This window comes from Leopardus geoffroyi, chromosome C3 (genome assembly GCF_018350155.1).
Source record: "Leopardus geoffroyi isolate Oge1 chromosome C3, O.geoffroyi_Oge1_pat1.0, whole genome shotgun sequence".
Classification (NCBI taxonomy): Eukaryota; Metazoa; Chordata; class Mammalia; order Carnivora; family Felidae; genus Leopardus; species Leopardus geoffroyi.
Genome location: NC_059338.1, coordinates 109,856,666 through 111,010,098, shown reverse-complemented (window position 1 = coordinate 111,010,098; position 1,153,433 = coordinate 109,856,666). Strand labels below are relative to the sequence as shown.

The 1,153,433-nt window shown below is 40.8% G+C and overlaps 4 protein-coding genes, 7 long non-coding RNA genes and 2 pseudogenes across 36 annotated transcripts; 7 read left to right on the top strand and 6 right to left on the bottom strand.

Moving 5' to 3' along the window:
* The first annotated feature begins 111,064 nt into the window (after positions 1-111,064).
* Positions 111,065-213,038, top strand: SDC2 (syndecan 2). The gene is made up of 5 exons (XM_045454150.1): positions 111,065-111,694; positions 198,605-198,716; positions 205,595-205,728; positions 209,945-210,080; positions 210,972-213,038. The coding sequence occupies exons 1-5, from the start codon at positions 111,635-111,637 to the stop codon at positions 211,133-211,135; spliced, it is 606 nt and encodes a 201-aa protein (XP_045310106.1). The 5' UTR covers positions 111,065-111,634; the 3' UTR covers positions 211,136-213,038.
* LOC123585716 lies at positions 189,122-192,135 on the top strand. Its single transcript, XR_006706389.1, has 2 exons — positions 189,122-189,209; positions 189,453-192,135. It is a non-coding gene; the product is annotated as an uncharacterized LOC123585716 (long non-coding RNA).
* A 9,242-nt stretch (positions 213,039-222,280) lies between the features above and the next one.
* LOC123585714 lies at positions 222,281-240,128 on the top strand. The gene is made up of 3 exons (XR_006706388.1): positions 222,281-222,592; positions 231,343-231,541; positions 240,082-240,128. It is a non-coding gene; the product is annotated as an uncharacterized LOC123585714 (long non-coding RNA).
* A 6,391-nt stretch (positions 240,129-246,519) lies between these two features.
* On the top strand, positions 246,520-796,492 carry CPQ (carboxypeptidase Q). Of its 9 annotated transcripts, XM_045454137.1 has the most exons (9): positions 335,957-335,979; positions 352,652-353,118; positions 402,942-403,149; positions 459,812-460,019; positions 546,201-546,312; positions 594,749-594,840; positions 625,064-625,265; positions 690,104-690,136; positions 696,385-696,496. In XM_045454137.1, the coding sequence occupies exons 2-8, from the start codon at positions 352,686-352,688 to the stop codon at positions 690,124-690,126; spliced, it is 1,278 nt and encodes a 425-aa protein (XP_045310093.1). In that variant the 5' UTR covers positions 335,957-335,979; positions 352,652-352,685; the 3' UTR covers positions 690,127-690,136; positions 696,385-696,496. The 9 variants fall into 9 exon arrangements, with proteins under 9 accessions (XP_045310085.1, XP_045310090.1, XP_045310086.1 ...); XM_045454129.1 differs by lacking the exons at positions 335,957-335,979; positions 690,104-690,136 and adding an exon at positions 246,520-246,729 and having other exon boundaries at positions 696,385-700,073; XM_045454134.1 differs by lacking the exons at positions 335,957-335,979; positions 690,104-690,136; positions 696,385-696,496 and adding exons at positions 246,529-246,729; positions 637,960-638,736.
* LOC123586629 lies at positions 283,840-284,971 on the bottom strand (annotated as a pseudogene).
* LOC123585712 lies at positions 402,749-420,367 on the bottom strand. The gene is made up of 3 exons (XR_006706386.1): positions 419,000-420,367; positions 406,304-406,398; positions 402,749-403,175 (listed from the first exon to the last, which is right to left on the bottom strand). It is a non-coding gene; the product is annotated as an uncharacterized LOC123585712 (long non-coding RNA).
* On the top strand, positions 451,513-451,609 carry LOC123587138 (annotated as a pseudogene).
* LOC123585713 lies at positions 713,522-716,632 on the bottom strand. Its single transcript, XR_006706387.1, has 2 exons — positions 715,790-716,632; positions 713,522-715,639 (listed from the first exon to the last, which is right to left on the bottom strand). It is a non-coding gene; the product is annotated as an uncharacterized LOC123585713 (long non-coding RNA).
* Positions 756,831-811,767, bottom strand: TSPYL5 (TSPY like 5). Of its 10 annotated transcripts, none has more exons than XM_045454148.1 (3): positions 809,469-811,767; positions 774,797-775,739; positions 756,831-758,238 (listed from the first exon to the last, which is right to left on the bottom strand). In XM_045454148.1, exon 1 carries the CDS (start codon positions 811,654-811,656, stop codon positions 810,409-810,411), a length of 1,248 nt encoding a protein of 415 aa, XP_045310104.1. In that variant the 5' UTR covers positions 811,657-811,767; the 3' UTR covers positions 756,831-758,238; positions 774,797-775,739; positions 809,469-810,408. The 10 variants fall into 10 exon arrangements, with proteins under 10 accessions (XP_045310104.1, XP_045310105.1, XP_045310099.1 ...); XM_045454149.1 differs by having other exon boundaries at positions 774,838-775,739; XM_045454144.1 differs by lacking the exons at positions 756,831-758,238; positions 774,797-775,739 and adding exons at positions 807,413-808,101; positions 808,197-808,252 and having other exon boundaries at positions 809,435-811,767.
* A 128,436-nt stretch (positions 811,768-940,203) lies between these two features.
* On the bottom strand, positions 940,204-1,035,807 carry LOC123585709. Of its 5 annotated transcripts, XR_006706381.1 has the most exons (7): positions 1,022,563-1,022,653; positions 1,013,157-1,013,389; positions 1,008,197-1,008,504; positions 948,107-948,180; positions 943,189-943,351; positions 942,664-942,727; positions 940,204-940,450 (listed from the first exon to the last, which is right to left on the bottom strand). It is a non-coding gene; the product is annotated as an uncharacterized LOC123585709 (long non-coding RNA). The 5 variants fall into 5 exon arrangements; XR_006706383.1 differs by lacking the exons at positions 1,013,157-1,013,389; positions 1,022,563-1,022,653 and adding an exon at positions 1,035,402-1,035,807; XR_006706384.1 differs by lacking the exon at positions 948,107-948,180.
* A 15,317-nt stretch (positions 1,035,808-1,051,124) lies between these two features.
* On the bottom strand, positions 1,051,125-1,058,578 carry LOC123585708. The gene is made up of 2 exons (XR_006706380.1): positions 1,058,528-1,058,578; positions 1,051,125-1,052,492 (listed from the first exon to the last, which is right to left on the bottom strand). It is a non-coding gene; the product is annotated as an uncharacterized LOC123585708 (long non-coding RNA).
* A 2,093-nt stretch (positions 1,058,579-1,060,671) lies between these two features.
* On the top strand, positions 1,060,672-1,116,720 carry MTDH (metadherin). 5 transcript variants are annotated; one of them, XM_045454124.1, is made up of 13 exons: positions 1,060,703-1,061,431; positions 1,073,940-1,074,041; positions 1,085,676-1,085,760; positions 1,086,447-1,086,623; positions 1,088,016-1,088,081; positions 1,089,731-1,089,817; positions 1,092,501-1,092,590; positions 1,094,822-1,094,920; positions 1,101,311-1,101,435; positions 1,108,534-1,108,641; positions 1,111,457-1,111,597; positions 1,114,146-1,114,302; positions 1,114,978-1,116,720. In XM_045454124.1, the coding sequence occupies exons 1-13, from the start codon at positions 1,061,051-1,061,053 to the stop codon at positions 1,115,046-1,115,048; spliced, it is 1,689 nt and encodes a 562-aa protein (XP_045310080.1). In that variant the 5' UTR covers positions 1,060,703-1,061,050; the 3' UTR covers positions 1,115,049-1,116,720. The 5 variants fall into 5 exon arrangements, with proteins under 5 accessions (XP_045310079.1, XP_045310081.1, XP_045310080.1 ...); XM_045454122.1 differs by having other exon boundaries at positions 1,089,731-1,089,967; XM_045454123.1 differs by lacking the exon at positions 1,092,501-1,092,590 and having other exon boundaries at positions 1,060,672-1,061,431; positions 1,089,731-1,089,967.
* On the top strand, positions 1,098,435-1,100,769 carry LOC123585707. Its single transcript, XR_006706379.1, has 2 exons — positions 1,098,435-1,098,619; positions 1,098,855-1,100,769. It is a non-coding gene; the product is annotated as an uncharacterized LOC123585707 (long non-coding RNA).
* Positions 1,116,721-1,153,433: the final 36,713 nt, after the last annotated feature.

The window sequence follows — 1,153,433 nt, the reverse complement described above, 5'->3', positions numbered from 1 at the left end:
GAATTATCTGGGCCATGTTCTCATGGCCAGAACTTGGCTAGATTGGAGCACCTGCATGGTTCAGTCAGTTAAGCATCCAGCTTCAGGTCAGGTCATGATCTCATGGTTCATGAATTCGAGCTCCACTTTGGGCTCTCTGCCTTCAGCACAGAGCACACTTCAGATCTTCTATCTCCCTCTCTCTCTGCCCTTCCCCCGCTTGTGCGCACACACACTCTCTCAAAAATAAATAAGCATTAAAAAAAAAAAAAAAACTTGGCTAGATTACCAAAGGACAGCCATTTTTGTCCATATGGATGGTGCATCATGCTCTTGGCCTCTGATCAGAGGCATATACAGTAATCATATTTTCCCTTCTCTATCCCAGCCATATTCATTAGACCAGGGATGGGCTCATTATTCCAGCCAGGCCAATAGGAGGTCTTCCCAAGGAATTTTAACTGGAATTGAAAAAAAAAAAAGGAGCCTGTCCTACTCCAGTGGTACAACTAAGTAGACAAGAGCTCCAAGTGACCATGGGTCATGGTCCAGACTTGTGGAGAAGGGCAAAAAGATGGTTTTTGATTATACACAGAGAAAGAGAAAAAATCCCAATGGCATTTGAGCCCTTGATTCGAATTTCTGGGGCACAACCCTTGTATTTCCTATAATTCAGCAATGTAAGCAACTAAATTTCCCCTTTTCACTCAATATAGTCCTACTTAAGTTCCTGTCACTTGTGACAAAACCACGCTAATACACCATGCACTGGAATTTGGTCTAGTAAGGTCAATGCGAAGCCTCTAAAGGGCTTTAATGTGCACTGGAGAGAGGCAGGAGTGGAGAGGGGGATACTGTGAGCAGCAAGACCAGCAAGCAGCCTCTTGCTGTGTGGGCTGCATCAGTGATGAGAGATGATGAGGGCTGGAACAAAGGCAGTTGGGGATGGAGTCAAGTTGGGAGAAGTTTTCTGATTTGGTGATTGATTAAAATTTGGGAGATGATATTGGAGGTGCCCAGGATGATTCTTAAGTAGATGGTAATGCCATTAGCTGAACAGAAAACACAAGGAGGCAGAGCAGACTCAGGGGAAGTGAGTGGAGAAGCAATAGGTAAGAAGCTTGGCCATGGGTGGCTGACTGGTGTTTAGCTGTGTGTGGCTCCTTTAAGCGGACACGATACGTTTTGGCACTACAACAAAGGTGTGTTCTGGCAGTCACCTGCTGGCCACAGCCTCGGTCCTGAGTCATTCACCCTAACCTGTGCCTCACACTTCTTTCCATCCTGCTTTCAGCTCTCCCAGTCGCCAAATGGCCTTCTTGTTTTGTCCTTGCATCACCCTGCAGATTTGTCAGAACTGGTATTGTCTTCCTGGCAGAACTTAGGCTCCTTTCCATGGAATTCTGTCCTTCCTGCTGCTCAGCTGAATTGAGCCACCTTGGATAACTCCCACCCTGGAGTGGTGTGGATAGATGGCTAGCACTGTTAAAAACAAACAAAGGAATCATGCTGTGGAAATCTGACTCCAGCCAATTTGGCTGCTTATAATTATAAGCGTCCTTTGTGCTGGGTATCTGTAGCCTACCATAGTTAAAAGATGATGAGGACTGTAGACCTCCTCTGCTATGACTGCTCGACCAGGGGGTGTGGGTAGGTTGCATTGAAAGCAAGACCCAGACCAAATTCTGGTATACATACAAACGTTTATTAATAAGCAGGCATTATAATAATGCCAATCTTTTTTTCTGAGTTTGATGAGATCTCTGCTCTCTGACATACACTTTGCAGGATGAGACAATATTCTAGTGGAATAATTCTAGTCAAAATCAGGCAGTAGCCTCATCTGTTAGGTGTAGCGCACAGATAAGGTGGAGTCTGGGGCCTGGCAGGACATTATGATGTAGCTGGAAGCTGTTGAGCTGGAAAAACTCTTGCACTCTACTCAGGTAGGCATGGAGGACATGTATTGTATTGTTGGCTATCCCTATATCTTTTGCACCGTTTATTTTACCAATGAAGAATAATTTCTAAACCCATTTCACAATGAGCAGACCCTCTAGTGCTGATGGAAGATAAAGATTGCTGAAGCTCTATCCAGCAATAAACCCATGCATATACGCTCAGCTAATATTTGACAAGAAGGCCTAGAAGACTCAACGGGGAAAGGATAGTCTCTTCAATAAATGGTTTTGGGAAAACTGGATAACTATATGCAGAAAAACAAAATTGGACCCCCTATCATATACCACTCACAAAAATGGACTCAGAATGGATTAAAGACTTAAATGTAAGACCCAAAATTGCAAAACTACTAGAGGAAAACATAGGGGAAAGCTCCTTGACATTGGTCTTGGAAAAGATTTTTTTTTTTTTTTTGGATATGACACCAAAAGGACAAGCAACAAAAACAAACATAAACATGTGAGACTGTATCAAACTAGAAAACTTTTGGGGGTGCCTGAGTGGCTTGGTTGCTTAGGTGTCCGACCCTTGATTTCGGCTCAGGTCATGATCTCATGGTTCATGAGTTTGGGTCCCATGTCAGGCTCGGCACTGACAGTGTGGAGCCTGCTTGTGATTCTCTCTCTCCCTCTCTCTCTCTCTCTCTCTGCCACCCCTCACCCCCACTTGCTCTCTCTCTCTCAAAATAAATAAATAAACTAAAAAAAAAATAGAAAGCTTTTGCGCAGCAAAAGAAACAGTCAGCAAAATAGAAAGGCAACCTACCAAGTGGGAGAAAATATTTGCAAAGCATCTATCTGATAAGGTGTTAGTATCCAAATATATAAGGAACTCATACAATTCAGTTGCAAGAAAATCCAAACAATTTAATTAAAGATGGCCAAAGGACTAGAATAAGCATTTTGCCAAAGAAGACACACAAATGGCCAACAGACACACAAAAAGATGCTCAACATCACTAATCATGAGAGAAATGCAAATCAAATCACACTGAGATACCACCGCACACCTGTTAGAATGGCTTTTATCAAAAACACAAAAGGTAACAAGGGTTGGTGAGGAAATAGAAGAAATGAAATCCATATATGCTCTTGGTGGGAATGCAAATTTGTACAGCCACTATGGAAAACAGTATAGAGGTTCCTCAAAAATATAAAAATAGAATTATGATATGATCCAGCAATCTCCCTTCTGGGTACATATCTGAAGGAAATGAAATCACTATCTGGAAGAGATATTTGTATACCCATGTTCACTGCAGCATTATTCACAGTAGTCAAGACGTGGAAATAACCTAAGTTGAATAGATAAAGAAAATTAATATTTATGAATAGACAAAGAAAATGTGGCATACATGTACAATGGAATATTGTTCAGCCATAAAAAAGAAGGCAATCCTGCCTTTGCAACAAATGGATAGACCATGAAGGCATTATGCTAAGTAAAATAAGTCATTCATAGAATGCATAGCAATAGAGTAGAATGGTGGTTGCCAGAGGCTGTGGGGTGGGGAAATGGAAGACGTTGGTCAAAGGGTACAAACTCCCAGCTATAAGATGAATAAATTCCGGGGATCTAATTTACAGCATGGTGACTATAGTTAACAATACTGTATTATATACTTAAAAGTTCTTGATAGAGTAGATTTTAAATTTTAACATCACAAAAAAATAGTAATTATGTGAGGGATGAGGTGTTAGCTAACTTTATTGTGGTAATCATTTTGCAATATATGTGTCTATCAAATCATCATATTGTACATCTTAAACTTACATATAAGTCAGTAATATCTCAGTAAAGCTGGGGGTGGAGGGAAAATTGCTGAAGCTCTTATAGAAGCTACCCTGGAGTGTAGATTTCTATTTAGAATCTATCAAAGCTTACAAAACATTCTGGAATGTGTATTGCTGATTAGGGTACTTCAGACATGACAAAATGCTCCTAGGATGTACGTTAAAACTAACACATACATCTGTCAGTCTAAGCTTAAGTGTTTAAAAATAAATTACAAAGGGGCGCCTGGGTGGTGCAGTCGGTTGAGCGTCCGACTTCAGCCAGGTCACGATCTCGCGGTCCGGGAGTTCGAGCCCCGCGTCGGGCTCTGGGCTGATGGCTCAGAGCCTGGAGCCTGTTTCCGATTCTGTGTCTCCCTCTCTCTCTGCCCCTCCCCCATTCATGCTCTGTCTCTCGCTGTCCCAAAAATAAATAAACGTTGAAAAAATGAAAAAAAAAATAAATAAAAATAAATTACATGTAAAATGCATATATACATATATGTATATATATATATATATAAAATTCATAGCATGTACTTGCCTCAGGACCTTTGCATAAGCTGTTTCCTTCATGCATTGTCTTCATCTCTTTCTCACCCATCTGCCTGAGTAGCTCCTATGCAATCTTCAGGACTTGGAATAGCTGTCACTTCCTTCAGGAAGCCTTCCCTGATCTGCCACCATCCTCACCAAGGCTGAGTTGAGTGACTATCCCATGTCTTATTTATTTTTGTAGTGTCTTGTGCTAACTTGTCGTCATTGAAAGAAAGTCAATCGGTCTGTCCCCTCCACTTGACTATAATTCCTAGTCTCTTTCTCTGTAGTATCTGCAGAATACCTGGCCATTAGTAGATGCTCAGTTTGTTTATAGAATTGAGTTTAACTCAAAAGAGAGGCCAATTTTGCTTTCCTTCCTCTCTGCTTTCCATCCATGTATTGGAAAAGGAATCATCCATGATTATTTGCTGACCAATGGTAGATAACCAGTAAGAAAAAGCTGAAGGGGACACTGCCCTAGATAGCTCATAAGTCTGGGAATAATTTGGAAGCAAACAAACACAGAAACATTTTTAATTTGTTTTCACTTGAAATGCTCCAAGTGTCCAGTGATTTGCTCTCAGGGTGAGCTCTGGAGCTGGAGTAGTGATGAGTATCTTCTGTGTTGGCTGTTCATTGATATTTATCCTGAGGAGAAGAAAGCCACCAGAGGCCTTATTCATTCAGTGCTTCCCTTTGGGTTGTGCATGCAATTCCTCATGGAGTTAAGGTCAGTGAGGGGCTGTCAGCCAGCCAGACAGCACATCAGGGGGCTGCTGACCTCATTTTTTGTCCACCACAGTCCAAATACACGGACTTGGACTTGACATTTGCCAAAGTACAGCTAAACTAACGGCGGTCAAATGATGCTCCACGTATTCAACCCCACATCAAAGTGGCTAAATAGGGTTTTAATGTTAGAAAATAGACTCGGCAGAAATATCGACACATGGGTCATTTATTTGGAGGTACTCTTCCTTTTGCAGCTCTGAATCTGTAATTTTATTTCATTTTTTTTAAGCTGAATTTTCTTCTAAAGATTTTTTTTAAAGTTTATTTATTTTGAGAGAGAGAGAGAGCGAGCACGTATAGGAGGGGCAGAAAGAGAGAGGGGGGAGAGAGAGAATCTTAAGGAGGCTCTGCACTGTCAGCACAGAGCCCAGTGTGGGGCTCGAACTCATGAACTGGGAGATCATGACCTGAGCCAAAAACCAAGAGTCGATGCTTAACCAACTGAGCCACCCCAGGTACCCCCTGAATCTATAATTTTAAATAAGACCAGGCCTATAGCTCGATGGGCATTTTGTCCCATTTGAATAAATATTGAAGAAGGAGAGAGGATGACGTGGAATTTATGCATTCAAAATATGTAAAGTTTACGCTCTCGGATTATGTGGAAAATACTGTGAGCGAATGATTGCTGTCCCCAGAGGTTCCAATGAAAGGAACGGAGGCCAAGGAGGGGCATAACACCTGTGTCTCTTCTGTACCTTTGTCCACAGCCCCAACATTCCCCCCTACTCTCAACCCCCTTGTCCTATAAAATACCACGACACCATAAAATCATGCCAGGATCAGCATTCTGGGCATGGAAAACGATGCAGGAAAATTCTACAACACAGTATTGAAAGCCATAGTTCTAGGAAAAAGACTGGGCAGCAGCTAAGAATCCCTGAGCCTGCCTGGACAGGTAGAGCTGGACAGGTGTGTACAGCCTGCACATTGCGGGAGGCAAGGATTCTTGGAAGAGCTCTTGGATAAAGGCTCTTTCAGTGAAGGTCATTCTGTGAATGAAATCTGGTGTGTTTGTAATTCTTTGCTCTGGTGAGCAGCAAAAATGGTCAGGGATAATCTTAAAAGGCCCCAAAGCCCTCATCCAAAATTGAGAATATTTCAGATTTTAGAAAGGGAACCCAGTAGCTGATCACAGACCTGCAGTAACATTTTCCTGAGGGGCTAGTGCATATCTTGAGAAGAGAAACTCTGATTTCCCCTCCCCCACGTAGGAAACCACAAACCAGCGCAGAGATTCAGGCTCAAAACCCTGATGCTCTTCAGGCGAACCTGTGGCAACCTGTTCTCACCTGCAGTTTTCTTCCCAGAGATTTTAAGACTCTGTGTGTGTGTTTTCATTTCTTCTTTCTTTCTGCCTTGTGCTTAAGGCAGTGTTGGCTTCATGGCTCCTGTTGATACCCACCGTGGCGAAATAAGACAGAAACATGGTTAAGGGCTAAGATCTGTGGTCAGAAGGAACTTGGTTAACATCCTCCCTCTGGCACTCTTTAGCTGTTTGTTGGAAACTAGGAAGCTGCTTAACCTCTCTGAACCTCAGCTTATTCAGCTATAAACCCTCTTGCAGGGTTGTCATAAGAATTAAAGGAGGTTATGAAGTCACTGAAACTTACAGAATGCTTGCTCTGTACCAAGAACATGCTAAGAGTTCTACATGAAGGGTTATTCCATCAAACAGAGGAAACCAAGGCTTATTTTATGAGAAAACAGGCTCTGGAAGGCTAAGTCACTGGAGCCATGTTGCAATCAAACGGAGAAGCTGGCATTCAACACGAAGCAGTCTAACCCCTGGTACTCTTACCTCCTCTGTTCTGATGGCCAGTAGATGGGTCAGCGAAATGTCAGCATGGTTTCTGAAACAGAGGGAGTTCTCAGTGTATGTAACTATGATGTTAAAGTGATGACAATGATAAAGGAGGACCAAACTTTAAAACAGGTAGAAACTGGAGGAAGATCATTGAGTGATGTGGTTGTCGGTGATATTGTGCTCCTGACTCATATTGTGCTCCTGACTTGGGACCCCAGGGAGAAGCCCCACAAGCTCTGTCAACATCCTTTTAAGCAGAGTCTCAAGAATAACTGGCTCAGAGATTTTCTAAATGTTACCAGTCCCTTCTCTGCACACTCTAGCCCACTCATGCTTTAGGTCAGGTTGCTTGCAAAACAGACTCACAGATGGAGATCCTCGTGCAGAAAATTTATTGGTAATCTAGAGATTACCATCTCTGGGGAATAAAGGAAGTAGGAGTGGTGGAGGGAACAATTGCAATGCTATGCAGTTCCAACAAAACCCTCAGTCTAGAGGTGCCTGGGTGGCTCAGTAGGTTGAGTGTCCCACTTCCGCTCAGGCCATGATCTCAGTTTGTGGGTTCAAGCCCCGCAATTGGGCTCTGTGCTGATAGCTCAGAGCCTGGAGCCTGCTTCAGATTCTGTGTCTCCCTCTGTCTCTGCCCTTCCCCCACTTGCATGCTGTCTCTCAAAAATAAGTAAACACTACAATAAAACAAAAACAAAACTCAGTCTATCCCATAAGGAATGCTGAGGCCGACAGACTGTGGCAGGCAGAATTCTATGATAGCCATAAGATTCCTGCCCTCTGGTATACACGCCCTGTATAATTCCTTTTACATTCAGTGCAGGCAGAACCTGTAGATATGATGGGATATCCCACCCATAGTTAGATTACTAATAGGTTGACTTGGAGTTCATCAAAAGGGAGAGTATCTGGGTGGGCCTGACCTAATCAGATGAGCCCCTAAATGAGCTTGTGCTCTTCCAGAAAGTGAGATTCAAAGCATGAGAGGGAATATGGCAAGGACCACATGGCAGGAAGCAGCAGGCAGGCTCTAGAAAGCTGAGCATGGTCCCTGGTGGACACCCAGCCAGGAAATGGGAGCTTAGTCCTTTGGCCAAAAGGAACTGAATTCTGCCAACACCTAATTGAACTTGAAGGAAGACCCCAAGCTTCATATGAGACCACAGCTCTGGCTGGCATGTTAGTTTCAGCCTGATCAGCCCTAAGCAGAAGATCCAGTTGTGCTGTGCCTGGACTTCTGACCTTCAGAACTGTGAGACAATAAGAGATGTAGCTTTTGCTTTTTTTTTTTTTTTTTAAATTTTTTTTTTTTTCAACGTTTATTTATTTTTGGGACAGAGAGAGACAGAGCATGAACGGGGGAGGGGCAGAGAGAGAGGGAGACACAGAATCGGAAACAGGCTCCAGGCTCTGAGCCATCAGCCCAGAGCCTGACGCGGGGCTCGAACTCACGGACCGCGAGATCGTGACCTGGCTGAAGTCGGACGCTTAACCGACTGCGCCACCCAGGCGCCCCTTTTTTTTTTTTTTTTTTTTTTTTTTGATTAAACTTTTTATTTTCAGACAACTGTAGATACACATGTAATTGTGAGAAACAATACAGAGAGGCTCTGTGAACCCTTTACCGCATTTCCCTCAAAGGTAACATCTTAACAAACTATACTACAAGATCACAACTAAGATATTGGCATTGAGATAGTCAAGATACAGAACATTCCCATCACCACACATATCTCTTCCTTTTGTCCTTTTATAGCCACGCCCCCTTGCCTTCTACGTCTCCCAAGTGTGAATTATCAGAGAGCCCCCAGTGCAAGGGCAGCTATCTGTAGGACAGAGCTTAGTCCTTGAAGAGATACCTTCTCTTTAGCCTGTCTGCCATTCACCTAACCTCTGCTCATGTCTCCATATGGTTTTTCTCTCAAGCAGACTATTTCAGGACAGGCACACAGGGGCATTCAATATGTACTTGATGAATTGAATTGAACTGAACGTGGTTTTGCCAGGTTATTGCTTTCTTATTATTGTTTGTGATCTAATCTTTATTTTGGGGACTATTCTTCTCCCTGATCCTACTTACCTCAATATTAAAAAATCCCTCCCTTCTCCCTGCTTTACTATGTTTGGCCTCAGATTTATGGGAAGCAGGAGCCCTGGCTGTTCAGTAGCTACCCAGGACCCCTGGACACTGAGTCTGTGCACTAGGGTGATCCTGACAAGCTCTCAGAGCATTTCTTGGTCTGGGTGGTGATGGTCTTGGGGGCAGGGACTGAGCTGTCTTTGATGAGGATGGGGGACATGACACTCCAGTCCCTGCTTGTCCAGGGACACAGGAGTATTTGTTTAGTCAATGAGTGCTAATATTTGGTTAGATGAGAAGCCCTCAGGAAGTCATTCCAAGAACAGAGACTGATATCCCAGCCTTCAAGTTCAGTCCATCACCACACACCTGAGTGCCAAAGACTGAATTCTGTACCTTCCTTCATTGCCTTCCTTTTAAATATGCTCCTGAAGCCTTCTCTCAGCCCCTTTTATGTCACTACACAGCCGAGGCATCCACTCTCGTCATCCTCTCCACCTGACTCCTCCTTCCTCCCTTCTACCAGTCCAGGTTGTTCAAACCTCTTGTATCTCCATTTATAATAGCTAATTGGGAAGTCCTTCCAATTCCAACCCACCTGCCTTTGAGTATTATCTGCTCACCTCTTGACCATGACAAACTGGCCCGGCAGCCTCCTGCCTTACATGACAGGAGCAATGGGGATGGTGTCAGCGGTGAGAAGATTGGCTTCAGGGTGGTCCTAGGAAGTTGTAAGGATGTGCCGGATGCTTGGTTGAAAGAAGAGGCCTTCAGAATAAAGGCTTGTAAGAATCACATTTGAGAAGAAATAGAATGACATAGAAATAATGGCAGATCATAGATTGCTCTTTGCCAAGGATTTTGCTCCTATGATACCCTATAAAAAGAAATAAACCTTCTACGGGTGGCTGGATGGCTCATTCAGTTAAGCATCTGACTTTAGCCCAGGTCATGATCTCATCATTCATGGGTTCGAGCCCCACGTCAGGAGACTTGGGAGTCTCTCTCTACCCCTCCCCCACTCACCCACGTGTGCTCTCTCTCAAAACAAGTGAACTTAAAAAAAAAAAGCCCTCCAAATTATATCAGCTCTGCACTGATAGTGGGTGGCCTGCTTAGGATTCTCTCTCTCCCCCTGTCTCTCTGCCCCTCCTGCACCTTTCTTTCTCTCTCTCTCTCTTTCTCTAGAAATAAATGAATAAACTTTAAAAAAATAATTAAAAAAATAAAACTCTGTTAAGATCATACCCATTCCTTCCTCCAAGGTTGACAGTGGATGGAAATCCTCTACATGGATAAGGTGCCTGGGTCTCATGGCCCCAACTCCCAGGGAGTAGCTGCCTCTTTGAACGTCCTCCCCAAGCCCTGTCCATAAATTTCTGTGTCCAGTCCATCCACTGAGATCATATTGGGGAAGAGACACTCCTTAACTAGAGCACTTAGACTCCAGGCATCCCAGGCTCCTCTGCCATGTACTCCCATAGCATCAGCATCTTCATTCAAATGGCATAAGTGGCCATTTGAACAGATACAAGCGTAAGTGGTTGTTATAGGTCTGCCTTCCTGGGGTCTATCTGAGTCCTTCATCCCCATGTTATAGATCATAGCTCAATGACTGCCATAGGATAGATGTTCAATATGTTTTTTTTGATGAATGAATTTTGCTAAGTCTCAGGGAGAGCAATAGAGAGAACAGATTCAGAAAGCTAGTTGTAGCTAGGGAATGGGGCTTACAAAGTCTAGCTTACTCATTTCGAGCTTGCCTTCCTCTCTAGGGCCTCCCTACTTGGCTCCTACCATACCTTCACGTCTTTTCCTTCCCACCTGGCATACTGCAACAAAGCTAGACTTTTCAAGACAGACCTATGGGCAAGAGAGGGACAGGAGATCCATCCCATGGTGGTGTCAATCCACTCTCTAAGTTTCTAGAGTCTCACATGAAGGGATAATCTTTCCTGGTTAATAGATTCTGGGACTATCCTCCTCTCTAGGGATGTACACTGACTCTAGGCCAGAAGGGAAAATGGAGAATTACTAAGAAAAAATAGGTAATCAATTAACAGTGACTGCCATGGGGGTGGTGAGGAGGAAGAAAAGCATTTCTGAAGAGTATTCGCCTATGGCCTCAGCAGGGTAACCTATCTTTGTATAACAAAACAGTGTAAGATCTACATCTAGGGGGATTTATTTCATATGTGCCATTTAAGGATTTAAGGTTTCCCTCAGTAGTCTTCACTCCTACTCCTCCACTACAGAGACTTGAGGAGTGGGAAATTTTAATAATTTGTAATAATTTCTGATGTGATTTCTTTTCTTCTGAGATATAACAGAAGTTGAAGGAAGCAATGGCAACAGGATGGTATTTCTTTCTTTTTTTTATTTCAAGTTTTTATTTAAACTCAAGTTAGTTAACACATCGTATGGTGTTGGTTTCAGGAGTAGAATTTAGTGATTTATGACTTACTTATAACACCCAGTGCTGAACACAACAAGTGCCCTCCTTAATATCCATCAGCCATTTAGCTCATCCCCCCCACCGACCTCCCCTCCAGCACCCTCAATTTCTTAAACTCAACTTAGTCTTTTTTTTTTTTTAGAATTTTATTGTGAGCCTGTGACGGGATGCTGTGCTGTTTGTCAAGCATCATTTTCTTGCAAGTGCTGGCAATGGTGATAGATAAACCTGGGACAGTCCAGATTGTTCCTTCCCACCTTTTGTCCCACCTGGGTCTGAAACATGCCCCAAAGGGAATTTGGCTCAGCAGGCACACCAGGACTCTCTATATTGGAGCTCTTTGATGGGAATCCAAGAAGGCTCTTCAGAGTACCCATGAGGGCAGTGGGTGATGTAGCTGGGGAAGAGCCTGAGTGGATTTAGGTTGATTCTGGGTTTGAACCAACATGGGGAGGGGTGCCTGGGTGGCTCAGTTATTTAAACGTCTGATTTCAGCTCAGGTCATGATCTTGTGGTTCCTGAGTTGGAGCCCCGCATGGGGCTCTGTGCTGACAGTCTGGAGCCTGCTTGGGATTCTCTCTTTCTCCCTCTCTCTCTCTCTCTCTCTCTCCCTCTCTCTCAAAAATAAGTAAACATTTGAACCAATCAACATGGGTATGTTTATCATAAGAGGGAAAGGATAATCTGATCCACTTTGCCTCACCAGTGCCTGAGAGGGGGCTGCAGACCTGGAGAAAGAAGAACAAAATGTCTGGAAAGCTAAAACAAAAGTTGGGGAAAAGCAGTTTAGAGGGAGGGGAAGGAGTCATTGCCAGAGTGACATCAGAGGGGCACAGAGACTGAGCACTCCCAGCAAAGTAGAATATTGTCCTTGAATGCTCAAACCCCTCTGTGAATTTCTAGTCTTTTCCATAACTCAGAGACCAAACATGTTCATGTGACATTTCTAAAACTGAGATTTGTTTCAAAATTGTTAGAAACAAGAACAGCTAGAGATGGGTTCTGACTTTTCAACCTGGAAAGGAAGGGTTTCCTCTCTGACTCAGTAATGTGACCAGTAAATTGAAACAAAGCAAGCATGAATGCATTACCTCACTCAGAATGTCTCAGCTCATCTTCCTATGCTTTCGGCTGCTTCTCAGACTTAGGAGCATTTAATCTTTCACTTTCTCAAGGGGCAGCACATCTTACTTGAAGGTAAAGAACGCCATCCTGGTTGATGGGCAAAGATTGAATTATCTAGGATGTGTTTGTTTTCCTACCATTTAAAAAAATTGTTTTACTAGAAGACAGAAAAATGGAAACCTCCATGGATGATTTCAGAAATGCCTTGATAATGACTTGGGAAGAGGAAAACCCATTCTACATCCTCAGTCATCCCACTGGTGTCTGAGACAGAAGAATATCATTTTTCACTTTCTCCCTTGATCTTCTCATTCAATAAATCGTGATGACAATAGCAGCACATAATACTCACAGTGACCATGTAATTTAGTACCCAAACTGGGGCTCTTTTGAGAGTGAAAGGGAATGCTCATAATCATCACTCCTGGACAGCAGGCTGACACATACAGTCACTCTAATATCAATGGAAATAGGATTGATTCTCTAGTCAGGCCCATATTTCAATTCTAGTTCCTCACATACTTACTCGCCACATGAATGCAGACATGGTATTTCACCTCCAAAGCCTCACTTTGCTCATTTTATATTAATACTAGTCTTGCAAGATTGTCATAAGGATTAAATGAAATAGCATATGTGAAATCACCTAGCATAGCAGAAGGGTAGCATTCCTCATATATCCACATTCTTTGCTTTACAGCAATATGCCAGGATTAGTGAATCGGTTCATTTATTCATGCGCCCATAAGTGAATTGGCTAAGCATTATTTAAAAAATTTTTTTTAATGTTTATTTATTTTTGAGAGAGAAAGAGAGACAGAACACAAGCAGGGGACGGGCAGAGAGAGAGGGAGACACAGAATCCGAAGCAGGTTCCAGGCTCTGAGCTATCAGCACGAAGCCCAATGTGAGGCTCAAACTCACAAACTGTGAGATCATGACCTGAACCGAAGTTGGAGGCTTAACCAACTGAGCCACCCAGGCACCCCTGGATAAGCATTAATGAGTGGAAGAGGTCCTCAGTGGAAGTCATACTTCTCCACAGAGGATGTTTTAGAAATTTGTGAAGGTGTACTTGGTTGCCATAATGATTTGGGGGGTGTTGCTGGCACTTAGTAGGATGGTGTCAGGGATGTTAAACATCTTGCTGCGTACAGAAGAGCTCTCCACCACAAAGGACGCTCCCTCATCTTTCATGGCCTCCTAGTGTCCCACTGGACATTCATGCAGGTTAAAAAAAAATAACTCTTTATAATGATCTGAGCCTAGAGACTATTTTTATTTTGCACATAAATGGAAAGCATTTTTGTGCAGAATTCTAATATGTATTGGAGTTTCCAGGAATGTGTCAGATGTGTAAATTAAGGGAAATTTGTACTTTGTTCTGATTTCTCACAATTTTAGGGCCTCTCATTCCTAGTAACAATACTACTGTTGGATAGTAATCCAAATGGGAAGGATATGTTAGTCACTACCACAATACACCTGTCTTAAACTGTATTTAAGGCCTTCCCATTCACATGATTCTCCATGCAGAAATTCACATCTTACTCTCATGTCTGCTAGCATGGCCATGCCTAAGAATTTACATAATGAAAATCATATTATTTTCTTAACAATTATTTTTTCTTTTATTTCTCTTGAATAGCAGAGTGTTGTGGTTGTGGCAGAAACTTCTAGATGCTAACCAAAAGCTAGATTCTCCTTCCTTTTCTGGGCCCCCAACTAGACTCGATTTCCCAGCCACCCTTGTTCTTAGTGTGGTCGTGTGCTGAGTTCTAGCCAACGGCATGTGAGAAAAGTGGGGCATGCTACTTCTGGGCTTGACCCATGAAAATCTACATGCAACCCTCCCCACAGATTGCTTATCTGCCAGTCCCATGATAAGAGCTAGAAATAGTTTCTATTGTGTTTAAGCCTTTAAATGTAGGGCCCATTTGTTTTAGCAATCAGTGTACCATGGCTAATACAATATAGCCTTTTTTTCCTAATGTTTCTATATGAGTTCCATTTTAAGATAGTGAAGAGGACACTTAAAATATTAGCTATAAAAGAGGGCTTTGGTCTGATAGGGCTGAGAGATACTGGACTAGACAGTGCAAGCTTTTGTAAGAACTATAAAGAAGAATAGCATGTGGTTGGTACTTTATCAAGTTTATAACAGAGTGTGCACAAGTACGCCAACACACAAATGTATGAGTTAATAATTAATTTGAGGCAGTGTATAACAAGAAACAATTGAGTTGTATAGATTCGGTGGCCTCCAAACTTTTCTCCATTAGTTAACTTTTTTGAGCAAGCACACCCAATATATGTATGTTTCATAGAATTTAAGACACTATCAATTATATATGACATCCTTATCTTACATCGCATGAAGAAAGAAAAGTTTTGCTGCCAACCACATTGGGACATAAGGCTTTCTTTACGCATCAATTGTAAAATGGATTTCAATATGAAAGACATTAAAATGTGAAGCAGTGTGTGTCTTAAAATTGATGAGAATTGGTCATGTACTTCTAAATGAATATATTAGGTCTATTTAAGAACACATGATGGGAGTTTTAAAAGGTTGAAATTTTATAAGCAGAACCTCTACTGCTTTCGTGTTGCACCCCAAAGGATTACCATAGACCCCTACTTTGGAGACCTCTAGTATAGACATAGGTCCTCTGTGGACTCAGAAGGGCAAGGGTTGCTATTAGCTGTCCCTGCATGGCTCTGGGTAAGTGGAACAGCATTCTATGTGAAAGGTCTTTCCAGAGTACAGAAAAAGGAATGTCTGAATGGTGTTGGAGGGCAGTGAATAAAGCAAGGGGCTATCAGGGACTTTGATTCTGAGCCTTGGTGTTAGGGCCAATGGCAGAAGTAGGGTAGCCAGGAGAGGAATCTAATCATTAGGGAAAAGATAACATGAACAGAGGCCATGCAGTAGAGCTACAGGGTAAACAAATGCTAGCTGGGCTCTGAATTTAACGTCAGCCTGGAGGAAGAACAACACGAGATCTTGGTAGGTGCCGCTTAAGGCTGATCTTATAAGCCAGATATAGTGCGGTTTGAAGAGAATGGGTTAGGAGATCCTGGCTCAAAACATCTCCCCTACTGACTGTCACAGTGCCTGAAATTTCTCCTTTGAAAATTAATCCCTGTCAGCTAAGGGACCAAAGACCCCAATTAAAATGCGCAATTACTCCTAACAGAAGTATGGTCTTTGTTTCTTGTGAATTAATACTTCAAAGGGAACAGACTGCTAAAGGAAAACACAATAAAAATATAGTGGGAAAGCTGGAGATAAGAAAAAGTAGGAATCCCAAGAGGAGAAAAGATCCTACTAACAGGAGATGTAGAAGAGCATAGTATCTACTGAAGGGACTTTTTTTAAATGTTTATTTATTTTGAGATAGAGAAAGAACAAGCAGAAGAAGGACAGAGTGGGGGGAGGGGGGGGGGACAGAGGATCTGAAGCGGGCTCCGCACTGACAGCAGTGAATCTGACGTAGGGCTCGAACTCACTAACCGTGAGATCATGACTTGAGTTGAAGTCAGATGCTCAACCGACTGAGCCACCCAGGTGCCCCTGAAGTGACTTTTATGTTCATAATCTGCATATACAGTCTTGGATTCTTCACTGAATTCCATATATATATATATATATATATATATATATATATATTCATGTATTATATAATGTATAATTATATATATATTAACCACCTTGTGAGAAAACATACATATATATATTATATAATGCGATTTATATAGAACACATTGTATAGTGTACATATGTATTTCTGAGCATATATGATATAATACATATATTTCTGAGTTTTCTTATAATTTTTCTCTTGTGAGAAAACACACCCTATATATGATATATATTTAATTAGATGTATATAATATTACGTATATTGTATTATATATAGTATAATATATATTATGTATATATGTATGGTATGCATAGTTAGGTGTAATTATTATGTATAATTAGTTTATTAAGAGTAATATAATTATGTGTATCATATAAATGTGTGTGTTTTCTCACAAGGTGAGAAAAACTGTAAAATTGCAAAAGAAAAATTGTAAGAAAACTCAGAAATAACCATTTTTAGCATTTTATAAATCAAAAGCAAGAGATAAAATCATAAGAGAAAAGATCATAAGGGAATAGACTATTTTAAAATTCTGTACAAAAAAAAAACACCACCAAAATTAAGATTAAAAGGCAAACTGCAGGAAACATTTGCAGCAAATACAACAAAGAACTGCTCTCTTTCCTGTATAAAGAACTCAAGCAACCCAATGAGAAAAATGCAAAGAACCCTGATCGTAAACAGGCAAGATATGTACAGACAGGTCCCAAAGGGAATCTATTACTAGTCAACGATTATGCGGTCCACGAGGAAGGGAACACGTCTGTGTGTTCATCATCTTAGCTCTTTTGCCTGGGCCAATGCCTCTTACCTGTTAAATAAATATTTGTTGAATAATTGATTAAGTGAATTAATACAAGAAAAAAAATCAACCAAATTAAATATTTTTGCCCATCACTGTAGCAAATATATTTTTTAAGGGGTAATATCCAATGAGTATTGTAAATACATGTAGTGAAAAGGACTTTCTCTTGTGAATTGATAGTCATGTTAACTGATGTGACTCTACAGGGAAGCAATTTGTCAATAATATTAACCTTGATGTGACAGAGAATTTCAGTGCTCACCTCCTCCCATTGTGTGGGAAGATGATACCTGATGCATCCCCCTTGGAGTCAGATAGGGCCGTGCAATTAGTTCTGGACAGTGGGTAATGGGCAGAGGTGGTGTGTGTGGCTTCTGGACTGATTCATTTGAGAAGCTTCCTCTGAAGATATAAATTAGAGAGGAGGCCTCAGCTGAGATGGTGAAGCCAGAGACTGAGAAGCCTGGACTGCTAAGTCCCTGTGGAGAAGACAGCAACTTGAGAGATACTTTTATACTAAGAAATAGATTCTTATTTTGTTAGGTCATTGAGATGTTAGAGCTGCTTGTTACCACAGCACGCCTAGGCTCTTCTGATTAATATGCTTATGTCATTCTTTTAATGAATATCTACTGAGCTAAGCACCTACTATAAAACAGACCCAGGCATTCCATTTATGTGGAAGAAAAGAATCCTAAATATGGAAAAAGATATTTATACATGAAGATGCTCATTTAAGATTATTTTAAACCCAGCATTCCCATAATAGAATTGTTAGTTGCTGAAGAAAAACATATCACATGTACTTAGTAGATATTTATAAAGAGATGTAATAACATGGGAAAATATTTGTGACCGTCATCCTCATAAGCTTTCTATACATATAAAAAAATTGAAAGAAAAACAACCAAAAATGTTAAAGACTCATTCTGCTGGGTAACAAAAATGTAATTTTTCCTCCTCATTTTTTCTACAGTTTGAAGTTTTCTAAATATTTAAAAATAAATTGGCACCAATTCTCATAATAAATAACAGTGTTTCTCTCCCAATTACTCAGTTTTTAGATTTGTAACAAATAGATCATTTTATTATCTCATCGGTAAGATTTTTTTCTTAATCTGGGAGCAGATTTCCCAAGTTAAAATCCAGATGGTGGATGATCTTTGTACTTCTGCTACTTTTTTTTGTTTGCATACATGCAGAAAATGCAAATTGTAAAGAAAAAAAATTCTATCCATTCATCTCTTTTAGAGGCATTGCAGAATGCTTACTGATGTTTTAAAATAGAGAGAATCTGACCTTGAGCAAGACCCTCCTCCTCTCTGGAACCCATCGTCCTTGTCTGAACGATGTGGGGGCTGAGTCTGATGACCTCTAAGACCACTGCCAGCTTTCGCAGTTTGTGACTGTATGTTCAAGTGGAATAAGTTGATAATCTCATATGTCAGAGATGTCATTCAGCCAGGTTTTGGAAAACACTCATCTCATTAGTCTTTGTAAACAGATATCTATGGAAACTACTTATGTTTGTACTCCAGAAAGATAATCACTTATGAATTTATCTTCATGCAGTCTTCACAAAGATAAGATTGTGACCAGGCTAAGCTTCCAAAAGTGTGTACAAGAAGATACAGTTTTACACCATTTTTGGTAGCATCAAATAAAAATCATCCTGACAAATTGAGGTACCAGAGTTCCAGAAACTGCAAGGTTTCACTTGAAAATATACCATATGAATCCTGAAAGTCACAGTACTCAGTGGATACAGTTTCAGAAAATTTGAGAAAAATATACTGGGTTAGGGAGCAGAAGAGAAAAACTAATTAAATGCAAACAGCATCATTTTTCATCCAACCTGGGTCATTTTTATCCAATGATTCTGGAATACCAGTTTGTTCCTTAATTAGCTGTGCCTCTCTGGCACAGAGAGCTTCTGCATGTAGAAAATGAGGGACCTTAATCAGATGACATCTAAGGTCCCTTGCAGCTTTAATAATAGGACAGTTGAGCTGGCATTTATTTTTTGCTATCATATGATGTCCTTCATCACTGATTAAAAAGAAAAAAGAAACAGGTTCTATGTTTGATATTGTCTAATAAGCAGAACTGATGTCTTCTAGCTAACAGTTCTTTACTCTTCTCTAGCTGTATTGTCCAGGGCTCTGGTTGCCAATGACAAAAGCTGAACATGGTTTAGGTTAACTTGAAAGGAGGTGCCTTGGCTCATGTAAGCAAATCGCTGAAACGGCAGGGGTCAGGTGGCCAAAGGACAATGGATTCGGAGACTCTTCATGCTCTTTGGTGTCTGGGGCTCAGACTAGTTCCACTGTGCAGTGAGGACACGGCTATAGGCAGCTCTGGGCTCACATTCCTACAGCTTAGGACCAAAGAAGAAAATTAACTCTCTTTCTCAAGTTTGAAAATTCACACGTAAAGACACTGATTGCCAAGCTGGGGTCACCTGCCCCAGTATCTGAGCCAATCACTATGCTCAGTAGCAAGAGAGATGATGATTTGCCAGCCTGGTTACTTGTCCAGTCTTTTTTGTCAGGAAGATTTGAGTCTATTATTAGAAGGAGTTGAAGGGAATGTTGCTGAGCAGAGAAACAGAATAGTTGCTGTATTAACCTAGTGTTGCTGTGTAGCAAATTATCACAAACTAAGTGGCTTAAAACAGCACCCAGCTATTCATAGAACTGTGGGTCAGAAGGCTGTCCATGGCATGCATCCATGATCTTGCACAGGTGTCAGCAAGGTTTTGTTCTCCTTGGAAGTTCAAGGTCATCTTCCAAAGTCATGTGGCTGTGGCAGTATTTAGTTTCATGCGGTTGTAGGACTGAGGTTCCAAGTTCCTTGACGGCTGCCCTTGGCTCCTAAAGGCCACTTGCATTCCTTGCCTCATGGCCCCTCCATCTTCAAAGCTGGACAGTGTTGAATCTAGCTTGCTTTTTGCATGTTTTTCACCAGGAAGGGTCCTATCCCTTTTAAGGGCTCACCTGATTAGATCAGCCCTCTGGCCCCAAGATAATCTCCCTATCTTAAAATCAGTTGATTTGTTAGGTTAATTACATCTACAAAATGTCTCTTTAGGACTACCTAGCTTAGTGTTTGATTGAATAACTGGGAGAAGTATAATGGGGAAGGGGGGTGTTCGACCATTGGGGGGCCATCTTAGAATTCTGCCCACCACAGCTGCTATAGGAGCTTAGGAAGTTTAAATCAGTCTTGAGTAAACATATATCAAAAGGCCAATCATCTCTAGACTAAGTTTACTTAAATCTTGAGCAACTAACTCATTTATTAGACTGCTTGCTTGACTCAGTGCAATCAAAATCAAAATAATTTGATTGAATAGTTTTTTTTTTTTTATTAATCTCACTGTCTTAATTTTAGGAAGATCGATAGAAACTAAAAACAGCTTCCTTAGTTAAAAGCATGTTCTAAGCATTTTTGGCTTGCTCCTCCTTGGGATCACAAACTGTTTGATCCTATAACCTCAATCTGGTCCTCCTGTTATATACCCTCCTGGAGCTCTATTCTTTTCACTCATGACCTTTACAAACTCCTAATATACTGATGACACAGAATCTGTGTCTCCTGTTATATGCAGTATCCCCACTACTAGCATAGGGCCTGGCACATACAATAGGTATTTATAGAATGAAAGAGGACAGGTGCCATAACATGCCTTAGGTATTTGCATACTTTATGCTTAGGGCAGTGCCAGCACATGGTAGGTACTCAATCAAGGTGAAAGGTAGGGATGGGGCGCCTGGATGGCTCACTTGGTTAAGCATCTGACTTTGGCTCAGGTCATGATCTCATGGCTCATTGAGTTAGGGCCCAGCATCAGCCCTGTGCTACTAGCTTGGAGCCTGGAGCTTGCTTCAGATTCTGTGTCTCCCTCTCTCTCTGCCCATACCCCCCTTGAATTCTCAATCTCTCTCTCTTTCTCATTCTCTCAAAAATAAACATTAAAAAAATTTTTTTAAGGTGAAAGGGAAGGAAAGAGGGGAAAAGAGAGGGAGGACACAGTATTAAGCCTTTAAAAGAAAACAGCTAACTTGTGTCATTCTGATTGATCAAACTATATCAACAACTTCTTAGCATTTTACTTCCCCCCCAGAAAGAATTGTGTAAAGTGATTTAATTATTTTTGAAACTCACCAATCTTATGGGGTTTAATGGGCAAAGGATCCCACACCAAAGGTTGGCACTGGGTGTACCAGAGGGTGTTTATCTGGCTGGGCTCCAGACTAAAGGGCCGGCTGCTGGGGCTGTTCTCTCAGTCTGTTTTATCCTGAGCACAGTCACTTGCCAGCTTCAGGACTCTACACAGAGGAAGTATGCCTGGAGTCAGTTACTCCCATTGCAAAGCAAAAACACTCATCCCTAGGCCAACAGCAGACAGACCGGAAGGCACCCTGGGCTTGAAGAACATGGCACTGATTATATAAAAGATTTCCTCTCATGCCTGGGAGATCAGTCTCACTTGTGTGTTAACTACCCCCACCAGCCCCGGGGATCTGGCTTTGAAGAGGGTCTCAAGATTTCAGACATCTAAGAAAAAAAAAATACTTTGTGGGCCCAAAATATGAGTAAAAATGTACAAGCAGACCATCTTCGCTGAAGGGAATTTGGGAAATACCTTCCAGGGCCAAGTGTCTGTATTTAAGCCACCCAGTCTGTGGTATTTTGTTACACAGCCGAGCTAAGGTACTTACTTACATTACGGCAATTATCATGTGTTATTATTTATTTAAAACATTTTTTAAAAATTTTTATTTATTTCTGAGAGAGAGACACACACAGAGTGCAAGCAGGGGAGGGGCACAGAGAGGGAGACACAGAATCTGAAGCAGGCTCCAGGCTCTGAGCTGTCAGCACAGGAGCCCGATGCGGGGCTCAATCTCATGAGCTGCAAGATCATGGCCTGAGACAAAGTCCGACGTTTAACCGACTGAGCCACCCAGGTGCCCCTGTTATTATGTATTATTAATTATTTGTATTATGATAGATTCTCTCACTTTCCAGGATCTTGTCTTATTTCCCTTTGCCCCCTATGGTGCCTGCCCACAAGTGTCTGACTATATAAAATCTTATTAAATGTTAAATCGTAATTTCTGTTTCTAAGGAGTTTGTACTTGAATAATGGGGGCCAATGAGAGTTTTTGAATCAGAAATGGTGTTAGCTGTGTATTCTCAAGCAAATGACTTGCCCTTTGGAACCTCAGGTAAGAGGAATTAGTTGCACAAGGACAAAAAGGTGTGAAAACTCTCTGAGCCAACAGCATAATTCATGGCATAAATGTATGACAGCCAGAGGGGTTCACACTTGCCCCCTGCCCCTGCCACACACTCCCTGCAAGGTGAGAGCATCTGCTGAAAGTCCAGTCTGTGAAGTGCTTCTCTGTGTTCTGTTTATTGAAGCTGGACTAACCTGGCGACTGAGTCATTCTTTCTGACCCTGTGCTGCTGCTGTCTGGGCAGAGAAAGTGCCCACATGTGGAGGGGCTTTGAAATCCTTTATTGTGGGAAAAATCTATCGTGGCGTGCAGCTTTGCTTCTAGGCACTGTGTGGGCATGCCTTTTTAAATAGTTAAAATTCACTTGGCTATCCCACAACTACCGAAGGGGATGAAACCTTGAGTTTACGTTTGTCATATATGTTCTAGCAGCAATAAGGGCTACACACACACACGCACGCACACACACACGCACACACACCTGTCCCTGCTGTTGCCAGTCTATCCTTAGCATTGTTTCACTTATAAAGACCACAACACAGTGAACCCTTCCTACAAAAATGTCCTAGCCGGGGAGTTAGCTATGTGATAAGGATTTCCATATATGGGAGTGTGACTAAGAGCTGAGAGAAAATGTGGCAGAGCCTGTTGGCTACAAATCTTGGATAATTCCCTGAGAAGTGTGGGGGGGGGGGGGGGTGGAAACAAGGATAACAAAACCTGTGGCGCACAGGAAATGCCTGGCTAACATAATGGCTGAGCACATCTGTGTGGGAAAGCGCACGGTCTCGCGGGCCCCGTCTCCTGGCGGAGACAGGTCTCAAAGGTGTCCGCTCCCACTTTTCCCCTTTCAGACACCTAAGAGCTTCTTCGGGGACTTTTGAGAAAGACCTGGGCACTTCATGCCAGCACATTTGGAACAGCTTTCCTCACAGGCTTAGCTCTGTGTCCCCTGCAAACTGCTAAATCCTTCAACCTCTGAATTTTGTTTTCAAGTCATAAATTTCTCTCCCGGCTTCCTGGTTTTCAGAAACCAGCACCGCACGTTTCATTTGTGAACAACTGGAAGAAAGCAACTTTACTGCCAAATGAAAAAAAATTTTTTTAACGTTTATTAGCTTTTAATTTTACATAAAGATATGCCCTGTCTGCCAGGCGGAGGGAAGTCCACTAGAATTAAAGTAGCTTAATCTGCAGAGTTGTACTGGTTGGCTAGTCTAAAAATACCTCCACAGGCCAACACAGTGGGCTGAATTCAAATATAAATGAGAAGAGACGAGTGTACTGTCTCTCACTTAGCTTCCGCAGTTCAGCTGCACGAGCACATTTAGGGGGTTACCTACCTGCAAGTCTGACCGAGTCTCCATCCTGCTGTCTCCAGCCCACACCCAGGCAGGGCGGTGGTGGTGGGTTCAGATGGACCCAGATTACAGCGCTAGCTCGGCCCCTTACCTAGGCCTGTGTCTGGGGACAAGTCACTTCACTTCACTGAGACTCACGGTTCTCACCTGAAAAGTAAGGAAAATAGGAAATCTCTCCCAAGAGATGGATCAGGATTAAATGAGATGACAGATGTGAAGCATTTATCACAGTACTGCTCCCTCTTAAGCTGCCACTAAATAAAAGCCTGTTGTTCTTAGGGTCATCTGTCTGTGCCCAGGCACCACTTTGGAAGACAAATTGATTAGTGGGCTCCACTCAACTTTGGGTATTTCTGATATAAACGGAATCTGCATAGTCTTGACATTGAAGATGTTAAAGCCAAAATGAGTTTCTTCCGAATGAGAACATGATCTGAGGAACTTTGAAACCATTCACAGGGTTTCAGTAATTGACTACGTATATTTTTAATGTGTCCATCGAGGGGCGCCTGGGTGGCGCAGTCGGTTAAGCGTCCGACTTCAGCCAGGTCACGATCTCGCGGTCCGGGAGTTCGAGCCCCGCGTCAGGCTCTGGGCTGATGGCTCAGAGCCTGGAGCCTGTTTCTGATTCTGTGTCTCCCTCTCTCTCTGCCCCTCCCCCGTTTGTGCTCTGTCTCTCTCTGTCCCAAAAATAAATAAACGTTGAAAAAAAAAATTTTAATGTGTCCATCGATATCCTTGTATCACTCAGGTTGAGTGGCAGGATGTCCCCCTCCCCACCCCACGTGGTAGGTATGCGGCTGGAAGCCGCTCCTGGCCCAGGGAGAGTTGCTGTCAGTCTTCTTCATGCCTGCGTTCTCCTTCCTGTTCATGGCAATTCACATTTCTTCCCTCCTGAGTTCTCTACACCCCTAACCTTTTCACATTCCCTCTCTCTTTGTACTAGAGACATTAAATGTCCAGACTAATGTTGCTACTGCTGCGTTTCTTCCTTATAGCGACTGCTTGGGTCCAAATCCTGTTACTGAAGTCTCTTAGCCCCTCTGCCTCCCTTTCCCCATCTGTAAAATGGCTTGGAGTGAGAAAGTACCTGCTTCCTGACAGTGTCAGGAAGGGAAATCCGCTTGTGCCATGTTCTGGGGCCACGCGGCACAGTAGAAAGAGCAAGACCTGGACCTGGAAGAGCCTGGCTTCAGATCTTGACTCAGCCACCTTCTCACCGCCTTAGCACGTGGGCAGGACACAGTTACTTTACGCCTCTGGGCCCAGTTTCTCATTTGCAGCACAGAGTGGTGGACTGTCGCTTATCCCTGAGTCGTTTCCCATTTTTCTTTACCAGTGAAACCCTGATTTTGTTTGGAGCTGCAATGTGTCCCGGTAAGATTTTTCAACTTCTCGCTCTCCCATTTGATAAGCCCTGGCCCATGAGCTGTAAGTAGAGATCACCGAGTATAGCCGGTAGGAAGGTTGTTTCTTAAAAGGGCCTGGGCCGGCATGAACTTCTCCCTTTGACTCTTCTCCTCTTCCCTCTACGATGTGGACATGATGCCCAAAAGGGACAGCAAGCCGTCCTGGGTTCATGAGGTGACACATGAGGTGACACATGAGGCTGCCCACCCCAGACCTGAAAAATAAACCACAAGGCAACAAGGTCCCTATCTTTTCAGGTTTTCTTGATCAGTTTGTCTGTTATTGGTAGCCAAACTCCAAACAAATGCTTAAATGATACTTGCTTCCTAGGTCCCCTGTGAGAGTAAAAAGAGGTGAGGTTTGTGAAACATTTAGCACCACAACCAGCACTGAGCTGACTTCCCCTCCATGTGTATTCCATTCCTCCCTTTCTGTCTTCCCATTATGAATTCTCCCTGCTACCAGTAAAGGTCAAGGGTGGTGGGGCCATCTCATTTTGCTTTTAACGTGCCCTTATGTGTGGATTGCCCAACCAAAAGTGACCTCACAGTCAGATGTGACTTCCCAAAGCAAATATGTTTCTCCTCTGCCTCCAGAGTCTCAGGAGAAAGGGAGCTAAGAGCCAGGCACTCCCTGCACCAGTACAAGGCATTTCAAGCTTTATGACAAATTCCAAGCCCCACACTTTAGGACTGACATTCCTAACTAGCGAAGGGTCTGAAAACCACTGTCCTATTGGCTACCTTTGGATGTTTAGTTTAGAAAAGCAGAAGTTTAAGGGGAACATGGAAGCTTTCTTTAAATATCACTTGCGCCCCTGGGGAGCCTTGGCTGACTGTTAGCTGTGTGGACATGGAAACAGCAGCTTCTAAAAACCTTTCCAGTTCTAGTTGAGATGCATTGTAGGTCCTGGGCTTTGAAAGGATGACCATGATATATTCTCAGTAAATAGTTAACTGATTAATTAATTTAAAAAAATTTTAAATGCTTATTAATTTTGAGAGAGAGAGAGGGCAAGGGAGGGGCAGCGAGAGAGGGAGACACAGAACTGGAAGCAGGCTCCAGGCTCTGCACTGTCAGCACAGAGTCTGACACAGGGCTCTAACTCAGGAACTGTGAGATCGTGACCTGAGCCGAAGTTGAAGGCTTAATTGACTGAGTCCCCCAGGCGGCCCTAATTAATTTAAAACTTACGTATTTACCCCTTATACTTTGTGAGAAAAATGCAGCCTGAGTCCACAATATCCAACTTATCAGTGATAACATGCGATTGTAGGAAATGGGGTTCCCTGGTTTTGGGGTCATCTGAAATCCAGCTTCACCTTTCTCTCCCTGTTGAATCCCTTTCTGGGAATATCCAAGGAAGACACCTTGAAGGGCTGAGGCCCACAACCTGCCCCAGCCCATTTTCAAAGGCAGTGGCTATGGAACTGGAATTGCTAAGGCCAGAAGGACTGGTTTAAGCAAAAATTATTTTTCTGGGCATCTTGTTTTATTGCAGCCAAATTAGCATCACACATGTCTGGCGTCTCTTCCAAGAAGTCTATTCAGTTGGCCAGAAGCATCTGAAATGAAGCCTGAGCTCTCAGAAATGCTATGTTGACTGTACTTGAAGTTATTAAATCTTGAATGCATGGAAAAGAAAATGTCATAATGCTACCAGTGGAAAAGGGAAAGCACGCACAAAATCTACTAATGTGAAGACAGCATGTTGGGAAATGAAGCAAAAGGGACTTTTTCATTACTTGGATCTGGGTTTTATGTTATAGAAAAGTATCTGGCTACTACAGTTGGTTTTATGTATACCTCATCTATAACTACCTAAGCACTCCACTGGGCTAAAATTTAATCAAATATCTTGGTTTCTAGTTAGTAGATTTGTGGCAAGCATCAGTGATAAAATAAAAAATAAAACCCACCTGAAGTACTCCCACCTTGGGCGTAATAAATGTTCTCTTCTCAAATTCAGGTTGAAAAGAAGGAATTCTCTGATGGAGACAAGTGGAAATGGATTCTCTCACTTTTTATTTTTCGACTTACTTAGACAACATGTTCATTTTATCAAAGACTCTTGGCATTTAGTTTGAAGTTGCAAAGTATATCATTTTTTTGAGGTGATATTGGAAAATAGCATCACACCTTTTTTTTTTTTTTTAATGTTTACTTATTTTGAGAGGAGGAGGAAGGGGCAGAGAGAGAGGGAGAGAGAGAATCCCAAGTAGGCTCTGCATTGTCAGGGTGGAGCCTGATGTGGGGCTCAAACCCATGAACTGTGAGATCATGACCTGAGCCAAAGTTGGATGCTCAGCTCCCTGAGCCACCCAGGTGCCCCAAACAGCATCACAACTTTTTTATTAACTTTTCCCCATGATCCATAAAAGTCAGCAGAAAATGTTCCCATCATCCTTCCTTCCTACACCCTGCCCCAAATTTACCTTTTTATTCAGATATGTCAAATTTCAAGTAAAGTCTTCTTTCTCAAATTACAAGAAATTTTTAAAAGTGAAGTTAAGCCATATGACTTTGGCAGTGAGGGAAAGGTCTACTTTTATACTTTCATTATGACTTCTTTGGGTCATCCAAAAGCTCTGTATTTTTATTTATTTTTATTTTTTAAAAGTTTATTTATTTTGAAAGAGAGGAGAGCAGGAGGGGCAGAGAGAGCAAGAGGGAGAGAGAGAGAGAGAGAGAGAGAGAGAGAGAGAGAGAGAGAGAATCCCAAGCAGGCTCCACATTGCAAGCACAGAGCCTGATGTGGGGCTCAAACTCACCAACCGCAAAATCATGACCTTAGCCGAAACTGAGAGTCAGATCCTTAACTGACTGAGCTACTCAGGTGCCCCAAGCCCTGTATTTTCATACATTTTTTTTTTCTTTCTTTAAGTCCTGTAAGAGTAGGTAGCATGTATTCTTTTAGGAAGGCAGGAAGAGGTCATGTTAAAATGAATCGGTTCCTCAAATGCACATCTGGATCCCTCCACCAGCCCAGCAGAGTGTAGCCGGGACTTTTGCACACTGCAGGGAAGGACCAGGGAATTGAGATTGAGGATGAACCAGGTCCACTGTATTTAGAGCTTTTCAGACAACACCTGAAATCTTGTGTTCGGTTCTGTGGGCCACATTTTAACTCAGCTGCTGTTAATCCAGAGAGCCTCCAAAGAGGCTGAATACCAGCCAAGGTGTGCTTAAAAGAGCTGCTGGTGTTCAGCATGAAGAGAGGCCCCTGTGGGGGCTGGGGAGCTGCCCCCGATGCTTGAAGCTCTCTCAGAGGCAAGATGGACAACATGATGAGGTTTAGTGTCCAACAGCTGAGATCAGAGTGGAAGGGAGATACAGGAAAGCCAATACCAGATCAACATGAAGAAACATTCTGACGTGGAGAATTGCCCCAAATGAGCGGATCGCTTCATGACAAGGTAATCCTAGTGATCGCTGGTGTCTGTAAATATCTTTAAAGTTTGCAGCACACTTCTATAGGTATCATCTCACTTGAGAGGTATTATTCTGGTTTTACTGAAGAGAAAACAGAGATTCTGAGAAATCCAATGACTTTCCCAAAGTCATGTATGTAATCATCCCAGAGTCTTAGAGGAAATGACGGATGACTTCCAAACAGAGCAGGTGAGCAGAAGATTTGAGATGGAAGGCAGACGTGCCAGCCTGCTGGTCCAGGGCTCACAGCTCACATCCCACTTCCTTTCAGCCTGTTCCTCTTATTAGAAGCTTTCATATTCTGTCTGGGGGGCTCACTGGGTCACCTTTCACTCCTCTTCTCCCAACCTCACACATAGCACTATGACACGGTAGTTGAGATTTATACCAGCCAGCTTGGAATCCCAGTGAGTTTCTCTTCTTTTTATTTCTTTTTTTTTTAAAGGTTTATTTTTTGAGAAAGAGAGAGAGAGACAGAGCATGAGCAGGGGAAGGGCCTAGAGAGAGGGAGACACAGAATCCAAAGCAGGCTCCAGGCTCTGAGCTGTCAGCACAGAGCCTGACGCGGGGCTTGACCTCATGAACTGTGGGATCATCACGTGAGCTGAAGTAGGATGCTCAACCGACTGAGCCACCCAGGTGCCCCACCCAATGAGTTTCTTAACCTGTCCAAGCCTCAGCTTCACCAAGGGTGACAGTAGTAGTTTTTATCTCATAGGCATGTGCATCTCAAACAGAATTAACACCACTGGGTTTCCAGCTTGATTTTACCGCCACCATCACCTAGGCCAGGCTTGTTATTACTGGGAGCTGCAATAGCCTCTTAACTAGTCTTCCCAGATTCATCCATGCCCTGTCTGGTTTATTGTCCATTCTGTAGATTTGTGACCTTCCCCAAATGCAGATCTGATCATGTCACTCCCTGGCTTAAAACCCTTTAGTGACTTCCATTAAAATCTTTAACAGAGCCCATAGCACCATGCACAGGCTGGGCCCTGTGCAACCCCTGTGGGGCTCTGACCACACCAGACTTTCTCACACATCCAAGCTCTTTTTTCACCTCAGGGCCTAGAATGTTCTACCACCCACTCAGGAAGTCAGGTTGCCCAACCCCATCTTATATACTGTCAGAGTCTCATTTATATCCCTTCATTCACAGTTATATATTTATGTGATCATTCACTACAGTCTGACTCTGTAAACTGTAAGTGTCTTGAGGGTTTTGCTCACTGCTGTTTCCAAACATCAAGCATGGGACCTGCCATTTAGTAGGTGCTCAAAGAATGTGTTGAATGAATAAATGGCTTCATAGGGGACACTTTCAGAGCATATTTTTGTGACACATAGGGTGGAGGGAAGGAATAGATGTATTTCAAGGCCCCCTCCTCTGGGATTAGATGATTCTGTGCTTCTTTGCATGTGCTCTCACCCTCCTTCTCAGACATTACAGCACTTAGATGAGGCCAGAGGAGTCTTCCAATAAATCCTTCAGATATTACAAACAAATGACTCATAGAGGTAGAATATGAAACTTGAACTGAATACCATACAAATTCTTATCTTGACGTTATCTCTACTCCCACACAGAAAGGTAGACGCTTATTAGGTGTGTGCTGATTTGGGACAGGTTAATTAATATCTTAGGGCTTATTTCTTTATTGTAAAAATTATTAGAGCTAGTAAAGAATTCAGCTCGATTGCAGGATGTAAGTCCATCATGCAAAAAAATAAAACAGCATTCCTTTGAAATGTAACTTTAAAAAGATATTATTTGTGACAGCAAAGTGAAATGTAAGGTATAAGGTATCTATGAATAAACATAACAAGAGCTCCATAACATTTTTTGTGGAGAAAATGATAGAGCTTTATCCAAGAACATTAAAGAAGACCTAAATAATCAGAGAAATAGACCATATTCATGGATAAGAATACTTGATTTTCTTCAAATTAACCTATAAACTTGATAAAACTCCAATCAAATTTCTGAGAGAGCTTTTCATGGGCTTTGACAAGCTGGTTCTAGGATTGATGAAAAATCAGTAAGCTAAGAATAACCAAGACAATTCTGAAAGAGAATCAGGTGGTAGAAGTACAGAGGAAATAAGGTACTTTTAATTATCTGTAGCAAATAGGACAGTGTAGTTTGGCACCAGGAGAGAAAAACAGACCAATACAAAAGAATAAAGAGCTCAGAAGTAGATCCTTGCATATACAGAAATAATATTTGGTGGACTTAAAATTGAAGATCAGAGAGAAAAAAAGATGGTCTAACCGATAAGACTATGCTGGAACAGTTGGTTATCTGTGTGGAAAAAAAACTGGAAATATTTCTCCACTTCACTCAGTTCTCTAAAATTAATTTCAGATGGATCAAGACATAAAAGTGAAGAGAAAATCCACAGAAGGAAATTTAGGAGAGTATTTTTATGAAGGATTAAAAAATATATACAAAGTTCAACACATAAAAGACTGATAAATTTGAGTGCATCAAAATCTCAAGCATTATTAATGGGTACAGAGATTCAGCTGGGAAAGATTAAAAAACTCTGGAGGCAGATGGTGGTGATGGTTGCACAACAATGTGAATGTACTTGATGCCACAGAATTGTACTCCTAAAAGTGGTAAAAATGATAAATTTTATGTTCTGTGTATTTTACCACGGCTTTACAAAATTCTCAAACACCATTTAAACATTAAAAGGCAAGTTAGGAACTGGAAGAAAATATTTTCAAAAGTGTCACGATATGTAAGGAGCTAGTATGAAAGACAAGTACAAAGAGACAAATGAGGAAATTAAAGAATGGGCAAGGTCAATGAACAGGCAGTTCACACAAGAGAAAATCCAAATGGTCAATAAGTATGTAAAAAGATGTCATGTTTACCAGTCATCAAGGAACTATGAATTCATGCTTCAATAAGATACCAGTTCACATCCACCATATCAGCAAAAAATTAAAACACCTGACGATATTGTATGTTGGCCTGAATATGAAAAATGCAACTCTCATCACTGTCAGGAGTACCCATTGGTATCAACCACTTTTGAGGTCTCTCTGGCAGTATGAAACTCAAGATGGCCAAACCCTGTAACTCAGGAATTCTGTTCCTTGGTAGCCATCCCAGAGAAACTCTTGTACCTCCGCCCAGCACAAAGCAATGACTAGAAGGGCAAACAAACAAGAACATAATAACCTGAATATCCATCAACAGAAACACAAATAAATAGGCAGTATGGTTATACAATGAAATACACTATAGCAATGAAATAGATAAATTAACCAGAATTTCATGTATTAGCATGATATACCTTTTTTAAGTTTAATAATAAAAGCAAGTCTCAGAAGGATGTATACTACATAATCCTATTTAAATGTTTTTATGCAAATGAGAGTGCAAAATTTGTTATATAGGGATTCTTACAGGTGTAACAAAAATATAAAGACATTGACAGGAATAGTAAACACCAAAACCAATTCAGTAGAAGGAAGTGAGTATAATCTGAGTATGGTACACAGGGAGCTTCAGCCATTTGGGAATATCTAGTTACTTAAAAGGGAAAGTTGGTAAGCTGCTATGCATCATAACAACCTATCTTCTTGCATATCTGAACTATTTCATAATTTTTAAAATGTAATATATTTTGAATGGTTGATAAAATAACAAGAACAGCCACACAGAATTTTATGTGGCTTCTAGGCCTGTTCCCTGCTTGTGTTAAATTGGGTTTCCTCTCCCCTTGCTGGGCTTAGAGGTGCCAGGTGAATTCTGAGCCTCTTTGCTGTGCCTCCAGGTCCCCTATCTCCCTGGACATACTCTCAGTGGACCCTAACGAGTACTCAGTCCAAAAAGTTTGAAAGAGGATGTTTTGCTTTTAGCCCTGGGCTCCAGGAACAGGAAACTATACGCTCTTGCAGGGAGCTGGCAAGAGAAGGGGCTGAAAAGAGCAGACGGGGCAAATAGATCTGCACTTGGCTCAAAGGTGGGCATTTGTTGTGGATTAACCTTCACTATTCTGGCCAGAAGGAACACAGGGCTTTAGGTCTTCACATCAGGTATGCAAATAAAAGCAATTTATCTGCTGCACCCCTGAAGGCCCACAGGCAAAAGCTGCATGGCCTTCTATTTCCCCTCTGCACCACACTACCCACCTGTCTTTCAGCAGCTGCCAAGGGGGAAATGTCATCATAAATCAGCAGGGCATTTTATTTGTCTCTTGATGATAAGCTGTATAATAAGATGTCAACACAAGGTCTGCTTCTGAAATCTCCCATTCCATTGGCCCTATGCTCCTTCTAAGGAAGAGCGTAGAGATCACAGACACCAGACAAAATGAACCTGGGCCCATGATGCTGGTAGGGCAAGTCTGGAGCCTCCAAACTAGCCCCAAAGGGTGCTCCTAGCAGGGAATTTCTTGAGCTTCTGTCAGCTTGAACCCCAGACCAAGCCAACATCGCTTATACATAAATCTCACACACTGCTCTCTGGTTTCCTCACCATCCTGACTTTAATACCTGAAGCAGATCAGATCTCCTTCATTTTGGCAAAACACTTTATAATTAAGCAAGCCCAAGGTTTGGAAAAGATGCTCTTAGCTTGGCTGGTTTATCTTTCGGTACTAAGACTGCAGGAGCCCTCTTGTCAGGGGTGAGCTGCCAACCCATAGTGTGGTGTGTGATACATCTCCTCGGCCTGTCTTCTGCCCTGAAGGTACTGTGACCTATAAAAAAATAGTATCTCCGTGAAAGTCACCAAAACTTTGTGTTAACATAAACTTTGTGTTAATGTGAGCTTTCTTCTCATGGTTCTGTCTCAGGGCAGCCCTAATGCAAAGGTGAGGATGTAGGAAGGAGTGCGATGGTCAAAGTGGAAGAGAAGAGGAGCGTGAATGGGTGGGGGAAGGAACGGCTGCTCTGCAGGAGGCAGAGAAGACTGTGGGAAACAGGGGTCAGGCCCAGGGCTGGAAAGTCACCTGCCCCTGCCACTCACAGAGTGAGGTGCTCCTGCGACAGGCTCATAATCTGATGCCCCAACCAACCAACCAACCAACCAGCACACACACCGCGCACACACACACACACACACACATACATGTGCGCACCCACATGCACATGCATGCACACACGCAGGCCTGGTGGGTAGGAGCATGGGCTCTGGCACCACACTGCCTGGATTCAGATCCTGGCTACACCGCTTACCAACTTGGCGACTTCAGTCAAGTTTTCAAGCTGTTGAGTGCCTCAGTTTCTTCCTTCTCCCCTAAGCACATTACTAGAAATCATAGTATCTGTTTCACGCTCATTGCCAGGAGGATGAAATGAGTACTGTGAGTTAAATATTAAGTACTGGCATAGAACTGAGTCCGACGTCAGTGTTCCGTCTATCCAACTGCGAGGTTTCCCATTCCTCATCCTTTCCCCACTTGGCCTGTCTCAACTTGACCCCAGTAAAACTCTTGAATAGCCAGGTGCCTTTAGGCCACACTACTCACCTTTCTCCTAGGCGGAGAAAGGTTGAGGGCCCAGGGAATCAACCACCCCCACCTCATCATCCCAGGTTCGGAACGGTTGCCACCTGTGTCAGAAGGGGGAGGTTCAAAAGGCCCATGACCTCAGTCATCAAGTGTTTTGGAATCTTCTCAGGATGACTGAATAGGAGTGGATTCATGGCAGCTCTTGGCCATTGCTAGGTAACCTGTTCCCTCTTGTTCCACCAACCCTGCATTTGGGGGAGGCTGGTTAGAGTCTGTCCTATACTCCCTTACAGAAACGAGGATTGTAGAGATGGCAGTGTCCCACACTCTTAATATCTCTGCCCTGCAGCTCTGATCAGGGCCCTTGCCCCATTTCCCCAGAAATATTGTTAATGTTTGTTAAGCGATTAACGTGTGCTAAACAGTAAACATCTGTATTATCTCTAATCCTACCAACAATCCCATGACAGGGGTGCTAACTAATACGAGTGAGGTTAAATATGACTTAGGGAATTTAAGTGACATAGCAAGGTCTTATCTCCCCTCATAAGCCTCACATGTAGCATGAAACTGGCTTTAATCTGTTGTCCCTTATTTGTTCTGCTGGCCTCTCAGGCAGGGGTAAGAGAAGGATGAGGGGAAATGTGGCTCTTTTCCTTTTTTCTCCTATTTGTCTTGGCTTCCTGAAAACCCATAAAATGCTTACCCAGGGCTGAGTATATAGCAAGCTGTTAATGAATGTGAGCTATTATTATTATTATACAATATTTATTGAATGCACTGTATCAGGCCCTGGGAGTGGGCCAAGAATGTAGGACTCAATCCTGTCCTCCAAGCACTGTGAAGACACTCACGCCAGAGTAAATTGCAAATGCATCCAATAACTGCTAAACCAGAACAGCGGAAGGAGAGTTACTCCTGGGCTGAGGTCATTCGGGACATTTCCTGGAGGCGGAGGAAGGCTGGGGAAGATTTCAGAGAGAATGGAGATTGTCTACAAACATCATGGAAGGAAAGCAGGCATTTGCCATCAGGGCCTCCATTCTCAGCAAGATGAGGGGCAGAGTGGGGACGGCCTCCCAGGACAGGACACCCCGTGGTGATCAGAGATGTCCCTGCATGCCCACGCCTGGCCTCTTGCCGTGCCAGGGAGCAGGGCTTTGCTGTCACTGTGCCCAGTTTACAAATGTCATATTTATCGGCTGCATTTCATCATGCAGATGCACCATAGTTTATTTAACCGTTCACTTTTATTAGGCTTTTAGGTTGTTCCTCAATTTTCCACTATTATAAATAATGCAACAAGGCAGAGTGGTAATAGATGTAGACTTGACTGTCAAGGAGGCCTTTCTGGGCCACTTACTAGCAGTGTAACCGCAGGCAAGTGACTTTATCTTTCTAGGCCTCAGCTCCATTATCTATAAAATTAGAATGATAAAGCAACCTATCTCATTGAGTTGTTACAAGAGTCCAGGGAAACCACATTTAAGTTAAAAAATATTATCTATATACATATGACTGCTTATTATGTGCTTATTAGACGTCAGGCTCTGTCCTAAGTGCATTGTATTTTAACACATATGAGCCTCATGACTGCCTTATTAAGAAGAGTCTGTTAACTAATATCCTCGTGTTCAATGTGAGTGAGAATTGCAGGAACTTCTCAGAGGTCACTAGCCAGAATGAGGCTGGTATTGAATGTAGGTAATGGGTCCCAGAACCCACATTCTTCACCACCCGTCTGCTCTCCTGCTCAGTGAGTGCTAGTTGTTGCTTCGTTATTACTATCTTGCTACTGTTGGTGTTGTGACAGGGTCTTTTGGAGGCTAAGGGAGGCTCTAAGTCACTTTCTGTCTTTCAAGCTTCTGGTGGAAATGAGGAAATGCCAAAACAGGGTTTTTAAAAACATAGCGTATTTTAAATGTTTATATTTAACAAATTTACACTAGTAGTTGTTTAGTTTAAAATACAAAAATGCAAACGCTCTCAGGAACAATAGATGTAAGAGATAAGCCACTGGCCGAGTTTTCCCTGTGAAGCTTACGCCTCCCCAACACCCACACCAGGATCTTACCCAGAGAAGTGGCTTTGGAGTCTGGGGCTGGAATGAGAGGGAGTTGGGGCGGGGAAAGAGCATGAAAGCGGCTGGTGGGGTCTTGGCATGAAAAGCAAATGCTGAACATTCACTGTGTAAATATCAACATTTTAAGATCCTGGAAATACTGCCTGCCTGCCATCCATCTATCTATCTTTCTTTCTTTCTTTCTTTCTTTCTTTCTTTCTTTCTTTCTTTCTTTCTTTCTTTCTTTCTCCTTCCTTCCTTCCTTCCTTCCTTCCTTCCTTCCTTCCTTCCTTTCCCTTCCTTCCTATTTATTTTGAGAAAGAGAGAGAGTACACGTGCATGAGCAGGGGAGGGGCAGGGAGAGAGGACAGAGAGAATCCCAAGCAGGTTCCACGCTCAGCACAGGGCCCAACATGGGATTCTATCTCATGAACCATGAGATCATGACCTGAGCAGAAATCAAGAGTCAGATGCTTAACCAACTGAGCCACCCAGGCACCCCCACCCATTTCTTTATAAATGTACAGTTTTGTAGCTTGCTGTTATTTTAGATTCCAAGTAGAACTTTAAATTTTTGAACATGTGCCGTCCTATTTGAACTTGGATATGCATGCTAAAATCACTACCACCTTTCCCCTCCCTCTTTCCAAATGAAAGTATAGAATAGAATTCAGCAAGTATTTATTAGACAAACCCTATGTGTAAAGTGCTGTGCTTGAGAAAAGACATCAAAAACAGCCATTTGCTGAGCACATCATACATACTCTGCACCAGCATAAGCTTGATGCTTCCCACACATTACGATTATTTAAACCTTATAACCACCCCGTGAGATCAGTGTATTCTTATCATATCATTATACTTATGAGAAAATTGAGGCTCAAAGTGCAGGTCTATCAGATTCTAGGTCTGTTGGTCTACTGTTTAGACACTGCTCCTGTTGAAAGGCCCAAGTTGAAGTGATAGGTCAGATTGTCCCTTTATCTTTAAGTTTTGTCATCTGTCAAACATGAAAACTGGACAAGATTATTTCTAACGTCCCTTTAAGATTATAATTTGCTGTCCTTCAGAAGGATAGACATTTCATATAAACTGGAACTTTGTCTTTCAGATTGTGTTTTCCAATGGACTTCTACTTTTCTGCTTTTTTTTTGAAGCTTATAACCCATATAGAGAAAAATGTATACATCTTGATGAATGAACAAAATGAACACCCACATGTAACCAGCACCCAGAACAGATTACAGGCTTCTATTTTAGTTTCAGGGATAAAGTGCCACTAACTAATTTCTTCATTTAACTAATATTCATTGAATATCTACACCATGCCAAAATATGATGTAGTGTCAAGAGAATGAGAAGGCACACCACATATTGGGAGGAAATGCCTGCAAAAGGCATATCTGATAAAGGATCTGTACTCAGAATGTATGAAGAACTCTTAAAAGCCAACAAGAAGGGGCACCTGCGTGGCTCAGTTGGCTAAGCATCTGACTCTTGATTTTGCCTCAGGTCATGATCTCGTGGTTCATGAGATCAGGCCCCACATTGGACTCTGCGCTGAGCTTTGAACCTACTTGGGATCCTCTCTCTCCTTCTCTCTGTCCCTCCCCTGCTTGCACTCTCTCAAAATAAATAAATAAACATTAAAAAAAATTTTTAAGTGAACAATAAGAAAACAAACAACCCTAGTTAAAAATATGTCAAAGACCTTAACAGACATCTTACCAGAGAATATATACAGATTGCAAATGGGCACATGAAAAGATACTCTGCATCATATGTCATCAGGGAAATGCAAATTAAAACAGTGAGATACCACGACAAACCTGTTAGGATAGCCAAAATCCAGAACACTGACACCACCAAAGGCTGGTGAGGATGGAGAGTGACAGAATTCTCATTCATTGCTGGTAGGAATACAAAATACTACAGTCACCATGAAAGCTAGTGTGGCTGTTTCTTACAAAACTAAGCATACCCTTACCATATAACCCAGCAATCATGTTCCTTAGTATTCACCCAAAGGAGTTGAAAACTTTATGCCAACACCAAAACCTGCACTGCGGTTTGTGGCAGCAATTTATTCCTAATTGTCCAAACTTGGACGCACCAAGATGTCCTTCAGTAGGTAAGTGGATAAGTACACTGCCACATCCAGACAAAGGAACATTAATCAGCACTAAAAATAAATAAGCTCTAAATCCATGAACAGACCTTGAGGAAACTTAAATGTGTATCACTACGAAAGAAGCCAATCTGAAAAGGCTATGTGTGGTATGATTCCAACTATATGACATTCTGTAGAAGGCAAAACTAGAGATAATAAAAGATCAGTGGTTGTCAGGGGTTAGGGGTAAGTTGGGGATGAATAGGGGGAACACAGAGGTTCTTTAAGGCAGTGAAATGATACTATAATGGTGGGTCACATCATTATACATTTGTCAGAACCCTTAGAATATACGTCACCAAAAGCAAACCTGAATATAAACCAAGGGCTTTGGGTGATTGTGATGTGTCGATGGGTCTTAACAAATGTACCACTCTGGTGGGGGATGTTGAAAATGAGGAAGAATTGGAGGCAGAGTGTAAGTGAAATTCTATACTTTTGGCTCAGTTTTGCTATGAACCTTAAATTGTGTTCAAAAATGGTTTATTTTTTAAAATGATGCAGAGTGAAAACTGACATTAGGAAACCCTAGTTCTAGGCTTGCCACTTTTAGACCTGGGACAAATTTCTCAATCCTTTTTGGAAAATGCAAAAATAAGTCTTTATAAGATCACATGCACCTTTTAGCTCTAGATCCTGTCTAGGTCCTTATATATAAGGATCTAGGTCCTTATATTAAGGACCTTAGATCATTCCACAAAGCATTTTGCCCTTGCCTAACTGAATCCTCTTTATGTTTAATTTTCTCCTGTGACTCGATATTTCAAGGAAAATTCATCAGATTGTATATGTCTAAAGCCTTTCCACAACTGTTAATAGTGCAAAAGAGTGCAGACTACAAACAAAATTGTGAAGAAAGCAAACACGGCTTTATTCCCTTTTTTCTTTCTCTTCCCTTAACACCACTTCTGTCTCCAGGGATCCTAGCACCTCTGGATTCTTCCTCTGCCTTCATAAAGACCTGCTGTCAGGAAGGAGCTCCGTCATTCTCCATCACATACTTGCTTCACCCAGTGGGGGAGGATTCAATATGGCTCCTCTAGATGTGCTCCAAGGTGCTTGAACCAGCTCTGTAATGGTACTAGAGATGCAGACGTCTGTTCCCATGCCCCATTCCCTAACCAGACTCAAGCTCCTTAACAAAGAGAACCACATCTTCCTCTGAGCACAGGCTCAGTTTACAATTTTGAAGAAAGTCACTTCACGTTTAAGTGTCCATTGCTGGTAAAGCCTGCTTTGTTAGAATACTGTGAAGTACATGTGATCCTTATTATTTACGGATTCTGTGTTTTCAAATTTTCCTACTCACTGAAATTTATTTGTAACCTCACCAGCACTTTTGCGTTCATTCACGGATATGTGCAGAGGCGACCTAAAGGTTGTCACTGAAACACATCTTCTCAGCTGGGGCCAAGCACGCCAATCGTGTCTATTTGTTTTCATTATGTTTCAGCTTATTTCAGTAGTGGAAACAAGTATCTATTTTGTGTGTGTGGTTCTTTTAGTGGCTTTTTTTTTTTTTGTGCCCTTTTTGGTGATTTTGCTGTTTAAAAGGATTCAAGTACAGCACAGAAGGGCTGTCTAGTGCTCATCAGCACAAGAAGGCTGTGATATGTGTGATGGAGAAACTATGTGTGTTAGATAAGCTTCATTCAGGCATGAGCTCAGGTGCTGTTGGTGGAGTTCATTGTTAACAAATCAACAACATATACTCAGTGAGGTGGCCTTAAACAGAACACACATAAAATAAGGTTATGTACTGATCAGTTGATAAAAATGTGACCAGAGGCTTGCAGGAACCTAACTGGACATTTCCCCTAGGAGTCAGGGTTCAGTATTTTCTAATTCAGTATTCTGATTTTATAGAACAAAATACTATCAATAAGGAAAATCAACTGCATGTGCATTTTTACAAGGAGAAAAGGCCTGAATCTCTTATAGGAATCTGATGACCATCACAAAAAAGTGGGTTTATGTGGTGGACAAAGAAGGTAGAGAGAGTGGCCAGTCCCAGGGACCCTGAATTCATGTTCCTCCCCTGAGTGCACACAGTTTAAAACATTCTGCTCACTTGTCCCTGAAACCTTTTCCAGAAAAGTTAGAAGAGCAACAAGGTGTCTTACTACTTTCCAGGTCATGATTTTACTGTGAAAAACCTAAACTTCATGTTAAAGTAAAAACCAATTGTTTTCAACACTTAACTCTATTAGAACAGTAATAAGTAATTGGCTTTTAAACAACTTATTGTGAGGAAGACAAAGTAACTCTTAACCCTCAGATGTGCAATACCCTAAATTCAGATTCTTTATTAAAGACCAAAATACCAATTAAGTATTAAAATATGAATTGTACTGAAGCACCAAAGAACTCATTAGATGATTAATATTGAGCAAAACAACTCTTTACTGTTCAATAAATTTAAAGAAAAAGGCATCAAAATTTGCTACTTGTAACTTGAATCTTAGGTTCATTAATTTCACATGCTTTTTTCCTCAAAATGACATAAAAGATGAGGGCAGTAACCTTAAAAACAAACAGAAAAAATAAAAATTATAAACAGCTGTTGCAATAATTCAACCAAATAGTTAAGATAAGTGGCATGTTAGTTTCCATGACTACTATAACAAATTACCACAACTTGGTGACTTAAAACAATAGAAACAAATTCTCTCAAAGTTCTGGAGACCAGAAGTCCAAAATCAGGGGCGCCTGGGTGGCTCAGGGAATTAAGCATCTGACTCTTGGTTTCAGCTCAGTTCATGATTTCACAGTTCATGGGATTGAGATCTAAGTGGGGCTTTGCAGCTTCGTGCTAACAGCACGGAGTCTGCTTGGGATTCTCTCTCCCTCTCTCCCTGCCCCTCCCCTGCTCACACACACTCTCTCTCAAAATAAATAAATAAATTTCAAAAACAAAAACAAAATCAGTCTCATTTGGCTGAAATCAAGGTGTCATCAGGGCCGTGCTCTCTCCAAAGGTTCCAAAAGAGAAACTATTCTGTATCTCTTCCAACGTCTGGTGGCTTATGGCAGTCCTTGGCTTGTCACCTCATCACTCTGGGGTCTCATTGGTTTCTCTTCCATGTGTGCCAAATCTCCTTCCTCCTTTTATCAGGATACAGGTGACTGCATTTATGGTCTCCGTGGATAATCCAGGATGATCTCCCTATCTCAACTTCCTTAACTGAATCACATCTTCAGAGTCCTTTTTTTGCCATTTAAGGTGACCTTCACAAGTCCCAAAGATTAGGACATGGATATCTTTGGTGGGATGTATTAGTCAGCCTACCTAAACTTAATATTAACTGTGTGTATGCACGAGTGACCTAACATAATGAAAAACTAAAGGGAAGTGCCTCTAAGAACAGCTGCTTTTGACCTGAGCCCCCCATACTTCACGGTCAGTTATGATTCTTTTATAGGAATGATGACGATGAGAGGGGGAACATTACTAAGCATCTGTCATGTACCTGTTCTGGTTCTAAGTTCCCATACATTGCCTCACAGAATCCTCAAAACTACTGTAGGAGGTAGAGTCATCATATTTCCTTATTCTACAGATGCGGAGGTGGAGGGCGCTAAATCCATGTGAAGAGAGAGAGCCAGGATTCAGAACTAAGGGCGTCCATCCCCTGACCCTGCCTCTTTCACTGGGAGTATACCCTGGCTCCCTGGAAAAGAGTGTCTCACAGGCAGAAGCAAGTGCCATCGCTGCAGCCGTACAAAGAAGCCTCTCCTACAAACTGGTATGTGAAGTCCAGCTTCATGAGTTCCATATTACCATAAAATAAGATACTGCAGTAAGAAAGTAAAAATCTCCTTTTAAGTTGCTCGTGATGGGGGCGCCTGGGTGGCTCAGTCGGTTGAGCGTCCGACTTTGGCTCAGGTCATGATCTTGCGGTTTGTGGGTTCCAGCCCTGCGTCGGGCTCTGTGCTGACAGCTCAGAGCCTGGAGCCTGCTTTGGATTCTGTGTCTCCCTCTCTCTCTGCCCTTCCCCCGCTCGCATTCTGTCTCTCCCTCTCTCTGTCTCTCAATAATAAATAAATGTTAAAAAAAAATTTAAGTTGCTCATGATGGCATAGCTGTTCAGGAGATCATTTCAAGTTGACATGAACATTCAGGCAAATCTCACCTTTCTGAAGGTGAATGAAGTCCATCTAACATACCAACTCCCTTCAATTTGGGATCCTAGGAATTTCTGTGAATAGCTATTGATGGCCATTGGCGCTGAGCCCGTGGGGATTACTGATGTTCACAGAATAGCGGGTTGCAGAAGCTGCAGATTCTTTTATATTTTGTTTTAACAGTGTAGGGGCAGAAGGGACTCAGTAAACGCCTGTAATCGAGATGCCCAGTGATATAAGCCAGACTTACTGGTCAAATGGAGTAAATGGCCTATAAAATCATTTTTCTTCTGAGCCAAATGTTGCACTCACTATCCTGGGACACACTGCCTCCAAACCTGGGCTCACACTGCTCTTCTCATCTCGATTCCTACCTCCCTCTAGCTCTCCATCATCACATATTGAGTACCTAAGGTATGCAGTACACTGGGCTTGGTGCTGCCCATACCAAGGCAATAGGGTAGGATTTCTCCCAATGGTGGACCCTGGAGTTAAGTAACAGAAAAAGAACAGTAGCCAGTTTATCCCAACCCTCTTACGTTGGTGAGAGTTAGTCATTCATTTATTCATTCATTCAACAAATATTTATTGGGCATCTCTGCATTCCACGCCCTTAAGGAAGTAAAAAATAAAAAATAAAATAAAAAGATAAAAAGGGCATCTAACCCAGACTTCTTACCCAGAGAGAGCGTAGCGCATGCTTCGAGGAGGAATTATAGACTTTGCGTCATCTGAAAGGTGAGGAGGAATTATCTAGACCCAGTTAGAGGAGGGTTTCCAGGCAGTAGAGTAGCTGGGTAAGGCTGGGTCTGGGGGAGCCAGGGAAGGAGTGGTGAAAGATAAGGGTGGGGAGTTAGGGGCAGAACTGGGAGGGGCTCGAAGGCCATGTAGAGAATTCCAGACTTTATCCCAAGGAGGAATGTCTTACGAATTGAATATTACGATCTGCGTATGTCCCATTCTTTCAGCTACCTCGGGGTCCAAGATTGCTGCCAGAACTCATCTAATCTGCCCACATTACAGGTAGCAAAACAGCAGAATGGAGAAAAGAAGGGTGAAGGCTGAGTCAGCAACTGTACAAAATTCTTACATTTTCCATACAACATTGTTGTTTATATCTCATTGGCCAAAGCACATGGCTACACTTATTGACAAGGAAGAGAGGGAAATATATATTCTAGCTGAGTACCTTGCTACCCTTATCCAAATATCTGGAATGGATATTTGGCAAATGATCAGATGTCTCTGTCACAGCCATCAATCAAATGAGACAAGGTCAGGATATCCTAATCCTCCAGGATGGGTGTCAAGGAACACCGTGGACATTGATGTGCCACCCAGGTCCCCCTTGATGAAGGACTTGCCTCAGCTGTATGGAGTGTTATCAGCAGAGAGCCTTCATCTGTCAGCACCTCCAGAAGAGCCTCTTCACCCAAGGAACCCAGACAGCCTATACTCAGTGACTGTTGATGCAGGACTATAAAGGCATGCCCATCTTGATCCAGCTGATGACAACCAACTTGGGAGTTTGGCAACTCAGGACTAACTTCAGTTTTTCCCATGGAGCTGGCCAAGGCTCTTGTTAGACCACATTGTAGCCCGAACTTTCCCTCTGCCCACTCTGGCTTTCTTCTCTTCCCTTCCACAATTGGATGTCATGGCCACTCTGTAATAAACGTCCTGTATGCCAAACTCTATCTCAGAGTCTGCTTTGCAGACAACCCAGCCTGTGGCAAGGAGGGAAGATATATCTACCTGGAGCCAGGTGTCGGAAACTGTATCTACTGAGAATAGAATGCGCTGAAAAGATGGAGAAATGCCCATGTATGCACCTTTCCTTTATTGCATCTTCTGCCTGCTTCTCATGGCTGCCAGTATGCATGTTATATAGCATCCTCTATATCCCTTCCACTGTGTAACTATCCATTTAGGTTTGGATAACTAGATTCTCAAAGTTGCTCAAGTTTGAAGTGTTTGAATAAGAGCAAATATTGGATGAAAGCTGGGTCTTCCCAGACCCAAAGTGCTGGAGTGTCCTCGTGGCAGAACTTCTGCCATGGCTAGCTATGGTTAGAGCCCTTTCTTGTTTCTTTCTTGGTTCTTGGGTAGGCCCCAGATAGGTGAGATGTGACTTCAAATGCAGTAAGTTAAGGGAAGGAAAAACAAAACAACAACTATGCGGTAGCATTTCTTATGCTAACTCCAGCCAATTTTCCTTGCCGTTTTTGGTACTTGTGGAATTTAGTTTAAAAGCAGCCTCTCTTCACAGACAGCCCTTCCTCTGGCATTCTATCCGCATGTTTCTGAGAGCTTGTCCACATAAAGGTTCACTCAGCATGGACAGAGATCACCTGGGCTCCTTGCTGTGTGTGAGAGGTGCTCATGCCATAGGGAAGGAAATGGCCAAGAGATGCCAGAACTTCACCAGCCAGTTCTCAGGCTTTACCCCACCATGGTAATGCCTCCTAGCCAGTGTGCACGAGCAATCTGCCAACATTAGACTGCACCAAAAACTTAGTAGTTAGAAATGTTTTTGTTTCCATTTCCATGACTCGGAGTAACCATTATTCATATAGTACCTATGAATGTACCCAGTTCTGAGAAAAAAAGAGAGAGAGAAATTTATGGCAAGAAAAGGGAACTTTGCCATCCATTTTTAGGGGAGTTTAACTTCTAGGTTAGTAAGCTGCAGATGTTAGCGACACGAGTCTGCACGCTGTGTGATTTTTGAAGCTTCCCTATTCACAGATCTTTCTGGCTTTTCCCGTTTGTCTCTGTCAACAATTGACACTGCAGTCTTTTTTCATCTGGGGCTTAAAAAATTGAATTTGTGATAGCACCTTCAGTCACAAAAGCACTTTTCAGGGCCGGGGGGTTGAGCAGTCCATACCAATTTTTTCTCAGTTTACGTTTGTGAAAAGTGCAAGGAAAAGATCATTTCCATTTGAAAAACATTAACTGAACTCACAGAAATGTGTAAATACATTTATATAAAGACTTTTACCCGGGGCTCCTGGGTGGCTCAGTCAGTTAAGCGTCCGACTTCAGCTCAGGTCATGATGCCATGGTTCATGGGTTCGAGCCCGCATTGGGCTCTATGCTAACAGCTGCTTCGGATTCTGTATCTCCCTGTCTCTCTGCCCCTCCCCCACTTGCGCTCTGTCTCTGTCTCTCTCAAAAATAAACATTAAAAAAAAGACTTTTATTCATCTTTGGATCTTCCAGGGCCTGCCACCTGGAGTATGGTAGACACTAAATGTTTGTTGAACGAATACGTGAATGAGCGAAGTGAGGAAGTGAATGGTTGTTGAGCAAATAAGTGAACATGAGCTCAAGAAGCTTACTTGGGGAAGGATGCAAGAGGTACACAAAAGGAATAATACAGAAAAGATCGACTGCTTTCGTGAGAAGGAACAATCACATCAAGTGAAGTCAGTGATGCCCAGTCCTGGCTGCCATGGTACAGTTCCCACAAGGGCTTGAAAGATCTCAGAGCCCAACCTGTTAAATCAGTCTTGGAGGATGGACCCAAGCATTGGTAATTATTAAAGTTCTTCAGGAGATTCCAATTTCAGCCCTTCGAGACCCACTGGGACAGAAAGGTCAGGAAGGAATTCATAGAGGAAGTGGTTTTTGTGAATACCCTTTTAAGGATGGATTGAGTCTTGACTTGTAAAAATGAGCAGGAATTGGGGAAGATGTCCTGACTTCTCGCCCTCCCAGCCACAATTCCAGCTGGTCTATTTTACCTAACCCAGACAGATGTTAGCAACTGGTAAGGGGGCCCCTGGCAGCTAAGTGGCTTTCTCCCCTCTGGGCCATATGAGATCGTGGCCACCAGTGTCTCAGGGACTCAGGTAAGCTAGCCCTGAGGGACTGTCCACCCTAGGGGAATGTCTGTATCCACTCGTGTAGCCCAACTCGAGCACAGCAATGGGAGGTTGATGCCACTCTATCCCTGAGGTTGGGAACTCACGAAAAGATGGAAAACATAAAAAGCCTCCTTCCTGTGGTGCCTTCACAGGAATCTAACAAACTACTCTTGGCTCCACTGCCAGCCCTTGGGACAGAGACCATGGGGCTTTCTAGTGCTCTTGGAAATGATACTACAGAGGGTTCTTAGCAGCTATACCTGAGCCCCAAGGAACAAAGGAAAATAATACGTCAGAGAAGGACAACAGCTAGAGAGAGAGAGATGATAAAGCAATTAGAACACAAAACATAAAGGCTCAAAAAAATTACCACCACTGGAGGAGATAGTCTATAAATAAATAAGAGAAGCTGATGAGATTTAAGAAAAGTTTTGGAGTGCCTGGGTAGCTCAGTCAGTTAAGTGTCTGACTCCTGATTTCAGCTCAGGTCATGTTCTCCTGGTGTGTGGGACCGACCCCTGAGTCCGGCTGACAGTGTGGAGCTTGTTTGGGATCCTCTCTCTCCCTCTCTCTCTGCCCCTCCCCTGTTCTCAGATGCTGTCTTTCTCTCTCAAAATAAATAAACTTAAAAAAAAAAAAGTCTTCAAAAGACAGCCTGGAATTTATTTTTTAAGTTTTTTTTTTCAACGTTTATTTAGTTTTGAGACAGAGACAGAGCATGAACGGGGGAGGGTCAGAGAGAGAGGGAGACACAGGATCTGAAACAGGCTCCAGGCTCTGAGCTGTCAGCACAGAGCCCGACGCGGGGCTCAGACTCACGAACCGTGAGATCATCACCTGAGCCCAAGTTGGCCACTTAACCGACTGAGCCACCCAGACGCCCCTGAGACAGCCTTGTATTTAAACAAACAATATGATTTCCAAATTACAGCAATTGAATTAGGTAATATGAGTAGGATAGTCAGTGGTGAGACTCCAGTCAGGGCCTGGAGGATCAAGCAGAAGAAACAAAAACCACAGAGCTGACACAAAGAGATGGCCACCCTAAGGGAAAAGAGCAATTCCAGAAGGAGAAGGAGAAACAGCTGCAAAACAGGCCAGAATTCAACAGTGAAACAAGATTTCCTGCCAATGAGGAAAGACCAGGAACTGTCTTGGGAGTTTTAACAAATTCTATCGGGTTCACACGTAAAAAGAACAAGGAAGGAGAATCAGGTTGGCACTTCACTCAGCTGAATGGGAAGCTAGGTGCATAACATTTATGGACCTTTGAGAGCAAAAGACTGCAACCTAAAATTCTTATTTAAAGAATTAAAAAATTCAACAAAATTGATAACCCCCTCTCAAGTCTGATTAAAGAGAGAACAAAAAAGAAACAACAGAGGGAATGAAAAAGAGCCATCATCACAGATATAGAAGAGATTAAAATAATTATAATAGTTGATTATATGCTAATTCTATGACAATAAATTTGAAGATCTAGAGGAAATTACCAAAATCAATCCAAGAAGTGAAAACCTGAATGACTAATTATAGTGAGAGAGAGGAGAAAGATATTAAAGTTTTCTACCATTAAAAAGGGTATCAGGACAGATGGTTCCACAGCTCAGTTTTCTAATCTTCAAAGAACAGATAATTTCGATGTTAATTAACTTTACTATAAACCATGGGGAAAAAAAATGAAAGCTTCTCAATTTATTTTATGAAGCAGGCATAACTTTAATACTGAAATCTGATTAGGATAATACATAAAAGGAAACTGTAGGCCAATCTTACTTACAGCTATAGATGCCCAAATTCTAAATAAAATATTAACAAATAAAATCTAGTGACATGGCCAAAGAATAATACACTGCAACTAAGTAGAATTTAGTCTAGAATTACAAAGCACAACATCAAGAAATCTATCAACATAAATACCTCCATCAATAAATTAAAGGTGAAAAAGCTTATCATGCTATCAATAGTTCCTGAAAAGGCATTTGATAAAATTCAGCTGCCATGCCTATTTAAGCTTTATGGAAAATAAGAATAAAATGACAGTTGTTAGGTATAATAAAGTTTCTATCAAAAACCAATAGCTAATATCATTCTAATTGGAAAAATACCAAAAGCATTTCAATTAAAATCAAGAACCAGACAAGAATGCTCACTATTGCCATTTTAATTAAATATTTTCCTAGAGATTTAGAGAGTCAGACAAGTATAATAAGGTAAGAAAATGAAGTGATTCATATAAATTTTGAAAAAAGAAAGTATTGGAATATTTCTTTTTGCTCATGCTTCTCACTTTTTTTTCCAGATTTACACCTGCTATTACTATTTAACTTTGCCTTGGATATGTTTAGGAAATACAGGAAGAACATAAAGTTAAGTAATTGATATGAATGTTTGACAATATTTTCTTCCAACCAATGACATGATTGCATTATTAGAAAGCCTAGGACACTGTAGTTTAAAAAACGAAAAACAAAAAACAAAACAACAACAACAACAAAAAACCCTCAAATTAATGAGGAATTTGGTAAGATAGCAAGACCTACAAAAATGCACACAAAAATTAGTCACTTCTCCATACTATAGTATGTTCATCAAAAACTAGAAATGAAAAAAAAACTCAATTAATTTTAGTGGCAAAATCTTTAAAATATTGAAGGAAGAATATAAAAGAAAGGTAGAGAAATATGTGAAAAAAAAAGAAAATCTGAATAAATGTTAACACCATTTGTTCAGGAGAGTTAATATCACAAAAAATTTATTCTCCCCCAAAATATAAACATAATGCAATCTCAGTCATAATCCCAGAAGGTTTTTGGACTATAAATAGATTTTATTTTGAAGTATAGTATACATACAGAAAAGCACGCAAATCATAAATGTGCCCTTGTAACTAACATCTCCATAAAGAAATACAGTATAACCAGTACCCCAGAACTCCATCATCATGCCTCCTCCTGGTCCATACCTCCCACCCAGGGGATCTACTGTCTTAACTCTTAATACCATTGACTTATTTTGCTTTCAGCAGTTTTGTTTCTTAATTGGATAAATGCACTTAAAATTTACATGGAGGCACAAATGTCCAGAAAAGAAGAAAAATAGGAAAAAGTGTAATGCTTTGGGAGGATTAACATTTTCAGATATCAGAACACTCCAAAAAACCATTGTCATCAAATCAAATCATTGTGTATTAGTACAGGAAGAGAAGGAGAGGAACAGGATAGGGGATTGAAAAAAATCAATCCCAGGACAGGAGAGCATTTACATGACAAAGCTGATCATTTAGGTCATCAGGGAAAATGATACTAGTTCAACTTACTATTCTCCAAAAGAACAAACTGAATCCCATCTTATGCCATAGATAAAAACATTTTTAGGTACATTAAGGACTTGTTACATTTATATAAAATAAGATAGTAAATAGCTTAGAAGAAAAATCTAGGTTAATACATGGATCAGGGAGGGGATGGGAAACTCAGAACCTCTGAAAGAAAAGACACATTTGACTGCTTTAAATTGGAAATGCTTGGCAAAATATGATAGCCAAGTGATGATAGGTTGGGGGGGGGGAGTTATACAGATGACAGAGAAATGATAAATAACAATAAGCTAAGAAGAGCTTACTTCGCTTACGTTTCTTGAAAAACTAATGGATCCAATTCACAATCCATGTCAACACATCTTAAACTACCCTTGTTCACTGTTTAACTTTGGAGAAATGAGAATGTTTAGAAAGAGATAGACATGGTGGTTGCACAAGGCAGCGAATGTAACTAAATGCCACTGAATTGTTGCCTTTAAGTTGTCAATTTTAGCTTATGTGAATTTCACCTCAGCAAATTATTTAGAAAAAAATACCCTCTGTCTCCCAGCCTGAAACTTTTGTATCTATCTCACTCTCAACTCTACCAAAAATGTTCCTCCCGGTGCAGGCCATAAACCCCTTCTGAGGTTCCCTCTCTCTTCCTTCCCATGTTTCTGGTCCTGTGTCTCTGTACCCCCGCTCCTTAATCCAGATCTCAGAATCCTGGGTCACAGTCTGGCAAACACAGAATTCTCTTAGGGAAGCTCGGGGTGAGGGGAGGGACACATTTTCCCTTAACAGGTGGTTGGGAATGGGTGAGGGAAGGCTGGGATTACTCATGAGTAAATTCTGTCCCCTTCACATATGTGAGTCTAAGGTAATCTGGGGACAGGCCGCCTTCAGCAGTCTGCCTTCCCCCCACACCCTGAGCCCCTGCCCCCTTCTGTCACCACAGTTGTTCTCAGCCCTGGAAAGTCAATGCCTTGTGGCTGGGAGCCCCAGTCTAGGTTACTTTGGATGGGGACAGTGTACCTCCAGCCCCGTCTGCCTTTGGCAGCCTCAGTCTTACAGAACAGGTGGTTTTGTTTTTTTGCCATTTGATACACAAAATTGTACCCTTTACTGAAACAGCCCCAGAGCTCAAGCACAACAAGTACAGGCACAGTGAGATGGCATTTAATTAAGATACAGAAAATATAAGCAGTAGACATCATGAAGGAGCAGCAAATTGCTGCACAATAAACATTCCAGCAGCCACTGCCATTTGGCTGCTCAGTGACAGAGAGGACAAGGAGACAGAAGTGTCCCTGGCTGATCTGCTCATCCTGCTCACCTACAGCAGGGCAGGAAGGCAGGAACCAGACCTGTCTGCAGGGTCTGGGGCCCCAAGGCTCCAAAATGGATAACTCCACAGCTGCCTCTCCTCCTCTACCCTTAATGCGGGTGCATTTCCCTGGGCTCTTCACATAGGTCAGCTGTGTTTTAGGGAATCACTCTACTTACAGTATTACCAGTATCATAGAAAATTTTGGAAAGCCATTATGGCACAGTAAAAAGAACTTTCCACTACCTGCCCCCCCCCCCTTTTTTAAAAGTCAAATTAACTTGGCTTCAAAGCCTGGCTCTGTCATCAACTGTGTTGAATGTGCACAAATCACATGAATTTTCTAGATTTCGTTTGCTCGTCTCTGGGGCCAGGTAATTGGTTAGAATAATGTAAAAGGTTTATTGGAAGTTTTAATTCACTGGGGACATAAGTATGAAATGGTTGTACTTTTCCTAAAATTTCTCCCAAACTGTACTTAGGTCAAACCCTCCATTTCTGGCTGAGGAGAAGCAACTTTTACAGATCAGCCCCATTCCCTAGTGTTTCAGTCACCTTTTTAATATTAAAGTTACTTTTAGTCATTAAGATTTTGCCTTGTTCCTTTTAAAATTTCAGTCTTCTATCCATTTCAAATAGTTTTCCTTCCCTTTTAGGATTGTCAGATAAAATATAGAATGCCCAGTAAATTACAATTTTAGACAAATAATTTTTTTGTATAAGGATATCTCATATAATTTCTTTTTTAAATCTGACAGTCCTACACTTTCTCCTAAGCACAGGATATACTTTGGCTTTAGAAAAGTGGCTCCCAATTCAGGGAATCACTACTTATTCACAATTTCAATGCCTATAGGGTATATTGTCAGTGATACGGTCATAGCATTGTATGGTGTCAGATGGTAGCTAGACTTTTGGACAACATAGCATAACGTAGAGGAAGTTGAATGGCCACGTTGTACACCTGAAACTAATATGACATTGTGTGTCAACTATACTCAAAATAATCTTTGTTTTGTTTGTTTTTTTTTTTTTTTTTTTAATTATTTTAGAGAGAGAGAGAGACTAAGAGTGCAATGGAGGGTCAGAGAGAAGGAGAGAGAGAATCTTGAGCAGGCTTCATGCTTAGCACGGAGCCCTACAAGGGGTTTGATCCCACAACCCTGAGATCATGACCTGAGCCAAAATCAAGAGTCAGATGCTTAACTGACTGAGCCATTCAGGTGCCCCGAAAATATTTTTTTTTAAGAAGGAAAATGAATGAACTTCTTTAGACATAAGACAAGTATAGGATAGTTGTTGCTATTCCCAAAGGGAGAAATTAGAAGAAATAATGTACCAGTCCCAAGCAAGTTTTACATTGAGCAGGGCATAGGGGTGCCTGAGTGGCTCAGTCCGTTAAGCATACGACTTCAGCTCAGGGAATGATCTCACGGCTGGTGAGTTTGAGCCCCGAGTCAGGCTCCGTAGTGACAGCTCAGAGCCTGGAGCCTGCTTCGGATTCTGTGTTTCCTTCTCTCTCTGCCCCTCCCTCACTCGTGCTCTGTCTCTTAAAAATAAATAAATATTTAAAAAAAATTTTAAATTGAGTAGGGCACATTTCATCAAAAGTCAAAGCTTAAAAAAATAAATAAATAAAACTTCAATACCTGGGTTCCACTCCAGACCAGATCAGTCACATCAGAATATCTTGGCTTATCAAGAATTTTATTTTAAATTCCCCAAGGGATTCTATTATGCAACTGTTCAAGGGTTGAAACTATTGCTAGGGTAAGGGTAGTCTGGCTTCCTCTTGTCCTGCCAACATCTCCTCCTTCCCAGCATGCATTGCTTTGGTGTTGCAGGGAGGAGAAAGGGGAGTCAGGTCTCATCTTACCAGACTGCCTGTTGTCAGCTAGTAACTTTTTCTGTTGGTCACCCCAGCTCCTCCATTTGACACCGACAGTCCATTAGTTCCCTGTGTAGGGCAGGTGTCCAATATGGATTCTCCCATGAGGTACATTTGTTGGTTCTTTGGTGGGCCCTGTGAGGGTCTTTCTTTTGCCTGGTCCCTGGTGTGGGGATGAGATATTAGTTTGCCTTCTCCAAACCAGTCTCTTGCTGTTGAGTCCCCACCCCTGACTAGGCAGCCTTCCAAGGGGGAGGATACTGGCAAGATCACATAAACCACACCACCTTGTGCAGGGACCAGTTGACCAGCAGGGCTTGTCTCAGTAAGCCCGTGGGGTCTCAGCTGGACTCCAATGCCAGAGTTCTCTGAACTTTTAGAAGTGGGATACTTAGGGGCACCTGGGTGGCTCAGTCATTTAAGCATCTGACTCTTGATCTCCACTCAGGTCATGAGATTAAGCCCTGCATTGAGCTCTGCACGGACAGCATGGAGCCTGATCGGGATTCTCTCTCTCCCTCTCTCAAAATAAATAAAGAAACCTAAAAAAAAAGAAAGTGGGATACGTAGCACTTGATCTCAGGTGAGGGCCCTGGTTCCCAATCCCAGGATTCCCTCTGCACCCACCGCCATGTTACGGCATCATAGCTAATGTTTGTTGAGATTTTCCATGTGCCAGGTGCTGTGCTCAGCTGTTTCATTCACGACCTCTTTTAATCCTCACAACGGGGCAGGGAGTTAGGAATCATTTCCTCACTTTCAGATAAGTAAATTTTGGCTAAGAGAGTTTAAGTAATTTGCTGAAGGTCATCCAGCTAATAAGAATCAGAGCTCAAACTTGACTCCAAAGACCTTGCTTTTGCCACCGTAATTTATAATACTTACTCCCACCATGATATAATTTATGTGTGAAACTTCTCTGTGTGTCTAGTACACAGCAGGCACTCAGCAGATATTAGTTCTCTTCCTAGATAACCCTCAAACTGTCACCAAGCACACTTTTATAATGTTCCGTCCCTGTTACTGAGAAACAATTTAAAGCTTTTTTCATCACCCCCATGTATTAATCTGTTAATTAATTCACTCATTTAAAACATATCATATGTGCCAGGATCTATGCTTCTACTTAGAAGATAAAAATAATTTAGCATTAGTTTTTTGTGGCTGCCACAACAAATCAGCACAAAGTCGGTCTCTATTTTTTTAAGTTTTTATTTAGATTCCAGTTAGTTAACGTACAGTGTTATATTAGTTTCAGGTGTAGAATTTAGTGATTCAGCCCTTCCATACAACATCTGGTACTCATCACAAGCACACTTCTTAATCCCCACCATCTATTTAACCCACCCCCCCTTCCCACCTCCGCCCTGGTAACCATCAGTTTGTTCTCTATCGTTGAGTCTGTTTCTTGGTTGGCCTCTCTCTTTTTTCTTTTCCTTTTGCTCATTTGTTTTGTTTCTCAAGTTCCACATATAAGGGAGATCATATGGTATTTGTCTTTCTCTGACTGACTTACCTATCTTGGTATTATGTTCCCTAGCTCCATCCATGTTGTTGTAAATGGCAAGATTTCATTCTTTTTTTATAGCCGAATAATATTCCATTGTATAAATATACTACTTCTTCTTTATCTATTCATCAGTCAAACTCGGTCACTTTAAACAACAAAGATTTATTCTCTCACGGTTCTGGAGGCTGGAAGTCTGAAAGCAAGATGTCGGGAGGGCCGCACACCTTCCAAAGATTCTGAGGGAATATCTTTCTTTGACTCTTCACCCCATCAGTGTGAGTAATGGGGACTTTCTGAAGGGTTTGAAACAAGGAAGAGTGACATGATGAGATGTTAGAAATACCACTCTGGAGTGAGGTCGGGGAGACAGGGAAGTTAGCAGGTAGCCTGGAACTTCTAAGATTTCATAGACTACTACTGCTATTGTGGCTAGTAATTTAATGATAGCAATAGCGTTATTTAAATTTGTCACCTTTATTATTTTTGCCAAATAAGGATTAAAGGGAAAACAAGATTATTTAAGATTTTATTTATTTTTGTTTTGTTTTGTTTTGTTGTAAGATTTTGTTTTTAATGAAACACATTTTCATACCAAAAAAGTATGAAGGACAATCTCAGATTAGAGGTAAGTTCTTTGTTTGTTTGTTTGTTTATAGCTTTTTTTATTATGGTAAAATATACATGACATAAAAATTTACAATTTAACCACTTTATGTGTACAGTTTTGTGGTATTAAGTACACACACACATTGTATGACATTCACCACCATCCCTCTCCAGAACTTTTTCATCTTCCCTAGCTGAAACTCTGACCCTCTTAAAGGCTGACTCTCCCATCCCCCATTCCTCCAATTCCTGGGGGCCATCATTCCACTTTGTCTCTGTGAGTTGGACTATTCCAAGTACCTAATACAGATGGAATCGTACGTTATCTGTCCCTTTCTGACTGGCATATTTCACTTAGCATAATGTTTTCAAGGTTCATCCATGTTGTAACGTGTCTGAATTTCCTTTTTTAAGGCCGAATAATATTCCATCATATGTACATATTCCATGTTTTGTTTAGCATTCATCTGTAGATGGACAGTGAGTTTGTTTCCACCTTTTGGCTATTGGGAATAATGCTGTTATGAACATGGATGTACAAATATCTATTTGAGTCCCTGCTTTCAGTTCTTTTGGGCATCTGCTCAGCTGTAGACTCCTGGATCCTATGGGAATTCTATGTTTAATTTTCTGAAGAGCCCTCATATGTTTTCCACAGTGGCTGCACTATTTTACATTCTTTCCAGCAATGCACAAGGCTTCTAATTTTGTCGCCAATTTCCATATCCAATTTCCATATCCTCACCAGCACTTATTATTTTTTATATATATGTTTTAATAGTGGCCGTCTGAATGAGTGTGAAGTGGCATCTCATTGTGGTTTTGATTTGTATTTCTCTAATGATTAGTGATGCCAAACATCTTTTTATGTGTTTATTGGTCATTTGTATATCTTTGGAGAAATGCCTGTTCAAGTATTTTACCCATTTTTTAATTGAGTTGTTTGTCTGTTGTTGTTGAGCTACAGCACTTCTTTCTCCAATTCCATGGGTTGCCTTTCATTCTGTTGTTAGTGTCCTTTGACAGCACAAAAGTTTTTCATTTTGAAGTCCGATTTTCCTTATTTTTTCTTTTGTTGTCTGTGCCTTTAACATCATATCCAAAAAGCATCTTTGTCAAATCCGGTGTCATGAAGCTTTTCCCTATGTTTTCTTCTAAGAGTTTTATAGTTTTATTTTTATAGTTAGATCCTTAATCCCCTTTGAATTAATTCTGGTATATGGTGTAAGGCTAGGGTCCCACTTCATTTTTTAACATGAAGATATTCAGTTTTGAATTCTCTATTGTAAATAAAATTAGACTTATGGGGAAAATTATTCCATTGTCTTTAACTTTATTTGTCCCTTCAGATTGGTACAAATTTCACTAGGGTCTGTGGAATGATACCTGGAAACTCCAGTCTAGGAGAAAGACAATGATGGCCTGAACTAGACGTGAAGAGTGGGGTGGGGTGGGGTAGGGTGGGAGAGGTGGGGCTCAATTTGAGAGCTTTCTCTAATACAGAATCGATAGGATGTCATGGCTCATGGTATATGGAATGTGATGAAATTCGGGCAGATATCTGTTTGAGTGACAGGGCAAATCATATTGCCTTTAATACTTGAAGATAAAATAAACCTTAAAACTGGCAGCCACATTATAATCCCTCTTGAAGAGCAAAGAAATTTTGGAGAGCCTGGGTGGCTCAGTTGGCTAAGCATCTGACCCTTGATTTCAGCTCAGATCATGAACTCATGGAGGTAAGCTCCATATCGGGTTTTTCACTGAGCACTGAGTGTGTGAAGCCTGCTTGGGATTATCTCTCCCTGCCCTTCTCCCCTCAAAATAAATAAATAAACTTACAAAAAAAAAAAAAAAGAAGAAATTTCTGTTTAGGAAACATCTCTAGTCATTCATTGGGGGGTGGAAGGAATAAACCTAAGCCTTGGTCTGAAGAAGGCAAGGAAAGGGTGAACTCATTTGCAAAGGAGATGAGAATGTTTTAGTTTAATGGAACAGGCGCAGAGGGAGAGGTGAGGGACCCAGGAAGATGAGGGAGAATAAAGAAGATGCAAGGAAGTTGGGACTGGAGGAAGGTGTTGAGTATGATGGTGGAAATTGTGCCTAAGGGGGAAAGAGAGCCAGATTGGAAGGGTTGCGCAGAGACTTGGAAGAGCATGTTAATATCTCATGTTGCTTGTTGTTCCTTGTGATCTGTAGCCACCTATACTAGCCTCAATTTCCAGTAACCATCTGCACAGACTCTGCCTTGTGGTACTAGTTCTTTGGGAAGACAAGTCAAAGAAAAAGGGAATAGGTACCTTTATAGATCCAAAATAGAAGAATGGTAAGTGAGGTGCAAAAAAAAGCTCTTTTCTCCCCATTAAACAAAATGTTGCTCTTTGCAAGCCTGAACTGATCTCTGTGGCAGTCGGAATGCATAACGCTGATGAGCGTACAGTTGGTCCCTCCTCATCTCTGAAACAATCACTGAGACAGAGAGGTGAGGTTATGCTCTCATATGACACGGCTTACCCCTGAGGTTAGGAGCAGGGCCGACCCACCTACCACACCAGCTGGGGATGGTCCCTCCTTCAAGTAGGTGTACATGTCCTTGCTGTCAGCATTTCCTTCTCCTACCAACCTGCTGAATAGTTGCTGGTTTATTCCAGTTGGTTCATGGATGTGAGCCCTGACTCCTGGCTCCACCCCCACAGTCTTGGTGCTTCCTAGGACACAGCTCTCTCCTCATGCCCATGGCACTGGGCTGTCTCCTGAATCTCCTTGTCACATGATCTGCAAGTAGAGTAGCATCAGGGAGGCAAGATCCATTATAAACATACTGTGAAAAAATACATGCAGGTGGCTTAAGCCACACTTCTTATGCAGCAGAAAATCGGTCTGGATCATTTTTTATTTTTGTTTCTTAAAAATCTCTCTCTTAACCTTATGCAAAGCCGAAGAACTCTTTAGGAGGATGACATGAGTTTTCCTTGAAGGAGCTAATGTAATGTTTCTAAAACCTATCTTGTGTTTGTTGGAATGAACCAGGAAGCTACTTGTTAGCTTGTTTTCCTCTTTTTTACATATCTAGTTTACAGATCAAGAACTGTCTGGATTCTAGAATAGGCTCCAATCAGAGCTTGGCTTTTCCTTTATGACTAATAAACTCCTGGTGAGTGGGACAAATTCGTGAGAGCCCAGCATATGACCCCCACTCCTTACCATCTATGAAGTTTGGGAAGACCCAGCAGAGAGAGGAGACAACAGCACCCCCCCCCCACCACTACTACCAAAAAAAGAGCAAGAGACCTGAATGACAGAAAAGATTAGAAGCTATTTGTCAAAATGCACAGCAAACGAAAGGAAATCCTGCAGTGAGAAATGTTCCTGGGCCACCAGCTTTTGAGGACCAGAAGGCTTACTTCTGCTACAGACGGCACACCTCTGTGGGGCCTTGTTCAAGTGCAAGCTGAACAAAGAGGAGATGGCTCCAATGTAACCTGACTTTGGAAGCAGAAACAGGAAAATAATGGATATTGGAAATCAAGGAATGAGGACATTGAATGATGACAGGATAGAATGTGCCTTCCCCAAACTGGAGACATTTCCAAGAAGTTGGCCACCTATGGATTTCCTGTAAAGTATCCTGGATCTTCAAGAAGGTATTTTGTCAGTAGAGACTAGGCTGAAATGATACCATGGAGTAGATTAGTGTCTTCATTTTTTTAAGATAGATTTTTCTGTCATAAAAAGTGACAGAAACAAATGAAACGTATAAAGACACTACTAATCTAACCCCATCACCTAGAGACTGTAAGCAACTTTTTGGGTGTTAAGGTCTTTGTTTCATCTGTGCATGTATAGAAACCCTCAAACTTTCCTTCCCCAAATTAGGAAATCATATGGCATATTTTATGTTGTAACCTGCTTTTTTCAATTAAAAATATATAATGATGTCATTCCATATCAATACACATAGTTTCATATCAGTTTTTTAAAATTTCTTTTGTTTATGTATTTATTTTGAGAGAGAGACAGCACAAGTGGGGGGGGGGGCAGAGACAGAGGGAGAGAGAGAATCCCAAGCAGGCTGCCAGGGCAGAGCCCAACGTGGGGCTTTAACTCTCACAAAACCTTGAGATCATGATCTGAGCTGAAACCAAGAAACCAAGCTTAACCGACTGAGCCACCCAAGCGCCCCAGTTTCATATCACTTTTAATGAATGAGTAGTTTTCATTCATATGAATTTAAATTATTTAATTCCCTCTGGGTTAGAAATTTGTCTTTTTGCATTTTTTAATCGTTATAAACAATATTATGGTAAAGTCTTTGCTGATAAAACTCAGGACACAGCCATGATGATTATGTTAGGATCAATTCCTACAAGTAGAATTCCTGGAACAAAGGGCATACGTGTTTTTAAAGAAGTTGAATAGTACTGCAAATTCCCTTTGTGAAGGTCGTACCGATTATACTCCTGGGTCCTGCTGGCAGCGCCTACACACTCCTGTCTTCTTACATTCTTAATAAAGTGCACCTTACAAGACATTAATTCAGGAGAACACTCGCCACGCTAATTAGGCAGATTTGAAGGGAATCACACATCAAAACTTTATTATTGCAGTTTGCTTCCATAGTCAGCCCTCCACACCCCTGGCTCTCTCTCCTTGCTTTCTCCTTGGCATTATTTGGGTACCCATCTCTCTCTTGCATGAGGCTTAGCTAGTCTAAGGGTAAGGAACATGTCTGAGGCAATTTGTAGTCTATATCCCTGAGGGCCTAGCCCTGAGTTTTGTTTGTGATGGATTTGTTAAATATTTGTTAACGTACATGAACAGAATTCAAATATGTAATTTAGATCCAGTGTAACTCAAGAGATAGAAAGTGACACAGCATAGAGGGAAAAATAGCATTCTGTAAATTATGAGGAGAATGAAAAGGATAGTTTTATTTTGAAGTCCAAATGCTGCTTAGCAAGAATCCTTACCGCTGGGTTTCTAACAAAATCCTTGCCAATGTTGCCCGTAGTTGACATACTCATTTAGTTCGTAATTCACTTGTTCAGACTCTTATGAGCAGCATATTGAGCACCTAGCACACCGGGGACATAAAACTCAGTCACTGCATGCTCAGATTTTACAATGGATTTGGAGAGTGGAAGCATACGTATTGATGCATCAACAGTTATCTAGCAATCTAGCACTCGTGATGTGCTCATGGGATACAGAAATAAATGATACCTAGTCTGTGACCTCTAATAGTTTACAATCCCATGGAGAAGAGAGACTGTGGACAAATAATTTCACCACTGTATGATTAGTGCTTTTCATATGCCAGCACTGTGTCAGCAGAAGGCACTGTGGTGTGTGTGTTTGGGGGGGGTGGCAAAGCATCAGCTTCAGAATCAGGCAGGCCTGCATCTGAATTCATGACTGTCTGCTTTCTAGCTCTGTGTCCCTGGGAAAACCACTTCAATCTTCAGTTTTCTTACACCAGGCTGAATGCACAGATTGAATGAAATAATGTGTGTGAAGGGCCTTCAAAACCTGTAGATGGTAAATGATTGCTGTTAGCAGGACATGGTCAGGGAAGGAGAGGGTACCGAGACTGGACCAGGAAAGCAGATGTGACGTTCTGGGGCATAAATCATAAAGAAAGGCATTCATGCAAAGGGAACAGCATGTGTAAAGGGGGGGGGGGCATGGACAACACTGATGTGTTTGGAAAGTTATCATAGTTTCATGGTATTATAAACAAGGAAGGGCACAAAATGAGCAGGAAGACGTTGGTAGAAGACCGATCGCAGGAGGGCTTTGTATGTTATAGTGAGAATGTGGATATTTCTCTCTACAGCTGTGTTGTCCAGTACAGTAGCCACTAGCCACATGTGGCTATTTAAATCTACAAGAACTAAAATAGAATTAAAAATGCAGTTTCTCAGTCACATGAGTCACATTTCAATGGCCAGTTTCACTAGGCACATAAGGCTACCATATAGGACCGTCCAGGTAGAGAACATGTCCCTCATTGTAGAAAGTTCTATTGGACAGAACTGCTCTGGAACCTTTCTACTCAAAGTGGTCAGCAGATCAGAAGCGTTGGCCTCACCTGGAGCTTGTTAGAAATGCAGAGTCTCCGCCTCCACCCCAGATCTAGTGAATTAGAGTCTGCATTTTAACAAGCTCCCCACCTTCCTCCCCCACCCCACCGTCGGCAATTCACGTGTACACGGAAATTTGAGGCGCACTGCTCTCTGGAATGGGGGGCCATTGAACCATTTAAGCAGAAGCAGCATGGTCAAACTCGCATCTTTTTCTTTATTCTTTCCATTCCTGTCTCCCCATTTCGCCCCACTCCCACCCCAACCACCATCATTCTACTCTCTATCTCTGCAAGTAGAGACAGAATTTTCTTCCTGTGCTTGTCTTGTTTCACTTATGAGCATAATGTCCTCCAGGCTCATCCATGTTGTCACAAATAACAGGGTTTCCTTCTTTTTGAATGCTGAATAATACGTATATCATATTTTCTTTATCCATTTATCTCTCAATGGACACTTAGGTTGTTTCCATACGTTGGGTATTGTGAATAATGCTGCAGTGAATCTGGGAGTGCAGATATCTCTTTAAAATACTGACTTTGTTACCATTGGAGGTAGCATAGCTGGATGTTCTATTTGTCATTTTTTGAGAAACCTCCATACTATTTTCCATAATGGTTATACCAATTTACATTTCCACCAACAGTGCACAAAGGTCTCTTTTCTCCACATCCTCGCCAACACTTATCGTTTGATAACAGCCACTCTAACAGGTGTGAGGTGGTCTCTCATTGTGGTTTTGATTTGCATTTCTCTGATGATCTGTGATGTTGAGCATTTTTCATATATTTCTGTATCTGCTGGCCATTCATGTGTCTTCTTTTGAGAAATATCTCTTCAAGATTGTTTTCCCATTTGTTAACTGGGCTATTTTTTTGCTGTTGTTGTTATTGAGTTGTTTGAATCTATATTTTAAATTAACCCCTTATCAAATCTGCAAGATTTTTCTCTCATTCTATAGTTGTCTCTTCACTCTGTTGATTGTTTCCTTTGCTATACTGAAGATTTTTAGTTTAATGCAATCTCACTTGTCTATTTTTGTTTTTGTTCCCTGTCCTTTTAGGGTCATATACAAAAACTCATTGCCCAGACCAATGTCAAGGAGCTTTTTCCCTATGTTTTCTTCTAGGAGTTTCTTCTAGGAGTTTCAGGTCTGACATTTAAGTCTTCAATCCACTTTGAATTGACTTTTGTATATGAAGTGAGATAAGGATCCAATTCCATTTTTCTGTATGTAGATATCTAGTTTTCCCAGGATTACTTATTGAAAAAACTGTCCCTTTTCCCATTATGTGTTCTTGGCACCCTTGTTGAAGGTCATTTGACCATATATGTAAGGGTTTATTTCTGGGTTTTCTATTCTGTTCCATTGGTCTTTATGTGTGGCTTTATGCCAGTAATGACATTGTTTTGATTACTATGTCTTCAGAATATAGTTTGACATCAGGAAATGTGATGCCTCTACCCTTGTTCTCCTTTCATAACACTTCTTTGGCTATTTAGGGCTATTCTATTTAGCTCTATTTAGGGCTATTTAGGCTATTCTGTGATTCCCTATGAATTTTACGATTGTCTTTCTATTTCTGTGAAAAAAATGTCACTAGAATTTTAATAGGGATTGCACTGAACGTGTAGATCCCTTAAGGTAGGATGGACATTTTAACAATAGTAATTTTTCTGATTCATGAACATAGGATATCTTTCCATTTATTTGCATCATCTCCCATTTACTTATCAGTGCTTTCAAAACCTGCGTTTTAGAAATGTATCCTCATAGAAGGATAAATAAAAGGAGAGCAAGACTAGAGGAAGAGACACCAGTCTGGAGACCCTAGCAATTGGGCTGCTGTTTCCACTTTTGAACAAATTAGAAAAAGTCACCTCTTCTTTGTAGAAGCAACCTACAGAGGCTTGGTGAGTAGAGTGCAGGCCGGCTTTAAGCCTTGCTCTGGCACAGGCACCCTGAACACGGTGCATGAGCACACAAGAAAGCACGTTGGCAATTGTCCAGGTGTGTGATGAGGAAGGCCTAAACGGCACAGCCCGAGGATGTTGATAAACAGTAACAAGGCACCAGTCTATGGGGTGTTGTTTTATAAAATGCCATGTGCTGTGGGTGGAAAGGGCAGAGGCTGTCATGAGAAAGTAAGGCTGTGTCCCACAAGGACCAATAAGGAGTGCTGGCCTTTTCATGCAGTGCGCTAATGGGCAGCCCTGTTCGGTAGTGTCCTGGCTTCATTTCACATCAGGAAAGTGATTAAACTAATTGCCTTAAACCAGTGCTGCATTTCATGTGTATAATACCCATAATTTGGGGTTTGAATATATTGTGGTAAATTATACTAATCACAGGAAAACTTCATTAAGCTAATATAGGTTTATTCAAAAGAGTGTAGTTTTAAGCAATCAGTATTCCCTAGTTTAAATGGTGCCTTCTTGCTTTATAATAAAAGATACTGAATACTTCAAAACTCTGTTAATTCAAAGTCCATTTTTTCTACAATAATGGGAGTTTGAGAGAATGTTAACCCATTTGGAGTAGAGTCACCTTTTAAAGCATGAGACATGATGTTAAAAAAGATTAAAAACAAAACAAAACAAAAACCCCAAAACACCTAGAAGCAACCTTAAGTGGAAAGAGTTTTTAAAACTCAGTTCTCTCTATTCTGAATCCTTCTGGATTTCTCAGACAGGCAAATTTTAATTTATGCACTTCCAATTGCCTTAGATTATGAGTTGAAGCAGAGAAAATGTCTACCATTTGCTACACAGGCTGTACACACACACACACACACACACACACACCCTGTATTGGCCAGAGCTCCAGCAGGAATTTGATGGCATACTCATTCATGGTCACTGAGTATATTTAATAAAAGGGTCATGTCTAGCATGTGGGTAGGGGCTAAAGGGAATTAACAAGGACAGCAGCACTCTGGGGCTAGCCACAGCTGGTAGCTGTTACCACCCTAGGCCAGAAGGGGAAACAGGAGAGGGCACTTTCTGAAACTCTGTGAGGGTAGCTGCAAGAGAAAGCTGACCACAAGAAGCTTTGACCTTTGGTGGAGGGATGCAACCAATTTACAATGACCTGCCAGCAAGGGAGTTGAGGGGATATATACCCCAACCTCACTCTGCCCTTCCTGTCTTCTTCTCCTGGCACCTCCCATTGGCCAAAACTAGTATATGTTGCCAAGTGGTAAAGACAACCATTGCTGCAGTCCCTTTAGGGGAGGCTCCCAAAACACAAAGCAAGGTAGAGAAGTGTGAAGAGTGAATAGAGTGAATAGTATCCAGCACATTTCACAAATGCATGTGTGCTTATACACAAACATACAGCTTACATTTCCATAACACCCTACAGTAAGCAAGTACTTTCAAATATTTTTTAAATATACACCTGACTCATAGCAGGTGACTGACTGACTCCTGCCCCCCCCATATATACACACGCACACGCTGAATAAATCAATGAAACATATTTTTTGCAACTGGGCTTTTTTATTATTTATAGCAATTAGGTTTTTAATATATTTTTTATTATGAAAAAATACACATGACATATAAATTACCATTTTAGCCATTTTCAAGTGCACAATTCAGTGGCATTAAGCACTTACATGATGTTGTACAACCACCATTATTATCTAGTTCCATAACTTTTCCATTACCTCAAATGGAAACCCCATACTACAAATTTATTTTTTAAATGACAGACTTATTTTGCATGCAAAGATTTGTGAAAGGCTAATGGCATATAAGATCTACTAAATGGTGGGACAATTTTCTTAGTAGTCAAGGATAAAAAAAAAAAAAACTTCAAAATGCTCCTATCTATAGAAGCATATTGAAATACACAGAGTAGTTACACAGAGTTACATAGAGTTAACATACTTAGAGTAGTTACTTCTAATATAGAACCTGGATATTTGAGGAAGTAACTTCCTCTTGATTACTTTGATTGATCAAGGTGGCCAGAAAGTCCATCCATTTTTCACTTCAGTTTGTAGAGAGGCTCATGCCTTGATGGCACCTCCTTCTTTCCTCTCCAAAGATGAAATAGCCATTTTCAATTCCCAGGCTTTGCTGATGAGCCCCAAATAAATTCCCGAAGTGTTCTGAGCAATGTAACTTCAGTCTCAGTCAGCCTGTTGATGGCAGATGGGATGTCTTGTCCTGGTTCTGCTGTTCACTAGCTGCCTGGATACAGGCTGGGGGCAATCTGGCCTCCCTTATCTCTAAAAAAAAATAATAATGGCTCTGGACTTTGATCCCTAAAGCCCCTGACAGCTCTAACATCCCTGTTACTCTAGGCTCTGCCCCAAAACCTCCAAAGCTTTCAGTGGAAAACACTCTTAGTACAAGCACTTCAAATATCTGGACACACAGTATTCACCCTTCTGATGAAACAGCCAGTGTGGAATTTGACCCTTTCAACAAATCATGGATGTGAAAACCAATGTTCTGTGCGTATAAAGCCAGGCGGGGACAGGTTTAGCACTTAGAGAAACAAGGAAGCCAAATTCATTGACCAATAGAGTTTTGAATGGGTATGTTAATGATATAGAGATGCTAGCTCTGACCTTTTCTCAGAAGCAGCTTCCCCATTGGAGCTGGCAGACTACCACTGATCCATCCCCACCTGGTCTCCTTGGTAACCAAGGGCCTAGATCTGTGAGGTGTTTGCAGAGCATCTGGGCAGTGTTAAGGTGCAGACCACTGCTATCAGAGATCGAGCCCATAGCCTTGGCTTTTGAAGACCCTAATCTAATTAAAGAATTGGCAGCCTTTCATGAGTTCAAGCCCTGTGTCAGACTCTGTGCTGACATCTCAGAGCCTGGAGCCTGCTTCCGTTTCTGTGTGTCCCTCTCTCTCTGCCCCTCCTCGGCTCGCACTTTATCTCCCTCTGTCTTTCAAAAATAAACAAACGTTAAAAAAAAATTAAAAAAAAAAAAAAAAAAGAATTGGCAGCCACAGGCAGGGAGGTGGAGCACCCAGTAATGCTGGTGAGTCAAGTTAGCACAGTGATGGAGAACACAGGCTCTGGAACCATACTGGTTGAGACTAAATACCAATGTGTCTCTTACCAGTGGAAGAACCTTGCACAAGTTTTAATTTGCCTTTCTGGGACTCAGTTTCCTGATTTGTAACACGAACTGAACACAAGTAACTTCTTCATGCAGGTGTTGAAAGGATTAAATACATTTAAATACTGAAAGTACCTAGAGTTGTATACAGCAAGAGCTCAATATGAACCGACTAGCAGTAGTAACAATGCAATGATTATGGAACACCAGTAAAAAAAAAAAATAGAGCTTTTTCAAAATGACCATGTGCAGAATTGTTTTAGGGAGATTATAGCAAAGATGGTAGGACTTCAAAACTGCAGTTGGAAAACCCTCTGCTATGTTCCCATAACAAATATACAAGTTTAGACAAACAGGGCAGGGATTTGAACAGCAGCAAAAAATCGAGAAGGTCAACATCCGTGGCTTTGGCATCAGATAGATATGAGTTGGCATCCTAGCTCTGTAGATTAGTAGCTGTGTGAATTTGGGTAGCTCAATCTAAGCCTTGCTTTCCTCAAATTACAGTAGGGAGAATAGCAGTACTACCCTATAGGGTGGTGCTAATGATATAGGGAGAATGCATGAAAAATGCTCAGCACACTGCCTGGAATGAAGCGAGTGGTCAATAAACATGAATGACTATTATTACAAGGTCCAATTGTGTCCCATTAGGCCCCGGTTTTCTCCCATATCCCTAAGTTTATATCTTTATTCATTCATTTCATCTGTCAAACATTGGTCAGTGCTGTTGTGTCTGTCACTAAATGGATTCAGGGAGCTCAGAAATAATGATGAGGTGAAGTTCATGCTCTTGGTCTAGTCTGGAGGGGATTCATAGATCCACCAAGTAACAGGAGAGTCACCTTGGGGCACTCCTTGCACAGGTGTGAGATTACAGAGAGGGGAGCAGCGGGGCATGGTTGGGGTGGGGGTGGGCAGTGAGGCTGTTCAGGACTAAAGGGGGCACCTAGAAGATGGTCATAATGGCTGAGGAGAGGCAGTGGTGTCCAGCGGTGAGGATCTGAGACCTTCATCTCAGACACCCGATGCTCTCAATCCCAGATCTGCCCCCATGAGCTCATGTGATCTTGCTTAAGTCACTTTAATCCCTCTTTGCCTCAGTTTCCTCAGCTGTAAAATGGTGAAATGATAATACTTAGAGAATTAAATGCGTTAAAAACCTGTGAGGCACTGAAGAGTACCTAGATTGTAGTAAAAGTTACTATTACAGCATGGGTAAGAGAGAGGGAGAATTTTTTTGGTAGATAAGATATCAGGACCTTTGCTTTTTGGCTTGTTTTGGTTTGCTTTTTAACTAGATATGCCCATGTAATGCTGCCACTGGGCCCCTCAGAGTCTAGAAAGATGGATCCTCTTAATCTATCCCCAGTCTTATTTGCGGCTTATCAAAAACACATGTGGCTCCCAAAGGTTGGTGTAAATATTTATTTACCTTCTCTTTGGGCCACTTTTCAGCAAGTGCTGCCTCAATACTACATGGCCACACAGAAGCCGCTTCTCCTTGGCCACCTACCCTTTCACTGTCTCCACACTCATCTCCATTGGGTTCCAGCCCCATCCTGTCATTGCTCCTGGGCGGTGGAGCTAGTGAAGGCCATCTCTCAGGGCTCCCACCGTTCCTTAACCAGGGTCCTGTTTGCCTGCGTTTATGTGGCACCCACCACATTAGCTAGCCTCTTTCAAGCTAAAACCAATCAACTCCCATAGTATTTTATTGTAAGTAGACCCCCCCTTCCCCACTAAGGGAGAACCGGGAGGGACATTGGGGGTGGACACAGTGTTGAATGTCCAGAAAATATAGTAAGAAATTTCCTGCTCAATTCCCCACTCTCAAGTCTGGCATAAAGAATGTTTCGTGGCTTTCTTGATACGGTCACCCAAGGCCAAGCTTAAGCCCCTAAAGCGGAATTTAGGAGGGTTAAGGGTTTGACAGAGGGCTCGCATTGCTGAAGAGCAGCTGGATAGAAACATCACCTGCTGCCCCCATTGGGATTCTGATTCCAGCATCATCAAAAGTCCTATCATCCCAGCAACTCAGTGAGCAGCTCCGCACAGTATGTCACCATGATGCTCGTCGCTGGATGCATTTGGCTTCGCCGGCCATATGGCAGTGCGGAAGAGCTCCTTTGTAGTTTGATGGTCTGGAAACAACTAAGTCTCTCCTCACATTCTGTGTTGCTGGCTCATTTCTGTTTGGGAAGAGCTAATGCTGCCAGGGCTTACCTTGCCCTTGACACTGCTGAAGGAGCCTTACGAATGGATCCTTTTCATCTCTCAGGCACAGATATCTTCACTTTATAAGGCAGATGGGTAGGGAGCAGTAGTTCAGAAGCACTTAGCAATCAGCAAGCAGCATTTCTTGAACAACAAATATAAACACTCCAAATGGCTCAGTCTAGTGGGGGAGAGAGATGAGGAAAATGTCAATCACAGGAAAATGGGAAAATACATAGTGGAGGGGTATGTGGGAGGCCATGGGAGCTAAGAGAGCCAGAAGTAGTTTCCAAAAGCGAGATCAAGTTGAGTTATAAAAGAAGAGTATAATTTCTAGAGCACCTGCTAAAGCCAGGTCTTCTCCTGGATATTCTACTTACAGTATTTTTGTTAATTCTCTCACCAAAGTCACAAAACTAATGATTAAAGGAGCCAGGGTTTGAATCTATGTCAGCGTGAACCCAAACCCATTCTGCTCCATCCCACTGCTAAGGAACGAGGCAGATCTGGGCAGGTGGCTGGAGGATGGGATCCTGGGCCAAGGAGTAGGAATCCACCTTGGACTTCAAGTCAGACAGAAGGGCAGATACAGGAATCCCTTCCTATGTCTGAGGCAGGTCCATGGCATTGTTGGTTTCTGAACCCTGAAGTGGCCTTAGAATCTTTCTCAATCCAGCACTCCAGGATCTGTATGAGTCAGATTTGAAACCTATTTGCCACATAGAAGAAAAGAACAGATCTGGAAGAGCCACAGGGGTTTCTAAAAGAATGTCATAGAGCCAGAGGTTCAAAAAAGATGATTTGAATTTTCTCAAATTCTCAGTTGAGAACTTAGGGAGAAAAAGGTATTAACCTGAAAATCCTACCACTAAAAATTTGAAGCTAATGCTTACCCAAGGGGCAGGACCTGAGTTCAAGGTCAGAATTTTTTCTTTTTTGGTCATGTGCTGAAATCTCACCATTTGCTGCTGATAAGCACTTGCAGACTACCCCAAATTGGGACTCCAGAATGATACTGAAAGCTTAGTTAAGAAGTGCCCAAAATTGGGCTTTGGCATTGAAAACTTAACAGCCGAACAGATTCATACCAGCTGCTTGCTCTGCTTTCCACTAATTAAAGCACTCTGTAGTTAAGAAAGATGGTAAAGGCTGCCCAACTCGGGCTGGGGCATTAATGTGAGGCTGAACTAACCTGGAACGTCACTCTGACCCAGCCAGAACTTTGATTAAAAACCTGCAACATTTTCTGCCTCAGTGGTTTTTGAGTACTTGGCTGATGTCTGATACCCAATTGGGATTAATCTCCACATCCTATTAAGAGGAACAACTATTTCTCAGGTAGTTGGGTTCTTTTCCTGGCTGCAATATCTTTGTAATATCCTTCCAGCGGCTCCTGTGGGCTTAAATATATGACATTCAAAAAATAATATGTAAATGAATTTCTATCCATTTCATCAAGGGAGTTGTTTTCTCCATTTGTAATCGTTTCTTTATTTTTTATGACTTTTATTCTTCTTGCAGGAAACAGAAGTAGAGGTGCATTCAGGCCATGTGTGTAATTTTGGGATCAGCTTTCTGTAATGAAACTGGGAGCAAATCCCAGATAAGAGCCCCAACTGTTTCAGAAGAACATTGCAAAGCCCAGCGGTCCCGACCAAGTTGTCACACACAGAGCAGAACTATCGATGAGAGCCATACAACATCTGTTGCCCAGGTAACCATCAATCCACTAAGCCAGGCCTGAGTCATAAATGGCATGAAGAGGTCTGCTAGCATGGAAGGCAGTATAAACTCTTCTCGACCTTTCTCCACCTCCAGATATGGCCCACGGCTGCCATACAAGGTTAATAGAAACCTACACTCAGACCCCTAAAGACCTAAAAGACCTCTTTTTTTCCTAGCCTTCATTCTCAGATTCTTGGACCTCCATTAGTCTTATCACAAAACCTCCCTAGATTCTTTTCAATGCTTAGCACATTACCAGTGCTAAGCAACACTACTCAAAATTCCAGCCTGCTGATTGGTACGACATTGTTCACCCCCCATCGTCTGGCCCCCAGCCTGCATTTTGAGTAGCACTGAACTAGAGCACCTATTCCTCAGGAGCACTGTGGCAGCCCACCAGGGCTCACACACTTATCGTGACTTTCACTTGGAACTGTTGGGATGGGAGAACCATATGGGTCTCCTTTCACGTGCCCCATCACATCCAAGATGCTACACACCAATTCAGAAAGAAAAATGAATAAATGTGCCTTTGCCGAGTAACTAGATCTGGCTGTCTAAAAACATTCCTAGGTATATTTCCAAAAGAATTGAGAATAGGTGTTCAAACAAAATCTTGTACACAAATGTTCACAGAAGCACTGTTTTCCATAGCTAAAAGATAAAAACAACCCAAATGTCCATCAGTGAATGAATAGATTAACAAAGTGTGGTATACTCATACAATGGAATATTATTCAACCATAAAAAGAGTGAAGTACTGATACATACTCTGACATGAATGAACTTTGAAGGCATTATACTAAGTGAAAGACCAGACACAAAAGGGCACATATTGTATGACTCCATTTATGTGAAATATACAGAAAGGTAAGTATGTAGAGACAGAAAGCTAAGACTAGTGGTTGCCAGGGCTGGGGGAAGAAGAAGGGTGAGGATGTTGCTTAATGAGGGTTTCCTCTTGGGATGATGAAATGTTTCGGAACTACATAGAGGTGATGGATGCCCAATACTGTGAATGTACTTAATGCCACTGAATTGTACACTTTAAAAATGGTTAATTCTAGGGACACCTGTGTGGCTCAGTTGAGCATCCGACTCTTGTTTTCGGTTCAGGTCATGGTCTCGTAATTTGTGGGTTCGAGCCCCGCATCGGGCTCCGTGCTGACAGCATGGAGTGTCCTTGGGATTCTTTTTCTCTCCCTTTCTCTGACACCCCTCGCCTTCCTCTCTCAAAATAAATAAACTTAAAAAAATGGTTAATTCTATGTTATGTGAATTTTACTCAATTTTTTAAAAGTCTAGCATAAGAACATTTATTAAAAAGTAAGGCAGAAAGGATACCACTCATAGCTGCACCATCCAAATCCAAATACTGCTCACATTTTGTTCCAGTTTATAGTCCATAGTAATAATTTATATTGCATATGTAATTTATATTTTATTTTCAAATTAATGTTATTTCCAAAGTATTATCTATGGTCTGTATGTTTCATGAGCTTAAACTCCTGGGTAAATTTTCTAAATATGTATTTTTTTAAATGTTTATTTATTTTTGAAAGAGAGACAGAGCATGAGCAGGGGGGGGGCAGAGAGAGAGGAAGACACAGAAGCCAAAGCAGGCTCCAGGCTCTGAGCTGTCAGCACAGAGCCCAACACAGGGCTCCAACTCACAGACTGTGAGATCATGATCTGAGATGAAGCCGGACACTTAACCGACTGAGCCACCCAGGTGCTGCTCTTAATATGTATTTTTTTTCAAGTTTAATTATTTTAGAGAGAGAGAGAGAGACAGACAGACAGAACATGAGCAGGGAAGGGACAGAGGGAAAGGGAGACATAGAATCTGAAGCAGGCTCCAGGCTCTGAGCTGTCAGCACAGAGCCCAATGCAGGGCTTGAACTTGTGAGCCACAAGATCATGACCTAAGCCAAAAAGTCAGACGCTTAACCAATTGAGCCATGCAGGTACCCCAATATGTAGTTTTTAAGTTGCTTCATAATATCGTACTATTTTATACTGACACTGCAATATATGAAAATCCTTGTTAGCCTTGAGTAGCATTGATTAGTGTCCCCCAAAAAGAAAAAAAGACACTATTATGTGGGTGTTCTAATAGTTTTTCATTTGATTGTTAGTAAGATTGTCACCCTACAACTTATTTCTATTTTGAAGTAATAAATAAATGGTAGACACTTCTGTATGCTTTGTCTTTATTAGAGTAGAGAGTAGCTAGTCATTATTTTGGGGGGTAGAATCCAGTGGCAAATGCTTTAAAAGACTACACTAGACACAGTTATCCCTGAAGGAGGAACTGGAGAACTAGTAGGTTAATGAGCCCAAATTATCTGGAATGCAATACTGAGCAGAGGCAGGAAATATGAAACATGAAAGATAAGAACATAAAAGGTAAAATTTTAAAATTCCAACAAAAATCAAATAGGTTGTATCAATGAAGGATTTGACCTGGCACAATAGTGGGAGGTGGTTAAATCCTTTATAAGGCTATTGCCTTCCTGTCTGATGCTGGAATAGGTACTAGTCTAGCCCCTATGGCCAGAATAGAGAGTCTCAGAAATAACAGAAATAACAGACTGGCACAGGTATATATCCTAAGACGTAGGCTGTTTGGTCTCACACATGGTTCCCTCATTGTACCTCGAGGCGTGGAGAGGGGAAGAGTGACAACAGGAGCTGGGGCCACTTAGTCTTTCTTCTCCAGGAACTAATAGAGATTGAATTCTGTGTCTGAAACTTATAAATAATGGCACTGTAAATTTTAAAAATTTTAATCTTTACTATTACTGTATGGAGATGCTACTCATGTGGAAGTGTGGCAGAAAGCCACCAATGTCACACTAAAATGCTGAAACTTGGCTTCTTACTAAGTTATTAGGGACAAGACATAGGACCACCATTATCAACTGGCTTGGAGCCCTTGCCTACAACCTTTCTGCTTCTCAACATTGTCACCTTGCTAAAGCATCCTTTTTTAGGAATGCAAAGAATGGCTGGAAAGAAAAAAAAAAAAAAACAGAGAAACCCTAGGATTACAATGAACATTGCCCAAGATTAATCTTGTCTCTGTTCTTTCATAAATCCAGGTGAGAATCCCACAAATTAACAAAGACGGTAGAGGGTGATAGTCTGTCAAGATGTAGGATGCCCATACCTCTTTCCAATTTTAGAGTAAAAATACAAGAAAAAATGGGTTCAACATCAGTGTGCAGAAGGGGAGGCTGTGATTGAACCGTGATGAAATGTGCTGAACTAATGGATGCATGACAGATGGGCTGCACTTCTGGCGAGAACAAACTACATCCTCAGTGGTCAGTTTTCAGTCCTTCAATGTCTAATTGGGATGCAGGGCAGTGGTTTTCACACTCTACCATTCAGACCATAATGTCCTAGAGGCCAATCCTGCCCTTCAACCAGAGCAACTCTGTTCACATCTGTATACATATTGGAGTTTTATTAAGATGTTGTTTGGAAACAGAGTCCTAATTTTAAAGTTCACTTCTAATTCCCCTGGTATAAAAGAAGAACTATGATATACACTCTATAATCAATTGGTTTGAGTCCTGATTTTAATTTCTATAAGCCTGTTATCTTAAGCTGGCTACTTATTTTTGTTAATGTTTTTTTTATTTTGAGAGAAAGAGAGCATGCATGAGCTGGGGGTTGAGGGGTGGGGGTGGAGAGAGAGAGAGAGAGAGAGAGAGAGAGAAAGAGAGAGAGAGAGAGAGAGAGAGAGAGAGAGAGAGACCCAAGTGGGCTCCAAAGCGCCAGTGCAGTGCCTGATGTGGGGCTGGAACTGTGAGATCATGACCTGAGCCAAAATCAAGAGTAGCACACTTGACTGACTAAGCCATCCCGGTGCCCCTAGGCTGGCTTATTATTTTGCTTCTCAAACTCCGTACCTGAAAAATTAGAATAATACTTGATTCTTCACTGAGGGTTTTAGGGATCACTAATGTGTGAAAATACATTTTGTAAACTGTCACCATATAAATGTTAAGAATTATCATCTAGCATCAGTGATTGCAAGACTGTGAGAAATGAATTTAGTTTAACTGCTGCCACAACAGACTGTAAAACAGGACAGTAAATGACTGAGTTAACGTTAGCACAGTTTTTCTATTTGGAAGGATAATATTTCAGAAACTAGCCAATGGAAACAATAAAGATTGAAAATAAAAGGAATAGAACTTCAGGGATCTGTAGGACAACACCCAAAGGTCTGATATTTTTGTCATCAGAGTCTCGGAAAGGAATGAGAAAGATGTACATTTAAAATATATACATACATTTGAAGATATAGTGGCTAAAAATTTACCAAATTTGATTACAGACATAAACTTATAGATTCAAGAAACCCCAAACAAGAGAAACTCTAGGAAATAAATGCTGACACATATTAGAGCCAAGCTGCACAACTACTAAAAATAGAGAAGAGAATATTGAAAGAAACCACAGAAAAAGGGCTCTTTACTTGTAGAGGAACAATAATTTGAACAACTGTAGGTTTCTCATCAGAAACTGGAGGCCAGGAGAAAGACACATTTTTAAAAGTGTTTAAAGAAAAGAATTGCCAACTTAGAGTTCTATACACAGTGAAAATATCTTTCACAAATGAATGCAAAATAAAGATATGACAATTATTAAATTAAACCTCATTTAAAATGAAGCCTGGAGGCAGCAGGGGGAGCTCTCATGCTCTACCACCCCTTGTCAATTGCAGACCCCAACAGAAAGAGACTACTTTGCATTCCCAACAGGAAGAAGCCTGTACTTTAATAACCCAGCAGGAGGTTTTCTCCTTGCCTGGCAACAGCCCAGCCAATGAAAGACAGTCACAACTCAGCCAATGAAAAACCACTACACTTGGAACTCCCAATTTACTCCAATGAACTTTTTGTTTATAAGAGACCCTCCCAACCCCCCCTTTCCTCTATCAAAGAGTCTTTCTCACTTTTGTTCTCTGAATTTGACTTCGGTTTTGCTATAGCTTGCATGTCTCAAATTGCGATTCTCTGCTATTCCTGAATTAACCCCCCCCCCTTTTTTTTGCTAGTAAAATAAGTGTACAGTTTTGCTTCGAAGGTTAGCAACATTCTCAGGGGTAGGAAACTATAGAATTTGTTGCCAGTAGACCTGTTGTAGAAGAAATGCTAAAGGCAGTTCTTCAGATTAGAAAGGCAATGATGCTAGAGGGAACCTTGAAATTCATGAAGGAAAGAACAACAGAAATGGTAAATATTTGGATGAATGGAATAGATTGAAGCTTTAATATACATATGACAGTTAAAAGCAAAAATTACAACACGATGTGATGGGTTTTGAGTGTAGCTGGATGCTATACATATCACAACTGTAACATAAAGTGGGAGAGTAAAGAATAAAGAGATGTATGTGATGGCAAGTTTTCTAAATTCCACTTGAAGTGCTAAAATAGTTATTCTTAGTAGACTGAATGTTAAATATTATATTGTGATCTATAGAGCAACCACTAACAAAACTACACAAAATATAGTTGAAAACTCAATACATAAATTTAAATGGAATACTGAAAAATATTCAAATAACCCAAAAGGCAGCAGGACAGGGTGGAGATCAGGAACAAAAAATATAGAAAACAAATATAAAGAGGTATACCTAATCCAAATATATCAATAATGACATAATTTCAATAGTCTAACTACATCAATTAGAAGAAAGAGAATGCCATAATAAATAACAGAGCAAGACCCAACTATATGTTGTCTACAGTGAACCCACATTAAATATAAGGGTATAGGTTAAAAGAATGAGAAAGGTGTATTATGCAAACATTAATGGAAAAGAGCTAGAATGACCATTTTAATATCAACGTAAATTTCAGAGGAATGAAAGTTACCAGGGATGAAAGATGAACATTACACAGTGACAAAGGGGTCAGTTCACCAAGTAGATATGACAAGTCTCAATGTGCCTACAACTAACAAAAATCTCAGAATATGGGAAGCAAAACTGATGGGAAGCAGAAATGAGAAATGGAAAAAATCCACAGTTAAAGCTGGAGACTTTAATGCTCTCCTCTCAGCAACTGATAGAACAAGTAAAGAGAAGATCCACAAGGATACAGTAGAATTGATCACCACCATCAACCAACGACATCAAATTGACAGTTACACAATATTCCACTCAAACCACAGAAACATGTAAATTGTTTTCAAGTGTGCGTTGAACATTGACCAAAACAGACCATATTCTGCATTCTAATGCAAACTTTAATGAAGTTAAAATAAATCATACAATGTAAGTTCTCTGATCATAATGAAATTAAATTAGAGATCAACAACAGAAATAAAACTAAAAATATCCAATACTTGGAAATTACAGAATACACTTCTAAATTATCCATGGGTCAAGGAACAAGTTTCAGGAGAAATTGGAGTGGTGCCTGAGGGGATCTGTCGGTTGAGCATCTGACTCTTGACTTTGGCTCAGGTCACAATCTCACAGTTTGGGGATTGAGCCCCACATTGTACTCTGTTGACAGTGCGGACTCTGCTTGGGATTCTCTCTCTCCCTCTCTCACTGCTCTTCCCCACCTCTTAAGGTAAATAAGTAAATATTCAAGAGAAATTAAAAAATATTTTGAACAGAATGAAAATGAAGTTACAACATTTCAGTGTTTGTGAGATGGAGCTAAATTAGTGCTAGATAAGTGGTGATTCTCAATCTTGATTCACATTTGAATCCCCTGGAAAGCTTTTTAAAAATACTGATTCTTGGCCCTCCCCTCCTAGACCAATGACATCAGATACTCTAGGGGTGAAACCCAGGCAAGAGTTATTTTCACAAAGCAGCCCCAATGATTTTAATATACAGTCACCATTGAGAACTACTATCCTAAGTGCTGCAAAAGTGATAGAAAATACTATGGGAACCCAGATGGAAAAGTTATCACTGCCTGGACCATGGTGGATGGCTTCACAGAGGGGTAAAGGATAAGCAAAAATTTGCCAGGTTGGGAAGGCACAGGGGGGAAGGTATTCAAGCATGGGGAACAGCATGGACCAAGCTACCCAGATATGAAAACGTATTCAGGGAATGAAGTTCAATGGATAAGGCATATCTGTTGTGCTACCTTACACACACGCATGCACACACACACACACACACACACTCTCTCACACACATACACACACACATATGCTTGTATATATATATATATATATATATATATATATATATATACACAACATATATCATAATTAAAATATGACCTTATCTCCTACTGTTAGAGTGAAACTTGCAAATGATCTAAATTTACCTAAAATGCTACATCAAGAAAGGAGAGAAAATACTTCGCAATAGGTTTTTATTGGGGAGAAGAAATCTCAGGAGTACAAAATTGCTTGAAATTTTTTGCTTAAACCTTAGTTTATAAATAGGGATTTTAATATTGTACAAAACTACAATAGCAGAAACAGTCACTAGAGCAATTTAGACCACTAGAATATAACACTCAGGCACCCTGGACTAGTTTTTTTTCCTCAGACATTTGTTCCCTCCCTAAGCTTTCCAGTTTCATTTCTTGCTGTTCTCCCTGTCACACCACTGTGTACTTTATTCCTTAAGAGCAGAACACTGCAGATTCACCTTCCCGTTTCTTGTTTCTAGAACTTTGCTCATATCATACTTTTTGCCAAGATGGTCCCACTCTTTGCGCCCACCTGACCCTGATTAACTCCTACTCATCCTTTATACCTTGGTTCAGAAACCATCTCTTCCAGGAAGCCTTCTTAGAAGGAGAGTGCTTGGGTTGGGCACTGAAAATCCTTGAAGATTCCTGTTTGTAAATTCGGGATGCTTTGTATTTTTCTGCATTGTCTTTGGATGTGCATTAATGCTTTATGATTTTATTCCTTTTTATTTCTAGAGCGTAGGTCTGAATAAGATTCAAAAGGTTTAGGTCATTTCTGAGACTGTGGAGTGGCTGGAACCTTCTGTTGTCATTATGTTGCAGGAAGCAGCTCTGAAAGATTATAGCAAATGGGTGTTTGTTTTTCTTGGGTATTCTAGGAAACACTTAGGAGGGTTTTTGAAAGCAAAACTCTTAACGGTGGCAGGTGGTGTTATTCCAGAGAAGAAATTAGGCATTAATAAGGATGGTAATACTAGAACCAAATGCATATCTCCTCTCTGTGTTGGGACGTTGCTGGAAGGATGCCAGGGTGTTGCATGGACACATCCTAGGCTCTCTAAGAAATACAAAATTGGATCCCAAGAGGACCTTTCAGGGAGGAAGAAGTTTGTCAGCCATAAAGCTTTTAACCAGAAGTGAAAACCCGACATAAACATTGATTCTCTCTCTCCCTGGAGTTCCCTATGGCGGGAGGGGGCTGGGAGGAGCGAGAGAGTGAGAGAGAGAGAGAGAACAAAAGCCTCAACAGAGAAAGGAAATGAACATGGCAGTGAAGTAAATTTTTTATGACGAGGCATTATAACTATCGTTTAGGACAAGAATTTTTGAACTGAGCACTGCCCTGCTTAAATGAAGTCAACGTGTAGGTGCAAACAGGAGGCTGTGCTTGATAAGACGTTTCGTGAAAATGAAGTAAGCTATAGAATACTGTATGTAATGCCATCCTACCTCCACTTAAAAATAGGAACAAATGCTGCTTACAAAGAACATTGTGAGGAATGTCATCAACATTTTAACAGTGGTTGTTTGGGATACTGAGACTACAGTTAATTGTTTCTGCTTGCTTGCCTTTTTTGGTAGTTTCTACATTGTCTGTACCGAGCACACACTGCTTTTGTGATATAAAAGCAGCAAACTTAATTAAATAATAGTAAATAAATAATAAAACATGAGGCGTGTGTTACAGGGAGAGAACAATTGGCTTGATGAAGGTATTAGACCACTCAAGCCATGAACTTGCAGAACGAAAGCCTGGACAAAGTAATTTCTCACTCTTAGCCAATTTGACAAATAAAAAGATAACTCGGTGTTGTTAATTTTTATTACTTTGCTACCAGTATTGTCGAAAATGTGTCTTTTGGAGTAAACACCGAGAAAGCACTTTGGGGATCTGCCATTCAGTATGATATCATCAAAGGAGACACCCACAGTGTCCTCTGTACACACAAAAATCACACTTTTACCCTTGGTGAACTTGCATTAACAACTGCAGATGAACTTCCAATGAATGGGTAAATAATGTTCATGAAATTCTACGTTCCACTACAGAATCTTAGCCTTATGCAGGAGCTCTGAACTCAGCATGGACCTGTGGGTGGTAGGTGAGGTGAGTGGGCTCTGGAGAAAAGCTGACAATCCAAAGAGAAGAAGGTGGTTGACTGGCTACACTTTGCCATATACAACTGGTATACCAGGTAACTCCATCTCTGCCTTCACATTCTGCCACTCATCTACGAAGGCCAACGATCTGCCCTCCAGAGACATATGGTAGACAGCAGTACCCAATCCTCAGAAGCAGAATCAGCCACTGATGAAGAGTCAGGGCTTGATTAAAAAATGACAAGGAAAACGAGATGAATCAAGCTTCATGGTTATTTCCGCAGCTTCTACTCTCTGGTGTGGACCCCCTGAGAGTTTTCCCAGAAAGTCAGAAGAATCCTTCAGTCCTTTAAAATCACACTGATGTGTCACTCTGGGGATCCCCCAGGAAGTCCTTACCACATTTTGAGCCATGACTCGCTGGCTTTCATGCCAATGGGGAAGAGTTATTGTCAATATCTGTTAGGCTCTTCCTACACCGATGAACCATTGAGAAAATGCTCCAGAGTTCCAGAACGCTGTTATCATAATCAGCGGCAGCAGCACCATTGTCCGCATTACTAACTTCAATTAAATTGACTGTGCAATCTTCATGGCATTTTATAGCTGTCCCTTGCTGAACCAATTTTCTAAATCTCCCTAGTCTGACGGTAGGATTGAATGAGGTTTTAGAACACAGCAAGAAGGCGTTGGCGTGAGCTTCGTGAAAGGTTTCCCAAGGTATGGAAGTGAAAAGTAGGAATACTTAAAACAATGAGGTGTAGCGATCACTGGCAATTTTTATTTACATAACTAATGCTCAATGATGTCAATATTTATAAAACCAATGGCTGATTTGTAGATTTATTTTCTAAATTATCACACAGTAAAGTCAACTTTTTTTTTTTTTTTGGTGTACAGTGCTATGAATTTTAACATATGCAGCGATTCATGTAACCACCACAATAATCAGGATAGAGAACAATTCTATTAACCCCAAAAAACTCTCATGCTGCCCCTTTGTAGTCACACTCTCCCACCCCTGTCCCCTAAACACTGATCAGTTCTGTATCACTATAGTTTTGTGTCTTAGAGATGGTGCTATCCATGGAATCATGTGGTACGTAATCTTTTGAAACTGACTTATTTTACTCAGCATAATGCCTTTCAGATTCATCCAAGTTGTTGCCCATATTATTAGTTTGTTCCTTCACTTTGCTGAGTAGTGTTCTAGTCTATGTATGCACCACAGTTTATGCATCTTTGGGGGAGGGCATCTGAGTCATTTCCAGTTTTTAGCAATTAAGAATAGAGCTGCTATCAATATTTGTGTACAGGTTTTTGTATACATACAAGTTTTCATTCACGTAGGGTAAATACCCTGGAGTGGGATTGCTGGGTCATATGGCAAGTCTGTATTTAACTTCATAGGAAAGTTCCAGAGGGGCTGTACTATTTTGCATTCCCATCAGACATGTATGAGGGTTCCTGTTGCTTTGCATTCTTACCAGCACTCGGTGTTGTCAATATTTTTTTATTTTAACTGTCCACTGTGTAGTGACATCTCATAGTGACCTCAATTTGAATTTCCCTGATGATCAGTGATGTTGAATGTCTTTTCTTGTGCTTATTTGCTCTCATTATATCTTCTTTGGTGAGGTGTCTGTTTGTCTTTTGTCTGTGATTTAACTGGTTTGTTATCTTGCTGTTGAATTTTGTGGATTCTTATATATTCTGGATATAAGTCATTTGTGGAAAGTATTTGTCAACGTATTTTCCCAGGCTGTGACTTGTATTTTCATTCTCTTAATAGTGTATTTCACAGACAAAATTTTGATGAAGTCTAACTTATGATTGTATTCTTTCATGAATCATGCTTTTGTGTCATGTCTAGGCACTAACCCCAAGTTACAAATATTTACTTCTGTGTTTTCTTCTAAAAGTTACCTAGTTTTAGGTTTTGCATATAGTTGTATGATCTATTTTGAGTTAAGTTTTGTATAAGGTGTGCAGTTAGGTCAAGGTTCATGTTTTGCCTATGAACGTCCAGTTGTTCCAACATCATTTGTTGAAAAGACCATCCTTTCTCCATTGACTTGCTTTGCACCTTTGTAAAAAAATCAGTTGGCTTTTGTATTTGAGTGGGTCTATTTCTGGACTCTTTATTCTGCTCTATTGATCTATGTGTCTATATCCCTTCACTAATACCTTCACTGTCTTGATAACTGTAGCTTTATATCAGTCTTAAAATCAAGTAATGTGGTTCCTGCAACTGTACTCTTCTTTCTCAAAATTTCAGTAACCGGTTGTCAGTGAACTTTTGCTATGAATTCTATACCATGCCAACACCTTTAAAAAATGTATTTATTTATTTTGAGAGAGAAAGAGAGACAGTGAGCAGGGGAGGGGCAGAGAGAGAGAGAGAGCAAATCCCAAGCAGGCTCCACACTGTCAGCACGGAGCTCACACATTGTGAGCCCAAGTCAAGAGTTGGATACTTAACCAACTGAGCCACCCAGGCGCCCCTACCATGCCAACCCCCTTACGTGAATTATCTCATTTAACCTTCACAACAAACTTTTAAGGATGTGTGGCAGTTCAGGTTGCTAAGAAGCAAATGTCAAGGTGGATTTAGAAGTGCAGGGGAGAGGGAACAGGAATAACAGGGAAGCCTTCAGATCATGATCTGGCCTGACACCTGTGCAAGGAGGGGAAAAGGTAGGGGGCTTGAGTAGGAGGATATGCAGACTGTAGCACAGCTCTGAGAAAATCTCATCCACGGTTATGGCGGAGGGAATCCAAAGCAAAACTTTCCCATTAGAGGAGTCCCCTGTTGGGCTCTTGCACCCCGCCGTGGCTGGCCATTGGCTAGGGGCAGCCTTGGGTAAGTTGGCCTTGGAATGCTACAGGGGAATTAAAATCCGGAGTGATCTGATCCCAACTCTTATTCTTACCTCAAATGCAAATTTCATTTCACGGTTAATTTTAATGATAACATTACAAATGTGTAAAATAACTTGAACCCTCCCTTGCTCAAAAATGGAGTTCCCAAGGTAAATGGAGTTAGAAGTTTTATAGAAATTTTCTGCTCGGGCAAGATCCAAATATGAATAAAGCTCAATACAGTGCTTTTTTTGATGACATTTTGATCCATTTCCCTGGGCACAGTCAGGGCCCTGGGCTCAGATACTTTTTCTTGCTCTGGCTTCTTTTTAATTGATGTTTCTTTCCTTAATACTGCTGCTTCTTCCTCTCCTTCCTTTCTTATCTCTCCATACAAATTTCTTCAGAGATCAAAGTCACCATCCACTTATATCCTCCTGTCTGGTTAACAGAGCGCAGCTGTCTTCTGCTCCATTAAAACACCACATTTAGAATCTCTTGAATCAGTTCTCCCATTTAACATTAAAGTGCTAAAAGTGGAGGCATCTGAGTGGCTCAGTTGGTTAAGCGTCCAACTCTTGATTTCAGCTAAGGTCCAAAACGATCCCATGATTTCACAGTTCATGGGCTCAAGCCCTGTGCTAGGCTCTGTGCTAACAGTGCAGAGCCTGCTTGGGATTCTCTCTCTCCCTCTCTCTCTCTCTCTCTCTGACCCTCCCATGCTTGTGCATGCTCTTTCTCTCTTTCTCTCAAAATAAATAAATAAATAAATAAATAAATAAATAAACATTTTTTAAGTGCTAAAAATGATGTGGCCTCTATGCCATGTCTGTTACTGACTGTCAAAACCATCACTGCACTTTGACACTCTGTGGGCATCCCCTTGAACATTTTAGAACATTTCAGTTTGTACAAGACATTTTTAGTGTGTTTTAAATATGTATACTGATCAGCAGCTGGCAAGTCAACACCCTCTCTCCACTGATTTTTCACTGGTCTTTCTATTCTTTAGTAAAAGAAACAGTTACAAATGTAAAATTTCTTTCCAGTAATAGCAATGATAACATCAGCTTAAATATACATATTCTCTTTATTTTGGAATGTGCTTCCTTCTCTTGATGCTAAAATGAGTCTGTGAGTCTGTGAGGGCCGGTGTTATCATCCCCATTTTACAGATGAGGGAAGCGTGGCCTAGAAAGTTACAGTGACATCCACTGTGATGGAAATCGAAGTTTCATGACTCAAATCATTTGCTCTCTTCTCTATACATGAAAACTTGTATATGGCATCATAATATGTAAACATAGAAGATACACAAATCTTTTAACAAGTAAATAGTTGATAGAAGGTTTTGAGTGTTTGTGAACATGAAACACACAAGGCATATATGTGTTTATGTAGGAGCCTAACCACCCACAGTAATGAGAGATTGACCCAGGCAAGGTTCACAGACAGTTGAATGAATGAATGAATGAATGAGTGCATGTGTATGCATGAGAGCCTGCCCCAGATCTGGGCAAAGCAGTGACTGCCAGCATAGGGAGTCAGAGGGTAACCACAGAGCTCTGCCTGTTCCAGAACATCTCTTCCTGTGTCATGACGTCACATTTTCTTCCCACTTGCCCTGAAAGCCTTCCCAGGTGGCCTCTGCTAAGAGTCCAGCAATGAAGGTATCGTGTTTTCCCCAGCCCTGGACAAGCTGCACTTATATGATCTTAGGATAAATACAATGATGGATCAGCCTTTCCAGTGAGCGCATCTATGCCCACTCAATTCATCCAGAAAACATATTGATTTCCTTCTATCCCCCTCCCTGCTATCACCTTCCCATTTAATTCACCTCATTGTCTGTGTGTTTGTCTCCTTCATCATTGAATAAGCAACATGGCTTCAGGAGCACACTCATCCATTGCAGTTCAAGGTGTAGTTAGCAATTGTCCAAATTAAGGAATGAGAGCTCTGTGTTCAACATTAGGGTTGGGTTTTCCAGAATTCAGATGAGGAGGAGGAGGAAGAAGATGATGATACCAGTTAACATTTATCAGCACGTATCATATGCCTAATTCTCTGCTATGTCTTTTATACACACAATCTTAAGGAAGCGTCACACAACCCTATGAGGTAGGAATTTCTGTTAGCCACTTACACATATTAGGAAACTGAGGCTTATTGGAGTAAAGCAATCTGCCTAAGACTGCACAGTGAATATCAGGCAGAAATATGTCTCTTGGACTCCAGGGAGCATAGTCTTAACTTCTGTGTTATCCTGCTGGCCATACCGTCCAATCCAGAAAGCAGATTCACGATCCAGATCATGGTCTTTCAAAGAAGACAAGAACGATTCCTTGCAAAATCTGGGAACTAAGTCACCTTAGCTATGGGCGAGAAAATAAGCAGAAAACAGGGTCTCATCTTCAAGATTAGTTGTAGTAAGGAGATGAGACCAGCATACATATTACTGAGAAAGTGACCCAGACACTGCCTGTCTAGATATCCACCAGCTACACTGCTACCAGGTGGGGAGTGTACCCTATATGCCCCCCCACACTATGTTAAGTGCTTTATATCATTTTATTAATAATCCTCCCAATGATCTTTAAAAAGTACGTATTATCCTCAGTTTACAATTTATAATTTACAATTTACAATTCTAACTAGAAATAGTAAGTAATTTGTCCTAGATCACAGACCTAAGAACAAATGGTGGATTTGGGCTTTCAAGCCAGGTCACAGGACTTCAGAACCCAGAATAGAAACCCCATTCTCCATGTACTATGAATCAGGAGTGGTAGAGATCCTGTGGTTATGCCATAGGAGGCGAGTATTTCTAAAACATACCACTGAGAGGAGACGTCTTTATGGAAAATGAGAATCCTTAGCAAAAACTTATAGATCTGCTACAAACTACCTCTTTCAGATTAGTAATAAGTCAGTCAGCATCTTACAGGCATCCGGCATAGGACAGATAAACATTTTATCTTCCGCCCAAATATGGTGGGTCTGTGTGAGGGCCGCATGTGCAGTGGACACAAGGCCATGCACGTACTGTAGCCCAAGGACTCTGGAATTCTGCCATATGGGTAATAGAATGATAAAAATCAAGTCCATGATTTCATTGGGGGCTGGCCCTGCTTACAAAAGTAAAAAAATTGTGTCTTGGAGACTTATTCTTCGATGTCATTCTGCCTGTTTTGTAGTAGCAGAATAATACCTAGTAAAGTAACTAACATTTTGGAGCACTTAATAAGTGTGTCAGCCTGCATTCTAAATAAGTTCTGCCTGAGTTATACCTCATTAACTCCTTACAACTAGCTATGAGGTAGTTAGCTGTCAACAAGGATGTATTGAATAAATGAGTCCTATATGGATTAATCTGTGGCTTGATTTTATTTCATGTAACAATATGTTTGGAGCTATTTCCAGGTCAAGATGTTAGAATCTGCTACATGGTTTTAAATGGACATACATTACTCTATAGTATTGACATACCGTTCTATATATAACCATTCTCCCGTGTTTGGATGTTTAGGACATTGCTATTGTCTTTACACAAACAATAATCCATTGAATGTTTTTGTTCACACTACCTTGTGTACGTTTGCCAATGTTGCTGTAGGAGAGACATCAAAAGTAGTGTGTCATTGTTAAAAAAAATAAAACTAAAATTCTGAGCTTTATTAATTATTGAGTTGCTAAAACAACTCTAACTTCTGACCTAAATGGGTTTTGGGAACATTCTTCATCTGTTTTAATGTAAAGCTGAAAAACATCTTTTTGGAAGATGGGAGGTATAAATTATAGGCTTCTATTTTAGATAATAGACCAAAAAGCTTTGTATAATCATAACAGAGCTATAAAATTCTATTCTGTTCTTCAGCATGAGGCAAATAAAAAACTTCAGAGTAATGAATATAATTTGGGGTGTGTTAATGTCAAATTCAGGCTTTATATCTTATAGTAATGCCCTTCATTGCTTATATTTTCAATGTATTTTTTGGTAGATTTATTTTTAATACATGGAACACCAAAATATGGGGAGATGGGAATGTACTAGTGAATCCTCGAGTGCTTTTTTTTTCTAACTTTATTTTGCAACTCTACATATTTTGCCTCAACTATTTTCTAAGTAGTTGAATTAGAATGCAGTTGGTAGAGAGGGGTCAGTAGGAGGTGGGGAAATAAAGAGCCAAACTAAGATGTTACCTGTGGATCGGGGCACCTGGGAGGGTTGGCCAGTTGAGCCTCCAACTCTTGATTTCGGCTCAGGTCATGGTCTCATGGCTGTGGGATCCAAGCCCATGTTGGGTCTGTGCTGGGTGTGGAGCCTGCTTGGGATTCTCTCTCTTCCTCTGTCTCTGCCCCTCCTGACTCGTTCTCTCTCTCAAATAAATTAAAAAAATAATAAATAAATAAATAAAATGTTACCAGTGGGGCACCCCTCCTATCGACAAGGCTCCTAGACTCTGAAAGAATTACACATAAGCAACTCAAATGTCCATCGACAGATGAATGGATAAACAAAATGTGGTCTGTACATACAACAGAATATTACTCAGCCTTAAAAGGGGAGGACGTTCTGTCACATGCTACAACATAGATGAACCTGAAGGACATCATGTTAAATGAAACAAGCCAGTCACAAAAAAACAAATTCTGTCTGATTCCACTTGTATGAGGTATCTAGAAGTAGTAAAACTCATAGCATCAGAATATAGAATGGTGGTTGCTAGGGGCTGCAGGAAGGAGGAAGTGAAGAGCTTTTGTTTAATAGACACAGAATTTGTTTCACAAGATGAAAAAGTTCTGGAAATCTGTTTCACAACCATGTGAGTATACGCAACACTAAAGAGTACATGTTATGTGTATTTTACCAGTTTTAAAAAATTACAAATGGTCTAACCCAGACAAGAAGGAATCTGCTAGATTTTGCATAATTTTGACTTTGAGTAACCTACCTTCTAGTGCTCGTATTTAAAGATGCATTCTCAAAATTAGTTGTTTTATCTGGGATAGGCTAGACTCCAAAAAGTTTACCTCAAAATACAAAATAACTAAAATACAATAGAAGATCATTTCTCTCTCATGTAACAGTCCATGGCAGGTGGTAAATAAATGTTTATTAAATGAATGAACAAATGTGTATGGAAGCCATAGTACCCAGATATAAATTCAGTGTACAAACTCAGACGTGGAAGAAATGTGATTTGATTCTTCCATAATTAAAATTCAGATATATTTTGAACCTCCCTTCTGTTGGGTTAGGTGGCCAAAACTACATCTGAGACAGCTCCTTGCCACTCTGTGGTAGACAGAATGGTCCCCTAATGATGCCCACATCCTAATCCTCAGAACCTATGACTATACTACCTTATATGGCAAAAGAACTTTGCAGATGTCATTAGAGTAAGAATCTTGGGAGGGGGAGACTATCCTGGATTATCTGGGAAGCTCCAGATAATCACCAAGCCTCTTATAAGTGAAAGAGGAAGGCTGGAGTGTCAAAGTAAGAGAGAGATTTGCAGATGCTACCCTGATGACTTTGAAGAAAGAGGTAGGGGCCATGAACCAAGGACTGTGGGAGGTTTCTAGAAGATGGAAAAGGCAAGGACATAGATGATCCCCTAGAGCCTCTAGAAGGAACCCTGCCTACCTAACACCTTGAGTTTAGCCCAATGAAATCCATTCAGACTTCTGACCTCTAGAATTTATAAAGTCATAAATTTGTGTTGTTTTAAACCACTAAGTTTGTGGTAATTCGTTACAGTAGCAGTAAGAAACTAATATACACCCCACCGCCCACCTTGCTAGCAGTGGTATCTAAATTCTGGATCGGGGAGACAATGGTGACACAGGGACTCAGAGTAGAGACCACTTGGATTTGAAACTCAGCTCAGTCACCCGTTTACTTTGCAACCTCAGTGAAGTCATGTAACTTCTCTGTGAATGGCTGCCTCATCTGTGAATTAATGTCCGCATCTGTCAATTGGGAATAAGATCAATACTTAACCTCATATAAGGTTATTGTGAGGAATAAACATGTCCATTTAAATAAAGAGCTTACAACAGTGCTTGGCATGCAGAAAACACTACAGAGGTATTAACTATTACCATGGTTACTCTTACTATTTATCATCTGGCTCTAGGCCTTGATTAGTCCATGCTGGTTCCTGCCAAGTAAGCCCTCACTGCAGACCATAGGCTGTCCCAGCTCTGCTTGTATTTCAGTTAACTCTGCTCCCAAATGCTCCCACAGCTGGAAGCATGATGCTGATTCCCATGCCAATCTGAGACAGAAGAAGTTGGTGCCCTCACCCCAATCCCTGGGAAACCTTTTTATTTGTTGGTTGGCGTGTATGTCCCTCCCAGCTTCTGCTGGTGCTTTGGCTGAAGGGTGACCCCTGCAACCGGGTCTAGAGGATTGCCCTTGGGCAATGGAAACCACCTTACCCAGAGTTAAAATGCCCTCTCTCTAGTTCAGAAACCCTGGGGAAGGGTATAAAAGTCTCCCTTGACAGACTGCTGCATAATTTATGCTCCAGAGCTTGAAAGGATCTGGTGGAAGCCACATTCTTGCCCTTCCCTACCCTGCTGTCCTCACTACATGACAGATGCCTCCTGAGAAAAGTCCCCCCATATATCACATGCATGCAAAGTTCTGTTGTGAGCTCTGTTTCTAGGGAACTTGACCTAACTTGTGGTCTAAGGCCTCAGACACTTAGTAGGGGCTGATGAACACCTGGGAGGTGGTAACAAAGACCTGTGGGATTGCAGGGGAAGGAGAGCTTCAGGCTAGAGGAGCAGGGAACGGTCTGCTCATAGAATGACCTGAGCCTACACTGGGCCTGTAGGCACCGAATTGAAAATGCATACTTTTAGACTAGGCTTTACTCTATCGGCTACCTTCAGGTGTCATTGTGTCCCACGCACACAGAATGTGTAATGCAATTTTCAACCCAACCTTAATTGTCACAAAGTCAATTTGTTTTTCAAAAGCAGTAACACTGCTACCCCTTAAGGCCTCCTGATGTCCTAGATGTTAAAAGTAATACTTAAGAGCTCAAAATTTTCCTGTACCTAGAAAACAAATAAAAAGTTTCTAAGACAAGTAAAATTATGTTTATAGTTTTTCCTGAATAGATTTTAAAAAGAAAGAAAAAAGACCAAATAAGTCATTAAATTTTGAAACATCTCAGCAATTCATACTATTATCTTTTTGTTTTATTTTCCCTGTAGGTGATATGCTGCTTAATAGATAAGCATTTATTGTCATAGCATCTCAGTACTTTATAATTTTACTTCATTACATTTTCTGTAGTTTACATGTTTATGTTCCTTCCTGACTTTCCCCTCTATCTAAGACAACTCCTGCCCCCATTTAAACTCTTCTTTCTCACATCATCTGTACAATGGTTCTTGAAACACCTTAAAAAAAATAACTATGGTCATTGGCAAGCTATTCTGGGAGTTGTAAGAATATCATATGGGTTCACTGAGAAAAGCACTCACTTTATGTTCCATTGGAGGTGTGGACACCATGGTATTCCCCTGCTTTTCAAAAGTTCTTGTTACCCCACTGCACCTACTTTAGTACCTGTTTTTCCTACCTGAAAGAAACCTGAAGGTTTTCACTTTTATGAAGAAGGGTGAAAAACAAAAATAGTGTGTAGGGTTTTTGTTTGCTTGGTGGTGGTGGTGGTGGTGGTTGTTGCTGTTTTGCAGGAAGCCCTTATAGAGGCAGCATGCACCCTGAGCAAGGAGAGCGGCCCCACCGAGCTCCTTCTCCAAGAACCACACTCAGAATCTCAGTATCATGCTGTCATAGCTTTGAACTGTGTCTGTGGGCATCTGTGCTTTATCTTGATTTATTTTGTGCACCCATTAGCAAGATATGTCCTAATGTATCAGAAGAGCCGAAGAGAGGTTATTTTTTGGGTCCGGGAATGCTAAAAAAATTTTCCATGTAAATTGATGATAGTTTCTTCCTTTATGCCATTTGGATTACAAAAGTTTTCATAGGAATGCTCTACTTTTGGGAAGCAGGGGAATCCTGTAAATCTAAAGGACAGTGTCTTCTCAGGACATGAACCTGTTCAATGAAAGGACCCCAGCAAGGACCAATCCTTTGCCACTGAATAGGATAAGAAGAATGGTAATTAGTGACTCTCTCCCACCCATTTGCTTTTGTATTTCATTCATTCTTTCTTTTTTTTAATTTTCTTTTTTCTTTTTTAAAATTTACATCCAAATTAGGTAGTATATAGTGAAACAATTGATTTCACAAGTAGATTCCTTAATGCCCCTTACCCATTTAGCCCATCCCCCCTCCCACAACCCCTCTAGTAACCCTCAGTTCTCCATATTTATGAGTCTCTTCTGTTTTGTCTCCCTCCCTGTTTTTATTTTTGCTTTCCTTCCTTATGTTCATCTGTTTTGTTTCTTAAAGTCCTCATATGAGTGAAGTCATATGATTTTTGTCTTTCTCAGACTAATTTCACTTAGCATAATACCCTCCAGTTCCATCCACGTAGTTGCAAAAGGCAAGATTTCATTCTTTTTGATGGCCAAGCAATATTCCATTGTGTATATATATATATATATATATATATATATATATATACCACATTTTCTTTATCCATTCGTCCATTGATGGACATTTGGGCTCTTTCCATCCTTTGGCTCTTGTTGATAGTGCTGCTATAAACATGGGGGTGCATGTGTCCTTCAAAACAGCACACCTGTATCCCGTGGATAAATGCCTAGTAGTGCAATTGCTGGGTCATAGGGTAGTTCTATTTTTAGTTTTTTTGAGGAACCTCCATACTGTTTTCCAGAGTGGCTGCACCAGCTTGCATTCCCAAGCATTTCATTCTTTCTTATCCACTGCCTTCTTAACTTTTCTGGACAGTTGCCAGAAACCAAATGAACCAAACTGAAGTGTGGGAACTACCTTCAAACTTTCTTGGTGAGGGAACAAACCCCCTCCAGTCCTGCCAGGTGACTGGCCTATAGAGGTTGGTCCCCCCACAGTCCCTGAAAGGGTGCACATCCTCCCCCAGGACCAGAGGTGCTTACGCACGAGAAGGGGGTCTGGGGAGGGCTAAAGAGAAGGTTGCCCTCGCTTGCCCCTCTCTGTCTACTTCTTGTTTAGAAACATACTGGCATACACATGTTTTGACACTTTCACATTGAGAATCTCCAATGTAATTCTTTGCTTTTTGCTGTTTTAGGGTTTAAGTTGAAACTTGACAGAAAAGATACTTTACTCCTTCCTCTCATTTCTCTCTTAAAAATATACAGTAATATGTGCTTTGGGACTTTTGTATGGTCTTTTCTATAAGTTTCTGCTTTACCCTTTTTAGTTCTAAACCAAGAATGGAGATAGACCAGAATCCAGATGCCTTACAAATTACTTCAAGGGGAAATGAGGAATTGTGCTAGTAAATATAGCATGTAGTAGTTAATCATACTGAACTATTTTTATTTCCAACAAAAGCCTTGTAAAATGTGCTGGTCATCTCCATTTAATATAGCAACGAAAACAGATGAAAAATGGAGTGATTTGTTAAAAACTCATCACATTCATGGCAGAGGCAAAGCAAGGAAGCAATAACTCTTTGATCTGAACCCAGAGAGCTTATATAGCTTCCAATTTAATGGGGGGAAAAGTTGAGTACTCATCTTTGAACATAAAATGAAAACAAATATAACTTCTAGTGCATGTACTAATTCTCAGAGAATACAGCCTCCAGTTTTAGAGTTTTAAAGTCTATTCCAACATTTGAATGGTTTTAGCACCAGCCTTAAGTAGGCCTTCATTTAGATTGTTATTAGCAACATTCCTATACAAGAGATTGTTTTAACTAAAAGGAAATTAAATGCTTATATATCTTTTCCCTGTCCCCACCCCTAAATGCACATTGCTATTTCCTATTGTCTATAAAGGCAATAAAAACATCATGAACAACTTCCATCTAACACTGATGTGAGCCTTTATGACTCACTTCTTGGATACTTACCTCCGGAGCACTAAAGCTGTACAGGAGAACCATAACTCAAACCCTGTCCTTAAAAAACGAGTGTCCTTTAGCCTGTGACAAAGGGTCTACAGTGGGAATGTTAAAGGCAAGCAAATTAAGAGGTATCAAGAAGAAAATTTCACCAGAGAAAAAGAGCATCAGAATATAGTAGAAAGAGATGAAATAATTTATGGTCATTCTTCCTAACTTTCAGGTTTGGGTAGGTTTTCTGCCTTATTTTTATTCTAATACTTTACAAATATGAAGACAATTACCACTTTTATTACTAGATAGAATATCTACCCAAGAGGGTGATCTTGTATTTGAATTACAGGAAGGGCTTTATTGGTGTTCTATTTTCATCTTGTAATTAGCTAAACTAGAACTACAGCCTATTTAATTATTTTTGCTTTCCATTTCCCTGTTATCTTAAAGAAATTTAAAAAAACCTAGGAGTTAGACTTAAATTCATTATGTCCAATTTATTCTCTGATTGTTACTGCTGTTGTTATTATTTAAAACAACCACAATTCCTGACTCCATCCATATATTTATTCCCTCCTCTGGGTTCATTAGGGCTAAAAATAGATTGGGTTAGATTTAAATTAAATTAAATTAATGCAATAATTTTTCAACTGAGAAAAAGAATCATCAATATTCTCTATGCTCTTAATGACCCCTGGCATTACCACATCAGGGCTATGACATGGTCCAAAAGGTAGGCAAATGTTTTCTAGGCTGGTAAAACTTTTTATGGAATCAGGTGCAAAACCTTGATCTGCAACACTAATTTAAACTACTTTGAGTTTATGATTTTTGGGGAGATTTGTGATCCACATGCAAACTGTTACTACAATAAATTAGTTCCCAGTAGGGGTTGATATAAGGAAATGAGCATGATTCTATGACTAGGCAGAGGGAAAGTCTAGCAAAGATAGTCAAGGGTTGGAATGAGAAATGTTTTCCCAGAGATATCTTAAAATGAGTCAGATATTTATTTGTCCTGAGTGGTTCAGTTGAAACATCTCTGGACGCTGACAGATTATATAACTCTGAAGGCTCTTCCCGTTTCTGCAATCTGATGATAAATCTCAGAGCAGTACGTTAGATTTGTGTTCTCACAAATGGGGGATATGGACTTCTCCCCTTTGACTCCAGTGAAAAAAATGTATGTTCAGAGATTGTCTTCTTAGGCTTCTCTGTCCCTCTTCCTGCCTGAAGACAATGAAGACAGATATAATTACCTATAAAGGGGGGAAAAAAATGAAATTGGATCCCTACCTCATACCAACATAAAAATTAATTCTATGTGGATGAAAGACTTATATGTCAAATGTAAAACTTTAAAACTTTTAGAGTTCTGTAGGTGAATATGTTTTTGGACTATGGATCTTTTAAACAATCCATCAGATTGTGCTGGCCATAAAATAAAATAAAGTAAAAGCTTGAGAAGTTCAACTATGTTAAAACAAAGAACTTCTGCTCATCAAAAGAAACCTTTCAAAATTGAAAAGATAAGCCATGGACCGAGAGAAGGTATTTGTAACACACATAACAGACAATGTTATTGTTAGAGCATATAAAGAACTCCTTCAAGTTAATAAGAAAAAGACAAAAAAAATCCAATAAAATAATAGGCAAAGGAAATGAAGAGGCATTTCATGGAAGAGGTAAATAACCAAAACACATTTGAAGAGATAGATACTCAAGCTTATTAGTAAGAAGAGAAATGTGAATCCAGACTAGGAAGTAACCATTTTATACCCATTTAATTGACAAAAATTAAGAAATATGACAGTACCAAGTGTTGGAAGAGATATGAGTCAACAGAATCACTTGTACATTTCAGGTAGGAGTAGAAATTGCTACATGCATTTGGGAAGATAATTTGGCATTATCTTGTAAAGTCATATCTCATCACCTGGTAATTCTATTCCTAGGCACACACTTGTGTACCACCCAAACATTCTTATTTTTAAGAATACCCCCCAAAATATGTTCACACTAGCAGAATAGATATGATTTATGTATGTATACATGATATATGATATGATATAGCAGAAATCATTCTGTGGCATATTCATCCAATAGAATGAGTAAACTATAACTACCCACAATATAGATGAATTTTAGTAACATATTGTTGAGTGAGAAAAGCATGTCCAAGATATAAAATGAAGCAAACTAAGCAGCATATTGTTCATGCATATATAAAAATAATAAAGACAAAGTGCAGGATAATGGATGTTTCTGGAGTTGAGGTTGATAACACATTGGTAAGTTTAATTTTGAGGATAGGTGTTCTTAGATTGGATGGCAGATTCATAGGTTTTCATTAAATAACTAAACAAAAGCAAATAAAAAAATAAATAAATGAATGAAAAGAAAAGATAGCTATCCCCAGACCAAAGATGAAAGTGTTCATTCACCAAGGATTATGATTAACCAGATTTTATATATATGAGGTCTCCCTAAACCCCCAAAAGAGAATAAATAAAAATAAAAATAGTGATTTCATAATTGGTCTTATTTGTGCATTTATAATCTTTCAAGGATTACTACAAGTTTCAATCCGTAGATGCTACAATTACATAACGGTATTTTTACCCACCTCCTCTGACTTTGTCTCTTCTTAGTGTTTAATTTTTAACTTACAGTTGGAGAAATGGGCAGAAGAGAAAATACTTAAATGTTTTTCTCAAAAATCAGATAAATGACTTCCTAGATTTTATCTCTATATCCAACAAAACACCGGTGCACACTTCACCCTAATTAGCAGCAATTACATGTATAGTTCTTTTGAGTTTTTCATTTTTGCCTATGGGGCTACTTTTTTTCTTAATCAATTTTGCTAGGGGGTTAATACTTCCATTAATCTTTTCAAAGAACTGACTTTTTGCTTTGCTTGTTTTCTCTATTTGGTTGTCTATTTTCTATATTATTAATCTTGACTTTACTATTTCCTTCTTTCTACCTATTTGAGTTTACTTTGCTTATCTTTTATACCTTTTTTTTTTTTTTTTTTTTTTTTTTTTTTTTGAGAGAGGGCGCAAGTGAGTGAGGGGCAGAGAGAGAGAATCCCAGGAGGGAAGGAGAGAGAGGGAGAGAGAGGGAGAGAGGGAGAGAGAGAGAGGAGGGGCTTACCCAAGGTGGGGCTCTAATTCATGAACCCTGAGGTCATGACCTGAGCTGAAGTCCGATGCTTAAGGACTGAGCCACTCAGGCACCCACTTTTATACCTTTTTAAGATTGGAAATTTAGGGAGTTGGTTTTAAGCCTTTCTTTGTTTCTAATATAATCATTTAAAGCTAGACATTTCTCTCCCAATACTGCTTTAGTTATATTTCACAAACTTAATACATTATTTTCATTTTAATTTCAGTTAAAAATCTCTGTAAAGTAGCTTGTGATTTCTTCTTTGGTCCACTGGTTATTTAGAAGTATGTTATTTAATTTCCAAATGTCTAGGCCTTTTCTAAGTATCTTATTATTATTACTTTCTAACTTGTTATTAGTTTTAAACTCATTTCTTCTGTAGACAGAAAAGATATTCTGTAAGATTTAAATCTGAAATTTACAGAAACTTATTTTATGACTCGGTTTATGGTGTACCTTGGTGAATGTCTTATGTGCACTTGAAAAGAATATATATTCTACAGTTGGTAGGTACAGTGTTCTACAAATGCCAAAAAGGCTAAGCTGATTGGTAGTTTTGTTTATATCCTCTATATCCTTACTGATTTTTAAATCGATTTATTATATCAATTACTGAGAAGAGAGTGATAAAATATCCAACTATGATTGTCTTCCTTAAGTTCTGTCAGTTTTTGCTTTGTGTCTTGAAGCCCTGTTATTAATTCATATATATTTATGTATTCCTGATGAATTGACACTTTAATGTTTTTCAGTCTTTTGTAACATTGTCGGAAGCCCACTTTGTCTGATATTAATATAGCTACCCCAAGTCAAGTTTCTTAGGTTTACTGTTTACCAAGTATATTTATTCTATACTGTTATTTATAACCTATTTGAGTTTTCATATATAAAAGTGCATTTCTTATAATGTGCCTATAGTTCAGCCTTACTTTTTAAATTTTTTTATGTTTATTTATTCGTGAGAGAGAGAGAGAGACAGAGCACGAGCAGGGGAGGGGCAGAGAGAGAGGGAGACACAGAATCCAAAGCAGGATTCAGACTCTGAACTGTCAGCACAGAGCCTGACACCGGGCTCGAACTCACAAACCATGAGATCATGACCTGAGCTGAAATCGGATGCTCAACCGACTGAGCCACCCAGGTGGCCCCAGCCTTACTTTTTAAAATCCAGACTGATTTCTGCTTTTAATGGGTGTGTGTTGTCCATTTGAATTTAATATAAGTGTTGCTAGGGTTGGGCTTAAGTTTACCATCTTGCAATTTTATTTTATCTGTCACACATGTGAGATAGGACGACCATCCCAGGAAACACATCAACCCTAGGCATACCGTAAGAGTTGGTCACCCTCGGATCACAAGATGCATCCTTACCTTATCAATTTCTAATTCAAATTACTATTGTACCTCTTGATATAAAATGTAAGAACCTTATTATAATTCCATTTACTACCTCTCCTCCCTTCTTTCTGCTATTGCTCTCACGGATTTTACTTACATATACATTATACACTCCAAACTAAATATATACTTACTTTTGCTTTAAACAATCAGTGTATATTAAAGGAATCAAGAGGAGAAAAAAAGTTCTTTTTTCAATATGGTACATTTATTTACCGCTCCTGGTGTTCTTCATTCTCGCCTGTAGACTTAGTTTCCATTTGGTATCATTTCCCTTCAACGTGCAAAATGTCCTTTAATACTTCTTACAGTGCCAGTCTGCTGGCAATGAATTCTCTCAGCCTTTGCCTGTCTGAAAATATCTATCTCATTCTCATTTCTCAAAGGCAGTTTTACTAGCTATAGAATTCTGGGTTGACAGTTGTCTTTCACCCCTCTAGCACATTAAAGATAATCTCCCACTGTCTTCTGGTCACCAAAGTTGCAGAAAAGACGTCATCCTACATTCTTATTGTTATTCCTCTGTGCCTAATGGGTCTTTTATTTTTGACTTTTTTAAAAAGTTTATTTCCTTATATTGAGAGAGAGAGAGAGAGAGAGAGAGAGAGAGAGAGAACACATGCACAAGTGGGGAAGGGGCAGAGAGACAGAGAGACAGAGAGAATCCCAAGCAGGCTCCATACTGTCAGCATGGAGCCCGACAAGGGGCTCGGTCTCACAAACTGTGAGATCATGACCTGTGCCAAAGTTGGGCACTTAACTGGCTGAGCCATCCAGATGCCCCTTATTTTTTACTTTTTAAAGTTTTTCTCTTTATCTTTGTTTTCATCAATTTGACCATAATGTGTCTAAGTGTGGTTTTCTTTGTATTCATCCCACACACTATTTGTTGAGCCTCTTGTATCCAATTTTGGAAAAATTTCAGCCACAGTTTCTTCAAATATTTTTTCTATACCCCGTGCTTGTTTCTCTCAATCTCTCTTTTTCCCTCCTACTCTCTCTTTCCCTCCATCCCCATTACATCCTCTCCCCTCCCCTCTAGTCTCTTTTCTCCTTTTCTTCTCTTTTGGGGCACTAATACATGTATTTTATTTTTAAAAAATTTTTGTTTATTTATTTTGAGAGAGAGAGTGTGTGTGCAAGCAGGGGGAGGGGCAGAGAGAAAGGAGAGAGAGAATCCCAAGCAGACTCCAAGCTGTCAGTATTGACCTGGGGCTCAATCCTATTAACCATGAGATCATGACTTGAACCAAAATCAAGAGTTGGGCTCTTAACCTACTGAGCCACCCAGGCGCTCACAATATGTGTATTTTAGATCACTTGATACTGTCCCACAAGTTACTGAGGCTCTGTTCACTTTTACTTGATTTTTATTTTTCTGATATTTTACTTTTCAGTTCTAGGATTTTTATCACACTGTTTCTTATGATTTCCATTTACGTGCTAATATTCCTTACTTATTTATTCATTATGTCCATCTTTTCCTTCAAGTCCTTGAAATACGTATAATAGCTATTTTCAAGCCTGTATTGGGTAAATCTAACATCTTGGTCACCTCAGAGTCTATTTTTTATTAACTATATATATTTCTTAATCATTGAATCACATTTTTTTCTATTTCTTTGCATGTCTAGTCATTATCAATAGTATTCTGAATATTATGGGTGATATGTTGTAGGGATTATTTTGCCTTCCTTCAAAGAGCATTGAATTTTGTTCTGGCAGGCATTTACAATATTATTTGATCTTCATTTTCCTGTCAGCCTTGATTTTATGCTCTGTTAGAGTGATTCTATTTTGATTTTTTCCTTAGTCCTAGGGAATGGCTAGAGTTTACTCTGAAGATGTGGTATTTCTCTGGTTTTAACTGATTGTAATGACATCCCTACTCTGGCTGGGCCAGGACTCCAACATTTTCCATCACTGTAGGATGTCTAGCATCTTTATTCTGCCTTTAGCTTCACACTAGCTGTCTTCTACTAGGCTACCAGTACTCTCCAAGGATCCATGATGAATCTCCACACAGACTTCTGGCGTCATCCTCTGTGTAGCTGTATCCTGTCCAGTACCCTGCTCACATATCTCAGCCTTTTGGGGCCCCATCTCTCATCTCATCTCCACAAAAAAGCAAGACTCTCTTTGGGCTTTCCCTCCCTAAGTCATGATCCAGAAATTTCTCCTACACAGAAAGCCAGGGTAGCCATGAGTGTCCCTTTGTCTGCTTCATTTCTCCCAAGATTCACAATCCTGCACTGCCTGTTATGCAATACTTTAAAACAGCTAGTTACCTCATATATTTTGTTCAATTTTATAGTTGCTCATGATAGGTGGGCAAATTCAGTAGCAATTACTCCATTCTGGACAGAAGAAGAAGTGACATTACTTGATTTTTATAAGCTTTCATTTTGTTTTAATAAAAATTTTGAATTTTTATGGTGTTGCAAAGCAAATTGAATTATGACTAACATTCACAGTTCAGAGATCTAATTTCTCATGTTTTTGCAAAGCTGTCACATCTCCAACTGCTGTAAGTTTTTTCCCTTTCATATGTGAGAATATTTCTCTGGGACTTTTGTACCTTCCTCCACCCCCACTCGCAGTGCTCCCCTTCTCATGCCACTTTAGAGACCCTAGCCCACATATCTTACCATCCACATCTTCTGAAATATTCGTCTCAAAACTTGAATACCCCAAATCCTTAAGAGCTTTTAAAAGTCCAGGGTCCTGGGGCGCCTGGGTGGCTCAGTTGGTTAAGCTCCAACTTTGGCTCAGGTCATGACCTCACAGCTCATGAGTTTGAACTTTGTGTCGGGCTCTGTGCTGTGACAGCTCAGAGCCTGGAGCCTGTTTCTGATTCTGTGTCTCCCTCTCTCTGCCCCTCTCCCACTCGTGCTTTGTCTCTCTCTCTCTCAAAAATAAGTAAGCGTTTAGAAAAAAATTAAAAGTCCAGGGTCCAGTCACCATTTGTGCATTATGAAAATGCTTCTTGAATCTGTTCATATTTTCATTCTAAGCCCTATTTAGGAAAAGATCTCCAGTATGCAATTCTTATATTTTTGTGTATATTGAGAATTTTTTATAACAAAATATAGCAAAAATAAATAAATTTCTAAAAGTTCACAATTCTCTCTCATTAATTTGTTCTCTCAGGGTCATAAAACTATCCTCCAAGAACTAAATAATGCCCTTTGGTTCCAAATCCAGAATTTGACGAACAAGTCTGACCTGTCTCCAAGATTACTTTCATTACTGTATAAACGTAAGTCACTTTCCTACTGTCCTTTATCTTTTTTTTAAAAAATGTTTATTTATTTTTGAGAGAGAGAGAGAGCATTTAAGCAGGGAAGGGGCAGAAAGAGAAAGAGAATCTCAAGCAAGTTCGTCACTGTCAGTTCAGAGCTGATGTGGGGCTCAAACTCACGAACTGTGAGATCACGACCTGAGCCCAAATCAAGTTGGATACTCAACCAGCTGAGCCACCCAGGTGCTCCCCCCACCATTTTTTATCTTATCTGAGCTCTACTATTTCCTTTAGTTTCTCCTCATTTGATAGCTCTTACATCTGTGGTCATTTTGTTGTTTTTCTATAGAACCTTCAGATGTTCTTTATGCCTCTTTCAGAAGCATAGTAACCCTAGCTGCATCTGATACTCTAGGCAAGCATCCACCATGGATATGTACAAGAAGAAAATAAACATCACCCAGCAAGGAGGTTCTGAGCTTACCTTGAGGTCCTCTTTGGCTTGAGACACATAGCAATGACAGATAAAATATATCCCAATTATGTTCTCTGATGACAATACTAGTCATTTGGCACTTGATTATAAAAAAAAAATAGATTAAAAAAAACTACAAATATGGAAACTGAAAAAACACACTAAAAATAAAACTGGAAACTCCCTCAGTGAAATATTTATAAATTTTGCTTAAGCCTTAAAAAAAAGCTAACAGGTAACTAATGGAAGAACTCAACTATGGAAGAAATTTCAGAAGACTTAAAACTTCCAGACACACTGGGCTGGGAATCCTGGCTCTCAAACTCACGAGTTGGATCAATATGGGCAAATGATGGTACTCCTAGAGCCACGGTTTCTAGTCTGTTATACACAGGCATTCCTTGGTTTGCATGATATTTTCCCTGAAATGTTCACCTTGCAAATAACTCTTGCTCCTTAAACCTTTTCTGTTCTCACTTAAATGGGCAACAAAACCTGGATCAGTTGGTCTCATGCCACAGCCCAGACCAGCCACTCTGTTATAATTTCAGTGATTTATTTCCTTTTAGAAAATATAACAGATAGCTTAGAAGAGGCCACCAAAGTGCCAGTCCTTAACACACACACCCATTTATACCCTCGATTCCCCCAAGGAGAATCCAGAAGATGGGCCATAGAGTGAGTGTCTATAGGGCAGAAGACACTTTCTGCTCCATGTTGGCATGCTAGGTCTTTCTGATCCCTTCTGCAGAGGCCAAGGAGGGGTAAATCTTTCCTGATCTTGAGGCTGAGGACCAGGGAAGAGAGAAGCTTCCTTCAGGTGGCCTGGCAGGGAGGCAAGAGAACTGATGGCATGCCTGCCAGTCAGTGCAGGGACACATGAGCAGAACCCCTTTGCCTTCCTCCACCTGTGATTTCCATCATAAGGATATTCTCTGATCAGCTACATCTGAGACCAAACTAGCCAACAAAGAAATATACCCTGTCGAAGCAGTAGGTATCCAGCAGCCTGAGAGAGGAAAACCTACCAGATCATATACCTAAGGAAATAAAACTCCTAGAAGAAACAGATGAAAACATTAGTTTTTTTAAAATGTACTTTCAGAACACAATTGCATCTGCAAATAAATAATATTAATTAGTAATAAAACATAAGATTTCCTGATAAAAAGTTCAGAAGGTAAGTTAAAGGAGAAATGCTTACCACTGTTAAGATCTGAATAGCAGTCTGGCAATTCATGAACAGGAGCAAGCAAAAACATGGGAATATGGAAATCATGTCAGAAAAGATAAGAGACTTGGAGAATATATTTAGGACATGTAGCAAACAAATAGTAGGAATAACAGACAAAAAAAAAGGAGTTCTGGAAAGAAAAAAATGGAAAGTGAGGAAATTTTAATAATAAAACTAACAAAATAAAACCAAACAAAAAATTCACAATTAAACAAACAAACAAGGAAACTTTTACTTGAGCAGAAAGACCCAAATCTGAAAACTGAAAGGTATATTGATGAGAAATCACAAGGATGTAGGTATATCCTGGTAAAACTCCTCAATTCTAAAGATAACTGGAAAATCTTAAAAGCTCTTAAACTGAAAGAGCAAATTTACCTAAAGGGAAAATGCATAGCCTCAAGTGCTTTTATTATTACAAAATAGACAAAAATAAGTTAGAATTCCATTTAAGAAATTTAAAGAGATCAATTTTTTAAACAAGAGAAAGGAATGAGAGAATAAACATAAAAGAGAAAGCAAATAAATACAAAAAGAGTAAGGCTAAGTAAATGTAAAGTTACTCTAAAGAAGATAGGTAACAGAAAAGATAAATCTCCAGAGCCAGATGAGAATCGTCAGAGACAAGGTAAGGAATGAAAAAAGAATGCAAGAGAAATTTTAAGAATCATAAGAGAATGTTCATCTCTCTAGAAGCACATATATGGCAACAAATTTTAAAACCTAGAGGATAATAATGACTTTGTGGTGAAATACGAACAAAGAATTGACCCAAGAAGAAATAGTAATCTTAAAAAGACTAATTATGGCAGAATAAATGGTGGTAAAAGAGCTAACGTCTAAACAGGTACCAAGATTGAGTGGGTTGGTGGCGTGGTGCTATCTAATCTCTAAAGAACTGATTCTTTCAGTGTTGTTCAAATTATCCCAGGCCAGAGAGGAAATATAGTCAGCCCAATTTTAATGCCATAGCCTGATCAAGTAGAAAGTGGGATGAAAAAGTTATAGAGCTATTATCACTTTCAAATAAGATGCACAAAATTCTAAGCAAAATACTAGCAAATATTAGCAAGTTCTCAAAAATAGATGCAGTAAGATCAAGCAAGTGTTATTAAAGGAACATGAAAGTGGATTGCTCTTAGAAAATCACCCTCAGGGAACATCAGTACAGTCTAGTACATCAACCAACTAAAGGATAAAGCCCACAGAATCAGGGAACATCAGTACAGTCTAGTACATCAACCAACTAAAGGATAAAGCCCACAGAATCATATTAATAAATCTTGGGAAAGCTTTGATAAAATTCAACAGCTATTTCTTTAAAAAAATTTTTTTAAATGTTTATTTATTTTTGAGAAAGAGAGACAGAGTGAGAGCAGGGGAGGGGCAGAGAGAGACGGAGATACAGAATCTGAAGCAGGTTCCAGGCTTTGAGCTGTCAGCACAGAGCCCTAAGCCAGGCTCAGAACTCAAGAACTGTGAGATCATGACCTGAGCTGAAGTCGGACACTTAACCAACTAAGCCACCCAGGTGCCCCAATCAACAACTATTTCTAATAAAAACTCATTAGAAGTAACAAAAATTTTGGTCTATTGAAGACTACCCCAAACCAACCACAACCGTCATTTGAAATGATAAAACACAGTACACTAAATTGTTTTCATTAAAATCAGAAGCTAGAGTGGGATACTTGTTATCACCATTTTTCTTTATAACACTTCTGTTGTTAAATAGCTAGCATAGATAGGCATTAGAGGAGATATTAAACCACACTCTTTGCTGATGATATAAATGTACACCTAGAAATCCAAGAAACTCTAATAAAAAAATGTACTAGATTAAAGAATTTTTAAGATGGTAGCATACAAAGTAAATATTAAAAGATAAGACAGTTTTCCTCTAGCAAAAAGTTCCTAAATGAAAACAGGGGAAATCCTGTTTCCCTGTTACTCCTTGTAATAGTTACAAAGTATATATAAATAATGGAAATACATATAAAAAGAAGTTAACAGGATCTATAAGAAATGATAAAACCTTATTAAATAATAGTTAAAGATCTGAACAAGGTTGAATGTAATATTTTCTGGTTTGAGAGGCCATACTATCATGAAAAACGTGAATTGTTGCAAAGCTTAGGTGGATTTCAAATGGAATTCTAAAATGGTTTATTGTGTCTAAAATATCCTAAAATTTATATGGATAAAAAGGTACCCCCAAAATATTCAAGAAAAACATGAAAAAGAAAAGAAAAAGAAAATAGTGTGTGGTGAGGAAGAATAAAGAGATTGGAAATATCCCAGGGTCCTATATCATCAAGGTAATCAAATGAATATGGCATGACATGAGAATAGACACATAGATCTGTGGGTGGAATAGAGAATTGGAAGCAGACTGCACTATATGTAAGAATACATGTAAGATGCATTAATACCATAGTTGTCGATGGATATATTAATAGCAGTCATACAAGAGCTCTGACAAGAAGTCATATTATCATGTAGAAAAATGAGAAGGAAATAAGGACAGTTTACAGAAGACCGACTCCAAGTATAATAAACACATGAAAAGATGCTCTAAAGCACTAGTAGGCAGGGAAATGTAAACAGCACTAGCTTTCAGCTGTCACTTCATACTTACCAAATTGGCCAAAAAAGAAAATTAATACCAATTGCTGGCCGAGGAGTGGAAAAAAGAAAAGGATACTCTCAAACATCGCTAGTAGGAATATGAGAACTTTTTTTTGTTGTTGTTGTAAAACTGTCAAACAACATCTCATAAAATTAAACACATTTATAACTCTCCAACTCAGCAATCCTACTCTTGGGAATCTAGCCCACAGAAAGAAAATCACCATTAATTGAGGAAATATATAAAAGGTATTTCCTGTAAGATTGTTTGTAGGAAACGACTGGAAACAGAAAGAATGCCCTTTGCAGGGATACGGCTGGATGAAGTATGAAATACCCACACCAAAGGGAAATAAGAAGCCATTAAAAAAATGAATAAATGTTCTGTCAGGTGACTTGGAGGAATTTCTACAAGATGAAGAAGGTGTTTAATAGTAAAACACATAAGAACAAAACAAAAAACTCCTGTGTCATGGATGTGTGTGTATGTCTATTTGGGTTACATGAGAGGGGAGAGAAAGGAGATGATTCATTCACATAGGTCACGTTGGGTGTGCCTGTGGTGAATAGGGGTTGGGACAGGGGTGGGGGGGGGTGGGGGAAGGACCAGCTGGTTTTGCAATGCAGCACTGGGATTAATTCTGCAGAGAACCTGCCATCTTCTATCATTGCATTACTAATAGCTGTAAGAAGAAAGCATTTTTCGTTTTTTTAAATGTTTACTTATTTTTGAGAGAGAGAGAGAGAGAGAGAGAGAGAGAGAAAAGACAGAGAGACTGAGCGTGAACCAGGGAGGGCAGAGAGAGAAGAAGACACAGAATCTGAAGCAGGCTCCAGGTTCTGAGCCCGATGCAGGGCTTGAACTCTCGACCAGTGAGATCATGACCTGAGCCAATCAGATGGATGCTTAACCGACTGAGCCACCCAGGCACCCCAGCATTTTTCTTATTTCTATCTTAATTCAAAGGGATGATTTTTTTTGTTTGTTTTCACAACTTAATTTTCTTCACTTCTATTTGAGGATTTGCAATGTTGGAATTTTACACTCTTTCTCTAGGTTTTTATTTGGGTTTAAACTTGTGAAGGTGCACTTTTTTTGATTTTTTTTTTTTTTTGAAGACTGAATGATGGGTACTTTTGTTTCCTATGTCCTCTTAATGCTATTCGGTCTGTTTTGTTCATATTTTTTTAGCCCCACAACATAACATGTTTCTACAAGCAAGTTTTACCAATACTCAAATATTCTATACAGATTATAATTCATAGGTGAGCATTAATTATCCTCAAGATCTGTTATTCAGTCTAGGAGACTCAGGGAAGGCTACCTGGAGGAGGTGTGTGACACACAGGAGGCACTCAGCTACTTGCTAGTAAGGACACTTCTAAATTGACACTGAAAGGATACGTAGGAATTAGCCAGGCAGAGAACTGGGAGAACTTACAGGTCATTCCAGGCAGAGGAAATATTACTAATGACAGCTGGCATTTATAACAATTGGCATTTATTGAGACAACCACCATTTATTGTGAGTTCATTAATGTAACTGGCTAAATACTTCACATGAATTAGTTCACACACTCCACACATTCACCCTATCATCTCCAATCGATAGGTGAGGAAACTGAGGCTTGCTCAGGTGTCAAGGACTCGTAGAACACAGTGAGGTAGAACTGGGATTCAAACCCCAGGCTGTCTGTCAGCAAAGCCTGAGCTACTATGGATTGTGGTGTATGGACTCCAGTAACAGCAGGTGTAAGAGGATGCCTTACGTCTCCTTACTGTATGGGGTTACTTAACAGCTTGCCGGAGCATCTGACCTGTTTCACATTTCATTACCTGAAAGAATGTAGTAACATTTGCATACCTGGAAATTTGTGCACTTTGCCTTCTAGATATCTTAGAAAAATATTCAATGAAATAATTCCCTGAATTAACCTGTAGGTGATCCCAGTATGAATACTATTTTATTCAGAGAAGTATCAATGTATTCTATGCTGCTTTTAGAGTTTTTAAGATACCTAGCTCTCCTGAACATGGAAAGCATTTCCCCTAAGGAAATTCAATAATTAAAACATCTTTTCTTTAAAAATGTTTTTCCCTACCAATCTAGTTTTTAAAAATAATTTTTATAGTAGTTTGCCTTAATTAAGACTGTTTTTAAAAAAAAGAGAAAAAAAAAACTGTTCTTTACAAATATATGCTTTATAAAGCACTAAATAGTGAGGAATTCATTTTGCTCAGAGTGAAGAGTGTCCAAACTCTGATTCATTTTCATCTCTGTCTTTGTCTGGGATCATTTGTTGACCAGGAACAGAAGTCCTCTTAAACTAGCTGAAGAAAAATAAAAGAAATTACCTTAAAGGATATCTCACAGGCCCTAAAAGAATAAATTTAATCGGAGTCTCAAAAGAGCTGGAAAAGGAACAGAAAAAACAGAAGTCAGGGACCTCCGTTTTTCTGGAACCATGTGTCTTCTATTTCTGCTTCTCTCTGTTTACCCACTTTATTCTTTCCACTGCACATCAATCAGCCTTTTCTATTTCATGGCACAAGGAGCCGTTGACAGTTTTGGATGATTCCCAGGTCAATGTACAGTTGAGTTCAACTCCGGGCTCCCTGGATCTGAAGGGTGGATCTGATTGGTCAGTGGTCACTAATAAGTTGCCTCTCCCCACACAGGGCCCTGGTCCACACAACTGTGATCAAGGAAGTGTGAGACCATTTAGTATACAGCGTGTAAGGCTCTCCTTCAGGTCCTTGGAGAGGGTGGATCCCTAAGAACAGTGAGGAGGGTTAGAGCTAGCTGCCCTCAAAATCATAGCCTCCAGATAGTAGTAACAAGAGTAGTAGCATTTTACATAAAATCAGCTGGGATTATATTTTCCTGTTCAACTGGATATATTCAAATGCAATGCGAGTAACTTGAAGATACCTTTGTGGAACTTTCCTGAATTCATATATCCAAGTATGACTCTTAGGTAAATGTCTGATGCCCCAAAATGATGTAGTCTATAAATGATGCTTTCTTTAAAATTTCCATCCTGGATTTTACGATGCAATTTGACGTGTACCTTAGTCACAGACTTGTAATTCGAGGTCAACTCTTAAGTTAAAAGTCAGCCAATGTCCCTGGCAAAGGAATGATGCAAGTGAATGGAGAGAAGAGTGGAAAGGCTGAGGGTAAGAAGAGATTTTTTTGGATTGCCTGTAGATTTTCATCATGGCCTTAGTTCAGTTGCCATTATTAGCCTGAGTAATTAACAGCCGGCTGGCTGGATTTCCTCTTATTCTCAGGTTCTGTCATCTTTCAAGTGAATTTAGCCAGGGCTGATCTTACTGAATAGACTTCTCACCTAGACCCCGGTAAATTCCAGGGAATGGCAAGTGAAAAACAACCAAAGACAACAAAGTGGCATCTTTCTCCCTTTGCAGTGTCCTACTCTGACAGCTCACCTTGGGCCACAGCACCTGCCTGTCCATGGCGATAATGTGATGTCATTAGGTACCATAATGACAAAGGTCCAGTGTGTCAGCTTAGGTTAAAGATATGTCTCTAGTAGCTTTCATTTCTATCATCTCCTGTGTTCTGTTCCTTTTAATTCACAGTGCCCTTCCCCCCATTATTTACATGTCTGCATCGCTGTCTTAAAAAAATTTTTTTTTAAATGTTTATTTCTTTTAGAGATAGAGACAGAGACAGAGAGCACACTCCTGATCAGGGGAGGGCCAGAGAGAGAAAGGGGGACAGAGGATCCAAAGCAGGCTCTGCTTTGACAGCAGAGCTCCCCATTTGGAACTTGAACTCAACGAACCTTGAGATCATGACTGGAGCTGAAGTCTGACACTTAACTGGCTGAGCCACTCAGGCACCCCTGCATCTCTATGTTTATATTCTGTTCATCTTCTATATTTTCTTGTGAGATTCTTGAGGTAGGTTGTTTATTCTTTCAGCAATCAGTGAGCTATTTGGGAAGTGACTGGCTTTACTATTTTATTTGCTGTGCCCCTTAAAGCACAGCCCTCGAAAGGAGGGCATGAAAACATACACGAGGGAGAAGACTTTGGCTTTAACCACTTGCTATGCTTAGTGTATTAGATATATGCCACAAAATTCCACCGAATTTTATTCAGTAAAAAAAAAAAATTACAGTTAGCAAGACACACAAACAGGCTGCTATAGATTGAATGTTTGTGTCCTGGCTCCAGCCCCCAACCCCCTGATCTCCAAGGTGATGGTATTTGGTGATAGGACTTTGGGAAACGATTAGGTCATTAGAGTGTACCTTCCTGGATGGCTCTCATGCTCTTATCAAAGATGCTCCAGAGAACTCCCTCACCCCTTCCACCATGTGAGAACACAGCAAAGAGAGCCACCTGTGAACCAAGAAGCCTGCTCTCACCAGACACTGAATTTTCCAGTGCCTTGATCTTGGACTCCTCAGCTTCCAGAACTGTGAGAAATAAATGTGTGTTGTTTATGTCAATGATATTTTCCTTATAGCAGCCCAAACAGACTAAGACACGGACATTCGTCATTTCCAAGTTTAGACATGTTCCTAACACCATCGGACATCCCTTGTCCCCTCCCATCACCCCCCACTCAGCATAAGGCAGCTTTTCTGTACTCAGCCCTTAGGTAGGTGCTTTTCCTATTAGTGCCTTTTATGCCTTCAGATTACCCTTCTGGCCAGACCTGTTAATGCATTTGCACACAGGATTTGAATATTTATTTGTTATCAAATACCTGATACTGTGTGACTCTCAAAAGTGTACCATTCCCCTTACCACACAGGCTCTCAATGCTTCAGGATCATTTATAAAAAACAAATCACTGAGACTCCCGTAAACACCAAGAGCTTAGGTGTATATGTCCCTCGAACAGATGCATGTGCTTATTTATTTTTATCACTGGGTGCCCAAGCTGAATCAGAGAGCAGCCACTGTGCTTCTTGTTAGGTAGATGCCCCAATAAACAGCAATAACTCAGAGAGCCAGTAAATGAGTGCATTTTCCCCTTTCATTAGAGTTCTAATTTATTTGATGTTTGTAACTAGTGGGGAGAAAGGAGGTGTGAGACTAGAGAGCAGGCTAGATCTCTTCTGGGGGTAGAGGTAACATTTTGTGGCTCTTTGTATTTCCATCACACTGCTTATTTTCCTTTGGAAATTCCTTTCAGAAGTCCCTCTCCCCCCATTTCATGAAATTCTTCAAACCACAAGGAATCCATGTTAAAAATATGGCTGTAGCTCATTCTTCCAAAAACCAAGCTGGACCCACATTGACCCCACAGTTGCCAGCTCAGTTTCTATGGAATCAGAAGCATCTGATGATACAACTTCCAGTCTCCTGATTTTTTTCTTTTTTTTTTTCCCCCTCCTTTGTCCACTCTTGTATTTCTCTACATTACCTTTTGGACTGCCAATGCCCTAGATTTGCCCATGGGGAGCTTCGTGGATGGCACTCAGCAGCGAAGGGCTGGATGCCTCTGAGTTTGAGCTCTCCAGTTTTCTAAAGTTTTTTTCTTTGACATTTATTACAGTGAAAGGTTACTAAGACACTGTAATTCTCAGAATATGACTGTATTTTATTCTAAATTCAAAAATTACCATGGCCTCGTATCTATGTGTCCACATCTATGTATCTTAAAAGTTGACAATTCTTATGCAGTATAGATTGGGTTTTAGATCAAAATTTATTCAATAAATATTTATCGTGTGTCTTTACATACCAGGAATGAGAATACAGTGGTGAAAAACAGAGAGGTCCCTGGTCTCCTGGAGTGGGCATTCGAGGAGAATGGGTTCCACAATTCATTTACTCCATAAGTCAGAGAGAAAAGCAGTGTTAGAAACTGGAAGGGAATAGGTATTTGCCGTGTTCTCGAGTACACATACCATGGCCACAGATTTGAAAAAAAGTTTTCATCACAAAATATTTCAATTACTTCTATTCAGGAAGTACATGCTCATTATTTTCTTCAGACTAGAAATTACTTTATCCCTCTTTTCTTTGAAGTTCTCTTAAATCTGTTGTTATTCAGTGTCTCTATCCAATTTCTCGTCAAATTGCCCTATTTGTAGCTTCCTAACGTTAACACCTCAATGCTGAAATGAAGCCTATAAAATGACTTAGGGGCTTAAACTGTGTGTGAGGCAGAACTGGTATTTAAGTCCTTAATGAAATTATGAGCTTTGAAAGTGTTGCATTTTGAGTTTACAGGGGTCACTCCTTTTTTTTTTTTTTCTTTTGCAGAGGGCGGTTAAGGAAGGGTGAGGAATACTCTTACTACACATTTATTACATTTATTGTCTTCTCTTTTAAAATACAATTTTCATGAACTTGTGATTTATGAGCAGTTCACACTGCTTGAAGGCATCTGTAAAGTTTGTGTATGTTTTTCTAACTCCCAAAGCAGTTTCTTTCTACTGGTCTAATTCTCGCAGGCAGAAAAGCTAAAATATGTCTCTCATTGCTTCCCCGATCTTTTGCCAGAAAAGTGAAAGGGGGCGGGGGACAAGAAAATAGAGAAGAAAAGAGCATGAAGGTGGAGAGAGGGAAAGAGGAGAAGGAAGGAGAAAAATGAAGGAGCATTGGAGCGCTGGAGCACTGATTGCGGACCAGCAGATCCAGAGCGGCCACAGCGCGGAGCCACCGGCGCCCACTGGTCCCCAAAGCTGCCAATCGAGGCGTAATCCTGTAGGAATTTCTCCCGGGTTTAGCTGGGAGTCACATTGCCGCCTCCTCTCCCCCTGACGCCCGGAGGAGCTGGGAGAAGCAGGCAAGGGAGGGAGGGAGGGAGTGGGAGGAGGAGGAACGGAGGAGGAGGAGGTGGAGGAGGAGGAGGAGGAGGAGGAGGAGGAGGAGGAGGAGGAGGAGGAGGAGGAGGAGGAGGAGGAGGAGGAGGAGGAGGAGGAGGATCGGGGGAGGGAGGCGGCGGCGGCGGGAGAGGAGGAGGGGCGCAGCCGCTGAGCCACTAGCCCCGCTCGGACGCGCTTCTCTCCAGATACTCCCGGAGCTCCAGCCGCGCGGACCGCCCGCCCTGACCGCTCTGCCCCCAAACTTCAGCTGCAGCTACATTCCAAGCCATCTAATTTATTCCTCAAAACCAGCAACTGAGCCGCGACACTGGGAAGGAGTCCGCGGAGGAGTAAAACAGCAGCAGAGCAAGAAGAGCTCTAGAGAACAGCCTCCCAGGAGCAACAACTCGGCTTCGGGAGTGTAGAAACCAACAAGTGAGAAAAGCGCCGCATTCCCGGGGCGCAGCCGCGGGCGGCGAGAGCAGGCGCAGGAGGAGCCAGCTAGCGCCCCTGAGCCGGGAGCCCCAGTCCCCGAGCCCAAGCCGCGGTCGTTGCGGCTGCTCTGCCCCGGATCCTTCTGTACCGGCTGCGCCGGGCGCTAGGCAGTAGGCTTCGTTTCGCCCTCGTTGCAAGCGGCGGCTGGGAGCAGCCGGTCCCCGGGGAATATGCGGCGCGCTTGGATCCTGCTCACCTTGGGCTTGGTGGCCTGCGTGTCGGCGGAGTCGGTGAGTGGGCCAGGAGGGGGAAGCGCGCGCCGTTTCGGGTGCTCGGGGCCGCGGGGAGTCCGCAGCGCCCGCGGGCAATCGGGCAGCGCCTCCTGGGGGATCCCTATCCCCGCTCCCCACCCGGACCTGGCGCTTGGTCCCCGGAGATCTACTGGGACAAATGCGCTCGCTCCTCCACCACTTTCCCCCTTGCCTTCCTTCCCGCAGAAAAGCGCTGCTCGCCGGAGTTGCCGCGAGGTCCCCGGGGATGAGGGTGCGAGAATCGCAGTTTTGTCTAACCGCAGAGGCCCGTGGAGTCGCTCGCAACTTCGCCCTCGAGGGGTCTTGCTGCCTGGCCCGAGAAGGACCTAGGGAAAGGGGGGGGGGGGTGGCAGAACAGTCGGAGGGCCGGCGAGGGAACCCGTCCCCTCCGCGCGCTGGGCGAGACCCAGGGACAACCTGGAAACTTTGGGGTCCTCTCCTCCACACATCACCCCCCACGCTAGCTTAGCTTTCCTACTCAGTTGAATGCAAATTCTGGGGAGGTGGGGTTCCGATTTAAGAAATCTGAGAGTGTCCGGGGAGGAAAGTTTCAGAAGTTCTTTTGTTTGATGTTCTCTGTGGCTGGGGCCAGGTAGCAGACACTTCGTGGAAAGCCTACCCGCCCCCCCCCCCCCCCCCCCCCCCCCCCGCCGAGGCCCAGTCCCGCGAGGGTCCCGCGAGGTGCGCGGAACGCGCCGGAAAATGCTGGGGCCCGGGGCTCTGGAATCCCAGTCCTGCGGCGACCCCTCCTCCTTGAGGGACGGAGGGCGGCCCCGCGGGCCCTTAGGGGCAGGAGGACATTTTAATACGGATTACCCTGGAGTGCAGCTTGCCGGACCTGGCCGGGTGCGGGTGACACCAAGCTCGGCCTCGGGTCGCCTGGCCATCGGGGACCGAGGCTTTCAGCCTGCCACGCTTGTCCTCGCGGGCTCTGGCAGGGGTGCTTCCGAGGGCCGGTGGAGTTTCTTCTCCCGCCCGGGTCGGCTGCGGGCACCCAGCCTCCCTCCGGCCGCGGCAATGGGAACTTATATTCTCCTCCTTTGGGTCGAGTTTCTGGGGCTGGAGTTTGTTTCCTACGTCGCCCGATGAGCGCCCTCTAAAGGGATCTGCCTCCTGGGCTTAGAAAAACCCTACCTGGGCGCCCCGAGCTTTGCCAGGCTAAGGTGGAAGCCTGAGCACCCAGATACTGTCTGCAGCCTCAGTGCGTTCCGGGGCTTCGGTGACGGAGTGCAGCAGTTTCTGACCTTTTTTAGCTCCCCATACCTCCTCCTTTTGCCACCTAGTAACTCGACCAGGGATGGTTTTGTGAATTTTTCCTCCTCGCCTTCGGAGTGTTACTTCCCTCTCCCTTCTCCCTCTTTTTGGAGTTGAAGCAGCAGTTCAGGAGTTGAAAACCTCTTGGGCACTGAGCAGCAGATGGGCGTTTTCCATCAGTGTGGGAGCCGCTGTGTGTGCCAGCAAGGTCCCCAAACGTTACTTGAGATTGAAAAACAGGTAGAATTGTACACTGTACACAGAAGAGATGAGTATTTGGGTGCTTGGGCTGTAAAACAGAACTGCGAGCCTTATCAGTATTTCTCTTTGGCAAATGATGGGCTAATCCGTTGGGACTGGTAATCTCCCAGCCAGTTATGAACTTTGACTCATTGTACACAAAAAGGAAGAGATTCTCTGTTTATTTCAGGAAAAAAAAAAAAAAAAACAAAAAACGTTATTGCTTATCTCGTTGCAAAACAGGGCAAAGGGAGAACTCCCTCTAAAGGTTTTCAAGAGAAGCCTGCCTAAAAGGCTGTACAGGGGTAAGGAAGTCCTTCTTTTGGTCAAATCCTGTTCAGGATTTGCCAGGACGTGTTTGGGGATTCTCCAGAAAGAATGTCTCTATTTTCTGGTTCTCTGGATTTTTGCATAAATCTGATATTGCTCCTTATGGAAGCTTTGTGGCTGAACTGTTTTCCTACCTGGTGACACCTTTCCCCTGAACTCTCTTTGTGGATCTAATATTTTTCATTTCCTACCAGGATTAGATGCTTTCCCAGTGAGCTCCTTCACTGTGGTCGATACCCTTTTCAGTAATTGGACTACCATCCAGAAGTGTGATTAGATATTTTTAAAATGTCAACTTGGAGACTCTAGCAGAGAGTCTTTGTTAGGCTGTTTCAAAGCCCAGGATGGCCACTAGTCCATATCAATTACTTTTTAGTTTCTGTTTCATGTATAGCGGCATCAACGTAGGTGAAGTTGATAGACTTAATTTTTTAACAATTAGCTATTACAGCACGTTATTTCCAGTACCTCGTATTTTAATTTGAAAACTGCAGCAGTTTCCTGGGAATTAGAAGTAGTTAGAGGTCCTCCGAGCTTTAAGTCTGTCTTTGTAAAGAGGAAAGGAAAAATGTCTGCAGTTATTGAATTCTTGAGTTTTATACTAAGCACAAGGCAAGGTGAGGGCGAAGAGGTTCTTAGCAATGAAGGCTCAAAGCTATCTGTGAGAAGAAACTGTGGCCCTTCCTTTCTGGATGCTGGAGACAGCAGTGGTGATGCATTCATACTTTGCACCAGCAGGTTAGGGCTTTCGCTGCGGGAACACCATGTGAGGGGAAAGACTGACTGAGTGTGGCGGTAGTGATATGCTGCTGTTTTTCTATCCATTTCTTTTTTTAATGTGACTGTTTATCTTTAGAAATAATATATTGCAGACTGCTATAGACACATAATTGGAACTGGAAATATGTTTAAGAAGAGGAAGTGTTTTGAACTAGTGGAGGTTTATACACATGTTTCAGTGTGTGTGAATTAAAAGAAACTGTCAAGTCATTTGGACCCATGCGTTACCTCTCAGTGCATTATAAAAGGCAGGCTTTGGAAAGTTTGCATTAGAGAGAAAAATAGAATTGGAACCATATAACTTTTTCAGTTCTTTAAAAAAATATATTTTGGCTGCTCTAGTAATGAAACAAATTACTTTTGCTGGGGAATTTTATAGAATTTCTGTTTCTCTTTTAGCTGGGTGTTAGCAGTAGGTAGACATCATTGGAGAAAGATCTTGTAAGATCAGGCTTGTGAAAGATGATTGTCCTAAAAGGAATTAGAGTTTGCTCTCCAATTCCTGTTCCTGGGGCCTGGTACATCTAGTTTTGAAGGGCTGTGTAACATGATTACTCACATAGCACCTTGAATAATCATTAGTTTGGAGAGGATTTCAAAAGATTACCTAGTTTTTTTCCTGGGCAGGACTAATTCTCAAGTCTCCAGAAGCCCTGGGAGACCTGCCTGGTCAGCCACAGGTGGCCTGGAGTCTCCTCAGGTTGGCAAAGCCCTGAGGCTGATCCAGCCACCCAGAATCCCGACAGCTCTGTCATTAAGGTTTATAAGGAGTCTGGTCAAGCCACTGTGCTATTTGGCATGTCAGCTGGCAGTGATCCAATAGGTGGTATAAGGAATGTCATCTGGGTTTAGATTCTCACAACACAGTCCCTTTTCAACACTGCCAAAAATCAAACTAAATGATCTTGCTCATCATTTCCTTCTTTTTTTTATATTAAAACTTGTTTAATGTTTATTTATTTTTGAGAGAGGGAGAGAGAGACAGAGACAGAGTGTGAGCAGGGGAGGGGCAGAGAGAGAGAGAGACATAGAATCCGAAGCAGGCTCCAGGCTCTGAGCTGTCAGCACAGAGCCCGACGTGGGGCTCGAACTCAACAAACAGTGAGATCGTGACCTGAGCGAAAGTCAGAGACTTAACTGATTGAGCCACGCAGGCATCCCTCATCATTTCGTTCTTACCATGGAAGAAGACCTGCCATTTCTGCCACCATCAGCAGTACACTCCAGTATCTCAAAATCACCTAATTCTTTCATGGCCCAGAAGCCAAAATAAACTTTTAGAGGAAAAAAAAAAAACAAACAAACCCCAAAAAGCAGGAAGGAATGAGGAGAGGCTTTGATGAAAATAAGCTAGTCTTATTTACTTTTTTTTAGTTGTGCCAGTACCATCGTCTTCATTCTAGGCTTTTGGATTTGAATTTTGAAGACATCCTTGACTCATTCCACTTTGTTGACGTCCATGTCCAGTTGGACGTTAAATCCACCTATGTGGTCATTCCACAAACACTGTTCAGCACCTACTGAATGCCCGAGAGAAAGCAATGAACAAACCAGGCAAACTCCTCTGTGTTCTTGGAGCTCACATTCTAGTGATCCAGGTAGCTTCCTCTTTAGTTTTGTCTTTCTTGGGACCTGTGCCTTTATGTCAGCAGCTTTTTAGCTGTCCTTCCTGCCCAGATGTTCACTTGCTGTTTGATTTATCCTGTACCAGTCTGATGGTGTTCCCATGGTCCTCAAACCTCCGTGTTTCCTTGTTATCATGGCATGGAATCTAACTAAATATCTCTGCCAGGTTTAGAAGATGCTCATAATATTGCTCTTTCCTATTTCTTCCCCCTTGATCACTCCCATCATGTCTCCCAGCACCTGCCTGCTGGCCTCACTGTCATGAACACTCTTGGGACACAGCCACCTCTTTAGTGTTTCTCCTTTAACATTCTGTTGATTGAGACCCAAGCCCCAGATGGCCTTTCATGTTTGACTGAGCCCTTGTTTTTATCTTTCTGTAAACGATACAGCAGACTAATGATGAGAATCGTTGGAAGCGTGTAAAAATACAGATTTCGGGGCTTCATCTCAGACTTACATGATCAGTAGCCTGAAAGGGGGTGGGGTATTTTTATGAAGCATCTCAGGTGATTTTAATGAATCAGCCACATTTGGGAACCACTGGTCTGGGTCACATACTTTTCCCCTTCTTATAAGCCATTCTGTGTTGCTTGGTGGGCTCCTGGCAGTGTATAGCTGTGTGACCTTGGGAACCACTGCAAACACGAAGGGCTTTGGCATGGGAGGCAGACAAGCTGGGTTCACATGCTGGTACTTTGCCACTTACTATAGTACTTGGACAAGATGCTACGACTCCAAGTCACTTGAAAAAATACATATGTACATGTGTATAATTTGGACCTGAATGCCTTTATGACATGATTATTGTGGGCATAAAATGAGGGTGCATAGGAGTGGTGGTTGAGGCACAGAAAGTACTGAGTGGTTTTTTGCTTCCTTTCTTGGCCTCTGTTTTCTTGTCTATGAAATGTGGGAGCTGTATAAGATGTTCTTAAGCCCTCTGACATTCTAAGAGGTGAATTTTCTCTTCCATTGAGATTGATGCCATATAAGGGGAGGGCCCTCTTTTCACACATTTCACCCCTGCTCAGTGCTGAGCTTGGTAAATAACTGTTAATGATCCATACTTAAATGCAGGTGCCCGTGGCAAGGGCAGTCGGGATCCATCATTTCTGCTGAAGCTCAGCTTTGCCCTGGCCACTGAAAGCAGTGTGTCTGGGATCAACTGAATCCACCAACCCATGGGTGTACCTGGGCTAGTTTGCCAGTTTTGACTCACTAGACCTCAGTTTCATCAACATTGCAGTGTTGGCGTGAAGAGTAAACAAGACGAGGTCAAGTCCTGCAGTCATTGGTGTACATCCATGCTTCCTCCTGTTTGGTTCCATTGAGATTCTAGCAGACTGGAAGGAGAGAGTCATGTCTGTATTGCATGCTGGAGTGAAGCTGGTCATCTGAAAGGAGGTAGCAGGGCTGGTGAGGGAATGTTGGGCAGTGGGGGTGGGGGGAGTGGAGAAAGAGAGTATTTTTTGAGAGTAGAAATGCATGAAATTTCTCCTTTTAGCAATTTGAGTTTCAGTTCCTACTATTAAAAAATCTCACTGTGTTTTGACAAGTCTGTTTCTGGGGCTGCATTAGTTTTAGCAACAAGGCTGGAGGGGTGACTGCCTCTGAATAGCAAAGAACACTGTTGAAATAGAATTGTGAATGTTTTTCTTGATTATCTCAAAGAATTGGTAGGACTGGGAGAAGGGGAGAAACCTTGAAGTCTTTGGAGATTTCCTATTTGAATTTCATATCAGCAGAGAGAGGCCAACTGGTATGCACTCAGTGGTGTGAGAGCCAGCTCCTGGTCTTGGACTTCAAGCTATGGAAAATGTTGTTAAAGACAAGACACGTTTTTACATTTTTTTCCTCTGCTGTTCAATTCGTTTTGTCGAAAATGTCACAAAGATGCAGAAAGTGTGCCCTTTACAAAGCATTTGGATGTTTATTTTCTTTGATGATTATACAGGTATATTAAATACAAATAGTACTGGTATTTAAGGAGTATGTGCAATTAATAGAGTTTAGTCTCATGATAAGATGACACATGGAATGAGATACTCTTAATCTTAAGGGAAGATTATTTTTTTCTAGTTCTTACCAAGAAAGAGTAAAAGTCAAATATTAGTTTTGTGTGGTATATTATTAAATATAAAGACAGCAGAAATAAGTGTACAATATTTAGGGCAAAAGTGAGGTTTTGCATACACGCAGTTCATTATCTTAATCCCTGTGGGACCTCAGCTTCCCTGTGTATAAAATGATGGAGTGAACTAGAAGAATTTTCTGTCTTTAACATCTAGTTTTTCTATATGCTTCCGGGTAAGATTGGAGAAATGTTAAGATTAACTTAATCAATAAGTAATTATTAAGCTCCTGCCAAATACTTACTATTTTATTACTGAAACAAGGAATTCATTCACATTACTGAAAGGTAAGTCATTTCCAAGAGCTGATGGTGATCAGTTAACTTGAATGGAGTGTTCATCATGTACTGGGATTATATACGTTGCTCTGAATGTTCATGATCTAGTGTTTTCTCATATTTTCTGACACAAGCCAGTGTAGCATGAAGTTGATGTGATGGAATTCACTTTCAGTCTCGACAGAAGAAACCGTAACTTGTTGATATAATTTGGGGGGCTTTTTTTCTTTTAAGTTTATTTATTTATTTTGAGAGAGAACAAGAGCCTGTGAGTGGGGTGGGGTAGAGAGACAGATATTCCAAAGCCTCCCGACATGGGGCTCGAACTCATGAACCATGAGATCATGACTTGAGCCAAAATCCACAGTTGATACTTAGCCAGTTGAGCCACCCAAGCACCCCAACTGACACACCCCGGCGCCCCTAATTTAGAGGGCTTTTTAAAAAAAAAATTTTTAATGTTTATTTTTGAGAGAGAGAGACAGAGCATGAGCAGGGGAGGGGCAGAGAGAGAAAGAGACACAGAATCTGAAGCAGGCACCAGGCTCTGAGCTGTCAGCACAGAGCCCAGTGCAGGGCTTGAACCCATGAACCCTGAGATCATGACCTGAGCCAAAGTTGGACGCTCAACCTAGTGAGCCACCCAGGCGCCCGTTAGAGGGCTTTTTAAGGCATAAGTCACTGACGGGTCTCAGGCTTCTCATTTGGTTTCTGGCCTAGATGCCCATTTCTAGAGAGGGGACTTTAACTGGTGCCTTCCCCTCAGCTCCTCTCTGTAGCACTGGAACCCAGTGTAAGTGCTGTGGTCACCACAAACAAGAATCTAAATGAGCAGGCAGTATGGTAGACCGGCTCAGAGCCTGGTCATTGGAGGTCAGACTTGCCTGGGTTTGAATCCCCTTCACTGTGTAACTTGAGACAGTTTTCTTAACCACTCTGTGCTCAGTTTTCTCCTCTATAAAATGGAATATTCTAAACAAGATTTTTAGGATTATGCGAGACAGAATATGTAGGAGCTTTTAACACATGTTCATGTTTTATGTCATGTGTTAGTTACTATTCTTCTGATTCATGGTTTTCTGCCTCCTTAAAGAGTGGGGGCTTTGTACACTACATGGGCTTATCTGATCAGCTGCAGCCCAGAGAGTGGCCCAGGAGATGAACGATTGAGTCTGCTCTTTTTTTTTTTTTTTCTTTTTTTTTTTTAATGTTTATTTATTTTTGAGAAAGAGACAGAGACGGTGTGCGAGTGTTAGAGGGGCTGAGAGACAGGGAGACACAGAATCCAAAGCAGGCTCCAGGCTCTGAGTTATAAGCACGAACCGTGAGATCGTGACCTGAGCTGAAGTCAGATGATCAACCGATTGAGCCATCTAGGTGCCCCGAGCCTGCTCTTTCATAGCTGGGGTTCTCTTTGCTGATTTGAGGAGGCCTAGCTCTATGTTGAGACATTGGAGATATGTTTGGATTCAGCTTTTCTTCTAAACATGGGTGATGTGAGAGGATATGTCATTAGTTATTTCTGAAAGGGTCTTTGCAGGAACTAGATGAAACTGTGAGTGTTAAGATGTGAATGCTCATTTTTTCCAGTAATTTTACCTTTTCAAATCTATCCAAAGGAAATACTCATAGCTGGGTAAAATGTGTTTATTGAAGATTTATTAATAATAGTTAAAAAATGGAAACAACTTGAGTGTATAATAATAGATTAGTTAAATAAAAGATTCTAAATTATACATTAAATATACAGCCATTAAAAATATGTTTGAAGAATGTTTATAACTTGGAAACTGTTTATAATAGACAAAAAGTCTGATAAAAAGCTATATATAGTGACACTAAGGTTATATTAAATAAATTTATATGTGTATGCATAGATCTGTACATGTGATAAAATGCACAGAACTAAATATATGCATCCACACAGATACAGACGAGTACAAGTGAAATTTAGGAACTCTGAATAAGATTAGTGGATTGTGTCAATGTCAATATCCTTGTGATAGTCATGATAGTTTTATGAAATGTTACCATTGGCGGAAACTGGATAAAGAGTAGAAGAGATTTCTTTGTATTATTTCTTACAACTGCATGTGAGTCTGTAATTATCTCAACAAAAAAAATCAATTTGAAAAGATGGCGCCAGATGCAGAGAGTTTTACAAGTACATTCTGCCGATCCTTGAAGGAGTAGATAATAATTGTTGTTATAGAGCTTCCAGAATGATAGAGGCTGTTCTTCTTCATTTTATCAGGTTAGCATTACTGTATGTCAAAATCAGACAGGGAGGGCATAGGAAACAAATCTACAGGCCAGCTTCACTTAATGATGCCAAAAATTTACGTATAACATTATCAAACTGAAAATGGCAGCTTACTAAAAAACTGATGCAGCCAAATAGAGTTTATCCAAGGAATGCTTCAACATCAGAAAAGCAATGCAGTGAACAGTTGAAGGGAGATAACAATACAATCATCTCAATAGATGCAGGAAACATCTGAGAAAAGATTGTAAAAATGTTAATACAAGGGTCTCTAATTTCTGGTTAACTGAAGGTTTACTATTTAGGGTTAGTACATCTGTGCTGATGGCTCCGATTCACTTGACATGTTTAGCAACCAAAAGATCACTGTTTACTGAGTCGTGAGGCAACAGTGTCTAGTTGCCTGGGTGACAGGTGTGTGACAGTGCAATGAAGTATGGGGTCATAACATATGTAGATTCTAATCCATATGAACTTGTAGTTCTGGCTTTGCCGAGTTTCAGTTTTGTGCTCTCCCAAATTAAGATGGTCTTCAGGGTTTTGGAATCCAGTGTATTGGGGTTTGGTTTTCGGTATTACCACTTGAAATCCACGTGACCTCGAGGAAATTTCTTATCATTTCTGACCTTGTGTTTTCAGTGTAAGACCGAGAATTATAATATTTTGCTTTTTGGTTATTTTGAAGATTAGCTTCAGTAATGACTGAAAACTTCTAACGTGCTTTAAGCACATTTGATTCTTTCCTTCTAGCTTTAAATTTTGTGATTCTGGAATACATTCTACGTGCATAAATATGTATGCATATGTTTTTTTTGTTTCTCACTTGCATTTTGACCCCTGACACCAAGGGCCATGTATTTTCACAAATTTATGACCAGTTTATTTTTTACCAGGCAGGGTGTGATGCCGAATTATACTTTCTTTCTGCCATCATCTGTTTCCTCAGTTACATTCAGCTAAAGCTCAAAAGAGACTTGCATATAAGTTGAAAATTTAGTTAAGACTTCATGAAAGCTTCATAAAACCTGACATAGTACTTGGGATTACCATTGTAAATGCTTACAGAAGGTCAGTATTGGAATCTTATGCTGTAAACCCTGATTTATCTGTTAGGTTTGCTAATGAATTAAAATCTTAATTTTATTTCTGCCCCGCTTTGAACTCATTTAGATAAGAGTGGTGAGTATTTTTATTTCATAATTTGGGCATCCCCCTGCCTTTTGAAAGTTCACATTAGGCTATTGCATTTTTATGTAAGACCTATCTTAGTACCTGTTTTCACTAACTGAAAGAAATCTGAAGAGAATTTTCGCTTTTACGAAACAAGGCAAGAAGTGAAAATACGTTGAGCGTTTGTTTTGTGGTGAGCCATTATGGAGGTGGCATGTACCCTAAGCATCAAGAGGGGCACCGCCAGTCTCCTTCCTGTGGAACTACACACAGCATCTTCGCATCAAACCACTGCAGCTTTGAACTGTGTGAGCATCTGTGCTTTATCTTGATTCGTTTTGTGTATCCATTAGCAAGATGTGTCCTAAGATACCAGAAAAGCCTAAGGGAGGTTATTTTTTGGGTCTGGGAATGCTCAAAGGTTTTCCCGTATAAATTACTGGTAATTGCTTCTTCGCTTTCTGCCACTTTGGCTTACGAAAGGTTTCATGGGAACTCTCTGCTTTCGGATAGCGAGAGGAAACTGTATTAGATTTGATTAGATTTTGTAATGGTTCTGATTGGTTATTGAATGAAGTTTTATGTTTGGTAAGTCAATCAGTTAAGACTTAAATCATCTTGGCACATCGACCAAGAGCAAAGTTCTTTGCTGGTCTTGCAAGGTAAAAAAAGAAATTATGACATGATACCTACCTTTAAGCAACTGTCATCTACCTTTTGAATATTTAGGGGAATTGAAGATGTATTGGGCCCATAGATAACATGTGCATTATATGTATCAGTCTGAATCTAGTTAGACATACCTAGCAATCAAAACTGTCAAAGAATATACCTACAATTGAGAGGGATAAGAAGAACCCCTTGTAGAAGAGAAGTCACTGCTTTCCCAGAAAAGCAAAAACAAAACCTTCTTTGAAGTGGCATGATGTGTTGGAGAAAAATAATTCTATTCATGACCTGAAGACATTTGATGTTCAAATTTTTTTCTCTTTCCCCATGTGTTCTCTGAGGAAAGACATCTGGGTATTAAGATGTATGAAAGACACAAAGATTAAGAAATTGTTTAGAACCTGAATAATTTCTTGGTGTTTGTATCCGAGGGGAAAGAAACCTTACGTTTCATATAGTCTAATTTTCCATACTCTGTAAACTTGGGGCTCTGACAGGTGAGAACTGGACCTTATGTGTTTGGCTAAGATCAAATCGTCTTAACTGATGAATGAAAGAGGTATAAAAGTGTCAGGATGATTTTTATTTTATTCTTTTGGACTCTGCCTTTTCATTATGTAACAATGGATTTAGGGCTGGAATTGACTTTTAAAGGGAAACCCATCAGTATTTGTCCAATATCATATAGTTAGTGGTAGAGCTATATATTGGACCTAGGCCATCTGATTTGTTAGTTTTTTTTTTTTTTTTTTTTTTTTTTTACCATAAAACATTCCCTTTCTGGCTCCTTCTTCTCCTTCATTGTGCACATTAATGATTAGCACCTAATACACTTACTTCTGGCCCATGGTTGGTACGTAAATGCAATATCAAATGGAACATACATTATATGTCATAGGCTCTGAATCAGTGTGGTTAATGTGTTCTGTGCAAAATGAATAATTTAAAATGATGTTTAGATAATTTTTTAACTTGCAGCAAAACTTGTGCTCTGGTGGACTCGATTATTATCCACAAACATTTTGGCTAATTCAGGGAGGAGAACAGAAAGCACTAGGGTTTGGAGATACCAGGGGCTGACGTAAATCCTAGGAAGATTGTGGAGACTTGTAGACAGAAAAGGAGATGAAAGTTTCTTGGAGATAAGAATCAAAACTAGAAGCAAAGTCCTCATGAATTAATACCACATTTTATGGGATTAAAAAAAGCTGCTATGGTAGGTTGAGGGAAGAAGAGCATTCCTTAGATTTTTATACTAAAAATATGTCAGTGCTTTCCTGGAAAAGAGAGGCTGAGGCACTTCTGATCCAGGTAGAAGTACTTTTTTGCTCAGTTCCTTTTGCTGGTGTTGGGCGTAGGGTCATCTTTTCTCCCAACATTTTTCTCTTGAAAACATTTTTGGTAAATCTTAGCGTAATAACATAAATATATTTGCCTCATAGTTTTTCAGAAAATAAGTCTGTGGGGTGATATTTTTAAGAAATGAATTTTATTAAAGGACACTAACATTGAAAATTACTACACAGATGTCCTACTATGTACTTAGAGCCATGATAGGCACTTTCCATTCTTGTCTGTAATTGTCTCACAACTGCCAGGCGGCATTTGCCACGACTGCATTTTATGTGGCCTAGCAGAAGTTAGATCCTCGTGTTTTGGGGGCTTTTTTTTTTTTTTTTTTTTTTAGCTTTAAATAGCCCTGACATGATACTACTATCTTTCAAAAGAGCAGTGAAAGTATTTAAATGTATAACCAGTTTTTAATACGGTCTAACAGGTGTAGCTCAGAAAAATGAAGTGTCACACTTCATTTGCATTGGTTGTCCAAATACCCTAGATCACCCATATTCCTTTTTTTTTTTTTTTTAAGTTTATTTATTTATTTTGAGAGAGTCACCAGGGGAGGGGCAGAGAGAGAATCCCAAGCAGGCTCTATACCAGTAGCACTGAGCCCCACGTGGGGCTCGAACCCATCAAACCCACAAACGGTGAGATCGTGACATGAGCTGAAACCACGAGTTGAACACTTAACTGACTGAGCCACCCAGGTGCCCCACCCATATTCTGATTTCTTTACCAACGTGGAGCCTATTGCTTTGATGGCTTCTCTCCATAAGCTTGTGTCTGGTAATGGGGGAACTAAGGAGTAGAATTCACAGAGTCTCTTTAAATTCTCAGCTCTGCCAGTGTCTGGCTGTGTGACCTTGGGCAGATTACTTAGTCTCTCTCTGCCTCAGTTTTCTCATCTGTAAAAAAGGAGATTAGTCACAGTAGCCACCTCATGGTGATGCTGTGAGGATTAGGGAGTTCTTGCATGTCAAGCATTTAGAAGCGTGCCGGCTGTGGAGTCAGCACTGGTCTCTGTTGATGCTGATTGAAATGGACGGCTGATTAGATGTGCTGATCAAAGAAGAGAGGATCCTCTTCGGAGGTTTTGAACCTGAGACTGAGAAAAATGATAGTGCCATGGACCAGATGGGAAAGAAAGGATAGGCTGATTTCTTTCTTCTTTTTTCTTTTCTCAATGTGGCTATTGTGTTTTGGTGAAAAGAAAAGGTATTTTAGCTTCTCTAGCTCTTAGCTCTGGAGAGTGAGGGGCATGTTCTAGATCACTGACTCTCACCCCTTCCTGCTCATTAAACTCATCTGAGGAACTCTGGAAAGCTCTGTATGCCTGGGCCCCACCTGGGACATCAGACTTCGTAGGGGGTGGGGCCCAGCTGGCTGTAAAAGCTCGCCAGGTGATTCTAGCTTCCAGCAGGTTTGAGAACTACTGCTCTGGGTGCCTTCATGGACTCCTCCAGCTTAGAGGCAAGTCTAGCAGGTAAGATTTTTGTCTTCTTTTTCTTAAGTTTATGTATTTTGAGAGCAAGAGAGAGAGAGAGAGAGAAGGAAAGCATGAGTGGGGGCAGGGCAGAGAGAGAGGGAGAGAGAGAATCCCAAGCAGGCTCCTTGCTGTTAGCTCAGAGCCCGATGTGGGGCTCCAACCCACGAACTGTGAGATCATGCCCTGAGCCGAGTTCAGATGCTTCACCAACTGATCCACCCAGGCACCCCAAGATTTTGTCCTCTTAAACCATGTTTCCTATTGCTTGTGACCAAGCCCCATGGATTGCAGTGGCTTCCCAGGACTGCCCTGCTGCCCGTCACAGTCCAAAGCTGTATACAAGAGGATATGCTTGCTCCCTTCGGGATTCTTCCTTTTCTACTCTTCTCTTCAACATCTTTTTCTGTTGGCTCATACTTTTCTGATAGTTTATGTTGGTAGATTATGATACATGCTCTTTACACAGAAGATTATATACGTATAAATTAAGTCTTTCTGAGGATGTCTTTAAAAAAAAAGGAAACATTTCCCTTTCCTTTCAAAAACTTTCCTTAGTGGAACAAAGGATGCTTGTCCTCCTGGCCTGGTTGCAGAAAAGCATGTTTGGTCAGCTTATTAGATTTGCCTGAGTTCATGCTTTGAACAGAGAGATTGTGTTTTCCTGATTGGGAATGTGTCCTAGAACTTGTCTGAAGTTACTGATCATGTATAAGCCCCACACACGTGTCTTAATGATGGTCCTTTTCTTCAGTTTATACTTTATTACTTCAGCTCAGCTACTTGGACCTCGTTCAAGTTGAATTAGTTCCATGGAACTCTACTGTTTCCGGGGTTGAAGTAGGGAAGAGCGAGTGCTTTTGGCTATCCTGTGAATAAGACGTCTGAGTTGTCTTTAGTTCTTGCTTCAGTAAAAAAGCAGCGGCCCATTATCTAATCTATTCATAGTTTACTTTGTTCAGATATCTAATTTGGGAACATGTTTGCCCTCACTCAATTCTGAAACACAATTTTCCATCCCTTGAATAAAGGGGGCTATCTTTAATTGACTCAGGAAAAAAAAACCTTGTTTAAGAATTCTAGAGTTTTCAAAGCTTTTAAAAATTGCTCTGCAGGATAACATTAAAGTGCTCACCCTTTAGAAACTGCCACTCAACATGTATCTGTCCCACAATGGAGTTGGAAGGAGGATTATTCTGAGCAAGCTGTTAAAATAAACCATTTGCTAGGATTCATATGCTTTTATTTTTTTTTTTCATATGCTTTTAAACCTAGTAAGTCTGTAATATCTAGAATGAAATTCAACATTGCTGGTTTTTTTTTTGGGGGGGGGACAATCGGTGTAAATGTCTTTCCAAAGTATGAAGCGTACATGTAGACTAATCTTAGAAATTAAGGGAGTGGAAATGTGAATTCTACCCCCCCCCAACCTTAGTGTGTCCCTGACACATAGATGTTGCAGAGCGCTGATATAATACAATTTGTACATAGAAGTGTTTGTTCTCATGGGGCGCCTGGGTGGCTTAGTCAGTTAAGCTCAGGTTATGAGCTCATGGTTTGTGGGTTCGAGCCCTGCATGCGGTTCTGTGCTGACAGTTCAAAGCCTGGAGCCTGCTTCAGATTCTGGGTCTCCCTCTCTCTCTGTCCCTCCCCAGCTCACGCTTTTCTCTTTCTCTGTCTCTCTCACAAATAAATAGACATTAAAAAAAAATTAAAGAAGTGGTTGTCCTCAGTGGAACTTGGAGTCTATCGGGAGAGTCATTAACCCAGGCATTAGGTCAGTTCTCTAAGTGTGGACAGGTCAGTAGTATCTGCATCACCTAGGAACTTGTTAGAAATGCAGCTTCAGGGCCTGACTCCAGACCGACTGAGTCAGAAATCTGAGAGTAGGACTCTGCTTTAAAAAGCCCACCGGGTGATTCTGTTGCATGCTACTAGAGATTGAGAGCTACTGAGAGTGGTTCCCACCCCTGCTGTCCCAGACACTATTGAATGAGAGCCCCTGCTTGTGGGGCCCGGATATCAGCGTTTTGTTTTTGTCTTTTTTTCTGAGCTGCCTTGGTGATTCTAATGTGCAGCCATGCTTGCGGGCCGCTGCATTAGGGCCTCGCTACTCAAAATGTGGACGCCAGACCAGCATCAACATCACCTGGGAGCTTGTTAGAAATACAGAATCTCAACCCCACCTGAGACTACTGAACTGTAATTTGCATTTTAACAAGGCTTCCGGCGACTCATAAGCACATTAAAGTTGGTGAAAACAATATAGAAATAGTGAGTTTTCTTCCTAGAAGCCGGTTCTAGAATGCCCTTCATTTACAAGTTTTGTGAGGTAGGCAGCACAGCAGCTTTGTTTGGCTTCTGCCTGGTGTTGACTCAGGGAAGCTGGCATCGATCCGGGGGAGACAGTTGGCATGGTAGCTATTGCTAAAAGGACCTGGGACCCTCGGGTGTAACAACAGCCCGTAAGCCGTCATCAAGGGAGTGATGGCAGTTAAGACACTTGCAGGTGCTAGCAGCAAAAATCCCAACGCAGATTGGCATGAAGAAATCAAAAGGAACATTGTGGCTCAGGTAATGGGGGAAGTCCAGGAATGTGAATAAAGGAAAAGATAAATCTGTTTATCTTTGGCAGATTGGTAAGTGCTTTTCTTTTAAAATGTTTTCAGTGAAGTGGTTTGTATCTTTAACTGCTAAAGATTGTATAAATAGAGGCCTTTAGCACATCAAACAATGGTGAGTGCTACACAAAGGATGAATTGCTGTGTTTACCCTCTCATTTGCAAGATTTTGTTTCCTTCAAAAATATATGTGTGTGTGTGTATATATTATATACATATATATGCTATATATATATATTTGTATCTTACTCATTACAGAGGATTTGAGGTGATTTCCATGACTGCATACCTTTTCCACAACCTTTAGAAGAAATTATATAAATGGTTGAATTATACTCCTGCAACCAGAGCTTTCTAAAAGCTTACCGTGTAATGTTTTTCGAAAAAAGTTTTAACAGTCTTAAATGATAGAAAAATAATACATGATATTCAAAATAACATGCTATTTCCAAGCTTCTCAACTGAATGCTTATTGTCCTTTTAATAAAAATGTGGACTGCAGGCACATTTGATGTAAATGAATTAAAAATTTCATTTGCCCAGAACTTTGTGTATTACGTTAATATGATTTACCCAAAACACTATTGTTGGTTTAATAAATATTAAGAGAACATTTGTGAGTTGCCTCCTGGTGTTTGCTGTTTCTCTCCTTGGGCATTAACTACTCTTGTGAGTCTTTACCAGGCTGTTTTTGTTGTTTTGTGCCTTGAGGTATAAATAGAGGCAGAGAACCCGGGGAAGATGCAAACAAATTCCATATCATAAACTATTTGCAGATGTGTTTAGTATTCATTCAGGAGAATTAGTCTATTTAATATAAAATTACTTGCTTTTAGTACTCTAGAAGTGCAAGAGGTTCCGTTTTTATTTTACTGGAAATTTCAAAAACCGGAGTAAAAAGATTTTCTGGGGGTGCCTGGGTGGCTTAGTTGGTTGAGCATCTGGCTTTGGCTCAGGTCATGATCTCATGGTTCCTGAGTTTAAGCCCCGCATTGGGCTCCCTGCTGTCAGCACGGAGCCTGCTTCGGATCCTTGTCCCCCTCTTCTCTCTGCCCCTTCCCTGCTTGTTCTTTTTTTCTCAAAAAAAAAAAAGAAAGAAAAAAAAAAGAAAACAACAACAAAAAACTTTCTGGAAAGCATCATCATCGATGAAACAGCAGGAAGATATAATGTAATGACTTACATTTGACCCTTTGTCTTCCTGGATCTTCCTTCTTTTGGACAATCAGGAATGAAAGGTGTGGAGGCTTTTAAAGGGGCAGATTTTGACTGAATGGAAGGAAGACCTTTCTAAAAAGTGGTCACAGAGGGAATAGACCACTTCAGAAGTAGCGAGGCCCCACACCTAGAGGTAATAAGCAAGGGTGTGTTTGGCTGTTTGACATCTTCAAAACCTCAGCTAGCTGGGAGGTTAGCTGATGTTTACAGCTTCCTACTAACCTTAGATTCTGTCGTTCTTACCGTATGTTGAAGTTGAAGGCTGAGCCGCTTAAAATATATTTTGTTTCCTGTCCTGATAACTTGGCCTGACTGAAACTAGACATCAGGTTTGGCCCTTGGTTGAAGGAGTATGGCATTCTGGGACAAACTTTCTGTAAACTAACCACAAAATCTCTCTTTGCCCAATTCAGGGGACCGTGTAATTATTGAAATTTGGTGTTCTCCAAACTTCAAGTGGCCCTGACAGGTACTTAATCAGGTGGAATAGCCAGCTTGACTGATGTGTAGCCAGAGAGATGTGTATCTGGGAGATAAAGTTGCAGTGGGTGGCCTTGAGGGGGTAGGAAGAGAGCCTCTAGAGGTGGAGAGGCAGAGGGTCTCTAAGGTCACAGGGAAAGGGGCCACTGGCAGAGGTTTGGGAGGTACCTTTGGCCTGCTAAGCATTCATTCTTCCACTGGTTTGCCACACCACACAGACCGACTGGTCGAGGGCAGTCATGTCGTGCCATGATCACACATGACCCATGGTTCCTAGCACAAAGCTTTCCTTGTGAGGCTCAAGCAGCCATTGTGAAAAAACAAGACTGAAACAAATGGTGCACAGGGACTCTGGGTTAGGAGCCATTTCTTTACCTCTTTTGCCCAAATAGCATGCACTGTGTGTTTCCTTCTTTATCCTGGGTGAAGCAAGGGAATAGCAGACAGGTAGCCAAAAGACTTGGATTCTTGCAGCTGGCCTTCCTCTCTGACTCTCGATTTCAGCTTAGGTCATGATCTCTTGGTTCCAGGGATCTAGCCCCTAGTCGGGCTCTGCACTGGCAGCACAGAGCCTGCTTGGGATTCTCTTTCTCTCTCTCCCCCTCCCCCACCCCTCCTATGCACACACGTGCTCTCTCTTCTCAAAATAAACATTAAAAGAAAGAAAATTTCCCAAATGCCTATAAAATTGATGGGAAGAGTTATTTATTATGAAGCAGGTGAAAAATGTGATCATGACCTGTGATCTGACGTGCCCCCCCCCTCCCCGCCAATACCCCCAGTTTCCAGCTCATTAGCCCCAGGCTGCCAGAGGAAAGGAGCCTTTCCAGGCTGATGGGCCTAGTACCAAGTGCTGTCCTCACTCTGCCTGGATTTGAATTTTCTGGGTGGCAGTGGGATGGATTTGTTAAAAAGGCACATTCTTGGTTCTGACCTTAGTCCCTGTATTTGAATGTGGTCAAAATGTACCGAAGTTACAGAATAACTGCTCTGGCTGAGTGACCAGAAAGCTTGGACTAAGTTTCTGTGGACCCCATTTCTATGCTCATCTTTTGGTGCTTTAGTTCCAGCTCTGAGGTCCTCTACAAAATGCAAAATTTGCCACTGAGCTCCGGATCAAGACCTACATTATTGGGAAAGCGGTCATTTCAAAAAAGTGCAGTTTATCTGGTCATGCAATAGGCTGAATGTCAAACAGTATCTTTTATGCTACTTGCAGTTAATGTACCTAATATTTAACAGCTCTCTTGAGATTTAACTCCCATGCTACAAAAAGTCACCCACTTAAAGTGTACTGTTGAGTGGATTTTAGTATTATCACAGAGGCATCGGTCACCACAGTCTAATTTTACAGCATTTTCATCATCCCCAAAAGAAACCCTGTATTCGTTAGCAGTCGCTTCTCATTCCAGTCCCCAGCAAGTCCTAGACAGCTACCCACTTACCTTCTGTTTCTGTAGACCTGCTTATCCCAGACCTTCCGTGTGAATGGAATCCTCCGATGGTTGGTCTCCGTGACCAAATCTCTTCACTTAGCATGACGTTTTCAAGGTTCATCCACGTCTGAGCGTGTGTCAGGACTGCATTGCTCTTTATTGCTAAGCCACACCCCGTTGTATGGATATGCCAAATTTTGTTTTCTCATTCGTCAGGTGATGGACATTTTGGTAGTTTCAACATTTTGGCCATTAGGAGTAATGCTGCTTTGATCATTCACGTACAAGTTTTTTGTGTGGATGTATGTTTTCGTTTCCCTTAGGTCATGTGGTAACTCCATGTGGAACATTTTCAAGAGCTGCGAAACTTTTCCAAAGTGTCTGTAACATTTTACGTTCCCGCCACAGTGCACAAGGCTTCCAGTCTCTTCACATCCTTGCTCATGCTTGTTACTGTCTGTCCTTTTGCTTATAGTCATTCTGGTGGGTGTGAAGCGGTATCTCATTGTGGTTTTGCACTTACCTAATGACTAATGATGTTGAGCATCTTTTTGTGTTCCTATTACCCATTTGTTTCCTCTTTGGAGAAAGGTCTTTTTAAATCCTTTGTTTTAAAATTGGGTTATTTATCTTGTCACTGAATTTTAAGAGTTCTTTATATGCTCTTAATATAAGTCCCTTATCAGACAATTCATTGATATTTTCTCCCATTCTGTGGGTTGTGTTTTCATTCTTTTGATAGTGTCCTTTGAAGCACAGAAGTTTTCAATTCCTATCAAGTCCTATTTATCAATTTTTTTTTCTTCTGTTGCTTTTGGTGTTATACGTAAGAAACTATTGCCTAACTGAAGGTTGCAAAGAGTTATTCCTGTGTGTTCTTCAAAGAGTTCTGTGGTTTTTAGCTATTACATTTAGGTTTATGATTCAGTTTGAATTTTTGCATATGTTGTGGAGTGAACGTACATTTTTTTTTTTTTTTTTTGCATGTGTTATTTAGTTGTCCCAACACGTTTCGTTATAAACACTGTTCTTTGCCCCGATTGTATGGTCTTGGCACCCTTGGTGAAAATCATAAATGTAAGGATTTGACCATAAATGTAAGGATTGACCATAAATGTAAGGATTTATTTCTGGACTGTCAATTTTATTCCACTTATTCATTTATGTGTGTGTGTGTGTGTGTGTGTATGTACACAAACACAAGGGCATGTTAAACTTGGTTGTGAATGCTGTCTTTCCTTTGGCTTCAATTTAGGCGGATAGGAAATGGAACAAAATTTAAAAAGTAAGAATTTCAGACATTAACTACACAAGGAGACTTGGCCATGAGGTCCCTCAAGCCTCTGTTGAGTCCACTTGCCTGGGATACAGAGAGTAGGTAGCTGGGTGGTTGGTATGCTTCTCTTTTTATTCCTTTCTCCCCCTTCCTCCTGAAGTGGAATATGTTGTGGAATGTTTTGGGGTGGGGCATATTTTAGATCTGTGGTCTTGGCTTAGCCTTGCCGGTCAGGACTTGGTTAAGTGATCGTCAGGAGACCTGAATGTCCTTCACCCTGCATATGGATTCTTGGGCCTGAAGCCTTTGGCTGTAAAATGAAAGAGCTTGACTAGATTCTAATGCTTCTCCCCCAATACCCCAATCAACTTGAAATTCTGTGATTTGTGTGCCTGGCCAGCCCCTAAAAAGTGGTACATCTCATCATTGTCCTCTGTACATGAAACCAAAGGAATAAAGACCCCTTATTACTTTTACTCCTATTTTCCTGCTGATTCTGGTGGGAAGAGGCTGGGAAACAAACAAATAGTGGGAATGAGTGACTAGGCCTCCTGTTATTTAGTGTAATGGTATAAAAAGGCTAGTCATGTGCTCTTAATGTTTCTTGGTTATCTTAATGTTTAAAGACGAAATGCATGACATGACGAAAGGAAAACACAAGATTTTGCTGTATGCAGTATGCTTCTGCCTTGTGGATATAGTTGGAGAGACTGCCTTACCTTGAGAGCAGTTAACTACAGATAAAGAGTGAAACTTACTTCAGAAATGTCTTAATTTTATTCTTGGGTTCCTGGGAATTTAGAAATATAGGCTTTTAATTATTCACAGCTGGTGGATGAATAGAGTGGTAATAATAATTAGGAATAAAATGGCTCACCTCTTAAGCTGTTAGTTTTAATCCCCTAAATTTTTTTGATCTGAAGTCTTGAAGTCTGGCAGAGTCTTCAAGTGGAATATTTGGAGGAGATCCATCCTAGGTTTTGGTCAGGAAGTATGCAAATCTGCCTTGTCTTGCTAATTTGTTACAAGGGTTTTGATGGTTTGATTTTCATGCCTTCCAACGAAAAGCACACGTCACACAAAGCTAACCCACACTTAACAGAATTTATCTGGACATCCTCACTGCAGACCCCCATTAGGCGGAAACCAGAAAGAAGTACCATCAGCCTGCATCAAAGTATATGGGGCACTTGTAGCTTCCGATGTGGTCCTCCGCAGCAGGACCATTTCTGCTGGAGGAACTTGGGCTTGTTAGGGGAGAGAGCCTTAGCTTTAAAGGCTCTTGTGAATGGAGGCTGAACCAGGTGCTGCCCTCACAACTTCCTTAGGATAAGAACTCTTTCAATTCTGATAGTAGTCTTAAAAATCATAAAGCTGATAAAACAAGATATTTACAACCCCCTTTTTATAAAATCCTCAAATTCCAAAGTATTAATACAGTTTATTGGAAGAGTTTACTTCCCGTGGTTTCTTAATGTTTCATCAGAGACATGTTTCAAAATGATCAATATTTATTAGAGAGTAAGTATAAAAAATAGCATGTGTTCTTGAAGAATGATTTGGATTGAAGTTGTATTCTGAGAAATTTTAAAACAGCACAATAGATGTTTTCTTTTTAATGTTTACTTATTTTGAGAGAGAGGGGGGGGGGAGAGAGAGAGAGAGAGCAAGCAGGGGAGAGGCGGAGAGGGGGAGACACAGAATCTAAAGCAGGCTCCAAGCTCTGAGTTGTCAGCACAGAGCCTGATGCGGGGCTCGAACTCACAAACCACAAGATCATGACCTGAGCCAAAGTCAGACGCTTAACTGACTGAGCCACCCACGTGCCCCAACAAAATAGATGTCTTATGAGAACATGTAATTGTATCAAATTATTACCTTGGCTACTTGGGGAGAAGAAAAAGCTCAACTTTATATTTCTTATGTCAAATTTTTGATCGCAATTAACTTTGCATTATTTTAGAAGTAGTCGTATAACCTTATTTGTATGAACAAATTGGTACTTTTCCTAACTAATGCTGGCCACTAATTTGGCTGTTAGTAAATAGTTATTAACTGAAACTAAGTGATTCTCGTAATACATCATCTTTACCTTTCTCCCTGGACTTCCTGGAACAAGATGACTTTTGTCAGGTATAGCTGATAGAAGAATCCTGCCAGGGAGACTTTGCAGTGACAACCTTTTTACACTTGGAAGCACACCTTGTAAAAAGCTCTCTTGAATCACAAGTGGAACCCATTTTACGAGGTTAACCTGTTTAAGTCACCTTATATTTCCAGGAAAACAAGAGAGAATTATTTTTACTTTAGGGCCATGGCCCTTCAGTGAAGAGAGGCTGTGACTTCATGGAAACACTAATCAGTATTAGAAATTAGTGTGATATCTATAAATTCAGCAGTTTCCAAATGGGTGGTTTTTGCTACTTTCCTCACTTTTGCAATTTCATGAAATCTTGTTTGTCAGAGTGAACAGAGGAGCAGTAATAATTCCACTAATAAGGAGTTCTCTATCCCTGCCCCTCAAAGAGCCTCCTTTCCCATCCCAGACTGTTTATATATGATCAGCATGTGGACACCGTGCATGCTTATGTTTTAAGTATTTGCTTCTGGAGAGCCAGCTTGAAAAAGCAAAACAGAAAAATCCATTGGCGTTTTGAGAGTTGAATCCGCAGAAGATGTTGTTTGCAATGTGCCGAAAACATAAGGTCCAAACAGCCGGAACAGGCCTGGTGCCAGGCAATTTCACTGTGAGAGAAAGAGGAGGTCTGAAGCAGTCCTTTTAGGATTATCTCCAACTCAGCAGCTGCTGTCTGAGTTTGATTATGCACATCCTGCTCTGGGAGACCTGCATTAACCCTCGGGGCCCCTGGGGAACATCAGGGCTGTCTTTTCAACAAAAGACTCTTCCCCTGGACACCCAAGGGCAAAAGCCAAAACAGTATGGAGGTTAAAAGAAGGTGGAGCTTTTGAAGATTGAATTTGAGAGAACAATCTAGGAAGAAGGCTGTAGAATTTCGGGCTTGCAAGTGCCTTTTAAGTAAGACCCTTTAATTTTACTGATGGGGAAGCAAAGGTGAAGCTGAGTGACTTTGCCCAAAGAGAACCAGTCAGAACCAAAATTCAGGACTCCTCATTCTCTGGTTAGAGCTGTTCTACATCCTACCACATTCTTGATGACCCAATTCTCATGTCAATACAAACCCTACCCTTTCGAAAACTGAGGACGCAAGGGAAGAAACTTTAAAAAAAGCATTTTGGAATTCTGTATTAACCACCTTTTATAGACTGTCCAGGCATATTCAGGTTTTCTTTCCAAGCAGTAGTGTTTTATCATTGTGTAAGTCTTAGGTGAGCAGCAAATACATTATTCCAGTAAATTCTGTGCATGATTCTTAAATCATGTTGGGAGGTGTTTGGAGGCAGAACAAGCATATTGGAGAGAGGTGTTGGGAGGGAAAACTGGAAATGGGAAGACCGCTCTGGAAACTAGGAAGGATGTTGGTGTAATGAATCTTTTGTTCAACTATGGCGGTCTGGAGCAGTGCTGCAGCCTCTGAAGATTTATGGCCTCCAGTCTGGAGAAGGTAGGTGGGCTCACATTATCTGTGTTGAGGAGCCTGTGTGGGGTCTTTGAGCCTAAGGTTGTCCAGGTAACAGAAGGCTTTGTCCAGGTAACAGAAGGCTTTGTCAAAGAAGATGGCCATCTCACATTCTTTGAGAGTGATGTGTTGCTGTTTATTCCACGTCTGTGTCGGGAATTGAAAATTTTCCCTGCTTTGTGGTCAGCAGGATCTCTAGTTTTCTTCCTTTTAAAGGTTGGGAAGATAATTTCTCTTGGAAAAGAATACGTTAAATCCAAGGATATCACCCAAATGGGGGAAGCGCTCTTGCCAGTTGAGCTGAGTTGTTTGATATAATGGAACTATTTACCATTGCTGACCTAAAAGGTATTGATTAAGCAAGAGAGAAAAATCATGATGCTCTTACTCATTCAAATTCCAAGTGAATCTGGAATCTGTTGTTATATGTTTTAACAGTGGGATTTTTTTTTCTTAATAGCAGTGTTTTTAATTGCTTTATTCATCTTCAAAGGTGAGTGTAAGCTGAGTGCCCTTCTGTGTCCCCCATCCTTTCTACGAAGCTTAAAAGAAAATGTTACATTTTGGATACTCTTTTGAGATATGGTGAATGTCTTTGTCTGCATTTATTCCTCTTCTAAGATTTTGGTGACCTCTAGCTGTATATAAAGGGGAAAAGAGAGGTCTGGAGCGCACAGAAGGAGGAGACCTCTCAAACAGGCAGTTGCAAGAGTTCTTTCAGAGATGTGCTTTGGGTAATATTTTTTATTCAGTGGCCTAATTAGGATATACCCATGTCTGCTTAGTGACTGAGCTTTTCGAACTACTGTTGGCCTGAGTCTTTCAAGTGTTGACCAGATACTTTTACCCTCTCCTCTGGCGGGAGACGAGTTTGGGCATAAGGGAAAGCTACTGTTGTTTTTGTTCTTCACCAAAGACCAACTTTTTGGATACCTTTGGAGAAGGTATCAAAAGGTGGTTGGTTAATCCTTTCCTCCTTTGTTTCCCTTAATGGAGGATAGCAGTGGCTCTTTGCCCCCATTGAGAAACACTGTGTCCATGCTGTTAGAATGTTGTAATGATGTCAAAAGAAGTAACTAAAGTGATTTTTCTCTGTAAGAAGTTATTCCAATTTATATGACCTATTATAAAACTTTTTGGAGAGCCCTTTGGACAGCTGTGGCTGGAAGAATAGATTAAGGACCTGTGATCTGTGTTTGTTTCATAGTTATGAAGGTGTGCAATTGGATGTTTGGCAAAATGGGCCGTTTCAGGATATAGGGTGTAAGACAAATCCTCTGTGTGTCCTGCTTCCAAATCCTCACCTTGACCAGAAGTAACAGTCTTCAGGTGGTAGCTTTCTCTAGGCAGAGGATCTGTAGGTCTGTTTCTGGATTAGTTTTACACAAATGAAGTTCTCTCCTGCTGTTCTTGCCTGGGATTGGAATTTTTCCTTTTCACTGCTTGTCACTTGGCGTTTGAATGGAAATATGTCCTTCCTTTCAGAGCCAGAAGATTCTGGTTAATTCATCAGGAAAAATTTCTCCGTGGAGTTATTAATTCAGCTTCTCCATAGTATAGGGCTCACACTACAGTGATAAACCTCTGAATTTGAAATCTCTTCTAAATATCTTTTTTCCTTCAAAAAAAAGAAAAGAAAGAAAGCATACAATGCATTTCTGAGCAGCTAAAAATCCCACATTGTATAGCACTGTCATTCTCTATAATCTCTTTTTAGAAGATTTGGTGGTGTTTTGCTGCTTGAGCTCAACTACGTTAACATGAAGTTTTAGGCTTTTGAAGTGTAGAAGTGGTTCAGGATTAATAACCGGAAGACCCTTTAGATTCTCTTGAAGAAGAAAGATGAATATCTGGTGAATATACATGAATATCACATATTTGAAAATGTTATTTATGAATGTGCCTTGTGAGTTAAGCTTGCCCTGGTGGGCTGGGCCTCTTCCAGGGGGAGTGTTTGGACTCCAAGGTGCTTTGAGAGAGGAGTCTTTCATTCTTGGCATTCTGGGGGAGATTTACATCTGTAAGCCGGATAAAAATATGTGGAAAGGTGATTAGTTTAATTGGCCCAGTGTTATAATTATCCAGTAGGAGGTGACTGTGGGATGGCTATTATAGTCCAAAATGCCTGGTAGGAAGGGGAGGAGACTCATTGAGAGAACACCAGCAACATTATAAACGTGGTTTAAACGTGCACTCAGTAACAAATTACCGCGTAAGAAGGTAAGAGGAGTTCTTAACTATTTGGGACAAGAATCTATCCCCACAAAGAGGTGGGCTTTTTTCAAGGATAATTGTGGGGGAATTCTAGTGATTTCTCTTTCCTTAAAATAGTAACAGGATTTAGGGGAAGGAAACTCACTTGAAGTGTTTGTAACATTAAGACCATCATTCTACAGTTGTCGCTCCACTCAGGGTGGCCACAATGGTGGTGGTGTCTTAGCCTCTTTCAGGAAAAAAAGCCCAGTGCAGGGTCATGTTATAAAGTGGAGTATTTTTCTTTGACATCAAAGGGCGGGGAATGTTCTGCAGACAGTGAGCTAAGAAGTAGGGAGCAGGCATTCAGTACTTGTGTTGGGAAACTATGTGTGGAATGTCATAGTTCATGGACCAGGGACCCTGAAGTGAATCCAGGTGTCTGCATGGTGCTGTTTTCCTGGAGCAAAATGACCGTAGGCAGAAATTGCAGCCAGATGAACCAAAAATAAAATTGATGGCTTTATTGGACATTCTTTTCATGAAATCTAACTTTCTAATGTGCACATATATCACTCTGGGGATGTCATTATAAATGGCTGACCTTTTGTTTGGGGGAGCTGCTGTTCACTGTGCAGCTCCACTCAGCTCGGCTTTGATTCTGGCCCACATCTGTTGAACATGTGAAATGATGTATATGTGTGTGTGTGTGTGTGTGTGTGTGTGTGTGTGTGTGTGTGTGTAAATTTTCCCCCCTCTGAAGCACACTGACAACTGACTAAAAAGATTTAATGAAAACCAGTCAGAACTAATTTCAGTTAGATATTCCAGCTTAGGGTATTAGCTCTTTTGGTTTCAGATGTAGAAGTTATAGCTTCCTTAAAAGTCATGGTTGAAGGCAGGAAGTCTCCTTGGACAGGGAACTGGGTTTCTTTGTCTTAGCTTGCCCCACTGCTGCCCCGGGTTAATGATTGCAGGGTGGCTGGGAATAATGAACCAGTGCCGCAAAGCTTGTTATCAACACGCTTGAGTGATACTTAAAAATCTTGCCTCTTCCATCTTCCCCCTTTCCCATAGAAGTCAGAGCACTGCTGTGGTTACACCTCATAAATACTGCAGACCCCATTGGGCTATCGAATGGGACCTAATGTAGTGTCATTTCTGCACTTCAGTGGGTGGTTCTTATTTTTGTGTGGTTTACTGCTCCATCTTGCAACGATGTGATGTTTGAGAACTTCCTAACAATTATTGTTCTTTTATGGAACCAGAATTTGAGTGAGACAAGATTTCGACCATTATTTAACAGGCCACCTAGATTTCCATATGAGCTTTAGAGGACATGTCTAAGACCGTACCCTACTGGATCCCCAGATCCTTTTTTTTCCCCCTTGTTTTTTCTTTTTTTTAAATCCGAGGTTACTCCTAAGCCTTCTGAATCTGCTGGGGGAGTTGTGGGACTGGCCTCTGGCCTGAAGGGGAGAGACAGGTATCCTTTGAGAAGGTGGTGGCTCCATACAACAGTCTTTTCCTGAAGGTTGGGTGACTGCAGTTCTAATACTTGGGCCTGTTTTGGATGTCAGAGTCATATTCTTCATTTTTGGTGACTGCTGCTGATTATTGGCGTCGACCCATCCACGATTTATCTCGGCAGCTAGTATGATGCCTGACCTACGGTAGATGCTCAGTAAATATTGGTTGACTGAATGTAACCTCCAGGGGTAGAGAGGGAGGCCTGGTGACATGTGGGGAGAATGACCATGCTTGGGGATAGGTTCACGAGTTTTACTATTTCTGCTTCTGGTGTGTTGGAACCCACCCTCTACAGCAATAGAGGCAAGACTCTAATAGCATAAATACCACTAGAATCATTCTGTTTTCCATTACTGTCGTCCCTGTCACTGCTTGTCTACCACAGGAGAGTCCTAACTGTTCTCTCTGCCTCTGTCAGTGCTTTAACACTAATCCAGCTGTCCAGCTCTCATCGTTGTCTTTATCCTTCTAAGACAGAAATCTGATCAGGGCACTCTCCTACTTAAATGCCCTGCCGTGGCTCCCTGTTGCTTCCGGTAAAATCCATACTTTGTTAGTGGGTCACATGGGGCCCCGTGTGGTCAGGTCCTGCATGCTTCTGCAGCATCAAACCCCAAAGTCTCTCTGCACCCTGCATATAGTGTGTGCAGCCCTGCCGGCTGGTCAAGTGGGGGCTCTAATCTACTAGGTGGAGTTAAGAGTCCTGGGGTTTTAAAACCAGGGGATTTTAGAACTTGCATTGAATGTTTGGAACAGGAGTGGAATAATTCATGTTAAGTAACCAGGGAAAATTGAGATGTTAAGAGATCTTTGCATGTAAGCCTTCAAAAATCAGTTTAATAAAAAGTTTGTTTTTCAACTGATTCTGTAGTTCATCTGGAAGAATACATGTGTGTGTATAGGTTCATACACACACACACATATGTGTGTATACGTATATACACACACACACATTTTAATTTGGAGAAAGAATGAGGCAAAGATGTGTACCACTGGAGATTAAAACATACTATAAAGCCATGATAATAAAAGATGATGGGAGTGTAAAAAATATGCAATCAGACAAAATAGCATGTCTCAAATCCTCAGTGTATAGAATAATAGGTGATAAGTCATTGGGGGAAAGGTACAGATTATTTGGTAAAGAAGGTTGTAAAATTGAATACCATAAAAAAAAAAATCTTGCCTCAGGTCATATGCCAGAATATCAGTCATGTGAATTGGAGTTAAATATGTTTTTATTTTTATTTTTATTATATTTTCCTTTTTAACATTTATTTTTGAGAGAGAGAGAGCGCGCGCGAGTGGGGGAGGGGCAGAGAGAGACACACACAGAATCTGAAGCAGGCTCCAGCCTCTGAGCTGTCAGCACAGAGCCCTATGTGGGACTCGAACCCGTGGACTAGGAGGTCATGACCTCAGCCGAAGTCACACGCTTAACCGACTGAGCCACCCAGGCATCCCTATAATTTACTACTCTTAATTATACGTGTCTCCGTATACAGTAATGGCAAAGAGATAAACCATTGGGGAAAGCATGCCTTATCAAGGGGATTTATGATCCTTAATATCCTAGACCATATGAGGCATCCTGTGTAAGAGACAAGCTGTGTTACACTCCAGCTTCTGAAATGCTCAAATTATAATTCACAATATGACTTTGAACAAGATACTCTCTGGGCCTTGATGTCCTCATCTGTAAAAGGAGAGAGTTGGGTTAGATCAGTTTACTGGGTTAGATTCCAGTTTACTCACTGGGATGCCCTTGCACACTGTGCCAAGATTCAGATGCTCCTTGGCCCTTAGGGTAGCTGGATGGAGCCTAGGGGTAGCTGGTGAGAGCATGGGGAGGAGGCCACAGATCTATCACCTCTGGCCAAGAACAGCCATTTGTTTCCCCCAGGGAGTTGTGCAACTAGTACCACAAATCACACTTAATGTTTGAAGCCTGTATGAGGTGAGTTGCTTTAAATTCAAGAGGTGAAAACTAGGTGGAAAAGGAGATAACTTAAAATATAATGGACCTCTCATCTTTCCCACTCAATATTCAATAGCCATATTAAAAAATGAATAGAAGAAAATACATCAAAATGTTATCAGTAAGGGGCGCCTGTGTGGCTCAGTGGATTGAGCATTGGACTGATGAGTTTGGCTCAGGTCATGACCCTCGCAGGCTCTGTGCTGAGTATGGAGCCTGCTTAAGATTCTTTCCCTCTCCCCTGCTCACATACTCTTTCTCTCTCTCTTAAAAAAAAAAAAATTATCAGTAATTACAGTAATCACTAACCTGGTGGGCTTATGGGTAATTTTTATTTTCTTATTTATAATATCCTATATCTTTCAGATTTACTAGGTTAAGAGTGGGTTAAGTTTAAAATAAGACTTGTAATTGAAAACCTCACTTGTAGCCATATTCAGAACTCCATGAGTGACCACTGTGGCTGTCAGTGTTAAGATTCTAACAAAAATAAAATGCCAAACCTGGACTTACTTCTCATGTAAATATCCTGGGGCACTTTCATACCCTGGTTTCTTGCCCAGTGCTTATTTTCAAGGCTGCTTTAAGATCAGCAGTAACCTTTGAGCAGAAAGCCTATCTGTAGAGTGTGTTAGAAGCCTTCTCCTTACTCAGAATACCTTATCTCCAAAGTTGTCTTCCTCCCAGGTTTTCTTCCCAAATGCTTTCTTCCCTCTTTTCCCCTTCCCAGTGATCCCTCCAATCAGGGAATAATCCTTCTTTCTTTGTTCTCCTTGATCCCCAGGGTGTATAGAGTTAGATGTCCCTTGTGCCCTCTTAGCTAAGCGACAGAGATTCTGTTTTTAATTTGTCCCTTATGGGGGCGCCTGGGTGGCGCAGTCGGTTAAGCGTCCGACTTCAGCCAGGTCACGATCTCGCGGTCCGTGAGTTCGAGCCCCGCGTCAGGCTCTGGGCTGATGGCTCAGAGCCTGGAGCCCGTTAACGATTCTGTGTCTCCCTCTCTCTCTGCCCCTCCCCCGTTCATGCTCTGTCTCTCTCTGTCCCAAAAATAAATAAACGCTGAAAAAAAAAAATTTTAATTTGTCCCTTATGTACCACCCTTCTATTTCCAGTATTGTTTTTTCCTCTCCCAGGTTCCTCTTGCTTATTTGCATCTTTCTGGTAATGAGTTGCCTACAACTTTCAGCCTTGTAAGGGGAAGGTAGGGGGCAGTGGTGAGGGCAGGGAGTGTAGGCTTTTTTCCCCTCCCTTTTGTTGGTTTTGCTTTACTCTGTGGATAAACACTATACACAGTAAAGGTGTTTAAACCCTATTTTTTTCTGGCTTCTCAAACCGGTACTTTTCATTGACTGTAAACATTTGAAGTGTCTAAAACCTATGATTGTTTTGTGTAGATGGTGGAGGTAGTGGACACATGGGGAATTAGAAGTGCCATTATAATTCTTTAGCAAAATTTTAGAGTGATTAATAGTGAGGCCAGCATAAATAATGATGTATGGTCATTATTTATAAAAGTTAGAATATACTCTGGTGTTTGTATTAAAACTATGCTGAATACAGATAACTTTCTTTTATATAATACCTTAGGATCTTGTAGTGTGCCTTGACATTCTGAATATAGATATTAACTAAGTTATTAAGTAATAGAAATTTGTAATTGGTAGAATGCTAGTAAACAACATTGTAATTATAGATTTAATTTTTATAGTGATGTTGATTTCTTATAGTGGTGCCAGGGCAGTTTGAGCCATTGTGACAAATTTGTTGAGTGCCTCCTAATTATAAAGTGTGCTCTGCAGTGTAGATGATAGAATCACCTAGTTGGCCCAGGCAGTAGCTCCGACTTAAAATTACAGAGTTACAGAATGTCTGAATTAGCATGGACCTTGTGTCCCTCTCATCTAGTGCTTCTCAGCCATTTTCCCATCATGGTGTACCTTGAAAAGGTTTGCATAGCTAACTGTGGGGAAAACAAATGACCTCTTTTGGCTGAAGGTGATGGATCTGGGCCTCCATTGGGGGCTCTGCCCAGCTGCCTTGAGGGCCAAGGGCCGTCAGAATCTCGGTGCAGCTGGGAAACTGTAACCTAATCTAACCCTCCCGATTTATAAGTGAGACACCTCTGTGTTTACACAGGAGATCCAGAGAGATAAAGTAGCCTGTTCAAGGTTACATAATGAATTAGCGATGTTATAGTAGTTAGAATTTGAGCATTTCAGAAACTTGTGTCTCAGTAGGACTTTCTTTTACATCGGATGCCTCATTGTGGTCTTCTTCCAGGACATTAAGAACCATAAAAACATTTTATGGGGCATATTTTCCCAGAAGGTTTATCTCTTTGGCATGTTTTATACAGAGACGTATATGATTAAGAGTCGAAAATTATATATTTCTTTTGCACAACCTGAAGACTAAAAGGTTGTTTTTCAACAACAACAAAACTAAGGTCATGAAACTAAAAACAGCCTAGTGTATGTAAAAAACAACCAAATATTTACACAAATCAGGAATGTGCTCAAGGTATAAAACCTGTATGCTTGGGAATTGTCTTGCTTTTCAAAGTCACTGTTTAAACTCCTTAAGAGCACTAGGAAACTGGTTGTCTGGCATGGTTTTATCGTTGAGTTCTCGTAAGTTCTCTATCTACCCCATGATATGATTTACCAGTTCTATGTAATGGTAGCCTGGTTCGGTCTTACATACATCCATGTGTTATCCTTCACGTGATCATTCCTATCCATAGCTGTGGCAGACCTAGTTCTGCCTCTGAGAGAGGGATGCATACTGGCACATGGCATCTTGCCTTCGGTTCCTTGACTGAACTACAAACTCTACCAGTTAAGTATTACATTTAGGCAGCTTTATGAAACCTAGGAATGGCTTTTGCATGCAGCTTAAAGGCATGATGTCGAATGGCAAAATGCAAACAGGAATGATTTGTGTTTGTCAACCAGGAGCATTTATGGAAATGTCCATGAGGAGTACTGCAGTAATCTGATGATATGGACTTGCCCCTTGAGAAATTTAATTTATGGGTGAGAAATTTGAAAATAGAATGGCTTATTCCAGCTTTCTCATTTTGTTTCTTCATTTAATTTCCCTCTCTCAGAGGCAGAACTAGGTCTGCCACAAGCTATGGATAGGAATGATCAAGTGAAGGATAATTCTTCACTGCACTCTGAAACATGGATGCTCCCAGCTAGAGGTTGCATTAATGGCTCAGTGCTATTTCTTGAGTATCTGCTGGATGGGGGACACCATCATATTTAAGTGCCTAGTGTATGCGTGGCAGGGCTTTAGATGATGTGGATGCAGCAGTGACATAGGTACAGTCCTGGCTTCATGGAGCTTGTGCTCAATCTCTGTGGGTACTCTGAGAAATATGAAGATGTACCAAGTCAGGAGGGAACCCTGGCCTCTGGGAGCTTGCTTTAAGATTGATTACCTATGAGCTTTCCCTCTGTGGTGATTAGACAAAGAGTCTGATGTTGGTCAGAATACTGGAAACCTGACTGTGTGTTGTGTTTTTGAAAAGCTCTTAAGACCTTAGTCTTCCTCACTGAGGAATTTTATACCAGAATCTTCAGTAGCCAGTCCAAGCTGACCGTGGCAGTCTGTAGTAAAAGAGCTAGTTAATCAAATATAATGCTTTATGAAATAATGAAGGTATATGTCATCAGTACCTTTGTGGGGCTCTATTATGAAAAATAATACAACGTGATTAATTCTGGGGACACTTTGTTAAAATTTTAGGGGGCTGAAAAGATAGTCTGTGACAGTAAGAATTTTCCTCCTTATCAAAATAATTTATAAATGGTACAGAATAAGAAAGAGGACTAGTGGTCTGGCAATTCTAATTTTTTTTTTAAGATTAAGAACAAAAAATAAATCTGATCTTAAACCCCTTGGAATTTGAAATCTTGCCTGTGTCCTAGAAGCTTCTTGGGTTGCTCGGGATCCCCAGCCTAAGGTTTATGTCATTATGGCTAATGTCACGGTGTCTAGGTATCTCAGAGCTGACACACAGTTCTCAGGAAATTCTGAAAAGAATATACTTAAGGAGCAAATTCATGCAGTGGGGGTACCCTTTAGGGCTAGCAGGGTTCTCTGTTGGGGGACATAACAAATCAGGCAGTCATACGGTGTCCTGTCAAAAAGACTGCATAGAAATCGGTGCCTTTACGTTCAGGGATGTTAAAAAAACATTACTGACTTAAAGATTTTTCTTTGGGACATGTTGGTTATTTTTTCTGGTTTCAAATGCTATTTTAATGAGTCCAGTACTTTATAGTGGGCTATATAACCTATAGCCATGAATTTTAAGGATAAGTTAGGGGAAAAAAGTCCGTTCTTTCATTCCTTGAGGGCTAATGCACTTAAAAATATCTGTCAGCTTCGTCTTTAAACTCTTTTTATTTAAAGCAACCACCGACTTCAGGCCTAATTGGTTCCTGAACGTTTAGTCTTGAGGCATGGCCATAACACAAACTCTTATTTCCTGTAGGCTGTGTTAAATGTAAAGCTTATGTTTTATATTGGGCTTCCATTCCTGGAAGTTTGTTTTGTGATATAAAAATACATATGAAAATATACAAATGTACTTTTTTTTAAAACAAATACTCATTAAATATTTCATGCCAAAGATACTGAAGATCATAAAACATTCTGTAAATGCTACTTTGGGGGAATTTTTTTCTGTTTAGGCTGAATTGACTGAAGCTTGTTAGAGTCCAATGTTTAAATCTCCCTAGAGCAAATGTAGGTATTTTTCCATTGCTTCAAGGATCTTTAAATTTTGTCACATAATAGGGTTATCTGCCTCAAATTGTGTTGCGCATGAAAAGTGTAGAAATGCAGCTAAGTTTCTTAATTACTAAAAGTTGAAGGAGGGACAGTTGCCATGGCAACTTCTTCAGCCACCCATGCTCTGATATTTCAGAAGGATCTTCTTAGCTGAGCTCTGAATGAAATATTAAGAATTCAATCAAGTCTTCAAGATGCAAAGAGCAGTTGCTGAAGCAATTGATTTGCCGTAAGTATAGTTAGATCAGACATCTGGGTCTGTACCGTCCCCAGCTGAGAGTCAGCCTTGCCAGTCCACTGACCAAAGCATTGACTTTGGATGTAGTCCTTCGTGGGCCTGATTGCCATCCATTTTGCTTATCCCTGTGTGGCTCTCATGAAAGGCAGTTGCAAGTTGAGCTGTCTTTGGAATTTGCTCCCCAAACATCATTAAGATGTTCTCCTTTAATCTGTATGTGTTTGTGTCTTAAGAAAGAACGCAAAATACAAATTTTGACTGAAAGACCATTTTCTGGTTTTTCTTTTAAACAAGAGGACAAGGTGTTGCCTGGCATTATCTCATAATAACCAGTACCGACCGTAGAATAGCATGTGTCTGTGTCTACATGAGCTGTTGGAGTTCCTGCAGAAAAGACATTAAAGGAAGATCTTTTATCTCGCATCTTTTCAAAGATGAAACGCATCTAAATGTGGATGACAGGGTATGAAAGTGTTTTCTTCAAACATTTTGGGGCACTTGCTTTTTTTTTGCTTACTGACCTCAACTAGATTTTGTACTCTATAGGGTTGCATACATGGTAGAGTATGTATTTGTGGATTCATGCTATGTTGACTCTGATTGAATTTGTATTTAAAAAATTACTGAGTTAGCTTAAGAAAGGAAGAGAAACAACAATCTTGCTTTATTGCTCATTGTCAGGTAAACATCAATCTATACATCAATATGTATTAAGTATAATAGATACTTACCTAGCAGTATATACCACAGGGATCAAACAGAAATATGAGGAATGATCCCTGCTCCCTTTATTTGCCTGGTCTGATTTCCTGGCCAGTTATTAGTGATTAAAAAGCAATAGTACATAAATTAGATTTTCACTAAAATGCATTCTATTCACATTCTTTTCATTCATTCAGTTTTCCTACTTTGCATAACATTTCTGGAATTCGTAGTCTAATGGGTCATTGCCCAAGTTTTCCAATTTTCTAAGGTGTCATATGTGGATCAAGGTATAATTTAACCCTTTCCTACCCTTAGGACGTCCTATGATAGAAATTAACAGAAGCAGTTCTAACAGGTTAATGTGGTTGGGAAAATGGGGCCATGTTGACAACAAGAGTTGACAGAAGACATGCTTTTAAAACAAGTCATTATATTCAACCTTATTGAGATAATTAGATTAAGCCCCTAAGAAGTTTTAGGGAGTAAGAAGATAGAGTACAGTTTTTATTATGAAAATCAGGCATGCTTATGCATTTCTGATGTTCGTTCAGAATCTCAAGATGGCGGGAGGAAAGAAAATGGAAGCTTCTGCCGACTACAGCAGTAATGTCTTGAAGACTATCAGAATTGTACACAGTGGTGGTTTTCAGTGGGGCCTCCTGTCCCCACCAGCCCATCTTGGGAGGTCACCTTGTGGTGACAGTTGCTGACAGAGGCCTTTCCCCCTTCTTTTTTAAACTTCTGTGGCTTTGGAAGCCAGGATTTGAAAAGGTTTAGCAGTGTTTGTTCATTCTGTAGTGACTTTCTCTTTCCAGATAAAGAGGCTATCTTCCTCGCCTTTATGAAAATAGATTTTACTCATGCATTGAACCTGTAGTGTTAAAATAAAAGCTGATAAAAGCAAAATAGTTTAGGGGGAAAAATCCCAGATCATCAAGTGAGTTACCAAGTTATGCACTCTCCTGGCATGATAGAAAGTAGAAGAGAGCCTTGGGAAGTGTTGTCTTACCAGATTTTTTTTTAAATTGCCAATTCGTCTGTTTTTCTTAAGACATTTTAAATATTCTAGCCCGAACAAGAGACTTGAAGTTCTCTCAAGTTTGAAGAGACTGTGTCCTAGTCTCTGAAGTATAGTTAGTTCATTGATTAAAAAAAAAAAATACTATGGGAAAACAACACATGGTATATCCATACAGTGGAATATTACAGTCTTTAAAAAGAATGAAATTCTGACACACATTACCATGTTGGATGAACCTTGAGGGCATTAAAATGGCCAGTCTCAAAAGAGAAGTATTGCATGACTCTACTAATTTGAGGTACCTAGAGTAGGCAAAGTCATAGAGACAGAAAGTAGATGGGCAGTTGCCGGTGGCTGAGGGAGGGGAAAAAAAAGGGAAGCTGTTTAATGGGCTCAGAGCTTCAGTTTTACAAGATGAAAAATGTTCTGGAGATGGATGGTGTTGATTGTTGTAGTCCTCTGTGAATGTATCTAACACTACTGACCTATACATGTAAAAATGGCTGAGATGGTAAATTTTCTGTAGATCTTAACTACAGTTTTTAAAAGGTATTTATGAGCACCTGATTTTGGGATTTGGGGAGTTGATTATACTTGTGACTGACCCAAAAGCCCCCAGCCTTGAGGGGGCTCACAGGTCAATGAGAGGTGAGGGTACAAAGCTGCTGGGATGGGGAATCCAAGGTCATGTCACGGTTAAGGATGCTTTGGTCCTAAAGTCGGGTGACCCTGACCCTAGCCATGAAAAAGGATGTGAAATGGTTCTCTTTGGAATTCCCTTTTCTACCCACCTTCTCTTCACAACACATAGCCCCCTGTGCTGTATCCCTAAACCAGGACCTTGGGTCCTTTAACCAGCTTCTGCTTCAACTGGATTGCTTTCTGCCCTGCTTCTCAATCCAGCTTGGCTCTTCCTCACTGGCCTGTGCTTTTAAATCCCCTATTTGATGTGCGTGTATCTCCCATTTACAGCCCGCATCGTTTTCTTTCTTGAACTATGAATTCAGAGAGGACGTGGGCTGTGTACTTTGACCTTTGCAGCACCAAGCACAGTAAACCATACTTAATGAATGTTTTGGACGAGGATGAACCCCTGAAGTTGGAAGCTGACATTGCTAATGCCTATTTAATTGAAGGTTATTAATGCCTCTTTAGCAGTGAAGGATAGTTCTGTTTCCAGCAGGGAACAAATGAGCCCTCCAAGCTTTTTCCAGTGGTCCCAAAGAATTCACAGTCAGGTATTACCCCAGTACATGCTGGCCTGGACTTCCCATCCCAGAGAGGGGTGATGGGGCAGTGGGACAGCTTCTATTTCTTGTGCAGGGTTCAAGGATGGGAACTCAGGGCTGGGGTAGGTCTGAATATTTATGTTCTAGTTCAGCCTATTAAATACAAGATTTTCTTTCTCTTTCTCAGTGAATAGGCTTTTCTTTCTCCCCAGAATAATAGTTGTAAGTAGGGTCACCATATGTCCCGGTTCCTGCTTTAATTATGAATACCTCCCCCCTCTCATTCTCAAAAATGCCCTGGTTTGGATAATTCATATTATCACTCCAAGAAGGGATATGTAGGAAGAATCAGTTACTAGGGGAAGGTGGGGAGAAGTAACTTGGGCTTGCCAGACGCTCAAGAGGTGAGGAATTTAAGAAAGAGCTGTGTAGTCTCGCATGTTGGATATTCTTTGGATGGGAAAAATTATTTGGCTTTTAAATTATATGCATGCTAGTATAATATGTTAGAATTTGAAAGTCTTGAGGGCAGCATGGGATCAAAGGATTTATTTTAATTAGTCATACTATAGAATCCTTTAGTGCAGGTTAACAGGTTAATGTGTTTACTTAGAGCTTTAAACATTTTTATGGCTGATGGCAGAAGAGTTCACTGCCATGCACAAATGTGAGTATATACCTTGCATTCATTTCCCTAACTATGAAAATGAATTCCAGCCTGCTGAAATTCTGTGTTCTATGTGTATGTATTTAACTAAGATAATTGTATAGTGGATAGTCAATATTGAATGACCTTAGCTATTAAGAAAAGCCAAGCTGGTCATGAAGGAAATTAGGTAGGACCATATTAATATCTTTATATTTGTTAAGGGAATACCGTGTAAACTGAACAAAGTAAGTTTTTAATGTTTTTTTATATATTTTGAGAGAGTGAGAAAATAAGCGAGCAGAGGAAGGACAGGGGTTGGGGGAGAGAGAACTCCAAGAGCAGGTTCAGCACTGCCAGCGCAGAGCCCGATGTGGGGCTCGAACCCACGAACCGTGAGATCACGACCTGAGCTGAAATCCAGAGTCGGACGCTTAACCAGCTGAGCCACCCCAGGGCCCCCAAAATAAGTGTTTTTTAAGCAAGTATCATTTAGGCAGTTTTTTGTTGCAAGTTTCAGTTTAAAGAGGTTTGGGCTAATTTTCTTTAAGGAGATGTACCTGTTTAAGTAAATGGAAAGTCTAGCTGCAAGGTGCATTCAGGGTTGTTGATCCAGCAGCCCAACTGCCTTAGCACTTTTCTGTTTATTTCCTTTCTCTGCTCTGGCATCTTTGGCATCTGCTTCAGCCCGAACCTAGCACTCCTTTCATTGTGGACAGTCATCGTACTGAATTTTATTTAATAATGACTGTGTGTACTTAATTTTTTTTTTTTAATTTTCAGTAGACCCAGTAATATTACCTTATATTTTGAAAAGAGCTTTTTGCAATTTTACCAAGGACCTTCACATCCGTCTTGTTGGATCAACAAAAAGTCTTACTCATGGAAGAATTACCATTTGTATTTTGCATGTGAAGAAAGGAAAGTGTGAGTGACTTACTCAAGGTGTTACAGCTGGCAGGAGGAACTTGGACTTCAACCCAGGTCTTCTGACTTTATGTCCATTGCTCTAGCCATGATGTTCCCTCTGACTTCTTCTCACCCAGTTTATTTCAGAAAGATTTTTTTTTTTCCAGTTGGCTTTCCATTCAGGCCTAGTTTAAGGTTGTGCCACACTGTTCCTTTTTAGAAAATAAATAACCTGGGTGCCTTTGGGCTGATTGGATGTGGTCTCCCCATCAGCAAAATCATGGTATTAATGCAAAATTATCTCCATCCTATGGACATACCCAAGAGGGGCCAGGGGCCTCAGTTCAAATATCCTCTTGATGGCTCTGTTTCCATTGCCATTGCATTTCCAAGAATGGAAATAGGGATTTTTTTTTTTTTTCATCTGTGTCCTTTAGCTCTTGCCCTTCCTGCTGGACTGTCCTGTCCATTCTTACCTCACAGACTCGTTCCACATGAACCCGGTGAAAGGCTACTGCCTCAATGCTATTTTCTCTATTCTAGTAATCCCTCTCTTGAGCTCCTGTTGTATCGCCTTGACTTTCTCTTGTGACGCTTACCACACACACACACACACACACACACACACACACACACAGTTTTGCACTCTACCTATCTGTCTTTATTACATTCCTCACTCAAGCTTGGGCTGAGCTCCTCAAGGGCAATGACCATTTCTTATTTATCTTGGTGTCCCCATAGCACTTAGCACTTAGGTTTGTGTTTTGTTTTGTTTTGTTTTGTTTTGTTTTGGATAAAGGAGAGTTTTAGAGATGGTTATGCCCACTGTGATAAGATTTGAGGATTGCAGAAATTTAAAACACATGGATATTACGTGGAGCCTTATTATCGGTATAATTATCACCTAGTTTGTGCATAATTTGAAAAAGTAATTGCGTGTTTTTATGCAGTAGGTTATCACGTACAGTTTTAAGTCTGCCCTAGTTTTTATGGGCCTATTATTTCATTACATTGCTTAGGTGTTTTTCAGAATGCTGCTGTGAAGGGAGAGAGGACATGTAGAGTTGAGGTCTTTTGCAGAAGCTGGGTGAGCTGGCTGCTCAAGCTGCTGCATATCCTGTTAGGCTAAGCCGGGGCACAGCTGTCCCCGCCTGACCAGCTTTTCTTTTAGAGCTTGCGTTCACTGCATTGGCTGAGAGAACAAGTTTGAAAACTTTAATTCTCCTCTGCCTGGCCTCAGATTCAGAAGTATTTTGGAGGACTTTTGGAAAACTCAGTGGACAGCCTTTGGGTGGTTTTGGGAGTTTCCGCTGTTTTATGTAGACTTTTTTTTTTTTTTTTTCTTTTTTTAACGTTTACATATTTGCATTTCATTCCACGTTCTTCTAATTCAGTAGAACTTGGATTGGTCTAATAACTGGTGTTTTTAAAAACCAGGCAATTCTGGGGCGCCTGGCTGGCTCAGTCGGTTAAGCGGCCGACTTCAGCTCAGGTCATGATCTCACGGTCCGTGAGTTCAAGCCCCGCGTCGGGCTCTGTGCTGACAGCTCAGAGCCTGGAGCCTGTTTCAGATTCTGTGTCTCCCTCTCTCTCTGACCCTCCCCTGTTCATGCTCTGTCTCTCTCTGTCTCAAAAATAAATAAATGTTAAAAAAAAAATTAAAAAAAACAAAACAAAACCAGGCAATTCTGATCTGAGGTCAGAGAAGAATTCTCCTTGGGAGATACCAGAATTGATCAGTGTCGGGGACAGAGTATTGAGATAGACCTTTTAAAATGTGTAAGATTTAGGTAGGTGGAGAGGTGGGTATTTCCATGTACAGGTAAGAAATAGAACAAAGTCTAGGGTGAGAATGAGTGTGTCCTGTTAGTGAGGGTGGGCAAGGAGGATCCTAACCAGGCTTCCATGGAAGACTGCTTGAGAGCAATGGTTCTCAAACTGTGGGTACATAAGTGTCCAGTGAACTTCTGAAATGTTCACATTCCTGCATTCTACCCCACCCTGAAATTCTGTCAATTTGGTGTGTTCTGAGGATTAGGGTGCGGCCTGTGCATCTGCATTTCTAAACATCCCACTGATCTTGAACACCCCTCGAGGGATGGAACCCTTGCTTCATGGAGTAAAAGAGGATAAGCTGGCAGGGTGGTGGGGACTACGTTTAGGCGGTCCTTCCATTTTTGGATTTATGGTGGGGAGACTAGAGCTCCAGCTGGAACGTCTGTCCAAGGCTGCTGGTCACCAATGCCCCTGGTGTGGTGACACATGCCTGAGGGGACTGGGAGAAGGGAGGATCAGGAATTAAAGGGTAGAACTTTTCTCACAAGAAGGTACAGACAGCTTTAAAAGGAGTTTCCTCTTCCGTAAACCGCTAAGAGATTGTAGAGAAAATTTCCATTTAAATAATCTGTTGAAATTTTTTAGTAAGTTAGCCTTTTTAATCTACCCCTCTAGGAGGTTCCACATAGTCATCCAAAATAGCCCAGTCAAAGACTAGTAGAGTCTTGGGGTTTGACTTGGAATCCATGAACCCTGAATGGCCCCAAGGACTTCACATATCAACTCCCAGAAACTGCAGTGTTTTGTGTGGACACACATTTTCTGGGGAGAGGGTCTATAGTCTTGGTCACAATCTCAAAGGAGCCCTTACTGGGATCTTGGGTAAGATGATTTAATATTTGGCTGATGGGTTGGCTTGCTTTCTCTCTCCTGTCTCTTTTTAAAAATCTAAAACCAATTCCTGGTAGTGGAAAAGATTAGCCAGAAGAACAAAGAAGACTCAAGTCTGTTGGATGGAGCGATAGTGGAGCCCTAGATTTACCTACAGAAGCCCTTCCATTTGTTTTTGTATGGGTGGGCATGCCATCATTAATAATAAATCAGAGGAAGAAAGGAACAGGGAGCTTTCTGTAGAATGTGTGATGAATTTTTCTGTTCCTCATGGAGCAATTTCGGTGGTCTCCGCCGAAGTACAAAGAAAGGGCTATTTTAACAGCAAGGAGGCGAATTACCGGTTATTACTATCAAGTTTGGAGTTGAGGAAAAAAGCTGGTGTGTGAAACAGAGCTACGTGTGAATGGATTTCTCAAGTGTTTCATTAAAGATTCGTAGGAATGGTTAGCCCTCTAACCATCCTAGAGTCTCTTCTTCCTTTTGATTCCTTTGTGGAATTAAGAAATGCTTTTGGGAAGAAGGACTAAACAAGCCTTTTGTTTGAATTTCCATATATTGATTAATGGGCCCAGCAAAGTATCCTGCTGTGAATTCCCTCTGCTGATGATGGTAACCATCACAAAGAGCAACGCTTTTCCTGAACTGGCACTTTCCACACAGCCTGTAGGCTGCTATATTGGGTGTGACCATTTTTAAAAAGCCACAGTGCAGAATGAAAATGGGCCATTTTGAAATGGCCTTTTGATTTGCAAAACCTTTTTGTGTCAGATTGAATGGTCTCATATCTGAGTTGAGGGGAAAATGCAGGCTATTTTCAATTTATTATTGTGCCTTAAAAGTTTGATTTGACCATGTTTCAGTGGCAGTAGAGGTCTACTGGCATCTTATGCCTTGGTTAGACGTGTAAAAATCTGGTTCATTAGCTTACCTCTAAAAGACTTCTACAGTCACTTACACAGTGTGAGTCAGTCAGTATGTTTGGATCTAGAATGCCTAATGATGACTCAAGCTCACCCATACACTTGGGGACCACCTCCCCGCCAACGCTCTCCACTGTGCTATTTATGGAAGAAGCCAACAGCAATTGTTAGGTGTCAGCCAGGACAACAGGGTCTGGACTCATTTGCCTCACCATGCTAATCAGTCCTGCAGCCAATCTGGGCTCTTCTTAAGACTTGCAGATGGTGATAAACTGTGTCAGATGTATCTGGGTAGAGTATGGTTCTTGCCTGCTGATTCAGGATATCAGGGTGACTGGTACGTAAAAGTGTGGCGTCTGGGCTTAAAAGATGCCTTCTTTTCTTAATATCTGAGTGGATTTGGTGTGGGTCCTGGTTTGAATTTCTATGCAAAGTTTTAATGCAGTTTTTATAGATGTTTATTACTAATAGTGGTAATAAAGGTAGTTGAGATATGAAGTATTTGTGTTTTCCCAAACATGAAAGGTTAAGGAGGAAGACAGTTCCAAGAGTCCCAAGTGCTTTTTGTTGCAGCTTTCTGATGTGATTCATCCTGACAGAGGGAATTCTTCTCACCTCAAGGCAGTCTTCAGACTGGAGTGAGCCTGGTGTCACCTTCCACCTGCTTTAACCTCTGTTTTAGTCCCTCATGTTAGGGCTTCCTTTTTTAGTTCTTGAAGTGGCAGGGATATTCCTGAATATTGAGGACCTACTGGAAGTAGCTAGGACTAGAAATGGATGAATGAAATTCCTGGTCTGAGCCTTCTCTTTAATAGACTGCCAGTTTTAACATTGAGAATCTGCTTTGCAGTGAACACAAAACAAGGAATTTTCAGACTTTGAAGGCTGCGCACTTCACTGTCTTGATGTCCATTTTGATTAGTAAATAGGACCGTGGCAGTAAAAGAGCTCTGACCCCAACTCTGCGTGGGAGACATAACTTCCTAGAACGTCCTAGAGAACAGTGCACATGTGAAGCAAGCATTCTATTTAATGAGTTTTTGCAGCAGATTGTGTTTGTATAAAATTTTCTCTTATCACCATTCTGGCAAATAGAAATCAAATGTGCCTATGTATCTTTTATCTCACATATAGCAAATTACATCTGTCAGAAACATTTCTTTGGTAGTCCAAGTATATGAATCTAAAAACTGAGTGTTTAACGGAACACCCTGATACTGAAATCGAGACACTTAGTTTCTTAAGCAAATTTCAGGAAAATGTGTTCTTTACAAACAATTTGGGGAATTTCCAAACTTTCCCCCTATTTTCCTCCTTTGCATTGCTCACTCCCCTTCTCCAACCAGAGGACTTGACATAGGGGTGTGTGTGTGTGGTGGGGGGGAAGTTGGGGGAAGAACAGACACAACCTTTTTTCCCTTAGGTTTGCCTGTGTTTCCTATTCTTGAATTACAAGCCCCCTGAGAAGCTCTGAAGACTCGGACTTTGAGGGTGTCTTGCAGGATATGGGAGAGGTTGATGTGAATAACAAAAATCGTACCTGTTAACTCTGAATATGGGACTGAAGTCTTGATCTCGGAGAACTGTCCAGCAGCTGCCAGGAACTGAACAGCTTTTAGAGAAATGAGTGGCCTATCAGCTACTGAGAGAGAGGAAGTTCCTTCTTAGTAACAGGAACACTGAGAAGCACTAATCTAGCTTAATATAGCTGGTATGCAGAACCAGTTCTAGGTATGAAATAGAACCAATTATAGGTATATAACTACTATCGCTGGCAGATAGAACCAGTTGTTCTTCACCTAGTAGGTCTTTGACGCCAGTAATTTGGGGGGATGTTTATTACTGGCCCTTTGTTTCTCCTTGTTTAGAGGATCTTCTTGGGCTGATCTTTGTGCCTCCCGTCAAGGAAAATAGGGCTTTAAAAATCCTGTCAGTCTCTCTTCTGAGAGCTGGAACAATCAGTCACATGTCTGCACACCCTGAAATGCCTTTGTGTAGGGATTCAAGAAGTGTTTACCATTGAATTTGATTTCTCAAAATTTAATGAGCATTGTTAAAAACAAGATCTATTTCTTTATGTGGAACCAGAGCCTAGAAACCTTTGTAAACGTAGTGACACGTAAACTATCCTTTCAGGTGAAAATAGATAGAATAACTTTTCAAATTCATCAGTTTTGAAATCCGGTTCCCCTTTGGAGATGGTTTTCTCTTTTAGGTTTGAAACTTACACTCGGGCTTTCTGGGTCTCCCCAGTGTGGTACTTTCAGATACAGGCAGCACAGTGTGGGGACCTCTCTGTTTATATGAAAATGGGAACCTAAAAAGTTCGGCAAAGACCAATATTGATGAGTAAGTATGCCGTATGATGTAAAAGTTGAAATAAAATGGAAGATTGGATGGCTGTCCCAGTCTGAGTCTAGGATTTTGGATAGAAGATAGTTTAATTCAAACAGTTGATGTATGGAGAATGCTGACCATCATTCCCAGAGAGAGAGAAATTCCACTGACAACGAAAGTTTAATGGCTGACAGTTCATCGTTACTGACACAGCACTTGTGTCAAAAATGCTCATGAAAAGGGAGTTTCAATACTCCTCCTTTACGTGTGTATCACATGTCTGTTGACTTGGGCTGATTCCCACCCAACACACAGGTCCTGGGGAAATAATTTAGTAAGACAGCCTGAAACAAGGCCCCTGACCTCCCTTTTCTAGGCACGTTTTATTAGAAAATAAAAAATGTTCGATTGAAGTATGCCGCAGTGATTCTTAAACTGGCCAATCGTGACCATCTAGTGCCCTCTGTGATTATTCCTCTTCAGTCTCTAGAGCCCCCAGAAGCCTCGTGTGTAGCTTTCACTGATGGCTGAGAAGAGTCCAATTGCTTCCTGTTGATGGGTGTCCTGATCTTTTTTCTAGTCCTGGTTTGACAAGTCAGCTCTTGGTTCCTACCCACAATGTCCATGATCCTGTGTCTGACAAGGCCCCCAGGTGTACACAGCTCACAAGTCCCTGTTGAGGAAGACTTGGAACTTGCTCAGCCGGGGATTACCATGCTCACCCAAGTCCTGCTGGTGAGCAGGGCTGCTGGAACGGTGGCTAACTGTCCGTGGGGAGCTTCTACTTCATTCAGGCCCTTCTCCGAGGGGGCGTTTCTTTGGCCTATTCCTCGCCTAGGCAGGTGGTGTAGATGCAGAAGAGCCCTGTCATCCCCTTGCTCTGGGCTGCATCACCTTCTTTCTATAAGCCCCCAGAAATTCACATCTCACCCACTAATTGAGATTAAGCGAGCAAATCTGCCCGTGGTTATAATTTTCCTAATTAAACCCATCTCTTCTTCATGGGACAGTATAAAACGGTTTAAAACAGACCATTTCCTCAGTAAGTAATTACTAATAACTAACACGATGTATTGCTTACTTTGTGCCAAACTGCTATTCTAAGCAACCTGTGTTTGTTAGTTCATGAAGTCCTCCTGGCCATCTTAGAAGGCAGGTATACTATTTTTAGCCCCAGTTTATAGGTGAATTAACCAGAGAGACACAGACTGGTTAAGTAACTCGCCCAGGTCTGGTGGAACCAGAAATTAACCCATCTAAAAAGGGCTCCAAAGTCTGGCCCTTTACCTACTGTACTTCTCATTAGCAAGTGTAGGCTAGTTTCAGGGTGCTTAATTTTGGATTCTGATGGGCTTTTCAGGTGATTGAATTTGATCATTTATGAGATAGGAAGGTCATTTCTGAATCTTCGGAGGAGAGCTGCCAAGGAAAAAGATGTGATTTACACAGGGCATTTGGCAGACCCCAGTGCTCTGGGACTTTCTCTTCTTGCCCTCTGAATCCAATGCTGTGAGCTCAGATGCCAAGCCCTCTTGTGACCATTTCCTTTTTCTTGGAATAGATGTTCTCAGATATCTTTATCTTCCTTCAAATCTTCTTTTCCTCTTTCCTTTTTCTTGAACAAGATCATCCTGTGTTCATTCTTAGGGTGCAGGATATATGCCCCATGAGTCAGGACTTGATTGGTGGGAAGAGATGCCAGTTCTTGCTGCCTCCCTGGAAGGCTTGGATGTCTTCTGGTTTGGGGGAAAGTAACAAATTACCTACTTCAGCATCTGGGCCGTTTATATCAAAATCAAAGAAGCTCGGCCACATTGGTTTGCACTTTTGGCTTGCTTCTCCCGCTAGGTGTGGCCCAAACCCCTGCTTTAGCCAGACCCTGTTCCAGTTAATGTTTGAGGCTCTAGGTGAAATGAGGAATGAGATACAGATTCTAGTATCTAATATGTAACTCTGGCTTGTTTTTACTCTGAGCTCCGTTTTGGGATTATATTCTATCCAGAAGCCCCGAGAAACTTCTTTCCCTCTTTTGTTTTGATATATTAAAGTTCTTGAATTATATTCCACATTATTGATCTTGGCAAGTGTGGGTTTTGAAATTGAGAGAGAAGTAAATGGTGCTTTGTTGTTACTGTACATTTGTTTGAATTCTATCCAACGTCTCCAAGGAAGGAATCCTATCAAGCCAGTCTTTTGACATAAAATCAGTTTGTGCTTTGCCTTTTTAAAAAATTGATTGATTCATTCAATCCGTTTGGTGTGCGCCATGTCTGTTTATTCTGATTCAGTATCATTGTCAAGTCGTAAGTTTTTCTTGAACAGACTTTTCTAGTAGTTCCACTTACAGACTGTCTTCCTCTTCATTCAAGACTGAAAAGGACAAAAGAGGTTTTAGGTTTTTGTCACTGAATTCTAATGGGATTAAAAATAATGTTCTACTGTTTTTGAACCCTCTCCATTTTTTTTTTCTTGGTTTTGTTGTTCTTTAGAAGAGACACTTTACAGGTGTTTAGTATATTTGGTTAACTTTTCATAGAGCACGGTATCCCCTCCCTGCCGTGTTCAGAGAATTGGAATGATGAAATTCCTGTGGAGTCTTGAAGCATCTTGCCTTTGTTACGGAGTAATGCTTCTCTAGTCATTAAGCTTATAAGAGTTTTCTGGTATTGAATGAAAAGGAATTGTAGGTATTTCAGGAATTCTTGATTAGCTATTTTTATAATCAGACTGATGAAGAGAAACCAGTTCTCATCTTGGGGGGGTTGTATAAACTACAAGTTTCAGATTTTAAAACGATGCAGACATCTGACAGCCTGATTTTATAAAATGCTTTTACACTGAGGGGGGAATTTGCCAAAAAACATAAAATAAGTTTCATTTGATGAATATTTGGGAGAAAAATGTGTTTTGTGAGGCATCCTTTGAAAATAGACTCAAGCCCTATAAACCAGGATGAATTTCAGAAAATATCACAGGCATTTGATTTTGATATAAGTAATCTGTAAGTATATGTATCCATATAGGTTATATAGGAGAATGAATTTTTATAAAATTGTATACGGTTTGGTTATTTTGATTTTTAAAATTTTAAAATTTGTAAAATTTAAAATTTAAAATTTAAAAAAATTTTAAAATTGAAGAGACCTCCAGCAGTTGTAACTATAAATGACTGGAAGGTATATGTTTTAATATATAAGTGGCCTAGTTCTTGCTTTTGTTTTTGTTTTTTGTTTGTGTTTTGAGTCATTACTCTTGCCAAGTTTGATTGCTTTAGTAACTTCCTTTTCAGAAGAGATAAGGGTAGTAGGAAGTTGTAGAGATAAGCTACACTTATACCAACATCAGTTTTAAAGCACCTTCCTCTTTTTTTTTCCCTTGGTATTTTTTTGAAAGCAAGAACTGCACACACCAATAACAGAGTAGATAATACAGCCGTTTGTCCATCATAAAGAGTCACAAATCTATTCTTCTCTTTATGCTTTATTGCTCTACTTTAGAATATTGCCTTCAGACCATGAGAGCTACTTGTATTTTCAACTTATTTGCGTTTAATTTTATATAAAGATTCGTAATCTGTCTGGTTTGGCTCCAAGCTCTCTATATAATGAGGTAATTGATTGATTACCCACAATTCTGGATTTTTACCCAGGATATTTTTCCTAAGGAGCTTTACGTGGTGATTATTTAAGATACAAGATTCTGGTGTATTGAAATATAATATATAGGAGTATCTGAGCAGCCTGCCCTCCATTTGTAAAGGGTCATCATGCAGATTAAAATCCAAACTTTATTAAAGTCTTGAGTTCTGTGAATATCATTCCCTTCATTGAAACACAAATATGAGAGCATTACTCTTAAAATGATATCATCTTTGGGCACATGTTTCCTAATTAAAAGGAAAAAAGTAGACTTTGTGCAGATCGTGGTTTATGTTCCAGCCCTTAATTAAAAATAATCTTTAATCTTACAATGCTGTTAATTTTCCAGATACTTTACAAAGCAGTTTCACATACTTTTACCTAGTTCATTCCTCACAGGGGTGCTCGGATATGGGTGTTTGTGTTTTCACGAACTCTGAGTGGGACAGAGGCCAGGTTGAATGCCACCAGCCTGTTTTTGAACTGAAACTTGGGCCTTGGGTTGATTTGGGATCCAGTCCACTTTCTAATGTGCCCTGCAAAGCTCTGTGGTTTTGATTTTCCTCTTTTTAATGCTAAGATAAAGACATATCCTCAAGGCACTACTGGTCCCTGTCTCCCCACCCCATGTGTACCCTGCCCTCGCACCATTCAGTAGCCAGCGGCAGCCTGACAGCTTTCCTGAGCTTCTCCTGCAGATTCCACTTCCTCCAGTGGGGCGGGGGAAGGGGGCAAAGGGTGGTTTGCATAAGTGGCTCTGTCTACCTGTAGCTCTCTTCTCCTTGTGCGTCCTTCTCCCTTTCCTTCCTCCCCCACTGAAGGCTGGTTGTCCTTCAGGCCTCTGCAAATGTTTTTTTGACCAACCCTCCAGCCCCCACCCCCACTCTGCATGGTCTTAACTCCGCTCCTCTCTCCATGAAAGCAGTTACCTCTATGGGCTATTTTTCTGGCATTTGGTTGCCTCCCTGATTAGAGCAAGCTTGAGAAGCATGGGGACTTTGTCCAGTTTTGCACCCTGTGTTGTAAATGGAATTCATTCCAACATGACTACAGAAATTCTACTCGGAGACACAGATGCAATTAAAGGAGTTGTTACACTCACAGGTCCTAGAAAGGGGTGGCAAGACGTGCCACGCAGAGGGCCATGTGAGTGCCCAGGAAGCAAGCTCAGCCAAGCAGGTGGGGAGCTGGAGAGAATGAGGCCCTTGGGCAAGCGCCTTCATTAGACTCAGGATGGAGCATACAAGCAAAGGCTTGAGGAGATTTCACTGGTGCATTTGGATGTCACTGGGTCGGAGTGGAATGCAAGAAGGAGAACTTGTGGCAGGGACCAGCCTCATCACACTCTTCACTGGACGCCTGAGCCAGGATACCGACATCCTATTTGTAGGGATGCAGAAGCATGGGGAAAACAAAACTCTAGTTTTAAAAATCTACAGTGCACTCCTATTCTGTTCTCAACCCTGGCACGGTACTTGGCACATAAGAGCGCTCACGTGTCTGGATGAATGGACCGATGAATGAATGATAGAGACTTTGTCTCCTTTCTTAAGCCATCAGAATAATGGGGAGCCTGTGAGCTTCCGTTAATGTCCATTAAGAGGAACTGGTAGAACACTCAGATTTGATCAAAGTAGAACTCCTTTATTTTGCTTAGTCCTAATACCAATCACTTAACCGATATTTATTGAGTGGGGCACAGGGCGTGATGTGCTGTGGCTCTTGGTTCTCCATCTTAGCATTGCTTCATGTTTACAGAGCAACGAGGATGATTTAATTAGTTACTGGAAGCCCCCAGGTAAAAGCACACAGATAACAAATATTAGTATTTATTTAGGGCAGCTGCATAAACATTGAAACGTGAATGTGTGTCACTGGTGGAGTTTAATAAAGTAGGCTAGATTTAATGTTGTTCTCTTTGGTGAATAATGCTTTCCGGTCTTAGAAATTTTCAAGAATGAGGCCACTTCTCAGTTACTCTGGACAAAACTTACTCTTCAGATTTAATATCATTTTCTGCACCAGTCACCTTCCTTTGTTCATCTTTCAAACTCCCTTTATTGACCCTACAAGTTGAGGCATCCGTACAAATCCACATACTTCTTTGCTGCAAAGAAAGGTTTGAGATAGTATAAATTTTCTCTTGGTCTAAGAATAGTATATTTCCAGGTTGAGCTATAATAAATTGTCAAACCTAGTAAAAGCTAGACCTCTCAACTTCCTCCTGGGCTTGCTTGTTAAAATATAGTTTGTTTGGAGTGAATTCTCAGACTATCATACACATATATTCAAATGTGATTAGGTGACGTGTGTGGACATCCAACTTGAACTAGAAAGCTTATGATGTGGGTTATTTTTGTAATGTTATTTCCGATTTCTCGCCATTACGTTCTCTTCTTTGGGGCTGATTTGAGAAGTTAACTATATATAAACCAGCTGTGGTAAGACATTTTATTATGTTTAAAAGAAAAATGCTCCTTCCTGTTTGGTTATGCAATCCCCCCCACCCCCCGTGCACACACACTTTTAAGCAATTTTAGGATTATTTTAGTATCGGTTTTGCCATGTGTCTGGGTCAGTTGGTGTCTTTATAGAAGAACGGTGCTGTTTCTTGCTGCATGGTATTTTTATCTGTTTGATACTTGCCCCAAACCCAAGAACGTGATACCTGTGTTGTGTAGTAGGAAGGTCCTGAAATGCCAGGCTGGATTTTTTTTTTTTTTAAAGAAGATACATAAGTACAGGAAGAATACAAGTACATTAAACTGATCCTGAGGATAGATGTCAGGGCATGTCTAAACTTTTTCTACACTCAGTGTACTTTGTAAATAAAGCCCGTAATTGGTATGCATGAGTAGTTAGAGCAGTTCTAATTGCATGAAACCCGTCTGAGAGAAGGGACCATTCTGTTTTTGGCGGTTGAAGAGATTGTAAGTGTAGGGTAGAGCTGTGTGTCATTTAGAAATGGTTTGCTAGGGTTCAGACATGCTGCTTTTCTGGTGGGTGGAGATGGGGTTGAGAGGAAAATAACTAGATTGGCCCTGGTTCTTGGGAAGGGAGAAGGGAATCTGCAATTCCAGCTCACGAGTTGGGTAAGTAGGAACAATGCTTAGGCTAAAGAGATGGCTGATGGTCTTGTGGCAGACAACTGAGGGGCCTTCAGTGGGTAGGTATTGTTTCCTCTGTGAATGCTTGTGTTGGCCGTGGTCTTCACCTACACCCTTGACGTGTGTGGAAGAGTTCTTTTCAAAGTAAACATGACAAAGAATTTCTGGATTTTATCTCCTGAGATGGGCTTAGGGTTTGTTGATGAACATTCCTGACACTTAGTGGGTGCTCTGAAATATTTAGTGACTGAATGACTGAATGTAATTTTTCAATGGGATAAGTCCATGTAAACCAAATACCCATTTTGAAGCATTTCCACAAATCTAATGAAACTTCTTACTGTGTGAATAACTAAGTGATATAAATTAGTCAAGCACTTCAGTGGAAAACTCTGAAATCAGTGCGTTCATTATCTTCAAAGTCCCATATAAAGGCAACGTCCAGAGTATTTTATGAATTGCTAGTGGAGGAACTGGTTTATTTTTTAGGCTGTTTCTCCATGACTTGTTGGAACTGTGGAGTTAAATCTCCTCATGGTAGTCTAATGGCTAAAGTTATCTACTTCATGCTCAGTCTGGGGGTAACTGCTGCTATGTGGGGTCTCCCCAAGGAATAACAGTGGAAACAAGGTTGCATCATTTGACACAAGAGCCAGTGGGGACCAGATGGGATATGATGACAGGAGAGGGGAGTCAAGGCTGAATGGCCAAGGAGGAGGGGAAATCTGAGGTGGGGCTTAAGGGATCTAGGATTTTGACAGCTAGACGGGAGAAAGGAAGGGACTGCTGGAGAATCTCTGTTCACTTGGAGATGCAGTTGAGTGTGGACAGTGAGTGTGGGTGACCACCTTGTGGAGTTGTTGGTAGAAGGTGGGAAATGAGGTGGAGTATGGGGCCAGGGAGGGGGTTTGGGATTTAATAAGATAAGTAATAAGAGGCTATTGAAGGTCTCTGAAGAGAGAAGTGGAGAATGAAACCATGGTTCATACTTCTCTAAGTTAGAGTGCAAATAAGCAGTGCAATCATCCCTGTTCTATAGGAAGGGAGACTGATGAAACTCGAGAGTTCTTCAGCTGAATTCTCACCACGTTGGCTCTAGTCCAGGATTACTAAGCCAACTTTCCTCTTCCAGTTATTACCAAACTTTCCAATGTGAAATGAATCAAATACTTGGGGAAACAAAGCACCTGGACTTATATGAAGCCTTTATAGCTTCACATAGGACCAAATGCGAGTTTTTGAGTTGGTATTAGTTTTGATCTTAAAGATGACAAAGTATCATTCATTCCCCCCCCCTCAATTTTCAGTTAGTTTAACAGCCTCTTTGAGATATAATTCACATACCATATAATCTCGCCATTCAAAAAGTATACAACTCAGTGGTTTTTAATATATTCAGAGCTATGCAGCCATCACCACAATCTAATTCTAGAATTTTTCCATCAAAGTTCCCCTCCCCACCCCTCCCAAATCCCTGTATCCATTAGCAGTCGCTGCCCCCCCACACCCCACCCTGCAGTTTTCACCTCCTTTCCCCCCACCCCTCTAGCTCTGGGCAACCACTAATAAAATTTCTGTTTCTGTAGTCCACTTGATTTTTTTTTTTTTTTTAACCAGTATACCAAATGTTACCACGGACTTTGGCATCAGGCAACCTAGGTTCAAACCCCAGTTTACTAGTACTGTGACCTTGAGAAAATTTCTTAACTTTGTGAAGTCTTCTTGCATCTCTTTAAAATGTGGATAATATCTACTTCCCAACTGGTGAAGACTAAAGGATATTTATGTAGGTGTGTTTTGTGAAGTGCTACAGGAGTTAATTGCTCCACAGTTAATTGTTCCACTGAATTATTAAAGGGTATCAAATATTAATCCTTTAAAATAGTTGGTGGGACATAATAGAATGCATAACAAATGTTTGGATGTGACGGGGGAGATTTTTTGTTGTTCCTGTGACTTCAGGGTTTGACTTTCAGGATGGAAGACGTATTTGTGTTTCCAGGTATAACCCAGGATGGTAGTACTTAAACTATTTTTGGATCACAAGCCCCTTGGAGAATCTGATGAAAGCTATGCACGCACACTTGATTTTATTTTTAAAAAATCAGGAGGTTCGTGGATCCCTTAAAACCATCCCTACACTCTCTACCTACCAGGTTAAGGGCCCTTGGTCTTTTATTTTATTATTTTATTTTTTTTAAATTTTTTTTTCAACGTTTATTTATTTTTGGGACACAGAGAGACAGAGCATGAACGGGGGAGGGGCAGAGAGAGAGGGAGACACAGAATCGGAAACAGGCTCCAGGCTCTGAGCCATCAGCCCAGAGCCCGACTCGGGGCTCGAACTCACGGACCGCGAGATCGTGACCTGGCTGAAGTCGGACGCTCAACCAACTGCGCCACCCAGGCGCCCCAGGGCCCTTGGTCTTTTAAAAGAGAGATAAAATGATGCTTCAGAGCTGGAGCGAGCAGTCCGGCACACTGACAGGAAAACACAGCCATCAGCCAGAAGTGTGTTTGTTTACTGTCCAGTTCATAACATCCGTGTAAAAGTGTACATGTGTTTGGCCAAGCAAGGTGGATACTGATCTAGGCACAGAAATGCACCTACATCTCACATTGAGAAGTAATCTCTGGAAGAGCTGGCAAGAGGAAGAACAAGCAACCAGAGTATCTTTCATATTGCAAGTAATGCCCCTCCAGCCTGCACATTTTAGAACCCTTGTATAAACTAGCATCGCATTCCGAAAGGACCAGTGGGAAGTGGGAATTCACAACAGCCTCACTTACAAGGTGAGTGGGATGGCCTTGATTGAGTTGATTCTCCAGATAGCTGTTACTCACAGGCCACTCGATAACACTGCTGTTTATCTCATACCTGTTAAATGGCCTGATGGTGCAGCATCCCTCAATGGATTCTTTTTTTAAGTTTTTTTTTTTTTTAACATTTATTCATTTTTGAGAGGCGCAGAGAGACCGAGCACAAGCGGAGGAAGGGCAGAGAGAGGGGGAGACCTTGAATCTGAAGCAGGCTTCATGCTCTGAGCTGTCAGCACAGAGCCTGATGTGGGGCTCAAACTGACCAAATGTGAGATCATGACCTGAGCCAAAGTCAGATGCTCAACTGACTGAGCCACCCAGGCGCCCCTTCTCAATAGATTTAATAGAGAAGTTCTTACCGTGTCTACAAAGCAGATTTCTTCCTTACCAGTTCTGGTTTCCTGCTTACTTTTCTTAATTTGAAATGCACTGTTATGGGAAGTTGTTTGGGCACCCGTGGTAAAAGGATCAAACTAAGAACAGATCTCAGAGGTTTGGGACAGGGAGAAAAGGTGGGATGAAAGCCAAACGAAGAGTGGCCAGGTGGCCCCTGTCAAATAAGAAGGAAGATCCCACATGCTGCACAGCCTTCAGAGAACAGTCCTTTATCAGATCTGTCTTCTGCAAATATTTTCTTTCAGTATGTGTGGTTTGTTTTCTTATTTTCCTGGCAGTGTCTTTTGCAGAGCAGAAGTTTTTAATTTTAATGAAGTCTATCTTATCAGTTATTCCTAAGCAGTGGATCTTGCTTTTAGTGTTGTATCTAAAAAGTCATCGTCCTAGACCATATGAGTTCACTTGTGGAATCTAAAAAAAACAAAACAAATGAATAAACAAAAAACAGAATCAGACCTATAAGTACAGAGAACAAACTGATGGTTGTCAGAAGGAAGGGGAATGAAGGGTTGGGCAAAATGGGTGAAGGGGAGAGGCTGAAGCTTTCAGTTGTGGGATGACTGAGTCACAGGAATAAAGCACAGCATAGGGACTACCGTCCGTGATATTGTAATGGCATTGCATGGTGACAGACAGTGAGGTGAGCATGGCATAACATTATAGATGTGTCAAATCACTATGTTGTACACCTAAAACTGATATAAATTGTGTGTCTACTATGCTTAAGTAACATTAAAAATAAGATGTCATTGTCATACCCAAGGTCATTTAGATATTGTCCAATGTTATTTTCTAGGAGTTTTATAGTTTTGTGTTTTACATTTAGGTCTGTGATCCATTAAAAAAAAAAAAAAAGAAAAGTTTACTTATTCATTGAGAGAAAGAGAGAACGAGCACAGAGCCTGATGTGGAACTTGATCTCATGACTTTGAGATCATGACCTGAACCAAAATCAAGAGTTGGAAGCTTAACCGACTGAGGCACGTAGGCACCCCGATCCATTTTTTTTTAACGTTTGTTTATTTTTGAGAGTGAGAGATAGGGTGCGAGCAGGGAAGGGACAGAGAGAGGGAGACAGAGAATCCCAAGCAGGCTCCACACTGTCAGCTAAGAGCCGGACTTGGGGGGCTTGAACTCACGAACTCTGAGATCATAACCTGAACTGAAATCCAGAGTCAGGCATTTAACTGACTGAGCCACTCAGGTGCCCCTAGGTCTTTGATCCCTTTTGAGTTAATTTTATAAAGGGTGTAAAGTCTATCTGGACTTGTTTTGTTGGTGTTTTGTTTTGTTTTGGGGGTTTTTGTTTTGTTTTTGTTTTTGTTTTTGTTTTTTGCAAGTGGGTGTCCAGCTGTTCCAGCACCATTTGTCAAAAAGACTACTTTTTTCTCCATTATATTGCCTTTAGTCCTTTCTCAAAGATTGGTTGACTGTGTTTATGTGGGTTCATGCCTGGGCCGCAGCCTTTTCGTGATGTAAAGATTACCAACCGGACAGAGGTGGCATCTCCAATGGGGCTGCTGCCTTGCTTGCCCTTGGCAGGGTTCCTGAAGGTGATGGTCTGCCTGGGGAGCCTGGATGGTAGGGGGCTGGCATGGAGGGCACTCCCTCTGGGTGTCAGTAGCTCTGCAAGTTTGAGAAAAGGAGTCCTTGTTTTCAGAGTGAAAGGGAGAGGGTCTGCATTACTGGAATAACGGTGAGTCCAGTCCTCACCTCCTCCTCTTCTGCAGGCTCCTCGGCCCTAACATACTCATTCTAACTGATAAGATAATTAGAGCAAAATTTTGTGTAACCACTGGAACCAGGGATTCCATTGAAACAAATATAATTGGTAATCCTCACCTTCAATTCTTCCTTCTAGTGAAACCTACAATAAAATTGGGGATGTTTTCAAGCAGAGCTTTTGTGCTTAAATTACCCCATTTCTCTTTCCTTAGCTGTAGGCTAACCTAAATTCCCTCTTTCCCAGTGGGGGACTTGGATAGTTCTCCTGTGGAGGCCAAGGTTAATTTAGTGATGTGTTGGTGACTGGGAGAGAGGACATGTTCACAGTAGAGTTCCATTCCTTTCTTTCTTTATATTTCTCCCTGGTAATAACACTTGACTTTGTGGCTTCAGACCATCGTTTTCACACCTGTCCCCCCAATTTGTTTTTCTGGCTCTGTGTTCTTTTCTCTCGCACCATTCCAGCCACCTGATGGACATTTTCCCTTGGACACCCTGTGGGTACCTCAAATACCAAATGCAAAAATCTGCCCGTCTTCTCCCAAACTTAATTTCTGTTGCTGTGTCTGTAAATGGTATCAGCAAGAGGTCTCTGTTGCCAAGTCGTATTGGAGTTTCCACTGCTGACATTTTATAAATCTCTCCCTTGGCCATATTCTGTTGCCTTGCTCTAGATTAGCCTTCTTGACAGTCTTCCATCTGGCCTGCCAAACCCAACCTTCTAGGGTCTCTTTCTTGCTCCCCAAATTTTCAAGAGCTCAAAATTTCCAGTTAAAGTTTGGGCTTCCCAGGCTGGCACTCAGTCTCCTGGCTTTCAGTAACCTTCATCTTTTCTAGTGCCCCCCGCCCTCTACCCTCATGCTCTTGGCTTCCTAACTAAGCCAAGTTCTCTTCGTGTTCTCTTAGTCCTTCCATTTCCTGTAAATATCTTCTGTGTTTTCACTCTTATATCTTTGTTCTCAGACTTCTAAGCTAGTGGTCCTCAAACTTTAGTGTGCATTGGGCCCACATGGAAGGCTTATGACCACATAGATGGCTGGGCCCCATCCCCAGATTTTGATTCAGCAGGTCTAGGGTGGGGTCTGAGAATTAAGTCCTAATAGGTGTCTGTATGATGCTGATGTTGGTGGTCCAGTAACCCTACCTTGCATCTTGAGAACCGCTGTTCTAAGCAGTTTTGAAAAGCTGGATGTAGAAGTACTATAGTTCATACTTAATACATTTAGGCTAGGGGATAAATTTAATTCCTAAGGAGGCCATTAGTTATTCAGATCTGTGAATTGGAGTTTATGTACAAAAGTGCTAAAATTATGTTTTTGAGCTCAAAAAAATATATATACTTTAAGCTCTTAATCTGTGCCAGCTGACAGGCCCTTTGCCTGTAAAAGCATTGTTAAATTAAGGGTTATACTTGTGTTTCCTCTCTACATATTGGATGAGGATACTTGCCATATTTATCCATGAGCCACCGATGACCACACTCTGTCATTACAGACCAATGGGCCGTACAGCCAGTCAACTGCCAATTACGAAACTACAGGCCTGTGTTTCAAAAGCGGTTTAGCCAACCTGTGCCAGCGTCTTGGTGGTTCCTTCTGTGACCAGCCTAGGCATAGTCTTGTAGCATGTTGTAGCTTGATGACTTGGTAATTATGACCTTTTTTTTAAAGACTCAGGTGTCCCCAGTTGTCCTGGTGAGAAGGCTTACATTGTAGTTTTATTGTTAAATGTAGGCATCATTTCCCTGTCTCATTCAAAATGGAAATGTAAGCCACCTGTACCCCCCTGTGGGGCTAGGAGAGGAGGGCCGGGAGGGCACTGTGGCCATAGGTCCGTGGCTCCTGCCTAGGCCTATGGGCTATTAGAGGCACTTTTGTGTTTTTAACTTTGCAAGGGCATGTTCAAGCATGAATGTGATTTGAGTAGGGCATTTGGGACTCCTTAGAAGGTAATCAGTACCTCATAGAAGAGCTTTCACTTCTGTGCTCATTCGGGTTGCATTCTCCTGGCCTCAACTACAGCCCCTTGCACACAGAACTGCATGTGTTGGTTGCCTATGGCCTGGCCTCAGAGAGAGAGGGAAAGGACCTGTAATTTAACAGGGCTTCTTTCGTGAAGGATTCTGAAGTGAAAGCTGGAAGAGTGCCTTCTGATTGGTGAACGTACCTAAGGTATTTCCCTTATATATCTGGACTTTTGATATCTAAGTGAAATAAAACTTCCCAAGGGAATACCTTGAGATTCGTCATTTTTTTCCCCCTGTGGTTCATCTTACAAGTTTTACTATTGCTGGCAGTTAAGTGATGAAATTAGCCCTTCCAGCACTTTGGGAAGAGTACCTCACCCCCCGTTTTTGGAGTTGAATTTTGTGGTCCTTTGGAACACTGACTTACTTGTCTGTTGCCATATCTGAATTCATTCTGTGTACCTTCTTCACTCTGCATCGTACACTTTGATAAGTCAACAATAAGATATCCTTTTCTGCCCAGGCATATTTATTTATTCTTTTTTTTTATTTTAAAAAAATTTTTTTTTTCAACGTTTATTTATTTTTGGGACAGAGAGAGACAGAGCATGAACGGGGGAGGGGCAGAGAGAGAGGGAGACACAGAATCAGAAACAGGCTCCAGGCTCTGAGCCATCAGCCCAGAGCCCGACGCGGGGCTCGAACTCACGGACCGCGAGATCGTGACCTGGCTGAAGTCGGACGCTTAACCGACTGCGCCACCCAGGCGCCCCTATTTATTTATTCTTTTAAAGTCACGCATTGAGGAAAGGAATTTTTAGGAAAATTGTAATGCATTAAGCATGTGCATTAAAGGTATGAGATGTATCAGGTATTTTAGTTATAGTTCATTATGAACAGATACTATATGAGCAAATTATATGAATATTATGCATGAATACACTAAGCCCTCTTTTCTGAAGTTTGTTTTAGAAAGGAGATGCCCATTTAATACTGGTCTGGTTAAGTGAGTCGATATTTGCCATTTGTGAATTTTCAATTTTTAAAAAATGTTTTCATTTTTTTCTAGAGATGAAAGTTTTATTAGAGATGTTCCAATCCAATCTCTTGTTTTATAGGTGAAAGCAGTGAGGTCCTGATAAATCATACCGACTCCCAAAACCACCTTGAATCTGACTTAGGTTTTGATTTAGAGGAGATCTTGGGGTCTTGTGGGATTATCGAATCTTCATTGTTTTTCTGTGCTGAAGAAGTGAATTTATGTTAAGTCTTAGTAAGTTTTGGATAGATATACATATGTAAAAATATAACATATATAAATCTCAACAAGTGTATGCATATGTGGTCTTGTCTATGAGGATAGAGACAAAGTGGGAAATAGGGTGGCGAGGGTAGAGAATTGAACATCTGTGACCCCGGCAGCAGCCTCTTCTGTGACTACAGTGTTGAGTGGTGCCTCGTGGCTGTGTCTCAATTTTCCCTGACCCCAGTAATACCTACATCACACATAGATTGGGAAATACTGCATTTTCTTCAACAAGGGCTAGAAATAACTGATTGGAAAGGCCACGCAGCCAACTGCTATGAAGAAATTGTAGACATTTGAAATGTAATGGTGTTTCCCCTGCAGGTGGGAAGGAGGGGCCTAGGGATGGATAATTGAGGAATTGATGAGTTGGACGTTTTGGAGTTGAAATTCTGCAACTGGTTGAAATGCCTGAGTTGCTACCCCACAAAAGAGTCATGTTAGTGAAAAATGCAGTGGGCATCCCAACCACAAGAACTGAGCCCCAGTCTTCTTTTCTGCCCCTTATGCCACTTAGTAGCTGTGTCATCTTGAGTAGGACCCTCGACTCCCATCCTTTTTGACATTGATGATGTTGACTACCTGGTCTACCTTACCTGGGTGCAGTGAGCACCCACTTTCCCCGGATGACATAAACGTGTGTCACAGACATAAAGCAGCAAAAGGAGATGTCTGGTGTTTTATCATGATTATCATGGTTATATTATTTTGACTGTTATATTGACTAATTTTTATTGTGGGTTTCTTAGATTCTTCTCTTAAAAATATATGGAATTTTACTTTAAAAACACATTTCGTGTAAGAACATTGGAGTTGACTTTGGTAAATGAACTTAAACACTTAAACTCTCTCATGGCCTTTAAATATTTCCTGACTATTTAAGGGAGTTTAATTTGTCCTAATGCTGTAGAGTTAGGAAACCGTTAATGGTATTGTAGCTCCAGAAGCAAAGGCTGCAGCTAATTTGTTAGAATGGTAAGGATTCGTGTGAAAGTGTTTTCAAGAATTCTATTCACAATATTTCTGGGAAAATAATGAAATGTGAATACTAACAGATTCTTTCGTTTTTTTTTTTTTTTCTGTTGAGAGAGAGCCAGCAGGGGAGGGAGGGAGAGAGAGAATCTCAAGCAGGCTCTACTTTGAGCGTGGGGCTAGATCCCATGACCCTGGGATCATGACCTAAGCCAAAATCAGGAGTCAGACGCTCTCAACTGGCTGAGCCACCCAGGTGCCCCCGTAACAGGTTCTAATTGGGCATGTTTTACCTGTCTAAAGAAGTTCTATAATAACTATTGTACTCACTACTTTTATGTGAGATACAACTAACAAGTATATATACAATACCAAAAAGTGTTTTAGCTGGTTGTGCTTAGTTTCCCTGAGACTGGTGGTCTCTATTTTTTTTTCTTAAGTCATTCTGACCTTGCCATATGAGAAGCATGTTCATAATTTTTATACTTTAATCCCACTGTGAGCATTTATATTTTGGGAGGGCTGAGTGTGTGTGTGTGTGTGTGTGTGTGTGTGTGTGTGTGTGTTTAAGTGTGTCTTTATTTTCTAAAGTTTACACAACTGAAAATGTTTCAGTAAGATCTCATGACTATAACATGTTGTATCGAATGTCATCAAAGTCTGACTTCCCAGAATTCTGGTAGCCAGAAGATCGGGAAGAATTCTTATTTCTCAATTGCACTTTGAAGAGAAAATGGAGTCTTATGAAAGTCTTAAGTTTTGGCATGTTCTGTCATCTTTAAGAGTATTCACAAGAATAATTTAGTTGTCATAGATAACTTATTTTTACCAAAAAGCCTCATTACCCAACTGTATTCTGAGAAGTGGAGTGGGAATAACATCTATTGAACACCTACTGTGTGCTAGGCACCGTTATTTCCTGGATGGGTGGTCTAATCTTCGCTTTTTAGAAGAAGGAACTCCTATAAGGTGGTGTAGTTGTTCGAACCTAAGTCTGCTGCACGTTGGAAAGTCCATGTTTTTCCCACTGCTTCCTTATAGAGGCATAATTACTGACTCTTATCTAACATGCCAGTGGAGCTTATTCTAAACTTAGGGTTGCCTCTGTTTTCTTTGCTTTGTCTTACAGAGTTATCGAGATAGGAGCCAGGTAAACCCTCTGTCTGCAGCGAAGCATGTGGGTTTTTCCTCTCTTCCTCAGAAGTTCTTAATTACTCCTGGCACATCTTGTGGTGAAAGAATACATCTTGTGGGGGTGGAAAATGAAATGTTAACTGTAATGAATAAACTTGTTGGCCAGCCCAAAGAGTTGGTTTTTAAACAAAAGGCGGAGCAGCTCGAATGAATTTATTTTTCATAGTGGGCCTTTAAAACATAACCAGAACCTCTTGGAGATCCTAAACAATTGTCCAGTTGCTGAAACGGTTGGATTAGTACTTGGCGTTAGAGCCCTGAAGCTCCGCCTGTGTTAGCTAGGCAGGTAAGGTGGCCAGAGGGGTGGGTAATACACGTGGGTCAGAAAGTTCAATGACTTGCGTAAGGGAAAACCTGGAGGTGGGACTGGTGCTTGCGGTTCCCGGTTCATAGATGGGAAATGAATTCCACAGGGACTGAATTGGAGCCCTCTTTTCTTGCATCTGCAAGTTTGTAGAATGTGAACTGATCAGATGCTATGAGTTGAGCCTGGGTCTGCGGGAGCCAGGAGCTGGTTCGTACAGCCCTGGTCTAGCACCATAGCTCAAGTCACCATTTTGAAAATGTGGGTCTTTAGTCACAAGGGAAAGGAGGAGAAAAGCAAATTCATTCAGTAGACAATTATTGAACATTTTCTGTGCTCAGCAGAGAAACAGGTGGCGTGGGGAAGCATTCATCTCTTTGGGGTAGGCAGATATAAGTCACAGTGTAATACAAGTAAGAGGCATAAAGAGAAATGGGAAAAGTCATTATGCAAGCACGAAAGGGTGAGAAGTTTCATGTGGCTGGTGCTTGGGTAAGAGTGGTAGAATGTTCTTTCATGCCCATTCCCCCTTCTTGTAGTCTCAGCCTAGATAGTCTTTCCTCCATGAAGCCCTTTCCCTGACCTCTGCCCCAAGACTGGGGTAGGTTCTCCTGTTGTGGGTCAGAGCATACAGTGGGTCACCCTTGGCATGTCATCTACCCCCTCGATTATAACTGGCTCCTACCTGACTGTAAGTTCCCATGAGTGGAAGAACCGTGTTGACACAGCGCCCAGCACTTAATAGGTGCTTAAAATATTGGCTAAATGAAATGAAGCTCTTAAGGGTGAAGTTTAGTTGTTATTACAGGGAGGGCCCTGTAATAATAGATATTTATTGATAGTGTACTATGTGCCAGGCACTGTAAAAAGTGCTTGGCAGGTATTAACTCATTTAATTTTTTAACAAACTGGAAAATAAGTGTTGTCATTCCATTTTATGGATGAAGAACCTGAGGCACAGAAAGTTGAATGTGTTCTCAAGGTCACTCAGCTTGTAAGTGCAGGGCCTGGCTCAACCCTTACCATTTGGATCTGGAATCTGGCTCTTTCTGGCTTCCTGTCTGTCTCTAGCTTGCCCTGAAGGGGAATTTAGACCAGCTTCTGGAGGCGTTGGGGCTGTTACTGCTGTAAGCAGGAGAGCGTGTGAGCCCATGCCCCCTGTGGTAAAGTAATCATGGTATTGCTGTGTAGATGAACTGTTCGAAGAAGAGAGATGTCTGGAGCAGTGAAGTCACTCCTAAAATGGCAACGGCAAGGCATATTAGTGTGATTTATTGACCTAACAGACAGAGCACTTACTATGCATCAGACACTGTTCCAAGGACTTTACAAATATTAACAGACCGAATGCTCATGGCAGGTCTCTGAGGTGGGCACGGTTACTATCATTTCCCTTTTGTAGACGAGGAACCTGAGGTTCAGAGACGCCCCACAGCTGGTAGGTGAGGTGGCAGGGCCCGGCAAGTCTGGTTCCAGGCTCTTCCCCACTTTCTCTCATGCTGCCACTGAGTCGTCTTGTTAAAGGGAATGATTACTAAGTAGTCGCTGGTGATGTTTCTATCACAGATAGTACAGGATCTCAGTGATATTTTGGAGACCGATCTTTCCATTTCCAGAAGAATCTGCTCCAAAGATCTTTGTCTAGAAATATATATGTGATTATATTCTATTTAATCTATGCTTGGTTTAGAAGGAAAACATACACATACACACAGACACTGGTCTTGCCCTTGAGGAACTTCTATTCTGCTAAGGGGACATAGGAAAACAGACATATAAAAAAAATTTTTTTTTCATATAGAGAAAGATAAGTGAAAAAGACAAAGTAACCCGGTAGGTACATATCCTGTTATGTAGTGCTATCCACTATGGTAGCCACTTGCCTGCCACACGTGTCCATTGAACATTGGAAATTTGGCCAGTCCATATTGAAGCCTTTTGTAAGTGTAAAAAGTACACTGGGATTCAAAGACTTAGTATGAAAAGAAAATTATAAATCTCTCGGTTCTTACATTGTGTTAAATTAAGTTTTTATATATCAGATTAAATAAAACTTACAAGAAATAAGTGAAGTAAGCTAGGCACAAGGAGACAAATATTGTATGATTTCACTTATGGGAGGAATCATCAAATTGCTAGAGACAGGTGGCAGAATGGTGGTTCTCAGGTGCCCGGGGGTTATGGTTTGATGGGTAGAGTTTCAATGTGGGATGATGAAAAAGGTCCCAGAGATGGATGGTGGTTATGGTTACCCAACAATATGGATGTACTTAATGCTACTGAATTGTGAACGTGAAAATGGTAAAATTCATGTATGCGTTACCACAATTCTTAAAAACAAAAAATGAATTTAACTTACAATTGGACTACTAGAAAACTCAAAATTCCAGATGTGGTTTGTGTTTTACTTTTATGAGACTGTGCTGGGAAAGAGGGATGGGTAAGATGGTCAGGAAAGGCTTTTTTGAGGATATCCTCAAAAAGAGAAATGAGTCCTCTGAACTGAGAAGGAATTGAGCAGACAGAAGCTTGAGGGAAATTTTAGGTAGATGAAGAGATGCTGCAAAGGCCCTGGGGTGGGAACAAGTTTGTATGTTTGGGGAGATAGGGTGAGAAAAGGATGGAAAGTGGGGAGTTCTAGATAATGCAGTCTAACAGGCCATGGTGAAGTGTTCAGATACTACTTCAGCTCAACTTGAGAACAAAGCAATAAAAAAAAACACCCCATAAATTCTGTATAAACTAAATCATACGGAATTGCTGATGTTTTTGACCTACAAAATGGCAATTTCATCTGATTAAACCTGATATTGTGTTTGTAGTTTGGAGATTTGATCTTTTATATGCCTGGTCTGCTAGCAAAGAACACACTTTATTGTTTTCTAATAATTTTTGCATTGCTAGGTGTTCAGAAGACAGCACCCCCTACCCCCACCCCATTGGCTTGTGGATCACCATGCCTGGCAACAAATCTGTGTTGAAACAGAAGAGAACCTAGCTGACCACAAACTAAAACTGTCAAAAATAATAAAAAAATCTTGTAGTACCTTGAACATTTCCTATCTCATAAACCTCCCTCTTTGTCAGCTTGGTGGTTATTTGGAACCCAGAGGGAGAGATAATAGTGTTGTTAGCACGTTTGGATCTTGTCTCTGTCAGGTCACGGCGGCATTTATTATTATTGCACAGGTAGACTTTTTCTTCTGGAAAGGTTTTGGCTCAGGACAAATGGAAGGGTTAGCATTCTCAGTAGGGGGAGGGTCGTTAGGAAGGTAAGCTGGGGGTTGTCCTTGCATTAAAGGCCATCGGTGCTGGCTCAGGTAGTCTTGATGCCGTGTTCTGTTTCCCGGGTCCAGCTTGCCAGCCTCATTGTGTGTTATTACTGCCTTTTCCCGAGCAGGGGGCCTGAGACAATGAGAGGTGACCCCATTGGAAGTGCTGCAGAATGAATCTTTTTCTTAATAGTCCTTGACTCCAGAGCCCCTGGTGGAAAATGTTTGTTCATATTAAAGGGGAAGGTGGTTAATGCCTAAAATCTTTCATGGAAACATTTTCTGGGCTTTGAAACATCTCTGGCCACCTGCTGGGGAGTGAGTCCAGCCAGTGATGATGATTTATCACCTTGTGCTCTGTTCTTTGGTGGAGGAGTTCTGTGTCCTATTTGAACTCCTCAGTGAAACGGTCCTAGTGGCTCTGGGCATCTCAGGTGGCATGAGGAGGAGAGGTCATGACTGTGGCTTCCCAAGGCTGTTTGGAGTTTAAAAGTTGAGTGGATACTTTGTGCTCCCCTGAGATGACTAGACCTCTCATTTCCCGAGAGCCTAGGTGCTATGTGGGCTGATTTTCTAAAACTGGTAGAGGTATGTTCTGTCCCTTTATTGTGTAATTATTGATATCTGAGCCACAAACCAGAAATCCCTCTGGATTTTTCAGCTCTGCGTATATTGTGTTCCATTTCTGTGGGATTACTGTTACCTGTTTACCATCAAAAGGTCAATTAATAGAAGTCATTAATTAATTCAACACTTCCTAATCTCATGAAGAACTCCTTATTCCGAGAGGTTTTTATGGAGATGGAGTGAGGTTAAGACTTAATTACAAAGCCTACAAATCCTTTCTTCATTTATTTCTCAGCCCTGATCAGCTTCGTTTGTTTTTGTTTGGTTTTGCTCTAGCGAAGGTTTGCCGCATCGTTGTGACCACTGGCTTAGCTGTGACACTGACTAACAAAGCTGTGTGACCTTCCTGCAGGTGGCTTGTGTTTGGGGAGCAGTCAGTGGCTTTTTTAACACGGCACCTGACCTTCCCAAAAGAGCGAATGCGTCTACACAAACATAAATAATCATTTGTGTTGGGTTTTTATTTGTCAGCTTACACTGGCCGTTTCACAGAGTGCATCTCCTTGGTCTTCCCGTGAAACCCCGGCACTGGTGGCTTGATTATTTTCTCCTTTTACCCACAAGGAGACTTGTCTTCAGAGTTTCAGTCCACATGGATTCTCTTCCACCTCCCCGCTGCTACCACGTTGCCGAACTTTCCGGCACATGGCCAAAGGGCTACATGAACCCAGTCATTCAACAAAAGAGGAGAAAACTATCATCTCTCAAGTATCCTTTCCAGTTCTTACTTTAGTAACCCCTACTGGCACATCCTCCTTGCTCATTCTCCAAATGTCTCATGTCTCAAACACAACTTAACGTCTGACCACACCCCTGCCTCTTCCTACATGCGTGAGTCCGTGAAGGACCTACCCTTACTTGGGGGCCCAAATCAGAAACCTGGGTGTTCTTCTCAGACTTACTTTTGTGGGTGATGGTGGGCAAACCATGTGATCCCCAAGGCTCAGGGAGCTGTAAAATGGGGATAATGTGATTGTCCTGCCTTGCTGGCTATAGAGAGTATTTTGGGGTCTTATCAACACACAAATACTCTATGAGGACAACAGCTATTGTTGTCATAAAAAGAAAAAAACCCAACCTTACGTCCTCTCACTTACGTCCTCTCACTTAGTCTGCCAGTTTGGAGACCCTGTGGATTTTATCCACATTAATACTGTTGACTTCGTCCTCTCCTTTGCAGTCCGTCTGCCTTAGATCTCTTCCCTAATTATTGCCATAATCAACTCATCACCCTGACTGCAATCCAGGCCCTCCAGTGCATTGTCTACAATACACCAGGCAGATCTTTCCAAAAACACAGATTTAAACTTCTCCTTGAAATCCCTCATTTCCCTTACAGAATAAATAGAAATCCCCTAGTTTCTCCCCAAAGGCCCTCCATGATCAGCCCTTTCTACAGCCTCTTCTCACACTATCATTTCTGTTCCAGCACACATAGTCTCCCCTCCATGGTGCAGGCCTGGGACTCCCCTGGGTTCTCCATCCTGTCTTGGACTCTTAAATGCCAGTGTTTCCTGTGCCTGTTTCTCCTGTCTTCCTCATTCCCTCCGCACCTCCTCCCTTCTGCCTAGCTAGACCGACTCGCCTTTAGCTCTGTGGTCTCAGCACCCGGCACAGCACCCTGCACGTAGTAGGGGTTCAGTAAGTGGATGAGTTAACTCTTGGCTTAAGTAGATACAGAGTGGCCAGCATCTTTAGCCTCATGGGCCCCGCGTCTCAAGTCTGTAGCCTCTCTGGAGGGTTGGCTAGGGTAGACACAGTCTGGGTCTTCAGGGGAAGACTCTGGGTTGGTGGCTGAGCCACCAGGAGATGTGGAGTGTGCACTCAGGAACTTGAGGTGAAGAGAAACGAGATCACTGTCACCACACTTTGCCTTATCAGCAGCAACTGTCCCGTCAGGGATTTATCCAGAGTTGCCATGTGGCTATTCAAAATTTAAACCATAATGGCCCCTAAATACCTCATGCAAAAGCAATCGTCTTTCCCCCCAAGCAACATCCAGCTGAGTGGTTATCTGTGGTTACCGGGTACAAAAGCTCTGTTAGCTGAAAAGTAGCAAAGCCTGACCTACTGTCCACACAGGCTGTAGGGTCCTATCCTGTTGTGCTAGGAACCACACCTGTCTCTAGTCATCTGACAGCTTTCTGTGGAAGGTTTTGAGGCACTAGTCTGGTCTTACTGTTGTTCTGTGAGAAAGACATTTAACACCTCCCATCTCTATGTTACGCTTTACTTCTTGGGGAAACTCAAGAACCATGGGAAAATTATTGCATTACATGTATGTTCTAAACAACTCGAAATCCAAACCTGGGGGATTTGCTTTGCTCCCATAAGATGCAAAGCCTGCTAAATATGTTTCCTGGGTGAGTGTTGATGTATCTGACTTTAGTGCTCAGATTATAGGCGTGTCTGAAAAAAAGCCACGTGACCTTGGCTTTGTGTCTTGTAAATGTACGTACCTGCAAACCTGTGTCACGGAGAATGCTGTGACCAGGGAAAAGGGTTCTGTAAGACTCTGGTTGCTCCCTTTATGTTTGTTTGTAAGACTCTGGTTGCTCCCTTTATGTTTGTTTGTAAGACTCTGGTTGCTCCCTTTATGTTTGTTGCTCCCTTTATGTAGTATCTACTGAAGTAGAACATAATCAGAAAAGTACACAAATCAGGAGTGTATGGCTTGAATTTTCAAGGAGCCCTTTTAATATATAAGTATGTAATACATTAATCATTTAGTGTTTGGCACTACCACCAATTTCTTGTTTGATTAATAAGGGGCTGATGAGAATGGAGATAGGAAGGAAGTTCTGAATTCTGTTCTTCTGACACAACTGTTCAGCGACTTTCCTGTTATTCACATGCTCAAGAGGCAGAATTTTGTTTTCCTGGTGGTAATATCTGAGTTACTCACAGCCTGTAATTTTTACCTCCAATCCTGTTTCTTGAATGAATTCCATTAAATCCTTACACGTAAAAATGGTCTGTTCCCATCTCTGTGTGTCAGTTGCTTATTTGTCCAGTGAAGGATCACCTAAGAGTCTAGCTGTACATGCTGTTCTGGTAAGTCCCTTACCTTGATTGGTTTTGTTTTCTCCCCTTACTCGTATATCTTCAAAGGTGGAAACCCTCTCCCTTTGGAACTGTAGTTTATCTTTCAAGTTCATAGCTGCCTTTTCTTCTAGAAGACCATCTGATCACCTGTCTCCCTTCCCGTGCAGTCTTTTGTGGATCCAGGTAGTTTAAACCACCTAAAAACAGGCTGGTTTAATTTTCAGTGAAGTTCAGCTCACTCTTCCGTCTGGCACAAAAAGCACGTTTTCTTGTCCCATTAGTGAAGAACTGTTTGTCTTGTGATCAACCTTAGTGTCCCCTGGAAGTTTTTTCAATTAGCATTCCCTCTCCTCCCCAACTTTTTCATTACGAAAATTCTAAAACACACAGAAGACTTGAAAGAGTAGGACAGTCTCTTCCACCTACATTCAATAATTGGTAGTATTTTACCGTATTTGCTAAACTCTCTTTTATATAGAGATTTTTCTGAGTCGTGCTGTTGATAGCAAATGTTAGTCATCTGGATACTTCACCCCTGAATACTTCAGCATTCAGCCCCTTTAAGGACAGTATCTTCTCTAGGAAAGTTAATGATGAGTCTAGGCTATTTTCTAATAGCCAGTCTGGATTCAGATTTCCCCAGTTGCCCTAAGTATGTCTCTTTCAGTTCTTGCTTTTAAACCAGAATGCATTGGAGTTTTTATCCCCTGCAATTTATTAATGCATCAGAGAATACCCCAATGATTTTGACCACGAAGTTGGGCAGGGGGGAAATGGTGCAGCTCATTACTTAATACATGAACACAAACAAGCCATCCTCCCAGGAGAGGACTGCACTTGGCCACCTGTTCTTGGCAGTTTGCTTCCTTGCTTGATGGCAAGAATGGACGAATGGGAATGAATTCATAACACTGTCACTACTGTGAATGGGCCTTATAACTTCTAGAAATCTGGGAATGTCTCATTTGTTTGGTGAAGCTAATTGAGTTTGATGCCATGGGGGTGAGGCAGCCAGGTACACACATTGTTAGCAACTAGGATCCATCTCTTGTATGCTGGTTTGCCAAAAACCTGTTGTCACTCTAGCAGGAGGCTTAGCTCTGGGCAGAATATTTGGGCAGGCTTCAAGAGTTCTCCAGGGATAGGGACTTCATGATAATTAATAGACTTTCTTATATAGGGGGAGGGGGCAGGGGAGGGCTCTTTAAAATTTGTAGAATAATTTTAGTGCACAGACTCCTCCAGCCTTCCCTTTTACCTTATTATTGGGTACCTTTGTGTATGCAGTCATCATGGAGCTGGTGTTGGTACGTTATTGTTAGCTATAGTCCACAGTTTATGCTAAAGTTCACACTTTGTGTCTTACAGTTCTGTGGGTTTTGACAAATACATAAGGGCATCATGTATCTACATTCATACAGGATAGGTTCACTGTCCTAAAAATCCCCTGTGTTTCCTCCCTCCTTCTCTGGCAACTCCTGGTCATTTTACTGTTTCCATAGTTTTGCCTTTTCCGGAATGTCCTATAGTTGAAATCTTGTAGTATGTAGCCCTTTCACATTGGCTTCTTTCCCTTAGTAATATGCATGGAAGTTTCCTCCATGTCTTTTAGTGGCTTCAGAGCTCATTTCATTGTTGGGCTGGACCATATTTTGTTTATCCATTCACAAGCCTTGATGTTCTATTTTTAAACAAATGGTAACACATTTCAGTGCATAGTAGGTATTTGATAAATAGTCATTAAATGACCTAGTTAGAGAGAATCCTTAATTCTTCTGACAGGTGTATAGTGCCCAGGGAGAGTCGTGATGGAAAAGGCAATTATGTTGTTAGGCCCCTGGTTTCTCCCAATGTGCAGTGATTATTTAAGGAGAGCACTTGTCCCTCAGTGGCTTAGCCTGGCAGCAGTAGATGGCTTCCAAACGTTAAAAATTCTGTCTAGAACTGCACTCTCCAATATGGTAGCCATTAGCCACATGTGGCTATTTGAATTTAAATTGATTAAAAGTAAATAAAATAAAACACTCAGTGCCTCTGTTGCACTAGCCATGTTCCCACTGCCTGATAGCCATGTGTGGCTAGTGGCTACCATTTTGGACGAGGCATGTATAGAACATTTCTATTAACCATAGTAAATTTCATCAGATAGCCCTAATCTAGGGCATCCAAATAAAAGGATGGGATTGGCATTAGCTGACCAGGAGACTGACTCTAATTCTGGTTTCTATTTAATGCCTGAGTGTTTTGTGCTGCAACGGTTTTACAATGGAGGAGAGGAAGGCCAGAGATTTGTTTGCTGGAGGAAAGTTGTTCTAAATAACAGACTGGGGATAAAAAGGCTGCCCAGGGGGCGCCTGGGTGGCGCAGTCAGTTAAGCGTCCGACTTCAGCCAGGTCACGATCTCGCGGTCCGTGAGTTCGAGCCCCGCGTCGGGCTCTGGGCTGATGGCTCAGAGCCTGGAGCCTGTTTCTGATTCTGTGTCTCCCTCTCTCTCTGCCCCTCCCCCGTTCATGCTCTGTCTCTCTCTGTCCCAAAAATAAATAAACGTTGAAAAAAAAAAAAAAAATTAAAAAAAAAAAAAAAAGGCTGCCCAGGCCAGTGAAGCTGTGAGACCCTCCTTGTGTGGAAGGCCTGGGAGGTATGGCTTGACAAAGGTTTAGGCCCTTGATCAGCCAGTGTTAAGGAGTTTTACAGAACCCTCAGCTCTTGCTTATTTAGTTTGGTGAAAAAGCGGGGGCCCTCTCTAATTTGAAGGGTTGGGGTGGGTGTGGAGAGGGAGGTAAACTTCTCAACTAATAAATTTGCAAAGCGTATACCCATCCCTTCAGTAAACCCCTGTGGTCGTTGGATGCTGGGAACAGGAAACCTGAATGAAGATCAGATACTTACCACAGAATCATGGTTCGCTCCCTTGAAATTAAAATTATACTTCCTTGGGAGCAAAGCAGAGGGCAGCTAAGTTTTCTTGTTTTTTTGGCTTTATTGCCAGCTCTTTGGATTTGACCAGATCTCATTTCATTCACGTGGTAAGTGCCACGCTGACAGTGTCACGGGCTGTCTGCTTGGATTCCAGTTCTGTATTCATTTTATGTAAGGCGTTTTAATAAAGTCTGGGTTTTTTTTTTTTTTCTTCTAAACAGAAGTACAGATAACAGGACGTTACATTAAACTGTGCTTTTCCTTAATGTCTAATCTAGAAATTGGCTGTTGAGAATTTTTAATATAATTTTTAAATGAAATGCCAAGTTGTCCTATCTGCACATTATAGTTTTAAACATTGACTTTTCATTTTTTGGAATATTTGAGTTTCTAAGAGGCCTAATGTGGAAAGGCAGATTTGACAGAATAATAGATCTACCATAATTCCTGGGAAAAGACTTGAAATATTCTGGTATTTGGAAGTTCAGTCAGGATGTGACCGCTTTGGAATCATGACTGTCTATAAACACAGGCTTAAAATTGATAGTTTTCTCTAAGAATAGGCATAGGGAAAACAGCATATATTGTCTTGCAAATAAAGAATTGGGAAATGCTAGAACTCAAATGAAGACAGATTTCCCTTTAATCTTTAAGTTAGTGTCACCTGCTAAAAGACTCTTAGTTCCTGATGTTTAATCAGTATTTAATAATTATGAAATTCGTTCAACTGACTTTCCTTTACAAAAAAAAAAAAAAAAGTTTGCTCTAGAATGAAAGGCAGGATAACAGATGGGTTTCTTATATCTGCTATGGTTTTTATTTAATTTGAAAAAATATATTGTAATTTAGATACTGTTTCATGTTAGCCAAGTCTGGAGAAATTGATTATGGGTTCTTAGCACAGGATTGTTTTCTTAAAAGCCGTGAAAGGGGAAGGAATCAATATTAGGGCTTTCCGAGTGGCAGCTTTTTACAGAGCCCCCCCCCCCCCCCCCCCCCACAGCACGATTGATTACAGCTGCTTTTGTAAGAGATTTAAAAAGAACAATCTGTATTAAAAACATCATCTTTGGTACGAGCTTGCACAGTTCCAAATGGGTTTCCATGGGGGCTGTGCTGCAATGTGACTGCTTGAAGGGATCGTGGCCGTCCCCGGCGGGCCAGGGCAGCGAGGCAGAGGAAGGCTATTAGGTGAGGAGTTGCTGGCATGCATGCCAAAGAGGTTGCCCCGGCAGCTGCAGTCATTCAGGCCCGGATTCTGCAGTCTCCAATGCAGGAGGGGCAAGAAGTGAGTAATTTTTCGACAAGTGGTGTGTAAGGTTAAGCATCAGAAAAAGAGAATCAGCAGGTCTGCTTTTATTCCAGAGCACCGGCCAAAGGCAGGTGTGTCCAGCTGAAGTTGGGAATCATAGAAACCGAGATCTCCACAGCACTCCGTATCCCCAGCTGTTTCCCTGAGGCCCATGGACATGTCTTCATTGGGCATCTATACATATGTGCCATGACTGAGTTATTCCAGGACTGCACACGGACCTCCTACCAATTAAATAATAAACACTCTGCGGGCAGAGGCAGGGTCTGGAGGCAGGGTGCCTGGAACAGTCCATCTATTAGAAATTGGTCCCATCTCAGAAGGCTTGTGATGGAACCCAAGTGAGAGACCATTAATGTGGACCCGGCCCCTGGTGTTTTTCATTGTCCGTGAGACTGTACTCTCTAGGAAATGAAGAGGTACAGATAGCCCTGGTGGCTTGCATCCTGAAAGGAGTGGGACGGACTTGTTATATAGACTTTGTCATTGGTTGTTTCACAGGGACATTTGTGGGAATAGGGGTGGTCCACTAATTTGGGAAGACTTGAAGATCCTGGGGAATGTGGGAATTTTTAGAAACTAGTGTTAGGTGTAGCATCACCAAGTTTTATTTGGCATTCTTGGGTGCTAAGTCACCGCAGAGGCCTTTGGTACGGCTTGCTTTGGAACGATGGAATCAGCTGGTGGGCTGCTTTTCCTACTGGATTCACTTGGAGAAAAAACAGATTTCCTTGAGATGGTCTGATGTATTTTAACTCATAACTGTTTCTCTTCTTTATCTACCATATTTTTAGAAAACTAAGTGCTATGTCTCTTATGAAATGGTGCTTATGAATGTGTGTTCCAGCTGAGACTTTTAATGATCACTAGTGAATCAGCCTCCTGTGGGGGCAAAAAATAATAACGGTATCCTCTTTTTAAATAGATACAAAAGCCCTTCTTAAATATTATTTTTTAATTGAGCAGGTAATTTAACCGTCCTGCAGGCTGTCTTCTGCCTCATCTTCCACACCCCTCCTAACAGTAGTGCACAGTTCCATCAGCAAAATGTCAGAATGTCTTTTCCCATCTAGATTCTGATAGACGTAGATCAGAAAGACAGAAGGCAGCTCTAGGTTACCTTTTGGAACTTGGGGAGCTTTGGTCAGATGTCCGTTTACAAAGCCAATAAAGTGTTTATTGTTGGTGGGGAAAGAATAGGACTCTTTCTTCCTCGTCATTTGGCAAGTCCGCAAATGTCATCTTCACGTAAATGACTCAAATACAACACTTCAGCATACCAACAGGAGCACTTTCTAAAATGTGTTTGCTTAGAGGTGGTGCAGGTCATGTGACACACATAAACACACTCCGTGAGACACATGCTTGTGTCCAGGAGCTCATGCTCCTGCCTCAAGTGCTATGGTATAGCCTGGGGAGGCTCCATTTCTTAGAAAATTTCATGCAGGGTCTATGATGGATTTCATAATAGACTCTAATGATATTCTTAAATCTTTTTTTTAAATTTAACATTTATTTATTTTTGAGAGAGTAGTGAGCGAGCAGCGGAGGAGCAGAGAAAGAGCGAGACACAGAATCCGAAGCAGGCTTCAGGCTCTGGGTTTGAACTCACGAACCACAAGGTCATGACCTGAGCTGAAATCGGACGCTTAACTGTCTGAACCACCCAGGCGCCCCAATATCTTTAAATCTTATCCTGGTTTCTCTGTCAAGGAAACCATTTCTTTAAAAGCTGTTTGGCCCTCGCCTTTTTTTTTTTTCCCCCCACTTGGTTAAAAAGTTTGGTCAAGAACAATTCCTTTATATAATAAAAAGAAATATGGGGCCTGGGGCTATGAGTCTTGGGCAGAATCAGGGTGTTTTTTTCCAGCAGGTATCAGGAATGTGAATAATCCCTTGGGCATACAGTACAGCTGCTGCTTTGAACTTGGCCCTGGGTCTTAAAAGCCAGCTATTCAGAACAGCTTGGCTCTAGAGTGAAATCAGTGGTCTTACCGCCTTTGGATTTATCCCCTTCTTTCTTGTTTTGTTACTTTTATTTAGAGAAGTGTGGACACACTTTCAGTCTTCCAAGATAAGAAACCAGCAACAAATGTCATCGTTATTGAAAAAGTCCTCCTAGATCAGGCAATCATTGTGTCAACCCAAAGGCTTTCTGGAATTAGCAGGAGAAGCAGAATGCAAGGCTCCCCTTACAGACAGACAGACAAGTGTGGTAGAACAGACTCTGAAAACCAGGAGCGATGTGGAATATTCAGGGGTGCACTTGGCCTGTCGGCCCTGTAGGCATGTCAGGGCTCAGTGTTCCAAGTTCAGGTTTTGTCCTCCATAGGCAGGGCCTAAGCTGGAATGGAAGCTTGTGCACTGGGAGCTGGGCAACCTCACTTTGACATGGAGTGGCTTCCTTGCTTTAACCTAGGAGCAAAGAGTAGCTAATGAGATGGGTAATTAAACCCAGGAAACTTTAGAACCTGGAATCTTGTAATTGAATATCCATTGTGCTAGACCTTTTGCTGTTGTGACCCCTGATGAAATGGATCGGGTGTAGACCAAGCGCTGTTGTGTCATTCTGTGGCACTTTTCTGAAGTGTGAAGTTTTCTTTTCAATGCTTGTCACTTATACACCTATATAATTCCATGTTTCTTTCTTTAGATTCTAAATATAGATATACAGATACATATGCACACACGTGCGTACGCACTTGTCAACGTTTGAATGCGTGAACTGTTAAGTAATAAGTTTGTTTTCAGAAGTTCATTTGTAGTCTTGATGTTTAGAAACTAGCCCCTGGTTATTTGTGACTGTGACTCACTGGTTTTGTGCTTTCTGAGCACTTAGCACCATACATATATATGTAAAAATGCACAATAATATCACTTAGGAAATAAATCACTCATAAGCCACCACCATACCCTCACCAATGAGCTCTCTTCATTTTCCATTGCCCTGCCAGTGTTTGGCCAAATGATATGAAACTTTAACGGAGTTGTAATATTAGGAAAAATTAAAACAATATGTGCTTTCGAAATTTAATGTGTTGTCTAAACATTTTTCTTTGTTGCTCAGTGGTATATGACTTTTAATGGCTATGCTGAGAAAGTTAATCTAGCACACGTAATTTACAGAGCTCCCCTGCTACAGTTGGCCTTTAGGTTGTCTCAGTGATTTTACCTTTAATGCAGCAGTAAACACCCTAACTTTTTTACTTCTTAGGATATTTCCTTAGGATAATGCCTGAGAGTAGAAATATCTAGATTTTGTATCTTTTTTTTAATGTTTACTTTTGAGAGAGAGAGAGAGAGAGTGTGTGTGTGTGTGTGTGCGCGCACGTGCAGACGCACAATCGAGGGGCAGAGTGAGAAGAGGACAGAGGAACCCAGGCAGGTTCTGCGCTGACAGCAGAGAGCCTGAATATGGGGCTCGAACTCACAAACCATGAGGTCATGACCTGAACCAAAACCAAGAGTTGGATGCTTAACCGACTGAGTCATCCAGGCACCCCAAGATTTTCTGTCTTCTTTTTTTTTTTTTTTAATTTTTTTTTTTTTTCAACGTTTATTTATTTTTGGGACAGAGAGAGACAGAGCATGAACGGGGGAGGGGCAGAGAAAGAGGGAGACACAGAATCGGAAACAGGCTCCAGGCTCTGAGCCATCAGCCCAGAGCCCGACGCGGGGCTCGAACTCACGGACCGCGAGATCGTGACCTGGCTGAAGTCGGACGCTTAACCGACTGCGCCACCCAGGCGCCCCAAGATTTTCTGTCTTCTTAAAACACATTCCCTGTGTGCTTCCCAAAGGGCCTGTGCCAATTTCTGTTAGTTGGCATCTTTTAATTTTTTTAAATATTTATTTTTGAGAAAGAGAGAGAGGAAGACAGAATGTGAGTGGGGGAGGGGCAGAGAGCGAGAGAGACCCAGAATCCAAAACAGGCTCCAAGCTCTGAGCTGTCAGCACAGAGCCCGACACGGGGCTCGAACTTATGGAACCGTGAGATCATGACCTGAGCCAAAGTCAGCCGCTCAACCGACTGAGCCACCTAGATACCCCTGTTAGTTGGCATCTTTTAAATCGTCAAAGTGTCTCTTTACAGGCCAGTACTCAAGTGTCCCGTATTCCTAGTAACATTCAAACTCAGGGCTAGGTGAGCCCTCTGAAGTACAGGCTGAGCTGGAAATTCCATCCATCAGCTGTTGCTAGCTAGCCTCAATGCAAGTTGGTCCTGGGCATCAACTGGAGCCTGGGAGGGTGTGGTCTACTCTCTGGACAAAAGGTCTTTCCCAATTTCCTGTCCCATAGGCTTCCTGTGGCATTCTGTCAGCCCCCGTGTAGGGTGGAGAATATATGTGTTTGTGCCTTGGGACCTAAAATTGTAACAGTTGAAAACCCTTAGAGTGAATTATTAAATCTAAACCAGAGCCTGTTGGCTTCTTGTGCTTGACTGGGAGTCTGTTTCGTTATGGTAGTTTTTACAAAACACTTCTGAGTAAGAAATAAATTCCAAATCTTTTTTTCCCCCGTCTCTTGCCAAACTCCACCAGGAAACAGAATCTCGTTATTTCAGTTAGAATATATTAATACTGACCCTCTCCAGCAGTTGGGACTTTTCAGGTTAGGATCACACGGCTTCTATTTTTACTCTAGTCTAAACTGTGGTCATATGGATAACAAAATAAATACTGGAATATTCTAGTTTAGAGGGGGAGAGGCGGCAATGCTTATAATAACATGGCTACAAACCTCTTGCTTTCCTCTGTTTGATATTCCAAAAAAGGAAGAAAGCACAACTTGGAACACATCTGTAAGTAATGAACATTTTCCTTTTGTGTATCATGCATATTCAACATAATCCCACTCAAAATCCCAGCATTGCTTTAATATACATTGCTTCGTAGAGCCCTATTTTTGTTGCCAACAGATTTAATTCAGGACAAAGCTTCTTCCCTTCTCTCTTTGGATTAGGAATATGAACCCTTTACTACAAACAGAAGGAAGAATTGTTGGTGTGTAAATTAAAATAAAAACTTAAAAAAAAAATTGTCGTTGTGTCCGACTTCCCTCCCCTCCTCTGCCGTGCCCCCCTTCACTTCCTTGTTGCCTAAGAGGAAGACTGGTTTTTGTTTAGCATTAGCAATAAACCAATTTCAGGAAGAGTATTTTTTAAAGACATATTGATTGAATTTTTGTAATTCCAGTGTTTCAGATTTCAAAAGCTAGAAAATCTAACTGCTTTGAACCACTTTCAGTTTTTTTTTTTTTAAGAGGAAAATTTCTACCATTAAGTACACTAACTCAGTGTTACTGTAAAAAATTTTTTTAATGTTTATTTTAGAGAGAGAGAGAGAGAGAGAGAGAGAGAGAGAGCGCGACAGCATGAGCGGGGGAGGGGCAGAGAGAGAGAGAGGGAGACTCAGAATCTGAAGCAGGCTCCAAGCTGTCAGCACAGAGCCCGAAGTGGGGTTTGAACCCACAAACTGTGAGATTGTGACCTGAGCCGAAGTTGCAGCTTAACCAACTGAGCCACCCAGGTGCCCCACTCAGTGTTACTTTTTAAATGCTCTTCAGCCATTTTAAAGTTCTCCACAGACCAACACTGTCTCTGGCTCATTGGAGGCATCCCTAATGAGTTGGTGGTTTCTTCTAAGGTCATACTTATCTTCATGGCTCTTCTCACAGTATAGGGCAGAAGTGCAGATTGCCCTTTTTAAAGAGACCAGGTAAGAGAATGTTGATCTAGTTTTCCCAGATGTGAGGTAACCAGGTTATGTCATTAAAAAGCGTGGTTATTTCCTTTCCCCAAGTGGCTGTAAGCTTGGGTTCAGCCTTTCTGAAAAATGTGACATCTTCCTCTGTTGAGCCTTTATCATGTGTTGTCTCTTGGAGCACAATGATAGGTCTGGTAGAGGATGCAGAAAACAGCAGACCAGGTCCCGATTCTCAGACCGCTTCAAGGAATGTACATTCTAAGGAGTGAGATCAGATTCCCACTCTGTGAGGCATCCAACAGGAAAATCCCAACCAGAGTGGTAATTCCAAATGAGTGGTTGGAACTTGAAGAACTGTAAATAGATACCATAGGAATTCTGTCATATGCTATGGCTTGGTTTGTTTCAGAAGGTTCATGGAACAAGTTGGATTTCTCCATAGTTGCCTATGATTTTACATTAATTTGTTTTAAATTTGCCATTTTTATGAGCAACATCCTGCCTCACACTTCATACCTTCATGTGATTCTTCCTTCATAAAAGCTAATGATTTTTTTTTTCAGAATTTGGGTTTATCTTCCTAATATGCACAAGTAAATAATTTATAGGCATACCTTGTTTTATTATGCTTTGCAGGTATTACAGGTTTTTTTGTTTTTGTTTTTTATGAATTGAAGTTTGTGGCACCTCCGCGTTGAGCAAATTTATCATCACCACTTTTCTAACAGCATTTGCTCACTTTGTGTCCCCGTCACATTTTGGTAATTCTTACAATATTTCACACTTTTCATTATTATTATGGTGATCTGTGATCAGTGATTAGAATTCATTGAAAGCTCAGATGATGGTTAGCATTTTTTAGCAATCAAGTACTTTGTAATTAAGATATGTACATTGTTTTAGACATAATGTTACTGCATACTTACTAGACTCTAGTGTAAACCTAACTTTTATATGCACTGGGAAACCAAAAAATTCATTTGACTCTCTTTATTGTGATATTTGCTTTATTGCGGTGGTCTGGAACCGGACCTACAATATTTCTGAGGTATGTCTGTGAATCCATTCCTCACCTTATGGAAGGTACCCTAAAGTTTTTCTTAAAGTAAAAGGCATTAGCTTTCTGGGTAAGTAATTAAGGACTAGTATAGGTGTTTGAAGCAGTTCTAAACTAAAGACCTTTCTTGAGGATTTCTTAAGTAGGGGATTTACGAATTTTCTTTCATGTGTGACCTCACCTTTGACCTTGGCTTTTGTATGTATTATATACAGGATGGTAGAGTAAGCATGGGACATGATTGGGTACCAGGTAGTTAGTTGTCTGTAAACAAACCCTTAAAATAAGTGCTTGTAAATACAACAGTATTTGCTTGTAAGCTTATGTGACAAGCAAATGTCACATACTCAAGGACAGCAGTATCTTTTTCCAACAATAAACATAGGGTTCTTTCCTTCTATTACATCTTTGGTTTGGATGGGACACTTGAGAGAGATGAAGGTATTACTGAAAATGAATGGCAATTGATGGTCACGACTCCAGGGATCCTTCATATGGGAAACTTACAGGACATTAGGCAGAGAAGAAACTGTTAAGCTCGAACTCTAACTCTTAACATAGAATTTTCTCCCTATCTATGATGCCAAGAATACTAGTTCTGAAAGATGTTAAATAGATACCCTGGAGGGAGGATTTCCATGGCTAAGGTTTGTAAGTGCTGGATCAAGCAGGGTTCAACATGACTCTATTGGAGTTCTTCTCGTGACCTTTATTATGATTAGGTGTGAATCACAAGAAAAGCAGGTGAGACGTTAGGCACAGCATGGCCAGCACTCTCAGTGAGCATACAATTTGAAGTCCAGACTTGGATATGAAGCCTGCTCCCCACCTCTGAGCTGTAGGTCTTTGGGCAAGCCTTGGGTCCTTGGTCTGCAGTGGAGATTGTTGAGATGATTAAATGTGCCAATGCTTATAAAACACTTAGCACAAAATGCCTGGCACATAATAAACACATAACAGTCACCTACAACTAATCCTTTTGAACTCCAGGCTGAATGGGTCTGATATCTTCATGTTCTGGGGAATTACAGTGTAATAGAAAGAACCTAGAATTAGGTGTCTGAAGTCTTGGATTTCTTTTTGGCCACCAACTAGACTGAATGATTTTCAGCTACTTTGCCACTGTGGAACTCTGTTTCTTCACTTTTGAAGCAAATAGATGATCTTGATGCCTATAGTGTCCAGTCATGCTCTAAGATTAATGTCCCTTTGGGCTTTACCTAAGCCAGAATTGGCAAGTTCACCTTAAGGACAAGTACACCATCTCTGAGTGACTGTATGGGAGAAAATTTTAATTATTATTTCATTTACGGTGTATGTTAGCTATTAATAAAATAGTTTATTGAGTCATCTCTGGAAAGATAAGCTAAAGTTAGCAGCCAGTTTGGCACTTTATAGTCACCATAAAAATTAATATGCATTTGAGTCTAAATTGGGACAAATGTGCCTTTATCCTAAGAGAAGAGTATCATCTAAATGTTTGTTTTCTATGGTATGATACAGAATGCAGTATTAGGCCACATGAATATTTTATTTTTATATCCGAAGGCTACTTTTCTGAAGGTCAGTTCTGGGGTGTCTGGTATCCATGAATAGTTAGGTTTTCTACTTTCTGACTTTGTTATTAACCTAAGTTTAAACCGTAAAGTGAATTTAACACCTGCTGCTTTGAGCTCTAATTATCTTGACCACTGTTTATCGCTTGCACTAGTTTAAGGCACTTAGAGAACATTCATCTAGTAGATAAGGCAGTGTATCTTTCAAGGAAGACCTCAGATTTCTAAATAACTGATTTCCACACTGGCAGTTTGAAACGTAGTATTTGTTCAAAGTAGGCTTTATCTACGTGAGAAAATCCAGTGCGTAGATTTGTTCAGTTGCTATGTCACAAATTTTCTTTGCTGAGAAAGTAGACAGGTTGGTGATATTACTAAAACCAAGACTGGTCCACTGGATGGTCTTTTGTGTGTTGAATTAACATTTCTCTGTTCATTTATATTCTAGATACAGTTACAAGTTTGGGCTGAATCATGTTCTCAAAATACTGGTTTTCATCATCCTCAGGCATGTAAGACCTAGGTCACCATTGCTTTCCTCAATTTGCCATCCTGAAAGGAGTTTATTTCCTCTTAGAGGCGTTACGTAAAGGAAATCGGTGTGACCGCATCTCTTGAGTATGTCGTGGAGCCTGGGGTTGGGTAGAGGAGGTGGCAGCAGCTGATACTGAAGTGCAGGTGAGGCCATATGGTGAAAGCACTTCTTTCAAAGCTAAGGAGTTTTTATTTCATCCTGTAGGTGACAGGGAGCCAATAAAAGGTTTTCAGCTGGGAGTGACACAGTCACATTTAAGGGTGGTCCCTCTGCAGAGAATGGATCCAAACACAAAGACATAAGCAGTGACCAAGTAAGGAGGCCTTAGTAGTTAATGGTCCAGGCCTGGTATGTTGAGGTTGCTGTGATGTGGGGGCCAGGGGAGGGATGGAGTTAGGGTGGAGGCAGGTATGTATCTTGCCTTCCCTGAGGCATTCTGGGGATGCAAAACTGAGTCCGATGCGCATTCTCCTCTGGGAAGAACTGCCTCCTCTCTGCAGGCAGTTCGGTGCTCCGGGTTCGGTGGCTGAAGGTGGCGTGAAGTATCAACCTCTATCTCGGTTTGCAGTAGATTCCCCCGCGCCCCCCCCCCCCCCCCCCCCCCCCCCCCCAGTATACCAGGCGGCTTTCCACAACTTCCCTTTGCTCTCCTGTGTTCACATCTTGCATCAGCCGAGGGGGAAAAGGTCTGAAAGACCAGCTCTATTTTTCTTGCAGCTCGTACTCTGAGCCCTCTTAGCCAACATCATTGGCACAGCCTCACAGAAATGGTCAGTCCCAAATTAAACAGCCTCGTTATGAAATCCTCCAGTTGGCCGGCTGCTCCGAGCTGCCGGGCTATGTCTACGTACATTCTCTCCCCATTCCTTTTGTCCAGTGGCTCTGTCTCATTGAGCAAGAAAATATTCAGAGTATGTCCTGGGGTTTTCTGCTTAGTGAGGCAGACCACATTTGGCTAGGTGTAAAAAGAAGTCCTCTTGAGTCACCCCTTTCCCTGGCTTTCGAGAGATGCACATCTTCTTTCCCCAGGGGAGTGGTGGTGCATAATCCATTTCTCTCCCCAGGCATGTTGACTGCAGAAGTCTTCTGCAGGGTGGAGTCTTCGCAAAAGACACTTGTCATGTTTGGGAAGGTGTTTTTTATTTAAAGGAAAGACAGTGGAGGTATTCTTTGAGCATCATCTGCTACAGTGTGAAAAGGGTCCTGCTTATTGTTCAGTGGACTTTGCGGAAGGATTTTGGTAATTCCTCCTATGCGCTTGGCGCCCCTGACATCAGAGCAGGTGATAACTTTTACTTTGAGGTCATAATTATGGGCACCACACTGGAGGATGGAGGAGAACATACACATAGCTGCCCTCGAGCACATTAAACATCCCATTGGCCCCACGACCATGCTGGAGCCCCGCAGACCCCGATTGGCTGAGGGCAAGCCAGCTTCTCCAAATGCGCCCAGACTTCTACCCCAAGTCCTGTGGCGACTCAGGCCTGACACCTTCCTCGTAAGGGTTGTCCTGGGGAAGTCTGTTGCTCGTCGGGGTACCCAGTGTGGCTGAACTGTGAGGTGGCCAGAGTCCCCTGGAGACGTTTTTGGCCCAACTGTCTGTTCGTTGTGACAGATGTATTAGTCCGGACAGCCGCCGCACCTAATGAATAGAAATGCAGTTTACCCGTAGGGGTTAAATATCTTAGTGTGACCCATGCCCCATCAAACTTCTTTGACAGAGCCAAGAGGAAAATGAAATCAATATGAACAAAAGACAGGTCTCTAAGATGTGAAAAGATACTTTTACTTCCTTTTCAGACTCTGGGCTACTTAAATAGATGCAGTGCAACATGTATGGCAAGTTTGGGGGCAGATGATCGCCCAGGCTTAGAATCGAGAGATTTTTAACCTTAGGAATCCTGGAGGTCTTGTGACATGTGTAAACTCTGAAACCTGAGTCAAAGGCCAATTTGTTTTAGGTAATCTCAATGGACAAATATTTATTGAGTGCCCATGTACTTTGAGAGAGGCAGGGAGCATGCTGGGTCATTGAAGACCTGCCTTCAGCAAGTTGGACCCAGCTGAGGCGCAAGAGAAAGTGTACATGAAACAGTGAGAAATGGCAGTAAGAGTTTAGGGCTTAAACTGTTCATACCCTATAAAATCCTCTAGCAGCTTCTAGCTAGATGCCGTACAGGGACGGGGAAGTCAGAACCTTTTTCACAGACAGGATTTGAGAGAAGGAATGAGAGGGTCCTCCAGACGATGTTCACAGGACAGAGTTTAACATAAGCAGGACTGAAAACTGTTCTTCGGTGTGAGCACAAACAGCCTAAGCAACGTTTGCTGAGCACCTAGTGTATACCAGGAGCTGTGATTATAGGGAGCCGAGGTGGATTAAAGATGAGTGTGGCACCATCCTTGCCTCAAAGCCGCCGAGAGTCTGATAGGGGTCAGTTGGGTTGATTGTAGAGCTGAGGAATGTGGGCCTCCTGACACGCTTCACAAGCTTTGGGAATTACTGCCTGGAAGGGTGATGATGGCCTTGGAAGCCAGTAGGATGCAGGATGGCCTCAGATTGCAGAGTTCAGCTCTGACCATTCTACCAGAAAAATTCCAGCACGCTCTTGGCTCAGGGTGGTCACTTGATGCCTACAAGCCAACCCACTGGAAAACCAGTCCCTAAGGTTTTAGTTCTCGATGTGCCGGTGTTGTGGCTCACACAAAACGAGTTCCCATACTTTTCCATCAGTTGGCACTGAAGCCTGGTGGAGAACATGGGCTCAGGTTTAAAATGCTTCAGCTTCTTGAGGCAGCCACTGAAACCCGAGAGAATAAAGTTGGTCCTGTTATGGAGGGCTGGACCCATCTGCCCTCTTAGGAAGGTTCCAGTCACGGCGACCGCTGGAACACAAAGTTTTATTTTAAGAGGAAATCTAATGAAAGCCAGTGTAGTAAGGAAAGCATTTTTTTTTTTTTTTTTATAATTCCTGTTAGGAACAAACATTCAATTTATATTTAAAAATAGGACAATAATGAGTGTTGCCCGTTTCTAAACACAAGTGTTTAGAATCTGACAGTCTGCTTTGTTTCTCGGTTTTCATGAGATACTGGTGGTAAAATATCAGTTTACTGAAACCATTTAAAAAAAAATTATACGTCTACTCTGCCTCCAATTCATGCGAGTACTCTTCTGGCAAGATTAGGGTGAATTTTAATACTAAAACTCTTACTGAAGAGCTAAGAAGCCGGGGAGCTGGTATACTTAGCGAACGATCCCTCTCCATATGAAGTGTGTGATTTGCTGTTTCCAAGTGCCAGTAATATAAAAAGAATGTGCTCGTGTGGGTTTATCTGCATTTGTCATTAAGGCTCTGCTAAGCCAGTGAGCCCTAGAAGCGGGCTTGTGGGGGCTTTTGCCCTTGTCAGATGAACCCCACAGGCACTGCTGCTCACAGGGTGCCCTGCCTGGCGTCAGCATGGATCTGGGCTGCCTGGACAACTGGGAAGCTCTTGGGTGTAGTGATAAAGGTCTGAGTGTGGCCAAGCCTGCGAATATTTGCAGGGCCTTGATGGATCCTTGGGTCATGATTTGGCAGAAGTGTGGTAATACTATTGTATTCATCCCCAAGAAAGTCTTAAATAATTTGAATGGTTGGTAAGTTTCCCCGGTAAGGAAGCCTCACAGTGACCCTGTGACAAAGAGAATGCCTGAGCTGGTGACCCTGTAACAAAGAGAATGCCTGAGCTGGCTTATAACTAGCCCTGGGACCACCAAACTCAGGCAGCTTTAGTGGAATATAATGAAATAAGCCCCTGATAGGTGCTTACGTCTCTGAGCTGTTTGGTTCTCCTGGATTTTAGGCTACATAGGCTTCCTTGGGGGGCTTTTGCCTGTGGTTAGCCTGTGACTTATCAGGATGTCCTGAGGAAGGGGAGGGTGGAAATGCGGGTTCAGAGGAATGGAGCAGAGAGAGATAGTCACTGTGGTGTAAACCTGAACAAGTAAGATAAATGAGCATGTTTCTTGATCTTTCACCATCCTGAATCCCTTCTCATTCTTCTCTCAGAGAGCAGAGCCGACATCTGATAAAGACATGTACCTCGACAACAGCTCGGTTGAAGAAGCTTCAGGAGTGTATCCTATTGATGATGATGACTATGCTTCTGCATCAGGCTCAGGTAAGGCTGGCTACTTCCATGCCCACCTCCGTTCTTTGTGCTTGCACGTGCACCCACACCCATGCACATGCATAGGTGCACACGTGTGCGTGCATGTGCGCACACACACACACACACACAGACATTCTACTGGAACTCCCTTCAAGGAGGCAGGCAGGATGCAGGGTGGTTAAAAAGTCAAAATGCCTGGCAGCATATTCTAGCTCTCTGCCACTTAAGCTGTGAGATCTTGGGAACGTATTTGACTTAGCTGAGCCTCCGTTTCCTCATTCATAAAATGGGAGGTAGTAATAGTCTCTATCACGTAGGTTGTAAGGATTAACGGGGTGAACATATCTACAGCTCTAGGAGTCTGGTGCTTGGCAAGTAGTCAGTGTCCTGTTAACATTAGTTTTGATTTTATTATGAAGGCTTTCAGAGTGGTAAAAGTGGAATCTACCCTTAAATCCCTCAAATGCTAGTTTCATGAAACTACCAATCCTGTGTTAGAGATTATGGGTGGGACCAAGAAGAGTTATGCCTTCTTACTCAAAAGTGGGAGGGAGAAGGTAGCAGCCAAATAAAATCATGATACAGTGATATCCTTACTCCTCTGGTGTATCAGTTATCTAGTAGCTCAGTAATGCTGCATAACAAACCACCCCGAAGCGTAGTGGCTAAAAACAACAATCATTTATTTAGCTTATTATTCTGTAGATGGCAATTTAGGCTGGGCTAACTGGGTTCCCTCATGTGTCAGTGGCCAACTGTAGGTTGGGTATGCAGCTTTGCTTATCTGCACTGGGCTCTAACATGTCTTTGGGGCAGACTTAGCTCTGGTCTACACAGTCTCTCATCCTCCAGTGGGCCAGCCATTTGTTCAGAGGAGGAAGCAGAGATCCCAAGAGGGCAAGTATAAGTGTGCAAACCTCTTGCACACTAAGCTTAGAATTGGCACAGCATCACTACCATGTTTTATTGGTCAAAGTAAGTCACAGGTCCAGGCCAGACTCCAACTCTTAATGAAAGGATGTACAAAGTCACATTGCAGAGGATGTGGATATGGGGTGGGGGGTGGGTATTAAAGGATTCTGGCCATTTTTGCAATCTACTGTAGTGATAAATGTTTCACCTGTACCAGGAATGCACCCCCTTCCAAGAAGCTGGGAAGGAGGAAGAGCTTGTGCATATATTCAACTAACAATCAAGTCAGGAAATTGTGGTCAGCAGTATGCTAGGAAAGTCTTCTCCAAGACCCTTCTTGTTTTGAGTTTTCACTGTAGATTCAACAGATGGCAAAACTTACCCTGAATGTGGATGTCTGTAATCAGATTAGCCTGGGCTTCAGAATGACCAAGAGCAAACTAAAATCAATTGTATCTTTGGTAGAGATCTACCCATATAGGAGTGTTTTAAGTTGGAAAAAAGCAAATCTGAGAAAGACAAGAGAGGTGGTGGCTGACCTAGTAACAATGAGCTTACAATGCAATCTGAATGTAAAAATAGCCCTCGTTATTCTTGGGGAAGTGATATATATCACACATGCAGAATGAGTGTGGAAAGAGTTGTTCTCCATGGCCCACAACACTATTAATATCTTTCACTCATGGCACCTCTTTTCTTCCTCTAGCACCTCAAAAGTGCTTTGTAACTGTCATCATCAGAGTATCCCAGGAAATAATAACTACGGACCCCCTTTTTCCCCCATTTCACAGATCTTAGAACCCAAGAGTTGTTAGATTTGTAGCTATTGTTCAATCACTTTGCTGACTTCTGCCAAGATTGTGCTGAAGTTTAATGTAAAGAAAGCAGGTACACAGTCCTGCTTCTCTGCCACCCTTGCAGATGAAAGGGTCTGGAGTGGGTCATGTGAAATCCTGAATACATTAATCAGATGGATCGAGCTACGGCTTGCTTCCACCTCGGCTCCAGCCCCGGGCAGATCACTGCTGCAAAGAAGTGCATCATTCTGGACTTTGGAAACCTCCTTATGCTGCTTAAAAGTATATTGATTTGCAGCTTAAAGGTGGTAGAAGTTGTAACCAAAATTTATAAAGCACTTCCTGTGTGTCAGGTACTGTTCCTATACTTACAACATCTACGTAAGGGCAGATTGTTATTGTCTCCACTTTTCTTTTTTTTTTTTTTATTTTTTATTTTTTTAATTTTTTTTTTTTCAACTTTTATTTTTGGGACAGAGAGAGACAGAGCATGAACGGGGGAGGGGCAGAGAGAGAAGGAGACACAGAATCGGAAACAGGCTCCAGGCTCCGAGCCATCAGCCCAGAGCCTGATGCGGGGCTCAAACTCACGGACTGCGAGATCGTGACCTGGCTGAAGTCGGACGCTTAACCGACTGCGCCACCCAGGCGCCCCATGTCTCCACTTTTCACATGGGAAAGCCTGAGGCACAGAAGGATTGAGTAACTTGCCTCAGATCGCACTGTCAGAGGAATGGAGCTGGGGTAGGGACTGGGGAGTTGGGCTTGAGAGTGTGTTCTTTTTTGCTCTTTTGTTGTCCTGCCTTCTTGTGTCATAATACCCCACTCTAGAATTAGGCCACCCTGCCTAGCTGATGCCCAATCCCAGTTGGAAACTGGGATCCTCTCCAGGGTTTTGGCCATTGTTCCTTCTGTCCTCACTCCTATCTTAACTATCTAGTGGCAAAGCAAATGGACTGGAGGAAATGGCTGGAGGCCTAAAGGGTACTTCCTGGATGAAGAGATGGGGCCATGCTATATGTGTGGACTCAAGAATGGGCATTAATGAATATGAACACTCTGACCGTTCACTTAAATATTTCATAGGCATTCACTGTATGCCAGACATAGTGCCTTGTTCTTGGGACACAGATGAGGAAGACTTGGTCCCTGTCTTCAGGGGACCAAGCACCTGAAAGAAATGTAAAAATGAGAAAAAAACAATTATAACACCATGTCAGGAGTGATATAATATAGGAAAATGCTGTACAGCAAAAATTTGAGAGTTAAACATAGTATTCTGGTGCTATGGAACATACGTACCTTGGGGCACCTGGGCAGCTCAGTCAGTTAAGTGTCTGACTCTTTTTAAAATTTTTTTTTTCAACGTTTATTTATTTTTGGGGCAGAGAGAGAGGGAGACACAGAATTGGAAACAGGCTCCAGGCTCTGAGCCATCAGCCCAGAGCCTGACGCGGGGCTCGAACTCCCGGACCGCAAGATTGTGACCTGGCTGAAGTCGGACGCTTAACCGACTGCGCCACCTAGGCGCCCCAAGTGTCTGACTTTTGATTTCAGCTCAGGTCATGATCTCAGAGTGGTGAGATTGAGCCCTGGGTTGGAGCCTGCTTAAGATTTTCTCTCTCTCCCTCTGCCTGCCTGCCTGCCTCCCTCCCTCCCTCTCAAAAAACAAAAACACCCCAAAAAACTAAAAAACAACAAAAAACAAGGGAACACACATACCATCCAATGTCCAACTAAACCATCAATAAAGGAATTGGTCCTAACTCACAAGGACACATAAAACAGTAGAGGAGACAATAGCCATGATGTTTTGAAAGCTGGAAAGCAGATGGTCTTGTAATGGAGAGAGGGGATGACGTTGATTCTGAGAAAGACAGTGTGAGCAGTAGTTTCCCAGGTGGAAATGGGCTCTGGGCTGGGATGTCTCAGGCCAGAGAGAACAGTGAGAGTTTGAAAGTCAGGGATGACAGAGATGTGATCAAGGGGGCTCCCGGGTCTCTGGTTCGGGCAAGAGGGTCAATGTACTTTAATAAAGATAATAAATACAGTAGAAGAACCACCCGAGGCAGATCGCTCCTCTGTCTCTAACGTAAGAAGTGTTAGCTTGAGGGAGTTTTCTACTTTACACAATCTCCTCTCTTCTCAAAACAGATTCTCCTAATTCAGTGAGTCATATTTGTAACTGCTGTGAACAAAGGGGGGTCTTGAAAGCCCTTAATGGAAAATTTTTCATTTGGCATTGAAAAACATTTTTTTTGCAAGGAAATGATTCATTGTAGGAACAAATCAAGCATATTATGTGTCAAACTTTGACAGAAAATCAGGTAGGCTGTTAGAAACGAGAAGTGTGTTTCTAGAGCCATCATTATTAATGACACATTTACATACCATTTTATATGTACGGTGCTTCCAAAATATATCCCATTCAGACCTCTGAGAGTTCGTTCCTATCCCCACTTCACACACGAAGACACTGACGCCAGCATTCCTTGCCAAAGGTCAAAGCTAAAGATGCCAGAACCAGTCCTAGATTTATTTCCAATGCCAAATCCCATATGTATTTCAGATAGGCTCTACCATTTCTTCTCTGTATGATGAGTGTACGTGCTAAAGTTGAAGGAGATAGTTGATAGAATAAAATATTTTAAAATGCGAAATTGAAAAACAAAAACAAAAGCAACAGCGTCCTAGCCTCTTGCCATGTTTCCAACACAGCACCTCTTCCGAACTACTTATTTCATTTTACCAGGATCCTGTGAGGAATTTAGAGGTATTTGTCTTTCGCTTCTGTCTGAGGCAGCAGGTTAGAGTTGCAGAGTTTTGAGTTTGAGTTTGTTACACATTTGACAGATGATCACCTTAAAAAAGAACATTGTATTTGAATGCCAGAAATTCTTAAATGCTATTCTGGTAAAAAGGCAAAAATAAAAATAAAAATAAAATAGTGTCCAGGTGGCAGGCAGTTGGCGGTTAGTTACTCATTGAACAAATACTGGATTGGAGCCTGTGGCTGTTGGGGATTCTATTAGGCAATCGGAGAGCAAACAGATGCAATTCTTGGCCTTACAGAGCTTCTAGTCTACTAGTGGAGATTTCAATCAATAGTTGTGTAAATAAATGCAGGATTACAAATTTGTGATAAATGCAATTACGGTAAGAAAAGTGGTACTAAAAACCATTTAACAGAGGACACTGAGGTAATATGGAAGAAAGGGAGGATAACATGGGGAATGACCTTGGTGCTAATGTCTGGAGGTGAATTAGGAACTAGCCAGGTGAGGGCTTCTGCCAGGAGATCAGGGACAACAGGGGAAAATGAGGCTCAAGGAGGCTGGAAAAGTGGGCCAGGGCTGGACCCTGCAAGGCTGGGCTGAGGCATTTCCTATACATCTCGAGCAGTGGAGTGCCATTATAATGGTTTTAAACAGGAGGATGATGGGGTGACAGCCAGTTTGTGGGCAGTGGACTGAAAAGGGGGCTCTCAGAAAGAAGGCAGGACAGTGGCTTGTGGACAGTTTATGGTGGCATTGGATGAGAGTGGTGGCCCTGGGACTGTGAAAAGCTGTTAGAGTGAAGACATATTAAGAAAATAAAATTGGTAGAACTAGGGGATGGATTCAGTGTGGGGTAAGGAAGAGGAAGTCAGAGTTGTGACTTCCAGGAATGGGGGGTTCTGTTTGCTGCCCGTTAACACCAGATGACCACCAGGTCTGTAGGGGCAGAGGGAGATTGTGAGCTCTGTTTTGAACACGTTAGAGGTGGATGGCACCTTCGAGTCACTGGAGTGAAAATGTCAAGTAGGCCAGTGGATGTGTAGGTCTGAATTTCAGAGGAGCAGTTAAGCTAATGATATAAACTTAGGTTTTGTTTGTATTTAGATGGTAATTGAAGCCGTGGCTGTAGGTGAGGCAGAAAGTGTAGAGTAAGAAGCAGCCTGGGGCTGATGCTCAAGGAACTCTGATACTCAAACTCTAGGTCAAAAAAGCCTGAGCCCGCAGAGGAGACTTAGAAATAGCCCAAGAGGTGAGGGGGAAAGCCGGGAAGTCAAGTTCTAGAAGCCCAAAGATAGTATATCAAGAAGGAGACGATAGCCGACCAGTGTCCAGTGGTGATAGAAGGCTCAATTATATGAGGACCACTCTGGAAGATGCCTTTGGATATGGCAGCGTGGAGGACATTGGTGACCTGATTAACAAGCAGCACTGAGAGCGTGATGACAGGGGAGGTCTGACTAGAGGGGGTACAGATAGCTGGTGAGCAGGGATGCTGATGAGGACCCACAGCACCACTGGAAAAATCTTGGCTGTAAAAAAAGCAGAGAGCAGCAGTTCCCCTCAGAGAATAAAGGGCCTACTGTGGGAGAGTCTTCTCTTTCTGTTGTTTTGTTGTGTTTTAAAATGGAGAATGTAGGGGTGCCTGGGTGGCTCAGTTAAATGTACGACTTTAGCTCAGGTCACGATCTCGCAGTTTGTTAGTTCAAGCCCCGCAGCAGGCTCTGTGCTGACAGCGCGGAGCCTGGAGCCTGTTTCGGATTCTGTGTCTCCCTCTCTCTCTGCCCCTCCCCTGCTCGTGTTCTGTCTCTTTCTCTCTCTCTCTCTCTCTCTCTCAAAAATAAATGTTAAAAAAAATTTAAAATAAAATGAAATGGAAAATGTAGCATGTTTCAACATAGGAAAGGAAGAAATCTCATGCACAGAAGAGTTTGAACATTCAAGTAAAAGAGGAGATCCTTGAGAGTGTTCAGGACAATATTACAAAACATGCCAGGCTGCCCATGGAATCCCTTGGAAATCACTTTATCACAGTGAAAACTGCAGGAAAGTTAAGTGTGGAATTCGTTTTTTAAGTTTATTTGGGGAGAGAGAGAGCACAAGCAGGGGAGGGGCACAAAAAGGGAGAGAGAATCCCAAGCAGGCTCTGTGCTGTCAGCATGGAGCCCAATGCGGGAGCTTGAACTCACCAACCATGAGATCATGACCTGAGCCAAAATCAAGAGTCAGAGGCTCAACCGACTGAGCCACCTGGCATCCCTTAAATGCCAAATTCCTGAGGAGCAGGTATTTTGAAAACACATGGCCCTGTCAGTGTCCATCCTGAACAGTACCATCTGATGATACAGAAATCTGAGTTGTGACTCATGTGCTCAGCTCCTCTTTGCTTGTTTTTTTTTTCCAGGAGCTGATGAGGATGTAGAGAGCCCGGAGATGACCACATCCCGACCACTTCCAAAGATAGGGTTCACTAGTGCTGTTCCCAAAGTGGAAACCACGACATGGGAGATCCAGAACAAGATACCTGCTCAGACGAAGGTGTGTTTGTTTTGCATTGCATTACCGGGTTATTGTGTTTCATTTTAAAAATTGCACAGAATGTTCCTTTTGAGAAGCCCCACTTAAAATTATGTGAGGACAAATGGTCTTTCATCATCTTGCTGTAAATGGCTTTCTTACTCTTTATGATCGTTTTGACGTTTACCCACCGACTCCTTCATTGTTGTTTAAATAAACGTTTTCTTCAGAGCAGTTATAAGTTCATAGCAAAATTGAGTGGAAAGTTCCCATGTGCCCCCTGCCCTCACACAGACACCACCTCCCCCCCAGAGTGGTACATTTATTACAATTGATGAACCTAATTGATACATTATTTTTACCCAGAGTCCATAGTTAACCTTAGGATTCGCTCATGGTGTTGTACCTTCTGTGGGTTCTGACAGATGTACCTGGTGCTGCCTCTTTATCTCTCCTGCCCCCCCACCCCCGGAAAGTACTGATCTTTTTACTGTCTTCATAGTTTGGTTTTTCCAGAATGTAATAGAGTTATCACCATATAGTATGTAGCCTTTTGAAATAGGCTTCTTTCGCTTAGCAATATGCATTTAAGGTTCTTCCGCGTCTCTTCATAGCTCAGTAGCTCACTCAGCTACCTACTACTACCTACTACTTTTATCACCCCAGCCCAGCTTATATATGGATAATTTTTATAGGGTGCTAAGGGTCTCAAAACCCAGTTATGAAACAAAATTTTTTGCTTACTTGGGCTTAAGCCAAGAAAATTTGTTTTCAGTTCATAAAGAATTTTTTTCTGAGTTAAAACCATTGTGAACTTTACACATGATGAAACGGGTTCTGGAATAAGGAAGCTCCAGGTTCCTGTCTCATTCAGTTACTTCTTAAAGTCTCCTCAGGCCTGTCATCAGTAGAATACAGACTTGACCTCTTTCAGGGATAATGATGAACATGGTTGCATCTCAATATATTCATTTTGAGGGCTGAGTTACTAAGAAATAAGGTCTTTGGATTTAGAGCCAAAGTACTAGTTGTTGAAAACTATGAGACTGGTGATTTTGGCCTTATTATCATTATATTGTAATTAGCTGACCACCTACTAGTGGGTAAGCTATTTAAGTTGGAAAATGCATATGAAAGTCTGAAGAAGGCCTAGGCTTTAAATCCTGAATCTGGTCAAATTTCTTAGCTTCTCTGAGCCATTCCTCATGGGTCCGTGAGAAGATTAAATGTGGGTGGGTGCCTATAGTATGGCCCCTGAGACCCAGGAAGCATTCTGTAAGCCTTGACTGAATTTGGTTAGAGCAATCACCAAATAAACCTTATAACTGCAGTAGGATGCTTTGTAGATGGCCCAGGGCTCGCAGACTGCTTATGAAAACTTAGAAACACAAGTGTCCCCTTTGAGAGCTCCTCCATCTGTTGGTCAGAAATGAGCTGCTGCCAAGCTTTAGTAGGAGACAAGATGTGGAGGGCTGTCCCCTGAAGGTAGTGACACGTCTCATCTGGAGTAAGAACTGCCCCTCTACAGGCAGGAATGCATGATGGCTTCCCACACTTTCATGTCCCTCCCTCTGTGTCCCCGCTGCATGGGAACAGGACAGTGAGTGACAGAGCTGGATGCATTTCTGCAGATGGGGAGGGGCCGTGGCCAACCCTCCTCACACTGGAGGATGCTCTGTAGGATTAAGAAGAACCAAATACTGTCAGTAGCAGACTGACTTCACAGGCCAGGAGAGAGGAAAAAAGAAGGTCCCTGAACACGGGCAGACATGCTAGCATGTGCTGGCTCCATGTGCAGGAGCTGTTCTGTCAGTGCATGGAGGTGAACGAATGAGAGAAGAAGGAAGAAGGGGAGGAATGCAGGGTAACTGGTGCCATTGATGGGAGGATGGGGAGGGGGCCCTCAGTGTGGGTGGCACACTTCTCCAGTGTGACTGTTGAAAGATGCATTTGGCGTTCCGCGGTTTTATTTGACCGCTTGTCATGGCTGAATCTCTTGTGACCATTAGGACCCACTAGCTTGAGGCAAGAAACCCAGTTTTGGCTTTCAGTGATAAAAATTGTACCCTAAACAAAATCTAATGTGACAATCGAGTTCTGGTCAGTTGACAAGAACGAATTTAAAATTGATTTCAATTTTTAAAAATTGGCCTTAAGGAATTAATTGTGTCAGGTCTAGATAAAGAAGATAGATAGATGTTTGGCAGATGAGCTCAGAAATTAAGAATCTCCAAACATTTTAATATATGTATATTCCTAGTATCATTTATGTTCAATGGAGTGATTATTCATTGCTTCATGAGAGATTTATGGCATGCTACTCCTCATCCTAGGTACTGATAATGATACTATTGATAATTAATGATTTAATTTTCTTATAGTTCCATGGTACGGCTTAGTTAAGCATTGCCTCTAGGATACCGTTAATGTCAACTTTTGAATGGGTCTGACAGTGGCATCAGCGTCACTGTTACAGATATCCTATCTAGTTTGTTGTAAATTTATGTGACAGCAATGAAAAGAACCCAGGTGTTTGTTGAAGCAGAGCATTACTCATCATCTTTTACTTCGGATACATTTCCAAAGCATCCCAACAACCAGACGTGGATGCAACAGATCTTTAATTGACTTCATTTAATCATCTGTGTTGCCTTTTTGTAATTTCATTTTGCACATATCCACAAGAGTTAAGGTATTTCAGATTAGTTCCATCCTGTAGAAATAATCCTTCTGAATCAAACCCCTCCTTCTATACAATAAAACATTTCAATTTAAAGGATAAATGTTCCATCCAGAACACCTGGAAGTTTGTGCACTGATGGACTGTCCTTGTAAGAAGATGGCGGCCCCAGTTCAGTTTCTTTGGAAGCCTAGTGTTCAGTTCACTGAGGCAGGGACCCAGGACCTCACATACTCTGGAGTTCAGATGGATCCACCTGGTCTGGTTAGTGGTCCTTCCTGGATATACCAGTGACCTTAAGCCACCCCAAAAAGGTGAGGTCTTTCCTTTTTATGTTTAGACTTGAGTAGACGAGTAGCTGGCTCCCATTTTGGATGAACTCTGGCCTTCAGAAAGCAATCAATCACTTAACTGGACCACAGCTGAGAGTCCTAATGAAAATGGACTTGGCTGTTTGTAGGCAGACTAGTAGAGCTGATAAGGATTATTGTCTATAATAATAGCCAATGCAGTTGACAGTGTTTTCATCAGTAGTGTCGGTCAAGTAGAACTTCAGCCTGGTAGTTAGAGTTTGCTGCAAGAACGTGGGTGTGATGTGATAAACACCTGAACAGGGCTGTGGAAATGGGGAGCCGAGGAAGACACTTAATGTGAGAGAATGGTGAAAGGCAAGTTGGCAGGACTGTGACATGGCAAAACATATGATTTGAAATGTGCTCAAATAACTTTGGGGGCCCCAAAAGAATAGCTGGTACCATTAATGGACATAGAAAAGATGATCAGTGTTATTCAGTGCTACAGCCAGGGGTTGGTTAGTGTCCTGCAGGCTGCTGGGGGGTTGGGATTAATGCTGGCTGGAGATGAGCTTCTGAGAGTTACCATCTTGGATTTGAGCTTTAGAATTGTGGGATACCCAAGAAGCTGGGAGTGCACATCACTGAACGGCCACGGACACCAAGGTGCGAGAAAGTGGTATGACTTGGTGTGGATCACACGGGAGCTGCTTATAGAACCCAGACTCCTGAAGTTCTAGTTCAGGGTTTGCTGAAAGTGTAAGAGTGAATAGGTAGAGGGGAGCATTACAGAGTAAGCCTGGGGAGCTACTCTGCAGGGTGGTAGCAGGGAGACCCTTGGAGAACACCTGGAGGGAAAGCCTGGGAGGAAGCTGTCATCACAGAGCCCCATGTGGCAAAGAGATGAAGGAATAAGGAGACTTGGGGCCATGCTCTTGGGTTGGTGCAGCGAGAGAGAGTTGTAGCCTGAAGAGTGGTAAGAAAACAGATCTTATGAGGTGTCATCTAAAACAACCTAACCATGTCATTAGGGTTATTACAAACTCATTAACCAGCTGTTTTGCCTATACCTGTGATGGGTGTTATATGAAACCATGAACAGCATGGGTCCATCATAAAACTTGCCCATTGGTGTTTATTCCAATTATTTCCCACATTCATTGTTTGAAAAAAAAAAAAATAAACCTTGGAATCTATCTATTGTATCTTCTTTCCAGCACATTATACAGATTTTTTTTTAATCTTTTCCTTTTTCCAATATCAGTCACCTGAAGAAATTGATAAGGAAAAAGTTCACCTGTCTGACTCAGAAAGGAAGATGGACCCAGCTGAAGACGATACAAACGTGTATACTGAGAAACACTCAGACAATCTGTTTAAACGAACAGAAGTCCTGGCAGGTGAGTAACCCAGTGGGGGCCTGGTGGGAAGGTCCTTAAATAGGCCTGTTTGGCTAAGTGATATTCAGAGGTGTAGGCCAAGCTTGCTGAATGTCACCTTCCTGCTGAGAGCAGTCTTAAGAGACAAGAGTTAGGCAAATGTTGTCTTTATTTTCTGTCAGCTCCTTCATCCTACCGCCTGATGCAAGAAGAGGAAAGTTCAGAACTGAATTGGTCCAGAACAACCGGGTGTGGGGGATGGTGGGATTGCAGCTCTATCAGTCCTGCTCCAAGTCATCCTGATGCCAAAATAAACTCAAGAGAAGGAAAAGTTCTTTATGGGGAGGGCAGTTGACACAGACAATGCCCAAGGCATCAAGAATGCTGTCTCGAATCAGAGCTTACCTGATGGAAGTATTTATTATTTGATTTTAAAGGGGAAGATTTGCAAGATTTAAGAACACTTAGTCCTCGAAAGGATAGTCCCAAAGCCAAGACGAGAAAGGAAATTTGCTCGCTTTTTTTCATATTTACCCTTACAAAACTTAAGTCAGTTATATTCTGTTATGTGTCTTCAGTGAAAAAGCAATTAGAAGATTAGACTATGAAATGTGAGTACTGAGAACACTAAGGAATTTTGGAGTATGGAGTCAGTTGAGGCCCCAGCCAGATTTTTTCCTGCTGAGGCTTTTGGATGATATTAATACTAATCAAAGAAAGTATTGTACCTTCCTTGGGAATGTCAGATTGGTGTAATGACCCGGTTGTTTCATTGAATCTCGTTTCTAAATGTTTTGGGGTTTTTCAAATGGAGCCTTTTATAAAAGTGTAAACAGATGGGGCCTGACAGAGTTAATTTCTGCAACCTTTGAATCCGTCCTAAAAGTAATCTTCCTTTTTGGCGTGTTTCAGCTGTCATTGCTGGCGGAGTTATCGGCTTTCTCTTTGCAATTTTCCTTATCCTGCTGTTGGTGTATCGCATGAGGAAGAAGGATGAAGGAAGTTACGACCTTGGAGAACGTAAACCATCCAGTGCTGCTTATCAGAAGGCACCTACTAAGGAGTTTTACGCGTGAAACTCCCACTTAGTGTCTCTATTTATGAGATCACTGAACTTTTAAAAATAAAGCTTTTGCATAGAATAATGAAGATCTTTGTTTTTTGTTTTTCTCATTAAAGAGCCATTCTGGCACTTTAATGATAAAATCCCATTGTATTTAAAACTTTTCATGTATTTCTTTAGAACATAAAATTAAAACTTAACATCTGCAGTGTTCTGTGAATAGCAGTGGCAAAATATTATGTTATGAAAACCCTCTATGTTCATGGAATCGGTTTAAACTTTTATGCGCAAATACAAAATGATCGTTTTTATCCTACGGTTCGAAGATGAAAGCTGTTTAATTTGTGTCCGCGTGTCTCTGATTGACCTTACCAAGTGGTCTTACTTTGTTAATTTATCTGTTCCCCTCTCCTCTGCACTTTCCCTCTTGTCCCCTTGAAAACAAAACAAAACTCTATGCCTTTTGTAGCTGTTACGGTGCAATTTGTCTTTGGATAATTCAGATAATGGTAATTTAGTGTATATGTGATTTTCAGATATGTAAACTTTAACCTCCACTTTGTATAAATTTTTAAGTGTCAGACTATCCATTTTACACTTGCTTTGTTTTTCATTACCTGTAGCTTCAGGCAGATTTGCAACAGCAAATTAATGTGTAAAATTGGATTATTACCACAAAACTGTTCAGTCATAGCTATCAGATCTTCTTTTGGGAGGATTTGATGTGAGTTACTGACGAGCCTCAGCAAACCCAAAGATGCTAACAGTATTTTGAGAAGTTGCTGCAGATTCCTTTGGCCACTGTATTTGTTAATTTCTTGCAATTTGAAGGTACGAGTAGGGGTTTAAGGAAAAATCAGTTTTTGTTCTTAAAAATGCATTTAAGTTGTAAACGTCTTTTTAAGCCTTTGAAGTGCCTATGATTCTATGTAACTCGTTGCAGACTGGTGTTAATGAGTATATATAACAGTTTAAAAAAAAGTTGGTATTTTATAAGCACAGACAATTCTAATGGTAACTTTTGTAGTCTTACGAATAGACATCAATTGTAATTTGGGAACATAAAAACTACTGAATAAATCATGTGGCCTAATATTGAAAATGTCACTGTTATAAATTTTGTACATTTTCGATCAAATGTACATCTCCCCTTTGCAAATGACCATCTGCTCTCAAGGATGATGTGGGTTTGATTTCTGAGTGTTCCATAGAGTGTCTGTAAATCAAAACCAAAGAGCTCATCGATGAGGCTGTTTATTACCAGATTCACTTCTGAATTGGCCAGAGGAAATCTGAATGTATCCTGTGTGTGTTCGGGTGTAGATATTGGAAGACTGCCAGGGAAGGAATAGTGAAGTTGGCAGCCTTTGTAGGATAGCTGATGGCAACGTTGAGAGGGATGCCTGCTTTTGCAAATAATTTTTAGGAGTTAAATTCCAAAGAACCAAAGGGGACTCTCCTGATGTCAGTATCTAAGGTTTTGTCCTATAGACTGAAGACTGATTTACCTTGGAAACTGTGCTCCAAATCTCTCCTGAAGCTTAACGGAAGAACCAATAGACGGAATGCCATAGTTCACACCATAGGGAAGGGAAGAAGGGCAGGGAGGCTCTGTGCATTAAAAGGAGGGCCTCACTGCTGAACACTGAAATAGCTGCAAAGCAGGGGTTCCTGAGGAGGAGATGGAAGTATGAGGGTACCCGGCTGGGTATTTCCTTCGAACTGAACATTTCCTTTTCTGTTTTAACCATAAATTTTGTTTTAACGTGTGAGCCGCCCAAGTAGGAAGAACACCGCAAAAACAGCAACCCTTTCAATACATAATGTACTTTTAATAAAGTATGAATACTGCTTCATTTAGAGACCGTTTCCTGGAATTACCACATAACTCATTAAAAAAGTTTTTTTAAACAGCACTCGGAACAGTGTTTACTTAAATTCTTAATGGCCTTAATTCTCAAATTCCTGTCCCATCACTTACAGAGTCAATCCACTTTGGAGTGATTAAAAGGAAGTTCTAGCACCTTCTAAAGTTGCACAATATCCCTCGATTACAGAGGTTAAGAATGTAGTGGGTATACCTCTAACTGTGCAAAAGCATAGTGAAATTGAGTTCGTAGAATAACAACTGCTTGGAATATCCGTGCCAAGAAAAGAAAGTTTCTGGCAAATATTTTGTCACTGCTGTAAAGCAAAATATTTGTTAAAGTGCCAAAATAAAGTCTGTCATGCTGAAAGTAAAAAAAATCATTGTATAGACTGACATCCAGTTTTCTTCAACTGTATGTTTTCTGCCTAGTTTTTATTTTTTATTTTTAAGATGCAGCGACTAGTACTACAAGTGTTAGTAACGATTACCAAGTTCAGGAAAATTTTGGTAAAATTATAAACATTAAAGCCAATATGAAAACTTCCTGTTTCCTTAACCACATGTAAGTGATTTCCTTTGTGTGAATATGGCTTTTTGTATGAAAGGCTTGCAATATTGAAATTGCCCCATTTTCGGTGGATGGGGAAAGTGGGATGAGCTGATGTTGTGTGTTTTTGTTTTGCATTGTTTTTTAAGTTACAGCTGCAGGTACATAGTACCTGAACTTCAGAATTAGGACCTGTTAATAAAATTGTCATCTATTCACATTGGAAGTTGATAGCTTCAGATTGAATGTTTAGTGGAATTTTGGTGATTCATTTTTGCAAATTAGACAAAAGACCCTTGCTTATTGAGAATATAGTCTGATTTTGTAGGGTCTAGGAGATTAACCTAAATTAGTAGAATACAATTACCTAATTCTGGTTGCCTGAAGGAATGTGAATGTCCTGCAAAGGATGCTGGGTCCTTCAAGAACAGGGACAATAAATAGCAACTTCCTGGTTTTTAGGAGCTTACTTCTTCAGTGTCTTAGACATATAGTGAAATTGCTTATGGTAAAAGCATATGGTAAATTTTTAAGTGAGGAACAAAAATATAAAGCTTTAAAAATATTGCAGGGTGAATTTTATGACAATTGTCTTTACAGCTTTATTAGAATTCTATAATGGGGTGGTTGAAAATATTTTTTAATATAATTTTTAAAAGACAATGACTTTTTAAAAAAAATTTTTTAATGTTTATTTTTGAGAGAAAGAGACAGAGCGTGAGAGGGGGAGGAGCAGAGAGGGAGACACAGAATCCAAAGCAGGCTCCAGGCTCTGAGTTGTCAGCACAGAGCCTGACGCAGGGCTTGAATCCATGAACTGGGAGATCATGGCCTGAGCTGAACTTGGGCACTTAACTAACTGAAGCACCCAGGCGCCCCTAAAAGGCAATGATTTTAAGCAACATAATCTCTTAACTTGAATTTCTAGGTTCTAAGCCTGTGGCAGACATTAGTGAGACCCTAAGTGGTTTTCAATTAAAATTAACCAAGCCAGATGATAAGTGTAGTCTGAGTTGAGTAACCATGGAGGTGTTTTTAGTGCTGATATTCTATTACAATAGTGAAAGTTGAGATTTTGCTATTTCTGGGAAGTCAGCTTTAGCAGGCATGGGAAACTTTAAAAAAGAATAGAAAAACTGTGTGCCAGTTAGTGGTAAAAACAGTATCAAAATTAATTTTGTCCCATGCTGTTTCCTAATTCGGGGTGACTTCACTCTTAGGATTTATGGTTCTAAGATTTCACTTCTTTTTGTTTATCTGTTGCATATGGTTTTTAGCAAAGCTTTTTCTGACCAAGGAACCATGGTGGCTTTGGGGGCAACTTGGTTTCCTGTGAATGAGCTGGAAGGATGTATGTGACCCAAGCAACAGTTCTAATGTACAAACGAAATGAAAGCTTTAGGCTTTGGTGTTTCTGATGGCACAAATGCAAGATTCATTCATTCCAGTTGCCTTGTCAAAGTAGCATTCAAATAACAAATGCTTGTGCAAGTCATCAGAGGTTTAATCAGATATTTGCCTACTGAGTATGCCCTGGGCACTCTTCTGGAAGCTGGTGTTTAATGGTGAGTTAGATAGAGACCGTACTCTCATGGGGTTTGGAGAGGGTTATGTGGAGGAAACAAAACTAGCAAGTAAGAATTGCCATTTGGTGGTAATTTCCACAGTGGATACAATGCAGACTGATGTAAGGGACCGAAGGACTGTATTAGCCAGCTAGGCTAGGTATGCTGCGGTAACAATCTCAAAGTCTCAGTAACTTGCAACAGCAAAGAGTTATGTCTTGCTTATGCCACATGTCTGTGGGTTGGCAGAGTTCTGCTATGAAAAATTGTCACCCTTGGCCCCAATCTCTGGTCAATGGAGTGCATATTATCTGGAATGCTGCTGGTCACTGTGGTAGAAGGAAAATCATGGTAAGCACACAGTGGCTCTTAAGGCTTCTACCTAGCAGTGACATATGTTACTTTCCACCCACACTTCATTTGCCAAAGCAAGTCATGTGACCACAACTAACTTCCAGGGTGCAGAGAAGTGCAATCCTACTTTTACCCCAAAGGAGAGAGATGGGGTATTTGTGAACTGCTATGATTATTACAGCCTGGTTAGGAAAGATCTCTGAGAGGGTGAGGCCTGAAAGATGTGTGACCAGTGGTGGTAAAATCAGGACATTCATCCCAGGCTGTGAGAAGCTCTAAGCAGGGAAGGAGCTTGGCATGTTGGAAGAACAGTAAAAAGGCCAATATCTGACCTTGGTAGTAGACCATGGTAGAAAAGGTGGGGTAAGAAGGCTGAGAAGTGTAATTGCCTCTTTACTGGTCTTCCTTCCCCCACTTTTGTTCCCTTAATTTTATTCCCCACAATGAAGCTAGCCTGATTGCTTTATGATGAAAATTATTTATGCCACTCTCTGCAATGGCTCCTATAGCACTTAGAATACAGTCCTGACTTCTTACACCTGCCCTCGAGATCTTCAGGACCTGACCCCTGAATAATCCATTACAAGGAGACACAGTGGGGGAGGGATAACATGGCCACTTAGGGGATCATTATTGTTACCTAGAGGAGAAATGGCAGTGGCTGAGCCTAAGGTGGTAATGGTGGAGATGGAGAAGAGTGGAGAGGAATTGTTTGGGGAGGAAGAATCAAGCAGATCTTGCTAAAAGGTTGGAAGAAGTAGGGAGTAAGGAAAGAAAGCAATCAAAGATGACATCCATATTTTTGGCTAAGCTGAGTGAGTCACATTCTGAGAAGGGGAATATTGGGGAGTTGGCCGATAAGAGTTCCTTTTGGGTCAAATTAAGTTAAAAGGAACTATTAGACACCCAAGTGGAGGTGTCAGGTGAACAACTGAATGTAAGAATCTGGAGCTCAAAGAGGTCTGAGCTAGAGATATCAATATGGGAATAGTGTCAATCACTTGCCTGTTGGCACTCCCATTTCCTTATTTTCCCTGCTGTACTCTGTGTGGAAGCTGGAGGGCAGGGAGAGGGATGACCCATGCAAACCACGTTTCCCAAGCTTCCTTGCCAACTGGCTTCTAGGAAAGTTTGGCCAATGGAAGGTTACTGGCAGAAGACTACAGGTCAGGAGGAAGGGAAAAGTCAGAGTACTTTTCCCTGTCCCAGCTTTGGGCAGCATCTCTGGCATTAATGTATCTGTTCAATGGTTTGAATTCCCACTAGTTTAGTTTGTTCCTAAACTCTCATGAACCCCATCTTCCCTCTTGGTCTCTCCAGTCTTAGGGAGGGTAGCAGCTTCCTGCTGTTGCTATCTTGCCTGGGTTATTTTGCCATCCCCAGTTTGCTCTTATAAAACATCTTTGTAACTAAGTCCCTGGATTGAATTCCTTCTATTGCATTGCCCAGCATGGGTTCTGTTTTCCTTCCTCGACCCTGACTGATGACAGGAATGAACAGTATATAGATAGTATTAAAGCCATGGGTCTAGATGAGATCATTTGGAGAGGTAAAAGATAAAGAAGGAGGATGACCCTGGGTCTGCCTTCTAGCACAGTCTGTCTTTTTAGAGGAACCACTACCAGATTCACTCTTTAGTACCAGTCACAGAATTGGGTTTACATTTTCACAGATGCTTAGCAGGGAACAACAATCTTTCATTGCAAGGGGGGGGGGAGGGGGATCCCCCATCATGCATCACAGCTCATTTTTGAGCAAATTAATAAGCATAATGAAGTATCCACTTCTACCAGGTTCTTAAAAACATACCATATGAACTGTTTTTAAAAGAAAATAAGTTAATTGGGCAGAGGAGTAGAATTATTTGAATGTTCAGGAAATCTATTATTTGTGTTTACAATAGGAAAATATCAGCAAACAAAACAGTCATTTTCCCACTTGTAGCCTTGTCCTGAGATCATTGAAAGCAGGATTTTTGCCTCCTTAATTACTTTCTGCTTAGGTAAATACCAGGGTAAGCTTGCATTTCCTCTGTCCGGACCAATTGCAAGGAAAAGCAGTAAAGAGGATACAAAATGTAGATGTACTTGGTTCCGTGTCAGACCCAGAATTTGGGGATTGTGAAGTTCCCTTTTCTGATAACCCATATCTCAGTCCTTTCTTTTTTTAGTATGTTACCTCTTTTCCGCAGGTATAAAATAAAGATAACAACATCCAGTGCACTGGCTTATTGTGGGAATTCAGGGAGGCACATTCAGTGAGGTAGCTTAGCATGTTATCTGGCATCTGGTAGCACCTCAATACGGGACTATTTATTCATTCCTCCACAAAGTGTTTCCTGGGCACTATGTACCAGGAATCGTTCCAGGCTCTGAGAATACAGGAACCAACAGCACAAATTCCCAGCTCTCAAGGAACTTACATTCTAGTGGGAAGAGGCAGACAACAAATGTGTAATGTGTTAACAAAAAGTCATTTGAGCAGAGGCTTGAAGGTGGTGAGGGATTGAGCCATGGTAGCTAGGGGAGGGAGGTCTGGGGTGCAGGGTAGTACTCCTAGCAGAAGGAACAACAACTGCCAAGGCCTTGAGTGTGGCAGAGGAGCAAGTGAGCCAGGGACAAGAGTGCTGGGCAGTGAAAGATCCGTGGGCCAGATGGGGTATGTATGACCTTGTAGCCATTGTAATGACCTTAGCTGTTACAGGATTTTGAGCCAAGGGTGATATTATCTGAGCTAGACTTACAATTCATTCTCAAACCTTAGCAGGCATCAGAATCACCAGGAGCTCTTATTAAAACATAGCTTTCTGGGCTCTGCCTCCAGAATTTCTGATTCTGAGAACCTGCATCCATCAACTTTCCCCACGTGCAGCTGCTACTGCTAATCCAGGGACCCCACTTTGAAGACCACTGCATCAAAGGGATTGCTTTGATTATTGGGTTGAGGGTTGATTGGTTATGGGCGATGGATGTGGGCAAACACGAGAGCAGGAAGATTTGTGAGGCTCTTTCGGTACTCGAGGAGAGACCATCATTGTGGATGGAAATGGCAAGAAGTGACGGGATTCTGGAGAGTCAAGGTGGCCACAAAGTCTGGAAACCCAGGTGAATACATAATCAATGACTTATTGACATTGTAGTATAATACCTGATAACAATATGATCCATGTTTCTAAACTTTATGGCCACCCTATACTTTGACAGTGTAGCCAATAGGAATTGCTAGCAAACCCTGTGTGACACTCTTCTTCCAGATGGCCCCAAGCTCCAGACTCTTCCCATAGGCCATCAGAAGCCAGTCATTATTCAGTCCCCTATCAATCCCACTCCTTTCTCTTCACTCCAACCACCTTCAACATATAACTTGTTCCAGCTTTGTGTTATACACACCTGCTTTTACCTTCAGTTCTAAGTGTGTTGAGGACCCAGATCAGGTTTGATTCATTTTGCTATTCCCCACCTGCCCTTAGTACCTAACCCAAGTTCCTAGCACTGGATGAAAGCTGCATGCACATATAGCCAGATCTCTCTTATTAGCCTTTTACTCAATTCCTCTCTGAAATCCAGTAAGGTCTCATATGCCTGGGACTTTCAGCCAAACAAAACAAAATGAAACAATCCATATCATGTCAAAAGTCTAAACAGAATTTAAATAAGTAGGCATTCACAGATATTTGTTAAAACCTTGGGCTTGAACTTCACCTACTTAAAACACAGAAAGTGCTCTGATGGGTTAATGGTTTTCTTGCAGATACGTTTTATCATTTTGTAGATAAATATTTAGCATTTACACAGGGTGCTGATTAGCGTTTTCTTTCTTTGTTCTTTCAACATTTCCGTTATTGTGCCACATAATCACCATGCTGGATCCATGCTGTCCTAAGATCAAAAACTACCCTTTTTATGACCCTCTCTCCCATTTCTGTGAAAGAGCCTGGGCTGTAAACATGGTATGAAAAAAATTCTTATATGCCATCTTGATTGCTAACATCTGTTCAAATTTCCATTCATAAATTTAAAATTCAGGCTTCTGCAGCCATCTGTTTTCTTGCAACAATCTGAAAAGAAGAAAAGCCCAAGGCAGATGTGCAGGTGGGAGACGAGTTTCTGCCTGGCTTGGCCAACTTTTCTGAGTGTTTGCTTTGCTTCCTTTTTTCTCCCTAGCAGAACACGCATGGCTTTTCTTGCTACAGGGTGGGATTTTAGTCTTTGTGTTGTTGCAGTTTTCTATTCTACTGGTAGAAGGGGTTAGGAAGTGGCCAGAGTCTTTTTTTATTCCCCACCCTTCTTTTCAGTTCACTGCATCATACTGACCCTATCTTCTGGATAATTTGGGAAAAAAACTTTAATGTTCATTTTATCATCACCTCCCAATGCCTCTCTCTTTTTGGTCTCTCTCTCTCTCACACACGCACACACACACACTCACAAGTGAAGTGCTCATTTTATGAGCAAGAAGACAGGAATGGACATCTTCCTACTGACTTGCTTCAAGTTGCCTGGCAATCACAGCAGACACTGGAGAACTGAAACCCATTGCTCGCCTAGATCATAGACAATTTTCTAGCTTGCTGGGCTGCTGGGCCTCTTGTTGGGAATTTCTCTGCGGATTACTTTGGCATGGTTATTGGATATGATTTGGCAGCTGCAGGACCCAGATGCCAAGCTAGGCAATGGCCCTTTTTTATTTTGCTCTTGGCAGTGTCATCTATGTCTAAGGGACTGCGCTGCTTCTAAAGCTCCTTGGCATTCTTCCAATAGTGCTGTTGCAGCAACTGTGAAGTGCCTTCGAAAGCTGACGTGACATTTTGTGGGCCTGCGGGGCTGCTGTCCTCTCTCAAATGCAACTGAGCTTGGGACTCACTTTTAGCTCTATGTTATTAGTTTTTCTAGTTTATCTGGAGTAATACATCCTCAGCAAACCACACTCAAAATCTATTTCACCTTCTAATGTCCCTCTCTGAAAACCTCCGCAGAGTGTGCGAGGATCCACCCACCCCACACCTTAGTTAAATAGTCCAGTACATAAATTGGTGGTTTGTGGGATCAACTTACTGGGCTGTATGTACTCGTTTTCGTTCTGCTCTGACATTGCTTTTATATATAGCTCATGACAGATGTTCTGACCTCGCTGTGTGACCTAGAATGGGTCATTTAACCATTCTGACAACTTTTTGAAATGCCACAAGAGTAGACAATGTCGAAACCTTGCTCATGCTTGCTGGTGTGTGGATCACTGGGGTGATGCCTGCAATATGAGGAAGGACAGGGGCCGACGCAGGAATATTCGACTTAGGAGTTACCCATAATTCTGCGGTTGTCACCCCATTAGAGGAGCTCTAGCCACTGATTTCACCAGGCCCTCCCACATTATCCCCAAAGCCCCAGGCCGTCTCTGCCTCCCCCTTTGCTGTCAGAATCCCTGCCCCATCCCTTTTCCCCATTCCCTGGACTCCTCAGGGCTCAAGACTGAGAAGTGTCCAGACTTCAAGTTGCAAACCTTAGCTTCCAGCTTAGTGTCAGTGTTTAAAAGGGTCTGGAGTGCAAATGGCCAGTGCCCAGCTTTGGGGCTCTCTTCCTACTTCTCCATTCATGGTGACATCATTAATTGATCCCAGTATGCTCTCCTGCTAAGGCCAACTTCAGAATTCTTCTCCAGGCAGCACTCCCTGTAGCCACAAGTAATTGATTGGAACCAGGTCAGAAGATGAAACCTATTCCCCATCCTCTACCCAGAGGGACACTGACCTTGAGGCCATGGTTGTTCTGAATCAGCCATGTTGTGAATTAAATATATTTGGTCTATATAAATAGGTTGGCTTAGGAACCAAACCTAATTTACAATATTGTTTTGGTGGAAAATTGATTAGAACTTGAAACATTGGCTTACAAGTGAACTTTTGGAAGGCAATTGGTATATAAAGTTCTCTCCTGTACTTGGTTATGTGCTGGTAAGAGTGACACCCTCGGTTGAGACAGAGTTTGGACTGCCTAGTTCTAATTCTGTCCATGGCTCTTACTGGCTGTGTGACTTTCCACAAGTTAATTAACCCCTCTGTGGCTCAATTCCTTCATCTATACTATGGGGGAGGGACAGGATTACCCTCCTCCTAGAATTATTATGATGATTATTATGATTAAAAATTTATCATTTGTAGAGCATTTAGAATAGTGAGACCACATTCACATAACTTTTATTATAGTATATTGTAATTATTCTATTTTTCTATTTGTTTAGTTATTAATTTTGTACTGTGCCTAATTTATAAATTAAACCTTATCATATGTATGTTTGTATAAAAAAACATAAAATAATAGGGTTCAGTACCATCTGTGGTTTCAGGCATCTTGTGGGCGGGGGGTGGTATATATCAGGGGGGACTACTGTCTGGGAAGCTATATCTGCTTGGTTTTTTTTTCATTTTCTTTATAGAACAAAAAACAGATGATCACAGATTTTGTATTTGTATAAATGAGGTGCTATTGGTATCTATTAATAATTTATTCAGCACTTTACAAATATATTAACTCATATAATACTCCCGATAATCTCCTCCTGAGGCAGGGTATTAGTACCCATTTTGCAGGCAAGATAACTGAGGCATTTCTATATGGTATTTAAAATGGACTGGTACAGGGGTGCCTGGGTGGCTTAGTTAAGCGTCTGACTCTTGATTCCAGCTTAGGTCATGATCTCACAGTTTGTGAGTTTGAGCCCTACGTTGGGCTCTTCGCTGACAGCAAGGAGCCTGTTTGGGATTCTCTCTCCTTCTCTTTCTCTGCCCCTACCCTGCTTGTGCTCTCTCTCTCTCTCTCCCCAAACAAATAAATAAACAATAAAAAATTTTAATGGTCTGGTACAGCCATACACACCCCTTTGGCACCTCTCAGACACATATAGCAGAGTTAGGGACCCTATGCTACAGACAAGTTGCTTCAGACACTTTGCCCATATGTCTTCTGGAACATCAACATGTCCCAGCTGATAGAAATGTGAGTATTATTTAATTCTGTTATTTAAATTTTATTTTTAAAGATTATCTTTTACTACTACAAAATCAGAGCCTGTCCATTGTCATACATCAGAAAATAAGGACAAGCAAAAATCACAGAACAAAAGTATTCCCACCCCTTAGTAAGTACCAGCGCTAAGGTTAGTATTTATCCTTCCAGAACTTTATTTATATTTCTCTCTTTTCGATAAAACGAGATCATGATATATACTACTGTTCTATTTTATTGCCTGTTTTTTTTTTTTCCTTTTCTGATCAATGATCTCCACTTTTCCATTTCAGCACATTTCACCTCATCTAATAATAAACTATATTTACATTGCCCGATTGTCTCCAAAATGTGCCTTATCACTGTTTATCCAAACCTGAATCTCATCCAGGACCATGTTTGCATCTGCTTGTTATGTCCCACAAGCCTCTTTTAATCTACCCCTTTATTCATGACACAAATTTATTGAAGAGACTGGGCCAGTTGTCCTGCATTCTTGAACTTTTTTTTTTTTTTTTTTAATTTGGAAAAGATCCCAAGTATGCAGAAAATTTGCAGCAAAAATAATTTTCTTTTGTGAAGCATGTGAGAGAAAGTTGCTGATGGGATTGATGCTCCATCATATCTGTTATTGTTATTTGCAATTTATTTATATCAGTATGGACTCACAGATTTCTATTTTACTTAATGGGTTATAATCAGTTACCGTCTTTATTTTCATGCTAATATTGTTCCATATTTGGCTAGTGGGAGTCCCTTCAAGCTGGCTTCTGTATACTTTGGGTGTGACGTGTTTCTTTTTTTTTTTTTTTTTTTAATTTTTTTTTTCAACATTTATTTATTTTTGGGACAGAGAGAGACAGAGCATGAACGGGGGAGGGGCAGAGAGAGAGGGAGACACAGAATCGGAAACAGGCTCCAGGCTCTGAGCCATCAGCCCAGAGCCCGACGCGGGGCTCGAACTCACGGACCGCGAGATCGTGACCTGGCTGAAGTCGGACGCTTAACCGACTGCGCCACCCAGGCACCCCGGGTGTGACGTGTTTCTAAATTCTTTGACTACTTTTGAACTTTTTGGTACAAAAGAGGTTTCAGGCTTATCTGGTGCTTTCCTTAGCCCAACTCTGGAATCAGCCATTTATCCAAGATTCTTTTATGTTCTTTAGTGGAGAATAGTGTTTAGAAACCCAAATCTATGCCCTCAGTATGCTCATTGCTATTGGAGTGTCACTGCTCCCAGATCCTCTCAGTGCACAAAGCTGGGGAATGTGCAGATGTGTGCATGTACACGTTGACATTTAAAAAAAATCTAACTGTCCAGCCATCTGTCTATAATCTCTATCCATCTCCCGCTCTCTCTCTCACATCTTAAACCTCTGTGTTCACATCACCAGCACAGGGTTCTGATTTTCTCTTGCCATATTTGTAATTTCCTACTCCAATAGTGACACACCTAGCTCTCATTGCTCTTACTATATTTATTTATTGAATCAAGCCAACTCTATGTAACCAACCTCCTATCTGCCTTCTGTACTGCTTGGGTTCCAACACCCCACACTGGGTTGACCTACCACATGGATGCCCCATGTATGCAGCTTAAGTCCTGCCACCTTATACCAGCCCACCCTTCTTTGTGGGCATCCTCCTCACCCCATTGGTGCTCCAACATATCATACCAGTGCCCCCCCCCCCATCCCATGTGAATGCTTTTCTCATCCTTCTAGTCCTCTGACACCAGGCTGAGCCACCTTGCTAAATGGATACCTTCCTCACTCTGCTCAGACTTCATTGCTTACACTGGGTTGCATCCCTGTGGGGAAGGGACACCCTCCTCACCTTGCTTTGGCTATGACACCCCACATGGGGTCACCCTCCCACATGGAGCCTCACCTTACTCTGTTCAGTTTCAACTCTTCACACTAAGACATAAATGCTCTTCTCTTCTTGGTCAGGCTACCCTGTGCTAGGCTTAGCCCTTATATGGATATCCTACTCCTCCCACTCAGGCTCTTGCGCCCTGCTCTGGGCCACCACAGCTTATTATCCCCCTAACCCCCAACACTAGCACTTTGCTTGCTCAGTTCCATCCAATGGCTTTTGCACAGATTATTCAAGAAGAGAAGAAGGGAAAGAAGAAGAGGAAGAGGCACCATATTTGATTCTGGAGGAAAAGAAGGCTGGCACTTTAGTTTCCTCTCCCACAAGTGACTGAGACCCCAGATGTATTCCTTAGTTACTAGCTAAGTTATAAGTGGCTAGTGGTAATTGCACAAATATATGAATTATCTTTTTGAGAGAATCAGGAAAAGATTCCTATTGTTCTTTCCCAAAGGATTTGATGAGGAGAGATGCCAGGTCACTAATAATTAGTAGGGAACTGTATTAGTTTGCAAGGGATACCATAACAAAGTACACGGACTGAGGGGCTTAACCAATGAAAATGTATTTTCTTACAGTTCTGGAGGCTACGAGTTCAAGATCAAGGTGTCCACGGGGCTGGTTTCATCTGAAACCCTTTCTTTGGCTTACAGATGGCTGGCTGTCTTCTCTCTGTGTCTTCATACCATCTTCCCTCTGTGTATCTGTGTCCTACTCTCTTCTTTCAGTAAGAGCATCAGTCATACTGGATTGGGGCCCACCCTAATGATCTCATTTTAACTTAATTACCTCTTTAAAGATTTTTACCTCCAAATATAGTCACACTCTGAGGCCCTGGGGGTTAAGACTTCAACATATGAATTCTTGAGGGGACATAATTGAGCCCATTATAGGGACATATTCTCATAAGGCCTTACATTCTTCTTTTTGTGGTCAGAGTGTCTTATGCAATGTAGATTTTTAGGGCTTCTTTATTTGAATGACTAACCTCTTTAGAAAAGTTTATTCTTTCTTATCATTTCCCAGCAAAAATCCCTACTACCAAATCTGAGGAAAGTAGTATGAATATTTTGGTGGGCTAGGGAGGAGGTTTTGATCTCTGGGTTTCCTGAATAGCAAGTTGAAGCCAAGGGCAGGAACATCAAAAAGAAAGTGAACATGTACTAAGGGGACCTGGAAGATTGGCCGCAGGGCCCACTGAAGGAAACAAAATGAGTCAGTGGCTCTTGCTCTGGGACAGATGTCTGGCTCAGGGGCCCTGGGCTGGGTGCGGAGGTTGGAAACACTGGCCCATTAGATAAAAAGGGCACACTCCAGGATTTGGGGAGGAACTACATTCAGGGTAAGACTGAAATAGAAGGTCAGGCTCAATGTACCATGAAGTATCAATCCAAGGAGATCCAGGTACTAGACCACAGGACAGGAGTAGAAATAAGGAGCTAGACAAAGAGGGTTAAGAGTAGAAAGTACAATGTGGAACATGGAGCAGTTTTCTGAAGCACTGGGACATTACTGTAGGAGCTGTTTATAGGCCCTCAGCTGCCTGGCCATCCTAGAACTGTAGGAGCTGTTAGGGTAACCAAATCAAGTCAGGCACTTTGTAAATTAGAACTTTCTTGGAAGCAAATGACAGACATTCTAACTCAAATAAGCTTAATTAAAAATGGGAATGCATTGGTGCATGTAGCTGAAAGGGGAAAATCTAGCTTCAGGCACAACTCGATCTTGGGGTTCAAATAGTATCATTACTTCCCATCTGATGTGTTCTCAACTCTGCCTTCCCCTTTGATTTGGCTACATTTTTTGACGACATGTGGCCTTTCCAGAGCTAGGAGAAATGTTTTCGAGTAGAGCAACTTCTACTTTCCTTCATCTCTCCAGAAGAATCTCCCCTCTTTCTTCCATTGTCTATCCTAAATTTTAAGGATGACTCTAGAACAGTTTGAATCATATACCCATTCATAAATCAATCACATAGTCAGAAAGATGGCATGCTCTGAGTGGTTATTCTGGTTCTGGTAGGGCCTAGGTACAACTGTATCAGAATCATGTAGAAAGGGAGAACTAGGATACCTAGAAGGGCAGCAAAGTGCTATTACCAAAAAAAGAGAGAATGGATGCATGGTGGGTAAAACCATGCATCCATCATAATCACCTATACCAAAACCAGGGAATGGACACATTTTACATGCCCAAGATAGCTTCTATCCTGGAATATTCTGTGTGCTAGATTACCCCTAATATGTGGGAGAATGACCCTAGAAGACTAGGTCTGAGGCTTCTGTAAGACATCCTAGAGTTTCTTGCTGTGGCACTGGCCTCCTTCTGAGTCAGGCCCTGTTAAACCAGTGTCTACTTTGGCCCACTTTCGCTTGTCATTTTAGTGTTCCCCTAAGAGACTAGTAAGCAGTTAGTTTGACCATAGCACATATAGTAGGCAAAGTACGTCCAAGTTTAGCCAAGCAGGGAAATGAATCTTCAGGTGTCTGGTGAGATGTCTCCTGCCATAGAGGCCTAGGGACTGTTTCTGCTTTTAGGAGAAAATGTTATAAGCTATTCCAAAATATGGGGAAAATGCTGGCTTATTTTTTGGCGTATTCCATCCCTTTCTTCCGCCTTCCTTCCTACCTTCCATTTCTCCGACTATCTTCTATCATCTATGACACTTATACAACACTCATTATGTGCCAGGCACCATTCTAATATGCTTTTTACAAATATCAGCTCCTTTGTTCCACATAATTGTTATATACTAACAGTACCCTTTGTGTCCCAGTGGAGGAGAGATGTTTTCTTCCTCAGGCTTATGAAAGTCCACAAGTTGATCCTGAAGATTTGGAAAGTCAAAGTAAATCAAAATTTAAAATAACAAAGAGAAACTTAGCTCAGAACACGTCAAGGTTACCCTCATCCTCCACACACACAAAAAGAAAATGTTAACTAAGTTTTCACTGAAGTATTTAGTCCCTGGGTCTTTTGAAAATCATACCTTAAGACACTCCTCTGAATTACCTCAATGTGATATAAGTAAATGGAATTCCAATCAAAGTCATTAAGGGTCTTCTATGTTCTAGATACTATGCTGAAAAATATACTTATTTGTCCTTAGTGAATGAGACACAGTTCCTGTTTTCATGAAACTTACTGTCTAGAGGATAATAGTCACATGTGGCAGAGGTTGATAACTATCTCTATGTTTATTCCATCCTCCTTCCTATTAGTAATAGAGTCCCCAAAAGTTTTAACTGTGCATATGGCTGCCAAGCTAGAAACTACTTTCCCTAGCACCTTTGTGATTAGATTTGGCCATGAAATTATATTTTGGCCAATCAGGTGTGAGCAAAAGTAATGTATACAACTTCCCAGTTACACTGTTTAAAGAATCTCCTTTCTCCCATTTCTCTGTTTTCCCTTCCTATAGATTGGAATGTACAGATATGGTGCTGGGGTCCATCTTCAACTATAGGATAAGAACCATACTCTAGCAGCCTATCTCAACTGGTTTCTGCAAGAGAATTAAGCCTTACAGAAAATGAGTTAAGTAACTCTTATCTCCATTATTCCAAGGATGGTACAAAGCTATACTACTCTAGATACTTAGGAGAAAAGTTAATTCATTAACACAGTGGATGCTTTAAAGCATTAAAACTTAATTCTCTTCTGAAAACTCCATTGGGAAGGGCTGCTAAAGGATATTGGAGTAAAAAGACAGAAGGAACCTGGACTCCTGGAAGTCCACAAGGATCACAGCCTCTAACCCATTCTAGACTGCTGGCCCATCTCTGGGCTATATGAAAAAGAAACTGTCAGTACCATTGGAGCCACTATATTTGGTGGTGTCTTTTATATAGCAGCTTAGCCTTTTGCCTAATTTATACCAACAGGAGAAAGAGCATTGTTGTGGGACTCAAGAGGTTTGAGTTCAAAGAGGGATGTGATGTTGGGCCAGTTGGTCTCAATCTGAGAAGATAAATAAGGGCACTTTGGGTATTATCTTTGGCACAATCCTTTGGCTAAGGGAGGCCGTCTGGACAGGGCAGGAGCAGCAGATTCAGGGAAAACAACTCAAAAGCAATGTCAGGAGGAGCTTTTACCATTTGTGTCCTTCCTGCCCAGTTTTGTCCTATATCCCTCTGGGGTAAATACCCCTCTTTTTCATGAACCAAAAATTGAAGGTGCCAAAGAACAGAGTGGATGTGTAAAAGGCCGATCAGACCAAACACATATTAGCAAATGGCTGGCCTTTCTTTTGGGAGATACATCTTTCCTCAAAGACAAATGGCTGTCGTTGCCCACAGAGAGGGTGTTAATAGGCATCTTGGGACATGCATTCTGGGTTCTGCTGGATTTTTGTTTCTCTCCAATATGGTAACTTTGCAGGACCCAAGTCCAACTGTTGATCTCCCTCCCCATAGTTTTTATTAATACAGTCACGGTACACTAGATATAACTGCTAGTCAGAGAGGTCCTAATTAGTACTGGTGCCCAAAGTGCACACCCATGGACAATATCACATGTAATACTTGTAATCACTTAGAAGATGAAGGAGGTATCAATCTAGATTCTGTAGATGAGAAAACTCATGTCTGAAGAATTTTAAATAACTCATGGAAAGCCATGGAGCTATTAAGTGCTTGTCTGGCTCCACAATTGATATTCTTTTTATTATACCTTGTAGCTTCTAAGTATTGAGTAAAAATGACCTCTGAGGTAGATTGAATAATTGACTCCAATTTTTCACCTCTCCCTGTATCTACGCTCTTTAAAAGTGAGTTTGTAGTTCCTTTCACTAGGGCCATAATGTACTTTCTGCTCTCTTAACTTTGGACTTAGCCATCTAAACTGCTTTGGCCAATGCAATGGGGATGGATAGCGCTATGTGCCTGTTCTGAGCCTCAGCCTTAAGAGACATCACATTTCCTGCCTGCCCTCAGTGGCTTCTGCCATTGCCATGGGAAGGAGATGCCCTGGATAGTCAACTACACCAAGGAGGATGAGAAGAAGCCCCCTTCAGGCCCCAGAATGAACAAACATGGAGCAAATCTGAGCCCCTTACAAGGAATTGATCCCAGTTAGATTTGCAGATTGAGGCAGAGCAATCAGCCAAGCTCAGCCTGGATAGGCCTGGCCAACCCGCAGACATGTAAGAATAAATGAATATGGTATTATAACACTGAGATGGTTTGTTATATATACATCAATAGCTGACTGAGATGATCTTTTAGAACACTTCTTTAGCTACTGTGGAAACAAGATTGCATTGTCCTGAAACTGGGATTAGAGGTACCATTATTTTGCTTATATAATACTTTAATGGCTCCCTGTAGCTTTTATGATTAGGTCCACACTCTGACCTCTAAACAGTCTTGGATCTGATCCTCTCCTGACTATCTACACTATCTCCTCCTCTACACACTCATTACATTGAATCCCCACATGGGTCATGCTGTTTCACACCTCCCTGTCTTTGTGTACTCAGTTCCCTCTTCCAAGAATGTCTCCTTCTCTGCCCAATTCTAATAATTCTCTAGTATCTATTTCCTGTGTAGTTTGTTCTGTGCCTCGCATTGTGCCACAGTTTCTACATTATAATAACTGTACCCACCTTCTTCTGATATGTAATCGCCACTGCCTGGACGCTGTTACCTTGGGTTTGTTTCTATCACCCCTCTTAGGAGATCAATGCCCTAACAGCACCTCCTACCTGGCCCACAGACAGTAGCTACTACTGAGCTTGTCATGAGAGAGTGCCCCTCTCATCAGTGCATCCTTATTGCTTTGGTAAATGGTTGACTGGTGGGCTTTCTTGCTTTTGGTAACTTATGTATCTATCTGGTAATCTCTGGGATCTATTTGGTAATCTGTCTGGACTTTTGATCCATTCTTCCACCATCTGCATTGGCAGCTCTGGCATTTGTATTTCCTTTGGTGTGGTCCATCACTTTTTCCAAGATTCCTAAAAAGCTAAGTTAGCCACATATTAGATTCATCTTCTGAGGTCATTGCCTGGTATTAAATCCTGTGTCAGTGGAAAGTGCTACCAGAATTGACAAACTCTTCCTTATTCATCTCTATGTTTTACTCTTCTGGATCCCTGCACCTTTGAGGTCAGTCCTATATTTCCTGAACTCCTGCTGGTATATATTAGCCAGATCCTGCATCAACTTTGGGTTACAATCCCCTATTCTAGTACAAAGTCCAGCACTGGCCATCCAGAGTCCTAATCTGTGTATAGCAGCCCTGCCTACATAGAGAATTTTACTTTCTTTGAAGCTATCCTATAATGATTAAGGAGGGTCATCAGCTTTTTCTTCTCTCCTGTATAGGCGATGAAAGCCTCTTTATATGCTACCACAGGAGTGCTCTGGCTTCCACACTCAGCTTTTGATTATACATTAATCACTCTCGACCACTGTCTCTTGCCTGAGCACAGTCACTCAATTCCACTGTTCTTACAATTTCTTCCATCTTTCGGTCATGCATCACAACCTTTTTTTCGTGTGTGTGCTAAAAAATAAAGAAGTACTCAATGAATAAGACAACCTGCAACAAAGGAAATTCTGGAAGAGGGCTAATAGCTGCGGGCTGGATGTCTGCCAGCAGTACTCCAGAAGTGAAGGAAGGCATAGAGGCATGAGGCACCCTGGCACGGTGGAGGACTATAAGCAGTCTAGACTTGGAGTTAGAGCTGGAATCACATACTTAGTAGTGTATGTCTTCTGAGAGTTAGTCTAGTTGTTATTCTACTGTAACAAGCAATCTTTGTGAAGTCAGATAAAGCAGCTAGATTTCTTGCTCACACTAGGGAAAAGCCATGTGCTTCTGCCTTTTTGCTTCTCAATTACTACCACCTCTTGTCACAAGAACAGGATAGAGAAGTATAGAATAGGGGCCCTGGAAGAATACGTAAAGCTGGGGCTTTATGCCAACATTTTGGGGAATCTCTCAGCACCAGTCACTGATGCTCCTTGGTGTCCTCTTCTCTCCCATACTGCCATGTTCAAGGGTTCCTGTACCAGTCAGCCTTCGGGGAGACAAGAACAATGCCAATGACTACCGATTCCTCCCTTCATCACCTCTCTCCTAAGGGGCAGAGAACTCAAGGAAGCTCTAACTTCCATTTCTAGGATTGTCACCACCCACTTTACAGCAGAGATTCAACTTTATTAAAGGATTCACTCAACTTATTAGCCTGTTTGAGAAGGTAAATTTTTCCAATATAAAGTAATAAGAGTTATTTCTAGAAAAAAAATGGAAATTTCATATACAGAAAAAGAAGAAATAAATGCATTCATCTCATCACACAAAGACAAACCATTGTTGCATTTTGGTACATTTCATCCTATGTTTTTCATGATTATTTTTTACATAGTTATAATCATATAAAGCATTTTTCTTGCTTTAGACTTTAACATAAAAGAAGCATTTTTCCATTGTAATCCTTGTAAGCATAACATAAGTAGAACATTACACAGAAAGGAATGTATTACCTACTCAATCATATCCTTATTTAGGGGAAGATATACGATATATATGATATATATGATACGATATATCATATCATATCATATATATGTATATGATATACACACACACACATATAAAGTGATACAAATAAGGCCTTTATTAAGGCTTTTAATTTAAAATTAATGCTGATATTTTCCATGTTAAGAAAAATTATTTGTAGGCCTAATTTTAAATTGCTGTATATTTCACTCTTTGAATGTACTGAAACTTGCGAGCTAGTTGGTATTATTAGTCATATGATGTATTGTTGGTGTTTTGCTATACCAAACTAATCTGGTATATATTTCGATGTCCTTAGATTTAGAATAGACTTCTAGAAGTACATTATTAGGTAAAAGAATGTGACAAAGAGTGCTAACTTTTTAGCAAACCCATTCATTGTTTCTGCTTTCTGGGCACACAACTAGACCACATTTCCCAGTCCCCTCACGGTGAAATGTGCCCACATAGCTGAGTTCTATCCAGAGGAATGTGAGTTACTTCCAGGCATCCCCATAAAACATTACATGTACACTTCTCTATACTTTTTCTACTTCTGCAGAATGACCCCTGGACATCTCCATTGAATCGGGCCAAGGATCCATTAATTTCCAGATTCTTGAATGACTGTATAATCGTATAGAGCATCTCTCTTTCCCTCTCCCTTCCTCTGTCCCTGCATATCTCTCTGCTGTTCTTTCTCTTTTACACACACACACACACACACACACACACACACACACACACACACGAGACCTGAAATAATTTAGGAATATCCTATGAACAAGAAATACTCTATTTTGTTTGAGCCATTATACTACATTTTTGGGCCAATGTCTCAGCAGCTAGTATTACCATGGCTAAAAAAATACACATTTTAAAATATCTTTGTATATTGGGTTATTTTTTGTACTTATTTTTAAACTGATCTAGAAATGTACAGCTAATACATATTCTCATCTGCAATGTATGAGAAAGCCCACATCATTGTCAGCATTAAAAATATATTTGGCACCTTTAATAGAAAGGTTTATCATTAACTTTGCCTTTTTTGATTACCAGTGAAATTGAGTATTTTTGTTTATTAGTCATTTGTATTTCATGACATTTTTTTTTCAAATATGGAGGCTGTATAATTTTTTTTAAAGCACTCAAATACATCTCTCTTTCTGTGATGACTTTTATTGTTCTAATCTACATGTTTACACACAACTCAAAATTAATATTCTATTGACCTGAAGGGTCAGGTTTACTTTTTTTGGCTAATAATTTAGAGCTAACTATATTTTAAAGGTATAGTAATATCTCATGACCAATATCAAGAAAAAAAATGAATTTGGTTCTGCAATTCTGGGAAAACTGAATTGTTAATCAGATAATTGCAGAACAGCATGTTCAAAACAAATACCAAGCAATTCCTTTGAAACTCTGGTTTGAAACAGGGCTACCACCTGGTATATTGTATATTTATTTGGTTTTGGGAAGTGTAATTTGGCTGCAATTCACTGTAATTAGGAACAGTATTATAATGGAGTTTAGCTCAACTCATGCATTAGCTTTGACTTACATGACATGTAACCATCTTGGGTTTCTTACATGAGCTGAATGTTTTCTTCCAAACTTGGTCTCCACCCTATATTTTTCACCTTGCACGGAAAGCTAGGAGTGGGGGAATGGGCAGTGACTAGGATTCTGGAAATATAACCCATTCCCCTGTACTTATTTTTACCTCTCTCTTCTTACATGGCTCTGCTAGTCACCTTTACCTTACCCTCATGGCTATCTTGGTTAACTAAGTCTCAGCTCTTATTAGGACATACAATACAAACATTTATTGAGTCCTACTATGTGTCAGATATGGTCTTACATGATGAGAACACAGTAGGTAAAGGAATAAAGCAAAACTCCCCGTCCTTGAGGGACTTCCAGAAAGTATACAATAGCATAATAAATAAATACTATTACATACTATGTTAGCAAATAGTAAGTGCTGTGGAAAAAAAAGTAGAGCAGGGTAAGGGTAATTGGGAGTTCTGGGGTGGGGAGGGACTGGATTAAATTGTATTAAATTGGTGGTCAGGGTTGGCTTCATGGAGATGTGAGAAAACTCTTCAAGAAAGTGAATGAGGAGAGATGGTCAACTAGATGTCTAGGGAAGATGAGTAGCCAGTGCAAAGTCCCTAATGCAGGAGTGTTTAGGGAGTAGCAAGAAAGATGGCAGTAAAGCTGGAGCGAGTAATCATGGAGAAGTGAGGAAGGGATGTAGGCTACATCATACAGTATCTTGCAGGCCATTATAAGCACTTTGGCTCTTACTCTGGGCACAATGGGAAGCCACTGGAGGGTTTTGAACAGATCAATGACATCATCTGACTTTCACTGTGAAAAGTTCTATTCCTATTACCTATTGCTGTGCAACAAACCACCACAAATCTTAGTGACCTAAAACAGTTTATTATTTCTCATGGTTCTGTGAATTGGCTGGGCACAGTTGGGCAGCTCTTCCTTGAGATCTCCAGTCAGATGGCAGGTGATGCTGGCTGTAGGTTGGGTCCTCAGTTCAGGCATTGACTGGAACACCCTCATATAACTTGGGCTTCTCAAATATGGAAATTGGGTTCCCAGGGGCAGCATTGCAAAGGCGAGCATTCTATGAGGTCTTAAGTGGATGCTGCAAGGCTTCTTATGAACTAGCCATTTTGCCTCATTCTATTGTTCAAGCAAGTCTCAGATGTTAGCCTGGATTCATAAGAGGTGATTTAGATTCCACTTCTAGTTGGGGGGTGGCAAAGTCACGTTGCAGAAGAGTACATGGGATGAGAGTTATTCTTCTGGCTGCTATTGGAAAATATAAAATGCCTCAGGGTCCCTCTAGCTGCTGTAATGAGAATAGATTGGGTGGTGAAGGAAAAGATGGGAAGGGGTATGGGCTAAGTGCAGTCTGTCTAAGCGGGTAATTGCAATAACCCAAGCAGAGATGATGGTGTTGTGATATGGTAACAGTAGAGATAATATAAAGTAGTCAGATTCTGGATTTACTCTGAAGGTAGAGCCATCATTATTTACTGATGCCTTGGATGTGAGTGTGAAAGAAAGAAGTCAAGATGTTAACAAAGTTTGTTCTGGGCAACTAGAAGGATAGAGTTGCCAATAGATGTGAAGAAGATTGCAGGTAAAGCATATTTGGGCATGATATGTTTGAAATGTCTATTAGATATCCACAGGGAGAAGTTAAGGTAGCAGTTGGCTATACAAGCTGAGAGCAAGGATGGAGAATATTTTAACATATTTAAAATACATTATGAGTGCTCTGTGAGTGCCTTCGAAGCTCTAAAATTCTGATAGATTTTTATTTGCCTCATTTTCAAATGCTATGTATGGCATTAATTACAATAGCCACAAACTACATACTTCCCAAATGTCCATCAACAGTAGAATGGACAAATATATTGTGGCATATGCACCTAATGGAATATATATAGCAATGAGAATGAATGAATCATAGTTATGTACAATATTAAGTCTCTTAAACGTTTAAAAATTTTTAGATGTTTAATTGTAGTAAAGGCATGTAATATAAAGTTTATTAAGTGTACATTTTTTAAGTACTGTTCAGTAGTGGTAAATATTCACCTCGTAATTCAACAGATCTCCACACCTTTTTCATCATGCAAAACTGAAAAACTATACCCATTAAACACAATTCCCCATTTCCCCCTTCAGCTAGCCCCAGGCAGCCACCATTCTACTTTCTGTTTCTATGAGTTTGACTACTTTAGATACTTCATATAAGTGGAACCATACAGTATTTTTTGCGTGACTTATTTCACTTAGCATAATGCCCTCAAAGTCCACCCACAATGTAGCATGTGACAGGATCTTCTTCCTTTTTAAGGCAGAATAAGATCCTTTATATGTATATGCCACATTCTGTTTATCCTTCCACTGATAGACACTTGGCTCTTATGAGTAATGCCTCTGTGAACATGGGTGTGCAAATAATCTTCTCAAGATTCTGCCTTCAATTCTTTTGGATATATACCCAGAAGTGGATATCTGGCTCCTATGCATTCTATTTTTACCTTTTTGAGGAACCACCATACTGTTTTCTATAGTGGTTGCAGCAGTTTGCATTCCCACTAACAGTACATAAAAGTTCCAATTCTTCCATATCCTTGTCAACATTTCTTGTTTTTTTTTAATAGTAGCCATCCTAATGGGTGTGAGGTGGTATCTCATTGTGATTTTGATTTGTATGTCTCTAACAATTAGTGATGTTGAACATCTTTTCATATGCTTATTGGCCATTTGATTATTAATTATCTTTGGAGAAATGTCTGTTCAAGTCCTTTGCCCATTTTTCAACCCAGTTGTTTTTTGTTGTTAAGTTGTATTTCTTTATATATTCTGGGTATTAGCCCTTTACCAGATATATGATTTGCAAATATTTTCTTCCATTCCTTTTTTTTTAAATTTATTTATTTATATTGAAAGAGAGAGGGAGTGCACATGTGTGAGCAGGGAAGGGGCAGACAGAGACAGGGAGAGAGAGAATCTTGAGCAAGCTCCATGCTGTCAGTGCGGAGCCTGATGCAGGCTTGATCCGATGACCCTGGGATCATGACCCAAGCTGAAACTAAGAGTTGGATGCTAAACTGACTGAGACACTCAGGTGCTCCTTCTCCCATTCTGTACGCAGAGATTTTTACTCTGTTGATTATGTCTTTTGCTATACAGAAGTATTTAATTTTGATGAAGTCCAATTTATCTATTTTTGTTTTTGTTTTGTGTGCTTTTGGTGTCAGACCCAAGAAATAATTGCCAAACCTAATGTCCTGAAGCTTTTTCTCTATAGTTTCTTGTAGTATTTTTATAGTTTTAGGTCTTACATTTAGGTTTTTAATTCATTTGGGTTGATTTTTTGTATATGATATAGGGTAAGGGTCCAATTTTATTCTTTTGCATGTAGATGTCCAGCTTTCCCATCATCTTTTGTTAAAGCCACTGTCCTTCCTCATTAAGTGGTCTTGGCCCCTTGTCAAAGATAATTTAGCCATTTATGCGAGGGCTTACTTGGTTATTATAGTTTATTGGTCTATATATCTATCTTTGTTCCATCAAACATATTTTTAAATGAAAGAAACCAGGCACAAAATAATATGAACTGTATGATTCCATTTATATAAAATTCAAAAATGATTAAATCTAATCTATAGTGTTAGAAGTCAGTCTAAGGGAATATCCTTATGGGGGTGGGTGGCTCGAAGGGAATATGTGAAGGGCTTTTGGTGGTACTGGTAATATTGTTTTTTGATCGGTGTGCTGATTATACAGGGGAATTCATAAGTAAAATTCACTGAGTTACGCACAGGTATTTAGTATTCACTTACTTCAGAATCTTGATACTATTTAATATAATCTTTTTTTAAAAGTAAACTCTAGGGGCGCCTGGGTGGCGCAGTCGGTTAAGCGTCCGACTTCAGCCAGGTCACGATCTCGCGGTCCGTGAGTTCGAGCCCCGCGTCGGGCTCTGGGCTGATGGCTCAGAGCCTGGAGCCTGTTTCCGATTCTGTGTCTCCCTCTCTCTCTGCCCCTCCCCCGTTCATGCTCTGTCTCTCTCTGTCCCAAAAATAAATAAACGTTGAAAAAAAAAATTAAAAAAAAAAAAATAAATAAATAAAAGTAAACTCTACCCCCAATGTGGGATTCAAACTCACAACCCCCAAATCAAGAGTTACATGCTCTACTGACTGAACCAGCCAAATGCTTCTATAGTATTTAATACAATCTTAATGAAAAACTGTTGCATAGGAATAGAGAACTATGATTACAAAAAAATCCATTGATCCTGTATTGCTTTTAATTATTATGACGTGTGTGTGTGTTTTCCCCTATTGGATTCAAACTTAGGCAAGATGATAAGAGTTTCGATATAAGTTTCAGACATTCACATTCAAGGGGACTTCTTTCTTTACACACCTGTCAAAGTAGTTAGGAACGAATGGATGAAAGAGAATAAGCAATGCTTCATATTGCATTCTTTGAAGGATTGGGGTGTTGAACAAAAAAGAATCCAACTGAGTAAATTTGAAGATCTAATTGATTTATTTATTTATTTTTTTTAATTTTTTTTTTTCAACGTTTATTTATTTTATTTTTGGGACAGAGAGAGACAGAGCATGAACGGGGGAGGGGCAGAGAGAGAGGGAGACACAGAATCGGAAACAGGCTCCAGGCTCTGGGCCATCAGCCCAGAGCCTGACGCGGGGCTCGAACTCCCGGACCGCGAGATCGTGACCTGGCTGAAGTCGGACGCTTAACCGACTGCGCCACCCAGGCGCCCCACTAATTGATTTTATTAAGTGATTCATGAATCAGGCAGTATCCCATCTAGCAAGTAGAAAGATGGTCCTGAGGAGTTGTATAAAATGGAAGGTGTCTTACAGGAAAGAGGATAGGGTAAGGAAGTTATTAGAAAAGAAAAAAAAAAAAAAAAAAAAAAAAGACAGTTTCAAGCAAGGTGACCTTTCCTTAAGGGGAAGGCAGGAGGTCTTATCATGCTGATGAATTCGTCTTCCTTTTGAGGGGTGAGATAAAGAGGGCCTGTGTGACAGATCACCTCATTGGTGCTGACCAGAAAATTCCTGACTGACTTGTCAAGACTACATTTCCAGGGAAGGTTGAAACTGCGGTTAGGTTATGTATGAAGCCCTGGTTTGGTGACTTAGCCCAGCATACGTGACTCCATCTTGGGCCTGTTGGTTTTCTTGTTAACAAAGGTAATGTTGACTTTTGTTAGTTGAGGGATGGCATCTGACTAGAATACTTTCCTTAACTGTAATATTCTGGTAATGTCAACTTTGACAAAGAAACATTTTTATATAATGCCAAGCTAATCAGGATAGCTGCCAAAATAGAGACCCATCAATTATTCCTGTAAACCCATGTCAAAGGAAAAAGAGAGTAAAGACTTCTCTTCAATATATCTATATTAGAGCTCCCCAAACTGTGTGCCTTGGCATATGGAGTACCAGGAATGAGTTGCAAGTCTGTGGAGGCACAGATTCTACTCAGCCCTCAAGATGGTCAAGCTAGGCTTGGGGAAACAAACTACTTGAGCTGGCCATGTCCTGCAATGAAATGCCTCAATCCTTCATCCCAGCGTGCCTTAAAGGTATCATCTTCTTTGCCATGATATGCAAATGGTTAGAAAGTTAGCAATGAGGAAAAATGGTAAGAAGGGACCCAACACAGCAAACAGTTCCAATTGTAAATAGAGAATTACTCCTCAATTCTGATAGTAACCCAGGTTAGTAGGATGTACAAGAGGGGCCTCTAGGAAAGAAAAGTTAGGTATCAAAGGAAGGCTCTAGAGTCAAACTACTTGATTTTGAATGATGGCTCTACCACTATCCAACTGTTTTTTGTAAAGTACTTGAAAGACAAAAAGACACTGCTCTGTGCCTCTGTTTACTCATCTGTGATTCATAGAAATTTACCTCATAGAATGTGAGAATTAAATTACATTAGTTCAGTGTTTATCATATAGTATCAAGAAATATTAGCTATTATTAATATTGAGTACCACTGAGTAACATTTATTGAGTACCAAGCTTGAGTGCTAGGCTTGCCAGGAATTTTTACAAAGTTTATTCAATCTAATCTGCAAAGTCGGTTTTATTATTTCCCATTTTATAGATAAGGAAATAAACGCTTAGGTTAAATGACTAGCCCATGGCTACACAGCTAATTAATGGCAGAGGTAGACTTTAACTTGTAGGTCATGTAAACCCATGGCCTTCAAATGTTTTTGCTAATATACTCCCTGGCACATTTTTAAAAAAACATTTACTTCTGTAATTTTATTTTAAGTTTAATAGTTGCAAAGAATAATGTTTCCAGCAGGTTGTAAATATTGATGTTTCAATACAAAACTGTTATATTACTCTTCTAAATGTATCCAATCGTATTTAAATTCTACAATGGTTGGTTCCTAACCATCATCTGTTAAAAAAAAATTCTTGAAAAACTCTTTGTAATAGTAAAAAAAAAAAAAAAAATTTACACTGTTCCTTTCTTTCCATGAAGTTGTTTTTCCATCCTAATGCCCCTTATCCAGAATTTTATCCCCCTGGTTTTTATGTTTCAAAATATTTTGTTGATTGCTCTATCATATTTTTTTCTCCACAATAAAAATACACATGTAAGTATAATTTAAAATTTTTTTCTACGTTACAGAGTTAGAACAAACAATCCTAAAAACTGTATGGAACCACAGAAGACCCTAATTAGCCAAAGCAACTTTGAATAAGAAAAGCAAAGCTGGAGGCATCACAATTCCAGATTTCAAGTTACGTTACAAAGCTGTAGTGATCAAGACAGTATGGCATTAACACAAAAATAGACACATAGATCAATGGATCAGAATAAAAAATCCAGAAATGAACTCATAATTATATGGTCAATTAATCTTTGAAGAAAGTAGGAAAGAATATCCAATGAGAAAAAGAATGTCTCTTCAACAAAATGGTGTTCGGAAAACTGGATAGCAATATGCAAAAGAATAAAGCTGGACCACTTTCTTATACCAAACACAAAAATAAATCCAAAATGGATCAAACACCTAAATGTAAGACCTGAAACCATTAAAATCCCAGAGACAGTGACCTCTTTAATATTGGCCTTAGCAACTTCTTATGAGGTATGTCTCCTGAGGCAAGAGAAACAAAAGCAAAACTAAACTACTGGGACTTGATAAAAAAAAAACAAAAACAAAAACAAAAACAAAAAAAAAACATCTGTACAGGAAACAATCAATCAATAATCAACAAAACTAAAAGGCAACCTACAGAATGGGAAAAGATATTTGCAAATTTTATACCTGATAAAGAGTTAGTATCCAAAATATATAAAGAATTTATAAAACTCAACGTCCAAAAAACAAATAATCCAATTTAAAATGGGCAGATGACATGAGCAGACATTTTTCCAAAGAAGATATACAGATGGCCAATAGACACATAAAAAGATGTTCAACATAACTGATCATCAGGGAAATACAAATCAAAACTACAATGAGTATCACCTCACACATGTCAGAATGGCTAAGATCAACAACACAAGAAACAGCAGGTGTTGGCCAGGATGTGGGGAAGGGGAACCTTCTGACACTGTTAGTGGGAATGCAAACTGGTACAGCCACTCAGAAAAACAGTATGGAGGTTCCTCAAAAAGTTAAAAATACAACTACCCCATGATCTAGCAATTGCACTACTAGGTGTTTACCCAAAGAATAAAAAAAATACTAATTCAAAGGAATACATGCACCCTGATGTTTATAGCAGCATTATCCACAATAGCCAAACTCTGTAAACAGCCCAGGTGTCCATGGACAGTTGAAGGGCTAAAGTATATACATAAAGGTTATATATATATGTGTGTGTGTGTGTGTGTATATATATATATATATATACACACACACACACACACATATATACATACGTACATATTTTATATACATATATAAAGGGCATATATATATATATATATATATATATATATATATATATAAAATGGAATATTGTGCAGCCATCCAAAAGAATGAAATCTTGCCAATTGCAATGATATGGATGGAGCCAGGGAGTATTATGCTAAGTGAAATAAGTCAGCCAGACAAAGACAAATACCTTATGATTTCACTCAAATGTAGAATTTAAGAAATAAAACAAATGAGCATAGTGGAAAAAAAAAGAGCAAGGCAAACTAAGAAACAGATTCTTAACCATAGAGAACAAACATGGTTACCAGAGGGGAGGTGAGTGGGAGACGGCTGAAATAGGTGATAGGGATTAAGGAGTGCACGTGTTGTGATGAGTACCGGGTGTTGTACGGAAGTGTTGAATCACTAAATTGTACACCTGAAACTAATATTACACTGTATTTTAACTAACTGAAATTTAAATAACAACTTTTAAAAAATTTCTGGTGTTACAATTTTTTTCTCTGAATTGAATTATTATAATTACTAATGGTACATAATTTATTAAAATATAAATAGATTATACATTTAATAAATAATTATTGAACATAGATGTAAGATATTGGAACTGAATTTTCATGAGATACATGGGAGTCACAGGTGTTTATGGAACTTTGTTTAAAGGAAATACCAAAGTGTGCTCTAGCTTGGCTTCTGGGCCATCTTTCCTCTCAGGGCAATGCATTTTGGAGAGGCATCGGGTATGTGAGCGGAATTTTTTCTTTTGGAAAGTGGGAGAAAGGCAATTATAAAAGGCACCTTTCAAGCAAACCAACTTTTGGAAGGAGACAATATGACCTTTGAAATTCTGGATCTTGAAACTGGTGCTTTAAAACTCTCCATGCCTCTTGGGGAGCCCTTGAGCACTAAGATGACCACACTCCAGTTTATGCCTTCGTGCTGATGGAATTATTAAGAGCACCCCCTGTCACTCTCTAAGTATCTCAGTCTGAATGATCTCATTGGTCACCCCCTCAAGTATCCCTTCTGGTTTCCTAAAGGAACACATATTCACATTTAAAGACGACTCTTATAAACCAAGGGGTGCCTGACTTATAATCTCATTTTATCACCAGAATTGCCATGTGAGGTGTTTTTATCGTACTCTCCTTTTTGTTTTCTTTTTCTTTACAGAAAAGAAAGCTGAAATCCCAAAGAGTTTAAATGACCAGTCACAGCCAGAAAGTGGCTACACCAGACCCCAAGTCCTGGTCTCCTAGTCTTTAAAGTCTATGCTTATGATCAAGGCTAGTCCCTGGGTCTCCAGCACAAGGAACACTGCCTTGTGTTGTTGGTTCCCTTCACAGGCGCCTGAAGTCCCACCTCCCTGAAACTGTAGTTTAGGTCTATTCACCACGAGACTACCGTTTGGGCCATATTTCCACGCAAAACACCTCCACCCAGGCTCCCTTTCACAGCTGCCTTCACTTTCTCTTCATCTCTGTCCTGATTCTGTTCACCAGCATCTCTTCTCTGAGTGGCTACATACTATGCCCAGCCCGTTGGGCAAAGGCAGTCAGAGATGTCTCTTCAAAATGCTAACTTCACCTGCTTACGCAAGTTTGGTGCTTCCCATAAGGATAAGGACTGAACCTTACCCAGATTTATAACACTCTTTTCAAATGTACATGTCAGCCCCACTGACCTTTCTTGTTCCTTCTCCAACCCCCACCTGCCTTGTCAATTGTTTGTCCCACACACGTGTCCACCTCCTAAGCCTGTGTTCTATTCATATTTCAGATCTCACCTCAGTTCCCTAAGCAGCTTGCCTGGGCTTTGTGCACCACTCTCTGCCACACCACCTTGGTGTCCATCCAATGGTGTACTGGAGCCAACTGGTACAGCCTCTCAAAGCCAAGTGCTCGCATCACCTCCCAACTCCAGCGTTGTGTGAGGTCATACTGGCATTTTAAAATTGGCCACGGAGAGAGTATTTATACCATAGAAGTTGGCAAATGGTACAAATCAGGTCTCTCTGGTTGGTAAACATTTACCAGCACAATACTGTGACTCTTCTAAGTTTTCATAACACTCTGAATACTATTTATTTCTTCATTTATTCACTGAATATTTACTCACTGCCTACTCTGTGTCAGATACCAGTAGTTGCTGAGAATATAAAGGTTGGCCAATCAGATAGTTCCGGTCGTCATGGAGCTTACAGTGCTGAACGGGGAAGACTGACCTTAGTCAAATATTCACATATAAAATATAAAATGATAACTTTGTTAAAAACAAAAAATGTTTTAAAAATGTATACTAGGATATTTGACCTAGTCTAAGAAGATTTTCCTGAGCTAAAATCTGAAGGATAATTTTGGGCTGAGCAAGGAACAAGGTGAAGGAACAGCATTCTAGGCCCAAGGAACAACGTGTGCTGAGGTCAGAGAGAGCATGAACCTCAGGAGTAAGGGAAAGAAGACAAGTGTGGCTAGAAGGCAGCCAGGAAGCTTGGTGGGAGAGGCAAGTGCAGAGCTAAGACCACACAGAGTTTCAAAGGCCCTACCAAGGAGTTTCATTTTTATCCTAAGAGGAGTAGAAAGCCACTGAAGTGTTTTCAGCAGGAAGACCACATGGTCTGGTGGAAAACCAGTACAACATGATGGTTGAGAAATCAACTCTGGAGCCAGGTTGCCTGGCTTGGAATGCTGACTCTGCCACCTACTAGTATCCTACTAATTTTTCTGTGCCTCAGTTTCCTCACGGGTTAAGTGGTGATAAAATAATACATACCCTACAGGGCTGTTTAGGTGATTGTAAAGCTCTGAGAATAGCACTTGGCACATCATAAGTGCTATGGAAGTTCTTGTTCAATTAAATAAATAAAACCATCTTTGATAAGATAACTGAATGTCCCGGGTAGCCTGTGGTCTAATAGGGGATGCAGACCTAAACAAATAATTACAGCATGAACTAAGCACAAAATATATGGTAATACAAAGATGAGGAAGGGCTTGCTTTCCAGTGGCTATGATGAGCAGAATGGAGGGCATAAAGGACGTTCCAGTTGGAGAAAGCAACACTAACAGCCATGGAGATACGCAAACGTCACTGTACTCAGAAGCTGAAAGCCTAGTGTAGGAAACAGATGTGAATGAAAACCAACGGGGAAAAATATATGGTAGAAGTGTAAGTAAGGAGCGATTAACTTTAATTCCAAAGTAAATGGGAGGTTTTATGGAGGAGGGCCAAGCATCATGGTTGACTGCATGGGCTCTGGAATCAGGCCTGCTCAATTTAGAATGCTAACTTTGTGCCTCACTGGTTGTGTGATTTGACTTCTCTGATCCTTAGTGTTCTCCTCTGTAAAGTAGAAATAATAATAATACTACCTAGCTCATAAGAATTCATAGTGAATGCATAAAAGTCTTAGCATAGAGCACTCGATAAATATTAAGATATTATTACTATTACATTATGAGTTGAACCTTGAGTGACAAGAACTTTGATCAGCACTAAAGGAAGAACATGAGAAAAGGCCCAGAAGTTTAAAATCATCTGGCACATTTAAAGAACAGCAAGACAGTGCCACTTCAAGTATGGTCATCACTGCCAATCTGTGAACTGTTTTTACTGGTCCATGATGAGATAAATACAGAAATCGAGAGTAAACATTTAGAAGTTAGAAGAAAACAAAGACAAATGGAAAGAGTAACTTTATACTTGTACACTCATAACGAAAACTGGGGCTTGTAGTTTTTATGTCTTGTTTTTACTTTTTCTAGCAAGTTTTTAATTGTATCTTACAAAAATTACAGTCCATGACTGTTATAATAAAATCTTGTCCTTTGCCCCAGATAGTTTGAGAAAAAAGTAACTCAGTGAAGCTGGATAGAGCACCAAAGAGATGAACCTGGAAGAGTAGGGCCAAGATCACATTGTGAGGAACTTCAAGGAACCTTGAATGTCTCAGAGTTCACACGTTATACGTGGGCAACAGGGTTATTAAAAGTTTAAAGAGACTGTTAATTGAGGGTTACACATATATAGGTATTACATGTTTTGCACACCCCCCCCCCCCCCGTGAGCATGTGGTTTTCTCCCTCTCTTTAAAAAAAAAAAAAAAAAAAAAAGTTTATTATTGAGAGACAGAGAGACACAGAGTCTGTGCAGGGGAGGGATAGAGAGAAGGGGAGACACAGAATCCAAAGTAGGCTCCAGGCTCTGAGCTGTCAACACAGAGCCAGACGCGGGGCTCCAACTCACAAACTGCCAGATCATGACCTGAGCCGAAGTCCACTGCCCAACCAACTGAGCCACCCAGGCGCCCCTCCCTCTTTTTTCTTTTTAATTAAAAGATTATTTTTATTTTCTGGTTAAGAGGAGAGTCTGAATTGTTAACAGGAGAGACCGGAACTGCTCCGTGTTTCACATAGGTGACGGTTTGTATTTGATGAGAGTGCAGTTAAACAAAGAATTTCAAATTTATCAAAACAGAAAACCTTGAAAACACGTGAGCACACACTTTGTGACCAGGAATGCCTGTGACTTGAGATAAGCTACACCAGGTGATCAGATGAGTCTCCTTTCTTCTTGGGCACCCTCATACAAATAAGGCATAAACTGAAGATTATCGACTCTTCCAGATCTCCCTGCTTGGGTCACCTCCCCTGCTATCATCCTCACCACTTGTCCAGCAGTCCTTCCCGGCTGGACCCGGAAAATCATGGTTTAATAATCAGCATCTGACAGCTCACTAAGCATGGGGTTTCCAGACTCCTTTAAGCCAGGCTCAGAGACAGACAGAAACCGGTCATGTTTTCTGTTTGGCTTCACAGCCCCGTCCATCCTAACCTACCTGCCCGGCATACGCCACGTCTGCCACGTCTTATGTCCTACCTGAGGCTGCACCTTGGCAAACACACTGTGGCCCAGAAACCAGGCCTCCGGGACCCATCTGGGTCTGAGGGCGACTCCTGAACCCCCATTGGCCATGTATAAAGAAGCAAGGGCTAGGGGCCTAAAACCCAGCGTGTGGCTCTCGATTTTCCAACGGGAGCCAGAACTTAGGTGAGGCTCCAAAGCGTTCTGGAGGTGGCATTCCGGCCCCCGCTCCTCGCCTCCCGCCCCTTGCACTACCCACCCCCTTGCCCCCTCCCTTCCTTGCCCCCCCCTTGTCCCCTCCCTTCCTTGCCCCCCCCCCCCACGTCCTCCCCTGTTCGCCTTTCCGCCCGCGGCGCGGAGGGGCAGGGCCGCAGTCACCCGACGGCAGAGGACTAAGGGCCCACGGGCGCGTCAGGGGTGTGGCCGCCGCCACCTGAAAGCTGGGCCGCGAGCCTGGCCCCCGGCACCGCCGCCGCAAGCGCCGCCGCCAGCGCCGCCGCCGCCGCCCCCGTGCTGCCCGCCAGGTGCGTTCGCCGCAGGCCCGCTGTGCCCGCGGGGGGCCGGGACGAGGCCCCGGCGCTTCCCGCGGGCGGGCTGAGGGGGTGCGGGCCCCGGGGATGGCTTTCTAAGTCGCTCATTCGTGGGAGCGACTGACGGACGGGGCTGGGAGGCCACGGGAGACGGGCAGGCCGTGCGGCTTCCGTGACGAGGGAAGTCCGGGCCCAGAAACGGGAAGCCGGGCGCCGGCGTCAGGGAGGAGGAGGATTCTGCGGAGCTGTGGCGAGCTCGGCCCCTCCAGCCCCTCCGGCCGGCCCAGGCCGCGGGGCTGCCCTCCCCACCCCCTCGTCTGGACTGCACTCCCTGGGCCTCCAGGGCGCTTTAGCCCAGCTCCTTTGAGGAGTTTTTCGCCTTTTACCTTGTGCTTTCGCTTTTGGTGTGCACGTCTAGGCTCCACTCAGACTCCAGGTTCCCGGAGGGCAGGGCCTGTGTGGCTTGTTACCGGCGGGCGGCTCGGTGGTACTCCTTAAGTAATTGAAGGAATGAGCCAGGGCCTTTGAACTAGAACTGGTGCGTTAACACCTGAGTAAGTGCATGCGTGCCTGCCTGTGAAGTAGAGCTCAGTGAAGGAATGCACGAGTGGATGTAAATACTAAGTGGAGGCAGTGGAGACAGACTCACAGCGCATCTTCTAGCAGATCGTTTTCCAAAAAGTTGTGTGAATGTTGCTCAGGCTTTTTCTTGCTTGCGTTTTGCTATCTGCTGTGGACTTTTGAAGAATCATTGTCACTATAATATTATTTACTGTATTTCTGAAAGATCAGGGTGAATCTAAAGGTAGAAACACATGACTCTTCTTTTAGTAACTTGTCAAATCAGACATTTCTCTTGAATTCATGTTTGTGAAGAATCTTGTTAGTTTTCCTGAGACAAGTACTAGCGGATTTGTGAGTGACTAAAGGAGACTGAATGTAGCTCAGAGAGGAAAAATGAGAGACATCTGTGCAGATGCTTTGCAAGCTACAAGTGGTTGACTGCTTGAATACAATTGGTGACTGCATCAGCTCTATAGGTTTCCAGACTTGAGTTCCAGAAAAGCCAGATGACTTTGGACTTGTCATTTGATCTTTTTTAGGTCTCAGTTTTTTAACCTCCAAGATGAAGGGCGGTTGGTGGGACCCCTTTCTGAGTTAGACTTCTAGGATTCTCTTTCGTTAGGTGTTAAAGGTGAGATTGTAGGTGACTTCATGGAATTCTGCTGACTTCAGCCAATCTGTTTGGGATTCTGTAGAATCTTGGCCCTACTTTCTTCTCTGCAAATTGCAGCTCATTCCTTATTCTCTTCCACATCTGTTACCAAAGGGCCTGGGAGCTCAAGATGAGAATAATAGACTCCGGGGTGGAGGCGAGAAAGAGAGGCAAAATTTTACTCTGCATTGCCAGAGGCTCCTGGGCCTGGGTCTAACTTGTTTCCAGTGCAACCCAGCCTGACAATGTCATATATCTCCAGTGCATCTGGGGAATTGTATCAGTATTAATTTGCATGCATTTGAAATTAGTTATTATAGATCACAACATTTTGGAGCTGGAAGGGCCTTGGAGATTTTTTAATGGCACTTAAAAAGTCATTTTACAAACATATTAAAATATTTTTTGCATGCTACATTTAACAAACTCAAAGTCCCAAATGTGTTAAGTAAAAGAAAATTAATGTTACCTACTTCGGTTCTTTCAAGTCTGTTGGGAGACGTGGAGCCAAAAGTGGTACTTGGTGAAAAAGACCAACTTTCTGGAACTCTTTTCCCAAAGAGCCAGTTATGGGGTCATGAGTTGTTCAGGCATGGCATGTAACAAAAGTTGATATTTATGGGGCACTGACCGTGTAGCAAGTGCTGTTATATTTAATCTTTTTACTTATATTGCCCCATTTAATCCTCCCATAAACCTAAGAGCTAGGTACTGTTGAAATCCCCATTCAACCTTCCGAAATAGAAACTGCTTGGAAATGGGAAAGTCAAGTACTCAAAATATAGGCGGAGGCAGGGTTTTTCCCGGAAATGTAGGCAATCCCTGCTAGGAGAGTCTATGTGATGTTAGAGGATGGGGTCTCTAGGATATGTATAGGATATGTATATATGAACTCTGGGGCATTGTGAGTAGATGAATTTAGGGTGGGGGCTTAGGGGTGGAATGATTAAGACTGGATTGTAGAGAATTGGTTATTTCATTTTGAAAATTATTGAATTCCATTGGGACTCTGGTAGACTCTGATACTTTCTCTAAATGCACATACATCCTAATTTTAAACATATTCAGACTTTAACCTAATTTAGGGAGCGTAAAATGGGTGACATCAAGAGCTATCATAAGCTTAAGAGCTTTGAACTTTGAGTACAGAGCATTATTATTTCTTAGGCTAGCTTTGGGTCCTTGTTAAGGCATTGCCTCCCAACCTCCTTTATAAGAATGACAACTCCTATTGCAGAAAAAGTACAACTGAGACTATATCCCTGTAATCCAGGGACAAGAATGCAGGATGGGTTTCCAGTACCTTTATAATTAATTGACGAGAGCAAAAGAGGAAGAGAGAGGCCCATAAAATAAATGGAAAATTATTTTTTTTCTTCTTTGTCAGTCACGTTTAGCTTCTGAGACCTATCAGTGGCCACTTGAAAAACTGAGAGCAGATGCCAGTTTGATTTAGCTCAGGAGGCAGAAACTTTCCGCCCCGAAGGCTGGTATGATAGAATAGGCCTTCCCATTGCTCACAATGTTATGAAAAAAGCATTAAAGCAGCAATTTTTATTACTTGCCCTGGAGCTAGAGCTTTAAAATGTACTTTCTTCTCCCCCTACCCTCCCTAAACCACTTAGCTTTTAAAAACAAACAACCCATTCATGTGTTTGCCTCAGTCAGATTATTAGCCCTTTCTCTTTATTCCTGGGCCCTGTTTCTTTAATGCAGCGAAGAAGTTGGACTGCTATGCTTCTAGGTCTCTGGAATTTTTCTTTAGCTATTATTTTGTTTGTGCATGTTAATTTCAGTGACCATTTGTTGAGTGTATCCTATGAGCCAGATTAAGATGTGTGAGATACTGAGTTTAAGGAGGAAAGTGACCATTCCACAAATAATTGAGTCATAGGGTGATGTGAAAGTGGGGCATTCATTCCACTAGCAAAGAGCTATGGTTAGAGCTGGGAAAGACTTCAGAGAGCAGGTGAATTCTGAACTGGATTTTGAAGCTTGAAGGCCAAGAGGAGGGAAGACGACATTCTAAGCAGGAAGAACTACATTGGCAAGGACAAGGAGTATGAGGGTATGAGCACTCCCACTCCGGGGGAGAGACAGGGGTTCAGTGTGGCTGCAGTAGAGAGGTCTTGTGAGGGTGGGGCCGTGTTATTTAAACTTTTTTCACAGCGTGGATTATCTTTTCTAGAGTGTATTTTTTTAAGCTGAATTTTTAATTAGAGTTCTATGATTGTATTTTCTTTAGAAAATAGCTCCAGCATTAATGCTCTGAAGGCACTGGAGATGGAAAAGCTAGAAGAAAGCCAGAAGAAAAGGAGGATGCTGCTTCTGTAGCACAAATGAAAGAGGATAAGGGTCTAAGTTAACACAGGTTTCAAAGATATTCAGAAAATAGAGAGGGCAGGATTTAATGACCAGCTGGAAATGGGAAATAAGGTTCGCGGTTTGCTTGGCTGGGTGAATGGAGATGCTACTAAAGAGGCTAATAAATATAAGACGAGGAAGATGTTTTAGGGGAAAGACAGTGGAGGCAACTGTGGAACATCTAGGGGAGGCTCCACTATACAGCTTTGACTGTAGCTGTACTGCAACATCATACCGTCGAGACCTGCCAAACGCTTCAACAGGTCCTTAGTCTGAAAAGAAAAATCAATTCAATAAATGACTTGAAAAGAAGGAAAAAACCGCACTGGACTTGGCTAAGGAACATTGCATCATATTTCATGTGAATTTGTTGGAACTCCAAATCTTACGTAAGTTCCAGTGAAGGAAAAAAAGTTGGACACTCAGACAATGAGGGGTTACCATAAGCCACCAAGAGAAACTAAAATAGAGCAATATAGATGGAAGTGGTTCAAAGGAACAAAGATAAGCAAATGGCCGGAGTGTAGCAGAGAGGACGGATGTCTGTAGACACAGGTGTAGGCAGGTTTGGAATACAGAGATTTGAGCTGGCTCTTCCAAATAACTATACTTCTTTAATGGTAAGAATACCACAGGCTTTGTTTTCTCCTCTTACTCAGCTTGTCAGGAAGAGACAAGTAGGAGATTGTTCAGAATTGCTGGGCAGAGGGTTTGATCTTTGCAGAGAAAGTGTTGGGAGACTTTGAACTAAGGGAAGAATAAAAGAGGTAGAATAAGATAAAATGAAAAGGATAATGATTAGGAGGTATTTTCAGAACATTTAACTAATTCTATGACAAATAATCGCCAACAAAGGAAAAGGTAGATTGGTATAGTATTCTCTTAGTGTTGTGGCATTAGCCCTGCTTAGAAAAAAGGATATATTAGCATGGCATTTTATATTTAAGTGGAATTTTTACATTTGATTGTTATATGAACCCTTAAAACTAGGTGCAGCCAGGCACTATTATCTTTCTTTTATAAAGTAAAAATCTGGGTATTAAGCTGTAGTTTGCCTCAGATCCCATGGCTGGCAAGAGCTCCAAGCCTTTGATGTCCAGTCCACTGCTCTGTCCATTGTATTAGAGCCTTGCTTTGCCTTGGAACCCTGGCCTTTTACAGTGTATCCCCTCTCCTCTACCATGTCACATCATGTGACAGTAAAGCAGATGCTATTTGAAGGCCAGCAAAGGCAAGATTTCTCAGGAGAGAGGCAGTGATAGAAAGTATCCTTAGCACAATTCTGCTGTATACTATAGGGATGGTCATGGATAGTTGTGTATAGAGAGTATCTGTGGAAATCTAATGATACTTTCAATACAATAGGAGAGTCTCCAATATATCTTCTGATTAAATCTTCCATGAGGCAAATAACCCCTTTATAAAGTGAACAATTAATCACTCCTTACAGTCTTGTCTAGATAAATCCCGACTGTCAAATATGGGGTTTGCTTAAAGCAAGACACATCTGCAAAAAGCTACATCTATTTTGATTATATGATATGTTGAAGACTTTTCTAACTTGGATATCAAATATGGAAATGGGGATCTGGACCTGGATCCCTTAATGATTAGAGACCAGTGAAAACATATTGCACATAATGATTTGCAGTTAAACCCATCTAGCTACCTTCACTGCTTACAAAGCACGGACAAGTAGGACATTGGTTGGGGTGAAGCCCAGGACTGGCAGTGCTCTGGTCTGATGGTGGGAACCACAAGAGACAGTCATGAATGTAAACGTAAACAGAATGGACCAGAGTAGGGAAACCAAAAACTCTATGGGCCTTGAATTCCACATCATTAAAATGAAATCAAGTATAATTTAAAAGAAAGATTATTATACTAGACCCAGAGTTTTATGTTGATGAAAGATAAAATCTGTAAGGATGACAGAATAGTTGTGATTTTTTTTGTGGGCCAGGCATTTAAAATATTTATTCTCAAAACATATAAAGGAAATGGTCAGGAGTGCAAGAATATGGCCAAAACTTAAGGAGTACCTTAAGATCTTTTTTTACATGACAAATCAAGTAGACAAAAGACAAATGGTAGGATTGAATAATGTAACTAATGAAGTTGAAGAATATAATTCATAAAGATGAACAGGAATGCAGGAAGCTCCAATAATATGACATACCTAATATTAATAAAATAATACAATTATTTATATTATGTATGGATATACATGGGTGTGATATATATAGGTACACATACATAAATCTTATTTTTATTGTATATGTGTGTGTATATATGTGAGATATATATATATATATATATATATATATATATATATATGTTCTTTGAGGGCAGAACATGGAAGTCTGCGCTATTCTGACATTTCACTCCCTACTTAGTCCAAATTTCAGGGTTTACCACTTAAATTACTCACCAGCACCCATGTTATCTAGAACATAGAATGTCTCTCTCTATATATATCTCATTTGCAGAAAATTCATTTCTTCCTTGGAACATTTGTGAAAGATTGTAAAAAAAAAAAAAAAAGCCAAATGAAGATTTCAGTGAATTCTAAAGGCTTATTGGCCTAGTGCCTCAGTCCTCTGGTTTAGTCCATGTTCTTAGTTTTGTAATAGGTCGAAATGACAAAAAGTAAACATCTTTCTTTCATGATGCTGTTAAGGCACTCATGTATTCATCTTCCACCTTCATATACATTGTTCTTTTTGTGCCCAGAACATCATGTTGATATTCTATTACCATTATCAAAAGACATGGGATTTACGCTATCCAAACTAAATGCGTTTGTTACATTTGATTAAGTGTTCTCAATCATTAATTCCATGTGTATTATATTGCAAAATTGTCCATCTCAGACATCTGGCTCTACTTTTATAGGGTTTTTCTCTTCATTAGTTGTTCTGAACTGACGTTTATAGAAAACTAGTGGCCATAGGAAGAGTAGAGAACGTATGGAGGATCACCAATACCAGTTAGGTCCTTTGAGGGCAAAACATGGAACTGTGCACTATTCTGACATTTCACTATCTACTCAGTCCAAATTTTAGGGTTTGCCACTTAAATCACTCACCGGCACCCATGTTCTCTAGAACATAGAATGTTTAAGAATATGGGCCAACTTTCCTGTGTTCAAATCTCAGCTCTGCCACCAACACCTGTGTGACCTTGGGCCAATTACATATACTCTCTCTGACTCATCTTCTTCATTTGTAACACAAAGATAATAATTAAACTGTGTCCCAGCCCTATTCCCTGGAACCTGTAAATATTATAGGTTATGTGGCAAAGGAGATGTGCAGATGGAATTAAGATTGCTAATCATCTAAGTTTAAACTAGGAAGACCATCTTGGATTGTCTCGGTGGCCCAATTAACAGTGGAAAGGGCAGAAGAGGAGTCAGAGAGTTAGGGAGATGTGACTGTGGAGAAGTGCCAAAGAGATGCAATGCTGTCTGCTTTGAAGATGGGGGAAGGAGGCCTTGAGACCAGGAATGTGGGTGGCCACACAGAGCTGGAAAAAGACAGATATTCTCTTCTAGAGCCACCAAAAGGAATGCAGCCGTGCCAGCACTTTGATTTTTACTTGGTGAGTCTTGTGTTGGACTTCTGACCTACAGAACTGTAGGTTAATACATTTATGTTGTTTAAGCCTCCAGGTTTGTGGTAATTTGTTAGAGCAGCAATCGAAAAATAATGCATTATCCTGTAAATTTGTTGTAGGATTAAGAAATGTAAATAAACATCTAGGACAGGCCTGCCACATGGTAAGTGCTGTCATTATCAGCCACCATTATTATTATTCATTGGTAGTTTAGTTTCCCTGGTCTTTGCTCCATTGTCATAGTTGTCTTATGATTATCTAAAATTGTTGGAATCCCCTGTGCCCTCAACCTGACCAACACTGGCCTGAGGTGTTTCTCACTCTCATGGCAGTCCGTACTCAGTGTCCTGCAGTCTGTCAGAATTACCACATAGGTATTTTTACCTGTTTATGGCTCCAGTGGCTTCTGCTCCAGCTAAGCAGATTGGGACTTTACCTGTCGCTTCAGATTTTAGGGTGGTGGTTTGCGCTGCATCCTCAGTACCCTGCTAGGTCGAAGGAAGGTTGCTGGTTTTCAGTTTGTTCTGTGTTATTTGTTGTTGTAAGGACCCGAGTGATGACTTTCCAGCTCTTCCGTGTTGGGGCCGAAACTAGAAGCAAGGGCCATGCTCTCATTACCCCGTTGCTTGAAGAAGCTCCTCTGTCCTCAAGAGATCTTCATCTCTACACCTGAATTCTCTCTGATTTCTCTTCTCTGGTTTTTAACTCATTAGTTTCATTCCCAGATATGCTGTTTCTGTGTTTTCTGTTGTGGTCAATGGCACCTCATTCTACAGGACTGTAGGTAATGTGATGTGTCTGAAATACAGGGTACAAAACAGCCTCAAAATGGGGGAGGTTATCCTTATCTCTCCCCTTTTCCTCGTCCTCCAAAATTAAGAAGTCAGCAAATGCTGTTTATGTCTACCTGTTATAGCTCCTGAATTTTTCCGTCTCCCCCTCCTACCATCCTTTTCTGTTGTTGCACTAGTCATACCCCTTACCGTCTCTTGCCTTGGCTGGGCAGAATCTTTGAAACCACTTTGCCCTCCACACTGACTTAAGAGTTGGATCGCAGGCTGGCTCATACTATTTCCCTACTCAAAAGGCCTACATTTTGAGAAACTGTCTGTGGAATAAAGTCTGAATGCCTAATATGGCATGTAAGGTTCTTAGAAATCTGGCATTAAAATATATTTCTGGGTAGCACGTCTGGGTGGCTCGGTCAGTTAAGGTCTGACTCTTAGTTTCAACTCAGCTCATGATCTCGCGGTTCGTGAGTTTGAGCCCTGCCATCTGGCTCTGCACTGACAGTGCGGAGCCTGCTTAGGATTCTCTCTCTCTCTCTCTCTCTCTCTCCCTTTCTCTGCCCCTCCTGGCTCGTGTGCATGTGCTCTCTCTGTCTCTCAAAGTAAATAAACTTTAAAAAAAATGTATTTCTGGGTGCATTCATGTTTTTTTTCACTTACTGTATTAGTTCACCAGCACCACCACCACAAACTACCAAACTGGGGGACCAAACAGTAGAAGATTATTTTTTCACAGTTCAGGAGGTTGGAAGTCTGAGATTATGGTGCCAGCAGGTTTGGTTTCTTCCCAGCCCCCTCTCCTTGGCTTGCAGATGGTCATCTTCTCGCTGTTTCCTCACACAGTCTTATTTCTGTTCACACATATCCCTGGTCTCTCTCTGTGTCCAAATTTCCACTTGTTATAAAGACCCTGTTCAGATTGTACCAGGGCCCACCCTAATGCCCTCGTTTTAACTTAATGACCTCTTTAGAGGCCTTATCTCCAAATATAGGCATTTTCTGAGCTACTGAATTAGGATAGGACTTTAGCATATCAATTTTGGTGTGTGTGTGTGTTGGCGGGGGGGCACGGTTCAGCCTATAACACCTCCCATATTCCTCCTTGCATTCTATGTGTGTATCAAGTCACATCATGAGTGCATGTCATGACCTGGGAGGATTTTAAAAATAGTGATTCCTAGGCCAAACTAACTGTAGGTCCTGAATCAGTAAGTGTGAAAGGGGCCTGGGAATACATTTGTTGTGTGCATGTGAGTGTATTTAAGTTTTTCCCTATTGATTTGTAACACCCCAGCTTCCCCAGGCTCTTTATCCTTTCTGGAGAACATATTACAAATGTTCAGACTTTTGCTCATGGTTGTTCTTTAACTAAAAATACCCTGCCCACTATACAGCTATGAAAATTAATCTATCCTGCAAGGTCTAACTGAAATACCATCTTCTCTGTTATTTCTTCCTTATTTTCTCCTGTGACAATCCTGTAGCGCTTTATCATTACTTTATTGTGAGTACATGAGAATTTATTTCCTTTTATATGATAGTCATCTGCCTTCCTCTTTCACTAGCTTCCAGGCCAAGGATGGCATATTCCTTATTTCTGTATATCTGAAATATTTACCATTGCTCTGAACATAGTAGGTAATCAGTCAGTATTTGTAGTATGAATAAGTGAATGAACTCATTAATAAATGATCAAAAGTTTTATGGCTTTTTATACAGTGGAGACCACTGGGTAAGGAAATAAGCTTATTGAATATGAAATGAGTAGCAGGATTTTTATTTTTGATGTGGGTTTTTTGGGTTTTTTTTTTGTTTTGTTTTTTGTTTTGAGACAGAGACAGAGCATGAGCATGGGAGGGGCAGAGAGAGAGGGAGACACAGAATCTGAAGCAGGCTCCAGGCTCTGAGCTGTCAGCACAGAGCCCGACGAGGATTTTTATTTTTGAATTAGATATTCTTACATGATACATGAACAATGTTTTCTTGAAGAAGGTATTTGAATCAGGAGGATGCAGTGAAAGCATCATAACAATTTGTGATAATGGCAGCTTTTTTTGCATTGCATTTTCCTAAGCAGACTGTGGATGGTTCAGTTCTTAAACATGAAAGGATTCCCCAGTGTCCATGTGTAGAATATCCTTGTTTATCCTTCCAACTGAGAACTGCTTCCTTGTAGCTGGCATGTTAAGGTAAACGTGTTTGTTAGCTGAGCTAATACGCTGTGTTTTCCTGGGTCAATGAATAATAGAAATAATTCTTGAAATAATTGTGTCAGCTAAGACCTGGTTTCTGGGCAGAGATCTAGAGTCTGGCATTTTCTTTTTGTTAGTTTTCAAAAACTACTAAAACTTCAACACTATACTTTCTAGAGATGGAGTAATCACCTCTGAAATCATTTCTCCAAAGCCTTTTCTGAACCAGGGCAGGCAGTTGCAGAGATTGGCAGGGGAAGGACTGATGTCTACTCATGGGGGAAGAAGGACTTTGCTTTGAAAACACAGATAAGCCTTTGGATGTGGAAATTTACAAGGCTCAGAGAGCCCCGAAACATCTTTAGAGGCCGAGCTCTGCAGAATAATGGGAGGCTGTGTGCTGGCTTGGCATTGGAGCCTGTCTGGCACCAACCACACTGTAAACAACTCTTCAGACATTTGCATCTGCATACATGACATTAGATTTTCAAAATGTCCAATTAAATACTTGTCAATGGGAGAAATGTTTGTTTCTTCAGCCGACCTGGTGTCAGCCTGGCCTTTCTGATGGAGAAGCATTTCAGCTGATACTGTTGTATGCCCTTCCTTTCTGGACCTGATCTTGTCCCTCTTGTTCAAACAGAATTCTTCCTGAAAGCCATGGAGACTGTGCCAAGCTGTGGACCATGGGATTAGGTTAGGTGACTAAAGAAAAATATTGAGGCTGTGAGTGCTTCTGAAACGCAGGAAAACCTCCTCAGTGCTTTAGTTTCTTTTGCATGGTTCTAAACATTTTGCACTTGAAAATTTATAAAAGTGGTAGCAGCTGAGAAAAAGTGAAAAGGGCAGTGCTGATATGTGGTGTGTTCTTTTTTTACTTAAATATAATTCTCCTAAGGGCTGGATTCATTTGCTCAACCTTTCAACACATATATTTTGAACAAGTGTTAACAGTGGTGTTGTGTGTGTATGTGCGTGCGGTGTAGGTATGTCCCTATCCTTGTTGACAGACACAGAAATATTCAGCCAGAAGTCACTGTGGTATAGCAACAAAGACTTTGGACATATGATATAGAAACACAGGGGAAGAGAGGAAGGAAATAAAGGAGAATCAAATTTAGATCATTTGTTAGAAAAGCTTGAGTGTACAAGGAAGTAGAAAGCTGTGTGGCCTAAGCAAATTTCCCAATACTGGCCTCAGTTTATTAATCTCTAAAATAGGGGATATACTATCAAAAACGTCGAAGGTCGTCAAGATTAAATATAATGATTGATGTCAACTGCTTATGGTGGCACTTTCTACATTGTAAATGCTCAACAAATGTTAGCTAATAATGAAATACTAACCTTTTGGACAGAGGAGGTTTAAGCATTCCTGTGTGGTGAAGGGAAGGAGCCAGGAGAGGGAGAAAAATTAAACGATTGGTACCGTATAAATAGAGAATTTGGCTTTAGAAAAGAGGGTGGGCACATCCCTCACTGGAGCATGAGCTGGGAAAGACTGTATAAAGGGATAGAAAAGTTTTGACTTGAGGATGGAAAAAGTCGAGGCATCTCATGGTTATAATATCGTATCCTGAGTTATGTAGAAGAGGAGAGCTTTTGCTGAGCATGAGGGGAGTAGGATGGAATTTGGGGCTTAAGGCGAGTGGAAAAACTTCGTAGCAGCTGCTACGGGGAATCTGATAGGGGTCAGTTGAAGATAAATATGAGGGGCCGAGCAATGCAGAGGACCCGGCTGAGATCAGACAGCCATAGTTTATAGTGGAGACATTTGGTATGATTAGGTAAATGTTGATGGTGGTATCATGGAGCAAGCAAGCACAGAGAAAATTCGAAATTAGTTTTATTTATTTTTTTTTTTAATTTTTTTTTCTCAACGTTTTTTTTATTTATTTTTGGGACAGAGAGAGACAGAGCATGAACGGGGGAGGGGCAGAGAGAGAGGGAGACACAGAATCGGAAACAGGCTCCAGGCTCTGAGCCATCAGCCCAGAGCCCGATGCGGGGCTCGAACCCACGGACCGCGAGATTGTGACCTGGCTGAAGTCGGACGCTTAACCGACTGCGCCACCCAGGCGCCCCGAAATTAGTTTTAAAGAATAGGCAAGTAGGTGAGGAGGAAAGGCAGAGGTGTTCTAGGGTGCTAATGAAAGCATTTTGGAATTGTTAACCACCAATTGTGAACTTGGTTGTGAACCAAGATTAATCTTTAATGGTGAGTTGGGTGGGTAGATATATAGTCAGACTGGAGATGAAGAGGTGTCTTAGTTCAGGCTGCTGTAACAAAGTTCCATAGATTGGGTGGCTTATAAATAATAGAAATTTGTTTGTGACAGTTCTGGAGGCCAGAAGTCTGAGATCAGGGTACAAGCATGATGGGTTCTGGTGAGGGCCCTCTTCTGGGTTGTAGGCTGCCAATTTCTCATTGTATCCTCAATATAGCAAAAAAGAGAGTTCAGGGGCTTTCCAGTCTCACTTTTATAAAGGCAATAATCCCATTAATGAGGGTTCTACTCTCATGCCCTAATTACTTTGCAAATGCCCCACCTCCCAGCACCATCACATTAGGGTTAGGATTTCAACATATGAATTTCAAGAAGACTCTTCACTTAGACAGCCAACAACAATCTAGCTGCTACTCTGTGCTGCATATGTGCTGAGTGATGGAGCTATAAGGTTGAAGGAAACACAATTCACTTTAAAAGCTCAAAACATTTATTGAGCTTCTAGTATATATTGGGTAGATAATCTATTTGACATCAATCTTTCCCTTGAAAATCTTTAAGGCTAGTGACATAATTTGGATAATTTCAATTTAAACTGTGGTAAACTTTGAAGGAGTTAAGAAGAGGGTGCTGAGATATCACGCAACCTGTGAGAAGAGGAGCCGAGTCAGGAAGCATCCTGGAAAAGTGTGTCTCAGCTGGCTCAAGATAGGATAGTGGGGGTGAAGAATGACAGAAAGGGAGAGGACAGAGCAGAGCAAGGGGATTGATGTGGCCAGGGCAGATAAGAAAAGGTTTCAAAGAGAAGGTGGTAATTGAGATGAGTTATGTATAACACTATTGCTGAGTGACAGAAAAAAAGAAGACCCGAATTAAAGCGGTGAACATTTTATCAGTAGGGACAGAAGGAAGAGATGTAAGAGGTTGGAGTGATGAGATTTAGTGGCTGACTGAGTATGTGGGGGAATGAATAGATGATTTTGTACCTCATATTTTTTAAATGTTTATTTATTTATTTATTTTTGAGAGAGAGAGAGAGAGAGGTTGAGAGAGAGAACAAGTGGGAAGGGGCAGTGTGAGAGGGAGACACAGAATCCAAAGTGGGCTCCAAGCTCTGAGCTGTCAGCACAGAGCCTGACATGGGGCTTGAATCCACAAACCATGAGATCGTGACCTCAGTCAGCCAAAGTCAGATCGAGCCAGAGTCACATGTTTAACCGACTGAGCCACTCAGGTACCCTGATTTTGTACTTTTGAACCTGAATGATAGGACAATTATGATTTCATTAGCAGAAAGAGGGAAATCCTCTTTCTAAGTTAGAGAAGATTTGGGGGAAGTGGATAAGTTTGGTGATGTTGGATCAGAACATTTGGTTGTAAGTGAAAGCAATCCAACAAAAATGAGATTAAACCTGAAGAGGGAATCTGTAGCTTTCATAACTGGAAAGTTCAGAGATATAGCTGGCATTAGGCATGGCTAGATCCAGGACACAAATGATGTAATATAGGCCCATGTCTATCCCTACTGTCTATATTTCAGTTTAACTTGACCTACTGCAGATAGGCTTTCAGTATACAGTAGGCAAAATGGGTGCCTAGAGGTCCTAGCAATCTCAGTGGAAACAACTTCTTCCCCCCCAACCCCTACATGAACAATTTATTTTACCTGTCTTAAATATAATTTTGAAAACATAAGTTATTACAGGGGCGCCTGGGGGGCCCAGTCGGTGAGGTGACTGATTAAGTCTTGATTTCAGCTCACATCATGATCTTGGGGTTGTGAGACCCAGCCCTATGTAAGGCTCCATGCCCAGCGTGGAGCCTGCTTAAGTTTCACTCTCTCTCTGTCTCTCTCTGTCTCTCTCTCTCCTGTGCCCCTTCTCTACTCGTGCTCTCTCTCTCTCAATAAATAAATAAATAAATAAATAAATAAATAAATAAAACCATAAGTTATTGCAAATGTGCAATCTTCAATGTAGTCTGGTTGAGGGACAGAAATACTATAATTGTCTTCTAATAATTTGAAGTTAAGAGTATGTATATTTTCCAAATTTATTTTATTTTCATGAATTTGGAAAGCTATCGCTATTATTTTAAACATCTTTCTACTGAGTTTCTCAAATTTTTATTCCGTCATATATTTATACCATTTTAATCACCACCCCACTCATTGGATTTTTCTGTTACTTTTTACTGATTAGAAGATTTAAGAAAATCCTTTTTAAAATTGGATTTGCATTGTCTTCATTTGCCATTGCATTTACTGTAATTAGTGCAATTAATACAAATAATTCAACCAGCATTTATGCAGCATCATTTTTTGTTACAAATGCTGAAATATGGAGGAAATCAGAATACACAGATATTTAAAGCTCCTTTCAAAGCAGTCATGATCTGTCAGAGACAAAAATGCAAACATAAAATTCAGAAAAACTCCAGCGGTCTTCAGGAAGAAAATGTTCCTGCTTTCTTGAAGGGAGGCCTCAAGGGCATCCCTCAGGGCAGAAACAGTGCAGTGGCAGGTCAGAGAGCAGGATTTAGGGGGAGAAGGAAGAAGGAGAATCAAGGCTGCCCACCAAGTTTTGAGCATTTGTATATGGAAGGACAGTAAGTTCTGGCAGAAATAGGGAATCTTGAAGGAAAGACTTTGGGGAGAGAAGATTATGAATTTAGTTAGGCTTTGAAAGGATCCACAGATAGAGGTACCTAGCAGGCATTTCAGAATGTAGGTCTGGTTCTAGGAGACAAAAACAGGGTTTAGGATTAGGTGCCGAGAGACAAGGAATATGATTAAGTTGGGCAAGAAAAGCAATTGGATAGTAGAATAACAACAACAACCACAAAATCCACTCAGGTAGATCTTAGAGGCATCTTATGTAAGCTTAAAAGGAACATTTAGAAAATAAATCCCATGCTAGAAGCACATCTGAGCTCACATCCTTTAGCAAGGAGAGATTCTTTTTTAAAAATGTAATTAAATTTATTCATTGATTTGCATTTATTTAAACAAACAAAACCTAAAGAGTTCACACATTTCTTTCCCTACTCTTCTACTCCTGCCTCTGGCAACCACTAATTTGTTCTCTGTGTCTATGAGCTTGACTTTATTGATTGATTAATTCTACATATAAGAGAGATCATATAGTATTTGTTTTTGTCTGTCTGACTTATTTCACTTGGCACAATACCCTTGATGTCTATCCATGCTGTTGCAAATGGAAGATTTCATTCTTTTTTTTAAATGGCTGAATAATATTACATTATATATATATATATATATATATATATATATATATATATATACATACATATACACCTTAATTTCTTCATCCATTCATCCATCAGTAGACACTTAGGTTGTTTACACATCTTGGCTATTATAAATAATGCTGCAGTGAACACGAGGGTGCATATATCTTTTTGAGTTAGTTTTGTTTGGATAACTACTCAGAAGAGGAATTGCTGGATCATATGGTAGTTTTATTTTTAATTTTTTGAGAAACCTCTGTACTGTTTTCCATAGTGTTTGCACCAGTTTGCATTCTCACCACCAGTGTACAAGAGTTCCTTTATTCCCACATCCTCAACAACACTCGTTATTTCTTGTCTTTTTGATAGTAGCCCTTCTAACAGGTGTTAGGTGATATCTCATTGTGGTTTTGAGTTGTATTTCCATGATGATTAATGATGTAGTGCATCTTTTCATCTGTATGTCTTCTTTGGAAAAGTGTCTACTCAGATCTTCTGCTCATTTTTAATTAATTGATTTTTAATTGTTTGTTTTTTTGGTTTTGAATTATGTGAGTTTATATATATTTTGGATATTAGCCCCTTATTAATACATGATTTGCAAATATTTTCTCCTATTCAGTAGGTTGCCTTTTCATTTTGTTGATGGTTTTCTTTGCTGTGCACGTTTTAGTTTGACGTAGTCGCACTTGTTTATTTTTGTTTTTGTTGCTTTTCACGTTAGATTCAAAAAACTCATTGTCAAGACTTATGTCAAGGAGCTTACTGCCTGTTTTCTTCTAGGAGTCTTAGGATTTCAGGTCTTATGCTCAAGTTTTTAATACATTTTGAGGTATTTTTGTGTGTAGTGTAAAATAGGGGTGCAGTTTCATTCTTTTGCATGTGGCTATCCAGTTTTCCAAACAGCATGTGTTGAAGAGACTATCCTTTCCCCATTGCATATTTTTAGCTTCTTCGTTGTAAATTAGTTGACCATATAGGTGTGAGTTTATTTCTGGTCTCTGTCTTCTGTTCCATTGATTTGTGTGTCTATTTTCATGTCAGTGACATACTATTTTAATTAGCTTTGTAATACAGTTTGCAATCAGGGAATATGATGCTTCCAGTTTTTCCTTCTTTTTCAAGATTGTTTTGTCTCTTTGGAGTCTTTTGTGATTCCATATAAATTTTAGGATTGTTTGTTCTATTTCTATGAAAAATGCCACTGGAATTTGATAAGAATTGCATTGAATCTGTATATTGCTTTAAGTAGTATGAACATTTTAACAATATTCTTCCAATCCATTGGCATGAAATATATTTCCACTTATTTGTGTCTTTTTCTATTTCTTTCCTTAATGCCTTGAAGTTTCCATATATAGGTCTTTCACCTCCTTGGTTAAATTTATTCCTAGTTATTTTGTTTTTCTGATATAATCATAAAAGGGGCTGTTTTCTTAATTTCCCTTTATGATATTTTGTTATTTCTGTATACAAATACAACAGAGTTTTGTGTACTGATTTTGTATCCTGCAACTTTAATGAAATCATTTATTCTGACAGTTTTTGATGGAGTCTTTAGAGTTTTCTATATATAATATCATGTCATCTGCAAATAGGGACAGATTTACTTCCTCCTTTCCAGTTTGGATGACTTTTATTTCTTTTTCTTGCCTAATTGCTCTGGCCAGGACTTCCAGTACTGTGTTGAAACAACTTTTATTTGCAACATCCATATGTTTAAAAATATATTTTATTATTACTCAGGTGTGAAGAGCTGACAGATCAGGAAATGACTGCCATGGAAAATATATTTTGTTACTCACAGTTTCTGAGAGGAGGGGCATGGCATGCCATGCAGGGCCACACAGGGAAGCACCAGGTAGGGCCAGGTAGGAGGCAGAAGGAGTGAGGGGAAAGCATGTGTGGAAGACTTTGTTGTAGTTTTGGTGAGAAAGAATGGGTGACACAAAATAAACAGGCTTAGGATTGGCCATTTGGAATAATTTTAGTGGGTTCTCAGTTATAGGGACTATCTCAGGTTGTCTGGTCCCTGGCCTGGGGTTGGTTAGGACAGAGGAATATTGGCTAAGCATGTGAGAGTTAGAGGAAATCTTTGGAGGGTATTGGTTTTAGATTGGTTGGTTTATGTATGAAAGGAGTGTTCACAGGGGAGTCTAAGAATCAGCTAACTCTTGGAGGGGCAATCAGTGAGGCCCAAGATGCCAGAGCATCAACGATATAGAAAATTTTTAAAAAATGTAGTTAATACGCTATATTTCAATGTTGGTGAAAATTCTGATTGACCTTACTTGGGCCATTATGTCTCTGTAGTTTGGGTGTGGGATGAGAAATGGTACTGTGATCGACAGCCACCCTGGACCAGAGTGTGGGAATCAGGGAGGATGACCTTAAAGAAAAAGAAAACAGAAAATGGGGAAGTATGATGAGAAGCCAAAACCTATAGCTACCAGAGTCTACTATGATGTGCCTCTAGCCATCTTGGTTGAGATGACCAGTTCAAATGTAACTCTGGGCTTCTAGATTCCAGACAGATTAGTTTTGTTTAACAGCTCTTACTGCATAACATGCACTGCTCCCCGGCTTGATGTCTTCCTTTTTTCCTGCTTTTCTACAAACCTATAGAGTTCCTGAAATTTAGTGTCTAAACGTAAACTCATCATTTATGTTTTCTGATCCCTTTGACTAGGTACCAGTATTTTCCTCAGTGCCTGCAACAGAACCCTTACCTTGTTTTTTTTTTTTTTTTTTTTTTTTTTTACTCTCTTCTTTCCCCTTCTGTAAAATCCTCTATCTTCTGAAATCTCTACTCAATTTAGTCCTTTCTTACCCATGTTTGCTACTGTCTTTCTAGTTAGGATCTTCATCACCTTTCTAGTCTCTTCTCTTAAATCTATCTTTTAAAATATCAGCAGGTTTATTTTACTGGGGAAACAGCACCTCCAAAATCCTCCAGTTATTTGAACATTATACACAATGGTGGGCACATGGCAATGTCTGAAGATCTAAATTCAAGTCACTCCATGTTTCATTTGGCATTTCATCAAAGGTATTTGGTGGCTTAAGTGAGAAAATGCATGTTTGAAAAATCTTTATAAACTGTAATGCAGCTCAGGTGATGGTGATTTCTTTGCTTCTTTTTCTATACTGTGTGAATTCTGAGTCATTTTTAAACTCCGATTTTCAGCTTTATCTCCTCTAAGTGAATTCCTCTCTGTTCCACACTTGGACTGAGTTTGTTTCTATCTTCGTATCTTTCTGCTGTTCCCAGACCTGAGATGCCCTTCTCTTTGCTTTCCTTTCGGTCAACTAAATCTTAATTATCTTTTAAAGTCTGATAGAAGGTCTGCTTCTTTTATGAACTTTTTAAAAATTATTCAGGTCACCCCTGTTCTTTTTTTTTTTTTTTCTTACAGTTCATTTTCACTGATTTATTTACTCTTTAATTCTTATTTATCTTTTTTGTCTTCACAGTATACTTTATTTTTTATTTTTTAAATGTTTTTTAAGTTTATTTTTTAGAGACAGAGTATGAGTAGGGAAGGAGCCAAGGGAGAGGGACAGAGTATCCAAAGCAGGCTCTGTGCTAACAGCAGGGAGCCCAATGCAGGCTTGAACCCAAGAACTGTGAGATCACAACCTGAGCTGAAGTCAGAAGCTCAATTGACTGAGCCACCCAGGTGCCCTTCCATAGTATATTTTATACTTCTGAGGGCAGGAATCCTGACTTTCACTTCTTTTGTACCATGCATAGTTCTTCTCGTGTAGTTTTTAAATAAATAGTTGCTAATTAATTAATTGTTAATTGGGAAAAAGTACTAATCTGCAATAATTCCGCTTTGGATATACTTTGTGAACTTCTCTTTTCCCCGTGGGAAGAAATAATTGTGGATTGATTAGACTGACAGATGCTGAAACAATTTAGTCCAATTTAACAAACACTTCTTGAGTTCTGGAACATATGGGCAAGTGCTGAATAAACGTTCATTTGTTCACTTATCCAGTCAACTGATATTTATTGGGTCTCCACCATTTTTCCCACACTGTGTGAATTACTGGAATACATGTATCCTCTTAGACATTCAGACATTGAGAATATAAACATGAATATGACATGGTCTTCATTTTGAGTTTGCTTTACTTACATGACCAAAGATGGCACCATTGGATGATTATAAGGCTTTGCAGAAAAGTAAATGACATGCTGTGGACACACAAAGAAAGAAGTAATTAATTCTGACTTGGATAGTACTAGAAAGGATTCACAGAGGAGATAATGTTCAGGGAAAAAATGAAGCATGCGGGGAGGTAGCACTGACACTCATGTTTGCTTTGTGAAAATTTTGTACTTTACACAACGTGTCATTAAAAATTAACATGCCGAAAAGTTTCCATTTCTGAAAAGATGGAGTAGATGTACTTTTTCCTATTTATCCTGCTAAGTGGGATAAAAACAACTAAGAACTCTCGGGGAAAAATGTATATATAAAACATAAGAAGACTGAAAGGTGGAAAGAAGGCAGACTAGCTAGGGACCTTGGGACCTGAGTTCCTTGGGTTTTCTTTTTGCATCATATACCTCAGACTTGGAGCTGAAAAAGCTAGTAACTTGGAAATGCCAGTAAGTACAGACAAAAAAAAAAAAAAAAAAAAAAAAAAGGGAAAGGAAAAGCCCTAACAAAAGCCTGTTCTCTGTAGCCAAAGGACCAGGAAAGGGATAGTCTCTCAAGACAAAAAACTTAGAAAGTAACCATTCTACTCCAGTGAGACACTACAGAAAAACCATAGCTCTGGTGTGACCCATACCAACAAAAACAGAGTAGGTAGTGTAGGTTTCTGTCCTCACAAGGCTGTTACAGGGTATTCCAACACTCCTGCCAGGGTGGTGTGAGGGAAGACCCAGCAGGGAGCCAGGAGTTTCATACCTACCACCCATTAATGAGCCTCCCCACCCCAAGCCCCACCAGTGGAGTAAGTAGAGACCATGTGGGGAGCTTGGGCTTGTAATGCACCCCTCCTCTTCCCTGATGGCACAGTCTTAGAGAGACCCAGTGGAAAGCCAGGACTGTCACCGTTGGCAGCAGCAATGAGACCATCCCACTGCATTGTCAGTGGAGACCCTGTGGGGTATCTGGAACTCCCATCCTCACTCAGAATTTATAAGAAGATTCCCTCTTTGAATGTCAGTGGAAAACAAGTGGGGAACTCAGACCCACCTGTAATGGCAGTGTTAAGGCAACAGCACCCCCACCCCTTCTCCTACTGCAATGGTGTCAGAGAAAACTAGCTAAAATAGAAGGTTTAAATTACACCCATGATCTTATAATATGAAAATTCCTGTGTTTCAGTTGAAAATCACTTATAACAAAAAGATCCAGGGAGATCTCAAACTGAATGAAAAAAGAAAATCAATAGATACCAACAGCAAGATGACAGAAATTTTAGAATTATCTGACAATGACTTTAAAATAGCCAAATAAAAATGCTTTAATGAGAAATTATAAACAGCTTGAAACGAATGAAGAAATAGAAAGCCTCAGAAAAGAAATAGAAAATCTCAGCAAAGCATAGTAAACATAAAGAAGAATCAAATGGAAATTCTATATCTGAAAAATACTGTAAGCAAAATAAGGATCTCAGTGAATGTGCTCAATAGTAAAATGGAGGGGCAAAAGAAAAAAACCAGTAAACTGGATGATAGAGCAATCTGACCAGCAGAAGAAATAGGTGGCAAAAAAATAAACAGACCCACAGGGAGCTATGGTACTATAAGTAAAGATATAACATCCATATCATCAGAGTCTCAGAAGGAAAGGAGGAAGAAATCAGGATTGAAAAATAACCCCCAAAGAAATAATGTCTGAAAACTTCCTAACTTTGATAAAAACATAAACCTTGATATTCAGGAAGCTGAGCAAAATCCCAGTAGGAGAAGCCCAAAGAGATCTCTGCCAACACACAGCATAATCAAACTTCTGAAAACTAAAGACAAAAAATCTTGAAAGCAGCCAGAGAAAAATGACATCTTAACTATAAGGGAAAAACAATTAGAATGACAGTGGCTTTCTCCTCAGAATCCATGAAGGCTGGAAGATTGTGGCACAGTGTTTTTCAGGTATCAAAAGAAAATAACTGTGAACCTGGAATCTTATCCCCAGTGAACATGCACTTCAGGAACAAAGGGGAAATCAAGACATTCTCAGGTAAAAGAAAACTATCTTAAGGAGACAGACCCTAAAAATGACTAAAAGAATTTGTTTCAGCAAAAAAGAAATGATAAAAGAAGGAGCTTTGGAACTTTAGGAAGGAAAGAACATGGTAAGCAAGTATACATTGGTAAATAAAGTTTGCTTTCTTTTTTTTTCCCTGAGTTTTCTGAATATGTTTGATGATTGAGGTGAAAATTGTAATACTCTCTAAATGTGATTCTGAATGTAGGTGGATAAAATATTTAAGCAACTTATACTATAAACATGGAAAGGTAAAGGGATGTGATAGTAGGTAAGTTTACAATATGTTACTCAAACTGGTAAAAGGATGACACCAGTAGACTAAGATGTTTTATATATGTAATGTGATCCATAGAGAAGCCACTAAAAAAGCTATGTAAGGAGATATACTCAAAAACAAATCAAAATGGAATTCTAAAAAATGTTCAAGTAACCCACAGGCAAGCAGGGAAAAACCTCCAGAGAAACAAATAACAGAGGAAAACTAGAAAACAAAAAATAAAACAGAAGACTTAAGCTCTAACATATCAATAATTACATTAAGTAAATGCTATAAATACCCAATTGAAAAACAGATTGGCAGAGTGGATTAAGAACATACCCAACTATATGCCATTTATAAGAAACTCATTTCAAATATAATAGTATATGCAAGTTAAAAATGAAAGGATGGGAAACACAAACAGTTGGTTCTGTGTATTTGTGGTAGCTAGTTAAGTCACTGTGAACACTGAATTGGGGAATACTAAATTGCTGCTCTTAGGGGAAATACAGAGTTAGGTTCCTGTGAGCCTCTGTTCACATTTTTGTCGACTGGTCAATACATATTCTTGTTTTATGTGTAAAGACACCCTACTGCATATATATTGTTGATCCATTAACTTTGAACTCACTGCCAACAGCACTGTGAGTCCTGATTCTAGCACACATTTTCTCTATAAGACATAACCTTCTTGATCTTAGGAATTGAGAACAGTACTTTAGCACTATTCTTGAGGCCATTTTAAGCAGGAAATCACTAACAAAAAGCACAAAAACGGGAAAAATGTGGTACTAAGTAGATTGTGAAGTGCATATTTGTTTATAGCTTGAGAGTTGAAATAAGAAGGCAGAGTATTGACTTGTTGGACTTTAGCTGGGAATATGTGTGTCAGGCAACTCACTTTTTTGCTGCTCTGTGCATGTCCATGAGTGACTGCAAAAATACTGAAAGTATGATTTTTGGGTTACAAATAAATTTTACTGAGTGCGTAAATTAGCAAATATTGAATCCATAAATACTGAGAACTGACTAGATCATTATAAAGATTAACCAAAAAAAAAAAAAGCAGAAATAGCTGTATTAATATCAGGTAAAGTAAACTTCAGGGCAAAGAAAATTATCAGAGACAGAGAGAACATTATAGGATAAAAGAGTTAATCCATTAAGAATACATAGCAATTCTAAATGTGTAGGTACACACACACACACACACACACACACACACACACACACACCAGCTATAAAACCTGCATAGCAAAAATTGGTATAAGTTAAAGGAGAAATAGACAAATTCGAAGTTGTAGTTGGAGACTTCAATAACCCTTTCTCAACACATGATAGAACAACTAGGCATGAAATCAGAAGATTATAGCAAAATTCAGCAATACCACCAACCAAAAAGATCTAATAAATATTTATAGAACACATCACCCAACAACAGCAGAAAACTGTTCAAGTGCCCATGGAGCATTATATTAAGATAGGCCATATCTTGGCCATAAAACAAACCGTAACAAGTTTAAAATAACTGCACTTCTACAGAATGTGTCTTTTGACCATAATGACATAAAAGTGGAAATGAATAGCAGAAAAATAACAGGAAAACCTACAAACATTTGGAAACTGAACAACACACTTCTAAATAATGCATAGGTCAAAGAAGAAGTCTCAAAAGAAATTTAAAAAGACATCGAAGAGAATAAAAATGAAAATAGATCAAAATTCATGGTACACACCTAAAGCAGTGCTAAGAGGAAGATTTATAGTACTAAATGAGCATATTAGGAAAGAGGAAAAGTTTAATATCAATATACATTCCAATATCAAAAACCTAGGAAAAAAAAATAAACCCAAAGCAAGCAGAAGGAAGGAAATGATAAAGAGCAGAAATCAATGAAATTGAAAGCAGTAAGACAATAGAGAAACTTAAGGAAACAAAGAGTTGATTCTTTGAAAAAATTAATAAAATTGACAATTCTCTAGCAAGTCTGACAGAAAAAAAGGAGGACTCAAATACCAATATCAGGAATGAAGCAGGAAATCACCAACTTCACACACCAAGAGCCTAATAAGGGATTACTGCAAGCAACTCTACATACATAAATTTGACATTGTAGAGGAAACAAACCAATTCCTTGAGAAACACAACTACTACAACTTACTCAACGTGAAATAAATGATTTGAATAGCCTTATAATGATTAAAGATATTGACTTTATAATTTAAAAACTGCCAAGAAGAAATCTCTAGCTCCAGATGGTTTCACTGGAGAATTCTACAAAACATTTAAAGAATTAGCACCAATTCTATATAATCTAAACCAGAAAACAGAAAGGAGGGGAACATTCCCAGTTCACTTTATGAAGCTAGGATTACTGTGATGCCAAATGGCAAAAACAGAACAAAAATGAGAACTACAGACCAATGTCCCTCATGAACATAGACATAAAAATTCTTAACAAAATATGAGGAAATAGAATTTAGCAATGTAGAAAATGAACTATACTTAATGACCAAGGGGTGTTTATTCCAGGGCTGCAAGTCTGATTCAATATTTGAAAATCAATGCAATCCACTGTATTAACAGACTAAGAAAAATCACATGATTCTATCAATTGATGCAGTAAGAGCATTTGAGAAAATTCAGTACTCATTCATGATTAAAACTCTCAGGATGATAGGAATAGAAGGGGGCTTACTCAATTTGATAAAGAACATCCACAAGAAACCTACACCTAACATTTTATTTAATGGTGAAAAACTGAATATTTTTTCCCAAGGATCAGAATAAAGTGTGAAGAACTCGTCTATTTGATTTCATGCTTTATTGTAGAGCAATCAAGACTCTGTGGTATTGATGGAGGGATAGATACATAGATCAGTCAAGCAGAGCAGGTCTTAGAAATAGATCCATGTAAATGTGTCCAGCTAATTTTCCACAAAGGTGCCAAAGTGATCCAATGAAGGAAAGATAGCCTTTCCAACAAATGGTGCTAGAGTATTTGGACACCATCAGTAACATATGAATCTTGACTTAAGTCTCACACATTATGTGAAAATTAACTCAAAATGGATCATGGGCTTAAATGTAAAGTGTCAAACTATAAAACTTTTAGAAAAAGACAAGGAAAGTCTTCAGCATCTAGGTCTAGGCAAAGAGTTCTTAGACTTGACACTAAGAGCATGATCCTTAAGAAGGAAAAGTGACAAATTGGACTAAATCAAACTTTAAAATTTTTGCTCTGTGGAAGACCCTGTTAAGGGGATGAAAAGACAAAATATAGATTGAGAGAAAATGTTTGCAAATCACCTAGTTGACAAAGGACTAGTCTCTAGAATATATAAACTCTCAAAACTTAACAGTTAGGAAGGAAGCAGTACAGTTTGAACTTGGATAAAAGGCAAGAAGAAACATTTTACTGGATAGGATATACAGATAGAAAATAAGCACCTGGAAAGACGTGCATCATTGTCCATTAGGGAAATGCAAACCAAAACCACAATGGGACAGCACTTTACACCTATCATAATGGCTACAATAAGTAATTACCACAGTAACTGCTGGCAAGGATGTAGAGAAACTGGATCACCCATACATTGTTGGTGAGAATGTAAAATGCTACAGCCATTCTGGAAAAGAGTTTGATAATTTCTTTAAAAAACTAAACATGCAACTACCAGGCAATCTAGCATTGCATTCCTGGGTATACATCCCAGAGAAATGAAGATTTATGTTCATACAAAAGCCTGCACACTAATGTTCATAGCACTTGTACATGTAATAGCCCCAAACTGGAAACAACCGAGCTATCTTCTAAGGGGTGAATGGTCGAACAAATTGTGGTATATCCATGCAGTGGAATACTACTCAACAATAAAAAGGAACAGACCATTAATACAGGCAATGACCTAGATGAAAAAAAGCAACCCTAAAGTTACATACGTACTATTTTATTTATATAGCATTCTTAAAATGACAAGTAATAGAAATGGGGAAGATAGTAGTAGTTGTTAGGATTGAAGGAAGAGGTGGTAGTGGTGAGACTGTGGATATAGCTGTAAAAGAGCAACAAGAGGGTTGCTTGTGTTGATAGAAATGTTCTGTATCTTAACTGTATCAGTGGCAGTATTCTGGTTCTGACATTGTACCATAGTTTTGTAAGATGTTACATTGGGAGGAAATGGGTAAAGGGTACATGGGATCTCTCTATATCTTTCTTGCAACTGCAAGTGAATCTACAGTTATCTCAAAATAAAAAGTATAATTTTAAAAACTTAATATACTTTAGCGTAGTTCCCTTACCTGTTGTTGATAATCTTAAATCTTTTTGTCAACCGATGATACACTGGTCAACAAATACTTATTCTGAATTTCTGCATTACATTCAGCATTTTGGTGGCTGGAACTATTAGGAGTACAGGATATTATATTATTAGGAGTATAGAAGCATATGATTTACAGTACATACAAACTAAAGTGTGTGTGTGTGTGTGTGAAAAGCATGTGCAAATATATCTAAGGGGTAGACATAACTCTCTTCTTTAAATATTTCTTATGTTCCATTGTAAATTGTAAGAGCTATAGAATAAAGTGGTACTTGTAATCCTATTCAGCTCTTAACTCACCAAGAAGAAATCCTTTCTGAGGATATGTAGGTTCACTACAGTACTAACCATTGTATTGTCAAATCCATCTGAATTATGCAAAACAAAAGAAAAACAAATGGCCTAGCTAAGGTTTGGCAGCTGTAATAAGGAACCTATCAATTTGAGGTTTGTTGTAATGGATTATATTTAAAAGAACATTCTTCCAAGTAATTCTAGTGCTTGGGATGAATGAAGAATCATGTGAACAATCTGCAACTCATCTCCAAAAATTGGGAAAAAAAAAATTCTTGCCAACTTTTCCTTGGTTCATATTTATGTAATATATGAATGTTTAGCATTTAAAATTCTTTCCTAATTATCATTTCATTTGCCTGTAGAATCTCTTTGAAGAGCTATTTTCACAACTAAATTTTAACTAGAATAACAATTCATGAATATGTTTTTCAGGGGTCTGGCAGAAAAATAGATCCTATCAGATCTCATGGTTTAAAGGAATTCTTACAGATTTAGGAGAAATAGATGAAGATTTCTGTCTTTATGGAGTCAGGTAGTTGTCTTTCTATGCAGTATCCAACACCAGCTTGCTGTGTAATAAAATGAAACCATGAAAGCAACAAGGCAAAAGTAAAGCTTCGTGGAAGCCTGAGACCATTTGTGAAGCTGCTGTATTACAGATCACAGAGCAGGTAGTTAGCAAATGCCAAGTGCCTCCACTGGCAAGGCACCACTGCACCCCGCCAAGACTATCAGACTAGTGGCTTCAGGGGTCATGTGGTACGCAGCCTGGTTGGACGCAGCAGCCGTGGCCACTACGTGTTGTCAGTGCTCTAGGGACACAGGAAGCAGCAGTGAACAAAACGCATGGCAACTCCCACCCTCATGGAGTTTTCATTCAAGGCAGAAATATGCACAATAAGCTAAATGGATAAGTGAATTTTATATTATGTTTGGAAGTGACATGTTCTATGCAGAAAAATAAAGCAAGGAAGGAGGAAAAGGACTGCTAGAATTAGGGGGGAGGTCATTGCAAGTTTGAATAGAGTTGTCAAGGAAAGATTCATGGAGAAGTGAATTTTGAGCAAAGCCTTGGATGCACTCTGTTCCCTCCAGGTGAGAGTGTACAGGCAGAGGGAATAGTTAGTACAGAGGTTTTGAGGTGGGAACATTGGTTGTCAGCATGGAGGCCAGAGTGACTGGAGCAGAGGGAGGGAATAGTGGCGATGAGGTCTGTATGCAGCAGGGGCCTTGTGGGCCACCCTGTGGATGGAAGCTCTTACTCTGAGCAAGATGGGAAACACTTTGAGGGCTCTAAGCAGGGAACAACATAATTTGAGCAGATAGCTTTGGTATGAGCACTACAGTGCCTTGCTAGTTAGGAAGCAGCTCAAATACCATATTGAAGCAATTCCAATAAAATGCTAAGTTAGGGTTGCAGTTGGGGGAAAGGGTGGTTGGAGTGAAAAACCCACAACACCTTGACAAGGCATTTCTTTCTTTTCTTTCTTTCTTTGTTTTTTAAAGTAGGCTCCATACCCAGATGAACATGGGTCTTGAACTCATGACCCTGAGACCAAGACCTGAGCCAAGGTTGGACACTGAACTGATTGAGCCACCCAGGCACCCCACCTTGATGAGACCTTTCTATTATTTTTAAGAAAGTGGAGGTAGTGGCACAGAAGATCTAGTCTTGTAATACAAAAGTCTTATTTCTAAAATAATTGTTGGACAAAAACAATGAAACCCATCACAGGACGTCTATTTTAGTAGGTGATGCACTATGTCTACCGTTAGCATGGTATCTTAAAATTTTGAGCATCACAAAATAGCCAAAGCTGGGATTGCAGCTTGGGTTCCTCCCACTGGAAAAAACAGCTGGAAACAGAAAATGTTCCTAAGAGGAAGGGAGTCTGAGAAGTAGACAGGACTGAAATATGTGAACTTTTCTGAACTTTTTGTCCTTTCCTTGATGATGTGCTTTAAATACTTCTGTGGTTTATTGAGACTTTAATAAATACACTTCTTTACATCTTAATAAAGTCAGATCTACCTAGCTGAAAAGCGTACTTTTGTAGCCTGTAATGTCTAAGACCTCATGACCTGAGTACACTTTTATATCACTGAATTGGCATTACTAAGGGTGTAAATTTCCTTAAGAAATGCTTGTGTAGACTTTAAAATAATGAATAAAATAACACACCTGGCTAAGAATTATTGCATTAGATTCACATTTCTCTAGGTAAAGGTCTGTCAGCACATTCATTACAGGCACATATTTTCAGGTTGAAACTTGGCATAGCAGTTCTCAAGAAGAAAGAGATTCAAGTAAAATGTGAATAAAATCTTTCTTTTCTTTTGTTTGAAGGAGACATTCCCTTCATATCCTGATATAGCTGTATCCCACAAAACTTTGGGAATCTTGATTTTTGGTTTGTTTTTAGAAACACAATAAGTGATTTTGAAAAACAGTTTATCTTTGGATGTAAAGGTAGGAAAAAAACCCTTTTGATGTTTGACAACAGATTTGCTTAAGAACAGAAATGATTTAAAGGACTTTTAATTTTTTTTTTTAACGTTTATTTATTTTTGGGACAGAGAGAGACAGAGCATGAACGGGGGAGGGTCAGAGAGAGAGGGAGACACAGAATCGGAAATAGGCTCCAGGCTCTGAGCCATCAGCCCAGAGCCCGACGCGGGGCTCGAACTCACGGACCGCGAGATCGTGACCTGGCTGAAGTCGGACGCTTAACCGACTGCGCCACCCAGGCGCCCCTAAAGGACTTTTAAAAAAGAGCCAGTGTTGTCTTTTTTTTTTTTTCTTTTGGAGATCATAATCACACTGAAAATTGAAACACTGATGCCTTTAAAGGTGCAATTTATCCAGCCTGTCCCCTGGAACAAAACAAGAATACCCACAAAGGCGACACCCTCTTTGGAAGAATAAACACTAAGGGCATGCATATTTGTTGAGAATTTGAGAAGATACATGAGTCAGATAAAAGAAAGTGTATCAAAAAGCTTTTACAATCTTTATAATTTTGAGGTCGTATGTGTAAGTGAGATATCACTCAAAAAGGGTATATAGTAAAATGTAATTTTCCCTCTTCCTCCTTGAACTAAGTCACTGGATTTCTCGCTCCGCCGAGGTACCTCCTGTTCTCAGAGGCATCTCCTGTTGTCAGTGTCTTATGTATTCTTCAAGAGAAAGCATATTCTTTTTGTGTGTGTAGTAGGAATTTACCCAAGGGATACAGGATTGTGATGCATAGGGGCCCTTGTACCCCAATGTTTATAGCAGCACTTTCAACAATAGCCAAGCTATGGAAAGAGCCTAAATGTCCATCAACTGATGAATGGATAAAGAAATTGTGGTTTATATACACAATGGAGTACTACGTGGCAATGAGAAAGAATGAAATATGGCCCTTTGTAGCAACGTGGATGGAACTGGAGAGTGTTATGCTAAGTGAAATAAGCCATACAGAGAAAGACAGATACCATATGTTTTCACTCTTATGTGGATCCTGAGAAACTTCACAGAAGACCATGGGAGAGGGGAAGGAAAAACAAAAAGAGAGGGAGAGAGCCAAACCATAAGAGACTCTTAAAAACTGAGAATAAACTGAGGGTTGATGAGGGATTGGAGGGAGGGGAGGATGGGTAATGGGCATTGAGGAGGGCACCTGTTGGGATGAGCACTGGGTGTTGTATGGAAACCAATTTGACAATAAATTTCATATTAAAAAATAAATAAATAATGATCAAAATAATAAAAAAAAAGGTAGGTTACTATACATTTTGTTCTGCAACTTATTTTGTTCTTCTGGCATTTCATCTTGGAGGCTGTTCAATAGTTGTTCATAGACAGCACTTCATTTTTAACAGCTTCATGTTCTACCTTACGGCTGTACCATAAATTACTTAGTCTACCATAGGCTACAGAGGGCATTTAGGCTTTTTCACACGTTTGCTGTTACAAACAATGTAATAGTGAAAATCTTTGTATGTAGATCAATTTGTCTGATTATACATGTAGGAAAATTTCTAGAAGATGAATTTTTGTATTAAAAAGAACATGCATGTCTATAGACTGCTCTCCATAGAAACTGTAGACTCCCAATAGCGATATCTACTTGCCCTTTCCTTTGTCACCACAGTATGTACCAAACCTTATGATCTTTAGCAGTCTGATGGACGGAAATGGTACCCTGTTTTAATTTGCATTTCTATCATGAGTGATGTTGAGAGCATCTGTTCCTAAGTTTAAGAGTCATTTGTATTTTCTATGAAATGTCTGTTGATATCTTTTATCTCTCTTTTTAAAGCATTATTGGTCCTTTCTTACTGATTTGTGAGAGTTCTTAATGCATTTATGAAGTTAGCCCAATATTTTATTATTTGTAAATATTTTTCTTAGTTTCTTAGTAATTTGTCTTTTGACATTTTTTGTTTTTTTGCTATGGAGAATTTTTTATTTCTATTTATATGAGTCAAATTTATCAGTCTTCTATGGATTGAGTTCTGTGATATAACCAGAAAATCTGTCACCACTATGAAAATATTTTTAAAAATCTTCTAATTTTCTTATAATATTTTAAGAGTTTTCACATTTAAATATTTGATCTATCTGGGATTTATTTTGGTGTAAGGTATGGTATAGAGATCCAACTTATTTTTTTTTCCCACTTAGCTATGAAGTTTATTGTTTTCATACCACTTGTTGAATAGTTCATTTTATCCCCATGGGATTCAAATTCACTTATCACATTTAAAATTTCTAACTGTATTTGGATCTGTTTATGGACCCTCTACTCTGTTTATCATTGATCTTTTTGTCTGTTCACAAATCAGTAACTCATAATATTAAATATTACAGCTTTGCAACATGTTTTAATATTTTGCAATGCTAATCCTTGGTCATTTGTATTCTTTTTCAGAATATTCCTGATTATTCTTGCTTATTTTTCTTGTGAACTTCAGAATCAATTTGTCCAGTTTGAGACAGTGCAAGTGTGTGTGTATGTGTGTGTGTGTGTGTGTGTGTGTGTGATTATGTTAAGTTTATATATAAAAATTTAGGGAGAACTGACATATTTAATATGCATAATTTTCTTATTTTTGAACATGTTTCATCTTCTCATTTGTTAAATTCTTGTGTGTCCTTCAGTAACACTTAAGAGTTTTCTTCATCTATAACTATACATATTTCTTGTTATACATTTTTTAGCTATTTTATAACCTTTGGTTGCTATTTTTTTAATGTTTATTTATTTTTGAGAGAGAGAGAAAAAGAGAGGGCATGCACCTGAGCATGGGAGGGGCAGAGAGAGTGGCGGGGGGCGGGGGGAACAGAGAATCCAAAACAGAGCCCCATGCTGACAAGAGAGCTTGACGTGGGTATCGAACTCACAAACCATGAGGTCATTACTGAGCCGAAGTCAGATGTTCAACTGACTGAGCCATCCAGGTGCCCCTTGTGTGCCATTTTAAATATAATCTACTGATCCTTTATATCCACTAGGAGTGTTGTTTGTATTCATATACAGTAGCAATGTCACTGTGTTTATATTCATCCACTTTAATGTATTCTCTTATTGATTATAGTTTCTCAGCGGATTCTCTTGTGTTGTCCAGGTAAATAATCATATTGTCTGAAAATAATGATAATTTTACCATATCCTTTTAAATTTTACCCCTGTTTTTATTGTCTAATATTACCAGAGAATTCATGGTGGTCATAGTGGACATTCTTCAACTTGACTTTAATAGGAATACTAATAGTGTTTTTATTAGGTAAAATATGATGGGTTTTGAGATACAAGAAGGATGTTTTATGCTAAGAGAGAATGCATTTATTCTTAGTATAGTATATGGTAAAAAAAATTTTGTCAAAAAGATGTTGAATGTTATCAAAAGTTTTATTTCATAATCTGTGGAGATGGTCATTTAATTTTCTTGGTTGCATGTTTCTGTGTGCTGTCTATCTATATTGGGGTTTATATCTTCATAAAGGTTATTTTGAGGCTTTCTTTTTTCCTATGCTCTAAAACATTTTGGCAGTGGGGTTATCTGTTTTTGAAGGATGTGGCAAGATTTCCCTTGTGAAACCAACTGAGTGCTGAACTATCTTGGTGGGAATAAATGACAATTTGTCCTACTTTTTTGTGGACATTGATCTGTTAAATTTTCGATTTCATCGGGGGTGAGATTTCTTAGAAAATAATCCATTTCATCATAGTTCTCAAATTTACTAACAATGAATGTGCAAAAGGGTGTTTTAGCATTCTTCTAATTTCTTCTTTTTCTGTGATTTTCTCCCCCTTTATTTCTTTCCTTCTAAAGAAATTAGGCAAGGGGCGCCTGGGTGGCTCAGTCGGTTAAGCGTCCGACTTCAGCTCAGGTCACCATCTCGCCGTCTGTGAGTTCGAGCCCTCCGTCGGGCTCTGGGCTGATGGCTCAGAGCCTGGAGCCTACTTCAGATTCTGTGTCTCCCTCTCTCTCTGCCCCTCCCCCGTTCATGCTCTGTCTCTCTCTGTCTCAAAAATGAATAAACGTTAAAAAAAAAAAAGAAATTAGGCAAGCTTAAGGTTTTCTTTTCTATTTCTCTTCTCTTTCCATCTAAGAAATAGCCCTTTGATTTACTTCTTAGTTCTTGTATGTTCTGTTTTTCTAACTCATTAATTTCAAATCTATTTCTATTAATTTCTATTTTATTTTTTAATTTAATATTTTTATTCAAGTGTAATTATCACTCAGTGTTATATTATTTTCAAGTGTATAATACAGTGTTCAGCAACATTTGGGGCACCTGATTAAGTCAGTTAAGCATCCAGCTTCTGCTTGGGTCATGTTCTCACTCACGGTTTGTGGGTTCGAGCCTTACATCAGGCTCTGTGCTGACAGCTCGGAGCCTGGAGCCTGCTTCAGATTCTGTGTCTCCCTCTCTCTCTGCCCTTCCCCTGTTCACCCACTGTCTCTCTCTGTCTTTTAAAAATAAACATTAAAAAAAATGCCATACATTTCTTGATGTTGATCAAAATAAGTGTGCTCTTAACCCCCTTTATCTATTTTACCCCTCCACCCCCTACCTCTGGCAGTGATCAGTTTGTTTTTTGTATTTAAGGGTTTGATTTTTTTGTCTCTTTTTTTGTTTTGTTTTTTTTTGAATTCCATATATGAGTGAATCATATGGTATTGGTATTTTATGATATATGTCTTTGTCTTGGTATTTAGTTTGTCCTTCTCTGACTTCAATTAGCATTATACCTTCTAGGTACGTCCATGTTGTTGCAAATGGCAACATTTCATTCTTTTCTATGGCTGAGTAATATTTCATTGCAAATATATACCACATCTTCCTTATCCATTCATTGATTGGTGGATACTTGGATTGCTTCCATATCTTGGCTATTGTAAATAATGCTGCAATAAACATATGGGTGCATATATCTTTTCAACTTAGTGTTTTTGTTCCCTTTGGGTGAATAGCCAGTAGTGGAATTAGTGGATCATACGGTAATTTTATTTTTAATTTTTAGGAACCTCTGTACTGTTTTTCACAGTGGCTATGCCAATTTGCATTTCCACCAGCAGTGCACAAGAGTTCCTTTTTTCCCACATCCTCACCAGGACTTGGTATTTCTTGTGTTTTTGATTTTAGCCATTGTGACAGGTACAAAGTGATCTCTTGTTGTGGTTTTAATTTGCATTTCCCTGATGATGAACGATGTTGAACATTTTTTCATGTGTCTGTGGGCCACCTGTGTGTATTCTTTGCAATAATGTCTATTCAGGTCTTCTGCCCATTTTTAATTGGATTATTTGTGTTTTATGTTGAGTTTGTTTTGCACATGGTTTCCTTCACTGTGCAAAAGCTTTTTATTTTGCTGTGGGCCGACAGTTTTTTTATTTATTATTTTTTTTTATTTTTTATTATTGTTTTAAGTTTATTTATTTTGAGAAAGAGAGAGAGAACACAAGTAGGGGAGGGTCAAAGAGAAGTAGAGAGAGAATCCCAAGCAGGCTCTGCAACATCAGTAAAGAGCCCGATGCAGGGCTTGAACTCAAACTGTGAGACCATGACCTGAGCTGAGGTCAAGAGTTGGATGCTTACCCGACTGCACCACCCAGGTGCCCCTGTGGGCCAATAGTTCAATTTTGCTTCTGTTTCCCTTGTCAGAGGAGACATATCTAGAAAAATGTTTCTATAGCCAATGTCAAAAAATTTACTGCCTATGTTTTTTTCTAGGAATGTTATGGTTTCAGGTCTCATATCTAGGTCTTTAATCCATTTTTAGTTTATTTTTGTGTATGGTGTAAGAAAGTAGTCCAGTTTAATTTTTTGCATGTGGGCTGTCCCAGTTTTCCCAGCACCATTATTAATTTCTTCCTTTTGTCATCCATTTCTTTTTTTTTTTTAACTTGAATTGAGTGCTTAAATCATATCTTTCATTCTTCCTTGTTTGTTGGTATTTTTAGCCATATCCCCTACATAATAGTCATCTTGTCTTTCTATATAGTTAAATCTATATATTACTTTTCTTTATCATTATCTTTTAGATATCCTGCATTTTCAGTTTTGATTTCTTTCTTCTTTGATGCAAAAGTTAACAGAACTTTAAAAATATCCTGATGGTAGAGATTTTTTGTTTCCTAGTTTTGTTATTTTTAAGTTTTGTTGTGTTATGATCACAGATGTATACATTCCTTCTCCAGTTTTGGAACTTGCTGAAGTATTCTTTGTTCCCAAATAGTGAATTTACTAGTGAATCTTGGAAAGAAGGTATATTCTCTATTTTCAGAGTGTATTACTTAGGAATACCTTGTTTTATTTATATTTTGTATATTCTGTATATTTATACTTTGTATATTTTGTATATTTGTTATGTGTGATTGTTTTTGCTATATACTGGAAAAAAACGAATTAAAGTTTCATATTGCTGAGATTTTATTTTTGAGATTAAAACTTGTATTTTCTGTAGGTTTTTTTTTTTTTTTCAACGTTTATTTATTTTTGGGACAGAGAGAGACAGAGCATGAACGGGGGAGGGGCAGAGAGAGAGGGAGACACAGAATCGGAAACAGGCTCCAGGCTCTGAGCCATCAGCCCAGAGCCCGACGCGGGGCTCGAACTCCCGGACCGCGAGATCGTGACCTGGCTGAAGTCGGACGCTTAACCGACTGCGCCACCCAGGCGCCCCTGTAGGTTTTTTTAATGGATAGTGATGCTATGTTTTTGGGTACTTAGATATTCATAACAACTAATCACCATTTTGGCTTGTACCCTTTAATATCATAAGCAGTCTTTTTTTTTAAGTTTTATTTATTTGAGGATGAGAAGGAGCGGGAGAGGGGCAGAGAGAGAGGGGGACAAAGCATCTGAAGCGGGCTCTGTGCTGACAGCCAAAAGCCTGCTGCAGGGTTCAAACTTATGAACTGTGAGATCGTGACCTGAGCCAGAGTCAGAGGAGCCACTCAGGTGCTCCAGTCCTTTTTCATTTAATGCATTTTACTCTGCATTCAAACTCATCTGGTATTTGTTGTTGTTTGTTTGTTTGCTATTTTTGCCTTTGCCCTTCCTTTTATTTTCAGCCTCCCTGAGTTACTGAATTTAAGATGTTGGATTGCAGCAGATAGTTGGATTTTGCTTTTGAGATTCAGTCTAAGAGCCTTTTAATAGGTATGTTTAGACCATGTGTATTTATGGAATGAGTGGTTGGTTTTAGTTTTGTCACCATACCTTTGTTGTTGTTAAATTCACAACATGAACTGTATTTCTGCTTTGTGTGGTATGTGTATTTTTTGGTAATTTGGGAGATTTGTATTTTTGTTTTAGCAGTTATCCTTATAGCTGTATCTTTACATAGAACACTGTAGCACTGGGGAACTTGGAAACGTCCACTTCTTCCTACTACTCCCACCCCAAACTTGATGATATTGTATTCTTCATTAATATCTCTTTACATTTGAATATACATATAATTCTAACACTTGGTTTAAGTGGTACCTTTGACCTCAAATATATGAGGAATAGAATATTTTCATCAGGAAGTCACTACAAACTCATCTGGTGGCTGCTTAACCAATGAAGACATATGATGTCTCAGTAATAAGAACTCAAGAAGTAGGATAGTCCTAGTGTCTCAACAGTGTCATCAGGGCCCAGCTTTTTATGTCCCTTTCACTTTGCAATCCTCAGAAGGTAGGCTTTTATCTTCATACTTATCTCTTCTTGGTTGCATTTATAGGGATACATTTGCTATATTGCTGTGGCAAGAGCTACATAAGTGCTGTTTTGTTTTCTTATACATATATTTTTTTCTGAGCAAACTGTGTAGCTTTATTGAGAGGATTTAAGCCAAATTGTCAATATAATAAAACATATGTGGCTTCAGCTTTGTCTTCTTTTTAATTGACGACTGTCCATCACCTGCTTCTGGAATTTTAGCAAGTGCTGGGTTAGGGTGGAGTCTTCCCTTTCACATCAGGGCCATCTCCATGCTCATCCGGTCTTTCCCAGACCCATTTTCTGACTTTCACTTTCCAGTTCAGGTTCTTGGTTCTCCTTCTTCTCTCTCTTGTCCAGGCTCAAAATCTGGATTCTCAGTTGTTGGCTCCTCTTGTTGTGATGTTTTTTTTCACCTTGTTGCTGAGCAACAGGAGTTCATCCAGCTTAGAAGATTCTTTTTCATCTCCCCTTCTTCTAGATCTTGATCTTACTTGCGCACTCATATTTCGCAACTAAAACTCCTGGGAGGATGATCAAGTCTCAGACAATGAGAAAGAATCCAGACAGTAAGATGTGACTTGCACAGCTAGGCACCCAGAACACATTCTTAGGTTTCTTCGTAAGAGGAAGGAAACAAATATCCTCTCATGTCTCATTGGCCAGAGTTGAATCACATGTTCATGCTAAAACCATTTACTTTGTGGGAAATCGATTTACCAAGGCTGGCTTAGACTGATCAAGGATCATTCCCTAGAGTTGGGGAAAGCCTCCTGGCTCTACCAACAAAAAAATCAGGGCAAGATTTACGTAGGTCACCATTGGTATCTGTTGCCCCTGCCTCTATGAGATGAGGAAATCAGCAGAAGTATACTGCTGCCAACTTTCTTGTCCCCTTGCTCTCTCAACTTTTGTTAATTATACATTGCTAAGTGTTAGGGCTTATAACATATCCAGTTCTTTTTCTTAAGAGGTATTTATTTATGTATTTACTATTTTTATTTCGGCACAGTTAGCATACATTGTTACATTAGTTTAAGATGTACAATATGGTGATTCAACAATTCTATATATTACTCAGTGCTCATCAAGATAAGTGTACTCTTAATCCCCTTCATCTGTTTCATCCATCCCCCATCCATCTCCCTTTTGGTAAAAACCAGTTTTTTTCCTCTGTAGTTAAGAGTCTGTTTTTTGGTTTGTTTCCCTTTTTTGTTTGTTTGTTTGTTCATTTGTTTTGTTTCTTAAATTCCACCTGAGTGAATCATACGGTGTTTGTCTTTCTCTGACTGACTTATTTTGCTTAGCATTATGCTCTCTCGATCTATCTATGCTGTTGCAAATGGCAAGATTTCAATTTTTCTATGGCTGAATAATATTCCATTGTATATTATACACCACAATAGACACATGAAAAGATGCTCAGCATTACTTATTGTCAGGGAAACAGAAATCAAAACTACAATGAGATATTATCTTAGACCTGTCAGCATGGCTAAAATAAAAAACACAAGAAACAACGAATGTTGGTGGGGATGTGGAGAAAAAGGAGCCCTCTTGTGCTGTTGATGGAAATGCAAACTGGTGCAGCCACTGTCAAAAACAGTAGGGAGTTTCCTCAATAAATTAAAGATAGAACTATCACACGATCCAGTAATCACACTACTTGGTATTTACCCAAAAATATTAAAATGCTAATTTGAAAGGATTTTATGCAGTCCTATGTTTATTGCAGCATTATTTGCAATAGCCAAATTATGGAAGCAACCCAAGTGTCTATCTACAGATGAATGGATAAAAAAGATGTGGTATATATAACATATCCATTCCATCCTCCTGTAACCATACTATCTATATTTGTTTTGGTCTTAGAATTCACTGTACTGTGAATTTAGTACTACTATTAGTTATTTTAGCTAGAGTTTTTTCATTCATTTCTTGATTTGCTGAAGCTAATGTACTGGTTTCTTCCAGGTTAAAGGGGAGGCAGGGAATCAAATTCTTTGGGTTCTTGAATGCTCAAAGATGTTTGTCAGCTGTCATTATACTCAAACACCTCTTTTATTAGATATAAAATACTTGGTCGTAAAGTATTTCTTTGAGAATTTTTCCCTACACAGGGAAAAATTTATGGATTTAATCCTATTCCATTGTCTTGATTATGCTGTTTGGAGATACCAGTTATGTATATGCTTGATTTACATTTTATAATGTTCATGCACATCATTTTGCTATAATTATTTGAAAAAATTTATTTTTGCTATGATCTCTTTTAACTCAGTTGTTTACCTTTTATTCTGACTTTTTTTTCTTACTTGTGTCATTTGTGATCCTTACTTTGTTTTCAGCAATATTTAGTCTCTTTGGGCTGTCGTTCGTGTTGATATTCATTCTTCTGATGGTTTTATTTTTCTCATCTGTTTAACGACCTTGCTGATGCATAAGTCATCTCTTTCTATTGCCTCACTTAATTTTATTTGAGCGCTTGTATATTTACATTAAATTTTTGTTTCATAGAGGCATTTGTTTATTTTTTATTTCATGGTATTTTATTTGGCTACAATTTTCATCTGTTCTGTGGCAATATTTTTTGTATGCCTCCCCTTTTTTCCTGTTCTTTTTTTCCCTCTTTTTGTGGCTTGTATATAATTTTTTCCCCCTTTTTAAGAGTTACCTTAAATGAGGCATGCTTTTTCTGGATCAGCTATTTGTACAAGATGTATAGGGGACAAGGATCAATGCTCCATTCCAGACTAAATAACAATTGTCTTTATGACATGAGGTTTATGTGTGAGTGTGTTTTTTAGTTTTTACTTTCCTTCTCACTCCTTTGTCTTCAGCTTTCTGACAACATGGCATTCACTTGTGATTTGTTATTCATTCCCAGCTACCTGCTTTCTTTCGTGCCAAGGTTTGTCCAAAACATCTCTCCTGCTGTCAGCTCATGCACCTAGAAGCATTATTCCAAAAAAAGGGATAGATAGTATTTCCTGTGAGGGTGTCACACTTTGGTGAATGGTCCTTTGCTGGTTTTGTCTCAGATCCATAGCCACAGGTGCTCTCTTTTGATATCTTCCTGCAACCCTGTTTGAGCTGTGATACAAAGTTTACATGTCAATTGCAGGGGAAATGATATATACCTTATTCTTTTGGATGCTGTAGTTGTTGACTTTTTCAGACTCTTACAGTTTCTCCTGATAATAGCAGGAATTAGGAAAGGCTGGCCAAGAGTCCTCTCTCCACCTGTTTCTACAGCCATGTTATGACTTTCTGTTCTCATGACATAAAGGTATGACTGCATCTATGGTCTTTTATGAAACAATATAAAATGTCCTCCTAGCAACTGGCACCCTAAATCCAGGAAGTAACCAGATTTGCTTTAGGAATATGTATTTCTCCAAGGCAAGATCCATATAAATGGTGTCTTTATCTACAATGCCTAGCACAGTGTCTATTTTGTATATTACAGCCTCTGGGGGAATATTTTCCTAATGGAAGAATAAATATACAGAAGTGGCTTATATTAGGTTCCTAGAGCTTCTGTAATAAATTACCACAAAGTTGGTGACTTACAATAACAGAAATTTATTCCTTCATAGTTCTGGAGGGCAGACGTTGAAATTAAGGTGTTGGCAGGGCTTTGCTCCATTTGGAGGCTCTAGGGAGGATTCATCTTGCCTCTTGCAACTTTTCGTCGTTCCAGGTGTTCCTTGGCTTGTGGTTGAATAACTCTTAGTCTCTATGTCTGTCTTCACATGACCTTGTCCTGTGTGTTCTGTGTCTTCTCCTATTCTGTCTCTTCTAAGGACACTTGTCATTAAATTTAGTGCCCGCCAGCTAATCTAAATGATCTCATCTCAAGATCCTTAATTATATCTGCAAAGACTCTTTCTCCAAGTAAGGTCCTATGCATAGGTTCTGGGGGTTTGGATACATACATAATTTTTTAGGGACCACTATTCAAACTCACTTTACCGGTATTTCTTTTTGTGTCATCTGTCTTCATTTATTCAACAGATATACACAAGCACTGCATTTGTGAATAACACTGTTCTAGAGGTGTCAGAGTATTGACTACTATTATTAGTATTGTTAGTATTACTAGTATTTCTCAAAATACTTAAAATTTAATTGAGAGCTCAGGAACTATATTTGAACAGTAGTATATATTAAATGAAAAAACAAAGTAGAGTTATCCTGGTAACTGGTATGAGAATTCTTTTGCTGGGAACAATGTCTTTCTTGAGATGATGCTTTGATAAGCTTGGGTAGGAGTTAATCTTCAAGGCCTGGCTTGGTCCTCAGGTTTCTGAAAGAAGGATGGATCTTAAGGACAGGAGGGTCAAGAAGGTCATTGATGTTGACATGAGAGTTGGCTTTTAGAGAGAGACAAGTCAAATGGGGACTTATGATGTGAAATGCTGTGTTCCATGCAATTGAACCCTTCCTCAGTACTCTACAAATATCAATAAAGCCATAGAAGTCACGATGAAAATTTGTTGAATGGATTTCCTTTGGAACCAGCGAAAGGATTGGGTTTTTTTTTTTTTTTTTCAGTATATGAAGTTTATTGTCAAATTGGTTTCCATACAACACCAGTGCTCATCCCAAAAGGTGCCCTCCTCAGTACCCATCACCCACCCTCCCCACCCTCCCACCCCCCATCAACCCTCAGTTTGTTCTCGGTTTTAAAGAGTCTCTTATGCTTTGGCTCTCTTCCACTCTAACCTCCTTTTTTTTTTTCCTTCCCCTCCCCCATGGGTTTCTGTTAAGTTTCTCAGGATCCACATAAGAGTGAAACCATATGGTATCTGTCTTTCTCTGTATGGCTTATTTCACTTAGCATAACACTCTCCAGTTCCATCCATGTTGCTACAAAGGGCCATATTTCATTCTTTCTCATTGCCACATAGTACTCCATTGTGTATATAAACCACAATTTCTTTATCCATTCATCAGTTGATGGACATTTAGGCTCTTTCCATAATTTGGCTATTGTTGAGAGTGCTGCTATAAACATTGGGGTATAAGTGCCCCTATGCATCAGTACTCCTGTATCCCTTGGGTAAATTCCTAGCAGTGCTATTGCTGGGTCATAGGGTAGGTCTATTTTTAATTTTTTGAGGAGCCTCCACACTGTTTTCGATTGGGTTTTATTAAAACACACAATTATGTATGATTAAATGCAAGACAGTGATACTATTAATGAATCTTACAGTTTTGGAGAAGGGCAAGGTTTCTGTGGGTAGAGTTATCTCTAGAAAATGGATCTTGAACTGAAATTCACAGGCTAGGTGCAATGTGATTGAGAAAGAAGGAATTTCAGCAGTGGAAATGGCATTGGTAAAGGCAGGAATGTACCTAGACAAGCTCGAAACACCAGGTGAATGATCTGGTCTGGCTGGACTGCTTCAGGCTTTCAGTAGAAGTTCAGGATTGCAAATTTGTTTGTGATTGAAAAATAGGACTTTCCTGAATAAAGCTGCAGTTCTAAGTAAGGAGTGAGCCTTCCATACCTTAGCCTGTGAGGTTTTTTTTTTTTTTTTAATGTTTATTATTTTCAGAGAGAGAAAGAGAGAGAGAGAAGAGAGAGAAAATGAATGAGCGGGGGTGGGGACAGAGGGAAAGGGAGGGAGAGAATCCCAAGAAGGCTCCATGCTGTCAGCACAGAGCCGATGCGGGACTTGATTTCATGAACCATGAGATCGTGACCTGAGCCGAAATCAAGAGTCAGACACTTAACCGACTGAGCCATCCAGGCGCCCCCTAGCCTATGAGTTTTTACCATACTCCACAGTTAGGGCCACCATTCATTTTGTAGTGAAATTTGGCCTTAACAGTGTTAAAAAAGAAAAAAAAAAAAAACGGACTGAGGGAATAAAAGAGATAGAGAAAAGCTAGTTAAGAACACAGAGAAGAAGCCACCAGAGGTGGGAGACCTATGATAGATTGGTGTCACTTAGGGCTAAAATAGGAGAAAATTTTGAGAAGCGTGGCTTTAGCTGTGGAACCACATAGCTCAGAGAGGTGAACTTGGAGTTGCTAATGTTTGTTAACAATCTTAGCACCGTGGGTGTGTGATTGGTTGGAGAGCATTAAAAGTCACAGTGCAGAGAATTAAGGAGGAGGAGTGTGGTGAGGACGTGGAGCCTATTGAAAAGTGTAGTAGTGAATGGAAGGAAGCTAATGAATAGTAAGCCCACAGGTGATCCAGGCAGGTAACTCTGCTGGCAGGCAGGCAGGCAGGGGAAAGTTTTGTACCCACTGGCTGACACAGTGGGAGGAAGCAGTTTTGAGACAGGGATGCAAAGGGGAAGAAGGCTGAGATACTGGAGAAGGGGATAGGGCCAGGGCCAAGGGTACCAGTTGGACTGAGTTTACTTGGCAGAGATTTTCTCTCTGGATCTCTCCTTCAGTAGGTGGTTCTGAGGGAGAATGCCAGAGAAGGGGAGAGTAGAGCCTTGACCTCTGAAAACCAGGAAAGTGTGGAGTCAGGGTCTTCTGTGCTCTGATGTATAGGAGAGGCTGAATCTTTGGGGAGATATGAATTCTGGCAGAGAATAGACCGAGGAAGATATTAAGGGAAAATATGGGTTGAATTTATTTGATTATTAAAGTTTTGATGCAAGAATCATTGAGTAAAAAACAAAACAAAACAAAAACCCAGCATTTGCAGAGGGAGCAAGCAAAGGAGAAGTGCCATGACGGCAATAACAAACAAATATCTAAGGGGCCAGTGATGAACAGATTTCCCACTTCACTTGGAAAATGGATGATGGGCAACACTGGCCACATCCCCATGTGTTGACAGCTGCAGCAGCTGAGTAGTGGCTTCCCCCTTCAGCCTGGGCAGGCATTGACAAAGAGGTATCAATCACCCCTTGTTTTATTTTAATTAATTTATTTAAATTCAAGTTAGTTAGCATACAGTAGTATTGGTTTCAGGAGTAAAACCCAGTGATTCATCACTTACATATAACACCCAACAAGTACCCTCCTTAATGCCCACCACCCATTTAGCCCATCCCCCCACCCCTCCTCTCTAGCACCCTGTTTGTTCTCTGTATTTAAGAGTCTCTTATGGTTTGCCTCCCTCTCTGATTTTATCTTATTTTTTCCTTCTCTTCCCCTATGTTCATCTGTTTCTTAAATTCCACATATGAGTGAAATCATAATATTTGTTTTTCTCTGACTGACTTATTTCACTTAGCATAATATCCTGTAGTTCCATCCACATTGCTGCAAATGGCAAGATTTCATTCCTTTTTCAATCACCAAGTAGTATTCCATTGTGTATGGGTATGTGTGTGTGCGTGTGTGTGTGTGTGTGTGTGTGTGTGTATATATATATATACACACACACACACACACACACACATACATACATACCACATCTTCTTTATCCATTCACCAGTCGATGGACATTTGGGCTTTTTCCATAATTTGGCTATTGTCGATAGTGCTGCTATAAACATTGGGGTGCATGTGCCCCTTCTAATCAGTATCTTTGTATCCTTTGGATAAATACCTAGTAGTGTCATTGCTGGGTCATAAAAAATAGTTCTATTTTTAATTTTTGGAGGAACCTCCACACTGTTCTTCAGAGTGGCTGTACCAATTTGCATTCCCACCAACAGTGCAAAACTGTTTCTCTCATTTAATTGAGCTGCAAATAACTGGGGTCACACGCTTCCCCAGGGCACAGTAAGAGCTGGCCAAACAATTCTATCTACAGTCACTCCATGCCTTCCCTCTCCCTTCCCAACCGATGAAAGAAGACATGAGGTAGAGAGGAGAAAGAAGACATTGTTATAGTTGTGAGATGCTGGCCAAATGGCCAAATGTTACAGTGTTCCCCTTTCTTCCCCACGGGGGCTTCCTGCCTACCTCAAAGTCCCATGAAAGGTGGACTCCTGGACAAGAACCTGGAGACATCACTGGAGATGGCTTCTTTCTCCTGGCTAGATGTTGGGCGAGATGAAGCAGCAGAGGCCCTTCTTGGTGTTCTCATTGGCATGGTGTGGAGCTAAATGTGGTGAAGGAAGAAGAGAGGTTGACATGGTTTGTTGTCAGGGCACATGTGAATGTGAAACGGGTGCCTGCTTTTTGCCTGGCTGTGGTGGTTTGCCAAAGCTGATAGAGAAGGGACTGCAGGGTAAGGTATCTGAGAAGACAGAGGAAATACTCCCCACCCCACATGGAAGGCCTAGAGGAGGACTTTCATGGTTCCTGTGCCGCCACAGGAGAAGCAGAGAATGCAGAATGTGGCTCCACAGGAGAAGTAAAGAATGCATGGGTTTTGGGGCTGATCAGGTGACATCTAGTTAGGGGATGTCCCATATGGCAAGATGGCTGAGGGCATGGATCCTGGCAGAAACAACATGGAAACATAGTTGCTCCCTGTCTGAGGGCATTCTCAGTCGTGGACAGAGATGGAGTGAAGCACAACATCCTTCCAGGAAAACCACATCCGCCTTCTGGGTTAGTGAGGACCACCAGCAGCAGAGAGAACCAGATCCAGCTAGAGAGGAAACTCCAATAGCTGTCCACATCTCGCAGGCAGCCAGTATGATATGTCAACCCCTGCTCCCTCTCAGCTTTCAGCCTCCACACAGTGGTGGACTTTAGCCTGGAAGATGGACGGGGGAGACACTAAGCACATCTCCTCTCTACTCAAAGGGTGGCGAGAGGAGAAGTGCTCTGACCCAAAGCTGGGCCATCCCTGGAGCGATGGAAGGAAAAGAGCTTTTCCTGGGTGCAGAACTGGAATTTAAAAAATAAATAGGTCTGAGTCTTAAATACTGAAATGGCACTCTTCTAATAACTGAAAATGATTGGAAAGTTGTCAAATCTGCCCAGATGTTATTAAAGGGACAGTAAAGTATGATTCATTGTGGCAGCAGGGACTGGGGAAAATACAACCATTTCAAGTTTGTATTCCATTGAGTGCAGAGTGTACAATTACCTGGTTATATACAATATAGTAGAAAAAGTATGAGTATAGATATTAAAGTCAGACAGACTTGGGTTTGGGTCTTGCTCAGTCACTTACTTTCTACATGATTTTTGGCAAATTACTTTTCACATAGTTTCCTTAACTGTGAGATGGGGGTGGGTTGTAACATCAACCTCTCAGGGATTTGGGGGAGGAGTAAATGACATAAGTTTTAAGAAGTGTCTAGTGTGATGCTTGCAGCGTAGATCCTTGAAAGGGGGAGTGATTATCATTATAAACTGGAGACAGCTCTGATAAACTAAGGACTAATGGCCAATGCAGCTATCAAGTGTAGTTTGCAGTAGATAGAGGTGTTGAATCTGATAAGTATTTGACGTTTTCTAAATCCCAAACTATCTTTCTCGATGAAGGCAATATATTTTCGAAACATTATTCTGCTTAATTTGGAAATTTAAAAGTATCTAACTGGAAGCTAATACTTTGAAAACCATGAAAAAGGGCCTCTTGTCCTGATCAGAAAGATGAGGAAGCTCCAAAGAGGAGATCTGAGGCAGAGATTCTGCCAGCTTCAAAATGTGCCACACACATTTCACTGAGAAGATGCCCTGAAAAACATACTCTTGGCCTTCTGAGAGCGTTCCTTGGCAACCTTGGCAGGAGGGACTTTCATGTTGCCAGCTAAAGCCCTGGCACTCAGGGCTAGCTTGGGTGTTTCTGCTCCCGGCCCCTTCTCCATCTCCGACCCAAGGAGCTTTTGTTTGTGCAGTGGCCATTGTATCTCTTCCCTTCTACTCGTTGGCTCTGGCCCAGACTTCCTCTCCACAGTCTCCAGCTGGGATAGGCACATGGGAGGTTTGCTTTGAGAAGCTCCCACTTTGGCATTGCCAGTTTCTCATCTGGCTCCTCATCTCTCTGTTTACTTCATCTGGAGGCTCACTTGTTTGGTGACCCACTGAAAACCAGAGTCGTGCTGGCAAGATGGTGACTGTGTAGTCCCTTGCTGGCATGGAAAGGGGCAGTCGTTGCAGAGCTGTGGGGTTAACACGAAGGCTCCTTCTGCCTGCAGATGGTTGGTTTGTCCTGGGCAGCAGACTTCGGGTGTCCAGCAGGGAGAGGTGTTCATTCCAGAAGCTGATGAGTCTGCACCTGAAGGAAGTGTCATCCTAATTCCGGAATGAGAGCTGTTTGCCTGTAGGTCAGCAAACTCTTTGAGGGAGGAAGACTTTCCAATATCCTATGTGGGCCTCCAGGGAGTCTGAGGCAGGCAAGAAGGATTCAGTGAGGAAGAAGAAGAGATTTGGGGAGGGAGAGGGAGAGGAAAAAGGAGAAAGATGAATGATAGCTGCAGGTATTGAATACCCGTTCTATACTCCTCACGTACTTTTGCTGAAAGGTTAAGACAATCTCCTAGTGTTTTAGGCTTATTTATTTTGATAGCCGACACTTAGGTAATGCTCACTATGTGCCAGGCACTGCACCAAATACCTTATTGTATTAACTCTTTTAATCTTCACTACAGACCCCCAGGGTAGGTAATATTATCTTCATTTCAGGAAAGGGAAAGCTGAGGCATGGATCCATAAAGTAATTTTCCTTAGATCACACAGCTAGTACATGGTAGAACCAGGTTTCAGTCCCAAGAATTATACATTTTTTCTCTTTTCTTCCTTCTCTCTTCGCTCATACTGTAGACAAGTATCCTTTTCACGGTTTACTTACTGACACATTTTTGTGCCTTTGAGGTGATTACTGTTTAACATGCTGAAGCACTATCTAGTATTCCTAAATGCAAGAAGGCTGTGATGTGCCTTACATAGAGAGTACCTGTGTTAGACAGACTTGGTTCAGGCCAGAATTAAAGTGCTGCTGGCTATGAGTTCGATGTTAATGAATCAGTAGAATTAAATATGGTGTCTTTAAAAGAAACACCCATAAAGCAAGGTTATATATTGATATGTCAACAAAAAGGTTATGATAAGAGGTTCGCAGGAACCTAACCCTATATTTCCCTAAAAGCCATGGTTCAGTTTTCTCTAATTCATTGTTTGTGGTGACTTTATAGAATATAGCTGCCATGAATAATGAGACTCAGTTGTCTATCTTTTTCTACCAAAGATGCTAACAAGTATCCCTGCCACCTAAGTTTGGCTAGATGTACAGTTATCTTTCCAAGCAGTGTGGTCATTTGCTAAGCACTGTCGCCACACAAATTCTCTTTCCTCAGTTCATAAAATCCAACACAGAGTATCTTATAAGGTGCCTGGCAAGTCGTTGGCACTGAGTGAATGCTCACTGAAAGAATGAGTGAATAAATGAATGAGTAAATGAATGCTTCAAACCTACAAGGTTTGAATAGTCTAATATTCTAAATCTTAAGAAATACATGAATGGGCCTGGAAATCAATATTTTGTTTCTTTTTAAGTAAGCCATAAAACTTTTATAGCAAGCAAGTTTTCCCAAGTTGTCTTCTGTTTGATTATCTGCTGTCTGCTGAGCACTGGCCTCACATCACCTGTTTTATTATCCTCATATTCCCTACTATCTGAAATTGTCTTGCTTTTTTGTCTATTTACTTATTGTCTGTCTCTCCTCATGACAAGTATGTAGCTCCAAGAGAGTAGAAACCTTGTCTGTCTTTCCTCTTGCGGGATCTCCATCACCTATAATGTGTCCAATTAGTCCAATAGTATATGCTTAGTAAATGTTTGTTCTTATTTAATTATAACTATCATGATGCTATGCTATGAAAATCCTCAGAGATTTTGACTTACTGTGGGGAATCAGGAATGGAATGCATCTTTGAGGAAATACTGATTGAGTCAAACTGTAAAGAAGTAAGAATTAACTAAAGCTGGTAAAGAGGATATATTCCAGGAAGAGAGATCAGGATAAAACACGGCATGTTGGCATGTGTGAGAGAAAGTCAGTGTATCTGGAATCAAGGAGAAGGAGAGCGCATGAGGTGAACCTACAGGAGTAGAAGAGGATAGGACACTCAGGGATAAGGAGGCTGTATGTGGATTTGGAATTTCATCCTAAGAGCAGTGAGAAGCAACTAAGGAAGTCAACCTTGCTGCTCTACTCAGGGGAGGGGGACAACTGAGTGTGTGAACGGTGTCACCGTTCATGGTCTTGAAGATCAGATATTTAGTTTTGGAAATGTTGAATTCAAAGTTAAAGGGTCCACTTGAAGATGTCAGGTAGACAATTGCATATATTCATTTTTGGGGTCGGAGATGAATATACGCATTTGAGTGACAGCACAGTAGACAGTATTTGAAATCCAGGGCATTGATGAAATTGTCTAAGGAGAGAGTGTAAAGTTAAGAAGAAAAGGGGGATTTTATTCAATCTGAGCTTTGAGGAACTTCAGCGTTTAAAGACTTGATGATGAATAGGAGAGAATCTTAATTAAAAGCAGAGTAGGCTAAATTATGTATGCTTATTTCTGTGGCGCCTCTAAACAGTTTTGTCATCAGTTGCCCAAAGATAATTTTATACACCTTGAGCATATCTATATCTCTCTATTAGAACTCAATTTCGTATGTTTTAATCACAAATTTTCTTGTCTATTTCTTTTATTATGTTTGGGGTCAGAGGCTTTGTCTTTGAAAATCATGCTTGAAACCCTAGCACCTAGCACACTGACTGACTGCTTTGTTGGCATGAATATGTCTGTTTGAGTGGGAATAAAGATCCCGTTTAGGGAAGATGAGCAAGAACAGAAAGCAGCTTTTTCTCTCACATAGCTTATCTGTGTGTGAGACCGTAGGCTCTTTATTTTAAGCATTTTGTCAATACCTGTGAAATGGTGACTTCAGGTATCAGCAAGCAGATGGGAAACTTTCAGAGGGGCACAGGAATCTAAATTCTTCATTTAGTGCCTTTGCGTGGATTTGCTCCCATTCTCGAGACCTGGGGCTGCTAGAAATTATTCCCAGAAGCTACTGCAGCAGAGAATTTGCTGTCCACCTCACCAATTTGGAGTTTGGCTCGCTCATGTCTACCAGTAAATCGTTTCCCTCTTTTCTGTCTCCTTCTTGACTGCCTACCACCACTTCCCTGACTTTAGCGCAATCCCTCTTTTTCCTTTGCCCAGAGAACCCCAGGGGTATGTTCTGTAATTTCAGGCATGATTTTACTCAGAAATTGATAATATTTTTGTATTAGGGTGCCTGGGTGGCTCAGTTGGTTAAAAGTCTGCCCATTGGTTTCACCTCATTGGTTTCACTGATCTTGCAGTTTGTGAGATCGAGCCCTGCCTCAGCCTCTGCCCTGAGCCCGCTTGGGATTCTCTCTCTCCTCTCTCTGCCCCTACCCCTTCCCTCTCAAAATAAATAAATAAACTTAAAATTTTGTGTGTGTGTTATTAACAACTCTCCTCTCCATTTTCCATTCTGAAATACATTATTCCATCTCATATTATTTTTACCTCTGGTAATGAGGTTTCTGTATTCTCTTTGATAACAGATCTAATAGTAATGTGACCAGTGTGTGAAGACCAGTGGGTTTTCCTCTCCCGCCATGCCTCATTCCTGCCTGGTGCCTATGCTTGCTTAGCCTTCCATCTCTGTGTTTGAGAATCGGTTCTTCTTCCTGGGCTGAAGCAAACAGCTATAATATTGATCCAGTCCTTGTTGCCTGGACTCTCCTTTAGTTCATGATCTTGGCTGCCAGAATTTGCTTTCCTCAAGACTTATTGTTTGTTCTTGACCTGTGGAACTTTATGCCTACTTGACCTGTGGAATTTTTCTTAAGTCTTTGGTTTTGAACCAATGACTCTGTTCTTTTAAGCCAGGTATGTGTTTTTCAGACTGTGTCTGTTATCTTTTGTGTTGCCTGTTATATTTCTCATCTCCAAGTGACTTGGATGACTGGACATTTTGTTAGTTTTAGGGAAAGCATGTGGCTTGAGAAGAGTGAGACCTAGCTCTTGAGGGTTGGGGTGAGTGCATGGAGGGTATTGGGGTGGAAAACCTAGGTAAGGTGGGGGCTAAGCTGGAGACAGAGAGACAGACTTCCAACAAAATAAATTTCACTGATTTCAAATCAAGGTGAATACGAAGTTCTGTCTACATGAGTGAAGACCAATTTTTAAAACGTTTGAAGGCATACATTCAAAATGACAGCTTAACGTTAAAATGGGAAGTTATGATTCATAAGCAGTAGTATAATTTTGAATAACATGACCTTATTCATTGACACTAACTGCTTTACATCTTCGGGTCTTATCATATTAGTACTGTGAATAAAACCCAGAAAAGTTATAGAGGAGGAAATGATTTTGACTTTTTTTTATTCAATAGTCATTACTTATATCCTTTTACAGTTTTTCAGATTTTAAATTGCAATAATAATCTTGCTATTCAAGTTTCCAATTTCTTACAACCATAACCTTCTGGAATAGCCACAAATGTAGGAGAAAACTAAGTAAAAAGCCTTTGAAGTCAATGAAAATACTTTCTACAGGGGTGCCTGGGTGGCTCAGTCGATTAAGTGCCCGACTGGCTCAGGTCACGATCTCACGGCTCGTGGGTTCAAGTCCAGTGTCAGGCTCTGTGTTGACAGATCAGAGCTTGGAACCTGCTTCAGATTCTGTGTCTCCCTCCCTCTCTGCCCCTCCCCTGATCACACTCTGGCTCTCTGTCACAAAAAAAAAAAATAAATAAACATTAAAAAAATACTTTCTACAAAGCCCATGGCTTGACTCAGTAAGACCAGAATGGCATTTCTTTTCCTATAGTAGGCTCAGAACTTATTTGATTTAGTTATGATCTATGGCAGTTTCTTTATTTCCTCCTGGAAACATATAGTTTTTACTTTTAATCTAGGAAACGAAAGGAAGCTGATAGATTTAGAAATAGCTTTTCACAAAGTTACAGGCCTTAAAGCATAATTGAAGAGAGACATTGAAGAGAACAGTGCTGTCCATTAGAAATTTCTGCAGCAAGACAAGTGTTTGTCTGCCCTGTCCAGGACGGTGACCACTGGACACAAGAGGCCATTAGGTGCTGGAAATGTGGCTATTGTGACTGAGGAACTGAATTTCATTTTTTGTTTCATTTTAATTAAATAATCACATGTGGATAGTGACTACTATAGTAGACAGCATAGTTCTAGATAGTTGTATTAGCTTTCTATTGTGGCTATAAAAAACCCCATAATGTTAGGGGCTTAGACAACATAGTTTTATTATCTTATAGTTCTGTAGGTTAGAAGTCTGGCACAGGTGTCTTTGGGCTAAAATTAAGGTGCCAGCAGGGCTACTTTCTTTTCTGGAGGCTCTAGGGGAGAATCTATTTCCTTGATCTTTTTAACTTTAGGCAGCTGCTCACATTCCTTGGTTCATGGCCCCTTTTCTCCATTTTCATACAATGTTACACCTCTTTGTCTCCTTCTTCCATAGTCCCATCTTCCTCTGACTGTCCTCTTCGGCCTCTTTCTTCCTTTTTCAAGGACCCTTTTGATTCTACTGGGCCCATCTGAATAATTCAGGATAGTCTCCCTAATTTAAAGTCAGTTGGATAGTAATCTTAATTCTCCTTTGTCATGTAACCTGACATTTTCATAGATTCAAGAATTAAGAGTTGGACATCTTTAAGGGAGGCGTTATTCTGCCTACCACGTCATCTTCCAAATATGGAACCATTTAGTGAAAGGATGGACTAAGCCCTGTGCATCTTTTTCACATTATTTGCTGAGCCTGTGTCTGTATTTCATGCACTGCAGTGCAGAGGTCTCACAATGATTCAAGAACAATAGAAATTTAACTCTGAAAGGAAACTTATATGATACATAGTCCAATCTTCTATCCCACACAGTAGTATTTTCTTCTGTGGAATCTATAATTCATTTGATTTCTGCTAGGAGTTTCCTATGAAGGGCACTCCCTACTTAGCAACAAAATCCGTCTCATTGTTGTATAGCTCTAGTCGTTCCGCTTTGTCATTCTATCATCCAGATTTTTATCATTTGCACACAGTCACCCTCTGTTTTTGATTTCTGGAGCCATGTAAACCTGCTCTTCTTTTGCTGTTACCTTTCTCAGGAAATGGCACCACTACCCCCACACCATTGTCTGAGCAAAAATTTTGTGAGTCCTGTCCTGTTTACTTTATTCCCCGTATTCATTCACCACTATTGAATATGTTAAATGTGTAACTCCCCAAATGTCTCTTAGATCTGTCCACTTGTTTCATTTTAGTTATTGTACTTTTCATTTATAGGATTTAAATTTGGTTCTTTTTTATAGTTTCTTTCTCTCTTTTGAGATTCTCATTTGTGTATTTAGACAATACTTTCCTTTAATTCTCTGAACATATCTTCTCTTAATTCCTTGAAAATATAATAACTATTTTAAAGTCTTTGGAAAACCCAAACCTGGGCTATCTTGGGATCAGTTTCTCTTGATTACTTTTTCTTAACTATGTATTACATTTTCCTTTTTCTTTGCAGATCTAGCAATTTTTGATTGTGTATTAGACATTGTAGATGATACATTTTAGACACTGTGATATTATCTTCCTCTGAAAATATTTTCCTCTGAAGACTTATTTTTTTAAGAAGGCAGTTGATCACCCTGAACTTGGATAAACTTGGGTTATCCTTTGCTGAAATGGTTCTGTGGAACCTCTAGGTGTTACCAAAGCCCTTCTACCTTAGTGAGACTTAAGTTGCAAGTTCTGCTTCCTCTAAAGTTCTTGTCAAGGCTTAGGTTTAGGTGTTTCTGCATCAGGTCCAGAGTTCTTTGTACTCTAGGCCAGTATTTCTCAATCTTCTTTTCCATGATTATTCTCCCAGGAGACTTTTCAGGCATCCCACCCTCCAGTCATTAATTCCCCCAACCTTAATTCTTCTGTGAAGTTTCAATACCACAGATGTAACTATATATCTGTCTGTGTACTGTATAATTTATAAGAATTTTTTTTTTGATGATGTCACTTCTATTGAGAAAGGCTGTTCTAGAGGTGGTCCCTATTCCTAAGGTGAAGCCTTTCTGATGTTTTGCTGGATGCCCAGGGGATTAAATAGGAGTTGTTAATGAGACTTCTTCCCTCTTCCTGGCTGTGCCAGAATGCAGATATCCTCCACCACTGTTCAAACCCTAGTATTCCTGCTCTTCTTTCAACCCCTTAGCAGCCACTCTCTGGGAATCTTAAAGTAGTTTCAGTCTGTGTGTGTACAGCCCAGCCCTTAGCCAAGGATTTGCAGGGCACCCACATGGACTTTTGCAATTCCTCATTGTACAGCTTCCTCCTCTCTGGTGCCCTGCCTCGCAGATTCCAACTCTTCAACCTCAGGTCTCTGACTTCTCAGTTCAGTGAGCCTGTTGTATCCTGCATGAATTCTAGGTCACTTCACTGTAGTTGGGAATTTGTCCCTGGGCAAAGAGCTGGGCATTTGGTGTCACCTTGTGAATTTTTCTTCTCTCAGAGATTGCTGTCTTATACTGTCTCTTTCCCAATGCCTGAAAATAGTTGTCTATTTTTGTCCAGGTTTATAGTTCTGTGGCCATTTATGGTGCGAGAGTTAGTCCTGTACCACTAACTGCATTCTTTCTGAACTCTCTTGGAAGCAGAAGTCCTCCTTCTACTTTTTGCAGTCCCTGTCCATAGCTAGTATAGGTGATAATCAGCCCATTAGGATTACATCATCAGCCTTTTAATGGGTCTCCTTACTTTCAACCTCCACACAACGTCCAGAGTGAACTTATTAAATCACCCATTTCTTTTTGCCATTTCACTGTTTGAAACCCTTTGTAGGCATTCTGTTACCCTCAGGATAAAGTTAGAGCTCTTTAAAGTGATTCACAGGTCTCCCTTTATGATTTGCGTCCTATCTCCCTCTTTAGCTGTGGCTTGTTGCATTCTGTCTTGAACAGTTGTGCACGTCATACTGATCTTTTACACTTTGTCAAATGTGCAGTGGTGTTACTTGCCTCCCTGCCTTTGCACATTTACTTTCCTATGGCTGGAGTCCCCACTCTCTGACTCCCATCTTACTTGGTGAACACTTGCTCTTCCTTTAGGTTGCACCAGAGACTTAACTTTCTTTTTTTGAAGGCCTATAACAGATGAAACCCCTTACTTTATGCTCCATACACCACCACAATGTCATTATTTAACAATTCTCATGTTTCTTTTCCTTTCTCCCATAGGAAATAAGCTCAGTAAAAGGCAGGGATTTTATCTGCCTTGTTTAGTGCTGTATCCACAGTGCTCATAAAGCCTGGTGCATATATAGGTATCCAATTAATATTTATTGAATGAATGAATGAATGAATGGAGATTGTGTTTATTCCTTTTTTAATATGACTGCTCTTCAAATATACAGGATAGCAATTGTTGTTCCTTAGTCTTTACTTCTCTGGGCTACATTTCCAGAGATCATAAAGGAAAGGTTTAAATGTCTGTAGTAGGGTTTGACAAAGTACAGCGAGATCCAGCTTGCTGTTTTTTATAAATAAAGATTATTGATACATAGCCATGCCCATTTTTTTACATATTGTCTATGGCTTTTTCTTAAAAAAAATTCAGAGCCACTTTATTTTAAAATTAGGGTCTACTAGTTTTTAAAAATTGGTTTCATTTTCAATATTCAGTTGACACCGTTTTTCAAGAATATCTCAATCATGCAAATTAAATGAAATACAGCAATGTTTTAAATGGCCTGAACGATCTGCCTGAGACAGGGCATCCTTTTATGAACCTTACACGTAGATTGAAAACTGAATCCTATTAATGGAGTTTTCTTATTTAGAGTGGTGATTTTTAAGCTCCCTTTCCTTTATGTTATTTGTTTTAAGGAATGGAATCCTTTCAACAAATGAAATCTTAGAAAGAAGACCAATTTGTAAAACATATAAAGGTTGCTGCTGTGGTTGAAGCTTTGGATTCCCTGTTCTCAGTCCCTCTTTCATTACCCCATGTCTATAGGGGCACCTTCGTAGTGTCCTCAAGGAGTGAAAACCACTGTGTAAGGCATCTACAGGAAAGAACTTTGAATTAGTCTGGTTAGCAGCTCCTGGCCCTGACATAAGGTATAAATGCTTTCTCACCGTCACTTTAGGTTTAGTCTCACTGCTGTGTTCTGTGGTGCTGCCATCTTTATTTTCCCAACTGCTTGAGTCCTGACAGTTCTCTTACATCTCAGCTAGCTTGCTGGCTCAAGAAGCCTAGCTTGCAGCTGAATGTTGTGGAAAGGTAACTCTTGGGACTCAATGACTTCCAGACTTCTGATCTTTTCCCACATTTGGAGAAGTGGGATTATGGTGATCTGATCATGGAGTAGCCTCTTCTAATGAGGCTGCTCCCAGATCTTCTGAGTTTTCCAGAAAAAAAAGATAGATATCCAAATTTCTATATGAAATCTCCTGACCTTTTAATGTCACCAGTTGATTTTATATTTTGGAAAACACTGTGCAGGCCAAACTATATCTGACCTGGTTGCAGCACACAGATCACTCTTCTGTGACCTTTGCCTCAAAGTTTGGCTGACCTGCCTTTTGCTTTGGCTATTACCTGCCCTCAGCCCCCTTCTGGCTGTTCCTGCCAAGGTGTCACCCACTCCCTGGGGTGACACTTCATTGAAGGGACTAACCTTCGGGTTAACCTTGAGTTGGAAGTGATCTGATATTGAGAGCAGGGAGGACAATGTCTGATTACTTAGACTTTGCATCACTGCTTGCCTTAAGTGCTTCTGCCAAATGCTGGTGCTTGAGAGGCCAGATTTGTTTTGATAATTTTAGTAGAAGAGAAATGTTATATGGAAGGATTTTTTTTTAACTGTTGAAGAAGTAAGTATGACAAGAAGCCAGCATTTTGTGATTCCCTGACTCTCAAACCTGTTTTGTTTTGTTTTGTTTTGTTTTTGTACTTTAGGATTTCTATGTTTGATCTTGATCTAATATTAATCAGAATTTAATTCAAAGCTGGATTTCTCCTCCTCCCTTATTCTAATAGACTCGTGGGCTAAAGAGAAGTTTGTTTGTTTTTTTTTTAAATAAGAAAAGGAAGCCTTTGACCTTCTATCATCTTAGAAGTTTTCACTACCTTTTGATTCATGGATTTTAGGCAGGAGCATTTTGAGCATAGCCTTCTTGAAATGGAAAGCCTTTGCTTTCTTTGGGATTATTTGGCACATTCTGAAGGTGGATGCGGTCAGTATCAAGTTGGGAAACCAAGAAAAGCATTTCATAAATCATTATTTTCTCTGTTCTTGAATCAATATCAGACACAGATATTTTCAGAGCCAACCGTGCTGGTCTGCCAGGTGTGATTATGGGTGCAGTCTCTGAGACTGAGCTAGTGGTCTTCATTAGAGCGAGGTGCTAATGAGCACAAGGTCATGTGTTTGATCCCCATACAGGTCTATTAGCTTAGCCCAAAGAGGGATTTCTGGTTCAGCCAGTCTGGAAAATAACTATATGGTTGCAGACCAAGGAGGATTAGATTACAGAGTGAGCAAATCCCTCACCACCAGGGGAAAAAGAACCCAAAGCACATGTCCTGCTGGATGTGATAAGTGCTATCATCTGTGAGTGGATTCAGCACCTATATTACCTACATGTAGGGAGAACTTGTGCATCACATAAAATATTCCAACATTCTGTGCATACAGGTTTTAAATAACCAACAGAAACTAATGGCTTCTCAGATATCTGGAAAGTGAAGGGGAATCTTATAGCTAATGAAGCTGGGATGAACCTCTGTGGTCAAGTTGGAACTCTGTGACTATGCTAAAGAGCTCTTAGGAGATTCCTTTTTAGGTGTGAAGCATGTACATATACGCTAAAACAACTTTCTCTTCTCATGCAGGATGAGTAAAAGGGCAGGGAGACTTGTATATGAGCCTAGGATTGCACACACTTGTCCTATGGCTGTCTTACACATTCTGTGTATTTGCACACCCTGTTTTCACATTTCTTGAGTGTTTTCCTATGGAAATCTTCATTATAGGAAGGACAGTTTGAACTGTACCTATTTTCCAAGGGTAAGAACTTTTAAAATTGTTTATATTATGGAAAATCTCAAGGTAGTGAGAATATAATAATGAATACCCATATGCACATCATCTGGATTTAATAATTATCAACATTTTGCCATACTCACTTTCTAATTTTTTTTTGGCTAATGTTAGGTCATTCCTATATATTTCTCTTAAAGTATGACTGTTTTCTTGCATTACCACCTACTATTATCACTCCTATTAAAATTGGCTGTAATTCTTTAATATCATCTACTACTTGGTCCATATTCACATTTCCCAGTTGTCTTCAAAGTGTCTTTTGTCTTTTGGTCAGTTTAGTATCTAATCAAAGTCAGTGCATTTCATATGGTTATGTCTCTTAAGTTTCTTTTTAGCTTAGAACAATCCTTCCTCACCCCTGCTTCTGTGTGTGTGTGTGTGTGTGTGTGTGTGTGTTTCTGTGTGTGTGTGTGTGTGTGTGTGTGTGTGTGTGTGTGTGTTTGTGAGCATGTGATGTTGACTTGTTGAAGAGATAAACCAGTTGGCCTGTACTATGTCTCATCTTCAGGATTTGTTTGATTTGCAAGGATAAGTTTTGATGTTTTGCATTTGATGTTGAAAATGGCCTTGGGTCTGGAAATTGGTAACAGTTGGGAGACCCCATACACAGAGGGCCTTTGATAATGAGGGAGGTAAACACAAAGGCAGGAGGAGTGTTCCATATTCCCATGTCTTGCTCCCTGCCAGAGCTGACAGATACAGACTCACAACATTTTTAGAAACAATCAGGCATTTTTTTTTCTCTTGCTAGGCTATAGCACAGAGCTGGAGGATATAATGATCCTATTGGGTGTGTATTTTGAGTAGTGTATCCTGAATAAAACAAGTTAAAACCAAGAGACAGGAAAACAAAAGGAAACTAAAACTATGAGAAGGTCACAGATAATTCCCAGTAGCCTGACAGCTTGAATTTGTTCTCCTTTCTTGAAGTCTGCTCATCTCTCTTAGGGGTGGAGAGAACCTAAATTTGAAAGAGACAACTGCAGAGGACCAAGTGTCATGGGAGAAGCTGATGACAGACATTAGGAGATTAGACTTGGGAAGGAGACAGCCAAAGAGGGAATCTTAGTACAGAGGGGCACATGGTGAGAGGGTTCAGCTCATCTCTTTTCCCCTTTCCTTCAAAAGACTGGTGGTTGTCGGTGGGCCCATAAAATCTTTTCCAATCTTAAAGGTGTATTTGGAATATTAACTTAATTCTTAGCATTCTTAACTTGGAACAGGGGTTCTGAGACTTGAATGCACATTGGTATTACCTGAGAAGCTTTAAAAACTACTGATGTCTGTGTCCTACCCTCAGAAATTCTGATGTAATTTGTCTCAGATGTGCCCATGGCAACAGGATTTCTAGATTCCCCAGGTGATTCAGTGTGCATCTACATTTGAGACCAACTTACCTAGAGCAATAAACTGCATATGCATTGACCTTTAAAAAAAAAAAAAGAAAGATGTACTCAACTCCCCCCTCCTCTATCAAACCTTATGCAAACCCAATGCATAAAAGAGATAAAAGTGGAGGTTCTTTGGTTAAGGTAGTGCTGAAACCTTGCTCACTGGGTACCATCTGGCATCCCCATTACCCATTTCTTTAAAACTCTCATTTCCTACCTATAACAGCATCTTCATGTAGCTAAGTATACTAGATTTTAACAATCTAGACCTGGATTTGAACACTGGCTCTGTCAGTTAGCTAACTATGTGACTTTGAAAAAAAAATTTTTAATGTTTATTCATTTTTGAGAGACAGAGAGGGACAGAGCATGAGCGGGGAAGGGGCAGAGAGAGGGAGACACATAATCTGAAGCAGGCACCAGGCCCTGAGCTGTCAGCACAGAGCCCAATGCGGGGTTCAAACTCACGAACTTCAAGATCATGACCTGAGCTGAAGTTGGAAACTCAACCAACGGAGTCACCCAGGTGCCCCCTAACTATGTGACTTTGGACAAATATACCTAAACTCCCTGATCCCTGGTTCCTTTATCTATTAATTAGAGATAGTGCCTGTCTCACAAGTTGTAATGAGCAAAGTTGGATGTAAGGTAGTGTATTCTCAATAGAGGTTAGCTCCTTGGATAGTTCAGGCTTTCTGTGAGGCCATGATAAGCTTTCAGATTTGTTTTGGGAAGAGATTGATGGTTTGGTTTAATCTGTAATCTTTAGTTACTTTTATATTGCACCTGTATTGTAGGATGAACTCAGATTCCCTCTACCCATGATGGATTTACAATTCTTGATTGACATAGCATCATAAGAACAGATGGGGTTGGGGAGGAGTTGTTCACTGCTGAGTTCATGAAATGCCTCAGGAAATACTCTGTAACTCAGATGGACAATGATAATTGATGGAGAGACAATAATCACAAGTCCATTTTCATGTGGATGACTATAAAAAAAGTGGTATGAGTGTCCATAGTAATGGTGGTAGTGTTTGGACTAGGGGGTTGAGGTGGGAAGGAGTTTTCTGTGGACCAGAGATACAGGTTCGTGACTGAGGATTTTTTGATTGTTGATTTTTTTTTAAAGAACAATGGAATTTTAAACAAGCATGAAAAAACATAAACATATTCTTTCCCATTTTGATATATTCTCATATGGTTAAAAAACCTTCTAGATAATATAAAAGCCTCACTTTTCCCCTTATGAATATCTTACAGTGTTGCTAAGAAGTGAAATTGACTGAGAAGAATTTAACTTCCTCCTCCTTCTCCCTCCACTCTGCCAGACATTAGTAAGCAGTGAAGTGGCTAGAGGTGCTCAGAGGAGTGACCAGAGAAGTCAGAGGCTTGGGGAATTACAAAGTTAGATGATCTGTAATTGAATAATGTTGAGTAAACTGCACAACTCAGAGATGTCTAAAATCTGGTAAAGGAAAGATTCATTTGCGTTTGGTGTTGTCTCAGTGACATTGAACTAGTGAGTCAAGTGGCAATAGGTGGTATTTCTTGTTTATCTTTTACAAAGCTGGCATCAATTTCCACATCGTGTTATCTGCACATCCCTGACCTCCACAAAAATTAAAAATGCTTTTTGGTTTCCTGAGTATTTAAACAATGAAGAACCTTCCAGATAAACTTTCTTTTCTTTCTGGTATCTTAATAAATGGAGGAGTGCCACCTGAGTGTAGGTGTTTGGACCAGTAGGATGTTTGGTAGACTCAAGTATGGATTATATTTAGTCTGTTGAAATTTTTTTTTTGCATTATCTTATCCACATATTATCTAAAACATGTGGGTTTATTTTTAATTTCTGTTCCATTTTTAACTTCCATCTAAACAGACAGATGAAAATTAAAAAAACTTTCATGAAGTAAAAAGTGAAAACTGGTTATTTGGAACAATGAAATCTCTTTTTGTAACTTAAAATTGAGACCAAGGCAAATTCTGGCAAAACTATGATCTGTCGCGATGGCAGCCTCTTTCTCATAGTGTCTTCCTGCTATCTGGCACCTCTACTCACATCCAGCAGCTCCACAGGACCCCTGGGTGGCTCCCCTGTGAGAGTGCATTTGTCCACAGTGTCCCATTGAGAGTGCCCCTGAAAGTCTACATCCTTTAGCATTTCCGCTTCTGAAGAAAATTTCTATTTTTTAAAAAAATGCCTCAATGGTAGTGAGTTGTGTTAAGAATGTGATTAGAATAGCTCAGATCAAGGTATATGAGAATTAATCGCTGATAAGATTCAGTGTTTTATCCTGATTTGAGTATATGCATTTCAAAAGGAGTCGCTTGTAAGGGGATGGAGAACTGTCTATCATGCTACTGGAAGTCAAAAGAAAGCTGGAGTAGCCATACTTATGTCAGACAAACTAGACTTTTTTTTTTTTTTTAAATTTTTTTTTCAATGTTTATTTATTTTTGGGACAGAGAGAGACAGAGCATGAACGGGGGAGGGGCAGAGAGAGAGGGAGACACAGAATCAGAAACAGGCTCCAGGCTCTGAGCCATCAGCCCAGAGCCCGACGCGGGGCTCGAACTCACGGACCGCAAGATCGTGACCTGGCTGAAGTCGGACGCTTAACCGACTGCGCCACCCAGGCGCCCCCAAACTAGACTTTAAATTAAAGGCTGTAACAAGAGATGAAGAAGGGCCTTATATAATAATTACAGGGTCTATCCATCAGGAAGAGCTAACAATTATAAATCTCTGTGCACCGAATACGGGAGCCCTCAAATATATAAAACAATTAATTACAAACACAAGCAACCTATTGATAAGAATGTGGTAATTGCAGGGGACTTTAATTCTCCACTTACAGCAATGGATAGAACATCTAGACAGAGAATAAATAAACAAGGGCCCTGAATGATATATTGGATCAGATGGACTTGACAGATATATTTAGAACTCTGTATCCCAAAGCAATAGAATATACTTTCTTCTCGAGTTCACATGGAACATTCTCCAAGATAGATCACATACTGGGTCATAAAATAACCTTCATAAGTATAAAAGAATTGAGATCATACCATGCATACTTTCAGACCACAATGCTATGAAACTTGAAATCAACCACAGGAAAAAGTCTGGAAAACCTCCAAAAGCATAGAGGTTAAAGAACACTCTACTAAAGAATAAATGGGTCAACCAGGCAATTAGAGAAGAAATTAAAAAATATATGGAAACAAATGAAAATGAAAATACAACAATCCAAATGCTTTGGGATGCAGCGAAGGCAGTCCTGAGAGGAAAATACATTGCAATCCAGGCCTATCTCAAGAAATAAGAAAAATCCCAAATACAAAATCTAACAGCACACGTAAAGGAAATAGAAGCAAAACAGCAAAGACACCCCAAACCCAGCAGAAGAAGAGAAATAATAAAGACCAGAGCAGAAATAAACAGTATAGAATCTAAAAAAAAAAAAAAGAAAAACACAGTAGAGCAGATCAATGAAAGCAAGAGTTGGTTTTTTGAAAAACATTAACAAAATTGATAAACCTCTATCTAGGCTTCTCAAAAAGAAGAGGGAGAGGACCCAAATCATAAAATCATGAATGAAAATGGAATTATCACAACCAATCCCTCAGAAATACAAGCAATTATCAGGGAATACTATGAAAAATTATATGCCAACAAACTGGACAACCGGGAAGAAATGGACAAATTCCTAAGCACCTACAACTTCCAAAACTCAAACAGGAAGAAATAGAAAATTTGAACAGACCCATAACCAGTGAAGAAATTGAATTGGGTTTCAAAAATCTCCCAACAAATAAGAGTCCAGGACCAGATGGCTTCCCTGGGGAATTCTACCAGACTTTTAAAGCAGAGATAATACCTATCCTTCTCAAGCTGTTCCAAAAAATAGGAAGGGAAGGAAAATTTCCAGACTCATTCTATGAAACCAGCATTACTTTGATTCCCAAACCAGACAGAGACCCAGCAAAAAAAGAGAACTACAGGCCAATGTCCCTGATGAATATGGATGCAAAAATTTTCAGCAAGAGACTAGCAAATCAAATTCAACAGCATATAAAAAGAATTATTTACCATGATCAAGTGGGATTCACTCCTGGGCTGCAGGGCTGGTTCAATATTCGAAAATCAATCAATGTGATACATCACATTAATAAAAGAAAAGATAAGAACCGTATGATCCTGTCAATCGGTGCAGTAAAAGCATTTGACAAAATTCAGCATCCTTTCTTAATAAAGACCCTTAAGAAAGTCGGGATAGAAGGAACATACTTAAACATCATAAAAGCCATTTATGAAAAGCCCACAGCTAATCTCATCCTTAGTGGGGAAAAACAGAGCTTTCCGCCTGAGATTGGGGACATGACAGGGATGCCCACTCTCACCACTGTTATTTAGCATAGTGTTGGCAGTTCTAGCATCAGCAATCAGACAACAAAAGGAAATCAAAGGCATCAAAATTGGCAAAGATGAAGTCAAGCTTTCACTTTTTGCAGATGACATGATACTATACATGGAAAATCTGATAGATTCCACCAAAAGTCTGCTAGAACTGATACATGAATTCAGCAAAGTTGCAGGATACAAAATTAATGTACAGAAATCAGTTGCATTCTTATACACTAATAATGAAGCAACAGAAAGACAAATAAAGAAACTGATCCCATTCACAATTGCACCAAGAATCATAAAATACCTAGGAATAAACCTAGGTTTGTTTAAGATCTGTATGCTGAAAACTATAGAAAGCTTATGAAGGAAATTGAAGAAGATACAAAGAAATGGAAAAACATTCCATGCTCATGGATTGGAAGAATAAATATTGTTAAAATGTCAATACTACCCAAAGCAATCTACACACTCAATGCAATCCCAATCAAAATTGCACCAGCCTTCTTCTTGAGGCCAGAACAAGCAATCCTAAAATTTGTATGGAACCACAAAGACCCTGAATAGCCAAAGTAATATTGAGGAAGAAGACCAAAGCGGGAGGCATCACAATCCCAGACTTTAGCCTCTACTACAAAGCTGTAATCAAGACAGCATGGTATTGGCACAAAAACAGACACATAGACCAGTGGAATAAAATAGAAACAACAGAATTGGACCCCCAAATATATGACCAACTAATCTTTGACAAAGCAGAAAAGAATATCCAATGGAAAAAAGACAGTCTCTTTAACAAATGGTGCTGGGAGAACTGGACAGCAACATGCAGAAGAATGAAACTAGACTACTTTCTTACACCATTCACAAAAATAAACTCAAAATGGATGAAGGACCTGAATGTGAGACAGGAAACCATCAAAACCCTAGAGGAGAAAGCAAGAAAAAACCTCTCTGACCTCAACCGCAGCAATTTCTTACTTGACACATCTCCAAAGGCAAGGGAATTAAAAGCAAAAATGAACTATTGGGACCTCATCAAGATAAAAAGCTTCTGCACTGCAAAGGAAACAATCAACAAAACTAAAAGGCAACCGACAGAATGGGAAAAGACATTTGCAAATGACATATCAGACAATGGGCTAGTATCCAAAATCTATAAAGAGCTCACCAAACTCCACACCCAAAAAACAAATAATCCAGTGAAGAAATGGACAGGAAACATGAATAGACATTTCTCTAAAGAAGACATCCAGATGGCCAACAGGCACATGAAAAGATACTCAACATTATTTCTCGTCAGGGAAATACAAATCAAAACCACACTGAGATGTCACCTCACACCAGTCAGAGTGGCTAAAATGAACAAATCAGGAGACTATAGATGGTGGAGAGGATGTGGAGAAATGTGAACCCTCTTGCACTGTTGGTGGGAATGCAAACTGGTGCAGTCGCTCTGGAAAACAGTGTGGAGGTTCCTCAAAAAATTAAAAACAGATCTACTCGATGACTCAGCAATAGCATTTGCTAGGAATTTACCCAAGGGATACAGAAGTGCTGATGCATAGAGGCACTTGTACCCCAATGTTTATAGCAGGACTCTCAACAATAGCCAAATTATGGAAAGAGCCTAAATGTCCATCAATTGCTGAATGGATAAAGAAGTTGTGGTTTATATACACAATGGAATACTACTTGGCAATGAGAAAGAATGAAATTTGGCCATTTGTAGCAACGTGGATGGAACTGGAGAGTGTTATGCTAAGTGAAATAAGCCATACAGAGAAAGACAGATACCATATGTTTTCACTCTTATGTGGATCCTGAGAAACTTAACAGAAGACCATGGGGGAGGGGGAGGGGAAAAAAGTTACAGAGAGGGAAGGAGGCAAACCATAAGAGACTTAAAAACTGAGAATAAACTGAGGTTTGATCGGGGGTGGGAGGGAGGGGAAGTGGGTGATGGGCATTGAGGAAGGCACCTGTTGGGATGAGCACTGGGTGTTGTATGGAAACCAGTTTGACAATAAATTTCACATTAAAAAAAAAGGAGTCACTTGTAAACCCCAATTAATGCATATGTAAACAGAGACAGTTTCAGGATTTCAGGAACAGATTTGATGGCTGGGGAAGAGTGGTGTGCAGTCTTCCATACAGACCCTCTTCAGATCTCAATGCAGGCTTTTTCTTTCAAACCAGTTTTGAAGATAGGACCTAATGAAGTTTTACCTTAACATCACGAAACTGCCTTTCTGTTATACCTCCCCATTGCCAGGGCATTTAAAAGTCCCTTTCGTTCCTACCAAAGACCAGAAGACATTAGTGACATCTTAGCTCCTGCCTGCTTGTGACTGTTCTCAGTATTGGTGAAGAGGTGAAATTTGTGGAATGTAGGGATTTCAGTTTCTCACTTTGCATTCACTTAACAAGTGACTTTATTTATTGTGGCCTGTCTTTATTTCCCTTTCACCAGTTTTAACAATGAACTTTTTCAATCCATCACTACTTAATGAAGACATGGATAATAATGAATCCATGGTTGAGTTATGTCTTAGAACAGCCCTGCCCAGTGGAAATATAATGTGAATTCCATACCTAATTTTAAATTTTCTAGTAGCCACATTAAAAAAAATAGAAAGAAATGGGTGAAATAAATTTTTAATAATATATTTTATTTCATTCAGTGTTTAAAATATCATTTCAACATGTAATCAATATAAATAAGGAGATATCTCATATTTCCTTTTTTATTCTATACTTAGTCTTTGAAATCTAGGCTGTATTTTACAATCACAGCACATAGCAGTTTGGAGTGGCCACATCTCAAACATTTAGTAGCTAAATGTGGCTAGTGACTACCATATTCATAGGCTTAGAAAACTTTTGAGTAAGAAGAGAATAGAATTGCGAGAGTATGCTTAATTTTAATTGGGCTGTCTTCTTTGTGAAAAATGTTTAAATCTGAATGACTTTTCTTCCCAAATCTTGTCCTTTAGTGTTCTTCAGTTCAGTAATTGTCACCGGCAGGCCTGCCATGTATGGTACAGGTGGGACCACTGCTCAACTCTACGAAGTACGAATTACAATGCACAGGGCTGTACGCAGAAGTGCTATGTCAGTACCTAGTTGTTCACACCAGAAAGGGAGTCATTCATGACACTTCATCTCCTTCAGCCTACATCTTCTCTAATTCTTTCACTAAGTTCTGTTGGTTCTGCCTCCAAAGTACATCCAGAAGCAGACCGCATCTTTCAGTCTCTACTGCCGTCTCCTTAGAGAGGCTGCTACTACCTGGATTACTGCAGTAGCCTCCAGCTGGCTCTCCACATCCACTCTGCACGGTCTCCACTCCATTCATCCCGCTGCAACCTGTGTTATAAAAGGCAAGTCTGAGCAAGCCACTCTCCCACTTAAAATCCTCTAACAACCTCCCATACTGTTAGAACAGTCCAGAATCCTATGGTGGCCTCCGAGGCCCTTTGTGATCTGGCTCCTATATGTTTACTACTTCTTCCCTTTTGCTATGCTTCTCTCTCTTCCTGTATCAGGGTTCTCATACATCTCTTATTTGTATTTTTAATACTTGTTTGCCCTCTGTCTTTGCCTAGCTAACCTCTTTTTGTCATTTTGGTTAAATATGACTTCCTCAGGAACACCTTCTCTAACTTCCTTGACTAGTGGGTGCCCATTCTGTGTTCTCATAATATCACTATGTTTCCTTCATAGCACTTATCACGATTTTATCTACAGGATTATTTGCGTAGTTTTTTTTTTTTTTTTAACATTTATTTATTTTTGAGAGAGTGAGCAAGGGTGAGCAGGGAAGGGGGCAGAGAGAGAGAGGGAGACAGAGAATCCCAAGCAGGCTCCACGCTGTCAGTGCAGAGCCCAATGCGGGGCCAGACTCTCCAACCATGGGATCATGACCTGAGCTGAAACCAAGAGTCAGACGCTCAACCAACCGACTGAGCCACCCAGGCGCCCGATTATTTGTGTAGTTTTAATATATTATCTGTCTCCACCAATGTAAGCTTCATGAGAAAAGAGAATCGTATCTCCTTTGTTCATTACCTTTGTATCTGCAGTACTCACCCAGGGCCTGGCACATAGTGAGCCTTCAGTAAATTCCAGCTGAATCTGTAAATGCACATGCTCAGCCTGTTTTTTAATAGCTTGGTAGCTCTAAGAGGCGTCTCAATGTTGCAGAACTTCTTATTGGTATGACCGAGTGTTCCAGCTTCTGTTTCATCATGAAGATTTTAGAGTGTATCTTTAAGAGGCCGTTTCCTTGGCAGACTGCTGATCAACCTGGGGAAGTTCCACTGGCGCTGAGTTGATGATCACAGTATTGTCAGCTTAGCTTTGTAAAATAAGCATATTCTTTCCACTAACTTCTCCTGCTCCTCATACAGCTCATGTGGTTGTAGCACTGCTAGGTCACAGGTAGGTGCACACTCAACTTTGCCATGTAATTCTGAGCTTGTTTTCCAAAGTGGTTATGCCACTTCACACTATTGCCAATAGTGTGGACATTCTTTTGTGTCCTGTTCTCTCCCATACTTATCAGACTTTGTTTTTGCCAGTATTATGGTGTGTATGGTATCTCACAATTTAAATTGTAATTTCCTGATTACTAATGAAAGTGAACCTCTCAATTTTTTTTATCCACCCTTCCTGTTTCCCCTCTGTTAAGTGACTTTGCCATTTTTCCAATAGATTGTTCGTCTTTTCATCATTGGTTCTTTGAGATTTTTGTATATTGTGGATTCTAATCTCCTTTGATAGTATTTGTATTGCTAATATATTATCCCAATTTGTGGAGTTTTTTTTTTTTCGGTTGATTCAGGCTTTTTATGAATCAAGATTATCAGTTTTAATATAGTAAAATCTTTTAGAGATTTTCCTTTTAAAATCTCATTTAAGTACATTCTTCACTATTTCAATGTTATGAATCTGTGTCTTGCTTCATTTCACAAAGTTTGGTAGTAGTATTTTTGTTATCTTTCAGTATTTTTAAATTTTCATTCTTCTATAACCTACGGGTAATTTAGAGGTGTGGTTTTGAATTTCAAACATAAACTGTCCTTTTATAGTTGTTTTTGCTACTGATTTTTAATTTAGCTATTTGTTGTTAGATAATGTAGTACATGAAGTACAGATAACCTAAAATTTGTTGAGATCTATTTTATGGCCTTGAATGCAGTTAATTTTGATAAAACATGTGTGCTTGAATAGAACGTATTCTCAAGTTGTTGGATGCATTGTTTCATAAATACACATTAAATCAAGTCTTTTGTACTCAGATTTTTATAACATTGCTGACTTTTTTGTTGTTGCTTTTGATATATCAGTTACTGTGATGCATTAAAACCTTCTATTCAGTGGGTTTCCTGTTTCTCTGTAGTTCAAACATATTTTTGCTATAGATACTTTTGAATCCATGTAATGAAGTACAAGTATATGTAGAATTCTTGTGTGTTTCTAGTGAATTGAGTCTTTCATGTAATGATTCTTTCTATATCCAGTAATTGTTTTGCCTTTAAATCTATTCTGTCTGATATTAATATAACTTTACCAGTTTTTTAAAAAAATTTTTAATGTTTGTTTTTGAGACAGAGAGAGACAGAGTATGAGTGGGGGAGGGGCAGAGAGAGAGGGAGACAGAACGTGAAGTAGGCTCCAGGCTCTGAGCTGTCAGCAAAGAGCCTGACATGGGGCTCGAACCCATGAACCATGAGATCATGACCTGAACTGAAGTCAGACGCTCAACTGACTGAACCACCCAGACACCCCTACCAGTTTTTCGATTAGTGTTTTCTTGATATATCTTTTTCTTAAACTTTACATTACATTTTTGTGTGTTAAGCTTTATATATGTCCTTTGCAAATAGCTTGGAGTCATATTTTATTTTTTAATTCAGTCTGACAACATCTGTCTTTTAGCCGGATAATCAAATCCATTTATATTGATTGTAATTAATATTATATTTGGATGCATTTCTTCCATCTTGTAATGGTTTGTAACTATGAAGTGTTGATCTGGATTTATCATATCCCTTGGTTGAAGGATGTCCCAATCACTGAACCACCCAATCACCTATCCACAGCCCATTATGATGGACTGTCCCTTTGGCCCCAACAGCACAGTGACTTGGGCTTAAATGATGCAGGAACTGGAGATGGTTAGCAGGGTGAAGAACAGTGTCAGGAAGAAAAAGTTCACCATCAGCATATATTTAAAGGACTATTGTATGCATATAAAAGGGGGATTAAAACATTAGCAGCAAACCACAGAGCTAGAACAAGTGAATGGAATAATGCTTTTATTCATTGAACAACTGTTATGTACCAGGTTAATTGCTAAGTGCTGTTCACAAACCACTGAGATAGGAGGGTTATTATCTTCATTTTATATGTGAGGAAACCGAGGCTCTGAGATCTTAAAGAAGATCTTCACGGTCAAAAAACTAGTAAGTGGCAGGATTGGGAATTGCACACCGTTCTGTATGATTCTATAACTCTTGCTTTGTTCACTGAATTATATCACAGGGAGGTTAACTGTTAAACACCAAATAAAGGAAGAATTCTATTTTAATCAAAATTGATAAATATATAATGAATTATCATTAGGGGAAATGAGCATCACATCTTTGGACATTTCTAATCAGAGGCGAGGTGGGCATGTATTAAGACTACTGTAGTGGGAATTTTACTTTGAGTGGGAAGTTGTACTTTAGAACAGTTGCTTGGATTATATGACCATTAAGGTCTGTTTCAGTTTCCATCACCTTGTTGAAACTGTGCCAAAGCTTAACAAGTATATGCCTGTCAAAACTCCCCCTACTTTTTGAAAGTGGCTGCAATGTGAACTTGTCCTTTCTTCACTAAACTTCCTCAACTCACTACAGTGTATGACGTGTACAGGTGGAGTCTTCATAAAATGCTCTTTGATGGTGACTTGATGAAAGTTGACTTGGCCTGTTTAGATAGGAGAAAAATAAGTCATGTGCATTTTACAGAGTGAATGTATAGGTGCAGTATAAGGTTCGTTGATTTGAAGTGCTGGAGCCAAGAAATGCAAAAGCTAAGAGACTTTACTATCAACACACATCCTCATGCTAAAAATCTTAACAGGGGCATCTGGGTGGCTCAGTCGGTTAAGCGTCTGACTTCGGCTCAGGTCATGATCTCATGGTCCGTGAGTTCGAGCCCCCGCGTCGGGCTCTGTGCTGATAGCTCAGAGCCTGGAGCCTGTTTCAGATTCTGTGTCTCCCTCTCTCTGACAATCCCCTGTTCATGCTCTGTCTCTCCCTGTCTCAAAAATAAATAAAACGTTAAAAAAAATAAAATAAATAAAAATCTTAACAATAAAGCCATACCTAATTTCAAATGTGAACATTTAAAAAAATGAAATATTTGAGAGATAGCTTTTAGTAATTAGCTAGCTTACATTGGGGGAGAAACGTATTTCCTTTGTCTCTTGCTTTTTTGGTACATTCTGCCTAACCCTAGAAGAATAAAAAAAATTAATTTCTGTCAGTAATCTCATCAAGTTCCCCCTCCCTCCCCCCCACCCTGCTTCTCTCCACCTTATTTTCTTCATCCTCACTGCCATTCCATCAGTAACCACTTCCCCTTCTTTTAAAGTCCGGCCCACACCATATTTTTTCCAGATGCTTCTAATGACCTGTGCCCCTCTCAAGTGGAAGCTGAAATATATGGAAAAGGATTTTCCACATTCTTGACTTTTGAGTAGTCCTATTAAACCTTGCAAAAGCAATTTCGCAACTGCTTTCTGTATCATCTCTCTGGGTGGGTAGGAAAGATCTCATTATAGCTTTCTGACACATGAGGAAACTGAGGCATACAGAAGCTGTGAATTGCTAAGTAGTTAGTGACAGAGTTGAAGCATCTTTCAGCTTTACAGCTCTAGCAGCCAAATGTTATGTTCCAAAATATTTCCCATGAGTTTCTGATTCTTGGAGTTTAAGTTACGTGGCATGGCTGATACCCGGGGTTTAGTGTACTTGCTTGCAGTTGGCTGAGCTCATTATTTAAATAGGCCAACAAAGTGCTACTCAAAGCCTACTAAATGTGAACACACTTTGAAAAGGGCCTACTATTGAAGTGAATGTGCTGTCACTGCAGCATGAGACCAAAAAAAAAAACACCCAAGAAAATTCTTGCTTTCAGAATTTGACTCTTTGTTGCTATAGATTGGTTGTTTTCATTTCCTCTAGTTGGCCCACATTGACTGTGGATTGTTTTGGGCGTCAGACATTTGTAGCATAAAGATTACTTGGAATTGGGTGCCCAGGGTTCTAATCCTGGAACTTCTGGAGAGAAGATTCATCCCTTTTATTTCCTGGCCTCAGCTTTCTTGCCTGACAGTTGAGGGGTTTGCACCAGGCTGGTGATTCTTGGAATATGGTCTTTGGAGGATCACATGTATCAGAATCATCAGGGCTGCTTGTTAAAAGTCTGAATTCCTGGACTCCACCCAGCCCTACAGAAGTGGAACCGGTGGGAGTGGGACTTAGTTATTTAATTTTCAACAAACTATGTATGTGCCCTGAAGTTGGAGCACTGCTGGATAAGGTAACCTCAGGTTTCTTCTACTCCTGACATCCTATGATTCTCTGAGTGAGAAAGACAAAGAAAGAGCAATTATGTATTTAATTTTGGCAGAAATTTCTTTACTTTTCGTGTGTGTGTGTGTGTGTGTGTGTGTGTGTAAATATTTTTTTGACATACTAAAAGCTGTATGTTTTTAATATATACAATTTGATGAGTTTGGAGCTAAGTATATGCTTGTGAGACCATCACCATAATCAGTGCTATAAACATATCCATCACCTCCAAAAGATTCCTCTTGCTTGCTTGTTCTTTTTCTTTCTTTCTGCCCTCCTTCCCCACTTCTTTTCTTCTTTTTCCTTTCCTTCCCCCCCCCCCCACTGTTCCTTCCTTTTATTTTGTGATAAGAACACTTAGCATTAGCAAATTGTTAAGTATATAATACAGTATTGTTAACTACAGGCATCATGTAGTACAGTAGATCTCTAGGACTTATTCATCATGCATAACTGAAATTTTGACACTTTGACCAACACTGCCTCATTCCCCCTTCCTCCTCCCCCCCCCCCCCCCCCAGTAACCACCTTTCTTCTCTCTGCTTCTATGAGTTTTACTGTTTTAGATTCCTTATACAAGTGGGATCATGTTGTATTCCTTCTTCTGTGTCTAGCTTATTTTACTTAGTATAATGTTCTCCAGGTTCATCCATGTTGTGGCAAATAACATTTGCCACATTTTCCTTATCCATTCATCTTTCTATGGACATTTAGGTTGCTTCCATGTGTTGGCTATTACGAATAATGCTGCACTGACCTGGGAATGCAGATATCTCTTCGAGATTCTGATTTCATTTCCTTTGGATATATACCCAGGAGTGGGATTGCTGGATCATATGATAATTCTATTTTAATTTTTTGACTAACCTTCATACTAATTTCCATAATGGCATCACCAATTTACATTCCCTCAAATAGTACACGTCCTTACCAACATTTGTTATCTTTGCCTTTTTGATAATAGCCATTCTAACAGGTAAGAGATGATACCTGATTTTGGTTTTGATTTGCATTTCCCAGATTAGTGGTGTTGAGCACTTTTTCATGTACCTAATGGTCATAATTGATTACCCTTCTTAATGTCAAAGACTCTAGTTGTTTTAAATTTGTCAGAAATCAACTCATTAGCATGTGATGACAATATGCTATTTTCATTATTTATGTCTGCTTCTCCCAGCTCATCTGTTTTGATCCTGTTTCTTTCCTGCATAGCTGGAGCAACCTTCAGTCTCTTCTCATTCAAGTCCATCTTTTATGCTGCCATCAATTTTTTTAAATCTAATGAATAACAAACACTAAGAAATCCCTCACAGAATTGATATGTAATTTCTTTGTATTATAATAACATTTAATTTCTTAGCATGTCTTACTAGACCTTTTTAGGTATTGTATCATAACTTACCATTGGAGTTTTAGCTCCCCAATTTTCACCCTCATTCATCCAGGAATCCTTCGATTCTCAAACTAGTGTAGGTAACTGATTGCCTAGAGTCATCTTGTTTTGTTTTGTTTTTAAATATGAAATAGCTTTATATTTTAATCTGTTGTTGGATCCAGGGACAAACGTATACACAGAAACTATGCTAAAACATTAAACCATAAGGATTTCTTTTTAAAAAAAAAATTTTAACGTTTATTTATTTTTGAGACAAAGAGAGAACATGAACGGGAGAGGGTCAGAGAGAGAGAGGGAGACACAGAATCCAAAGCAGGCTCCAGGCTCTGAGCTGTCAGCACAGAGCCTGACGCGGGGCTCGAACTCACGGACCGTGAGATCATGACCTGAGCTGAAGTTGGACGCTTAACGGACTGAGCCACCCAGGCACCCCCCCATAAGGATTTCTTAATAAAGAAAACAAGCACGGATTTAATTTGGCTCCTTGAGTTTTTTATTTAATATTTTTGTGTATTTTTACTGTTTGCCATTTATTGCTTTTAGAAAAACTGAAAACAAATAAAAAAATATTTGTGCAGGAATAACTCAAAATTAAGTCTAGTCTATATAATTACTTTAGAAAAAACATTTGTTGCAGCAAGATTGTAACAGCTTTCCATGCTATGATTTAAAAAGTGAAATACCTTGGTTTGGTGTTCTCTGTGAACAGTGCTGAGTAGCAGGGACTATGTCCTTGTGGTTCTGTCTTTCTGGAATGCCTGTCTGAAGCTTCTTCTCTTGAAAAACTTTTACTCATTGTTCAAGATCCAGTGAATTTGTCACCTTCTCTGTGAAGCCTCCTCTGACCCCTACAGATGAAATCACCTGCTCTGTCCTCTGTATTTTCCATGTTACTTGGGATATTTGTCTGTACTTCTTTGTAATTGATTTTGAACTGATGATGGTGATGATGATGATGATGATGATGTTTTTGTTGTTTCTGTGCTGCTTTCTAGGTTATATCTCATTCAGCTTTATACCTAAATGCCTGTATGGGGTCTGATAAAAAGTTGATGTTCAAAAATTGATGTTATATGAAAGCCTTATTTTGATTTAGGTATTTGTTCCTCAAGAAACTTATCCTTCTTACCTTATTTTGTAGTATCTAGAACACAGGTTCTTATGTGTACCCATTTGGCAAACACAGAGTGGCCAAGTGATGTGGCTTCTCCCCTTGCTCTGGGAAGTAGTTCAACTCTGTCAAAGAACAGTCAAGAAAAATTCATATATTGCTAGTGATGTGATGATGGCTATTTGAAAAGCTTGGAAAACTACCTTTTTTAGTTTAATAGACTTGTGTCTGTTCGCAAATCTGGATTGGGGCCAGTGCTCTGATATGTTAATCAGCTAGGATTGGAAGTCAGGAATACGTAATTCTTCATTCTGATCTGAAGAGTGCTTGGATGAATTGTCAATAAACAATGAAGACCTAGGATTGAATGTAAGAGGGAGGAAGAGGCTTGCGGCTTGGAAGGGGTACTCTTCTGCCAGTGTGGACCCTGGACTGTAAGAGGCTTAGTTAGGTCTGGTGAAGAACTTGAGAAGAAAGGAAGTACAAGGGCACAGTAGTCAAGATAGTACTTTAGTACTGGGATTGGCCTGGGTTTGAAGAAACAGGCACTTTTCACTGTTAGTGAGGATAGAAGTGTAAATTGGTACAGCCTTTCTAGAATGCAGCTTTGCAATGCGTATTAAAAAGCTTAAAGGTTATACTGTCTTGTATTACTAATTCTACTTCTAAGAATTTTTCTTAATGAAATAATTAGACAAGTGTACCACGGTGTTTGTACATGGATATTTATTTGGATCCAGTCTAAAAGGACCCCAAATAGAGAATGATGAAACAAATCGATTCATCTATACAAAGGAATTTTATATAGGATTGAAATAATGTAGAGATATATTTATGGAGAAGGAAAGAGGTACATAATATATTGTCAGTTTTTTAAAATATAATTTATTGTCAGATTGGCTTACATACAACACTCAGTGCTCATCCCAACAGGTGCTGTCCTCAATGCCCATCACCCATTTTCCCTCCCCACCCCACCCCTGCCCCCTCCTCCACCCTCAATTTTTTTCTCTGTATTTAGGAGTCTCTTGTGGTTTGCCTTCTCCCTCTCTGTTTGTAACTTATTTTTCTCCTTCCCTTCTTCCATGGTCTTCTGTTAAGTTTCTTAAGATCCACATATGAGTGAAAACATATGATATCTGTCCTTCTCTGACTGACTTTTTTAAAAAGCTGTCTATGAGATCACAGGTCCATTATGATTAATTTTTATAATGTATAATATATATATTGGTACCAAACAACTACTGAGAGTTATACAGAGAAGTTTTTTCTTTTTATTTATCTTGATGTTTCAAATTTTCTACAGAGAGCATATAATACTTGAGTTATAAAGGGATAATAATTTTTTTTTCAAAATTATTACATATAAAAAGGATAATTCCTTCAGACTGGCATTTTCCAGACTGAATGCATAGTGGTTGGAAAAGAGTAATTGTAACATACATTTTAGCATATTAAATACTGAGTGAGTGGGCAAACAACTTTACTCCCATCTTGGTAGTAGTAGTTCTTCTTAGGGAGATACTACTGAATTTTATTCATTCATTCCACTAGAACTGCTACCATGGGATAGCTGCTTTGATTCCTGAGATCTTTCCTTCTTCCATGGTTTTCAGATACCAGCATGAGGTTACCTCCCTTCCTTGGTTGAGACTGTGCTCCTTTCTTTGAGTGCTGCTGGTATATTTCTGGCTGGCCGTTAATTCTATTTGTTCATTTCATTAAAGGTTTTGAGAGTCAGTTTTCATGACCCCATATCATTCCATTATTTTATCCTGTAGTCCTTCCAGTGCTATTAGGTTTAGAAAATTCTTCCTCTATAAAATCTGGCAAATACTTACCTATTGTGTTTCAAAAACATATTTTCATTTAATTCTAAATTTTATTTGAAATCTATTTTGTGTGATTGAGGTGAGATCATACTTTTTTTCTCCCAAAATACTTAGCCAGTTTTACACAAACCATTGATGGAGTAATCCATTTTTTTCCATATTGGCTTGTGATATGTACTTTGTCATATATTAAGTTAAATAGATAAATAGTCCTATTTGTTTTGTTGCATTGAAATATTGGTTCTTAACACCAGCATTATACTGTTTTGACTATTAAAGTATTAAAATACAGTTTAACATATTTTTTCAATGCTTTTATTCATTTTTAAGAGAGAGAGCATGAGTGGGGGAGAGGCAGAGAGAGAGGGAGACACAGAATATGAAGCAGGCTCTAGTCTCTGAGCTGTCAGCACAGAGCCTGATGTGGGGCTCAAACTCGTGAACTGCGAGATCATGCCCTGACCCAAAGTCGGACACTTAACCAACTGAGCCACCCAGTTGCCCCATATTTAACATCTAATTTGGGTATATTTACACTGGTTTTACTTTAAAAATATATACCTATCTTCACACGCAAGGATTGACACATACCATACTTAGCATTATGTTAAAAATGTAGATTTTCTTTGGAATGTTTGACATTTTCTATTATTTTTTTCTACCCCTTTGAGGGCATGTTCTATGTTTCCATTTTCTTAGGTTTTTTCTTTCAGTGTTTTGCTTAAGTAATTTATAGTTTATTTATTATTATTAAGTTTAAGTTATAGCTATTGTGAATTGTACCTTCTCCTCATTACATTTTCTAATTATTTCTAGTATATAGAAAATGTAATTTGGATATATGTTTTATAATTAGCCAATCTGTTAACATGTTATTTTAGTTGTAATAGTTTTTTGATTCTCTTATATCATCTTGTGCAAATAATCAATAATTTCTATTCTCTTTTCAAATATTTATATATCTTGCTTCTTTTCTTGAACGTTAGTTGGGATCTTGGACATCCTTACCTTCCTCCTGATTTTAATGAGAGCAGCTTTAGTAATTTGTTGCTAAGAGGTACTGGCAATTAGTCTAAGAGAGATACGGAAATATACTTTGCTTCCTAGTTTACTATGAGAGGCTTAAAAATCAGAAAAAAAAATGTTGGATTTTATTAGGCGATCTTTTGTCCTTTTTTGACAATTATGTGCTCTTTCTTGTTTGACCTAGTGATGTGATGTGTTATATTAATATATTTTCTAATATTAAGTAATCCTTGCATTCCTGAGGTAATCCCTACTTGATTGTGCTGGCTTATTATTTTAATATACTTTGACTTAATTTCACTGGCTCCTTATTTAGGATTTTCATATTGTATCTATAAGTGAATATTTTCTGGAGTACCATTTTTTGAAGTGTTTTGTAAGAAAGAATATTATGAGGAAAAATATAGTTCCATGGTCAGATGCATTTGAGAAAGGCAAATTAAAACATTTAAGCAAATTTCTTTGCTTCTGGCTTCTCAGAGAATTTAATATGCTAATACATGCTGTGAATCTCTGAGAGTGTTTTCCAAACTAACCCACAATAGACCACCCTCCCTCAGAAAGTGAAGCTAATTTCCACAGAAACCTCTTTGAAATATACTAGTCATTGTCATATTTTGGCATCAGAATTATGTTAACTTCACAGAGTGAATTGGGGTAGCTTTTCATAATTTTATAAGCTCTGCAGTAGATTATAGAATGTGGATATTAATCAATTTCTTGAAAACTTGAAAGGCCTTGCCCATAGCATTGTCTGGGCCAAGAATCAGTGTAGCAAATTGTCCCTTGGTAACATTTGCACTGTCTTCCACGGATATTCAGCTTTCCTATCCCACTGAATCAATCTTATTATTTAATATTTCTACAAATTGTTCACTTTATTGAGATTCCCATTTTGTTAAAATATAATTGTGGGTACAATTCTCTTAAATTATTAAGGCATGTTGACTTACCTGTTGATAAAAAAAAAATGAAATGAGACGATCTATGCCTAATGTTTGACACACAGTGCCTGGCACTTAGTGAAGGGTGAACTCTTATTTCCAATCCCCCTTTTTTTAACTTTGTTTCTTTCTTTTGCATTTGGATTTGTCATAACTTTGTCCATTTAAAAACTCTTTTCCCAAATTACCACCTGTTCCACTTGTTTCCTTATCTCCTTTTCTACTCATCTATTTATCATTTCATGATTTATTAGTTTCCTGCTTAGATTATCATTTTATTCTTCCTGCTTGGCTTGCTGTTGTTTTGCTTTCTCTTCTAGCTTTGTGAGTTGATGGGTTCATTTAAAACAAAATTCGTGGCTAGTAATGAAAATATTTAAGCTATAAATTTGATTTAAAAATACCTCTGTATTTTGTGGTCCTTCGTGCGTGTGCTGCAACATTCAGAGAATCCAGAAGGGCTCACAGAGAAAAGCAGGTCTCCTTCCATCTCCTGCCCCAGTGTTCTAGGGCCTCACCAGAGGCAGCCCCTGTTCCCAGAGCCCCGGTCATCCTTCCAGAGTTACTCTAAGTGGATTTGGCTTTTGAGTATTGCTTTATCAGGAATGCTTCCATTTTTACTTGGTTATTATTTTCATTAGGGTTAAATAGGCTCTACTTTTAATTTAAATTTCCCATTTGATACAGTAATAGGAGAGTGGCTTTGAAACTCTTTTTCACAGGATATTAAATTATTTTGTTATTCATTTCTACTTTTATTGCATTGTGATTAGAGAATGTAGTCTCTAATTTTATACGGTTTGGAATTTATAGTGTTTGAAAGTCCTGAAATTTACCATGTGAGCAATTACATGGTCAATGTTTAGAAATATTTAGATATTTAAAAATGTATCATCTCTAAAGGCACAAAGTATATAATTATTATTTTAAAATAAGTTTTATTTATTGTGGCTTACTTGATCTATTATTATAGAATGTGATAAATTACTTCCCCACTCTCAAGTTGAGCTTTTGCGATGTTTATTTACATTCCTGATAATTTTTGTGTTTTATATTTTATTCCCTAATATTTGTAGTGTAAGTTTGATGTTTCTCATATGTATTCTGGATAGTAACTTTAGTTCTTTAAAAAAAAATCCTGGTGCACCTGGGTGGCTCAGTTGGTTAAGCAACTGACTCTTGAGTTTGTCTCGGATCACAATCTCACGGTTGGTGAGATAGAGCCCCACATCTGACTCTGTGCTGACAGTGCAGAGCCTGTTTGGGATTCTTTATCTCCCTCTCTCTCTCTGCCCCTCCCTCCCCTCCGTCTCTCTCAAAATAAATAAACATTTAAAAAATTTTTTTAAATCCTGAAAGTAACACCTATACCAGGAAGTAAGAATTCAAAGAGGATGGAAGGACATCAAATGCAAAGTAAAATTTTCTTCAGACTCTCCACCTGTATTCCACACTTTAGCGGTAGTTACTTTTGAATATATTTTACTATTTTTATTTCTTCTGGTAGTTACTTTCATCATTCTAATATATTTATATCTTTCATTCTTAATTTATTAACTATGGATATTATCTATGCTTTTCAATATGAAAAATCGGTTTCAGTTACTTATACCCTTACCTCTCCTTCTCAGATCCATCCCATTATTTTTTTCATAACCTTTACAATTAAAAAAAATACTTAAACTCCAACTTCTTGTTTCATCAACTTAGAACACTTTTTGGCTCTTTGATACTCAACATCGGGAAATGAATTTCCCAGTCAACATCATTTGCATGTCTCTTTCTTTACCATCCAACTTCTGTTAGCTCTGTTACCACTTTTATATGATCAAGGTTTAGGGAATTCTCTTCTTTAGGTATGAAAAATCTTCCATACTTTGTCAGTAGGTTGACTCTGAAAGTTAAAAGCTGATAGACAGCATTTTTATATAATAGTGATGTAAATATTCACTACATATTTGGTAGGAATATTGGAATATTGAGAAGATAATGCAATTCCACACCTATACCCCTTCAAGGGGGAATGATCCAAAGGTCAAGGATAAATGGATTCTCTCTCTTTTAATATCCCATCAATTACTCAGGCTTATAACCATGATTTAACTTGTTTCATATTTGGACTGTTTTTAGAAAAAAAATTTTTTTTCTGGAGTTTCAATTGTCTTTCTTCTTGACAAAAGAAATACATGCCTTTCCATCATAATTACTAGTATCTTGCAACTGTTAGTCATAGTATTTGTTGAATGCTTTAGTATGTATTGACCTATTTATTTCTTGGTATGTCTAGAGCTATCATCCTGGGATTTTTCTTCGTGCCACTTCTGGATTAGTTCCATTCTTTCTCACATCCTGTATATTCTCTTTTTGTATTCATCTCCTTAACCCCTGTGGTACATATTGAAGTGATTTTTGCCCCCAGAAGATGCACGTTGACAGTAAACTTTCTGGGTCCATGCTTTTCTGAAAGCGTTATAATTTTGACCTCATGCTTGACTAATATTTTGCTAGGTGTAGAATTCTAGATTTAAAATGTTTTCCTCTTAGCAATTTGAAGGCATTGCTCCTTTGTCTTTTAAAATGTACTTTTTCTGGTAAAAAGTCTGATGCCAAGCTTATTCTCTTTACTTTCTAGGTAAACTGAATTATTCCTTCTGGAAGAGTCTAAGATTTTCTTTTTAACTTCAGTATTCCATATTTTCCCAAATGTGTCTAAGAATTGCTTTTTTATATTCATCCTAATGACCATTTCTAGGTACTTTCAACCTAAGTACTGATACCTCTTCAGGTTTGAAAAATTTTATTCTATTATTTCCTCAGTTATTTTCTGTTTTTATTTGTTTCTTTTTTCTACTATTATTTCAGTGGGTTTTAGGATGGGTTATTTCAGATGGGTTTTAGGTTTTTAGGATATATAAGTAATCAGGCTGCTTCCTGAACTGGATGTCTGCATTATAAATTTTTCAATATTAAGTGATATTTTTCTGTTTAATAATTTTTGTATCTTATGCAATTTTTGCATCTATTTTTTGTTTAATTATGTTTTGTATTTACAATGCCATTTTACCTTTTTTATACTTTTTCCTGGGATAGCTTGATTCAATGTATTAGTTTATACCTCATTTTCTTTTAGGTTTGTCATTTGCAAACAGCATTGAGTTGGATTTAATGCTCACTACCAGTCCCTTAATACTGTGACTTTCCTCTTCATTAGTTTATAATTTTGATTAGACCTGCAGTCAGAATGTCTTTAAATAATATTCTTAGGAAGTGTAGATATGTCATAATATTTGCTGAGCACATTCACACTTGAAAATATTGTTCTCATGCCTTGGGACATGCACTGTAACTTAACTGGGTGTCAAATTCTTTGGACACAGATTTTTTTTGCCTCTAAAATCTCTTTATAAATTGATGCCTGTTGGGACACCTGGGTGGTGCAAACAGTTAAGCATCCAACTCTTGATCTCAACTCAGGTCATGATCTCACGGTTTGTGAGTTCAAGCCCCGTGTCCAGCTCTGTGCTGATGGTGCTCAAACTGCTTAGGATTCTGCCCTTCCTCTGCCTGTGCGCTCGCTCTCTCTCTCTCTGTCTCTCTCTCTCTCTCAGAAACAAAACAAAACAAACAGCAAAACTTAAAAAAATCGATACCCATTGGTTCCTGGTATTTAGTATGGGGGAAGTCTGAGACCAGCCTTTTGCTCAGTTCCTCTCTTTCCCTCTGTATTTCCCTTCGTAGCAGTCGTTCTGTGGCCCGGATCCATGTGTTTGTGAGTGATTGTTTTCACACTGAAATTCAGAAATTTATCTAGATATGATTCTTTCAATAATTTTCACTCAAACCGGAACACTGTCTCTTCATTTTTATCTCTTCTCCTTAAGTTGAGAAGTTTTATTTGATTTTTGTTTTTAATCCTATTTTTTCACTCCAGCATATCTATAGTAGGTTGGATATGTATTCTCTATTCATCCTACTCACCATCTCCTTTCCATAGCTTCTGTTTCTCTGTGTTCTATGAGAACTTTCAACCTTGTTCTCTGTATCTCTGCTGTCCATATAGTCTGTAGGACCAGCAGTTTCAGCATCACCAGGAACTTGTTAGAAATGTAGAATCTTGGGGCGCCTGGGTGGCGCAGTTGGTTAAGCGTCCGACTTCAGCCAGGTCACGATCTCGCGGTCCGTGAGTTCGAGCCCCGCGTCAGGCTCTGGGCTGATGGCTCAGAGCCTGGAGCCTGTTTCCGATTCTGTGTCTCCCTCTCTCTCTGCCCCTCCCCCGTTCATGCTGTGTCTCTCTCTGTCCCAAAAATAAATAAACGTTGAAAAAAAAAAAAAGAAAAAGAAATGCAGAATCTGGCTCCATTCCAGAACTGCTGAATCAGAATTTCTATTTTAACAAGATTCTTACGTGATCCATGTCCGCTTGAAGTTTGGGCAGCCCTGCTCTATCACAAATTCTGTTTTCTACGATGTCACTCTGTTCTTCATTGTTGTTAATATGTTTTTAAAATCAATCCTGATTATATTTTGGGTTTTCTTATATCTTCATATTTTAGCCAGTTCTTTTGCGAGTTTGTTCTCTAATTATTGTGCTCTGATCTTGTTTCATAGAGGTAGTGAGCTTTCATATCTCTATGAAGACAAGAAGATATGGTTTTATTTTTCACCTGTTTTAGAAAACCGTTTTTAGAAGTTTCTCTTTCTTTGAGGCTTCAGACTATTATCTATTTTCTCTTTGGCTGGAGTTTTTTCCTTTTCTTTCCCCATAAACTCATTGTTGGCCCTTTTTCTACTCTTTCACTCTTGAGAGAGATCTTGTGATATCTAGTCAGGTTTTGTGTTTATTAACCAAGAGAATAGGTGAATTATTTTCACTCTACTTGCTTGTTCTACTCAGATTTAACCTAAAAATTTAATTTGATGTTTCCTTTTTTATTTTTATGTCTAACGGGCATTTATCTATCATGGATTGGAGTGGAATTAGGATTACAGTTAATATCCTCCTAATAAACTCTTGCATTTTTTAAAACTATAAGGTTACATACAATTTCCAGTTACTTAAATAGCACACAACACCAAATATTCCTTCACATGTCCTCTAGAATGTGAATTCTCTCTGTCTTTGCGCATATTTACAGAGCTTTTACTAAAAAACTCAGCTTCCACCTTTATTCATTATCTTGCTAAACTGGGAGAGCTGAGGTCTCTTGGCCAAAGGAGAGTAGGCAGAGCTGATGGGACAAGACAGTTGGTTGGGGTGGGTCTGCACGACTGCCCGAGAGTCCCTGTAAAAGTGGATGCTGCTCCCCATCTTTCTGACCACTGCAGCCCCCTAGGTTCTGAAATTTGGTGTAGACTCTGGGGGTGATAAAAATCTTTTCCTACATTCTTTGGGACCATTCTTACTATCTGGTTGTGAGGATGAAACACATGATGTATGGTCTAAGAATGTACTTCTTAACCCGCTCCTACTGATGCTGTACTAAATGGAAATTTTATGCTCATAGTAAATGGCTCTTCCTTCTGATCTTTGGCATTCTGTATTTTGCCAGTTGTGTGTGTGTGTGTGTTTGTGTGTGTGTGTGTGTGTGTGTGTGTGTGTGTGTGTGTTGCATGTGTCATTTTTATCATGAGAAGTAAGGAAAAGCCCTATCATGCACATCTAGCCTGTTACCATGTTAAGATGTTAAACCATTAGCCCAGTTACTGAATTTGATGAGCGAGGCATCTCAGGTGGTTTTTGGTTTTCTATGTAGTTGTTGTTGTTATTGTTGTTGTTGTGATTATTATTATTATTTTGCTTTTCATATTTTGTGTTTATTTTTGTTTTTTAATTCATCCTCAGGGGCTGAATCCTCTCTCACTTAACTCATTTTTTGTCCTCTCCCAACCTTTTTACTCCAGAAGTCCATTATGAGTCTTCTTACTGCTTCTATGTCCTAGCTTACCATTTGCCCACTTGTACTGATAATGACTTCAGGTACTGTATCACCAATTAGACTGTGAGCCACTTCCTTGAAGGTGGGGTCTCAGTCTTACCTCATTGTATTCCCCATATGGTAGATGTTGAATACGTATGTACCGGTCAGCTTCGTCAGGGGATAGGAATGAGCTCCTACTCCTCCATTCTTCCACCCAAGCTACACCCTGGAAAAGGACGGAGTTTGAGCAGTATTTCCTAAGGAGAATTTGGAACCCAGACAGCTCCTGTGGTGACCTCATCCCCTTGCTTCCTAGTCTTTTGCAGGGGGAAATAATGTGCTACCTCGTCGTGTCTCCTGGGACCAAGCCAGCGAGTGTGCTGTTCCAGAGCCCCGCTGGATGGGCTCCTTCACCTTGTTCCATCTCTGTCCTACCTTTAAGCCACCTTCAGGGGCCTCAGCCTATTCTCTGGTTTCCTTTCCTCCCTTTTGCCCAAACCTCCAGTGAGAGAAGAAGAGATTTTAGTATTAGAAAAATGGGCTGTTGAATTCCAAAGTCAGAAATAGACCACATAAATATGTATGAAGCATTAAAACCCTTCTTTGAAGTGTGATTTCCTGACTAATGGATGCTTCTGGGTTGATTTTTTTTTTTCACTCAGTTAAGCCCTGTTCAGACCAACTTGCTTTTTGGGTGAACTTAAGAACGTTATGATTAGCGTCCATTTCTGCACTGTCTTTCACAGAGTGCTTTTCTGTCCGTTATTTTATTTGATACTTCCAACAATGCTGTGAAGGATGGTGAGAGTTTATTCTCATTCCATTTTGTGAATGAGGAGAAGATTTGTCCAAAGTCATGTGGTGTCTAAGGGCAGCATGCTGATGAGAGGCCATGTCTTCAGCCGGTAAGATGAGAGCACGCTGTTTATCCCTGTTAGTGACAGGAAATGATTGCTAACATTGAGTATTTACAATACACCAGCTGCTGTGTTAGGCACTTTGTATATATTTTGTCATTTAATACTGTTTGGTAACCCTGAAAAGCAGGCCACTACTATTAGCCCCCCATTACACACAAGGAAACTGCAACTTAAAGAGGTTAGGTAGCCTGGTCAAGGTCACACAGCTTGTCCTGGTGGAGCTAGAGTTTGAAATCAAGTTTCCTTGATTTCATAATCCAACCTCCTAGCTACTTGACTTCCTCTTCACTTTATTGGTCAAGCCAGCATCGCTTTTAAAAGCCTGTTTCGTTTCTTATGATTTCCTGAGTTGAGATTACAAACCCCATTCTCCTTCCTGTGACTCCTATAGGTCTGGGGCTTACTGTCAAGGGCAGGAATGGGAGCTGCATGGAGAAGAAGGGTAGAGCAAGTGAAGGGAACAAACACCTGCTAAGCAACTATCATATGCCCAGTGGCTGTTAGAAATCTGTTTCATAAGAACTCTATACGTCTGGTATCATCATTCCCATTTAATGGAGGAGGAAACACAGATTCAGAGAATTTGTGCAAACTTGTAAGTAGAAGAGTCAAGACTTTTGCCCAAGTCTACCAGTGATGATATTCTAAGAGTGAATGAGAAATATTTCTCAGAGGCCTAAAGAGAACTTTAACCAACAGAGATGAATTTAGCCCCTGCTGGTCATAAAAGGCATTATAGTTGATATTCTGGAGCCCCATAAAGTACTCTGTGAAGGAACTCATAAGAGAATCCAAAGAGAAGAAAAACTGTGTTTTAGGCTGGATTGCTAGGCTTATATCACAATGCCAGCAGGCCTTTGACTGAAGTACATAGGAACCGTGATTTAACCAGCAAAACACACTGGTAAACATCATAATAACACACACATTTAGGAAAATGATGTTTTTAATTTTAAATGCTGTGCAGCCTTGCCTTATATAGTCAATGCTAGGAAGTTGTGGTATACCAGGAAATGGTTTACATTTTAGGCTTCAGGCAAAAATATGGAACTTGTAATCATGTCAGAGAGAGGCAAAATCTTCTAACAAGAAAAACTAAAGCTATAAAAGTCTCAGTTAGGATATGTGTCAATTAAACTGTTGTGTGGCTGAGCATTCTGCCTGAAACTTCATAGGGAATAAGCAGCTGCTAGTGACTTTTGAGTAAAACCCTCCCTTCCAAATCTTCAGTTCCCTGTTGCCAAAGTGCAGAAGCTGTGGGTGACAGGTGTTTTCCTGCTTTTTCTAAGGCCTTCCTGGTCTGAGGTGGTTTTGAGCTAGGAAGACTGGCTTGACTGGGTTTTCAGCTCAGGGGAAGACAGCTGCGTGTCTGCCTCTGATACCCACAAGCCCACCTGAAGTCTGTGATGCCGATCAGAAGCCCATACGCTGCCATGAAGATACAGAGCCTCACACGTGTGACTCGCCACCTCCAGGAGCTGGGCTTTCTGCACCTTGTATGCAGCATCCCTCAGTTTCCTCCCCTACAGCCCTGGACTGACTTCTCCAGTGGGGAGCCCCTTCTGTAGGCTCTATGGGGTGAGCAGGGGAGCGAATGCCTTGCCCCAGGGCACTTGAGTGGAAGGGAGGGAGGATGAGATTGGAGTTTCTTCTTTTCTTTGTCCTTCCTCGCTCTGAGAAAGGTGGCCTAGACCACAGCAGTAGTACAGAGAACTGGCTGTGTGGTCCCTGATCTGGATGCAAATCATGATTCTGTCCCTCATTTACTATATGACCTTGACCTCGTCATTTATCTTCTCTAAGCCTCTTTTCCATCTATCACAGAGTTGTTGTAAGGATTAAATGAGATAATATGATATTAAGTCCTTAGGAATTGATAAAGATTAGATATTATTATAACTGTTAACCTCCATTAATAGCATCAAACCTTGGGGCTAGTCAGGGCTTAGGCTCTTTACTGTTTGTGTGACAACATATTCATAACCAACGTGCTATTCCAGCCCTCTCCTGAATGCGGCAGAGTTAACTGGCTTACTTAGGCCTTGAAACAAATGGAATTTATCAGCTAGCTGCAGACCCTCATGTGCTACTTGTTCTTGATAGCAGGGAAGGTGTGTGCATGCCTGGGAGAAGGGCCTTGTCCAAACTATTTGCTCAATAGCTGTGTTATCACACTATCACGTGCTGGTGTGGCATTATAGGAAGTCTATCCTGGATGTTTATTATATGTTATTTTTAGCTGGAGTTTATTTTTCTAGGGAAATAAGAATTTCATGTTTTAGAATTGACAATTATTCTGTACAAGTAGTTTATGTCCACAGAAATTCCAAGTTCTTATCTTTTATGTTTGGTCCCAAGGCAGTGTGTGTGTGTGTGTGGGGGGCCTGAACATTGGAACCCAAAAAAGCATGGTCTTAGGTGGGTCAGAGCTGGGTTCAAATGTGAGCTCTGGTATGTACCAGCTCTGAGAGCCTTAATTTCCTCATGTGTGAATGCAAATAGTACCTATCTAATGGGATTAAAAGAGAAAAAAAATATTGCAAAATACCTATCTCATTATGCAATGCATATATATATAGCCTCTCAACAAAAGTTAGTGTGGTTATTTTGGGCAGATACAAACATCCTGTAAATAAAATCCAGTGGCTTCTACTTTTTATTCTTTAGGACCCTGTGTTTTTTTACAGAAACATCTTAGAAACCACAAAGAAAGGTGATGAGGGACTAAGGAAACAGGACCCAGGATCCTTGTCCCCTTCAAAAGGAGCTCTGCTTTTATCTGTTCTCTACGTAGGTGCTGTGCATAAGTGTTTTTAAAGGGAAAAATGCTTAAAAGGTGATTGAAGTCCAAGTTATCCACTTTTCCTTTATGGATCATCCTTTCAGTATTATATCAATTTATCAGATTGTGTATTTGATATATGTGTAGTTTATTGTACGTTAATTATACCTCAGTAAAGATGCTAAAAAATTTATTGAAAGCAGTTGGACTAACGGTGTGAAGAATCAGAGAATAAGGTGAAAAAATACAGGAGGGTTAGCCATCAGCTTTCAGGCCTATTTGAATGTCCGCTATCTCAACAGCATTGGCGGGATTGTTTTTCTTGTATTCTTTAGGAAATACCCAATCCAGACAGTCAGTCGGAAGACTGAGAAGAGATCTCTCACAGTGTTGGTAGCCCTAAAATACAGCATGGAACCGTACAAATGCCAAGACAAATTGAGAAAGGTTGAGCTTTTTCTATAGAATTAAGTACCTTTGAATTACATGCATGTTCAGCGTGGTTCTAGTTGCTAGAGGCTACTTTTTTTTTCCAAGTCCACAATTTGCTATCCCCATTGGGTATGGAATTCAGTAAAACTAGCTTTTGCGCATGCCTTTATTAAAGTCTGTACCTAGATGTGTTTGGAACAAGGGTGAACAATAACTGGAAGCAGATTTACTGCAGTCTGGACTCAGTTGTTAGGCTGGCTTCTTTTTGCTGGTTTTCTGGGTTGATTAGACTTTGCTCACTGATGGGGCTTCAGGGGTCACAGCTGAGGCAGAGCCACCCTGCTCTGGACTTGGACTTAGTACAGACATTCCTGGTGGTCAAGTCATGTATTTTCTACTTTGGAAACAGGCATTGGAACAGGATTGCTGGAACAATTGCATGGGTTCTATGGTGCAGAAACCATAATGACTTCCAACAACATGGGCTAAGGTAATTTGGCTCTCTTTTTGTTCTCATCTCTAAAAGAAAGAACCCACCAAAGTTCAGAGCATCTTAAACATTTTGAAGTTGTGACTTTGAGTGTGAATAATTGGTGTCTGTGGGACCCTGAGAGTGAAAGCAGGGCTTACCAGTGTTTCTCATTACTTTACAGAAAAGGACCTGGAAAAAACCCAACATTCATTTTCAACCAGGGAATAGCGAGTACTACAGAGCTGTATAGTCACTTGCATTTAAACACCCTATTTTACAAGTCCATAACTATGTTCCACAAGGCAGCATTAGTACCACGGAGACCATGGAGGAAGAGTTTGAGAGGATGACATGTATAGTTTTCATAACTACTCTTTTTCATTTCACTAAGCGCTTGGTGAAATTAAAATTCCAGCAGTATTATTCAGAGATGGCATGGGATGGTGGGTTCTCATCTCTGGCCCAGCGTTCCTCGAGCACACATAGACCAGGCATTGTACGTAGCACTGAGGCATACTGAAGGCGTAGCCTCTGCCTTCAGTGAGCCCTCAGTCTAGAGACAGAGACCCAGAAATTAACAGGAATTACAATGCAGAATGTTATGTACCGTGGAGAAAGTACCGTGGAGAATACAGCAGTTTGAAGGGTCCCCCAACCCAAACTTTGAGGGTCAGATAGGGCTTTTCAAAAGGTGAGTCAAGTGAAAAACAGGGTTCTACCTCTTACTACCCAATTGACCATGAACAAATCATGTTCTCTGAGCCTCTGCTTTGGTAGTAATAATATCCCTCAATGGTTGCTTATGAGGATTAAATCAGATGATATCTATCTATCTATCTATCTATCTATCTATCTATCTATCAGATGAGATATACATGTATATATGGAAGCACACAGCACAGTCTCTTGCTAGGGCAAAGGGAGATGTTGGTTTTCTTCCTTTCTCCTTCCCTCCTGCCTCTGTCAAGTGAGGAACGTGACTTCCAGAGCAGGCTATGCAGAGGCAACTTCTGGAGGGTTTTCTGTCACTTGGTATTTATCTTCCTGCTTCCAAATCATTAGAATCTTTTCCCTCTCATGCCGGTCTGGCCTGTGCTCATGCACAGTACAAGGTGTTGCGTGTCCTGCCTGTGACACTTCATGAGGAGAAGTGGCAAGCCTCTGAGCAAGTGCTGGAGGAGAGAGAAGATGGGGAACAAATGCAGCACCGTGGGGCTGTATGGGACAGAAGAACAGTGTGGTCATTGAGTAAGGGAGGGACAGGCAGCAGCCACCATCTGAGAGATCGTCGTAGTCCTTTCGTGGAGAGAGAAGAGGAAAATCATCTTCTAGTAAGAAATCAAGGTTGCTCTGTATCTATGTGTCTTGCAAGTGGTACAATGTTCCTACTCTTGGCCACGTCTAGCTCCTATAAAAGCAAATCGGGAAACGGCTTTTGGAGGACACTCTGACTGGTCAGCAGGAACTCCTAATGCATGGAGACAGTGCAGAGAACTTCCCAACAAGCTGGGCTTGTTGTGTTTCCCCCCACCTGCCCCGTGCTTCCTTTTGTTCTTTTTTCTGCGCGCTCTTTCCTTCTGAAGATGACTTTGCTTTTTCCAAGCCCAAATCACCTTCTCATGTTGCAAATCCACCTAACCTTCAGCCTTTTTTTTCTGCACAGCTGTCACAACAAACTTCCCCTCATCTGCTACTAAATGTATCAGACACTGTGGTGCAGGCTGTGAGTTGCCGACTCATTACCCGGGGGCTTTCCAATAGAATCTGATGTTATCCAAAACTTCTCATCTGTTTCAAAGGGTACAATTTCCTGCATTCTCTGGAGGGAAATCAAACGCACTACATTTAGGAAATAGGCCGATCCTTCACAGATTTAGTAGACCTCTAGGCAATTATGGGGTGATTATTCCAAACTGAGTGTTTCCTCACCTCATTTCCTATAACAATGACTTGGGTGACCTGACTATGGGCTTTTCATCTTTCGAGTGAGAGATTGGGAAGTAAGTCACAAAAATTGAGATAAGCTGGGGTTCCTTTGATTTCTCTCTGTCCTCCTCCTAAGCATCTTCTGCCTCTCCCCAGAGGGAACCAGTTCTCTTCCCCCCTACTTCTTTTGCTGTCTCCGTCTGGGATCCAAGAATCTTTTTCTTTAAGCCTGTCTTCATAATCCTTTAAATCATACATTTTATCTCCTGATGAATGTGATTCTCTTTTTAAAAATTGCTTCTTGGATTTTAGAAATTGCCCATTAAGAAAAATCACTCTCAGCTGGTTTCTGTGCTTCTGTATAGCTCTTTTCAACTCACTCCTCACCTCTGGACTGGGATGTATTTTCCCCCACGGCCTTGGTTCCACACTCCAAGCTCATCTCTCGCTAAGTGTCTCCCTAATTCCTTATTTTTTTTTCTTTAGGTTACCTTTTTAATTTCCTGCTGTCAAACATCTGCTGTATCACCTTGCTTTCCCCACTTCCTAGAAAACTTGTTTTATGAGTGCTCTTTTCCCCAGCATAATGTTGCTTGCTGTGTACTGATGCAGTGCTACAATGGTTTTATTTTGCATTGACTGATTAAGCACTTTGAATAATTGTTTCAGCTCCATTACTGTGAATCTATTTGGCTTAACTCTTTTCTTTTGCCACCTTTGATTAATGTCTGCCCATTGGGACAGAGAGGAATCAGTGCATTAATTTCCCCTCGACACCGTTGAGAAATGCTCTTTTTCCTGTGCAAGAGCCCAAAGCAGCAGATGCGCGCTGCCGTGCAGGAGGAGGGAGCTTGTGCTGTTGTAAAGTGAGAATGTGTGTGCTCTCAGCCAGTGTTTGCTGATGGTACTATGTGGCAGCCATCTCATAGCAGAGAGCAAATGTTAGGATTTGGGGAAAGGCAGACCGACATATCAGATTTTAAAACGGACTGGTGAATCTCTGTTAACAGTGGATAGCTGCATGGTATTTTCTTTTTGAGCTCGTGAAACTTAACAGCTGTTTAGCGAAGCAGTATTTTCATATATGTCCGTTTGACAGGTTTAATAGCAAATTTTGCGGTAAGTGGCTTTCTGAACAGGCCTCCCTGGCTTGGGCTGTAACAAGAACTGCGTTTGCAGCAAGATTCATTGAGGGTCTCTCTGCTTTCGTGTTTATGGGATGGGGGAGTCTGGCTAAAGCGAGGGAAACTGAAAGGTATGTTCCAAAGGAAATTACTAATATCTCTACCAGAGTGTTCCTTGGAACTTGTTATTAACCAGTTCAAGGAAAGATACATGGGGTAAGCACGCTGTTTAGCAATAAAAACACATTAGTACAGTCAGCTTACTGTAACCCTATATTGGTGAATGGTAATTAAATCTATATATCTCTGGCTTTATAGTTTTCTGCAGCTGACTCTCTGGAAGATTTCTGCACTTTGTCTGATTCAAGGAAGGCCATATTCTCTCCCCTGCCTCTGGAAGAGGCTGCTGTGCCTTGTAATAGCTTTTTAATATCACCAGATCGAAGACAAATGCTTCGCTGGTTTTATTGGCAGAAATAAAACACTTCCTATTACTCTTATGTTGGGGGTCCAAGTCCTAGAAAACTAGAACTTTACGAGGCTACAATCCTATTTCCTTTCATCCCTTTTTTCAGTTCTTCTGGATCGTAGGGCCTCAGAATTACTAATGTCTAGGGTTACCCACTTTGTATTTGGCTCCAAAGGGGTATAAACTGCATTCGTCATGATTTATCTGTGTTTTTATTGATTACATGTGCTTGTTATGGCTGCTGACTGGGCATGCGCATTTGTGGCTGAGTCGCAGATCTGAGACCCCTGTTCTCAAAAGCATCTACCCTCACGGTCAGCCTGGCATCTTTAGCTAACAAAGAGACCAAGAGCAGTCTTATAGCCTCTTTGAATTTCAGTACAGATTTTTCAAGCCAAGGATACAAAGTTTGTCTGAGGGTTCATGGTTGATTTCATTTATTGGAATGTTAATCATATTGTTTTACTTAAGCAGCATGTAAGGGAGCTTTACATTTATTTCTCTTAGTCCCATCACGATGTAGGTCAAAAGTCAGTTACATTCGGCTATATGAACAAAGATGCCTACAAAGAACAGTAGGAATTTAGGCTACGTTGTTTTATACACTCAAGAAACTTGAAAGGAATAAAGAAATCTAGAAAAAGGATTAGTAGAGTGAGCCCAATTAATTTTTTTAGAAGGTAAACTCAAAAACTGCTCACTGATAAACAGTAAAATGTCAGGGACACAAAATGAGTCAGCCTGCTGGCTCATTGCTGATGGGATTAGGAGGGGTAAGAGAGAGAAGGTCACTTGATGTCTGTAGAGTCAGGGCATGAGTGATCCAGTGTGGCCAGTGGGAGGAGAAGGGTCTACTGGTAGACCTTTCCCAGCAGGGTGTCACCCCCACAGCATCTTGGATTCCTTCCCAGAAGGGGACTGCCAGTCAGTGTACCACTTACCCTGCTCTCATCACCTCACTAACCAGCTATCTCTGTACTAACTTCCAGAACCAATGGGGAAGAAAGGAAATTTCATGTACTGACTTCTTTGCCTGGCTGCAGGATTTGCCTCTTTCTTCAGTCCTCCTCCCTTGTCTCTAAAATGTCCATGCCTTATTCAGGATGACATGTTCAATGACAGAGACATTGGAAATGAAGCCTCTTTAACCATGTCTCCTAGAAAAATAGTGATGAAGCTATTGGATACAGGGTGAATCCTAGTCTAAGTTGGTAGGAGAGGTGGGCCTGGGACACTCTGCTCCCTGTCTTAAAGTTGGACCGGTTCTGGTTCACTCCTGTATGGTTTTTCCCAGAAGTACAGATAAGTATTATGATTAAAAAAAAAAAAAAAAGTTTAAAAAGGTGTCAGATAGGTAGCTTTTTTTTTAAGCTTCTTATTTTGAAATAATTATAGACTTATAGGATGTCACAAAAATAGTACAGAGAGACCCTGTTGTGTCCTTTACCCCGCTTTCTACAATGGTAACATCTATGACTATAGTATCTCAAAACCAGGAAATTGCCACTGGTAGAATCTATAAACTTTATTTGCATTTCACCAGTTGTTATTAGGGACTTTCAAAAGACTTCAAACTCTATGGAATTGTTTTTCTAGTGAGTAAAATTGAAGGTGCAGTGGGAGCAAAGGTTCTTCTCTGATATCTTCCTTTCTTTCTATCTTGCCCTCCTGTCTCCCACCATGTGAAAAGTAGATACTAGAAAACTTGCATCAACAAATACAGTCTGAATGCTTACTCTAAAAAGCAATACGTTAGGTTCCAAGGAGGACACAAATGCTTATAAGGAAAAAATGGTCTTATATCTGGGAGTTATCTGCTTATACAGAAAGGTTCAGCTCAAGACAGTACATATGACCAAGCACATGAAATGTATTCGGCACTTTTCTTTGAATTATAAAGAGAGGAGAGCTATTCTTCAGCCTGGACACTCACTCCTCCCCAACCCATGCACCTACTAGGTCTTAGACTTTTCCAAAACTAATTCAGGTATCACCTCCTATATTTCCTACCTATGTTTATGGAGTACTTACTAAATGCTAGATCAATGCTAGATCTTAGAGGCTCAAAGATGTCTTTTATGCAGGCCCTGCCCACATTGAGTCCACAGTTTAGTGGGAGAGGTACACATTTTGAATATAAATATTTTGAATGATAATCAGTGCAGCAAAAAGAATGCATCGGAGGACAGGAGGCTGGAGACAGGGAGATAAGTTAGGAGATTGCTATGGTGGTTCAGGTTAAGGTAATATGACCAGAAGCTAAGCTGCTGAGGAAGACTTAAGGGGAAAGATGGGTTTGGGGGATTTTTAGTAGTTAAATTTGATAGCACTTAATGATCAAGTGGCTGAAGGGTTTAAAAGAGGGTGAGATGGCCCAAATGGTACAGACGATGGGTGATATAAATGCCAGGCATCAAGAGTGGGCCTTCAGGGAGAGGAACTGACTTGGGGGAAAAATCATGAGAAGGGTTTAGATATGTTGAGTTAGAGGTACCTATGGGCATCCAAACTAAGAGAACTTATTAACTTATAGGTGAGTTCTTGCCATGCATAGTAATGAAGCCTTGAAGTGAATAACCTTCCCAGTTAGAATGTGTAGTAGGAGAAAAAGGTCAAGGACAGAGCCCTAGGAAATAAGCTTTACAGGGGAGATGGAGAAAACAGGCCCTACAAAAAAAAAAGGTTGAGAAGGAGAGCAGAAATACTGGAAGAAGGGTGTTTGGAAAAGGAGAGGCTGCTCATAGTGTTAAATGTTTCAGATGTTACATATGATAGGAAATGAAATGTCTTCATTGGATTTAGGAGCAAGGGCATCCATAATGACCTTTGAGAGTTCGATTTCAGTTGACTAGTAGAAGGAGACAGAATGGTAGATTCAGTAGTGGTTTTTGTATATGAACCAAGTAAGTGTTTGGTATAAGGTGATTTAGTCAAGTGCTAACATGGACTGTAAAAAAAAGCGTGACTCATATTAAAAATTTAAGAAAATCCACAATAGAATGTTAGAGCTGAAATGCAACCCCTTATTTTACACATAGAGACTTACAATAACTTGTCCAAAGTCATGCATCTAGAGAGCGATAGCCAGGACCAAGTTCCAGGTGTCTTGACTCTCTTTATGAAAGGAACTTACGGATATGCTCCAGTTTAAAGGAGCAAATTAATGTCTGATGCAAGAAAGGTAATCATGAAAGTGATGAATCAGAGGCGTATACTTCTGTTGTGAAATATAACTACTTGTTTGATGAATCTATTCATTTGTTCTATAAATATTTATTGACAGGTATTTTGCTATTTGCTTAGTATATGAAATAAATAAAACACATTCCTTGCAGAGAACATGCTTGGTGAATTTTATAAAAGTAAAATATTATCGCTATTAGGTGATGTATAGTCCAGCGGGGTGACAGACACAAAAGCACATAGCATACAGTGCATTGTTGAAAAGGCAGCAAATAATCCTGCCTGGGAGTTGGAGACCGAGGAGCCAGACCTTGCATTATGACTGCAACTTCTCCAAGTGGAGAAAGCGTGAAAGGGCATTTTAGCAGAGGAAACAGCATGAGCAAAGTCAGAGAGGTATAAAGACTGTTCTGTGATTTCCAGGACTGGTACACAGCCTGTTGGGGCTTTGATATCGGGGTGAGGGAACAGCAGGGAGTGATCATGAAGACTGCCATACCCATAACACTGAACAATGAACAGTGGGGAAACAGGTGTTACAAGCCAAGGAGTCATTCGATTTGGGTTTAAAATAACTCTAGTGGCAACAAGGAACATAGGTTGGGAAGGGACCTGACTTTAAGGCAGGGATATGAGTGAGGAAGTGTTTCAAATGAAGGATAATGAGGTTCCAAGCTAAGTGATGATAAGTTGGAGAGGAGGAAAATTAGTCAAGAAAGAATTTGAAGGTGGAATTGCAGGCAGGACTTGCCAACTGTTCACCTGTTCTCCCTGAGAGAGAGGCAAGAATCCAATAGCACACTGCAGTTTCTAACTTACTGACTAGGGCAGGGAACAAAGGAAGATCAGGTTTGGAAGGGAAGTTGTGATGTTAGCTATTGAGAGATGCATACGAGAAGTCTAGGTAGACCATATGCCAGATCTTGGACCTTGCTTCTGGTATTAATATAAATAATATATTCAATTATGGATCCCCCAGAAGCCCCTAAAGTAGTATAGCAGTTGGAAATGTATTCACAACTGCAATGAACAGAGAATCCAACTCACAGCGGCTAAAACAAATGGAGTTTCTTTTTCTCACCTAACAAGCAAGTTGGTGGTGCTGGTGTTGGCTCAGCTGCTCAGTGATGTCAGGACCAGTTCTCTTGGATTTGCCCTCATGGTTACAAAGTAGGAAATGCAGCCCTAGAATTGTGGCCACTTTCTTGTCAGCTGCTTCTGTTTGGGTCTCTTTGAGTAGAACTGGGTCACGGGGCCTCCTCTGGCTGGAAGGTAGGCTGGAAGAGTGAGGAATACAATTGTCAAGTTCACTTAAATTACAAGTTCATCATCCTATTAGATGCAATGCCCCCTTTTCAAAAATAATGCTTTAGGGTACATGCTTTATTATTCTGAAGAAGCATCATAGATAATCTGCTTATGCATATTTTCAATTAAATCAGTATGCTATCCTAACTGTAATGTAAAGGAGAAATTAAAGGAAAGTAATTTATAATAAAGTACTTCAAAATACATACGCAGGCATGACCCCACTAAATGACATAATGAAGTAGTCCAGTGCTTACATAGTGAATGTGACAGCAGCAGATGTAGATGGCCCAGGGGTGTGGTGGTGGTGATTCCAATACCAGAAGCAGTGTAGTCATTGGTGTTTTGCTGAAGTGAACAGCCCACAGTAAAGTCCTGAACAAAAGACAGCATAGTCCTCCCTTGATATACATGGTAATTGCTTCTTGTTTTTTTAACTTTTTAAGTTTATTTCTTTATTTTGAGGCAGACAGAGAGAGAGAGAGAGAGAGAGAGAGAGAGCGAGCATGAGTGAGGTAGAGGCAGAGAGAGAGGGAGAGAGAATTCCAAGCTCCATGCTGACATAGTGCAGAGCTTGACGTGGCTCTTGAACTCACAAACTGTGAGATCATGACTTGAGCTGAAATCAAGAGTCGGATGCATAACCAAAGAAGCCACCCAGTTGCCCCTGATAATTACTTCTTGAAACAGTTAACTTGCATTAAAGCTGTACAAAAACTATTTTTATGTATACAATAAAGTTAGGTTTAAGGTTCAGATAGTAGGTTTTTCATGTTAAAAAATCTGTGTAGGCTGTTGGAGAGTTCTTAGTATACATGATTGTACCTCACATCACAGTATGTCTACTATCCCTGGCCCCTGCCAAGTAATTACTAGTAGGATCCCTATACTCTCATGACAGCCAGAAATGCTCCTCCTCCCACACGTATTTAAAATGACTCCTAGGGGTAGTATCATCCATATTGAAAACAACTGCTTAGATTAATGGGGCTGGACTCTTTGCATTCTGAACAAAATTGACGTTAGGTTGGCAAGAAAAAAGGGGAATGGCTATTGAATAGGTAATTAATAGTGCCTGCTAATAGTAGGAACTTAGTTTTTGTGTCTTCTCCAAATTTTTGCACAATTGCTGACATGTTGTAGGTTCTCAGTAAGCTTTCTTGAATGGTTGAATGAACAATTGGAATATAAGCTATGGAAAAATGGAGGCCCAGCATTATTTGAATTGTGAATTAAATAAAGGAAAGGATGATCTTCCTTAAGATGGCTAAAGGGCTAATCATCATAAATCTAGGCGCGTTAGTAGGAGGAAGTGAGCTTTGACGTGCAAATGTCTGTGCCAGGATTTAAAATTTCTGGTCTTTATGTCTGCTACATGCTTTAGAATGAAGACTAAGAGTTAAATTTGTATCAGTGAACCCTGTTCTTCAATGGAAAATTTAGGGGAAATATTTAAGTTTTCATGTAAGTAGTATATTCAGTCTTTAGAAGAAAAAGTGATACAGTTAAAAATCAGTGAGAGTCTCAGTCCCTAAATCTTACTCTTCTTTCATTGCACTTTCTTTTCATTGTGTTCCTTTCCGCTTCACTTAATCTATTCATTCTGCCATTTCTATCATAGCCTGAGACATTTTTAAACAATAATATTCTAGGAAAAATATTTAGAAATCGAAGCAAAGGATTTTGTTTTGTTTCCCCAAAATATAAACCTATTATTAGAGAGAAAATAATTCACAGTAGGAGTAAAGTTAGTTTTGCTTTAGTTTGCTTCCAGATTTAAGTAGAAAAGAATGAAAATGACATTATAAAGAATTTTATCTCTTTTTATGAAAAAGATAATCTGTAACTATGGATCATGAAGACAATATATGAAAAGCAAGTCATTTTCAAATAGTGCTCCCAATTTCCTTTGAATATATAACTTTCTGAATTCAAAGGCCTGATACAGCATGGGTTTAAAAATAGTTGTTTAAGATTTTGAAGGGTATAATATTTAATATTTTTACAGTTTGAATTCAAGTAAAGGAACAATAACGTCAGCCTTTTGTATATAAAAATAAACAGTATTGTTAGAAAACATGCAGTTCAAGTTTAGACATTTCAAATGTCCTGTAATTGTTCAAGAGTGCAGGAGATTTTTTTTTTTTTGTCAGATTACTGGTATTTAGGAATTTTATTTTTTTCTAAAACAATTTTTTTTTAACATTTATTTAGTTTTGAGAGACAGAGAGAGAGTGCGAGAGGAGGAAGGGCAGAGAGAGAGGGAGACACAGAATCTGAAGCAGGTCCCCGGCTCTGAGCTATCAGCACTGAGCCCCACATGGGGCTCAAAACCACGAACCATGAGATCATGACCTTAGCCAAAGTTGGATACTTAACCCACTGAGCCACCCAGGCACCCCTGGAATTTTAAACGGAAGAAAATCTTGAGTGTTTTTGTAAATAAATTGCTTGACTAATGCATCTCTTGTAAGCATGGGTTACTTTTCCCTCAGTGAAAATTCTAAGGAATAACCAGAAGATAATAGGTAGTGGCTTATTTGAGGATTTTGAGGAACCTCAAATGCTCTCCTTGCCCTGATGTGGAATCTGGGTGAATTCTCTGTGCTGAGGAGACAGGAGGTTGTGAAGATAAGAAAGAAACTTCCCTTCCTTTTTTTCTCCTTCCTCCTTCCCTCCCTTCCTCCCTCCTTTCCTTGCTTCTTTCCTTTTCCTGACTGCATGAGGAATGGGAAAAGTTCTTCATGTCCCCTGTTACAGTACCCTGGGGCATTTTGCTCCATATGTGTTGGAGCTTCACCAGTAGACCTTCTCAGTCAGACCCTAAGGAATAATTCCTTCCTGTCACTGCTGTGTCTTCCACCATTTCCCCCCTTTTGTCCAAAGCCCTTTTCTATGTCTTTTCTTGGGTTGTTCTTCAGTGCCACTCCCAACTTCTTCACTGCGCATCAGTACCCTTTAAACCTCAGGTCAAGCATTGTCCTCTTAATCCCCTCCTCCCCTCTGTTCTCACAGCACCTTGTCACTACCCTAGTTACAGTAGTTTGTACATTTTGTCTTCCTCTTTAAGCTCCTTGAGGATGTGGATATTCTCACACATTTGCATCTCCAGTGCTTAGTAGGTGATCAATAAAGTTTTGTTAAATGAATGGAGAGATGAAGTTATGACCCCAAACGGAATACGGTTTGCAATTAATAAAGAGGCAATGTTTGAGATGAGTAGTACTACTTGTATTTGTTGATCACCATAGAATTATTTTCTCCCTTTGCAGACTATAAAAGAATACTACGGTAGCTTGCTTAATTTTATTTCACTGAAATGACTGTGTAGGGATATTTGTAGTTCTGAACTAGGGAAGACTAATAGCCTTTCAGATCAACAAGATACTCCTAGTGATACCACAGGGTTCACTTGGGTCAGTGACGAACCAATGCTTTGTGGTAGATTAAAATGACGTCCAGTGATGGTATTCACGATTTTATCAAATTCTCTCTTTTGTTGGAAGAAACTATTCATAAGTTTATCACTCATTGTGAAAAATTGTATATTTTGATTTTCCTCAAATTGCCTGTGAGCTACTCGGACCATCCCCTGGTACTAATATAAGATTTGGTGAGTAGGTCTATATTTGTGTTATCAAAGTCCTTCTTGATTTCATACACCAAAATATTTCTACTTTTGGACGATGTCTTTTCAGACTGAGGAGGGCTGATGAGAGAGAGGGAGAGAGAGAGAGAGAGAGAGAGAGCCCACAGGTGGGGGAGGAGCAGAGACAGAGAGAGGGAGACACAGAATCCAAAGCAGTCTCCAAGCTCCAAGCTGTCAGCACAGAGCCCGATGTGGGGCTCGAACTCAAGAACCATGAGATCGTGCGTGACCTGAGCCGAAGTCGGAATCTTAACCAACTGAGCCACCCAGGCGCCCCTACATTGATCATTTTCATTTGAACTGACTCTAGGTCCAGAATAAATTTTTTGATATGTGGTGATCACATATCAATTCATGTGTGAATTAGGAGAGCATTTCCTCAAGATGTTCTTGATCATTGGCCTTTATATAGCCTCTGTGTTTCACTATTTTAATTTGTATTTTGAATCTCTATTTCTTGCTAGGAATGTACAAATTATGTATTGGATTCCATTATTTGTTTTTAAAGTTTTATTTATTAATTTGAGAGAGAGTGTGCAAGCAGGGGTGGGGCAGAGAGAGAGGGAGAGAGAGATTCCTGAGCAGGCTTTATGCTGACAGCTTAGGTTCCCCCAACAAAACAGAAAATTTGATAAAATCATAAATGTACAGTCACTGGAAGCCCCAATGCAGGGGTCAATCCCGTGAGCCATGAGCTCATGACCTGATCTGAAATCAAAAGTCAGATGCTTAACTGACTGAGCCACCTAGGCACCCCTGCATGATTTGTTTTTAAATTACATATTATTTACAGTGTTTTTCTTGCGTGGAATGTGATATAGTGATATCCTTTTCTATTTTTGTTACCTCTCCAACTATATACTGTTAGTAATAATTATTATTTTCTACTATTTATTAACAAAAACATATCTCAGTTGGGCTAATGTGCCTTCCTAAAAACAACAATAATAAAAGATTCTTGCAGTGCTCTGTTGGAGAGGTATATAATTATGTTCTTTAGCCAAGAATTACATCAGTAATTTTCAGATTATGTTCCAAGGAAAATCAGGTTTAGGATCAACTATTATCTATTTAGTGTTTACTTATGTCAAGTGTTCTTAGGTGATTTCTCATGTAGTTTGTTGTTTTGTGCCTTCAATCTTGTAAATTTTCTAAAGTACTAATATTACAGTCCAGGAACAAACTGATCCATTGAAAGTAACAAATAATCATCTTTTAAATTAAATTACTTTTAAAAATAAGCATTTATTACATTTGTAGGATTTAAAGACAAAGTATAGTTAAGATATTAAGAACAATACTCAAAGATACTAGTTTCTGTTTTAAAGTAATTACATCATTTTTTCATGTCAAAATTAATTTAAATGATCACGTTAGAGAGCAGTTAAGTCTTATTATCAAAATGGCATGTTTTCTATTAATTCAATTGACATATATGCAAAAAATGTAAAAATAAAAGATTCAGGCACTTATTTTATGAACATATCTTCTGAGCAGAATGTGACTGAGGGATGATGTCCCAGTGGTCCCTCCAGGAGGGTTCCCTTCTCTTCCTGTGGAGCCTTTCCTTGAGTCTCTCTTGAGTTGTCACGTCTTCTCCATGGCTTTTCATGATTTCTCTTGTTCTTCTCTATGTTTTAGTGCTATGGTGTTGAGACTATTTGAGTACATATGTTATATTAGTTATTTGCTTCTCAGACTGCACTTGAGTGTCCATTGAATTTCTATTATATGTAAATACATACAGCTTCCTGTAAGAAAACAATTTTTAATCCTCTGGCAAGTCTGTACTAGTTGGTCCAGTTACCTGGTTGATTGTACTTGTTGGTTTATCTGCTACCTGGGAATCACAGCACAGGCCCTGTTTCTACAAAACAAGCGTATGGACTAGGGATTCCTAAGCTCTCCTGTATCTCCACAAAATTGCCATTATATGATTCTAATCCATTACTAGAATGTATGTATTATGAAATAGTTAATGTCTATGGGATGCTTAGAGAATTTTTAATGAGAAGTAGATACTTATGGTTAGTGTTAATTGATAAATATGTTATTAGCCTTTCCTTTTTTTTTTTTTTTTTTTTTTTTTTTGCACCAACAACACATTGAAAGAATGTACTTCAAGAATAAGTTGCAATCCGGTGAAATATTTTCATGGTTTAATAAAATTTAGCTTTTAAAAACAAGCATCAGTAATAGTGACTATAGAAACCAAGAACCTATGCATATAAATAGCTCTAATAAAAAGGAAAGCAACAGCAATGTATAGTTTTCATAATTTTTCAAAACATTTTAAATATGATCACAAGTTTTTATTCCCTCAGCTTCTTTGTATAGGAGGAAAGACAAGACTCTAAGACCTGGAGAGATTAAGGGTTCCTTCATTCCCTAAATGAAAATGTACTGTACCCTATGCTTACATAGGGGTACAATGATTGAAGGTACAGTGATGAATAATTTACCCTACTTGACTTTGAGAGTAGGAGAGGCAAATTTATAAACAAATATATTAGTTGGTAATATTGTTAATTAGGGAAGAAGCATGGACAATGGCGCAATTAACTCTGCAGTGGTGTTTGGTGAGACTCCGCACAAGAGGTGATTTTTAAAACATTTTCATTAAAGAATGAGTCTCTGGAGACCTTTACCAGGAGCAGAGGAGTAGGGTGAGGAGAAGGGCCTTGGGGTCAAAGAGAAGGAAAATATGCAGAGATCTAGAGTAATGAAGGGGCCTGGGTGTTGGAAGAACAGTGTCAAGTTCAATGCAGCTAGAGCATTACTGACCCATATAAATATAAGTATGTAAGTTAAACATTTCTAATTTCATATTAAAACATAAAAGAAACAGGTGAATAGTATTATATTTAACCTAATAATTATGTTGTTTTTCATACTCAAATATGAAGTATTTGGTTTTAAAGATTAAATCAGGTATATATTTTACCTTAAAAAATATCTCAATTTGTACTAGTCCCCCATTTCAAATGCTCAGTATATCTAGAAGCTTCCCTAAGATGTGTGTGTGTGTGTGTGTGTGTGTGTGTGTGTGCATGTGCGTGTGTTTGATAGAGAGAGAAAGAAAGAGGAAAAAAGGAAGAAGGAAAGAGAGGAAGAGAGAATGAGAAAAAGAAGGAAGACATTTGTGTGCTCCAGAGGGGGAAGTAGAGAGATGAGTTTGAAGTGGTTGTTGGAGCCTTATTTTGAAAGGCCTTGTATGCTGGCTGAATTTGAAATTTACCCCTATAATATAGTAGTTCATGACTGCGATTCTCAAATTATCTCTGGTGAAAGACCAGTTTTTAAAATGTCAAATTTATTAGACTTTTGCAAAATACAATAGCAGTGAATTTGAAAAATGAAATAGAAGAGACACACAAAGAGAAGCACCACTTTTTAATCATAGGTTAGACAAAGGTACAATTACTCAGTCAATTGTATATAAAGATGTCTAAATCAGTGCTATCCAATAGAACCTTTTATGATGATGGAAATATTTTATTTGTGTTGCCCAATATGGTAGCTGCTAGCCACATGTGGCTATTGAGCATATGAAATGCAGCTAGTATGACTGAAAAGCTAAATATTTTATTTCATTTAAATCAGTTTAAATTGAAATAATCACATGAGGCTATTGGTTACTTTGCTGCACAGCACGGGATGTGTTTGCTCTTAACCTCTGTAGTTATTGTACATTAGTGAAAAACAGCTGTGGACTGGCATTGGCCCTCAAACCATACTTTCAGGCATTTAGAGCATGGACTCTAGAGTGAGAAAGCCTTTGTGTGTCTATGGCAAGTCATTTAATCTCTTACTACCCCAGGATCCTCTTTTATAAAATGAAAGTAATTTTAAGAAATTATCTCATAGAGGGGCACCTGGCTTGTTCTGTCAGAAGAGTGCGTGACTCTTGATCCTGGGGTTGTGAATTCAAGCCCCATGTTGTAGAGAGTATTTAAGTAAATAAAATATTTAAAAAAAAGAAACAATCTCATAGAGTTGTTGTGAGGATTAAATGTGGAGCAGGTGGGGTTAGAGAAAGCACCAGGAAAAGATAATATCTGCAGCGGCCTTGATGGACGAGTTCAATAGGCAGATAGGAGAGAGCATATCAGGTACAGGGAACTCTAAAACCCATTTGGATGATACTCTATTAAGAGGGAGGAGCAACAGACAGTAGTTTCTGAGCCCTATGACTGCTACACACTGGTAACACTGTTTCTTCCTCTTTCCTAGTTGTTTTATTTTAACCTCTTAGCATATTTTAAAAAATGTTTATTTATTTATTTTGAGAGATCACATGAGCAGGTTGGGGAGGGGTGCGGGGAGGGGAGGAGCACAGAGAGAGGAGAGTGAAGATCCCAAGCAGATTTCACCGTGTCAGCACAGAGCCCAGAGCCCAGAGCCCCTTGTAGAGATTGAACTCACAAACCCTGAGATCATGACCTGAGACAAAATAAGAGTTAGACGCTGAATCAACTGAGCCACCCAGGCACCCCAACCTTTTAGCATATTTTAAACTGGATTACTAGGTAACATGTGATTCTGTTGTTTTAATAAATACTGCATATTAAGCCAATCATTGTCTCTGTACATTTTCATTCCTGCGACTTATGGTGCCTGCATTTGATGATGGAAGTTGGGCAGTGGTTGAGAAGAGAAGGGGACTCCTGTTTGAAAAGTAGTCCCTGGGGGACACCTGGTTAAGCTTCCCACTCTTGATTTTGGTTTAAGTCATAATCTTATGGTTCGGTTAGTGAGTTCAAGCCCCACTTCGGGCTCTGTGCTGACAGTGCAGAGCCTGCTTGGGATTCTCTCTCTCCTTCTCTCTCTGCCCCTTCCCAGCTCATGCTCTCTCCCTCTCTCTCTCCCTCTCTCTCTCAAAATAAATAAATAAAACTTAAAAAAAATCTGTTATAAAGAAAAGAAAAGCAATTCCTGGGTTATGGGCAGATAGCTGTGAGATTCTTTCCCCCTAAAACATGTTTTTTTTTTTTTTTTTTTTTGTTTTGTTTTGTTTTTTTACTTACATAGATTATTTTAGGAAGAAAACCAACTGGAAAAATCAATGAAGTTCCTTCTTCTCACATTTGTTGGTGGTGTTCACCTTTTATCCCTGAGCTCTGGGAAAACGATATATAAGAATGACATCTCTCAGAGGTCTTTTCAAGAAATTAAAGAAGAAATAGCCAGCTATGGAGATGTTGCTAAAGCAATCATCAACCTTGCTGTTTATGGTAAAGCCCAGAACAGATCCTATGAGCGACTGGCACTTCTGGTGGATACTGTTGGACCCAGACCAAGTGGCTCCAAGAGCTTAGAAAAAGCCATCCAAATCATGCACCAGAACCTGCAGGAAGATGGGCTGGAGAATGTCCACTTGGAGCCGGTCAAAATACCCCACTGGGAGAGGGGGGAAGAATCTGCTGTGATGCTGGAGCCAAGGATTCACAAGATGGCTATTTTGGGTCTTGGAAGCAGCATTGGGACTCCCCCAGAAGGTATTCTTTGTCTTTTCAAGTCAATCTGCTGTGTACTTTATAAAACTAACGTTATGTGATTTAGTTGATTATAGTATGCATGATTCGTATTACAATTTAGATGGTAAGAAGGAAGATAAAAATCATTTCTCATTCCACTGGCTTAATGAATTCTCTGCTCTTATATTTGTTGTTCTTCCTTCTTCCTTTCTTCCCTTTCTTCTATTTCTTTCTGAAAGAAAGCTGACTGTGTAGGGTTGCCTTTTAAATGAAGATCTACAACTATTGGTCCACGATATCTATCAGCCCTATCGCTTATTGTACTTATAGCTAGTACAATATTAGTTTCATTCTCCAGAGCATGGAGATAAGTGTGCATAGGATAGAAAAACTATAATTTCCTCCAAGCAACCTCAACGTGCAGAAATTTTTAGAATTAACGAATTAGGGGGGCTTCTGGGTGGCTCAAGCAGTTAAGCATCTGACTTCAGCTCAGGTCATGATCTCAGTTTGTGAGTTCAAGCCCCACATTGGGCTCTGCCCTGGTGATGTGGAACCTCCTTGGGATTCTGTCTCTCACCCTCTCTCTGTGCCCCTTCCCCACTTACATTCTCTCTCTCTTAAGATAAATAAACTTAAAAATGTTTTTAAAAATTAAAAAAGTGGTGTGCCTGGGTGGCTCAGTCTGTTGAGCATCTGACTTTGGCTCAGGTCATGATCTCATAGTTCGTGGGTTGGGGCCCTGTGTCGGGCTCTGTCCTGCCAGCTCAGAGCCTGGACCCTGCTTCAGATTCTGTGTGTGTGTCTCTCTCTGCCCCTCCGCTGCTCATGTTCTGTTTCTCAAAGATAAAACATTTTATTTTATTTTTTTTAATTTTTTTTTCAACGTTTATTTATTTTTGGGACAGAGAGAGACAGAGCATGAATGGGGGAGGGGCAGAGAGAGAGGGAGACACAGAATCGGAAACAGGCTCCAGGCTCTGAGCCATCAGCCCAGAGCCTGACGCGGGGCTCGAACTCACGGACCGCGAGATCGTGACCTGGCTGAAGTCGGGCGCTTAACCGACTGTGCCACCCAGGCGCCCCGAAGATAAAACATTTTAAAAAAAGTTTAAAAATTAAAAAATAAAAAAAAGAATTAATGAGATAGGGAACAGATTTTTACATATGGAATTGATTTAAGTTAATTATTTTTACAGAACCTGAGGACTCTAATGGAAGGAATCATCCAGGGGAAGTTCTGCCTTTACTTATCAGTGCCCTAGCTCAGCTCCAACAGACAGTATAAGTGACTAGATCAGGGATATATAACCAGTCACCAGTGAGCTGTCAGTCAGTCTTGGACCAATCCTGGACTGTTTTCCTGTGGACTGCTCATTGACTATTCATGTATTCTTGGACTATTTAACTATGACAGAGGAACTATTTTATAGAAACTAGTTAACATTCTCTAAAAAGTTTATAGAAAGTTTTGACTTTCTCTAATGCCAAAAGAAAGATCCAGTATAGAAGTAGATGGTCAGATTAAAAAACAAACAAACAAACAAACATCTTTTCTGAGGTATAATTCACATACATAATATTCACCCATTTAAAATCTACAATTCAATGGTTTTTAGTATATTCACAGAATTGTGCAACTACTGCATGGTCTAATTGTAGAACATTTTCATCACCCTGAAAAGAAACTCCATACTCATTAGCAGTTTCTTTGCCTTCCTTCCTTACCTCCCTCCTAAGCCCAAGGCAATCACTAATTTTCTATCTTTATGGATTTGCCTATTCTGAATATTTCACATGAACATAATAATTCACCATGTAGTCTTTTGTGCTGTTTTTTTTCCATGTAGCATGTGTTCCAAGTTCATACATTTAGCATGAATCAGTACTTAATTCATTTTTTGTTGTTGAATAATATTCCATTTTTGAATATACCACATTTTATCTATTCATTCATCAGTGGGTGGATATTTGTTTTTCTTATCTTTTGGCAATTATGAATAATTCTGCTAAAAACCTTCGTGTATAAGTTTTTGTATGGACATATGTTCCATTTCTCTTGGATATATGCCAAAGAGTGGAATTGCTGGGTCATATAGTAACTCTGTGCTTAACATTTTGAGGAACTGCCATACTCTTTTCCCAAGTGACTGTACCATTTTACATTTCCATTAATGTATTCTAATTTTCACACATACTTCTCAACACTTGTTATTATCTGTCTTTTTGGTTATGACTATCCTAGTGGGTATAAAGAGATATCTCATTGGGGTTATGATTTCCATTTCCCTAATGATTAATGATGTTGAGCATCTTTCTGTGTTCTTATTGGCTAGTTGTGTATCTTTGGAGAAATGTGTATTCAAATCCTTTGCCCAATTTTTTAATTATGTTATTTGAATTTTTATTATTGAGTTGTAAAAGGTCTTCATATATTCTGGATACAAGTCCCTTATCAGATGTTTGATTTACTAACATCCTCTCCCATTTTATAGATTCTCTTTTCGCTTTTTTTTTTTTAATGTTTATTTTTGAGATAGACAGAGGCAGAATGCAAGTGGGTTAGGGGCAGAGAGAGAGGGAGACAGAATCAGAAGCAGGCTCCAGGCTCCAAGCTATCAGCACAGAGCCTGATGTGGGGCTTGAACCCATTAGCTGTGAGATCATGACCTGAGCTGAAGTTGGACGCTCAACCAACTGAGCCACCCAGGTGCCCCTCTTTTCACTTTTTTGATGGTAATATTACTGCAGAAAAGTATTTAATTTTGATTTAGCACAACATATCTAAATTTTTTGTTGTTGCTTGTGCTTTTGGTGTTATATCTAAGAAAGCTTTGCCCCAACCAAGATCACAAAGATTTACTCCTAAATTTTCTTCTAAGAGTTATATAGTTTTAGCTATTACATTTATGTCTGTGATAGATAATTTTTATCTATGGTGTCAGGTAGGAGTACAACTTCATTCTTTTGCATGTGGTCATTCAGTTGTCTCAGCATCATCTATTGAAAAGACTATTCTTTCTATTCTTTCCTTATTGAATTGTGTGTATTACATTAATTGATATTCAGATATTAAACCAGCTTTCCATTCCTGGGATAAATCCCACTTGGTTATGGCATGTAATCTTTTTCATATGTTACTGAATTCAGTTTACTAGTATTATGTCTGGTAGTTTTTACATCTATACTCACAAGGGATATCGGTCTGCAGTTTTATTGTTATTATTATTTTTTGTGATATCTTAACCTGATTTGGTATCAGGGTAATTCTACACTCAAATAATTAATTAGAAAATACCACCTGGGGGCGCCTGGGTGGCGCAGTCGGTTGAGCGTCCGACTTCAGCCAGGTCACGATCTCGCGGTCCGGGAGTTCGAGCCCCGCGTCAGGCTCTGGGCTGATGGCTCGGAGCCTGGAGCCTGTTTCCGATTCTGTGTCTCCCTCTCTCTCTGCCCCCCTCCCCCGTTCATGCTTTGTCTCTCTCTGTCCCAAAAATAAAATAAAAACGTTGAGGAAAAAAAAAAAATTAAAAAAAAAAAAAAAAAAAAAAAAAAAAAAAAAAAAAAAGAAAATACCACCTGGTCTTTTGTTCTTTGGAAGAGTTTGTGAAAGATTGACGTTAATTCTTTAAGTTTTTTGGTAGAATTCACAAGCCATCTGGTCCTGGGATTTTCTTTGTGGGAATATTGTTAATTATTAACTTAATATCATTCCTTGTAATAGATCTATTCATATTTTCTATTCTTGAGTCAGTTTTAGTAGTTTGTGTGTTTCTAGGAATTTGTTTATTTTATCTAAATGATGTAATTTGTTGGCATGCAGTTATTTATAGTATTTCCTTAAGTATTAGCATAAATATTTTTAATTTTGTGAGGATAAGGATCTAAATTGTTATTTGGTGTCACTTGTTTTCAGCCTGAATAACTCCCTTTAGTTTTTTATTTTTTTTCCCCCAAAGCAGGTCTGCTAGCAGAAAATTCTCTAACCCCTCATCTATTCTTATTTGTTTATTGAATATTAATTTTTGAAACATAGTTCTTCTGGATATACGATTCTTGGTTAACAGTTTTTTACTTTCAGTACTTTGAATTTGTCATCCATTGTCCTTTGGTCTCTGCTGTTTCCGATGAGAAGTCAGTTGTTAATGTTATTGGGATTCCCTTATATGTGATTAACCATTTTGCTCTTACTGATTTTGTTTTCATTTGTGGTTTTCATCATTTTGATTCTGATGTATCTAGGTATGGATCTCTTTGCTTTTATCCTGCTTGGAGGTTGTTGAGCTTCATGAATGTGTCAGTTAGTGATTTTCTTCAATTTGAGAAGTTTTCAGCTATTATTTCTATGAATATTTTTCTACCCCTTTTTTGGTCTTCTGGTCCTTCCATTGTCAGTAAGTGGTGGGACACTTAATGGTGTCCCACATTTCCTGAGGTTCTGCTCATTTTTCTTCCCCTTTTATCCCCTTTCTTTTTAGGTTGTATAACCTATAACAATCTATCATCAAGTTCACTTATTCTTTCTTCTGCTAGTTTAAATATATTGTTGAGCCCCTTTACTGAATTTTTCTTTTCGGTTATCATAATTTTCAACTCTAGAATTTTTTCCTGTGATTTTTATCTCTTTATTGATATTCTTATTTGCTGAGACATTGTCATCATAACTTCCTTTAATTCTTTTAAGTATGGTTTCCTTGAGGTCCTTGAACATATTTATAAACTCAGCTGCTTTGACTTCTTTTCTGGTATGTCCTACAAATGGGCCCCCTCAAAAGCAGTATCTATTGTCTGCTTTTTATCCAGTGTATTGGCCACACTTTCCTATTTCTTTTAATGTCTCATCATTTTGTTGTTGTTGTTGTTGTTGTTGTTAAAAACTGAACATTTGAAGTAATGTATTCTAGTAACTCTCAATACTGATTCTTCTCCTTTCTCCTCTCCTGCCCACTGGAGGTTGATGTTATTTTTCTTGTTTTCTTTGCCATTTATTTGTTTAATGATTTGATTGTACTATGTGAAGTCTGTTTCTCCCACAGTGTACAAATTCTGATGCCCTTGTGAAGAATGATTTTATTTTCCCCTTTTTCACTTTTAGTCTGGCTCATTAGGTGTCAGCCCTTGATCCACATAAACTACTTACTAGTGAAATGTTGTGTGTAGATCTCATTAGTTAGTTATATTTTTACCCTTTATTGTTGGGTGTACACATGGCTTGGGGGCTGTTGTTAAAACTTAAGGAGTTTATGTTTTTGCCCTAAGTTCAGCCACAGCCTAGTAGCTTGGGAGTTCCTTTTACCATCAATCTTGAGAGGGCAGCCTTGGGCATGCACACTCTTCCAGCCTGCTAGGATGCATGTAATTTTATTAAGTCTTGCTTAATAATATTTTCCTCTGTATCAGAATAGCTTGTTTTTCAGCATGTGTTTGGTCCGAGGGTGTGCTTAAGCCTCTTGTGCCAGTGAAGCTTCTGCCCTTTGTTGATGGATCTGTGTGCAGCTTGGGGAATGTTTTCAATCTGACCCATGTCCTGTTTTCATTGTTCCTGAGTAGGAACATGTGCATAGCTTTTCCAGTCACCAGGGTTTACTGTGTGATCCCAGGAGGGCTTTTCTTGGTTGTTTCTTTTCCTGGTTCTGTTAAACTTCTGATTGCTCTGCCATTTTGCTTGGTACCAGCAGTATCATAAAGCTTCTAGCACTCCTTTAATTGTTTTCTACCAAACTCTCCATTGTTTTGAACAACACCCTTAGGCATGGAATTCTCTATGTTCTGCTTCAAATACAATCACTACCCTGGGTAAGAACTGCAAAGCTCTTCCTTTTCTTTGCTTGCTTCTTTTCTGAGAGAACCTCTGTGCTAAAGTAGCACAGGAGTTAGGCACAGTAATAATGGCCTACTTCTTCCAGACTGATATCCTTAGCAGGTGCTAGAAGGGGAGGGTGGTAGCTCCTGGTCTTCTCAGTTTGCTTCTCCCAGTGTGGGACCTCAGCCTATGAATAAGCTGAGACAGACAGTGATGATCAGGGTCCAAGTATTCTTGGTGGCTACGCTTAAGGTAGGATTTCTAACATGTGAGTTGGGGCTGGGTAGAGGAATAGGGCCTCAGCCCTTTTGGAGTGGAGTGCTCATAATAGAGTTTTTGTAACATAATAGAGCTGGGGGTGGGAGAAGGAAGCAGGTCATGGCCCAAACTCTATAGACTCTCATGATTCTAACTCAGATTTAGTAGTTTTTCTTGAATGAATGTTTCTCCATTTGCTTTATGCCCTTAAGACAGTTTTGAGAGACTTTAAGTGATTTTTAAAAAAATAATTTTTCTTATTTAAGTTTTGTAGAGGACAGATCTGCCAAGTTTCTCATTCCACCTTTCTGGAAGTACCATTGGGATAGTCTGTTTTGATTTCTCTGAGACTGCATAAATAGGTGATTTCTGAGATATTAGGGAACCCTTAAACTTGGGTTCTGTAGTGTCAGCCAGGTGTTTTGTTCAGTTGCCTCTGTTATACACTAATCTGTATTAGGCACCAGACTTTACATATATATACATATGTATATGCACATGCATATATGTACATATATGTATGTATATATGCACACAAACACAACACGCATGTAGATCTATTTCTATCTATCTATCTATCTATCTATCTATCTATCTAACTATATAAATAGTCTGTATAACTTTTTCTCCTTTTTAAGTTTTCCAAACTACGTTAAAAGACCTAGCTATTTTTTTCTTTTTTACAGATGAGAAAACCAGAGGTGAGGTAGTTAGCCGAAGGTTACACAACTAGTGAGAGGTCAACTGTCAAAATCCAAAGTCTGTGCTTTTAGTTACTAGACTATATAGCCTCATATACAAATACTTGTATGTTATCTTCATTTATAAGTTTTCCCTTTTTAGTCGTCTGACTGAAGCAGATCTGTCTCAAAAGTTGCTGATACCCATACTGTGACAGAATATATTGGTGTCTGCACCTTCTTTTTGGACATGTTTCTCATTCCTGTTTCTTTCTTATCCTCATTTCTCATTCTGTAGTTGGGCCTGATCTTCCCTGGCTATCTGCCTGGTATTGAAAACTAAGCCAAGTTACTGATTGCTCCTGGGGCTTTCAAAACCCAGGGGAAGTGAGTTTTACTCACTAGAATCTATTGTGGTGTTCCAAGACTCACTTTCACCCCACTCCTTATTCCATGGGGCTCAAAGTAGATAAACAGTTGTCTGGCAACTGGGCTATTTTCAGCTCTGAGGACACTGGAGAGTTAGTCTGAACCAGGTAAGGAGAAATTCCCACAGGAGATAGAGTGAAGTCAGCATAAAGGGACCTCTGTATGCAGGTAGTGTGGTACAGAGCTCATCTCTTAGGAAACCCATGTTATGTCCTTGGTTCAGCCACCTACTAGTTGTGTGACCTTGGTCCAGTCTTTTGATCGTTTTGGATCTTAATTTTATCATCTGTAAAATGAGAGATGTCTGACATTTGAATCTGTAAGGTTTCTTCCAGATTGAAAAGATTGTGATTTTTATGAGAATCCACAAGGGATGAGTGAAGCTAGAGTTCACGAGAGCAGGGGTTCTCCCAGGCATATGCTCTGGAACAGATTTCTTACATAACCAGAGATGATTTTCTTTAACTGTCTAATCTTAGAGTTGAGTATGACAGTGTGTGTTAATGTATTTGTGTGTCAGGTTAAGGCTCTGTGAATTATCTGTGGAGAGTTGGAAGGAGACAGATATGCAAGTAGGCCAAGTAAGACAAGATGCTGAGCGAAACTTAGAAGTAAGACAGGAGAAACTATAATTTCAAATCAATCCTGAGAGAACATAGCAGACATCAGATTTAAATGGACTGAGTGAAAGAATGAGAACCAGCAGCCAAATCCAAGAGAGGCTGATATATGGGCAAGAAAGCAGAACTTGGGCAGAATGTTGTTGCCCCTCCTCAGTACACATAATTCTGTGGGTCTCATTATATAGTCTCTGAACCCCAAATAGCAGATTATTTAGTACTTATTAGTTCTCTATGGAGACTGACATCTCTGTAGAGGTACTGGGCTTTCCCAGAATACTATATGTTGCAAATTGTGTTGGGAACTCCTGAAAAATCAGACTGAATTTTATCCATCTCTCTATCCTCAGCACCTAGCACCATACTCAGCGCTTATTCGTTATTCTTTCAGTGCTTGAGGAACAGTGAATTATTTTAGGTAGATCTTTCCTTAGACTATTAGTGACTTTTAATAATAAAAAATAGTGCTTCCTTCTACTTACTGATGTTGTTGACCCATCGTAATTTGCTTCATAATTGTTTTCTGATTATAAAATCAATTTTGCTCATTACAGAAAACATGTACATAAATATAAAAATAATAAAAATCATCTGTGATCTTTTCTCTCAAAGTATTTCTAGTGTTTTTATTTTTCTCTCTAATTTTTCCATACGCATATATATTTTTGTTTTATAAATTTGAAATGAAACTATATATATTTGTGGCCTTTTATGTCATATATCATAGACATTTACCACATTTAATAAATATCCTTTGAAATAAATGTTAATGGTTATAAAACACAAATCTACAATAATTAACGTGAATAAAACCGTTATTGGAATCTCTATTATTTCCTTTTTCCTTTTTTTCTACTGTTTCAGATAACATAGCTATACAAATCCTTTAATACAGATAGATTTTTAAAGGAGAAATTTTTATATTTTTTATGAATATCAGAAAGAGAGGAATGATTGGGATACTCTAGGGAGTCTTAAAAGGGTGGCAAAAAATAGCTTTGAAACTGCTCCTATAGATACAAAAAATGCAAATAAAATTCTTAGAAACCATTTTTTTGTCCAAATATTTTAAATTATGTGAAATGTTAATATAATAGAATTTATATAACATTATATATAATGTAAATTATTTATAATACAGTGTATAAATATAGTCTATTTAATTATTCAAAATTTTAATATAAATATTGATATTTTAAGCTCTTGATATATTTGTTAAATTGTTTTCCAGAAAGATTATGCACATCTACTGTCTTGTCAGCAGTGTATCTTAATATTCTAATTCCTGTGCATTCATATGCATTGGATATTTTTTTTTCTAATCTTTGCCATTGTGATGGGCTTACAATGATATTTCACTGTTATTTTATTTTGTATTTCTTTGCTTATTGGTGAGACTAATATTTTAATATACTTATTGTTACTTGTATTTTTCTTCTTCAGATTATCTGTGAATATCCCCTGCCCACTTTCTATTGGTACTTTAGTGATTTTCTAATTGATGTATAGGAACTCTTTACATAGTAAATATTTAAATTCTTTGTCACCTGATTCAAATTAATTTTTTTAAGCTATTGATATGGTTTGTATTGATTCATTATCTCCTTTTTCATGTTTTCTTAAGAGTTTACTTATTTCTCATATATGAAGAGGGCTAGCTGGCCCTGGAGTGCATTAAAAGATTGTAAAGCAACAAAGTTGACTAATTTATGCTCCCTCTGTCCTATCAAAGTGCTCTAAGATACAGTTCTTTAGCTCAGTTCACACAGCCTTTGGAACATTAACATCATGGTTTGCAGATTGGTGGGAACTAGATCTAGAAATGGCACTTACAAACTTAAGAATCCAGTCTGTCTGGCCTTAGATTTTGAGCTGAGTGCCCTGATTGGTACTTCTGCTGGGTCATGTCAAACTATGTGTACCTCATGACTTTTCTTCATAGAAATGACTTAGGAGTGGGAGGAAGAGAGGTAGAGATAGCACTAAACTGGACTTAATGTGTAGAATTGACTGACAGTTAATGTTTAGTTGTGGAACCACTCTACCTGGTTTAAATTTAAAGTACACATGGGTATATTTTAGGATTTTAAGGTTTTTCCCCCCCTAATTATTGGGAAATCTCATAATGCAGACTTTAACTTGAACTTTTCAGGAATGAATTTGAGAACCATTCTGTAGAAACAAACTACCAAGACTGCTATTGCTTTTCTTAGATTGAGCAATGGCTTTTATCGGAAAGTTGCTGTAGAAAATCCAGACAGTGCCACAATTGTGCTTGCCTTGGGAATAATAGAAGCAGTAGAAAGAAGTCTTCACCCAGTTCTGCTTTCCAGATCTTGTTCAGGTGCATAGAGTTGGTGACACTTAAATTATTTCTAGAACCCTAGCTGTAGGAAGAAATTTAGTTTGTAGGTTTTTAGTCTTTATACACAATAAAGACACATTTATTTATTTTTATTTTTTAAAATTTATTGTCAAGTTAGCTAACATACAGTGTAGTCTTGGCTTCAGGAGTAGATTCCTGTGATTCATCACTTACGTATAACATCCAGTGCTCATCACAAGTGCCCTCCTCAATACCCATCACCTACCTCCTCCACCCCTTCCACCCCCCACCCCTATCAACCCTCAGTTTGTGCTCTGTGTTTAAGGGTCTCTTATGGTTTGCCTCCCTCTGTAACTTATTTTTCCTTCCCTTCCACTATGGTCTTCTGTTAAGTTTCTCAAATTCCACGTATGAGTGAAATCATATGATATCTGTCTTTCTCTGACTGACTAATTTCACTTAGCATAATACCCTCCAGTTCCATCCACGTAGTCGCAAATGGCAAGATTTCATTCTTTTTGATTGCCGAGTAATACTCCATTGTATATACATATACCACATCTTCTTTATCCATTCATCAGTTGATGGACATTTAGGCTCTTTCCATAATTTGACTATTGTTGATAGTGCTGCTGTAAACATTGGGGTACATGTGCCCCTATGAATCAGCAGTCCTGTATCATTTGGATAAATTCCCAGTAGTGGTATTGCTGGGTTGTAGGGTAATTCTATATTTAATTTTTTGAGGAACCTCCACACTGTTCTCCAGAATGGCTACATCCCCACCAATAGTACAAAAGGATTCCCCTTTCTTCACATCTTCGCCAACACCTGTTGTTTCCTGAGTTGTCACTTTCAGCCACTGTGATCAGTGTGAGGTGGTATCTCAGTGTGGTTTTGATTTGTATTTCCCTGATGATGAGTGATGTTGAGCATCTTTTCATGTGTCTGTTTGCCATCTGGATGTCTTATTTGGAGAAGTGTCTGTGTATTCATGTCTTCTACCCATTTCTTCACTGGATTATTTGTTTTGGGGGGTGTTGAATTTGGTGAGTTCTCTATAGATTTTTTGATGCTAATCCTTTATCTGCTATTTCATTTGCAAATATCTTCTCCCATTCCATCAATTGCCTTTTAGTTTTGTTGATTGTTTCCTTTGCTGTGCAGAAGGTTTTAATCTTGATGAGGTCCCAATAGTTTATTTTTGCTTTTATTTCCCTTGCCTTCAGATACATGTCAAGTAAGAAGTTGCTGCAGCTGAGGTTGAAGAGGTTGATGCTTGTTTTCTCCTGTAGGATTTTGATGGTTTCCTGTCTCACATTTAGGTCTTTCATCCATTTTTGAATTTATTTTTGTGTGTGATGTAAGAAAGTGTCCAGTTTTATTCTTCTTCGTGTTGCTGTCCAGTTCTCCCAGCACCATGTGCTAAAGAGACTGTCTTTTTTCCATTGGATACTCTTTCCTACTTGTTGAAGATTAGTTGGCCATACATTTATGGGTCCAATTCTGGGTTCTCTATTCTATTACATCAGTTTATGTATCTGTTTTTGTGCCAATGTCATGCTGTCTTGATGATTACAGCTTTGTAATACAAGCTAAAGTCCAGGATTGTGATGCCTCCAGCTTTGGTTTCCTTTTTCAACATTACTTTTGCTACTTGGGGTCTTTTGTGGTTCCATACAAATTTAAGGATTGTTTGTTCTAGTTTTGTGAAGAATGCTTAGAATGGATGTTAAATGCCAATTGTCCACGTCCAACACAATGCTCACTTCATTATGCCTCTTTGATAACAATATGGTATGAAGTTTTTGTTTTGTATAAATAAACAAGTAAAAAAAGATAGCCACTGGTTATATAGTACACATAACACCACCAATAGCAACTTGGTCCTCTGTAACAAATGAATTATAGTGGCTCTAAAAAGACTAAAAAGAATATGAGGAGAGTAATCATGGAATGAAGTGGGGGCATATCTCCCTGGACATTCTGATGGATTGAAGAGAAATGTTCTAGGCTGATTATGAAATTTGCCACATAAATTAAAGTAGGTTTTCTCCTTCATCTTCTCTGCTGTTTCCCCCTTATCTATTTTGGATGCTTCTCTTTCCTAGGCTTCATCTTAAATGTTGGTGTTTTCAGAGGTTTCTGCCTGTAAGCATTTGCCTTAAGTAATATGATCCAATTCCATGCCTTTAAGTACCACCTATATACTTACAACTTTTAATTGTATATATATATATATATATATATATATATATATATATATATATATATATGCCTGACTTCTGTCTGTAGTTCCAAGAACTACTGGATTTCTAGTAGTCCCACAAATTCAGCATCTTTCTCCCCTCTGTTTCTCATATTTGTTAATGATGTTGTCATACACCCAGGCACCCATGCTTAGAGCATCTAATATCTGAGATGGTATCTTGCTGTCATGTTTTTATTCTCTGCCTGGAATGTCCATATTTAAGGATTCAGCTCAAATGTCTCCTCTATGGAGACTTTTTCTGTGTTTGCTCATCTCCTTTCTGTACTCTATACATGCTTTCTCTACTAGATAGTAAGGCTCTTAGAGTCAGAGATTCCAGTTTCAGTGGTTCTCAACCTCAGGCTGTTGTGCTCCCCAAGGGAAATTTAGCAATGTCTGGACACAATTTGATAGTTGTGACTGAGAGGCTGTACTGCTTGAGTTTAGTGGGTAGAGGCCAGGAATACTAATAAGCATCCCATAACGTGCAGAACAGGTTCTTTTTCCTCCTCAACAAATAATTATCCATTCCAAAGTGCCAGTAGTGTCGAAGTTGAGAAAATTTGCCCTAGTCCTTAGCATGGTATCTCATGCACAAAAAAGCCTCAAGAAATATTAGTCGAATGAATTAAGTCTTTGCATTTATATTGCTCCAACATTCAGTTGGTCACCAAGTCTTAAATGTCATGTGTGATTCCTTTTTTCTATCTCACTGTAGCATCAGAGTTCAGGACCTAACATCTCCTGACTAGTGTTATAATCATCTCCTAATTGATCTTCCTGACCCCAGTCTCAGTTTGATCAATTTCAATACTGCTGCTTCAGTTGTCTTAGTAAAATATGGATCTCATTATGCCATTCCCTTAAAATTTTTCATTGTTCAGGGTATAGTTAAATTCTTACAACCTTTAAAAAGGTGACCCCAGGCTCTGTTTCTAGGTTTATGTCTAGTTCCTCTCTAGCCACACACCTTAGGCTGAAGCTACATGGGCCTAACTGCTCTTGCCTTGACGTGTTCACACTTCTTTACCTTGAAAGCTATTTCTTGGGCCTCTGGCTAACTTAACCTTCACCCTAACCCTAAACCTAATCCTAACTCAGCCTAACTCAACTCTTCCCTGCTTGGAGAATTCCTACTCATTTTTAAAGACTCATTTAAAACGGATCTTTTCTTTAAAGTCTTTCTTGAATCCAAACCTAGTAAACTTAATTGTTCCTTCATCTCTATTCTGTTAGCACTTTGCCTATATTATGCAATGATCACAATTTATTGAAGTTGATTTTTCACAGGGTTCTCTCTTCTGAGAAACTGTGATCTCCTCCAGGGTAAAAGCCACATCTTATCTTTGTGTCTCCTTTCGCGATAGGCTCAGTGCCTGGTAGGTAATAGATGCATATTAAATATCCATTGATCTGATGATTAGATTGTGAGAAATATCATACATTTAAAAGGGATATTTAAAAATTTATTCTGACTCAAACAAGCTTCCTTTAGCCCTACGTGATTTCCATAGGTCTTTTATGTCCCTGTCATATCCAAATAGCATTGAGTTTTGGTGTGCATCGAAAGTAAAGGCACATAACAAAAAGAAGGGAAAATAAACATCAATGAAATCATGATTGGGTTGTTTGCCACAGTCTATTCTTTCTGAAGATTTAAACAGCATGGATCAGAACGTCTAGAAAGGTGCAGTTTAAGCATATTCCAAACTCTTATTGTGTTCATCTCAGAGGAACTTAAAATAGCCTTCCTGCATACTCTTAGCACATCTACCAAAGAAAGACATTCTACTACTTATAATTTTGATCCATTTCTTAGTGAAGTGCTAACTACTTTGTGCACAAGGCCCCGTCATCAGAGAATTAGTTATTTGAACTTATCCTTTTCTCCTCCTTTGGTCTCATCAGGGAAACAGCATTTTCAGTGTTCCCCTGCCCCCCACACACAGGGATTTATCTTTGTCTAACATCTCATCACAGTGTGAACAAGTGTTCTAAAGAGCCTGTATCCACAGGTGATTCTTGGAATTTGCAGTTATGGGATCAGCTGAAGGATCCAATTCCAAAGTGTCAGAGGTTACAAATTCTCTCTCTGTGTCAAGGCAGGAGTAGGGATGAGGAGGAAGGGGGTGGGGGGACAAAGGAACTCACATTTATTGAGTGACATTTATACACTAGTCATCACACGATTCTTTTACTTACAGTATCCTTTGGGCTAGGTATTGTTCACATCTTACAGGCGACAGGCTCTGGGAATTTCAGCACTTTGTCCAAGGTCACGCAGCCAATATGTGGCAGAGCCTTATCCCAACTCATGCCTTCTTAAGAGGCTTCCTTCTTCACCTTGCCTCGTGGACATTCCTGCCCACATTTCTCATGTATTAATATTTTCCTTTTGGCTGTTTCCTTAAGAATGGGACTTCCACATCTATCTCCTATGTGGTACACTCTCATACAAACACAGCTTAAAAAGCACAAACCATACAACAAAAGCATTACTGAATTTTATTGCATCAGAATTAAGAATTTCTAACATGAAGGATACCATGACAAAAGCTGTTAGATGACAAAATGGGAAGAGATCTTAACACTGTCTAAAATTGTTACAGGATTAATATGTAGGCTATGAACTATTGGAAATCAATAATAAAAAGGCAGTAGCCCTAGTAGCAAACTGGACAAAGGTTCTGAATAAACAATTTAAAGAAGAGGAACCATAAAAGCTAACATGTGTATAGAGATCTCAACTCATTAGTAATGAGAACAATGCAAATTTTGAAAAAAAATGAGATCATTTTACAGCAAAGATGTAAAATGTGTTGGTGGGGCTGTGAGGACATAGGAACCCTCATGCACTGATGGGTGAGCATGAAGCATGGTGCCACCATTTTGGAGAACATACTGGTAGTATTTAACCAACCTAAATATATTTTTGTATTCAATGACCTAGTATTTCACTTCCGTGGTATATTTCCCGAAGAAATTGCCATTCAGTTACCTATGGGTATGTATACAAAGATAATTATTATAGCCTTTTTTGCGGGGGTAGGGTCCATCTGGAGGTCCCTCCCTGAGAGAGTAGACATGTAAGATGTGGTGGATGCCTCCCAGGGAATGTTTTACAGAAGTTAGAAGCAACAGACTAATATATGTATAGCAACATGGATGGATCTTACATGCATAAAGCTGAATAAAAGTAATAAAAAGTAGAAAGAAATACATAATACAATTGCATACATATAAATACAATTTTGCATGCATGTAGAATTATGTTTCATATTTTCTAAGAAGACATAAGACAAAAAAGATCTTAGAATGGTTGTCTACTTAAGACATGGGGTGGAGGTGGGAATGAGGAGTGGGAGTGGGGTTAAAAGACAATAAATAAGTTTTAAAAACAAGCAAATAAAACAAAGAGATTTGCCTTGAATAGGCCAGTGATGATGGTATACTATGAATTAAAGAGTATAATTAACTCAAAACTCTTCATTTGATATTAAAAGCAAAAATCCACTTGCTGCTTGAAGCATGAGGTTAAGGAAGGTATTTGGGTAGTTTGTCATTTTCTCCAAGAGGAAACAAAGCTGCTTCTCTTTTACTTTTTAAACATTATCTGGTTCCCTCTTCTCCTGTAATCTTATGACATTCACTTAGATTTATGCTTATATAATGTGAAATCTTGACTTTTTACTTACATGTTTTTAGTTGTCATACAATATTTATCTTTGTTATTGTTGTCTTAGTTTCAAAGCTTCTCTGGAAGCAGGGATGGAGTTTCTTTCCATTTGCTTTGTAGAGCCTTTAGTGTAGTTGGACCTTTAGATTGCATTAGTTGTATTCCCAATGTTTAATTTTATGGAAAATCTTCCAGGAAAAGATTTTCTTTTGAGAGTGTAAAAGTATGGATGATGTGCTCTGTAGACCTACTGATGAAATAACGTAGGTTGATAGTACCCAGGTATCCTTTTTAATAAACACCCTTATCCAGCTCGTATTTCATCTTTCCTTCTCTTTAGCAAATCTAATTCCTTTTTCCTAACAAAAAATATCACTGGTTAATAACTATAAGTTTTTGATAACTGATGTGAGTGAATTTAAGAAACGTGTTCAGTAATCAGAAGGTTATACTTAATATTGAACTTAATCATGTAGAACTAGGAAATTTCTTCTCGATAGCTGGGATTCTCTATGTCTCTCCTTTTTCTCTTTTTCTTTGTGTCTTTGTTATTTACTCTGCTTGTCTGTCTCTTTATCTGTACTTCTCTCTACTAACCATCTCTGCCTTTCTTTCTGTTCCTCTTTTCATCTCTCGTTTCTTCCTGTTTCTTTCTTTGGTTTGGACTCTTGGTTTTTGTCTCTTTTTGTCCTCTGCCTTCTAGTTTCTGGTTCATAGGCTCATCACCAGGGTAGTCCAGAGCTGATGTATTTGCAGTTATGTCAGATTAATGCTCTAGATTTAACTGGAACTTCTATCTTTTTCTTAGTCCATGAAAGTCCTCTTTGACAGCCTAATTGTATTCTTAGAATTACAGTCCCTGAAGCAAGCTGGTGAGTGCATATTTTGTACTCAAAAATTTTGTGATGGATTTCATTGAAAGTGGTTTCCTAAGAATCAGTGCCATTTTGATGGCCATTGGGTAAATGCATCAATAATATCAATTAACTGAAGGTACTTTGATTTCTCCAGGGTAGCTCAATAGGACAAGGCCTTATGGTACTCCTTACAGTCTTGATTTTCTTTGTGTTAAAAAATTGCATGGGAAATTTCCAGGAAGTTTCAGAGCTTTATGTCATTAAATTGAAACCATTTTTCTGAAGAAAACGTTAAGAAACTTTGTCTTCTTTAGAAGTAGATAGTTTTAGAGATTTTGCATCAACTACCGGTAAATGCGTTAGATACTCAAGACCTGATTGACAAGGTGCGTGATCATTAAACCACTGGGACCAGATGACATCCACCTAGTGATTTCGAAGGAACTTGTCAAAACTTGGTTAAATTATATTTAATCTTTGTTAGTGGCTATTGGGCTTAAGAATTGTCAGATTTTCCATGGGACCACATTCTGTAGGAATTCTTTCAAGAAGATTTTGAGAAGTACATTTTGTAGGTTGATCATTACTTATTTACTTCATACGATATACATGACAAGGTGATGTGTAGGGCATTTCTGAAAGATGCATATAGATGACTTGTTGGGAGGAAGATGATGTCTGAATAGTGGTAGAAGCCTAGGATAGGGCCAGAATGGATTTATAGCCAGTGGGAACCATTGCACACTTATAAATAGGGGGATTTTGGGGTAAACAGTTTTTAGAACACATTCTTTCGGCTCTGTGACAAATGGACAAGAAAGGAGAAAGACCGGAGAGAATTCAGATTTGAGGGACTAATAATTTGGAGTAAGGGCTTCAGAAATGGAGAACCAAATATTATTAAATAAAGATCAATTAATACATTTTGGATATGAGAGATGAGGAATGGGAAGAATCAAAGATTACAAAGTTTTCAGGGCTCCTGGGTGGCTCATTCAGTTGGGCGATTGACTCTTGATTTTGGCTCAGGTCATGATCTCATGGTTCAGGGGATTGAACCCTGCGTTAGGCTCTAAGTTGTCAGCACAAGCTTGCTTGAGATTCTCTCTCTCTCTCTCTCTCTCTCTCACTCCTCTGTCTCTGTCTGCCCTACCCCACTCACACACACGCACTCTCTTTCTCTCTCTCTCTCTCTCTCTCTCTCTCTCTCAAAGAAATAAATATTAAAAAAAAAAGATTACAAAGCTTTCAAGTCTGGTCTTAGAAAAACCATAGTGGTATCACAGAGAGAAAGACTGAGGAGGGAACTTGACTGAAGACAGTGGACTAAAGGGTTAGTTTTGAATACACTGACCTTTTGATGTTGATTCCATAGAAAACAGTCATGTTCTCTTATACCACATCCCTTAGTGCCACAAAGTGGTAATAGTGGAGCAGAGTGATCACTGAGCCCACCCATGTAGCATTTCTTATTTTCTGCGGTTAAGTTCTACAAACTATTGTATCCTCTGTTGATGCTGCCACAACAGTGACTCCTGTTTATTTCTCTGTCAAATCACTGGATGGTGGGCCTGATTCAGACACAGGATGCCTATAATCTCTGTCTCCCCAACTCCTCAGGCAGCACTGGCCACTTTACTGATGCTCGACAATTGTTTACTGTATTGGCATCCATCGTACACCCAGCACAAGGTGAGGTGGCAATGATACACAGGTGAATCAAACAAGGGCTGTTGTAAGTAAGGTGGGAATGAGAAGAACAGGGTTAGTTCTCTCTGGGGGCTGAACAAACCCTTCAGAAGGACATGACATTGAAGAATGAAGGATTCATTGGTGTTAAGAAAGGAGAAAGGGGACAGGAAAGAAGACAAGCAAAGGGATGAAGGTGTGAAAGCATAAGATGTACTTGCCCAGTGACTGGAGGAGCAGATTCTTGGTGAGAAGATGGAAGAGGATGGTGATGGGCCTGGAAAGGTACAAAAGGTAGACTGTAAAAAACTTGCTTAGGCTGTCTTGTGTATTCCTACATTTCTTAGGACAAAAATTATTTCTAGGGTGAGGATAGAAGGGTAGGGGATTAGATGGTAACCTCATTTTGTACCTCTTAGTAGAAGCATAGAGAGCTAGGAGTAAAGAGTTTTGAGTTTTAATCTTTGCTACTAACTACTGTCGAGCACGTCAAAGTTATAAAAATTCTCTCAACTACCTGGGGTCAGTTTCTATGGCACTTATAAATATTGTTATTGACACTTGTATTTGATAGGGGGATTTATGAGATTTTTTGAGTAAGATTTTTGGTTTTTAAAAATCAAATAAACCAAACAACAGTTCATACTCTCTCGATCACATGGGATCAATGAAATAATTGCCTATCTTAACTTCACAGGCAACTGTTAACCTCATTTCCTACTAATATTACTCTCCAGCATTTACAAAATGCTGCCATTTTGTAAACTATCCCTGTCAGTCTTACTATGATCCAAATGACTTTAAAGCTAATGCAGCTTTTAGTGACAGAACTAATTTGCAAAATGTGTTTCTGTTTTTTGGAAACTCAGACTGCTGTATTGTGCTCTTCCGGAACCTTACCTTTCAAGTGCATTTTCGCTACTTAATCTGGGGGACATTACCACAAAACATTCAGTGTTTTGTTTTCTGAGAAGGCTCTTGGTTTTCTCTCTCTCAGTTCATGGAACAAGACATTTGCCCTCAGACTGCATTTATGCATTATTTTCATCTTGAAGAGCATTTGTTAAGCACTTATCTGTGGGAGCTATGGGTAATATACCTGGTCTGAACAAAAACTAAATCGCTAATGATGTGCAAGCAGGAAGTATAAATTCCATACAGTCCCTTAAAATAATATTTTCCTGGTCATGAAAGTAACATTTATTTTCAAATGTAGAAATTTGAAAACTAAAAGCACAAGTAGGAAAATAAAATGAAATTCGCATGAAATTCTGTGTCCCCTCTCTCTCTGCCCCTCCCCCATTCATGCTCTCTCTCTCTCTCTCTCTCTCTCTCTCTCTCTCTCTCTCTCTCTCAAAAATAAATAAACATTAAAGAATTTTTTTAAATAATACGTTGGAGGAGATTTGTAACAGTGGAATACTACCAAGCAGTTAAAGTGGATGAACTAAAATGACATATATTATATATATCAGCCTGAATTACTTTAACAAACAATGCTGAATTTAAAAAAGTGAGTTGAGGAAGCATAGGTACATATGATACAATTTATATGAAATTAAAGAACACACAAGTAATGCTATATTTATACATTTCTATGTATTGAAGGTATAAACACATGCATAGTTTGAACACCACAGTTAGTAAGTGTTATCTCTGGTGGAAGAAGAGAATGAGATGGGGGAGACAAAGCATCACGCAAGTTGTAATATATGGGTATTTATTTAAAGAAAATAAGAACTGAAGCAAAGTTGACAAAATATTGAGATGTAAGGAGGTTGAAATATGTTTATGTTATCTCTATTATTAATGTAATTAACATATTCATGGTTCATTAAAATAGGGAAAGGGGGGGCAGAGAGGGTTAATATGTGACCACAATAAAGATATTCTAGCAATGCAAGGGAAAGTAAGTACTTACTGTACCACTGATCCCTGGCTCCTATTCTCTTTGCCAGAGAAAACCACTCTGAACAGTTGCCCTTGAATCCTTCCCATGATGGTCTGTGCTAGAGAAGCATATTGTATACCCATTCCTTTTCTACTTGCACTGTTAATGCTCTTTGCTCTTTTCACCAAACTGTACGTATCTTGGAGATCATTCATCCAACAACTTCTGGCAATTTTGTCTCAAGAAACTTTTGCTTCATGAAGGTAAGTACAGCTGTAGTTTCCTTAACGCACAATTTTGGAATGACTGATCTAGGATACATAGGATCAGTTTTAGATACAAAATTGTAAAGACAGATTGTGTTCAGACCCAGATCAATCTTGAAAACAAAATGATGTTTATATTCAGATTTGTAAAGCTCTTTTTCCATTTTAGGTTGTCAAACAGTTGAATATATTAAGCCTGAGACCAGAGACAATTTCTGGGTGAACATATGTGAGGGATTCACACCCCTAAAAAATGCACTTTTCATGGCCTTTAGCAAAGTGGGGGTTCGGTACTGTCTCTACTTTTACAGGTTATTCTGCGGGTTGCTGTTGAATCCAGATAATGTTAATTTTGTCCTCATTTGTATTCTATTCAGTTTTATCAAACTAAATGTTTGTTAGTGATTTTCAGAAAGGTTGGTAAGATTGTGGCAATATAGCTATTTTTTATGAAAATGGAGAAAAACCTCCTTTTAAATTACCTGAATCTTTTTTTTTTTGAGCTAAAGAAAGGAAAATAAAATTTATAAAGTAGTGAAGTAAGGCTTGACAGTTGAGCTGTAGCCGCCAGGTATCTGTCCTGGCTCTGACAGAGTTTGTTGTGGGATCACAATGAGCCTGGATACACAGGGCATGGAAAGTCCCTGATCCTTGTCATCACAGAGTTTGGCTTGTAGCCCTCACCCCTCAAAGATGGAGGCTTCTGGCATTTCTGATAATATTTTCTATTCCTGTTGCTCCTTGGGAAGAGAAATCCAATGTATTTTTTGCTAATATTTTCTAGAGTTGAATTTGGGAACATCATAGGATGAACTCCCCATGCAAGTCCTGTGGGAAGAAAGGTACTTTCTTTATCAATCTAATTATACTTCAAACATCCACCTGTTTACTCCTTTGTGGTGCTTACAAGACATGGAAAGGGCAGGAATTTAGAAAGTCTAGGTGGGAGTCCTTTGTCATTACGCCTTTCTAGGATCTCATGTTGGCCAAGATTCTTAATTTTTTTGAGTTAGGTTTTCTCATCTTCAAATGGGGCCAATATTACCTACTTCAAAAATAATAGTTGAAATATCTGACAGCCAGTCTGGCTTGGCTATTGGCCAGTCAAACAGATAACATATGCATCTGGTCAGGTTGTCCCTGACCAGCTGAATATCAACCATGACAATCTTTCAGAGTTGCAGGGAGGATAAAATAGGATCATGAAAACTTTGAAAACTGGAAGGGTGAATACACTCTGAAAATGGGAAGGGTATACAAATCTGTGTTATGAATGTGAAATTCATGAGTTGGGGAGGGCAGTTGAGACATGCTTTGGGCTGTGCGACCAAAAAAGAAGTGTCTTTAGTGAAAGTAAGCAATTATTGGCCCACAGTTTTAATTTATTTAGAAAGCAGTTTCCTATGAATATATGCTTACTATTCAACCGAGCAATTCCACTCCTATTTACCCAAGAGAAATGAAAACATATGCTTACACAAAGGCTTGTATGAATATGCACTGTAGTTTTATTTATAATAGCTAAAAACTAGCAGCAATTCACATGTTTATCACTTGGTGAACAGATACACACAATGTAGTGCGTCCATACAGTGGAATACTGTTTAGCGATACAAAGGAATGGAGAACCGACAGACAGCATGACCTGGCTGAATCTCCAAAGAATTGTGCTGAGTGAAAGAAAATAGAAAACATTGTATACCATATGATTCCACTTATATGAAATTCTACAAAAGGCAAAAGTTTAGTGACAGAAAGATCACTTGTGGCCAGGGACCAGGGATGGGAGAAAGGATTGACTGCATGAGGGAGGCATGAGGGAACTTTTTGAAATGATGAAAATATTCTGTAGCTTGTTTGTGGTGGTGGTTGGTTACATGACTATATTTGCCAAAGAATATAGTCATGTCTATTTGTCATAGTATTGTATATAGAAAGCTGATTAACTTTCGTGCAAGTTAATTATACTTCAATAAAAACCTGATGAAAAAATTGAAGTAGGGAAAAATAGTTTGCTCAGGAAAAAGTAGAAAATGTAGTGTTGAAAGAGAAAGGAGGAATATTCTATTACAAATTAAATCCCTGTATAGTTTATATATATTTCCATTTAAGCTTTTTTTTTTTTTAATTTTTTTTCCCAACGTTTATTTATTTTTGGGACAGAGAGAGACAGAGCATGAACGGGGGAGGGGCAGAGAGAGAGGGAGACACAGAATCGGAAACAGGTTCCAGGCTCTGAGCCATCAGCCCAGAGCCTGATGCGGGGCTCGAACTCACGGACCGCGAGATCGTGACCTGGCTGAAGTCGGACGCTTAACCGACTGCGCCACCCAGGCGCCCCAATTTAAGCTTTTGAGTAATAAATTTTTCAGCCTCGTCTCCTGCACTGAGCCTTAGTCTCTGGTAAGACCGAATTTGCTAAGAAGTCCTCCATATCCATTGTGTTGTTTCTGTCTTTGCTATTGTTCATTTATGCTGAACACTTCCCTGGATAGCTTCCTCCCCTGCCTTCAGTGGGACTCCCACCTCCTTTCTCCCTCACTGGCTGACTCCTACCTACCTGAGAGATTCAGTTCAGAATTCACCTTCTCTATGAGCCTTTCCTCGATATCTCCGCACCTCTGCACATTGGGACATCTTTGCGCTTTGCACAAAGCTATCCCCGTCTGTTAGCTTTATCATTGCATTTACCAGATTACACTATAATGAGTTCTTTATGAATTTGTCTTCAAAAAAAGATGGTAATATTTTAGAGATAAGGCACCATATCTTACACACTTTTTATCCCAAATTGCTGATGGCCAGTGAGTGAGAATGAATGAATGGGCATGTCTCATGGAATTGTGGTGAGGCAGAGTAAGATATTGAAAATAATGGAAAAGAAGGAAATCTAGTTGAATCCCAGTCTCTCAGTGGTTAGAGTGACTTTGGACAAGTTGTTTCATGTGTTAGCCTTCATTTTCTCTGATGAAAAGTGAGGGGAATAGTCCTGTCCACTGGATAGGATTGCTGTGGGACATGAATAAAAGGATGTATGGTGAAGTACAGAATAACACAGTTTGCACACATAAATGATTATTATATCATTGGAATAGAGCAGTTTCTCAGCTTGAGGATATAGTGATTCAAACCAAACCAAAGAGGTAAAGTCTATTCACCTTCAATTGTTTACATGGAGCCTCAGCATAACATTGATACGTTTACATGGCTCCTTGTGGCATCTAGTTAGAGCTTCCTCTGTTTGTGAGAGACATCTATAGACTTGTCAAATCCATTTACTCTTGTGTTATTTTGCACAGAAGCAATTCCCAACCAGTCTATAAAATTTTGAAGACATGGTTCCTGTCTTATTTATCTTTGGGTCCTCTAAGTTCTTAATAGAAAGTATAGCACCCAAAAATGTTAAAATAATAAACCAAGGAGAGCTTAACACAGAAGGATAGAGAAATGTTATCCAGTTTTTTTCTTTTAAGAAGGCTGCATTTCACAGGATCCCCCTTAGGATCTCTTGTAGGGCTGGTTTAGTGGTGACAAATTCCTTCAGTTTTTGTTTGTTTGGGAAAACCTTTATCTCTCCTTCTATTCTAAATGACAGACTTGCTGGATAAAGGATTCTCGGCTGCGTATTTTTTCTGTTCAACACATTGAAGATCTCGTGCCAATCCTTTCTGGCCCTCTTCCGTGGGCCTCTCGTCTGCGCTTGGCTCCGGAGACTCCGTTCTGCTAGTCTTCTGGTGGTTTTCTGGGTTAGTTAGGCAGGTGTAGGTGGAATCTAAGTGATCAGCAGGATGCGCGGTGAGCCCAGCGACCTCCTAAGCCGCCATCTTCCCTCCCTCCAAGAAGGCTACATTTCAAAATAAAATTGTAATTGCATCTCATTTTTAGAGTCTGCTCAAATAATTTACCACAGAAACTTTCCAAGTTTAAGCTAATAAAATGTTCTGGGTCTTAGGAGGTCTACTGATGTCTTTGGAACTTTGTAAGACTAAAGAATTTCACTGTATTAGGATCCATTTTCCACAGGTCTTAAAAGTGGCAATCTTTATAGCATCTCATAGACATTTTCATCTTAAAAAATAATATCTTACCTCGATTATAGAACGAAGGGGACTATGTCATATTTTTAGGTGACAGAATAGGCACTACACCCTTGATTCACTCTAATTAGCTAGCCGACATTATTTTTAATTTTTACTAACCTTATTGCTATTCCTTACAACAAAAATGGGATAAACCTAATTAGGTGTATAAATTTTGAGGTACATTAAGAATTCATCAAAAATAATATTAGGGATAATATGACTTTTTTCAGACACAGGATAAAAATAAATGAAATTGACAAGAAAATGTGAGAGATACTGAAATACTTTACTGGTATATTATGAACATATTTAAATTTATGAGATAGAATTCTAATAGAAAGCAAAAAGTCTTTATTATGGTTATTATTAATAACTGCATTTCTACTTCAAGGTGATTTAAACCTATGTTCTAATTTTGGTGAGCAATTTAAAATCATTTGCTGCCTTGTTGATTTAACCTTTCAAATATGTCAAGGGCCACTAACTTCTTGCAGCATTTATAGATATTTATCCGAATGTGTTTTTGGTTAGGACGTGGAAATATTTGGGGAATAAATCCAGTACTTGTGCTTATTTACTTTACATAAATCGCATTTTCCCATGAGTGACAGTATAAATGGGAATAAGTGGAAAGAAAGAGGAACTTGAATAGAAACCAAATGTTTGTTTATGGGCTTTATTTAGAAATCCACATCAGTGACTCTGATAGTTGGGATATTAACCCAACGATTCCTTTTCTTTGTTGATTTTTATTTTCATATACCATTATACATTCTTATGAGGCAATTCTCTTTAGAATACCCAAAGAGAGATACTATATTTTTACCAAATGGGTTCTTTTCAATATTCAGGATGAAATATGCAGCATTTGCATTGAGGAGTACTACTTTATTTCAGTATAGCTTTTTTTAACACAGGTATTTTTCTGTTCACATCCTGTACCCCCCTCCCTCCCCCCCCCCAAAATCATCATATGCTTTCAAAATGGTTTGGTATCTTACTGGGTTATATGCTATAGCAAAAATGTTTCCCAGCCATTCATCTTTAATTACATTTAAACTTACATTAAAATTTAAAAGGATTAAAAGCACTTTAAAAAGTACTGCGTCTATTCACTAAACAGCATGTATTAATTTATAACTGTTTATTGAAATAAATGTGGTTAGTCTATGTCTCTTGCCTCATGCATAATAAAAAACTTCTCTTTTTGAAAGTAATTGCCATAAAATACTGCTTGAGGGATTGAAATGCTGGTGTGATTGGGAGGTAGTATCTTTGCTCTTGGGCAGACTATTTTGAAGGTCTCAAGTGCAAACATGAAACTGGGTAAGGGTAGTGAGGTCAGGGAAGGACAGAGTGGTTAGAAGGGATCCTTAGATAATGAAGTCCATGAGACCAGGAATGGGGTCTTCTCAATCTTCTGTAAAGTCCTTAAGTGCCTGGTGCAGCACCATTCACATGGGAGGAAAGAACAGTGTTGCTACCAGAACAGTCAAAAGAAAAACAAATCTGAGGTTGGTCTTAGAAAATGCTGAGTCCCTCTCAAGGTTTTCTTTTTTCTTTTCTTTTCTTTTCCTTTCTTTTCTTTTCTTTTCTTTCTTTAAAGAGAGAGAAGGCGCGCACTCGGGCACATGCGTGAGTGGGAGAGAGGGGCAGAGGATGAGAAGGAGAGAGAAAGAGAGAATCTTAAGCAGGCTCTATGCTCGGTGTGCAGCCTGACATGGGGCTCAATCTCATGACCCTGGGATTATGGCCTGAGCCAAAATCAAGAGTCAGATGCTCAACCAACTGAGCCACCCAGGTGCACCACAGGGTTTTCCTCTCAAGCCGAGCTGGTGTCTGTTACTTCTTCTCTTCATAAAAAATAAACAACATATTCATTTTAAAGAAAGCTAAAATATTTGTCATTAAGCTAGACAGTTCTTTGGGCTCTGATTCAAATAGAGTGAGAGACTTCTTCCTGTGATTTTGGTCCTGTGGGGTTAGGCCAGAAGGATATGGTTCTAACATAAACTGTGATTTCATTTGGTTTCTCTCCTACTCAAACCTCCAGTGCCCCTCCCACCTTTCCCACAGTGACAGTAGGAGAAAGTCCAAACACTTTAATGTAGGTGGCAGGTGGAGGCCCTCTAAAATTTGATTCCAAACTAAGCATAACCTTTACCATTCTCCAACTTGAACCTCAGTGTGGCTCAACCATTATTCTATTTGGTCAAGAGATATTATAGGCATTTCTGGTGGGTAGGAGAGAAAAAACTAAAGCTGGACGGGGGTGAGGCCTGGGGCTTGTAACAGAGATTAGTATCCAGATCACTAAGTTCAGGGGGACATGGAGAACTGTAGTGCTGTTCGCACTGATAATATTTCCACAGTGCCTTTCTAAGGTGAAGAACAATGCTTGTCTAGGTGGTTGTGTTCAGATAATGTGTCATTTCTTGACTCCAGTCTATCATTTTACTTACAAATTAGGACATACTCTGTCAGCTGATGTATTAGATTTTGGAAAAAGGAGTCAATCCCAAAAGACAAGTGGGAGTTAGGTGAGAAACTCAGGACACCAGAATGTCAGTCTGGTATTCAGGGCTGGACTTAAGTCCTACAGGAAATTACCATGAAAACCAGGGCCTGGGGAATGTTTGGCCTCAGTAGGTGAGGGATAAGCTGGGAGTGGTTCAGAAGATGCCCACTCACATTGGCACCTAGGATTTTTTTTTTTAATTTTTAAAAAATATTTACTTATTTTTGAGAGAGAGAGACAGAGCACAAGCAGGGGAGGGGCAGAGAGAGAGGGAGACGCAGAATTCGAAGCAAGCTGCAGGCTCTGAGCTGTCAGCACAGAGCCTGACATGGTACTCGAACCCACAAACTGTGAGATCATGACCTGAGCTGAAGTTGGATGCTTAACCGACTGAGCCACCCAGGCGCCCCTGGCATCTAGGACTTTTATCACCCCTGGCATTCAGACAGCAGATAAATGCATCATACCATTCCAGGCATTTCTCTGGCGTACTGCGAGGGCCCCGGGTAGGGCAGAGCCTATAGATGAATGGCTTTTGACAGCTGGACAGTGCAGGTTCTTTCAGGGATTGACACCCACCTGCTCTGGGTCCTACGGGCATTATAACGTCTCTTATGGTATTTGGGTAGCCATATATTGTATGCAATCAGTTATTTCATCACTATGTTGCTTCAACCTAAGAAATGTCTTACATGTATTTTTCATTTTCTTTAAGTCTTACCCAGGTATCAAGCACTTCTTGAATGAATACTACATTTTTGGTCATTATTCTATCTACTACCTAAATCAAGGATGAGACCAAACAATAAACCCAAGTTCATTTGAGTTAGCTTTAAGTTTATTTTTAATGGCCATACAATCAATCTATTGGTTTCCTTAAGCTTTATTTCTTCCCCTGTTAGTGGAATACAAAACTACAGGGACTCTGTATCGCTTAGACTGGATTGTAAGTGCTGTGAAGGCAAATAGCACCTTATTATTCTGATTATTTTGGAAACAACACATTTTTCACTAGAAAGACTAAAAGATGGAAAGCCAAAGGTTTGTGATGGGACTCTGGATGGATGTATGCTCCTGGGGAGTTTTTATTCTGAGTTATGAAATTCTGGCTACTTTGAAGGAAGCAGTCAATTTGCTTTGTAAAATTAGTTGTTAGGGCTATGTAAGGGTTAATGAATGAAACATACTAATCTGAATCTACATGTGTACATTTAGGTATGAATCTGCATGAAGGCATTGATCTTGCCTTCAACATATAAATTATTTCAATAAATGATTTTTAAATCCTTATCATTCTTTCCTTTCTTGAATAGACTTTTGTTGAGCACCTGCTTTATGCCAGCTGGATGCATATACTGGTGGTATAGAAATGAGTAATACACAGTTGCTGATATCAGTGGCTTATAACCCTCCACAGGCATCGTATGACTCACTACAGGGAATACAAAGATGAGTCCTAAAGCAACTGTTGCCTGGATAAAATAAAGTATATTCACACAATAGAATATTATTTGGCAATAAAAAGGAATGAAATATTGATGCATGCTAAAATATGTATGAACCTAAAAACATTAGGATAAGTGGAAAAAGCTAATCACTGCATTTTGTATGATTCCATTTATATAAAATGTCCAGAATAGGCAAATCCATAGAAATAGAAAGTAGATTAGTAGATTAGTGGGGGGGGGGGGAGGGTTGATGGGGTGTGTCTGCTAATGGTGTGGGGTCTGGCTTGGGATGATGAAATATTCTAAAATTTATTGTGGTGAAGGTTGCATACCTTTGTGAATATACTAAAAACTACCAAATGGCACACTTTAAGTGGGTGAATTGTATGTTAAGTGGATTTAACCTCAATAAAGCTGTTATTAAAGAGACAGGGAGGGAGAGAGAGAGAGAATGAGTGAGTAAGGGAATGAGTAGATAGGTCTTTCATAAAATATTCCTATGAGGGCATATTTTATGGGAGGGTGATAACGGGATATGTTTTATTTTTTTATTGATTATCTAATTTACACGATAGTATCAAGTAGAGGTTCTCATTTCATCTTCACACCATTGTTGTGAATTTATTATATAGATGAAGAGACTGAAGGTTGGAGAGCTTAAGTGACTTGCCAAAGAATGTACAGCTTAATAAGCAGAATGGGTAATTAATTAAACTCATTTTTTAGGAAAGCAGAGCATGCCTACTGAGATTAGAGAGTAGGAATGAAGACCAGACAAAGATAGAGATACTTAGAATTCTCAGATTCCAGAAACTCTTATAGTCCAAATCACATTTTTAGCACTGTTTACTTTTATGCTTTTGTAGACTAATGTATTAATACATTAATGTATTTTTTTTTTGTAGACTAGCTAAGTATTTATATTTTGAATTCCTTGAGGACAAGGAAATTTCTATATCTTTCTGATCCTTTCCAGTACATGTGAGGCCTTGAATACTGTATCCTGAAGAAAACCAGAGCTCAATGACCACCAACCAGTGGACGTATGGTGGTCTTGGATGCGGACATGTATTGTTGTTAGTCACAATTTTCTAAGGGGATATTGATTGCCTTGTCAATATGGATTGTCCCGCTTTGAATTGACAATGTGGAATACACATTCACTCCAGGTTCTTGATAGGGAATCTATCCTTTAACTCTTTGTTTTTTAATTCTCCTCAAATTGTTCTTTTTGTTTTTTTTCCCATTATACCTTCTTTGTATCTGCACATCAAATCATGAAGCAAAACCTATTGATTCTATTTCTAACATATATTGCAAATTTATTCCCTTCCTTTTTCCTTCTATGAAATTAGGCCAGACCACCATCATCTTTGTCCAGGTCTTTCCTTTCAATGGGTGTCACCCCTTCAAGTGTCTGCCTTCTTTCCTCTATACCTGCAAGACCTACATTCTTCATATGATCATTCTATCATCTGCCTCTATGCAGGTCCTCCTGCCTAGAAAAATTATCATCACAAAGAGCTCTCTTGTAATATACATGTAAAAAAACCCATTCATTCTTCAGTTGGATAGGAATGATAGGAAACTCAATATAATAGTAGTAGCTTAAGCAGGATAGAAGTTTCTTTCTGTCATTTAAAATTCTAGGTAATTGTGCTCCATGGGTTAGGAACCCGGACTCCTATCCAAATGTTCCTTTTCAGCTCTACCTTATGGCAAGACATCATCTTCCATCTGCATTTGAATGACCAGGAAGGAGTCAAGGGGAAGATAAAGACATGCCCCCCCACCCCCAATTAGTAACATGGTCATACCTAGCTACAGAGAAGATGAAAAATGAGGGTTGTTGTTGTTGTTGTTGTTGTTGTTGTTGTTGTTTGTTTGTCAGGTAGTCATGTTTCCATCAATATTGAAAGGTTCTATTACTGAAGGAAAGAGAGAAAGTAGATATGGGGGAAAGGAACAATGCCCCCATATGTTATATTTGTGGTAGAAATGAAATCTTGTCCCTTATTATATCACATGGCATTTTCCTTATGATGACTCACAAAATAACTTTCTTCTTGGAAAATGTGTGCTTTTCCTGCACAAGTGATTTGTATTTCTAATTTGTGCCTGATTATGTTTTACTCTTTGCTTTGTTTGCCAGACGGTTTACAACTAAACTTACAATCCTCTCTAGTAACTGCACAAACCTTATGACATGTATTTTCTTCTATATTAACCATGGCATTATTTTATTTTACCACACTGGAATTCTCTACTTTCTTCATTTACTTTTATTTTTTCCAATGTATTTTTGTACATCTCCTCAAATTCTTTTGGCAATAAAGTTGGAAACAAATAAGTAAAATGCAATTGTGAATAAATAAATAAAATACCCTGTGTTTAATGAGGGTTATGAAAGCATCTATATCATAGAGTTGTCGAGAGAATCAAGACTTAATACAAGTAAAACATTTAGAACAGTGTCTGACATACTATAAAAACTACATAAATGTTTGCTCAGTGTTCTTCTTATAATTAAATCTTTTTGAAGTGATCATCAAGTAAGCCTGCTTAAAGAGATAGAATACTCTCAAAGTACGTTAAATGCAGAGGGGATGGATAAAGTTATATATTTAAGCGCCATTCATCAATGATTATTTTGTGTCTGCAGATTATAATCTGTGTAGCAGCTGACAAATACGTTGTGGTGTGCTAAGATAATATGCTAAAAATCTTAGTAGACATGGTCTTAAGACAGTTTATGTGTTTGGCAGTTAGGCATCTTGTAGACACAAACATATGAATGACTAACTGGATTCAATTACCAGAAGGACTGTTGCTCTCTCCCTTTCTCCATGTTAGGGATAGGAAGTTCCCATCAGTTGTATCTGGGTTTGAATCTTAGGTCTGCAGCTAACCAAACTCTGTGAACTAGGTCAAATCTCAATTTTTATCTTAGTAAACAGGGATTATACCTACCACATAAGGACATAGAGATTACATGAAATAATTCATGTAACTAGCTTTCCATGGTGTCTGGCCAGAGTATGCATATGACAGTTATTCCTGTTATAATCAGTTTCATACAAATCTTTTGAACTGAAGAATTATTACTTTTCACTTCTCGGATTTATATTGAGTATAAACAAACTTGATTTTTTTCTTTAAATATTTGAAAATCCTGTCCTACAATCTGGCGGGAAGTCTGCAAAGGCTTACATTTTTACTTTCCCATTAAGAAGTTGTATGAAATAGTGACTTCTCAGATATGGTTCAAGGGTAATAAATGGTCCACATGGGCTTTGGGGAACCATGCAAGCTATGGACTTCTGTTGCATTAATGTTTCTATTACCATAGCATTTCTGCTTAAGTTTCTGGTATGGATTAATAAACTATCAATGGTGTTAAATGGATGCCTGTTTTTCATTAATTGGTAGCTCTTAGAAACTCATCAAAATCTTCCCATTCATTTTGTTGAATTCAAATGGTTGGAGATGAATGGCCTGAGAGCCTCTTTGCTCTGCCAAAGTGGATCATGAAAAATATGGTCAATTTAATTCAACACAGCAAATATATATTGAATTCAGAATATGGGAAAAGCATTATACTACATATTGTGACAATATCAAGAGATATCCCCTGTGGTGGCCATCTGTTGTTTGCTACCCAGCATCCATTTTCCCTTTGTCTGGGACTAGGTGGCCTTCACCCACTCCCAGCCATATGGTTCGGGTGGGATTGGCTCCTTACCCAAATCTAGAGGTGGGCCTTCCTTGGCTTAAGGTAGTCAGCACATCCCATCCCAAGACCATAGTTTTGGGTTCAGAGTGGGCATATAACACATGGTTTTAAACAGACTTGTTTCCTGGGGCTCTGGAAAACTGAAGCTTGCTTTTTTCCCGTGGGAACTTCTGGAAGAGACACTCCTTCTTTCCTCGGGCAGTATAAGAATATCAGGTCTGGGAGAACCTAGAGCTGTGAAGGGCAAAGCACCACACAGATGCTTAAGATGAAAGGGGCAGTACCAGGAGCCAGGAACTATTTGAGGCCAGTGTTTCTATGGGTCACATGAGCCAATACATTTCCTTAAGCCAGGTGGAAATTTCCTTAAGCCAAATGGGGTTTCCTATCATTTGCAAGTATGTTTTTTGATCTCAGCAGTTAGAAAAAAGATGCATGATAGCTGCAACCCAAGTGTTACAATTATTCTAGAATACGGATTCATATATGTAAGCAAACTTGTTATAGGGGCTAAAATTATTATGGAAACAAAATTAACCGATGGCAAGTATATTGAAATACCTTGAGAGAAGGGATCATATCTGTCTTATTTAATATTGGGTCTTCTAGGACCATTCTTAGCACAAAATTAAACTCTCAATATATGTGGATTGAATATGTGATCTCGGTGCTATCCTAGGTTCTGTGTTTCCCACATAGAGGAGACCTTCTCCTTTGGGGCCTTCCTGATTATAGGCTTTACTGGCCATAAGCTGTCTTTTGAATATACTTATATATATATTTTTTAATTAATAAAATTTATTTTTTAGGGCAGCTTAGGTTCACAGCAAAATTGAGGGGAAAGTATCCAGAATTCCCATATACTCACTCCCCCTGCATATGGATAATCTCTTCCACTATCAACGTCCTACACTGCAGTAGTACATTTGTTGTAATTAATGAACCTGTGTCGACACATTATCACTCCAACCCATAGTTTACATTGGAGTTCACTCTTGGTGTGTATATTGTATGGGTTTTGGCAAATGTATAATGATATGTGTCTGCCATTGTAGCCTTGTACAGAATAGTTTCATTGCCCTAAAAATCCACTGTGCTCTGACCATTCATTTCTGTCTCTCCCTAATTCCTAGCAGCCACTAATCTTTTTACACCATAGTTTTGTCTTTGCCAGAATGTCATATAGTTGGAATCATGTAATCTTTTTAGATTGGTTTCTTTCACTGAGGAATATGCATTTAAGTTTCCTTCATGTCTTTTCATAGCTTGATAGCTAATTTCTTTTAAACACTGAATAATACTCCATTGCCTATAAGTACCACAGTTTATCTGTTTACCTAGCAAAGGAAATCTTGGTGGCTTCCAAGTTTTGGCAGCTTTGAATAGAGCTGCTATAAATATCCGTGTGCAGTTTTTGGACATAAGTTTTCAAATCCTGTGGGTAAATAACCAACAGGTGCCATTGCTGGATTGTATGGTAAGAGTATGTTTAATTTTGTGAGAAACTTCCCAACTGCCTTCAAAAGTGACTATACCATTTTGCATCCCCACCAGCAATGAATGAGAATTTCTTATGTTCCTTGTCCTTGCCAACATTTGGTGTTGGTGTTTTGGAATTTTGTCATTCTAATACGTGCGTGATGGTATCTCATTATTTTCATTTGCAATTCCCTAATGACATATGATATGAACATTTTTTCATATGCTTACTTGCCATTGATGAAGTGTCTTTTTAGATCTTTTGCCTTTTTTTAAAAATTGGGTTGATATATTGGTTGAACAACCTACATATTTTAAGTTACAAAAGAAGTTGTTTGGGTTTGTGGTAGCATTGGTTTGTGCCTCATCACAGAAGGACAGGATATAGGACACACGGGAAGTGTGCCATCCCCACTCCCCAATTCCCTCAAATAGAGTACATTTTTAAAGATTTCAAATTTGCAGGAAAGTATCCTCCACTCAGATCTAACAAATGCTAAATTATGGACATATTTGCTTCATATAAAAAGACACATACACATTCAAATATACTATTTATTTTATTTTATTTTTTTCTTTGAATGTTTATTTTTTGAGAGACAGAGAGAGACAGAGCATGAGCAGAGGAGGGGCAGAGACAGAGGGAGACACAGAATCCGAAGCAGGCTCCAGGCTCTGAGCTGTCAGCACATTGATAAAAATTTTTAGGTGAAGAAATTGTTTGTTTGTTTGTTTGTAATGCAGTTGAAGCTGCCTTTGTACTTCTCACCAACTGTTTTTCTTTTCTTTCTTTCCCAGGGTAGTTACTATTCTGAAATTGGTATTTATATTTCCTTTGCATGTATTTATACTTTTACTTTTTAGTTTTTTTAATGTTTATGTATTTTTGAGAGAGAGAGAGACAGACAGAGAGAGCAAGAGAAGGGCAGAGAGAGAGAGGGGGACAAAGGATCCAAAGCAGGCTCTGTGCTGACAGCCGAGAGCCTGAAGGGGGCTTTAACTCACGAACCTTGACATTGTGACCTGAGCTGAAGTTGGTAGCTCAACCAACTAAGCCACCCAGGTGCCCCTATGCTATTACTTTGGATATATGTGTCACAAAGTATATATAGGATTGTATTCCGTATTTTAAAATGCCCCATTAATGGAACAAGTTGTTTTGAACAATGCTTCTTTTAAAAAACTCTTCTTTTTGTGATTTATCTGTTGATACATGTGGATCTAGTTCATTCAATAACTGTATTCTTTTCAATGACTGTATAAGAATTTACATGTCCTTTTTCTATTGATGGACACGTTCGTTCATTGTTTATACTTTTATTAAGCTGTTTTTACTTGTATTCAATTAAAAGTAGTGCTAAAATATCTTTGTACATTTCCACAGGGCACAAATGTGAGAGTTTCCCTAATATCTCTAAAGTTCACATTTCAGTTGGGCGTTAAGACATCTTGAACTTTACCTGAAATTGCTAAATTTCTCTGTAGTGAGTTTGTACCAGTTTATACTACCATTATCAATGTATGAGGATTTTGTGGTCCCCAAATCCTTGCCAACCCTTGGTATTGTCAGATTTATAAATTTTTCCTTAACTTGATGGATGTGAAATATTATCTCACTGTGGAATTAGTAGATATTAAACACTTTTTGCTTATTTTCTTTTGGGTTTCTACTTCCATACATAGCCTACATATATTTGTTGACCATTTTCCTGTTGATCTGTTTGTCTTTTCTAGATCTCCAAGAGTTCCTTGTATAATTTGGAAACTAAGCCTTTATTAGTTATATGAAGAGCAAATCTCTTCTCTCAGTCTGTGTCACTTAACTTTATTTATTAGGTGTTTTTCAAGAAGAAGTTTTTATATTATTAATTTTCACTATAGTCACGTTTAAGAAACTTTTCATTGTGATATGAATTTTGTATATTTTTAAAAAGAATTTCCTTCCTTAGTCTGATGTCATAAATATCTATTCCTATAGTTTCTTCAAAAACTTTTTTTTTTATTGTGGTGAGAAACATGTGACATGAAATTTGCTACCTGCACTATTTTTAAGTGTACAGTTCAGTGGTAGTAAGTGTATATACATTATTGTGGAAGCAGAGCTCTAGAACTTTTTATATTGCAAATCTGAAAAACTATACCTATTAAACAATAATTCTCCCTTTTCTCCTTCCCCCAGCCCCTGATAACCACCATTTTAATTTCTGTTTCTGTGAATTTGACTGCTTTAAATACCTCATATAATTAGAATCATACAGTGTTTTTCTTTTTGTGATGGCTTTATGTCACTTAGCAGAATGTCCTCAAGGTTCATCCATGTAACATGTGACAGGATTTCCTTCCTTTTTAAGGCTGACTATTATTCCATTGTATGTATATATCACATTTTGTTTACTGTTCATCTGCTGATGGATATTTGGGTTGCTTTCACCTCTTAGCTATTGTGAATAGTGTTGTTATGAATACGAGTGTACAAGTATCTCTTTGAGACCCTGCTTTCAATTCTTTTGAATATACACCCAGACATGGGATTTCTGGATCAGGTGGTAGTTCTGTTATTTTTTTTTAACGTTTATTCATTAAACATTTTTTTTAAATGTTTATTTATTTTTGACACAGAGAGAAACAGAGCATGAATGAGGGAGGGCCAGAAAGAGGGGGGGGGCACAGAATCCAAAGCAGGCCCCAGGATCTGAGCTGTCAGCACAGAGTCCCACACGGGGCTTGAACTCATGGAGTGTGAGATCATGACCTGAGCTGAAGTCAGATGCTTAACCGACTGAGCCACCCAGGTGCCCCTAACATTTACTTGTGTTTGAAAGATAGAGAGAAACAGAGTGTGAGCAGGGGAGGGCCAGAGATAGAGGGAGACACAGAATCTGAAGCAGGCTCCAGGCTCCAAACTGTCAGCACAGATCCTGACACGGGGCTTGAACTCATGAACCATGAGATCATGACCTGAGCTGAAGTCAGATGCTTAACCGACTGAGCCACTCAGGTGCCCCATGATAGTTCCATTTTAGTTTTTTGAGGAATCACCATACTTTTTTTCCATTTTCCATTGCATCATTTTACATTCCCACCAACAGTGCACAAGGGTTCCAATTTTTCCTCATCCTCGCCAGTGTTTGTTATCTTCTCCTTTTTGGGACTAGCCATTATAATGGGTGTAAGGTAATATGTATTATGTTTTTTTGTGTGTGTATTCAAATCTCTTATCTATTTTTAAATCAGATTATTTAGCTTTTGTTGTTGTTGAGTTGTAGGAGTCCTTTATATATTCTGGATATTAACCCTTTATCAGATAGATGATTTGCACAATTTTCTCCCATTCTGTAGGTTGCCTTTTCACTCTATTTATTGTACCCTTGGATGCATAGAAGTTTTTAAGTTTGATGTAGTCTCATTTGTGTATTTTTGCTTCTGTTACCAGTGCTTTTAGTGTCATATACTAGAAATCATTGGCGAGTCCAGTGTCATTCAACTTTCCTCCTATGTGTCCTAGGAGTTTTATCATTTCAGGGCTTGCACTTAGGACTTTAATGCATTTAACGATTCTATATGGGGTAAGATAAAGGTCCAGTTTCTCTTGTGCATATGGATATCTAGTTTTCCCAATACCATTTGTTGAAGTGGTCTTAGCACCTTTGTCAAAGATCATTTAACCATACAAGCAAGAATTTTTGGGGGGGCGCTGTGTTCTATTCCATTAGTCTATTTGTCTGCTTTATGCCAGTATCATGCTATTTTGATTACAGTGGCTTTGTAATGTGTTTTGAGATTAGGAAGAGTTAATTCTCTTTCTTTCTTTCTTTCTTTCTTTCTTTCTTTCTTTCTTTCTTTCTTTCTTTCTTCTGGGGTCCCTTGAGGTTTCAAATGAATTTTAGGAAGAATTTTTCTATTTTCTGCAAAAAATAATGTTGGGATTTTGATAGGAATTCTGAAGTTTTTTTTTAAGTTTATTTATTTTTGAGAGGGGGACAGAGAGAGAGGGAGAGGGGGAGACTCCAAGTCAGGCTCCACACTGTCAGCGCAGAGTTGGATGAGAGACTAGAATCCACGAATGGTCAGATCATGACCTGAGCTGAAACCAAGAGTCAGACACTTAACTGACTGAGTCACCCAGATACCTTGGGATTCTGAATTTTGATAGGGATTGTGAATTTCCAAAGCTATTAAAGATTTTTTTCTCATGTCTTTGATATTTCTATATTTATTTTCCAATATGTAGAAGGTAAAGGTTAGTTTTATATTTTTCTAGGATCATCATTGAACAATTTATCATTTTCCCACCAATTTGGAATGCTATCATATCATATACCAAATTTTCACATATGGGTGGATCTATTTCTGGAATCTATTCTTTTCTATTTATTTATTTTTATTTCCAGGTAGTAATATCACAGTAGTTATTTCATTCTATAATAAGTCTTACTATCTGGTAATACACTCCCTGTGTTCTGTTGTTGTTGACGATGATATATTCCTGGCTATTTTTGATCTTTGTTCTCAATATGAATACAATAATTTGTTTTTTTCCTCTACTATATTTTTAGTTTTTTTTTAAAGTTAACTTGTAGTTTCTGTTGCCATTAATGATAACATAATTTTATTTCCTAATCAAAGTCTCTCTGATACATAGGATATTTGGATTTTTCTATACTAATTGCATGAAAGCAAAACTGGTTTCTCTATAAATTTCTTTATAGATTTTCTCAGATTATCTACAGATGTCATTCTCAAATAAGGACAATTTGTGTCTTTCTTTCCAGCCCCTATGTATTTGATCTCTTTTTCTCAATGCTTAAGTGTTTGATTTCTTTTCAACGTTTTTATTTATTTTTGGGACAGAGAGAGACAGAGCATGAATGGGGGAGGGTCAGAGAGAGAGGGAGACACAGAATCGGAAACAGGCTCCAGGCTCTGAGCCATCAGCCCAGAGCCTGACGCGGGGCTCGAACTCACGGACCGCGAGATCGTGACCTGGTTGAAGTCGGACGCTTAACCGACTGCGCCACCCAGGCGCCCCTGATTTCTTTTTCTTACCTTACTTCATTGGTAGGAATTCCAGCATATTGTTGAATAGAAGTTGTGATAGTGAGCAAGCTTGTTTGTTGTTGTGTTCTGATCTAATACTTAAAATATAAACTTGCAATGCCACTGCCACCTTAGGTGAAGTCTGATATGACCTTGAAAACCAGAAGATAGATTATTATTACTACTCCCACTTAAAATCGTTGTTATTTCCAGCTGCCTATTGGATAAATGCCCAAGTTCCTTAAAGGGGCCTAGGAGATCCTGCCTAACCTTGTCCCTCCCTCCCTTCCTCTCTTACCTTTATCTTAGATCACTCTACAATCTATCCTGGTCTTCTTTCAATTCCTTGCCCTTCATCTCACTTCAGAGCTTTGCATATGTTATCTAATCAGCCTGGAATATTTTGTTTCTCCCCTTCTACTCTTCTCCACTTAGTTAACGTTTACTCATCTTTCAGTTTTTTAACTCAATGTGTCTTTCTCTTAGAAGATTTCCAAGATCCTTGTCAGACCAGAACAAGTCTCAAGGCTTTCCATTTTAGACCATCCTGTATTTCACTTATTAAATTGTATAAGTATTAATACGTTTGCTGTTTTTGATGGGTGCCAGTCCTTTCCACTAGAATGTAATCTTTATTAGCGAAATCACTATATCATTAACCACATGTTTAGCACTTTGGAATGGCCTTGCACATTAGAAGGGCTCAAATATATTTGTTGAATGAATGAATGAATGAATGAATGAGTGAATGAATGAATGAATAAGTAAATAAATAAATGTAGGTGATTATCTTTCTTAAGATGAAAATACACTCCCCCCGCTTTAATGTCAGTTATTTTAGTTGAGTCTAGTTCGATTCAGCTGTTTACTGAATCAGATCAATATTTGGCTGGGAATAGCCAATTTTGGATATTCTGAGAGCCACCCAAAGCCTGTGAATATGTGAAAGTTTAAGTAAATGATACTTATTCATTTGTGAGCCTTTAGAACCCCTTTGCCCTTCCTTTCCACTTCCTAAATCCAGGAATTTGTGGAAAACAAGATGTGGGGCTCCTCTGAAGGTTTTCGGCTGCCTGAGGAGAGGGTCCTAGACAACATGCAAATACATGCTGATTTAAGTTAATTAGGCTGGAAGCTATATGGGATGAGTGACAGGAGCATGGATTTGGAGTCAGTCTGACCTGGATTCAGACCCAAGTGTTGCCACTTGGTAGTTTGGTAAGACATTTGAACCTTCTTGTACCTAATTGAAACTTCTTATCTTCTCACCTATTAAATGTGGTTAATGTTATTATGCTTAAATCTCTTCTGCTTAAACTGTATGGTGATGGCTTTGAGTTGTAATTGTAACAGGACTGACATTGATAGTTGGATGTGCGTCCTTACAGCCCATGGACTTTGATAAATAGCATCCAGGAAATTTTCATGTAAGTTCTGTGGTTCTGTTTCTTCCATCATGTGTCTAGAATCTTCCAGTGGCAAATTGCTATGTCAAACTGAATTATGAAAGTGAGTCAGGTTTCTTCTTATTGAGGGCAAAAATTCTGTTTTGTTATGGCATTTTTTTCCTCCAAGTTTTACTTCTCTAAGAACAGCATAGGAAGTTAACATTTCAAAACATAGCTAAATAAAAAAGCCCATTTTGGAATGCCAGGCTGTCATAGAGTTGTTTTATCTCTCTGATATAACACTATAATAACATTATTTTGTACTTGATATAAACATAAGCACACCAGTTTTTATCATTTTTGCCCTTGGTTTTTGGAGATGGAATTTAGAGGCAAAATGCATTTAGATATGAAATATTGAAATCTATTGAGAGTGTATAGAATTATTTAATAGTACAACAGGGCTGCGTGTTTCTTTTAGAAGTGACATCAGGTGGGTTAGCTAACTGAAGCTGCCAAGACTGTATTTTAATGATCTCTAGGGTTTATCTCTTATTTAAAATTCTTTGTCATTTAGTCTGCATGTGCTAAATCACTGACACTTGCTAAATTCTTCTTCAGATTTGTTGGTTTTCTACTGTTTGGTGCTGATCATTTGATCACTTTGATATATGACAAGAGGAAGAAAGTAGTTATCTAATTTTCACTGAACAGTCTTCCCTAAGGTATTAAATATATTCATTCTATATCTTATCTGTCATCAGATATAGATTGTGAAATGCTCTGATAGAAGCTTTAAATTCAGGGCTCCTACTTCAGTCAGCTCTCACTCAGTATTACAGTAACAACCCCCAAATTTCTGTGGCTTGGACCCCCTAAGATTTATTTCTTGTTCACTTTGAATATAAGTTTATAAAGTTGGTAGTGCCTTTGCTTCTGCCTCAAGTATCTTTTTCACTGCAGGATCCAGGCGGAAGGAGAAGTCTTCATCTGGGACACATCATTCTTGTGGGTGAAAGAGACAATCAAAGCTCGCAGTGGCTCATAAAGTTCCTGCTCAGCTGTGACCATATTCCGTCCCTATGTGCATTCTACTGGCCACAGCAAATCTCGTGGCCAAGCCCAGCCTCGGTGTCTTCCAGGAGGGACACTGCAGTTTACAAGGCAATTGATTGGCATGTGTCATTCTCTTACATGTCATTCTCTGTTATTCTCTTATGAGATAATTTAGTGAATTTAAAGGGGGAATTGTTTTCTATACATTCCCGTACACTATTTTTTTTTCTTTTTTTAAAAAAAATTGTTTTAACGTTTATTTATTTTTGAGACAGAGAGAGAGCATGAACAGGGGAAGGTCAGAGAGAGAGGGAGACACAGAATCTGAAACAGGCTCCAGGCTCTGAGCTGTCAGCACAGAGCCCCACGCGGGGCTCGGGCCCACGGACCGCGAGATCATGACCTGAGCCAAAGTCGGACGCTTAACCGACTGAGCCACCCAGGCGCCCCTGAAGTGAAATTTTAAATAAATCAGATAATTACTGCTTATATCTATTTGACATATGTCCAAAGCCCTTACATACCTTACTCCTCTTTTTGTCTTATAATGCTTTATAGCACACAGAGCAATTTTTACCTCAGTCAACTCATCCTCATGCTCACAAGAATCCTGGTGGGGTCAATATTATTGTGATTCCCATTTCCAGGCTGGGAAAAGTTAAGCAGCCTATTCAAGATCAAAGGCTAATGAGCTTTCTAGCCAGTATTCAAGCCAGGTTACATACCAATGGGCGCTTTTTGTTACTGAGAAAGAAATACCCTGTTTTAAGCATATCTGGAAGAATGCTTATAGTAAATACTTTGTAAAGAAGTTTTAGAGTAAGATGATTATTTCATGGATAGGATTCATCTTAAGATTAAAAAAAATAAAGGCTTCATTTTGAGTGATCTGATTAATAAATTTCAGTTTATATACAACTTTCCCCAGGAAAGCAATCATTATATAGATTGGGCAGTATGGTTGTGGAGTACAACACTCTATGAAGCCACTTTGCCCATCGCAGTAAATGGTGTCTCCTCCATACTGCTGCTCAAAGGGGTCCACTCTCTTCTTTCCCTCCACTGCCTTGCCCTCATCCAACCACTATTGCCTCTCAACCAGAATGTGGCAGCCATCCCCTAAATAACCCTCCATACCTTTTCTTGCATCTTCCAGGCCTTCCTCACACCAAGACTAGAGGTATTTTCAAAGTGTAAATCTGAATTTGCCTGACTTCTCTCTCCCCACCCAGATTCTTTGATACAGCTACATGGCTCCCATGTGATATCACCCCACAAACTGCCAGCTTTCTCTTGTGCCATTCACTCCCCCTCTCTGTGTCTTTGATCTCAGTTCTCTCTTCTCCTCCCTAGTCTGTTAGCACTCACTTCTCAGGTCCCACCTTCTCAGCCGAGCCAGCCATGAGTCCCAGACCACAATAGCTAGTCCTGTGTCAGTGGAAATGCAGCCAGAAACTCACCTCTCTACCCCTGCCATCACTAAGTCCTGTAGATTTTCCTGCTTAAATATCACTGGAAGCTGACTGAGATACATAGCATAGTTCAGCCTTCATTTTCACAGATGTATAAGATGATAATGTTTTTTATGGAAGTCCCCACCCACCCACACCAGTCACCATTACAAGAAGATACTCAGGGGTTGAGGAGAAAGCAACCAAGTTCAAACATGTTTCAGAGCAACCATGTTGAAGACAATGCAAGTGTGTTTCAAACACAGTCCACCTCATGTTTTAGACTATAAATGCTCCCTGTGATAACTGCTAAAATTAATCAAAGCACCCCAAACTCTGACTGCCTTTCATGCAGTGGCCTTAGTGGCAGTTTGGCACCTAAGGGATCAGATTGCTAAGGGTTGATCTGTGCCCCACGCTTGTTGCCGCCACATGTTGCGGAGTTGGGTCCTCGTACCCCTTGAGTGTGCTCCATTACAGATTGTTAAACATGGTGGGCCCATGGTGGGCATCTCTCCATTACACAACAAGATGTGTACGTTCAGTATCTTAGAGGTCAGGGTAGACAGGTCGCTTTGCTTGTGGCTCGTCCTCAGCTGTCAGTATGGCAAGACGGCTTGTGGCACACTGCTCCATTGGGCAGACAGCTGCCTCTCCAGAGATGATAATAACCTACCGTGCCCATGGGTTTTGATGCAGTCATGTCTGGGCTTGTTCTCAAGGTGACAGACCAGATTTAACTTGAGCCACATCTCAGGAGACAGTGTGGAGAGGGTAAGTCACATACCTGCAGCTATCGGTCGGGGTGCAATTTGCCTCTTGCTCTTCCCTCACTCTACTAATAGCTGAGTTTAATATTTTTTTCCTGAAGATTGTTTCAAGGAGACTGTTTTCCTTGCCTTCTTGGAACTCATAGAATGAAAATAGGGGTCCATAAATGTCTTGGTTAAAAATTAGAAGATTTTAGAGTATCTCCTTGTCTGTTTGGGGCCCTGGCAGGAAGCCTCCTATTCACTGTAGGTGAATAAATGTTTCATCTATTTTTGTCTTCCCTTCTTTGCTCTTTTCCAGGGAATGCCCTTTTCTTCATTTTCAGGCTATTGGAAATCTTCTAAGGCTCACTTAAAGTTTCATCTTATAGGAAACTTCCTAGATTTCCCCCAGTCAGAATTAACTTATTATTTGCTGAAATCTTCCTTTGTACTTTCATTTCACCTTGTGACTGCCTGTGCTGTTTTTAAAGTTCTTCTTTACCTACTTTTCCCTCCCATATTTTCTAATTTTTAAGGATAGGACTGGAACTTAGTCAAATTCATGCTGTCCCCAATGCCCAGTACGCAGTTCCACTCAGTAGGAGGGCTGTAAATTTGTTGAATGAATTTAAATCTTAAAGACTTGTTCTTTCATGAGAAGGACATTGCACAATTATAATATTCTCCATAAACAAATGGACACTCAAAAAGAAGTGCTCTGATGTTCTTTTTTCTGTCTTGCCATGAATTTGCCATTTCCTTACCACTTCAGTTCAAAACACTTGAGTTTCCAAGAACAGCTGTTTTCTCTTCTCCATAAGTGAGTTCAGGAAAAACCAGCCATTCCACTGGACCAACTTATCTTGTGTCGTGTACTCAATATAAGATTGTGTGATACGAGTAAGAAGCTAGGCTTCCTTTTGGGTGGAGCTCCAGTATTTCCTTTTTGGAGGCCAAGTCTTCTGAAATCAGAATCAATTTTCTAAAACATATCACGTTGAATTGAGCCCCAGAGATATGTTTTTCTGTTTGTAGTCTTTTCCTTTCCTTTTAATAATAGAAGACATTATAAACATTCTCACTTCACTGTCTTCCTATTCTTAACTGTTCTTGGGAGGAATCAAGTCAGAAGATACCAAGCTTGGAGTCTCTTCATCGCATTCTTCATAGAAAAAATGATCTGAGGGGCGCCTGGGTGGCGCAGTCGGTTAAGCGTCCGACTTCAGCCAGGTCACGATCTCGCGGTCCGTGAGTTCGAGCCCCACGTCGGGCTCTGGGCTGATGGCTCAGAGCCTGGAGCCTGTTTCCAATTCTGTGTCTCCCTCTTTCTCTGCCCCTCCCCCATTCATGCTCTGTCTCTCTCTGTCCCAAAAATAAATAAACGTTGAAAAAAAAAAATTTAAAAAAAAAAAAAAAAAGAAAAAATGATCTGAGCCAACACCACAGCAGTCAGCATCTGTCGTCTCTGCAAGGAGACCACAGTGGTAATTATGCACAGGGTAGGTTGCTTAAAAAATAAATTGATCAATTTAAAAAATTAGGTGTGGAGAATAAAAGGGAACCTGAGGATTTTTACACTGTTTTTGTGATATAATCAGCTGTAGCCAAGAGAGTTGCTTTATAATGTGAATATTCTTAGCTTCAGTCACACATTTTCTTCAGAATTAACTATCATAATCCTTTTCATTACTCTAACAGTCTGATGACTCTTGTCCTAGAAGGAAACCTCCCCCCCCCCCGCCAACTCTTCTGTTAATAGATTGGGACCTAATGTGATCATAGTACTCTGATTTATTAGTCACATCCTGGGTAGACTAAGAAAAATAACTGATAACTTAGACAGACTTTTTATATACTTTATTTTTCCTCTTTATTCCTTTTAAAATGAAAATACTGAGCTTTTCTTTTGATCTATTTTACATTTGCGAAAGAAGATAACAGTGCAGTAAATAGGAGGAGCATGACCCTTGGATTCAAATGTCAGCGTCAACACCTAGTAGTTGTGCAGATTTATTTACCTGCTTGTCAGTATCCTCCCAATAACTACTCTGCAATTTCTCTGAGCATTAGTATGAACAATAGATATTCAAATATAACTATTATTATTATCGTCAATTTTTCTGACCTGCAGAAATACACATATTCCTTGGAAGTATACATTTTTGGAGAGTGATCAGGGATGAGGTATTATTATACTTTAATTTTTTTGTTTCTTTTTATTCATTCAGTATATGCATGCGTGTATGCATTTGTGCGTGTGTGTGTGTGTGTGTGTGTGTGTGTGCGTGTGTGTGTGTGAATTTCACATAATGTGTATCGGGTACCATTTCAAACACTTTGATAACATTAATGAATAAAACAGACAAAAATTTCTGCCTGCTCATGGGGCTTACATGATTGTAGTAGGTGTGGCTGGAAGCTGATAAATTCTATGGAAACATTAAACAAGATAAGAGGCTAGGGAGTTGGGAGTGGGTTGCAGTTATAAATAGGGAGGTGAGGGAAGGCCCTACTGTGAATACGACACTGGTTTTTTGTTCTTAGAGGATTTCATGTACTATCTTTGAGAATGGAGAAGGAAGATGAGAGCACAGAAAAGGAGTCTGCTGATTCATAGGAGAACGTGAGAATTTCCTTTGTGTAACATGTGTCAAAACACAAACTAATATAGAAAAGCAAAGTCTTCCAGGTGGGCTAGTTTTCTTTTATTCAATTTGAGCAAAAATCTTCCTGAAATGCTTTTTTTACATACTCCGCCTTTCCAAAAGATGGGTACTGAATACAGCCCACCTGATCTGTGACTGCTGCCAGGGGTCATCACCATGACCCTCACGCCTGTTACTGAACTGTCATGAAGCAAGGTCCTCAGGGTCAACAGAGATGCTTTCGGCTATTTGCCTACATCATGACGGAGTCGGCAGTGGTTGTCAGTTCTACATAGCAGCTACTACACAGAGATGGCTATTCAAATTTAAATATAAATTAATTTAAATAAATGATATTAAAAATTCAGTTTCTTAGTCACATTAGTCATATTTTAAGTGCTCATTTCCAGCATTGCAGAAAATTGCTAGCATTTGTTATTTTACATGTTCCTGTCTCTGACATTGTTTTTTGTGGTACTATCAGCTTCCAAGTCTGTCTCTTCCTTTTGACTTGTTGTTTCTCATGGTTTATAGGTTTAAATACTAGATTTAGAATTTTGTGTGAGGTAAGGGCAACGAGGCTCTAACAGAGAACAGAAGAGCATTCTTATGTTCAGGTCCTTGAGTTTTCATACTTAGAACGTATATTTCTATTCTGACTGCCCCAAGGCCTTTTTTGCTTGGTTATTGTTATGCAGCTGTGCTCTGGGTGGTAAGAGAATCATACTGCTGAGTTATTATGGGAGAAATGCTATCAAACTTTAAAGGTAAAATTGCACTTTTATGGAAATGCTTTAGACCCTGTCAATGGTCCCTTATTTGGAGCAGTGCTATTCAAGGAGTGTTTATTGACCGACTGCCTACACATATGCTAAACACTGTGTTATGTCCAGGAGATGCAAGCAAAAATGAACATGGCCCCATTCCATGAAATCACAGTCGATGTGGTGGAGAGAGTCAGAAATAGGCAGGGTTTCCAATTGTCCAGTGCCCAGGTATGCCCAGGACACTCTGAAAGTCCAGAGGAGGGTGGTTCATAAGCCAGCCTTCCCCCAGGTGGTGGGAAGGGAGATGAGACAGGAGGTCGGAGGCCAGAGAACGCTCCCTAAAGAAGAAATTCTTAAGTGGCATCCTGGAGGATGAATAGGTGTTTGTCACATGACAGAGCTGGGAGAATGAGGTCAACAACACATGATGTTGTATGACATGTGATAGTATGAACAAAGAAAGACACTGAGGAGTGAACTGTCATGGTGAGAGTGGGGACTTTTAAGTTTATTAATGATGGAATTTCAAAGAAGAGGGAGCTTGTGTCTGTAGAGAGGGACAAGCTTTGGGTGGTATGTTGAAAAGATGGTTTTCAACAGAGCTGGAGGAGGGGCAGTGTGGGAGTGGTGATGTAGGCTGATCTGACTTCTCTGCAGTTCAGTTAGTTCACTAGAGCAGCTCTGTGGAGGTGAAGTTTGAGGGAGGTGGGCTGGAGGCTGGGACACCTGTGGTGGCAGGTGGGTGGAAGAGGAGGGAGTTGTAGCAGTCCAAAAGGTCGCTAATGAGGGCCTGATGTGAGAGTGTAATGGAGTGGAGGAGAGGACCTGGGTTCAATCACTATTTAAGCCATAATATCTGAATTCGAGGATAGATTAGACATGAGGGCTGAAGGAGAGAGGAGTCAGAGATGACTCTAGGCTTTCAGGAAAACAATTAATTTGAACTCTTCTTCCATGTTTATGGTGATAGGTTTTGACCTATAGCTTCTACTAGTGATTTGCATTGGCAACTGTGGTGTCTGGGTTGGGTTTTGGTTCGTCAGGACTCTTACCACTCTTTCATTTGTTGAAAGAACTTGAAGCCTAGACTGTAGTGAAGTACTACCCTCCTATGACTTTAATTCTGCAATGGCCTATGAAAATTTATAGAAATTCAGCTTCATTTCTAGTGGATCCAGTCCAGATGCCAAAATTACCCTATTGCTGGGACAGTCCTTGGGTGGACCATTGAATCTGTTATTCATTAGGAACAACTGAAAACCATCAACAAAATTCTTGTACTATGCCAACAATAACCCCAGTCAAATATTAAGGTAGCTTCCAGGTTTCAGAAAGTTATGAATCTCAAAATCTGTCTAGCTGAACTTTTACTTGTATGTTTCACATATTTATTTATCATGTGAAGGAGCTAGTTGCTTCCTTTTTATAATTGCACATTGCTTTTTTTTAGATTATAAATTAAATTCAGAGTTCTGAATGTTGGTGGAGACATGCTTAGAGATCTGTAGTCAGTCACTTTAAAGTAAAATCACAAATTGAGTCCAGATAGGAGAACCAGAAGCAGGAGTGGAGCCAGCCCAAAGGGTCCATTATAATGGGGCCTACGTTGAAAGCAAGAATTCTCTCATACCTGCAGTGCATTTTAAAAGGATTTTCCAAGTAACAGTTAATATTTTAATGGCATCTGTTAACCTTCCAGGAAAACCTAGTTCTCTAGTTTGCAAGATTAAGGAAGCACGCCAAATGCATGTTGATACTTCAGTTTTTACTGACATATTTCATGACTGCATGGCTAAAGCCACAGAACAGTAGGCGCCTGCCACTTTCTTTTCACAGTTTTATTTAGTCGCTGCATCTGTCCTTTGTTGCTAAGTACTTTTTCCTTGTCACTCAAACTGCTCCATCAAATTGGATCTTCAGTGATCTGGAAGTTTTTGAATGACTTCTTGGAAGCTGTGAAACCCTGTTCCCCAATCAGGAAGATCTGGGCAAGTCTTCTGTTATGAGGAAAGATGGCACGTCTCTTCTAAGTGACACAACAGGATAATAGGACAATTACACAACATCTTCAAAATTTTTCTCTGAAGACCGGTGATGTGTTTTGGTGATGAACCAGTACTGTAAATTGAGAAGCATGGGAAGTTTCCATATTCTTTGAGAGTGTTTTGTATAAAGGAGGAAAGAAAACAAGCTGACTTTTTATAATTCTTGGTAGAGGTTACATTAACTATTTGTCAAAAGTTGGATTTTTGAAGATTCTTGGCTTCTAAGAACATTCTTCATGAACTGCCATTCTTTGTATGATGTCAATGAAGGTTGTTTAACAACATAACAAAATAGCTTTATAAAAAGATAAATATGTGTTTCATTAATCCCAGGGGGAGCTTCTGAGATGCATTTTCTTTATAAATAATTAGTGTCATTCTGTGAAACTCGTGACTTCTTAGGGTGGGAAGGGGGAAAAATCTATCTTTTCAAGCAGTTTGTGATTTAGTACCAGCTGGTCGAGTGAGTTGAAAAGCCTTCTGAGTCGTCTGCCTTATTATTTCGAATGCCTTTTCTCTCTCTTGGGAGACTAGCTAACCTCTGCAGTCTTTCTTCCATGGCAAATGGCTCTAAAACTTTGATCTTCTCAAACCAGTTTGCCAGATGTAGCAGGTAGAGCCTGTATGACCTTTTGTGTGCCAATTCAACAGGGCTGATTGGAAACCATAAGTTAATCCTGTATGATGTTTTTTCTAGGCATTACAGCAGAAGTTCTCGTGGTGACCTCGTTCAAGGAACTGCAGAGAAGGGCCCCAGAAGCAAGAGGGAAGATTGTTGTGTATAATCAACCTTATGTCAACTACTCGAAGACAGTGCAGTACCGAGTCCAGGGGTCAGTGGAAGCTGCCAAAGTGGGGGCTGTGGCATCCCTGATTCGATCAGTGGCTTCCTTCTCCATCTACAGGTTGGTCACGATGTTCATTTGAAACCCTTTAAAATAACCCGAAGATTGAGAAAAACCCATGAAAGAGAAACCCGTATGAAATAAAAACAAACCATTCAAATGAAAATACTGATTTGTTTACGGAATTTTCCCTCATTCCATATTTGGTCGCTTGTTTGTAATGTCTTCTTTGGCCTTTTCAGGATTCCAAGCATTGTTTGTACATTCCTTTAAAAACCTTTCCACATCCATGATGACCCCATAACATTCCTTATATAACCAATATGTTATGTATTTTCATTGGAGGGAGAACTGAATTCACGTCTGTGTTTCATCAAAGATTCCTAGTGACTTCAGAGGAAGCTAGGCCTTTTCCCATTGTTGCTAGAGAAGTGAAATAAAAATAAAGTGGGTAACGTGATGAGAGCTGTCTGTGGTGTAGTGGAAGGAGACTAGGGAGTAGAGGATCTTGGATACAGACCTCGCTCTGCCCCCAAACAAGTATGTGGCCTTAGGAATATTCTTAAACTCTGTGGGTCTTTGCATTCTTCTCTGTTAATCAGTGATGATGAAGAATAATAAATTTACAATATTACTTTTAGAATAAATGAGATAAACTTATGAAAGATACTTGATTATCTGTAAAGGTCTATATAAGTGTTTGATGGTATTTAAGGACAACATAAGTTTTCCTTTTTCTTTGTATTTCTGATTGAGGTAATTGCAAGACCGTCAGTCTTAGGGTAAAATTCAGCCTTTCAGTGGATGAAAGTTCTGAAACTTGACCTGCAGACATTTGGCCTAGTTTAAAAGTTACATATGGTCATGCCACACATTAAGGGTGAAATATTTGATGGGATAAACATGGATAAAAGAAGCACCATTTTAGTGTTGTAGCCTGGTCTCCCAAAGATAAAAAACAAAACAAAACAAAGCTTACAGAAACAATTGCAAATCGGGTTTATTTGGGTTTCAAGATCAGATCAGTATCTGTTGTAAGGGAAAGCTTATTTATTCTGCACAATTTTTATTTGGAGCTGGAGACACAGTTGCTTGATCTTAATTAGCACCCTACACCCTTGAAAATAATATAACTGATGAGACATCAGCAAATAGGAAACCAAGTCAAAAGAGAGTTGTCCAGAAGTGCAGAGAAAAGAGAAAAGGGACATTTTTCTTTAATGGGGATAAGATATCTTCCCAGGGACGAAGATGGGACATGTTAAAACCTCTTGTGAAATGTTTTATGAGAGAAAAACTAGTTCCACTCATGTCATAGTGCTAAAAATAATGTTCTTTGTAAGGTGCAAAGGTTTAGTGACTAGTGAAATAATCATTGGATCCTATTCTTTGGATGGTTAATCTTCCCAGGAGGGAAGTCCTAAAATGGCTAGCTTACTTCCCAGAATACCTCAGTCACCCCTTAGAATAACAAGGGCCTCGGCAATGTGGCCATTCACTATGATTTCACTGGTCATGAGATCTAAATTATGGAGCTATTGGGTGATTGCCAAAAATATTTATTTAAGAACTACTATTTATAAGACTAATAAACTCCAAGATGACTTAGTGTACTGCAGTATACTAGGGTTAATTGACATTTTTTTTCTGGTGTAATGACATCTGGAAACCCAGGCTATACCCTAGGAGCCCCAGAAAAATTTTGCCCGGCATAGGACATAGAAATGTATTGTTAGCCTTTAATATTTGGGATGAACAACTTATAGTGTATATTAAAGAGATGTTTTTCTTAATATTTCTAGTTCTAGACTGGTTATAATCTTTTCATTGATTTTATAGCCAACCGTATTTCAATGGACTCTTGACTTTTGTAACTTCATCTTTTTGATATTTAAAAATACATAATAACATTGCCCTTTACCTAGTACTTTAGAATCTTTCACATATGTCATGTTACTCATTATGACAACTCAGTGGACCAAGCAGAAGGGGCATTATTGTACCCATTTTACAGATAGGGAAATAAAAGTTCTGAGAATTCAGCATATTAACATGTTTAAGTATTGCATCCTGAAAAATAAAAACAAAATGAAACAAACTCTTTTTCCACTAATAGCTAATTGTTTCTTAGAGCTAATTTTCCTTAAAGAGTATTTTGTATTCCTGTCTCTAATTCTTCACCTGTCATTCATTCTGCAGACCATTTTAATCTGGCTTTTGCCAATACTGAAATGGAACTTGTTAAGGTCACAAATAGCGGCCTAGTTGTCAAATATAATGGACATTTTTCAGGCCATCATCTTACTTAACCACTCTGAAACATTTGTCACTCTTGACTGCTTTCTAAATACCTCTTCTGTTTGGCTTCTGTGACTTTGTTCTTACATTCTCTTTCTCTTTCTTGCTCTTACTCTTTCTCTCTTTCCCACTTACCCTCTTCCTTTTCTGTTTCCCTGACTTCTCACTCTGAACATTCTACCTGAGCAGTCCCATCGTGCTTGTGGCTTCAGCCACCATCTCTGCCTGTGACACTTTCCAAACCCACCTTTCCTTCCCATACTGTTGTCTGAGCACGGGGCCCATACATCCGACGACCTCCTGATCCTTCTTTTGGATGTTCCTTAGTTATCTCTTCAGTTTTCTTCAAAACTGAACTCACCTTTTTACCTCTTTATCCTGCATTTTCTACCTTGGGGAAGAGCATGTCATCTATTCCGCCTTCTAACTTAGATGGTTCTTGAGAACTTTTTTCCTCTTCCCTTATCCATCATTGCTGACAGTTACTATGCCTTCTAGGCTCTGCTCTTTATTAGTCATTTCAACAAATACATATTGAGTAGCCCCATTTCCCAACATGACTCCACATTCCAGTAGTCAGGAGTCACTGACACTTTCCCAATGCACCAGGTTTCCTCAGGATTTCATGACTTTGCATATGTCTTCTCCCCTGTAACCTTCTATCCCTTTCCTCATTGTCTCAAACTGTCCTTTAAGATTCATCTTAAATGTTTCTTTTTCTGGGGAGCCCTCCCTGGTATCTAGCTCCAGCCAGGGTGTGCCGCCTCTTTCCAGTATTTCCACATCGTTCTGTGCATACTCTATATCATAATGTCTTGGAGGTAGATGTGATCCATGCTTTGGTAGGGTACACTAACTGTTGTATCAACTTCAAATCTCAGTCACTTAACACAATAGGAGTTGATTTCATACGCACATAATAGTTCTAAGAGGGTGTTTAGCAGGTGGCCTTCTGCTCCTTTCCATCAACTCTAAGATTTCAGAGCCTTCTGCAGGATCGTTTACATCCAGCTGGCAAATAAAAAGATATAGAGAGATAGTCGATAATCAAACAGGAGGTTTTCCGTGGCCAGGTCTGGACACGGCCTACTTCACTTCTGTTCACATTTCACTGGTCATAATAAAGTCATGAGGCTGGGAGATGTGGTGTGCCTTTATGCCCTCAGTGACAGGTAAACTGTCCAGTCCATCCTGATCACCTGACTCCACTGTACATTCCAGAAAGACATGGGATATCTTTCTCTCTTTCTCTCCATGTAAATATATATATACACACACATATATGTATATATGTATTTATATATATATATATATATATATATATATACACACATATATATATACATACACACACACACACACACACACACACACACATATATATATATGTATATATATATTTACATCTCCAAATCCCCATCATCTAGTATTTTTGTTACATAATAGTCACTCAGGAACTGTTCTGTTGAGGGAATGAACTTGTTTGAGATTGTATAGTCAGTCATGGCAGGGCTTTCGTAACAAGCCAGGTGACCAGATTGCAAATGCTCTCTGACCAAACTGTATAACCTCTGGATAGTAAATACAAAACAACTTGAATTTTTAGGGCACTTTGCTCTGTATTTAAGGAAAATATACAAGTGCCCAGCATGCCAGATTGTATCTTTTTTTCTGCCACAACTTTCATGAACAATGGTGTTTTGAGTTGCTAGTTGAATAAAACAGCTCCCTTCTCTCTGACAGATATTTCACCCTTAAGTTTTATGGGGGTGGTGATACTGGATTCTGTCTAGGAGTGGTGTAGAGGTCAGCAATACTAGAGAACAGAATAGAAATTGTAATTAGTTTCTGCCTGACTTCAAAATTAGAGAATCCCCTAAAATGCAGAACATGTGTTTTACCAGTTTGATTTGACATTTGTCAGTGCAGTTAACAATATTTGTTAGCCATTTTGGAAGTACAACAGTCACATGGTTACATGACATGTCCTTAAGAGACATCTGTAAAAAGTCCATTACTTGTTGCCTTCAATATCTCCAGGTTCATTGTTGTTATTTCTCTGCATTGCCATTGTCAGTATCCTTGTGCTCAAATTTACTTTAAGGAGAAGAATTTTTTTTTTATTGATGCTTTATAATGACTCTTGTTCACATTAAGTATCAACTGGGACTCTCATTAGATCGTGATTAGTTTTTTTGTATGTAAAATACCTTTTGCCTTTGTCATAGGAGGATATTTTAAGGCTAAGTGTAATTGTTAATTTAAGTTCTGCAGAGGAACCATTTGTCTTACGTTATTTTTCAAATTAATTATTTTCTTAGTAAATATTTATCGAGAGCTTAACAGTTGCTCTAAAATTGCCAAGCAGTAGGGTTATTAAAATGAATTAGGCATGTTTTTTTGTTGCCCCTCAGAAATATTCTACCTGGCTAAAAGAGAAGAAGGTAAGCTTAAAATATAAATGACTAATGTAATCTATTTTATATTTAGTGCTAAATGAATGATTGGGGGAAATGAATGAAAGAAAGAAATGAACTTTTATTTGGCACCTACTTTGTATATCTTTGTGCATCTCTGAAGACTTAAATAGTTTGTTGCAATGAATTCTTTATGCAACCCAATGGAGGCAGATAATTGGTATGTCTCTTTTATTGAAAGAGAAACAGGTTTAGAATGGTTAAATAATCAAGTTACACAGGTAATGAAAGAACAAGGATTCATACTTAGAGTCTCTGGCTCTGAATTCCATGCATTTTGAATTATACCAAGCAACTCGAAGAGCTAATGCTTTGGAGTCTAAAAGAGGTAGCAGAAGTCTGATTAGGGCTGCTTCATTGAGGATGTGTATTTGGGGCATACTCAATGAAAAAGTTGAACTTAAATAAGAAAGGGAAGTGGAAAGACATTCTATACATGATCAAGGCAAGGAGGTGGGAATGCTTGATGAACTTGGGTAATACACAAGTAGACCAGTATGGCTGGAGCCAGAGGTTTCATTGGAGGTTAGAGAAATGTGATTAGGGGGTGAGTGGAAGAGACCCGGTTATGAAGAATCCAGAATACCAGATTGGGGAGTTTTAAGTTTTATGTAGAGGAAATGGAGAATCATTGAATGTGATCGAGTTGGGGGGTGATGTTTTAGAGCAATATTTCTCTAAAGGTAGTCTCTGGAACACCTCAATCTCACCTGGGAGCTTGTTGATATGAAATTATCAGGTCCCACCTGAGACCCCTTAAATTAAAAATACTTAGGGGTGGGGCTTATGGTTTAACTAGCTCTCCAGGTGATTCTGATGCATGTTAAAATTTGGGAGCTGCTGTTTCAGAATGGTGACTACATGGCCTGCTATGAAAAGGAAAGAGAGGTTAGTGCTCTAATAATGCAGATGTGAAATAATGAGGGCAGAGATGATGGCAGTGGGAATGGACAGCAAGAGACAGAAAGGAGGGATAGTATGAAAAAATGATCAGTACTTGGTTGTATTTGAAGGGGGGGGGCAGGAGGAAGGGTCAAAGTTTACGGTAAGGCAAGGACCAAAAGTCATGGGATGAATCTGTGTTCAGTTCAGCACAGTATTTGAAAGTCATGAGATTTACATAAAAAATAGGAGTTTGTGGTTTTTAGGGAAAAACCGAATCTGGCAACATCTAGTATCTCCCATAAGGCAGACCAGCTGAGTGGATAAGCCACCAAGTCCTTTTAGTTAATGGGATGTACCCTCTTCAGTCTTTCATAGCTCCCCAGTTTCCCTACACCCAGCCTGGCGACTGGAGGAGGAGAGGGAGGAGAGGAGAGGGAACTGATTGGAGGCAACATGAGCAGCTTGGGTTTTAGACATTATGAGTTTGAGGCAACTGTGAGAAGTTGCGTTAACCTGGTTTTCATATTTTGTGAAAAAAAAAAAAAAACAGGTAAGCATTTCCATTTCTCAATTATCTCCTTTTTGGATCACCCAAGGCAATTTAAAATTCTAGGCTGGCTTCCTTGCAATGCAGTACACCTGGGGACTCCTGCCTCCTGCCTTCTCTACATGCGAGCTCAAGAATGCAAAATGAGTTTCATATTAGCCCGAGTAAAATACAATTCAGAAAGTAACTCTACTGAGGCCAAACTGTCTGTTGTACTCCCATTGCCAAATACACATTTTTTTTCCTTGTTATTGTCTCCATTGCCCCAGATAATTGAACACAGACTATAAGTTTTAATCGGCTAAGGAAGCAAAAGGCTTTCCCTCCACTCTCCTGTGAAAATGACATCACTACACTGGGTGAGAATTCATGGAGGCGGTGATGGCTTGTTGATCGAACTTGCTTTGTGAATTCTCTTGGTTTATGTTTTATATCACTTGGCCTTCGCGTGCCATATTGATAAGAAAAGTGAAGAGGAGGAGGAATAGCAGCAATCCAGTTTGAAGATGACTGAGATCTGATTGAATATTCAGCTGGAGAGAGAGATGAGTGAATCCAGGTGATGTGTTTGGAGCATCAAAGAGGGAGAGTGTTATACCATCTGGTGAGAGAGCTGTGAAAAAGTCTATAAATCACTCCTTATAATGATACTTAATTAATACAGAGTCGATAAATGACATAATTTGAAGCTCCAGTTGGGCTACATCGTAGAGTTAAATAGCTGCAGAGAGGGCTCTGATTAAAGCCATTACAATTTATAAAACATTCTTCATCTTAAAGCATCTTGATGAGATTTAACATGAACATTTTTGTAATCAGAGGGCCAGCTTAAAACATTCAGAGCAGAGGTGAAATGTCTTAAGAGGTCTGTTTTGGATGATTTTTGAAAGCCAGTTATTCCCAGGGAGTAAAAAAGCTTGTCCCCCACCCCCACCACCCATTGCTTTTTTAATGGGAGAAAATTAATGCTGCTACTTCACACTTAGACCATCTTGGATTTTTGATGTCCTGGTGGTTTGGTTCTTTGGCGTGACCTTAGCATAATTAGCTATCAAGCTTGATTTAAATTGTTGTGAAATATCATTGCAATTTCGGGGGGCATATGTGCCTGCTGGTGATTACAAAATAAGGAGGATACCACCGTGACTCAAATCGGTGCAACTGGGCCAGCCTCCATTAGTAGGTTCTTTTCCTGCCTTACATTGTTTTTGCTTAATTCACTCTGAGGCTCATAACAGATGCACAGTAATCAAGCAGAATGCCAATTCTCATCATTTATGCAGGTGGAGGGCCACGGTGCTCCCGAGGGGGGAAACCAGAGAAGACCCACACTGAACACAACAGTTTTTTTCCTTCTCATCATCCTTTTCTTTTCCCTCTCTCTGCTTTTGAAAGGCAGATTCTTTTCAGAAGGCCTTTGTTAGAAATTCCAAAATGTTCTTTAATCATCGAAATCTTATTATTGCTTCAGGTAGTGTGACAGGCATACCACCTCATAATGGATAGAATCAGACAGTGACTCTGGAGCCCCACCTCTGGAGTCGTGGTGCCTGGGTCTTTGTTCAGCCACTTGCCACATGTGTGACCTTGGCAAACTGTGTATACACTCTGTGCCTCAGTTTCATCCGTCAAGTGGGGGAATTAATTATACCTTCTTCCTGGTGTTTTGTGAGCTTTTAAATGAGATATTAGTATTGCCTGACACATAGTTTTACATACATGTAAAGTGCTATTGTTATAGAGTCTTGTTAAATGATGACTGGATGTACTCATTGACTAAAGGAGGAAGGAAAGGAGGGAAGTGTGGAGCGACGGAGGGAAGGAGGAAGAAAAGAGAAGAAGGAAGAAAGAAAGGAGGGCGGAGAAAAAAAGAATGTAGTTGATCCCATATCACTGTTGTCACTGCAGCGCTCTGCAACCCTAACACCAGATTGTCGCTTGGATCTCCACCTGTTTAGTTTGTCCAAACTCTGTCTTATGTGTTTGCTAGTCTGCTTCTCTCTCTGAATTGGAAGTTCTCCTGGGGACGTACTGTGTGTCTTATTCATGTCAGCGTCCCTGGAGCCAGGCTCAATGCCTGGCACACAGTAGTGCTGGAATGAATGAATGAAGAGTTAGAGGCAGCCTAGCCTATCTGGTTCGCTAACACGTAAATTCAAGGTGTCACCATTTCACATTGATAGAAGTTGAATAATACTATAGGTGAGGTGACTAACCTTTTGAATTGCTACTTATCAAAAATAGAATCTCTGGCGTCTGAGAGGAGACTATATAGTTATGTAAATTTTGGTAAAGTATTGCAAACTGCATATTACTATGGTGCTTTGTGAGGCTGCTATAATTAATGGTCTGTTTGCATTCCTGGTACTGACTGTCATCTTTCATCTGCTCATAACCTTGATATAAAAATTTGTTCTCGGCTGCTATTTTGCATTCATAATTTTAAAATGTATATAAATGTTCACCTTCTATCTTCCAGCTTTCTCATTATTGAAAGCACAAGCTTAAGAATCATACCACCGTGGCATGTTTTTCTGAATCTCTAGTGGTAAAAAGAAATTAATGCATTTGGAATTCAGGTTTCAGGATTATGACAATGTTGTTTGCTTATGCAGTGCCCTTTGAAAAATGTCTAGTGTAGCATATGAACCAAAAGAATCCCGAGTAGCCTCAAGTCAGTCTTTTACTATTGCAGGTGGCTTTGTTCTCTTCTTCTCTCATGAAAGCTAAAGTCAACTCTTAAAATCCTCTTGCTTCCATTGGCTTCTTTAGCTTTCTGGAGAGAGTGCCAACCAGAAGGGTCTACTAGGGAAATTTTGAAGGCTAACAAATATAACAATATATAGACTGGGATTTGGAGTCTGACAGACCTGGATTCAAATGCAGATTCTGCCACTTAGAGATGGTGTCACCCCCCAGCCTTATGTTTACTACTTAACCATGATGAGCCTGTTTCCTCATCTGTAACATGGGGAGAATACTGTTTACCTCTAGCGTTGTTGACAGAATGAAATGAGATTGAGCGCTAGACATGGAACCTGACACATGGGAAGCAATCAGTGAATTATAACTGACATATTATTTTGATCATGGTCACTGTCGTCATTAACATCATTAGGTCATGACAGGACTGAGCAGGTAGCTTGATCCGAACTGACTTATCTTAAAAAGCAACGGTTCCAGAACTCTCCACATTGTGGGCTCCAGAGACCTTGGTTCTGATTATCTTCTGATTTCAGGAACTACTCTTGTAGTCTCCTTCAGTCTTTGGCTTAAAACTCTGCTGTTTGTCTTTTCTCTCTTCTCTGGCCTCACACTGAATACTCGATACTGTTCTTTGTGTGTAAGTGTTAAAGACGTGGTAACTCAGACCAGTGATCAGTGACCAGCTAATGGAGATGTAGTAAGTTTCTATTTTAAATGCTTTCCAAGCTATTTTCCACCTCAGGGTCTTTGCATTCATTGACCCCTTTGTCTAGGGAATTCTGTTTCCCCAGCTTTTTATATGGTTGACTCTCTTTCAACCTTCAGATCTCAACTGAGAGTTTTGTTTTGTTTTGTTTTGTTTTGTTTCCTGAAAGGGCTTTCCTGACTGTCCCAAGTAGAGTAGCATTTTCCCTCAAATTCTCTTACCTAGTACCTCTTCTGTATGCTCAGAATCTTGATAACATTTAGTGACTTTCATATAACTACCTATTACTTGTATATCTCTCCATGAGAATATAAACTCCATGAGGACTAGACTATATCCTTCTTCTCTTTTTTAACATAATTTATTATCAAATTGGTTTCCATAAAACACCCAGTGCTCATCCCAACAAGTGCCCTCCTCAGTGCCCATCACCCACTTTCCCCTCTCCACCACCCCCCATCAACCCTCAGTTTGTTCTCAGTATTTAAGAGTCTCTTATCATTTGCCTGCCTCCCTGCCTCTCTGTAACTCTTTCTCCCCCCTTCCCCTCCCCCATGGTCTTCTTGAGAAATAGACTATATCCTTCTTCTGCACCATTGTATTCTCAGTACACAGGAGATTGCCTGGCACATGGCAGGTACTCACAAGATATTCGTAGAGTGAGTAGCTATTGAAAAAAATCATCTAAGATCAAAAAATAGAGAACCAACCAGAATCAGATACACACTGAATCAAGTCTGTTTTCTGAAGCCACATTCTAAAGTATCACATACTTATTTTTCCCAACTTTTTCTTTTTTTGGAAAAATATCAGTTTATGGTAAAAATTGAAAGAATATTAAATGACTCATAAGCTCTTTATAAGAAATTGCCTAACTTTTTCCAGAGAGGTGGTACCATTTTACATTCCCACCAGCCCTGTGTAAAATTTCAGCCTGCTCCACATTCTCACCAAAATTTGGTGTTGTCAGTCTGTTTAATTTTAGCCATTCTGGTGGGCGTGTATTGGTAGCTCATTGAAATGTTGATTTTCATTTCCCTTATGACTAATGATGTTGAGCACTCTTTCACGTGATGATTGGTCATTTCTGAAACCTCCTTTGTGAAGAGTTTGTTCAAGTCTTTTACCCCTTTTATAACTGGATTGTTTTTGAATTGTTGACTAGTAGGACTTTTTCACTTATTCTAGATACAGGTGTATTGCCAGATATATGTTTTGCAAATATTTTCTCCTAATTGATGTCTTGCCTATTCTTTGTTTTTATTGTTGTTGTTTTTGTTTTGCTTTGTTCTTTGGCTTAACAGTGTCTTTTGATGAGGAAAAGTTTTGAAATTAATGAATTCTAATGTATCCATTTTTGTTTGCATTCTGTGTTCACTCACATACCCTTCTTCAACATTCATTATTTAATATTTTGCCACATTTGCTCTCTTTCTCCTTTTCTGAATCACTTGAAAGTGACGTGTGTACAGCCATGAAGACACCTTACCCAGAAATACATTAGCATGTATTTCATACGAACAAGAACCTTCTCTTATAATGCAGCAGCAGCATTATCATACCTGCGAAATCTCCGTTGTTACACAATGCATGTTGGCCCATTGTTCCTCACTCTCAATAATGTCCCTGCTTTCCCGCCCCCCTCCCCACCCCAGAATCCGATCAAGGACATCCTTTACATTTAGTTGTCATGTATCTTTAGTCTCCTTTAATCTGGAACTCTTGCCTAGCCTTCATAATATTTTATTACACTGGCATTTTTGAAGAATACAGGCAGCTGTTTTGCACAATGTCCCTAGTTTGGGATTGTTATTTCCTCATTATTAGATTCAGATTAAATATTTTTGGCAACAATTCTCTATGGATAATGTTGCATCCCTTGTATTGCATTGCATAAGGAAGCAAATAATGTCAGTTTTCTTTATTAGTGAGGCTAAGTTGATCACTTGTCTAAGGCAGTATCTCTGGATTTCTTCACTGGAAAGGTACTCTTCACATCTGTAGAGGGAATACCTTGTAATCATGGTGAGTTGATTTGAGGCTTTGTGAATCTTAAGTTCCCTAATAAAATTTCACCCAATGAAAATTTAGCGTATGTTTTTGTTAAAATTTTTTAAAGTTTATTTATTTATTTTGAGAGAGATAGAGTGAGCAGGGGAGGGGCAGAGAGAGAGGGAGAGAGAGAGGATCCCAAGCAGGTTCTACACTGTCAGCACAGAGTCCAATGCAGGGCTTGAATTCACAAACTGTGAGATCCTGACCTGAGCTGAAACCAAGAGTCGGACACTTAACGGAAGGAGCCACCCAGGCATCCCTGGCATGTTAATGATTCTTGCCTGAATCAGTCATTACACTGCTGGTTGCAAATGTTTTCCTAATTCAGTTATTCCTCTCAGATTTATTAACTGGCCTGCTTTTGTAAAGAGGAGCCTCCACCTTTTTCCCCTTCTCATTGTTTCTGAGTATCACTCCATGGATTTTTAAAAGTGTATGCATTAAAATTCATTACAGTCATTATTCTTTTTGACAAAGCATCAAAAATTTCAAAGTGCTTAATAAATGTCAAAGTTAATATTTTACAATAAGCTTGAATATTTGAAGCATTGGAAGGAATTCACTTTTTTATATCCAAAGGAACCCAAACTATCTCAGATAAGTCAACTGATTAGCGGGGTGTAATCAATACCATTTCCTCTGAACTTTCTCATTAACAGCATGAGCTTTGGAGTAAGAACTCCTGAAGTTATTTTTAGAGTTTACCATTACCAGTATATACCATATGCAAATGAAGATCCTTCACCCCATACATAATTGCTGTTAATTGTTAAAATAAATGAGCAAAAATCTTAAATCCAGCGACTGCTCCTGATTTTCTCTAGATTTTTTTTTCTCCTTTTTTTGCCATGCAGAGCTGATGTTGAGGAGTGTGTTTTCAAAGAACCCTTTCCAGGAGAAATAAGTGTCCCAGTGTGGGTTTGCAGAAGCCTACAAGGATGCTTCTTTAAGGGGAGTTTACCTAATTTCTGTGGTGGAGAACAGAAAGCTGTAAATTATGCACCCACTCCAACCCCACCACGTCATCAGTGGTTGGGAAAGGGTAGCCAGCCTTGGCCAGCAGGTCAACGGTAATAGTTTAAAAGCTGAATGAATGTCTGTTGCTGCACTGGTTGACTGCTCCATAAATTACATATTTATCATTTAGGAGAATTTAATTTTTAACATTTCCAATTTCATTCATTCAATAAGCGTTTTTTTAATGTTTGTTTATTTTTGAGAGAGAGAGCACTCATGCACGCAAGCCCACGAGCCAGGGAGGGGCAGAGAGAGAAGGGGACAGAGGATGGGAAGCAGGCTCTCAGGCAGGTTCCAGCTCACCAACCTTGAGATCAAGACCTGAACCAAAGTTGGACACTTAAATGACTGAGCCACCCAGGCACCCACAATATGCATTTACTAAGCATCTTTTGTATACCAGGCCAGGGGAGGACCTAAGTTTTGTAGGACTAGGCTCTCCTGTAATTTTGGGGCCTCTTTAAGAAAAGAATACAAAGTTGCAAATAAAAATTTAGATATAAATCAACATTTACTTAGAATAACAAAGAAATTATAACAAATTACAAATTTAAGAAAGCTGCCAAATACTACAAACATTACAAAATTCAGTAAAATATAATGTTTTTATTAAATACCTGTCAAGCTTCCATATTTTTCCTATGTTTTTTGCTTGACTACTCTTTGATTGCTTTTTATGTGACAATGCTTTTGTGTTATGTTTTGCAAAGAGAGAATAAAAAGAGAATTCAGTCTTTCCTCCAGCATGGTTGATAGAAATGTAGTTTTTATTATTGATAGTTTGGTAAAATTTATTTCAGGTTTACAGCTTTTTATTGGTAACATATACATTTTTAGGATTGTTGTCAAATTTTGGAAAGCTGCTATTAAGTTTCTTCCATGTACGAGCATTATGATTTCAGGACATTTTACCTTTTCTTGTATAGTGACAATGAGTTGACAACATTTGAACGAGTTTGTTGTCTATTTCCTCTTTAGTGACATAACTTTTTGTTATCTTTACATTTGTCAGTATTTTGTGTCAAATCAATAAGAAATTTCAGTCTTTTTTGAAGGTGATTTACTCTTCACTATTTGTATTCCTAAATAATCTAAGAGGCTATTTGTCATGAATGCTCGAAGTACATCTCTTTCTCTCAATAAATCATAGTTTTTGTATGTTTTTTGTCTGGTATTGACAGACTTGGTTAGGACAAATATGTTATATATCCTAACATGAGATCCAGTAGGTTGACACACATAAATCATGTGACCTCATACATAACTGCACTCACTGTAGTACAACTACAGGTTTTCCCCCTACAAACACAGAAATTCTGCTAAATTCCATTTTACCTGACTTCCTTAAAAAGGAAAAATAAAATATAAAATTAGAAGTTGTGTTCCTATTGGGCTTGCTACTGTCAGCACAGAGCCTGCTTTGGGTCCTCCGTCACTGTCTCCCTCTCTGTCCCTACCCTGCTCACACACTCACTCTCTCAAAAACAAATAAAACATAAAAAAAAAAAAAGAAGTTGTGTTCATAATATGCTCTGAATTACTGACTCTCTTCTTGACAGGAGAGTACTTCCGTTTTAAGTAAGCATAGACGAGAATTGACTCATTCATTTGCAGTTGGAAGAATTTTTCTGGCAACTAGCATCTGGATCTCTACCACTCTCTCCCTACTTTCATTGCCAGGTGTTGCAGGATACATTCTTAGCACAAGATGGCCTCTGGCCCTGCCCCTTTGTATTATGACACCCGTAGTCCCAGGAGCCATTTCAGGATGGAAATGAAACTGTGAATTGCATAAATATGTCCCCATAAACTCAAACTAATACAACCCCAAATCAACTTCCTCTTGGCTGGATCCTCAGAATGCCTGTGTTCATCCCAGTGTTGTCCGTGTGATGGGAGGTGTGACATAAAGGAAGTCAGAGTGGATTACAAGGGTTGACACCTGTCAAGTGCATAGACCAGTGCTGAGCTCCTAGTCAGGTGTCCGCATATGAAGCTAACACCATCCTCTCCCTCCCCCGCCTCCTCCTCTTCTTCCTCCTCCTCGCTGCTCTACATATTTTAGTGGACTTTTCAGTTTTTAGTGGTTTTGGGATTCTTATAAGCAGCTTCTTCCTATTTCTACTTCCTTTTCCTTTTAGCATCCAGATTTCAAAAATGTTAGAGCTGGATGAGCCCTTAGAGAACATCTGCTCCCCTCCTTCATTTTACAGGTGAGGAATTTGGGGCTGAGGTCACTTAACTAGTTAATGGCAAAATAAGGACACTTGTCTTTTATTATTATTTTTTTAAACTTTATTTATTTTTGCCTGGGGGGCTCAGCATCCGACTTTGGCTCGGGTCATGAGCCCATGGCTTGTGAGTTCGAGCCCTATGTCGGGCTCTGTGCTGACAGCTCAGACCCAGGAGCCTGCTTTGGATTCTGTGTCTTCCTCTCTCTCTCTCTGCCCTCCCCCGCTCTCACTCTGTCTCTGTCTCTCTCTCAAAAATAAATAAAACATTAAAAAAATTAAAAAAAATTTTTGAGAGACAGAGTGTGTGAGTAGGGGAGGGGCAGAGAGAGAGACACACACAGAATCGGAAGCAGGCTCCAGGCTCTGAGCTGTCAGCACAGAGCCTGATGCGGGGCTTGAACTCACAGAGTGTGAGATCATGACCTGAGCTGAAGTCAGATCCTTAACTGACTGCGCCACCCAGGCACCCCTAAAAAAAATTTTTTTTAGTTTATTTATTTTTGCGAGAGAGAGAGAGAGAGAACAGGAGCAGAGGAAGGACAGAGAGAAAGGGAGAGAAAGAATCTCAAGCAGGCTCCACATTGTCAGCATGGAGCCCAACACAGGGCTCGAACCCACAAACTGTGAGATCATGACCTGAGCTGAAATTGAATTGGATGCTTAACCTACTGAACCACCCAGAAACTCCAGGACACATGTCTTTAGCTCCTGATACCATGTTTCCTTTCTTTCAAGTCTCCTAGGCAGATTTCTGTCAGAGTACCCCCAGCCTCCGGGGATTACCAGTACATCGATTTAGGCATGCATTGATTTTTAATCTTTGTGGGGTTTCTCCTCCCACACACCCCAATTGATATTTTTAAGAGTCAGGATACCCATGTACTTCTAAAATGCTACATAATAGTGTTGCTTTGCCCATTTTGATAGGACTTTTAGCAAAGGGAACCGTATCATGAACACTCTCTCACAGGAAATGAAAACTCACCTTGTGAAGAGGAAAGCTTTCCATGGGCCTTGTGTTTTCCTTTCCTCAGCAGGGGAAGAGCCTATTTGTCAGCTGCCTGGCCTTCCTCTGGTGCTTGGTTTTTAATCTCCAGGGAGGCGAGGCCGACAAAATGTCATCCCTTCTCCTGCTAAGGAAAGAAGCTGTGAAATAGATCTTCACTGCTTACATGCTTCACGTTGCCTAGCACCAGCTGTATCCATAACACCATGGTGTATTTAAAATACTTCTCCATTGGAATATTTTCTTAAAGGGATTCTGATGCTCAGAAATACCCCAATGAGGCATTGTGATATTATACTGATTTTTATCTTAATTGGAATAATTTCCCTGAGGAAGCTTAAGTTTATGGACATATGCCTATATATTGCTCATTACTGATCTGGATTTTCTGCTATAAATTCTAGGGATCTCTTATTAGGAGAGAGGAAGAGAAAAGAGCTAACGTATATCCAACAGCTTTTACGTATGTGCGCTATTTATCATCTTAATTGAAACTTAACAAGAGCCTTGGGAGGCAGGAGATTTAGACACATTTTACATTTGAGTGACTTGATTAAGACTGTACCATAGGACATTTTGAGAAACGTTTTTTGTTTTTGTTTTTTGATTCTCTGTTTTCCAATTTAAGAACTAACAGTCCTGATATAATTGAACTAGAAATAAAGAAAAAAATACATAGCTAAGGATTTCATAAGATCATGTTACTAAAGGTTGCAAAAGAGAACAGTGTGTTCCTTGAGACCAGGCTGAGAGAATAAAAGGCAGAGAACTACCAACCAATATCCGAACACTGGCAGTAATGGCGTCAGCAAGGCCTCCACAGGCTTGGACCGTCTGCTTTGGAAGTGGGATTTTGAAAGACATCTTGGTTGTATTTCTGTGAGGCACATTTGTTTCCTATGCTTCCCTCTTGTCTCCTTCCTCCTTCTCTTTATTCAGTACCTTCTTGTGCAAATAACAGTTTCTAAATTAGATTCCCTGTTACCTTACAACTTGAAAGGCAAAGGCACAGACAGTATCCTCCTGGCAACTATTTATGATATCTTTCCCTTCCAGAGATTTGCCCTGTGGCAGCTTCAATCCATTATCATCACTTCTTTTGCCCATTTTGGCAGTTCCCCAAGACCTAGCGAGGGAAAAACAGATCTGCAGATATGCAAACCTCAAAATCAAGACTTAGTTAATGAAATCACTCCTCCACTTGCCCTTGCCTGTTACTGAATCCTGCTCCAGATGGGATGGAAAAAGAGCATTGGTCATGCTGTCAAAAGCAGATCAGATTTCTCCACTGCTATTTCTTCCTTTCTTAACTAAAAACAAAACAAAGCATGACACAAAAGGAACAGACCAAAAAAAAAAAAAAAAAGACATAAGGTGAGAGCGAAGGTAGTTTGTACTGTTTTCGTATTTCATGTATTCAATCACATTTCTCTTAGCAAATATGACTGGAAATGGCCCTTTTTCCTTCTTTTCCCACCTTCTGGCATTAGATTGATGGGTGAAGATAAAAATACACTAGCCCTCCAAGAAGAGCTCCCACCTCCTTGCCCTCTTCCTTGCTCCTGCTCACCTCTCTCTCTCTGTCTACCTCACTCTCTCCTTGAGTTCAGGGCTTAGAGAAATCTTTCACTCTTCTTTTGACAGGTGTCAGATAGACAGTATGAGCTCATTTAAGCTGAACTGCCTGGGGGAAACGAAATTTGTTCGGGAGAACAGCAATTTGGATGACAAGTGCCAGGACGCACCAGATGGCATGACTGGAGAAACTCTGATCAGGCTCCCAGCTCACGTTCCAGGTGGCCTCTCTGTCTCTCTCTCTTTCACCCCCCCCCCCCCATTCCTATTCTTACGTGTTCATGGTTGACCCAAACAGAAACCTTGAAATACAAATGAAGTTCTTCTAAGTTCCCAAGCAAAAGAGATGGTAGTGACTCAGCATGAGATGTCCACATCCCCCCAAAAGAACAGCCACTGCTTACTTGCTATTACTTATGTTTATTATTCCCAGACCTGTTTGGGGAGGAGCATCAATTTTGAGCCCTGCTAGTTAGTTATTCAATAAACAAGCCTGTTACCTAAGCTGCAAACATTTTGACATTTTGGACACTCTCCCACTATGGCTATAGTTTGGCAGTTCTTGCCAAGATATGAGCAGAAGTGTCCTCAAACTTCTTCCCCTTTTGCCACACAGCCTGATATTTTGGGTTCTTGCTTGCCTGAAAGGGAACGTATGGTCATAAATGTCATGGGAAGGTATTTAGTGGAAGGTAAACTTTTTTTGGTCCGTGTAAAACATTCTAAAATTCAAGGCTAGGGCACCATGGCGAGCTCTAATCTATGAATCATTATATTCTTAACATACTCTGAGAACAGGAAGAGAGAGATCAACCTTCATAGACACAGGCGGAATTTCGCCTCTGAACACTGGTAAAATCATGTGACATTTGCTGTTCACTTACGTTTACAGTGAAATTCTTTCCCTCAACTTTGCTCTAGACTATTACTGGTCACTTGACAGACCTTCTGAAATAGCAAATTCAAATTGATGTTTTAGGTACACAAATAAAGCAAATGTTTTTAGTGTTGGGTATAAGGGGTCTTTTGGTCTATATTTGCTTCACATGAGAAACTTTATTGTTTCCCAGCCTCTAGACTTTGGTTCTGAATTTACATGTTTTGGGAAGTTTGATGTTGTTGATAATTCAGTGATGAAACTTATTCACAGAAAAGGCTTATTGTGAGTGAAAAAATAAACTACCAAATAGTGTAAACAACACATACTTTTCTTTATTGTTTAATTGTGCACTACATGATACATGTGCTTAGTATTAGGAATCTCCTAGTTGAGGCAAAACCAGTTGATAACAATGCCATACCTGTATGAAGGTGGAAATTTTATTAAAAGTTCAGGTAGAAATCAGAAAAGAAGCCTCTGAGCACCTCCATATAGCTATCACAACCCCCATGTAGTGAGATAGTACATTGTACCTCTGCTCTTCTCAGCAAGAACTTTTGGGACTTTAGCATATATTACTGTTATTATTTAAGACTTACTTTTTAGAGCACTTGTACATTTACAACAAACTTGAAAGGGAGGTACAGAGATGTACCCACTGCCTCTATATGTGCATAGCCTCCCCCATTATCAGTATCACTCACCAGAATGGAAAATGTTTTTTAAGTTTATTTATTTTGAGAGTGAGAGAGAGAGAGGGCACATGAGCATGTGCACAAGTAGTGAAGGGACAGAGAGAGAAGGAGAGAGGATCCCAAGCAGGCTACTCACTGTCAGCACAGAGCCCAAATTTGGGGCTGGATTGCAGGAACCTAGAAATCATGACTTGAGGTGAAATCAAGAAGTGGACACCTAACCTAGTGAGCCACCCAGGTGCCAGAGAATGGTAAAATTTTTCACCAGAGTTTACTTTAGGGTTCATTCTTGGTGTTGTAACATTCTATGGGTTTGGACAGGTGTATAATGACATATATCCATCATTACAGTATCATTCAGACTATTTTCTCTGCCCTGAAAATCCTCTGTGCTCTGCTTACTCATCTTTCTCTGCCCCTAGTCCTGGCAACCACCAATCTTTTTTATTATTTCCATATTTTGTCTCTTCTAGAATGTCATAAACCTGGAATCATACAATGGATAGCCTTTTCAGATTGGCTCCTTTCACTTAATAATACTACATTTAAGGCTCTTCTGTGTCTTTTCACAGCTTGGTAGCTCATTTCTTTTTATCACTGAATACTATTCCATTGTCTGGACATACCACAGTTTGTCCACTTACCTGATGAAGCACATCTTGATCATTTCCAAGTGATCAATTGGAATTCATTTGGAAATTATGAATAAAGCTGCTATAAATATCCCATGTGCAGGTTTTTACGTGGACATAAGTTTTCAACTCCTTTGGGTAAATACCAAGGAGCACGATTACTGGATGGTGCATATTTAGGTGTGTAAGAAACTGCCAAACTGCCTTTCACAGTGGCTGTACCAGTTTGCATTACCACCAGCAATGAAATAGAGTTTCTGTTGCTTTACATCCTGGCCAGTATTTTGTGTTGTCAGTGTTTTAGATTTTGGCCATTCCAATGGAGTTTCGTACTTGTTCCCAGTTTACATATGATGTGTAGCATCTTTTCATATATCTGTTTGCTATCTGTATGTATTCTTTGGTGAGGTGTCTGTTAAGGGCTTTGGCTCATTTTTAAATCAAGTTGTTTTCTTCTTGTTGAGTTTTAAGAGTTCTTTGTATATTTAGGATTAACATCCTTTATCACATGTGCCTTTTTCTCCAAGTCTTTGTCTTGTCTTGTCTTCCAGTTTTCTTGATATTATCTTTGGCAGAGCAGTTTTTGATTTTAATGAAGTCAAGCTTACCAGTTCTTTCATGAGCTGTGTTTTTGGCATTGTGTCTAAGAAGGCATCACTGTACCAAGGTCATCTAGGTTTTCCCTTATGTTATCTTCTAGGAATCTTATATCTATGAATATAAACATGTAGATCCATGATCCATTTTGAGTTAGTTTTTTGTGAAGGGTGTAAGGTCTGTGTCTGGATTCATTTTTTTTTTTTTTTTTTTTGCATGTGGATATGCAGCATCTTCTGTTGAACAGGTTATCTATGCTCCATTGTATTGCCTTTGCTTCTTTGTCAAAGATCAGATGACTGTATTTATGTGAGTCTATTTTTGGAATCTCTATCCTATTCCATTGATCTGTTTATCTATTCTTTCACCAACACTCCATCCTGTTTTGATTACTGTAGTTTTAGGGTAGGTCTTAAAGTTGGGTAGTGCCAGCCCTTCAGCTTTGTTCTTCTTCAATATTGTGTTGGTTATTCTTAGCACATTATTTTTAACAAGTTTCGATTTCTGATTTTTAAGGACATATCAGCAGACATAGGAATGATAGTGGACATTTTGACACTGAAGGAAGAGACAGGAAAACTAAAGCGTAGCCACAAACTGGATTGCCATACTCTACAATGGTGGAAATTCATAAGTGTAACCTTGAGTCCCCCAGAAAAGTTGTGTTGTATCTTCTTTTTAAGAAACAAGGTGGGGAGCTAAAGACCCAGTAAAAGTGTTGTATGTATAATTTACTTATTATAAGGAACTGACTCATTAAATTATGCAGGGCAATAAGTCCCAAGATCTGTAAGTTGGAGATCCAGGAGCCTGAAGGCCTGAGAGCCAGTAAGGCCAATAATATGGTCCCAATCCAAAAGCTGGTGTGTTCTCCAGAAAAATTCCAGGTGGATTGAAAGTTAAATACTTAAAAATAAAAATAAATACACTCCCACATATGTGGACAGACTAGTACTAGTGGGAGTCACTTTTTGGACTGTTGATGGAATAGAAACGAAAAAGAGATGGACAGGTTCATTACTTAGATAGTTTTAGCTCTGATGGTGGGAATACCAATAAAGCTGAGGTTTAAAAATTCAGAAGAATGGAGAAAATGCTTGCCCATAAAAACAGAAGTCTAACAACTAGAAAGTATGAAGAGTTCATATGAAAAAAAAATCTGGTATGTTCGAGACCTGCGAGGAGCCAATGTTTCAGTTTGAAGGCAGGGAAAACTATGTCCCCGTCTGAAGGCTGGGTAGGAGAGATTTTTACTCGGAGAGAGAAATCTTTTTGTTCTATATAGACCTTCAACTGACTGGATGAGACCCACTCACATTGATCTCCTCCAGAAACACCCTCATAGAAATACCCAGAATGATGTTTGACCAAATATCTGGGCATCCCATGGCCCAGTCAAGTTGACACATAAAGTTAACCATTTCAGCCATCCTTCCAGTCAGTCATATTAAGATATCTTCCTATCTCTGGACAGCAGGTGGCTGTTGAGAAGGGCCAGGGAAAGGAGGCTGGTGGTGTTGTCATAGGTCCAAGAATCCAGGGCAAAAACAATAAATCAAGCCCTGATAGAAGAATGCCTGGTTCTGGGAAATAGGTAGATTAGCTTCTAAATTATGTAAAGAATTCATCCATTCATTTTCTTCATTCTAGTCTCAACTCACATACTACTTCCTCAGGGGTACTGTCCCTAGACACTGTCTAAAGTAGTCCTTTAAGCTGCTCTCATTTATTTGAAAACAATTATTGAGGGCCTACCCCTTGAAAGTCACTGGAAACTGAACAATGACTGTGAATAACAAACATGATTCCTGCTTTCATACATATTACACACTAGTGGGGGCAGATATAAGCTAAAAACAACAACAACAAAGAATGTAATTTCTGATAGTGATAAATACTATAAGAAATAAAATAGAGTAATGCGGTAGAGTGTTGACTTGGGCATAGTAGTGATTGTACTAGCTACACTGGTCAGAAAAGAAAGACCTTTCTAGATTACATTCAGCTTAGATTTGAATGATGAGAAGGACATATTCATTCAGAGACCTGGGTGTAGAGCCCCTTGGGCCAGAGATAACAACTCAACAGGGAGAACCACTTGGCCTGTTCCAGGCATTGACAGAAGCTGATGTGACTGGAACAGAGGGAACAAGGGTTAGAGAGGTAGGAAGTAGCTGGCAAAATGGTCGGCAGGACCACATCTTCATGGAAGGTCATCTAGGCCTTGGTTTGGAGATTGCATTTTACCCTAATGGAAATGGGTTTTAAGCAGAGGAGTGATACAGACTGATTCATACTTTAGGAAATCCCTGACCTCTGGGTGGGACATAGATTGCGGGGAGCAGGAATAGAAGTACGGAGACCAGACATTTATATGGCTGTTGCCAGTGACTTGCTGAGAGATTATGAGAGTTGGACTGTGGTAGTAGCAGTGGAGACGGTGGTCAGTGGTCAGATTTGGCTGTTTTGTAGGCAAAGAATTCGGGACTGGCTGATGGATTGGATGTGGGAACAGAGAAATTAGGGATTCAGAGGTGATCGCTAGATTGTATTTTCTTAATGGCACTTATTTTTGTTGGAAATTATCTCATTTCATTGTGTACTTCTTTGCTTTCTGTCCCCTCCAAGTGAGAGGAGCAACCTTGCTTATCTTATCAGATACTGCCTAATCCTTAGTATCTAGAACAGGACCCATTGCCTTAAATGAATACATATATAAATACTGATTGAGCAGTTTGTATGGAATAGGCCTGTCCTAAGACTGAGATACAGAGGAGAACAAGACAGAGAGAACCTTTGCAGACATGTAGCCTGCATTCTGGTGGAAGAGACAGACAATAAACATGTAAATTAAGTTGTTTCACATTTTAGTAAGTGCTGTATTGAAAAAAGGATCAATAGCGTGGTGCAGGAAAGATCTCTAGTTTCTCTGCATATGTTCTGCATATGTTCATTAGATTGTAACTTCTGTGAAAGCAAGGACTAGGTCCTATATTCTTTGTACAGTGCTAAGCAGATAGTATGTACCCACAAGCCCTGGGATAGTCATGCCCAGAAGCCATCCTTGGTTCCTGGTGGGCCTTAGTTCCGTTTTTTGTTGTCTGTGCGATGTGACCAGCTAGAGAAGTTGGCTAACTCCCTCCTTTTTCTTGTAGGTCAACAACACCTAGACCCATGGGCCTGTGCCTGGACAGACCTATAATTTAACTGATCCCCTGGCTTTGGGTTGTTAATAAGCATGGGAAGCCCACCTATGGATTTGCCAAGCCACACACGGCCTTGCCGCAAATTTGTCAGTAGATAGCGCCTCAAGGCCACTAGGGAAGAATTAAATCTGTAGGGGAATAAACTTAGGCCAATAAAGAGGGAGTGCCAGAAAGCAGTGGCCAAAGGGATCAAGGAGCATCTGCATGTTTATCAAAAAAACAAAACAAAAAAGTCCCACCCCTTCCTCCTCTACTTAAGAAACATATTTAGACCTTTTCTTATGAAGTCATTTCTTCCACAGTATCTGCTTTGAACAGAAAATTTTCAAAAGAGCTTTATCTGCCCTCAAGCAGTCTCTTCCTGGGATAAGGAATTACCCTTAGGCACAATTAGGGGAAAATTTTTACCTGGGTGGTTGGTCCTCTATCAAAATGAAAAGTGAAAAATGAAAAATCTTCCTTAACTAGAGTAAGCATGGAATGCTCCAGTAGCACAGTATTGTGCAGTTGTCCTTTTACACACTACTGTGAGGCGTTTTAGCCAGAACAGACTTTTTGGTTGTCAGATAGTCAATAAATATTTATTACATGCTTCCTGAATAGTGGTTCTCCACTGGGAACTGTTCCTCAAGGTTTGCCTTTGTGTTACTTTTCTTGTCCGCATGTTCCCCATAACTCAAGATCGCTGATCCATTTAGCACCTTTAGGAGGAAAGGAAAGTGAGGCTGATCGGAAAGCACACTAAGAAGAGAGGAACCATGAAAATGTTTATGCCGTGAAAAACAGCTTAGCATAAGGCTAAGGAGACAGTAGAGAATTCATAATTCAAAGTGGACTGTTTCAGTGAATGATGCCCTGCAATTTGAAGGTCGGACTGTTTCCTTGTTGATAAGCACCATAGTCAGAAGTCTCTTTATTTTGACTTAGGTCAAAACAAGTGTAGAGCATTGACCACGGGAGGACACTCTGCTAGGAGTGAGGTAGGATACTGAGATCCATCCAGTCTTCGGGGGCCTCAGTGTTGAGTGCAGAGATGTGTACATGAAGACTGCATGTCAAGGAAGACTACGCTAAGGTTCGTAAGAGAGATATGAAGTCTTGTGGGAACACAGGGGAGGGAGATACTTCTTGGAGGAATCCAGGCCTGGCTGGGGATCCTTCCACACACTTTACCCCAGCTCCTAATTTTGAGTGTTCCTCTTGGATTATTAGTTTTCTCTAGCTTGTGGCAGGCCTCATCAAGCCTGGTATGTGTGTCTGTGTTTGCTTTTATCAGATGATCTTCTACCTACTTTGAGTTTACCCTTTGTTTCCAATTCCTTGCTTAACTTCAGAGTTCTTTGCACAACAGGGTCAAATATTCGGAAAGTTACTCCTTTGTTTCCTACCCAAATGAAGATCACTGATGCAAAATTGTATGAGCAAAATGGATATGACTAAAGTCACCACTACTGGGTAGTTCAAAAGAAGAAACCTCCCACTCCCTCCACTCTTACCAGCTTCTTTCCTTCTCTCCTATCAAGGCAAATAGGTTGCTAGTGCACTAATTTCCCAGCTGTTGTAATCAAGTGCCTCCTTTCCTGTGATGCAGAAAGCTGCGTGTATCTCTCTACTTCCAAGGTGACTGAAACATTTAACTGGTTTTGAGAATTAGTTACTTTTTAAAATAGGCAGTTTTGAGCAATACACATAAATATTTTGCTTGACTCCCCCTCCCCCACCACCAACCACTGTATCCAAGTCAGTATTCTTAGATGTAATCACTGATGTGAGTTTTTAAGAAGTCACAGATTTCTTTTCCATGCATGGACATGTATGTATACAAATGTTATGTAAATGTGTAGTTTTATGTTTTTTCTATCAACTCAGTGTAGATATCTTTTTACATCAGTATATGTAGCGCTAATTCATTGCTTTTATTTTTCATTTTTTCCCTCTTGATATATGTTTTTCTAACTCTTTCTATGCCTTATAATTTTTGCATGAATGCCAGACATTGTTTTCAAAAGCTGTGGAAGCTTCATAGGTTTACCGTTCCTCTGCTACACAGATTAAGTTGAGGGACTGAGTACCTTAATCCAAACATATATTATGTTGCTTCAAAATAGGTTAAAATTTCATTAAGACTCAGTCTACTTTCACTTTGCCCTATTTTTGTAGTATGGCCCGTCAGGGCTTTCGGTCAAAAGCCTGGTAGATCTTTGAATCCTTAGCACTGAGAGACCGCAGAATTTCTGGTCTGCTTTTGAGAAATTTCAGCTTAGTTCTTATAGTTTTCTGCAGGCAGCTTCAGAACTTGACAAAAAAACTTGCCGGGGAGACCAACTCTGTGGTCAGGGCCCCTCACATTTCCAATTTTGTCACTGAAGTTCAAATGGCTGCCAGAGGATCTGCTAGTTTCTCAGTCCCAGCAGCTGCCCTCTGCCCAGGCCTATTCTGATTCTGTCTCCCTGATCCTCTAGAGTGAGCCAGCTCAGGAGTGACAAGTGGTCCCTATAGGTAGCTGCATATACTTAGGCCACCTCTGAAATCTTTTCATTCTGGAATTTTACTTTTTCGTAGTCGTCTTTGCTTTAGTAACTCTAACGTTTTTAATGTAACTATTTTTGTAGTTTATTTGACTTTTCTTATTGTTTTAGTGGGAATGTTGGCCTGCCATGAACAACTCTGTATCCAGAAGTAGAACTTTCTCTTATTGTTTTTAGCTTCTGCAGATTATTTCATTGCATGATGTATTATCTTCTGTAGTTTATTTAGCCATTCCCCTGTTTATGGACATGCTGAGTATTTTAATTTTTCACTTTTACAATCTTGCAATTAAAATTCAAGTACATGCATGTTTGTGCACTTATTTACTTATGGCAATTACTAATACCTGGAATTTCTGGATTGAAAAATATGGATTTTTAGTTGTAATAGAGATTGCTGAATTGTTCTACAAAAATGAGTTACATTTGAATCTCAGGGTGGAGGCTTTCTCTCTACTGGACCAATGCTTTTTAGGTCAGTATCTGATCTAATAGCTTGAACCTAGTACCAAATAGTTTTCCTAGGAACATGCAGAGGCCTATTAACTCTTTTAGAGATGCTGAGCACACTGAGGGTTTACCTGCTATGTTGCCCTTGCCACTGTGACCCCAGTGCTCTCCTGAGGATACATTCGGTGCTTTTACAATGTGTTAGATGATCATGTGCTGGATTATAAGAGTTCAAAAAATTCTCTAAGACACCAAGGGAGTGATGTAAGCACTGAGGAGTCATTCAGTAGAAAAAACAAATCACTAAGAATAGCATATTTTCAATACAAGAGATCTCGCTCTCCCTCTCGCTCTCCCTTTCTCTCTCTCTTCCTCTCAGTTTCCCAGTTGAAAAGCTTAGCTATGATTGCTCTGAGAGAATACTGGCCACTGCTTCATAGCTGTGGGACCTGCTCTTTGTTCGTATGACTGATTTTCCTGTGCATGCTATAACATCAGTCCTTTGGATTGTTTGCTCAGTATGTTTGAATACCTTTTGAGATCCTCTCAAGGTCTTTAGCCCAGTAGCCATTTCTTTTCCTGGTAGGGCATGGAGAGTAGTAGTAGGAAGGTAGTCTTTTCTAGGCACTTATTACTGTCAAGCAGTGGGAATGATTGGTGCTGTGAACTTGGGGTGCGCAAATGTGTTCAGCCTATAGGAGCTCCTCCTATTCATAGGGAAAATCTGCTGAGAGTTATCTTGGGTCTCCTTTCACTCCAGGATAGATTTAACCTCTTGGCTGAATAGGTAGGAGGTAGGATAAATCTCAGGCCTCTGGACACTAAACCTAAAATTCTAAAAGAAAATTTCTTACTCTTTTTCCCCTTTGCAGTTGCTTAGTTTTAGGCAACATCCATACACTCTCTTTTGCACTGAGACAAAAAAACCTGTAATGCTTATTTTCCATTCTAATAAATGGATCATCAATGTGCATTTTCTGGTAATAAATACGTGTTTACTTTGAATTAAAATATTTGATATTTTATTATATATAAATAAATAAATATCCAGTAAAATATTGGATATAATGATGTCAGTTTAATTCTTTGAAGTATAGTGAGGGAGGGGTCAGAAGGAAAGCAGGCTCCTCAGGACTCATTCATTTATTCACTCTTCATTAAACAGTTATGAAATCCCTACCAAGCATGAGATCTCGGGCTTTGGACTGGTGATAGGAAATGAATAAGGCTGTGATATTTTTGTTGGTACTCTGACATAAAAATTGTCTAGATTGAATTCTAAGCCAGCATGAGCCTTTTAGAATTTAGAAAATAGAAACCAAACAAAAATACTCCAGTTAGGAGCAAAATTGTATAACCAGTTGTGTGAGAAAGTACTCTTCTTTTTACCAGTATTTTAGAATCTTATGACTAAGACTAAGCAGAAAATTGGGAAGAACAGTAAAGGGGCAAGAAGTTAATGGAATGGGGACAGAGCTGAGAGGACAAAATTTGAACTGAAGGAGGAAAAGCAACAAGGGTTGAGGAAGGTTGTTTAGGTCACTAGGATTACAAGATCTTCTATTTCCTAATCAGTACATTGTGACCCTGAGGATGTAAAGACATGATGAGGATATCACTGGGGTGTGATAAATTCTTTCCATTCTCACTTCCCTTTGCTAATTTTGGCATCAGAGTTGTCGCAGAGAATATGCTCAACAGGGTATGGAGATACATCTTAAACAGGTGTGCCTATTCTTAAGCAAACTTGATATGTTCAAATTCCAATTTATTTACTTAACACAAATTAGATGATTATCCCAAATGCCTGGTACCCAGTAGTCCCTACACTGGGGATGCACATGACAAACACATTGGTCCAGCACTCTGGGTGTGAGAAACCTTGAGGATGGGCAAGCTGGGATATACCCAACCATGTTGTAAAATAGTATATGATTAAGACTTTAAAGAAATGCAAACAAAATATTGTGGATGTTCAGATAGGACAGTACTTCTGGTTGTTGAGGAATTGAGTAGAGGGAGGCAAATAAATTAGAGAAGTTTTCATGAAGGGAAGAGTATTTTAACTGATCACGGGAGAAGATTTGAATGTCAACAACTGATGAATATCAACAGAGATGGAGGATGTGGACATCACTGTTGAGGAAACGGCAGGAACAAAGCCATAAAGAAGGAGAACTTGTCTGATGACTACCCGTGTGTAATGGGGTAGGGGTAGGGGTGGAGGATGCAGAGAAGCAAAGTACTCTGGGGTCACACAGTATAGCTTCATATCCCTTCTTATAAATATGGACTAGACCCATGCTATCTGACCTTTCTGAGTCTCAGACTCCCCATCTTTAAAATGAGGATAATATTATTATAATAATATTTATTTTGCTTTTTTTGTGTGGTTTGATTTTTTTTGGTGAAGATTGGTTATAATCTATGTAAACTTTCTGGCTCTTAATAAATAGCAAATATTATGGCAAATAGGTTGTCTCAATTTTGGGTAATGGTATTAGATAAGACAAAAAAAGTAGTGTATAATCAACTTTTGGATGGCTTTAAGGAGCTAGTTTAAAAATACAGACTTTAATTTATATGTAGGGATAGGGGAGACATTGAAAATTTTTGACCAGGGAATGATGTGATTTAAGTTTACAATTTAAAATTTTGTACTGATAGCAATGCTGATGCTAGATTCATTGTAGAATAAAATATCAAAGAACAATTAGATAATGGAGAATGGTGTCAGACACTGCTAATCACACCCAAGTATGTGTTCTTTCTTCCTTCACAGTAATAAAATCCCTGATTTTTAGTTGTAAACTTGGCCATCTAGAGTAAAAACTGTATTTCCCAACTTTCCTTGTGGCTAGGTGTAGCTATGAGACTGTGTTCTGGCCAAAAGTATCATGCAACATGCCTAGAAGTTGGCTGGAACACAACCTTTCCTTCTATCACTTTTCTTATGTCACTTAGATAATCTGCTATCTTGGTCTTGGTCTAGTTCTGGTTGCTCATTTGGATCCATGGATTGTCATTACAGCCCTAGACTGAATTTCACCAACTTCTCCACGAGAGAGGATTAAACTATCTTGAAGCCACTGAGACTTTGAGATACTGTTACTTGCAGTAGAATCTAATCCTAGCCAACTCAGAGATAGGAATGGGAATATGAACGGGAGCTTAGTTTCTAGGATTTCAAGCCAATATCAATAAAGGAAGCAAGCAGGGAGATGATCCTTTTGGCTTGGGGTCCAATCCAGGCAGAGATGTTAGATGATTAGCAACCAGTGCTAGGGGCCTGGAAGAGAGGTCGGAGTGGGAGATTATAGACTTTGAGTGGGAAACAGGCCTCTAAATAGCTCTGATAATTGACCTTATTGGAGGGGATGAAATTTCCAAGGGAGTAGAGTGTAGAAAGAGTGTGAAAAAATAAGTGCAAAAAACCGAAGCCTGACCCTCGGTGAGGTCTCTACCCATGGAGGAGGAAGCAGCAAGAGAGATAGTGAGGTGAGGTAGAGATGCATGGCGATTGTGAGGGGTCAAAGAAAGAAGGATTGAGACTGAATTGGAGAAGCTTATTTCTTTTGCACCTGGCAGGAAATGTGCAAGAAGAAAAGGAATTTCCAGGTTTCCCATAATTAAGAATGTATGGATTATACGTGTTTGTTAATGGATAAAATGTTATTTTATTGAATTTTTCAGGAAGGACTTTGATTCCAGACCATAGAGTTATTTTCTGCTGTTAAGAGCTTTGGTTAGGCTCTTCTTGGTGAGCAGGTGCATACCAAAGTATCTCAATGAGAGAATTACCAAAGAATTCCACAGAGGATGGATGGTCTTGGTTAGAAAGTCACTTAATGGTTTTAAAGCTGTGAGTAGATGATCATGCTGCTTAAACAACAGACCATGAAGATTGAGAACTCATGAATGGTTTTGGTATTAGCATCAAATAAAATTAATAAGAAATTAGATTTGACACGTTATAATAGCATGCATAATTATCTTTGGACTTGGTGATAACAGGTCATCTAGTAATGGGCCATAAGTGGTAATACTCAGTATTACTTTTGCCTGAACATATGCCAGAAATTTATGGGGATAGCTGTAAGAGGGAATAATGAGAAATATGAGGGAAAGGAAGGTTTGTGCTAAGAGGCAGGATGAGGAGGAGGAGGGCACTGTTCCTTCCTCTCCCGCTTCCTAACTAGCTTATTCTAGAGCTGGAGGCCTAAAGTGACTTGCCCCCAGTAGAGCACCTAGGATGTCAACCAGCACCAGTCCTCACCCTCCAGGGCCAGCAAATCTGCCAGCAGTATTCTCTCATTTAGAAAAGATGAAAGATAGCGCTATCTGTGGTTCCCTGATTTCCTGAGATGTCTTCAAGACTTTATGCATGGGCCAACCCAAAACTTTTCTGCTCCCTGCCAACAGGAGAGGAAGAGGCTGCAGACCTTCAGTGATTATAGTTATCCACACTCATCAGGAGTTTAAAGGGGCAGGTCTGTGTTTATAAACGTTACAGGTATCTGGGACAGGGTGTTGACCTGAGCAGCAGTATACAAAAACAGTTACGTCTTCCATGTTTTCAAAGATGAAACAATGCAGAGTGTAGGATCATAAGAAAGCCCAAAGAGTCACAAACCATGATAACAAAATAAAATTTACTATTATATCTTCCAAACCGAGAGGAGTGCATAAAATATTTGCTGGATGAATTTTGGGTAAATATTCTTATTTCCATAATATTTAAAACTTCATCCTAAATGTAACCTGTGCTCTGTATTTTCAAACATAAGGAAAGGAACACTAATAGCAAATTGGAGGAATGGGATGGGGGATGAGGCATAGCATGGGGAGAGGAGTGAGAGATAGCATGTATTCTCCATAAAATATTCATTGTAGGTACTGGCAAAATCTTGGTTCACATTTCAGTTCCTTTAATACTTTTTTTTTTTAATGCCTATTTTTGAGAGAGAGAGAGGCGGGGGGGGGGGGGGAGAGAGAGCATGCATGCGAGCAGGGAAGGGGCAGAAAGAGGGAGACAGAGGATTAGAAGCGGGCTCTGTGCTGACAGCAGGGAATCCAATATGGTTACCATGAAATCATGACCTGAGCCAAAGTTCGATGCTTAACTGGACTGAACCACCCAGGAGCCCCAGATTTTGGTTCCTTTGATTGCTAATTGTGTGATATAGGGCAAATTACTTAAATTTGAGCCAAAAGTGTCTTAATTTTTAAAATATGAGTAACAATGCCTACCTTTTATGATTTTGTAAAAGTAAAGAAGTTTTATGAGAATCTTCTTTAAAATTTTTTTTTCAACGTTTATTTATTTTTGGGACAGAGAGAGACACAGCATGAACGGGGGAGGGGCAGAGAGAGAGGGAGACACAGAATCGGAAACAGGCTCCAGGCTCCGAGCCATCAGCCCAGAGCCCGACGCGGGGCTCGAACTCACGGACTGCGAGATCGTGACCTGGCTGAAGTCGGACGCTTAACCAACTGCGCCACCCAGGCGCCCCATTATGAGAATCTTCTTAGTAAATTCTAAGTGACAATGCAAATGTTGGACGTTATTATTGATAATAATAGCAATAGTAATAACAATTGTAGCAGTGCCAGGGAGTGGGGTCTGTGGAGGAAGGCACGAGTGGAATGCTTCTGTGGAATATATGGGCTTTGGGCCTCTGGATGTATAGGAAGGGGGGTGGCTCCAAACAGTAGAATAATAATGATGGCTGCTATTTTAAATTACAGTGTGCCAGGCATCCTATATAAGCTGTTTTACAGACTCACCAACACTCTGAGCTAGATATTATCTCCATTTACAAATGAGAAATCTGAGGCTGAGCCTGGTTCTGAAAGCTATTCTATAGATCATACTGTTATTGTCAAAAATGGATTTGACCCCTGGTTTCTCTAGTTCATATGGTGACTATACCTCTCCAGAATTCAACAGAGAATCAACACTTCCTTGAATGACAGCTGAGTCACGTTGAATACTTCAAAAGGCCAGCCCTCCTACTCAGACCCTGTGAGTCAGCCTGGACTAGAGAGGCAGGTATGGAGAGTAAGGCACCATGGTAAACTGGCTCTGTCTTGGGGGAGAACAGAGGAGGAGGCTTTGCTTAGCTTTGACTTAGTTTTGAGCAGCACATAGATGATGTGCTGAGATACCCAGGTGTCTCTTTCCTTGACAAGTGCATGCAAAAGGAGCCCAGTGGGACCCTTTCTGGTGTTTGTGGTCGATATGCTACCTGTGGAGGGTGGCCATTTATTGAATTCCTATTCCACTCAACTTCAGTTCATTTGACTTTGGAGGAGCTGCAACATGCCCTTGCCTCTTAATCTGGGCTTTCTCTGGAGTTGCTGTGTGACTGATTCTTTGTCAGACTTAGTTAGAAATTCAGATGATATCGATTTTAAATATATCCATGGAGTTTGAGAACAGTTACTGCACAGACGAGAAAGAGAGGTTAAATTTTTCCTAAACTTAAGTTGTCTGTGTTAAACTCATCATCTACTAGTAATGGACATCATTATGGAAATAATAACATATCTTATTCATCCATCCGTCAAACACTTATTAAAAGCCTACCATGTATTAGTGTGCATACAAAGTGCTAGGCATATAGAGATAAATATATGAACAATGCTTGTTCTAGAGTAGCATGGAGAGCCTGAGGGTGGTATTCGGGTTTGTCGGGGAAATACGTGCTCAGCAAGCTTTTGCAAATGTGTGAAATTTTTTTTTCCTTAGAGGACAGGAATTGCATTTGTTTTGCTCACAGATATAGCATATCTTCACAGAATCTAGCACAGAAAATGGCTTAAGAACCCAAGACGTTTTGTGAGTTGACTTAATATTTCAAATATTATATTATTATAACGTATTATTGATGTTTCCACCTACATGATCAAGTGGCCAGAATGAGTTCATTCAACCCTCAAGTCCTTTTTGCCCCTTTTAGTGAGCTGGAAATTTTGGTTGCCAAAGTCAACCTGGTAGCCAAATGTTTAAATTTTGGTAATTAATGATTGCACTTAGTCACAGGTTTGATGAGTGATTTATTTTTAATAAAAGCAGAAGGTTCATGACAAGCTCAGCAAATCTGTTGGCAGTTTTAAGGCATTACACCAGGTTGCTTAGGAAAAATTCCCAGCAAATGATACCTATTAGATTATATAATATTCTTGCAAGGCAACTAAGAAAATAATTTTTAAAATTATGTCTATTTTGCTATTTAAAAGCGGAAATTACCTGAAAAGGGAAAAAAATTGTGGGGAATTGTTTAGATATTTGATGATTTTTTTTTGTAATTCAAAGGAGTAGTAGATTTTGATTTCTCCCAAAAGTTAAACCGTAGTTCTAAAAGTGGAAATAATAGTTTCCATTTGATTACTAAATATTTTAGTGTTGACTTACCCATTTTTTGATGATTTTAGTTACCCCTTCCTTTTAAAATTCAAACTCTAAATTTAAGGCTATACCTCAATAGAGTGTTTATGAAGTGGGTTAAAGCTTAGGGAATGTTCCAGTGCAATCTAAAACCACACCAAGTACCAGAGGTTTTATATTTGAAAAGTGTTCTAATCAGTGATGGATTTGGAATTATTGCCAGGTGATTCTTGAATCTTTAGGCCTAGGCCTTATGAATACATTATCCAGATGTTTATAAAATGCCATTCTACTAATGTCCTGTTTATACTTTGACTTTGTGGTAAAGAAATACATTTGCCTACTTCAAAGTACCAGATGAAACTATTTTACATCAACTAAATATTATACTTGAGCTGTTCAACAGCCCTTCACCCTCACTCCCTCTGCCTTAAAGGGACTTATTCCCTATCATCACCTATTTTCTCTATGACATATGACAGGAATTCAGCCTGTTTTGTGGAATTTTGTGTGAATACTAAGTCCTTGGTAATGTTTCTTATTCCTTTACTAGCTTTTCTACTTTCCCCCAAATGTATTGTCTCTTGGAAATAAAAGTTTCATTTCTCAATTTTTAAAGCCAGATTATTAATTGAAACTATTCAATATGAATGCAGGAACACCCACTAATTCCTCAAAACCCAGCAACAGAATCTAATCCTTTGAAAAATCTGTCTGCTTTACTTATCACTATTAATCAGTTTAAGATGACTTAGAAAGGTATATTGGGAGAAAGAAATAGAAAAAAAAGAGGAGAATGAAACAATATTAAAGCTGACATTTATATTCAGGTTGGGAAGGTAAAAAAGAAAAAAAACCTTCTTTTACTTTTTCATATATTTTTTGAGTAGTTTTGCCGCATAAATTTACATATATACTATTGGGCTTGGCGTATATACACAATTTTGAGACACGTTTTAACCATTTTCTGTGTCATTACATATTCTTCAAAATATGGTGATTAATGGCTGCAGAGGTATTCGTGATGACTTTACCATCCTTTATTTGATCTTTCCTATTTTTCTATGGTGCCTAATCTCAGTCCCATGGCGATTCACATCCACCCTTGGTCTTCACTGAGCCCCTCTCGGCTCACTATTATTAATTAGTGCTGGTCACCAAACAATTCTGGCTCTTCATTTTCTACACATAAAAGAGCACTGCGCTTTCTGGCACCATTGGGTTTTGGTGAGACGTGTGACTTTTTCTAGCCAAGGAGATGTAAGCAGAGCATTAATTATTGACGAGAGATCTTCCAGAGTGCTTTGCCCCCTGCCACAGTAAGCAGCAGCGTCGGGAGAGCTGGCTACTCCATGAGCCTGAATCCCAGAGTGAGGGAGAGGCCGAGGTGAGCACCCGAAGAACTGGGATGGATAGGTAATGTGAGCATAAAATAAAACTTTATCTTGGGAGTTCCAGTCAAAGATGGCAAAAAGGAGGCTCCTAAACACATCTTCTTCCACATACACACCGAATCAGCAGCTATTCATGGAGCAATTCCCTCTGAAAGAAATTCAAAAACTAGCTTAGTGACTCCTACAGATCAGACAAACAAGAAAACACCCTCACTGAGATGGGTGGGAAAGACTAAGACACACTCTCCCTATAGACCTCAACTCTAGTAGGTCTATAGGTCTATATGTGGTTGGAAGGTATTTCACAACACCCAGCTTTTTCCTGAGGAGCAAAGTGTTTGTACCCAACACCTTTTGTACCCAGCTTTTAAGACTTCCACCTGAGGGACAGGCCCTCATAACATCTGCCACTGAAAGCCAACATGACTTCTGTACAGGAGACAAAGAAAAGCAAAGACAAAGTTCTGAAAGGGCTTGTGAGGACTCACTGTGGCTATCCACCTCAGCCTCAGCACAGCGGGAGTAGATAGAAATACTTACATCTCAGTATTTCCCTGAGAATCCTATTTGCATATTTTAAAAGCTCCTGCCTGATCCGGGCTTCTAAAGTATATGTCTAGGGGTTGACTGCAATCCTCCCCAGAGACTGATGAAGCAGGAGACACCGTCTTTGTGTTCTTCCTCTGGCCTACTCCACATCGCTGTTGTCTCCCTGGAAGCTGCATGTGCACACATCTGGCACCTCAGCTTTTGTCGCTGCCACCCAGAGGATACACCCTGGGATTGCCTGGCTCTAGTGGCCAGTAGGACCTGATTTTTTTTTTAATTAGAAAAAAATGAATCCAGGACAGCTAACATACAATGTTGTATTAACTTCAGGTGTACAGTATTGTGATTCAACAAGTTTACACATTACTCAGTGCTCATCATGATAAGAGTATTCTTAATCCCTTTCACCTATTTCACTTAACACCCTTCCTACCGCCCCTCTGGTAACCATCTGTTAAGTCTCTGTAATTAAGAGTCTGTTTTTTGGTTTGTCTCTTTTTTTCTTTGTCCATTTGTTTTGCTTTTTAAATTTCACATGAGTGAAATCATATGGTGTCTGTCTTTTTCTGACTGACTTATTTCACTTACCATTGTACTCTCTAGCTCTATCTGTATTTTTGCAAATGGCAAGATTTTATTCTTTTTTATGCTGAGTAATATTCCGTTGTATAGATATACCACATCTTTATCCATTCATCTATTGATGAACACTTGGGCTGCTTCCACAATTTGACTATTGTAAATAATTTTGCAGTAAACACAAGGGTACATATATTTTTCCGAATTAGTGTTTTTTTTCTTCTTTTTATTCTTCAGTTAAAAATCCAGTAGTTGGTACACTGGATCATAGGGTAATTCTCTTCTTAATTTTTTGAGGAAACTCCGTACTGTTTTACACAGTGGCTGCACCAGTTTGCATTCCCACCAATAGTGCAGAAGGGTTCCTTTTTCTCTATATCCTTACCAAGACTTGTTTTTTGTGTTTTTGATTTTGGCCATTCTGATAGGTGTGAAGTGATATCTCATTGTGGTTTTGATTTGCATTTCCCTGATGATTAGTGATGTTGAGCATCTTTTCATTTGTCTGTTGGCCATCTGTATGTCTTCTTTGGAGAAGTGTCTTCTCACGTCCTCTCCCATTTTTTATTTGGATTATTTGGGGTATTTTTGGTGTTGAGTTGTGTAAAATCTTTATATGTTTTGGATATTACCCTTTATTGGATATGTCATTTGCAAATATCTGCTCCCATTCAGTAGGTTGTCTTTTGGTTTTGTTGTTTCCTTTGCTGTGGAGAAGCTTTTTATTTTGATGTAATCCCAGTCATTTTTTTTTTTTTTGCTTTTATTTCCCTTATCTTAAGAGACATATCTAGAAAAATGTTGCTATGGCCAGTGTCAGAGATATTACTGCCTATGCTCTCTGCTAGGATTTTTATAATTTCAGGTCTCACATTTAGGCCCTCAATCCATTTTGAATTTATTTTTGTGCATGGTGTAAGAAAATAGTCCAATTTCATTCTTTTGAATGTAGCTGTCCAGTCTTCCCAATATCATTTGTTGAAGAGATTCATTTTCCCATTGCATATTCTAGCATTGTTTGTCAAAGATTAATTGACCATTTAATTTTGCATCTATTTCTGGATTCTATTCTGTTCCATTGATCTAGGTATCTATTTTTGTGCCAATACCATACTGTTTTGATTACTACACCTTTGCAGTATAACTTGAAATCTGGAATTGTGATACTTCCAGCTTTGTTCTTCTTTTTAAGGTGCTTTGGCTATTTGGGGTCTTTTGTGGTTCCATACAGACTTTAGGATTATTTCTTCTAGTTCTGTGAAAAATGCTGTTGGTGTGATAGGCTGTGATTGATAGGGATTGCATTAAATTTGGAAACTGCTTTTACATTTTAACAATATTTGTTCTTTATTTTTCTAATGTTCATTATTTATTTTGAGAGAGAGAGAGAGAGAGAGAGAGAGAGAGCCAGCATGCATGAGCCAGGGAGGGTCAGAGACAGAGAATCCCACAGAGTCCAACGTGGGCTCAATCCTATGACCTTGGGATCACGACCTGAGCCTAAATCAAAGTCACATGCTCATCTGATTGAGTCACTCAGGTGCCCCAACAATATTTGTTCTTTCAATCCATGAGCATGAAATTATTTTTTTAATTTTTTAAATGTTTAGTTATTTTTGAGAGAGACTGTGTGTGTGTGTGTGTGTGTGTGTGTGAGCAGGGGAGGGGAAAAGAGAGAGGGAGACACAGAATGCAAAGCAGACTTTAGGTTTTGAGCTGTCAGCACAGAGCCCGATGTGGGAGTCAAACTCACTAACAGTGAGATCATGACCTGAGCGGAATTTGGACACAACCCACTGAGCCACCCAGGTGCCCTGCATGTAATATTTTTCCATTTGTTTGTATTGTCTTTAATTTCTTTCATTGGTGTTTTATAGTTCTCAGAGTATAGGCCTTTCACCTCCTTGGTTAAGTTTATTCCTAGATATTTTATTATTTTTGGTGCTGTTTATAAATAGAATTGTTTTCATACTTTTTCTTTCTTCTGCTTTATTATTAGTGTATAGAAATGCAATGAATTTCTTTATATCAATTTTATATCCTGCAACCTTACTGAATGCATTGATCAGCTCTAGTAGTTTTTTGGTGGGGTCTTTAGAGTTTTCTATATCTAGGATCATGTCATATGCAAATAGTGCAAATTTTATTTCTTTTTTACTAGTTTGGTTACGTTTTATTTCTTTTTATTGTCTAATTGCTGTAGCTAAAACTTCCGGTACTATGTTTAATAAGAACATAGTGAGAGTGGACATCCTTGTCTTGTTTCTGACCTCCGGAAAAGCTCTCAGATTTTCACCATTGAGTATGATGTTGACTTTGTCAAATGCTTTTCTGCATGTGTTGAAATAATTATATGGTTTTAACCCTTTCTTTTGGTGTTGTGATGTATCTCATTGATTTGCAAATATTGACAACATGCACCTTTGTATCCCAGGAATAAATCCCACTTGATCATGGCAAATGATTTTTTTCATGTATTGTTGGTTTCAATTTTCAAATATTTTATTGAGGATTTTCACATCTATATTTATCAGAGATATTGGCATGTAGTTCTTTTTCTGGTAGTGTCTTTATTTGGTTTTGGTATCAGGGTAATGCTGGCCTCATAGAATGAATTTGGAAGCTTTCCTTCCTCTTCTATTTTTTGGAATAATTTGAGAAGAATACATATTAACTGTTCTTTAAATTTTTGGTTGAATTCACCTGTGAAGTCTTCTGGTCCTGGACTTTCATTTACTGTGAGTTTTTGATTTCTGAGTCAGTTTCATTGCTGGTAATTCGTCTGTTCAAATTTTCTATTTCTTCTTTTTTCTTTATTCTGAGAGAGACAGAGAGGGAGAGAGAGAGAATCCCAAGCAGGCTCCCTGCTGTCAGCACAGAGCCTGCCACAGGGCTTAATCCCACAAATTGTGGGATCATGACCTCAGCCCAGATCAAGAGTTGGACGCTCAACTGACTGAGACCCCCTGGTGCCCCTCTAGTTCCTCTTGATTCAATTTTTGGAGGCTATATGTTTCTAGGAATTTATTCATTTTTTCTAGATTTTCCAATTTGTTGACATATAATTTTCATATTTTCTCATAATCCTTTATATTTCTGTGGTGTTGGTTGTTACTTATCTTCTTTATGTATATATATATATATATATATATATATATATTAAAGAAAAAAACTATATATATTTATATCTATATAAAATATAGATATATTTTAAGTTTATTTATTTATTTTGAAAGAGAGGGGGGAGAGGCAGAGACAGAGGTCAAAAGAGAATCTCAAGCAGGCTGTACACTGTCTGCCATGGAGCTTGATCGTATGACTGAGATCATTACCTGAGCCCAGATCAAGAGTTGGACATTCAACTGACTGAGCCACCCAGGTGCCCTCCTATTTCATTTAGGATTTTGTTTATTTGAGTCCTCTGTCTTTCTTTCTATTTTTTTTCCTGATGAGTCTGGCTAAAGGTCTATCTACTTTGTTGATCTTTTCAAAGAAAAGCTCCTGGTTTCTGGATCTGTTCTGTTGTTTGTTTGTTTTTAACTTCTATTTTTGCAGGACCTGCTTTTGCCACAGAACTTTGGCAAACAAAGAAACAGTTCTTACCCAGTGATCTCCTCAGGGCTAAATACATAGATAGCAGATACAAAAACTTATCTACTGGTCTTTCCCAGGAGTAAGTCTGTTTGAGTATTTGAAAAGCTACTGTCTGAGAGCCTAAATTCCGATCAACCTGCATATAGATGATAACTGAGATCCTCCTTTTGGAATATTGACAAGTCTTAGCACATCCTCAACTACTGTGAGCCACTATGAATAAAGATGGCAGCGTGGACATTCACAAAGTTTTGAGAGACAACCAAAAGTTCAGCCCAGGCTAAATAAGATTCACCTCCTACATGAGACCACTCCCTCAAAACTGGGAGAGGTAGCTCTTTGATCTAAAGTGCAGATACCTATGAAGGAGTGGTAAGAAAAATGAAGAAAAAGAATATATTCCAAACAAAAAAACAAGATAAAACAGACCTTAATGAAATGTTGATGTATGATTTACCTGATACTGAATTGAAAACAATGGTCATTAAGATGCTTATGTGAGGTCTGGAGAACAATGCATGAACAAAGTGAGAATTTCAACACAAAGATAGAGAATATAAGAAAATACCAAACAGAAGTCACAGATACAGACGGTAGAATAACTGCACTGAAAATTTTAAAGAGAAGTTTAATATCAGATAGGTCAAGCAGAAAAAAGGGTCAGGGAACTTGAAGACATGGTAGTGGAATTCATTCAGTCAGAGATGCAAAAAAAAAAAAGTGAATGAAAAAGACTTAAGATGGCTTAAAGGACTTATGGGATACTATCAACAGGACCCGTATTCTCATTATAGAGGTCCCAGATGCAGAAGAAAGAGAGAAAGGTGCATAAAGCTTATTCAAAGAAATAATGGCTGAAAATTCCCTAACCAGAGGAAGGAAACGGACATTTGGATCCAGGAAGCCCAGAGAGTTGCTCTGTAGAATAAGAATCCAAAGAGACCCACAATGGGACACATTATATTTAACATATCAAATTTAAAGTCAAGAAAAAAACAGCTTGTTATGTATAAGGCAACACCAATAAGACTATCAGCAGACTTTTCAGCAGAATCTTTGCAGCCAATAAGGGAATAATGTATAATTAGAATTTGTGAAGAGAGAAGAATTTAAATGTTCTCACCAAACCAACCAAAACAAAAACAAAAAATGATGAGTATGTGAGGTAATGGATGTGTTAATTAACTAGATGAAGAGAATACTTTCACATTTGTCAATTATATCTCAAAGAAGCTGAAAAAAAAAACGTGTTATTTAAGGAATGGAATCATAGGGGCTGTTTGTTATCATAGTATAATTTCACCTATCTTGGCTGATGCACTGATCATATTTAAATGAATCTGGGGAATCTGGCTTAGACCTTGTAGTCATCAAGTGGACCCACACTCACTTTCATTTTCATGAATTATGTGCCAGATCATGATATGCACCCTCAGATTCTCAAACAATGGGGAATATTTCCCCCTACCCATTTATTTTCAAAGTGTTTCTTTAGCTGACTTCAGGCATATTTGATAACTCATATCACATACAAATATAAGCATTCATACTTCATTCTCACAATATTTATGATTGATTAGCCTTGTCCATATTTTTCTGTTGCTCTGACAAATATCAATAGCATTTTTAAGATAAAGGCTTTTTAAAGTCCAAACTTTATAGTTGTATAAAGAGAAGAAAATTCAAAAGAGAAAAAATGCTGTCATTTCTCCTGCCATCTAAACTTATTTCTGTGATCCTATATTTCTTTCTTTTCTTTGTGCATATAACTTTATATTGCTTGTCATAGTTTACAAAGAATTTGTCATTTTCTCTATATTGTCAAAAATTTCATATTGTTTTATAGATTTCATAATTAACATTTTAATGGCTACAAATACTCCACTGAAATTGAAGAACATAATTTATTCCACAATTTCCTTATTGAGCTTTTAGGCTGCTCCTATTTTTAAAAAGAGTTACTGTTAGAATAAATCATTTTAAACAAATATGCTAGACCACATACGTCTAATCAACATTACTGTGTAAGTACCTTCTAAGTCTAAACACATATTCTAACACAGGTGTCATTGATGTAAACATCTCTGATACTTCTTTTTTGAGATTGTCTTTAAAGCCAATTGATAAAGCTACATATTTAACAGTCATTTCCCAGCCAACTAGTTTTCAACAAAGCAGGAAAGAGTATCCAGTGTAAAAAAGACAGTCTCCAGCAAATGGTGCTGGGAAAATTGGGCAGTGACATGAAGAAGAATGAAACTAGACCACTTTCTTACACCATACACAAAAATAAATTCAAAATGGATGAAAGACCTAAATATGAAACAGGAAACCATCAAAATCCTAGAGGAGAAAACAGGCAGTAACCTCTTTGACCTTGGCCACAGCAATTTCTTACTAGACATGTCTCCCAAGACAAGGGAAATAAAAGCAAAAATGAACTCTTGGGACCTCATCAAGAAAAAAAGCTTCTATACAGTGAAGGAAACAATCAACAAAACTAAAAAGCAACCAACGGAATGAGAGAAGATATTTGCAAATAACATATCTAATAATGGGTTATTATCCAAAGTCTATACAGAGGTTATCAAACTCATCACCCCCCAAATAATAATAATCCAGTGAAGAAATGTGCAGAAGACATGAATAGATACTTTACTAAAGAAGACATCCAGATGGCTAACAGACACATGAAAAGATGGTAACATTACTCATCATCAGAGAAATACAAATCAAAACCAAAATGAGATACCACCTCACACCTGTCAGAATGGCTAAAATTAACAACTCAGGAAACAACAGATGTTGGTGAGGATGCAAAGAAATGGGAACCCTTTTGCCCTGTTGGTGGGAATGGAAACTGGTGCAACCACTCTGGAGAACAATATAGAGGTTCCTCAAAAAATTATAAATAGAATTACCCTATGACCCAGCAATTGCACAACTAGGTATTTACTCAAAGGATACTAGTGTGGTGTTTCAAAAGGGCACATGCACCCCAGTGTTTGTAGTAGCGCTATCAACAATAGCCAAATTATGGAAAGAGCCCAAATGTGAATTGATAAAGAAGATGTGGTATTTATATACAATGGAATATTACTCGGTGATCAAAATGAATGAAATCTTGCCATTTGCAACAACATGTATGGAATTAGGGTGTATTATGCTAAGTGAAATAAGTAAGTCAGAGAGACAAATATCATACGACTTCACTCCTATGTGGAATCTAAGAAACAAAGCAGCCAGACATAGAAGAAAGGAAGGAAAACCAAGATAAAAACAGAGGGAGGCAAACCATAAGAGACTCTTAAGTACAGACAATAAACTGAGGGTTGCTGGAAGGGAGGTAGGGAGGTGGGTCGAGGGATGGGCTAAATGGGTGATGGGCATAAGGAGGGCACTTGTTGGGATGAGCACTGGCTGTTGTATGTAAGTGATGAATCACTGGGTTCTACCCCTGAAACCAATACTACACTGTATGTTTACTTACATATTTATTTAACTTGAATTTAAATAAACAAATTTTTAAAAAGTTATTTTAGTCTTTTATATCGTGGTTTTGGACTCTACATCATTTGTTCTTTTGTTCATATTTTGGCTGTCTCCAAAAATCAATTCTAATTTTAAAGTACCTAATTTTACCTCCATTTTGACCATTTGGAAGGCTGCCAAAATGTTCTGAAGGCAATTTTAGAGGGAAAAGTTCCAAAAATATTTAGAGCAATGGGCAATTACTGCAATAACTGTGCAGCCTCCTGCAGTGATAGCTTTGGAGAGCTAACACTCCTTTTGTTATGTGGATTTGGGTAGGTCTGTTACTATATTCATTAAGTCCATAACTCTGTAGTCAACTCTTCATGAGAAGACTATCATCCCAAATAATCTCGCTTCCTTGAGAGCAGGGGTGATTCTTTCACAGAACTTGTATTCATGCCTTACAGATAGTACATACCTATTATATATTTGTCATAGGTTTCTAGCAATGAATAATCTGTCTAGAATACACTTTTTCCATTGGCAAGCACCTACTTTTGAATAAACTCTTCTGGTGAAGGCTTGAACTCTCTAACACTGGGAACAACAACATCTGCATCACCTGGGAATTTGTTAGAAATGCATATTACTTGGCCCCACTCTGCAACTCCTGAATCAGAAATTCTGGATGTTAGACAAGATGATCTGTGCTTTATCAAAACCTCCATGTGATTCTGATACATAATACATGATCAAGAAATAGTAAAGTTTGGAAAAAACTAGAAATAAAGTTCCTGGAGATAATAGTATGATGGGAGAAAGTTGATGTCAGAGGCCATAGGTTATAAAACTCAGTGTGTTCTGAGTACATATTCTGGACTAAAAATTGTGCTATAACACTGGGTATGTAAAAGCAAAAGAAAAAGATAATGTCTTTGTTTTCATAGAGTTGGTGGTCTAGGATAGGTAAAGGATGAGTAATAGATTAAAATATATAGATACAATGCTCTGTGATACTTCAGTATAGAAGCATATGTAAATATGGGTGGTGATGATCATAAGTACCATTTATAAGCCACAAGTTATCTGTCAGGCACAGTGCAGTGCTTTCCATCACAATATATCATTTTCTCAGTCTGGCCATTAGAAGGAATATAAATATTAAGAGGTTCTATGTGGCTTGAATAGGTTCCCTTGAATCTGGAAAGAAAACCTTAGTCTCAACATTCACTCTTCCTTGCCCAGAGCACTTGAGCCATTCATGAACTCTGCGTTTGTCAGTTCCCTTCAGAAATGGGTACATGGGCACTTATCTCAGAATTGATTTGCAGATTAAATAAGGTAATGTATGAAGTTGCTTAGCTCAGTATGTCCTAAATATTCAATAGATAGTAATGTCTTTATTTCTGTTGACAGTAATCATCAACATTACCACTACCAATATCATCAAAATCGTTATTATTTTTATTAGAGTGGTAAGTGGCAATATAATATAAATTCTATATGAGTTAAGAAGACAGACTGAAGCCAGACTGCCAGAGTTCAATTCTGGCTTTGTCAGCCTCTAGCCATGAGACCATGGCTTATCCTCTCTGTACTTCAATTTCCTTAACTCTAAGGTGGGGGCCTTGAGTGCTTACTTCATAGGGTTGTAGTGACTGGTAAATGAATTAATGCATGTCACACACCCGGAACATGACCAGCCCTGTAGTGTATGCTCAGTAAGTGCTGGCTGGTATTATCATTAATTTGGGGGGGAATGTGCCATGGACTGCTCTCTCAGAGAGTTTAACTTCTCTCTATGGTATGTTGTGATTTTGATGGAAAGGTTTATGTTTTAGGGGCCCTTGGAATAAAAATATCACTATTCCTTAATTCTGTAGGCATTAAGATTGCACTGCTTAAGTAAAAGCCTTTTTGTGGTGCCTAAAAATAAGGGGAGGAGGAATAATACCAAAATAAAGCTTAAAAAAGGCCAAGGGGAAGAAAATTTTAAATCAAAGGGCAGGACATCCATTTTTACTTTATGGAAATGTATTATTTAAGCAAATTTACTGATAATGATGCACAGATGCTGTTTGTAGACACGATTTTCTTCCTTTGAAGTAACTGAGTGCTGATTTCCTATCTGTGCCAGCAGTGTTTTCTGAATTAATTCTGTGCCCCTCTATATCATTGTGGGAAAGAGAGCTTATACAACTTTTCTGAAGATTAGAAGACTAAAAGGTACCTATTGCCTCAGAGGCTGAGAAGATGTACGCAAATGTGAATAAACAGTTAAAACACTACCAGGTGCACAGGAAGAGTCCTTGAACACAAACACGATTGACATCAAGAAAATATTAGCTTTGTAATTCTGCCTGGATGGCACATTGATGGACCAGCACTGCAGAAGGATTCAGCTGCAAGCATTTCATGTAATTGATGGTGGAAGAAAAGAAAATTTCAACAGATATTTTGCTGTTAATTTGCCACAGGTGCTCAAATGCCTGTGACCTAGTATGTCAAGGATTCAAAATGCTACTGTGATAGCTTCAGGCTTTGCTGCCAGGTTATTTTACAGACTGTGGCATACATTTTTAAGAATTTAATTCTGTTTATTGGTAATGTTGCAGTTCACGATTCAATCTAACAGCATGAGTGTAGTTTCTCAATCAAGTGGATATTAACTTAATTTATATCACTCAGATTCATGTTCAATTTTTTTATCATGTGCATTCTGTCCTCAGTTGTTTTATTTTAACTTAACATTATTTCATCTACATGTTTCCAGATACTGCTTTTGGCCATTTACTTTCCATGCCAGTCTTTCATTTTCTTGCTACCTCTAATGGATTGTTTCTAGATTTTCACATTTATACACAGAGATGCAGGGAACATCTTTTTTTTTTTTTTTAATTTTTTTTTCAACGTTTATTTATTTTTGGGACAGAGAGAGACAGAGCATGAACGGGGGGTGGGGGGCAGAGAGAAAGGGAAACACAGAATCGGAAACAGGCTCCAGGCTCTGAGCCATCAGCCCAGAGCCTGACGCGAGGCTCGAACTCACGGACCGCGAGATCGTGACCTGGCTGAAGTCGGAGGCTTAACCGACTGCGCCACCCAGGTGCCCCCTTTTTTTTTTTTTTTTTTCAACGTTTATTTATTTTTGGGACAGAGAGAGACAGAGCATGAACGGGGGAGGGGCAGAGAGAGAGGGAGACACAGAATCGGAAACAGGCTGGGAACATCTTAATATAATTTTTTTTTCTTATTTTATAATACTGCCAACGAGTTTGTTCTCCAAAGCAGAAGAAACAAAGTAAGAATTTTTATAGTTCTTGCTACATATTGGGAGATCACATTCTAGAAATATTAAACTAATTTAACAGTACCATCAGCATGGAATATGGTATTTATCTTTTGTGACTGCCTTATTTCACTTAGCATAATGCCCTCAATGTTTCATGTTGTAGCATATGTCAGAATTTCCTTCCTTTTTTTTTTTGAATTTTTTTTAACGTTTATTTATTTTTGAGACAGAGAGAGACAGAGCATGAACAGGGGAGGGGCAGAGAGAGAGGGAGACACAGAATCTGAAACAGGCTCCAGGCTCTGAGCTGTCAGTACAGAGCCCGACGCGGGGTTCGAACTCACGGACCGTGAGATCATGACCTGAGCCGAAGTCAGATGCTTAACCAACCAAGCCACCCAGGCGCCCTGAGAATTTCCTTCCTTTTTTAAGGCTGAATAATACTCCATTGCATATATATACCACATTTTTTTATCCATTTGTCTATTGATGAACACTGGGGTAACTTCCACATTTCAGCTATTGTGAATAATGCTGTTATGAACATGGGTGTACAAATACATCCTTGAGACCATGCTTTTAATTATTTTGGGTATAAGTCCAGAAGTGGAATTGCCAGATCATATGGTTATTCTTTATTTTTTAAGGAACCACCATACTATTTTCCTAAGTGTGTCCATTTTACATTCTCCATTATAGCACACTAGGGCTCTAATTTTTCTACCTTCTCACCAACACTTGTTATTTTCTGTTTTCCTAATAGGTGTGAGGTGGTATCTCATTAGTTTTGATTTGCATTTCCCTAATGATTAGTGATGTTGAGCATCTTCTCATGGGCTTATTGACCACTTGTATATTTTCTTTGTTGAAATATCTATTGAAGTCTTTTCCACTGTTGAATTGGGTTGTCTGGTTTCTGTCATTCAGTTTTGGGAGTTCTGTATTTATTCTGAATGTTAATTCCTTATCAGGGCTATGATTTGCAAGCATTTTCTCCCATTATGTATATTGCCTTTTTACCTGTTGATATTGCCTTTTGATGCACAAAATTTTCTAATATTCATGAAATCTAACTTGTCTATTTTGTTGCCTTTACCTTTGATGTCATTTCCAAGAAATCAACGCCAAATCTAATGTCATGAAGCTTTTGCCCTATATTTTTCTTCTAGGAGTTTTATAGTTCTAGATCTTTTATTTAAATCTTTGATCCATTTTGAGTTAATTTTTCTGTATGATATTAAATAAGAGTCCTACTTCATTCTTTTGCATGTGGATATCCAGTTTTCCCAGCACCATTTGTTGAAAAGTCTGCCCCATTGAAAGGTCTTTGCACCTGTCAAACCCCCATATATTTGAGGGTTTGTTTCTGGGCTCTCTATTCTATACCATTGGTCTATATGTCTGTGTTTATGCAAGTATAACACTATTTTGCTTGTGGTAGCTTTGTAGTAAGTTTTGGAATTAGGAAGTGTGAGTCTTCCAGATTTGTTCTCTTTCAAGATTACTTTGGCTATTAAGGATCTATTGAGGTGCCATATAGATTTCAGGATGGGTTTTTCTATTTCTGCAAAGCACATATTTGGTATTTTGATAAGGATTGCATTGAAGCTGTTGAGTGTTTTGGGGAGTATTGACATCTTAACAGTATAAGTCTTCTATCGCTTCTCGGCCTTTTGGCTAAGATCAAGTGTAGTAACAATATAAGTCTTCTAATCCATGAACATGGTATTTGTTTTTGTTTATTTGTATTTTCTTTAATTGCTTTCAGCACTGTTTTGTAGTTTTCATTGTATAAGTCGTTCACCTTCTTGGTTAAGTTAATTCCTAAGTATTTTAGTCTTCTGATACTATTGTAAATGGAATTGTTTTTGTAATTTCCTTTTCAGATTGTTTGTTGTTCATGTATAGAAATGCATCTGATTTTTATGTGTTGGCTTTGTATCTTGTTACTTTGGTGAAATCACTTATTAGTCCTAACAGTTTTTTGTGTGGAATCTTTACTGTTTTCTACATATAGACCACATCATCTGTGAACACATGTAATTTTATTTTTCCTTTTCTAATTTAGATGCCTTCTTTTTCTTGCATGATTTCTCTGACAAGAACTTTCAGTACTGTGTTGAATAGAAGTTGCAAAAGTTAGCATCCTTGCCTTGTTCCTGATTTTAGAGGAAAATCTTTCAGTTTTTCACCATTGAGTATAAAGTCCATCATGTCCAGGGCTTTTCCTTGTTAGGAGATTTTTAATTACTGATTCAGTTTCCTTACTAGTTAAAGATGTATTCAGATTTTCTATTTTTTTATGATTTAGAGTTAATAGGTTTCATGTTCCTAGAAATTTGGCCATTTCATTTAGGTTTTCCAGTTTGTTAGCATATAATTGTTCATATACTCTCTTATATCCTTTATTTCTGTGGAATCAGTAAGGAATGTCCCCAGTTTTATTGCTGACTTTAGTAATGTGACTGTTCTCTCTCTATTTTTTAGTCCATCTAGCTAAAGGTTTTTCAATTTTGTTGATCTTTTCCAAGGACCAACTTTTGGCTTTATTGATTTTCTCTGTTGCTTTTCTATTCTCTGTTTCATTTATCTCTGCCCTAATCTTTGTTTCCTTTCTTTCACTAGCTTTGAGTTTAGCTTGTTCTTCTTTTTCTATTTCTAGTTACTTAAGTTGTAAAGTTTGATTGATTTGAGATCTTTCCTGTTTTTTAATGTAAGCATTTGTTGCTATAAACTTCTCTTAGCAGTGCTTTGCTGCATTCTGTATGTTTTGGTATGTTGTGGTTTTGTTTTCATTCATTTCTAAATATTTTATAATTTCCCTCATGATTTCTTCTTTGATCCATTGGCTGGTTAGGAGTGTGCAGTTTAATTTCCACAAATTTGTGACTTTTCATTTACCTTCTTTATCTAACTTCATTCTGTTGTGACCAGGGAAGATACCTTGCATGAAACATATCTTTTTATTGATCTATTTTATTATTATTTTAAAGTTTATTTATTTATTTTGAGACAGACAGAGAGAGCACAAGCAGAGGAGGGGCAGAGAGGGGGGCTGGACACAGGATCCAAAGCGGGGTCTGTGCTGACAGCAGAGTGCCTGATGCGGGGCTGGAACTCAGCTGAAACCAAGAGTCAGACACTTAACTGCGCCACCCAGGTGCCCCAATACATATCTTTTTAAATCTGTAGAGACACAGTTTGTGGCCTAAGGTGGTCTATCCTGGAAAATATTCCATGTCCTTGAGAAGAGTGTGTATGCTGTTGTTGGATAGAGTGGTCTGTGAGATCTAGTGGGTTTATTGTGTTAAGTCCTCTGTTTCCTTACTTATCTTCTGTCTGGCTGTTCTGTGAAAAGGAGGTATATACAAAATGACTTCTAAAGGCTGAAGGAGACATAAAAGTGAAGAAAAAAATAAAGAAGTCCAGCTTGATTAGAAATGGTTTATTAAGGGGACTCATGGACAGAAGTGTGTTTTAGGTGGGTACAAGGCGAGCAGATCTCTGTAACTCCATCTCCCTTAGGACCTGCTTTTATAGCCCTAGAGTCTGAGAGTACATGCTGAGGGACTATCCAAGAGAAGAATGTTTAAGAACAGGTATGTGCCACAGGTTTCTCTATCCACTATTGAGAATTGAATATTGAAGTGTCAAATTGTTGTTCTAGAACTATCTATTTCTACGTTCAATTCTGTCAGTTTTGGTTCATATATATTGATGGTCTATCATTAGGTACATAAATGTTTATAATTGTGAATATCTTCTTGCTGTATTGACACTTTTATTAATATATATAATGTTCTTCTTTGTCTCATAAACTTTTTGATTTAAAGTCCATTTTGTCTGGTATCATTATAGCCACCCCTATTGTTTTTTAGTTAATATTTGCATGGAATATCTTTTTTCATCCTTTCATTTTCAAAATATTTCTGTCTTTAGCTGTAAAGTGAGTCTCTTTTAGATTGCATATAGTTGGATCATTAAAAAATCCATTTGCCAATCTCTGTCTTTTGATTAGAGATTTTATCTATTTACATTTAAAGTAATTATTACTAAGCAGGGTCTTATTTCTTTCATTTTGCTATTTGCTCCCTTTATGCCTTTCAGCTCTTTTTTTGTTCCTCGTTTGCTGCATTACTGTCTTTTTTTGTGCTTAGCTGATTTTTTGTAGTGGAATATTTACATTTCTTTTTCATTTGCTTTTGTTTATATTCTGGAGCTATTTCTTTGTAGTTACCATGGGGATTACATTGAATATCCTAAAGTTATAGTACTCTAATTTGAATTTATGCCAGCTTAACTTCAATAACATCTAAAAACTCTGCTCCTTTTCAGCTCTACCCCCATGCTTTTTGGTCATTGATATCACAAAATTACATCTTAATATGTTATGTGTCCCAAAACATAAACTAATGATTATTTTAAATGTATTGGTCTCTTAAATCATTTAGGAAACACAAAAATGAAGCTACAAACCGTTGTTACAATTAAAAATAGCTTTTATAATTGCCCATTTATTTCTCTTTATTGAGATCTTTATTTCTTTATATGGCTTCAAGTTACTGTCCAGTATCCTTTCATCCTCTAGGACTCCCTTGAGCATTTCTTACAGGGCAGGTTTACTTCACTATCTTCCCAGAATCCTTTATAATGGCTTCTTCCAGTAACTTTAATTTTGGATTTATATATTTGATTTGAAGCTGTATATTTTTGAAAAGAAAGGTTTAATATTAATATTTATAATTTTTAAATATGCAGTGCACCATTTATTTTGGTCTTGCAAATGTTGGGAATATATTTGGATACAAATAAAAAGAAATTTGACTCATTGTGGCTGTTTTAGTCAGTCTTCTTTAAGAAAAAGAGAACCAATAGGATACACACACACACACACACACACACACACACACACACACACACATAGTTTTATTATGAGGAATTGGCTTACATGATTATGGAGGCTGTGAAGTCACAAGATCCATAGCCAGCAAGCTGGCTGAATCAGTGAAGCTATATTCACAAAGTTATACAACCATCCATCACTATCCAATTTTAGAATATTGTCATCATCCCAAAAGGAAACCCCATAGCATTCACTGCCCATTTTCCTCTCTCCTGACCAGCTCTAGGCAACCTAAATTTTACTTTTTACCTCTACCAATTTACCTATTCTAGACACTTCATATAAGTAGAATGTTACAGTATGTGGTCTTTTTTTACTTCTTTCACTTAAGATAATGTTTTCAAGTTTCATCCATGTTGTATCATGTATAAAAACATAATTTTTTATTACTGAATAAGATTCCATTGTGTGGACATACAATTTGTTTGTCCGTTCATGAGCTAATGGACATAAGGTTGTTTTTTACCTTTGACTATTATTAATAATGCTGCTATGAACGTTTGTGTGCAAGTCTTTGTGTGAACATATATTATAAATTCTCTTGAATATAGACCTAGTAGTACATGTTTCACTTTTTAAGGGACTGTCAAATTGTTTTTCAAAGTGGCTATACCATTCTTCATTCCCATCAGCAATGTACAAGCATTCAAATTTTTCTACATCCTTGCCAATACTTGTTTTTATCTTTTTGATCATAGCCATCCTAGTGGGTATGAAGTGACATTTCATAGTGGTTTTTTTTCATAGTGGTTCTAATTTGCATTTTCCTGCTGTCTAATGATATTAAGCATCTTGTTACATGCTTATAATCTGTTTGTATACTTTACTTGAAGAATGTCTATTCATATTCTACCCATTTTTTAATTGGATAGCCATTTTATTTTTGAGATCTTAAGAGGTCTTTAGATATTTTAGATACAAGTGCCTTATCAGGTATACGATTTGCAAAGTTTTTCTCCCATTCTTTATGTTGTCTTTTCTGTTTTTCCTGGTATCTTTTGAAATCCAGAAGTTTACAATTCTGATAATTCAATTTATCTATTTTTTTCTTTTGTTGCTTGTGATTTGGGTATTGTATCTAAGAAACAATTACTTACCCAAGGTCATGAAGTTTTATAGTTTTAGCTCCTACATTTAGATCTGTGATTAATTTTTTAATTAATTTTTGTATATGTTGTGATACGTGAATACAACTTTATTCTCTTACATGTGGTTATTTGGTTGGCCCCAGCACTGTTTCTCTGAAAATATTTTTCTATATCCACTGAATTGTCTTGGCACCTTTGTTGAAAATGAATTGACCATTCTTTTAAAGGTTTATTTTTGGACTTTAAATTCTATTCTATTGATCTACCTATCCTTATACCAGTACCACACTCTCTTGCTACTATAGTTGTTTTTTTTTTTTTTTAATCATGAAGGAGTGTTAGATTTTGTCAAATGCTTTTTCAGCATCTGTTGGGGTGATCATGTGGTTTTTGTCCTTTTATATTATGTGATAAATTACATTCATTGATTTTTGGATGTTAATCCAACCTTGCATTTCTGTGATAAATCTCTCTTGGTCATGATGTATAATCCTTTTCATTTGTTGCTGGTGTCAGTTTGCTTCCATTTTGTTGGATAGTTTTGGGTGTTTTTTTTTTTTTTTTTTTTTGCATTTATATTTATAAAAGATGTTGGTCTGTAGTTTTCTTTTCTTCTGATATCTTTATCTGGTTTTGATATCAGTAATAGTGACCTTGTAGAACAAGTTGAAAAATGTTCCCTTATAGTTTTTGGAATAGTTTATAAAGAATTGGTATTAATTTTTAAATGTAATTGTTTTGAGTTTTTATGGCTTCCTTTATAGTATACCCTTTGCTATTGTTAAATTGCAAGCAGGGTTATAAATGGAGACAGAAAGGTATTGTTTAATGCTGATCATTTCCCTATAGAACAATTGATGGCAAAGGTACAGTACTCCAAATAAAAGTGTTGAGTCTTTATTCTGCCTACTTCTACTATACTACAGTGCTGGATACTGCACAACTGGGGGACGTTTTTTTTTGTTTTTGTTTTTGTTTTTTTTTTTAATTTTTTTTTTCAACGTTTATTTATTTTTGGGACAGAGAGAGACAGAGCATGAACGGGGGAGGGGCAGAGAGAGAGGGAGACACAGAATCAGAAACAGGCTCCAGGCTCTGAGCCATCAGCCCAGAGCCTGACGCGGGGCTCGAACTCACGGACGGCGAGATCGTGACCTGGCTGAAGTCGGACGCTTAACCGACTGCGCCACCCAGGCGCCCCACTGGGGGACGTTTTTAATTGCAGAAACAAATTATAAAGCTTTTATATTTTGAATTCAGAACCATAGTTGGAAGATGCCTTCCAGTGCTATTTTCTTCAGTGGAGCCATGTTAGGTACATGCCTAACTTACTGTCCCCACTTTAAGAACTCCTACCTGTAGCTTACTGGTACAAATTTGTTTAGAACTATCATTTAAACAAAAATGAGCAAGGATGAGAGAGAGAGAGAGAGACAGAGAAGTGGGGGGGGGGACCAAGAAATAGACTGTTAACTCTAGAGAACAAACTTTGGTTTGATGGTTACTGGAAGAGGTAGGTGGAGGGAGGGGTTAAATAGGTGATAGGGATTAAGGAAAGTACTTGTTGTGATGAGAACTGGGTGTTGTATGGAAGTGTTGAATCACTGTATTATATACCTAAAACCAATATTACACTGTATGTTAACTAACTGGAATTTAAATAAAAACTTAAAAAAAAAAGACTGTTGTGAAGTGTTATACTTCTTAAGTAAGAAAGTCTGAGAACAGGAAAGTTTGTTGAATCCCAGACATCATGTAAGGTAATCCAAACAATAAATATTTAGATTGTCTTCCTACGTGTTTCCAAGTACCTTTGGTCATTAGTCACTGTCAACTCAATGGGAAAAATTAACACTGAAGTAATAATAATAGCTAATGTTTACTAAATAATTACGATGTGCCAAACACTGTTTTAAGTTCTTTACATATACTATATCTTTTGTCTTCATAGCAATCTTATGGAGTCAATACTAATATTATTCTCCACTTTACAGATGTGAAAACTCAGAAACAGAGAGGTCATCTAAGTTGCTTCATGTCGTGTGGGTAGAAAATGGTAGAGCCAGGATTTTACCTGGGTTATGTGACCCCAAAGGCCATCTTGAACCAGGAGTTAGGGTAGATTAGGCATATTCCAGATCAGGGATTCAATTCAGGGTTTCTGTATTACAATTTTTGAGTTTATAAGTCCTTTGTCCCTCTCTTGATGAAGACTAACATTTTCAGTCAACATTTAAGAAATGTTCATAAAGGAAGTGCTTAGATGGTTCTAAGGATTTGAAATTAAACAGTCTCTCTCTACAGGGATGATGTAATAGACAAGTTAACAAAATAAATATTTAGCATTTATTGAGTGCTGTGTTTCATGCATGGCAAGTTGACTCACTTGTATAAATTCACTGAATCTGCAAAATAACTCTATGAATTAAGGATGTATTATTATTATCACTTTTATTTATAGATGAAGCCACTGAAACAAATATATATAACTTGCTCAAGGTCAATTAGCAATAAGTGCCATAGCCCAGGTTTGAACCTGGATGGACTTGCTCCAAAATCTCTGTTCTTAATCATTTTGCTGTGCAGTTTCTCTAAGGAAGTAAATAGTCATCTGACATTGTCACAACAATGCAGTCACACCAAGAAAGCAGTGATAAGACTGGAACATTGTGTTTATGCATGTGGAGGTTGGAATCACTTCTGTAGGAGAGAAATGTGTTGTGGGTGAGAGGATGAGAAAGGCTTTTTCTGCAAATCTGAGACAACCTGAGACAAACATGGAAATAAGGAAAGAAAAATTACTTTTAAAAGGGAGGCCATTAGCTTGTGCTTTACCAGAAGATGGGAATGCACTGATAGGGTGTGGTGCACACTTTGGAGCTGTGCCTGCTTGGTCCTGAGGGAGCTGTGGTTTGGGAGGGTTTAGAGTTGTGCCTCACGAGCGGAAAGGGTCAGTTTGAAAGAACAATTTTAGAAAGTGAGTTTGATAAACTCAACTAGCATGTATAGAGGTTGAACCAACAATAGATGAATAGAAACATCAATTACAAGTGTTTTTAGTAATCTAAGAAGCACCTGGAAATTAGCAGGAAAAACTTGACCATAGGGGCAATATTTCTTTCTTAGTGCCAAAATTGTAATAGTTGCCTCTTGTGGCAGTAACATCGGGGAGCAGGGTTTATATGGCACTTTTCTTCATGGACACACAAGCATGTCCCATTGTCCTAGTTTTCCTGCAAGGTGCCCTACTGTCTCTGTGTGTATGAGTGAGAAGAAAACGTGCCCAGAGCCGTCAGTGACCAGAAAGCTGGATGTGCGTGGGCAGTTTTCCTCCAGATGTGTGGGTCGTCTGGTCTGCAGCCTTGAGGGACTTGAGAGCTTTCTTGGTCTCCTTGAACACTTGCATTCACTCACCTCTTGGTCATGAAGGCACTGTTAATGTTCTTTTGAATTTGAGGAAACTTGCAACTTTAAAGGATCATCACATTATCAAAATAAATGTCATGTAATGTTTTCAATGAGATGATTGTAAAGTTGAGGTTTCTAAGTTATTTTTTTACCAAAAGGAAAAATTATATTCAAAAGCAAATAATCCAATATTGCCCACCCATCATATTTCTCATATGCAAATGGAAATCAGTGAGAATCAAATGTCAAATACAGACACTTAAAAAAAATACTTTTGGCCCATTTTTACTTTTTTTTTTTAACGTTTTTATTTATTTATTTATTTTTGAGACAGAGAGAGACAGAGCATGAATGGGGGAGGGGCAGAGAGAGAGGGAGACAAAGAATTGGAAGCAGGCTCCAGGCTCTGAGCCATCAGCCCAGAGCCCGACGCGGGGCTCGAACCCACGGACTGCGAGATCGTGACCTGAGCTGAAGTCGGACGCTCAACCAACTGAGCCACCCAGGCGCCCCCCATTTTTACTTTTAAGGTGACCTGGTGCCTTCTTTTTCTCAAGTCCTCACACAGGTATTCAGGAATACCAAGATGGTGTGCCAAAAATCCCAACAGCCTGTATTACAGTGGAAGATGCAGAAATGATGTCAAGAATGGCTTCTCGTGGGAACAGAATTGTTATTCAGCTGAAGATGGGGGCAAAGAACTATCCAGATGCTGATTCCTTCAACACTGTAGCAGAGATCATTGGCAGCAAGTACCCAGAGCAGGTGAGTCAAGGAAATGGATGGGCTGTCTTGGAGTAGGGTTTCATGGTCAAGTGTCAGTTTTTAGAGATGGTTGGGGAAAGAGAGAACCTGAATCTGCAGAGATGGTCCTTATAAACTCATTAATGGCAGGATCTTTGTATATATTTTTCCAACCAAAAGTTCTACAACATATTGAAGGGTGGAATAGGATCCATGGTGTGGAAACTCAGCCTCTGAATAGCCGAGGGCACTACTTGTATATACGTGTTGTGTTTATTCCAACTGGAGCCAGGTTAGTATTTGAGATCATACCTATAGCTAATAGTTACTGTGCCTATTGTATGTATGGATTATGTTATTTGATTCTTTCAACATTTAGTAAAGTTGGGTTTATTTTCATCATTTTATAGGTGAGGAAACTAATGTAGAAGGTAGCTCAGGTGCCTAACGTCCACACAGCTAGTAAGTGGCTGGGAAAGGACTGAAACCTAGGACCTTATAAATGTTAAACCAGGTTTTATTTTATTTAAAAAATTTTTTTAAGTCTATTTGTTTATTTTGAGAGAGAGAGCATGAGTGGGGGAGGAGTTGAGAGAGGAAGAGAGAGAGAGAGAGAGAGAGAGAAAGAGAGAGAGAGAGAATCCCAAGTAGGCTCCACACTGTCAGTGCAGAGCCGGACATGGGGCTTGAACTCAGGAACTGTGAGCCAAAAACCAAGAGTCAGACGTTTAACTGACTGAGCCACCCAGGCACCTCTAAACCAAGTCTTAGACTGCAGTAATTTCCAAAAGTATTTATTTTTCCTTGCAACACTTGAAAATCAAATAGTACTAGAGGCAGATCCATACTCTATGCTAGCTGAAGGTTAAATAAGTTTGGCAAGTTACTTATTCTGTGAGTCTTAGAGATCTTCCCCTCAAAGACAGAATGGTATAGGTAACTTACCAGGATGATCATGAGAACTCGATTAGCCTAGCACGTCAAATAGCCAGCACAGTGTTTGGCACAACATGGCACTCATTGAATGTAAGTTTACCTCATATGGCATCAAATGTACAAAAAGAAAAAACAAAACAAAACAAAACAAAACCAGTTTTGATAAGGTGTCTGGTATAAATTTCCTCTATTAATAGCTACTGAAATTCTAAAGTAGCACTTAAAGGAAGTTATTCCAGAATTTCAGACTTATTTTTGCTTAAGGAGATCAATGGGATGAAGGAAGAAGTGAATAGTGATAGAGAAACAAACCTTCCATACATGTCTTAACTCAGGACCTCTCCCAGACTTAAGGGCTTTGCCGCAGTAAAGGTTGGTTTTATGTTCGGGACCCTTTTCTTCCTTCCCAAATCACTTCCAGGACACGGGCATGCATCAGCTTTGGGGTTGTAGCCACAGGGATGATTGAAAAGCAAGATCTCGGTGGTACCATAGGGAGTCAAATAGCTGTAGAGAAACTCTAGTTTCAAACATTGAAAAAGCAAACAAACAAGTCCCTTGCCCTTTAGGGAACTGGTAACAACAGAAGAATCCAGAGTCTGTATTCCAGCTACTAAGTAGTCAGACCCCTTAATGTGTAACCTTACCAGGTGTTTTCCCCAGTCAGTAGTTCCAGGATCTACTGGAAAAAGTGTTGCCATTTTTAAGGCTGTTAGTACAGGGCAGGAGGAGTTTAGGATTATCTGTGATCAGTTGTCTGGGCGAGCAGGCTACTCTGGCCCCTAGCCTGGGTGGCAAGATGAGTGAGTTATGGGGACCCTTAGTCTGAAACAGCCAGGAGGTATCAAGGTCTGAGTTAAATCATTAAAGTAGAAGAGTTTCTGGGCATCTTCGATCTGGGAATGCTCAGTCTGGCTACTCCTCAGTCTGGCATGATTTTTTTTTTTTAAATCAGCTTTATGGAAGTAAAATTACATAAATTTACCAAATTTAAGTTACAATTCAGTGATCTTTGAAAAACGTATGCAGTAATGTAACCACTGCAATAATCATAATATAGAATATTTTCATCGCTCCGAACACTGCCTTGTGCCCCTTTGCTGTCCATCTCCTCCTCCACTCCCCTGCCCCATGGTAACCACCGATCTGCTTTTGAGAACTATAGTTTTTTCTTCTCTGGAACTTCCAAGGAGTGGAATCACAGAATCGGTTGTCTTTCCTCTGTGGCTTCTTTCAGTCAGCATACTGCTTTTGAGATTATCCACATTGTTTTACCAATTGTCCATTCATTTCTATTGCTCCTGAGTGATATTTAATTGCATGGATATACCACAATTTGTTTATGCATTCAGCAATTGTTGCACATTTGGGTGGTTTCTAGTTTTTGACTATTATGAGTAAAACTTATGTGACTATTCTTATACAGTCTTTCTGTGTACGCGTGTCTTCATTTCTCCTTGGGTAAATGCCTAGGAGTAGAATTGCTGGGCCAGCCTGAATATGAAGCAATCTGGTCGCCATCAAGTTGCCTCCATCTCTTAATTCTGTGCGGTAGACTCTTTAGGTGGGTAGATTCCAGAGAAGTGGGTTATAAGTACACTGTTACCAAGATATACAAGGTAGAAGATTAACAGAAGCTCTTCCATAAAGAAGTTATGCTATTACTTCCACGGAAGGAATGTGGATGAGTGTAGTGAAGTCCATGTGACTGTTTTGGGGGGGTGGGGGTGGGAATCTGCCTTATAGTCTGCCCAAAACCGCAGGGGCTGCCCAGGCTGTGAAGGGAAGCAGCAAGCATGTATCATTCCCCCCCAGGCATCAGTGAGTTAAGGAACCTGAGTAAGCACAGTCTATCCCTGATAAATGCTATCTCTTCCAAGAAGCTTCCTTTGGTAACCTTCACCTCATCCCGGCACTGTGTGCTGTTATGATATCATTGTTATGGTGTCATCTTCCCGCCAGAGCTTGCAAATGCCCTGAGCAGACACAATGTTTACTTTTTTTTTTTTTTTCCTTGCTTTTCACTAATGCCTATCTCAGGACTTGGCATGTAGTAGCTTCTGGAAAACATATTTTGTTTCAGTAAAGTGAAAAGAGGAAATGAAGGAGAAAATGTTTGCAGAATTTTCTTAATCCTTTAATATCTAGAAGTTCTCCTGCCGCATTCAGAACACTGATTATCCATTGGCATATTGGACATCACTCCTAAATGCAGCTCTGTATGTCCAAACCTGAACAACTCAACTCCCTCATGCCTGATCATTTGCCTTAGTTTCTCATCTCTGTGAAAGGAACCATATTTCCCTGTCAGCCCGTTTAGAGAATGTCACAGTATTTTTCATTGTCCCCTCTTTATCACTGTTCTACAGCCTGGTACCACATCCTTTTAAGTCTACTTTCTGCATATTAAAAAAAAATCTGTCCGTCTTGCCTTTACTGTAATGATTGTCCTAATTTAGGCCCTTGCTCTTCCCCCCATGATTTTTTTGTTCTAATATCTCCTCTATTTCTGTATTTTTGCAGTGTAGCTCAGAGCTATCTTACAACACTGATCTCCACATGGTGTTTCCCTGCTGTCAGGCCCCCTCTCCTGTTCCTATAAGATAAAGGTTATGATAAAGATAAATACTCAGTTATGAGTAATCAGAGGTGAGCAGAAGACAAAGGAAAAGAGACAAAGAGGGAAGAATTTGGGCAGGTTAAAAGGAAGGCAGTTATAGGTAAGAGGAAATTATGTAGTCCTGTTCATAAATGAGCAGAAAATGAGAATGAAGGAGGGGAAGGAAACTTATAATGGAGACTCAAATGCCAACTAAGACCTATTTTTTTCATTGACTGGTGAAGGAGTCTAGCTCTCCTAAACTCTGGTAAACTTTCCTAAAATCACTCAGTACCAGTGATTTAATTATCAGTACAGTAGCCCCACCTTATCTGCAGTGTCACTTGCCACAATTTCAGGTACCTTTGGTCAGCCGAGGTCAGAAGCAGATGATCAGAAGGTCACGAGTAGCCTAGGGCTACATCACATACCTGCGTTATTCTCCTTACTTCATCCCATCACATAGGCATTTTATTATTGTACATCATCACAAGAAGAGTGAATATAGTACAATAAGATATTTTGAGAGGGACACAGAGACATTCACATAACATTTATTACCATATATTATTATAATTGCTCTATTTATTACTGTTGTTAATACCCTACTGTGCCTAATTTATAAGTTAAACTTTGTCATAGGTATGTATGTATAGGAAAAAATATAGTATATATAGGATTCGATGCTGTCTGTGGTTTCAGGCATCCACTGGGAATCTTGGAATGTGTCCCCGATGAATGAAGGGGGATTGCTGTAATGGTGACAGTGATATAAATGTTGATGGTGCTGGTTTAGGTTGACTAACGTGTCTCTGACACATGCTGAGCAAATTAGTTGCAATGGAATTATCTCTAAAAAGGAGAGGGTTTATTGCAGCTATTATTCTGCTTTCAGGTCAGACATCCTGGGTGGCTTGAAGAAGTTAAGTCTCATTTTTTGTTCACAGCACCTTAATGAAAGAAAAACAATTAACACATAAAGAATCCTTTTGATCTGGCCCAAGAACCATGGACAAGGTGTGGTGACTTTCTGCTCTAGAAAAGCACATATGTGATTGATGAAGCATTAATACTTTACAAAACCCTATTGCATAGTAGGGCCATAAGCCTGTACTGAATTAACCAACCACAGGCTTTTAAAAATGCCAGTAATACAGATAGTTTATTGGGTTTCAATATATGAAAGTGGCAGAGTAGGGCTATTATACACATTACTTCTACCATCTTCCTAAACAACCCACAGTGGCATGTTTTGGCTCCTCCAAGCCTAGAATTCTCTCTGCACTTCGACCTCCTCAAAAACTGCTCTTCTGTGGTTAGGGCATATTGTGGAGAATTCAGCAGACCTTGAACACGCTGAGGAGGTGCATTTCATGGGCAGAAAACAGTCCTCTAGAAGCTCTGACCTTAGGTCTCTGAACTCCTTTCTCTCAGACAGCTTTATTCCTAGGAAACCATGGTACCTTTGAGGCCCACCCATAGTTGAGAAGGAGGATGCGAGAGTGAGAACAAGAGCACTTTGACTTCTGAGCTGATACTTCCAGGTGCTAAATTAGCAATATTATGTCTATTTCCCATTCACTAAGGAACTGATTTGCATTGGAAAATTCATAGAAAACTTGTTGCCATCCATGAATAAGTTTTATTTTTGTATTAAATCAATAGAGGTTATCCTAACGCTTAAAGGAGTCTTGGACAGAAACAGAGACGGAGAGGTAGGGGTCTTAGCATCTAATACCAATCCCTGATTTTCAGATGAGAAGATCAAATCCCAGAGTGACTTGTCCCAGTGGACACAACAAATGTGTGATAGGAGCACACCTGGAATGTGACTCCAGATTTCCTGACTCCCATTTCTTTCGGCCCTAAGGATATCCCATTGTGCCTGGCCCTACCTCAACGGGATAGAATCTGCACAGGCAGTGCCGTCCCTACCAAGTCATTACACAGGAGAGATTTTGTCTTCCTTTCATGCCTTTTCTCCTGACATCTCTTTCCTATATACAAAGAGGTCTCATAAATCTCATCCCTAGTTGTCTCAGAGTTTTCTGAGAACTCTCATGAAGGTTGTCACCTGGGAAAACCACCAAGTGATATGTCTGTTCTTCTGTGCATCATCTCTCAGGTAAGTCTTCCTTGAGTCATCCCTCTTTAGCTCCTTGTCACTTTGGAACAGGATCTGATGGATGAAATCACTTCTGTGGTCTTAATGACTCTTTATGACACCCTGTTCCCCTGTGCCCCTGTTCATATCCCTTTACTCCCCCCAATCAGGTAACAAGGTGTTTCTGTTTTTTTTTTTGTTTTTTTTTTTGTTTGTTTTTTTTTTTATAATTTTTTTTTTCAACGTTTATTTATTTTTGGGACAGAGAGAGACAGAGCATGAACGGGGGAGGGGCAGAGAGAGAGGGAGACACAGAATTGGAAACAGTCTCCGGGCTCTGAGCCATCAGCCCAGAGCCCGACGCGGGGCTCGAACTCACGGACCGCGAGATCGTGACCTGGCTGAAGTCGGACGCTTAACCGACTGCGCCACCCAGGCGCCCCCAAGGTGTTTCTGTTTTAACAGAGGACCACAGACAAAGCCAACATAGGTCTCCTACCAGGCACGTCATTTAAAAAATTAACAACTTTTTAAAAAAACGTTCTTTAAGTTTATTTATTTATTTTGAGAGAGAGAGAGAGAGAGAGAGAGAGAGAGAAAGAGAGAGAGAATGAATGAAGGAGGGGCAAAGAGAGAGGGAGAGAGAGGGGATCTTAAGTCCCGACATGGGGCTTCTTGAACTCACGAATTGTGAGATCATGACCTGAGCCGAAATCCAGACTTGGACACTCAGCCAACTGAGCCACCCAGGTGGCCCCAACAACTTTTTATTTTGTAGTAATTTTAGACTCACAAGCAGTTGCAAAAATAGTGCTGAGAGCCCAGGTGTACCCTTTGACCACCTTCCCCAATAACAACACTTTACATAACCATAGTACATTTACCCAGTGAGGAAACTGTACTCTTGAGAGCAAGTTGCTTTCTTGTAAAGCAGGGGCTTCCCTGTGGGCATCCTCTGTGTAGTGCCCAGTGTAGGGGGGGACCCTCCTCTGATATCAGCGCAAATAGTCCTTTCCCGCCCTTACTTTGTGATGCTTCCAGGGTATCTCACTCAAACAAACAAGCAAACACAGGAGGAGAGTTGTTCTCAAACTGACCTGATAAGAGGGCATGTTACCGGAAATGAGGGATTTAGTGCACCTGTAGGAGAGACTCTCCCGTGATAACAGATTGCCCTGTGTTGACTCTGGAGGCTGGCCTACTTCTTTTGCTCCTCAGTGATTTCCTAGACCTTATTTTGAGGTTTTTCCTAGTAAATGCAATATTTTAAAAATGTTAATATATTCCAGAAGTCTTCTGAGGGAATTATGTGGAAAACAAAAATGTTTCAGATTTTTTTATTTTGGCTGATGATATCTAAACCCATTTTGATAAAGCCTTGATGAGTGAAATTGTTTTTTTATACATACCTTTTTCCTACAGTAGTTATTTTCATGGATTCAAAGAACAATTTCAGTTTTCCTATAAAGTATTATTTCAAATATAATGCAGCACTATGGAGGCTAGTGGGAAACATTGAGATGAAAGCTCTAGTTTGTTAGCTGGAGAGCTCACTTTTTCTTTGTGTGTATGTGTAGGAGAGTAGGATTTCTCAACATCTACACTATCGACATTTTGGGCCAAATAATTCTTTGTTGTGGGGGTCTACCCTGTGCGTTGTAGAATATTTAGCAGCATCCCTGGCCTCTCCCCCACACCCTATAACCATGACTGTCAAAATGTCTTCAGACATTACCAAATATCTAGGACAGAAGTCACCCCAGATTAAGAATCATTGGTGTGGAGTAATGGAAGGAACACTACATGAGTGTTGCCAGGCCTTTGTTCTGGTTTTATTTCTGCCACAAATAAGCTGAGTGACCTCGGCCCACTCAGTCCTTCAGCTATAGAATGAGGAACTTCATCTGGAAAAACTCAAAGGTCATTTCCAGCCCTAAAATTCCATTATTAAAAAAGAAAATACTTGGAGATTATCATCAGACTAATAGTACACAGTGTATGGGGCCCTTTTATTATTTGACAGTGTTGGTAGGTGTTTTGTTTGTTTAATATTCTATGTTCAAATACAGTTAGCAACTCTTCTATTAAAAAAAAGTTAAATAAACTCCTTTTTTTGTGTGGCACTTCTTAAACCTTTACTATGCTAGTGTACTCTGGGAATTTTTAAGAGGTAGTTTTGTAATATTCCCTAAACTTTTTGAGAAACAGTAGGATAGGGGCATAAGATCTCTTGGGGAGCTTATGTTTTGATGTTTTTTAATATTCACTTTAAAAAACTATTTGTTCATTAATACAACACAAATTTATTGAGTATCTGGTATGCGTCAGACATGAGGGTTGTAGCAGGAGTGTAGGGTGGGCAGTATAGCACTATAGTTAGAAACATGGCCAGTAGAATTCAAATCCTACCTCTTCTATTTTCTTGATCAGTCGTTTTGCCTCTCTGACCCTCAATAAATCCTGGCCTTCCCTGGAGAGGGGAAAGCTTATGCAAAAGCAAGGGGTTGAGAAATAGGAAGGGCAAATTGGAGGGACAGAGCACAGCCCTGGCATGTCATGTGCAAGGCTATGGCTTTGTTCTGTTGGCAGTAGGAAGTCACTGAAGGGTTTTAGCAGTAGCTTTGCCTTTTAGTACCCTCTGGCCACTGTATACGTTAGCAGGGGCAAATACTGAAATTCAGGCAGAAGATAATAGGACTGGAACTGAGCCAGTTGACATAGTGTTGAGAAAGAGGAGAAGGATTCAGGGAATACTTAGGAAATAAAATTGGCAGAGATTGTTAAAGTTTGGATATAGAAGAGACAAAGAAGGAAATGTGCAGTTTGGGTGACTAAGGGGAATTCATTCATTAATTCTACAAGAATTTATCGAGCTCCTGCTGTGTGCTGGCTGTATCACATTGCCCTCACAGCACTTGGGGCAGAAGAGACAAGCCAGTGAACAGGTAACCACTATAGAAGGAGATAAGTAGATAAGTGCTATAATATGGCAGCTACATGGTACAGTGAAGGCTTATTGCAGTGGTGAACATCCTGGTCAAGGAAGCCTTTCTGGAGAGGTCCAACTTATTCCTACAACACAGGTAGTTTACCACGAGGAGTTAACCAAGCTAAAGGTGCTGGGGTGCTGGGATGGGGAATGCTCCAGAAGAGGAGTAGTATGTATATAAGCCCAAAGAGTAGCATTTTTCTTTTCTTTTTTTTTTTAAGGAATGTGATGTGACTCCCTTTAATTTCCAAATCCATCTGATAATGAACCCTGTGTTCATGGGGTTATGCTGTAAAAGAACCTAAAGGAAAACACATGGCCTATTTCATGTATATGTTTTTTAACATAAATTATCGAAAAGCTCAGCAGTCCCTTTGGAAACAGCTTTAACATTGATGCTGTCAAGACCCTTGTTGAAGGAATAAACAAAACCTGACTGACCTGGTGAACAAAATCATGCCCTACAGAATTGACTAGTTAGATGCTGTATAGCAAATGCAATTTTGCCTTTCATCCGAATACGTAGTCTGATGATTTGTAAAACCTTCTTAATGGGTACAGCAAGTTATTTTGCCTGGGTGGGAGCCTTTTTACTAACTTAAGCAGCTGTTTAAACTTTCATAAGCAAAGTAATTATTAAATCTTTCATGAACATATTGGGTGGAACATTTGTTCACATCTTAACCTTGAGTTGGAAAGTTTTAGGGGGTGGGGTTAAAGAGTTTGAAGCTGGCAAATTTCATCCTTTTTATTTTTTTTCTTACTTATTATAAACTTTTTATGGCGTAGAACCAGCCAACCTAAATCATGGAAGGAAAAATACATGTGTGGCAAGCATGAGGCATTTCATTGTTTATTTTTCAAATTTCTGAAATGTGCTCAGAGCTGTGCATGCCTCTGGGCTCATAAAGACAGCAAATGGAAATAGCTCAAGCCAGACGGGCTGTTTTAGATAGATAGCCACCCAGGTAGACAAGGCAAACCTTGGAGAGTGTTCTTTCCTGGACTCAATAAGTCATCCTAGTGGCCAAAATGGTACTTGCAAGTAGGAGGATGCCATCTTTCATGGGTTTGAGCACCTTTCTTTTATTAGTGATGGAGCCATTTAATAATCAATCACAAGGAGAATAGTAATCCACATTTATGGAGTGCTTACCATGTGATGCTTCTCATGCATTTTCTCCTTTAGTCTTGACCTTGTCAAGTAAGCAATGCTGTTATCCTGTGTGGCAGAGCTAGGAGTAAACACAAGTTTATTCTATCCTGGAACCTGTACTCTTTGACGACTCATCATCCTGGACTTCTTCGTCTTTTTCTATTCTAGGTTGTGAGGTACTGCTATCTAAAGAGTTTCATGTTTTACCCTAAATGGAAAGAAAACCAGCATAACTGTCCACATTATAATCAACAGCAACAAATGCTTGTTGAATACGTATTCTGTGTAGAACTTGTGTTACAAATTTGGGAAATATTCTGAGCAAAGAGGAGAGACAATAAAGGGACCCTTGCGTGGTGGCTAAGTAAAGTAGGCAGTGAATTCTGGAAACCAGAATCTACAGGATTAACTCAGGGCCTGCAGTGTTGCATCCTGGCTGGCTCAGTACAAACGCACTGTACAGTATTTTACAGTTGGCTGTGTGCTCTCACCTATATTATCTCATTTAATTCTGACAACAGGGCTGATGTTACAGTTTCCACTTGAAATTTCTTTTTAATGTTTATATATTTATTTATTTAGATGGAGAGAGAGAGAGAGAGAGAGAGAGAGAGGAATAGTACAAGTTGGGGAGGGGCAGAGAGAAAGGGAGAGAGAGAATTCAAGCAGGCTCCACGCTGCCAACACAGAGCCCAATGTGGGGCTCGAACTCATGAAACTGTGAGATCATGACCTGAGCCCAAATCAAGAGTTGGACACTTAACCGACTGAGCCACCCAGGCCCCCCTACAGTTTCCACTTTAAAGATGAAGAAGCTGAGATTCAAAGTCAATTATTCATGCTGAGACACACATCTAATAAGCGGGAGTTAAGATTCAAAGTTTGATTCCTCTACAACTTGCTGTAGTCACTGCCTCGAGCCCTGTAGTTTAAAATAGCACAGAAAAAATGCTTTAAGGATGCTGTAAAACACAACCTTAAACATGAGCCACCCAGCTTCTCTCCTTCCAAATTCTGAACACCCACAAAACTCTGTGAGGTGATAAATATTTATTATTTTAAGCCACTAGGTTTTGGAGTGAACTAATACAGTAATCAAAGAACACAAGACAGATAAGCAGGAGTTTAACAGATGGTCAAGGAATTTATTGGGACGTGTCTGGGCAAAGAAAAAAAAACGCATGCAAAAAAGTATAAAAGTGTGCCACAGCAAGGTACATTTTAGGAATTGCAAATAAAAGACAAGACAAAGACTCACAACTCAAAAATCATAGCATTTGGGGTGTGAGGGTCTCACTAAGAACTTACTCTATTATCTGATAATGTAGCAACTAATGTTCCTAAGAGTGATGAATCTGCGAGAAATTAAATTCCAATTGGGTGACTTAAGAAGTAGGAAAGCAATCAAAACATTGAAATATTTACTTCAAAATTAAAACAAAAAATGTACTGTATAAATCCTTAGTGAGAGGGGAGTCCAGGTTATCCAAAATAGCCACCTCCCTGTGTTGTTACTTCACTGAACTGTCTGGGTCTGTGTTTTGAAAACTTTAAGCTTAAAAGTAGGGCCAAGAAATAGCTAATGAAGAACACCTGGATTTTCCCCAGGATTTTCACTCTACAGTTCTGCAACAATCAGGTAGAAATTAACATTTTATAACCAATTATGTGTTTTGTTTGGCATCCTGTTAACCAACTGAATTTTTAAAAAAGAGAATTGCCCAAATTGACTTGTTATTCTATGCCATATCTCATTCATTGACTATTTATTGAGTGCTACCCATGAGTTACCCACTGTGACAGGCCCATAAACCAAACCTTTATATTTGTGTTGCAGAAATCTCTCAGTTCCAACTCCACTGTTTTCTAGAGTTAGTAGCAGCTCCTGGTTTATTGTTTATGTTGGATTTTAATATAAAATTAATACCTACTTATTTGAAAAAGAGAAAAATAAAAAGAATTCTTACTCAGAAACACATTAACTCAGACAATTGCTGTTGACATCTTGCTGCGTTTCCTTCCCTGTATTTTCCTTCCCTGTAATATTTTTATATAGTTATATTTTATAGATAGTGTCAGATCTGATTTTTGTTTCACATCAGGCAAACTATCCCTTGGAATAGAAATTTTAGTATCTGTAAGTTATTCTGACAGATATTCGGTAATTTGCTTAACCTGTTATTAGATTTTTTGATTGTACATGAATCTTTCAGTAAAAATGATGTTACATCTAAATAAATATGTGGCCAGGGGATTTAGAAGTTGTCCTTTGAACTGTTTATGGGCTTTGCTAAAATGGAGTATTTTTAAATAATGATCCCCATGAAGCTTAGGAAGAGGTTAACATGGTTTCTCTCCCTGCCAAAAGAACTGCCTTTGGAACATTCTAAGAACACTGTGCGGCCATGTGCCGAATGTGCCGTCATAGTTATGCTGTTAGTTAAATTAAACATGAATGATTGGATGGAGAACGTTATTATTCTGTGCACATTCTTGACTCTTAATTTAAGGTTAAACTAACTTAATTTAATGTCATGTGAATTTTTAGCAGCAATTATGGCCAGTTAATGCATATTCTTCCTTAGTCATGCCTCATCTCTTTGCAAAATTACAATATTTCATTCCAAATTTATTCTGACCACATTTAAGTAGGCCTTTCTCCCATTTTTCCTCAGTGTTTATATCAGAAGCCCTTTGAGTTTATACTATAAACTACCACTTGTGTATTTTTATAATAAGCCTCTAAGAAGTAGTCCTGGAGATGAGCGCACAAGACTCAGTGCCAATCAGAGACCCGGACCTTGTTCCTTCTTCAGCCTTCAGGGGACATTGTGTAGATGATAGAGATACCATCTTAATATTCTATTCCGGTCTTTCTCCTCTCCATATGTCTGGAATTACACCACCCAACCAATATTCCTTAAGTATGCCTCAAAGCAGAAGTATGCGTCTCTCAACCTTCTACTTAAAACAGGCAGTGTCTCTCCACTTATGCTAACACAATAGCCAACACTCTTTAAACCTGGCACTTAAAGCCTTACGTCTACAAGATATTTTAAGGGTCATGCCTTTTCCCACAGGTAATCTATGTGCTATAAGCACAGAAGATTCTCTGTTCTATATGTTTTGTGTCGCTTCACTATTTCTTTGCCTTCTCCATACTGATGCCCTTTTCTGTATCTACCTGTTGAAATCTGGCCTACTCTTTGTTCATCTGTTCACTGTTTAATTGAATGATTCAATAACATTAATTCATCTAATAAATATTTACTGAGCTCTAGTTGCGCGCCGACATTGTTCAAGGGCAAGCTCAAATGCCATCTTCCCTAAGAAGCCTTTCCTGATCACCTCAGCCATATGCATGGTTTCTCTCTTTAGGAACTTCCACTGGTCTTTTTTTATACTTCCCTTTTGTTGCTAATCTATACCTCATTGCCATGTATATAGTAGCCACTCAAAAATGCTTTTCTATTCTTTAAAATGTTTATTTATTTTGAGAGAGAGAGCAAGAGAGAGCAGGGAGGGGCATAAAGAGAGGGAGAGAGAGAGAATACCAAGCAGGGTCCATGCTCCATGCTGTCGGTGAAGAGCCCAACGCCAGGCTCAATCCTACAAACCATAAGAACCATGAGGTCATGACCTGGGCTGAAATCAAAAGTTGGACACTTAACTAACTGAGCCACCCAGGCACCTCCAAAATGCTCTCCAATTTCAAGAAAAAAATGAATGAATACATGAATAAATTAATGATCAAAAGAAAAGTTTTGCCTTCTCTACCAGTGGAAGCTAATGATTAAAATAAAATGATTAAACTGGTCTAGAAAGTTAACATTTTTTTGGGTTTTGAGTCTATGAAACACCCTCGATATGATTTCTAACAGAGAAGGGAATGTATAGAATCCCCATCTTCTGATTTACAGGTGGTTTTTTTTTTTTTTTTTTACTAGCATTCTACCACATTCTACACTATCTAGATATTAATAGCCATATTACACTTTGTCATTGCTTTTTGTTATAAGACTTTAAGGACTATATGGGATAGAGAGATTCTACTTCCAGAGTGCCAATAACCTACTTTAGTGTTCAAAAAGACAAATATATTAACCTGAGTAGTGAGAAAAGCAGCAGATTAAGTAATTTTTGAAAAACCATTTATTTTGAACAATAAGAACTAGGAACTTTGATTAGTTCCCAATAGAAATGAGCTGTCAAAACAATAATCATATCTATCAGCCCATGTTTACCACGTGTCAGGGATTTTGCTGTCCAGTTTGTCATTTAATCCCCCCAAACAACTCTGTGAATGAGGTTCTTTTGTTTTCCTCATCGTACGCTAGGGAACTAGAAGTTTAGAGAGTCGGGCAAATTGTTCATGCCCACTGGATAACAAAAGTGGGTGGTGGGTAGAGTAAACCTGTGAGTTCAAGCTCTGTGCTCTTCTTTATCTACCCATGAGGTTGGAAATGTGTGGGCTGTGACAGTGACACTGTACGTTGCATAACCTCTCAGTTACCTTGAATGATTTCCATTTACATAGTTGTTCTTGTACTAGCTCTAGGGAGCTAGACTGGTTTTTTTTTTTTTTTTTTTTCATTTGTTTTGTTTTGTTTTGTTTTGTTTTGTTTTGTTTTGTTTTCAGGAAACTATTGAAACCACAGAAAGGGAGAATCTTTAAAAAAATGTCCCATTTTGAGTGATTAGAAGTTCCCTTTTAATCTGTGCACCATTCTGTAGCAGAATAGGTGTGACTCTCCTTCTGGAGATGATTGATCATTCTTTTAAAATCTGGAGTTACTTTGAATTCCTTTATTTTTATATTTAGGGCAGAGAAGGAAGGAAAAGGTAAGGAGCCTCTAGTGAAGGAACCAGAACTTGAGAAAGGTGTTTTTGCCCAGGATCCCTTCCTTTAGGAACAGCCCCTCTCTAGCACTTGTGCTTTGGTAAACTGCCAACTCCCACTACTAAGAACTGGAGTCCTGAGCAGAAACACACAGACTGAGCAGGTTGAGGCTGAGTCATCGTCTTGTTGCCCTGCACAGTTCAGGATCTCTGAGCTTCGGATTTACCTTCTGAAAAATGAGGTTTGTATTTTGCCTCACTGAGTTGTTTGAGGATTCAGTGAGATGTTGTTCATGAAAGCTTTGGCACGGAGTTGTTATTCAGTAGAAGATAGTTACCACACTTCAAGATTCTGAGGACAATTATTTGTTCCCTAAAGAAGAAAAGGCAAAAGTAGACTCTTTCTACTATGGAGGCATAACATGCAGAATTATTAATGGTACTTGAGAAGAATACCCAGCCATTCGAATAATGAATTAGCAAAAGATAATCAGGGTGATTGTGAACTGTGGGATGATGCACTGCTACTTAATCATAACACTGCTATTAAAACTCACAATACTTCGTTCTTTAAAAAATCAATGGTATGAAAGAAACTCAAGCCTCTTGGGAATGAGGGATTTGAAGGGGGATGTGGAGGGAGTAAGAAGGATGATAGTCTATAAAAGAGTAGCCATCTAGTCATCCAGTGGCCAAATCCTTCCTTTAATGAATAGAGTTATGGCAGTGCTCCAGCATATTAATAAATGCTCCACTATGGGTGGTGAGAACTTCAAAAGTGAAACAGTGCATATTGGATTTGATAATAAGAATATAGAGAATTATAAATGAGATGACCAGGAGGCATCTGTGTTAAGGAAACTTAGGATCAAGACTTTGTATATTCTAGTCGATTAAAGGTTGTGGGCAAAATTAGGGTGCTGTAGTGGAAAAAGAAAGGATCCTGCTGGCTGGTAGAACATTGATGTGAAGTTATGGGGGAGTTTTGATCAAGCATGTATCTTTGATCTTCTGTATGGGGTCTGGAGAGAGTATTAGCAGCCGTAGGTACAGCTACATGATGAGTTAAAATGTGACTTTTTGTTATGTTTTTTTCAAGTTTGAACAATCACAAATTTATCAGCAGTTGTACAAAAAGTAGGTTGGAATTTGGAATGCATTTCTACATGGACATGAGATTGAAAATGACAGTTTATCTTGCAGTGTTAGGTATACTAGAATAATGTATGATGATAAGAGAAAGTCAGTGTGAGGGACACAGGGTGATGGATGAAGAGACTAGGGACTTTAGGCCAATTCTTGGCAAAAAAAAAAAAAAAAAAGATAATGTTGTCTTTGGTGACCCTATCTTTTTTCCTTTTAAAGTTCCTTGTACTTTTCCTTGCTAACAGAACCTCTTGTTTCAAAAAACCTGATGATATAGTTATTATCCCAATGATATAATTGAAAAAGATGAGGCTCAGAGAGGTTTATGTAACTTGCTCATGTCCATATAATAACTAAACAGGAAAAGTCAGTTTCATAATCAAATATGTTTGGCTCTAAAACTCATGAACTCCGGCATTTTTTTCTCGGGATGTCTGAGTTAATGGTGCCACCATTAACAAAGTAAAGGAATATACAAGGAATATGGGTTGAAGTGGGATATAGGCAAAGGAAAGCTGAGTTTAGTTTTAGATATGTTGATTTTGAGCTACCTTGGGGTAGCTGTGTCCTGATGTCTGGTCACAGGAGAAATTCTGGTTTGTTGCCCAAAGGTGGGTATGGGTACAGCTGGAGTGTTTATTTTGCTGCAGGATAGTGGAGGAGATATAGGTGGCTACATAGACAGATACCTAGATAGGTATGTAAGAAGATAGATAGATAGATAGATAGATAGATAGATAGATAGATAGATAAAGTTTATTGGTGAGTTGGGTGTTTGGAAGTTGGGAAATGTCTGTAGTCACTAGTCAGTATTCCTATTGCTTTAGCAACTTTTATTTCCTCATGAAGCTATGGCAAATAGAACTTTCATATTTATTTTTTTTGTGCCTAAGGGCTGTTAGTTCTGCCTATGAATGATGCATAAGTGACAATTTTGTGTTATGAGCATTACTGTGACTCTTGGAATCATCGAATCTCAAGGTTGGAATGGAACTTAATATTCTCTCTTGGATTTGCTGTATATTCAGACTTTGCTCTACACCTGCGTGAAGTCTTTACTGACACACCCCAGTCCTTCAGATAGCATTCCCTATATGAAAGATATTACTTTTGAGGCAAAAATATTCCTACCTATATGTAGATATTCCCCAGTTGTTCCTAGATTCAGCCATGGAAGACAAATCTCATTAATTCTTCCAGGTGAGAGCTCATTGCATATTTGGAAATAGCCTCTGTGTATCTCCTGATTTTCTCTTTACTGAGCTGAGTTTCTCCTCCCATCTCTGCAGTGGTTCCTTCTGGGGAAGGACTCATTGGCCCAGGTTCTGGAAATGCACTCAGCAGATGGCCTCCATTGTCCTCTCCTTCAGGGATTGTTTCACTGGCAGAGAGCCACTCATACAAGGTCACACCCTGTCCTGGTGTGGTCCACGTCCAATGACTGATTCATAGGGGGGTATAACAGCCCAGTTATTGCAGTCCAATATGTGACAACTCTGATAAGCCATTTTAGTTCAGAGCTGCCAGTGGGGTTAGCTGAGGCCATTGTTGGACTGCATTACAACTTGACTTCTCTTTCTATTCCTTCTTGCATACTTGCCCTCCCTTTCTTAGGGTTCACCCCAAAGGCATACAACTGTGCATGCCAAACTCTGGTGCAGTCTGATTTCTGGGAACCCAATATGTAATGCATGGCTACAAGTCTTCTCATGAGCCATTCATGAGAAGGGGTAATCTTCTATATGATCATGATATATTTGGCCTTGAAGAATATTTTAAGTTAATTTTCATTGTTAGGAATCCAATGTGTAACCTGACACAGTAGAGAATTTTTCAGTGGTTGTGTCTTAGTTTAGGTTCCCCTTCAAAAGCAGAGCCTGAGACAAAAATTACATGTGAGTAGTTTATTTTTGAGAAATTATTCCAAGGAACAGATGTGGAAGACTGGAAACAGCAAACAAGGGAAAGCTAATCCAAGAGTTTGTTATTGAGCTACTCACCACTGTAAGCAACTGGGATTCACTCCCAGTGTGACTCTCTGAGAAGCCAGGTAGATCTGTCTACCAGATAATAAAAGAGGAGAGAATTTACCCATTAGTTCCTGATTCCTATTGGTCAAGTTTTGCATTATGAGGTGGTAAGTCCCTTGCCTCTCTAGGTTTGTGCGTGGCTCAAAACAGCTGAGTGAGTACCTGTCACTTTCTCAGGAAGCAGGCACTGAAAGCCCTGGGCAGAAAGTGAGAAATGCCAGATGTATCTGAGGCAAAATGCTGTTGGGTTACACCTTCACAACTGGTTGCTGCGGCAATTGTGGACCTAAAAACTTGGGCTGGGAAGGTGTAAGACAGGACAAGAACGAACCAATATAGGGCAATAGCTGTAAGCAACAACATTGTGTTTCTGGGGCCTTCTATGTATATGGCTTTTATAAAGGACAGAGTGCATTGGACTGCATTTTCTCCTAACAAGTCCATAGAACTACTGCCAGCCTTCTCTTCTTTGATCATAGAGGTAGAGAAACTTCCCGATGCATTGGAAGTAGTGAAATGGTATGCTCACTTATCAATAAAATACTTATCTAAAAGATCTGTATGCTGAAAACTATAGACAGCTGATGAAGAAAATTGAAGAAGATATAAAGAAATGGAAAAACATTCCGTACTCATGGATTGGAAGAATAAATATTGTTAAAATGTCAATACTACCCAAAGTTATCTATACATTCAGTGCAATCCCAATCAAAATTGCTCCAGCATTCTTCTCAAAGCTAGAACAAGCAATCCTAAAATTTGTATGGAACCACAAAAAACCCCGAATAGCCAAAGTAATATTGAAGAAGACCAAAGTGGGAGGCATCACAATCCCAGACTTTAGCCTCTACTACAAAGCTGTAATCATCAAGACAGCATGGTATTGGCACAAAAACAGACACATAGACCAATGGAATAGAATAGAGACTGCAGAATTGGACCCACAAAAGTATGGCCAACTAATCTTTAACAAAGAAGGAAAGAATATCCAATGGAAAAAAAGACAGTCTCTTTAACAAATGGTGCTGGGAGAACTGGACAGCAACATGCAGAAGAATGAAAGTAGACCACTTTCTTACACCATTCACAAAAATAAACTCAAAATGGTTGAAGGACCTGAATGTGAGGCAGGAAACCTCAAAACCCTAGAGGAGAAAGCAGGAAAAAACCTCTCTGACCTCAGCCACAACAATTTCTTACTTGACATATCTCCAAAGGCAAGGGAATTAAAAGCAAAAATGAACTATTGGGACCTCATCAAGATAAAAAGCTTCTGCACTGCAAAGGAAACAATCAACAAAACTAAAAGACAACCGACAGAATGGGAAAAGATATTTGCAAATGACATATCAGACAAAGGGCTAGTATCCAAAATCTATAAAGAGCTCACCAAACTCCACACCTGAAAAACAAATAATCCAGTGAAGAAATGGGCAGAAAACATGAATAGACACTTCTCTAAAGAAGACATCCAGATGGCCAACAGGCACATGAAAAGATGCTCAACATCGCTTCTCATCAGGGAAATACAAATCAAAACCACACTCAGATACCACCTCACACCAGTCAGAGTGGCTAAAATGAACAAATCAGGAGACTATAGATGCAGGAGAGGATGTGGAGAAACGTGAACCCTCTTGCACTATTGGTGGGAATGCAAACTGGGGCAGCCACTCTGGAAAACAGTGTGGAGGTTCCTCAAAAAATTAAAAATACATCTACCCTATGACCCAGCAATAGCACTGCTAGGAATTTACCCAAGGGATATAGGAGTGCTGATGCATAGGGGCACATGTACCCCAATGTTTATAGCAAAACTTTCAACAGTAGTCAAATTATGGAAAGAGCCTAAATGTCCATCAACTGATGAACGGATAAAGAAATTGTGGTTTATATACACAATGGAATACTACTTGGCAATGAGAAAGAATGAAATATGGCCTTTTGTAGCAACGTGGATGGAACTGGAGAGTGTCATGCTAAGTGAAATAAGTCATACAGAGAAAGACAGATACCATATGTTTTCACTCTTATGTGGATCCTGAGAAACTTAACAGAAGACCATGGGGGAGGGGAAGGAAAAAAAAAGAGAGGGAGGGAGCCAAATCATAAGAGACTCTTAAAAACTGAGAATAAACTGAGGGTTGATGGGGGGTGGGAGGGAGGGGAAAGTGGGTGATGGGCATTGAGGAGGGCACCTGTTGGGATGAGCACTGGGTGTTGTATGGGAACCAATTTGACAATAAATTTCATTAAAAAAATAAAATAAAATAATAAAATACTCATCTTGGCTAGCTAGACTTATCAACGTAAAATATCACAGAGAGAAATTGCAGAAACCTCTATAAAAGGTCCACACATTCCTTGTGCCTTTCTGCCAATAGCGGACATTTATTGCCAAGTATTTTGACAATGGTTTGCCTAAGAGTTCCTTTGCCATCTTTGAATTAGTTGCTCTGTGCCCACTGCATTTTGAATGTCACAGAGATTTGACTCTGGTGGTGTTAAGCCATGCAGCAGTTTATTGTTAAATTGGAGTGAGGAGTAAAGGAATTGGAAAGTAGCTTGGAATCCAAACGAAAGATCATCTTTCATTGCATGGACCAAAACACTGTTTTAGTGTCATATCCTATATAGGTACTACTGTCTCGTAGGTGTGGATTAGCCACTAGTGATTCTGCCCTGAAATGGTCAGTCCCAGTAATCTCCATCCTTTTATGGTCAGTTTTTCATTGGCAGCTTCCTAATGAGCCCGTCTTTGGGGCGCCGAGTGGCAGAGCTATGGGGTTTCTGCAAGAGATTTGAGAGATGTAGTCAGATAGCAAATTACCATTTTTATTTACTTTGGGAGAGCTTGAGTCCTGACACCTGCCTAAGATGGTCCTGGTAGTATTTGCACTGTCTAAAAAAACATGTCATAAATTTCATACTTGTCATCCCAGGAATGGCAGAAACTGAAATGAGCAGACCAGGACTGAGAGGCTGGTGACAAAGGAGGGGCCTGGTGAGAGGTGCACATCAATGAGACCAGATGTCCAAGCTATGGGAGGAGGAAGGTCAGTTAAGGCAAAGAGGGATAAAAGTGGCTAAGTTCCTAAAATTCATCTGAGAATCAGGAGGCTAGTAAAGAGTCAGAGTGGGAAGAAGGAGGTGGACCCCAAGCAGAGCACCTAGGAAGTCGATGTCAGACTGTGGAACAGATGCCTGGGAATAGCAAATATTTATTACGTGTCATCGATTACGTGTCACATGCTGTTCTAATCATTGTGTGTGTGTAAGCAATTTAATTCTCACATTAAGCTTATGAGGTAGATGCTATTATTATCATCAAACCTCTTTAACACTTGAGGCAACTGAGGCACTAGGGGTCGGATGACTTGTCCAATGTCACAAAGCTTGTATGTGGCTGAGCCTGGCTTCAAACCAGGCAGTCTTCTACCAAAGTTCATGCTCTTTTGAATATTGCATATTGCTTACATACCCGCTTCTGAGGAAGAAGCTTCTTATACATTATACATCTCCTAGACAGAAGGCCAAGATCCGTTCAGAATATGTTGGGGAGGGAGGGAGATGAGTTTATCATATATGCTACCTGAGATCCATCTGGGCCACCTGCATCTTGCATTTGCAGCCCAGAGAACGTCCCAGAGGACCTGCCTGGGGAGATCCCTTGCCTGTCACTGTGCTGCTTGGCCAGCCAGCCCCCTGCTTGGAGTTTCTGGCCCTTCCTGTCATTTCAGGACTTGGATGACATACCCAATCATGGCATCTGGGACAAGGCACCATGAGCATTGGAAGAAGCTGGATAATACATTCCAGAAGTGCAGGAGAGTTAACTCTCTTTTACTGTGGGATGAAATTTGACAGAGGAAAGCAGGGGACAGGCTGGAAGTGGCCACATAAATCCTTTCATCTTTTCCCTGTCTCTTGAATGACTCTGAGGCACAAGCTTTCCTTCTTGTGGTCATACTTCACTTCGCATTGCTTGACATCCTTCCTAATCTCCCTTTCCTTGTTTCTAACCTGTGCTGCTCTGGGTTTACTCCACCTCCCTCACCGAAAAATCATTAAAGCTAAGCTAAGAAAGTGGGCCTGGGCTAAAAAGTAGAAACAAATAGAGTAGCAGGCAATGTCTCAGTGATACTTCTTTGTTGAATGACAAAAGGACATTGATTCTTTGAAAAACACATTTAGAATAAAGTGGAAGTTGATACTATGACTAATGGGTAAGTTTCAATACTTGAAAAGAAGTTAATTTTACCACAATGTGAACACTTACAAAGGAGGAAGTAATTTTAGGGGTGAGGAACATTGCCAGAATATTATCTCCCTGATTAGCTGATTGGAGATCACATTTGCTTTACTGACTGTCATGCCTTCCCCTTCTCCTCTCCCTGTTACAAGTAGCAAAAATAGCCACCATTTCCTAAACACTTATGTATATGCTGGACACCACACTAACTGGTGTGTACTTTCTCATTTAGTCCCCTGAGGTAGAAAACAGGCTTGATGAAGTGACCATCAAACAGCTAATGAGTGCTAGATCCAGAGTTCAAACCCAGATCTGCGAAACTCTGAGGACTACACTCATAGCTGATGCCTTCTGCTATCTTCTACCAAGTTCTTTATCAAAGGAAGTTATTTGGAGCAAGGAGGTGCCACATGGAGAGAAAATATGGCGTGAGAGCATCTTATTCTCTTTGTTCTAATTTACTCCAAAAGCAACTTCTGGTGGAGCCAGCTGCTGGTGTTTGGAGTGTCCTTACATCCTTGCCCACTTCTGGGTAGCAGACTGTTGATACTTGTAAGCCAAGAATGCCTTCCATTGTAAAGCAGTAAAAGGGCCCTCTGGCTCCTTCATCATGCTTTTATGTATTGGATTGGCATGAATAAGTCCCCTAAGTCAACCCGGCAGAGCCAAACCCTGAACATGATGATCTTACAGAGATCACCCAGCCCATAGCAGCCAGCAGACTTCTTCCTCAATGCCTTCCTTGGTAGGTGTCCTTGGGGAGCCAATTTTTCTTTAAAATTATTCCTTTGAATCTAAAGCTCTTATCTCCCAACTTTCTCTCCTTGCTGCGTTCCCAGAGTTTTGTGTTCATGCATAATTAGGACCACATTTGCCATGGAAGGAAGCCATGGTATAGGAGATCCATGAAAGGAGAATACAAATTGCCTTTCTTATTTCACTTTGAGCTGTCTCATACCACTTTTTACCCTACCAGTAATGTTTTCATGGTTGTCTTTATTTAGTTTTCCTTTGATTTTGTTATTTGTTGCTTAAATGATGGAGACAAAGGCCCTTGTTGAAAGTCATGAGTTCTGGGACCTGACTGCAGCTGTAGCTTACAGCTGAGTGTGACCTTGATCTTTCATCTAGTCCTTTGGGGATTCAGTTCATTCAACTGCAAAATGGGAGAGTTGGGTGAGATCATTTATTCCCAAACCATGCTGATCATCAGAATCATCTCAGATGCTTGTTTAAAGCATAGGAAAGTTAAAGGATAGGAATGTGGAAGCAGCTTAAGAACAGCTAATCAACGTTGAGCTGGCTATCAAATTGTCTCCCCATTACTGGTACCTATCTGAGAATAGGTCTGTGAGGAAGTAGGGGATCACAAGCGGCTTGGTCCAAAAGGTGGGCCCTTGGATCCGAGTTCCCCAGACAGGGCTGAGTTGAAGAAGAGAAACAAGGCTTTCCCCCAGCTAGGACAATATTATAGTTGCCAACTGGTTTCTCTCTTTGGGGGTTTATTTGGCTTTGTTTTCCCTTTATATGCTGTGAAGTTCCTTTTGAAAAAATAATCCAAATCAAAGAAAAGAAAAAAATTGTTTATACCCAAGCCTGAATAGAATTATACAGTAGCTACCAGAAGCTAGGTTGTGTTGATAAAAGACTAAAATAAAAATCCAGGGCTTCGGGACAGATAAAAGGTTAAAATTCTGGGGCACCTGAGTGGCTCAGTTGGTTGAGCATCTGACTCTTGATTTTGACCCCCAGGTTTGGGATTGAGCCCCCAAATTGGGAATGGAGACTGCTTAGGATTCTCTCTCTCTCTCTCTCTCTCTCTCTCTTTCTCTTTCTGCTCCTGTCCCCCACACATGTATTCTCTCTCTCTCAAAAAAAAAAAAAAAAGTTTAAATTCTGGGGGAAGATTGTTAGGAGGGAGTCATGATTAGATCAAATGTTCTAAGTGAATTTTTTTTCATAAGCTAATAAGAGGCTACTGAGCAGGCCTGAATGAAGTATGTTCATTGTCTAGAACAATATTTTGTTTATTTTGCATGAAAATCAGGAGTCAGGTGTCACAAATGAAGACTCCTGCCAAGCCCCTACCTCTTTTTGATTCCGTAGGTATGGAGGGGACACCTGGGCTCCTCATTTCACATGAGCATTTAGGAACCACACTTTGAGAATGCTGTCCTATGTGCTGAGAGGAAGGATGGTGAACTCTGTCCCAGACTAGAGCTTTGTATGCCTTGGGAATTTTATCAACTCCTCTGAGTGTTAGATTCCCTTCATGTAATATGAATAGTGTTACTTTCCCCTACCAAAATTGCACGCCTCAGAAAAAGTTTTCAAAATAAACTGTGTGAATAAAAGAGATCGTCTTAATTACTTACCATAGAAATTTACATGAATTAAAGTCCACGTCCTGGGCTTCTATAAACCTACTTTCCACCCCTTCCCTCCCATGCTTAGTACAGGAATATGACTATAGACGGTTCTATCATATATAGTATATATAATATAGTGTATAGTATACAGTATTGCATTTGCTTAGGAGCCTTTGAAAGATTTCTAGAATATCAAAATAAGAATACTGTTATTCGTTATGTCTCTGTGCCTATTAGAAAATAGGAGCTGCCAGAATAATGTAGAAGGAGAATTTGCCAAGACAGATTGATAGAAGGAACTCAGTAGATAAAAAAACAAATACTGACCAATAAATTATATTCATAATATATTTTATGTTTATCATATATTTTATTTCCATTTGAGGAATGTATTAAAGTCCAGCTGCTATAACAAAGAATCCAACAATATAGTGGCTCAAATAACAGAGACACTTATTTATTCCTCATGTAGCAGACATGAGTGGTATATATCTCTTGAGTAGCTCAGCCCCGCCATGGTCATTTAGGGTCCAGTTTCCTTCTATCTTGTTGCTCTGTTATCACCTAGGGCATTGTCATCACTGCATTGCAGAAGCTGGATTGTCACCTGGGAAAGGGAAAGAGAATATGAAACATCTTAAGGCTCAGACCTGAAAGTGGCACATATCACTTCCATTCACAAGGTATTGGTGAGCTTAAAAAACACCACCATGCCTAAGTGAAGGGCAGGCTGGGAAATGTAGCCTAGCTGAATAGCAATAAACCCAGCTACACCTCTATTATTAATGCTGTAGACGAAGAGGAGAACAGAATTGGTAACTAACTAGCAGTCTCTGCCACAGGAAAGGTATGGGAAACTTTGAAAGTGGAGCCAATCACCTTTCATGGCTTCACTAATTAGCCAGAGCTGCTGTTATGCTGTGGAGTATTATATTTCCTTTGATGTGCTGTTCCCAGCCTGTCTAAAATGTCATTCCTAGTATCCACCTAAGCCTGTGAGTTATTCTGGGCAATGTGAATGTTGGCATTCCCTTTTCTTAATTGTAGGGTTCTCCTCCTGTATCCTATGCAGGCCATGAGAAAAGACTTATTGAGTTCTGGCCTACAGTTAATAAATGTGCCATTGGTTGAAATATATAGGCAAAATATCAGTATGAATTGTCTTCCATTTGCTGTTCTGACAGTTGTGATATAATGAATCTCAAGTGTGACTATTGTCACATAATCAGAGGTCCTGAACATTAAGAATGTTTTCTTAAGAATCATCCAGGCAGAAAATGAGTTCACAGATTTTCAGCATTTTTGCTGATAATTCTCAAGGCTCCACCTGGTCCTGCACTGTCTTTATTCTGTACTCTTTATTTGATCTCCCTCTCCCTCTCCCTCTCCCTCTCCCTTTGCTCTCCCTCTCCCTTTGCTCTCCCTCTGCCTCTGCCTCTGCCTCTCCGTCTCCCTCTCCCTCTCCTTCTCTCTGTCCTTCTCCTTCTCTCTCTCCCTCTCTCTCAGGGATGGGGGAAAGTCAGGGAGAGAAAGTTCTACCATGACAATGCATTTCTGAATTTTGCAAGTTTGTTATTTTGTGATACGTAGCACTATTCAAACAGGAAGATCTTATAATTAGCTGCCTTGGGATGTTCTAAAGGTGAAGCCACTCTGCTGCCATGCATCTTGCGAGATTAGTGACTTAGGCTGGAAGTTGACAGATGACAGACACTTTTAAAGGGGATGCAAACAGATTGATACAAGAGCTCCTGCCTGGATGGTTGGTTTTAGAATGACCTCCCTGCCGTGGGAATTGTGTCCCTGTGAGAGACTGTGATGTGACTCCACTGAGATGAAATTACTTCAGAGAATCTGAAGGCAGGTTGAGGACTGAGATTGTTCAGGAAGTTCAGATTACTAAAGGTAGAAACACTCATGTGTATAAGTGGGGAATGGGAGATAGATTACTTTTTTCTAACAACTAGTTGACATTGTCATTAAAGTGTGTCTTACCAGAAGAATTATGCAGCCATTTTTCTTTTGAGTTTTACACGTGCACACACCACATATGCACATATATTTTGGCAGAGGGGTGTTTGGTTTTATTTTTGTAACACAATTTAATATAATAGCCTCTTATATTCTCCAGGAAATCTAGGCCGCTGGCCATGTTCCCACAGTATTCTGAAATTATTCTGGAATTCTTCCCTCTACCCTCAGCCTGTCCCATCACCCAAGTGATTTTGGCGATTCTCTAGAGACTTACCAACATAGCTTGGTGACTGTTCCATCTTGGATTTTATGTTTTGCCAGTTGTGATAGCAATTTATAATAAAAGCAAGATGTGACCTGTTTTGTGTCCAGCAACGCATGTGTCCAGGATTCTGCCTGTGATGTGTGATGTGCCTTCAGAGAGGGGACAGCTGTGATGTGAATGGATTTGTGAGGTAAAAAAGGGCTTTAATTTCTCTTCCTCTTTTCCCATGGATATAAAACTTTGTTATGGTAAACTAAACCTCTGATATCATATACAACTGCTGGCATTCTAGATTGTTTTAATGGCCACTCCTTATTGCTTAATCCTAAGCATTACCATCTGTTTCTTTCTTAATTATAAATGCAGCAGGAATTCTCAATGACATCAGAAATGGTGGAAATAAAATGGAATTAGAGGCCTTGTACTTGACACCAAGCAGGCTTCCTCTAATGCTTTTCTTCTGTTAAAGGCATTGGCTGGTCAGAGGGGACAATTCCTCAGCGGTTTTCTCTCTCCTCTGCTCGATGTGCTTACCATGAGAGTATCATGCTATAAATTCAGCATTTATTTTAGTGAGAGAATTTTAGTGAGAGACCGAGTTGTGTTTTTCTGTCCATGGAGCTGAGGATGTGTGGGCAGATCTTTCTCACAGTATTAGAAGCCAGTGGTGTGAATGTCCTGCTGTTATTGGCATGTGTTTGTGTGAGAAGAGAGATGAATGGTAATAGCCCGATGACATGAGTCATGTCCATCCCCCAGAGAAGAGCTGGGAGTGGACATCTAAGTGATTGTGATCAGCCCACTAGTAACCAGTGTGCCTATCCCTGAATAACAAGGGAACGTTTGTGGAGGGAGGTCATTTAGAAACTGAAGGAATATTTCATTCTGCCTTGTTTAGGCTTTTGTTTTTCATTAAGTGGAAAAAGTTACATGATTTTAGACCCCTAGCATTTTAGAATTAAAAGAAACCCCTAGGACCTGTCTAGATCAAAGCCATGGTCACACTTCTTCCTTTGTCTGTACTTGACCAGGTTGAGTAGGAGCTGGGGAGTCAGCAGAACAGGGTTTGAATTGTGAGCCACCTGTGTATGCTTTGCATGCTTTTCCCTGAGTTCCCAGTGTCTCGGTTCTTTTCCTGGATGACAGTGGACATCATAACACTTCTTGTGAAGCCTACCGTTTGGCTTAAATGAGACAAAACATGTAAATCCTAGCCTACTTGTGGCCCATGGTTTCCTTCCCTTCCCTCCTCTCACATTTATGACAGATGAAGTGTTGGTCAAAGAGGTTAAATGCCTTGGCCAGTGTTGTACATCCAGTTAATGGTAGACCTGGAACTGGAAGTAATGTCTTCCAAGACCAGCGTATTCCAAGACTTTTCCTCACTAGGTCATATCTAGACCTGTTGCCTTTCTCTCTCCTTGGTACCCATTGAGCTTTTGCACAGTAATAACCCTAGTAATTATCATTTGTATACTACTATGTAAGTGTAAAATACTTTTTTAAAAGGTATATCCCCATTTAATGTGCAGTTGGTGAAATCATATTAAAATTGTATCATTACTCCTGTTTTACAGTTGGGGAAACCGATACTCTGAAAGGTCGAGTATCTCTTTGAGGTCACGCTGAAGACTGAGTGAGCACCAGGTCTTGAGGCTCTAGTGCGTGGGTTTCACTCTGTTCTAAGTGGAGTCTTAGTGTTATGCCAGCACATGTAAGAGAGGACAGAGAGATGAAGCATAAAGCGGTCAACATTATAATCTATAGTTCAGTAGCTGCTGTTGGGATGTTTTAGAAGAAGGATGCTACCAGAAAAGCAAAACAGTTTTCTTGAATTATATTAGTATTTTAGTGACCCACGTGCTTTCTAGCCACCAGAAGGATCTCAGTGGGTAAGGAAAGAAGTAGCGCAAGAGACAGCAGGTTTCCCCTGAGAGGAGTTGCAAAACCAAACCAAAATAAAGCATACGTGCAACAACCAGGAAAGGCCCTTGCTCCAACATGCAAATGGGTAGTTTGCTGCTTCAAAAATGCAGCTCATAAATGAGGAGACCATCTGAGTCATTTGTTCCTTCCAAGTCTTGGTTCAGGCCAGTAAGGGTCAAGCTGGTGCATGCTCTCAAATGGGCATCTGAGGGCTGAGCAAGAGAAGCGCCTCTGGGCCTTGTGCTGGCCCTTTTGTCCCAGTGCCCTCTCCATACCGGGAGTCCCCTTCACACTTTCCCAGCCTCTAGGCCATGTGTTTTGTCTGTCCGTCCCTCTGCGGTCAGTGATACTTGGAGATAAGGACAGCACAGTGACTTTCACTTACATCCGGTCTCCCTTGAGTAATGCCATGCTCCTCTGGTCATGCTGTCAGTGAGCCACCGGGGCCACTATATAATAAGCAGGCTTACTGAAAAGCAGTCCTTTCTGGCAGTAAAACTAAATCTTTTAATCTCAGAAACCTTCTATTGACCATGTGTAGAAAGCCATGCAAATTTAAAAAATGTAAATATTGACATTCTGAGGTTTTCCTACGTAACCCGATTTAGTCTGCCTTTCCCATTATTGCTGCTATTTCTGGGGACATTTTACTGACTCCAGGTTTATAAAGCAGCATTATTCAGAAGGTACTATCACGGGCTGTAGAGTCAGCCAGACCTGGGGAGGAGTCCTGGCTCTGCAGCTTAAGCACGTCAGCTCACATAAGATCTCCGAGCCTCGCTTTCCCTATTTGTTAAGTGACGGTGATGGCACCCACCCACCGCCAGTGCTGTGAGGATCAAATGAGCGACCGCGTGGGATGTTCTGTAATTCAAAGACAGCATTTCGCCTGATCTCACTCCCCAGAACCAGACGAGCACTTCATTTGTGATGTTTTTTCCTCATTAGGAGGCTTTATCTAGACAGAGGTCATTCAGGATTCTTTTAACATGTGAGACACATCCATTTTATTGAAAGAAATAAAAAATATTATTTTTAACACTTTGTACCTTGCTTTAGAAGTCAAGTCTTATAACATCAGTAAGTTTTCACCTCGGGTTACTTTCATTTCTTATCCTCTCACTATGAGCAAGCCAGCAAGAAAGGCATTCTTTCTGTTATCTTGCCTACGAATGTGAAAATAGCCTCCATGTGCCAAGTACATCTCTGTGAGTATGTTGTTTGTTTTAATCCAGCGTTTTTTATGTCAACAAATCTCAAAGTTCCAGTATATTAATAATGACTAGAAATGCTTATTAAAAAGTACATTAAGAGATAAGGCTATTTTTGAGGACTCGGGGGCATATATAAACAGGCTATTATATTTTTGTAATTGTATTAAATCAGACATGTGCCAGCCAAATTCGTGACTTTATATAGGTTTTTTTTTTTAAAGCTTTATAGAATTAATGCTAAAATAAAGGAATGTGAATTCCTTTGCCAGTTCTTTGAAGGAAACAGTAGAATCTGACCTACCTCAAAGGAGTAGTAAGAGCAACAACCCAGTTATGTTGCTTCAGGCTTAGAATCTTTAAATAGTCTGGAAGGTCAACTCTGCCTTAGCTGCATAGAATGATTCCATATGCTCTCCTCTGAAACTTCCTCTTTGTGTCTGTAAATGGGGCTGTTTTGAGCCCAGTGTGAGGAGAAGCGGTGGAACAGAAGCTTCTCTGATGAGGAGAATGTGCAAGACACCACACACAGACGCCTCATCAGATCGTGACATCCTCAATCCTGGCAAGGCCAGGACTGACTGTTCTCTCCCCTGCTTTCTCCTTGCTCCTCTCCCCCCACCACCCCGCCCCACCACATGTACCGATATGCGTACACCCTTCTTCTCTTCGAAATGAGAAGCTTAAGAAATGGTGTTCTTTAGGAAAAGGTACCATCGCTCTCTGCTATGAAGAAAACTCTGTATGCAACCCTTTGATTCTACTGAATACGCAGAAGCACAGAGCAGGGCAATCCGGCAACCACATGTAGCTCCAGATGTATCTTACACATGGGCCATTGTCCGCACTGCTGGTGGGGCTGACAGTATTTTTAAAAATGGTCATAACACATATGGTCTCTTGTTTTTTGCTCTGGCTTCTGAAGTCTTGCTGATCCAACCACACCCTCCTTACGCTGTTTCCAGAAGAGCAAATCTCTGTCTGCTCTCAAGTTGTGAACTCCATGTGCTTCCCTAGCACAGGGCCGTGGATAAGCCAATCCAAAGGACAGTGAGGGGCAAGGAGCTCTGCCATAGCTGTCTTCTTGCAAGGAGGAGGGGCAAGCATGAGGTGTCACCAGAGGAAATTAAATGGATTGGACTGTCTCAATTTAGTGTCTTGGACCCTCACTCATTATAAGCTTTCCAGCTGTAGGGGATGATACTTTCCAATTCCCTTTCTAGCCAAGTCTCCACGTTGTGATTCAGGATGGAGAGTAAATTGTTTGTATTTTGTAAATGCCCTACTTCCCATCTCTTATCAGCTAAAATTTCAAAAGGGCAACTTAAGGGAAATTGTTTTGGTTGTCTAGCTAGTTATAAATTATTACTCAGTCTGCAGTCTTGCTCGTTGATGAAAACTTCACACACACACACACACACACACACACACACACACCAACACACCAACACACACACAAATGATATATATACTTTTTTTTTTTTTTACAAATAATTATTTCTTTTTGAGGGGAGAGTGCAAGCAAGGGAGGGGCAGAGGAGGGGCAGAGGATCCAAAGTGGGCTCTGTGCCGACAGGCTGACAGCAGTGAGCCCAATGTGGGGCTTGAACTCACGAACTGCGAGATTATGGCCTGACCTGAAGTCGGACGCTCAACCGACTGAGCCACCCAGGTGCCCCCACACAAATGATATTTTGTGTTCATTTATTTCTCAGTCATTACTTTGCTGTTTACCAACCCACATGATTACCTTGAACACCACTGAAAAGAAATTGCAAAATAATGCTGCCTAAACACATGCTAAGTTTACAAAATGATTCTAAATGGCTTTTAAAGAAAATAATTGCGTTCAAGCTTCTCTACATAATTGTGCCACATGTGTGTTAGGAGACTGTGGTGGGGTACGTTGGGGCACATGGCCAAAACAATCTAGCTGTTTTTCAATAGACAGATTATATTACTGCTGCTTATACTTTCACTTGTAAATTGATTTAACAAACATTTATTGAGTACCTTCAACGTGTCATAAGGAAACTTTGTCTCTCTTTGGGTTTGAGTCTTTGATTTGTTTTTGTTTTGATTCATTTTGCAAAAAGAGGCAGCATCCCAAGGACTTGATAGCTAGGAGAAGGCAGTGGTAGCCTAGATGTGAAAAAAAAGTAGCCTTGATCCTTTCCTGGAATGCCTCCATCACAGAGCCATTGATAGCGATGGCAGCAAGATTGCGGAAAAACCAGAACAGGTCCCTGGACAATGCTTCAGACTTCTGTGTGTGGTGCTTACAGCAAGTATGGGTAGTAGGAAATTAATAGATATAAGTACCATGAGGGGGGCTGGCATTTTATCTATCCTGTGAACAGGTTTAGGAAATATAATTGACTTGTGCTCAGAAATCTGAAATACAATTTTTGTGATAGTAATTTTCCCCGCAGCTTTGGCATTTTCCTTTCCATTAAACTTCTTAGTTTTTAGTGAGGGTACTACAGCCCTGGTCCTGCTTTGTCATTTTGGGATGATTTATTTTAAAATTACAGTAAGGGATTTTTGGTCAGAATTCCACCAGGCTAATTTCAAACCGAGTTTGCTGACTCCAACTAGCCATAAATGGTCCCCACCTCCAGCATATAGAGCAGGAAGTGGCATGCTTGGATGCCAGGAATAAGGCAATTGCTCAGATGGAATAACACTTGGCAGTTTGGAGGAATTTGTTGATGTAAGCCTAAATCGTAGGTTAGAGACTGACTTGTGGGATGCATTTCTGCCAATTATGGTCCATTGTGCAGTCAAAAATGGGAAAAATTACTTACTGCAGCTGGTTCTTTGGCACTGAAATCACTGATGGAATAATCAGAGGAAATCTTTTAAGTTATCAGAAAAGGTGGATTGTGAAACAGGATGCTGGTTTTGCGGGTTATCTGCTTTACCTGTCTCACATGACATAAAAGAGGAAAGGAACTACAGAGCCCGGGAACTGTTGAGCAATCCTTAGCACTGACTTGCCCAGTGATAACTGATGCCTGCAAATGCCCTTTTCCTTCTGCCACTGCAGGGGCCTATGATTTTTTGAGAGTTGGGGCTTTAAGGGGTGCCTGGGTGACTCAGTCGGTTAAGCGTCGAACTCTTGGTTTTGGTTCAGGTCCTGATCTCACAGTTCATGGGTTCAAGCCCCACATCAGGCTCTGCACTGGGAGCATGGAGTCTGCTTGGGATTCTCTCTCTCTCTCTCTCTCTCTCTCTCTCTCTCTCTCACACTTCCCTGCTTGCTCTGTCTCTCTCTCTCTCAAAATAAATAAACACCCCCCCCAAAAAAAAAGCTTTAGGGCCTTAAGAGTACACTTGTCCTGATGAGCACTGGTGATATATGAATTGTTGAATCACTGTATTATACACCTGAAACTAATATGACACTGGGTGTTAGCTACACTGGAATTAAAAACAAAACAAAACAAAAGTTGGGGCCCTAGGAAGGTTCTTTTTCAGTCTGTCTCTTGTGTCTAAGGGTCTTTGCATCATGGGAGAGGTATGGACAAGCTCGCTGAGTCTAACTTCCTGCTGTAGGATCATGCACATTATATATATTGAAGTCTTCAGTTGAAATGCTGAACACCAAAATAACTATAGCTGATTATTGTAAGCACGCTTATTACTGATGTATTTTTTTCTTTTTCATTCGTGGATTTGTATATATTCTAAAAAAAATCACTCTAAAAATAAGATTTGCAAAAGAGGAAATAAGAGAAAACACATCACCCACCCACATAGACCAAATGGGCTACTCTCTTCATTGATGAATTCTAAGTCATTTGAGTTTCTCCATACTTGTCTCATTTAAGCTTCTTTCCCAGAAGACCTCACAGTGGTTTGACTCTGTGTCCTCCATCATTGTGCTCTCAGGACTGAGGACAGATCTTCAAAATTCGTCTCTTGAGGATCCCATCTCTCTGTTGTATAACTTGCTGCCTCTGTCCCCTGTGCTTGGGTTGAAATATCCTGCTCACCTCAACCTTTCCTTTGGATTGTAAGTTCGCTGAAGGGACAACTGCGGGGGACAGCTGATATTTTGGCCTCCCCACCACCTGCTTCCTCTTCTTCTGGAAATAACACACTACTTAGGAGAACTTACTCTTTTCCACTTTGCATGCAGGCTAAGTAGCATCCCAATTAAGATATTTCTCTTTCCTCTACCTGGAGGTAGTCACAAGATTCAAATGAGTCCACACAGAGTTTTGTGGTACAGGAGGCTGGTTTTCTTGGGTTATCTGCTTTACCTGCTGTTCTGAGAATTTGGGCTTTGAGCAGAATTCTCCGGAATGGAAAAGTACTAGAGCTGATTCCTTTCACTGGAGTTCTCTGAAGAGAAGACAGGAGACCCCTACTGCCTGCTTCCCATTCTTTATGAAGACTGTTTGGGTAGCGTTACCTTGCATTCTGTGAGCTGCCTCAAATCTTGCCAAGAAATCCCTTCATTTTGTCCCTATCTGCCAAAATTGACTGTTGTTTGCTGACAAACTATCCTGATACAGACTCCATCTTCTAGTGCGCATGTATATGTCATGACGGGGTACAACAGCTTGAAAGCATTGCGAAGGTTGTTGCCTACAGTTTCAAAAGTTCTAGAATTCTGTGGGATCATGCATATGAATGAAATTAAATAATATTCTCCCATGTACCACTTCATTTCTGCTGAGAGTTTTAGAAATTTGTGAGTTTAAAATGGAGAGTAAGAGTAGAAATTGTGTAAATTTACAATATTTTTTAAAGTAAACTTATTTCAGAACAGTTTTGAATTTACAGAATTATTGTGAAAATAGTGCAGTTACCACAGCCCATAGCCAGTTATTATTAACATCTTACAATTACTGTGGTACATTTGTCATAATTGACAAACGAATATTGGTGTTGATCCAAACTTTATTCACATTTCTTCAGTTTTTCCCTAATGTCCCATTCCTATCCAGGACCCTGTCTAGGAATCTGCACAACATTTGGAAGTCTCATCTCTTAGACTCCTCTTGGTATGATGATTTCTCAAACTTCCCTTGTTTGTGATGGCCTTTATAGTTTTGAGGATTACCAATTGTATAGAATGGAATTTGTCTGATATTTTTCTAATGATTAGACTGGATGATGTATTTTTGGGAGGAAGACGAGAGAGGTAAATTGCCCTTCTTATCACATCACGTCAAGGGTACATGCTTTCAGTGTGATTTAACGCTGTTGATATTGACCTTGAAAATCTGGCCGAGGTCATGTTTGTCAGTTTTCTTTACTGTAATTCCCCCTCACTCTTTATGTACTGTATTCTTTGGAATACACTCTGTGAAAACCACACTTAAAAAGAGTTGGTGAGCAATGCTCCATCTCCTTAAGGGTAGAGTATCTCAAAGTATTTGTCATTATTCTGCACAGAAGACTTGACTATTTTCCCCTACCTATCTACCTACCTACCTAATTACTTATTCAGTCATTTATGTAAATTAGTATGGATGCATGGATATTTATTCTACATTTTGGGTTATAATCCAATACTACTTTACTTTGTTGCTCAAATTGTTCTACCTTGGCCATTGGGAGCTCGTTCAATTGGCTCCTGTGTCCCTTTCACATACTCCCATCATTGTGGTATTTTTGTTTTTTGTTTTCGTTTAAGCACTTTCTTGCTTTCTGGAACTAGAAGGTACTCTAGGCTTATCTTGCATATTTCCTGCCCTCATTCTAGAATCAGCTATTTCTCCAAGGAGCCCTAGTTTTTTAATTGGAGAATGGCATTCAAACCCAAGATCTGGCACTAAGTATGCTTATTATTACTGGGGTGTCATTGTTTGTAGATCTTCTCAGCTGACAGAGCAAGGAGGTATGGGTTTGTACAATAACCCACTTGTGTACATGTATCTATGAATAACACTATTGTAACCCTCTATGTATTAAGTTAAATGTGAATTCATACAACTATCTCCAACTCTGATGCCTCACCACATTGTGACTTGTCCTCTTGTTTTTCTGTAACCTCCATCCCCAGCAGTGAGAAAACTGGCTCTCACCATTCTCCCTACATTCATTAAATTTCTCAGTTCCAATATACATGTAGTGTTGTTTCAGAAGTGTTAACTTGCACCCCCGTGTGAAACAACTTTATCACCTAGAGGCCAGTGCTTATAGTGCAGTTCATTTTACCTTTAGCTTTATGGATATCACTCATTTCTAAAGTTACCTAGATGAGCACCTTATTCCCCTGCATCTGCAGTGGGGTTGTTTTACACCATTATATATTTTAAAGCATGTTTTTTATTTATCCAAAGGATAAATACATAGCTGAAGATGTGAAATCATGCTGAAGGGCTTATGATAAAAATCGCAGTCCCCTCCTTCTACTCCCACTCCATCCTGACCTGCTTCCCAAGAGCAACACTGCCAACTCTTAGCTGTTTATGGCCATGCATCTGAGTAATGTGCTTTACAGCTATTTCTCAAGCTCTCAATTTTAAACATTATCCATTGATTTCCTATGATTGTAGGTGAGGATTAGCTTTATTTCACCTCCTTACCCTTACCCATTTCTTCACAGTTTTTTTGTTAAGTCAGCTATTTCACAGGTTTTTAGTTAAGTCAATACTCCGTGTTCATTTACTTTTTTGTTAATTTTTTTAAATCCTGGAATTAATAATTACTTCATTCTATGTACTTATAGCTCTTACCCAGCCCATGTTTTTTTCTCATGTGATCAAACTTGTAAGATAATTTTCAGTTCTTCGTATTCCTCATCCTCACCCCCCAAGACCCACTGTTTCCTGGGCTAGTTCGTTGAGAATAATCATGCAGAGCCAGGAATAAGGCTGCTTATACATGGGAATTGGGTGGAAAAGGAGACCAGGGGTCTTGTTGTTTTATAGGCAGACTTTCACTTAACCTTCCTGTTCTCAAACTGGTGGGTTACCTTTTCTTCCACTGTGCCCAGTCACTGAGTCCCAAGCCTTTCTGCATCCCCTTCTGTGAGATGTACATGCCTGTTTGCTGGCCTTGGGAGAATATGGGCTGCCAGTGTTTGTGTGATCATGAAGGGAGTAGGGAACCTGGGGGTGTACATACTTTTCATAAACACATTCCAGCAAACTTCCTGCTTTCAACCCTGTGTCTTACCCCTGCTTCACAGGCACCTGGTACTCTCATTCCTATACCTTCCTTAGGTTCTCTGCAGTAATGCAGCTTGTTTCTCTTAGGTACACCATCTGTAGGCTCATAGCTTCTGAATTACTCTGCCAAGTCAGCAAAAGTTCCTGTATTTGCTTTGTACCTTCACTTAATGGGGTTCAGTGTTACAGATATCTTTAAATTTATTTCATCAAAGATGGAGTTTGTATTTGTGTTTCTTAGGCTGTTGGTTGCTTTGATGGGGGTGATTTTAAAGAGAGAAGGGAGTCCCGACTTAAACAAGAAGTCTTGTGCCTAGGCTGCATTTTCTATGACCTGTGCTGGTCTTGGCTCATGTTACCTCTTTGGAAAAGGAACTGCTGAATCCTCCAAACAAAGTAAGTTACTTTGTTCTTGGCTTCCACAGAATCCTGACTGTACCTCTGTCGGGGTGCATGCCATACTGTATTGTAATCCATCTGTCCATTTTCCCCACTAGATTATGAGCCTGTCTGGGGCAGGGACCGCATCTACCTGATGTGTGTGCACTGTGAGCATTGCACTGGACTGATTGTGCTAGACATCCTTCATACAGGCTTACAGAATCTGAGAATAAGTGCACAGTGCCGTGTTTGCCACAGTCACTCGGAACAGACACTAAAACCTCTGAAATACATTGTCGTTGCTCAGGTACCATCTTAGAAGTAAAGTGATAATGTTGAACTGCACTAGAACCTCACATTTTCAAGTTTTCACCCAGTTTTATGCCCTGGAACTGTACTGCCTCTTGGAAGTGTTTTTGGATGACCTAGGAAAGAATTGAAGGAAATTGAGAACACTATAATTTGGGAAATTTCCAAAAGAACTGGGTATTTCTAATTAGAGGCGACTTTCATACTTTAATATCTTTTCTGTGCAGATTTTTTGTGATTTGGGGGATAGTCTAAACTTTGGAAATAATTACTTTAGTGATGGAATTAACTTGGAAGTTTAGTTAGGGTTAAGAAAGCCACATGAGGTAACAATTAAGAATCTGGGCTCTGGAGTTAGAGCTGAATTTGGATCTTAGCTCTTTCACTGACCAAATGGGTAGGTCATTAATTTCTAGAGCCTCAGTTTTTATGCACTACAATTGGGATAATAACAATACACACAGTATTGTGCGGTCTGAGAATAAAACAAGATAATCTGTGTAAAACACTTAGCATAGTGCCTGGTATGTGGTAAGCTTTCAACAAATATTACCTATATCTGACAGTTAAAATAATGCCACGCAAGTATTTGATGGTTGTCTAAAATAAATTGAAAAAGTTTAGTGAAAAAAATTGGGGGGTGGGGATTGGGATTGGGCATAGAAAACTTAGCAACCTAGGGAAGCAGTGGTACTTTCTTCACTAAAACCTATTACATTGAAAGATCGTGCTCTAGCAGCCAAGGTAAAGAGCAGCTATACGAATCATTTCTTATGATCTAAAGTCCATTAGCTACTCCATTTAGCTGTTAATGTTGTGAAGCCATCGGTGTAAATAAATGTGTTATTTGGTAATGGACTTGTTTTCTTAACAATTATGATATATTGTTCTCTCCAAAGGCTGTACTTTAACTCTGCCATTCTGCTAATTAGTCAGCAGATCAGCCTTGAGTGATGTTTCACTATCTCATCCCCTCACCACATTTTTATATTAAAACTTATATTTAGGCAGTGCCTGGGTGGCTCAGTCTGTTGAGCTTCCAACTCTTGATTTGGCTCAGGTCACGAGCCAAGGGTGGTGAGTTCAAGCCCCTGCTTTGGGCTCCATGCTGAGCGTGGGAGTCTGCTGAAGATTCTGTCTCTCTCCCCCTCTGCCCCTCTCCCCCCCACTTATATGCACTCTCTCTCAAAAACAAACATAAAACAAAAGCAAAACAAATAAACAAATAAACAAACAAAACCCCAATATTTAGTTGGTGTTATGGGCTGAATTCTGTTCCCCTCAAATTCATACAGTGAAGCCCAGTACCTCAGAAGGTGACTGTGTTTGGAAATCGCGTCTTTAAACATGTGAGTAAGTTAAAGTGAGGCCCTTAGAGTGAGCCCTGACCTACTATGACTGATGTCATTTGAAGAAGAAGAAATTTGGGTACACAGAGAGACATCAGAGGTGCATATACACAGAGGAACCACCAGGCAAGGACATAGAAGGAGGCTACCTGCGGGCCAAGAAAGATTGGCTTTAGGAGAAACCAAACCTGCTGGCATCTTGATCTTAAACTTGCAGCCTCCAGAATGGAAGAAAATAAATTTCTGTTATTTAAGCCGCCTAGTCTGTGGTATTTTGTTATGGCAGTCCTAACAAACTAATACAGTTGACACTGAGAAGTAAAATTTACTCTGGAACTTCTGATTTTATTTGATTCCTTGTAGTTTATAGAGCACTTTTCACACACTTCATTTGAATCTTACCCACTCCTATAAAGTAAGTGTTATTATTAACTTCATTTTACAGATGATGCAGTTGGGGGCTCAGAGAGTCTACACAAACACATAGATGCTCAGGGGACAGGCGGGATTTGAAGCCAGACTATTTGATTTAAATATCCTTCTCTTTGCACTTGACCAAAGTATCTCTCACTATTACTATGAGTGTAGAGTATGCACCTTTTCTTCTTAGTGTAGTTTATATACTTGACTTGTTATAAGATAGTGTTGACACGTTACCACTGACAGGTTAACACAGGTGACCGTGGCTTTCTACCTAATGCTGGGATGAAGAAAACAGCAAACTTGCCAAATTTGAAAAGAGAATATATTTCTTTATTACTCAGCTTCCAGAATGCCTTTCAAGTTTCTCTCATTGTTCCACTTGAAATTGAAGAATGGAATATTGATATATCTACTGTTTTTGTTGTTGTTGTTATTGTGTGTGGTTGTTTTGTTTGTTTTTGCTTTCAAGCTATTTCATGTGGTTAATCAATGTTTAGCTGTTCATTTATTCTGCAAATATATATATTGAGTACCTATTATGAGCCCCAGGTTTAGATATCAGTTTTTGTGTTCAGCACAGAGAGATGTGGCTGAACAAATCATTGTTGGCTCTTGATCCAGGAAAGCATTTCCTTTCCATGAGATTACACTGTAATTTCTTGTTACATTGAAAATATACCTTCCCCCATCCCCAAATTAAACTTTCAAGGTTCTCCCTTCATCCTCAGAAAAATGTCTATAGCAATTTGCAAAAGCTGGCCTCAAAGTAATATAGTAAGCAATCCAGTATTACTGGTCTTATATAATCTTACTTTATTGTCACAGTCATTCATTTATTTAAAGTGAAAACTGTTTCCTCATATGTGGAAGTATGAATAGACAGGGAGGGGACATTGAAGTAACAGCTTTGATTTGGGATCTCTTCTCTGTTATTTTTAGCCTGCAATTTAAAGACATTTATGTATATTATATTTTTCTCGCCAAAAATTTTACTTCAAGAAAGGAAGAATGCTTCTATTTTTTCCCCTAAGAGGAACAATAATGTAAAAGTTCATCTTCTTAAATTAAATTTTTCAATTTCAGAGACCTTTGCTATTCTTGTGTGACAACACAGAATATGTAACTTTAATTCTCTGGCCATCTAATTAGAAAGATGTTTCCTAAGTATGATCAGCACTGGAATTGATCCAGAGCCCATATTTATAAAACAGTAACTATGACAACCCATTCTTCCCAACCAGGCTCAACCCCTAATACTTTCCCAACTGTCTGTTTTACAAGATGACATAAGTAGAGGGTTCGGGGGGGAAAAAAACCTTTGGATGATAATCAAAATGCTTTTTGCAAACAGAGCCTTTAAAGCTGTTTGTTCAGCAGCATGTGATTCGGACAGTGGGAGTTGATCAGACAGCAAGGATTAACCCCCTAATTTGTTTCTCTTTTTCCTTTGGAAGGGGATAGACTGCTGTGAATTCCATGTACTCAGCCTGAGCTGCCAAATGGGATTGGAAACTATTTGACTGACTAGTGGCTGAAACATGAGGCATGGATAATTCATTGTTTTCCTGTTCTTCATGACCCTATGTAATAAGGTTTTGTTTTATTTAAAAAGAAGTAAAATTATATTACAACCTTAAACAATGTCTCTCCAAACCTGAAAGGCTTTTAGATATTTCATCCTTTTCTGATTGAATAGAATAATGTTATTTACCTGGTAACAATTTTAAACAAATTCCTTACAGTTATCTCTATTGCCAATGTAGAAACTCCTCTTAAGTGAATATTTAACGGTTCATAATATGCTGGAAGAGCCGATTTCTTTAGATGAGTGCATACATGGTTGGTTTTGATTAGACCACCGTGGTTTACAGAAGGCTCAGGGTGTCCAGGTCAGAATAGTCCTCTGGTACTTGACTGGGTAGTGTATCCGTAATTAGCTGACATTCAAAATTGAGGTAGTGGCAGGACTATGCAATTGAGACCACTCCTTAACATTGATCCCTCCCCTAAGTCCGTTTCTACATGTCTCAGTGAGAATGAATTCCGTGTAGGGATAGGGGAGTTGGAAGAGCTGCCTCTACCAGGGCAGCTCCAACTTTCCTGGAGCCAGAAATAAGTAGAAGGTAGTAGGCTATTTACCAGGAGCAGTTTAGCCCTGTCTCCAGGAGCCACTGCCACCAGATATGGAAGCCATCTTAGCCAGGACTCAGCTGCAGTGATAAGGACCTCCCAGTCAAGATCATATCATACCTGTTAGTGACATGGGGCACAGTTAACCAGTTTGACTTTCTACTACTCTTTCTTCCCTTGGCTTCTGTACTATCCTTGCTTGATTTTTTGTAAATATCATCTCTGGAAATCAAAGTTCTACCTGGAGGTTAAACATAATGCATTAAACTGAAATTGAGGGGCGCCTGGGTGGCTTGGTCGGTTAAGCGTCTGACTTCGGCTCAGGTCATGATCTCACGGTCCGTGAGTCCGAGCCCCACGTCAGGCTCTGGGCTGACAGCTCAGAGCCTGGAGCCTGTTTCAGATTCTGTGTCTCCCTCTCTCTCTGCTCCTCCCCTGTTCATGCTCTGTCTCTCTCTGTCTCAAAAATAAATAAACGTTAAAAAAAAAAAAACACAACTGAAATTGATAAGATTATGATGCAAAGAAGTATCAGGAAGCAGTGTAAGATACAAATTTGAATCATCAGTGGTATTGCAGTTAAACACAAAGTCTGGGTATTCAAAGAGAGTACATTTTTAATGTGCATGTCCCCCATGGAACACCTCCTTTTCATCTCTGTAATGACATAGCTCTTTCATCAGAATCACTCAACTTGACGCTAGAACCCAGCCAATGGGAAGAATTCATCTCCTTTAACTCCTATTTCTCTCTCTTTCTTCAAACATTATCCCCCCCACCATGGCCAGTGTTAATCTTATTATTTTATCCATTGTCCCTAGTAGCATACTCTTGTTTGTCCATCCATCCACGTACCCATCTTTCCATTCATCCATTCATCATCTATTGAGCAGCTACTGCATGCATGCAAGGCATATTCTCAAAGGATCATTATTTCTCTGGCCAAAGTAGGAAGACAATAAAAGATTAGATGCCCTGTTCTTAGTTTGATTCTTTAAAAGCAGACCTTATAATAAAGAATTTTGTGCAGATAGTCTATTTGATAGGTAGTTCCAGGAAGCTAAAGTGAGATAAAGAGGGAAACAAAGGGGGGAAAAATCCAATAAAGGATGCATTAAGACATAGGGTAAATGCTATAGGCAACTGGGTTCAGTCTGTGGGGGATTTTTTTTTTTTTTTTTTTTTTGAGAAACCCTGTAGAACATGTTTCAAAATTGTCCTCCTGAAGACAAAGCTGAGATGTTTATCCTGACTGACAGGGTAGTGACTGCTGTCTCCCTTGGTTGAAAGTTACCCTGGGAGCATTAAATCCCTCCCATTTTCCAGATTCCCTGCTTGTAAGCATTTAGCTGGAGAATGCTCTTGGGCAGGAAAGCAGAGGGCAGGTGAACCCAAAGGTGGGCCCACAGGCTGTGGGATGGAGTATCCATAGCATCTGCTTCAACCTCTGTGGCATTAAATGGAAATGCATGAGAGTTTTCCATTTTCCAGTAAAATTTACTCTATTTCATGTGCAGAAGCACAGCACTATGTTTAGAATTGGACTTACTCATTTCCTGAATATATATAGCTTCCCTTTTCTCTACAACCGCTTTTCAGCAGATTTATACAGACAAGAAGAATATTGCAACCAAAAGCACCACTGCAAATTTCCCCATACTGACATTAATCATGCTCATTTGATTTATTATCTATCATTTAAAAAGAATACTTTGCAACTCTTGTGCAATGATTTTTTTTTTATTTTACGAAGAATGATTACATCCATGTAGCATAACTCTTCTAATGGTGAATGCAGTTTGTTTTATCACCCATTCACTCCCTAATTATGTATGTTAGTAAGCAGGCACTCTTCATGGAAAGTTGGGAGAGAAATATTCGATTTCAGAGAAGAAGAGATGGATATAAAACCAGACTAGATACAATGATTGATTATTGAGTGCTTGGTTTGCTGGGCTTAATTTACTGGGTACTATTGAGCCAATTAAAAAATAAGGAAACTCTGTGGCTACTAGTACTTTCAGGTGTCAGAGTTTGAATGTCATCTACTTTGACTCCATTGAAAAGATTTTTGCCCTTTATAATTGAATTGACCTTGTTTCGTTTTAATTTTTGTTTTTGTTTAACATAGCCACCCACCCTTTTGGGTAATTCCGTACTATACATCCTATAATACTGGGCTGAGGACAAAAATAATTGTGGGTGATTAATAAATATTTGTTGAATGCATGAAAGAAATCCACTTGGAATTTATATGTAAGAACAAGAGCCCATTAACTGTACCAAAAAATTAGTACATTAATCTTTTTTGTATTCCTTTATGGATGCTCTATGATATGTGTTTATCAAACATAAACCAAGTAATGACAGGAATGCCTCTATCTTTCTCTCCATTTATTCAAATCTTGCCCAACCTTTAAGGTTTAGGTATAATTTCTCCTTCTTTAATAAGGTGTCTCCTATTACTTCCAGTTCAGTGCATCTTATACCTAGATGCTGTTGGGAAGCTGTTAAAAACCTTTTTGCCCAGCCTACACCCAGATCATTTAAATCAATGTTTCTAGGGGTGAGATTCAAGCCTCTTCATTTTTAAAAGCTCAGGTGGTTACAATATGCAGCCAAGGCAGAGAACTACCACCCTACCTGGATGTGATTGCTCCCTTCTCTGAAGACCCAGAAAATCTTGATTATACCTCTTCAAGACTGTTGTAGCTGACCTTGTATTCTGGCTCAAGTTACTCTGCCAATCAACCAGCCCACCCACCCTTCCAATTCCTAGATACCTCTGACAACATTCTGGTTGTCCACTTGAATACCCCCAGTGACATGGAATCCATTCCCCAGTGTCCATCTTTTGGCAGTTCGAACAGTTGATGTCTAAGTCTGTCTCTTTCTAGTTTCTACCTATTTTTCCTGTTTCTGCCACTATAAGGGGAAAAAAACCTTCTCCCAAAGTTTTAAAGTGTTTGAATAAATCATTCATTCAGTAAACATTTAAAGAATGCCTACCATGTATTGAGCCCTGGGCTACCTTATTGGAAATAAAAGTACAGATTCCTAAGAGGATGTGAAAGTCAATCTTCATTTCTATAAATAAATTCTTTTTTTTTTAAACCTGCCACATTTCTTCCATAAAAGATTATCTAGGCTGTAATGGTAAAAGACCAAATGGGCTTAAGCTACAGCAAGATAAATTTATATAGCAGAGTTATGACTAGAGAACTTTGGGACCCGTTGTCTGAATAAGGTTGTGCAAGCTTTCCTTCAGGCTTTAACTATGGCATATTTTCATGTGACTTCATTTACATACTTCCTTGAGGGCAGAGGGCAGTGTCTTAGGTTACTTCTCAGAGTTCCTTGTGAGTCATTCTACCTCTCTAAATGAGGCAGCCCTGGGGAAGGGAGAGTGAATGATTGATTCAGATACCTGAATCAGATACCTGATAACTTTTGGGGAAGGGAAGATAAACAAGGTTCCTTCCCCTCCTGTTGTTCCCCACAATGCAACAGCTAGCTGGGGTCTCCCAGGAGAATCTTGGTCCAGCAGTGCTTGGTCATGGGAGTTCCCTAAAACTAAAGGTTTTGCTGGGAAACAAAGCACACAAGGACAGTTCTGGCTCACGCTGGCCTTACATAGCTTTCCAAAGCTTCTTTAAGGAGCAGGAAGCCACAGAGCTCCAGGGGCTCCGTTCCCATTGCTGTGTGCTGAGGGGTTGCATTCCTACACTTCCTGACTTATGAGAACGGCGCCCCCTGGAGTAGTGTGAGGAAGTGGCCTTGGCCCCAGGGCAGAGTGGGGAGGAGCCCCTTAAGAACTGGTGCTGGATAAGAGACTTTTAAAAATTGAGAACAAACTGAGGGTTGATGGGGGGTGGGAGGGAGAGGAGGGTGGGTGATGGGTATTGAGGAGGGCACCTTTTGGGATGAGCACTGGGTGTTGTATGGAAACCAATTTGACAATAAATTTCATATATTAAAAAAAAAAAAAAAAAAGAACTGGTGCTGGGCAAGTGTGGAAAACTCACTGCTCTCCCACCAGAGGGAAAGCCGGTGGGGGGAGGGGGGTGGTCTAAGGACTCTTTCCTGGGACCTGGAACATGGTTCCATTTACCTCAACCTGAAAGCACATCAGAGAGGTATTTAAAGTCCAGAAACCAAGCTAGCTGAGAGGTTTCCACCATCCTTTCTTATCTGTTTAGACCCCAGGTCCTCCTTTCCTTCAAGTAAACACAGCCCTGAGATGATCTGAATTCCTTCTAATCTCTGTTTATCAGCACAGTGACATTTACACTCAGGTGATTAATTCTGGTTTATTTCTCTATCCTGCCATGCTTTATCCCATGGTATACCTTATGCCCGGAGGTAGTTGTGCCCTCCCCCAGTTGCATCAACCTTAAAACAGACACATTCACTGCAAATATGCACAGCCAGACCAGCAAGTCCTATACAGGTCAGGTTCATCATGGTGTCTTACAACCAACCAGTTACTCAGTTCATTTTATGGATTGACCGTGCCCATCTCTTACTCTCAGGAAGCGTTTTCTAATATCATAAGACAGGGGTATGGGAAAAGTGCTCCTTCAGTTCCAGACCCTAGGGCATTTATGCACTAATAACCTTACTTCTTTGTGCTTTTCAAAAGAACGTAAACCAAAGCAATTAAATTAAATGGAGTTAACATTGGCATGGTGGCATAAATCGTCAGGAAATTCAATATTAAGGGGTTAACGTTTCTTTCTTGTGAGCTGTCCTATATCTGTCTACTTTAAAATAAGAATAAGCCCTGGGGCGCCTGGTGGCTCCGTTGGTTGTGCATCTGACTTCGGCTCAGGTCATGATCTCGCAGTTTGTGAGTTTGAGCCCTGTGTCAGGCTCTGTGCTGTTAGCTGGGAGCCTGGAGCCTGCTTCGGATTCTGTGTCTCCCTCTCTCTCTGCCCCTCCCCTACCTGTGCTGGGTCTCTCTCTGTCTCTCAAAAATGAATAAATGTAAAAAAAAAAAAAAATTTAAGAATAAGCCCAAACTTGGGCCTTGGTATCGTAGAGGATCGCAAGAGAGAGTTGCCCTCCTTGTGTTTAGTAGCAGAGGCAGCCCTGGGATTTGTGGGTGATGCATGTCTATCAGATGTTTGTCCTTTTCCGAGTACAGCCTTTTGAATCAAGTTCTCCTGCCCATGGTATTTTGAACAGGCAAACATGGGTAAGCAGTTTACCTCCATGCTCAATGGCTCCAGAAAAGAAAGCAAACAGCCTTGTGTTTAGACTGTACCCACCCTGGCTGTGCTCTGAAGAGCCGCCAGATTCTCCACATCACTGACTCTCCCAGTGAAAAGCAGAGGTCTCTTAAGCTTTGTTCATGGACCGAAAGCTGCTTGCAAGATGGGCTTCCAAAGTTCAGACCCTGACGCAGGGAAATTATATTCCAAGTCTGAGGGTGGCTAATCAGAAGAAACAATGTGTTTGGATTTGGGTCTGATTTTAATTTGAGGCGACCAGGGCCAGAAGGCTTTCTGCTGAGTCTGAAACAAACAAAACCTGAGCTCCCCAACCAGGTTGCTTTTAAGGAATTATACATTATTTAAAACCTGTATTTTTATTATAATTTACTCTCAATAAGAAAATGTTCTCCCTTTCCAAACTCGTTTTTGCACCTGACTTCCTAATGAACTATTAACAAGCATTTACATTAAGATCTTATGCAGGCTTTTGAATGATGGAAGATGGTTCTGATGTAAATGAGTGATAGTTTAAAATCCCACGTGCTTTCTTTCTTTCTATTTATTGGAGAGGTACAGGGGACCAAAACTTCCTGGAGAGATTCTTTCAAGGGAAAAGAAATAAAATGTGTACCATTCATTTTCTTGGCCTGAGACTACAGTCTTCATGAGCAGATGAGACCCATTATATTGGTTAGGAGGAATGTCGGGAGATAAGGTGTTTAGTCATGTTATACTGTAAAGAAGTTATCCTCGTGACTCTTTTGATCTGCTTTATGAGATTAAACATCTTTGTTAATGTTAGAAAGATGCTCATCTTTCTAAGTTTCCTCGTATGCTTCCCCAAATAAACCAAGTTTCTCAGTTTCAATTCCAGAGAGGGAGAGTGGGGTCCGCTCTCTTGTTACTCCTCTGGCTTCATCTCAGAAATCCAGTTGGATACTCTGGATACCCTATAGTTTCCTTCAGTTTAGTTCAGAGCATGGCCTCTCGCCAATTCTGTGTCTCTGAAACATGCTTAATATTTCCTCTAAGTGTTCTTACACAGTAGAGCTTGGGTTGAAAATGTACTTTCACTATATTCTCTGACTTTTGGGAATGTGTATATAAGACATGAACTATATTCAAATACAGTTACATGTGCTTGCTTCGAACTGAAAAAAACAGGTAAAGAATTCAGTAGAACTGTGTCCCAGAAGTGAGTTTCTTTATAAATTGCTATGCTATGAAAACAGCCTTTTCTGTGTGCTGAGAACTCAGTGTGTGGCAGGGGTAGGGGGGCGAGGGGGGCTGTGTTCAGGTCAGGTGGTATATCAACAAACACCCCCAGCTGGAACAGTCAGAAACCAAGAGGGGAGAAGTTTATCCTTTCTGAACTTTGCTGTTAGGAGATCAAGAAGGAGATGCAGGTTTCATGAGTCGTATTCAGAAACTATAGGTGTTTCTATGACAGTAGGAACAAACAGGGAAAATACAGTGTCATCTTCTCAAAATCCCTGAGCTTCACATGAGCCCAAGATCAAGGAATCAAATACATAGAAAGTCACAGAGCAAAGAAGGACCTGTTGTTTCTTTTAGCCTAGCAAACAGCTAGCAACTAGAACTCCTTACATCTTCAATGGATGAGGAATTAAGAGAACTCTTCTATTTCTTTTTGTTCTAGAGTGATTTTTTTGGAGATACTGAAATGTTAATCCTGTTCATCTGTGCAGAGTTTGTTTGGAGTAAAAAAATTGATCTCAGTTGCCAGTTCCTCTATAGAATGAAGTCCATGGAATTGCTGTTTCAGAAATTTGATTCTTTGGCTCGCCATTTCTAAATAAATCAAATTCTCACAAACAGTATTACCAGAAAGTTCTGTCTCTGATAACAAGGATGATATTCTTTGGAGAGTTTTAGTTTTAACTGTCTGTTTTAACTGAAGGCATAATTTGCACACCCCCATTTCCCAGTGTTTAGATGGAAAGCCTTCATTGCCCTCCTGGTTCTCCCAATGATGACTTTTCGGGTCTGCAGAATGCAGAGGACGATGCCAGCTCCCTTCACAGGAGCACCAACAGATGTGTCATTTCACTGTCTGGCAAAAGGTAGGAAGGGAGATAGTTATAGCTGGCTGGATTCCAAGATAAGGAAAGAATTCTGATGAGCTATTGGAATGTCGGGCAGATTTATATCTCCTTGGACTTGGGTCTGTCAACACTGCTAGGAGGAGGGAGATGTTTGTACCACAGAGAGGTATTCATGGGGCAGAGAGGGACATCAGTGTGGTGAGTCTTATGACCTTCCTTTGCATCAGCTCTCTTGGCAGGTGGCCCCCTTGCAGGTGTTGAATGTCCAAGGCAAACGGATGAGAGGAAACTCAAGAATGTTCTACCCTTCTTCTATCAGTGGCTATGTGCACACCAAAGGCCACGTTGACCTTTCATCAGACACGCATGCAGGCTTCTGGCCTCTTCCCCACAAAAGATTTTTTGAAGGAAAGATCCTGTTATTGGACCAGAGGCAACTGGCTTGCGTTTAGAGTATTCCAGGGACCAAGGCTATTCACTAAAGTTCAGCAATGCTGGTCTGGCATTTTTGCCTTATAGCCATGCTCGGTTCTAACATGAAATAGGTAAAAATGTTTCATTTCTAGCTTCCTTTCTTTTTTTTTTTCTCTTTAACTTTTCTATTGCACCACAAAGGACAAGTATGTTTCCTTCTTATCTAAGGAAGTTTTGGCAACACTGAAGTCTCACTCATAGTTTTATGTTAGCCCTGGAGAAATTGCCAGACTGTTTGTACAACCCCTCTGCTTGTTTGTTCATTTTTAGTATAGTCCTACTCTTTCCTTTGCTCCTGTTCTATTTACCAACTTGGAAAGCCAAATCTCCTGGGCCCTGTACAGCTCCTGTGATCACCTAAGCTAGGTTTAACTTGGTCTTCAGAGTGGGAATAGACATAGTAGGAGGAATACACATGAGGCTGCCATAGGCTTAGCTTGCTCTGGTATGTTCTGCCCTTCTTCGCCTGGAGTCCCTACCTTAAGCACCTACAGCTGTCCCCTAGTCTGGTATCGTTGAGCTCTGGAACTAACAAGGCAGTGGTCTGAGTATCTTAAACTTTTAGGACTACTATTTTCCCCACATACCCTATTTCTCCCGGCTCCAAAAAGAGTTGTGCAAGAAAAATTCCTCCAAATAGAAGGTGCCTCATTCGGCAGGGTTGAAAGGAGAAGACGTACCAGATTGCCTCTTGGTATTGTAAAAGATTTGTATAGGACTTGGTCTAGTAAACCAAGATCTTCCTGGTATGAATTTAGTTCTCTTGCCCTGAATGGTATTTATGGAGCTCTGTGGACTCTTTCCCTCTAGCCTATCACCAACTTCCCCAGGGGGAAACTCAAAATCTTTCATTCTGGATTTCCTATATAGCAATTCCTAACTTGTCTCAGTGTTTCTTTCTTTCTTTTTTTTTTTTAATTATTTTTAATTTTAAAATATCTCAAATATACTAGAAAACCACAAAAAAATCAGGAAAACGCAAGTATGTATATTAAAACCTTGGGTTATGAGTAACTTGTTCTAATAAATTTTAACTTGATAAATGAGTGATGTCTTGCAATAAGAGTAGTACGTGATGCCAAATATCACATGATCACAACTGAGCCAATGATTTTTCTCTCTCTTGCACGTGGTGGGATTGTGGGTGATCGTCTCCCATGTTTGGATGCTTGGTCTCAGGCCACGGTGTTTGGCAGAAATCAGTGATTTTTCAGAATGTTGGAAGGTGCCACAACTGGCACTAGTGTATTTTTTGTCACTGCAGAGCACCTATGGACAGTCCTTTGCTTTTCTGTACAAAAGTAAGCTTAGGAATGCTTTGCTTCATTCTAGGTCAGGCTGCCTGTGGATATAGACCCTTTCCTCTGCTGCTTTATTGCCAGCTACATTAAATACAGTATGTGACAAAAATTTATTTTTTTAATATGAAATTTATTGTCAAATTGGTTTCCATACAACACCCAGTACTCATCCCAAAAGGTGACCTCCTCAATACCCATCACCCACCCTCCCTTCCCTCCCACCCCCCATCAACCCTCACTTTGTTCTCAGTTTTTAAGAGTCTCTTATGCTGACAAAAGTTTATTAATACTGTACTGTAGTCAACATCCATGTGAGCATATACAATGGCCCCATGCAGAAAAAGGTTGAAGAAAGGTGGCAAGAAGGAGATGATTACAGTGGAAGTGAAGAAGGAAATCATCGAGAAGTATGAATGAGGTATGCAAGTGGCCGAAATTGCAAGATCTTATATGAAGTCTACATCTGCATCTCATCTACAGATGAGGGAAAAAAAGTGGAGGAATCTCTCACTTCAAATGAGATTAGAAAGATGTGTAAAATGTGGGGAACAGTGCAAAATTTTGTAGAAAAGCACCATCTGAATAAGGCTGTAGCAATGTGAACAACAAATCTGTTTAATGACAATGCAGTGTCACATTTCCACAAAATCTTCAAAAGGAGGCAAAATCAAGTGTCATTGGATAGGCTCCTTCTTAAAGTTGTGTGAATAGAAAGATTCCATTGAGCCAAATAGACAAAAGTGATTCCATTAGTGATAGTGAAAGTCACCCTACACAATAACCCTCCTCTCTCTTGTCTCCCTCACAGCAGCCATGAAGGTTTTCAGAGATAAGTGCAAGTTAATTTGTTCATTTTCTTTATATTTTGTATTTTCTTTATTATTTTGTATTCTGTTACAATATCCTAATCACTTTTATATGAATATTTTGGGGTTGTGGAATGAATCATCTTGAGTTTCCCATTATTTCTTATGGGGAAATTCACTTTGATATACAAGTGCTTTGGATTACAAGCATGTTTCCAGAATGAAATATGTCTACAACCAAGGTTTTACTGTATATATTCACTCCCCAGATTGAACAGATGTTAACAGTTAGCTTCAGATTCCTCCTTAATAAAGGAAGAAAGGAAGGAAGGAAGGAAGGAAGGAAGGAAGGAAGGAAGGAAGGAAACAAAATAATATATAGTTAAAGTTCTGCCCATATCTTCCTTGTATCTTCCATGTAGAATTTACTTAATGGTCTATCTATATCATTCCTGTGCATATTTTGATTGTTTTTTATTACATATGCACATTCTCATACCCAAATTAGGTTCTCGATTTTTAGTATTAAATTTTTAAACAAGTGATATCATAAAAGTATATCCTTTTGCAACTTGAATATCCTTATTCAACATTATTATTACACTTTTAAAGACTTACTCATGTTGAGATATCTAGCTTTCATTCATTGATTTTAACTTGCAAACTAATTAGTTTACTAAATGTCATTGTTGCTCTAAAAGTCACTTAATCATGCAAAGCTAATTATGTTCTTTCCCTATTCTTCACAACTTGGCTCCAGTCTGCCTTTCATGAATTACCTGGTGGTTCTGCTTTTCAAAAGAGCCATTAGCTTATCTGATAAAGTAATTGTCTGTGCTTTGACACTCTGAGTATAAATGGCCTCATAAGCAGCCTCTTCCAGGTAAGGTCATTTGAGATGGAGGTTTGTTAACCATTATCTTCCCAGCATCTAGGAGAGTACCTGATTCTTAATAGATAAGCAATAATACTCATTGGATAAATGCCTACTCACAAGTAAGTAGATGTTTATGGAATAAGGGCTAAATGCTGTGATTCTGAAGGCATATAAGAGGGTATTGAGATCTTTCTGCAAATATTTACACCACTCTCCAGCAACTACTGGTTTCTTGCCAACTGGTTTTTTTCCTCAAAAATTGCCACAGTAGGTTAAAGAGATTATTTCTGTCAGCTCTCAGATTGTAGACTCCTTCATGGCTCAGTGAGGCCCACTGGATGTTTGCAAAGAGCCACCAAAACCTCTTGCCACAGAGAATTGGTGACTTGAAAGGTCTGGTAGATGCTACACTTTCTTGCCATCTGTCTCTTGAATGTAGCTTTGATTTAGCTTTGACTTGGCCTCAGTAAGTCACAAATACCAGATTTGGTGAGAAATGCCAGTGTGAGCCCCAGTCGAAGGGAGACAATTTCCTCCTTTGCTGCTATTGGCAGCCTTGGGCCACTTTGTTCTTGCTCTGCTTGCAGGTGGATGCACTGTCCTGGAAAGTAGGGTTGAAGGGGCCAGGGTGAATGGAAAGTGGTTCTATAAGATCAACAAAAGCTTCTTGTGAACCTTTGTCAACCTTATTTTTCAACAATTATTTACCAAATAAGCAGTTGACAAGACATTGTCCCTGCCTTCAGGTTGCTTCTAATTTAATGGAGGACACAGAAAGCTGGGGTTTTCAAACCATTAGCTAAATGTGAAAACAGGCAGAGAAAGCACAGGGTTGTATAATAGCACTTGGCGGGGGGGCACCAACCTGCTCTGAGGTGCGGTGGTCAACAAAGGCTTACTGGGGGAAGTAACCTCATCTGAAAATGAGATTAATACTGACATTATAAGGTTGGGAGAATTTGGGGTAATGTCTTTTCATTGACCACTCCTTGTTAAGCAGTAGCAGTGATAGTAATGTGGTGTTGGTGGTAATGATGATGACAGAGAAGGACAAAAATGACTTCACAGCTATATACCCTATTTTCAAATCCTAGCTCTTCCTGTTCTTAGCTCTGTGATCTTGAGCAAGTCACACAGCCTTACTGAGCCTCATCTATAAAATGAGACTAGTGATGTGTACCTCCAAGGTGGTTGTGATGGTTACAGAATAAGTTGGTAAGGAGCCCACACAGTGCCTAGCACATGGGAGGATTCAGTAAGAAGTTGGTTGGGGGGTAGGGAGGAGGGAACTGTTCAAATGAAAATTCAGTAAAAAAGCAACGGGAACATGAAGAGAAGGTAGCGTAGGTGTCATTAGTGGGTAGGGAGGGAAGAACTCTGAATGAGGAGACCAGAGACCTAAGTTCTCAGCCAGCTTCTATGCATGGGGAGCTCAGTGCCCTTGGGCATGGGCTCTCTGGTATCCTCTGGGCCTCCCCCATCATTGCAGAGAGGCCCGTCCATGAATCAGGTAATTTTTAAGTGAGAGGAATCATGACAAGTGACCTAGGATTAAGGACAACAGAGAAATTGCTGTGTGATGCAATGACATGGGAAGTCTTTATGGAGAAGGGCCTTGACCAGGTGCTGTAGGTCAGGTAGGCTTTAGACCAGATGAGCTAAGTGAAGAGGGCATTCCAGACAGGGGCACAATGGAGCAAAAAGGGCCAAGTCACACATCAGTTATGTCAGAGGCTTCCTTCATTTCCTCACCTCTGGGGCAACCTTCCTCCTGGAGGAGAATGGGTAATACAAAGGTCTTGACTTTGGCTCGAAAGTTTGTTTCTTTGATAGTCAGGCCTGGTTCTGGCAAAATTGTCAAGTCATTGACGTTCATCTGCATGATCATTCATTTTCCTGTCAGCAACCCACCTTCCTTTGCCTGTGTCCTCCTGTCAGTCAGCTAAACAAGCCCCCCACTCGCACCTCACCCTGCCAACCTGCAAAATATGCCTCTTTTGGCAGCCTTTTTCTGATTCTTCTCCACACTCTCAAAATCTTTATATAGCTTAAATATATATAATCATAGTATGTCCAACTTTAAAGAGAGCTTTAGAGTTCATTATTAGAACTCCCCCCCACTATTTTTTAAGAAGGGACATGCCCAAGGTTAAGCATTTAGGGACAAAGTCAGTTCTCTGTGATCCCCAGTTGTGTTCTTTTCCTTCCGCTACGCAGGCTGCATTTTCCTTTACTGTGCATTCAGATTAGGGCATCGATACCTATGTATTAATGAGGACCTTTGGAGTTTTAAGTTTCAGAAACTTAGTGAAACTGGTTTAGTAAGAGAGAAATGTCTTCTCTCATGTAACTGAAGAATTTTGATAGGACTGAATTCAGCTTTTTAGAAGATGTCAAGTGTTTGCCTCTCCTTCACAAAGCTCAACTTTTCTCTGTATGATTCATTCCCAGGCAAACAGCCTACAAACAGTGTCCAAAAGGCCTGGAGAGCACACCAGGCTTATGTCCTGCCATCTAAGCATCCCAAGTGAATTAGAGAAATTTTTTTCTGGCAAAAGTTCTAGATAGGACTTTGATTAGTTTGACTTGAGTCATTTGTCTACTTTCATTGTGGTGGTGGGTTGTAGATCTGTGATTGTCCAACACCAGGTAGGGTGCCCACTACGAGAACCATGAGTCATGGTCAGTCTCACCTAAACCATGGACTGAGAGTGGGAAAGAGGTGGTTCACAAGAGTAAAGCAGGTTTCTGTTTTCAAAGGAGAGGGAAAGGGATATTGGGCTGGTATGTGCATGTCCACCACATATCACCCACACACAACCAACCACAAGCCGATAACAGTTCCAAAGTATTACATCCCTGATAGCATTTTCCTCTAGTGAAGGACTCTCATTGTTTTAATGTGTATTACCTGGGAATTTTGTGTACCATGGAAAGGCCAGTGAGGGGGGGTGGAGAAGGTAGAGATTTTGGATTTGAGGAATTTTCAGGCTCTACCAGATCATAGCACAAAGTAATTGTCAACTCTGTCCCCTTATAAATCTTAATTTGATGGTGATCCAGGAAATCAACCTGAGATGAAAAGGTCTCCACTGGTTAACCGTTACATGTGGATAATTGAAAGTTGATGCTATTTAACTGTCCTCCCAGCTGTGCATCCCAATTTGTTCTACCTCTTTTCTTTTCAAGTACTTGCTTACTTCACTCATGAGCATAACCAATGTCTATGACCCCCAGTTAAGTAGTGAACATCAGATAGGAAGTGGTAATTTTGCAAAGGGGCTGTGTTCTTTCTTTTCTTTTCATGGGCTTTTTGTGTAGTTCTCATGTGCTTGGAGAAAACCCTGGGTTTGTGAAGTGCTACAGTTTCTTACCCTGAAGCAGTGAGGCCACGCAGTACAGTGGCTACATATTTGAAGGAGGCAAGAGTGGTAAGGGGTGGTCAGAAGGTAGCCTCATTCAATGTGGTGGGACTAATACAATTTTTCTGGACTGAATTGAGTGGAATTTTTACCTAAGGTCTTTTAGAAATCATTTTCAAGTCTGTTTTAATTTCTAATGTTTTCTTATATTATTTCTGACTCATTTGCTTAATAGTTTCATTTATGTTTAAAAAAGGAATACCAAACCTTCCTTATTTACTTTCCCTGATACTTTTCAAATACCACAGAATTCTGTAAAGCAATCAGAGAGACAGAGGGGGCCAACATTAAACATTCATTTCCATTACTTTGGCAAAGAATTCTTGAGATAATTCAGCACAGAGGAACCAGTGCAAGTCTCTGGTAGCTGTACCTAATGCTAATTAACTCACTCACAAAGTCTCTTGCCTGACAACAATTACTAGAAATATAAAGAACGATCTAAACACTCCAAAGATATCAGAGAAACCTTTGGAAAACATTTCAAAACATTTAGAAATTCGAAAAACAAAACATACCCACATATAAACATGAGGATGGGGAAGGGATTTTTTTTCTCACTATTAGATCACTGGCCCCTACCTAGCACAGTGATTGGAGGAGAGGAGTTTCTTGGCAAGTATGTGATGAATCTATGTCTCCATATTCACATGGGTTCTTGAGTTATCTATGACTTTAAGAGTCATTACAGCAGGCAAAACAGGGTGATCTGTCTTGTATTGTCATATGCATGGGTCCAGCAGCATGTGGTTTCTTTTTTCTCTCCCTCTCTCCTTTCCTTCCTTCTTCTTTCCCTGCATCCCTCATCCCCTTCTTCCTTCTTCCTTCCTGTTTTCCTTCCAGTATTTAATGAACCCCTATGCTGTATCAGTGTCCCTTGTGATACAGAAGTGACTAAAACTTAGCTCCTGCCCTCAAAGAGCTTATAGTTTAGTGAGGGATACATACAAGTAAATGGGCAATTTCAATATAGTATTAACATTTAAGAAAGAGAGAACTTGAGAACTTAACCCAAACTCAAGGAATCAGGAAAGACTTCTCAGAGGAAGTGAGATCTACTCTGAGTTTTAAAGGACAATTTGAGTTTGCCCGATCTGGTATTTCATGGCTGAGTAGGCCAGATTGGGGGAGCCTACGATTAGATTTAATCCACCTACCGGGGTGAGGCAGGGGTTGCTGGCCATCCCCAGCTTCAGGTGCCCAGATAGAGTCAGTTCAGTAGTCATAGCCTAGTAGCCATGTTTGACCATGGAGTTCATAGTCCAGAGACACATCTAGACCCTGGGTACCAAAAAAGGAGATAGCAATACTGGAAGTCTGTCAGATCTTAGGAGAGACACCTGTATGAACACGGTCAGGTACAGTTTTTATGCTCAGAGACCATGGCACAACTCACCTGCAGAGGGCCTGGGGCCTCCACCATGGGTATACCATACAGGCCAGCAACCAGGCTGAGCCCAGCTGTTGCCCACACCCGTAACAGTAGTATACAGTGCATACCACTACCTGTATCTCTGGGAAGCCTCTGTTGACTCTAGGAGGTGCGTACTTATTTTTTCTCTCTCTTATTACTTAACTTTATAGATGCTAACCTTGTTTCTGAGAAATCCTTTCAACCTAAGGTTCACTGGACTACAGTGCCAGCATTCCATTTTAGCACCTACTGTGTGCCTGGCACTGTGCTGGGCACTGGGGATAGAGACATGAAAGGATCTGCTTTGTTCCTTTCAACTTGTTAGCTTTGCATTTTACTTTTTATTTTATTTTATTCTTTTTGTTTTTGAGAGACAGAGAGAGAAAGCATGAGAGAGTGCACATGCACGTGTGGAGAGGGGCAGAGGGGGAGAGAGAGAGAGAATCCCAAGCAGGCCCCATGCCCAGCATGATGTGGGGCTCGATCCCATGACCCTCTGATCATCACCTGAACCGAAATCATGAGTTGGATGCTCGACCGACTGAGCCACCCAGGCGCCCCTCTCTGCTTTGCATTTTAAAAAATATATTTTGAGTACCCTTAATATTTGTTTTGCCTAAATAATACATGAATACTTGCCTCTTAAAAATAAGTTATAAAATATAGAAATATAAAGGCCAAAAAATTAGTTTCTTTCTTTCCCCTCATTCTAGCTTCTTTCACTTGTGTTAATCATTGATAACCTTTCTTGTGTATATTTCTAGTCCTTTCTGTGCTTTTATATCCACATATAATTTTATCAGTTGGGGTCCCAGAAATAAATAGATGGTGCTTTTAAATTAAGATAATTTGAATTTAATAAAGGCACTATTTATGAGGTGTGGGGAGAATGGAAGGAAACCATGAGGGATCATGTTTATTACCCCCAGACCTGAGAGGGCACAGAGGGAGAGTGGCCATGGAAATGTGGACACAGAGGTGTAGAAAGGACCCTCTGATGGTGGTGAGACCTTTGGTGGAAGGAGCAGCCAGTCCTCCGGGACCACAGGAACATAGCTGGGAATAAGCACACTGACCTTTCTCTTTTCCCTCTTTCCACACTCCTGCTGAAGCTCCCCATTGGCTGAACCCATCAGGAAGCTGGGGGCATGAGAGTTTATTGATACAATCCATCTAGGTCAGCCTCCTTGGCCAGAGAGCAGGGTGGAGGTGGGATTAGAGGGGCAAACAGGAGGTATCCAGTACAAATAAATACTTATCATCTAGTTTTATGAGCTTTTAGTTTCTTGCTAACTTGTTACAGAAATGGGATTGTACTATGGTATTTTCCTGTATTCTGGTATTCTTTTTTTATTAACCTAAACAATTTGTCTTGAGATCTTTCCCTATCAGTACATATGGATCTAATGAATTTCAATGGCTATGCAATATTTCATCATATATCAGATTGTTAAAAAACTTATATACGTAAAGAGAATATGTACCACCTACATAAATTATGAAACCTAATAATGAAACTATCATCTGTAAATTCACCTCTCAACCTAAGATCACTTAATCCCATGGACCCCACCTTGGGCTCCATTCCTGGGCAATCTCTCTGTGTCCCCTCACCCTGAAAATACCAGTCTGAGTTTTTCGTGTTAACCCCTTTATGTTTTTAAAAATAGTTTTCCTGTATATGTATCTCTAAACAATATATTATATAGTTTTGCTCTTTAAAAAGCTTTATGAAACTATTTTAATTGCATATAGCCTTTTATAATTAGCTTTTTTTTTTAACGCAGTGTCCCTTTTGCTGTGTGCCGCTGTGCTTCATTTATTTTCACATTTTATAAGCCTCCATCGTGTGAATATTCTATAGCTTACCTCCCCATTCAATTGTTGATGGACTTTGGGGTTGATTCCAATTTTTGCTGTTTCAAGAAGTGCTGCTTGTGAACATTTTTTGTCCATGTTTCCTGGCACATACATGTAAGAGTAGCTCTAGGGCATATACCTAGGAGTGGAATTTCTAGGTCATGAGGTTTACACATATCCGACTTTGCTAGGTAATGCCAAATTGTTTGCAGTGGGATTGTGCCAATGTACATTCCCACCAGAAGTACGTAAGAGTTCTGGTTGTTCCCTGTCCTCCCCAGTGCTTGTATTTTCAAGTGCTTAATATTTACCACTAATATTCTTTTCAGGGATGCCATGCAAACGCTTAATGAAAGTCTCTCTTATTAAAAAAAAAATGTGTTCAACCTGGCTATCTTAAAAATGAATGTTACGGGGCGCCTGGGTGGCTCAGTCGGTTAAGCGTCCGACTTCGGCTCAGGTCATGATCTCGCAGTCCGTGAGTTCGAGCCCCGCGTCGGGCTCTGTGCTGACAGCTCAGAGCCTGGAGCCTGTTTCAGACTCTGTGTCTCCCTCTCTCTCTGACCCTCCCTCGTTCATGCTCTCTCTCTGTCTCAAAAATAAATAAACGTTAAAAAAAAATTAATGTTACTTTCTCTGCAAAAATGGTTTTCCCTTTTCCTCCCTGTTTGATTTGTCCCATTGTTCCCTGATTGTGACACAGTCTAAATATATTTAAAGGTAGTTAATACATTGAAAACAAATATGCCAGTTGGATCTTTAAATTCTTTCGAACTCTAAAACGAATGTGATTCTGATAAGGCTGCACATGAAAACTGTGGTTCATCAGCTGATGGTTAGGGCTGCTCCCATTTGGAGGAGTTAGCTTGCAAAGAAGAAAGAGAAAATGAACATTCTCCATGGCCCCTTTCTACCAAACTTCTGACCTCTGTGACTTTCACAACAAACTGGATTGTATGCTTTTTGAAAGGAATTGTAGGGACAAAGGAATATTACCATGTAGTTTGCAAATGGGACAGTGAGGAATGGACAGATGGCTCTGGAATGCAGAGGAAGAAACAAACAGACCCTGGGGTGGGGTAGGCTTTACCAGGTATTTGAATGAATGAATGAATGAAAGAAACGAGTTTTCAGTCCTTTACTCGTTGTATTTTAGGAAGAGCTACATGGAGTTGAATTCCCATCAGCTAGTCCTCCTCTTATTTCTAGAGTTAGTCTTCTTTGATAATTTAATACTCAGAGTACCTTATAAGATCTCTTGATTGATTCCTTCAGGAGATGTAAAGCCTTCTATCACTTTATTTTACTTTAAAAAAATGCCTTTTTGCATTCTTTTAAAAAGCACTCCATCTTCTTCCCCCTAATCTTGGTAACTGGCATTATTAGCTCCTTTTAATGTGCCAGCATGCTTTCTTCCCCTTCCATACAAGTAAGAGCTTGTAATCACCCAGTGTTTCTCTGACCTAGAAAAGCTGAGAAGTTCACATTAATGAAAACACAGGGACTTACAAAATTGCTCTCAGCCCTCTCCCATAGAAGCATGTCTGGTGCTTGGTAATTAGCCGGGTGGAATGTGGGTAATGGATGGAGTGCGGAGCGGCTGCTGCAGATAGGGTTATGTAACTTGGAGATCCGGAAGCACATTCAGTGGGATAGGGGAGAACTGCTTTTAACAAGCTGCTGGGATTGGCTGAACTTGTGCTGGCCTTGCACTCTTACTATTAGAACCTTGATGTCTTTCTCATTTATAAACTTTATTTGCATTCCACAGCTCAGCTGAATTTGCCTGGGTCCCTAGTTTCTTTAATCTTTTGTCCTGGTCGGCTTGCATGTAAAGCAGCTTCAGACTTCAGCTGCCCATATATTGCTCCAGTTCACACTCTGTAAAGAGTTCTTCCGTCGTAGGCTCCTATCCAGAGCATGGCGGTGTATCTGAACAGTGGACAATATGGTTGCTATTAGTAGTAATGAGTTGTTACTGAGCATCCGTATGTGGTTGAGTAGATGGCGCAATTGAGGTGGCTCAGGGCTGAGGGTTTCCCCAGCCAGCATGCTGTGGGACTCGGAGGAATTTGCCAAGTCACTCCAGGGCCCCTATTTCACTCCTGCCAGAGGTGATGTGTTTCTCTTCCTGCTAGGGATGTCATGAGCCTAACTGAGAACCCTGATTCTAAAACTACTGGGGTGAAAGTTGGTAATACTCTTCTGTGCCCCTCACAGTGGTGAGGTAAGCACAGTTTCACATCTTTGTACATAAATTGTGCATCAGTATGTCCTGTGCTCATGCCTATGGATCAAATGTAATCGTTTCTATTTTTTTAAATATAGAAATGCAAGAAAACTGAACTGCTGGAGAGAATAAGACAGGTAACATTGAAAGAAGAAGATGTTTAGACATTCAAGATACTATTGAAATATTGAATTTCTTTAATGATGATACATGTGCTAGAATGCTTTATTATCCTTATCCTTTCTCTTCTTTCTTTTCTCTAGAGAAGATACATTATTTTGCAATATCTAAATAACTGAGAGTATATACTGATTTATAATTTAGAGAAACAATTTCTTGTTAACAGAATTTGAAATAGCATTGTCTTCCCAAGGACTGCCTAACTTCATTTCACAAGGAAACCACAAAAAGCAACGAGTTGGTACATTTTCTATAGTCCATTCTCTTCTTTCATCCCTATGAGGCAGGGGCTGGGTTGCTTTTACAAACGTTACTGTCTAGCATAAACCTCTATGGCTGTTTTTTAAATGGAAATTAGATAGTCTTGCCAGGAGCCATATTAAGGAAGAAATCCTACAGAGGCAATATTATTGGAGCCAAGTTCTCACAGTGGCCAGCTCTGCCCAGTTTCCTCCTTTGGTCCCTGTATGATTTGTAGAGTTGAATTCTTTTCATTGAGGCTGGGGTAGGGGGCAGGAATGAGGCAGATGACAGGGACCCTTGGTGGAGAAGACAGGTAAGCCAGAGATCATCCAACCCACAGTTCCTCTAACTGACACAAAGGATCCATCACCAACAGCACAGATTTGTGGCTCAGTCCCATAACCTGAGTCAAATTTCCTGGAGTGGTTCTGGAAATTCAGCATGCAGAGGATTCATCTAGGTGCTTAATAAAAATGAAGAGGGCATCTTTTGGGATGAGCACTGGGTGTTGTATGGAAACCAATTTGACAATAAATTTCATATATTAAAACAAAAATTTTTTAAATGTAGATTGCTGGGACCCATGCTTAATGCAGATTCAGTAGATCTAGAGGGGGACCCAGGATTCTGTATTTGTAAAGATGCCCACAGGTGATTCTGATGCTGGTGGTCTGAGGACCACACTCAGAGAAACACCATCCCTAGTGCCTCTTGTCATCTCTTCCCTTCGGCACTTTACCTCTGCTTCAGGAAGTGATTTTGAATATGACTCTTGTAACGTCATCACTTGGAAGCAGGAATTCCTATGTTGTACTTTAATCTAAACTGGTTGAACTTTATCTGAGAGAACTTTAGGTACTTTACTTACAGCATATCTGGCTCTTTAGAAGGCTCCCATCAGGCTCATGTAAGGTCCATTGTTTTGAATGACTGAAAGTTGGAGTTGGCCGCTAGCCTTCCAGACCTAACCAAATTCTCTTCCTTCAGAGATCCTTTTAGTTTTCCATTGTAAAATAGGAGATATTCCTAGGCTGGGATTTTAGATAGGAGAGGTAAATGACCTGGAAGTAAATTATGAGGAACTTGAAAGTTTCCTCTATATCATGATTGAGCCTATTTTCATAAATCTATTTAAATCACTGAAATAGTAAAAGTAATACAAATAATTTGCAATTGACTACCATGGCCCAGGCCTTGCCCTACGTGATGTACATAGATGCAGCTAATCCTCATAACGACCAAGACTTTATTATTATTATCTTCCTTTTGTACATAAGAAACCAAAGCACAGGAAAATTAAGTAACTTGCACAGTTAGAAAATAGCAGTCTTGCCCCCTTGGTTTGTGTAAGTTAAAATGAAACAATTGAGGAAATGAGGAATCTACAGAAAGCTTCTTTTTCAAAAGAGAAAGGAAATAAATACATGAAGGGCATTATAAGGGCACAACACAACCATTTATGAGAAGAGTAACTTTTTTTTTTAGTTTTTCAGAAATGTATCAAGGCACAGGAGCTGCAGCCTTTAATACCTATTGGGGTTAATTCCAGGACTTAAATTATTGCTCAGGACTTGACAATGTAATAGTTATTTGTGTCACTAAACCTTTTAGGCTGGAAGGTTCTGTACATTAGTAACTGTTAAAGATCTCATTGCCAAAATTACTGTCATGATTATGGAAGCCCCAATTTAACCCACATTGATCATGTTTCTGGCATGGCCATGAAATTTTCTCTAATATAACTTGCTTTATAAAGCATATTTAAAGGATGGCTTCAGTCCCTCTGGAGTTACATGGCCCTTTCAAAGACTTTGTTTAGCATTTCAGAAAGAAAAGCTAGGAATACAATTGGCATTGCTAAGTACTGCATTCTAGAGTCCTGTCTGTGATCCAAATGTCCCTTGGCCCAACCAGCAAAGAGTGTAAATGTGGTCTCATGAACCGTTTATGCCCAGTTTTGCATCCTATGACCCTATACTTGAAGAGCCCAGGTCTCCAGGCCTTCCAACAACATCCTCTCCAGGCAGTTCTTGGAATTCCCAGGGGTATTTGTCCAAGTTTGTTCTCAACCATCTGTTTCTGTTTCCTTCCTAGTAATCCATAGATGATAAACATTTAAGTATATAATCAGTGATAGTAAGGAACAGAATGCTATGTCTTATCATTTTTTTCTGAGGCGTGGTTTTGTTAAAAAAAAAAAAAGGACTGGTACACAATTCCTGCTTCTAGAGGTGTGGAGTTTTTCATATGTCAACCAGCTGTAACCTTTTGAAGGTTTAATAAAATCAGCAAATATAATCCAACATGTGAGAGTGGATATGAATCAAGTCTATTACTGTCGAACAAATGGCATTAATTTCCAGTGCACATGTGGACCTGAGTTTTAAAATATTTGTTTGAAAAATGTCAAGCTGTTCATTGTTTTAGAATATTTGAGCCTCTTGCCAGTATATTCTTTTTAAACAGTTGTACTTCTAAAAGGTTACAGTGTTCACATATTTACTCTTTAACTTTAAAAATTCTTCCAGTGGCATGGGTAGTGGGGAAATACCTCAAATTCCTCTTTTTAAAGGCTTGCATTTCCTAGAGGGTATAAAAACTTCTCCTTCACTTTCAGTGGTAGCCTTAGCTAAGGGACTCACTTTACACACCAGTGCTTGTTATTCTGTCCCTGGGCAGAGAAGTTCTCTTCAGTGCCCCTGAGAGGTTGTAGATTCGATTACTGAAAGCAGTAGAGAAGCTACTGTCTCATCCCTCTGAAGAATGAAAGGGCTCAAGGGAGAACGAACACTTGCAGAGTACTCTTAAGTACCAGGGGTTAGGTGAGGAGCCCTTCACTCCTGGAGGTCATGGTTGCATTCAGGGGTCAGTGTGGGTGGAGAGCACAGAAGTGTTCAAAGTAGGTAGGGGGAGATCCACAAGGATGTTGAGAAGAAATATAAAACTTAGACTTATCTCATTTTAAATTTCTGTTGCTGTGGATGTTTCATAAAGCCCATAGTCTGTTGGTGTTGTGAAACATTTTTTTTTATAATACACTTAATTATTTTATACACACATACATAGATCTGTTTTAGGACTGTCTGTTCTGTTCCACTGATCTTGGCTGATGTCCTTAAGAAAGATTGACAACTGGGGCGCCTGGGTGGCACAGTCGATTGAGCGTCCGACTTCAACCAGGTCATGATCTCGCGGTCCTTGAGTTCGAGCCCCGCATCGGGCTCTGGGCTGATGGCTCAGAGCCTGGAGCCTGTTTCCGATTCTGTGTCTCCCTCTCTCTCTGCCCCTCCCCCGTTCATGCTCTGTCTCTCTCTGTCCCAAAAATAAATAAACGTTGAAAAAAAAAAAAAAAAAGAATCTGTTTCTAAAAAAAAAAAAAGAAAGAAAGATTGACAACTATACTTAAAAAATATAATCTATCTAGTCAGGAAATCAATTTAATCAGAACACTCTATTCCATAAATGATTTGATTGAACATGTTTTTTTTTCCTCAAGATGCAAGAGTACCCAGCAGCATGGTTTGTTTTTGTTTTTGTTTTTGTTTTTTTGCACTTATATACAATTTAACACATCTTTCAAGATTCGGAATTGGAGGAACTTACAATACATTTCTGTGAGATAATCTGTTGTAATGGTACAGTATTCCATTTCTTACTAAAACACAAAATACAACCCTCCTTATTAACTTGTTTGTTTACTTGTCCCTATTTTGTCCTATTGCCCTGTGTGAATTCTTCCTTTACTGGTTTCCACGTGCTCCTAAACTGTCCTCTTCTCGAGGGGTGTCTCCACACTGTTCATTTGCTTTCAGCTCATCACTTGTGACAGTGTGAATTATGGTCAGCCCAGGTAACTTCCAGGTGGCTTGCGTTGGGCAGTGGCTGCTCATTTCACTCACTGCAGAGTCCCTGGGGGCATGCTGACCAGTTATTGCTACCAGTGCCCCACACTGCTCCCCTCAGGGCTTCTTTCCATGATGTTAGTTTTCCAATTGACTGTGAAAAGATTTATCTCTGCTTATGTCCCCTGGCTATCCAACTCCTCTTCTGTTTGATCCTGTCCTCAGTGTTCATCCCTTCCCCAATTTCCCCTGGTAGATTAAAAAAAACAAAATGATCCTTACCTTTTGGTTTTCTTCCACAGGACTTCTATGGCAATTATATATTTGTATTACTTTCATTTCTAAAACAAAAATTCTCAGGGCGCCTGGGTGGCTCAGTCGGTTAAGCATCTGACTTCAGCTCAGGTCACGATCTCGTGGTCCGTGAGTTCAAGCCCCGCGTTGGGCTCTGGGCTGATGGCTCAGAGCCTGGAGCCTGCTTTCAATTCTGTGTGTGTGTGTCTCTCTCTCTCTGCCCCTCCCCCGTTCATGCTCTGTCTCTCTCTGTCTCAAAAATAAATAAACGTTAAAAAAAATCTAAAACAAAAGTTCTCGATGACTGTCTACAATTAGAAAAGTAATTCTAGAAAGCCACATTTTAGTTTGCTACATTAAATCTTTCCTGGGACTTCTTGATTTAATATGTTGCATTTCTGTACTTGAAAGGGAATGATCATTTCCAGATGGTTCTATGTATGAGCATTCAGCAATATTTTTGGTTTCCTAAATCAGCATGCCATCATAATTCCTAAATTCAAATGAAACTAGTATTTCTGGTACCTCAGGTATTTCCTAAGTGCAGCTTCTTGATTTGCTGTTCTGCTTAATGCTAACAGGTTGTTATAAAGAAAGACTTAAGCTCTCAAACTCATTCTGCCACGAGGTCTTTGCCTCAGCTATTCTTTTTGGCTGGAGTTCTCTTTCCCACATCTTCACCTGGCCAGCTCTTAACATTCAGGTTTCAACACAAACATTATTTTCTTTGAGAGGCCTTTTACTGGCCATTGATCCCCTTACCACTTTCTGACACATTATTTGATTTTATATTTTCACAGCATATGTCACTGTCTGGAGTTACCTTTGTTTACTTGGTCTTCACTTATCCTCCAGCTAGAATGTAAGTTCACAAGAACAGAAGCTTTGTCAAGTTTCTTGCTCTATCCCCAGAAATTATATATTATGGCATCTGGCACATAGTGGTTTGATAAATGCTTGCTGAAGGCATGGATACAACATTTTGGAAATGCTGGGTAAAATAAGGCTAAACAGGTTTCTCTAGAATAGTACATACTGGTTTAGCATTTTCCAAATATATTTTTCTAAGGATGGATAGATAGATAGATAGATAGATAGATAGATAGATAGATATTTGGGGGAACATAGAATGGATAGTGCATAGTGATTTACTATAGATGTACAAGGACATGTGGATGGCAGGTACATAATGTGCTTTTTAGCTGTATAGTACTGTTCCCTATACTTTTAAGACTATTGTAGACTAGGATTAAAGAAGAACCAAGGTAAATTCCAGAGGGTATAGGAGACTCCTCACCCCTGTAGGGGTTCAGAACAAATTACGTCAAGATGTTCCACCTTGGCATACAGATTATTTTGAGTTGAAAACAATCAAGGTCCAAAAGTTTCAAGGAGACACTCCTAACTGCCTAAAAGAATTTACAGGGCCTGCTCCAGGAAAGGAGCTATCACCATAAATAACTATATTATAATATGAACTGGGGGTAATATACAGGGAGGAATTTAGCAGTCTGTTTATTAAAATTCCTATGTCCCAATGTGTGTCCAGCATACATTTGTTTACCAAACAACTACTTTTTCATCTTCCTGTGAATTGCTTTCCTTCCCTTTTAAGTCCCAGACCCCTACCCCTTTCTCCTTAGTTCAGGATAACATTTATACCTCATTTTGTCTAACTATCTTTGGAATCTTTCAAGTTTATGTGGTTTCCCCAAACATATGAAATTAAATTTGATTTTTTCCCATCTTAATCTGTTTCATGCAATATAATCCTTAGGCCAGCCAGAAGAACCTTGAAGGGTAGAGTAAATTTTTCCTCCTCAACAGCCCCCGTCCCCTTCTGTATGTGTCAATGGCTTCTTGCCATCCAATGCAACTCACCCCTTTTGAGTTGGGTTTTGGAGCCAAGCCAGGTCAAAGGTAAATTTCTCTCATATGCGATTATCTATGTTAGTTTGACTTAGGAGCTGATTTTAGTATAACTGTTTGTAACCATGGAAGCAGAGCTCATTTCTCTTGACATACATGGCATGAGCCCTAACAGCTTTGTGCAGAAAGAATTCCTGAGGCTACTTTCCTAAGGAGAAGCCTGTGGGCAGGGCAGGCACTTACTGCTTCAGGGCTCCTGTCTGATACAGAAGGGGAAATGGAAGACAGCTATATTTCTGTTTTCTTGCCTCTGTTTTGATTTTTTAGATTGTTGAATATTTCACTGATGGTGCAATAGTGCATATATAAAATAAAAATAAGTAAACTTTGGTGCTAGGGACAGTGTCATTAAGCTTTATAGACATGGGTAGTGAAGCAGGAGTAAATGAATCCATGTGCTTATTTTCTGCTCAAAATTATTCTTTAATCTTTAAGCAACAAGCAGGATTTGATCATTCCAACTGCCCTGTCTGCATGGACAAATCCACAGAACCCTCCATGTGTATTAAATAGGGTTGCTGTGGATTTTATTTTTTTCATAAAGAATCACTAACATATTTTGCAATTTGGACCAAACATAGGATATTGTTTGTTTTTATGTTTGCTTTTTCAAGAATGACAAGTTCACCTCATGATAACATATTATATAGATTGACTGAAATCATAAGCTCATTTTTTTTTACCTTTATTGTCTATTTTCTAATTTTATCTGTTAAAAGTGGAGGAAGTTTTATACCACATTAATAATCATTTTGCATTGCATTCATAAATAAGATTGGTCTATATTGTAGTGCCCTTGTCTTGTTTTGGTCTCAAGGTAATATCTTGATAAATGAATTGACTTAATTTGAAGATTTTCTATTCCTTCATAAAATTTACGTCTTGAGTCAGGTGGCTTTAGTTTGTGTGTGTGTGTGTGTGTGTGTGTGTGTATGTGTGTGTGTGAGTGTGTGTATGTGTGAAGAGAGAGAGTATTTTCTGATTCTTGATTGAATTTCTTAACGTTTATTGATATTTTCAGGTTTTCTTATTTCTCCTTGAGTCAATTTTAGTAAATTTTCTTTTTCTAGAAAAGTAGTCCTTTGATCACCCTAAGCATAATTTTAAAAAATGTTATGTAGATTTTCCATAAAATTAATTTAATCTGGAATGGAATTTTTATTCCAGTTGTTGATTTTGTTGACATTTTTAACACTGTACCTCTTCATGTGTTTTGGAATTTGGGTTTGCTGACTCATTTTGAGTAGGATGATTTAAAATTCAATTTGTATTGTTGTTTGTATTGTGTTCTTTCCCTTTGGGTTCCCCATTCTCTCTCTGGAGGTTTTGTGATTACTTTCACCTGGCCTGCAACACTGCCTGTCCAGAACTGGGTTTTATTATGTTGTATCAGCCACCCTTGCCAATGGTGATAACGAGGATCACATATTCTGTTACAAAGCCAGCAGGTAGCTTGATTCAGTGCCTGTTTCTGATTCATATCTTTGTCCATATCTCCTCTAGAGGCTAAAACTCTTTATAAAGCTGTACCACTTGGCATGTTCTCTTGTTTTCAGCTTCCTCTCATGAGCCCATCTACCTTGCTTGCTTCTATGCAGTTAACCTGGCATAGGTCCCCCTATCTCCAGCAAAGCTACTTTAGATTCTCTGTACCTATAGGAACAGGATGCCCAGAAGACAGTGCTGGCTTCTAGATCTGAAGCCCTGCAGATCCCCTGGCTTCAGACCTATTCACTGCCTTGTGATTCTAATCCATTTCTAGTCCACAGAGATGTTTATCTGGTTTTTAGAGCCAAACTATAGCCTTTTGGTTTTCACTTGTTATAACTCATCTCTAATTGCCACGTGTTTGGAACAGAGGAGGCTCATGAGAGTGTGAACTTGCTGTACGCTGTTGACCAGAAGTCTCGTAATTAACTTTTAAGCTTTATTTTATTTTTGGTCCGAATTTTTTCTCTATAGTTCTGTATAGTTCTTGACCTTTGAAGCACACATTAAACTTAATCTTTTTTTTTTTAATGTTTATTTTTGAGAGATAGAGTGTGACTGGGGGAGGAGCAGAGAGAGACGGAGACACAGAATCTGAAGTAGGCTCCAGGCTCTGAGCTGTCAGCACAGAGCCCAACACGGGGCTCGAACTCACGGACTGCAAGATCCGTGAGTTCTTACAGTAAACTTCTTTAATGGGTTTATGTGATTAGAATTGTAAAAGTCAAAGTAATTTATTATAAATTTGTTTTAATTGTTCATTGATCACAAACACTAATATTATTTTTTTTAATTTTTTAATGTTTATTTTTGAGAGAGAGAGAGAGAGAAAGACAATTAGCGGGAAAGGGCAGAGAGAGACGGAAACACAGAATCTGAAGCAGGCTTCAGGCTCTGAGCTGTCAGCACAGAGCCTGATGTGGGGCTTGAACCCACAAGCAGCAAGATCCTGACCTGAGCCGAAGTCGGATGCCTAACCAACTGAGCCACCCAGGCACCCCTAATTTTTTTTTAAGGAACTGAACTAGCTTGATTCTGAATAACATTTTGTTATTAAAAAGAAAGAAATCAAAGTTGGTTTGTTGATTTTCTACTGTATTTCAAGTCTTATGAGTAATATGTGTGAAGGAAATAAAAAGGTCTCTACCATTAGAAGAGAGTTTGGTATTTCTCAGCTGAGGGGTGAGGATAGAAGGCATGTTCCTCCCTTCTCCCCTGTTCAAAAGGTTGAAACATGTCCAACCTTACTGAAATTTACTGAAGGAACATATGGAGATGAAAATTCATCAATTGTTAAGAGTATAGAGTTGAAAGAGATGAAACAGAGCTCTGTGATGGGCCATTTAGCTTTTTCTTTGATCTTTAAACAACGCTACACTTAAATTTGTCTACAATAGCATAAAACTGATATCTGCCATTTATCATCTACTCCCTATTCTTAGCGATCTTTGCACCTTCTCTGCAGAGATTATGCTCAAATGGGATGTCAAGATATGCTTTTTGTTTTTTTTTTTTTTAAAAAAGCTTAAGCTTCTCATTTTTACATGAAATATGCCAGACTTTGTTGTGTTCTCTAAGACTCTATTCTGGAGACTCTCTCCCTATATTCTGGGCCCTCCTACAGAGAGCCTTTGTGGGACCAGTCTTGCTAACTCTAGGAATGCAATTGACAGTGGAATCATTTATTAGACTAGCCATTGCCAGGACAAAACTCACCTCAGGCGCATGGGAATCTCTAGTTCAAACACCTGAATTCATTTTCACACAGCACTACCTGGTTACCTAGTAACTGCAGAGTTAGTTAGGGAGGGCTGTGTGTTTGTGATTGCTTGAGCTGTAACATCTTTTTCCCCTTTGCAACCTATTACTGAAATGAAAATGTAACTTAGCTATTTCATGGTGTACGAATGTTTTCAAATGGGATAAGTTCATGCTGTTTTAAATTAGACTCGCCAAACAACATTTTTAGAATATTTGTCATATTTTAAATAACATACGCTTGTGATTGATGCTCCCTCTAATTCAAGCAAGCAGCACATAGTACCCTAAACCTGTGCCTGCTGAAGCAGTGTGTGTGAAATCCACTCTACTTTCCAACTCCCCAAGTGCATTTTTCCTAGAAAGAATTGTTTGCAGTGTTTGGGGTGACCGTACAGTAATTATGGTGTAATCAGCACTATAACGGCAACCATGTAAGAGTCCATACTTTGTGCCCAGTGACTGAGACAGTGATGAAGCCATTATGTCATCTCATTTCATTCTCACCACACACTTTAAAGTTGGGTTTATGTTATTATTCCCACCTTACAGATGTAGAAACAAGGCTTAGAGAGGTTAAATAACTTGCCCATGTCCAGCTGATAGGGATAAATTGTAGGAAGAGCTCATTAGACTATGTGTATAGGCAAAAAGTAGGAGGTTAATTTTCAGCACAGTCAAGTAAAAGGTAATGCATTAGAGAAAAGCAATCAAAAGTAGTCACTGCATTGTTTTTTTATGAAGCAGGCAGAAAGATAGAATGGAAATAGCCCTTAGCTCTGTGTCAGAAGCAACGGGTTCTATTTTCAGGCCCTGCCACTTGGGCAAAGCACTTCTCTGTGTAAAAGCAGAGCATTGACCATAATCTCCTAAGGTCATTCTAGCTTTAATAGTGTGAATGTAGGATCCTGAGAAGGAATTCAGAGTTATTGTAGGTTTCTTAATTTATGTAATTCTATGCCATTAAAGAAAATAAGCAAATTCCAGGAAATATCAGGAGAGGTGTTATAGTTTCTATATAGCACACAAAAAAGTTACATTATGCATTATGGGTTTGCTTGCTACAGTTTCAAAATCCAATGGAATTGGAGAAAGTTCAAAAGGAACCATCAAGATGGTATGATGAGACTGTTATAATGGGTGTAGCAACCTTCATCCTACAAAGAAAAAAAAATGTCTCAGAAAATGTCTCAGAAAATTACCAAAGGAGCTAGGGGTTGATATTGACAGTGGTTATAATTATTATGCCTCCCACAGTATGCCCCTAGGTTCCAATGGAAGTTGATGCAGCATGGCACCAATTCAAGAAGGCAAATTTTAAGTCATAAAAAGTTCTTTTTAGTATGTCTTATTTTCTTTTTTTAAAAAAATTTTTTTAACGTTTATTTATTTTTGAGACAGAGAGAGACAGAGCATGAACAGGGGAGGATCAGAGAGACAGGGAGACACAGAATCTGAAACAGGCTCCAGGCTCTGAGCGGTCAGCACAGAGCCCGACGCGGGGCTCGAACTCACGGACTGTGAGATCATGACCCGAGCCGAAGTCGGACACTTAACTGACTGAGCCACCCAGGTGCCCCTGTCTTATTTTCTTAATAATACATATTACTAGTAACATAATTTAAAATTTTTATTCTGGGTCCAACTGAAGAAAAAACATGATAATAGAAATTTGTACTAGGAAAAAATACAGGTTTCACAGGAAATCTTTAACAATTCTCACTGAATAATGGCCAAGATAAGCCCATTCTTCCTTTTAGAATCATGGAATCTTAGAGCTGACAGTGCCTTTGGACATTATCTGGCTCAGTGCCCACCTGCCACTCGGACCTCAGGTCATGTATCCATTCTTTACCTGGCAGATGTTCCTTCCACTTCTGCTTGAACACTGCCAGGATTTTGCAGCTTACTCCTCTGAGGACTCCTCTGTTCCCTTGCTGAACTGCTCAGATTCATTCTTCTAGCGAGCTACAATCTATGCATGCACCCTCTGCTCGCTGGCCTGGTTATGCCATCTGATCAAGTTCATTCTCTTGTAGATGAGGCATCTAGCCCTTTGAAGCATGCTCTTTTCCAGGGTAACATATACAGTTGCTCTTCAAACGATGTTATTTCCAGGCACTGTAAGATCCTGACATCTCTTCTCCAACCACAGTCTATTTTCTGGAAGGTCTCTATAGGTATCTGGGCAAAAAAAAAAAAAAAAAAAAAAAAGAGAGAGAGAGAGAGAGGTAAAAGTGTTTGATTAATTGAAATGGGAGTACTACTTTACATAATCAGTATCCTATATTTCTATCAACAAACCCTAACATTTTATTAATATTTTTCCATAGCTGGGACACACTGCTCAATATGTTTAGGTCCACCTAAATTTTCTGATTGTCCCCAGATGAACTGCTATCAACCCAGCATCTCAGAGTGCAATGTACACCTTGGTATTTATCCCTGCTGAATTATCTTGTTAGCTATAAGCTATCATTTCTGCTTCAGGGTGATATTATAGAACCTTGATTATTTGGTTAAACATATTAATGATTCATCTTATGTGTTTATCATCTTGAAGTTTATAAGTGTCTCTGAGGTATTGACAGAAATACTGTCTGACATTGTACCAGGGGTGACTTAAGTTAAACACGTGCTAACACTTATAACAAATATGATTTCATGAGAACCATACTTTGTATTTGTTTTCATCTTCCTCTAATTTTATAGTCTCTTAAAATACACTGCACTGATAAAATACAAGTTAAATTAATAAACATTTGTTTTTATTAGTATTTTTGTTTCTTTAGAAAATGCACAATTGATGGAAAAGTTTGTTCATTAGTTCTTTCTTTCTTCCTTTCTTTCTTTCTTTTCCCAGGGTATAAAGTTAATTATTCAAAATACATGGCCACAATCAACATGTAACTGATGAGACTATAATCTCATGACAAGTCAAAATATTTAGGGGAACATGGATAACCTTATAAGTGTTGACATTAAAAAAAATCTAAGTCTGCAGTGATAATGTCACCATATCCGTTAATCGTTCTTTTATCATGATCTTTTATTTCAGTTAATTGCATTTTGGAGAGAACACTATACTATTCATTATCCTTTGTGGTCTCTGTAATGTTCTTAAAATTACCTTGTATCATTAGGTGTTTTTTTAAATAGTCATTCCTCATGCACTCTGAGGCCCTAGAATCAATTTTTACCCCTTTCTATCTAGTGGGTCTGCCATTACCAAATATGACATTCAAGCTGCTTCTACTCCTTACCCTTGAAGTACACTTCTAAGCGGGCAGAAAATAAGTTTTCTGTGCTGTGCAAAGTGTGACCATGCTTCAAGTTAGTTTGGACTTAGAGGAAATCACTTTCAGACTATCTGTTTTGATTTGTGATACACAAACATTATGAAGTTAATCAGCTTTTTAGCCTTTAGAGACTTGATTCTTGTGAGTCTAAAATGATCACTTCTCTTCTTAATGCAGATGTGTTATTTGACAGTGAATATTGAAGTTAAGTTTCAATTTATTATATTCTAAATGGAAAGGAAGAATTTTTCATTTTGGGTATATAAACACAATACACACTTTTCTCTGACGCTTACATAACATTTATATTAGATACAATATTGGTTAAGAAAACTATTATTTTTCTTTCTAGGAGAAGAAAATTCCCATAAAAAAATAAGACTGAATCAGGGTTAATGGGTAGAATAGTATTCTTTTCCACAAAGATACAAGAAAATAAAAAGTTTAATATTTGCAACATCCCCTTCCTAAAACAAAGTATGCTAGTGGAAATTTGGCTTGTTCCTAGAGTCTGAATGCAAAGATTATTAACTAACATGACCTGGCTGAGAGTATGTGAGCTCAAATATGATGAGAGGAGTAAAGACCAAGAACTACTGTGTTTGAATCATTAGCTTGCTTCCCATGGAGACATAGAATCTTTCAAAGTAAGCGTGGCTTCTTGACACCCTGTTCTGAAGACAAAAATTAGATCACTGAAAAGTCCTCTTAGGGGTATTTATAATGTTATTTGACTATCTTTTATTTAAGCTATAATTTATGCATCAAAATTAAAGTTGTCATCAAGTGTTGACATCATAGGAAGCCATGAAGCTACCCCAAAGTTCACTGCCCAAGTCTTGTGACTTGGGATGGTTGACTTCTGACTCCCCATTACTGTTGTGGTCCATGGACTTGGCAGGCAGGAGCCAACAGAATAATGTGGATGTTTGAGGTAGAAGTAATTTAGGTAACTGTAACTTAAAATACACTGGCTATCTTGACAGGTTAGTGTTAGTTAAAGCCTCCTTCCCACTTCTCAGCTTACCTAGTCTTAGCCACTCCCATAGTGACATCAAACTAGTGCACATAAGCATATGGTGAGACAATTTCTCTTAGTTTTGTCATGTGAGCCTCAGCAACCTGACACTGTCTGGGTTCACATCTTGACCTGGGTTTACTTTCTCTTTTCTTCCTCTGCCTTTGCCAAAGCTTCTTTGCAGTCCTCTTGCCCTCTAATCTGTCTTCTACTTCATCTTCTCTTTTTGTGCTAGTCAGCATTTTGCTTCAATCTCTCCTTCCTTTCTCCGTTCCTCCCTCCCTTCCTCCCTTCCTTCCTTCCTTTCTTCCTTCCTTCCTTCCTTCTTTTCCTAATCATTCACAGAGTAACTAAAAACACCCTATCCTCAAATTTCTTTCTACTAGGGAAAAAATCCACAGAAGTAAATCTGTATACTAATCCATAGCAATTCATCTTTCTCTCTATGGGAACTGGTGGTAGGGGAGGAATTATTATACAGCCTTCCAGTTACTGTGCTTTTCAAAGTGACAGCATTCATTTGGATAGAAAACCCTGGTCTGTTGTTAGCTTCTTTTCATGGCTCATCAAATTGGTACAGAACTGGAGGCTGAAGAATATTGTGTGGACAGAAGCCTTCAGCTGATCTTGCAGAATGACTTCTGTAGGAACATTCAGAAGATCACAGAAGGTTAAATAATTAAGAAAGTTTCCACAATCAATAGACAAACAAAAGACAGTACCCTAAGCTGCATAGGCTTCTGGGATTTTATAAAACATTAGGGGCCAAAAATAATCCTTTAGTTTATAAAACTAAATGGCAAAAAAAATAAGTTAAAAATTTTCTTTTTCTTTGGTTTTCTTTTTTTTTTTTTTTTGGAAGGCAGCATCTTGGCCCCCGTTTTCTATAATGAAAGATTGATGATACCTCTGTTAGCCTGTCTAACTTGAATAATGAAAATCTGTAGAATACCAAAATACCAAGTGCTTCTATTTTTTGTTGTTTAATCTTATGTGCCATGGCTAACAAATGCTTAGAACATAGTGATGAGTGAATGGCTGTGAGAATAGAGAAGTTATAGCTGTGCCCTGTACCATAGTTGGATTTGACCGTGAGAAAGATGATCACCATTGAGATCAAAATTGCTTAAAGTCCATCTCCCTTTCCTCCTTTGAGGAAGTTCAAATATAGTGTTGTCATTCAACTCTTCTACTCTTTCCATCCTCTCAAGTGAGACAACTTATCCTGTGGTTGCTTAGGCCAATGGAGAAGGGATTCAGGAACACAGTTCTTTTACTTAAAAGATTATCATTGCCAGTTGCAACCAGTCATGACTTCTGGATGAAACCCGCCACCTTCATTTAATCAGAATGATTTCCTTCCATAGACACTCTCTGCCATGTCCCATCTGCAAGTCAATCTTTAATCAATTTCAGCCATTTCTTCCAAGTACACTGCAATTCACATTCATCAGTCTACCTAAGGCTTATTTTTTCTTGAGTCACAGATAAATTAGGCCCTTCTTATTGTACCTTCAGATACCAGCAATGTGCTTAGAGTATTCAACCAGGAACAGGAATGATCTTTCTTTTATGAAGCCAATTTGAGTGCCCTGAACATGTAAGAGGGGACACTCAAGAAGGGGAAACAGCTCCTTTCAGGAGTAGCTGTGGTGATGTGTGAGCATTTGGACACGTGGTTCATTATCTTGGGAAAGAAGTCTGTATCCTGCAAGCAGTCAACACCCAGCAGTTTCACTAAACAAAGCTTGAATATAAATTAATTCAAAAGGAGCTCAGATGTTTGTTGTCTTTGAACACACCCTGTGTATTAGGAGTCTAGCTTTATTCTGTAGACCACCTACTCTGTTCATTGGGAAGGACAATATTTGTTCAAACATAGTCCCCTTTGTCTGTGTTGGGCAATAGCACAATACATGCAGCAACTGTCCTCTGAAAACCAAGGCTTTGTCTCTGACAGGGATTATGAAAACACGGATTTCTTGAGAAGTGCCTGCCCACCTGCATTTAGATCCTAAATTGTGGGAAGATCTTGGCAGCCAGAGTATCTAGGAGATGCTCAGGGAAAAGTCTATTGAGGTTATGGAGACTTTTCAAAGGACAATTTCCTCCTTTAAAGTGGTTAGAATAGAAGAAGAATTCTTAAGAACTGTCATGGAATATTGGATCAGATGGAACCTTGAAAGATTTTATTTATCCCTCCTTTGTTAGCTTTCCATGTAAGACCTAAGAATGGATCCTATTTTAGAAACCCTCCCAGGAGTGAAATTTTCCATAATCTTTCCCCAGTTAGCCACTTTTTTAACTTCTACAAAAGCCTTCCATCAGAAAATTCTTGATCATTTATATGACCCTCACAGTCACTGGTATGGCCCAAACCTGGTTCCCTTGCCTTTTCTTTTGGTGCTCAGTCCCTCCACAGATGGGCCTGTCAGGGCTGAAGCCCATTATTAGATCACTTCTTGGCTTCTTCTCTAAGGCCAAATAATGAGAAAACTTTTTTCCTCCTTTTTTTTGTAGGTCATATTTTTCAACTCTCTAATGATTTTTGTTGTTGAAAATTGGATTGGGGATTTCCTGTGTCTGGAATTGCACTAGGCCTTGAACTTCGCAACCCTGATACTCCTCCTGCTACCTCTTAAAATACACCAAATAAAATGAGACCGAGAGAATGAAGCAGCTGCAAGCAAAGAAAAACATCACAAAAGCAACAAATAAAAACACTGAGTAGTTGTATTTCTGGGTTTTTTTTTTTTATTGAACAAGACATTTGTAAAATGAAGCATGCTTCAAAGTTAAGTGGGCATTTTGTTTATTAAGGATCAATCAATACGAACTTGGTTAGGTTTAGATAAACACCTATATAATTTATAATTTAAAATGCAGAATGTTAAAAACTAGGCATGCCAAGAAGATTAAGTATGACTTAACTTCTTAGTGGCCCTTTCTTAGCATATCTAGTATCTATATAACTTCCATTTTCTATGGGCATTTGGAGACCATTGAGCCATTATCACGATGGCTTTCAATATGCTGCTGGATAGAAGTAATTTTGATTTTTACATTTATCTTTGATCTGTAGCTGGTTTTACAGGGCATTCTTTTTCAGATTTTAGTATCAATCTTATGATTGTAAGTAAATGTAGACATTTTCCATATTTGTTTCTTTGCTTTGTAACAGTTGGATTAGGATGAGATATATCTGACCTGTAACGTCAGATGTATCTCTCTGAGCCCCATGACTTTGAAGATACGTCTTTAATAACTCTTGCTATTGTTCAACATACACATTTGTAAGACTTTATTTAACATATGTGTATAGCCTAAAAAACAATAATGAAAAGATCACACACGTTCTCACCACTCAGTTTCAGAGAAAGAACACTATCAGTGCCTTAGAAACCCACTCAAATCATCTGCATATGACTCTCTCTGATCAGCTCCTCCTCTCTGCCCCAACCCCCACCCGATATAAGAACTATCCTGATTTTGGTTTACCATTACTTTGCTTTTCTTCATAATTTTACTATCTTTGTATGCATTGCTAAAGATTATATTCTCTAGTTCAACCAGATTTTGAAATTAAATAATGGAATCATATTCTTCTATTTCTTTTGTGACTTCCTTTTTTGTTCTTGCTTTGCTCCTATATTTTTGTTTTGAGATTCAGTTATGTTGATAGATGCAGCTGTAGGTCATTTTCACTATTTTATAATATTCCACTGTATGACTATGCCACAATTTATCCATTCTGTTGATGGACATTTGGGTTGGTTTTAGTCTGAGGCTTTATTATTGCCTCTATATGACCGTTTTGGTACACGTGTCCCAGAACTCAAGTGCCAGAATTCCTCATATATATGCACCTAAAGTGCAATGGTTGGATTGTGAGATGCACATATGTTCAATTTAATAGGATGTGCCTAATGGTTTTAGCCATTTAGGTTTTTTATTATTATTTATTATTTATTATATATTTATTATATATAATAATTTTATATATAATATATATATAATATATATATTATATATATATTATATATATATTATATATATATTATATATAAATTTATTATTTATTATTTATTATTTATTTATTATTATTATTATTATTATTAAAGCCATTTAGGTTTTTCTGCTCCTTCCTGCAGTGGATGAGAATTCCTTTTGCTCAGCATCCTTGCCAAGACTTCATATTGTTAGATTAAAATTTTTTTTTCCAGTTAGGTACAGAATAGAATTTTTTGAGGATTTAATTTGCATTTCCCTGATCAATGATGAGGTTGGTCATCTTTTCAAATGCTTTGTATCCATTCATAATTTCTTATATGTGAAATGCCTATTTATGTCTTTTTTCCATTTTCCTGTTGGATTGCTCATCTTTTCTAGTTGAATAGTAGGAATTCCTTATATACATTCAAACCTTGGTTTATGAGCATAATCCGTTCTGGAAACATGCTTATAATCCAAAGCACTTGCATATTAAAGCCAATTTCCCCATAAGAAATAATGGAAACTAAGATGATTCATTCCACAGCCCAAAAATGTTCACATAAAAATGATTACAATACTGTAATATAATACAAAATAATAAAGAAAATACAAGCTATAAAGAAAAATAAACAAATTAACCTGAACTTACCTTTGAAAACCTTCGTGTGAGGGAGACAAGAGACAGGAGGGTTATTGTGTAGGACGACTTTCACTATCACTAATGGAATCACTGCTATCTATTGGCTCAGTGGAATCTTTTCCTTTTCGAGCAACTTTAACAAGGAACCTATCCAATGATACTTGCTTTTGCCCCCTTTTGAGGAGTTCACAGAAATGTGACATTGCATTCATCACCCACAATCCCACAGAGAGAGAAGAACCATTGGCTCAGTTGTGATCATGTGATGTTTGGTGTCACATACTACTTGTATTGCAAGACATCACTCGTTTATCAAGTTAAAATTTATTAGAAATATTTGCTTGTCCTGTGGAACACTCACTGAACAAATTAATCGCAATCCAAGGTTTTACTGTATTTTGAATATAAACCACTTTTTGGTTATATTTATTATAAATATCTTCTCCCAACTTGTAGCAACTCCTCTCATTCTGTTATTCTCTTGATAAACAGGAAGTCTTCATTTTCTTATAGTTGAATTTGTGCATCTTTTCTTGATGCTTTGCATTTCTTGTATCTTGTTGAAGAACACTTCCTCCTCCCCTAAAGACATGAAAATATTTTTCTTTTTCTTACAAAAGTTTTAAGTTTTGACTTCACTTAAGTATTTAGTCCCTTAAATAACTATATTTTTCATTTCCATTTGACTTTGTAACTATAGTTTCCATCTCTCTGATGAAATTTCCCATCTTTTCCACTAGATTTTTAACATATTAATCATAATTATTTTAAACCCCTTGTCTGATATTTTGAATATATGGGCTACATTGGGTCGACAGTATTGTGTTGAATACTGTATTTCCTGACAACGGATTGTTTTATTTCTTGCCTATTATATATGTCATAATTTTGATTGCATGCTAGATGTCATATGTACCAGAACAGTGGAGCCTGAGGTGAACAGTATGTGAGTGCAAAAGTGCTTACTCCCCTTCTGTCCAGCCGTTAGTCTGAGAGTGGATGAGTCCATCTTTCATTGCTGAGCTAGGTTTGGATTTTATTGTCTCTATTCTTACCTTTGGTGCTCACATGTTTCAAATTTCTCTAGCAGTGGGTTGCTGCTACTCTGTTTTTAGTGTAGGGATTGGGTTGCTTGGAGGACTTTTCTCAGTATTGTGCTTTATCCTCAGCTTTCAGCAGGCTCTGTATGTTGGCACCACAGCGGGTGTTTCTCTGTGCTCCTGCCCTTCCCTCGGCTATAAGCTGTTAATGCTGTGCTTGTTACTCACTGGGGACTCCTGGTGGGGACAGGGTAGTTTCTTGGTTCTCCTGCCCCTAGGTCTCAGCCAGGCTCTGTGTGCCTGAGGACAAGAGTGGGGCCTTCCCAACATTTCTACTCTTCGCAAGCCCCTGTGGAAGCCAAACTCTGCTGTAGTCATGGGAATGAGTATCCCACTCCACTCCGAGCCCTCACCCCAAGGCAGCAGGACTCTGCCCTAAGTCAATGCAGGATTCTAGGTATGAGCAGGTTTCCTGCCCTCCCCAAGAGGCATCCATGCTTTTCCTAGTGTCAGTACAGGGTGGGAGTGCAATTTTCTACCCCTTTCCCTGTAGCCACTGACCTTTGCCCAGGACTGCCCTGCAAGATAGCACTCTCCCTCTCCCGGAGGGGCAGATGACTTTTTCTTCCTATGAGAGAAGGGCCCAGAAGCAGGTTATGTTTGGCGCCTACCTCCCAATAGTATCTGGTCATCATCTGCACTCCTGCATCACTGAGGCAAGCTCTCTCAGGGCTTCTGCCCTGCTCCCAGTATTTCTTGGGAGTACCTGATGGAGGCCTATGGAAAAGATCTGGAAATTTGGGTACCTAGTGCCTTACATGAGAGGTTTCCAGGTATTCTAAACTCTCATATTAACCCACATTCGCCTTTTCAGAATTTGTTAACCTTTTAGTTGTCTTCTTCATTCCTGCTTTTGTCTGCCACCTCTGTCTATTGCTGGCACCTGTCCCTCCTGTCTCTGCAAAAGGCCAAGCAACTCATGTGTCCCATCTGTCCTTGAGCTTGTTGTCCTCTGGAATTCAGCGCCTCTGACTGAATCACAATCTGAAATCTCTGATGGGCCTTAAAAAGTTATGCTTTTCTAGATCATCCAGATATCTCTCATTGTTAGGGCAGGCACAGAACACTCCTGTGGCTATCCACCTTTTAGGAGGAAGCACACTGATCTTTCCTCTCCATGCTACCACCACTCTATTTTCTTTCTTTGCCCAGTATTTCTTTATAGCACTTAAAACTACCATCATATCATATTTGTTTATTGTCTGTTTCCCTTACCAGAACGATAATCCCATTAAGATAGAATATTTATTTATTTTTTCATTTCTGTATTTCTGGCCCATAATAGGAACTCAATACAAATTGTTGAATAAATGCATGCAGTGAATGCCAAAGATCATGGCATTTTGTCCAATACCTTGAATTAACTTGCTTTCATAAGAATGTACTTCCACTGAGGCTGTTTTCTCTCCTTGTTCTGCCATATTTTTCATATGTCCCATTTTGATTATGTTCTTACTCATCATTTAATCAGGCAAATCTGTTTGCACTAGTGTCTCCGGATGTACCAGTAATGAAGATGTAAGGGGCTTGTCCTTGAGGCTGCTGTCTGTCTACCCTTGATTTAGTTTATCTCTGCTCTCAGGCCCACAGCTGGCCTGTAGGGGGTTGTGTGCCACGGCTGGTCTTTGTTCATCTTAGCAGGTTCCCATCTGGTATGTTTCTGCCCTTCTGTGGTAGGTTCTCTCTCCTACCGCCCCACCCGACCTCAAGGCCTGAGTCTTTGGTGGTCAAGGCTAATGTGTTCCTCACAAATAAGAAGCTGCATTTCAGATCATCACAGTTCTGCTTCTGCCTTCCTAATTGTTTTGGTGTGCCTGCTATTGCTGCTGCTGTTGTTTTATAACTTTTACTCTTTGCTGTGTTTGGAAGAGATGGTGGTAAAAAGGAAAGTGGTGGGTGGAGAATTGGTCAGTGCTCTACCTGCCTCGGGGAGCAGCACGCAAGAGGAGTAAATAGGTGGGTGTCCCACTTCTCTGTTAGTTCTAGGCCATCCTATCGCACTAAGGGCTCCACATCTGGCAACAGAGGCAGTGAAGGGACTGTGTATTTTCCTGTCTTTTATCAGGTGGTTCTTTTTCAAGAAACTAGAGCTTACTGTGTCTCTTGGTAGTCTGTTTTTAGTATGTTTGCCTAAATCGGATACAAATGTATTATAAGCAATGTTCGTTTCTGCCTGACCCTGACACAAGGCATGGTGAGTTTGTATGTTGTACTCGTTTATCCTTTGTGGGACTGCATTAAAGCATGATAATGCAGTTACCGTGTTGAATGAGACCTTGCGCATCACTGTTTTCTAAGGGGAGTAGAGTTCTTATGATTAGGAAAACTCAAGTTTGTTAAAAATGCTACTGAATTGTCATTACCTACTTTTTATATCAAAATTACAGCTGCTGTCTCACAGTGGCCCCCAATATATTTTCTGATTTTAAAAAACATATTAAAATAAGCTCTTATAATCTACATGGTTTGTAGTCAATCTTCTTTAGCACTGTGCCAAAGACCTTATTTTATGGGATAACATTTAGTTTCCTATCATTCAAAGCCATTTCTCCCATCTTTTAATTATTTATTTAAGTAATAATTCTGGGTTGGATAATGGAGGCATTTTAGAAAACATAAAGAAGTATGATTGTAAAATAACCTCAATTATTCTGAAAGATGAAATAACAGCTGCCTTGATTTAGTTACTCTTATGTGTTAACTGGGAAAAAGTTCATTAAAACACATTTTGACACTTTTAATCCACGGGAACTCCAATTTGATTGAGAAAATGGGTCCGAGGATGGTGAGAATGTTGACTAATTGGCTTGTCCATCCCACATGGGATTACACCAACGTCTGAGTCAGAATTTCCTGCTATTGCAGCATGTTTTCTTCTTCATTTTTTTCCTCTTTCCTTAGAAACAATCCATTTGGGTTCATTACGTGGCCATTTGTTAGTCTCGTTAGTTACAAGGCATTGTACTTGTTTGTGACTACAATGAAGTCATGCCGGCTGGGTCTGGCTGTGTGTGTATGCAGAGTCAATGGAGGATCCTACAGCTGCCTGGGGAATCAGGCAGTGCAAGGGGTCACCGTGATATTTCAGAACCCAAATCCTGCTTTCCCAAAGTCATGGGGCATTTTTGTTTCATTCATCGAGAAGATTCGTTCAACTTTGGTTTGCTTACTACATGCTGTATATAGACATCAATCTGTTGAACTTTTGAAAACTTTTTATTGGTATGTAATGTTCTCAGAGAAAGTGTACAGATCCTAAGTGTGTAACAAGATAAGCTTTTACAAACTGAGCACACCTGTGTAACTGTACCCAGATCAGGAAACAGAATGTGCCCAGCACCCCAGAAGCTCTCCTTCATGTCACTAACCCTTCTCACCTTGGGTAACCATTCTCCTTTGTTTTGATTGTTTTTATATTTTATATGCATGGAATTATACATGATATATATTATTTTGTGTCTGGCTTCTTTCATTTCATAATGTTTATGAGATTTATCTCCATTGATCATGTATTGTGTTCGTTCATTATTACTGCTATGTAGTGTTCCATTGATCAGTACAACACAGTTTATTCATTCCTCTGTTAACAGGCATTAAAGTAGTTTCCTTTGGTGGAGGGGGGAGCAGAGGCCATTATGAACATTCTGAGCATTCTAGTACATCTCTTTTGGTGAAGGTATACATACACACATACATTCCTGTTGGATATATATAGAAGTGGAAGTGTTGGGGCACACACAGGGTGTGTGTATGTTCAGACTCAGTAGATAAATCAGTTTTCCAGAGTGGTTATAAGCACTTACACTCACACCAACAGTGTGTGAGAGTTCCAATCACTCTATCTCCTCACCAATATTTGACATCTTCTATCTTTTTTATTTTAGTCATTTTGGTGGAAATGTATTGAATGTGGTTTAATTTGTATTTCCTTGATGATAGTGAACCCAAGCCCCTTTTCGCTTGATTATTAGTATTTGTATGCCTATTTTTATGAGTTGTCAATTCAAGTCTTTTGCCCATGTTTTTATAAGTTGACTCCCTCCTTATTTCTGTTTGGTAGGAATTTTTTACATAGTCTGGATATGGTTCCTTTGCTGTGTATATGTATTGTAAATATCTTCTCTTCCTCTGTGGGTTGCCTTTTCACTCTTGTAATGGGGTCTTTTGATGAACAGATACTCCTTATTTTTTAAAAGTTCAGTTTGTTACTTTTTATTTTATGGTGTGTGCTCTTTGCCTACTCCAAGTTGACAAAACTGTTCTATGCTTTCCTCTAACATCTTTATTTAGATTTGTAATCTATCTGATTTGACATTGATATATTGTGTGAAATAGAGGTCAAGGTACAATTTTTCCATATGGATAAGCATCACTTAACTTGCTTTGTTTAAAATGTTTTAATGAAATTTAGTTTTATTGAAATATGGTTTCTATTTTCCTGGAGATAATTACTAATGATTCTTGAAAATAATTTAAAACTTTGGTGATTTAAAATTTGTAATATAATCTGTAGACTTATTTAAGACTAGTGTAAATTTAATTTTTTTAAAAAAGTTCTTTGTCTAACTAGACTGTAGTTTGTAACCCCAGTATATTTATTTATTAACACCAGAGTGATTTATAGTACACAGATCATAAACTGAGGGTTTATGGGGGGTGGGAGGGAGGGGTGGGTGGGTGATGGATATTGAGGGCACCTGTTGGGATGAGCACTGGGTGTTGTATGGAAACCAATTTGACAATAAATTTCATAGTAAAAAATAAAAAATGCTAAAAAAATAATAAAAATAATAAAAAATAAAAAATTATCGTTCTCACTTTTTCATTTGAATTCAGTTCAACACATGTTTATTATATGTCTGCTAGAATTTGGGACAGTTGAGAATATAGTTGAAGTTTTGAGCTCCATTTATGTCATTTAGCTTTTAAGCCATATAATAAAGTTGTAAAACATCGGTCAGTAATAAACCATTTCACTTTAGTATTCAAACTTATATTAGTGAAGAGAAGTACAAGGTGAGAATTTTTGTTACTGTTAGGATGACCTTATACCCTTTATATAGAGCGTTATACCAGGTTTTCCACTAGTAATGACATAGATCTTTTAAGATGTAAAAATAGAAAAGAAAATATAAAAGTTTCATTTCTATATTTGGAACGACTATGAATGCTTCCTCTTTGATGTCATTTCTGCTTAGTTTTATTTTTTTTTCTCTTTTTATTATTGTTTCTAGGTCGTACTGGTCAGTGGACATCTGGACAGCTGGGACGTGGGGCAGGGTGCCATGGATGATGGCGGTGGAGCCTTTATATCATGGGAAGCACTCTCGCTTATTAAAGATCTTGGTAAATATTTAGAAAGTCATTAACCAATGTATGAGGATCTCAGTAGTGACATGTTTAACTCAACACACAAAATACTGAACAAATTAGTGACTGTAGTATGTTCAGAGATCCTCCTGAGATCTATGTGTTCGTTAGTTTATTCTCAGAAAAGAATGAATTTGTCCCCTTAAAGAAAGAAATTTTTATTCAAGTGTATGCCAGATATCTAAAGTATCAAATATGAGGCACTAGGGAAAAAGAACAAGCAAATAAAACTGTAGCGAATATAACCACATCAGCTGGAGACTATGTAAGGAAACCATGACCAAGTCCAAAGAAAAGCCAGCAGCTCCCCCTGCCTCCTTTTCCTTGTTCATTTTAAAGACATTATGAGGCTGTTAGGATAGCTTTACTGCAGCTATCTTTCCATGGCAGAAGTCAAAGAGAGCAATGCAGAACTGAAAGAATGATCCTTCAATAAGGACCCACAATAAGGAATCTAGGATGGAAAACAGGAACTTCCAGGTGAACCTAGAAATGAAGAAGATGGACAGGCATACAAAGGATAAGCTAATAGTAAAGCAGTTTTTGATGACCCTATTTGCACACACAAAAAACATATATTTCCTCTTTGTGTTCTGGTCAAAAAGGTGGATTTTGAGTGAGGTTAGAAATAATGAAACAGTCTGGGGGTGCCTGGGTGGCTCAGTTGGTTATGTGTCCAACTCTTGGTTTGGGCTCAAGTCATGATCTTGCAGTTATGAGATTGAGCCCCAGGTGGAACTCTGCACTGAGTGCAGTGCCTGCTTGAGGTTCTCTCTCTCTCTCTCTCTCTCTCTGTACCCCTCCCCCCCACACTCTTTCCCTCTCAAAATAAATAAATAAACTTAGAAAAATAGAAATAATGAAACAATTTGAAGAGTCCCACATCTGAGTTAGGGCAGGGGTGGCTTTAAAATGCCTCATCAGCACAATGTTTTGTCATAACTGTGAAGTAGCCTCAGCTTCATATACAGTAAAGATCAGAGCATCCTTTTTGGTGAAGGCTTTCTATATATATATATATATATATATATATATATATATATATATACATATATATACATATATATATATGTATATGTATATATACATATATATATGTATATATATGTATATATATGTATATATATACACACATATATATATGTATATATATATATATATATATATGTATATGTTTAAATTCATACATTTCTTCCAGTGTTTAATAACCCTTCTAATCCTATAAATAAGCCTATTAAATAATTGGCCATATTAACAATAGATTGCTGAAATGGTCTTGCTTAGGCATATCTTTGGTGTGCCATTTTGGTTTATGTCTTACTTGTGTTTTAAAAATGGGGAAATGGAGAGGTGGTTGTGCGTTTTGTACTTCTAAACAGTCCTGTGTCCCTTAACCTTGATACTACTGATGTTTGGGGCTACATGAATCTTTATTGTGGGGTCTGTCTCATGCATGTAGGATGTTTAGCAGCATCCCTGGACTCTATCTACGAGATACCAATAAGCACCATCCCCCTCAAGTTTTAACAACCAAAATGGTCTCCAGACATTGCCAAATATCCCTTGGCAGGTCAGGGGTGGTGGTGGAGGAATACATAAAATTTCTCCACTAAAATAAACTAATAAAAAAAAATCACTAAGAGACCTGAATACAGGACCTTTTTTTTTTTTTAGAGAGAGAAAATGAACTCATTGGAAACCTTACATTCCGTGTACTTACACTATTTCAACACTTCCATACTGAACACCTACTGTATGAAAGCACTCAGTAAAATCTGGACATACAGAAAGGTTTAAAACATGTCCTCTGTTCTTAAGAACCCTTAGAATAGAATTGGAGCATACACAAGCACCTACACATATAGGTGCCAGTATAGACATAATTTCAAGGTCTGCTTTTAGAATTGTGTAAGGTTTGAGAGAGATGAATTGTCCAGCAAACAAAACCCAAAAACATACATTCCTTCAGAGAAGATCTGGGGTACTCTATGTGTGAATCCTCTCCTCCTTCCCTTAAAAATATTCCCTTGGTGGTCTGTTCTCTCTGTCCTTACCTTCACTCCGGAATGAAGTGGGTTCTAGACATGAGGCAGGCAGATATCAAACATTTCCCTCTTTATAGGGCCTAGATATGCGTTTGGGAAGTTGATTTTATTTTGATGTGTTCAGCCAGCTTGATTAGAAACAAAGTGGTATAGCAAAGAGAGAACCAGACCCATCTGAATCAGAGTTTATGTCACTCTGTGCCTCAAACTGCTTTTTTGGCCTCAGGCAGGTCATTTGAACTCTCTGGTCTTAATTTTCTTTATCTCTTTTAACTGTAAGCTTCCAGAATATTTTATCTGCTTTAGATGGGAATAAAAATGATGTCTTCTCTAGGCTTTGAATCTAACTTTTTTAGTATTCAGCATGGAATCCTAAATCACCATTAATTGAGTTGGATTCAGTTGCATGGATGAATGTAACATCATGCAAAGGTGGATTAAGTATTTTTTTTTCAACACTGACTTCAGTTGCTTTTGATAGCTAGTAAATAGCCTCCTTCAATTCAAGACTTAACTCTCCTATAGGTTTCTGAAAACCTATGAAGAAACCTATGTTTATTCATGTAAACATATGAAAACAAACTCTAAAATAAAGAGTAATATTTCTTTTGAGTAGGTGTTAAGAGGTAGCATGACATACTGTTAAAAAGCATAGGACTATGGAGCCAGACTGCCTGAGTTCATATCCTGGCTCTGCATTTACAAAGTGTGTGGCTTTTGCCTTTCTGTGCCTCAGTTTTCTCATCTGTGAAATTGGGATAATAATGTTCCTAACTCATACAGTTGCTTTGAAAACTAAATAGTCTACTCATGTAATGTACTTAGAATAGTGTCTGATCCAACCGAGTACTCAATAAATGTTAACTTTTATTATTTAATAAGCATAACGCTGACAGTACTATATTTTTTATGTAAAGGAGAATGATAATTTTTTTTACCCTTACCCCCATTAGTAAATATATTGCTTCTTCTCTTAATATGTTAGTTAAACTGATGTAACTCTAGGTCCAGCTGCTATGGTATACCTAAATATGCTTTCTCTTTACCATTTAAGCTGCTATCTCTTATATGATGGAAACCCAGTGACTCCTTCACTTTTTTCTACTTTCATACTACATTTTCAGGCGTCTGAATTTCTCCTTGTCATCTTCTGCTTAGGTCAAATGCCCAGTGTCATCTCTGTACCTCACTTCCTGTGATTGTGCCCACTGAGTCTTACTCTTTAAAGTTAAAATTAGATTGTGGATTTCTATTTGTAGATTGCCTATGTGTTTTAATACAAAGAGCTGGGTCCAACATGTGACATATGAGTTCTAGTTGAAAATAACTGGTACACATGAACAAGAAATAGGACTTTGGGAAATGGGTTCATAATTATATTACTTAACTATATTAAGCCCAAACTATTTAAGTGGTGAAGTATGAAAACTCTGTGGCAATCTCTTTTTCCAAGGAAAGTAACTTCTTTTGGCTGCTGTTCCTTGGACGATATGTCATGCAGCACGCGTGTATGTCAAAGTCCTACAGTGGGGCTTGTGAATTTGAATGTTGGTCAAGCAGGGATTTCTGATATTTAGGAATATAGTTCTAAGGTCCATCCTTCCCTCCTTATCTCTTTTCCTTTGTTCTCTTCTTTTACTATTATTATAGGTTCACTCTTTTGCCCAGGCCCTCAGCTAAAATTATATTCAATTAATCTAACAGAAGAGATATTTGTGCTTTCCAAATATAATCAGTCATTCCTGTGTAACTGTCAACAGAAGGCTATTTGCTTTGAAATGCTATTGAATACTTCTTTGTGTTTGTGGTTTACTGGACTTGAAACTGTTTATTTGAAATGTCATTTCCTGGAATGTTCTGGTGTCAGTGAACAAAGCCTATGGCAAAGGATCCTATGCTTCAGAATGTTCATTTGGCACTTGAAAAATAAACCACCATCCATCCCCAAATTCTTCCAAATTTACCATTTTCTGTGAGGTTAGAATTTTGAGTTTTTAGGCCTAAACAAAGGGAAAAGATCAGAAGTAATAGCACTACTGGGTTGTTGAAATGAGGAATATGTGTGAAACATCTTTCTAGAGAAATTTAAACGTGAGCATCCTGGTTGTGATTATTACAGAGCTTGAGACTCTATGTGTTAGAAAAATATTTTATTTGTAAATTCCTTCACTGATTCACTCAACAAATACTCACGGTGCACTGGCCTGCATGTCAGTGAGTGCCAGATGCCTTGTACCAAAGAGGAATGAGACGTGGTCCTTGAAGGCCTTGAAGCGAGAGAGACATTGAATTCAAAAATTGCCATGAAACTGTTTTAAGTTCTTTAATTGAAGGATGTACAAACTGCTTTGGGCACCTAGGAGCGGGAGGGATTGGTATGGCTTAGCCGGGTCAGAGCACCTTCACAAAGGTTATAGTTAAGCTTTCTTTTATAAAGATAAATAGAAATTCCTGAAGCAAAAGGGGCACAATGAAGAATTCCCAGGAGAGCACAGAGCCTCCAGGCCTGCACATCATTAAACATGAGGAAGAAATTGTTGACAGTAGCAGTGTTGGGATCGTAAGGGAAGAGAGGATTTGCAAAATTGCAGGAAATGTTCACTTTTTATTTAATATTTTTAACAACGTTACATTTTTGTATAGTAAGAAGTTGTGATTTTAGTAATCAAGGGAAAAAAAACCTTCAAAAGCCAAAGGAAAGATTCTTGGCATTGCCATTATCATAAACATTGTTTTAACAGGAACAACAGAGCAGAAGTAGGAAGTAGGAAGAGTTCTGCAGGGGCCGTCAAGCCCTCCCAGCCCAGAAGTACACAAGGGCACACAGCCACATGCATGCCAAGGCTTTGGAGTAGTCAGAGCTTTAAGTACCCATTTCGAGTGCAGTGGGTTCTCTCTTAGAGGGATGCATACATCCAGTGAGAGGATTTCTTTCTCTCCCGTCAAACCTCCCTTGAAAAATTCCCAGGCGGCCCAATCCAGAATAACCAAGCAAGGGAAATGAACAGCTTCCAATGAGATGGAAACCTAAAAGGTAGAGCTAGAGACAGCTAGAGCCCTGAAGCCAACTTGACACCTGCCCAGACTAAAAAGGCAATCCCACTTGGAAAGGACCTCCTCCCTGCCCTGGGCTTAGCCATACCTCTGAGTATAATAACTGTTCTAAAAGCTAACATCTACGGAGTATTACTGTGTTTTGGACATCGTGTTAAGTACTCCACTATGCACACGCTCTCTTTTCTTCTGGACAACTCCAAGGTGTGGATACACTTGTTATATCCATTTTACAGAAGAGGAAACTGAAGCAAAGAAAAGTATCCTGGCCAAGGTCACAGAGCTATCACATAAAAAAGTTAAATCCAGGCAGCCTGACTCCTTACTCGTACGTACTTTGTAATACTGTTTTACTGGAACAGCATGGCTAGTCTATTTCTAGGAACACTCATCCTCAGGATATTGAGACATTATATTTAAAAAAAAAAGTGTCTGATAGTCAAATAAATTTGGGAAACACCCTGGATAATTTCTTCATTCATCGGAAAACATTTGTTGGGAGAGTATTCAAATTCATGGATAGAGTATGCTTTGGGAAACACTGCTCTGGGGCATTATTGGTGTTGACAGAACTGACCAAGAATCCAAGAATGCAGGCTCAGGTACACTTTATGGAACTGAGTACAAAAAGCCTTGGACTGATTTTCATTCCAGATTTTCTAGGCTGTGTTTGGGATCTGTGGTTGCCTGAATATTGACAAGATAGAACTATTCAATGCTTCCCTAATTGGCATAGTAGAGACTGTTCTTGTATTTCTTCTTGAAGAGCATTTGTACCCATGTGCAAACTCTATGCAACAACTAACTTCTTCTCCATGCTCTCTGAGCCTATTTTATTTAAGTGAATATGGTATTGTCAGAAATGTTTGACATGTGCTAAGGGCTCTCCCTTCCAGGTTTTTCTGTGGCTCCAGAGGAATCAGAATTTGGTAGCATTTTTCTTTCCTAGAAGGAATTTTTGTCTTCAAACATGCCACAAACTCTCTGTCCTCTCACTTCAGATGCTCTTCCTCTGTAATTATTTTTGTGAACACAAGAAGGGAGACTGGTAGGTATCCTCTGGGATAAGTATCCTCTTAAAATCACTGATCCTCAAAACCTTTGGGGAATGATACGTCTGCTGCGGAACTGTCTAAAAAATTAGCTTGTTTTAAGTCTTAGAAAAAAAAACTTTCCCTCCCAACATTAAATTTCATTTTTATTAATTTAAATTTTAATGTCTAGATGGTGGTTTGCATTCTTCTGAACAAATTTTGGTCTTGACTTTTTATAACTGTATTTAACAAGACAAATACCTAGAACAGTAGAAGGATTAGACTCTGAGAATTTGTTTGCTCTTTTTCCTTTTTTAAAATTTTACATTCATAGCCTCTTCTCATGGTTTTTTTGAGGATGATCTTCTCATTTCTTTTATTTAGGTATGTTATTTCCTCTAGTGACAAGTTATATAGTGTCTGGCTTTACCGTAAGACCTGTAGCAGATACGTATTTTTTTTTCAGCTGAGAATTGCTGAGAATTTTCCCGAGTTTTAATCATGTTTGTAAGTTTCACTAAAATACTTAGCATCTTTACATCTCATTAGCTAACACAGACATTTCCACTGACATGTGTAAAATGACAAACTGTATGTAGATTGATCTTCGAAATGTTTCCATGAGATAAAGTGAAATGAATCACTTACAATTTCTTCTGCCTGTTAGTTTGGATGTGATATGGGAGATTCAGTAGTCATTTTAGAACCTTAGGCTGCATGAATACTGCTGTTATTATTCTATCTGTTAGTTAGAATATACCATTTCTATGTAAAAGTAGACAAAACCCAGGCCCAGTGGCTTACAAATTTTGAGCAGTCCTTCCTGTCTGACAGAGTCTGGAAGGATAGCCGATGAACACTGTGAGACAAAGTTCTCATGGGACCCCTTTCTCCACAGCGTGCTCAGCTTCCTCCCCCACATCTGCTTTGATTTGGCCCACATGCCTTAGAAAGTTAAGAAATGTGGTGTTGTTAGAGGAATCGGAAGCTTTGGTATTATTTATCCTGGAGAAGAAGGACTATGGGAAGACTTAATGATGGTATGCTTAGTGCCCCAGTGGATTTCCTCCCACCCAAGAATGGGATCTGTAGAAGTCCAGGGTGGGACTGTCTGGGAAATGTAGGCTACTTCATTAAAACAGTATCATCACAGTATTGCACAAATTGGCTCACAAGGAGATCTCCTATTTCAGTAATAAATATTGAACATCTATTTCATGCCAGCCAAATAAAATGGATAGACCACAAGTCCTTCCATGAAGGAACTCCTCGTCAGGCAGCAATAGCATCACATGCTATTTGAGACATTTGAGCTGAGCCTTGAAAGGGTGGGAGGTAGGAGAATAAAGGACAAAATTAGAGCTCACGGAAGTACATAGTTTGAGGAGTGGAGGCTGTTTCTATAAGTCTAGAGCAATAAATGAGTGAAGAGTGACTGGAAATGAGTCAAATGAAAGGTAAGGGTCAGTTTGTCAGGGACACTAGATGCAAAGCTAAAGTTTGCTGAGGCAAAGGGAGCCATTGAACATTTTAAGCATGGGATTGACATGATAGGAGTTCTTTCTAAAATAAAGATGTTATCCTTCAACTTATAAAGAAGTACGGTGAACAGAATGGAGACACAGGAAGATGGACTGGGGAGATCCCAGCTATACAGAGTCTGGAAAACCACAACTTTGGAATTACAATTTTGTTTGCTATGGGGCTAACAAGCCAGTTTCTACCTCTCTATGCTAAATATACCAAAGAGGAAGTGATGGGGTTTCCAGAGATGTTGTGTTCTTCGCCTACACGCTTCTCTGCATCATGCTAATGCTGCATTTTGCAAAAAACTGTGGTTTTCCCAGCTTAGAATGAATTCTGTTCCAGTAAACTTGCCCAGAAAAAGAGATCTGCAAACAAACAAGAAAATATGCTATAAACATCTGATTGGACCTTTATGGTTAAATGGATTTTTTCAATGTTCCTGGCAGACAAAGGTTAATTTAATTCAAATTTAGGCTCTTCCAATCCTGTGGACATTCTCAAAATCAAGCTCTAGGAATGGAAAATTTCTACCAAGTGTGTGATAGCAACGACAGGCTAAATAAAGTATTGAAAGAAGTTGACTGTTAAAGCGCCTAGGTAGCTCAGTTGGTTAAGCATCTGACTTTTGATTTTGCCTCGGGTCATGATCTTGTGGTTTTGAGTTCGAACCCTGTGTTGAGCTCTGTGCTGACAGCGTGGAGCTTGCTTGGGATTCTGTCTCTCTCTCTGCCGTTCCCCTGTGTTCTCTCTCTCTCTCTTACTCTGTCTTTCAAAAATAAATAAACTTTAAAAAAATGTTGCCTATTATTAGATTATTTGTAATACTGCTAATGCCCTCCTCATATTGGATCATCATTATTGATGAGCTGATATTCAGCCCATGTCCTTGCAAGATGCCAGCATCCCCAGGCTATACCATGTGACCCAGGTCTCATGGACTTTTCAAGTCTTTAAATCTCCTTCCTTACTCCTTAAATAACTCAAAATCTACAGATAAATGAGAGGCAGCCTATATAGCAAAATAAGCGTGTTAAGAGTATCTTAGATTCAAGTCTTTCTATGCTACTTAGTAGCTGTATTATGTTGGACAAATTATTTAACCTTTTAGATCTCACTTTTCCCTACCTTACAATAGGAGAAGTGTAATCCTGAGTAGTTGAGAGGATAATTTGAAATAATTTAGACAGTGTCTGGCCCCTACTAGGTCATCAATAATAATAACTATTTCATTGGATACTAATTGCCAAAACAACAAGGGTGGATATTTCAGCAAAGGATATAATCTCAGGATTGACTCTGTCTGTCTATATCTTGTTTCATAGTCCAGCTGGGGTCAGAGACGTCCCCAGAGCAGAGAGGCCCTCATAATAAAAGAATAGCAGATTCCAATGAGCCATACTGAAACCATCATCCCAGTATAGCCACCATCCACGTGTATACAGGACTGATTCTCTTCTCACTGCTACAGAGAAGGTCACTTAATAGATTCTTCATAAATGTGATGCAGAATTAAAATAACACTCACAGGACATGGGAATGGAAAGATCTTTACCTTTTCCTGTCCCCTTTGTTCTCACTGCTAATGTCTCTAACCTAGGAACACTGTATATACAAAGTTTTATAATAAACCTGAAGAAAAAAATGGTAAAAACAGGAAATGGCTGTTGAGGGCAACATAATTTGCTACAAAGTAAGTGGTTTGAAATGTAGGGAAAAATCAAGGCGGAAAAAACAAAGAATCAAATCTAGTGTTTACTGTTTACAATTTACCCTGGTGGCTGAGTTCTCAAGAAACCTTTCTATTTTTAATATAATCAAAACCCTAAAATCTCCACGCATTCTCAGAAGATCCTCATGCATAGGAAACTGTGGATGATGACCACTGATGCCTGTATGATCATTCTTTCTGAGTGGCATCTTTTAAAAGGAATATATTTAAAATGTATTTAAAACTATTCTGACTTATTGCTTTGGTTAATGTGTGGGAAAATATAATTAAGAAGTGTTTCAAAGGCTATATTTCTCTTCTCATCACCATAGACCATATATCCATTAGCTATCCCAAATTCACTTGTTTCAGGCAGCATGTTAGAACAAAGAAATATTTTATGAAGTGCTTCATTCTAGAATTACTCCTTTTCTGAAAGAGGAAAGTGTGAATTCATCTTTTATAGTTGAATAATTTTAGATAAAATAATTTGAAAGCCATTTTGGCCACAAATAAAGAGTTAGAGGAATTTTTAAATGGATTGCCTTTTTGGAACTTTATTATATTTATTGCAAAAAACAGTGGCTCAATTTATGAAGCAGGGATTTTTGATAAAAATGCAAAATATATGCCAAAAGAACCCTGTGCCCTATATTTTCATATAATAAACACATTAATTGAACAATATAGCAACAAACACTACTTGAATATTTGAGAGAAAGGAGGAGAGAACCAGTATTTATGGAATATCTCCAATGTGTCTGTTACATTATATGACCTTTTTAAATCCTGAAAACAGCCCTCCAAGGTATGTCTTTATCATCTCTGGCAGATCACTGGGCCTATTTGGGCCTTAGTTCCTTATTAGGAAAATAAATGACAATATGCTTGCAGGGCTGTTGTATGAATCAAACATAATATAAACAAACACATATCTACCAGAATTGCAACAATGAAGAATCCATGGCATGTAATGTTGAAGAAAATGTTAGTGGCAATGTTGCTACTGATGATGACCATCTCATGAAATTCGTCATCTTGGAATTCAAATAGAGCACTTTGGGGAAGAAGTGATTTTGGATATAGGCAGACAAGGTAACCTTAAAGTGGCTGCCGTAAGAAAATACTTCAGTAGTATCCTATGTTCCATATCAGTAATATCTGTTTGCTAATTACGAATATATATAACATTTCAGGGGGTGGGGGGTATTTTTGTTTTTTTAAGAATTGACAGTAACAAGGAGTTCCCTTGCTTTAGGATGTGAAGTAGGTACAGAGCCTGCTATACCAAGCTCTGAGCTCAGTGCTGTATATCTAGTTCTCACTGAGTCTAGAAGGCAGGAATTACTATTATCCCTTCTACAGATGAAGGGCCTAAGGCTGATGTTACTTACAACTTACAAAAGTAGAAAATCTCATTTCTTTTTATTTTTTTCTAATTTTTTTAACGTTTATTTATTTTTGAGACAGAGAGAGACAGAGTATGAACGGGGGAGGATCAGAGAGAGAGGGAGACACAGAATCTGAAACAGGCTCCAGGCTCTGAGCTGTCAGCACAGAGCCGGACGCGGGGCTCGAACTCATGGACCGTGAGATCATGACCTGAGCTGAAGTTGGACGCTTAACCGACTAAGCCACCCAGGTGCCCCTCATTTCTTTTTCTTAATGTTTCTCTTTAAATTTTTTCTTTGCCCACTTTTTTTTTTAACTGAAAAAGACTTCAAATATTTGGAAAACAACGTAGAAAATAAACACTGACATATCCTCCGTTCAGATTTCATAAATGTTAACAATTTCAAATATTTCTTTCAGATCCTTAATTTAAAAGAAATAAAAAATCATCAATACAGTTGAAACCTGTTTTGTACCTCTCCATGGTCCATCCCCTTCTCTCTCCATGGTTTTAACAAGTGTTCTGATTATTAACATCCTGTAAGTGTGTATATCCAAAAACAGTATCACACAGTTTTTGTGATTTTGAATTTACCTAAATGATGTTTTTTTCTTCTGTATTTGGGTTTACTCAATTTTATTTATTTCTTCTTTCTTCTTGAAGTGAATGTTTATTAACTGTCAGTCATTAGCTGCCAATCTAATTTTCTAACATGCATTTCTCTCTAAGCACTTATGTAACTACTTTCCACAGTTTTGAAATAATGCCTTCATGGCCATCCAGTTAAATATGTTGGAATTTTCATTATGAATTCTTCTTTGAGCCTTTAAATCATTACAGCTTTCTTTAAGTTTCCCAAAGTATGAAGTTATTATCAAGTTATTGAGTTCCAATTTTGTTACATAGTGATTGTTAAACATGGTTTACAGAATACCAGTTATTTGAAATTCATTGAAACAGAATGTTGGTTTATTACATAGTCAGTTTTTCTTAATATAATTTATTGTCAAATTGGTTTCCATACAACACCCAGTGCTCATCCCGACAAGCGCCCTCCTCAATGCCCATCACCCACTTTCCCCTTTCCTCCATCCCCATCTACCCTTAGTTTGTTCTCAGTCCTTAAGAGTCTCTTATGGTTTGTCTCCCTCCCTCTCTGTAACTTTTTTCCCCCTTACCCTCCCCCTTTAAAAAAATGTATTGTGTTGACTTGAAAAGAATATACAGACTCCTTTCCCCAGGAATAAGGTTGCACATATGATCATTAGAGCAATCTTATTAATCATGCTCTTCAAAACTAATGTATCATTACTAGTTTTTTATCTGTTTGATGTTTTTGAGAAAAGTATTTTAAAAGTTTCCACCAGGATTTCTCCTTGAATTTCTATCAGCTTGGCTTATATAATTTCAGGCTTTGTTGCTTTATATAGTTGAGCCCTAAGACCTTTATCTTTAATAATGATTTTTCCATGCAAGTCTATTTTATCTTATATTAATATCATTGAACCAACTTTCTTTTGGTTACTCTTTCTATTCCTTTCTTTATCTAAGTCATGTGTTTTAGTTGATTCTGCTGTAAATAGTTTAAAGTTAGATTTTTTCCCTTAAAAAAAATTTTTTTTAATATTTATTTTTGAAGGAGAGAGAGAGAGAGAGAGAGGCAGAGAGAAAGGGAGACATAGAATCCAAAGCAGGCTCTAGGCTCTGAAGCAGGCTCTAGGCTCTCAGCACAGAGCCCAACACGGGGCTTGAACTCAGGAACTGTGAGATCATGAGCCGAAGTCGGACACTTAACGGACTGAGCCACCCAGGCACCCCTATAGTTAGATTTTTAAATATTGAATCTTGCAATATCATTTAACAAGGATGTTTGTTGTGTTTATCATGATTACTTATATTTTACCAATTTCCCCCCTTTTTTTCTATTAAGGTTGTTACTTTTGTTTTTTGTTTTTTGTTTTTTTGCTTTTTATTAGATTCATTGTTTTTTCTTTCACTCTCTCCCTGTCTTTCCTTCCACTATTTGGCAACTTGCATGTTTTCTATTCTTTTGGTGGTTGTTATTAAAATGTTACATGTATGTATGTCTGAATTAAATAATACAGCAATGATAAATTGCTCCAATATATCCCCTTTGATCATGTATATTATTGTTGACTAGCGTTTTAGTTATGCCTTACTTCTAAACCTTCTCCAGGTTTATTATTATTTGGTTATTATATTTTGGCTTTGCCACTTACTAGGTGTGCTACCTTTCAAGTTGTGTAAAGGTGCCATGCCTCAGTTTCCTCATATATATAATGGAGATTATAATCATATCTACCTATAGGTTTATTATGGTAATTAAATGAGTTAGTTCTGTTTCTGGCACAAAACAACTGCTCAGTGAATTTTAGCTGTCATGTCTTTTTAGGTTCCTCCTAGCTGTGACTGTTTCCCAGACTTTCCTTGTTTTTGTTGATCTTGACAGTTTTGAGGAACTCAGTTATTTTGTAGATGCCCATTGATTGCAATTTGTTGGATGTTTTTCTAGGGTTAGACTGAGGTTATAGGTTTTGTGAAGAAAGATCACGGAGGTAAAGTGCTGTTCTTATCGCATGTTATCAAGGGTATGTGCCCTCAACATGACTTATCACTGATGGTATTGACCTTGATCACTTGGCTGAGTGTGTTTATCAGGTTTCTCTACTGCAACTCTTCCTCTCCCTTCCATTCAGTACTCTTTAGAAGGAAGTCAGGAAAGTGACACTGTCCATTTACATATTTTTACATATAAAACACCGCAATAAGTTAATTTTATTATTTTATACAGGCATTCTTTACTTCTACTTAGCCACATGTTTTTGTAATGTTTTCGTATTGTGGTAAAATATACATAACAGAAAGTTCAGGCCTACAGTTCAGCAACATTAAGTACATTCACATTGTTGTGCTACCGTCACCACCATTCGGCTCCAGAACTTTTCATCTTGCAAAACTGAAACTTGCTACCCATTAAACACCGTCTCCCCATTCCCCTCTCCCCTCAATTCCTCGCAGCCACAATTCTACTTTCCGTCTCTTGCATTGGCTGTTAACGTAAACTGCATATGGTTTAGGCCATATATCATTATGTAAAGTTTGGGTGTGTAGTTTTTCTTTTTACCATAGTCTTATCTTCATTGAGTCCTTTTTCTTTTTCCTGAGAGAGTGAAGCATGCAAGTGCCTGCACAGCAAATCTACACTTGCTTTGGCTTGATCTCTCTGGGTTTCTGAGATCTTAGACCAGCCTTTCAGTTACTTTCTCAGCCTGGGGTTTTCAAAATCCCCTGGGTTACTGTAGCAGCAGCTTTTACTTTCTGCTCTATATAAATTCCCTTTTTGTTTCTGAAATCTGGGGATTTCTGTCCCTTTCTCTTTATTCCTTTTTCTTGTCTCTTCCTTCCTTCCTCTCCCTCTCTCTCTCTTCTTCCCTTCCTTTCTCTTTCTTGAGTTATGCTATGTATTAAATGATAGTTTGTAGAATTCACTGTATGATATACAGGAAAGTTGTTAAAGGAATAAATCCATCACAGGGAGAATTTTTTTTCTCCTGTATTCTTCTTTCTTTTCCTTGTATTGTATCTACATGAGAGGCTGGATGTTAGCTGAGCCTGTCTTTGTCATGTCACAATATATGTGAATAAAACTATCATGTTGCTCACCTTAAACTTATACAGTGATGTATGTCAACTATTTCTCAATAGAGCTAGAAAAAATATCATACAGTTAATAAAATTTACATGATGGGGAAAATGCATACTTTCTAAGCATTTCTGTAAATTTTATGAGAAAAAGGTCCCTTCTACATCAGCTTGAGCAGCCAGAAGTCCTACTTCTTTTCTAAGGAAGCAAAACACCTTCGATTCAGCTTGATGCTTGACATCTGGAGAAGACAAGAACTGGGAAATGAAAGTAGGGTTCTGTCTGTGACACCCATTGTCATGGAATAACAGAGAGGGAGACAGAGAAGAACTGTGAAAAGCATGAATGGCCAAGGGCAGTGGCCCCAATCATTATGCCATCAAGTTTCCCTAGTATTTTTATCTTCACCTGTGTGCTTTACAAGATTTTGAAAAAAATAATTTGTTAACAAATATGATGATTTATTTTCAGATTTTGTTAATCACACAATTTTAGAACATAAGTTTTTATGAGATGATCAATGTTACTGTACCAACTTGATCTTCTTCCAACGAAGAGCAAAGAAATTAAATTTACCAATTCAGGTTTACTCAAGGAACCATTTCACTTACAAAGGTATATTTTTTTTCTATGTTTTTCACAATATTTGAAATTGGCCTAGAGAGTCCGTTTCATGATCTTAGGTTTCGAAACTCTGACATAAAGGTACTGATTAGCGCCCTAGAAAGAAGTCATTCTTGCCTACCTCCTCTCTCTGTCCAGGTTTAGCTCTTGCTAGCTTGTCCAGAAACTGCATCTTCAGCCACTGCTAACCCCCTTCTCGACACAAGTCACACATTCTGCAGAGGTTGGCAACGCAGTTCCCAAGTGGTCTTGGTGTAGGTATTTATTAGCTTACAGAAGATGTTATTTGGACTAGCCAGGGAGATTATCACATAGAATCATCTTGTTGCCACTTGTGACAAATGGTCCCAATTTTCATATCAGATTAGAAAACACTAGGCCATCAAAGCAAATGTGTTCATATCAGTGATTCTGCCCAGCTTTGCTAAATGCAACTTATGTAATCAGCTCTCACTTAAAGATGGGGTTTTTGTTTATTCTTTCAGAATAGTGCCTTGGAAAAATGTATACTGATTCTTCTTGGCAGTTGTTAAGCAGATTTTCTCCATTCCCCATTTCTCAACCCCAACACCCAGCACTGAAAAAGAAACAAATCCTTAATATCAAATCTCAGTCCTTCATGACACTCACACCTGGGCTTACTCTGAAGCCAGCCTGTCATTGAAGGAAAGCAGGCAAAGCACTGGTCACCGAGAGAGCCTGGGGTGGCAGTGGGAAGGTGAATAGGAAGCCATCAGGAGGAGTAGCCATCTCTGTTGCTTTATGTAGTTGAAGAGAGCATATTTTTAGAATGGGCTTTGCTAGAAGGCTAAACATGCAGGCCTATAGTCTAGGCTTGTGAATTATGCTTGTAGCCTTATAACTTTCCAGACTTACCCCCATGTACATTCTTTTATTGTAATGAATAAAGGTCATTAAGTGAGGGAGTGAGTACATTTAAGGTTACTGCATTTAAGTCTGGGGAATATAGATAACAAGATTGGAATAGGAAAATGATGTTGGTCAGCATTAGTCAGTGGCCCAGAAGGAGTGGAGGTAGGTCCCTGAGGGAGCACATGTAGGGGTCATATGAGAAATGGGCACATGCACATCATCCAGATCCTTCCACAGGGGCAGCACCTACTCTGTATATCTCAGGGATATTTTGTATTATGCCTACTTGCAGATCCCTACATATGCCCTGCTATTTCACCTCTCCTCATTCACCATGTCTCCATATATTATGTATACTCATTGTTTTCACTGTCAGCACCCAATACAAGGTAATACCAATAGTGTCTGTCACATTTAGCAGAACTGACCCTGCACAAATCCTCTGGGCCAGGAAAGTGAGAGGGCCAGAGGGAAGCTTCACTCTGGGGAGTAGAGGAATCCTTTCATGGAGGACTTTGATTTCTTATAGAAACATAGGAAGGTAAGGACTAAAGGGAAAGGAAAGAAGAAAGAGAAAGAAGGTAAAAAGGCACAGCCAGGTAGAAGTGGACCCTGTCTCAGGGAAGAACGGTCAAGTGGAGAAGTGACATCCGGGATGCATGTCATAAAGTCGGATGGTCCACACATCTCCATCTATTTGATCTGGTCACCGTCATTGCACTGTCTCTGGCTTTTATCCTTTTGTCAATCATTCAGCCTTAATTGCATCATTTAATCATTTTTCTTTTCTCCTTCTTTGCTCCATCTTAGACATCACATCACTATTAACTCAGAGAACTTCCTTTAACCTAGGCAGTCTCCCAGGTAAGCTACTTCCAGTTCTTTTTGATATACTCAAAAAGATATACTTAAAGCAACAGTTATTTCCTCTTTTGGAAGAAGACAGATTTTCTTTAATAATTTTTTCAAGTGGAGAGATTACTTGTGGTCCCAGTGGCAGATTTTTCATAATTCTCCAATTGCTATAAAAAGTAACTTCATGGCATGCAGTGAATTCCCATGATGGGAGCTGTCCTGTCATTGTGAATTGCTATGATCATCTTTGAAGTGACACTTCGTTCCACACTGTCTGTCAGCAACTATGTAGGGTTTGTTTTGGATTCAAACATGTGCGAGATGAGTTGATCTACATCCAAGAGATTCAAACATTTTTGTTGTTGTTTCTTTTGGATCTGACTGTTGTTCGCTAGTTCAGTTTGGGGGTAGTTTTATTATGTTAGCTGTCCTGAAATTTTATATTCAGATGCAGTTTTACGTACCCTTTCCCCCTCCTTTACCTACTGAAAGATGGCTAGAGAAGAAAAATAGTCTTATTTTTTCTCATTTCATTAAATTTTTAAATAAATCATATTCCTACTACTCTACACAAGTCTTATTTCTTAAAATTTTGATACATGTATTAATTACTTAAGACTGATCAGCATTTTCCGCTGTCTACCACGTACACTTCCAGAGTTTTGTTTTCTTTTCAAATCTTCCAGACTGGGAAAAAATGTACTGTTTGTAAGCAGATGATTTAATTTCAATAAATGCCTTTTTTATTCCTCTCTCCCGGTGATTTATTGCTTGAAACCGTGAGAAACATCCAAGCGCAGATGCTGTTTTCCAGCTTTGACAAAACCTTGGTTGTTGACTCCACACACTTAGGAAGATTAATCTGGTATGATTCAATGGTAGAAGTAGTAATATCAGCAGTTAAACCCTTATGAGACAACATCAGGAAGAGGAAACTTTGGTCATTCTGCTTCTTGTTAAGAACAGCTGACAATTTAAAAGGCAGACACTTGCCGAAAGGGGAGGAGATAAAAATGATCAAACACAAGTGCCTCCCCTTCAGTTAAAGATGAGCTGAGGGTGCTGCATAGTAGTAATAAAATCAAAATCCTAGAAGCTTTTCATGATGAGTGTGCGTATATGTGCTAATTTTTATTTGGTCTTCAAAACTGAATTTTCCTATGCATTTATTCTCTTTAAGGAGCTACATCTAGATAAAAGTAGATTTTTTTTTTTTTTTTTTTTTTTGCAAAATACTTGCTCTGTATAAAAGTCTGTTTAAGATGTCATGTTTGCCATGGCCGCATTGAGACTTAGACAAGATTATCTGCTGTGTGAATTGTGTCTGCAAAAGGGAGGCTCTCACATGCCTTCTGCACAACAATTCCACTCATCTGCTGGGAAGCAAAGGTGATTCCCATCATTCTGAGCACTGCCTATAGAAGGCAGGCCCCCTGCAATGACCACTACTGAGAACCTCGACTATGGGAAAGCATCTTCAAGGGGAAATGATTCTGAAGAAAGAAATGTACATGCCCTGTTATATAAGGATATGACTGTTGAAGCTTGTCTTCTTATCAAAAGTGTGTGCAGCAGGAGAGAAAAGAAATGAACATTGAGCTGGATTTTTTTTCAAACTCCACCAACCTTAGATAGTGAGTCCTAGGGAGAAAATAATAGCGAGTCTCAGCACCTAACGTTATACCACCCAGACTTCCTCCTTCAGGAAGGAGGAATTCCAGAGGGTCTCAACTGTGCTAAAAACAATAGGACATTTTTCCCTTTGTTCATTGTGGCATTGGTTCCCTGTTTCCTCCCAGACTTTTAGCCACGAGTGGAAATGTATGTTTTTTTTCCGCAACAGTTTTGAGGATCAAGGGATCTTAGTTGCTACAGCTGCAGGGAGATCACAAGGATTGTCTAGTGGAACAATCTGATTGTTCACATGAATAAAGTGAGACCCAGAGAGAATGTGGCTGGTGCAAGGACACAGACCACAGTGTGTATCAGAAGCCAGGTATTCTGACTTGTGGCCCAGGACACTCTGTAGTGTACCACACCAGCTGAATCTCTCCAAGACACATCTTCTACTTCACCAGATGGGTCTTCTCCCTGTGTCCTCCATAGACCCTCCTCACTCCCACTTCTGTGCCCTTGCTGATGCCATGTGCCCGCTCAGCGTGCTTTTCTCTTCCAGTGCTTCTACTCAAACCTATCACATCGCACAATGCCCAGCCCAGCCCATTTCCAGTGTGAAGGCTCTGTAGTTCTTCTAGCCCAAATTAACCTCTTCTCTCTCTGGACTTCTTCAGGTTTATTTTTATTCTGTTTCATGTTGGGTCTCAATTTCCCAAACAGATTATTGTCTCCGATGTCCAAGTTTTTGTCTTCTGCACTATGGTCCTCCTGGCACCTACTGCCAGGCTAGGACCATAGTGACTCCCAGCTTGTTGACAGGCATGTTGAAAAGTCTTCTGTTGGGCAGCTAGAAGAAGTAAGAGAGAGGCCCAGGCGTACAGAACTCAATGCATAGATGTTCAAGACTTCCTTGGAAGTCAAATATCTCCAGCACCTGCCTCAACAGTCATTTTCATTTATCCCTACCTCCAGAGACTATTCAAGCAAGAAGTAGTTCCTATCACTGTTGAGATAGAAGTGTCCCAAAGGTCTTATCAATTTTACAGTTTTGAGATTCACAGTTTCATCTAAAGCTCCCCTTTTTGGAAGAATGGCATGCACAGGATGGGTATTATGATTGATACTCAACATAGACATAGGTGACAAATGACCCCTAGGAAACTCACATGTATACTGATGGTAGAAAGATTTTTTAATGAAAACTAATAAAGACCATAGTTATCCTAAGCAAAGAGCTTGCGTGAATCATAGTGCAGTCCATAGACATATTTTCTCTTTTTAAAATCCCTCCTAAAATAACAGCCCCATTGTTTAAAGCCAAAAACAAGTGAAGGACTTCAAGGTCATCTCCAGAAACAAGTATAATCTATTTAAGCATTTCCCATCCTTGTTTGTATTAACCATGTTCAAATCTCAGTAGACTTAAAAAGAATGCCTTGGTAGAAAGGGGTCCTTAGAGACAGGCAGGCAGCCAAGCAGTGTAGCAATATAGAAAGAGCCCTGGACTAGAAGTATAAAGACCCAGGTTTGAGGCCTAACTATGCCCCTTACTGTTTCAATAACTCTGTGCAAAGCCTCTTACCAATCTCAGCCTCAGGATTCTCATCTCTTAAATGTGGATAATAATTCCTGCCCTACACCTAGACAACCTTCACACATATAATGATTTCTATAACATTTCCTTCACTTCTAGATTGTCAGCTACACAAAGGCAGGGTCTCTTTGTGTCTTGTCACTAAATCTCCAGAACTTGGCCCATAGTAGGGTATGTACTATATTCATTGCTTGATTGGCCAAATAACAGGGGGAAGTTTAAAGGAGTTATAAGCTGTTATTATGATTCTTGCTATCTTTGGATGTTGTTTTGGCTCCCTAGAAGGTGGCAGTTTTTAGTTTGTGTTTGCATTTTCCACTGCCGTGACTGAGAAGGAGCTGAGGCAAAAGACCCACAGTGAATCAACAGAGACCAACCACTGACCCTTGGGCGTTAAGTGAGTAACTTTGAAAGTTCATGGCATTTCTTTGTAAATTCTTCCCTAGCCTTAGTATCTGGCACACAAAGTGGATGGGTTTGACCTTTACTCAGGCTTGTTCTATGTCTCTTGATGTGTGTGTGCCAGCAATCGTCAACAGCAAGGTGACCTTCTCTGCTTATCATCACTGGCTGCTTTTCTTCTGCAGTTCTCTTCTTTGGTCTTTGATGTATGAATAATTTTAGTGACAAACGTAAGCTTCTAATGGTACTATACTAAATGTGGCTTCTGCCTGGGGATGAGCATGTGTCTGCGGAGGATCTAGATTGTCCAAGTGTGCTCTATTGTAAAGCACCTTCTACAAGCAGGCTCTGAGACCTGGAAAAAAAGAGGGCCTTTGGCAATTCTGCTTTTAAAAGCTTAGTGTAGCTGGTAGTCTAGCAGGGAAGGAAAATGTTAAAGAAATCATTATATATGTGAAGAATGCCTATATGTAGGGCAGGGATTATTATTCTTATTTAGCAGGTGAAAAAAACTGAGGCTGAGAAAGGCAAGAAGCTTTGCTCAAAGTTTTTGAGACAATAAGTGACACAGTCAGGCCTCCTTATTATATGATAAGGATAACAATAATGCCTTTTTTCAAGGGATGTTATGATAAACATAAGGAAAAGTAAGGAAATATATGAAATTATTGAGCACAGAATCTGGCCCAGCGTAAGTATTAAATAAAGGTGAATTTCCACTCACTTTCTTTCTCTTCAGTCTCTTTTCCATAAATTAACCTGAATGAAAAATGGCTGAATTAGACTTCAGTCCTATAAAGGCTCACAGGAAATACTTCCTCTCAATTCATATTCCTCCTTCAGATTTCTTGTTGTACCCACATTTCCTGTTAGCACAAATTGGAGGGAGTCACATGACCTTCATTTGTTGACAGAGCCATGAATAGGCAGAACACAGTGATGAATGTCTCAGTTCAGGCAGGAGTTGAATGTTGTCTGTGGAGTGGGCTAGCTCTGCCACCTGCATTGACTATCCGTCATCCCTGGAAATTAACCCACCTTCACTGTAATCACTGAGATGGAAACAAGTGCCTGTTCACTGAACATTACCTTCAAATGGAAAGGATGGTGATCTAGTACATATGTTGCATCTACATCTATAATCACATGAATATAAATGTTTGTTTTTTTTTTTTTAATTTTTTTTTCAACGTTTTTATTTATTTTTGGTACAGAGAGAGACAGAGCATGAACGGGGGAGGGGCAGAGAGAGAGGGAGACACAGAATCAGAAACAGGCTCCAGGCTCTGAGCCATCAGCCCAGAGCCCGACGTGGGGCTCGAACTCACGGACTGCGAGATCGTGACCTGGCTGAAGTCGGACGCTCAACCGACTGCGCCACTCAGGCGCCCCAATATAAATGTTTTAAGATAATGTGTTGCATGAGTAGGTTTGTGTATGTATTATCTTTTTTTTTTTTTTGGAATAAGAGCTGAATTGAAGCTAATAGTTTTATATGCAAATGTGATGATTACCAAATTCAAGAATCAATGTCCTGTTTCACATCCACTCTTACTCACTTTAGTACAACCCTGTGCATCATCAGGCATGTTGGTATAAGAAAATGATGATGTTCACCCTGATCTTTATAGGTCCAATGGATAGCAGTCATATATCTTTATAAATTTCAAAAGCATTATCACTCCCTAAAAAATATAGATCATTTTATTTCAAAGGAATGATAGGTATGTATTAATAGGTTAATACCAACAAGTTTTTGTTTTGTTCTCTTCATTTATTTATTTTTTAAATGTTTTTATATTTACTTTGAGAGAGAGAGAGAGAGAGAGAGAGAGTGCATGAGGAGGGGAGGGGCAGAGAGAGAGGGAGAGAGAGAGAATTCCAAGCAGGCTCGATGTTGTCAGTGCAGAGTCCAACATGGGGCTTGATCTTACAAACCATGAAATCATGACCTGAGCTGAAATCAAGGGTCAGAAGCCTAACCGACTGAGCCAACCAGGTGCCCTTGTTCTCTTCATTTAAGACATCAATCCTAACTTAGTCTTTACTATTGAGTCTATTAATTTAAATAATATTTAATCAGTAGCTAGATGAGCTAAACAATAAGCATACATGTAAAACTTTACATAAGATAATATGCTTTAGGGATACACAGTATAACCAGTATTTGCACCCGTAGGTATGGAAACAAATGATTAGTGCCTCTTTATAAAGTTAATATATTTAGGTTCTCCAATTATGTGTTATTTCATAGTGTATCAGTAGAAACAGAAACCACTCTAGATTTTTCAAATAGGAAGGGATTTAATTTAGTGGATTAGAGCCTATGGCAAAAACAGTTAATATTTACCAAAAATTGTATTTTTCTGTCACCCTCTCCTGCTCTTAGGTTGGGACCTTATGATGGTCTTGGCCAAAAGATTGTGAAGGGGAGTGAAAAAAATAATTTCCCAGGGTCAAAATGGTTGAGTTTGTATGCCTCTTCTAATCTTCACTTGCTCTGGAAGCTATATAAAAAGATGGAAATAAAAAGATGGAAGAATCCTGGTTGTCTTAGTCACCAGATGAAAGAGAGCTCTTACCAGCCTGCATTGGGCTTCTCATAAGAAAAAATTAACTTTTAATGGACTGAGACACAAAGACTGACACTTTTGTCTGTTGAGACCACTAGGATTAATTACCTTATAAATAAAGAGACCTATAAAATTTTGGAAGGCATGGGATAGAGAAGATCAGTGATGCAGTTACTAGTATTCAGAAAATTTCAAAGTATAGGAACTACAGGAAACTATCACCAATAATTTCAGCTGCCCCCAGCACTAAACTGAGTGATTTTTAGGAAGATACTTGGAAGCTATTGGCAAAAGCTCACATATGCTGTCTACCAAGACCCATGTGACTACCCACTCAAAGGAGTAAGGATGGTTTCTATTTATCTTTTGTCTTTGAAATCTCACATGAATGAGGCTAATTGTTTTCATCTAACACCATAATCCTGCTGGCGTAGATTCCAGGAAATGTAGTTCCCAGGCTTCCAATTTCTATACTACCAGGGAGAGTATGGAAGGAGAAAATGGTGTTGAGTTGCCAAAAACCCATCTGGCATACATAGGTACTCTAATTATTAGGGTGATGATATGTCTCAGTTTGTCTGGAGCACTCCCAATTCCTGTTGACCCAGAGTAATTATTGATAGTGCCCTGTTGCAATCTCAAAAGTTGTTTGGATACTAACGTGTATCATCATCTACCAATTATTAACACGATAAAAATACTTTGTTTCCTCAGCAGACACTTGCTAAGGATATAGTAAGTGCTAATCATCATGCTAAGCACTAAAGATATTGATAAACAAAGACACACATGGTTCTGTGGCCTTCATGGAACTTCAGTGTCTGGTTAGTGAATGATAAGGACCTAAACATGGCAATAGCTATATAAGGATGGAGCAGAGAAGACATATTTGAAAGAGGTTGAAGAATTACACTGTACAGGTGTTGGTAATTAATTAGCATAATGGCTATGACCCTTAGGCTCTTGAGCCATACCATCTGGGTTTGAGTACCAACTCTACCACTTGTTAGCTCTCTTAACTTGGAAAGTTACCAACTTATCTCTGCCTCAATTGCTTTACCTGTAAAATAGGGATAATAAAAAGTGTTCAATTCACAATTTTCACAATTGTAAAAATTGAACGAGATAAAAAAATTATAAAGCTTGTAAGAGTAACATAACAAGCACTTAATAAATATTTGTTATGATCACAATAATAAAAAATAAGGAGGAGGAGGATGGGAAAAAGAAAGAGAAAGGGAAGAAAAAAAGAGGGGAAACAGAGGAGAGGAGAGGAGGATTTTTTTGTAATGGCTGAATATGAAAGAAGTATTTAAGAAAACTCTCAGATTTCTGATTTGGCTGTCTTGAGGGATGATTGTGTAAAATAATAAATGCAAGGGAAGACAATTTATGTGAGAGAAATATGCATACCGTTTGAATGTATGACTAAAAGAGTAAATACAGGAGAAGCCAATTTAAGTGGAGGGAAATTATGCATTCTGTTTAATTATGTTGAGTTTCAGGCACCTGTAAGGTATCCAAATGACATTTTCTAATAGACATCTGAATGTCTAAGTCTGGGGCTCAAATAGAGTTCAGAGCTGAAATTTAGATTTTGAGTCCTTAGGATCTAGATGGTGGTTGGAACCAAGGAAAATGTAGGAGATCAATTAGAGTATTCAGAGTGAGATAATAAAGTTCCATTACCATGTACCTAAGGTAGGGTGGTACTTAAAGAGCAGAAGAAAAGAAGCCCTTAAAAAAGGCAAGAAGGAATAGCCAGAGAAGTAGTAAAGAACCAGCAAAGGATGTGAAGGAGGAACAGGATGGATAACAGTGGAAAGTGCCAAACACAAATCAAGATAAGAACAGAAATGGTTTCATAGATTCAGCATGGTGGGGGGCGGGGGGCGGCTATGGGTGATTTCAATGAGAAGAGATTCAGTAGAGCAGGGAGAGTGAAAGCTGGTCACAGAGAGTTGAGGTGAGAAAGAGAAGAGGGTGTGGAGGTAATGAAACATGAATCTTTTCTTCAAGGCACTTGACTATGAAGAAAAGGAAAGGGTCAGCTGGTGACTGGAGGCTCTGCAAAAGCAGAGCCTATAGGATCATCTGGTCCCAGAGTAGCACAAGGGATTTGCAGACCAGGCAAGGTTTTAGATTACATGATCTTCAAAGCCCTTTCCATCTCAAAGTATTTATTATTCCATGATCCTCTACTTGATAAGTTCCCAGGTTCAGCTTTTATTTTCACAGGGTGATACCTGCAGATAAGGCATAAAATCTACCTTATCCCAACAAATTTAAGTTAGAATTTAATTTGATCTTATGAGTCTTTAGGGAAATATATCTTAGAGTTCAAAACATATATCCATTCATAGTGCATTTATAAACAGAGTTCTTACTTTCTTAGTATTGAATTCATTCCGTTCTTTTACAATTCTTTAATTGATTCCTCTTTTCAGCCAGTTATGCTTATGCTTATATACAGTTTGTCTTTATGGCTGTTTTTTTTTCATGCCTGTGTTTCCAGCTTTTCCCAAAGAATGATTATTAAATTATTAGGTCATAACATTGGATGAGGTTTACTGAATGGCAATTTTTTTAAAGACTAACATTTCCCCCCAGAGCCTTGGTTGGTTTATTGACTAGAGCAAAGCAGTTGGTTTGCTACTAATGAAATAACGTAGGCTAAGCATCTGGAAATGTTCTACCAGGAGGAGCCAATGGCCTTGTTTTCTAAAGGTCCCAGGTCTCCCATCACTCACCTCCAGTCTTTCTAGGGCATAGGAGAATCAGGATTGATGACTGCATCATAATTCTGGACTACAGCCTTTTATCTGAGATCTGTTTGGAAAGTCTCTTCAAATGTTTTCTTGGCCTCAAGGGAAAAGTTTCTCTCAGAGACACCTCAGTTTTGATCAAAAGCATTCACAAATCCCCTTCTAGTTTTTTCGTTACCAATTATGGTCCTCTTAGCTGGGCAGAATAAACTCATAAACATGTTTCCACTGGTTTATTAGAAAACTCACTTTAGCTAGAAGAGTCGAAGTTGCTTATATGGGCAGACCCTAGGGAGCTAGGAAAAGGTTATTTTCCTCCAAAGAGTTCAAAACCTATAATTTAATTTTCCTCTGGTTTTGACCAAGCTCAGATTTTTTGCTGACTTTATAGTATAACATAGCCTATCCATTTCAGTTAGAGTTTGGTTTCTGTTGTTCCTGTTTAATTAGAAATTTCCAAATTGTTGCTATCATTTTGTTTTTGGGCATGTGTGTGAAGTCTTTTCATAATTATGATGTTAAAATATTCTAGTTCTTTAATTCCAAATAACATTATTTGAAAGATACATCTTTCATATAAGATAAGATTTTTAAAAGGAAAAAGAACCTTTTCAATGAATGTATATATTGATCGTAAGGCTGTTCTAATTTTAGAAACACCGGTTGTAAAACAAATATACTCTTAGAATTGAGGAAATATGATATTAACGATCATTTCACTTGAATGAGCTTTTCCATTTGTGGAATTCATCATTACTTAATATTCCTCCATTTATTCTTCATTCATCCATTCAACTCAGATAATGAGAACAGTATTAAGTCTTAAACTCTTGCTAAGCAATGGGCAATGGAAACTACCTGGGAATAGTTAGCATTTTGAATTTGTAAAGCAAGCCATTTATCATATATCTTAATCTAGCATTTCTTAAAAGAACTCAGTATTTTTCTCTCAATATTTTAAAATCTAACTTGAGTAAAATGGAAGTTATATGGTGGCTTTCTCATATAATCTCCACAACCTCCATTCTTCTGCTTGTACTCTCCCTTCAATCTTAACAGTCTCTTATACTTAGCAGCAACTGAGTTTATATCTATTATATAGCATGCCATGCTACCCATGTCATCACAGGGTGTCATGAGGATGGTGGCAAAGACTTGGAAATAAGAAACAAGTATGTTTAGAATCTTTAAAAACTAAAAGAATGAGTAGCATACCTTTAAAAAAAGGAGTTTCTGAAATAACAACTAAGTGATAATGAAATTAGAATGTACAGATACAAAAGAAAACCAATTAAAATTATTAGAAATCCAAATGCATAGTCTTTTGGATTTTTTAAAAAGTTTCAGCAGAAGGAATAGATAGTCAAAGAGAGAATGCTATCAAAAACAGACTTTATGATTTGGAATATGTAAATTAGAAAACTGTGTAAAAGAGGAAAAAAGAATTGAAGATATTGATGACTTTGAAACACAAGAAGTTTTATTATACATCAGTAAATATTTCCAGTAGGAGAGAAGAGAGAGAAAGTTGCTGAATATTTTCTAGAATTAAGCCAAGACATGAGTATTCGTATTCAGAAAAGCTCAAAGAATGCCAAACAAGATTACGTTTTAAAAACTTTATCTTATGTTTATATTTAGATGAAGCTAAAGAATATCAAGAACAAAATGTTTGCTTTTTTGAATGGGAAGATATGAAATAATACTTTTGCTTCCCTTAATTACCAGAGGTTTAGTCTTGCAGTCTATTGTAAGAAAGCTTTCTTCTTCATTTAGTTATATGCCTGCTATCGCTTCTCATGCAATCATTGTTCTGCCCTCCAGCCCAGTTTAGTTTGCTGCTGTTTTTTTGCTATTTACTGAACAACCCCAAAACTATATATATATATATATATATGTATATTTAATGTTCATTTATTTTTGAGAGAGAGAGCGTGAGCAGGGTAGGGCAGAGAGAAAGGGAGACACAGAATCTGAAGCAGGGTCCAGGCTCTGAGCTATCAGTACAGAGCCCAATGCAAGGCTCAAACTAGTGAACTATGAGATCATGACCTGAACTAAAGTTGGACACTTAACTGACTGAGCCACCCAGGCACCCCCCAAAACTATTTTTTAAGAAACTTTTATAAATAACAAATAAGAATTATCTATAGGACAAGGGATTGGCTTTAAAGCAACACATAATAATAATATAATAATAATAGCTTATATTTTTATAGGATGTTTTGTATCTACTAACTTATAAGGTTTTTTTCATTTAATCTTCACAATCTCCCCATGAGGCTAATACTATTGTATCATCCCCATTTTCCAGATGAAGACCCTGAGGCTTAGGTGGAGAAGCTGAAATCACCCCAAGGTCATGCAGCTTTACCTAGTATGGTCAGTGGTGCGTCCTAAATTTTAAGTCAGTCAAATTCAGAGCCCAGATTCTTAATGACTATTCTATGATACCTTGTTTTATGAGAAAGAGAAGCCTTTAAGAAAGCTACTGAGATTTCCAGAAGTCTTTCTCAGCATCCTTTCTCCTGTGAGGTTGTATTCTAGAACATTGACCTTGATGGAATTCTGATCCTTACACAGCGATTGGTTGTTTTCTAGATGTTTTTTTTTACTTTTTCAGATCCACATATGGCCAACATCATCCAGGCTGCGTTATAAGTACTTTCTCAGACAGTGTAGTTACCCCTGTGATGTGTTTCTGGGAAACCAAAAACCCTTTACGCTCCTGAGGCATAGAACTTGCTCACCATTTATAAAGCCCTAAGAATTTTCTGTTGCCAGAAATTGAAGGCCTTCCCAAGCTGCAGGGCAGCATTTCCTCTCTACTCTCATGTCTTCCCCTTGAAAGCAGATTCTGGTTCTACATTTGAACTTTAAAATGTTGGGATGAGAAGGCAGGTTGAGCTTTCCAGTGAGGTTGCAGAAGACGCATCCACAGAGGGCCAGGCTTCCTTGGTCTTCAGGCAAGCCCTTCAGATAATGGATGAGCTTTCTCGATTGTAGCTGCCCAATTCCAGTTCTCCCTAGAAGTTTTCGTACATCAGGAGAAATGGCTGAGGTCATACTGAAGGATAGAATAAGGAAACATATCCACCAAAGAAGCAATTTGTTCCAAAATTTCCACTGAGAACTTATGGGAAAAGGTAGTCTTCTATTAACTCTATATGAATCAAGGCTTTAGATATGGCAGAATTTCTTGAGAAACTGAAAGCCAATAATTCAGCCAGAGAGCAAGGAGTGTAGCAAGCCTAAGAATTATTGATGAGGTCACAAAATCGACTAGTCTTGTAGTCTATAGGTCTGATCTTGATCCCCTGCCCTACAAGTTAAAAGCTCTAGGATTGTGGGCACCTCAATGAAATTCTCTTATCTTAGCTACTGCATTGATAAAACTAATGTAATCATAAACACTGGTTTCTTGGGAAGTTTGAGAAAATTAATGTTAAAACCTTTTGTACAGTTTAGTCATTATTAAACTGAAGTTTTTGTTTTAGATGAATACAGTTGGTCTGCAATTCTTTGACTCCTTCCTAGGACTCTACACACTATATATGTATACACACTTAGGTATTTCTCCTGAAACCTGAGAGCCTTGGCCACCTCACCTGTAACCAGCTTTGCTGCACTTTGATACCCTATGACTAGATTCCCACTGTGGAGTTACCTCTGTTCTATTTTAATAAAAAATAAATAAAAACAATACTGGTAAGAGCACAGCAAAAAGGCATTTTCATATACTATTTATGGGAATATAATTTGATACCAACTATTTGGAAAACAATTTGGCATTATATATCAAAAGCCTTAAAATTATCCTTTGACTAATTCTATTTCTCATAATCTATCCTCAAAAATATTCAAATATCTGAAAAAGCTTTATGTTTGAACCCAGTCATTACAGTGTTGTTTGTATTATTAAACTTAGAAGTAAAGGGAAAGTATATCAACTGAAGAATAGTTAAATCATGCTTTATCCCTCTAATGGAATATTTTTCAGCCAAATATAAATAGAATTATAGGAAGGCTGTGAAATAACAGATAAATTAGTAGTTTGTAATGCAAAATGAAAAATGTATGTGTAATGGATCCTATATGTGTGTATGTATATAGATACAACCACCCACACACACACACACACACACACACACATGCATGCACACATGTGTACTATAATGGATTAACTTAGAGATATTTAAAAGCATGTCAAAAAAGAATTGAAAGAAAATACCAAAATGTTAGCAAAGATTATTTATCATTAATAAGGTAATGCCTTCTTTTCCCTGTATTTTCCAAAATTTCCATGATTAACATGATATATCCTAAGAGAAAAAGAAAATTTATTTTTTGAAAAATGCAGTCAAGGGGTGCCTGGGTGGCTAGGTCAGTTAAACATCCAACTTCGGCTCAGGTTGTAATCTAGCAATTCCTGAGTTCGAGCCCCACGTTGGGCTCTGTGCTGACAGCTTGGAGCCTGGAGCCTGCTTCAGATTCTGTGTCTCCCTCTCTCTCTCTCTCTCTCTGCCTCTCTCTCTCTCCCCTCCTCCCCCCCCAAAAAAAAACATTAAAAAAAAGAAAAATACAATCCAAGTAATCTCCTATGAGATTGGGGAAAGGGTCTTCACAAATGTGGCTTGAATGAAAGGTTTATGATTTTTTTTTTGTTTAGCAACCGAGTATTTATGATCATTTCATATGGATTGATATAAAATCTGTTTTGAATAGCCAGCAAAGACAACTTCTCCTAAGCTAACACTTAAGTGTGAAGAAGATGGCAAGAAAAGTTTTATCATAGCTTAAATCCTGAACTATGCTTAGGAACTTGTTGATGGGCTTTGACATGTTAACTGCATATCAATGTTACTAATTATAAATGAACATTGTCTCTTCATTGAAGAGGTTATAAGTTTAATGAAGTGAAATCTAAATGTGTGAATGTGAGTATACAGAGTTGTGCTTTGTTTTGGGGGGATTTTTGTTTTGTTTTGTTTTGTTTTGTTTTGTTTTGTTTTGTTTTGTTGTTGTTCTGGACATTAAATCTCAATTTGTAGTCCTTCTGGGCTCCTCTCCCCACCTCCAGAGGTATATATTCCCCATATGTGCACACATTGCTGCACTGAGCAATGGGGAACTTAAAAATGTTATTGCCTATTTCGTATGCTCCATGAAATGTGCTGACAATAACATCAATCCCAGGTGCCCTCTGCAGTTTAGAATCCAGGATACTTTCCCCAAGAATGTATGGCGAGGGACGCAAAGTCTAAATAAGCCTGGCCATGCCTAACAGAGGGGCCTTGGCAGCTGAGTCAGTCAACTGGTCTGAAATCCTTGTACCTATGGTATTTTGAGAGTTTATTGCAGTTGTCAAAAGAAGGCTCATAGAAGTTCTATAAAAGCGAGGTGGCAGTTTTGGCACCAAGAAGACTTACAATTTGCATAAGGGATAGAAGTGAGATTGAATGGGAGTGAAAGCATCTAAGAATTGAGTTGCTTTCTTTGACTCTCTTCCCATGTACTTGTCCTGCTGTTCCTTAGATTTGCCCACACCTGACCTGAAAAAGGTGTCAGAAGCTTGAATCCAGCAGACACTGTCACAGGGGTCTGTGACTCCAACTACACCTGTTATAGTCAGTAAATAGGATGGCAGGGCATTGCTCTCTGTACAAAGAAGTGGAAGGGAAATAAAACTTACCCAAAGCACATTTGTTGCTTTCTAAATATTTGTCCTATTTGAAAAATTCCAGTTCTGATTTCTTAGTCCAAATTGTCCGTTCAGCCAAATGCAGCTGATTCTTCCTTATGTGAATTGGTTATTACTTTGTTTCTCCCTTTATTAGAACCCCTGGGAGCAAACAAGAAAAAGGAATAAAAGCAAAAATTCTTATTAAAATGTAAATACAGTGGCTGGATCCCTGATGTGTGGTGCCAACAACCCTGCTGGCAGCCCAGGAGGACGCAGGTGCACAGGGGACTGACTTCTCTGGGCACAGAGTGGCAGGACCTGGAAACGGACAGGCTCTGAAGGGAGCCCTTTGTTGCCTGACTTCTGTGACAGGTTGCCTGCTCACTCTCCTGCATGGAATAGTTGAAACTCGTCTTTCAACTAAATAGAGTACATGGGGGCAGGGATTCTTTTTTAGTTTGGCAACCTAAGTATATTAGAAAAAAAAAGCTGCTACAAAATAGCAGGAAAGCATGAAAAATGCTTTATGAAGAAACATGAAAGAAAACCAGTAGAAAGCATATTCAGCCTCAGTCATTAAATAGCACAGTTCTGCTCTCAATCCTGCCCCCTCCCATCCCCGTCCTCTAAAAGTTTTGTTTGAAGAGTTTTGTTTTGTTTTGTTTTCTGTCAAACTCCAAACCGATGTCTTTATCAGCTACCTCTGGAATGAGAGGGGCATCTAGGAAGAGAGAAACAACCTTCCATTTCATTTGGAGTTTTACAGATTTCTATGTGCCTTAATTTTTGGCATCCAACTGTTTTAACAGAAGCCATGTGGCGTTTTTCCAGCCAGATCTTTGAGTGCTGGTGTCTTCTCACGATGCCTTTACAGCTGATGAAAGCAGGCCCACCCTGCAGAAATGCCACAGGTACTGCCTAGAATAAAATGACACACGCAAATGCCACCGAGAACTTGCTTGCCAGCTGACTCATATTTTATTTTCCATAAAGAGGCTGTTTTCAAAACTGACAGAGCCTGTAGCCTAGTAATGGAAGATAATGATTAGCATAGCAAAATGGGAGTAATCATGGGGCTATTTGACACTGTCCTTAGAAAAATCCTTTACTCACGCAAAAGCCAAAGCAAAGAACTATTTCTAAAATGACAAATGTGTGTAAATTTTCAAAGTGGATTGTGATTTCTCCCTCCCCCCCCCCAAAAAAAAAACACTGGCAGCCAGAACACAGTTATGCTTTACAGTCTAAGGTGATCTAATTCTTGAAATAAACTTTATTCTGGGCAATGGCATGCATTTTCTAGATGGGAGGGGAAATTGTTATTGCTTATAATAAAGAACAGGCTGTTTTTCTTACTTGGGAACCTCAAGGGGATGAAGCAACAGTTTTAATACTGTAAAGAAGCAGGCTGTGAAACACTGGGATAAGTCCTGTTTATTTAACACTTAATGCCCATGGTCTGTTAGGCGCGAGGAGACTCACGCTGGTGCTGTTATTTAATGCTGGAACAGTAAAATAGTCTGGCTAGGATTAGATGAGGCAGTTGACTCAAAGTACTCCAGGTTCAAGGCTCAAAAATGAGTAAGTCAACACTGTTGCCTTACAGAGGACTTGAACATGTGTATGGCTAATGTGGTTGGGTAGTGAACCCTCCTTCCTCTTTAGGTCCTTGGAAAGCCCAAGCCTTGAGGAAATGACCTGACATCTTTGTTTTTTTTTAAAAAAAAAAAAAAAAAAAAAAAAAAAAAAAACCTCTTTAATGCCTATTGTCATTTGAAGAATCTGAAGACAAAATTGTTTGCTCAGAGCAATTTGATGCTTTATGCTATTGATCCCCTAAGTATACAGAAATAGATTTAAGCAACGTGTTGGTGAGTCAAACCAAGGAGAGCCAGGCAACTGGGATCTATAGCCCAGAAGACTCTGTAATGATGTGTAGATTTATGCTTGGACATTTTAGGCTGTTTATTCAAATATGCCACAAACTTTGTGGCCAGGGTGAATCCAGTGCTGAGAGAATAGGACCTCCTCAACTTTTCAGTTCTGTGACTGGCCAAGAGGGTACTTTTCTTATTAGTGCCTTGTGAGTGGGTATATGATGATATCATCTGTTATCATCTTCAATCCTCAAGTGAGTCAGCCCCGGCCCGCGGGGCTTACCGTGGGGACCCATGTACAGGAGTATAGGCTTAAACTGTGGCATTCAGGATCAAAAGGGTTCAAGTTCTGCTTCTACCATTATTATACACAAGTCATCCCCCGCCTTGTCTGACATCTCACTTTCCATGGTTTCAGTTACCCACCATCAACCACAGTCCGGAAGCAGAGTATTGTCAGAAGGCTAGTAGTAGCCCAACGCTGCAGTCACAGGGCCTACCTCATTCACCTCACTTCATCTCATCACGTAGGCATCTTGTCATCACACATCATCACAAGAAGGATGAACACAGTACAACGGGATATTTTGAGAGACCACATTCACATAACTTTTGTTACTGTGTATTGCTTTATTTTTCTATTTTACTATTAGTTATTGTTGCTAAATCTCTTACTGCACCTAATTTATGAATTAAACTTTATCATAGGTATGTACATATAGGAAAAAAAACAGTACATATAGGATTCAGTGCTATCTGTGGTTTCAGGCATCCACCAGGGGTCTTGGACTGTATCCCCTGTGGACAAGGGGTGATGACTGTAAGTGACCAGGAGTGAGTTGCTTCACCTCCTTCAGCCTCCATTTCTAATCTGTTGAAATGGAAAAATAATAATACTGACATCATTGTGTTATGGTGAAAATCTATTGAGAAGAATCAAAGGAACTAATGCATATAATAGGCACTCAATAAAAATGCTAGCTTTCTTTTTACTTAACCTCATTAGCAAACATCTCTATTATGTAGTTAGTGTTCTCCTATCCATGTCAGGATCAGCATGACACCATGGAAGTCTTTCTGGTTTGTATTTCTCTCATGACTGCTTCTTCACATGATGACTTGGTTGGGTCTGAAGTCTGGGCCATGCACTGTCCTTCCCATGTCCCTTGGCCTTGGAGACCATCCGGTCCTATGCACAATGCCTCTTTACCACACAAGGTAGAACCCGCTCAGTCACTGTGCATTGGCGGCCTCTACACGGCCAGTCACTTGGCCCCAGCAGATCAGTCCCTGAGCTCTTGCCCTCCATCTACACGTGCACTGTGCTAGTGTCTAGAAACCACAGTGCTCCTTCTGGATGCCTCAGAGAGCCAGGCCAGATGGGCACCTTCCTCCTTGGATTTTTGGATTCTGTGTTGGATATGTTCCAGCATTCTTTCTACTTGGTCTCAGATACTCTCCACTTCATCTCCCCCATGCCACCTCTGGTTTTTCCTTATTGTAGAGGGTAGATGCGGGGCATAAGGGGCAAGTATGGTTTGCTGACCACTTCCCCAACCAAGGGGCTGTTGGCAAGAGGTATAGGAAGAGACAGAGTAAGGTGTCCACATCTTTTCTTGAGTTTGTGTCAGTGCTGTTTATGGCCACCTGTTTCTATTTAAGGAGTTACTTATCTATTGGGGGGAAAATGTTCCTTATTCTGTTTATTCTTTAAACAGAAACAGGTTTCATCACCTAACGTCATAGCTATGTCTTCAATGTCCTAGTCACTTTTCTCTCTGGATCTTCTTAATTTTTCATTCATTTTCCTTCCTTCCTTTCTTTCCTTCTTTCATTCATGCCCTGGTCAAGCCAGTGAGAGAGTAAGCCCTGCTAAATTCTCATAGAAGAGGATGACTTTGAGCAGAGTGCTGTGTGGGAGAACGACGATGGCGGTGCCTCAAGGCCAGCAGCTCACAGTGGGATTTGTGTGATTTCTGTGGTTTCTACAAGTCACAGGCTAGCGGTAGTTGATTTTCTGTGTCGTGTTTTGTGTCTATCTTCATTCTGCTTCTTTTCCTTCCCTAACATGGTGTTTATCTCAATCCTTATTTTCCTGGCTAAGATTGCACTAAAAACTTGAGGAGAGGTTAGAAGGTGGGGTCCTGGTGGAAATGAATAGGAAGACTTGAAAACAAGTGCTGTCATCTGTAGTGACACCTTGCGACTTAACATTGATGATTCAGGACATGGTCAGCGTGGTGAAATGTTCATTAGAAAGCAGCTCAGTTACTTTCACATTGTTATTGAAGTTCAGCCTCTGTGGTAATGTCTTTAGTATTTGCCTTATTTTTGTCTTTTGTATGTCCAAGAATGTTCTTGATGTATAGGGACCTGAATCAGGGTGGTCTCTGATTGAAAAGGCATAGACATTAGGGTAGAAGAAAATCTGGATTCATACTCAGCCTATAGCACCTACTAGCTCTGTGAAGTTGTGCAAATCACTTAACATTCTTTTAGTCTTTGTTTCCTTATCTGTAACTTGGGGATAATACCCCCAGTTATTGTAATACTCCAGGTATTAAAGGATTGTTGTGAAAGTTAAGTGAGATAACGTCTGGAAAGAACTTAGCACAGTGTCTGGCATAGTGGTAAGTACCCAATAAATCCTGCTCCCTTCTCTCCCCAGCCTCACCTCCCCACCAGTTGGCCAGCTGTCTCTAATACAGCATCAGTGGAACTGTAAATACTTTCACTGTTATGTAATTGCTCTCCACCAATCTGTGCTTTGATCACCTTTCTGCCCTCCTCCAGATCTATTCCTAAACTCAATTATGACTGTCCCTCTGGTATAATCTCCCTCTGCAGAGAGCAGTGAAAACCTGATGTTTAAAAAATCATTTTTCCATAGGAGAACTTAAAACCCCTGCTATGTCCTTATGAGTTATGTTTTCCTAATGGATTTATTGTTGACATAAAAAGTAATATATTTGCATTTGGAGCTTCTTTTCTACAATAATCTTGACAGTAATATTTTCCTGATTTTTCAGACCTGTGATTTTTTTGTGTAGAAAATGCATTTTGTTGATTTGTCTAAATGGATGCTAGGCTTATAATTTTTTTAGATTCAATTTGATTATCTCTGGAGCTCAGGTTCCCAAAATACCAATGAGTCTTCAGCAACCTATATAGAAAATGTTATTTTCCTTCTCTGTTTCCTACTTATTTCAAGTTAGTGATGATTTTCAGACCCAGCAGTTCAAGACTTTTGTCATTCCTATTGATAAATATGAAATTCCAGTGTGGTTCAACTTTTGAAGGTCATAGGGTCTGCTTGCTTATCTCCATCTGCCTAGAACATTTCTTTCTTTGCAGTGGTCCCAGCTCTCACCCCTACTGACCAGTCTATGGTCTACAGGCTATATTCTTGCCACTTTGTCTCTTTGAAATTGGGCAGTTTTATATGGAATTTGAAGGTGCTAATACAGACCTTTGAGTAATGGGAAGAGAAACAGTAGCTTCGTGAGATTATACTCTCTAATGTGAGAGTTTCACCTAAAAACAGACAGAAGAAGCTAGAGTTTTACCTAAAAAAAAAAAAAAGACAGAAGAAGGTACAGGACTGGTCAGATCTTCCCATGCAACTTATTGCTTGGGAAGGCAGAGATCTGATGTAGTTAAAAGCATAGGTTGGGCATCTGGCAGTCCCAGTTAGAATCCCAGCTCTGCCATTTATTAGCTGTGTAGTCTTGGCAAGTGACTTAATTTCTATACCTGTCACTTTCATTATTTGTAAAAGGGGAAGGCAGTATTACTTGCTTTGCAGAATTAAATGGGGCAATGTTTCTAAAATTATATGAGATATTATCTGGAAACAGCATAGTGTCTGGGACAGTACTGAGTGCCCAGTAAACCTTGGTCCTGTCTCTCCCAGCTTGCACTGAGTGCTGAACATCTCTAAAATCATATGAGGGATGCTGTAAATGCTGTACCACTATATGGTTGCTCTCATCTAATTCTTTCCTTCTTTCTGCCCTATGTCCCAGTTCCAATTTGTGAACCCAGTGCAAGTCTCTCTCTCTCTAGAGTAACCTCATTCTCCATGCAGAGCAATGATAAGTTAATTTTTTAGATGAATTACAAGTGCCTACAACAATGATAGTGATGGCAGTAGTGATAAGAATAATGTAGGAGTTTCTTACTCTCTTTGTCTTCTAGATGTAAGTTTAGGTTCCATGACTCCAGAGAGCATGACTGTCCTCTTCAGCCCTAAATCCCTCAGTTCCTGGGCCAGGAATAGTTGTTGAATGAGTGAGTCTGATATTTTGAGTAGCTTTGATTATGCCATTTAAGCTTTTTGATTTCTGCACAGTTAGTCCAAGTATTTATTGATTTGTATGTCCACTTCTCCTGTGACAGAATTTTGGTTTCTTCCTATATGGACTAGAATTCTTAAATGTATGCTCATGTATCGAAAGATGGACAGCAATGACATGTTTTAACAAGTGTAAAATGTGGAAATGACAGGAAATAATGTTCTTGAAATATTAGTGTCTACACAGTGGGAAAAGAATCTAGTAGTTTGATTTTAAGGTTTGAGGACAGGGGTCCTGGGAAAAGTTCTAAGAATGGCGGCATCACATTCCTTCCCACACTAAGCACATAACTGCATGGGTTTGGTTTCATTTCAGAAGTGGAGTGTTCACAGACACCAAGCATACCCCTGTAAGCTCAGCCCCAGGAGGACAGCAGATAAACCTGGGGAGTCTTTCTAAGATGGCATTCCCCTGAGAGCTAAAGTAAATTTTTCCAAGCTCCTATAAATACTTTGAACAGACTATATAAAATTTCCTTCTTACCCTAATAGTGGTTATACATAAGATGTGGCACAATGACCTGGAAAAGCAAAAGCTCCATAAGGGTCAGATAGTCTATTTCCTTGGCAGTGTAAGGTTCATAAATTTTGAAGCATTGAAATTTCATGTAAACACCCCTGAGTTTGCTCTGAGGTTTCTTTTATCTGGAGAATACAAATGTGTCTCACGCTTTCCCTAACTGAGGAATGAAAATGTTTGAGATAAACAGCACATCTCTTGGAAGGCCAAGCACTTCTCTTGAGAAAATGCCAGTCCCATGTCCCTGTGGATGGGTTCAGTATCTGCAGAGGCATCAACTATAATATTCTAGCTCTAACAGAGGTTCAGAGATTCCAGCCTCCTTCCATGTTCCCCGCCTTATTTCCAAGCTTTACTTTCCCTTAGGCAAAATGGAACTGAATTGATTTAATGTTTAAAAATACTCTGTCCAAAAGTTCTTTTTATAGATCTAATCTCTATCCATCTCATTGTAAATTACAACCATTTCTATTAGGTGTGTTAATCCATTCAACATATAGAGCTCTTTGATTTACCAGGAGCTGCATGTGGAAACCCAAAGCAGAAAGTACACTAATTGTGACCACTTGCCAAATGCGTGGAACAGAAAATAACAGTTTTGCAGTTCAGAGGAAGGAGAGAGTGGAGCAGGAGGAATTGGAGCTGGGTCTTACAAGATGTTTGGGACAGAGGGGCAGATGGGGTAGGATAAGGGTTATGAGGAAAAGCACAGAGATGGGAAGAAAATGAAGAGACCAATTTCTCTGGAATTGAGGCTTTGGAAACTAGAGCAGTTGGAGGTAAGTCTAGAGGCAGATTGGAACTAGTCTGTATAAAGCCTCAAATGCCATTCTAATGCCTATGGGCTCTACGTTATAGACAGGTGGTCTCTGAAGCCAGGCACTATGTAGGATCATCATTTGGGTATGGGAAAATATTTGTTCCTTATCTAAAAAAAGAAATACTTTCATTAATATATTAAGTGTTTGACAATATTGCATATGTGTCATTTACACATAAACATACACATGTGTTGATGTGTGCTCAAAATTGCATCGCTGACAGAGATGCATATTCAAAAAAGTTTGGAGGCAGACTACTGCTGCAGATAGTAAGGACTGATTACAGATTTTCATGCAGCCAGTGACATGTTCAAAGCACTATTTTAAAAAAATTTTTTTTTCAACGTTTATTTATTTTTGGGACAGAGAGAGACAGAGCATGAACGGGAGAGGGGCAGAGAGAGAGGGAGACACAGAATCAGAAACAGGCTTCAGGCTCTGAGCCATCAGCCCAGAGCCTGACGCGGGGCTCGAACTCACGGACCGCGAGATCGTGACCTGGCTGAAGTCGGACGCTTAACCGACTGCGCCACCCAGGCGCCCCTCAAAGCACTATTTTAAAAAGATGAATCTGGCGGCAGTTTTACAGAGTGGATTGGAGGCAACAGTTTGTGATTGCAGTGATTCAGAGGGCTTAAAGTATGGTATCTGCAGTGGGAATGGAAAGGAGGGGACATTTTGATGATCTTGTGCTTCCAATGATGAGGTTTGTCCTCAGCAAGAACACTGAGTGATCTCTTTGGGAGCCAAGAACGGAGCAGTGCTCGAGAAGGATGGGGGTTTTGTTGTTGCTCAAAACTGATTTCAAACAATGTGTTGACCCTACCGAATGTGTTCCGGCCTGAAAACCCAAACTTAGATGAAACCAAGAACAAAAAGTGTGGTTAATTATTGGTCAAAAACAAATTTGGGCGACCTCATAACTAATTTTATACACAAAGAACTGAAGAGAAAACCCCCTGACCATAACCCTAGAGAGGAGCACTTGCAAGAGTTCCCAGAAGCAGCTTCATGACAGCTCTTGCATATGAACAACTTGTGCTTCATGTCCGCTGCTTCGTCTTGAAGGGTGAGCCTGGAAATTTCCTCATCTCAGTTGCTTGTTGGAGATGTATTACTTTCTGATAACCCCTGATTCAAGCATAAACAGTTTCGTTCTTCTCACGCAGCGCCATCTACACAAGAAATACAATTTAAAGAACTATGTTGCTGACTGTGAATTTGTAAGAGAAGTCTCAGCACTTGTACTTGACTTACCATCATTTTTTCAGACATCGTACTTTGTGTTTAACTCTTCCCCATTTGGATGTTTTTGCAAGGTAGAGCTCTTAACAGAAATGTGATTCAGAGTTCAAATCTATCATTAACCAGGCTTCTCAATTTCTCCTTGCAGATAAGAACACTCTAAATAATGATAGGGAAAAAGAAATAGTATATTTAAAGATGCCAACTAGATCAGACTTGTGATCCCTACTTGATGCTAACATAATCCTGGAAATATACTGATGAAAAAGCCCTACTATCAGGCAATTTAAATAAGAAAAATCAATTCACATATTTTAACTCTAGTCAAGCATCAGAAATAAACTTAACATTTGTCTCGATAAAGTTAAAAAAAACACTACAGTTTCAGTGTGTGTTTGTGTGATTATTAGGGCTGAAAATGAATAGAATATATCAAAACAAAGGAGATAGGATTAAAAATTCCACACTAAGTAGAAGTGAATATTCCTACACACTGCTGGTGGGAATATAAATTGGTAACGTTTCTTTAGGACATTAGTGACATGTCTCAAGCTCCTTAAAAATGTTTATATTATTTAGATTTGGTATTTCTACTTTTAATAACTTGTCCTAAGGATAAATATCTTAAGCATCCAATAATAAGGGAATAGCTAAAACAATTAAGAATCATTTCTTTGATTATTAATTATAGAAGATAAAGGCCATATATGCCATGATTTTGAGTGGAAAAAGTAGTATAAAACTATACATAAAATATCACTGTTTGCATGTACACATACTTGCATACAAAATGTATAAGGAAATATAGCAATATGCTTAGAGGTTATTTGTTTCCACTTGTTCATTGTTTTTGTTAGTTCAGTTTTTAAAAGGATATATATTGTCTTTATAATCAGAACAAATATCTAGTAAAAAATTAAAGACAACTGTCGGAGTTCAAAATGCAAATACCTATAATTTAATACAGTTAGCTGCTGGAAAGATTTCTGTTGACCATAATACATTGATTTAATGACTTCTTCGACAAAAGCTGTTGTACTAAATTTTGACTAGATGCACCTGTGCTGCAAAAATAAGTAAATGCAATCGCAACTGAGGTTCATGTTGAAGTTGAAGCACATCTGATTATCTGGACAACTGGGGTGGTTTTACCCGTGTTATTTGGGCTTTGGTTTCACAAAAAGAGCATATCTTACCAACTTTCTGTGAAGCCAGGAGGCACTAATATGCTTTAGATTAAATGAAAAGGCAGTAGCTTTTATTTATATTTATATAAATGTAAGTAGGCATTCATTCATTCAGTCAGTCAGCCAATAAGCATTTATTCAGCACTTGTTAAATCTGGACCAGGATTATGAAAAATAGAAATGTGTCAGTCTCAGAAAATTAATGTCCTTTAAGTGTGGTTGAAAGTGAAAAGAGAGGTACAGATGAAGTTCTAGAGGAACATTGAGAAAGGAGTAGCCAACTTTGCCCTAGAGTTAGGGGAGCTTTCCCAAAGAAAGTACAATTAGAGATGGGCTTTGTTGAGTGAATAGGAGTTTGCCAGATGGAAAAAGTGCAGTGGCATTCTAGATACGAAGAAGATATACAAAGAACCAAATATCTGAGCCAGCATGGCATGTTCAGGGACGGATAGGAAATGTGATGTGGCTGGAGCTTAGGAGGAGAGGCAGAAGCAGGAGATGAGGGTGAGAAACTGGGTTAGGGCCAGAAATGGCCTTCACGCACTGGTAGTCCCTGTGCTTTTGCTTCAGCAATGATTAATTGTGATTTTCCTGGCTAATAGAATCCTAATCATTATAATGAGGTAGGACTGTTCCTTTTGAATTATGGAAATTATAACTGTTATGACCCGTTCCGCAAACACAGGTTATAAATATGATCACATCTCTTTAATCGCCTTTACAGTTAATCATTCAAGCCTCCACAGTCCTTATTAGCAGGAAGTCTATTATCTCCTTTTGAGGTCCCTCCCGCCACCTCCAGATTGTCCGTTAATCCCAGGACTTTACTTGGGCCGAATAGGCCAGTCTCCCCTCCAAAACCTGCAGCTGGAGCCACCTGTGACTGCTGTGCGTGGCATTGTTTGTACCCCTGAGTCACAGCGGTGCTCATTTTGGGCAACAAGATTGCAACTCTTTGTTTACATTCTCATCTTCAGCTGTTACTCCCTAAACCATAACCTCTGTGCCAGGGTGGCTGGATCTGGAGGATCCGGAGTTGGCCACATGCTAGGCTGGAATCAGCCCTTCCCCTAGAGCCCTGGGTGACTGTGTTGAGTCACCAGCCCAGACTTCTCCCTTCATCAGGGTCACTTCATTTCAGTTGTTTCCAGAACTTTCTGTGTCCCAGGACCTTAGTCATTGTCACCCTGACCCAACAGGTCTCTCGTCCCCAGCCCCCAATCCAAGGAGGTGGGTGAGGACACTGGGGCTTTCCTCCCAGAAGGTCCTAGACTCCTTTTACACAGATTTGCCTCCTGCCCAGTGTCCATTTCCTCTAGATGACTCAGAGGTAGATGGAATATACAAGATGGAATATAAAAATCAGGTTAGGGGGTGCCTGAGTGGCTTAGTTGGTTAAGCCTCTGACTTTAGCTCAGGTCATGATCTCATGGTTTGTGGGTTCCAGCCCCACACTGGGCTCTGTGCTGACAGCTTGGAGCCTGGACTCTGCTTCAGCCTACTAGCGCTCTCTCTCTCTCTCTCTCTAAAATAAATAAACATTAAAACAAAAAAAAAAAACAAAAAAAACAGGTTATTGCCCTGCCCCAAGACCCCCCAAAAGTACCTAATTGCTTCATATTTACATAACTAAGACACCAAATGATTTTTCCAAGAACAAAAGATCTTCAAAGTGATTTTCTGTTCCTGCCTATAAAGAGAAGTAGTTATAGTTTATTTCACTAAAATAATCAGTGTTCAACAATGACCCTATTAAAAAAACAAAGCAGTTAAAAACTGAGAACAAACTGAGGGTTGATGGGGGGTAGGAGGGAGGGGAGGGTGGGTGATGGGTATTGAGGAGGGCACCTTTTGGGATGAGCACTGGGTGTTGTATGGAAACCAATTTGACAATAAATTTCATATATTAAAAAAAAAAAGAATATCCCAGCTTAAAAAAAAATAAAAAATAAAAAAACAAAACAAAACAATGATAATGTGCTTATATACCATATGACAAATTATGTAACTTGCATAAGGTGGAAATAGGTCTTGACCACCAAATCCATCTGTTTAACCACTATGCTTACAGGCTCTTCTCATTCAATTTAGATGCTAATGTGTCATTTATCTTATAACTCAGATATTATGTTAATTAAGTCTATTGCAGGGGTAGAAATCTCTAAATGTAAGCACTCTCCTGAACTATTGATAAAAGAGAGCTGGGCAACAAGTCTATTTATGAACTAGTGCATTTATATGGAAGATAGGTATACAGCATTTACTCTAAGAGAAAGTTGTGTTTTCTCTGCAAAGTTAGGTCAAAGAAGGGAGAATAGTACTCACCCATAGTTTCGGAGGGATTGAAACTGAGCAGTAAGTGAACATTTGAGTTGACACATATTGTTAACAAGTAGCATTCTTTAGAACTCCTGATATGGGAAAGCTATCTACAAGGTTGGGTTAATGTGAGTTGATTTTGCTTTGCCCCACTTGGTGCAAGTGTAGGACAGTCAACTGACCTTTCAACTGATCAGTTTAATGAAAGTCACCTCTCAGCCTTCTCATCTTCAGGTTTGATAAGAATGAAAAACAAAGTCCACCAGATGGTTTTTACCTTTTCTCCTAGGTACTATTTTCCTATTTGCATTATTATTTCCTCAGTAAAAATGAAAGTGAAAATGCATGTATATCATATTTCATAAACAAGACAACATTCTGACACAATATCAGCACTTTATGTTTTTTTAAGAGGGAAACCATATGCTGTAAAATGTGTGCTATGCTATCTGGAGTTCTTAACAGAAATTCCAGGAGGGTGAGAAATCTCTGAGAAGTTTCTGTACATCCAAAGGGGAATGAGTTGCCTGTCTTCTGACAAAACCTCAATGACACCTGACTCCTAGACCGCGGAGACCAGAGTCCTACCACTCACCTCCATTTGTAAGACTTTCTTTCCCGTGCTTGCCTGGGGCCAGTGCTGTGCCAGGGCCAGGGTTGTGAGTCAGGATGATATTGAGCTATTTGTTTACCCCATCTCTACAAAATCATACCCCCTACATACCAGTTCATATCACTATGTTGTCTTGCTATGGGTGATCTTGCTTTATTGTTATTGTGGTTATTTTATATACTTAGAATTCTTTCTTAGCTTTTAAACCTAATTTGGATTTGAGATGCACAAGGAAGGAAAAGTAAGATAAAAAACAGAGAGGGAGGCAAACCATAAGAGACTCTTAAATTCAGAGAACAAACTGAGGGCTGCTGGAAGGGAGGTGGGTGAGGGGGATGGGTTAAATGGGTGATGGGGCATTAAGGAGGGCTCTTGTTGGATGAGCACTGAGTGTCTTATGTAAGAGATGAAACACTGGGTTCTACTCCTGAAGCCAAGACTACACTGTATGTTAATTAACTTAAATTTAAATTAAAAAAAAATAAAAATTAATTTAAAAAAAAGAAAAAGAAAAATGATAAACAGATATTCTTATATCAGCTTTATTCAGTTTTCATATTTTTCCAGTTCTTTGACTTTATTCAGAAACTAAGAATTCCGGTTGACCCTTACTTCTAAGAAGTGAGGAACCCATTCCTGTCTTTACTTAGATTTGGATATGCTCTATGTTGTGTTGAGGAAGCATTCCACACTGAAAGAGGGTATGCATTTTTCTACAAGCTAGATGAGGTTTTTCCACTGGCTGAGTACACACTCTGAATAAACAGAGATATTCTCTGGTTCCTAAGGATGAGGAATGAGGACTGTGCCTCTTTCCTGGCTTTCCCACAAGATCTCCCTGGTGATTACTGGCCCAGACTAAGAAGTTGTGGGCAATCATATAGAAAGAAGCTAACTAACAGTTCTTGAAAACCTACTATGTGCCAGGGACCATGCTTGATACATATTTTCCTCGTCTCATTTAATTTTCTTAACAATCCTATGAGGCAATGACCATTTTCCTTATTGTACAGATGAAGAAACTGAGGCCCAGAGAGATCAGGTAACTAGTCTGAAGTCACGGAGACGGAAGTAGCAGGGCAGGGACTCAAACAATACTTACTCAGATTCATGGCCAGCCTCTTTCCAGGCCCCGCATTCCCCGTCTGCGGACTCGGGTGTCTTGGGGGTCCAAACCCCACACTAGGAGCAGAGTCCAGTCATTGAATGAAGTCACGCATTTGTCTTAGGTTTAGAGACAGCCAGAATATCAGAGTAGAGACTTTGGAGCTCAGTCAGGCCATGTGCTTACCTCTGCTTTCCTAACCTCTTCTGTCTGGCCCTTCACTTTGAACGTGGGGCAGGCCCTGGTGTTCCGTGCTGACGGGAACTGAGCTGCTTTCTCAGGGGCTTGAATGAGGCTCCGTGTGTCTTTTTAGAGCCAGCTTTACATCAACAGCTATGCTCCTGTTGTTTGGAGGCCCTAGCATTCCTCATTTCAACTGATTATTCTTTATTATCTTAATATAATATCATTGGCCATCTGGCCGATTTGAAATGGGAAGGAGACGAATACTGTACAATAATGATTTTCAGGTGGAACACCAAATCTATAGGGATATTCAAGGCATTTGCTTTTAAAAAAATGATTTTTTCTAACCTGTGCTTACTGTCCTTTTATCCTTATTTAGAGAATTCCATCATTTTAGTAATTTGGTACTGTTTTGCTGGTAGGTGCAGAGATAATGTGAAAAGAAAATATTTTTTTTTCCTTTTTATGGATTAACAAATGTTCAGAATTTTTACTTGTAGTACTTTATCCTCTCCTATTTTTTCTATGTTGCAAGCAAAGTGTCATTTGATTTAAAGTGACATCAAGCACATTTCTTTTAGCAAAACCAAAGGTGGTGATCTTTAGATATACCAGTTAGACTTCTTCCCGCAATGGTTGACGTTTGTGCTTTGAATGTGAGAGGCTAATTTAACTCTGGAACAGGCAGTGGCCACTTCAGGATTCCTTGTCAGCAGGCACCTGAATGCCTTTGAAAGAACTTGCTGTCTGAGTATTTAGATGCCCCTTCTCTCTAAGGGTACAAGTGTGCATTCTGTGCCTAGATACCCATTATGAAGTTTCATAGTTCATTTATTAAATGTCTGCCACATGCCAAGCACAGAATTGTCTTCCATACATTATCACATTTCATTTCATCCTCACAACCATCCCATGAAAGAGTTATGGGATAGGCATATAGTATTCTCTCCACTTTTCAGATAAGGTTGCTGAAGTTCAGGTAGATCGATTTCCCAGTGGTTGCACACAGCTAGTGCCTAATGATAGCAGGATTCACCAGCTCTGCCTGCCGTTTTCAACTGTAACAGCTTGCCTGAGAGTGAGCTAGCTGGAGAGTTTTAGGAGATGAGGCTGAGAAAGTGGTGGAAGGCTTTGAATTTTATTCTAAGTGACACCCCAAGGTTTGGATTCATTTATCCGTTCCTTACTGATTTATTGGGTACCCAAGGTGTGCCAAGCAGGTTGGGCACGGAGGGCATCACAGTGAATCAACAAGCTTAACCTTGTCTTCCAGAAGCTTACATTCTGGCTGTTGGAGGTTTTGAGCAGAGAAATGACATGACCCAGTTTCAGTTTTACAGGGGCCGTCTGGCTGCAGGAGGAGTAGCTTGGGCAGAAGAGGGTGGGGCTCTGACCGCCATGCTAGCAGAGGTGAGAAGCTGGGCTCTCGATGGACTTAGAAGAACGCAGCAGTGGCATTTTCTGAGCAATTGAATATAGACACTGCTCGCCCAGGCTTTAATGGGAACTCAGGTCAGCCTACATGCTAAACCTGTATTCTTTTAATTATGTTAAAATGCTCGAGTGTAAAGTGGCTTCACAGCAATATTCAATTTAGTAGAAAATGTAGCGCCCATTCAGCTCCTTAGCACTAGGCTTATAAAAGGAGAATACTTGTTGGGGCCAGGAGGAGGCAGGTCCCGGCTCCCTTCCCCAGGAGCATTTATCATCCTGGCTGTAGCTGGCCAGGCTGTTCCCTCGAAGGCCGCATGCCTGGGTGGCAGCACTTGTGTGGTTACACTGGAGATTTGTAGCGTGCCCATCTCAGTGCCCCTCAAAGTCCTTCCCTGTGGCTCCCCTGTGGTGAGGCAGGTGCATAGATCCTCTTAATAAGAGTCAAGCCCAGCTTCTTGTTGTTCTGTCACGGTTATTTCTCTCAAATGATATTAGAAGGTCCAAATCGGAACAGGTTTTAATTCTTGGTCACAAAATGAGACTTTTAGCATATTGCGTTCCCATTTTTTTAAGTTTGGAAAACAGATATCCTTGTAGTTAACTTTTACTGAGCAGACACTGTCACTGAAAAATGGTCCTAGATGTGCCAGATCTTTAATAACTCCAAGAAAGAAATTTGTATTTCCCAAGTCGATGAGATTGTCACCGAGCTGTTTGTGAAGCAATAAGGTAAATAAAATGTCATCTGCATGCAATTCATTTTCATTGACCTGAAGCGAATGACCTTGTATTTCCAAATAGTAAAGGAAAATGACCGTGGGTAACCATTAACACGGTATCTGCTCTGCAGCCATCATGTCACTGAGAATAGCACGGACAGCTTGTGGATTTAGACTAAGGAGCAACCCCCTTCACACCTGATCTGGAAGCAGAGCCAAATGATTGGGTTTCAGTTAGTCATTGGAAGACTCCCTGATCTGCCTAGAGTCCTGCTGACTGCATCTTCTCTATGCAATCTAACATTCCACTGACCTTGGCCTTCCACTGGGTCCTGCTGGGCAAGTTGTCCATTCAGGATATGATTAGAGGCTCTCACTTCTGGCCTGCAGGCAGCACTTGTACAACCCCTTTCTCCATTAGCCTGCCCTGGAGATCAGCCCTGAGGGCGCCTCTTTGCTGTGTCAGCCACACTCTGAATCAGGCAGCCACATCAGCAAGAGATGAATATGCGTGCCTCTGAGTTCCTCCTGTCTCCAGAATGCAGATGAGGGGCCTTGCCATTTTGAAAAAATTTTAAATCACCTGAAGGATCACTTGTTTTATTTTATTATTTTTCCCAGGGTTGCGACCAAAGAGGACTCTGCGTTTGGTGCTCTGGACTGCAGAGGAACAAGGTGGAATCGGTGCCTTCCAGTATTATCAGTTACACAAGGTAAGGAAGTAGCCACGGGTTGCTGGGCATTTGCGCGTTTAACATTAGTGTAAATAAACCGGAAGCATCCGCGCTTTCGGTTGAAAAATTCCCTCTATTGTCCGGAAGACTCTCAACAATTCTTTGGGGTAGGCTGACCCCAGCAAACACCCCTTGCAAAAGCCTTCATCCAGTCCTATGGCAGAGAATGCACTGGTGAACCGAGGGTGCTATGTTGTAGACCTGAGGGCTTCTCTGTTTCTACATCAGTCTGTGACCTTAGAGGAATCCCACCTGCCATGCTGCCATTTTCTTAAAGCCTCTCTGGTTCAGCTATTTCTTGTGTGCCAGAGAAACAGTAATAGGTAAGCATTTCCTCTCCCCACTGAGCCCTCTCCCATACTTGTATGCCCTAAATCCTCCTGGATTTAGAACCAAATGAGGGGGCCTAGAGCCAGCCAGGAGCATCGATAATGGCAGTGGGACTGGCAGCACCTCAGACCAGGCTATGTGGAAGACAGCTTGGTTTGACACTGACTCTAATAAGGCAAAAGTGAAGCTTGAGGCAAGAAGGTGATAGTGGAAGATGATGATTAGAAATACAAGACCGCGGTGAAGATGGGGGACAGGGAGATTAATGTCAAGAACAACCGTTGAGAGAGGGCAAAGTGTACGAGCTCAGAGATACTCTGGAGCAAATCAAATGTTAGTTCAAAGAGGAATGTCCAAATCAGTGGGTGAGCTGCTGAACAGTGATGGGCAGAGGAGCAGGGTCTGGTCTGCTGTTGCTGGGTTGTTTTTCCTACATTTCCAGATTACGAGGAACAGATTTGCAAGCTTAAATGATCAAAATCAAAGAAAGGTTTGTTTTTTGAATTTTGTTTATACCCTTTGGGATCATTTACAGAGTCAGTCTCTATAACCCTACTTCAGTTAGAGCTTAAGAATAATGAGCTAAGGGGCATGAATTTGGCCACTGAAGATAGTTATTTACTGTACAAAGGAAAACCATGCTTTATGCTTAACGCTTTTACCACTTCTGTTCTTTTGGCCTCGAGTGATCCTGGAGAATCAGATTATTCCAGATAAGTGTCCTTTGGTTGGTGGGTCAGTAGCATCATCTTCTATGTGTTGTGGTTCACTAGAACTCCAGATGAGAGCTATTCTAGATTCAGCAACATTCATTTAATATAGCGTCCCGCCTACTATGCTTCATGCATTAGATTAGGCGCTAGGTTTCATGTCATTAAACAAGCCACCCGAAACTTACCGAGACTGCAGTATAAAGGACACCAACCACTGAACTTCAGTCTTACAATCATGTGTGGAGTGTTCTGATAAAGTACTGATGGCAGAGACAGGAAGCTCACCTAACCTGCCCGCGGAGAGCATTCAGGATAGGCTACAGGGCAGAAATGACATCTAACCAGAGACTTCAGGACTGAATAGAAGTAAGCTAAGGAAAAGGAGTTGGTAGGGGGGAGGTGGGTACTTGGCAGTGGGAACCGTATGTGCGAAGGCTGGAGGTAAAGACAGCACCACACGCACACTGAGGAAGGGGAAGGGACTCAGAGTGGCCAGTGCACGGAATGGAAGCTGCAGTGGTCAGAGCAGACAGTAGAGAGGTAAACAGGGGCCTGAACGAGAAGGACATAAACATCATGTTTACAAGTTCGCACTTTATCTTTGTTTTTCAATTTCATTTTTTTAATTTACATCCAAATTAGTTAGCATATAGTGCAACAATGATTACCTTGAGGCGACGAGAGTAACTGAATTATTTTTAAGGAGGAGCTTTTAGCTTCTATACACCTTCTATACACCTTGGACTCTATAAGCAACATAATACCTAAGAACTGGTTTGAAGCACATTTATTCTCGATAATATATTCTACTCAAAGGAAAAAAATTGGATTTAAACTGCAGTGGATCTGGCTTGAACTTTCCTCAACCGCTGAAATTCCTTCAATCTGAAATAAGGTTTCTTTCTCTGTAAGGTTTTGAGTTTCACTGTAGCCTACTAAAATACAGGGATAAAATCAGAAATGACTTGATTCTAAGCTTTTAGGAGGTTGGCAATAAAATATAATATATATACATACATATATATATATATATATATATATATATACATACATACATATATATATATATACACACACACATTTTTTCCCGGAGGACATGAAATCACATTAACAGAACTGGTTTATCTTGACAGTATACATGTTGCCTCTCTACAAAAGTCTATATATTGGTGGCTGGTCTGCTTTGCATTTTCAGGGATGAAAAGAAATTCCAGAAAGGGAGACATAGGTGTTTTATTTATAGATATCTCTTTATCTCACCTTTAAAAAACATTCTGCATGTTTATATGATATAGCCAATTTCAAAGGACTTATTCTGTATTCTCATGATTAACATATTGAATGAGGCATTGCCAACAGCATTATCATTTCTGGGGTGGCTGAGTTTAACTTTAAATAAATATAATAAGGAAGTCACAAATCAGAGAGGACAAATGATATTGTGTTTAAACTTTTCTGTGGCATTTTTTTTTTAATTTTTCTTTTCAACATTTATTTATTTTTGGGACAGAGAGAGACAGAGCATGAACGGGGGAGGGGCAGAGAGAGAGGGAGACACAGAATCGGAAACAGGCTCCAGGCACCGAGCCATCAGCCCATAGCCCGACACGGGGCTCGAACTCACGGACCGCGAGATCGTGACCTGGCTGAAGTCGGACGCTTAACCAACTGCGCCACCCAGGCGCCCCTCTGTGGCATTTTTTAATACCAGAAAATAGTCAAACAATGTCCGATTCACTCCAGCTGTAACAGAGAGATCCTCTGTTCTAACTAAGGTTATGATAGCTGCTGAAATAAATAAGCCCTATAATTTCAGTGCCTTAACATAATGAAGATTTATTTCTTGCTCATTTAACATCCAATCTACAGGAGGGTTCCTCTCCACATAGTCATTCAAGGATCCAGGCTCAGAGACTCTTCAGCAACATGGCTCTCAATATTGCCTTGAGCATCAATATATATCCAGCTGGCAGTCAGACGGAGTGTGGAGAGGTTTTATAGGACAGTTCTGGAAATGGATGTAGAAAAGCAGAGAGTTTATGTTTGCTTAACTGAAGTCTGAAAAGATCTTATTCCTCCACTTAACATGGTTCTGTCTAAGAGAAAGCTAGGACTAGGTGGAAATAGTAAGTTATATAACTGCGTTGTTTTAATTCTTGTGAAGTAAAAATAATGAAAGAAAACAAGTAAAAGAACAGGGATATCAGTAAACAATTACTTGACAAAAGTTTCTATTTTATATTAAAGAGAATGCTATATCCTATAAACCACAACTGGCAGACAAGGGAACATAGCCTTTTTCCTCCCACATTAAACCCACCAAAACACTGGAAGTATGAGCATAGAATGGTCACCACAGCTCAACTTTCCAAGGCCTTGTTCTTGCCTTCTCCCCTCCAATAAGAAACTCAATCCACTACTGGCCTTCAGGAGAACTGCTTCTAGTCTTTGTTCTGCCACTAACTGAACATGAGACCTGAATAATGAGTCCTTTAGCCTCTCGGAGACTCAGTTTCCTCAACTCAACTTATTGAAGTTTATCTTCCCTTCTCAACCCTCACAATGTAGAGAGACTCTCTGTATCATAATTATGCTTTGCTCTATTGAGAACAAAGTATTATTTACAATTAAAATGTACAATTAGTCATGCCCTTCTAAGATCTAGTGTTATTGTCTGTGAGAAAACAAAGGCAGTGGTACCTTCAGCAGCACAGTTGGAGATCAGTAAACTTCTATTGTTGAAAATTTACCCTACAACAGACACTCTAGCCTGAAGGAAGTTTAACCATCATCCCTGTCACACTTGTTCCTCCTTCATTATTGTTTCTATTAATGACAGTGTCATCCTCCCCACTGCCAAGTATCAATATGTCACTGACACCTTTCCTTCCTTCCTCTTCCTTGTGGTCCATATCTAATAAACAGTAAAGCCCCATTCATCCTACATTTTGTCACTTTTGATGAATCCCTCATTTCTATGCCCCCTGCCTTTTCTCTAGTTCAGGCTTTCCATGATACCCACCAAACCAAGATAATCTTCCAGAAGGCCGGCTTAATTCAGACAAACCCTCTGTCTCCAAACCTTCAGTTGTTCCCCAGCACTAATAGAATCTAGCCCAAATTGGGGCTCTTGAGTCTTAGTTGGTTAAGCGTCGACTTCGGCTCAGGTCGTGATCTCACAGTTCGTGGGTTTGAGCCCCGCATTGGGCTCTGTGCTGACAGTTCACAGCCTGGAGCCTGCTTCGGATTCTGTGTCTCCCTCTCTCTGCTCCTCCCCTGGTCGAGTCTGTCTATTTCTCTCTCAAAAATAAATAAACATTAAAAAAATTAAAAAAAAAAAGAATCTAGCCTAAATTGTTTAGCTTTTTGGTCTTTGTGGTTCTCCATGCCATGGTTTCCCACCAGTCTTCTCCAGTGTCCTCTAGTCTGACAAGAAGGAGTGGTTCCTTACACATCCCACACTGGCCTTTCTTCATATCAGTAATCATACCATTTTTCTGCCTTGAATTCTCTTCTTTCCATCTCTTACATGTTTTACAAGGATGAACTCAAAGGCCCTCTTTCCCACAGCACAATCTCTGACTAGGGGCGCCTGGGTGGCTCAGTCAGTTAAGCTTTGACTCTTGATTTTGCTCAGGGCATGATCTCATGACCCTGAGATCGAGCCCTGCCCCACATGGAGCCTGCTTGACATTCTCTCCCTCCCTCTCTCTCTGCCCCTCCCCCATTTGTGCTCACACATGTGTGCACGCTCTCTCGCTCTCAAAAAATAAAAATAAATTTAAAAAATTAAATGGAGTGCCTGTGTGGCTCAGTCAGTTGAGCGTCCAACTTCGTCTCAGGTCATGATCTCACAGTTTATGGGTTCAACCCCCGCACTGGGCTCTGTGCTGACAGCTGAGAGCCTAAGCCAACTTCAGATTCTGTGTCTCCCTCTGTCTCTGCCCCTACCCCACTTGCACTCTGTCTCTCTCTCTCTTTCAAAAATAAACAAATGGTAAAAAAAAAAAAAAATTAATTAAAAAAAGAGCATTTTCTGACTAACTCTTCAACCCCTGATTGAACATAATCTTTCTATCCTTGAAATAAATATAACACCTGACCTAGACATTTCTAAGAATGTGGAATAATTTCTAATCTACAGGAAAGAAGGAAGGAAGGAAGGAAGGAAGGAAGGAAGGAAGGAAGGAGGAGGAGGAAGGAGGGAGGGAGAGAAAAATGCAAGAAAGGGAGGTAAAAAACAAAAGAAGTCAGAGTCTTCGGCCATAAGGACCTTGCATTCTACTTAAATATTAATTTTAAACTCACACATAAAAAATTTAGTATAACAAACAATATATAATAAGGTTCTAATTTATGTACTAAAAGTATCTTGCTTTTACAAAGAATTGTATCCCTGACAGGGTGCTGAGTGCTATAAAGGCTTAGCACTTGGATGGATGGAAAGGAGTTAAGAAAAGGGAGAAATGGCTATGACTCGTTGGTCATGAGGAAGGCTCCTTGGGAATATGTGGGTTTGAGTGAGTAATCAGGAAGAGGAAAATTAGAACCCTACTCTCCTTTATATTGGTGATGACTAAGACCCAAGGTATGTCTTTGGCTCCAGTGTAGGTGATATCAAAGAGGAACGGAACGTTTATTTGGGGAGGACCTATTTTGGTAATTGCAAAATAAAAGATTTGAACTTTTAAAATAATTTTCCTTTTATGGTGTAGTTATGGTTATTAGTGATCATTATCAGTAAGGGACCAAAAATCTGTGGCTGCAGGCCAAATCCAGCCTGCCACCTGTTTATGTATAGACCTCAGGCTAAGACTGTTTTTTACCCCATTAGCCGACTACGTGACAGAGACTATACATGGCCTGTAAAACCTAAAATATTAAATTTCTAACCCTTTACAGAAAAAGTTTGCTGACCCTTAACCTATATGATAAAAAATATAAAAGATTTTATATTATTATTTCCATACAACAATTTATGTATGGCTTTTTATGACCTAAAAGATAATTTTATTAATTTTGCTTGGAACCAATTAAGTATTCTTCAAGAAGACATTATTATAATACTATAAATTTACAGGTTCTGTCCTTTGTTCTATGCACTCTTTTTAGGTATTTATTTGATAGTAAAGTTGACTATGTAGTATCACTTATGGATAAAAATAGAATGCAGAAAATTATTTTTCCTTCTTTTTGTTACTCAGAAGAATTCCTTCTTCCTCTTCATATAATCTTTTTAACAGTGAAAGTTCTATAAAGGCTATTTTTTTAAATGTTTATTTATTTTTGAGAGAGAGAGAGAGAGAGACAGAGCACAAGCAGGGGAGGGGAAGAGAGAGAGAAAGGGAGACAGAATCCAAGGCAGTCTCCAGGCTCTGAGCTGTCAGCACTGAGTCCTACATGGGGCTCAAACCCATGAACCATGAGATCATGACCTAAGACGAAGTCAGACACTTAACTGACTGAGCCACCCAGGCACCCCTATAAAAGCTATTTTAATGGACACATGTAGCTAAACTTTTGTACAATGAAAGTAAAATTAATATTAACTATCCTTTTCTTAGGAAATACATCTTGGTTTACAATATACTTTTGTCATATACTCATAGAAAATATAAAATTAAAGTGATTTAAAATTATATGGTGAAACTTATTGCCAAACTAATTTTCAAAATTTTAATCAGATTAATAGTTACCTTTACTTCATAGTTTACTTTCTTATGAAATATTAGCTAAATTGTAATAATTGCTAACCTTACTAAATTGTTGTGAAATATGTGAGGCTATTTGTGGTTCGTGTATAGATTTTGAAATTCATGTGCAACTCTATTACAATGTCTAAAACACTCTTTTCAAGAAAAACTTTGGCTCAAAAAGGTCTATAAGCATTTTGGAGGAGGTAACTAAATAAAGTACTTCAACCAGGAAATGAATTTTTTACTATATTTTGGAGTCATCTAGAATAGAAATAATCCTGAGGGTTCATCCAGCATGCCCATAACAATTTGTAGCAGAAAGTCCTATAAAGGACATCTACATATTTTTCTCTTATTAAAAAAACGCTACTTCACATATTTTGATAAGTTGTAAAATGTTCTCTTCCAGATCTAAAGTTTCTTCCACTTTATTTCTTCACATTAGTAAAGGAACATGAGAATTATTTATATGCATATTGCTTGTGCTTTATGTAATTGATTTTTGAAACTAACATGTTTTTCATGCTAACAGTGTTTTACTGAGGTAAAATTAGCATTCAGTAATAAAATGCACAGATCTTAAGTACATAACACAATATATTTAGCAAATGTATACCCCTGTGTAACCATCACCCAGATGGATATAGAGCATTCCCATTACCTTAGGAAGCTTCCCTTTCCGATCAACTTTGGAATTAGAAATATTATAGATGATTTTATTTAACCTTCAAATCAGTGAATAAAATGAGTGTTGTCCCGATGCCATTTGCCTAATCTGCTTTTCATGGGAACCATGTTACTTTCTTCTCTACTCTTGGAAGGAGAGCATAATGTCATTTCTCATGTCCTGAAACGTACAAAAGAGGGAAAAAAAATCCTAGAATAGATTCAACTAGATTTCTGGCATTTTTTAATCTTTTCCATTTTAAGCAAAAATATCTGTCATAATTATAATGAGTAAGGTAATCTAGCCTTGAAAAAGCCTCATTACACAAGGTAATCAAATAAAATAGATTGATATGTTCTATTCTGGCATAAAAAATATTTTAACCTTTTCCTGATTTATTGCACAAACTACTGGCAATTGAATTATAGGGATTGTGAACACTGCTGTGTTCTGGTAGTCATTAATTAGGGCTATATTTTAAGTAGGCTTTATTAAGTGAGGGAGGGGATGTATGATCATTCTAAATACAACATTTTACCCTGACTCTCGCCAACTCTAAAGCAGAAAAATTTGGAATGAATGTGTATGGTATTTTGTCAGAATTTCTTGTGTTGCCGATGCCAAGGAACAAAATTTCCTCCTATGTAAAAATACAAAAATCCTAGCTTCTTGTAGTCGTGGAGTTCTTGCCAACTTCTCAACCCTAATTAGATTCATGTTTCATTCTAAAGTAAAGGGATATGGTAGAAATGCTTGTGAGACTTCTTTATGGTAGCTGTGCAAATGGGTTTACTTAGGCAATTTTATTTCACCAACCCTATCACCTCTATATAATGTGAATATAGCTTGGGTGACACTGCCAGAGTGGGAACAGTTTTGTGCTCATCTGCAGCTCTGGTTATAAAAATAATAGACTTTATATACCCATTCAGCATAATTGTGTCTGGACCGTGTCTCCAGCGCGGCCTTCCTTACATCGTTAATGTTCCATGCAGTATAGACGTACTAATCACAGGTTATTGTCTCAATCGTTACTGCTGGGCTTTTATGCATCCTGTGTTTTTCTTCCAGTGCCTTCCAGTGCCTATGTGTTTGCATTAGTCAGTCAAGCACACCACAAAATTGGTTTAAATTTCATTTATCTCAGTGTGTCGTTGGTCTGGAGCCCCTCATAGTTCCAATATTCACATAATTTCTACAGCACACCTGGGAGCTCTTTGGGGTCTTACTAGAATTTATGAATCAATTTTTTTTTTAGTAAAGTGAAAGGGCTGTCTTTTATATTTGTTTGCTCTCTCCTGTGTAGATTCCATTATGACTATGGGGCTTCAGAATCCTCTGAATACTATGTGTAGTATTTATATATAGATGTATGTCAGCCTAGGCAGAAATATCAAAATATTCCCTTTGATATTAGGGAATCTCATTATGTCACCTTGTGAATGAACATGAGTAGGCTTTGACTCACCTCTTTCCTTTATTTCTTTAGAAAGGATCCTTCTTAGCTGGTTTTTATTAAAGGAAAGGAAAGAAAAGGAATAGTTTAAAGTAAGAAGACTGGCTGTGCCAACTAGGACTGACTCTCCCCATATTCTTTGGGCGGCAGGACTTTGCCTACAGTTGTGGGGCTATATTTACCATATAACACCTTATGGTTTCAGATCACAGTGAAGTTTGGCTTGAGTATTGGTTGTAGCTCTATACCTGTAAAGAACAGTATTCTGACTTATTCACTATCATTGGTAACCCAAATAAGGCAACTACACTTTTAAGGTTGTTCTGAGAACATTATGCCAAAACACTGAGGTCTATTGTGACTTCTCATGGCTGGCATCTTATCTCATTTATTCTGCATTCCTGAAACTGTGAAGGACTTCAGTTTGCATCCAGACTATTTTGCCAGCTTACTAGAGGTTGCCAACGAGGTACAAATAGTTTCTACCTCAGTGCCTCCCTATTGCCAACTGGGTCATGATCTGACCCGGAAGGACCCATAGCATATTTGGTGCATGAACTTTCTAAGGAAATCAGGTTGGCACATCAGGACACACAAATCTGAACTGAAGTATCATGCCTTAGGCTCCCAAGTAACCTATGGGTCAGAGCCTTTGAACTAAATTATCCTATTACATGTGCTGCAGATGTACTAAGGTACAGAATCAGCAAACCACTTTTGAATCACCGGCACTATGTTAATTTGCCTGCGGCTGTCTTCTTCTCTTTGTCTTCTTTTTTTTTTTTTTTTAATTTTTTTTTTTTTTTCAATGTTTATTTATTTTTGGGACAGAGAGAGACAGAGCATGAACGGGGTAGGGGCAGAGAGAGAGGGAGACACAGAATCGGAAACAGGCTCCAGGCTCTGAGCCATCAGCCCAGAGCCTGACGCGGGGCTCGAACTCCCGGACCGCGAGATCGTGACCTGGCTGAAGTCGGACGCTTAACCGACTGCGCCACCCAGGCGCCCCTTCTCTTTGTCTTCTAAACAAAGACTGGCCAACTTGTTCTTAAAGGCCCAAGTAGCAAATATTTTAGGCTTTCAAGCCCTACGGTCTCTCTACTTAACTCTGATATTGTAGTGCAAAAGCAGTCACAGACAATACTCGACAATGAGCATGGCTGCCTTTCAATAAAACCTTATTTAAAAAACACCACCAATAAGCAGCAGGTCAGATTTGGCGTGCTGGTTACTTTTGTTGACTCCTGTTTTATACCCTTATTTGGAACAAGTTTAGGAAACTTTCTTCTGAAGCCTTTTCCAGTCTCACAGTCTTACCTTTTGGTGGAAGAGGCTTGTAGTACATAGTGAAATTCTAGCATTTAGGGTATCTTGTATCTAACATTTAGTTGTGTCTTGGCGGGCTTTAGTAGGACTGTTTGTAAGCTCAGCTCTCAAGAGGTGACAATTGTTTCCCCTTAGGTATTTTGCTAACAAAACACATCATCACCAGGTCAGTCTATTGTCTTAGTGATAGCCAGCCAAGGAACCACACAACAGGCAAGGGAACCTGGCTAGAGGAAGGGGTAAGCATACTTTCCCACTACAAGAACAGAACCCTTTATTAAGATAACTAAATACAATAGTGTTCAAAAATATATTTTAAGGGGTATATTTTTAAAAAAGTCTATACATATAGAAGGGTCTTTTCAAGAAATGAACACCCCAATACACCTAGCAACTTTCTTCCTAATCCCTAACAGTTGTCATTCACGTTTTATAACCACATCCTAGTTTTATCCACAGATTTGCCTACAGTATTTCATTTTTAAACATGATTTATTGTCTAGGAGAGAGGTTCTTCCCAGGAGATGCCCAGAACATCATATCCTTTGATAATCAGTAGCCCCTCTGGAAGTTTGTGCCCTACTTCTGGCTGCTATGGTTTTTGTGTACTTCTGCTAGAGTAATAAATGTATAGCCATTAAAGAATGGTCTGTCAAAGATGGCTTGAGGAACGAATGGGCAGAATAAAACTGGCATCAAGGTCAATGCTAGAAAGCAGCTACTGGGTGGTGAGTTCACTTTGTTCTCTGAGAAATAGTGTCCAGAAGCCACAATCAGTAGGACTAAAACTATGTTACTTTCAGGACTGAAGATCAAACAGGGAATTGAGAAGCAGAATCATGGGACACCATTGTGACTACAACCTGAGTACTTTCTATAGTCCTTTATCCTTCTCTATGGAACTCATTCTAATAGGCCATCCTATAAGTAGTAACCCAAGTCCGGTAGTATCTTAAATGTGCCACTTGTCCCCTGATAGTGTTGATCTTGGAATAATTATTTTTTCCTAACCAAAAGATTAGGGCTTTTATTCCTTTTTTTTTTTTCTTTCAGAAAACCTTATTCTTGCATACTCTTATCAAGTGCTTGTCCTGCATTGGCAATTATTCATTCTATAACCTGAGGTTACCCCTAGCAACCAGCAGTTTCAGAGTTTTGGTTTGGTTGCAGAGTTCTCTTAAAGGAGAGTTCTCAGAATCAATTTCTAAAGGCCTTTTATATGCCACACAGCAAAACATATATATACAACAGTTCAGATTTTAACAGCTTAACAAGGTCTTTCAACAAAGGTTTAAAATGGTTTCATAGCATGAGTTATTTTGAGATTAGACAGAATTTCCATTACTAGTTAAAACAGGAGTATAATTTGCTTTTATTGATTTCTATAGTTTCATTTAATAAAACTCATCCAATGAGATGCACCACCCCATGAAATCACAGGCAATGCTATAGTAAATACTTGTAAATATGTTTCAGAAAAGTCTCCTGGCATTAACTGAGGGCTGGGAGAATGTATGGCATGCATCCTTTCCCCCTCACTGGCATAACTGGATGGTTTTTCCCCCTCCAAAGCTCTGGAAAATACTTTATTATACCCTGCAGAGCCAAATGGGAAGCAATCAAGCTGTTTTGTCATTTGAATTAGGAAAGGTCAAAGGGAGGAGAATGTAATAGTAGATGGAGGGGAAAGTTCTTTATGAAAATTGTCCATTTTTTTCCATGTAAGGGAAAGTAATTTGTTCCTTTTAATAGATCTGAAAATCCAGTAGTAGAGACTTTTTTTGGATAGACACAGAGAGAAAAGAAACCATCAAGAATTTTAAAAGATCCCATTTCCCAAATAAATATGTAGCAAGTTGTTACTATTTATAAGATATTGTAATAATCTCTTGCAGTGTGATCATTTATAAATAAGAGTACTCTTTCATAGACTGATAATAGTAATAACTCTGGTAGTTGCCATTCAATGTACTGTTTTCCTTATTTCATACATGAAAATGAAGAGACCCGGAGAAGTAAGGAATGTTGCTCCCCAAGTTTCACAGCACAACCATGAGGTATAGAATGTGAACTTGAACCCAGCTTTTCTATCTCAAGATTTCAGCCATAATAACTTCTATGACCATGTACTTCTCTGCCACCCATCTTAAATATAGGAGATACATATATATATGTAGGATATATATATATATATATATATATATATATATATATATATATCCACTTCTCATAGACTGAAGTATATACACACCAATAGAATCAGGCATGGTGGTTAACTAACATATGAATGGATGAGTGGAGAAGGCACTTCAAAATGCTTAGTTTAAAATACATATAGCACAGAATCATATTCTACAACATTTTAGGGGATAAGGCTAAATAACACTATATAATCAGGCAGACATCAGCTACACCAGTAATTCTCAATGTTTTATATTGGTACTTGCTCTAGAGAGTATAAAAATAAATATATTTATTTGTTCCTGAAGTTAACTCTCTACATCTTGCTACAATGATTAAAAAACTTTTTAATCTTTGCTGTAATATTCTCTTAGCTTGGGGCATTTTCTAAGTAAAGTTTTAGCTGGACAATAGATAAAATCAAAAACCATCCAAAGAGAACTTTCAGTGATATGAAACACCTTCTCAAGCTAATAATGTTAAGATCATTCCACTATTTGAAAGATTGTCTTCAGATCAGAGGCACCCCAGGATACCACCTCAGGACATTTCCCAGTGCCTCTAATCTTAAAAGAAAAGAAAAATGAGAGAAAAATTCTAATCCTTGAGAGATGGAAATAGCGTATATATTTATCTGTTTATATATTCTCTACATGTGTATAGCTTAGACACCTAGAAAAATATATCAGGACCCTCCACATATCAATTTCAGCTTTCTACTTCCAGGTACTGTGCCTGATACACAAAAGACACTAGGGTGGGTCCCTGCTAGTGCTAGTTTTAAAGATTTCCAAGGACAGGCTTTCACTAATGTCAGTATTTTTTAACATTATTAGACAACAAGGATATCCCAGGCCACGTCCACTTAGCAGTGTCTTAATTTAAGGATGCAACTTAGGGTACTGAGGATACTGCAGGAGCAATTATAGAAGAAAGTAGTTGTGAGGTCTCCAAAAGGTGGTGTCCCTTAATCCTATCTGCCTTAGTAGTTTCAGTGTGAGCGCACTGAGGAGAGATAGGTGAGTTGGGGGCAAGAGATGAATTGTGAATTGCAAAAGAGACATTTAAATATTATCTGCAAACTAAACTCAAAGAACAAATGATTCAACATTTGTTCCAGGTTTTTGTTTGTTTGTTTTGTTTTTAAGAAAGTAGACTCTAACTTATTCTTTCCTTGATTAGGAGATAAAATAACCTTTTAGCATGTTCTTTTCTTCATAACTGAGAGCCCAGTTTGTTGGTACTTTAATCGGCAAACTGTTTACTGAGTGGGTTGGAAAACTGTACCTGCTAAAATGGATTCGTGTTTACTCTTCTTCATTGTAAGGTGGCTATGATCAAGAGCTGCCCCTTGTGGTGAGTTCAGCCTGCCAGAGTCTAGTACAACAGAAATGGAAAGGAGAATAGAAATGAAAGACAGATTCAAGAGTGTAACAAAGAGTTGGATCCTAAGGCACTAAGCCTGTTGGCTTCCACAAGAGCCTGCCAGAAAGGCTTTGACCACCCATGTGATTATTATCTTTTCGTCTTTTAGGCAATTTCCTTAATAGGGCATACTGTGGTGATGGCTTCCATTGATAGTCTCTATTTAAATGACTTTTTCTGAATCACCAAGTCAAGAATGGAGCAAATAAAGATGGAAAAAATATTCACTTGTACACAAAGCTTCTTTCTTCAGTTCTCTGACACTGTAGTTAATGCCTAATTATACTGACACTCCTACTGTACAAAAATATTGAGAATGCAGATATAATTTCCCAGCTAATTATTGCATTATATGGAAGTGACATGTGTGGAGTAATAAATTAACATTGTCTTCATAAGAGCCAGTAATTGTGGACTTTCATATTTAAATTTTCAAGTGGGATGAAGTACACTTCTCTCATGACTATTCTGATTAAATGAAAAATGCTTTCTATATTTATGAGTAAAATACCACCTTCTTTTAGCAGATCTTTACCACTGATGTAGGGTAGTGAGATGCATGTGAGTAAATTATTACTGACAGAGAAACCCAAGGGATGTCAAGGGGATGGCTACCAGCAGCTACAATAGTCTAGACTATGCCTCTTTTCTTTTTTTTTTTAATTTAAAAAAAATTTTTATATTAAGTCTAATTTATTGTCAAATTGGTTTCCATATGACACCCGGTGCTCATCCCAACAAGTGACGTCCTCAATGCCAATCACCCACTTTCCCCTCTCCCCTACCCCCCATCAACCCTCAGTTTCTTCTCAGTACTTAAGAGTCTCTTATGGTTTGCCTCCTTCCCTCTCTAACTTTTTCCCCCCTTCCCCTTCCCCATGGTCTTCTGTTAAGTTTCTCAGGATCCACATATGAGTGAAAACATATGGTATCTGTCTTTCTCTGCCTGACTTATTTCACTTAGCATAATACTCTCCAGTTCCATCCACGTTGCTACAAATGGCCAGATTTCATTCTTTCTCATTGCCAAGTAGTATTCCATTGTATATATAAACCACATCTTCTTTATCCATTCGTCAGTTGATGGACATTTAGGCTCTTTCCATAATTTGGCTATTGTTCAAAGTGCTGCTATAGGGGCGCCTGGGTGGCGCAGTCGGTTAAGCGTCCGACTTCAGCCAGGTCACGATCTCGCGGTCCGTGAGTTCGAGCCCCGCGTCAGGCTCTGGACTGATGGCTCAGAGCCTGGAGCCTGTTTCTGATTCTGTGTCTCCCTCTCTCTCTGCCCCTCCCCTGTTCATGCTCTGTCTCTCTCTGTCCCAAAAATAAATAAACGTTGAAAAAAAAAATTTGAAAGTGCTGCTATAAACATTGGGGTACCAGTGCCCCTATGCATCAGCACTCCTGTATCTCTTGGGTAAATTCCTAGCAATACTATTGCTGAGTCATAGAGTAGATCTGTTTTTAATATTTTGAGGAACCTCCACACTGTTTTCCAAAGCGGTTGCACTAGTTTGCATTCCCACCAACAGTGCAAGAGGGTTCCCGTTTCTCCACATCCTCTCCAGCATCTACGGACTCCAGAATTGGACCCACAAATGTATGGCCATCTAATCTTTGACAAAGCAGGAAAGAATATCCAATAGAAAAAAAGACAGTGTCTTTAACAAATGGTACTGGGAGAACTGGACAGCAACATGTAGAAGGATGAAACTAGACTACTTTCTTACACCATTCACAAAAATAAACTCAAAATGGATGAAGGACCTGAATGTGAGACAGGAAACCATCAAAACCCTAGAGGAGAAAGCAGGAAAAAACCTCTCTGACCTCAGCTGCAGCAATTTCTTACTCGACACATCTCCAAAGGCAAGGGAATTAAAAGCAAAAATGAACTATTGGAACTTCATCAAGATAAAAAGCTTCTGCACTGCAAAGGAAACAATCAACAAAACTAAAAGGCAACTGATGGAATGGGAAAAGATATTTGTAAATGACATACCGAATAAAGGGCTAGTATCCGAAATCTATAAGGAACTCACCAAACTCCCCACCCGAAAAACTATGCCTCTTTTCTTAAACATGGCTCAAGCAGTACATGCGTGAATCATAATGAAGGAAATTTCCTTTCATTTTTAAAAAACACAATCATTTACACCTCTTCAACCAGAACAACAGAATTCCAAATATTATATTTTCAAATTTAAACTAGGAAATCATGGTGGAGCCTGAGGGAGGGGAGAAGGAACTCAAGAGTGACTCTGTGAGATTGGTTGCAAGAAATGCAGTCTCTACTTCTTTGATTTAAGGCTTATCAGTCATAGGGAGTGCAGTTAGGATTTATAAAACTTTAAAGGAAAAACAAAACTACATTAAGTGTGCATTTTTACGCTGACGGTAGCATACAACAACTTACACTTTTGTAGTTATAGTCAAAGTCTGTCCAAGTCTAAAGATGGCATTGGATTAAATACCTTTTGGTCATCAGCAGTGAGGTCTCCAAGTCAGGGTGAGAGGCCACTTTGTGTAAGTTTTGCTCATCATTTTGACGAGGGTCTGCTAAAGATGTGCCTTTAGAGTTGACCACCTGATTATGAAGTATATTGAATACAGGCTTTTCTCTGTATTTCCAATCTGGCTACTTTGTTTTCCATTTTACTTCCAACTTAATATTTTTAAAAGCCATACAGCTTTTCCTGAAAGCCTAAGGAAGCTTTTCACAAATTGTTCAGGACCTGCTTGGAGGCCTCCAGATGCATGTTTGGTTACACCAGTCTTTGCTAACCTTGAACATTCTAGGATCTAATCTGAAAATTTGGTGATTTCTACTGCCTTTCTTTTGCCTCATGTGAAAAATCAATCTTTCGCATACATCAAAACTTTATGAAGAATTTTAAGCCATAATTAGGGATACATATTTAAAATTTAGTGATCCGTGTTGATAGCAATGCAAATAACTTAGCTACGGTGTAAAATGAATTACCAGAGCCCTTTCTGGTGATGTATGATGAAGTTTGCATGTGGACAAGCAATGATAACTAATTAATATATGGCACGATTTGTTGTTTGCTTGGCATTTGGGAAGTATCTTATGGAATGTGTCAATAGCAAGATGCCTTCTCATTTCCAAAAAATGTTAAAATAGGAGAAAAATGTGATTATTACAATGGGGGAAATCAGCGTTTATCTATTGGATTTTATAGTGCCGAATTGGAGACACAAAAACATCAGAAAAGTAGTATTGAAATAGCTTACTGGCTTCTGATCTACCTGAGATAGTCCAGTTTCCACCCATTGTCCTGCCATCATTATTGATCTTTCATCGCAAAGGCATCCTGGCTTGAGTGATAATTTATACGGTTGTTGTACTTATTGGACACTGTTGTTGGTGACAATAACAGTAATAAGTCTCAAGAGAATTGAAAGTTTGATATATAGTATATCTTAGAATGCATGTAATAAATTCATGTAATCTTCAGAAAAGCCCTATTAGAGAGGTCTTTCCTTTGTTGAAGATGATATGAAACTCACTGAGATTAAATGGCCTGCCAAGAACATACAGCTAGTATGTGAGAGTACCAGGACTGCAATGCAGATGTCCAGGGCAAATAAATTCTAGTGAGCTTAATAATCATAATAATAGCAATAGGAATCACCATCATCATCACCATCATCATCATCATCATCATCATCATCATCATCATCATCACCTTAATAATAAAGCTACCATTTATCCAACAGAGGTTGGTGACAACTGTTTGTTCCATGGAGCACTTTGGCAGTCTGGTGAAGCCTATGGACATCTTCTCAAATATTTTTTTAGTGCATAAATGAAATGTATAATATTATAAGGATATGAATTTTATCAGCACAGTTATCAAAAAGTTAAAACTAAATATGATATGGCCATGTTTTTAAAAAATGTATAAAATAAGATCTTACAGTATTATCTAATTATTACTGTAATCCCAAAGTAGTGATGAACATAAAGATTATTTTGAGATTTCTACAAGTCTAATGTGATATGAAAGTACCTGTGATTTCTATTGGCAACAAGGTGACAGGTTCTGCTAACTAGTGTGGTTTGTTACTTTCATTCATAATTTCAGGAAATTCTAAATTTCATTTGGAGGTTAATGAAACTAAAGATGCAATTTTTTCCCATTTAAGTTCACAGACCACCTCCAAATTTATGAACCCGCCAAATTTGCCAGATTATGAACTCCTACCTTAGGATAAACCTGCAAAATAGCTGTTATCACCCCTGTTTTACAAATGACTACTCTGAAGCCCAGAGTAATTAAATGGTTTGCCTAAGATCTCTCACCTAACAACCAGGAAATGTGTCAAGTGACATTTTAGAGTCTGTATTCACCTCCTCCAGTTCCCCAGTGGCAACCACCATTGAAGTGGGGATTATAGTATCCATCCCACTTTGAGACTGACAACACCCGCAGGACTGTTATCCTGATCACATGCATCTCCTTCAAAAACCGGTGATACCCTGATCAAGATTGCAGATATCCAAAGAGAAATTTGAGGTGAGGGCTGTGCACCCGACTGCTTTCATTCGACTTGCCTTTTCTCATGCTCAGGCTCCCCAACGTGGTCCTCAGGTGGCTTCCCAGAATGATAATTATTTCCAACATATTTGGTGCTATTTCTACTGTAGCTATTTTCCTCTTCTACCTTTAGGTGATTACTGGGGCTGCTTATTACTATTCTCACATGAGGAAAATTGTTTTTCTATACCTCCCTTAGCTCAATACAGGTACCTTTTTGGATACTTTTCTGTAATCACTATAATTCCTTAGCCTCCTTTTATCTAAACTATACCTATTAAATTTTCTTAACTCTTCTCAAAGCTAAATTGCCTCATCTGTTTATGATTTTCCTTCATTTTGTCTGAATACTTAAAAACTTACAAAGTATGCAAAGCAATTGTTAAAGCTCTAAGTAGTCCCAGGATGCATTTATTAGTTTCTATAATTGAGTCTTACTGATTACACCGTCTGTTATTATCCTTATGTTGTACTAAAGCATACCAAACCTTAAGGATTCCTTTAAAAAATATTTAATATTTGAGGGGCACGTGGGTGGCTCAGTTGGTTAAACATCCGACTCTTGATTTGGGCTCAGGCCATGATCTCGCAGTTCATGAAATCAAACCCTGCATCAGGCTCTGTGCTGACAGTGTGGAGCCTGCTTGGGATTCTCTCTCCCCCCCTCTCTCTGTCCCTGCCCTGTTGCACTCTCTCTCTTCCTCTTTCTCTCTCTCTCAAAATAAATAAATAAACATTTAAAAGTCAATAAAAATTATTTCGCATTTGAAGAATGCTATTTAAATACCCACTTGGTGATTCAGTTGTTATTCCTCATCCTCTGCTCCTGCTATGAATGATGGCCATTTTATTCTAGTGAGTCTTGAGTGTTGAGGGTTCTCATCTTTGGTGGTCAAATGATGATGACGTAGGGTCTGCTAGAGATGTATTCAGCCCTTTTTCACTTGAGAAGGAAACAGCTTTTGCTGCATGGCTTCCAGGGTAAGAGTAGCTTATTATTCCATTATTGAAGGAACCTGAGAAGTTTCACTCGTATTTAATGCCATTTTATATTGTTGTCGCTCTAGATAGCCTTCCTAGATGTATTTATTTGTGGCATTTATAATGAATCTTGTAAAAAATTTGTATATTTTTAAGAGCTTTATAAAATAGTCACTACAGATTCCGCTTACAACTTTAGTTGTTGAACCTGTGCTTGCTTGTGAAGTTTAAAAAAAAAAAAGAACAGAATATGAAAAACTGCTGTTGCCTTATCACCAACACTAGCAGCCACATCATCATCATCATCTTCACCACCACCACTGTCACCCATAATAGCATCTAGTTATGGGTTTGCAGAGTTTGCAGGTACATATATATACACACGTGTGTGTTTTTAAACACATAAATATATATATTTAGTCATTCATTCAGCACATGTTGACTGAGAACCTTCTAAGTTCCGGGTACCACTTTAAACTCTGCCCTCATCTTGCCTTCATTCCAGGCATCAAGACTGATAACAAACTGGATAAAGAGGTAAAGTGGTATGTTAGATGAAGGGGAAGCTGAGGAATAAACTAAGATAAGGAACAGAGACAGGGTATGTGGGGAGGAAGTGGTCTGAGTTTGTGTTGCGGGAGAGCCAGGAAGACTTCATCAAGATGGTCACGTTTGAGTAAAGATCTGAAGAAGACAAAGAACCGAGCTATGTGGATATGTTTATATTTATTCTTTTAGAGATTGCCTAAGTTCTACTTCTGTCTTCTCTCCACTTCTCTCTTAGAAAGCTACATGTCTGAGTGACTAGTTTCACTTAGCATAATACCCTCCAGTTCCATCCACGTAGTTGCAAATGGCAAGATTTCATTCTTTTTGATTGCCGAGTAATACTTCAATGTATATATACACCACATCTTCTTTACCCATTCATCCATCGATGGACATTGGGGCTCTTTCCATACAAAAAAGACAAAAAATCATATGACTTCACTCATTTGTGGACTTTAAGAAACAAAACAGATGAACATAAGGGAAGGGAAACAAAAATAATATAAAAACAGGGAGGGGGACAAGACATAAGAGACTCTTAGAGAACAAACAGAGGGTTTCTGGAGGGGTGGTGGGAGGGGGGAATGGGCTAAATGGGGAAGGGGCACTAAGGAATCTACTCCCGAAATCATTGTTGCACTATATGCTAACTAATTTGGATGTAAATTTTAAAAAATAAAAAATAAAAAAAAGATTAAAAAAATAAAATTAAAAACAGGGGCGCCTGGGTGGCGCAGTCGGTTAAGCGTCCGACTTCAGCCAGGTCACGATCTCGCGGTCCGTGAGTTCGAGCCCCGCGTCGGGCTCTGGGCTGATGGCTCAGAGCCTGGAGCCTGTTTCCGATTCTGTGTCTCCCTCTCTCTCTGCCCCTCCCCCGTTCATGCTCTGTCTCTCTCTGTCCCAAAAATAAATAAAAACGTGGAAAAAAAATTTTAAAATAAAAAAAAATTAAAAAAAAATAAAAAAAAAATTAAAAACAAAGAAAGCTACATGTCTGGACAACATTATTTGGATACTTACAACAGTATCATTTCTTCATTTACTCATTTGACGAGTATCATCAAATGCCACTTGGCAGGCCCTGGAGGTGCAGTAATGAACTAACAAGATCCCTGTTCTAACAGGAGCACTTCAGTTGAGGGGCTTTGCTCAGGCCAAACATCACCTCCTCTCCCAGGCTCTCCCCAATGTTTTCCAGTAGTTACCCTCCCTTATTTGTGCATGTCTCTTTCCTAAAACTCAACACATTTTTAATATCACAGCCAGTTATTGCCTCTGCTGGGAAACTCTGCCCTCTTACAAGGAAGCAAGCCTATTTTGTCATCTTTATATACAAATAAATTGTATTTGTATATACAAATAAATAGATTGGCAATATGGTCTATTACTAAATCTGGGAAACATTTGTGAGATAAAGGGGGCACTGTTAATAATCATGCCAAGACAAAGGATATAATCTGCGACTGCCAAGGGCAAACATGGATGTATGGTCACCCTGTGCTCTGTTACTATCTCAGTAACTGTTGAATAAATACAGTTTGCTCCTGAGCAAACACCTTTACTGAAATATGACTTAATATTTTCCTTTTTGCTTTAATTGAGGATCAATATATAGGAAATGATGTTCAGAAAAGTGTTTCTGCCTCTTTTGTAAAACTGTTATTGGAGACTCTGTTATTTTCTTCAATGTTCCTCATATAAAGAGACACATAATAATAACTCTTAGAATTGAACGGTGGAAAAATTGTTGCTTTTTTTCAAGGAGCTGGTGGTATGCTTTCTTTTCCTAGATAATGAGAGCTCTGTAATACATCAATCTTCCCTCTTACCCTGGCAGCTCAAGCTAAGGCTAAATTGTATCCTCAAATTGCGGTTAGGGTATCATGTCAGGTTTCCTGGTTGTGACTTTCTTTTTCCTCTGACATTTATTGAGCACCCACTATGTGCTGAGCTCTGTTATGTAAGTTGGAAATATGACAGAGATCCACACAGATTTGATATTTGCTTTCATGGCATTTTCTTGGTTCTTGAGAGTTTGGATACTTTTTAAAAATATGGCATTAGGCCCTTTTCTTATAAGAAGTCTTGAATCCTTTCTGGAGAAGGTAGGTATAAAAATACAAATCAAATGAAGATCAGTAACCCAGCATATTAGATGGGAGTGTGCTGTTTTAGGCAGGGAAGGCAGGAGGAGAGTTAGAGCATGAAGTCACTTGAGTAGACCAAGAGCCCTAAAGCTCATATTTGCATATTATTGTGGGTTTGTGGGGGGGGGGGGGGGCGGGGGGGTGAGGTTTCAGACCCAATATTGTGCTTTTGAGGAAAAAAAAAACGGCATGCTTACAAAAACAAAATTACTTCTAAAACCGTATTTAGCATCTTTACTAACATTAGTAAAGACTGCTTGATCAAAGAAAGCATATGAGAGTATTGTCATAATCCAAAAATACTGTGCTTGTCTACAGGCTGTAGAGAAAGTAGACTTAACTATTGTGTTTTAGTATGATATCCCCCAGCATTGAATGAATATTTGAGTTCTAGAATATAGAGTAGTCTGTGTTTGCAGGACAAGAAAATAAGTACTATATTTTTTAAAACAAATAACCTGTCCACTTATAGAAGGTGAAGTCGGCTGTTGGTCTTAGAGGAGGGCTTAAAGAAGCCGCTGTAGTCTTCCCAGTCAGGAGAAAGGGATTAGAAGTCAACAGGAAAGCACCGTTTTGGCTGGTAAAACACCACCATCAAAAACAAGAAACATGTCTTTATGTTTATTTAACAGGTAACAGTGTTGAGTAAGGAAGGTCAACTGAAGGATGGCTACCTCATTTAGGCAGTTCAGTTATTCTGTTTGGGCCTGGGGAAGAGGGGGAGTGTGATGGGTACAAGAGGAAAAGCTGATGGGGAGATGCCATGAGAAGCAGGGATTGAGAAGGATAGAGAGAAGGTGGAGAAGGCTGCTTTCACAGACCTGTCTGTATTGGAGACTTCTCTTCTGCACCTGCATATTGAAGTGTATATGCAACTGGTAGCACGAAACACCTGACCGATGTATTGTTTTAAAAGAATCAAAATGGTGGAGATCTCGAGTCCCACTGATTCTGAGTGTTGATTATGTTGCTTTGACATGCAGGAATAAAATTTAAAACTAAGATTGACATTAGCTTGCCATGTAAGCTTTTTTTTGTCTATCTACCAAATACTCTAGATAATGCATTCTTTTTATTCCTAAAGGAAATGTGAATATAGTCAGTTACATTTCCTCTTATGATATAAATAAAATTCCTATTTCTTTTAGCCTATGTTTATGCCATATTTTCAGCCTTCTCTGCTCACTATTGTTACCATAGTGACATTTATGGAGGGATCATGTGTTTTCAGTAAGTTTAAAGGCTATCTATGGACCTTAACCACCTCAAGAGGAGAATTCACTGAGATCTAGAGTGCTTTGGATGACATTGTAAAAATTGGATTGCCTGAAAACACGGGTTCGTCTCACAACAGAAGCCTTCTGTGCATAGAGAATGATAGGGCTGGAAAGGGATCCTCAGAAGCCATTTATTCTGTACCGTCTCCAGGCGGAATGGCAGCTGAACCACAATAGGTGTCTGCACTTTTAGTAGTAATGTAACTTACCCTAGACTGCCCGTTCCCCCAGCCAGTTTATCTGTCAAATAAAAATAACCTATGGCCTTCGACTTTGTCATCATCCCTTTCCTGGCTCTCCCTTGGGTACTCAAGGATGTTCAAAACTGAATACTGGTGACCACAGACATAAAAGGCTGAACTTCAGGGTAGACCTGACCAGAAAGTAAAACCTATTCTTGGCTTTGCACAGCAGGGAGAAATTGCTTTACCTATTATTCAGTCATGACAGCTATTTGAGCTGGAGCTCTGTGAAGAAACCACTGCTCCACTCCGTGAACTGGGAATTCCAAGGTCACTGGCATGGCTGGAAAAGATGATTGCAGCAACTCAGCCCACGGTATCATAAGACGATGTGCTTCTGAGAACTTGTTTTGAGCCTTCCACCTGACCAAACAGCATCACCACCATCATTTATAAAATACTAACACTTATGGTGCAGGAAAGTGATACTGAGACATACTGGTCTGTGTCAGGGTGAAGTTTACTTCTTTGAAGATTGAATTGGGGAGGCTACATGATTAATTTGAATAATTAGAGGAGTCTCTTCTTCATTTGATCTTGGGATTGCAGTGTCACTTTAGGTAAAAACCAAAGATATGTCACCTACATCATGAGAAAATAAAAGCTTTTAAACAAAGAAGAAGCCATTCTGACTGGTGTGAGGTGGTACCTCAGTGTGGTTTTGATTTGTATTTCCCTAATGATGAGCGATGTTGAGCATCTTTTCATGTGTCTGTTGGCCATCTGGATGTCTTCTTTGGAAAAGTGTCTATTCATGTCTTCTGCCCATTTCTTCACTGGATTATTTGTTTTTTGGGTGTGGAGTTTGGTAAGTTCTTTATAGATTTTGGATACTAACCCTTTATCTGATATGTCATTTGCAAATATCTTCTCCCATTCTGTCAGTTGCCTTTTAGTTTTGTTGATTGTTTCTTTTGCTGTGCAGAAGCTTTTTATCTTCATAAGGTCCCAATAGTTCATTTTTGCTTTTATTTCCCTTGCCTTCGGAGACATGTCGAGTAAGAAGTTGCTGTGGCTGACGTCAAAGAGATTGTTGCCTGTTTTCTTCTCTAGGGTTTTGATGGTTTCTTGTCTCACATTTAGGTCTTTCATCCATTTTGAGTTTATTTTTGTGTATGGTGTAAGAAAATGGTCCGTTTCATTCTTCTACATGTTGCTGTCCAGTTCTCCCAGTACCATTTGCTAAAGAGACTGTCTTTTTTCCATTGGATATTCTTTCCTGCTTTGTCAAAGATTAGTTGGCCATACATTTGTGGGTCCAATTCTGGGTTCTCTATTCTATTCCATTGGTCTATGTCTCTGTTTTTGTGCCAATACCATACTGTCTGGATGGTTACAGCTTTGTAGTAGAAGCTAAAGTCAAATATTGTGATGCCTCCTGCTTTAGTTTTCTTTTTCAACATTACTTTGGCTATTCAGGGTCTTTTGTGGTTCCATACAAATTTTAGGATTATTTGTTCTAGTTCTGAGAAGAATGCTGGAGTAATTTTAATTGGAATGTAATTTAAGTATAGATTGCTTTGGTTAGTATTGGCATTTTAACAATATTTGTTCTTCCAATCCATGAGCATGGAATGTTTTTCCATTGGCAAGGATGTGGAGAAACGGGAACCCTCTGGCACTGTTGGTGGGAATGCAAACTGGTGCAGCCACTCTGGAAAACAGTGTGGAGGTTCCTCAAAAAATTAAAAATAGAATTACCCGACAACCCAGCAATAGCACTGCTAGGAATTTATCCAACGGATATAAAAGTGCTGATTCATACGGGCACATGTACCCCAATGTTTACAGCAGTGCTTTCAACAATAGCCAAATTATGGTAAGAGCCCAAATGTCTATCAACTGATGTATGGATAAAGAAGATGTGGTTTACATATACAATGGAATACTACTTGGCAATGAGAAAGAATGAAATCTTGCCATTTGCAACAATGTGGATGGAACTGGAGGGTATTATGCTAAGTGAAATAAGTCAGTCAAAGACAAATCATATGTTTTCACTCATATGTGGAATTTGAGAAACTTAACAGAAGGCCATGGGGAAAGGGAAGGGGAAAAAATAGTTTCAAACAGAGAGGGAGACAAACCATAAGAGACTTTTAAATACAGAGAACAAACAGGGTGGGTGGGGGGTGCCGGGGAGAAGGGAAAATGGGTGATGGGCATTGAGGACGTCGCTTGTTGGGGTGAGCATTGGGTGTTGTATGTAAGCAATGAATCATGGGAATCTACTCCCAAGAGCACACTGTATACACTGTGTGTTAGCTAACTGGACAATAAATTATATTAAAAAAATAAAATTAAAAAACAAAGAAGAAAGCCAAATTTGAGGGGAGAGGAGATGTTGTTGAACTTGAATCTATATTTCTGAAGAAGAACCGCCTGGAATTTTATAAAAGCAAAGAACACAAACATCATCTTTGTGTTTATATTAGGGAGTAAGCATTTTAAAGCGTGCAGTATGTATTTTAAACATTTTTTTCTTTTTAATCTTTCATTGCACCTAAAGAATGCTAATAGTTACCAAATCGTTCTTTGGCAGAGTAACCTCGTCCTCTCCGAAAAGAAAAAAGAAAGGAAGTGTGATAGGATGTGATTGTAGCACAAGACAAAATTATGGGTCCTCAACCCTGAGCAGATATTACCTAATCCAATGATGCCAAACTAAGTTACTCGGGAGCATCTCCCCTCATGGCGTTATGTACATTACACAGCAATGAACAACAGTTTCCATGGCTCCTAATAACGAGGCTTTTCTCTTTATTACGAGAGCAAAGTGGGGGCTTACAGATAATATCTGAGCTTATCTTTGAGCTGCTCGGCCTCCTCATCTACGTGCCACAGCTTCTCTCAACTGGCGCTGGTTATCTCAGGAATAAAGTTTTCAGTCTCTAGAAACAGATTTCTTCCTACAGCCTGAAAACAGAAGGACAAAGATCTTGTTATGTGCGCTAAGATGGTTGAGTGGAACGAGCATGACTCCTGGCCTGTCACTAACTGTGATCAGCTTTTCAAATCCACATGGAGTGCATTCCCAGCAACTCGTGGCGTAGTGAGGAACACGGATGTTTGTAATGACGCATTCCCGAGAAGCAGCAGTTCTAACAGCCCAGTGACCTAGCTTACTCATTCCAGTTTCTTTGTGCAGAGACCTTTTATTTTCCTGAGTCCTTCACCATGTGCTAACAATTAGACAGTGACTCCATAAATGAATGCCATGGATGGTGGGTGATGTGTTTTCTTAGTTCTTTATTGAAAACATATGGAGATGTTTATATATAAATAGAAAACAATAGAATGCTGCCATCATGTTAGCAGCAGCTAATAAAATTCTACATGAATAGAAATTAAACATGTCTCTACCTACGCCAGAATTCTGGTTTACTGACATCTGAACATCCTGTGTAATTCAGCTTGAAAAGATGTTTTATTATTTTAGGCTTTTTATTCCTAGTTGGGAGGAAATTGTGGGGCAAGACTTGTTTGCTTTTTGGGGATTTTTGTTTTGTTTAGTTTAGTTTTTGTTTTGTTTACTCTTTCCTTTGCTTAATCAAATTACTTTATTAGCAGGGATGATAAATTCTGCCCAAGCAGACCTTTTATTATGATCATGAAAAATAACTAAACTCTATGCATTTGTTTAACTACAGTCCCTGTATTTTTAAATTAAAACCGAGGACCTGTGGCCTGACACTCGGGAGAAAGCTTCAGCAGACAGGGTGGTGGAGGGTGGAGAGCTTTGGAAAGCAGACCTCTGCATCTGAATTCTGGCTGCTCCACTGACTGACAGGGTAACCTTGGAAAAGTTAGGTAATGTTACTAAACCTCCATTGCTTCCTCTATGAAATGAGAACTACAGTACTGCTTGTCTCACAGAATGGTTGTGAGAATTACCTGGCATAAGCTGGAAAGCATTTCCTACAATATCTGGTAATAGGCAGCCCTGAAAAATGCCACCTGTCATCTTTGTAACAGCTAACTGAATGGTTTATGGGGAGACCATCCTTGGAAGTTTGAGAAGTATAGATGCTTAGTAGTAAGACCAGTAAGGACAACCTTATTAAGTGCAAATTCTGCACCAGGCTTCACCATGAACTCTTTCTTACAACTCCGTGAACTGGCTGCCATTGTCATGCCCATTTCACAGAGGAAGAAACTGAGAGGTTACATAGACGGCATGAAGTCACACAGCCAATGACTGATTCATCTGAGAATTGAACCCAGTCTGAGTAATTCCAAAGCCCATACTCTTTTATCTCTCTGCTAAACTGGCTGCCACACATACCGTTAAAAACTTCATTATACACATTATTTCTTTATGTTCCTAGCAACATCCTGTGACATTGTACAGGGGCATTCACAAACTGTGGAGCCCCTGTCCCTAGAACGTCTGTTCATTTGCAGCCGAATCAGAGGGCTAAGAAGTTCTTAATGCACATTTTGTGAAGAGCTCTGGCAAGTTCAACTCACGCAGCCACTCTCACTGTGATCCACGAAGGTCTTACCTTTGAAGGTGCTCAAAGCTCCACGTGCACTGGCTCATTATTCAAGCTTTGAAAAAGAGCATTTCTCCCACCCTACCGATGGAGAAGCCAGAGGCCAAGATGACAAGACTTGGGGACAGAGAGAGAAAGCCAGTGACCCCCTTGGTAGCCCAGCATGGAATAGAATAGCGTGGGTCCAGGGCTGTGTCGCCTCACCAGGCTGCTCCATAGTGTTGGGTCTCACAGCCAAACTGCTGCCTAGCCCCACTTTAACCTAAATAGTGCGAGACTAGGAGCACTCTGTCTAATTTTCTTGTTGGAAGGATGGGATCTGCCTGTAGTATGGGAACCTTCACATATAAGATTATCCAATTATGTTTTCATTTGCAGATTATTGTGATGTTTCTATTCTCTTTTTTACAGAGGGTAGAGTTTGGGGTAAGAAGTGGCAGGACATATGAGGGGAGAAGGTTAGGAGTGTCAAATAACATGTCAACTTGCTGACCTAGCATCAGTGTGCTAGCTAAACAAGCCCTGAATGTGAGACATTAATGCAAATATTGTGTGTATTATTAACTCTAATGATGCTGCTGTTGTGCAGTAGCCACAGCTGAAAGCTGAGATGACACATTTGATTATAAGTGCCTCAGGTCCTTCTCTGAAAATCACCATGAAGACAGAAACCTCCTAGAAAGGAGAGTGGAAATGTGAGAAGACTTCTGCTTTGTTAACTTTATCAATCATTAGCAACAAAGCATGTTGCTAATCCCATGGACCACCCCATTCAGTCCTATAATTGCCTGCAAGACCCTCCTTTAGAATCCACCATTCCTGTTCTTGCCCTTGTAACAATAGTACGCTTCCATGGCAAGTTAGGAGATCATCGTAAAAAGGAATCTGTTCTAGAAAAAAAACATGCAGCCCTCAGACTGTTATGTAAGTGAGCAGTCATTCTAATTCAGAACAAGCCTTACTTATCCTATGCTAGTGATGGCAGTGTGGAGTCCTGGGAAGTGTAGGATTCCAGACTCAGCTCTACCATTTGCAACGGTGTGACGTTGAGCAAATCACTTGACCTCTATAATCCTCATTTCCTTTTCTGTAAAACAGCATCAACCTTATAAAGCTGCTTTGTCTACTTTATGGGTTATAGAAGCAGATAAAAGGAGATTGCAAATGTGAGACCTCTCTGGAAGCCCTGTGCAAATGTTATTAATTGACTTTTACTGGGTGAGTATTAAGGAATGGTTAGCGGTGCCATCCAAGGATAGCGTGGGAATAACTCAACCAGGTAGTTGTTGGTAGTAGACCAGTCTTGGAGAAGTGAATGGCTCCTGAGAAACAGAAGGTCAGGCTAGTTTTTAGGTCCTTAAACTTGTGAGTCTTAGGGCTGTGTGGCAATTTAGTTGTGCAACCTGGCAACAGCGTCTTATATTCTAAGCCCTTGCAGTGACAATATAGGCTACACGAAACCACTGTGTGCTTTCTTAGCAGACTTTATTTGGAAAGAGCTTACAATCTAGTGGCCTGACACAGTTGCCAGGGTTTCAAGTGCTCTGGTTGTACACCAGAGAGAGCAGTGCTTCATGTGTTGTCCTATTAGCTCCCTCCCTGGGGATTCAACAAACGGAACAACAACAACATCAGAAATCCAAGACAGACCTGTCGGTTTGATGCCTTTAAGCTTCAGCAGAACTCACAATTAAAATAAGATCAAATACTCATTTAGAGGAAAGAAAAACAGAGAAATAGGTCCGCAGGGCATACCTTCTTTTGTCTGAGCATAACTCACACTATCTGCAGGTACCTACCATGTAGGAGGAATCGTATCCTGGTACACACTAGGCATTTAAGAAAATTGGTGGAAAGACTATTATTGCTAGCAGAAATAATTGAGTAACTTCAATATTAAGCCTTATATTTCTTTCATTATATTTTTTAATCCTTCCAAGTCAACTTGTGTTTGGCAAATCCCAAGATGAGTAATTGTACATCTCAGAGCACTTAACTAACATGCAGACCAGACCCGAGGTCAGGCAGAGAAGCGTGTGTTTTGGTAAGAACTGCCGAGGAGATAAAGCATTTGATTATTATTGTTTGATAGTTCCCAAGGAGAAAGCACAGAGGCAACAGATAACGAACCAAACACTTTTCTCTTCTGTTTAGGCAAATATTTCCAACTACAGCCTGGTGATGGAGTCTGATCTGGGAACCTTCTTACCCTCTGGGCTGCAATTCACTGGCAGCGAAAAGGCCAGGACCATCGTGGAGGAGGTCATGAGCCTGCTGCAGCCTGTCAATATCACACAGGTCTTTAGGGCTGGAGAAGGGACAGACATTAACTTCTGGATCCAAGCTGGAGTGCCTGGTAAGACCAAAAGATGAAGTTGGTGTTCCTTAGGTTCTGCTACTGATTTAAAATAAAATTGCTATTCAAACATGCCACAGCGGATACTGATAGGCCAGTTAATACACAGAAACTCTAAGCTTTGTCCATAATCTGATGACTTCCAGACTTGGAATAATAATACTCATTTGTATTTTTTTTCTAAATTATAAGTTCCTCACTCCCAGAAATTCTGCTTTACTGATTCCTGGATTGCACCTACAAATATGTTTTTTTTTTTTTTTGGTTATTTTTTAAAACAGGTATCTAAATGGTGATCTCATGACCAAAATTTGAGAAATCAAGTACAGAGCAATTATTACTACTAATATGCTTCTAGTTCTAGCTCTGTGCTAGGAAATCTTTTCTGACCCAAATAATTCCCTACCCAAATACCATGGAATCTGAAATTTTACCAGTAGAGCTTTATTTTTTGAGGGTAGGGTACTTCCTACTCATCTTTTTTTCTTAACGAAAACTCTTGGACATAAACTAATCTCACATGATCAGTGATTTATCAGGTTGATATTTTTAAGACAAGTCCTGGGGAAGGATAAACTTACAGAATATGAGTTGGCCTCAAGAGGTCACAGAACTAGAACGTGAAACAGTCTTCATATACTGCTTCTCAAATTTGCCTTAGACTGGCCATGGGAAAGGGTTATTGATGATATTAAGCATCTATGAACTGAAGTTGTTCCCTCCTTATATCCATAATCAAAAACATTGTTAAAGGATCTATTTGTATTATGCCATTCAGTAGTTTTAACGTTACTGTTTCCAGAACTATTTCTGTGGCTACAGAGCATTCATAGGTGCAAAATAGATTTCACCAATAGCATGCTGCATGGATTTAAGATTTTTAAAAAGCTTATCCTTAAGATATTGTATATTTTTAAAGCATATTTTAAGTTTGAAGGTTTATAATAATCTTTCATAACTAAAAATAGAAGGAGCTTTCCTTTATTCTAATACAAGGACCTAGATTCTGTTTCATGGCGTGTGTACATTTTAACCATATTTTGAAATATCATTTGCATTGATGGGGCTGTGCATCATCTGGACAGATCTGAGACTCCTCACATTTCTGTCAGTTCTAATTATGATCAAAGTCTAAGGGAAGGCAATTTGCCCTTTTAAGCTATATGGAATAATTTGTTTGAATTTTAGATTTTTCCCAAGGCTTAACTTTTTTCATAGGGATGTTCTCAAAAATTGAGAAAGCCTGAGTAAGTTTGTGGGGTGGTAAATGTGAGGAAAAGACTGACAGACTGTGGGTGAATTGAAGTGGAGACCGGGGGTGTGTGGAGGGCCGGGGAGGAGCTGAAACCAAAACCAGAAGTAGAACAAAGAAACTTGTAAAATCTCTGCTCCCAGGGTCGCTTGTTTTCGTTGCACTGGATAATTGAGAATTTGCTCTAGCTTTATTCCTTCCATGTAGATGTTCATAAGAATGGTTCTGTTTGCAATTAACAGGTTGGTTTGATTGTCTTCACAAAGGTAAGGAGGCCTTTTCCTCTTGCCAACGTGAGGTCAGATTTGATCACCAACTAATGGAGTGAAGTGGGGAATTTGAGCTCCATTATGGTTTCTTGAGAATTTATACAAGTTACAATTTCTTGAGCTCTTGTTACTGATCAGGCACTCTATGAGGCTTTTGTAGACACTCTTTTTTATCCATACAACCATGCTAAGGGGAAGGTACAGTCATCCCTATTTTGCAATTAAAGAATCAGATTCAGAGGGACTAAATAACTTAGCCAAGGCTATCCTGCTCTTAAGGGCAAAAGTTATCCTGAGACCAGGCCACTTTGTTTTCAAGGCTGGTGGCCCTTTTCCCACAATGTGCAGCAACACAGGGGAGTCTGGAATGCTGAGATGGCCTTCCAAATCTATGGCAGTGTCTGAAATGTTTGTCTTACTCAGCTCTTACTTATGCAAAGGATTTCAGTTCATTCCTGCTCTAGAAAATTTTACCCATGGGGAAAGGAGTTTGTTATTGTAAATAACTACTTATTTCTTCTAACATTCTTTGTTCCACTCCCCTCTCTACCTCGGTGGATCAGGAAGGCTTATAAAACATCAGTGGTTCATTTAGACTGCAGCTAATGTTTCCTGGAATTCTTTTTAATTTCCTTCAGAATACTGTAAGATGGAACCAAATTATTTCTGTCTTCCCCTATTACCATTAAGCTATCTTTTGATATTTCAAATTTGGTCTATTTCTGGAAGAAATGATGGAACTGCTTATATTGTGTCTCTTTTTACCTATTGAAAATTTCAGGAATTTTAGAAAAAGATGAAGGACCATAGTTAATCAGAAAAAGAAATAAAAATATGCCAGCTATATGTATACCCTCTATTCATGAAAACCTGGCAAGTTACAATAACTTAAACCTAAAGATGGTATTCAAAATATTAATTATGATTTAAATAACTGCTCACCTAACTTTTGAAAAATTAATGAGAAATAATATCCCAAACACCATCTTTCTTCTTTCTCTTTTTCTTTTCTTTCCTCCACTGACTCAATAAGTATTTATTGAGCCCCTACCATGTCCTATGCCTATCAAATTTCTGTAGTCTGATGGCGGGCCCCATTTTTTTTCATGTTCCTTGTGTACTCAATAGTGAAATACTAATTAAGAACACAGATAGAATTAAAATTCAACATGATTTTCATTAATTATAGAAGCCAAGTAGATTAATTGATGAAAGAAAGGTTCATCTTTGGAGAAGAGAGATGCTGTCCTTCATCCATCTATATGATATCCATAATGGACATAATAACTATCAACATAAAGATAAGGCTTTGGAGGGAGGAAGTTTGTTTTTTTTAAAGTATCTTAGATGTGTTTTCCACATATATTCTAGATATTTTTACACTCCAACCTACTCCCATTGCTACTTCCTTCTATACTCCTTCCTATTCTTCCCTTCCAAATCCTAGATGCTCTTTAAGGTTCACTCTGTTTTCATCAGTATCCATGAATCCTTCCACAACAGCCCATGGCACTCTATTGCTTTTCTAAATTTCCAAAATACTTTTGTGTCCCACAATCTGGCGTTTGAATTACACACTAATATTGTTCTTGGATTACTAGGAGTACCCAGTGATCAATTCTTTGAAGTTAAAGTCAATGGTTCCTACTTTTCTTCTTCTGTAGTTCTTAGCTTAATTTTGGGAAACATTTAAACTCTTGTAAATCTGACATGAGAGGAGAAAAAAAAACCACAGAAACAATTATTTTCTCAACACACTTCGGGTCCCTCATCTTAAGACTGTGGAGAAAATGAAGGATGCTGAGAAAAGAGATATAAAGGTAGAAAAAATAGTAGAAGATTGGCATAAATTAGGGAGGCTACAACAGTTAGGATTATTTCCCTTAAAGGAATAAAGACTGAAAGGAAATGCTGAATAATATCTTCTAGTCTTTAATGATTCTCATACATTAATGGTAAATAGTTCTCTGACTCTTTCAAACACAACACAAGAGCATGGCTTAGAGTGGTCTAAGAGAGATTTTGGTTAGTCTCTATTCAAAAACTCTAGAGAGCAGAGAGACTTTCCATCTTAATTTTTTTTTTACCTGATTCTCTAATTACAAGCTCCAGGTTAGAACAAGAGGAGTCTATTTCATTTGGAATATGTCAGTAATGAGATATAATCCACGTTTTCCAAATGTCCTTGCATGCATCCTTCTCAGACATCTTCTTTCTTTAGAAACTCTTCTATGAAATATACATTAATGAAAAAATTAGATACTCTCTTAATGTGACCTGAGGGAGTGAGCCTACCCTATTCCATACCTACCAATAAGAGTTTCCTCTGCTTCAAACTCTGAGTCAACCTTTTTCTAATATTGTTGGCATGTGGTAGACAGTGCGCTGGAAAGAATTAGAGTGTGTTTTCTGGCTTTATGGTGTCTAACTGCATGGGCTATCTTAGGCAAATGATGTCATTTTTCTCAGCCACGCTCATTTTTTTCTTTATATTTTTTAAATTGAAGTATAGCTGACACATGTTGCATTGGTTTTAGGTGCACAACATAGTGATTTAACAAGTCTATATGTTATGCTGTACTCACCACAATGTAGCTACCACCACAATCTGTCACCATACAATCCTATTACAATACCATTGACTATATTTCCTATGCTTTGCCTTTCATCTCCATGATTTACTCATTCCATAACTGGAAGCCTGTTCCTCCCACTCCCCTTCACTCATTTTGCTCATCCCTCCAGCGCCCTTCCCTCTGGCAACTACATTTGTTCTCTGTATTTATAGGTCTGTTTCTGCTTTGTTTCTTCATTTGCTTTGTTTTCTAGATTTCACATATAAATGAAACCATATGATGTTTGTCTTTCTTTATCTGATTTATTTCATTTAGCATAATACCCTCTAGGTTCATACATGTTGTTACGAATGGCAATATCTCATTCTTTTTTGTGGCTGGATAATATTACATTCATGTATATACATATATATACACACACATACATATATACACACATATATACACACATATACACATATACATATATACACGTACACACGTACATATATCACATCTTCCTATTCCATTCACCTATTGATGGGCACTTAGGTTGCATCCATATCTTGACTATTATAAATAATGCTGCAATAAACATAAGGGTACATATATCTTTCTGAATTCATGTTTTAGTTTTCTTTGGGTAAACACCCAGAAACAGAGTTACTGGATCATATGATATTTCTATTTTTACTTTTTTGAGAAAACTCTGTACTGTTTTCCACAGTGGTTGCACCAATTTACATTCCCACCAAAAGTGCACATCCTCATCCACACTTTTTCCCCCATATCCTCCTCAACACTTGTTATTTCTTGTCCTTTTAATACTTGCCATTCTGAAAGGTGTAAGGTGATGTCTCATTGTGGTTTTGATGTGCTTTTCCCTGATGATTAGTGATGCTGAGCATCTTTTTGTATCCGTTGGCCATCTGTATGTCTGTACTCATTTATTATTAAGCATTCTTACTAGTTATCTACTGTAAGGCACTAGGGAATCAGTAGTAAAGAAGATAGATAAGATCTGTGCTCTCACAAACTATACATTCTATTGAGTGAGACTTGGTTATCTTATATGCAAAACAAGTATGGTAACCACCAAGCCACAATATGTACTCCTCCTCCTCTGTCCCCATCTCACTGACTGGCACCACCATCCAGAAACCACAGAGTCATCATCCATTACATACAACAGAGTGGTCTCCAAGTCCCACTTACTCTGAATTTCATTTATTTCTTAAACCTGTTCACTTCTCTCCACCACACAGACCTGTCTCATCAGTATTCACTGAGTTTCCTATGGCAGCTTCCTACTAACACCCCAGCCTGCGTTCTTAGACCCCTTCCATCTAATTGGCTCACTGCTTCCAAAATGAACATTCTAAATTGAAAATCAATCTATCAGTTGGGTTGCTTTTCCTTGAAAAATCAAACAGAAGAAAAGCGAATTTTAAATTCACTTAAAAAGAACTCGGGAATGAGTAGTTGCACAATACTTGATTTAGTCCACTACCACATCAAGGACCTTGGTTCTTTACATCTTTCCACTTTGCCATCCTCAGCATGTTGACTTTTGTCTTCAGACTAGTCCCCCCCACCCCATGTTCCCAAGATAGCTGCAGTTGTTCTAAGCAACAAATTCTCACACACTGTGCAACAATGAGAATTCTCACACGCTGTGCAACAATCAAGAATGAGAAGAAATATTAGAAAGAGAGAAGGGTAACACAGGAAATTATAGCAGGTGGCTGCCTCTTATCTCCAGCTCAAGTGAGTCAGAGCTCTTGCTTTAATATTCCATGACTGCTATATGCTAGATAGATATGTATACCATCCACATCAATAGTACACTATTGGAAATTGCTCATCAAAATAACTAATAATAGTTTTCCCCCTTGCAGTCGATCTGCTTCAACTCCACAGAAACCATTGAGTATTTTGACCAAAGCAGACCTGGCTCATGCCTCTGGTACGACTGACTACAGCGTAGGGGCAGAAGAAGGCATTTTGTACACTATTGGGCATTTAGTCACACACTGCTTTATGAAGTCTCTTCTGTTGTTACCTGGAACTGTTTTTACAGCACATATTTTCACTTTAAAGTTAATATACTTTGTATTTTATCTTCTTAACTGAATCAAGGACCAAGAGAGTATTTCATTCATACTTATATACCCACAATACTCACTATTACCTGGCACATGATAGATATACAGCAAATGGTTGCTGATTAGATGTATCGATTTGAAGAGGAACACAAGAAAAGCTACATCACAGTAAAAGGAAGCTTTTGGTATAGCACCAAGATAAATACTACATGCAGAATAACTGTAGGAGCTCATAAGATGGGAGACAGGAAAGACCTGGAAAAGGAGAACTTACGTTGGCTATTGAAGACTGTCTAGTATCAGAATGGACAGAAAGGGTAGAGAAGGGCAGTTCTGGTGACAGAAATAGTATGAACAAAAGCAGGTGTCCCCACTGGGAATGGTTAGGGGAATAATGTCACTGAGCAGAGGATTCATCTTGGAGAGCAGTGGGTGGTAAGAACAGTTGAGTATCTCTGGGCCAGATGAAGAAGAGGAATAAATTTCGGGTGGAAAACTCTTGTAGCTGATGCAAAGTCACCAGAAATCCTCAGCAGAAGAGGGAGTTGACGAGAACAGTGTTTTAGAAGGGAGTCCATAAAGTTCATACCAGTGGATACCCCATCACAGTCAGGCAGGAGACTCAGTGAGAGGACTGGGAGTGAGAAGGCAGATTGAGGAATTGCAAAGAAAATTGCTGTAGAAAATCAGAGGAAAACATGAAATTATTCCTCCATTTTCTGCATTATAATGACTCTCAAAACACTATGACTTAAATTTCTCTCTCAGCTGTTTCCCATGCCTTCCAACGATGTAGCCTAGAAAAATTTCATTTCTCTAATTGCCCCTATCAGGGTCTCAAGGTTAGTTCTTCTGGATTCCCCATCCTATGCATTTGAATTTCTGTCAGTTTCACCTAATACTTTACAGATACTCAAATTAACTTCTTATGTAACACTTCATTCAACAGGTAGCTATATTATAAATAAATTATGGAGGATACAAAAATAAGAAGAGACCCCTTTTCTCTAGGAGTTCACCAGCAAAGACTGACTATGAGTTAGTTTACTTAATAATCACAAAAATAAGGAGGAAGACTTCATCATGGAAAACTAAATAAAGCTACATTGAAAGTTTCTGAGGAAAAAACCCTTAAAATTATATGAAGGCCAGTAGAGTCAAAGGAAGTAGGACCTCAAAATATGTATCCTCCTTGCCAGCTACATAAACTTTGTATATCCCTACTTTAAGTGTTAGATTGTAAAATTCAGAATGGCCTGGCATACAAGATTATTTTAAATTATTAATTTGAAAATTTATTACAGAAAATTTCAAATGGATACAAAAGTAGAATAATTAATGAATCCCCACGTATTCATCACTTCAGGAATTCTTCATTTGTGGGCAATTATATTTCATCCATACCCCAGTCACTCTCCTACACAGAGATTATTTTGAAGCAAATGCCCACCTTTATATTATTTCATTTGTAAATATTTTAATTTGTATCTCTAAAAGGTAAGGACTCGTGTGTGTGTGTGTGTGTGTGTGTGTGTGTGTGTGTGTGTGTGTGTAACTATAATCTATTATTCCTCCTAAAAATATTTTACAATCATTTCTTAATATCATCCCAAATATAGGGCCAGATTTCAAATGTTTTCAATTGTGTCCAAACTGTTTCCCCCCTCCACAGTTTTCTTTGTTAAACCAGAATTCCAATAAGGTTTAAACTATGTAATCAGTTGATGTGGTTGGTATCTCTTAAGTCTTTTTTAATCCATAGGGTTTACCTTCATCTTTCTTCTTTCTTGCTGCTTGTTTGTTGCAGAAACCAAGTAATTTGTCCCTTGGGATTTCTTTATAGTCTGGATTTAGCTAATTCCATTCCCATGGAACCATTTAACATGTTTTCACTCTCCCATATATTTCCTGTGAATTGGTGGTTGAAGCTAGAGGCTTCATCTGATGCAAGTTTGATTTTTCTTTACTTTTTTTTTTTTTGGCAAGAATACTTCTTAGGTGCTGCCTTTTACTTCCATCAGGAGTAGTATATACTTGCCTCTCTTTTTTTGATGTTAACAGTCATTGAAGGTTATTTCATTGGGGTTGCAAATGGTAATTTTGATTATTAGTTGAAACAATTCTATAGAAAAGAGCTTTCCCCTTATTGACTGTCTGATCACCCTGAGGTACTTTCATTTAATAAAGGTAAGATAAATGTTTCATTCTTTCCCTTTACTTACCTATTTTAAAATGTACTAGTTGGTTCCTTAGGATCCTCCAAAAATAACTAATTGGATTATTTTTTGCTATTGCTGTTTACTATCAGATTTAAAAATATAGATGTGCTTCATTCTGTTGCAGTAAGTATGTTTATTTTATGCTCAAATTATCCTGTCTCTGGCCAGTGAGAGCCTTTTAAAGCTGGTCCCTGAGTCCTTTTGACATGACTTTTGTAGTCATTTGATAGTGTTCTAGCTTTGTGATGTGACAAAATGTTCCAGACCATCTTGTATATTTCCTTCCCAGATCTGGAATTAGCTATTTCTCCAAAGAGCCCAGTTTTTTCTAGTATGTCATGGTATTTAGAGGCCACAGTCTGAACATTAAGTGTGCTTATTGCTAGTGACTTGGTCAATGTTTCTAGGTCATTTCAGTGGATAGAACTAGGAAATATGTATATTTTTTCTCTAAGAAAGAGTATATTATGAAGTATATTATATTTCCAATTAAATCTCAGGATTACAAAGTTGTACCTTACCTCACTGATGTTATATCTGCATTTCCTTTTCCCTTGCCAAAATTCCTGGTTCTTAATGCAACAACATAACCACTCATTTGCCTTATCCCACAACACACACATAGTAGTTTCAGAATAGCAATACCACACAACCAGTAACAGCATGATTACTGAAAGCAGTTTGTTTATTATAGAATTATTTGTCTTTAGTATGTATATTCCTCTAGAGATATACAAATTTCTGTTAACCTACAATACAAATTAACCTTAACGTGATATCATTGCCGTTTTTCATATTTTTGTCTTAAAACCCAAAACTACTAATTTCCAAAATGTTTAAATGACTATTTATAATTTTTCTTTATAAATCAAAAAAGAGGTTACAGATAGGAATGATTATGAGACTTATTAAAATAATTACCTTGAGTGTCATCATTGAATTCTCAGGATATACTACTGTGTACTCTTTCTTCTTAGACCTGACTCAGACAGTTTCACAATTTCATTCATTCATTCATTCATTCATTCAAGAGATACCTAATAAATATTATATGACATTCAGACAAGAGGAATAAAGAGGGAATTTAACATGTATTGAGTGTCTGCTATGTCTCAAGTGTTATTCTAGCTGTTTTACATACATTATCTCAAAATTTTATAAGAATCTTTTGAAGTATACATTATTATTCTGTAACCAATTTTCAGATGAGACAGTTGGGGCTCAAGGGGCCTCCTTTGTCCAAAGTAACAGAGCTGTTAAGTGGAAAAACCAGAATTAATATATTTGTCCATTTTTTCCCAATGTCATATATAAGGTACACTCCCTATCCTCAAGGAGTTACTGGAGGGTTTAGACACAGGAAGAACAAAGTACAATAGAAGTTCAGGCAAAAGAAGAATTAAATTGTGAGGGGCATCACAGAAGAGGTGACAATTTGCCTGAATCTCAAGAAAAAATAGAGTTTTGTTGGATAGAGAAGGAGTGCATTCCACATGAAATGATGGAAATAAACAAAATTGCATAGGTTAAAACACGCAATGGGTTCTTGAAAGGATGAATAGTCTGGTTTGGCTGGAGTTTAATATAGGGAAATAAACTAAAGCTGAAAAGGTGCCTAGAACCCCATCTGGGACCTGAATGCCAGTCTGAGGATTTAGGACAGCCAGAAGTGAGGCATGATAGAGCTCAATCCCAGCCATTGGGTAGGTTCCATCTAACCCACATCTTCCTCCTTTCAGAGACACAAGGCAAAACCTAGCTTCATAGATCACACACCTAACAGATTGGTCTGCCTGTCTTCTAGCAGTTTCTTGCTAAAGCTGAACTTATTTTTTATGTTTTGCTGCTTGAAGTTTTGCCAAATTAAACCTTCTAGTTAGACATAGAGTAGTCCCACGAAACATTGCACAGTGGTCGACACTGGTTGCACTGGAATTCTCAGTATCAACAATGAAGTCTGACTGTAATTGGATATATTTGGAGTCAAATAAGCCTTAGAGTACTGTGATAGCTCATCAATTTCTTATAAAAAATCTGCTAAAGTATATTTATCAATTTGATTACTTTAATAAGTATGGGATTATGGAAGCAATAGAAAAAATATCATAATGCAAGAGATTTGGGTAATGGGACACCTTGGTGGCTGTCAGTTGAGCCTCCAACTCTTGATTTCAACTCTTGACTCCAGGGTCATGGGTTTGAGCTCTGTGTCCAACTTCACAATGAGCACGGAGCCTGCTTAGGATTCTCTCTCCCTCTGCCCCTCCCTCACTCTCGTGCACATGCTCTCACTCTCTCTCTCTCTCTCTCTCCCTCTCTAAAATTAAAAAAGAAAGAGAGAGAGGTTTGGATAAAATTGAGTTCGGATTTGGATAAAGACTTTTTACTCTAGAAATGAGTTATATTTCAATGATATATATGATAGACTCTTTAGTTCAGGTAACTTTGGCTTAAGATCCTTCCTTTGCTCAGTATTAAAGTTAAAAAAACAAAACAAAACACAACAACCACTTAACCTAATATTCTCATACATTCCCCTCATGGGGATTTCTAACAGTGAATTAAGTCTCCCCATCATCCTGTTTTTATAACAAAGTGTGAGATTGCATAATTCATGGTAACTAAACTTTCTTTTACCATATGACATTTGCTATCTTCATTGTCCTTCCAGTTCATAATGCATAAGTCAAATATAGTTGAGCTCTGTAAAATCTATTAGTTATGGATCTTTTGAGATCTGAGTGAGCTATTGCCTATTTAGGACAAGTTATGAAAAATGTCCTTAGTATTCCCCCTTCCTTCTTTTCTTTCATTCTTTCTTTCTGTCTTTCTCTTTCTTTTTCTTTCTCTCTCTCTCCCTCCCTCTTTCTTTCTTTCTTTCTTTCTTTCTTTCTTTCTTTCTCTTTCTTCATTTCTTTCTTTCTTTCTTTCTTTCTTTCTTTCTTTCTTTCTTTCTTTCTCTTTCTTTCTTTCCTGTCATAATAATTGAGATAGTCTCCTGGCAGGTGAAAGAAAAGAATCTTATGTAGAGAAAGGGCATGGCCTTGATCAATACCCAAAACTATCCAGTTATGGAAAATATAAACCCACATGAAAAGGTTTGCTGGACCCATTTTTACAAAATCTACATTTTTGAAGATGTAGTCTATTAATTTTTGTTGATGTCATATTTAAGAATGAAGATATTTATAGAGACCGTTTTAATATTTTTAGTCAGCACTGTACTGCAAAGTTCAATACATAAATAGATCTGTTGTCCAGTGATTTCACACTCACTATTCCTAACAGAAGATTTTATCTGAGATATCCCGATAATTGTAGTCACATGGCATATTAGTTTTAATTGCCCCACCCTAAGCTTTAAGTTTTCATTTTGTGCTAGTGTAGTCATAGCCCATATAAATCCAAGATCTGTGTTTAGGTTACGGTTGTGGTTCACACCCTTGACTGCACTTTAAAATCACCTGGAGGGCTTTTAAAATCATATCAACCTGGGACCCCACTCCCAAAGATTCAGATTTAATTGGTCTGGCTGCAGTACCACGTCAGTTGCAAAAGTCCAGGAAGCATCATTTGTTGAGAACATATTCATCCCCAGGGCCCCCGAACTTCCCGGAGCACAAGTCCACTGTGTTCTGTGTGAATGGTACCTGCTGTCCTTGTACAAACTTGGAAGCCTAAAGAGGGGGCATGAGCACACCTGTTTTTAGAAGCTCCCCAGGTGATTTCACAATGCAGCCAGAACTGAGAACCATGTAAAGGTACAAAATAGCACGAGACAATAACAGCATGTATTTAGGAGCCAAGTAGAAATGGATTCAAATCTTGCTCTACCATTCTTTAGCTGTGGAACCTTAGGAAAGTCATTTAACCTAGTGGAGCCTCAATTTCTTCATAAACAAAATGAGAAGAATAACACCTGCCTCAGGGCTTCTGGGTGGCTCAGTCATTTGAGCGTTGGACTTCAGCTCAGCCCATGATCACGCAGTTTGTGGGTGCGAGCCCCACGTCGGGCTCTGTGCTGACAGCTCAGAGCCTGGAGCCTGCTTCGGATTCTGTGTCTCCCTCTCTCTCTGCCCCTCCCCCACTCATGCTCTGTCTCTGTCTCTGTCTCTCTCTCTCAAAAATAAATAAATGTTAAAAAAATTAAAAAAAAAATAATACCTGCCTCATGTGATTATACTGAAAAAAAAAAATAAAGACAGTCTAAGTGAAATGCTTGGCACAAAGTTCATTCTCAAGAATCTACTATTATTATTTCAGTTATTGAAGTAAAATTTCTGTATTATTCTAGACTTCTTCAGTACTGACAGAAATCAAATGTGGACAACCTGAAGCAAAAAATGGGAAATTCAAGCAAGCCGCAAGAAGGGTAGGGTTGGATTTGGTCTGTTGGATTCCAGCATTTGAATGCTGTCAGGACACATATTCTCTCTTGTGCTTATTCCAATTTCTTTCATGGTGCCTTCATTCTCTGAAGCCAGCTGTCCCTGGAGAGGCTAGCCTATAACCATAGGCAACTCAAGCCTTTTATATCTCTATAGCTTCTTATGCACAGAAGAGTAACTAATTATATTCAACTCAGTTGAGAAGATCACAGTGACCCGGGCTGGCTCTTATATCCACCCCCATGGTCAAGATGTATAGTCCTTAAAATGGAGAGAAGGATAATGTGCAAATGAACACAATAGCCACCTTCATTTTCACTATTCAAATAATTGAATTCAAATAATATAAAATGCACAAAACCTCTGCCATCGTAGGATCTAAGGAAGAGCAGCAGTAAGGTCCCAGAAGCAGTCACAAAGTACCCCCAGTTTAAAACACCTAGTCTCTGGCCGCCTGTGTGGCCCAGTCAGTTAAGCATCCAACTTCTGCTCAGGTTCATGATCTAATGGTTTGTGGGTTCGAGCCCCACATCGGGCACTGTGCTGACAGCCAGAGCCTAAAGCCTGCTTCGGATTCTGTGTCCCCCTCTCTCTCTGCTCCTCCCCCACTCGCACTCTGTCTGTCTGTCTCTCTCTCTCAAAAATGAGCAAACATTTAAAAAATAAAAATAAAACACCTAGTCTCATCTGCATCGTCTAATACCTGAGTGTTCTCCCCTCCCATCCCCACCCCACAGTCTCTCCTTACCTATGGGAGTGGGGAAATTTAGCAGTTATTAGGAACACACTCTACAGCTACTTTACTGTGCATGTTACCCAAGAACAAGACACTGTGCAAGAACAATCACAAAGACCCAAAGACCCCCTTTAACATTTAACTTGTTCTAGCCACTTATCTACCCCTTGTGGTGGTGAAGGAGCAAGTGTCATGACAGAGGAACAAGATTCATCGCTTTATCGCAAGTGTGCTTTGGACAGGTTATTTAACTTCTCAGAGCTTCAGTTTCCTAATTTGTGAAATAAGGGCAATAATATTTCACAGGACTGTTGTAAGAGTTGAATATATTTGCTAAGCAATAAGGTCTTTGAAAGTCAATTACACTCTAGATATTGGATCTCCAATAAGTGGTTTCAGGGTTTGGGGAATAGCTTTATATTTACAAAATTAACTGAAGAGGCCTTGCTATGAACATGCTCTCATGTATTTAGACCCAGTAGAGAGAATGGCTGGGCATATACTTGAATATCCTAGGAAACACTGCAAAAGATGCACAAGTATTATTGATATTCACTGACCTTTGGGTCTTAGCACACTTACTTTGTGGTTACATAAATGAGTGATGGAGCTGCTGGCATTCACTGTAAGTCACCTTGCTACTTTCCTGGTTCAAGGGCATTATTTAGAAAAGCACCCACTCACTTCACTGTAACATAGAATAACACTTTAGATAAGGAAGTAAAGAAGAAAAAAGTCAACTATTAATAGCATTACTAGCTCTTCGATGTCAAATGATGCTTCTGGGGATTCTGAGGCTTCTTTATAGTTCCTATTCAGCCAAAGTAAATTGATTATGGGTTGATGAGAGTTGGTGAGAGGATTATAGGAATGAAGGTGTAAAAGCCAACTGGCTCATGGCCAAGGACACAGATGGCACTCTGACTCTTATGGGCAAAATCAAGTTCCAGATTATATGCTATGGATCAGCTATGTATTCTCTATTGGCAAGGAACCTCATCCCAGACAGTGATATTAAAATAGTATGCATCAAAAATATATATTTAGTATGCACCTTTTCTGACCTGAAAATGGAGGAATTACCTGTCTAAGCCTTTTATAGTGTCAGTACTCCATAATCAAAATCCCATATATTTCCATAAGTTAAAATTGCTTTCAGTATAAAACAGTGGTGTTTTGAACAAAGGAGCAGTCTACTCATGAACCTTTACCTTTTAGGTAAGCACAGAATTGCCTATATCAAACAAACATGAATAAAGGTCAGCTATGAATTTTAAATTGTTCAAAAGATTGGTAATTCAACATCACTAAAATGTAGGGAGCAAATTGATGAGAATATCTTGGAAGAGAAAGAATATATTTTCCTAATTTTTTTAAACATCTGGTCTTCATACTAATTTTATTTCAATTTTTGTTAATATAACCACACAAATGCCTGATTTATACAGTTTAAGTATCCCATAGCAACGTGATCTTGTGTTTCTCTCTTTCATTTCCTTCCTAGCCCTCCCCCCCCCCCCATTTATTTCTTGAGAGAATCAGGAAAAGGTTTTCTGTTTCTTCTCTGTTGAATCTATTTATGAAAATTTGAACTAAACAGCTTAGCACAATTAAGCAGGATGCCTCATTCATCAAACCTTCATTTTTCTAAGACTTCCATCCTATCAGTCACCAAAAAGCATGTGTTAAGTGGCAACTGTTTCTAGTCTGTTGGCATGCCACATCTGTTGACAATTACAGAGGTGCGTAAGACGCCATTCATATCGTGGTATGTGCTTCCCTGTGCCTTGGGTCACAGGCCCTCAGGGACATTTACAAAGTGTGTGCTTTTTCACTGTCCTGGAACTAAAGAGTTTAATTTTGCCTGAGAATGTGTTTATGCACCTTGTAAAGGAACTAGTCATTCTTTTTTGCTTTTCCTTGCTACGCAGGGTGTGTGTGTGTGTTTGTGTGTGTGTGTGTGTGTGTGTGTGTGTGTGTGTGCGCGCGCGCGCACGCGCGTGCGCGCGCATACGTGTGCACACCACCAAAGAAAAACCATGCTAGGTAATAAGCACAAAGACTTTCTTTTACATACCCACCAACCTTCCTTGTAAATTGCTGCTTTGGATTTTTATTCATTCTTTTGTTAGTACCATATTTCTTGGCTTCTCTTGGATTTTGTATTTTTTTTTAATACTACTTAATTCTGGTTTTATTTCCTCATGTTCTTGGTCAAGATTTGGATCAGATTTTTTCAATATATGTCTGCAATTGCAAGTCACTGGGACCCTCTCTGAAGTTATGCCCTCTTTCTTTTGGGTCTCTTCCTGACCTATAAACATGTTTCATTCTATAATCCATATTTCTAAGGAAGTATTTAGAACCTCAAAAAGCTGAATCTATAAGTCATCTACCCAGGTATTTTATCTCCTGGAATAGTTGGCAATATCCAAAATGTTGACATTTTCTCCTGTTTTTACTTAAGTATTTAATATTGGGTATGCATGATCATAGTAACATAGTTTGAGGGTGTTTTTTGTTTGTTTGGTTTTTGTTTTTTGTTTTTCATTTAAAAGAGAGGTACTGGAATGCCTGGGTGGCTCAGTTGGTTGAGCATCTGACTCTTGATTTTGGCTCAGATTGTGATCTCGTGGTTTGTAGGATTGAGCCCCTCCTCGGGCTCCACGCTGACAGTGTGGAGCCTGCTTGGAATTTTTCTCTCTCTCTCTCTCCTTCTCTCTCTGCCTCTCTCTCTTTCTCTCAAAATTAATAAATAAACATTTTAAAAAATAAAATAAGAGAGGGGTACTGCTTTTGGACATTGTGAGCATATTTTATTAATATTATGAATAATCAAATGAATTCTAGAAGAGCTACCTTAAGGGAGTTACTTAATGGCTAAAAGAAGAACTAGGAGAGAAAGAAGTTGAGAACGAGGTTAAAGTCAATGGTAGTTTCATCCATGGTGGTTAATGGTGTTTCTTAATATTTAAATATCAAGTGTGTTGTAATGCTTAATTATCCTTAATATCTAAATGAATCACCACCATATTGAAGAAAAGAAGAAGTGACCTACAAATTCTTTAGTGTTTGTTGAAGAGGAAGGAGCAGCTTGAGGAGCTTGGAGAATTCTACAGGAGAGAGGAAGTTGTTAGATCCTAGGCTCCCATTTCCCTCAAATGAAGAAAACAGGATGCATGAGCGTGCCTCTTCTCCAACATTAAATTTTGCATTGGTTTGCTATTAAACTCAAGGGTATGTGAAGGAAGCAATTTTAATTGCTTGGCACTTTAAAAACCTGTTCTACTGTTCAGTGGGTTAGAAATATTTTGAAAATTTGATTGCATTTACAGCCATGCAAATTTACCTGTAATAAATTTCTGCTGTATGCCTAAATAATCTGTCTTCTAGAAATGAACATATAAATGCAACTATAGAATGCTCAGAAGAGAAAGGGAGGCCAGTATTTACTGATGACCTGCATGGTACTAAATGCATTACATTCACTATTTTATCCTCTCTTCTTAATATCCATATGAGTAGATACTGCTATTTCTATTTTACAGAGGAGGAAACTGAGGCTAAGACCCACTAGGAGCCCCTACCTAACTTGTATGAAGTGCAGTGCAGACCCGCCCCAGCTCTGTTTGACTGCAAGCCTGTTTTCCTTCTCAGCTGTCTTTACATCCCTGGGGTGATGCTGAAAACAGTGAGGAGTGGCAGCTTCTTAGTTCACGTAGGCTTTGCAATCAGTGCAGCCTGATTCATCGAAGACACACACCCAGCTTCATACACACAAATCCACTTGGGGCCTGATTTATCTGGATTTGTGTCTAAATTATCCCATATATCAAATAATGCTAGATACTCTCTCCAATTTCTGCCTGGTAGCCAGCTTAAAATGTCTCAAAACTCCCACTGTTCAGAGCAATACTAAGAATGTTGTCTTATGTTAATCAAGTATACACTGTGCTGTCTCGTATTAATTAAATTTGTGGTACCTAAATCAAGAATCCTTCGGGTTGGCTTTTGGAGCATGCTCTGTCTCTGGCATGGGAAGAGCCTATTTTGAGATTTTCCTACACAAAAGTAAAGAGCCACCATCAGGTATTGTTGAGAGCCTTTTCAACTGATCCCCAAACGTAAGAGGAATCTAGCTTCTCTGGAAGTTTTTAATAAATCTCATTATCTGACCATTAGTCAAATGCCTAGAATATGACATTCCTTCATTATTTTTTTCCACTTATGGTTTTGTTTAAAGTCTCTTTTGATGTTGTTTGCCCCCAGGTAGTGGTAAATGACCATGATTGCTAATAGGCTGGTTTCCACCAGCTAACAACTGCCTCATAAATATTCAACAGGGGCATTCTGTGCGAAGGGCTGGGGAATTAGGTGACCTGCCAAGTCTTTCCACATCTAATATCTATGATAATGGCTGCAAATTACTTGGGACAGAAGGAATGGTCTTGCACTGTGAAAAAACGAAGGGAAATCAAGACAGCCTGTGGCTCCTAGCTGCAGTAGTCAGCTTGCCTGGCTGAGAACACCTTTCCCAGGCGCTGTTCACTGAGGTTGCTGCCTTTCAACCCTGCCTTACAGCTGAGGGCTAGGGTGTTCACCCCTGCTTAACCACAATCCTCACCACCCAGAAGAGTCGAGCAGTCTTTTCTCTTTGTTTTAATCTTTTGTTGTAATGGTAATTAGCATTACACCTTGAGTAGTAAATTAAGAAATCCAAAACAGAATTTTAAATTTAAAAGGCTTTCCCACTAGGAATGCAGTTGCATTAATTTTGTGGACTGAAGGTAAACTGAATTAGCTGAGTGTGTGAATTCATTACCTTATTCTAATCCTCAACATCACAAATGCAAAAGGCTGTCATTAAATTTGAGAACTGACAAGAACTGGGATTTCTCAATATGAGTGTTGAAAGATTAATTTGAAAAGATCTCACTAAAAAATACAAAAGTTTATTGCTAACGTGGGATATTTTATATTCATAGTCTGTACCTGGTTTTAAAAAGTGCCCCTTTGCCGTACCTGGTTTAAAAAGAAGTGATACATCATTTAGAGCACTTGATCAAATTTTAAATTGAAATACCTATAGTTATTATTTTGTCCTGGTGATACGTAAGCACGGTTTATAAGATCATATTGGAAATTTCTTTGTCATCAAAAGATATTTGATTTCCATTTATTAAACATTTTACATCCAAACAGAAGTTAAAAACAAAGAAAAAGAAAGAGAAAATGAGCTCCTCCCTCCCCCATCCATTCTTTTCAAAATATGATTTCGGAAAAGAAAGTATTTACTCCTTTGACAATATCTCATTACTGTGTATTTGTGGTAAAAATATTAGTGGTAAAAAAGAAATGGTACTAATGAACACAGTGGTAATAAATTTCACGCAAGTATAGTTAATTTTCACCAAACTAGTTGCCAAGCTGGTAGTGGGGTAAAAATGGTACATATTTCATTTTTGGTCAGTGGCATTTTAATTTTATAAATAGCCATCTACCTTGATTTACACATCTGTAGCACATTTTAAACATCTGTGTCTAAGACGACCATTTGGGAAAAGGAAGCAAAAGGTTCGCTGGCTTCACTTAATACCTGTTGTCTGGTTCTCTGTACTGCATTCAAGTCCCAAATGAGATTTTGTAAAGAGAAATTGTATGCAGTTTGCTTACTTATTATAGAGTGAATAACCTAGGATGGCTTTTTACAAGCCAGCATGTGATTTTACTGACTTTTCAAATGTTATGCAACTGTTGAAGAACTTAAACATCGGTTCCAACAGTGAAAATTAGAATAATTGAGATCAAGCGCTGGAGGCTGATGGTTCTCTTAACTCTGTTACCACAGGAGCCCTTCACTCCCTTGTGTTGCATTTATTAGTTTGCAAGAGATTTTTGCGTTCAGAACATAAGACCTAGTTTTAAAAATGCTACTTGGGATTGCGGGGGTGCCTGGCTGGCTTAGTCAGTAAAGCAAGTGACTCTTGATCTTCTAGCCCCACATTGGGTGTAGAGATTGCTAAAAAAAAAAAAAAAAAAACAAAAACACTTTAAAACAATACTACTTTGAGTAACAGACTGGTTTGTAGCATTATTTTCATCCAACTTGATTAATTTTAGCCATAGATCACTTAAAAGAACAGCTTGATTAAAACTATTAGAAAAGGAATATATTGCATGTAGCTTAGCCATAAAATATGAAGCCCAAGCTATGCGTGAAATAACTTTTAAAGGTAACCCTTCTATGGAAAAAGATAGTATGGAGTGCCTGGGCAGCTCAGTGGGTTGAATGTCTGACTTCAGCTTGGGTCATGATCTCAAGGTTCACGAGTTTGAGCCCCGCATTGGGCTCTGTGCTGACAGAGCTGGCTTCGGATCTTCTGCTCCCCCCCGCCTCTCTCTCTCTCTCTCTCTCAAAAATAAATAAACATTAAAAAATTTTAAAGATAATAATTTATAATATTACCACTCCCAAGATACGTAGACAGCCATTGCTATTAAGAAAATCACATTGATTCTGTCTACCTTGCTGTATGTCTGCTTCTTTCCTAAAACCACAGTCCTAGAAGCAATTTTAATGATCCATGATATAATCCTTAGTTTTCCCCCTAAACAAGACCAGACCTAAAGCCATTGATTCTAACATCAGAATGGTCTACTAGATCCTTTTCATTTGCTGTTAGTACAGGGGTATCCCCTCATCCCCCATGAGCATAAGAATAGCAGTTTTGTTACAAGATCTGGAAAAAAAAAAAACACATTGAATCCCTTACTGCTGTAGATGTATTTATTTTGTAGTCATTAAAAGCTAAGAGGGCTTCTTCTCAAATTTTTGCATGATGATTCCTGAATGAAACATTTGCCACTTTTTCCTTCTCAACACTACCCTAACCCTTATGTGTATTGAACTCAACATCAATAGGGGTTGGGGGTGTTGATCCTTTCTTTAACTTTGGCCTTTTGCAAACATTTACTTACCCTGGACCAGTGGTATTCAAATAATATAATTAAGAATCTCTTGTAAAGCCTGTTAAAAGTACAGATTCCTGAGTCCCATACTAAGAAACACTAATGTAGTAAATCTGGGTTGGGACCCAGAATCTTCATTTTTCTTAAGTTCCCCATAAGTCCCCTTATGACTAAGATGTAGGGTGTCCAGGAACCATCCTTTGAGGAAAGGCAGGGGTTCTGGGTCCTTGTTCATGTGTTCAAACAGCATCAACTTACTGTAACTACCTAAGAATTGCATGATCTAGTCAGTGTTTTCCCAGATTTAATAATGTTATCAGATTCAGAACCAAAGGAATAACAACTGGGCTACTTGGGATGAATAGCAGTTTGGTGATGCTGAGAGCACTCTAGACTGGGAAGACCTGGGTGAGTTCCAGAGCCCTGTTGATGAAGCTTTTGCAGTGTTGAGAGACTTATTACCATGACTCCGTTTTGTAGGGTATGAGTAGAGATAATCATCTTTGCCTTCTACCCCCATAATACCAAGACTCTGACAAATACAGAGGCACAACTTGTAAAAATAAACTAATTTCTACATGGTCCTGTAGTTATATAAGTAACAGATTTCCAGAAACCAAACACCCATAGAAAACCCAGCATTTTCCTTATGTTTTATAATAATTTCCCTTGGTTTTAAATGATGGTTTGTAAAACCACCTCCTCAGAGACTTTCTCCTTAACTTTCTACTTTACCTTCATCCCGTCTCAATTCATTTCTATAAAGATATTGAGATGCCATATTACATGTCACATTTCTAAACCACCCTCTAACTGGTACCCTTGGAGATCTTACATTTCCCACACTCAGAACCTAGAAGGTCAACCATATTTGACTCACTGAAAATAACAAACAGCTGCTGAGCTGGCCTCGAATAATGTATGGGATAAAAAGTCAGGTTTAACCACAAAAGCCTTCCCAATCATGAGTCAGTGTGTGGGTGCCTCCATATTAGACTTCATGCAAGAGAAAGGAGCTGAGTGCGGGAAAGTTCTCAAGAGATTCTTTGGACTTAGGATTTTTGAAAGGAAACATCCTTGTCCACCCTCACTAGAGTCACCTCTTTCATTTCTTTACCCACCTCATTCTTTTCAAACGCTGTGTACACTTCACATCAGACCAGAGTGCCCCAAGAGTCCCTATAACTTCTGCTTTGTCAAAGACCAGGAAGGCGTATGCAGTTGAACAAGGCAGGTTTATTACTCATTGCAGTGGGAGAGGACATACACCATGAGAACTCATGGGGCTTCTCAGTCAAAGATGTTAAAAAGGACTTGAGACATTTGGGTTTGCATTAGGACAGAGTTTGAGGTGGGGTCCAAGGAAGCAGGGATTTGCTCTAGATTGGGTGTTCTCAGGAAGAGGTACAATTCTGTGGCTGGATATCTTAATCTTATCTGCAGGAAAGGCAAACCAGGAAGAGTATGTTTTTTTGCCATGAAAATTTCAGGTTCTCTTTGTAGGTGCTGTGTTTTTTTTTTTTTTAAGATTAATTTTCTGCTTTGCCATTGTTTGTTTATGATTAGTTCATCTGATCTCGAGTTGCATGCCACTATCATTTATGAACTTGGGAAGTAGGGATTTAGGAACAGTGAGAAGGGTGAGTAGAGACTCCTCTCTATGAAGCAGTGGGTCAGTAGGGGAATTATAAGGAAGAGCAAGGGGAATGAAATGGTTTTCCAAAGTCTACTCAAGTGAGAAATGGGTGGAATGCATGGATGGATGGATAGATGGATGGATATAAAATATCAGGCCCATCTGAACTTACTACCATCCCAGATAATCTGCAGTTATCCTGAATACCTCTGGAACCAAAATCAACAAAACACATGATTCCTACCATTTTATGATTTGTTTATGTATGTATTGCACCTATATTGACACATAATACTGAAATTATGGGCTGCTAAAATTATGAAGAAAGGCAGTTAATGGTCCAGAAAGTTTTATTCATTCATAACAAAAGGGAATATAGGCAGGCTGAAACTAGTAGAAAACCCATTACCTTTTAAATCTGTCAGAAATCTCTGGTCAGCTGTGGCTATCCTCAGAATCATAAGGTTTTTAAAGCCTATGAAATGTTCATTTTCACATAAACATGAAATGGTGTCAGGGTATGGTGGGGGGAATTCCTGTCCAACAGGCGCTTCTGCAGAAATAGAGAGGGATCCTCCCTCAAGAGGTGTGGGAAGGAATCCAGTTGTGCCCCATGAGTGGCATAGACAACTATGGAGATTGAACTTACGCTTGATGCTTATTACCCTGGGCAGAGAGGACAGGAGTCCCTCCTCTTATCTGTATTCTTTGTAAGGACTAAGCTTCCTGAGAAGTTAAGCCACCAGTTAGAATATGAAATCTTTAGAGGCACCTGGGTGGCTCAGTTGGTTAAACATCCAGCTTCAGCTCAGATCATGATCTCGCTATTCATGTGTTCGAGCCCTGCATCGGGCTGTCTGCTGTCAGCACAGAGCCCACTTCAGATCCTCTGTCTCCCCCCTCTCTCTCTGCCCCTCCCCTGCTCATTCTCTCACTCCCTCTCTCAAAAATAAAATAAAACATTAAAAAAAAACCCACTTTGCTTCTACTGGGTATAGATTTGTACATAATCCTTCAGTGGAACATGAAAAGGAAAATAACTTAAAAAAATAGAATATGAAATCTTTAAGGGAAGCCATTTGTCTGCTTTTTCTTTGCCTTCTACTTTAAATGTAAAGGCTTGTCATAGCCAGTACCTAGAGTTCCATGAGGTATGAGGCTTCATAAAGGTAGGGAATGCCCCCTCCTTTTCCTCTTAGAAGTATGTGAAAGCCTCCTTGCTCCTTTTTTTTTTTTTAATTTCTACTTTTTTTCAGAATGAGCATTCTGAGAACAAAACTCTTCTCTGATAACTCTTATAAAACACTTTTGTGCTTGGCCCTCCAAGGATTAAGAATTGGACACATAATTCTCCATTCATTTCTCAAGTGTCAAGAGAGAATTGAGTTTAAAGGCTCCAATTCCCTTGCAGGTTACACTGTCTATCTAGATGAATTAGTATTCAACATGGCTTTGGGAAAATCTCAGATGATTTGCAGTTTTGCAAATTGTTCAGACTCATAATGAAATCTCAGGCTGAGGAAATCACTAAACAGCTCCTGAGCATAAGCTTTTTCCTCTGATGTCCGGACATCTTGGGTCAAATCATTCATCTGCCTTCTTTGCCTCATGTATACTCGAAAACAAGGCTTCTTGAAAAAGTCACATACACCACTAATTTGGTGCAAATTCATGGCCTCCAACCTTAGCTGGGACCTCAGTGAGGCCCCCTTCTGTATGTCCTTAGTCAGTTCCTCTCCCAAACTACCACCACTGAACTCCTCTGCCACCCTCCATTTCCTTCCTTGCTCAGCAAAAGGCAGTCCATTATCCATCCATTCCCACTCTCCCTTTTGGGTACAATAGGATCTATATTCCTTTTCTTCTCCAGGATTATGTTCTGGGTCCTCTAACTTCTACACTCTCAAGCCCCTCAAACTGGCAATTATTTTCTATAGTTTCAATTCTCTTCACTAATGTTTTCCCTTTAGAATATAGAATATTCTCAAGTCTTTTCCATTTAAAAAAAATGTGAGCACCTTCACATAACTCCATGGCCCTCCAGGTCTTTTTCTTTGCAGCCAAGCATGTCTCCAACCACTGACTCCTTTTCTCAACTGCAGTCTGAATTCCACCTGAAGCAGTCCACCAAGACTACCCACCAAGGACTCATTTGGTTTTTGGCCAAGTCAAATGGGTCCTTTCCTTACTTGATTTTCCTGAAGCATTGACACAGGTGAGCCCCATGCACATTTTAATACTCTTTACTTCTTTAGCTTTGATGCACTTCTCTTCCCTGATTTTGCACCGCCCTCTTCCCGTTCCTTTTCAGGTTCCTCTCCGTGTGCTGGTCTCTTAAGTGTTAGTATGTGATAGGGTGTCATGCTTGGATTCTTCTCTTCTTATTTAGCTCAGTGTCCCTAAAAGAGAGCTCTGCAAGTTCCCAAATCTATATCTCTGGGTGTTAAAATCCATGTAGTCAACATTACCATGTGGATGGTCAGTAGGTACTTAAACTCAACATGACCAGAGCTGAACTTTTATCCCGTTCTCGTTCCAGTCCACCTCTAGAAATAGAAAATTATCATCCTAGTCACACAAACCTAAAAGTTTTGCATTGACTTAGACCTTTCTTCCTCATTCAGCCCTTTCCACTCAATTGATTCCCAAGATATGCTAATTCTACTTTCAGAATGTAGCCTTTTCTCTATTCATTGTGCTATTACTTTAGTTAAGGCACTAAAACTTTCTCATTAGTACATTGCTTCTAGTTATCTTCTTAAAATGTGGCTTCCCATTGCTTTCTAGGCAAACTTCTGAGCATGGCATATAATGTCCTTCATAACCTGCCACCTGCCAAACTCTGCAGCCTGCTCTCCGACCAGATTTCCATGTGGACATTTACTCCAGCATAACACCCTACCAGAAGTTCCTTCAAAACACCAAATTATCTCACAATTCTTCCTTTCATATGCTGTTCCCTCTGCTTCTAACATTACTTCTTTCTAATCCTTGTGGCTAACTTCTTCTTATCTTTTAAGGCTTAGTTCATATACTAACATCTTAATATGCTCATTCAGGAAATGTTAGTAATCATTATGGCTGATTGGCACCCATTCTTTATATTCTCCTAGCAAACCTTTAACATAGTGTTAATCATACTATCTGTATATGTGATATATATACCATATATATTCATAAATATATTACTATATATTTACTATATATTACTATATATATAGTAATATAACATATTATATAGCATAACATATATATAGCAATATAACATATTACTATATATTTAGGAATATATATAGTAGTATAACATATTACTATATATTTAGGAATATATATACACCATACATATTCCTATATATTGCTATATACACCATATATATTACTATATATTACTGTGTGTATATATCTTCCTATATATATAGTAATATATAGTAATAGGCCTCTTATTTTTCTTACCACCTAGTTCTGAACTCCAGCCATTTTGCTTTTACTTTATCTCACTTACATTACCAACCTGGACCCTAAAGGCATTTGGGTTTACTATACCTGTTTAAAATAACAAATATTATCAACAATTTTCTAGTGAAATTATGGTGGGGGTTGTAGTGATGATGATTATATTTATTGAATACTTACTATATGGTAGGCACTTTCTAAATGTTTAACATATATTATCTTACTTTAATCTCATTTAATGGTTGAGGAAACTGATAATGAGAGAGGTAAGTACCTTAGCCAAGTCATATAGCGTATAAGTATTGGAGTCAGGATTTGAACACATGGAGTACTAGCCTAGAGTACAAAAAAAGCAGGGTAAATATTTTCCACGTACTTCATCAACCTTATTCCATTTATTACTCTTTGAGAGAGAAAGCCTGGGAAATCAATTCAAAATACTTATTATATATCTCCAATTGACCCTTGAACAACACATGTTTGAGCTGTGTGGATCCATTTATACATGAGTTTTTTCCCATAAATACAGTAGATATAAAACACCATAAATATATTTTCCTTATGATTTTCTTAATATCATTTTCTTTTTTCTAGCTTACTTTATTGTAAGAATACTGTACATAATCTGAATAACATACAAATTATGTGTTAGTTGACCATTTACATTATTGGCAAGGCTTCCAGTCAATAGTAGGTTATTAGTGGTAAAATTTTTGAGGAAGCAAAAGTTATATGCAGATTTTCAGCTGCAGGGGGGTTTGGAACCCCAAACCCCCACCCCTCATTGTTCAAGAGTGAACTGGACTTTGTGATTGAATTAGGCCTTTGAATAAAATATAGCCCTTCCTTTAAGTTTACCACCTAGAAAGGAAAATAAGGTATGAACATACCTTAATAAGTAGACAAGGTGGGTGATGGGTATTGAGGAGGGCACCTTTTGGGATGAGCACTGGGTGTTGTATGGAAACAAATTTGATAATAAATTTCATATTAAAAAAATAAGCAGACAAAATATGATAAATGATAAAACTGAAAAGTGCTATGGAAATCGAAAATAACTTGCTATTTATTTGATATCTTGCATGTGGAAAATGCTTCATAAATTGCATTTGATTTAGTATATACATATACAAATGTGCACCCACATTTTCTAGCAGTCCCCATTTTCCAGTCCTGCTCTCCTTCAGGAATCAGAGGGTTCAGTGTCCCTATAACTAACACAGAATCCAATGGTTTCTGTATTAGTTAGCATATGTAATGTTGGCAGCTATAACAAACAGCCCCATCACAATGACTTAACAAATAAACATTAGTTCTTGCTCATGACACAGGCCAGTGGGGATCAGTATTTGGGAGGGGATGTTGTATACTACACAGTTATTCAGGTAATCAGATTTTTTCCATCTACTGGCCTTGATGTGCCCTAAGACCTTAGACACTTAAAGTCTTCAAATGACACCTCTGTACCTCTGTATTTGGTCAAACAATGAAGGGGGAGAGAGAGAGAGAAGGAGGGAGGGAGGGAGGGAGGGAGGGAAGGAGGGAGAGAAGGAGAGGACTTGGAAAATTACAAGAGAGGTTTTTACAGCCAGGCTTTGAAGTAGCACATGTGACCCCTGCCCAAAAGCCATTGTCCAGGACTAGTTGCGTAGCCCTGTCTAGGTGTAAGGAAGCTAGGAAATGGAGCCTTCTTGTGTCTCCAGGAGAAAAATGGTTTGGTGAACACATAGCATTGACTCTCTCATAGCCTTTATCCTCTTCATTATTCCAGTTATTGTATTTAAAAAATTTTTTTTTCAACGTTTATTTATTTTTGGGACAGAGAGAGAGCATGAACGGGGGAGGGGCAGAGAGAGAGGGAGACACAGAATTGGAAACAGGCTCCAGGCTCTGAGCCATCGCCCAGAGCCCGACGCGGGGCTCGAACTCACGGACCGCGAGATCGTGACCTGGCTGAAGTCGGACGCTTAACCGACTGCGCCACCCAGGCGCCCCAGTTATTGTATTTTTAAAGTTTCTCTACTCTTATCTCTCAGATATCACTGGGGCCTCATAATAGATTGGTGGAGAGAACTTGGAATACACCAATAATACAGTCTTCCCAACTTTGCACTGCCCACTTTTTTATTTTATCATTTTCTGCAGCTGCTTTCCATTCAATTCAGCTATAAAACGTTAATGAGGCAATCACTGTCCTAGGTCCTAGGGAGTCAGTCATGGACAAGACAGTCTGTGCTCTCAAGATGCTTAGTGTAGTGGGGCCAGTCATAACATCAATTTCAAGAGGCCTTCTCCAATGCCTTTTTCCCTCCCAGACTGCTTCTATGTTCTTGAGAGAGAAGGTGTATTTCCCTCTCCACACCAGCTCTAGACATTAGCTCTCTATAGAAAATTTTTCTTGTTCCTCCAGGGTCATTATGTTTTTTAAGATCTTTGAGAAACATCTCTAGAATTAATTTTGAGAGATAAGTCTAGATAGCATTACCCAGTATTATACCCCTGCTTAGTACTAAGATTCTCTTTAGATTGTGTCCTAAGGCATGACACAAATTCACTGTGTTCCTTGGCACAAGGTGAGCTCCTATACTATCTGAGTGCATCTGGCTGTCCTCTGGAGGAAGTTTGATCTTAAGTAGCTAGAAGAGTTGGCAAGAGTCCCTTCACCTGTCCTCAAATAGGGAAAAGGGATATTTATGCAAATCAGGTCCTAAAACAGCCATTGGTATCTCATGATTCTTCAAGGGAGACATGCAAACTAACTCTATAACATGAGGTGTGGGTGTGTGTGTGTGTGTGTGTGTGTGTGTGTGTGTGTGTGTTTGCAAAATTCAGGGAGAAACTTTATGGAGGAAACTGCCTTAGGCACATTAAATATATAAGTTTAATTTAACACAGAAACCAAGTATTTTTTAAACCAAGTTTTTAAAACACCCGAGACACTAAATTTCCTATGATGAATTCTCTGGAAGAAGTCCTAAAGCTCGTTCTCTGATCACTTCCTATCAGACTTGGAAGGGAACGGTGTTTTGTTTTGGTGAGTTCAACTCCACCCTTGTTCATTTTGGTTATAATAAAAAGTCTTAAAATATGTTTTTCTGAGCAAGTGATTTTTCCTAGTTCTAAATTCTCACCACCCTTGAAATGTTGTAAGTACAGCTCCAGTTGTCCTCAAGGAAAAGATCAAAGGAAGGAAAAAACATATTAATGAGCACAATAATTCAAAACCTCTTAAAATGTTGTTCCCATGTGTAGTGGGTCTTTCCGGGCATATCTCTGAGAAATGGATATTTTGGATCTTGATTTTAGCATATACAGGAAACCAATCCCCAGGCATTTCCCCCTTACAATTCCTTTACAAGTTCTCACTTAGAGAATTCCAAAAGTACCTTACTCAATGGTAATGTAGATTTCCCAGTGTTAAAAAAATTAGAGGAGAATGGACTGAGTTGGTATCTCAAGTAAGTTTACCTGTCTAGTCACCTGATATTAGCTACCTATATACTTACACCACCAGGGCACCGTTTATTAATTTAGTGATAAGCTACACAACATTGAAATTACATTGCTCCTCCATAGACAGAGAAATCACAAGTGGAGTTACCATTGCAAAGGATCTTAAAAATCCAGATGTAAATACTAAAAGCAGGAACCCCAGCTGTAACGTAAACTCCACAAGAAGAGGCCTTATTCACTGAGGAATCTCTAGTGCCTAGGTAGTACTTGGCATATTGTAGACCTTCAAGAATTAGTTGTTTAATGAATGGACATCAAACAGCATGGAGGAATATATCAATAAGTATTGAAAATGTAAGCATGGAAGGAGTTCAGCAAGAATAGCAAGAATGTATAAAGATGGCAGAGATGAGGAGAGCCATGAGGAGTTGTAGACCTCAAATAGGTAGAGGTGAAGGGGAGGCAGTCTGAGCTAGGAATAAAGAAGAGAGAAGTAGTAGAGGGGGGAATTCTCATGGGGCAGTAGGGAAATGGGTTTATCTCAGGCCAGAGAATCACATGGTGATGTAATAGAAACCAGGCAGATCAGGCATGGGAGTATGGACTTAGTCACAGTGTTTGGGGTTTGTGTCCTAGCTCTGCCATTTATTCAGTAACCTCACTTAATATCTATAATTTGGGAATAATGCTGTGGAACATATATTAAATAAAAATCAAGGGGCACTTGGGTGGCTTAGTTGGTTAAGCGTCCTATTCTTGACTTTGGCTCAGGTCACGATCTTGCTGTTGTGAGACTGAGCTCCATGTAGGGCTGTGCCCTGGGCATGGACCCTGCTTAGGATTCTCTCTTTATCCCTCCCTCTCTTCCCCTCCCCCAATTGTGCTCTCTCTCTCTCTCTCTCAAATAAGAGAATTTAAAAAATTATTTTAAGTCAAGTAGGGGTGCCTGGGTGGCCCAGTCCATTAAGCGTCTGACTCTTGATTTTGGCCCAGGTTATGATCTCATGATTCATAAGCTCAAGCCCCCTGTTGGGCTCTGTACTGACAGCGTGGAGTCTACTTGGGGTTCTCTCTCCCTCTGTCTGTCTGTCTCTCTCTCTCTCTGCCCCATCCCCTGCTCATTCACACTTTTTCTCTCTCTCAAAGTAAATAAACATTTTAAGAAATCAAGTAGATATGATAGATTAAACAGTTGCAAACTTGAGCTATTTAAAAGATGGTATTATTATTATTATTATTATTATTATTATTATTATTGATGAAAACAATATTCTGGGTAGCCTTTTGATTCTGCTGGTTTTCTTATAATGGGAAATTTGGTTGATAGAATGACACCACCATATGTGCCTGGGAAAAATAGGTAAAAAGATAAAACCTAGTGATTGCCTATTGGATAATTTCAAAACAAGTGAGAAAATTCTTTTAACATTCCTAAGTAAGTTTTAGAGGTGATTTTAAAGTTAAATTTATAATTGATTTAAATTATTATGAATTGTATGCATTCATTTCACAGAATTATTATGTGGGAAGTAAAGGTCCATTCATTCACTGAGCTGATAAAGAAACTTTATTAGAGTAATACCCAACAACACTTGTGTTAAGGAATGTTAGAGCTTTATTGTCTTTAATGATTCTTGGTGCATATAATATTCCTTATCTTCAGAGAACTTGATGGACATTTGATTTGAACTTCTTGTCAAATACATTCTTAAATTAAAGTCATTGTTTTTCAGTATGCTTAGAAGCAAAAAGTAAGATTTGCTGGTTGTCAGTTAGGAAAACTATGGAAGAAGCAGAAGTGAAAACTGCATATTCATAGCATATAGTTTCAGAGGTGATGGCATGGTCTTCAATCTGGGCAGTGTGCTCTGCCCACAGTTAATTGTTTTGAAGGTTTCAGCAAATGCACAGCACTCCTACAACTCCCCTATTCTGAGTCCAAAACTGACATCACTTAATCAATCACACATTTTTTCCAGCTGAGTCTTGATTTGGCCATTAATTCTCTGCCATCTAGGGTTCTAGAAGTCAGTTCCAGGAGGTCAGAGTTGGCACAGGCAAAATGAAAACTTACTATCCTGGAGTAAAGGTTGGCTTTACAAAGTTTCAAACAAAGAAGCCCCCTTATCACTGCTAATGGCCTGCAAGTATGTAAGTGGGTATTAGTGCACGTGATTAAAATACACAGATGCAAGCCTTACATGAAAGTACTGTCTTAGCCTTCCTTCCCACATATTGCTTTCTTCATTTATTTGGCCCTATTTATTCATTTGACTGGTGATTCTCTCTCTCTCTCTCTCTCTCTCTCTCTCTCTGTCTCTCTCTCTCTCAGATATTGGATGTTAAACAGGGGAAAGGTATATAAACCTACTTCCTGCTTTTCTCATCTAGCTGTGTGCATCAGTCAAATCCTGTTCCCTTTTATTTATTTTTTTTACTTTCTTTAGTGTTTTTATTTATTTTTGAGAGAGAGAGAAAGGAAGGAAGAGAGAGAGAGAGAGAACACGCACAATCAGAGGAGGGGCAGAGAGACAGGGAGACACAGAATCAGAAACAGGCTCCAGGCTCCGAGCTGTCAGCACAGAGCCCAACGCAGGGCTCAAACTCATGAACTGCGACATCATGACCTGAGCTGAAGTCGGTCGCTTAAGTGACTGAGCCACGCAGGCGCCCCTTAAATCCTGTTCTGTTTTAGAATCAGTGTGACCATTTGAGCTTTTTGTTTGTTTTGAGAATTAAACTGCACTCAAACTGAAAAAAACTAAGAAGGATGTGTTTCTTTCTGGGTTTTCAAAGCCACTCCCAATTTCAAGAAAGCTGCTGGAGGAATTTCTTGTCTCAATTCTGATAGAAGTTAGAAGCTAAGAAGACCTTAAAAGTGAAACACCTAATTCCTAAATTATCCTCGTCCAACCAGCAGTCCTGTTTGAGTTAAGTTGCCCTTTTCCAGAAGCACAGAGGGGAAGAGGGAAGAGGTTCTGTGATAGGAAAAGTGGGTGAGGCCAAGGTTCAACCTCAGTATCCTGCGTGTGGCTGTTCCCCTCTGTTCAACATATAATTGAGGGACAGCTGCTCTGCAACACTGGTGACACATGTCCTTTCGCTTACCTCCTTCCACTCACCATCCCAAGGATTAAGACTCTGGTGTTTTTAGTCGGAACGTGATTTCAAGGCCCAGACGGACCCGGGTTCAGGTATTAGCTATGATTTGAAGTTCTAAACCTCTCTAAATCTCAGCTTCCTTGTCCAGAAAATGAGTAGATTAAAAATAGTCCCTTAAGGGGCACCTGGGTGGCTCAGTCAGTGAAGTATCCAATTTCAACTTGAGTCATGATCTCAGAGCTCATGGGTTTGACCCCCCGTTGGGCTCTGTGCTGACAGCTCAGAGCCTGGAGCCTGCTTTGGATTTTGTATCTCCCTCTCTCTCTGTCCCTCCCCTACTCTCTCTCTCTCTCTCTCTCTCTCACATCGTAAGGGCTGAATGAATATTACCTAATTTACATACTATTATTATCACCAGTACTGCTTAGCTGACTGTTTCCTGTCCCCTCTGTAACATATTACCACAAATTTAGTGGCTTAAAACAACACAGATTTCTTCTCTTACAGTTGTGTACATTACATATCAGAAATCAGTTTTCACTGGGATAAAATTAAGGCATTAGCAGGGATGTTTCCTTCTGGGGGAGGGATCTGAGGAGAAAACCCATTTCCTTACCTTTTGTGGCTCCTATTACCTTGTCACCCTTCCTCCATCTGCAAATCGCATCAGTATAATCTCCGCCCTCCCATTACATCACCTTCTTCCCTGACTCCTATATCCTTCTTATAAGGACCTTTGTGCTTACATTAGATCCACCCAGATAATCCAGTGTAATCTCCCAATCTCAAGATTCTTAACTTCATCACATCTGCAAAGTTCCCTTTTGCCATATAGAGTTAACATTCATAGGTTCTGGAGACTAGAATGTAGACATCTTTGAGGGCTGTTTTGCAACCTGCCACATTGACTAATCAGATTACTAAACATCATTGGGATAATTTGTTTCATATTGCTATGGTGCAGAGTCGTCAGTATAAACTCTTGAGGACATGAGAGCTTGAGATATTAACCAAACAAACTGTTTAGAAAACTTAAGAGTTTTTTCTGTAATATCCACTCTCTCCTTTTCTCTCTACTTAGGAAAAAAGGAAGATGCAATTCAAATATGTAAAGTAGGAGAACAGTACGACCCTCAAATGCAGATATACCTGGGTTCATTTGTCTAATTCCACAACCTGGTAGCTGGCTGGGTTACCTTGGGGCACATTCCCCCAAAATATTCTCTGAGACAAGGATTTGAGACAGGTAGTTTATTTGAAAGGTGATTCCAAGAAGCGCTGATGGGGACTGAGGAAATGAGTCAGAAAATGGAAGGAAGCTAATAAACAGTATGTTATTGAGCAGGCTACTCCTGTAAGCCTCTGAGTGAACTCTGGGATCTGGGAGACAGTAGAACATGCCTCAGAGGTAGCCAGTTTGGAGGACGAAGCTTTCATCATTAGCCAAGGGCTGATCCAAGGGCCATCATGTCCAGGACTTCTAGCCTGCTCCACTCCCTGAGAGATTGTTTGTAGTAGGATGCCGACATCTAGTGAAGAATGCTGAGTGTCATGGGGCCACAAATGGGGCACTGACCACATCTGCTGACATGACTTCTCTGAACTTTAGTCCCTCCTCTGAAAATTGGGGACAATGCTACTGACTCTGCAAGGATTCTGTGAAAATTAGCAATCCTGCGTTAAAGTACCTAGTAGTGTGTCACACATGATAATGGCTCAACAACCGGTAACTCTTAAATAATGATAATAACAAAGGTTTCCCTTTAGCTTCTGCTTATAAAATTCATTTGCACTTGGAAAGATCCCTCAATGACTTCTGAGTCTCAGATTTTTATCTCTAAAATCAGAGAGGAAGGTAAATGTTATAGTTTACCATCCATTGCATATTCCCAGGATTAGTAATCTGATTCTGGTTTGGTTTCCCTTGTCCTTTGACACTAGAATTTCCCTCTGGCCTCTGTGTTTGTGATTGTCAACTGACCTGGACTGATTTGGTCATGGATGACCCTCAGTTTCTTCTTGGTAAATCTTGGTAGCCTCTGAAGAAGTTTTGAGGTAAGGGTTTCCTACTTAGCTGATAACTTCACTACTAGGTCACAGCGAACAGAAATCTCAGGCAAATATATAAACACATATAAAACATCTACTCAGTAAACACTTATTAACAAATAAACCCACACACAGAGTTCATGTGACCATTTCTGTAGACTTGAGTCTGTTCTAGCACTCTATAGTTTTGGTGTTCTGACCCCAAATTTGCACAGATTATTCACTGAGGCCATCGTGAAGATTCCAGGGGCAGGATCTGGACACCCTTGTGGCCAGTATCATCAGAAATCCAGGATCTTCCGGTGCTCCTCGCTGGGCATAGGACTATTGAGAGATTTAGCCAAGACCATCATCCCTGAGGCTAAAGGCCACAGGCATAATTGAATTCTTATGCCTTTGTGGAGCAAGTGTGGGGAGTGTCCCTAAAATATTTCTGCCAATCCACATATAAATAAAATGAAGAGTTTCAATTTCACTAATGAGAGCCCATTTCTAACATTCACCAAGCTACATGACAGACTATTAATTTCATCAATGAAAAAACCCATTAGTGACTTTCAGTTATGTTAATTAGCAAAGCATTGCTTATGGATTGAAATAAAGAAAAGACAAACCTGTGTAGCTAACTGGAAAGACCACCCCTATGTTGTGCTTTCTTGATTAGAATGAACCCAGCACCTGGTTATAGCCTAACCTAAGTAACAGCCACATAGGATCACACTGCACATATTGACCTATTCTTTTATTGTAGTAAAATATACATAATGTAAAACTTACCCTTTTAACCATTTTTAAGTATGCTATTCTTTAGAATTTATGTTGTTATCCATCACCACCATCCATCTCCACAACGTTTTCATCTTCCCAAACTAGGTACCCATAAAAGAATAACAATAACTCCCCATTCTATTTTCTCTGTGAAGTTGACTACTCCAGGTCCTTCATGTAAGTGGAGTCATGTAATGTTTTTCTTTTTGTGTCTGCCTTATTTTACTTGGCATAATGTCTCCAAGCTTCATGTAGCTTGTAGTATGTGTAAGAATTTCATTTCTTTTGAAGGCTGAATAATACTCCATTGTATGTATATACCACACTTTGTTTATCTATTTATCCCTCAATGGACATTTGAGTTGGTTCCACCTTTTGGCTATTATGAATAATGCTGCTATGAACATTGATGGACAAACCTATTCTGAAGTATTTTAAAGGAAAGTACAGACATAACAATCTGCTACTTTTGTTAGGAACCTAAGAAATTAAGCATATAACATGAGCAGAGTATTGGCTAATCCTTAGTTTTATTGCAGTTTAGTAAAGCACTTGTAACTTCTTCACTACCCTAGTACAACAGAAAACATTGGTTTTATGAATCTTCAAAATAAGATTTTGGAAGAAAACACTTTGAAACTCCTGATTTGGTATCATAAGACTGATTTTATATTTCATTTCCAAAATAGCTTTTAAAATATCATTCACTCTGTGGTTATTTAATTTCCTATATTGTACTTTTATTCTGCCAAAACCACATGAATTTCCACAGCTATTCGGTAATTTTGTTCGGTTTCCAGGATGCAGTTGCATAAAACCTTATATTTTGTGACCTCAACCTTTTCATCTGTGAATGATAAAACGTTCCCTCATCTTCCTCACCATTGGAACAGTGAAATAGTTTATAGATTTATATTAGCCTTCTTCTGCGAGACCATGAGGGTGGAGAGTGTCTGTCCTGAATTCTGATGATAGCCACAAATGAACTGAGTTGGTTACGTATTGGCAGGGACTGGAGGTTTAGATTTTATGCAGGAAAGATTGCTTATTTCCCCAATTTATATGCATGTGTATATGCGTTTATAAAATCAAGGATGCCAAGGATTAGGCATTGTGCTTCTTTACAGGGTACACCTGCCAGAAGGCACCTGTCCAGACTTCTGGATCTTTCCTTGGTATACTGGGAAAGAGGTGGTTTTCCTAAGTGATGAGTTCCTGGGTTCTGCCCCTATCTCTTCCAGTGATAAACTGCAAGGCCTTGGAAAAGTTGGCCTTGGACTTTTGATCATGCATTCATTAACATATTTATATTGAGCACCTGTACATCAGGCACTCTGCCTGGTGTTTAGGAGATCTTGGTGAATGAGACAAAGTTCCCTGCTCTCATGGCACTCAGATTCTAGAGCTGTTCTTGATATGATAGCCACTAGCTGCATGTGGTTATTTAAATTAAAATATAAATTAAAATTAATTAAAATTAAAAATTCAGTTCTTTAGTTTCACTAGCCACATTTTTTTTATAATTTATTGTCAAATTAGCTAACATGCAGTGTATACAAGGTGCTCTTGGCTTCGGGAGTAGATTCCCATGATTCATCACTTACATACAACACCCAGTGCTCATCCCAACAAGTGTGCACTAGCCACATTTAAATTGCTCAACAGCTCAAGTGCTACTATATTAGACAATGCAGATATAGAACATTTCCATCATTGAGGAAAGTTCTATTGGATGATGATAGGGGAAGGACAAATAATAAATAAGCAAACTATAAAATATTAGAAGGTGGCAAGTGCTATGGAAAAGAGAAAAGTAGAGAAGAGTAAGGGGAATTAGGAGTGCCAGAGGTAGTTAGAGATAGGCTGTGGTATTAAACAGGGTGGTCAGGATAAGTATTTCTGAGAAGATGAGATTTAAACAGATTTGAAAGAGGTCGGGATATTAGTTAAACGTATAACTAGGAGAGGAGCATTCTAGTGGATTGAACAGTCAGCACAACGTGCCAACTCAGGAACATGCTTGACATATTCCAGGTACTACAAGGAGACCAGTGTGGCTGGAGCTGAGGGAACGTGGGAGAGAATGTAAGATCAAGGACTAGAGAATATAGGGCTAGATATGACTTTGGCTTTGACTCTGAGTGAAATAGGGAAACCACTGCAGAGTCTTGAGCAGAATGACATGGTCTGTCATATTTTTTTAAATTTTTTTTAACGTTTATTTATTTTTGAGACAGAGAGAGACAGAGCATGAACGGGGGAGGAGCAGAGAGAGAGGGAGACACAGAATCGGAAACTGGCTCCAGGGTCTGAGCCATCAGCCCAGAGCCCGACACGGGGCTTGAACTCACAGACGGCGAGATCATGACCTCTGTGAAGTTGACCTGAGCTGAAGTTGGACGCTTAACCGACTGAGCCACCCAGGCGCCCCTGGTCTGTCATATTTGAATGGTGTCACACTGGTATTGAGAATAGTCCAAAATCTAGAGCCATGAGAAGGCTATTGGAGTATTCCAGGCAAGAGGTGATTGGAGCTTGGACCAGGGTGCACTAGCAATGGAAGTAGTGAGTAACGGTCATGTTTAGGATATATTTTGAATGTAGAGCCAATATGATTTCTTGATAGGTTACAAGAATAAAAGATCATTCCAATGAACTTTCAAGTTTTTTGGTTTAAGCAGTTGGGAGTTGGAGTTGACATAAACTGGGATGTGGAAGCCTATGATCAGAGCAGCTTTGGAAAAGAAGGAGTTCCTCTGGGGACATGTGAAATCTGAGATACCTACTAGACATCCAAGTGGAAATGTCAGGTAGGGAGTACGAAGCTAAAGAAGAGGTACAGGCTGGAGAAATCATTTGGAAATCACCAGCAACATAGCCATGCACTGGATGGATCATAAGGACTGAGCCCTGGCAATTCTAGCATTAGGAGGTTGGTGATAAGATAAAAGGAGGAATCAGCAAAGAGGTGAAAAAATAAGACATTGGGATTTAACCAGAGAGAGTGGAATCTTTGAATACAATGAAAGAAAGTATGTTGAGGAGGAGGAGGGAATGATCCCTATGTCACATGCTGCTGGAACACCAAGTAAGAGGATTGAGAACCAATTGGTAGATTTAACAAGGTGAAGTATTGGTGACCTTGACAAGAGCAGTTTTATTAGATGGTGAAAGCAAATACATGGTGCAATAGATAGTGATGACACAAATGTGTTTAAGAGAGAACAGGAGGAGAGAAATTGAGCTCTTGACTATAGACCATTCTTTAGTGGAATTTTGCCACAAAGGGAAATATTTTTTTAAGTAATCCTTTCTTGGTTATTAGGGTGCACCCTTAATATTTATGGGGGAAAAGAATAAATGGAGATGTAATTTAATATTTTCAGCATGTAAAATGTATAAATTAAGCTAAAAAAACTATTAAATAAAATGTGTTCCTTCCATTACACTGACAAATATGCTTTCATAAGGACCTGGAAAATCAAGTTCAGATATAGAATTCGGGGACTTTGGAGTTCATGTCATAACTTGGTGGCACAAGGAAAGGGACTGTGGTCTAAACCCCTTCCCTTCCCAGCTCTATCCCATACTATGAGGGGCTTTGTCTGCTTGGGTGGAGACACCTCAGCCTTCATGTCCAAGCTCTGGCCACACACCCATAAGTGGCCATCCCTTGAATATCAGTCAAGCCTAGGAGTGAGTAAATTAGCAACATGGTCCACTCTAGGGAAGACAGACCCAGTTCAGAGGACTGTGAGCACCCTGTAAGGGTCTAAGGGCCAGGTGGACAGAGAACTCTGGGGTATGAGGTATCCAGAGAATGGTCTACAATGCAGGGACCATCAGCTCTGGGTAAGCACTTCTTGTCCCAATGGACGCCTTACCCCATAGGAAACTTCATGGCTGGAGAATGACTAGAATGTGGCCTTTGAAGGCACGGAGCCAAGGGCAAGGATCCTCTCACTGGCTCTCTGATCTTGTGGGGAAATTGAGTAGAGAAAAAGATTTTTCAGATAGAGAAATAATGTGTTTATTTGCTTGTGAGAACAGTCCAGTGAAGAGGGGAAAAATTGATGATGTGGAAGAGAAAAGAATGACCAAAGCAATTCTCCCAGTAGGCAAAAGGGGAAAGGATCTAATGCACAAGTATGGAAATAGGCTTTGGGATAAGCTTGAAAAGTTCTTCTATGGTCATAGTTAGGAAGGCAGCATATGTGGATGCTGATGAAGAAGTTAGATGTGGTGGGAAGGTGTGGAAGTTCTCATCTCATTGATCAGTGCTCATTTCTAGAAGATGCCTGATTAGGAATACCTTGCCAGCATGCTATTTCAGGTCAAAGTTGACTTTCTTTTGTTAATTTAAATTTTTTTAAGTTTAATTAATTAATTTATTTTGAAAGAGAGAGCACGAGTGGGGAGAGGGACAAAGAGAGAGGGAAAGAGAGAATCCTAAGCAGGCTCTGCAGCAGCAGCACAGAGCCCAATTCAGGGCTCGAACTCACAAACTGTGAGATCATGACCTGAGCTGAAGCCAAGAGTCAGACACTTAACCAATTGAGCCACCCAGCCACCTCTGTTAATTTAATTTCTATTTAAAATCTCGCTAGCAATTCACTGTTTTTTAGTACATTAAGTACTTACATTCCATATTGCATAGCTCTTCACTTGCATAATTTCTTTTTCATGAGGAAATTGAGGCACAGATAGGCAGTATTTTGCCAAGAGACATACAATCAATAAGTGGTAGAAACAGTTCTGCTGACATTTCCTTCTGATTCATGATACACCAAAATGCTCCTCTGGCCTTTTGAATATATTTTTTGGTATAGGAATCTGGGAGTCCTAAAATAAGAATTTTGATTTTTAAAATCTTGAAGAAATTATTCCAATAAAAAAAATCAATGAAAGAAGTAAAAAGATGAATAAGAACAAAAACTTCCTTTCTTCTCATAAATTGAGGTTTTTTTGTTTTTTGCTTTTTGGTTTTTTTTTTTTAGGGGAGTGGGGGTGGGCAGAGGGAGAGGGAAAGAGAGAATATTAAGCAGACCCCATGCCAAACAGAGCCCCACACAGGGCTTGATCTCACTACTGTGAGATCATGACCTGAGCCAAAATCAAGAGTTGGACATTTAACTGACTAAGCCACCCAGGCACTTCTAAATTTTATTTTTTAAGTGTCAAAACGTGCAACTTCTTTTCAGATATTGAAACTTATAACATGTTGTGGCCTCTGTCTAATGCAATCATTTTTTGAATAGTCAAGTGATTTCAGCAATTACTTTTGTGCACCAAATCCTACCCCAATTGGAAGGAAGGCTGTGGGAGGGCACTGATGTAAAGCTACTTGTTTGTAAAATGAAGATGAAACCACTTATGTGTTACTCATAAAGATTTGATTAAGATCAACTTTAAAATACACCCTCAAGCATTTTTACCTTCATAGAATAAAAGAAGTTAAATACAGTAAATAATATAGTATTTGAAATAGTACTTTGTAACAAAAGTTCAGATCAACTTCCTGTTCACCTAGGAAGAAAGAGAAATGTGTTAGTGGGGACACTCTGCCACATTTTCTCAAGGACTTCAGCCTTTTCCTCAGTCCCTTTCTACACGTCTTCTGCCATCATCTATAGTGAATCCAACTTCCATTGCTGAATGTCATCACCATTCAACCCATCCATCAGCATACCTTGGAACTCATTATCATTGGGAACTGCTCTCCTTCAAACATCTTAAGTAGTGAAACAACCTTCACTGATGAACACTACCTTAAACTTACCAAAGTTCTTATGCCTCCTGAACCTTTTCCTCTTCTTCCTGACTTCCAGACCCTTGACCTTTTTGTAATCCCCATGGGTCCTGCCCTATCTAACCTACACTTCTAGCCATGACCCATTTCAAGCATGTTCTCAGTAGCCACCATATGCTTTCATTCTCCATGCTTTCCAGTCCCAAGCCTGGGCAGTTATCTCCGTTATCAATCCATGCTGTATAATTCTCAGAATTTTCCATTCATCCCAGGAATATTCTCTATAGCACCCTAAGTTCCCCAAGCTCCAGCCATACCTCTGTCACTTCCAGTGAAGATCTCTCCTCCCACCATATTAAGACATTAGAGGACAACATCGTGAGCTCTCATGATTTTCTTCTCCCCAGCCCTTCACAGTTTTACTCAGTCCTTCACCTTCCCTCCTGACAGAGAGTCCACAGGTTCCTCCATCTTTCTAAGTGTGAACCATCCATGTCTACCAGAACCTTGCTCTAAGATTATCTCCTCTTTTCAATGTTTCCTCCTCAGTGATTCTGCCCTTTGGCCTACAAACAAGCTACGAACAAATTAAAAAAAAAAACAAAGTTCCTTAGGCATTTTAATCCCTTCAAGTTATTATTCTTCCTGCCTTCTCTTTCTTGGTGAATCTTATAGAATATGTAACCAGTGTTTTGGGCTCCTACCTCCCCACTCACTGTAACGACCTCAGCCTACCTTTCATGGCCAACATAGCCCTTCCTGAGACCCACAATACACTTTCCCACCTCCTGACCTTTTATCTGTTTTATCCACCTGAATCACCTTTCCCCTAGCCTCTCTATGAAGCCTGCTCAAGGCAGCATTTCCCTGAAGCTGTTCTTTACCCGACTCCTATATTTTTTTCATGGTTTTACTGAGATAGAATTGACAGACAATGAATTGCCACCCAGTTTGGTAAGTTTTGGTAATCATTTACACCTGTGTAACCACCACCCACATGAAGATATAGTATTTCCATCATCCCAGTTTCCTTATTCTTCTTTCCAGTCAACTCCCAAACTCACCCCCATCTCCAGAGACATCCACTATTCTGATTTCTATCACCAGAGGTTAGTTTTGCCTCTGTGCTTGAATTTTTATGTAAATGGAATAAAACACAGGATATCATATTTCTTTAGTACTACATCCTCTCTTTGAGATTCATCAACGTTGTCTCCCTTATCAGTTCCTTCTTTTTTATTGCTGAGTATTTTCCATTATGTGAATATACCATGATTTGTTTAGTCATTTTCCTATTAAATACTCATTTAGCTTATTTTTGGGTTTTTTTTTTCATATTTATGTCTAAAGCTACTGTGTACTTTCTGATACAAGTTTTTGTGGATTTTTTTCTCTTGGGAAAATATCTAGGAGTAGAATTGCTGGGTTATAGGGTAGAGGTATGTTTAACTTTTAAAGAACTGCCAAACTATTTTCCAAAGTGGTTTTACCATTTTTTACTGTCTACATTCCCACCCAGCAGAGTATGAGAGTTCCAGTTGCTCCGCATCTATCTCTTACTTTTGTGTCCTCATTCATGCTTTTCTTTGACATGTTGCCCTACATTATTGGAGCATCTTATTTTATCTCCTCCTCCATATGAACTTCTTAAAGACTGTAGTTGTGCTTCCATCTTCTCTGCACACCCATAGTCTAGCCTTCCCTAGAGCTGGCTCTCTCTAAATCTACATAGAACAATAAAATGGAACCCAGTGAAGGAGCTTGAGCTCTGGGAATACTGTACAGACAGCCTAGTGGCCCAATGAAATCAATATGATCTGACTCTCCTGGGGTGTATTATAATATTACAGCTGAATACAGGGCTCCTGTGGCCATTTGTTACAGTCATCAGGAAAAGCTTTTTATCAGATTCATAGCAGCAAGTGATACAAATTATTGGATTTCTTTTTCAACATAAAAAATAGTTATTTGCAGCCTTTTGAAGCTGGGTAAATGAGCCCCATTGATCTTACCTGTAGAACACTGCAGGGTATTTTTGTTCTGTCTTAACTTCCAATATTCTATGACCAGAGCCTGCCCCTCCAGCCAAGCTTGTCTAATCGTTATTCCCTGGGCATACCCTGTTCAAATCCTCCTCTATGCCTTTCCCCTACAGTATGCAGAAAATTCTTACTTGGAATGTCTCCCCTTTTTCCTTCCTAGAAGCTAGAACTTCAAGGCCTGGCACAAATGCCAATATGTCTATGAAGCTTTCCCAACTGCTTCATCCTTCAGTACCTATTCTCTCCTATGAATTATTATAACCTTCCTAGAATAAAGTAATGGCCCCCATCCTAGTTTCCAGGGCTTCTAGATTAATAGGGGTACCCCAGGGCAGAAGAGAGCCCCTAAATGGCAAGTGTATCCCCAGATGTCTGTGGCCATGTTCCAAAGGGCCAGCTGCTATGCAGAGCCTCTGTTTTGACATCCCTTTCTCAAAATGAGCCACGCTACTTCTAACCACATCTACCTCCTGCCATCATCTTGAAGCAATAAGTTGCTTCAGACCATGTTTCACCACTCACCAGTCAGTTGAGAGCTTGAGTTGCATTCAAGAGCCCATGTTAAAGTATTCAGTCCTCTGGGTGTGTGGGAAAGCACTGAGAAACATGGCTCTCCCTCATGCCATCAGTACAGCCTGCTCATTTTCCATGGGAGACAAAGAAACGGTCAGCTTAAATTTGACAAATATCTTGAACAAGACAAAAAGGGGGGGACTAACAACCCTATAGGTTTCCTTCACTCTGTTTTCTCTTGCTCTGTATCAAAACAAACCAACATCTTGTCTGTTTCATCATACATGTTTCATACTCTGGGCAATTATCCCAGGTGTCTTCCTGAAAGACACCCTAGAAAGCAGAGTCTTCTCTTTCAATTTTCATTGTCTTCATTGGACTCCAGAAGAATCCTTCATCTACAATACTGGAAAACGTGAGCTAGAGTACCTAGGAATGTTACCATCCCATGCTTCTTTATTTTGCCTTCTGGTCATCCCTTCACCTGGTTATGCTACTCCACTTTCTCCTCACTTCCTAGCCCCTAGAAGATATTAATTCAAAAATATTTAACACCTTTTATATTTATTTTTATATGTATTTTATAAATTATTTTTTTAATTTATTCACTAGACACTATGGTAGGAATTAGAAGTCCAACTATAGTCAAGATAGAGTCAGTGCTTACTTCCGGAGCCTATGTTTACTAGAAGATATAGGTACACAGAGAGACAACCACCAAACAGTGTCCTGACTGCCATCTTATTAGAAGTACAGGGGACTGTAGGAACACATGTAAGGAGCACCAAGCCCAGGCTCTGGAGGTTTGGGAAGGCTTCAAAGAAGAAGTGACATTTGAGCTAGTGGGAGTTACCCAGCAGTCAGCTGAAAGACATGATGGTGGGGGGTGGGTGGTTCCTATAAAGGATGTATGTGGGAACACCCAGAAACCAGGAGCCTGGCACAGTAAGGAATTGAAAGAAGGTTGGTGTGTTTGGGAATTAGGAGGCAAGAGAGTGGTGAAAACTGAAAATGAAAAGATAAGCAGGGGCATTATCACAACACACCTTTCATGTAAGTTCTGATAAGGGGTAGGGACCTCTCATAGCAAAGGGGAGCTCAAGTAAAGAGTAGGAGAGCTTTCTATTTGGAAAGGTCACTCTGGCAATAGTTTTGATAGCGTGGATCATGAGGACAAAGTTGGGACAGGTAAGAAGACCAGACAAGGGGTGCTGATGTCCCCAGCAAGAGCAGTGGTAGAGTGGATGGAGAAGGTGGGTGAACTGGCAATGCTGTGGCCTGGTGATATGACATGAGAGGTGAAGGAGAAGAAAAGGTAAAGGATGAGGCCAGGTTTTAGGCTTGGAGAACGGTGGTGCATTTACAGAAGCAGGGAACAAAGAGCTTTAGGTTAGAAGGTGGGGGCAGGATGTCCTTTACATAGTTTGATGTGTGTCTGGGTCTCAGGAAAGGGCTGGGTCAGTGGGGAAGTAAGTCATTAGTACTCAATGGTCATGCTGCTACGGGAGTAGGGTAGACAGCCCGGGCAAAGAGGAGGGCTGAGAACACTAAAGAATGGGCATAGGAAGAGAAATGTATAGAGAAAACTGAAAAGAGACATCCAGGGATGGGGCAAACCAAGAGAAGGTATCCCCCTGACAGAAGCCAAGGGAAGAGTCTCAAGAAGAACAGATGGTCAATCAGGTCCAATGTCCTAGAAAAACACTTTTATACCCATTGGATTTAACAACCAGAAGGGTGGGGTTGGCAAGTGAAACTTCAGGGGAATAGTGAGGGTGAAATAGATTGGGAAGGGAGTGGGAGATGAGGGAATACAGATGGCAAGAAAGGAAACTCTCCCAAGAGGTTTAGCTATAAAGGGAGGAGATAGAAAAAGCAGTAGCTAGAGAGGGTATGGGGTAAAAGAACATTGCTGTTGTTGTTTTTTAGTGGGAGAAACATAAACAGGACTTTAATATACTTTTAGAGGGAGATAGGAAGATGAATGAATGAAATCTGTAGTGAGAAGCAGTTGTAGGATATAAAGCAAATAACAGATGGGAGAATATCAGCAGTGTCTTCTCGTGATAATGACAAAATTCTACCCGTTCCGTGTGGTAGAAGTAGCAAAGTGGGCAGATCTTGGAGCAAACCCCTGTGATCCATTCCCAGCTGCAAGTGGCCTTGGGAAAGTTTTCTAATATCTCCACCTAAAGTAGTAGAACGGTGCTTAGAACAGCGCCTGGTACACCCTAGGCAAGTACTCAATAAATACTAGCTACAATCATTTGCTGATGCCCAAATTCCTGGGAAAAGAATTTATCCAGTGGCTTCTCACCCAGGCTGCTAACGACTAAAAAACGTGTCCTTGTGCCATTGTTTTCTCAATTGTTGAAAGTCAGACCTGTCCTCCAGAGCCAGGCCCATTTCGTCTGCAGAAACACTTAATGTTTGTGTTGCTTGGCCCCAGCAGGGACAGCAGAAGCATCCATCACCAAGGCAGTGCATGCACAGTTGAGAAATCTCTTGTGCGTTCCTACCCTGTTTCTTTCCAAAGCCTTTCTTCTGGCTTTCAGATGAGATTTCCCTGTTCAGGAGGGGTGCCAAATGCTGGGGATTTCATAATATTCCCAACCCTAGGCACCAGATTTATGTAATTGCAGTGGTGGAGACTTGAATGATCTTTTGAAGAGGCTGCACACTGTTTGTCTGTCAAATCGTCTGCATGTCGGTAGAGCTGAAATTATAGGAGATGAAGAATGTGCAAGTATGTTCCAAAGTAGCTAGTACATGGTTGGTGATCCCTAAGGTTTGTTTACTTTCTGGAAGGTACTAAGATTTGTTCTCATAAAGCAGCATGACAGGGTGGAAGCCATATGGGATTTGCCCTCAAATTTTGGCTCTACCATTGACCAGCTGTATGAACTTAGGTTATTTACATACCTTCTTGAGCCTTTTTTCCTCGTCTGTAAATGAAGCCTGATAATACCCACTGTACCAGTATCTTTTGGGGATTAAATGAGACAACATATATGGAAACATCTAGCACACAGTTGGGATTCTGTGTTTTTTCTCCTCCCTTCTCTGTGTCCCTGTTTTGACTAGTAGGTAACCATGTTTGCTCTCACAAATCTGATATAATTCTTCACATCAAGTCAATATATCAAGTATTTAATAAACCTTACCCTGATGCATTAAACTCATTTTGTGGAATTCACACCACTACCTAGATTCTGCACTGTCTTATTAGACACCAATAGATCTTTCTGTGGCTGCAAGAGAGATATTATTGCCAGTTGCCAGTATGAGATGATGTACTTCTTCACTCTTCAATGAAGTGTGTGCAGGCATTTTGTTTTCCCTGGTTGAACATTTTGCAGTCTCCCTTAAAAATACTGCCCTCATCTTGTTTCCTCTCTCTGACCTGCCTCTTCTCCTTCCCAGGCTCCTAAACCCCATTATGCTTCCCTGTATTGTTGGCTTAATGGGCACTTTAATAAGTGTATCATTTCCATTTTGAAATACGCAGAGCACAAGACAGAAATTGGATTTCTTCCTGAACAGTTTCCATCCTCCCTCCTCACGTACAGCTTTCTCCCTTCTTTTCCATTCTGCAACACAACTGAAATTTGCTGAGCCAGAAAGGGGAGGAAGAACGTATGAAAGGGGAAGCAATCTGCCTTCTCATTGTTTCAGGAAGAGCTTATTATCAACCTGCTCACTGGAAGAGAGCACGTGCTCTAAAGATACCCTGGGTGCCTCTTGTGTTTCCACAAAAGCCCAAGGCCCTGGGTATACGATGCATAACAGAATATAATTACTGAGATAATTATTGTTACCTGCACTGCCCAACTGTTGTGTTTTGTAATCAAAAGCTAGATTAGCAGGTGTGATTCCAAGCCTTCTGAAAACTCAGGGAGGCTATTGAAGGCCCAACATTTAGGGAAACTAAATTGTGTTTTAGCTAGTGGGTCTGTGTTACTCAGATTTTATATTAGCAGAATGTTTGGGTATCTAGAGAGTATACCTGAGTGTTTCAGCCAATGCACAGACATCACTGTCCCTGTAGGACTATCTTCAGCTGACTTAACTACTCATATTTCTGAAACAGGACTTCATAGCAATTGCAAAAAGCTCCGTACCATTTTTGAATTTGTTCTCCTTAAATAGTTTATCAGATCTTAAGAAAGAACAAAGCTGGAAGCAGATGCCCCCTGATTTTAAACTATATTGCAAAGCTGTAGTAATCAAAACAGTATGATTTGGCATAAAAATAGACATACGTCAGTGAAACAGAATAGAGAACCGAAAGATAAGTCCTTGCATATATGGTCAATTAACTTATGAAAAAAGAGGTAAGAATATACAGTGGGGAAAAGATGGTCTCTAATAAACAGTGTTGAGAAAACCACATAGCCACATGCAAAAGAATTAAATTAGACCACTATCTTATGCCATACACAAAAATTAACTCAAAATAGATTAAAGACTTGAATGTAAGACCTGAACCATAACATTTCTAGAAGAAAACATGGGCAGCAAGCTACTTAATATTGGTCATGGTGATAAATTTTTGGATCTGACTCCAAAAGCAAAGGCAACAAAAGCAAAAAATAAATAAGTGGGACTACATCAAACTGAAAAAACCACACAGCAAAGGAAACCATTAACAAAATGAAAAGACACCCTTGAATGGGAGAAAATATTTGCAAATCACACATCCAATAAGGGGTTAATAAGGGTTTCTATGTTCTTATAGAAAGAACTCATTTTAAAAAAAACAATCTGACTTTTAAAATGAGAAGAGGATCTGAATAGACACTTTTCCAAAGAAGACATACAGGTAGATGGCCAACAGGCACGTGAAAAGATGCTCTATACCACTAATCGTCAGGGAAATGCAAATCAAAACCGTGAGATATCACCTCACTACCTGTTAGAATGGCTGTTATCAAAAAGACAAGAAATAACAAGTGTTGGTGAGGATGTGGAAAAAAGAGGACCCTCATGCCTTGTTGCTGGGAGTATAAATTGGTGCATTCATTATGGAAGACAGTATCGAGATTCCTCAAAAATTTAAAAATAGAACTACCACGTAATCTAGCAATTCCACTTCTTATATTTATCTGAAGAAAATGAAAACACTAATTTTAAAAGATATATGTACCCTTATGTTCATTGTAGCATTATTTTCAACAGCCAATATGAAAACAACCTAATTGTCCACTGAAGGATGAATGGATAAAGAAGATATGAGATACATATATATTTATACAAAATATGTGAGATATATATATATATATATATATATATATATATATATATATATGTAGTGAATACTACTCAGCCATAAAAAAGAATGAAATACCACCATTTGTGACAACATAGATGAACCTTGAGGGACTTATACTAAGCAAAATAAGTCAGACAGGGAAAGACAAGTACCATATGGTTTCACTTATATGTGGAATCTAAAAAACAAAGCAAAGAAACAAGACAAAACAAAACTCATAGATAGAGAGAACAGAATGGTGGTTGCCAGAGGGAAGGAAGTTTGGGGAGTAGGTGAAATGGGTAAAGGGGATTAAGAGGTACAGACTTCCACTTATAAAATAAATAAGTCATGGGCACGTAGTATACAGCATTGTAGCTATAATCAATAATACTGTAGAGCAGACTTCAAAGTTGCCAGGAGAGTAAATCCTAAAAGTTAACTTCATATGGTGACAGATGGTAACTAGACTTATTGCAGTGATCATTTTGCAATGTATACAAATATTGAATCATTATGTTGTAAACATGAAACCAATATAATGTTATATGTCAATTAGACCTCAATAAAAAAATTTTAGAAAAACGGTTCACCAGGACCTGACTTAACAGCCTTCATTTGGCATTCAATGAAGAGAAACTTATTTTTCTCTGGGCACAGACAGGCTGTATACATTTGGTGAGTATAGTGTGTGCTAAACTGGATGTAGGTATGTGTTTATACTCCTTGCCACCTGCTTCATATTCATTCTGGCACAGAACTCAGACTGGCTTTCTGTTCCCCATCTCAGCCAGCTCTAATTAATTTATGTCTACCTCTCTGCCATAGCACACTAAGGAAATGGAGTTTCCACTTTAAAAATCAAGTTTATTAAAAATGAAGCAACATGGTGATAATTGGTTTTTTAAATGCTTAAAGAAGTTCCAAGTGGAAAAAAAGGAAACAAGTTGCAAAAGAGGAAAAGAAATTAGGCAATTAAGACAAGGACAATTAAAAGGAGAATAACAAAGAAAAGTGGGTGAGGTTGACAGGAGATAAATTGGAAAGGGAGAAAGGGTCAAGGAAGAAGCAGAAGGGAAGAAAGGAGACAGGAAAAGCAATGACATGTACTTGAGTAATGGACTCAACCAAGGAAATAGAATAAGTGAAGGCCAGAGTAAGAATTATGGAGAAAAAGAGAGACATCACCGTCTCCAGAATTGCAGATTATTGGTGACCTAGGGGAGTGTAGACAGGGGTAGATCTATCCCTAAGGAAGTTGGGTGTTGAATTTCTTAGGATGATCTGACAATTAGGGAAACTGTCCCCTGCATATGCTAATTCAGACTTTAAAATAAAAGCCAGCCAGACTCATTACTGGGTTTGGCCAGCCTGTAATGGCAACAGAATTCACTGATGCATATTTAAACTGAATTTTCTAACCAAGGTCTTAAATAAACAGTCACCAGATGTAACTGAAAATTAGAATAAAGCTTTCAGTCGTGAGTGTTCCTGTAGGAAAAGTCTGAAAACCCTTCATGTTGCTTTTTCCAAAGTTTTTAGTCATTTGCGGTTTTTAGCCCTGGCTAGTGTGTTAGCAACTGTTCCATTGCTGGACTATGTGAATCCTTCTAGTATTTACTTTTTAACATTCTGCAGGGCAGGGAGAGTGGCTGACACCTGTGATGTAAGCGAAGCCCCTGGCAGGAATGTTAATTCTATGGGTAACAAAAGAACCTTTGAGGGACTTGGATTCTTAATGGGACCACCAGAAACTCCTTCCCCCCAAAGCTGGGAAATCCAGAGCAGGTCTTCACAGTCAGCCCAAATTTGCAAAACCAGAGTTGTCAGAGGAAGGTAGAAATGGCGGGAGGCCTAAGAAATCTCGGGAAGGTGTCATTTGGCCTATGGTCCAAATCCAGAGTCTGGAAACATGGCAGTACCTCACAGGCTTGGATCCCCTGCTGGCAACTGGATGCTCTGTTGAGTCTAGGAACTGATGATCACTGGTAGCTTGTGGATACTTTTCTGTGTTGAGCAGATGCCTTCTGTTACACTGGAAGCTAAAAGCCCTCTTTACTCATATGTGTCTTAGGTTAATTGATAGATTACACTATTGTCACTAATGAGTAGAAATAATAATCCAGACTGATATATTTTTGTCAAGGGAAAGAGAGAATCCCAAACAGCCTCTGTGCTGTCTCTCTCTCTCTCTCTCTCTCCATATATATATATATATATATATATATATATATATATATATATATTTCTCAAAATAAGATAAATAAATAAGCATTAAAAATAGTCAAAAACATAAAGTGAATCAAAAAATATTATTCAGTGTCTGGATGCTATTTGGTACATCAAAGAAATTGTTTATAAAATAGTTTCATTTCAGGAAGTTTAAAAAAATAAAATACAATGGACATACCATCATTCTCTCTAGTTAAACCTTTTTTTCCTGGAAAATGTTCACAATAATGTTCAAAATAATGTAAATGTTCACAAATGAAGACTAGTCTGGAAGCCAACAGATGGTGTGTCTAGTCTTGGCACAGTTACTAACAGATCATTGACCCCAGACAAGTCATTCAACCTCCCCAGATCCTAGAATTTCCTCACCTGAAAATGCAGGTAGAGGCAAGAATTTCCCATGGGACAGCTAGCAGAAGAGAAAGATTAGAAGTCAGGAGACTCATGCTATAGTCTTCATGCTTCATTTACAACCATGCAGCCTCGGATAAATGAGTTAGCCTCTCAGTTTCCTCGTATATAAAATAGAAAGTTGTTTACAGCCTGTAGAGCATGCATCTTGTGATGATCAAGATTCGTCTTGTGAAGATACTGGAGGAAGCATGTACAAATGTCACTTTCTGCTGTCGTATACAGTGGCCCCTAAGCTTGAGGCAGTATTTAACATGGGCCATGATTTAGTATCGGTGTTAATAAACTATGGCCTATACCTAAATCTGGCTCACCACCTACTTTTGTAAAATACACACACACACAGACACATAACACACACACACAAAGTCATCATAACCAGTCATGCTCATTCATTTACATTTACACACTGTCTATGATTGCTTTTATGCTACAACAGCAGAGTTGAATAGTTAAGTTGCAACAGAGACTATATGACCTGCCAAATCTACAATGTTTAGTCTCTAGCCCCTTACAAAAATACTTTACCAACCCTGATGCCGCAGAAAGGTTACAGATTGGTGCTCCAATATCTAAGGCTTCTCTTAAGTTCTGTATTAGTATATGATCCCAAGCACATGATTTACTCTGTCTGGTTCTCTGTTTCTCATACTCTAAAAACAGGGGAATACAAATCCATCCCCTTCTTTCCTCACAGAAATGCTGTTAAGATAGATAAGAAAACAAAGGCTTTGATCTTTTATGAAAGGAAGATTATTTAAATTCAAAGTATTATTCATAAGGTGGATGCTGTTAGATAATTCAGAAATGATGACTGATGTGTTGTTATTCTCTGATATTAGATCTCTCATGTACATCAGTGGGGGATTATTTAGATCAGTGATAGCATACAGACCCCTGCACCGTGGTACTACATCAAACTAAAATAATGCACCAGAATTGAATTTAATCACAGTATCCAGTCAGGAGTGTGAGTTTTAATTGCTTCTTTATCCCTTTATCCTCTGAAGACTACCATTAAATATTTATAAGACATGAACTTCAGATGATGCCAACATCTCTGCTGAGGTCACCTGACAACTGGCCATTTTAATCCAGGACCAAGACGGGGTGGGGGAGGGCCTTCAGGCACATAAGGAAGGACTATTCCCAAGGCAGAAGAACAGTCATGGTGGTAGCACATGGACTGGTTTGCAGAGCAAATACCAAGGATATTTGTTTATGTTAAAACTTTAATTTGTATTTGATTCTTGGACGCATGGCTGATATCCAGGCTAGTTAAGCATACACACAAGTGATTTTCAAATCTTTGCCTAGCAAGTGTAAATACTGGGACCTCCTCTTTCCTAAGAACCCCATCAAAGCTCCAGGGAGAATCTCCCCGAAGGAATAGCTCTTAATGTGTCTGAAAGCAGCTGTCTAAAGAGGCCAAGCCTGATCTTTGAAAGTAACACTGGCCAAGGTACAGCCCTTTTACAGACCCTACATCTGAAACTCCAGATTTATGGCATAGATAAATCAGTGGGCCATCATTTGCTCTATAAAAGGAGTCTTCACTTTACAATCCAATTCACTGCCATGTTCTTTTACTGATCTATTGCCACTAGTGCAGTTCCAGTAAAATCTAATTGTTAGAAATGCAGAACACATATGCCTTTTCATTGCTAATCTGGATGGAAAGATGAAAAGCAACGTGCATTTATAATCCCCTTGTAACCTAAGATGTGGCTTTTGTGAACATCTTTTGTTCTCAGCCTAGGAACTTAATGTTACTTACTTACGATTGGCTGGGAGGAATGGGGTGCATAATTCCTTATTATAACAATGAAACGATATCATGTGATTTCGTTGACTAACTCACTCTGATTATCTGCATGAAATTTCAAAGCAATGAAGGATCAGTCATACAGGAATATGCTAGCTGGCCTTTTGGCAATGACTCATAGTAATATTAATAATAGCAACTGTACTGAGTGATACCATATGCCAAGCAGCATTCTACCTCATTAGCTCATTGAAGCTCAAATAAGCCAAAAAGATAGTTACAATTATTATTATTCCTATATTACAGATGGGTATATCAAAGCACAGAGAGGTAAAATATCCTTCCATATACTACAAGCTGATACATGCAAGATCAGGATTCAAACTTAGTGCAGTTGGCTCTATAATTTGTGCTACTAACTTGCCTGCCATATATAATACTTGTCTGCTATATTGAGAAGTAAAGCAACTATTGGATGCTGAAATGTAGGAGCAACAGCAGCACCTGACATATTTTCTACCTTCAAGAAGCTGGTAAGTATGCCAGTTATATCTCAATTTAAAAAACAAAAAATAAATGACTTGTGTTTAATTTTTGAAAAGAAGCTAATATCTGCCTCAGTCCATTAGAGAGAAACTGGTATTAGACTTGTCCTTTGCTGTTAAAAAAAAACAAACAAACTAGAAAACTGTGCACGATATATTAAACAGCTAATTTCAGACATTGGACAAAGGAAAATGAGGTCTATGATCCCTGAGGTAAAGAAAACAAAAGATGACTCCTATGATTGCCCCAGTTTTCTGACTGGAGACACATTTCAGGCCATGGAGCAGGGAGAGGAAACCCAAGCATAACACAGTAGTCTTCTAAATTGCAAAGGCAGAGACTAGAGTTCAGGGAGTCTGAGGCAGCTATGTTTACGGGATGGAGTACCAGAGAAGAGGGAGATAAACAGAAAAAGAGATCCAGAAATCTTCATGAGGTTCTCTTTGAGTCTTTTATTACATACTGAGCTGAGCGTGTATAGGGTAAAATTCTATAACACTCAGCAAAGAACAGCTATCAGGGAGCTGGAGGGTGAACAATTCCCAGAGCCCACAGGGGTGGGGAAATTTTTAATTCCAGTTAGCCAAAATGGGGCAAACTTGTTGGGTATGTGGCTCATTTGACTGTTGGACTAGAGAAGTTCCATCCCAGCCCTGATTTATATGAAAAGAAAGCTTTCAATGAGATGAGGTATTTCTCCACAGACAGAAGTGATCTTAAAAGCTAAGAGGGATGAACAGTAGCTATTCCACTGACAATCCACTGACCACAGACAGAGTGGGTTGCACCCTAAATAAGTAAAATGGGATTAGAGGTCTGTTACCACACATGCTAGGTTGAATTAGAAGCAAGGGAAGGATATAATTTTAGAGATGTACGAGTCAGACATTCTATTATTGAATCTAATAAAAGGAATTTCAAAAAACACATGTTCATAGTAGACATTCCCTGGGGAAAAAAGATGGGTGGTCGTGTGGGCATGGGTACTCTGAGGGAGGCACATTCATAGACTTGCCCTATAACATCACTCCATGCAGCCAAGACTCCCCGACCTGTGGTCTTCATTTTTAAGATGAAGGGATGGGGGCGCCTGGGTGGCTCAGTCGGTTAAGCGTCCGACCAGCTCAGGTCATGATCTCACGGTCCGTGAGTTCGAGCCCTGCATCGGGCTCTGTGCTGACAGCTCAGAGCCTGGAGACTGTTTCGGATTCTGTGTCTCCCTCTCTGTCTGACCCTCCCCCATTCATGCTCTGTTTCTCTCTGTCTCAAAAATAAATAAAACGTTAAAAAAAATTTAAAAAAAAAAAGATGAAGGGATGAATTCAGCACAAGGTACAAAAGTCTACAGATCCTTTCACCAGACTCTTATACTTCTAATCATCATCATAACCTTTAAGCCCAAGTTTTTTCATCTATAAAATGAGGATAATAATAATTACAGAAGCATTACGATGATTTGATAAGATAATGAATGTCAAATGTTTAGTTAAGGCCATGGCACTTAGTAAATCCTGGCTACAATTATGGTTATGATTTTTTTTTACCTTTTTCGTCATTAAATGATATGTCATTGTAAAGAACCAATATCCCAGAGACAATAAGGAAGAATACCATTTCCCAGTCTGCACCATGCCCATAGTGAAAGAGCCTCTGTCACCCTCCAACATGCTTCTAAATAGTCTTTACCACATTAAAATCAGTAATTTGGGGAGAATGAGGCTTTTTCCTTTTTAAGCTTCATCTGTGGAATCCCAAGCAGTTTGGGATGTAATCTTATGTTCGTTAATCTCATTTCTGCAGATGTACTCTACTAGATTGAAGGTTCCATGAAATTCCATGAGAGCAGACACATTTAAGTTATGCCCAACATCGTTTGCCCGGGGCTTAGCAAGGTACTTGGACCTCAGTAGGAGCTCAGTAGATATCAGATGAGTGAATATGATCTCCTTTTCAAAACCTTATATCCAAGTCATGTTTGGCAGAATCCCTAGTGTCTGCCTTGCTCTGCAGCGCTGAGTGAACTGTAAATGTTGTTGTGATCACCTCGAGTAGTCACTCCACTAGTTACAAGAACTGGACGATTGTTACCTCTTCTGTATGAAATTAAGCAAGAAAAAATTCATGCTTCATGTTCCATATCCTTCAGAATCCGTCTTCTTACCAGTTTAATTAGTTAGTAAAGGACAGCATACTTACACCTTTGTCAAGAATTCTAGCTGCTTTCGGAAAAATGACTCAGGAGATGAAACAGCAGGACTCCTGGTGTTATTTATAAAGTTTGTGCTGGGAACTGTTTCAGGGTCTGTAGCAGCAAATCTCAAGCACCATTTACCTTACCCGATAATTCTGGAGTTTGAGTATGAATGATGGAACAGCTAATAACATGTTACCCCACAAAGTAGCATTAGCTTCCTTTATCATCATCAGCCTTTTTTTTTTTTAAAGAACACAGAAATGTGTAAATTGCAGTTTGTCTCACCACAGAAGCATTTAATCAAATGTGCTGTAATTATATTTTGGGTGGCTACTGAGAATAATCACTATTTCTTCATTATGAGGATTGTCCTAAAAATTACATTAATGAGGGTCAACCATAATAGCATTGGAGATTTAGCTACATTTAAATGTAAAATTTGTACCTCAGCCTTGTAGATTCCCTATTAGTGGATTGCCATGGGCCAGGATCTTATCATGAGTGTTGGCATTTAATGGATGTGCCTTGAACTGATGTTTTACTTTAAGTGAAATGTGTTTGCATTAAAAGCATATTCATTTCCAGGCTCCTTCTTAAACATTTGTTTCTTTTGTTTTGGAATTCAGAAAGCTTTTCATGTTTGGCCTATTTTTTCTTATTCACTGAATAATAATTTTTAGAAGGTTATATTTTAGAAGGTTTTATGTAAAAAAAAAAAAAATCGTCCTTTTAGCAGATAGTCAACTAAAGGGACTGCATTTAGCTGCCAAATGTGAACCTCTCAGGTGACCAAGAATGAAAAAGCCTATTTGCATAAATAAAATAAAAGCTCAATAACTGAGCCAATATTCACCAAAATTTTTACCAACATCTAATTTTTCTCTTGTTTTCAAGGATTATGGCTTAAGGCCAGAATTATTCACCATATGCCTGTTCTCCTTGTCCTTCCCTCAGAAGCTAAGGTGGAAGAAGCTTCACTGATATTTTGCAGCATTAGCCAAGTAGTTTGTCATCTTTTTGTAACCACCTGCCTTACACAAAATCATGGACACACCTATTTTGGATAAATTTGTGCTGTCTGATGTATAAATGAATATGAAGAATAGAAAGAAATCAAAAGACTCTCATTCCCAGATCAATTTTCTTCATTGGCCTAAGCTACCTCCAAACCTGCCCCCTGGTTTCTGGACATGATGCATGTTATTCATTAGTACTTAAATTTTATTATATTTTTAATATAGCCTGTTTTCAGATGGAATTGCTTTTAGTAGTAACACTTTCTTTTATGTATTTATTTCCTGTTTTCCATCGCATAGCTTCTTGTGACTTTGACACTATGGTTATCTGGAAATGGAAAAAGCCCATCTCAGTGTAGACTCTTGGTCCATCCAGCCCATAATTCTGCTTCTGACAAAGGCCCCCAGAGGAATTTTGTGGAGGCCTTGGCTGCCCACCCTGACATGACCTAAAATTAATAGGTGTGCCCTCTCAAGTAGTCTGATTTCTGTATATCAGTATGGCTTAATCAGCTGTGAATGTATATTAGGTAACCTAAAAGGGACAATTTTAGCCTGTCCTCCTTATTGGGAGGAGGGGGTAGATAATGGAGATCCACAGTGTAGCTGGAAGGGTCTTTGCAGGTTTTCAAGACTGATTCCAATTCCAAATAATGATACCAATTCTCAGGTGGGCTTCCTTGTATAGAAATACCTGTTGCTTCTGGTCTTTGTCTCATAGCCAGTTAGTTCTCTATGCACAGCAAAACCTTGCCTTCAATTCTACAGCAACTCAACCTTTTTGGTTGTAGCATAGTTTAATCAAAGGTTCTTTGAATAGGTAAAATACCTCCTTTTCCTTTGCTTACAACCTTTTTTTTTTTTGGTACCTTTTTAAAGATTGTAAAGATTGTAAAAACAGGAGAAGGCTTCCTCTTACAAAAGCCATCATTTTTTTTTCAACCTATCAACTATGTGTTTAAGTCCTTAGTAATAAACCTTGGATTTTATAAATGCGTTATCCTGGCCATGCAGAAGTGAGAATCATTGGTCAGAGGTTCATAGAGTCTTCCTTATGATCTTTCTCATGAATGGACATATTTTTATCAACCAGTTGGCTTTCAATGTCATGATCATTGAATAGTGGGTGACAGAATTGTGGCTCTAGCTCCCTCATGTCACCCAGGCATTCCTGCAGTACTCCTGTCAACCAGCCTTACAGAATTATCAATATTCAGTAAAGGGAAGTAGGTCTACAACAGCACGTCCAGGTAATACTTCCAATTTGTCTCATTCCTTTTCCTCTGTTTGCCAACAGAATGGGAGGTGATGCACAGAAACACAGGTTTATATCTCAACACCTGCCTTCTACTGCACAGTGGATTTGTAACCTCTTTGTATCTGTAGCCAGAAATCATAATCTGTTCATTTGAGCACATAGAAAACCTGTGATGATTTTAAGACCTTCATTATAAACACCACACTGGAAACAATCTTCAGAGTCTTTTCAAGTCAAAGACCCATATACATTGAATGTTCTCACAGTGTGCTCTGTCAGAAACAATTTTTACTGATGTTTTCTTAGTGAGCATCATTCCCCAAGTGTGGAGAGAACTGCAGAAAAGCAATTACACGGAGTCACATTAGCTCAAATAGGTGGGAATTTTACTGACATCAGGCCATGAAAGAAGAGTGGACGATAAGTTCTGTATGGACAAAGGGAGAATAATAAATTGGGACCGATATGTAAAAATGAGTAAGATTCAAAATTACCCCTCTCCAAAGAAGTGTCAATGTCATTTTGTGTTCCAAAACCAGATAGAAGGACGGTGGTGTGGGTGTTTCTTTATAGCTATATATGAAGATATAAATACACATGCACACACCTAAAATCATAAACTCAAAGATAAGGACCTTATCACATGTGAATGTGATTGTTCTTTGAAGGTTTTTAGGTAGATGGTATTAAATTATAACTTTCTAAATGGTAAAATCATGACTGTCATGTGAAAGTTGGAAGGCAGTTCAAGACATAAATAAGGATATTAAGGGGTCAGGAGGTGTTAAGGACAAGCCCAATATTATACACACAGATAGATATGTAGATATAGATAGATATAGATACAGATACAGATATAGATGTAGATACAGATATAGATATAGATATAGATATAGATATAGACTCTCTCTATATTTTATATATGTATACATCTATATATACACCTACATTTATATATATGTTTGTGTGTTTATGTGTGTAAAATTTATACTTATTCTCCCCATGATCTCCTCATACCCGGAGACCATCTGCTACCACACGGGGAGAAGACAGAAGGCCAGGTCTTGTGTTGGTAACCACTTTGCTCAATGCTCTTGCATATTAAAGTACTCATGGATAAAATTACAGATGATGACTTTGTGAGAAACTTATCCTTTGAGACATGAGAATGCAATTGTTCTTTTAAGATTTATAGATGGGTGGTATTAAGCTATAATTTTCTAAAAGGTAAAAATTATAATTTTCATGTAAATACAAAATAAACACATGTCAAAGATTTGATTCAATTAGTTAATGAGGAAGTCAGTAAGATATTAATACCAATTTACAGAGCATATGAGAAACTAAATGTGTGCAATTTAATAAAGAAATATTAGGATAAGATTGCTAGGTTAGATTTTTAAAACTGGTTAATATCCTAGTGGCCAATAAATTGTAATGTTTGGGATTATCTATTCTTTGGGACAGAAATCATTTTCATCTCTACTAGACAAAAATATACAATTTAAAATATAAATTCACTAAGTCTGTGACCTTTAATCAATAGTAAACAGTGAGTCAAACTAAGAACATTTTCCTAGACAGTTCTTAGGTGGACTTTGCTCCTGAATGACATTGAAAAGATGTGCTGCCCATTTTTTTTTGCCTTATTTTCAAGTTGTGGTTAATTTCTGTAACAGTGGTGAAAGGTATAGGAACATATTGTGTAGTCCATAATAGGACATTTAGATCTCAGCCTGTGTATGAAATATCATGTCTTTGACAATGAAAACCTGCTTGGAAAGAGCTGATAGTAGAATCCCCAGAAAGTAGGATTGCCTTACCAAAAGTTGCTGTAGAAAAGGAGGATGAAGCCAGTATTCATCTCAGCTTTTGTCCAATTTGATATTTAATAATTCTTTCATTTATCCATTTAGTGAGTCAACAAATATTTAATGAGCATCTACTATATGCCAGGCATTGGGAATTGGAGCAAAAAGACAAAGGTTCTGCTCTTGGGGAACTTATATTCCAATGGAAAAGACAGGCAGCAAATAATAAAACCATTATAAGAATAATATACTTTCAGATAATAGAAAGGAGGATAATGAGTGATCAGAGGGAAGGTGTGAGTTTTAGGCAGAATGGTCGGGGAACTCTCAGGAGGATTGGCCAGCTGTGAGAGTATCGTCCAGATACAGCAGGGGACTTGGTGACAGATGGGGCTCTGCTGTTCATCTTCTGGTAGATAGTCGCTGCCACTGTATTAACATAATTCAAGTCTTCACTCTGTTTTGTGGCCAAGGATACCTCCAGTTTGAATTTCTATCTCCATGTCATGAGGTAGAAATGAGTACTGGGGGGACCAGAGCAGTGAATGGAGTAAATTGTGCAAATAGTTTCCCACTGGGGAGAAAGTAGTTACAGATACCTGGGATAGGGCAGTGAGAGAAGGTACAGAAAACTGGTTAGGAGCATGGGTTGTAGAACAGAGACACCCGGATTTGAATCCTGACTCTAAAGACATATGATGATAATTCCCTTCTGGGGTCACTGGGAGAATTAAATGAAATAATCTCCATAAAGCCTAAGGCACACAGGAAGCACTCAACAAAATGGTATCCTTATTATTCCCGCTTTGGGAAAGCCTGTAGTACCAGCTTAATGCAGCAGTGATTAATTAGTCTTGCTATTGCTATATAGTTCTTCAACTTGATGGAAAGATGAATCGTTATCACAGAGTTTAGGTATATGTGAACTGGGGGTTCACCAGGTCTGTTGGTATTGACTTAAGCTATGTGGTCAAAGTTGTTCCAGCAGCCAGTCCAAGTTTTACAAAGAGATGGAAGGTGCAGGCTTATACCTGTAATTTTTTAGCACAGACTTGGCGATTCTTGGATAAATTAAGAATGTAGAAACTAAAATTATAATACTTTTGATGGGGTTTTGATTGGGGACGTTTTTCCCTTCTCTTTCTTGCCTTGCTCAGTCCTTTCCTTTCTTTTACTGTTTTTTTTTTTTTTCCTTTCCTGTTTATAAGTTGCTTTCTCTTCTGGAGAGCTATGAGTTAGGAAGCTATTAATTAGCTGCTTCTCACCCTAATTTTCAATGAGATTTAATATGGTAGAGATAAAGCTACCCCTTTTGAAAACAAAAATTAAATGTCTGCAAATTCCATGAACTGATTTTTTAATTGTTTGGCAATAATGTTTTTTCATTGATAATGTTGCTCAAAGAAATAATTTTAATTAAATTTTAAATCTATTTTTAGATTTTATAGATTCTAGGGAGACCATTTTCTTGCAGGGAATAAGTTTCAGACCATAACATTCTTTTCTAACCCCACAATTATGATCAGAGGAATGTCTGTAATACATTCCATTGCAATTAAATGGCATACCCCAGACTGTTCAAGATCTGTTTATAAAGGAGGAATGGATTTTCCACAGCTGCTTGCCTGTTAGTGCATCCTTCATGCAACATTGCGGCAGCCAGCGTATTCACTGAAATAACAGACTTGAACTTTCAAAGCTTTCAAATGTCTTTTAAAAACTTCCCATTACATGAATTGCTTAATTTGTGTACATGAAAATCCACTGATTACATATGAATAAGAGTCAACCTAAAATAAGAGGGGGCTTTGAGAATCTGTGTGTATTTGCCCACCCATCTTTTCAGGAATTAGCAGGTATTCAATCTTGTTCCAATATCCTACACAGACCACAGTCATTACTGAGATCTCTCTGTGAAGATTGGAATCTGCTGGGAACAGTATGGGGCAGGTTGGGTATTTCTTACAATATTCATTGGACCATCTTCACCCAGTCACACAGCTGGAAAATATTTTCTGAGATGAATGTTTATAGAAAAGATTCAGAGAGGAGTAGAAAGAAGGGGATAGGAGGGAGGAGAAGGAAAAGCAATCCAAACCAAGTTAAGATAGGGTCATATAGAATAGACATCAGAGTCCAGCAATTTCATCTTTAAGAACAATTGCCAGAACTTTAATTTATTAAATTAGAATTTTAATCGCTCCAAGTTGCATTTAATTGATCAAACTGCTGTGTATATATTGGGTCATCTTTATGATGGGTATATAACATCTATAATAAAGTATTAATTGAATGCTTACTAATTTTCACCAGAATTTTGAAAGTCATATCTCAGTAGCCCCATTTCATGAGTGAGAAAACTAAGGCTGAAAAGCCTTATGTGATTCACCCAAAGTCACCCATTTGTTAAGCAGAAGAGTTTGAATTTGAACCCAGGCCTGTCTGACTCTAATCCCTATGTTCTCGGCTATATCTCCCTACATAGGTCCAATTGCTTGGCTGGCATACTCCAGGATATGTCTTCGCATCCTTAAATTCCAAACCTCCCTTAGAAATAATTTCCTAACAGTGAACTGGCCTAATAATGCTGTGGTTTATTTCCAGGGGGTGAATGTTGGCCTTCAGAGCAGGCTCCTACCTACCAGCTTTCTATTTCTAAAAAGCATTTGATGATTCCCTGTTCAGAGCTCATATACCTGTCAAAAGAGACTGCAATTTATCCCTGGGGATAGTTAACATTCCCTCCACCCATGAGAATATGTCAGGTGCTCTCAGAAATTGAAATCCAGGCTCTCCCTCAGTGCTGGTCTTTTAGATTAGTAGCTGTCACTGATAAAATGTCTCCTTGGAATTGCAGAGACAAAGCTGCAAGGCAGCCAACAGGCCCACCTCATATCTCCTTGTGGTTATCAGCATTCTTATTGGTAATATCGGATTTTCTGGAGCTGTTTTAGTTTTATAAAATGTTCGTGGGAACTTCGATGATCTCTGAGGAAATGCCTTCCCTAATGCTCTAGCTCTAAGAGGAGGCAGCCAAATTCCCACCCATCTGGCAGGCAAGTTCTTTCAGTCTGAGACTGAGAGGGAATTTCGGAGGCCTGGAGAGGGCATCCATAAGTATATCTTGCTTCTATTTTTGCAATGTGGAATTTGGAATCTTTCCTGTCAGGCATCATGTAGTGTCTTTAAGAAGCCCTGGATTTGAGGAAAACAGCCCCAAGTGAGCCATACTCTGTCTGCTGGAACTAAATGTCCTTTCCTGTTTCTTAATGTACACAACGCTAATTCATCTTCCATCCACCATTGGTGACTTTAATTCTTTCAACTCCTTGATTTTGTCCTTAATCCATAAGTTTGACATCCACCTGATGCTCTCAGAGCTTGTGCTCCTCACCAGCTTCAGCTGGTTCTAAAATGTCATGGTTTCTGTTAACATGCTTCTCGCTCCTACCAAAGTAAACACACAGATTTGTCTCCCCTGGGTATGCTGTGAGATCATGACATAAAGAATCTTCTGGTTTTAAAATGGACCTCTGGCCTTTTCACTGGGAATTTTGCTTGTCTTCATCCACCATATGCTTTCCAGAGAATTTCAGAGACTGGGATATCATCATGTGGCCATGATCTTTGTCACCTGTCCCTGGGACTACACCTCTTCCCCAGCCTTCTCTTCACCACAGTGGTTTTTATACAAGTCCATCTCTACATTTTTCTGGAGCATCTCCCTAAGGTGCAACTCCAGTCTCCCTGCTTTCCTGCCCATTGGTTCCCAAGGCATCCCCATTTATGAGCTACATTCAGTCTCTTTTCAGCCTTATATTTAGGACCTTCCCCAGTTGGTTGCCAACTTTATCTGCCAATAATTAACTTAAGTTACACACACACACACACACACACACACACACACACACGCCACCCAAACTGGAGTGCTCACATCCTCTTTCACCTGGAATGTCTGCACTGCATCTCTGCCTGTTGACATCTTGAGTACTTACATTAAAATTCTCTTTTACCAGTCCACATAAATCTTCACCTTTCTCTACCCTATACTGTGGCCCTGAAGGCTGTTATGGACTACATTAACAAATCACACCTTCCCTCTAGCCTATGATTGGGTTTGGCCATAGGGAGGCCCAATAGGATATGAGAGGCACCAGCAAGAAGCTGATTCCCTGGCTTCCACAAATAGCCACAGCTCTTCCAGTGACCCTTTCCGGCAGCTATAGCTGCTTTCTTCTTTGCCTTTTAGGCCTAGGAGTGGTAATGGCTCTCTTTGTTGCCAGTCCTAGGTCAGCATCCCTTATGGGTTTTATTTAACCCTGACCACTCTTTGTAAATAATCCTTTCACCAAATTCTCCAAGCTACCTTCTTAGAGCATCCCGTCTGTTTCCTATGGGGACTCTGACTGGTACAGCATCCTCAAGGCCCAGTTCAGTCATAAAATTCACCAATTTCATTGAATCACTCAACAAATATACATTCATCTTCTATTTGATGCTATGTTACAGGTATTGGTGACAGAGTAGAGAACAAAACAGAGGACTTGCCTTCAGAGAGCTTACAAAATAGTGGGGAAATTAGATGTGAAACAAGCAATTATGACAAAAGAAAGTGGAGATAATGATAATAAAAGTATGGAGTTCACACAACCATGGGACCAAGTCTAGGGGTCAAAAAAGGTCATTCAGCTATATGAGCCATCCACTATTTCTTTGTCCTTTCCTTGTGGAACTCTGCCTCAAAAGCTGTCTTTTGAGAGGAGAGGCTGTGTCTTTTTCACCTTTATTTCTGTCTTAGTCCTTAGACCACTGCCTAGAATATTGTAGGAACTCAAGTATTCATCTAATTGAATTGGATTGAGCCTTCTGAATATTTATGGACCCCCACTCCAGCCCACCCTCTGAAGGTTTTACATTATTAGGCTGGATGATGGTGAGATTCCCACTTTTTCAGAGCCACTGGGCTAATAGAAAACATGATTTACTAGTTTCAGAAAGAAAAATCACTGTATTGGAAGAATGCCTCCTCAACTCAGGTGAAGGGTTTTAGAGGCATTGTCAACTTAATACACCCTGTTTTGGATATTTCCTGGCAGGCACTGGAGTCATTAGTTGGTGAGTCATCAAAGGTGAGAGTTGAGTTTTCTTTTATACTTATTTTTTCCCTAACTGGCTTGTGTTATGTTTAATAGCATCATAGCTAAACTCAAAGTAAAGTATGCATGGAAATAAATCCAAATCCTACTTCGGAGCAAGGAGTTAGGGGAGATAGGTAGAGGAAAACCTTGGCACAAAGTTTTAATGTTTATTTATTTTGAGAGAGAGAGCGAGAGAGAGTGTACAAGCAGGATAGGAGCAGAAAGAGTGGGAGAGAGAATCCCAAGCAGGCCCTAAGCTGTCGGCATAGAACCTGACATGGAGCTCAATCTTCTGAATGAGCCGTGAGATCATGACCTGAGCCAAAATCAAGAGTCAGAGGCTGAACCAACTAAGCCACCCAGGCGCTCCTCAGGACAAAGCTTTTAAAACTTGGGTTGGGATAGAGAAAATCTAAACAGCAACCTGAGGCCAGAAAGTTCTCAGGAACAACAGGGTCCAGTTCACAGGGTAGGAAGTAGAGGACTGGGGGAAGACAACTCTGCCAACATGTAGATCAGAAGTTTGTAGACAGATTTCTTCCCCCCAAAAATAATTGTTGGGTACAACAATAATTGTCTTTCTATAATGCATGGCTTAGTAAGGCAAAGTAAGGGAATTTCTCAGAGGAGAAAAATTATAAGCGAGAATCTATAGAAAAAAAACTCTGGAGCCTGGCATTTGTTTGAGGGTGTCTGCCAATGTCTGTTTTTTTGAATCATGATTTTTAATGAGCAGTGGGTACATCTGGGACAGGAGACAAAAGAGGCCCTAGTGTCCTCTTATAAGATATTGATTGACTTTAATTAAATATGTGAGCTATGATTTCTAAGGTCTCCACTGACAGAATTGAAATAAAGTGTGTAATCTCCAAACTAGTAGAGTGGAAGGGAAAAAAGGAATAATAAAAGGGAAAAAAATCAACACAAAGGAAGGCAAGAAAGAAAGGGGGGGGGGGGACAAACGTAGAAAACAAAATTAACAGATAGAAAGCAAAAACTAAGATGGTATAAGGGCACCTGGGTGGCTCAGTCAGTTAAGTGTCCAACTTTGGCTCAGGTCATGATTTCAGTTTGTAGATTCGAGCCCAGCGTTAGGCTCTGTGCTGACAGCTCAGAGCCTGGAGCCTGCTTCAGATTTTGTGTCTCCCTCTCCCTCTGACCCTCCCCTGTTCTCTTTTTCTCTCTCTCTCAAAAATAAATAAACATTAAAAAAATTAAAAAAACTAAGATGGTATAAATGAATTCAATTTAACAATATTCACAGTCTACACAAGTGAGTTATACTGTCCAGTTAAAATTCAGATTGTTAGACTACATTTTTAAAATTCAACTTTAGGGACGCCTGGGTGGCTCAGTCGGTTAAGCGTCCGACTTCAGCTCAGGTCATGATCTTGCGGTCCTTGAGTTCGAGCCCCGCGTCGGGCTCTGTGATGACCGCTCAGAGCCTGAAGCCTGTTTCGGATTCTGTGTCTCCCTCTCTCTCTGACCCTCCCCCATTCATGCTCTGTCTCTCTCTGTCTCAAAAATAAATAAACGTTAAAAAAATTTTTTTAATTCAACTTTAAAATCTTTATAAGAGAAACCTCTAAAAACAAGGAGCGAGGAAGAATGCAAGTAAAATGATGAAAGAAGACATATTAGGGTAAATAAAGAAGATATGGCTATATTAAATATTAAGAAAAACTAACTTCAAGACAAAAAGCATTACTAAAAATAAAGAGGATGACTACACATTAATAAAGATGTTCAATTTATCAGGAAGCTGTAATTCTAAATTTGCATGCCCCTAATAGTATAAGTTTGAAATATATAACAAAGAAATTGCTAGAACTACAAGAAAAAAAAAACATCTAAAATCACAGAGGGACATTTCCACATAAACCTCTCAAAATTGATAGACTGAATAGATAATAAATCAGTTAGGTGTTAAAAGATTTAAAGAACACAACTAACAAGCTTGATCTCATGCATATATACCACACACTGGAAGCACATTCTTTTCCACACATGGAACATTTATAAAAATGGATCATACATTAGACTACAGAGAAAATCTCAATAGAATTACAAGAATCTGTATCATACAGCCTGCATTCTCTATAAGCTGGATTAGAAATCAATAATGAAAAAATAACTAGGGAAATCCTCATACTTTTAATAATTACAAAACACATTCTAACTCATGAGTCAAAGAGAAAACTCAAATTAGAAATTGGTAAATATTTAGAACTGAGCGATGGTGAAAATACTCATCAGAACTGGTGGGATATAGATCGCCAAGGCAACAATAGGAAGGATGGTAGCCTTACTGTATGTGCTGGAGACAGAGAAAGCAGCGAAGCAATGAACATAACACTCAACTCAAGATGTTAGAAAAAGAAAAGCGAATAAAGCCAAAGAAGGAAGGAGGAAAATAATAAATAGAAATAGAAATCAATGGAAGAAAAACCACTATATGGTAGAGAGTGTTAAAAAAAAAATGTCTCTTCTATAGATGCTGGAGAGGATGTGGAGAAACGGGAACCCTCTTGCACTGTTGGTGGGAATGCAAATTGGTACAGCCGCTCTGGAAAACAGTGTGGAGGCTCCTCAAAAAATTAAAAATAGACCTACCCTATGACCCAGCAGTAGCACTGCTAGGAATTTACCCAAGGGATACAGGAGTACTGATGCATAGGGGCACTTGTACTCCAATGTTTATAGCAGCACTCTCAACAATAGCCAAATTGTGGAAAAAGCCTAAACGTCCATCAACTGATGAATGGATAAAGAAATTGTGGTTTATATACACAATGGAGTACTACGTGGCAATGAGAAAGAATGAAATATGGCCCTTTGTAGCAACATGGATGGAACTGGAGAGTGTGATGCTAAGTGAAATAAGCCATACAGAGAAAGACAGGTACCATATGTGTTCACTCTTATGTGGATCCTGAGAAACTTAACAGAAACCCATGGGGGAAGGGAAGGAAAAAAAAAAAAAGAGGTTAGAGTGGAAGAGAGCCAAAGCATAAGATACTCTTAAAAACTGAGAACAAACTGAGGGTTGATGGGGGGTGGGAGGGAGGGGAGGGTAGGTGATGGGCATTGAAAAGGGCATCTTTTGGGATGAGCACTTGGTGTTGTATGGAAACCAATTTGACAATAAATTTCATATATTAAAAAAAATGTCTCTTTTTTTTCCAAAAATGAATACAACTGATAAACTGCTGGCAAGACTGATGAACAAAAGAGAGAGAAGTCATTAAATAACTGATGTGGAGAATGAAAAGAAGTGCATTCCTATACATGCAGACATAAACAGAGATAAAAACAGGATATAACTGATAGCTGTATGCATATTATTTTGAATATTTGGGCAAAACTCACACATAAAAAATAATTTCCAAAGTTAATTCAAGAAGAAATACAAAACCTGAATAGCCCAATAACCAGGAGAGAAATTTAATCATTAGTTAAAATTTTTACCATAAACAAAGGACCAGACCTCGTTTTGTAAGGAGTTCTACTACAAAATAACCAGGAAATGAATCATTTCTGATCTTACACAAACTATTCCAATGTGTACAAAAAGAAGGAACACCTGCCTTTTTATGAATCAGATATATGTTTGATGCTAAAAATGGATAGCCACAAACAGAAAATGCAGAATTTTTAAATGTATAATTTATAATTTGCAACAAAAAATATAAGTCTTGGAGACAAGAAAACTAACAAAAGGTATGCAAACAGTATTACAAAACTTTAAAGATGTTACAGAAGACTTCAATAAATAGAAATATGTCAATACACCATTTTCATGGATAAGAACACAATATCCTAACATAAAGATCTGAGCTCTCCCCAAACTGATATGTAGATTATCACACTATCTGTCAAAATCCAAAAATATTCTTTGTACAATTTAAAAATTACTCTAAATGTTATCTGAAAGAGCAAACAGTTGAGAATAGTAAGGCATTCCTGAAGGGGAAGGAAGAGAAGGTGAGAGAATTTGCTCTGCCAGATAACAAAGAACAGAAAGCAGAAGTAATTAAGACACTGTAGTATTGCCACAGGGATACACAAATAGACCATTGGAACAGATTTAGAAAGCCCCAAAACAAACCCACTTGTATAAGAAAATTTGATATATGGAAAATTGATACTGTAGATCTGTGGGAAAAAAGGATGTACTAGTCAATAAATTTGTTGGGACATCTGAAAAATAAAAATATAAGCCTACCATATTCAAAATCAATTCCAATTCTAAATGGATGAAGAAGTCAAAAATAAAATCAAAACTTTTCAGCTTTTAGAATAGAACACCAGAGAATATTTTTATGATATTAGGGTAGGAGAAAACTTCTTAAACAAGAGTCAGAAAGTGAAAATCATAAGAAAAAATTAATAAATTAAATTACATTAAAAGAGCATCTATTCAGCAAAGTACATGATAAACAGAGTGAAAAGAGTCACAAGCTGGGAAATGATTTGTATAAACTTCTACCAAGAAAATATTAGTACTACAATATTTCAAGAATTCCTACAAATCAATAGGAAAACACAAATCAATTTATAATGGGCAAAAGGCATGAACAAGCATTTCACAAAAGAGAAAACATAAATAACAAAAAAATACATGAAAACTTGCTTAGTCTCATTAATAATTTTAAAAAATAAAGTTAAAATCATAATGAGATAATATTTCATACCCACCAGATTAGCAAATATTAGTTTAATATTACCAAATGCTAGAGAGGATATGAAACAAGAGGAAGACTCATATACTGACAGTGGCAGTGCACATTGAAAAAGGCAACATTTTGGAATTACACAATACAATTAAACACACATCTGCTCTATAGCCCAGCAATTTCATTCCTCTGTTTAGACACTAGAGAATGTTGATGGCAACATTTAATAATGAAAACTGGAAACAACCTAAATGTCCATCGTCAGGAAAATGGATAAATAAATGCAATGCAATAAATGCAATGTACAGCAATAAAAAATGAAAATACTGCAGCTATACACAATGAGCAGAAAAAACAAGTCACAGAAACATATCTGGTGTATATGTTTCAAAGGCAGACAGTGTTAAACAATAAATACTTTATTCATTCATTCATTCATTTGTAATGCCATATAAGTATATGGTAAAACTGTTTTTTAAAGAAAGCAAAGAGTGATTAACATACAAGCAGAACAGGAAAGTGGGTACCCCTGGAGGGAGAAAAGGATCTGCAAGGGGCAGGGAGCTCATAAAATGGGCTTCAAAGGTACTTGTAATATCTTTCTTGCATTGGATTGTGAACATATTCCTACTTTTTATATTGTCATCCATCATGATATGCATTTCTGTTCTTTGAAATCTTATGTATGTATAGTTAACAATAAGTACATACATACAAACATACATACATAAGACCAGAGGCTAGAAAACTGCAGTTGGAATCTACAAACTGGGTCCAAGATCTTCTGAAGGATGACAAAGGGACAGTGAAGCCTCACCAAAGCTGTGGTTCATGGCTGAAGCTAGACAAAAGCCTCTCTAGAGAGAGAAGAAAGCTCTTAACTGGGTAGAGACACCTGCTGGTGCCCTTGGAGGTTGCTGGGAAATCTCCAGGGAAGTATATGAATCATTGGAGAAGAAAAACTTGAGCAAAAAAGTGTGGGCTTTCTTTGCATCTAGGAAGGTACATAATTTTCACGCTTGAAGATACAGAAGAAGATATTATCTTTTCATAAATAAATAGGACATTTGTATCAGTTACTTAAACAAGTGAAGGTTTGTTTGTTTATTTATTTATTTATTCATTCATTCATTCATTCATTCATTCATTCATTTGATGTAGCAGATAGTCCAGAAGTAGGCAATGTTCAATGGGCTACCAGTATTTTCTAACTCCTAGCTCCTTTTCTCTTTCAACTCTGACATTTTTAGCGTGTGGGCTTTTTGCCCCATTCAGCTCCAAACTTTTCATCTTCTTTAATGCAGCACTAGGGCATTTTCCTGACTCTTGTCAGCAAAGTAAAGGCTTTCCTAGAACTCTCCATAGCCTGCCACTCATATCCTGGTAGTAAGAATGGTGCCACATGGCCATTTCTTACTGCAAGAGAAGCTGGGAAAGTAATGATTTTGCCACTGTGGCCTGCATCGTAGGAGGAGGAAGAGTGAGTAGCAATGATTTCTGAACAGCTAATCAGAAATCTCTGTCAAAATATTTCACTAAGAATTCTTCCTCTTTTCTCCCCAGGAGCCAGTCTACTTGATGACCTATATAAATATTTCTCCTTCCATCACTCCCGTGGAGACACCATGACTATCATGGATCCAAAGCAGATGAATGTTGCTGCCGCTGTTTGGGCTGTTGTCTCTTACGTCATTGCAGACATGGAGGAAATGCTGCCCAGGTCTTAGCAAGAGCAAGAAAGAAAGCATGCTTGTCCTTTCTGGCCACGAATCCTGAGTCTGCAGCTCCAGGAAGTCCTTCTTCAACTAACAGTTTCATCTGACCTAGTCCATTTCCAAAGCACAGTACTTTTTCATACTTTCTATCACCGTCTCTCTTGATACTTTCCAAATTGTGTTTCTAGAGGAATAAATGACCCCCACCCAACATAGAATCCACATATGGTAGAGATCACAGTGGGGACATTTCATTATACCACCTGTAAAAAATATTGTTTCTACTTTGAAAGTAAATACTGGATAAATATTTGGAAGATCTCTGGTTTTCATGTGTGTATTGATGAACATTAAGTCAAATACAATGACACCAGTTTTTTATGCTATTTATCAAAGGAGTAGAGGAATACACAATTGTAATATGGTCTTCATTGAATGTATGGAGACATTTGGCTTTCTAATTTCTACATTTTTATGTCATTAGAATTTTTTAATGAAATATGGTTTTTTAATTAAAAGAAAAAAATGTCACCATTTGGAGATAAAAACTAAGTATGTATAATCTAGTTGCCTTACTCAAGATACAAAATAAGGTCTATCACCAGGTAAACAATAATATAAATATACTGTTGATGTTTTATATATTTCACAAAAGATTTCTATGAAGTTGGGGCATATTCCCATTTGCTGTTGACAAGGTTGAGACTCAGCAAGACCAAATAATACTCATAGGCTCTAACAGAGAAAAAACATTGATCCTCATCCACTCTGGGAACAATATCTACTGTTCTTCTACACACAATGTCCAGTATTCAATTTTAAAAAATAATTTAATGGAGCTCCTGGATGCTCAGTTGGTTAAGCATCCAACTCTTGGTTTCAGCTCAGGTCGTGATCTCACGGTTCATGGGTTTGAGCTCCACACTGGGCTCCGTGCTAGCAGTACAGGGCCTGCTCGAGATTCTCTCTCTCTGCCCGTCCCTTGCTCGCTCTGTCACTCTCTCTCTCTCACAAAATAAATAAACTTTAAAAATTATTTAAAAAAATTTTTTAATAATTTTAAAAACTACAAGAAAAAGTAAACGCATTGTCAAGAATTAAAGCAAATGAGAGAGCCAGACTAAAAGATAACCTTGATGCTGGAACTATCAGAGAGGGATCTGACATAACTTTGGTGGATACATTAAAGATCTAGGACTACATACATGAACAGAAGGAGAATTTTAACAGAGAGATGAAAACTATAAAACAGAGTCAAATGCCAATGCTAAAATAAAAAATCTAATAACAGAGATGAAGAATTTCCTTATTGGGTACCTCAGCAGACTGAACAAGGCTGAGGAAAGAATGAACTTGAAATTAGGCCAATAAAAAGTACCCAAACTGAAACACTAAGGAAAGAAAGAGTGAAGGAAAACAAACACCAAAATGATCTTCCAAGAGTTGTAATCTAATACATATGTGATTTAATATACATGTAATTGGATAGCAAATGGTCTAACATACATGTAATTGAATTTCCAGAAGGAAAAGACAAAGTAACAGTTTTATTAATGGTAATAATTAAAAAGATTGATGGATAGAGTAGGTCTTTCATTTCTGGCAAGGCAGCAAAGTGATACTTTGACCCTTACACTAAAAATTCTGGATACCATCTGAGAAACACTCTCTTAAATATATAAATACTGGTTAAAAGTTAAAAAAAATATATTAAACAAAAAACTAAGTGAAGGTATGAACCAAAAGAGATACATAGCACATTAAATCAGCTTTCTCTATGAGAAAATTTGCAGAAGGTGGTAAACTTCAATTCCATTTCACTGCTTTTCAGGGCTCAGGGAACTGTAGACAAATCTCAAAGACATATTAGGGATACTAGAGAACCCCCAATAAAACTGAGATCTCAAAGGATTATACCTCAATACAATGGTGAACTAAAAATAAATTTCAATACTGCAAGGAAAATTACCATTATTGAATAAGTGCTGAGTAGAAGGCCCAAAGAAATTCCCATCGATAAAGTTACAATAAATATTAACCCACAGTCAAATGCAAAAAAAATTTAAAAAACAAAAGTGAATACAGAACTGTAGCATTCTGAGCAAGAACAAACTAAGAATACAAAACATAATTAAACCACAATGTCTTCTGATATTGGAATTATTAGACTGAGAATTTTCTAAACTATATCTATTGTGTTTAAAGAAGCAAAAGAAGAGATTGGAAATTGAATATGAGAGTACAAGTGACCAGGCATATTGTAACAAAAAAAAAAAAAAAAAAAAATAGAACTTAAAGAAATGTAAACAATTATAAGTAAAAATTTAAACTTAGGGGACCAGTTTAATTGCAGATAGGAGAATTCATGAACTGAAAGAATAGTGAAAAAATTAATGAGAATTTAGCACAGAAAGAAAAAACACAGAAAATATGAACGAGAGGTTAAGAAATATGAAGGATAGAGTTATCATCTAATACATATTTAATCAGGGTTGCATAAAAGAGAAAATAAGACAAACAATAATAAAAGATATAAGACTACAAGAATAAGAATAAATAATAAGTGAAAAATTTCCAGAAATAATGAAATATATCAGTTCACACAGTCAAGAAGCCCAGTGAATCCCAAACAGAATAAATGCAAAGAAATCTACACTAGGACATGTTATAGAGAAACTACAGACCACAGAAAAGATCTTTGAAACAAGAGAGAAGGGATTATTTTAAAAGGAGCAAAAATCAATAATAGCTAACTTCTTAATAACAGCAACAATGCAAGCCAGAAGACACTGGAAAGATACCTTCAACATGCTAGGAGACAATTACCAACCTAAAAATTCTATGCTCAGCAAAAATAGCATACAAGAACGAGAACAAAATAAGGATGTTTTCAGGTAAACAGAAATTGAGAGAGTTTACCAGCAACAGACCTTTGATAAAGGAAATATGAAAATGTCTACTCCTGGAAAAATTAAATGGCCCTAGAGTGAAGACTAATAGACAAGAAGTGAAAAGTCTGGCTCCACACCAAAAATCTATGGTGATCATTTAGACTCATCTACAGGCAATTACAAGGGGGCAGGGCAGACCAGCCCAGCAGGCCTCATGGAGGAAAGCTATCCTCACACAAGACTTAGTACACAACTGGTACGTTATATTTTTCTGAAGAGAGTTGCAGTCAAGGACTTAGGACCTACTGGCCAGCCAGACTCATACATAATCTGCATTTCAAGCCCAACAACTATATTCAGAGGCCTCCCTATTGGGGATCTTGACTAAGACACTTTTGTCTACTCTGACTTGGTTCTTTTCACTTCTAGCCATTTCCCCTCCCTTCTCCCTAGCCCCATCCCAATCCATAAAATGGCAGGAGTCTTTTGTTCAGAACTCTTTGGCAGTAAGATTGCCCTCCATCTGTGCTGATTCACCTGACCCTTGCCTGGTGCGAGGAAAATGGAACATTGGGGAACTGGTGCCTATTCTTACATCTTGCATATGTTATCTGCATAAGTAATAAAAGCATGATTGTGAATTTCATTTTGGTTCCTTGTCCTAATTGATCACCTCAGTCTGGCAGCTCACTAGAATTTAAGAGCAAAGAAGATGGTAAATATTTTAAACATGAACTAAATAAAATAATATCTATAATTTGAAAAGAAAGAAGATAATTGGCTAGAATAGCATATAAATGAAAAGAGAAGTTACAGGAATTGGTGTCCTAAGGTCCTTGTATTGCTCTAGAAGATAATAGAGGTACTGTCTAAATTTAGGCTTTACCAAGTTAAATATAAATGTTAAATTTTCTAGAGTAACCACAAAAAAAAAATAGAGGTAGAGTGTAAAACAACAGAACAACATCTCCAAAAATGGAATAAGAAGAAGAAAATAAATTTACTACCACAATGGACTAATCAACTAAAAAAATGTAAGTTTGGAAAATAAGTGACTTAATGAAATGAAGAAGTGACCCATGTGCCACAGAAGAAATCATAATTGAAATTAAAACACTTCCACAACTGAATAATAACACACATGCACACATGCACACACACACACACACACACACACACAACCACCTCCATATCAAAACTTTCAGAACTCAGATTTAGGGGAGGGGTGAGGAGACCCTCTGCAGGTCTCTAACATTCTCACTCTTGAAACTCTCCCCTCTCTGAGAGTGTATCTTATGAACTCTAGCTGCCTTGGCCTCCTCTGTGAACACTCAGATCCCTCTCCTTAACTCGGTTGGCTGCTCTCTGTTTGGGTTTTCCTTCTCTGAACTGCAACTGCAACTCTCAAGGCAGTAATCTAGGGCCAGCATAGAGCTCACCCTATTTGTTTCTGTCTCTTGGGCACCTATGTCCTTCATTTCCTGATGTCCACTGTCTTGTTTCATACATTTTATTTGGATTTTTGTTTAATATTGAAAGACAAGTCTGGTCCTTTTTACTTCTGCTTGGCCAGAAGTGAGTGTCAAATCACTAATATTTGTCCAGTGTATACAACCATATTCATTTTATGTTTTGTACATTTTGGTTCATTCTTTTCTCACTACTTGATTCTAATTTGGGAATGTGGATCTCAGGGATTTCATGAACTGCCCAAAGACTGAGATTAAAAATAAGCAGCATGGGGCGCCTGGGTGGCGCAGTCGGTTGAGCGTCCGACTTCAGCCAGGTCACGATCTCGCGGTCCGGGAGTTCGAGCCCCGCGTCAGGCTCTGGGCTGATGGCTCAGAGCCTGGAGCCTGTTTCCGATTCTGTGTCTCCCTCTCTCTCTGCCCCTCCCCCGTTCATGCTCTGTCTCTCTCTGTCCCAAAAATAAATAAACGTTGAAAAAAAAAAATTAAAAAAATAAATAAATAAAAATAAGCAGCATCTATGAATTATCAGAACCCATTGCCTATATACTGGAAATGGCTCTTAGGAAATGGATCTTATTTCATCTCTTTGCCTTTCCCCAGAGAGTTGTTTATTTCCCTGGGGGCGGGGGGAAAGAATTATACAGGGCCAAACGATAGTGGAATTGGCCCATTTCCTAACTGACCCCCTTACTGCTGCTTTACTGGAGAAGTATTAGAGGAGCTAGGTTGGGGGACATTGTGAATATTGCGGGCAGGGGAGTGTGTTGGTGAATGTGGTTATCAGTAGCACTAGTAATATAGGAGATATGGAGAAGTACATGGGAGTTGGAAAAATAGAATGGTGGAAGAAGGAATATGAAAAAAAACTCACAAGAACATGCACATCCTAACTGCTTAGGTCTACTAGATAGTTGTGGAGCCTGGCACATGCTATTGAATAACTATAGCTATAGACATTTTTAGGTAGAATTCTCTTATTTTCCATAAATTGTTGTAAAAGGAACTGTTCATCTGCTAAGAAATGGTGTACCATTTGAGTGGTGGCCTATTTCCTCTGCATACAGCAGCTTTCCAATTTGACTTCAGGGTCAAGTTGCTTTTCTGATTCATTTGGTTGAGTAGACTTAAGTGCAAATTGAGAAGAGAAGCCATTTAAATACTGTATAATGTGAAGAAGGTGAATTCTGCAACAGAAAAAGGAGGGGATTCAGGGAAAGGAGGCCGATTGCTGATTTTGCCCTTGACTTCGTTAAGATGTGGCTTTGAGGGTTCTGATGTGTCTGCGAATGATTTGGAGTTTAGGTTCCCCAGAGTGTTCCACCTTCCTCACAATAATTACACTAATGACACCAAGAGTGTTTTGAAAATCCTCATGCTTCTACACCACATCCATTTCATTGCCACGCAGTTCTATTTGCTCAGTATGCTTCCTTCATAATAATTCGAGATGCTTCCCATTTACCTTGAGTAAATATCAAACAGATCTTGATATCTATATCTGTCTCATGAAATATACATTCTCTCTAACTGTGCCCAAATGATTAATTTACTGCTATGTGATGATTAGCATAAAAATCTCATCACGACACCAGATAGAAATGTTATCACTAATTGCCATTTGAAGTGAAGAATGTTTTTTGCATAGAAATAAATGATGCATGCTTACTTCTCAATTCTGTGTTAAACCAGAAAACCCAAGACCATTTTTGGAGCTGAAAGAAATTACCTTTGAAGTTTTTTTCTTCTCTCTCCCTTGAATGGTCCATAGTTCAGCAAAGGAATGGTGGAAAGCAATTGTTAATGGAGTTTTGTACACGAAATGAGATAAGTCAGCTCAGTTCTCATCAAAGCAGGTCTTCCAATCAATCAGTTACTCAAATCAGGCAAAGACCTTTTCCCTGGATATTAAGGCCTCCCTGCGATCCTGAAACTTGGCAGGTAACCACTCATATATTTGCAGCATATCCTAAGAGCACTCAAGCTCTTCAGAGAACCTGACATTCTTAATATCACTGGTGGTTATTCTGGGTCTCCTCAAGCAGTATCTCTGGGTTGGACGGTACCTCAGAGAGCCTTGTTCTATTTTCCAGATTGAAAGAACATTAGCTGTGGCTTACATCTTCATGATGTAAAAGTCACACCCTAGTCTAATTAGTTCTCTTAACTCTAAGTACCAGCCAGTCTATCCCAGAAATTGTAATGGGACGTGAATTTCCACCAAGCTCTGACTTGCCATCCAGATCATCATCACCATTATCAATAACACCCACCCTGGGCCAGTTATACTGCTAAGAACTTTATATGCATCTTCTCATTTAATCTTCACTCGATGCATCGATGCTAGTCCTATTTTAACCCCCATTTTAGAGATGAGAAAACCTGGGTATACAACTCATAAATAACTTTTTCAAGATCACGGAGCTGATAAAATGTAGCTGAAATCTAGAAAATTCAAGCCAAATATCTACCTCAGACAAATTCTCTGAACAGCAAACCTTTCTAGCTTTCACCGTGTGGATGGATTGAGTCTAACTGGCGCATTTTCATTTCAACGAATAGCAGGTGGGGCTTCAACAGTGCCATGCTTTGGCCCGAGAAAGAGGGGCCTTGTGCTTTTAGAGGGCTACACATATCACAAACACACACCAACAGCAAATTTCGTGAGGGATATATGGTTGCTTCTGTCACCAGGGATCTGGTGCTCAGGGCTTGCACAGCGTGACCGATGACTCTAAGCCTCCACTCCCAGGCTCCAAGGACACACTGCTCCTCAGGTCTTGCCTTTGAGAGAAGACTGTATCTGAATGTTGTGAACATAGACACTACCTAAGAGCATGAAGACTTGAGGGACAGAAGTACTCAAGAAAAAAAGACAAATTCATTAACTTGTCAAATCTTTCCTCTCAGAGATCAAGAATGCAATAGATTCTTGCATTAATGAGCTATTATTCCCCAGAAGTGTTGAGCATTTTTTCTTGATTCTCATTGTGTCCCAGTTTGTGGCCGTGAACGTACCTGTGAATAAAGCATGGCATTTGCAAGAGTTGTACATGGTGACACGCTACATTATTTTATATCTGCGATATTAAATAATATGTATTCCTCATAAATTTGAGTAACTATTGGTTTAGGCATAACACTTTTGAAATCTAATATCCATAATTTAAATTGGCGACTAGATGGACACTCAATGTTAAATGCAAATTGTTTTATTTTTGTAAAAATATTTAACATTTTTAAATTTAAATTTTAGGTTCACTTTAAATATTTTCTTAAAAATTTATTCATTAATTATAATTTGTGTTTCTTTTATTAATTTTTGTTAAATTTACATCCAAATTAGTTAGCATATAGTGCAACAGTGATATCAGGAGTAGATTCCTTAATGCCCCTTACCCATTTAACCCATCCCCCCTCCCACAACCCCTCCAGTAACCTTCAGTTTGTTCTCCATATTTCTGAGTCTCTTCTGTTTTGTCCCCCTCCATGTTTTTATATTATTTTTGTTTCCTTTCCCTTATGTTCATCTGTTTTGTCTCTTGAAGTCCTCAAATGAGTGAGGTCATATGATTTTTGTCTTTCTCTGACTAATTTCGCTTCGCATAATACCCTCCAGTTCCATCCATGCAGTTGCAAATGGCAAGATTTCATTCTTTTTGATTGCCGAGTAAAACTCCATTGTGTGTGTGTATGTATATATATATATATATATATATATATATATATATATGCCCACATCTTCTTTATCTATTCATCCATCGATGAACATTTGGGCTCTTTCCATACTTTGGCTATTGTTTTTGGTGCTGCTATAAACATGGTGGAGCGTGTGTCCCTTTGAGACAACACACCTGTATCCCGTGGATAAATGCCTAGTAGTGCAATTGCTGGGTCGTATGGTAGTTCTATTTTTAGTTTTTTGAGGAACCTCCATACTATTTTCCAGAGTGGCTGCACCATCTTGCATTGCCACCAACAATGCAAATGAGATCCTCTTTCTCTGCATCCTCACCAACATCTGTTGTTGCCTGAGTTGTTAATGTAAGCCATTCTGACAGATGTAAGGTGGTATCTCATTGTGGTTTTGATTTGTATTTCCCTGATGATAAGCAATGTTGAGCATTTTTTCACATGTCAGTTGGCCATCTGGATGTCTTCTTTGGAGAAGTGTCTATTCATGTCTTTTGCCCATTTCTTCGTTGGATTATTTGTTTTTTGGGTGTTGAGTTTGATAAGTTCTTTATAGATTTTGGATACTAGCCCTTTATCTGATAATGTCATTTGCAAATATCTTCTCCCATTCTGTCAGTTGCCTTTTAGTTTTGTTGATTGTTTCCTTCGCTGTGCAGAAGATTTTTATTTTGATGAGGTCCCAGTAGTTCATTTTTGCTTTTGTTTCCCTGGCCTCCAGAGACGTGTTGAGTAAGAAGTTGCTGCGGGAAGATCAAAGAGATTTTTGCCTGCTTTCTCCTCGAGGATTTTGGTGGCTTCCTGTCTTACATTTAGGTCTTTCATCCATTTGGAGTTTATTTTGTGAATGGTGTAAGAAAGTGGTCCAGGCTCATTCTTCATGTCGCTGTCCAGTTTTCCCAGCACCACTTGCTGAAGAGACTGTCTTCATTCCATTGGATATTCTTAACTGCTTTGTCAAAGATTAGTTGGGTATATTTCTGGCTATATTTCTCTATTCGGTTCCATTGATCTGAGTGCCTGTGCTTGTGCCAGTACCATACTGTCTTGATGATTACAGCTTTGTAGTATAGCTTGAAGTCTGGTATTGTGATGCCTCCTGCTTTGGTTTTCTTTTTCAAGATTGCTTTGGCTATTCGGGGTTTTTGTGTTTCCATACAAAATTTTAGGATTATTTGTTCTAGCTCTGTGAAGAATGCTGGTGTTATTTTGATAGGGATTTCATTGAATATGTAGATGGCTTTGGGTAGTATCAACATTTTAATAATATTTGTTCTTCCTATCCAGGAGCATGGAATCTTTTTCCGTTTTGTGTGTGTGTGTGTGTGTGTGTGTGTGTGTGTGTTCTTCAATTTCTTTCATAAGCTTTCTATAGTTTTCAGTGTATAGATTTTTCACCTCTTTAGTTAGTTTTATTCCTAGATATTTTATGGGTTTTGGTGAAACTGTAAATGGGATCCATTCCTTGATTTCTCTTTCTGTCACTTCATCATTGGTGTATAGGAATGCAACTGATTTCTGTGCGTTGATTTTATATCCTGCAACTTTACTGAATTCATGAATCAATTCTAACAGTTTTTTGGTAGATCTTTTGGGTTTTCCATATAGAGTATCATGTCATCTGTGAAGAATGAAAGTTTGACCTCCTCCTAGCCAATTTAGATGCCTTTTATTTCTTGGTGTTGTCTGATTGCTGAGGCTAAGACTTCCAATACTGTGTTGAATAACAGTGGCAAGAGTGGACATCCCTGTATTGTTCCTGGCCTTAGGAGGGAAGCTGTCAGTTTTTCCCCACTGAGGATGATATTAGCGTTGTGTTGTTCATATACAGCGTTTATGATCTCAAGGTATGTTCCTTCTATCCCTACTTTCTTGAGGGTCTTTATCAAGAAAGGATGCTGTATTTTTGTCAAGTGCTTTCTCTGCATCTATTGAGAGGATCATATGGTTCTTGTCCTTTCTTTTGTTGATGTGATGAATCATGTAATTGTTTTGCGGATACTGAACCAGCCCTGCATCCCAGGTATAAATCCCGCTTGGTCGTGGTGAATAATTTTTTTAATGTATTGTTGGATCTGGTTGGCTAATATCTTGTTGAGGATTTTTGCATCCATGTTCATCAGGGAAATTGGTCTATAGTTCTCCTTCTTAGTGTGGTCTCTGTCTGGTTTTGGAATCAAGGTAATGCTGGCTTCCTAGAAAGAGTTTGGAAGTTTTCCTTCCATTTCTATTTTTTGGAATACCTTCAAGAGAATAAATAGGTGTTAACTCATCCTTAAATGCTTGGTAGAATTCCCCTGGAAATCCATCTGGCCCTGGAATCTTGTTTTTTGGGAGATTTTTGATTACTAATTTGATTTCCTTACTGGTTATGGGTCTGTTCAAATTTTCTATTTCCTCCTGTTTCAGCTTTGGTAGTGTATATGTTTCTAGGAATTTGCCCATTTCTTCCAGATTGCCCATTTTATTGGCATATAATTCCTCTTAATATTATCTTATTACTGTTTTTATTTCTGCTGTGTTGCTTGTGATCTCTCCTCTTTAATTCTTGATTTTTTTTATTTGAGTCTTTTCCTTTTTCTTTTTGATCAAACTGGCTAGTGGCTTATCAATTTTGTTAATTCTTTCAAAGAACCAGCTTCTGGTTTCATTGATCTGTTCTACTGTTTATTTTTGTTTTGTTTTTTTCAATAGCATTAATTTCTGCTCTAATCTTTATTATTTCCTGTCTTCTGCTGGTTTTGGGTTTTATTTGCTGTTCTTTTTCCAGATCCTTAAGGCAAAAGGTTAGGTTGCGTATCTGAGATCTTTCTTCCTTCTTTAGAAAGGCTTGGATTGCTATATACTTTCCTCTTATGACCGCCTTTGCTGCGTCCCAGAGGTTTTGGGTTATGGTGTTATCATTTTCATTGGCTTCCATGAATTTTTTAATTTCCTCTTTAACTTCTTGGTTAGCCCATTCATTCTTTAGTAGGATGTTCTTCAGTCTCCAAGTATTTGTTACCTTTCCAAATTTTTTCTTGTGGTTGATTTCAAGTTTCATAGCATTGTGGTCTGAAAATATGCACAGTATGATCTCGATCTTTTTGTATTTACTTAGGGCTGATTTGTGTCCCAGTATATGGTCTATACTGGAGATCATTCCATGTGCACTGGAGAAGAATGTATATTCTGCTGCTTTAGGATGAAATGTTCTGAATATATCTGTTAAGTCCATCTGGTCCAGTGTGTCATTCAAAGCCATTGTTTCCTTGTTGATTTTTGATTAGATGATCTGTCCATTGCTGTGAGTGGGATGTTGAAGTCTCCTACTATTATAGTATTACTGTCGATGAGTTACTTTATGTTTGTGATTAATTGATTTATATATTTTGGTGCTCTCACATTTTGGTGCATAAATGTGTACAATTGTTAGGTCTTCTTGGTGGATAGACCCCTTGATTATGCTATATAATGCCCTTCTGCATCTCTTGATACAGTCTACCTTAAAGTCTAGATTGTCTGATATAAGTAGGGCTACTCCAGCTTTCTTTTGTTGACCGTTAGCATGAGAGATGGTTCTCCATCCCCTTACTGTCAATCTGAAGGTGTCTTTAGGTCTAAAGTGGGTCTCTTGTAAACAGGATCTTGTTTTCTTATCCATTCTGTTACCCTATGTCTTTTGATTGGAGCATTGAGTCCATTGACATTTAGAGTGAGTACTGAAAGATATGAATTTATTGTCATTATGTTTCTTGTAGAGTTGGAGTTTCTGGTGGTGTTCTCTGGTCCTTTTTAATCCTTTGTTGCTTTTGGTATTTATATATATATATATATTTTTTTTTTCATCTTTTCTTCCCTCAGAAAGTCCCCCGTAAAATTTCTTGCAGGGCTGGTTTAGTGCTTACAAACTCCTTTAATTTTTATTTGTCTGGGAACCTTTTAATCTCTCCTTCTATTTTGAATGACAGCCTTGCTGGATAAAGAATTCTTGGCTGCATAGTTTTCTGATTCAGCACACTGAATATATCCCGCCACTCCTCTCTGGCCTGCCAAGTTTCTGTGGATAGGTCTGCTGCAAACCTGATCTGTCTTCCCTTGTAGGTTAGGGACTTTTTTTCCCTTGCTGCTTTCGTGATTCTCTCCTTGCCTAAGTACGTTGTGAATTTGACTATGATATGCCTTGTTGATGGTCGGTTTTTGTTGAATCTAATGGGGGTCCTCTGTGCTTCCTGGATTTTGATGTCTGTGTCTTTCCCCAGGTTAGGAAAGTTTTCCGCTATGATTTTCTCACATAACCCTTCTACCCCTATTTCTCTCTCTTCCTCCTCTGGGACCCCTATGATTCTGATATTGTTTCTTTTTAATGAGTAACTGATTTCTCTCATTCTTTTTTTTAAAAAAATTTTTTTTTTCAATGTTTATTTATTTTTGGGACAGAGAGAGACAGAGCATGAACGGGGGAGGGGCAGAGAGAGAGAGGGAGACACAGAATCGGAAACAGGCTCCAGGCTCTGAGCCATCAGCCCAGATCCCGACGCGGGGCTCGAACTCACGGACCGCGAGATCGTGACCTGGCTGAAGTCGGACGCTTAACCGACTGTGCCACCCAGGCGCCCCTGATTTCTCTCATTCTTAAATCGTGCTCTTTTGCCTTACTCTCCCTCTTTTTTTTCTGCTTCGTTATTCTCTATAAGTTTGTTCTCTATATCGCTGATTCTCTGTTCTGCCTTGTCCATCCTTGCCGCCACTGCATCCATCCGTGATTGCAGCTCAGTTATGGCATTTTTAATTTCATTCTGGCTATTTTTTACTTCTTTTATCTCTGCAGAAAAGGATTCTAGTCTATTTTTCACTCCAGTTAGTATTCTTATTGTGATTCTAAATTCTGGTTCAGACATCTTGCGTGTATGTGTTGGTTACATCCCTGGCTGTCGTTTCTTCATGCTCATTCTTTTGGGGTGAATTCCTTCCTTTTGTCATTTTCAAGGTAGAAAAGGAATTAATGAGGTAGAAAAATTAAAATTAAAAAATATTAAAATTAAAAAATTAAAAATACACACACATACAAAAAGTGAATAAATGATGCTCGATCCTAGTTGTGTTTTGGTCTGAGTGTTGAAAGTGGTTTTCCAGATTAGAGAAAAAAAGGGGGGGGAAGGAAATTGTTCGAGAATTTGAAAAAATGAATACACTGAAGTAGACTAAAATGAGATGATGGGAGTAACATAGAATTTGAAAAAATTTACACAAAAGTAAAGAATATGGTAGAAAAAAATTAAAGAAAAATATTTTTAATAAAAATTAAAAATAAAAATGAATTTTTTCTCTTTCTGTTTTCAAGAATAAGAAAAGAAACAAAAAAAAGAAAAAAGAGAAGAAAAAAAGGAAATTTTTTTGAAAATTTGAGAAAGTGAATACACTGTAGTAGACTAGAATAAAATGATGGAAGTAAAATAGAATTTGAAAAAATTTACATAAATGTAAAAAAATAGTAAAAAAAATTAAAAATATTTTAATAGAAATTTAAAGTAAAAATGAAGTTTTTCTCTTTTTGCATTCAAGAAAAAGAAAAGAAATGAAAAAGTTAAAAAAAATATTTTTAAAAAGAAATCATTTGAAAATTTGAAAAAGTGAATACACTGAAGTAGACTAAAATAAAATGATTGAAGTAGAATAGAATTTGAAAAAAAGTACACAAAAGTAAAAAATATAGTAAAAAATATAAAGAAAAATATTTTTAATAAAAATTGAAAATAAAAATGAATTTTTTCTCTTTCTGTATTCAAGAAAAAGAAAAGAAGTGAAAAAGAGAAAGAAAAGAAAGAAAATTGAATAGATGGACCTGCTAACAGATTGAAATATGACTGAAATTACTTCATTTTTTCTTAGAAGTCAAACTATGAAGTGCTTTATAGTCCATAAACTAAGCAGGTAGTGAGACTTGTGTTCTTGAAGAGCGAGGTTGGTCCAGTTGGACGGGGCTCAGTGTAATGGTTCCGTTCTCCCCTGGATGGCACTGCTAGCCTACTGGGGTGGAGTATCGTGGTACCCTAGGTGTGTATGCGCATGCGCATGCGCGGGAGCAGTGAAAATGGAGTCGCCCAGCTACCCAGTCTCTAGTATCAGAACTCTGTTCTCCCCGATCAGCAATCGCGCACCCGTCCTCTGTCTTCAGCTCTCGTCCACTCCCTGCTTTTTCATTGTCTGTGACCAGGCCCCAGGCAGTACCTCTCTCCTGAGTTTTGTCTCAAATACAGCTGTTTTCCCTGGCTCCTTACTTCCGAAGGACTGCAGCTTTGACCCACTCTGCCCTTCTGCAGGAGGGTCTCACCGAGCAATGGCCAAATGAGCAATGGCCAAATGAGCAACGGCCGAATGTTGGCTGCACCCAGGAACGCTTGCTGCTGGACCCTGCTGCTGCCGGTGTCCCGAGACTGCAGCCAGGTGCCAGCCCACCCCAGAAAAAGTTTGCGAAATAGTGTAGTAGCAGCTTTTCAGGGATTATGAAAAATCACAACACACGTCTGGCACCAGGCTTCACCCTTAACAACCTTGTTCCAGCACCAGAGAATGTGGCCATTCTCTGGGGTCTGCTGGGACCAGGTGGCTTCAACAGTCTCTACCAAATGTCCTTCCAGCAGTGGAACCGCTTTTCCCTGTGTGGCCCAAGAACCTCCCGGACCCCACTCTGCTCCTGGGGATTCGCCCTTCCCACCAGAGCACCACCAGGTATGGAGCTGTGGAGTTGCAGACTTTGCACTCCCCTTGTTTACAGTCTTAATGGAATTTAAACCCTCTCCTTTCTCCTTTCTCCCTTTTTAGTTTAGTCCCTGTAGCTGTTTCCAATTTTCCACTTTCTCTCCGGCTCCTTTTGGGGATGGGTGCTTTTCCCGTATTCTCCCTCCTTCCCCCATCTCCATCCTCTCTCCACCCGCAAAAGCACCTCCCTGCCTGCTGCAGCTTCTCGCTCCCCCTGTTCAGCTCTTTGTGCCGTGTACCTGCTGAATTCTGTGGTTCAGGTTGTGCAGATTGTTGTGTTAATCCCCCAATCAGTTTTCTAGGTGTGTAGGATGGTTTAGTGTTGTTCTGGCTGTATATCATGGACGAGAGACACACAAAAAACTTCCATGCTGTTCTGCCATCTTGGCTCCTCCCAATTTGTGTTTCTTTTTAATTCAATAGTTGTTTATTATTTCTAATTGTAAAACACACATAAGCTAAAATTTACCATGTTAACCATTTTTAAGAATACAGTTCAGTGGCATTAAGTACACCCACATTTTTGTGCAACCATCAGCACCATCTATCTCCAGAATTCTTTTCCTCTTACAAAACTGAAACCCTGTCCCAGTTAAACAATAACACCCCATTGTCCCCAGCGTCCCCAGCCTCTCGCAACCACCTGTCTACTTTCTGTCTCTGTGAATCTGACTACTCCAAGTGCCTTATATAAGTGAAATCATACAATAGTTTTCCAGTGACTGGCATTTCACTTAATGTAACATCCTCAAGGTTCATCTATGTTGTAGGATGTATCAGAATTTCCTCCCTTTCTAAAACTGAATAATACTACATTGTATGCTTATACCACATTGTGTTTATTCGTCAATATTGACTTGGGTTTTTTACACTTTGGGACCATTGTGAGTAATGCTGCCATGAACATTAGTATATAAATATCTCTTCTAGATCCTGCTTAACCCCAGCAGTGGAATTGCTGGATCACATTGTAATTCCATTTCTAATTTTTTGAGGAACCACTATACTGTTTTCCACAGTGGCTGCACCATCTTACATTCCCAGCAACAGTGCACAAGGGCTCTGATTTCTCCACATCCTCACCAACACTTGTTATTTTCCCTTTTCTTTCCCCATGCTTTTGTTTTTCTGTTTTGTGTTTGTTTTTGTTTTGTAGCCATTCTAATGGGTGTGAGATGGTATCTTATTGTAGTTTTGAGTTCAGTTCCTTAATGATTGGTAATGCTGAGCATCTTTTTATGTGCTTATTGGTCATTTGTATATGTCTTTGAAGAAATATCTGTTTAAGTCTTTTGCCCAATTTTTAATCAAGGTGTTTGGGTTTATTGTTGTTGTAATTGAGTTGTAAGAGTTCTTTATATATTCTGTGTATAACCTTATCAGAGAGATGATTTGCAAATATTTTTGCTCATTCTGGGGGTTACCTTTTCACTCTGATGATTGTTATCAGTTGACGCAGAGAATTTTTAAATTTTGATATAGTCCAGTTTATTATTTGCTTTTGTTGCCTGTTCCTTTGATGTCTTATCCAAGAAACCATTGCCACATGTGTTGTCATAAAGCTTTTCCCCTATGGTTTTTTCAAAAAAAGTTTTATAGTGTTAGCTTTCACATTTAGGTCTTTGATCCATTTGGGGTCAATTTTATATATGGTATAATGTAAGGGTTCAACTTTATTCTTTTATATATAGCATAATGTAAGGGTCCAACTTTATTCTTTTGAGTATGAATATCCAGTTTTCCCAACAACAATTGTTGAAAAGACTATATTTTCTTCATTGAATGGTCTGGGCACCCTGGTCAAAAATCATTCAACCATCTCTAACAGAAGGTTTGTTTCTGGATTCTTTATTCTATTCCAGTGTTCTATGTGTTTGTCTTTATGCCAGTACCACACTGTTTTATTTACTGTAACTTTATACATTTTGAAAACAGTAAGTGTAAGACCTCAAACTTTGTTGTTTTTCAAAATTGTTTTGACTATTTGGGGCCCCTTGTGATTCTATATGAATTTTAAGATGGATTTTTTATTTCCATAAAAAAACACTATTGAAATTTTGATGGGAATTGCACTGAATCTATAGATCACTTTGGGTAACATCAATATCCTAACAGCATTAAGTCTTCTAATCCACAAGTAAGGGATGTTGTTTTAGCTCAGGCTACTCTAACAAAATACCATAGACTGATATCTTACACAACAGACATTTATTTCTCACAGTTCTGGATGATGGGAAGTCCAAGATCAAGGTGCTGACAGATTAAGTTCTTAGTGAAGACCCTCTTCCTGACTTGTATACAATCACCTTCACTGTGTGCATGCACATGATTTTTTGTTAGTGTGTGTTCATTGGAGAGCTCATGTCTCTTCCACTTTTTAAAGAGCAATAATCCCATAATTTACATTACAAATCTGATTATGCACTCCTGCTTGGAGCCCTTCAGTAGCTTCTCTTTGCACTTGGGATACATAAGTCCTAATACAAAGTCCTGAATTGTCTTCCTTTCTGGCCTCAGTTTACATGCCACTCTTCCTGTCTTCACTCTGCCCACATTGACTTTTTTTCTAGTTCTAACATCACTTTCTGCCCCCAAGACCTGTGCACATGTGGTTTCTTCCTATAATGTTCTCCCCTTACCCTTTTTCTTTGTCTGTTCAACTCCTGCCTATCCCCTGGGCTCATCTCTAAGGTCTCTTCCTCTGGCATGCCTCCTTTAAATCTTGGGACTAGAGAGATCCCAATAATAACAAAAACTATAATTATTTTTATGGTCATGTATAAAGATTAACATTTGTTTTTACCTATCCAGTAGGCAATGAGATAAGCATTTCACATGTATTCACTCATGTCATTCTCCCAAAAGCCCTCCTCTCCATTTTTACAAATGAAGAAGTCAAGATTTAGACAGCTTAAGTCACTGCCCCTGGTCACATTACTAATAAGAGGTGGAGTCAAGATTTTAATCAAGGTTATCTAATCCCAGAGCTTATGTATTTAGTCCTAATACCTCATTGATTTTCTCTGTTAAGGGCCCTCATTCATGATTTGTTCATTTATTCCACATGTTTATCAAGTTTCTACCATGGGGCAGGCACTGTAAGGTACTGGGGTATGGAGGTGAGCAGCAAGACAGATAAGGTCCCTACACTTAAAGAACTGTGTCGTAGTGGAGGAGCAAGAACATAAAATGTAGAAGTAAACAAATAAACAAAGATCACTTCTATGGAACTGAGCTGATTATGTGGTGAATAATAAGTATGGAAGGCCTGCTATTGACAGGATGGGCTCTGATGGTCTCTAAAAAGGGGACATTTGAGCTGAGTCCTGAAGGATGATGGGGCAGAACTAGCTAATTGTCCCTAAGAATGCATTCTACTTTTTTTATGGTAACAGACCCCCTAAATTTTAGTTAGGTTGTAGTCTCTACCTTACTTTATAATTAGGTGTAACCATGAGACTAAGTTCTGGCTAATGGGTTATAACTGGAAGTGGCCCAAGAAACTTCCAGTAAGTCTCCTTAAAGGGGGCAAGGGAGATGGGCATGCTCTTCTCCTCCCATCCTCTTTCCTTTCGGAAGGTTGAAGCATCAACAGCCAACTTGGACCATGAAGTGAACTTGAGAATGCAAGTCACACACAGCAGAGAAGCAAACAGGAAGGAGTATGGGTCCCTGATGATGGGGAGTACCATATCGCCCTGGACTGACTCCCTCAGATAAACTTTATTGAAGTAGTTCTTCCTGCAAAGCGTGACTGCACTTCTTTATGATTTTGAAGACTTAATACTGCTGCTTGTGAAGTGTAGACTACAAGCTTCATGCACCAGCTGTCAGCCACTGTAGTGACCAACTAAACATCCTCAGGAAGTCATCATAGGCCCTTTGGTTGACTCTAACTCCCAATCACAGGAAATGACTGGTTTTCTTTTCTCTCTGGTATGCCTTTGGAAGGAGTTTGGAAGGCATTTGGTGTGCCGGAAGGGCCACTCACTTGATCAGATGGCACCTGCCAAACTGACACAGATAAAGAGTGCCACAATGCAGATCTCTGAAAAATGCCTCCATGACATATTAGCAATTTCACAAACACATTCAAAAGTTCAGATAACACTTTTGATGTCCTTGATCTTTGCACTTCCAAATGGTGGCTGAACAAACAGAAATCAGTCTTCTTTGAAACCTTCAAAGCAGTGAAATTGCTTAAATCAGTTTGTTGACTATTCTCTGACTTCCAAAGGTCAGGGAAGGTTTTCTGTGTGTGTTCGTCCCTTCTGATTCACTTTCACATTCTCTTGTAAGTACTTTGGCTCTAAAAAAAAATTAAGTCAATCATTTATTTGTTTTTTATGCAACTTTGAATTTCCAATAAAGACTTGGCCAACTTTTCTGAGGACCAAAAATGGCTATTTTTGAAATAGTTGTATAAACATCCTATTAAGAAACGGTAAATAGAACTTACCAGCATGGAGGTAAATGAGTAAGTGCAGAACTGATTCTTTTACCAACATATTTAAACCTCATGAAATCAGAAACGTGTTATTACACCAGAAGATTCCACATAAAATCCAGTGTGCTCAAGTTTGTTGCGTTATCATTTGTGTGAACTGGGGCTTGATCATGGCAGTAGAAGAGATACATGATTTTGTACTTGTTTCTCAACAATTTCCAACTCAGTAATCAGCACCTGAGGGTGACTCTCCCTGTGAGGAAGACAGCATGGAAGTTGCTATGTATGGAGATGAGCTAAGGGGCTGAGCAGTGGCGTCTTCACTATCATTATGACCTCAATCAGGATTCTAAAGGGAAGTCACAAGAATACATGTAAACTAACTGCAGAAAAAATGAGAGAGAGATAGAATGGAAAAATACTGAAGTATCCTGTGAACTCCACTTGGGTATTTCCAGGCTTTAGAAATTAAACCAGAGACTGATTCCTGCTTAACAGTCCTTCCCAAACCCTTTCACCTCACAAATATTACATAAAATGATGATATTTTCATGGCCCATGGGGATAAAATAATGAGGCTGCTTCGTGAAATCGAAAGCGACTTACTCCTTGGCATACTGATCAGCCACCCAGATAAAGACCTTTCTTTAGTCTCCCAATTCCCAAGTTCTTAGGAAACAATCACGGCCAACATTTCTTGAGCCCCTGTTGTATGGCAGACACTGCTCTAAGCATTACACATGCATTTTATTCACTCATTAAATCTTCACACAAGTTAGGTATTATATTTTCCTCTTTCACATATAAGAAAACCCAGGTATTTGGAGTCTAAGCTATATACTCAAGGTCACATGGCTCACGGTGCAGGCAGGGTTTAAATCTACTTTGGCCCTTAATCTAGTTTGGTGTTAACCCTCAGTTATACTGTCTCTATCAGACACTAAAACCTTCTAAAAAGGAAGTGAACTGATTGACCAGGTTTGAGTCAGGTACCCATCTGAGGACCAATCGATGATGAGAAGGGGGTGGGATCACACTGGAGAAAGCAACTGGGTCCTCATGATACACCCTGTGGAAGGAGGGGGGGGAGGGCAAATCCTGGCAAAGAAATGTTTGACCAACACTAATAAGGATCCTCTTCCTCCCCACCCTCCTCTTCTCTCGGGGACCCAGGGTTAACTGATGTATTCTTCTCCTTTCACAGTACACTACAATCACGATGCTTCTCTTTATTTAATCTTATTCCTCTCCACACTAGAATTCCATCTCAATCCCAAAAGGCCACCATTCTACTTTGTTTGATAGGAATCATTTTACCTATATATGTTCTTATATACGTATATTGTTGTTTTGTGTGTACGCATTTTTAAGGAACATATATGACATGGTGCTACAAGCCCCATTCTTGTCTCCCTTTTGCCATTCAGTCTTACGTTCATAAGATATATCCACGTTGCCATGTTGCCAGCCCATTGCTTCTGACCACAGCATATATTCTAGTGTATGCCTGCACCACTCAACCCATGTCTTGTACCAGTCATGGACTACTGGGTTGTATAGACCACCCCACTCAACTTGGGATCCCCTCATCTGGGAAGACCCCCCTCTGCCTGGGGGAGTGTTCCTCCTCTGTGTTTGCACTTTCTTCTGAGCTTGCTTCCATCAGGACAGAGGCCATAGAGCAGCTTGGTTTAAAGTACAGGATTGGGGCCACACTGCCTGGACTCAGAATCCCATCTCTTCCATTTATAGCTAAGTCATATAGCCTGTAGGTACCTCCTCTTCCTCATATGCAAAATGTTAGCCACAGCTACCCATGGGATTATTGTGAAGATTAAATGAGAAAAATCTATGAAATGTGCTAAGAACAGTGCCTGATACAAATGAAGTGCTATTATAACTACTGTAATATTTGTTGCATGTATCTGAATGGTCTATTTACTTGTCTCTTCCACCACCAGATTATGAAACCCTTGGCTTTTCCATCTCTGTGTCTCAGAACCCCACACATTGCAAGAACCCAATGCAGGTTCATTGGATGTTGCTCTCTCTTACTCACTCTGTGGTTTGACATGGCTGTAGTATTGGTATCTAGAAACGAACTGGGTTGAGAAGAGGCTCAGATAGAGTAGCCTGGAGATGTGGCTTTAGAAGGGAGAACTTTCCTGGAGCTATAATGCTGGGCAATAGAAAATATAGTGTCAGCTGCTACATACAGCCAGGAAGGTCAGCAGGTCACCCAAGAGCAGCTCCCAGAGAACATCCTTACATAGGCAGCCTTATGAACTTGGCCAGAGTGTGGCTAAGAGCCAGCTCATGGCCATGTGCCAACACTTTCTGGCCTCCTGTGTGTTTACCTCAGTGACCTCGTCTGTACAATAGGACTAATACCATCTACCCTATACGATTGTCCCAAGGATTATGTGAGGGAACAATTATCAAGTGCTTAGAACAGTGTCTGGAATGACCTCAATCAGTCATAAATGTTAGCTTTCCTTAGAATGACCACCACACAACTGATTACTCTTACTTGCAAATAGAGTCGGAAGATGCCACTCGTTTTCTTTCTTGTTTCAGGATCTTGGAGTTTTTGTTTCTTCATCTGTATATTTGTTTTTTGGTTTTATTTATTTACTTGGTATTCTGGTGGGAACTATTTGTTAGCAGGTTATCTGATAGAAGGTTCTAGTCTTTTTAGCCTCAACAAATGTGCCCTTGAACTCACAGGTGGGCAGTACAGCTTGTCTATCTTTGAAGGCTTCCTAAGGACAATATCATTCTCAGGTTAGAAGTTCTCTGAAGTGCCAACCAGCAGCAACCCATAGTCAGATATTCCCAGGAATATCAGGGGGCACCATTTATAATCACAGAACATGCCTAAATGGGAATGAATTTGATCTTCTTTGTTAAAAAAAAAAAAAAGTGAAGGGGAAGAAGAACAAGGAAATCAAACACAGGTCCAGTGGGGCTACCCTCAGAATGATGAAGGCCTTTCCTATTAGCTTTCTAAGCAACTTTTAGATGGCTGCTGTGCATAGAAAGACTCTTTTTTAAAATGCTTTGGTTTCATACAGGGAAAGAAACCCTCAGGGTGAATTACTGGCTGCTCTACATTAGAGGCCTCGCTGTAAGAACCATTAGCTATAAAAAGAGAGGTTAATTATGAGGAGAACTGTGTGGCCGAAGCTGAGGGAGTTATAGTGACTTGCAGGGAGGGGGCTGATCAGGAGGCCACGTTTGATGGCAACGCCCTCTCCTGGACAAAGGCTGAATCTGGAGGCTGATACCAGACGCAATGCTTGGGCCGGTTTGTGTTGGGTTCATTAGCTGTGGGAGTTATTGCCTATGGGATCATTAACTTGTGGCAGGAGAAGGGGGAAGGAGCAAGAGGAGTGGGGAGACTTAGCAAAATTTCTCATTCTATAAAATTAGGATGTTGTGAAACTTCAAAAAGACTTTGTCAGGTTTAGTAATCCTACTCCTTACTCTCATCCATTCTAGAAGATTCGGCTTCCCACTATGCCTTAAGACATGCTCATGTAAAGAAGCACTTGGTTTCCAAGAAACCGCATGAATTTTTTTTTTCCTTTTAGAAGGACTCAAAGATAAAATGTTGTGTTTTGTCATGAAAATTTTATTTCAAGTTAGGAATCCAATTCCCAGTCTGGCCCCTGCCAACATTCTGAGGACAAATAGAAATCCAGGCTGGGCAAAATTTCGGAGCTCATCTCCAAAAGGGATATTTTGACAAAATGCATACATGCTTCAGACCTTGCTGTCGTTAACTGAGTACCTACTGTATGCCAGGCACCAACAGTACATTTTTCTCGCCTTGTTTCACTATACCACAGAATTTGTGACTCCTCAGCACAGGTGTGTGGTCACTAGTTCTGAAAATGCACACACCAAGAATTAGGCTCACAGGTCCACCAAGGGCCACACAAAGAGAGCAGAGCAAGCATCAGTATTCAAATCCTTTGACAGGCTGCTGTCATTTTCCACTCTTTAGCCCTGCCTCCACAAAATAACCCAAACAGTTACTGTTTGCAACCCTTGTCATAACCATTCAAAAGTATGTAGCTTAAAGGAAGAAATGTTAAAATGTCTACTCCTGAGTGTGACACCGTCTGATCTCACCCACCCTGTGTATGCTTCTGCACCCCCTTTTTTGTTAGCCTTCCCAACTCTGGAGTATGCAAGTAGGCAGGTGAACTTTGTGACAAATACCCAGTAGATCTCAAGTGGGTGTGGATGTTGATTTTCCATTTTTATGATACATTTTCAATATGTATATAGGTAAGTAATTTCTTTGCCCATAACACTTCCAAGTCGAATTCTCTCTTATGAATATCTACTTCCCTGTGCCAGCCCTGGGCGAAATTTTACCATATTGAACTTCTGTTCTTCGCAGCCATCTTTCAAAGAAGGAAGTTATAAGAGCTCCTTCTGAAAGACGGTCTTGTCACAGGTTAATATAAATCAATGTGCCTCCACCTTCACTCACTCTAATTTCTTATGAACATTCAGCCTAAGCATTTTCAAATATTTTACATTCGGCAATGTTTACAAGGCCTGAACTTGAGCTCAGCCGGGGCACTGTTCTGGAAGTGAGCGGAATACGGTGTCTGGGAGCATGGTTTCTGGAGCCAGCTCTCCTGTGACTCCTGGCTCCACCATCACTTCTGCCATTGATTTTGAGCAAATCTCTTCACTCGCCTGTGTCTTATGTTCTCTTCTGTGAAAATGAGATTAGAATGTCCTCTACCTCATAGGGTTCCTATGAAGCATTACTTTATATAAAGTACTTAGAAAAATGCCTGGAACATAGTAGTAGCTCTGAATATGTGAGTTCCGCTGTCATCACTATTATCATTATTCCATAAGAAATACTTGAAGGACTAAAGATTCAGTGATATGCTTGTGACTCTCCTCCCCTAACTCACTTAGCAGGTTGTGTCCTGTGATGTGCATGGTTTTGAGAGTACTCAATTCTAGTAAGTGAGTAAGCTTGTGGTTTACAAACATAGGCAAACTATCTGAAGGTGTGTAAGTCTAAATGAGTAGCTAGTAAGCAAAAAGTGTGGTTATCATAGGCAGAACCTATGGGATGTGTTAAGTATAAATATAAGGTAAGTAGTTGGCAAGTGGAACATGTGCATGTTAATCACATGGAGAGAAGGATGAAAGGACCAAGAAACACCTGATATTTGTGATGCATCTGAGCACCAAATATTCAGAGTGTACTAAATATATGTAAGGCTAAATATCAAGAAGCATTAAATATATGTGAGCATTTGATATTCGTGATCTCCTAATTGGGCAACCAGTTGGTTATATCCTTCAGGGCCCATCTGTGCTGTGCCCAAGTTCAAATAGAACTCATAGGTGCTCAGCTAGCTAATCAGCAAGCTATAGCATACTTGTTCCTACATCTCTGTAGTAGCACATGTATGTGACGTTGGCCTAGGGCACCTTCCATCTGGGAGTCCTGTGTCAGGGATACCCAAGATCACCCTCAGTTTCAATGATTTGCTAAGAATCACAGAACTCAGAAAAGCAGTTAAATTCATGGTTACAATTTATTACAGCGAAAGGATACAGATAGAAACCAGCAAAAGAAAAAGGTGCATATCACAGAGTTTAGGAGAAACTAGGTACAGGCTCTTAGTTGTCCTCTCCAAGTAGAATTATATGGATGACACTTAATTCCCCCAGCAATGATGCATGACACCACTTGCAAAGCATTGCCAAGCAGGAAGTTCAAACAAGCCTTAGTGTCCAGAATTTTTATTGGAATGCCTATGTGACTGACCTTAACTACTCAGACCCAGTTCCCTAGAGGTCCAACTGATAACATGTGGCCCAAGCCTCTTACCATAAATCACATTGTTAGCATAAACTATCTGGCAGGGCCCAAGGCCCCTGGTAAACAAAGATACTCTTATCAGACCATCTATTTCAAGGGCTCAAGGATTATCTCCCAAGAGGTAGTCAAGGACCATCCTTTCTTTGGAATGTACAGAGTTTGAGTACCCTAAGCCTGCTAAGCTAATTCTTTCCTATACAGTCCTCTTGCACAAACCTCAACTCTGGTCCTAGTAACCACACTATGAGCAGGGAGAGCTGAAGTGGCAGAGAGAGACGGGGCATATGGACATTGTGTACCCCAGGATTCATGTAGTGGAGTCCTCCAATTGCTCCCTATCCCAAGTGCATGAACTGACCCCATCTTTCCCCCCCTTGCTTACTGTTGTGTGTTTTAAATACATTTAATAAGCCTTGTGATTTAAGTATTTTAATTTGTTCTGTGAGTCTTTCTGGAACAACTTGTTCAATAGTGTATTTAGAGGCAACTGTTTTACTTGGAGACAGTTTCCCACATGGCATATCCTCACTTCATCATTTGTTGGGGCGGGTGGACAGGTGATCGGTCAGCCAGCTGCTGCAGATATACTACAGGAGCAAACAACACCAGTGCTTACAACAACCATGGTGTTATGAATTAGGAACAATAACGCAATCTATACAGGTGGGATAGAGAGGAGGAACAAGGTAACAAAGGAGATTCGTGAGAATATTGGTATGGCTGTTACCTTGTTGATTGGCTCTAGCCACAATTTGCCTCTAGTTCGTACTTATCGAATGCTCACTACAGATTAGACACCATACTAAACACTCTAGATGAATTAGCTTATCTTCACAATAGCCTGTGAGATAGGTACTCTGTTTACCTTCACCATTTTCTAGATGAGTAAACCGAGGCACAAAGGAACTTGTGTGAAGTCATGTACTTTGTCAATAGCGAAGCCAGAATTCATACGCAGATGACAGAGTTCACACCCTTAAGCACTCCACTAGGCTGCTTGGGTTCTGAAATGGGTTTGTCTTGGTCTCAGGACCTGGCACAGAATAGATAGAACTCTTCATTTGCAAGTGACAGAAACCCAACTCAAAATGACCTAAGCAAAATGGATACTTATTCACGCACAAGACTGAAAACTTCAGGGAACAGAACTGCAGCAGTCGGATAGAGGGGCTCCACTGGGCTATCAGGACGTGGCTGCTCATTCACTCACCATCTCTTGTTTCTGTTTCTTCTCTGCTGGCCTCACTCTTCCTTCCCTCATAGCTATTGGGAACTCCACATTGACATTCCTATGGCTTTGCAATCTAGCTGAACAAGAGACTGTCTTTCCCAAGAGTTCCAGTCACAGACCAAGGAGCCAGACTGACTCTGACTTGCCCAATTAATCCAGTCGCTGAGGCAGGGCAGTGGCCAAGCCTGGGTGATGTATGCACTCTTACTGCTGACTGCTGGGGTCAGTTTCACCTGAACCACATGGATTAAAAATGAATGAAGGCAGCACACCTGGGTGGCTTAGTCAGTTAAGCATCTGACTCTTGGTTTTGGCTCAGGTCATGATCTTATGGTTCGTGAGTTCGAGCCCCGGGTGAGTGACATGCTGACAGCACAGAACCTGCCTGGGATTCTCTCTCTCCCTCTCTCTCTGCCCCTCTTCCACTGTCTTTGTCCCTCAAAATAAATAAGCTTAAAAAATTTTTAAAAACCAAAAAAGGAAAATGAATGAAGGCATTTTCCCAAAGGAAAATGGAGTTGTTGCCAAGAAGAAGAGAGAACAGTTCTGGGCAGGCCAAAACAAACAACATTCTCACAAGGTTCAGTAAATGCATGACTATGGGGTGGGTGGATGGATGGATAGATGGATGGATACAAAAATCAATGCCCAAGGCAGGAAGCGCTATGAGAAACTTACAAGAAAAATACTTTCTTGTATATCCATCCTAACAGTGAAAGAAAGTCAAAGTTAGCAATTCTTTTCGTTCTCTTTCACAAAAGAGACACTGGGAGATTTGAGGGAAGCGGTTGGAGGAAGACTACTGAAAAATAGGTACATGAAACAAAGAATGAGAACATGGGGAGGAATTTCTATAATGGAGACAATTACAGTTTTAATAGGACATCTGCCTCAAACAGTGTGGGTTTCTGGTTGGCGCGTTTGTTGGTGTAGCTCTTTTTCTTGGTGCAGTGAGAAGACTGCAATCATCACAGGCAGTTACAGCCCAGCGCACAAAGTTGCACATCCCATCTGGAGACACTGGTCACCTCAACTGGCACAAGACAGCAGGATCCTTAGGAAATATAAGTTCGCTCCACAGGGCTTCTCGATCCTCTTTAACTTCTGATTTCAAGCCATTCCTTTTGGCTGCTCCCTAGTTAGCCCCATTTGTGTTCCCTTAAAGCTGCCATTTCAAGAGTTGATTTTCAGAATGGGATTTGGCAGGGCAAATGGAGCCCCAGTTGGGAGAGTGTGTCTACTCTGCAGAGAAGGTTATGAAAGAGGACAGGACGATAGATTCCAGCAGTGGGTTCAGGAAAGAAAAAAGAGAACCACGTACACACTCCCATACATAAGCACCTTGAACTGCTTTTTTGCACAGCTGGGGTTCAGTGAGTGCTCAGCATATTTCAGCCCAAAACGCTTACTTTTTCACCATGTGCTCCATTTCAGAAAAAAAAATGTCATCTGCATCTTTCTGATTCACCTGCACCAAAATTTGGCCCCTTAGCTCATATGGCTGCTCTTATGTGACAACTCTAATCTTCTACGGCTAAGTAGACATTTACATCTTTTGTGTTTAAACCAGGATTTTGTGGAAAGTTTTTTGCCTCTAAGAGATTGAAGTTTATTTTTCAACCCAGAAGTTTCTAAGTGTCCAGGGCATGAGGGCTGCCAGTCTAGAGAGCTCAAGTCCAATGTGTTTTCTCAGTTATGGTGCTTCAGCCATTCAGCTCTAATAGGGGACAGTTTCCTTGACACGTGGGACCTAACATCCTGACCCTTTCCTCCTGCACTAGGCCTTATGATGCCCATCTCAAACCAATTAGGGCGGAATGTAAGAAAATGTTTTGGTTATAAAATATGATTCACCAACATAAAGGTATATCAAAACTGAAATCTGAGAGAAAAGTGAAGTCTCTTTTACAAATTGGGTTAAATGAGGCACAAAATGAGAGGGCTAGTTTTGTAACTATACCCAGAGGCAAAGGAACAGAAGTGCCACAGGAGTCACAGTGTCACCTCCAGGAGACTGGGAGGAAATGGAGACTCAGCCCACCCTCCTAATTTAATCTAAGAGGAACCCAAGCCCAGCCAGGTTGAGGCATTTGGCCAGTGGACGTAATGAACCCAGAAGTCAGGCCTCCTCCATCCAGCATGCTTTTCAGGTCTAAGGGCTCCGGGCTGAACCAAACACAATGAAGAAAAAGCAACAGCTTCCCTGAAGTGTTTATGCTTTCTCAAATGCAGTTAAGTTTCCACAGGTTTTCACTGTGGCCATCCATCAGAATGAGGAAAGATAAAAAACAAAGCAAACCCCCCCCAAAATGAATCTGGGCCACCCAGACCAATGGCCCAACCTGAGTGTGTTGTGAGCCAAAGTGAACCAAGAAAACAGGTAGATAGTCGGGGGTGGGGCATGGCTCTCAGTGCTATGAAGCTGACTCTGATGAGCCTGCCAAGTAGGAGGAAGAGGAGAGGACACAGAGACAGGTGTATCTGACAGACAACCTCTATCTCCTGTCCTGTGGTGGGCTGAATTCTCTCACAGATAGTTCTGAACCTGCTTTTCCCAGCACTATCGGCTGAAGAGGTATTTGGCATGATTTTCTGCTTCATCCTATTTTATTACCAACCTTTCTCCACACGTTCCAGTTTTGAACACAGATAATTAATGGCAACAAGGATTTTCCAGCCCACAAAAATTATACAGAAATGGCTGAAATGATGTCTTGATGACAGAGGAAGAAAAATCTCCTTATAATTTGCAGTGCAAACAGACTGCTGCCCCCATACCTGTGCCTTTTCACGTCCAAATCTGGGGGGTGACTTGATATGTGATCTTAATTGGGCATCTTTTAGAAAGGATGTCACATCTGAACTTGACTTCAGGAAATTCTGCCCCCATTCATCTTAGTATATAAGGTTAAACTAACGTTTTTCAAGTGAATGCATGATTGTATTTCTTCCCCCCTGACACACACACATGCCATGTCATTTAGATTCAATTCTCAAAGTCAAGGCATTAATACTGACAATTCATCTGACTGTTTAAAATGAATTTTTTAAAAGGAGATAATTTCACACATACCAAAACAGATAGCTCACTTTCCCAGACTTGATGCATAACTTAGTCTTAGAAATAATAAAGCCAGGAGCTCAGACAAAGTGAGAGGATGGGCAGAGAAGCCTGGTAAAGGACTAAATCTTTGATAAGAAGTTTGGATAGGAGGGTTGGAGGCAGGAAGTGACATGTGATTTGAATGTGTTCCCATCTTTTTATTTTATTATTATTATTTTTTAAATTAAGATTCAAATTCTACTCAATCTGCTCTTTAAAAAGAGAGGAAATTGCCAGACCCAGAAGAACCAGATATCATCAGTCAGGAGGCTTTTCAGTTGCAGAGGAAAATCAGGAGCTGCCATTAGATTTCCAGCTATTCTTCTCTACAAATGGAGCTGTCCACACTTTACCAAGCATCTCACTACAAGAGAAGAATTTGTGAGAAAAGTCAAAATTTGACTCATCATTCCTGTATCCAAAAATGACTAAATGATAGCAGCTTTTTCTTCATTATATAACTCGATAGACTTTTTAAGAATTGTGCTCCTGGGTGAATCTCAGCCACCCAGTGAGTGGCCTCCCTGGCTTCTGCCTATGACTTGCAATGCTTTGTTATTGAAAGATCCTGGCTGACCATGGTCACATCACCCACCTTTGCTGGCCTCACTTCCCTCTTCTATACAATGAACCCAGACAGGGTAAGTTCTGGCATTTCCACTCTGCCTTCTTATAGTTCTAAGCCTGCAGTTGGAATCCATGTTTCTATTGAAGTGATGATCTGTGAACAGTCAAGAAGGAATGGTTCTAACCTTCTCCCACCTCGTTATCCAGAAGTGGTATTCTAACAGATGCCTCTTCTACATATGATACTTAATGCATCCATCAAGGATTCACCTACTTGCCTATTCCTTCTGTTGGGTACCACTCCCTGCCTTCCTTTTGTTTCATTATAATTGCCTTCCCCTTCCCACACCTTACTGTGACAATCATTCATCTGCTTGATAAACTTCCACTGAGCACTTCCACAAACACAGAAAGGGAAGGACCTGATTTCTGACCTTCAGGCAGCAGTAAGATAGTGACCAAAGGCTGGAATGCAAGATAATTTCAGAGGAAAAGGAAGTCACGTGGCATAAGGATTTTTTTCCCCAGGAAGCAAACAGGAGGAATAAGGAAAGGAGTAGGAGATGCTCCCAGAAATAACCTGAGGATGGCTTGCCATGAAAAAGTTCTGGAAGTGCTATCTGGCATTGCTCTGCCTCAGCTTTGGTTTCTCACCTCTGGTAAAACTGGTAAAACAGCTTATAAAACCAGATTTCAAAGCATCTCTCACTATTTGCCTCCAAGAAACAAGTCTCTAGACCTCCACACATAGAGCCATTTTTGGCAAGAATTTACTTTCTGGGGAAAGGGAAGGAAACGAGATAGAACAGACTATTCTGAAGGAAGGCAGAGAGGGAGGAAGGAGGGACAGCTAGTGGAATGATAATCAACCAAAATAAAAATACTGGACTCTAAACAGATAGACCTACATCTAGAGCACAAGATTATTAGTTCCCACAGAGACTGAATCTTTACAGATATTTAAGCTGGGAAGGAAGGAAGCAAACAACTCTTAATTTTTATATTTGTGAGAAGTATCTGAATCTTGGCTTGGGAAGTAATGAGAGGGCCTTCAACGGTCAGAAATGATGCCTTGAACAATTATAGTGCCATTCTTGCTCTACAAGCAAGCAGACTGCTTTCCTGCCCATCCTGAAGCTATTATCATTGATATCTCGTTGTCTACTCTGTTCACTTCTAAGAACTTCCCTGACCTAAGGAAGGGGGACTTACAGCTAAACACTGCTCCCCTGCCTTTGGAGCATATTCTTTATTTTGTGTTTCAACCATCCAATAAAATGTGGAACACAGACCACTGACATCAGACTCACTAGGGACCTTGCTACATACTGGGTCCTGGCTTTCCACCCAGAATGTCTGACTTTGAATCTGTGTCTAAAATTATCTTTTTTATGTATGCATTTTCTTAGTTTGTTGTTGTTGTTGTTGTTCTTCTCTGCTCTATCTTCAGCCCCCAGGAAAGTCCTAGGAATTTAGATGCTACATAAATATGTGTCAAATAAATGAATGAATCAGTATATCACACGCCCTTGCTGATGGGTGACTGGTTTAGGAAACATGACCAACATGACACTAGCCATTCAGTGCGAGACCTGATTCAAGTTCTGGGGCTTTCGTTGGGAATGAGAAGTTCCTTTTCTTGATGGGAGTAGGGTGATTTTGCTTGAAAATAAAACTAACAAAGAGGAAAAGTGGAACCAAGAGATGGAGTGAGGGCAACCGAGTCCTGCGGTCTTGTCCACGACCAGAGACAATAAATTCCTGTGTGTTGAAGCCATGCCAATGTGGATCTCTGCCCCTCATGGCTGGAGGAGACCTGCCTGAGCAGTCCCTTGCCTCCAGGCTTCACTCGTGTTTCTGGGCTTCAGCTTTTAAGAGCAGGGATTATGTCCTCTATTCTTTCTCTACCTCTCCTGATAGATCCTACTGTCTGCTCTTGGAACTTTAATGCAGGGCAGGGCTTTCCTTCCATCATTATACTTTTATGATTATTGTAAGAATTTGATCTTGAAAATTGCACTTGAAAGTGACTTCAGAATTTACAAGTCCTTCCGTATCTATTATCTCCTATGATCCTCTCAACAACCCATTAATCAGCAGTGGAAGTAAATCCTCCTCCACTTCATGGATGGGAAACTGGCCCTTGAAAAGATTAAGATACAGCCCTGGAGTCAGCTGACACCACGGCAGGGCCCAACCAGGATTCCAACCCAGGCGCTCCGATCACAGTTTTCATGCCTTCTTTTTGTGGAAAAATAATAGGCCCACAGTTCAGTGAGTTTTTCCTGATAGAGCCTTGAACTCCAGCCATAAAGGACACTTCAGATTCCCTAGGCCTTGTCAGAATGTTGCCACACTCCACTCGTGGATTTTGTAGGTGGAGCCCATCTCCAGGAAGATGGTGCTCAGGCCTGGGGTGCTTGCTGGAGCTTTAAGATGCCCGATGACAGGCCATCAGTTGAATTCATGTCAACAGCATCTTCCCAGATGATTCCTGGAACACATGGTGTGGATCCAGACTACAGGATCGGGATGGAGCCCATGCTGTCACTGTGGAGTTTAGCAGAGGAATGATATATTTTGGGACTTGTGACCAGACAACATCCGGAGACACAAGAGAGAATTCTGCATCAAGACAACATTCCCCTTCACAAACACCTAATGGTCACTCTTCAGACGCTGGTGCTGACTTCAGCCTAGACACACACGTGCATACACATGTGCGCGCGCGCGCACACACACACACACACACACACACACACTTGTAATTTATTTATTAGGTTTTTAAAAACCATGCCCTTTAGGAAATGACTATGGATGCAAGCCCAGGAATAAGGTATCAGTAAAAAGCAAATATAAAATGATACTAATTAAAACTGTAGCAGGATATAAAGATCAACCTAAAACACCACCTTGTGGAGAATAGTCAGTTTAAAGACACAAGTCAGAATATAAAGGTTGGCAAAACCAGGTTGTACTTAGGGGGGGTTGAGAATTTAACAGAATCCTTTGTGGATTTAAAACTTGCCATCAGAATTGGAGCCATTTTCCTAGAATATTACTTGAAAGTAGTTAATACTAGTAGTTATAAAGATGATGATAAGTATGTTAGCTGAAATAAACAATGAATAATGCTTGCTAGTTAGCAAACAACTCACTTGCCACGTATCATCTTACTTGAGTAGAGCAGTCCCGATAGAAACATGAAGTCCACCACAGGTAGTTCAGAGGCAATCTCGTGGGTTATCAGCTGATGTTCTGAATCACAGGCCTTCAGAACAAGAAGGAATCATTGAGTCCAACCGGATCATTGTACAGATGATAAAAATAGTCAGCATTTATTAAGCCAGACCCAGTGCTACACACTTTGTGTTCATCACTTCATTTTATCCACGCAATCCTCACCTCCAGTTCACTGATGAAGGAACTGAGGCTTAGCAAGATTAAGCCATTTACTAGTTACTTTTTATTCAACTAGCAAGTGAGAGAGCCAGACCATACAGCTCAAAGATGACCTCTCTGGTTCAAGATATGCAGCTGGCACAATCCTAAGCAACCCTGCATTTTTCCTTGCAGAGAGTCAAGGTGATGACAGATATTTTTGCCTTGGAAGCAGAGGGTCCAAAGAAGACAAATGGGAGGCAGAGGACCTGTGTTAACTAGCTGTTTGACCTTTTGAAAATCAGACTGCTATGCCTCATTTTCACCCTCGGTAAAACAAGACACTTAGACTAAATGCTCTCTAAAGAATCATCCAGCTCTAACATTCGATGATACCACGAAATACATCATGTGTGGTGATAGGCATGTGTGACAGGAAGGGAAATTTTGCTATTAACAAAAAGAAGAAAGAGAGGAATGGCCTTAGATATTTCAGCACTCAAGAAAAGCCGCAGAATTCCTCCCAAGGAAGCTTAGAAATGCAATTATGGAGTCTTTTGGGTTTTAACATATTTCTTATAGAAGGGTCTCATAAGTCTTCTGGTGCCCATAACTTAGCGATCACAGCACTTCAGAATCCTTCTCAACACATGCCCCAGGTGGCCACCAATAAATGATCAGAGTGGACATGCAGGATAGAATGCATTTTTTTATCCCTCCCCGTGAAGAATTCTTGGGTCTTAAAAAAAAAAAAATGTACACACACACACACACACACACACACACACACACCCCTACAAATATAAATACCTTATATATTTATAGGTATAAGGCATTTAAATGTATACACCATATATATTTAAACATATGTATACCTTACAGGCATCTCGAGGATGTACTGTAGTGGTCAAATGGTGGACGGGCGGAAGCCTCTCGGACTCGTGCCAGGCCTGCTAAATGCATTTACCTGGGACAAGGTTAAAATGCATCTGAGGTAGCCAAGCTGTGGTCATCGGTCAGGTCTCACTGTCACATTCATAAACTCTCGGTATTAAAGCTTGAACACCTCTAAGGATAGAAGTCAGCATCCTGGCTTTCAGCCAGGGGAGAGAAAGAGCAACTTCTCAGGGGGAGTCCACGCCCAGACCATGGGGACACCTCGCGGGGAGAATATAGCTGCTCTCAGAATGCTGACTCCCACAGGGCTTAGGGGCAAACACACAGATTCTCCTACAGATGAAAGCACCCTATCAATCTATCTCCCTTCTTTTTCCTTAGGGAGTAGAGATGAGCGTGTGGGATCAGGGCAGCCAGCTGTAAATGATGGCTGAGGGAGGAGGGGGTGAGGAGACAGTAGACGGACGGGCTTATGGGCCTCCAGATCCGCCTGGTCCAGTAACCACCAAATCTCTGCTCAGAGGCGCCTCTCCGGGAGGGAGGGCGTACCCGCCCCTACTCTACCTGGACTGCCCTTTGCCTCCTTGTTCTTGCCGCCTTTTCTCTGTGAGAAGTTGAACGATAGGGCCACGGCTGAATGAAAACTGCCTCAAATACAGCTTTCTTCTACAGCACTCCCATGAGGCCCTTTGATTCTCCCTGAATGTTCTCGATGAGAATAAAAAAGGGTATCTCTTGAGGTCCCAGTAGGTGTTCAGTTAACACACGAGCACCAGTGGCCACTGAGCCCCAGACACAAAGGAGATATGAGAGAAAACAAGGAGGGCGTGGTCCTTAGTTCATGGAACTAGCAGCCTGGCTGGGAAGCTGGCTCAGATAGATAAAATCATAAATGGAGGGGCACCTGAGTGGCTCAGTCGGTTGGGTGTCCGACTTCGGCTCAGGGCACGATCTCACGGTTGATCAGCTGTGCTGACAGCTCAGAGCCTGGAGCCTGCTTCAGATTCTGTGTCTCCCTCTCTCTCTGCCCCCCCCCCCCGCCCCGCTTATACTCTGTCTCTCTCAAAAATAAATAAACGTTAAAAAAATGTTTAATGATAAATGGAATAGTTGTTATGTACCAAATGCGGTGAGGGAAGACAGTGGCTATGACAGCATGAAATGGGGGCCCAACCTAACCTGGGTAATAAGTAGTGAAAGATCACACGTTCCCACCAATCTACACATATCCGCAGAGCTTTGTAACCATAGCTACACCCTTAGCTTCACTCCTCCGCATCAACTTCAGGCATCTGCCTAAAAAAGCAATCCCCAAATCCAGGATAAGCCATGTGTCCTAGCTTCTAGAAGCTGCAAGAGTTCACCCAGGGAACTCTCTGGAAGAGCCATTTTCCCTTGTGCCTCCCCCTCCCCCGGCCAGTCTGAGGAAGGGGAGCAGCTCCCTGTCACTACGAATCCTTGGTTTCCCTTATCCTTCCCCTTTTGCTATTCAGGTTTTCCAATCAGTTCCCCAAATGGAATTCTCTCCGCTTCAAATCTCCGGTATATTTCAGTTTTCCTGATTGGACACTGACAGACACAGGGTTCAAAGATGGCTAAGAGTTGGCCCCATCTTCAAGGTCAGTTGAGGACTAGCCCTTGCCCTTCAAGAGCAAGAACACTCAGGTCTCCTCTCCTCACTGCCCTGTGAGTGAGAGGTCCAGGAAGAGAAACCCCCTCACTAGCCCCAACTACATGTGTCCAACAAGAAGCTGACTTGTTGCTGGAGACTGAGAGCTTTCTCATGGTAGATATATGGTACCTGAAATCTGCATGAAATGTTAGAAGTAACTTAAAAAAAATCAAACACAAATCGCAAAAGCATGTGCTGAAGGAAACTTAGCTGGGGAACAGAGAAGAGTGAATGAGGGCCGAAGGAGAGAGTCAGAAGGTCAAAGGTGAGTAGTAAGGAAAAGAAAGAACTTGAATTGATTAAGGTCACCTTGGCTTGTTGCCTAGACTGGGCATGATCTACCCAGTCAAGGAACTGGGTGTGGCTGCATGGCCGATTTCAGCCTAATGCCAGCTGAAACATCTAAACCTGGCAGTGAAACCTTGACTTTTGAGTCAAGCCATGCCCTAGGTGCATGACTTTGAGTGGGTTGTTCTACTTCCCTAGGCCTCAGTTTCCTCTTCTGTTAAAAGACTTGGAGCTGGGAGAGGGAGTGATATTTAATTTTTTGTGTCAATTTGGCTAGGCCACGGTACCCAGATATTTGGTCAAACACATCTGAATGTTGCTGTAAAGGTATTGTTTATTTGAGATTAATATTTAAATCGGTAGACTTTGTGTATTAGTAGACTTTGAGTAGAGCTGATTATCCTTCATAATGTAGGTGGGCCTCATCCAATCAGTTGAAGGCCTTAAGAATAAAAAGACTGACCTCCTCTAAGGAAGAAGGAATTCTGTTAGCAAACTGCTTCCAGACTTGAGCTGCAACATCAACGATTCCTGGGGTCTGCAGCCTGCAGGCCTACCCAATAGATGTTAGATTTACCAAGGCTCCACCATCATGTGAGGCAATTTCTTGAATTAAATCCTTCTCTTCTCCCTCTCCCTCCTCCTCTCTCTCGCTTCCTCCCTCTCTCCCTCTCTCTGTCTCTCTTTCTCTCTCCCACTTACCTCCTCTCTATACACACACACACACACTCACACCACACACCTCCTTTTGGTTCTGTTTCTCTGGGGAACCCTAAGTATGACAGGGAATAAGGATTTCTACTTTACAAAGATATTGTGAGGTCCTCAGGAGAGTACCAGGTACCCTAGAAGTGTTCAGTGTCACCCCTAAGAGAACCTTGGTTTCCCCAATGAACAGGATCCGACATCATCAGCCTCCTCACAGCCCGGCAGATGGAAGCGTTCCTGTCCTTGTGCAATGTGTGGTGCATTCAGGAGACCTCGGTGCTACCCAAGCCAGTCACCTCATTGCATGCTGAGGACCTGGCAAAGCTGGAACTGGACCCCAGACCCAGATCCACACCACTCACGTTCTTTCATTGAGTCACCCCACCCTTGGATAGCATCCTGGCCACTTGGAAGATAAAAGCAAGGACCTCAGTCTCCCCAAGGTCTCTGGAAGCAAGTTTACAACCCTCGGGAGGCTACCGCTGGAAACAAACATCTGCCTCCCTTTTTCTCTCCCTGCCTTCACCTAAACCCAGAAGAAGGGGCTGTTCAGGTTATTACCGAACTCAATCCACAGGTCATCTGTAACCAGATCTGCTTGTGACCAGAAATTTTATGGACTCGTGTAATGAGTTTCCTGTGGCTGTTACAGAAAATTACCACAAACTTGGTTTAAAACAACACAAATGTATAAAATTAAAAAAGAAAGAAAGAAGAAAGAAAGAAAGAAAGAAAGAAAGAAAGAAAGAAAGAAAGAAAGAAAAAGGCCCCCCACTCTGCCCTTAAAATTAAACACACACACACACACACACACACACACACACACACACACACACAAATTTGTTCTCACAGTTCTGGAGGTCAGAAGTCCAGAATCCAAGTGTCAGCAGGGCACTCCAGGTGCCCCCTCCAGAGGATCTAGGGGACAATCCATTTCCTGCCTCCAGGTTCTGGTGACTCCCAGCATTCCCGGGCCAGTGGCCACACCGCTCCAATCTCTGCTCCACCTTTGCATCCCCTTCTCCTCTGTGTATGTGAAATCCTCCTCTGCCTTTCTCCTCTAAGGACACCTGTGATGGCATTTAAAGTCTGCGTAACCCAGGATAATCTCCTCATCTCCAGATCCTTAATTGACAGCTGCAAAAACTCTTTTTTCCAAATCATGTAACATTCACACATTTTAGGAATCAGGCCCTGATGTATGGGGGGGGGGGGTCACTCTTCAGCTTCCCACAGCTCAGTTCCCCTGATGCCCTGAGTTCAAAGGAGTTCCCATCATCCTCTGGGTAACAGCAAAAACCAAAGCCCCACTGATCAGGGGAGAGGTTGTCCCGTGGACACCTGAGGGAGCCCACTCCGAGACCGGGGTGGGGTGGGTGGTGAATGGGCATGTTTGCCGTAATGGAGACACCCTAGCCCTGCACAAGACTGACTGCTTGAACACCTTCCAAAAGCTGAGTTTGTATGGAAAGAGCCTTGGCTGGGCTCATGCTTTAGGGGGAATGGGTGGAGAGAGAAATGTCAGAGTCGGCCCCAGCAGAAGTTTATACTGGCCCAGGAAATCATCTGGGAAAAACAGTCTCACTACCAGACCACTTAAAAGGAAGACTCGGAGGATCTTTTTTCCCTCATCTGTGGAGTTTTCCATGCCAATGAAAGCGGCTTAAGTTTTCTGCCACGGCAAACTTGTTCTCCCATGTCCAGCCCCTCTCTCAAGAAGGAGAAGACCACCCATCTTCACATCCACCAGCATGATACTCAGCATGAGAACATGGAGTCCTTGAATTATTGAGCCTGATATCCAGTTTTCCTTTCTCGCGGGAATGGGCGGCAGGCAAGAACACTCCAGACTTGCACTCTCTTTGCTCTGGTCCTCACGCGGACACCTTTGGTCCCTCGTGGACTTGCTTCCTTCTCTATTGCTGTCTCTCTCTCTCTCTCTCTCTCTCTCTCTGTCTCTTTCTCTCTCTCTCCCTTCTCTCTCTCTTCTCTCTCTCTTCTCCCACCCACCCCTTTTGTGTAGCAGGAGGCGTGTACACATGTAAAACCATAACCCTCAGAGCCTCACTTCCAAGATGGCTCTTTGGAGGGTGCCCGCTGCAGATGCGGCCGGCATCCTGGCCATATCTTCTTGGCAGTCGCCATTGCCATAAACGCCAGCCCAACGCCAACTGCCAGCGAGCCCTGGCACACTTGGCCCAAGGGCTGTCTCTGACTGCCAAAGCCCCCTGGAGCCCACCAGGAGTCAATGGTCACACACTGTGAGGGAAAAGGCCCTTGACCAGCTGCTGGGGCTTCAGCTCCTCTCTCCTCGGGCAGGGTAACTCCAAGGTCCATGTTCTACACTGGGCCCCAGCGATCCTGGTGGGATTCCACTCTGTCCACAGTGGTACTTACTTGATAATGAACCTTTATCTGGCTGCCTTCCCATCTCTGTCTCACTTCCCCACGCCCTGATTGCTTCCTGTAATCACCTCCCAAAGATACTATTTGCACTCAAATACTTGTCTCAGAGTCTGCTTCTGGGAGAAACCCAAGCCAGGATATCCTCCTGTCATCTATTTGGGACCGCCTGTGTTCCCCACACGCCCGCAGGCGTGATGCCTTGGAGGAGTAACTTTCCTATCCGCTATTACAGGTTCACACCCTGAAATCTGGTCTCTTTGGTCACTGGGTGAGAAAATGGATGTCACCCGCGTATCCTTACTGTTCTCATCAGACACGGCCATTTCTCCTGCTTGCTTATTATCTCACTTTGGCACCCTAGTTTAGCTTCTCCCACAACAAACACATACGTGCTTCCTTTCAGAAGCTAGTCCAGGGCTGGCTTATAGTAAACCTCAAGTTTTTCTTGCTATTTTGCTTGTTTCTCTCTCTCTCTCTCTCTCTCTCTTTTTTTTTTTTTTTTTTTTTTTTTTGCCTCTCCCTCTCTCTCTCTCTCTTTCTCTCTCTCTCTCTCTCTCCCCTTAGAAAAGACTAGCTAATTGCCTCTGGACAATTTTGCTTGTTTCTCATTTTTTACCCATTTCTCTCTCTGCCCCTTCTGTCCTTCTGTTTCTCTCCCTCCCTCCCCCATTCTCTCCCCAACCCTTTCTCCTTTTCTTCTAAGACTGGTTAATGGCCCCTAGAACAATTCAAGTTGATCACTTGACCTCCTTGCTCTACACTCAAGTCAAATACAGCCAAATGGCTCTCCCAGGGAACCATTTATCATCACTCGCCACCACAACACCACTGTCAAATCAAACTGGGCTTCCTGAATCAGCCCTTTCCAAAGCTGTTATTATTTACTTGTTTGGTCTCTGAATTCCTTCCACTTAATTGACATCATTTTAATGCAGACAACCTTTTGAACTGTATCTGGGTGGCTCGGCCTCATTGACTTGCATGCCATTGCTTCCATCAGTGACAAGAACCCTGTGTCAACTTCACCCCAAAGTTATCTATGACCTCAGTAATTATTGTTCCGCTGCTGGGTGTCTCTCCCCATGTGTGGCCATTGACTCCTGGCTAATAGTAATGCTTGCTCATGTGATTAAAAAACAAAACCAAATATAAAAAAAGATATTTCAGCTGTTGGGCATTTAATCCAACTTCCTCAGTGGTACCCCGATAGAACCCAAATTCCCAGAAAAAACCCTGACCTGGGTTCTAAAAAGTGAGGTCAGTGTTTGACACAGTCCCTGGTCTTCCTTTCTGTCATGAATTTCTAAATGATTACAAGGTTGGTGGGTGAGGGAAGCCATGAAAGGCAGTGCTCAGTGCCTGGGCTTCAAAATCACACAATCCTGGTTTATATCTTCGTCCTATCTTTTCTGCAGCCTGTGATCCTACGCAAGTAGCTACTCTGAACCTCGGTTTCCTTAAGTATAAAGTAGAAATGATAAAATCTACTTTTCAGTGTGGAGTAAAGATTAAAAGAGGTAATGCATATTTTATTTATGGGTCGTCTGTGGAGAAGAGTATTGAAACTTTGACTCTCATGGTGGATTTGATGATTCCTTCTTGAAGTTCTGGTAATGCATGTAGAGAACCTAACACAGTATAGGCATGGAGTCAAGAGTTTATAACCACACACACTTAATAGGAAGGAAGCTAAAGCATGCCAGTAGACATCCAAATTTCATCTCTAACAAAATATCATTCTAAAGCAGGGGTCTATGGGCCAAATGTAGCCTGATACCCATTTTTGTATGGCCCGTTTTTTACATTAAAAAAAGTGTTACTTAAAAAATGAAAAAAAGAATATTTTTGACACATTAAAATTGCATGAAATTCAAATTTCAATGTCCATAAGCAAAGTTTTATTAGAACTCAGCCATCCGCATTCACTTACATGTTTGTCTGTGTTTGACTGCTTTCACACTGCAAAGAGTCGCCTCAGCAGAGACCATATGGGCCACAAAGTCTAAAATGTTTTCTATTTGGTCCTCTATAGAAAAAGTTTTCTAACCCCTGATCTAGATCAACATTTTATTTCAAGAACATCTTCAAGTTATCTCAGCATTAATGAGAGTCTATTAGCTGGGCCAATCATAAAGCAAGATGCTGGCATAACTCAACCTTCTACCCTGCACTGGTGCCCAATCCCCAGTTCCACATGCTGTGGCCAATCCCGCCGTTGACTTAAGGACAGCAATGTGAAGAGGCACCAAGTAAGAAAAGAGATCTCAAGACCTAAATTAGACTAGAAAATGTGTCTTTGATATTCCAGATCTTTCAAAAGCCTGGTCCATTTTCATTTCTGTACCTCTGCATTGTTTATCTAGTGCTATCCCCCAGCTGCCACTTAAATACATCGGTCTCTTTGAATCTTCTCAATAGCTCTGTGAGTTTCAGTATCATTATCCCTATCTTACGGGTGAGTAACTGAGACCGAGAGAGGTAAACAATATGCCCAGGGTCACCAGCTAAGAAGTATAGAGGGAAGGCTTTAAGTTAGGGGTTTTTTTCTGGCTTCAAGAGCCCTTGGTCCTATCCAATACACTCTGCTACCTCACATATGAATTTCATTCTAAGAAATGGAAGAGAAAAGCGTAAAGATTTTAAGGTAAAGTCTGAGCTCTCATCCGTTTTTCACTTAACCAAGTGTTTGGAGAGGGATGCAATGCCGTGGTTGTGGGGTCTTTAGTACGGTTGGGTAATCACACCTGACGGTAAATTACTTGACTGGATCTCTATTTCACATCTGTCAGTGTGCACCATATGTCCCAGGATGTCCAGGGACTAACTTCTCAACACTTGGGATTTGGAAACTTACTCCTAATAGTGAGTGGCTCAATGACCCTCCAAATTGGACTGTGATGTGACTTTTGCCCTAGAGATACCACCACACAGCGAAAAGCATCACCAAGCCCGGACTGCCATGTAGCAACTTCGGGTTGGGTGAGAGGGCCTGTTACAGACAATCACCCTGCCAACAAGCTGTGCTGACCTGGCTGTCCTCTTGGTCAGACCCCTGTGCCGCCGGCCTGAGAACTTAGGAAGCTTGTCTATTATAGGGGATGGGTGGGCCAAGAGGAGGGGACAGAGGGATCTTTCCAACATTCCTACAAAGAATCCAAAATGAGATACTGGGCTTTAAAAAGAAAATTGTTGTTTTTGGATAATAACTTAAAGCAAGAGTCCAAGTCCTTAGGACATCCCGATAAGAATTCTGTCTGGAAACACGGAAAGTCATCTTTTAGTACAAACACTCCAAAAAATACATCTGAAAGCTCTGTGTAAAAATATGAACAGCATATTTTAATGTTATAAAACTCATCAAACATTTAAAAAAATGAAGTCTAGAACTAGATATTAGGGGAGGGTTTAATCTATTTTTAAAAGAATTAGCATAAAATATATTTCAAACACAAATATCAAAAAAGACCCCCAAAAACAAACAAACAAAAAACCTACAGAACAAATAATTAACTATAGTGAATAGTTAGAGGTTGCTAGTCTATGCCTTACAGTCAGTGTGAGGTTCTATCACGGACCAGGTTGAGGATAAACAGTTTCCTTTAGTGAGGCTTTTTTATAGCTGAGACCAAGCTGACAGAGGGCAGAGAGACTCAAAGGAGGGAGGATCCAGGGAGTCCAGAACCTGGGAAACCAAGAAGAAAAATAGGAGGGCACAAATGGCAGGTGCATCCAAAAAACAAAGCACGGCCCACACTCCTATAAATGGTTTATGGGCATTCATTTATTTGTCCCACATGCGCACTCACTCTCTTCCCCCCAACATCACCCCATTATAGGCCTTTTCAAATTTTATACGGACTTGAGTCACTCAAACCATTTGTCTCCAATTAAGTAATTTTTTAAAAAAATGGCGATTATTGCCAACACCCACTTCCTGCTATCTGCTATGCATTGGTATCATGCTGTCCTAGCACAGCTCCAACTATTTGAGCCATAGTTGGGCCATGATGAGGGTACACTTTGGGTCTTCTGGGTGCAACATGACACATAATTTCCACTGGGAAAGCAAGTCAGTGGTGGGAGAAGAAGTTGTGAGCCCAGATGATGCTCCTGAATGTATCTGGCAGCTCTGGACATAGAAGAAGACTGGGCAGCCAGGACGTGATGAGGAGTCCTAGTGTGGGGTGGAGTGCTGGAATGATGCCATCTCCCCCCACACAATTAGATCACAAAGCTCAAGATGATTAAATATGCTGCACCTGAAGGCAATTCTCCAATGCCAGGAGGAATGAGTTATTCAGCCATTCTCAATAACTCATACTACTTACCACCCATTCCTGAGCAGATATGTTCCAAAGCCATGCTCTGCAGAAGCTGTGCAAAGATAAGGAAGAGTGCCACGTTGTATTTGCAGGTGCTCAGCAAATGTCTGTTGGATGGATGGATGGATGGATGGATGAAATAATGAATGAATGAAGTCCTGCTTTCAATGTTTTCACACTCCAATAGAGGAGACATAAGCATGGAAAAAGTAGTGCTACAATGAAGGTACAAACTGGGAACCATACTGAACCAAAGGAGTGACTGATTACTTCTACTTGAGTGGGTCAAGGGGCATTGGGTTTGAATCTGAAAAAAATGAGTAGAGGCTTTCCAATCGTAACCCAAGGAGAGAAAATAATATGTGCAAAAGTATAGAGGTGTAAAATGGGATGATGCACTTGGGGAACTGTAGTTGTTCAATATGGGTGGAGAGGTCGGGATGCCTGGATGGCTCAGTCGGTTGAGCTTCTGACGTTGGCTCAGATCACGATCTCACGGTTCGTGAGTTCGAGCCCCGCATTGGGCTCTGTGCTGACAGCCCAGAGCCTGGAGCCTGCTTCGGATTCTGTGTCTCCCTCTCTTTCTCTGCCCCTCCCCTGCTCACACTCTGTCTCTCTGTCTCTGTCTCTCTCTGTCTCTCTCACACAAATAAATAAACATTAAGAAAAAAAATTTTTTTTAAATATGGCGGGAGAGGTGAGTGTGGTCATTGGGATTTGGAGAGTGTCAAGAGTAAGAAGTTAGGGATTAAGTCATGGAAGGCTTTCTGTGCTATCCCAAGTAGTATGAACTACCAGAATGAGAAATGGAATTCAGGCAGAACCTTCCAGTAAGGTTTGAGTAGGCACACATCCAAACACCGCTGTCATTCCAGAACAAAAGAATGTCATGACTGAGCTGCCAGTACCCTCAGGGGGCTCAAAAGTGGGGGCACTCACCTGTCCCCTGGCTCTGCCTTTGCCACCGGAAGGTCTGTGCGCAGTGATGGTTACTGCCACGCTGTTTCTTCATGCTGGCTCCACATTTCCTCTCATATTCAGTCTTGCCTCAAGACACAGGCCAAACGGAAATAAACTGCCGCGGTTGGCCCCTTTCCCAGAGAAATTATATTTAGCCCCCCAAAGCAGCAGGCTTCAAAACGGTGTGGTCATCTGAGCTAAAAATGGCCATCCAGAAGGAGCTTGATGTAAAAGTGATCCAGGGCCAAGGAACGGGCCACTTTGAGTAAACGATTATTGTGTGCTTCCAGGGGTCCTGTTCTCCGGCACTCATGGGCTGGGCCAAGTTAAAACAGATGGGCATGTGACACTATACCATCAGAAGCAACAATAAAAGGGGCTTTTCTGTATGGCCCCAGGCCCAGAGCCAAGGCTGGCCAGGGCAAATGTTGCCAGGCTCCAAAATTGAGCCTCTGAACACAGATAGCATTTACTGTGTCATAATATCAAAGGCCTTTTAGAACAAATGACATGAACAGGCATCATAGAATGGGAGTAATAAAAATGGCAAGCATGTGTTTTTTAAAGTTCAACCATGGCAAGGAAATGAAATATAAAATGATACCATTTTTCAAAAAATGTTTTTTCAATAATTATAGACAAGGTTAGTGAACGTTTGGGAAATAGGTACTCTCACACAGTGCTAGAAGGAATATAAATGGGTTCACCTCTTCAGAGTTTTGTCTTTGGGAAAGAGCACTTTGACCGTGGGAGTCAGAATGGATTGGAAGGAGCAAACTCAAAGCAAGGAGACCACTTGAGGACAGGACACCAGGCAGAGGGGAGAGTGACCTGGGTGTGGTAGCAACAGGGTGGAGTAATTAAACCAAGTGAACAGTCAGAATTCACAAGTCTCGGGAATTGATTGGACTGAATAACTGGGCAGACCATGGCCTTCACTAGAATAACAGTCATCACCTTTATCAGCATCACTAACCTTCATAGATCACTGAGTGTGGGGAAGGCACTGTTCTGAGCACTTTACAAGTCATAATACATTTAATCCTCAGGACAGCTCTCTGAGGTAGGTGCTGTTCTTGTCCCCCTATGACAGATAAGGAAACTGAAGCACAGGAGTTGAAAACTGCCCAGCGTTCATACATTGAGATTATTCTCCTCACCTTTGTGTATGATAGTGTAAAAAATGGAAATAACTTCAAAATATAGTGCTAGTGGATTGAGTATATAAATGGTGGTAACTGCCATATGGTCAAATGTTATGTTTTAGAAGAATATTTGATAAAGGGAAAAAGACATACAACATAAGTGGGGGAAAGATCAGTTACAGTTTCTGGGGGGAAATATATATATAACGTTCCCATTATCTGATGGGAAAAGGCCACTTAAAGTGAATCCACTTAGATCATAAACAAGTGTTACGAAATGAATAGCAAGAAAAGAATCGATTAGAGTTGTATCTGAAAAGTTAAGCCAAAAGGTATAAAATTTTATTTTCTCTTGTATTTAACACTATATAGGTTATAACTAAAATTTTGAGCTAATTCTTGGAACCCAGACTGAAAGGAGGGTTGGATATATTCTTTCTGACAAATTACACGCTGGCGACTTGAGTCCCCCCCCAGGCAGAGACAGAGTCAAGGACCCCTGTGCTGCTCCCTGTTTCAGGGAAACATCAGGGAAGCATGGCTGAGCGACCGCAAAGAGAAAGGCAAGGTAGGGATGCAATATAGGGTGCATTGTCAAAGTCACTCCCGAGGGCAACTGGGACATAATCTCACCGACCTCGGCAACCTTCCGAGGATGACAGAGAAGGCATCTCAGAGTGGCTCCGGGCACCGACCGTGAGGACTACTTCTCTGTCAGCTCCTTGCTCCACTTGGCTTGTGGGTTGTTCCTGGGTTGCTCCCAGCGCTCTGGGCTACTTGTGTCCATTGGAAGATCAGCACTGGGTCTACGTCATCAGAGAAGCCCAGGAAGGAAGGCAGGGATGGGAGCCATCAATGTGAAAGCTCCATCCTGAAGCCCTGGCTGCAGTCAAGGTGAGGCCAGAAGCACGTGAGTCTGGCAGTCAGAGGTGCCCAACGTGACAGCACAGCACAAAAGCATTCTCCTCTGAATTATAGCACAATCATAATGGAGCTTTTGCAAAGCATTGCCTAGACATTTGAGGTCATCGTCATTTTCCCCAAAGGCCTTTTTTATCCTTTAATATTCTACGTTTTAAACCACCTTCCATAACCTCCTCTTGCTAAGTTTCCCTTCTTTCATCGTTAACTGACCTGACCCTACCAAACAACATTTGTCGATAGCTTTGTATGGGATTCCAGCAATTCTCCAACAATATTTTTATCAGTGTCACAAAACGATGCACCTTTCCCAAAATTTGGGATTTCTATTTGTAGCGAACTTGCAACGTATTTCCAATGAGTAGAGAGCACAGCCACCAAGTGACAATATCCTCGGAGGGCACAGCCTCCTCTTCTGTGTCTGCAAAGAGAGAGGGGGTTACCCCAACACCCTGGAGAGTTGAACCTGACTCAACTGAGCCTCCGTAAGATGAACAAGATCACAGAACTTTATTCACAGGTGCCTGAAATGTAGACAAATGGGCCTTTACATAGGAAGAAAGACACAAATTCCCGCCACTAAAATCCTGGGTACAGCCAGCACCCCGTGACACACATTGCCCCAAGCTGCAGCTCCTGCCTGCGTTCTTACCCCCGAGGTATGCGGCTGCGTGTGCTACTGTGTGGGGAGAACATACAGGTGGCTGGGAGGTGGGGGAAGATATGAGGAAGTATTCTCCAAAAATCATAACTGGAGGCAAGAATGCAATGACACAGGGGAGTGACAGGATCCGCGTAAGACAGGAGCTTTTTTCAAGAGTGATGTTGTGAAATCTGAACAGCCTCGGAGCTCGGGCGTCCAGGGCTCAGCGGGTATTCGTTTCATAACCCGAGACCAAAAGCGTTCGGCTGAGCTGGGCTGTAATTGAGTGCCACCAGGGGTGCTGCCAGCAGCTCATCAAACAAAAGCACCAAAAGCTTCTCTTTGAGCCGGAAAGGCACAGGTGGAATCTGCAGGGCCTTGGCCCCACTGGAAACAGAGCTTCGTCTGGGGGGGGGCGGTGGTAAAGGGCTGTGATTACCAGCTGATCCGACCCAGGCGGGGTTGTTCCAGGGCAAAGGGAAGCCACTGCCAAGGGAACTGATGCCAGAGTGCTACACAAGTGGGTGGGCACTGCCTGCTTTTGTTGACGTGGCCCTTCTGGCTGCCAGCTCCCTTCCCACCACTGCGGCTGGGAAGCAACTCACCGACACACGCATGTCCAAGGCCTGGCAGGCCAGCCCCGCTTCCCGGCAGAAGATAGCAGCATTCAGGCACAGCTGGAGGGTCACCTCTTCACTACCAAATGATGGGGAACCATCAGCCATGTTCAAAGCAGCAGCCAAGCCCATGTTCGCCTGGGGAAGATTGTAGCACACAGCTCAGAGAGGTTAAGGAATGAGCACAAAGCAGCCTAGCAAGTATCACAGTGGGGATTTCGATGCAGGTTGTCAGTCACTAGGGCAGACTGTGCCCTTTCTGCCCTATCTGCTGTCCCTTCGAGGAATGGAGCAGCATTTCTCATTGGGGACGTTGTTGTGACTCAGGCACAATAATTTGCTCTTAATCGTACTGCCCACCCATTAGCATTCTGACCCACATCCCAAGTAGGTAGCATTCTCCAGCTCAAACCACTCCACACATTTCCAACACCCCCACATGGCCCTCTTGAAAACTACCTGACAGAGACCCAGAGAGTCAGAATGCCTCATCTGGGAGCCCAGCTCTGAGTCTCCCCTCCTGCCACATGACCCACACATCCATAGATGGGGCCTCCAGGTGGTGGTGGGAGCTGAATCAGGAAAATTCTCATTCATTAGAGGCCTCTTTGTGTCTGTCCTGAAATCTAACAAGGGACTGAATATATGTATAACCCAGAGGACTCTCATCCCTACTTCTCTCTGGGCATCCCTGAGAGCCTGATCAGTCATTGACAAAATTGAGAAGGCAGTGAAATTTATTTTGGGTTCCCTCCTGCTTCCCATTTGTTGCTTCTCTCCTAGATCCCACAGGGTACCTTTCTCTGCCCAGTGCCCCCTGCCATCTTACCCACCTCTACTTCCCCATAATCTTCCTGTCCACCTACACCATCCAATCCATATGCTCTCAGTGTCCTTAGCACAGCCTCCTTCTGAGGCAAACACTAATGAATTCTGTCAGTTGAACCAGTGAAATTGATGAAGTCTGTTGCCTCTCCCAGAAGCATTTGTGATTCAAAAACTTATTAACTTCATGACCTTATTGAAAAATGGGCCCCTTGGTGAATAGACATTTTTCCAAAGAAGGTATGCAAATCGTCAACAAGCATACGAAAACCTGCTCGGCACCACTAATCATTGGGGAAATGCAAATCAAAACCACAGTGAGTTACCACCTCACACTCATTAGGATAGCTACCATCAAAAAGCATAAAATAACAAATGTGGGGACTATGTGGAAAAATTAGACCTTTGTGCATGGCCAGCGAGAATGCAAAATGGCACAGCCCCCGTGAAAAACAATATGGTGTTTCTGAAAAGAATTAAAAATAGAATATCATATGATCCGCAATTCCACTTCTAGGTATCTATGTAAAAAAAAAAAAAAAAATGAAGCAGGGTCTCAAAAAGATAATTGTGCATCCATGTTTATAGGAAACTTATTCACAGTGACCAAAAGATGGAAACAACCCAAGTGTCCATTAACATCCACGAATGAATGGATAAACAAAATGTGGTATGTCCATACAATGGAATATTATTCAGCCTTGAAGGAAATTCTGAAACATCGTACATCACTGAATCTTAAGGACATTATGCTAAGTGAAATAATCCAGTCACAGGACAAATACTGTCTGGTTTCACTTAGAGAAGGCACCCAGAGTAGGCAAATCCATAGAGAAAGAAGTCAGAACGGTGGCTGCCAGGAAATTTGGGGAAGGAGGCATGGGGAGCTGTCTAATGGGTACAGAGTTTCAATTTTGCAAGATTTTCATAGAGTTTGGGAGATTGGTAGCAGAACATGTGAATGTACTTAACACTACTGAATTGTACACTTAAAAAGGGTTAAGATGGTACATTTTATGTTATGTGTATTTTACCACAATATTTTATTTTTTTCCCAAGGCAAAATGCTATTTATTTATTTATTTTTAATATGAAATTTATTGTCAAATTGGTTTCCATAGAACACCCAGTGCTCATCCCAATGGGTGCCCTCCTCCGTGCCCATCACCCACTTTCCCCTCCCTCCCACTCCCCCATCAACCCTCAGTTTATTCTCAGTTTTTAAGAGTCTCTTATGTTTTGGCTCCCTCCCTCTCTAACTTTTTTTTTCCCTTCCCCTCCCCCATGGTCTTCTGTTAAGTTTCTCAGGATCCACATATGAGTGAAAACATATGGTATCTGTCTTTCTCTGTATGACTTATTTCACTTAGCATCACACTCTCCAGTTCCATCCACGTTGCTACAAAGAGCCATATTTCATTCTTTCTCATTGCCAAGTAGTATTCCATTGTGTATATGCAAAAAAAAAAAAAAAAAAAAAGCTTAAATCCATTTACTTACAAAGCAAATTTTATATCACTACTGTAAAGATAGAACCATTATGGGGCGCCTGGGTGGCTCAGTCGGTTAAGCGGCTGACTTCGGCTCAGGTCATGATCTCATGGTCTGTGAGTTTGAGCCCCACGTCGGGCTCTGTGCTGACAGCTCCAAGCCTGGAGCCTGTTTCAGATTCTGTGTCTCGCTCTCTCTGACCCTCCCCCGTTCATGCTCTGTCTCCCTCTGTCTCAAAAATAAATAAACGTTAAAAAAAAGTTTTAAATAAAAAGATAGAACCATTAGCCATAAAAATTACCTCCATAAAAAGAAATATTTATTAAATTCTACTTTAAGAAAAAATGTGTTAACTGAAAATAACTAATTGTGGTTGCTATCAAGTATGGCCAGTGTGGTCTAGGAAAGGAGGCTGAAAATAACCCAGGCCAAAGGGGTGTGTGGGGCCCCAGCCCCTTCCCCACCCTCAGAACTCTGAGTAACTCCGGCTAAATCCAGGGAGGCAGGACAGCAGGCCTGGGAGTTATAAGCATTGAAAGGGCTCTGGGGCTGCCCACATGGCCCTGCCTATGGCCCAGCATAGAAGGTGATCAGACACAGTGGGTCATTCAGCACCAGGTGCCTGAGTCCAACTGCTTCAGTTCTTACTTGCTTGGCCATTTACTAGATCTTTCAGCCAGCAGATTACTTAGCCTCTCTGAGCTTTGAAGGCTTCCCTACCTGTGGATAGAATCCAGCACAACATGAGTTTATGGTTTTGTTGAATGAATGGGAATAATATAACCTTTGTCATAGGATTGTTGTGAGATAGGTCTGTAGCTCAGAGTGTGCCTAGCCCCTGGTCTGGACTCAATGCAGAGCTATTATGCTGTTCAAAGGTATGGTGACCTGCCCCTGGCCCTGACTCAAGAAAACAAAATGGCATGAATTCAGGTGGTGGGTGACACTCAGAAGGGGCACTCTATGGTACTGGACCATCAGTCCACTCCTCTCCTGTGCAGGAAAAGACCTAGTAGCCACCACCTCCCACCCCAGAGAGGAGATGGAACAGTTTAGTGAGTCGGGCCCCATCTTCGATCTTGGGGACAGGATTCAGCCCTAAAGGGGAAAAGGTGAACCAGTAGGCCCAGCCCATTCGTAACGACATAACTCTGGTCATCACTCCTTAACACCAGGCCTTCAGCTCCAAGACTAAGTCCAGAGCCATGGCCGGTGGGCTGAGGCTCAACCATCTTGACCAGGTCAGATCAAGTTGGTTCCAGGAGTAAACTTGACCCAGACGGTTGGGGAGCATGAGGCTTCTGTGGCACTGGCATGACCCTCTTGTGAAAGCATGTCTTCCAAATTCAGATCCACGGGGCCTTGAACTTGGAAGCATCCTGTTGTCCATTGGTACCCATCAACAGGAACAGAAGTGAGGACAAGAGGCCGCATTAACCCAGAATTGCCCTGTCTTGCCGGTGTGGCCCTGGGGGAAACAGAGAGATTGATGCGGTGGTCCCTGACCAGCCAATCCCTGGTGAGCAACTCAAGGGATCCCACATTGGAACCCCCCGTCTGCTGTGTGGCCAGCCCCAGACATCCATCAGTTTCCTTCCTTCTGAGACCACGAGGTCCTCCCGGGGAACTTTTTACCCCTTCAGGCAGTTTGGCCGTGCCACAGCTCCTGGCACACCTGTGGCTGCGCACGAGCCATAGACGAAGCAAGTGCCCAAATAATGCAAATCGGCTGTGCCTTTGGCCTGTACCCACAGGGCACCCCTGACCAGGCTCTCAGCTCTCTGCCAGTGGTCCTCTGATACCACGATGCTTTATGCTGAGTTCACCACCTGAGCACGGGCACGGCTGGCCTGGCCATTGGAGGCAATAGTCTGGGCACAGCAGGCAGAAACAGATTTGTTTTACAGTCACCGCCTTGAATGCGACGCACATCCCTTTTCCAAAGCGGGCACCACTGGCAACTTCTATCTGAACTTCTCGGAAACGTATTTGGCAAATCACATGCTGACAGGTTTATCTTGTTAGCTGTCAGGATGAGTAAGGAGGCACGTTGCATGCCATCATTCAGCCTGAACGGAGCAAAGCTACTACTCGAGAAATCTGACAAAATAAGTACATTTCCCAACCAGATTTGTCAGATTTCTATTAATCCTTTGTTCAGAACTTGTCGTAATTGACCTTAAATAGACCTCCGATGACCCAGGGAGGTGGAGACCTCACGCAGTCATGTGCCCGACGTATTAAAGCCACGAGCTGTGGCACAGCCCTGCAGAGACATGTAATGGAGCAGCTACCCAGCCTGCATCTGTATGTTTTAGTTGTCTTTCAGTATCTAGTTACCCTGAAGGAGCCACTGAAAACCATACATCCAGGCCTTACCACCAATGCAAGCTGAAAGCCAAGGGGCAGGTGAGGTAATTGCCACATTCTTAACGGTCCCGTCCACCTTTCCAGACATCCTGAGCAAAGCCCTGAAGTGAGTTCAAACGCAGAGGAAATGATTAGAGCAAGGGTTCTGGTGATACAAAGATTTCATGGTATTGCAGGACTTCAGAGTAGAGAAATGAATAAACCCGCCCCACTCTCTCTATCTTCTCTGTTAGATCAGCCCTGCTCTGGCTTCAGGCGGCAGACTGACTCAGATCGGTGACACTTCAGGGGTCCCCAAGAGAGAGGGCAAACCCACCCCTTGCCCTAGCCTAAGGGGACAGCCTTCCTGGGTGCAATCCCTCTGAGTGAGATCGGGTCCGGAACTATGCTTGTTAAAGCTCTCCGGAGGGGGGCCTGCTATGTAGACCTGATGTACCCCCACACCAGGAGAGGGTGCTCTTCCGGCCCCAGGCCTGGGGCTCTGGAGCCAGGGTCAGAAAGGGCAAAACAAACATTGAAAGCACAATTTTATTTTCTCCAAAGGTTCTATTTTATCTAAAAATTCATAAAATATTTATATCATGTGCTTGCTCTGTTGAGATAATCAAAATTCAAAACTTCTCCCTAACTCTCTGAGAAAAACTGATTTTCCAGGAACAAAAAAAAAAAAAAAAAAAAATATATATATATATATATATATATATATATATATATATATATATACCTGGTTCATCCTGTGGCCTTATCTCCTAATAACAGGTAGAATTTCTGGAGCATTTACTAAGTACTGAGGAACATCCTAGAGCTTTATCTGCCCTAATTCCCTTAAATCTCACACCTGCACTAGGAGGGAACTGTCTTTATCCACGTTTCACAGACGAGGAAGCTGAGGTTGAGGGGATTACATGAAATCGCACGCAGGGGAAAGATGTAAACTGGGGCTTGTATCTAGTTGTTTGCCCCCCAAGACTCGTGCCCTTGACCGTTACGATTTACAGCCTTCCAGCATGAGAAGCATGACCCCACACTAGAGGCTGTTTGCTTGCTGAGCAGAGATGGGCTCTCAGTGACACTGCCCCCAACAATGACAACAACGTGCATGCAAAGCCAGGCAGTGAGCAAGCCGAGGGCCTAGAACGCTGCTGTCCCTCCTCCAGGTCAGACCCAGCCCAGGAATTCCCCAAAAGAGGAGTTTGGAGAGGCTCAGAAGTGAGAGCCATGTGACAGCCAGGGCCTCCACCTCCCAGCCTTCCTTCCCACAGAGCACAGTCGGAGAGCACTGTCAGGGGAGTCCACCACAGAGGGGCACACGCGCGGTTGCATCAGCTGGGAGCACAACTTCCAGAGGGTCGGCCCCTGGAAGCCACGCGGCGGGTGTCGTGGCTTTGCTTTGGCATTTGAACCTGTGTATGCTCTCTAAGCGCACGCCTCAAAGACAGTTTCAGCGTCTGCCTTCACTAAACATTCTCCCTCCAGTTACGCCTCCTTGCAGGTTCCCTGAGGCAAGGACGTCTGGGGAAATTCCTCTGGCCCGTCCCAAGATGCAGACTTGAGTGTGCAGCTCAGCAGACATGACAGACGTAAGTTACCCAGGACAGAGTCCAGTAAACAGGGACTTGATTTAGCCTGTAGCGTGGCCACTCATTCATTCCTTCATTCATGGGCTATTTATCCAGCATCTACTAAGTGCCACGAATGGTGGTGGGTTTTGTGTGGTAGACACAGATTTACAGGACATAGTTCCTGCTTTCATGACTTCAACATCAAATAGAGAACAGTGGCATAAATATCTACCTACACTTAGAGCGTGGAAAAATGCAGGAACATGTGACAATAAATAATAAGAACTGGTACTTACTGAGCACTTACTATGTGCCAGTGGCTGTCTGTACTAAACCATTGTCACGTACTAATGTGTTTAAGATTTACCAAACCCTTTGGGATAGGTCCAGTTAGCATCCCATTTCACAGATGAAGGTACTAAGGCTTAGCAATATTAAGTTACTTGCCCAGGGAAGTTACAGCTGGGCATTTCAGACTAGGTTTCTCGGGATTCGGTTCAGAGCTGCTTGACTCCAGAGCCTCCACCTAAAGGGATGTGGTTTCCATCCCAGTGTGGCCACATGGCAACTGCAGTGGCTGACTCCCAGAGCCTGTGTGAGGATGAAAGGTGTACGGCAGGTAAGGTGTGTGCACCCACTTAGGTCATCGGCCATGACTATGAAGGTCTCAGTGCTCTGTGTAGTGAGGTCTGGGTTAAGCGCCTCTTGGTCTATCAGTGGCTTCAGTGGCAAGTAGTCAGGCAAGGCTTCAGAGAGATGATCTTTAATAGGATTAACTTGCCAGACAATGTGAGGGGGTGGGGGAGAGAGGAGGACGCAGGAAAAGATGTTCTGGGCAGTGGGAACAGTATGAATTAAGGGAGAAGTGGTTATGTATGGCAGGAGGCTGGGGTGGGGAGAATAAAAAGAGCCCTGAGAAGTGGGCAGGGACCGGCCCTGGTGACCACAGGTGCCATGCTATCGAACTGCACTTGACCCTGAAGCGACAGACAGTGCAATGGCAAGGTGACTCTGCAACAATCCAGAAGGCGAACTAGAAAGGGAGCCCTGGGTGGTGGCAGGAAGCCCAGGGAGAAAACTGACAGCACGTCGCACTGACAGTCATTGACTCATTTGTTCGTTCATTCACTCATTCAGTCGGTCAGACAGTCAATCAGCAAATATTCACAGTAGTGTTCAGAGTGGGACCTAAGGTCCCCAGGACCCTTTCAGGGGTACGCAAGTTGTCAGAACTATTTTCCTCATACTACCAAGACCTCATTTATCTCCTTCACATTCGTTCTCCCACGAATAACCTGTGGAGGTTTCAGAGTCTACACTTGGCAGACTGAAGGCCTGAGCAGATATGGGAACCCCTCCACTTTTCATTAAGTCAGATGGGAAGAGATTTGCAAAATGGTAAAACAAGGACATCCTCCTCACTAAAGTTTAGTTTTTGGTTTGGGAAAATACAAGTCATGTTTTCATAATAATAACTTCTCTGTGTTAATATGCAATGGGTTCTTTTTTTTTTTAATTTCTTTTAAATTCATTTTTGAGAGAGACAGAGACAGCGTTAGCAGGGCAGGGTCAGAGAGAGGGAGAGAGAATCCCAAGCAGGCTCTCCACTGTCAATGCAGAGTCCGACGTGGGGCTCGAACTCACAAAGCCATGAGATCACGACCTGAGCCGAAACCAAGAGTCAGATCACGACCTGAGCCGAAACCAAGAGTCAGATGCTTAAACGATGGAGCCACCCAGGTACCCTGGGTTCATTATATTTTTTTAAAGAACTAATACATTTTTTAAAGGCAGTATTAAAAACGTTGTACTTTAATTTTCAAGATGGTAAGTATTGACAAGACATAGCCCATAAAAAGCAATGTTTAAGAGTGTGGAAGAGTCCTGAGAATAAACGGGTTGAGAACCACTGGGCCAGTCTGCACCAGGCGGTGCCCAGGGCGCCAGGAACAGAGCGATGGACAAGACCCTTCCCGTGGGAGGGCAGGCGAGTTGATGGACAGTGGTTTCAGGAAGCCGCACAGAGTGTGGAGCGTGGAAGAGGGTGATGGATGGAGGGGCAGGTGGCCGCTGCATTCGTGCGGGGGCAGCAAACTGCCTCCCCCTGCTCTCCCTGAAGGTCATGTCCCCAGGGCACAGCACCCTCGGAGGGCTCTCGATTCGGGCCATGTGTCCCTCCTGCACCCCTAGGAGTACAACCAGACCTGGAGTGGGGGGCAGGGCTGCAGGCTCCACTTGCCCTCCTCCAGGGCTCCTCCTCTCTCCTTCTCTGGCCTTGATACTTTGTCAGAACCTTCCCGAGGTCAAGGCAGGGTCACTTCCCCAGACACTCATACTGTTCATCTCACGGATGAACCTTCCACACACCTCCTCAAACACCTCTTTCTATCCTCACTCACGGCTTCCCCATCCACTGAGAACAGGGACCCGATCCAGAAAGCAGGGTCACATCTTGCCCTCCGCGCATGTCCCCACCACATGGGGTGCAGACCTCCTGCCCCTCCCTGCGCCCGGCCCAGTGAGCCTTCCTGTGACTGCCCTCCACACTGCCCCTCCTGAGCGTCTCTTCTCGTCCATCAAGGCCACTCCTTCTAGCAGCTGTTCCCTCCCTCCTGCATCGTCCATTTTTAACTCTTCCCTGGAACTTTCCCACTAGCACACAGATAGAATTTCTCCCATAAAAAAACTCCCTTTACCCCACATCCTTGTCTACTGCCCCATTGCTCTACTCTGTCTTTTACAGCAAGGTAGTTCAAAGCTTCCCCATGTCTTCAACTCCCCCCTTCTCATTTATTCCTGAATGCACTCAGTCATAACCGCTGTCCCACCATCCCACAGAAACTGTCTCCAGATGACACGTAAGTCTCTAACTCAGCCCCTATTCAGCCCTCACCTGGCCTGACCCTATAGTATCTATAGTATCTCTATAGTATCTCCCCCCTACCCCCTATCATCATGCTCCCTCTTCCACACTTTCTTTACCTGACTTCCAAAACACCACGCTCCCCGGCTTTCTTTCCCTCACAAGCTACTCCCTTCTTTGCCTTGTTTGCTGCTTCCTCACCGTCTCCCTGAATTCTGTTTGTGTCCCAGGCTTCAGTCACCAGACCTTTTCTCCTCTCTCGACTACAGTCTCTCTCTGGATGATTTCAATCAATCTCCATGTTTTAAATATTGTCCATATGCTGCTGACTTCCAAATTTCTATCTCCTGCCTGGACCTCTCTTCCTTTAACCGCAAATTCATAAATCCATGCTGTTCAGTGGCCATGTCAAACCTCACAGATCCAGAGCTGGACTCAGACTTTCTCCCCCAAAGGCCTATTCCTTCCAGAGTCTTTCTCTCATCTCCAAAAATGGCAACTCCATCCTTCCAGCGCTCAGACCAAAAGCCTTGGGTTAGCCTTGAATCCTGTCCTGGCAGGCTGAGCTATTTGGTGCAGGCACAGAGGAGGAGGAGAGTGAGAAGTGACCAAGGCCGAGGTTTCACCAGGCAGTACCACAGAGGGAGAGGGAGGAAGGGAAACGGGCTGTCCCCACAGACTCCAAGCTGGATAGGAAAGCTTCTGAGAACACCAAGATGTTGGTGTCACTGAAAAATTGGCCAGGTCCGTGAGTTGAGTCCTCATGGAGTCAAGGGTTGTTGGGGTTACCAGAGTAAACGAAGCAGTGGTCCGAATGAGATACGTGAAATGATTTCGGCTACTGTGCAGTGGTTTTTATGGTGCCCTCCACGGCAGCGTGGCCACAGAGCATCTGTTAAGGTGGGACGGAGGGAGCATTGCTGCAGTGAAGCTGTCAGCATTCTGAGTGGCCAAGGATCGCCACCCTGGATGATGGCGATGAAAACAGCCACACTTCTCTGTGCATCCTCTATTGCCCTGTTTTTGCTCACGTATCTGTGTCCCACACTAGCAAGCACACCCAGCAAGCATGGGAACTGCGTCCTGTCTAACAACGACCACCGAACGTGGCACGGCAGAGGCGTTACAGAAATGCACTCGGCTCTTTCAAAATCAAAGGGCCAGAGAGGAGATGGCTGGAGGAAGCCTTCACCTTAAGACGGAATTGATGGTTAACATCCGCTGAAACCAAGCTGAGCTTGAGGCCCATGGACTGCATCTCCTGTGGCATGGGCTGCACTCTCTCAGCTCGGCACGGTCGTGGTCTCAATCCACCACCGCTTGTTTAGCCATTTAAGGACCTGGCCCCCTGAGCTCCCACAAGCTGCACCCTGGACAAGCGAGCTACTCTCTCCCTTGGGACCCTAGATTCAATCCCATCGTACCCACATTGTCATCGAGCAACTGTGTGTCAGACTCGGAAGTGCCGGGCGCACAACAGCTCACCTTCCCCCTTTATTTGGCAAAGCCCGGGAAACAGGCTCTCGCAGAACGGCAGTGCTTCTCTTCCAAGAGTAACTGCTTGGGAATAACGGCTTCTTCTGGGATCGAGAGAACGTCCCTCTAAAACTCTACGTAAGCAGAGGACTTTGCTGAATTTCAGCGAATAGGGCCAGCACTGCCTTTTCAGTTAGGATTTTGCCCGACGAAGCTGGGTTCCCGCTGGTTCTTTTTTATTGTCGCAGCAGAACTGGCTCACGTGGAACACGTTCTTCCGTGTAACGTTCATCTCTTGAAAAGATCAAATCTAATGCCCACCTGCTTGTCATAGGAACACAGACAGCAAATGGAGAGCTGTGCATTCTGTTGTTGCTGGTCACCATCGAGTCCAGGCTGCCCAGGGCCCCCTGGGAACCAGAGACAACCCCTGTCCATACCCTGCAACCCCAGTCAAACTTGCACTAAAGGTGTCAGACCATTTTTGCCACCTTCTCTCACAAACCCAAGTGTATTGCAACCCACATCTCAAAGAAAATGCTCCAAAGCCTGGGTTTATCACCACCTTTATTCAGCATCTTAACGATTTTAGCTACACCTATCCTCCAAGCCTCCGCTTAACCCCTACAGTTTGAAATAGGAAGGCTATTCACTTTATCAACTTCACTCATTCATGATTCGTTCGCTCATTCGTCACTGGTGCGCCTGGCACAGTCCCCAGAGTCAAGCAGGCAGACACGCAGAGCAACGATCACAACGCTGACAGTTGCCAAAACAGAGGCAACACGAGGTTGAGCAGAGCCTCCTTTTGATGCCAGCGTTTTTGTACACATCTTCCTCTCCGTTTGAAATAATAAGAGCTAAGATCTGCAGAGCCCTCGGTAATATGTCCAGAACCATGCACAATTTAATTTTCCTCAGAACTGAAGACAAGATCTACTTAACATCTTTTTGCCTCGGTTTCCCCATCAAAAAGACCGTCAAAGAGGCTTAACTCGCCAGGCGTAAACATGACACAGTTTTGTTTCTTTAGTGACTGTGAGCAACCACGCTCTGTCACTTTTAGCCATTACATTATTTGTTTCCTGTGGTTGGACTTGATGCTCTTTTACGAGTGCCAGTTCCTATTTGTTTCGAAGCTCCTCTCCTGCCAGCCCCCCAGTGCTGACTGACTGGATCTATAGGTACTGCGGTTTGGGGCCAGGGCAGGGGTGGGTCAGGACAGCTTCCACGCCTCCCTCCCTCTGACACTCACCTTCCAGCATCGGGAGGAGGGAGGGGCAAGTCACCTCCTTCTCCGAATGCCCGTGGTGAAGTCGTTGTGCTATGTCAAGAGTTGTCACCCCAATCCAGCCACATTCTAAACTTGGCAATGGTGGGACACCTGCCACACTAACGCCACTGCCGAGCCTTTCATCCCTCATAACACCTGAGGTACCAACTAGTCACTTTCATGATTCTTCTAACAGAACCCTCACTGCGTCCTTCTTTGTCCCGTTCTGGGGCAGCCTCCATCAATCCACGGCCCCCATCCCATTTATCCTCTGCAGGCCCAACTGTTGACCATTGTCTTCTCCACCTGACTGTGTCTTTTGCCATCCCAATGCTCTGATGAGTTGGACAGGAACCCAAGCTGGACTGGACAGGGACCGAATCATGAAGGGCTGGCATGTTCCACAATGGAGTAGTGTTTATGCTTTAGGCAAGGTGAAGCCGCAAAGAATTTTGGACAAGGACACGGCATGATTAGATTTGTATTTTATTGCCATTGTTCTCAGAGCACAGAACAGAATAGGTAGAAGAGTGTAAGACCTGTTAACAGGAGACCAGTCAGGAGCTGAATGTCATGTTTCCAGTTTTCACGTCGTTTGTGAACACAGCCAATTATGATCCATCTTTTTTGGCTTATGACACGGTCTACAAGGTGATTCAGCAAGCCTTGGGCAGGTTGATTGTGTCGACCTACGGTAAGGCTGTAGCGGGTTGAATCGCGTCACCTAAAGAGATACGTTGAGGTTCTAACTGGCAGAACTGCGAATGGGACCTTTGGTCTTTGGAAATAGGGTCTTTGCAGATGTAATCTAGGTAAGGTCATCAGGATTAGGGTTGGCCATAAATTCGATGAGTGCAGTCCTTCTAAGGACAGGGAGATTTGAAGACCCATGGATACACACACAGAGAACAAAGCCACTTGAAGAGGTTGGGGTGATGCAGCTATAAGCCAAGGAACTCCAAGGACTGCCTGCAACCACCAGGTGCCAGGAAACGCGAGAAAGGATTCTACCCACAGGCTCAGAGGCAGCATGGCCTGTGGCCCCTTGATTTCCGGAACCATGAGACAATAAACTTCTGTTGTCTTAAGTCACCAAGTTTGTGGTAATTTGTTAATGGCAATCCTAGGAAATGAATACAAGGGCCAAATAATTACAGAACATTAAAGCCGACTGTACCTATCAGATGAGGAGGCTGGGACGCAGACTCGTGACTTGGCTTCCCAAAGTCCGCAGAGAGCCCATGATAAGCTCCACAGGTAAGGATAGCACAGAGCACAAACAGCCACGGTTCCCCCTGGCTATGGCTCCTGACACTTCTGGAGCCCGCTTTTGACTTCGGATCCTCTGCTCACGCCCACACATGCAGTTTGGGCTATTTAAAAATACCATAGACTAGGTGGCTTAAACAACAGAAATTTCTTTTATCCAAACTCTGGAGGCTGCAAAGGCCAAGATCAAGGTTCCAGCAGAGCTCAGTTTGTTGGTGGGATCTTTCTTCCTGATTTGCCGGTGCCTGCCTTGTCCCTGTGTCCTCATCTGGCCTTTCCTCGGCCTGTGCAGAGAGAGCAATCCCTCTTTTCCTTCTTTTGTGAGGCAACGGTTCTTATCCAAATAGGGCCCGGCCTTCATTTCGTCTCGGTTACCTGCTTATAGGTTCTATCTCCAAAAGCAGTCACATTGGGGCCAGGGCTTCAACATATGAGTTTGGGGTGTCTTTGTCAGTTGGGGCTGCTATAATGAAGTGCCCAGACTGGGCAGCTTATAAACAACAGACGTTTGTCTTCTCACGGCTCCTGAGGCTGGGAGTACAAGACCACGATGTCATCCGAGGGGGGAGTTCTGGGAGGGCCCTCTTGCGGGTTGTGTCCCCACCCTGCAGAGAGTGGAAAGAAGCCAGGGACTCTTACAAGGGCACTAATCTCATTCACTAGGGCTCCATCCTCACGACCCCATCTAATTCGACTCACCTCCCAAAGGCCCCGCCTCCTAATACCGTCACATTGGCAGGTGGGGTTTCAACGTATGAATTTGAGGGGGAAGGACACAAACATTCAGTCCAGAACAGGGGACACAATTCCATGCATAGCAATACTGAAGGCAAGGTGATGTCATTCTTCACGTGTCCCCTTCCGACCAGACTACCAGCTCCTTGAGGAAAGAAACCATGTATTTTTACAAATTTATCTGATACTCAAACAATGTCTGATCCACGGTTAGTGCTCAAAGGGAATTCACCAACCTTACTGACTGTGTCATTCCTTTACAAGCTGTCTGCATGTCCCAAACATATGGAGAGGCTGGAGAGGCCCTGGGGTCAGTGCGCATGGGAAGTTCCCTGTACAAAAGCGTATGTGCAGACAGGTCATGCAAAGTTGCCAGCAATTGATGAGTAGTCCACGAAAAGAAAATATTTCATGTTCAAAGAAGTTTGGGGAGGGCTACGTTATACAAAGTTAAACCTTTTCCTTTACGTCAGGACCTTGAGGGGTCCTACCATGTGACCCCCGAAAGACGAGCGTTAGCAGGAATCTCTCTGCCTTCCAGCCCACCCGACACCTGACTTGTCCCAAGCATCCCTCCTTTTCTGCTAAAGAATATTTTGTGTTCCTAGTGGATTTCTGTTTTGTTTTTAAGCAAGGTATGAGCCAAAGGCATCATCTTGCGAGCTGTAAGTCTGTGCCAGCTCGGCCTGGAGATGCTGACATAGCCCTAAATGTCACCGCATGTATATTAAAATCCTGGCTTCTCCCTGCTCTGCAGCGCCTCTGGAATCTCTTGCCAGAGCCCTTTACAGGAGAAAACAGGCACAGGAAAGAGATTACCGTGGGGTTGCAAGGCAGTCACCTAGGAGACCAACCGTGCCTCTAGATTCTGAGCTCAGCCCCAAATAAATGAGGCTCATACGTGTCCTAGCTAAGCAGTGGGGCTGCTCATTTAGCATGGTGGGCTGTTGAGAACTGAGACGCTTAGAACTCACCCCTCTGCCCCCACCGCCTTGGAAAAGAGGAAATGGGAGCCCAGGGGGATGACGTGGCTTCCCCAACATCACAGAGCTCATGCTTTTCTCATTAAAATGTAAGTCTCAGCTGGGGTTAAAATTGTAACTCAACCTCCAATAGTTATAAGGTGCTGTGTTTTTTCTAATTGCTTCAGAAATGAATCTATGCAGCCCTGGAGTCCTAGCCTAGGGAGGGGAGAGGAGAGGGCACGCAGGAAGCCATCATTTGCCATGAGGATAACAGGGGATCCATAGGGAGGGGCAAAGCAGGCGTTCTGTCTCTCTTCAGGTTCTCGGCCACACTCGCTCAGGCCTTCCGCTTGCTCCTGGAGATTTGTCTCAATAGCAGGGATTGGCAACCGCCAGGGACTAGGGAGAGACTCTTCCCAGGTTCCCTGGAGGCCTCTGACCCCAGTTTTCTAAGCTCCTGCAGGAAGGAGTGTTCACAGTCAGCAGCCACCCAGAAGGAGGAGCGTGTGGACACCTCTCGCCGCCCTCTGCCCCCTCAGAGAGCCTCTCCCTTCCCAGAATTGAACCTGCAACAATAGGCCAACCCAAGCTTCCTGTCTGAGGCCCCTCAGGTCTGCCCTGTTTGGGGATATTTGCATTAAACAGGGGACTCTTCCCGGGGGGATACAAAGAGGAGAAATATATCCTTTGCCTGGAATGGTTCACAGACCCTTGGAAGAGATTGAAAAAGTACAGTGAACCCTGTTTTCCTCCACCCCTCGCTCAGCACCCTGATTTACTCCTGGCTTTGGTTTAGCAAGATGGTAAATCCATGCACCTGCACCCCAGAATAGAGAAACTAGAAGCTCCTTTCCCCCAGCACCTCCCCCAGTGGTCCAGTGTCACAGGGGCCAGGCAGGACTAAGCTCATAAATAGACGCTTTCCCCCATTGCTGAGTCTCGCCTCCTGTCTGTTTCCTGAACTATTGAAACAGCGCTGTTGATTCTACGTGTGCCTGATCAACCTCCCGATAAAATTCCTCTCCCCAACGAATCAGAGTCACTTTCTGTCACCTGCAGTCACAGAACCCTACAGGATACAGAGTTGTGCACAGATTATCAGCAGCGGGTGTGGTACATGCTCAAGGTAGGACCAAATGCCACTGGGAGGGGGGAAATGTGTACTGGGGGAGGTGGGGACAGCAGGGGTGGAGATCTGGGGAGCCTGCAATTGTTTCCAATGCTGCTTCTATATGACAAGCCCAGCCAGCTCTCTCCCCTGACCTTCCTCCCCAGAACTGAGATACAACAATGACATGAGCCTCATTAGACGCAGCCACACAAAAGCTGCTGCCACCTTTTCCTTCCACCTCTGAGTGGGTGCCCTCAGAAAAAGGGGTAGGGTGGCGTTTACAGAAAAGCCACGCCAAGGAGGGTGTGTTTGATAGGTTTTGGCATCCTTGCAAACCCAAACTTTCCACTGAACATGCCTTGGGATCATGGCAGCTTTGGGTTCTAGTCCCTGCCACCCCTACCCCCACCCCAACTTGCTGAAAAACTCCCCTTTTCAGGTGTTCCATTTTCCATTTCCCACAGGGCCCTATTTGCCCACATCTAAGTGTTTTTTCAATGTTTTTATTTATTTTTGAGACAGAGAGAGAGAGACGGCACAAGTGGGGGTGGGGCAGAGAGAGAGGGAGACACAGAATCCGAAGCAGGCTCCAGGCTCTGAGCTGTCAGCACAGAGCCCGATGCGGGGCTTGAACTCATGAAACGTGAGATCATGACCTGAGCCGAGGTCAGATACTTAACTGACTGAGCCATCCAGACGCGCCCCGCTTCTGCTTTTTTTTCTTTTAAGTTTTATGCCTTCATGGGACTATGCTTATAATGTTCTGGATTAGTAATTTCCATTGAGATTCCAGCAAAATAACAAATCCAAGTGAATTAATTCTGACAAAACTCTAGCCAGAAAAAAGTGAAGAGGGCCAACTGCATGCTATAATCCTCAATCCCCAAACTCATGACTTATCTGGTGTGCCCCAGGGTCAGGGACAAGGGCAGGATAAACATGATTTCCTCCTCATGCCTGCTCCTTAATGAGGGCATTGGAAATTCAGTCTGGGAACGATCTGTTCAAGGTTTGAGCCGTTGGCTCCTAGACAAGGAGGGATCTTGGGGAAAACACTATACTGTAATTGTAACAAGAATCCCTGTTCAATAGGAGGTTTGCAGAACATTAAACACTATCCACAGACAGCTTCAGATGGAGTCCCCAGTGGAAGAGAACTGTGGGGTTTTTGAATCTGAGTTTCCTCCCTGCTATACTTGAAACCTCTCCTTCCACTTGGGATGTTGTGCTTAAGGTTTGGCAATGAGGTGGCATTTCCTTAAAAGGGAAAGAAAACACATATTTTTGTGGCTATGGCTCAGGTAGCTCCTGTTCCCAGAGGAAACAAAAGTCTTTGAAACGAATGCTTGCCTCATTCGTTCTAAATAATGTTGATTTGTTTATGTCTTAACCTCTGGTGATTAATGAGCAAAAAGACATCTTCTGAGACTTGGAGCACACTGGATCGTTTTCAGTAGGCCACACTCGGGTAAATAAAGATGAGAAGAGAGAGCCACTGTGACGCCGATGAAATATAGTGCTCTTAACCCAATTCGTCTGAAATTTGGGTGACCTTGGCTGTTCCTAGGGAAAACGTCAGTCTTTCCTGGGTATTTTTCTTTCTTTTTCTGCTTGGTAATCATGACTCGGAAATTTCAGATTACGTCTTAGGGTTTAAAAAAAGTAAGTAATTATATAATTTAGCTTGGGCATTGCATAATATGATAGAATGGGGATTAGTCAGGTTCCTTGATTTGACTGGAGAACGAGTGCCAGGAGTCACTGGCTGTTGGATCTTGGGAAAGCCGCTTTTTCCCTTCTAAACCTCAATTACCTCAAGTATGGAGTGCGGTGATCATACCCACCTCACCTCCTAGGATCAAATTAAAAATGCTTTGAAAATTGCAAAGGCTGTCACAATTGTAAGCATGAGAAGGAAAAGGAGGTCAAGGTGTATCGTGCAAACTGAATCTGGCAGGGCCGTCTACACCTGGGTGCTATCTGCACCTCCGGTCTTGCTGTCCCCACCGCGATTTATCCCCCAGTGGAGACCAAATTGACATAGATCATACCATTCCCAGCTTCAAAACATTCCCCCACTGCAGCCAGAATAATGTTCAGACTCCTCTCCGAGGCCTATGAGGCCTCGCCTGACCTGGCTCCTCTTTCCTCTCTAGGCTCAGGGCCCACCACACTGCTCTCTCACTCTCTGCTTTAGTCACACTACTTTTCCTTCAATCCTTTGGCCATGCATAGCTCCTTTCAGTCTCAGGGCCTTTGCACATGCCAGTCCTCCTTTCTTCACCTGGAAAATCCTTTTCATCCTTTTCAGTTTACATGTTACCGCCTCCCTCTCAGGCCCACTGCCATACTGACCAGACGGTTTGCACAATACCCCACCTCAAGGGACGCCATTCACAAAGACCACAGTTGCACAACCGCGCTGTGACCCTGTCCTCAGCTTTCACCACTACTCCCATTACTCCCTTGACTCACACAGTACTTCCTTCGCAGCACCGTGCACGTTTATGATCCTTTATTTGTTAAATGTCCATCTTCTCCACTAGACGGTCAGGATAGGGACTGCGACTCTCCTGTTCACCTGAGAATCTGCAGCACCTACAAAAGTGCCGGCACATAGAAGGTACTCAGTAAATGTGCATGGACTGAGTTGCTATGAGGCACAGATGAGTACACGTCATGCTGTCTCAATCCAGCGTCACTGAATAAACCTAGGCATTGAGGTTTGACAGGTATCTCCGCGGCCACCCGATGCTCACCTCCATCCCTGGGACCTGCGTTGACCTGGAAGCTAAGAAGTCCAAATATGATACAGGCCAGAGGAAGAAGGACAACGGAGCTGCTGGGAACTGAGCTCTGCCTTCTGCTGCTAAGAGACAGACACATCCCTGCCCACTAGAAGTATTTAGCTGTTCTCTCCAGAAATGGATTATCCCCAGGCAAGGTATGTGAGAGCAGAGTCGGAAGTCCTAAAGATCTGAATTTTAATCCTGTCTGATCACGGGTTGACTGGTAATTACCGACAAGGGATTGCAAAGTGTGCTATCCTTCTTCATCCTTGCTAGGATACTTTTAAATTAAACGAAGCACTTTATAAGCTCTACAGGACGGCTCCAACAACATGACGGAGCATTATTTTTACAGTCGAGCATAAACCTCCTGAGAATGGAACCGCTTCTGTGCTTCCCCCTCACTGGCTCTTACGCTGCAGCTACTTTAGTCCTAACTTGTTGGTTAACCAATCACAAAAGACTCAGAAACAGGAGATAATGTCCACTCTGTGTTTTGCATAGGGTTAAAATAAATAACCCTAGCAAACTCAGCGCTGTTGTTTGGTGAACCATTATTCATTCATTGCTACTTTGAGCAAACATTTACCAAATGCCTTCTGTGCACCAGGACTGTACCGTGTGACGGGAAAGACGTGTCTCCTGTCTTTGAAGACCTCACCAGCTTGTGCAAGGGGTAGGGGGACGGGAGGACCCAGCATGCAAGCGGAGGGGAAGTCTGTTCTAATGAAAGCATAAACGGCATTTCTTGGCAGCATGGCGTGGAGGCTGGTGAACTCTGCCTGGCTGAAGAGAAGATTCTCAGAGAGGCCTTCTCGTCAGGCCACTGTGGGTCAGACAGGGTGGAGGAAAGGGGCTGCGGACTGTGAGCTTGAGCTGAAAAGCACAGTCCTGCTGTTGCCATCACCACAGGTTAGAGTTGGGGGCTGACTTTTCGTTGACCTCCCGATGTTCTGTGTAGCTTTGGAGAGGCTGGACGTGTCAGGAAAATATTTTAATAAGATCTCTGGAGAAAAGATGAGAGCTAAAGAAATCAACAAGATGGCTAAATGTTCCACATTAGAAAGGCACAGAAACTGGGGGCAAAGGAAAAAGACAGGAGGGACGACGAGACCAGAAGAGGTGAGGACCAACCAATATGGCGGTGGCCAAAAACCTTCAGAAGCGGGATTGTATGACGCTGTGTCGTGAGTCATTTCTGAAGCGCCAATGTAATTCCTTTCATTTCACAAACCTCCAGTGAAGTCCCCTACACTCAGAACTGCCTCCATGAGAGGTTTGTTTGGCAAGAGAAATGGCTGAGTTGCACATTTGGGTTGAACACATTTGTGTTGAGACAGTGTTCAAGCTGACTAATTTGGTGGCAGCAAGAGGTCACAGTCTGAGGTGACCACAAGGCTGTAAGTTGGCTTGAGAAAGTAGTCAGTCCAGATCTGTAGGGTGAGGGTTGGAACAATCTCATCTAGCCCTTAAGACTCCAGCTAACACTCAAGCTTTACGCTTTTATGATCTCCTTTGATTGTGTAATAAATAGATATAATCATCCTCATCTTCCACAGGAAAAAGCCCAAGAGGGTACGCTATTTCCCTAAGTCCCAAACCTCATATTAAGAAACAAATCCAGAATTTGAACCCAAGCCGTTAGCTGCAACTTTGTTCAACCGTTTGTTTTGAAATTATTGTGGATACACAGGAAGTTGCAAAGATAGTACAGAAGAGCCCTTCACCCAGTTTCCCCAAATTGAGACGCAATTTGACGTTCTCCCCACCACTCAACTGAAACTAGGGATAAAGAACTGAACTGCAGAGACAAGAGTTGAGTGGGGCACCTGGGTGGCTCAGTCGGTTAAGCGCCCGACTTCTGCTCAGGCTCCTGGGTTCCAGCCCCACGTCAGGCTCTGTGCTAACCGCATGGAGCCGGCTTGGGATTCTCTCTCTCCCTCTCTTTCTGCCCCTCCCCTGCTCACTTTCTCTCTCTCTCTCTCAAAAATAAGTAAACATTAAAAAAAATAATAAAGCAAGCCTTTCAGGCTTACAGATCATCAGGCACGATGCCTCTTACTGGGAACCAGAAAGCCAGCATAAAGAATTCGGCCTAAGGAAGCCCAAGCCCTGGGGCAGTGGTTGGAAACCCTGGCCACACATTCCAATCACCTGGTGCCCTTGTAAAAAATACCAGGATGAGCACTGGGTGTTGTATGTAAACGATGAATCATGGGAATCTCCTCCGGAAGCCCAGAGCACACTGCACGTTAGCTAACTTGACAATAAGTTATATTTTAAGAAATCAAAAAATAAATACAAACAATTAAAGATATTTTAAAAATTAAAAAAATATTTAAAAATAAAAATAAAATAAAAAATACCAGGCCTCCTTCAGCTTCAAGGTTTCTAATGTAATCAAAAAGACCCGGGACTTAGAGCCTCAGTCCGTCTCCAAGCCCCTAAAACACAGCCAGGTTTGTCATATGCAACCAGGGTCCACAAGGGCTGCAAAACTAGGTCGTAGGTATCAAGCGCCGTAGCGAGCCCACCCTGTCCCCAGACCCGCGTGTCCGGCTCCGCTCCCTCGCGGATCCCATCACCGAGGCCTGAAATACCTGTAAGAAGAGCCCGTGAATGGAGAGGTTCCCGGGGTCACCTGGCAGGGGAAATTTCTCTGTTGTGTGCACTGCAAAACCTTGTGGTCCTGCCGCCCAGAACTGTGCTTCCCTTTCCGAAATGGTAAATCAACTCTGGGCACATCAAAGGAGATTAGCATTCCTCTGGCACTGGCTTTGTTTTCTGATACATCTAAAGGAAGCAGGTCCGGGCTCTCCAGAACGCTTTCCCAGAAAGCTCAGTCGCCTGCTGTGTGAGGTCACCCACCGGCCAGGCAATTTGCATCCATCACACCTTGTAGGGAGGTGGGGGAGGAATTGGCAGGCTTTGTTTTCCAGCACTGGAGAAACAGATTTCTTCTTAAGCTTCACACAATAAATTGTATTAAATCCTTTCAGCAGGGTTTCCATGGCTATGTGAAAGCAAAATCATACAGTAATTGTTTTAAATAATACGGCAAGGCGGGCCGGAGAGTACGTCTTAATTTTTCTCATCTGTGCAGTGTTTCTGTTTTGTATGGAGATGTTCCCGAGGCAGGGACAGGTTTCTGCATTCACTGGGAGTTGCTTGGTGAGTGTGGTGCAAGGTCAAATACAGACTGAAATAAACAGACCTACCAAATCCCTCAGCCCTTGGCTTTGGTCATGTGAGCCCTGGGGCTGTTTTGCTTATTTTAAGTGGGAATTTGGATGGCATTTATCTCTTTGCTGCTTGGTCACCCAAACCCAAACTCCCACTGAGTAAAGCCTGGCTTGTGCTTCCCATGCCTTGATGGGGAGAGAGTTGGGGGTATAGCCCAGATAAAAGGGACTCCTGACGGGATCCTCCAGTCCTGCATCACTTTGTCCCATGGAAGCTGGGATGCTCTGCAGTAGGAGGGATACTGCTTTCCAGTAGTCTTAGCTCAGGTAGCAAAACAAGATGTCATGGATAAGAGTCAAAGTCCAAAATTGATCGTCCTAGGTCCAAGCCCCATCAAGCAAGCTGTCGCAAGATTCCTCAAGGCTGAGATTCCATTTATTCGTCTGTAGAATGAGGGCGATGATATTTACACCAGAGGTTCTGAGTTCCAATGCCTGTAAACTGCTTGTCCTGACAAAGCATTAGGGCTCAATAAATGGTATTAGCCTCTTTTATTACCACTATCATCTTTATTCTTTAGCTGCAGAAGAATCCCCCTCATCATAAGGTGAACCTGAGGGCTGTTGTCTGCCTGGATAATACCCAGGGTGAATTCTCCAAACACTACTGAGCCTCTTCCAGATGCCAGAGAGCTGGCTAGGTGCTGGAAAATGGGGAAACAGGGTCTGGTTCCTGCCCTCCAGGAGCTCTCACCAACTGGTGCTGATGAAACTTACACCCAGATTGTACTTGGCCGTGGCTGATGGCCCACACTGTGTTATTACTCCAGGGAAAAGTCAGTTCCTGACTCAGGCTAGACAACCAGTTGGGTAAGGAAGGAGAGAGTTCTATACCATCACTGACAAAAATGTCATCTTAAGTCCTTCCAAACAGGGATGAAATTAAGTCCCTCAGCCAAGCCCCAAAGGGTGTCCAGGGTAGACTTCAGCCCAGGTCTTAGCCTTTGACCACAGCTGAAGTTGATGACAACCTCAATGGGTGGGAACTGGGGGAGGTGGAAGAAGGAAAAGACGGGGGTGGGGGCAGCATAGCTTCACCAAGTATGTATGAAATCACTTTGCAGACAAGCCAACATTGGAAGGAAAAGGACATTGGCTCTGATCACAGTCTGCCATTTTGAACTCTGGAAATTTATTTTAGCTTCTTATTTTTTAATGTTTTAGAGCATGGACTATATATATATATATATATATATATATATATATATATATAATAAAATGCATGAAGAAAAAGATTCGGCCACACAGAAGTCATCTTTGGAGCCAAAACCAAGGCATAGTTGAGATGTTTTACTTTACATCCATGCCCATGAGAGATGCTCCCTCTCTGTAGGTCCCACGGGAGGCTTGGAATAGACCCACCAGATTCCAGGAGCTGAGCTTAGAGCCAGTCGATGGCCTCCAGGAGGTCAGTGGGGGGCTTGTCCTCCAGTTCTCTGGTCTGTTTGTGGCCTCTGCCTGCAGCTCACATTTTGTCAGTCCTGAGCCTGTCCTTTTTTCCAGAACACAGCTCACACAGCTCACGCATGAACTTTGTCATGAGGTGGAGCAGATTTGATGCCAGGGTTGGGGCCCTTCCTCTGCACTCCCACATCACCTCTACTGTGGGATGCACAGTAGAGGTGGGATGCATCCTCAGGTTATACTTCCTGTTTCTGGTCTGTCTCCTCCACTAGATTATAAGCCCCCAGGGAAGAGACTCTCTGTTAAGCATCATGGGTCTCCAGAGCATAGCAAAGAGTCTAGGACACAGGATTATGCAATAAATAGTTGTTGAATGAGCGAATGCCAATATGAATAGATGAATAATAAAACTCTGCTGAACACATCCATATGATGATGCTTTGAACATCAGTGTGAGGTTCCTTTAGATCTTTCTGTCTCAGAGACAGGCCGCTTTCTGCCTTGGGCTGAGAGTCCGGTGTATGAAACAATACCCCCAAATTTCTTCTAAATTCATCTGTCCAGTTGAGTGGGTCTATGAGCCATAGTCTTAAAACTTTCTAAAGTATAACAAGTATCTTATGGCCATACCTTTGAGATGATCAATACCTTCACACCGTGTCTTACTTTTCTCAACTAGAGAGGCTGGGGATGAGAAACAGCTTGACTCCTAAACTCAGCAAGTCTGCTTCTGTGCCTTTCAACTAGGGCTCATCTCTCTATACCCATACCTTATCATACCAGCCTGAAAGAAACCAGGAGGCATTTTGAACATTCTTCTTGGATGTCTCCCTAGCCAAATTTGCTATTTCATAGGTGTATTCCTGTTTTTCACATTACCACAAGCAACAGTGTACCAAATTAGCCATCATAACAAAACAAGGGATGCCTTCTTCCAGCCTCCAGTAACAACTTCCTGCTTGATCCCAAAGCCAGTGTCCCATGATTTCAGTTTTTAGCATGGCATTACCTCTTCCAGGGACCAAATTCTGCTCTAATTATCTATGGCTGCGTAGAAAGTCACCCAAAACTTAGTGGCTTCAAACCACAATTTATTAATTCCCATGGCTCTATGGGTTGACTGAGCTCAGCTGGGTGGTTCTCAGTCGGGGTTTCTCATACAATTGCAGCCAGATGTCAGCTGGGATGTAATTTTCTGATGACTTGACTGTGTGGATGTTCAAGATGGCTCACCCAACAGCTGGCAGCTGATCTGTCTGTGGCCTGCAAGCTTGATTCGAGCACCTATATATAGTCTGGGTTTCTGGCAGCACGGAACCTGCTTCCAAGAGGGAACATCCTGAGAGCGAGCGTTCCAAGACCCCTAGGCAGAAACTACAACACTTCTTATGACCTAACCTCGGAAATCTCAAAGCATCAGGGCACCTGGGTTGCTTGGTCTGTTAAGCCTCTGACTCTTGATCTTAGCTCGAGGTCTTGATCTCAGGGTTGTGAGTGCAAGCCCTGCATTGGGCTCCACACTGGGCATTAAGCCTACTCAAAAAAAAAAAAAAATCTCAGAACATCACTTTCATTGGATTTTATCAGTTAAGCAAGACACTATGGCCAGCTCAGATTCAAAGAGAGAGAAATTGGATCTCATCTCTCAATGGAAAGAGAGTCAAAGGATTTGTGGCCATATTTAATTTGCCACAAAGTTTCTAATCACTGAGATCTGTGTCCTCTCATTACAAGTACCAGTCTATGGAAATGATGGGTCATCTCGGCATACCCGTAACTCATAACTTCTGAGTTATCCCTGAGATGACTCCCAAGGCCGTCTGGTGGCCCCTTATCTTACAAAATAGATGGACCCAATTTGCCATTCTTCTGAGCTTGATATCTGCAAAACATCTGTTAACTCTGACATATCCATGCCAATATTGAAACAATGGCTCTGTCAGTCATCTATGAGGAACCCAGATCAGGAATATTGTTTCGCCAGGAATAATAATTGGGGTGAGCTGCTGAAGCAAAGAGGAAAATACACAGATCAAACATGTTGATAACACACATTTAATCGCCACTCCCAAATAGCACACCGAGGTATAGTCCGTGTCCAATTGTGCACCTTGTGGACCATCGGTTTTGATTGTTCAATAGCCATCGGCCCTGTCTCGCTCTCTTCATCCTTCAGAATGCCTATGTCATGGGGGCGCCTGGGTGGCGCAGTCGGTTAGGCGTCCGACTTCAGCCAGGTCACGATCTCGCGGTCCGTGAGTTCGAGCCCCGCGTCGGGCTCTGGGCTGATGGCTCAGAGCCTGGAGCCTGTTTCCGATTCTGTGTCTCCCTCTCTCTCTGCCCCTCCCCCGTTCATGCTCTGTCTCTCTCTGTCCCAAAAATGAATAAACGTTGAAAAAAAAAATTAAAAAAAAAAAAAAGAATGCCTATGTCATGTGGGTGAAAGTGAGCAATCATTTCCCATTTCTGCTTGCTCTGCCCCTGTGTACAAGCTCAACAGGAGGGAAGAGACTGTCGAGGAAGGTAAGGGGGTAAAATGCAGCAAGGGTCTCTGCAATTCTGCAAGTGTATTGGGGGACAAAAGAATATATCCTATGTTGTCACGCAGCCATTTAGCAGTATTGTTTCACACTGTCGAGGGGCAGTACATCTTGGTGAGAGAGGACACAAGCCCTGCAGTCCAATGGCCTGGATTTAGTCCCTGCTCCCCTCGTATCCTCAGCTCTCAATAATTATCTTTCTTCTCCTTGTAGTAGTATGCAACTGCTTGACCACTCCCTCCTTCTGGGAAAACCCAAAGAATAAATGAGGAGTCAACAGAGCCATCCTGAGACAGGCAATCAGGGGAGGTACATCTGAGGAGGTGGCATTTAAGCCGAGCCTTGAATGACAGGAAGAACCAGCAGATTTGTAATCATCATGGCAGGTGCCTTCGTCTCCAGCGGCTACTGTAACAAATGACCGTAAATGTGGGGGCTTGAGGCAACAGAAATGTATTCTCCCACAGTTCCGAAAGCCAAAAGTCCAAACCCAAGGTGGTAGGGCCGTACTTTATCTAAGGGAAAATCCATCCACTGCCTCTTCCAGCTTCTGGTAGCTCCGGTGCTCCTTGGCTTGTGTGTACATCACTTCCGTCTTTACCTCTGTGGTCACATTGCCTCCTCCCGTTCTCTGTGTGTCTGTCCTGTAAGAATACAAGTGATTGCATTTGGGGCCCACCTGGGTAGTGCAGGAGATGTTTCTCCTGTCAAGATTCTTAACCACATATTTTACCATATAGAGTAATAGTCACAGGTTCCCGGGATGAGCACATGGACATACATTTTAGGGGCCACCTTTCAACCCACTACAGTGTGTCCAGAGAATCAAAAGAAAGTCAGGCTGGATAGGGCCTTTTCCGCTTGGCCAGAAACTTAGTCTAGCAACAAGAAGCCACCGGAGATCTCAGGTAGGGTTTGCACCGAGGTATGATCTAGAATGATCACTCGCTACTCTGTGAAGAATGGATACACAGGTAGAGGGCAAGGAGAGTGGCACAAGAGGACCAGTTGAGAGGCTAGTGCCAACCCAAAAACCTGAGTTCGGAGCAAATCCGCCATTCTCAAAGTGAGGGCACGGGCACATAACCCGTCATCAAAGCCCACAACACAATATTGCTGGCAAGAACAGTCTTTAGACAAAGTAGATTCTAATTCTAAGTGATGCAAAGCAAAACTATGTCCTATCTCCACTTGATTTTACCTGAAACCCAAATAATTTACTTCTGTTATTAACTGAAATGAGCTCATGCTTTCTCTGCCACAGCATTGGGAGACTTCCTCCATTACACTGATGACACGGCTTTGTGATCAGGGATTCAAGGTGGCCTTGAGAAGAAGCTGAAATGTTTGGGTGACTACAGTCAGAGAGAGCAATCTCACATCAGCCACGCTGAAGTGAAAACGTGTGCAGTGAAGGGCAGGCAGGCAGGTAAGCCACGGACCGATGCCACCCCCGCCCCACCCTCCCCCGCAGGCCTCTCCTTCCGTCCTCGCAGCCACCTCAGTCGGTCCGTCCACCGACTTACAGATGTGCTCAGAAATGGACTTTCTGCAGAGATGAGACCAAGAGTTCTTGTGACTAAAAAGAACGGTGCTTTGTTAATTTTCGGGCCAGAATTGTCTCCCTCGTGCATAGGGCACAGATCTCTCAGGTCGAAACCAGGTACACATGCTTAAACTAGCCCCAGAAACAAATTTGGCTCTACTCGAAGTCACCCTTGAGACTGTCCTCTGGCCTTGCCTCACAGGGAAAGGAGAGAGAACAGACATTTACTGGAGACCCACTCTGTGAAACATACTTTCACACATGCTTGTGGCAGAGACTGCTGGCTGTTCCCAGCTGTCATTCTTCACCCCCACCTCAGTAATGAGACCTTTGATTTTTAACTGGGCTAGAGTGCCAGATGAAATATAGAACTCTGTTAAATTTGAATTCTGGATAAACAATGAAAATTTCCTTATTAAAAGCATATGTCTCAGATATTGCCTAAGACACACTCATGCTAAAAAAAAGTAGTCATTATTTATCCCAAATGCAAATTCAACTGGGTGACCTATATTTTGGAGGTTAAATCTGACACCGGCCTGCCCTAAGTTAATATGGCATTTATCAGGGCACCTGGGTGGCTCAGTCGGTTAAGCATCCAACTCCGGCTCAGGTCATGATCTCACGGTCCGTGAGTTCGAGCCCCGTGTTGGGCTCTGTGCTGACAGCTCGGAGCCTGCAGCTGCTTCAGATTCTGTGTCTCCCTCTCTCTCTGCCCTTCCCCTATTCATGCTCTGTCTCTCTCTGTCTCAAAAAATAAATAGACATTAAAAAAAAATTCTAAAGATGGTATTTCTCAGTTTCCCTTGACCTTAGGTAAGGCCATGTGATAAAATTCTGGCCAGAGAGATATAAATTAAAATGTTTTTTTTAAGGAAGTGGTGTGCCCCACTCTCTTTCTTCTTCCTGCCTGCTGGCTGGAATGCAAAAGTGATGCTGGAGCTCCAGCAGCCATTTTGGACTATGAGGTTATCTGAGGAACGGGAGGCACTTGTGGTAGAGCAGCAAGCTGTAAGGAGCCTGGTCCCTGGTCTCGAACACAAGCAAGAAATAAATATCCATCTTATTTAAGCCATTGCTATTTGTAGGTTTTTGCTACTTGCAGCTGAAACTAATAGAAACTAATGCACTATGTCATCTAATTTTCACTCAGTCTTCAAAGTAAGGCATATTATCCACATTTTGGCAAATAGAATCCTGAGGCTGAGGAAAAGTTAAGTAGCTCAGCCAAGGTGGTCACATAGTGATTTTGAGCCAAGTTTTGAAACCCCCATCTATCTGCACTGTCTCCTGGGCTCTTATTTTCGATACCACTTTGCCTCTCTGGGTGAGAATTTTTATCAAATTCCTAAGATTTTTGAACATGATATTCAATTTGCTTCCGCATGTCTGGTATCTAAAGGATTTAGCTCCCTCCCTCATCACAGGCACAGAATATGGACATGTCTGGTATCTGTTAGTGTTATATAATGTAGACCTCCATCCTTACATCGAAGACTTGAGAGAATGGCACGAAAGGACACTTTATTTATGGATTTTCTTTAGTGTCTCTAAACAAATTTATTTGCTCTATATTTTAATAGTTCCCTGCAAAAATATCTTAACTGAGTTCTGATTCAATGTGAAGCCTTCAGCTTTTATAGAGAATCATTATTAGAGGGTCTAGTTGAAGAACGCTTCTATATCTTTTGAAACATATTGCATTGCTTGTGGTTCTTTGTAAAATACAATTTTCATGCAATAAATGTCATGTAGAATTTAATGCCAGGGAAAAAAGTTAAAAACATCTATTTGGGTGTAAGTCTATGTTTCGTTTTGCTTTTCTTTTCTTTCTTTCTTTCTTTCTCTCCTTCTTTCTTTCCTTCTTTCTTTCTTTCTACTTTTTTCCAAACATTGAGAGAATGCCTAACAATTACTCTAATGCTTTTAGTTTTCAGGACCCTTGGAGCTACACCTCAGGCTCATTTACAGTCTTTCAATCGTCTAGAGACTAAAATATTTATTTGTTTTCTCTTTCTTCTTAATCTACATTTTTTTCTATTCCTTCAATATTTTTTTCTTTTTTATGTCCAATTATCCATTAGGATATATTTTTATTACTATAGACCACCTCACATCTGCCTTCATTTACTTAACAAATGTGTGTTCACTGCTTCCCTTGCACACAGCACTTGCCCAGAAGGAGATGAGTTACAGGCTATAAATTCCTAACTGAGCCTTGGCTCGTAAGTCATGAGCACGACTTTCTTTTGAAAGGGGCTCACAAATCTCTACCAAATAATCTATTCTAGAATATAGGTGATGATGATCAGTAAACCCAGGAACTCCCCAAAATTTACATTTTTTCCCCATTTTGAAAACCAAGATACTAGCCCCACCACTGGAATCTTCTGACGGAAGACACGTGGCTGCCACAAATCTCAGGCACCATTAACGGCACCAGCCCTGGGGAAAGCTATGAAGAGACCAACGTGTTCACAGCAGCCATTCTGCTCCCTTCTTGTTCTGTCGGGGGGGCTGAGGTGGAGGGGCCCTGCCCTGGGTTTCCAAGCACTGAGAACTTTGGGGCCCTCTTCTCACACCCTTCCAGCCACCAAAATCCTTCTCGAAAGATGTCACACGCATTTCGATCTCTGCAAAAGTGACCCTTTTCTCCCCCCCGCCCCCGCCCCCCCCGGGACAGGGGAATCTTAGCCATTAGAGCAAATTAAATTAGGGAATGAAAGATATTATCCTCATTAAAGGCATTGTGTATGCTAATGAGCAGGGCCCCTCCCCCAAAAATGTGAAGCAAGCAAGGAAGGGAAGAAGTAAGAAATCAAGGCCTTCACGGTGTCTGAAATTGGCCCACGGAGTCGGGCATCCTCCACACCTATGTGGTGCCGCCCGAGAAAGCGCCAGCCGTTCACGTCTCCATGGTGATGCAGCCTGGTTTGTCAAATATTACTGAGCTTTCGGAGAGTGGAAAAAATCACCACCAAGCAGACGAATTGAGTCTTTTCTTTAGACCGGGATGTGGGATTGGAATTTTGACTGTTGACTCCCATCCCCAGAGATGGTTGACCCCAGCATCCGGGAGAGCCTGCGTTTTTCTGCCAACTTAGGCTGAAAGGAGACACCCGCGACAGTCTATATCCCTGAAGAGTGGCCCTCAGGGTCATAGAGACGCGCTTGATCTCTCCCTGAGTTCAGCGCCTCACTCCGTGCGTCCCCTCAGCCCACATTCTCTTCATGGTGACACGTCTTGATTCTGTTGCCTGCCAGCCTCACTGGGTGGCTCAACTGCGGACACACGTTCTGGTTTATAAAGCGCTTTCACGCACTCTGTGGGGAAGCTTGATAAGCTCTGCTTGACTGTTAAGGCAACAACCTCAGGAAAATTTAGTGACTGGCTTAAGGTAAAACACAGCAGAGTCGGGCCTACGAGGCCATAGCTTTAACTCCCACACAAGAGTTATTTTCCATCTTCTTTGGCTGATGGTGTCCGCTAAGAGCCAAGCAGGCTGGCCTCAGGAGCCTGGCCCGGGCAGACCCTGGGCTGGCCTCGCCACATCCCCGGCGCTCTGTTCACATTCTCAAGGCCTCGTGGGCCGTTTCGAGGACTCCATTCCGAGGCCGCAAGTTTGTTGGTGGCAGGGACAGTGTCTGGTTCAACTCCGACTGCCCTGTGCCGAGTGTGGTCAGCGACCAATAACAGATGAGTGAACGTTCTTGGGCCAGGCCCTGAGGGCTGCCTCACCAACATGTTAACAGCACTCTGGTCCTTGTTGCAGCCTGTACAGAAAAAAAAGAAAAGAGGAAAGAAAAGAAAAAAGAAAAGAGGAAAGAAAAGAAAAACAGAAAGAAAAGAAGAGAAAAGAAAAGAAAAAAACGAAAAAAGAAGAAAAGAAATCTCTTTCCTTGCAAAGTCACCTCCACTGCACCACTGCTGTATTCATTGTATAAGTGAGTGGGCTTTGGACGCTGTAGGACGGTTTAGTGGGAGAGATTTAAGGCCCTGAAATAATGCCTGTCTCATCAAGTCCACATCAGAAAATCAAACAAACTAGAATATGATCTTCTCTTCTGTTTTTGTCTTAACAGTTTTGGGATTGCCGTCAATGGAAACGGCATACTTGCAATAAAAATACTCCTGGCTGGCCAAGTGACACATCTGGTCGGTCACAACCAGGGAGAGAACGAACCCTTTCATCCCTCAGCAGCCCAGAAGAGGCATCTGGGCGGGTCTGCCCCTGGGAATGTTTGCGAAGTGTCATTTGAGCGGCTCCGGGAGAGCCGGGATGATGGATTTCATAACCGAAATCGGGAAACTCGTCCAGAACAAAGTTTGGACGGCTTTATGAAATCACGGAGAAGAGATCCCAAGTGAGGATAATTGATCTGTCCCTCCACTGCTCTGCAGGACAACACTGAAGTTATCCTACAAAATTCGCTTTTTTTGTTCTTAATCTGCAAAATAGGAAAGTCTTAAAACCTCCCTGGACGATCCCTTTAAATACCTCACAACGTTCATGAGACGAGAAGTTTTCCTTGTCTGTAACGTAAATCCCTCTTGCTGAAATTCAGATCCACTCCCTCTTGCTTAGGGATCACCTGAGCATTTCATGCCTTGACCAATATGCGTCAACACATGAAATAAACTTAACCGCTTTTCAAAGCTCTTGTGAAGTATATCTGGTAGCACTCTTTGTTTCAAGTTCCAAATACCCAACAAAGTACGAAAACAATAAAGATCCTCTGACAGAGGATGCAGAGTCTAGGAACGGAGTCCCACAAACAACTAAGTAGACGAGCAGGACGTTAGAAGCATGATCAAAGCACTGGGAGAGTGAAGCAGATGGATCTTTGGCCCCACAAACAGAGAGGGCAGAGATAAATTGAGCTTTGGCACCTTAATAATGCCAGTAAGGACTTGAGTTCTCTGTTTTCTACTCTGCTTTCCAGGGGATCAGAGCCATCTGAAAGCTATCTGCCTCGTGGTGGCAAAATAGCCACTGTGGTTCCAGGCCTTGCATCCTTAGAGTATGCCATCCCTTCCAAGCCACGATCCTGAAATTCCCCTTGATGAGGCCACCTTGGGTCATGTGCCCACACTTGAACCAGGAAATGGAATGTACTGATTGGTCCCTGGACCTGGGCATGGGGTCAGCTTCCCAGAAGTACTGGGGCTTTGTGGGGAAGAAGAAAATGCTATGAAAATCTCGGCCCTGTTAGGGAGAAAGAAGGTGGGCAGTTGGATGCTGGGTAATTGTGGGAAAAAAAAAAACACAAAACAAAAACAAAAAAACCCCAAGATGTTTTAACCCATATGTTTTAATATGATATGATTTTCTGGACCTAAAACATCTCCTCAGACCTGTGGTTCGTCCACTTAGAGACGGATTTATAACCCCGACAGATCAGTGTTTTCCACACTTCCCTGATGATGGGAATCACCTGGGGGCGTTGTTAAGGATGCAGCCGCTCACATTCCTCCCCGGAGCTTCTAGTCGTGGGTCTGGGAGGGAGCCGGGGAATTTTTAACTCAGTTTGTCCATGTCATGCTTGTGAGACCACCTCACACCCACAACCCATCCCAGCGCATCCTCTTCCTGACCCTACGAGCAGGGGACTACACGGGGGCTGCAAAGATCTTCAAGGTGAGGGGGACACGCTCAAGTTCTATGCATTCTCAGTGCAGAATAAACTTGAGAAAGGTGCTTCCGGACCTGGGCATTGTGAGGATTGGTCAGAAGTCTCTGGGTGGTGAAGAAAACGGTTGCTAACCTTTGTTGAGCACGAACTCTGCGGAGAATGCCAAGCTGAGCACTTTGCACGGGTGTTCTCCTATAAGATATGCATCTCCGTCTGTAGAACATTTTCAGGCAAAGCAGAGGACATCATCTTTCTAAAACATTCTTATTAAGATGTTAAGGAGGGGCGCCTGGGTGGCTCAGTCAGCTAAGTGCCTTGATCTCACAGTTCTGTGAGTTCGAGCCCCGTGTTGGGCTCTCTGCTGACCCTGCAGAGCCCACTTAGGATTCTTTCTCTCCCTCTCTCTCTTTCTCTGGCTCTCTCAAAATAAATAAATAAACTTTAAAAAATTATTTAAAGAAAAAGAAATTAAGGAAACTTTATAATAGGTAAAAATGAAAATAGGTAAAAATTCCCACATCGGAAGTTTTATTTAGTATCTATATATTTAGTATCCATAGATTATCTAGCAGTCACTATTTTGTCATAGTTTCTTTGGTTGAAGTCACCTTAATCAGCTTTAATGTCCTGGAAGGATTGCCAGGATAGCCACACCTCTGGGAGGAAAACAGCTGGAGCTGGAGAGTGGTCAGGACCCTACTGTGGCTGCCTGGATTCCTGCTTCTCTCTGTTTGTTCGCACCACCCACCCCCCGCCCCCCGCCCCATCCTGCACCCATGCCCGCTTTCCACACCTAACCCAGGAAGGCGCTGTCGTCCCACAGCAACCAGGTACACATCACCTCCGGCCAGTCACCTGCACCCAAAGGCAATCTAAGAATCCCAGCTCCAAGTTCTAAAAGGGGGACTCTGGTCCGGTAAGCATAGTCAAGGCACTGGCATCAGGTCCAGTTAGTCGTGACGGGGAAGAAGGGGGCTCAGGTGATATAAACACGGGCCAGGAGCCAGTTTCTACTGGGAGAAGGAACATAGTTCTCAGGAAAAAAAAGAGTCGTTGGAGGCTGAGAAGATGCCCCCAAACGGCTGTTGATGCAACTACTGTAAATCCCATAGCTCTTAAATGAATGTTTATTATATTCATCCTAGAGGCATCTGGAAACATTTAAAAAACTTGTGGTGCATACAGTGCTGGACACACTCACGGCTGTCCAAACTGATGCAGTAACCCCTCTGTCCTCCCGGGTCCCAGGCCAGGACGTGGGAGCCAGTGCTTTAGAGGAAGAGAAACAGGGGCGCCTCGGTGGCTTAGTCGGTGAAGCATCCAGCTTCAGCCCAGGTCATGATCTCACGGTTCATGGGTTTGAGCCCCGTGCCAGGCTCTGTGCTGACAGCTCAGAGCTGGAGCCTGCTTCGGATTCTGTGTCTCCCTCTTTTTCTGCCCCTCCCCTGCTGGTGCTCTGTCTCTCTCTGTCTCTCAAAAATAAATAAATGCTAAAAAAATTTTTTTCAAAGAAATATTTAGAGGAAGAGAAATAAACTGGATGATTCTTGGGAGTCCTTGACCTCTCCGGTTCGCATCCTTGGAATGAAATGGGAGGGAGTGTGTTTTGCCTGCTAGAAGCGATTAGAGAAAAAGAGACGGGACACTCCCAAGGGCCACCCTGCCCCTCCCTGGCACGCCTCAGAGCCCACCTGGCCACAGTGCCTGCGTGGCTAATTGTAACATTTCAGCCTTCGCCGCCAGCAGACTGCCCACGTCCTGGCAGCTCCAAACGGCAGGAGACTAATAAAACGAGCCCTAATGAATGGATGGCCCTGCAGTAATATTGAACTCTCGGATTTATTCTTGTTGATAATTTGAGTGGAGTAGACCAAAGGGACTCTTAGTGGTATAACTAGGAGATAAAATTCTGATGAATGAAGCATTACCTCGTTGCTTAAGGAATCGTGCATAATTAAGAGGGTTGTTGACCCTAATTGAGATGATGTTGCCAAGGTGAGCCGAATGGCAGTTCTGGACCAGAGAGAGAGTTTCATGCCCAGGGCGACTCTTCTGCAAGCAGAGGAGCTCACTTTGGTTTTGGCGAAGTTTAGAAATGAGCTTCGCTAATGGGGCTTTTTAACCTTGATACGGAGCTAGGTCTGGGAGTAGCGTGCATCAGATTCTGCCTCCCACAGGCCTCCTGGCTAAGCAGAATGCACCAAGACAGAATTAGGGGGCCCATTCAGGGGTCTGTGTATTCTAGGCCTCCATTCAGGGTCTACGGTTGTTCCGCTAGGTGCTTAGATGAAGAACTTCCAGAAAAAAAGCACCAAAAAATACAGCCCTGGGGTCCAGCCCTGACTGTGCCTCTCAAGTCCCCATGGGACAAGTCACTTAACCTTTATGACTCTCAGAAAGGTCATCCAGAAAATGATGGTTCCTCACCTGGCAGCTATGAAGGTCAAATTAAATGTTAAAGTGCTTCATAAATTTTGAGACACTGTACAGAGGGAGGGCCCTGTTACTGGAATATTCATATATGAGTGCCCAAACTATGGACTGGTACCAGAAAGCAAAGGTTTCATAGCACAAAACTATCCACTGCTCAAGTAGAGTACGTATGATATCGGGCTCCACCCTAGACCTCCTTACAATTAAGTAATATGCTTTCCTGCCAAAAACGGAAGCCTGCCCCTTCCTGATGGCCTGACCTCTACAATATCTGACCATATTTGCAAACACAATGCAAATGGATGGCACAATAAAATTGCAAATCCTGCAGAAAGTGAGGGATTTCATGAGGTCAGTGAAAGTGATGTTGGAGAATGCTCGATTCAGTCAGCAAAGCACTGACCAAGAAGTTAAGGCAGAGGTAGCCAATTCCCAAATTAAGAGAGAAGAGCAAAGTCAGTGTTGCTTCAAAGGAAACAACTTAAATGGGAAAGATTTTACAGCGGCCCTTGGAGAAAATGATAAAACACTCAAGTATTTTGTAAAAATTACTCTTCTGGGGAGCGTGCTACAAAAGTTAGGTGTGAAGAATTTAGTATTAGCCATCAGGTTCATTTTGTTGGGAAATTTTCCCATGGAAAGAGTTTGTTTTATTTATTCTTTAAGAGTTAGCTGATAATTGGTATTATTAGAGTCTAACTTACTTTTATAAAAGCTTTTATAACCAATTTAATTTTCTAGGCAAAATCACAAACCGGGATTTTGTTGTGTGTGTGGTTTTGTTTGTATGTTTGGCCCCCTTTCACCAACCATTCTCGGCTAAGGAGGACTTTTTATAATTATTGAGTTATTATTGCTAATTTAATTATTTCCCAGTCTCCCTCAGTAGAAATGGTGTGGTCAGGCTTTTTAAGCCAAAGGGAGAGAAAGGAATGACTTTGTAAGCCCTTTGGAAATGGGAAGGCTCAGGGTGTCGCTCTTTCAGCGATAAAGCCAAAATGGCTTGGAAACAATACAGTGAGAAGTGAGCCCAATTTTCTGGGCAGAGTTGATGCTAGCATGCCAAGCTATTTTCCCTGAGAGAGGATGTGACAAGGACTGGCTGAGAGGCACGAATGCCACGGCCTCTGCACCCCGCAGATGGCCAGGCTGGATGCGGCTACTCTGGCTGGCCAGGCGGATGCAAACCGCGTCCTCTCCAGGAGCTCCACTGCTCCCTCCCCTGGCTGAAGAGGGTCAAACCTCAATCAGAAGAGTCGGGGTTTCAGGACACCCTCGATGACCCTTCACCGAGAATTTAACTTAGCTGTTGTCATCAGAATCCTTTGGAAATAACCCCCCACCTTACCAGCAAGTTGGCTGAGGCATTCAATGTGCCCGAATCCTTGGTACTCTGTCCCTGCAGGTTCTGGGTCACCGTGCGGAGAAGATACGCAGCTGGAAGGTAAGATGTCAGGGTGCTGCTGGGAAGACCTGGGTTCAAATCACAATTCTACCACCTTACTGGTTGTGTGACCTCAGGCAAATTCCTTGACCCGTCTAAACATCGATTTTCCCTTCTGTAAAATGGGAAAGGGTTCACTAATAGGTCTGCCTCATGGGGTTTGGGGTGGATCTTCAGTCAGACTCCCCAGAAGCGGAAACTGAGAGGAGGCTTCATGTACAGGTGACTTATTTAGGACACGTTCCCACTTAAGAGAGTAGAAGCAGACGGGGACAGAGGAAAGTCGAAGCCAGAGATGGTTTCCCAGCCTGATCCTCCCAGGCACTTGGGAGGATGTACATCAGTTTGTCCTGCTCACAAGGAAGCTGGGCTTTCACGTACCTGCACTGGTCGCCCAGGGGCTGAGGGTCACGAAGGAAGGTAAATTCTAGGCACTTGGGCACTCTGCACTGTGAGCGAAGTGTCCCCAGGAGCCTTTAGACAATGTCTGATGATAGTCCCAGGTGCAAACCGCGGGCAGTATCGCTCTGGTAAGAGACCCAAAGATCTCGGCAGAGGACAAAGGGGGGTCTGACACAGTGGGGGTTACACGATATGATTTTTGTAAAACATCTGGCACAGTGCCCGGTGCAGAGAGGGCTAGGGATGCACGCCCACTCTTACTGTTGCTGTTGCCACCATGGTTCTCATAATAAAAATACGAGTGCCACCCTCTTAGGCATTCTGCCAGGGAATCTGCTCTACGGGCCCAAGCCGAGGAGCTGGTGGTCAAAGCCTCTATGCAGGTAAATGTTACATTCAACGTACAAGAAAGAAAAAGGGCACTAACATTTATCGAACTCCTACTGTTCAAATGTCAGGCACGGTACTGAGCACTTTACATGATCTGTCTCATCCACTTCTTATAACAGACCCATCTGGAAGGATTAGTATCTTCATTTGTACGGCTAAAGAAACAGATCCAGAAAATCAAAATGAATTACTCATTGTCACACAGCTAAAAGGCAACGGAGCCAGCATTCAAATGTGGTTATGTCTAGGTGATAAGGCAATATTCTTTTCACCTAAGCTTCAGAGGCTGCCCTTAAAAGATGACACCGCAGAGCCTAACTGTTGCCTGTCCAATATATTCTAAGCAGCAATGTGCCCAGCTAACATAATAGATAGTTCAATTCCCCTCGCAACTAAGGATGGCCAATAGAAGTAAATGAAGTCATTGTGTGGGGCTCCTTTAAATAAAATGGATCCCATCAGGAAGCATTCTTTTTTCCCTTCCCCCTTCCTTCTTCTCCTACTTAGAATGCAGACATGATGGCTGGTGCTCCAGAAGCCATCTTGGGCCATGGAGCTGGAGGCCTATAGTTGAGCTCTGAACTTATTCTAGGTATCCGGACTTATTTTATATGAGAGAAAATAAACTTCTATGTTACTGAAGTCACTTTCATTTCTGTTGTCTGTTTCTAGCAGCTGGCCCTAATCCTAACAGATACAGATTATATGATAGTTATGAGATCTTTTAAGAAAAAATTTACTATCCTGAATTAAAGTGAACTACCCACTTGCCCCAGGCCCTCTTTCCTGGAAAAATGTTGACACATTTTTGTGCCATGCATTTTGTGTCAGACTTTTTGACATGCTATGAACCTGAACCCATTAAGTCCCAACCAACATGTGGTTTTCTAAACACAACAGATAAAGTCAGATAAATTGCAAGCAGCCTGAGATTTCAGAATTTCCAGGCCAGGTATGATTTCCTACATGTTGAAACTGGGGAAACCGGGTCACGTGCTGGGAGATAAAGCCCTGACCTGACAGGGTTCTCTGAAACCCTGGAATCACACCCACTACCTCCTGGATTTCTACATCTCCCCACATATCGCCCATTCTTGGTCTCCCATAGAAGCAGCAACTGGCTTCTTCCTAGGGAAGCAACAGTATTTGGCCCTGTATCTCCCAGCCCCTAGACTTCTCACTTTTCAATGCTTTGTTCCTCTGATCTCAGTCCCAGGAAATGGTGTGTGACTGATGACCTGACAATGGCTTCAATCTATATTCTGCCATTTGCAGGAAGAGTTTACCAGAAGCTTCAGTCAATAGTGGAAGCTCCTCGGTCTGGAGCCCAGTGGAAGGCTTACAAAATCAGGGATGGTTTGTCAAAGCAAATTTCACATGCAACTGATTCCAGCACCTTGGGACAGGCTGCTGGAATAAATAATCACCATACACATTTTGTTAGCTATGCCTCGTTAGAGATGGATTTTTGGAAATGGCATCCTGAAGGCTGCTTATCTGTCAGTGCTCCTTATTAAGCATGGTGAGTGTTCCAGATTGGCTTTTCTAAAAACTTAGACTGTTGCCACGGCCAGGTGCAATTCATCATGGTTACTGGCATTGTGGGAGCCCGAGGGAGGGGTGTGAGGGCCCGAGCTCACCTTCAGAACTTGCAGCTTCAAGTGCTGGAGGAAAGCTGGGGAGAAGTTTCTCTGCAAAGTGAAAGTTTGATCAGAACTCCTCAAAGAAGGATGTTGATGTCAGTGTGACAAAATTCCAGCTTCAAGTCACTGTGACTCCCCACCCCTCTCTTCTCTGTGTCTCTTTCCTCCCCTCTCTTCGAGGTATGTTTGACTAACTCTGCTGGGACCGCCTCAACGCAACAAAAATACATGGGTGGAAAATGGCTCTGCCCTCAATGGACCAAACTGAGTCAGAAGGTGGAGAGTTCCTCTTTATGGGCTCCAGGCAGGGCTCTAACAGGGGCCCTCCCTGCGGGGCCCTTGCTCCCCCATCCCCACCACGTGAGGGCAAGGACTGGCCACTGAGTTCTCCATTCCCTGAGCACAGTATAGCCCTGGTATACAGTAGGTGCTCGCTACACAAATTGAGTTGAATTGGATTGTCACATCCTCTGTTTGGGCTTCTTTTAACTTGAGTAGTTTCTCTGACATGAGAATTACTAGCCAGGCCCTCTCACACTCTCTAATCCAGCCTCACTGCTTCACAATAGGAGCATTCCAGTCAGCCTCAGCGCAAGGCTGTGGGCAGAATGGAAACTGCTGGCAATATTGGGACTCGGCAACATGACCAATATCTCCCTGAGACCCTAGCAAGTTGAAAGTTGTCCTGTCAGGGCTGCTGAGGAACATCAGTATTATGTTACTGGTGAAAAAACAAAGACACAGAGAGGTTACTTGATTCAGATCTCCGACAATATTAATGCAGGGATTCTCATGCACTGTGAAAATCTAGATGTATCCTAAAGGCAAGTTAAGAAACACTAACTTAAAAAAAAAAAAAAGGGAAAGTGACACTTACTTTACAAAGGGATCCCTTTATATTTCCTTAAACCTGCCAGCTGTCTTTGTGCTCATAAAATGTAGTTGTTAACCCCAAAATTGTTATATACAAATTTCAGTATCATGTTTGGTCCACAAAGCAAGGCATATGTGTCTGCTGGAGCTTGGTCCTAGTCAGTCTGTATCCATGAGGATGGTATAGAGCTCATTCCCGCATTTCCACATAGGAGTCTGGGGTTCATCGGGGTGTGTCATCAAAGGGTCTTTGTCCAGTTCCATTAGGTGAAAAATAAGGGACACAAATCCTAAGCCCTTTTGGGAATGGCCCTGCCTTCAAGGGACCCAGCTTTGCTACAGCTTGACTGGCAATTAATTGTCAATACAACTATTGGCAATTTTGTTCATCCTTCTGGGCCTTATTCTCCCAGGGGAAAAATAAATAAGGGGTAAGATAAGTCAATTTTATGTTCTTATCAGACCTGATATTGTAGGTCTCTAAATCAGGAGGAACAGAGGCAGAAGGGTGGGAAAGGTTAGATTGGGCAGGAATGGTCACCTCGTCCAAAAATAAAGACGACGAAGACCTTTTATTCAAATTCCCATCAATGTTCTATGAATGGCTGCAAGATTACTTGTAAGAACACACTGGCCAAATGCACTGCATCCAAGCTTCCCTTCAACCTGGGATAGGTGGTGTTTGTGAAGGATCCATTTCTCAACATCCACCAGGAAAGTGTTTCCATTATCCATTTGATTTCTAAAGCATCAAAAGGAGAGATTCCTGTGTCAAGGAATCAGCACTAAGGCTGGGAATCAGGAGAGCTTTCAAGTTCTCTCCAAAAGTAAGGTTGCACTCATTAATTGTTTTCTCCACAGAGGCCACCCTGCCGGCATTTGGCAGGATGAACGGTGACGACGTGTGGTGCTCACAGAGCAAGGATCTACTGCAATAACCCTTGACTTATGCTGTCTCCCCTTAAAAAACAAAGGCATTAAGGTTATGGATGTGTTCGTGAATGAGAGGTCCCCTGTAAAGAAAGATTCTAGGACATAAGTAATGGCCAGTGACAGTAGGGACTTCAGGGATTCCTAACAAATTAGTGCTCCCTGAACTTCAATCTGTCTGCTTAGCCTATGGCCAGCTGCCCAGACCTGTTCAGCTTCTCTAGGAACAAAGAGAGAGAGAGAGAGCTATGTCATCCCCAAGGCTCTAGACCCCAGTCCTGCAAGGAAGGAATTACAGGTGGTGGGTTATTTAGGGCTCAGCCTGGGGCTTTCCTCGCTCCAAAGAACATCTTTCTCTTTTTCCTTGTGATGACTACTCATCCATTATCTCTTGACTAGGATCCCATTGAATGGAATGCAGGATGAATAATCTCTATGGTTCGAACCTGCTCTCCACGTTTCTGTGAATCCAAGGGATGTGTCAGGGCTGCCATACTGTATAACTCTAAAGGGCTCCATTCACATCACGGCCCCAGGCAGTGCTTTGGGGGTTTTATTTTTAACCCCACTTGGCACCTAGTAAATCACTGACCCACAACCTGCATTTTTAGTCTTAAAACCTAGATCTATTTGTTACCTGTGTGCTCAGTATTTTTTCTGCTCAGATTCTAATAATACTGTATACAATTCTTGTTTCCTAGGCTACAGCAGCCTCAAGAAAAATCGAGCTCTTGGCCTAATTTACAAGGTCACTGGCTCCAAACCTCAATTTTGTTAACAGGCTAACAACCCTTACCTCACCTTCAAGTCATGCCCCACCCCTCTCATGTGTATGAAGACCTTTGTAAGCCCTAGGCTACCCCTACATCACATGAAATATATTAAAACATACCCACAGCTTTCAAGGACAGATAGATAAAGAGAGAGGGGGAGAAAGTGAGTCACATATATTGTCTATATATATAATATTGTTATTTATAATATATCATTTTGCTATACATTTTTGAAAGGATGTTTAATTTTCATAAATTTGAATGTGTGAAGAATAAATTATGTTTATGATCCAAACATCCTACTTATTATAACTATATGAGAACTATACTATGCGTAACCCATTATTAGATGACCTAATGTTATATTTTACATACATTTCTTCATTTAGTAATTTTAACTCTCAGGAGGATGAAGACTTTTTACTCAAATTCCCACCAATGCCCTCTGAATGGCTGCAAGATTACTTGTAATCTACAGCTGATCAAAATTTTCACAAAACCTGAAAAGCTTGGAGGCCTAGATATAGGAACTCCTATACTTCTTCCCCACATCCCCGCATTACCCCAGCCAACCCCAAATCTCTTTCTAGTGAACCCAAGTAACTCCTGCTCCTAGATCGTGGCTACTAGGTGGGAATTGCTGTTGGATTCATATTTCTGCGGTGCTAGGTTCCATGATTACCGAGATGACCACACCACAGAGACTTGCGGCTTTTTCTTTTCTTTCTGGGGGCCTGAATAAATCCCAATGCACTTATTTTCCAAAGGGCCCTAGAAATCTGTCTTGGCGTTCCAGAGGGACCTACGTTCACACCTTGACAGGATTTTACACTCTTCAAAGAACCATTAAGAAAGGTAAAAAATGTTTTAACATTGTGTGCCAACTATACTCAAAAATAGAATGATAATAAGATGTTTTGACTCAGAAAACTGTTCTGTCCGGAGGATATTTCGACTCCTAAGAGCACTACCACTTAAGCCACAGTTATATCATCACGGATACATTTTTGTACTGAAAGTACTTTTTTAAACAAATTCCATTAATTCCTTTAATTTCTTGATCAATCTTTTTAAACAGCCCAGTTAAATCCTTTACAATTCTTTCCACTTTTATTGGTATTGTATTTCATGGAAGTTATTTTCATTGGGATTAATTCTTTCCCGTGCAAATTGTACAATACAACTTTGACTATTGACCACTGTGCTTTGTTTATATCAAATACAAAGATTGTAACTTCTGCCCCGGAACATTGACTGTATAGACATTTTTCTACAAAGTTCAATTGTTCCTAAATCAGTCTCCACAGATTAGAATTTTACATTGTACAGACTTTAAACACTATCTGCTTTATTTTTTTTTAATTTTTTTTTTTTAACGTTTGTTCATTTTTGACACAGAGAGACAGAGCATGAATGGGGGAAGGTCAGAGAGAGAGGGAGACACAGAATCTGAAACAGGCTCCAGGCTCTGAGCCGTCAGCACAGAGCCCGACACACGGCTCGAACTCACAGACCACGAGATCATGACCTGAGCCGAAGTCAGACACCCAACCGACTGAGCCACCCAGGTGCCCCAACACTATCTGCTTTAATTTCTGTCGATCATTTCTCCCAGTGATATTCCTTAGGAACTGTATAGAAAACAGAGAGTGGTATCACTCTCCTAGCAAAGCCACAGTCTGTTGGGGGCTCATGCCCCTCCCTCTAGCAGAGGAGGCCTATGGTTTAGGGCTGGATTGTGTACAATGAGTGGATAAAACATGAGCTCTGGAATCAAATCATCCGGGTTAAACTGGACAAATTATTTCAACTCTCAGTTTTCCCAGGGGGTTAGTCTCCCATTGGTGGTTTCCCATTTGTGAAATGGGGTCGATAGTAGTACCTGAGCCAAGGGTCTCCGTGAAAATCAGGGCATAATGCATGCAAACTGCTTCACGTAGTGCAAGGCGCTAGAGCCTAATAAGAACTGATGGCTCTTGTCATTACCCCGGTCACCTTAAAAATTCTATCAGTTATCTATTACTATCCCCAAACCTAAAGGCTTAAAATAACAGTAACTCTGGCTGAATTCTATTCTGTTGTATGTATACACCGCACTTTATTTATCCATTCATTTGCTGATAGACATTTGGGCTGTTTTCACCTTTGGTCTATTGTGAACAGTGCCGCCGTGAACATTCACTTACAACAGTTTGAGTACAAAATGAAATGAAGAACTGATACCTGCCACAACACAGATGAATGCATTATGATAATGAAAGAAGCCAGCCACAAAAGGTCTGTCTCCATAGAGACATAAAGCAGATTGGTGGTTGCCAGGAGCAAGAGGCACGGCGGGGGTGAGGGTGGGGGGGGTGACAACCTGCTTAATGGTACAGGGTTTGCTTTTGGGGGTGATGAAAATGTTTCAGAACTAGAAAGGGGTGGCGGTTGCACAACATTGTGAATACACTAAATGCCACGGAATTGTTCGCTTTAAAATGGTTAATTTTATGTTCAGTGCCTTTAACGTCAATTTGAAAAATGTATAATAATAGCAATTTATGATTTCTCATGATTCTGTGGGACAGCTGGGGGGCTCCGCTGACTTCACCTGGGCTCTGCTCAGCAGGAGGGCTGCCTGGGAGGGCGGGGCCTCTCCTTCCAACCGGGCTTTCTTCCTCAAGGAGTACAGTCCAAACCTCAGCAACTCCTGGGGCTCAAGCAGTTACCCAGCCTCTTGCCCGCTTTACATCTGCTGATGTCCCATTTGCCAAAACAAGCCCCAGGGCCAGGCCCAGAGCCAATGTGGGAGGGGACTATGCGAGCAAGCCAGCACCGGGAGGCATGGTTCCTTGAGGGTCACACCGAGACCATCCTCCACAGGCTTCCTTCTAATCTTGGACCCCAACTCTGGTAGACTCGGGCCTGAAATGTCTCTTAGACCCTGACTGACTCAGACTCAGACTCAGAAAAGTTGGGCCTTTTTATGCATGGCTTTAGAACGGGGGAGGAGCAAGCCTTAAATATATTCAGAGATCACCACGTGGAATGAAACTCCGCTTTCTTCATCTCTGAACCCAAACTGCCACTTAATGTGGAACAGCTGAGTGCAGGAGCAGCGGACCCTCAATGAAAGGATGGGCTTCACAGCGTTCAGCTTGGAGGGAGTCCTGAACTGCCCAGGGAGTCCATCCTAAAGGGCCAGGTCAATTTGACGACTTACTCTCGTGCCCATAGAGATAGCCTCTGTCAGTTTACAAAGGATCTGCACACACGTTATCTAACCTAACCCCTGTGAGGTTGGTACTCATCATCTCCATCTCAGAGAATGCGGTGGAGCAGGAGATGACTGCCCAGACCCTGCTCTGGGATGGACTTGTTGCCTCTAGCTGCCAGCCCCTTCCGGGTGTGCCTTGCTGTAGAGGGTTGCTTCACCCAAGGGCATGCTCTTTCCTTTCCGGGCAGCCCACGTGCAGCTGATAGTGGCAGGAACACAAAGGTCCAGGCCCTTCAGCCCACGATAGGACAGCTGTGACTGGCTGCATATACTGCATTTCCTCCAAACTCCCCAGGGAAGGGGTGCAGATCACCTTCTCCCCTGGCCGATTCTATTCCCTCCCCTTCCATGTCACATGTGTTGATCCCCAATAAACATTTTGGAGCCCAAACTCCATCTCCATGTCTGCTTCCAGAAACTCCACCTGCTGCAAAGAACCTGAGGCTTCTAGGCCCCCAACATCCAGAACCTGAAAACTTAGGACCGCCAAAGCGGGTGCCAAAGCCCAGGCTCCCTGCACCGAGTCCTACTGCCTTGTAATCTCAACCCCTCTGGGCAGGAGGCCCATGTCACTGCAGGGTGTGTGATTCACTCTCTGTATGGTAAGTGGTGTAGACACAGCAGGAAAGTTGTCCTGGAATACCTCTGTATCCCGCAGAAGCATGACATCTCTTTCATAGGGTTCACAGGCTATGGTTCTGACCACTGTGGGAATGACAGGCATGGAGACCCTTTCCTGAGAGCGGGTTTTGATAGAAGCAAGGAGACAGGGAGCCTGCGGTAGTAGTAGCTACTGCGTAGGGGGGGGGGGGGGGGGGGGGGGGCGGTGCCAGACCAGCACCACAGTGTGCGGAGGCGGGGGAAAGAGGGCCAGAAGAGATGGCAGACAGGGGGGCACTCAAGACAAACCTCACACTCTGGCCCAGGAGCCAGCGCTTCCTGGAGATGACAGGCTGTCTGCTTCCTCATAAACTTCCTCACAAACTCTGGAAGCCAGGCAAAGGGCAGAGCACAGCACAGTCAGAATGCTTCCCAGAATGCTTGGAGTCCTTGCTTCAGCATCCTCTCACCAGCGCACACTGCCCCCCACCCCTCCCACCATCTTCCCAGGAAACCCATGGCCCAGTGCTGTGCCTGGAGCCGGGAAACTACTGCCTCAGACAGGAGAGGGTTCAGCTGTGAGAAACAGGGACCCAAAGTACTGGTGGCTTAAACAGCGTCTTTTCACACATAAAAATGCCGAGGAAACCAGTCCAGGACCGGTAGTATGGGGACTCCACAGGCTCTTGGGGAGCCCAGGCTCCTTCCAGCTCACAGCTCCATCATCCCTGGGACACAGGCCACATCCATGTGACAGAAGGCAGGATGGAGGAAGGGGTAAGGACAAAGGGGGTAAAGAGGAGGCACTGACTGACTTTAAGGAAGGTTTCTGGGTCCCGAGGAACAACTTGCATCACACGATCACATCTATCTGCAAGGGATGTAGGGAAGTGGTGCTTTTCTTCTGGGACCACATTCTATAGCTAACGACTGAAGGGGCAATTTTGGCAAACAAGAAAAAGAGATATTGGGGCAACAACAGCAGTCCCAACCCCTGTGGGGTTTCAGTTCTACAAGGGTCACTTCCCAGTTAGTGGATCTGGGGAAGTCACTCTGTCTTTCTGTGTAAAGGGTGTGGTAAAGGCTGTCCTGCCTCCCCACAGAGTTCCTTGAGTGTCAATGAGACATAGAAATACCTGTGAAAACAGGGACACCTGGGTGGCTCAGTGAGTTGCACATCTGACTCTTGGTTTCAGCTCAGGTCATGATCTCACGGCTTCGTGGGTTCAACCCCCACATCAGGCTCTGCACTAGCAGTGTGGAGCCTGCTTGGGATTCTCTCTCTCTCCCTCTGTCTCTGTGCCTCCCCCATTTGCGCTGTCCCCCTGTTGCACGCAAAATAAATAAATAAACATTAAAAAGAAGAAAAAGAAAGAAGAAGAAGGAGGAGGAGGAGAAGGAGAAGACGGAGAAGGAGATGAAGAAGGGGAAATCTCTGTGAAAACAAAGCAGGATATGTGGACCTCAACATTTGCTCTTTGTTTCACCAATGTGTGAGGATCCTTTCTTGGATTCTCAGATACGCTCACCCCCAACTTTCTCCCAAAAAGGTACAGATAAAGATAACTAAGTGCTAGTCACTGTGGTAGTAGTTTTACCGCACCTTATTTAGAACTCATGAAAATGCTATGAAATAGGCAGTCTCTCAGGGTAGATTAGTTGTTTGCTACTCCACTGCTTTCAAAGACATTGAGATCTGGCGAAATCTGTTGAACAATCTCAGAGTTTGGGTTTGTAATATGGGGAGCAGGGAGTGGGCACAGACAAGTCTGCAAATAGAGGGAGAAGAATTTCGAACTCTGGGCAATCTTGGAGGACGAGAGTGGAGGTGTGAAGAGAAAGAACTAGAAAGAAGACCAGAAGTGGCCTGTTCAGTGTCCCCAGATCAACTATAAAGTATACCAGACTTGCAGAGTGCTTGCTAAGAGTGGATTTTTGTGGGAAGTGCTGAAAGCCCCTGCGTTTTAAGTGTGGGCTGATACAGGGGCAAAGAGGCTGTGGTCCTGGCCCGAAGCTGGGGCAGAGGAGTCCACAGATCATAATAAGCCGGCTTCTGGAGGAGGACTTAGATTTTCACAAACCATGGCCTATGGTCTGGGTCTAAGGCATCAATTTCAAAATCACTGTGTGTGATTGGGGGGGGGGGGGGTCCTGAGACTTTATCTACCGTAAACATTATTATCGCTGTATTAAACATCAAGAAATTGGACCTCAGAGAAGTCAGGCTGCTGTCACACAGCCAGTAAGTCTTGGCACCAAGGTTCAAATCCACTTCTGTCTAGTTGCAAAGCCAGTGCTCCCAGGCAGTACCCCTACTGTCCCTGTCCCCATCCCCACTCCCCACTACCACCCTGCCTCGTCCCACACACCCTCTGCCACTCTCAGCCAAGCGTGGCTTTCCCTCCAGATCCACGCACAACTGAGGGGCTGAGCCAGCCTCCAGCCTGCAGAAGACCGCGGCTGGCGTAGGAGGCGTGGGGTCCAGCAGACAGGTCCCATGGTGCGTCCTGTGGTTTCACCTTTCATTGCAACCTCCAGTGGGCCCCTGGCCCTTCCTGCCCAAAGCTACGCGCCCTCCTGATGCAGGCAGAAAGAAAATCCCCCTAAAGGAGGCAGGTGGAAAGCGGCAGCACCTTCTTTCAAAGGCAAAGGGAGGTCATGGCAGATGCCCAGGACTGATGGATCTGCAGTGAGAGCCCTCTAGCAGTGGAGCTGAGAGTGAGGGCTCCACGGAACGGAGGGGCTCACACACAGGAGACAGGGACGGCCCTGCAACTGCCAGGACCACAGTCTCCAAGAGGGGCCGCTCTGGCTGTGTCCTCTCTTCAAATAAACACCGTCCCAAGACTGCCCAGGGCCAGGCTGCAGAGCTCGGAGCTGCCATTTCCGTTAGAAAGTCCTCATTTTTCAGGCTGAAAATGTAGCTTTCAGAGTTTATCCTGGGCTAAGACTTTTCAGTGTCATCTTGGGAGCCAGTTTTTAATTTTCATTGATTTAGATTCTGCAGGGATGAAGAAAGAATTCCTCCTTCCCACCTTCCCCCCCAATACATACCCTTCCAAAAATAACCAAAACAAAACCCCTAATTGTTGAAAATAGGTTTTACATTTTATTTTGGACTTTTTTTCTTCTGTGCTATGGAGATCAGAATACAGCTCAAGAGAACAAATAGTTCCTTTAGGCTGGGCTGGAACCTGGAGCGCCTCAAGATTTAGAACCGTGTGTATGGGCAGAGGCAGAGGGTGGGGGTGACCTCACATTGGCCCTCAGGCAGGGCAGGAAAACAGGACACAAACCCTGCCCTAGCTGCAGGCAGGCTGAGCATCTGCCCCCCCCCCCACCCCTCCCCAGAGGGCTACAGGGACCTCCAGGGCTCCTCCTGTGATAGGGTTAATTGTTCTCCAATCCACACCTAGCAACCACCTCCCCAGCATAAGGAGGAAGAGATTGCTCTGCTGGAGGCCAATCCTGAGGCCCGGGCTTCCCTCGCTGGCCCCACATCCTCTCTATCACTTCATCGCCCTGTCTTCCCACGCCTGTCCTCATACAGCTGGCTCAAGTACAGAGTGAAGTTCAAGCACAGATGAAAGAAACAGGCGTTGGAAGGAGATATCCATGCAGCCTCCTGAGTCCCCTGCCTTAGGACAGGAAAGCCTCCCCTTTCTGGGTGGTCTCTGCTCCCTTTACCCTAAACCCGCATCCTCAGAACAAAGCTTGCCTGCTTCCTGCTTCTCACTCTGGCCCAAGGCTGAGCATCTCCTCCACTCTCCTCCTGATTGCTAAAGGAGGAAGTGTCTCCCTCACTTGGCTCCCAGGCCTAACTCCGCCAACTCCTGGGCAAAGTAATCTAGACACTCACCTACCACCACCTAATTAGCCTCTACCCCTTCTACGTCCTGCCTCCTTTTCTCTTAGTTTCACATTTTGAGCAATTCATCTAAAACTTGGGTGCCTGTGCCTAACACAGTCTGTTAGGCATCTGACTTCAGCTCAGGTCATGATCTTGTGGTTCCTGAGTTTGAACCCCACATCTGGCTCTCCACTATGAGTGCAGAGTCTGATTTGGATCCTCTGTTCCCCCACAACCACCCCTCCCCTGCTCGAACGCGCACGCATGTTCTCTCTCTCAAAAATAAGTAAACGTTAAAAAATAAATAAAATAAAATTCTCTTCATTCTCTCACCACAGCCCGGCCCAAAGGGAAGTACGCGGAATCCATTAGTGCCACTGAGTAGAGCTCATCTCTTTCTCTGACTGACGTTCTCGTAGTAAGTTTGTGCACAACATTTCTCATGAACACTCTTTTCCATGTTGTTATAAGCTCATTCTAACTCTGTTCTGCTCTTTGTCCCAGAGTAAATCCTGCCATCTGTGTGAGCTTCAGGAGCTTTGCCTGTGTGACCAGTCTTACATGCATCCCTTAACTGGCACCGTCTGGTGTTGGAAGACACCCACCCGCCTGTGTGTCCCTCTGCCACCCACATTAACAAGGGGTCACCTGTGTGGCTCATCCCCAATGGAACAGACCACTGTGTAGAGAAGAGGGAGTTACAGAAATGTAAGCCCTGGAACAGGAGCCAAGAGGAGGAATGAAGGGCAGACCCCTAGCCTAGGAAGGAGGAGTAAAAACTCCCAAACCACCCTGAGGTATATGGAAAGTCAAGGGGTTCCCAGGAAATCCCATAATCCCATCCCTCAATTCTCTGACATACTAGCCAGTGTCACCTGGCTTCCAACGGCCTCAGGTGAAGGCTCCCTACTTCTCCCTGAAGGAGCCCTCTTTGTATGTCAGTCGTAGCTGCTGGCCTCACTTCTTTAGACTTCCAAGCCTCACATGCCCACGGTCAGCAATCACTGTCTGGATTATCCGTAGCCAAGAGACACATCAGAAAATACAGAGGAGAATTACCAAAACCCTGAGAGAATAGTAACAAGGCTTACTGCCTTGAGAGCTTAAAGCAATGTGGGTCATATGTCACAATCAAGCTGTGACCAAATTTCTATAGTATAAAGACTATGACACTGTGAAGAAAGGCAAGGTGGGGACTGGTTGGCACTTGATCCTCATAAATAAGGTCTTTTATTTCTGCCCTTCCCACTTCCTTATTAACAAGGATGACCTGGGAATGGACTGCCATTCAGCGGGGATCTACTGGTTTTGCCTGCCCAGCATCCATCCCCCTTTCTCTGGTACTGGCACCACAATTTATTTGCATCTGGAAAAAAAAAGTCATCTGTTCCTTATTGTCAGCCCTTGTAGTTTGGGTGGGACTGACCCCATTCCAGGCTCCAGGGCTGGGCAGTAACCCAGTTCGTAGGAAGTGGTTCAAGTGTACATGATGACCTAAATGAACCAGAAGAGGCAATCTCAGGCCTTTTGTTTTGTTTTGTTTTGTTTTTTGAGGAAAAGGAGGAGGAGGAGGAGGAGGGGAGAACTGAAAGGGAAGAAATACCTTTTCTCTTCATTAGAGTTGCTGCTGAAAGGGTGATATTTGTGGATCTAGAGGATCAAGCAGCCAGCTTGCCACTCAGAGGGAAAAACCTGCCTGAGAATGAAGTTAGTACAGAGGGAAGAAAAGCTGAGAGGTGAAGAAAGACATTGTTTGAGTCCCTGGATCAAGCCCTACCCGAAGCCCAGACTGCCCCTGGACTTTTCAATTGTACATGCTAAAACATTTTTAAAATTCTGTTAATTTTAATTCTGTTAATTCTGTTAACATTTTTTTAATTCTTATTTATTATGACCACCACCTAACTCAGAACGTTTGTCTCTATTTTATAGATTAAAAAAAGAAAAGCTGGAGTTAAAGGAGCTAAACACCCTGCCAAGTTGGCACACCCTAACTACCGACTGTCAGAATTTGGGTATGAGCCCACATACGCCTGAATCCAAGTCTTAACTACTCTACCCTCCAACCTCCCATTGCATACCTTTCTCCCAACTCTCCAGGTCCCACACCTAACTTTGGTCAACATTTACCAGTTAACCATCCTGAAACATTTGACATCGTCACCAAGAACCCAAAGCCAGTGACTCTCTCCAGCCTTGGTTGGACCATAGCCCATACCTACTCTTCTTTCTTGGTTCCACTAGAGCTCCAGTTTTGGTTTTGAAGGCCATGGCTTCAAATGTAGACCTGAAGGCAGCTATGAGGTAAGCATGTTCTGCAATCTGCATCTGGTCTTTTGTTTTGTTTTGTTTTTTAGCCACGACATTTTCTGTGATTGCTCATTGGCCCAGAAGCTTCTGGAGTGCTCAGAGGCAGAGAAGTACCCATAGATGACTGTTTGGCAAAATCGTCTCTTTTTAGATTGGCATGGATCACCATGGCTTCAGCTCAACTAGGGCAGAGGAGCATTTAAAATACCCAACTGGGTGGGGTGAGGTAGCAACATACTTATAGCCCATACTCATTAGGACAGTCCCAGAAAAGGGAGCCTGCAAAATGCCATGCTGGGCATGATCCTCCCTTCTCTCTCCCAAACCCCAACCAAGGAGAGGCTGGAAAAATCAAGGCTTGATCATATGTATATGCCTTGTATGATCTACATACAAGGTAGATCATAAAACAAAAGTCCAAAAATAAAAAAGGCGGGGGGGTGGTGTCTCCCAAATGGTGACCTTAGCAAAGTGCCTGGGCCATGAGGAAAGTTGTCCAGCTGAGGCTCTGGAGGAATGAGAACTCATATTCTGAGTTACCATTTGGGGATCTGGGGTTTCAAATGATAACAACTACTCCTAACCAATTTATTATAGAATCAACACACAATTATCAGCAAAGTATGTGTTTGTGTTTAATCTGTTCAAAGGATTACTCTAGGAACTGAGGCCAGATTGAGAAGATTGCCTTTAATCAGAGGCCAAATTAAAGTTTTGGCTGCTGTGCCATTTTGCTAAGCATTATTCAAATGCTTCTAATGTAACAGTTGAAATGAATGTTCATGCTTAATTTGAATACTGCTTAGCTCCACAGGGAACCCTCCCGCCCCACCGCAAAAGAAAAAAAAAATCATAAAATGTCACCCATACGTTGTAAAGCTACCAGTACTCATACGTAAGTTTATGGATGGTTCGGATCTCTTGCCGAAGCACCAAATATTTTCTCTGGGTGGTCACCAATATTGTATTTAACACCTAAAAATAATTTCCTTGGCCCAGAATATCCTCAAATCATTGAAAATTTTATGCATTTTCTTTGGAAGGAAATAACAAAAACCAGCAGAGGATACAAAAACAATTCCCTCTGGTTGAAAAGAGTTGAAATGCTTCCATCCAATCATGAGTATAACAAAGAAACTCACAAAATACTTTCAAGAAGAATCTGCTCAATTGCCCTTTGATCCAGAGACCATTCGATCATATGCTGGCTTTGTGAAATTTTTGTTTCATGCTTTCATTTAACTGTTCCCCTTACTTAACTCCTCCCCCATAAAGTACATGCAAGCCTATATCCTATAGTTCTTTAAACCCACTGTGGCGCCTAACAAATGCCTGAGATCAGAAAGGGAACAAAACAAGCAGTCTAAATCCATGAACAAATAGTGAATGTCTTCAGTTCTCCCAAGTACTCTGCTCTGCCTCTGGCAGTTAGACAGCCTGAGGAGCCGTGACTTTACTATCACGTGGCAAGTGCATATCCCACGGCCATGCTCCCTTCTTCCTTTCGGGTAACGTGGCCCAGACTTGGGGAACTAGTCCTGGTTAATGTGAGCAACTCATGGCAGTAATGTCTTGGCATATACATATATATGACTCATGTCTGGTCAATAAGATGTAAAGGAAATATTTTGTCCCCTGGTAAAAGAGAGTGTTGTGCAGGAGAAGCCCCTCTTTGCCCACTTTGTTACTTTCCTATGTTGGACACTGTCTCTGAGAATGTGATGCCTGGCACTAAAGCAGCCATCTTGGCACCAAGAGACAGATTTGAAGACCCAAAGTCCTTGCTAAGTGTATGCCACGGATGTTAGAAGGGCTAGAAAGATGGAGAGTTTGGAGACTTAAGAAAATAACCGGACAGCTAAACCAACCATGGGACCACTTGCTTCCAAATTCCTTATTATGGCAATAATAACTGCCCTTATTCTCGGTCCCCATTAGATAGGGTTTCTGTTACAGCTGAAAGCATTCTAATTAATCCATATCACTCTCATTAAAATTTGGAGTAGCTGTGTCTCCCTTCTTCTTCTAGGAGGGAAAACTATGGGAAAATGGAAAGTTTTGGAGCCAAAGGCACTCCATCAGTCAGAATTCTGGCTGAGAAACCCTGAGCAAGTTTCTTAACTTGCAGAGTAGAGTGTCAGTGTTATTAACTGGAAAACGTACATAACAATGGAGGCTTCATAAGCTCATTATTAAGAAAACAAACCTAAACAAAAGATGGTGAAAATTTCACATGTCACAGTCTAGCATGGAGGAGGTGCTCAACAAATGTCAACTGCTTTGCTTTCTTTCCCTCCACATGCTCCCTGTGTGGAGCAGAATGTTCAGTGAGTTTTGGGGGAATAGGGAAATGTCCCTATGGAATGTCAAGAAAGAATGATTTTTCACCATCTTTCTTCTTTGGAGACAAGAGCAGAGATAGGGACAGCTGTGTGTGTGGGAGGCTGAAGCTCAAAGAACAGCTTCTGACCCACAGGCCTATCTAAGTTGCCTCTACACAAACAAATCCCCTCATTTAGTAGTTGCCATGGCCTTTTGTTGAGCTTGGTGCCTTCTGTGATTCAGCCTCTCTGTCACACCATCTGCTCAGGGCCTCAACAGAGGCCTACTCCTTCTGAGCTGCTTCAGGCCATGGGAGTCTGTTGCCCACAAGCTACCCACAGCTGGGAGTCTTTAAAATGTGGACTCAACTGCTCAATGGGCAGTGATCCGAGTGGGCACACATGCCCTGGCAGCCTCCAGGCACTGTGGGCCTGTGGACAAGCAGCATGCAGTCTACAGGTCTGTAGGCTGTATTCCAAAGCTGGCTTGTTGGCCATTCTCATTCCCTCTCTGGGCACATATCAAGATGTGCCCCCGCCGCCATACACACATACACATGCACACACACAAACATGCACACGTATTCCCACTTCCTGGTGAGTGAGCACAGTGATAGCTATCCTCTGAAGAGCTGGAAGCCTATCTTCAGCCACACTCCTTCCTCCCTCCCTTCTGAAGGCAGGGGACAATGTTAGTCTAACTCAACAATTCAAACTGCATACCCTAGACTGAGAGGCAGGGCAAAATAGTGATTAAGACTTTCCACTCCCAGCTCCAGGAATTACAATTTATGAAACATTGAATGAGTTACCTAAACTCTCTTGGGCTCTTTTATCTCATCTGGAAAATAAGGATAATAATAGAATTGTTACAATGATGTGTTTAAATGTGCTTAGCACTGTGCCCAGCATGTGGCATGTGCTCAACAAAATGGATTCTCCAAATCTCAAAGCACACTTAGGAAGAGAAAACTTCTCCTGCCATGGGACAACTCCAAGATATGGCCCATTCAGTCTGCCATTTTAATAGGTCATGGCTCATAAGACTAACACTTCCACCAGACCAAAATATTTGTCGGTGTGCATGCACTTGGGATTTAAGGGATTCAACAATGAATGAAGATACTTAAGAGCAAATAGTACAGAGGAAGAAACAAACTCAAAGACAAAACCATAGTCACAAATTGTGATAAATCCTATGAAGGAGAGGGAACTGAGAATGAATACAGAGTGAGCAGTGGGCATGGGAATGCCATTTTATCAGGGAATCAGATAAGACCTCTTGCTGAGAGAATGACATGTAAACATGTAAGAGCTCAGTGTCCCTCACATCAATGCTAGTTGCGTGAATAAATGCTCTCCCAGCCGGAGTGGCACTGACAGAAAGATGGATCCTCCGGGCAGGAGATGAAGCGCTCTCTTGATGGCACATCAAGGTCCTACAACCTCAGTTCCTGGGGAACAGTCTGTTTCACGATCATAATGTCCAGAACGTTCCTGGGTTTCAAAGGTCTTGTCTTGTACCTTTCTCCCCGTAAGTGTTCTGAATTTTCTTATAAAGTGTCTGGTCCCACAGCACCAGGCAGAGCAGCAGTGGGCTTCGATGACCATTTTTTCCCAACAATCCTGGAATTTAGGCTATTTCCTATTGAGGCTTAAGCTAACCTTCTGCTAGATACCTCACTGGGCTCCATTCTGCAGGCTTAACTTGTCTAGCTTGGTGATTTTTGGTGATACCACTCTTTTAGAGATTTTTCTAAATCTTGTTCTAAGCCAATTTTTTGAAGTCCTTTAAATTCAAGGGACATCTTAGGAGAGAGCTCACACTATGTATACGTATGCATATATAAAGAGAGAAAAAAAGTCATTGGGAGAATCATATCAGCTTTTTCTTGTTTTTGATTATATATTCGAGTGGAGTATTACTACAGCACACCATGCAGGGTACCTTTCCAACATTATTCTTTTGCTTTCCAGGTCACTTCCGTTTTCCTACTTGATTTCCAATATGCTGCAAGAGTGATTTGGTACTACTAAGTTTTTTGCCTGAGGTTGTACCAATGATAGCTTCCTTTCCCCCATCATCCTTTAACCCATTTGTATTCACTTCATGCTTCTCCTTCACTTGAAACTATTCCCAACCTCTGTTTGTGGGCATTTCTAGCCTGTCTGTAGTTTGTCACTGATGCCTTAAGGAATCTTTAGGGATCATTCATTTGTTCAGTTGCTTAATGAGAACCTACTATGTGTAAGCCCCTGAGCTATGAGAATAAAAAATGATTAAGACATATTGTTTGTTATTATTATTCTGTGGCCTCAAGAATCTCACGGTCTCTGGTAAACAGACAAGGACATGTCACTATGTTAGTTAGGTTCTATAAATTGAAGTGTGGACAAAATATTGTGGAAATAAAGAGAAGGGAGGGAAAAATTCAGATCAAAAAGTATGGCCTCCGTACAACAGTATCTGAGCCATATTTGAGAAGGGCTGCAAGGGCTTTCTTCCTACGCTAACAGCTCATGCAAATGTTCAGGGTGTGAAAGAGCACAGTGGGCATCCAGAGAACCCAGTGGGCATCCAGAGAAGTGAGTCACACTGGCTGCAGCACAGCACATGGGGGCAATGGGAGAAAATCAGGGTCAAGGAGGAGTCTGATAAAAAGTTAGGAGTGGGGCACCTGGGTGGCTCAGTTGGTTAAGTGTCTGACTTCAGCTCAGGTCATGATCTCACAGTTCATGAGTTCAAGCCCCACATAAGGCTCTATGTGGACAGCTTGGCGCCTGGAGCCTACTTTGGATTCGGTGTCTCCTCTGTCTCTGCCCCTCCCCTGCTTGCACTCTGTCTCTGTCTCTGTCTCTCTCTCTCTCAATTAGAAAAAAAAAAAAAATTTTTTTAAGTTAGGAGCAAAATGAAGATCAACTGAGTAGCCAAAAGAAAAACGGTTGCAATTGATCATAAAACATGAAATAAATAAAAACCCACAAGTCCACAGTGATAGTAAAGAGAAAAGAATAACACACCCTTATTTGAGGCCATTAGAAGCAATTATTTACACTTACTTCTGATTCCAAAAATAGGTAATACAAGGAACAAATTAGACATTTATACTGCCTTTCACAAGGAAGTATAGTTCACCACTAGATGATAAGGGCTGGGTGTTCCTTAGGAAAATACCAGATAGCATATGTAAAGGAAATGCCAAGTTCAGAAAGTCACTGTTTTGTATCCCACAGTGAAATAACGGATTTGGCCAAATGTCATCAATGGCTGATAAAACCTTGGAATGAAACAATATCCTCACAGTAATCTCAGAGATTACCTACTAATTGTGATCACCATCTTAACTGATAGATCAAACCAACAGCACAACAGTGGGACACCTGTCACTGTGCCTTTGGAAGTGATGTATTATGAGGTACACCACTTTGTCTACGGAGTATTCTTGCCAAAGGCACTTCATCTGCATCCCTCACTTTACAAGAAATACAGGAGACAGAGGGAAAAGTTAAATTACACCAGGAAGAAGCCATCAGACAAATCCAGAATTTGGGACATCCTAGAAGACAACTGGCCTAACATCTTCAGACAGTCAATATCATGGGGCGGCGGGGGGGGGGGGGGGGGGGTGGGCGGAAAGTGAGGCGATTATTTTTGTTTTAAAAAGACTGAAGAGATAGCTAGATGAATGACTGAGCATTATTTAATCTTGATTTTAAAACTAATACTGTAAAATAATCTTGGGAACAATGGAAAAGTCCAAATATGGACTAAAATGGACTCAATACTAGATGGTATTTGGGAACTGTATTCTGTAGCCTGATAATGGTCTTATGTTTATGCAGCAGAAAATCCTTTTTTTTTTTTTTTTTAATGTTTATTTACTTTTGTGAAAGAAACAGAGCACAAGTGGGGGAGGGGTAGAGAGAGAAGGAGACACAGAAGACAAAACGGGCTCCAGGCTCTGAGCTGTCAGTACAGAGCCTGACACGGGGCTTGAACTCACGAGCTGTGAGATCATGACCTGAGCTGAAGTTGGACGCTTAACCAACTGAGCCACCCAGGCACCCCAGAAAATCCTTTTTTATGACATGCAAGCTGAGTATTTAGGATTCAGTGGTCAAGCAACTTTTTTCCAAACTGTTCAGCAAAACATATACAGACAAAATAAATATGGCACAAAGTTAAAAATCATATATGGGTAACCATTGTGCTTTGTCAACTTTTATGTATATTAAAACTTTTCATAATAAAAGTGTTTGAAATAAAATATATGTAGGGTCAGGGGCACCCAGATGACTCAGTCAGTTGACTAACAAACTCAAATTTTCAACTCAGGTCATGATCCCAGATCATGGGATTGAGCCCCGCATCAATCCATGCTTAGCATGGAGCCTGCATAAGATTGTCTCCCTCTGCCCCTCTTCCCCACTTGTGCTCTCTCTCCCTTTCCAAAATTAAAAAAAAAATTTTTTTAATGCAGTCATATAACAAAGGGCCTGTTACGAGCTTCTTAGGATTGGACCTTACTCCTGAAAGTCCTGATTGGTGATTGACTTGTTCAAAAGTTTCATTTTAGAAACATTATTGATTTATCACAGCCACCCAAGTAGCATTTACTGAACACATACATCAAATGTTGAGTGAGCCCTGAGTGAGGTGCTGTGGGAGAGAGGAAAACCGAAAAGGCACTGCCTGGCTGGAAGAGCACTAGCCATGTAACAGAGGAGATGAGACACAGAACACCAAGCACTGGTAGAGCTTTCTTGGCAAAAGAGGTGCCCAGGAGAGCTGGGAGGCGGGAAGTGCAGACGCACAGTGCTTCTGCCTAGTATGTGGTGTCTGTGTCAGCAGCACAGCCACATCACTCCAGAAACGATGAGCCCACAGGCGACTAAAATCTCCTGTCCATTCTAACCTCTTGAGCTCTCCTTATTCTTTGATGGCAGACCCCTACACCCACGAGAGATGCTGAGAAGTGCTGTTTCCCTAAAATAGAGTGTGGGAGTGTGACCCATTTCTGGCCCAAGGAACCTGACTCAGTTCTCCTGAGATCCAGAAGGGACTGCTGGAAAAGATTTCCTTCCTTGATAAAGACAGAGACATATGAGAAGACATCCTTTCCCTCCTTCCTGCCTGCCCTTACGTGCAGCTGGGGAACCATGAGAAAAAAAAGCCAAGAGAAGAGGAAGCAGTGGTGTGGACCAGAGTCCTACTATCATGGAGCCATGGAAGCAAGCCTGCAACTTCCTATCACCAGACTCCGTGTTATAGAAGAGTTACCTCCTTTTCCCTGAATCATTCAGATTCAGGTATTAAAACTTTGAGCTGATCCTGACCTTAGAACAAAGCTGTTAAAAGAAGCCTCAGCCACCGTTCTGAGCCACCCAACCCTAGCTAGTCCAGCTCCTAACTGAGCTCCGACAGCAGGCTGTAGTTTGGGATCGCCAAGAAGGTTTCCACTCATGCCAACTCTGATTGGCTGTGACTGACTAATGTGCCATGCTGAGGGGTCTGATGCACTCCGTGAAGGTATCAATCCAGGTTCTGTGGAAAGAAGTGCCTAGATTCACAGTACCAGATATCTGCTTGGGCCTTGTGTTTACCATCACAAGTATGGATGGAGTTTGGAACCGGCAGACCTGAGTTGAGTTCTGGATCTACCGCATACCACTTGGGTAGTTTGGGTCAAGTCATTTAACCTCTTTGAGCCATCTCAGGGGACAGTTGTTATAACTCAGATAATGTAAGTGAATGTGGTTTGGGAAGCATGAAGTGTCACGTGGATGGTGACTATTTTGTCATATTTGTCAAACCTCAGCTGAGAACCAGGTTGACAGGAGGCAGGGAGAGGAGGAAGGAACTCAAGATTTGAGCCTTGGAGAGTAGGTAACCAGAGAATGCTGATTTGGGGTCCCGAAGCACAAAGTCAGAGTTCCAGATAAAAACGAACCAGCAGAAGTGAGTTATGATCTGGAATGGTGAAATACAGTTGAAGAAGATGCCAAAAGCAGAAGTGAAGATGCTAAGGACAAAGACAGATAAAAACCATAGGCTGAATAGCCTGGGTTCTCTTTTGTTTTGTTTTGTTTTGTTTGTTTGCTGCCCCAACATCTGAGGGATATGTAACATCAGTAACAGTGGCTCACCAAGGCCTAGGATCTCAAGGGCTGAGAAGGCATAAGGGCTTTCCAAAATCTTGAAAGGGGCAACTGAGGGCAAAGTCTCCTCCCTCTGGGAGGCCACCCCAGAGCAGTATGCCTTTCTGCCTTGTTGCAAACCAGTGGAGCAGACCAGAGGCAGAAAGCCCCAAGTGTAAGGAGAGACAGTCAGAAGCTGATAAAACTTCCAATAAGCTATGCGTAGCAAGTCTGTTTTGTTCTCCTCCCTCACCCATGGCATAGTCAAACCCAGCACACTTCCAAAAAAGCCCAGCCAGTAATGAGTTTAGAAATCAAAAGTCCTTTTATAATAAAATTCAAAGTTGAGAAAAGGGCCAGGGTCTCCCCGCCTAATGAGAATTACTCCAAGAAGCCCTCACTTTTCAGGTTATTAAAAGCCTAATTGCTCTGTGAACTCTGATCTAGGAGGTCAGAGGGTGAAAAAGAGACTTTCTTTTAGTTCCCATATTGATCTAAAACATTCAGAAGCCCTATGCAGGAAAAGGTAAAAAAAAAAATAGATTGACTGACAATCCCAGGCAAAATCTGAGAAGAGGTTGAAACCTAGGAGGGGGGCAGAATTCAAAGTTCTATTTGTTCACAGCTATATTTCTAATGTCTACACCAAGACTGGCATATTCAATAAATGAATGAGCCCATGGGAAGGTAGTGAATCCCAGATCAGATGGAACCCAAGTGGAGGGCTGTGAAAGGGAGGCCTGGTAAGTGGAGGCTTCACATCCATGAAAAAGCAAGTGTGTGAGCTGAACTGGGCAGAAAGCCTCCCCCAATTCCTAACTCCAGAGGAGTCCACATGAATCCCAAGAAGAGGCTTGAGCCTGAAAAAGAGGCTGCTCTCCATACCGATTTGCACTCCCCATATCACTAGTAGTGAGGCTTTAGGGGTTTAAAAATTTTTTTTTAGTTGATAGCATTCAAAATTGGGAGATTCTACATAAAAATCCTGATTCTTCCCACTCCCCTTTGAAGATGTAGCAACACGAGGCCCGCAATGCCCCCAGGGAAACAATCTAGGCCTGCAGAACAGCCACACACAACTTCCACAACCGTCCACTACTCCCAGGCTCACACAGAGGGAAGACAGTGTGAAGACAGAAGACGACCATCTACGACCAAGGAGAGAGGTCTTCCGAGATTAACCCTACCAACACCTCAATCTGAGACTTCTAGCCTCCAAAACTGAGGAAGTAAATTTCTGGTGTTTAAGCCACCAGTCCATGGTACTCTGTTATGGAAGCCCCAACAAACTAATACATCCTTATAAACAAATTTGATCTACTTTACTAATTTAATTATCAGACTAGCCCAGAAGCATTTTTCTATAAACTGTTTTAAATTCATTCATTCATTCAATATCTTAATACCTACTATGCTCTGAACACTGTACACTTATTGATTCAAGCCCTTTCTCATGTAAACTAATTTTATTATCTTGTCATTTAACAACGCACTTCTAATTTTTTCCAACTATTTTCTGCTGGGCAGCTATGTGGCATTCTGATGTCTGCTGATGCTTCTCTTGATTACTAGAATTAACCTTTTTATAGATGTGTTAGAACAGCATCAGTAACCCTAGTTCTCAACTCTAGATAGACAAAAGAATCACCTAGGATGTTTCTAAAATACCTGTATCTGGACCAACCCCTTCCCACATTCTGATTTACCTGGCATTTGTACAAAGCTCTGGCAGCGTATTTAAGTGTCCCAGATAATTCTAGTGTGCAGCCAAGGCTGAGCACTGTTACTCCCGTTTGAATGGGACTTGAACATCACCTCCTTAGGCACTCAAAGTAGTTCACAAACCACCAGCACTGAAATCACCCGGAATTTTGTTAGAAATGCAGCATCTCCAGTGTGCCTGGGTGGCTCAGTCAGTAAAGGGTCCGACTTCAGCTCAGGTCATGATCTCACAGCTTGTGAGTTCGAGCCCTGCATCAGGCTCTGTGCTGACAGCTCAGAACTTGGAGCCTGCTTCTAATTCTGTGTACCTCTCTCACTCTGCCCCTCCCCTGCTCGTGCTCTGTCTCTAAGAACAAAACACTAAAAAAAATTAAATAAAAAAAAAGAAATGCAGCATCTCCGTTTCCACCCTGAACTACTGAATCAGAATTCATATTTTAATAGTTTCCTCACACAATTCAGATGTACTCTAAAATTTGAGAAGCACTGGATTTACACTATAATCACCTGGAAAACTTGTTAAGAACAAGAACTCCCTGGCTTCCTTCCAGAACCACAGAATCTCATTATCTGCTAAGGGCTTGGGAATCTGAATTTTGTGTATTGTGATATAGCTAGTCACACAAGGGCCTGAGACCTAGGAATCACTCGAGGCCAATGTACACATCCCCTCAACTACCCAGCTTCAGCTTAACCTTCCAATTCTTTTTTAAAAATAAAAAATATAACAGAGATACAGATTTTTATTCTTCCATAATGCATGCAGGCTTACAACTATTATACTTAGGAACAAAGGAAAAATTGCATTATTACCAGGATGTCAAATTAGCAAGTAAGACAACCAGTTACTGATTACTTTTGGGAGATTATTTTTACAGAACACAGCAACAATTACCAAATTATACTTTCAAGACCACAGTTATATCACGAGACCAGGACAAGCTGATGGTATTTCTAACAGTCACACAAGTCTCCATCTTTTACAGGCAAAAAAGACTGATATTCTGGTGAAGGGTCTCAAGTAAGCACCTTATATCAGTCTTTGAAAGATTTACAACACAACAGTCTCTCTCCTGTTGTGATGCAGGGGAAAGAGAGCACATTTTCATCTCTTTTTGAGTACTCCCTGTTAATCTTGAAGACTTTCACTTCTAAGGCCCATTTCTAGAACTTCATCAGTTAACATTCAAAGCAAAAAGCAGACCTGATGTGATCATGATAGTGCACCCCACCACTATCACCACCAAAAGAGAGTCCTGATCTCCCAAAGTAGTCAAGTTTAAATTGGCACAGTGTTGGACTTTCCATCAACAATATAGGTGGGGAGAGGAAGATACCAGGTTGATCATAATTGATGTAGCTAGGTGATGGGTACTCAGGGTCCAGGGACCATCCTCTCCACTTCTGTGCATGTCTGAAAATGTCCACAATAAAGAGAAAAACATTAAAAAAAAAAAAAAAAAAGCAGACCTACTCTGCTACGTATTCCCATTAGTGGTAAGATTTTACTTATGGCAAAAATAAGCAGCATATAGCATCAATCTTCCACATACGCAAGGCCACACCTAGAAAAGAGAAAGCATCCAAAGTAACATTATTCTGTTTTGGGTTTGTTTCTGTGATTTATAAAATCCACTAATGATGAGTTAATGACTGAACAAAACTTGGGGCAAACCTACATCTAGGCATTGTAATTGTCCCATGATCCCTTTAACTCTCCTCTCCTCACTCTGGAAAAGGTCCTTCCCTGTCCCCCCCATCACTGAGAAATAGGCATACTCTCCCTGAGGTTTCTTCACCCATTTCTATCTGCTTCTCCAGGCCCATCTCCACATCAGGTTCATTCCTACTCTGTTTTTGCTGCCACTGCCTTGCCTGGCACATCCTGTATACAATTTTGAGTCAAGGCCTCCCCAGCCCCTGGGGAACTCAGAACAAGGTCTCCCACAAGGAATGGGAGTTACAGTCTTAATGCGTCACCCTTAGGGATGTGAAGGAGAAAAAGGGCCTAGCTCAGCTTTTATACCCACTGGGAATGAGCCTTGGTGATCCAGAACAGATTCCGCCCACCCTGACCCCATGCCCAAGACGAAAGCCTACTCCTAAGGGTATCTGAAGGTAGAAGTAAAGACAGCAAAGGACTGTTGAGGGTAGAAAGCTGGGGAACGAGGGCCAGATGGCCAGAGGCTACTATAGAGGAAGAAACAATATGAGACAACTGGGTCTTATGGGGCACACACAAAAAAGTTGGAACAGGAGTAAACACTAAGTCCACAACACTGCTGCCTTGGGACTTAAAATTCTAGCATGTTAGCCATGAAAAGAATTTTCAACTTCAGAATTATAGAGTGCATCCAGGAGTCGGGACCAAGGTCCGACTACAGACCTTGGCCTTCTGGTTTCCTCTGCCCTCTGTCAGCCCAATGTGTGAGTGTGCACAGCAAGTCCTAGCTCTCTCACTAGCTGTATGCAGACAACCTTGGCTTTTCAGTTGTTTCCACTTTCTGAGCTGTAGTAATACTGAAACAAAAAAGGAAGGAAGGAAGGGAGTAGAGGAGTAAGAAAGGAGGACAGGAAAGGAAGGGAGGGAAGAAGGAAGAGAAGTGAAGGAAGGGCAAGTAAGGAGGTATAGAGGTATGAGATAAAGTAGACACAGGCCCATAGATCAAAAATCCCTTTTCCCCACAACCCCACTATAGCACTCTGGTCATATGCTAGCTAGGGATGAGAAGAGTTGACAAAGGTACCTAGATTATATGTGGGTCCAGTCCTCACTCTCACCTGGAGCCGCAGCACGATGACAGTGAGCACATGTCACATACCGGCCCATCAGTCTGGCAAGCAGTAGGGTTCCTAGAAGGCTGGGGAAGGTAGGTGTGTGTCTCATGCACTGGCAGGGGGCCTTGGTCCACAGGCAGTTCTTGAGGTCCTCATTGACTGGGAAGCCAAGTGGGGCCAATAGCAACCTAGACAAATCTCAGTGGCCTGACAGTGATGGGGTACGGTGTTGACCCTGACGAATGTTCATCATAAGGACCCAGAGGCAGGAAGAGACACATAATGGTATAGAACACATGGCATTATGCTTCTCACCCTTAACCTCATCCATGCCCAGCAGTCAAGTGCTATTCCACATATCCAGCAGGGCAGCATAGGCCCCTAGCCAAAGCCAGAGATCCAGTAGGTGGTGGAACCTTGGCTGGTGGCCCCAGGGCCTTGGAACAATCACTTTTGGCTGATGGCCAATACCATGTGTGCTAGCTTCATTCTGCAGTGGCAACAGAAGACTTTGCCACAGATGGCACGCATGGCCAGCATGAACACAAAGCTCAGCAAGTCACTGGCCCTGGAGCAGCAGAGCTCGAGGATGCACTGGTCCTTGTGGAGGATGACTCATGAGTGTCCATGTTAAAGACAGCTGGGAAAGGCCAGAGCCAAGAACACAGTCCAGGCAATGTAGACAAAGACAGCACACACTTGAAGCATGTGTGCTTAACGTATAAACAGTAGGGGTGAGATCATTTAACGTGTAACACTAATGTGAAAAAAGCAAGGCCACGAGGGGGCCAAAGAACATGATCATAAATACCATATTCTTGTAACTGAAGTCCAAAGGGAATACAGTGCACAGAGGCCAACATGAAGAGAAGGCAGACGGCCAAACACACGTGGTTAGCTAGGCACAGGTCCAACAGGAGGTAGTAGGGAGACTAGTGCAGGATCAGTTGGACTTGTTTGCCCCAGGCTCAGGGGTCTCCACTGGCTGCCTTGCTGGACCTTGCCTGCCCTCCTTTCCTTTCTCTGCACGGGCCCCTTCACTCATAAGGTAGTACTGCAGGGGATTGGGCCACAGTTCCTCGTTGATGATCTCCACAATCTTGTCAGACTCAATGGAGCTGTGGTTTGAAAACCACCCAAAGAAGCTACGGCTGTTGTCTGGGTTGCCCTGGCTTAACGACTGGAGATCATGGCCCGGGAGCCACTGGATTGGAGTAGAACGAGACACCACCTGACCCGAAGGCCCACACCCGTATTCCTTGATGAGCACCTTATTTTGGAAATAGGGGTTGCGCCCGAAGTAGAACTTGATTTTGTAGCCCAATCTTGCGAGGCCAAGCTCTTCCACCTCCAGGCTGTTCAAGTAACTGAGAACCTCTTTATCTTGGTTGTTCAGAAAGGATGAGAGCTGGGGGTGGTTCTGAAAAGCCTGCCCCCAGAAACCTGGGATACTCTGGATGAGGAGGTTCCTGCGCTCTAAGTGATGCAGTCGCAACTGCCCGAACTTGCGCGAGAGCCGAAGGTAGGCCCTGTCCGCCTGGGCGTTCATGGTCTCCAGCTTCAGCTGGACGGTCTCCAGCGTATCCATGCTGCCATCTGTCGCCAGGGGCGCTGACCCTGCATCCTTCTCCACCTTCGTTTCTTCTCCCACAGGGGCGGAGACGCTCTCCCCAGTGGCCCCTTTCTTCAGCTTCCCACCAGCTAGGGCCTGAGGTACTCTCCCCGCTGCGCTACAGGTTTCTGAGGCCTTCTTCCCAGCAGCACCACGCCGATTTCCAACGCGGGGGCCATTTTTTGGCCTTCCCACGGTTCCCACGGTTCCTACGAAGACCGTGTCTGTCGCTAGGCGCTCCGAGAGGGATGTGGCCTTCCCCAGGCCGGGCCTGGTCGCAGCCTGCCCGCGACCCCCCGCAGCTCGGGCCCGGAGCGCGAGGCCACAATCCAGGGGGAGCCGGCAGGCAGCCTCCTCCCCGGGCCGACGGGGCGGCGCGGGCGCAGCGGTTTCCAGGCCACCCCAACCCGCGCCAGCCTGCACCTGTGCCGCCTGGGTTTCCTCCCCGAGCCTCTGGCACTGTGTTGGGTCCGGGTCGCGGGGGGCGTCGTCAGGAGCAGCGCGAACTCGGGCTTTGCCTCGGCCTTTGCCCCGGTTTTTGGCGCGGGAGGACTTTCTACCCCTACTTCGGCCGCTCATGGTGGTAGCGGAAGCAGCTTCAAAGCCACGCTCCGACCCGGCGGCCCCTGGCGCCAGCTCGCGGTCGCGACTGAGCGGGCCTCTCCATGGCAACCGCTGACGTCACGGCTGTACGACTGTACCCTCGCGCGAGGACGGGCTGCGCGCGGTGATTGGCTCCGCCGCCGCAGCTGCGCATGAGCCGACCCTCACGGACGCCCCCCTCCTCCCTCGCCCCCTACCTCGCTTTGTCTGTTAATGGATGCGTGTGCCGACCTTCACTTTCTTCCCGTTGGTGTCAGTTGTACCCGCTGGGTCTCATAGAGCATGTCTAATTCCTCTCATACAAGACAGCATGGCGACAACTATGACCACGTGTGTCCCCCCATCATCTACTTTCTAAACTAAACATCTTCAGTGCGTCCTATTACCTCGTGTGACATTTGCCAAGATGAAACTGCTATTGGTCCCTGTGTTTTTCTCTTTGAAAGCCTTTGCTGAGGGATTTGCCATGGTGCCTTAACTCCAGAGAATGTAAAGGTAGGTACCGTAGTGCCAGGCCACAAAGCGATTTGATAGGTGGGATGTTACTAATAATTATAAAAATAATTACTAGTATTTTATGAGCATCATTATGAACCAGGTTACGCACTGCATGCTTTATGTGCATTATCTCAATAAATGAGGGAAGCGTTGTTGTCATTCCCATTTTGCAGATGAGAAAACTGTGGCTCTGGGACACCAAGGAATATTCCTGATATTACACAGTAAGGGGTAGAAGCACAATTCAAACCCAAGCCCATCTGACTCCTACCCTGTGCTTTATATTTGCAAGCGGCCAGTCCTTCCAGGGCTGCTCCGCCTGCAGATTACTGCACTGGCTCTTAAGAAGACCAGCCTTGCTTGTAAAATAGGCATTGGCAGGGTATTCTCTCTTCTGCTTGGTGGCCTACCCCAAATCCTCTAGCTGCCTCAGGCCTCGTTTACACAGCTGGGCTTTCACTGAAGGTATAGGACCTGTACAGAACTTCTGCAACTGGAGTGAGACAGGAATGTGGTCAGAGAATTTAATTATTCAGGGAGTGCAGCAGCGTTTCCCAAGCTGAAGTTAAGAATCAGAGCCTCCATAGTAGCAGTGAGGAGGCCCTAGAAACTTCTTAGACACTGCATGGAAAAAGCCAGACAACTTAGCTCTTGTTCCTGGAGCAAGTTCTAGACCCTGTTGTTACTAGCCAAGTGATAGGACCTTGAAATAGTGTAGCACTTGCCGAGACCATGACCAAAAAGACAACGAACAAAAACCTTCTGAGGTTATCTTTTCAGGCTCACGGGGAACAAGAAGTCCCTTGCACCCAGCTAATGAAGAAGTAAGTTCCAAAGCCTGTGGGAACTCAACCCCTCCCTCCTCTTATTTGTCAATGTGTCCTTGTAGACTGGCAGCCTGGCATCACCTGGAAACTTGTTAAAAATGGAGAATTTCAGGGGCGCCTGGGTGGCGCAGTCGGTTAAGCGTCCGACTTCAGCCAGGTCACGATCTCGCGGTCCGTGAGTTCGAGCCCCGCGTCGGGCTCTGGGCTGATGGCTCGGAGCCTGGAGCCTGTTTCCGATTCTGTGTCTCCCTCTCTCTCTGCCCCTCCCCCGTTCATGCTCTGTCTCTCTCTGTCCCAAAAATAAATAAAAAACGTTGAAAAAAAAATTAAAAAAAAAAAAATGGAGAATTTCAGGCCTTGCCCCAGATGGATGAAATCAGAATTTGAATTTTAACAGGATCTCAGTTTATTTGTATCCACATTAAAGTTGAAGTATAGGAGACAGGGGAGAAGAGAAATTCTTTTGATACAAGCAGGCCTTACTTTAAGCCAGCCCAGTGCAAGTGACCGCTGTCTTTCTCAAAGGCTCTGCAATCCTGCAAGGCTGTATGTGATCTAGCAAGTTCCCTCCTGCCACTACCCAGCTTACCTCTCTGACCTCATCTTCTTGTCCCCCCCCCCCCCCCAACTCCTTTCCAACTGTACTGGCCTCCTTGCTATTCTGCCTTATATACTCTTCCCTCACTTTAAGTGGTCATCTTGGCTGGCTCCCTTCACACTTTGCTTAAGTGTAATCTTCTCCGTAACCATCCTGTTTAAAATTGTCGTGCATCCCCATCCCTCATACCCTGCACTGTTTTTTCTTTATTCCTTAGGACTTATTGCCTTCCAACACACTACACGGTTATTTCTTCGGTATATTGTTTAACTGTCTCTCCTCTCCAGAATGTTAACTCCATGAGGTCAGGTGTCTTTCTTTTGTTCACGTGGGCCTACAACAATGTCTGATACTAATGAAAAGCAATAATTGTTGAGTGAAAGAACCAACCAAAGTAGAGTTTTTAAAAAATGGGTTTCTAAATTGATCTTCTGAAATTCAGAATACCCCTGTTTTCCCCACAGAAGCAGTTTTATAGATAAAGGTTATATACTCCGATCAACATAGTGAAAATGTATTAAACTCATAACTTAAACACAAAATTATCTTTTGAAATGAGCACCATTCAGGGACAGTGTGTAGGTGAAAATCCAGAGCGATTAATTTAAAAATTGAGTTAAGGGATGATGTGCCTGGCTGGCTCAGTTGGTAGAACATGTGACTCTTGATCTCAGGGTCGTGAGTACAAGCCCCACATCAGGCTTGGAGCCTACTTAAAATTTTAAAAATAAATAAATAAAGGCATTCCTCTTTATTAAAAAAAATAATAAGGGGAATTACTATTTGATTTAAAAAGGATTAGTCCAAGGATTACCTTAAATTCTTGTTGAAGGCTCTTTCATAACTACTTCTTCCCAAGGCCTTCCATGAACGTCCCAGACCATCGTAAGTAGTCCTGTCCTCAATCTCACAGAGAAGTTAACTGTAATATTTGTCAGGCAATTAGACATGCAGTTTTGTGCCAGTCCTTGTACAAAATTACCACTTAAAACTGGATAACCACTGTCTGAAATTGTCTGTAAATCTCAGAAAAAACTTAAAAATTAGCTGAAGCAGTCACTGCCCCTCTATAAATTGCAGAAATTGGTGGGCTGGCCCACTTCTCAGAGCACTCACAGCTCAACCAACCTCTGTTGTCAAGAGCCTTAATCCAGCATCAGCATCTGCGTCATTTACTGCTCATCCATGGCAAAACCACTGCAAGGTTAATGTAGGCTGGGCCACTGCAAATGGTGTTTATTACACAATCTGCCTCCAGCCTGTTTTCATCATGTCAAAGAGATAAGCGTCAGGTGAAGAGAAACAAATGTGAGACTACCACTTTATATAAAGATACTCCAGGTCACCCAGTCTATATGGCTTCTGTATTTAAGAGGATGGTCTATGCAGCTGAACTGAACTGCTGATTTTCTTCTCAGGCATTAATATTTAACTTTATATGAGACTATAGCTTGAGTTTTCAACTAGACAGTAAGCCATGTAAGGGTTAAGACTGTGTCTCTTTTATCTTCCAAAGCAGCTAGCATGGGCCTTGCACTTGCTAGTAATGTTACTGAGTAAAGTTCACATTTATTTTGTACTTTATACAATGCCATGTTCTGATTCACTTAATCCCCACAGCCACTTCATGGGTCAGGTGTAGCTATTGCCCTCTTCTTAGAGATGAGGTTACTGCTATACAAAAAGGTCTAGTACCTTGCCCAAGGTCACACAGCAAATTAATGGTTTTAGCCCAGGCAATCAGATCCAGCACCCATGCTCTTAACCACTACTCCATGATGTAAAATTATGGTGTGAGAGATTGAAATAGCAAACTCTCTCTAGTGGGTAAAAATTCTTTTCAATGTTCAAAATTTTTTTTTTATTTTTATTTAAATTTTTTTTCAACGTTTATTTATTTTTTGGGGGACAGAGAGAGACAGAGCATGAACGGGGGAGGGGCAGAGAGAGAGGGAGACACAGAATCGGAAACAGGCTCCAGGCTCTGAGCCATCAGCCCAGAGCCTGACGCGGGGCTCGAACTCACGGACCGCAAGATCGTGACCTGGCTGAAGTCGGACGCTTAACTGACTGCACCACCCAGGCGCCCCTCAATGTTTAAAAATTTTATGAACGTATAAAATTATATATGCACATACATACACATTTTTACACACATGAACAATACATACATCAGTCAGGAATACTTTTTCTTAATTCATTTATTTTGAGAGAGACAGAAACAGTGTGAGTGGGGAGGGGCCGAGAGAGGGAGAGAGAATCCCAAACAGGCTCCACACTACCAGTGCAGAGCCTGATTTGGGGCTTGAACCCACAGAGCCGTGAGATCATGACCTGAGCCCAAACCAAGAGTCAAATGCTTAACTGAGTCACCCAAGAACCCCAGGAATAATTTTTCTATGGTCTATATCCCTGGCATGGTGATACTCAACATAAGTGAGTTTCGTTTGAACAATCCATGTTGGGAATAAAACATCTCCATTTGAACTATATTTGTCATGAGCATTATGTGCATATTATGAAAGAAATACAAGTTTACTATCATGAACTCAGAAATCTGGGAATTTTTACCTTTTCCCAATAATTAGGGGCTTAAGTCCCTATTTAAGCATTTAATTGATTCTTTTAAATGTGATATTTCATCATTTGCAAATTTTATTAAAAATTCATAAAAACATTTCTCAAAATACTGATGTAACTGGTGCTCACTTTTGTTCTCCAAAAAATTGTGCTTTGTATACTCCTTTTAAGGTCTATTTTCCTCAAATCATATAAATTAACAAGCTGGGAAAAAGACATTCCAGTGATCCAACCTAGTCTCCCACCAAGAAAATAACATTCCCCCCCCCCCCCCCCCCCCAGTTTCTCCAATAGAACTTTAAGATCCCAGACTTGACGTTTTTAGCCACAGGGTTTTTGTTTTTCCCCAAGGAGATAGTTTGAGCCTCTTAAATGGCAGTACGTCTTGCTTACTGTGTGGAATTTTGCCAACTGACCCTCCCAGGTTATGGAAGATCATGGAAAAGAAGGGGGTGATACAGGGAATATTTTCAAAGCCAAGGAGGAAGAGAAAAATCTGCCTCTTATGGTAAATTTCACAAACTATTTAAGCTTAATATCTTGAGAAATATGCCTAGCTTCTTTCCAGTTCCTCCCCAAAGAGCAAAATTTTATAGTAGACCACCTAAGTTATTCAGTTCATATCATATAAGTGGCTGTAAAATATTTTAAAATATTCACAGATATATTCTTACTTCTTGGCATTTACTTATTACCCTAAAACATTTTCACCATTAAAATTAGATCTTTAGGCTAACGCTTTTATCCTAAAGAGGAGAAAGTACGGAAGAACCTAGCAAGAGCTGAATTCAGCAAGTCAAATGCTTTGCTTTGAATTTCAAAATAGCCTCTTGAGAGGAGAAGATACAATAGCATTGAAAAAAAATTTAGCTCTTCAGAGGCAAATCCTGGAGCACTAAGTGCATAGAGTTTATAACATAAAACATAAGGAGGAAAAACGTGATGATGTATAAGCCATTATCTGCACCACACAAAGAGGCAATAAGAACTTTTTCTGAGATGGGTTTGAGGAACTTAGAGAAAATTTAGAGAGTATATAGCTGGTGCAGGATCTTGAGAAAACGATTCTCACAGTTACCCCTCCAGGGATCAAAACCCTTGGGGAGTTGGTAGAGACCATCCTGGAAAAGACAGCCATCTAAGAGTGGGGAGGACTAGCTCCCAACTTGAACACTGGAACCCTGACAAGAAATCCCCCAAGGGTTTCTTTCATCACAGGACAGCCAGGAGAGTAGAAAGGTATGTACAAGTGTACTTTAAAAATAAGCCAGTTATTTTACAAGCACACACACACACAAAAAAAAAAAAAAAAAAAAAAAAAAAAAAAAGAAAATTTATTCAGGAATAGCAGAGAATTGTAATTCAGAACATGAAAGCTATGGCAAAACCATAGGCAAGTTCAGAAAACAGAGAGGAAGGCTCTTTTATAGAAGAAAGGGGAATTGGGAGGGACTCTTAGAAACAAACGCCCATTGGAGTAAACTGGAGGTTTGAAGTATGGTCACTTTTCATTGGCTGAGTTGTGTCTGTTTCTCATTGGCTGCACTGTTGCTGGGCAAGAAGAAAACCTTCCTTCTGCTGGGGTAGTAAAGCAGCTAAAGTAGTATGGGCTTGCAAAGTGTGTCTCTTCCTGTTGTGTCTGCAGTTGTCAACAAGTGGTAGGCACAAGAGCTCCCCTTCCAGCTTCCTGACTTTATTTTTTGTTTGTTTATATTTCAGAGAGAGAGAGAGAGAGAGAGCAAGCAGGGAAAAGGGACAAAGGGAAAGAGAAAATCTTAAGCAGGCTCCACACTCAGCACAAAGCCTAACTCAGGACTTGATCCCACAACCCTGGGATCATAACCTGAGCCAAAATCAAGAGTAAAACTCTCAACTGACTGAGTCACCCAGGTGCCCCGTGACTTTATTTTAAACAAGGTGTCCTTTTACTGATTTTCACAAAGCTGCCAAAGGGATTTCTGAAATGGCCTGTCCTACCCTCCAGCCACCCTACTCTCAATCTCCCACAGCCCCAGAACAGAGTGCAAGAGCAGCCATATATTTCTCCATGTTTAGTAAAGAGAGAGGTGGAGGTTGGCTAAGAGCATATGGGGAATTTAAATGGGCCTTGTATTGTTGGCAAAGAAGATGCAGAGTAAAGGATTTGATGACTAGAAACCATGGGAGCACGCTTCATCAGTGGACACAATGGGAGTAGAGACAGATTTCAAAGACCAGGCAGGTCCAGCTAAGCCTCAGCAGATACCAGCAAAGACCAAAGATGATATTCACACCAGACCTCCTCCATCAATGACAAGATGGAAAATCCTTAGCCCTGGAGAAATGAGAAAAGGAACAGGGCATCTTATGTGATTAAGTATCTGCATGAAAGAAACCAGAAGTTTTAAGTGTTAAGTTACCAAGTAACTTGAATTGCCCTGTTTAAGTTACATGAATTTTATAAGTTACTGCAACTATGAAAATTCATATTCACTACAATAGTATTAAGTAGTCCAGGCCCAATATCTAATGGGTTTAGTCCTGCAGCACCAAAGTTGGAGAAACTTAAGAGATGGGACTTTAAAACTTCTTAGAAGATAAGTGACATTGATAGTTTTAGAAAATAATAGAAGGTATTAAAAGAAGGCCTCTTAAGACATAGTTGTGATTATAAACATCAAGAAATCCATTAAACTCCAATCACCAAATATGAAGATTTTCACTACAATTTAGGGAGAGAACCTAAAGCCAAATTAAGTGCTCTCTAAGAAAGTCTCTCATAAATTGGTTATGGGTTGAATTTAGAACTGTGGGTGCACCCCATTTATTGCAGTTATTACTTTTAATAATGTTATTCAGTAATTTATCATACACTTGAATTTTTCCTAGTTGGGTTACAACTTTGTCTCCAACCAGAAAAGAAGCTCCCTGAGTTACAAACACCAAACTTGCTTTATATGTAAGCTGCACAGTGCCGTCTCCTTGAATTACCCCACAGCCATTCCTGTACCAAACAACTCTCAATTTCTAAACCAAAACAAGCTGTCCTCAGTCAACACCACCACATGTTGTCTAGTGCAGAGAACAGTAGGATGCAAGGTCTCTCTCTTCCCTACATCTCTTTTTATGCATTCAGGAATGTTTTGTTCATATCATACCCATATATATTTTTTTAATCTCGATTGTTCCCTTTCCTATATATATATGCACAGACACACTCTTAACATCCTTACTCCTTCTTTCCCAACAACACAATAATAGTACAGAAATGCTCTAGAAAAGGAAGTGAGGTTGGTAGATTTTCACTTGGGAGCTAAATTGGGAGGAAAATATCCCAACAAGACTTGGATGTGAGTCCTGGCAAATCCCAGAAAAAGCCATTGACAAAGGGCAACATGAAAAACAGAAATTGGAATCACCTTCACTTTATATATTCTAAGATCCTGCATGGTTTACACTAGCTTCTGAGATTGAGGAAGGCCAGGATCTTCATGGAGGATGACCAGAACCGGCACGGAGTTAAGGTCCCTGGGATGGAGGTGGGGGAAAGAATCCTCTCATATCACCCAGCACATCTCAGACTCCAGCCAGCTAACATTGGTGTGAGAGAAACCAGTTAGAAGATCCACACACACACTTTATATCAAACAAGTCATAGATCTTCATGAAGCTAGGAATTTACATCAAAGACCTTGGGAAAATGAACAAAGCCAAAATTAAATTGAATTCTAAATTAATGGGAAAGTATTTTGTGGTGAAAATGTTCAATTACGTGTTGCAATCAACTTAGTATCCATAAGCATGGGGTTCCATTTCCTTTTACTCGAGCTAATTTAACTGCAGATACTCCTTGCTTTCTGGAATGCCCATTTTGGTTATTCATTCTGTATTTGTATAATATCTGATAACAATAGGACATTTTAAAAAGCACTTAAAAAGTTATAGTCAAGAAAAAAGAACAAAGGAAAATTAAGGGCTGGGAAATTTAAAAAAAACAAAAACAAAAACCAGAATGAAGTACCCAAATGTGTCCCATTCCACTATGTCTGCTGTACTTACTGGAGGCTGGCCACAGATTCTGGCCTTTAACCCAGCAGTGCAAGGAGAGAAATCTGGCCTTTAACCTACCAGTGCAAGGAGATGTGGTATAACCTTTATAATGTTTGCAATGTTAAAAACACACACACACATACACACACAACAGCAACAAAACAAAAAAACATGTTCTCAGAGAAAACACATGTATTCTCAATACTGAACCCAGAAAGGAATATCAGAATTGAAAGCCCCGGTACCATCCTGATGCTGAATCCAGCACCATGGGCATCTCCTATAGCACCAGCCACAAAGGCTGGCGAGCAGGACAGAGAGCCACTTTATGAAAGCAGTTCTGTGGTGGTTCAGGTCCCAAGCTATAGTGGCTTCATCCAAGGACACAGAGTTTATAGAATTTAAATTTTTTTTCAACGTTTATTTATTTTTGGGACAGAGAGAGACAGAACATGAACGGGGGAGGGTCAGAGAGAGAGGGAGACACAGAATTGGAAACAGGCTCCAGGCTCTGAGCCATCAGCTCAGAGCCTGACACGGGGCTCGAACTCACGGACCGCGAGATCGTGACCTGGCTGAAGTCGGACGCTTAACCGACTGCGCCACCCAGGCGCCCCCAGAGTTTATAGAATTTAGAGGAGAAAGTGAACATATGTCTTGAAGTCAGCCTCTGCAAATGTGGCCATCTCCAGTTGACTCTGTGTCTGGAACCTGGGCATTGTCTGTGGGAGATAATATCACATGAGGAACGGACTGGTGGATTTCATTCTGTCCCCTGCTACCAAATGGGCACAAAGCTCTCCTGAGAACCATGCCCTCCTCCCCCATTTCCTCATCGATTTCTCTGTCTCCATCACTTTCCTTTCTTTGCTTCCCCCACACTGTGTGTTTATAGAGAAACCATTCCGGTTGCTTTTAAAAACTTTTCCCCACTTCAGGTCCTCTTCCATTCACACACAAAGCTGAGTCCTTGCGGACTTAAGCTGTGTTTGCCTCACAGAGTAACTCTGTACCTCAGTTTCCCAATAGTGTGCGAGGTGGTTATTCAGGCCAGGGTTCAGTTATAGGACCGGGCAGGTGGTATAAGTGAATGAAGCCAGCCCAGTGCACGTCTGTAGGGAATTGAAGATTGGGTTATGCCCTTTCTCAGGCTAGTGATTGCCACTTAACTCCAGCTAATTACAACCATGGAGAAGTCTGCATTTTTTTAATGTGAAATTTCTTAAAAATCCTGTGAGAACCAAACAAAACAATTCTGCTCGTAGACTCCACTTTTAAATCCCTATTCTACACCCTTATTTTTTTAAAACTAAGTTTATAAGTGAAATCATGAATGAATGTCTGGAAATTATTTGAATTCTTCCAAAGAAGAGAGATTTTTGTGGCTGCCACTCAAGAGAAGCCTTTGAAAATAAAGAGCAGTAATATGATCCAAGGTAGGACTCTACCCTTTACCATTAAGGCAAGTGAGGAATTGATGGCAACTGGGAGACAGCTGTTACTCAAGATGGGCACAAGTGAGGGGTTATATTCTTGACAAGATTTTTTTTTAGAACTTCAAAGATGATGATAATTATTTTTAATTGGCTTTATTTCTTCATATATAGAACCCCATTGCTACCTCCTGTTTCTTCACACATGTAATTTAGACTCCAAAAAATACTTTCATCTCCCTATAATATGAAGGCAAGACCAGCTCAGAGACACGCCATGCTGCTCGCTTCTCCGAGCAGCTACATCTACAAATCTTTACTGGCAACCAACACACTTCTGACATAAATGGTAGACTTGAGTGACTAACTATGCCCCTTTGGATTCCTTTTTTCCTCCCCTTCTTCATACCCACACAATTGATCAGGTGGGCCATATGGCCCCTGTGATTCACACATTAAGACAATTAGGACGCCAGCCAGTTAATTGCTCAAGCTGGCATTTTCATAACTAAGACAAGAAAACCTAATGCTTTGTCTTCCTCAGAAAAACCCAACTCCATCTGCTCTTTGGTATGGTTCAGATACCAATTCCTACAATATCTAGCTAAAAATGGGTGTAACCATATTTAGATAAAAATATTGAATGAAAGTAAGTTATGTTGCACTTACTTAAGTAAGTTAAGTTTTCCACTGCAGAATCCAGGCTGAAATGTAATAGTAAAAATCTAGCATGAGGATAGTGAGTATACTGTATGTATTAAGATTTTATACTACACTCCGAGAGGGAGATGCTGGTCACTGGAGAGTAGCCAGACCACCCTTCCCTAGGACTGGATATCAGAAAGGAGAGGAGTTTCGAGTTGAGGCGGGGGGGGGGGGGGGGGGGGGGGGGGGGGTTGTTGCTCACAGCCCTGACCTCTAAAGTAATGGGGGGACACTTAGAAATAAAAGGTCAGCCAGGTGCCTGGGCGGCTCAATCAGTTAAACATCCAACTCTTGATTTCGGCTCAGATCATAATCTCATGGTTTGTGAGATCAAGCCCAAATTGGGCTCTGCACTGGCAGTACAGAGCCTGCTTGGGATTCGTTCTCTCCCTCTCTCTCTGCCCCTCCCCTCCTCATTCTCTCTCTCTCTCTCTCAAAATTAAACTTTTTAAAAAAAGAAAGAAAGAAAAGGCAAGGTATAAAGAAAGATAAAAGGTTTATTTTCTGGCACCAGGACTGGTAGAGGGTACCCCTCCCATGCTGCAACCCTATTTTAATAGGGAAAATAACAAAAACTAACCAGCATTTTATGGTTGAGGAGATTCTGGAAAGTTGTTTACTCTCAGCCTGGGCTCTGTGAGTTGGGAGTCAATGGGAAGCAAAAAAAAAAAAAAAAAAAAAAAAAGTAGCAATCTGAGCACAAAATTACTATCTTAATTTAGAACGCAAAGAGAATATTTACAAGTTTTGTGGCTAACTCTATGAACTATAGTTGGAAGGGTCAGGAAATTTACACCTCCCCACGTGACTCATTCTCTTAACTCCAAGCACAAGCAGTGAAGGAACCAAGAACCCCTGAGGCAGAGATAGTCCTCGAAATGGTAGTACATTGAGCAGGCTTCTTTCCAGGTTTGCCAGCATAAGGGAGACCCCTGAAGCACCTGCACAGCCTACATACTACAGACAGGTGAGCTGAAATGTTTGAAAAGTGCCTGTGCAAAAGAGATGACAAATACTCCTCTTGTCTCTTGTCTGCCATCACCAAAACCAATAAAAAGAAAACCAGGATGGAAATCCCTCAAAAAATTAATAATAGAACCACCCTATGATCGAGTAATTGCACTATTGGGTATTTACTCAAGTAATACAAAAACACCAGTTCAAAAGGATATATGCACCCCTATGTTTATTACAGCATTATTTACAATAGCCAAGATATGGAAGAAGCCCCAGTGTCCATTGATAGATGAATGGATAAAGAAGATGTGGTGTATATACACACACACACACACACACACACACACACACACACACACACTGGAATGTTATTCAGCCATAAAAAAGAATGAAATCTTGCCATTTACAACAACATGGATGGAGCTATAGAATATTATGCTAAGCAAAATAATTCAAGTGGAGAAAGACAAATACGATATGATTTCACTCATATGTGGAATTTAAGAAACAAATGAACAAAGGGAAAAAAAACGGAAACCAAGAAACAGACTCTCAACTGTAGAGAACAAACTGGTAGTTACAGAGGGAGGGTGAGTGGGGGGATGGGTGGAATAGGTGATGGGGATTGAAGAATACACTTATCATGATGAGCACAAAGTAATGTATAGAATTGTTGAGTTACTAAATTGTGTACCTGAAACTAATATAATGCTGTATGTTAACTATCCTGGAATTAAAAAAAAAATTATGAAGTAAAATAAAAGTCCCTAAAAGAAGCAAACAACAACAATCACTTCTCCCTGTTTATAATCAAACAAAATTTCAGCAACCAATGATATTTTTTTAAATTGCTACCATATGCCTCATATATTACTCTAGTAAATGAATTCATTTATCATCAAGAGAATTTATGTGACATTCTCTTGATGATGGAAGAATTCATTTGCTAGAAGAGAATTCTGGAAAAAGTCATGATAAGAAACATGCTGGCATAATTCAGGTTTATCTAAGGGCCTGGCCTTCTGGCCTTAATTTTATCATTCAATAGTGACTGGAAAATACATACAGTGAGCAAAGTATAACATGTCATTTTAAAATTAAAATAGAAAATTCCTTTTATGATTTGAAACTATGTATGTGAGATTGATAGGGTGGGATCATGTGGGATGGAGGAGGGAGTTGGCAGGAAAGGATGGCCACAGGCAGGGGCCCAATTGATGAGTCAGCATGCATTGGGATCTAAAGAAGGCCTACCCAAACCTTTCTGATTTTGGACTGAGGAAAATGAGACTACCTGTTGACAAGAAGCAAAGCTGAAATGACAGAAAAAGGATTGGGCCTGAATTAGTTTCTTATTGATGCTGTAACAAATTACCACACATTTAGTGGCATATTATATTACATTATTTTATGGTTCTGGAGGTCAAAAGTCCAAATGGTCACACTGGACTAAAATCCAGGTGGTGGCAGGTCTGTGTCCTAATGGAGGCCATAGCAGAGCATCCATGCTAATGGCTCTCCATCTTCTGGAGGCTTCCTGCATTCCTTGACTCTTCCAGCCAGCAACTGGATCGCTCCTAACTCTGCTGCCATCCTCACATTTCCTTCTCTTGCTGACTCTCCAGCCTCCCTCTTTCGCTTATAAAACCCTTTGTATTGCATCAGTCCTACCTGGATTATCCAGGATAAACTGCCATCTCTAAAATCCTTCACTTAATCGCATTTGCAAAGTCCCTTTTGCTATATAAGGTGACATATTGACAGGTTCTCGGGATTGAGATTCGGACATCTTTGGGAGCCATTATTCTTACTGCATAGAGTCATAAATACTGAGTTATATTTTTTAAATATTTATTTATTTATTTATTTTGAGAGAGGGAAGGAGAGAGAGAGAATCCCAAGCAGGCTCCATGCTGCCAGCACAGAGCCTGACACAGGGCTCAGTCTCACAAACCGTGAGATCACAACCTGAGCCAATATCGAGAGTCAGACATTCAACTGGCTAAGCCACCCAAGTGCCCCACTGAGTATTATTTTAAAAAATTAAGTGTTAAAAGAAGATTTATGACCAATTATCCTGCTTCATAATTGTTCATCTCTTTCATATATGCCCATGTTTTTATTCCTGTGCCCTAAATTTGTTTTACAATAATAGTAGGTAACATGTATCAAGTGTTTTCTAAGTATCGGCACTGTGCTGAGCAGTTTACTTGCATTTTTGTATTTAAGTCTCTCAACAACCCAGTGAGATGAGTGCCATTATCGTCCCCATTTCATGGATGAGAAAATGGAAGCTTCAAGAGGTTAAGTGATTTGTCTGAGGTTCTACAGCTAAAACTCCGAGCTAGGTGTGTCTGGCCCCTAATCCATGAGAAACAGTTGAGCTAGAACGAGGCTTACAAAAGCAAAGGTGTATATCTTGTTCATGCTCCATATTTATCACATGTCTGTCTTGGGTCTGCTGCCTCTTCACATCCTCATCATTCTGAGACCCAGGCGGCTGATGCAACCACTATTTGGGATATTGCCCTTTTCATATATTGCCCTTTGTTAAAAGAGAGAAAAGAAAGATGGTAGAATTTCACATGAGCTTTGAGAGTGTTATCTTGGAAGTGATATGCATCACTTCTCACATTTCATTGGCCAAAGCAAATCAGTGACTACGCTCAACATTCATGTAGCCAGGAGATCTTAATCCATCACTCAGTAAGGCAGCAAATATTTGGAGAACATAATACAATGTATAACAGCTTTAAGTATGGTGCTATACCATTCAATGAGGATCAGAGGGAAAGTAATCATTTGTCCACAGAGCCAAGATAATTTGGGATCTCCTTCAGTGGCACAGCCCTCACCTCTAGGCCACCTGGACTCCTGGGTCTGTGAATAAGAAGTCACCTGTATGGAGTGATATTCTCCAAAACTGAAATGTGCTTAGAGTATCTCACACTCCACCATTGGAGAGAAAGTTGTGTCACCTGAGGATAGCTATATTGTGCTAGGAGTTATGAATTGTTCCTCAAGGGGAATTTCCCTCAACTAGTAAGACTCTGGATTGGTGTAGACTTCCCTTAAAACAGCAGCTAAGAAAGGATGGGGGAATTTCCAAAAGTCCTCTAGTCCAAAAACTTCCTAGGATTCTAATCTAAGTGAAGACTACTCTGAGTTTTTAGGACCCAAGCATTGGGAGTGATGATTATATTTTGTGCAGTGGTCCTCAAAGTATGCTTTAAGGAACCCTCAAGTTTCAACAAAGTTATCTCAGAAATGGCTAGACAGAGGGGCACAGACCCATCCTTGCCCCTACCCTTATTCCTGGGGCTTGCCACACAAGCTAGGGCTAGGATAAGCGGGGCTTTCAGTAACAAGACTCAAGGTGGAAAAAGAGAGTGAATAGTTTCTTTTGATACAATACACAGAAAATCTGCCAAGAGAGGCTCCATTTAGTAGTCTGGAAGATTCGTGTGCCAAGCATTTGTTTCACCTGACGTTATAAATGGTTCTGTCCCATGCCTGCTCTACCTGGCCCATTCAGAGAGGATGGAACTGAATGACTAGCCATATCAGCAGGAAACTAAGGATAAGAGGGTAATAGAAAGGAGGAGGGGGTGGAGGAAGTTAGACTGGCCCAGGGAAGGAAAAAGGGAGAGAGAGTGCCAATTGAGGGGCTTGTTCTCTACGCCATCGAGAAGGGTAGCCATGTGGCCAAGCCCCATGACTCTCAAGGTGAGAATGCTTGAATGTTGGGAAGGCACACTTCTGACACCCCACCTGCCTTTGAATTCTGTGGGATCCAGTGTGCCCTGGAATGGCTGCCAGCAATGCTGTTTAACAAAACATTGTTATTACCACTTCCTTGCACCATAGTATTAAACTCACATAAAAGACTTCCACTTAAGATTTAGGTTGAATTTTTTTTAAGAAAAAGCTTGAAATCTCACCATTTAACCCAATCTTCTAATTTTGTGGGAAAGGGTATAGAATCCCAGATGAAGAGGCTTTCTTAGGGTCATGAAAAGAAGCAGGAGAGGAGCACCCGGGTGGCTCAGTCGGGGCATCCGGCTTCAGCTCAGGTCATGATCTCGCAATTTGTGAGTTTGAGCCCCACATTGGGCTCGCTGCTGTCAGCCTGTCAGCTCAGAGCCCACTTCAGATCCTCTGTTCCCCTTTTTCTGCTCCTCCCCCACTTGTGCTCTCCCATAAATAAATAAATATTTTTTCAAAAAGGGGGGGGGGGCGGGAGAAAATTTGAACCAGAACCAGGACTCTGGCTCCCAGTCCAGCGTCCCTCCCCAGTGGCCTCCACAATCCCAAGTTCTGGACTGTCTTCCTTGGTGCTCAGAGCCCCATCACTTTGGGATGACAACCCCATTGGGTAACCTTGCTTCCAGGTCAGTTACAGAGGAGAATGAGTTATTTGGGCACTATCCTGCTTTGAAATAAATCAGACCCTCATCTTCCAGTGTTACTAGACTCATCTAAAAGCCACAGCATGGGAGAGTGTGAGCTTCTGGCTTCGCCTGGGTTGCCATCACCCCTCACGCCCCTCACTTTGACCTCACCCATACGCTTTTGAAATGCCTCCCTGGTTTGTCAGGATGGTGCAGCCTGCCAGCTAGCTGCCAGTTGAATTTTTTGCAGGTTTTCCATGTTGCAGTGACAGGGCTGTGTTGAGGCCCAGATGCTTCAGCATAAATAAATAGCACATCTGGGACCTGGAAGGAGTTCAACTGAATGTTATAGAAAAATCTGGGGTGGAAGCAGAGCCAAGCGATACACAGCTGGAAACTGTTGAGTTAGGAGTGAGGTGGAGAAGCAGTTGAAGAAGAGAGAAAAAAAGAAATGGAAAGAGAGAGAGAGTAAAGATTAAACCAGGGATTACTGTTGTACCAGAGGCTCTGAATTATAACTGCTGAGAAACAGAGCCATGGTTTATACAACCATTTAACTAAGAGCCTCCTACAAAAATGATAGTTTATAATAATTGACCTCAAAGCAGACAGGCTGAGCAGGGCTGGGAAGCTTGACTGCTGGATGTCTGGCTGCCTCGGATGTGTCAGTTTGGTCACCTCCTCGCTGTTTGAGTCATGAATGTCCTCGTGGTGAGCAAGGTGAAGGAGTTCAGCCCTGCACTGGTGAGAACTCCAGGCTCCCTGCCTGGGATCACCCGGCGTTTGGGAAGCTTAGTGAGTTCCCAGGCTCCTGGGAAGTCTCAGCTGAACACGCCTGTTGCGAACATGCAGAGTATTAAAGGAGAGGCCGGGGTGGAGGAGGAGGAAGAGGACGTACAGTGACATCACTCTTTCCTAGCCCAGAAGCCCAGGCAGATGATTCACCAAGATGAATCAGCAGTGGCTACAGAGAGACCTGCTAACACCCACACCCCCAGGCCACAGACGAAAAGCTACAATGACATCACTGAGCAGAGAAGAAGTTTAAGTAAAGGGGAAATTAGGACAAAAGAGAGAGGAAAAAAATCTGTTCTTCTCCCTCTTAATGGAAATCAAATGCATGGATTAACTTCTTAATGGATGGCTTGGTTTAATCTCCTGGATTAAAAATACCCCAAATTAAGCCATCATTAAGAGATGCCAGAATGCAGGCTTTCTAAGCAAAGAACAGTATCACAGGGCAAAGCTTTTCTCAATCCTTCTCGCCCCTCCCAGCTGGTCCTTGCCTTGTGGCAGGTGATAGAGGTGAATCCTGCTACCTAGAGCGAATCAAAGCTCCTTTCAACCCACTTGGAACTGAACCTTGATGGCTTTAATATACAGCCTTGTTATTTTTAAAGTAAAGCAGATGACTGAACAAAATGGGCCCCATGGCAACTCTTACACTTGGTTTGGTCGAGATTCCAAGTTTTCCGCATCCACAGGGATCTGAAAGGATAAATGACTTTCTTTGAGTCTTAGGGAAAAAATTTAATTGGCAGTAATTGCAGTTCATACAATCCTTAAAAAGATTGAATCATACGCAAGGATTAATAATCTTGGATATTAATTCTTAGTTTGTGTGTTCCCAGCATTCCAGTGGAGGTGGGAGCCATTCAACCTTCACAATTTATAGTGATTCTGAAATCTTTAATACATACTTAGGGAATATGGTTAAAAATAGGTATGATTCAGTGTGGATCTATGCATAATTTTAAAAGCTTTGTCCATTTATTCAAAAAGTATTTATTGAGTACTTTCTAAGAACCATGCATTATGCCAGAAGCTGAGGACCCGTTGTTGAATGAGACAAAACCCCTGCCCTCAGGGAACTTACAGTCTAGCAGCCAGAACTTCTGCAATCCATTGTGACAAGGAAAACGTCACTGTTAATTCCATTTAAAATTAATTTCTTGGAGTACCAATCAGTTCTAGGGTAAGAGGAAAGAAGGGCTGCATTGCACCTAAAACATCCCATGCCTCAAAATAAAAATAAAATTGTATTTAGAAAAATCTTAATTTTCTGGCATTTCAAGAACACAGAAGCTGCGTAAAGGTGAGCCAGAATTCTTTCTGTAGCCTGGTAATTAATTTGCAGCTTAAAATCTCCTATAGGAAGACCCCAAACCAACATGGTATTTGGGAGAAGGTGAATTGGGAAGGTTGAATTCAATGGAACGCATGTTTCCTCAAAGCTTCTTGTAATTCAAAATCGATACAATTCAAATGCAATCCTGACCATGGATAGATAGCTTGGGGGAAGTCGGGGTGTGAGTGCTGTTTACCAGCTGAAAGGGCATTGCCATGGAACAATAGCATCCCTTACAATTTGCCCTACTGTTAGTTTGAAATTATATGATTCCTGGCTCGGTTTTTGGTTTAGCTTGGGGATCCTCCGGATCCTTCACCCTGCTCGCCATAGGAACTTGATCTATATATGCAACATCAACAAGTCTCTTTGCCCTCTGGCTTCCAGCCAGATTCTGCCAATGCACAGCACCTGCAAGAAATCAGGGAGACGGAGGACAGAGATTAGGGTATCAATTTCTAGGAGTCCTACTCTGCTGGGCCACCACAGACCAGCTGTGTCCCTCTACTAAAGACCCAGGTTCCCATCAGGTGGCCCTCCCCATACAGCTGGCCTGCTGAGGGTTCAATAACTTCTCCCTCCCCTGGTCCCTGTGGGTCTGGAGCCAGCGTTTGTACTACTTCTGGCAGTTTCCCTGCACCCTGCCCACACCTTTGTAAACAGTCCTTTCATCCAATTTAAGTGTGCCATCTATTTCCTGCTGGGAACATGACAAATAAGGGGGATTTATATTATCCTAAATGTCATACCTAAAGGGAGGCTTTATTACTATTTTCATATTACACAATTTCAAATTTGCTTGGCTCAAATTTGCATGAAAAAGTAATAAATTTCAAAAGATCCACAGGCCCATCTGCATCAGTAACAGGGTTGAAAATCAAGGTTTACAGCAACCTGCCTTAGATTTCCCTCTCTAGCTTAGACTATTATCCTTTATGACTTTGGGGACCTTCCTGTTCTGCTTTACTTTTAGCTTAAATAGTAGATTTAAGTTGGGTTGTTTAATAACAATTCCTTCTGCCTCAGCTTCATTAACTCCTTGGCAAAAGGATGAACAGGATTAACGGGCAATGCATTAAGGCAATCATCCCTCTGCCTTTCCAGTCATTGGAATTCCATTCCCAGGCAACAAAAATCTCTGAAATACTCAGAAACGGGCATGTGACATCTCTTCTTCTTGCACTGCAGCAATGCACAGGGTTTGATTTTTATTTGGCTTGATTTAATAATTTCAGCCCCTCTTGTTGGGTCACTGATTCAGTAGTAGACAGTTTGGCTCCCACTACAGCTCAGCAAAGCCAAAGCAGACAGTTTGGCTGTAGGGCAAATGGGTGTCTGTCACCAAGAGCCATGCACATCCACTGATTTATGTACACAACCTATCATTTCAGCATGCCCCACCTGCATCTGGAGCTTCCTATTCATCCTTTCATTCTTACCCATCTCCACTTCATCATCTGCAAGGAAACGCATTCTGGAAGCATAACGAGAGAGGGAAGCCAACAATTTCCCGAGATTCACGTCCAAGGAATATGGATTTAAATGAAAGGGCAGGGATGGACAGTGACCCACCTTTTAACAGGCAAATGATACAGTACCCAGGCTGAGAGTGCTGCCTTTAGAATCAGATCTGGATTTTAATCCTAGTTCTATCTCCTGTTACTTGTTATAACATGGATTAGTTGCTTAATCTTTCCAATTATTACTTTGCTTCTTTATAAATTGAATGTTATGAATACACACCTCAATGGCTATTGTGGAAATTGAATGAAATAATGGAAGTAAAACTCTCAGCCTCAAATTTGCCCTTAGTTTGTTAATTGCATAAATTCTGGCCCTCGCTTTACATTTCAGGGTTGCTAACATTGGAGACACTCCCAAAAGGTGGTAGATTTCACTAATGGATGTATTGAAAGGAATAGAAGTCATTGTTTTATAAGAATAATCCATCTTCCTGAGTTTAGATAAAGAAAGCAAATAAAACATCCCCCCTCAAAAAAATGCTCAGTGAAATTATTATCGCCCGAAAAGTTAAGAAGGCAAGGTAGGAGGCCTAAATTTGAAACAGTATATCTAAAAGCAGGTTTGCTCAGAAATTCGAGGAGGAAATGGGTTGGTTGTCAAAATATGCTTCTGTCCTATTATCTAAATAGGAGCAGAGAGAGAATGAAAGACAAATGAAAGCAGATGGGCCGCTTAAGTAGGAGGAAAAGAAAGCTTTCCTTAGGAAAACAATTTGGGTTTTAGAGACAAGGTAGATGGATATAAAGGGAATGAAAAGACACACCCAGATCTAGCTGATCCCAAAGAAAAGATTAGGAGGAAGATCCAGCTATAATGACCCCTCCTCTCCCCACACTGGTTAAGGAATGTCAAGTTTGAAAGCATTGAAAGCCATCCTCTTACAGCTCTAGGAAGAGTCCCTGGTAAGAGTAACTGAAGAAACCACAAGCAGGAGACTGGCCAATCTGCCAGGTAGTTACAGAAATTTTGGACAGATTTGAGAGGGGAAGACCCATCCAAAATACTCAATTACTAGGTAAGTTTCTGGGTGGAACCATTATTGTAAGCAAAGATACAGATAATACCTGTGATTGGAAAAGAACATGCCCAAGAAATCCATGGAAAGGCACAATCAAGAGAAGGAAAGCAGGGGGTGCCTGGGTGGCTCAGTCGGTTAAACATCCACTTTGGATTGGGTCATGATCTCACAGTTCATGAGTTTGAGCCCCACATAGGGCTCTGTGCCGATAGCTCAGAGCCTGGAACCTGCTTGCGATTCTGTGTCTCCCTCTCTCTGTGTCCCTCCCCTGCTTGCGTTCCCTCTCTCTCTCTCTCTCAAAATAATAATAATAATAATAATAATAATAATAATAAATTTTTAAATTTTTTTTTAAAAATAAGGAAAGCAGGACAAAAAAAAAGATCAGGTGCAGGCCTCAGGTTATTGGTCTTAATGGAACTACACCTCCTAGGTTGGATTATTCCACTCATGGGAGTGAAGATGGAAATTTTCTTTCTGAATAGTGTGTGCTGGAAAGATCCTGAAATCTTTTATTTCTCAGCTCTCAGCATGTGGAATTTCTGAGACAAAATCTAATGGGGTATAATAGAAAAAGAATCCTAAAAATTTTAAGTTTTAATTGGTTTCCTAGGAGAGAAATACACCTTGAATTAAATGGGGTGACTGGGGCTGCCACTGTTGTAAATTTCTAAATTTAACAAGAAAGGACATTTCAACATCCAGTCTCTAATGAAGCAAATGGCATTTAGGTGTGGGTTTCCCTCCCACCCACCCATCCCAATTATGGTAAAGTAGTGCCATACATCCATAATGTCTTCATGGAAGATGCCTCCAAACTGAGTTTAAGTTCATGGGTTGTAGATCATGAAAAGTGCCCTGGATAGACTGGATGGCTTGCTGGTAAAAGTGACTGAAAGTTTCTCTGTCTACCCTGTTTCTCACAGTCTCTACTACAATCTCTGTGACATTAAATATAGAGTCATGGAGATATCATCTGGCCAGGGATACCTGTGCTTCAAGATGGTAATTTGAATATGTTCTTCTAGAAGATGGTCATTTTCTCCAGAAGAAATTAAGTGATAATTTTGGTGTTCTAATAATTCCTTGAATTTATTAAATTCAGAGACTTTGAGTTGGATGAGTTAATCAAGGACACCAAAGGAACAGCACTTGAAGGAACCCCACCTATAGCAGCCCTGAAAAATCCTTCCAACCCAGCCTGAGCATATGTACCTGAGCAGTGCAGCTCCAGCCATTGTACTAAAAGGCCCCATCAGACTTACAAAGCATATTCTGTCTCAATGCCTTCCTGCTTTCCAACTCCCCTCCCTGTTCCCAGCCACTTTCTTCTGGCACCTGGCTCCCTAAGCCTCCTCCCTAAGACTCCCTAAGGCTCCCCCCTTGTTCTTTCCCTCTCTGTTTCCCTCCCTGTGTGCCAACTGGCCTTCCAGTTCTGGGCTGTCCAACATGGTAGCCACATGTGGCTCTTGGACACTTGAAATGCGGCTCCTCTGAATTGAGATTTGCTGTAAGATTAAAATTACGCACTGGATTTTGAAGACTTAGTATGAAAATAAAATGTAAAGTACCTCACTAATAATTTTTATTTTGGTTACGTGTTTAAATGATAATTTTTAGGGGCACCTGGGTGGCGCCGTCGGTTAAGCGTCCAACTTCAGCCAGGTCACGATCTCGCGGTCCGTGAGTTCGAGCCCCGCTTCAGGCTCTGGGCTGATGGCTCAGAGCCTGGAGCCTGTTTCTGATTCTGTGTCTCCCTCTCTCTCTGCCCCTCCCCCGTTCATGCTCTGTCTCTCTCTGTCCCAAAAAAAATAAATAAACGTTGAAAAAAATAAAAAATAAATGATAATTTTTAATATATTGGGTTAAATATAATATATTAAATTAATTTTACCTGTTTCTTTTACCTTTTTCAATGCAGCTACCAGAAATTTCTTAATTACATATGTGGTCACATTATGTTTCTAATACAGGTCTAGTGCCCTCGGTCCCAAGCATCTCACTGCACCTTCTCCTGCTCCTGGTCTGCTAAAACACCCAAATCAACCTAAGTTTCCTTCTTCTGAATAAGTATAAATTTCAGTGTTCTTAGTTGGACAATTATTTTATAAGTGAACCATCCTAGTATGGTGCTAATGGTTGACAATGCTCAGTTTTGGCTCTCCACATACACTTACTAAACACCTACCATGGATATAGACATATTTAGGCCAAGTGGACATACTTGGAATCAGAAGATAGGTCTGCCATCCAGCAGTGGACAATCTAGCTGGGTATCACCATCTGATCAGAATAATCTGAATTGTTGCCATATCTTTCCCTAAAGGAATGAATCAAATAGGAATTCTAGGTACAATGGCAGAATAATGGAAACTGTTTGTATTATGGTCATAGAGGAAGTTTCATGGAGCCTTTCAATTCATACCACATATGTCCATGTACTTCTTGCCTGCCACATTATCAAGCATTTGAAGAATTGTTTTCTCTTTCCCGACAAGAAATACAGGATATACGTTTCTCTGGTATAGATAGCATTGTGAAGAAAGTTAAATGACTTGAGCCAAGTTAGAAAATTTAAAACAAAATGTCAAAATACCTTCTACTTTTTTTCTTTGGTTTAAAGAGAGGAGTCTGGGGTTTCTGCCTTGACTGGTCCATCCTTCAACCTCTTCTCTATTTCTGCCCACAGGGAAAAAAAAATAAAAGAGCAAAACCAATTAAACAGGAGCCCCATTCAGAGAGGAAATACATCCTAAGATAAAGGTCCTTCCTTCTATTTCCTCCTTTCATTGATTAAGCCAATCATGACAGTTCAAGAAGCCAAGGATAATTTCATTTATAAATTGTACACTTTGGCCACATGGTTTTTAGCACAAATTAGGGATGGGGTTTAGTTTCAATTCTCTTTGTTTTGAATTTGATTATTTTAAAAGAAGAATGTTTTCCTTGAAGCATTTCCTATTTGCAGCCTGAACATTTTCTGTTCACTGCTGTGTACAGGGTTGCCTTTTGGATATAAATGTCCATAATAGATCGCAGTTTGGGGCTTAAAATGTCCATGTTTATCCAAAAATGTTTATTTCCTTTATCCTTCTACAAACACTATAGTCAATTTCTTTTCCTACCCTTTTTATCTCAAAGAAAACAAGTTTTATCATTTGAAAGTATCTCGTGCCATAAAACCAGATCAATATGAAAAGAAGGGTGTAATCACATAGATCAGTCTCAGACAAGAGATGCAGGATTTGGAGTGGAGAAAAATGAGATCTTCACAACCACAGTAATCAATTGCAAACAAAGAAAGCAAAGCCCAGGCTTCAGCAGAGATCTTACTCATTGGGATCTGGGCACTGGGACTGGGCTCCCTCCATCCACAAACAGAAAAGACTACTTTGTCTGCCTTCAGCCATTCTAGCTAAGTCTGAGACCCAGGTTCTGATTATAATAAATCGTTGACTTATTTTCCACGTCATGATAGACAACCCTAGCCCTGAGCCACACCCCTCTCGACTTTCTCATGTCTCCTTATTTTCTTTTTCTTGTAAATGTTTATTTATTTATTGAGAGAGGGAGAGAGAACAAGCAGGGGAGAGGCAGAGAGAAAGGGAGAGAGAGAATCCCAAGCAGGCTCCAAGCCGTTAACACGGAGCCCAACGTGGGGCTCGATCTCACAAACCATGAGATCATGATCTGAGCTGAAATCAAGAGTCGGACGTTTTAAATTTTTTTTTTTCAACCTTTATTTATTTTTGGGACAGAGAGAGACAGAGCATGAACGGGGGAGGGGCAGAGAGAGAGGGAGACACAGAATCGGAAACAGGCTCCAGGCTCTGAGCCATCAGCCCACAGCCTGACGCGGGGCTCGAACTCCCGGACCGCGAGATCGTGACCTGGCTGAAGTCGGACGCTTAACCGACTGCGCCACCCAGGCACCCCAAGAGTCGGACGTTTAACCAACCAAGCCACCCTGGTGCCCCTCGTCTCCTTGTTTTCATGGTCACACTCTTCTCTCAGCCTAACACACTTCTCCCATGACCAGCACCTTCCCTCTTTCACTCTATATCCATGCCTACCAACCTACATACCCTCCCATGTCCCTACTCAGCCAGAAGCCACTCTGAGGAGCCTTCCCTGACCAACCTTGCAACCACCCATACCCTAGCCCCAGGAAGATGGAAGTTCTCCATTGTGTGCCCTCCTATTGCTCTTTGTACAGACCCCACTGTAGCACTGCTCACTGGTTTATTTGCCTGTAGGTTTTCCTCCTCCTGGGATGGTAAACCCTTGAGGTGAGAAACTGGATCTTGTTTAACATGGTATCAATGGGGCCTACCTCAGCACCTGGAATTAGCAAGACAAGTAGCCAATATTTTTTGAATGAACGAATTCTCTTACGGGCTCAGGACAGTGATAGGTACCAAGGGTGATTAAACAAAATCCCTTCCTTACAGAGTCCTAGTTAGTTTCATGATGGAGTGGGTGATGGTTAAGTTCTAGACTGGGAGGTGGCGCACTGCAGGATTTCAAAGCAGCGAACCTGCAGGCCTAGAATAAAAGCCAGGGCACAATGTGAATGTCCATTCATTCATTCAGTAAATAGTTACTGTGGGCTGATGCTGATTTAAGGGCTGTGGATACATCAGAGAATAAGCCAGACAAAATTATTTGCCCTCATGAAACTTATTGGTAAGAGACAGATCAGCAACTTCAAACAACCCACTAGAAGGCACATACTAGCCCCATAAAGGGAACAGAGACACTGAATTTTGTTAATTCACTTCTTTCTGCTTCTTGTAGGATAGTATGAGCCAGCCACTAGAAGGCACATACTAGCCCCATAAAGGGAACAGAGACACTGAATTTTGTTAATTCACTTCTTTCTGCTTCTTGTAGGATAGTATGAGCCAGCCGGTCAGTTCAGCAAATGAAAAGAAAAAAAAGGAAGACCCGTTTGCAAATGCCTCTGTGAGGCATACATTTGAAATTCTCCTTGCTTCATTCACACTCCCAAACAACTCCTTCCCACTCCACCTCTCCTTTGCTTCTCCAGTAAGGTTGCCTAGGTGACCATCCTGCCCAAGGTCAGTCCACAGGCAGTAATGGGGTTTGGGCCGCACATTGGTCACTGGTCTTAATTTTCAGTTTCTAGGCTCTGTGGTGTTGATGAATCAAATTAGAAGTTGGGTGTCATGTGATGTCCGTGGCAGGCCTCTGGCTTCTCATTTCTTTTGACATATTTCTGAGCATCCTAGTGATCACTGCTGAGCACACCAAGGGAGATAAATAAGCCACTCATTCATTCAACAAACATCTAATGAGCACCTATTAGAGTCCAGGCAATAGATCTGCTGCTGGAGATCCAATGGTGAGCCAAACAGATGAGCTTGCAGTATAGCAGGAAGGATAGGCATACACAAGAAAACAACCAACGGTAAATCCGTCATACAAATGAACTCCGTGGCCCGTGAGGAACTCCAACAAGAGAAACCAGCATACAGGTGTCTCCCTCGACTTCTTCTCCCGGACGGTACACACCCCCTTCACATCTTTATAGCATCTTCTTCTTCATGGAAGACCTGCTGTGTTCCCCCAGCAAAAGTTCAGTGCTTTGTGTCTCCATCTCAGCCTCTTCTGTCTCTCTGAGGAGTTACCATCCTCTAGCCTGCCTCTCTGGGCCATGAGCCCTCCTCCCACTCAGCTGAGTTTCCCACAGTGTAGTTGGGGGCGGGACTTCTCTAATTTGATGCGTAGTAGAATTACCTGGGGGAATTTTGGTGCCCCTCATGGTTAAGGGACTCCCCTAAACCAATTAAATTATGCTCCCTGGGGCTGAGTTCCAGAAAATTCCAATGTGCTGCAAAGTTTAAGAACCCATGATGTATACATCTGTCTCCATTTCCTTACCTTCCTTTGCTTCTCCTACCAGAGCACAAACCCATTCCTATCCCCACCATTCCTCTGGTTACGAGTTCCCTTCTGTAAAACACCTGGATTCTCAGAGTCCATCTGACTTGACATTTCTCTGGAATCTGACAATATTACCCCTTCTCTTTTCTGGAAATAACCTTTCCTTTGCTTCCATTGTACCATTTTCTCCTGTTTCTCTAGTTGATGCTTCTTTGCCTCCTTTGTCCCACTTTTTCTTACCTTTTTCCTCTTTCTTGCTTCTCAAGTGTGGGCATTTCCAGAGAAACTTCTCATCTCAGTCTATGTGTTGTACACCCACTCACAAGGTTTCAACAGCATCTTTGTGCAGAGGATCCTCAGATCTCTCCAGGCAAGACCTCTTCTCAGAGCCCTTGGCTTTAGTCCTACATATAAAACTGCCCACTAGAAATCCCCACCTGCTTGTCCTTCAGAATTCTCAAATGGATGTGTTCAAGTTGAACTTGTTATCCCCATGCCCCTTCAACCCATCACACACATACCAACTGTTTCCCCCAGCCTCAGAACCACCTTATTCATTTCCTAGCTCAGTTGCAAAAACTTCTATCTGCCTAGACACCCACCGGAAACTCAGGAATTGGCCTTCCCACCTCACTGTGTCTTCCCCCACATTCAATCAGGCTTCAAGTCCTGTGGAGCCTGCCTTCCTAACATCCCCCCACTTCACCACCCTTTTCGTTTCTCATCAGGATTAGCCTACCTGCTGTCTGTCTCATCCCAAGCCCCCTATTCCATCCCCTTTATGGCCACCAGAATCATCTCTATGAAATGCAAATCTAAGAGACATCTTCAGTGCAGTGCCCCTGGGGTTATTTCAGGATACATTTAAGGTTCTTCTCATGGCACACACACATTTCTCTCCAGCCCCACCTCTTGCCATAGCCGTACTGAAGTACTGTGGTTCCCCAGATGTGTCTGTCTGGCTCAGTGCCTTTTGTACCTGCCTCACTCGGTTCTTTGTCTGATTCTTACACATTCTTCAAGACTCAGCTCAGAACTTCCTTCAGGAAGACTCTTGTATCAATTGAGATGTTTCCAGCTTCAACTAACAAAACATCAAACTGGAAATGTAATACAGCATTATATAGAGGTTTATTACCTCCCTAGAAAGGAGTGCACAGCAGGCAATTCCAGAGCTAGCTAATTGAGCAGCCTGATGATATCTGAGCTGCAGGCTGCCTTCTCTTTGTCTCGGCTTTCCCCAGATGGTCTCAAAATGCATGCCTTGACTCCAAACATCAGATCCACACAAAACCACATCTAAAGGCAGAAAGAAATGAAGACTTCCCCTGGGACATCTTTTTTATCAGAGAAGAAAATATTTCCCAGCAGACTTTCCTGCTGGTCCCATTACCATTGGGACCAGTAGGTCTAGGTTACCAACTTACCCTAGAGCAATCACTGGCAAAGGGAAAAGGGTTGCTATGGTTTCCCTGTGACTAGGCGGAAAGCCCTCTTCTTTGAATGCATTCTGCCTTATATAGAGCAAAAGGTTCTATTGGCAAGGATGAATGGGGGAAATGGTAGTTGTATAACCTACCAATGGTTTTGGCCATGCTTTCTCTCCTAGCGTCCCTCGCTCACCACTCCTTCACGAGTGAATTGGGTGCTTTTCAAGTACTCTGTCATTGCACTTTTCAAACTATATCGTAGTGTTGGTTTACTTATCTGTCTTACACTGCACTCCATACAGTTTATTCATCTCTGATTCTCCAACACCTACTAGCAAAGGCCAAGCACATAGCCTCAATAAAAATTCATTGTTTGAATGACTGATTGAATTAATTAGTGAAATGTTCAAGACACTTTCCACATAGTCTAGAACTGTGGTTGCATTAATGCTAATTATTTGACCCATCTATATAGTGATTATTACCCATCTAAAGAAACTGATATATGACCACATTGTTTGTGCTATTTGCTCCATGCAATTTGTTTTTATTGCTTTTGTGACTTATCCTATGGTTGGCTTTTTGTCTCTAGCAGCAACCAAATGACCACTTTCTTTATTAAATAGAGCCAATGTCTCTGGTTCCCCCAAAGGACCATGCTGGTGTTGACCTTTTTTTTTTCCCCTCTGTCTGCCAAGCCAGCATAGATCAACACCATCTATCAATGTCCCATCTTTGGGTGGAACTTCAAAGGCAGGGTTTCCTTTTCTGGGTCAAGTTGACCTGTAACTTCCATCTTCTTCATACTAACTCTCAGTCTGTGGAACTGCATCATCTCTGTGAGTGGTCAGCAGCTTCTCATCCAGTGCCTTAGCAAATATTTATTGAGGGAATTAGTGAATGAATCATTTAACTGACTTGCATGTAATCTTCAAAAACAGTCATAGCAAACAAGAGTTCTTACTTAAAAGGTATTCTTCCACAGCAGAAACATCTTTAAAAATAACCAAATTAGCAGCTTTTATCAATGTTGACATTCTGTTCTTAAACTAATTACCTGCTTATGTAAGTGACCTTATTAAGAGCTGTTGACACCTTTTAAAGTTATCTTTGGAAATCAAACTCAAACCCAAATACAATTATGATCTTGCCATGTTCAAAAATGGCATCTTGATATGGCCAGAATTCCCTACTGAATTCAGAAATCTAATTCAAATCCTTATGTTGGAAAAAGAAGGGATATAAATCAAATCCATAGATGAATAATGAATAAAAACAGCCATGGTTAACTTAGGCCTGGGAATAAAAACAGAAGTGCCAACTGAAGCACACACTGCTCTTTTTCTAATATGGAATGAACAGTAGCTGGTTGATGGAAATTTCGTTTTTGACATTTATATGGACAGTGGTTCCTTAGCAAAAAGAACTACAGAGCAATGTCATGTCAGTATCCCATGTGACAATAAGCACTATCCCTGTAGCAGAAATCATTCCCAACAACCTAGAGGATGCCCTCAGAACAGTCAAAACATCAAACAGAATGTTCTATTCGATGTTAGGGTCCAAGAAAACAAAGTCATGGAATCATGCCCCAAACTGCCAGGCAGGAGTACATGCCCTCACAGGTCTTGTCAGAGGATCAATGAGACCAAGAGAGTAACTCAGCTATTAGATATGGTAACTCCTGCCGAAATAGGAACAGCATCCTCATGAGAACATGCCCAGGCACAGCTTCAAAACTTCAGCAATCAGAATTGGAGTTCATTTGACCCAAGATGTAAATCAACCTGTGACACAAAGGAAAAGAACTCCCAGAAAACATTGCCTTTCACAGCAAACCAAAGGCCAGTCTTGGCTCACTGGATCATAAACTCCTGGAGAGCAGAAACAACTAGGTAGTGATAATATTATTTATAAATAATATCAAGGCTTGGGCTGACTCTGAAATGCACGTTCATAAAATTATCAAGTGAAGGTGAACTTTAGGACTTATTTAATCCAAATTCCTTATTTCACTAAAGATGAGATCAAGTTTTAAAGAGGGGAAGGTTTTTGCCTAATCTCATATGGCTGTCTCTCTCTTCCTCTCTCTGTCTCTCTCCCTCTCTCTTTCTCTTTCTGGACCCTTAACTCCAACCAAGGGCTCTTCCCACTTTATACCATAATTATAGTCCTTACCACGTTGCCCTCCCTGCAGTTGGCTTTCAAAAAAACGATGAACAAGTCATGTCAATCATCATTATGTGTTAACACGGCCAGTTTCTGATTATATGGGGCTTAACACATATAATCTGGGGGGAGGGGAGGAGGGTCTTCTTTAAGAAAAAAAAATACAAAAGGAGGAATATAAAATTTGATACAAAAGTGAATATTTCTTTAGACTGAGAAGAACATACAACAAATTTCAAATATAACAAAGTTGACTAATCCTACCAGGATCACAGAACTCATAAATATCACATTCTTATTAAATAATTGCCTGACACATCTCTTTAATACATTCTTCCCACACAGTTTTTGGTTCCATATGCTCTGATTAACTCTTCATGCAATAACAATTGTATAATTTTTCTAAAGAGAAAACAAAATTCAGTCTTTCTTTTATAAAAAAAAAATGTTTTGCATTATTCATTAATGGTTAGGAAAGTTACTTTCAGCTTCATAAGTTATTCTATTGCATTGAGTCCCATAATACAATAAATTACTCTGACGCTACACAATGATTCCAAGATGAATACATATAGGACTTTTGTTCAGGGAAACACTTGTTTCATCAGGCTGTCGCTTGCACGCTGCTTTGTCTGCATCCACCAGCCTTCATCGGAACAAGGTATATCAGATTCACAAAAACGTGATCTGATATGCATGCAGAAAACATACAGCTTTGCATTCAGAATGAGCTCAGTGTTTGTACTACTGTTACAGGTGTGTGCCCTATAAACACAAGGATTCAGATGAAATTCTATTTTATGAGACTTCCCCTCATGATATAAGAGAATGTAAGGAGTGTTTATCAGTGTACATGCTACATTACTAAAATATATTTCTGACAGAAGGGAGCTTCCATTCTGACAGAGTTGATGAGCACAAAATTCTCCAATTACGGTTTGACACATCTGGTGATTCAAAGAATGTTTCACAGACTTGCATCTGGATGCACTTGGAAACTTGTGTCTTTTCACTTCCCCCTAGTTTCAGAGTGGGTGCTGAGGGGCACATGCATAATGGGGCACAGCCTCTGGCCCTGCACCCAGTGTCACTTTACTGAGTCGCCACAGTGAGTGGGAGGAGAATTTTGGAAAGCCTTCTACAGCGGGAGAGCTAACACTAACTTGACTCCACGTGCAGGCGCCTGAAAACCACATAAATATATCCCACTAAGCTAAACTCAGTTATCTCCAAGTTTACATCCCCTTTGCAGGATCCCAAACAGTTCACAGCCATGTTAAAGTCACCTGACCCAAGGGGAGAGGAAAAAGACAGTGCCTTAACGGATTGTGGTTAAAATACTATTTTAAAATCTTTACAAAAACTTATACTCTTGTGAACACAAAGCTGGAGACCCTCCTGTGCCTTTGGAATGGGCCTCATCAATGAGGGGCCCTTGCTTTATGAGTTTCACGGTCCTTATGCCCTCTGCATACTGACCTTGGTATCATCCTTTGCAAAGACAGGGAGACAATCAGCAGTCATCTTGAAATGTGAGGACCGGGAGTGATCATATGGCCTGATGGAAAATGTACTTGTCCTGCAGGGCTGCCCTAAGAGTATCACAAATGAAGTATCTTAAAATAACAGAAATTTGCCTCACAGTTCTGAGGCTAGAAGTCTGTAATCAAGGTGTTAGCAGGACCACGTTCTCCCCAGTGGCTCTAGAGAGGAATCCTTCCTTGCCTCTTCCAGCTTCTGCTGTTCCCAGGAATCCTTGCTGTGCTGATACATCACTCCAGGCTCTGCCTCCTGTGCAGAGCTGAATGGCCCTGTGCGTGTCCGTCTCTGTGTCTTTTCTCCTCTTCTTAAAGGAGACCGATCATACCGGATTAGGGGCCCACCCTCATCCAGGATGACTTCATCTTAACTCATTACCTCTGCAACAGCCTTATTTCCAAATAAAATTACATTCTGAAGTACTGGGAGCTAGGACTTCAACATATCTTCTCTGGGGAACACAGGCCATAACAGAACGGAAACAATACTGACCTCACTATGCATCAACCTGGCACTGTGCGATTCTAAGCAACTCAGACTTATTATTCAGCAAACAGTGGCACTAAGCGTGTGCTGGGGTTTCCAGAGGAGTCTGATCAGGTAGCCACTCTCAGGGAGCAACCAGCCTGGGAGAGAGACAAGTCAACGAATGACACACAGGGTGGCTGTTGCTATATGGAGGCCCATGTGCACAGTGAGATAGGCCTGCTGTGGAGACAGCCTGTGAGCATGAGGGTTTGAGAAGTTCTGCACAATGCCGGTCTATTTGAACCTAGTCTTTAAGAATGCCTAGATGTTCACTGAATGGACAATAGAGGGGAAGAAATGCCAGGCAAGAGCGATAGTGCATAAAGAGGCCTGGGTTAATGTGAAACCACGCTTTCAGGGAGAGTTTTGTGTAATTTTGAATGGTTGGAAGCAAAGCTGTATTTGACAGAATGGCAGATTAGACTTGGAAAGTAGGAGGAGCCAGGCCATGAAGGCTTTATAAACCATGATAAGGAGTCTGGCCTTTACCGTACAGAGGGGGAGAGGCAGGGCACTAAGAGGAAAATGACGCAACTGGGTTTGCGTTCCAAGAAAATTGCTTCGGCGGCAGCGTGGAGGGTGGGCTGGACAGAGATGGCAAGTGGGATGGTCTCACTGCGAACCTTCTGGAGATGCACAAGCCCACATCTTCTTTATTCTCCTCAACAGCCCCTCCAGATGCACGTGCAATCTGTGGGGACTGGGGCACAGAGAGGGAGGAGCTGCCACAGCTCACCAGCCACAGGCCAGTGCGTGTGTGCTTAGTGGATATGGCCTTCCCTCTCGAGCAGCAATACACGAGCAGAGTCTATGTGAAGTAAAGGAACGGCACAAAAAGATATCTGGGAAGGAGCATTCCGGGTTGTTCAGGATGATAGGAAATCATTTGATTAGTATTTCTTCTCAGTTTTAAGATAAGTTTCAGAGAGGTTATAGGACTTGTCTGACTTGTAATGGTTAAAGTAACAGATAACCCCCCAAATCTCAGGGCATTAATGTGATACAAGCCATGTTTTACTCACTGGAAATCCAGAACAAGTGTTCCTGACTGGCCAGGCCTTTCCTCCAAGCAGTGATTCAGAGGTTAAGCCCTAGCCTCTTAGAGTTTTACCTCTCATTACCAAGGTCAATTCAAAGGCATGGCATTGTGGGGAATTTTAACGTACCAGTTGGGATCCACTTCCGCTCACGGTACTTTGGCAAGAACACAGTCCTGTGCCACAACGAACCACAAAGGATGAGTGTGCAGAAAGAAGACAATCAGCATGGAATCAGCCAGCAGTGTCCTCCACAGTTACCTAATGACTAGATCAAGATTTGAACTTAGGGCTCTGCACCACCAGAGTCAACACTCCTTATCCTTGCCCTCATCTGTCTCCCGATGTGAGCTGTTCTTTTGCCATCATCTGAAAGCCTGCTTCCTGCCCTGGCAGCTCAGCTTGGCCTCTGCCTGCCAGACCACCTGCCTGTTTCCGGGTGTTCTCCGCTCCCAGACTTCCTTTCCCTGTGTTTGGATCATGCACCAAGTGTGCTGCTTCCCCCATTGTCTGAGCTTAGTCCTCCATGTGCCGAGGGTCTGCCTGCCACACTGGACCTGCGCCCGGGGTCCTTCTGCCCAGCATCTGCTGCACCCCAATGGACAGGCTTCTCCCAATATAGCTTGGCTTTGTGGCAATTAAGGGGCTATTTTCAGTGTTCAATGCAGACACTAGTTGGAAAATCAATGCACAAGCATGCACAAGCAGTTGACCATAATAGTTAAAAGAAAGTTACTTCAGGTACTTTTCAGAGAATAAAAAAAGACAACCCTAACATTTAAATACATTGAAAGTCACCAGAACCTCTATGTGGAGACTCAAGCCTGGAGTATGTGAGTGAATGGAGTCTCAGAGTACAGTCACTGCATGTATCTAGGACCACAAAGAGCCTGGAATTTGGAATGGATGGTTTAGAACACCCATGCCATGCCCAGAAGGCAGCTCAAGTACATCTATCACTGATGGAAGGCTGGGGTCTCATCTTTGCATATAAAAGAGAAGACACGTTAACACATGACACACTCATAGAGGATTCAGAAGTTCAATGCATTTTGTTCTAAACCCACGTTTTATCTCACCTTATATTATGGTTTTATTTTCATAATCCTAACAGAGCACATAGCAGTTTCTTAATACATATTTGCTAAATGAAAAATAGCTTATGGATGTATGAATAGATGGAAGGCAGGACAGAAAACAAGGTTTCCCAATTCTTGGTGTGTGTGAGTAGATGAATTTATGAGCAACAAACATGAAGATGGGGGATTTGGAAAGATAATTTATCATCACAATTTAATAAACCTTATAACAGAGTTAATCTGCTTTTCTTATGTACATGTGGGACTATATGATTAATAAGGTGTAAATGTTAAGCAATCCTAGAGGTGGGGTCGGGGACCCAGCCCACCCTCTGAGGTCCTCCCACCTTATGGGCTTTGGGGAGCCTGACCCTTCACACTCACACTAGTGTCTGGGAAGATACTCCCTTCACACAAGGTCTTTTAGACAATGCCCCGCAAAGGAATAGAACTGAGAAAAGAAAGAAAAAGAGCACAAAAGCAAAGAAAGGTAAGAAAATATAAAGAAAAGGAAAACAGGGGCACCTGGGTGGCTCAGTCGGTTCAGCGTCTGACTTCGGCTCAGGTCATGATCTCAGGGCTTGTGGGTTCAAGCCCCGCGTTGGGCTCTGTGATGACAGCTCAGAGCCTGCAGCCTGCTTCGGATTCTGTGCCTCTTTCTCTCTCTCTCTGCCCCTCCCCTGCTCATGCTCTGTCTCTCTCTGTCTCAAAAATAAACATTAAAAAAAAATTTTTTTAAAGAAAAACAAAGAAAAAAAGGAACCTTGATTCTTTTAATTATGGGTCACATGTGTGCACACGTGCCTATTCTTGCCAATGTCCTATAGAGTGGAAGTGGATCTCAACTGGTACATTCCCCACACCCGGTCCCCCATTCTGCCATGCCTTTGAATTGACCTTGGTAACGAGAAGTAAAACTCTAAGAGGCTAGGGCTTAACCTCTGAATCACTGCTTGGAGGAAAGGCCTGGCCAGTCAGGAACACTTGCCCTGGATTTCCAGTGAGCAAAACATGTGTTTCTATCCTGTTAAAGCCCTGAGATTTGGGGGGTTATCTGTTACTTTAACCATTACAAGTCAGACAAGTCCTATAACCTCTCCGAAACTTACCTTAAAACTGAGAAGAAACACTAATCAAATGATTTCCTATCATCCTGAACAACCTGGAATGCTCCTTCCCAGGTATCTTTCTGTGCCGTTCCTTTACTTCACACAGACTCTGCTCGTGTATTGCTGCTCGAGAGGGGAGTGCCACGGCCATTCTGTCTGAAACATCACTCCTTTTCATGTCACCCACCATTGTTTTTCTTCTAAATTTACCTCCCACCTCAAGTTTATTGAGCTATAATTGAAATAGAGTAAACTGCACATAACCAAACTGTGAATTTAATCGTTTTGACATATGTATATCCTCTTGTCCTGCTCTAATTTTCTTCTTGGCATTTATTACTATCCGTTTCATTTGTTTGTTTATAATCTGTCTCCACCACTAGAATAAAAGTTCCATTATAATATAAATACTGTTTCTTTGGAGCTTAGAATAGTATCTGATCTGTAGGAGGCACTCACTCAATATTTGCTGGATGGATGGATAGATGGATGGATGGATGGATGGATGGATGCAGCAAAGCCCAGTTAGAAGAAAAGGAACACAAAGTCAAGGACAGACTAAAGCAGCCTGGGTGACTCCATGTGGAGCCAGTCCTGGGCTGGCTGTCTTTAGGGTCTTCTCCATCTAATTGGTCCAAAAGTAGAGAAGCCAAATGCATTCCTGCCTGCATTTGGGGATGCAGACTGTTGGGGATAGCTGCCAGGAATCCTGAGTTGAAAACGATTCTAAGACGGCAGCTATCTGGGCTTCACAGAAATGAAGGTAGTGATCCATTAATGATGTCTGTCTTGGGAAGGGAAGTAAGTGATGGTAGGCATATTTGCAATCCTTTTCCTGGAAACTACTGTGGGGCTGAACCTGCTGGTGGGGGGTAAATCATCTCAACGGTGGACAGAAGCAAGCCACAGAGGATGGGGGAAGGCAGGACTTGACAGTAACATTTTGAAATGTCATTTACCACCTGTACTGACTGTGACTACACTAAGGCTGACAGTCCTGTGATTAAACACACTGAGATGATTAGTCTGAATGGGCTTTGGGCTCCTGGCTTCTTTCCCATTGATTTTCAATGGGCAATAATAACACACTGATAAATTCTACACAGGAAAGGGATGCAAGGACACAGAGGACTTTCACGCGCACCTTAACCAGACTTATGTTTGCCCATGACAATGGTCACATTTCACTAAATTAGTACTTGTGCCAGCCCCCTTTTTGTTTCTGCAGTATGATTTCTTTTCAATGGATGGCTTGAAGTAAAGCAATTGAAGCTTGATGAAGCCTCATCTGACAGTAATTAAAGGTAAAGACTAAGCCTTCAAGTTTTGAATCTTGCTGTGAGTAATTCAGCCTTGTTATAGCACGCCATAAAGCTGAGGGTCTGTTATTACCATAAAGCGTCCCTTGCAAAATCATTTTGTATTTGTCCAAGACTAAGCATTTCTTTCTCTATTAGAAAGAAGAAAGCCACTTTCCTCCAGCCAAATTTAAAGCCTAGATGCTTCCTAATATTCCGTAAGGTCTTTGAACAGTTCAGAGCCTGAAACAACACAGTATAAATGAGGTGTTTAACTTCTTGAGGCTTTCCCCCAAAGGTCACTGAGTCCAAGTCTCTCCCTGGAAGAACGTCAAGAGCTTGCCGGTCCTTCCAGCCAGTCTTCAGCATTATTTGCAAACTTGTAACATTTGCAATGGCCATGCTTGAGTATCCTGCCGCCCCTGCCACTGCCAGGATGAACCAGACCCAAGTTGGTGTATGTGTGTGTGCATATTCATATCCACAGCCACATCCATTTTTAGGGCCTCTAAGTATCTTTGAGTACATTTTTATTATATTTTCCACAAAAGTTTTGTCTATGGTGGGAAGGGGTTATTACTAAGTACCTCTTATTTTGGGATACTCTTAGATAGATTTTCTAAATTTCATTTTTTAAATGTATTTCCTGGTAGATATACATTCAATTGTTTTTGTTGTCCTTCTTCTTGTTTTTGTCAGTTGTTCATCCAGCCACTTGGCTAAACTTTTGTATTGAGTCTAATAATTTATCTGCCGATGCCTTTGGGTTTTCTCTGCAGACTATTTTAAATTCTGTTACGACTTTTAGGACTCTTTCACTCTGATCTTCTTCCTTCCCCTTACTGACCTAGTCAGGACACTACTACAACATGAAACAGAAGTGAAGGAAGAATGGTAAGCCCTCTAGTCTTATTCCTGATATTAAAGAGAATATTTTCAATACTTCTCCATTACTTATGATGTTTGTTTGCTGTTGGAGTGCTTTTACAGATTTTCTGAAGTTAATGAAGTTACTTCCTTTTGAAAATTCTTCCTAGTTGCTAAGAGTTTATATCATGAACACATGTTGAATTTTAACAGTACATTTTTCTATAACTGTTGAGATAATTGTATCATTTTCTTCCCTTTAATTTATTAATGTATTGAATCATAGTAATTGACTTTCTAATGTTAAAACTAACTTTGCATTTTGGGGATAATTCCAGCTCACTCATGATGCATTATTACATTTCTATGTTGCTGAATTCAGTTTGCTAATATTTTTGTGTAGAATGTGCCTATGTTCATAAACATAGGCATATGACATTGGATTTAGTTTGCATTTCTTGTGCCATCCTTGCCAAGTTTGCTGTTAAGATTAGGCTACACTCATACATTCTGGAATAATTTTTATAAAAATGACATTATTTGTTCCTTGAATGTTTGATATCATTTAGCAAAACTGCCTGGAGCTGGATAACTTTTTGTGGGGATATTTCATACTATTGCTTGAATATTTTTATTTATTATAGAGCTATTCATATTTTCTATTTCCTTTTGAATCACTTTTGGTAATTTTTCTAAGGTTTGTGAATTTTATCTAAATTTTTCAGTGTGTTGGCATTAAGTTGTTCAAAAGACTATTTTCTTTTTATTATATATAATCATGTTTTTTACATTTAATATATGCAGCAGGGCTCCTGGGTGGCTCAGTTGGTTAAGCATCTGACTTCGGCTCAGGTCATGATCTCGCGGTCCGTGGGTTCGAGTCCCGTGTCGGGCTCTGTGCTGACAGCTCAGAGCCTGGAGCCTGTTTCGGATTCTGTGTCTCCCTCTCCTTCTGACCCTTCCCCATTCATGCTCTGTCTCTCTCTGTCTCAAAAATAAATAAACGTTAAAGCAATTTTAATATATGCAGCTATTTTTTACATTTTTACATTACACAATCTTCACATTTACATCAGAAAGTCAATTACTATTGTTAACTTGTGCCTCCTCTTTCTCTCTCTTTCATTAATTTTGCAGAGAGTGTTAATTTTTTTAGCCTTTTGAAAAATCTTTGGTTTTGTGGATATTCTTTATTATGTGTTCATTATCTGCTTTAATCTTTGTTGTTTCCTTCCTTCTACTTTTTTTTCAAGTTCATTTATTTATTTTTAGAGACTGAGAACAAGCAGGGGAGTGGCAGAGAGAGAGGGAGAGAGAGAATCCCAAGCAGGCTCCACACCGTCAGCACAGAGAACCGACTGAGCCACCAGACTCCCCGCTTCCTTCTACTTTCTTTGAGTTTACTTCACTGCCCTTTTCTAATATCCTAAGAAGAATATTTAGTTCATTAATATTCTGCCATAATTCTTATATGACTGTTCTTTAGATTCTAAGGGCATAAGAATTAGACGTAAAGGTATTTTTGACAATATATTCATATACATAGAAAATATAAAAGAATGTACCTATAAATTATTAAAGTAACTAAGTATCTAGCCAGATTGCTAGATAAATATGCCAAGATCAGTCTAAGAAAAGAAATTATCTTTCCAAATGCTGGCAACAAATATTGGGAAACAAATTATTTTAAGAAAGATAATTCTTAAAGTAGTGTCAAAACCATCCAGTATCTATAAATTTAACAAAATATGTACAAAGCATTACTGACAGAAATTGTTAAAGACCTAAGCAAATCAAAGGATTCCTACCCACTGATCAGGGATACCTGCTTTATATTTATACTGCTGTGGGCAATAAACCTTTATTGTGCTAAGGCAATGAAATGTAGAGATTTATTTGTTACAGTAGCTATTGTTACTGTAGTGTAAGTATTTGGGCTGAAAATGCGTGCCAATATGATGCAATTTTCTCAATGATCAGTTAACTTAAGTGTATAACCCCTAAAAATGATGTTTTTATTAGGTTCCATTTCAAAGAGTTTTAATTAAAAATCATCCTCTCTTTTTCCAGCCCTCACTCTGCCCATTTAAGAAGCTGAGAGGCTTTCCTATTTGTTAGGCCTCAGGGATGGGTTGAGTCAAATTGGTCCTAAGATCACTCTCAGGTCTGAGGCAGGAAATCCTGGGAAGAACACATCTTTCATCTTCTCTCTGTCTCTGAGTCTCTAAAACAGTCTTATTAAGGGGCAGAGTATCAGAAATAAATCTGCCACCCTGCCCATTGGCGCGTCGTAGAACATCTACTCTAACCTTAGCTTCTGGTGAGTGAGCAGCTGAAGGTGTGATCCTTCCCCTCCCCCAGCTACTTGGGCATGGTGCTGAAATCTAGTCGATTCATTGGTTTGTCAGGGACCAATCAGATTCTGGTGCTGGAAGATCATTCAGATCCATTTCTAGCCATCTTCAGGCCGATAAGTAAACAGGGAAAGCAATCTCTAATGAAGCCAGAGAGTGGTGCTCATTTCTAGAGAAACTCAGACACCAGAGAGCATTTGGGGTGAGAGAACGTAAGGGACTGACAGTGTTCCGGTCCCCTGGAGGCCTGGCTGTCTTTCCTGTAACTGAGTCCTGTGACTCTGATAGGCTTCCAGTGAATTCCTTCTTATCTGTGCTAATTCGGATTGGCTTTTGTTGTTTGTAATAAATAGACCCTGATGGAGACAGCGTGATGACAGTATTCAGCCAGGAGTCTGAAGAAGACATGAGCCCTGTCTTCTCTCAGTTATCCTTCTGTCAGAGTATAATTCCCAAAATATTAAAAACCTAATTTTCATATAGATAGGAAAGCGCAAGTCAAGGTTTTATTTAGTCCATGACTGAGGGAGCCGGGAGGATGACGATGCTGGATCAGAAGAGAATATGAGAAAACAGGAGTGCAGAGTAAGATTATACATCCAGATACAAAACTGGTTCACACCCAAGAAGTCAGTGAAACCGTAAGATTTCAGGTTGTCCTGTCCACTTGGGCAGAAAATAAAATCAGCACCATCTAACTAGCACTGCACCAGGTCTGAGCCCAAATCAGTGGTATAATCTATGTTGCATTCCCAGAGAGAGTGAGCGGACCCTCAGGCCAGCTTCTCTGGATCAGTGCTTCCCAGACTATATACAAATACAGACTTCTGGGCCCTGCCCTCAGAAATTCTGATTCAGTAGGTCTTGGGCTTGGCCTGAAATTTCACATTTTAGCAAGTTCCCAGGTGACAGTGCTAGTCAGCAAACCACATTTTAAGTAGCACAGCCTTAGACGACATTAAAAGGTCGTGTAATAACCCTTTTGCTTATTGCTAAGTTTTGAATAATTTTTCTTAACCCTCCACCCAAGGTCCCCAAGGGAGAGCTAAGCCTCCAGATGAAGAAAGGCAAAGCAAGGCAAATGGCACTTTGCTCTTGGCTGAAGATTTGCGTTCAAAACTGAGTGAAGGACTTAGATGAACACAGCTAGGTCATATGGAGGAGTCTTTTTTCCTATGCTAGGTAGGTCTCAGTAGCATCGAACCAGGAAAGCAAGCACTTGGCCATTTTTCCCCAAGCTCCTATCTGAATCTTTGGTCTTATCGCAATGCAAGGAAAAACTTATTCAGGCCACACCAGCCGGTGACAGAGAAGAAGAAGCTAAAGAGAGAGGCAGAAAGCAAATTCCTTCCAAAATCGAGAACCACACTGGTCTAGGCTGCCTTCCCAGGAAGTCTGAGTTTGGTGCCACAGTAAGAAGGGAGTTTCCAAATGCGAGAGGAGAGAGGACAATTGGGCCTTCTCCCAAGGCAACAGTCCTGACCCTTCTTACTATTCTGGCTCCAGGAGCTAAGGTTGCCAGATAAATTACAGGACATTTGACTAAGTTTATATTTCAAATAAATAACAACTTTTAATGTAAGTATGTCTCAGATACTGCATAGGACATATACACACTACAAAAAAAAGTATTCATTTTTGTATCTGATTCACCTGGGCATCCTGTATTTTTATTTGGTATTCTAACAATACCAACTTTATGGCCATTGTGAAGACTAAATGTGATGATAAATATAAAGTTTTTAAGACACAGAAAGCAGGGTGCCCTAGTGGCTCACTCAGCTAAGCATCTGACTTCAGCTCAGGTCACGATCTCATCGCTCGTGAGTTCAAGCCCCACATTGGGCTCGCAGCTCTCAGCGCAGAGCCTGCTTCGGTTCCTGTCTCCCTCTCTCCCTGCTCCTCCCCAGCTCGTGCTTTCTCTCTGTCTCAAAAAAAAAAAAAAAAAAAAAAAAAAAAATCAAAACATCAAAAAAAAAATGTTTTTAAAACACACAGAAAGCATTTCATACATGTTAGTTACTAACAGCTTTCCAGTTGTACAGAAGGTAAGTCTTAGAAAGTAACCTGCCAATACTGGACAGCAGGTGTTATGTGCTGAATTGTGCCCCCCGACAGTTTATATGCTGGAGCCCTAACTCCCAGTACCTCAGAATGTGACTGAATTTGGAGAGAGGGCCTTTTAAAGAGGTAATTAAGTTAAAACAAGGCTGTAAAGATGGGTCCTAATGCAATCTGACTGGTGTCTGTATAAGAAGAGGAAATTTAGACACAAAAAGAGGCCAAAGTTGTGAGAAAATTAATTTCTGTTGTTTAAGCCACCCGGTCTGTGGCATTTTATTATGGCAGCCCCAGCAAACTAAGAGAGCAAATAAGGGGCCAAGGTGGGGTTCAAACTCAGGTGGCTGGGCACCAATGGTTAAGTACTGCTGGACCAGTAAACGTGACCACTAAAGTGTGAAGTCAGCACGGGCCCATCCCAACATGTAAAACACACTGTCAACAGTGACAATGAGTCCGTCTGTTTCCCCATCCGCACCCTCCACTCACCACCATCTCCTCCGAGACTCTGTTCTGATGGAGTCTCTGCTCTAGACCATCCTGTACTTCACCTCCCACCTCCCTGTATGTTCCTGGCCACTGAAAATCGACCAGTGATAGCGACCGGAGTTATCTTCTGATGGTTCTGGGTGCACAAAGTAGCACTCGATTAACAGTCGTCATGCTGTCGCTACAGCTTGATACAGGGGTGTTGAGTGAATGCATGAGTAACAGAATGAATGGCATCCGCCTGGCTCTCAGTCCCATGCTCTCCGGTACCTGCTTATCCTCATGCCTAGACTGCCATGCTGTTCCTACCTGTCCCCATCAAAGTGAAAGTTTTGTGATTGGCCCTTATTTCTTGTTTGTCTTTATTTCTCTCTGAGCTCTGTGACTGAGTGTGTGTGTGTGTGTGTGTGTGTGTGTGTCTGAGAGAGAGAGAGAGACAGACAGACAGAGGGAGAGACAGAGAGACAGAGACAGAGATTAGGAGAGACCGGAAGAGAAAGAAAATTGGAGGGAGTCCCCCTATTCTCATCTGGTTGCTCAGTTTTTTGTAAGATCAGATGCTGTTACAGGTAAAAACACAGACTGGTTTTTCCCCTAACCTTACCAATATAAATATGCCTAAAGGCTATGCATGAAACATTTCCAATTAAAGTTGTAAATAAATGTCTCACTAGAATGTTGAATACCTGAATTTCAAACCAGAGTAAACACTAAAACTGGAATAGAACACAACAAACTACTTAGCTCTACTGGAAGGAAACGTGTTCTCCAAGAGAACAGCCATTTGGCAGCTAACTGACCTGTCACTTGTCCAAAGTTCCTGTTACGGGTTGAATTGTGTCCCCCCACCCCCATCCCAAAATATGTAGAAGTCCTGACCCCTAGTGCCTGAAAATGCGGTCTTATTTGGAAATAGAGTCCTCATAGATATAATCAGTTTAAGTGAGATAAAGCCGCGCTGGTTTAGGGTGGGCCCTTAATCCAATACAATCTATCTTTTCATGAAGAAGAGAGGCACACGTAGGGTGAATGCCATGTGACAACAGAAAAGATAGGGAAGTCAGGCTGCTTCAAGCCAAGGGACCCCAAGGATTGGTGGCCACCACCAAGAGCCAGAAGAGGCAAGGAAGGATTCTCCCCAGAGTCTCAGAGGGAGCAAGGCCCTACTGACACCTTGATGTAGACTTCTGGCCTCCAGAACTATGTGACAATGAGTTCTTTTTTAAACCACCCAATTTGTGGTATCATGACAACCCTAGGAAATCAAGACACCACCCCTTTGCTTTCCTGGGCTTGTCTGGATGAAAATATCTTCAGTGGCTTTGTAAAATTTTGCAGGTGGTTATGTTGCAGTTATCTGTTGCTGCATAACTAACAAAAACTTAATGGCTTAAGAAAACTTAGTATTTTATCTCAGGATTCTACTGATCAGAATTCAGAAAAGACACAGAAGGACAGCTCATTTCTGCCTCACAGTGTCCATGGTCTCATCTGGGGAGACTTGAATGGCTGGGGAAGGAATGTGTGAGCGATGACCTTTCTCCATGTTGCCAACCTGGACTTCTGCACGGCACAGTGACTTCAGGGTCATTGAAACACCCTTACATAGCTCAGGACCCTGGGACAGAGTGCTCTAAGGGACCAATGCAGGGGCTGCCAGTTCCCATAAAAGCTAATCTCAGAACCATAAAAGCTAGTCTCATCATAGTCTACCGGTCCAAGCAGTCACAGGCCACCCCCAGATTCAAGAGGAGGAGAAACCAACTTCCCCAAAGAGAAGAACTGTCAAAGAATGTGCAACCATCTTGAATCCGCATGCATGCTCTGTTTTACATAATCCTAAAACATGTGTGGACACAGGGCGGTTTCTTCTTATGACGGCAGAAGTCATAAGTGTGTCAGACCCAGTGTGTCTGACTTCAAAAACCCAGGGGGAATGTCTGCTGTGAACAAGCGTTGGGTCTGAGTGGGGGCACAATTCTCTCCAATGGAGCGTCTTTTCCACTGCTTGCAACTTCATGAAGCACCAGAAAGGGTCAAAACAATCTAGAACATCAAAATGCAAACCCAGAAAAGATACAAGAAGTTTTTCCTTCAAACTTGTAAATTATACGGTGTGAGCAAGCTCAATAAACACTGTGCAGAACCTGGAGTGGGATGGATGGAGGGACTGATATTCACTTCTTGTTTGGCAAGTGTCTTCTACCCAAGAGGTGGAAAATCTTCCAAAACAGGATCTGTTGTTTGATCTTCACTCTATGCTTTCTTTGTAAACAGACAGGGAAGGAACCAGAGGGGGGAGCCCAGAAGGAGGAGACCTTTCCTAATCCACCTTCTTGCACTCAGACCATGGGGTCAGGTGCGCTTGGGTTTGAATCCCCTTCCCAGCTGTGTCACCCTGGCAGGTCACTTCACATCTCATGCTTCTTGTCTTTACCTGCAAAATAGGGATACAATTGCTGGCCCAGTGGGATTGTTATGAGCAATAGATTAGCTCATGTTGGAAAACGCATGTAAAGCAATTAGCCTAGAGTCTGACGTGGAGAAATGACACACATTTGTCGTGATGGTCATCGTTCTCATCTTCATCATTGGCATCACTAGGGCCCTGTGATGAAAGATGAAACTCTAAAAGGGACTGCCAGTGGGAATAGTGGATCACTTTGGGGGTTGGAATTATAGGTGCTTTTTCTTTTTTAACTCCATGTAAAATGAACATGCATTTGTTTTTCTAAACAGAAAATAATAGAGAAGTTATTTCTTAAGGCTTATCAGTGTCCTTTGGGGGTTACCTTTAGGTCACACTGGTGAAAGCTCTCTTTCTATTTCCCACCCTTCCTGTCCAGAGGAGGAACAGCTTCATAGGCTGCAGCACCCATAGCAGTGGGGCCCGGACAGCCCCTGGGAATCTGGCAGCTGCAGAGAACAAAGCACCCCCCTCCCATCCTGATGCATTCCAGATTTGGCCACAGCTTCTCCAGACACCAGACGGAAACGTGGGCTCTAGACTGCCAAATACGGAGCGAAATACTTGAGGCCAACCACAGCCAGTACTAGGGTGGGAGAAGCCAAGTGCAAAGTACAAGGGGGTGCCGACCACGCACTCTCCCAATGGCACTGAGAGTACCTCCTTACGTTTGCACCCTAGGGACCTCCCTCGTGCTGTCCTAGTGCCAGTTGTGATCCCAACATCACCATGCCCAGGAAGCCAGGAGTCCAAGAAGCTCCTACCTACTATCCCCAGTGCCTGGAAGAGGAAAAGATTTTGTGAGACGATTCCTTGTGATATGGTGGGGTGCTGCCTAGACACCTGTCGGGAAAGCTACAGTCTAGAAACCTGGGGATGTCTGCCCCGGAGGGAGTAAGTTGGCCTCTGGCTCTCAACAGTGGAAACAGTGTGGTCGTATCCTGTCCAGCTCCTGGGGTTATGGTGCCCTCTGGTATGGTCAGCCTGACCCCTGGACAGCACAGTGCATGCCTTTTCTCTACCCATGAGGTTCTGCAGGGGGACTCTCGGGTCCAAACCAAACAGATCTCCTCACCAGGAGCTGAGCCCATCACAGTGACTTTCTTCACCAAGGGTGCTGGGCCTCATTCAGTACTGACCTTCCCTTTCTGTTTATCTTCAGGAACCTCCCCTCTCTTAACTATACAGAGATCTGTGATAGTATTATCTCCTCCAGAGCATCGGACCCAGCCCTGCTCCCCATTGCCACTCTCCTCTGCCTGCCAGGATGGCAGCCGCCGCTACCTCAGGCCCCGGAGCGGTCCCTCTGGCTTCTTCTATGGTCTTTTTGGTTTGCGTAGGTCAGAATAATTTTTAGTGTTGAAAGTGGTGGATGATTAATTTCTGCTAACGATTTTCTACCTCACCTCCTAGACTCCTTTCAGTAACTCCAACCACCATTTCAGCATTAAATGATTCATGCTTCACTTGTTTGCCAAAGGAATTCCCTGCCCGTTTATCTATGTAGCTCACTGAGACCTCTCTTTGTCCTTACCACGTTTCCCTCTCTTCTTCTCTGACCTTCAGTATTTTCGAGCCCTCCTTCCTGGCCTCCAGCACTGTCCATGTTCCTGCTCCGCGTGCTACTCCCACCTCTTGGAGCCCAAAAAGACCAGTGATAATAAAAAGAAAGTCTTATTCTGTCTTTGGCATGCTTCGTGAGTCCCTGTCAATAACTAGCAATTTAACAGGTGTCACTTTTACTAAAGATCATCTTCACCAATTCTGCTTCCCCCAGCTGGGTTCCCTGAATGGTTCTTGCTAAGTACATGCGATTCCTCTTGTCATGTCTGCTCAGCTTGTTTGCCTCGCTCAGCGATGAATGACACTTGGGTCTCAAGAAATAGACCCCAGTGTGTCCTGAAGCTGTTCGTGTCATGGCCAAACTGTGACAGATTTCCCCACTGTTTCCACTTACCACCGGGGTCGGCACTACACAATCAGACCTCAGCTCGAGTTGACTGAAGCTTGCCTCGCTAACCATGAAACAATCCAACGCAGTCCGGCCTCCTCTTCCTCTGGCAGTGGCCATGTTTCTGGAAGCCAGAGTTATTGTCTGAAAGGCCATCTCTTTCTCCCACACTCAGGCCCGCAGATACACATGGCTGAGCTAACAGGGAGGTAGAGAATCCACGCTGACAAACGTTACAGAGAATTAGCCCCTGGCACCCACACACTTTATTCTGAGTCCTGAGCCACCTCTGAGTCAAAGCCCGTCTTTCCACTTGTTTGTGTTTGTAAAATGACATGAAACCTGACAAGTAATGGAGAACATGAGAGTATATTCAAAGCCTCCAAGGAGTGCTTGCTACCCACAGCATGAGAAAAGGAGGCTGGTGACACAGATGTTAAAAGCGTTTCCAAAATTGGCATCTGGCCAAAGACTCTCAGTGTTCTTGTGAGATGATCATCCTGTTGGTAACTTAAGATTGGCAGTGTGTTTGGTTCCATTAACTCCAAATCAAGATGAGCAGTTTCTAAATTACTTTCCCCTCATAAACAAACATTGTGTCTCTAGGAAAAAAATTAAAGAGGATTTGTGTGGATGAAGAAATGTCCCCAGGCAGGAAAATACAGGAAGACCATGCTTATACGACGCTGAATAAATGGCTTGAAAAGGGCCAAACCGTTGAGAACAATGACTTAACAGAATCTACTGATGTCAGACTCTGCCTGAAGGAGCCAACGGAAGTGGGATTTTTTACCCCCTCACTGTCTGATTCTGGTCCGTTAAAAACATGACTCTTTTGGGGAGGAGCCAAGATGGCAGAAGAACATGGAAGATTTTGTGTGTCTCACGTCCATGAAATACAGCCAGACCAGCATTAAACCATCCTACACACCTAGAAAACTGATCGCAGGATTAACACAACAATCTGCACAACCTGAACCACAGAATTCAGCAGGTACGCGGCGTGGAGAGCTGAACTTGGGGAGCAAGAAGCTGCAAAAGGTAGGGAACCGCTTTTGCGGCGGAGAGAGGATGGAGACTGGGGAGCTGGGGGAGAATACGGGAAAAACACCCCTCCCCAAAAGCAGCTGGAGAGAAAGTGGAATATTGGAAACAGCCGCAGGGACTAAACTAAAAAGGGAGAAAGGAGAAAGGAGAAAAGAGAAAGAAAGGAGAAAGGAGAGCGTTTAAATTCCATTAAGACTGTAAACAAGGGGAGCAACTCCGCAGCTCCATACCTAGCGGTGCTCTGGTAGGAAGGGCGAATCCCCGGGAACAAAGTGGGGTCCGGGAGGTTCTCAGGCCACACGGGGAAAAGCGGTTCCACTGCTGGAAGGACATTTGGTAGAAACTGTTGAATCCACCTGGTCCCAGCAGACCCCAGAAGGTGGCCACATTTGCTGGTGCTGAGGCAAGGTTGTTAAGGGTGAAGCCTGGTGCCAGATGTGTGTTGTGATTTTCCATAATCCCTGAAAAGCTGCTGCTACACTGTCTTGCGAACATTTTCTGGGACGGGCAGGCACCTGGCTGCAGTCTCGGGGCACCGGCAACAACAGGGTCCAGCGGGCGTTCCTGGGTGCAGCCAATATTCGGCCATTGCTCATTCGGACATTGCTTGGTGAGACCCTCCTGCAGAGGGGCGGGACAGGTCAAAGCCGCAGTCCTTCAGAAGTAAGGGGCCGGGGAAAATAGCCGCATCCGACACAAAACTCAGAAGAGAGGTACTGCCTGGGGCCTGGTCACAGAGAGTGAAAAAGCGGGGAGTGGACGAGAGCTGAAGACAGAGGAGAGGTGCGCAATTGCTGATCCGGGAGAACACAGTGGGTAACTGGGTGGTGTCATTTTCACTGCTCATGCAAATGTGCATACTCACCTACGAGCGCCACAACAATCCACCCCAGTAGGCTAGCAGCGCCATCTAATGGAGAGCAGAGCTATTACACTGAGCCCCGCCCAACTGAGCCAACTTCACTTCTTCAAGAAAACAAGTCTCACCGCCTGCTTAGTTTATGGACCATAAAGAGCTATGTAGACTGACTTCTAGGGGAAAACTAAACAATTTCAGTCCTACTTCAATCTGTTAGCAGGTTCATCCATTCAATTTTCTATCTTTTTTTTCTTTTGTCTTTTTCTCTTTTACAATTCTTTTCTTTTTCTTGAGTACAGAAAGAGAAAAAATTCATTTTTATTTTCAATTTTTATTAAAAATATCTTTCTTGAATTTTTAATTACTATATTTTTTATTCTTGTGTAAATTTGTTCAAATTCTACTTTACTTCCATCATTTTATTTTAATCTACTTCAGTGTATTCACCTTTTCAAATTTTCAAACAATTTCCTTTTTTTATTTCTTTTTCTTTTTTCTCTTTTTTGTTTCTTTTACTTTTCTTGAATGCAGAAAGAGAAAAACTTCATCTTTACTTTCAATTTCTATTAAAAATATTTTCATTTAATTTTTATTACTATATATTTTGCTTTTTGTAAACTTTTTCAAATTCTATTTTACCTCCATCATTTTATTTTAGTCTACTACAGTGTATTCACTTTGTCAAATTTTCAAACGATTTTTTTTATCTTTTTCTTTTTCATTTCTTTTCTTTTTTATTAAATACAGAAAACAAAAAAATTCATGTTTATTTTTAATTTTTATTAAAAATATTTTTCTTTAATTTTTTCTACTATATTCTTTACTTTTGTGTATATTTTTTCAAATTCTACTTTACCCCCATCATCTCATTTTAGTCTACTTCAGTGTATTCATTTTTTCAAATTCTCAAATGATTTCCTTCCTGCCCACTTCTTTTTTTCTCTAATCTGTCAAATCACTTTCAACACCCAGAGCAAAACACACCTAGGATCTAGCATCATCTAATCGATTTTTATGTGTGTGTATTTTTAATTTTTAATTTTAATATTTTTTAATTTTAATTTTTTTAATTTCAATTTTTCTACCTCATTAATTCCTTTTCTCCCTTCAAAATGACAAAACAAAGGAATTCGCTCCAAAAGAAAGAGCATGAAAAAACGACAGCCAGGGATTTAACCAACACAGATACAAGCAAGATGTCTGAACCAGAATTTAGAATCAAATTAGAAGAATATTAGCTGGAGTCAAAAATAGATTAGAACCCCTTTCTGCAGAGATAAAAGAAGTAAAAAATAGCCAGAATGAAATTAAAAATGCCATAACTGAGCTGCAATCACAGATGGATGCAGTGGCGGCAAGGATGGACGAGGCAGAACAGAGAATCAGCGATATAGAGAACAAACTTATAGAGAATAACGAAGCAGAAAAAAAAGCGGGAGTGTAAGGCAAAAGAGCACAATTTAAGAATGAGAGAAATCAGTTACTCATTAAAAAGAAACAATATCAGAATCATAGGGGTCCCAGAGGAGGAAGAGAGAGAAGTAGGGGTAGAAGGGTTATGTGAGCAAATCATAGCAGAAAACTTTCCTAACCTGGGGAAAGACACAGACATCAAAATCCAGGAAGCACAGAGGACCCCCATTAGATTCAACAAAAACCGACCATCAACAAGGCATATCATAGTCAAGTTCACAAAATACTTAGGCAAGGAGAGAATCACAAAAGCAGCAAGGGAAAAAAAGTCCATAACCTACAAGGGAAGATAGATCAGGTTTGCAGCAGACCTATCCACAGAAACTTGGCAGGCCAGAAAGGAGTGGCAGGATATATTCAGTGTGCTGAAGCAGAAAACTATGCAGCCAAGAATTCTTTATCCAGCAAGGCTGTCATTCAAAATAGAAGGAGAGATTAAAAGGTTCCCAGACAAACAAAAATTAAAGGAGTTTGTGACCACTAAACCAGCCCTGCAAATTTTAAGGGGGACTTTCTGAGGGGAGAAAAGATGGAAAGAAAAAAAAAAAAAAAAAAATATATATATATATATATATATATATACCAAAAGCAACAAAGGATTAAAAAGGACCAGAGAACACCACCAGAAATTCCAACTCTGCAAGAAACATAATGACAATAAATTCATATCTTTCAGTACTCACTCTAAACGTCAATGGACTCAATGCTCCAATCAAAAGACATAGGGTAACAGAATGGATAAGAAAACAAGATCCATCTATATGGTGTTTACAAGAGACCCACTTTAGACCTAAAGACACCTTCAGATTGACAGTAAGGGGATGGAGAACCATCTCTCATGCTAATGGTCAACAAAAGAAAGCTGGAGTAGCCCTACTTATATCAGACAATCTAGACTTTAAGGTAAAGACTGTATCAAGAGATGCAGAAAGGAATTATAGCATAATCAAGGGGTCTATCCACCAAGAAGACCTAACAATTGTACACATTTATGCACCAAATGTGAGAGCACAGAAATATAAAAGTCAATTAATCACAAACATAAAGAAACTCATCAAGAGTAATACCATAATAGTAGGAGACTTCAACATCCCACTCACAGCAATGGACAGATCATCTAATCAAAAAATCAACTACAAAACAATGGCTTTGAATGACACACTGGACCAGATGGACTTAACAGATATATTCAGAACATTTCATCCTAAAGCAGCAGAATATACATTCTTCTCCAGTGCACATGGAATGATCTCCAGTAGAGACCATATACTGGGACACAAATCAGCCCTAAGTAAATACAAAAAGATCGAGATCATACTGTGCATATTTTCAGACCACAATGCTATGAAACTTGAAATCAACCACAAGAAAAAATTTGGAAAGGTAACAAATACTTGGAGACTGAAGAACATCCTACTAAAGAATGAACGGGCTAACCAAGAAGTTAAAGAGGAAATTAAAAAGTTCATGGAAACCAATGAAAATGATAACACCATAACCCAAAACCTCTGGGACGCAGCAAAGGCGGTCATAAGAAGAAAGTATATAGCAATCCAAGCCTTTCTAAAGAAGGAAGAAAGATCTCAGATACGCAACCTAACCTTACACCTTAAGGAGCTGGAAAAAGAACAGTAAATAAAACCCCAAACCAGCAGAAGACAGGAAATAATAAAGATTAGAGCAGAAATTAATGCTATTGAAACCAAAAAAAAAAAAAAAAACCAGTAGAACAGATCAATGAAATCAGAAGCTGGTTCTTTGAAAGAATTAACAAAATTGATAAACCACTAGCCAGTTTGATCAAAAAGAAAAAGAAAAAGACCCAAATAAAGAAAATCAAGAATGAAAGAGGAGAGATCACAAGCAACACAGCAGAAATAAAAACACTAATAAGATAATATTAAGAGCAATTATATGCCAATAAAATGGGCAATCTGGAAGAAATGGACAAATTCCTAGAAACATATACACTACCAAAACTGAAACAGGAGGAAATAGAAAATTTGAACAGATCCATAACCAGTAAGGAAATCAAATTAGTAATCAAAAATCTCCCCAAAAACAAGAGTCCAGGGCCAGATGGATTTCCAGGGGAATTCTACCAAGCATTTAAGGAAGAGTTAACACCTATTTATTCTCTTGAAGGTGTTCCAAAAAATAGAAATGGAAAGAAAACTTCCAAACTCTTTCTAGGATGCCAGCATTACCTTGATTCCAAAACCAGACAGAGACCACACTAAAAAGGAGAACTATAGACCAATTTCCCTGATGAACATGGATGCAAAAATCCTCCACAAGATATTAGCCAACCGGATCCAACAATACATTAAAAAAATTATTCACCACGACCAAATGGGATTTATAACTGGGATGCAGGGCTGGTTCAATATCTGCAAAACAATTAACATGATTCATCACATCAATAAAAGAAAGGACAAGAACTATATGATCCTCTCAATAGATGCAGAGAAAGCATTTGACAAAATACAGCATCCTTTCTTGATAAAAACCCTCAAGAAAGTAGGGATAGAAGGAGCATACTGCTAGATCATAAAAGCCATATATGAACGACCCAATGCTAATATCCTCAGTGGGAAAAACTGAGAGCTTTCCCCCTAAGGTCAGGAACAAGACAGGGATTTCCACTCTCACCACTGTTATTCAACATAGTATTGGAAGTCTTAGCCTCAGCAATCAGACAACACAAAGAAATAAAAGGCATCCAAATTGGCCAGGAGGAGGTCAAACTTTCATTCTTTGCAGATGACATGATACTCTATATGGAAAACCAAAAAAAACTCCACAAAAAAAACTGCTATAATTGATTCATGAATTCAGCAAAGTTTCAGGATATAAAATCAATGCACAGAAATAGGTTGCATTCCTATACACCAACAATGAAGCGACAGAAAGAGAAATCAAGAAATCGATCCCATTTACAGTTGCACAAAAAACCATAAAATACCTAGGAATAAATCTAACCAAAGAGGTGAAAAATCTATACACTGAAAACTATAGAAAGCTTATGAAAGAAATTGAAAAAGACACAAAAAAATGGAAAAAAGATTCCGTGCTCCTGGATAGGAAGAACAAATATTGTTAAAATGTCAATACTACCCAAATAAATCTACATATTCAATGCAATCCCTATCAAAGTAACACCAGCATTCTTCACAGAGCTAGAACAAAGAATCCTAAAATTTGTATGGAAACAGAAAAGACCTCAAATAGCCAAAGCAATCTTGAAAAAGAAAACCAAAGCAGGAGGCATCACAATACCAGACTTCAAGCTATACTACAAAGCTGTAATCATCAAGACAGTATGGTACTGGCACAAGCACAGGCACTCAGATCAATGGAACCGAATAGAGAAATATAGCCAGAAATATACCCAACTAATCTTTGACAAAGCAGGAAAGAATATCCAATGGAATGAAGACAGTCTCTTCAGCAAGTGGTGCTGGGAAAACTGGACAGAGACATGAAGAATGAGCCTGGACCACTTTCTTACACCATTCACAAAAGAAACTCAAAATGGATGAAAGACCTAAATGTAGGACAGGAAGCCACCAAAATCCTTGAGGAGAAAGCAGGCAAAAATCTCTTTGATCTTGCCCGCAGCAAATTCTTATTCAACACGTCTCCGGAGGCAAGGGAAACAAAAGCAAAAATGAACTACTGGGACCTCATCAAAATAAAAAACTTCTGCACAGGAAGGAAACAATCAGCAAAACTAAAAGGCAACCGACAGAATGGGAGAAGATATTTGCAAATGACATATCAGATAAAGGACTAGTATCCAAAATCTATAAAGAACTTATCAAACTCAACACCCAAAAAGCAAATAATCCAGTGAAGAAATGGGCAAAAGACATGAATAGACACTTCTCCAAAGAAGACATCCAGATGGCCAACTGACACATGAAAAAATGCTCAACATCGCTCTCATCATCAGGGAAATACAAATCAAAACCACAATGAAATACCACCTTACACCTGTCAGAACGGCTAACATTAACAACTCAGGCAACAACAGATGTTGGTGAGGATTCAGAGAAAGAGGATCTCTTTTGCATTGTTGGTGGCAATGCAAGATGGTGCAGCCACTCTGGAAAACAGTATGGAGGTTCCTCAAAAAACTAAAAATAGAACTACCCTACGACTCAGCAATTGCACTACTAGGCATTTACCCACGGGATACAGGTGTGCTGTTTCGAAGGGACACATGCACCCCCATGTTTATAGCAGCACTATCAACAAGAGCCAAAGGATGGAAAGAGCCCAAATGTTCATTGATGGATGAATGGGTAAAGACAATGTGGTGTGTATACACACACACACACACACACACACACACACACACACACACAATGGAGTATTACTCGGCAATCAAAAAGAATGAAATCTTGCCATTTGCAACTACGTGGATGGAACTGGAGGGTATTATGCGAAGTGAAGTTAGTCAGTCAGAGAAAGACAAAAATCATCTGATTTCACTCATATGAGGACTTTAAGAGTCAAAACACATGAACGTAAGGAAAGGGAAACAAAAATAATATAAATACCAGGAAGGGGACAAAACAGAAGAGACTCAAAAATATGGAGAACAAACTGAGGGTTGCTGGAGGGGTTGTGGGAGGGGGATGGGGTAAATGGGTAAGGGGCATTAAGGAATCTACTACTGAAAGCATTGTTGCACTATATGCTAACTAATTTGGATGTAAAGTTTAAAAACTAAAAAAATAAAATTAAAATAATTAGTTAATTAATTAAAACATGACCCTTTTTGCCTGTCAGTGCCCTCTCCCTTTAAGGTCTGCTTATTTGGCCCACTCTAGGTGATTCAATAAAGACATTTATTGAGCACCTACGCCATTTATAGCACTGGGTTGGGCCCAGCAGAAATGCAGGGTGAAAAAACAAAGAAATGCAGAGTGAAAAATCTAGTCTGTACTCACAGAGATATTAGAGTAACCAGGGAGACAGGCAATTGGAAAAATAACTAAAAGGCAAGGAGGAAGGTTATCCTTGTTAGTAAAGAGATATAAGAAAGAACAAAGAAAGCAATTAAGTCTGACTTGATGATGTTTATTTTCACCTAAGTCGTGTTAAAGTTAGTTGCCTAACGCGGGGGGGGGGGCAGTGAAAAGGGGGGCATTGCTCCCCAAGAGGGAGGTATAGTATGCTATGTTTCCCTAACTCATGTTCATGTCACATGGTGCCTTCACTCATGGTAAACTGGTAAACCCCTCCCTTACCACAATTTGTAAAATGCTGGAGAAAGGCATTTATTATGCAGAGGAAGATGTGTTTGGAAGGAGAGGTCAGGTGTGACGGAAAGGGGCCTGGATATTACTTGTTCAAGGAAACTGAGTCTTCTTGGCTACATTTGGGTTTCTCTGAAGCAGAAATAGTTGTCTGGTTAGGGCCTGCTGGTGTGTTTCACGTGAGGCAGAGCTGGTTGCTGGGGATGTAACCCAGCCTGAATACAAATGAAGGACATCTCACAAAAGCCTTTGTTTTCCTTAGCTGGTAAGAGTGCTGACCCACATGTCCATGGACACAAAACAAATATTTGGAGCCAAAACTTATCAACGACACGTTGCAAAAACTACTGTGACCCTACTGCTAAAGGATTCATCTGTAAAAGACACATTTCCCATTTACCAATCCAAACATGCCAATCACAAAGGTGAATGAAAATAGTTCAAAGGAAGGCCACCTGGATGGCTCAGTCGGTTATAGGCCCGACTCTTGGTTTGTCTCAGGTCATTATCTCACAGTTGTGGCTGTGCACTGACCCTGTGGAGACTGCCTGGGATTCTTTTTCTCTGCATCTCTCTCTGCCTCTCCCCCACTCATACATGCTCTCCTTCTCTCTCTCAAGATAAATAAATAAAACTTAAAAAAAAAAAAAGAAAAGAAAATACTTCAAAGGAAAAATAAGACATTTTACTCCTTTGAAAACAAGAATACGTTCCAGATAATAAAAAAGTAAAACTTTGTCAGAATATCGCTCTTCATATTAAATTAGTCCATTAATTTTGTCCACAATCCAAACATATTTTCCAAATCTGAGCTGTGTCCAAACATGCCTGACTGAGTAATAGGCCACCTGAGAAGAATGACCACGTGGGGCGGGTTTCCGCCAGCATTTCTAGCAGCTAATATTTGTGCCCTGTTTGCCGTTTGCAAAATGCTTTTCCATTGGTGGCCTCGCTTAATCCTCAAAGCGATCCTATTAGGAGGTTAGGACAATGATGACTCCCTTTTGGTGCATGAGGAAACTGAGCCTTGCAGACGTAGCGATGTGCTGCCTGAGTTCAGCAAGCGCTGCGGGGAGAGTATCTGCTAAGGAGCGTGAGAATTGGCCCTGACACTTCAGCTCCGACATCCTTCCCACCGCCCCCCACCCCCCCAACACACACACTATCTCCTGGGACAAGCGCCAGCTGCTTGAAGTCCCAGACGTCCCAAAGGGGCAAGCAATCTCTCAGCCCTCTCATTAATTCAATTATTTATTCACTCATTTAACAAACCTTCACTGAATGTTACTAGGCACAAGGAATAGGGTGGGGACACAAAATACATACCTTCGTCCTCATCCAGTTCAAAGTCAACTGCAGAAGACACACAACTGAACAAACATTAACAGTAGAGTGTGGTCTTCTATCACAGGGTAGACATGAAGGTGCTACCCTAAACTCAGTGCCCCGTAGTATGTACCATTCAACTGTCCTGGGGCTCTGTTGCCTTTTCGATAATGTTAACAACCATTTACTGCCTACTAGGTGCCAGGCACTGTATTTGGCTTAGATCCATTGTCTCATTGAATTCTTGCTATAACTTCTGCATGTAGGCTTAGGATTCCATTTCATAGAGGAAGACCCTGGAACTCAGAGAGATTGAGTAACTTGATAGTCGTTACATATCGCCATATAAAAAAAATCTCCCAAAACTTAGTGGCTTAAAACAACATTTACTATCTCACAGTTTCTGTGAGTCAAGAATCACAGCATGGCTTAGCTAGGTCCTCTGGCTTAGGGTCTCTCACAAAGCTACAGTCGAGGTATTAGCAGGAACCACATTCATGTCAAGGCTCCACTGGGGAAGAATCTGATTTCAAGCTCACTCACATGGTTACTGGAGGATTCAGTTCCTCATGGACTACTGGGCCGAGGGCTCCAGTTCCACACCACTTGGCTGGAGGTTGCCTTCAGTCCGATGAGCCTCTTCATGGCAGTTTGCTTCATCAGAGGCAGAGAAAGAGAGAGAACCAAACAGATATCACAGTCTTTTACAACCTAATCTCCAAGGTGACATCCCATGAATTTCACCATATTCTACTCAGTCAACACTAGTTCCAACACACACACACACACACACACACACACACACACACAAGTGGGGGTTACACAAGGGAGTAGATATCAGGAGGTGGTGATTACTGGACGCCATTTGGGGAGCAACCTACTCTACTTGCCAAGAGCTGGCTTGTGACATATCCAGAACCTAAATGTCTGACTTGTCAAATCCATGCTCAACACATCACCTGGCAACCCTCACAGGTTTCCAACACATACATAGTTAACCATATTATCGGTTTCAAAGCATGAGTACACATGTGATTTATTTCATTCAAGATATGTATAGGCAGACATTTAAATTCTCATTTTATAAAGAAGAAAACTAAAATTCATACAGTATAAGCGACTCCTGGATTTGTGTAAGTCATTAGAGTTTTTAGTGTTGACGTTTAATGACATTTTAGTTGGAGCTTAAATGATTTTCCCCAGCTTACCCCAAATGGAGCCTGGATGCAGGTTTTCTGCTTCCAAATCCCAAGAAGCCCAATGCCATGATTATCTGATTCATTGATTTCCACCTGTTTTCTATTTTGTTTTAAGTCACTATTATGGTTCTGATGCTATGCTGGCCATAGAGGACATAGAAGACAAGGAAAATAGAAGACAGGGTCTTCATAGGCACATCCTGACCCACATTCATCTGCACAAGGCAGTGTCCAAAGATCTGAAAGCCTCCTAACAGAGGGGTCCTCAGGCTCCCACAGCTTGCCTGATTGCAGCTGCCATGCCACCATGATAGTGACATTGGAAATGAGGCAAAGAGGAGCTCCCACAACTTTGGGACCGCCTCTCACATGCTGGATGCACATCTCACAGTCCTGCCCATGTGTCACAAGGTGGCTTTGGAAAGGGTTAGAAGTGGGAAAATGTCCATCCAGTACTCAAAGGAAACCTCGATCTTACTTTTTTCATTCCTTTGAAGATAGCTTTGGCTCTTCCTCTTCAGTCCCCAGTCACATCCAATCACTAAGGACACCCAACGATCTTTCAGGCCCACCCTCTGTTGCCTGGTCAACATCCCAGCCTCCTTATTCAGTGGTTTCCCTGTCTCTAGTCTCCACCCTGAAATCCATTCTCCATGGCATCCAGAGTGAGCTTTCTAAACTCAGATCTGATTGGGAAACTCTCCTGCTTCAAACTTTCAATCCACGTCCATTGCTCTCAACGTAAAGTGATATTCCTTATCCTAGAAGGCAAGGCTCTGCCCAGCAGGCCCCTCTCCTTTCTTCACCAGTCTGAGCCGTGAGCAGTCTCTTGTATTCTTTCTACCCCAGCTGCACTGACTCAGCATGGCCAGGGACTCTTGTGTATCATGTGCTCTCTCATTTTCTAACTATCCTGCCCTCACCCCCTTTACCTGGTCAAGACATCCAACTCAACCCTTGTATGCCCACTCTTCATAAACTTTCCCTGTGTGTGTCCAGGGGTGGATTTGGTATCCTTCTTTGTCATGCCATAGAATGCCTTGTGCCTGTCACATGTCTTTGTTATTGTGTGCTCAGTGCCAGGAGGACAGAGCCTTGTCTTCTATTTTCCTTGTCTTCTATGTCCTCTATGGCCAGCATAGCATCAGGACCATAATAGTGACTTAAAACAAAAATTTGTTGAATGAGTGAATGAATGAATGAATGCAATCCCTTCTCCCATGTTCCCAGCATTAAAGACTTCCAATAGAAGGGGCACCTGTCTAGCTCAGTCGATTAAGCGTCTGACTTCAGCTCAGGTCATGATCTCACGATTCACAAGTTCGAGTCCCGCATTGGGCTCTGCTGACAGCTCAGAGCCTGGAGCCTGCTTCAGATTCTGTGTCTCTGTCTGCTTCTCCCCTGCTCACACTCTCTCTCTCTCTCTCTCAAAACTAAACATTTAAAAAATTGTTTAAAGACTTCCAGGTGCTTGTTCATCAACCCACAGGTCACCAAGCTTTTTTCAGTCCTGATGCCTCTGGAGAGATCGTCCAGTTCTTGGTGGGCTTCTCACGATGTAGAGCAACCTATTCATTCATTTACTCTGTCAAGAAACATTTGTGCCAGGCATGTGCTGGATGCTGGAACAGAATCAAAGATGAGTTAAGCACATAAAAGTCCAGACTAAAATGAGTTCTTAGTCTGGTGTGTGGAACTTATGCTATTTGAAAGAGCTCCTTGGGGGAATAATAGGTTCATGTTTATAAAGCACCTTAATAAAGACACCACCTTGGTATTACTATTCTTTCTCGAATACATCACTTTAGCCACTGTAACAATACCAGCCTATTCTAGAATATTATAATCATCTACTGTTCCATTTCGTTTTACTGTTTAAGTTTCAGGGTATGTGGCTAGTAGCTAGCAATACCCCCTCTGAGTTGATGACAGCATATACAGAGAAGCCACAACATTATTGTTTGGAATTGTTTTTCAGATGGTAATAATGTTTGGAGTTACTGTTAAAACGTAATACAGGTCAATAATGCAGTCAGTAATATACTTTAACGTGTTATGACCCTTTCTCCATACCCTTCTAGTTAAAACATAAAAAATAAAAATCTTTCTCAGAGGCCTAGGTGAACTTCTACAGGATTTTAAGCCATCATAATTGGAGTTTGTACAATTAATTCGCCAGGCTGCCCCAACCCACAGGGATCGAGGAAATGCCCTGGCAGGATGAGACTGGCCCTTTTCTCCTCCAGTCGATAAAAAGTAGATAAATTAATTTATTCACATTTTAATTTTCCTCTCACTAGTTTTAATATTAACAATATCATTAATTATGTAACACTGATTTATCACTGACCATATGCCAGGCACTGTATTAAATGCTTTCTATTTACCGCCTACAGCAGCCTTAAAAAAAAAACTGGTGCTCTTGCCATCCCATTGTACAGTTGAGGATCCGGAGCTCGATCAAAGTCAGATACGTTATCCAAGGTCACACATGTCCTAAGTGGCAGGGCAGGAATCCAACCTCGGATCATCCTACCATAAGAACTCACATTTTAAACCTCTGCACCCTCAATTCTCTTCATTTCAGAAATATCTGAGGTGACTTAGGAAACACATTCTGTACACACGATAGCAAATCAGTGAAGTAAAGAGATAAAGAGAAAATTTAAGGTAGAAACAAATAAGATGAAGCTGGAATTAGCATACAAAATATATACCCACAGAGTCCTGAGTACTTTAGAGAAGAAAGCAGCAAATGTAGCTCTGTGTTTCTCCATCAAAGAGGGAAATGTGTTCATTTACATGCTTTACAGTATTCATAAAATGAAAAACAAACTCAGGGAAAAAAAAAAAAACCTCTATCCTGGTACTGAGACTTACAGAAAATGTCTCACTTGAGGCTCTTAAAAAGGGCTGTGTGATGCAATGATCGACAGACCGTCACCGTCAACAGCATCCCTGCAGCAAATGTGGCCATGGTTCTGGGAGGCCGTGTTGTGGATCCATTTATGACACATCTCAGCGCAGTGAAAGGGCTTTACACCAAACCTCAGGTGATAAGATCCAAATCCAGATTGTACAGTTTTCCAGTGGCCCGGCTGAATCCCAGGAGGCAAAGCTTCATAAACACAGTCCTAACACTAAGGGTTCAGGCATTCCATGGCACCAGCCAAAGGCAGGCCTATGTCCTTTGACTGGGTGTCTGCGTATGATCACACTTCCATGAAGATCCGGAAGGTACATGCGCCCCACCTCACCGCTCTGCAGAGCCAGATACAGGAGAACCCTCATAGCAGGGCTCAGATTCCCTCAGAAAATGATTCTGGGCGTGTCAGGGTAATGTGGGCGACCAAGCACCTAAAACCTTACTCCACACAGCCTGGCTATGATCATTTCACCCAGAAAAAAATTAATCAGCTGTTTCCAAACTCTAGGCACAGTCATTAAAAAAAAAAAAAAAAAAAGACAATAAAACAATAAATACACCAATTATAACGGATCCTGAATACCTAACTTTAAGCAATGTCACTTCCTGACAAACTCTCCAACATAAAGCAGTAACTGAATACACCAATTTGTTGAGAGGGTTGTTAGGACAAGTTAGTTAGATGTTGGAAGATGTTTAAGATATGGTCAATGAGATTCAACCATAGCTTCTGGAACAACTGTTTTCCCACCTGTTTTGAAAGAAGCTTCCAGAATCTAAGCTTGGTATCCTAGGGTCTTAGAGCCAACTTTGCCACTTGACAGGACACCATTCCTGGACCCAACCAGGGGTCTACCTATGTGCTCAGTGAGATTGTTGGGCAGGTTATGCTACTGTGCTTTAAAGTACTATGTGGTCTTTGAACTATTTTGGTCCTACATCCAATCAGTAAACTATTTTAAATATAAGTAAATATTTTGCGTACATATAAATGTAGCATATTATGTGTGTCATTTACCGTACTAGATTGTTATCAACTCCTTTGGATTATATGTATCAATTACTGTACTAATGTTTTACAAAAGCAGTGCAAAACATTCATTACAACAGACATTGAGAGGGATATGATATCAAAAAAATATGACCGAAGTTCTCTGGAAGTTCTACTATCTTCTCCTCATCCCCTATTATATCCTCTTTGGAGGCCTCCATCCTCCTCTTTGGAGGCTACCATCATACAGTAAGGAGCTAGGTAGGCCTTCTCTGGACCATTTCCTAGCATTTCATGTAGGGGTTCCGTGGCCCAGCCCCAGCCCATCTCCCCAGCCTTATCCCTGCTGAGGCTCTCCACCCACACCCAATTCTCCTTCACATTGGCACGCACCCCACCAGCACCACCAGCCAGAAGAGGCATGGGGTAAATTCTCCCCTAGAGTGTCTGGAGGAAACACATCTCTGCACATACCTTGACTTCAGCCCAGGGATACTGAGTTCAGACTCCTGGCCTTCAGAAGTGTGAGAGAATAAATTTCAGTTGGTTTAAGCCACCACATTTGTGGTAATATGTTATAACAGCCACAGGAAATTAAGACACCTATTAAGAGCTTTGGGGGAAGGAGACAGGAGCTAATGATAGAAATAAAGTTGGGGGGCGTGGGCTCGGCACCCAATTCCTCTCCAGTTTTAAGCGTGCCCAAGACTTTCACTTCCACTTTCCAGGGAAATCAGTATCTCCTCACCCCTAGAAACCCCCTCACCACCACAAACTGGCACTTCTTTGAAAGCTCCATCACTCCAGACGGATGATGGATATTTCTAAGATGACCACATCCCCACCATTCACTGAGGTCCAGCAAAAATAATTCTTTGTGAGGCTCCTCAGCTAGCTGACCCTGCCATGACTTCTTGCTTGCTATTGTCACTAAATATAAGTTCTTATGGACACCATCTTCACGTTCATTCTCATCCCCACGCCTCCTTGGGTTTTAGCTCCCTGGGCCCAAACTCCTCTCTTTTGGTCTTTCTTTTCTCTCTGCAGTTGGAAGAATTCTAAAGATGTCCTCTCCAAAATCCCCATGACCCCATCATTCAATCAAACACTAATGTAAGTACTACTGTGAAGAGACCTCAGGTAGAATTAAGGTAAGTGATCAGTTGACTTTAAGATTGGGAGAGTAGCCTGGATTATCCAGGTGGAACCAATGTAATCACTTCTGCCCCTCAAAGCAGAGGAGTCAGAGAGATGGGGCAGGAGAGGTGGGGCTGAAGGGAAAGTCAGAGAGATTCGAAGAGTGAGAAAGATATAGGCTACCATTGCTAGCTTCATAGGGGTCCGTGAACCAAGGAATGTGAGTAGCCTCCAGAATCTGAGAATGACGCCCAGCCAGCAAGGAATCTGCCAACAACCCAAATGAGCCTAGAAATAGATTCTTCCCTAGAGCTTCCAGCAAGGAAACTGGAGCTCACACTTGTGAGACTCTAAGCAAAGAAGCAGCTGAGCCATGCTGAGCCCAGACTACTGACCTACAGAAACTGTGAGATAATAAATGGGTGTTCTTTTAAGATGATAAATTTGTGGCAATTTGTAGAGCAGTGGTAGAAAACTAATACACTCTCAAACCGCTCCTTCTCTGCCTCTTTGTGGACCTCTCTTCTTTGACATGTCTCTTAAACAATGATTCCTATTCTCACTCTCCCTGAGTAATATTATTGGTTCCAAGGCTTCAATGTCCATCCATATCCTACTAAATCCTTAAGCCATAACTCTATGTCAGATATCTCTGCTGTGTTCCAAACCCATAGATTCAGCTGTCTGCTAGATATCTCCATTCCTATGTCTTGGATGCTTCTGAAACAAACATGTCCAAATAGAGGCTCATTTTATGCCCCATACCTGCTTCTACTTCTGAGGCCCCCTACAAGGAATAGTGTCATGATCATCCAGCTACCAAAGTCTAAACCTTTTCTTCATCCTTGTCTCCTCCCTCTTTTTCAATGCTAAATCCTAGCCCCAAGTCCTATCTATTCCAACTGCTAGTTTTCCCTAATCCATCTACTTACCTCCATTTCCCAGGACAAGTCCCCACTGTCTCTCATCCATGCTACCTCAAGAGCCCCTTACTCACCTCCTTGTCTGCAGTGGTGCTCCCCAGTCCATTCTCTTAGCTGTACTCAAAGATCACTTCTGACAAATTCTCCGTCTGTGAACAGAATATAATAAAATGGATAGGACTGGAGACCAGCTTATCATTCTGAAAGATGGGGGTCAAGGAAATCATCCATAACTAGGGTAAAAGCTAAACAAGTAGAAAAATGCAAGGAAAATATAAAAGACATGAAGGACCATTTCATAAGGTCAATATCACCTATGACTTTTGAGAAGGAGGGAATAGGTATGGATAAAGAAAACGTGGTATGTACTTACAATGGAATGCTATTCAGCCTTGTAAAGAAAGAAGTCCTACTACTTGCTGCAACATCGATGAACCTAGAGGACATTATGCTAAAAACAAATACTGCAGGATTCTACTTATATGAGGAATCTAAAATAGTCAAACTCATAGAAGCAGAGAGTAGAACAGTGATTACTAGGGGCTGGGAGGTGGGGGGAATGGAGAATTGTTGCTTAATGGGTATAAATTTCAGTTATAAAAAATGATTAAGTTCTATAGATCTGCTGTACAATATAGTATCTATAGTTTATAATACGCTTTAAATTTTTTTAATGTTTATTTTTTTGAGAGAGAGAGAGTGAGCATGAGTGGGGGAGGGGCAGAGAGAGAGAAGGAGACACAGAATCCGAAGCAGGCTTCAGGCTCTGAGTTGTCAGCACAGAGCCCGACGTGGGGCTCTAACCTACGAGCCATGATATCATGACCTGAGCCCAAGTCAGATGATTAACCGACTGAGCCACCCAGGCACCCCAACAATACACTTTAAAATACATTATGAGGACAGATCCCATATTAAGTATTCTTATCACCAAAAATCCAAAGCAAAAAACAAAAAAAGTGAAAGAACACAAGGAAATTTTGGAGGTGATGAATGTTTATACCTTGACTGTGGTGATGATGTCATGAGTATATGCATATATTCAAACTTATCAAAGTATATGCATTAAATATATGAATTTATTGAATATCAATTATACTTAAATAAATTTTTTAAAAATAAAAATTAAGGGGCACTTGGGTGGCTCAGTTGGTTAAGCATCTGACTCTTAATCTAGGCTCAGGTCATGATCTCACATTTTGTGAGTTCAAGCCTCATGTCAGGCTCTGACAGTGTGGAGCCTGCCTGGGATTCTCTCTCTCTCTCTCTCTCTCTCTCTCTCTCTCTCTCAAAAAAAATAAATACACTTTAAAATTTTTTTTTAATTAAAATTAAAAGGTAAGAGTGAGAAGGATTTTTTTTTAATAAGACAAAATATCCCAAAGTTCCATAAAAGAACTTCCAAGTACCCAAGACTATTGATGAAAAAGACCCATGCCCCATACAACTCTTGATCTCAGGGTGGTGAGTTCAAGCCCCACGTAGAGTGTAGAGCTTACTTAAAAAAAGAAAAAGAAAACGACCCATGCCCAAGCACATCCTAATAAAATTTCTCATTGCTAACACTGGATGCCTAAAGACAGAGAAGAAACATATTAACTTTTTAATAGGAAATTATTTTAAATTTAGAATCATATGCTTAGTCACACTAACTTAATGTGAGAAGGTAAAATGAAGATATTTTTCAGGTATACATGCATAAAGATTTCCACTTCTCTAAATGAATTGTCTGTGATGAAGTTTGAGCCAATATTTCGATTGGCCTCCCACAACTCTAGAAAGTCAAGTTGCTTCTGACAGGTCTGATCTAAACAAAGCCAAGTAGTTCATTCTACCACAACTAGTAAGCAAAGAAACCAAGAGAACTTGTAGTTAAATATAAATGAGTTGGTACACACCTTATGGTTGACCAAATTTCCAAATTTTGCTGTCTCTGGGATAAATTATACTGTGATTCTTTGAATCAAGAGATAAATTTCAGAACACCAACTGATAGGCTGGTCGAAGGGTTTCACAGCCATTTATTCACTATCATATGTAATGCTTAGATGATATTTAAATACTGCCCACATTGATTTCAGCCCTCTGATCAAACAATGGAAACACTAATTTTGCAAACAGTGCCAGAACCCAGATCTGGGATTGCTTGAACAGTGCTTAAGGGTGGCGTGTGCAAGGAAGAGCTTAATGCCAAGCCCTGTAGGGAGTCTCCAGGTTATAATTCCAGCCAGCCGATTATAGAGCTAAGGTGAAATTTACTTAAAACCGCCACCCATGGGAACATCCATGATGCACTCTGGCCATGGCAAGATCCCTTACGACTTTCTTCTGATACAAAGGCATGTGACAAAAGAGCAAGCAATCAGGAGTCCCAAAAGAAGGCTTCAAGCTGGGCCTTGCAAATATTTTCTCATCCTTTTCAGAGACATTGCAAGATAAGGCAGAAAGCCTGTGGCCCATCCTGCTGAAAACCAGTGGTCACAATTTGCATCCTCTGTCTAGTCTTTATATATATATATATATATATATATATATATATATACACCAAAGCTACCTAAGCTACCTTCGTGACACAGTAGGAGCTTTCTTAAAGTGGTAAACTCACGCTGATGTTTCAATTTAACTCTTATTGTCTTTTCTTGTGACAATTTCAAAACCTTATGATTTTATATAAGCATTTCCGGATTATATTTTTTTCTAAGATGACAGCTTTTCTCATGTCTTCCCCATAAAATATATTCCTACCAGTTTTAATACATTCTTACTATATAGTGTCACCAGGTGTTTAAATTAAAATATTCTTCAAAACTTAAAAAAAATCTTAATTTTCCATGAAACAACAAATTCACTAAAACTGAAATAAAGCCTATTAGAAATTCACAATTAGAGAAAAGCATCTCTGAAATAGGATGAATAATAGTGCCTTAAATTAGCTACATCTTAATCCCCAGGATCTGTAAATGTGTTACTTTATGTGGTTCAAAGGACTTTGCAAACGTGATGAAGTGAATAATCCTGACATGGAGAGATTCCCTAGATCATCCAGGTAGGCCCAGTGATGTGATCACAGGCATCCTTCTAAGAAGGAAACAGGCAAATGCTACTACGAAAGAGAAGGTAATCTGATGACAAAAGCAGACTAGAGTGATGTGCTTTGAAGGTAAAGGAATATAAACCAAAGAATATAAGCTGCACTAGAGGGTAGATGAAAGAGGAAAGAAAGAAAGAAGAAAGAAAGAAAGAAAGAAAGAAAGAAAGAAAGAAAGAAAGAAAGAAAGAAAAAGAAGCAGGGAGGGAGGGAAGGAGAGAAGGAAGGAAGGAAGGAAGGAAGGAAGGAAGGAAGGAAGGAAAAAGATTCTCCCCTCAGAGCCTCCAGAAGGAAACAGCCATGTCAACACTTTGACTTCAGCCCAGTGAAATAGATTCCATACTTCTGACCTCCAGAAATGTAGGAGAAAAAAAATGTGTTGTTTTAAGTCACTAAGTTTGTGATAATTCATTACAGCATCAATAGGAAACTAAAGCCACCTCTCTCTCTCTATCTCTCTCTCTCTCTCTACACACACACACACACACACACACACACACACAAATTTACTTGGAAATTTAAATGTATTCAAAATAAGTATTTAATTAAAAGAATAATTACAAACTAGAAAGGAATGAGTATATTACATATTGGAGGCTAAGAGATTTGACCACAGAAGTAAAAAGAAAAATGAATAACCTCATAGGTATTCATTAGAAAAAAATTAAAAGCAAATTTAGTGTTCAATTCTAGAATCCAGATAAAAAACAGAAGAATAAACCTAAATAAAGAGAAATAACTAATAACCAAAAGATAAACATTAATGTATTAGGATACAAAATAAAAAATAACAGACTTAAACTCTAAAGCTAAAAGTTTGTTCTTTGGAAAGATTAATAAAATAAACTTTGGCAAATCTGAAAAAGACAAATATCACATGATTTCACTATGTGTGGAATTTAAAAAACAAAACAGATGAACATAGGGGAAGGGAAGTAAGAATAAGATAAAAACAGAGAGGGAGGCAAACCATAACAGACTCTTAACTACAAAGAACAAAGGCAGGGTTGCTGGAGGGGAGGGGGGGAGGGAATGGGCTAAATGGGGGATGGGCATTAAGGAGGAGACTTGTTGGGATGAGAACTGGGTGTCATATGTAAGTGATGAATCACTGGGTTCTGCTCCTGAAACCAATACTACACTATATGTTAACTAACTTGAATTTGAGGGAGACACAGAATCCGAAGCAGGCTCCAGGCTCTGAGCTGTCAGCACAGAGCCCGACATGGGGCTCGAACCCACGAACCGTGAGATCATGACCTGAGCCAAAGGTGGACACTTAACTGACTGAGCCACCCAGGCGCCCCAATAATTTTTTTCATTGTCAAAGTTTTATCCTGAAAATAACAATAGGCTCGGATGAATTTAATGCCAAGTGCTACCCAGCACACAAATCAATCCTTTTCCAGAATTAATCAATTCAAAAATTTCCCAAGGAGGGGATTCCATTCACTATAGCAGCAAATAAAATATTGAGGGGGAAAAGTGACAGGAAATGCTCAGAAAAAAAAATATGAATAAAGCTTAAAAAAAAAAAGGAAAAGATATATACATTGAAGGATTTTATAAAAGACCAGACTAATGGAAATCCTGTCCAGGTGCAGCCTGACCACCCAGGAACAAGAGAGGCAGTGCCAGGAACCAGCAGCCATGAAGAAAACTGGTTTCTGGAACAGGCTGGAAAAGAGACGTCACCAGAGAGCAAAGTGAAACCTCAGGGAAGTTACAAAGTGGTCCTGGAGCCCAGCAGCACAACAACCCAAGTGACCTACTTGTCATGTTTTCTTTATTACCCAGAGGACCTCTGGTGCTGTGTCCTGGGGATAAGGCTTCCCATCCACCCCGGAGGCCTCGGTTGGGCTGGCAGATTCCTGCTCTCTGGGCAGAGCACCTAGACCGGCCCTGAAGCAGCAGAATAAACCTGAGGCACGGTTGGGGACTTGCGGGCTTACCACCCGTCCCTCCAGAGCCACATCAGAGCAAACCGGAGGGCTGAGGGAAGTTCTCCCTGGAGGTACCCAGCCACACGCCATCCGGCCACACTGGGATACGCTGGCACCAGACAGACACGAACAACCTGGTCTGATTCGTTCTGGTTTTTCTTTAACTTCATTGTTGTTAAGTCTGGACAAAATGAGCCTCATTTAGGTATCTCCAGGATCTCCAGAATGTGTATGCCAAGAGCCTCTGCTCCGTGTCTTCAAAGCCTCCCCAGAAGAAGCTTCTTTGATCCTACAAAGGACTTTAATTACATAAAGATCTGAATCATTTGATTAATTTTCAATATGCATAAAAGCTATTCATTTCCGGGAAGCAAAAATGCTTTTCAGAAGCCCACGTGGCCCCTACCTTTGTAATTTACCACCATCGTTTTATTACCACACTCTCTGGGGACCCTGACCCCAAGCTTTAAGGCAGGAGCTTTTAAAAACAAGTGCCTTTTTCACATTTCTTTGGCTGCCATACCAAGATCCAACCTCCCTAATTCCCCAAAGCCTGGGCCTCTAACCCTCCCTCTGTTGAGCACCTAACCCACATGAGCTGGGCGGTGGCCAGACCACAGCTGGGGAAGGTTGGCCCCAGACACCCAACCTTGGCAGTGAGGATGGTGTGTGCTGTTCAGGAGGCCTGAGTTATAATAGCCTCAGTGTTGGAGAAGATGCCAGCAGAGGGCCGAACAAAAGGTGGCTTATATTAGTAGAACTGCGTGTTTGCTGCTGTTACTGTTAGCTCGTTCCCCTGGCCATCAGATCCTCGGGCTCCCACGTGGGAGGCAAGAAGGGGATAACCTTCTCTTTCCTCCCAAGGACGGATTTGGTGCCAGACACGAGTGCCTCTTCCAGAGTCCTATGGTTCCTACTCAGAACCACAGAGAACTGCCACGGCGATGTAAATAGAGCACGGCGATGTAAATAGAGCACCTTGTGCCCAGCATGCATTGCTCCCGGAGTCCTCACCACAATCCTAGGAGGTAGGTCCCATAGTATTCACATGCTAGAGATGAGGAAACCGAGGCTTAGCACATTCCATTAGCCGGTGGAACATTGTGTCACCAGCAAGAAGGGGCTGGAGCCCAGGGATGCCGATTCTAGTCCTGAAGCTTGTAGCTGCCGCTCTATCCTTCTGAGTTCCATGAGTTTCATGTTTATTCACATCCCTACTCCATTCTTTAACCCTCAAGAGAGGTAGAGGGAAAACAAAAGCTAACCTCCTATTGGTATTGAGGTTCCTTACATTTTGACCAAGGCAGAAATTTGGGAGAGACATAGAATAGACTGACTTACTGAGCCAGAGACCAAAATTAGCAGGATAGGGTTAGAAGATGGGCAGAATCTAACACAATGGGATTTCCCAAGAACAGAGCCCTCCATAGGAGTGCGAAACACTACGCGGGTGAATCCAGGCAACCAGAAGAACATCATGTGAGAAACACCAATGTCAACACTGGCACTTGAAACAATACAAATAATTATGGTACTATTAGCTAACTTTAAAAATATATGTATGTACTAGATTGGGGTGCCTGGGTGGCTCAGTCGGTTAAGCGTCCAACTTCAGCTCAGGTCATGATCTCACGGTTCATGAGGTTGAGCCCCGCGTCAGGCTCTGTGCTGACAGCTCAGAACCTGGAGCCTGCTGTGGATTCTGTGTCCCCCCTCTCTCTCTGCCCCATCTCTGTGTATGCTCTGTCTCTCTCTTTCTAAAATGAACAGACATTAAAAAAAATTTAAAAATATGTACCAAATACCAGCACTGTGCTTTCTTATATTAGCTAATTTAACCCCCATATAAAACAAACATATAAATTTTATCAGGGTAGGGCCATTAGTATTCCCAGTTTACAGGAGAAACTGAGGCTCCAAAAGTTCTTGCAGTGATTTCCCACAATCCCCTCACCAGTAAGTGGTGGAGCTAGGATCAGAACCCATGCTACCCGATTTTAAATTCTGCTCTAGCATCCTCTAAACTTTACAGGAGACCATGAAATAACCTGGTACAACTGTAGACTATGTCCACTGTAGTTTCTAGAATGAGGGAAGTGCATCCCACACCAGGCCACACACAGAGTATTAATGAATCCAGTCTAGGAGACCATGGTTTAATAAAAGTAAAGATGATCTAGGGGCACCCGGGTGGCTCAGTCGGTTCAGCTCAGGTCATAATCTTGCAGTAGGTGAGTTTGAGCCACGTCGGGCTCTGTGCTGACAGCTCGGAGCCTGGAGCCTGCTTTGAATTCTGTGTCTCCCTCTCTCTCTGCCCCTCCCTCGCTCTCTCTCTCTCTCTCTCTCTCAAAAATAAATAAATAAATAAATAATTTTTTAAGTAAAGACGATCAAGTCAGGAGCTCATTCAGAGGCAAGTAGTCAGAATGGCAAAGGAGCCTGAAACATCCCATGAGGAAAAGTTAAAGGAGTTGGCCACAGTTTCCTGAAGTAGATGCTTTTTCAAATACCAGAAGGTCTTGTTAGTGGAAAGGGAACTCGGATTTATTTTCCACGAACTCGGGGGTCAGATTTAACACTAGAAGGTGGACGTTACAGGGAGACAGCCTCCAGTTCAGTAGTCCATCAGCTCTGATAAAAGTGGGAGGGACGGGGACTCCCCCTCATTGGAGGGGTTCTCCCAGGCTGGATCACCACATGGCAGAGTGTGGTCATGGATGCCCCAAGCACCAGAAGTGCAGCCGAACAAGGTACAGTAGGCGTGCCCTGCACACACTGATTCCCTCACCTTTTTCTTTTAAGTGTATTTACTTTGGGGCGGGTGGGGGGAGAGACAGAGAGACAGAGAGACAGGGACAGAGAAAGACCTGGGGAGGGGCAGAGAGAGAGGGCGACAGAGGATCCGAAGCGAGCTCTGCACTGATGCAGGGCTTGAACTCGTGAACCGTGAGATCACGACTTGAGCCAGAGTCGGACACTTAACCAACTGAGCCACCCAGGGGCCCCAATTCCCTCACCTTTTGAGAATGGTCTGCCCCTACCTCTCTACTCTCACAGACAGCACTCACACTACTATTCAGGAGCAGACCTCACAGGTCTGTGTGGGACAGGCTCTCTGTCACAGGCCCTGTTTGTGAAGGGACCTGCCGGCCAGCTGCTATCTTAATCCAGACTCTTCTGGTAACAAGTGTCAAAGCTTCCTAGGAAATACCTTGTAAAAGGGTACAGGGTTGTCTGTCTGTATTCAGGGGCAAGGGAGGAGCTGCCTCAGTCGGTGCTCTATGTGTCCATCTATAACCATTCTCTATGGTCTGAGCCCTCTCACGGCCCTTGCTACCCCTACCTACCCCTACACCAGATGACCATAACAGGAACAAATGCCTGATCTGAGCAAAGACATCAGATGCCCCATCCTGGGATTCTGAGCTTGAGGAAGGACAGTTGCAGGCAGCATCCAAATGGCCAACCCGTATCACATAAGCTTGAGAGCCTTGGGTGGCCATATTCTACTAAGTGGTCAGAGGAAATAAAAATCAGATTACATAAACAAAGAAGGACACAATAAGAAGAATCTTTCAGTTGTGTGGACCAGGCACTATCTGAGCAGCTACTCCCCTGCCTCTGAGTACAGACAGATACTTGGATATCCATTTACAAAATATTTTCCAAGAAGCTTTTGACAGTCACCTCTGGAAGAATCCTGATTAAGATAGCAGGTCCCTTCACATGCAGTGCCCATGACAGAGAGCCTATCCGGGAGCAGCCCTTTGAGGTCTGTTCCTGAACAATAGTGCTTGTGCTGAGATAAGATCCTGCAATATTAATCTTTGGGCTTTTTCTTTCTTCCTTCACTTGCTGACCTTGAAGGGAACAGAAGGCCCGGGGAGAAACAGAACTTCAAATCTGTACTGTAACAAAGATTAGAGAGCCCCATCCGCCAGTGCGGCACAGGCATCTAAAGGTCCTTGAGCTACAGGGACACAGAAAAGAAGACAGTTACTATTCAGACTCTTTTACTTACAAGCCAAACTCTTGAAAATCAAAAAAGAAATCCTTGCATGGAAGAGAGCATGGACATGAGTTTATGTTATAATAAAGACTAGAAAACAATGCATGGAGGAAGGGGCAAACTTCCCTCCAGAGGAGACAAGGTGAAGGTCATCAGGACTGGGAGAGAGAACTCGCATGGTGGGGCCATGACCCTGGGGGGCTCTGTGGCCAGAGACGAAAGAACTGGTGTGGGGTACAGGAATTACTCCCAGAGAGGGAGGTCTGCTGTGTTCAGAGGCATCAGAGCCGATAACGAGACAACCGAGGATCTGTAGACCATCCCAACCCTTCAAGGGAGCAGCTGCCATGTTGAGGCCATGCCTACCCATCACTGTGAGACCAGGGTCTTCCTTCGACAGCCCGTCCCCTGGCTCATCTGGCAGCCTGAACTACCAGAATTGCTGAGTCCCCATCAGAACTGCCCCATACAGTCCCTCCCTTATCCAGGCCCCTAAATGCTCTAATGTCCCTAAAACAGAAGGTGGGCTTAGCCCTGGAGGAGCCACAGTGGTATGTAAGCAAAAGCCCAGCACCTGGGCCGGGTGGTAAAGCCAGTGGGGAGCACCGCCTCCAACCACATACTTCAACAGGTTCCAATGCCTAGAATTAAAGATCCTGTGGGGTCCATCTCCAGGAGATCACAAATGAGGGATCTTGAAAGGTATGGGCCCATTTCCACGTTTATGTGTAATGTACAAAAATCAGTCTCTTTTGTCAGTTCGTGGTGTAGGAATGAGGCTGGGTGAAAGGGAAGGAGAGAAGGAAGGAGGGAAGAAGGCTTATTTAAAGCCTACACAGCAGGAGAAGCTGCGGCAGGCCTGCCCCTCCCAGAGCTGCCTTCCTCAGGTCACATCAGCTCACATCCCGTTTCTGTATTCTTGGCACCCCCTAGGTTATGGCCCTTGTCATCACTGGGCACTACATTTCACCATCCCATGTGGCTCTCCACCACGTCCCTCCACCTGCTCTTCCCCTCCTTTAGAACCTGCTTTCCACCCTAACAGTCTGATCCCTTCAGAATGCCCTCAGCCATACCCACACTCCAAAGGACAGCATTTCTCTATCTGACCTCTCAAATTGGACTGCTCTCCCCTCCCCGACCCAGGACGCTCCAGGCCAGGAGGCAGCATCAGTATCCCTATGTTGCCTTTAGATGTCTTTGATTCCACCCCCCAACCCCACTGCAGAAAACTGTCTTCTTGAAGCTCACAGCACTCTCTGTCCCCCCTGTCACTCTTGCCCTTTCCATGACCCCACGGTTACTTGCTCTGACCTCTGATTTACAGTCTACTCTCTGTCCACAGCCTGTCCTCTTTCTCAGTGGTCTAAGCTACCTGCAATGATACATCCAACTTCCATACGTCACATTTCTGAATTACCTCAATATCAACTGCCTCCACCTCTGCTCCATTTTCACACGTCCACTCCATGAGCACACCCTGCCCCAGACCATAGCTGCCTCTCCTCTTACATCTTAAACTCTGTCATGCTTCTCATGGACAAGTGTCGATTGACATTGTCTTGTTTGACCCATTTCCAGCTACTGGACATGGATGTGAAGTCTCTGAACACAGAGTCCTACAGCAGGGGACAGACTCTTGGGTGGGTCTGATGGGGGATTACAGTGTTTCAAAGTCACCTAATGTCAGGAAAAGCCATTCACCCAGAGAGGCCACCTTCAGATGGAGGTTTACAGCAACGCTGAAAACTCCTTCAATTCCTATAGTTTGCCTGAACACGACTCCCCTTGATAATTAAAAAAAAAAAAAAAAAAGGATGGGTGGGGGGGCACCTGGGTGGCTCAGTCGGTTAAGCGTCCCACTCTTGATTTCAGCTCAGGTCATGATTTCATGGTTCATGTGTTCGAGCCGTGCATCGGGCTCACGCTGCTGGTGCAGAGCCTGCTTGGGATTCTCTCTCTCTCTGCCTCTCTTTCTCTGCCTTTCCCTCATGTTCTCACTCTTGTGCACACTCTCTCAAAGTAAATAAACTTTAAAAAAAAAAAGCTAACTTTCAGTGGATTCATATCACATTCCAAACACTGTTCTAAATATTTTTCATGCATGGTATATAGTAACTCATTTAATCTTCATCATAATCTTCTAAATTTAATACTATTACTATTCCCATTTTACAAATGAGAAAACTGAGCCACAGTATAGGTTAAGTAACCTGCATACAGCTGCTTGCTAAGTAGCAGAACCAGGATTCAGACTCAGCAGCCATGCCCCAAAGCCTGTACACTTGACCACGTCATTCCACTGCTACTGTGGTCAAGCAAATGGCATCGGGGGTCACCTTACGACTGGCTCACACTTCCATCTACACCCCAGGGAAATCCCAATGCCCTTCCCAAGTTCCTGAGACTTCACAAAGGTTCGAAGCTCTCATGGTCACTTCTGGCACTAACTGTATTATTGCTCCACTAAACTTGCCATAATTCCCATTCTTGACTCCACACCTTGTGGACATTCATTTCTCTCCACCTTGACATAGAAGCAATGGGGAAACTCCCTCTCTTTCACTAACTGAGTGTTTTCAAATTGTAGGTCTCTTTCACTGGAGGATCATCAAATTACTGTGGTAGGTTACAACCTGCATCTTTTTAATTAACTGGAAAATATCAGAGTTTGTAGGAGGAATCCTGGCAGTGTAAATGCTGCAGCTAATACCGTGCTCAGCTGCTCCCACCGCTGGAGAGACTTCGTGGTGGGCACATGATGAATGAACATGGTGGCTGGGAATTGGTCATTTGCTCCTTCTCTCGTTGACGTCTCATTCTATTTCTCAGCTTTTGATGGTCAATTTGACCATTACCATAATGGGAGAGTTAATCTGGTGTCCTTTTATTTTATATTATGACAATTTGTATTTCCCTTGTCAGCAAAATAGTAGCCATTCAACTGAGTGCTGGTTTGTTGAGAGATTAGCTAAATTACTCGATAATATTGCTGCCTCAGCGGTCATTCTGTGTGGTCAAGTGGCCTGCAGAGGCCTTAAACTGAAACCAGTTCCTCCGATGAGCGCATGCCCTAGATAACAGTCCACAGAGTCACAGGGAAATGGAAGTTCCTCCTCTGATCTCCCCAGCAGCCCTTTTGAGCAACAGTCTGCCCTGCCTCCCAGGGCCTTCCCCCTGTGCGCCCCTTAGATAAAATCCTTGCAGAGCCTATCAAAACCCTGCTCTTTTTTATTTGAATTGGCTAATCTAGACCTTAGCCCAGAAACCCTAAATCATGACACCCATGAACCCTATCGGAAGCTTGCACCCCAGGTCCTTCCATTCTCCCTGCCTGCATCCCACCTTGACCTCCCAACAGGGTCATTTCTCTCCACCCTCCTCCAGGACTTGGGAGCAATCAACTGCTCTATTTCAATTTCCTTGTGGTCTTTTGTTAAACTAAACTATGGCTCACCATCAAACACCCTGGGGCTCTGCTTAGTAAGGCTTAATTCACAAAGTCCCAACAGGTTACAAATTTAGAAGTTCTTTTTCAGAAAGGATGCTACCAGATATTTTTTTAGTTTCTCAACAATTATCACCTTTTTGTTGAAATATAATAAATGGTCCTTAAAATGGATGAAGATCAAGGAATGATGAGGTAAAAAAATCTAGAGGCATGTGTGCAAGTCCAAGTCCTGAATTGGAAATTAAAGACTAACAATATTGAGCAAAATGCTGACTCTAGTCAATACACTGGGACTTAATTTGAACTTCATTCTAAAAGGTTAAGAGCAACTGTGAGATTTTGTAATGAAGATTACTTAAAATTGAGGCTTTATCTAACACGCAGAATCCTTTGAAAATGAGAGAACCCAATGTATTTTTTTTTGGTCATTATATATTTTCAATAAATCCCTCACGTCTTTTCAAGTATGGGGAGGGGAAGGATATACATTATTGACACAATTTCCAATTCGAGAGGTAGCTCAATGTATTGATTATGAACCAAATTCTGGAGTGAGTTGCTGGGTTTGAATTCCAGATCCTCCTCTTACTGGTTGTAATACCTTGGGCAAGTTACTTTGCCCCCTCTGTGCCTCATTTCTTCAACTGCAAAATAAAAAGTATAACAGTTCTTAGTCTATGCTGCTATTGTAAAGATAATCCATGTAAAGGCCCACAGAAAAGAGTCTGCCCACAGGGAGTCCTATGTAAGTGTGTGCTTTTGGTATTCTTAGTCATTCTACAACAGTTAACAAGAAAACTCTAATCTCATATATAATGGCATCTTGAGTGGCAAAAGAGAAATGGAAAATGCAGCTCTTAAAAATATTATTCTTTCAGCACACGTGGATACGGTGTATGTAACGTTTAATAAGAAATCAGCAGATAAAATGAAAGCTCTTCCTCTTAATGAAAACACACTATCGTTGTATGGAACACAATTACTAGTAAAGATTCTGAGACCCAACGTGAGGAGGCACTGATATTGTAAGAGAAGCAATCTGCTTCATGTGTGTCAGCAGGTGTAGGGACACAATTCCTGGAGAATTTGTTATATGGTTTCAATTGAATCTCGAAATAGATATTGTTGATCAATGTGAATTAAACGAAAGCATTATCAAGAGCTTAAAAGGCACAGGACAGTAAACAAAGCTAGAAAACACAGTCCAGTTATTAGAAAACGTTATTAGCTACTAAGTTATTAGCTACTAAGAACAGTGCTGTTTGAAATCTGGCTTATGTGTCTTGAGGTCTGGACATCTCACAGATATTATGCCAAATCTCATGGAGGAGTTGGAAAATGTAGGCTAAATTGTTAATTTTATTAAAGGAACCTCACTAAATGGCTGACTTTTGGGTTTTTCGGGGATTAGAGCTAATCATATCCACTTACTGAGTCATCCTAAGTGTTACAGAGGAAAGTGTTAAGCGGGGTATGTGAACTCTGGAATGAGATTCAGTGTTCTAATTGAGAAGCAGTTTTATTTGGCAATTTTATCAAAGATGATGTTTGTTAATAAAATTCGCATATTTCACTGATATTTTCAGTATTCTTCACAAACTAAATTTGAAACCATAGAGGAAAATCAACAAGGTACTCCACATACCTGGGGGTTTCAAAAGATCTTATTTGCCTAGGAAGCAAGACATAAGTAATGGCCCTATCTACTAAATATTCCCACTGTTGTTATGACACAGCAAGGAGAACATTACTCATGAAATCAGCCCAAATGAAATAGAAGTGGAGATATTGTCACCACTCCCTTCTGCCCCAAACTTTTCATTTTCAAATTCCCAAAAGGGAAATTGGAACATTAAAGAAAAATACTTGGATTACAAATCCATTTTCTTTCCCAAGCCCCGATTCGATCATTGAGCTTAACTTGGCGTTGTCCAGAAAATAAATTATTACAACTTACTCATTCACCCTGAAGAATGATGAGCAGACTTGGTGTTTACGTTCATCATTTTGGATTCAGATTGAGTAAGAATGCCTTAATTATAAAAAGCATATTGCAGATATTATCATTCACAATAACCCAGCCGGGTGAACTAAATTTTCACCCTTGACCGCACTTCAAAGCAGAACACTTGCAATCAGCAGCCCACAAGATACGATTGGAGTCTTGTCCCCGTGCATCTTGGGATGAATTTATGACCCTGGGCAAACACAACTATCTCATCATATCATCTTTATTTGAAATTATAAATATGTTCTATTATTTAAAATTGTTTCTATGTTGCCTTTAAGAGTTAATAATACTACATATGACGTTTAACTTTATGCTGTTACTTTATCACACAAAGTAAGGATAAGTCTTATTTCATGGAATAATGTATGTCACTATGTGTGTGTGTGTGTGTGTGTGTGCGCACATGCACGCACATACATGCGTGTGAAGTACTGGTTTGAATGAAAATGCCTACCAGAAAGGTTACTTTAGTCAATCCCCTCAACCCTACCGGAAACCATCCACCAAAACAAGAATGTTGCCAACATCAAAAAAGGCTGGGACTCTGCTTAGCATGGGGAAAGGTCACGTGGCCACAACATGCAGCTATCAGCTTGAAATTGCAACTTAATCATGCTTGTTCTTAAGTCATTCTAGCCACCACAGTCTCCTGCCCTGTGCTGTTCCTCTCCTCCCTTTGCCATTCCCTTCCCCTCACCATCTCCCCCACCGACCTCCCCAAGGGCACCCAGAGACTCCAAATGCATTTCACTCCAGTAAAGGCCCTCTCCAGCTCTCCTCAGCAACTTCCCACCCCCCTAGAGAATCCAAAGCCACTCAGGTTCTCAGCTAAGTAAACATAGGCCCACTTTCCTCTAACGGATCTCTGCTCCTTTGCATTCTCAGGCTCCAAACCCATTGGCCCATCCCACCTTCCTTCATCCCTGGGATTCGGAAATGATCTCCTCCAACAAATCTTCCTGAGACCACTTTTCCTCATTTCTCAGGTCTGCTTGGCTCATCTTTCTCGTCCCAGCCTTGCTTCCCTCTCTCCTTCCCCACCAGACCCTGCTATAATGTCTTTTTGTAATCGTCAATCCCTCATAAACGAATTTGCCTACAGCCAGGACCACTGTGAGAAATCTTCCTTCTTCTGCTGACATCTGAAACTTTCTCCCTTGGGAGCTGTTCCCTCCTTGACCTCCCCTAAAAATGGCTCCACAAGTCACACTCCTGGCGCACTTAACTCTCACCGGATGCCAAGTTCGTTACATAAATTACCCTCACAACAGCCCAGCAAGGTAGATTTCATTAGTTCCTGAGTTTTACTGAAGAGACAAATGAGGTTTACAGAGACAGAGTAACTTTCCCATCCATGCAGCTTTACTAACAACAGCTGGCATCTGAAAATATCACTGCCCTCCCTGACTTCCATGCTCACTCACCCTTCCTCTGCGTTACAGATTGCACCTTGCGCTAAGACCACACCCAAGTGAAATTGGGGCAAAGCCTAAAAAAGAAAGAAAAAAAGAAAGAAAGAAAGAAAGAAAGAAAGAAAGAAAGAAAGAAATCTAATCTGAGAGTTCTTGAGCTCCAGGAAGACAAAGATTTTGTTTATTCACCATCGTATCCCCAGAACCTTGAATCCTGAATGTAGCACATATGAGGGACTCAGAAATAATTGTGCAATAAATGGATAAATGAAATTCGAATTCCTGTCCCTACCAGTTAATTTCTTAGCAATAAAAGCAACAGTAAGAGTCTGTATACAGCTCACATGTACATGCCTTACGTGGTTTAAGACTTGCAACATCCCCAGGAGTTTAGCATTATTATCATTCCCATTTAATGAGCACCCAGTCTTAGTGAGCTCAGGCTGTTATAACAGAATTCCATAGACCGGGAGGCTTAAACAACAGACATTTATTTATCACAATCTCGAGTCTGGGAAATCCAAGGTCAAGGTGCCAACAGATTCAGTTCTTGGTGAACATTCTCTTCCTGGCTTGGAGACTGCCTCCTTCTTGCTGTGGCTCCACATGGTGGAAAGAGAGAGGAAGCAACCTGTCTGGCACATCTTCTCATAAGGGCACTAATCCCATCACGGGGCCTTATCCTTATGACCTCATCTAAACCTGATTACTTCCTCAAATACCAACAAATACCATCACAATGGAGCTTAGGGCTTCGACGTATGAATTTTGGGGGGAACACGAACATTCAGTCCATAATACCGACTATGTATGGGGTACGAGGACATAAGCCAGTGACATGAGGAAATATAGCCATGCTACCCACTCATTCATTCCCCTACTCAGCAAGTATTTTTTATTGAGCACCTGTTCCATGACAGACACTGTTCTAGGTTCTGGGAATTCAACAATGAACAAAACAAAGCCCCTGCCCTCCTGGGTTTCAAAGAGTGGTGGAGATGACAGAAAAACAGGTAAGAAACTGTATTTACAATACAATACAAAAGAGAGATAAGTACTATTAAAAATAGTAAAGCAGGGGTGAGGATTAAAGAGTACACTTTGTCTGATGAGCACTGAGTAATGTATGGAATTGTTGAATCACTATATTGTGTACCGGAAACCCATATAACATTGTATGTTAACTACACTGGAATTAAAACTTCTAAAAATTTCATTTAAAAAATAACTAGTAAAAATATGTAAAAAACAGTCAAGTAGGAGAGAAGTGAGGGCTGTTACTTGATCTAGGGCGGTAATATTTAAGGAATGCCTGGAATGACGTGAGCAGGCAGGGAAGCCTCGACCTGGATGGCAGGATCGAGGCCAGGGGAGAGCAGTGCTCTGGCACAGGCAGGTGTATGCTTGGCTTGCCTAAAGAAGAGTCACGAGGGAGGATGGTTGTTGCTCAGCCCAGTGGAGGGTAAAAGCTGTAACAGCCCTGCCCACTAGTCCACAAGATGACTTGGTCCAAACCAAGAAAACACTCCCCTGTCACTTTATTACCAAATGCCAGAAAATTCATTTAATAAATACCCAAATCTGTGATTATTACCCATACCAATGCTACTTCCTGGAGTCGTGCGAAGCCTAATTTGCACAACTGCAAGTGTGCTCCTGGGCAGGAAATAAGATCAGGGAGAGCTCCAAGCAAGAGCTATCAGTGTGAGAGTCATCAGCCTACAGATGGTCTTGAAAGCCAAGGGCCTGGAAGAGATGACCAGGAAGTGAGTGCGTGGCTAAAGAAGAGAAGAAGTTCAAGGCAGAGTCCTGATGTGGTCCAACTCCTGGAGGTCCAGAAGAGAAGGATCCAGCAAGTGAAAGTGGGAAGGGATGAGCAGTGGTGTAGGAGGGAAACCAGGACGTTGCAGTACTTATAAGTCAAGTGAAGGGTGCCTCGTGAAGGAAGAAGTGGCATGTCAAACGATGCTCCTGAATTGAGGGGTGTGAATTCTCCACTGGATCGGTCGGTGTAGACACAGCGTGTGGTGGAGCAATGAGGAACAAAACCCGACGGGAGTAGATTAAAGACAGAACAAGTGAAGAAATGGAGACAGCAAATAGACAGCTCTTTCAAGGAGTTTTGCTATAAAGGGGTGCATAAGGGGTGCCTGGTGGCTCAGTCGGTTGAGCGCCCAACTCTTGATTTTAGCTCAGGTCACGACCCCAGGGTGGGATCGAGCCCCACGTCGGGCTCTGCACTGTGTGTGGAGCCTACTTAAGCCTTTGCTTAAGGCTTTGCTCCTCTCCCCCACTCGTGTTCTCTCTCTCTCTTTCTCTCTAAAAACTGACATGACATGACATGACATGGCATGACATGACACGAAATAAATAAAATAAAATAAAATAAAATAAAATAAAATATTAAAAGGGGGAGCACAAAATGAAGCTGCAGCCCAAACAGGATGCGGGTTAGGCTATGAGGTACTGCATTATGTTTAAATGCTCAACAGAACGATGGACGATGCAGAAGGGACCAGGCAATGGCAGGACCAGTGTCCTGCCAGTGCAGGGATGGGGTCCAGTGTGCAGGTGAGAGCCAGCCTTAGGCAGGAGTGAGGACTCATGCTCAGGTGACAGAGGGAGGGAGAGCCCGTGGCACCAAAGCACTTGGAACCAGAGTTCGGGGGGTCAGAGCCCATTAGAGTCCTCTTTCAATTGCATTCATTTTCTCAGCGAAGAAGCGAGGCCCTGAGTGGCGGGAGGAGAGCCTTGGTGGTCTGAGGCCAGAGAGGAGAGGAGTGAAACACTCCTCTGGGAGGAGGGGAAGGAGTTGACAAGATACACGAAACAGCAGCACCGCCAGGCAGGGCGGGGAGGCTTCTCGGGTCTATAGCCCTGAGTTTAAAATACAGCCCGTTGTCACCAGGTTCTACTCCTGAAACCAAGACTACGCTGTATGTTAACTAACTTGAATTTGAAATAAACTAAATTAAGTTAAAAATAAAGTAGAGTTGGGGCGCCTGGGTGGCGCAGTCAGTTAAGCGTCCGACTTCAGCCAGGTCACGATCTGGCGGTCTGTGAGTTCGAGCCCCGCGTCGGGCTCTGGGCTGATGGCTCAGAGCCTGGAGCCTGTTTCCGATTCTGTGTCTCCCTCTCTCTCTGCCCCTCCCCCGTTCATGCTCTGTCTCTCTCTGTCCCAAAAATAAATAAACGTTGAAAAAAAAAATTTTTTTTTAAATAAATAAATAAAGTAGAGTAAAATAAAATAAAATATAGCCCATCACAGGGTTGTGTGCTCTTTGCAAGCCACACTCAGCTGCTTGGTGCAGACGCGTGACAGTCAAGAGAGCAGGATTTAACCGGGCTTGGAGGGTCACCGGCAAGTGCAAAGCAGGGGGAGACAAACGAAGGAGTTGAGTGGCGTTCAAGAAAATGTGTGCAAGGTGGCCTGTGAGATCTCAGCTGACTGAGGAGGGAAGAGATAGCACAGCAAAGGAATAGGACGGATCAGAGGTCTGAGGGAGGCCACAGAACCCCCTGAATTGGGCTGCTGGGGCAACGGGCTGGAAGGGAAGCAGGTGGTGGTCGGGGAGCACTGAGTGCAGTTGAGGCCTGTGGTGAGGGAACAGGCTGAACGTTTACTGAATTGTCAGTAAATGAGGGCGTGAGAGGAGGAGGAAGGCAGATGACACAAAAGGGGGGCAGGACCATGTAGAGCCCCAGGGGGGTGTCTCAGACGCCCTGGATACTTTAGACAGCGGGAAGAACAGCGGACTGGAAGCAGCAGGGGAGACCTCGCCAGCCTCCATGCCCAGGGTATGAGAAGGCAGGAGAGAAAAAAGAAAGAAAACATCTTCTGACAGGGCTACGGGGATTTCATCTGGGGCTGCAGGAAGTGGCGGCAAATGTCCAGAAAATAATGGGAGGGCCTGGGGATTTTGCTGATGACAGACCATGAGTCAGGAAGGCGTAGTGGAAGGATCTGGAGGGCTGGGGAGGGCCCAAGCTAGATTCAGATGAGGGGCTGTAAAGGAGACCAGAGGAAGAGGGAGGCAGAATGCTTAGCTTCTCGTGGCTTCCAAGGTAAAGGGGCCGTGCTGTGGGGAAGGTGCGATAAGCAAGTCCTAACGGACAGTGATCTCTAATTGCTGCCTCTTTAGGAGCTGGCCTCTGAGTGCTGAGCTGGGGAGCATTGAGAGAACGAAGTAAGGATCTCTCCAGAAGCACAGTTGAAACCAAAGTTTTCCATTTCTGACCTGAATTATTCAGGAGGTTTCTTTATTCTCAATTTCTCTTTGCCGACAGGGTCCTGACTTCCTGGCCTAGTAAAGCCACTGTGAGCCTCTGAGCGTTCAGCTTCTCGGATCAACATTCAAACTTGAGTTCATCTCTGCAATGAAACGCACCTCCTCCAATCCCCCTTGAATAAGCAGGCTGTGGAAACAAACATACTGGGGACAGTTGTGGTTGCATTCTGCCTAACCTTGCCCAACACTAAGGGCTTTTCATAGCATGAACAGTAAATAAAATACCTGAGATTTATTTTCAGTGAAAACACCCAGATGCCCCTCAGCAGTACACAAACACATGGGAAAGAAAACATGAAATGGGGAAATATAACCGGAGCCAGAGGCCATCGTATTAATCAGCTTTTTTTTTTTTCTGAAGAATTAAAAAAAAAAAAAATGGATCTCCCAGATCATGTCTTTTCATGTCTCTCTGCCTTCACCAAGCTATTTTGCCCCCTGAAATGTGCTTCTTGGCGTTTTCTGTCCGAAAATTCCTATTCAGGCTTCAAAACCCAGTTCAAATGCCACCTCCTCTAAGAAGCCCTCCTAGGTCAGCCTCTCATTCCTTGGCTCAGTGGCTTCCTCCTTTCCACGAGACTTTGTGATTTGGTATAATGGGCCCCTCTGTGTCTCCAACTCATGTTGCGCTGGTCTGGCTCTTCCCCCCCCCCCACCCCCCCCCACCCCCGCTCATCCTGACCTAAAAATCCCTCACCTCCTGCTCCCCACTCCTCACCACCCTGCCCTAGGGCTCACATCTTCTCACCCTTCAGGTTTCTGCTTATAAATCACTCCCTCAGGGAGGCTTCCCTGGCCCCTTATTTACAGTACATCCTCCTCGTTATTCCTTCCTAGTCCCCTGTGTCTCCTCCAAGCTCTGATCACAACTGACCACCAGCGCACGCTGCCTCCTCCCGACGCCCACGCAGCCGAGCTGCAGCTTTCCCCCTGCACGCCACAGCTCCTTCTATCTCACCCATGGACCCAGAGATAGACACCATCTGGACATGAAAAGAAGCATTGTCAATCCATCTTCCGTCACTCAAACAGCATTTCTTTTAACCTGAAAGTGCGTTTTAACTTTTCTTCTTTCAGCCCGAACAACTGGAAAACAACAAAATTGGGTCATCCATCACTCACTGTTCAAAGCAAGCCCTGCATTTCTCAGTCTATATCTAGCCTACCATGGAGGTTGTGAGGATGGGTCAGAGAGAGCCACACCTGCCCCCTTCAGCCAGAGCTGAGGCTGGGGGACAAGGAGCTGTTTCTGACTCTCCCCTGCCCCCCACCACTCTGTCGGGACCCAGAGGAAGATGTCCATCCACGCTTAAGAATTTCCCATTCCGTTCTCTGTGGAGCAGCCAGAAGGAACTTCTCAAAATGCCAATCTGATCAGGTCCCTCTCCTGCTAATAAACCTCTGCAAAGACCTTGACTGCGTACTGGATGGAATCTAAACCTTTCGACGAAGACCATGAGGCTCTGTGTGGTTTGAAGCCCGATCGTCTCTGTATTTGCAACCATGCCTCTTGGGGTCTTTGAGGGCCCCGTAAATAGAAATCCTTTTTCCCACCTAAGTTCTGGACAACAGAGAGGACAAAGGTGTAAGTCGCTGGGGGGCACGACAGCACCTGTGTTCATGATAAAAGCAGTTTGGAAGCTGTGGCCAGAACCCGTGTGTGGGTGTGCTTCCACGCCCTGAGCCCCCAAAGTAGGCAGACTTCCCCGCCCTAGAGGAGGCAGTACTGATCGCAGGCCACCCATGGGCAGAGCCTCTCCCTGGAGGACCAGAGGACCCTCAGGCTCACTGCAGGCAGCTCCCTCCCTAGAGCAAAGGAAGATTCTTGAGCTGTCCCTGCCCGCTCCAGAGGTCATTCCCACTCCACCCCAAGGAAGGTAACTGAGTGAGGGGTAGAAGCAGGCCCAGAAGGCCACAACGAATGAAGTTCCGTCCACGTGGCAGGAACCATCAGGAGAGGCGAGTAAGAGCTTGCTTCATACAGCCCTCGCTCACTTCCCCACCCCAGCCAGCTTGCCTCCTTTCAGGTCCTGAAACACACCTCTCTCCCACCCACCTCACCACAGGCCCTTTGAACATGGTGTTCTCCTGCTGGAATGTTCTTTGTGGCCCTCGTGGCCCAGTTAACTCCTGTCATCCCTCAACTCTCTGCTGGAGCATCATGTCCTCAGGAAAAGCTTTCCTGCCCGCCCCCCACCCCAAGATCATGCCTCTCCCCTTCACAGGACCTATCCTAGTTGTCATCTTATAAGGCATGTGTCATTGAGAATATTGGCAAGACTATTCATATAACTACCTTTCTTCACAGGAGCTAGAAAAGCAACTATTTAGCTTTTTCTGTGGGGGTACAGGCAAGGGGGCTGGAAATGGGTGTAAAATTGGCCAATCAGTCACGTCTGCTACAACCAGCTAAGTTATCAATCTGTCTTATTGGTCACTGTTTATTCATGTGTCAGTCTCCCTCTCAAACAAGGCAAAGGCAGAAACCCCTTCTCACTCATTGGAGCATGTCTCCAATGCTCCCAGTATCCAATAAGTCAGAGTTCAAGAAACATATATTTTACAGAATTAAATGTCTCATTTCCCAGCTCCTGCTCCAGAGCTGACCCTAAGGAAGAAACAATTCCATCTTTTAGGTGGGCCTCTTACCCAGTTCACAGCCCCACTGGTGACAGGAAGAATGTGCATCTGGGATTGCCAAACATATGTAGGCTTCTGGGCTCAGAGAACCCTCCAGAAGTGCTGGAACAGAGAATAAAGAGGGTGTGGTAAATTACAGGGATGGCTTAAAAATTTTGGTATAGCCCAAAATCTTTATTTAGCCTTGTTAGTAGAAAGAAAATAGATTTTTGAGTTAAGGGATCTCATTTTGAGTCCAGTATTTTCTAATAATAAAGTATGGTCTTAGGAAAGTTGCTTTGTACACCTCTAGGCCCCAAGATCCTCATCTGTAGAATAATAACCTTTCGGCTATGGGTCCATAGGAAACAGTTTCTTAAAATGGAAGGGACTAATCCTTCTTTCTGCGAGATTAGAAAATTGGATCCTAGGGAGGAAAAGTGATTTACACAAGGTTTTCCAGCTAGAATGAAATGAAGTTGTGTACATGAATATTCATACAAACACAAGAAACACGACGGCAAACCACATGATCATGAACTCCATCACATTCTGCAATTGGATAGCAGCTGCTGATCTGAAAGAGCCTCTAAATGCCTCCAGGCTGAGGCATCACTGGCATCCTCACTGACTCAGTCTCAAGGATGTCATTTTCAGGTACCCAAGAGTCAGAATATTTTGAGCCACACGTGTCCTGAAAAGACCTTCTCATTCTCATGTACATCAACAATAGTCGACAGGCCAGCAACACTGATGTCAGAGTTTGTCTGCAGGTAATCACGGAGCCTGTGATTAGTCCAGGTGAAACTCTGGGCTCTTCATAGCTGCACTGTTTCATGAACCTCTCAGGTCTGGGTCAGTGGTGCCCAACCCTAGCATGGTGGTAACCGAGAGGGTATTATATACTGAGAAACCATGAAAGGTCCAAAAGCTACCCTAAACTCAGCAATGCTTCTAAATACATTTGTATTTTACTCGATAAAATGAATTATTCATATATTTTCAAAGCAGTAATTTTAAACTATGACTGCTTATAATCCATTTAGTCTAGAAAGTCTGTGCTTGTTACTCATAAGTTGAGAACCACTGCTCTAAAAGTGAGCAGACAAAATAATCGATGTGCTGTTATTCATGTGTTTCCTTAAAGATTTTCTTAATGTGTATTTATCTTTGAGCGAGAGAGAGAGAGTAAGAGAGACAGTGAGCGAGCATGAGTAGGCAGGGGCAGGGAGGGGCAGAGAGACAGGGAAACACAGAATCCAAAGCAGGTTCCAGGCTCTGAGCTGTCAGCACAGAGCCCGATGCGGGGCTGGAACTCACAAACTACAAGATCATGACCTGACCCAAAATTGGGTGCTTAACTGACTGAGTCACCCAGGCTCCCCTCTCTAAATATTTTTGATGAAGACAATAGGGTATGGTGAAGAGAAGAGTGGGTAGAATTATAGACCTGGTAAAGAGGTCCTACCTACATCTAGATGGCATTGGGCAAGTCACACTATCACTCAAGGCCCTTGTGTCCTTTGTCCACAAGAAAGTGACTCTCAACATGAGAGGCATATGGGAATCACCACAGCCCTATAGCCAGATGTTCCGATTTAATTGGTCTGGGTATGTCATAGATATTGGGATGTTTTGTAGTCCCCTTAAACGATTGCAGGATGCAGTGATGTTGAGAACCACTGTCACAGGAGGAAAGGGTTGGACGAGAGAAGGCACAACAAATACCGACCATCTTCTGCCACTGCCCTCCTCTCGTACACCCTTCACAGACATCATTGCTGACAGCGCTGCTCCTGCTGAGCCCAGATGTTGTCTCAGTCTATCAGTGCAACATCCCACACAACCACGACCAATAGTTCAAAGTTGGCACAAGGGATGAGATCTTTCTGCCATCTGGCATCAGGTAAGTCTTAGGTCCCATCTCTAAAATTCTCTAACTCGGAGACTTCCTCTAGGACTGAGATGTGAAAAATGATCATGGAGTTCACAAGTTAACTTATGAACTATTTGACATGACCTGGAGCTATTTCTTCTCATTTCCTGGCTGATGCCCACACAGGTTGTAGTGATAATACTGATAAGTTAACTCACATTAGGGTAACCAGCCTGTGCTCATCCAGACACTTGGACAATAAATTGTGTTCCATCTTCTGGAACTGGGGGCTCGAACATTCACTGTGATCGTCTTAATAAACCAACTCCAGTATAAGCCTCTTGGAGGTGATTAATACAGAAATTGGCTATCGAAATGGCAGAAAATCTAATCTAATCACAATAGAAAACTGATCATTAACAGGATTGCATCTAAGTATATTTGAACTTTCTAAGCTTGAAACATCATTTCTTAATTTTTTGCTTTGCTTATTTTGTTTTTGGAGAGGAGGGGTATGGAGTGTAAATGATTGTGTAGCTAAGCACATGAATAAAGAAAAGGTTTTACCTTCTGTTTCGGCATGATACGTTGTCTTTCATTGTTCCCATGGTATAAATATGAAGAAAGTATGCCCATAACAACAAATTCTAATAAACAATATAATTTCATACATGCAAATTAATTAATAAGTGGTACTTTCTAGGGCAGCTAAGTGGCTCAGTCGGTTAAGCATCCAACCCTTGATTTCAGCTCAGGTCATGATCTCACAGTTCATGAGTTCGAGCCCCATGGTGGGCTCTGTGCTGACAGAGTGGAGCCTACTTGGCATCTTCTCTCTCCCTCTCTCTCTGCTCCTCCTCTGCTTGCACTCTCTCAAAATAAATAAACTTAAAAAAATAAAATGAATGGTACTTTCTGAAGCAATTTCTAAGCCATACCCCATAATGCCCCATAACTTATAACTATGGCTTTCAGTTCTTAATTGAGTGATGAAAAACTGTTGACTTTCTCACTTTAAAAGTCTGAAGTCCTTCTGTGGCAGAAGTTGAAAGCAGAAATGCTAACGTCTGAGTTTCAGGGACACCTCAGGTGGTAACGTCAGACCCAGTCTTTTTCAGGTTTGATTTATTTTAAGGCAATAAAAACAGAAACAGTCAATACCGCCCCACTAGGGTACACCAAGAAAGTGTCAAAATCACTCAAATACACTTAAGACAGTGGTTCTCCACTTTGGCTGCAGTTGAGAATTACCTGAGAAGCTTTACAAAATATTGATGCTTAGGTCCTGCACTAGAGGTTCTGATGTAATTGGTCTTGAGGGCAGCCTGGGCAGGAGTTTTAAAGCCTCCACCAGTGAGTGGCTCTAGGTGCACCCAATGTCAAGCACCAGACTCTTGGGAAACATCATCCATCTTGCAGGTTGCGAATGAGGACATGCTCTTTATCCCCTTGTCCTTGGCTATCCGTGCCCACTCTTTGGCCAAACTCAGAGTTAGGAACCAGGAGGTAGGGAACACTGGGAGGAAGGCTGATAAACAAAGCCAGCAATAATGAGCTAAAAGCCACAAAAGCCATACTGCAGTTCAGAGGGGCAACCCCCTTCCACTCTTTTTTGGGACATTCTGGCAGGAAGCCAAGGCGCTGGGTTATAGCACTTGGGGACTAAGCTCCAGAAAAAAAGCAATATTTGGATCCAATAGGGTCAGAAATCCTTAAAGACAGAGAGGATTCTAACCATCCACTCCTTTCCTCTGCTAAAGAGGGTCTCCAAATGGGAGAGAAAGCCGATTCTTGTAGTGAGGCCAGGCAGCTGCAATGAAAGCAATAAATGGGAAAAATCTGGAAACTGGTGACCAGCATGTTTGTTTATATTTTGCCCCGAGAACAGGGAGACCTTTGAATGTCTTCTCTGCTCAAAGCGTCTGTTTTCCACATGTCCCAACAGTGAGTAAAGGCGAAAAGAAAAAAGAAAATGGAATTTTAAGAAGTACAGGCCATAAAGCCCCGTTGGTCAAACAACCCCTTTGCCTGGTGCCAGACATTTACCTTTCAACAGCACATTGGAATGAAAAACACTGACCTATAAAGATCACTTTATGGTGCACAGTCCCAAAGGCAACCTCGTTGGAATAATTTTGCCATCATCGGGGAACTGTGTTTTTCAGCCCCGCACTGAGTTAATTTAAAATAAATGACCAGTTCAATGTATTTGCACCATATAAGATGGGGAGTAATTTCAAGGGAAAGCTGGATGTTTAACGGAGCAGGGCAACACGTACTGAACTGACACCTGTTTTATACAAAAATTCTGGGCTTTATACAAACGTATCATTAAGTTGTAAATATTTGTTGGGAGCTGAGTTTTTGCTCTATAAACGGTCTAGCTTGTGAAGGCCTTCGAGAGTTTTCTTGATTTGAAAATGCATCTAATGATCTGCAAAGGGCAAAAGAAAAATGCTGAAATCTACTACAAATAATAATTCCCATGTTCAACATGGGGAAATAATGATGTATCGGTAATCATTAGGCTTTGTGTTTATCTAGATTCTTTCCCCCAAGGAGGCTGCATGCTTCTACAACAATGTACAGAATTGCGTTTGAATACATAGTCCCTCTCTAAGTTAGATCTTGAACAAACATGGGAGGAAGGGAGATTTCTCTGTCTGCTTACACATCCCCACCCCCTGACTCTTCACTCACTCTTCTCTTTTCCTATTTTTCTCACATCTCCTGTTAGGTCCCAGTTTCAGCCAAATATGGCAAAGATGACATTTCTTTACTAGCTTTCTCCAAATTGCTTCTTTCTTTCATGTAACAGATAGGTACTGGTTCTCATTACTCTCAGAGAAAACTCCAGAATAACCTTTGGCTGAGTTCAGACACTCACTGTGAAACTGCCAACAATCCAGAGACTCCATTGTTGGGTCTGATTCTGACCCTCTTAGGGTCCTGAGAGCAAAGAGATCTCTAAGTGTCAGTTTTCCCACTTACCCTAAAAGGCCACATCGCTCAGGCAATTCAGTTCAGTTCAACCAAATGCAAATCAGTGTCATAGGACTTTGCATGGTCCTCCCTCAGTTTTATCTGTCACTAACTTTTGTCCCTTCTTTCTCTGTGACATTAACAAAAATCTGTCCTTGCTTCCAAATTCAATCCTACCTCCAGTTGAGAAGGCAGGCGGACCTATACCTACCTGGACATGCGAAAGGCCTGAGCAATCAATAATTTGATGATCCCTCAAGCCAATACTCTTTAAATATTTATTGAATATTTGTTTAATGGGAGTAAAAAGAAACTAATTTTCCATTGCTAAAAGTGGTATACTTTTCTGTGTTCAAAAATGAGAGATTAGCCATTGTGACCTTCAGAACAAGAAAACTCCTCCCAAGCAAACCGAACCATATAAAGCTGTAGACAATATATAGAATCACTCTAAAAGAAATTACTTATTTCCAATAAACAGCACCATATCATGTATCACTCAGTTTGAATATATCCAGTCACTACGAATGTCCCACAAGTGTCCACAGGAGCTAGCCTCAAGGTTGACGGTGCAGACACAACTTGCACGTGCTTGTTGCAAAGATACTCAAAGGTGGCAGTGAGGCATGGGTCTTCAATTTCTGTTTTAGAGCCTGCCTATTTTGTGGGAGTAGAATCAATTTACTGTTGCCAGTTATGGAAGGCGTTACGTGGAAACCCGAGTTACCCTTCACTGTGTTGCCAGGATGTTCTCGTTTATAGATCGGCACCTGGGTAGCTTCCCAGGCAATAACTCCTAACTCCAGTTCTGCCCCCAGGCCAAGTTCTGTTCACGTAACACGAGGACTGCTACCAATTTCTCATCATTCCCTTCACTAGTAAGTGGAAGTTCTTCCCGCACTTTCTCTCCCCTCAGATGAATTCTAATTAATCTGGAATTACCTTGTCCTGACCATCATTCAGTCTGAAATCCCAAACGGTCTTCTCTGTGCTTCCTACAGGTTGTGAGGAAGGAGGTGAAGAAAACCTAGCTCCCTGAACCAATGCAGTTGCCCGAACCTATGTGGTATTTCTATGGGTGGACAGCCTGGGGTCCCAGAGCTACAAGAAATGGAAAGTGGCCCCTACTGAAGGCCACTCGATGGCTCCACCACACCCCCTCCAGGGCACAGCGGGAGGTCTCCGCCACTGTGATGAATCTTTTCCAAAGAAGCAGGTGCAGCTAAAACCCCCACTCCAACGTGAAAAGACAGAGAATGCAGTTGATGGGAGAATAATCTCATATGTGTATCTTGGGAGGAGGAGAAACGAGCTCCTCCCTTTAAAAGTGAAGCAAATCCAGTAAGGGCCTCTCTGTGATGAGTCTTCTCAGAAATAGGTCACTTGCCTCAGAAACAAAGACAGTCCTGCATGAATCCCCAAGAGCAGACCCGCTGGCCAGAACCAGAAGAGAATTGAAACCAACCCCTGCCTCTGGCAGCAGACTGATCACCCGCTTGAACCTCCTTGGTTCGGTGTCCTCATTTGTAATGTGGGGAGAAAAATCTTGGTCCCGAACCTGTGCTTTGAGACACTTGGGGAGAAGATACATATCATAAGCCAACTCTGTTTTCTGTAACCCACCACATTTCCTGCAGGGCCCCACTAAGTGAGCTAAATTAAGTCTCTTTCAAACTAACCACTCTGAGGAAAACTAATGCACCTTTAATGTAAAGAGAAATACCGAAGCTGGCAGTTCTACTGAAAAGAAGAAAAAATATTTTCACAATATCAAAACACCTTTGCAGGAAAACAGCCACAAAGGCATCAGCTTTCTTGTGTATTCACTTAAAATCTCTACCCACTGTCATCTCCCTCATTAAGGGAAGTTCGACACTACCCAAATGTGAGTCGGGTAAAGAACCACTTCTCCACCTGTTTCGCCTTCTTCCCACTTTACTCAAGCATTGGCCTCGCTGCCCACCACATCCTGCTGCCGGTCGCCCCTCCTCTAGAGAGCCCCGCCCACACCTCCACCCCTCTGTGCTTAAGGAAGGACAGACTGCATGACCCCATCAGGCCAAGCCTGCCTCTGCCTGCCTCCCACCTACCTGCCCTCCGTGGGCCCAAGGCTGTGAGGAGAATTTCCCACCTAGGTAGTCTGACCAGAAGACATCCACTGGGCCGTGTGTACTCGTTGGGGACCAGAAGGTGGGGAACTTTTGCTGTGCCTTTTGGCAAGATCCCTCACCCTTGTTCGTTCCCTCTCCCATAGGCCCCCCTTCTGGCCTCTGTGTGCCCACGGACCTGGGCACAGGCTGGCCTCTCAGAGCACATAAGCCATCCTCCCTCTCTTCTAGGCCAGGAGCCTGGGTAGATAGGGAGACCCTGGAATCATTCTCTCATTGTGTGTGTGTGTGTGTGTGTGTGTGTGTGTGTGTACATGGATGTGCCCCATGCTCCCCCTCTCCTCTACCCCTAACAAACTCCCTGCTACTTGCTCCCAAACAGCAACTTTCTGTCTGTGGGGAAACAGTTTAGCAGAATATTTACAACATTGGGTTTAGACCCAGACTGCCTGGCTCTGCCATATACCACTTTCACGACCTTGGCAATACATTCCCTGCGTGCCTCGGTTTCCTCTCTGCAAAACTGGCAGTTGAACCATTGTCTCCACCTTATTTGGAAAAGTGCCTGGCACACAGTGAGTATTCCATAAATGTTAGCTCCTGTGGGCCCTGGGAGCGCTCATGATCCTCTTTGCCTCGCATGGCTGGGTAGGAAAGATGGCTCAGGGCTCCTAGGAGCTGCCTTCCCCACCTCTCCCTCTCACCCTCGTGCCGCTGATGACGGGGAAACCAGGGCCAGAGCTCCGGCCACCCGTGGACCCTCTCTCCCCTAAATGCCCTGCTCCATGCGGCCACCAAGGTCTGAATGTGGGCGTAAATACGAAATAGCACAGAAGCCCCAAGTCCAAACAGCAGGATCTCACCCAGACCTTGCCAAGCTTCCTCCTGGGTTTCAGCTGGCATACTTATTACTAAAGCAGTTCTTTTTCCTCATTTATCTGTTGTTCTCTCTGAAACTCCTTGGGCGTCCAGGGCAGGGGCTGCTATTGGAGGCCCGAGTCAGGCATTCCTGGGTCTGGGTCACAAAATCATCAAAAAAGCAGCAAACCCACAGCTTTGTCCACCACAGGCCAGGCACCTGGGAACTTTTCTTGACTCTGAGGGCACAAAGATGAAAGCGGCTTATCTCTGCCTTTGAGGAGCTTATAGTCTAACAGGTAACATTATTTCTCTACAGGGTGGTTCTCTAACTTTAGCAAGAATCGGAATCCCCTGGAGTGCTTGTTAACACATGGGTTGCTGGGGTGCCTGGGTGGCTCAGTTGGTTAAGCGTCAGACTCTTGATTTGGGCTCAGGTCATGATCTCACAGTTCATGGAATGGAGTCCCATCTCCGTCTCTGTGCTGACAGCATGGAACCTGCCTGGGACTCTCTCTCTCTCCCTGTCTCTCTGCCTTTCCCCCACTTTCTCTCTCTCTCTCAAAATAAATAAACATGAAAAAATTAATTAATTAATTAATTAAAAACACAGATTGCTAGCCCAACCTCATCTTTTAGTATTCAACAAGCCTGGGGACTGAGAATTTGCATTTCCAACCAGCTTCTACATGGTGGTGACGATGTTGGTCTAAAAACCACAGTCACAGCCACCTCTCTACTGTGGTATGGGCAGGCACAGAATGCCACTGGAGCAGATAGTTTGTACTTCGGATATTTCTACACTGCTACAACCCCACCGAGCACCATGGGGGCACACAGATAAGCGCACTGAAATTAGCCAGAGACTAAGGAATATTTCCTAGAGGACATCACCTGCACAAGGTCCTAAAGGGTGGGTAAGGATTTGGCCTCTGAGTCTGGTGCTCAGGTGAATGATCTGGGCTAGAATTGTAGGCTTAGGAGTCACTGATTATCAGAATCACTTGAAATATGTGAACACATGGTTTACTGGCCTTTAAGAAAGGTCAAAGTCCAATGCTGGTTGTACTATGATGGGACTTGCAGACAACTCCTGGGTGTAACAGGCCTTCTTGGATCCAGGGACCCCTGGGCCCTAAGAGCTATGGCCAAACCTGAGAACAAACCAGTAGTCATATCAAGGACGGATAAGGCAATCCATGAAGAAATGGATTAGAAAAAGAGGTGACTAGAAGGAGATCACTTTACAGCATGAAGTTGTAAGAGAAAGGTGGGCATTGCAGCAACCCCCCATGCAGAGGTGACATAGTTGAGGGAAATGAATGTGGTGTTCAGAATAACACAGATCCAAGTTCAAGTACCCAGAAGTAATTGGAACACAGCTGGTGCACAGCAATGGTTGTTGAGTTGCTTGATACATGAAAATACTTTTGCATCCTATGAACGCAGTGGCCTCGGGACAGCAGTGCATCTACCCCTCCAGGGGGATGGTGGAGATCACCTAGAAAACGGGAGTCTTTGAGAAGCTTTTTGACTCCAAGTTTTGGACCTTTAGATCAGTGTTTCTCAATCTCTGGCAAAGGACCATTGGTTTTTGTTTTGTTTATTGTACTTTTTTTTATCATTCTATATCCATACACGGTCCATATGATGAGTATCTGCAGGCAACATAACACATGAACTTGAGGACAACCAAACTAGTCTACTCTAGTGTACAGTCTATGAAACCAACCCACTGATCATACACTTAGACAGTGTAGCAATGTCAAATTGCTAAAGTAGCACTGTTTGGTGTGCTATTTTGGAGAAAGTAAGATTCCATACAACTTCCTTTACCTATCAAAAGCAAATTTTTGAGGCCATCCTTGGGCCCAGGTATGTACACACTGGGCACCTGGGAAGAGGCCAGGACCCAGGCCATGCAAGGACCTAGAAGGAACCCCAGGAATTTGCACAAGGAATTTCAGTGTCTTGGGTACTCAAAGTAGAGACTAGACAGAGTACATCCTCCTGGATCCATGGATTCCTTGCTGGTGGGAAGGAGTGCAGCCAGAACATTGCCCTCCCTGAGGTGGGCCTCAGGACAACACCAGAAGGAGTCTGGATAGATGACCTGAGAAAGAACTGGTGGTTTTCCATGGCTGCTGCATAATTTGCAGGCATTCCAGAAGTTCCCATGTGTCCTGGTTGTTGGGCAGAGAGGTGAAGAGAAGTCAGAAGGACTGGTAAGACTCCCAAGGGCAGGGACCTTGAGACCGGAGGCGGAAGCTGGCCACTGACGCCAGTATGTGACCCCAAAACAGGCAGGAGCAGTGACACCAGTAGGGGGTTCAGTGAGGACAGAAGCTGATAACAGAGACAATCAGGCCACGGTTCTTCAACCAAAGCCAGCAAAGATTTGGAAAACGTGAGCCACCAAACCACATACCCATATGCTGCGAGCCATTTTGGAGTGAAGGGGGAAAGAGGAAAATGCTGAATACCCAAGCATTTGGGTCGAAAAGAAGACACATGGAAGGCATTGAGCTGGCTTGAAAGAGGCAGGTTACACTGGAAGAGACTGAGACATGATTACACCATAAATTGGGAGGCATAAGTACTCCTTACCCACACTCTCGCCCCTTTCACCAGGCAGCATGGTCTCAAGAGCAAGGTCAGTTCACAGCAGGGCCTCCCAATCTTTTTCACCTCCAGGCACACAGAAAATGATGACGCTGGTGTGGAACATGGAGGACAGCAAACAGGGCGACTGGCCAGTGGGCTCCCATCCTGTCCTGCTGCCCCGAGTGTGGACAGTTTCAACATCCACGCACCCCCTACAACTCACTCCTGTGCACAGAACATCAGTGAGAAGTCTCACATCCCAAGTAAAGAACCTATGTGTTTCTCTGTACGTATAAGTAATTACATAAAATCGTAGACCCCAGCTACAGGATGAATGAATGAATAAATGTATGAGTGAATGAAATGAATCAACAAATTAACCTACATCTATCGCTTTCCGACTGATTAACTTCAATCAAGATACTTAACTACCCAGTTTCCCTTGGAAAAGTAGAGATAATCATCACTACCTTGAAAAACTTTGTGAGGATTGAATGAGGCAAGGCATATATAGCCATCAGAGCAATCAGTATAAACGCAATCTATATTAGCTTTTTGGGCCACTTCTCTCTATCCACTCTAAGTGGGCCATCCCAAGAGGACTCAATTAGCTAAATGGATAAAACTCAGTTTTTCTGCCCCTGCCCAGTAGGACCCTCTTCTGGTAGATCCTGGTATCCACAATTGGCTTGGAGTGGTTTGCCTAGCTGTTGAGCTATAAATCTCTATCAGACCCCAGCCTATTGTGTCCCACATGTTGAATTTTCTTTTCTCTTGATTCATTCTTCTTTTGTCCCCCACTCCAGACCCTGTCCTCCTTGCCTTCAACAGCCAACTTGTCCCCATCTTGTCTCTCAGAAGCTACACCTCACTCTTTCTTTAGGGGGTTGCAGAGGAGAGAACCATAACGGTACATCCTGGATGAAGGTTGGCAGTCTGGGGAGAGGCTGGTGTCAGGACCCTGTGAGAAGTCCTGGTAGATTTGAGAGCACTTCAGTGACCTGTAAAAATGGAACACTTTGAGGTTGGCAATTCATTTCCTAAGAAGTTCCACATCCTTCCCTGAAGATTGGTTTTAGAGCCAAATAAGTCAGAAAGTCCATCACCCCATCTCCTTGTGGGACGTGTTTTTCCCCTGCTATCTGTGAGCGATCTTATCAAATCAGCACTCAGAAAGTTCTGAGAGTGAATATCCCCACACTGTAGCTGCTAATGAGTAGCAGAAATATAATTAAGGCTTTTCATTTAAACAATGAATCACCCAAAGCACTTGGGAAAGATGTGACATTTGCAGGAACAGATACATTACTTTGTGCTAAAATATTATTTTAAAACTTCACACTGTATCACCAAATAGAGTCCTGGGTGGAATTAAACACCACATTTCATGTAACTTGGTATCATATGTTTTGTTAAACCTCGTGCTCTTGAAACGTCTGAGTTTGCACTGGAATTGAGGCAAGGAACATGGCTCAGGAGGAAGAACTATGTACGTACATCAGATACATCTTCGGTTCATACATGTCTCGTAAACCAGAGCCAGTGTGAGTGCAGTGGATGATGCAAGCAGCTCGGCCGTTTGGGTCACCAATTCCTAGGAATCGACACACAATTCCTAGGAGGAACTGAGAGGCATAAAAGCTCACCTACCTGACAAGAACATGGCTGAGGATCCTGACTAGTCAGTAAATTGCTTCTAATCTGCCCTTCCTGACAGCTCATTACTTTCTCTCCTAAACATGCGATGTGCTAGACTGCCTTCTCTGGAGCCAAGGAAAAATAAAGCGAACCGTATGAAATACAGAGTTGAGCCACTCCTCTCCAGAGATATTCCAAGGGATCATTGCTCAGGGAGCTCTCACAGAGACAAATGGTGGCCAGACTCGGGAAGAAATGGTCTGGGACTCACTGTTTGGGCTAGAAGTGCTCCCTGGATTTCAATGCCTTCCACATTTCTCTTTCTGTTGAATTTATGACATTAGCAAAGCAATTGATGCCTGTAATTCAGAAATCCAACTTTTTTTTTTCTGAGAGACACACTGAACATGTAGATATAACTAATGTCTTATTTTGAATAAATTATTCCCAGTGAATTATGCATGAAGCATGGGGACTATCTCCATTTTAGAATTCTGCATTATGTAGAGTGTGACTATCATTTCATTCCCAGTAGGACAGAGTTTGTTTCCGATGCATTTATGTCTCACACCTAGTTGAGGTTCCCAGCACGACCAAGGGTGGGGCTCACATAGTGCACCTATGATACAGTGACCCCTTTGTACCGTTCAGTTTCCTTGTGTTCCATTTCTTCTTAGTGTGTGGCAATTCAAATCAGACTACTTTTAACACAGAAGTTGACTTAAATCATTATGTTGCAAGTCAAGTTTTCTGTCCAGTCCCCCTTCCTGGAGCCAAGTACCTATGAAAGATTTTTGCGGTGGTACTTAAGATTCTGGGGAACTATGTATCAGGATATGAGTCTAGCTGTGTGTGGTAGAGACCCAGAAATATGCTGGTTTAAACAAGATAGAAATCGGGGCACCTGGGTGGCTCAGTCGGTTAAGCGTTTGACTTCAGCTCAGGTCATGATCTCACAGTTTGTGGGTTTGAGCCCTGTGTCAGGATCTGTGCTGACAGCTCAGAGCCTGGAGCCTGCTTCAGATTCTGTGTCTCCCTCTCTCTCTGCCCCTCCCCTGCTCACTCTCTGTTTCTCTCTAGCTCAAAAATAAATAAACATTAAAAACTAATAATAATAAACAAGATAGAAATATATTCCTCTCTCACACGGAAGTTGTTCTCAAGCACTGTTCCCAGTGACTACACGAAGTCCTCATTCCAGCTGGCAGAAAGAGGGAGAGGACACTCCTTCCTTCTGAGGTTTATGACCTGGAAATGTTACGTATCACCTTGGCTGATCTCTCATAGGCCAGAACCTAGTGATGTGGCTATACCTGGCTGCAAGGGAGTCTGACAAGTGTAGTCTTCTGGGCTTTCATCTGGGATCGCTCACCTGATGATGTACTTGAAGGCATCATTACATCAACATAATTTCCCACATGACAACTATGAATCCAAAACAATTTATGACTTTAAATTAGGCTGGTGTTTAGGAAGATCCTTCCCATAGGCTGGTGTTTAGGAACAGTTACTCCTCTCATTCTATAACTCCAAGGATGGGCATAAATTTGATGCCCCATATTTCTAGATCTGGATTTCTTGGTCCAAACAAAAGTCTGTATACAGAATGGAGGGCACAAAGTAATTACCCAGATAATTCAAGGGAAAAAAAATACATCAAGTTCTAGGAAACAAGACTTCTTGCATTGGGGGGCTTGAACTACAAGGACCGTCTCTATGTGAGGAGTCTGATATGTTGAGAAATGCTAAGTAAAAGTCTTTCTTTGGGTAGAGACATCTATTTCAAGTAGCTGGGTGTAGCTCCCCTAATTGCCGGGGTGACATTATGTGTCAGGAGAAGGAAGCACAAGTTAACGTTGAGGATCCTGAAGACACTGTGTGGTAACAGAACATCTAGGAACAAAAGGCAGTGGTCAATTTGTCAAAAGTCACAATCCTGATATTAGCCTGCCAAGGTCCCTCTGCTGGGCAAATGTGCTATTTCTGTCATTCCCTGTGGTAAGGCAGCTGGCTGTTACTTCTAGAGAATACTGGGATGGGACTTTGAGGGATTACATTTTTGAATTTCACCCTGAATTCAGGGGCAAAAAGTATCAAAAGGGGAAATATTGGGTTTCTTGACTGCTGGATTTGTGTTTCCTGCCAGAAATGATCTAAAGCAGTGATTCCTAACTCTCACTGTACATTGGAATCACCAGAGGAAGTTTCTAAAGTCCCAATGTTTAGTGCCGAATCCAGGGATTCTAATTCAGTTATCCTGAGGCAGGGCCAAAGGATGGGAAAGTTTTAAGCTGCCCTGAGTGACTCTAATGTGTAGTCGGGCTTGAGAACCAATAATCTAAGGAACCCCCTCCCTGTGTTTTGAAGTGAGCCCAGATCCGTTCCATTCATTGCGGGGTTGTGCAACCAAGATTAAGTGACTTCAAATGGGCTGAGCGAGGAGTGCCTCTGCTTCTACAGTTGTGGCCAATTATCCCACGACCACAGCTCTGATGTTGAGCCCTGGGGAGAGGGTAGATACATTAAACAGAGGGGGGAAAAAATAACAAAAGGCTAGCTTTGGTCATGGTCTTTGCATACAGGAATCCACTCAAAGCACCCCACAAAAGATGTTGGTTTAATATAACTCTACCTGAGGACCTGAAACAGATGTGGAAAATGAGACCAGGTCCAAGGACCAGGTCCCCTGTCAGTCTTCCTCCTGGGCACAATATTGTTGACCACCCTCTAAAATGTCACCTGAGCTGTTGACCTTTCCATCTTGTTTCTTACTCCTTCCCTGCAGCAACTCAACCTTCTAGCCAAGCTGGACCATTTTGTTCCCAGTGTCCCAACTTCTTCATTTCCCCCCAATGGAATGGGATCTAGGTCTCCTCTTAATCCCACACATTGTTTTTTTTTTTAATTTTTTTTAACGTTTATTTATTTTTGAGACAGAGAGAGACAGAGCATGAACAGGGAGGGGCAGAGAGAGAGGGAGACACAGAATCTGAAACAGGCTCCAGGCTCTGAGCTGTCAGCACAGAGCCCGACGCAGGGCTCGAACTCACGGACCGTGAGATCGTGACCTGAGCTGAAGTCGGACACTTAACCGACCAAGCCACCCAGGCGCCCCTTAATCCCACACATTGTATCTTTACAATACATGTTGTGTCCTACCTTATTTTTACTTATAGACCAGTCTCATCCTCCCAATAGCATCAAGGCATCTTGCAGACAAGCCCAGTGCCTTACTCTCTCTCTGCATCTTTTTAGTCTCTAACATGGTGCTTCACCGGTGATTGGTCCTCAGCAAACACTTATTGAATAGATATGAATTCCCAGAAGCTTCTCCAGATGGTGCTTTCATTCAGTGTGTTGGCCCCACGAGAAAATACTTTACACTGTATCTCCTGCTTCTCTAAGCCATCAGAGCCTTCACAACTCACTCAGACTCTTTGAGTGGAGGCTCTTCTTAGGCATAAACATGATCAGAAAAATCACTCTAGCCATGCTACCTATTATTTGTGTATTTAAATAGCAGTCTAGTATCTCAAATGACCCTCTTCCAGCCACAGTGAGTCATTTGACATTTCAGAACAAAGCAAATATCCCTTTTAGGGGGAAAAAAGTGCTAAAGTCCTTCTCTAAAAACTTTAGGTTTCTTGGGGAAAAAAGAAAAAGAAGGGGGGCAGTTGGGGTTCAGTGGTAGACACTGAAAGAAAGTTCTTTCAATGACAGCAGAGCTTTTAAAATGGTTATGGCATAAGAAAAAATGCTTTCGAGATGCCAAGTTGTTTTCCAGTGAAACAGAACTCTGCACCTCCAGGGAGCCGTGGTCCTTCTGATTTGAGCTGCAGGGAAAGGAAGGGAGAGTAGGCAAAGGATCTTACCGCTAAACACAATCCTGTTCTTTAAATATTAAAGAGCCAGCCAAACATTCTGCCTCCTTGGGAAATGGGAATATTAACCGCGTACACAAGTTTGTGAGGACTGATAGATTAATAGTATTATCATAATGAAAATAATACAATTGATATTTACAGTTGTATGCCTCCTTATGGTTTCCTAAACTTTTCTTATGCATTGTCTCACTCTAGATTCACAAGAACTCTGTGAGTAATAGGAATTATAATTCCCATTTTACAGAGCATGAAACCAAGGTGCCGGTTGCTAGTGAGGAGGAGTGACCACATGTTTTTTCCCACCACACCACATCTTCCTAGCATGGAAGGCAAGGCTGATGGATCCCCGTACAAACGCCTGCCCACTCAGGACCTGGGCTAGGTGCAGTGATTGAGGGTACAGGCTCTGGAGTCGGGCAGATGGGACCAGGATCCAGCTCTGCCTCTCCGTGGCTTTGGGCAGGGTACTTCTTAACTTCACTTGGTAGCAGCCTCCTAATTTGTAAAAATGCACACAAAAATACCCACAGAGTTTTCCTCAGGATTAAACGAGTTTGTGGAGTGCTGAATACGGGGCGAAGCCCAAGACAAACCCTTAATGAATGGCAGTTATTAATATGAGTGCAAGCTTCATGTATGAGCATGATGTAGCACATCACACATTACAAAGTGCTCTGTAATTATGGCTTCTAGTTAAATACACAGCCTAATGGAAAAAACATCTGGGATTTTTCTCTGGCTGAGAGTAAACACTAATTCTAAATGAAAAATCTGTGCTAAACCATTGTACCTCAAAGGGGACTCCAGTATTTTTTCAAGATTATGTATTCTGTTACTGAAAGTACACACACTAATCAAAGTTGAGCCTTATTTATTTTAAAACACCCTGTGTTTTAAAATTTCCACCAATAAACCATGTCCACTAGATTACCCCATATTTCACTGCACACTTCAATAATCTTTACACGTTAATCAACCACCTTGACTTTGCCCCTCTGTATTTATTATGCCTGTATTTTATTATTTCCTTGGTAAACCTTGTGTTTCAAAGGCTTTCTAGAACAACTCAATCACAAAAAATATGCTTCTGGGTGACATTTAAGATATAAGGTTTTAACCCAGTGCTGAAATAACTTTAATTATAAAAACAAAACCGTGAGATGGGATCTTAGTAACAGTGAAACAAATCTGTAATTATCCAACCAGCTTGTAAATCCCTTCTCTCTTCCTTTTCATTCAGTTTGCAGACCTGGATGTCATCTCATTAAATCAACAGCTCAGATGTGCACACAAATGTCTTACACTAAATACACATTTCTCTTTCCACGTCTCTCACAACAGCTAAAGCCTCTCTTACATAGTGGCAACATCAAATTAAATCGGGGGGAAAAGTAAATAAGGAAATCAGGTAGCCGAAGCAAAAACAAGCAACCACAGCTGGTGCTTGAGGCCAACAGTCCCAGGTTGCAAAAGGAGATTATGTGAATGTGAATGGTGTGTGTGTGTGTGTGTGTGTGTGCACGTGCATGTGCACAATTCAGTAATTCCTCCCACTTGCTAGATATATTTCCAGCAGTTAGCTACATGCCTGGCACAAACAAGTCTTAATAAATGTTTATCAAATAAATCAATGAGTTATAAATTTCACTGAGTCAGAGAAAGACAGATATCATATGATTTCACTCATATATGGAATTTGAGAAACTCAACAGATGAGCATAGGGGAAGGGAAGGAAAAATAAGATTAAAACAGAGAGGGAGGCAAACCATAAGAGACTTTGAAATAGGGAGAACAAACTGAGGGTTGCTGCTAGTGGGGATGGGCTAAATAGGTGATGGGCACAAAGGAGGGCACTTTTCGGGGCAAGCAATGGGTGTCATATGTAACAAATGAATCCCTGGGTTCTACTCCTGAAACCAGACTACATTGTATGCTATCTAACTCGAACTTAAATTTAAAAAAGTGAAATGGCCCAATGAAATCACATACTGTAATAGCCCTTGCATGATGCTATGATCTCACTTACTCAGCATCTATATTTAAGAATTTGCTTCGGTAATTACAAGTCCTAACAATTCTACTTTGTTCAAGCCCCAAATACCATCCAGATTAGATAGCGTGTACTTCCTGTAGCAGCTTCCATATGTCATCCATCCACGCTAATCTCCCCTCCTCCCCCAAGGGCTTGCCAGAGGTTTTGCAAGACATGGGAATGTGTGTCACACATGGAAGGAAAGCAGAGACCGTGCCAAATGATGTGCTGAGAAGAACAAACTTACACTCTCACTTCCCTCAAATCCTCGACTTTGTGGACTGAGTTGTCCATGGTCCCCAGCTGTAAGCCCGCACTCTCCTAAACTGGGCCCGGAGAGAGAGGCCCAGAGCCTGTGTCTTGGGAATGGCTTCAGGTGGCCGGAAGTAATGCAGGGAGTTTGCTTTAGGGCGTTCTGATTTCCGAAACTCCTGGGAGACCTGGATATCAATGTGGGACTGGGCTGTCAGTGAGGAGAGAAGGAACAGATCCCAAAGACATTTAAAAAAGCATCTGCTGTTGGAAAGAGAAGTGAACCTAACATCTTTCTCCTGGAACTGAACTGCAGATAAGTGGGAACCTTCGGGGCCGTTCCTGGGGGTGCCTCACACTGCTCTGCAACTCAAGCCGATCCTCACCCTCCTGGAGAGGACGCAGACAGAAACCCAAAGCCACCGTGTCCTCCACTCGTGCACTTCGTGATCGGGCTTTTGAAAATAACTTCCATCCTCACCATCTGGATTTGGCACCTGAGAAATATTAGGATCCTTAATACCTTCCTCTGAGTTGGTAAAATTGGATGCATTTCTTGGGGACTAAAATTAATGTGGGGAGAGCTTTTTCCTTAATTATAGACCCAACATCTCAGAATTTGTAATAAACAAGGGAATTGTGTGCAAAATCAAAGTGCTTCAGCCAGACTTGGTCCTTTTGTCGCTCCGAGAGGAACATAAATAAGTCTTTCCTTCATTTTCAGAAAACAGATGGGTGTCTGTTCTTCACAAAGCACTCCAGTTCAGATCAATTTATTAACAAGGTTTTTTTTGTTGTTGTTTTTTGGGTTTTTTTTTTTTTTTTTTTTTTTTTTTTTTTTGCAGACTACATACTGTGCACTCTGTTCTCTGGATGAAAACTAAGAAAGAGGCCTCATTCTCACCCTGACAGACACTGCTATGAGACCTGCACATCTGGAGGATGATGGGAAGGTGGGTCAGTTAGATAGGGGACACTGGCCACAGACTGGCAGGCAGAGAAGGGGTGTGGCAGGGGGTTAAGGAGTTCTGGGATGAGGCTGAGTTGCAGGAGAGTTACTCTGACAACAGTAAATGGGATAGTTGAGAGCAGGAACGGAGGGAGCCTACAGTGGGAAGCCAGGCACCAGTGTCTCAGGGTCTGGCCAAGGGAAGAGGGAAAAGGAAGAGAAGGTAAATATCGCCCCCAGGAGATATTCCAAAAAAATACAATAATTGAGACTTGACTAGACTACTGACAAGATAAAGACGGACCTAAGAACAGCCCAAATCAATGCAGGAAGTGGAAGAGTTAAGAGGTGGGTGTGTTTGAAGAGTTCTGGTGGGTTCCAGCAGGCTGTGGCTGCCTCATAGTCTTATTGAAACCCCAGAGGAACTGGCCAGCCTCATTTCCTGCTGAGGTGCTCTGCAGAAACAATGGCATCCAAAAGGGCAACAGAGTTGAGTCAGTGCTTTGAAGAAAGTTTTGCACATAGCAGCCACTAAGCTACTCAATTTCCTCAGACCTTCGTTCCTTCCAATTCATGCATTTTAAGATAGATTTCTCTGGCAACATGGCACTCACCAGGAAGGGGAAAACCAACGTGGTAAAGTCCTTGAAGGTGGTGTCAACGAAGAAAAGCTATCTATAAGGAGCTACCATGTGAAAAAAGGAATAGATTATTTTTCTGTTGCTTCAGAGGGGCCAAACAAGACAAAGAAGGGAGAGCCGCAGGGGTTAGCCATCGACTCATTATGGACTTTCTTTTTTGGTTTCAGCCTCCAGTCACACCCCTCAGAATAAAGCATTCTCTGGGTATGTTCAAATGATCCCAGAATCGTTGAGTTGGTAGGGACCACAGAGCCCAACTTTCTCATTTTACAGAAAACAAACTTTAAGCCTGGAAATGCTACAAACATACCACTGGTTCTTGGAGGCTGGAGTGTGGGCCCCTGCACTGAGGGTGGCGTTGATTAAAATGATCTTCAAAGCCCCTTCCAACTCATGAAGCTGTGTCTCACAAACATAGCCTAAAAGACAAGCAGAGAAGCAGAGTATCGCGGTGGCTCACAACACTGGCTTTGGTCTCAGAAGTGGGGTGGAATTCTGGCTCTGCCATCGACCAGCTGCATGACCCCGGACCACCTGACATCCGTCTTGCTTCTTCTTCTGCAAAATGGGACCAATACCTGTACCTACCTCGGAACACCACTGCGAGTGGTAAATGAGAGAATGTAAGCGACTTATACTATCTTCGCCTGGTCCCCATACCTGACTCATGTAGGTAGGTATTGTATGGGGTACAAAACATCATGCATCTTATTGTTGCTAGACTGAAAAATGCCACACTAAATGTTAGGCTGATTTGCACGAACCCACTAACCATTCTGTGCGATTCCATCCTTTTAGAGCCTTTGGAGCTTCCTGATATGCCAGGTTTCTTTGAAGAAAGTGGTATCTGAATAAGTATTTACAGTTAATCATTCACTTATTGAGCAACTACCATGTGCCACACCCAGAGCTCCGTACTGGGGATAGAAAAATAAATCTGACACAGGCCTGGCCCTCAAGAAACGCAACCTAGGAAAGAAGATGGACGGTAGATGGGTGCTTTTTCCTTTTTTCCAGAAGAGGACTCCAGTTCAAGTCCAATCATTAATGAGTAAATAGTTGTTACAGGTTGAATTATGTCCCCCCCCACAAAAAAATAAAATAAAAGGTATGTTGGAGGCCTAACCCCCAGTACCTCAGAATATGACCTTATTCGGATATAGGATATATAATAAGATAGAACCAAGTTAAAATGAAGTCATTAGGGTGAGCCCTAATCCAATACGATTGGTGTCCTTATAAAAAAGGAGAAATTTGGGGCACGTGGGTGGCTCAGTCGGTTGGGCGTCCGACTTCGGCTCAGGTCATGATCTCACGGTTTGTGAGTTCGAGCCCCGTGTCGGGCTCTGTGCTGACAGCTCAGAGCCCAGAACCTGTTTCAGATTCTGTGTCTCCCACTCTCTCTGCCCCTCCCCCGCTCACGCTCTGTCTCTCTCAAAAAATGAATAAACATTAAAAAAAGTTTTTTTTTTAAAAGGAGAAATTTGGACACAGAGAAAGATACACAGGGAAAGTACCATATGAAAAGGAAGGCAGGGATCAGGGTGATGCTTCTAAAAGCCAGGGAATGTCAAAGCAGCAAACCACTAGAAGGTGAAAGAGAGGCATGGAGCAGATTCTCCCTGTAGGCCCCCAGAAGGAACCAGCCCCGCCAACACCTTGATCTCAGACTTCAAGCCTCCAGAACGGTAAGATAGGAATTTCCAGTTGGTGATACTTTGTTACTGCAGCCCTAGCAAACAAATACAATCCTCTTGTGCTAAGTTCTCTGCTAGGCACTTTAGGAGATCTAAAAGAAGAGATGCAAAATATGTGTGTGTGTGTATGTGTGTGTGTGTGTGTGTATACACACATATACACACAATTGGTTATAATATAATGTCATAATAGCAGGATGAACAAAATGGCGGAGTAGCACAGAATAGGAAGTAATTAATTCTGATTAGGGAGGGAAGAAAGCAAGAGAGGCTCTCTAAAGGAAGTAGCATTTGAGCTAGCTCTTAAAGGATGAATATGGCCTCATGAGGTGCAGAATGGAGACGGGAAATTGAGGCCAGGGGAACAGCATGAGTGGAGCCAAGGGGAGTCCAGTGTGGCTGGATGGTGGGTAGAGGCATGGAAGGAGTGATTAAAGGTGAGATCATGGCCGGTCTGCAGAGTGATGTCAACACGTAGGGGAGGAGTGTACTTTTGTTCTATCAATAATAGGGTGTCATCAACAGCTGAGGAAGCTGTGTTACAATTTTAGAAATTAGAATTTTTTTTCCCCAAAGTGCTTCCAAATGGATACTCGCCTCGTGCTGAATTCAAACATCTTGTTCACACAGGGGACCCATTTGCTGGGGAGACCATTAGATGGGTCTGGATCCCCAAATCCTTGGCCAAGGATGAGAGAACAAACAAGATGCACTCCTACTTCAATGCTAGATACACAATAGGTGCTTGTTAAACAGCAGCTGATATTTACTCATCCGTGCAATTACAATTTAATGAGCATCTACTATGCCCAGGTCCACTGTTCTAGGCACCGTGTAGTAAAAATGAGAAACAAAATATTTTCCCTTCATTATAGCAAGAGGAGGTATAAAATAAGCACAGAAACAAAGAACACAATTTCAAATAGAGCAATTAAGAAACTAGGATAAATTAAATGGGACAGAGAATACTGGACAGTTGGAAGGATGCTGCTCAAGGAAGTTCTCTCTAAGGAAGTGACATCTTTGCTGACTCCAGAATGATGCTAGTGAGCTGGCCATGCAAATATCTAGGGGAGACTTCCAAGCAGAGACGACCTCATTCCCAAGGTGGGAACGAGTTTGGAATTTTAAGAAATAGAGAGAAGGGGGGTATGGCTGGAGGACTAGTGTATTTAGGGTCTTACAAGCCACCTTAAGAAGTTTGGAGTTTTATTCTGACTGCAATTAAGCCAGCGGAAGTGAGTCTTGCAATAAGAGGTTATATTTGGCATGATTCATCCTTAATGGTGCAGGAGTAGAAACAGGAAGCTGAGTGAGGAGATATCACGATAGATCAGATGATAGATGGAGGTAAATTGTCCCAGTAGAAACCATGGAGATGGTAAGCGGGGGTAGAATTGGGAGAATCCCAGGCTTGATGAAACGTAGTTCATGGACATGGTGTGTTCAGAAGATGATAACTGAGGCTGCAGGCGTAGTAAACGGTGGTGTCACTAAATCAAGAGGGGAGGTGGCAAAGAGCAAGTTTGGTGGGAGGAGGTAAGATCAGAAGTTCTATTTTGAATGTTTTAATTGGGGGGTACCTAATAGACACCCAAGTGGAGATCTCTACTATATGCATCCAGGATTAGGAACCATCCTAATTTGTCTCTTAAATTATAATCAGCCTTGTCTGAGGGCCACAGAAAACTGATTTAGTCTTGACTTTTGAGCATTCCTTATCCCAAGTCCTGATGTTCTCAGTGTAATGAACACAGCCCCTGGGGTCCTTGCCCTGCCTGCACATTCCTGCCTCTTTCACTCCAAGCTTTGTTCCCATCCCTCCTTCAAGTCTTCGGAGCTGGATGACTACCCAGAAAGTCTCCCACTGCTGCAGGATCGGAAATGTGGGCTCTCCACCTAACAGCTGGGATTGAATTCTGGGTCAACAGCAGATAATTTCTTCCTTTCAGAATTCAGAGAGAAGGGCTATGGGGCAGGAGCCTGACCCAGGAGTGGATTCAGCAGCTCCTCAAGGCAGGCAGAGGGAAGTGAGTCATCCCTGGCCATCAGAGATGAGGGAGTCCCAGCAGCTGGAGACCTCCATAGCCAGCCACGCCTCCTAAGGGAGCCAAGTGCACTGGAAAGCAGAATGGAAAATTATACTCAGAGGTTATCCCTTTTTAAAAAGTTTATGAAATTGACCGGTATGTTGTGGAAAACTCTGTGCTCACAGGACAGGGAATACATAAAATTGGGCTTTGTCAGGCAAGGAAAAATCGTTAAAGAAAAATAATGTCAAACCTGTGCCATACACTCAGCGATCCCAAAAAACTGATTCACTAATCCAACTCCCCTCTTTCTGAGCCCTCATTTTCTCTTGCTTTCTTCCTTCCTTCCTGCTCACTTGCATTGGTTTCAGTTTTGTGGGAGAGCCTTGGTTTATGCACCTGATGTGTTACTGAAGCGTTTGCTGATGAGCCAGTCTCATTCTCTCCTGTTGTGTCAGACTCTCTGCTGCTCAGTGGCAGGGGGGCAGTGAGCAGGACTCCTTCAGCTACTAGGAGCAGCCTCATGCACACCTGTTGGCTTTCGAGGGGCTGATAAACAGCATCCTGCCCCCCACTGGAGTTCGGAAATAGCTCAGAGGCAAGCACAGGAATCCAGCAGATGAGGATGGAAATATCACCTTCAATAACATGAAAAGTTCTGTTGGAGGGAATGGCTTAGGTCTGGTGGCACTGTCATCTACCAGTGACAGGTGCAGCTGGAAAGTGACAGACTCCTCGTGGGAGACCAGCCCTGTAGGACCTTCCTTATAACCAAGAACAAATGAGACACCATCCCTATTTAAAGGCTTATCAATCATGTATGACCCTCCTTCTCTTCCGGGGAAGAGTAACAGAAGAGTGGAGGGAGCAGGGTGTTCCTGTAAGGAAGGACCCTCCACACAGAAGGAACTATCAAGAGTGGAGAATATGTGTTCCCGCCCACGGTGCCCCTGCAGGAAGAGGCTCAGCAAGGTTGACTACGACTCTCCCTCCCAAAAGAATGACAGTAAAGGCAGAATTTTAAGCATCGGTGGAGGAGATGTTTGTGGAAGTTTTGGGACAGTTGCCTCCTCCTGTGGTAAGACTAGTGCTCCTTTCATACCACCTCATTATTATCATAAATCAAGAAAGAGTGTATCATCAATCTCAGAAACCACTCAGGAGGCACTAGAAGGCATTCAGAACTGAGCTTGGTCATTTCTTCCCCAAACTCTCACCAGGCCTCAATGTCCTGGGAGATAAAGTCTAAACACTTCAGGCTGGTATGACATAATCTGCTATTTTTCCCAATGTTCATTTTCTCCTTCATACTTTTCTTATACAACCCTCACCCTCCTAACCCCTCACCAAATTTTAACTGGGTAAAAGACTGCTCGGCTAAAGAATCTATTTCCCAACTGCCCATATGGCTACTCCCTGGCCGGTAGGATATGAGGAAGTACAATGCAGACAACATCTGGATCACCTCCTTCAAAGAAAACTGCTTGCCCTTTTACCTCTTCTTTCTTCCTTCCCATGCACAAGAACGGAGATGTGGTGGGAGGTGAACTAGATTCAACCCAGCAGACAACAGGGAGTAGAGCCAATCACTTCTATGGGCCAACCACCAGCTCACATATTTACACGATTTAGAACTAAATCTTCTACCTTGGTTTCTGTTAAAGTGGCCGAACCAATATGCCAATACTGGCACATAAGGATCTATGAATTCTACTCATAGTCATCCTATTTCCCCCTCTAGCCCTACATGAGCCTACAAACACTCCCCTGAACTTGACACATGCATCCCTGCTCTGTGCCCTTGACAGGGTTGTACTTGGAATGCCCTCTTAACCTCTTCTTCATCTGTCCAGGCTTCCCCATACGTCAAGGTCCAATTCACGCTCACTTCATTTCACTAGTTAACAAGTATTTATTAAATACCCACTATGTGTCACACTTTGGGTGATTCTCACCTATAATTTAAGGGAAGTTATTGCAAAATGCCAGTTATTATATGCCATTCATCTACGTCCCAGGTATCAAGTTCCCATTTGGACTTCCTGCTATGGCCCCTGCTCACCAGATGGAATTCCTAGGCACCAACCACATCCAAATTAGAGCTGAAAGCATTTCTTGTGCAACAAAGAATTGGAATGGCCTGGAAGTTAGCCTCTAAATCCTTAAAACTTCCCAAGTGATAGGAGTGTCTTTGTTATTCATGGTAAGCTTTAACAGTTTATGTTAGCGAAGTGACTCGGTGTTCCACCGAATACTTGTGCTAACAGGATGACTCTGGACTGGAACTAGCCATGCCAGAAAGACCGACAGTGTGATTAGAGGTTTGATGCTTTGAGTTACGTGATATCAGCCTGGCCTCTGGAAAAGGAGGGGAGCAGAAAATTGGTTTCAATCATATGGCTAATGATTCGATCAATTATGCCTACATGGTGAAACCCTGACAAAAACTCCAGACACCAAATCTCAGGTGAGCTTCCCTGGTGGACAATGCTCTACTGTGTATTTCACACACTGATGTTCTGGGAGGGCAATGCATTCTGACTCCACGGGGAGAGGGCATGGAAGCTTTGTGTTTGGAACCTTCCCAGATTGTGTTCTAGTGTCTCTTCTTTTGACTTGTTCTAATTTGCCATAATAAAACCATGGTCATAAGTGTAGCATTTCTTGAGTTCTCTAAGTAGCTCTAGTAAATTTTCAAACCTAGAGAGACAGTGTGATAGTGATCAGAAGTGAGTGTGGTGTAGGGACCCCCAGACTTGTAGCTGGTATCCAAAATGGAGGACTGGGCCTTTAACCTATAAAGTTGAGATCTGGGGGGAGTTAGTATCAGAAGTCACAGTAGGTACTCTTCCCGCTTGGGCTGGAATCTGAGTTACCTGATCATGTGCTGCATTCGTTGAACCAATTAACAAAAATAGCTTGAGCATCAACTATGTGCCAGGCACTGAACTGGGGGCTGAGTAAAACATAGATGAATTTATTACAATCCCTGCCTTCCAGGAGCCTGAAATCTAGTATAAAAGGAAATTATAATTGTATGATAATGATTCATAAACTCGTGTACAATGTATACCATAAAAGGGAAGATCAATTATAACCTGTGGGGAGAGGGCAGTCCAAGAATATTTCATAAAGGAGGAGACCTCTGAGCTGGCTTTTGAAAGACGGATAAGCATCTGCCTCGGGGACAGAGAGAAAAGGGTACGCCGTTCCACAGGAAGTGCGCGTGCAAAGGTGCAATGGTGTGAAAAGGTACAGTGCGTTCAGATACACCTTGGCATGTTCATCTCGTTGGAGCACAATGTGGGAGTGTGAAGAGGAGAGTATAAGGTAGTAGGTCTGGGGAGGTAGGGAGCAGCTTTGTACTCCATGCTAAGCAGCTTGAACTTTATCCTGAAAGTTTCCCAAAGTGCAGCTGAGGGCCCAACTAGAAGTGAATAACTTTTAACAAGTAAGGTATTTTGAGAATGGCCATAATAAGTCATAAGAAGAACGCACATAGACTTGCATTTTGAAAGACCATCTTCCAGTATCTAGAAAAAGCAATCTGGTTTACTCAGATCAACCTTCCAGCTAAAATCAAAGAAAAATGATGGACAAAATTGTAAAAATAAAAACTTAACAGCACCTAAGACCTGAAAAGACATGAGGAACTTCCTGGCTAATTTCTGCATGAAATCCTGCAACCAGAAGGCTAAGTCAAAAATGAGACCAACAAAACCACTTATGATTTGAGAGCATTTGTCAGTAAAATGTGTAGATGAGTGTCTATACTCAGGTCACCAGCAGCAGACCTAGGAGACAGCAGTGGGGCTCAGGCCCACTGAGGGGCGGGGCGGGGGGGGGGGCAGGTCTTAGGAAACGTTTCCCACATGGAGCTAAGGCCTAAAAGGGCCATACTCTCAATGTGAAGAGCAATCAGATCTCATCCTGCCCCTCTCCCCAGAACGTCTGGAAATACCACAAAAGCCTGTTTTGGTGATAAACAAAAGGAGAGAAAAAAGGAAAAAAAGAGGAAAAGCATCTATTCTTGGGTATTTGTGGTCTGGCCCTTGCCAGACATCTTACAAATGGGCATCTCATTCTGTGGAGTCTGGATTGTGACCAAGTGGCTCTCAAAACTTGAACTTGTTCTGAGGTGTTTTGACTAATAGCTCATCTCAGGAGGAGGCACATCTACTAGGCCTCAGAGAACACTCACGAATAATTTTATAAGACCAGTGACCACCAAACAGTCAAGGATTACCAGGCATACAAGAAAACAAGACAACCTCAACATAAATGGGAACCATAAAAAATCACCATAGAAACAGACCCATACAGATTTCAGGTAATGGAATTATCGGACCCAAACTTGTTTTTAAAAAATGTCAAACATGAAAATACGTGCATGGAATACGGCACCATCCAAAGTGATATGCACATTTGGAAAAAAGAAAGGAATTCCCAAAATAAAAGAAATACAAGAATGAAAAATATAATAACTCAATAGTTGTATTTGACTGCATATTGGACACATCAGAAGAAAAAATTAGTGAACGGAAAGAAATTTTGGACATCTTTCTGGGTCAAGTGGAATCACATTTTCCAAGATTTTAGGGCAAAATTGTTTCCCATTCTTTCAGTTGCATTATGGTAACTTTCCACAGGTTGGGCTGTTCTTACAAAGCATGTTGGATAATCATTACCTCTATTTCCTTATAGAAGCTGTGATTCTTGAAATGTTTAACGTGGTGGTTGATTGGACCCATATCTTTGCTTAGCAGCTCAAAGAATGCCGCTGTTCATTTTCCTATTAAGTAGACAAGTAGTCTTGACATTCAACCCAGAACCCTGAAAGAGTGGAAATTTGCCATCTCTGGCAGGTGGAATTATCAGTAGGTGCTTGATGAATGCCTAGTAGGTCAATTTGATAATTTTTCCCTTTTTGATTAAGAGCCAGCATTCTTTTGTTGCTGCATATCACCACCATCCTGTGTCTAGGGTGTTGTACTGTTACAGAAGTCAACGACCCTCCTCCCAGCTCCATGTGGCACCTGGAAGGCTAGGGAGATTTATCTGAAGTTTCCAAAGCAAAATCACAGTAAAGACCTTTTTGTCCTTTGTAAATGAAAACTCAACTACTCTTTTCTGGGGAGAGATTCAACCCTCTGAGAGCTGCCATGGAAACCCAACCACTGGAGGCTTCAGCAACTGCTCAGACATTTCCTTTTACCCACAGCACAATAGAATCCAGGCAAAGCAGTATTCACAATATAAAAACACTTATTAGCAGGGGACTGCACGTGCATCTTGCCAGGTACGGGCTCCGCCGTCTTTCTCTCTGAGGACGCCCAGCTGGAGAGCCCAGGGAGGAAGACATCTGAGGAGCATCACCACAAACCAGCTGTGACGACTGACCAAGGAGAACACGGGCCGTGCCTGCAGGGAGTGGAAAAAACACTAAATTTTTTGAGAAGCCACCTGCTTCTGCCTCTCAGAGAAATGGGGAGGCTCAGGTAATATAGGACAACCAGCGGACTCCAGCAAAAAAGTCATCTCTGATTCACCTTCTGTTCTGGTCGTAAAACCCTCCATCAGTGGCCTAGATTTTGGGATTGTTTGCCCAAAACAAAAGAATACAAAGATCTTGCCATTTCAGAGGGAGAAGAAAGGGTGGGATTATAAAACTAGAGGGGATGGGAAAATCTCTTTGAAGGGGAAGGCAAAGGTTGGCCATCGTTTATATTCTCCCCGTTGTCCAGAATCCAAACCTCCTGGCTAAAGTGCTGTAGCATTCAGAGCTGGAAGAAAAATGAGCAATTGTCCCACATTTTTACATTCCAGGGAAGGAACGGAGATCTAACCACGTGGATGAGTGATGTGTCCAAAGTAGTTAGTGACAAAACGAGACCCGGAACCTAGGCTTCTTGACGTTACTACCCACACTGACCATTCACTGACCCTTTCTTGCCCCGACTTCCCAGCACCCGTCAATCAGCAAATTCTACTGAGTCTCATTTTCCTGTTCTTTCCCTTGCCAGTGCTATATCTGGGGCACAAGCCCTAATCACCTGACCCAAAACAAAAGAAGAACAGGATCAGGTTCTGTGCTAAGCCCTTGGCAAACATGCATTTGCATTGAATCCTTATAACAAACTGTGAGGTGAGTAATAATGCCTGTCATATATATGAAGGATTAGGGGCTCAAAGATTGAGAGAGGTCACACAGCTAGCAAGCAACAGACTCAAGACTCAAACTCCAGGGGCGCCTGGGTGGCTCGGTCGGTTAAGCGTCCGACTTCAGCTTAGGTCACGATCTCGCGGTCCGTGAGTTCGAGCCCCGAGTCGGGCTCTGGGCTGACAGCCTGGAGCCTGCTTCGGATTCTGTGTCTCCCTCTCTCTGACCCTCCCCTGTTCATGCTCTGTCTCTCTCTGTCTCAAAAATAAATAAACATTAAAAAAAAAAATTTAAGACTCAAACTCCACATTTGTCCGACTCCAGGTCCTCTGATCTTCTCATTACACTGCTTCCCAAGACTATTTCAGTGGCTTCCTACTTGGACCCGCCGTGCCTATTCTCTTTCCATTTCAAATCATCCTGTACTCTGAAGCCAGATTAATCTTAAAACTTGCATCGAATCACATCACTTCCCTCCTCAAAAGCCCGACCCGTTGTCATTTGACTGTGTCCACCATCTGGTCCAACCAACATATCCAGCCTTGTCCCCCAAGGCTGATACTTGGCTGTTCTGTGGATATGTTTTGGCATGGCTGATTTCCCTCTCCTACAGTGCCTGCCCCTGCCTTTTCCTCTCCCTTAAAATACCTGCATTGATTCCTTTATTTCCTCAACACTAATTGAATACCTACTACTTCCTCTAGAAGATTCATTGCCAAGAGGCAGTATAGCTCAGTGGACAAAGCACAGACTGGAACAAGTTACCTGACTTGAATCCTGACTCCACCAATTATTAGCTTATGTGACCTTGGGCAAGTTTCTCAACTTGTCTGTGCTTCAGCTTTCCAAAACATAGAATGAGGATCTTAATGGCTCCTATTTAGAAGATGATTGAGAGAATTAAATTAGTTAATACATATAAAACACTTGGAACAGTACATGGAACAGAGTAATAGCTCAATAAACAGGAGCCCTGACAGTATTAATAGGTACCGAGCCCTGGGTTTGTTGCTGGGATACAGAAATGAATAAATCACAGTCAGCACCTTTCCTCACAGTCCAGTGAGCAAGGTGGATATGTCAGCCAGGATTCACAATCGGGAGCTCTGACTGCCAGAAAAGAGGCAGGTCCAGAGGGCTACGGGAAAGGTATTAGGTATTGGGGATATGTCAAGGTTTTGGCAAAGACAATGCTTCATCTCAAGGTTAAAGAAGTATAGCAGTTCTTCCTTGCGGCATCTGAATAAATATGGTACAATCATCCAGTGACCGCAGGGAGATCCTGTGAGCTGGAAATGCAGCTGGAAAGGTAAGCAGAAGCTTGATATCATAAAGACCTTATGCCATCTTGAGAAGTTTATTCTCAAGATTGTAAGCAGAGGCGTGCCCACCCCAGACCATAATGATCTCAGCCCCTTCTCGCCTGGGTCTAGCACACTCATTGCATGTTTCACTAATACAACACTTATTTGCTGTCTTATATTATTTCCAAGTACCAAGCAGCCTGCATAAGCATTTCTGAGAAGAAATGCTTCTCAGAAATTTTTCTCACTTACCATGCTGACCCACCCCTGTTTGATGCTTCTTATCCTAGGTTGATATATTTTCTGCCAAGTAACCTTGCCACCTTGGCTACAGCTGATTGGACCAAGGCTTAGCATCTGTCCTAAAGGCGATTACCTCTTCACTGACCAATGCCCCAGGGCGGGGCCCAGAACCAAAGCTCGGTGGCGCCATCCCATCCAGGATGCTGACTGCCTGCAGTCCTTCTCTTAGCAAGTCCAAATGCCAAACACACAGAGAGGAAAACAGAGGCAGAGGAAACAGAAAAACTCACTTTGAAAAAAGCAATACAGAGCAGCCATGAATAAACCAAACCTACGAGGTAGAGAGCAGAGGGAGTCAGCAACACCAGACAGCGAAAGCTTAGGCAGAAATAGATGAAACGCTGTAACAAGAAACACCAGCCAAGGTAGGCAACAATGAGATAAACCATGTTATATCCCGAACCACGATCTACATCCCAAATATCATGCCCGGGTTTTGTGAGTCCAGCAGTGCAGGGATTAAGACAGTTTTCTGCTTTTCTCCATTCCCTGAGCGTCCTTGAAATAAATCCCAGAACATTCTGAGCACGTCTCTTCCTTGCAACCAGAATGAGTCCAACATTATAGAGACTTGTGGTTTCTGGTCAGCTGGATGGCACATTCCCCAAGTGCTTTCTCATGGACCAGTCCATGGATCGGCAGAAAAGCTAGAATGAGCACAACTTATCCAGTAAGACTTCCAGGATTCTCATGGGAAGGGATGTAGGTGAGACGTGAGGCAGGAGAAGTGAGAGAGGACCAGATACTCAGGGCCAACCATAGCAAGGAACTGGGGTTCTCATCCTGAGATTATGGAGCTCCCTTTAAGAGATTAGAAAAAAAAGGACATGATCAGGTTTGAGAATGCTGCATAAAGTGTAGCTTTATCCAATAAACACTTGTCAACAATGAAGGTAGATCTAAAATATTTGAGACTCAAGGGAACTCTCTGCAGTAAAAATGACCTATCCCTCCATGACCAGAAAGGAAATCCAACTTTCCAGGAATAGTCACCCAGCCAAAAATGTAAAATAAAGAAATGTAGACAAATTACATATTCCAGTGCCCAGACAAAGGAAGCCCCTGTAAAGAACAACTTCTCCAATAATTATTTCCCTAAGACCAAACACAACACAACAAAACACACACACACACACACACACACACACACACACACACACACACAGACCCAGAGCTGGTAGGGGCTTTTCTGAATGTGTTTGTGAAATGGGACACTCACTTCTCTAAGGAAAACAACCTCTGAAGAGAGATCTAATAGAAAAGTCATCCTTGTGAGTATCTTACCTACTTTAGCCCTGGTCTGAGTTTCACAATTGCCTGCTTCTACTTCACAGAGCCAGGCACTGGAAGTGACCAGAAAGAGTCTGGCTGCCAGAGATGCCCCAGAGTCCCAGGACACACAGAGCTGCGGAGATAACTCAGGATGGAGTGAACTTCCAGGCCCCTCCCAGCTCCCAGGACCCAGCCTCCATCCGCCAAGGCTCTGTTTCCTCTTTTTCACGCTTACCTTCTCTTTCCTTTTCATTGATTCTTTCAAAAGTCCCTGTGTGTTCCCTGGAACAGTGCTTATGCTGCCAATTCAAAGAAGTAGGACTTCAGAAGAATGAGATCGCAGGTGCCCCCACCCCCCCTCCTGTGTTCCCACTGGCTGTTTGTAGAAGTTCTTCACAAGTGGGAGAGGAAAGGCCTTCCCGAGTGGTGCCCCACGCACATCACTGGGTGTTAATCAAGGTTTTCTGTGCAGCTTCCTCCACCATCTGTTCGCACTGCCTTCTCGCGGAGACTTGGCAGGGAAACGCATGCTGGTTTTCATTCTAACTCAAAGACAGTGAGGTTTTTCGTACCCGCACAGGACCCTGTGCAAGTTGTGATTCAAAGGAGCGTCAGCGAAGGCGCCAAGCTGCGAATTATAACCAGCTTCCCTAACGCTGTGCCACAAGTGGCCGTGAAGCCGGAGAGCTCCATTTCCTTCTTTTCTTTACAGGCTGAACCCTGCCAAATCTGATCCAATTCCAACCCAAACTTCTTTGTAACGAAACGATTGTTTTCTAAGCTCCAGCTGACAGGCAAACTCATTTGGAGACATATTCAATATAACTGAACGGCAGTATGACAAAAGACCCTGAGGGTGGGTGCCTTGGCCTGAATCTTCCTCTTGTTCTCTATTCCCTTCCTCTGTTCCTCCCTCCATCTCAGCTTTTTCCAGTTTTTTTAGCCTTTGTTAAGGTCACTGTTTGGACCTCATTTCTGCTTCATTTTCTTAATGTCTTTTCACCCTTTCCTGCTACCTGGGGCACAATCCAGAGGGTTCCCTACTTTGCTACTAACCAGTGGGTTGTGGGGAAGAAGACAACAGGGAACGGTCCTGAGATACTTCTCAGAAGACTCATGGTGGGGCATGTGGGTGGCTCAGCTGGTTAAGTGTTAGACGCTTGGTTTCGGCTCGGGTCACGATCTCACAGTTTGTGAGACAGAGCCCCAGGTCGGGCTCTGCGATGACAGCGTGGAACCTGCTTGGGATTCTCTCTCTCCATCTCTCTCTGCCCCTCCCCAGCTAGAGCTCATGCATCCTCTCTCTCTCAAAAATAAATAAACTTAAAAAAAAAAAAAAAGAAGACTCACAGCAATGGTTAATGACTATTTCATTAGCAATTGAGAACTATTTCAATCTTTTAATAACCAATATGACTATATGAGAGTATACCAGCTTGAGCTCTCGAAACCGGCCTGGTTCAATCAGCCAGGCCTTGCTGCTGCTAGCAGCTGGCACTGGCACCCAGAGCAAGGCTTTATTGAACATAAACAATTTCACAGAACACCGATAATCAGACAAGGCCACCATGCATGTGACGGATCAGAGCAAAAACAAGACCAGCCCATAATCACGTCTGAGTACACACAAAAAATATGAACGCTGTCCAAAGCACAAAAATCACCCAATATCCCATCCTCCAAATGAGTGTAACTCTTTACCAGTTACAACTCCTGCTTCGATTCATTCATCCCACCTTTTAGAGAAGCTAGTTAAGATACCCAACCAAAGGATGACCCCCACTTCCTAAAAGTATCCAATCCCAGTTTCTTAAACCCTCCTAAAAACCATCAGACACAAGCTCAAATCCTCCAAGAGGTTCTTCCTTTGACTGAGTCTCCCCACAGTTCCCCACAGTGTGTGCCTCCCTCATTACAATAACCAGCCCAACTTGCTCAGCCACAAGTGCATCAGAGAGCAAGGTGCACATTTTGGTATAGATGAGTCCCTTTGTCTGTTTGAGGGTGCATTACCACCCAGCTGGAAAGCTCTCTACATGTCCCAGAACAATTCTAGAGCATCCGTATTACTACGCTTACTCCCCCACCACAGCCCACTTTCGCTCTAGAAGTAGCCTTACTTCCTCCCTAGGGTTAAGTTTGCAAGGTCGGTTCAGGACCTCCAGCAGGCATTATTTTCCCTTTCACTGCTGCTTTCAACTAATGCAAGGGAAAAAGCTTAAAGCAAACAGAAAGCTTATCCACCCATCAACGCTGATGTGAGGAGACAGGACCAACACCCACCTTTTAGAACACACCTTGACCTGAAGATAAGCACCAGGTTTCCAGGAACCTGAGTGGCCACATGCTATGCCCAAGTTCAAGTAACAATGAGTCTTGTTATAAGGCTGTTCTCTCCTGCTTTCAGACACTTGAGCGAATAGCAGCTTCAGAAGGATGCATAATTGCTGGACACCAAATTAGCCACAAACCAAGATTGCTCCTCAATTATTCAAGATGTTGGGAAAATACATACACAAAACAGATCAATCAAAGAAATCAAATACATGCCCTGCGGTTTTGAGACAATTACTTGAGAAACCTTCCGCAATTGAACACTAACCATTATTTTTCTCACTGAGTGGTATCAGAAAACTTGGAAAAATTAAATATGGTATCCTATCACCAACCACAGAGTAGAAGACAACATCCTGAGCATGGAATATCAGTAAGCAGAATCACACAGACTAATAGAATCACGGGATAAATGCAAACCTGAGGAAATCACCATCTTTCAAATAAAACAATGATTATCTCTGTGTGGGCTTATCTCTGACAGGGACACTGTACCTGATTGAAAGTTCTCACAGTTGCAGGAGTAGCGCCTCAAACGCCGGAGCAGTGGGGTGGCTCTGCACCCCACCAGCACCCCTGTCGCCCACTTATGGGACAGTTGAATCCAATAGAACCCAGCAACCGAAAGATGTCGGGAGAAAATCTTGGCATGCTGAGGAGGCATTCTCTGTGTTCATTAAAAAAGATGCATTAATTGGGACAACTGAGCTGATCTAAGAAATAAACCTCAAATTCCCAGGGACTTAACGGAATAAATGTTTCTTTCTCTTTTAAGTAACATTCCAACGTGGGTGTTCCTGGCGAGTGGGTAGCTTTCTTCTCCATGACAATTTCCTTCTTGGGGCTCCACACCCCTCCAGAGCACCAGTTCTCTGCCTTGGTTAGCCTCTAGAACACCTTTTAAAACTCCTGCTGCTCCCACCACACCCCAGACCAATTTAATTAGCATCTCTGGGGTAGGGGTTTGGGCAGCGAGAGTTTTTAAAGCTTTCCAGATGGTTCCAATGAACGACAAGGTTGAAAACACTTCACCGTGTTTTCAGGGCTCCGGAATCCTTCATGGTGAGCTGGTGGAAGGGGAACGAGGTGGTGGTGAAGGCACACTCTCTCTCCAAAGTGCAGCCTGAAATGACAGACATTCCTCTGCCCATGTTCCATCCCTGCAAACTTGCTACACGGCCACATGTGTAGGCAAGGAGGGCTGGGAAATGCAAGGCCTACCCAGCTTGCCTCCTCCCTGCAACATTCCCACATCCGGGAGGGGAGGGGACACATTGTTGGTGGTTAGCTTGACTGTCTCAGTAGGGTGGTGGGGATATAAGAGGAGTTACGTAGAAGTAGGAGAAAAAGACAAACGAGCTGAGGGTTAGAAGGAAAGAGACAACAGTAGAACCATGACAGTTCAAAGGTCGATGTCATGCAGCCCTCCAGCTACATTTGGTGCCATTGCTCACCTGGGAATACAAGCTCCACCCCCTGTCATCTTCTTCTCCATCCTGGACTCACTGCCTCCCTCTTGGGACCAGAGTTCTGTTTTGGGTTTTGGCTTTGCTTTTGTGGTTTTCCGAAAGCAGAACCTCACTGCTCAAGTCACCATTTCTGAAGGCAATATTCAGAAGATACAAACGCTGGGGCATTCTCCCCTCCAGATCATATTGTAGGGCTATTTATGACCATTTCCTCTCCCCACCAAGCCACCAGCATTGTTTCGGGGGGATAGTAGGTGCCTCCAGTTCACCTGCCTAGCCCACACTGAGAGTGAAGAGACGAAAATGTGAAAAGTAAAATGGAGAAATTTAGCAGCCAAGAAAAAAGCTTGGTGGAGCCCCACAGCTGAGAAAGATAATGGTCTCTGTGGTTAAAGCCAAGGAAAATTCATCTTCCGCTTGGCTCCAGGGCAGAAGTTATTCTTTTTACCAAATCAAGCCAAGGGGGAAGCCCTTTCCCCATGTCACAGTGTAGCAGAAAACACAGTAGTAGGACTCAGAGGCAGTGGAGCAGAGCCCAGCTGCTCAGAACAGAGATGAGGACAGGTCCCAGAGCCTGGGAAAGAGAGACTCTCTGCAGGCGTGGTCAACAGGAAGACGATGTTTTTGCTGAGCATTCTGAGGGACATCTGCCTCCTTTAAATACCATTAAGGTAGACCCAAGCTGCAAATGAACTTGGAGCAAGGGCAGAAGGGAACAGAGTTCCCTAACAAGGGCCAAATAGAAGCGATCAAGCAGTCCCATGGAGTGGTTTAAGACCAGAACAGCACAGGCCAGCTGAGAAAGGGCAGAATGTGTAAGGAAAGACGGGACGGTTCCTGCTCACACTTTGCTAAGGGTTTCCCCAGGAGGGAGTGGAAATGAATCTCACAATGCCACTGGGTGGTATTCATGATTGTTTCATAGAATGGAGTGTAGGTTACCCCTAGAGAAATCTACATGTGATCTGACCCCACAGTCATTGCCTACCTATCCCGTGCATGACCCTTACTTACTGGTACAGCAAAATGCCCCTCCAGGGACTCCTAGCAACCGATACCTCACCAGGATGTGGCCACCAGACTCACACAGTGGAGACTCCAGTGTCCAGAGTGAGGCATCCAGGTAAGCAATTTCTCCCACAGGGAACACAGCTGTCAGCAGCATCTAAAAGCAAAGGAAGGGAAAAGAAAGAAGAAAAGGAAAGAGGTGGGAGGGAGGGGAGGAAAAAAAACCCTCTCAGTTCTGAGAGGGAATATATAGTATACTAAAAAAAAAAAAAAAAAAAAAAAGACTTGGGCACGAAGAAAGCATAGTAGCCAGTACAGGCTCTGGTAAAAACTAATTTCTGTGACCCTGGACAAGTACCTTATCATCTCTGGGCTTCAATGTCCTCCTATAAAATGAGAATTGAACTTAACAGATTGTAAGTCCCCTTCCCACTCTGCAATACTTCCATCCAATGGTGAAGATGGAAAAATGAATTTACCCCAAGAAAATTCTTACAAGAGAAAACTTTATATAAATCTCTAGTCATTTCTAAACGATTTTGTAAAAGAACCTCCATGCACAAATTATGCAGGGCTCTGCTTTTTCCCCTTCCTTTCTGTTCCTGCTTCCCTTACCTGCTATTGTAAGGTTGTCATTCGATGAACAGCAGGAAAAAAAGAAAACGAGCTAAAATGCAATCATTTGGTTTTCCTTACTTAGTAAAGAGCAAATCTCAAGCAACAGCATGTCAGTGGGTACCAGTGGGGACTCGACACATCAAAGAGGAAAAGGAGAAGGAGGAAGGAAATGTAAGCATTGCTTTACACGTGCATAATCTGCTCCTCTGTCCTTGGCATGCAAGGAGTACTTGCGTATGATGATCGTCTCCCCTCGCTGTCTGCTGAGGAGACCCACCAATGTGTGCGAGCATTAAGTTGAACGATTTCTCGTGATACCTTAGATCCGATGAGTTCTCCATTAAAGCTCTAGTCTTCTCGTTCTCACAAATTTGTACTTTCACTCTGTTTGTGCTGTTGCTTCACACGGTACTTAAGAGCCAGCACTAATTACGTGAATCTGACCATCTCACAAGTACCAAGCTCAGTTGGTCAACATTGTATTAAGCAACTACCCAAGATCCTTGCCCTCATTTTTAGTTCGACAAAGAATAATAATAAACCAGATAACTATAGAATGTGAGAAGCATACTCTGTTAACCTCTTATTGCATCCATTTCCTTACTAATAAAATAAGTATTACACAACCCATGCCTCAAAGATACCTAACGGTGCTTCATAAGTATGTATGCCTAGGTTAGGAATTACTTTATTTATTCCATGGTGATTTGCTGCACTCTGATCACTCCCCCAGGGATTGTGCTACAAACTTGCGAGTTTAGTTATTAACAAATCAAACAACCTTGTTACAAAGCAGTCCCACCTGGTGAGTTGCATGAATGTGTGTCTCAGAAAAAGATACACTGGAGTTTTAATCCCCAGTAACTCAGAAGGTGACCTTATTTAGAAACAGAATCTCTGAAAATGTAATTCGTTAAGAGAAGATCATGGGGTGGGCCCTAATTTAGTATGACTAACAAAGGGGGAATTTAGGGGGCACCTGGGTGGCTCAGTCCGTTAAGCGTCTGACTCTTGATTTTGGCTCAGGTCATGACCTCACCGTTTGTGGAATGGAGCTGCACTGAGCCTGCTTGGGATTCTCTCTCCCCCTCTCTCTGTCCCTTCCAAGCTCATGCTCTCTCTCTCTCCCCCTCTCTTTCTCTCTCTCAAGTAAATAAATAAACTTTAAAAAGTGGGGGGGGAGTGGGAATTTGAATACAGACCTGTACACAGGGAGAACATCACATGAAGATGAAAACAGAGATCAAGGAGGTCCATCTAAAGCCAAGGATTGGCAGCAAACCACCAGAAGCTGGCACCTGTTCTCCCACCCAGACCCCCGCAGGAAACCACCCTGCCCACACTTTGACGCGGACTTCCGGCTTCTGGAACCGCGAGACGATGAAGTTCTGCTGAAGGCACCTGGTCTGCGGTACTCTGGTAGGGCAGCCCTAGGAAAGGAAGATACCTGGGAACCAAGACCAAGGACAGCAACACCGAGCATCTAGACTATTCTGCAGCAGGACATCAGGTCATTCCTGGACGGGTGGATTCAAGGCCTCAAGGCTTTCCGCTGAGTGGAAAAACTGAGAATTGGGGCCATTTTCGTTCAACTGCGCCTCATTTTCTTCCGGCTTTTGGCAATTGCTGGAAAGAGAAGTCGTAAAATGCATACAATGCCATTATTAACATCATTATCAACAATGCACGTACACAAATCTCAGCGAGAATTAGATTTTAACGTTTCCTTACAGGGTGTGCTGGTCCCAACTACGCCCAGCTAATTCACAGCGACAAAACTGGTTAAGCCTTTGCGTGATTTATTTTTGCTCCTATGGAAAGTTGACACTTTATTCATTAAACTACTCCCTTTAACACATTTCTAAATCATTGCTTTCCACTCTGATCGGGCCTCGTTTTCATTTTTGAGTTTCAGCTAGAATGGCTTTCATAATGAATTCTTTTTTTACCTGACAGGAGAAGTTAAAACCTCCCCCTGCTGAACATTTAAAAGGGAAATTCAGGCTCGTTTTTGTCAGGCTGTTTATCATACCTCGCAAATACTCAAATCCATTTCCTTTGGAAAAGGTTTGTCTTTCTATGACAGGCATATAAAAAGGCTTTATTACACTTCTCTATTCATTGGAGCTGCTCTGCCTGAAGATAAAAAAGAATTCATTTTCTGGATTTTCCTTGAATGTCAGGTCTATAGTTCCCTTCTATTATCAGAGTTCTTAACCCAAGAAGAATGGAAGGGAGGGAGAATTCAAGTTAATACACAATATCAAACTCCATTATTGACTAACATGAATATCAAAAATCCCAAAATAAAATCTGCATTCAAATGAAAGAGTACGTAAAGACAGAAAAATGCTCTATAGGTATTTAATAGCAAGCAATCACTGGATTTACTTGCAATGTTCTATGCTGCGGGGCTCCCCAGATCTGGAAAATCACTTTAGCACCATCTCCTAAGTACGGTCTGATCTGTCAGTTATGATATACAGCAGTGCTTCTCAGACTTCAGTGTGCATGTAAATCACCTGGGGATCTGGTTAAAAGGCAGGTTTGCATTTAGTAGGTCTGGGCTGGAGCCTGAGACTGGGCATTTCTAACAAACTCCCAGAGGCACAGACGCTTTGGGTCAGGGACAGCCCTTCTGGTAGCCAGGATAGAGAGCCAAAAGCAGTGCGTTCCACTGAATGTAAACATGACTTCACTTTAAGCCTTGAGCTGGATCTGTCTGAAAATCATCTGAAAATTACATGAGAGGCTGGGGTCCCAATTTCGCACTAACTTGCACCCACTCATGGGATTCACGGTGGTCTGGGCATGTCATATGGGCTGCTGGAGAGTCCACGTCTGATACTGACCACAGCCAACCCTGCGGGCTCATATCTGAGGCATCGGGAGAAGGCTGCAGATAAGAGTCAAGATGCTGTATGCGGGAGAGACCCCGGGAGGCTCAGAGACCCCTGCGGGGGAGAAGGGCCTGTGCCATCACATCACGCATAGCTTCACCTCTGTGTAGATCGTGGGTGGTTTAGGTTTAGGTGCAGAAAGAAATGCAGATGGGCCAGGGGCCACAGACACCACAGGGTTTACGATCTGGGGTGCATCGGACGCTGTATAATGGAAGCAATGAGGTCTGCCCTCAAATCCCAGGTGCTGACAAGACAGTCCAAAGTGGAAACAGCGCTCATGATCTCATATGGCAGCCCCAGAGGCTCCTAGCAATAGCTTGGTGGAAGTCTGAGCGAAAATGGAAGTCATTCATTACACAGCTAGTGGCCTGAGCAGGGGCACTTGAGTCCCCCTATCTGTGGAAAGTCAGCAGCTTGAGGAAATTTGGATTACATTCCTTCGAGGGTCTGGGGGCTCAGGGCAATGAATGAATGATGAATCACTGCAAGTCTGTGTCTGTGACCAGGAAAATAACTCAAATACAAATAGCGAAGCTTCAAACAGTAAGCCTTGTTTACACCTTCTGGTCAAAGCCATCTCTCATTTCATAAGCCGCTAAGATGGCCAATCCCCATAAAAATTAAGTATTGTGTGGGGATAAAAGAAATCAGAGGAAGGAAGCAGGAACCATCAGTTTAATATCTGTAGCATCACTGGGGAGCACTGTAAGTTCAAGGGAAGTCCAGTGAGGGGTAAACGATAGAAATCAGCCCTTGTTCTATGTTGCTGAGCTAAAGACACATTTGATAAACTTCTGTCCCTGAACCTAGACACACAGGTCCAAGGTGTGAGCATCTCCATTGTCTCGAAATGCTGCCTTTAGCAACTTTTACATTCCCTCAGTTGCTTATCCACTTTCCTTGCCTGAAAAAGATGGAGACTGATATTGGTAACTGGAACCGAGGGATGTAGAAGAACCTGAGATTCCCTCCTTCTATTTCTTGTTTACTTATTACAACAATCGGGCAAACCGAAGACACTGTCCGTCCACACCCCTTTACCCACAGGCAGCACCCAAAGCCTTTCCACTCATAGCACCAGAGGGCTCTGGCTTTAGGCAGTGAGCGAGAGACAGGTATGGTGTGGAAAGTGGCTGTGGTGGGAGGCAGATCACAGCCTCAGTGAGTGGGAGAAATCGCACATTTTTTTTTAATTTTTTTTTTCAACGTTTATTTATTTTTGGGACAGAGAGAGACAGAGCATGAACGGGGGAGGGTCAGAGAGAGAGAGAGGGAGACACAGAATCGGAAACAGGCTCCAGGCTCTGAGCCATCATGAGCCATCAGCCCAGAGCCTGACGCGGGGCTCGAACTCACGGACCGTGAGATCGTGACCTGGCTGAAGTCGGACGCTTAACCGACTGCGCCACCCAGGCGCCCCAAAATCGCACATTTTTGTGTGCTGTCAACATGCTCAGAATCAGTTATGTGAGACCCTAGATTACCCTTTATGAAAACGGGTCTATGCCCCTTGCTAGTGTTTTCAGTCACTCTGACGGCCACCCATAGTAGCTCAAGCCCAGCTGATGCTTCATCACCACCACTATCCTGGCTCCATTACCCTAACTGTGACCTATGCCTCGGTTTCCTTTTCTGTAAAACGTAAAGAGAAAGCACCCACCTCATAGTGTGGTTGAGAAAAAAAGTGAATAAGGCATGGAAGAGACTTAATGCAGTTCCTGGCATATAGTAGGTGCTTGTTAAATGCTGCTGTTGCGGTTTGTGCCCTGCCTTCTACTGCCAGGAGACGAGGTAGTGTAGTGGTTAGCAGCACAGCCAAGGCCTGGATACATAATCCCATCTCTGCTGCTGACCACTGGCAAGTTGTTTAACTGCTCTCTCAGCTTCCTCACCTATAAACTGGGGATAATTAACAGTGGCTGCCTCAGAGGGTTCTTACAAGACTAAGTGGGATAATCCTGGGAAGCACTTAGTTCACAGGACCCAACACACAGTGAGTACTCAGTGCGTTTATGTGCACTTACTTTTATTATTATTGTCATCTGACACCTTTAAGGAGAAAGCAGCTTCCGTGTGAGCGTTGGACAATGTGTTACAACCAGCGCACTGGCACAAGAACCTTGGTGCAAGACGCTCACGCATTGGCACCAACCCCCTAGTCATACTGCTTCAAAAGACACTACTTACTAGTCCCAGTGCCAGTGGGGGGAAATGTAAAGTCACTTTCTCCAACTGTACTTTAGCTCATGCTCTTCCCCAGAGAGCTGTCATCAAGGGGGCAGATACAGTTTTCTGAAGTCTTGATGAAATCTTTATTTAAACCTTAGACATACTGCAAAACATTTTTGAGGATTTGGATTATCCCCACCTGCCAGCTCCTCACAGCTTGTCTAAAGGGTAAAGACACACACTTAAGTAAATGAAAAAATTTTTCAGAAAAAGATGTTGCCCCTTGCATTTTGAAATAAACAACATTATTTCCCAGAATCCTCTAATAGGCTGTAAGCAAGGCTTTTTTGAGCTTCCCTTGCAGTGTGGACCTGAGTTCTTCATGAAGCCTAGGAGGAGCAGGGAACAGGAGGGGTCATTCTCGAAGAAAAGTGAATCCAATAAACACAGGCCATCAGCACAGAACCTCAAATCTCATCTGAGAAGTTTGCCTCACTACAAGTGTTCAGCAGTTACAAAGCTAGTAAACTTTGAGTAGAAAAACACCAAACACAGATGGCAGTCAAAGCTGGCTCCAGGCCATGTTTGCCTCTGAGACTTCTTCTGCCATCCTACCGCTAATACCTTCTAGAAGCTTCCACATCACACTCCAGCCTCCAGCATACGCCCACACTCCATATTCCTGACCCCTTCCAAATGCCCAGGATGCACGGTAGGAAACATCTCCCTGATCCTAGACCTGTGCCTCTTCCCTCCCTTTATCAAAACTTACCCCTGCCAACTCCTACCTCAACAGGCCTCTGCTCTCTTTTGTTGAAAATCCGTCAGACCCTAGCTTACACTAAGGCAGTAGAGGCAATTACTTACATGGAGTGATTTAAAGCATACCACCTAGAATATTCTCTGTCCCCCACACTAAAATTTCCCTCCAAACAGCTCTCACAGTACCTGAAACACCATCATCAGGTTTTTTGCTGCTTTCGATCCAATCTGTACTGTTTCCATGAGTCCTCTGTTGAATTACAATAGCAACTTGCTTAGAACATCTCAAATCATAACCAGGAATATCTGGTCTCATAGAGAAGGGACTAAAGACAAGGAAGTTGTAACAGAAAAGTAAGGGGAGAGAAACAGGTCTAGAGTACAAGGGATTCTTTTCTTTAAAAGGAATAAAGGGGCACCTGGGTGGCTCAGCCAGTTCATCATCCAACTCCTGATTTCCGCTCAAGTCATGATCTCACAGTTTGAGAGTTCGAGCCCCATGTCAGGCTCTGCACTGACAGTATGGAGCCTCTTTGGGATTCTCTCTCCCTTTCTCTCTGTCCCTCCCTCCCCCCCCTTCTCTCTCTCAAAAATAAATAAATACACTAAAAGAGAAAGAAAAGGAATGGAGATGTTTCTTGGGCAAACAAGGGGTGATACGAAGGCTGTGGTTTACAGAGAAAGTTAGAAGGGATTAGGAATAAATCTCACCATTTCAGAGTCCTACTCAGCTCTGGCGGTGATGGACCGTAGTGGAATCACAACTGGATAAACTAGCTTTCATTTCAGTGTGTTTTGTGGCTGATATGCTTGCTCCTACCGTCTTGCTTGCTATCTGCTTCCCCTTCTCTTGCTCTGCTCAGCGAACTTCTCCCTAAAGCCAACCAAAATGTGGCCTTTACTTTGAAAATAATACCAATATGTGGATCATGCGCTACAGCAAAACAGCAAGGGGATACCTATTGGTGGGGAGGTGAGGACCCTTCAACCAGCCTCTCAAATCACTGCATTGTTGCGATTGCTTGCTTCATTTTATACAAGACCGGTTGGTCGGTTTTATTCTACTTGTGTCCCTTCGTTCATTCACCAAATATGTGTTGAGTATCCAGGAGAGGCCAGGCTCTGGAGATCCAAAAAGAAAGCCACAATCCTGACTTTAAGGACTTCATGTGCTGGTAAATCCACACTCCAAAAATCCATAGCCCTGATTTGGCAAGTTCCATGATATATACAAATATTGTCTCTATAGTCAATATCCAGCTACCCACGGTGAACAAGTGGCCCTCAACACTACTGACTCTGTAACAGTATGCTGTCCCCAGTTGAGACCGGCAGGCTCCAGCACAACCGCTGGACTTCACAGGTGAGCAGGGGAGGCAACAAGTCAACCATCAGCATGCACAGGCGGTCACAGAGCACAACGGAAACACAGAACCACAAAAGTAAGAGACAGATTCTACCTGCAGAGGGTCAAGGAAAACAGAAGAGAAAAATCATGATCTTCAGCCACTGAAGGAGAGAATTTAATGTGTCAGTGCCCCCACTAGACCATAAGCACAGACTGCTTTCTTTTTTCTGTATCTGTCTTGTAATGTCTTCTGATGGACGTCTCAGTGTGTGACATACATATAGGTTATAGCTATTCACTGAGATTTTGAAGCAAAGGGAATTCACGTGAGTGGCTTGCTCCTTTTTCCTGGTGGCTGTACAAGTGGTTTCCAGATTTTACAAAAGGAAACCTTGCCATTGCTGAGTGTACCCTGAAACCTCATTTTATTATTTTGACTTGAGTTTTAATTAACTGTACATATGGCTGCTTGCTCATTAGGGTCATATGGCCCAGCTGGGGATGGATCTTCCTGGCATCTGGGCTGCGTTAGCATGTGCCTTTGGGATTCGGGTCTCTGACAAGAGGCTGTGAAGGAGAAATTCGGGAAAGGTTACAAATTCAGGTGCCAAAAGCAACTGCTTTGGCTCCTCCAATGTGAGAGCAAAAGAATAAAGAACCATAGAAAAATGGTCCAAAGTAACAAATCAAACTTGCTACGAAGCAGAGTTGACCAAGCACCAACCAAGCTCACTAGAGTGCTGGATGGGGGCTAAAGCGTCTGCAGATTTTAAGACTTGGCCATTTCCAAAATAAAAATTCAACGACATGCTACTCAATCCAATAGTAGAGAATGCCCAATGACCTGGAAGATACCACTCCACAGAGGTGCAAGTTTTGTTTGTGTGACTGCTAAATCTCTCTCTCTCTTTTTTTTTAATGCGAAGCCCAGAAAACACTTAGTGGAAAACAGGTTTGTAACCCTGGTAAACCACATGGCTAGCTGCCTTCCAAAGAGGCTTCCTTTCTGGAAAGTGTGTACTTATCTAAAATTGAAGTTGTGCCTACCAATGCTAAAAACAACGGGCCTGTTTAATCGTGTTAGTTGGGGGGGAAATTCATCAGTCTATTACGGATAATGTGTATTCAAACTGTGGATTCACTAAATTTTCAACTGTTGAAACATCTGGAATGAAGTCACCGCTCCAAAAAATACATAAGAAATGTGAAACAGGACAATAGTTTAAAGGAACTCACAAAAGCCTCCAGCATCCTCAAACATCGATTATAAAAGGCCAATCAAGTTTTGATTCCTTTACGGAAAATGAATAATTCTTTGCCAGTTGCTTCCAACCTCAGCCCTTCCCCTTTTAATAAAAATCTTTGTGTGAACTCTCTTAAATTCAAATTTTCTACAACATAAATACATCATGAGATTGCTCCAGGGGCCCCACAGACATTTTCTTAGTATCAGAAGCACAGTGGGAACTAACCTCTCATTTACAATACATTTGAGCGTAGAAAGTCACTAGCCTGGAGACCCCCTAAAGCACCAAAAACTTCCCTGAATTCATTAGCATGTACTCTACTAAGCAGTAATATTAGTAATATGTATCGAATCATATTTATCACTTGCATTCTAGCTACCTCCAAAAGTATTTGAAGCGGTTTAGACAACAGACACATATACTTTTCAGTTGTTAAAATAAGGATAATCAAATAAAAATATCAAAAGCGTATACTTGAGAGGAGAAAGGTTATTATACCAGAAACCCAGGCTAAGGAGAGATACTACAATTGAGTCCTAAATTTTGCTTCAGAATTTTCTAGTGGCCAATAGGAAATTTGGTGAATTATATAATTCTCACTCATTAAAACAGAAATAAAGTTTTTTCCTTGGCACTAAAATCTAAGAGAAAATTATTACATGAATCCTTATATAAAGAACCTATAATAATTAGCGACTTTTCAAGCAATTTTAAAGATGCAAATACATTCTTCATGTGAACATTTCTTATATTTAACCTCAGGGGTATAATATTAAACCATAATTTTATGCAGGCATGTTTCCAAATAAGTAAACTAATATAGTCCAGGTATGTGATTTTGTGACGCTGTCATTTCATGTGGAAATAAAGCCTGGAAAATCTAGAACATTAGATGATTAGAAATTCTGTTAGGTTACCTTCATCAAATATAAAATACCATGGCTGTGCTTTTGAGAGGCAATTCAAGACTGAGCTCTCCTGAGTGTGTCTATAGTTCTATTGATGCCAGAAATCAGACCCATATGCTTCTAGTAACAGAAGTGCAGGGAGCAAGATGCCATTTGGTTATGAAATTTAAAGAGCAACACAGTGGATCTCTATCACGGTACCGGCCCTGCCCACAGCCCCCATAGGCACCTTTGCTGAAGGGGTGATACCACATGTACCTGGCCAAAGGTAACTGGACCAGGGGCAGTCACTTGACTTAAAGGCCAAGAAGGCACAGGCTTATGACATGGCTTGGCTCAACCACATGAACTTGTCCATTCTGATTCTCACCCTTCAGCATTTGAGCCAAGAAATCCTGACATTAGGGCAGTTAACTGTGGAAACACTAGTTTAATGAACATAATATAAATAGAAGCCAGGATTCATGTTGGCTCTGTGTGTAAAACAAAGAGAAAAAAGAGAAATCTAAGAGAAGCAGTAGATATGAGGAAAAGAAGTACCAGTACAGTAAAACCTGGTTATAAGTAACTTGTTCTGTGAGTGTTCCACAAGACAAGCAAACGTTTCTAATAAATTTTAACTTGATAAATGAGTGATGTCTTATAATATGAGCAGTACATGATGCTGAATGTTACATGATCACAACTGAGCCAATGGTTTTCTCTCTCTCTCTCTCCCTCCCTCTCGCTGCGGGATTGTGGGTGATCATCTCCCATGCTTGGATGCTTGGTCTCAGGCTGTGGTGTTTGGCAGAAATCAGTGATTTTTCAAACGTTGGAAGGTGCCCATAACTGGCTGTAGTGTATTTTTTGTCACTTCAAAGCACCTATGGACAGTCCTTTGCTTTTCCATACCAGAGTAAGCTTAAAAATGCTTTGCTTCATTCTAGGTCAGGTTGCGTGCAGTTATAGACCCTTTCCTCTGCTGCCTTATTGCCAGTTACATAGATACAATATATGACAAGAGTTTATTAATACTGTACTGTAGTCAACATCCTGCGAGTGTATACAATGGCCCCCATGCAGAAAAAGGTTGAAAAGAAGGGTGGTAAGAAGGGGGAGATGATTACAGTGGAAGTCAAGAAGGAAATCATTGAGAAGTATGAACAAGGTATGCAAGTGGCTGAAATTGTAAGATTTTATGAGAAGTCTACAACTTCCTCTGCAAAGGAGGAGAAAAGGTGGAGGAATCCCTCACTTCAAATGAGATTAGGGAGATGCGTAAAATGTGGGAAACAGGGCAGGGTGTCTGGGTAGCTCAGTTGGTTAAGCAACTGACTTCAGCGCAGGTCATGATTTCACGGTTGATGAGTTTAAGCCCTGAGTCTGGCTCTGTGCTGACAGCTGAGAGCCTAGAGCCTGCTTGGGATTCTGTCTCCCTCTCTCTCTGCCCCTCCCCTGCTCGTGCTCACTCTCTCTCTCTCAAAAATAAATAAACACTTTTTTAAAAAAATTTTAATGTGGGAGACAGTGCAAATTTTTGTAGAAAAGCACCACCTGAATAAGGCTGTAGCAGTGCAAGCGATGAATCTGTTTAAGGACAATGCAATGTCACATTTCCGTGAAATCCTCAAAAACAGGCAAAAGCAAGTGTCACTGGACAGGTTCCTTGTTAAACTTGCACGAAAAGAAAAAGATTCCACTGAGCCAGTAGAGAGCAGTGATTCCATTGGTGATAATGAAAGTCGTCCTACACAATAACCCTCCCCTCTCTGTCTCCCTCACACCAGCCACGAAGGTTTTCAAAGGTAAGTTCAGGTTAATTTGTTTATTTTCCCTTCTATTTTGTATTTTCTTTATTCTTTTGTATTCTATTACAGTATTGTAATCATTTTTTATATGAATATTTTTGGGTTGTGGAACGAATCATCTGAGTTTCCATTATTTCTTATGGGGACACTCACTTTGATATACAAGTGTTTTGGATTACAAGCATGTTTCCGACACCAATTATGCTCACAAACCAAGATTTTACTGCATATGGAGGTAAAGATGAGAAAACTGAACAGAGAGAGGTTCAAGAAGCAAGTCTGCAGTGGGGGCTGAGGCACATCGATATCAAAACTGTAGCATTCAGACCATCTCACCTATCTCTGGTCAATGGATTCTGTCTTTTCCATCCAGTTCTTCAGTTTTTCTTGGTTTCCTGTGTGCATGCAGCCTTAAAATAAATGGCGAATTAGTGGAGGTAATATTCTTTTTTTTTCCATTTTTTTTAATATTTATTCATTTTTGAAAGGCAGAGAGAGACAGAGCATGAATGGGGGAGGGACAGAGAGAGAGGGAGACACAGAAACAGAAGCAGGCTCCAGGCTCCGAGCTGTCAGCACAGAGCCTGACGCGGGGCTTGAACTCACAGACCGCAAGATCATGACCTGAGCCGAAGTCAGCCACTTAACCGACTGAGCCAGCCAGGCGCCCCCAGTGGAGGTAATATTCTAAGTCACTCTGTCTGCACCCAAGAGGATAAATGAAAGTACGTTGCTTCATCTACGGAAAGAAATGTAGGCCTATGCAGCAGGTCCATAGGAGAAGTTCACTGAGCCAGAGGCAACTTGTCCTCAAGCAACATCTTCCTGGGGGTCTGGACAAACTGAAATCAACTGACGCCTTTGAGCTCTTACCGTGAAGTACAAAATAAACAACTTTGGCCTGAGAGAAATATTTTAAAAGCAAGTGTCAGCGGGGTTCTTCCTTGGGAGGTGAGGAGGAGGATGCTAGTACACTTGCCTTGAATACACATCTGACTTTAAGCAACATTGGTCCCAGGCCAGGGCCAGCGAGGATGGTTAGCTACAGAGGGGTTGGTCCTAGACATCTTGTGGTAGAGTCCACCTGAATATGGAAAATTGTCAACACAAAACAGCAATTTTGATCTGAAAGAACTAACAGAAGGAAAAAAAAAAAGATAAAGTCAATGAAAGCGATGAAAGACATTTGCTGGGAACAGACAGCCCGGATTTGAACCCTGTCTCCCAAATGTGTTAGATGTGGAACTTTCAAGTCACTGTGCCTTTGCTTGTTCATTTGTAAAGCGGGGTGATTAGAGTATCTCCCTCACGGAGTGGTTGTGAGTTTTAAATGAAATGATCCACGGAGATCACGTAGCACGCTGCCTGGCACATGGACGCTCCATAGATGTCACCATCCCTCCTCTGGGAGCCTTGTTTCTGATAATCCGGTCACTTCACGCTCAGACCCTCAGGAGTCATCTTTGGGAAAGCATCAAAGGAGCAGAATAAAAAAGCAAAGCACACTTAGGGAAGGCAGATGATACTGACATTTTGACACGAGGGTATTTGTGGATTAAATGCATGGTTTTGAAGAACTAAAGTTCTGAGAGGTTGGTGAGGATGAAAAGCCATTTTATGCTGGTGAAGATTCAAATGTCCGTTCAAATACCTGGCATACTGTAGGAAAATACCTACTTCAAAAATACAAACTAGAACAATAACAAAACCACTTTTAAACCATTCTGCACTTTTTGTTATTTTCATACTGACTACTCCTGGGTCTAGTTTCCTGTAAGCTTGCTTCAGATAGAACTTCTTTAACTTCCCAAATAAAGGCCCAGTCCGAGCATTCCTAGCTGACGCTTTCAATGACCCATCCTAATCCCTTATCCACAGACTTCTGACTGCAGGTATCGAAATCTTTGTGCCAGCGGGCATTCTATAGAACCAAAGCGCTGCCCTGCCCCACATGGCAGAGCAGAAATGCCGGGAAGAAACACCCTTGGAGCAGCCTTCAACCAAAGACCCTTGAGAGTCATTGTGTAAATGACTTAGATAGGATAGGATAACTCAAAGTCAAGTGTTTACCCCCACGTCTCAGAGTTTCCCTACAGAATTAAGCCCCAATGGCCCACAGTGGTGGCTGAGCTTCTAACATCTTTACTGGCTATCTTTTCTACTCAGTATTACCTTGGCACCTCCCCTCTCCGTTCCCACTGATGTTCCCTGTGTCTCCCAAATCGACTGCTTGCCCTTGAGTCCTTGTCTCGGGTCTGTCTCTGGGGAAACCTAAAAGAAGCCACATCTCTGCAGAAATCTTTTCCTTATTAAGTGATCTAAAGTGTCCAAGAGAGTGGTTAAAGCTTCCAACCCTGCTTTCTGCATTGATTTTTTTTCCTTCTTCCCCGCGGATTTGCCAAACCACAGAGAAGGTATCTATAAAGGACCCCCAGCCTAAAAACAGGGAAGACTCCAGTGGGTCTGTGATGAAAAGCACCAACCAGCTCTGCAAGGGGCAGCCTCACTTTCCCACGGGTGCTGCCCTGGGGAGACAGACACAGAACTCGGGGTTTACAGCACATCTTCACTCTCCGGGACAAAGTAGCTGGGTGGCTTTGCCGAAGAAGCGGTGTTCCCATGATGAGGACCGCCAGGCAATTAGGTTCTTGTTCTCTCCAAATTTCAGTAGGAATACAGAAGTTTTATTTTTAACTCTGCGGGGAGGCGTTGCCATGGTAACACAAGGAACTCCAAGAGCAATTTGATTGATTGATGATGTTGTGATGAAGGAGGATTGACATGAAAGAAAGTGGGGGGAAAAATCACCCAGCTTTATCACCCTGGGCTGAGTTTATAGATCTTGGTTATGAGACACTAATAGTATATGATATCTGTCTATCCCTATGCAAAAGGAAACGCAGATGTTTTCCTACTCTGGTCCCCAAAGCAAAATGGGGAAGAAAGAAACTAGTGAATTGACCATCAGAGAAGGGAGCTGGTCTCATTAATTGAAGAGGCAGGTGATAAACGCAGCTGAAAGAACATAACATTTGCTAGGCAGGCTAGGCAGAGCGTTCCGATGCCCCACCCAGCAGGCACTGAGGGCACAATTCTGCTACTCCCTGTCCCTAACACATTTCACTTTCAACCATCCTCTCCTTTCTTTTTTTTTAAATATAATTTATTGTCAAATTGGCCAACATACAGTGTGTCAAGTATGCTTTTGGTTTTGGGGGTGGATTCCCGTGGTTCATCACTTGCATACAACACCCAGTGCTCATCCCAACAAGTGCCCTCCTCAATGCCCATCACCCATTTTCCCCTCTCCCCCCACCATCAACCCTCAGATTGTTCTGTGGATTTAAGAGTCTCTTGTGGTTTGCCTCCTTCCTTCTCTGTTTGTAACTATTTTTCCCCTTCCCTTCCTCCATGGTCTTCTGTTAAGTTTCTCGAGATCCACGTATGAGTGAAAACATATGATATCTGTCTTTCTGTGACTGACTTATTTCACTCAGCAGAATACCCTCCAGTTCCATCCACGTTGCTGCAAATGGCATGATTTCATTCTTTCTCATTGCCAAGTAGTATTCCATTGAACATATAAGCCACATTTTCTTTATCCATTCATCAGATGATGGACATTTAGGCTCTTTCCATAGTTTGGCTATTGTTGAAAGTGCTGCTATAAACATTGGGGTACAAGTGCCCCTATGCATCAGCACTCCTGTATCCTTTGGATAAATTCCTAGTAGTGCTGTTGGTGGGTCGTAGGGTAGTTCTAGTTTTAATTTTTTGAGGAACCTCCACACTATTTTCCAGAGCAGCTGCACCAGTTTGTATTCCCACCAACAGTAAAAGATGCTCAACGTCACTTATCATCAGGGAAGCACAAATCAAAACCACACTGAGATACCACCTCACACCGGTCAGAGTGGCTAAAAGTAACAAATCAGGAAACAACAGATGCTGGCGACAATGTGGAGAAACAGGAACCCTCTTGCACTGTTGGTGGGAACCATCCTCTCCTTTCAAGTTACCTTCCTCTTAGTGGTGGGGATAACATATTTGAAATAACCCTGCAGGTGTTTTCCCTCCTGGAAAATTCAACATCTTTCCTTACAGCCCAGACACTGTCCTTGGCTCAGGGAAGGTAAAGGAGGATGCCAGCAGGGTGGAAGGAAGGTGTGACACAGGAGGGATTCCCATCAGACAGGAAAGGGATGTGGAAAGCTTTTCTGGAAGTGAACGGAGAAAGTTCTTGAGCAGCAATTCTCAAAATGATCCAGATCTTCCTGTGGGTCCTTCCAAGATCCTGCCAGGGGGTCCGTGAGATCAAAGCTATTTTCATGCTCCTGCTAAGGCATTGTTTGTCTTTTTCACTCTCACCCTGTCAAGAAGGTACAGTGGAGTTTTCCAGAGTCTACACAGCATGTTACCACAATAGTTTGAATGCCAAAGTATATATCTTCTATTAGATATAGGCTTAAATACATGTATCTTCTATGAAGCCAGATATTGAAGGAATTTGAAAAAAAAAATGTAAAACCAGCTTTCTTACTAATTTTTTTAGAAATCTAGTTATCTTCCACTTTTAAATGTTATTTATATTAGTCTATAATAGCTATTTACTTTCTTTTTATTTTTAAATGGATTAATAAAAATTTTAAATTTCTATTTTAATTTCTAATACAGTAAAAATAACTAGATATAGATCTTCCTCAACTTGCAATACAGTTACGCCCCAATAAGCCTATTGTAAGCTGAAAATATTATAAGTCAAGGGGCACCTGGGTGGCTCAGTTGGGTTAAGCATCTGACTTTGGCTCAGGTCATGATCTCACGGTTTTTGAGTTTGAGCCACATGCCTGGCTCTCTGCCGTCAGTACAGAACCTGCTTCAGATCCTCTGTCTCCCTCTCTCTGTCCCTCTCCTGCTCGTTCTCTCTCTCTCTCTCTTTATTTATACATACATACAAACATACATAACTTTAAAAAAGAAAATACATAAATAACTTTAAAAAAGAAAATAAATAAATAAATAACTTTTAAAAAAAGAAAATACTGTAAGTCAAAAATGCATTGAATACAGCTAACCTACTGAACATTACAGCTTGAGAAGAGAAAGGAAGAGGAAACACCTTGCAAAGCAGAAAGAAACCCTCTGTGAAGCTTGTACTTTAAGTCAACGGTGTATTTACTCACAAAGGATTATTTCATGCTGGAAAGCATGAAAACACTTAAAGTGTTTTTTCCACATCAATTGAAGTTGTTGTTTCCAGCAATGGGAGATCAACTTCTTTGGGGGAGAGAAGACTGTATCTGAGTCATAATGTTTACATTTTGACCCCAGCTCAATGTTCTTCTTTTTCTCTATTCCTCTCCTATTAAAAAAACAAAAAAAAAAAAAAAAAAAAAAAAAAAAAAAAAACCCTTTCCCTTTATCATTGTTTTGCTTCCATTTTCCCTTTCTCCATCCCTCCCCTCCCCTCTGCCCTCTGCCTCCCTTTATCCTCTTCTATCATTCTTTTCCGTTGCTCTCTGCCTTGGCTGAGTTGGGGGTAACCTAAACCCACTGACCCAACAGTAGTGAAAGCTGTTTCCAAGAGTTGCCACTTACTGCGGGCATACTCTAGCGCCCCAGGGACTTTGCACAGAATAGTTCATTTAATCCTCACAATAACCCTACAAGGCAGATTTACACTTGCTCAGAGTAATTAGGAAATTACTCAGTCTCCTTAATTCATCCCATACTCCCTCCAACCAGCCACTTATTACGACCCTTAAGTCCCTTCGGCAGGCCACTCCAAAGATCCTGTCATTTAGAATCCTGACTCCCCTCCAGATTACCCTCTTAAGCAGAGTCTCTCTAAAATCTCTCCAGGCTGTGGTCTATACTGGATCCATTGGAAATACATGCCCGTTGCCCCCACAAACTGATAGTGCAAGCCACTCCCTGGGTTGCTGCTTTTCTTTGCTCTGTCATCAGATGAGCTGGCCTTCAGGTTTTACTCTGTGGGTCCGGCACCAGCCTCTGAACCCCACAGTCTCCAGAGCTGCCACGCCACCCTGTCTTCCCTTCTACAAAGGCAATATCATCCATTGCTTTAACAATGGAGGCTTATAGCAAGTGTTATAAGATGTGCTTTCAAAGCTGTATCAGTAAGCTATTGCTGTGTAACAGACCAAATGTTAATGGTTTAAGAAACAGCCATTCACTGGGGCGCCTGGGTGGTGCAGTCGGTTAAACGTCCGACTTCGGCCAGGTCACGATCTCGCGGTCCGTGAGTTCGAGCCCCGCGTCGGGCTCTGGGCTGATGGCTCAGAGCCTGGAGCCTGTTTCCGATTCTGTGTCTCCCTCTCTCTCTGCCCCTCCCCCGTTCATGCTCTGTCTCTCTCTGTCCCAAAAATAAATCAACGTTGAAGAAACAGCCATTCACTATAGCTCACGAGACCACAGGTCAGCTGGGTCACTCTGCTTATCTGGGCTAGGCTTAGCCGATCTCAGCTGAGCTCATGGTCGTATTTGCAGCCAAGTGTCGGCAAGCTGGGAGCTGACTGGTCTGATAGTCTCCTCTCAGGTGTGGCGGTTGGCTGTGTCTTAACTGGGATGACAGATATGACTAGGCCATGGGTTTCTCAGCATTCAGCAGACTAGCCTGAGTTTGTTCACATGACAGAAGCATGGTTCCAGAAAAAAAGTGTGAAAACGTCCAAGGGCTCACAAAGTTTAGGCTCAGAAAAGTTTCACCATCATTTTTGCAACATTCTATACAGGCCAAAGCAAATCACAAGGCTTGATTCAAGGCATGGAGAAATAGACTTCCCTTCTAGATGGGAGGAGTTGCATGGTCAAATTGCAAAATGTGTGGAAACAGGGAGGAGGTTGAAAGATATTGGGAACATTTTTGTAACTAATCTACCACACGGGCAATTTTCTATCCTGGTCTTTATGATAAGCTGTGGCTCATATGGATCTTGCTTACTGCTATGCTATTTCTTTTTTTTTTTTTTTTTTTAATTTTTTTTTTTCAACGTTTATTTATTTTTGGGACAGAGAGAGACGGAGCACGAACGGGGGAGGGGCAGAGAGAGAGGGAGACACAGAATCGGAAACAGGCTCCAGGCTCTGAGCCATCAGCCCAGAGCCCGACGCGGGGCTCGAACTCACGGACCACGAGATCGTGACCTGGCCGAAGTCGGACGTTTAACCGACTGCGCCACCCAGGCGCCCCACTGCTATGCTATTTCTATTACTCTACACTAAGATGGACATTAATATGCAAATAAGCCATAAGGAAAAGTTTTGACTAACACTGATGTTACTATTGACTAGTTTCTTTTTCCCTTGCTCCTAGAGCTGCTAAACCACCTGAATTCATGTAGCAGATTTTTTGACTCTTAGTTCAGATACTTGCATATAGGAAAGGAAAAACAAACTTTTTTCCTCTACCCTCTTAGATTCAGTAGCTGGGGGGTGCAAATTAAACTGACAAAAGTCAGATTAGTAGAAGAAAGGAATACATACTTTTTACCATTGATATTTTTTATTTTACATGCATAGGTGGGGGCGGGGGGAGGTGTTCATAGAAAAAAAGTGAAAGCCCACAAAAGCAATTAGACTCAGAAGCTCAGCTCACATAAATTTTAACAAAGGTTGATAAATCGCAGAAATTTGACTAGATAAAGGGCTCCTAGGGGTGGTAAATTGTGAAAAAGTAAATAAATATATGGGGAAACTAGCGATAGATAAAGGTTTTTTAGTAAGGATTGTTAGGCAGACTTGAGTTGGTGCCTTCTTTGCTGAAAATTTTCTAGAATAATTAAGAATCATTCTCTTCTTCCTAGTACAGAAGTGGTGGTCATCTTTACAAATGTAATTTTATGTTACCTTTATAAAAAGGAAATTTATGCCCTGCTTTTAGACACAAACGGGGAGGGCAGAGAGTTCCTCTTGAGTCTGATGTTTCTTAATTGCTTTCAGCTCAAAATCATCTTTATGCCTAAGTGGCATATCCTGGAATGGAATATTCTGATCCCCTTCACATATACCCCTGCTAAATGTCATCTTGTCAGTTTAAGCTCATTTCTTCATCCCCTGGAATCCTTCAGATTTCTTGGTCGAGAAGCCTGAAAGTGGAGTCCAGGCTACTTCCTGCCAGAAAGTCCAGAACATCTGGGTCTGATCCAACCTGAAAGTTCTTGATCAACTCAGCAGCTCCCCCAACACGTACGAGGCCCCTCTGATCCAAGGCCGCTCAAAGAGGAAGTGAAATCCAGAGCTGAGATCTCTGCAGTTGGTGGTGAGAGAATTATAGTCCCCACCAGAAACACCCTCCTTATCCAGAGCAAGCTTATAAGATCAAATAGAGATGTGTGGGGGCAAGTCAATCCAGCAGCTTCTGTGGATGTAGGGCCTAAGAAATTCAGAAAGCAATGCAAGAAGAAAGAAAGGAAATCAAAGAGCAGGGAAGTAAAGAAATAAGTCAAAAGGAAGAATTCAGAAAAAGGAAGAGAAATTAGCCAGTGGTAAAACTTATTTTTTGTGAGGGGGAAAAATATGTTGGGATATGAAACCAGGGAAAGGAGTGAGACAAATCTCCAATGCATTTCCTGCTCATCCTTTGGAGTACAAAAACCATTGCCTATTTGGCAGACCACTTTAAAAGGCCATCCTTATTCCAGTCCCAGCAGGTAGAGATTTAAAGGGTAAGGCTGTCTGATCAACTGGGTAGATGGAAAATACTTGGAGGCTTCTAGGGAGCCATTTCCGTCTCTCTTCTAAAGAAACCAGTGACTATTCTAGCACCACAAAAATGCATCCTGAAGACCAATGGGCCAGACCACATTAAACTGAAATGGCTCTTCATGGGAAAACTTTGTAGAGACCAAAGCTGTTTGCATGGATCTTAGGGATCTCTCTGGTGGGTGAAAATCAAGCATAGCTTAGCATCACATTAATTCTGTTGGAAACCACATCCACCACTGACTCTGAATGGGCTGCTGTTCTGAAATCCTAAGACATTTCTCCATGTGCAGGCCACGGCTCTCCCATATTGTATATGGAATGCTTTCCCTTAAAGCTTTTCTTCAAGAGCCCTTTTGACTAGAGAAAATGTATGCTCATACGTAGGCTGAACAAGTATGAAAAAAAGACTATGAAGAAAGGATGAAGGAATTGCCTGGAAAACCTAAAGAGTTTTGCAGCTGTATCGTAGAGGCAGAAGTGAACCGCATGATGTAACAAACTGGGTGTGTGTTTCCTTCCAGTGACCTCCATAACAAAATACCACAGACCTGGGGCTTCAAACAACAGAAACTTATTATCCCACGGTTCTGAAGAGTGGGGGAGTCTAGAAGTCTGAAACCGAGATGTCAGCAGGGCCATGCTCCCTCTGAGACACTACGTTGAATTCTTCCTCAACTCTTCTTAGCTTCCAGTCGTTGCTGAAAATCCTTGGTGTTCCTTGGCTTCTGGCAGCATCCCTCCAATCTCTGCCTCCCTCTCCACGTGGCCTTCTTCCCTGAGTGCCTATGTCTCTGTGTCCAATTTCCCTCTTATAAGGACATCAATCATGTTGGATTTACGGCCGACCCTACTCCAGTATGACCTCATCTTAAATTGATTATATCTATAAAGACCCCATTTCCAAATAAGGTCACATTCGCAAGTTCTGGGCAGACATGAGCTTTTGAAGGATATTATTCAACCCAGTACAGGGGTGAGTGGTGCTTTCCCCAGCTCTGCCAATTAAAGATAGGAAAAGAAATAGGTTTAAACTGGAGTGTGAATGATTGAAACTTTTTAGCCAATAACATAAGGAGCCCGCTGCACTGAGCACTTTAGGAGAAATAAGAAAAATCAAGTTCTCCTTCTGTGACCCTCAGTGGGCCTATGACCCACTTAGATAGACATGGAAGAGGTTCACAAGTTGATAAGCTAAGGGAGAAAAAAAGTCTTTGGAACAACCAAGCATTCACATAAGATGCCTTAAACAGCAGCGTGCACAGAAGTGCCCCTCACGTGTTTACACTGTGCCTGAGACATAAAAAGCTGGACAGAGCATCAGTCTTACTCCAGCAACATGAAACATCTGGATAAACTGAAAAAACATAGTATTTTTTTGAACCCATCAGAGAGCTGAGGTCTCAGAGCAACTCAACAGCGTGAAATCTGAAGGAAGTGAGCCTATCCAAGAAGACCGCATGTGAGCGCAGGCTCTCCTGGAGCACACGGCATGGCAGATGCCAGGCTCCATACAAATGGGTAAGAATTCATGGGGCGCCTGGGTGGCGCAGTCGGTTGAACGTCCGACTTCAGCCAGGTCACGATCTCGCGGTCCGTGAGTTCGAGCCCCGCGTCGGGCTCTGGGCTGATGGCTCAGAGCCTGGAACCTGTTTCCGATTCTGTGTCTCCCTCTCTCTCTGCCCCTCCCCCGTTCATGCTCTGTCTCTCTCTGTCCCAAAAATAAATAAACGTTGAAAAAAAAAAAAAGAAAGAAAAAAAACAAATGGGTAAGAATTCAGCTAACGTCATTTTTGCTTTCTTTCAGTTTTGTTGAGATCTAATTGCCACCCTCACTGTACAAGTTTAAGGTATATATCGTAATGACTATATACTACAATATATGTAAACATCTGTAAGTTGCTAAGAGAGTAGACGCTAAAAGTTCTCATCACTAGGGGAAAAAACGTGTGATGGGGTTTTTTTGGAACTAGATGAGGCGATGGAGGTGAACTTATTGTGGCAAAATCTTTAATAAGTTGCTAATGGCCAAACGTGGGCTTCTCTGACTCTACACTCCCTGGAAGCTGCAGCCACAGAAGTTCACGCTCACCGGCAGACTCCTCTCTGCAGATCTCCACCAAGTGGCAGAGGAGGGAGGTAAGGAAGTAGGAAGAGAAATGAAACTAGCCTTGACTGTTCTCCAAACATACCTTTCCTATAGCTCTGACTGTTCAAACTGCAGTAAGATTTCACATACATTTCACAAATTTCCCACCCACCCCCTTGCCAAATTAAAGAAATAATTAAAACGAAGTAAGATGTGGGGGGACATCCAAGAGAGAATACGAAAAGTGAAAAATGGATGTCACTGTATTACAAATAAATAACCACATAGCAAGGGGCGGGGAAGAAAAGAACTAACCTAAGTAACTTTGGAAAACAGCATCTTGACTGGATGCCATAAGGCAAAGAGAAGAACACGGGTACCAAAATGCTGTGATCTGGCTATGTGTATTTCTCACAAAGGTATGCGTTAGCTGTTCTGAGCCACTTCATGCGTGTACTAGAAGTGAACAATAAATAAACTATAGGTCAAGAAAGCTAGATTTTTCTTGCTGTGAGAGAAAGAAGTTACAAAGAGAAAGGCTAAAATGAACACTTTGGTGTTGGATTGGAATCAGAAGTATCAGAATAAACTCACTGTTTTTAATGTCTATATGGATGGCGACAGAAATAGAACTGTGTGGGGATGAGTGTGCTACAATCCAGACATGCATTTTCTAGCTCTGTTTGCTGGGCCGGCCGAGAAGCAATGATGCTCGGTAGTAAGGAGCACACCTAGTGCCCATATTTTTATTTCTAATTACCATTTTCTAATCAAAGGAACCAGGGTTCCTTGGTTAAGAACAATAAGTAAGTGGAGGCATGTGGGTGGCTCAGTGGGTTGGGCGTCTGACTTCGGCTCAGGTCATGATCTCGCGGTCCGTGGGTTCGAGCCCTGCGTCGGGCTCTGTGCTGACAGCTCAGAGCCTGGAGCTGCTTCGGATTCTGTGTCTCCCTCTCTCTGCTCCTCCCCCACTTACACTCTGTCTCTCTGTCTGTCTCTCTCTCTCTCTCTACCTCAAAAATAAATAAAGCTTAAAAAAATTTAAAAAAAGAACAATAAGTAAGTGATACTAGGCCTTGGTCAGGAAAAGTACATAAGATCTTGTGGCAGAAAAATGGGAATTGCTCGGAAAAGCATGGGATTTGCCAAAAGAACACAAGAGGTAGCCTAACGGAGCCCCTAATAGTTAAAGATGGAATAGTTTGAACAACCAAACAATGACAGTGTTAAACTTTAATCAGTAGAATAAAATAAATATCTGTGTGTGCATGCTGATATAAATAATCAAATAAATAAATAAATGGGAAGTAGGGACCTTTCTTCCCCTATAAAATAGAATTCTGTAAAAGTCAAAAAGAGAGAAATGAAAAACATTCCTACTCGGTGTAAGAAAAAAACACAGTAAAAACGGATGCATCCATGATCCATTTACAAATGCTAAAATTCCTGGGTGAAATGTGAAGGGAACAGGGATATTTTCATAGTCTCAAAATATCTACCCAAGACATTTATTAACTGCAAAGGGAAAGACCATTTTAGAGTTAAAAAGCTCATCAGACACCACCTTAAAGTGGTCAAGGTTAGCATCACCAGTAGCAGGATTCATTGACATCACGAACCCTTTAATATGAAGCCCAGGGGACAATGTATCATTTTGCGGTACTTTTGACAAGAATGTACAATCTCATCCTAATTGTGAGAAATCATCAGGCAAGCCAAACAAAGGAGCACCCTACAAAATAAGTGACCAGGAGTCAAGGTTGTTAAATACAAGGACAGTCTGAGGAGCTGTCATGGCTTAGAACAGATGAAGAAAAAAATCACCCCCACAAAATGCAAAGTGGGATTCTAACTAGAATCCTGTGCCAGAAAACAGACATTAGTAGAAAAGGTAGTGGAATTCTTTTAATGTTTATTTATTTTTGAGAGAGACAGAGACAGAATGCGAGTGGGTTAGGGGCAGAGAGAGAGGGAGACACAGAAGCAGAAGCAGGCTCCAGGCTTTGAGCTGTCAGCACAGAGCCCGACGCGGGGCTCAAACTCACAAGCCGCGAGACCATGACCTGAGCTGAGGTCGGAGGCTCAACCGACTGAGCCACCCAGGTGCCCCAAAAAAGGTAGTAGAATTCTAATAAGATCTAATAAGATTCTCGAAATAAGAAGTTTTTAAAAAAACAGAATCCAAAAAGTTAGAGAGGGAGGGAGCCAAACCATAAGAGACTCTTAAAAACTGAGAGTAAACTGAGGGTTGATGGGGGGGTGGGAGGGAGGGGAAAGTGGGTGATGGACACTGAGGAGGGCACCTGTTGGGATGAGCACTGGATGTTGTATGGAAACCGATTTGACAATAAATTTCATATTAAAAAATAATAATAAAGTTATCTGGGAAAAAAACAGAATCCAATGAAAACTATGGGTAAAATATTTAACACTCACTAAAGTAAACTCATGAAAAGATGTTCAACCTTATTGATCATTAAGGAAATGTAAATTAAAACCTCAATAAGATACACGCCTATTAGGATAGCTAAAATCAAAAAACTAACAATACCAAGTGCTAGTGAGGATGTGGGGAAACTGGACCTTTCATGCATTGCTGGTGGGAATACAAAATGGTAATCATTTTGGAAACAGTGGCAGTGTCTTATAAAGTTAAGTATACACTTACCATAAAACTTAGGGATCCCACTCCTAGGTATTTACCAAAGAAAAATTGAAGTTTACAGAAAAACCTATTTGCAAATATTTATAATGACCTTATTCATAATAACCCCAAATTGAAAGCAAACATAATGTCCTTCAACTAGTGAATGGATAAACAAACTGTGGCACAGAGTTCCTGGCAGTGTTGCGAAAGCTGGCTCACTGAGGACTTTTCAAAACTGGTAGGAATCAAGGACACACACACCTAGAAGTTAGAGGATGAGAAAACACACATCTTGACTATTCCCATTGAGTCACATTTTCGGGGGCCCTATGAGATCCATTTTGACTGGATTCCCAGATGTCTCTCCTCTCTTGACCACCCTCCCTCTGCCCCAACCCTACTCCAGGTCTAGACTCCTCTCTTCTGACACCTGCAAGGTCAAGGCCAGGGAAACCTTCTTCACTGGCTTCATAGAGGATGGTCAAGGTGTCTCCATGGTCCTCTGTGGGACTGAGAGTGGCTTCTTATTTCCCTCAGAATGGAGCATCCAAAAGCCAAGTAAGCAATATTGTTCTTAGCATAATTTCATGTATTCAACTAGAAATTTATTGAGTACTAAGTGTGTGCCAGGCATTGGAGAGACAAGAAAAATTTAATAAAAAAAATTGTATCTGATAAAACAGACAAGATTCCTGCCCTCATTAGTATGAAAATAGCTTTTAAAAAGAAAAAAATTGGCAAGAATCATCATCTACCTTGAGTGACATGAGGGTCTGAAAGGAAAGGAGAAAAATTGGGTGGTTGCTTGCTCTTTCTTCATTATAATGCTTGCTTATCTCCTTAAGACTCTTAATTTTTATTTTTGGGATTCCCAAAGCTCTTTCCAATTTTTAATTTTCTGTAAGTAACCTTTAGGGGATTCTGGGTGTCTCAGTAGGTTGAGCATCTGACTCTTGATTCAGCTCAGGTCATGATCCCAGGGTCATGAGATCAAGCCCCACATCGGGCTCCATGCTAAGCATAGAGCCTACCTAAGATTCTCTCTCTCTCTCTTCTGCCCCTCTCCCTTGCTCGTGTGCTCACTCTCTCTCTAAAAACAATTAAATTTTTTTTAAGTTCTCTAATTTCTGGAAGGATATGAATTACTATTAATGGTGACACCTCTAAGTTGGCAGGATTGAAAAATGTGAGGTAAAAAGGAGATTCATTTTTCACTAAAAATGACCCTGAGCAAGTTACTTAACCTCAGTTTCTACTAATTCCTGCCTCAAATAACTTCCTCATAGGCCTGTTAAGAGGATTAATTAAGATAGTGCATGTAAAGTTCCGAGTACAGGGGTGCCTGGTTGGTTCAGTTGGTTAAGCATCTGACCGTGGCTCAGGTCATGATCTCATAGCTTGTGAGTTTGACCCCCAAGTCAGGCTCTGTGCTGACAGCTTAGAGCCTGGAGCCTGCTTCGGATTCTGGGTCTTCCTCTCTCTCTGCCCCTCCCCTGCTCGTGCTGTCTCTCTCAAAAATAAATAAACATTAAAAAATTTTAATAAAAATAAAAAATAAAGTTCTGAGCCCAGAGCCTACCACAAAGGAAGTACCTAATAAATTATGATAATTACTGTTATTAAAGAATTAATCACAGGAATGGCTAAATCATCACTGCAGTATAATTGTTAGTCCTTGGAAAAATGCAACTTTCTATCACTAGAGCACTAGGTAAATAAGATGTGATTTATCTATACAATGAAATATGCAGTCATGGGTCACCTGGGTGGCTCAGTCACTTAAGCGTCCAACTCTTAATTTCTCCTCAGGTCGTGATCTCGTGGTTCGTGAGATCAAGCCCCACGTCAGGCTCTGTACTGATAGCATGGAGCCTGCTTGGGATTCCCCCTCTCCTTCTCTCTGCCCCCCCCCACTCATGCTGTCTCTCTCTCTCTCTCTCTCTCTCTCTCTCTCTTTCTTTCTTTCTCAAAATAAATAAATAAACTTTGAAACATGCGGTCATTAAAATGTTACAGAAGACTAAAGAATGGAAACATAACATTCATGAAATAGTGTTAAAGCCAGTTAGTAAATAATATGTGCAACATAGTCTTGACTTTTAAATAATACTATATATGGGGGGTGCCTGGGTGGCTAAGTCAGTTGAGCATCTGACTTCGACTCAGGTCATGATCTCACGGTTGGTGAGTTCAAGCCCCAGGTTGGGCTCTGTGCTGACAGCTCAGAGCCTAGATCCTGCTTCGGATTCTGTTTCTCCCTCTCTCCCTGCTCTCACTGTCTCTCTGTCAAAAATAAATAAACAACAAAAAAAATTTTAAATAATACTATAAACGTAAATCCAGGTGGTGCTAAGAGACAGAACAAAAAGTCAACAGCAAGTGGTTTAGTCGTTCATTCAATAGATACAGCACCTACCTTGTGCCAGTTCTAGAAACAGAACAGTGAACAAAACAAACAAAAATCACTGCCCTCATTGAGTTTACCTTCTAGTGGGTGGATACAGGCAATAAGTGAAATTTAAAAGGAAATATATATCTGATGGAAATAAGTGCTATCTCTAATATAAGCAAGGGAAGAGAGGGATCGGGAGTATCAGTTGTTGGAGGGAGACATTTGATGTTTCAAGAAGAGTGTTCAGGTTAAGTTTCACTGATATGATGACAGTTGATTTGTGATGCCAAGTTGGTGAGGGACCACTAGGGTCATCTGGGCAGGGTGTCCCCAGACCTGACCTTCGAACCCTAGTAACCACCAGGAGTGCCTTCCTTGACGTGCTCTGTCTCCCTTCAATGCCTGCTACATTGGCCGGGGCCAGCACTGCCATCTGGATGGAAAGCCCCAAGCCTGGACAGGGGCGAGCATAGACTGTGTTTTCCCTTCAGGACATTCTCCATTATCCAGGGGTATCTCTAATATCTCCATTACCCTTCAGGCATCCTTGGAATCAATCAGCTGCCCCGAAGGGCTCCAGGGCCTATGTCTATGGTGGAATTCTGGGGATCCAGGGCCAGGCCTCAGTTCTATGGATTCCTCCCACTCACCAAAGCATTATTTCTTTTGCAAGACTGTGCAAGATTAGGGCACTAGAATGGGGCTGATGTGCTGATTTTGGATGACTCACATAGAACACAGGATGACTTCAGAGGTCTGCCACCAACTGTTGGATATGTATGGGCCTGGGTGACACATCAGTCTGTGTTCCGTCCGCAGGCCCCACCTCCAGTTCACAGCAGGGAAGTGATGGCAGGCATCCTTTATTCTGTATGCTCCTGCCACTGACACCCACGTCAGTCATCCTGTCCCTCTGCAGTCTCCGTGCCAGGCAGTCTTCAGAGGCGACATGCCTATCTCTCCTAAGGGCTTTATGAGACAGCTGCTCTCTCTACAGCACCAGGGGGCAATTCCAGATGACGTCCTTTCTAGTCTCCAATCAATGTGGCAATGTCATGCTCTCCCAAGTTGATGGTAAGTCACGTTGGTTCAGAGGAATGAACAAAGGTCTGGGGTGAATGAAGCCACTCTTCTCATTCTGCTCATGGGCCCCTCTTATTCTTCTTCCCGGGTGGCAGTGTGTGCGAGGCCGGAGTGGGGTCAGCAATGAAAGTGAGCACACCCTAGGAATGCAGTGAGTACAGCCTAACGTGTTAGGCTAAGAGAAGACTATGTTCTACATTCATTCAGTAAACTTCTGAGTGGTAAATGTAACATAAAGTGTTGTTCAGATTTCCCTCCATGCTCTGGGTAAGACTTGCATTTGTGGTGGTCAGCAGTGAAGCACAGAACCAACCTTCAAGAGAGCCTTTGGAAGCGAGCATTCACAGGCTGCATAATGGATGATGCAGCTTTATGAGTAATAAGATAACCAGCATTAAATAAATGGTATTAGGGAAATGCAGAGGCAAGAAGATCGATATTACCTTGATACAAACGGTTCTGAAGAGCCATGACAAAGTAATTACAGCCTTGTTCCCTTTTCTTAAGATGGGAGATGTGAAAGGAGCCAGAAGCATCACACTGACAATCAGAAACAAAAGGGATGGTCCCTCAATCTGAATGGAGAGACAAATGGTGCCCGAACACTATGCAGACTCTTCACTTCTGCTGCTGGGACAATAAATACATAAGAACTTCTCGGGGCACCTGGGTGGCTCAGTCGGTTAAGTGTCCAACTTCAGCTCAGGTCATGATCTCGCGGTCCGTGAGTTCGAGCCTCTCATCGGGCTCTGTGCTGACAGCTCAGAGCCCAGAGCCTGTTTCAGATTCTGTGTCTCCCTCTCTCTCTGACCCTCCCCTGTTCAAGCTCTGTCTCTGTCTCAAAAATAAATAAACGTTAAAAATTTTAAAAAAAGAACTTCTCTACCCATTATCCTCAATCTTCATCAACAAATCACTATACCTCACATGGGCCCATGAATTTTCTAATACATCTTTTCATCAAAAATTTTATAGAGGGGTGCCTGGATGGTTCAGTTAGTTGAATGTCTGACTCTTGATTTGGGCACAGGTCATGATCTCATGGTTCGGGAGATTGAGCCCTGATTCTGGCTCTGCACCTACAACGTGGAGCTTGCTTGGGATTCTCTCTCTCCCTCTCTCTTTCTATCTGCCCTTCCCCTGCTTGTGCTCATGCTCTCTCTCTCGCTGTCTCTCAAAATAAATAAATAAACTTAAAAATTTTTTATATAGACAGGGGCTCACTCAAAAAAAAATTTTGTAACTTTCCTGAGTAGGTGAAAGCATGGGAACTTGTGCTAAAGTGGAGGCATTATTTGTAGATGGAGCAGAGGTGACTCATCCACCGAGGAGACCAGGCCTAGCTTATTAAACGAGATGCAATTAGGTGGGTAGATATGGTGATGGAAACATCTGGAAGTGTCCTCTTCTAATTGTCTCTATTTTCTTAGTGATAGGCAGCAAGCTGAGAGTAAGGATAGTAGAAGAGACTAGAAAAGAGAGAAAAATATGTGAAATGGTTCCCTTGAGGAGCAGGAGCATAAATGAGCTTGGAAAATGTAATGAGATTCCTTGGTGACAAGAAAGGCCCACTTGAGGTTCATGGCCATGAATTGAAAGGGGCTCCAGTCAGCACGATCATGAGCTTTTCTCTAGCCATGGTCAGTTGAACAAACACAGAATCAGCAGCGAGTTGGATTTAAGCAGGGTTTTGCCAAGAGAATATGATAAAGGGAGAAAAAGAAAAGAAATTAACAATATGTGCAAGGGAGTGATATAATTTGGACCATAGGATCTAAGTATGGTAAAGAGGGAGGTGAGGACATGAGGGGGTTCAAAGACTTTGAAAAGAAGAAGGATCTGTGGACCATGCATGCCAGTGATGCTGGAAAAATTTCGTCATTGGGATACTAAAGGGAGTGAATTGCAAACAGAGAACATCAGAGGGGTATGCTTCAAATCAATATGCGGACATGCCATGGTTATTGGTAATGGTGAGGTCTAGGGCATGACCAGGAAGAGAAGGGTGAGCTAGAGTAGAGAACAACATCACTGGAGGGGAGGAAGTCAAGGAGATGAGAGGGGAGTGAACTAGAATCATTATTTATGTGAATACTGAAAACCTCTAAGATTTATAGCAAGAATGGTTATAGTCCTTATGGAAAGTATGATGTAGAACATGCTCCAAAGAATGAGGAACGGGGGGAAGTAGGGTAGGAAGATGTCTGCAATAGGAAAAAGAGGGTTTCCAATCTGATTGAGATTCAAAGCTAGGGTTTTCAGGGAGAAGACAAGCAGAAGGATCTGGAAGTGGCAATGAAGAATAAGAAGGACATCCAACCCCTGTCTGTGCCCTGTGGTATGGAGGGTGTGGAAAAGAAAGCAGCCACTCTGTGAGAGGGATACAGCAAGAAGGTGAAGAGAAGATTTAGAAAAGGCTGGAGGCTCAAGGTTGATAAGATATATAAAAGACTTGACAATTTGGGGGTTAGGGTCAGGGACATTGGGCACAAGAGCCTTTAGGGCATTCAAGCCTTGGGGCAAGAGGGAGGACCAGACCAAGTGAGATAAGTAGCTCTGGGATAGTTCATCCTGCCATCTCAAGGCAGGGAGAGGTGAGAAAGCCATGGGAGCTGCAGGGGAGGGAAGGAAGGAGTGTTTGCAGAGTCCTGAGGACTCTACCTCCCTCATGCCAATGGAGGTGGAGACCACAGGGAGGGGAGTGCTTACCTGCCACATATGGATTCCTAGAACTTTTTGTTACTTGCAGTCAGGGAGATTCTACATGATGGAAGTTTTCTTCTTTTTGGTCATCTGATTCTAAAATTTCTATCATAAAACATATCCCATTTGTGATAAGAATTTTTTTTCCTTCACCTACTATGTGACTTTGAATTAGTCATTTTTAAGATGTTGAGAATGTCTCCATTTGTTTATTGAAAATGAGAACGGAAGATTTAAGTATTTCCTATATGTACAAATATAGGAGAGTGTTCTGTCATGCACATAGAAAAGGCTTTCACACATATGTGAATCTACTGGCCTGAAACATTACTAGTTTGGCCTCGAATCGAGTCTTACCCTGCTGTCACTAAAATATTTAATGCCTAGGAATGACAGTTCTCTGCCCACTTTTTCAAGTTTCTATTCTTTGTATTAACCCATGAAAGTCAAGATAATTAATGCAGAATAAGATCCAAAAAAAAAAAAAAAAAGAGGAGAAACCAATGGTTTTAATTCAATCAACCTTAGGAAGACAGCTATGGCAAGTCTCCCAAGTATCGATTTCCAGATGCTGAAAGGAATTCATTTGTGAGAAACCAACAAAAGCCAATCCAAATTACGTTTAAAGCATTCTGAGGTTTATTATTACTAATACCAGGAGAAGTTATTCACGCAGCCCCAGCCCCTGTTAAAACCAAAGATAGAACATTTCCTTCTTAGCTAATGGCAAGAAGGTACATTGTGCTGCCCTGTCCCCTTGTGAATTCCTTCCCATCAAGAGAACCCCGACAACACTCCCATAAAACCCATTCCTGTATAACCAACAGACTATTCGACTCTCCAAATTGCAAGAAAGACTTTGAAATGAGTCTTTTAGAATAAAATGTGTTTCCTGAAGAAGAAATTGGAATGGCCATTTGGAGCATTGAAAGCCTGTGTTTATCCAAAGGAACAGGAACTTCTCTTGGAATTACTTTCCCCTAAAATGTTCAGGCTTGCTGTTATATTTTTAAAAAAAGAAAAGAAAAAGAAAGACTCTCAGCCCAGTACTTACTAGCCTACCCAAGTATTTAGCAATGACAGGAATGAGACCTCTGTCTAGATTGGCCATCGCTGATTCTACAATAGTCTCAGGCTGTGCACCATCTTTAAAAAGACCAACCTGACTTTATTGCAATTCCTTTCTGACCCGAAGCTCATTAACCTAGACTTTCTATCAGGTCTGTTTGTGCCGTATGTCTAATTTTAAAAGACAGTTTTCTGGGTCAAGAGATTATTTTCAATATTTCCTCTTTTAAATTGTCTAAAATTCACAAACAGCTGTAGACAGCAGGAAGATCACTGGGGACAGGATAGATGCCCATCTGTCTAATGAGATTTGGATGCTCAGCTTTGCTGGATTATTGATTCTAGCCCCCATCCAGTTGGCCAGAGGTTATTTCCACAATATGTTTCTATTCTCTTATTCGTTAAATGTAAAACTATCAGAGCAAGGGGGCCCTAATGCTTCTCAGGAGCAAGAGTGCTGCAGATCTGATCAGGAAGACTTTTTCTTGCTCCAATTTAAGAAATTTTTTTTTAATTTTTGGTTTATTTATTTTTGACAGAGAGAGAGAGACAGAGCATGAGCAGGGGAGGGGCAAAGAGAGCGGGAGACACAGAATCTGAAACAGGCTCCAGGCTGTGAGCTGTCAGCACAGAGCCCGATGCGGGGCTCAAACTCACAGACCGCGAGATCATGACTTGAGCTGAAGTCGGACGCTCAACCGACTGAGCCACCCAGGCGCCCCTCCAATTTAAGAAATTTTTGTTGGCTCACCAATGATGCATTTTTTCCTAGATGTTTCCTCTTGGAGCTCAATAAACTCTTTACCTGCCCCCCCCCTCCCCGGATAGTTGTACTTTAAATACTTGTGGACAGTTTATATATTCCCTCCTCATCCCTGTTTGGTTGCGTTGTAAACATACCTAACCATTTCATCTCTTACTCTCCCTGCCACCTATCCTGCCCATGTATATACATGATGAATCAGTATGCAAGTAGTTGTGGTTCTTTCTGAAATTTCTTGTTATTTTTCAACAGTTTTTAACCATTTGGGAAGGTGTGAGTTGTGTTGGCTTGCTATTCTGTGTAACAAATAACCATAATATCTTAGTGTTTAACAGCAACCATTATTTAGCTTGAACATCTGTGGGTTGTCTGGGAGCCAGCTGATCAAGGTGGGGCCCTACAAGGATGGTTGGACTAGGATAGTTCAGCTGGAATAGCTCTGCTCCACATGTCTTGTCCTTCTCCTAGGATCAGAGGCCTAACTCAGACATGTTCTCCTCATAGCAATGGCAGAACAGAAAAAAGGAAGTAGAAACCCACAAGTCCTCTTAAAAATGGGGAACTGACACACTATCACTCCCCCCCCCTTTCTATTGACTAAAGCAAATTACATGGCCCAGACTAAAGCCAAGGGACAGGAAATATACTCGATCCTTTCAGCAGGGGAACTACCAAGTCACATGGCAAATGGCATGGATCCAGGAAAGGGTGGCGAATCGAGACTAAAATGCAGTCTGCCACAGTGGCCAATGCATCTGAGCCAACACACAAGCTTCCGTCTAAGATCTCGTATTTATTGTTCCCTTAAGTACCACAAAATACCGACATAACTGATATTTTTAGCAGCACTGCTAATGTTCACCAGAGATTGCAAGGGCTTCAAGTTTAATAGAACTTGATTTATAAAGTGCTAGCAGAATGGAGATGGAGACTATTTAGGGTGAAAGCCTTAGATCCAGAACCAGATCAGGATGATTATTGGGGCACCTGAAGAGCAATCAGTGTCATTCCAAACTCAGATGATGAAATAATAATGATGGGCATTTTTTGTTGAGCATCTTCTATGTTCTAGGCATTTATATGTAGTCTTTTATTGATGGCCTCATTATAAACCTTCAAGGTATCATTATTACCACTTTCATAGGAAGACACTGGCTCTAAAAGATTAAGGAAATTGCCCAATATTACATGGGTTTTTTAAAAATATTTATTTATTTTTCGGAGAGTGCAAGTGATGGAGGGACAGTAAGAGGGGGGCAGAGGATCCAAAGTGGGTTCTGCACTGACAGGCTGACAGTAGCAAGCTTGATGTGGGACTTGAACTCACAAAGTGAGAGATCATGACCTGAGCTGAAATCACACCCTCAACTGACCGAGCCACCTAGGTGCCGCGCATGTTTTTTAAATGGAAAAGATGAATTTCAAACTCATCTTGGCTCTAAGCCCAATATCTGTATTATATCCACTACCTCCCATGAGATGAGGTTTGAGAATTCTCTTACTGACTGTAATACGAACAGATGAGATCGGGAGCGTTCAGGGTGGTATGGCCATAGACCTGTAATACATACATACATACATACATACATACATACATACATACAAATTCACCATGTAATGAAGTGAGGGGAATAATTTCCAAGAAATGTAGTAAGTGAACAAAGCAAGTTGCAAAACACATTACATAATTACACTGTCTTTGAGGGGTATATGAGTGGCTCAGTCGGGTAAGCAACCAACTCCCGGTTTCAGCTCAGGCTTGAACCCCTCGTGGGGCTCCATGCTGATGGTGCAGAGCCTGCTTGGGATTCTCTCTGTCCCTCTCTCTCTGCCCCTCCCCAACTCACACTGTCTCTCTCTCTCTCAAAGTAAATCAATAAAAACTTGAAAAAATACACTGTCTTTGAAGTTTAAAAATAGGCAAGAGGTGAAGGTAGGAAGACAATAAAAATCCGTGTTGGTATTTTTTTATCCATACATGAAAAACCTCTAGAACAACACACAGGAAGCTAAGGACAGTGGCTACCTATGAGAAAGTGGAATGGAGACAAAGATGGCAGAGAGAATGTCATGCCTTGTCTATTGATACCTTCTGGTGTTTTGAATGATGTGAAGTTAGAGCTATTCATAGCATTAAATTTAGAGATAAAGAAACAAATATTAGGCCAGGCCCCTATTGCTGTAAATGAGACAGAAAGCTGAGATAAAACTTTGAGGAGTTTTGTGTAACCATCTACAAAGCTCCATTACAAGGGCAGCAATTTGGAGGGGCATATAGAGATCCAAATGGCCCTCCATTCACTGTCAGACTATTATTTGAACAAGGAAAGGTATTGCATAGACAACCTCATCCAGAACACTGCTCCGGGGACAGTGGCCTAGAGTTATTAAGGGGAAAATTGATGTCATCCCTCTGTACTAGCAGATGTTGACTGGTTCTGGCTATATTTAGCCCCAAATTGTATAGCCATTTCATTTGCTGCCTTGAATCCCTTCGCCTTGTGCTGTGGCAGATTCTCAGTTCTTTTTCTTCCTCCTACAGAATTCTTTTTGCTAGATGCCCCTGCCTGAATTTTCTTCATTGAACTATGATTATCAGTTTCTGCCTATTTATAGCTCCTTGTTACCAATTCATTTGAATTATATCTCTTGAAGTGGTGACTTTTTTTGCCATTTATAGATCATCATTAAACATTTCTTCAGTGTTGAATTTGGCTATAAAATAAAGTGAACATGGGGCGCCTGGGTGGCGCAGTCGGTTAAGCGTCCGACTTCAGCCAGGTCACGATCTCGCGGTCCATGAGTTCGAGCCCCGCGTCAGGCTCTGGGCTGATGGCTCAGAGCCTGGAGCCTGTTTCCGATTCTGTGTCTCCCTCTCTCTCTGCCCCTCCCCCGTTCATGCTCTGTCTCTCTCTGTCCCAAAAATAAATAAACGTTGAAAAAAAAATTAAATAAATAAATAAATAAATAAAGTGAACATTTCTAACATAGTATATATATACATGTATGTGTATGTATATATATACATATATATGATATATGACACAGTATATATACATCATATATATGATATACAACACAGTGCATATATTTTATATATATATATATCATATATATATCTTATCACATATATATGATATACAAAACAGTAGTATATAGATATATATCTCAAAGTAGTAATTCAGGAGGTTATACCCATAACCATTTAGGAGATTATACTCAGAACTCTGTTTCCTTTGCCATGAAGTCAGGAAAATGATGATACTCTTGCCAAGCTCATCTTTAAGACTCAAATCAGGGATGATCTCCCTCTGACAGACTTTTTGGAATCCTCAAGTGTTCATTCCCTGTAATCCCATAGTTTCTAATCGTGGCAGATTATATTTTCCAAAGATGGTTGCAACAGCATCTCCCACCCACATCTCCCATCATATTCAATAACTTTGACATTTCTTCCATTAAGAGAGGCTCTATATTCCCTCTCCCTGAATCTGAGCAGGCTGGTGACTAAGAGCAGAAGAGATGTTATTGACTTGCAGAGCTATATCTTAAAAATTGCAGTTTCTTCCTGACTCTTTTTAGAAGTCATTCTTAGAGCCCAGCTGTGAAGCCCAAGCAGCCACAGGGAAAGGCCATGTGTAGGTGGTCTGGTCAAGAATCCCAGCTAAGGTCTCAGACATTAATTAGTCAGCACCCACTACCACACAAGTAACCGAGCAAGCCTTCAGATGATTTTAGCCCTCAACCATCAATTCACCTACAATCTTCAAGTCTTCCCAACTGATACTCATTGTTCAGAGCCAGACATGATGATTGAAACAAGATACATACCTGTTGAGAATTCCTGGCCCACATAATAAAATGTTTGCTGTTTTATGCCACTAAGTTTGGGGTGGTTTGTAGAGCAACCATAGTATCCGAAATAGATTTTGATACCTGGAAGTAGGGTGCTGTCATAATAAAACCCAAAAATTACAGCATTGACTTCGGGACTGGTTGGTGGAAACCAATAAAGCTTTGGGGAGCCTTTTGGTTAGAAGTTAAAGGAGACTTATTTTAAAATGTCATTGGAAGCTGAAAGAAAGGAGATCCCCATTATTTATGGGCAGAGAATTTAGCAACAATGTCACAGTAACATGGAAAATAGGAATATACCTAATGAATTCAATGATCTGGGTTCGTAGATTTCTAGTCATAATATTGAAAATGGCACCTGGATTCTTTTTGCTTCCAATAAACAAAATGTAGAAAGAAATTAATGAATGAAATGTTAAATATAAAGGAGCCATAACTTACTAGGTTCAAATACAAAACTGCTTCTCATTCCCAGTGTTTTCAGCCAGCAATAATTCTTAAATTAAGAAGGACCTCAAGCTAAAGATCAAATCCAAGGTGGGGTCCTAAGATCCTTTGTTAAAATCTCATAGAATCTTTCAAATAGACAACAGGCCTACTAAGGAACTTAAGGGCATGCTTCACAGATCTCTATTAAAAGATAGATCTTCTGGGGCGCCTGGGTGGCGCAGTCGGTTAAGCGACCGACTTCAGCCAGGTCACGATCTCGCGGTCCGGGAGTTCGAGCCCCAAGTCAGGCTCTGGGCTGATGGCTCAGAGCCTGGAGCCTGTTTCCGATTCTGTGTCTCCCTCTCTCTCTGCCCCTCCCCCGTTCATGCTCTGTCTCTGTCCCAAAAATAAATAAACGTTGAAAAAAAAAAAAGATAGATCTTCTAAGAACTATAAGGACATTACCCCAGAATCTCAAAGGAAGCCCAAGAGAGAGAGCTTATCTGAAAGGGTTCCAAGTGTGTGACTTTTATCCAATGCAGTAAATAGATACACAGAACATCCATAGTTTTCTAAAGAATTAGATCACACATGACTTAAAAGGACATAGACAGGAGACCTTTGACCTTTGAATTTCTATGGGCAGGAAATCAGCTGAGAAAATCACTCAGTGGCAAACACCTGTGGTTTCTTATAGAAAAGGAGGATAGCTTAGAGGTTGGAACTAAGAGCCAAGAAAACAACTCCCAAGCAGTAGGACTGGGCCTTAACTAAGGAACAAATAAAATGTGCCCAGACCAATTTCAAAATTGTTATGGACCAGTAACTGCTGTGTGCTACTCATTTTCTCCTTTTCAAATAAAAGTTTTATCACAGTTATCTAATGTTTGTCCCACAAACATCCATATTGGAAGGGGAAGAAGGGAGATGGATAACTTGCCTCTAATTCACTGGTCTTCAGAGGAACCACATAAAAGGAGCTGCATACACACTGAATCAGATTTAATGATGAGATCTTGGACTTCAAACTGATGCCATATGGGGATGAGACTTGGAGGGCATGAGTGTAATTCATATGGGAGGAATATGAATTATTGTAGACTGTGGCAGATTGGATTTTCCAATCCCACATGTTTCTGCAATATGACATTAACACTCCTCCCATTGAAAATGGGGTTTATGTTCTCTCTCCTCGAGTCTGTAGTGGAGTGGGGCTTGTAAATGACACTGTGTGACTTCCAAAGCTAGGGTATAAAAGGCTATGCAGCTGCAGGCTGGTTCTCTTTGGGTAGCTTGCTCTTGAAACCCAGACTCCATGCTGTGAGGGAATTCAAGTAGTCACATGGAGAAGCCACATATAGGTATTTGGCTAACCGCCCCAGCTGAGGTCCCAGACAAAAGCCAGAATCAACCACAGGGTATGTGGTTAAGTTATCCTTCCAGACCCCAACTGCTGAGTCACCCCAGTCTTTCAGTCTGTCCATCTGAGGTCCAGACCATGGAACAGAGATAAGCTGTTGCTTCTGTGCCCTTTTATGGATTCATGACCCACAAAAATCCATGAGCATAGTAAAATGGCTGTTGTTTAATGCCACTAAGATTGGGGTGATATGATATGCAGCAGTAAAACTGGAACACCTATGAAATCTCTGCCAAGTGCAGTAGTCAAGCTTTATACTCTGGAGATATGCTAAGATTTCAGTCCCAACTTTGTCCTTTACCAGCTGTGTGATTGTGGGCAAGTCCCCTAGATAATTATTATGGCCTCATAAGTTGGTCATAAGGATTCATGGGATAGCACATATAAAGTACAATGCAAAGTAGGTACACTGCACTTACTATTGAAATTATCTAGTTTTTGTCTGTCTCTTCCCCTAGACCATAAATTCCTTGCCACCAGAAACTGTATCCTGTTCATCTATGTAGCTAACTGCCTAGCCCATTTCACTCAACAGATTATTTTAAATATCAAGCAATAGAATACATCCCAAAGCATTTTGTTAAGTGGTAAAGTGTTACAAGAGTGTAAAGTATAATTGTATGTAAATCATTCCACCCTCAATTCATATCCACGGCACTTAATATGTGGTCAAGCATCTTTACACGTATTGTCAAAAGTCATCTTCTTTGCAACATTACAAATATTATTTTCATTTTACAAGTGAGGAAGCTAAGACTCAAGAAAGTTAAGGACTAGCTTGACATCACCAATGGGAGCTCAAACTCAGCCATGCCCACCCCACACCCAGAGCACCTCCCTCAGCACCATGCTGACACTCTATTGTCCTCTCTCAGGGCCCATCCTTCAAACTTCTCCATCACGGACAAATGGCCAAAAATCATATGGAGATAACCCAAGGAAATAAAGATTTACTTTCTTTCCCTCCAAAACCAGACATGACAACACAGTAATAAGCCTGGTCTTCTTGCAAACTTTAGAAGCTCTTCCAGAATAAAAGTCAGAATGATGTTTTTATAATTTTTTTTAACGTTTATTTATTTTTGAGACAGAGAGAGACAGAGCATGAATGGGGGAGGGTCAGAGAGAGAGGGAGACACAGAATCCGAAACAGGCTCTAGGCTCTGAGCAGTCAGCACAGAGCCCGACGCGGGGCTTGAACTCACAGACCGTGAGATCATGACCTGAGCCGAAGTCGGACGCCCAACCGACTGAGCCACCCAGGTGCCCCCAGAATGATGTTTTTAACAATTTTGTATTAAATACTCGAAGGTGAGGAAATACTTAGCATCCATGTATTACTTTAGAGTCAAGCTTCCTATTTTCATTCTTCCATAGTGTTCCCTGTAACTATCACAGATGGCCAAAAGGGAATACAAAGCTTTAGAAAGATACTTTACAATCTACACCAGCAGCTTCAAAGAAAGGTGGAGGGCATTGAGGAAAATGCAAGAAAAATACTTTGAACAACTTGTTGACTCATTTCATATTCAGTGAATGGCACTGTTACTGCCTTAAGTGGTGAATCCATCAAGAAAAGGATATACAAAATATATTCTAAATTGCAGTTTATGGAGGAGGGAGGAGAGGGAGATTTCAAACACTTCAAGCAGGGTTTTTTCACACTGTTTTCATCTTGAAAACTATTTATATAAAAGAAAACCTAAATACTTTTTTTGTACTTTGAAGAGAAATACTGTGACTAAATATAAAAAGGCTGGATTTCAAGCTCCCAAAAAACAATCCTTCTTCCAGATAAAGTGAGTTTTAATGAGCAAATTCCCATTCATAAAGTGCTAACCTCCAGATGATTCTGAAAAGCTAGAAATAACATTTTTAAATAGAATTTCCTCATTTTTCCTTCATTTAACAAACATCTAGAGAATGGATGCTAATGGCAGCTACAACCCTGGTTACTGGGAACGCAGGGATGAGTCCTGGAAACGTCATCTCTGCCCTCGGAGACTTTGCAGTCTAATAGAAAAGACAAACTGAGTGATAATTGCTAAACATGATGAGGGTCATGAAGGAAAAGATGAGGTGGTAGGGGACAGCATGGTAGGAAGATGTACTCTGGGCTGCAGAAAGATCTGAAAGACTTTCCCAAAATGTGACATTTCAATTCAGATCAGAAGGATGGTGTATTCTTTTCCAGGGGCTGCCATAACAAAACTGCACACATTGGGCAGCTTGAAACAACAGCAATCAAGTCTCCCACAGTTCTGCAAGGCGCAAGTCCAAAATCAAAGTGCCAACAGAGCCATGTTCCCTCTGAGACTCTGAGTAGAATCCTTCCTTGCATCTTCCTGGCTTCTAGGTGGCCATAAGTCCCTAGTATCCCTCGACTTGCAGCTGCACCACCCCAATATCTGCCTCAACCGTCACCTGGTATTCTCCCTGTGTGTCTCTCATGGCCTTCTTATATGGACAGCAGTCATATTGGATTAAGGGCTCACACTATTTCAATACGTCTTCACCTCAACTAATTACATCTACAATGATCCTATTTCCAAATGAGATCACTTTCTGAGGTATTGGAGGTCAGGACCTCAACATACCTTTTTGGAGAACACAATTCACCCATAGCAGATGGTTACGAGCTAACTAGGAGAAGACAAGTGAGGCAGAGAGAAAGGCTGATCAAAGGTCCTGTGGCAGAAGGAGGGTAGCATACTGGAAGAAGAGCAAGAAGGCAGGGTGACTGATCATCCCATAGTCTCACTTCTTCTTGGCTTACACTTGTGTGCTGATGATAGCTTATCAGAATTGTGATGATTACCTTGATCAGAATCCAGAGAGCAAGATGTGAACCTGATGTTTCTCTATGTTTCTGAGTTCCTCGTGGGAAAAAATCCCTATGGTTGGAACAGGGGTTTTCTGGACAATATTTCTCTCCATAGCTATGACTGAAACATGATTAAAATAGCTTTCCCTTCACTCCTTCAGGTCCTAGGGGATTTCAGATGTAGTGTAAAGTCTCAGAATAAATTACTAACCCAAGCCTCAGTTAAAAAAAAAGAAAAGAAAAGAAAAGAAAGAAAGAAAAACACCTTGATAGTCTCTTTCATGGTACAAACTAGCTAGTTCCCAGACAGCTGTAGCTACACGAACATCCACCCTTGTTTTTAAGACCAACCCACATCCTGATGCTGTGGTCATTTGCTCCTTTGAATCCAGATCAACTCTATAACCAATTGTGAGACCACAAATCAAGATGCAATGCTGGCTAGGCAATTCCCGTAAACCCATCATCTGCTTACAACATTTAAAGTCGCAACAGATCCCCAGGGATAGGGAAACCAGATAGTTTACACGAACTAACAGAACAGCGCTAGAGTGTCAAAGAAATCATGGGCCACAGAGTACCTAAGAGCTAAATCCAATTCTTGGTCATTGTCCTGGGGATGGTGGGTGGGCACGTATGTGTAAGCACTTTGCTGTTACCCAGACCACAGTTTACTTTGGAACAGGTTCTTCTAAGAAGTTATGTGGGACACTGAGGACATCATGTATTCTCAGGTTAGCTTTTCCTGGAATATTCAACACAAGTAGCTTGAAATCCATCATGTTGACAAACATTATTCGACTTCCGGGAGCTCAGCACAAAAGCAGCACTAAGGCTTGTTGTTGGCACAATGTTGAGAACTGAATTCCTCCTGCTGTGCCAGCTTGCCTGTACTTCAGAGCTTGGAGAGGGACACTAGCTAATGCAAAACTGAGAGTCACATTACAATGTTTGTCTCCACTAGAACCTTCTCTTACTTTGTTCCCGTCATTTGCGGAAGAGGCAAAAAGACACTCCCGGGTCCATGCATTCAAAACCAGGAGGTTCTCTAGAACTTCCCCTTGCTGGTTGAGAGTGGGTGTGGAACAGCCACCAGGCAGAGGAGCTAAGCAAGAGACATAGATGGTATCCCAGAAAGACAAGTGGGCTCAGCAGATGTGGGTTTTGTCATGACCCTGCCCACCAGATACTGACTGATGGTAAGCAGATGACTTGATGAGTTCGTGACTCGATTCTCCTTTCTCTGCTTTGGTATAACGTGTGCCTCCTGTATTTCACGGGGTTATCGAGAAGGCTGAACTGGTTAATTATGGGAAACCCTTTGGAAATGGGATGGGGCCATGCGCCATCAAGGTCCAGTTATTGATTCCTTCACCTCCAGGCATCTCTCTGAAATCCCTTCCCACCCCACCCCCCCTCCTCCCTGACGCTGTTTTTGCTCGTCCACTTGCCTGGCAGCCAGCCCCACGAGGCCATGACAGGCAGGGGACGCAAGCACTTCTGAGCGTCCCCAACAAGATGAGCTACAAGATGACCGACTACCTGCCACGCCCCTCCCCCACACTGTGGGACATTCTCACCACCCCTCTGCTTCATATTCAGTCCCACAGCCATCACCCTGGCTGCACATTAGAATCACTGAGGTAGCTTTTTAAATTACAAATGCCCCCCCCCCCCAGCCCAAAAGCTTTGATTTAATTGGTGTGTGCCATCAGCTATTTATAGTTTTTAAAGCACTCCTGGTGATTCTAATTGGTAGCCGTGATTTTTTTCTAATCACCGTTGTAGAGGCTTGCAAACTAAACTCATAATAAAAATAAATAGATACAACGTACCAGGCATTGTGATAGGTATTTAAACGTATCATCTCATTCACTCCTCACAACCACCCTGTGATGTAAGCACTTTTACTACCCTACCCCCCTTTGCAGAGAGGAAATGAAGGCCGCTGGAGCTTGCCTGTCACACTCCCTGACACAGTCACTGAATAATGGGGCAAGATTTAGACTCAGCTCTGCCCAGCTGCAGACCCAAGGGCAGTGTCCTCCCGGACCCTATCTCACCCTCCCCTGAAGCCACCGAGTAGTTGATAAGTGAGCCAGGAGGAATGCTGAAAACTCCGATTTTAATTGGGAAAAAGAGAGAAGGTGAAGAAATTCTTCATGCCAGATGGATCTGAAAACTCAAAGGCTTTCTGATCCAGCACTGTTATAACATGTTTCTTCCTCACATTCCAAACGTACAGTTGACCCTGGAATATATTAAAATTAGGGGGTTAATTTAATTTTGTACTGAATTTCACAGGGCAGCCTTATCTCACTGCCAGTTTTCCCAGTCTAAAGACAAGCATCCATGATGATGTTTCAAGAAGGGAGAGGGGCTGAGGATCTCCAAACCTGTCTCGCTTTTCAGGGAGAGACGCCCTTTTACTCTCTCCTCTACCTCCCCACCAACCACAGCAAGATGTGATGTGCAATGTGCTCAGACCATCTGCTCTTTTTCTCTGCTTGGTCACAACTTGTTCTCTTGAAAATGTTGAGGTTCTGCATTTTTTTAATGTTTATTTTCTTATGTTTTTAAACTTTGATTTTTTTTTAATGTGTATTTATTTTGAGAGAGAGAGAGCGGGGGAGGGGCAGAGAGAGACGGAGAGAGGATCCCAAGCAGGATCCTCTGTGTCCTCCCAACACGGGGCTCGATCCCATGAACCGTGAGATCACGACCTGAGCTGAAATCAGCAGTCGACGCTCAACCGACTGAGCCACCCAGGCGCCCCGCAGTTCTACAGTTTCTTATTTGTGCTCACAGAGTGCTGGGGGGTGGGGGGGTGGGGTCTGAGAGTCCCCCTGAGGGTGAGGAGAAGGTAACCTGCAGGAAAAAAGCAGGGCTGAGCTGGGTCCTGGAGGCTCTCTACCACCACTTACCAGAGCAAATCACCTTTTATCTCGGTGACCCATTAAACTTCATACAAGCTGGGGTTTGAAGAACAGGCTGTCGCTCTGTTGAAAAGAAAGTTTAAACACCACTGTTCTGGTTAATAAGTTGTGATTCAGACTACCTGTACTGAGCCACTTTGGGTGGTTTGGAAAGTACCGCAAGATCTTATGGAAGTGGTGGTCAGTAAAACCTCTGGTTAATGGAATGATGATAATGGCCCTTGCCATTCTTGGCTCTCCCAATACATGATATGTACACATAACCAACCAAAATTGCTCTTAATGGAACCTGAGGTGCTGCCTAGAGACCAGTCTGGAAGGACAAGGAAGCCTTACAATTTCTCCTGGGTCCAGAAGCCGCAGCCAGCCTTCCTGTCCTCTGTAAACGTAGCAGATGAGCCGGGACACTCAGTGGCAGCAGCAGACATTGCTACTTTGCAGTAGGCAGCACCATTTTGCCAAATGGCGTTGGAAGATTTTTTTTCCATGATCTTTAAAGTGGGAGTTTTAATAGCATTTTTAAAAAGCCATTTTTTGTCATTTTCTGATTAGAAAAGTAACATTTCAAAAGGTAGCTGACTTCAGACTGCCTCTGCTCACTGATCAGATCTCTGAGACAGAAAGTGACAAAAACCTGCCTTCTGCTTAAAAACGGGGAGAAAAGGGGCACCTGGGCGGCTCAGTCGGGTGAGCTTCTGATGCTTGATTTCAGCTCAGGTCATGGGTTCCAGCCCTGCATCATGGCTCTCCGCTGACAGCGTGCAGCCTGCTTGGGATTCTCTTTCTCCCTCTCTCTCTGCCCCTCCCCTGCTCACACTCTCTGAAAACAAATAAATAGGGGCACCTGGGTGGCTCAGTCAGTTGAGCGTCCGACTTTGGCTCAGGTCATGATCTCACCGCTCATGAGTTCAAGCCCCGCGTCAGGCTCTGTGCTGACAGCTCAGAGCCTGGAGCCTGCTTCCAATTCTGTGTCTCCCTCTCTCTCTGCCCCTCCCCCGTTCATGCTCTGTCTCTCTCTGTCCCAAAAATAAATAAACGTTGAAAAAAAAATTTTTTTTTAAATAAATAAATAAAAATAAAAATAAAAACTGAGAACAAACTGAGGGTTGATTTGGGGGTGGGAGGGAGGGGAGGATGGGTGATGGGCATTGAGGAGGGCACCTGTTGGGATGAGCAGTGGGTGTTGTATGGAAACCAATTTGACAATAAATTTCATATTAAAAAAAAAGAAAGAAAGAAATGTTTGTTGTGGTTTACAGGGATGAGATTAAATTGTATGTATGGTACAAGTATTTTCATTTCAGTAAAACCTTCCAAAGACCATTATTTTCATGGCTGCATACAATCGTGTATTACACAGGCACGCCGTATTTGGCTTCATCGTTCTTCTACTGTTGACCTTTAAGGTGGTTTCCACTGTTGAGTTATCATAAATAACATTGTGATGAACATCTCTGAGCATAAATCATGGCCTGCACAGCAGCTTATTTCCTCTAGATACGTAACAAGGAGTAGCAATAGTACGGTTTTTCACACTAAATTTTAATAAGATACCCCTTCTTGTTCTCCCCCTTCTTTTAGTGATTCCATGTTCTTTTATTCTTTGCGACCTTTCTTTACTTGGTGACTTTAGCAATTTCTGGATATGCCTCTGGGCTTCTGTCCTATTTTATTTTCAAAGATTCTTCTGGGGATTCTATTTTCATTCAGCTGTTTCAGGTGTCCTGGCCATTAGATTTGAGCTCTTAATCAGAAACAGTGCTCTCGGGTAGCTGATGCAATCTCTCAACATCTTACATCCTATTATACCTTGCAAGCTATTCCCCGGGATCTTTCAGTACATAACTTGGATCTTACATTCTCCTCTTCTTCTAATACCCCTGCGTTTTCAAAGCATATATTAAAATAGGTAGAAAACAGCCTTTATCACACAAACCTGTACTTTCTGAACTTTATCTCTTTCCATGGGAAATCCCTTATGCTTAGAGAGGAAGTATGGCTTTGTATAATTCTTTTAGATCAGAGTTTCACTGGGGAACATGGCAGAGTTGCTGAAATTTGCACTCATTAGCATCCAAGTTGTAGTTAAACACCTTTCTATATTCAGTGCTTGCGCACAACAGGCCCACAGACCTATACCAGCCATCTCCCTATGGCTAAATTAAATGAAGCCAAATTTTAAAGTCTTTGGAAACACAAAGAGCTTTCAAATATATCCAGGGTTTCAAATATATCCTAGCATCTTCATGTCTTAATGATTCACATTTTATTTTGGCACTCTCAGGCTCTGAAAAAAATCAGTTTGGGGGTTGTTTATCTGCTCTGAAACTCTGATTTAAGGGCCAGCATCCTTCAGGCAGCTCCCAGGGGCATAGCAGCCCCCAGTACCACATGGCTGCTAGCGTTCCCCACCATAGCCTCCCCATCACATCCTGCCTTCTGTCAAAGCACGGGCTCACCAAATGCAACATCAGAGACAGCGAGCCACGGTGGACCCCAGTGAACCCCCTCAGCCCAGCATTCAGGGAAGGGAGTTCTAGATGAAATCGATATTTCTCTGCTCTGTGATGGGAACGGCATAACGAGTCTCCCCCATGCATAAACATATCTGATAAGATTACACAGATCATCCCACCAGGGGAAACTGGGGCAATTTAAAATGCATCCTTTCTCTTCCTGCTACAAACCCTAAGCATCCATTTTAATGAGACGATGAACCTGACCAGGGCTGGAATGTGGTCCGAATGCACATGGATGACCATAGCAGTTGTTGTTAAAATACTGAAATACTTCGGTATCAATCAATTGGTAAATAACCAAGTTTCCATCGTGCCCCACCTCTGACATTGGGCTCCTCCTTAGGGACCCCACACCTCCCCAGGGTCCAGCAACTAAAGGGGTAACATCTAGCATACCACCTTCATTCAGCACCACTGGGTTTGGTCCATTCCCACTGATGATCTAGTTCAAGAGTAATAAATATTTTGAATATCGTATTCTTGAACCAAACTAATGTGTCAGCTGACTGCAAAAATCATGAAACCTACCTTTACCATAGCTTCAGTGAAATGTCTTTAATCTCGTTTTCAATTATTCAATATATATTTATTTATTTATTTATTCAATTATTTATTCAATTATTCAATACATATATATTTATTAAGCACCTGCTCTGTGCTGAGCAAGGCACAGTCCTGCCCCCAGCAAGCTCACAATCTAGTGACAGAAGACACATAACTAAATAAATCATTTCAATACCAGGTAGTAAATGCTGAAGTGGGGCAGGTACAGTGGGCTGTGCAAAATCAGAGGAAAGGGCTTGGGCAGGTCTATAGGAGGAGGTGATGGCAAAGATGAGGTCTGGGAGCAAGTCTACATAAGACAACTTACTGGGGGTAGGAGCAGGTGCTATACTGGGAAGGATGGTGCAAGTAGACTTAACAAGCTCGGGGAGGCCCTAGAGGTCAAAGAGAAGCAGGCAAGTTCAAGGAGCCACAAATAGTTCACCAGGGTAGGTGGATGGAACGACAAAAGAAATGAAGCTGTGGGGTTCATTAGCTGAAGCATGCCTTGCTTTCCCCATCTCACAGTTGCATTTAAGCTGAGGATGAATTGTAGTTGGCTATTTTCATTCCTGGATACGTCAGACTACTTGTGTCCCAAGCTCTATTCAAATTTGCCAACATTCTACTGGCCATTTTATTCCAAAGGCTGCTCTGGAAGTCTACCAAGATGTCCTGCATGGTAAATCCCTCAGCCACAAACAAAAGAATATGCAGGGAGGAGTTGATATGCAACTCCTAGGAGAGACAAGGTCCTCGCCAGGACCCTTCCAGGCTAATGGCACCCACATGGTGCCTGGCCACTTGGTGAGTATCTGTTGAATGAATGAATGAATGAATGAATGAGGAATAAGTTGCAAGGGCAGTTTTTGAGACAGAGCTCTCAATAAGTGCCTAAATGATCATAACAACTCAATAGTCATTGCTTCCATTTAAGAGTGATACTTTTAATATACACATTTTAAAGAGAAAAGACCAACTTCAAAGGGAAAAGACCAAAAGTAAATTGTCTCCATTCTCATTTATTGTTTTTCATAGCCTGGAGTGTGTGATGAGCTTTAAAGTGTGAGGGGGGAGGGATTCATGAGAGTTCTTTTGTCATTTCACCCTTTCCCTCACTTTCTACTTCTTTTTTTTTAATTCCAGTTAGTTACCTTACAGTGTCGTCTTGGCTTCAGGAGTACAACCCAGTGATTCATCTCTTACATATGACACCCAGTGCTCATCCAAACAAGTGCCCTCCTTTATGCCCGTCACCCATTTAACCCATCCTCACTCCAGCAACCCTCAGTTTGTTCTCTGTAAGAGTCTCTAATGGTTTGTGTCCCTCTCTGTCCTATCTTATTTTTCCTCCTCTTTCCCTATGTTCATCTGTTGTGTTTCACAAATTCCACACATGAGTGAAATCATATATCTGTCTTTTTTGACTGACTTATTTCATTTAGCATAATACCCTCTAGTTCCATCCACATTGTTGCAAATGGCAAGATTTCATTCTTTTTCATCGCTGAGTAATATTCCGTAAATTTTTCACTTTCCACTTCCTGCTTCTTGCCTCCCAAGCCCTACTGGTTCTCTTTCCTCCTTATTCTTAAAAAACTCATCCCCAGTTTTGCCTTGACTTCTGTGTTTTAGCATTGAAGATCCCACATCCCTTGACACCCTTTTCCTGCAACCCAGTCCCAGGCAAACTGGGACAATTTGTCATCCTTCTAATAAGAACTTCCCTTTAGGCTGGGAAGATTCTGAAGACAACAGAACATTTCAATCACTCCAGTGGCAGTTATTAGTGGAGTTATTGGTTGAGGGAGAATTTCTAGAGCCTTGATTTGAGTTTAGAAAAGAGAGCACAAATCTGCCAGGGCAACAAGGCAGGAAAGGGGCATTCTAAGAAGCAATAACATGTACAAAGGCATGGAGTTGACTCCATATGAGTGAAATAGAAGGCCAAAGAGCAGCAGGAGGACAGAAGTGGGGAAATGGAGAAATTTCTAATTCTGGAGACAGGCTTTTCAGTAACAAAATAGCAGATAACAGTCATATTCGTATGCAAGTCACAGTTGGTGAAAAAGAAACCCTTTTGACTGCCAATTTAGATTAGCTGTGCTCTTGCTCCCATCCATTGCTGTGAATAATCAAGAATTTGCAGCAGAACTTCCCACTATTCCCGAAGGAGAATACGGTCTGGATCCAGTCCTACCTATCCTACTCATCCGGTTAGTTGCTACCGTTAACGTGAATAAATAAGAAATCTGATGTGACTAAACACCACCACAGGCTGCCTGATGTAGCAAAAGGCTATTTTGTTTTTGACCTACTACTTACGTGTAAACATCTGACTCAGAGTATCTTGCCTTGTCTCCAGGGACTCAAGCAGCTAAGCTGATGAAACACCTGAATATTATGCAGCAGAACTTGGATTCATTTCTTCTCCCTTCCAACTCTGTGCTCTAAACATCTGTTTTCCCTGCGGAAGCCTGACTTCATCAGCAGAACAACAACATGGCAATCCTATATATAACTGCGTTCTTGACTATGAAACTTCAGTGCATATATAGTGCTTTCCTGCTCCCTGTGGCTTCCTTAACGATCCTGGCAATCCAGTAACTACCACTAGTGATTCTTTGTGTTACCACACTTCACCAAAATAACTACCTATCATCTGTACCACATTGAATTGTGCTGGTCTTGTGTAGCAGGCACTGTTGGTTGCCTATCAAACACCCATTCTCCCTTCTTTTCTCTACTAGAACCACAATTTTGCTCAGATATAACACAGCCAAGTGCCTCAGGGAAGGTGACTCCCGCTAAGGGCACTGCCACTCCTTTGGAGTGACTGGCCAGTGACAGTTAATGAGATGCAAGAAGTCAGCTAGGGTCACTCTCTATTCTCTTTTGTTTTGTTTTGTTTTTTATCTTAATTGAAGTTAGTCAACTGCAATTCTTAACAAAGGGCCAATGAAAGACTCTGCTGATTATTGTTTTTAGAAGGTTGTGTTGCAGTCATTTTGCTGACAGCCTGAAGGTATGACCAATGCTGAGGATGGCTAAACAAAGATGGAAAGAACCAGATACCAGGCTGTGAGCTTCTAGCCAGTGCTCTTATTCTAAAGCACACTACTCCTAGACACTTTCGTGAAGGACAATTGTTTTGGGTGTTGGAGGCAGGAGGTAAAGGTCTTAGACTTTTATCTTGGAATGAATTTTTCCCAGAAGTTTTCACACAATTCACTCCTTCACTCACTTGAGTCTCTGTTGAAATATTACCTCTTCAGAGAAGCCACATTATCTGTAAGAGAGACCCCTGCCTCCCCAACATTCTCCATCTCCTTATTCTGCTGTTCTGATTCATAGCATGATCAATGCTTTACACTGTTTTACACTTTTATTTGTGTATTGTCACTCTTTCCTCCCTGGGATTTAAGCCTGTGGATACATTTTGTTTACTAAAAAATCTTCAATAAAAGAAACTGGCACAAACATCAACAAAACTAAAAGGCAACCAATTGAATGGGAGAAGATATTTGCAAATGACATATCAGATAAAGGGTTATTATCTAAAATCTATAAAGAACTTAGCAAACCCAACGTCCCAAAAACAAGTAATCCAGTTAAGAAATGGGCAAAAGGCATGAACAGACACTTTTCCAAAGAAGACATCCAGATGGCTAACAGACACATGAAAAGACACTCACCATCACTCATCATGAGGGAAACGCAAATCAAAACCACAATGAGATACCACCTCACACCTGTCAGAATGGCTAAAATGAACAAATCAGGAAACAACAGATGTTGGCGAGGATGTGGACAAAGGGGAACACTTGTGTACTGCTGGTAGGAATGCAAATTGGTGCAGCCACTCTGAAAAATAATATGGCGGTTCCTCAAAAAATTAAAATAGAACTATTCTCTGACCCAATAATTGCACTACTAGGTATTTATCCAAAGGATACAAAAATGCTGATTCAGATGGGAAAATGTACCCCAATGTTTATAGCAGTAGTATCAACAATAGCCAAAGTATGGAAAAAGCCCAAATGCCCATCAACTGACAAATGGATAAAGAGGATGTAGTATATATATATATATATATATATATATATATATGTACACACACACACACACACACACACACACACAATGGAATATTACTCAGCAATCAAAAATAATGAAATCTTGCCATTTGCAGCAATGTGGATGGAACTGAAATGCATTATGCCAAGTGAAACAAGTCAGTCAAATAAAGATAAATACCATATGATTTCACTCATATGTGGAATTTAAGAAACAAAATGGATGAACATAGGGGAAGGGAAGGAAAAATAAGATAAAGGCAGAGAAGGAGGCAAACCATAAGAGACTCTTAAATACAGAGAATAAACTGAGGGTTGCTGGTGGGGTGTTGGGTGGGGGGATGGGTTAAATGGGTTGCAGGTGTTAAAGAGGGTACTTGTTATGATAAGCTCTGAGCGTTATATGTAGGTGATGAATTACTAAATTCTACTCCTTAAACCATTACTACACTATATATTAACTAACTTGGATTTAAATAAAATTTAAAAAAAGAAGAAGAAGCTGGAACATACTAGATGTTTAATATTTGTTTAATAAATCAGTAAGGCTTGAATCCTAAGGTCAAGAAATACTCAAATGGCAATATCATTTTTAGCCAAATAGGAACTTAATCCAGGGACTTAGCATAAACTGAAAGCAGAAATGTCATGGCCATTGCTACTCTCAATGTAGTTGCCTTTGGTTTTGAAGACAATGCATCAGGCATCCCTGAAATCATTGTCTAGTATCCAGTCCCAGCCTACTGATACTCTCAGAAACCAGTAACCCTGAAAAGACAGAAGGTGATATAGGAAAACCAAAACTCACTACTACTTGAAATTCATGACTTTGGCCATATATTGTCAGTTTAAAGAGCTTCTCTCATTCCTAGACATCCTGCAGGGAAATTACAGAAACAAACTCAGTTACAAAGCAATAAAGGGCACTGCTAGGATCCAGTTCCCCTAAGTCATTCATTCACTTAATTGTGTATTCTATTCACTCAGAAAACTTTCACTGAGGAGATACTATGTGCAAGACACTGCTAAGCTAAAATCCTCTCTGGAATAGTGTTTGTTGTTGTTTTTGTTCCAGTGATAATGGTTATTGTTATCCCTGTCTCCATCATCTTCATCATTATTCATGCAATGTTGGAGACATTGGTGGAGAAGGCCACCATGGGAACCTAAGAAAAGTCACCTCTATGTCTGCTGACTTATTTTTCCCACCACAGGGAGAAATGATGATATTTATCAAGCAGTCTCACCTACACCTCCCTGCAAGTTGTTTTATTCTAAAAATTGATCTTTTGGGGCACCTGGGTGGCTCAGTCCGTTGAGCGTCTGACTTCGGCTCAGGTCAAGATCTCACCACTCGTGAGTTCGAGCCCCATGTCGGGCTCTGTGCTGACAGCTCGGAGCCTGGAGCCTGCTTCAGATTCTGGGTATGTCATACTCTGTATCTCTCTCAAAAATAAAAAAAAAAAAAACATTAAAAAGAATTGATCTTTCTATTTTGGGGCCATAGTATCTAAGTTACCTGAGTCATAGGGGTCAGAGTAGGGGACATTTGGGCTTATTTTGCAGAGGAAACCCCATTCCCCTACTTTGGCAATATTTTCCCAGTTACAATTTAATTCTCAGAATCCTATAAGAACCTTAGGATGGTAATGGAAAAATGAATGGCTGCAGTGCATTAAATCCTCATTTTTATTCTCAAAACTTGATCTGGGTGGCTACCATTTTTTAGCTTTTCACATCATCTTTCCAAATTTATCACTATATTATACAACAGAAACTACTTAGGAGTTAACAAGATGCCAACCACTGTTCCATGCATTTAGAAATAGCCTGTTGATGACACCAGAAAAATTAGATGGTTACCTTTTGCAACATCTTCCAAAGACCTTTGGTAAGGCCTAATGCCTTGAAAGATAAATGAAGGAAAAGAAGGATTTGCTTGTGCTAAAATTTTGGCAAAGAAACAACTGAAAGCTATCTCTGAACCCAGCCAACAACTCCCTTTTGTATGATCCTCACCAAGGACTCCCTATATCTCCATGGCATCTTGACTTCCTTCCAAGTATCCATAGGACTTCCTTTCATGACCCAGGTGGGCCTGTTGTCACTAGAAAGTTGTCAACATGAAGCATTGTTTCCCTTGGGCTGTTGTAATAAATTACTCCAAACTGGGTGGATTAAAATAGTAGAAATTTATTTTCTCAAGTCTTAAAGACTAGAGTATAAAATGAAGGTGTCAGTAGGGCCAAGTTCTCTTTGAAGCCTCTAGGGAAGAATCCTTCCTTTCTTTTCTAGATGCTGGTGGTAGTCAGCCATCCTTGGCATTCCTTGGCTTGTAGCTGCATCGCTCCAGTTTCTGCCTGGTCTTCACATGGTCATCCTCCCTCTGTGTATCTCTGTGTCCCAACCTCCTTCTTCTTGTAAGGACCAGTCATTAGATTTAGGACCCATTCTAATCCAATATGTGACCTCATCTTAACTTGATTACATCTGCAAAGACCCTATTTCTAAATAAGGTCACATTCACAGGTACCAGGGGTAGGACTTCAATACATCATTTTAGAGAACACACACACACACACACACACACACACACACACACACTCACGCACTGAATCTTCTAATCTGAGAAAATTCCTCCAAGTGGCATTATAAACATGAGCCAGCACTTAGACTCGCTGGGCCTCCCCTGTGAAACTGGAATAATTCCTGCCTTCCTCGAAAAGCTTGCTGTAAGTTATAATGAAATAATTTTCTTCTTTCTTTCCCCCTTATTTCCTTCACTCCTTCCTCCTTTTTTGTCCCCTTCCCTCTCTCCTTCCTCTTTCTTTCCTTTGTCTCTTCCCTTCCTTACTATTCATAAATACTTATAAGTACTTATTATGTGATAACCCAATGTTGGTCCTATGGAAGACAGAATGATAAAGTGAGGTCCCCACATTCAAAAAATTTGGAAGATTTGGAATACAGGAAGATTCAACTGTACATAAAAATTGTAATGTAAGGCAGAAGGTGGTAATCGCCATAACAAAGTCATAGACACAGTGACACAAAAATACAGAGAAAATAGATCAATTCCTCCTGGGGAGAATCAAGCAAGACATAAGAGCTTGACCTTGAAAAATATCTAGGACTTGCATTTTCAAAGACTAGAAAAAGAATTTCCAGTTGAGTTGGGTGAGCAAAGACAGAGACAAGAAAACACATGCTGTATGTACATTTCTCTGTGTGTCAAGGATCCCTCCCGTGTCATTGCTACATGCACATTCAGAAATTTTAATGGAACAGAGATCAGAAGGATAGGCACCAAAGAGCTAACTACCAGTGATCATCTCTGAGAGGCAAAAATTTTCTTTCTGCTTTTCTGTATTTCTCTCATTTTCTTCAATGCTCATGCATTATTTTTAATTAGGAAAAAATAGATATTTTTTCAAGAAAGATTTTCAAATCACCCTGAATAGTCATCAACAGAAAAAAAAAGAAATCAAGTATTTCCAAATACAACATTATAATTGACCCAGATGACTTCAATCATGCAGCTGTGACATGGAGGAAGAGAATGACAGGAGAGGTGGTTGATCAATCAGGCGGTTTCTGCAGATACAGGTTTGGCAGGCTGTACTCGGGTTTTTCCTTTAGGTAAGCAATGTCTGCCCTCTGCTGGTGATTCAAAAGTTACCAAAGGTAAGAGTTTTCCTATCTCCTCTTTGTAAGACAAAGTGGTAAAGGGACAAGCTATGTAGGGGCACCTGGGTGGCTCAGGGATGAGCACCAACTCTTGATTTTGGCTCAGATCATGATTTTAGGGTGGTGAGATCCAGGCCCCTGACAGGCTCTGCCCCGAGTGTGGAGCCTGCTTAAGTTTCTCTCTCTCTCTTTCTCTCTCTCTCTCTCTCTCTCTCTCCCTCTCTCACTCTCTCTCCCCCACCCCATCCCTCTCCCATGCTCATGCACTCTCTCTTTCTAAAAACAAAATAACTAAAATGACCTCAAATTTTAAAAAATTTTAAAAAGTTAAATGACCTCAAATTAAAGAGAGAGAGAGAGAAGATATGTAAAAATCATCACTCAGATCTCACAGGCATTTACCTTGCTGCCTTGGCCAGGTTTTCAATTGGTTTAAGCATGCTTCCTCATCAGAGACAAAAACCTACTTGTTCACCTCCCCTTTGGAGCCAGTAGCTAAGCCTGACCTCAGGCGGACTCCAAAGCCCCTTTCCCCAAGTCAGAGGAATCAATTAGTTGGCAGGAAGGCAGTTTGGTCCAGTTTGCAGGGGATGGGGAGCAGCGGATGGGAGCAGTCCCCGTGAAGTGCCAGCAGGTGGGCAAGGGGTTTGCACAAAGCGACAGGCCCTGAAAGAATCAGAGGTGTTTCCTAACTCAAGAGGGCTGCTGCTGATGGTTTTTTCTGAATTTGGCTGAACTGAGTGATAACTTCAAACCACAGACTCTCAGCCTCAGCCCCATTAACTTTCAAGACTCTCTAATTCTTTTCTTCTTATGTTTATTTTTGAAGGAGAGAGAGAGGATCTGAAGCCGGCTCTGTGCTGACATCGGAGAGCCTGATGTGGGGTTCGGACTCACAAGCCGAAGTCAGACATTTAACCAACCAACTGAGCCACCTGGGTGCCCCAAGACTGTTTAATTCTTGGTTACAGGATGCTTAGCACCATCCCTCACCTCTGCCCACTAGATGCCAGTAGCATCCCCGGGGAAGTTGTGACAACCAAAATTACCTCCGGACATTGAGAAGCCCCCCAGACCCCCTGCAAAGACAGGGAACAAAATCACCCTGTGCAGGAACCCACTGCTTGAGATTAGACCCAGCTTCTTTTCAAAACCAAAATCATAGAAAGTTATATAGATGCTAACATGTTCATAGCTAGGGTGCAAGAGCCTAGTACTGAGTTCCAAAATGGACATTCTAAACAATGCTTGGATAAGAAACAGAAAAATCCCTTCCCTCTTTTGCTATTCATGTGTCTGTTCATATCGCAAATATTTGCTGAGCCTCTACTGTGTGTCAGACACTGTGCTTGCCACAGAAACTTTCTGGTTTTCTTTGCTTTGCTTTTTTTTTTTTTTAACATGTCAGCACTTTTTTATTTCAGAAACCAGTGGGATAGAAGGAAACTTTTAAGGTATCATCTAAGCCAGTGAATTATTGCGTGGTTAATTGAGGTGAGTTTATTTTCTATTACATGATATAAATGTGTAATTCTTGGGGCCCCTGGGTGGCTCAGTCTGTTAAGCATCAGACTTCAGCTCAGGCCATGATTTCATGGCTCACGGGTTCGAGCCCCACGTCAGGGTCTGTGCTGACAGCTCAGAACCTGGAGCCTGCTTCGGACTCTTTGTCTCCCTCTCTCTCTCTGCCCCTCCCCTGGTCATGCTCTGTCTCTCCTGTCTCTCAAAAATAAATTTTAAAAAATGTGTAATTCCTACCAAATGATGTCTTTAGATAGTATGTTCAAATTGCATGGGTTAAAGTGGTTTTGTGTTGTTGTGAATATAAAGGGAATTGAAGTCTTATAAACTTTCTCAGACACTGTAACTATTTGTTTATGTTTTTCTCTCCCCCACTAGACTATCTGCTCTTTAAGAATTTCTATGTATTTGCTGGCTGCAGGTGCTTAATAAATGTTTGATGAGGGAATGAAAGAATGATCTTCCAACCTTCTAGCTGAGGATTCTCTGCCTTTATAACTGAGCTTGGTGACTGTTTCCTATTCTCTTGAGATACACAGAGATGCAGATAATACTTAGGCTTAAAAATTTTCCAAATCTCTCACATATATTACAAAATAATGTTAAAATGAAATTAATCCCCAAAATGACCACAGGTGCGGTAGCAAGTTTCCCTTTTACACTGAACGAAATTAGGAGAAGCTGGCTCCTTCCTTCTCAGTGGCCCACTAAATATTAGTCTTTAAATGCGGGATTTGAAAGTATGTATTTCAGTTGGTAGGAGAAGCATCACTACCTGCTGAAGAAAAAAAACAAGAATTTAAGCAGCATCAAAGGCAAGGCAGGTTGGGACTTAGTAAAATTTTGTTGAACATAAAATATGTGAAGCAGGAGAATGCTTTCCTAAAGGAGGTGCAAAGTCACCACAAAAAACAGTGGTTCCCAAATTACTCCACTCCTAGAGGTAAGGTTCCATATTCTTGCAGACAAACCTGCAGGAAAAACTTTGAGCCACCAGACGGTGCTCCACCAAAATCCCGAGGAACTACCTCAATGAGCTCCCTGAGGAGCACTCAGATTTTGAAGTCACAAAGCGCTCATGGCTGTTTTCCCAACCAATCCTCCATAAACGGCGCTCCATGGAAAAGTACTGTATCTTCAGCTCCAGATTTCGAGATCAGTACCCCATTTCCTAGAGGCAGAGTCACGTAGGATCAGTGTTGCCTTAGACTGGAGTTCTATGTCAGCTATAATCCTTCTGCAGTAGTGGGAGCAGTCCTATTCTTGCATCTGCTTGTGACTATGGAAATTTACATATGCTTAATTTATGGTTGCCACTTTTCTTAAGTACACGGGTGATGAATAAATCATAACAATATGAGAACATATGAGGCTGTAACATTTAATTTAGCAATTAATAATTAAGATTAAGAGAACGGTTTGTCATTTAGAAACACCAGGATTAATCCTTTTAACTACCATCTGGATTTCTTTTAAATTATCTGGTTTGTTTAAGCCTTGTTTACTTTCACTTAACAGCCCTCAAATTTCACTAATGTAGCACACCAGATATTCAGCTTATTGCCTTAGCAGAAAACAGAACAAAATATGATGGAACTTAGCACTGGAACCACTAAGTTGGTGGAAACAGCATGGAGGATGGAAGAGACCTACCTTTCAGTCCACATCAGCCACCCATTACCTGCAGGACCCTGGGCAAGTAACTTCCTGTCCCTCAATTTCATTCCCTTCCTTTGTAAAGTGACAGAGGGCTGGACTGCAACAGAGGATTTAACTTTTTATTTTTAAGCGAATTCAGAGCACTTGGGTGGCTCAGTCAGTTAAGCATCTGCCTTCAGCTCTGGTCATGATCTCACAGTTCCTGTGTTTGAGCGCTGTGTTGAGCTCTGTGCTGACAGCTCAGAGCCTGGAGCCTGCTTCAAACCCCCTGTCCCCTTCTCTCTCTGCGCCTCCCCTGTTTGCACTCTTTCTCTCTCAAAAATAAGTAAGTAGAAACTTATTTTTAAGTGAACCCATTCTTCTGTAATGGAAGAATAGTCTATCAACGTCCTGGCTCTAGAGAGATGGTAAATGGATTCCATTTGGCCTCACACAAATGTTGGAGGTTTCCCCTTCCTCACTGCACCACCTCTCCAGGTGTCCAGAAACAGGTCCCCCATCAATCATGGGGATGGGACTCCTGCATGTGGGACAAACCTTCCAATTCAAGTTGTCCACATGGAGTAGGAATCACGGGACCTATCCCAAGTGTGCTCGGTTACATGTTTCAGAAGCTAAATAGCAGATTAAGTGAGGGATTTATTTCTTTCACTTAACAAGGCAACTGAGTACCAGGTAAGCCAGCCCTAATGTGGCTGCCCAAGGACAGGGGCTCCTACATCCCTAACTCCTCCATCCTTAACAAATGGTCACAAAGTGTCTGGGGCACCTCTAGGCATCATGTCTCCATTTTAGGCAGAAAAGGAAGGGAAAGGAAAGGGCAAAGGTTCATGCCAGCTGAGTCCCTCCATTTCTTTTAGCAAAGCAATAACTTTCCTAGAAGCTGTCCACATGACCACATGACCTTGAAGGAAACCTAGGAATTTTTTGATGAACACGTTGCCACCCTGAACCAAACTGGAGATATAATAGTAAGGGGAAACAAGTGAGAGGAAATCGAGTAGGCTACTAGCTGTAGATGCCACAGGAATGAGAAAGCATTGGGACACAGATGGAGGTCCTCATGCTAGTCATTAGATGACATGCAGATGGCTTTCTAAGAGGGAGTCCTCACCAGACACCAAGAAATCCATTGCCAAAGCTCCTCCTTGTGGGGGATGCAGTGCTCACTCCAACGGAAACTTGGCTTCCTTTGACATCCAACACAGGTAAGCCTTTCATTGATGGCTTAGGTGCTTGGGAGCCTGCCAGGCTCTACATGCTGACTCTGCACATATTGGAATCTGGTCCCCCACCCAGACCCCACCGACCTCCCTTCCTATTCACTCCCCCCATCTTTCCCTGTCTCCCATCTCTGAGAGTCTTTCCTAAGGCAGAAGTCTTTGCCTTTCCTCACTTCCCAAATCTCTGTCCTACACACAGACACCTGCCCTTGCAGAAACCCAGGTGTTTGAAATTTACAGCCCAAGAATGTCTTTTCTTTTGTGTCCCTCTGTCTTCTCTGAGTCATCTTTCTCCTAAGGTAATGGACACAGAAACCCATGCTCACTGAATGGGTCAAGGACCCAGGGAGGCAAGGAAATGCCAGAAATAAAACAAGTTAGATTTTAAAATATCATTCCTCTGCTCTTCCTGTGAAATATTTCCCCAAAACACAAAAATGTAAAACAGATAAAAATTAGAGCCAACATGACTAAAGGATGGATAGGACATGGGAGGACCCCAAGGCCTTCTTCATGAGGCCCGACAGAAGTCAGCCAAGGAAAGTTTGAGAATTCACCAAATTGGAAAATTTCCATGGTCTCTTCCATCTTGAAAGTTCTGCAATTCAATGGTAAGGAACAAATTTTAATCTCTTTTCCCCAAACTCGAGAATAGTCCCACATAGTAAGTGTGACAGACAGAGTAAATGATAATTAAAGTGGGCATGGTCCCAGGCTTTCCTTGATTCTGACCCTACTCCTTGGCCTATTTCAGACTTTTCAGCTTCCCCACACCCCAAGCAGGGCTTGGTGAAGAGGAATCAACATTGAAGAATGAGAATCAAGAAGAGACACCAGGTTGGGAGGAGCCCAGATGGCGGAACAGCATGGAAGTTTTTTGTGTGTCTCACATCCATGAAATACAGCCAGACCAACACTAAACCATCCTACACGCCTAGAAAACTGATTGGAGGATTAACACAACAATCTGCACAACCTGAACCACAGAATTCCCTAGGTACGCGGAGAGGTGAACTTGGGGAGCAAGAAGCCCAGGGAAGGGAGGTGCTTTTGCAGGTGGACAGAGGATGGAGGGGCGGGGGGGGGGGGGTGCGGAATATGGGAAAAGCACCCCTCTCCAAAAGCAGCTGGAGAGAAAGTGGAATATTGGAAACAGCCACAGGGACTGAACTAAAAAGGGAGAAAGGAGAAAGGAGAGGGCTTAAATTCCATTAAGACTGTAAACAAGGGGAGCGCTAAGTCTGCAACTCCGCAGCTCCATACCTGGCGGTGCTCTGGGAGGAAGGGCGAATCCCCAGGAACAGAGTGGGGTCCGGGAGGTTCTCGGGCCACACGGAGAAAAGCGGTTCCACTGCTGAAAGGACATTTGGTAGAAACTGTTGAATCCACCTGGTCCCAGCAGACCCCAGAAGGCGGCCACATTTGCTGGTGCTGGGGCAAGGTCATTAAGGGTGAAGCCTGGTGCCAGATGCATGTTGTGATTTTCCATAATCCCTGCTGCTACACTATCTCGTGAACTTTTTCTGGGGCAGCTGGCACCTGGCCGCAGTCTCAGGGCACGGCAGCAGCAGGGTGCAGCAAGCGTTCCTGGGTGCAGCCGGCATTCGGCTATTGCTCATTGAGACCCTCCCGCAGAGGGGCGGAACGGGTCAAAGCCGCAGTCTTTTGGAAGTAAGGGGCTGGGGAAAACAGCCGCATCTGAGAGAAAACCCGGGAGAGAGGTACTGCCTGGGGACTGGTCACGGAGAGTGAAAAAGCGGGGAGTGGACGAGAGCTGAAGACAGAGGACGGGTGCGTGATTGCTGACCCGGGAGAACACACTGGGTAGCTGCGTGGCGCCATTTTCACCAACCCCGTGCATGCGCATATGCACCTACAAACGCCAAACCCTCCACCCCAGTAGGCTAGCAGCGCCATCTAGTGGAGAATGGAGCTGTTACACTGAGCCCTGCCCAACTGGGCCAGCCTTGCTCTTCAAGAACACAAGTCTCACCACCTACTTAGTTTATGGACTATAAAGCATTTCATAGTCTAACATCTAGGAGAAAACGAAGTAATTTCAGTCCCATTTCAATCTGTTAGCAGGTCCATCTATTCAATTTTCTTTTTGCTCTTTTTTTTCCTTTTTCAATTCTTTTATTTTTCTTTTATTTTCTTTTATTTTTTATTTTTTAAAATTTACATCCAAATTAGTTAGCATATAGTGCAACAATGATTTCAGGAGTAGATTCCTTAATGCCCCTTACCCGCTTAGCCCATCCCCCCTCCCACAACCCCTCCAGTAACCAGAATGGGAATGCAAGCTGGGGCAGCCACTCTGGAAAACGGTATGGAGGTTCCTCAAAAAACTAAAACTAGAACTACCCTACAACCCACCAATTGCACTACTAGGCATTTATCCAAGGGATACAGGTGTGCTGTTTCAAAGGGACACACACACCCCCCTGTTTCTAGCAGCACTATCAACAATAGCCAAAGGATGGAAAGAGCCCAAATGTCCATCGATGGATGAATGGATAAAGAAGATGTGGTATATATATATATACAATGGAGTATTACTCGGCAATCAAAAAGAATGAAATCTTGCCATTTGCAACTACGTAGATGGAACTGGAGGGTATTATGCTAAGTGAAATTAGTCAGTCAGAGAAAGACAAATATCATCTGACCTCACTCATATGAGGACTTTAAGAGACAAAACACATGAACAGAAAGGAAGGGAAACAAAAATAATATAAAAACAGGGAGCGGGACAAAACAGAAGAGACTCATAAATATGGAGAACAAACTGAGGGTTACTGGAGGGGGTGTGGGAAGGGGAATGGGCTAAATGGGTAAGGGGCACTAAGGAATCTACTCCTGAAATCATCGTTGCACTATATGCTAATTTGGATGTAAATTTTAAAAAATAAAAAATAAAATAAAAAAAAAAAGAAGAGACACCAGGTCAAAAAGTTAAACACAGAAATAATATATGACCCCCCCCCAAAAAAAGACAGAAATAAAAAAGAAGTAATATATGACCCAGAAATTCCACACCTAGGAATACCCAAAAGAACTGAAAAGAGATACTCAAATGAGCACTTGTGCATTCGTGTTCACAGCAGCTCTATTCACATTAGCCAGAGGTTTAAAAAAAAAAAAAATGTCCATCAGCAGATAAATGGATAAACAAATTACAGTATATACATACAATGGAATATTATTCAGCCATCGAAAGGCATAAAGTACTGATACATGCTGGATGAGCCTTGAAAACAGCATTATTGTTGAAAGAAACCAGACATAAAAGGCCTCATATTGTAGGATGCCATTGATGTGAAATGTCAGAGTAGGTCCATAGATACAGAAAGCCAACTGGTGGCTGCCTGGGGTCGAGGGAGAGGAGAGGGGGTGACTGCAGAGTTTTATTTTGGGAGAATGATATGTTTTGGAACTAGAAGTAGTGGCTGCATAATATTATGAATTTATTAAGTGCCACTGAGTTGTTCACTTTAAAATGGTTAATTTGGGGGCACCTGGGTAGCTCAGTCAGTTGAGCATCAGATTCTTGATTTCGGCTCAGGTCATGATCCCAGAGTCTTGGGATCAATCCCCAAGTTGGGCCCTATGCTGAGCATGGAGCCTGCTTAAAATTCTCTCTCTCTCTCTGTCTCTCAAATAAAAGATAAAAATAAAATAAAATGGTTAATTTCATGTTTTGTGAATTTCATCCCAACTCTTTTTTAAATCAGTTTTTTTTTTTTTAATTTTTTTTTCAACTTTTTTAAATTTATTTTTGGGACAGAGAGAGACAGAGCATGAACGGGGGAGGGGCAGAGAGAGAGGGAGACACAGAATCGGAAACAGGCTCCAGGCTCTGAGCCATCAGCCCAGAGCCTGACGCGGGGCTCGAACTCACGGACCGCGAGATCGTGACCTGGCTGAAGTCGGACGCTTAACCGACTGCGCCACCCAGGCGCCCCTAAATCAGTTTTTAAAAACAGAAAAGAGAAGGTAGCACTAGGGAGCAATTTGCAGGGTGATTGTTTGAGGGCACTAGCTGAGAAAAGAGACCACGAGGGCAGCGGACAGGAGAGGAACTGCTGGCCATTGTATGTCCCTTCCCCTCCCCTGAGGTCCAAGGGGAGGACTCCAGCACTGTCACAGTTAAGAACACAAGCTCTGGAGCCAGACTTCCTCGTTGTAAAGCCCAGTCCTGCTAACGTACTCACTGTGATTTTGGGCCATATCTCAGCTTCCCCCTCTGTAACATGGAGATAATAATAATACCTAATTCGCAGAAGGTGTTCAAAGGGTGACCACAAGACTTCAGTGAATGTAACCCCCATGTTCTTCATCATTTTGGACTGATGGACCACCTTCTTGGCCAGAGCATTCCAGAAATGTGCCATGTCAGCTCTGCTTTATAAGTCTTATACCAACGTTTCCCTCTTCTATGATTTTTTTAATGCAAAATTGTAAGACAACTATAAATAACATCACCTCCTAAAAAAGCTATCTAGTTGCCTAGGGCTGATGTCACAAAGTACCACAATCTGGTTGGCCTAGAATAACAGAAGTGTATTCTCTCACAGTTCTGGAGGTTAGAAGTTAGAAATCAAAGTGTCAGCAGGGCCACCTTCCCACCAAAGCCTCCAGGGGATGATCCCTCCCCACTTCCTCCAGCTTCTGGCAGCCCCTGGCACTCATCGGCTTGTGACACCATAACTCCTACCTCTGCCTCCATCTTCACATGCCCGTCTTCCTGTGTGCCTTCACATCAGCTTCCCTGAATGCATGTCCGTGTCCAAATTCCCCTCTTCTCATAAGGACACGGGCTCACCCTACTCCAGCATGAGCTCATCTTAACTAATTCCATCTGCAATGACCCTATTTCCAAATAAGGTCATTCTGAGGTTCTGAGGGTTAGAACTTCAATATATATATCGGGTTACACAATTCAACCCATAACTAGTCACTATTGTGCTCCTAATGTGCTCATAAGCTCCAGTGTCACCCTTCTGTGGTCCATCTCAGACCAGTTAGCTGCTGGCACAAACCTTGAGGGAGCAAAAAGCCTTCCTTCTGCAGACATATCTCTCATCTGATACACTGCACTTTGTACACACTCCAAACTGATTGGTCACACTTGGTTCCTCCACCAGTCTGTGAACTCCCTAAGTGTAGGGACTATATCATATTCAACTTTGAAGAGTAGAGAAATACTAGAAGAGTATCTGGTACTTGTATGCAGACTCCAACAGTTGAGGAAAGAAAGGAAGAAAGGAAAGAGGGAAAGCAAGACTCAGATGTCTACTGGCTCAGCAGCCCCACCTGCGAGTGACACCAGACCCTCAGCTCTCCCTTCCCGTTCTCTGTTCCACCTCATTTCTTGCACGTGGGTCCCCATCTCTGCCTCCACCCAGGCTCTGCTCTGGATTGCCAATAGCTACTCCGACCACAGGCTGGATGTGAGAGCTCACCGCGACTCCTAAATGACATGAGCTCTCTCTAACCACTACAACCCAATCTGTGGTAGCCTTCGAGTCTCAGCACTCTCCCCGAAAGGGCCAGAACGTGGAGGACACCGGCCTTTCCCCTGATCACCCACCGTTCAGCCTAATGCCAGCATAAATAAAAGTTGCCAAGCCTTGTGGAGCACTTACTGTATGCCAGGAGATTCTATTCCATTCTATTCTCCTCACACAGGTCAGCTCCTTGACACCTCATAATAATCCAATGTGGTGGAAACTATTGTTATCTCTACCTTACAGATGAGGAAACCGAGGCTTGGAGAAGTTAAATACCTTGGCCAAGGTCACAGCTAGCGAGTGCGGGAAACAGAGTTTGACTCCAGGCAACCTAACAAGTGTTAAGACAAAAATATCCAAAGCTTGGAAGCAGATGAAAAGACGGCTGGCTGCCTTTCCAGTGTCATACTGGAACAATACAGACTCACTCCAGAATTATCTTGTCCTCCAGGGGGGTTACCTTAATGACTCACTCTTCACTATTGAATAGGCTCTTCCACAACTTTGTGAGGGTGTATGCTAACTTGTACAAAGCTGAGAGTGACTCAAATGATCCTTGACCTGCAGCGATGCGAGGGAGTTTCTCTCTAGCAGAAAAGGTAACTCCAAAGGTGACAGCTCCATTGTCGCCTAGGCGTTTAGCCAGTTCCCAGCTAAAGCAGCAATCTTATTTTGGCAGCCTTTCTTTCAGTGACTATGAATACTTCAGTCTCAACTGTAATCCTTTGAACCGGGTTTACCATCCTGCTAGTTCCCTCATTCATGGGTTAATTAAATGTATGACACATGTTCATTCTATATGAGACTTATGTTTTTAATGTACTGAACTTTTTATCCGGCACACCAAGATCCACAGGCATAACCACTATACAAGAATGAATGAATGAATGAATGAAAGTTAAATCAGAAGATACATGTTGATTATGTTTAAGAAGGAAGTGCAAACCACAACCAGAACCCACCGGTCCCTGAAAGAGTAATGAATAAACTGCTACGAAAGAGTATTGTTACTCCATATGTTAATTCCCCACAAAAACCGAGATTCGCATAGAGCAGCAAAAGCTGCTCTGGGAATCCTGGCTGCTGCTTGCTTTGGGAATTTGATGGAAGTGAGACAGACCTTTGAGACCAAGTTTGGAACTTACCAAAGAACCAGATGTTCCCCCAGGAAACTGAACTGTGGTGTAACCTCCTGGGGATGCTTAAAAGGGAACACAATTAACATTTTTACCAAATGGCCTTGCTCAGCGGAAACCAAGCACCCCAATTCAAGACTGCTAATAGAAGTTAACAAATGAAATAACTACAACACAGTGCATGCTATGGTTTCTTGGAATATAAAGGGTGCTTAACAAATATTTAACCAGTCAAAAACTTGCTCTGCAGTGCAGAGAAATCACTTCTGCAAAAAATAAAATGAAGTTGAGCCAATTCCATTGGAGACATCTTTTAGAACTATGAAAGTTATTTTCTTTATTTAGGGAAAGATTATGACACACATACTTAATGCCGAGTCACTGCTAATAACTTGCTAATGGTGCTAATGGAGTTCTTAATTATATGGGAAAGAACCATGAATGACCTATTTTTCAAGTGTTTGAAAATGGAAACATACATTAGGAACCCATTGCATCTTTCTGTGTTTCTTTTCTGCGGTGGTTATGGATATTTATGGTTTCTATTTGCGGAAGGATTTCACCAGCACACCATTGGACAAGGGAGACTGGAAGCAATATTAAGGGATGACGTTAGAAAACATCAGTAGGAAAAGAAAAAAGAAAAAAAAGAAAACATCAATAGGCTTCGGGAAATGAGCCCCTAGTTAGACAACATGCTTACTAATTGATTCAAGGCACTCTTCTAAGCAGTACGAATACAGCCATAAACAAAATGCACAACGTGTCTTACCATCTTGGAGTTTAGGTTTAGTAGGGAAAAACAGACGTGAAAAAATAAACAAGAAATGCGCATAGTAAGATAGAGGGTGATGCGTGCTATGGAGAAAAGTAGCACAGGAACAGGGAAGAGGGAGTTCCGCTTGGGGACTGGAGGAGGAGCTTGTGATTTAAAATAGGACGGTTAAGGGTGGCCTCACCGAGTACAGACATGAAGGACGTGAGAGAGCAAATGATAAGGGTATCTGGGGAAAGAGCGTTCCCGGAAGAGAAAATAGATCTGGTCGCGTTTGGGACGGAGGACTGATGTGACCCACTGAGGTCTTAACAGAATCGCCTGGCCACTGGATTGAGAACAGATTGGAGAGGGGTCAGGGCAAAACAGCCGTGTTAAGAGCTGCTGCCCTCCTGGATGCGAGCCCCTCTTCCCAACAGCCTTCACTTGAAAATGTGTCCAGCCTGCTTTTGCAATGTCACCTTACAGTGATCAGATTTAACCCCTGCTCCGCGAGAAAATCAAAGAGAAGCGGGAAGATGGAGCTGGACATGAGGGTCACAGTTTCCCAGGAAATCAGAAAAAAATACAACTGCAACTTGCGTTTTTGACAGTTAAGGAAATCGAGTGGACTCGTCTCCTTAGGAAGACAAAAGCTAATGTTAGTAAGTTAAAAATAACAATGCGATACGGAGTGTGCTGGAATAATTAGCCTTGGAAAGGGGTCACCCCGGTGATCTTGTTACATTTCCTCAGACGACTTGCCCCAGCAGTGGCAGGTGAGTAATAGGAAACTGCTGGATGGCCAGGCATAATGGTCTAGTTTTAAAAACCTATAATTTAATGTTGAAATAAATGGCAGAGCCCAAAAACATTGAGATCAATTAGATGAGAGTTAAAGAAAATAACAGGCACTAGTGTCCTATAGATAGCTCTCTTAGGATGTACTATCACGCTGTCCTTCGCTGTAAGTCAAGACCCTGAGCTGCCAGGATCCTTGGACACCTGCCAAATGTATACGGGTGGAGTTTCCTGTACATCGAAGTTGTACAACACCGTTCAGTTTACAGGCAGAAGGTTTGTAGAGTTTTTTTTTCTAAACTGCACTTATTGAAACCAAGGCCCGCTGCTTGGAAGGCTAATGCTTTGTTGCAGGTCAGTGCTTTTCTCACCCTGCCTGCTGACTTGCATGAACTGAAACAAAAACCAATTATTCACCAAGATTGAAATCTACAGATGCCTCAAGAGCAGTTTTAATTTAGTTTTAGGATGATGGGCTGGCTTTTCTCCCTCCCCTGTTAGTGTCAGATACAGCCAAATTTAAAACATTGCCAAGTAATGAAAAGTTACTTAAATCTTTCTCTTATGACTATTGCCTATTTACAACCATTATGATCACTTTCTGGCTGGCCACAAACACATTTCTTTTTAAATGGAATGTCCCAGGGCTCATTTTGAGCTATTTTCTCACCCCCTTTATTGACCTCGATCCCTTTCTCACATTCCCTTGGAAGTCCGAACCTTGATTCTATAAATACATTAAAAATACAAACTGATCCCGTTTGGAATAAGGTCATATTGTTGAATTTATTCTCAGATCATATCATGACTTAAACAATTCTTGTTTGCTCTATAATATGCTTAGAGTTCAGGTGTGGCCAGGCTTCAACTTCTTGGCATCCATAGTGGTCAAAGAGGAGCATTCAGGTTGTAGTATGGACTGGAAGGTCTCATCCAGATGATTGGAGTTTATGCCCTGCCTGTGCCTCAGGATAAACTACCCTGCCATCTCTCAGCAAGTAGGCTAAACACCATGCATTTAGCAGCTATAAGCAGTCACCAGATAGGATACTGTTCCCTGCCCGTAACACCATCTAACTCAATATCTTAACCTCAACGGACACTTCAGTGTCACCCAAGAGTCTTTCTAACGTGTCTATTCCTTGATCCAATTTATCTTATTGAACACCTACTATGTGCAAAGCACTGGGCCAGACACAAGAGTCGATGTCTACAGACGGCTCCGTCTTCTGTTCCTCCTACAGCTATTTCTAACCTACACTGTTCTTCTGGGGCTTCCACCAAGAACACAGCCCTGCCCACACCATGACTTTAGGACTTCTGACCTCCAAACCTGTAGGAAAATAGATGTGTATGGTTTGGGCCGCGAAAGCTTGTGGTTATTTGTTACAGCAGCAATAGAACACTAATATAGGCCACGTGAACAAGAGGGAATGAAGAGGTGTGGCCCAAGAGCATGTTAAGGGCCCAATTTTGTGGGCCCTTGTAGGTCATAACAGAGCATGGGTTTTGTTCTGGTTGTGATGGGAAGTAGATGAGTGATATTTTCTAACTTATGTTCTGGCTGCTATGTAGACAAAGAGTGAAGGCCAGAAAACGAGCGGAGAGGCTGTTACAATAGTCTAGGGGTCTTGGACCAAGGTTGCAACATTGGAGAGCATGAAAGGTGGTCAGATTTAGAATCTATTTTAGAGGGGAAGGTGAGAACGCTACTGGATTGACTGCGAATTGTGAGGAAAAAAGCGAATCAAGCTGGCCTGTCTCCCTGCAGGCACATCCACCTGAACTTGTTTGGGCTCTGACCCCCCACCTTGGGTCACTGACATCTCCCCCCTCCCAACAAGATCACTGAGCTGCTCAACCCCACCTAATGGCTTTTGAGCTACAGGGAAAAGAATGGGAAACAGATGAGGAAAAACAATAGGACAACGTTCTGCTTCTTAAATGCTAAACATTGTTTCAAAGTTGTTTAGAAACGTATTCTGGGAAAAGGTATGTGTCCCTTTTAAGAAGTGCTACCTATAGAAGTTGTAGATTAGGGGGGACAACTCAAACAATGAGTGAAATGCTCTCATACTGAAATTTAGCAGTATGTAAGAAGCTCAAGATGCAGTAGTGGCTGAGAACAGAAATGTTTCCCTCTTTTAAAGTAAAGTGGAAATTGAATTCTTGTTCAGGAGAACAAAATGTTGTTGTCATAGTGAACATGAGGTTCATTGTCTACTGTGTCTTTTTCTGCTTTGAAGAGATGTAGGGGAATCAGGAGGCACAGCGAATTTCCAAGGCAATAAGGAAGCAAGAAGGATAAACTGAGGCTTACCTTTAATTACCAGGGTAATGCCACATACAGAGAACACAGGTGATGGAGAAGTAAAGGAACCCCAAACTGGCCTGAGTCCCAGAAGCGTGAACCTTCCTCAGGAGGGATCTGACTCCAAGATAAGCCTTCAGAGTAAATAATAAATATTAAGGGTGGCTATGTTGGGGCGCCTGGGCGGCTCAGTCAGTTAAACATCTGACTCTTGATTTCGGCTCAGGTCATGATCTCACAGTTCATGAAATTGAGACTCAAACCAGCTTGGGATTCTTTTTCCCTCCCTCTCTCTCTCTCTCTCTCTCTCTCTGCCCCTCCCTCATGTGCGTTCTCTCTCTCTCTCTCTCTCTGCCCCTCCCTCATGTGCGTTCTCTCTCTCTCTCTCTCTCTCTCTCTCAAAATAAATAAATAAACTTTAAAAAAAGTGTCTATGTTACCAGGGTTACTTTAAATCAGAACTCATCGATATCAACGACTGAACTCTACTATTAGGAAAGTTACCAAAATGCCCACAGGGCATTTTCTTTTTTATGACAGATATATGATGTGTAAATAGAATATCATTAAGTGTTTCTGTTTTCAGCCATGATGGACTAGATTATACTCAACCAACTCTGTCACCAAGAACAACTAGAAAAGTTGGATAAAATTCACCACATATCTTTTTGAAGGCATTCAGAAGCTACCGAAACAGTCGGGAATTGAGAGCCCACAATCCTTAGTTTATGTTCCTCTCAGAAGCAGATTCCAAGAGAATGATTTGAGTGTAAGGGATGATTAGAGGAAACATTGGTAGGGTAGTGGGGAAGTGAGACAAGGAAAGGAAGGCAGACAAAAAAGAGCTGGTTTTTGGTTGTGTGTGTGTGTTTTTTTTTTGTTTGTTTGTTTGTTTGTTTGTTTGTTTTTGCCACTGGGATTATCCAAAGCCCGAGTCCACAGGGGAAATCTGCAATACCTCCTGTCTATCACCCAAATTGCAAGAGAGCTGGAGTATTTATACTCCAATTGTACTTTATCAGACCTTCATGACCATAACACCAAAAATAGACAATGATAGTAGCAGGAGGAAAAGGTGCAGACCAATCTCTCTTATGAACATAAATACCAAAATCCAAAACAAAATATTATCAACCAAGTTTAGCTATAAGAGGATGATCCATCATGTCCAAGCTGGGTTTATTCCAAGAATATAATACTGATTTATACTTGAAAATCAGTGTAATTCATCCCATGAACAGGATAAAGAAGAAAATTATATGACCACTTACATAAAATGTTATTTAATATTCAGTTTGGATATTTATTAGACATTTTTACTTTTTTTAAACAAAGAGTGAACAATACATATTAATTTCCACTCAGCTAATTACCTGGCTTATTTTAAATCTTATAGTTAGGCAAAATGATGAGGGTACAAGAGAGGCTTACAGTAATTATAGGATCAAGTTTTAAAGGGCCTGGAGGAACCTCTTGGAAGGGCATATATAGAGAGAGTAATGATGATCATAAAAGAAAATGTGTATGTCTCATAAACCAGTGAAGCAAACCCAATTCTTCAGAAGTGGCAGGCTGGAAATGATTGAGAGAGGGCAAGCCTCAGGCCAAATGTAGGTACACTTTTGATATAGGTTAAAATATGGCTATATGTACATAAAGTCAGGGGATATAACCGTAAGGGCCAGCATATAAAAGCATGAATCAGAAGAAAAGGAAACCAACATCAGTCCAGAGATGGAAAGATGGCTACCTTAAGTCATGGTCCAGGTAAAGCCTTAGATGCTAATCTAGGTAGAGTACAGAAGTGAAAAGTGAGTTGCTCTTCCAGGAAAGCCAATTACGGGGGTGGAAATTCAAGTGGAATGAAGTAAGTCTAGAAGAACATCAAGTCTAGTTGGTGGCCTGCAGATAAAGGTCCATTCAGGCAGCCGAGCCTACAGGGAAAAGTCTAAGAGGCAGATACCGGTGTCGGAAAAATCCAGCAGTATTCACACGTTCAACGACATTGAGGGTCTGCTGCGTTGTAAGCACATTCCTTTCCCTCAATGAGGGCGACATCTGGTGAGGAGAGACAAGCAAAGAAAAACAACAAATGTGACATAATAAGGTAAATGCAAAGTGAGAGCAACACAAAATGTATTTTATGAACATGAAAAGAGGCACCCACGTCAGTATAGAGCTGTGCTACCCAATATGGTAGCCATTAAACCACATGTGGCTACTCAAATTTAAATTCATTAAAATTAACTGAAATTTAAAATTCGGTTCCTTAGTGGCAAAAGCCATATGTGGCAAATGGCTACCATGTGAGACAGTGCAAATCCAGAATACTTCCACTGTTGTACAACATTCTACTAGACAGCACTGAATTCGAAAGAATTCAGAGAAGGCTTTTTGACGTCTGAGTTAAGTCTTTAAAAATACATAGAAGTTAGGCAAGCAAAAAAAAAAAAAAAAAAAGAAGCACATATAGCAAAAAATAAGAAACGAGTCTGGAAACAGGCAGGAGCAGATCAGTTAGCCCCAAATGTCACATACGTGAGCTTAGGTTTTATGCCATATGTTGGATGCCCCAAACCTACTATTAGTTTAACTCAGATATGCAGAGAAATGTAGGCCTTCTGTGGAGAATGTTACTTCAGAGGCAGGGAAAGAGGGTGTGAAAACAGCATCTGGATCCTTTTTCTTGGTTCTGGATTCTCCCTAGCCTTTGTGGTGATCAGGGTCATGGTCCCTTGTCCCTCTTGTCACTGCTTCCACTAATGATAACAGTGTTCTAGAGCCAGCTCATAGTGGCTATCGAGAACCGAGCATATATAGCTTTTCTTTTTTTCTTTTTTGTGTTTTAAAAATTTTTTTTTAATGTTTATTCATTTTTGAGAGGGAGACAGAGCTGGGGGGGGAGGGGGAGCGCAGAGAGAGAAGGAGACACAGAATCCAAAGCAGGCTCCAGGCTCTGAGCTGTCAGCACAGAGCCCGACGCTGTAGTTCAGAGCCATGAACTACAAGATCATGACCTGAACCAAAGTCGGGCACCCAACCGACTGAGCCACCCCAGGCACCCCATATATGTCTTTTCTCAGCTCTATGTTCAGTAACATCATGTTGATAGCTTCCAATCAACCAGAGTAGGAGTATTTACAGCACAGAAATCAGCAAACACTATGAATTGGGCTTTTTCTTTCCCTCCTGAGAAGTAGTTTACCAGCACATCGCTAATTCCTACTTCTGTAAATAGACTCACCCCTAGGCTGGCTCTCTGCTCTGTCAGAGCTGGCTGAGACTCCCTGGCTGCTTCAGACTCACCTCTGCCTTCCATGGCACCTGTTGTTGGGGGAGGTCTTCAAGAGGATGTGACCACCAGTTTACCCAGGATCTGGACCCTGGCGATCAGAGCTCCCCACCCTTCCCCCTGTCCTTGGAATGTGCATTCCACTTGCCCTTCCACTCCCAGAAGCTTCCCTAAAGACATAGCCTTGAGATAATGACTTGTTGTTCAGACCGTCTGTACAGTATATGTGACTGAACCCAGTTAAGTCCTCTATATAAATCTTTAAGATTCTGGCAGGCAGATACACAGATGTACTCACCGTATGGCATCTGAGACAAGCCTTGTATATAAGTTCTTTTGCTTATGAAATCTGCCACCTACCAATCTGGTGTGGCCTGCCTCTTTCTTCAGTCTCTCCCTGAACTCCACATACAGGGGTTGGTTCCAGATTACCCCTGAGAAGCTCCTGAGATTGCAAACCAACACCTGTAGATCTCCTGAGTTTCTGCCCCATCTTCCAAACGCTTCTCAAGCCAAGACTCAGAGTCCCCTAGCCTCTTGCTGTGGCGGGTCCTAGGGCAGCTCTCCTAGCTATCTGGTTAGCAAACAATGTGAAGGTGGGGCTACCCTGGTGGGAAATAGTAGGACTTACACCAGACCCTCAGCTCAGGGGACATGGGTCTCAATCAGTAGTTATTTCAAAGTTGGCCTGGTTTTTCCTTTGGATGGCAGCTTTGTGGTGTAATTCACTCCTTAATGATGTCTAACATTCCCTTTTAGCCCAAAATGTGTTCTCGTCTCCTTTTGAAAAAAATTTTAATGTTTATTTTATTTTTGAGAGAGAGAGACAGAGCATGAGTGGGGCAGGAGCAGAGAGACAGGGAGACACAGAATCCAAAGCAGGCTCCAGGCTCCAAGCTGTCAGCACAGATCCCAACATAGGGCTCAAACCCATGAACAACCGTAAGATTGTGACTTGAGCTGAAGTCAGACACTTAATTGACTGAACCACCCAGGAGCCCCTCTAGTCTTCTTTTTAATTGGTGTATACATAGGTATACTCCCAGCTGAGAGGTTTAAGATTTATGAAATTTTTAGTTTCTTGGACTTAAAATTTATGAGGTTCAAAGTGATGCTTTGGTCCCAAGATCCATCTGAGGAATTTTCTAGATGCTAGTTACCACAGAATATAGAGAACCCAGAGGAAAAGAAAGTCACCACTGGAACCACTGAGGGTGAGGCTTGCAAATGGTGGCAAAGGTACAATGTACCAACCCTCTGAGTCTACTTGAATACGCCCCCCTTGCAACAGGGGGCCATTATTATACTATGGGGAGGGGGTCCCAGCAGAGGAGCAAGCTGATGCTGGATCAAGAGGCGGTACCATTTTGTGTCTTTCTCCAACAATTTCCAACAAGAAGTCTTTAGGAAGACAGGAGACAGATCAGGTTAGGGTTTGAATTATATGGCCGAGAGATGGAGGGGTCTGTGGGCAGAGGAGTTGATAGAGCAGTTCAGGTGAAGACGTACGAAATAGCCAATAGGGGATGAAGAGCCTAAAGGGTTGAAAGGCTGGAAGAAGATGAGCAGGATCAGAGAAGCAGAGAGGAGGTGGAGGAGTCCAAGAAAGAGTAAGTCCATGGGAAAGAGAAAATGACCAATGTTTGGGGTGAACTGGTCGCAAATTAAGGCTACATCTGCTAGTTGTTTCCAGTGACAAACAATTGAAGATGTGGCCCATGAAGCAGGTAACTATAAAAGACTAGAAGTGAAAGTCAAGGGGAAGTTCAAGAGCAAGGCCAAGGTTGGGACAAGAAAGCTACAAGACAACAGAATATCCTAGATTGTGGTAGGATTCTTCTTTAGTGGGGAGAGTCAGCTCCACTTCAGTCTTTAGTGAGGGAGGTGGGCAGGCTCCAGCTTACCAGCGGGAGACTCCAAGAAGGAGAGGGAGGTCCCCGTGGATACCTGAGTGAGCCTTGACAGCAAATGTCCTCTTATGTGAGACCAGGGAATCGGCAACCAAGGGATGGCAGAGGGGAGCCGGAAGGAAGCCAGCAGTCCTCCTGCCCCCCCTCCAGCAGTGCTCCTGGGGTGGGAGGCTGTGAGGATTGCAGACGTGGCGTCCCAGGGCATTGAGTCAGATTCTCATGAGGACCAGGACTGAAAAAAGCGAGTCTGAACACATGTGAGATGTTGAGGAGTTTGCAAACGATGAAACAAATGCTGTGGTGTGTGTACCGGGAAGGAGGACGAATGTGGGAGGACCCAGAGGTGAGCAGGTGCAGAGCAAGACAGAGAAACCAAGACAGCAGAGGTGCGAGGGGAGGGGAGGAGGTGCATTTGGCTTTTATGGTGATAAAGGACCACAGGGAAGAGAGGACCGGCTGCAAGTGATGGACAGAGCTGGGGGGAGGACGAAGAAACGGAGGCACCTGCCTAAAACACAAAGTTTAGAGGGGTGCCAAAAAACCCTCATTAACCGACATAAATAAAACTTTAATGCAAAATTTTAAAAATCAAAATTAATGTCAAAAATCCATGGCGGGCAAAATAGCAAATTTTTAAATGAAGACAGACTGTTTTATGTCTCCATGTTGTACAATAATGATCGTCATTTCCAATCAGCCCACTGTTCCCAGGCCCTGCCTGTCAAGTCTCCCACGGGACAAGTTTATGAGAGTTGACGATGGCAGGCCATCGAATGACACAGGACTTCATATACAGCCATGTTAGGGGACTATTCAAAATATGGGAGGTCATTGGCTAAGTGTACATGGGGGCCCACATTTCTCCTTATGTGGCTCAGCAGGGAGCTGGAGACTGACCTCGGCTGCACTTGCTTGAGCCCAGGTTGCTCTGCGCTAGGAGTGATGGGAAGGCCAGACAGAACCCGCCTGCTCCAGGACAGGCAGGGAGGACTTCCCAAGACCATGGGAACTCTGTGCTAAGAAGGGGGCTGAGACACAAAGTCCAGCGCGGTGGCAGAGTGATGGTTAGTACCAAGGACATTTTACCTTTGTGGAGCAGGTGTGAGGCATGCATAGACGCTGGAGAAGGGATTCTGAGCAGCTGCAGTGAAGGCAAGGACCTGAGAAACAGAAAACCCCGAAATCCAGACAGATCGATCTACCGGGAACACAGATCAGCCACAAAGAAGGTGAGTAACTAACGAGAGATGAACCCAGTTGCTAAAACGCAATGTCCCAAGACTGGGTCACCTAGGACAGAAACCTGCCCTCAAACATGGGGCCACCAGGGTGAGGGCAGTGCCGACAGCACGGTGACTTGATGATGAGGCCGGGAACTCAGACCCTGAGAGCCCTCATCCCTACTTCCCAGAGTGGCATCTGGTCTTAGGTGAGGCAGAGAGGCTGAGACCCTGCGCATGGAGTGAGAGGGACCAGAGGCTTCTAGTGGGAAGAGATTTGGGCCACACCTGATCTCATATGGGAGGCCATCTTGTGCTTTGTGAGCCCGTCTCATTTGAGTTGGAACCTCAGAATCTGAGTGTCGGTGCGTCGATTTCATAAAGCAGCTCATGCTGGTGGCAGCACATCCCACGAGGATTCGGGGACTCGCCACCTTCTCAGAGTTTGACCTTGGGCAGGTGATTGGTTTTCAGCTGTGTCTTCTGTAAAATGCAGTTGAGGACACCCATCTGGCCACTCACTACATAGGGGTCAGGATGGCAGGGTGTAATGTCAGTGATAGAACTTGGGGAAAAAAGCATCCTGCGCTGAATGATAAGTGCCATTATTTTTCTGTAGAGCGTATTTCTATCTGCCCCTGCCTGACTCAGCCCTCAGACTCACCAGTCGCTCATGTAAGTAAGTGCAGACTATGTGCAAACAAAACGTGCCAGGGGCTGTATTTGTTGGCTGATATGTTGGTTTATAGAAGTAAGAAATGAGGAGCTTTGCAGCTCTGGGCCTCTGGTAAAAAAAAAAAATTCTTCCTCTTTCCCTTCCCTTATTTCCTCATTAGCCCTGTGAAGAGTAGCCAGGCTGTGGGGAGATCGTATCTGGCTGTACACAACTATGTCTTTCAAGGATGGTAATAGAACAATCAAATGTCCATCATAAGCTATATTTATCTAAACTAATATTTATAAACTCCCACACCTCTTTGCCAAAGAGATCAACAGATAATTCCCTAAGCTATCAAATCCAGAAATTTGAACCCTTCGAAACAATACCAGCAGAAAGCTCAAAGCACAACAGATGAAAGGAATACTGTGTGGCATGCATTCATTTTCAACTGATAATATGAATTGCATGTTTTTTCCACTGCCCTTCCATACCCCACATTTACTTGAATCCCAGTGAAAACATAAATCAGTTCTCATTTCAGAAGCTTCTCCTGTTTTACCATATAGACATCCATCGACGGGCAAGAAGTTTAACTGTTCAACCGATAAAATGCCAGCCAAAAAATTATAATTAGGAAATATAGTTGCGCTTTAGGCACCAAATAAAATCTATGCCAGAGATTGCTAATGTGTGATGGTGCTGAATGTTGGCTAGCATTTATTATGTCCCAGGTGCTGTGCTAAGTGCTTTGCATGCTTTATTTTATTTATTCAGTATAGAAACCCATTATAAGGACTATTAGTATCTACTTAGACAGATGAGGACAAGAGTTGTAAGGACACCCTGGAAGCCGTTGAGATGGTACAAGGCTTATGAAGGTGTATGATGGCTGCCTGTTTTTCTGCCTTCCTCACCCCACCCTCTGGACTATCAGCTGCTTGAAGGCAGGGACTGTGCTCCACTCACTGTTGTCTCCCTGAGGTTTAACTCTGGCCGGCCATAAAGTAGACACCCACAAAATAACTGCCCCCATCTTTCACGTTGCTCAAGGCCAAAACCTTGAAATCATCCTCGGTTCCTGTCTTCCTAGCACACCTCACATCCCATCTATTAGCAAATCCCGTCAGCTTGACCTTCAAACATATGCAGAATCTGACCATTTCTTGCCCCTGCCACCATCACCATCCCGGTCTGAGCTACCATCACCTCTCCTGAATGAGTGCGACAGCCTTCTACTGGTCTCTGCACTTTCAGACCTCGTCCTCCTGCTGATCCTGCAAAAACTGAAAGCAGATATTTTCCTTAGCTACTCGAAACCCTCCAACAGCTTCTGATCTTTCCTAAGATAAAAGCCCAGTGCTCTGAAGGACCCATAGGAGCTGACTCCTATAACCAGTCTGTCGTCTCTACCTCATGTCTCAGCTCCAGCCACACTGGCCTCCTTGGTGTTTCTTAAACGTGTCATGTGTGCTCCTGCCTCAGGACCTTTGCACTGCTCCCTTTGCCTGGTATATCTGGCCTCAAATGTCTGCGCTCTCACTCTCCCAACCTCATTCAAGCCTTTAATCAAATGTCACCTTCTCAGTAACACCCTCCCTGGACACTGTAGCAGCTATTCCAACCCAGCCCACCTCCCAGAGCACTGTATCATTTTCCAAAATGTATCATTACTCTATGCTATTTTATTTCTTTATGTTTATTTATTTTGGGGAGAGCACAAGCAGAGGAGGGGCAGGGAGAGGGGGGCAGAGGATCCAAAGCGGGCTCCATGCTGTGCTGACAGGCTGACAGCAGCGAGCCCAAAGGGGGCTCAAACTCCTGAACCGCGAGGTCTTGATGTGAGCTGAAGTCGGACGTTCAACTGACCGAGCCACCCAATTGCCCCTGATGCACTTTTAAATTTTGGTTATTGCCTGTGCCTTCCCTCCTCTAGAATGTCAGCTCCACGAGGGCAAAACTTCTGTCCTTTTTTTTCATTGAAGTAATCCTGACACATGAGTAGGCACTCAGTAAAAATGTACTACATGGCTAAACAAATGAATAAAGCGAATGAATGGATACTTCCCCAACTATACCAAATGGCTGATACCACTTGGTGGATGAGTCCTACCAGCCAGCTAACGGGGTCCATCCTGAGCGTGCCCCCGGGGGGAGCAGGCCTCCTCCTGGTCTCTGGGTCCCTGGCCTGATTCTGAGCCCCAGGAATGAAGCACTGTCCCCTTCCTGACCGTGGCATTCACAGGCGGCTCTCAGAGAGAGGGCCTGTGCCGCGTGATCCCAGGTCCTGGGTCTCCAGGGAGCCTTCGACATGCCAAAGTCTTGCCAAGAACGTCAATGCCGCGCTGAAGGACACTCAGCGCCTGCCTTCCGTATTCCACAACACTTAACCCAAAGCTTGTCAAGTGGCCATCTCCAAGGTTAGGTCTCGAGCAGAGAAATATTATAATCCCCATTTGTTAAAAGAAAGTTTGATTGGTTTAGAATCATGTAATCACAGAATGTTAAAAGTGGAAAGACTTTATAAATAAGGGCTTCTTAATCTTTATGGGTCCCAGAGCCCTTTAGAAGTCTGATGAAGCATGTAACCCGTTCTGAGACTAATGCTTTTAATATAATATAAACAAGGGGAAACCCATTACATTAAAATATAGCTATCAAAATATCGTTCAAACCTGGGGATGGTTGTACAACCATCAATGTAATTAATGCCACTGAATTGTACACTTCAAAATGGTTCAAATGGCAACTTCTGTGCTATATATCTTTACCACAAGAATAAAATGCTCAGGAGTTTGTGATGTAGTACTATGCATTCAGTAACAAGATCTAGCCATGGGTCTCATAACTACTATAATTTCAAAGCAGTGAAGGGAGTAAGTGATATTCAGAAATCTCTACAACTCCCGTAATGTAAAATGAAAATATACGTGATTTCTGCTGACAAGAAAGTCGCAGATCCTGGGGCGCCTGGGTGGCTCAGTCGGTTAAGCATCCAACTTCCGTTCAGGTCATGATCTTGTGGTCTGTGAGTTCGAGCCCCACGTTGGGCTCTGTGCTGACAGCTCAGACCCTGGAGCCTGCTTCAGATTCTGTATCTCCCTCTCTTTCTCCCCCTCTTCTGCTCATTCTCTCTTTTTCTGTTTCTTTCTTTCTTTCTTTCTTTCTTTCTTTCTTTCTTTCTTCTTTCTCTCTCTCTCTCTCAAAAATAAATAACAACATTAAAAAAAAAAAAGAAGGAAGTCTCAGATCCTGCAAACAAGGATCCTGCAAACTGTGGTTCACTGCCTATGTTCATAATTGAAGGAAATACTACATTTCAGTTAGAGGTTAGTGACAACAAAGGTGTAATAAACAACTCTGCTGTTATAGACCATGTCTCTCTGACTGGTCCTTTAGAGATGAGAAGTCTAAGATGGGGGCAAGGGGGGAATCTAAGAAATCTAAGATAAGAAGACTGAGAAGTCTAAGCCCCAAGCCCCCAACTCCAGACATTTAGTGTTGGAGGAAACTCAGTGGACAGAGGAGGACCTTGAAGACTCAAATAAGTCATTTTGTTTACCTCTAGGAATGACTACATGGGACATCAGTCATCCCCATATTCCCTTAAAGACCGCCTTCACCACCCTCACAAACCTCTCTGCATATTGATTCCACTTCAGAGACCTAAGATGTATTTTTATTCTCTGTATTTGAGTTTCCTCATCTGCAAACTGAGACCAATAACTGGGCTTAACCACCCTGGGGTGTTGTGAACATTAGATGAAATAATATATTTAAAGCGCCTATCACAGCGCCTGGCATGTTGTTTAAGATGGATAAATATGTATTAAATTCCCTCCTGGTAACTTAGCCCTCAATTCTGTCTAATGCCAACAGGTAATCCGTCAACTCAGCTGTGTGAGTTCATCGTCCAGGATTCTGTTAAAGACAACTGCTTACACTTAGTGATTATGTTGGATTTCTTTCTAGGCCAACTTTCACTTCTAGACTCCTGTTGCCTGACCTCTGCGGCCTCTGCAAAGGATGAGCTGCCACAAACTCTTCAAAGAGTGTCTTTAGATTCTCGTGGCTGTTTTGTGCCTGGGAAGACAAAGGAATGCCTGAGCAGGGTGAGGATGGCCACTCACGGCCCTCACCCACAGTGCACACACTGGACAGATGTTCTCTAACCCTGTTATTCTGCAGGCCTCTGCAAACACAAGCCAGCGCCTGAAAATACTGTGTATTAAGGTGAAAGTTCTGCCAAATTCACAGGAAACAAAAAAAAAAAAAAAACTAGTCTAAAAGAGGGCTCCTGGGGCACCTGGGTGGCTCAGTCGGGTGGGCATCTGACTTCGGCTCTGGTCATGATCTCACGACTCGTGGATTCGAGCCCCGTGTCGGACTGTGTGCTGACCGCTCAGAGCCTGGAGCCTGCTTCAGATTCTGTGTCTCCCTCTCTCTCTGTCCCTCCCCTGCTCGTACTCTGTCTCTCTCTCTCTCTCTCAAAAATAAACATTAAAAAAAAAAAATTAAAAGAGGGTTCTTGACACAATACTTGTCTGTGAACAGTAAACACCAGAAAGTTTGTCTACCTGGGGGCTGTGGGCTATGCGAAGGAAGCTGACGGGGACCCCAGGATTCAGGTAATGGGGGAGCATTTGGTGTGGGATTGGGGGGGCCCAACAGCACGGGGCAGGAGAGGGACCGGGCCCCCTTCTCTGCATACCCTGCACTTTCTTCCATCCGTGCCACGTCTCTGCTGTCCTCCCACCTCCATTCTGTTCCCTACCCAGGACCACCTAATAATTTGTGGGACCCAGTGCAAAGTGAAAATGTGAGAACCATTGTTCAAAGCTTATTGAAAATGTTCAGGACGGTGAAAACAGAACACTAACCAAAGCTCGGGTCCTTCTGCGTGCATTGGGGCCACCTGTCACTTCACGGGTCCCCTTCAGCCAGCCCCGCCTCTCCCTTTCTCTGCTGGTATCTCCTTTCTCACACATCTGCCTCTCCGTGGTTCGTGGTTCGAGATGACACTTACCCCGGCCCTGCCCCATAGAGATATCAGGATTCCAAACTCCCAGATGATTGGAGCTGCAAAAGTCCCTAGAGACACTCCTGGTATTTTCTACACGAGGAAACCAAAGGGTTGGCTAGGGGATGACCACAGGGATATATTGATTGAACCTTGTTTCTCTGGTCAGGAGCCCCTGGCTCGCCCCACTGAATCACCTGCGTGATTACTTCTCTCCTCTCTTACAGTAAGTTTTCTTTTTTTTTTTTTTTAATGCTTATTTATTTATTTTGAGAGAGACAGAGCACAAGCCATAAAGAAGCAGAGGGAGAGAGAGAAAATCTGAACCAGGCTCCACGCTCAGTTCAATGGCTCAACACAGAGCCCAACTCAGAGCTCAATCCCATGACCTTGAGATCATGACCCGAGCTGAAATCAAGAGTCAGACGCTTAACTGACTGAGCCACCCAGGCACCCCCCCATGACTTATTTTAAAACCGGAAGTTCATATTTCTTGATACCCTTCACCCATTTTGCACCCCCCCCAAACTCCCCTACTCTCTGGCAATCACTATTCCCTGTATCTGTAAGTCTGGGTTTTTGCTTTGTTCTGTTTGGGTTTTTTTTTTTTTGTTTTGTTTTTGTTTTTTGATTCAAGATATAAGTGAAATTCTATGATAGACAAAAAAAAAAATATGTTTATACCTTGTGACGATGTAAAGAATTGTTAATGACTCTATTCACTAAAACAGTGATCTCAAATATGAGTAACTTGGATAATTACAGTATTATTTACAATAGTGAAAACTGAACAACATTTTGCTCAAAATCCTTCCTGGAGTGTTCATTCTTGAATGATCTCAAAATGCTGCTACTACAATTTAGAGATAGTATCACTAGGTGGCACCAGGGAACCTCTGGCTTGGGAGTCCAACTCCAAGATTAGCTGTCAAGCCTTCAGAGCCCGCTGCTGGTAGAATGCTCATTGAGAATCTTTCTCACAGTGAGTTCACAATGAGTTCACAATGCCCTCCCCCGCAAAAAAAAAAAAAAAAAAAAAAAAAAAATCCCATTTTTAGAAGTATATTATTTCAAAAAGTAAATGAACAAAGATGTATGTACACAGTAGCAAAAAAACGTGAAACAACCCATATGCCCATCAGAAGAGGATTGAGTACATACATGTGATATTAATGGTGAAGATCTATATTGACATGAAAAGATGTCCCTTATACATTATTTTTAAGTGAAAAGAAAGCAGACTGCAGAGCACTAACATGAAAGATGGTTATAAGGGTTAGAAACACATCCAGAATCAAATGGTCTGGAATCACACCCCAACTATTAGCTGTGTGATCTTGAGCAAGTTTCTTAACCTCTCTGGGCTTCATTTCTAAAGTGGGAATAAAAGTACTACCTTACTGGGGTTTTGTGAGGATTCAATGCAGTATTACAGGGAAAGCCCTGAGAACAGGGCCCAGCATATCCTAAGCTCCTGGCAAGTGCTTGCTACCATGATTACATACAGTGTGATCCCACTGCCTGATTACATATCCATTCTATCTGTAGGTGGACACATGCATTTTCCAGAAGGGTAAGTATCAAAATGTTACTTATATCTGGGTGGTGAACTTACAGGAGATATTTTTTTTTTTTTTAATTTTTTTTTTCAACGTTTATTTATTTTTGGGACAGAGAGAGACAGAGCATGAACGGGGGAGGGGCAGAGAGAGAGGGAGACACAGAATCGGAAACAGGCTCCAGGCTCTGAGCCATCAGCCCAGAGCCCGACGCGGGGCTTGAACTCACGGACCGCGAGATCGTGACCTGGCTGAAGTCGGCCGCTTAACCGACTGAGCCACCCAGGCACCCCTCAGGCGATATTTTAATTAAAGCTCTTTATCACTTGGGGGAAATTTTTTTTTTTTTAATTTTTTTTTTTTTCAACGTTTATTTTTGGGAGAGAGAGAGACAGAGCATGAACGGGGGAGGGGCAGAGAGAGAGGGAGACACAGAATCGGAAACAGGCTCCAGGCTCTGAGCCATCAGCCCAGAGCCTGACGCGGGGCTCGAACTCCCGGACCGCGAGATCGTGACCTGGCTGAAGTCGGACGCTTAACTGACTGCGCCACCCAGGCGCCCCAAGGGGAAATTTTTTGATGGTGGCCCTATATGCTCAAATAGAAGAGACCTCAGATGACAGCCTTCCATAACAGATTTCTAAAAAACCTAAAAGATTTTTAAATTTTTAAATTTAGTAACAAAAAAATAATTGTCTTAAGATAGATTCTACAACGCAAGCTGGTGCAGCCACTCTGGAAAACAGTATGGAGGTTCCTCAAAAAACTAAAAATAGATCTACCCTACGACCCAGCCATTGCACCACTAGGGATTTATCCACGGGATACAGGTGTGCTGTTTCAAAGGGACACATGCACCCCCATGTTTAGAGCAGCACTATCAACCAACAATAGCCAAAAGATGGAAAGAGCCCAAATGTCCATCGATGGATGATTGGATAAAGAAAATGTGGTATATATGTACAATGGAGTATTACACGGCAATCAAAACGAGTGAAATATGTGGTTGGAACTGGAGGGTATTATGCTAAGTGAAATTAGTCAGTCAGAGAAAGACAAAAATCATGACTTCACTCATATGAGGACTTTAAGAGACAAAACACATGAACATAAGGGAAGGGAAACAAAAATAATATAAAAACAAGGAGGGGGACAAAACAGAAGAGACTCAAAAATATGGAAAACAAACAGAGGGTTGCTGGAGGTGTTGTGGGAGGGGGGATGGGCTAAATGGGTAAGGGGCACTAAGGAATCTACTCCTGAAATCATTGTTTCACTATTTGCTAACTAATTTATATGTAAATTTTTAAAAAATAAAAAATAAAATTAAATATATATATATACATATATAATGCCAAAATAGGCTGAAGAAAATACAAATTAACAACCATTAAAGAATTTGAAATGGTAATTAAAAATGTTCCTCCCTGAAATAAATTAAATTAAATTAAAATAAAATAGATTCTACAATGTAACTCTCTAATAATTTCCCTTTTGGGGCGCCTGGGTGGCTCAGTTGGTTAAGCATCCCACTTCCGCCAGGTCATGATCTCACAGTTTGTAAGTTCAAGCCCCACATGAGGCTCTGTGCTGACAGCTCAGAGCCTGGAGCCTGCTTCAGATTCAGTGTCTCCCTCTCTCTCGGACCCTTCCCCACTCATGCTCGCTAGCTCTCTCTCTCTCTCTCACTCTCTCTCAAAAAATGAATAAACATTAAAAAAAATTTTAAATAAAATAATTTCCCTTTTTTCTCTTTTTTCAAACTGAGTCCATCTGTCCTCTTACCAGAGCTTTTTTCGACAGTCTTCTTTATACCCACCCTTAATTCCAGCTTGTCCTGGTCAGGGCCCTCCTTTCTAGCTCACAATGACTTCAGAAGCAGCAGCTACCGCTCTTTCTCTTCCAGTGCCCCTTCCAGCCTTCCAAGTGGGCTAAAAAGGGCTCCTCTTACTCTGTTCCTACTTCCTTTCTTCCTACCACAGGCCCCAAACTACTCTTTGCTTGAGAATTCCTCTGATTAGGTTCACCAGACACACCATTTCTCCTCCTTTTTACCACTACTTCCCTTTTTGTTCCTTTTAGATAAAAAGAACAGCTCCTCCTCCTTCTCCTCCTCCCCCTCCTCCTCCGGTGCCCACCCCACCCTTCAAACCAGCTTCCTTTTTTTTTTTTTTTTTTTTTTTTTTGTCTGTTTGCCTCTCGCGACTGTCCCAGGGACGAAACACTCCTCAGCCATTGCCCCTTCCTTCTGTTTTTTCTTTGCAATCTTGTCAGTTCTTTCAAAACCCAAGATTAAAATGTCAAAACCCTGACGTACACCAGAACATTTTGTGCAGAGAATTAACAGCAAATTAAACTGCTTTCATAACCGCAATCCGTGGTACTAGCTTTAATCGCGCCCCACTCCATTGTTAACGTAAAACCTGATACTGGTTATTGAATTCGTTAGCGTCTTACCTCTAGGCCCACATTGTCAATCCTGAGAACAAATAAATGGCCTTCAAATAGTCGCCTCTACATTTGAACTTTTAGAAGTCAGCTAATTCTTTTTTTTTTTTTTTTTAATTTTTTTTTTCAACGTTTATTTATTTTTGGGACAGAGAGAGACAGAGCATGAACGGGGGAGGGGCAGAGAGAGAGGGAGACACAGAATCGGAAACAGGCTCCAGGCTCTGAGCCATCAGCCCAGAGCCCGACGCGGGGCTCGAACTCACGGACCGCGAGATCGTGACCTGGCTGAAGTCGGACGCTTAACCGACTGCGCCACCCAGGCGCCCCAGAAGTCAGCTAATTCTTAAACCACAGAGAGAAGTCAAAACTGAAGTTGGCTCCCTCTGCTGATTCAAAAGGGCCCGAGTTTTACCAACACAGATTATGACGTGGCAGATAGTGAATCTGGTATAAGGCAGTCGTTTGTGGTGGCTTAGTGATTAAAGCCATGGAAAGCAACTGCTGCTACAATTTTTTTTTAAGTGAAGCAAGAAGCAGCTACAAAATGTAATAAAAATGTGTATCACAGATGAGATAATGGTGTAATTTTGTGAGAAGAAAATACGGTAATAACTTCTGACTGTACTCTAATCAGCCTTAGAAATTTAGATTGGTTCTAAAAATAATTTTTACTCAGCTTTACAGTATTTTATGTTTCAGTCAAAGATTTCTCTCAAGGATGCAGGTTGTTTTCTCTTTAACCCAAAACAAAGCTCCCTGGATGTATTCATTCATCAAACATGATGTGTGGGGAGCACGATGGGGAGGAGGAGGCTACAAAAACAAAAGACAGTTTCCACTTTCGAGGAGTTTATAATCTACTTAGAAAGCAAAATATACACATAAAATAACTCATGGAAAAATGTGAAAGCAACATAATAAAGTGTAACGAGGTTGGGAGGTTACTTTTTTTTCAAGATCTTTAAACCTGAGTCACCAGATAAAATACAAGACCCCCAGTAATATTTGAATTTCATAAACAACAAATAATTTTTAGTATAAGCATGTCTCATGCTAAAAAGAAGAAAACAGGGTATTTGTTATTTATCTGAAATTCAAATTAACTGGGCATCCTGTATTATTGCTTGCTAAATCTGGCAACACTGAACTTGAGGCAAGTGGAATAGAGAAAGGATCCTAAGAGAGTTGGTCAGATAAGCTTCCTACAGAATCTGAGTTTTTAGCCAACTGCTGACAGAAGCAGTGGATAGAAACAGAAGACATTCCAAATGTAGGAAGTGCGTGTTCATGGCACTGAAATAGAGATGAGCAAGTAATTCCTGCTTAGGATGGAAACCAGATGAGCTTGGCAGAAAAAAGATTTTCAAGATGGACAAGAGAACTGAAAACCACCGATGTGAGTGGACCCATTCTTAACTGGGTTTCTTTCTACAGAATTCATTTAAAGAACAATATTCCTACTTCCCAACCAATAAGACCTCTTCTTTTACATGGATATTCCAAATTGTGTTTTGCAGTTACACATCCCAAAGATCAAAAATGTCTTAACATTTTTAAGAATTTGTTAACATTTCCAGTTAAGAATGGATCCACTCACACCAATAGTTTTCAGTTCTCTTGTCCATCTTGAAAACTTTTTCTGCTAGGCTAATATTATAATACATATATATATATACACACACACATATATACACATATATATACATATATATGTATTATATATAGTCTGTTAAAACTAAATTCAACTGAGTAAATTTTAAAGATCAGTGATTGATGAATCAGGCAGCATGAAATCTAGCAGATAGAAAGGACCTCTGAAATGCTATACAAAAGACTTATATGGCTAGAAAGAAGAAAAATAAGGAAGTTATACCAGGTGAGAAGTTGGTTCTTGCAAGATGACTTTCCTTTAGGGGATGGCAGAGATTTATCCATCGGACAGATTACCTGACTAGTGCTGATGAAGCCATTCCTGATTGACTGGTTGAAGATTCCATTTCTGGGAGAGCCAAAACTGTAGTTAAGTCTGTTTGGTAACATGGAGCTTAGCATATATGACTCCATTGTGGGCCTGTTGTGGGTTTTTTTGGGTTTTTTTGTTTTTTTTGTTTTTTGTTTTTTGTTTTTTGTTTTCAAAATGATCCCAGTGGCTTCCAACAGTAGGATCCTGGTACCTGGAGTTTTTGCTGGGTGTGGGTTGGCAGGGGAGGAAACAGGAGGGGGTGAGTCCTAAAGAGATCTGCATAATAAAAAGAGCAAGCTAGAAAGTCGGAAGCCTGGAGGCTACAGTGTACTTGTTGGTGTAGGGAAAAAGGCGGGGAGAAGAGAAACACTGGGGAAAAAAATCTCTTGTCCGCCTGCCTTTAAGTCTACATTTCCTGCATCTATCAACTCATTAATAAAAATCTATTAAAAGCTGCAGAATATATGGTTAAGTGAAGAAAGCAAGATTTAGGTAATTTGTATACTATGCTACAGCTCATATGAGAACATAGCATACAAATATATTCGCTTATATTTAATAAATATATATAATTATATTTTTTAAACAACAAAAGACAACCATAAAGTAAAAACAACAATACCTATCTGGGAAAGTAGAGAGGAAATAAGGTAGAGAAGAAACAAACAAATTAGACTTCTTAAGATGGGTCTTGTTTGGGAGATCTAACTTGGGGATCATGTAGATGTTTAAATAATTCGTAAGGAAAAGCAATCCTTAAAATCAAAAAATGAAAGGAAACAAATGTGTATCTAGTTGGTGATATAACCATCAGAAAGAAGCCATTCTAAGTGACTTTAAAACAAAGTGATTTGAGTGGCATCCTCTGTGAGATATAGCCCAAGGATGAGAGGAGCTATTTAAAACAAACAAACAAAAACATTAATAAGGAGGTGTTGAAGTTTATACTGTTTGTATCTGCGATTGTCATGTATATAACCTGGGATAAAGCAAATGAGTTATTATGTGATGTTCCAACTCTCTTATTTCCAACATTAATGAGAAATGAGATTCTTGGTATGAAAAGAAGAAAATAAATTTAATAAAAGAGGTTGAGTAAAAATCCTATAGTCATGAATTTGAAAATGATGCATTTTCTCTTTGTCTGATGAAAAATTCTGAAAGGAATGGCCAAAAACGTAGCAATGAGCACCCTCGTACCCAAATTGTGACCTTGAAATACTCTTTCCACTAAAAGGAATAAGGGCTTCTATTTATAAAGAACTAATTCTAGGGGCAGAGGAATACAAGGTGAGCTTGGAACATCTAGTCATTCCAGACAACGGAGAATGCCAGAGACTACAGAGTCCTGCCTAAAGGGCTCTGGAGACAATTTAAAGGGGCTCCCACTGACCAAAGGTGAGACCACTGAGCATCAGTATGAATTCTAACAGCAAAGGATTTAAATACACCAAAGACATTTATTTCATTAGTTTATAAAGAGAATAAAGCAAATTAAAACCTATTGGTCACTGTTGGCGGATACTAGTGAGACAGCTTATTTTTTCGAAAACTGATAAAAGGAAATAACCAAGCATTTATCCTGCCTTTCCTATATAAACTGTACACTGTGTAACCAAACAGTATTCCAGCTAAGAAATGAAGAATAAATAACAGAATTAGAACATCACCATTCTGCAATCCCAAATGAATGAAAGGATCTGGGCACGAACCATCAATGGCCGCTGGCATTACAAGGAGACACGGCCAGATGGAAGGATCACATGACCCATGAAAACCGGTCCTGCTGAAAACTCAAAGCTGAATCTGACAAAGCCTGGAGATCTAACTACCAGTTCACAAGAACCATAGGAGACAAAGGAAAAAAGGCTACACACCATTGGTGAGCAATTAGCAAAATTCAGATGACCGGTTTTTTCCATAATTGCAATAGGGAAAAAACAAAGGTAGGGTAAGAAAAACTATGGATTAAAAAGGATTCAAGACATATTGAGAATTGCAGTGTATGGACCGTAATTGGATCCAGATTCAAACAAGTAAACGGATTTTTTTTTTAATTATTATCTTTGTGAGAAAGTTAGGAAATTGAACAGTGGTTTGATAGTTGATATTAAAGAATTTTTCTTAGGTTTAATACGTGATAATGGTATTATGGTTATTTTTTAAAAAGGATGCTTTTCTTAATCTTTTAGAAATCTATACTTAAATATTTACAAGTAAAAAGACACAAAATCTGAGATTTGTTTCAAATGAATCCTGGGGAGAAGAGTAAGAAATAAGATGAATCAGACTGGCCATAAAGCTATCATCACTGAAGCTAGGAAATGAGTACAGGGGGTTTCATTGTACTTTCCTCTCTACTTTTACACGTGTTTGAAATATTCCTTAATAAAAAGTTTTTTAAGGGGCTCCTGGGTGGTTCAGTCAGTTAAGCGTCTGACTTCAGCTCAGGTCATGATCTCAAGTCTGTGAGTTCGAGCCCCACGTCAGGCTCTGAGCTGTCAGCTCAGAGCCTGGAGCCTGCTTCAGATTCTGTGTCTCCCTCTCTCTCTCTGCCCCTCCCCTGCTCATGCTCTGTCTCTCTCTGTCTCAAAAATAAATAAAAACATTAAAAAAAAACTAAAAAATAAAAAGTTTTTAAATCTATATGGCCCACTAATAACAGTTGCAATTTATTGAACACTTAATATGAATTTTTCTATTTGACCCAGACAACAACTCAGTGAGGTAGGTATTATTTTATCATGTCCATTTTAGAGATAAGGAAATTGAGGCAGAGAGGTTAATGAAGATAGTAAAGATTCCACATCCAGAACAAAGATTCAAATTCATTACATTAACCACCATCCTTCAAGTGGATTTTGTGAAGACTTCATAATGGTGTTGAATCCCGTGTATAGGTTTACATGAAGTGAAAACAGAAGCTGTCCTGGGGGACAGTTGACATCTGGGGTTCAGCCATTTAAAAAATGTTAAATCTCCAAAATATATAACAAAAATTATTAGGGATAACAACAGCTTGTCCAAGCCATGCCAGGGAAAAATGCATCTCTACTTCTATTCATAATAAAAGCCTATTTAAGCCAACTCATTATTCCCCACCCCCCACCCCCCCAAAAAAGTATTTACTGAGCTTTTCAAGGAATGAAAAGGCCAGCATAATACTTATAAACAGGCAAAAAGACAAATGGCCCTTAAGGGAATATGAATCTGAATGTAAAAATTTAAACAATGGAAATCAGTCTGCTTCTTAGATACCCTGATGGATGAAGTTTGGTCCATTTCCAGTAGCCATCAGAAGATGCCAGAAGTGGCCAGCTGGCCCACCTGTAAGACCATCTGGAAGGCGGGGAAGTGCTGGCCACATGCTGGTCAGGCTGACCCCAGCGCTGGCTTGTTTGTTCATTTCTACAGTACCTGTGGAACCACGAGGGGTAGTTATACAAGAGTGATAGCAACTCCAAAATCATCCACAGCTTCAAAGAAATTAAAGTGTCTCATCGAGATAGTAAAGGGGACTTTCCAGCAATGGAATGAGTCAAACTTAGAATGACCTATTACCATGTTTTTAAAAATTCGCCTGGAGAGCATCCCTGGTCTAATTTAAAGCCAGTATCCTCTTTTCCTCTGAATGTAACTCAGGGAAGCTATCTTTATCATTCTGCTTGTATCTAACAACCCAGACATTAAGTCCCTGACATGAATATATAGCTTTGAGGTTGAAAACCGTTATCTCCCCTAAACATTCTGTTCTGGGAGGAAATCACTTTTTATACAGCAAGAGACCAGCCTAATTCTTCACTCTTTTCTGAGAAACAAAGATACAATATTCACAAGGATCCTTCAGACACTAGAGATAAAATACTTGATCATAAAAAAGGTGGGTTTTAAATCTTACCAGATTCACGGGGGAAGTGAGTGTGGAATAGATTTTCAATAGCCTTTCCCCATCTTGAAAGATAAACAACCAGAGTTGTTTTATCACAGTGTTACTGAATTCCAAGCCTGTCACATGGTAATAAGAGGTTAAAAAGAGAGAGAGAGAGAGTACAGAAAATTCAGAATCTATCACTGTTTAATGCAAATGCTCTCATAAACAATAAAAAACCTTAGGGGGAAAAAACCCACATAGATGCTCAAGGGAATTATAAAAAGAAAGAATAATGAAATTGTTGAGAAATTGAAAAAATATGTAGTAATATAAATATAAGTAAATTAGTAAATCAAAAAATATTGCAGATTTTCTATTTTAATCATTTTTTCCATTAAAGAAAATGTGTCAATATTTTGTACACAATCAGAGGAATAATAGATGTTGAAGTGCTCAAGGAAAAAAAACAAACTCATAGATACAGAGAACAGATTGGTGGTTGTCAGAGGTGGGCGGTGTTGTTGAGCAAAATGGGCGAAGAGGGTCAAAAGGTACAAATGGTTATAAGTGGTTATAAATGGTTTATAAGTGGTTATAAAAGGAATAAGTCATTGGGGTGCCTGAGTCACTCAGTCGGTTAAGCATCTGACTCCAGCTCAGGTCATGATCTCAGGTCATGAGTTCGTGGGTTTGAGCCCTGAGTCAAGCTCTGTGCTGACAGCTCAGAGCCTAGAGCCTGCTTTGGGTTCTGTGTCTCCCTCTCTCTGCCCCTCCCCTGCTTGCTCCCTCTCTCTCTCCCTCTCTCTCTCTCTCAAAAATAAATAAAACATTTTTAGGAATGAGTCATGGTATATAATACACAGAATGGAGACTATAATTAACAATACTGTATTGCATATTTTAAAGTTTCTTTTTTTGTTGTTTATTATTTATTTTTGAGAGAGGGAGAGAGACAGAGCATGAGCGCGGGAGGGGCAGAGAGAGAGGGAGACACAGAATCTGAAGGAGGCTCCAGGCTCCGAGCTATCAGCACAGAACCCGATGCGGGGTTCAGACCCACAAACTGTGAGATCATGACCTGAGCCAGAGCCAAAGTCGGATGCTTAACCAACTGAGCCACCCAGATGCCCCTGAAAGTTTCTAATAGAGTAAATCTTAATAGTTCTTATCACAAGAAAAAAAAAATCACAACTCTGTATGGTGACAGATGTTAAGGAGACTTACTATGGTGATCATTTCACAATACATACAAATACGGAATCAGCATGGTGATAAACATTAAGTGACATACCGGATCCTTTCTCCTTTGATGGCCTGCAGAGAACACTTAGGAACATGAAGGCTACTGAAGAGGGACAGAAAGTCAACTTCAAAGAGCTAACGCTGGCCTTCTTTACCAACCTACCCGGACAAAGAGATGTTGTTAGGGTGCTCTTGGTCTCCATAGCTGTGCACATTTACACCACGGCTTGAGACAGCACAATGACAATGTTGTGCAACGTGAGCCTTGATTTATGAACATAATCCATCCTAATAAAAGAGTTTTCCCCTCAGAAGATCTGTGAAGCACCAAACGGGTTATTCACAGTAGTTATGACAAATCACCACTTCACCAAAAAACATATGTGCACAGATTGTTTACTTTTTCTCACATTACATTGTAATTATTTGTATATATGTGTGTGTCACCAAGAGATTCTATTTTGTTTCTTTATGTGACACGTAGAAGTACCCACACAGAGAAGGCATTTGAAAGAAAAACCTTGGGATAATAGGGAAATGTACATTGTATCTTTTTTGTGAGGTTCTCAGACCCTCACTCAGGCTTGACGCCCCTTTCTGTAGCCCCAAGGATCCTTCTATTCTTTTGTTCGTAGGAATCCATCTCGCCTGGCAAACGACTCGAGAAATGTTCAAGAAGCTTTCTTGTCCTCATTTACTCAATACTTTAATATCTGCTATCCACCAGATTCACTGTTTCCTGATCCATAGCCTTTCAAAAGCGGCTATATTCCATCCAGTGGTGTGCTGGTAAATGTTTAACAACCAGTTCTCAGAGCAGGAAATGGAGGGACAGATGTGACGTGTAGCAATTGCCAATTTCTGTGGTGTAAATAATCTTACTGGGGCTGATTTCAAGCTACCTATGTGACTTCACTGAGCTCAGAGTTGAGAAGAGATGCATGTAATAGGCTCTCACAATCAGCTTACCATTAGTTTACATCTTATCAATAGGCTATTGTCATCAACACGACCTTGGAGTTGGACAGAGTTGGAATCTAGCCCCAACTCTAGCACTGGGTGACTTTGGACAACTTATTTCTTTAAGCTTCCATTTCTTTATCCATAAACTGGAGATAATAGTAGCTACTTTACAGTTCTTGAGTGTTGGAAATGAAGCAATGCCTTCACCATAGCAACTAGCACATAGTAGGTACTTAAGAAATATTAGGTTCTAGGGGCTCCTGGGTGGCTCAGTCAGTTAGGTGTCCGACTTCAGCTCAGCTCATGATCTCACAGTCCATGAGTTCAAGCCCCTTGTCAGGCTCTGTGCTGACAGCTCAGAGCCTGGAGCCTGCTTCAGATTCTGTGTCTCCCTCTCTCTATGCCCTTCCCCTGCTCATGCTCTGTCTCAAAAATAAATTTAAAAACATTAAAAAAAATTTTTTTTTAATAAAAGAGAATTATTAGGTTCTGGGGTGCTTGGGTGGCATGGTAGTTTGTGTCCAAATTCGGCTCAGGTCATGAACTCATTGTTCGCGGGTTCGAGCCCTGCATCAGGCTCTGTGCTGGCAGCTGGGAGCCTGGAGTCTGCTTCGGATTCTGAGTCTCCCCCTCTCTCTGCGCCTCCCCTGCTCATGCTCTGTCTCTCTCTTTCAAAAATGAATAAACGTTAAAAAATGTTTTAAAAAAAAGAAATACTACCTTCTATCATCATCATCATCATCATCTTTATTACTATCCTGCACTTCAAAGTGGTCACCATTCGGTGCTTCAGTAGATGATCAGTATCCCACCTTTCCCATCTGTGCAGACTGCCAGTTGTCACCGGCAACCCTACCCTACCTGGCTTATTGTACAAATATCTGCCTAGGCATTAGCTTACCAAAATCCTGTTACATTTTTGTTTTCAGCTTCAAACTAGTGAGAGATACGTCTCGAATATTTGCCATTGAGAACAAATAGAACTAATTTTCTTCTGTAACAGGAAAAGAGAAATGGAGCCTGCATTTGTTGAATACATATTTTGACCCACATGACATTGTGCTAGGGGGTTTGTCTGTTACCTCTTTCTTTTTTTGCTTTTTTCTTTCTTTCTTTTTTTTTTTTTTTTTGAGAGAGAGAGAGAGAGAGAGAGAGAGAGAGAGAGAGAGAGAGAATCTTAAGCAGGCTCCATGTCCAGCATGGAGCCCTATGCAAGGTTCTGTCTCACAACCCTGAGATCATGACCTGAGCCAAAATCAAGAATTGGACACTTAACTGACTGAGCCACCCACATGTCCCTGTCTGTTACCTCTTTTAATCCTCACAATAACCGGGAGATATTAAATCATAGTCTGGATTCAATGGATGAGAAAACTAAGGCTCAAAGAGATTAAGGAACATGCCCGAGGTCACATAGCTAGTGATAGAAAGCCAGGGTTTTTTTTTGTTGTTGTTTTTTTTTACACTGTACCATGGTATTAACCTTGTCAAGAATGCTCAAGTGGTCAGATGACAGACTAAGGCACTAGCTGCCACAAATAGTGAATGTATTGGACAACTGAGATTAAATGTAGCCTGCCTGTAACAGGAACTCGATTACAGTGCCTTATAAAAGGATTCTTTTACTCCTGTATCAAGAAGTCGAGAAGGAGGCAGACCAGGCTTCACACATTTTCTTGAGAAAGTTCTCAAGGCCTCAGCTTCCTTTGGCTTCCTGCTCATCAGTCTTCAGCATGTGGTTTTCTTCTTTATGGGCATAAGAGAGCCCCTGCCCCAACACTACCTCCAGGTATCACATCTATGTTCCAGACAGGCAGAAGTAAAAAGACACTTATTTCCTAAGTGTGCTTCTTTTTTATAAGGGGAATAATCACTCTCTCTGAACCACCATCATGTGGCCTTTTGCTTAAATCTCACTTTGTATATTCCATTCTGGAGTCTTTGGATCATTTGCAACTAGGAGTGGCCTGAACTAGGTCACAAGACCATCCCTGGTTGCAAAGAATCCAGAGAATTATGTCTTTTTAACTGGACACAGTAATGCTCTAACACAACTGAGTCTCTTCAACGAAGGACAAAGAAGAGACTGAACATGAAAAAAGCAAGCAGAGGTCATGACCTCCAGTGTTCCTCAGAGCAGCTCGCGTTTTTCAGGGTTGCAAGGAGAAAGCAAAAGTAGCATAGAATCTTCAAATGGAAAGAACTTTGAGATCATTGATCTAGCCCAATTTCCCGCCTAGTGAAGGAGCCACTTTGACAATTTCTCTAACAAGGGGTCATCCAGCTTCTGTGAAAACAAACAACGGTTAAGTGGTGTCCAGATGCTTGACTATTTACATGCAAGAAAACTGGGCTCAGGGCCCTAGTAACAAATTGCCTAAAGAATTGCGGTCAACTGGCAGAAAAGAAAAATATAAAAAATAATGTACAGTCTAACTAGAAAACAAAGGGGATTATTAAGATCTAGGTGAAATAGTGCAGAGTTCAGTAAGTCCCAATCATTCCTAGATCAGGTGATTAAAAGTTGAACAAAATTAAGTAAGGATGAAATCTAAAATTTGCCTAGGGGACACGTGATGAAAGGCATAGACTTGCCCCTCACCCCCCACTGACACAGCGGGCAAGTCAACTGTGAGAGAAACCTCAGCAAGTTAACCCGTGGCTTTGGGTGAATTATCCTGGTGTATAACACTCAGGTCCTGGCTTGGTCATCTAACTCATTATTATCTAACATAACGGTTCTCAAAGTGTGGTTCAGAGACTCCTGAGAGTGACCCTTTCAAGCAGCTCCAGTAGGTCAACTTATTTTCGTAATAATACTAACAAATTATTGGCCTTTTTCTCTCTCATTCTCTCACTAGTATCCAGTGGAATTTGCCAGGAAAAGATTTGCAACATTGTAAAGTAATGCCACTTTAATTTTCTTTTAATTTCTTTTGCTTTGGAAAAAACAGGGTCTTTTCCCATAAAAATGTATTGCGTTTAATACATTTAAAATGTATTAAATGTAACGCGTTTAATATTGGTTATTTATTTATTTATTTTTAATTTTTTTTAATGTTTATTATTGAGAGACAGAGAGACACAGAGCGTGAGCAGGGGAGGGATAGAGAGAGGGGGAGACACAGAATCTGAAGTAGGCTCCAGGCTCTGAGCTGTCAGCACAGAGCCCGACGCGGGGCTCAAACTCACAAACTGCGAGATCGTGACTGAGCCGAAGTCGGTCGCTTAACCAACCGAGCCACCCAGGCGCCCCTAATATTGGTTTTTTAAATGAATCAATAAAAATATTGTTTAAATTTCTTAGGTTTAACTTCTGTTATAGTAAATATTAACAGTTATAACCACATAAGCAAAAGCTTTCTGTGGTTCTCAATAATTTTTAGAAGTATAAAAGGATCCTGACACCAAAAAGTTTGAGAACCACTGATCTAATTCATAACCCAATTGCAGGGTGGGGGTTAAGAACCGGTAACCCCAACCCAACTGAGTTGGTAAATCTGTTCATTGGACAAATGACTCTATAACACTAAGAAGACAGTGAAATAAGAACAAGGACGGTAAGGTAACCAAATCCATTATTCATTCTTTTGTGTTAAGTTTGGGAATTAAGCTTTACAAATATCAAGAAAATCTTTGTGTGTTTGAATTTGTTTGAAAATGTTGAAGACAATCTGGCATATTATAGAAATTGGCATATTAACCTTATTATTTATTGAAATTTTCATTGTTTCCCCTTATTTTAGAATGTGTAACTGAATTTAATTGCATTTATAAAGAGTATTTAAAGACCTAAGATATACTACACTTAGATACCTGGGTGCCTCAGTCAGTTAAGCATCTATGATTTCAGCTCAGGTCATGATCTCCCAGTTAGTGAGTTCGAGCCCTGCATCAGGTTCTGTGCTGACAGTTTGGAGCCTGGAGCCTGCTTCAGATTTTGTGTCTCCTCTCTCTACCCCTCCTCCACTCATGCTCCGTCTCTCTCTGTCTCTCAAAAATGAGTAAGCGTTAAAAAAAAATGTTTAAAAAAAAAAGAAATCTGTATTGTCTTAGTGCATTCAGGCTGCTGACACAAAAATATCATATATTGGATAGCTTATAAACAGCAGAAATGTATTTTTTTAATATTTATTTATTTATTTATTTTGAGAGACAAAGAGAGAGAGTGGGGGAGGGGCAGAGAGAGAGGAAGAGAGAGAACCCCAAGCACAGAGACCAACTTGGGACTCCGTCCCACAAACCACGAGATCATGACCTGAGCTGAAATCAAGAGTCAGACGCTGAACTGACTGAGCCACCCAGACACCCCCAGAAATGTATTTCTCACAGTTCTGGAGACTGGAAAGTCCAAGATCAAGTCACCAACAAATTCACTGTCTGGTGACAGCCCACTTCCTGGCTCATAGGTAGCTGTCTTTTTGCTGTGTCCTCACATGGCGGAAAGGGTGACGGCTCCATATACCTGAATATTTTAGTAGCAAGCAATTTACCTTTCTCAGTGCTGAGCTTTGAAGTCAACCAATAGGTTAATGGTGACCAGCTTTACACACATTCATGAACCTTTTTCCATGAGAAAAATGCGATGTACAAGGGGTCTGTCTGTACTTGGTAATCTGTCCGGGGCTTTCAGAGGTTATCCTAAGAGAGTTGTCGTTGTAAGCACTGCTAAGACAGAGAAACATCTTCTCACTAAAGGAGATGCTCTGCCCGCAACGGTATTCCCTACCAAAGCAGTACGTGTGCAAGTGAGAACGCTTTGTGTTAAGTGTATAAAACCCTCAACCTGTCCATGGTTCATGTTACCTGTTGTTCAAGTTACAGAGCTTGATTCCTTTTCTGTTCCCACATCCAGTCAGGAAACAAACTCTGAGTCTTCCTTTCCTGTGGCCTGTGTGATGGCAGCCATGAGAATAGGGTGGGGGAGCAGGTCAGTATGAACCCCCCCCCCCCATTCTCACTGCTACCATTAAACGGTCCAGCCGTTATTCTCTCCTACGGAACACCTTCCAAATATGGAAATATTTATAAATTAGAAACCTAAGAGTGAGAGGCATCTCTCTCTTGATTAGTGCAGTATTTAATTTAAATAAAAGGCTAGTTTCGCCTTTCTAAGGTAGTGTCTTTTGCCATCGCAAATGGCTGAAGATCTGATGAAGTACCTGGATGTGGAAATACTACCTTATGGGGCGCCTGGGTGGCTCAGTCGGTGGAATGTCCGACTTCGGCTCAGGTCATGATCACTCAGTTCGTGAGTTTGAACCCCGCGTCAGGCTCTGTGCTGACAGTTTCTGGCCTGGAGCCTGCTTTGGATTCTGTGTGTCTCCCTTTCTCTCTGCCCCTCCCCTGCTTGCACTCTATCTCTTTCTCAAAAATAAATAAACATTAAAAAAAAGAAAAGAAAAGAAATACTAACTTAAGAATTGTGCAGTTCTTTTTGCAGTGCCCGCTCGCTAGTCTCCTGCTGGAGGACTAGTCCTTCCAGTGCCCATCAGATGCCAGTTCTAAAGCCATCAGAGTAGCCCCTGGGGCCACCCACGTAGTTTTTCTTAGAATGACCAGCTCAGCCTCTAAGGCGGGTGTCAGATCCTCCCCACGGGGCCTTCACAGCCAATCAGCTGTTCCTTCTGGCTCCTTTTCAGTCCCAATCCGTACTCTATTTAAAGGGTTGAAAGTTAAAACTGACCCAAAGAAATAGCTGGCAGGTGACAACAGCTAAGCCCTAAGGCTTTAAATAGCAGAAGAAAGACACCACCTAAGGAGAAGCTTCCCAGGAGTGTTCCTATGTGGTAAAAGGGATCTTTCAGGAAAGTTACTCTGTATCACTTCTGATTGCCACTGGAGTCAAGGCCTGGTGACAGCCAAGTTAAGGAAACAGTGATTTGCCAAGAGACAGATTTATGTCATTCTAACATATGGGAAAATGGCATTTGTTGTGCCAGAGAAAAATACCTTGTTTTACAAAACAAATGAGAGGAATATATCTATTGATCAATTACTATTTCATCTTACACTAGGAATGATTGAAGTTCAGACACATAATTCTTCACAAGAGATTTTGGTTCCTAAAGAGTCCCCCACAGGCAAAGCCAGGCAGATCCCTAAAAGGGTGAAATACGATGGAAATTGGGGTTAACTGGCAAGTTCACCCCCCACCTAAAAACATTCATATTTTAAAATAGTTAAAAACGCTGAACTGACCTTACAAAACCAAAACATAGCTGCAGGTGAATCTGGCACACATAGGCTGCCTTGCCTTGCAGGCTCTTAGGTTAAACACAGAGATTATAAAAATCAAGGTTTTGGAAATGCTGCTGCTGTTTCGTTGTTTGTTTGTTTTTAAACTATGTGGTTTAATTTGAGACAGCATGAATTGACTGTGCTCTGAAAGATGAAGTGATACACTTTGGTTAGTCCTCCCACCTACACTTTTCCCTGTTCTATTGTTCATTGCTTATATTTTTACTTGGCCAGGTTATAAACCATCACATTGTGTGCTGTAACTGCAATACTCCTCATTATTTCGTCTTCGTTCTTTTTAAAAATGGGTCCAGTGTCCATTTCTGATTCTTTTACCAGTCCTAAATTCTTGATCTTCATTCATTTCTTTGGCAGAATTTCAATGTCAAATGTATTGTGTTTTGTTTTGTTTTGTTTTCCCAAGAAAGTCTCTCAAATTCTGTATCTTTCATACCAGATTCTAAACACTACTTTCTGTGTATTTTTCCATGTTTGAGACAGCCTGCTTGCTGACTTTATAACCAAACAGGTTTTGACTGGGTCCCACTTTCTTGTCCTCAGAAGTTTGTAAATATTATTCCATCATGTTCTGGCTTTGAATATTGCTGAGAAGTCTAAGGCAATCCTCATTTTCCTCCTTATAGGTGACTTACTTTTTCTTTCTGAATAGCTAAAGATTTCTTTTCTTAACCAAAGGGTGTCTGCATGTTTATTGTGCTGTATCAATTTTTTCTAGCATACAGAGTGACCTTCTAGCTTAAGATTTCATTTGTTAATTTCAGGGAAAGTTTCTTTTATTACATATCTAACTACCTTTCCTATTCCATTTTGTTGTCTCTGTTGGCTGGTCTCTGTCCTCCATACTGACTGCCTTCTACATATTTTAATTTCTTTGTCCCTTTTCTCTGCATTCACTGATTATGTCATGCATTTCTTCCATTCCACTAATTTTATTTTCAACCACTGTCTCTCTTGTTCCTTGCTCTTCCTAAATAATTTTTTAGATCTATCATGGTGCTCTTTGGAGTTGCAACTAGTTTTCTTAGCTCTGAAATGTCCCTGTTGAGTTCATTCTGCTATTTTATTATCTTATTTTAAGGCCTTAGTTTTATAGAATAATAGGGTCAGAAAGCAATTCTGTACCTTATAGCTCTCTCGGGGAATCTTATTTGAAAAAGCTGCACTTTTATTATGTTAAAAGCCATTCTCCCCCTTAAAGCATGTCTTTTTGTACCATGTTCTTCCTTTTTTTTCCTCATTTTTCTTTTCCTTCTCTTTCATCTTCTTGTTCTAAGGTGTTTACTTATCGCCATGCCATTTTTGGGTTTTCATTTTCATTAGCTAGCTCTGTTGTGACTTTTGTTTGGTCTGATATAATGATATAATGCTTCCACTTTATTTAGGACCAGTCTGTCTGCCCATAGGAAGCTAATTCATTGTATTGGAATTGCTTTCAATACGCTTCTCTTTAGCCGAGGGCATGTTGGGAGGCATGTGAGTGAGGTCAAACCCATACTAGGTAGGGGGGAGCCTCTAATTTCTCCTTTGGAGGCCAGTTAAACATCTTGCACCCGTGCCCACCCCACCCAGCTGTGGAGATAAGCCTCTCATTCATCCTACCCACCCTCGGGGGCCTGAAGGATCAGAAGCTATGGAGGCCCTTCTTGCCCCCCTCCACCTCACCCACCCCACCTACCTCAAGGCCCCATCGAGAGAAGTTGGGTCATCTACACTTGAGACATTTCCCTTTACTTATCCAAGGCTACCTACTTACTCCCTCAGGCTGCTTCCGTCCACAGTGGATGACATTAATAAAAATGCTCAGAGTTCTCAGTACTGCTCCTGGTGAGTGGGTATGAAGAAAGGAGCCACAGCACAACTCGTCACTCGCCTTAGCCGTCACTCTGAAGTTTACACTGAAGTTCATGCTGTAAAGGTGTTCTCCTTTGTTCGTTCATGAATTGTTGCCTTGTTTTTTTCACCACTTCTGTTCATTTCATTAGATTTGAAGGAATATGATTTAATCCGACTTTATTTTGCTATTTGTATCAGAGGTCACTTTGCCCTTTCAGTTTTCAAACCTTATAAACTTATAATAATAGGCATATAGAAAATATCTAGAGAAATATTGCTGCTACATCATTTGTTATAGAGTAAAAACTTGTTGATCAGACTGTTTATTGCTCTTGGGTAGTTAAACATTCCTCAAAACTGCTACTAAATAATAGTTAAGAAGCGTAGTCTTCTGGGGTCCCTGGGTAGCTCAGTAGGTTAGGCATCCGACTTTGGCTCAGGTCATGATCTCACAGCTTGTGAGTTCGAGCCCCACGTCAGGCTCTGTGCTGACAGCTCAGAGCCTGGATCCTGGTTCGGATTCTGTGTCTCCCCCTCTCTCTCTGCTCCTCTCCTTGCTCGTGCTTTGTCTCTCTCTCACTCAAAAATAAATAAACATTAAAACAAATTAAAATAAAATAAAGCACAGTCTTCATCCCCAAAACTCTGGAGTCCCACATACATATGTTCAAAATCTCAACTCTACCTCTCACTAGCTGTAGGATATTGAGCAAGTTCCTTAACACCTTTAATTCTCAGTTTCTTCACCTGTAAAAATGGGATGATAACAATACCTACCTCATGAATTGTGAAGATTAAACAAATAATGCACAGTGAGAGTTTACCACAGTGCCTGGCACTGAACCCATCTACATTCCAAGTTCTGTGCGGGGCTTCCCTTTCCCATGATGCAGACCATGCAATACGAATTTTTAGAATTGAAAGGAACTTTAAGGGCTATCTTATCCAAACCTCTAATATTATAAAATATGAATTAAGATCATGAGAAATTACATCAGAAGTAATACTATACCTATTTCCCAATACCCTAATACTGGGATTAGACCCGTAGTCAATAGATATGACTGTTCTGATCATGGGGAAGGTGTATTTCTCATTGTAAGTTTTTTTTTTTTTAATTTTTTTTTTCAACGTTTATTTATTTTTGGGACAGAGAGAGACAGAACATGAATGGGGGAGGGGCAGAGAGAGAGGGAGACGCAGAATCGGAAACAGGCTCCAGGCTCTGAGCCATCAGCCCAGAGCCTGACGCGGGGCTCGAACTCACGGACCGCGAGATCGTGACCTGGTTGAAGTCAGACGCTTAACCGACTGCGCCACCCAGGCGCCCCTTCTCATTGTAAGTTTTTAACCAGGTATCCAGTTGATTAAAAATACAACAAAATCATTTCAGCAGGACCCATGACAACAACCTAGGTCCTCTGAATCTAGGTGCAGTGCATTTTCCATTGATCGATAGTTTCTCATCCATTATTAAAGGAAGTATCTTTAATCCCATTAAGACTTATAAAAATATTTATACATAAAGAAATGTGGTTATTTTTTCAAACTTGTTTGGGTTAGATAAAGAGATATATCATTAAAGATCTGTACTATTCATAAGATACAGGCCTCTCACGGAGACACGCTAATCTCATCAAAGGCTATAGCAAAAAAGCTCTAACCCAAATTCATAATTCATCATAATATAACTATTTAAAGATCAAAGTATTGAAAATGCAGTGGTATGAGTAGCAAAAAAATTATGAATATATTATGAAAAAAATTAAGATGAAAAAATATTCCATTTACCGAACCACAGTGAATTGGACAATCATAATAACGTTGCTTCCAACCCAGACGTTCTAAGCCTAGAAGAAGTCAGAGCAGGAGCAGCCTTGGAGAATATGTTTCACTGGATGACGCTTATGTGCCACTCCTACTTTTCCGCTCCACACTCACAACCTGCCTCTGTACAACATAATTCCCAGGTCCTGCCCTCCTTAGCTTATCCCCTGCAAAACAGCCCCTGCTCAGTCAGACTGTACAGTTGCTGGCATACTTATTCACACTTCTCTGACTCCCAATGTGGCAAACAGTTGATCAAATAAATATGTCAGTTATAAATGATTATGAGCTAAAGAAAACTAGAGATACAACATCCCACTCCCTTGCCCTCCCAAAGCCAGACTGGCTTTCAGAGACAATGTCTTCACTTTTATTGCTTAACCTGAAAGATTGCCTTCAGTGGTAGAAAATTCATGCCACTAGAGCCAAAGGAAGCTATAGCATCTCATATTTGTTAGAGTCCCTAAGGGCTGTAGTAGGCTAATAGATGAAATATAAAATGGCTGGGGGGGGGGGGGAGACTTGGGGGACTCCTCAAAGAACCCCAAGCATGTGGCTATTTAGTTCTGGTCTGGTATTAAACACTTCAAGCCATAGTGGCTCTGGTGTTGAACAAGATGGCCACCCCAGTCATTCACTCACCAGCTGCTGAGGTTCTGAGGCGCTCAAATGGACCAGAGCAGAAGAGTACCATGTGACTCTTCCCCCTTCTAAAGTGAGATCCCGGACTTTTCCACTCATCTTGTTCTCCAGTCTACCGGAACCCAGGCTGGGCTTTGGCACTCCATGCTTCCTAACACTTCACTTGCTCTCAGGCTGTGTCTTGTTTCCTTCTCCAGGCAGACTGACAGTGCCACACAAGAGCAGGATATTAGAAAATGCTGCTTCCCTCAAGAGCAGCTCTGGTTAAAGTGGACACTGATGATGCCTGATGACCAAGTCTTCCTTGTACACAAACTTAAAAGCATGTTCTAAGGTTCAGTAGAGAAGCTTTGTCTAGAAAGTACTGACACCCACCACATTATATTCTTCACTGAAAACTTGGCTACTCAAAGCATCTAGCTTTCTCTGTAACACTGATTCTGCCATAAAATTTCAAAACAAAAGACAAGCCAGAAATTTTCATGCAGATATGTTTTTCATTGTTTTCACACAAAGTGTGTTACTCTAAATAAATTCAAAGGCCAGATCTTTGAAAATCAAACCATAAACTTGCAAGTTATAAGGAGAGCTTCAGTTACTGGGACCCATAAGTTTTGTAAAATAGTTAATTATACTATATCTTTTAGACTTGGTTTTTGACAACATACTTTCAACATTTTGCTAATGGTGCGTGCTCTTGCCTCTGTTTTTTTCCTTCACGGTTGAATCCACAGCCAACCGGCTTAATCCAATGAGCATTCATCAGAGACTGAAGAGTCACAACTTTTGGCATATCATATCCATCTTTCTATATTCCCTTAAGGGATAGAATCCCAAGTTCCAGCTGGGCATATGTCCCACCCTCCATTGTGTCTATGTGTGGCTATATGACTAATTTCTGACCAACAGAATGTGAGCAGAAGTGACAATGTCTGCGTTGTGCTCCTTGAATGGAAAATGTATCTCTTCTTTTGCCATCCTGGTGCCTAGAACTTGGACATGGTGGCAAGCCACCTAAGAACAAGCAGACAGGGCTAATATTTAGGGGACACTGGTGTGGTACTGCAGGATGGAAGGAGCCAACGTCTCAACATTATGTGAGAAATACATCAGACTGTTAAGTGAGAAATAAAATTATATATTGTTTAAACCTCTGTCTTTGTTAAAGCAGATTAATCTTGATCCTAATTGAAACACCTTACAATTTCAGTTTCAATTTTATTATGTTTATTTTTAAAAAAAATTTTAATGTTTATTTATTACTTTGAGAGAGAGAGACAGAGAGAGTGAGCACCAATGGGGGAGGGGCAGAAAGAGGGAGACACAGAATCCGAAGCAGGCTCCAGGCTCCAAGCTGTCAACACAGAGCCCATTGCGGGGCTCAAATCCACAGACAGTAGACTGTGAGATCGTGACCTGAGCCGAAGTTGGACGCTCAACCAACTGAGCCACCCAGGTACTCCTCAGTTTTATTACATTTAGCATGTTTGCTTTTGGTGACTCATTGCTGTTTCATGTTCACTAGATGTTGCAGAGTATTTAAGTCAAGGAGCAATAAAACGTTCAAAGAATTGTACAAATGTCTATACAAAGAGGATGATAAGGTCACTAAAATCGATGGGCATTGCATCATCTAGTAGTTCAAAGTGGTCATTTTAGTGCTCACTCTGGCAGCACGTATACAAAGTGGTCATTTTATTGGCTAATTATAAAAGTCCACATCCAGTGAACAAACTCTATTCTAAAAGTTATGCACAATGCTGTTGACTCATAAAGAAAATGAACATAAGTTTTTAAGGGAGTACATGGAAACATTTTACTTTTGGTGCAATTAGAGCAAAAGCTAGAAGAATGAGTTTCAATTATTCGAGATAAACAATTAACTTCCTGTTGCTAACTCCTCTTAGCAGATGTAAACAAATTACTTTAATTCTATATTTAACAACCTGTTGAGTTTCAGTTTTAAAGTTGGCTAAGAATAGTTTGTTCGGAAGAGGTAATGGAGATGTTCAAAAAGCTTCTGGTACAAGCTGAGGCTGTTGTAACTACCAGCAATTTCAGAAAGTAGATTACTATTCAATGCAAATTTCCACTCACAAATTACTCAGCTAGAGAACAAAGTGAGAAAGTTATGAGTCATTGCTATTAGAATTATGAAGACAAGGAAACAGTCAGAAAAAGAGGAACCATCTTAAAATAAAGAATACTCATGATTAGAAATTTTATTTCACTGTAATGCCCAGTATGACTATAATTTCTATTTCTATGGTGGTTACCATAAATAAAAGGCAGTAAAGCTAGAAGTAGTATTATTAAAAGAGGAGGAGAAATGTGTGTCTCCAGTCTTCCTGATTCTCTTTGGGCTACGCCAAAATTGGGTGAGAGTGCTAAGTCAGAAAAGAGAAGCTGTAAATGTTGCTTGAAGAGAAAGGAATCACGCGGCCTTCAGGGAAACCTTAGGGGACGTCTGGGAGAAGCTATGAGAACTTTCAGTTTCACAAAATGTGGAGCAAGTCCTAAGAGGCATCTCATTTCAACATGAGGATTCACCGTAATAAAATCTCTCAATGTCTCTATCTGATAGGATAGTGATCATCATGTCACTTAATCACATCTATGATTCTTCCCTCCACTCCCTTTTATCCCATCTTCTTATTTTTACTCATTGTCACCCTTTCACTTTATTTCCACCACCACTAAGTTCAGGCACTTGGTACTTCACTTATCAGATCACTGAAACATCCTTCCTTCCACCCTACTCTCCAGTCACCACATTCATTAATTCATCAGTGGAACAAATATTTGTACTAACACGCACTGCAGTAAGTGCTAGGGGTACCATAGTACACAAGTCAGATGCTCTTCCTGTCCCCAAGGGACTTACGGTCTAGCAAGGGATGATAGCAAGTCAATTTTATGGTATCTTGTCCTCAAAGACTCTATAGAACAATCCCAGATCTCTTGTGTTATGAACTGAATGTTTGTGTCCCCACCCTGCCAACTCCAAATTCATATCGAAACCCTAACCCCTAGTGTGACTGCCTTTGGAGACAGGGCCTTTATGGAGGTAACCAAGGTTAAATGCTATCATAAGGGTGACCACAATCCTGTAGAACTGGTGTCCTTTTAATAAAAGGAAGAGGGGTGCCTGGCTGTCTCAGTTGGTAGAGCATGCAACCCTTGATCTCAAGCCCTACATTGGGCATACAGCTTACAGGAAAGAAAGAAGGAAAGAAAGAAAGAAAGAAAGAAAGAAAGAAAGAAAGAAAGAAAGAAAGAAAGAAAGAGAAAGAAAGAAAGAGAAAGAAAGAAAGAAAGAAAGAAAGAAAGAAAGAAAGAAAGAAAGAAAGAAAGAAAGAAAGAAAAAGAGGAAGAGACACCAGAGCTCTCTCTCCCTCCACTCGCACACAAACAAAAGGTCATGTGGAGACACAAAAAGGCAGCCATCTATAAGCCAAGGAGAAAGGCCTCAAGACAAACCAACTCTGCTGGCACCTTAATCATAGACCTCCAGTCACCAGAACTGTAAGGAAATTAATGTCTTTTGTTTAATCTATCCAGTCTGTGGATTAGTCTGTGATATTCCTTTATGGCAGTCTGAGCTAAGACATCCTGCTACTCTTGTTCCCACCACACAGGCACTATTCTCAAATGCCAGTCCTCAGCTCCAGTTAAGTGAGATTCTCCAAAGACACACCAGCTCTCTATTCCAAACCTTTGTCCATGTAACTCCTCGTCATCACTCTACCCCACTGTTGTAATAAGAAACGTCATTATTTCTTAAGGCAGAATTTGGGCAAAGTTTGTTAATCTCTCTCTTTGTTCTTCCTGCCAGTGATGGAAGTCTATTTGGAAGAGGAGGCTATAACTAAAGCACTAATGGGGTTTTTCTTACTCTAATTGCAGACAAAGTGCACCTAGGGAACTAAAGAACCTCTTAAGGGCAAGAATCACAAAGTAATTGCCTGCTTGGGTATACATCCCTTTCACAAACAGATTTCATGTGACGCTCACAGAAGAGTAAGAAGACGCTCGCAGGCCAAGATAATTGTCTCGGCCAAACCAGATGCAACTATCAAATAGTATCTTAAAGTAATAAGGTATTCCACATTGCAACTTTTTGTTTCCATTTTTCCAAGAAAATAATGTCGTAACATACCTATCTGAAAAAGATGTTATTTATCAAAAATATTCCTTTTTGAAAGGTGAAGACAACAAATTTGTACTGACGTGGTTAAAGCTGTCACATAGCTTCACAACATGGTTCATCAAGATTAAGGGTCACAGCATGGAGAAAGGAATTTCTCCAAATAGCAACCATAGTTCATATTTGCAATTCACTTGTACCATACTCTAAGCTTTAACAACACACACACACACACACACACACACACACACACACACACACACACACACAAATTGACTTCAAGTAATTCATCAAATTTAGAACTTATTAGATGTAGTAAGGCCACATTGGAGTAATAAACTCGCTAACTGCCTAGTTTATTTTTTTAGATTACAATATTGGTTCCCCTTCAGTATCTGAGGTTACTAATTTTCATAAACTTTGGTTTTTCCCAGCAAGTGCACCTGTGTCTTTCCTTTCTACTCAGCCACCAAAAGAGCTACTCATCTTTATGGACATGAGGTCTCAATAAGGCTTGAGGTATTATTTTTTCCCCTCTCTTTCAGCAGAGGCTACTTATCACCTTCTAAAGAAGTTTTCCTTGAGGAAATAAACGTTTCACAGGCAAAGAAATAAATCTTAAAATTTAACTGGAACTTTAGAAGCCACTGGTTATATTAATAAATGACATGGGTTGGCATATCTCAAAATTTAGTACTGGCATGATTCAGCAAAGTGAGCCTCAATGAAACACAATACTTAACTAAATATTATAACTCTTAGGAAGCATTTCCCAAGAAGGCATTTTAAATCTAAATTATACTAACTAATACATATTACCCAGAAAATGATTATCCTCTTGGTCCTCTTGGGAGAAATTTTTCTATGGGTCAATAATAAGCTTCTTTCCAATTTTTAAAAGGTGAATGAAAAATTCTTTTAGGAAGAAGGAAGAAAAGAATGATTCAGAAGACAGAGGTTAGCCTCTCTGAACAGATTCCTTCCATGACCCGGCTCACGTGTGAGGCCGAAACACGTACCATACAAAACAGTGCCCACTGCTTTAGCTGTACCTGGTAGACAATGAATGATTTTTGTATGATTCAGAGTTTGTTTTCATTCTTAGTCACTGTTCAAATTTTAAAAGTCACCAAAACTCAATGGCTTCTCTGAGCATATAGACATAGCTGTGCCATTCTCTTTCTATGATTTTTTTTTTTAATTTTTTTTTCAACGTTTATTTATTTTTGGGACAGAGAGAGACAGAGCATGAACGGGGGAGGGGCAGAGAGACAGGGAGACACAGAATCGGAAACAGGCTCCAGGCTCTGAGCCATCAGCCCAGAGCCCGACGCGGGGCTCAAACTCACGGACCGCGAGATCGTGACCTGGCTGAAGTCGGACGCTTAACCGACTGCGCCACCCAGGCGCCCCTCTTTCTATGATTTTTAAGGTTGTTTATATGATGTGGTGCACAATTATTCTGTAGGTTAAGCTTCAGCAAGGCAAAAAGAACCCTTATTTTATTCTGATTAAAAGGATAATACAGGGGCGCCTGGGTGGCTCAGTCGGTTGAGCGTCCGACTTCAGCTCAGGTCACGATCTCACAGTCTGTGAGTTCGAGCCCCGTGGTCGGGCTCTGTGCTGACGGCTCAGAGCCTGGAGCCTGCTTCAGATTCTGTGTCTCCCTCTCTCTCTGCCCCTTCCCTGCTCATGCTCTGTCTCTCTCTGTCTCAAAAATAAATAAAAACATTAAAAAAATAATAAAATAAAAGTATAATACATGTTCATATAAAATATTCAAACAGTTTGGGGAGCCTGGGTGGCTCGGTCGCTTGAGCGTCCGACTTCGGCTCAGGTCATGATCTCACGGTCCGTGAGTTCGAGCCCCGCATCGGGCTCTGTGCTGACTGCTCGGAGCCTGGAGCCTGTTTCAGATTCTGTGTCTCCCTCTCTCTCTGCCCCTCCCCTGTTCATGCTCTGTCTCTCTCTGTCTCAAAAATAAAAAAAAAAAAAACGTTAAAAAAATTTAAAAAAATATATTCAAACAGTTCTAAAGTTGTATAGGAACAATAAAAACCATCGAAAAACTCTAGTTCCTACACATGGTTGCTATACATTATTATAAAGATTTGAGGGGGGCTCCTGGGTGGCCCAGTTAGTTAGGCATCTGACTCTTGATTTCGGCTCAGGTCATGATCTCATGGTTCATGAGTTCAAGCCTCTTGTTGGACTCTGTGCTGACAGCACGGAGCCTGCTTGGGATTCTCTCTCTCCTTCTCTCTTGCCCCTGCCCTGTTCATGCTCTCAAAATAAATAAATGAAAACTTAAAAAAAAAAGATTTGGGGGAATATCTTTCCAGATGTCTATTCATGGATATATAAAAATAAATTCTAAAATATTAATGAGTTACTACTAAACATGTTATTTTGTAACTAAGTTTTTTCACTTAGCAGTGTGGCTTTCCAGGTCAGTGAATAACTGACATACCTAAATACACATCATATTCTTTAATGGCTGCATAATATCCTATCCCTGCATGTGTCACAATGTATTCAAAGAATCACCACTTTGGATTGCATATAATTTTTTTTTTAATTTTTTTTCAACGTTTATTTATTTTTGGGACAGAGAGAGACAGAGCATGAACGGGGGAGGGGCAGAGAGAGAGGGAGACACAGAATCGGAAACAGGCTCCAGGCTCTGAGCCATCAGCCCAGAGCCCGACGCGGGGCTCGAACTCACGGACCGCGAGATCGTGACCTGGCTGAAGTCGGACGCTTAACCGACTGCGCCACCCAGGCGCCCCTGCATATAATTTTTTGAGAGAATAAACTACAGTGTAATGACTATGTGATTTTACTTTTGTACATTTGTCCAATTATTTCTTTCGGACAATTTCCTAGCAGTGAACTTTGCTGGATCAAAAATATCCACCTTTGAGCTTTTGAATTTTCTTTTGTTTTTCCAAAGTTCTTATTTTTATTTTGAGAGAGACAGATACAGCGCAAGTGGGGGGAGTGGCAGAGAGACAGGGAGAGAGAGAGAATCCCAAGCAGATTCCACAATGTCAGAACAGAGCCCTACGCGGGGCTTGAACTCACAAACTCTGAGATCATAACCTGAGCCGAAATCAAGAGCTGGACGGTCAACTGGCTGAGCTACCCAAGTGCTCCTGAATTTTCTTAAATTTATATTGCCAAATTGCCTTCAGAAATTTTGTACTCTCACCAAAACTACATGAGAATGTCTGTTCCCCTGCAGCCTTGCAAACACTGAGGTTTGTCCATCTTTTCCAACTTTGGCAATATAATAGGTGTATCAGTTCTATTTCTGTGTAACAAATTACCACAAACTTAGCAATAGGTGTATCAGTTCTATTTCTGTGTAACAAATTACCACAAACTTAGCAACTGAAACCATATTTAATTATCTCACGGGGTCTGAGAATCAGGCATTCAGGCACAGTTGAACTGGGTCCCTCTAAATTCTCTCAAAATTTTCACTGCAATCAAACCATAAGCCGGGGCCGGGGACTTATCTGAAGGTTTAATTAAGGGAGGATTTGCTTCTAAGCTGACTTACATGGCTGTTGGCAGGATTCAGTTTCTTTTGGGTTGTTGGATTGAGGGCTTCAGTTTGCAGCTGGCTACTGGCCAGAGGCTGTCCCTCAGTTCCCTGCCACGTGTGCCTCTCCAACACGGCAACTCGCTTCATCAAAACAAGGAAGTAAGGCTGCTGGCCAGATGGAACTCAGAATCTTTTGCGATCTGATCATAGAAATGACATTCCCTCAATGTTGAAGTAGTCTATTGTTTCTTAGAAGCAAGTTATTTAAGGAGATGGGATGATACAAAGCCATAAACACCAGAAGAAGAGATCATTAGGGTCCATGTTGGAAAATGCCTCCCAAAATCCCTGCTCTGGTCCTCAATGATTCACATCACTTCCACATGCAAAACACATCATCCTCTCTTAAGGCCCTCAGGGGTTTCATCCCATTACAGCATCTGCTCAAAGTTCAGAATCTCATCATCTAAATCAGGTCCTGCTACAAAGGAAGCTACTTATGTGTAGTTTTGGTAGGTATATCTCCTGGAGCACAGTTCTTTTCAACTTAGGGGGACTGTGAAACTAAAGAGATAGATTTTCTTCCTCCTAGACACCTAATAGACAGTGGTGTGACAGGCAAAGGAAAACAGCTAAGTCATTGCCAATCACATTGGGGGAAATGGTAGATACAAAAGCATCAGTGATCCAGAGCAACTCAGAAATACTCCTCAGCAAATGTTGGACATTCTTTGGTTAGGCTTCAAGGTCTAGGTATAGTTCTCTGTGGTCCTTGACTCCACCCCCTAGAATCTTGGTCCCATATTCTGAATCTCTGTTCCTTTTCGCGAAAGTAGCAGAAGTTGGCAGTGTACGTGGTTTTCTCAGCCTGACTCCTGCCAGTAGAATTTGGGAAGCCCAACACCTTCTTTTCATTTTTGTACTGTCTCTGTCCCATTCAGTCCAAAGTGGCAGTGTTTTGGTGATGCAATTTTCTCATAAACTTTGTGGGTCAACTATGAATTTCACTGGGGTTCACTCCACTGCACAAAAGCCAATCCAAAATCTCTTCTGGGTAAGACCTTCTCTACTTTGGGCCCCTCTTGATTTTGCTAAGAAAAAAAAAATGCTCTTAAACTTCCTAGAAGATCTATGGGTTAATTGAGAGGTTCCTTGAAGCATACCCTTAAACTCTCTCAAGATCCTTCATGTGACTGAATAGTATGATCCTTCGATCTTTCTGGGGTTTTAACAAAAGGTTCTTAAGTCACACTCTCAGCTTTTTCTCCATGCTGCTTTCTCAGTCAGTGCTTAGAAGCCAGCCCCCCAGGGGGGCCTGGCTTGCTCAGGCAGTTAAGCTTCTGACTTTGGCTTGGGCCATGATCTCACTGTTCATGGGTTCATGCCCTACATTGGGCTCTGTGCTGACAACTTGGAGCCTGCTTCTGATTCTGTCTCTCCCTCTCTCTCTGCCCCTCCCCCACTTGCAGTCTGCCTCTCTAAAATAAATAAACATTAAAAAAAAAAAAAAAAAAAAAGCCAGTCCTCCATTTTAGCATCTTTTCCCATCTGAAGAGGCTAAAAAATCCCAGAATTATCAAGTCCTGGCTTCTTTTGTTTAATAGTTATTCTCTTATTTCTCTCCTCTTGCATTTTACTATAAATATCAAGAAGAAACCCAGTGGCACCTTCAACACTTTTGCTTGAAAATTTTCATGATTGCATGTCTACGTTCATCACTTAGAGGTCTTGCTTTCCACATAATTGCAGAAAACACCTGGCTAAATTTTCTGCTATTACAAAAAAAAAAAAAAAATGTTCCTGGGGCACCTGGGTGACTCAGTTAAGCGTCCAACTTCAGCTCAGGTCACGATCTCACAGTTCGTGAGTTCGAGCCCCACGTGTGGCTCTCTGCTAACAGCTCGGAGCCTGGAGCCTGCTTCTGATTCTGTGCCTCCCTCTCTCTCTCTGTCCCTCGGCCACTTGTGCTCTGTCTCTCTCTCTCTCAAATACAAATAAACATTAAAAATATTCAAAAACATGTTCCTCATGTCCTTTTAAGCCTCCTGGGCATTGTCTTTAAAGTCCATTATTTCTTCTCACAAACTGTTCAAGACAATTTGGCTTTCCTTTTCGTGCTCCTCAAAATTTTTCCAGCCTTCGACCACTGCTTGGTTTCAAACCCACTCCCACATTTTCAGGTATTTATTACAGCACCCCCTATTAGGCACCAAAATCCCACAATTAGTTATCTATTGCTACAAAACAATATTCCCACAAATTTACCAACTGAAAAACAGTACCTATTTATTATCTCACAGTTTCTGTGAATCATGAATATGGATACAGCTTAACTGGCTGCTCTGCTTTGGTGCCCCTCAGAAGGACGTTAGCCAGCACTGGAGTCTTATCAGGGAAGATTCCGTTTCCAAATTCATGTGGTTGTTGGCAGGATTTAGTTCTTTCTGGATCATCCGACTGAGCATCTTGCTTTCTTGCTGGCTGCTGGTAGGAGGCCACCCTCAAATTTCTTGCCCCATGTGCCTCTCCTCAGGGAAGCTCACTTTACCAAACAAGCAAGAGACGAGAAAATAGGATTTTCCAGCAAGATGGCAGCTACAGTCTTATGTAATGTAATCACCCTTTGCCATATTCTATGGTTAGAAATAAGTCATGGGCTTCTCCCATGCTCCAGGGGAGGAAATTACACAAGGATGTGAATACCAGGAGTCAGGATAACTGGGCGGCATCTTAAGAGTCTTTCATCCACAAAATACTGGTGCCTTCAGTTAGGGACCTGTCTTCGTGTGTAAATGGCCATTGGGTTTTTATTCCCATTAATATGAACATCAACCATTCTTTTAAATATGTCCTGAACATTTACATGTGCTAGGCATTATGTTAGGTACAGGGTATAATGATGAACAAAGCCATACACAGGTCTTGTTCTCATGGAAATTATAGTCAGAGAGAGAGAGAAAATAATTCTGTGAATAAATGTGAAAATACAATTTTGACAAATACTATGAAAATTTGTGGTGCTATGAAAATATGTACTATGAGGAAGTGACTGGATCTGGTGGTTGAGCACAGCCTGTGGGAGGATGTTTCATTTGAGATATGAAGAATGAGTAGGAATTAACCAGGGAAAGCCCAAGGAAGAGAAATACAAGGGGCTTATAAGAGCAGAAATCATCGAGTGACTGAGGAATGAAAAATGTGATTAGAGCAAAGAAACCAAGAGTCACCTCCAGATTCTCATCTGTGCTTTGGAGTCTACACCTATGTATTCACCTGCCTATCTTCATCTGGATATTTTGTACTCCTCAAAATCAATGCATATAAAACCATACCACTAATCTTGGCTTGCCAGACTTAGTTCTTTCCCAATATTCCCTATCTCAGTGAATGGCACCACCATCTGTGCAACTGGAAGTGAGAAGCATAGGAATCATTCTTGAAAATTCCATCTTCCTCAATCTCTTGCCAAAATCTTAAGGACTTTATCACCAGTTACAGAAATGCTCACCACAGTCCAGATACACCAAATTTTCTCATGTCCCAAGCCTTTACTTTTGCTGGTCTCCATGCTTAGAATTAATCTCTACCCCCTTCCTTCTCTTCTTGGCAACATCCTACTCATCCTTCAAGACTTAACCTAAACAGAAGGAAAAAATCAACAAAATTAAAGGCAGATTAGGGAATGGGAGAAGATATTTGCAAATGACATATCTGATAAAGGGTTAGTATCCAAAATTTATAAAGAACTTATCAAACTCAACACCAAAAAACAAATAAGCCAGTTAAGAAATGGGCAGTAGGCACGAATCGACACTTTTCCAAAGAAGATGTCCAGATGGCCAACAGACACATGAAAATATTCTCAACATCACTCACCATCAGGGAACTACAAATCAAAACTACAGTGAGATACCACCTCACATCTGTCAGAATGACTAAAATTAACAACATAAGAAACAACAGGTGTTGGCGAGGATGAGGAGAAACGGGAACTCTCTTGCACTGTTGATGGGAATGCAAACTGGTGCAGCCACTCTGAAGAACAGTATGGAGGTTCCTCAATAAAATGCAAATAGAACTGCCCTACAATCCAAGAATTGCACTATTAGGTATTTACCCAAAGGATACAAAAATACAGATTTGAAGGGGTACATGCACCCCAATGTTTATAGCAGCATTATCAACAATGGCCAAACTATGGAGAGAGCCCAAATGTCCATCAACTGATAAATGGTTAAAGAAGATGTGGTATATATATTATATAAAAAAAAAAAATATATATATATATATATATATATATATATATATATATATATATATATAATGGAATATTACTCAGCCATCAAAAAGCATGAAGTATTCATAATGACATGGATGGAGCTAGAATATATTATACTCAGCAAAATAAGTCAATCAGAGAAAGAAAAAAACCATATGATTTCACTCATATGTATAATTTAAGAAACAAGACAAATGTACATATGGGAAGTGGGGGGGGGGAAGAGAAGAGAGGGAAACAAACCACAAGAGACTCTTAATGATAGAGAACAAACTATGGGCTGATGGAGGGAGGTGGGTGGGAGATGGGATAGATAGGTGATGGGTAACTAAGGAGGGCACTTATTGTGATAAGCACTGGAAGTTGTATATAAGTGATGAATCACTGAATTCTGGAAATAATCTCTCCCACTTTAGTGATGCCAAATATTTTGTATGTATCTTATCATCCCTGTTACAGGTTGTGTTCTCTGGGAAGCAGACTTTGAGATAGATCAGCATATTAGGAAGTGGTCTCAGAAACGGTGCCTGTAGGAGGGAGGGAAGGAAGTAGGACTGGGCAGAGGGAAAATTGCTATGATACAGTGCTAACAATCCTCAGCTAAGCCCATGGAGTGCTCTGAGGCTGGGATGGTCTTTTAAAATTGTCCCAAGTTAGGGGGGTGCCTGGGTGGCTCAGGCAGTTGAGCCTCTGACTTTTGATTTTGTCTCAGGTAATGATCTGAGGGTCATGGGATCAAACCCCGTGTTGTGTTCTGGGCTGAGCGTGGAGTTTGCTTGGGATTCTCTCTCTCTCTCCCTCTGTTCCTTTCCCCTGCTTGTACTCTCTCTCTCTTTCTTTCTCAAATAAAATAAGATAAGGTCGCCTAGGTGGCTCAGTCAGTTAAGTGTCCAACTCTTTATTTGGGCTCAGGTCAAGATCTCATAGTTTGTGAGATCGAGCCCTGTGTCAGGCTCCATGCCATCAGCACAGAGCCTGCTTGGGATTCTCTCTCCCCCTCTCTCTCTGGTCCTCCCCCGAGCACATGCTCTTTCTCTCAAAATAAAAATTAAAACTTAAAAAAAAAACTTTAAGAAGTAAAATAAAATAAGTCCCAAGTTAGGACAAGGCGGCCAAGATTTTATACTCCCAGGCTATTGGGTGACTCGATGTGGGCTATTCCTGGAAGGAGACATGGCTTTGGCTGAGGAGGTTTTCCTCAGTAATCTTCCCAAAAGTCTGACACCTACCTCAGGGATGCCTTCTAGTAATACTCCCAGAGTTGGGGATAAGTTCCTCATTATTGAAGGGGCATCTAGGAAGCACATCACAGCATCCACTATAATCCCCATGTTCAAATCAACTTACTATAGCAATACTATCTTGCATTAAGGCTATTTTTAAAAGGGTCCATTATACTCACTAGGTTCTGAGATTTCTGAGGACAATATGCATTTAAATCAGAGTTGCAATTTAATAACAGTAGAGTGAAGAAATGACTAAATGACCCAAGGAGACTAATTAACCAAAAACATGGGAGCCTAATTGATGAAACCAAATGTCAATTTCTTCCTTTACACCAGTATTTTTCAACCATATTTTCATTATCACCCTGCTAAGTGCCTTTTTAGTTATTTTTTCCCTAATTACCCCCTGTGAACTAGTAATGCCACAGATATATTGCATATCTTTGCATCTAGTATATTTTGTGTGTTATACGTTTCTTAAAGTATTTTTTGCCCCAAGAACCAGTTATTCGTACCCCCATGGGAGCAACATTGGTTCATCAAGAATGCATGATTTATGCCAATAAATGTAACTGCTAAGAGAATCAGAGTACTTAAGCCAACTCTTCAACCCATTCTCTGTTATGTGGTAGAGTCTATATGAGATGCCACATGGGTGTGGTGTGCTGAGCATGAAATCAGTGCAAAGGGGGTTAAATGACCTTAGCAGTCACCTGTTGAGCCAAGATGGTCTGATACCCTTTTCCCCACCGCAAGATAATAGTGACACAATAGTTGAGTAGTCAAGGAGGGCCTCCATTATTTTGTTTAGCCTCTGTACAAACTATTGCTTTTGTCACTTACTTTTTGTTGCTTATTTTTAATTATAAAGTATTTCTGGCATATAAAAAGTAGAGATAATATAAGGAGGCGCTTGTACCCACAATCTAGTTTGAGATAAAACATGACAGATACATTTGCAGTCCCCTGTGTACTCACTCCAGTCTCATTTCTGTCTCACTCTCCCTAGAAATAACCACTATCCTCAATTTGGTGTTCATTATTCCCGTGCATGGTTTTGCATTTTTATTTATAAATCTGTCTTTTAAACTTTATACACATGATATCAGAATGTACATCTCCTTTGCTAGGTTTATTGTGGCATGGCATTCCACCAAATGAATTTGCTGTAACTTTTGCTTTTATTATTACATTCAGTCTTCTCTTCTTCCCTTGGCCCCTACCTTCATGCCCCAACCAGTTTTTACTTCCATGCAGGTTCTTAGCATATCTTCTGTTCTTTTAAAGAGACTGGGAAATATCCTGGCCTTTTCAGCAACATATTTATAAATTATCTTTCAGCTTAGGATATTTCTGCAGATAATTTCATTATTTATTAATTCTTACTAATTTATTCTGAGGATAACCCTTTCCTGACCATAGTTCCAAAGTCTTGGCACACTCAAACTGTAGTTTCCTGCTTTACTGTAAAATCACTCTCTTGGTGTATAATCCTGTGGCCCAGGAGTTTACAATGGCAGCAGACTACATTTTGAAGACCCAAGTCAACATTTTCCTTCCATGAGCCCTCAGAGATAAGCTACTTGAGTGGAAGCTTCCTACACAGTTATGGACTGAAGGTTTGTGTTCCCCTGCCCCCCAAATTCATCTGTTCAAGCCCTAACCCCCAGTGTGACTGTATTTGGAGATAGGGCCTTTAAGGAAATAATTAAGGTTAAATGAAGTCATAGGGTAGGGCTTTGATCTGAAAGGACCAGTATCTTTAATACAGGAGTGCTGGTGCATAGGGGTACATGTGCCCCTATGTTTATAGCAGCGCTTTCAATAAGAGCCAAATTATGGAAACAGCCTAAATGTCCATCAACTGGTGAATGGATAAAGAAGATGTGGTCTATATATACAATGGCATACTACTTCGCAATGAGAAAGAATGAAATCATGCCATTTGCAGCAACGTGGATGGAACTGGAGGGTATTGTGCTAAGTGAAATAAGTCAGTCAGAGAAAGACAGATATCATATGGTTTCACTCACCTGTGTGGATCTTAAGAAACTTAACAGAAGACCATGTGGGAAGGAAAGGGGGAGAAAAAGATAGTAACAGAGAGGGAGGGAGGCAAACCATAAGAGACTCTTAAATACAGGGAACAAACTGAGGGTTGATATGGGGATGAGGGAGAGGGGAAAGTGGGTGATGGGCATTGAGGAGGGCACTTGTTGGGATGAGCACTGGGTGTTGTATGTAAACCAATTCAACAATAAATTATATTAAAAAATAATAAATAATTAAAATTTAAAAATTTAAAAAATGGTACTTATATATACATATATATATATATAAAAAGATTAGTATCCTTATGTGACACCAGAGTTCACTGGCCTTCTATCTACCTTGTGAGAACACAGCAGGAAAACGGCCATCTACAAGCCAGGAAGAGAGTCCTTACCAGAAACTGACCATACTGACACCTTGATCCTGGATTTCCAGCTTCCAGAACCACGAGAAAATAAATCTTTTGTTTTAGCTACCCTGTCTAGGGAATTTTATTATGGCAGCCTGGACATACAGATACACACTCTATTCCCAAGAACTGATCACACAGGATACTGAAAAAGAGGAGCAGCCAAGGGGTCAAAGGCAAGGAGAAGGCTGGCTTCTACTCTGACTCTAGGGTATGACGACACTTTGAAGCTCTCTTTTTTTCTTCAGTGAAATGAGAGGCTTTAAGTAGAACTTCTTCAGGTCCCTTAAAAGTTCCTAATTAAAAGGGTTAGATTACATTTGTGGGCTATGACTCAGGCAATTACACTGCTAGGATTCTATCTTTAAGAAGTAATTATGGATAGTCACAAAGATATAGTTCATGCCAGAACTGCATTCAATGGCAAGAAACAAAAACAAAAACCCCTGTAATCTAACTATCCAACAATAAAGTACGTTAAATTACAGTAGAGCCAGACAGTAGAATAAGTGAATATTTATTGGGTAAGCCTATAAAAACTGCTTTTGTTAAGAAACATCAAGGATACAGTATTGAGAAACCTTGTTTTTTAAAGTCGTAGATTGGCAAAAATTTTGTTAGAAATCCCCTCAGTGAGACTGGAACAACATCGCGCTGTTGTAAGGATCTGAGCCATGCAGTTCACTTTCTAAAAATTTCCTTGAACTGTTTTTTTTTTTGGTTTTTTTGAGGTGTAGCAACATAAACTCTAATATTTAAAGTATACAACTTGATAAGTTTTGACCTGTATGTATGTAAACATCATAGAACCATCACAACAAGAAAGATAATGAACATATCCTTGACTCCCTGGTTTTCTGGTACCCCTTTGTAATCACTCCCTCCTACTTCTTGCTCCCACCCCTCCCTGCAAGTAACTATTTTATCTGCTTCTGTCTCTATACTTTGCATTTCCCAGTTTTATATAAATGGAATCATATTCTATGTACTCTTTTTGCCTGGCTTCTTTCACTCAGCATAATTATGTGGAGATTCATCCATGTTGTTGCATGTATTTATAATTCATTCCTTTTTACTCCCAAGTGGTATTCCACTGTATGAGTCACTTTGACACTTAGAAAATGCAGGGTTTTTTTTTTGGGGGGGGTGGGGCGGTGCCTGGGTGGCTCAGTCAGTTAAGCGACCGACTCTAGATTTTGGTTCAGGTCGTGATCTCAGGGCCCCACATCAGGTTCCACGCCGGTGACATCGGGCCTGGTTGGGATTCTCTTTCTCTCTCCCTCTTTCTCCCCCTCCCAGCTCTCTCTCTCTCTCTTTCAAAAATAAACTTAAAAAAAAAAAAAAAAGGATAAAGCAGTGTTTTAATTCCAACCCACACTTCAGGCTTCAGAAACATTTCACATTTATCTTAATTTTGCCATTTCCAAGGAATTAGGATTCTGAGTCTACTTGGGTCAGGCCTGATAACTCCTTTATACACAACCAGTTTTGCTTTGAGTCTTTCAAAGCATTGCTTCATTTAAACTTTACCTAAACTTCATTCTGCTACGAGTTAATAAGCCCAACTTTGTGGAACTACAGGTGTGTTTCTGGTTTTAGAGAGGCTTTATCCACTGACATTAATGTTCATGACCACATTAAGTGCAAAACAGTGAATAGTGTACAACCTTATTTATGTTTTTAAAATATAGATACTGGAGGGGTACCTGGGCGGCTCAGGTGGTTAAGCAGCCGACTTCAGCTCAGGTCCTGATCTCACTGTTCTTGGGTCCGAGCCCCACATCTTGTGCTGACAGCTCAGAGCCTGGAGCCTGCTTCAGATTCTGTCTCCCTCTCTTTCTCTGCCCCTTCCCCGCTTGTGTTCTCTTTCTTTCTCAAAAATAAATAAATAAATTTTAAAATAAATGTGTAAAACATATATATAATATATACATATATATACATAGATAATATATACATATATTACAAAACCTGGAAAAATGACTATAAAGTTATATATGAAAATGATGTTATCTGTATTACTAAACAAAGTAAAATTTTAAATTTATTTTAAAGTTTTTTTTAAAGGTGTTTTTAGGGACAGTCACAGAAAAAAGAAAGGTGAAATGATTTTACGTAATCAATACTTGCTAGGCTGCCCAAGGAACAGGGAAATCCTGCTACTCTTATTGTATAATCTGCCCAATTCCTAAATCCACAGGTGTTAACCTAGAATGGGCAGTGGAACCTCTTAGGAAAGTCATCACATTTCCTGTCTCTGGAAACAAAATGTTAAGAATGGGATTATAAACCTAACTTCATAAACATAAATGGAATTTGGAACCTTGTAGAGTTAAAGCAGATCCCAATGATATCTTCAAAGTTTTAGGCCTTATAATTTACACTGTCTTTAATTATAAGTCTATAAAAGCTTAGCAAGAGTGGTTTATTTTTATTATTATTTACAAAACTCCCTTCCACCCATTAATCACAACATGCATTTACAATACTGTTGCAAAGTAGGTCAAAATACTCCTTAATACAGTTTTGGCATTAGGTGCTTATTAATCTTATCCCATTTATATTCTTTGAGAAAGTCTGCACAGTTGACCCTTGAAAAACACGAAGCTGAACTGCCTGGGTCCACTTATACATGCATTTCTTTCAACAAATAAACAGCACGGTACTGTAAACGTATTTTCCTTACGATTTTCTTAACATTTTTTTCTCTAGCTTACTTTAAGACTTACTTAAGACGATAGTATGTAATACATATAACATACAAAATACGCGTTAGGTGACTGACTGTTTCTGTTCCTGGTAAGGCTTCCAGTCAACAGGAGGCTATTACAAGTTTTGGGGGAGGCAAAAGTTATACTCCACTGCCCAGGAGTCAGTGCCCTTAACCCCCGAGTTGTTCAAGGGTCAACTGTAATTAGTCCAGTCAAGACACCTGCTTACATATTTGCTATCATTTAATGATTAAAGTTTCCATATAGCAAAAAGGAAAAAACTGAAGGCATCCAGCAAACATTATCTTTGTAATTAAAATCTGAAAAGGCAATTCATTTCTTCCTAACTCTGCCCAGAGATGGTCAACACAGATTATAAACACAGAATTTTTTCAAACTCCTTTTGTGGTCTTGTATAAAAGCTTAAAATAAAACACAAGGGGGGAGCTACCTCTACGCATAAACACAGTTCAATGTGCTTCTCTTGTTATTTCTTATTAAAGCTACAAATTACTAGGAAAATAGTGCCGCCCACGGGCTTTCCAAGTTTTGATTTCTGGGGAACACCCAGATCAACAGTGAATGAGTAAGGCTAGCGAATGATAGGCACGCAGTATGTTAGTTGGCCCTGAAGAGAAATAGCCAGTTTGTGAATGAAACCTAGGCCTTGCAAGAGGAGTGCCGGCTTCATACTCAGTTAAGCCTACTCTGGAAGCATCTAGCTGTGTGACCCAGGGAGAAAATGCTTGTTCCACCCCAACACCACTCCCAGGAAAAGAATGTAGAAAACGTACACCCTACTTGAGCGACTTTGACCTAGACCCCCTTACCCGCTTCCACACTCTTCACCCACTCCTCCCTACCCCCACCCCATCCCCCACTTCCTCGAGAGCCCCTCCCCCGGACTCATTCAAAGCGCCACGTCTCCTAGCTCCGGGGCACCAGCCACCCGGCGGAGGCTTCCTGCAGTTAACCCCTCCCAGACTCCCGTCCAAGGTCAGCGATCCCCAGGCTCGGAGCCTCCACTAGGCCAGGACTGGTCACCACCAACCGCGAGAGCCGCGCCCTCAACCCAACGGCTCCCGCCCCGCCCCGCCCTGCCCACGTGACACCCACGTCCCGCCCAGGTTGCCCACGTGACCCGCGGCCATCTCCCCCGCCACCCCCCCCCCCGCCGCGCGCGCGGCGTGGATCGCGGCCGGAGCCGCCATTGTTCCGCCAAGGGACGACAGCGGGGCCTGGCCCTGGCGCCGAGACGCCGCTTAGCGGCCGCCACTGGAGACACTCCCTCCCGCCGCCCCCCTCCTCCTGGCGGCGGCGGAGTGAGGCTGACTAGGGGGAACTGGGAGCCCCCTCTCCTGGCGGCGGCAGCTGCCGATCCCCGGCTCCGGCGCGAGGGGCGGCCGCGATGCGCTCGGCTTGAGGCAGTCCGGCCCGTCCCTTCCTCGCCTCCCTTGACTCTTCTACGGCGTCTGTGCGCCCCAGCGTCACCCTGAGAGTCTCTTTGACGGAGGGAAGATGGCTGCACAGAGCTGGCAGGACGACCTGGCCCAGCAGGCCGAGGAGGGCTCGGCTCGGCTGCGGGAAATGCTGTCGGTTGGCCTAGGCTTTCTGCGCACCGAGCTGGGCCTCGACCTGGGGCTGGAGCCGAAGCGGTACCCGGGCTGGGTGATCCTGGTGGGCACCGGCGCGCTGGGACTGCTGCTGCTCCTCCTGCTCTGCTACGGCTGGGCCGCGGCTTGTGCCGGCGCCCGAAAAAAGCGGAGGAGCCCGCCCCGCAAGCGGGAGGAGGCGGCGGCCCTGCCGGCCCCGGCCACCGACGATGTAGCCCTGTTGAAGAATCTCAGGAGCGAGGAGCAGAAGAAGAAGAACCGGAAGAAATTGCCCGAGAAGCCCAAAGTGAGTAGGGGTGGAGCGGCGGTAGAATAGGGGCCAGGGCCCGGCGTGGAAACCCTCGAGCGAGCGGAAGGCCGAGTCCCAGTCCCCCCAGCGGGGAATGGAAGGGGAAAAGAGTGAGGTTAGTCAAGAGCTGGGACTGAGCTCTCCCCAGGTGGAGGAGGTGATCGGTGGACACGTTACTTGGGGAATCGTGGAAACTCGGGAAGTGTAGGACGAGTGGGGAAGACTAGTTTCGAGGAAGGAAGTTAGACGGCGGCGTGGGGTACGTTTAAATAAAAGCGCCGGGAGGTCAGGCCATTTTCGGGAACCTTGACCGCCGGAATAACGTGCCAACCCTTCTTGAGGCCTACCGGGTAGGCTGTGTGTGGAGAGTGATGGGACCTTACGGTGGTGCTGGGAAGTTGTGGAAAGACTGCGCCTGGAAGGCAGATGTCTACTTCAAGTTACATTGAGACGGTAGCCGGGGGAGGAAATACGATGACCTAAAAAATCTGGGGTTTACGGAGGATTAAAGGTACCCAGGTCTAGACGCGCTTCCATTTTAGTTAAACTGTTTAAGGGAAATGGTTGCCCACTCTTACTCTTGTGAATGCAGCCAATGGAGGCCTGAATAGGAGCAAGGCAAGAGGGAGTCGTTGCCTAATATACTTCGGGGTACATAGCCCCATGAGGGAGAGCTAAGTCAAGTTAGGCGGTGTGCGAGGTTTTGAAATAGTAAAAGGGAATGACAGAGCAGAATGGTGCTGTCTGAAAGAGATTTAGGCACCGTTTTACCGGGCCACGTGTGGAAATGCAGAGAGCATCACATCCATTTTATCATGCTTTCCCGTTTTATTTGTACATTCTTTATTACCCGTGGATCTCCCATTATATCTTTTAGAGTTTTGTTTTTTACAGTACTTTACAAGTGGAGGGTGTGTACAATTAGAAACAGCTAGGCTATTTTTATATACACTGAATTAAGCTCCTTACCTTTCAGTGCAACAAAGTAAATGTAACCCAGTGGTAGCATGTGAAATGCACTCTGGTGTGTGTTGCCGGGTGGGAGGTATACACATAGGAATGAGAATCAGTCATGGGGACTAATGTAGGAGACAGATTCATCAATTTTGCTAATAGAGCACAGACAGGTGAGGGTTGGAGGGTGGGAGACTAATTCCATTGAAGGGATTTAGGAAAGTTACTGGAGGAAGTGGGATTTGAGTTCAAACTAAAGCAATGAGAGTATTGTTGGAATAAGTCAGTATTAGAGAAGTGACAGGTCACAGTTGGTGCATTATTAGGCCTAGATAAGTGTTCACATTTAGTCTGCTGATTAAGATAACATACAAAACTTAGAAAAGGATATGACTTTGTCAGTATGAATTCTACCTTAAGTTAGAAGAGGAAATAGAACTGATTTCGAATATATATAATTACATTTTTTGAGCAGAGGTTACCGGAAAGTAATGTTACGGTGGATATACAGAACCTGGCTCCAAAATAAGCGAAGAAGGTGATCTTGAAAAAACCACGCACATTAATAACCCTAAACCCTGTGTGGATGAAGCAGATTGTGAACATTTCAAAGCCCTGTCTGGGACATCTAGAATTTCAGATAGACTTGAGTTGAGAGACAGGTGCTCTAGGAGTCCGTCCGAAGTGCATCATAACACTCAGACGACCTATCTGAAGAAGGAACAGGTTCCTGTGAAAAATACTCATCAGACTTAGGACTTACTCCTCTTTTTCATCTTAGTTGAGGAATGGGGCCGTGAATGAGTAAATAAATCTTAGTATTAAGCTTTGGGGAGTGAAGAATGGGATGACTAATCAAATTGTTCAGTGTTGATTGGGTGAGAAAATATCTTTGCCTACCTCATGGTATACAGGTGTTGGAGAAGTTTATCAACATTAACAAAATTGTGGCATTCTAGCTTTTTGACTGCAACTTACAATAAAAAACACGTTTTCCATTACAGTACCTCCCAACTTCCACCCCCTTACTGAGAACACACACATATCAAACCATACGGTTTGTTTTTCTTTAATGATAGTTGTGACCCATCAAATTGGTTTCACATTTCACTGTGAGGTATGGCCCACAGAAAAACACTGCTTTATGAGACTGAGAAATAGAAGTACCCATTTATGTAGTACTCCTGTGCTTTGCACTGTGCTAAGTATTTATTGGAGAAAGGCAGCATACAGCTTGCAATTTGAAGGCAGTGAAAAGGAATACAATATTCATATGTCTCATTGTGAAGGGGATACAAAAGTAGAAGCTCAGTTGCTCCCCAGGGAGATTTTATTCCAGTTGTGGAAAAGGATACGCTAAAAAAAATTAACAGTGCAAACCCATTGTGGGCCCAGGAGGCCATGAAAGACCTTATCACGGAATCTGGCTTTGAAAGTGGGTAGGAGCAAGATAGTGGAAAAGGCTGAAGAAACAGGAAAGGCCCAGGAGAGGAAGACTTAACTCTGTCAGCCTGGCAGGAACTAAACTTGAATAAGGCATTTAACCTTGCTCTGTTTAGCTTATCTTGTTTATAAATTGAAGATTTTAGTTGAGTTAAAATATTGGAGGATTCCTCAAAATGTTATCTCTGACTATTTGCAGTGGAGTTGCTTTGAATGCTTATTAAAATTTATAGATTCCTGAACACCAGCACAGATCTTATAAATTCAGAATTCAAAAATCTCTGGAACTGAGTCCAGGAAATCTGCATTTTTAACAAGCTCCCTTGGTAAATCCTTGCTATTAGTTTAAAAATCACTCATTGGCATAGAGCCATAAGATCCATAGTAAAGGAGAGATTTCTAAGGGGTGTCATGTTTAATCTTATAATCTATCTCTTCATTATTATATCATTCTGATACACATTTTAGTATATACTTACTCTGATCCAACTAACTAGTTTTGTGAAGGGACATTACATATTAAATGTTTTGTTTTCATCTTTTTATCCCATTATTTTTAGTTCTCTCTTAAATCATTGCAAATTTTGCAACTCAGATTTTTAAAATTTGTTTCTAGTAGTTTATTTCTATCTATAGAGTAGGTGGTATTTAGCTTTTTTAAACCAACGCATAAGCACTTTTTAAAATCTTTATATCATTTTGATTTTTATCCCCTAATATCTTGGCAAAGGTCTTTCAGGGTATGAATTGCAGTTTGTTTTCCTACTAAAAGTGAAGGGGGTGGCACTTTTCACTGGGCTTATTTCTTGGCATTTTTGGAAATCATTATGTATTTTCCCATGACAGCTAGTACAATGTAAGTATTAAATAGGAACTCAGTAAATATTTTTTAACTTGACTTAATCTGAGCCATAATTTAGATGGATGTGAGATATCATATAACTAACTGGTGTTTAACAGTTGTTGCCTTGAATTTCAGCTAGAAGCCTACCTATAACCAGGGTCAACTTCAGTGAAAATTTGTATTAGTGAAAAGGTTATTTTTATATTAGTGTAGGACTTCTCATAAAGATTTGCCGTAATGCAATTGTTGATATCTATAAGCTCACTGAATAAGTAGTGTTTTTGTCTTGTTTGCTCTTGTATAACCTGGCATAGTGCTTAGTACTCAGTAAAAAATTACTGAATGCATAAAGTAGTAAGATGCCCTACCAAAGTATTTATACCACTCATTCCCATTCTTCATGCCTGGTAAACAGCCATGTGAGCCACCTTTTTATTTTTACAGTGGAAGATGGCTGTGTTTGCCTCTTCTGGCTAAAATTTTATAAGGTCCGTCATTCTATAGCCAATAAATCATTCTAATAGTATGCAGCATCTTTTGTAGTCATTATTTCTGTTCCAGTTTCATTGCCACTGCCCTACTTTTGGACTTTATTACCTTTTGCTTAGACTGTACTAATACCATCCTAACTGGTTTTCCTGCTTCCATTCTCTTTGTTGCCAATCCTTTCTACCCACTCATGCCAGTTAAATCTTTTAAAGCCCAGCTCTGACCATGACTTTCATGTTTGCGTCTTGTCAGTAGTTTTCTCATCACATGTTGAATAAAACCCAGTCTACAACATGGCACTCAAACCTCTTTATAATGTAACCCCCATCTTAGATTTATCTCTTAACTATTATCCCAAACACATTACCATTGGCTAGACTTTAGTGTCTCTTATTCAAACTATTTTGTTCTATTAAAAGCCCTTTATTTCTTTCTCTCTGTGATTTCTACTTATCCTTGAAGGCCCAGCTATGGTGCTGTCTCTACTCTGAAGCCTTCCCTAGTTCTGCAGCTAGGGTTAGTCTCTCTCTTTTATATTTTTATTTTATATTTTTTATGGTATCTGAAACAAAACTGAACATTGCCTGGGAAGGTACCTGAAGGGCAATTCAGATTTTTTCCCCAGCCCTGTGCATGTCTGTGAGTGATGAGGAGAGCACCTCAGGTATTAATTTCGGGATTAGAAATTAATTTTAGTGAGCAGGTGAACTTGCCAATATGGAATCCCTGAATAATAGGGATCAACTTCATATTAGTCTGTAACTGTAACTGGACCATTCCTCTCATCTCCAGAACCTCATGTCTAGGTATATACTTGATTTCTTCTATTGGAAATCTCACATTTGTCTCAAATTTTAACATCTCCAAAACAATTCATGATTCCCTTTTCTCTCCTGGTCTTCTCGATTTCTGTAAATGGTAAATGACTGCCACCCGTTCAGTTATTCAGTCCAAAAATCTAAGAGTCGTTCTTGATTCTTCCCTTTTTCTCATCCCCTTATATCTTCCGTACCTCATATCTAATCCGTCAGCAGGTACCATCAATTTTATCTCCAAGATGTGTATTCAGTCTGACTACTCTCATTCTAATGTCTGTCTGGCCCCTTAGCTCACTTACAGAGTAGTAACCTCTGCACGTTGCCCCCCAGTCCTAAAGCCAACACTTGTCTAAAACCAACACTTCAGTAGCTTTTGCATTTAAAATCTAAACTCTTTCGTGTGTGGCCCAGCACCTGCTTTTCTTTCTAGGCTGATTTTGAGTTCATTTCCTCTCTTTATTACCTCCAACTATAGTGATCTCTTTTCAGTTCTTCACTCTTTTACAAACCAGTTCCTTTGCATGAACTATTATTAGCACTTCTGGGATAAACTTTTGCCTACTGTTCAAATCAGCCTGTAGGTCTCACCTTAAAACTCACCTTCCTAGGGATGCCTGGGTGGCTCAATCAATTAAGCATCCCACTTTGGCTCAGGTCATGATCTTAGTGTTCATGAATTTGAGCCCCACACCAGGTTATGTGCTGACAGTCAGAGCCTGGAGCCTGCTTTGGATTCTTTGTCTCCCTCGCTCTCTGCCCCTTCCCCACTCGTGCTCTGTCTGTCTGTCTCTCTCTGTCAAAAATAAATAAACATTAAAAAAAAAAACACCTCACCTTCCTAGAAAACTATTTACTGATCACCCTAGTTGAAATAGGCATCCTCTTCTGTCTTCTGCGTTAACTTTTTGTATGTATTTATTATAATTATCACAGTTTGTAAATTACTTACCCATTTACTTTTCAGAGGCCTTTTCCCTCCACTAGGTTGTAAGTTTGTTTTTTTTTTTATGTTTATCTTTGAGAGAGCAAGAGAGTGTGAGCGCATGTGCACTAGCGAGCAGGGGAGGGGCAGAGAGAGAGGGAGACACGGAATCCGAAGCAGGCTCCAGGCTCTGAGCTCTCAGCACAAAGCCCAACATGGGGCTGGAACTCATGGATCATCAGATCATGACCTGAGCAGAAGTCAGACACTTGACCAACTGAGCCACCCAGGCGCTCCTAGGTTGTATGTCTTGATATATATACAGTGGCAAACAGTGCCTGGCATGTAAAGTGCCTTTGATGATTATTTGTCGAACTCAGTTCTGAACAAAGTATGATGATACCTCATAGTTTAATTGGATAATTTATTTGGCTAAGTAAATTTAGCTGTTAAGATATTCCAATAGAAGTATGTCTTTTAGGGGTGCCTGGGTGGCTCAGTTGGTTAAGCGTCCGACTTGGGCTCAGGTCATGATCTCACGTCCGTGAGTTCGAGCCCCGCGTCGGGCTCTGTGCTGACAGTGCAGAGCCTGGAGCCTGTTTCAGATTCTGTGTCTCCCTCTTCTCTGACCCTCCCCCATTCATGCTCTGTCTCAAAAATAAATAAACGTTAAAAAAAAAAAAAGAAGTATGTCTTTTATTCTAGGTAGTAATTTTGCTGTATTATCCCAGGTATTAGTAAATGTAAATTATATCACTTGCTACCTACAAACAGGATTTTCTTTTTAACTTTAAATCACTATTCCCCATGTTATAAGTATAAAAAGAAAAATCATTTGATTAAAAACTCCTGAGTTCTAGATAAACATTGCTGATTTTACAGAAATGGAATCTTGAGATTTATAGATTATAATAACTTATTTGAGGTCATAGAGCAAAGGAGTTTCAAAGGCTAAATGGTATGATAATTTGTAGTCTACAAATTCTGCTGTTATGTCCGTGTACCTCTCTGGTTTTCATAGCATGTTCAAGGATATTACATTGCATTCAGAGAACAATTCCAATTTTCCCAGTAAGTTACAGCTCTCTTTCTTCTTCTTTTTTTTTTTTTTAATTTGCTTTAAGGTTTATTTATTTTTGAGAGAGGGAAAGAGAACACGAGCAGGAGAGGGACAGAGAGAGAGGGAGACACAATCCAACGCAGGCTCCAGGTTCTGAGCTGTCAGCACAGGGCCCCACGTGGGGCTCGAACTCACAAACCAGGAGATCATGAACTAGCCGATGGGCACTTAACCCACTGAGCCACCCAGGCGCCCCTCTCTTTTATTTTTTTCAAAATTTACTTTTAGAATCAAAAGTTTGGGGGCACCCAAGTGCCTCATTCGGTTGAGCGTCCATCCCTTGATTTCGGCTCTGGTCATGATCTCACGGTTCGTGAGCTCAAGCCCCACATTGGGCTCTGTGCTGAGCATGGAACCTGCTTGGAATTCTCTCTCCCCCCCCCCCCCCACTTGCTCACTGTCTCCCTCTCTCCCTCAAAAATAAGTAAATAATCATTAAAAAAATAGAATCAAAAGTTTGTGCTGAAAATTGTAGTGACTCTTACCAAAGCTCCAGAAATTTGGCTCTGTTTGGTTAAATGACAGGACTTTTTCATCTTGTCGTTGTATTCTGCCAAAGTCCTAACAGAGAAGACCTTTAATAATTATGCTTATCTTAGATATTAAGAGCAGCAATAAACCCTCTTAACACTTGAGGTTTCTTTTGCACTTTGACATTATTGGTTAATGTACTACTTCTCAAGGTTATGAAAGCTTTGAGAGTATTTTTTTAATTTTATTTTTTAATTTTTTTTAATGTTTATTTCTGAGAGTGAGCACGTGAGTGGGGGAGGGGCACAGAGCATCCGAAGTGGGCTCCATGCTGACAGCATGAGGATTCTTGGTGCAGTTAACGAGTTGATAGTTCGGAATCCCTGAAGAGAGTTGAGCCTTTGGCTAGCTGCTTGGAAGGCACAGGATCTTTACACTAAAGGAAATAGCTCAGGATATATATAGCATGATTTTGCAAATTTGAATCATAGGCCATATTTGTAAGATTGTACTCTCAGTTATTAAGAGTTTAAAATTGGGGTTGGATTTAAAAATAAGTTAGTAAATTACTATAATTAAAGCTGTAGTATATTTATATTTGACATATTCACATTTGGCAGAAAAAAGACACTTTCAAATAAATGGCAAGAAATTGTTCTATCTTGAATTTAATATCAGAACTCTTCAAACTAAAAATACACTGACCAAGGCAAGGTCTTGTTCACTAAATGAGATGATGCATGTAAAGCATGTAGCAAGGTGCTTGGCCCACGGCAGATACTTGGGAATTACGTGTCAGGCCGTCTTCACTCTGTCAGCTAAAGATGATGCACCTTGAATTTCCATAACATTTTGCCCTTAATCTATGATGGGTGTAATATGTCTACTTATGCCTCCTGTATGTTCAGAATAACTTTAAGCTAAGAAAATTGAAACTCTAGTGAAATAGTAACTTTTCTGGGATTACACACATTGGGGAATTCAACCCTGGTTTCAGCTTGCCTTTAAAACCCATACTCTTTTCCCTTACGAGCAGGGTTGGAGGGGTTATGTTCACTTACTGGATAGTAAGTGAATGAACATAAGTGAGTATGATGTAATTTTCTTTTCTTAGAAAATGGTGAAACTATAAGCAGTTTTTTAAAAAAGAAAGATACTACATTGCTGTCTTTGACAGCAAGCCTGGACTATTTCTAGCCTCTGAGAGGCTGTGTTTACTTACCATTTGTATTCTGTTAACTCCCCAAAAGAATTTGTGTCTGGAGCACTGGGCCTGATGGATGCATGTAGTGTCTGTTGACCCTCTTGACCACCAGGACTTAACGCTGGTTGTAGGCTTGCTAGTTGTGACCTGAAAGCTGGACAAGGAGATGAGGATTTGAGCCATTATAGCCATGTTCTCTCATTTATTGTCGTTTTAACAAGAAACTTGTATGAGTACATATTTTCTTTATATTTACAAATGATGAAATAAAGGGTTAAGTCAAGGAAAATGCTTATAATCACAGTGATTAAATATAGAAGTCGAGTCTTAATCCCAGGTTTGTCCAGTTCCAGTGTCCATGGTCTCTCCATATTCCATTTTTTTGGTAGTTGGTAGGCTGCCCTTCTAGTTTCTTAAGGTGTTTCCAAGTAATTTGAAGTCATGGTTTTTATATTTTCTATCTAGAAATAAAATTCACATAACTAAGTGAAAATGGGATTCTAAATGGTTTCGTTTTAGAAGTCAAATGTTAAACTTTACATATGGTTATCTTAGATGTAGATTCCTTTGGAGTAGATGCCCGTTATTAAGCATATCTGCTTATTCTGAACCTCAAAACTCCTCAAGGGCAAATTCCTTTCATTTGTCCTTGTTCCTGAGGTCCCTAGCCCAGTGCCTGAAGTACTTAATAAACATTTATGAAATTAATAATTTAAGGGTTGACTAACATGAAAATTATATTTCCTTTAAATCAGGCATTTTTTAAAGTTTGTTTGTTCATTTTGAGAGAGAGAGGTGAGTCAGAGAGGGAGAGAATCCTAAACAGGCTCCACACTGGCAGTGTGGAGCTCGATGCGAGTCTGGAACCCAGGGACAGTGTGATCACGCCCTGAACTGAAACCAAGAGTCAGAAGCTCAACTGACTGAGCCACCCAGATGCTCCAAAATCAGGTATTATTCAATAAGAGACCCTGCTCCCCTGCTGTGTGTCTCCTTTTTGCATTTTATTTTCTTGATTGTCAGCTAGGTATCTTCATTTTGGTTTATCACCACCCCTCCCAACACACACACGCACGCGCGTGCACACACACACACACACACACACACATACACTCACAGTGTTCATTCATGAATATGTTTTTAAAAGGATGTGGCATAGGAGTTGGGGAATGTATAATAATAAAGCAGACATAGCATTGCCTATAAGGAGTTTATCCATCTAAGAAATGATTATGTCATTTTTCTGTTTCTGGTTGATTTTCACCAAATTCGGAGGATGTTCTTGTCTAATTTAAAATATAGCTTATATTCTATATGTGAAATTAACTTTGGTTGGCCCTGGAAGGAAACACCTCAAAGTTTTCCAGAAAATTTTATACTAGATTACGATGAGAGGCCCACATAATTGCTAATCTATGGAAACGTGTATATTAAGGCTTCATGATGAGAAAAGATAATACCTTTTGTATAAGATACAAAAGATAAAACCCTGTTGGCAGTCAGGTTGGATTTGAAGTGTTGGTTTGCAGTTATTTGCTTTTTCTTTTTCTCTTCCTCTTTTTCTCTTTTTCCTTTTTTTTTAGAGAGTGGAAGCACAAGTTGGGGGGAGGTGGAGCGGGGAGAGAGAGAAGGAGAGAGACAGTCCCAAGCAGGCTCCATGCTCAGCGTGGAGCCCAACTTGGGGCTCAGTCTCACAACCCTGGGATCATGACCTGAGCTGAAATCAAGAGTCAGAGGCTCAAGTGACTGAGCCACTCAGGCGCCCCTTTATTTAATTAATTAACTTACTTACTTACATTTAGTTACTTCCATGTGAGCAGATCTACATAATATGCCTCCATTTCTGGATTTGCTGATTTAAATGTGGTTAATGATTTTCCAGGACAAGACCTTCTTGACCAGCTAGTGGCAGGACAGATGAGTGTTGCTGGTGGGTAGGAAAGGCACAGCTGCCATTGTGTATCCTTTATTCATAGGGCCCAAGAGTTCTGTTGGGATAGGAGGCATATTGTTTCATGATATCTGGCATTTTGAGGAGGAAGGGTTGTTGCCGACTCCCAAATGTTAGTGGAACATTGAGAAATCTGCATAAACCGAAGGAATAGCTACAGTTACAGTAATTGCATAAATTCATCTTGCGAAGAAGGAAGTAAAAAGGGCACAGGTTGGAGTGTGGGACCACCTGTGGCTTGCCGGTCATTTCAGAGTCTGTGAAATGGAAACTAAGTGTTCCTGCTGTAGCTCACAGGATTGAGGACTTCAGAGTTTATATTTGTTCAAAAGGAGATTGTTTCATCTTTCATTTGGGAGGCTGTATCACCAGTGTTTGTGTTTGGCCTCAAAGGAATTGCATTGAATTTTTTGTAGTTTTTGACCAATTAATTCCTCACCTTTGAGCAGTTAATAAATTAAGATGACTCCATGTAGTCATTTACATGAATAAAATGGAAGTGCTATAGTAGTGACTGTGATGGAAAGTTTCCTGAAGGGATTAGTTAAGTGAAGTTTCAGAAATGTAAGCCTGTGAGCTTCCAGTTAGAGACTGGAAACTGAAATTGAAGCTGCAAGATCGTTCAGGGGGCATAAGGCTTGTATAGAGAGGGTGAAGCTGAAGCAGACCACAGGAAATCAGTAAAGGTTTGGCTGAAGAGGATAATAAGAACTAACATATGAGAACTGACAATTGAGATGCTGATCTTGGAAGTAGAATTAAACGGTTTTATATTCCTGATGTGGTTATTGCTCTAAGTCCAGATTCCTTTCAGGGTTTTCTTATCCTTCTTTGTGTACCACCCGCCTCCCCCCCCCCCCAACATGTACATACACAGGGAAGCTGGTGAGAGGAAGCAATATGAAAGTGACACAACAGCACAGGAGAAAGAAAACCAAATCAAGAGCAAGGAGACCTGGTTTTGGCATCTGAGTTTAACAAATTGCTTAAGAGCCAGCAGATTAAATTGGGGTTAATTAGGATTTTTGTCAGCTAAAAGACAGCTTTTGTTTTGGCTTTTCTGCCATAAATCTTTGAAAAGCCTACAAATCGGGTTTTAGAATATTAATGGTCTGTTTCTCTAACTGTATATCCCTGATAATTTCAAACAAACTCTGGCAAAGTCACATTATAGAAACTTGAGCATTGCTATTGTTTTCTGGAGTATGGTTCTGCTATAATGAGTAATCTGGTGGAAGTCTGTTCTGCAAGAACTGGAAATAAGGCAACTGAAACTAGTATATTGATTTACTAACTCATTGAATTATTGGAGTATGAGAATAAGCAAGTGAAAAGAAATAGTAGGACCCAGAGAGAAAAGGTTAGAATACCAGGTACCTGGACTCCATTCTTCAAACTCTTGAATCTAAATATATTTCTGGTGATAGAACATAGAAATGTGTTTTTTTTGGGGGGAGGGAGGATTAACCCCCAAAACTAGTGATTCTAATTAAAACCCAGACTTGGAATTCACAAACTTAATTTTACTCATATCTTTTTATTTTCGGAGTGTTGAAGCTGAGGTAACCTTTTTAAGCTGTAGCACTGGCTTGGGAAATTTCTTAATATCAGAACAATAGAACCATTAGATAATAGAATTACGAGAGGCATTAGAGATAATCTAATAGAGAGGCCAACAGATTATGGACCAGGGACCAAATCTGGCCCTCTACTAGTGTTTTGCAAATAAAGTTTCATTGGCATACAGCCACACTCAATTTATTCATCTGTGGCTGCTTTTGTACAAAATTGCACTGTTTTGTAGTTGCAGCAGAGATGATATGGCCCACAAAGCCTAAAATATTTCCTGTCCCTTTATCGAAAAAGTTTACTGACTTTTGAATAGACCAGATCTATAATTTTATATATGTGGAAATAAGACTCAAAAGATAATGAGTGAAACATTTTGAGATTACACTACTAATTGGTGGTGAGAGTGCAAATACAGTTTAGTTCCCCATATTCCTGCTTTCATTCCATGAGTTTTTGTTGGAGGAACTGATACCCTGGGTGAGATCAGAAAATTTATTTGTGGTACAGGCTTTTGTTTATAGGTTCATTATCATATTACAAAACACGGTTATTAGAGATAGTAGCACATCAAGTCTTACAACATGGCTGTACAGAAACCTATTAAAGTTGGGTCAGGGGGTAGCATTTGATTGTAGTATATGCTGTTTCTTGAGTATAAATCTTTGATTTGACCCTCCAAGCAGTTTGATAACAAGATCCTTTTTGTTACCTGTGCAGCCGAATGGACGGACGGTTGAAGTGGCTGACGAGGAAGTTGTCCGAACTCCTCGAAGTTTAACAGCAAAGCAGCCCTTAGAGACAGATAAAAAAAATGAAAAGGTAAGTTTGGGAACATATGAAATTATATGCAAGTCTCTTAATAAAGAGAGTGACATATAAAAATGTTTTTCTGTTTCACAAAATTGTATGTATACTTCCCCATTTAAGGACAACTGAAAATACGAATTTATCATAGCAGATGGGTGGTAAAGGCTTAAGTAAGTTGTTTTGTTTTTTTACTTTTAAAAGGAAGGATGTATCACCAAATATTTTTAAACATGCCATGGCAGTATTAAATATTCACTTTACCAAAACAGTTTTATTTATGACTTGAACGTCTTTTATAGGAGTAAGGTTGCAGGTATGTAACACCCTCTTATTTGAAAACAGGATTGTATTATCTTTGTTAATAGTACACTTCTGACATAAAAAGCTTACCAACTTGTTCGATGGTATTAAGTGTTGAAATAGATTTCTGTTCTGATGGAGACATAATTGTCTACTTATTAGACATTTTGAGTTTGTTGAACAAAAGAGAATGTTCTGTGCACTCTTAAGTTTTCAAATAAGACAATCTGTCATACCCCATAAATGGTACATTCCTGGGGATTTATTCAGTTTTCAGTGTTAGAACTGACCCATTTTTTATTTGACTTAGGCAGAATGTAAAAAGGAACTGTTAGTGGGTTGTCCTGCTGTGGGAGAGAAACTTCTCATTTAAGTCCTTTCGATACATTTAATACTTGTGCTCTTCCACTCCCTTTTTAAAACCCTGTTCATGCATAACTCCTTTTTAACAAAGAAAGACAAACCAAAAAATAACGAAGGGTAGATAAGTGGTTTCTAGAAACCAGAATGCAACAATTCCAGTCCTACAGAATAATAGTATGAAATGGTTGCTACACTTTCTTAACGCTTACAATTTTTAAAGTGTCTTTGAAGAATTGGCAAGATCAGTTCTCCTCTGTAACCCAGTAAAATTGGTCTAGGGCCAAGATGGCTGCAGGTAGGATGGCGTAAAATGAAGGATAGTTGTGGGCAAAAGTTAAATTTATGCCTGATTTTGCCTTTGGCAGAAAAATAAATAGGAAATAACTTGTATTAACAAGTAAGCATACAATTTCAGGATTGTAAATTTAAAGTGTGAATAGTTTATATGTCTAATACGTATTTGTACTCCTTCCCTATAATATTTCCTTGTTTCTGGATTTTCTTCCTACTAGTGAGCATTTTATGCTTGTTCCCTTTTCCAGTCCCTGAATTGGAATAATTGATGAACTGCCATTCATCTCTGATTGGTTAATCATATATAGATCGGGTGTAGGAAGATGAAAAAACCACAGTTTAGAGTTTATAATCATTCTGAAATTTCTTATGTTAGGAAATAATTACAATAATTGACATTTTAAATATCTGTAAAATGGCAGGCACTATGCAAAGTGGGGTGTGTGTATAATGTATGAATGTATGTATATATATCTTGCAGGGACAAAGTACATATTGGGTGTACTTTTAAGACTTTATAGAATATTTATCCATGTTATTTTATTTATCCTCATAAGAGCACAGAGGAGGTGGTATTATACCTATCTTACAAATAAGAAACCTGAGGCATAAGTTATCTAAAGCTATTAGATGTAGTCAGTTCTAACCCAGACCCATCTGACTTCAAAGTCTGTGCTTTTTACTGCTGTGTATTATTTCTGATCCTTTCATAAACTCTAGCAGGCAGGTAGTAACAGCCCCATTGTACAAATAAGGACTCTCAGCATGGAGGGATTTTGCGGTTTTACTCAGTGCACAGTTTCTGAGCTAGGATTTGAATCCAGCTCATTCCGGTGCCAAAGCCCATGCGTTTTTCAATCACTTGACAGTACTGCCTCCTTTCAGTTGCTGTTGCTTTTTCAGAACAAAACTTTTGCCTTTGGTTTGCTGTCTACTTGGTTAGGCTTTTTGCATAATAGTAAATGCTACAGCTCATGGCTAGTGTTTCTTTTTGCTGTCTGCATCTTGAATTTATGCTTTTTAACTTGGTTTAGCCCAAAAGACTTTATTTCAGTTCATTTTTTATGCTATTGCACTGTTTTTGCATGTTGTAAATATGTGTTTTAAGGCTTTTTATTGCTTTCTTTCTAAAGAGGCTTCTCTTAGATCTACTTATGTACCTTAATATGCATCATTGTATGTTTGTTTTTCTCTCAGAGCCACATCTAAGCACTCTAAGCTGTGATATTGAATACCTTGCCCTGTCACTTGAGTAATAAGCCTTAGAAGTAAAACATTGTTGGGGCGCCTGGGTGGCGCAGTCGGTTAAGCGTCCGACTTCAGCCGGATCACGATCTCACGGTCCGTGAGTTCGAGCCCCGCGTCAGGCTCTGGGCTGATGGCTCAGAGCCTGGAGCCTGTTTCCGATTCTGTGTCTCCCTCTCTCTGCCCTTCCCCCGTTCATGCTCTGTCTCTCTCTGTCCCAAAAATAAATAAACGTTGAAAAAAAAAAAATTAAAAAAAAAAAAAAGAAGTAAAACATTGTCTAAAAACCACGTATGACAAGAGTTATAGATCTTGTGTCTATAAAGCAAGTTAAAGTACCATAGTTTTCTAGGTCTTTATTTGGCTGTGAAGGTCAATACTTCATTGATACTGGTCTCTAGTAGAGTAGACCTAGGACCATTAGCTGGCTGAATGCATTGTGCTATTGGATGCTGAAGAGAATAAGAATGGAAGAAGTACTTACTCTCAGAAAGACTGCAGTCTAGTTAAGGAAAGGCAAGCACAGGAGAAGATACCAGGTAACAAGACTTTGAGTGCCAGATATTCACAGGAGTAAGATTATCCAATTTGGGTGGCCAGAAAGAATTGACAATTGGACTCTTAAGGCTAGGGATGGTATTTTAGTAAGTAGAAGTGGGGAGGCCAGCTTTGGCAAGTGAGAGAGAAACAAATGGACACAATCAGACATTATTCAGGTGAAACAAAAGAAGATATTCTTAATGGAAAGCTCTCGATAAGTTTGACTGGTCAAGGTGGGGGTGGGGTATGATAAAAATAGATATGTTTAGCTGGCAGCAACGTTTATGATTAATAGGTCAGGCTTGTATCAGTGATTATGAGGATTTGAATTAAGATAGAAGTGTAAAGATTGTTAGAGAAACAACAGAAACCAAAATGTATAAAATTTGGTCACAATCAAATTTGTGTTTATGTTCAGAATGAAGTCAATGGTGTCCTACTGAAATATCATTCATTTTAAGTATTAATGAGCTCTTAATTTTTATGTTGCTACATAATACAAAATATTTTCACCTCTTTTGACCCTGTTGACTAAGTCTTGGTTGAGGAAGGAGAGGGGTACTATCATTTTTTTTTAATACAGCTCATTAAAAAGAGTTTAGTGGATTGCCCAGCATCACATACCTAGTAAATAATGCTCCCTCAATTTCACGGAGGCAGCTGTTCTCCAAGTGTGGTTTGTGGACCCCTGGGATGGGGTCCCAGGGACCCTTTTGTTGGGCCCTGGGAGATGAAACTGTTTTCATAATAATTAGGACATTTGCCTTCTTCACCGTGTTGATAGTTGCACTAATGGTGCAGAAGCAATAGCAAGTAAAACTGCTGGCTTCCGAGCACAAATCGTGACGTGACACCAAACTACTAGTAACTGTATTCTTTATGCAATCCACTCATAGTTAAAAAAAAAAATGCTAGTTTCACTTAAGAGTATTCTTAATGAAGCTATAAAAATGATCATTATTAATTTTATTAAATCTTGACCTCTGAACACATGCTTTTTAATTATTTTTCATGATGAAATAGGAAGTATACCTACAGTATGCTGTGTACTGAAGAACAGTGGTTGTCTTGAGGAAGAACATTTGTACAATTGAGTTGCAACCTAGACTAGTTACTGTTTTTACGTGAAAGAACAGCTGATAGATACCAATGGTTATTTAGACCTGGGTATTTGCAGACATTTTCTCAAAAATAATTAAAATGATCCTGTCACTTCAAGGAAAAGAATACTTAGTATTTGTTGCAAATGATACAATGATTTGTTTCTGAGTGAAAATTAGAAATCTGGAAAATTTGTACCTGCCACCATTAGCTTGACAGCATCCCTGTGCTTAAAGAATATCTGATGAGATCAGTTGTGATATTAACAAATGTGATTTTTAAAAATACTGTATACAATGGAATGTTTTAACATTTTAGAAGATGTGTGTAACTCACTGAACCAGTATTTTCCAGGTGACCAGTACTTGCATGTTACAAAATCAGACAACTGTGAAAGTTTCATTAAATGCACAAGGTAGACCAATAGAGTGTGGAAAGTTCATTGATGCACTTTCAGATTCCATGTTGCAACAATTTTTAAGAAACTACCACTTGACAAGTTTCAGCATAATACTTTCCCCTACCTCTACCTAAAGTTCCTTGTGACTTCCCATTGCTCTTACTCTACAACCTTGAACATAACCTAAAGGTCCTGCCTGTGATACAGGTCTCTGTTCCTACCCCTCACCCTGTTTAAGTCTACGCTCATTGGTTTTCTTTCTTTTTTGTTAAGCAGCTTTATTTTGAGATATACCACAAAATTTATTTCATATAAGTGTATGATTTTAGTTGTATTGCAGAGTTGTACAGCTCTCGCCATAGTCTAGTTTTTGAACATTTTCCTCTGCCCACTACCAGTAACTCCCCATTTTCTCCTTTTCTTCTTAGTCCCAGCCCCTGTCAACCACTAACCTTTGGTGTAATGTCAAAGGATATCACAATTATCTGAAAAAGCAAAAAACAACAACAACAAAACTATTAAAACAATCCTTTTAAGGGCGCCTAGGTGGCTCAGTCAGTTAAGTGTCCAACTTTGGCTCAGGTCATGATCTCGCAGTTTGTGAGTTCGAGCCCTGCATTGGTCTCTGTGCTGGAAGCTCAGAGCCTGGAGCCTGTTTCAGATTCTGTGTCTCCCTCTCTCTCTGACCCTCCCCCGCTCTCTCTCTCGCTCTGTCTCTCTCTCTCAAAAATAAATAAACATTAAAAAAATAAAAACCAATCCTTTTACCTGGGGCACCTCGGTGGCTGAGTCAGTTGATCATCCAACTCTTGATTTCGGCTCAGGTTATGATTCCAGGGTTGTGGTATCCATGCTGGGTGTGGAGCCTGCTTGAGATTCATTCTCTCTCTCTCTTCCTCTTCTTCCCTCTCTCTCCCTCTCCCTCTCTCCCTCCCATCCCCCCACCCCCCACCTACCCCTCTGCCACTCTCCCTGCTCTCATGCACACTCTGTCTCTCTCAAAAAAAAAAAAAAAAATCCAGGGCACCTGGGTGGCTCAGTTGGTTCGAGTGTCCAACTTCAGCTCAGGTCATGGTCTCATGGTTCGTGAGTTCGAACCCCCACATCAGGCTCACTGCTGTCAGCCTGTCAGCGAGGAGCTGGCTTCAGATCCTCTGTCCCCTCTCTCTGCCCCCTCCCCCATTTGCACTCTCCCACAATTAGTAAATATTCTTAAAAAGTCTTAAAGATCCTTTTTCCAATTATATATCTATGTGTATGTAGTCAGATTTTCTTCACATGCTTTAAATAACGTATCAGTAAAATTAAGTGCAAAAGGAGGTATGCGAATCCAACTATCTTTTATGAAGCCAGACATTAAAGATATTTGCAAACTGTAGAACATACCAACCGTGCTGCTCACTAAAATGTTTATTTGTTTGTTTTGGAAAATACAGTTATTTATATAGGTGTAATTACACAGTATGTAATTAGTCTATTATTATTTTGAAATAAATTAATATATTAAATAATATCTTAGTTTAAATTTATAGTATGTTAGATACCAGTAGACACAACCCATGTAAACAAAGGCTCTTTGATATCTTTGGTCTGTTTTAAGAGTATCCTATAACCAAGAAGTTTGAGAACCACTATTCTAGGAGTGATCAGTATTTAGAAGACCATAGACAAACTTATTCCAAGGCATCATAGATTTTAAACAACTGTAAGGTATAGTAGCTCTTAGCAAAACAGAGAACACTGCGTGCCCAGTGAATTTACATGCATTTGTGTTTTACCTTCCATAATACGTCTTAGAAACAATAGTCTAAAATCGGGGATTGGCAAGCCATGACCATTGGCCATATCTAGCTCTCTGCCTATTTTTTGAAAGTTTATTGGAATGCAGCCACACTTATTTATTGTCTGTGGCTGCATTTATATTACAACAGCAAAGTTGAGTGGTTGCAGTAGAGACCTTATAGTCTGCAAAGCATGAAATATTTATTGTCTGGCTTTTTTTGGCTGAACACCTCTTTTAAACTTCTAATACAATCTTTTGGATTCATTAAAATGTTTCATTATCTGGAATGCTTTGAATCTGATTATGTAGGTCTTGGACTCTTTTTTGGGCTCCTTGTGCCATAGAATCTATAGCTTCATGATTCTTGGGTTCCATCCAAGAATTAGTTTCAGTGCCCCCCTTTGAAGGTAAACACAGTAGTTTCCATCAAAGAGGGAATATCTTACGAGAGAAACCTCATTTTTGCCCCCTAGACTTTTCTGTCTAAACTCCTGACAAATAGCAGAAAGGAGACCAGAACCAGGACTTCTCCTCTAGCCCATCATTTTCCCATGATGCTGTAGTTGAATGAGGCAAGTGGGAGTGGCAAGAGGAGATTGAAATAGAGTGAGAAAATGAATTTGGTTTTAAACATGCTAAGATTGAGGTAATAAATGGAGTCTCCAAGTGGAACTAATTTATTAAGCTGTTGGAAATTTGAGAACCATGTCTGGGAAAGAGTTTGGGGCTAGATAAAGTTCTTAAGAAAGGTTTCTTGTAAATTTTTTTTAAGATTCTGGGTTGGTAGTCATGCCGCTTGTGTGGTGTACCATAATTCGTGAGCTCACACCAAATGTATTTAAATAATTTAATGGCTCGCGTAAGTGTTCAAGTATACAAATAGAGTAGCTCAGAGGTTTTATTTTGGGGGCAATGAGAGTTGGGCAGACAGGGCCATATATAACGCAATTTATTTTTAGGCTCTTTTACTGATTAACCAAATAACTGCTGTCTGCAAGGTGTATTATTCTAGGAACTAGGAATATAACGATTGGTAAAACAGGATAAAATGGGAAAAGGGATGACTAAAATAAAGCAAATATATTCTCTAATGGTAGGTGGTGGTAAGTGCAGTGAAAGAAAATCTAACTAACGAGGGTAAGGAGGAAGGTAAAGTACAGGTTGTGGGTACTTCCCTTCATCTACAATCCTACTCCTTCCTTGCATTCAGGGAAATGTATCAGACTAGTAGTGGGTGGAAGAATCTTGGCTGTAGTTTAAATTATACCACCACCACCACCACCACCCCGAAAAGCAGGAAAATCTGCTGGAACTCTCCCTACTTTTAAAAAGGTTTGTGACACTTTTTGTAATTAATCTCATCTTTACATCATGTCACCAAGTTACCAAGATTAAGAACTGTTGGTATAGATAGTTCAGAGAAATGTAAATAATATGTTCTTTGGACCATCCATCCTTTGCCATTTATGCCTTGTTCATCTATATGTTTGAGACAAGTGAGAAAAATAAATAGTGCTGAATGTGGAGCAGTATAAAATAGGGACTTACCATATTTGTTTAGGCAAAAGGTAGATGAAATTGATCCTAAAGCAGTAGTTTTCAGACTTTTCAAGAGGCAGTTGCTTAGTTTTCAAAATGATGAACTTCACTGACCGCTTTTAATTTTGTCAGGTATGTACATTTTTAAAATCACTGTCACCATTACAAAAAAGAAAAATTTTGACCCAATGGAAATAGAACAAAAGTCTCAGAAAACAGAATAGTTACTGCCATGAGTTAGGGGGAAGTCTTACACACTAGCCACTTACCTGCAGACTAAAGTATCATAGCATCCATTTCTAACCTTTAGGTTAGATCCCAGGGTTGTGGGATGAAGCCCCACGTTGAGCTCCACACTGAGCCTGGAGCCTGCTTGAGACTCTCCCTCTCTCTGTGCCCCTCTCCCTCGCTCATGCTCTCTCTGTTTCTAAAATAAAATAAATTATTTGTCTGTTACTTGTGAAAATTCTCATATCTGCACAATTTAACAGCTTGGGAGCAGTTTCCTAACAGAAGCATAGCAGCCCAGATTTTGGAGCGTGCTTATCAAATCCCAGCTCTGACACTTAATAATTAGGTGATCTTGGGGTTGGTTAGTTAATCATTCTGTGCCTTCTTTTCTCATCTGTAAAGTGGAAGTAATAACATCTGCCTCATAGAATTCTTTTGAAACCTGACTGGGTTAATTAGGAAGATCTATATAAGTAATAGTGATATAATCAGTTAAAACAAAAACTTTTTTTTAAGTCTTTTTAGTGGATCCATTTGTTAAAAATAGCAAAGTAAAAAACCATCAGATTCGATTGCAGGAACCGCTGGTGTTGAGGAAGATTAACTTTTACTGGTTAGATTTCCACAAAAACCTTTGCATACTTAGAGGATGAGGTTGAAAAATTAGTGTCATGTTTTGACAAGCATGGCCTTCGTTTAAGTGAATCTCTATACTTTTGTCAAGTATGATAGTTATTAAAAGTATTAAAGTATCAAAATACATGAATTGAGAAGCTTATTCAAAAATAATGAAGCATGTTCAGTCATATTGCTGTCACTAAAAAATAGTTGTTTTACAAATGTATATACACTGTCAGGAGGGTGTGTATAAAATTTACAAAGAAACAATCTTGGGAGTGTATGTCTAGCACATCGTAGGGATTTAATAAATCTTGATTGCATGACAGCCATTAGGAGAGGTTAACTAGCTCCATGGTAGAGGCTGACAAAGAATAGGAGGGAAGAACATGGTAACAAAGGAGCTGGCACTTTGTATTTGCATTTTCCTTCAAAAGTGTTCACTGTAGTGGAGCTGCCCACAAGTAAGATGTTTACGTCAGTAGGACGGCTAAGGCAAATAGTAGCATGAATGCATATTTGTGTTAAAGCTTTTTATAAATACGTTATTAAGTCTTGTCTGGGTAAGCATTATTCTTTGGTTAGTTACTTAACTAAAATCAAACAAGACCTAAGCCTAAATCAAGGTAGTCTGTCTTATTTTTCTGCAGATTTCATTTTAGTGACGAATCACAGTATATTTCAGTGTGAATATAACTTCTCTCCTTTTTTCATACTTTCTCTCCTTTAAAGTCTTATGTATGCTTAGGTATACTATTTTGTAGTTAGTCTGCTTTCACATCTTCTTTAATCTTTAAAAGAACCTTATGTGGGGGCGCCTGGGTGGCTCTCGTTTGGGCGGCTGACTTTGGCTCAGGTCACGATCTTACTGCTCGTGGGTGGGTTTGAGCCCCGCATCGGGCTCTGTGCTGACATCTCAGAGCCTGGAGCCTGCTTCAGATTCTGTGTCTTCTTCTCTCTCTGCCCCTCACGTGCTCATGCTCTGTCTCTCTCTCCTTCAAAAATAAATAAATAAACATTTAAAAAAAAAAAAAAAAAAAGGAACCTCATATGAGGTTAGGAATTTTTGTCCCAAATGGCAGTTGGGGAAAGGGGTTTAGAGGCACTTAGCCCAAAATCGCATAAGTAATACATGATTAAATTTGTATTTAGAGTTCAATGTAGAGTGACAGGATAGCAGAGTATTTGTGAGGGCAGGATCTAGAGTCAGAACTGAATTTTAGTTCTGGATTTACCACTTAATAACCCTATTGTCTTAAGCAATTCATATAATCTCTTATGGCCTCAGTTTTCTTATCTGTAAAATGGAGGTACTTAACTTTAGTTAGTTCCTGTAGGTCTGTACGGTCCAATGTGGTAGCTACTTAATGGCTACTTAGCGTTCCTTCTCATACTATTAATAACTTTTTATATTCATTACCTTTTGAAATGTATTTGGGGTATGTTGAGTTAACGTATATTAAAATTAATGTGACCTCTTTCTTTCATCTTTTTGACATCTGTATGCTAGAAAACTTTAAATTACAAACATGGCTTGTATTATATTCTATTGTACAGTGCTGCTCTAGACCAGGGATGGGCAAACTCTGGTCCCCCAGATCAGCCAGAGGCCTATTTTGGTAAATAAAATTGTGTGGAAACACAGTCACGGTCATTCAGTTACATATTGTATATGGCTACTTTCATGCTACAGCAGCAGGGTTGTAAGATCACTATGTATAGAACTATATGTGCCTTGGAAAACCTAAAATATTTATTATTTGATACCTTATAGAAAAAGTTTGCTGACCTCTACTTTAGGCTATAACTGAAAAATGCTCAATGTGTTATCTTGAGTGGGTGTGAGAGACAGACAGTCGATAGAAAGTAGATTGGTAGTAGATGCTAGTGGGAAAAAGGTGGTGGGGACACCGACTGGTCATTGGTACCACGTTTCTTCTTCGGGATGATGAGAGTGTTCTGGAATTAGAAAATGGTGACAGTTGTACGACCTTGAATCTACTAAAATCCACCGAACTGTACACTTTAAAGAGGATAAATATTATGGTATGTAGATGATACGTCAATTTTTGTGAAGTAGATACGAGCCTGGTTTGGTAGATGTCATGAAGCAGTACATGAAACATGATACATGTTAATGAGAACATGGAAAAAAACAAGTACAGATCAACTACAGGGAACATAAAAAGTTTGTTATGAATAGTTGCTTATATACTCCTGTTGTCAAAGAATTTTTAATCACTCTTAAGAGCTGTCATTTATTGCTTACTCAAACTCATTTACTGCTTTACCCATAAAGGAAAAAAAAACTTAGTATCAAGATATGATCTTTTTTCTGGTGGTAAACTTAACTTGAAGATAATAAGATATACATAGCCAATCTCAGTTAAAAGAGTGAATATAGATTATAAGTAAAATCAATATTTGATGAATATTAGTACTTTCCTGGAAGCACTAATCTAAATATAGAAATCGTGGCTTTACCAAGTTTTAATGAGCAGCTTCTGAGAGGAGAAAATAATATTAACAGAATGGAATTGGAAGGCTGTTTCAAAATAACCCACATCTTGTATGTGTGTAGGTATTTTTTTTTTAATGAATTACTAAATACCTACCATATGCAAATCCTAGGTATTTTCGCATTGCTTTGAAACTGACAAAATATTAACTGCTTTGTCTGGTTGACTCTCTAATTTGTTATACAGCAGGGTATTCCAGCAATCTGCTTTATAAAATCCAAAAGCCACTAATCAGTGCATCATTTTCTTTCTCAATGCTAGCAATATTTTTTTAATTTTATTGCTCTGAAAACACCATATTATACTGCCTTATTTGTGATGGAAGTTAGGATAGCGTGTTTTTAAGGGCACAGACTTTGAAGCCAGATAGACCTATTTCCTAATTTGACTCTACCACTTACTAACTTAATGTGACCCTAGAGAGCCAATTTCATATTTAACATCTCTAAGTCTGCGTTTCCTCATCTCTAAAATGGGAATAATACCTTCCCTAGTGAGGTTTTTTAGGGAATAAAGAAGAAAATCAGTGCAAAGTACTTAGCGTGTAGTAACCACTCAATAAATTGTACCCTCCTATTATTGCCATTTAATGTTCTTTTATCAGACATTAAATTTTTTTGGTTGTCAGCATCATACATTTCATTATGTATTTTACTGACTCCTACCTTTTCAAAAACAATGAAATATTAAGTAACATTCTATTTTGCTTTCAGTCAAAGAAAAATAAGAAGAAATCAAAGTCAGATGCTAAAGCAGTGCAAAACAGTTCACGCCATGATGGAAAGGAAGTTGATGAAGGTACTTGAGCAAGTGAAAGGACTATAGAAACATTTTTAATCCTTTTTTACCAAGGTGGATTATATAAAAGCTGCATTTGTGTTGCTTAATCTTGTATCTAGCTTTTCTTTTTAGTAACTACAGGTTTTAATGTACAGATTTGTGACATTCTTTGAAAACACTTTTTTTTTATTTAAGTGCGTTTCCTGAAGGGAACCATCTTCAAATTGAGGGTCTAGCTCAATATGTTGAGCGATTGTTTTGTCTTTGTTTCTTAGAACTATGGTTTTAATTTTTTCCCTATTCTTAAATACACTATCCCTAAAAGGTTGTGTACAAAATTCTTGAGTAAGCCCTTTATTGTCATCACCAAATAAATCCATTTATTAGTACTTATTTATAATACTCTCCTATCCCTTCTGTCTGGCAGGATAAAAAATATATATAAGATAACATATTTATCATTTTTTTATAAATCATAGAGAACAGAGTTGATAAAAATTAGCAGAATAAATAATAATGGCAGCTGCCTGAAACAACATACTGAGATTAAATTCTTAGGATAAGTTAATATCATCAGTACACTTGGTTTTTAGTTTACTAATGATGTTTTGTGTGCCCCACCCCCCACCCCCCCCAAAAAAAAAAACTGCAACTTTTTTCTTCCCCTTTACTGAATAACACTTTTTTCTCTGGGGCTATGTCAGGAGCCTGGGAAACTAAAATTAGTCACAGAGAGAAACGACAGCAGCGTAAACGTGATAAGGTGCAGACTGATTCTGGTTCATTGGATTCAACTATCCCTGGGATAGAAAATACCATCACAGTTACCACCGAGCAACTTACAACCGCATCATTTCCTGTTGGTTCCAAGAAGAATAAAGGTATATTAGTGGAACATAAGAGTCATACATCAAATCCAGCTCCTTTTAATCAGATGTACAAAATATCATTACATCAAAAATTTGACTATTTTGAACAGCTTACATCATTGTGCTGATATACCCTTCTTCGTGAGAGCATTGTGGACCATGTATCGGTTTACCTGATAACCAGCAGTGTTACTCATTACATACCGCCTAATGAATGGCTTTTTAAATTAAAATTGCCTTTCTGCCTTGAGTCACATGAGAAAATGATGTTGCCTTTTTCCTTGTGTGCAATGCTTTGCCCCAGCTCTCTTACATCTCCATTTTTATAGTGGACAAGACATTTAAGTGGAATTATTTGTCACCATTCTGCATGTTGGATGCTTGCATTCCAAGATGAAACTAGCATGTTCTGGATAGTGCAGGCTCTGTCTTGGACTTCTTATCACCCCAACTTTTTGAGAATGCTTTGGCGTTTGATAAAGCTGGACTGGAACTTCAGAGGTTGTGGAGCTAATGGTCTTCCCAAGTATTTCAAATGCTCAGACTATCCAATATTGATGGCTTCTTAGTAGCTCTTTACATTGCCATCATTTTACCCTGGAAACATCAGTCTGCAGAGTGATACTGTTCAACTTGGACATTGACTTTTCTTCCTTCACCTTTTTATTAATTGCCTCCCTACCCCACATTATCTCTAGACCACTTTCTCAGCCTTTTACTTTTTTGCTTGATGACCTGCTGGAATTTATCGCTTTGGTGTAGCAACAATGTCTATTTAGGCATTTTCACTATCCCATATTAGCCATGCTTTAGCACTTCTGTTGGTGACCCCTTTTCACTGTCTTGTGCATGCCTTCCTTGCTGCACAATCCTGTGTCATGCTAGTTTTTTAATACATTGTGATCATTCTGCTTTTTAGTGTCGGAGAAATAGTATCTTTGTTGTAACGTGTATTCGCACCTCTTGCCATATTTCCTAAGTCCTGGTCCCAAATACTGGCAGTGTTTTTAAGTTGGATGTGTTTGCTTCCAGGATTATTGAAAAGGCAGCTGGTATTGTTGAGAGGTGGCAAAGTTGAATCCAATTACAGAGCCCAGTTCTCCAGTTCTACTGAAAAGAATCTTGATAACCATTATTGAACAGCAGACTCTCCATATATTTGAGCAATTTTCCAGGTCCTATATTGGCATTTTAGTTGACTAAGAATATGTAACTAAAGAACTCAGTTCCCTAAGGACATGTCATGTATGTTGTGGGTAAAACTGACTCTTTTCCAGTGTAAGAATTTAGTACTTGAAGCAATTTATTAAAAATAAGTGAAAATTAAATTGTGTGTTAACTCCTAATGTAATGTGCATAGTGGCCTGTTTAGTATTAAATAAATTTTATTTCTATTTCAACCAGGTGATTCTCATCTAAATGTTCAAGTTAGCAACTTTAAGTCTGGAAAAGGAGATTCTACACTTCAGGGTGAGAGAAATTACATGTAACTTAAATTGAAGGCCCATCAAAATAGAAACTTATATACATGTCTCTTTCCTCACATGAATGATACAGAAGGAAAAAAAAGGCTTAGAAATGATTTTTAATTACTAAAGTAATATAATCACAATCCAGACATTTTGGAAAATGGATAAAAAGAAAAATCATTCCCACTTCTAACAGGCTTTGGTATGTTCTAGTTGTTTCTCCCTCTCCCCCATATGTAAAAGCAATCTTTTAGTAATAGCTTATATGCAGTTTTTATTCTGTTTGCATTGTGTAAGTCAATAGAGAAAAGAAGGATTTTGAGGGGGGGGGGGAGGACTTGGTTTTAATATATGGGATAAAAGACTTTACCCCTGTTCATTAAGGAAAAAACCTTAATACCTATCATCGTTTAAACTGCTTCTTTAACAATATTAAATATTTTACAATAAATGGACTACAGTCTGAAGTTACCCAGTGCTCCACAATTAGAAAATATATTTTATGTACTCGTTTATGATAAAGATTGAATTAAGTAGAGTAGTATATCTTACCTAAAAACTAAAAGTGTTGTATACTATAAATTCAGAAATGAAAAAGCACCTTATTTCAGGCTTGTTTTAACTCTGTCAGCTTCCTTCATTCCCATGATTCTCAATCCTGGCTACACGTTACAGTCATTTAGGAAGCTTAGAAAAACACACACAACACGTGCGTGCGTACATATATACACACATACATACTGATGCCTGGGCCCCACCCATAGAGCTTCTGATTTGATTTGAATTTTTTTTCTTTTTTTTTAAATTTTTTTTTGTAATGTTTACTATATTATTGAGAGAGAGAGAGAGTGAGACAGAGCATGAGTGAGAGAGGGGCAGAGAGGGAGGGAGACACAGAACCGGAAGCAGGCTCCAGGCTCTGAGCTGTGAGCACAGAGCCTGACGCAGGGCTCGAACCCACAAACCAGGAGATCATGATCTGAGCCGAAGTCGGACACCCAACGGACTGAGTCACCCAGGCGCCCCTGATTTTTTTTATTTTCTTAAGTAATCTCTATGCCAAACGTGGGGCTCAAACTTACAACCTCAAGATTAAGAGTCACAGTTTTCACTGACCTGAGCCAACCAGGCACGCACCCCTCGAGATTCTGATTTTAATTAGTCTGGGTTGAGGCTCCATTGTCTACTTTTAAGAAAATTTTCAATTGATTTTAATGTGCAGCCAGGTTTTAGAATCACTGCCTTATACATTGTGTGTGTGTGTGTGTGTAAATATTTAAAGAAAGAACATAATAACTAAGGAGAAATCTTCATATTTTTAGTGGGTGAGTATACCGAGTATACCAGAATATGTGTTGTTTCCCTGTTTGTTCTTTTATACTTTCTTTGAGCAAGTCATTCTACTGTTGAAAACATTATTAATATATAAAGTTCAAGCCTCCTGTTAGTTTTTAAACTAAAAGTCATCCGTGGTGGTCATGTCCCCTTTAAAAGTCTTCATTTTTATCTTTGAAGCTCAAGCTATTTAGAAGACAGTAGGGGAGAAAATGAGTGATAAATATAAACCAAGCAATCACAGAAATTTAATAATATCCCAGTTTTAATAAGGAGTCACATATCAGTTTTTAATCTTCTTTTCTTTTCTTTAAGTTTCTTCAGGAATGAACGAAAACCTCACTGTAAATGGAGGAGGCTGGAATGAGAAGTCTGTAAAACTCTCCTCACAGATCAGTGCAGGTGAGGAGAAGTGGAACTCTGTTTCACCTGCTTCTGCAGGCAAGAGGAAAAATGAGCCATCTGCTTGGGGTCAAGACACTGGAGATGCTAATGCAAATGGAAAAGACTGGGGAAGGAGTTGGAGTGACCGTTCAATATTTTCTGGCATTGGTAAGAAGTGTGAGAACATTTTAAGTTTATTTAAAATTGCTTATTTCTGGTACATTTTGAATTTTCCAGGAATAGAAAAAAAAAATTCCATAAGTAGAAAAATTCGTAAAGCCATACAGAAATAATAGTAATAATTAACACATCTCATATCCTTTTTACATGGAGCAAAGTGGGAACTAAAAAGTAACTAATAGCAAATGTATTTTTTGCTCTCTCCCTCATGTTCTCATGTGCTTTCATCACAGTTGATTGCCAGCGTAGCTAAGGACTGTAATTATATATGTTTAGTGATAAGTGTGATGTGTGAGCAGACTTTTTGATTAATTTCAACAGTTCTGCTGTTGAGTGTAAATGAAAAGGGTAAATAGAAGTAGTTTACAGTATTCATTTCTATACTATTTTACAGTCTGCAAAATGCCTATTTCTAAATTTTCCCCTTGATTTTAAAGATAAAGACCAGTAGTTGAGAAGCTTATTCTTGTTGAAAGTCATCAAATATAAAGCAGCGTAATTCCAATGTGTATATGTGTGTGTGTGTGTGTGTGTGTGTGTGTGTGTTATGGAAAAGAAATCCATGTTTTATATGGAAAACTGCAAAAAGAAAAGGAAAAACCCACTGTTACCACACCGCACAATGGCAACCACTGTTTTTTAATATTTCTTTAATTTAATGGTCTTTTTTTTTTCCTGTGTACAATATTTTACGTAATCCAAATTGGATATTCATTTTTATGTCCCCACAAACACACTTAATATTGTAATATAAACATTTTCCTTTTTGTAAGCATTTTTATTTAAAGTCCCTATAATACATTATGTAAGCATAGCATATAAATCATTTTTCTATTCCCATATTATCAAGAGAATTTTTTCCCTTTTTTAACCATGTAAATGACATTGCATTGAATATATTTGTTTTTGGGTTATTTCTTTAGGATAGATTCTTGGGAGTGATGTTACTGGATTAAAGGGAGTATGTGTACAGTGCTCTATGACATATTATCAAAGTATTTTCTAAGAGGGTAGCTTTGGTTTATACTGTCAGCGTTGGTAAGAGTGCCATTTATTATGTGCTGACCAAGATTGGGTATTCTTATTTTTAAAAATATTTTCTAACTTGATAAACAAAAAATACATAAATTGTTCGGTTAACTTTTTAAGATCACTAATGAGGTTGCATATTTTTTACAACTTTCTTGATCATTTCTATTTCTTTTATGAATTGTCTGTGTTCTTTGCCCATTTGTCTAATGGCCTCTTACTGTTTTTTGTTTTTTTTTTTAATCAAGTTGTAATTCCTTGTGCATTAAACATACACTCTTTTCTGTTGTGCTTGTTGCAGATACTTTTGTTAGTTTTATTTCTTATATTTGGGAGAGCAGTAGACACTAGAGTTTTTAGTGTTTAAGTAGGAAAAAAGACCTGTTTCTTCTTACATTATTTTTCCATCAGTTTCCATCAGTCTAGAAAGACTCCGGTTGACTAATGTCCCCAAGAAACAAACTTTAGATCGTTTACTGATAATTTTTCTCAAGCTCATTCTTCCTTTCTCCTGTACGATGTCCAGGAATTGTGTAGAAATATCAAAATTTGTTTGGAAGAAGTCATTCCCTAAATTCCCAGCCTCATTTCAACAATGAAGAAAGCATAAATGTCTATGCTGTAAAGCATCCTTTCATATTTAGCAAAAGATGGAAGTTTTATTGAGTAATGTTAAAAACTATGGCCTTACCAGATATTTGCAATTTAATTATAAAAGCTATGTAGCATTTTCATAATTAGGACATAAATTCAATGGTACTTAATGTTGCTACAGATAAAATTAAGCAGCAGATTAGAGTTCCCACCTAGATGGATTGGGACCTTTGTTGAAATTGAGAGGGAACTATATTAAATTGGGTTTGTAGTGAGTTACTAAGAAGAGACTGTTGTGACTGGCCTCAAGGAAGTGTATGTGCCTTAAAATACTCATTTATAGGTAAGAAATATCTTGAAAATGTTAAGGAAATAGTACAGTATAGTGGAATGAGTGTGGACTAGTTCAGACAGACCTATTTGGTGTGAATCCCATTCTCCCACATACTGATTTTTATGGAAATTAGGTTAGTTCTTTAACTTGTATGAACCTCATATTTAAGTAGTTGTGAGGATTGGCTATAATGAATGTCAAGTACCAAGTTCAGTGCCTGACCCAAAGTTAAATAATAAGGTAGCTGGCTAAAGTGGAGAAAGGCATACATAGGCTTTGGAAATCAGCTTAAGTTTCAGTTATGGCTCAGCTGTTTTCTGGCTATCAGCAAGTCACTTAACTACTCTGAAATTTTGCCTAGCAGGGTGACCCTAAGGATTAGAAGTGGTTGATACGAAGTTTGGCAAATATAATAGACATTTAGTAAATGGTAGCTATTGCTATATTGTGGTCCTAATTACTAAGGTTATCTTTAAGATTGTTATCGTAGTTTAAATCTGTACATATCTTTCAACTTTTCTTTTGCAAATTGAAGGTTCCAAGTGACGTTCTTTATTTTAACAGCTGCTTGGTCTAGTGTGGATAGGGGAATGAATACCTCTGAACAGAATTCTGCTTCTTTTGCATCTCTCACACTTAACTCTGCTGTTTCTGGTATGTGAAAACAGTCTTTCATTTAGTTAACAAAAAAAATTTCTGTTTAAATTCATTTTAGCTCTTGCTATTTGGAAAATAACCCAGAGTCAAGTGCTGCTATCAACATAAGTAACAGATATATAAAATAGCAGAGGCCTTAACAAAAGGGGGAGAAAGAAAGACCTAAATTTTTATCTGCAAGTGGTTCCTTTCTGTAGTGGAGATAGGAAGATTCTGTGACCTAACATAACTGAAAGTGCCTTGGCACACGGACAGGAACGCAAATAGAAGGCCTTCCTTCCCTTTAGGGTCACGATACTTTTCTGTTACTAGCGTATTTCTGCCATGCTTCTACTTGCACTTTGCCTTTTATTTCTGTTTGCCCTTTTATCTATTTTATTCATCATGAGTTTTATAGCTAAGCCTTTCAGGTTATGTAGAACCTCACATAAGAACTCTACTTAGAGTATCTGTTGATGTAGAAAATACAGTATTACTAATAAACTATTATCAATTCAGCTGTACTTAAGTGAATATGCCCGTTATTAATCATGTAGAAGTCATATGTACTTAACAAATACTACATAAATATGGGAGGTGTTTAGTTTGTAACATTTGGTTCACGTCAGACTTCATGGGCCCAGTGTACTAATTATGTAGCTCCACAGTGTCTGGAGTCACTAGAATAGCCGTTCGTAGATTTTTTTCCATAAAGGGCACAATAATATTTTAGGCTTTGTGGGCCATACTGTCTCTGTGGAACTACTTAATTCGACATTGTAGCAGGAAGGCAGCCGGAGAGGATGCATAAACAGATGGCTGTCTGAGTTTGAAATAGTATTTTGATTTTTTTTCCCAACCATTTGTAAATATAAAAACTGGTTTTGGCTCATGGGCCACACAAAAAAGTGAGTTTACCTTTGGCCCATGGGTCATAGTTTACCAACCTCTGGTCTCATAGACTGCATTTCAGTTCCAGAGATACAAATTAATTGCCTCTTTCATTTGATGACTTGGTGCAATGCAGATGCTATTCTCTTCATATATTCAGAGAAAGCAGCATTGGCGGCTAAAAAAAAATAGCAATAGTGTTACTTTAGTGCTTACTTTAGTAAGCAGTTAATATGCTAATTATATATGGATTTATAGGGCTATTCTACTTGTCAAAATTTATATTAAAAAGTATTTAACTTTGACTATATGTCAAGCCATTATATTAAGAGTTATGGGCTGGTAAGTTAGAGGAAGGCTGCTAAGATAATCTATAACCAAGTGAAATGTGTAAGTTAGGAAGGACTTTCACAAGAGGACATGATTGTATGTAAGTCTTTTATACTAACAGGTTTTCTTAAGCATTTCTTTCTGTCAGTGGCTCTGAGTCCTAAGGGAGTATCAGAGTCTCCCAAGCTTTCCAGTACATATGGAAATTCTGATTGAGAAAGTCTGGGGTATAGATATCCCTGATAGATAACGAATTTATGGCTATAGAACAAGGGCTTTTCACCTGGCATCCATGAGTTTCTGAGCCCCCAAAATTATATGCAAAATTTTGTGTTATGTTCCGGGCAGTAGTCCATCAGAGCTTTCATCAGTTTGTAAGGACTCTGTGACCCCATTTTCTCCTTCCTCCCAAAAAAATGAAAACAGAAGAAATTCAGACGAAGGTAGACGCTTCTCTTTAAACACACCTGAACTTACCATGGTCTCTCGACCATCAGCACAACTCTCCTGCCTCTGACTTCTCTCTGCCTCACCTCTCTAGGTAATCATCTAGGTCTTTAACTTTTCCTTAGGTATAAGGTTCTAGCAAACCCAGACATTTTCTAGTTCTCTCCTTCGGGGCTCTCAGGATATAGGTGTGTACCCTTGAAACATTCAGGATTTCTTTTGTGCTTTATTATTTTTCATTGAGAACAAAAATAAAAGAACTTTTTTTGGATTTTTTTTGAAATTTGTAGATACTCAGTTTGAAATACGTATTATAAAAGACAAAATACGTATTATAAAGACAAAAACTAGGGACAAAGTGTAGTTCTAATCCGTGAATTAGATCAAATGATTATCATGCTTAATCTGAAATTACCCTCAATTCTACTTTTCCTTATCTTAATTCTTTCTAATGTCTGAATTTTTCCTTTTAGGGGAAGTAAAAAATAATTTAGTCTCCATATGCAAAGTATAGAACTATTGTTATGAAACATCACTAGAAAATTCCATTTTTAATTTTATTGCATTCGTTTTCATTTAAGGGTCTACTGCTGAGCCAGTTTCTCATTCTACCACTTCTGATTATCAGTGGGATGCTAGCCGTAATCAACCCTATATCGATGATGAATGGTCTGGGTTAAGTATGTCCTTTTAAAAATTATGCTTTTGCTTTTGTTTTTGTTTTTTAGAATTTTCTTCCTAGCACCCTAAATTCATGCTTTTAGGTTTTAATTTTAATCCTAATTTTCACCCCTTAGGTCATAGTAATATAATACCAAATGTGTACTACTTATAAGCTAATTAGTCAATAACTGTAGAATTTAAATTCACTTTCTGTAATTGAGGCAGTATTTAAACATGACTTTCTTATAGTTGCTTTATAGTTTTTCTGTTTTTTCTATTTTTTGTTTTAAATGAATGTTCTGTTTCTTAGTTTTAGCATAATAGAGTGAATATAATATGCAGGAATGGCTTTTAGTTTGTGAGGTATGCAAGTTTTGTATTAGAAAACTGTTTCTTAGCCTGATTCCCAGTGGAAGGTTAAAGGCAAGAGTTCTAAAAAAAAAAAAAGAGGAAGGGGAAAAAAATACAGTTTTTATGTTCAGAAAACTTATACCACCTTCATTTTTAAAAAATCCGAGACTTTTCCCCCCCAGCACCTCAAACCTCAGAATATACTCCTTTCTCAAAAATTTTACGGCACATCCTTTTCTACTGTTTATTTAGCACTTTTATGTTACTTTGTGGACTTTTCCACCATGTGGCCAGTGTGAGAAAAAAAAATTTTTTTGAGATTATGGTTTCTTTGAGTTGAACGAATGAAATGAAACAAACCCACTAGAAATGGGAACTCTCAATTACTCTTCCATCCTCAGTACTTAGTGCAGTGCTTCACATGCAGGTGTTCAGTAGTACTGATGATAAGAAATGGAAACCCTTGACTATGTGCCAGGCCCTCGTGTAAGTTTTGTATGTTTTGTTGAATGCTTATAACAGTTCTACCAAGTAGGTGTTTTTTCCCCCCACACTTTCCAGATGAAGAAACTGAGGCAAAGAAAAGTTATCTAACCTAGGTCACACAGTTAAGTGCAGGAGGTGGTAGTCTGGCTCCAGAGTTCAAGCTCTTACCCACCATATGGTACAGCCTTAGGGATGGTTGTAATCTCTAAGGTAAAATTTGCAGCACAGTGCGACGCTTGGTGGCTCTGTCAGTTAAGCATCCAACTTCAGCTCAGGTCATGATCTCCCGGTTCAGGAGTTCGAGCCCCACGTCAGGCTCTGTGCTGACAGCTCCAGAGCCCGGAGCCTGCTTCCGATTCTGTTTCTCTCTGCCTCTCTCCCGCTCACACTATGTCTCTCTTTCAAGAATAAATAAATATTTAAAAATTTTTTTATTTTAATTAAAAAACTTGCAACACAATACAAAAATTAGCCCATAGATTACTTAGTCTTTGTAGATGAGCTGAAGCACAGTTCTTACAGATCAAGGGAAGTGAGTTTGGAAAGGTAGGTTAGGCAGTGAAAAGTCTTGAGCTCCTGGCTAAAGACTAGGGATGTGGGGTTGGCATACTAGTTTAGAAGGTATTTCCTAGTTCTGGTCCTCACTTTAAAATGTAATACTTCCTGTGGCTCAGACTTACCTTGGAATCTAGATTAACTGAACTGTAAAATGGAACAAATAATCTGGCATACTACTTCTGTAGATTGTTGTGAGGTTTTAATGTGGTAATAAATGCACGTGAAAGCTTTTTGTAAATTATGGAGAAGAATGCTCAGCTAGGTACAGAATAGAAGTGAAGAGTGTTTATAGAATGATTGTAGGAGAATAGTAGTGAAGAATCTGGGCAGCTCTGGGCTGAAGCTGAGGAAAACTGAGCCTTCCGGGGTCTGGGCTTCCCTACTTGGACAGAATGACTCCACTTTTATCTGTTTTAGAATTCTTGTAACGTGAAAAACACCATAGACTGCTAAAATAAAAGACTGAAGAAAAAGTATGTATCCACGGAACTCTGTTGAAAGTAAAAAGTATCAAACACCGTCCATCTTTCCACACTGTCTCATTTGTTAGCCTGTTGGCAGTCTTTTTTTTTTAATTTCTTTTTTTTTTTCTAACGTTTATTTATTTTTGAGACAGAGACAGAGCATGAACAGGGGAGGTCAGAGAGAGAGGGAGAATCTGAAACAGGCTCCAGGCTCTAGGCTCTGAGCTGTCAATACAGAGTCTGACGCGGGACTCGAACTCACAGACCGCGAAATCATGACCTGAGCCGAAGTTGGGCCCTGAACCGACTGAGCCACCCAGGCGCCCCATCAGTCTTTTAAGTCCCGAGTTACTCTTTAACCAACCTCATTTTCTCTGAACTTTATTTTTTGTTATCTTTAATGTGGCTGATTTTGGTATTCAGTGAACTGGAAGTATTCCTTCTAAATTTATAAAATGCATGATTTAATATTTGAGATTACTAATCCACAAAGTATGTATATATGTGTGTATATGTGTATGTATACACACACACTAGCTCTCCATTTAACAATGTGATGTGATTAATATGTTGACCTTCTTGTTTGAGGCATTGACCTCATTATCTGACAAGAAAGCAACACTTGAGTATAAAGTTAAGATGCTATAGTACAGAAGATAACATTTTTTTAAAGACTGATAATCTTGTAATTGATCGTAAAGGAACAGCCATCATCATAACCCCTGTAAAAAGTCAGATTATGAATTCACATCAGAGTATGAATGAATTTGCTGCAGCATATAAAGGGGTTAAGAGCATGAGCTTCAAGGACAGACTACCTGGGTTTGCTCTTACGCAGGTGCATAGTCATTCTGTGCTTCGGTTTCCTCATCTGTAAAAAGAGTAGCTCTTCTCCCACAGTTGAGAGAATTAAATGATAAAGTACATATATAGCATCTAGAACACTGCCTGAATATTCAGTAAATAGTAAGTGCTGTGGTGCTGCTGATACTCTTCTTGGGGCAAAATTAGTCTATGCAGTGGGGCTAGTTAGTATTGTCTGAACACTAGAAAACGTCTTTCTAACATAGTTGTTTTATTAAAGTCAGTACTAAAGTAAGTTCTGGTCAGAAAGAGCTGACAGCTGTTTTTTTACTGAGGTAAAATAGAGATTAGTTATGAGATGCTTAAATTTAAAACATTTTTCACACAAATTACATAGATAAATTCTTTACCATTTTGAAAGGACACTAATATGGCCCTTTGAAAAGATACTGGCAAACTGTGGGAGACTTTTGAGAAATGAGAAGTTACTCTATTATAAATGGAAAAAACTATACAATGAATGAAACCATACTACATCGTTTCCTTAAGGGAAAGAAATTTTATTAGCATATTAGGGCTCATGACTCTTAAGAATTATGTGTTGAGAGGGCGCCTGGGTGGCTCAGTCAGTTGAGCGTCCAGCGTCAGCTCAGGTCATGATCTCACAGCTTGTGAGTTCGAGCCCTATGTTGTGCTCTGTGCTGATAGCTCAGAGCCTGGAGCATGCTTAAGATTCTGTGTCTCCCACTCTCTCTCTCTGCCCCTCCCCTGCTCATGCTCTCTCTCTCTCAAATATAAATAAACATTAAAAAATAAAAAAGAATTATGTGTTGAGAAGTCTTCTGGTGACAGCTTTTATGTTTAGGTTATCTGTTGTTTTATAAAGTAGTTTTATTTATTCCAGTTAATATTTAAAAAAAAAAAACCTAACCTAAAATCAGTAAACTTGGAACAATCAACAGAAAGCTTTATAAAGCCAGTAGAGATTTGTGCTGCTGTTAATGTTCTTTAAGAAGTTAAATCATAGGCTACATTCATTCCCCAGACTTTCTGGTTATATAAGCCTTTATTTTTTTTTTTTTTCAACGTTTATTTATTTTTGGGACAGAGAGAGACAGAGCATGAACGGGGGAGGGGCAGAGAGAGAGGGAGACACAGAATCGGAAACAGGCTCCAGGCTCTGAGCCATCAGCCCAGAGCCTGACGCGGGGCTCGAACTCCCGGACCGCGAGATCGTGACCTGGCTGAAGTTGGACGCCTAACCGACTGCGCCACCCAGGTGCCCCAGGTTATATAAGCCTTTAAAAAAAATAATGTTACTAAATACTTTACGAGATTTTTACCCCTTATCTCCTCCCACCACCGTATTTATTAAGAAAATAGTTTGTTTATATGTTAGTATGTTGCCCACTCACGTGTCTAGACTTTTTTTCTTTTAAAAGAAAATAAAGTTTCCTTTCTGACAAGAGGCCTTAGAGACTAGCTTATGAAGAGAAATTTTCCAGATCTGCATTTCTTATTTGTGAGGTTTGAGCAAAATCTGTGACATTCAAATCTCTTAACGGTGTTGCTAATGAATGCTTAATGTAAGATGAGCAATTGGTTCAACATCTATATTTATAAAAATGATTTCCACATTAAGACATACCAGTGTATCTTATTGAGAGATTTATCAGGATTGTAAGAAATACATTTTTAGTTGTCTATACCCGATAGCTTAGAAACTGACTTTCTATTGTTATGTCATCAGTGACACATAAACACTACACCTACCATTTATTGAGCATTTACTGCATTGCTGTGTACTACTTTAAATGTATCTACCATAATCTTCTCAGCACTCCTATGAAGTTAGTATATAGCCCATTAAGATTATGAAATCTGACCCAAATCACATAGTTGTTAAGTGGTAGGGGCACACCAATATTCAGATGTGAATCTGTTTGACTCTAAGGTCCATGCTCTTAACCCCTATGTTGCTACTATGTAATACTGCCTCCGTATACCTGCTCCTGGTAGTAAATTTAAGAAGGATCTTCCTTTATTGTAATATACTTCATACTTGTAATCAATTGTTCCGTGTTTTTCTTCCGCTAGACTATAAATTCTTATGTTTTCAGTCTCCATCCTCTACTGTTTGAGCCCTCTTCTCCCTCTCCACACCCCCATGATAGAATCTTTCTCTCTGTACTTAATTGTCTCTTGTACTTACCTATCTTCACCTCTAAATAGATAAGACCAGGAACTCCATGTGGGGAGGAGGTATATTGTTCTCATTTTTCTATCTCTAGTACCTGCCCAGCTCAAGTTCTAGTACATAGTAAGTGCTTAATAAGGTGAAATTCCTGTAATTCCAGTGACAAGATATATCTGTTGTTAATGTATTATTTTCTTTAATCTCTTCTTCATATAAATTTGGTATCCTGTTTTACAGTTTTGTCTTTTTTTTTTTTTACTTTGAGCATTTTCCCAGATTATTATATTCTTCTAAAACATTGGTTTTAAAGCCTTCATGTGGTATCATAATACCTCCCCTTTAAACAAAAATAATGGAGTTCACATGAAAAAATAAGAATAGCAGAGAAAATAAGAATGCAGGCAGATTTGTTATTCTAGTTACTAACAGGTATTACAGAATTATATATGGCACCATTCCAGGAATATATCAGTGAAATAGGGTAGAAATTCTAGAAACAGACTGAAGTGTATGTGAAAAAACTTACTAGTTAATAAAAGTAGCATTTGACATTAATGGGAAAAGATTGGATTTTTCATTGGAGCAATTATAGAATGACTAGTTAACCATTTAGAAATAAAGCTTAATATCTATCATCTTAAACCACTGGGAATGAAACCTGGCTATAAGTAGTCATTGCAGAAGTAGATGTGGAAGCATTTATGAAATCCAGGGAGAGGGGCAAGAATTGACTTTGAGAGCTACTTAACCAGGATAAAGCCAAAGATTGTTTTTCCCTTTTTAGAATCAGCAAGGAAGTAAAATTCTCTGGAGTGAAAGAAAGGAATCTAGGAGGCTAGAATAAAAATTTATTCTTAAGAATAGACGATAGAAACCCTGAAAGTGACTTGGCCTATTTTGAAATAATAAAAGTAGCATTGAATAATCTGGAAAATGTAAGAAGGTACAAGTTATTAAAGGAAGAAGAGGTTGTAGCCATTAAAAGTCATAAAGTAATTATTTTTTTTAAAAAAAGAGGAAAGAAGACATTAAATATTCTGTCATGACTTGGTGAATTTCAAGAGGAATGTAGTCTTGAAAAGCTGCTAAAGGGCAGGAGACATGATGTAAAAGGACAGGTGGGAGTATAATTTTGGCACTGCTGTTAAAGATTGGTTACTTCTGTACCCTAGAAAATAAATCAGTTACAAAACTGTAATGACCAAGTCCCAAACCAAGTTAGACCTAAACAGTGAAAAGAGAGCAAAAATAGGAGATAGGTAACAAAGGAATTAGGGGGAGTGGAATTAAACGGGTAATTCTTAAATTTTCTGGGATTTTTTAGAAATTCCATTTAATTAGCCATATGATGTGCCTAGCAGAAGTTTGACAAAGGTTTTTACCATCATGTTACTGGGTTCTCTTCTAGCTCTTAAAATATGCTTGGGAGAAAGAAGGAAGAACAATAGTTTATAGTTACAACTTAGTTCAACATAAGGAACTTTAGTTTTTGCATTTTAGTTTTTGGCAGAAATGATAGATACCTAATTCGCACTGTTAAATTTTAGATGGTCTGTCTTCTGCTGATCCCAGCTCTGATTGGAATGCTCCAGCAGAAGAGTGGGGAAATTGGGTAGATGAAGAAAGAGCTTCACTTCTAAAGTCCCAGGAACCAATTCCTGATGATCAAAAAGTGAGTAAAGGCATTGGCGGGTATGTCTATTTCTCTGTGCACCCAACTATGTTAGAATTACTGGAGGGTACATTCTGTATCATAAACACATCCAGTGGTAGAATTGCTTCTGAGCCATTCTGATCATATTTGCTTTAATCATTGTGCCTGCATGCCTTCTCTATATCACTGTTTTTTCTTTCCACAAATTATTGAGGATTCTAATATGTGGAAAGCACTATTAGGCACTGATAAGAAAACACAGTTCTTTTCTCTTATCAGAATTACTATAATAGTTGATATATTATAACAGCAACTAAGTGTGTTTAGAGAAGAACAGAACGGTTGCCAATGAAAGAGTAAGGAAGGCTCATGACGAGAACACCACGAAAAACGTGTCAAGGCGGGAAGATAGGTGAACAGTTTAGTGGAGAGGTAAACATTACACATGTGTGGAATCCATTAATGACAGGATCTTCCCCTTGTAGACCATATTCCTTAAAGAAAGGAACCATGAAGTTTTTATTTTTGTAGCTCTAGCAACATGCTTGGCACTCAGTAAATAAATGAATGATACATACCTTGCCACATTTTTATGAAATTCTATAAGTGATTAGAACCTACTGACAGCTTTTAAACTAGGGATAACCTAACCATCACTAGGGTTAGGAAACTTAGGCTGGATACAGGAGAAAGAGAAGAAGCTTGGGAAGCTATTTTGTACTATTTTGGGGTAAGTGTTAAAGAGGCAATTACATGAATTGGGTAGGAGATAATTAACTAAACTGAGAGCTTTGAAAAATAAATGGAAGTAATTTACAAGTCCTAAAGCTACTGATCAAACTTTGCAACTGGTTGGTTGTAGGAATAAGGTTGGAAAGTCCAGAGGCTCTGAAGGTAATAGGGTCATTCAACAAATTACTAATTGAACATCTGCCACGAGTCAGGTATTGTGCTAGTGGAGGAACAAGATAAAACACAGTTACTGCCTTCAAAGAGCCTACAGTCTAGTTAGGGAGGAGAGGAAGAAGGCATATCAGCGGGTGAACGTAATGTTACAGTTTGTGTCAGGTATTACAGAAGCACTTGGAAGTTTTAGCAAAAGCATCCTACAGGTGAAAGCAGAATGTGAAACAAAGAGTGGTCAGAAATTAAACTGGAGTAGAGAGGCATGGACCAGATGCTAAAAGTTCTTGAACGTCATTTAAAAACTTAGATTTTAGGGGCGCCTGGGTGGCGCAGTCGGTTAAGCATCCAACTTCAGCCAGGTCACGATCTCGCGGTCCGTGAGTTCGAGCCCCGCGTCAGGCTCTGGTCTGATGGCTCAGAGCCTGGAGCCTGTTTCCGATTCTGTGTCTCCCTCTTTCTCTGCCCCTCCCCCATTCATGCTCTGTCTCTCTCTGTCCCAAAAATAAATAAACGTTGGAAAAAAAAAAAAAAACTTAGATTTTATGCTATAAATAATGGAGGGATTTTAAGATGGAAGGATTCTACTGGCAGCCCGTGTAGAAAAAAAGGAGTAGAGGCATATGTGAATAAAGGTAGCAAGTCCAGGTTAGAGGTTGGTTAGTTAGTCCGGGACAGTAATGGTAAGAATGGTACACAGAGGGGTCCCATTGGCTCAGTCATTGGAGCTTGCGACCCTTGATCTCGGGGTTGTAGGTTCAGACCCCATGTTGGGTGTAGAGATTACTTAAAAAAATAAAATCTTTAAAAAAAGAATGGCATACCGAATACAGGGCAGACTTAAAATAATAAATTGAAATAGGGGTGCCTGGGTGGTTCAGTCAGTGAAAGCATCTAACTCTTGATCTCAGCTCAAGTCATGATCTCAGGGTTGTGAGTTCAAGCCCTACATTGGGCTCCACGCTGAGCATGGAGCCTACTTAATAAAGAAATAAACTGATTGATTGAAATAAAATCCACAGGACATGTGATTAGAATTGAATGGAGAAAGAATCATCGAAAGACTTCCAGGATTTTAGGTTGGGTAACTGGGAAGGAAGGTGGAAGTAGTGTTCCCAGCAGAGAAGATACGGGAGCAAAAGCTAGTTGACTGGGGGAAAAGATGGTTGGTTCCATTTGGACTATGTTAAATATGAAGTGTTTTGTAGAAATGCCTAAGAGAAGTTGGTTTTATACCAGATTAAAGCTTAGGGAGAAGGTCTGTGTTTGGAAGTTATAAGCATATGGTTGTTAAACATTTTGAGGGTGCATGAAATATCTAGGAAAAGTCTGTAGACCTGAAAAGCACAGTGGGATGAATAGGAATCTGGGAAAGGGAAACTTCTCCAACTTTTAAGAAGAAACAAAAGCGCATGAGAGAGACTGAGAGAAGAGAGTTCTGGATCACAAGAGGCTGAAGCATTTGCTGTCTGGTAATTAAGAGCAGTTTCATTAGAGGAGCGCCTGGGTGGCCTCAGTTGGTTGAGCATCCAACTTCAGCTCAGGTCACGATCAGAGTTCGTGGGTTCAAGCCCTGCGCCAGTCTCTATGCTGACAGCTCAGAGCCTGGAGCCTGCTTCAGATTCTGTCTCTCTCTCTCCCCCTCCCCAGCTCACACTGTGTGTGTGTGTCTCTCTCTGTCAAAAATAAACATTAAAAATAAAAGACCAGTTTCATTAGAAATCTTAGAATAGTAACCATATTGCAGTAAGTTGAGTAAATGAGGGTTAGAAAACAATGCTTTTTTAATGTGTTTTTTTAAAAAGTAAGTAAGGATAGGAATGGAGGAGAGGTAGTGGATGACAGTGAAACTCTAGTACCAGGAAGGGTTTTGTTGGAGGTTGTTTGTGCTTTCATGATAAGAGAGATTTTAGTGCAGGGGTTGGTAAACTTTTTGTTAAAGATTCATACAGCAGTGCAAAAGCAACCACAGACAATTTGGAAATGAACTTTATTTACAAAAACTGGCATTGGGCTAGATTTGTGGTTTGTCAGCCCTTGCTTTACTGTAGATGCAAAGAGAAAGGGTCTAGAACAAAGTAAAAGTTACACATAAATGAGAGATTTGGCTAATAGAGTAAGATCCTGGCAGTAGAGGTGGGGGAACAACCTTAGGCATGAGTGGATTGTGGGTTGGCCTTTGATAGGATGGTAATACCTCTGATCTTTAGAGACCAGAGAAAGGAAGAGGTAGTAATGGGATTTATTACTAAGTGTGTAAATAAATGTAGAGGGCGACAGTTAACAGGTAATATGAAAGTTGAGGGGGTTAGAGGGAGAAAGGGATGAATGGGCAGAGCACAGAGGGTTTTTAGGGCAGTAAAACTTCTCTGTATGACACTGTAATGGTGAATTCATGTCATAATACATTTTTTCCAAACCAGTAGAATGTGTAACACCAAGAGTGAACCCGAAGGTAACCTGTAGGGGCTTTGAGTAATGATAAGGCAGTGTAGGCTCCTCTGTTGTAACAGATGTACCACTCAGCGGGGGGGGGGGGGGGGCGAGTATTGATAGTGGGGGGCTGTGCATGTGAGGTGGGGGAGTATATGGAAATCTCTATCTTCAGTTTTGCTGTGAACCTAAAATTGCTGTAAAAAATAAAGTCTATTAGGGAAAAAAGCTTCCTGGTAATAGTACCTTAACACATAGTAACCATTCTGATATTTGTTGAATGTTTAGTGAATGTACAATCAAAAATATATTTCTCGGGGGGCGCCTGGGTGGCTCAGTCGGTTGAGCGTCCGACTTCAGCTCAGGTCACGATCTCACGGTCCCTGAGTTCAAGCCCCACGTCAGGCTCTGGGCTGATGGCTCAGAGCCTGGAGCCTGCTTCCGATTCTGTGTCTCCCTCTCTCTCTGCCCCTCCCCCGTTCATGCTCTGTCTCTCTCTGTCTCAAAAATAAATAAATGTTTAAAAAAAAAAAAAAAAAAAAAATATATATATATATATATATATATATATATTTATTTCTCGGGGCGCCTGGGTGGCTCAGTCGATAAGCGTCTGACTTCACCTCAGGTCATGATCTCACGGTTCGTGAGTTCTAGCCCTGCATCGGGCTCTGTGCTGACAGCTCAGAGCCTGGAGCCTGCTTCAGATTCTGTGTTTCCCTCTCTCTGCTCCTCCCCCACTCACACTCTGTCTCACTCTCAAAAATAAATAAACATTAAAAAAAAAAATTAAAAAAAATATATATGTATATTTCTCTAACTGAAACTTCCTTGTGCCTTATCATCAGAATTACAGAGTAGAACCACTGAATGGAATGAAGACTATCATATATCATAGCAGTTCTTTTTTTGAATGTATTCAGAGATCATCTTTCATATTTCTTAGTAAAAATGGGACACCATCTACATGCCCATCAGTTGAGGAATGGAGAACTAAAATGTGATAGGCCTGTACAATTGGATATTAGATGTTAAAAATCAGTGAAATAAGGTACCTTAATGTCAACATGAATAAAATCTCAAAAAACATGCTGAATGATGGAGGACAGGTTTACAGAAAGATACAATATGATACTGTTTGTGTAAATTTTGTGTGTGTGTAAACACACCTGAATTTATAAAAAACTTGATGGAACGGACATGAAAGAAGTTCATGGTAAATGGTTTACCCCTAGGGGAGGTAGTGTGGGAATGGGATCGGGAAGGGGGGTGTAAAGGAATTTTAAGTTTATCAGTAATGTCTTTTACTTTCAATTAGTCTAAAATAAATTTGTCAAAAGTTCTTTCATAGGAGTTAAAAATGGTATGGAGTTGGTTTCAGCCTTTCCCCCATAAACAAAAATAGTGTTTAGGCATGAGGAACTATATTTCCTTTATGGTTGGATTTTAATTGGCTAAGAAGCAGACTGCCCACAGTCCTTGGGACCTGAATATCCTTCAGAGGATGCATTTTTTTGCACGTGGTGTTTTAATCACTGTGAGCTTGTGGTGAAAACTTCTGTGGAGGTTTCTCCGCAGCTGGCAACCAACTTGGACTGAAAATCTCTTAGCTAAGTTTGTATAGGGTTTTGTTTTTCCATTTGCTAGTAATTTCTGTGAACTACTTGGTGGTTCATCAGACCTCCGTAATCATCCTAATGACTGTGCTGCTGAGCAGACAAATAGTAGTCACCCCATCATCTCGTCCTATAAGGGTAGGCTAGGAATCTTGGCTTTCATCTGTGCAGAAGACACAAAAAGCACTTTTTCATAGAAAAGTCAACTTCATGGTATGTTTGAAAGGATCTTATGGATACCAATTTAACAGTTCTAATTCACTATTTTAATCATGCAGAATGTTGTTTTCAGTGACATTCCATCTCAGATTCAATTTTTTTTTTTTTTTTAATTTTTTTTTTTTTCAACGTTTATTTTATTTTTGGGACAGAGAGAGACAGAGCATGAACGGGGGAGGGGCAGAGAGAGAGGGAGACACAGAATCGGAAACAGGCTCCAGGCTCTGAGACATCAGCCCAGAGCCCGACGCGGGGCTCGAACTCCCGGACCGCGAGATCGTGACCTGGCTGAAGTCGGACGCTCAACCGACTGCGCCACCCAGGCGCCCCTCAGATTCAATTTTTTTAAATGTTCATTTTTGAGAGAGAACGCTAGTGGGCGAAGGGCAGAGAGAGAAGACGGCAGAGAATCCAAAGTAGGCTTCACGCTATCAGTGCAAAGCCCAACGTAGGGCTCGAACTCACAAATCTGGAGATCATGACCTGAGCCAAAGTCTGACACGTAACTGACTGAGCCACCCAGGCACCACTCAAAATCGATTTTTTAAATTAAACCTTTAATTTTGAGGTAACTGTAGAGTGACAAGCACTTGTGAGAAATGATACAGAGAAATCCTCTGTACTCTTTACCCAGTGTCCCCCAGTGATAACATCTTGGAAAACTATAATACAGTATCACAACTAGGATATTGGCATTAATGCAATTAAGATACAGAACATTTCCATTCTGTAAGGATCCCTCATGTTTCCCTTTTTTTATAGTCACCCTTTCTTCCTTCCTGTCACCACCCCCTTGTAACCCCTGGCAACCAGTAATCTGTTTCCATCTCTATAATTTTGTCATTTCAAGAATGTTCTAGGAATAGAATAATATAGCATGCAGCCTTTTTGTACTGTTGGGGTTTTTTTCACCGAGCATAATTCTCTAGAGACTCATCCAGATTGTTACGTATCATTACTTGGTTCTTTTACTTCTTAGTAGTCATAGTCTGGATATGCCCCAGGTTGTTTAACTGTTTTCCTGTTGAAGGACATTAGGATTGTTCTTCGCTTGGCACTGTTGTGAATAAAGCTGCTATTATGCATTCGTGTACAGGCTTTTGTGTGAACATAAGTGTTCCTTTTTCTAGGATAAATGTCCAGGAGTATAATCCTGGGTTGTATGGTAGTTGCATATTTAATATATTAAGAGATTGCCGAACTATTTTCCAGAGTGGCTGTATCCCTTTATGTTCCCGCCTACAATGAATGCGTGATCATATTTCTCTCCATCCTTGCCAGCGGTTGCTGCCATCACTGTTTTTTATTTTAGCTATTCTGATAGGAATGTAGTGAACTCATTTTGGCTTTAATTTGCATTTCCCTAATAGCTGATGATGTTGAACATCTTTCCATGTGCTTCTTTGCCGTCTGTATGTCCTCTTTCATGAAATGTCTGTTCATATTTTTTGCACATTTTCTAATTGGAGTATTTACTATTGAATTTTCTTTATATAGTCTTAGATACAAATCCTTTGTTGGATATGTGGTTTGCAAATATTTTCTCCTACTCTGGAGCTTGTCTTTCTCTTAGCAGAGTCAAATTCATTTTTATTGCACATAGTGCTGCATTTAAACTCTGAAACAAAACAGAATTACCTATCCAGTGAGTTTTAAAAACCAAGGTTTGCACAGCCCTCTAATTTGTCTTGCAGTGAGTGATGAAAGATGTAAAAAAAAAAAAAAAAAAAAAAGTGGTCTATCGTAGACAATAGGAGAATGAAGTTCTCTTTACTTTGTTCTTTTCTAATACATAATTTTAGATCCATTTTATTACTCCTTACTAATTCTTGCTTAGAATTTACGAGATAAAGACTGAGCCTAATGAATGAGATTATGCCATAATTTCTGAATAATGGAAACTTAACCAATTGGTTCACTTTAATACTTTTGCTTTTAACATCAGGTTTCAGATGATGACAAGGAAAAGGGAGAGGGAGCTCTTCCAACTGGGAAATCTAAAAAGAAAAAAAAGAAAAAGAAGAAGCAGGGTGACGAGAACTCTCCTGCACAGGTAGGGCATCAAAACAACAGATGTGACTCATAAAGCACCTACTGCCGAAATGTGAAAAGAACATGCAGATCCAAAGTATATGTAGAGATAAAAGACACAATATGAGCTCTCGGGTTTACTTGCAAAGTATTCGAAAAGTCACAGAGTCTTTTAAAGATCTTATATATCCTACCGTAATAAAACTGTATTGCTCTGAAAAAATCGTACCAAAGGTGTAAACCCAAGGTAAATAAATTAAATTAGATGCATTTTGGTTTATATTAGGGTGGAATGGAAAAGGAGATGCAGTGTTGCTCAGACAGAAACTTCTTTTGAGTAACTGGGATTCAGCAAATTAGAATTTTAACACAGTTATGGGGCGCCTGGGTGGCTTGGTTGGTTGAACATCCAGCTTTTGGTTTCGCTTAGGTCATGATCTCAAAGTTTGTGAGTTCGAGCCCTGTGTCAGGCTCTGCACTGACAGCACGGAGCCTGCTGGGATTCTGTCTCCCGTTCTCTCTGCCTCTCCCCTGCTTCTGCTCTCTCTCTCTCTTAAAATAAATAAACTTTTTAAAAAAAGCATATACAATTTTTAAAAAAGGAATTTTAGCACAGTTAGAACAATTGGGCAGAACCTTACCCTGCGTTTGCACCCAGTTTCTCTTAGTCCCTTTTCGTTTGGCTTCTAACAGAAACTTTCTATTTATGTCACCCCTACATTTTCCTTCTTCATTGGTCTTTCCTATTTGGGTAAAATGTTTAGATTATAATATAGATGAAAACAAAGTTCTTATAATTTCGAACACACTAGGTTACTAGAAGTCTGCATGGGTTTCTCTTTGAAAGTTCCATCACCATTACCTTACAACTTAGAAAATCTTGTTCCTTACTTACAACCATGTGACTAATTGTTTTTATTCCTTTAAATGTAGGAGATAGCCAGAGTTTCTGGAAGATAGCCTACAAAGAATTTTCCTGTTTATTGTTCTTTCTGGGGAAAGTTGCTGTATGGGTTTTTAAGGAATTACGGGTTTGGTAATTTTTGTTGAGGGAAACATGACCTGTTATAAATGACCCCAATCTGTTTTCAGTATTCGTTTTTTCTCACTAGTAAAGTTAACGTGACTGAGATCAGTGGATATGAAAAACTAATAGGAGTGCTTCTCTTAGCTGAGCTAGTTGATGAGAAATGTTATTGACAGTTACCTTTTGTTAGTGATACTGTCTGAAATCTATTTAGCCAAACTTTTCTTAGATTTCTGTGATTTCTAGGATAGCCTTTACTTAGCCTGTTTTTTTCTCTTTTGTGGATTAGGTGAGTTCCTTTTAAAAGTAGTTTTGTGGGATAGATGTAATCTGTAAATTTCAGTTTACTGGTTAAAGGTCATGAACTTGTGAACATTATTTTGGTATTCTGATACTCCTTTTTCAAATGTTTGATCTGTTTTCAAATACAGTGAGAAGTAAGTATACGGGCTTTTGAGTCAGATCTGTACTCACATTTCAGTTTTGCCTTACTGCTTCTTTTTGTTTGTTTGACTTTGCACATGTGACTTAACTGCATAGCTGCTTTGAGAAGTAAATGAGCTATTCATAAAATTCTGTGTCAGGTACATAGTGTATAGCATCCTATCTGTAATACATTTTGGAATTTGTTCTTTTTAATTGTGGGTATGTGGTTGGCGGGTTTCTTTACCGTTAGTTATAGTGCAGCTTAGGATGGAAGTAACTGATGTCTTCACGTTAATTTTGCACAGATTGCAAATCTTACACACATACCCAAAGCTACTCACTCAATTTAAATTCACAATAAAATTTTGAATTATTGTCTAAACTCAACTACCATCCTGAACAAGTTTTATAAAATAATCAGTATTGGAAGAAGACTTTCAAGATCATCCTAGCCAGGTGTTTATATGTATGTGTTTGCTAAAGAACAATACAGTTAACAATGATGGTCCTATTTAACATATTCTAGTTCATATTTATTTCACATATCTAAGCATGTAATGTGCTGTAGAAGTATTTTTTGAAACTTTTTTAAAGTCCAAAGGCCTAAGAATAGAAATGTTAAAGCTTAGGTAGGACCTTAGAAATTATCTAGGCACATTTCATTTTATAGTTGAGGAAGCTAAAGGGAAACTAAATGATTTGACCTTGACATTGCGCAGGCAGACTGCAGCAGGCCAGAACTGAACTGTCCTTTCTACTAGGTAAGCCTAACTTACCTACAGAATGCACTGAGGTACAAATACTTTGTTCCTTGAAGAAGTCATTAAGTGAAATGTTATTTCTAAAGCATACTTAGTTCAAGTATCACCTGATTAACTGTGCTTTTTTAAAAGAAAAAATTTCTAGTTTATTTTGTTTGAATTGGTTTAGTAAATTAGAATGGTTTGCATTTGAAGATGGGAGTGTATTGTTTTTTAATTCACAGTTGCTATAAGTCCCTGGAGAAAGCAGGGATGATGACTGTTCCAGATGTACCTGTGTATTTTAAATCTAAATTGTTTTAATGTTTATTTATTTTTGAGAGAGGGGGACACAGAATCCAAAGCAGGCTCCAGGCTCCAAGCTGTCGGCACAGAGCCCGACTCGGGGCTCGAACCTGTGAACCGTGATGTCATGACCTGAGCTGGAGTGGGATGCTTAACTGACTGAGCCACCCAAGCGCCCCGAATGATTGTTTTTATATGCTCTGTTAAGCCATTTGGACAGTTACTGACGTGAAATTATTTTCTTGGAATATCTTTTGGACATTAATAGCACCAACCAAGTAGATTTTTAATTAGTAAAAAAGTGATTCATATCATCTAATGACTACTCTTCTCCGTAGGACACGGAAGAATTAGAAAAAGAGATTAGAGAAGAGCTTCCAGTGAATACCTCTAAAGTCCGTCCAAAACAGGAAAAAGCTTTTTCTTTGAAGACCATAAGCACTAGTGATCCAGCTGAAGCACTCATCAAAAATAGCCAGGTAAGTTTTTTAATATTTAAGGAGTAAAATTTTGATGACTTGAAAATTGTGCCATAACTCATATTTTATCGAAGTACTGAGTGCTAAGCATTACTAATCACTATTTTAAAGTGCTAAGCATTTTAAAGATACTAATTTAGCCCTTAAAACAACCTTCCAGAAAGCTGAGATCGATTATATAAATGAGGTTGGAGAAGTTAAATAACTTGTCCCAAGTCGCAGAACTATCAGTGGTGAGACCAGAACCACTGGACTGTATTTTCTCCTGTTAAGTATCTAGACATACAAGGGATAGATTGCTAGAGAAAATGCAGCTGGTTGCATTTCCATAAAAGCCAGTGCATAATATATAATAGGACTGTGATCCAGCCTCTCAAAATGGGACATTTATGTACATTTTGGGGACAGATTCTTGAAATATGTGCTATTGGTAGAAAATTTTGAGGTGTCAGAAAGGACCATTTTATAAAAGGTCTAAGCCAGTGACATAAAGATTATAGCTTTTTAAAATCTTGTTTCTCTGGGTGCCTGGGTGGCTTAGTCGGTTGAGTGTCCGACTTCGGTTCAGGTCATGATCTTGCAGTTCATGGGTTCGAGCCCCACATCGGGCTCTGGGCTGACAGCTCGGAGCCTTGAGCCTCCTTCGGATTCTGTGTCTCCCTCTGCCCCTCCCCTGCTCACGCTCTGTCTCTCTCTCAAAACTAAACAAACATTTAAGAAAAATTTTAATCTGATTTCTCATAAGGTAAGTTATATACAAATATATGAAATCGTATACTAGAGTTTCATGGTTCATTTATATACACATTCAGAAAACTTGTTGAGAACCTACTATGGGCCACACGCTATTTCAAAGGATATATATCAAAGAACAATACATAAAAATCTCTGCCTTTGTGGCACCTGGGTGACTCAGTCAGTAGAACATCCAACTCTTGTTCTCAGGGTCGTGAGTTCAAGCCCCACATTTGGCATGGAGCCTACTTTTAAAAAAAACAAAAAAACAATCTCAGCCTTTGTGGAACATACATATTTAATGAAACAGCTTTAGACAACCTGAGTTACAGGAATGCCTGGCTGGCTCAGTTGGTAGAGCATGTGACTCTTGATGTCAAGGTTGTAGGTATAGAGATTACTTAAACATAAAATCTTTAAAAAAAAAAAAAAAAAGAACCTGTGTTACCACTAAAAGAAATAATTTGTAACAGTCTTGTACTAAAATAAAATCTTAACCATACTTCCTGTTTGGATTTTAATTCCCTAAGAGGAAAATTCCCTTTTGAGATGAAAGGCTGCAATCTCAGTACATGCGTAGGTTTAATAATAGGGTTGCAGAAGGTCATTTGACATTTTGATGTTGTAGTTGATAGAAAGGCATTTTCAGAAGCCATCTTGTAAAGACTATTTGAGTCCCTCTGTGACTTAACATAGATTAAGTGAGAGAATAAAGGGGAGAATACTGGAAATAAGTACTAAAACTTTTGGGTATGAAGTAAATAGAACATTAAGAAAGCTGAACCAACCAAGACAAATGCAGCTTCAGATACCTAAAATAGAAGAAAGGGATCCTAGTAATTTCTGGGGTGCACACAGCTTCCTCTTGTTTCCTTTTCCATTGAGCTTTCTTACACCCAGAGAGCCTGGAAGAATGAGAGGCAAGAGAAACATAGTGATGTTTCTTACCCTTGTTCCGATATTCAGAGTCAGGATTTGTAAGCAAAGCTAAAGGGTGACTTGACCTCCTGCTCATCTGTTCCAGCCTCCAGGCGCTCCAAATACTGCCTCTCCTGACCGTCCATTAACAGTTAGGCCTCACTGAGGCAAATCAGTTAATTTGCCTCCTTTCTGCTTCCAAGCTGGAGAGGAGAAGCAAGGCAGTAAGAGTCTAGGCCCTCAACATTATGATTTCACTGCCAGAATGGATAAAACTCTGAAGATTTGAACATGAGTTTTACTACTTACTTTCATGGAGAAGGACTAGTAGTCCTAGTCTGCTAGTGTTTTAGGCTAGCATAGACCGCATAGGCTGTCTTTGCCCTTGCATGGGAAACAAGCTGTTGCTGCTCTGTTTGAGTAACCCTTATATCTCCAGAAGCAGAGAAGGGGGTGGTATCACCTACTGGGAGTTCAGAAAGGAGCTATTTTGTCTTTCACATGAAAAAGTTTCAAGGAGTTGAGAGTTGGTGAGAAGTGGACAAACCATTGAATCACTGAAACATCAAATCGTCCTATTTCTAATGAACAGGAAAATATAAAAGTTCATGAAAATGGAATTATTCGCTCCTACTTGAGATTCAGTAAACATCTTGTCATTCTGTGCTTTTCATCCCTTTTTATCTCCACCTCTATTCATGGATGTTGTAGGTAAACGTTTATTTGGTTATGCCACTAGAGGGCACGCACGAGTTGTAGCCCTTCTACTAGTAAATTCTTTGGAAATCATTTTAGTATTTACTTGCTCCTCAGCAGCCTCTTGGTATTACTTTGATATTTAATTTTATATGAAACTTTTTACAGAGGAATTTAAGGTAATTTTATTCCAAAATAGCCTATCAAGACTCTTCCACCTGCTGTTTCTACCGAGCCATCTGTTATTTTATCAAAAAGTGATTCTGACAAAAGCTCTTCCCAAGTGCCACCGATGCTACAAGAAACAGATAAATCCAAGTCAAATACTAAGCAAAATAGTGTGCCTCCTTCACAGAGTAAGTAATTCTCCTTTTTAGTTCTTTTGTATGTTTTCTGTACTGTTTATATAAAAGTTAATTTCTTAGAAGTCTGAAATATTTAGACTTCTAATCTTGGAAATCTGATAGAGATTAATAGAGCAGCCCTTCCTTCCTTTGCACAGGCTAGATTCCTTGGCATCTTGTGGACCTCAGTCAGTTATGAGGGTCAAGAGGCTGAAATCACCCCAGGAGAGACTGGGTGTCGAGGGACATAGACAGCGGAGGGCTTGAGACATGCCCTTGTCCATCTGGTCCCTCCCTTTTTCTGTGCACATGTTCTTGGGACTGCTGTGAATTGTCCTGTGCCTTCTGTCCCCTTTTCCTCCCTTTAGCTACCTTCAGTATCCATTTTGCCCATTTTCACTTTCATTACTTAGATGGGTAATGCCATGTTAAATGATGGATTTTCTAGATCAAAACCGATGAAGTACTTTTCATGTGATTAAACAAAATAATACATTGGCATTCAAAGGAAAAGGGGAAGGTAGCCATAGAATAACCTAAAAACATGTGAATGGGACTTGAGAAGTTACACATAAAGGTTGAAGAGTCATTAGTGGATTTCAATGCATGTTTTCATTGATGGTACTTTGATATTTTTGAGACATAACAGTATTTTCTCCTGTTTTTTCTTTCTTTTTTTCCTCTTAGCCAAGTCTGAAACTAGCTGGGAATCTCCCAAACAAATAAAAAAGAAGAAAAAAGCCAGACGGGAAACGTGAATATATTTTTCCTGCATTGGACATGTGTTTGTAAACACTGTCTGGAAGATTATGCTGTTTATGCAATAATTTGTGAACATGTACAGAGTTTTATATAAATTTAAACCAATTTTTAAAACAAAACTGTGAAAACAACCACCATAAAAATGGAATCAAAGGAAAGTTAATTTATGAAATTAAGAGGTCAGCAGAATATACTACAGTGCTGGAAGACACTTGGGGAAAGTCTTTTCAATTGAACAAGAACGATCTTAATTTAAGAATATTACCCTGGTTTTACAGCAGTGCCCTGTTTACAACAGATTGTGCCCTGTCTCATCTGCAGCTGAGGAATAAAGGATTCTGATTAGAAAGAGCGTTGCCTACAAATTGGTAGGCGGCCTCTTGGATCTTATGCACGGAACTTAAAACCATTTGAATCTGTTTTATGCTTAAATCAAAGTGCTTTGATCAAATGCATAATCTGCCATATCTTTACATATATGTTGGTAGCAATTTGTATTAAAGGAATCACAAGTGCAAATAAAAGGTCATTTATCATTTGTTAACTAAACTCATGGTTTAGTTTACAATTTTTAAAAAGTTCTTAATTAAAACATTGAACATGCAGTTGATGCTTGTATGGCTTATGAAGTTATTTTTGATAGTCTTACATTATTACTTGAATTGTTCAAAGTTCAGTATATTTTAAATTAAGAAAGGTAAACTATATGTATTTGTTTTATACTTTTAAGGCTCAGACTCACAAATAATGCTCTTGTTTAGGATTTGAAAACTTCTAGGCAAAGTCCGACTTAACGTTTTCCCCTTTCCTTAGCAGTTACTTTTTCCCAACATCAGCTCTTCTTCATTGCTAATCCATTTCCGACTTTAGAAGTGAAATCTTTCACGAATTAGTTATACAGACAGAACTTTGAGTATATGATGGAGAATGAAAAACTAGAGTCAGACAGCTTTAATTGACATTGTCAAGACCTCCAGTTATCAGGAATACATTTTTTTACTGCCTTAACCTATAGTGCGTAGAATATGCATCAATTTCTTGAGGGAGATTCGTGTTTTTATAAGAATTTTCATGTAATTATTGCAATTGTGGTCAAACAAGGAACGTTTTCTGCTTGAAACTATTGATTTAAATGACGTGTGAGATGCTTCACCATTTTCAGGCACTGTGTAATTCTCTTGTAATAAACTGGCAGGCATCTTTGTACCTATAAATAGTGCATGCTCAGCCATGTACACTGTAAATAGCCTTTACCAAACGTGTTTGACAAGGACCATAATTAACATCACTTAGTGAGTTGTGATAAAGAAAAAAAAAGCCATGATTTATTTGATGTGATTGGCTCGTTTTTATGTGGCGCCAAGAACGAAACTGTTTAACAGCGTAACCAATGGTACCGATCTGTCCATCCAATCTTGTCTTTATTATATCTGATTGTGCTTTGATAGTATTGCATTGTCATACTGGGAAAGCTAAAGAAACAAAATGGTTTTAGTTTTGCTGAAGACTGGCCTTATTAATGGACAGCTTTCCTAACAAGTGGTTATTAACTTTTATCAGGTGTTAACATCTGTTTCAGGAACATGGCAGTATGTTTACATGTCAGAAGTTTTGTTTAATTCTATGATATTTCTAAATTGATTTGTTTAAATAAATTCAGCAAATGGATAGCATTGTTTTTATTTGCTTCAACACAGGGGTAAGTAAGCTAAACTGCCAGGAGTTCGTTTCTTCAAATGACTTTATTCTGTTAGCTTTACATAGAAGTTTCCCCAATAGATCCAAGGACTCCTAAGTTGCCAGCACTTTGTAAAGGTGTCACAGAAGAGAATTTGAGAAGGGGTCTGTATAATTTTAGAATGTGCCAAAAGATCTGTGCTCAGAAAACTCAGTTGAACTCTCTCAACTCTACCTCACCATTTCTTTGTCTAAGAATTTTGTCAGCCATGTCCAATGTTGGACTTTATTTCTCCAGCTTAGTATCTTCTGTATGACCCCCCACGGTGGGTGTTTGAGACCCTGACTTTTGAGGAGAGTTGTAGTACATTGCTAAGCAGGTGGGGCCAGTGTGGAGATGCCTCTGTCTCTTCTCTCTAGCTCAAGAGCCAGTACATGGATTTTATGTTTTAAGAGATGGCAGCTATGAGTGATAAATTAATATGTTTCTTTTCTTCCATATGCATGAGATGAAAATTCTTGCACAATTACAATATCATTCAGTGCTTTTTACCTGTTCCAGATGATCTTTATATGGCATCCAGTTAGTTTCTGGAATCTGAACATAGGAACTGTTCTCCATCGTCAACCTCAGAAGGCACTAAAATGAAGGTAGTGATTCAGGGAGAAGAGGAGAGAGAGGAGCCTATTGTCCTTTGCAGGCTTGGATTAGATGCTCCCCAAACTGTTAATAGGGAAATAACTGATCTCTTTAGGCTTTGTCAGGCCTGAAGTGGAACCTTGTTCTGATTAGCAAAAGAACCTACTCAAAAAATCTCTCTAATCCTGGCTGGAGTCCGCATACTTACTGCAAATCCTTTCCTGTTCTGGAGCAGGGTTTAGGATTTTCCCCAGACTGGAATTCTACCTATCCGACCCCACCTTGAGCAAAACAATAGTTGAGAGAGTCCAAAAAAAGTGTTGAAATAAAATGTTGTTAATGTAATTTACCATGTTTACTTTGTGCATGCATTTGGGGAGGGGAGGGGAACAGTGAAAATAATTTATCCAAATCTAATGGTATTATTTCATAGGCTAGTCCAGTTTGTATTTGGGTTAAAAATAATTGAAGGGCAATATTTAACTACAGAGTTTAGTTTTTCTTAATTAAAAGCAGTCCTCTATTAACGTAGTGTGAAATATCTCTCAAAATTGAGAATTTAGGTTTAAGATGTCTAAGAGATGTCTTAAGACTTTACTGTAAACTCATTGCACAAACTGGAATTACTTTCCAAAAGACTTAGGGAATGCAAATATGTTCTTTGTAAAATGCATTGAGTATTGTAAATAAAACATACCATTTTTGTTTTGTTTAAATTGCTCGTTATAGTTCGCTTATGGGAAGGGACTTCAGTCATTTTGCATCCTAAGCTGGTCAAAAGGCAGTTACTTTTTGATGTTCTTGATGCTTCTTTCCAAAGCCATAGGTGCACTTGCAGGCTTTACCGTTAGGAAGTCAAATATTTATGGAGTTAAGCACCTCGTAAAATATCCACTTGTGACACACAATGTTCTCTGAGGAAACAGCTTCCACCCTCCGTCATCTTAGCAGTAGATGTCACTGCCACTGTGTCCACTTCTTAGGTTAAGGACGTTAGACTCAAATTTGGCATTATTTATTGGTGTGGCTGTGTCCCGAAACAGTAGTGACTTAAACGAGAGAAGTTTATTTTCTTGTGCATGTAAAAGTCCGGAAGGCCGTGCAGGGCTGCTGTGACACTACAGGGTCGGGAATCCAAGTCCCTTCTACGTTGGTCCTCCCCGTTCTCAACATGTGGCTTCCACGTCCTGGTCGCAGACAGCTGCACGCTAGAAACCTTCTGTCAGCATTTCTGCCCGCTTCCTTTAGCAACGCTTCTCACAAAGTTACATCACGTAGGCTTATCAATGCAAACTTAAGACACTTGATCCTACTAGCCACGAAGAGGATAGGAAACAGTAGGCTTTATTCTGGCTGCCACAGGCCACTTCAAGACTCGCTGCTGAGGAAGCCGTGGGGGATGACCACAAGCACAGCCAGCAGTCCCTGTCACGGGGTTGACACCTCAAGGAGATCCTGCACCCAAACGTCATTTTTAAGGTCGGGTTTTAAGTTTTCCAACTAAGCGGAAATTTTGAAGTCTCTTGGATACCGCCAAGAGCAGCTAGTTATGTTCGAGTGTCTAGGTACTAGCTTTCCGAAAGAAATTCCTGCCAACCAGTGGCTGTTTTAGATTCTAGAGACAGGCTGAAGAAATAGCCTGCGATCACGCCTGTCCTGCAAGTACAAATTGTAACAAGTTTCAATAGAAAAATTGCCCTAGTGTCTAAAGCGATCTTTAAAAAAAATAAAGCATTACTATTCTTTCTAAATGCTTTAACGGGAGAATGCTTTATAACCCGAGCATCAAGGCTGGAGGTTCATTTTGACATGTTTGTGAACTAATAATAGTTAACAGTACTGAGATTTACGAATAGGCTAATTGAAGAAAAACTTAAGCAGATTCAAGGTCTTCCCCATGGTAATGGCATTCTTATTTGTATATGTATGCTTTCCTTTTTTATTTATTGTATCAAAGCATTCAAAATGAATATATGTAACATGTACATAAATTACAATAAAAACGAACACCTCTGAAACCACCATTCTGCTTAAGAAATAGAACCTTACCAGTAGAGGGGATATTGGGAGTGAGCTTGACGTTTGTCGTTTGGCAACAGGATCAAGGGGCAAAGGCACGGATGAAAATAGCTGCTCTCAAATACCCCAACATGGCACAGGTCCTTTTTCGTGCCAACACTAGCTGAGGATCCCAAGTAACTTCAGCCTGTCTTGGAAGGGAGTCATGGCTCACTGATGCCCCTTCGCCAGGTTATTCCACTGACATCTGTTGGGAAGTTGTAACAACTACGTATAGGCACAATGACTGAATGTGAATAGTGCCCCCAGTTTGTATAGTGAACATGACAGCCTTTCCCTGAGGGAGGAGGGTAACAAGGCTGTATAAGAACTACCCCACCCTCCATGTGGGGATTCAGAAGGGCAGCACGTGCCCCTGTTTAGGGTGCAGATTCCTCGGGCCCCCGGGCGGTTCAGTTGGTTAAGCGTCCAACTCTTCTTTGTTGTTTATTGTTGAGAGAGAGACGGGGGGAGGGGGCAGAGAGAGGGGGAGACACAGAATCTGAAGCGGGATCCAGGCTCGAGCTGTCAGCACACAGCCTGACGGGGGGCTTGAACTCACAAGCTGTGAGATCATGACCTGAGCCGAAGTCGGATGCCCAACTGACTGAGCCACCCAGGCATCCACGCGTCCAACTCTTGATTTCAGCCTCAGGTTCATGAGTTCGAGCTCTGTGTCAGGCTCTGTGCTGGCAGTGCAGAGCCTGCTTGGGATTCTCTTTCTCTAAATAAATAAATTTAATTAATTAAAAACTTAAAAAAAGGGGGGGGGGTTGTCGAGGGTGTAGATTCCTTGTGAAATTTGTTGAGGGGCTGCAGACTTTCTGACAAATACCACAAGGGGGTTTATGGCAAAACAGCAGAAGCTGTGAGTAATTTAAGATAGTGTAATTATGAATGATTTCTTTCTCCTTGAAACTATCATAATTTTAAAATACAGGATTACCTGGAAAAGTTGCAAGTATTCCCATTTCTCAGCAATATTGAAATGATCACAGTAATGAAAGATGGAAGAAAACCTGCCTTAGGTACATTTCTATTATTAGCAAACAAAATCCAGTAATTTATTAACAATAAAACACTGATCAAAGATGCAAGTGTGTGCTGATATCAGGAAATGTATTAACATTTCATTTCATCACAAAATTAAAGCAGAAAAAGCCTATAAGCATGACACTTAAGAAGTATTTTACAAAATCCAATAGCCATGCCCAATGTAGATTTTTTAAAAACTTAAAATAGGGGAAATACTAACGTCACCTCAGTTGAAATCAGCAAAACGGTTATCTGTTAGCCCAGATTGTCTTGGAGAAGCATTAACAGATAATAAAAGTTTAAAATTGGCATAACATCAAAAGTGAAATTATTTTTTCCTGATTATATATACACCTACAAAGCTCAAGAGGTTTTAATAACAAGCTGTGACCACTAGGAAGAGAATACACTCAAATGGCAGATATACAAAATTGTCTAGAATTTTCTGTATTAGAATAAGCATCTAGAAAAGCAAATGGGAAAAATCCAAGTATGGCAACCAGAACTGTCATTTTTCTTTTTTTAACATTTATTTGTTATTGAGAGACAGACACAGAGCATGAGCAGGGGAAGGGTAAAGAGAGGGGGAGACACAGAATCTGAAGCAGGCTCCAGGCTCTGAGCTGTCAGCACAGAGCCCGATGCGGGGCTCGAACTCACAAACTGCGAGATCGTGACTGAGCCGAAGTCGGTCGCTTAACCAACTGAGCCACCCAGGCGCCCCCAGAACTATCATATTAAGAAATAAATTTTTCGGGGCGCCTGGGTGGCGCAGTCGGTTAAGCGTCCGACTTCAGCCAGGTCACGATCTCGCGGTCTGTGAGTTCGAGCCCCGCGTCGGGCTCTGGGCTGATGGCTCAGAGCCTGGAGCCTGTTTCCGATTCTGTGTCTCCCTCTCTCTCTGCCCCTCCCCCGTTCATGCTCTGTCTCTCTCTGTCCCAAAAATAAATAAACGTTGAAAAAAAAAATTTAAAAAAAAAAAATTTTTTTCAAGAAAAAGACCAAATGAAAAATTCTTCGAGAAGGACAGAAAATAATATAACAAATGAAAAGCTGTATCATTACTTGGAAAACAAAAACGCCACTCTTTCCAAAATTAATATATAAATTAAGTTCAGTTCTAATTAGAATGCAACAGATTTTTTTAAGTTCCTCAAAGATTGTGGAAACAACTAATTTGAAAAAGACAAAAGTCAGAAAAAGTAGTAGGCAGCTGTTGGGGCAGGGCAGGGGACTAGCGTTATCAGTAACCAATGTCAGATAAAATATAGAAAGGCTTGTGTCCATCAGGGTTCTTCATTATAAAACCAGGGATCCCTCCAGCGAGTTTAAACTGAAAAGGAATCCGGGAGCACCGGAGATCCAGGCCCTGACCCCACCAGGAATAACAGCTTGCCACATGCTCATTCAGAGGCTGCCCAAGCAAAAAATGATCCATTCACCAGCTCCCATGAGGATGCTCAGGACTGAGTGCCCGGACCTTCACCCTGCAGCCTCTTGGCGGCCCCTGGGGGTCCACAACTGGGTTCTGCTTGAGCCTCTTCCCACCTCGCCCCTTTCCTAGTCACTGTTTGGCAGACTCGAGGTCATATCTGTGTCTGTCAAGCAGCAAGGGAACCTGGAGAATGAATTTTGACTATGTAGAGAACCCCAAACATAAAGGATATTCAAAATGTCAATGTCAAGCAACCAAACCCTGATTAATGTCCACGCCAGTGTCATCTGTTATCAACACAAGGATTGTCCAACAGGTCGGGAGAACAGAGTGGGAAACCAGAAATATATTCCTATATACATGAGAATTTTGAATACAGTGTAGGTCATGTTTTAGTTCCTTGTAAAGGGATGATTTACTTACTAGATGGTTTGGGGGCAACTTCTCTAACTGGAAGAAGTCAGAGCTGGACCCCATCATACCTTACAGGAAAATAAATCCCAAATAGATTAAAGAATGAGACCTTAAAAAAAAAATCTTAGACAATACAGAAAACTACATATACAACATAGAGGTGGGAGAGATACCCTTACCTTTTAATGAAGGAAAAGTGGGGTATTTACCAGTTTTATTGAGAAATAATTGACTGTGTATGAGGATGATATTCTTAACCAAGGCTGGAAACCTACACACTATAAAAGATGTACATATTTAAGTGTATACAATTTTTTCAAACATTTTAAATGTTTTATTTTAAAACAATTATAGACTCACGGTGATGAGGTTTGAGGGGTAATAGTGGGATGCATGGGGTCTAGAGCCAACAGCCAAGAAAGAACTCTTAAAGATGTCTTTGACGCAAAAAGGTGATTTTTTAAAAGATATTTTTTAACATTTAGAGAGAGAGAGACAGAATGTGAGCAGGGGAAGGGCAGAGAGAGATGGAGGTACAGAAACCAAAGCAGGCTCCAGGCTCTGAGCTGTCAGCACAGAGCCCAATGTGGGGCTCCAACTGACAAACCATGAGATCATGACCAGAGCTGGAGTCAGACGCTTGACCGACTGAGCCACCCAGGCGCCTCCCCTGGTCTTGATAAGGGAGAGTAAGGCAAGCTGAGGGCAAAGTACACATACCCACACCCCCTCACCCAAGTGGGACGTGTGTGATATTCTCTGGACACTCCTGGCTCCCCAAGAACAAAGGAAAGGAAAGAAAACAAGTGGTTAACTGATAGCGATCACAGTCTTGCAGGACAGGAGACTCCGTCAGTTTACAAATATCTTAGTAAATTACAAAAAAAAAAAAAAAAAAAAAAAGACAATCTTATCAATAGCCTAATCTCCAGAAACCTATAGACTCAGTTTCCTGGAACCCCAACATCACCCTCCCCTCCATAGTGATGTGGGGAACAAAGGCAAGAAGGAAATGGCAGGTGAAATTAAATTTCCTCATAACCTGCAGCCCATTGGCAAATACTTGAGGCAAATACAGAGTATAATGTTCCTCCGGGAACCCCCTAGAGTCCTAATGTTAACGCCTCACTAAGGGAAAACAGCCTGAGCTGGACAACAGCAAGGCCTCAGGTATCTTAGGAGTTCTCTTCACATCAAAGTCCTCCTGGAGGCCTCCCTTTTGACTTGACTTCCCCCAGCTCCGTAGTATACAAGTGTCACTCTCCACAACCCCAGTGCAGCTCTTCCTGCCCACGGGTCCTGTCCCCGTGCTCTGATAAAATCACCTTTTTGCACCAAAGACGTCTTCAAGAATTCTTTCTTGGCCGTCAGCTCCGAACCCCACCATACCCCAAAACTTCATTAGGGTGTTTTTTGACTACTGGATTTGGAGAGTCCCTCATATTTTCCAGAAAAAAATCCTTTGTCAGATATGTGGTTCTCAAATATTCTTTTGTAATCTATAGCTTGTCATTTCGTTTTCCTAACAGGGTCTTTTGCAGAGCAAGAGTTTTAAATTTTGATTTAGTCCAATTTATTGATTTTTTTCTTTATGGGCCATGCATGTCTCTGGGGTCATGTCTAAGAACTCCTCATCTAGCCTTTCTTCTGTTTTCTTGGAAAAATTTTATAGTGCTATGTTTTGCATTTAAATCTATAATCCACTTCCACTTTGAGTTAATTATCGTATAATGTGTGAATTTTTTTTTTTTATTCCAGTGTCAATACAACGTTATATTAGTTTCAGGTGTAAAAAGAAGTGATTCAACACTTCATATATTTACTCAGTGTTTTTTGTTTTTTGTTTTTTCGCCTATGGATTTCCAATTGCTACAGCAGTACTTAGTGAAAAAACTATCCTTCCACTGAATTGCTTTTGTACCTTTATTAAAGCTTAATGGCTGTACTTCCGTGGGTAACCATGTACAAATTTACAACTTTTGTATAGCAAAAAGATAGCATATAACAAAGTGAGTAGTCAGATAGAGTTTTAAAAAAATATGCAATACAGTTTACAAATGAATAAGCTAATACCTATAATACATAAAGACAATTGACAAAGGAGAAAAAAAGAGAAAACAAGCAAAGGGGAGGAATAAGTGTGTAATTCACGAGTAAGCAAATACAAAATTGTAATCAAACATCTCCAAAAATGCTTAAACTTAGTGGCACACCAAGAAAATTTAAAGAATGACCGTCTCACTTTATAACTATTTAGACTGCCAAGAATCAAAAAGAGCCATAACTCCAACTGCTAATGGGGATGCAGAGAAAATGGTGTTATTCACTGCAAGTGGCAGCATAAATTGTCACAGCCCTTTGGGAGAGCAATCCGGTCCTATTTTTAAAATTAAATATTGGGGCGCCTGGGTGGCGCAGTCGGTTAAGCGTCCGACTTCAGCCAGGTCACGATCTCGCGGTCCGTGAGTTCGAGCCCCGCGTCGGGCTCTGGGCTGATGGCTCGGAGCCTGGAGCCTGTTTCCGATTCTGTGTCTCCCTCTCTCTCTGCCCCTCCCCGTTCATGCTCTGTCTCTCTCTGTCCCAAAAATAAATAAACGTTGAAAAAAAAAATTAAAAAAAAAAAATTAAAAATTAAAAGTAGCCATAACAAGCTAGACAAATGGACTCTAAATTTCATGCAAAAAGAAACATGTAGGAATAACTAAGAAAATACTGAGAAAGGAGAGTGGGAAGAGAAAGTCTCCCCCCCCCCCCCCCCCGTACTGTAACAAACGCTAAAACCCTGTCGTTAAGTGTGGTGCTGGCACACAAATGAACAAGCCAAACTACTGCTCGCCCCGTGCCCAAGAATAAACTCCAGGGGATCAGCAATCCAACTATAAAAAACCAAGCTATTCGAGTACTAAAGAAAACACGGACGATTTCCTATATAATGTGGATGTAGGGAAAGGCTTTCTAACTATGACTCAAAATCCAGGTGCAGTGAAGAAAGGTTGCTCAAACTCGACTAGATAAAAATAAAAACATTGACATGGAAAACACAAAAGGCACTCTAAAGCAGTGTCGAAAGACGAATGCCTCATCCGGGGCTGATCAGGGATGGGGAAAACAGGAGGATGTCCAGTGACCCCCTCCGGAGTAGGCCCTTCTCTGATACAGTGCCCCCCGATCACGGGATGACAGTAACCAGCATCCCCCGTCCCCCCGTGTGTAGCTCAAACTGACGCACAGATTTATATCACGCACTCCACCCTAAAGCCTTTTAAAGTAAATTGCAGATAGCGTCACGTGAGCAAATCCATCAACTCAAAGTACCTAAAAGTGTGATTTGGGGGGTATGAAGTATAAAAAGTGTTCTGAGAACTGCAGGATGGGACCAAGACAAAGTCACCTCACCTTGTTAGAAGAGGCGGGGGGGCTCTTACGTGTCCTTTGAGGCAGGAGGCAAAGGGCAATCAAACTGAGGATACCTCAAGAAAGGAAAGCCCAAGATTCGCCTTGGCCAGGACTCTAAGCTCCAGTATAGGCCACCCCACTCCCTTCGCCTGGCTTCAGTGCAAACCCAGAGCCATGCAGTCTTTTTAAGACCTTAAGTGGCAGGTGTTACATGACAGTCCGTGTAACAGCTCAAGAAGACCGTGGCACTGACCGGTCCTGAGGGCACCTTTGACTCCAAGCAATTTTGCTGAAGGTGCTTGAGACTGAGCTCCAGCCCTCCAGCCCTGGTTGTCTACCACTGCTCACCTCGAGGCAGGGTTAAAAACCTTCCAGAGGAATCTGAAACCACCACGAGACAGCGATTTGAACACCAGGCATTCTCAGCCCTCCCTCCATCCCCTGACTGCTAGTTTCCAAAAGAGGAAGAGCTAGAGAAGCGGGTTCTGGGCTGGCCCCCAGAAGGCCACCACTAGAAGCACTGAGTTCAAGGGGACGTTGCCAAAAATGGAAGTGTCCTATACCGTAAGCATTTGCTTGTAACGGTGAGAGACTGGAAACAGCCCAGATACCCATCAAGAGGTGCTCATCGAATAAATTACATTCCGTTCAATGATGGAGTTCTATGCAGCTGTAGAAAGGAAGAAGGAAAATCTCTATCTGCTGATATCTCATGATCACCAGGATTTATTTGTTACACGAGAAAAGAAAGGTGCCGCCCTTGGTATCCCTAAACCTCCTGTCAGGTCCTTCAGAAACCGATTCCAATTTACCTTTCACTTTATCTCCCCACTGCTCCCCTGTACTCACACCCCCCTGACTGTTCCTGCTGCCCCCTTACCTAGAGTTCCCTTCCCCACCTGCACACAGCCGAATGCTAGGCAAGCATAGCCCTACAGAACTTTCTCAGTGATAGAAATGCCCTGTATCCGTATTCTGTGTGTATCACACACAGAAGCCACTGAGCCACATGGGACTATTGAGCAATTAAAATGTGGCCACCGCAACTGAGGAACGAAATTTCTAATTCAGTTGTATTGTATTGTATTGTATTGTATTGTATTGTATTGTATTTAAATTTAAAGAGCCACAGAAGCAATCACTTCAAGATCAGTTCAGATACCATCTCCTATAATCCTTCTCTTCTCTCCTTAGTCCTCATCTCCAACCCTCTGTATGCACACACACACACACACACACACACGCACACACATGGTCTCTTCCCCGTCTGCACAGCCCTGGCCTGCGTCTGCACCTGTCCAAAGGCGTACTCATTGCACTCCGTGTTACTGCTGCCCTGTCTTCCTCAGTGGACTCCTGTAAATTCTTGGAGATTTTCTTGTGTATCATCTTTCTGCACCCCACAGTGCCTTCCACGCAGTAGGAATAGAAGAGCCCTTTGTTGGATAGAATTATTTTTTATTTTTTTTAGCACTTATTTATTATTGAGAGATAGAGCATGAGCTGGGGAGGGGCAGAGAGAGAGGGAAACACAGAATCCCAAGCAGGCTCCAGGCTCCAAGCTGTCAGCCCAGAGCCCGAGGTGGGGCTCCAACTCACAAACCGTGAGGTCATGACCTGGGCTGAAGTCAGACACTTAACTGACTGAGCCACCCAGGCGCCCCTGTTGTATAGAATGTTTTTAAGTGACAAGAGTAATGGTTAATGTCCAAACATAGAGACTGGCCTATATGCATATTTGCGGTCTGGACGTGCATAAGTAGAGTCCAACTCTGAGCTTAAAGAATAAGAAAGGCAATTAAAAAGTTCATCTTTGGAAGTCATTGAGTATTTCTTGAGGTTACTCTCATCTCATGCTGTTCTTCTCTTTGCCTTGACTTCTAGAAGATACCAAATTGCTTTCTCGGTAACAGAAGTGATTTATAACTTTCCTGAGGCCCACAGTTCTATTTTGCAAGGCAGGCTATTCCTCAGGAAAAACTAATGAAAACTTCCCTTTGCTCCGTAATGGTCTATCAGATGTAAAGGATTGCTTTCCCTGCAATATCTTCAACTACAAGCAAAGCCTTTCTTTCAATTAAACTTTTTTATTTTGAGATAATTGTCGATTCACATGCTCTTGTAAGGAATAAGACAGAATCCTTTACCTAGTTGCCCTCCGAGGTAATTTCTTGCAAATCTATAGTACAATATTTCAAGCAGGAAACGGGTATTGATACCATCTACCATCTTATTCAGATTCCTTCAGTTTTAGGTGCTCTTCTCTGGGTGTTTTTAATTTCATACTGCGCAACTTTATCGCATGTAGATTCATGTGTCAGTGCCTGTCAAGGTCCAGAGCAGCCCTTAACCACAGGGTTCCCCTGCACTGCCGTTTTACCACCCACGCTCTCCCCAGCACCACCCCTGTCCCTAAACCACGGCAACATGTGCTCTGTTCTTGATGATGTCATTTCAAAAACGCTGTTTAAATGGAATCCTATGGTATGTACTTTTGGGGAGTGGCCTCTTTCGGTTGGCATTATTCCCTTGAGAGCAATCCAAATTATTGTATCAAAAACAGTTCATTATGGGGCACCTGGGTGGCTTAGTTGGTTAAGCGTCTGACTTGGCTCAGGTCATGATCTCGTGGTTCGTGAGTTCAAGCCCCGAGTCGGGCTCTGTGCTGACAGCTCGGAGCCCGGAGCCTGCTTCAGATTCTGTGTCTCCCTCTCTCTCTGCCCCTCGCCTGCTCACACTCTTCTCTCTCGTGTGTCTCTCAAACGTAAATAAACATTTAAAAAACAACAACAAAAACAGAACAGTTCATTTCTTGTCACTATCGTTGCTGCCAGCATTCTATGGTACATATGTACCAAGGTTGTTAACCGTTCATCCACTGAGGGACAGTTGGATTGTTTCTAGATTCTGGCTATTATGAATAAAGCTTCAATGAACATTTGTGTCCATGTGTTTGTGTGAACACAGGTTTTCATTCATCGATGATAAACACCCGGGATGGAAATTGCTTACATTGTATGGTTTAAGAAATATTTTTAAAATGTTTATTTATTTTTGAGAGAGAGAGAGAGAGAGAGAGAGGAGAAGGAAGGGCAAAGAGAGAAGGAGACAGAATCTGAAGCAGGCTCCAGGCTCTGAGCTGCCAAGACAGAACGTGATGCAGGACTCGAACTCAAGAACCTGTGAGATCTGGACCTGAGCTGAAGTCGGACACTTACCCGACTGAGCCACCCAGGTGCCCCTGGGAATTTAGTTTTATTAAGAGACGGCTAAATTCTTTTCCAAAGTGGATGTGCCCATTTTACATTTCCAAAAAGCAAAGCTTTCAAAATAAAGGCCAATTTGAAAATAACTCTAAAATCTATTGAAAATCAGGTGTTTCATTAAAGTACATTAGACCAACATAAAGCTTTTGACCAACGTATGCTCTGGTCTCCACATTAGATTCTGCTGCTGCGTAACAGACCGTAAAATCCCCTAGAGGACGGTTGGTTTGGTTTGTTATCACCTCAAGCTCAATCATGTCAGAATAACTGAAGTGAATGTTAGGTTCTGAACAGTCATCTCCTCACACACCCTATGGGTAGCTGATAAAAAATGTGGTAAGGCCAGTGAGTTCTGGGCTGGTCATCGGAGATATATTAGAAAAATAACAAAGATAGGTTTCAGGGTGAAACGTTAAGTACTGTTGAATTTAATGCTGCCCGCCACAGAAGGACAAATACTGCATGATCCCACTTACGTAAAATATGTAGAAGGGTCAAACTCATAGAAACAGAGAGCAGAAAGGTGGTTGCGGGGGGCTGGGAGAAGGGAGAAATGGCTCTTCAATGAGTACAAGGTTTTAGTTACGCAACATAAATGAGTTCTAGAGATCTGACAACATTGTGTCTATAATCCACAACAACGCACTGTGCACTTAAAAATTTGTTAAGAGGATAGGGGTGCCTGGCTGGCTCGATAGGTAAAGCACGTGACCCTTGGTCGTGAGGCGGTGAGGTCAAGCCCCACGTTGGGCATAGAGATGACTTAAAAATAAAATGTTTACAAAAGTCTCGTCAACAGGGCAGATCTCATGTGTCCTTACCATAATAACAAATACATTTTTAAGACGGCTTTGGTGAAAATCAAGGACACGAGATTCTGACAGCAATATTCTTGAGAGATCGAGAGTCTTTGACCTCTGATGTTAAACTGGGGGAAGAGAAAGCACTGCCCCAGTTGTCGCCTTTTTTTTTTTTTTTTAATTTTTGCCTTTTTTTATACAGGTGAGGAGAAGGGGCTGGAGGATATTACAAGTCAGATACTTTGAAGACATCAACAATACGAACAGCGGTCAGTTTGGGGTAAGAGTCCTTCATGGAAAATGTATATGTACTCTGTATATTGTCACCATAAATTTAAATATTTTGGGGGCGCCTGGGTGGCTCAGTCAGTTGAGTGTCCAACTTTGGCTCAGGTCATGATCTCCTGGTTCTTGAGTTCGAGCCCCGTGTTGGGCTCTGTGCTGACAGACCAGAGCCTGGAGCCTGCTTGGGATTCCGTGTCTCCCTTTCTCTGTCCCTCTCCTGCTTGCGCTCTGTCTCTCTCTCTCAAAAAATGAATAAACATTAAAAAAATTAAATATTTTATTTACAAGAATCTCTCTTTCTGAGAACTTTAATGACTAAACATCATATAGCTTTTAACTTCGATGCTGTATCATACAGTCATAATGGATGTATGGACTCCAAAATATTTAATCATGTAAATCACATAAAATATAAGGTGGTGGTATTCTTTTCTTTTGTTTTTACGTTTATTTACTTTTGATATGGGGGGGGGGCAGAGCGTGAGTGGGGGAGGGACAGAGTAGAGGGAGACACAGAATCGGAAGTAGGCTCCAGGCTCCACGCTCTCAGCGCAGAGCCCAATGCAGGGCTCGAACTCACAAACCACAAGATTGTGACCTGAGCTGAAGTTGGACGCTTAACTGACTGAGCCACCCAGGTGCCCCAAAGTGGTAGTATTCTTACAAAATAACAAAAAATTTAGTTTTCAGCCGATCTATACTGTCTCATAAAGCACATAAGTAAAGAAAAAGGGACTTTATCACATCTGTCCAAACCCTGGGCTGAAGTTTTGAATGATCATCACAAGGCAGTTCCTTCTCAACCTCCCTGAAAGAAGGGGGGGCTGGGCAGAGGATAGAAACAATCCAATTATAGCCCAATCCCTCTTATCTCAGGGCATATCATATCAGCTTTACTTGTTTGTTTGTTGTAGGAAATTGTGTTTCTTCATTCCATGTTTCTAATAGTAAATTGAGTTTTCTAATATTTAACCCACTGTCTGTGACTTCAGCGATCTCTTTCATGTTAACTTGACCAGTATACAAACTGTCCAGACCTTCTTGGACATTCTTAGGAAGAATGCATCAGATTTCTTCCATGTACCAATTTCAAAACAGGGAAAAATAAAGTGTGATGACAACAGAAATGGGTTTTTGTTTATTTATTTATTTTTGTGTGAGAGAGAGAATGAGCTTTTGTGTGCAAGCTGGGGAGGGTCAGAGAGAGGGGAAGAGAGAATCCCAGGCAGGCTCTGCACTGTCAGCATGGAGCCTGACAAGGGTTGGAACCCACAAACTGTGAGATCATGACCTGAGCTGAAATCAAGAGTTGGATGCTTAACCGACTGAGACACCCAGGCGCCCTCACAGAAGAAACGTTTTTAAAACACAGCTCAGAATTTAGGCACCTTAAGAGTACATCACACATTTGATTGTTCTTACAACAGAACAGCCAGTGGTGACATATACTTACTGATGGTAGGGTGGGTCATGAGTTGATTCCATACCCATGAACGTCAGATCTTATTCACAGTAAAAGTTATTATTCATGGAACACTGATTCTGTAGCAGGTGCCTTGTGTATGTTATCCTCAGATGCTCACAAAAGCTCAGGAAGTTAAGTAATTAGTCCCAAATCCCAGAGAGGCTGTGCAGTTGGGAAGGAGCAAGGGAGAGCCAAGGTCTCAGCTGCCTCGCTTACTGGGTATTTCCGAATCCAGTGTTCTGTGAAACACTTTTGGGAGTTATTGAAGTTTTCCCACGGCCTTGGAACTGACCACTAAGGTCTACAGCTGAGGACTAAGGAGCACGAAGAACCCCATGTCCTAAAGACAACTGCCATCGCTGGGGCACCATTCTGCTCCCCGTAATCACTTAATGCCCACCCAAAAATATGGGGGAGGGGAGAAGGGAAGAGAGTGAGGAGAGTAGAGTGTTGTTGGCTTAGGGCAGCGTTCTGTGGCTTTCCCTCCCCTCTCTGAGAGGTGAAAGGAGGAGGTGTTCTTCACCACCATCCCGGGCAGGGCAGGTGAAGACATTCTCCAAGAGAAGCGCTCCTGAAGATCTGGGTACCTGCCCTGCAATGGAGGCCATAGACACAGACCAGTCAGGGATGGCAGCGATGCAGAGAAAAACCCTAAGGGTTCTCCCAGGAAACGGAACCACTAAAACTCATGCGTGCACACACACACACTCAACATGGGTGGGCCTAATCCAGTGAGGAAATACGTACATATATATGAGATTTTAAAATGATTTTTAAATTAAGACTTTACTTTTTAGAGAAGTTTTTGGTTCACAGCAAGATTGAGCAGAAGCTACAGAAATTTCCCATATACTCGTGCCCCCACACAGGTCCAGACTCCACCATTATCAGCATCTCCTGCCAGAGAGGTACTTTTGCTGGGGGAGGACAAGGGACACATGATTATCACCCAAAGTCCATAGTTTACCTTAGGGTTCACCCCGGTGTTGTACCTTGTATGTGTTTGGACACATGTATAATGACATGTGTCTATCATTGTGTGGTGTCATACAGATTATTTTCACGGCCCTAAAAATCCTCTGTGCTCCACCTATTCATCCCTCCCTTCACCCCCAGTCCTGACAACCACCAATCCCTCTACCCTCTCCATAGGTTTGCCTTTTCCAGAATGTCATGTAGTTGGAAGCCTACAGTATGTAGCCTTTTCGGATTGGTTTCTTTCACTTCGTAATGTGCATTTAAGTTCCTCCACATCATTTATCATTTCCTGGCTTGATAGCTCATTTCTGAGAGAGGAAGAGAGAGCAAGAGAAAGAGAGAGAGAGAGATTGATTTTTAGGAACTGGCTCATGCAATGTTCAATGGTGGGAGGTGGCAAGTCTGAAATCTGCGTGGCGAGCCGGCGTCTGGAAATTCCAGCAGGAATTGATGTTGCAGTCTTGAGTCCAAAGGTAGTTAAGAAGCACAAGCCCTTCTCTTGTGGGCATTTGGGCTTTTCTCACATGAGGCCTTCAACTGATGAGATGAGGCCCATCCACATTATGGAGAATAATCTCCTTTCCTCAAAGTCTACTGATATAAATGTTAATCACGTCTAAAAAGTACCTTCACAGCAACATCTAGACTTGTGTCTGACCAAACGACTGGGCACCATAGCTGAGACGAGGGGACCTGGTTAATTTTAATTAACCATCACAACCCCTAAGAGAAGATCAGCAGTCGAAAAAGGCTCAGACCTTGTCTCTCTCCCAGCTGGCCACCCTAACACATTGGAGAAATTGGAGTGTGGGGTGGGATGGGGTGGGGGAAGGCCCCAGGCTCAAACACAAGCCCCAGGCAAGATTGGGAAAGAAATGAAAGCAGAGACCTGCTCCATTCACCTCCAAATCCCTATGCCATTATTGTCTGCTGAGTGCAGGAAGGGGGAAGAGGACGGGGGACGAAGTTGAAACATGAGCTATATGGAGACTAAGCATTAATTACAAGAAACAACTGGGAAAGGATGGAATCTTCTGGATGTCTCTACAGGACAGGAAAGGAGGCCTCAATAGAAAATGGATGACAAAAGGCATGGATGAAACAAAAGAAACCACTTTGTGTTTGGACCCCACTGCACTAACATTAATTAATTAAAATGGTGTTATCGCGGCACCCGGGTGGCTCAGTTGGTTAGACATCTGACTCTTGATCTCGGCTCAGGTCATGATCACACAGTTTGTGGGTTTGAGCCCTGCATTGGACTCTGAGCTGACAGAGTGGAGCCTGCTTGGGATTCTCTCTCTCCCTCTCTCTCTGTCCCTCCCCAGCTAGTTCTCTCTCTGACTCTGTCTCTCAAAATAAATAAATAAACTTAAAAAAAATGGTGTTATCTTGTTTGGGAGACCCCATTTCATGTTATATGCCCCATTGCACAGACACTAATAAACTAGTGATCTATTGTTTGACAGACCCCCCCCCCCCAAGTTAGGACACAGTTCTTTAATTCATTTCTATCACCATTGCTATAAGAAAGGTGAGCAGAGAAAAAGTTTCATATATATATATATATATATATATATATATATATATCCACACATATATATGATCAAAAATAGAAAAATACAGGGGCACCTGGGTGACTGTTGGTTAAGCATCTGACTTTAGCTCTGGTCATGTTCTCATGGATTGTGAGTTCAAGGTCCTCATTGGGCTCTATGCTGACAGCTCAGAGCCTACAGCCTGCTTTGGAATCTGTGACTCCTTTGCTCTCTGCCCCTCCCCCACTCACACTCTGTCTCTCTCTGTCTCTCAAAAATAAATGTTAAAAAAAAATTTTTTTTAAGCAGAAAAATATCATTGTTGCTTGAATAACTAATGGGAAGTGAACTTATTTTCTCAGATATCAGACTTGGGAAAAACATCTTTAAGAATCTACACAGGGGCGCCTGGGTGGCTCAGTCGGTTAAGTGTCTGATTTTGGCTCAGGTCATGATCTCACAGTTCGGTTCGTGGGTTCGAGCCCCGTGTCGGGCTCTGTGCTGACAGCTCAGAGCCTGGTGCCTGTTTCTGATTCTGTGTCTCCCTCTCTCTCTGCCCCCCTCTCCTGCTCGTGCTCTGTCTCTCCCTCTCTTAAAAATAGATAAAAACATTTAAAAAAAAAAGAGAGAGAGAGAGAGAATCTGTACAGAGAGCTGATGGTAGCTGGGGGCTTTCATCCCACATCAGACTTTAAGTCTAAGAGCCTGGCACTAGGGAAGATAACATCATGTGACACTGTATGGCTCAGCTCCCTCCAAAAACCTATTCTGCATAAATTTCTACAATATTGAAGTTCAAAGGAAACCAGTACAGAGTGTTACAAAGACACATTCCAGGAAAGGGAATTAGAATTTATATCCAGCCCTTATTATCCAATTGTTCATTTCTTTAGGACTATAAAACTTAAAAGGGAAGAATGGCCAAGTAACATTTTTAAAGAGGAAATTGGGACAATAATGAGGACATTTAAAATCTCTCACTCTGTCCTTCTAATTTCAACCGGCAGCTCAGTTGAGATTTATTGACTACTTACTGTGAAAAGCATAGAATTAAATGCGTCTGAAGGAAAGAGGAAGGTGAGCCCAACGAGGCTTAGATCCGCTGGCAGGAATTTGCTCTAAACACAGTCCTGAATAAGAGACAGTCCGTTTATCTCATTTTGGCACCTAGAACTACAACAAGCCCCAGTTCGCTGCTCAAAACAAATATTTGTTCAATGACCACGTGAATAGATGAATCGATGTCAGATGCATTACCCGTTTTATAAAGAAGGTATGCTTAACCGAGCAATGCAGACATGTCACCCGTGTTCCTAGGTTAACAGTCAAGAAGCTGTGCTTTTCTTACACAATACTGAGCACCTCCAGTGTTCAAGGCACTGCGTTAGGGGCAGGGACACAACAGTCATCAAGGCGACATAACAAATCCATTCCTCGTCTTACCAACTTAGATGACAAACGAGTGAGCAGGTAATTGCAGACAAGAGGATAAATGCATACAGAGAAGCATCCAGTGCCAGGAGAGCAAACAGTAAGATCATCACGACAGAACCCTGATGTATTTGGGACAACACCGCACCCTCCCAGCCTCCTCGGGAGCAAGTCGTGGGAGGGCACCGGTCGTGGCCGAACGCTGTGTGTGCCGTGGGCCAAGGAAGCCTTCCTGAAAGGATGGGAGTCACTTTGTGATCTGTGTCTGGGTCCTCATTCATAAAGGAGACTGAGTGATGGCATGGAGAGGCTGATGTCTTGGGAAGAAGAATTTAGGACTTGCAATAAGAAAAAGGGGCGTTCCATGCCACACCGGGCCACGTGGGGAGGCACCAGGTTCGGTCAGGATGCTGGAGCAGGTGCAAAGGGCGGCATAGGCCTTGATTGCGCTTTCTGAGGGAGAGGCAAGCCTGGCATTGGCTCGTTTGAATAATCCCAGCAGGCTTTGGGGCATAAGGGCTGTCTCTAGTTGTCTGGTCTCTGGCCCTGGGGCAATTTAGAACAGGGAAAATGCCGGCCTGGTGTGTGAGTCATGTAAGAGAGGTGGTTCAGAGAATGGGCCCTGGATCACAGGGAGATGCAAACAACCTTAAGGCCAAAGTCTTAAGATTAATAGCTACCAATTAGACAAGTACAGAATCGAAAACACTGCCTGAGAGGTTGACACGATGGCTCAAAGAGTCAGCCTGGACCACGAGGTGATCCAAGCTAGGACTGGGGTGCAGAAGGAAAGGAGCCTGGGTTCCCAGTGGCTGCAAAGTTTCCAAACTGCCCTGGGCCATCCATCTCCACATTCATTCCACGTGGAGGAGAAATTGAATTTCTACCCTGTTAAGCCACAGTAATGGTGTTTCTGTTATGGGGAGCCAAAATCATGCCAATGGATATAGGCACCTAACTCAAACAGGGTAAGTCAGAGAAGACTGGCCTGAGGAGGCAACAGCAAGGGGAGACCCGGGCAGACAAATCACAGAAGTGGAGAGCATATTTGGTCAGAGAGACCAGCGTGAGTGAAGAAGGCCTGAGGACGAGAAGGTCTCCTCATGCACAGGCCAAAGAAAGCATGTGCACACTGCAGCTCACTGGAAGGGTCCAGAAGGTACGAAGAGGAAGATGTCAATGAGTGATGAAGCCAGGGGGACAGTAGGGGCTAAATTATAAAGACCTTGTGTGCCCTGCAAAGTGGCTTAGCTTTAACGATGTTAGAAGTCCATCAGAGGGGCACCTGGGTGGCTCAGTCGGTTGGGCGTCTGACTTCGGCTCAGGTCATGATCTTGCGGTCCGTGAGTTCAAGCCCCGCGTCGGGCTCTGTGCTGACAGCTCAGAGCCTGGAACCTGTTTCAGATTCTGTGTCTCCCTCTCTCTCTGACCCTCCCCCGTTCATGCTCTGTCTCTCTCTGTCTCAAAAATAAATAAACGTTTAAAAAAAAAATTAAAAAAAAATCAAAAAAAGGAAGTCCATCAGAGACATTCTGGCATGGGAGTGACATGACCAGATTTGTCTAAATTTCTGTTCTGCGGGCAATGGATCCGAGGAAGAAACCAGAGGTACTGCAAGGACGACAGGTAATAGGCTGCTCGGGGTGACAGACTCGTCCCAGTTTGCCCAAGACTCTGCCAGGCTTAGTTAGCACTGGAAGTTCTGCATTCATTATGCTCCAACCCCGAGTCCCTGTCATCCTAAGGCTGCCGTAGGACTCCAGGTGAGAGGGATGGTGGTGGGAACACAGGATGCAGAGAAGGCTCCAGGGTACTTCACAGTGATACAAACGCCACTTGTCTGTTCTGCTTGGACAGAGCTCCCTCACTCAGAAATCACACCAGGGAAACTTTTGTGAGCAGAGGGCCGCTGGCCAGAACTACAGGGCCACTGAATTCCAGGAGAGGGATAAATCATGACAGACAAGGTCTAATACATTTCTTTTTTCAAAAAAATAACAGGGGCGTCTGGGTGGCTCAGTCGGTTAAGTGATTGACTTTAGCTCAGGTCGTGATCTCGCGGTTCGTGAGTTCGGAGCCCTGCGTTGGGCTCTGTGCTGACAGCCCAGAGCCTGGAACCCGTTTTGGACTCTGTGTCTCCCTCTCTCTCTGCCCCTCCCCCGCTCATGCTCTGTCTCTCTCTCCTTCAAAAATAAATAAACATTAAAAATTTTTAAAAAATAACATTATGCTTTGGATGCAAACAATCTCATTGTAAGTCTCCATTATTCTTGCTACAATTATCCTTGTTTGACAATTGACCTCATTTGACCTGTTCATGGCTGGGACACTGAGTGTTGAATGAAGCACAGGAGAATTCTGACTTCTGATTCTATCTAATACCGTAATGATGGGCCATCTTTTTAATAAGACAGATGTGGATAGCTTTGCTTCCAAACACCTAAGAATTCTGTCTGGCTTCAGCTGCTGTCTGTCTAGCTCTTGTTTCATATCTTACAACCATTCTCTGGAGTTGTCTGGACTTCTTGAGGAAAGCTGTATCAAGATGAACAGTTCTTGTTATTATTTTTATTGCAAGTTTTATACATTTCCTGGAATCTAAAAGAAAAATAACAGCGATAATTGATCTGAGAATCACAACACAGGGAAAAAAATGGCAGCAGGCCACAGAATCTAAGAGGTTTTGCTACACAACAAAATGTTTCACAAGGATAACAATGGTTTATTATCAATTCACTAAGCATATTACTCATAGTGCAGAAGAAATGTTTGAAACAAGATTGGGCTAAGACTTCAAGATAAACTGCATTGGAATTGTGTTGCTCGAAATGGAACAGATAATGGAAGGGACAGTTGACTTCATAGGAGATAAATGATATTTAGGAATTTTACTTCAATCATCACCCTGTTGGCCAAACTGTATGCATGTGTTTTTGAGGGAATTAAGTATGAAAAGTGCTAATGCAGTTTTAGTAACCCAGCAACAGCTACCCAATAGATTTCTTGCAGGTGTTAGCACTTTGAGATCATAGAATCACACACACACAGATCACCCACTAAGTATCTGTCTAAAACCGACTACTATGCTCCATCAGCAAGAATTTTAAAACTTAAATTTTTTTGGGGGGGAGGGGTCAGAGAAGAGAGAAAGTGGAGGCTTTGTATAGGGGATATTTATGGGCACATCCTGGAAAAGGCACATCACTTTGATCCCTTTTGCATGCCCCAAACTCAGACATATGGCCTCACTTAACTGCAAGGAATCCTGGGAAATATGGTCTACACATGTGTGCAGAGGGAAGAGAAGTGGGTTTGATGAATTCTTATTCAGTCTGCATCCAGAAGAGTGCCTGGCACGTGCTAAATTCTCAGTGTTTGTTGAAGGTCCCCAGACAAGTGTTACACTTTGAATTCCAGCTTCATCCCCCCAGGCCATGCTGTCCAACCAAGGTGCCATATTGGCATTTTTCACATTAGAGCTGAGGGGCCTCTCCACTTTTTCAATGAAGTCATCTCCTGGGGCGCCTGGGTGGCTCAGTCAGTTAGGCATCCAACTTCAGCTCAGGTCATGATCTCGCAGCTCGTGAGTGTGAGCCCCACATTGGGCTGTGTGCTGACAGCTCAGAGCCTGGAGCCTGCTTCCGATTCTGTGTCTTCCTCTCTCTGCCCCTCCCTCATTCTCTCTCTCTCTCAAATATAAATAAACATTTTTTAAAAATTAAAAAAAAAATGAAGCCTTCTCCTAATCTTTATATACTGGGGGAGAAACTTCCCCCTTTCTTTCACTATGGTCACTGGACCTAAAAAGAACATGAAATGTTCTCCATTACTCATCCAACAAATAACAACAAAGATTGCTACCAGCTGCTTCAAACTGGTTGTGGTTTTCTTATGAAACTGTAAAATTAGGTGAACTGTAAAATAAAAACTGTCACACAATGGGCATATTTATTAGAATAATAAAGGCTTAATGAAAAGTTAAATGAGTCAAATGAGTTCAATCTTAATGAACGTTTTAAGTCAAAAATGGCATATTCCTTTGCTTTAAATCCTTTAACCAATAAAAAAAAATTTAACTAAAATTTACCAGGGATCCCAAAAGGGGCATGTATACAGCAATGAGCAAAAAGTAGTTTGAGGAAACCATAGATTCATTTAATTTATTTAAATGTTTGTCACATTAAATCACAAAACATTGTTTTCTCCCTCTACAGGGAACAAGTTGAGGCTGAATTACTTGGCATAAGTGATGCCATAGCAAATTTAAAGTTTGCAAAAAAAACTTCTGTTTTCATAATTATCTGAGCCTTTAAAAATTTTGTCTAAAACTGTTTTCTTTAATTTTTATGTTTTCAGTCATCTCTACACCCAGCTTGGGGCTCGCATTCACCACCCTGAGATCAAGAGTCCCACGCTCTGCTGACTGAGCCAGCCAGGCACCCTAACACAATTTTAAAATAATTCCCCCCTCTCCTCATTACTGCACACCTCACTTTTCTATCTTTTTAAAATGAACTTTACTTTTTAGAACAGTTTAAATACACAGAAAAATGACGACTAGAATACCGAAGTTCCCGGATACCCCACACTCATTTTCCCCTATTATTAACACCTTAACATTAGCATGGTACATTTGTCACAATGAACCAATATTAATGCATTCTTTTTTTTTTTTTAATGTGTATATTGATTTTTAAGAGACAGAGAGAAACAGCACGAGCAGGGGAGGGGCAGAGAGAGAGAGAGGGAGACGCAGAATCTTAAGCAGGCTCCAGGCTCTGAGCTGTCAGCACAGAGCCCCATGTGGGGCTTGAACTCATAAACCGTGAGATCATGACCTGAGCCGAAGTAAGACACCTAAACCAACTGAGCCACCCAGGCGCCCCATTCTTTATTATTATTATTATTATTATTATTATTATTATTCATTCTTATTAACTAAAGTACAGACTTTATTCAGATGTCGTTATTTTTCCTCTAATGACCTTTTTCTCTTCCAAGATCCTATCCAGGATACCACATTTACTTCTTCTATCTCCTTAGGCTCCTCTTGGCTGTGACAGTTTCTCATTTTCCTCATTTTTGATGACGTTGGCAATTTTGAGTACTTCTCAGATATGTAGAATGTCCCTCAAGTGGGATTTGTTAATATTTTTCTCATGATGAGACCCGGGTAATGGGTCTTGGGGAAGAAGATCAGAGAGATAAAGTGCCGTTCTCATCACACCCTATCAAGGGTACGTGCCATCAACAGGACTTAATCACTGCTGCTGTTGACCTTGATCACCTGGCCAAGGTTGTGTTTGTCAGGTTTCTCCAAGTCACCCTTTGCCCCACTCTCCGTATGGTGCTCTTTGGAAGAAAGTCACTATGCACAGCCCACACCGAAGGAGTGAGAAATGGTGCTCCTTTTCCTTGCGGGCAAAGTAGCTACATAAATTATTTGGAATTTTCCTCCACCAGGGGATTTATCTCTTCTTCCCCACTTATTTATTTATTCAATCATTTATTTACTTCAGTATGGACTCAGGGGTATTAGCACAGTTCATTTTTCAAAATGCAAATTTTTCCCCTTGGGGAGAAAAGGAAAGGCTGCCAAACATTTGCATAAACAAAACGCCCTCAGCCTTTTCTCCGGCACTCCTCCCGGAATGCGTTCAATCCTCTCTGCAGCAAGGGACTTGGCACAGGGAAAGAGGGATTGCTCCGTGTAATCTAAAATGGTTGACTCACTGAATTAAAATACCCTTGTGAAAACTTCCCGGGTATTTGCTTAATCTAAATCCCCCATTTCAGGAAGGAAACAACATTGAAATGCATGCTTTGTTTCTGAGTATTATTTAAACCACGGCAAAAAGAAACACATCAATTAGGGGGAAAAAAAAAGCCAGAAAACCTCCCTCAGACTACAAAAACAAAACTAAAACACACCGACAGCCCTGCCCAGGGATGATCTGGTCAGAGAGAAAGGGAGGAGAGGCTGGGACATCACGGCCCGAAGTCTTCAGGATCCTGAGGCCCCAAGAATTCCGTTTCACTCCAGGCCTTGCCAAGTCCTAAGGCCAGTTCATGGGAGCTTTCAGGGAGGCTCCTTGTTGTCAGGGGACCCCAACAGGCAGCATTCGCCTTCAGAAAACCACTACAGGCCATGGTCTTGGGGTACAGTCACTGGGCATTTCCTGACTTGCTAAGGTGCCCGTGCTCCACTGGAAGGAGACCAGTCTTTTCCACAAAGGCGCCCTGCTCCCTTTACCCTTACCCATTACCTTCAGCACCTAGGGAATTTTCTCCTTGCACCTCCTACAGCTGCCCATACTTCACACAGACAGATAGCTGGCCTTCCCCTCTCAGTCTCTTATCAGTTTTGGAAGGTAATGCTGCGTGGGGACAAGCTCTATTATGACACAAATTGTCTGTGTGACCTTGGACAAATTGCTTTGTCTCTCTGGGCCTCGGTTTCTCAAGTGTGAAATAAAGACACCGATTCAAGTTGATTCTAAATGCTTTCCAACTCTGAGATGTTATGATCCTGTTAAACCCTTAAGACCTAGAATAATACTTTTTCCCAATTCTATGTGAGAATAACTGGAAAACAATAATGTGGTCATTAAAAATTGTCTTATCTTTTTCTCATTTCCTTCCTCTGACTGATGATTGTGTGGTGTTTACACCTGGATATAATAAATTGTACTTCATTAAAAAAAAAGTATGCTTTTCAATGTTGCCTTCAAAAAATGAATTTTTTTCAAGGTGGGGTTTTTATTTTGATGGTTTCTAGCCTTTTTTCAATGACTACTTTACTAAGGTGTAAATGTGGACTCTTTAAAGGAGAGGAATAACATCAGGGAGGGGTATGCAGAAAGCTTGAACTTATTGTGTCTGTAATATTTTATTGCTTTAGAAAAAAACAGGAAGCAAAGTCGGCAAAATTTGAGGATGTGATGAAATCTCAGTGACGGTTATAGCAAGGGTTTGTTATATTCTTGTGAATATTTTTCACTTTACTCAAATCATTTTCCTAAGAATGAAAGCTTAACAGAGGCACTGGGTAGCTCAGTTGGTTAAGCGTCCGACTTTGGCTCAGGTCATGATCTCACCGTTCATGGGTTTGAGCCCTGCGTCCGGCTCTGCTGACAGGGTGGAGCCTGGAGCATGTTTCCAGTTCTGTGTCTCCCTCTTTCTCTGCCCCTCCCCTGCTTGCACTCTATGTGTGTGTGTCTCTCTCTCTCAAAAAATAAATAAAAATTAAAAAAAAAAAAACCTTCACATCTTATATCCTTATCTTTCCTTTTGTTGACCTTTCAGTTATCTGGTATTTGGAAATGCATAGCCAGACATTGAAATAGGATAGGGAAGAGGTAGGACCCCTTGTCCAAGGCCTTGTTCTTCATAGTTCACATTAGGTTCCACCTCCTCTGTGAAGCCTTTCTGTTTGCCTCAATCTCCCATGAAAAAATTTCAGCCAACTTCTCTGGTGCCTTTGCTATCGGTGCCACTTTGGGGCGCTCAATCCCCTCCTTATTAACACCCAGCTGGTGCAACAACCCACATTTACCTGAACGCACACCCATACCCAGTACCATCAGGAGGGGCGAGGTCATCCTGCGCTAACAAACAACCCCACAAGTCATTTCTTGCTCATACTCTCTGCCCAAAATGGGTTGGCTGTGGCTCTGATCCATGTCATTGTCTCCACTCTGGGACTGCGGATGACGTAGTCTTACCTGTCACACTTACTGTTTCCAGGTAGAGGAGGAAAAGCCCGGTAACCGACGTCTGATTCTTAGAACTTCTGCCCACATAACCATGCCCAATAACCATGTTGTTGGACAAATCAAGTCACATGGGGACTCTTGAATTCAGTAGGGCAGGGATGTCTAATCTTCCTGGTGGGAAGGGTACCAAGGACAGGGAATCTGATGATTTGGTGAATAGATAGTGACACAATCTAACACACTCTCTTAGGAAACGTTTCTTTTGCTGGATTTGGACTCTGGACTTTCATCTCTCAGCTGACAAACAACCCATCCTGTGATCTCACCTGCTGATGCTGCCAATTTCAGTAGTGTTGCTCTCTTAAGGAACTCTTTGTACGAGCATTTAAATATTTTATTGCATCTTAGCCCTTATTAATTTATAACCGTGGATGGAAAATGGAAAATTAAAGTGCTGATATGAGTCATAAGAAACCTAGGTCTCATAAACTAAAAACACTTGAGAGGACCCCTTGGGTGTGCCAGAAGCTGTGAATACCCCAATCAGAGGTCTCTCACACCATCTCAGCTAATTGACGCTCCTCGTTTGTGAAGGAAACAAATAAAGAAACTTGTAAAAAGCTAGAGCAATATCATTGAAGCTTGTTTTTATTTTATTTTATTAAAAATTTTTTAATGTTTATTTTTGAGAGAGAGAGACAGAGCGCGAGCAGGGGAGGGTCAGAGAGACAGAGGGAGACACAGAATCCAAAGCAGGCTCCAGGCTCTGATCTGTCAGCACAGAGCCCGATACAGGGCTTGAACTCATGAACCGTGAGATCATGACCTGAGCTGAAGTCAGATGCTTAACCGCCTGAGCCACCAAGGGCACCAAAGCTTGTTTAAAAAGTTGGGGTAGAAACAGAAATATTTTTAACTCTCGAGGAACAAAAAGAATATCACCAAATTTTGGACAATCTTGTTCCATATATGTATTTTCAGGAACACATTGTATAGGGGCAATCTGTACTGGGTGATGTTTTTATTTAGTGCTTTATACGTGTGTTTTGTTTTCTCAGATTCTAAATCTCTGAGGATAGGATCTAAGTGGCAGCATGGTGAACAGCATGCACTTAAGTTCTGTGAGACTATCCCGGATCCAAATCCTAGTCCTCACATTGCCTCGTAGCAAGACACTTAAAGTCTTTGAGCCTCAGTTTTCTCATCTGAGAAAAATGGGAAACTTGGGAAAAATGGGAAGCTTAATACTTAGCTCCCAGGTTTGTGGTAAGCCTTACCTAACAAACGTAAAACACTAGGAGGGGCTGCATAATGTTAATTTTGCCTAAATCTGCCATTTACTACATTTTCTATGTGCAAAGCATTTAACGTGCTTTGTTTGCTCTGTAATAACCTCCCAACACCCATAAAAGTACCATTAGCAGTCCCATTTTTTTACAGAAAGTCTACAGTGTTTTCATTTTAAGCACGATTCGATTTTTTTCCAGTTTTATTGAAAAATAATTGACATACATCATTATATAAATTTAAGGTGTACAGGGGGTTGGTGTGGTTTACATATATTGTAAAGTGATTACCCCAATATGTTCAGCTAACAGCCATCTTCTCATATAGATACAACAAAAAGAAGAAAGGTAAAAAGGAAAAATGTTCTTCTTGAGAACCCATAGGATTTACTGTCTTAACAACTTTCCTGTATAGTAGCCCTCCCTGTGCCTATTGGCAGTTTCATTTTCCATGATTTCAGTTACCCCCAGCCAACTGCAGTGGAGAAGCAGAGGATCCTGCTTCTGACTTATACTCAGAAGGTCAATAGTAGCCCAATGCCACGTCACAATGCCTCATTCACCTCACTTCATTTCATCATGTATGCATTTTATCATTACTATGTTGTAATCTTGGTGACATCACTCCCTGATGGCACTTTTTTTTTAATTTAAATTTTACTTAACATACAGTGCAATATTGGTTTCGGGGTAGAATTCAGTGATTCATCACTTTTATTTAGTGCTTTATACGTGTGCGTAGTTTTCTCACGTGCTCATCGCAACAAGCGCCCTCCTTAGTACCCATCACCCATCTAGTCCGTCTCTCACTCACCTCCCTCAATCAACCCATAGTTTGTTCTCTATCATTAAGAGTCTCTTATGGTTTGTTTTCCTCTTCTCTTCCCACCATTCCCATATGTTCATCTGTTTTGTTTCTTAAATTCCACATATGAGTGAAATCATATGGTATTTGTCTTTCTCTGATTGACTTATTTCACTTAGCATAATACATTCTAGCTCCATCCATGTCATTGCAAAGGGCAAGATTTCATTCTTTTTTTTTTTTTCCCAACGTTTTTATTTATTTTTGGGACAGAGAGAGACAGAGCATGAACAGGGGAGGGGCAGAGAGAGAGGGAGACACAGAATCGGAAACAGGCTCCAGGCTCTGAGCCATCAGCCCAGAGCCCGACGCGGGGCTCGAACTCATGGACCGCGAGATCGTGACCTGGCTGAAGTTGGACGCTTAACCGACTGCGCCACCCAGGCGCCCCAAGATTTCATTCTTTTTGATGGCTGGGTAATATTCCATCGTGTGTGTGTGTGTGTGTGTGTGTGTGTGTGTGTGTGTACTTCTGGGTAATATTCCATTGTGTGTTTGATGGCTGGGTAATATTCCATCGTGTGTGTGTGTGTGTGTGTGTGTGTGTGTGTACTTCTGGGTAATATTCCATTGTGTGTTTGATGGCTGGGTAATATTCCATCGTGTGTGTGTGTGTGTGTTTCTGTGTGTGTGTGTGTGTGTGTGTGTGTGTGTGTACTTCTTTATCCATTCATCAGTTGATGGACATTTGAGCTCTCTCCATAGTTTGGGTATTGTTGATAATGTTGCTATAAATACTGGAGTGCATGTGCCCCTTTGAATATGTATTTTTGTATCCTTTGGGTAAGTACCTAATAATGCAACTGCTGGATAATAGGGAGTTCTGTTTACAGTTTCTTGAGGAACCTCCATACTGTTCTCCAGAGTGACCGTTCCAGTTTACATTCCCACCAACAGTGCAAGAGGGTTCCCCTTTCTCTGCATCCTCACCGATACCTGGTGTTTCTTGTGTTGTTAATTTTAGTCATTCTGACAGGTGTGAAATGGTATCTCATTGTGCTTTTGATTTGTATTTCTCTGATGATGAGTGATATTGAGCATCTTTTCACGTGTCTGTTGGCCATCTGGATGTCTTCCTTGGAGAAGTGTCTATTCATGTCTTCTGCCCATTTCTCCACTGGATTATTTGTTTTTTGGCTGTAGAATTTGATAGGTTCTTTATAGATTTTGGACACTACCCCTTTATCAGATATATTGTTTGCAAATATCTTCTCCTGGGGCACCTGGGTGGCTCAGTCTGTTAATCCTCCAACTTTGGCTCAGGTCACGATCTCACAGTTCATGGTTTGAGCCCTGCATCGGGCTCTGTGCTGACGGCTCAGAGCCTGGAGCCTGCTTCAGATTCTGTGTCTCCCTCTCTCTCTGCCCCTCCTCTGCTTGCACTCTCTCTCTCTTTCTCTCGAAAATAAATATAAACATTAAAAAAAAAATAAAAGAAGTTTTATTATGGTAAAAAAAAACTGCATGTAACATAAAATCTACCATCTTAACCATTTTTCAGTGTCCATTTCAATAGTGTTAAGTATATTCACACTGTTGTGAAACAGGTGTCCAGAACTTTTTCATCTTGCAAATCTGAAACTCTATACCCATTGAAACAACAACTTCCCATTTCCTCCTCCCTTCCTACCCCTTCCCTGCCCCTGACAAGCCCTATTCTGCTTTCTCTGAATTTGACTATGCTAGATCCCTGAGATGAATGGATCAAGCGGTATTTGTCTTTCTGTGACTAGCTTATTTCACTTAGCATAATGTCTTTTTTTTTTTAATTTTTTTTTTCAACGTTTATTTATTTTTGGGACAGAGAGAGACAGAGCATGAACGGGGGAGGGGCAGAGAGAGAGGGAGACACAGAATTGGAAACAGGCTCCAGGCTCTGAGCCATCAGCCCAGAGCCCGACGCGGGGCTCGAACTCACGGACTGCGAGATCGTGACCTGGCTGAAGTCGGACGCTTAACCGACTGCGCCACCCAGGCGCCCCAGCATAATGTCTTTAAGGTTTATGCCTGTGGTAGCATGTGACATGATTCCCTCCTCTTTTAAGGCTGAATAATATTCCACTGTATGTATATGCCGCATTTTGCTTATCCATTCCTCTGCCGATGGACACCTGTGTTGACTTTGGTCTTTTGTGAATAATGCTGCTCAGAACGTGGATGTGCCCCCTGCTGGTTTTATAAAACGGCAAAGTATGTGTCCCAGGCCCCTCATCAACTGGTGTCTGGGAGTTCAGCCAACAGGAAGTACTGGTGAAAGACCGGAGGTTAGGAGCAGGGGAGAGGCCAAAGCATCCTCCTCTTTCTCTCTGTTTTGGGAGGTGTTCCCAACAATGGCCTTGACGGCCCCCTCAGCCACCTCTGCTGGTGGTCCTTTCTGTTGTCTCTGCCCGGCCACGCAGGAGGCCATGGCTTCCTTTCTCCTCTTGCCAGTGTCTCGACTGCCTCTTTGTCTCTCCTCTGTTTTCTCATCTGTGTGCAACTCTGCCATAAAATTTAAGTTTTCTTTTGATGGTGGGACACAATACAGTAACACGTGAGGATAGACGAAAGGCAGAATTTTTTGTTACTTATGGCTCCAAATGAAAGAAGACAGCCAGGCGGGGGGGGGGGGGGGGACCTGGGGGGTTGTGCCGGGAACAGGGTAACAGCAAGTTGGAACGGCAAGAGATGGCTTATGTATGGCAAGCACAGTGAGGTTAGCCAGGTTTTGAGGGCTCACTGGGGATTGGGTCTTTTGAATAATTCTGCAGACCCAACGAAGAAAGGGCCACTGAGGTTAGGTATTTGGGGCCTCTGGCCTTGGGTAAGTGTGTGTTGTAACCTAGGGGTGTTAGGGCCTGATAAGGGAAGTAGTTGGGGTGGGGGCTCAGCAAACTGTTGCAAAGGGGAGTTGATCGCTTTGAGCTGTAGCTACAAAACTGGCACTTGGAAAATACTTTATTGCAGCAACCAATTCCCTGTATTACCTTCCCTCGGTGTGAAGTATCTAGAATGATCCCTGTTTTCCCCGCCTGGACTCTGACTGATACAATGTATTCCAGTGCATTCCAAATCTTTACACACTGATAAACAACTAGAGTAACATCTTCGTATCACCGCGGACCAGAATACTGTTGCTTTATGGTTAGCCACACTATCTCCCTCTAATGAATCCCTCTGCCCATCTTTGTCCCTCTCACTATTTTAGGAGTTTCTTAGAAGCAGGGATTGTGTCTTATGCCCTGCTTCTCACAACCCCAGACCAGAACCCAATCAAACCCAAATGTGTGCTTTAATAAATATATGATTAATTACGTGGGTCTCTGAGAGCACATCAATCATTATTTTTTGACTTCCACCTTGGCTGCAGTTCAGGCCTGGAGCCAGCTCCGCATTCTGACCTTCACAGTCCTGACCCCCGACTGGGATAAGATCCAGACTCTTCGATGAATCATCTGACATACTCCTTATTTTCTTACGCACACTCCTATAAAATTGGCGTTTATCACAGCTTCCACGAAACAGTTCTTTGTTATCTGATGGCTTTCACTTTTCTTGTTGTTGAGTCTTGTTTTTAATCTGAGAGAGAGACACAGGGCCTATCTTCAGGGCCAGCTTCATGGGCGTGTGACCCGGGCAAATAGCACAGGGTCCCCTGCTTAGAACAGCCCACGCGTGGTTTAATGTCGCCATCTTGAGAGGCTTAATATTTGTAAACAAGAGGCCCCCCATTCCCAGTGTTGCACTGGACCCCAAAAATAATTTGGCCAGTCCTCCCTGTCTCATTTGTATGTACCTTGTGACATTAATTGAGCTTAGAGGCATATGGGTTTAATATTTATGGAACTCTCAGTAGTTCAGAAGCTCCCCACTTTCCTTAGGAGATTTGCTCCAGACCTCTCAGTGCAGCATGGTATGAAAAGCGCCCCCCCCCCCCATACTGACAGCTCTAAAACTTCCTTAGCCCCACCTTCTCTACTCTGACCTCCTTCCTTTCAAATGTAAACTCCCAGCTATCATAGTACTTGCTGTTTCTAAACTTGTGAGCTTGCCAGATGCTGGGCCTTTGCATATCTTGCTCCCATCCTGTCTGGGGCTGCCCTCTGTCTCTCTCCTGGCCAACACCAACTTACTTCACAGGTGTGAACCTACGTGTCCCTTCCCTGATCTCCCCAAAACTGAGATATGGGGCTCTCCTAGCACCCTGTGCTAAACATATAGTGGCATTTATCTTGCTTTCATGTTATTTTCCGTTTATTTCTCCATTTCCCTCTGTAAGTTGTGAGTTCCCTTTAGGTAGAAAGTGTCTCATGTTCTCTGAGCTGAAAGCCACACTCAGCCTCAAGGAGGTAGTTGCTAAGTTTCCATTCACCAGATTCATGAGTGCATGAATGAACAGATCCCTGGTTTATTTGGAGAGTGCATGAGGAGACCTATAAGGTTTTCTTTTGAACCACCAAGGACTGAGCAGTACTTACATCGTTGAAGAAGACGTTCAAGAGCACCCTCTGTCATAGGCACGTGGATTCCTTTTCCAACTCCTCCAGGGAAGGTGCTGCCTCCCTTTCTCCTTTTCAGGAGAGCTACATGGTAGCAGCTCTTTGAATTTCTCAGCCTTTGAGGGGGTTCCTGAGGTCTCTCCTGGGACAGACCCTAGCCCAGGTCATAGACGAAGCTCCTGGGAGACCTTTCCTACTCCCAAAGAGTGTCTGGCCCTATGCAAGTCCTGGATCAAGATCAAGTGTTTCGTCCATCCCCTATGTCTGTGCTCCTGGTCTACATTCTATTCACCCCTACAAGGCCCAATTGAAATGCTAACTCCCCCCGTTTTAATGTAATTGATGGCTCTAGGCTTTCCCACTGCATTGTTGTAATCTGTAGGGATACTCGGCACAGGGCACACAAGTTCTGACTAATGCCATGGTGACCCGTGCTGTAGACTACGCAGTCAATTTTGAGGGATCAGGAGCAGAGTGTTCTTATTTTCCAGCCTTTGTGTCTTTACTTCTTACAAATAGTCATCACTCAAATTAACCCTGGGCATTTTGGGTCACTAGCCGATAGTCTGAAATACAATTTGTCCCAGAGTAAAAGAGATTTGAAAAAGGAACAAGAGTGGCTTTATCTGATGGAAAGAAAAAGTTTCTGTCAGTTCATTGGAAAATACCCGCCCTTGGAAGAAGGGGTCCCGGGGGAGGATACAGGGAGAGAAAAATGGGAAGTACAAGAAGGCAAGGGAAGGGACCTGGGTGACAGAAGTTGCAAGGCCTCAAGTCCTAATGGTAAGGTTTTAATTTGGTAATGATGGGGGCGTCGGGGTGGCTCAGTCAGTTGAGCGTTCAACCCTTGGTTTCTGCTCAGGCCATGATCTCACTGTTCCTGGGTTGAAGCCCTGCATCAGGCTCTGCACTGACAGTGCGAGGCCTGCTTGGGATTCTCTCTCTCTCCCTCTCTCTTTGCCTTCCCATCCCGGTCACGCTGTCTCTGTCTCTCTCCAAATAAACAAATAAACTTAAAAAATAAATATATAAAATTTGGTCATGATGTAGGCAGGCCCAGTCTGAGGACCCAGAGGGTCCCTGTAGGACCATTCCAAAGGGTCCTTGGCATCACCAAGGATGGAAATCAAACGTGAGCCAGAAGGAAGTGAGAGCAGAGTTTATTGAGTAGTGTAAGTGATAGAGTATAGCAGGTGGTGCGTCTGGGAGACTCAGAAAAGGAGATGTGGGCCTCCCCGTCACTTGGGGTTAGGAGTTTATATTGGAAAGGGGTCCAGGGTACGTGTTCCCCCAGGGACCCAGGGTTTGGTCCCATCAAAGGCAAGTGTCAGGCAAATGAACGATGTTATTGCATAAATCACTGAAGGTGGGGGGATTGATGCCAATGCTGTTGATGGAGGTTTGTTGGAAGCTAATGTCCTGGAATATGTTTGGGATTCGGTTCTTTTGAGATGTTATCGGGTGATTAGGGGCCTAGGATGAAACTCGTAGAATGATTAACTTTCTTGCTTCCCCCTGTGGAGTGGGAACACAGCTTTTTTGATTTACTCAGATGCAAGGTGAAGTATGGAGTATGAGGAAATGGAGCCTAGCAGAGAAATATCCGGCATAGAGCCTTTCTAAAATGGAGACCTTTCAGTTTCCCTGTCTCAGTGATGAAGGTACCGTGGAGACAGAAGAATGGGAGAGGAGGGGTGAGTGACTGACCAAGGTCACGCAGGCTGTCGCCCTTTGCTCTTACAGAAAACAGAGCAAGTGTGACCCCAGATGCTGACGTGCCTAGGGAATGAAAACAAGGTGACATGTCTACATAACTGTACCCCTGCAATCCGTATTCCAGTTACATATGCTGCTGTTTGAGGATGTAACCCAGCTGTGACTAAGTTCTGTGGGAAGCCTCTGGTTTTTTTTTCTTTGGTTTTGTTTGTTTGTTTTTGCCAATCCCCCAATCCTCTTGCATCCAAATAAATATAACTCCAAGTTTTATTTCATAAACTTTGCTTGCAGATGTATTGTTTCTCTCCTTATCTCCTTGCTCCAGCCAGGTTTTTTTCTACTCTCTGTCTCTCTTCTTATCTAGAGCGTTTTGGCAACTGTCTGTAAACTCAGCTCTTGAATAGCAAGCTCTGTGAAATATGAAATTCCCTTTAGTCAATGAATCATTTACCTAACGAATCTGAAATCCTGGTGGGGAGGGCAAAGCTGGAGGTAACTCTAGGAACATGCTGGCAGTTTGAATTTGGAAAGTAGCACTCCCCATCCTGATTCACGATTTCCTTTCCTGGTCAGTGCACTTCCTGCTTGTCCCACAGAAGTTTAAGAGGGGCTATGGGTATAATTGGGGGGACCTCGGTGGTTCAGTCGGTTGAGTGTCTGACTCTTGATTCCATGGGATAGAGCCCTGCGTTAGTCTCCATGCTGAGTGTGGAACCTGCTTAGAATTCTCTCTCACCCTCTCTTCCTCTCCCCTGCTCATGCTCTCTCTCTAAAGTAAAATAAATAAGTAAATAAATAACTAAATAAATAAATATAAAATTTAAAAATAGTTATGGCTATAATTACACATTAAAATTTTTTAAAATCTTTATTTATTTATTTTTATTTTTTAACGTTTTATTTATTTTTGAGACAGAGAGAGACAGAGCATGAACGGGGGAGGGGCAGAGAGAGAGGGAGACACAGAATCGGAAGCAGGCTCCAGGCTCTGAGCCATCAGCCCAGAGCCCGACGCGGGGCTCGAACTCACGGACCGCGAGATTGTGACCTGAGCTGAAGTCGGACGCTTAACCGACTGAGCCACCCAGGCGCCCCTAAATCTTTATTTATTTTTGAGAGAGAGAAAGAGAGATGGAATGCAAATGGGGGAGGGAAAAAGACAGAGGGAGACACAGAATCCAAGGCAAGCTTCAGGCTCCAAGCTGTCAGCACAGAGCCCATCCAGGGGATTAGACTCAGGAACCTTAAGATCATGACCTGAGCCAAAGTCAGATGCTTAACTGACTGAGCCACCCAGGTGCCCTTATAATTACACATTAAATGGAAGACCCCAGAGAGAAAATTCTCTCTTGTGTGAGAGAAAACAGAACTTCTTAGAAAACAAAACAAAAGCTGATCTTTCTTCTTCCTTATTTCTGATTATCTCCTACAATGATGTTACTTATTATTTCCAATTAAGGGCCCACACCTGACATCTCTGGGGATGCGTCTCTGGTCCCTCTGGATCCACGTTTAAGCTACACACTAAGAATGTGACAGCTTTACAGCCTTGTAAAACTAGTCCTGCACTTAAACAGCCTCATCTCACACCTTCCTTCCTTCCTATATAACCTGTCCTTAAGAAATTTAAATCCAACCAATTTTTCTCTTGCTCCAAGTCTGAAATGAAACTTTGACATGCGCTAATGGTCTAACTCATCTGAGATGCTTGGCTTAGACGGTGATTAGAGGCTAACCTAGGACAAGGGCGCTTTGAGACAAAAAACAACAGATGGGAAGAAATAACCCCAAACTGGAGTCCTTTCTTTCAGTACCTCTTAACGCTCTATGTTGTGTCCTTCAGAGCCCTTGTGGCAGTAATTGGCTTTATGATTGTTTCTTTAGAGCTGCAGTCATGATTAAA

Coding starts and splice junctions, on each gene's coding strand:
- MTDH (XM_045454122.1), top strand. CDS start 1,061,051: ATGGCTGCACAGAGCTGGCAGGACGACCTGGCCCAGCAGGCCGAGGAG. Junction 1,088,082..1,089,730: donor AGGAGATTCTACACTTCAGG/GTGAGAGAAATT, acceptor CTTTTCTTTAAG/TTTCTTCAGGAATGAACGAA. Junction 1,089,968..1,092,500: donor TTCAATATTTTCTGGCATTG/GTAAGAAGTGTG, acceptor TTATTTTAACAG/CTGCTTGGTCTAGTGTGGAT.
- CPQ (XM_045454131.1), top strand. CDS start 352,686: ATGAAGTTCCTTCTTCTCACATTTGTTGGTGGTGTTCACCTTTTATCC. Junction 594,841..625,063: donor AGTATTATCAGTTACACAAG/GTAAGGAAGTAG, acceptor TCTTCTGTTTAG/GCAAATATTTCCAACTACAG. Junction 625,266..796,296: donor GATCCAAGCTGGAGTGCCTG/GTAAGACCAAAA, acceptor CCAACTCTCCAG/GTCCCACACCTAACTTTGGT.
- TSPYL5 (XM_045454143.1), bottom strand. CDS start 811,656: ATGAGCGGCCGAAGTAGGGGTAGAAAGTCCTCCCGCGCCAAAAACCGG.
- SDC2 (XM_045454150.1), top strand. CDS start 111,635: ATGCGGCGCGCTTGGATCCTGCTCACCTTGGGCTTGGTGGCCTGCGTG. Junction 205,729..209,944: donor AGATACCTGCTCAGACGAAG/GTGTGTTTGTTT, acceptor TTCCAATATCAG/TCACCTGAAGAAATTGATAA. Junction 210,081..210,971: donor ACGAACAGAAGTCCTGGCAG/GTGAGTAACCCA, acceptor GGCGTGTTTCAG/CTGTCATTGCTGGCGGAGTT.